This window comes from Apis mellifera, linkage group LG14 (assembly GCF_003254395.2).
Source record: "Apis mellifera strain DH4 linkage group LG14, Amel_HAv3.1, whole genome shotgun sequence".
Classification (NCBI taxonomy): domain Eukaryota; kingdom Metazoa; phylum Arthropoda; class Insecta; order Hymenoptera; family Apidae; genus Apis; species Apis mellifera.
The window spans coordinates 5,657,742-6,635,000 of record NC_037651.1 but is presented as its reverse complement, the minus strand read 5'-3'; the positions used below and the strand labels follow the sequence as shown (position 1 = coordinate 6,635,000).

Here is a 977,259-nt window from a genome sequence, read left to right as displayed (position 1 = left end):
CCCTTGTATACCCTGCGAAGTACTATTCTCGTTTTCGATATTAGTCGCGTATTTATCATTCGATTGACTATTTGAATTGTTACTTCCCTCGGTTTGTCCGCCAATCACCCCATTGTTCCTATAGCTCGTCGTATTTTTACGGGTAGAATAATTATTCGATTTCGCCGTGTTCTCGAAATACTGATCCCCACCAGTGTTATTTTTACGATTATTCGCGTAATCAAAATTCGTTGCCGGGTTGAACATTTTCTGCGAATTCGTGCAATTGTACGGCTGTCCACCGGTTGAATTCGATCCGAAAACAGCCGACTTCTGAGTTGAATTATAATTCTCCGATGATTTTTGTGCTACGAAGCAAGCCGGTGAGCCCACGTTCGAACCAGCCGCCTTTTTGTTATACTGCATGGAGAATCGCGAGCTCATTGCCGGCGTCGTATATTTATAACCTCCGTCTAAGTTACTATGTTTGTACGGCTGAGAATTCCCCAAGTTTTGAGCTCGAACGAACGGATTTTGATGCGATAACGCGATCCCGTGATTTTGCGATTTCGAATAATTATTTAGGGTGTTTACGCTGCCGGATTTCGTGTAATCTCTAGAATTGAAGCACTGATTCTTGTTGGCCGAATCAAATAATTGCTGTGATACGGATGGCGGTGTTGGCAACAGACTTGTACCACCGGATGCATTATGAAATGGAGGTGTATGTGTATGAGGAATGTAAACAGCTGCTGGATGATAAACGATCGTCCTACAATGCATCTGATTACCACTGCAATCGTCAGTTTCGTTTAAACACGTTTGGGAACTGTACAAGTTGGCGGTATGTATCGCGATCGGATGATAATTGGTGTAACGACCGGACATGGGAAATTTCACGGGCATTAAGGACACCAAGGGTGTGGCTGACCCTGAAGCAGCCTGTGTTTCACCATGTGCTTGCTCCGAGTGGCTCGATGTCGAACGAGAATCCTGCGATTTATTTTACAGATGGTAGTTTTTCGTGTGTGTTGTTCTTTTCTTAATTAATGAATATATTCGATCGAGCAATATGATATTATGATACATTTGTACGAGAATGAGAGTTGCATATTAATAATGGAATTTTAAAACAACATATTATTATATCTATATGTAGTAGTTTCAAAAATAATTTGCATGCGTGTAAAATGAGCCAATATCAATCATCAATTAATTATATAAAAAATGTATGGTTTCTTTTCTTTTTTTTTTTTCCGAAAATTAAATCTTTAAAAATTATCTAATAGAAAATTAAAATATATTACAATGAATTTGAATATTATTGATCAAACAAATAATTTTTCATTACTGAATTGTTTCCAGATTGAAATTTATTATCTGTAATTCACTAAAAATATTCACTAGAAAATTCAAAAAATTACAAAGTAATAAAATTCGTATTCATGGCTATTTTGTACGTTGTGCCCTATCTTATATAAACTTATAATGTTTCAAAATTATAAAGAGTATAGACCTCCTTATAATTTTGTGTTGATAATTTTTTATCATATTATATATTTCTAAAAAAAGAAAAAAACTTACCTCCTGAGGAGCAGCCTGGCCATCAGATGAAGATGTTTGTTGGCATGTGGCATCAGAAGGGAAAAGTAATAGTTGTTGATCAGTTAATCCCATAGATGCATGTGGTGGTGGAGGCGGATGGGGTCCGGCTGCGAAAGGATAGTAAATATGATCCATCTGAGGAGGCGCAGGACCTGCAGGCACCGGTGGATGATGATGCGGTGGTGGAGCGGCAGGAGGATAAAAATGTGTCGGCGGTGGTGGTGGTAAAGATGGAAGTGGTGGTGGAGGACCCGTCGGTGGACTGGTTGCCCCTGTGCCATTATTACCACTTCCAGAATTACTGTTACCGCCACTTGTATTGTTTTGTGAGTTATTTGTAGGATACAAATATTGATGAGCTCCGGCGGCAACTGCCCCTGCATAACACTCGTACTACACAAAAAAAAAAAAAAATTATTTATTAAAGTTAATTCTTATTAAAAAAAACATATAGGAATGATTTCTTTATATATTATCTTTATATATTATCTTTAAGATAATAAATATATATTAATTGCACCTTGTAATCATCTTGTTTTGAAGAATATATTAACATCAATATACATGCTACGAAAGAAAAATCTTTGCTATTGAACAAAGAGATTTTCAAATATTAAATATCTTACCTTTATTTTTTTTTTAACTATATTACTATTTTTCTTTTTTTTTTTTTTAATAAAAGACTATCATATGATGAATATTATACATATTTTTTTATATTGTCTGTATACAATATAAAAATGTGATAGAATAACAACAAAAGAAAGAAGTCGAAAGATACATAAATGCACGCTTGAAAATATAAATAATATGAAATCATAAATAATGTTACATTGTGATACACTCTGTATGATTTCATTCGATAATACAATTTTTTTGTGATACAAGCATAATAAATGTGTATTTAATGATTAAACTTACGTTCATTTACACGTACAACTTATATGTAAAATTATTAATATAAATTATAAATTGTGAAAAAAAATAAGTGATGCATGCATTGATAGGCCATGCAGAAGTTTGACAAAGTAAACGCACAAAGATAATGCGTTGCATGCTAGTCATTTAGCATAGACCATGTACCTTTAGACCTCAATACTGTATAGCGTCGAGAAGGACGTAAGTAGGCATTTGCTGAGGGTTGGGTAGAAACGCCGGTGGTATGGCTTCTCCCATCAAACCATTTGTCTGTCAAACCGCAACCGATTTACCGTTTAATATAAATACAAGCTATACCCAATAGACAATTCATATGATAAAGTGTGAACAAGGGACCCAAGATTAAAAAAGGAGTAGTATCAGAGAAAGAAGTCGGCACAATCTTTTATTTATTTTATTACCTACCGGCATAGGTGAATATTGATATTGTTGTGGCATATATAGAGATGGAGCAGGACACGGATACATCACAGGCGCGAAAGTTTGATGACCAGCAGCTTGTGGCCCTATTTATTAAGATTGAATAGTTTGATTAGCAGAAATATTTTAATTCAATAAATTAATTCAATTAATTGAATAAATTATAACTATGTTTATGTTTTTTTGTGAAATTTACCAAACACTCCGGTAGCTTGATAAATAGTTGCTGGATCAGTTGGTGGAGCAATCGGTGTTGTTGGTGTTGGAGCTGTTGTATTGTAAAATGTCATACCATTTTGATATGTCAGTCCCATTCCTGATAAGCAAATATAATTTTATAATAAAAAATCTATAAAACTATTAAAATAAATTACATTTATAAAATTATAAAATATAAATATACTAACCATTTGGGTAATAATAAGTACTAGTAGGCACAGAGGGTGGTGATCCAGAACCACCATCCAAAGATCTATTGAAAGGTTGTTTTTTAATTGCAGGTGCTATATTTAATTTTCTTTCCCTTAATACAATGCATTCAGACTACAAACAAAATAATTTAATATTATTATTATTAATAATATTATATTATAATTTGATATATCTTTGATTAAATTTATATTAAATATATGCATTTATATAAAAAAATTATATATTAAATAATTTATATAAAAAAATATGCATTATAAACCTCTTGTTGAAGTCTTTTAGCTTCTTCTTCAGTTTCAAATGTAACAAATCCATAACCTTTGGAGACACCAGCACGATCAGCAATTATTTTTGTAGCCTTTACATTGCCGTAAGAGGAGAAAAGTTGAGCAAGTTCTTCTACACTGGTATTAGCTGAAATGCCGCCTACAAAGATGCGATTTGGAACCAAAGTACCATATTTTGGAGCAGCCATGGTGAGACTTGTTGCTGAGGCAGGGCTAGAGGCTGGACTAGACCCCTCAGTTCCACCCGTGGATGCCGAACTCTAAATAACATGACTAATATTAAAAGAACGCTGCTAATATTTATGTATAATATAAGGATATAATAAAAAAGGATGAAATAAATATAGAATAACTTAATAAAAATAAAATTATTATATAAGATTTTTATGTCAAATATATTTATATACCTCAAAATTTAAATGATTTATTTTAAAAAAATAATGAAAGACAATGATCATAAAAATATAAAGTTTGAATAAAAACTTCTACATTTTGTTTTAAAAATTAATAAATTTACTTAAATACCAAATGACTAATATTGTTTATTAAGGAAAAATATAAACTTGAGGGAATTAAGAATATTGCGATTTCTGTAGATGTATATGACATTTAAATATAGATACGAAACTTACTACGCTGTCAGTGATCCGAAAGTTTGCAAACAAAAACAATTCGTTGATCTGCACATTAAGATCAATCTTTTTTTTATAGGATGATAAATAAACATAGGTTATACTACATTATTCACGTATGAAAGTATTAGAAAGAAGCACAAAAAAGTTGTCAACGATATGTATCAAAATCGTCATAACGATCGCTTTAATCTAACACTACTTAAAAATATTGACAAGTGAGAAAACTGTTCGTCTAATAAGTAAAATTCGCAACAGTAATTACAAATAAACGAAAATATTTGACAAAAAAATCAGTTTATACAATTGCTATCTCATACAATTGTAACATTATATTTGCAAATAAAATGTACTCACGATTCGAAAAACGAATTTGTCAGAGGGTTAGATGAAAATCTTCGTATAAGAATGCTCACCATCTTCGCGAGAGTCGGGCGTGTAAATGAGCTTTTTGGCCGTAAGGTTGTCCTAGCAGCTTGTAGGTACCCTGGCCTCGCACGAGGTCACCTGGGTGCCCAGGGACTGCCAAGGACCGTTGCAACCACTTCAAAAGGACTTCCAGCCTCCGGCGAAGCTGCTGTTCCTTCTCGCTAAACCTCCAAACACTACAGACACTTTTACAAGATGGCGGTCATACGCGCTGTTTAAGGCGCTAATTTTCTTGATTTTAAATTTCCAATTCGTCAAACACGTCCAGACCTTCAGCCTCGTAGATAAGAACTCAGACGTTTCGGAAGAGAGAAATAAATCTTTAAAATTTCTTACAGTATAATAATAGTCTATATAATGATATTTATCAAATTTATCTTAAATAATACACAATAGATCTTAATTTCCTAAATCACTATTACTTTCATTGCGAAAATTTTAATTATATTTAGAAAATTTATTTTTAACATTGTGTTTTAATAATACAAATATCGATTTATATATAGTTATATAATGAAAATTTTAAATTATTAATCATAGATATATGAATATTTATGTTTTAATATTAAAATTTATATCTTTTAAATCATCAAGTTTTGAATAAATTTAATTTTATCATAATGGCGGTGATTGATTGCGGTTACTATGGTTTGTATAAGTTTTTTTTCTTTGCGAAACTTACCTAATTTTTAATACACAAACATTCGAGGAACTGCTTCTCAATGAGGAACATGATTATCTATGAACTAGTCCTCAATGAATAACCGAATAAAAACACTGAAATTGAAACGAGAAACGAAAACGGAAGAAAAACTAAAATGTGCTTCTTCACAGCATTGTTGACTTCGAAAGACTGAAACATTCGCCGCCGTACTACTCTTATCAATATGAAATTTATCATTTTGTCAATGTTTTAACAAATTTATTTTTTTCATGCTTATTAATGCTATAAATTTATTTAGTAATTTGTATAATGAATTTTTATTTCAAAATAAACAAGTATTTTTTAAATTAATATATTTAATAATATATGATAACGCTGCTTTGAATCAAGTAGTATTGGCAATTATACGGATATTTGATGTTCAAATGTTATAAGATAAATAACAAATGATGTTTGAATATACAACCTAAAGAGTTTATATTATTCATATCTGCATAAATTTTTTATTCTTTATTCTTTATTTCTCTATTATTTTATTATTAATATTATAAATTACCACACAATTTTTTATTTATGTAATGTAATAAATGCTATAAACTAATAGAGATACAATCAGATATAATAATAAAAAATAATGTTAAATATTTGTTGTATTATGTAAAAATTTTATTAAATTATAAAATATTTATATATATACAGAAAATATAAAGTAAATTATTTAAAAAATTTTAATAAATTTTAATTTTTACACATTATTTAATCTACAGATGATAAATTCATAGAAATAATGAAATATTTCCATTAATAATTTGAAATTACACCTGACGCAAAATTTAAATTCTGAAAATTTAAAAAATTATTAATTATTATAAAAATCCTCATTTTTTGCGATTGCAATTTTTTTTTTAATTTCTATTACATAGTAATAACATTTATAAATAAATAATAATTAAATAATTTAATAAATAAATAAGTAAGTAATTAATATTATGGAAAATAAATATTATTCATATCGGGATTTATCATTAACTTACATATTTTCTGTGCATGGCAAGACAAAAGGTGCAAACTTGCCGTCTTGTTTGTGAATCAGCCCAATGATTTGTTTCATAAACACCATTAGTACCCTCAACACGTAAGCAGGGTTGATCTATAGGGCCGGCAACAAGAATAGCACCCAAATGACTGATGTAACTGCTTGCTAATCTCAATGTTTCTATTTTCGATAATTTTCTATCCATAGGTTCCGTTGGTATTAAAGTTCTCAAGGCACTGAAAGCCGTATTCACACTGCACAGCGAAGATTGGATTTCTTGAATTTCACGTTTGAATTCCTTACCCTTTTTAAGAGTATTTGTGAATTTTGCATTATTGAATGTTCTCCTGAACCAAAAGACGAATATCTCGTTTACACACTGCTCAAAGCATTTAGAGGTTTTTGCAATTATACCTTAATACAATAATACTCAAATTATTGAAATAATTACACCTCTAATTACTTTGAATAATATATCTTACTCATTGTAATTCAACTTTTATATTCTGTACCTTTCAGATATTCTATATTTTATATAAATAAATATAAATACATAGTTAAGTATTGTTTTATTTTATTTTATCATCATATTAAAAAATAAATTTTCAATTTTTTATAAGAAAAATAAAAATTATTTTCACCTATGAGTACGATCCCTCTCACGTGCATTAGCTTGATAACGTTGTTTTGATGATTCTTCTCTCTTTCGTGCAGTCATAATGCACTATACCGCTACTACTTAATCGTTACACAACTACACTTAACTCAAAAAAGACGTCCGACTATATCAGTGGCTCATTTTATAAGTGACTGAGCTGTCGTGTCTTCCTTAGTTTTCTTCAGAATTCCCTCTTTTCCAATGTGTTGCCTTTAACTCCCACCCTATCCCTTCCCGTTATATGAATACACATGTGAAATACACGTGTATTCGATTAGGGGCGAATGAACCACTTGTACAAAACTTTGCTAGGAAAAACAGAATGCATTAATAACAATAATGATTATTTGAAATACATATAACAAAATAAAATAAATAAAACATATATACTTATATATTATTTTTTTATATATAATGAAAAATAATTTTTAATTTTGAATTTTTCAATGTACAAAACTTCTTTTATAGATAATAGTAATCTTACTCATTTTTTTACAGTACAACTAAATAAAAATATATAATAAAATTAAAAAATATAAAATAGAATAAATTGTCTGTTAATAAAAAAAATATGAAAAATATTGAAAAACAATCTAATACTGACAATGATTCTATATATGTATATAATTATTGCAAATTATTAAAATTTACTTTAAATATATATCTTGGCAATTATTCTTTCAAATATTCACTGAAAATTTGCACTTTCGTAACTACATAATAGGAAATAATTCTTAAATGGTAATATAACACTCATTTCCTTTTACAACCACAAATATATCAATATACATAGATATGATGATTCCTACGTAAAATGGTCAGAGGCTGGGTTTCACATTACGGTCAATAAAAACAGACAACCGGTAGAATGAGCAAGAAAAACAAATACCATGTGTAAAACTAATTAGTCTAGTCTCATGTTAGCATCTGACTGATTTATAACTGTCTTTTTTATAAATTCATTTAATGCAATAGTATAGGATATAAGTTACTATACACGAAAAGATAGTCTTTTATAAGACAGGCATTTATTTCTGTTCAGGGAATCCAGTGACAGGCAAACTGGTAATAAGAAATTATACAATGATTCAATCTTTTGATTACATAAAATTCTCATTTAACATATTCTTTTCCTATTTCTTTGATAAGAGATTAATGGAAAAAAAAAAAAAAAGGAAACGTCTGCTTGAGATTATGTTATATCAACAGAAATGTATAATTTCATCACCAATATTTGTATGACATAGGAGAAATATATTACAATTTTTTAAGTGCAAGCAAATAAAAACATACATTTATCATTCAATATTTGCACAATATTTTTCATTCTAAAAATCATTTCGAACAATCTTTACGATTAAAAAAAATATGATAAAACTGGACGTTCCTATGAAATATTTTAGTTAAATAACTAGATTACATTGAATTAATATATATATAGCAGAAAATTTACATGTTCGAATGGTCGTCAGAATAAAAGATCATTTCTTTTAATATTTACTTTTCTTTTTCACTGAAAAATTTTCACGCATTAATTTCCAGTGCCTGCACCCAGAATATTTCTGTAAACTCCACGGAGCGCACGACCATGGAAGATTATGCGATTGTGTTTCTCTATAAATTTTTTTTAACTTTGGTCACTTCGTTACAAAGTTTGTTTTTTTTTAATATTTTTTTTATATTTTGTTTTTAATTATTAATCAGCCGCTCGATCGAACTAGTATCAAACGCTCGTGGTCTCCGGAGTAAAATCTTAAAAGGATACATATAGAAAATATACAAATTGTGACACAGAAAATATACAAATTTCTGACACAGAAATTACAATAATTATTTAAAACTTAAGTTATATCTTATGATACGCTAAAACACGGAAAGTCTGTGAAAATTGTTCATGAATCATTCATGAAACACAGACAGTTAAACATTTTCGGGAAGCTATTCTAAAGATTATAAAATTATTATCCGACTCGAAGACACGATTTGTATTCGTCAATATATAATCGAGTATGTATGTATATGAAAAAACAAACAAAGAACAATTTACTTTCCTGTGCATAAGCATGGAAGGGCGAAGAAAAAAAGGAGGAATACGGTGAACCACTTTTTTTTCTGAACACTTTGGCATTATCACCGCTGTCAAAAATGAAATCAAACGGAAATGAATCTCGTTTGAGCATATGATAATAATATCTTGGATTTAATAATATATATAATATATATATAGAGATTTCAAACAAATTTACACGTCAAGCAGTCACTATATATATATATATAAACTTTAATCCTCTATGTGGTGCTAGATCAATCTAGCACTATATTTTAAATCGTGTCATATTTACACTAAAAAGTTACGCATTGTAACAATCTTTATGTTTTTATTCTCATTAATTACTTAACATTAAAGGAAAACCATAAAAATAATTTTTGATCCTAAATGTAAGGTCAATGATCTTGAGCAGATCTCCTTTGTTTACCTTTTTTTTTTATCTTTGCACCTTTCTTTTTTTTTCCTTTTTATTCTTTTTTCTTTTTTTTTTTTTTTTTAACACGATTCCCTTTCATTAGGATCATCGTATGAAACTCGTTAATTATTTATATTAACGAGGACTGTCTCATCCCTAATTACGAAGGATAATTATTAAAATATATAAATACAATTACACTTAAGGACGTGATCCACGTGCAGCTTCTTCCAGTGCGCGAACTTTAAGCTCGCGCTCACGCTGTTGTCTAAAAAACACCCTTTGTTAGTCCAATACACTGGTCGTCTAAATCAAGCATACATATTGTAAGCTTTGTATGGATTTCAAAGGACGAACCTTAGATATTCCTCGTGGTGTGCAACAAGTGATGCATGAGGAGGGAATCGATCGCGTTCCATCATGAGATGACGTTGTAATTGCTCGTGATGCGCTGCCATATCCGCGTACGGTCTTGCAAGAAGTTCCGCGGGATGAAGAGCCAGTGCTGGGTCACGGGGCATTAAGCCTGGTCGAGGATAATTTGCACCAGCTGCCGCTATACACATATAAAACATTAGTAAATTGTAAAAGATGATTGTGTTGTTGCCTCCATAGGATAAATAAAGCTTTGAGAAATTTATGAATAGAGAGACATGCATGATAAAGCGTGAGATTTTGTTTCATGATATTTGTTTTTATAGCTGTCGCAACTTTCTTCTTCTTCTGTTATCTGTCCAAAATTAATTAGATATCATAGACTACAACAAATTATGAATATCTTATTATTATATATACTTCTGCGCATAATTCTTATAATAAGATTGAAATTATAAATTAAAATAATGTCTTTTACTTCATTCTTCAAAAACTAATCAAATTTTATATTTGCATAATTAGACTCTTAAATAATTAATTTTAGACAATTTATATAATAAAATTAATATTCTATAATAAAATTGTATAATAACAAAAAAACAAAGATGTTATTTTAAAATTGATGAATTATACAAGTAATATGCAATATTTAAGGGAATCGTCAAACCGATAATATATGAAAATATTTGTGTATTACAAACACATTGTATCGTTTCCATTTATACTAGTACACACACACACGCACGCAATCATTGCAATTTACTTAAAGTAATTTACGCTATTAAAAATTTATAGAATTTTTATTGATGAATCGTACCTTCACCCAGAAGCTGCATTCGATGATCGAAAAGCTCTGGTGCCAAGTTAATAATATGGTATAGCGAGAAAAGCGACAGAAAAATGCAAAAAAAACTTTTGCCGCAGAGAAAAATTTGATATTTTTATTTTTTTCTTGTAAAAAAAGATAAGCTGTTGGCAATAGTTAGGATGCTTTCCATTTAAGTTAAAGTGACCGACATTAAATTGATTAAGCACGTATAGTACGCTTATACGCAATCGATCGCTTTACCGATCACGGACTTGTTATTTTATTTATAAAAAAAAAAAAAAAAAATCTCAAAAAATAAATATATAAAATTAATAAAAATATAAATTTGTTTCTCAGAAAATATATAAAATCTAATTTTACAATCTAATATTTAAGAAAAATACGCACAGATACAATTAATAAAATATATAAATAAATAAATTACATTATAATTGTGGAATTTTTTAATAAATATTTTTTATTATAAAAATATATGATATATATATATATATAAAGTATAGAAAAATATTTTATCTGATTCAGAAACTATCAAAATATTTACGTATTATTAAAAATAAAATTGTAATACATTTTTATAAAAATAATCTTTTTTATCTTAAAATATAAAAATAGTCAGTGAAAGGAGCGATCATCGTGCGAAAGCGTACTCAACATCCTAATTTGTAGGACCTACCAGGCAGGGGGAATCCAGCTGCAGCCGCAGCCGCTTCCTGCTGTTGCTGAGCCTGTTGCTGGGCCTGCTGCTGTCCCGGATGTAAGTGTAAGTGCGTATGCGCATGCGTATGCGCGTGAGTGTGAGCATGATACTCGGGCGAAATGCCAGCCATCTGCAACCGGACCATCGGGTCAGCAGCTAGAGCCAGTCGCTCGTCCAGCTGGCCGTGGTGATGAGCCGCCACGGGATGGCCAGCCCCTGCACCCGCTGGCCCCCCGCCGGCTGCAGTCGGTATCCCTAAACCCGACAGCGCCTCGATCAAACATACTGTCTCAGTCGTACTCTTAATTCTAACCAACTAATAATAATTCTCTCTACAAAGATTTCTTATTTTTTTCATTGTTTCATTTTTTTGCGGCACTCTTCTGTCAGATTTTTAATTAATAACTACATCTTAATTCTGTTTGATTACTTGATTATTTGATTACGATAAAAATATCAAGGCAACTAACATTCAAAAATAACTATTATCTCGCTTTTAAATCAGCATTGTCCATTTATAAATTAGATAATTTATATATTTTATCTCATTTGAAGAAAGAGTAATCTTTTTATGAAATCAAAGAAAAAAAAATTTTTTTAACTTGGACAATATTGATCTAGATCCTAAATTTCATCGTATCTCAATCAAATAATTATAATCGCTGTTCAAAATTTTCAGATGTAAACTGTATTCTTTTTGTTTTAATTCTTTGTCAATATTAAAATGGATTGCCTATACTTTTTGAAAAAACACAGTTTACATCTGAAATATTAATCAACAACAATTCGGATCGTGAAAGCCTAAAAATCATTCATTCATAGTTAATTTCGTGTTCAATGCAATATGCGAGAAGAAAGATACGCATTTTCAAGGAAATAATAGACCTGATATTAAGTAGAAAGTAATGTTACCTAATCTTTCTAAACGTTCTCTTTCCAATTGACTTGGTCCCGGCGGTGCACCGTAAAGACCGAATTGGTGTAAAGCTTGAGGAGGACCTGAAGGTCCAGGTGCAAGTCCTGCGGCCGCATAACGTCGATGTATTTCTAACCAATGTGGATCCACTGGAGCTGGCATTGGTCTAGGTGTTCCTTTCAAGAGTTCCTCTTTTAGTCGATCGTTTAATTCTCGTTCGCGTAATTCTCTGATTTCTCGTTCTCTTTTTTCACGCTCCAAATGTTCCAATTCCAAGCGTTCACGAGCCGCAGGACTGTACATGTAATGTAACATTGGATCTGGTGGCGCAGGATGTCTAGCAGGAGAAAATGCAGCATGTGGTCGAGCATACTCGGACAATTGTCTCAAAGCAGGTGTATCCGCATAGGATCCTGGTCTTGCAGCGTATCTATCATAAGGAGATACGACAGGCTCAAGAGGTCCTCGACTAGGCGGTTTACACGTTTCTGGTTGTTTTTCTGGTGTAGTCATTTTTCTAGCTTGTTGCGCTGCAGCTCTATCACGCTCTTCCCTTTCTCTTTCTGCTTGCTTTCTTGATCTCTCCTCTCGTTTTCTTGCTAATTTCGAATCCGGAACAGGTTTGAACATTAAATCAGTTCTAGTACAAGAATTATTTTCGCCTCGATTCCAATGTCGTAGAAAAATTGCAGATTGTGATCTGTGACATTCTGAATCCTCGATTCGAGGTTCTGGAGATGGACCTCGAGGACTTGGTGGTTCTTCTTGTTCCTGTTCTACTAAATCAGGTTCTATTTTTGGTTCTGGTACAACTGGAGGTTGAGATTGCGGCGGTCTATGATGATGATGAGCCGAACTACTAGATGTCAGACATGTAGCTGAAACTAGTGACGGTTTGCGTTGAGTATTATGTGAACTATGCGATGAAGAGTGACTATGAGAACTATGAGAAGAGATAGTCAATAATTTGTCATGATGCAATGCTGTAGCTTGATGCATAGTAGAAGAATGATGATGCGTGGCTATAAGATTTTCTCCTTCTTCTCTCGTCGTTACACTAGAACTCGTACTTGAATGATGTGCCGTCATCATTGTTGTACTTTCTTGACTTCTTTGCGGGGACGGAGGTGGAATTGCATGCGGAACTGGACCGTACGGATAGGGTGGGAATGAAGGATAAGCTCCAACTGGAGCATAACCTGGATAAGCGTGAGGATGATATGGATGCATGGCAGTAAATAACGAATGATGCATTAAGGGATGATGTGGATGAAATGGATGAGCCATATGAGGGCTTGGTTGTTGAGCTGGATGCATTACAGGCTGAGGTATAGACGTAGGTGGTGGTGGAAGGGTTGGAGTTGGAGATGCTGCTACAGATTGTATTTGAGGTACAGATTGACTGCTAGATATGGAGTGCTTGCTAGGTGTTGGCGGTTTACTAGAACTATCTGGATCTTTTTTAATATTATCTAAACTTGGGCCTGGAAATCCAGATTGAAAACCAGGAACTTTAACTTCTTTCAAACTTTGAAGTGGATCTGGCTCAGGAGGAATGATCTCTTGTTTGATTTTCAAATTTTGTGGTTCCATCGGTGGTGTACCAGCTAAATTATACATTGAAGATGGTTTTTCCATTGATAACATTCCACTTGGCTGAATAGGTTGAAATAAATTATTCGAGTCGTTTCTCTCAGGTTCGTTATTTTCTGATCTCTCTGGTATTCTTTCAGATATTCTTTCAGATATCCTACTATCTCTAATTCGTTCCGAAGATAATCTATCATCAGAAATTCTTTCGGACATCCTATTTTCTGAAGACATCACGGTTAAACCAAGTGGTTGCGGTGAACTTGGCATTTGAGGCATTTGAGTCATGTTCGTTGGTATACTTTGTGAAATATTGAGATTTAATGGTGGTCCCGGTATGCTTTGAGGCATATTTTGCGTATTTGATAAATTTTCACCATGTGTTCGAAGATTTTGTGTTGGTCCCATATTTTGCGCATTTGACATATTTTGTGGTATATTCGACGGCATTTGCATACTTTGTGATAAGTTTTGCGGTACATTTTGAACAGGAGGAACATTGGATGTGTACTGCATATTGAGTGGCAGTCCTTGGTGCGTCGGAGACATAATCTGCGAGTTCTGCATACTTTGTGGACCAGTCGAAGTACAAATACCACTATTTTGAATTGATTGTGATAAATTACGTGGCATATTTTGATTCATATCGTTTATATTCAATGATTGTGATGTAGTTAAATTCAGTTGTTGTTCGGGTTCTTTCATATCTTCATTAGATGGAGACATGGCTGGTTCTATTGGCATAGGTTCCAATTTTAGTGGCTGATTCATAGCTAAAGGAACATCTTCTATTTGTTCTTTCGTTTCTACTGGTTCTTCTAATAATGGTTTCTTTTCTAAAGTATGAATAACAGGAACAGAAATTGGTAAAGTCTGTATAGGTGTTGGTACGGGAGTAGAAACTGGTGTTGGTTCGGAAGGTTCTTCCGGTGTAGTTACTGCCGGACTAACAGGCTCCTCAGTTGGCACTGTAACCGGAGTAGGTTGATTTTCATTTGTATCACCTTCTCCTTCTCTCTCAGGCTCATCCATGAGAGAGTTACTATCAGTTGTGAGAGACTCTGAGGGACTCTCAGGACGTTCACCAGGACGTTTCCGTTTCTGAGACTCTTTGTCTTCATCCACGTCATCCGTCTGTGGTCGTTTTTGACCCTTTTTTGGTGTTTCTGATTTATTAGACTTTTTCTTATTCTTGTCTGGTGTTTGTTGTTGTTGTTGTTGTTTTTCTTGGTCAGGAGTATCCGTTCCACCTGTACGTCGTGGTCTTGCAGGTCTAGGCGTTTCCTTAGCCTTATTTCTTGTACGCATTCTCCCTGGGCTATCTGGTGATTCCGCAGGCACAGGGCGGAACAGATACGGAGGTGCAGGCGGTAATTCTCCAGTCTTTTTCAAATGTGTCCTGCATTCCGTACAGAGCAATAACCTATCCTTACCAGCTATTTGATATTCCTTTGAATTAGTTGAGAAACAATGTTGACAAGAATGTATCGCTCCGTTAGTGTTTGTATCTCTAGAATCACTATCCTCTTCCGAATTATCGTCCTCTGTCACAGAACTAATTTCTCCACCAGGATTATTGCTCGCAGGTGTTCCAACAGGTACAGTTTCCGGCTCTGAAACAGGCTCTTTCTGATTGACACTAGCTGGTGGAGTATCTTTGGGCGGAGTTGGAACTTCTTCTTTGGGAGTACCAGCGCGCGAATTACGCGTATTACGAATTCTCCTAAGTGAACCTTGTCGTCTTCTTCGATGAGGTCGATTATTATTCGCTCCTGGTGTTTTCTTCCATAAATAGTAGAATTCAACCAATTCCGGCTAAAAATAAAGAAAAAGAGATTTTGCTATTTATTCTTCTAATTTCTTTTTACTTTCACATATATTTATTACCGTGTCTTTATGAGGTAAGAGATCTTTTCTGATCCTTGAGAAATTTTTTCCAAATTGTCGAAGTCCTTTAACGAAGCGTTTCTACGAAATAGATTAATGATCTATTAATTGTAAGTCTGACCTTTCTTTTTCCAGTTACAAAATGGCATTATATATTTATAATAATGAAGCTCAATCAATCTTCCGGTTTAATTGCATCTACTTACAGTTTCCTCCTCGGACCATTTTTTATCGATGCCTTTAGGTACGGGACATTTAACCAAAGCTTGCAATGCTCTTCCTGGATCATAGCCAGAATCGTGCAAGATATCCAGAGCATTGATAGTCGTGTCGTCACGTGAAGCAGCCACACAACCGTCATCCGGGGATCCTCCATCACACATACCAGCAAATGCAGCCATAGATCGAGCTGCCCTTAAGTACATCAGAAGATCCCCGTCTAATGCCATAGCTGGAATCCATCTTAGCTCTTCTCGTTCTTTAGAAAACTCTGGATCAGGAAGCAGCTCTCCAGGAGGTATACCCGGCCGATACTCAGGCAAACGAGCCTGACAAGAAACCAATTCCTGTACCCAAAATTCGGGATTGTGCGTGGTTAGCACCAATGCCAAAGCGAGTTAGTTGTACGCACCTATACTCCGGCTTGCTTTTCGAAACTACACGAGCCAGTATAATTTTTTTCCATTTTGTTCCATTTGTTACAATACTAGTACGAGAAGTAGCATGAGTACTTTTATATTTATGTATAAATATAATCATAAATATATGTATATATATATAATATAAACATGAAAATATAAAATAAGAAATGTTCAAAATAATGTATGATTATTATACATGTATTAAAACTTATAATAATTTGATAACAATTAATTATATTTATATGTATACAAATTAAAGCTAGAAGTTAATCTGCACGCGAACAAAAAGCACATTTACGAAATTCTTTTTAATAAATAAAAAAATAAACATAAATAAAAAAAATGAATGAAAAACAGCAAATGAATGAAAAATTATTTCACAAACGAATACAAATGATGTTCACAAAAAAAGATGAGAACAAAATATAATAAAATATAGATTATTTTAAATATTCTAAATACTTCTCCACAAATTTCCTAACATTAATATTTCGTAGATGGTTCAAGTAACCAATGGGTTATTACATAATAATAAAATATTTTTAATTTCACCGTGACTGAAAACCACTGTAAATATATAAAACTAATATCTTACACTTACATAATAATATCCTATAAGTTATTGTTAGAATGCTTCATCATAATAACTTTCATCATATTTAGGGTCTTCCAGCAACAGTAGCAATCAGAGGGATAGTACTTGTGATGTGATCTGAGTGTTGTGGTTGTACTGTTAAGCAAGTAAAAAATTATCATTATTGTGACTTAAAGAATAACTATCATTGTTATTTGAACCATCGGCATACAACAAACCTGTATATGGAATAGGTAGGTATTTGTGCCATTTACTGTTCAATATTAATTTTTTTTAAATATATATAAATAAAAAATAAATTAAATATAAGTTTCTAAAAATTTTTTACTATAAATATATGGATTTCAAGCATCAAGAAAATACTAATATTTCAATTATTATAAATTTTTGAACTAGTACACACACCATGCACTTTTTTAACAATTCTTATTAAAAACTAAAAAAAATTGAAAATAATATAATTAAAACTGAAAATAATAATACATTGAATAGCATTGCAAATTAATAATATAATCTTATAAAAATTAATTCAATACATTTTTTTATTTTTTTCATAAATTAATTTGATTATTCATAATATATATATATATATTGACAATTAATATACATTTTATAATTTATTTTAAAAATAAAATTTCAATGTATTAAACAAATATTTCTCAGTAAATAATTAAACTTAAAAATTAATTGTTTAACTTATTTAAATCACATATAATACATAATACAAATAGTACATAGATATTATTACTGATAATACAGTTCCGAACATCTTATATACTCAGTTGTTTAAAACTATAATTACTTTAATAACTTTGAAACAATACACATACCTAACATATAACCTAAATACTATCCTAATTTTAGTTACATAAAAGGGAAAAATGAAATACATAAATGAGGAGCAATTACCATTGAACATATAGGTATTGTGAAAAAAATAATATCACAATTACCTGGTGCTTCAATGATGAACTCTGCCTTATCTATACATTCAAAATACATATTTCAGGAGAACAAGCCTTGAGTTAGGTACATTGTGCAATATAGCTAAGTAGCAAAAAAGGTTTTCAAGGTATATGGCAAACCTGGTGCGAAGGGCCAACCCGAATCTCGCCCTGGGTGCCGGCAGACATCTCCTCCTCCTCCGAAGCTCCACCGTCTTTCTCCAGTGTTTCAAGTGGCTTCTATCTTGGATTTTCAGTAAATTCCTATCATCCACCCCCTGAACTATATATATATTCATTCTATCAGTATATTTATAATAACTGTTTAAGAAAAAATACTGCTAACATGCTTCTTTTTTTATTAATGACCCTTTTTTTTTATTATGATGTCAGTTATTATGACATATTTTATTTATTTTCTAGTTATATCTTTCCTATTCAAATAATATTTAATTTATATAAATAAATTATATTAATACCTTTAATATTGAAATAAATTTTTACAATAATATACAATCATTTTCTTTTGAAGCACCTTGTTTTATATACCTTCAGCTTTACATATCCCTAAATGGCTTTATTTTTATAACTAAAATTAAAATATTTCTAAATTGAGAACTATAGAATATAAATATGGAAAGTATCCTATAAAAGGAATAAAACATTAAATATTTATTATATTTATTATAATAAATATAATTTGTGTCATCAATACCTCAATACTTAATTTCACACAATATAAATAAAATTAATGAAAATATATATGAACAAAATCCTGAAAAAATCAATTGTTTTATTTATATATAATTACTAAAAAAAAAATTATATCTATAAATTTTTACAATTTCATAATTTATAAAGGAAACTAAATCCTCTTTTAACAACCCATTTTAACAATTTAGCAATTACATATATCTACTTTCTTCAAGTGGTCTTGAGTCACGGTGAAAGCGGTAGTCAATATTTAAATAAGTTTTATGGATTAAAACGATTTATCATTATTCTAACGCAATTAAAGCGTACCAAAGAGCGATGGACATCATAAAACTTTTCATTGACTCATCGATGTGCAATGTGAAGATACAGAAAAAAAATAGCTATTTACACAATTTCGTCATGTATGCAGAAAATATGAAAAGAAAGATATACCTAAGAGATTGTGAACGATAAGTCAATTATTGAATCATTTTGATGGATCGCAAATTATTTACTAAGATTTTTCGTCACATCGCACCTTGTCTTGGCGGAATTCTGGGGAGTCGTTAAAATAAAGTGGAAAGCCATAAAATTTCAAGGCAAACTCACCCGTGATAAATGTTTCAACGATGTGCTCGCATTGTTCCTCCAAACGCGACTTGTTTTCACACGTACGCGTTATACACAAGTTCAATTATACTAATAGACAACTTATAGAAATTAAACGATTCACTACGAATTAACCATTGATTACTATAGAATATCTTACACAAATCAGTAGCCACAACACCCAAACGCAGCCATCTTGTACTGCGTTTTGTTTCGTTTTTCTTCTGTAGGGGTGCGTTCCGATTCCGTACATTCCTCTGCTTCTTTTTCATGATTCTTTCTGGTGGCAATTTGAAAATTTAAAAAGTCAATAAATTATATTTTATTTTAAAAGTTTCTCAATAGAAAATTATTATTAAAAAAATAGAAAGATTTATAAATATTCAATATAATATTGATATTTTAATTTGAATATATGATTCAAAATTTTTCAAAGATTTTTCATTCAAATTTTAAAATTATAGAAATTTAAAATTATAGAAATAAAAAATCAACAAATATTGTCTTACATACGTTTTTGTAATTGTTTTATATATTTTTTAAATATATTTTTCTATTTTTTTAATATAATTTTATTAACAAAAATAAAATATCTTTTTTAGTATTTTTTATATTTTATAAAACAAAATATTATATATATTTATATAAATTTTGTTATATCAAAATTATTTTTTTATATGAGCTTAATTTTATAATATTTTTTTATTACTTATATGATAGGAAAAACATAAAAAATGAAATATTTATTAAAAAAAATATATATATAATATATATATATATATATTATATATATATATATATTATATATATATCATTCTGTCATTAATCAGCATTTAGCATAAATTATCCCTTCTCTCTTTATGGCATCTATACGTATGTCAGTATTGTGTCGTGTTCTTCCACATTTTGCGCAATCAATTTGCAAAATTCCAATTCTTTTACACTTGAAAGCAAATTATACTGTAGACATGACAAAAAAGACAGCAATTTTATTGATTGCTGATGGCTCGGAAGAAATGGAAGCTGTAATAACGACGGATATTTTACGACGAGCTGGAGTAATATTTTTATTACATATAACCTTAAATTATATATTTATGCTTTATATATAAATATTAAATATACAAATATTTTATTAAATATGGATGAAAATGAAAAAATATATCATAAAAAAACATTTTTTTTCTTAAATATTAATAAATTAAATATTAATTTAATTTATTATGATTATTTTATAATGTAAATTTTATGTAATTTATTTATTTATTTATTTTTAGGTTGATGTTACTGTAGCTGGCCTTACTGAAAATCCATATGTTAACTGCAGTCGTAATGTAAAAATACATGTTGATGCAAAGCTTCAAGATGTAATTAATCAAAAATATGATGTTGTAATATTACCTGGCGGTTTAGATGGTTCAAAAGCTTTTGCATCTGTAAGTAAAATTAATGTTTCTTTTTTTAGAAAACATATATTAATTAGCTTTTGTTTTGAATAGTCTGCAGAAGTAGGAAAATTATTACAACGACAACAAGAAGAAAATAGATTTATTGCTGCTATTTGTGCAGCACCTACTGCATTAAAGGCTCATGGTATTGCAAAAGGAAAACAGATTACATCTTATCCTGCAATGAAGGATCAATTAGTGGATTATTACAAATATTTGGAAAATAAAGTTGTTATTGATGGTATGTATATTTATACATTGAATTTTATTTGTCATTAAAAATATTTTATTTATGTTTATAAATATTTTATTATACATTTTTTAGATAATTTAATTACTAGCAGAGGTCCTGCAACAGCATTTGCTTTTGGATTAGCAATTGCTGAAAAATTAATTGATAAACAAACAGCAGATAATGTAGCACAAGCAATGCTATATGTACAATAAATGAAATGAGTTCTTAAATAAATCAGTCTTTAATTAAATATATTATGTATGATTTATATTGTATATTTAAATTTAATAAATTAATATTATTTAATTATGATTTGATTTTTACCATTTATCAAATTTTTTCTTAAATATATATAAATTAAAAATATTCGCTTGTTGTGTTATATAATTTACCATTTTGATTAAATTCCTTCAAGTCTACCATCTTTAACTACTATGTAGTCAATGATTGTAATATTTGACATTTTACAAATATCGATCTGAAATATATTATTATTTATCGTATAATTTAATTCGTCATATTAATTATAAAAAAAACAAATGTTATATAAAATAAAATATATTAAAATAAAAATTTAATGTTTAAAAAATGTTTGAAAGTGATGATTGGGATCTCGATCAGGTAAATTGAAAACATTTTTTGCAGAAAATTTATATTAAATAAGTATTTATTTTATAATTAAATAAAATATATATTATAATATGTAAATATTTTTATAATAAATTTTTAAATAATTATTTAATATATTTTTAGGATTTCTTGAATGATGTAGATGATAAAATAAATAAGTATTGTTCCCAAAAAGATAATCAAGAAAGTGAACCTAAAAGACGTAAAATAGATATTAATAATGATTCAATTTCATCATCTGTTTTTAATACAGATTATTCGGAACAAAATATCATTAACAAAACTACATTGAAATATAATGAAAATAAAGAATCAAGAAAGAATTTAATTCTTGAGATATTTAATAAAAATTTATCACAAAAAAATATATCAAAAGATATGTTAAATGATCCAAAAAGATCATGTGATAATATTTCACCAAATATCCATATTAATCAAATACATTCCTGTGAAAATAATCAATTACTTAGAAAAGATTTAGTACTTGGAATACTTAAAAATAAAAATATACAGGATAAAATTATAGAAGATAATACCAAAAATTTAAAGTTACAAACAAAAATTAAAGATAATAGTGATAATATTAATGAAAAACTAAAAAATACATCATTAAGTAAAAAAATAAATTGTCAAATCTCTAAAAGTGTACTTGAAAATACCTTAAATAATGATGATTTCAAATTATGCATGTTTGAACATTCAAGAAAACAATTACCTTGTAATATATTACAGAAACAGTTACAAGTTACAACAATTACAGAAACAAATAATATTCAATCTAATAATTCTATAAAAAATTTGCTTGCATATAAAACTCCACAAAATAAAAAGATGACACTAATTAGAAAATTTCCAGGACCAGCTGGTTTATTACCAGATGATTTAGACTCTAATATACTTTGTGTTTCATATTTAAATAGCTTAGAAGAAAATGAAATGTCAAATAAAGAGACTAATACAAATAATTTATCTGAATATTGTTCTCAAAATACAAAAAATTTATTCACAGAAGGTGCTTGGCAATTAATGTTAGATGATTTGCCACAAGATTTTTTGAAAGGTCATAATATTGCCACTGTTAAGAAAATAGCAAATATGAATGGTTTCAATAATACAAAAGTTAAATTTTTAGCAGGAATAATTGAACATATAGATTATAGTCATGATAATCCTCCTATTATTTTAAAAGATTTTACAGACAATATTCGAGGAATCCTTCACAGAGATATACCACTTAAATATCCTGGTTTATTAGAATCTAATGTTGTTGTATTATTACACGATGTAGGTCTTTTAAAAATTTCTGGAACTTTTGTTTCTAATAAATATCAAATTCTAATTTCACCCTCAAGTTTATTAGCAATTTATACTAGTAAAGGTACAATAGAACGTACGCAATATATGAAAACGATTTTTGAAAATATTTTAGATGCAAAGACAAAGACAATAGATTATAAAGAAAAAGTGGATTGTATTTCTACAATAGAATTAGAGCCATTAAAAAATAATATTCATTTAATTTCAAAAAAAAATACAGAACTAATAAATTTCAAAGAGAATATAGAAAATAATAATAAAACAGATTCCAATTTTTCTAATTTAAATTTGAATGAAACAAACGAAGATATAGATAAATCAATGAATTTTGATAGTGATATATTTTTTTCAATTTCTTCCAATAATATTGTAGATTCACAAAATCAAAAGAATTTTAATAATTCGAGGTTTAAAAATGTAAAACATATGAAAAAAGAAACTAAACAACAAAAATCTAAACAATCATTTACAAAAGAAGAGGAAAATTTACAAAATGATGATAAACAAAGAGCTGAATATTTATTAAAAAATTTAAAAAAATGTTCTCCAGATATAAATGAAAAAAAATGTCTCTCTGATAATTCCAAGATTTTACAAATAAATGCTGAGCATTTATCATCAAAAAATATTTATTCTGAAGAAATTGAGCCTAAAATATTAAATAATATATCTTTTGAAAAAATAAACGTTGATAAATGTTTTGAAAAAACTATTTCTCCATCTTGTCAGAAAAAAGTGAAAAATAAACAAGAAAAGAATATAACTTCTGTACGAACTAAATTATTGCAGTTTCAAAATATAGATGTATTATCCCCAGAAAATTCTGCAATTTCATCAGGTATAAAAGAAAAATTTAAAAATCTTCCACAAAAAAAATCATCAGAAATTTTAAATTCTATGCATAAACTTGACGATAACGAAAATGATTCTGATGATGAAATGTTATCTCAATTAGATATGAATATTATTTTCAGCAATTATAGTAATAAAATATAAAATAGATACTTTTGATATGATATTATTAGAAAATTCAATTATCCGCTGAAAATTACGGATAATAATAGATCATATTTTTATATCGAAAAATTTGAAAAAGATCTCTATTTATATACATTTATATTAAATATTATGTTAAATATCATTTCAGAAATATCAATATATATGTAAATATTTATTATATATTTTTGTATAGAATATAAATAAAAAAGTAAATATATTTTTTACTTGAATCAACGCATTGAAATGTAAGAAATTCCTGTAATATTTTAATAATATTAATTTATTATTAATATTTCCAAAAATATTTGATCTTTCCCGAATTTATTAGGTAAATTATTATTGTTCAACAAAAAATTGGACAAGATTAATTCGTCAAATATGAAATATTAAATATTCGAGACAACTATTATATATTTTAAGATTATTCATGATATATTTATTTTCAGATAAACATCATTATATCGAGCTAAATAATAATTTTGAAAAAAAGATTCTCAAAGTTCTCTTTTTTGCTATTGAATATGATTAAAATTTTTTATTATAAACGGTAATCATTAATTTTAATTTAAAAAATAGTTTACAATACCAATTTAGAATAGATTAAAGATGTATTTTATGACATATTAAATAATTAAATATTTTTTTAATAAATCTATTTAATTTTTTTTTTTAAATAAGGAATTGTATAAATTATCTAAAAAATAGTAAACGAAATTTGAAAATAATTTATACTATTACTATTGAATCAAGAGTACTTGAAGATATATACCTATATTAGCAATGATCTCAATTTTGCTGACATTAGCCTGAATATCAGCCCTCGCCAATCATAAGCGTAGAATCGATCTAGAATCTTTATAAATGAGATCTTTACAATGTAATCCATATATACGCTAATGGAGATCTATTGGATCAACCTTGATATGCCCTGATTATCCGATGGTACATCTAGGCATATGATCGTGTGATTATGAAGTGTAATTTTGTCACATTAGTTACATGAGATAGATATCTGCATTAAAATAAAATTATACATTACATGCTAAAAATATGCAAATGAAAGTAATTTAAGATCATTCACTAGTCAAATCAAGAAATAATGCAGAAGTTTAATCTCATGATAAGAAAAATTATCATGATGACAAATATGGAAAAAAATAATTTCAGAATTGATATTATCTATATTTTGAATAGATGATGAACAAGTTTTTTTCTTTTTTTCTCACAAAATTTTAAATTATCAAAAATATTGAATAAATTTTATTCTAATTTTTTTTAGTGTTAAATAAAAATTTTTATTTATCATTAATTATAATTAATAGATATTATTAAAAATATTACAAATTTTTTATTAATAATTTAAATTTATATGAATAAAATTTTTCTATAAATATATTTTATTATTATTTTATTATATTATAATCCATGTATATTTTCTTTCAATCAATTTATAATAGAAGAACTTTAATCTCATCTTCTGTGTTATAAAAAATTCCATCCAATTATATAAGTTTATACATAAATAAGCATATATACATAATCACAAAACTTTGAAATTATAATCGAATTTATAATCTTGTTTTATAATTATCGTAAGTATCGAGTAATAATTGCAATAGTAATTTTCCAAAAATATAATTATAATATTTAAAAATATTATTTTCTTTTTTGTCATAATATTGTCTTTTTTGTAATAATATACGAATAATATTTATTTTAATTATTTTATATATATTATATATATTATTTTAATTATTTTATATTTTAATAGAGCTTCGTTTAAAAAAAATATGCAAACATTATTAATTCGAATTTATTCGCATTGTTATATTTCCTCCAAATATAAATTACACCGTATATAAATGTAAAGAACTTTCGATAAACTCGAATAATTAAGTGAATATGAAATAATTATATTATAAAGGTATGCAATACGAACAATAAAATTGATACTTGTAGCAAAAAATATCTATTTTTTTTTTAGAAAAAATTAAAAATCAAAACATTATTATAATTGATTATTGATTGATTGATTCTATAAATTTTTACATTTGAAATTATAATATATAAAAATATAATTTAATTTTTCGAAATATTTTTTCCATTTCGTTTTTTCGAATAATAAATAAATTTTTTTATAAATTTAAATGTAATCAAAGTTTATTATTAATATCTATAATATATTATACCTATTATATTCATTAACAAGAATTAACTATATTATAATAAACAATTATTTATTATTCTTTTTCTCGCAATTTTTACAAACTATTGTTAATTTTAAATCTCATGATTAATATTTTTTGAGATTGACAACTGATAAGATATTGTGATAAATAACAGAAGGACATGTTAGACTGTGTGTCTCGAGATAAATGATGATCACGTTGAGAATTCTTTACTGATAGCCGCAATATATAACAATGTTATCGGACATTTTCATGATATTTAATTTTCGCGCATCTTTTTATCAGAAATATCGTTTCACAATAAATATATTTCAGACTTATAGTATATTTGTATTTTATTATATCTATTTTATAAATCGAAAATAATCCTATCAGTAAGTGAAATTCAATCATGATATGCCAAAGCGAATTCCAAAAATTTTTAAAACTGAAAAACGATAAAACATAAACGATAACAAATTAAAGTTTCTTTTTAGTCTAGACTAAAGTTTGCACAAATATTTTGAGTATTCACTTATGTTAATTTTGAATTTAGTATTATTGTTATTTGAATAATTTATCTTTTCCCGTCACATATAGAGATAATTCGACCTTATTCTCATTATTGTTCGTAATATTGTATTAATCACTGTTAAATCGTCATTAATTAACCACAAAAAGAAATATTAATCAGAAAAAAACTTGAGTTATAGTAACAAAATAAATTCAATGAATAATAAAGAATAAAGTTGGATATTTAAATATTAAAATTAAATCAAATCTATTATGTATTGTTGAAATAAATTAATATAAATCATAATTATGCATGAAAAGAAAAAAAGTAAAATGTGCGATATAAGAAAAGATAAGAAAATATATTGACATTCAATAATATCGTTTAAAGAATGATTTGAATAAAAAAATATTATTTTAAATTCATTAACATTTAAATTTAAATAAAGACAAGTTAAATTATTTAAAAAAAAAAATTTAATTAAAAAAATTAAAAAAAAATTCTCAAAATAGTATGAAATAATTAGGTAACAAATAATTATTTTCGATGAATTATGTAAGAGTGATTCATATTCTTTGTTTTATCAAATAAAATCTCTTCACAAAAATAAAAAAAGAATAAGTTTTGTAATAAAATGAATGTATCACTCGTATTGAAAAAAAAAAAAACGTGAAATAATCGCGTTACACGTGAACAACTACGCGAAATTTTCATTAACAGATAGATGTTAACATACTTATTTGAATGCTTGTCAATGTATTGCAGAAATTTGTAATTTAGAAGTATCATCATAATTTATATTCTACCTAGAACATTGCGAAACTAGAAATTAAACAATAGATTTCAAAAACAAGTCTTTTACAATTATATAATCTAAATATATTTTTTCTTTTAATAAATAAACTTTTGTTTATTATTCTAATTTTTCCTTTCCCATTATAAATTAATTATTTCGACAGATTATTTGACATGAAGATATGATAATAAAAATAATTATAATATTAATATTATTAAAATAAATAAATAAATAATTGCTCATTATTATATTTTCAGAATATGTATGTAAGTAAGAGAAATTTCCTTATCGAATATGGTATTATGTATTACGTTTGAAATATCTGACTGATTGAATTTTCATAACATAATTGACGTCCGATAATTGACATGAAGCGATATCGCGGAAAGAATAAAACAATTTATATGTTCGCTTTTCAATAATCAAATAATTACACTTAATTATTTATGGAATTACATATATATATGTGTGTGTTATATATACATATACATATATATATATATATATATATATATATATATATAGTTCAATTGATTTTTTTTTCGATTCTTTTTTTTTTTAATCATGTTTTATTACAAATTGAAAATTGAATTTAAAATATTGCATTTTGCATTTTGCAAAAAAATATATATATATCAATAAGTTGTAACGCGGGAAAAGTGAGCGATAGGTAGACAGAGAGGGGATAATTTCGTACAACAGAGTACAGGAGAGATATAGAATGGCACAGTATAGTCGAGTGCGTGGCGCGAAACAGGTAGTGGTGCATTTGTTGAAATGATAGGTCACTTCGATTGGTTAAGTCTATTTAGAATTTCACGATACAACAGAGAAAACATTTAATGGAAGTTTCATGTTTCCAATCGGTCCTTGCTGATTGCGTATTATCGATTTTCAATTCGATCACGATCGACCTTCTCATAAAGAGACCTGCCTATCCCGACATTTTCGATTTTTATTTCGATTTTTCTTTATGTCATATTCCATAAATTAATAATTATCGTAAATTTTTTATTTTTATCGATAATCTCGATTATCGAATAATATAATTAAAAATATACTTAAATACTACTTAAATCTTTTTTTTCTTTACGTTTTATATGAAAATATAATAGTAGTGAAAATCCTACGAATAAAAATTCATTTGGAATGCACGGATCCGTGCACACGCCTTGGACTACGTCCCCGTGAAGATAAAGGGATCGAAGAAAAAGGCTAAATATTTGAGTAAGTGATATTGCTTGAATTTCAAATATTTTATATATAATATTCATTTTTATTTCAGTATAAATATAACAATCAATATAATTATCAATAGAAATTAAAATTAACGATAATTACTTCTTTCACTGTAATGAATTGAAAGTAAGAGCTGTTTTTAGTTTATACTTATTTATCGGTAAATGTTTAACTTGAAAAATATAAGATAAAATATGTAATTAAATGAATATTTTAACGAAAATATTTCTACTACATTTTGTAAATTATAAATTATAAATTATACTTTTTATTTATTTCTTTCTTTTTTTTTTCGTTTTTCAATTTTTTTCAATTTTATCTTTAAAATAAGATTCCTAATTGATTTCAAATAAAATGATAATTTTTTCATCATTTATTTTAATTATCGATAAATAAAGCAAACTACCAACCATAGTGAAAGTAATTTAAATCAGTGCAAAAAAAAAAAAAAAAGGAAAAAAGTAGTTTTTAAAATATATTATCCTTGCTTTAAATATATAATTAATTCTCTAATCTATTTTAACCTAATTTTTTTCTCTCTCTATCTTTACTTTTGATCCTTGTCTTGATATTTCTGCACAGATCACTGATCCTTACGAAAGAACAAGTTACCAGCAATCCAAAGTTGCAGATTTATTATGCAATGAGTTGTACCTAAAAGTATAGAAGCACGAGTTGAATTTCAAATGACATTGACATAACATATATTTAGGAGTCTCTGGTAACACATATTTCACAACAAAATGAATATGGCAATAAAATTGAAAATGTTCAAAGAATTAAGTAAAATATGCGCGCAATATATCTACGTATATAAAAATTAATTAAACGCTTGTTTTTTATCTTAATATTTATTGATAAATCTAAAAGTAAATTTTATCATTTATTTTAGATATCATTTAAAAATATTTCAATGGAAATATATAATTTATCTAAAATATATGTTTATTTAATTTATTTATTATAATTTTTTAATTTTTTAATTTATTATAATTTTATTTAATCTAGTATAGTTATATATTATATATTATCATCTACAGTATTAATATAAATTGAAATTAGAATGACTGAAATTAAATTTCTTTGATAAAATCTAAAAATGTTTTATCCTTTCATATTGTAATTTTTTAAATTTGCGAATCACATATTTTTAAAAATTTAATATACTATTATATATATATAATTTTGTGTTTTTTTTTTCAATCATAAATTTTATAACACGTAAAAAATTCTATTTATAGATATATAAATTTCATTATTTTTTTTAAAAAGCTTTAGGAGAAATATATCCCAATAATATTGACCCAATAAATACCACCGACCAATGCTGGTTTTCACTTCTCATCAGATTAACATTTTTTTTCAATATAACATATTATATTTATTTGTGAAAACAAGCGTTGGTCGGTTTTGTAAGTTGATCTGTACTGGGTCTCTCCTTTATATATTTTACGATATTTTATACAATAGAATAATAAAAAAAAAAAAAAAAATAAGTGAGAAATATTTAATTAATACAAATAAATCTATTTTTATAGAGAAAAGAATTTTAATTTAAAAATTTATATTATTATTTATCATTTGTATACATCTAAATCAGCACTTTTATTCTGATGAGTTTACTTAATTTATATTCAAATTCGCGCTATAAAAACAAAAACATAAATCAATTCTTTTTATCACCAAAAATCATATTCAAAAAATTCGAAAAATATTATAACAACGTGCATCGTCAGAATTTTTTTCTTTCATAAACGAATATAATATAATACTGCTTCTTCAATGTGTAACATATAATAAATAAACAATTCAATTATCTAAAAATACTTTAGTCGATATAATTATCGTAAAGCAACACTCAGGTAGCTTGAATCCTGTTTTATCTTATTCTTCAACCGGTTTATACTAGAAAAAATATCGAAAAAAAAAATATATATATATACATGCACGTCCACGATGTAGATTTCCAATTGCAATTTGATTTCTGATATCATAAATCCTTGAAAAATCATTGAAAGGAAAAGTTCTATTCGATATAATGATTGTGAAATTTATTCTAGGAATATAGCTCGATGTTTGATATAAATTATATCGTAGTTGATCAAACGATCTACGATAAAAAAAAGTTTTGCAAGGTCTGCGAAGATCAGAAATAAGAAAATGAAAGGTTACAAGATTCAGTATGTTTAGGATTTTAGCTTATGAAGAGAAAGTTTACTTGATGAATTTGCTTGTTATCCTTAGGTAAATGTCAATCAAAAGAAAATAAATCTTGAGAATTTTGTACACAAAAATGAAGTATACTACTTGTTCCTTTTTCGAAATTTCTTTTAGCTCATTAATGTTTCCTTTTAATTTTCTTTTTAATCGTAAATGATTATAAATATAAACTGTAATGAATAAATAATTATGAATAATATATAAATTCATTCTTGAAATGGATTTATAATCATTTTTTTAGAGATAAATTGTAAATAATAATGGAAAAAATTCTTTTTTGTATTTCCTTGAAATTTTTTATTTTACAAATCAATATTAATAATAATAATAAATATAATAAAAAAACATTTCATTATCAAGGATAGAAAATTATCTAGAAGATGAAATAATTTAATTGTTCGATATAAGCGAGCATCGATTATTTTATTGATTGTTGTTGAGCGCTCTATTTGACTGTATTTTTTAATTGAAAATTTGAATAAGATCGTATATGTAGATTAGTGAGTACACGTGGCTGATCATAATTTCGCCACTTGACTCGCCAACAACTTATTGTGTCGTAATTCAAGTGCACGGTCACTGTAATCAGTGTCGAACTACCTATTTGAGTTTGTCCTGACCTTGTATCTTCTTTCACGAAATAGTCCTATTAGTATTTTTTTCCTACGCTGTTTAATTCATTGCAAGAAATATGAACACCTCTTCTCATATGCATAATTTTTTTTTAAAATAAAACATTTAAATTAGATGTTTTTGCATTTTTTTTTTTGTTATTTTATATAAATGAAGCAATAAAAAATAAAATATAAATTTGTTTTATAAAATAAAGAATTTTAATTTTAATTCATTTAAGATTTTTCTTTAATTTTCATATACAAATTTCATATTTTATTCCTAGCATCGACAAACGGAAATTTTCAAGTGACGGCGTCTCAAGTTTAAGAAAAAAACTTGAGGATTCGAAAGAATCACCATTACGAAAAGTTTAAAGTTATGACAACATCCAATGGTGAGTCAAAGAATAACAAAAAGCATTTTTCAACTGATATTTAATATTTTAAACTACTGTCGTTATATTATTTTGATTTTCCATCATTTAATTTTACATATAAAAAGATTGAATTTAGAGAAAAATTCAATAATATATAATATTATTCTTTAATTTAATTGAACAAATTTAAATTGTGTAATGTATCAAACAAAAAGAAAAATATCAAATAATTATACTTTCAATTATTTATCTTATCGAGATATTAAAATTTATCTTAATATTTTATGGATACATAATTAATTCATAATGTTAACAATCGAGATATACGACTTAGAATTCAAATATGGATGCCTGAAAAATTGTTATTTTTTTACATATATTAGTATAACAGGAACTATTCTTTCTCATTCTTTTTCAATTATGGTTGATGACAATTTCGATAAATATGTAAATATTCTTTTCATTTAAAATTTAATCGTGATTTAAACGAACACTATTTATCGTTATTTAATCTTACAATATTTACTAACGAATTATCATTTCTAACAGCTAAATATGTTCTCTGAGTGATTTGTGACCAATTTTGATTCATTACACGATAAAGTAAAAAAATCTACATTTCAATAGCTTACTTAAATTTAAGAAAGAATATTAGTATTTTTATAATGAATAATGTCATTGGTATTGATTGATATGGTATTGATATTGATATTATTAAATAATAAAAAGATAAGCGATTAAAAGTGATTAAAGTAATGCACTGATAAAATATACAATAAATTTTTAAATACTTTTTGTTTAACATAACATTTCATATCAGATATATATATAGATAATATATATATATTATAATATATAGATAATATATAGATATAGATCATTAATAATTCATATTATGTAATTAAAGAAAAATATTTAATAATATATTCACGTAAATATTATAAAATGGATCAATAAAAATTCTTATTTTCAATATTTCTCAAACTAAAAATAAAAAGATTTTTAAATCTTTTAAATTAATCTTTTCTAAAAAAAAATTATGATATCTGTTTTGATTTTATGTTAATTTTTTTTTGAATAACTAAATTGAATAACTTTTACATGAAAAATTTTTCTGTTACTTTCTCTTACTATTGGATATGCTTTACTAAATATTAATGTTTTATATAGTTTGATATTTAAATGGAATAAGATATAAAAGAAATTTTAAAAAAATATTTGAACTTAAATTTTATTTTTATAATTTCTTTTATTTAGGGATAAAAAATGACCAAACATCATCAGTACAATGGCAAAAAATTCATACTGGTCAAGATGAAGATATGGTAAGTATAATAAAAATAATTCTATAATTTGTATAATTTCATTTTAATATTTTAACTAAATTAAATTAATATTACTTTTAGCGAGTTTATGGATTTAAAAAGAGCAAGTTAAAAAGTATTCTGATTTATGTTTCTTATATATTAACCCTTGGCTGGGTCAGATTATTCTTCCATTGGTATCCCCAATTACATCTTTATGCTACCCATAAAAAGTGTGCTTTAAGTTCTGCCACAAAATTACTCATAACTGTAAGAATTCTAAAGAAATTTCTCATTAATTAATTGTTTAAAGATTTATCATTTTAAAAAGTTCAGTTTCTTGAAATATATTTATCAATAATTTTTGTAATTTTATCTTTATATTTATTAAAATATTTGTAAAGTGTAAATTTATCAAATTAATAAAATTAACATTGATTAATAAATTAATTAATAAATTCAATTAATATATAATATGGTTTTATAGGATAATTATCAAGGAAAATATAAATCATATTTTGTAAAAGATATAAAAACTATTTCAGTGAAAAATATCAGGTCAGTTTTGAATTCTATATATCAATTTACTCTTTATAGATTCATATTTTATTTTATTCCTTTTTTTTTTTATTAGTTTGGAGAATAATGATAAACATCTCATCGAAGAAATTAAATGTAAAAAATTAAAAATTAATTTAGAAAATGGCACACAATGCGAGTTGTATGAATACAAAGCATTTTGGTGTAAGAAACAATGTTATATCTGGGATATTACACAGAATAAATTCTCGAGATTGGTAGGTTTAGACAAGTATACACTATGCTCGGATCTTAATCTTAGTAGCAATCATGGACTCTCTAAAGAAGAACAATGCCTTAGGTAATGATAAGATAAAAATCTAACGAATAATAATTTCTGTTTCGTACTTCTAAGAAACTGGCCACTCGAAATAATTAAATAATTATTCAAACAGTGATTAGTGTTCAACTGATTTTATCTCAGTAAAATATATAATTTTATCGATCATAAATTCTTCTCTAATATTTAATCTAACAAATTCATTAATTTCGAAGATTATTATTATTTTATTTTTAGATTATTCGAAATTAATGATTATATTATCTTTTCTCTGTTTTTTTTTTTTTTTGTAGACGAATTGTATATGGAAACAATGAAATCGTCGTTCCTGTGCAAAGCATAGGCGTATTACTTTTGTTAGAAGTTTTAAATCCATTTTACATTTTTCAAGTTTTCACTCTCTGTGTATGGTTTGCAGAAGGCTATTTGTACTATACTGCAGCGATCATATGTATGTCATTGTTTGGAATTATAAGTTCTATAATACAAACTCGTAAGGTAAAAATATTATTTGATATTCTGTGTCAACGTTTCGAGCCAGGTTTTATTTAAATACATCCCAATATTATAATAAAAAACAATTACAATTACAATTATTACAATAAAAATTTTTTTAAAATATTATTTTAAAATATCAAAATATTGCTTCTACAAAGTCTAAATAACTATTGAAAATCTATAAAATAAAAGTTATTTTATGAAATCATGTTTTACTAGATAAAAGTTTAATGTTAACATGTGAACAATTACAGAAAACTGAAGGACGTTATTCACTTTCTAATTCTTACAACCTCGCTATATTTGTTCTATAACATATACCAGAACAAGGTAGTCTTCTCTTAGACAATTTACTAGAATTTCTATCTATTGTAAGTATTTAAATGCCCAAGGCTCAAAGCGTGAATACAATTCTTCAATTTCTTTTCTTTGAAATCTGTATTCACATTAAAATGGAAAATATTTTGCAGAATCAAATTAATCTTCGTGGTACAGTGGCATCAACAGAAACTGTCCGCGTGTATAGAAATTCTAAGGTAGTAGAAAATATACCCAGTAGTGATTTGGTACCGGGTGATATCATAGAATTACCCAAACATCAAGCTATTGTTGTTTGTGATGCAGTATTATTAACAGGACAATGCATTTTAAACGAATCAATGCTAACTGGTACAATTGAACAACAATTAGATTTTATTGTATATTTTTATATATATTTATTCGTATTTTTTTTTTTTTTATTGAATATATAATTTTAGGAGAATCTGTACCGGTGACGAAAACTCCATTGCCATCTCGTCACATTTTGTATGATTCTAAAGAATGTTCCCATCATACGATGTATAGTGGTACTACTATTATCCAAACTAGGTACAATTATATTTGAAAATATAATTGTATAATTGCTGACAGACGTTAAGAATTCTAAATTATTAATGTTTTCGTTGTTAGAAGTTATGGCGATCATCCAGTTCTAGCTCGAGTTATCCGAACAGGATTTCATACCAATAAAGGTTCTTTAGTTGCAGCCATTTTGTACCCACCCCCGGCAGATTTTAAGTTTGATCAAGATTCTTACAAATTTATTGGCATATTAGCATTTATTGCAATATGCGGTTTCATCTATACTATTGTGACCAAAGTGCGTTTTATATTAATAATTTAATAATTTAATGTAAATAAAATATTATTATATAAATATTAAAATATATTTCCTGTTTTTTTTCTAGGTTTCCAGGGGAATTACAGCCGGAGATATAGCGATAAAAGCCTTGGATATAATAACAATAGTAATTCCACCGGCATTACCAGCTGCAATGACGGTGGGAAAATTATATGCTCAAGTACGACTAAAACGAGCGCAAATATATTGTATTAACAATAGAGTTATTAACGTATCTGGTAGCATAAATTGCGTATGTTTCGATAAGGTAAGAATATATATATAATTCATATATCTAACAATATTATATTTTTTTGTCTATACATTATTATAGACTGGTACTCTAACAGAAGATGGTTTGGATATGTGGGGTATTGTACCTTGCACAAACGGGATTCTTGGTGAATCAGAAAGAATTATTCCTAAATTAAATGATCATCCTCTTTTTGAAGGAATGTTAGTTTGTCATAGTTTAACATTAATTGATGGTGAACTCTGTGGCGATCCTTTAGATGTTAAGGTAGATTTTTTTTTTTAGATTTTTTAAACTTTAATATCATTATGTGTTAAATTGAAAAAAAGTTTTTTAAAATTTAAAAAAAGAAAAAAAAAAAGTAACTATTTATTCTTTACTTTAGATGTTTGAAAGTACCGGATGGATATTAGAAGAGATTGATAATGAACATTCGCATAAATATGATTTCATAGCATCTACAATTTTAAAACCACCGAAAAACAATAATTTTACGCAAAATATGAATGAAATATCAGAAATCGGAATAGTACAACAATATCAATTTTCAAGTTCTCTTCAAAGAATGTCTGTAATAATACGCGTTTTAGGTTCAGATACATATAAAGCCTACACAAAAGGATCACCTGAAATAATATTTAGTTTAAGTAAACCCGAAACTATCCCGAAAGATATAATGATCTGTTTAAAATATTACACGGAACAAGGTTATCGAGTAATAGCTATGGGACGAACAGAATTACCCGAAAATAGTAATAAAGTAAAAATGATAATTTTAATATTTATTTTATGAATTTTTATTTATATGAATATTAATTTTTAATAACATTTTCTTTGCTTTTATAGATAATGAAATTACCTCGGGATGCAGTTGAACAGAATCTCGAATTCCTAGGTTTAGTTATTATGGAAAACAGGTTAAAAATACCAACTATACCAGTTATTAAAGAGTTAAGAACGGCTGACATACATGTTTTGATGATTACAGGTAATTAGAGTTTAGCAACTGTGTGCTAAAACACATTTACCGGAAAATTATTAGTTAGATAAAATAATTTATCTACTTTTCACAATTGCAGGAGATAATATTCAAACTGCAGTAAGTGTTGCAAAAGAATGTGGTATTTTATCAATGCAAGAATTTGTGATAGATGTAACTGTAGTTACGGAGGAAAATAAATTACAACCTGAAATTTATTTTAATGCTCAAGAAATGTCGCCAAAATTGGTAATCTTCAATTCCTTTAAAAATTAAAAAATTTAATATTTTAGAATGATAAAAACTATGATTATTTTATTTTTTCAGAATCTTCATGATAAAAAATTCAATATATCAGAATTTAAAGATATAGAAAGAAATATAAACAGTATTAATTATCGTTTCGCATTGACAGGCCAGTCATGGCAATTATTGCGTGAACATTATCCGGATATTGTGCCAAAAATTTGTGTCCGTGGTGCAATATTTGCACGAATGACAAGCGATCAAAAGCAACAATTAGTTCTGGAATTGATGCAACTCGGTTATTATGTAGGTATGGATCAATATTTGATATTTACTATACATTAATCTTATTATTCCGTCAATATTTATTTCAAAATATTTCGTAAATATTATAGCAATGTGTGGAGATGGTGCTAATGATTGCGGTGCTTTGAGAGCTGCACATGCGGGTATATCTTTATCCGAAGCAGAATCTAGGTACTAAAGAATATTATTTCTTTATTTTTGTATAATATAATATAACAACTTCTCATTTAATTTTCATTTTTTTTTTTTATAAATTTATCGTATAATTTTTGTATCATAAATTTCTAAAAATTAAATTTATTTATATCTTCACTTTATTTTTAAATTATAGAAAGTTCCTGAAAAAAATAATTTTCTATTTAAAAAGAATTAATTAAATTTTTATTGATATTGATATTCTATTTAATTATTTTTAATGTTTCAGTATTCTAATTAAATATTAAATATAAATATATAATTTTTAGTGTCGCCAGTCCTTTCACATCCAAAATACCGGATATAACCTGCGTTCCAAAGGTGATAAAGGAAGGCCGCGCTGCTCTGGTTACATCATTTGGAATATTCAAATTTATGGTCACTTATTCTTTGACAGAATTTTTATCCGTCATTATTCTTTACTCTATTGATTCAAATTTGACAGATTTAGAGTTTCTCTTTATCGATATTTGTCTCATCGTTAACTTTGCTTCTTTTTTTGGAAAAACTCAAGCATATGAAAAGCAATTAGTAAAAAAACCTCCTATGACTAGTCTATTAAGTTTTACATCGATTTTTTCTTTGTCTATACATATGTTGATAATGACAATTTTTCAAAGTATCGCTTATCATATGGTACGCACTTTTCCATGGTTTACGCCATTTATTTATGACGAAAAAATTGGATACATGTGTTATGAAAACTATTCAGTTTATTGTGTTTCTATGTTTCAATACATAACAATGGCTATAATATTTTCACGTGGAAAACCATATCGCAAAGAAATTTATACAAATATTGCATTCACGTTTTCCATAATTATGTTAACCATTATTTGTATCTATATCACAATTTATCCTGCAAATTGGATAGTAAATTTACTTCAGCTACTTGTACCTCCTATGTTTGATTGGAGAATTATTATTTTAGTACTCGCTTTTACGAACTTTGTAATTTGTCTTCTCGTTGAATCATTTGTCATAGAATATTTAATTGAGAGAAAATTGAAATCGAAATTTTATAAACCTGAGAAGTCTAAAAAAGAATATTTAAGAATAGAACATGAATTAAAGCATGATTTAAATTGGCCGATACTTAGTAAAGAATTACCAATGTTACCATTAACACCAAGTGTAGAAAATATTATTAATGTAGCATATACAGAAGAGCAACTTTATGTTAATAAAACAAAAAAGAATTTAAAAAGCAATAATTTCCACGAAACAATAGAATCATCTAAAAAAAATAATAGCTTATATGCATTTGACAATTATACATATGTAGATGATGAAATACCACAAAATACAAATATGATAACTAGATTTTAAATCTTGCTTTAGAAATATATTTTGAATTATAAATTTTCAATAATAATATATTTATATGAAATATTTTTGAAATTCAAAATAATTACATCCAAAATAACATTTACATATATACGTAATTATTGTACGTTTTTATATGTATAATAATTATATAAGTATGTAATACAATGATATTCAATAATTTATTAACATCATAAAATAAATTGTTTTTTCATAAAAAATTTTAATACAATATACGTAAAATGTATTTATTTTTTGCTCAATAGAAAATTTGAGTATTCATGAAATAAAACAAATTACATATCATGAGACGAGATTTTTTGTCATCTTTAGATCCAATGATTTCAATTTTTTTAGCATTTTCTGTAATATATAATAATAAAAATAATTGCATTATTCATAAATTTGTACAATTATAAATATATTTTTATAAATGTTTTTTATCAATATATTTACCTATAATATCTTTATAATTTATTACAAGTTCATTCTGAATCCAATCTCTATAACGAAGCACAATCTTATTTATTATTTGTATTGTATTTTCATGTATTTTTGATTTTAACAAAAAATTTGGTAAAGTTGAGATAAATTTTTTAAATGCATTTTCCCTACAATATAAATATTATTGTAAAAAGATAAAAAAAAAAAGACAGAATAAAATTACAATATCAATTACCTGTGCAATTCATGTAAAGTATGATCTAACATTATGTCACTAATGACAGAAAATAATTGTAATTGTATTTCTTTTTTAAATTGATTACAACATATATTTACAATTAATTGTAAGGTTTTACTCAAATCAAAATGATTTTTATACCAAATTTTACTTGCTTTTAAAAATAATATTCTTAAAAGTTTAATCAATTGTGGTAATGCAACATTATTTGTATCAGACCAATTTTCAAGTTTCTCTGGATAAAAGAATAATTAATATATTAATATTGTTTAATTATTACTTAGTTAATTACTTAATAATCTCAAAAATTAATTTTATTACATTTACCATTTAAATATTTAATAACATATATACAATAATTTTTATTTAATTTAGGCATAATTTTATCATCTCTTTGTATGGATGTAAACCATACATAAATTTGACAAATTCCTAAGTTATATCCTAAACAAACATCATACGATTCATCCATAGAAAAATCTTGCTGACGTTTCTTATTTCTTAATGAAGAAAGAAAATTTCCAACTGCATTTAATTTATTGTATGGAAATTTCAAAAATAAATTTTTCATATAAGAATTCTCAAAATTATTTTTAAACCAAAATTTCATATTTACATCACATTCTGTATGCAAAATATCTATACACTCAATTATTAATTGTATTATTTCTACTATACTTTTTAATAATTCTAATGCCTCTGTAGAAATTAAAAGTGTAGAATTCTCTACATTTTTATCATTTGGACATACTTCAATCCAACTCTCAAGTATAAGTGGCATTAATAATTCTACATGTTTCATAAGTTTATCTGCATTCAAACTGTTATCAATATTATTTTGTTCCAAATTGTTAAATTTCTCAAAATCAATTTCATAATTTTGAATATTTGTTTTCATATAAATAGGAACATATCTAATATTTTTATTCACATTTATAACTTTTATATTTTCATCTAAATTAATAGTCTGTTGAAATTTAAAGTAAGTAACAATAGAATTAAACATAGTAGCAAGTCTCTCCAATACTTTTATCCGCCACTTAATATTAGTATTCTTGGAATTTAAAGTTGTTACTAATTGTCTTCCAGGTTTCATTTCTGTGTGTAATTTAGAAATCATATCTAAAAAATTTGGCAATATTTTGTAACTATTTCTTGCCAAAATATTATTACAATTTTGTACAAGTACATCCAAAAAAAGTAAAGCATCTTCTTTAATATGAGAATCTATATGTGTCATAGCACATCTTAAATAAGAAATCAATATATCACAATATGGATTAAGCTGATCATTAGAAATTGGACCAAGAATTAAACTCAAAACTTTCAAAGAATTATGTCTTATATCTTTCTCTTTATCAAGAGATAAAGCACAAATGCCTTGCAAGAGAGATCCAAATTGTGAATTTAATAATTTTATAGTATGTCCTGATAAAATTTCTTTTAATTCCTTTATAGCATCTTGTCGAACTGTTGAATTATGATGTTGTAAACGTAATAACAAATCCTAAAAAAAATATTTAATTATCAATCAATTTAATCAATTTTAGAAAAAAGAAAAAATTACAAATATACAATACCTTGACATTGAGTTTTCTTTTACTAAGTATTTCCATTTCATCATGTTGTTTAAATTGTTCTCGTATTAAAATTTTTTTAATTTTAAATGATGTATCTGTAACATTTAATCCTTTTGGTAGATGTTTTGTCTTCGTTATTTTTAATTTTATTTTTGCCTTTTCAGATTTTAGACGTTTTAAATGTTTATGATTCTTGCCCATACTTATTAAATTATAATTATAATGATTATATAAATAATATAATATATTTCTATTAAATTTACGTTAAAAAAAACGTGTCATGTATCTTTATTTTAATTTTAGGTTATAATACTAATAGTTATAATATTAATTTATTAATTTTTATAGATATTAATTTTTTTTAATATAAAATGATATTATATAAAAATATATATAGATTTTATTATTTATTTTTTAATATGTAGTAATTCAATTAAAAATATCACATAAGATGGAAAATATACTATTTTTAAAATGGCAAGTAATATATATAATTTATCACTTCATATAATTTCATATTTCATGTTTTGAAATACTAATAATTGTAATAAAATCAATAAATTGAAAAATCAGATCAAATTTTTTCTTTTATTCTAAAAATGAATTTAGACTTTGATGAAATAATTCTTTTTAATAATAATAATAAAAATAATTTATATAAGTATTTTTTATCAATCTAAATTACATATATTTTTATCAGTTTTTGATTCAAATCTAGTTATATTAAAATATAAATTTCAAAATATATATAAAATTTTATGATACAATATATATCTATTATTTATTAGATCTTATTTATGATGACAATCTGAATTGTATCTCATTCATGATTGTATACCCACGAGGTATAGACAACAGACAAGTAGTCATGTGTTTTCATGCATAATAATCTAAAGTGGTATATAAACGTGTATTTCTTTACTCTGACGTCGGTAACAATGCAAATTTCTTTTATCTATTTAGAGACAGTAATCTGCAAATGTCTGTAAGAAAGATTTTTAGATAATAAAATCAATATTTTATATACATATAACAGTATTACTGTAAACTTTTTCATTAATCTCTATAACTATATTACGTTAAATTAATTTAAAAATATTTGCACATTTGGTTTTTCAAATAATTAATTCGATTCTATAGATTTGTATATCATGACATAGCAGATTTCTTCTAAAAAAAAAAAAAAGGTAATTAATTTAATTTTTCAATATTTATCGTTAAAATTTTGCAATAATAATAACATAATCATTAATTTTTTTCTTATAAAAAAATGTTACATTTTCTCTTCTTATCATATATCAATATCATGTAATGTTAATAATATAAATAAATTTATAATTTTTAAAGAAACTAAATTTTTTATTTGAAATTATATTATTTTTATCTATGATATATTTTTCTAATATTTAATATTTTTAAATCTATCAATATTAATTTTTTTATGTATATTTATATATATATATTTTTATTTAAAAATAATAAATAATTCCAATAAAAATAAAAATTTTCAAAATTAAAGATTAATTTATAAATATTCTTCATATTTTTTTATAAAATTTCAATTTATTTTAATGAATTTTATATTTCATTATAATAAATATTTATATTTTATATAATGAAATTTGGATATTTTTAATCAATAGTGCAATAACACTTATATAATCATATAAATTATAAAATGTAAATCATATATTATGATAAAATATTTTTGTAATTTTTTAAATGTTTTTTAAATATGTACAAGTTTACATGTACAAATAATAATCAATAATAAAATAAAATAAATTGTTATTTTATATAAATGTATTATTATAATATATAATATATATATATATATATATATATATATATATATATATATATTATATAGTTTTTTAGATATTTTAATTGACAAATGACTTAAAATTACTTTTTATTTTATTGAATATTTAATTATATTGACATAAAAAAAATAATATCACTAATAATATAATCAATAAAGAAATACACAAAAAATTTTATTTTTATGATTTTTTAGAAGTATATTAAAATTTTGGACAATTAAAGATGAATACAACAATGTCTTATTGTCCTCCAAATATTACTTTCACTGATATTTGGATAGACCATGGAATGTCCAAATGTTTTATGGATACTATCAGTATCACTATTATTTCATCATATTTATTAATTTTTGGAACAATTCAACTTTGGATATATCAAAAATATGGAACAGAAACTGCTACAACTTTATTGCCTAAAAATAAATTGTATATTGTGCAAAAATTCTTTCTTTATTTTGTTCCAATACTGAGTATAATAAGAATAATTTTACAAGGAACAATTTTAAATGACACTAAAATATATGGTTATATGGTAAGAGATTTTCTTTAATTTTTATGCATAATAATGTTTTGAGATTAATATTTTTAATTTTAGAATATAAATTATTTCAATTTTTTTAGATACTTACAACAGTATTAACATTAATTGTATATCCATATTCAATATATATATTAAAAATTGAAAGACATAAATTATTACCAAGTGTGCCACCAAGAGGACATGGTCTTGTATTATTAGGCTTTTGGACTTTGGCATTTGTTTCAGAAAATCTTGTGTTTGTTAATATTGGAAAACTTGAATGGTGGTTTCATTTAAATACGTAAGTTTTATAATAATATATTTTCTTTATATATATAATATAATTATATATGTATTTCCACATTAATGGAACATTACATGTTTTTACAATCTACATGTATTACAATTTATATTTGGTGGAATATCTTTTATATATATATGTGCTATTTACAGATTAACAGATCAGATTGAGATGGCATTATTCATTCTACGATATGTTAGCAATCTTATCATTTTTGCTTTAGGCCTCAAAGCTCCAGGAATAACTGGTAATACAGATCCTGAATATCATACTCTAAATAATGGTCCAGCTTTACAGTCGAGATATTATCAAGGTGTAAGTCATTGAAATATAATATTATTATAATTGAATATTTTTTAATTAAAAAAAGATCTTATAATTATTGCTGAAATGAAATTGTAGAAAAGAAAAATTTTTTATATTAATATATAAATAATTTGAAAAATAAAAAATTTACTTTTATTGATTTATTAATTAAATTTTATTTTATATAAAATTACATTTTAATATAATATAATATTTTTAGCGATCTGAGGATACTAGCTCTACATGGAAGAATGTGTGGCATAAGATAAAAATTTTAACACCATTTTTATGGCCAAAACCTTTCATACTTCAATTACGTGTTATTTTTTGTTTTGGATTACTTATATCAGGACGTTTAATTAATTTGTATGTCCCAATTTACAATAAAAAAATTGTAGATAGCATTTCAGAAGCTCCTGAGTTATTTAGGTATACAAAACTTATATTAAAATAATAAAAAAAAAGAAAAGAGAAAAAAAATATTATTGTATAATATATTTAATTTTTATAATAGGTGGGATTTTATATTAATATATGTAGCATTTAAATTCTTGCAAGGTGGTGGTACAGGTGGTATGGGATTATTAAATAATCTTAGATCATTTCTATGGATTCGCATACAACAGTATACAACTCGTGAAATAGAAGTAGAATTATTTAGGTAAACTATATTTTTCTTCTTTTTATTTTTATAAAATTTGAAAACTTAAATTTCAAGTTTTATTTAAATAATTAAATATGTAATAATATTTATTATTTAAATTTAAATATATAATAATATTTAAATTTTCTTTTTACAAATATATTTTCAGACACTTACATAGTTTAAGTTTACGTTGGCATCTTGGGAGAAAAACTGGAGAAGTTTTAAAAGTTATGGATCGTGGTACAGATTCTGTAAACAATCTTCTCAATTATATTTTGTTTTCAATTGTTCCAACAATCATTGATATTATTGTAGCCGTTGCATTTTTTATTGTTGCTTTTAATAAATGGTTTGGCTTAATTGTATTTCTAACTATGAGTCTTTATATAGGTAAATATTATAATTAATTCTTTTTGATATTAAAATCATAACAAATTTTTTTTCTATTCAATTTTAATATTTATATGTAATTTTTATTTGTATCAGCTGCTACAATTATAGTTACTGAATGGCGTACTAAGTTCCAGAGACGTATGAATTTAGCAGATAATGCTCAAAAAGCACGAAGTGTTGATAGTTTACTTAATTTTGAAACGGTTAAATATTATGGAGCAGAATCATATGAAGTTGATAGTTATAGGAAAGCAATATTGGAATTCCAAATTGCAGAATGGAAGTCAATGATAACATTAAATATTTTAAATACTTTACAAAACATAATTGTTTGTAGTGGTTTACTTACTGGTTCTTTACTTTGTTTACATATGGTTAGTTCTAATAAAATTAAAACATTTTAATTTTTTAATATTTAACAATTGTTATTATTATATTATATATATATATATATAAAATTGATTATAGGTTGTAACCAAGCAAGGTTTAACCATTGGTGATTATGTTTTATTTGCAAGTTATATTATTCAACTTTATGTACCATTAAATTGGTTTGGAACATATTACCGGTAAGGATATTATAATTTAATAAATAATATAAATTTTTATTTATTTTAATTATTATATTATTATATCATTTATTCTATCTAAAAATAATTTTATTTATAAATATAAATATTTTTTTATTTTTACAGTGCTATACAAAAAAACTTTGTTGACATGGAAAATATGTTTGATCTTTTAAGAGAAGAACAAGAAGTTATCAATGCTCCAGGCGCTGGTCCATTAATAATAAAACGTGGTCAAGTAGAATTTGCAAATGTGACATTTAATTATACATCCGAGAAAATTATATTAAAAAATATTAGTTTCATTGTACCAGCAGGAAAAACTGTTGCATTGGTTGGACCATCTGGATCTGGAAAATCTACTATTGTACGATTATTATTTAGATTTTATGATGTAGAACAAGGTGCAATTTTAATTGATGGTCAAAATATTAAAACTGTTACTCAAGATTCTTTAAGACGATCTATAGGTGTAGTACCTCAAGATACAGTATTATTTAATAATACAATAAAATATAATATTCAATATGGTCGTATCGAAGCTATAGATGCGGACATAATATCAGCAGCTAGAAATGCCGATATTCACGAAAAAATTCTTTCATTTCCAAATGGTTATGAAACACAGGTGAAGATTCAATAATGAAATTGTTTTTAATCTTCTGATTTTTCATATTTATTCCATTTGATTATATATAGGTTGGTGAAAGAGGTCTTCGTTTAAGTGGTGGAGAAAAACAACGTGTTGCTATTGCACGAACAATATTGAAGGAACCAGCGATTGTACTTTTAGATGAAGCAACAAGTGCACTTGATACACAAACAGAACGCAACATTCAAGCAGCTTTAAGTAGAGTTTGTGCAAATCGAACAACTATTATCATAGCACACAGATTATCCACGATAATACATGCTGATGAAATACTTGTTTTAAAAGATGGAGAAATCATAGAAAGAGGAAAACATGAAGAATTAATTTCTTATAATGGAATGTACCATTCCATGTGGCAAGCACAATTGCAAAATGATCAAGAAACAACAAAAGTTTCAAATGATGTTCAAGAAAATGAAGCAACAAAATCTTAATTACATATGACTTATTTGTTAAATTTATTGATTTAAAATATACATGTACCTGTTTATGATAAAGTTATTTGTATAAAATCATTGAGTAAAATCAATGAATAATTTATTAAAATATTGTTATAAATTTGAATAATCATTTCAGTTCAGTCTTTCATCATTTCATCTATTTTAAATTTATACAAAGAATGTGATAGAATAGAATTTACTATATGATATATACTTATTACTGATAAAGAGTAGATATTATTAATAATATTATTAATAAAATGATGTAATTTTAGATAAGTGTTCCTGAGATAAAATAAAAGAAAAATTTACTTTTAAAGATAATAAATAAAATATAAATTAATGTCTATGTTATTTGACTTACAAATTAATATATTTTATTTATTATTAATTTTAAATAAAAGTTTTTAATCAACTGTTTATAATTGTATAATATCATTTATTATATCAAAAATAAACAATTAAAATTTAATAGTTATAATTTTTTTATACAATGTTTATAATATAGTATTAACTTTATAATATTTTACTTTACTTTTATAATATTAACTTTCTTCTACTTGTTCAGCTTGAACAGGAATTGTGCTTGCAAATGCTCCATCTGGTACCCAACCAGATTCATCAATGGGAGCTGTTACAGTTACTTCATTTGCACCCCAAAAATAATAACTTGCGAAAAATACCCATAATAAAGCGCACACTACCTAATAAATAATGTGAACAATTAAAAAAGACATTATTTTAATATTGAATTTTAAGTGTATATATAAACTTTTTTAAATTAATTATTTAATAAAATATTAAAATTTTATAAATTTCTTATAAAATTTATGCATAAAAAAAAAATAAAATTACTTTGAAAGTAATTTTAATTTCTTCTCCATTAACCATATTGAAAATTATGAATATAATTTGCTCATTTCGAATTATTTTCTATAGTAGAAAGATTAATTGCACTTTACAATTTTTTTATAAAACTTATATGTGAAAGTAATTTTGAATGATATAATATTGTAAAATTTACATCACTCTTTCATTTATAAATTTTTTATGAATTAATTTATGAATTTATTACTCTATTACTCTATAAATTTAAAAAATATATCTTAAAATTATTTGTAAACAACTGACGATTACCTAACTTAAACTGCAGACTAGTCTCAATGGTAACGCATATGACGTGTATCAAGATTCAAGATGTTTGTGGATAAATAAAAAGACGTCAAGTGGATTATTATATTTTTTTATTATGCTTAATTAAAAATGAATAGTCTTGGTTTAAGCTTAATTCTAAAAATGGGCTGCATATGCTCCAAGGAAACAATTACAGTAAATTCAAGAAATTACACAGTTCGTGAACATCTTGGAGAAGGGTAAGTTTAACAAATAATAAAACAAAATTATATAAATTATTTTAAAAAGTCATCATCTCTTTATATAAATTAATGTTCTTTTTTATATATTATTGTACTACATCCGATCTTATTAATGTATTAATGTAAATTTTATTGTAATCTTATTATTAATTTAACCTATTCTATACATATTGAAATCAATAATTATTTTTTATTGTAATTATAAGTTACATTTAAATTTATGTATAAATTAATGAAATATTTATTAAATTTAATTTTAATGCAATTTTAGTGGATTTAGCATTGTCCTTCTAGTGGAAGATACAATAACTCATAAAAAGTATGCCATTAAAAAGATCATCTGTCATGGATTAGAAGATCAGAGATTAGCAGCAAAAGAAATAGAATATTATAATATTGTAAAACATCCAAATGTTATAGAATGTATTGATTCTACATATAAAGGAACAGTAGATCCTATTATTAATGCAACTAGTGAAGTATTGATTATTTTACCATATTATCATGTAAGTTATATTTTTTTAGTAATATGTTTATAAATATTTATATTATATTTTCAATAAAACAAAATATAAATATAACAATAAAATTTTGTATTATTCTAGAGAGGTACACTTGCAAATGAATTAGAGAGACGTGCTAAAAATAAGAATCATATGGGTGCCCTAGATATTTTAAATATTTTTTTACAAATATGTGAAGGTGTAAAAGCATTTCATGAAGCTAAACCAGAACCTCTTGCTCATAGAGATTTAAAGACTGCAAATATACTTCTTGATGATGGAAGTACACCCATTATAATGGATTTAGGTATAATATATATATTAATATAAGCAATAAATAATATTTAATTAATATTAATAAAAATGAAAATTGAATTTATACAATAGGTTCTGTAGCACCAGCTAGAATTAAAATATGTGGTTCACAAGCAGCACAAACTTTACAGGATTTAGCAGCTGAAAGATGTTCAATGCCATATAGAGCACCAGAATTATTTAATGTTGAAAGTTATTGTATGGTAGATGAACGAACAGATATTTGGGTAAAATTAATTTCTTGTTAATATTATAATAATTGTATCTGTAATTATTAAAATTATATATATTTCTTTAGTCTTTAGGATGTATTCTTTATGCACTATGTTACTTTAAATCACCATTTGATACAGTATATGAAAGAGGAGACAGTGTTGCTTTAGCTGTAATAAGTGCAAATATTATTTTTCCAGAAGATGCTCCATATACTGAGGTATAATTATAATTAATAATGCTTAATATTTATATGAATTTCTTTTATGCATTTTTTCATTATATATATATATATATATATATATGAATTAAAAATATATTTGAATTTACAGTTTAAAAAATTTAATATTTAACAATTATTTTATAGGATATACAAAATTTGATTTTATTGATGTTAAAAGTAAATCCTATGGAACGTCCTTATATATACAGTGTTATAGAAAAGGTACATGATATTATCTCAAAGTTAGAAAACAAAGTATGATTATATAAAAAATAATATTTTCAATATTTATTTAAACATTTATGTACAGATAATTTTATATATTATTATATATATATTATATATATAATAATGCAAAATGTTTATAATCTTTAAAAAATGCAATAATACATAAAATAATAATAACAAAATGAAAATTTTAAACAAAACAAGTGCAAACATTGCATTACTTCAACATATCATTTTGTTTGAAATGTTTCATATTTAAAAAGAAAAATAAGAAATTTATAAAATGTGAAAGTAAAAATTTTTAAAATATAAGATTTATATACATTTTAAATATGTAAATACTATAATTTTTAAAAAAATAATAATTGTATCTATATTACTATCAATATCTGAACAAGCTTTGTTATTTTTAATTTAAAATTAATATTAATGATAATGTTTTAATAAAATTAGTTTTGACTAGTTAATCCCAAATTTTTTGACAAATAATTTCGAATATCTAATTATACTGAATATTTTCATTTTTTCTGAATTATATAAAATAATATGTTATATATATTTTATATAAAATAATATGTAACAATTTCTTTTGCAAAAACTTTCATTACTTTGTTAAGTAATTTGTTAAAGAATATACAAAAAATACTAATTATACTTGTAATTAATTAAGCTACAATAATAGTATTAGATACATATTACCAATTAAATACGAAATAAGTCCAAGCAATATCTTCAAAGAAAATTTTGAATATACAAATATTTTTTTATTGAAAAAAAATTATATTGAATTACTTTTTATTTAAGAACAATGAATAAATTAATTATTTATTATTTATATAAAATTCTTTATCATTCTCATTTTTTGTAAATTTTATCTTCCTCTCCACTTCCTTTATCATTCTCATTCTGTCTCTTCTTTATTAATCTTATGATTTTCCTCTTTTTTGTCATTTTGCTTTCCCTTTTATTATTTTTTACTATTCTTTTGTTCTTATCCTTTCACTTTCTTTGTCATTCTCATTCTCTATTCTTTCTTATTACATTTCTTTATTATCATTCTTGGTTCTTTATCATTCTTCTTTATCTTTTCTTTTCTTTTTTTTTATCAAATCTGTTTCCTTCCTTTATCAATTTTTCCTCTTTTCTTTTATCAATTTCTTCTTACATCCTCTTATCAATTTTTCCTTCTCCTTTTTTTCAATCTCAATTTTTTCCTTTTTTACTTTTTTCAATTCTGCCTCTTTTTTTGGTAATTAGGAAAAGGTTAAATGAAAAAAGAAATGATAAAAAAAATGAAAATAAAAAAGGTGCAAAGAAAAATGATAAAGGAATAAAAATCTTTACTTCGACAAAAGAAGGATTCTATATGAATAACAATTAATTAGTTTACTCATTGTTCCTCAATAATTTAATATAATTTGTTTTCAATAAAAAAATATTTGTTATATTCAATAAATTTTCTTTGAATATATTGCTTGGATTTGTTCGTATTCAAGTAACGACATATATCTAACATTATCATCGCAACTTGACTAATCTATGTGCTCCACGCTATTGGCTATTATTTTTTATTAATAATTCCTTAACAAAACTGTAATAAAAGTTTCTGTAAAGAAAAATGTTTCTTGAAATTATTTCAAAAAATTTCCAATTAATCGATATTCCCATATTTTTGGAATATTAACTATATATATGATAATCATATTAAATAATAAATTCCTGAATCAAATAATGTTACAAAATAATATTATAATATTACAATAAATCCTGTATTATAAGAATTTTTATAATTATATACATTTTTATAATAACATTATTTTTTTTAATTATTAATATATTAAATAAAAATTATTTAATACTCAATTGAAATAAATATTATTTATATATATATTTGTTGTTGTATATTATTCTAATAAATTTAAATATTTTGTATTTTCTGTTAGAATTTTTAAAAATTTATGCAATAAATTATATTTTATGTTAAATTTAATCCTAATATTTGCTATCTAAATTTTACATGCAAATAATTAACGGTGTAAAAATCATACGATATGACGTAATCGCTACGTCACAATACGTCATGATGATCCGGTAATGTTATAATTATTATATTGATATTAATATCATATTGATATGATGTTAAATAACATTTTTCATTACAAACTAATTGCAAAATAAAATTTCTATTGTATTTATTAATCAAAAAAATAATTCCTACAAATAAAAACGAGACAATTTAAATCATGAAAATGCGTCAATAACTTTGAACCACAGTTCACACCGATAATGTCGACGATGTTAACGATGTAAAGTAGTTTTTTTCATAAGTCTGTGTTTTAAGTACACGTCTTTCATCGGTCTTTCAAATAGTGAAGCTCGTTAAAATATCCTACATTATTAAATTTGTGCATACAAATTGTGAATTGTAAGTAATATTTCTTTATATTCATATAAATTTTGAAAATTTTTATAATGATAAACTAACCTTATGTGAAAGCTTCTAAAATATTTTTAATATAAATTTAAAAATTTAATAATCATAGAATTAGAATATTTCATTATTCAATTAACATAATTAAAAATAGTGAAATTAATCTTTAATTCTTTTTTATAAATATATATCGATTTAATAATATGAATTTTATCATAAAAGACATCTCCTTAATAATACATAACCTTTGCTTTTATAATTTTAAAGATAAAATAGTTAATTTCAATATAACACTAATAAAATTATTTAAAACAATATTAATTTGTATTACAATTTATATTTCAGCTAAATATTAATATAATTTTTCGAAAATTTTAAGTGCCATTTCTTCATCTTTTTTTTTTCTAAGGAATTTTCTTCTTTTTCCAAAAGATTATTATTTTAAAAATAAGATATATATAATAATTTTATAGTTCATTATAATATATATAATATATGATAATAAAAAAATCCTATTAATTTTATTACAATAATTTACTTGTATTTCATACTCGTAATTATATTTTAAAAAAAAATATTGGCATAAATTTATTAAAAAAACTAAGCAATAAATTTAGAAATGTAACGAATCAATAATTGTTTTTATTAAATTTCAACATAGTTATAGTAAAAATATTTTATATTTTGTAATTTTGTTTTTTTTAAAGAATTGTTATTTATTTTTAAATCACATAAAAATATTAAATAATATTAAAAATTATCAAAATTATCATTGCAATATAGCTCATTATAGAAAATGATTATTACAAGTAAAAAAATAAGCAAAAATCTTCCATGAAATTATTTTCAATTTTTATTTTCTAATCTATTTTTCATATTTGCAAATAAATTATAAAAATTTTATTATCCTATTAAATTTTTTAAATAAGAATAAAAATATTTATATTATCAAATAAAAAAGATAAAATATTGTGAAATAAAAGTGTTTTATTTTTATAAATAATTAATAATTTATTAATTCATAATTATAAAATAATGAATAAAAATTTAATATTTTTAAAAGAAATTTACGATTAAAAAATTTTCTTATTAATTGTATTTAATAAAATTAAAACAATTTGCTTTTTGTCATTGCCTATTTTCATTATCCTTATATTTTATTTTATTGTCTTTAGTTTTATCTCATAATAAAATTATTTAAAAATTTAGTAAATAATATGTTATAATCAATATATAAATTTAATAAATGAAAGTTGTTAATAGAAAATATTATTGTCATATTATAATTTAATGTTTATATTTAATGTTATCATATTATTAATATTAATATATTATATTTAATTCCTTCTATATATTTATTACTCAAATTCAAATCTTTTCAAATATAGTTATTTTTTGAACGATAAAATCGTACGTAAATTACATAATTAAGAGTTTAAAAACCTTTGTTATCTGTTCACGTGGTAACTACTGATCATGTTATACGTCACGTGATGAATAATTAATTCTCGCATGATTCTTAAAACTTGGATATTATAATTTAAATAGAAGTATAAGTTGAAATTGAATATTTTCAATGCCTCAATGAATATTTTATTATATATATTAACAAATTTTTATAATAACTACATATGAATATAACATATGACTTTCATACATATAACATGTTCAAATATGAATAAATGTTAGAAAAGAAAAAAGATTAATAGAAATTGAAAAAAAATTATAGAAATTAAAATTAAAAATATTATATATTAATACTTACAATATGTAAAATTTATTTCTTAAAGTTTTAAATAAATTATATATATTAATTTTTTTCAATCTGAAAAATAATTGAATAAATTTAATTTTAAATAAGAAAGATGAAAAAGTTTGTCACTATGATTATATAATATTAAAGAATATTCTATATTTTTACATTAATTATAATCTTCAAGTTTTAGAGTATAGTATAAGTTAAATATGATTAAAAAAAGAAAAAAAAAGAAAATAGATTAATATGATAACTATAAAAAAAGTAGTAGAATCGTATGATATCTTAAGATATCGTCAAGTTCTATTACTTATGTGCGCAATATATCTTAAAACATTCAGTTGACCGCCAGCGATTTTGCGGGATGGATGTTTCTATATTTTGAATTATATTTCATTAATTAAAAAAAAAGATTTAATTTATATAATATTTACTAAATGAAATATTAAACATTTTTTTATAAAGTGAGTGTAATTTTATTTATAGTTTTGTATTTTATTACACTGTGATTCAAAAAATTATTTATTTAAATCAATTAACCAATTAATTAATTAAAATTTTAGTTTTATTTTATTTTATTTTAGTTTTTTATTTTATTAAAAATATTTTATAAAATTTATATATAGTATAGATTTGTATTAATAATATAAAAAATAAAAAAAATTAAACGCGATGATGTGATTACCATATAGTCGTAAGTGTCAAAGTGAAAGTGTCTGTCCAAGTTTCTCTTATATTTTCTCTCTCGAAGAAAAATCGTTTAAAACATTGATAAGTAAAGCGTTTTATGATAAAGTAATGCTTTGATTAGACATACGCGATTGAATGTATTTTATTCTTATGAATATCATTTTAAATTATAATTTTTCTATTAGTTCCCGATTCTTATAATTACTTGATTTGCTTATATTACAATTCTCTTAATAATTTCTTGAATTTAGAACATATTTTTTTTATATTCTTTTTATATTAAATATTCTTTCGAAATATTAATTAAATTCATCTTTTTATATTAAATTTGTACATCTATGAATATACAATATAATATTTATTTGCTATTATTATATATATTATAATATTATTTACTCTTGATAAATTAATAATTTTTTATTTATTATATTTACATTCTGCAAATTTTTTTATATTTTATACATATAAATATATTATAAATAATATCAATAATTATATAATTATAAATTATTGAGATAATATATATTAGATAAAAGTGACATGAAATAAAAAAATAATTTGAAAAATTTTTATAAATTTTATAAATTATATATCAATTTTGTAAATTTTATACATTTTTATGTTAAAAAAATTTATTATATAATTATATATTATAATTGATTAAAATTATTTATATCAGTTCTTTCTATTCATTCTATTCATCTAACATTGGAATGTAGTCATACGACTTTTTCTTACAACAGTTCAGTTTAAGAGTTTATTTTTTTTCAAAGCTGTTGTCCTTGATTTTTATATTTTCTTCAACTATTTTAATATGTATGTTATAATTTATCTGAAATTAATGATTTAAATTAAAAATTTAAAATTATTTAAAGTAAAAATTTAATAATGAATATTATATATATTTTATTAAGGTGAAAAATAATATTGACTAACTTAAATATTAATATATATAAAATATTATAAAATATATATATTTTATAATATATTATAAAATAATATTGACCATATTAAATATTATTTGTATATAATATAATATATTAAATATTTATTTGTAGGAATTATTAAAAAATGTCAGCAAAAGCAATTTATGAAGCAACTGGAAAAAATCTTATCAATCGCAAACTTTCTTCCGGTACAAATGTAATAAAATGTCGATTTGTGACTATCACAGAAGGAGTAAATTGGACGGATATTATAAATGATTATCCATGGCTTCAAACAGAAAGATTGGTTGTAAAACCTGATCAATTGATCAAACGGCGAGGAAAACTTGGTTTAATTAAAGTAAATGCTGATTTAGCTACAGTGAAACAATGGATTGCAGAAAGAATGAACAAAGATCAACAAGTGGGAAAAACAACTGGAAAGTTGAGAACTTTCATTATTGAGCCTTTTATTCCTCATAAACAAGTAAATAGTTATTACTCTTATAAAATAAATTTAATAAAAAAATGATATCAATAGTGAATTTATTTATAGGAAGAAGAAGCTTATGTTTGTATATTTTCCCATCGAAAAGCTGATACTATTTTATTTCATCATGAAGGTGGTGTTGATATTGGAGATGTTGATGCAAAAGCCTTGAAGTTAGATATAGCTGTAGGAGAAGAAGCACCGAATCGATCTACGATAATCGAAAAATTATTAATAAACGTGACAGATGACAAAAAAGAGTACGAATATATCAAGATATTATTTTTGTATTTTGTATATATTTATTTATAATAATATTTTTTTTTTTTCAGAATAATTGGAAATTTTATAGAATCTCTTTATAAACTTTATGTTACCTTGTATTTCACTTATTTAGAAATAAATCCATTGGTAATAACAGAAAATAAAATTTATATACTTGATCTTGCTGCAAAACTGGATACGACTGCGGATTTTATATGCAGACCGGATTGGGGCGAAATTGATTATCCACCTCCATTTGGAAGGGATGCCTATCCGGAAGAAGCTTATATCGCCGACTTAGATGCTAAGTCTGGAGCTAGTTTGAAATTGACTATTCTTAATCCAGCTGGTCGAATATGGACCATGGTTGCTGGTGGTGGTCAGTAAAAGCACACAGCAGTATCATTTATATGATTAATCGTTTTCATTAATTAAATTGTGATTTCCAAATCGTTTATTTATTGAATTCGTTTTCTTTTTTTCATTTTCCTTTTCTTTTCAGGTGCATCCGTAATTTATTCGGATACGATTTGCGATTTAGGTGTCGCGAATGAGTTAGCTAATTATGGAGAATATTCTGGTGCACCCAGCGAACAGCAAACGTATGAATATGCAAAAACCATTTTAAGTTTAATGACGAAAGAAAAACGAAAAGAAGGAAAAGTATTGATCATTGGTGGTGGTATTGCTAATTTTACAAACGTGGCTGCAACATTTAAAGGAATTGTAAAGGCACTACAAGAATATCAACCTAAACTTGTAGATCATAACATACAAATATTTGTAAGAAGAGCTGGACCTAATTATCAAGAAGGTTTAAGGTATAAATACATTTAAATAATATAATTTTATATATTATTTAAAAAAGATTTTATAAATGATCTATATATTTTTCGAATTCTAGAATTATACGTGAAGTTGGTAGAAGACTTGGTATTCCCGTTCATGTATTTGGTCCAGAAACTCATATGACAGCTATTTGTGCGATGGCCTTAGGTAAAAAGCCAATTCCAGATCCTGAAGCACAGGAATTTTCAACTGCAAACTTTTTATTACCGTCGGGACAAGACATGGGTCCTTCAGCTCCTTCTAAAAGTACTTCTTCTTCGCCTACCAAACAATCCAAACTAAAAGCGAACGAATCTGTTGACGCATCAACGCATAAACAGCTTTTCAGTAGTAAAACCAGGGCCATTATCTGGGGAATGCAAACTAGAGCCGTTCAAAGTATGTTAGACTTCGACTTCGTCTGTCGTAGATCCGAACCATCTGTAGCTGCTATTGTATATCCTTTCACGGGTGATCATAAACAAAAATTTTACTGGGGTCATAAGGAGGTATAATTAACTTATTAATAATTTAAATAATTTAAATAAATAAAAAATTGTTTAATAAAGTTTATTGAAAATATAATTCAAATTTCTTATTTTTTTTATATAATATATTTTTTTTAATATAATAGGTTCTTATTCCTGTTTATAAACAAATGAGAGATGCCATGACTAAACATACAGATGCAGATGTTATGGTTACATTTGCATCTTTAAGATCTGCATATGATAGTGCAGTAGAAACTATGCAATTTCCTCAAATTCGAACAATTGCTATTATTGCTGAGGGAATACCCGAAAATATGACGAGAAAATTAATTTTAATGGCTCAACAAAAAGGTATTACAATTATTGGTCCAGCTACTGTTGGAGGAGTTAAACCAGGTTGTTTCAAGATTGGTAATACTGGTGGAATGATGGATAATATTCTTCACAGTAAACTTTATAGACCTGGCAGGTATATTTATTATTCTATTGTTTAATTCTATTCAATATAAATTTTTTTTTAATAATGCTGTTAATTAATATTAATTTCTTATATTAAAATATTAATATTAATATTTTTAGCGTCGCATATGTATCTCGTTCTGGAGGCATGTCCAATGAATTAAATAATATAATTTCCAAAGCAACTAATGGAGTATTAGAAGGTGTTGCAATTGGTGGAGATCGTTATCCAGGAACAACATTTATGAATCACATTATGCGTTACCAAGAAAATCCAGAAGTAAAACTTATAGTTCTTCTTGGTGAAGTTGGTGGTGTAGAAGAATATGAAGTTTGTGAAGCACTAAAAACAAAAAAAATTACGAAGCCATTAATTGCTTGGTGTATTGGTACTTGTGCTAGTATGTTCAATTCTGAAGTACAATTTGGTCATGCCGGATCTATTGCTCACACCAATTTAGAAACAGCTTCTGCTAAAAATATTGCATTAAAAGAAGCTGGCGCTTATGTTCCTGATAGTTTTGATAATCTAGGTGACTTAATGCAAACTGTTTATAGTAATCTTGTTAAAAATGGAACAATAGTGCCTGAACCAGAAGTTCCACCTCCAACTGTTCCCATGGATTACAATTGGGCTAGGGTATATTTATAATATTATTTATTATATTATATATTATTAAATATATTATTATATTATATTTATTATATTATATATTATTAAATATATTATTATATTATATTTATTATATTATATATTAGTAATATTATATTATTAAGTATACAATTTGTATATTCATTTATTATAAAGAACTAATTTTTTTAGGAACTTGGTTTGATACGAAAACCAGCATCATTTATGACATCGATATGCGATGAACGTGGTCAAGAATTATTATACGCTGGAATGCCTGTAACTGAAGTTCTTAAACAAAATGTAGGAATCGGTGGCGTAGTTTCATTATTGTGGTTTCAACGATGTCTACCACCAATATATTGTAAATTCCTTGAAATGTCTTTAATGTTAACGGCTGACCATGGACCTGCTGTGTCGGGAGCACATAATACTATTGTTTGTGCAAGAGCTGGTAAAGATTTAGTTAGTTCTCTAGTATCTGGACTTCTAACTATTGTGAGTAAACTAACGATATTTTTTACTATATTATTTAATTTTATATATATGTACACATATATATAAAGAATATTAATTTCATAAAAATTTTAATAATAGGGTGATCGTTTCGGTGGAGCATTGGATGGTGCAGCTCGTATGTTCTCAGAAGCTTATGATGCTGGATTACATCCACAAGAATTTGTAAATAATACACGTAAAAAGGGTAAACTTATAATGGGTATTGGACATCGTATAAAATCTATAAATAATCCAGATATGCGAGTAAAACTTATTAAAGAATATGTAATGGAGAATTTCCCTGCAAGACCATTGGTAGAATATGCACTAGAAGTTGAAAAAATAACCACAAGTAAGAAGCCTAATTTAATTTTAAATGTGGATGGTATAATTGCTTGTGCCTTTGTTGATATGTTGAGAAATAGTGGAAGTTTCACGAGAGAAGAAGCACAGGAATATATTGAAATAGGTGCTATAAATAGTTTATTTGTTCTTGGTAGAAGTATAGGTTTTATTGGTACGTATTTATATTTTGTTTAACATAATAATTTTAAAAAAATGTAACAATGTAATAAAAAATATTTTATTATTTCAGGTCATTATATGGATCAAAAACGATTGAAACAAGGTTTATATCGACATCCTTGGGATGATATTTCTTATGTATTGCCGGAACAATATAATTAAACTCATGTTCCATTTACGTCGTTTGTCGCATAAATGCATAATAAATATTACATTTTCATTTAAAAAACTAAATAGTTTTGATTATGTCATATTTTGCTCATAGTTATGAAAAATTATTAAAAAAAAAAAAAAAAATTACATATATATGACATTAATTTTACTATAATATCAGTGCATAAATGAAAGTAATCATAGATAGATTTAGTTTCTTATCGCTGGTCGAAGTTGTATTTGATAAAAATACGATTGTAAAATTAAGATGGTAATAATTTATGCTAAATGAATATGTAAAAATTATTCTTAAACATTCCATAAAGCATTTGTAATTTGATCAGGAAATGGAATATAAATTGAAAATATTTGTAATCACAATATATTTGCAGTGTACTAATACATTTCATAGTTGTAATTTTTGCCAAAATTGCACAAAATATAATTTTTTCTAATTTCTAAAATTTCAATATTATTATTTAAAGAATTTTATAATACATGCATATGAATGTACGTGTATATATGACATATATATAGATATATATGCTTTATACTCATATTACATATATGTATATTAATACTTTTTTTTGCACAAATTAACTACATGTAAAGTATAGGCAATAATAAATTTATGTAATATTTAAATACCATTTTTCTTTTTTAATATCTCTTTATTAATTGTATAATATTATATAATAAAACATAAAATAAAAAATGATTATTAATATATATTTATTATTGTATATTGATCTCTAAAGAAATAAAATATATAAAATAAAAAAAAGTAATTTAGTTGGAAAAAAAAATTACTCTTCAATTCTTTAAATTTATTATAAAATAATAAAAATTTATTATAAAAAAATAAAATTATTTTATGAAAAAATAATTTAATATTTTTTTATGTTAATATATCTTAATATATTTGTTTTATGATAATAAAATATATTTATACATTTAGTTATAAAATATTCCATTTCATTCAATAACATTCATAAGAACTTTGAGATTTGAAATTATTAATAATTTCTGTAATAAAGATCAATTGAAACAATTCCCATAATTGAAAAATATTTTTATATAAATTATAATTCAAATATACATATATATATATATATGTTTATAAATTTTGATAAAGATATGCAGTTCAAAATAATTTTTAAAAAATTTGTGTATGTAAAAATTGGAATTTATTTATGTTTTGCAATCAATTTTTTATAAACAAAAAACTTGTTTTCAATCAAATATTTATTCATATACATTAATTTGAGAAGATTTATTCTCTTTTACTCTTTAATCTCTTTTCATTATATAAATAAATAGAAATGGTTTATATAAATAAATCTAATCTATATATTTTGATGTAGAATATTATTTAAAAAAATGTTCAAAAAAAATAATTATATGAATTATTATATTTGTAAAATATATATATATATGTATATACATATATATTGAATTTTATTCTTCACTTCTATTAATGGGTCTATTATATTTTAAAAATATATTTACTATTTACTTTCATTAATTTTATAAAATTTTTTCATTAACTTTATAAAATAATTCTAATAAATATAGTAATCAATTTTATAAGTAAAATAAACTGAAAAAATTATAGTTTTTACTATTTGTTAGAAAAACTAAATAATTTTTAATAATACAAAATAATGAATATCTAAATATTTAAAAGTAAATATTATTGAGTTTCAGAAATATCGTCTGCTGGTGTATTAATAATACGTTCACGATCATGTGCTGGCGGTCTATGACGACCTAAATGATATCCACATTTTCTTACTAATTGAGGAATAACAACATTGTTATAAGAACACATTCCAATAAGCAAAATAGTGAAACCAATGAGCTGAAAATTAAATAAACATGTATTTGTAATTTAAAAAATTCAATAGTAAAGTTTCATTATTAATAAAAAAAAATTAAAAAACAATATAAAAATCAATTAATATATAATACTATTTACCTGTAAATAATGAAAAGCTTGCCATCTAAATGCTAAAGAAATAATCCATATAATAACTGTTCGAATACTATCTAAAATCATTCTTGTGGTAGCACTTATTTCTTTAGTAACACTAATACCAGCAAAGTTAAAAAAAGCTATACTGAATGACATACCTAAAAATTATTTAAAGAATAAATTTGCAATGAATAATATATATATATATATATATATATATATATATACTAACCACATATTGCCATCAATAAATGACCACTATTTTTAATCTGAATAAATGCATCTTGAGTAGCTTCAAGAGTTCCTTGGGAATTGTCAGCAAATGGTGGTGGAACATGTATAAAGTTTAGAGGAATCATTATAAGACATATAGTAATGAATCCAAATATACCTAAACAAGATATATTTTTGTTATAATATGTATTTTTATGTATCATATTTATTGTTAAATTTTTATATTTCATAAATAATAATAAAATACCTTCCCATCCAACTGCTTGTAATGCTGGTATATTTTGTCCTGTTACAAATTTTTCTTCTATCACCATTTGAGCAGCTGTTATGACCTATAATATTTAATTTTCAAATTTTCATTTCATTATAAAATAAGAAAATATATAATATTACCTGAGCACATATGATAAGTAAATCACCAGTTAAAATAGAATTTGTGCTAATGTATGATTTTTCCATAGTTATATCACTGAGTCCAACAAGAGCTAAACCAATTATAACCATTATTATACCAATCCATTCTCTACTACCTAGTTTTCTATTAAGAAAACCCATTGAGAGTATAGCTGTAAATATAATTGCAGCACCACGAAGCATTTGAAAACTACTTGCATATGTCATAGTCAGTCCAATATACATAATAGAGGTAGCACATGTATCACATAAAGCAGGAATCAATAGAATAAAAGGGTTAAATATATGTGAACCTTTTGTTAAAGGATTATTATCCAGAGAATTATCCTTTAATATAATAAATTTAATTTTAAATATTATCTATTTTTAAATACATAGATATTTAATAAAAAAACTTACACCTCTGTAATTGTAATAATGATAAAGTATTTTAAATACTATAAAACACATCATTTCTCCAATAAACATAAAAGCTGATTGCATAAAAGGATGATTAAAATGTCTTGGCTGATTATCTTCACCTGGTACAATTTGTTCATCTGCATATCTAAATTAAAAACATAAATGTAATTAAACATAGTTTGATAATTTAATAAATACATTAATTTATTTACTTTACGGATATTGTATTGAAAGATCCAGTAACAACCATAAGCACAGCTAGAATACATTGATAATGTGTCCATGCCATTTTTTAATATCTATAAAATTCTAGAATCAAAATAAATTCATAAAAAATAATTATATATTAAAATTATATTAGTAAATTGGAAATAAACATGACATAAATATAGTTAAACTTATATTTGAAATTACTTATATTTGAAATTAATTCAGCAAAAATGAAACAATGTGATAATAAATCTCAAATAACAAAACATTCTTTCTATTCTTATTAAAGGCTTTTATTAAATGATTAAATGCTTTTATAATTCTGATTATACTTAACATTTTTTATGTATCAAATCTAATATTTTAACAAAAACATTACAAAAATTTATTTTAATGTAATAAATATAATATAAATTAAGTTATATTTCAAATAGCTATATATATATATTAATTTATAAAAAAAAAATTATAAATATTAATTTAAAAAATTATTGATTATAAACTTTAAAAGTTTTATATCATATTTATTAATATCATAATAAGATTAAAAATTTTTAAATTATATATATATTAATTACAAAAATTTAAAATTAAATGATAAATATAAAAAAATAAATGATTCATGATTCATTGTATGAAGATAAAACTCATAAATGTCAAATGAAAGATAAGCAGGAATTACTATAACAAATTAAATATGACAATATAATAATTAATTAAAATTATGTTTTGTATTTTGGATAAACATAATATAAAAAAATTAGATATATAAAAATTTAGATTTTGAAAATAAAGAAAAATATCCGACAAATTTTAATAAATTTAACAAATAAAAAATTATAATTTAGTATGAATAATAGTTTTGATAAGTTGACTTACGAATAATATTTTTTTAGTATAAATTAATAAACATATATTATATTATAATAAAAATAAAAATTTATAATTTTTTTAAGATGATATATATAATTTAATTAAATACATTTGTTGTTAAAATAAATTTAGCAAAAATTCTATTAAATTTTTGTTTCATCACAACTATTAATGTAATACAATATTCTTTATTTATACTATAAATACATTTTCATTGCACAGAAATGACGTATAGAAATAGGTGAACATGTTACTAAACTGAAAGAATATGCTGATGATTTCAATTTCTAACATCAAAGGTTGTCAACCTCGATAGTTTCTTATGTATATATTGCATATTAAGTATAAAATATTTAATATATAAATATTTTAAAATGTTTTAATAATTTATTTCATTATAAAAATTTATTATAACTAAAAATTCACTCAATATAAGAATTTTTTTATTGTATGGTTATTATTTTTAAATAAAATATTCAGAATAAAAAAATTTTATAACATTAAAGAAAAGTAATATAATATAAAAAGATAAATAAATTAAAATCTATATCTAATTTATTTAAAATGTAATATAATATTAATTTGTAATAAATTAGAGATATATGTATTACTATTAATTTAAAAAGACCGCTAAAAAAAGAAACTGATTGATTATCTTTTTAAATTTGTTGAAAATGGTACTTTATTCTATTCATACAAGTATTGGTTATCTATAGAACGTTTAAGGATTCAAGTTTTTATTTACACACCCGATTTGTGAATTATAAAACGTAGAAAATATGCGGGTGTTAGAAATTATATTTATTGTTCAAAGTAATGGATAATAAAATCATATGCATATTTTAAATTATTATCAGATAAAAAATATGAAAAGAAAGTAAAAGAACATTTTGTGTGCACAAATATAAAAATTTAATACGAAAACATGTCTTCGTTACATAAAAATGAAAAATTATCCGAAGTTTTAGAACTATTTCTATTACCTAATTATAACATCGTATCTACTACCTATCTCGATCTTCTATTATCTCATATTTCTAAAGATATTAAAGAACGTAAGAAAATTTCAAATATCATTATTATTATTTATAATAAAATTATTATAAAGAATTCTTTTTTATATATAATTATTATATTCATTTTAAGTTTACATTCTATTTTATTATTTAAATATGACTCATGTTTTGTTACATATTTTATTAAATTTCAGATGACACAACTAATTATGAAAATTGTGAATTATTTCAAAAATGGGTGTTAAAAGCATTAAATATTTGGAATTTTGAATGCCTTCCTTCACAACCTATAATTATATTTACTTTAAAACTAATAGGAATAGTTTCACATAATGAATTAAATTTTCACTATTGGCAATCTAAAGATGTATACAATAGAATATGTGTTATTTTTAATTTACGTAAAGATGATTTGCCAGTGTCTATTAAAATGGCTTATATCACAATGTTATTGGATTTGATTAAACATAGAAGTGGCAGACAATGGATTATTGATTCTAGTGAGTAATATAATTTTTATCATATATATATATAGAAATATTTAAAATATTAAAATATATATTTTATAGATGTTTGGAAAGATGTGGTAAAATATGCTCATTGGAATCATACTTTATATGTCACTCATGAAAGTCACAAGTTTTTGTGGCTTTTATTATCATATGAACAACAAAATATTGATTTTTGTAAAGAAATTATTTTAACAGTGGCTGCACCATTGATAACTAATAATTTTAAAACTCAAGAATATAAAATGCTACAAGATAATTATTTAGAACAAAATAAATTATTATGTACCACATTAGATTTATTAACTAATATTGTCGAAAATACATTATTTACAGACATAGATAATATAATAGCTGAATTGTGTCAAGAAATTATTGATTTAGAAATAAAAGTGAAAGCTCTATTTGAAGCATGTATTAGTACAAAACTTTTATCACATATTCATAAACTATTAATTTTGTGTTTATTTATTCCATTTAAACGATTCATTAGAGAAGAAAAAACTATAGATACTGAAACATCACAAAAGTTCTATAGTGATTTAAATTATATATCTCTGATGCTTCTTTCAAAAGTATATATAATAGAATTAGTAAAAACAAATAAACTATTAATGATATACTGGAAAAAGTTACAATCTTTACATAAATTTGTTTTTAATCAAGAACATAAATTTGAACATCAAGTTATAAGTTTAATGGTAAGTCATCATAATCATTTTTTTTATATTCTTGTAATTATAAATAATTAAATTTTTTTTTGTGAATAGATTTTACCTTTAGGTTTATGTATTAAACATTCGTATAAAGATTATGATCTTTTTGATATGTTTGTTACTAAATTATGTGATGTAACATCTACAGCTATACAAAGATTAGGATATAATATAAGAAATGTTGTACTTAAAAATGATGTATCTATAGCACAAATTTCAAAAGTAGTTATTGACATACTTTTAGAAATAACAGATATCATGGATAGGGTATGTACAAATAAAATTACTATATTATAAATTATTATGAATAAATTATTTGCAGTTATATAGTTATGTATATGTATATATATTCTTATATTAGGATATTGCAGTTATTGTATTTCAAACACTCTGTCATGTATTAAGAAATTGTATGCCAAATACACATAATGAAATAGATAATAAAAATATTGCAACAGACTTGGAAAATGGACCAAGAAAAACAATATATAAATATCCATTGGAAGGAGATCCTATAATTGATCATCCTATATTGTTATCTTCACTTTTAAATGGTTTAGCAGTCATGACAGAGAAATTTAAATTAAAATGGCAAGAATGTGTAGAAACTATATGCTTGTTTTCACTAGCACAAGAACTTTTGAATCATCCTGGGGCATCATCAATGGTATATTTTATTTGTAGCATCAAATATTTCATAAAATATTATAAAATCTTGTTTTCAGATTTGTGTAAAAGCTTTAAAAGTATGTAAGTTGGCAATTCAGAATTTTATGCCACCTAATTTAGTACTATTAATTGAAACAGATAGTCATATGAATGAAATTGGACCAACATTATTTAAAAGATTACATGATGTAAATTGGGAAGTAAGAGATAGTGTATTGGAAGTTTTAAATACAATAGCTGTAATTTCAGAAGACAGTAAGTAATTATTATAAATATAATTATGCATATATAATATGTATAAATATTTGCAGAATATCCAGCATTTCAAGAATTTTTAATGGCAAATGAGTTTTTGCAATTAGCAGTTGAAATTGCTAGAACAGACAGTGAAAGTTACGTTCGTGCATCTGCTTTAATTTTTATTTCAACTAGTGTTCGAATAAATAAATTATGGAATGAAAAATTATCACAATTTGATTTATCTGTATGTATAATTAAAAAATATTTAATTCTCAATTGATAGTTTACAAGTAAAACTATATAGTTTTATTTTAGAATACAGCAATAATATTGTTCAATAATGAAAGTGAAGCCATAGTCAGAAAAGAAGTTGTAATTTTAATAAAGGAATTATATATATATCGTAAATGGCCGTAAGTATAAGATCTTATTATCTGTAAATATCAATATTGATGTGATTATTCTGTAGGAAAGATATTATCGATGCTATGACATTAGCAATGATAAAAGCTGCTGTACTTGATTTTCATTGGGAAGTAAAAATAAGTGCTCTTAAATTTTGGAAACACGTTATAAAATCACATTTGTCTGATCAAGGTGTACTCGATGGTCATTTTCCGAAAGTAACATTTTCAAAAGAACATAGGAAAATTGTATCTTTGAATGAAACTGAAATAAAACGAAGACTCAATAAAGCACTAGATGAACTAATGAAACAAAATTGTTTGGGAGTAAGTACACGATATATTTCATATATAATTAATAATTATATTTCATGTTAAATTTTAGGTTCTTCTAGTTACTCTAGAAGATAGCGATTTTGAAGTATGCAAAACATCAGCAAATATAACAAATAAATTAAAAACATTCCTTTTGAAGTACAAACTTAATGAGCCTTTACCAGCATTACCTTTGCCCAAAGATAGTGCCACATTAGATACTTGTTATGTTAAATATGAATCATCGGATAACATTGCAGATTCCAATTGTGAGGTGCTTAGTAATTCTAGTAATATAATCGAAGAAATTGTAAATGCTAATGATGCAAATCTACTTATTTCTATCTATAAAAATTCAATGAAAGTTGATAGTAAAACGCAAAAATCAGAAGAAAAAACATTTCAATATATTTCCTGTATAACCAGACAAATTTTTCTCCAAACTATCTTTAACTTAGATATTGATGCTTACATTGGTGAAAAAGAACGATGGTTAACTACATATACCACCAGTTTTGAATCAGTGTTGGACGATATATTAACAATGTATAAACAAGAAAATGTTAATTCAATGGACTGTTATTAATTATATAATAACGTGCCTTATGCATTGAATAGAATAAGAATTCAAATCTTCTATATGAACATGGTATGCAGTTTTTTATTTTTCTATTACTTGTAAAGTTAAAATTTTATGAATTACATCATATATTATTTTTATTTTAATTATAATTTTATAATTGAAATAAGATTTTATCATAAGTTCCTTTTTTATTTAACATAAAGATAAATTCGCAATGTAATTTTTTCTTATAGAATTTAAATAATAAGAATAGAAAAAATGTTCATATATTGTTTTCTTATCTAAGTAATATAAAATAAAATGAATAGAATAAATACTTATGTATTTAGCATAAAGAAGCATATTAAAATTATTATATAAATTTTTTTATGCTTATTTATATCAAATATTGTTTTTATTAATAAAAAAAATAAAATATTTTTTGTTCATTATCTTATTACATATATCAATTCAAATCTTAAAATTAATATATTTAATTTTTATAATTTAAGAAATTATTTGGATTCAAAAATGTAAAAAAAAATTGTTTTTTTGTACTTAATTCAGTCTTTATATTGTTTGCTGCAATATGTTCTTATGCATTTTTTTTTTTTTTTTTTTTTTTTTTTAAAGAAAATTTTTAATGTCGATTTCCACTGAATCAGGATATACATTTGTTTCTTTAACAACTACTTCTTGTTCATTAACATTCATACAAATAATAGAATTCCAAGAAATATTATTACATGATGAATAGTGCTTTGAAACATTTTCATTTTTCTTAATATTAATTAATTCCAATGTTGTAATCTCATTATTTCTAATGTCCTCTATTTTATTTTTAATTTGTGATGTAAGAAATTTATTATTAATAGTATTATTAGTGATTGAATTTTTGGTATTCCAAAATGATGTTGTTGCTGTTTGACCAGATTTAATATCTATAGATTTATTTTCCATTTCTATAATAGTTTCCACATGTTGCATTAAATCTTTTGAATTTATTTTTTCTATAGCTGTTTTATCTTTTTTCTTTCTTCCTCTACGTTTTCTTTTACTTAAATCATAACAAAGACTTTCAATAATATTGATAAATTCTTCATCATTTATCTCTTTTCTTTTATTTAATTCACGCTCCCAAGGAATAAATTGACTACAATTTATTGAACAAGTTATATTGTCATGACTAAATTTTCTTGATGAATTTTTTTGTTTTTCTTTATATATGTTTTTATTTTGTGGTTTAGGTTTAATAAAAAGATGGTTATATATATTTTCATTATTATTGTCATCTCCTAAATTTATAGATTTTAAATATTTTTTTTTGAATTTTATATTTTTATCTTTATAGCCCTGAAGACTAATGATGGTATGCGATAATTCTTCTAGATTGTGATGTTGAATATGATGATTATGTAAATCAATAACAGTATTATGTTCATGTTGACAAATAATACATTGATAGAATAGAGACATTCTTTTTATTTTTTATTTTTTTAATTATATTTTCATTAAAAAATGATAAATGATGTAAACTATATATAAAATCTAAAAATAAAGTAATATATTTACAATGCAATATAATAAAGTTCTTGAGCATCTATTAATAAAATTAATATTTTAAATATTTCTGAATATATAAATTGTTCAAAAAATAATAGAATTGAAGATTTACCTTTCAAAGATTGAACATATGAGGTTATATAAATTCTTATAAAAAAAAAAATCAAAAGAATTACAAACGATAATACTTAGTAATATATGAATGTAACAATTACGATATAATAAAACTTTTTATAAGTTACATAACAAATTACAATTGATTTCTTATAATTTACATGATGAGATCTATTGGATATAACGTTCAACATCCACGTGAGGATAGCGGATAAATATATATCGATAATGACAATGTGTAAAATCAAATATACGAATAAATGTAAAATAACAATATTATTTAATTTTAAATCTATATAAAAACTATATAAAAATAATTTTGAATTTTAAAAATATTTTAATTATTTTTTTGTAAATAAATTTTATTTAATATTTATACATCTATATTATTACATTATTACAATTAAAATTAACATTATTATAATTAAAATTATAAATAAGGCAAAATAAAACAAATTTATATTTATAATTCCGAGTTATAATTATAATAAATTATTAATTATTTCATAATATAAATAATAATAAAGAAAAATAATTATATTATTTATTTTTCGATTATTATATAAAATGAAACAATTTTTTCTAATACCATAGGTTGATTGCATTGCAATAAATAAAAGTATTACATGAGTTATTCCAGTGATGATTTATAAATAAAAAAATATACAAAACTTAAATAGCTGCCAATTAAATTTAGATTCAAGCAAGCCAATTATTACAATTGGAACATCTATCAAGAATATTGAATAGTTTAAGATAAATCGATAACGATTTCATGATTGGTCAACAATCGAAAATAGACCAATAAGCATACGTTTCGCGCCGAAAAGGTACGATTACATGAAATGATGTGCGCTTGCGCGTTCTTTGATTATTTTCGCGATGATTCGGCGCGAGCTTTCAGTCACGCGCATCACTTCATAGGGGAGTGATACGAAAAATCGTTTCGTGATTGTTACGAGAAAAAGAAATTATTTTAAATTAAATTTGCTATATCTTATTGGCTAAAAGGCTTCAAGTGCAACGTTTAAATTGTGCATGAAATTCTCGGGTGCAAATATACAACAATGTCTTTTTATTTTCGCGACAGACCGAAATTCAGCGATAGATTACGTGGTAAATCTGGCGACGAACTTCTGCAAGAGATTAAACAACAATTCGATGAAGATAGCAAGTCTTTCTTCGAGCCTACTAATAGATCGGGACGGGATTCCTTTGAACGACATTCCGCTTTCTCAAGGGTGAGTTTCTTTTTTTTATATATATATATATTAAAACTGAGTTTTATATACAGGAATATAATTATTGTTAAAAAATTTTTCGAATGATTTTTTTTTCCAAATAAGAATGTAAATTTAAGAATCATTTGTTTTTATGAATCTTTATTTTTCTAAAGTTACTTTTTTTATGACTTTATTAGATAATATGTAAAATAATGATAAACCAAAAATGATTTTTAAAATATTATATTTTATTATATTTGTCTTAAATTTCGAAATATCGAAAAATATATATTCCTTCTTGCATTCATCTCGATTGAATGTTGTACAAAAATTCTTTATTTATAGAGTGGCCCAATTTCTACGTAGTTTCACCGGCATGTATTTAGTTTTCTCTGCTTGTCGGTTATTCTTGTCGCAATGCCGACATTTTCAGAGGACAAAGAAGTAAAAAAATTGTGTTTATTGGCTACTGGTATCCGATGAAATATGTCGCGATATAATAAAAATGCGAAAGAATGTAAGCATAGAATGAATAAGATATTTTTCGATAGAATAATACTTGCATTAAATATATTTTATCATTAAAACTGCATGTTAAATATTTATTTTAGGATTAACTTAATTATATTTTTTCTTTTATAATATAATATATTTCTTTTATAATCATTATTTAATTTCATATAATTTAAATATTTCATATTGCAAAATTTATTATTCATTGTACTAGATCACCTGTTCTGCATTGTCAATGAGCCAATTATTATAGTTCATGGCAATATCATAATTGTTAAAACTGTGTCGGCATCCTGAAAACTTTTTAATTATTTTATCCTGAATTTTTCTTAGTATATTATTTCAATGTTTAAATTGATATTAAAATATTTATTTATTAAAAATTTTTATTTTTAGTGTTTTTTTTTTATATATTTCTATATATATTGATATTCTATATCTTTTTCATAACATTATTAGATTCAAACTATAATCTTCAAATAAACAAATTTAATTAACGGGTATTTTTATAATCCTTTAATAATTGAGATTATTTTATTGAGTATTATGGTAAAATATACATATATATTATACATATATATACATATATTATTTTCTTACTAATAAAAAATGTCAAAATTTTATATAAAATATAATATAATATTATATAAAATATAAAATACAAAATGATGTGAAAGGGAAATGTATTTTAAAATTCCAATACTTAAAAAAAAGAAATTTATAAAAACAATACAATTATAATAGTATGAATAAATTGCAATGATATATATATATATCTCGTATAAAATTAAAATTTATTTTTATATTTTATATATAAAAACTAAAAATTTTTGATCAATATATTTTCAATATCGATTTAGATAAATATTAAAAATTATATTATATTTTTCTGTCTCTCTTCTTCTTTCCCTTCCTCTTTCTCTCTTTTTCTCTGTCTTATTTTTTAATAATTTTGAATAGAATAAATAAGTTACTTATATTATTTCCATGGCTAATAAAAAATAAGATTATTTCAACATTTCAATTAAAAAAATTTTATATAAAAATTTCAATATTAAAAAAATTATAGCATTTATTTACTCATTTTGTAAACAATCGAAGATTTTTCATTCAATATTTTTATCATTTTATTCTATTTTTATCTTATAAAAAAAAATTACAGTAATCAGATAGAAAATAAGAAATATTTAATAAATTTATATTAATAAACTTATTATATTTTTTTATTATCATTTGAATAAAAATAATTAAAAGATTTGGGTTAGAATTTATTTACGATTAAAATGTTGTTGAAATTTTTGTTTTTATAATTAATTTACTTTTTTATTAGTTTGAATCATTTTTTCTATTCTTATAAAATTATATAATGATGAAATCACTTAGTTAATGAAATTTTAAAATTATTTATACAAAGAGAAATTAAATAAAAAGAAAAAAAAATTTAAATAAAATTTGATCATGGATTTCTTTTTTCTTTTATATGCCTTTATTTTATTTAACTTTAATCAATGTAATGAATTAATCGGATTAAATATAAATAATTAAATTAATAATATATCGAAACAACTTATGGTAATAATATGATAGTTTAATTTATAAAATTATATATAAAATTTATAAAATTTTATGATCTAGCTGAAAAAAGAAATAATAATGAAAAAATGTTAAGCAATTTTTGAAATTCACATTCATGATCAAAATATAAAAAATTCAATAATATAATATGAATGAATATGACTGACAATTACTAAAAAGAAATTTCGAATGATATACTTATTGTATTAACATGATCTTAGTTATATATTTAAAAATCAATTGATTTAACCAAAACACTAATCTATCAAATATACAATCAAAGATCTTATAATGTATATTACTTAAAAAGGATCTATTCTTTTCTCATTCATTATTTGGAAAAAGGTATATTCATAGAAGCATATAGGAGCCAGCAGGCTATTAAAATCACTCCAATTGCATTAAATGCCCCTTTTGAGGGTGAAGAGGATAACGACGTATTCCCGTTTACGGACTGAAATGAAATCAATATGGTATACGTGCGGTAAGTTTCGCAAGTTTTATCGTCGCGAACACATTCACTCATACATTGGGATGATATCGTTGGCTTTTCAGAAGCGCAGACAGACTCGGCAAAGGACCCAGAAATAACATGTTTGTTGCTAAACGCCCGTCGTGCCGGGAAAATGATTTACTACTTATTTGCCATGCCATGGATCCTTTTTTGTTTTCAACAATAAAATGTTTCATTGATTGGTTGATAAGATTATTCTAGCAAAAAACATGCTTTTTTTAATACAAAGATGCATTTTGTCATGTTCTTCACTATATATATATATTATTATTATTATTATTATTATTATTATTATTATTATTATTATTATTAATAGATTTCAAATCATAATAATTTTAACAATTTGTGATCATGTGAACATAATATAACGGGTGTGTGATAAGTATCATAGATTGAATAGACAGATTATTCTGGATCGAATGGTTCTTGCTTTGGAATGGCGAGAGGGAATCAATGGCGGCTATTTTGAGAGGTTTCGGCGTTGGCGATGTCGTCGTCGAGAACGTTCCTACGTCTTCAAACATGCCAATGGTGTTCGAAGATTGCGAATATAATTTTATCATATATATTTTATATAGAAAGAAATTATTTATTAAAAATATTTTTTAAATATTATTTTAGAGTATAAGTATAATGATAGTATCAGATTTAATATTATAAATTTTTAACATAATTTTTAACATTCTTTTCTATGAGTAAAATCTGAAATATAGAGTAAATATGAGTAAAATCTTTTGATATAGAATTCGTCTGATTTTTTTATCATAAAAAATTAAAAAAATATTTATCTTAGAAAAATTATTACTGTTACTGACCAATTTTTCTTATTTTTTCCATATTATAGATAATGATATATATATATAAGTATAGATGTATATAAGTATAGAGATTCATAGAAATTAATATGAAAATATAGTTGGAAAATGTTTTTTTGACGAAAAGAATTTAAAACATTTCTTTAAAATATTTATTGTTATTAATATAAATAATATATTCATCGTTATTATTTTTTTAATAATTGAGTACGTAAAAAAATTTATTGTTAATTTTGTAAATAAGAATTTCTTTCAGTTTTTTCTGCTGATGAACTGTTATTTATTTGCTATAATTTTCATATGATGATTTATAAAATCATTCATCACATTTGGAAAGTGATTTTTTTCTTCATTGTTCAGAATCGTCAAATCGTTAATTATCCCTCTCGTTTTTTTTGGAGAATATATCATTCATGAAAGAATAATAAACATTCGTGAAAAAATAAATTGATTTAATTAATATTTGAATAAAATATTTTATGATATAAAGATCATATCATATAGATTCTAGATAAAAATAAAGATATGATTATAGTTGTATTATCTCGATGGTTACTTCTATTTGTTCATTTTACATGAGAATGTATAATAGTATAATCATGTTCTTTGCATACATTCCAAGAAATATGATTTTTTTAAAAAAATCCAAAAATTATCCAAGGAAATCAATATCGTGAAGATCAGTATCGTATTCTTTAATTTTCGAAGTTTTTAGTAAGTTTTTAGCTTTTATCGCCCTGTATGATTTAGAATTATCCAAAGAATTCTAAAAACATCGATTTTCAATTATTAACAAACTTTCAACATTTTTCATTTATATCTAAATTTATATTTATATTTAATATTCACCAATTTAAAAAATAATTAAAAAAAACATGCAGATAATTTTAGAAAGAAAACATTTATATAAAAAGAAAATGTTATTCATTTTAAATTAATTTCTTTTATGAAAAATTTATAAATAAAATATTAATTTATTATTGATCTGAATAAAAAAGAACCTATAGAAATATTTTTAATGTTATAAGATAAAATAATAATATCAAATTTTCAGATTATATATTTTTTAAAATCTTATAGATTGAGGTAAAGAACAAGGAACACAATTTTGATTGTAGTGTTGAAATTATATATTCATTTCATCAATGAATTATTTATAAATATAATGTAATTTACGATAATTTTAATTGTAATAGAAATCTTTATTTTTCCTTTCATCATTTGATATAGTAATGTTTCGTTGCACGTGAAACAATATGATTTCGCATGAAACTGTTCTAATTGATTCATCTTCATTTAATAATAATAATTTAATATGAAATATAACATAACTCTTTATAATCATACATTGAATTAATTATTATTATATTATTATTATAAAAAATTATTATAAATATTATAAAAATTATTTATCATATATATAAAAAATATTCTATAATCAATTATATTTTACAATTTATAATTATAATTTATAAAATTTTATATTTTATAATTTGTATTTATAAAGAATGAATTTAAACAAAATAGGATTGAATTAGAGAATAATATTATGTAAAGCTATTATGTAAAGCTTTATGAAAAATTTCTCACATTTGCAAATTTTATATGTGCATTGTTTTATACGATTGATATGTGCATAAGTTTTATACGATAATATATATACAATATAGTATGGTACATATAATATGTTGAGATATACTGATACCAGTAAAGGAATCTTTCTACAGTCATCTTGATGACGTCACAAAACTTTAGTCTGCTAGAGAATGTCGATTGATCACCTCCTCAAACTTATGATCTCCTAGTTGTACCATCGATCATCGTAGATCATCGATCGTCATTATCAATGATCGAAATGTATAAACAGAACGAAATTGAAAATGAAATTGAAATGATTGAATTTGCATTGAATGATTTGATGAATCGATTTTACTAATGATCAAATTTAATTATTTTTTAGTTTTTGTGAGATTAAGATTAAATTGAACATTTGACTAAGATTTTATAAAGAAAAAATATGTTGATTCTTCTATGTGAAATGAATAGTTTAAAATCAAATTCTATATTATTTTTAAAAATAAAAATTAGAATGAGTGTAATTCGTGTTTCATAAAGTATGAAATATATATAAAATTGCTAATGATCAGTACTATATTTTATTAGTAGTTTTTCCTTACTGTCAAGTACTGTTATTTATAATGTAAGATAATATCAAACTTTTAAATGCTGTGTCATATAAGAAAACTATAAATTTAGATCTAAAAATATAAGAATATAATTTTATATTTTGCAACTTACTTATTATACCGTTAGATGGCAACACGTTCACAGGAATTGTTAAATAGTATTAAGTATATGCTTCATTTTTAATTTTATATGAATCTTTTAGAAGAAAATTTTAAAAGAAAATAAATTAAAGAAAAAATTATTTTCAAATACATAATTTGATAAAATATGAATATTCTTTAATTTGTAATTATTGATAAATTCTTCTTATTTATTATTTCTTTTATTTTTTTTTGGCAAGTTTTGTATGTTCTATATCACAATAATTCTTCTTAAACTAGTTAGCTTATCATATAGCTCATCATTGTTTTAATGAATCGAAACAAATTTAATTTTTATCATCATACTTTTCATATGCAATTATGAACGCTTAACAAAAATAATTATTTCATTTCAAATTTATTTATGATTTTTAAAATTGAATATAAAAAATTATATATAAAAAATTGATCGAATTTTAATTTTTTCAATTATATATTCATTAGAAATTCACATAAAATATTAATTAAAATTAAAATAATAAGCTTATATTTATATCTTTACCTTTTTTTTAATTTTTGATTTTTTTATATCAATTGAAGAAATAAATAAAATTTTATTTCATTAGTTTTACAAATTATAAAATTAAAAAAAACTAAGAAAATTGTTTTTTTAATCTTTGAACAAAATTATTCTTATTAAAAACTAGAACAAGCTATACCTAACCTCAAAATGAATATCTTATTAGATTCCAATTTTTTTAGTTATTCTATGTTATATGTAATGAATAGAAATAATAATTTCACATTTTGTTTTACAGCAATTTTATTTTATGCAAGAGATGTACATTTTTTTTCTTTTTATGAAAGGAATTTTTTCTCTCATTAATTTCATTTTCATTTTTATTTTCAGAAAATAATCATAAAAGATATCAAATATTTGTTCTATAAATCAATTTATTTTCCGATTTATTTTTTCATATTAATAAATATTAAGTTATTTATTTCTTTAAATTATTATAAAATTATTTAATAAATTATTATAAAATTTAAGAAATATATGCATACATGGAAGTATGAAATATTGGTTTTACTATCATTTAATATTTTGAAATTATTTAATTTTAAATATAATATTTATATAGATAAATTTTATAAAATCCACTTTATTAATATGTTAAACAATCGATTATATAATCTTTATCTTATAGGGGAATACGAAGTGAGTCATCTGTTCGGTGAATTGTCATTGTGTACCCGTCTATCACGAATCGACATTTTCGACAAAGTATGCGATGCGATTCTTGCTTATTAAGTAATAAACATCCAATAGTCTTGATCTCATTTTGCTGTATTATAAAATATATTATAAAATATTTTGTGGTTTTGAAGTTAATTCCATGATGAAATTATATTTTGATCGCAAAGAAGTTATTATTTCGTTAAAGTGTAGCACGTGTTCATTTATCATATATATTAAGTATGTAATGTTTATAATAATTCTAAAAATTATTTTATTTGTTTTGGAATTTTGAATTGTTTATTCTCTATAAACATTTCATAAAAAAAATTTAATATATTATTTTTTAAATCAGAAATATTATATAAAGATTTTTATGTTATTATTTTATATTATTTAACTTCTCAAAAAATATATTTTTCATGATATATATTTATATATTTTATATCAGAAATGATGTGAAATAAGCCTTTTATTTTAAAATATTTGTTAAAATTATTAAATGTTTTTTAACATTTAAAAGTAAATATCGTAAGTTTTTGATTAAATTTTGGTTCATTGTCCACATTTTTCTTTATTTTCTATGATTACAAGCTTGTTATGATTGAATTATGAATCCCAAACTACTATGTACTTATTCTAGAAAATGCTTTTTTTTGCTTCACTTTGAGAAAGAGATTTTTGTAAAATATTCATTATTCAGGTAATATAATATATTATAAATTAATATAAAAAATATTTAAAAATTTATTTAAAGATTGATTTTTATTTTAAATTAATATAAAATTTTATTAATAAATTAAATAAAAAAACTTACACAATATTATTAAATAAATTATAAAAATTTTCGAACAATTTAAAATCATATATTAAATTATGAAATTATCCTAATGCAATATATATCATTTTTAATTATCTTAAAATGTGATCATTTATCAATATAAAGTCATCATATTAAATTATATTTATATTTATAATTTATCAATTGTCTTTAGATATAAAAAATTTTAGACAAATTTTATCATATTAATTATCTTGAGAAAATTCATTTTTTTATCAAATATTATAAATAATTGTTTTAATAAATTCAACATGAGAATTAACATGATAAAATGTTAAATGTTAATAAAATTAGGTTATGATAAGTAAAATTTCGATTTGTTTTCGCATCATAATAGTTGCCAAACAATCTGTATATATATTTTATTTATATATATTTACACGATATATATATAAATATAAATTTCTACGTATATTTTCATATTGAATAAAAGAACTTTGGATTGGAATCAAATTCTATTATCATATGATAATATTCAATGGCAAATTTTTATATCTTATTGATATAATAAATAAAATTGATACAAAATTAATTAATAAAATATTATTAAATAATAAAATATTTCTTCAAATACTTGAATAAAAATATGAAAGAAATCATTAGTTAATCAATAATCATTAGTTAGTCAAATCATAGTTACAATTTAATTATTAAATTATTAATATATTGAGTCGAAGTTTTGTTTTTCTGTCGATTATAAAGAGAGTGTATTACTATTTAAAATTTTTTATAATTTTTATAAATATTTGCAAATTCAAAAAAATCATATTAGAATTTTCAAGACGATTTTTTTTTAAAGTTCGAATTTTGAAAATAAACTTTGATAATATATAAATTTTATTTATTAATCGTTTGTAAATTCTTATTTGGAATAATATATGATCTAAATACATATATACATATATACAATATTTTATAAAATAATATCTTTAGATCAGACATCTCTATTTATATATTTGTATCGAATGATTCACAGGTGATGATATTACATAAAAAAAATAAGTAAAACTTTTAAGATAAGCAGTATAAGTCTTATCAAATAATAATTTTATCAATAATTTAATAATTATCAATATTATTTAATAATAAGAGAAAAGAAAAAATTAATTAATTTTTAGATAGGAATACAAATATGTGAAATTTTTACTGTAAAAGGATATAAGTAAACAGGTTCTAAATTTTACTCAACAGATTGATTGAAAATAAAAAAAAAAACAAAAAATGGAAAAATTTGACAATACTTGGTCACAGTTAGTACAAGCCATAAATCATATTGAAATTTGAATTGAATATTTCAAGTTTATTTTAACAATTTTGAAAAAAAAACATTATTTTTGAAATTGTTAATGTTAATTCCATAATTATAAAATTTTATTTATTATAAATTGAAAATTAAAATCTTTAAAATAAAAATTTTTAAAAATTGCATTATATAAAATAATGCAAATATTATATGTTATTTCAATGATTATGATATATTTTAAATAATCAATATCATTTTATAAAGATTATCAATAATTATTATATTTATAAATATAAAAACAGCATAATACAATCATTTTTGTTCTTCATTGTGAATGTCATGTATCATTTAAATGCGTGAAAAACAAACGAGTTCTCGAAAGAGCTCAACAGAGAGGAACGTTCTAGTAGCCTCTAGTCTATTCATTCGGTTACTCTCGTCATGATTCGGCCATAGTCGGCATAGCGTCACGTGGCTTTCTACAGCCCACACAATAAATATATTTAAGTTGCTCCGGGAACGCACTGACAGTTTCACTATTGACCCGAAAGGAATATGTTTTATAACGCATGTATCTTGACGATTTTCATGAAAAGACGTTTTTTTTTTTTCAATAAAAAATTATTATATGCGAGTGTGTGATACAAAGTGTAAAAAATAGACGATTAATGTCTAATAGTGATCATATTATATAACAAAAAAAAACAAAAAGCTAAATTACTAGCGAGGAGACTGAAAGGAAGGATAAGAACAACTGTCACACGTTTTCTTGGTAATATTACAAGATTTTTAAAAAAAGAAAACGAAAGTGTGTTTTAAATCATTTATTTTTCGTTCTGCCTTTTTTTGTTAACATATCGGCATTGTTTAGTGAGCTTTTTGGCTGATTCTTTGAAAACGTAAAAAAAAAAAAAAAAAAAAAAAAACATTTAATCTGCAGAGCAAACTCTTAACGGCAAAAGGGCACGAACTTAACCTTCTAGTGTGTGAGAAAAAGCCAATATATATCTATATTAAGTTTCATCCTTTGAGAGAAAAAAAGGAAAAAGGACACCACGTATTCGAAATCAGGCACGGATCAAAGGGTCCACAAAATGGACTCGCCTGTCATCGTGGACAAAGCATCTGAATTCGGAGAATCAATTGATTTGGATCGTCCATTTCCCGTAAGTGGTGCCATTTTCTTTTGCCATTCCCATCGCGCAATACGTTACAATAAATATTACATATATGAGTTTAACATCCAGATATTAAATCAATCTCGATATTGAATTATTTCCATTTATTTCCATCAATTTTTATTATTTCGGTATTATATCTGTTCGATATTCAAGTTTACACTTAAATATTAAGAAAGAATAATATGGAAGTTATTAATTGGTCTATGACGTTGCGCCAAAGTCTGCATTTCAAATCATGCAATCTAATCGTTGATATAGTCAATTCTTGACGTTTTTGCCAAGAGTTTTCCAGATCATTCTATATTCAATCATCTTTTTCTTCATTCTAGTTCATTCTATATTATCATTGATTTTTCGTCTTCGATATAATTCATTATTAACATTAATTTAAATTATTATTGATTTATTATATTTAATATAAAGAATCTTCATTTTACTGATTTTTTTTTTACGAACAAATTTATTAAGTGGATAGCAAATTGTAAATGAGAAATTCAGATGTTGCTGGTTAAGAGTATGGAGAAAGATATACGCATGCCCTTTGATGTTCTCGATTCGTTTCGACCTTCTCTTATGCGTTCCGCGAGATCGCGTGGAAGTTAGAAATAGAATTCGCAGTGACGTAGTTTTTGCTACTTCGAAAACGACGAATTTTATCGAATTTTTTACTTTCTTTGGATGAAAATAAAATAAATAAAATAAATTCTTAAATAATTGATTGTTATTATAACAATAAAAATAATGTTCAATTTATTAATTTTTAATAAAAATTACATATATATATATATATATATTGCTATATATTATTCAATTATCTAAATTATTTTATAAGTTCTAAATAATATTTTTATATATAATATATTATTTATAATATATTAATCTTAAGTAAAAAGTAAATGATGGCAAGGAAAAAGAGGGAGATGGAGATATTAAAAATAAGAAAAGTATGATTCGATAAATATAGATTTATAATTTTTAAAATATGGAATTTAAAATATAATCAGCTATAATAAATTATTTTAAATATTTTTATTATATATTATATTATATATTTAATTTACTCGATTTATTTTTAAATTATCTATAAATGTTTCATTAATTTTGATTAAAATTTTATAATCTTCATAATATTTTAATATTAAAATAAAATTATTCAAATTTTTCTTGGCTTTATTATCAAATGTATTATTTTTTTATTTCTTTATTACGTCTTTCTAAAATAAAAAAATTATTTTAAAGATCATTATATCATTATCAATTTTATGATATATTAACCAGATATATTAACTAGAAATTAAATGCAATGGCTCTTGATTAAATTAATACAATTTGATTTGGTTAGATCAAACAATATTTTTTTTTATTTATTAATCTCAATTTCGAATGTTTCGAATATATTCTCCTAGAACAAAATCTATTCCTCCAAAACACAAATGTGATGCTAATAATAAACTAACGAAGACATTTCGGTAACTCTCTTTGTCAAGTTTATATTTCTTACGACTAAAAGGAATTGAATAGAAAAAGAAAAAGCAAGAAAAAAGAAATAAAAAACAAACGAAAAATGTAACATAATCGCGATCCATTCGCTGACTACATGCTTTATTTCTTTTATTCGGTCACTCGACCGTATTAGGCTTGCTTGGAGATCTTGTAACCTTAAAAGGTCTTTTCTTTTGAAATTCTATCATCGATATTTCCATTGTTTTTAATTGGAAAAATCTTTTGAATTAATTGTTAATTTACAAAAATTAATTGTTTTAGATTATTATATTATCATCTCTGAAATGTATTGCGAATTAGTCGTAAAATAGAGAATATTAAAAGTATTAATTAAAAAGATTAAAGATTATTTTATTTTATTTTATTTATAAAAAAAAAATACTATTTATTTTTTCAAAATATTGATTTAAGAAAAAAATAATAATCATGATATATTGCATGTTATGTTTTCAATTAATAATAATTTAATCATAAATTTTTATCGCTATTACGAATATGAGTTATAATTATTGAAACATAAATCTATTTTCTTGATTTTATTCAATACTTATTTATATTTATTATATTCATTAAATAGTAATAAAAATAATTATTCGTTTATATTCATATTAATCAAATTATATGAATATTATATTGTTTCTATCACCATTCTAATTAAGTTATAGTGAAATTATCTTTTCGATATCACCACATCTACTTTCTTGAAAAAACGATAATAGGATATTTTTATCCATGATCTAATCGCTTTTTACGCAAAAATGAAACCGGTTTCGATAATCATTACTATTGATACTATTGACGATGATGTTTCAACTTAACATATATGTAGGCGTTATCTATCCGTCGGAGAATAGAAATAAAAGATTAATTCAGTTCATTTTACTAATCAATTTTGCAAACAATTTTCGCTATAGCATATAAAAATCATTTATATATAGAATTAAAAATCATATAAGATTTTTGAGAATATTTGGATTTTAAATTCCGACTATTTTTCGGCAAAACTAAGTTTCTTTTGAAAATATATATACTCATAAACTCGATACTTATCGTAAAGAAATCAGGAAATAATCACAAAACGGCATCTAGCGTAAGTTCAATTTGAAGGACCATGACACAGTTTGTTTATATTGAACTGGCGCTGACATTCACCCAGTTTGCCATTTTATGGATAACCATAACTGTCTTTATATAGATGCATTTTATTTTCACAAAAATTACACTTTGTTGTTTATTACAATTTATTATATACAATTTATTACAATTAATAAATATAATAAATAATTAAAAAAATAAATTAGAATTCAATTATTTTCTAAGAATAAAATATATTTTTTAAATATTAAAATAAATCTTAAATAACTAGCATTAAGATGATACATAAAATAAAAATGTTGAATAAAAACGAAAAACGTAACATATATAATTAAATATTTTGAATAGATTATTTATTAAATTGATTTTGCAATTTGTGATGCGTCATATACATACATGAGGAAAAGTGTATACAAGACGAAAAGTTGCATAAAAGGCAAGCAATGTGTGGAATGCAGCTCATGGATGAATATTCAATGCAGAGTAGTTCAGTCACAGTTCCTGGAATTGCATCTCGTAATTAACATGTTGCATAATTTTCAAATTATATATAGTGTAAGAAATATGATATAGTTCTTTGATAATTTAAACTTGTTCAAAATTATATATTATTATATCATTCCAAAATTTAATTCTATTTAATTTCAATTTAATTTCATAATTTTATTTAAGAAATATTATTCAAAACAAAATAAATCATGAAAGAATTAATGATTTTTAATTATTGAATTTAAAATAATGATTGTTTGATTTATAATAATAAATCCTGATAAAGTAGAAGAAACAAAAAAAGTATGTGAATATCTACTTTAAATATAATAATAATCTTAAATATAATGAATTTTAAATATAGAATTAGATATAATTCTAGTTTTTTAACAACAATATTTGTTATTTATATATATTATATATTACTATTGTATTTTATATTGAAGTTATATATTGAAGTAGTCAATATGCGAATTATTCGCTTGTACTCTTTCAATATTTGTATTATTTCTTTTCTTTAGAAACAAAATAATATTAAACGAGATATATTTTTTTTATTTTCTACTTTTTAGTTAATTTTTTTGTGAAATTTTTTATCATATTTTCATTGTATTATTGTATTTCTTATTAATGAATAATTATTAAAATTAAAAACTGTTCCAAATATTATTAATTATTAATTATCAATTAGTTTATAATTAAAATGGTATATATCTTCCTTATTCTTTTGAATAAAAAAAATGATAAATTTTTTATTTGAAATGTTATAATATATATAAAAAATATTAAATCAAATAAATGATGAAAATATACAAAAGAATTATACATATTATGAGTTTCTTTTTTTATTATATATTATTTATATTGAAAAATACTTTCACAAGCGAATTCCTTAAATTTCCTTTATATTACGTGGGTGAGACTATAAAATATTCGCGTGCAAAAGTCATGTATATATGTGCACATTATGTCGCCACTATATATAATTTTCCAGTGATGTAAAGGCTGTAATACACATCGTCACGAGTGGAATATCCACACGAAATCATTTCTTGAAATGGCGTGAATTATCGTATGAATGTACGAATTGTGACATTGATTACGAATGCTCTTCTAAAATCGAGAAATACGATCGCAATGGAAATCTTCATATTTTTAAAAACGATTTCACGTATGTAAATGGACTAATGTGCATGGCTTTTAATAATTTCTGTGAGATTTTGTGTTTATTAAAATTATAAAAAAATGATTCTATAACTTTGAAGAAAATATAGCAATACGTTGCACGTCACGCTTCATTTTTCTTTTAATTACAATTTATCGTTTATAGCATTTATGCATACTGAAACAAAATAAGCTTTTTTAACTCGCTGTAAAAATTTTGCTGTAAAGATATTAAACTGCTATTTGATAAAATAGATTTTAAATAAGCTTTAACTTAGTCCATGTAGGAAAAAAAAGATTGTTAATATTAAGATGTCTTCTGAAATTCATCATTCTTAAATTTTTAGAAAAAAATTATAATATGATGTATTCGACAAAAAACTTTTGCAGAAATATAATTATATAAATAAAAATAAAGAAAAATTAAATGATTATATATTAATATTTTATTTCTTAAAATTCAGAAGATATTAAAATTATCAAAAAAAAAAAAAAAAAAATAGAGAAAAAAATCGAAAGAATACAAAAGAATTTATTCTAATTTCTAATTTTCAGGGATTTCCATTCGACGACGACAATTTTGGACGACGCAGTGATATTCGTGCCCATCTGGATGATTTAGCAGCTCGTCATCCAGAATTTGCAGATCATTTGTTAGGTCCACCTTGGGGTGATATCCCTTTCCACAATTCTTTTCGCAATCGAAACCGTGATATTGGAAATAAAGAACGTAATAATTATCAGCAAGGTTGTTCCGACGAGGACGCAAGAAGTCAGGCAAGCGGAAGTAGTGTTGCCAGTGGAACTAGTGTCTCCAGTTCCCACGGCGAACCGGACGTTAATCAGAATCAACAAAACAAATCTTCAAGTTTTGAGCAAACTAATAAAAAAAGTCAAATCCCACAATACGGATTACGCAATACTGTAGATATAGGTCAACATCATCATAACATGGAGAATACTGATAAAGGAAATCGTGGTCAACGTTCTATGTCTGCACCTCCAGAAAATAGACAATCTTTTAATCAACAACAATTTCAGCAACAAGAACAACAATCACCACAGCAATCACAGAGATATGTTTCCAGGATAGATATAACACCACAGCATAATCAGCCTCAACATAAATCACAACAACAATCTCAACAGCAACAACAACAAAAACCGCAACAACAAAGTAATGTTAGGCATATTCCAATTTTTGTTGAGGGCAGAGATGAACCTGTGCTTCCAAGGAGTTTCGATCAAAGTTCGCAACACCGAACTTTTGTGAATATGGATCCACATTTTCAAAGACCGACGCCGTTTGGTCAGCATTTCGCTGGAAGGCATCAACAATGGTCCCCACACTTTCAAGAATCGTTTTATCAGCAGCCAAGTGCATTCGAACATCCCTCTGTGAGACAACAGCAGACTCATAATTTTAAAGAGCCCAGACAACAATTATACAGTGAAAGACAGCCTCAACATCAACAATATTGTGAAAGACAACCTCAGCAACAGCATTATGAACAACCAAAACAACAAAAAACTCAACAGCCTCAACAACAGAGACAAGAGTTACCTATTGTTTTAAAGGATCCTCTAGAGAGAGTAGCCCTTGTTCAAAAAGAAGTTGATGCTTTGGCTGAACAAGTCAAGCAATATAATGGCATTTCAAGAACAGATAAAGAATATATTTATTTGGATGAAATGCTTACTAGAGAATTGATTAAATTGGACGATATTGAAACGGAAGGTAGAGACAATGTGCGACAAGCACGTAAAAATGCAATAAAAAGTATACAGGAAACGATTAGCTTATTGGAATCGAAGGCGCCACTGCCTTTGCAACAAATGTCAGCAGAAGAACAAGAAAAACAGGAAAATCAAGTTTCCAACATTACTGAAGAGGCTGAAAATATGAAATCTATGAATCAGAAACCAGAAGATCAGTCGAATAAGGAAGCCATCCCACTGCCTCCTGGTCCATCATCTCCAATGAAAAAGACTGGAGAGATTATCGAAACTTGTGTGGAAAAATTAGAAAATTTTGATAATAATCAAACGGCAGATCTACAACAGGAAACTAATCAAACTTTCAACAAATCTATAAATTCGATTTCAATGGAGAAACAAGAAATGATTGCAATGGATGCACAGCAAAGTTCAGAAGAACCAAATATAACTGAAAAGAAGAAATTGAAGAATGTTTCTGAGGAGAAGAAACAAAAATATATTACTGAAGAGAAAAAAGCAGATATTTCTATTGAGAAACCTATAAAGAATGCTTCTTCCGAGCAAAAGTCAGAAAATCTTTTAGATGAAAAAGAAATAGAGAACATTTCTGATCACAAAGTAGAAAATACTACTATGGAGATAAAAGAAACTACTGAAAAAAATAAAATTGAAAAAGATGTCAAAGAAGAAAAAGAAACAGAGAAAGTTGATAATAAACAATCTATTCAAGAAGAACAACAGAAAACAGAAGAAAAAATGAATCTAGATACTGGTGAAATAAAACAATCACCTAAATCGCAGAAGAAAGGAAAAAAGACGAAAAAGCAAGTTCCAATTTCTGATAAACCTATACCATTGCCAGCTCCAGAAAGTACTGAGAAAAAGTAAAATAACAGAAAAAATTAGTCACGATTTTAATTATATTAAAAGATACGTCAATCTAATTATTGTTAGTTTGTGTATCTTTAGAACAAAACTACTATTTTCATTCAAGAAATCACAAAGTATAGTGATCGTTATTTCTTTTCTGTTTTATGATTATTCTTGGTGCCAGATTGACAAAAACGTCGTGGATCGACGTGGTGGTAATCGCACAATCGTTTATTAGCATAGAATCATGCTGATCAAAAACTTCTTCTGTTTTTCTTCGTTATTTTAATTTCCATGTTATTATAATTCAAACAGGGGAAGCATATATGGAGTCTGTTCAATGAATTTAGAGCGTATATAAAAGGATTTACAACGAATGAAGCATTTTTAAGGCTGTTTTCGATGTTGCGTTGCATTTGAACGAGGCTGTCCCCTTTCTTTTCTATACCGTGATTACATATGATTTCAAACGAAATCGAATATACAAAATTCACCGGATTGTATTATACATTTTAAATGCTTAAATTTTGCACTTAAAGAAATAAATATTGGTCCTCATTTAAAAGTAATTCTTTGTTTTTCTCTTTCTTTTTATTTTATTTTATATTTTATTATTTTAATTAGATACATTATTTATTAAATATTTTTTTTCTTATTGATTTATTAATTATTTAATTTATTAGTGATTGATTAAATAAAAACAAAAAAAATAGTAATTGATAATGATTAATAATTCAGAGAATTGATTTTTTTTCAGGGAAATTCAAAGATTTGATTCATATTCAATTTTTTAGATACTGATATTTAGTGGTCGTTGTATTATCGAAACTGATATAAAAATCGATATTGATAATAAGATTAAAGAAAGAACTTTTGATACTATTGCGTGAATTTTTAAATGTATTGAATGATAATAGTGATGATGTCGTTAAAAAGAAAATGCGTTGGAGATTGTTGAATGTTAATGAACAAAATGCGTCTGTTTCTTACAATTATCGTATAGTATTATAATGTACGATCTAAGGCATGATAAAATTAACTTCATCATCATTGTTATTGTTATTATTATTATTATTATTATTATTATTATTATTATTATTATTTATAATTTATTGTGCGTCTGTTGAATGATTTAAGACACGATTTTTGTGTCTTTCATGTTAGGAGCTATTAAAAGAAGATGATTCAGAAATTTACAGATTTTTATAATAAAAATAATAAGTCAGTAAAAAAAATGAATTATAGAAATTATATTAAATTTCTTTATTTACAATATAATTCTATTTTTTAAATCTTTATTTATATATAATCTCTATCCTTTTAAATTTCATTTTTTAGTAAAATACTAAAAAAAAAAGAATCTGAAGAAAAGAATATAAAATCTGTGAATTTTTGAAACATTTTATTTTAATGTGTGTACACATTTGTCACGAAATGTGTGTGATATATGAACCGTGTACATATTAGGTCATATGTGTTCGTCTTGTGAAAAATAATGCATCCTGCTCATTATTATTTTAAATTATCTTATCTTTTAATCTTTTTATTTTATCATATCTTTTTATTTTTGATAATAACATTAATTCGAATTTTAACATTAAAAAACATTATTTTAATTAAATTAAATTATTTTTATTATTCTTTTTTAAAATAAATTAATTAATAGTAATAAAATATGGGGTGCATTATTTTATGGTTCCTTGTTATATCTCATGATACTCATCATTATTCTTCGTTTTTTGTTTTTTTTTTTTCCCCTTTTTTGTTTAATATATGATAATTGTATAATATTTACGTATTCTTAGAGAATATGTGTTTTGAAGATTTTGTATTTTTAATGATGTGTGAAAAGAGTATGTATAGAAAGAATAAATGATTATATAATAGATAAAACGAATAGACGAATGAATGATTTCATTGTGATGATGAACAAATGAAAATTGTCAGTAGAACATCGTATAAATATTGCAATGAAAATATAATTATTTTATGAACAAACGCATTCGATTGAAAATATAATCTGATCATTTGAATCGTATAAACACAATCCTTTCTAACTAAAAAATTCCTATTTCCTGTGCTTATAATGAAATTGTCCTGTATCCAATTTAACATATTAAATGAAAGACAAAATGTAAAATGTATGTGTAATGTACTCAAAACAGAAGATATCAAAGTAAACAGAAATAATTAATTTAAATATAATAAATAAAATAATAAAGAGAAGATAATAAGAAAAATGAAGGATATAGATAAAAAAAGAATATAAGATTGATAATAAAATTACATAAAATCATTTTACCAAAATTTTTATATAAAAGTTGATGAATATTGAAATTAGAAAATCAAAAGTTGTATACAGTGTAATAAATCTATTAAAATATCATTACTTAAAAGATATTTTATTTTTTAAAAAATTTGTAATGAAATATTTTTGAGTTTTTTACATAAAACATTACATATTAAAAATTATATAATATTAATTTTTAAATAAAAAATTTATATTTTTATCTTTTATACAAAGAAAAATCATATAAAATATATAAAAAAAATTATTCATTATTTATATATTTATTAAAATTTAACATGTAATGATCACTATTGAAAAAAGTATTAGTCAGAGATAAAAAAAAATATTTAAAATATTCAGAATTTCTCTTCACAATACAATAATAAAACTTCAATAAAACCAAAATTTTAGATATGAATGATTTATTAATAACAACATTATTATTAAATTTCTATAAATTATTTTCGAAAATATTTTTTTATAAATATACTTATAAATAAAAGGAAGAAAAGAAAAAAAATTGATTGAAAAAATGTGAAATTAATTTTTAAAATTCATTATATATTTTAAATAATTTATTTATAAATTTTCAATGAAGTAAATTATTCGATATAAAAGATGTAATTATAAATGTAAAAAGAGAAAATTATAAACAATAAATAATTAGCAATAGATTCATTACTATTTTCATATGATTTTTGTAAAAATATATATATCAAATTAAAAAAAATTTGATTTTTATTATTTCTTATAATAATAATACAATTATATTCGATTAAAAAGATCAATCAAATTTAATCAATTCTTCAAATTCAATGAAAGTTTATAGTATCAAATAATTATGTAATAATTAAGTAACTAACAAAGAATAATATTAGTAATAAGTAATATTAATAATATTAATAATATTAATAATAATAAAAATATTTGGAAACAGATTTTATTGTTAACAAAACTATAGAAACAAAAACAAAACCGATATGTACTACGAAAACTTAGCACAATAGGTATGTACAACTCATCTAAATATAGCAGAATTGCTCAGACTGTGAAAAGAGTTTTTTATGCTTTGCCATGAACTATCTCTGGGAAATACCAATGAGAGTGTCAGTGAATTTTTATCGATTTAATCTATATCAATTCACTTTGATATTTAAATCAGAAAGATAATAATCTTAGAAAAAGCAGAATTTTAGCAAACTGTTTAAACAATTTTTAATTGAAAATTGAATTAATTTAAAAAAATCTAAAAATCTAGTCTAAAAAAGATCAAAGTTTTTTGCATATTGAAATAGACTAATATCATTCAAAATTTATTAATTGATTCATTAGAAGTTATATATTTAATTAAAGATTAAATATTCAATGAAACTTTAAGATAATAATATGTTAAAGATAATGTAATCTACATTGATAATAAACAAATAATTTTTTTGTAAATTAATTTGTTTTTTTTTATAAACAAATATATCTTATTAAATCTACTAAATTTAAAATATTATAAAACTTTTTACTGTGAAAATAGATATAGCATAATAATAATTTTTTAAAACTTATAGTTAAAACATTTATTATAATTATGTATTATTTAATGTTTATATATTTTGCAAGAATTATTTTCATTAAAAAATTACAAGTGACAATACTAAGCATAAAATTTTTTTATAAATTAGATGTATCAACAATGAAATTGCATGTGAATTATTGCAAAGCATTTTTCTAAAATTTCTATTCAGTTTTATTTAATAATAATTTAATTTCTTTGCTGATTTTCTTTTGTGCTTTTTCATTTCAAAATCGTCATGATTATCTTCAAAACATATGGTGCAATACAAATCGCCGTGACAACCTAAACATTGTTCTAAATCTTCAGTTTGATCACACATTATGCAGCTAGGTTTTTCATCTTCATCATCGATATGTTTTATTTCCTGCATTTATTAAATTTTAATCAAAACTTCATGTATTATTTATTATTTATTAAAATTAATTTAATATACCTCAATCTCCATTTCTTCCAATTTATCTATATTTTCTTCATATTTTTTTTCCAATTCTGCTTCTGCCAAAGCTTTTGCAATTAATTTGTTTGTCACATGATTTTCATTATTAATATCATTAGTTGAATGCTAGAATAACAAAAATTTTCTTATAATTATTAATCAATTATAATTTAATATTTATGTATCAATTTTATACCTCTCTATTAATGCCTTGTAATGATCTTAATCTTATTTGAATTTCATTAACTGAATCACTGCCTGATGATAATTCTAATTGTTTTAGATATTCTTCTATTAAATCATCTGTTTTCTGTTGATCTGTTCTGATATCTACTTGATGTATCTACAGAAAATAAAATTATTTATATTATGATTTTGATAAAAGAATTTTGTATTATTTATATTGTATGATGTTTAAATAATATAATAATTAACATACATTTATTTTTTGCTGATTAATATCTGTATCTTCATCTTTTAATAATGCTAATCTTCTTCTTATTTCATCCACACTCAAAGTTGTAGTTTTGTCTTCTTCTTTTAATTTTCGTAATCTTTCAACTATTTCTTGATCCACTGGTTCTAAACCATTTTTAAATTTGTCCCAATGATTTGTATGTTTATACATTACAATGGGAGGTTTTGCTGGATTCTCTAATGAATCTAGTCTATATACATATAGAATACATATTAAATTATTTTACACATTTTATAATTGAAATATTTGGAATATATATTTATAAACAATATATTACTTTTTTGTAATATCTACTGGAGCCATTGATTCTTCATGCCCATCCAACATTTTAATATTATTATAATAACTTGATTTGCTTGAATAATTCTTTTTATTAAAACAACGACCACAGATATTTTTTACTCCTCTATCTGGAATATTAAATTTATATTTGAGGCACTTATTGCAACATGAAAAACCACAACCTGGACAAGCAACCTAAATAATATAAGAAAAATAGAATAGATGACAAAGTATAAAAAATTATTCAAATTAATAATTAATAATAAGAATTGTAAAAGATGACATGTAATAATATGATATAACCTAAATTCCAAGTGTTACTATTATGAAAAATAATAACTTACTTCTTTTGTAAAAAAAGAAAATTTCGTTTGACAAATATTACAAAACATACTGAATCTCTCTCTTTTCAAAATGTCGTTACGATGTCATCGCAAATATGACAGGAAATTATTCCGCAGTTGAAAAATTCTGACGTATAAACGTTTAAATTATTAGGAATTGATTATAGATTAATATTCGAAGATAGTATATATTCCTTTTTTATTATTGTTATTATTTTCAATTATAGATTAAAAAAAATTTGTATACAAAAATGTTTAATTGTAGACAAAATACAAGATAGATATGACAATGAAGAAAATCTTGTATATATATATATATATATATATTTTATATCTGGGCGTGTAGATTATAATAAAAATTTTAATGGATAAAAATCTCACACTATTCTTGTATTTTTTCTAAAATTATTATTTTTAAAAAACTTTCTTTGTGTAAAAAAAAAAAAAGAAAGAAATATATACGAAATTTTTTATATTCCATGTTTTAAAATGCTGACCTCGAAAAAAATAAGATTTTTTATATCTTCTACGTTTGCATTTTTATCTATCTATTTCATATATATTTTTATGATTGTATATAAAATATAAATAAGAATACATAATAAGAGAAAAAAAAGAGATATAGATTATAATAATCATAGAATTAATTCTATTTTCAGAATGAAATATATACAACATGAAAAAAGAAATAAGAATAAAGATAAAGTAAGAATTGACTGTCAGCGCTATCTCTTAAATGATAAACATATTTCTTCTAAACTAACTTCTAAAAGTAGAATAACGTGGAATAAGAATTGAGGATAAATAATATATCCAATATTTTTGGAGAAATATCTTTGATACTCAAAAGATGATAATATCTTCAATTCTTATTCTATCTTATCTATCGGATAGACTTCTATCGTATCTTTTTAAAGAAATATTTTTCTTATTTAAAATAATAATAATTTCATAATTTTTATCTTTATTCTTTTTTTTATTATTTATTGTCTTTGTCTATATTTTAAAATTAATGTAATTAAAAATTACAATTTCTAATTAATTTTATTTCCTTATTTTTATTTTTTCTTTTGATCTTTTAATGTTTTCTTTTAATCTTTTGATTAAAAATATTAATTATAAAATCCATTTTTAAATAAGAATCCTATTTTTAGATAAGAATTATAAAATTAACATAAATTAATAAAAATTAATGAATTATTTATTTTTAAAAATTAATTTATAATCTTTTATAAACAAAATTGATATTTTGAATTGTTTAAAATTAATTATTAGCAGCATTATTTATCTGAAAAATATTTAAAAGTTATACAAAATTACTAACTATTAATAAAATAAATTTATTAATAGTTTTTGATTTGTGGCACCATCTTTTTAAGAATCATTGATATTTCATATCAATCATTGATATTGTATATAGTTACCGAGTATAATTATTATGAATTGTTAATGTCAATAAAATTTCATTTGTTCTTATAATTATTAATAAATTTTGTAATAAATATAATATAATAAGAAATATATATAAATCAATATTTTAAAATGTGAATAGATATAAAGTAATACATAAAATCAAAGATAATGCAAAAATAATAAAAATAAACAAATAAAAGTAGTAAATATCTGCATATTTATAAGTGTTAGAGTATAAGAATATTTTTCTAAAATTCTATTTTTCTAAATATTAATTATAAAGAAAATATAATTATTAAAAAGAAAAAAATATAAATATTAATAAAATAAAAGAAACCAAAAATTAATAGAAGACAATAGATTAAGTTTATTAGAATAAATAGTATATAATATTGTAACAACAAATATTTGTAACATTTGTAATAATGGACTAAAGAAATTTATTTTTTTTAATAAATTCACATCTATGTAAAAAAAAAATTTAATTTAAAACTTATAAATATATATATATATATAATATTATGCATATTATTATGTAATAATATGTATATAAAATATTATGTATATTATATGTATATTATAAAAAATATGTATATAATGAATAAATTGAAATATAGAAAGATGTATAAAAATATGGAAAGATGTATGCAAAAATATATATATAAAAATATATAAATTTTTTTACAAAATTCAATTTTTTGTATTTTTTTAAATATAATATTAATATAAATTATCGATATATAGAATAAATTTTTATTCATATGAATAATAAATAGAATAAATTTTTATTCATATGAATAATGATAATATATAAAATTTTATTCGTTATTAAATTATATTATATATCAACAAAAAAAACAAAAAATTTAATCTTTGAATTATTTTATTAAATAATTAAAAATATTATATAAAATATTAACTATTTCTTAAATACCAAAATTTTTTTAATATCATTCTTAAATAAGTATTGTAAGCAACAAATAAAACTACATTCTTCGCGCGTTTTAATATATTGCCCAATGAAAAGCAAAAGAATAACGCATTACATTCCATTCTGTTTCGTTCTGCCACCATATCGAATGCATTCGTAACCGGTTAGCTTTTGCGAACGCCACCTTACTACGCTGTAGAATTGTGAACGAACCAGCATTGATTCTATTTATATCTGCCATTTTGCAATCGGTAAACTCGATTGCATCTTTTCATTCAAAAATCTAATTTCCGGAAACAAATTTAATTGGATGTAAATCCATCGTGGAACGGTGTCCCTTAATGATAAACCGACAACCGGTCTCAAACGATTTTGGTATAATCTGTCCACGTCCACAGTCAACATCGAGAAGCTATAACAAGAAAGAGATAAATTTTTTTTCTACCTTACCATCCCGACTAGTGAGTCATAATTACACGGTAATGACATTTGTGTCACACGCGGTACACTACATTTCACCTGCTGAGCGTTTTCTCAAGGTCTCTATATTTATATGCATCTTGAAACAATTTCATTTAATGCGCCTACACATCATTGATGGTTGTGTATTATACAGCATTTTTTAGATAATATTTTAAACATTATTATTTTAACTCAGTTCAATTGGTGGACAGTTTTATTTACACTGGACCATTTTTATTCGTCTACTAGCCTTGTCCTCTCTTAAAGATACATGTAAGTGTTCTTCTACAGTTACGATTTTTAAGCGTCAACTTCGATCGTGTATTATACATAACATAATTCATACTTAATTTTTTAATATTTTTTTTCATTATTTTGTAATTTGGGATATTCTTTCTGAAATAATTTTCTGTTGCGTTTTAATTGTTAGCGATTCGTTATTAGTAGGTTAGATTGACATCGCATTTCTCGTATATAGATGCGTAGGTATGTACCGTAATATAATTTTTTTTTTTGAACAAACAAAACTTTCACCATGATTATCATTATATCGTACATATTAATGAAAGATTTAATATATTTTAATTTTATTTAATTAGATTTTTATTTCATTAAATTTGATCTTTAATTCCTTTAAATTCGCATCTATGTAAATAAATTTATTTTATTTACAGGATGCCATTGTATCATTAATGAAATAGAATAATTTTGAGTTATATTTAATTTTTAAAACAATTTTTTAAAGTATTAAACAAAATTAAAATATTGCCAAAATGATGGACATTGATCCTCCACAATTTGTGTCCAAAGATGATGAAATTCAATATTGGATGGAACTTGCTCATCAAATACATAGAAGGTGAATTATTTTATATTTCTAAATAAAAATAATGTACTATCATATTTATTTAAAGCTGTACATTATGTATAATTTAACATTATGTATAAATTGTAATGATTAAATAATATTTATTCATAAAATAAACATTATTGTAACATTATAGGAAAGAGGATATAGAAAGAGAATTGGAAGAATTTCAAGAAAATTCACAATTGTTAGAAAAAGAACTTGAAGCATCATTAGAACAAGCAGAAAAAACTAACAGAGAATTACGACAACGAAATACAAGACTAGCTACTGAAGTTGAACAATTAAGAACAAGATTAGATCAACAAACAACAGATTGTGCAATGTTTCAAGGAAAAGCTCAGGATTTACAAACACAACATGATCATTTATTAAAGTACATAAGAGAATTAGAACAAAAGAATGATGACTTAGAAAGAGCTCATAGGTGATATATGTTCATGCAACTATATATTATACTAAATATAAAATATTTAATATAATATTTTTTTTATCAATTTTAATTTTGCAGAATAAATAGGGTAACAGAAGAAGAAATAGAAGCTAAACTTAATTCTGCTATTGAAAAGAATGCTTTGTTAGAATCAGAACTTGATGAAAAAGAAGCTTTAAAAGTTATAGTACAAAGACTAATGGATGAAATAAGAGGTTGAACAATTCATTGACTATAAAATAAATATATAATCATTAAATAAATTTTTTCTAATATTTAATTTATTACAGATTTAAAACAGGAAATTCAAGTACAAGAAAGGCACCAACCAGATAATGATAAATCAGCTGACAGAGTTCGGAACCATGTTGATAGTAATAAACTTCAAGTTGAATTGGAAACACACATGTCGCCTAGTAGTCCAATAGTACCACAATCTATACCTTCAAATAATACAACAACTTCACCATTAAAAAGTAAGATCCATAATACTCTTCGTAAAACTAAGCGCATGTTTTGCTTTGGGCCTAAAAGATGATCTTTATTATTAATAAAAATAATGCTCAGCAGAGAAAATACTTGTATCTAACAAATCAAAAATTGTTATGAATAACAAACAAAAAAATGATGAAGTTAATTAATTTTTTAATGTATGTAATATATATTTTTTGTATATTACTTGAAATTTTTTTTATGATAACAAGTTTGCTTATTTATCAGTGCTTAAGGATAATTAAATCTAATTTGTGCTTGATTAACATATTTTTAATTAATTTAACATGCGTTTTAATTAATTTTATCTTTCTGTACATATATATATATGATATTGTTATCAATGAAATAAAAATTATTTTAACAAACCTGTTCTTTATTTTAGTTTCTAAATATTATACTTTCTACTGACAAAAATAAAATTTTTTTTTTATTTTTTTTTTCTAAATATTATTGTACAATAATTTTGTTAATTCAGTGTTTTTTATGAATTTAATATTTAATAATATTTTTATTATTATATTGTATTATCTGTATTTACATATTTTTCTATTTACAAATAGTTGGAAACAAAGTTGTAGGAGGTGTAACTGGAAACAACAATAACAATAATAATGTGAATCCACCACTGACACCATGCACAAGAATATTAGCAATGAATATGATTGGTGATCTTATGAGGAAAGTTGGTGTAAGTATAATTATTATTTTATATATATATATATATATATATATATATACACACACATACACACACACATACACACATATACATATATATACATTAGTATTTCTGTTTCAAAAGCACTTGATAAACAAAAGTAGCTTAAAGCATGGCTTGTTTGAGTTTTAAATGTATTTAGTTGCTATTCATATATTTTAGTTTCATTGCAATTAATTTATAATAATTATTTTCCTTTTATTTTTTTTCCAAGCAACAAATTTTATATAAAATATTTTTATTAAAATAATTCAATTTATATAAAATGCTTTGATAATATAATGGTTAAAGACATCTGTAGTATGATGTAGCTGGTATTTTGGTAGCTTGACAGATGGGTCTGCATGGAGTGCAGAAGGGTAAAGTGCACTTGTCTGGGTGAGAAAAATACAATTTCCACTACACCTACTGATTTACCATCCATCCAGGTTCATACATCTCCTCATTGTATATGGCAACAACCTAGATCAACCAAGTGCTGATCAAGTTTTTGTGTACAGGTCTTTATTTGATTTCTTTTGCTTTATACTGCATATTTTCTTCTGTACACATCACGATTTTTTATTACCTATTTTTTTAAATTATTCTACACATAGATGGTATCATCAGTTCTAAAGATTTGTCAGTATTCTTAAAAAGAATAATAATATTTTAATTAACAACAAATGTTTCATTATATAGGCATTGGAGAATAAATTAAACACATGTCAAAATCCATCTCGAGAGGATCAAGCTGTCCGTGATCTTTACAGGTAACATTAGAACAATATTATAATCATAAAAAATTGTATCATTGTGCATTGTGTGTATTTGTAGCAAAAAAATATCATGTATCAAAATTCAAAATGAATTAAAAAAAACTAATGAATTTTTTCTAATGAATATTCTATTTAATAAAATAAATGAAATAAATTAATTCAATTATTCATAATATAATGTCATTTAAAGTGATACATGATAATCAATAAATTATTTGTACTTATTAATTTTATGTTTATTTTTACTTATGTAATATTTTCTGTGAATGTTCTACCAATTTATAAATAACGAAAGCTTTTTATGATCCCAGTTTTTAGCTTTGTATTAAAATATTCAAAATACTTAAAAAGACTGGATTATAATTTTTTATAATATCTCATCTTATTGTTTGCGTTACTAATTAAATGAAGTATTTTGTTATTTTATGCAAATTGTTTTTAATAATATTTTCAATTAATAATATTATATCAAAAAATGATAAAAAATAAGATAAATTTTAGAAATTTTTTTATATTATAAATATTAATTTTATTTTCTGATATTTAATAATTCTTTTTTAATTGAATTTCATTCATATAATTTCATTCATATATCTATTACATATTAATTTAAATGTATACTTAATAGATAGAAATAGCTTCATATTTGTGATTCAAAGAGTACAACATCATTTTTATTGAATCTACTAAGATCTTAATAATCAGATTTTAAAAAGAAAATTTTAAATAACTTCAATTTAAATATTTTATAACATAATTAAATTAATTCAAAATTATATGTTTGAAATAATACTTCTTTATAAAAATTAATAAAGACTTTTTATGATTATTAAGATTTTTAATATACCAGATTAATATTTTATGTTTAATATTTGTTTTAAATAATTTTATTTAAGTATTAAATATATAAAATAAAAATTCATTAAATTAATTGTTATTGGTATTATATATAAGACATAGATATCAAATTATATTGATTTATGTCATAGATATACCAAAAATAATTTTTAGGCATAGAATTAAAGATTTCTGATTTAATTGCATTGCAATTATTAATTTCTACTTGACTATAATCCAATTTTAAAAAATAAAATGAATAAAAAAAGTCTTAAAAGAATTTTCCAATTTATATTTTTTATATATTATGAAATAAATGTAATTTAAGAATTCTTCATATTATTAAAAAAAATCCGTTTAAAAATTGTATTTCGCCAAGTTATAAAAATAATTATAACTTTTGTGAAACGTTGTTAGATTTCAATAGAAATAATAAATTTTATATATTATACATTATAAACAAATTAAGAAATTTATATTTTATATCTTATATATTTTTGTATATAACAATTGTATATATTTACTAAAAGTAAAAAGTGAATTTGTACAATAAAATAAAATATTTTTATTGAATTATATGAGCAATGCAAAGTGCCTAATATAAATTATAATAATTAATTTTGCTATTTCTATTTTTATTATTAATAAAAGAATTTTGTTATTTCATAAAAAATATGAATATAATAGGAAATAGAATTATTAACAATGAAATTGTGTGATTTATAATATATTTATGATTCAATTTAAAAATATTTTAATGTAAAAATCAAAATAATATTCTTAGAGAATTATATTTTTAGTTTAATGTTTATTATTTTTTTATAATTAAAGAATTAATTAACAAATTTTTTCTAAAATATTTAATATTTTCGCATAATGCATTGTTAATTTATATATACATATATATATATATATGTATGTATGTATGTATGTATGTATATATGTATGTGTGTATATATATATATATATATATAAAACATGTTTTTATGCATGATTTTTATGTGTCATTTTTTTATTCTTGTATTTTTTTGTTAATCATATCCATAAATTGTAAAATATAATAAAATCATCCAGTATGTTGTATTAAATTGCTTGAATAATTAAATTTGCATAGCATAGAATTATTATTCATTGTTTTGTTCAAATTATAAATTAATTTAAAATATTTAATGTAAATAAGACTTATCTTAGAAAAAACAAATATCATTGAATTATAATTCAAGATATTTTTCATATATGCATGTTATACAATTCATGCATATTGTATAAAAATGTACAGCATTTCTCAATTACTTATTCTATTTTTATTGTTATAATAATCTATATATAATTTAATTTATTAAATAAATTTATTAATATAAATTTATTATCTAAGAATATATACAGTAGACAATTTGATATGAAATAATGTAACAAATATTATTTTAAAGAATATTTTTAGAATACGATTGGGAAACGCTGATCTGTGTATAAATATATGTTTTTATAAATTATTTTTATAATGGGAAATGGTAACAAAACGATATTAAATTTTTTTAATTAGGACTAGACGCCAAGTTCGAGGTTTTGCCTCTGGCAACTGCAACCACATTCGATTATAAACAACGGATAATATTCCAACAAAAAATTTTGTGCATTATATTTGTATGGCTATACATGTTATTTAACTAAAAAAATCTCATTTGCTAATTTATTATAAATCTATATGAAAAATGATATCATTTTAATCAATTTATTTATTATTATTATTCTTCATTTAATTATTTAATTTTTTTCATCAAGTTTGTGATTTTTGAACATTTTTCTACAATTTAAAAATATATCTGGCAATGTTTTATGGAAGAAATTTGTAAATAAACATTCGAAATTGTAAGTATTAATATTGCGATTTAATAAATGATTTAATAAAATTAATATTGTGATAAACAATAATTTTAGATAAGTGTTATAATTATGTTATATAATAGATAATATTTAAAAATGATATTAAAGGAAAATATTTAAATGAAAATCAATACTAGTTTTTTTTTAGATAAAATTTTATAACTATTTATGTAATTTTTTACATTAAATTATTTAAGAATTATTCAATTTTTATAAATATTATAAAATTTTTAAATATCTTGTAAATTGAAACCGAATGTTTTTATATTAATCAATTAATTTGATAATTGTAATTTTTTGAAAATAATTTTCTTATTGAAAAAAAAAAAAATAGAATATTTTATTTGAAAAATAACAAGTAACTGATTTTCATTTGATTGTCATTTCTTAAAAAGGCGATTTGTAATCTTCTTTTGACTATATATTTTAATATAATTCATGAATGCATGAAAATTTCAACATTAGAAATATTTAGTAATATTATATCATTTAGAAAAATCTAGCTTTTATCGAAATTTATGGCAATATATATATATACATATATATAGAGATATATATCTATTTTTTAATAACAAAAAATATCCTCTTGTATTGTAAAACAATTCAATTTTATACCTTAAAATATATAAAATTATTATTAAATTATATATGTAATTCAATATAATTGTGCTATTTATGCCATTGCATAATTATAAACACTTTCAAATAAAATATTTCTATAATGTAGAATTTATTATAACAATTAAAATTTAATCATATTCAATATTATCAAATGAGATGATTAATAATTTATAGATTTCACTTAATGCATGAAATAAAAAAAATTATTCTAATATTTTTGATTTATAATAGTTGAATAATTGTAAACTTGAATTTTTGATGATAGTAAATTATGCAATATTTGTAATATTTGTAAAAGTAAAATTGAATAATAAAATTGTAATATTTGTAAAATAAAGATATTGTAAACTATCAATTGATGCAAAATTATAATTCCTAGAACTTATTATTTAAATAATAGTGCAGATTTCTTATAAAATGGAAAAAGGTAAATTAATATTATTTTGAAGATTTATTTAAGAAACGTTTATCTTTACACGAACAATGAATACTTGACTGATTGAAATATCTTACGTAATTTTCATACAACCAGAGTTCTAATATGATAAACACTACATTGAACATACTGTTCCTACAAAAAAAGTGCCTTATTCTCTAATGTACATTTCACTATGTATTGTATCAATAATGATAAGGATGATGAATATAATAAAATTGTAATGAGAAACTAAATATTTTCGATCTTATTCAATCTTAAAAGTACTTTTAGAAGAATTAACAATTGTCTTTTATCACGATTATTTAATTTCCGATTTTAGGTTTCTTTTTATAAGTATTCTTACTCTGTAAAATGTAAAATGAGAAAAAGAAAATGAAATTAGGGAATTAGTAATTGTAATTGATAATTTTTGAGAAATAATATATGGTCTACTTTTGTATAATAATACCAAAAGATGAAAACTATTCTATATCAAAAACAGTTCTATATCAAAAACCAATTCTTGTATCAATTTTCTAGAAATCTGAATTTTAAATACATGTTATAAAGGATGATCATGTCATAACTCATACATTATTATGGAGTACAACATAATATGTAGTTTGGAATGAAAATGTTTCATCCATGACTGTTACGAATGATAATAATAGTAATAAATGGTATGTATGGGAGTTACATATTGTTTAAGCACGCTCGCCACGGATTCGTCGGGCCAACTGGATATCCTTGGGCATGATTGTAACACGTTTCGCGTGAATAGCGCACAAGTTTGTGTCTTCAAATAAACCAACCAAATATGCTTCTGAAGCTTCTTGTAAAGCTCCAATTGCAGCACTTTGGAAACGAAGATCAGTTTTGAAATCCTGTGCAATTTCACGAACCAATCTTTGAAAAGGTAATTTCCTGATTAACAATTCCGTTGATTTTTGATATCTTCTGATTTCTCGAAGAGCTACTGTACCAGGCCTAAAAATTATATTTTATTTTTTATTTTATTTTGCATATATACTAAATAGTATTTATTGTTACTATTATATATTATTTAAAATCTACCTATATCGATGTGGTTTTTTCACACCACCAGTAGATGGTGCACTCTTACGTGCTGCCTTTGTGGCTAGTTGTTTACGAGGTGCTTTACCTCCAGTTGATTTACGAGCTGTCTGCTTAGTACGTGCCATTATTCACTCTGAAATAATAAATTTGATTAAATTCTTAAAATTTAAATTTTCAAAAAGCATATTTTTTTATATCAAATTAAAAAATTGTAATATGACATGAATATATATATAAAAAAATATGTATAAACAAATTTCTCAATTTTATTCATCATAAAAATGATCTCCAAGAAAAAACGAACGCGGGAAAAATTATTTTAAAAGGTATACTTGATAACTAGAGTAAACTAAATTCTGGAGTGGGAAGAAAAGGATGGTGGGGCAATGAAAGTGGGGGTATGTTCCGTTGCTGTTCGTGCGAAGGAAGCGCGCACCAAAGAACGCTGCGCATTGCGCAATGCACAAACTTTCTTGCACCGACGCGAATAAAACCCATGCTAACAAGAAAAATGTATCATCCTACTAGCAAGAATTTCTTTATCTTCTAATTATCTCACTGATAAATGGAAGCATAGTTTATCAAATGAGATTAAACGAATGACACTCGCCATAAAACAAATCGAAAGCGTCACTTCCGAGAAAGGATCATGAAGCGATTCCCTCCACGAACGTCAATTGCAAAATGGAGGCAATACGATAGTACGTCGCGTTCGAACGTGAAAACTTGAATTTTCCAACACTTTTCACATTCATTGATACACGTTGTATTGTCCATATATTTGCTGATACTAGTAATCACACAAAATCGTAAATGAAATGCAATTTTGATAAATTTACATACCACTTAAAGAAAAAATTCTACGAGAAGCAAGAGCTAGCACTATCCGTTTCCTTGTACTTCGATGGCAGTGGACGCTCTCCCAAGTCACGACTCCCTTGTCCCTACCCCCTAGAAATTAAATCGTGAGAGGCACGTAAGCCCGCGGTGCAGTGCATCCAATCGGAGGTCGGATAGCAGTTGAGTTTCAGAATGTAGCACATGCGATTGGTTCAACCTCCTACGCCTAGATTGCGAACCAAGAAGGACCCTGTCAATTGTAATATACATGATACTTCTCGGCAACCTCGTTTTACTTGTAATAATTGCTATCCCATTGTTTTTCAAATTAATGAAATTGATAGATATTTTATTATAAAAAACATTTATTATAAAAATTATAGCATATCAAAAAAAATTTCTTCTGTAATCAATGATCAAATCTGTGTTAAAATTTATATATCTGCATACATTTTTCGTGACTTTTATCATATAATTCTATCTGCAATGAAATCGGTTATTTCGTGGAAACCTCCAGAAATGTATGCAATTTCTATAGAACATAACGGACACGTCATCTCGATAATTATTAAAATAGCAATTTTTAATCGTTATTTAGAATAAATATATTTTTGATTAAATTTAAATGATTATTCTCAGAATTAAAGTTTTATCTACATTTTCTGCTCAGAAAAAAATAAACGCCATATATATCTAAACGTAAATAATATTATGTATTGATGTTGAATTAGTAAAATTATTGAATTTTGGCGCTTTTGTCAATTGAATTTTATAGCGGAAATAGTACAGTACTAAACAAGATTAATTCAATAACTTTTTTAATTTTAGAAAACAGAATTTTTGATAATTATACTTTTATTTTATTAAAAAAGTAAATATGTAAATATGTAAATATAAATTATGTAAAAATATATATTACAAATTTATAGATCATCATCAAAGATATAAGTTAAAGAATTTTTAATAATTTATTTTTTTATATTTATCATTATATATTTATAAAATATGTATCATATTTATGTTTACATAAGAAGATAATAAAATATTAATATGATTTTAAAATATATTATTTATATCGATGATGTAATCTTTATAATTACTATTTAAATTAATTATAATTACTATATCAATAGAGTGTAATATTAAAAAATTTATTAAAAAGGAAAGATTATTAAAATTTACTAAAAATATTCCTTAAGATAATTTAAAAATAAAATTATCTTAAGAAAAATAAAAATGTAAGAATTTTATGAAACAAAAAATTTTATTTTGAAGAAAAAAATTTTTAATAAACATTTTTAATAATCTACATTATTTATTTATATATAATTAATTTAAAATTTATAATTACATATTATAATATATAATTATTTTTTTAAAGAATAAACTTAATTTCAAAAACTTAATATATATTAAATTTAATAAATATAAAAAAAATAAATATAAAATATAATAAAATATATTAAATAAAATAAACTCATTTTTTCGGGAAGACAATTCAAGTTAAATTTATTAAAAAATTTGTATAGATCATTTACATTGAGTTATGAATTATTTTTTTATTATTAATATTTATGCTAACATAATGATAAACTAATTAACAATGAAATATATTTTTATACTTAATGGCATATTAATTTCATTTATAAATATAAGTATAATATATATATATATAAATCAATTTTGATAATTTAATAATATAAATACAATTAACGATATTTTCACATTTAATTCAGAAATATTTCATTTTTTTTTTTTTTTGAAAGACTATAGTACTAAGCACACAAACTAGTACATAAGAATTCTAAAAATTTGATCTAACTTAAACTATAAATTTAAACTTGACAATAACATAGAAAATTATATTTAGAAACTATGTTAATCACAAAGTAAATATAATAATGAATATAAATGATTTTCATTTGCAAAACATTAAATCTACATTATATTGCTTATATTGTGTCGCTTATATTATACCTATTATTATATATAATACTAAAATATGAATTATACATATAAAGTGATATTATTATTTGTTATGAACTACATACTCCATTTTCTGCTTTCTGCTTTTTATATTTGTCTATAATTAAATTATAAATGTATTTAACTACACTACTTGATATGATAGTTAAATATATTTTGTCTCTGCATTTTATAATTCACAGGACTTGGCAGTGTTTATCTATAATTAATGACTTATGAAAAAGAGATTCAGTTACAATAAATTTGATTGCAAGAATATTCATAAATACAATAACAATATAAATTGGACAAAAGAAAAACTCAAGAGATCTGAGATATGAATTATTTAAGCACGTTCACCACGAATTCTTCTTGCTAACTGAATATCTTTAGGCATTATTGTAACACGTTTAGCATGAATTGCACATAAATTTGTATCTTCAAACAATCCAACTAAATATGCTTCAGAAGCTTCTTGTAATGCTCCAATTGCAGCACTTTGAAATCTTAAATCAGTCTTGAAATCTTGTGCAATTTCACGAACTAAACGTTGAAATGGTAATTTTCTGATCAGCAATTCTGTTGACTTTTGATATCTTCTGATTTCTCTAAGTGCTACAGTACCAGGTCTATAATATATAAAATTATCAAAATTATAATAATAATTCATTATAATATTACAATTAAATTTATAATATTTTTACCTATAACGATGTGGTTTTTTCACACCACCCGTGGATGGTGCACTTTTACGTGCAGCTTTAGTTGCAAGTTGTTTTCTAGGAGCTTTACCTCCTGTTGATTTACGTGCAGTTTGCTTAGTACGTGCCATATCTACAAAAAAAATTATTGTTATAATATAAAATTATTTATTTTAATATAAATAATTTATATATAAAATATTTTTGAAAAAAAATCAATATTTATTAAATAATAATTATTTTTTTATAAATAAATATCAAACCTTTTCAAAATATTAAATATTTATTTAAATATATATATATTAAAAATATAATTAAATTAAATTATTATATTACAAATTATATTATAAAATCAGATTTATTATAAATTATAATCAATGTAAAATAAGATCCGGTTTCCCTCCAAAAGCAGACACAATAAACAAAATGGCGACTAGCGTGCATACAGCATTGATGTATATAGAAACTTATTATTAAACTATAATATTTTTCAATATGAAAGATATTATTTATATGTAATATAAATAAATAATAAGACCTACATTTATTTTATTATGTTCATTTGATTATAAAGTCAAATATACATACCTTTTTCTTAATCGCTTTGTAACAAAATCAAGAAATGCACTTTTTCGTCCAAAGATATCAGACTTTTGTCGGTTAGTGTTTTTTCAGAAACATAGTTTGGTTTGTGAGAGATAGGAGACAGCACTGATTCAGATACACATCATATGATTGGTTGATATTTCATAACATTGTTTGCCATTAGTCAATATTTAACGAATAAACATATTTGTTATGGAACTTATAAATTCATAATTATTTTAATAATATTACGTACTAAGTATCTTAAATATTTCAATATACATGTAACATCATAATGTATGAATTATATATATATATATATATATATATATATATATATATATATATGTACGTATAAAATATGTTCATACGAAAATTATATACTTATATGAATTATATTTGATATGTATAGTATAACTCATATTTATTATATCTCATTTATATCTCAGTGCATTGATCTATATGAATATATTTATTGTTTATTTTATTATTATATATTTATATTTATTATTTGTTTTATTGTTATACATGTTTATTTTAAAAAATATAATTAATATTATATTATTCTATAATGCATTATAATATTTATTAAAAACAAAGTTTAAATTATTTAAGTATAAATATATTTTATAAATAAATACATATATAGATACAAATAAATTTTATTTTCGGTAGAATAATTTTATAGAGTAATAATAATTATATAATTTAGAAAAAAAGATAATTGATCCTCTTAAAAATAAGGTTAATTAAATGAAAGAAAACTTTTAAAATTTATTTTTAATAATGTATAAAAAAAAATATAACAAATTAAATTTTTTTAAAAAACTATAATTTAAAAACTATAATTAAAATAATTTAAAAAAATGAAAATTATTTTTAATTATTGTCAATTGTAAAAATAATAATTACTTTACTAACATCATGGTACAGAAATTATTAATGTATTTTATTTTTTAAATGATCAATTTTATTGATTTACAATATTTTTCTTTATAGTTCACTACCTAATAATAGCATAAGAAGCAATAATAAACATTCGTTCTACAAATTACGCCATGAGATAGTTATTATCTTTATATTTTCGTCAAAATTAATGTTATTCATATACATATATATATATACATATATATATATATATATACGTAATATATATATATGTATATATATATATGTATGTATAAACTTTCAGTCATCAAGAAAATATTAAAACAAAATTTATTTACTAACATTCTAATTACAGCTATATTAATTTAAATATGTTATTTAAAATTGTATTGCCAAAAATACGTGTCATCAATATTAACTTTTTTTTGTCACTTGCACATAAATGATGCTTTTTTTTTTCTTTATTATTCAATTTGTACTGACATTCATTAGAATTTGTCTACACTCGTTAATGACAACGAAAACTTCTTACTGCATTTTATTATATTTTAATCTTTTTTTCGGTATGCGATCAGATATGAAATTTTTCGAGCATCATGCAGATACTAGTTATAGACACTATTATTGGTTTCTGAATAATTACATCAGTTTGGCAGGACATGAACATCAAAAATACAAGCCCATATTACTTTTGTACTTTATAAAAATTTATATGGAATGTAAAAAACTATGTCTATTATACGTAATATTACAAATAAAATAACAAAGCTTGATTTATTTATTCAATATTTTTGTTCTCTTTTAAATAAATAAAATATCTTACTGTACAATTTATTTAAACTCAAATTTAAAAAATTGATTGTATATCATGTACAAAATGTTAAATGATGTCTAAACAATTTTTAGTAATTTTAAGCTTGGATTTTACATAATATATGTAAAGAAAATTACTTTAAAATATTTTAAGTAGCATGAAAATATTAGTAACTGAGAACATATATCAAAATTACATACAAAACTTATTTGTTTTGCAACTGCTAAAAAGTAAAGAAAAAAATAAACAATCTACTAATTTTATATTTTATATTAAACGCTGCATAAAAATGCAATTTTAATGCATAATAAAAAAATCAATTTTAATGCATAATAAATATTTTGTTCTTTAACTACAAGGTACTGCTTGATATTCTAAATGACATATAAGATCTATAACACCAAATACTTTTTTTTATAATTGATAATTAAATATTAAATATTGTTAACTATATGATATAATATTTTTATCATTTGAATCAATCACGATTGAGAGTTGAATATTTGTTTCTTCATTTAAATTTCACATTAATGACAAATATTTACAGTTAATTTTAATAACAATGTTAAATCAATTTAAATATAAAATAATTGAAAATTAATATTATAATAAAAAACCAAATTTTAGATCTTTATATTAAATTTGTATATTGAATCACGAATTTCTATAATAACGTTTCATTTTTCAAGTCGCATATGCACGCGAATGAAAAAGTTCATTTATAAAAATTGATAATAATATACGAAATGCTATCTTAACATTTTCTTGTATGAAATCCTTTATATGTATAGATAATAATATTATATAATCATTATCTTAAAATTATAGTTTTCTGGTTGTTCTCATACTTCAATTAATCAAATATATGTATGTGTTTGTTTTTTATTTACTGGCAGCACCTTTGACTAATGTTGATTTGATGCAATTGAGATATTGCAATATTTTTATTTCATCTGTAGGGTATTCTACAGAAACGGGCACTAATTGATTTTTTATTTTTATTATTTATTATATTAAAAATTTATTATTAAATATTTTTCTTTATATTATATTCTATTAAAATAAATATTCAAAATTAAATGAATATTATAGTGTTATATATAGAAATATTATATACATATTTATGTAAGTTGTCTAATAAAATTTTAGATATTTGCATTTTTATTTTACATTTACAAAAATAATATTTTCAAGTAAAATAAAATTTTTTAAAAATATATTAAATGTATTAATTGTAATTCAAAAAAGAAATGAAAATGTTAATGTTGATATAAGTCTATTATAATTATGAATAAGTTTAAGAAATTTTAAATAATATGAATTTTTTTCATTCATTAGACACTTACACATCTTAAATATTTATGAGCTAAATATATAATATCTATTTAAAAACATCATTTGAATTATTTTTTATTTTTCCTAGTTTTCTGCCCGCCTCTGCAAAACATTGCAAATTCTTGTATAAGTTAATTAACATCTTGATTAAGTTAACTTTAATATGTATAAATTTCAAATTTATAAAAAAATTAGCAATGATATGAGTTTAATCTATACACAATTACGATCACTGTATAAAAATGCACACACAGAACCACAACCAGAACAATTTTAAATATTTTATATACTCTATTGTTATTATCTTGCAAATATTGTTTCAATTATATCTATTATTTTTTTATTTTATTAGGGTGACCATTATTATCAATGATTATTTTATAAAGGCATTGTTTCACAATTTTACGTCTATATGATTCAAAATAATTTTTGACAAAAAATATAGTAAGAAAAATCGAATTGTAGAAAATTGTACAGAAAATCTTAAGTTACATAAATCTTAATCTAACATTCTTTAATGATTAAGATTTAAATAAGTTTACAATATAATATATTGTATCTTTATATAGAAATGAATTTCCATGATTATCATAACAGTAATATAATTAAAACACAGTTAAGAATTCTACTTTTACTACTGTTACAAATTCTATTTTTTAACTTTAATATTTTTATGTATTATAAATATAATCATTTGTATTCATTTTAATCTTATAATTATGGAATAAAAATTTAATAATTACAATTAACTTCTTACATTGTGTTTCAATTTTAAGCACTTTAATATGGTCACCCTTCAAAAAATGTGTTGTACGAGCGACTTTTTTTTTCTTTTCTCTCTTTTCTTCTCTCTGAATATATATATATATATATATATATATATATATATATATATATATATATTATAATATATATATATTTAAAAGTTATATTATTTTTTGTTGTTTTCCAGTTTTATATTGAAAAAAGAATTAGATATTCGTGTTTTAGAAAATATTTTTTCGTTCGTACAACAGTTTCGGTAAAATATTTATTATCGCAATATACATGCTTCATAGCACGAATATATTTTTTATCTATGTCAAATGTTTTTAAATTTGTTTCTTTGCACTATAAGAGAACAACGTCTATACATTATAAGCTTAATAATAAATATTTTTTCTTTTCATAATGTTTCAAATTGTTACTGCGCTTCAGGCTATATGCAAATATTATTGTACCGGAAGACGGTGTTAATATTGTAAAAATATCAAAATATTTTTAACGGATATATTTTTACATAATCCTGCATACCTAAGAGCCGGGATTGGAATTAACTATAAAACTTTTGAATTAAGTTTTATATAATTTGGTAAAATCTAATTATCATAGTAATTTCAACTTAAAAAGATATTAAAGTACATTTTATTGAATAATGATAATTGCAAATTAGAAAAAATTTCATTAATTTAATATTTCAAATCTAAAAGATAAATCTGTTATACTTCATTTTTTCCCCATCTTTTAAAGTTTAGAATAAAATTGTAATTTAATTATTTTAATTTGCCATTAACATTATTATTACACGTTAACAGATTAAATACGTTTATAAATATAAATTAGTTTTAAGATATAATTATTAATTACTATGAATATCAGTTTTTCCTTTGTTATGTTAACAATCAGGTTTGGATGTTGAAACTCTAACAAGATTAACATAAAAACATAAATTATATGTTTCAACCTCCGTCACATCAGAAATGCAGAATTATCCACAGAAATTAGAAACGTTAACAGATCACATTCATCTTTCGCTGAACATAACTTTTATTACTTTCATAAACATGTTGAAAATGGCACTGATTATAGATTGTATCATGTGCACTTTATTAATTATTTTTCTATTTTTTTTATTTATTCATGTCTAATTTTTTCCCTGTTAATAATTGAATTAGTTGAATGAAAATGAAAAATTATTGATTATTGAATTATAGATACCAATAGATACTTTTTTTTTTTAAATAGTAAGAACATGTAACACAATTTTGTTAACATTATTTTGACACAAGACATTATACATTAAAATATGAGGGTGCAAATGACTGATACATATTGTTCAATAGAATGAGTAAAAAAATAATCTATCTATTTAATCTAGATATTAAAAAATATCTAATTAGAGTAATATTTTTTTTCATTTGCATTAATTATATAATTTATAGCAAGAATTAAAACATCACAGTAATTAATAACAAAGAATATTCAAATGCATAATTTAAAAATGTAAATAGATAAAAAAGATATGTCAAAATAATGCGAATAAAATGATTTTGTTATTGAAAGATTTTTTATGATACTTACGAAATTAAAAATTACAACATTACTTTAATTAGAATGATTTCAAAAGTTTTATGGGCTTGCTATATCTTATGTTCGAACGTGTTCTTCTTTGTCAATATCCTTTATAAATGATGAAATGCATATCAAAGATTTATCAATGATCGCATAATTAAAATTTTACAGCCTTCTCTTTTTTTTGCTTTTGTATGCAAAATATTTATATCTTCATAAATATCGACATACCGAATGACAAGATCTAAGAAAAATTGTTATTACAATCAAATTGTTATTACATCACAGTTGTACAGCCATTTGCTACCTCGTATTTAATACAAAAATGCTTAGATATCAGTACCATAGAACTTGACTTTTTTATTTATTTATTTATGCGTTACATTTTATATTAATTTCAGTCTGATCGAGAATGTGTGTATTATTATCACGAAAATAAAAAAGAATTCTATTATTTAATTAAGAAAAAATTGCCAATTTAAAATCTGCATAATCAAAATACACACAAATTTATAATCTAAGCAGTTTTGCAGTATTGTTAAACTGATAATAATATAAATATTTTAAAGAGTATACGTTTACATAATAATCGCAATAACACGAGACACGATAAAATTGGATTATCAACAATGTGTCCACGTTTGCAGAATAAAGAAAAAGAAACAATATGAAAAATTTAAAAAGTAGTTGATAGAAGAATAAGAAGTAAATCGATAAATAGTAGAAAATAATAATTAAAAAGACAAAAAGATATCTACTATTATTTTGTTTCAGAATATTGAGCAGTCATTGCAAACAAGAACACATTCTACAATTAATAAAAATCAATTTTAGTTTATTCAGTGTACTCTTGGTTTATCGGAATTCATATTACTACTATCTAAATAACAAATGCATTAGTCATATATCAAAACTACAAGTGATTAAAGGTGATACAGGTTTATAGCAAGTATCTTTAGTTATAAATTGTAATATAAATATTCAGCAAATTTGTTTTTTTTCTTTTTTTCTTTTTTTTTTGTATTACATATTACTATTTTACGTAATTTTATTATTGTACAGTAATCTAATGATTATGTATATGTTTTGCCATCTGGAATGTGCAGATAATTCTTCCTCAATATTAGGAAACTATCATCTGCCCTTTCTTTGATCATGAATATTTCCTTTAAAAAGAAAACGAAACAACAGGCAATCTCTGTAACGTTCAACTAGTGCATAAATGAACGATCGCAATATGTCTCTTCAGGCTCTAATAATGTTTAACATAAGAGGAGAATCATTCGCACAAAACAGAGCATGTAACGTTTTGTATTTGTATTATTATAACTTGTCAAAAATATATTGTTCAATTTTACCTGCCTTATTGTTGGTTTTTTGTGCAATTATATGAAATCTAATTGATTATATTAATATTATTTTAATAATTAATATTAGTTTTTTAAAAATTTATTTAAATATATTTTGTTGATATTCAGAAAATTCAATATATAAACATATAATTTAAATTAAAATAAAGATAAGCTTATTATAAATAAAACAAATTTACGAATATATAAAAACAAATTCTAATATTTAAATTTATATAAAGATTCATTATATACTAAAAATATTAATTACATTGAAAAAAAATCATTAAAACCAACAATTGGCAGTCCTATATAAATATTCAACTGTATGTTTTTTTTTTTTAGTACACAGTATTAGCTAATTTATTTTGTTATTCTCCTATTATCCTATTTTGTAGCTAAATTTGTTGCTTTCACAATAATTTATGTTCTTAGTAATTAATATTTTGTGTTATTGTTATAAGTAAAATAGTATATGTTGTAATTATTTATAATATTCAATATTATATCATTTAGGAATATCTTTCCTAAAATTTTATAAGACTTGGTGTAATCATAATGTATCTCATTATATAAAGAGAAAGAAAAAGAAAGAAAGAAAGAAAAGAAGAAAGAATAAAATAAAAAAAACTTACTATTCTATATACGATTTCAGTTAAATTATTGTTATTTCTTTCATAAATAAATTTTTATTTGATTTTAAATGAATCTTTAATGACTATTATCATATTTATTATCATATTTAATTATAATCGAATAGAGAAAACATTATGATTACGAAAAGTCGAGGAAATTAGCATTCTTTATAAGTACATTTTTTAATAATAAAAAAGCATTTTACTTAATTAATCTCCTACTATTTCTATATGATGGTAATGAGAAATTTCATATATATTTTTTATAAGCAAAAATAACAATAATAATGTTTATAATATTGAGTTAAAAAAAATCGCATTTAAGAATAATATTTTAAAATATATATTTGTAATTATATTTAAAATATATTCAAAAAATGCGGATATAAATACTTTTTTTTTGTTATTTGCTGTAATCATACTTATAAAGAATGCAAAAAACAATTGAAAAATGCATTATTAAGTGCTAAATTGATTAAATTCTAAATAGTACTTTTATATCATGGTATATACAATCTTAGGAGAAATTGAAATATTTATTCATTATATTTGATGGAATATAATATATAATTGATATTTGAAACAATATTATTTTCATTTTTCACGCATTGATTTTGTTTTATTAAATTTATTTTATTTCATTTTATCTCCTTTTTCATTATTTTTTTAAACAATTAGTTTTTATTAGATCATTTATACCATGATACACAAAATTGTATTTTTCTTTCTTTTTTTTAATAACATCTATTATACTTTAATATTAATAATCTGTAATAAAAACGGACCTAATAAAAACTTTATTTCTTTTTTTGGCCTCACTTTTTGATACTAAACTATGAAGGTAATCTAAGAAAAAAGAAACAACAATCAGCTTTATTGAATTATTAAATAATTAAATAATTAAGTAAAGTTTATTATAATACGCTTTCTTTTCACTTTTAAACTTTAATTAAAGATGTGTATGTATTTTTTTTCTTTACATTGCATTTTTATTTGGAAATATATATGTTATTTATTCATGACTTATACGAAAGAACTTTACTGGTCCATAAAAAATATACATATTCTTTGAGAAAGTATTAATTTGTGCAGGGTATTATACATTTAAAATAATTTTAATTATATTGTAAATATTAAATAATAGAGTCTTTAAAATTGATTATTGTAACATTTTATGTCTATGAGGAAAAAATTTGATAATGTTGTCCTATCTATTCTAGTCATTTATTATACTTTAGGCAATATTTTACCTTTTTTCTTTTTTTATATCATGAACAATATAGTCATTTTAGAGTAATAATTACCAGCTACATATTTAAAATGAAAATATTTTATAGAGCCGGTATAGAAAACGCTGCATCTATGCGTTTCATTGAAAAAAGCTAATTAACATGCTTATTTAGTTGCATGTCATCATATCGAGCTGTAACACGTATGCCACATTTATCGCTGGTATCGTAAATATAAATTACTCTCTCCTTTTTTGATTAAATTGAAAAATCCTAAATATTCATAATATTCTTATACCTAAAAATGTAAAAACTTACAACACAAAAATTGAATTTAATTAATTTAGTAATATACTCTTGTAAAATTACATTTTGCTATCACACACTATTTAATTTCAATAGTAAGTATATATTGTATCCATATACACATACATTTATTTATATATTAAGCATACTTAAACTTTAAAATGTAACATATTACCATATACAGAAAGAAGTATTGTGAAACATATACAAGATCATATACTAATTATTATATTATCATCTATTAAGAATAAATGAAAAAAAAAAGAAAAAAAAAGCATTTATATAAAAATTTTAACTATCGACTATATCATGTTTTTCGATGTATCCAAAGTATAAAAACATTTTATGAATTATAATTTGAGTATGTTTTATAGGAATTATAAAAGGAGCAAAGCAAAAAAAAAAAAATATATATATATATACACACACCCACACTACATGCACACATCATACATATATACATACGTACGTACGTACGTACATACATACATACATACATACATACATACATACATACATACATATATACATACATACATATATACATACATACATACATACATACATACATACATCATACATACATACATACATACATATATCATATATACATACATCATACATACATACATACATATATATATATTATATATATATATGTGTATATATGTATGTATGTAAAAAAAACAAAAAAGAATAACGATAAGAACATTGTAAGATTGAAATAATACATATATTTTTTTTAATAATTAAAAATTATTAAATGTATTATTTTATCTTACATTTGTTTCAAAAATTTGAAGTGATATCTCGTATAAATATGAGCAATTTTTTTATTTTGTATAAAAATTTAGAAATCATATATATTCCTTATATAATATATGTATTATCAATACTATTTTTCAACCAAAGATATAAAATTTGTTAATACTTTTATTGTTATCAGTACGAATCAATTAAAAATCCTATTTAAATATATATTTTTAAATACAATAGAAATATATCATCATTCGTGACATACGTTTAACAGCTCAACAATTGAGGAAAATTATCCCACAATTATTATGTCGTGGAACATTAATCTTTTGTTGCGTTTAATTATGGTATTATAATTTTTAAACAAATATATACTTTAGAGGTCCCAAAACTTTGTCCATCATTTATGATTATATTGTTTTTTTTCTTCAATTTTATATTTGTGTAACTGTATAATATGTTATTAAATGCTAACTATTCAGCTAGCACCCTGCTAATAGATGTATTTTGTATTAATAAATAATTCTCATTTCAAGATCATTAATACATGTTCTTAATATAAAGGATGTGATATTTGAATCTTTATAAACAGTTATATAGCATGACTGTTGACACAAAAATGTATGACAATAGAGACTATGCACACGAAGTCTTATCACATCCATATTTACTTTGGCGATAATCAAATTATATATTTGAATAAATTTGTATTTTCTCTTGTTTCTTTTTTCTATTGCGATCGTACAAATCTTGTAATTATTTATTACACTCTTGTAATTATTTATTTTATATATTATCGCATTTAAAGTACCAAAAATTCTTGTGGAAATTCTAGTACTACTCACATTACAATTCTGAGAATATTTGTCCTGGTTACTGAGAAAGAGTAGAGATTATAACAACGGGCATTCTAACAAAATATTCGGACCTAACTTGTAGAAACAACCGGAGTCTGGCAGTACGGGCACTCTCGTTGATTTGGAGCGCACGTCGAGCAGACCACGTAGTGATTACACGGTGAGAGGGTAACAGTGCGATTTTGTTCTTCACAAACCATGCACTTTGTTGCCGTTTCTCTGTACAGCACCTGGAACGGCAACGACTGAGCTACCTATAGTGTTTCCATTAATCAAACAGTCGCAAATATTAGATTTTACAAAATATCTTGATTGCCAATTGAAACATTTATTTAATAATAGAAGAAAATTCAATTTGATGAAGATGAGATTGCTGTAGAATCTAATTCTTTCACATCCTCTTCCGATAAACTAATAATTATTCGAGAATCGCTTGATATACCAGCTGTTCAAACCGGCATGACAACTTTGTTTTACCTTTTCTACTTCTTCAAGATCCGAACGGAGCTGTGATTGAATTGATTTTAATGCGGCTATCGATAATGATCTGAGCTCACTTGTTCTTCTCAATGTATGAAGGTATGGTCCACCACTAGATGCTTCATTTTCTACCCTTAATGCTTTTACTTGCAACAAGGCCTGAAATTTTTTTTTATAATTTCAAACAAATTTGAAAAAAAAAATACTTCAAAAAAGTTATAATAATTAATTATATTAGTAGAGATCATTAATAAAAAAAATAAACAAATAAAAATTTACCTCATCTCTTTGCTGTTCAGCGATACTTGCTTTTCTTTTAGCTTCCTCACTTTCCAATTGCCAAGCAGCACAAGCAGCTCTTGCTTGATTAATACGCTCATCCCATGTTGCTAGTTGGGCACGACTTGACGTCAATTCTTCTCTAAGCCTTTGTACCTAAAGTCAATTAATATAAATCAATTAACTTATTTATAAACATTGTTTTTTATTTATAAATAATAATAATGAAGTAAAAACTAAGAGAATTCTAACCTCAGATAAAGATCCTGTGTTACTTGGACTAATGGAAAATGCATTAACCAATGGAGATGCTGGGAGAGGTTGAGTACGAGATGGAGACATTCCTTGATTTGTAAAATCAAATAAGCTACTATTAAATCCGCTAAGTTTAGAAGCTGAACTGCTAAGTTGTGAAATATGATTGCTAAATGGATCTGATACTTGATTCATAAATGGTATTGTCTGAAATCAACCAAATAAAATAAAATATTAAATGATACAAAATTTTTCTGAAATTTAAAAAAAAAAGTATTTTTGTTTACCGATTCTATTGAATCCTGATGAGAAAATCTGGATCCAGTAAGAAAACCAGTTGAGTGTAGATGTTGAAGTGGACTGGATGTGGATGGCGAAAAATTTGTAAGAACGGAACGTTCATTCATTCCAGGAATATTAACTGGTGCAGAACTTCCTAATAGTCCGGAACTTGCTAGGCCTGCCGATATTGAATTGCTAATTGGTGAATTAGTATCCCTATGAATTGATTCTACTAAATTTAAGGGATCATCTAAGTGTAACTCATCTAATGCACTTCCTAAAAAGAAAAAATATAAAATCATAATTAATAATAAAATATATTTTTTCTTTCTTTTTTTAAATTTTCATCTTACCTACTACAGATTCCACAGTATCATTTGGATAAAATGAACTTGAAAGTGGTGAAACAGTAGTTGCTAACGAATGACTACCTAAAGTTCCATTCAAACTATAAGCAATATATAGGCTTTGTTTCTGTTGAGCTTTCTCTGCTTTTGTTAATAAAGGATCACTATCTATAGCAACCATTTGTTTTCGTATTTCACCCTATTTAATATTCTTAAAATTATTTATTGAACTTTTATTGAATATATAGATATATAAATATATTTCATGATCAAATAATTAAACTTACAACTTGCAATAGAGAACTGGGATTATAAAGTATACTCGTTAATTTTTGTTGATTGGAAGTGTTTACAGTATTATTGGAATTTGAATTATGAAGTTGAGCACCAGGAGCTTTACTATGTGAACTATTGCTACCAACACTGCTAGTACTTGCTGATTCTGATACTTCGCCACTTCCATTCTATAATTACATTTATCAATATTAATTAAATCTTTTTTAAAAAGAAATTTATTATTTTCATATAAAATAGACTTACACTACTATCGCTAAGTGGTTTATCTTTTTCATGAGTACGCTTATCAGGTGGAAGCGCATTACTTAGGATATCTGCCAAATTGGTGCCACAATCTATAGGTACTGCCATGTCCCTCGCCAGGCTCATTTCTTCTGTTGGCAACACTGCTCCATCAGCACACCATACCAACGTCCCAATTTATCAATTTTGAGAAGCGATTTTGAATACTAATTTTAATCATTTACCAAATACAAATACAAAGAAAAAGAAGAGAAAAAAAAAAATTCTTAAAAGCAAATAAAATATTGAATGTTTTTAACATAGAAGCGATAATATTATAAGCATTCTATTTGTTAATAACAAATTAATAATAATAAATTTCGCATTAATCGATTTTATTTCAATTAATAGCATTAGAAATTAAATATTGCAAATAAAGTTCAAAAACAAATTATAAAAAAAAATATTCTACTAAACTTACTAAGATAATAGTAACAATAAGTGTTTTACGTACGATTTATGAGGGTACACTCACGGTCAACATGTGCAAATGCACAGAAGACTCCGCGTGGACAATATCCAGCTTGCTGGACGTCGTTACATTTTGTAGATTTGTATATTTCAGGATGGAATTGTTGCTCTGTTCGTGTATGACAATAGGTACAAGCATCTCCTTGTTCACAATTGCCTGGTTCACCCCATTCTTCTCCATGTTTCACATTAGGACATGGTGTTGATCTAAAATATATATAAGTTTTAAATTAAAAATTAAATTATTTTCTAATTTTTTTAAAATTAAAGATCATTACTTACCTGTATTTATATTTGCGTGGACTACGCCTTTTATCCTTACTATTATGATATTGTGGACAAGCATAACCTTGTCTGCAAAGTCTAGGTGGACGTTTGCAAGGTTCTGTTTTATAATTGCTTAGTACGTAATTTGTATCTTGCCATTTGGGATCTTCATTCATCAAATTCCGTTCTTTATCAAGTATGTTTGGTCCATTAGATGATGAATTAGGATCGGAATCAGGATTTTCCAATGCCTGTATTTCTTTAATATCATAGACAGGTGGACGAAGATCATGATTGCCATGTGCAAAGGCACAATGAGGACCATTCTTGACACAGAATCCACGTGTGTCTGTATCATGAACACACATGCAAGTTTTATAATAACGTAGATGATAACGCCTTTCTGTATCACCAGCAGTGCGATGAAGGAATGGACACCTATTTAACAATAAAATTTATTTATTATATAAATTATTTCAATTAAATTCTCATAGAATATATAGATAAATATTTGTTGTTATTATATATAAATATTTATTATAATTAACAATATAAAAAAAATAATTCTTAAAAATGAAAATTATTTTAATTTAAATTAAAGCACATAAAATTTCATGCTGAATGAATATTCTAAATAAAATAAAATTATTCTATAAAATAAAAATTCAAAAGATTGACTATTTTACATATTAATCAGGATTACTAGGCATGAAATATTAAAAGATAGTTTGATATATAAAATAATAATAAGAAATATAATGTAAATTTTAATTGTATAATAAATTATATATATATAAATTAAATTGATAAATTAGTTTTCATATTACAAGAAATTGATTTTCCTAATAAAAATATAATTTAATATAGTATTTATGATTTTAACATAAATTATTGGTTTTTTAAAATTTAACAAATGAAAACAGAATGCATCATAAATAATTAAAAATTTATAATAATTATCAAAAAAAATAAATACAATAGTTAAACTGATAGTTTTATTTTTTACGCTATAAATGTCATAATGGTTTCGGTACTTTTTACGGTGCAGCAACAAGGATTACCACATATAATTCTTTGTTGCCACCATGCCACGTAAGAAAAAATCAATATCAGTAGGATAGGCTTCTTTGTTTGGGAACTTGAGGCATTGAATATTTTGGAGGGAAAACTGATTGTTGATATATTCATTTATGAATTGTTACGAAATCCAAATATTACTATTACAAATAAAATAATTCTTCATCGACATTTTTACAAATTTCAAATTATTTCAAAATTTCAATATGCTATTTATTTATTATTATAGATTAAAATTATATCGATAATGTTTTATAATGTTTCCTAACATTAATATTAAATTAGGAATAAAAAATTAATCTATTATGTTTAATTTTAATTTAATTATTTTGAATTTTTATTTCCGATATTTTATATGATAAAATATAACAGCACACAAAATTATTACTTAATGAAACTAAAAAGTTTATTAAGTATCGACTATCGCAAAGTTATTATTTGATAAAACTAAAAAGTTAATTAAGTATCGACGAATATTATAACGAATATTTAAATTAATATTTATAATAAATAATATGATAAGTATTCGTATACGAATTGATTATCAATTTAAAAATTATTTATAATCATATGCTCAAGAGGAAAAATATTCATAATTGTAAATTATATCGAACAAAAAGGATATATATTTTATTTCAAAATAAATTTAATTATATATTCTTTTTTAAATATTTTATTTTATTTATTTTATATTTTTCATTAAATACAGTCAAATAGAATAATTAGAATTTATTTCAATGTTAATTGTATATAAAATATATGTAATTATTAATATAAAAAAAAACAGTATATTAATAGTAAACAGCGAAACTTTTTCATTCATTTAATCTTGCTAGCGATACCATAGAAAGTTAAATGTATATATAAATGATTCAGAAAGATGCTCAATGCTATCTGGGAATTTTTATATTGAATTTTTATGCTGTACTATTGCTATTAATGATTTTATAAGAGATTTCCGTTTGTTTTCATCAAAAAATTAATAAACTCGAATTTTTAATCATTTTTAATCAATAATTTTCATAATTTTTGTTTATACATTTGAAAATTTTATTATTATATACGTTCATATTCATATATATATATTATATACTTTTGCATTTCTTATATTTTGTTATTTTTGTGAGTTCTACAATGATAATAAATTGTTAATAAAAAAAATTATATAAAAAATTTAAATAGAAAAATTTCTTTTTCCTCTCCAAGAAACAATTTGAAAATAATAAATTAAAGATTAATTTTTATTAATCAAAAAATTAACAAGATAAATTAGTAATCTAAAATTTAGTAATTTAAAAATTTGATCATTTCTCTATCATATTCTATCTAGAGATATCTATAATCAATCAAATTTGAATCAATAATTTTAATATAACAAATATATTTATTCCATTTTCATTTTTTAAATATATTAAATATCAAATAAATTCTCTCCATATTATATTAATTTAATTGAAATTTTATAAAATAGATTTTATAAATAATCCTATAATTATCCTATAATTATAGAGTAAAAACAAAAAAGTAATGAAGAAAATGAAATAACTTTGAATAAAACATAGTTACGAAAGAAATTACAGCTATATGTTCGAAAGCATAAAGAAATTTCTGCTTAGCTTGGTGTGGTTATCTACAATGGATGACAACAGGTTAGCAGCCGACGGTAGCTATATTCTATCAGTAATGGCGGTTACAAGCTGCCGCAAGCATATATTCATAATAAGAATATATTTCACAATATTTTAATTTATATGTTTGGATTAGATAATTAATTATTTGAAAACACATTATATCAATCGATTTGAAAACAATAATCAATTGAATTAAAAATAAATTAGTGATAATCAATAAAATCTACATAACATTTGATTTTTTGAATGCCTTTCTTTAATATAGAATTTAGGTCAAAGAAAATTTATGTATTCTATGTAATATAATCGAATAAAATTTAAAAATAATTATCAAAAATTTACTTATTCAAAAATAAATATATATTGAATAAAAATAAAAATATTGAAATCAAAAATGTACGTAAAATATTCATAAAAAGCAGAAAGATAAAAAAAATAAAAAAATATAAATATACTTATAAATATGAGGAAAAAAATGTATATATAAATATGCATATATAAGAAATATATTATTATATAATTTTGTTTTTGTATCAATTTTATATCATTTTTTAAATAAGCAAAATAATATTTACAAAAAATTATCAAGATCATTAGCAAAATCAAAAATAATATTAGATATCTAAAATGTTTGAAATATTTACTCTATATAAATGTTATATTTTTTGTAAAAATAAAATGCAATAATTTTGTTAATGTTTTAATTTCACTTAAAAAGATATATTCAATAAAAATATTTGTATATGTTTACACATACACATACACACACACATACCCATGAAATATATTAATTTTCTATCCAATATTTATATGCAAATTTAATTATAAATATGAAATATTTCATTTAAAAAAAACAGAAAGAAAAAAAGGAAAAAGAATAAAATATATGAATAAATGAAATTATGATTACACGCCTACTGCTTTTCTGTTGTACACAAATCTGACATGGAAATGCAGCAATGTTCGATCACGTTTGCTCGTATATACATATATATATATATATATATAATGTATGTATATATACACATATATATACATATATATATACATATATATAATATATATATATATATATATACACATGCATGCGTGTCCTCGAAAGTTACGTCGAAATTGGCCTCCTCTTCGTTACATAGGTTATTCTCGAAGAGATGTTACGTCGTTACACATTACCACGCAGATGCGTGTTATATTACAGCACACGCGTGTCAACGACACAAAGAAACTCGATAGATCCTGTTTATCTTTCAAAGATATATCGATATTGGATTTGAAATATTTCATTCATGCTGAAAAATTCACTTACAGCTTCCGAACTCGAGAAAAAATATCTTTACATTTTATAAGTAGAAAAATCTCTTTAATTTTTTTAGATGCATAGCATTCGCAATAAATAAAAAATAATAGATATATTTTCGTTAAAATTCATGAATGTTCAGAAGCAAGAAAGTATACTAAAATTTTTTAAGAGAAAATGTTAAATGTTAAATATACAATGAAGTTTTAATACCGTCGGCTGACTGTGACACGGCAAATCAATGCATTTGACATAAGAAATCATTCGTAATATTTTCTTCTGAGAAACGAGAGATCTGTAGAAAAAAAAAATCATATGTAGACTCACTCAATAGATAAACTTACTCATCTCCATCTGGACATATGCCGGTGGTCTCGTCGTACTTGGTGCAATAATTATCGGCGCTATAGTTGAAGGTGCGGTCCCTCTTTCTCACCGGTCTACGCCTCCGCTGGTTCATAAAGTGCCAGTTGAAGCACGTGAAGGGTCGGTGCTGTGTGCATTTGCGCTGTATAAAGAGGGGACATTGTTCGACGCGAAATTCCTTCAAGTATCTGGAATGCGAATCCACAGAGCTACACATTATTTCGTGGCGTTTTTTGACGCGCGCGTCGATGCCGCGCTGCTGCTCGCGCGGCCCTCCCTCTTTTTCCGTTCTTTCTTTCTTTTCTTTTTCTTTTATTATTTATTTATTTATGCATGGATAGAGGCATATATTATTATGTGTTTTATATTGTTATTATTATTTTTATATAATTTTCTTTTTAGCACTCCACTTTTTGAATCACGCACTTTTTGGCTTTGACTTTTATTCTCACTTTTCTCTCACGTAGCACGCGACCGGCCCGGCGGGCGCTTACTTACGTGTAATGATTCGCCTTTTCCGCCTGAGCTGTCAACAAAGGTTTAGAGTCGGACTTCATCTTGGACAACACAACCGAGCAACGCGCGCGCACACACACAACGGACGTACGGGCGAACGGCGACACACTCTCTCGTCTTTCTTGTCGTCCTCGTCGTCGTAGCCGTCGTCGTCGTAGCCGTCGCGTAGTCTGTCTTTTACCCCTTTTCCCCCGCTAAACCTCTACCATCTATCGGACACGGAATGCGGGACATAGGGCGCGCACAGCGCAATACACATTATATGCGTCTCGACTATCCAATCCTTATGCTTTCTGACAGTCACGTGATTATTTCTCTTTCAAGGTCATTAATGTTTTGGTTCGCTCGCATGTAAACATGCATTTGTATGCTGGAGTATTATTATAAAAAATTGATCAATAATCTTTCTTGGTGATTTTTTTTCTATTGATTAATTATTTATTATAAATCTTTGGTTTTTCTATGTGAAAAAGAGAAAGACATCAAAAATTCAACGATCGATTCCTGACATTCGACTTCGATCGAGTTCCGATTCTATGCTATGTTCTCACTGGAGCTATTTTCGCATCGTGTAACGGTATCTTTTGTAAATACCGATTACTTCTTGATTTTTTATCTTCTTATTAATAAAAATATTAATTATAACTAATATTTTGTCAATTGTTTCATATTGTTCTTAAATTATGCAGCAAAAATTGTTGTTTCAGCACTAGATAAAATATTCTTTATGCACATTATATAAATTATTAAATATAATTCAAGGAATTATTTCTTTCTCTTATAAGTAGTTTCTATTGTTATTTAAATATACTTCAGATTAATATTTAATTTCTTTAAAAATATATGCAGTCCAATAAAAATTTTATATAATACAATGTAATTTATCAATAAATAATTATTATAATTCATATTATGTTGTGAAATATAAAAGCAAAAATGATACGCGTGAAAATATCCGGTCTATTTATTTTATTTATTGAAATTTATCTTTTATTCATTGCTGATAATTGCTATTGATTCAATGCAACGATTCGATCTTGTTCATTCCTTCACTTTCACTTCTACACCATATTAATTTTATACTATATTACTTCTTTGGTCACACTGATTTTACACATTTCACAATTCGATTTTTCTTAATGCAACCTTAATGTATATCACAGGCGTTTATTCATTGCTAAAGTTTTTATCATAAAGGTTACGCGTATGAATCATTATTTCTTATCACTTCTTTACAACGATTTTGATACATATTTAGATATATGAGTTGAGTATGGTCAGCTTCATCAGTTTTTCTTCGACGACGATCGTCTAAACTTGTCTGACCACGTTTTGTGATTTGTAAACCGCGATATGCAACGTTTAACATCACCTTGTCGCGCACGAGCGAATTCGCTTACTTTCCCCCTCTTATGTAGATAAAACATACTAAACTTGTATTTTTCTAGAATAAAAGTTCGTATTTTCGCAAGATAAAGATTTGAAAGAATCAATTTTATTTATTAAATAATTAGTCGTGTTTTTCATCTCATTTAAATAGAATTTATAAATTTACAACTTTCGCTTAAACAATATGCATTTAAAGAAATAACACTTTATAAAGCATGCACAATTATGGAGATACTATAAAACAAAGTATTGTTTTTCAACCAATCAGAGCGAAGATACATGACAAATTTTATTTACAATATAATGTGTGTGATTTAAAACGATTTGTTTTTATATTTAAATATTCTTATATTTTTTTTAATAAAATAATAAACATATATAGAATATATAGAATATATAGAAAAATATAGGAAAAATATTATATTGATAAAGATTATAATAAAAAATTGTTGAAAATTTCAAATTTTTATACAATGAAACATAAAATTGATGTTATATTTTAATATATAATAAAAATATAATGAAATAAAAAGAATGTATTAAATTATTGTTAAATTCATTTCATTTTTTTTTTAAATAAATAGCTTTATATTTTAATATAACATAATACTATATTAATAAAGTATTTTTAATTTAATAATTTTGATTTTTTTAAATACATTTTTTTTGTAAAATCTCTTATACTAAATAAGATAAAATATTAAAAGCATTAAAATATAACTATTTTTTTATCATATTTAATGTATACAAAAACGTAAAGAAATACGATAATATTAAAAAGAAACATACAACGCTTTGTAGAAGAAGGGAATTTTATATGATAATAAATATAAATAATTAATAATAATAAAAAAAATCATCATAAGTAAAATTTTTTAATAAATCGCTAAAAATATCGCTAATATATTACATTATACAATTATTATATGCAAACATAGTTTTATACAACTTTACATTTTAATAAGAATTAAAAATTAAAATATATACCAAATGGAAAATAGTATAACAATTGTAAATAGTAAATATTTTTTTAAAGAGCTATAATTCATCTACATGCAATTTAATAAGTAAATTCTATAAATTTATAATTAATTATGATTTCATTGTTGGTTCTGATATATGTATATTGCAAATGTATATTTAAATTTCATAACTTATTTGACTTTGTACAATTGTGTTTTTGTCCGCTATGTATTTAAATAAAGTCTTATAATATACTAACTTACCTAGACACAAACTAAATATGAAATATTTGTTAGACTAATAAAAATATAATGTTTTTACAATATATGAAAATAATACACATTTGGTTTGTACGTACGCATGTTTGATTAATGGTATATTCATGATTCATGATAACATTTGTTTATAATTTTTACGTCTATTATAATTACGTATTACCGATTTTTTATTCGTTTATGCATTTTTCGTTTTCTATGAGAAATCATATTTGAATATTATATTTCAATTTTTTTTTTCATAAATTAATTTTATATAATAATTTAAAATATTTCTTTGAAGTTTTCAAAATTTATAATAAATTTAGTTTTTTATTGCCATTAAAAAAATATTAGCAGAAAAATTATTTTTTTTTAAATTTTATTTTAAAGAATTAGCAAATCAATATGTTTATATTTTAATAATATAAAATGAAATAATTTTTCTTAGAGTAATAAATAAATGATAATTATGTATTAATAATTATGTAATAAAAAAAATAATATTATAAAAGTCAATATTATTTGATATTCTACAACAAAAAATATTATATATGTGTACATTTCATTAAAATAAGAATAAATTTCTTATTTCTTATTTTTACATTGCATTATTCTGTTTGCCATCAGACATACTTAGATTTTTACTAATTTTGAGCACTCCTTGGATGGATATTATGCAATTATTAATTAACTGTATAGTCAGTAAAAACTATAACAGTATTTTCATTGGATTTTTTTTTGAATAGACTTATATATTATAATAGTAAATTCCTAGGCAATTTTAAAAATGTGCCTTTCTTTAAAAATGGAGCGCTTAGTCTCTTAACTATTATTTATTTCAGTTTGACAGCAAACAAAAACTGATCAAAAAATTGTATAATTGTTATTATTTAATATTTTTATGGTTTATGACATCTAATTAAATATCTATTATAAATATTTTTATCGGATTTTAGTGAGTATTTTTTAAGATTTTAATCATTGCATTTAAATAAAATGCATTTTTTTAATAGAGATAATATTTAAATATGTTTAAATATTATTAAAATGAAATATTTAAAATTTTGCATTTCTTTTATTCAATTGCATTGAGACAATTTTAAGATGTTATAATCTAAATATGAATAACTTTTATAGTGTACTGCACTGTTATCATCATCAATACATTTTATATTGTGCGATTTGAAACTTTTATTAAAATTTTTTTTAATTAATATGTTCAAATATTAAAGATTGTATATAATACGTTCCTTCCTTATTATCGAAAATTCTTATTCTCATAATATGCCTCAATATTCTCAATACAATAGAAGACAAGAATTTATATATTCTATACTGTATGATTATTATAGTTGAATACAAATACTATATTACTTTCAAAGATATAGTAAAATCAATTAATAAATATATATATATATAACAAAAAGAAAAAATATAATTAAAAATAACACTTAAAAAAGTTTAATCATAAAAAGATTCATTTAAAATAAATACATCATTAAACAAATATGTGCAAAATTAAACAAATATATGTGTACAATTTAATGTATATTTAATTTATAAAATATAAATAATTTCGATTAAAAATTATAAAATTTTTTAAATTGTGCTAATATATTTAGGAAAAAAAAACTAATCATAACTAGTTTGAACAGTTTTACTGTCAGATTATCCAATATACTGGCAGCTTGAAATTTTATAAATACTTTATAACGAAATAATTCTATAATATTATTTCACATGAATTATATAAATATCAAAAAAGAGCAAACTTTTATGTATTTCTTTGAATGGCCTTTAGTTTGAACAAGAAGAAAATGTATTTGAATTATTATTATTATATTAACAAGTTTATTTATACAATTAACTATCTATATACAATATATCAATAAGAATATTGTATAACTTTTTTAACATAGATTTAAAGAGGCTTTTTTTTTAACGGCGCTGGCCATTCTAACTTTAATTATTTGACTCTGTATATATAATCTGTATACATAAAAGTTATGAATTTGTAATGACATCCCAGACTTCGCAGATGAGCATTCTATACTTATCATTTAAGTTTTAATAAAAATGAATATCTTTAATAATTACTGATTAATTAAATTAATCAAAAACCAATTCAGAAGATAGATTTATAACATATAGTTAAGCACAGAAAATGATATTCTATTGCAATGAAAATAATATTGGTATTTTTATTATACATAATATATATATTAATGTAAATTCTGTAAAACATTTATTTCCAATATTTAATATTATTTTGCCTACATTTGTTCCATGAAATATTAAGATAAAATGATTTTGATAATGTGCTATAATAGGCACAATATTTATAATATTTTTGAAATTTTTATATATTTTTATACACATTTGTGTTGTGTTTTAAAATGATGTTGAATTATAAAAGAAAAAACATATTTTCTAGTCTTATCTCTTAAATTAAATTCTGAAGTGCAATTGAATTTAATATAATTTGATTTCTATTTTGTATTTTTTAAATAAAGTTAATTTAAAATATAATTTTTTTTTATGTAAAAGGATTTGACTTAATGTATTTCTTTGTAATAAAAATCAAACGAATAAATGCAGATTTTAAAAAATTAAATAAATAAAAGATCTAAATCTAAATTTCTGCATAGTTACACTTATATGTTTCTACTTGCACCTATTATATATAATATATTTACCTGATATAACAGTAAATTCAGTTTAAACAGTTGTTCCATATGTACTGAACATCACTCTGGTGGTATCTGTATCCAGAGTAACGTCTTCTGGAGATGCTAGATCAACTTTTATAGATCCAGAATTATTTCTTCTTCTCGTCATACCACCATCCCAATTTGATAATGTCCAATGATAAGTTTCACCTTCTTTTTCAGTGTTTGTCGTTTCCTGTGTTTCGTTATCTTTATCTAAACCAGTTTCAATAGAAACTGAAGAATGTGAAGCTACTGAATCGAAACTAGAATCTGCAGCCCCTCTATAACGACTAACATATTCAGTTGACATTTCACCAGGTGATTCTTCAATTGCTTTCAATATGTTCTGACAAAGTTCCGAATCGAGCGGAATCGGATTTTCAGAATCACGATTATGAATAGTAACAGCTATATGAGCTGGATGCGGAATCGGAAGTGGAATGAGTAATTTTTCTGCACTATAAGGACGAATTTGCCGTTTCCATGGTTGCCAACGTGTTTCTGTTGTACCATTTGTAGATGTTGTGCGTCTTCTGATTTTTGTTGATGTTAAAAGTCCTCCGGTATCACTAAAAACATAAAAAAAAAAATCTCAATTGTATTTTACATATTGATTTTTATATTTTGTTTTCTAAATAAATTTTATTTTAATATTTTTAAAACAAAAATTTAGAATGTCTTTTACCATCGTTTATCAGATTTTCTGCTGTTACTAGTCTGTTTAGCTCGTGGATTGAAAGCAGAAACTTCTAGATAAGGACTGTAAACTTGTATATTTCCACGTGGTGCATATACGGCGCCAAGTAAATCTGGCCCATTGGTACCACCAATTTCAGTACTATGAACTATATCTGTATAACGCGATAAATCGACACCTGGATGAGCTTCTAATCTAAATTTTGTATCTGCATCGTCGAGAGGTTGAAGAAAATTTAAACTGAAAATGTCTGCATACATAAGCCCAGCTAAACCAGCCCAATCACCAATACTTAAGCCTTTATTTTCCCAAAAATCTTCTTCGTTCCCAGACAATCTCGCAAATACATGACTGGGATAAAGACGTTCTAGCATCAATGCTCCTTGTTGTATTACTACCTAAAAATAAAATTATAAATTTGTAAAATTATAAAAAAATTTTAGAAATGAAAGATATTTTAATAATTACTTTTAAATCGAAAGTGGTAAGTTTTATTTTACTTCTTACAACCATTCCAAGACCAGTTTGCAAATTTTTTCTACGTCTATCTAATTTTTCATGTAATACGGCAATTAGATCTTTGGCTTCCTTTTCCAGTGATTTGTATGGATCTTTTGTTTTAGCAAGACTAGCAGCAAACGGGCCAAAACAGGCTTCTACAAATTGAGTAAAATCTCTCTGTGGTTGTGTAATTAATCGTTCTGTTTCTTGTTGAAAGGCTAATAATTCATCTAATTCTAATTTTGCTTCGAATGCAGCTAATGCTTGTTCAGGTCTAATCTGTAAATAATAATTATAATAATTTAATATAATAGCTATTTAAACAAATATTTTTGCAATAATAAGACTATAAGTTTAATATTTAATTTTAATTTAATTTAAATATTTTGAGATACTTACTTGATAATAATAATCAGAAGTTAACCCTGGTCCAGCTATTCTTTTAACCACAAAACTATCACTGGCAGGTATACGACCTCTATTTTTTATTACTAAATGAAACATAATCGTGTCCCAAACCACTCTAATCCAATAACGTATCACAGCAACTATTTGTTAATAACATATTTTAAATAGACGTCAAATAGAAGTCAAATTAATTACATAATATATCAAGAAAATGTTATTATACCTGTAAGTATCACAAAAGAAATGATAGGACATAAAATAAGAGCAACAATTAATGCAGCAATTGGTTGCAAACAGCCTTGTATTCCAATATTCCAAACTAATGCTTCCATAATCACCAAATATCGATTTCTACTTGGCTCTGGACTATCTAAATCCATTATAAGCGCCATGAATGCATGTAACGTTAAAGTGATTAAAGGCATCCTAAAATAAAAAAAAAAAAGAAGTAATTAATATTTCTTAATATTAGATATATAATATAATATAAATATAAAAAACAAACCATAAAATTGCAGTAAGTGCAATAAAAAGTGATCCTAAACTTGTAACTATACAAACGACAGGAAAAACAAATAATATAATAAGTGTTCCTAAAAGACCTTTCATGCCATAATTCCATAATCTATTTAAATGCCTTGTCATTCCTTTTCCAATAAATCCTATCATAAAAAAATAAGACTATTAATCTGAGATTATGAATATGATAAAATATATATATATATATATTTAATATAATATTTAATGAAATATATATATTTAATTTACCAGTATCCGGTTCCGTTTCAAAATGTGTCCGACTTTTGCTAATATGTCTCCAAAGTGCTATCAATCGAGAACAAAGAGTAGGCATTTGAGATGATTTTCTGGGAAACAATGTTCCATTCAATTGACTCAATTCTAGATCGGGAGTAAAAGGTTGTACGAGTAGTAAAGCTCGTATGGAAACTGGACTACACCATGGTACTGCTACGCCTAGTAGAAACATTGCATTCCATGTCCAACACCACGTTCTAGCTACGTAATTAATCCAACGCCACATGGGCCATCTGTTCATACAAGTTCATAGGATCAGTTTTGCACAAAATTTAACATTAGAGAAGAATTACCTTGTTGTTGTTGTGTGTACAATCTCTCTTTCCACTAAGAAGACAGGCTGACTTGGATCTGCACGAGGTGTAGTAATAGATGTTGGAGTATTACTTAGTACTGTTGGTATAATTTCAGACTGGCCTTGAAAATTACGTCTGATGATCCAATTTTTTGGAAACCATATCTGAGTTGGCCATTGAAAACTTCTCGTGGGTGTTTTAACTTTGCGCAATTCTTTTAGTAAAACTGGTTCTCGCTAAGAGAAATATATTCATAAAATATTTTTTAATATATAATATGTATTCATATATAAAAATAAAAAGTATTAATAAGAATGAGTCTAAATACCTCTTTCATAAAAGTTAAATCACGATTAAGAAAATAAACTGTTTGCTGCAAATTTTGATGAGTGCACAATGTGAGAGCTTCTTCGTGAGCACTCCATTCACATTCTTCGATGAATTTTTCTTCGACTTCTCTCATTCTATCGCGCATCCACGGTTCTATTCGTGACAGAACTGGATGTTCATTTTCTATATGATATTTCAATGCTTCTTTAGTTTGTACCAGTTTACATTGTACAGTTTTTACGGCTCGGTGCATCAATACAACCGATTGTGCTTGTTGAACCAATAGCTGAGCAATTCCATTACCAAGATCGAGTATGTCTGGATGCGACAAAATGTTAGAGAATACTCGTTGTAAATATTCTCGCATAACAGCTTCATTGACTTCCTAAATGATTATGATTAGTAAGAAGAAAAATACATTTTATATATTTAAAATAATTTCGCAAATGAAACATACTCTTTCAATCTCTTCATCTGGTTTTTTCCGCGCTCTCAATTCAGATATCAGTCTTTCTCTGAAATGAAGAAACCAGCCTCGTGTCTCTCTCTCCAAAATAGCAACTAAAATCGGTAAAGCTTTTTTGATAATGTCTCTGCTAAATAATCTAAGATCAACCACTGCTCCGGCAGGAGTCCCAAATACGAAAGGTACCGGGATAGGCAATAGTTGCGATAATTCTCTTTCTACTTCGAATTTTTCCATTGTCGCACGTCGAAGTTGTTTTCGTACGAAACCACATAAAAGTTCTAGAGAATCTTCGTATTCGGGCTGTAATTTATAATAAAATTTCTTAAAGTATTTTTTGAATATAAAAAATTTGTTTGCTTTTCCAATCTTGAAGTTAATAATTTTAATAATTAATAATTAATAATTAATAATTTACCCTGCACACTAATTCGGCAACCAAGTATCGACATCGCTCCTCTCTAATTTTGGCATCTAAATTATGTGCTTGAAGAGATGGCACACCAATTATTATATCTAAAACAATATATAATAAAGTTAAATTACAGTTGAATAATATTGTTGTAATATGAATTCTTACAAATAACTTTTTAAATAAATATCTACCAAGAAGCCGTAATAATCCCGTTATTAATGCTTTCAGAGATTGCGACACACTGAAACAATGGGAGATTAATCTAGCTTTTGCTGTAACTACAAGAAATCTAGTTGCCAAAGCGAGATCTCGAAGTAATGCATCTCGTCTTCTGTCCCGTCCACGCTGAAGAAGTCCGCTCAATCTCCATCGATGTGTTTGTCCAGCGAAATTAATCGAATCTACTTCGAATTCTCTGAAAATTAAAAACATATATGAATATATGTAATCGGTTTTAGAATGAAAAGAAAAAAGAATACATTGAAAAAATCCAAAAACAGAATGTTATGTTTATATTATAAATAAAAAAATACATTTAATATATACATGTATATAAAAAACAAATAAAAAATATTCTGGAAAATACACAGAGTTATTCCAATGAAATTAATTTTTAATCCAATTATTTTACAATTCTATCTAAAATTATGTGAAATCTATTAATTCACTTATTAGTAAATAATCAATATAAAAAATCTTATTTTTTCTATTCTTATCTATGGAGCTAGAGCTATTGATAAAAATTATGTTATAATACAAGCTATAATTTATACACTATAAAAATTAAATAATATAATCTACACCATATATTATTATATTTTTAACATTTAAAATTAATTTCATGCTGTGATTGCTTAAATATTATTGTTACACGCTGTGTTGTCTTTATAAAATCTCTTCATAGACCAGATATAAATTTTTTTTGTAGATTTTATAATGGACAATATCTAGTATTGTTTATTTAATTATTATTCGATGGGAATTAATTGATTAACGAGTTGCTAGTTTTTTTAAAGTAAACTTCTAACCATGTTTTAAGGGTTTTATGATGTCATTTAAGATTGGATTTTTAAAGACAAATCTTTTATTAAAAAAAAAAAAAAAAAAAAAAAAAAAATGATTACGAAATATTAAGTGATTTTTATCTTCAAATTTTTGTCAAAGTCACTGTAACTTTTTGATCATTTTGGTCAACATATTGTGTGACACTGGTGTGTGACATACCCGCATCTTCGAATGCTCTCCAATTGAGTGGCATTCAGCTTCTTCGGTTTTCCGTACTTCTCCTTCTGAAAGCTTTACAAAAATTGTTAGAAAATATTAGTAATAAAAGAATAGTGATTTGATTCTACTTTTGAAAACGAGACACCTTTGGAATTTAGTTTATATCATTATTTTTATTTTATTAAAATAATTGTATATACATTTTTTTGAATTAATAAAATAATATGATTATATCGATTTTGTATTTTGATAAATTAAGCAAATTGAAGAATAAAAATTCTTTTTTATTTTCGAAATTTAATCAATAAATTACATACATATTACGCACACATACGACGATTCTAAACTTTTACAAACAACATATTTTCTAAAATTATCTATCTTATATCATATATTTCTTATATTCTAAAAAAAAACTAGCATTTGCATAAGAGCTTTATTCAAGCCTTAAAACAATTATCTGTTAGTAAATACTCGCGATTTTTTATATACTGTGCACAAAGAAATTGCTAATATTTAATTCTACGAGTTATAATCGCTACAACATTGTATTTTAAAGCATATTCAATTTTAAAAATAAAAATAAACATTATTAAATCTTGCGCTGCAATAAAATTCGTTAAAAATTTTAGAAAATTTGTTTTCAAATTATTATTCGATTTTTTAAATCAATATTTTCCATTAAAAAATTTTTCGTACATGCTTTGGCATTACATTATTATCTTATATAAATTTTGCAACTTTATACTTCTTCGATAAATATTGCAACTACAAGATTAAAAACGTTCAAGATTCTGATACTACTGCTATCTACCAAAATGAAGATAAATATTTAGATAAATGTTTAATAACAATAGAAAAAAACCTACCCTCGTTTGCTAATGCTTTCTAGTTGTTTCTTGGTCAACCTTCTAGGCTCACCCTTGCAATCTACAGCTACTGAATCCAATTCGTCGAAACTAGGTGCAACAAAGAGGTCTTTCAAATGATGTTTCTTTCTCGCCAATGTGTCTTCACCTTCTGTGCACGTAGACAATGGTGGTGGAAGGATAATTGGGAATGTTCTCCAATGGTAAAGGAACTGTTGTGCAACTTCTTTGATATTATGCACCAGTGCCTCGACTTCGGCCGGTGCACCGCGCAAATGCGACGTGTCGAACTCCACCGGCTCTTTCTGCAAATTTAATTATTTCTTATAATTATTTATTTCATTAAACTTATTATTATATAACTTCATAAGATATCCATATACTCATTGAAGAAGATAAATAAATCTCTGATAATTAATTGAACACGGTCCACGCTCATAGCCAGTTAACAATGCATCGTTTTATGTATAAAGAGATGAATAGAAATAATAATATCGGATATTACTTCGGGTTGAAGAAGTCCATCTCCATTTTGTCGGTGATAAAGTTGTTGAATGTAGGCCTGATGATTCGATCCCGTATTGGCGGAGTTGACGGAAGCAGAATTTAAATTGTGGGGCATTTCGCGCGTGAAAAGCGTGCGCGGCGGCTGGGGTCAGCTGCCCCGTATACCGACTATCTCCTCATACACCATGCTGCTGGTAGCAACCATTTATCATTCCACGTCCTGCACAATTAATACCAATTATTATAATTATTGATTTGTTCTAATGTTTGTTTTCTCATTATAAGCAGAGAATCAATTTCTAGCTTTTAATATTTTAATTTATATTTTCTTATCTTTTTTTTTTATTATTTTTGTAATTCAGAAATAGACTTTCTTAATTTTTTAATTATATTATACATAGAGATCGAACAGTCCATTTTTTTTTTTTTTAAATCTTCCTAATCTACAATTCTTTCACATAATTATTCTAATGTTTGTTTTCTCATTATAAACAGAGAATCAATTTCTAACTTTTAATATTAATATTTTAATTTATATTTTATCTTTTTTTTTTTATTATTTTTGTAATTCAGAACTAGACTTTCTTAATTTTTTAATTATATTATACATAGAGATCGAACAGTCCATTTTTTTTTTTTAAATCTTCCTAATCTACAATTCTTTCACATAATTATTCTTTTTAACTTAACATTTTGTTTCCTATATATATTCTTTCAATTTAATTAATGTTAATAAATCTTCTCCAAAATGATTTTCACCGTTGAAATAAAAAAAATGAACGAAGGAATACAAAGGGAGGATACGTACGTGATCATCCAGCGTATATGGGAGTCTTCGGTTGAATGCAGACTCCTATTAACCGATTATATCCCATTAAACGATTAACATTCTAAGCATTCCAGTTCTTGCCTGTCTCTGGTTGATATCAAATAAAATCTACTTTAATATAGAGCGCGGACAATTCGTAAATAGAAGTGAAATAAAAATTTGTTTCATTGAAATATTATATATAAGTATTTTGCATTGGATATTTTATGTTTTTTTTTTTTTTTTTTTGTATATCGTGTGCATTCTGTACATTTTTGCATATTTAAATATCCTATAAATGCACAATTTATGCAAATTTCCGCAATTTAATTATCATTTACTTAACAACATTTTAATATGTTTAATGACAGTTTAATTTTTTTTTTTTTTTTCAGTCCAATAGATTAGTATTTACAAATCAATAGATTTTCTTCATCACTTTTATGGAAATGCGCTTCCTTTCAATATTTCAGTCAACATTTAATCCGACCATGTGTCGCATGCATGATAAATAAGCTGTATTTACAGGTTGTAATTATCATGGAGCATCATTCTTTCGTGCCAAGAAGAGACTGGCATTTGGCTTTTTTCTATCCTTAAGAGAGAGACCATACATTGTTCTAGCCTGGCAGAATACCAATATCGTCTCACGTTTCCCACTGGGACACAACCATATCTCATCTACTGGAAATAATCCGGACCCCACTGCTTCCTGTCGTTTTAAAATGATTTATTGTATCTTTTCACTTGAATCGTATATCGAGCAGACACGACGATATCATTTTGAATTATTTATCGTGTTTCAACCTTAAATTCTGATTAAATGATTAATGTAAAGAAAGTATAAAGAATATATAAAATTGTTAATTGGATGAATTTTACTTATAAAAAAAAAAAAAATCTTTCACCTTCTATAATTATTTTAATTATATTTTTCTATTTTTAAAACACAAAATATTTAATAGAAATATAACAAATTGTATAGTTTTGAGAGAATTTGATCATGAAGATGAAAATGTAAATGAGAAGATTGTTAAAAAATATTATAATTAATAGTTATTACTTTATCTGATAAAATACATGTTTAATTGATTTTTCATATACCTGAACAGAAGAGAAAAGAAAGAAATTTCAAAATTGTATGATGTTATGCAGTAGAAAAAAAAATTGAGATAAATTTTTTTGAATTGAAAAGTTTTGTTATTATTTGCATCAAAATATATTGCTATTTTTTTAAAGGAGTTTCTAAAAGAAAATTTCATTTATTATAAGTGGATTCCTGTTTCTTATATTCAATTTTAGTAGCGATTTTATAATTACATTAATCGCAATTCTCTGTTAATGATACAGATTATAGACTTTGATGATGAAGTTGAATAAAATAATTATATAGTCGACACGGAGAACGGTTAATTAGTACAATTAACGAGAAAATGATACAATATTGCTATTCAGATAGTGTTTTTATTGCCAGGAAATAATCGCGGGAAGAGACACAAAAATTAAGGAATAAATAAATGAGATATTACAATTATAAAAAATTATTATTTCTAAAAATCTTCACACTTAAGAATCCAGTTAGAAAACGTTTGATATTATTAATTTTAATATCTTTTTTAATGCTGATGATTAAAATTAAAAATTAATGTAAAATGAAAGAATATTTGTGTAAACTAGAAAATTAATTAATTATTTATCATAAATGATAATATCACAACTAAACTGCTTATTATTAATGGTGAAAATATTTTTACATTTCTCAATACTGATCTATTTTAAAATTAATGTAATAAGTGACAAGTGTAAATGAGAAAGTATTAATTGTAAAAATTGATATGTAATTAAATATATAATTAATTACAATTTTATTACATTATATACAATATAAGCATATTTCTATTTTTAAAAAAAAAGAAGAGAAAAATGAGAAAAAATTCTGTGTCACATTTATTGTTAATTATTCTTAATTATCCAAATACTCCAAATTCACGGTTCAAGTAATCGACGTTCCGCTTTGTATTCCTATTTATTTCCGGATTTTCAATAGACGAAGAAAACAGAGCAAGAAAATCTCTCTTCATATCAAGATTTAAAATTCCTGTCTAATGCTTTGCGAGCAGACAGTCAATATGAACAATATAAATACAGATAAAATACAGAAAGAGGAATAATAAAGCATGCACAAGAGTAGTAGATTTCTATTTCTTTCCCTCGTTCAATCTTCCTTCTCTATGGTAGACGTATCGATTTCAAGTATCTTTGACAAATCCAATGCAAAAAAGGAGAGAAGCGCAAAAATGAATGGTCTTGATGAGAATATTTTCTGAAATATAATTTTTTTTTTATTTTTCCTTATCAATCACCGATAGCCTTTATCAATCAAAACTTTTTCAACTTCACGTTCAAGATTTAGATTTAAAAACTGTTGTTGTGTTGATGTTCCCCGTCGCGAGGAGACGATGCGAAAGAATATTTGCGACTCCGCTCGAATGCGTTCCAAGTAGGTTGGCGAGTGTACTGGCACGCTGGCTTTTGACCCACTTTGAAGCTCGCAAGCTCTCGTAACCTTAAAACAGCGCTGCTATTCCAGTCTTATATCTCTAATACGTTACATGTTCCTCAACTGTACAGCTTTAGCAGCATGCGAGAGCCTTTGCGAAATTACTAAGGAGGAAGCCATGATTATTTCAATCATCGATCCCGATAAATCTTAGATATTTAATTATCGATGAATAACAACCTTCTTTAAATATATATCAGTCTTTGCAACAAAGAAATCGATCAAGAATTTAATACATGTGAAATTTTAGATAATCTCAGTGATAAAATATAACATCTCATTATCCCCTTAGTGCTGATACTTTTTGTATCTATTGAATCTCTAATGCTTTACTGTATTAACATTTTCTTCTTATTAATCTCTATCATGCATATAACATTATTTTCATTTTCAAAATCTTTTTTTCTTGATGTTATTTGGTATGGTTTATTTGTTTCTTTCACTGCTGCAATTCACTTTTTTTTTTAGATATTTATTTTTTCTTTTTCTTTTTTTTTATTATTTTTTATTTATATATTGTACATTTACATCACACTTCTCCTTAAATCTTCCTTTACTTCATTACTAGAATTTTCTTTGGTTTGGATTTTGAATATATTGAAATTTTTCTACAAAAATAATAAAGAATTTTTAGAAATTTTCACAATGGATAGTTTCACATAATAGTTATAAGAAATAATTTTAGCGTGAACTACTAGTGACCAGTTTAGATGTAATCCTCGATACTTTGCCAAATGTTCAGCCAAAAGATAGTTGGTAGCATAGTTAGTAACCTGAGGTCCTTTGCCAATTGTAGAAATTGTATTCAAACTACTTTTGAAAAGTTCGCATTCATCTTATTTTTCATCTTGACATCTTGAGTGCTACTTAATGTGGAATAGCACCTGGTTATTCACAAGGGCTACACGATACAAATTTCATCATTAATTATTTACAACTCTTACTATATCTGGAGCAAATTATAATTGTCATTGTTATGCAATTTGTTTTTAGTAATCAAGTGGTCTTTTTTTAATTTGAAATTAAAGATGAGTATTAATCGTTGCAGATGCTTTAATCTCCCTAATGTTAGAAGAATAATTGATAAATTAGAAGATAATTGATAAGTAATTAATGTATTTATTTTTCTTTGCTCAATCTCTATTAAAAGATCAGAATATTACGTATACAAATATAATAAATAAAATGTGATACTTTGATGCTTTTAAGTTTTATTCTGAAGGTTCTTATACAATTCTTTAGAGAATTCCTGAATCAAAGAAAAATATTTTGATATTGATGAAGAATACTAAAAAACATACGTAGTGCACACGGCCCTGGCTTCAATAAATGTTTAATGTTTTAATTATAAACCCCTTTGGAATATCCGTGAAGGTCACCATTCCCTTCCAATAAACGATCGAACTTATTGTTAATACTCAATTTTGATTCTTGCGTATATTTTATAAACTGTATACTTTATAAGACAAGGAGAACCCAACAATATCACTTACGACGATTTTCGAAAAGAAGAGTTAACAGATCAAATCGACGGAAAATTGATACAATAAACGAATATTCTTCGTGTTCATTCAGGTTTGTAATTGGCTTCTCTCGTGCTATGGCGAGAACTATTTCCGGGCCACTTGATTTTCGCGTGTATATCACGGATACTTGAAGGGAAAACTTTGCTTTGGGGTAACTGGAGCAAAGAATGGAACGTGGTAAGTATTTTTAGAAAATTAAAATTAATAATTTTTGGATTATCTTTTGAAAAGATTTTTAAATTTAGCTGAATCGAATAGCTGAATTATTTTCCCAGAATAAAGTCAGATAAAAAATATAATATAAATGAAAGTACATTTTCTTTTTCTCATGAGAGAGAGAGAGAGAGAGAGAGAGAGAGAGAGAGAGAGAGAGAGAGAGAGAGAGAGAGAGAGAGAGAGAGAGAGAGAGAGAGAGAGAGAGAGAGAGAGAGAGAGAAGAAAAATTTATTTATATGAGAAAAAATTTCTCAATGTTCTTTGAAAAGTATGAGAAGATTAGTATGGAAAATGTGATAAAAATTACATTGTAAGATTTTAAATTTACATAGAAAAAGCATATTAATTTAATCTATTAAATCTTCCAGTAGAAATAATCTTCTCTAATTGGCTTGCATAAAAATTCAGTATTTTAATACTGATGATACAATTGCTAATCAAGATGTGGTTTTGCATTCGAGTATGCAACTTGCATGTAATCGGCCAGTAAAAATGCAAATGGGATGAATGGAACCGATTCATATATTTGCAACAGAGACAATGAGACGTGCGATTTGAGAAAGTTATTATAATCAATCATCTCGGTGAAAATAATTTTCGAAATTAATTATACTTGAAAGTACACTTGCTCTGTGTAATTATTACCTTCACTCTTAAATAAGTTAGAAATTTTTATATGTTTTTTAACAATTTCAAATTAGATTCGATTTATTTTTTCTAAACAAGGATGCCACAAAAAAAAAGAAAATAACAAAAATTTCAGTGTAATCTAGATGAAACATTTAAATATATTAATTATCAATTATAATATTTATGTATATTGTTTACAAATTTTGTTTCAAAATATTATTATAAAAATAATTGGATAAATATGTATTTTTTATTCGAATAAAAATTAATATTTCCCAAAAGTGCATAAAAAAAAATCAATCGATTCGTTCAGAGAGCATTGAGGAAGATAAAATAATTCCTAGTGCATATACATGGTTTCTCCAGGATTTTTCGTCTTCGTAGCGGACAGGAATCCCTGTTCTTTTGTTTTCTATTAAATCAGAGACGAACGGTTACGCCGCGTAAAATTACACGAACCGTGGCGTAATACGCGAGAACACGTTGCCCATGTATCAGAAAATCCACGCAGCAAAGTATACATACGCGGCCCGTATACATTGTACGCGGTGTACGATACATAAAGGGATGTATGCATCTTGTGCGAGATCCATTGTGGGTTCCTTCGGTCGTCTCATTTCACCGTGCATCCAACGTGCATGGCTTTTAAACCAGTTCCACGCGTTTAATATTCGATGAATGCTTTCGTATTATCCGATGAATCGTTTTAAAGTCTTCGAATGTGCCGATGATGGATATTTGATGAATATTGAACACTTGGTGAATTTTAATTGTGAATATTAATTCAATAATTTAAGGAAATACCAAACATTGAATATTCGGTATTTGTTAAATTTCTAAATTTCGCTATTGAATATATATTCGAAATATTATAAAACTATAGAGAGAATATTATATTTTAAAATTGATGAATATTATGAAATATTCTGTTAATATAGAATTTTCAAATTTCGATGAATTTCGAGTATTTTTATTTTTATTTTTGCGATAGTAAAAATTAATCCGTGAAATTTTTTATTTCAAAAATGTAGCATAGAATTTCTATCTTGCTACAGGGAAATTTTTCACTCAGTCACGGAGGAAAATATTTTCGACGATGCACGGAATCAAAGGGAAACTGGAGGACCAACGAGAAATTTGGGCCGAGAAGAGACGGTTGTTTCGCAAATGTAGGTCGGTTATGAGAAAGGAGAACGATTTTCTAGAAGCTGACTACGCTACCATAGATCCACCGAGTTCGTTTGTCGTGAAACCTCTTCATCCCTTAGTCTCATCGTTTCCTTTTTTTACAATTAATTCAAACAATGTTGGAAACCACGGTTTTCTTTGCGCTAAAAAACTTCATCATATTTTTTTCCTTTCCTCGTTACATTTCCTTTAGAATTTTAATTTAATAATTTTTAATTAAAAAAGAATTTAAAAAAAGTTTACAAACTGTTCGATGAAAAATGAGATGTTAAAATTTAAAAAAATTTCATGAAAATTCATATCACATATATTATTCAAATTTATTTAAATGTAATATCAATTTTTCATTCGATTAAAAAAAAAAAAAAAGAATCGGACAAAACAAAACATACATCTTCCGCGGATTAAAGAGTTAAGATCCGGAAGAGAAGATCGTGCAAAAGATCGTCTTCCGCAAATACGGGTCACACTCGAGAGGATATCCAACGGCGGAAGACTGGATATTTCCAATAACGATTCCGTTCTATCTGGAGCACTGTGCTCGTTATCGACGCCGATTATACTCGACTTCGGCAAAGGAACAAGGCCTACAACCCGGATACGTATTTCGAATATCCCGAGGAGGGTTTTTAATAACGGCGAAACACGCAACAATGGCCCAAACTCGGCGATTCTTCTTCTTTTTTTTTCTCTCTCTTTCTCTCTTTTCTTTTTTTCTTCTCCTTTTTTTTTTTTTTTTTTCAACAATTTAGATTGCGCCGATAGATGGGAGAGGAGAGAGGGAACACGGGATCGATCAGTTTTAGCGAGTCTCTATTCAATTTGCAATCGTGGAGAGTGGTGGCTCGGCAGCGGCTTGTTATCAGACTTATTAAAAAGCATGAGGAACGACTTATCGGTGCATTATGGGCTTGAAATGGAAACCGAAGTTGAGATCGAAACGATTGTGAAGAGATCGGTGATTTCCGGAAGGTATGAAGCTTGGGTAATTGTTGGAGTGATGGGAGTAATGAGAGGGGATAATAATGAGAATGTAAGAATAGTTTGATAATAATTTGGGGCTGTTGGTGGATATTTTTACAAAGTCTCGAATAGATATCGAATATCTCGTGAAATTGTACAATCTAAAGAGAAATTTGTATGCAATATTTTAGAAATATCATAACTTTTGTCGAGCATTCTTAATATAGTTAATATTCTTAAATATTAATTCTGTTCAATATTATTTTCTTGTCCAATTTTTGTGACAAATAAACGACATAAAATTAGGCGATCTGAATGTTAAATTGATCTTTAATCGAATCAAATTAAAACAAGAAAGAAAAAAATCTTGAGAGAAAATTTTAATAGATAAGAAAGTAGATGAAAATTGAAAACTTTAAATGGACTGTCAAAAATGTTACGAACTTTTCGACCGATACTTTTCATAATGGAATAAATGGCGTCCCATTAGAAGATTTAAATCGTTCAATTCATTCCTCTGTCAAAGATGACGTAATTCAACGTCCAAGGAGAACGGGAGACCGACTCGTGGAAAGATATCTGGATACTGAAAGAAAAATGAACGACCTCGGAACGTAGATTCTTTAGCCAATTTGTTTTTTTTTTCTGTGGTTTACCATATCCACAGAGTGGAACACGTGTTGACGATAATAATGCATAACGCATGATCGAATCGCAATTAATTTTCCATTACAAAATTTAGCAATAAGATACAATAATTACAAAACAAAAATTCAAGAAAAGAGTGTTGAAAAATCATTAGAAAAATATTTGACAAAATTATTTCATGATAGTTTTTGTATTCATATTAAAATATGAATATAAAAGAAAAAATGATTGAAATTACCAATTAAAGATTCAATTATGATTAACGTTAGATTCTTTAAAATTTTTCATTCATATAAAGATCATATTTATATTGGACACCAAAATAGAATCAATCAGCCTCGTTGAAAATTGAGCGAATATTAAAACGAAGGATAACCACTTCTATTCCGGGCGACAGGATATCTCGAAAAAAATTGTTTCGAGGTCCATCAAAAAAATTTCCTGCAAAACCTGTTCACGCGCTTTTTTCTCGAGCAAGTGCTAGAACGTGTTTGAGTATGCGTGCCTAAACTCGATTCCGTCGTATCGACCCTCGAATGTATCCCTGGGGGTGGCGAAAGCCAGCCGCCGTATCGAATAAAAAGAAAAGAGGATTCTCCGCCGGGAAATAGATATATCTTTTATTATATAAAAAAAAAGGAAATAATGTTTCTTCTTTCTACGTTATATATACATTACAAAGATTTATAATTGGTTCGAGGAAGGTAATTGTTTGATGACATTTTTTAATAAGTATGTAAGTAAGTAAATACTTTTAATTTTTGAGAAAGAGAAAAACTCTTTGGAACTAAAACAAAAAAATATTAATAAAATGATAATATTTTTATATTTTTCTTAAAATTCAATTGTTATCTTTATCGAAATTCTCTATTTTGCTAAGACCTTTGGTATTTACTCAAGGCAGAAACACATTTTCTAAAATTGTTTTAAAGACTACAATGGAAGTATCACTTGGTGGAAAATAATTTATCATCCTACGAATGTTTCCTTTTGAGATGCACTTCATGATGGAATTGAAATTTTCTGAAATGTTCACATTTCGATAAGTTAAAAGTTAAAAGAAAATTTCGGCAATAAATTTAATTTTTCAAAGAAGAAACTATTAATAATAAAAAAAAAATTATAAGAATAAAAAGAAATTTAAAAATGAAACAAAATATACCAGATAATACAAAAGCAATACAAAAGATTCCAATAATTATATATAAAAAAAAAAATACTAATATCATTATAACAATGGAACACTTTGTATCGTGCACACATCATGCGAATCTAATTGAAATTTTATATCCTTCTACATCATTCAAATAGATAAAAACCGAATAATAAAAGAATCGATTGAACGATTCCACGATTTCACGTATCACATAGATCATATATGAGTATACAGGATGTTAATATCACGAAGAGTTAATTCAAAACTTGATACATGCAAAATATTGATCGAGGCTTTACTTAAGCGAAAAACAATTGCGTTGAACGAAGCGGGACGCACATAAATTTTGCCCTAATCTTCGTCCCGTTTCCATCCAATTTAAATCCCTTATATAATTTGATAAATTTTTGTACTAATTTTTAACCTAATGTTAAGAATCATCGATTCAGGTGGGCCACGAATATATTCACACCCTGTACATGTACGTAGATGGAAGTAGCATTTATACGGCCGGTATTGACGGCTTCGCATACAAATCGCGAAGGCGATGCGGCTAGCATAAATACACGGAAGAAGGATCGAGTTTATTCAAATTCGATGATGCACGACTACTACTATCGCATCCACTTATGTATTTCCTGGTCAGTGGATTTCTCGTGTTTGTAACACGATAACGGGGCTTTCCGCGGAAACGGTCGCTTAATTTGAAACGATCCACCGGAACGCGGAAGGATCGGGTTCATTTAAATTCGTATACGTTTCACGAGCATACCCTTCTTTTTTTTCTTTTTTTTTTCCTGACTGTAGCTTCGTTTGTTGCGATCTTGCGACGGGAGAGAGGGGTTGTTGGAATACGAAAGTTAGGAAGAAAAAAAAAAATGAAAAATAGAGTACGATTTTCTTTCTTTGTTATGGGAAAGAAATGAGATTTTTAAATGAATTATGAAATTATGCGAATTCGAATATTTATTAGAGAAATAATTTAGAGGAAAATACATCTAGTGATTATTTTTAAAGATATGACGTCGAAAGATATCCTATTTCATTCCCTTTATAAATTGAAAAAGATAATATTGGTGCCAGAAAAAAAAAAAAGAAAAAAGAAAACAATTACTAAGAAACATGTCAATATAACTATTTTTACACCACAGTTTATGCTTGTTACCCATCTCTCCCACGCGAGACAGAGCCAATTAAGGAAGCCTCTGGCTAAATGCTCATTTGCATCGCGGAGGAGTTAAATAACAGGCTTTCATGGTACATATGTACCATGTTATAACAGTGATTTGAAACTATCGCGAAGAAGAAAGAAGAGTCTCGACAAGCAGCGTCTTTTGGTTCGTTCCAAACAGGATCAGCCCGTTGGAAACGACACTTAAATCCAGTCCGCTCTTTCAATGCCGTTCAACACGTATGTCGTTAACACACACCGCCTCTTCTTTCATATCATCCAACCTTTCCTCTCTCCCTCCCACTCTTCCCGTTCTAACATCGTTCTGTTAACACTGCACACACCGCGTTCCGTTACGTTGTTAAGGGGCCCATTATCCAATCTACCGCGATATATGTGCACCTGCACCACTCCCATGGTGTCGTCAACGTGGATACCAACATTTGCACACCCCTCTACTTATATTCCTATGGACGCTTTGCTATTTTCGAACGTAGTTGTTTTAGGGATGCAAAGCTTTCGCTTCAAGTATACCGCGTACACTGTGTTACGTAGTTATCGAGCTTGAGATTTTGCAAACTCGGAGGAAAATTTATAATCTTTGAATAAAGATTCGTGGGAAAAAGATTACCGAGATTTTGAAAAAAAAAAGAAAATAATTCCTTGAAATTATTTCTGGAAATTATTTCTAACAACAAAGATTAGTAATTGGATTAGAAATTGAGATTTTTAGAAAGCTGAGTTAGTTTTTAAGAAATTTCTAATAAAGATACGAAAGTAACGAAGTAATTTTTTCGGTTCTTTACTATTCTCTAACTAATAATCTACGATAATTTTGGACCACCCTGTATATAAACACAGATGCAGCCAGAAGAGACTGCGTAAAATATTAGGGTGCATTCTGAATTCTCGAGACTCGCGTATGCCGGTCCGCGTAACAATGTCACCCCCAGGGTGAGAATGATATACCCTCGAATGGCGAGGGTCGCCATCCACTTTTGAATTACGCTAGATTGTACGGGCTCAGGAAATCAACTGGGGCGACGACTGGTCTCAGGTTTCTATAGGGTGTTCTCTGAAACTCTTTCCTCTTGCTTCTTCTCTTCTTAATATCGAGTTTCTCGTTTGTATCCAACTACCGCCGGCTACTTTCGATTAATCTGGCTTAAGGAAGGAAAAGAGTCCATCAACGAGTTCAACTGGTTAGGCCAGTAGAATTCGATCGGTGATCTGATTGGCTAATATCTTTTTTTTTTCTTCTTCTTCTTACCATGATATTTGCTGCTTGCGATAGGTAACGAAGAACCTTCGGTTTTTTTTTTATTATTATTTAATACGTACCTTTTTTTCTTATTTTGTCGTAAGAAACTTGAAGTGGATTTTCTTAGAAATAAGTTGTTATTTTATATTAATATATTATTTTTTTTTCTTGATATGTTTGGAATAATGCGCACTTTGGGATAATGGAAGTTGAGTTTTGGTTAATCTTCTTTCTCTTTTTTTTTTTTTTTTTTTTACTCTTGGAAATTTTGCTATTTTCATAGATTTTCATAGACTTTCTCTAGTTGCCTTTTCAAGAAAGATCTTTCTAAGAAAAATTTTATAACCGTTTCGTGGCATTTATACTTATCTCGATAGACATTTCGTTGCGAATTTTTAGCAAAAAAATATTATTCCTTTATTATTTCCACGAAATACGCTACGATCGCGTGATCTAATCCGAATCTGACGGTATTTCATCCATTTATACTATCATTACGCAGTCGGATCCCAATCCACGATTCTTCTCAGAAATTTAACAAATAATTTCACTATGACGAAATCATAGAACATAGAAAAAGTCGTAAAGTAGTAAAATAAGAGGATTGCATTTTACTATTCCGTTATAGCAAAAATGAAAAATAAAATAAAAATTCCTATCCTATTAAGAAACAATTACCAAATAATTTACAAATGGTCTTGAAAATTGCTTTAAAATAAAGAATCTTTGACATAAAATATGTTAAACGATTTAAATATATATTATTAAACGAGATTCAAAAGTCAATAGCTTCATTTCATTGACTAAATTTTAATAGCGACTATTCACAGATCAACTTCGAATTGGAATGAAGTCCCTATTTTAAAAAATGATTTAACTTTTTTCATATTAAAAAACTCGAATGGACAATTAATTTCTCGTTTTATTTCCTTTTATTTTTCTATCATCGTGCCAAAAAATTCAATATACCTTGCATTTTATCCTATATTTTGATTGCTATACCAATTATTTTTTATCTATTCGCAAAAGTTACAAAAGGGGTTGGATATAAAAAGATGAGAAGATGAGAAGAGGAGATTGCAATTGTTTCGTATCGTGATGTAAAATTCTATTGAAAATTCGTGCATTCGAAGATGAATAATGAAATTCTAGCGTTCCATAAGCATCGCAGTAATTAAAAAAAAGGAAAAAAGTAAAATGAAATCAATGAAAAAATATATATATATATAGAAAAAAACGAAACTATAAATTAAACAAATCACAATTGTTTGATATATATATTGATAATATTGATTTTCCTAGCAGAAATATTACTATTCCATTATAAAAAACAGATCTGGAAGTTGCACGATAAATTTATATTGTCTGGATATCGATAAAAGCCGACAAGAAAAGGTTTTCGTATCTCGACTTATCGATTCTTTTATCCCAGAAATTTTATCCCAATATAAACCTCGTATAAAAGAAACGAGAAATAAATTCCTCGAAAAAAATAAAATAAATCGTCATCTCGCCAACTTTAAAAATGAAAATCAAATTTTGCTAAAACGATTTGACTATTGATTTGAACGAGTCCTTGCACTAAACCCAAAAATCTTCGATACTAATAAAAATTAAAAAAAAAATTTCTTCACAACTTTTCCTTGCAAAATTTAAAAGAGTTTCTTCGCCAGCAGATAGGAGAAATCGACGCAACCAGAAACGAATGGATCAATTATGAAGTGAAAGCATTCACGACGACTGCAAAGCTCTTTCGTTTCACGAGTTCTCTGACTTGCCTTCTTTCTTTTTTTCCTTTTTTTTCGGGATCGACCACGTGGTCGCTTTTGCTCCCGGGACAATCGACGATCCCGTTGAGACCGGCGCGGAGAAGGGAAAAAAGCAGGAGGAAATATCGGTTTTTCCATCCTGGCACAGTCGCTATCCGCGTTTCAGGGTTCCTGGGTCTTTGCGAGGAAATTTTCCCAGGGCGAAGTGGATATCCATTAAAAAAAATCGAGAAGAATGAAGGATTTAATCGGAAAAAAATTACCATTACAAATAATGAAAGCTTCTATTCATAGAATCATAGATAACGAAGAATAATTACCAAACTTTATTTCCTCGAATTTAACTTTTAAAATTGAGCGACACGAATAAGAAAATAGAAAGATATTCGTTCAAGTAGCATAACTCATCGTTAATAACTAAGAAGTGGAATGGAAGTGAATAGAAACCCGGAAGACAGTGGAATACCCCGAGTAATCCGATTAGTTTAACTTGAAAAAGAGAGAGAGAGAGAGAGAAAAAAAATGTAAACTTCTAGTTATAAATCTGTTTTAAATCGTCTAGAGATTTCATTTTCCTCCGACGAAGACCAACGACCCAGTTCGAGACAACGTTTTTAAATAAATCATTCTTAGAATTTTCTGCTAGTGTCTTGAGTAAAAATTGCGTAATGGAATCACTGAACCATCTTGGCGACAATATGCGACTTCGACCTAGATTCGAAACATTTATCGCGAACCCCTATCATTTTTTCTTCTGTGTTTCTTTCGCAAACTTTTTAAGTCCATTTTCAAGGGATGAAACATGGCTGACCTGAATCGCACAGGTGGAAAAATAAGGAAAAGTGAAATCGCGGAATAATTTGGAATTCTTGTTTGCTTAATGATGAAAAAATTGAATAAAAAATAAGTTTTGTATCATAAAGATCATAAAGATTAAACAGATCTAGGTAATTAAAAGAAATGTTGATAATTAATGACAAAAGAATTAATAAATTAGAAATAACATTACTACTGATAAAAAGACATTAGTTTTATTAAAACTTATTAAAATAATGATATTAAAACATTAATAGCAATATTAAAACATATTCTAAAATGGAATACTGTACTATTAATAATATCTAGAACTGGAGTAAAAATAATTATCAGTGTAATAGTTATTATGTATTATTACTGTATCTTAAATGGCAAGAATGAAAGATTAAGTGTAAGCACGTATAACGGTGGCTATATCCAAAGACAATTTGCTAAAATTAATTGTAAAGTCGAGAAAAGTCTGAAACTCCAGGAGGCAATGTCGGAAATGAATCGTTCTGAAGTTCACACGTGTGTTCTGTCGACGCGCACACATGGTAAATTAACGGATCATCCAACAAGAATGCAACGACGCAGAGAGCGAAAAAACGAATCGCCATGACGCGTGAAGGATGCAGAGCAGGATGCATTGAACACGCAATTCAGTTCTTCGTGCAATCTTCGCCACGGTTGTACAAATATTCATAAATTTATTTACTTTCTCTATTTATTCGTTTTAAACGTTATTTTCAATCAAAATTGAAAAATAATTCATCAACACATTTTCGATTCACTAATCAAACTTGTATAGAAGAGACGAGATAAAAATATTTTTACGATTTTACATATTTCTCCATAAGCGGGAAATTTAATTCATAACATGGAAGATCAGATCGTGCGTCAACGATAAATCTTATGAGTTTCTGATTCGTTGTTAGTAATAAACCCAAGTTTCCCAATTCAATTTATCCTTGTTGATAATAAATTTTCTAAGTCCACGACGATTTGATACCTACATTAGATTTTAATGCAAAATTGATGATTTTGCTTGTATATTCGCATTTAGAAAATATTAAGAACACAATAAATAAGTAAAATTAATTCTAAATATGAATCTTTTGAAAATTGATATTAAATTCATAATTTCTAGTTTGTGACTGTGTTTTTTTAATTATAACATTTTTTATTTTAATCATTTACTATTAATCTTTTAAATAATTAATAATAATAATAATTTACTAAGTTTTCAATGCTAGCCGCAGGTAATTATAAAAGTAACATGAATATCTGAATTAAATTTTCCTAATAATTTCTGAATTAACGCGAATTTTTTTAAATGTATTTGATGATTCATTAATTAAGAAAATGTTGGTCGATCAAAAAATTTCTATCTTAATGAGCTTTGTATACAGAAGAATTCTCCTAGATGAAAAATCTCCTATCGTGTATCTTCAATATCTTTCAATACTTCTATCGATATGTAACGCATAAAAAAGAAGAATACGAGGTATCATAATATGACATAATCGAGAAAAATATAAGAAACTTGACTTATGAATATCAAGAAACAAAAAATTAGATAATATAGAGATGTTTTTCAAATATATTAATTAAAAAAAATTTTCAAATTGAAAGGATTTCATCATTTCATCATTCTTGAAATATTTCATTTAAAATAATAGAAAAACAAATTATTATTCAAAAGTGAATAATAATTCTTTTACATATTATATATTTTTTGTTTCTATCTTGTTTCTCGACGACACCATTTCGTTTTTACGTGATAACGTTGGCACAACATGAGATCGATTAAACAGTATTTCACACGCACACACGCACGCAATCTATCTATATAGGTATATATATGTATATGATGAATACGTACATATTATTATTTTGAATATGATAAAGAATCAAAAGTTTTTTCTTTTTCGAGCAAAAAAAAATGTTGAAAGTAAGTTATAAAAAAAAATTCAGAAAGACAACGCCCTTTTTTCAGACAGAAAGATTGATAAAACTTTAACCATCTTATGTTATGTAGCTTCTGATCGATGTTTCTATCTTGCTTGTCCTTGATCTCATAACCTGCAAACACACTAATAATTGACAGCAAAAAAAAAAAAAAAAAAAAAAATTAATAATCCTGCCGCGCCATCCTTTTTACGCGGTTAATTTAAATGCTAATATTAATTTAAATGTTAATTTAATCGGACCAATCACAAAAAGCATTGGGACATTCTACAATTCGCATGATTAATGGTTATCATCTCATATTCGGCGTCCCTATATATAATTTACTAAATAAATTTTTATATTAAAAATAATTATAAAATTGCGAAATTATTAAAATTCCGAAATATTTTGAAAGAATGAAATAATAAAAGAAAAACTAATAAAAGAAAAATAATATTAAATATTAATCTTGATTTCTAATGTGAAAATAATTTATATTATAAAATTATTCACTGAAAGTGAAAGAATTAAAAAATGAATAAATAATTACAAAGAATAATGGAACCGTTAGATACATCTAAATTAATAATCAAAACTTGCAGAGAATAATTAATATGCTACATTAAGTAACCTTCATTATATCCAAGAAGCATAACTGTCAAATAAATCTCATGTTCGAAAGATATTTTCAAAGAAAAAAAATACCACCAGTTTAATTTTATTAAATAATTAACTTTAATTATGCATAAACAAAACATATGGAGACAATTGTTAATTTATTACTAATGATTGATTCAATTCGTGAATTCACCCCACCCAAAATAAGTATGAAATTGCATGATAAATTATACGGCATTATGAATAATAGTTTTTTATAATTTTTTAATCCTTTACTTTTTCAAAATATTGTAAATATAAAATTAATTTATTATTAATTTAAATAATTTTTTTAAATGAGTTGTATTTTAAAATTATGGATAAAAGATATTTAAATGTAAAATTGATTTAAATGATTATTATATTGTGATGTATTAATATACAAATTTTTATGAACGAAAAATACTTTAAAATATTGAAAACTTATTAGATGATCACCATTTTAAATGAGTTTGTTAATGAATTGATAGATCAGTGGCAGTCTCGAAACTCGAAAAAATTTTTCTAAAGTGGTTTGCCTAACGACTGCAGAATCGAACCGTTGCTTTGCTCTTTCACTCTCTGCATGAATATCACGTCAAACGATGTATTCTAACCTTTATTTAGAAATCATTTTTGATGTTTGTCACGAGATAGAATTTGTAAAAAATAAAATCTATAAATTTTACGATACCCGCCAAATCTTTTCTAGGTCATTATAGGGATAGAATATGCATGGTTCCACAGCTGATTTGTTTGAATGAAGAAAAATCCATAATGCCAAGGGATGCAGCAATGTTGAACAAATAAATTAAATTTTGAATAAAATTAAAATTTACTTACCAAAACTAATCACTTATAATTTATCACCAAATTTTATATGAACTTGTAACAGAAATCACAGCACTGACACCACGCCAAAACAGCCCCTACGAACGACTGATTTTTATCGAACTGGCCGCGGCGAAATGCAGCTCGTGCTGTTACATTGCCATCTTCCAGCAACTTCCACAACCATTTCACGTCCATCAAATAGCGACGCCTTAAATTTTTTCTGCGCATGCTTAATTTTTTCAAATTTAAGTTTTTATTATCTTTAACAAATAATGTAATAAAAATATGAGTAACATAAAATAAATAAAAAAGAACATATTGGAATAAAAATTACTATTTCATATAATATCTATTTTCTTTTATTAACTCTTATTTTATAACTCCTTATTCATGATTTAAATATAATGCCGATACTTTTAAAATGTGATCATAAAAAGAGCAAGTGCTCGTCAGAAATACATTTTCAATTTTCCTTTTAAATATTTGTTCTGATATTTCTTCACTATTTAAGAAAGACCAATCACATCCATATGCTATACTTTTATGCTCATTATATTCGCCAATAATAGATAAAGTTACTGTATTTTCGCAATCGATTATTCTAAATCCGCCATACATGCAAGCTGCAAACAAATATTTTCGTTCGAAGGGATCCCATTTTAAACGCCAAATACCACCATCGAGTTTGACATTTGATATAGGTTGTTTAAAGTTTCTTGTGTCCCATAATCTTAATATTTCATCATAACTAAAAATATTATAAAAATTTTATTAAAAGTTATGATTTCATTGTTGAATTTAAGTTTTGTTATCATTTTGATACAATACCTTCCAGATGCTAATAAAAATTCTCTTGTTGCATTGCTATGAATGCTTGTAACGCCAGCACCATGAACTTTATTTAACAGGGTAATATTTTTTATTCTCGTGTCAATACGTTGAAATTTACAATCATCGCCACCTTAAATATAATTATTATTATAATATATATTTATAATCTATTATTTTAGTAAATTTCAATTTTAATTATTTTTATACCACTATATATCACGTTTATGTTCCAATAATCGAAAGCTGTAATCCATGCTTCAAATTCATGTGCAGACCATGAATTAATTTTATTAAGTTCATTTTCATTTATTTCGAATAATGATATAAAACCTTTTGAATCACTAACTACGATTTTTGTACCAAAATCATTATTATTTGTTAATTTTCCAGTACACCAATCTAAAGATAATGCAAGTACTTCATCTTCATCCGAGACTTTTTTTTGAATTATTAATTCTAAGTTTTTTTTTTTATCATTATTTTTAAGTTCATAAATTTGGAGGTATCCTAAAGAATTTGAAATACCAAGTAAAATTTTCTTTTGACATATAACATGTGCCCATTTCATATCCAATATGGCTGGTACTTCTAATTTTTGTAATAATTTTAAATTTCCATTTTGTAGAACTTGACATAAATAAATTCTTCCTAAACGTTTTGATAATATTGAAGTATTAGATATTAAATTTTCATCATTTATTAATTGATATGTTCCACAAACAAATATATCTTTGAAAAAATTTATTGGGCACCATTCAACTGAATCCGCGCAAAACTCTGTATCGAAAGTATCCAAAGTACAAAACATATTCTTCATTTAATCTGTAACACGAAATTATATTTATATTTAAAATTTTTAAAATATAGTAATTAAAATAATTTTGAAGGAAATATAGGATTCTGCAATTTAATACATAAAGATCTTTATTTATGTGAATATTACAATTAATGAAAATTATGATATACAATATTTAAGTTATTACAAATTTAGAATTTTTAAATTTGTACAATTACATTTGTATACTGCTATCAATTATGTTTATTAGTTAATTCATTGTATACTATTACCAATTATGTCAATATTTTTATTAAAAAACAATTATACAAAGTTATTTGATATGAAGTTGGTTTTCATTAAATATTATAAAAGCTTAAAAAACTTTAATTATTTATAAAAACATTTGTTTGATTCACATTCATTTATATTAAAAAACTGACAGAAATTTTCTGATCATATACAACTTGTACTTTTTGGTCAATGGTATTGTTATCATTAAGATCATATCATAATTAATTTTTAGGAACAAGACATGATCATTGTTTCTTACATATAATAAATTCATTTATATATATATATATGTCTGAGCAAAGATCATTTACATATCATAGGAACTTTTCTTTTCATTTTAAATATTTTCATAATATATAATTGTTTAAATATACCACAATATATTTATACACAAATTTTATTCTAAATATATTATTAAGATTTAATACTACATTGGTTCTTAATAACTTAATTTTAACTTCAGTTTCTATTGGCATTCATCGTATTTAAGAAATATATTTGTACTATCAATAATTTAATTAAAAATTTTAATTTGTTTGAAATTATCATTAATAGAATTAATATATATTCTTCATTTTTAAGTTTGATAAAATTCACTCATTTGATAATTGATTTTAATAATTGATAATTACAATCATATAAGTATAAAAGAATAATTTTTATAAAATATTTTGTACTCATTCATATAAAATTAATTATATGACTAATAAATTATGGCACTAATGTCTAGTTTTATTGTACTTTCTTTGGTAAAATAAAATTGAATAAATAATTTCTTATTATGTAAAATAAATATATAATGACAATGCATAGTTTCTTAAATAATTTTTTAAAAAACATAAAAAATCTATTATTACTTTTAATTAATGACTATTACTTAGTTTAATAATTTTTGTTTGTAATTACAATTTGCAAATTTAATATAATCAATATTTGAGGTAGATAAATTGTTATTCTGATTCTTTCATTCTTTAATATATAAATGCAATACTATTTGCAGCAAAAAATATAAGTCTTTTTATGTTATAATTAAATACCTCTACAAAATTTGGTCAGTTATATTATATATAGAATTTCTGTCTTATTGACGAGCACTTTTTTCTGTTTCAAGTAAACATTCTTTAACTAAAATACGTGCATGTACAATACCACGCTTAATTTTTTCAATAGAAGTACGACTGCCAGCATAGGTAGGTCGAACTTCATGACCAAGTTCTTCTATAATATTAAGTAACTGTATATATTTTGATTGACCAGGTACAGAAGGAACAGTTTGTTGAAGGGCTCTTGGGTTTGGTACATTTAGTAATGGCTCAGTAATCTTTGTTGAAACTTCTACATTTCCTCGTTCTTCTTCCATCTTCTAACTGTTTTTTTTTTAAATAAATGTCCTAACAAATAATTTATGAAGAAATGATTGTCATAAGATGATTATTACAAATTATTTCAATACAATATTTGTATTTCAAATGTAAATTTTCGATTAGAAACATAATAACTTCATTAAAAAACCATAATTTTTAAAGCTAAATACCTTGCGAAAAGATTTTAATAAGATTATTAAAGAAAAGCGCTAACATAACCTCAAATTAAATATATAATTACATATATCTTTATTTAGAAAACTTACCTTAATAAATATACTAGCAAAATTTTATGCAATAAATAAATAAGTACAAATAAAAATTAAGCGTAATATTCTACAAATTCTTAAAACTATTAATATTTATTTCTCACACGTCTTATCCATATACCAATATGCACGTCTTCGAAATTTAAACAGCTCTTAACTAAGAAGGTTAGAAATTATATTGGCGCCAAATTTAAAATAATACATACAAATATATGATGTATTTGATTTAAGGGTATAAAATTAATACACAATATCGTATAAAACTGTTTCTTTTTTTTATTTAGTCATACTTTGTAATCAGTAATATTCAAGGATTATATTTTCCATAGGTACATTTTGTTTGATCAATTTCTTTTTCTGCAAGTATACTGTAGATAATTATTAGGTACCTATAGTTTTAATCAAAAAATGCAATTAATTTTCTATAGAAAATATAAATAAAGGCTTTTTAGTATACAAATTCATCTCTGCCTAATATTATATTTTCCATTTGTTAATTAAAAACTTAATAAGAAGGTACAATTCCTTCATAATGTTTCTATAGAAAATGGTCATCTTTACATTTTTTTTAATAAAAATAAAAAACTAAAATGAAAAATGAATCATTTTTCTCTGATTTAATTTATATTCAATATTATGCGCTATTGATTGATTAATTTTCTTTAGGCATCCACAAAAGTGCATATTTTAAGTCATTTTATTAGTTATTGAAACTATTATTAAGTTTTACAGCTATTACTTTCTCATTTTTTCCATTGTCTAAAAGGACTAGCTGCTCACACTTTTTTATTAAATATACAAACTAGTAAGATCGTATAAAATATGAAATAATAAATGTTACATATGCACATTTTTGTGGATGCTAAGACACTCCCTTTAAAATATACTGCTATACCTCATACAATGTACATAGTATTACTTTGTAAAATAATCGACTAAAAATCTAATTGCTAAGTATATCGGCAGATCATTGCCGTGCATTATGTTCTGTTTCCAATAGACATTCCCTTACAAGAATTCTTGCATGTTGAATACCCATTTTTAATCGTTCAGCTGCACTGCGACTTCCAGCATAAGAAAGGCGAATGTCTCTTCCAAGCTCTTCAATGATAACCAGTAACTGAGCATATTTACCTTGACCAGGCACAGTGGGAAAGTTTATTGTACTGGATGGGCTTGCCTGTGCTACTTGAACAGTTTGAACATTTTGCAAATTTCTTGGATTTGGCACAGTAATCACAGGTTCAGGGATTCGAGGAATTTCTGGTGGTGGTACTTTTGGTGGTGGTGGTGGATCATTTAATTTTGTTATTGTTATTTCATTTAATTTAGCCAATTCAGTTAATTTTGCCATTTCTGCCATTTTTGAATATTCAGGCATTTTTGTAATATCATTCTGCATATTTGCCATTTTAATCATTTCATTCATTTTCGTTTTTTCATTTATTTTGGCAATTTCTTTAGCCATTTCATTAATCTGTGCAATTTCATTTAATTTTGTTATGTCATTATTATATTTAGCCATTTCTGTCATTTTTACCATCTCATTAAGTTTTGCTATTTCGTTCATTCTTTGAACTTCATTAATTTTTGCCATTTGAGACATTTTCATCATTTCATTCATTTTTGCAATTTCATTAATTTTTGTAATATCATTATATTTAGCCATTTCTGAAAGTTTTACCATTTCATTCATTTTGGCAATTTCAGACATTTTTGCAATTTCTTGCATTTTCATATATTCTGTTGTTTTAGCATATTCTGCCATTTTTTCCATTTCATATCTTTTAGCCATATCTTGAGACATTTTGTTTAATTCAGTCATCTTACTAAACTCGGCAAGTTGAGCCATTTGAACTATATGTTCTGGTACTTTCCCTCTTTCCATCATTTGTTTCAATTCTGCAGAAATTTTATTCATATTCATTTCTGACATTTGAGCTATTGTTGCTGCATCTGGCATTTTAGACAATTCAGCAATTTTTGAAATTTCTCTTGCTAAATTTTCATCTAAACAACGCTTCTTTTTAGCACGATGTCTAGCCATACGCTGGGCTTCCTGCATTCTTCTTATTGCTGCCTGCTCTTCTGTTTCCTTTGCCCTAGCGTTCTTCATTCTTTCAGCAGCAGAAAATAATCTAATAGTACGTTCTTCTAATGTTTCTGATTTTAATTTTTGTCTTCTATATTCTCGCATTTCTCTTACCTTTTTAAGGTAAGATTTTTTTTTAGCCTTAGGCATAACATGCAATTACGCACAGTATAGGTACAATCATCTATGTAAACTGTCATTTTTATGTATTTTAAATATCAAACTTCTCAGAAAATATACTTTGTGCATACGTTAATAATTAAGCGTAACTTTGTTTTCTTTCTTGGTACTTATTAATTTTTCTTACATATCATTTCATATATAAAGTACTTTTTCATTATTTTTCACTCTAGAAATTACCTGCAATAAAAAAATTAGTTAGAATTCTCATTAAAGATTTTCACTAAAAATCTTTAAAGTTAAAAATAGTTCATTTACATATTTTTAAAATACAATAAACAATAAAATTTTCATCGTTTGTTTAAGAAGTATGAATAAATTTTAGAATATCGCACTTAACGAATGAAAATTCTAATTAAAATAAATAATAATAATGTTTAAAAATTTATTTGCATCAGTAATAAAAGACTATCAATTTGACGATCTCTCTTAAGAAATACCATGACGACTTTCTTCACTATAAAAAGCGATAAATATGAATATTAATTCAATTTTCGATGTCTAAAAAGACGCGGGTACCAAGCTTAAAAAAATTTCATAGCACGTGCGCAAAAATCGAATGGCTAATACTGTTTTCGAAATACGTGTATGTAAGTGTGCGTGTCCTGTCGACTACCTGTGCCTTGTTGCTTTGTGTATGCGTGTCTCCCAAAATTCGAAAGAAGAGCGTCGTCAAGTAGAACGTAATGCGCATGCGCGTCAATCTAAGAACGCCGTCTTCTCTGGAACGTTCACCAATCACAACAATGGCGAATGCAATTCGGTCAGTTCACTGAAACGCACGATTAATCCGTTGTAAAGCTAAACCGCGTCGTGGATTGATTCCATTTTATAATCGCATCTTCTTCGCGATAAAACACATCCGTCGTTATTGTTCATGAAAAAATTACTTCGATTTTTCTTAAGATATACCGCAGACAAACGCACAAAAGCAATATCGGCCGACATGTAAGATTTTCGTTCGGAGCCACTTTAAGGGGCCAAGCGGGGTCGCCGATAGGCTGCGTGTGACGTGGTTGCGTTTATTGACCATAACCCCTTCCTACTCCCGTCTGCAACTTCACGACGGACAGGTGTACGACCTGAGAGACCGCAAAACAATTGACCAAACCGACCGCGTCTTAAAATACACGGCATTGTCAGAGAATCAGAAAGATGCTTGGAATGTTCGACCTCTTATCGTGTCCACTGATGGTGTTATTATTCTTCCTTTTCATCAATAATATGATTGTTTTCTGCAAAATATTCAACTCACGGTAATTTTTCTTGACGCATTGAAAGACCGGTTTCTTCAAGAAATGAGAAAATTTTGACGAGCTTTCTTCGGTTCTTTCAGACGAGAAGGTGAGACTTACAATGAGCTCGTCAGGAAGATATATTTTTAATAAACTTTCGTGAAAGAATTTAAATTATTCAATGATAATTCATAATATTGATATTCATATGAAAAAATTAATATCTAAAATTCTTAATATTTTTAAATTTTATTGTTTTCGTATTTTTTCATATATAAATTTAGGTAAATTATTTAAATAACACGATTTTTTTATAACAAAATTATTTCATTAAATTTTATTTTTGTATTTATAATATTTATCATATTAATTACATTTATCACTTATATGGAGAATTATTGTTACTACATCAATGAATTTTTTTTGTTATTGATGTTTGTATATTCTATAGCACTTATATACTATTCAGGAGTGAATTTAATTCTTTTTATGTTTTATCATTTATCAGTGGAAGAAAAATCTATAAACACAACATTTACAACTGATGTAATTATTCAAGCAGTAGATGATATTCTTTTATAATCTATATTTATCTATACAAAATAAAATATTTTACAAAATATATATTTTAATAGAATCAAATAAATAAATTATATTTATGCTAAAAATCTTATATTCATGTTAATTACTATTGTGAATTCATTCCTGTTTCCATTAAATATTCTTTTATTAAGCATTCTAGCTTTTATAATACTTATTTTTAATTTTTCTGCTGAAATTCTACTACCTGCATATATTAATTTAATATTCTTTCCTTCAAAAATTGACAAATTCTTCAATAATTGACAATAATTGAGAATATTTATTTTGTTCACAAACTAAGTATATAATAATTGATGAATTTTGCATAGGAATATGTATTTAATTTTTTAATTTTTTATTATGGAATTTAAATTATTTAATTTTTATTATGGAGACAATGTAGTTAATAATCTAAATGTAATATTTTTTTTATTTAATTCTATGTCTTCATTTCCTTTAAATCTTTTTTCTTTTTTGTTTTGAATCTTGCCATTCTTTGCATATCATGAAATCTCCGATTTATAGCTTTCTTTTTCTATATCTTTTAGTTTTATCAAAGATTTATGTATATTTTTTTTTTTTTTTTTTTTATTAAATTTTATTTATTTATTTTCAAAGTTTTATCTCTATTCTGCTTATAATTGTTCATTTTGTGTTATGACCTTTTTTTAATTGCAATATTTTTTATTATTTAGATTATATTATATATATTAAAAAAAATTCTTAAAATTATTTAAATTTACCTCTTTTTTATTATGTTATGTACGTTTATGTTCACGCATGCGCAAAATATATATGATTTAGAATCCAATCATTGGAATGGCGAACTGACGTAAACAGTATTATTATACTTTTTTAATTACGTATATTTCAATTATAAATATTTATTATTTTCTTAATTATTGATATTTGCATTTCAATATGTTTCACTGATTTGACAGTTTTAAATATTTTTAATTATTACGAATATTGAAGAGAAGAAAATCTATAACTGTACGTAAGATTTGACTAATTTTTTTACTAATATAATTTTACGAAAAAATTGTGATGCTTAGATTTATTGAAGATTAGAAAGAGATAGTATCATTTTGTCTTGTGTATTATTATCTCAAGGTGAAACATTTTCAAAATAGCTTGCAATTAATTGATATTAATTTTTATATTTATTAATCTTTTTTCTTATATTTATTATTAATTTTTTAATATACACAATTATTATTAAATTAAGAATAACTTATGAAATTGAAAAATAGTATCAAAATATATACATATATTTATATATTAATGCATATATTTATCTTAAAATCTAAAGAAATATGATTAGTTAAATTAAAGATAAATTGTTTTTTTAATATTTTCTTTTTATCTAAAAATATATTTAAAATATTTTATTTTTTTATTTTTTATATATGAATTAATTTCATATAATTTTTAGATTGTAATTAATTATTTTAAAAAAGTATTAATATAAAAATAGAAAGTAGAAATAAATATAAATAAATACTTTATTTTTATAAAATATTTTTTCTTGTTGCAGGTTATGTAAAAAGACCTTAATTATTCTATAACGTGTGAATTATAATCTCTAGAGGTATATAATAAAAAGCTATTGTTTCCAATGTATATTCCATCATATGAATATTATTTTCTTTTATTGCTAGTAATTCTGCCAGTATTCTTATTTTTTAAATTATGGTCATGGTTAGGCTGGCAATTGTTTGTGAATAATTAATATAATTGATTTTGTTTTTTTTTTGTCTTCCTCTTCTTTGCTGAAGAATATAAAAATCTTTTTTCTTATATATATAAGAAAACAATATTTATACATATAATTATACATTATAAGCTTTCTTTTCATAAATTAAATTTTGTATCTAAAAAAATTAAAATTAAATTTTATCAGTAATTAAAAGTTCATCTAATCCCATATTTCCTCTATGTTTCCATATCCTAAATCTGGCAACATCCTTTCTTGTAATAATCCCAATTACCTAAAAAAAAAATTTGAAATCAATTTTTTTTATGTAATATTTTAATATTAATATTTTAAAAAATGCAATTTGTTAATACCTCATTTGTATCATTGATTACTGGTAAATGTCGAAGACCTAGAGCTCTAAAAAGTCTAAATGTTCGTGGCAGTGTTGCAGACTAAAAAAAAAAGATAATTTTTTTTTATTTAATAATATGTGAAAAAGAAACTAATAAAAAAAAAAAAATACTAACATGCTGTACTGTATAAGGAGAAGGATTCATGAAAGGCCTTAAATCTATCGTATAAGTTTTCTCTTCTTCAGTTACAGTTACTTGATCGATTGTTGGATATCTAGGATATTCTTTTCTGAATATTTTAATACTTAATGATCTGTCCCAATAATCTAGGTTTTTATTAAAAATTTTGTTTTGCAATAACACTATTAATTGAGAGCGTAAAATTAGTCCTCGAAATCGTCCATATGAATGTATTTCAATCTAGAAAAAAAAATTAGTATAAATATAAAAAAATAATATATCTTTTGTATATATATATAACAATAGGATTCATTACTTCATCACTACTAGGAGGATCAACCACGGGAAATCCATTAAATGTTACACATTTCAGAAGTTCTATTATATGTCCTACATTTTCTACTGTTTTTAGTGTTACTATTGGATGACTCATTATTTCACTAGCATAAATATTATTTGATAATGGCGGGGCTTCCCATGGTAATATAGGAATTCCAGCCATTTGTGTATGAATATCATAAATTCCCTGTAAAATAAGGGAATTATACATATATAAATATATATATCTTAAATTATATGTATATATAATATAGATTGATATTTTCATACCTCATTGAAAAAGTCCCCAACCCATTTAGCCATTATAAGAACTATTATAAGTGGCAAGCCAAAAGATATTCCTTGAGTAGCTTCTATTAATATCGCGGTTAAACTTATCGTCATTCTAACTACTCCTCCTAATTGAGCAGCTGCACCTAATAAAGCATATTTTCCAGGATTTAAAACAACCTGCAATAATTGACAATAATTGTTATTTTTTCTACAATATTAATATTACTATATTACTATATTTTTTATTTTTATGATTGTTTCATACGCAATTTGGAAAAAGTCTTGAAAGTCCTGATCCAATTAATCTACCCCAAGCAGCGCCAATTAATAGGGATGGAATAAACAAACCACTAGACATGGACAGACCAAAAGTAGCAACAGCCAGAAGAAAATAGAGAACAACAAAAATAGCTAAAGTGATATCATTGTGAGAGCCTATAAACAAAAAATTTAATGAATATATTCTATGTTTTTTTATATTATTAACATACCTTTAGGATCATGAAATAAAGATCGTACACTACTTTCTGGTGTTTGAAACCACAAAGCTGCTACAGCACTATATTCTCCATCATTGCAATACATTTGAATGGGAAATTTGGTAGGATCCTGTCCTAATGGTTTACAATCTTTCAGACAATAGATCATGATAAATCCTATTGTTGCACTTAATGCAGCAACTATGAGAGCTTCTATTACTTTCAACCATTTTTTTTTTATGTATTTTAAACGGAAACAGGTAATTTTATAATTTAAATGATTCCAACAAGCACCCAAAAGTCCACCAATTGTTCCCATTAGCATGAACAGAGGAATTTCATAAATCTGATAGGGTATTGTCTCAAATTTTCCAAGATTTAGTAAGCCTGGATAAGAAAGGTCACCAGGTCGTCTATGATATGTGCTAAGAATAATGTTTAACGTAAATGTTGTGATCATACTAGCAAAAAATGTTCTCCAAGTCAGACTTTGATTAAAAAAACTAGTTCCTTCTTCGATACTAAATAGTACTCCTCCTAAATTATTATTTATTGAATAATTAATATTTATACTACATATGTACTATATCAGCACTTACCAATTGGTGCACCAAATGCTGCAGATACACCAGAGGCTGCACCTCCAGATACAAAATCTCGTTTTTCATGATCTTCTCTGAAATATTTAAATATCTTTAAATCTTTGTTAAATGTAGTACTTTTTCCTTGTGATATTCCTGCTGCTATCACAGCTCCAGAATGTATCATAGGTCCTTCCTAAAATGATATTTTGTTTTATATTGAAATATTTTTTTTATTTAAAAGAAAAAAATAAAAATAATATAAAAATAATAATGACAAATATTTACTTTTCCACCAGCTAAACCTCCAACTACTGTACAAATTACTCCTATAGTTTTTACTGCTAATGTTTTAATACGCACAACTCGAGGTATTTTAATTCCATTTAAATAACATTTCACTTGAGGAATACCACTACCTGCTGCAACAGGTTCCACATAAGATACTAAAATTGCACCTATTAAAACAGGTGCAAAATTTAAAGCTAACCATAATAAATATGGTAACCATAAACAATTTCTTGCTACACATTGATCCATATCTATTATTCATTGTAAGGAGTATTGAAATTATATTTCTTTTTTTTTCATTTGTTATTTGTTTATAGTAGAAATAAAGGATACAAAATTTCAAACGACCATACTTTAGCTTTGTTAATTCTTCTATAGAAATATTTACAAAACTAGCTATAAGCGCTGTACAAATACCTATTAATAAAAAAATAAACCATCTAGCAAAATTCTTTTTAACTACAAACTTGTAACCTTTTTTTCTTTCTTCATCTTGAAGAAGATGATTCTCACAGGGATCATAATCCAAACTCTAAAAAAAATAAATAAAAATATAATGATATATTATACATAATATTTCTTTAATGCATAATTAGTTTTAAGATAAGATATTCATAATAATTATAATGAATACAGAAAGTTTTCCAAATATAAAGATAAATATAAATATATATCAGTAAAAACATTATAAGATAAATAAAATATATAATTATAAAAAAAACAATATACCTCATAATTACTTGATAAAAAATTGGTAGCACCAGGAAGTATTTCTTCGGTATTAAGTCTTCTTAGATTATTAGAAACTGTGTCCACAATACTTTGTGATGACACATTACCCTATTGATAACATTTTATTACAAATGAAAAAATAAAATATTAAAAATGATTACAATTATTTTAAATTAATATATTTTATTTTTATATAAAAGAATTTTTCTTATCAATGTTATAAAAAATAAATAACTAATTAGACAAATATTAGGTTATTTTATTATATTAAAAAAAAAAAAAAAACATAAGGACAAAATTTTAAAAATATAATATATAAATTGTTATTAAATTATTACATCTTTTCGAAATCTAATATTAACATCTTCATTCGAGTATGATGCAAAATTATTTCTTGGTTTTAATAATTTTTCTCTATCATTTTCACAATCATTTGCACAATTATCAACACTGTCATCGATGCTGTCGTTTATTGATACATTTATATGCGTTGGAGTATCCATCATTTTTTAAACATTACCACTATGATCATATTTTAAAGATTAGAAAAAAAAATCAAGTCATTGATTACAAGCATAGCTACTACTTTGTGTGGTTCAATGTTACCACATACTGAACTCATACAAGGAAAGGAAAATATATATTGACAATCACGTGATTAATAATACTATGATTCACGTTCAATGAAAGTGGTGCTCAACTTATGATATATTTTTATTGTTCAAAAATTCTTTTAGTTATTAAATAGAGAAATTCTCTTTTAATCAATCAATATTGGAATAAGAACTATATACATTTTATACATGGAAAAATTCTTTTTCTTTTTTATTTTTATGATTTAAAAAAAAAATTCATAAAAAAATAAAACGATTAGGAAATATTAACAATTCAGGAAATATATTATCATTATTTTGATTATTCTGATATCTAAATGCGTAAGCGTTCAAGAATATCGTAGAATAATATAATAATATGACGTGTAATACATTAAAGTTTTTTTTATTGAAATTAAAAAAGTAAAAAAAAATGTATTGTTTTATAAATGAAAAAAAAATGATTATGCATATGAGTAATTAGAATATATGAAGATAATGGTAATAATAATGAGATATTAAAAATTTTTGTTTTTTTTAAATTTATATTTACGATAAACATTTCTTTTTTACTTAATGAATTAATTTTATAAATATTTTCTTTTGATATTATATAATTTATATTACTTATGTATTATATAATCTATATTATTCTGATTGGAATATTTTTTTTGATGTTATGTTTCATTTAATAAGAATTATTGGTCTCTGATTATATTATCTAAATGGTAAATGGATGTAATTTTTTTTATAATATTTATATTATAAAAAAATAAACTCATCTTTTATATTTATTATATCCTTCACTTCTAATATAATTATTACATTATTTTGTAAAATCAAAATAACAATTAGATCGCTATTAAGCAATCTATTTAGAATAATTATTATTTCTTATTTCTATAAGAATAAGAAAGTGTAATTAATTACAATCTTTCTTTCTGGAAAAAATATCTTTCTGCATGCAAGATCATTTATCTTCAATAAACATTCTCATATTTTTAAAAATATGTTTTAACATTTCTCCAATATTTTTTAATATTTCTTCTGATATTCTAATAAAATGATTTTTATTTCTACTTAATATTTTTGAGCCCTAGCATTTCGAACATCCAAATAAAGCATGAAGAGTGTGTGCAACGACTCTAATCTCGAATCTTCCTCGGATGGAATATCTAGAAGATTGCAAACAATATCGACGAGTTCTGGTAATTCGCAATCCAACTCCGTAAAGTCCAATTCGGCTTCGTTAAGCTTCTCTTCGACTTCCGGTGGCCATTGTTGAAGTAACGAGTCGATCTCTGGCATAGGCTTGGTTAAATGAACGGCGGGCGGATGTTTGCTTCTGTGAAGCTGATCTATATCCTCTATCCACTTCTCGATCGATTTCCCGTTTTTCTCGGCGTCTTCGATTCTTTTAATCACTGTTTGCCTTGCCACACCAGCGCTTCGTAAATGGCTACGCAATTGAAGATGAAGAACAGCTGGGTCGGATTGATTGGTACAGGGCTCGTCCAAAACTATTAAACCGATTTTATCCTCTATACCATCTGGTCGTGGGATTTTTATGAAGGCGTCTATATCACCCACGGCTGGTATATAATCGGGAATAAATGGTATGAGCTTATAATTCAGCTCTATCTTTTGTGGCGTGTATCTGATAAAACGATAAAGATACTTATAAAGATATAATAAAAAAATCGTTAAGAATAAAAAGAATTGTGCATTTTAATTAATATATCCTTGTACATGTAAATTATAAAAAGGAAATTATAAAAATTATATTAATAAATAGTATATTCAAAAGATAAGGGGATGAAGAAAACGTGTACCTCATTATATTTTGAAATAATTCTTTCACCTCTGTAGAGACTTTTAAATCCTCGAAATCCTTAGGATTGTAAAGTTCAATCTGTTGAGCGTTTATCGTTCCTTGGATATCATCATCATCACTCTCCTCGCTGTCTGACGGATCACTGTGAATTCCCATGGCCTTCCCAAAGTTATTATCATTATCGGAATATCTGGTAATCAAACGATTATCCATTATTTTCCATTTTTTATTTTAATTTATTAATCATTCTTCGTTGATTCTATCTCCTCAAAATTATTTCTCCTCAAAATTGATTAATTTACCTTCGAAAATTATATTTTTCACGAGGTGAATTTATCTCTATGGAACTTCGGGCCTCGTTAATCGGATATTGCCTGGATCTTCTCGAACTGGAAGGTCTACGAATCACTGGGCTCTGTATCTCTTCGGCATTTTGTACATCGATACTCTCGTCAAATTTCGTGAACGAGGAAATATTACGTATCTCTTCCTCATCACTGCTGTCTCTAATATCCATTGTTCAACGATGAACATCCGTTTTCCTTGAATTATTTCTGACGATTTTACGAGGAAATAATTACGCAAATCGTCGGTAGAAAACGATACGCTTCTTTTCTCGATTGTTTTGATCTTTGTGTCTCAGCTATGTTACTATGGTTTCGTCGTGGATCGATGAGCGCATGCTTCATTATTTTTTCGACGTACATTTTAAAAATATTGATATTCAAATAAAATTATTTATTAAGATACTTATAAAATTAGTAATTAATTTTAAATAATTAATTTTTTTAGTACTAATTTTTCTATTTGTAAAAAAAAAATAACATTTTTATCATAAATATCATAATATTATAATTTGATAACAGATATTTTTATTATTTTGAATTAATTCATATCAGAGATGATTCGATGTCAAAGTCTGTCATTGAATTGTTAAAAATTTTTTAAAAATTTATATATTTTTTAAAGTGTGACATGATTCATTGTTTCTGGTAATTTATATCCATTTTTTTTCGTTCCTGGAAAAAGGGATAATCCATAGATTTACAGATTATCGAAATGCCATTGATATCTCTTAGAGACAAAAGAATTAAAATTATAAATCATTAGTTTTTATGGCTCTTCATATAAAAAACTTAATAAGTTGATCATTTTTTTATTTACTCGATATAATTTTATTTCTTCGTCGATAACACATTGATACAAATATTTTATCACACATGTGATAAAAAATTAATATTTTATTTTTGATAAAATGACTCTACCAAATATTGAAATCAACGATATTTATTTATATGACAAACACTATAAAAACATCACGTTATACAATAAATAACAAATAATACGACGAAGTAATAGAATCTTAATAATTGTAAATAAAATTTCATGAAATATATAAAATTCGTATATATAATCATAATATTTATAAAAAAGGAAAAAAGACGAAGCAAAAAATTGCTTCGTTAAAGTAAAAAAAAAAAAAAAAAAAGTGTTAAAAATTTATATTCTTAGACAATATCAACGTGAACTCAAAATAAAATCATTCTAAAAATATTCTTCTCTCTAAAAAACGATATCTCAATGAAATATATCATTAAAGAACGTAGCTTAAATAAACTAAAAAAAAAAAGAAAAGAAAAAAAGAAAAAAGAAGAGAGAGAGAAAGAGAGAGAGAGAGAGAGAGAGAAAGAGAGAAAAAGCACAAATAACAAATTCCAGATGACAATTCAGATGCCTTTAGATCCACGATTGTTTAATCGTATTGCTTGACAAACCCCTTCCTTGAAAAAAAATGATTCATTACCTGCGATTCATTACCTTTGATAATAATAAAACTATTGATAATTGTCTGGAATGTTAAACCAGAGAATCAGTAACAATAACATCACTCTAACCCCTATCTTTATGACTAGTTCTGTTTTCATTTCGATGAAAATTTTCACGTGGAATGTTTTTTTTTTACATCTTCTTTTTTCTCTTTTTCTTTTTTCCTTTTCTTCGCCTTCTGGAAAATGGATTCAATAAATAAATAAAAATATCAAAAAAAAGGATGGACGCGGTTTCCCCTATATTGGATATTTCCCGTAGATATGGCCGCTCCTTGTCCGTCTTATCAACCATTTTTGGTTGTTCTTGTAGAATATTTTGTCGGTGGTTTGGGTGCTTTGAGAATTCTGCGGTTGGGCCACGTTCAAGCCGAAAATCGATTTCTTCGGGATCGCGCTCCTTTTCTTGCTGGACGAACGAACTCTGGATATATCTTCGTCGGAGTAATTCCTGTTTTGTATCCGTCCACGGGAGAAAATGGAATCACCGCATGCGTGAACGCAATTTGTCGAGCTGGAAGTTACGTTCGAGACGCAGAATTGATCTTCCGGATGTTCCACCGTGATTCTGCGAATGATCGTTTAGGGGAAAAAATTTCAGTTTTGAAAATCTGTTACTATTTCCATCAATTTGATAAAAATTGGCCAGTTTTTGTTAACTTGATCGATCGAATAATTCTTATTCTGGTTGTTCGATCAATCAGATAGGTTTTAAATTAAAATTTCCATCGCATAAACTAACGTTTCTATTCCCGCAGATTCGAAAACGTTTCGCACTTCGTCCTTCTCGCACTTCGACGCGAGGATTACGAGTAGAAAAAGGATAATGCAGATGACGGAGAAGGCTACGATATCCGTGGTAACGTTCCTTAATGTTATACTACGAAGTTTCGAATCCGAATTGTCGAAATTTTCATTGTTCGTCGCTATCCAGAAGAACTTGTACAAAATCAAATCCTAAAAAAGAAAGAAAAAAGAAAAAGAACGAAAATAAGAATAATCATTACGTTAACAGATAAATCGTGTTAGATAGATATAATGAAATATAACGAAAAGATAGATTTTAAGATGAAATAATGGGAATTCTTTTTTTTTTTTTTCGAATGCTACCTTCTTTAATTCAATTTTATCATCGTATATAAATTGACATGTGAACTTCATTATGCGAGAAGGTTAATCACGCAATCCGTACCCGTAAGTATATAGAAACTTGGCGGATGATGAGCCGCACGAGATAGTAAATGTCGCTCAAATTATCCATCATCGATCGCCACTGAATAATCATTACGAATTCGATTAAACGGCGACTTGTTTCTCGTGGATGGAAGTGGAAATTTGTCAGACCATCTTGTTGCTCTATCGACTGCCCAGAATTTGACAAAAGATTTCCACCTATATCGAAATTACATTGTCATTTGTTATTCGCGTTCCTCTTCTTAAGCTCCATTTCTATTTCTACACGTGAATATATGAATATATATAGATCGAAAAAAGTTTTAACTTAAAACTCGGTGAGTTATCTTTTGTATCCAATTTGATTTATTTCCGTTTTAATAAAATATTTTGTATTATTTTCAAATACCCAATTAATATCGAATGATTCATTTATAAAAAATTTTCCAACGGAATTTTTTTATATTCACGTGTGAAATTCATGAATAAAGTCACGAGAAATCGATATGATTTCGAAAGAATTGAATCATTCTTTACTCGGAAAAATATATCTCGTTATTTCCCGATAATTCAAAATGTCAATTTTCATCTTGCGTTTACATATTTTACGAAGCGTTTACAATGAAAAAAAAAAAAGAGAAAAGATTTCTATCATCATCATAATTTTAACATCTATACGAAATTTCCTTTCTTTTTTTCTTTTTTATTCTCGATCGAAATTTTTAAGAAGAAATATTCATCACTTCGTTTCACCTTTTCGTTTCTTTTTTTTTTTTTCTATCTTTTTTTCTGTATCTATCTTTTCTTCAAAATGTGTCATCGTATCGCATCGCATCTACGAAAGTAATACGCGCGATTTTTATGTTTTTACAATTTTTTATTCTCATCCAAGCTGATAAAGGAGAACACGTTGATTACAATTCTTTATCGTCGAGCGAAGCTTTGAAGCTTATACACGTTTTACGAATGATCGTTGGATTACTTGGTTTTATTGTCCTGAATTCATTACGAACCGTGATATCAGATCAATAAAACTTATCGATAAAGCGTAACGTTATTTAACAAGTTTCCGACAGAAGTTTTGTCGAATCTGTTGTTAAAATGTAGTTAAGAAAAAAAAAAAAAAAAAAAGAAAATTACCTTATCTCAGAAGACCTCATTTTTTTCTTCTTTTGTTTATTTCTAAGTAAATATCTTTGGTATCTGTACACTATAAATTAATTATATCGAACAATTACAATTTATTTCAAGAAATTACCTTTTATTTTTTTTAACGATAAAAATTTTATCAAAGAAATAAAAAAGGATTTAGTTAAAAAAAAAAAAAAAAAAGAAAATTACCTTATCTCAGAAGACCTCATTTTTTTCTTCTTTCGTTTATTTCTAAGTAAATATCTTTGGTATCTGTACACTAAATAAATTAATTATATCGAACAATTATTTATTTCAAGAAATTACCTTTTATTTTTTTTTAATGATAAAAATTTTATCAAAGAAATAAAAAAGGATTTTTAATTTATTTCTAAGAATTATAAATATATGGAAAATTTTAATTCAAACGTATATTTCTTCTCAATTATCATCGCACGAAATAACCTAAGAAATTCAAGCAATTAAAATTTTTCCAACTATTTACTCAAACCTAAAATTTTAGTCTTTGAAAATTTTCATCTTGGAAAGTAACTCGTCATCCTGTCAAAAAGAGGAAATCGAAAAGCTTAACAAACTATTGATAAATATTAGAGGGAATAAAAAAGAAAATTCGAAGAAAAGTCAACATTGTGATCTCTTTGATTTTTCTTTTCCAGAATATATACTTACAGTTTCATTCAAACATTACGGAAATCATCAATTCTTACGAACTGTGAAATATCTGAAATATCTCTTATGAGATGCAACACGTGCGCCAGTATTATGAAGGTAATACCTCGACAGGACTGACGATGAGATGAAGTTTTAGGTGTACGAAAGAGAACGTTTGCGTCGATCGTATCTAATCGACGCTCGTGTTACAACTCAGTATTATTTCGCGCGAGTCATTCGTTGCAGTATCTTGCTAATACAAAATCAGTTGGAAGGCATCTTACCTTCTTCTTTAATCCTTTCGATAGTAAGCTGTTAATTTTTCTAAATTTATTCCTTTTTTTTTTGTAGAAAAACTTTGTAAATCAATTATTATTTGAACATGATTATTTTAAAATTTTTTAAATTTCCATCTACTTAATATATTTTGAATTGATCGTTTACTCTAGAAGAAATTTAACATTTTAATCTTCGTCAGCTTCGATGAAAGGGTTAATAAAAAATAATGGCTGGTTTAATAGAAATCGTCGATAATATATATAAAAAAAAAGTAATCTATTCTTTTTTCGATTAAATTATTAACTCTTTCGGATGTTTTATTCTCGCAATTTTTTTCCATTGGAAATGAAGTGAAGTGAATTTATTTTTCCCTCTGTGAAAAAGTGTGTTTAGGATGATTTATAAAAATTGTGCCAGTGTTTTTTAACGGATCGAAATGACGTTATCGTGGTTTCGTTAAAGCAACAAGCAGCGAGAAAGGAAGGAAGAAAAGGCATGAAAAATTTTACGATAACAATTTCTATTCTTCCGAGCTATGATTTTTTGCACGAAGAATGATAAATAAATCGCTGGAAGAATTATCTGACGAGATTGTTGGAGATTTGGAAAATCTCTCGAGATAAAGAATAAATTTGACAATTTCAGAGAGAGTATCAGAGTATCATGGAGAAAATCGAGAACGGTGTTTACGTAAGAGATTCTTTTTTTTTCTTTTAATAATAAGATGAATCCAATTTGGAAAAACGAAGTTAACAAACGGAATGTATTTACAGAAGCAAAATGGTTACACGAACGAGGTTTTCCAGATGGAAAATATTCTTTCGGGACAAAGAGGAAATAATCAGAAAACGAAAGAAGAAGATGCGAAAGATATTCCCTCCGTATGTGTTTTTCTTTCTTCAATTTCTTGCAGAAGAGTAAAATTGTTAAAAATTAATCGTGTAAAATAATTAAGATAGTCTTAATAGGAGATATTTAAAAAAATTTTGGTTTATTCCATTGTGTATTCTTTGGCCATCATTTTCAAACATTTTAATTTCATATTTCTTTTTTTTCCACATATAGGAATTTCGTTTGTTTACTTTAAATAAAGATATATGTATTAAATTTATCTTTGTATTATATGGATAGTATTACCATATTGTGCTAATTTTAAACAAAAAGTGAAAATTGTAAAACAAGTCAAAGTTAATATTTGCATTACACATTGAGATTTCTATTCAAGGTTTCTTTATTTTTTGCGATTAAGAAAAAACTGTTTATTATTTATCTTCCATTACCGTATGAAATATCAACAATTATAATGAATTTCCATATTATTTCCATATTCATTTTTCAATATTATTTAGAATCATTCCTTATTTCTTACTTATTTCACTTAGTTTATCATTCTACACGTTCTTTACAATTTTTGTTTCTTTCTTCTTAATTATATTATTATTAAACAAAATCTTCTTTTTTAATCGCCTTACGTATTCTTCTTGTTGGCTGTTGTTCATTATCATTTGTTCAAACTAATTAGTGTATCATCTGAATTTATTTTTGTTATCAATGCAATGAAATACTTATTATCTTCAACACGTGCTTTTACACACTCATTTTTAACATTCTATTTATCTTGTCAGATTATCTGAAAGATACAAAGATCCGAGTAAATTATCTTTTTTCCTATCTTACTTCTTCTTCTCATTCTCTTTTTCTTTATTTTTATTTCGAAACGTCGTGTTTTAGAGGGCGGAATGGGGTGGAGGATTACAATTTTTAATGGCGTGCATCGCTACTTCCGTAGGCCTTGGCAACGTGTGGAGATTTCCGTTCACCGCCTATGAAAACGGAGGAGGCGCTTTCCTAATACCTTACATTATCGTTTTGATATTCGTCGGCAAACCTTTTTATTTTTTGGAAGCTCTTCTCGGCCAATTTACCAACAGATCATGCGCGAAGACGTGGGGCATGGTACCAGCCATGAAAGGTGATTGATTGGCCAACAGAATTTCCAAAACTTATAATAATTTTTAAAACAATTCTTCCTCTAATCTAATCAGATTTTGAAAAAGATTATTTTAAAAAATTACTTTTGATCCTTAAAAATTATTATCAGAGGAGATTGTACATAAAATAACATTTGTTTGAGATGAAATTTCACGACTTGTTTAAGGTTTGAATAATTTTTAAAAACGTTTCCTCCCGATAAAGGATTAGACGTTTTAATTTTTACAAATTTTAGGTTTGGGATACGGTCAAGCATTCGCGGCATTTTGCGTTGTTACCTACTATTGCTCCTTAATGGGTTTAACTCTTTATTATCTCGTGGCCAGTTTTCAATCCGAGTTACCTTGGTCTTACTGTCGAGAAGAATGGAAGGATTATTGCGTCGATACGGTTTCGAAGGATAACAACTTGAATAGGAGTGCCAGTTTATTGACTATTTATAACGACACCTTTCGTAGCTCTGCAGAACTGTATTTTAGGTATGTTGATATTTTATCTTCTAATCATCGATCCATATTCCATATTCTAAATTAATAATAACCTCTTCAACATTGTCTTTCGTTTCATATTTTTTCTCAGCAACAATCATTTAAACATTCCATCTCTATTTATTAAAGAAATGGCAAAATTTCAATTTCACGATGATAAAACAATTCCATTCTTTTTATTTAAACTTCCTTTAAAAACACATTCCGTGATTAAATTTTCAGAAAGATCGTCCTGAACGAGTACGAGTCCATCGAAAATGGAATTGGAACACCCTCTTGGCAGCTCACGATCTGCCTCTTCGTAAGTTGGGCAACGATCTTTTGCGTTCTGTGCCGAGGAATAAAAAGTACAGGGAAAGCTGTGTACTTTCTCGCCATATTTCCATACGTTATCATGACAGGTTTATTGATCAGATCGGTGACCCTCGAAGGAGCAGTGAACGGAATTCTTTTCCTCGTCACGCCCGATTGGGACAAACTATGGCAACCGAATGTTTGGTACGCCGCCATCACCCAGTGCTTCTTCTCCCTTTCCGTTTGCTTCGGCCCCATCCTTACCTACTCGTCCTACAACAATTTCCAACACGGTGTTAGCAGGTGAGATTTCTCTTTTTTTTTCTTTTCTCTTTCATTCAAATTGCAATTGAATACTATAAATTATTTATAAAAAAATCGTAGTTTGGATAATCGATACGATGATGTTTAATAAATTATGTAAATTATGTATTAATTATTCTAATAATTATTATACATTCTATTCTGATAAATGGACATTGTTGTTATATTTATTCAAATTTTCAAGAGAATTAAAAAAAAATTTACTTTTCGAAAGAAAAATGCATTTACCCGTTAAATTCTATTTAATTCAGAATTTTTTTCATTCGCAGGGACGTACTGATAGTGACCACTCTGGACACTTTCACCAGTCTGATAGCAGGATGTACGATTTTTGGGATTCTCGGGAATCTGGCCCACGAGTTGGGTAACGCGGATATATCAAAGGTGGTTCGTGGTGGTACAGGGCTGGCTTTCATCTCTTATCCGGAAGCGTTGTCCCAGTTCAATTTTGTTCCACAACTTTTCGCCGTCCTTTTCTTCATCATGATGTTCGTGCTCGGCGTTGGAAGCGCTGTCGCTCTTTGCGGCGCCATTTTTTGCATCCTTTGCGATCATTTCCCGAATACGAAACACTGGCAGCTGGTCTTCATTGTTTCCTTTTTTGGATTTCTCGTTAGCCTCGTCTACGTTACACCCGTGAGTATTAAAAATAAAATTCAAGGATATCCAAATATTTTCAATTTTCGATTCTTCTAAATTTTTATTTCCCTTATAAATTTTCACGAATTTTAACTCGACTTTAAATTTTTATCGTGTCGTTTAATTAGGGCGGGCAATGGTTCGTAACTCTGGTCGATTATTATGGAGGCACCTTCGTGGCAATCATCGTCGGCGTCTTGGAAATGATAACAGTGTTCTGGATCTACGGTTTGTCGAATTTTATCAACGATGTCGAGTTCATGTTAGGCGGAAGACCGTCGTTTTATTGGAGATTGTGTTGGGCTTTTATTACACCCATATTAATGATCGTTATTCTGATCTACACGGTCGTCACTTATGAGTCGCCTACTTATGATAATATGCCATTTCCAGATTACGCTTATGGTTGGTGTTTCCATTTCATTTTCACTTTTTACCATGTATAACATTATAATACCTTCGAATATTTAATTAGTTATAGGATGGTTCCTACTAGCTTTGGCACTCTTCGTGATCGCTGGCTGCATTTTGCAGAAAATGATACAGTTGAGATCATCGTCCATAATCGAAGTGAGTAATATAATTTTAACACGTTCAAATAAAATACAAGATTCATATATATATATATTTTAATTTTTCTTTCTTTCTTCAATTTTGAATTGTTTTCCAGACTGTCAAAGCAGCGTTCAGACCCAGCGAAGAAAAATGGGGCCCTAGAGATCCTAATATTCGGTCAGAGTGGAAGGAATTCGTTGCTTATAAGAATTTCCAAAATCGAGGGGGTTTTGTCAAGACTTTCTTAAAATAAAATTAAATCGATTAAATCTAAACGTGTTTCTGTCTAATTTAATGTTCCTCTTTATTCCTCTCCCAAATTCCTTTCGAAAATTAATATTTGCTCTAAAAAAATACAGAAAAATATAGAGATGAATGAAAAGTTTACCGAGATTATTAAAAAATGAAAAAATTTAGATAATGGATTCGATAAATATAGTTCAGACCTGCTAGATTTCTAAATAAATTATTGACAAGATTAAACGATCGATTCGAAACGAAAGCCAATTTCTTATATATTAATCTGAATAGCGGTTTTACTCGAGAATAATTATCCAATTAGCATAAGTAATTAGAAAAATGATTCATATTCATCAAAACGTTCATTAAAATGATGAATCTCACGAATTATTTCCCATTTTTCCACATTGAATAATGAGGTTACGTAACGAAGAATTCCTTTTGGAATTCCTTCACAATAAAAACTAATCGATGTATAGAAGCATAGTAATTAATTATAATCTCGCGCATTCTCTTATAATACGTGCTCCAAGATTTATCGGATATAATTTTGAAATTAAGCATAACTCGCGATGGATTGCTAATATAAACTTTATTACAATTTTTCTCAACAGAAGATGTGACGTGTACTTTTGTTAGAATGATATTTAATAACACATGATATATTGCGAGGAGATTGTTATTATTACTAACCGATAACCCAGGAAATATTTACGTCTTTGTCTTGTCCGTCAATTTTTTTAACGTCTTAAATTTTTTAAAATACAATTGCTCCTAATACAATTTTTTAATCTCCTTATTTAATTTTAAATTGCGAAATAAGACGACTTTAATTATAAAATACTGATTTTCATCTAATTATTATTGAACAATAATATATGTTGATTGTTCTGTATATATCAAAATTATCAATTTCGTGTATAATAATGATGTATCGATAAGGATGATGACGATTTGCATATTGATGAATGGACTTATATCTTATAATTAACTTGCCTATTTGAACAAGTATAAACATCTACGTGCAATTAATGTATAACTAATACATTACAAACACTATATCAGATTTCTAAATTGAAAATCGTAGAAAAGTTACTTGCTCCAGCATCTTCTGCTTATTGCACGTTCGAAGAATCTTCGATTATTTATATAAATTTCGTACATATTTACGAAATTTATTATACAGTTACATATAATTCCAAGACACTTCGAGTTATTCCAAGTACTGCATTATCGAGAAAGGAATTTGGAGGACAGAGAAATAGAGAGAGAGAGAGAGAGAGAAAAGATTTCTACTTTAGAAAGAAAAGAAATGTCGGCAAAGAGAGGAAAGAGATTGAAAGATAATAAGGAAAGAAGATATATATCCAAGAGAAAAGATTTAGATTTGGAAAATATGGCAGTACGCGTTATTTTCCAGATTTCTAATAGCATAAATCGTTTATGCGAGTGTACAATTCTCTTCAGTCTTCTAAACGCTCTTGCCACGCAAAGATCGCGCTTTAGATCCCTGGTCAACGATTCACGATACGTAGACGGATGGACAAGTGATTAGTGATTATTATGCATTGCACAAAGGTTTGCAATTATTTCGTTGCAATTTTTCGTATCGTGATCATCGAGTAAAATCGATGCAAATTATCGAAGATATGATATGACGATATGTGTTAAATGAATTACAATTAAAAGTTCGATTTGTACCATTTCACGGTGTGATCGTGAATATTTCGTTAAAATGGAAATTTGATTGAAACGATAATTATTGTTTCGAAATTGAAGAAAGATTAATATATAAATGGCATCTTGGAAATTGTTGATCGAAATATCATGTAATATTCGCAACAAGCTTAATCTAAATTGCAGTTGTAAAATTTTATTACTAAAACACTTTTCTTTATCTTGGTCTTTATCTTCAATCCATCATTAATCTAAATTTGAAACGTATTAAAATATAATGAAAAAATTGTCGAAATTATCGATAATTTATCGATAGTTGCCTATTATTACTACAATTTCTTACCGTAATTTCAGAAAATTGTTTGATAAGAAATAAGAGAGGAAAAAGAAAAAGAAACTTTTTCGTAAAATTTTACATTTCCCCTTATCATTGAATCGTAGATTAAACGACTTTTCCTTCAAAATTTCCTTTATTACCTTGTGTTTCTTTTATCTGCCTGTAATTACTCCATCTGCAATTACTACGCGATTACGTAAAACTACACGTTAAACGAGAAATTTTTCACTGCTTATTTGCCATTGTTAGCAAAACGAATGAAATGGTAGCTTAAAAAAATGAATCGAATATATAGATTTCACGTTGCAGAATAGTTTTATCAACAACAACGATGGCGTGGAAGGCTCCTATAGACTTTCTGTGATATCGAACAACGAGAAACCGATCGAAAATGGGGTGAGTTTCTTTTTTCATTTCTTTCTTTTCTTGACAATAATATTCTTAAAAATATTCCAATAATATTTTTAGAAAAATGTATCGTTCAATTTTCACTTTTTCATAGAGAATATTTTATTATTATTATTCATCAAGATCCTGAGATGATATTATTGTTTATTTCTTTCTATGCTAAGAAAAGTTTTCGAGTTGATTATTCTTTCATTTCTCACAGTCAACGATTGTCATCGAGGAGGAAACGTTAAAGAGAGCTCAATGGGATAGCAAAGTAGAGTTTCTAATGTCCTGCGTGGCATTTTCGGTCGGTCTTGGAAATATATGGAGATTCCCTTACACTGCCTACGAAAACGGCGGTGGTGCATTCCTGGTGCCATACATTATCGTACTGTTCATTATTGGAAAACCGATTTATTACATGGAGATGATATTAGGACAATTTAGCAGCAGATCTTGCATACAGGTTTGGTCCATCTCACCCGCCTTCAGAGGTATTTCAATTATTACGATTCTATCTATAATACATATATACAGGGTGGCCTAAATAAAATAACAATTTCAAGTAACACATAATGATACATTTGTTTTATATATGTTAATACATTTGTCAATACCTCTCGTCTTTTTCTTTCAGGCATCGGGTACGGAGTGACCGTTTCCGTTTTCTCTGTGGTCACTTATTATTGCTCCCTGATGGCGTTGGCGATATTTTACTTGTTGGCTAGCTTTCAATCGGTCCTTCCATGGGCCTTTTGCTGGGAAGAATGGAAAAACATCTGTTTCGACAGCAGTTCGGTCAACAACGAAGTGATAAATCTTAACAAAAGTAGCTCGGCCGATTTGTACTTCCGGCAAGTATATAATAAATTTTAAGATTTAATATCAAAGTCGACAAAAAAAAAAAAATTCTCTTTGTTATTTTTTTAAATCCCACCATCAGCAAAGTGGTGCTCAACGAGGCTGGAATACACGAAGGATTGGGGGATCCATCGTGGAGACTGGTCCTCGCATTGTTCGTCAGTTGGCTGTTCATTTTCATAGTGCTTAGCAAAGGCGTGAAGAGCAGCGGGAAAGCGGCCTATTTCCTCGCTTTGTTCCCATACGCGATCATGATAGCTCTTTTGATCCGGGCAGTGACGCTGGAGGGAGCCGGGGACGGTATAATATTCCTTTTCAAACCAACTTGGGAGAAGATCTTCCATCCATCGGTTTGGTACGCGGCTGTCACTCAATCCTTCTTCTCCCTTGGAGTTTGCTTCGGCGCTGTTATCATGTACTCCTCTTACAATCGTTTCGACCACAACGTATTGAGGTAATCTTTTATTAATTAAATTTATGCCATCCTGTGATTTTCTTTGAACGATTAAATTAAAATTAACAGCATCGACAATTTTTCTTCTTCCAATGCTCCATTTGCGAGGAATTTGTGTGAAAATTTTATTATAAATAAAACTAGTTTGTTCATTAAGATCTCATTTATCTTGCGATAAATTAGATATCTCGAAAAAAATATCTTAATAAATCGCAATTGCAGGGATTGCACGTTAGTGACAACCATGGATCTAGCCACCAGTTTGATAGCGGGAACGACAATCTTTGGGATTCTGGGCAATCTGGCCCACGAGACTGGTAGAAACGACATCTCGACGGTGGTTCGTGCCGGTACAGGATTAGCTTTCATCTCTTATCCGGAAGCGTTAGCTAAATTCACCGTTGTTCCTCAATTATTCGCCGTGCTGTTCTTCCTCATGTTGTTCGTCCTGGGAATCGGCACCACTGTGGCCTTCACCGCGGTCATTAGCAGTGTCATCAAGGATAGGTTCCCCAGTTTCCAAGATTGGAAAGTTGCTGGTGGCGTTTCTTGCGCTGGTTTCCTCATTGGAATAGTTTATTGCACGAGAGTAAGTGTTCCAAATGAATAATTCATTGAAAAAAAAAAAAAAAAGAAAAGAAAATGCACGTATATATTATAATTTCTGTTAGTTTTTCCTTTTTTTTTGTAAATTTTTCAGGGTGGACAATACATCTTGAACTTGGTGGATTATTTTGGAGGAACGTTCATCATAGTGTTCCTTGCTTCCTTCGAGGTTATCGCAATTTCTTGGATATACGGTAAATTTTTATTTTTTAATTTTTTTCGAATGATTACGAAATTAATTATTATTTTTAATATCGCAGGAATCGATAATTTTTTGGACGATACTGAATTCATGGTGGGCAGCAGACCTTCGATTTATTGGAGATTCTGCTGGTGCTTCTTAACCCCGTTGACACTCTTCTCGATCCTCATTTACTTTCTCATTGATCTTTCACCTATCAAGTACAATGGGGAATATTATCCAACTTCTGCCTACGGTACGATTAATTCTACATGAATAAATTATCTATTCCATCTCAAAAAAGAAAAAGAAATGAAAAATCCTTGTTCAATAAGAACAAAGGAATAATCTAAAAATAAATAATTAAAAATTTGCATGATTTTTCTCATATGAGCTTGGAAATTTCTATCAAAATTTTTCAAGAAGAATCTATATAATTTAAAAAAATTATATTTTCAGTGTCTGGTTGGATACTTTTGGGATTAGGAGTGATCCAACTTCCCATCTGGATGATCGTCAACAAATTAAAACAGAGCGAAGGAAAATCTTGTTTGGATGTAAGTATAAAAAAACAAAAGAGAAACGTTTATGGAATTAGAAAAATAAAATATTTTTATTTCTCTTTTCTTGTCGCAGATTTTTAAGCCTAGTTCCGATTGGGGACCGAAAGATCCGGTAAAGTACAAAGAATGGAAAGAGTTCAAAGATTCGAAGAGGATGGCGAGGATGAATCTGAATAAGAAGAGGTCGAGAATTATCGCATTGTTGATTGGAGAGGATTGAACAAAAAAAATTACAGTATTAACGAAATGAATCGAAGGATTTTGAATTCCCATTTCGAAATTTGTTTCTTCGTTTCTGTTATCGATCGCGTATCGTCGAGAGATCAATGACACTATTATAGGCAAGGTAGTATTACAAATATATTAAGACTTTTGTAAATAAATATTAAGCTCTTATCTTGCTTCAATAATTCTCGAAATCTAAAAAAAAAAATAATCGAAGCAAGTAGCGAAATATGATGATAATAATATCACAGAAAAAGTGAAATTTATTTTTTACATTGTATACGTCACTGATATGTCAAAAGTATTTCTTTATCAGTCTCTAATCCCTTGTCTCCTTCTTATTGATCAAAATGTGTATCAATTGAATCCATCTTGGCTTCTTTCTGAGACTTCTCTGCTTCTCTTTCTCCTCCTTGAAACGAAGCCAATCCTTCCTGTGCTCTGTATCCTTTGGCCCCCATTCCGAGGTTGGCAGAAAACACTTTCTTATATTCTACGAAAAAGAAATCAAACTAAAGTGAAAATTGTTTGTACAACGAGTATTATTGTTGTGAAATATTAAATATCGATAATAAAAAATTAAACGATACGAATATTAATCCTAAATAAAAGGAATAAAAATATAAATTATATACCTTTGATAATGGCAAGCTTCTGTTTTTTAACAATTTCACTATCATCCAAAAAGGTATTTGAAAAATTCCCAAGCAAGATACGACTATGCCAGCCGCGTGGGCTGAAATCGGATATTCTTTTTCTCCGTAAGTCAATGGTTGTAGGGTAGCAAATGTGTAAAAGAAAATAAATAACAAAATGAAAGGCGTGACAAGGAACCAACATATTCTCCAATAGCTGCCTGTTCTCCTACTCAGCATGAATTCCACGTCGTTTAAGAAATTTTCTATACCTGTTTGTAAAAATAAAACGTTTGCTTTAATCTTGGACTATTTTGATTTATTATTGATTTAAGCTATAAAAGTAACAATTAATTCTAAAAATATATATATAATAAAATAAGGAAGAATACAAACCGTACACCCACATAATGGCAGTGATCTCGAAAGAAGCCAGGAAGAACACTACGAACGATGTGCCATAATAATCGACCAAGCTCAATAAAAATTGTCCACCCTGTAATGTACAAGTATATTTATTAATTAACGTATAACAATAATAATAATTATTTAAATTACACGTACAGGAGTGACGTAGATCGTGCTGACAGCAAACGAAATTGAACAGATGCAGAGAACGATTTTCCACATCTGCACATTTGGAAGCTTTTCCTTCAAAGAGTGTGCAAGTCCAGAGACCATTCCTACGATACTCCCCACGCCGAGGACGAACATCATAACGAAAAACAGCACTGCGAATAGCTAACAAGAGATTAAATTTCTTTCTAAAAAATTTCTCCAAAATTTACCATCGTTCACACTTATTTACTTGTGGCACGACGTTGAATTTCGCTATAGCGTCCGGATAAGAGATGAACGCAAGGCCAACCCCAGACTTCACCACTTTATTGATATCCTCAATTCCCATTTTGTGCGCCAAATTTCCCAGAATTCCAAATATCGTGCAACCTGCTATGAAACTCGTCAACGTGTCGAGAGTAGTTACGATCAGCACATCTCTGAAACGCATAAAAAATCCCATTTCAAAAATTTCGTTTCCTTTTATCGACGATTTAACGATTTATCCATCAACAATTTTTCTTATATCCACCTGTATAGATTGTGTTTGAAGTCATTGTGGGACGAGTAGGTGAGAATAGGGCCGAAACAAACGGAAAGGGAGAAGAAGCATTGCGTGACGGCCGCGTACCAAACACTCGGCTCGAAAAGTTTCGACCATTCCGGGGTGACGAAGAACAGTATTCCGGTCGCAGCACCATCCAGCGTCACCGCCCTGATCAGAAGGCTGAATAGGATGATGTATGGGAAAATTGCGAGGAAGTAGGAAGCTTTACCCGAACTTTTCACACCTTGGGACGTGATCAGGATGACGGAGATCCAACTGACCAGAAGGCAGAGCGTTAATTTCCAACTTGGCAATCCGATTCCATCCTCTATGCTGTCTTTCTCTTCGAGCACCACTTTTCTGCGAGTTATTTATTCAAATCGATTCAATTTTTTAATTCACTCACTTTTTGATGGAGAGAAATTCTTTTTAGATCATCTTCTCAACGCGTGTATAAATAAATAAAATCGAATTCGATGTAACATTTGAGATACAAAGATACATATTATTTCTATAATTTATTTTATATCTTAAAAAAAATAAATGGTGAATATATTTAAGATATTCTAGAATTAAAATTAAAAATAAAACGATAGAAAGATATTTATAATATTTAAGTATTTTTAAAAATTTGTTAAAAAAATTGTATTTACGATTTTTTTTTACAGTTTAAAATAGTTTCGAGTAAGGAAAATCGAGGAACTTACAAAAAGTATAGCTCCGCCGAACTTCTCCGCTCTTTCTCATTCAACAATTGAACAAACGAGGTAATATTGCTCGTGTTATTATCGATCTGGTGACTGGAATCGATGCAATAATCCAACCATTCTTCTCTACACTTTGCCCAAGGCAATTCAGCCGAGAACGAGGCGATAAGAAAGAAAAGCGTCAGAGCCATTAATGAACTGTAATACGTCATCAGGGCCGTGTTGCAGTAGAATTGGGACCATCCAATTCCTGATGAAATTTTTCAATATCGTCGTCTTAGAATTATAATACGAATTCGAATCTTCGTTTCTCGAACAATCAGAAATATAATAATTATATTAACGATAAAATTATTCAATTACCACTGAATCCCGGGGATACGTTCCAGACGTTAATTGACGAGGATGAGGAAAATTGTCCCAGAATAATTTCCATGTAATAAATTGGTTTACCAACGAGGAAAAGGACGATGATGTAGGGTATCAAGAAGACACCACCGCCATTTTCGTAGGCGGTGAAAGGAAATCTCCAAATATTGCCAAAACCGATCGATATAGCGATGCAGGACATCAAGAACTCAATTTCATTATTCCATTTGCTTCTTTCCTTAATTTCTCTTCCGATTTCCACACATCTCGACTCCTCGCACGATTTCTTATCATCCGTTTCATCCATGGTGAACGTTGGATTCTGATGGCATCTGTCATTCTGGAAAAGGAAGAAGTTTGTAAATTTTATAAAAAAAAATATCTTCCACATGTTTTTATACACTTTTTATATATTTCTCTATACAGGAACACTTTGATAACCTCTGCCATTATGTAAAAGAATTCCTTCGTATTCTTTATATTCCTTATATTTTATATTTTCCTACAAAAAAATTTGTTCCACAAATTATTGTAGAAATAAAAAAAGAAGATATCTTCTTAAATTGAGCGGATAATCACAAAAGTTTAGAAAGATAGATCAGAGGTTGAGAATTCGCGAAACAAAGCCACGCGAAATATTGTGAATGTGTGGCAGGAAACGTGTGCCATCGTATCACTCCTACCATCGACGATAGATATCAAACGAATTACATTTTAAGCTTTTTAATATCTTACACTCGTTATCGCGCTAGTGAAATCTCATTGTCACAGATATTTAAAAAAAAAAAAAAAAAAAAATGCACAAAAGCAATTTATGACTTTTCGCACTCTTGCGATGAGTTGAAAGAACAAACAAGATAAAGTAAATTTTAATATTCAAATAAAACGTGCGATTATCTTTTGCAATATATAACTTTTGAGTATTATTTATTATTTCTAATTTTTTAAAATCTTACCATCAATTTTTGATACGAACTTTTCCTCCACTAATTCTTTAATATCAATTCTTTCTTCGATAAATATTGATCTCATAATTTTTAGTTAGACAATTTTATGATTAATTCCGTTATCAATTTTTGTTCTGTTTCATGGTATATTTTTCAATATCAATTTTTCACCATTCTCCGACTAATGAATTCACAATTCCAAATTTTAACGATCAATATCTTCCTATAACTATCACTCATTTCTCTCTCCTTGTTCACTGATTTTAAAACGAAGAATAAAATTCGTCGATGAAAAAGGGAAATCGTGAGATGGGAACGCGATCTCGCAACTCGCGGCTTCAGCATCGCTCACTACACAGAGGAAAGTTTGTTTCATTCCATTTTATCCTATTTTATGAATTCGAGAAATCTTGGTGATAATGCAAGGATTTAGATTATATTTCCATCGTGTGGCTAATTTGATAACAATTCCATACACATTTTTCCTTTTGCCATAAATGTAACGCGATTTGAATTTGAAAAGATTTTTTTAAACGAAGAAAATCGTATTACGAGTGTTAAATAATGATATTCGTTGAAAAGATAGAAAACTGGGAAGATTAAAAATTTGGAAAGAGGAAGAAGAAGAAAATTTGCAATTGTAAGTAATTCTTTCAATTTTACAACTTCGAAAATTGGATCGATCAGATGATCATAGAACGAACGAATTCTTATTCGTAATGAAGTTAGCTATGAGAAATTGCGAACAGTCGTGAAAGAGAGTCATAACCTCTGGAAAGAGAGATCATCAGATCGAGATTAAATGAAGAAGAAAAAATGTCGAAACTTGGCGAGGTATTATCATTATTCTTTACACTTCTTTACCGAAAAAGAAACAAGAGTAAAGTAACGATTAATAACTCGATCGTAATTAGCTCAAAGAGATTTTCAACAAGTACAGTTTGAGCGATGCCGATTTGGAAAAGTTAAAAGAGAAAAAGTACGATGAGATTGACGAAGAAACGAAGGAAGTATTGAGAAAATTAGAGATTGGTGAAAAAGAGATAGAGAAAATGTTGGAAGGGAACGAGATGGATCATCATTGTTATAAATCGAAGGAAGAAGAGTTCACGCATTGCGGCCAAGAGACACCGGAAGAAAAAATAATACCCAGAGAGGAGATCAAGAAATTTTTGCAGGACAGATCGATGAGCCGGAGTTTCATCAATACTTTCTTAAAAATTGGTTTCAATGAGGAATTTCAGAGGTGAAAGGAATTAATCGGTATTGGAATTCAGAAAAATCGAACGATTGAATCATATTTAAATAAAGAGAGAGAGAGAGAAAAAAGAAATTTTGTTTAGGCTTCTGTGCGGTATGGGTTTCGATAACGACGAATTAGCGGAATTAAAAAAATTGTGGGAATTGGAAATGGAAAAATTTGACACCGACTCGCTCGATTCATTGGCTTCCTCTTCTGCCGAATATTTGTCGTCGGACAGCCTTTATTTAAAATATCTGATCAGCAAACCTTTGACGCAAGCTCTTGGCGAGATCGTTATGAAAAAACCTTTCGATCCTGTCGAATATCTCGGTTATTGGCTGTTAAATTATAAAGTTAAATACTTTTAAAATTTTCGAGATATGATATGATTCTTCTTCCTCTTCTTCTTCTTTTTTTTTTTGATCTCTTTTCATTTATTATTTATGAATAAAAATTTTAAATAAATACAATTAAAGAGACGAACGAAATAATTATTTGAAGAGTAATTTCAATTTCGATAAATTTCAGATCTGCGAGGAAAAGGAGAAAAGAGAAAAGGAATTTAAACTGGACTTGATGATTGAAAGGGAGAGAATAAGATTACGAGTGAGTGCAATGCTTCTTATTTTTATAAAAATCGTTCGACAAATATTTTTAAAAATCGGTGATTACAATGGTTATTAAAACGATTAGCTTGTATTAATTATTCGCTAATTATACTACTTTATATTAGTAATATTACTTTATATTATTAATTATATTGCTATAATAAAAAAAATGAAGGAAGAAGCCATATGGAGAGAGAAAGAGGAAGATGAAATGGAAGAAGAAGGAGAGGAAGAAGAAGAAGAAGGAGAAGAATTTTTCGATGATTGGATTTTAATAAACGAGTAGTAATAATCAAGGATTATTTCAAAAAATTTCAAAGGTTAAAGTAAAAACTGTTCTATTAACAACTATTATCATTACAAAAGTAAAAAAAAATGAAATTACGATTATTGTTCAACAATAAGTAATAAATTCTAAACGCTCTAACATTCATTAATAGATTATTGTTATTAATAGATATATAAATAAAATTGTGTTTCTTAAAGAGAATAATTTTAACCTTCAGTTTCTTCCTTTTCTAAATATGTAATATTGTGTTTTGTACAAAATTTTGTATAAAAAAAAAATATTATTCGAAAATAACAAACATTGGATCTTGTACTTTATTTAAAATAATTGTACGTAGATATCAAGGATCGAGAAAATTAAAATGTAACTCACAAACATTTATCATTAGTTTCGACATTCTAAATCCACTATCTGTTGTACTTATTTCAATTAAATTATTTAAAAAAAAAAAAGCATTTAGAAAGCACTTAAGAAAATATAAATAAAAAATATCAAATATCCAATAATACTGATGGGTCCATCACTAAACCTAAACTACGTATGGAAGACTCAAAACTCGTCTATTCCTTTCCTTTTTTACGTAATAAATTTTTCAGTCTAGCAATTTTGCGTAGATTGAACGTGATTTATGGCGAGAAATACTACGCAGGTAGATGAATGATTATTTTCTAGGACGGCAAGATTCAGAATCGAAAAGGATTCTCGAACGAACGTGAATAAATCACGATAAAACAACGAAACGAAGTCACAATTTATCCTCCCAGCAGAATATTATGTAAACGAATTGTTTCAATTTCGAACATTGTCGTTTCTCTCGAATCTTTCTTCTCATCTCTTTGAATTCCCGCCAAGAGGCCAGTTCTTTCGAGTTTTTCGGTCCCCAATCCGCGGATGGTACGAAGGCTGACTTGATCATCTGTGAAATTTCGATCGAATTACTATTCTTCAATCGTGGGTGTTTAAATACAAATTATTTTGTCATTCTTTGTCTCTTTTTTCCCTTCTTTTCTTTCAAAAAAAAATGGAATAATGCAACGTACCTCGAGCGAGGATAAATTTCTTTTGGACATCATGGCGTAGATCATCCAGAATGGTACTTGTAGGATACCAAATGCGCAAATGGTCCATCCAGCAGCTGTAAATTACCAGAATATCACTGAAAGTACTTTTTAATTTAATTATTCCATCTTTTTTTATTAAAATTTAAAAAAGATCATTTTCCATTAGTCGAGAATAATGATTAGTGACGTAGAACAAATAAATACACACCATGTGCACTGTCAGGATACGAGATACCACTGTACGTCAAGGGTGTCAGACTGATTAAGGTATAAACTAGGATCACAGCCAGCAAAAGTGGAGTAATCACGCCCCAACAGAGCCTCCAATAGGCCGATGGCCTTCTCTTCAACATGTATTCCACATCATCCAAGAAATTTTCTAACCCATAAATCCAAAAGATACCAGTTATCTCTAGAGTGGCCAGGATGAATACCACGAAAGATGCTGCATAGTAATCGATCAATTCCAGCATGAATTGACCACCCTAAAATGAAAAAAAAAAGGAAATTCGTTAATTACAAATGTTTCGTTGTATTTATTCCTTTATGACTTTATTTTCACTTACAGGTGTGCAGTAAATAATTCCAGCGCAAAATCCAAAGGTAACCGTGCCGAGCACGACGTAGATGTGTTTCAAATTTGGAAACTGATCCCTGATAATCGTGATGAGGGAACCTGCAAGAGCGATGGCGCTTCCTATGCCGAGGACGTACAGCATTAAGAAGAAGAGAACGGAGAATAACTGAAAATTGAACGAAAAATAGACATAAATAGATAAATATGGAAGAGGATATAAAATAAATAAGAATTATTTAAAATTTTTATTTTAAAAATAATTAAATATAAAAATAGTTAAAGGAAAAAGATGATAAATTATTTGAAACAAATTGAAATAAATTATCTTTTAAATTTCGTACGTATTCTAATAAAATATTTTACGATAATAGAAATCGAATAAAGATGATTTGCGAAAAATCAATCAATGGATTTCTTCAATAAATTCTCTTACCTCTTCAAAAGCACACGTTTTATCGTATAAGAAAAATTGTAGAAGTGGTTACAAGGCAATTAAACGCGTACTAGATTCCTTACCTGCGGTAGTACAGTAAACTTCGCAATAGCATCTGGATAAGAGACGAAAGCAAGACCGGTTCCACCGCGGACAACGTTGCTGATGTCCTCGGTGCCCAGTTCGTGAGCTAAATTTCCAAGGATACCAAAAATGGTGAAACCGGCCATTAAACTGGTGAACGTGTCCAACGTGGTCACAACTATGACGTCTCTGGAACAAAATGATATAAAATATAATATATGTCTAATCTAAAATCTTAAGTCCCAAATCTCATCCTAAAATCTAACTAGAATGTTTATGAAAAAATATAAATCTAGAGAAAAGACACGAAATGTAAAACATTTAAAAAATGAATCAAATCTCATAAATATAAATATTTTATATTCATATAATTGCACAGCAAATTCTCGCTCGTGTCTCAAAAATTAAAAGATAAAAAATTAATCAAATATACGTACATAGATCATATTACATATCAATTTATTAATCTATCTATAAATTAAGAAATTGAATTGAAAATGAATAAATCTCAATTTATTTACTAAACATATTCAATAATAATATAAATTCTAATAAATATTAAACATTAACTTTATACTCAAATATTTGATTGTGCATAAACATTCTCCATAAATTAAAAAAAAATATTATTTTCTATTATTTTAAAGAATAATTCCAAGTAACCTGTATATATTGTGCCTGAAGTTATTGTACGAGGAATACATGACGACACCACCGAAGCAGACGGACAGTGAAAAGAAACACTGCGTAACAGCCGCGTACCACACGTGGGCATCGAACAACTTGTCCCAGTCGGGTTTGATGAAGAAAATGATCCCGTTTACGGCACCGTCCAGGGTTACCGCTCTGACCAACAAACTTATCATTATGATGTAAGGAAAGATCGCGAGGAAATAGGACGCTTTCCCTGAGCTCTTCATTCCACGTGCCAGCACGGCGAATATGCAGCCCCACGCGAGCAACAGGCATAACGTCAGCTTCCAATCTGGCAAACCGATGCCGTCATCGATGCTCTGCTTTTCTTTCAATACCGATTTTCTAGGAAAAAGAAAAAAGAAAAAAAAAAGGTAACTCATCAACATCGGTGTTAATTTTAATTTTGACGCTTTTCAATTCTTGAATCTCTTTTAATCTTAAATACTTATTTCAGATAAGAGATATTGCAGAATATTCGCAAAAAAGTTTTCGATTGATTTTTGGCGTGAATTTTATAATTTTATTAAATTAAATTTTGGAGATTTGTTGGGGATTTCTTCGTAATTTTTTCGAAACATTCCAACTGTTTCAACAATTATGTCGCGGAAATTTGAATGTCCTGAATCCTTTTAATCTCGAATACTTATTTCAGATAAGAGATATTGCAGAATATTCGCAAAAAAGTTTTCGATTGATATTAATTTTTGGCGTGAATTCGAATTTTATAATTTTAGAAATTTGTTGGAGATTTCTTCGAAACATTCCAACTATATTATGTCGCGAAAATTAAATATTATAATCTTGGAAAATATGCTAGAGAAAGAAACTTTTACCTAAAGTAAAGCTCGGCGGAGGTTATCAACTCTGTACCGTTTTTCTGGCTGATGTTATAAGATCCCGCCGAATCGATGCAAGAATCTCCCCATTCTTTCAGACACGTGGACCAAGGAAGCTTAGATTGGAAACTTCCAATGAGATAGTAAAGAGTTATGGACATAAGGGAACAGTAATAAGTTCCTACGGCTATCGTGGAGAACATTTGTGCCCAGCCAACTCCTCGAAGTCCAGGCGCTGAGACAAACGACTTATTAAATCAATTAATTAAATTAACGAAATTGGCGAATATTTATTTATCTTGTTACTTCTTTCGATACTTGAGAATTAAATTCTTTTCTTTGCCGATTAAACTACACTATGGATAGAAAACTATTAGACCCATTATACACACTCGGGTCAAAACAACAATGATTTACGGGACGTAAACTATAATTTAAACCTGTTACATACATCGGTTTGCTTTAAGTTGCGAAAACCGGTCCTCAATCTCGCAACTTCCTGCTCGAAATCCTTGCGTCATCTTTCGTCATTAAGAGAAAATTTGAGGAATGCATGTAATATTAAGAAATATAATGAAATGTTACTCGTTATAGTAATAAATCGAATATTAGCTTTACTCTCCTCAATTTTTTCCCTCTTCTTTCAAAACAATTTATAGTCAATCATCATTATTACAATAACGTTCAATTTAACAGTTAATAATGTTAATAAATTTGATAAAATATCGATAGTAAAAAATTGATCGTGGATTCGTTATATACGTGAATATCACGTTTAATTTGCATTGCATCATACCTGCCGACCAAATTTTCACCGAAGATCTGCTACAGAATTGACCGATGATCATCTCAAGATAATAAAACGGTTTCCCAACGAGAAAAAGAACGATGATGTAAGGTATTAGAAACACTCCACCGCCATTTTCGTAGGCAGTGAATGGAAATCGCCAAACGTTGCCAAGACCTATGGACATGGCTATGCACGACATCAAGAATTCTAATCCATTGCCCCAGGTAGCCCTGTCTTCGTTTTCGGAGACAACCTGCAACAAAATTGGGAGAAAAAGTTAATAAAAAGGGAAAGAAAAGAAGTTACCTTTTTTTTTTCTTCTTCGAAAAATTTTGATAAATTTACCGTTTCCTCCGAGAGAGACAAAGAAAGTGGTAACTTGCGATCGTCTTGGATCCCATAATCGAGGTTGAATTTCGATTTATCCTGATATGACTGGAATAAAAAAATCTTCTAGATCTCCTTCATGGATCGTTAATTTCATTTGGATGATTAATTTACCTTTTCGTCAACATTCGTCGTTGGATGTTGAAAATCGGTCGTTTCCTGGCCATTGTCCCCGATGAAGGCAGAGTTTTGTCGTCCTTGCTACGAAAAAGTTATTACAACTTTGATTCATAAATTAGTCACATGTTTATATCATTTTCGTTACGCATAATAAGTTCATCGAGAGTATATAATATAATTCGTTATAATGTAAAATAAAGTTATGCGCAAGAATATTTCAAATATTTACAATATGCGAGGATAGCAATGGAAATGTCATAGAAAAAGTATGCAAATAATTACTCAATATTTAAATTCATTCACGTATACGCGTGTATATATATATATATATATATATATATATATATATATATATATATATATATATATATATATACGTTTATATATACGTTTCTTTCATAATAATTATTTTTAAAAAATTTGTAATTAAAATTTTTGGAAGAACATTCTACATTACATCAGTGAAAAATGTTTAGCGTAACAAAATTGCCTTTTACCTCAGTGGCTTTAGCCAGAGAGAACCATGACACGAAATCTAACTAATCTTTGCATTCCTATTTGCTACCTCTCAAGGACACTTTCCATAGATTGAAACTCTACACGCAATGTTAGAAGTTACAAATTACTCGATATACATAGATTAAAATAACATCGTATCGCGAACATATCATTTGTTTAATGTTATTAAATTTGTCATTTCATTCTCAATCTTTTTTTAAATTAAAATTCTTATTACCCGCATTTATTTAACCTTATCTTTGAAAATTTTTAATAATATTATAATGTATTGATAAAATAAATCTTTTCCTCAAAACTCATTCACTTCATAATCTCATAAATATTCCTATCGTATATATATGTCACTATTATAAAGACGATATTCAAATAGAAATTTCATTTTTTTCTTTTTTTCATTTTCGAAAAAGAATGAGTGCACGGTATATCGCATAATTACTCTCATAATTGTTACCACGAGTATTGTATCCACGCGATACCATGATATTAGCGATAAACATAATTGTATCGAAGCTGCATACTTGCCGATATATGTACACTGCTTAATCATCGGTACGTACGTACGTTCGAAACATCGTTGTAAATGATTTGTCATTTCGCATCGTGCGATATTTCAAATAGTTTCCAAGGCATCCGTGAAAACATAAATCGAAATAATGTAATCACGCGATACCATCATTGCGCACGAGTTATGTATGGTCTGTTTAACTTGATGAAATATATAGAAAGATCGGCGGATTTTAATCCATTGCAATCCAATATGGCGATCTGATTTCTAACCTAAGTATTGCTCAAGATCTGTTCACAAGAGTGAACGCGGGAGAATTTCGTAAAATTAATAATTAAAAAAATAGAAAATTTGTTTTTGCTTTTCTAAATTTCGATATTTTTCAACGCGATCGAAATATATAATATATTTTTCTCTACTGTGTATATTACTGTCTGATCCAACTTTCTGAAATAAAATTTGATATTTCTTAATTTTTTTGTGTTTGCTTTTTTTTTAAATATATGTAATCGTGACATAGATTATTCTCGCGTTTAAATCGTCCTCATCATCTCGAAAAAAATCTAGTGACCCAGTTTCTAGTGGAAGATTAATTACGTTAATTGACGTTAAATATAATTATAAATATGCTTAACGTTTCGGAGTTAAGAGATTTCACAATTATTATTTAATCGCGAAAGATTATTAGCAGAAGGAAAAGAAATTTCGTCGAGAGAGAGAGAGAGAGAAGAAAGTAACAAAGAAAACTTTCACGATCCATTTACATCTTTTTGTGCGTAACATTACAACATCACGAAAGCAATTGTGTTTTTTGCTTTCATATTTATTCTCCCCCTCTAGTAATATTTTACAATTAAATAAGAAGTTTAAATAAGAAGCGTAAATATCGAGGATATTGAGAAATTTTTACATCTACAAAAATATTTTTATCTGAAACTTACTTTTTATCGATATTTGATTGGCAGAAGTCTTGATTCAATATCTTTTTAGTCACAGTTTTTATTGTGAAATTAAACTAACAGTAAACAAACAATTGCCACAACTAGAATAGAAATACTATCTAGAATCATATTAATCCCGTTTAACATTTGATAAAAAATTTTATGTAGATATTTAATAACGCTACGTTCGAGATTTTTATGCAACAATTATTAATTCTTCATACCGATGTGATAAAAAATATTATTCTTTTATAAAATACTTTTGAATAAAGAAAATTATACGAAATTCATTTTTTCTTTATTATTCGATTCGAATGAATCATTATTACTTTCAAATATTTCTCGATAAAAGAAAAAAATTCGAAATTTAATTAGATATGCTATATTTGAGCGATTAAATTTTTAATCAATGAAATGTTCTTGACTACCAGGAACTTGACTAAAGGAAAAACCAATTGAATCGATCCTTTTTTTTTTTAATAATTCTTAAATGACTACGTCATCAACTATATCTTGTTCATCTCTAAACCATGAGTTATGAAAAGTTTCTGTCTCGAATCTGCTAAAGGTTTTTTTTTTTTTTATAAATATCAGTCTATCGTACTGTAATAAATCTTTTAATTAAATTTAATTGAAATATTTTATTTGAGATTTATTTAAAAATGGAACGAGAAATCAAGGGAAATGATGGATGGAGATTCGAAAAATCACGATGAAAATTATCAAAATTCGATAAGATTATTGATAACATCGTGAAATTAAAGTTGGAATATCGCTTTGACGAACAAAGTTAAATAACGATCTAAAAAGACGATCGATGATCTGGAGCAATTAAATAGACTACTGATCCACAAGATCAAGTGGAAGATCAAGTTCTTTTTTTGTTAAAAAAAGTGATACGTTGATGAATTTAATTATCACGGATTTTTTTTACAATAAATTATCCTTCAATTTTGAAACAAGAATATAATTTCTAGATTTTGAATTATAGAAATATTATAATTTTTTAATAAATTAACTTTTTTGAAGTTATAAATAATTAATTATTATTTTAAAATAACATAACGAATCAACAATGAGGATATTATAATATTTTCCCACGTTATCTTACTCATATTTATTATTTTCATCATTTTGTCTTATTTATATGTTGATTTTCTTTTAATTAAAATCTCGTATATGATTTTGTAAAAAAGAATTTTTATATAACATTTTTATTTCCTCTTTTTCAATACCTTCATAAATAACATTTTTTGTGTTAACTCTATTAATCAAAGTTGTTCTTAATTAAGATTCACAACGTACGTAAAACTTTGACATTTTCCTCATCCAATTATATACAACAACTGTTACTTCTTTCTAAAAAAAGCTCGCAATTATATCATATTTTCGTTTCAAATTATTATCATTAAATTTGATCAAAATTTCCATAAATGTTTAATAAAAATGATAGAAGATAAACTTGACAAAAATTTTTCATCATTCCTTACATCGAGAGAATATAATCCATCCATTATTGCAAATTAACATATTATCTGTCATTGAATAAAAATCTTAATTACTTAAAAATGTCTTATTCATCCTTCGTCATTCAGCTTCATCATAAAACAAAAAGATGAATTTTCAAATTGTCGCGGATAAAATTTTTTTAATTAGTAAAAAAGAAAAAAAAAAGAAGAAACAAGATACCTTCTTCATCCTGATAGTTCGACCGGTAATGTCGCGGCGCGTCTCTTTGGAGGAAAACCGGATATCCGATCTGGTGGCTGGGAATGAGTTTCGACGACGTGAAACGCGCGAAGTATCTCCAACTTATAACACTGTGACATCTATAGCAACGATCGCGACAGGTACACCATCTTCCCGAGGATCAAACTACACTGAGTTGCGATCAGCTGCGCCACGTTTGACAGGAAAGTAATTGAAGTAGGGGATCGTGAGCTTAAATTTGATAGGAATGGGGGAAACGCGCGGTTCCCATCTTCCCCCCATGTATTCACCTGTATGTGCCTCTTATCCCTTCTCTCGTGCCTCTCTTTCTCTTTCTCTCTCTCTTTTTCTGTCTATCTCTCTCTCTCTCCTTGCCAAAATTTTAAGAACGTATCGTACCTGCTGCCACTTTATTTGCCTCGATTCATCATCGAATTTCTTATTTTTATATTTCTTCTCCTTTTCTTTTTGCTTTGTCAATTTTTTCGAAAATTAATCAACGATTATATTCTATATTTCGATCGATACTTTTGCATTTTCGTGATGTATATTTGGAGAGGATTAATCGAGCATTACAATTTAATAAATTGTTTAATAATTAAATGGAAATGGAATTGGTGAATGTTCATGGATAATTTTTAGAATATTTATTTATCGATGTTTAAGATTTATGTTTTAATTTAAACGGATATATAAATTTTCTTCCTTTGTTAATTCGCTCGTTCTGCTGCACATGTACTTGTTATAGGAAACGTTTAAAGAAAAAAAGAACAGGGGACCTTGAATGTCTCTTGACGTCATTGTAAAAGAGTGAATCAAGAAATTGTTCTTAAAATGGTTCGCATTTTTTTTTTTTAATTATTGGAAAAATTAATCGTTTAATAATTAAGACTGTGATGATGAATTAGAAAAGTTAAAATTATCGAAAATTATTACATATATATAATATTGCAGTAAGATAAAAGAGAATGATCTCGATAAAAGAGAATTATTTCAAACAGGAAATCCATGAACTGAATATATGTTCTTAAAGAATCTTGCTCGCATATCCTGATTGCAGATCTCTCGCATCAAGGATAAATATATATAAGTTACGTTGGTAGCTACTTATGGCTATTGAATATGGAGATACTGGAAAAAGGAGGAAATAGAAATAAATGAATTTTATACCTGGAATTTTTTTACGAATTATTCGTCACGATCATTTAAATATCCTCCACTTTCTCCTTTTCGATGTATTTCTTTGTTTTGTTTTGTAAGTTTATTACGATAATAAATACGTAATTGGTAAAAAAGAAGAGAATTTAATTATAATTCAGTATAAAATAATAGAAGAAATTCTTTTCGTTTCTTTTCAATTTAACTTTTTCCAATACTATGTTATCGCGAGTTCATTATAATATGTTAAATGCATGTTTGTATATTTTACTTTTAAATTAACACGACTCAACAGGTATCCCGTTTTTGTTTTAAAATTTTTTTTTAACCTGAAGAAAGAAATTTTTTTCGATTAACTTATAACTGTGTATAATTTCATTGGTAATAAGATAATTTTATTAATAGAATATGCAAAAATTTCTAAAAATAATCACGATCCTGTGTAACCTTCAACAATAGTTAAAGGATTAAAAATATTAAAGTGAAAGTGAATCACGAACCAGTTGTATCTGACGGAAACTGGTTAATTTTAATTATGATTACCTGAAAAAGATTCTTTTTTTTCTTTTTTTATTAACGTTTATGCATGATGAAATTTATTCATGAATTTAAGTTCATCGATCTCGAAGAAATTATAGAAAAAAATTGAAGAGAAATATATTAAAAATTTATAATTTTAAATCAAAGAACAAATTGAAGAAAAGAAATCAAATTTAACTTAATTTAAATTTAAAAAGATCGAAGATATTATTAATATTATGATATTTGAAAAAATTGTTATTAAATTCTAATTAAAAAATTTTTTTAAATTTTCTAAATTATTATTAGCATTTATAATAAGTATAATATTTTAATAACGTAATTATATAACGTAATAACGTGGAGTCAATTTTATTGAGTTCCATTACCATGTTCTTTGTGCAGTCATGAATTGTACATTATTCTTCGCACAATTAACGCAGTAATAAATCAAACTAAAGAATGTTATCAGTAGTTACGATCGTAACATTTCTTTTAGTTTGTCACAGGATGTCCATTACTAAATTCGTTATATGTCTGTACTATTTTTTATAATATCAATTAAAAGGAAACCTACATACATACATCACATTATAAATTAAATGTTAAGAATATTGAAAATTTGATTTTAAACCAATTTTGTTATTTTAAATTAATATATCATGAAGTAATACAAACGATAATTATAATACAATGATCAATGAACATCTATATTATAATTATATAACGATAGTTTAAATATTTAATTATTTATTTAGACAAAGAAGCAATAAAATTAATTATTAAATATCGACGAAGCGATATTTAAAGCGCATCTCTAAAGCGCATAAATATACAGAGCGAGTAAGACAAGGAAAGGAAATAGTAAGAAAAGGACGGAGATAGGTTAAAAATGTTGAAATCAGCGCCATCTTCAGAGTGCCGCAAATGAAACTCAGGAATAAAGGACAGAAGATAGAGTGAGAAAGACAGAGATATAAGAATTGACCGTCAGCACCATCTAACGAATGTTACAAACATCTTTATTTTTAAAGATTTTCGAGAGATGGCGTTGATTGTTAATTCTTATTCTATCTTATCCTTCGAAAAAGTACCGCTATCAGTCAAGAGATGGCATTAATCGTTAATTCTTATTCTACCTTATCCTCTTCGAAGAAGTATCTCTATCAGTGGAGAGATGGCGTTGATTGTTAATTCTTATTCTACTTTATCCTTTTCGAAGAAGTATCTCTATCAGTGGAGAGATGGCGCTGATTGTTAATTCTTATTCTACCTTATCCTCTTCGAAGAAGTATCTCTATTAGTGGAGAGATGGCGCCAATAGTCAATTCTTATATCTCTGTCTTTCTCACTCTATCTTCTGTCCTTTAATTTTGAGTTTCATTTGCGGCACTCTGAAGATGGCGCTGATTTCAACATTTTTAACCTATCTCCGTCTTTTTCTTACTATTTCCTTTCCTTGTCTGTCTCACGGAGAGAAAGAACTAATTCATGCGCTCAAGAGACACAACTATTTTTTTTTTTTTTGCCTAATTTATCGATTAAAAATCTTAACAGAGAATATAATAATTTGAATTTTCTAACAGAATATAAAATATTAAAATATTTTTTGCGTAATTAACATAATTTGAGAAAAAATTAATTTTATTTTCAATTAAATTCGAATTATCAACATTTTACTGGTACTTGTGTATACCCTTTATTTCGATCGTGGAAAAGAACAATTACATTTATTCTCATGTCATGTACACGTGTATAAAGTAGATGTCTTTTATCAGAATACATGGGCAGCCGCTTATATTGAACAAGCAAAAGGCGAAGGAACTTTCAATCGGATATTTTTTTTTTTTTCTTTTTTGCACTTCATTCAATAGGATCAATGTTCACTAATCGATGCAATTATTACACTAATACATACTTTTATAAAATAATCAAAATAAATCGATGAAATCTCTTTTGATTAAAAATATTAATTAAAAATATCTCGTTCGTCTCGCGTTTATTTATTTCACAATTCGTACGAAGTTCTTCCTAGAATTGTTATTTCTCTCTCATCAATATTCTCAACAATAAATTAAAAATAATTTCGATCAGCGAACGTTGATTCACAAAATCTTTGATACGAAGGAAAACAAAACTCGAAACTCAAAGCAACTACAAAGTGCGTAGATAAGAGTATTAAATTATACGAAATTATGACCTATAAATTTGCCTTTTGTGTAGACGAATTTATTGTAAAAAAAAACAATTAACATTTTCTCACGAGCTCTCCAATATCCTCGTGATCTTAACTCATATTTTTCTTTTCTTTTACGACACGATTCCTCGTCGTCGTGAAAATCTCGATTCTTCTACGACACGAGAAAGTCGACTGAACTTCCTGTAATCGTATATTACGAAAACGAGAATGGTGCAAGAAACCTGGATATATCCTGTTTCAAAAAAAATATACCTTGGAAACATTTATACTTATATATATATATATTATTCATAAATACAAAGACAATTTATCCTTTCATACTTAACTCCATTGCACCATTCTCAAATATCCTTGAGAGATCGAGTACAAGATTGGATTGTGAAATTATTTACATATATATAGGCGAAGTAAGTACTTTGTTTTTTCTTCTTCTTTTTTTAAAATCGATCACACAACGACGATACACACGATTCGTGTCTTTGAACTTTGTTTAAACGAGGATCGTAATTATAATGCTAAAATTAATGCGAAACGTTGTACGTTTACGATCGTTATATCTTTATCGACTAGCATAGTGGACTTAATAATAAATAATCACTCTCGAAGTGGCACGATATATTTTGATATTAAACAGATTCTCGATTGGAAAATAATCTTCATCATTCCGTGGGTCGTTTCGTCGTTCGTTACAATCGGTAAAAACATAAAGTTTTTCATGACTAGAATCGTTTTAATCGACTTTGTCGAGATCTCTCATCTCTTTTGCACCTTTCATTTAAAAAATAATAAAAAAAAGTAATAATAATTCAAGAAAAATTCAACGATCGAGATTTAAACAATTTAAAATAAATTGTTCCTTTAAACTCGTATATAAAATTATGACGAGCACAAAGTTCTGGACAAACGTTCATCCGTTCGTCGAGTATTTTCATTAAAATTAATTAATTAATCTATTATTAACGATCGATCATTTTCGTTAAAAATGTTTTCAATCACAATTTGACACAATTCCATCCTATCCGGGGATGGAAGAACTCTAGCATTCTCGAGAATATCTCGAGATAATTCAACTCCCCGCAATTACTGGTTCGCCAAGTTTCCAAGTTGAACATTGTTTCCTTATTTTAATTAGCGCAGATTCTCGCTTCGTGCGACGTATAACGTTGCACGATAGTTTCTGAACTTGATACATTCGCCCTGGTATATATCGATATAATATACAAAGTGCCTGTTTCCCTTCGAAATTTCTATAATCTAACAAGTATATTTAGACATTAAATATTTCTCTCTCGTTATTAAAAAATCGTGTCGTCGTCGCGTTTATCGGTTAGTAAAAAATAATTCGGAATATTATATTTCTTTTTTTACAATTCGAAGCCGAAGTTATCGAAGAGGGTAGAAAAATACGGGTCTCGCATTATAAAATATAAAACGTGATACGCAGATTTTTTTTGGTTCGATTGTATACGAGATTATATATACGATATTTCTTAAAACACGACATCGAATCAACTTACTTTTACACGGAAAGCTTTTCCTTTTTTTTTTCTTTTTTTTTTAGAATTTTTCTGCAAAATTGAATTTCGAGAAAGATTTTTTCGACTAATGGTCCCGGGTTCAACAAGGTAATTCCAAAGTTCAATGATAGAAAAATAGCTTTACAACGATAGTATTTATCAGTTGGTTAAATTATTGTACAATGTTCAACCACGAGCGTTATTGTTGGAACCAGTTGGAGGATAATTGGATATCAGGGTGCATCCTTTGTTTTCAACTTTTAATTGATGATTCACTCGCCCGAATTCACGCGAACAATGCTCACGAGAGCCAAGTTAATACACGTTCGAGCGCGTAGAAAAAAGACGCTGTCTTCATTCGTGTTTCAACTATCAATTATTTATTGAAAAGTAAAGAGCGAGAGAGTGGTATATTACTCTTTTTTATGATGTAATCACATCCTACTCGATGATAGAATTTGAAGAATCGAAAGTTTCAAAATAATTCACGTTGTGTATTCTCATTTCTCAAAACTGGAATCGGAATCATTAAACCATACGTACGTTCAAATGCACCACGATACTCAACTCTTCGTTCGCTCAAAAAGCTCGAGTCATCTCTCTCGTTCCTTTTCTTTCTATTTTTCTTTCTTTTTTACGACGAGCTTCGATCATAGAAAGTTAATCGATCGAGAGACGAGGCTTGGAAACGATCGCTACTCGAGTCTTTCTAAATCATACATTCCACTCGATCACAAAATTATTCCTCTCGCGATTGATGATTGTTCACAAGATAATCGTTTCACGTAATTAATTAAAAAAAAAAAAAAGAAGAAGAAGATCAACGGCCGATGATGGTCGGCTCGTCGGCCATCGCGATCTCCTCGGTGGGCGCCTTGTCCCTCTTCCGCTTCCTGGAGAACAGCATGAAGGCGCATCCGGCGAGAAGGTTGCACAGGAACACGATCCACGCGAGGATCAACGAGAAATTGTACTTGAGGATCGCGCCCTTTGGGAACGTTGTGTGTATGTGTTTGCTCTCGAACTCGATCGAGGAGAGGAGAACTTGTATCACCACCATGTTGCACGCGGCTGCAACCAACGTTGAACGTTCATCCCCCCGGAAAAAATTGGAAAAATACGTTTCAGGACATGTTGGATCTTTGAACCAATTTTTTTCAAGTTATTATTAACGAATAACTATATAAAGTTTTAAGTTTTAAGTTAAAATTATATATATTTCAAGACATGGATCTTTGAACCAATTTTTTCAAGCATTATTATTAACTATAAAAAGTTTTAAGTAGCTAAGTGAAACTATTTAAAATATATTTCAGGACATGTTGGATCTTTGAACCAATTTTTTTCAATTATTAATGAATAACTATAAAAAAAAGTTTTAAGTTTTAAGTTAAGTGGAACTACTTATTACTATACTAATTTTTTCAAGCATTATTATTAAGGAATTATAAAAAATTTTTAGTAATTAAATGGAACAATTTAAAATATGTTTCAGGACATGTTAGATCTTTGAACCAATTTTTTCAAGCAATAATTAATGAATAACTATTGTATAAAAAGTTTTAAGTTTTAAGTTAAGTGGAACTTAAAATATGTTTCAGGACATGTTGGATCTTTGAATCAATTTTTTCAAGCAAAAAGTTTTAAGTAGTTTTAAGTGGAACTTGAAATTGGAAGAATAATGTGTCTTGGAACATATGTGTGTATAGTTTTAAATAATTAGAAAAAAAAGAGTAATTAGGATTAATTACCGCTAATAAAATGTATTCCACCGGCCAATCGCTTGAACATGTATCGTGGATTGCGGAACGTGTAGATGGAGAAGAAAAAGCCCATCACCATCACGAACAGGCTGATTAACGCGAACGATACCTGTGTCCTCGAATAATCTGCATGAGTGATAAATTCATGGATACGTGGTTAAAAGATTAAAAAAAGAACCGCACTTTCCTTTCTTTTCTATAATTAATCGATCATTCGATCACACACGGAAGCAAAATTAATCGAAATTCTAATTGAAATTGATCCTTGCGTCGATCCTCTCATCTTATATTATGTTTTCTCTCGTTTTTACTTAAAAAAAGATGTTTAAGTCCAATCGGATTCTGCTATCGATTTATTATTGGAAGATCATACGAATAATAATTTGAAATTTTGTTGGTGGATTCGATCGATTTGGCTTCTAAACGTTAGTATGGAATGTAAAGTGTCGGGATAAGTGATAATTCAACGTGTATTGAATATATTTAAGAAAAAAAAAAAAAAAAAACGTAGAGATCATCATGAAGAAAGTCATTATTTCTGAAAACGAAAAATTATACTCTTCTTCTTTCTCCATTCTTTTTCTCATCCGTTTCCTTTTCTTTCTTAGAGCATATGTGCAATTTTTGATATTTCTCCCCTTCTCCTCCTCCCTATCCCAGAAAAAAAAACAATTTTTCCAATTACTTTCGAGATAGATACGTATGCATATCTTCGAAAGACAATCCATATCCTGAACAAACGTTCCCTGTCTATTTTAAGAAAATGATTCTTCCAGAAAGAATTTTAAAAAAAGAAGAGGAGAAAGAAGAGGTGGAAGAAAAAAAGAAACGCAAGTAATTTCACTTACTGACTACTGTGTTTAATCCCGGATTCAATTTGAACTGTTTCTCGGTCGGGAACATATCCTGGTTCTTGCACTCCTCTAGAGAAGAAAATAACAGGGTATATTAGATTAAGAGAAATTCTTTTCCTCTTCTTCTTCTTTTTTTTTTCCTCCACAATTTTTATTCGCAAGTTTGATGTACGAGTCGGAACCCGTTAAATCCCTCCCGGTTTACCGTAATCACCCTATCAATCTTCATTCCTCTCACACACCCTTCCCATTTTCTCATTCTGGTTATCTTATTTCTTCTCTTTTTTTTTTCTTTCTTTCTTTCTTTCTTTTTTTTCTCTCCTCCATGGAACGCCTCTCCCGTCTCCGTGTCCCGCGTCACGCCAAGTTATTTTTACGCCTCAGCCTTTGAACGAGGGCTGGAGAGACAATAAGAACGTGATCAATATTTATACCGTATGATATTTAATCCTCCCCGATCATCCCCGAGGTCGACAATTTACGATCCTTTTCGAATCCGTGGATCCTTTATCGAAGAGTAATTTTTATTTCTCGATTATGGGAAAGATAAAAAAGAAAATTGATAATTGCTACGAAGTAACTGGAGAATGGATTGTATTCCTTTCGTCGAGGAACGATCGAGAATTTTTGGGTGAAAATTTTTGTCACGAAGAGATTACGATATCGAAAATTGAATATTAAGGAATAACATGAAGAATCTTTGCCTCGAAAAGATTACGATATCGATAGAAATTGGACGTTGTGAGATGATTTGAAAAACGAGATGTATTTTTAATTGAGGAGTGATCAAGAATTTTTGCATAAAAATTTCTCGAGAAGATGTCGATAAAAATTGGACGTTGATTTGAAAAATGAATTGTTCTTTCACAGGAGGAATAATTTAAAAGATTTTCCTGTAAAAATTGCGTACCTTAGAAATGTTATGTGTAACGATAAATTGATTAGATACTGTTTACATTTCATTGAAAAATAATTAAATAATTTTTGTCGAAAGTTTAAAAGTTTACTAAATTTAGGAAGATTGATTAAAGATGAAGATCGGAATGATCGGTGTTCGGGCAATTTACGATGATATTACAGTTGTCTAATTTGGTGGCTGTGACGTACGCATGATGAAACACACGTGTGGAACAGTGAACGTGACGCGTGTCAAGCGAGCGTAGGCCTACAGACGCTGACACAAACGTGATTAACTACAAAGAGGAGAAACTAGGTTTGTTGCAGCCTTTGAATGTAAATCAAAAATTCTTTAAATCTACCATCATTCAAAAAAAAAAAAAAGAAAAAATAGAGCGAAGAAAAAATTTAAAAAAAGTCGAAACGGTAAAGATAGACAATTGAAAAAATCACTTTTCACTGCTCGACGCGAAAAATTGTCGAAAGAGAAGTCAAAGTAGACGCAGATTTTTATTTGAAGTCAGTTGCAGCCTGGTGCAACGAGGTGAACGTATAAATTGAGTTATCCAATTGAGAGAGGTTTATAAAATCGGGTTCATCGAGGTATGGCAAATCTCTTGATGACATAGTGGATGAATATCAACTATGCTTCTTTAAAATAAATTAAATTAAATCACGTATTTCAACGTGATGAAAATTCGATGTAAAAAAGAAAGAAAGCAAGAAAATCCCTAGGAATAACCCTAAATGGCGAAAGGAGAAAGAAACGTCGAAGAAACGTTTTTATACACGCGATATATTAAAACGTGATATTGCGAAAGATTTGTTTACACGACACGATATTTTATTCCTCCATTAGGTTCTATTTAAAGATGCCGAATAGAATAATCATTCCACAATGTGTTCTCCTCGACTAGATATATCATCTGTGGATATCATCGAGCCCGCCTTTTTTGAAACGAAGCCATCGAGATCTATCGCTATCCTCGCGCCACCCCTTCGATTTTTTTTAATTTAGCGATCTCACGGATTTTTTTTTTTTCTTTGAACGTGTTCTTTTTCTTTCCTGAAGCGAACGTTACGAGAAATTCGTTCATAATTCTATCAAGCGTTCATCAATTATTGGGAAAGCGAATTATCCGAGCCAATTACCAATTACAATTACCAAGCAGATACTTGGCCATCATCCTGAGGGGAGTATCATTTTCATTTTCTTTCGCAATTTCGATTTAAACTCTGCAAATTTAAATTATCTTTACAAAATTCTTCCTTCTTCTTTCAGACAAAAATAAAGCTATCCTCTCGAATCGAATTACAATTTACATTTCCATCACTCTGGAGACTTGAATTTTCGAATATTTTGCTGGTGGATGGAAGAAAATTGGAATACGCGGAAGGAAAATTTGTTTTCTTCTATGAAAGACTTACCGAAGGGGACCAACTTCGTGGAGTTTTCAGATTCAGGTGTTATCCCTTGAACACAGCCTTTCCAGAGACCCATATTCTTGTAGATTAATCTTCTTCCTTTGGCGGGGTCACCGATCGGTAAACCGTTCTTATCCGGGGCTTCGATCGTGAACCAATAATCGGTTCCAATGGCGACCGACCATATGCACACCGAGAGACCCACGAGGACCGTGCAACCGAGAAGGATTCGCCTCTCGAATATGACCTGTCCGACACACGCAACGAAATTCAAGAACGCGTTTCCATTATCCTTGACAAATTAGATTGAAAATTTTCATCATATTCTATATGTATTTTTAATTAATTAAGGGAGAAAAGATTTACTTTAACTACTAGCGATAAAATTATCTTCTTTTCTTTTCGCTTATAATTTTATTTTTCGAAAATAAATCTTGTTTAAAAAATTAGAGAAAAGAGTTTACAATTTTATCGCGATAACTTGACACGAAAAAGAGAATGGGGAAAAATTGTGTGTCTGAGAGAGAAGTATAACTGTACCTGGTTGTATAAAGCTTTCATTCGACTCGCCATTTCGACTCCAATTCGCCTTCTAGAGAATTCTAGAGATTTCTATTCGGCAGCCTTCCTCCTTTGTTAGATTAAATGTCGGTTCGCGAAATTAACGCTCTGCCATATTGCGTTTTTAAAAGCGCGGGTCAAAGCTCGTTTCGAATCACGAACGAAATATTTGAGGAAATGTTACTTTTATTTCGAGACTGTCCAATTTATCGTTTCTTCGATTATCAAAGAAATATTGTTGATGCTTGGTGAAATTTACTTTTTACATTTATACACGAATCTTGAATTTATTTAATATTTTATGGAGAGCGACATTTTCCAAAATTTTTCATATCCGCGGGTTTCAAATCACAGACAGATCGATCTAATTTATCTAGTTTTTGGATTTATTTAGCACGCGGCTAAATCTCGTCGAAACTTTCTTTTACATAATTTATCAAACGTCTGCTTTTTTTTTACAGCAAATACTTCTTCGCCTCTCGTACGTTTCACGAAGCTGCTTTTTCAAAGATTTCTCTTCTCTTCTTTAATTCTCAAACGTTGTCTTCGTTATTTCTTTCGAGCATCCATTTCGACTATTTTTCTCTCTTTCCTCGGTTACGTTCCACTCGGTGGCTTCCATTTCCTTTCTTCTATTTCACGTGTCGATTTTTATACTATTATCGATCCCCTTCCGATTCTTTGTAAATTCGAAAAAAATATTCCTCTATCTACGGATTATTTGCGTATTCTCTCTTGTTTTTACCTCTTCGTTGTTCGCTTCGTGAAAAATTTTTTGGAAAACACCTGCGAACAAGGCAAGATAAAAAATTGATGAAAAGTTTGTGAAGAAAATCGATAAGAAAAAAATGAATATTTAAACGCTTTGCCAGCAAATGTCGATCGCGTATGTATCTCTTTGCAACTTGTAATGTAAATATTTGGCACGAAATTCAAATTTCCATGTGTATCTTGGCTTCCTTTATCGTGATTAATATGCCATTATTCGTTGCATTAAAATTGGCAATTTTAGTGTTAGATCAACGCAACGAGTTGATATTAATATACAGGAATGTATGAAAGTTTGAAAAGAAAATTGAAAAAATATTATATTTATTAGTTTTATCATATTCTGTCGAAGTGACAAGTTTCTTATTTCTAAAAATTTGACCTTTCTCTTTTTTTATATTCAATTTATATATTCAATTATATTCAATTTTCCATCGAATTCTTCGTAACCTTTCCCCTCTAAGATTATTAATAATAATTAATTTATCAATGGAGAATACTCGAAACGTAATTTCAATTTAATCGTAAAATTTAGAAAGAAAGAAAAATATGGTAAAATTCATTTAATATTTTCGTTTCAAAAATTAATTAACTCGAAATATTTTATTTCTTGGCCACTCAATGTAACAAATTGCAACAACAAATTGTTGTTATTTGTTATTACGATACAATTAACACATCCAATAAATTAATTGAAACCAATTTTCCAATGAAATACGAAAGATAGAAACACGGAACACGGAGTGTTCTCTCGGCGGACAAAGAAAGGAGGACAGCAATTACATAGGAGCCGAGAAGTTCTCGTTTTCGAGAATGAGAGGGAAAGAGACGCAAAGTACGTGGATGCCCTGAAAATAATTTGGCAAGAAACCTTCTGTCGAAATATTCTATCATTATTTCGTTTCCCGTCTCCTTTTTACCAGAAGGTTAGAGCTTGTCAATGTCTGAACGAAGAAGCCAAATTAAATAACACGGTATGCCAAGTGTGAGATTTTCTTGTCAAATATCATATCTCTCGAGATTATTGCAAAGAATAATTTGGAAAACGTGAGACGAGGACAATCACTCCGAACAACGGGTTCATTGTTCAATCATTATTCGTTTCTTTCCTCATCGAAATTTTGTCCATCTCGTGCAAAGTGATTTTTTTCTCCCCTTTCGAATTTTATCCATCACTTTTCCTCTTATGTTTTTTCTTACGTAAAGGTAGAACATAAACGGTAAAATATTCGTGGAATATGGACAGATTTATGAATTTATATGAAAAATAATATTTTCACGAATATGATTAAAATTGATTCACTTCTCGAATATCGTAATAAGCGACTTGTTCCCTTTGAATCATTTGCATACCATGGAAATTTTCATGCGGAAATTCTGCATAAATGCATAAATGTCCTGCGTGTGTATGTAAATCGTGATTCCATGAAATTAACGAGTACGTACGTTCTTTATTGAATCGAGGGTTCTAGTAATTTTTCAAATTATTAGTCATGGGAAAAATTATTATTATCGTTTGATAATAAACTTTGTACCTTGCATATTTACTTTGGAGGATATTGCACGTGAAAATGATCGCAAGTCGTAGTCGAATAAATAGAAGTTAATGATAAGTTTAAAAGATACGATTAAAAGAAAATTTGAAATTCGAATCGATTTGAGAATCGTCTCGAAGAGATCTTTCAAAATTTTCTACAAATTTTCTTTTATCCCTTTGATTTCTTCTATCGAATAGAAATGAGAATGTTAAAAAATTATAATACGATTTCGAATTTCGGCGAGAAGCGCGAGCGATGAAAGTACATCGACGTTGAAAATTTGAATAATTCAGATTTGAGGGACGAAAATAGACGGGTGTTCGGATCTACTCGCCACGTGAACAAAACTTACAGATTATAAAGTAGAATATTTATGTATTTCTTTTTATATTTTTTCCAGTTAATCGGTCTATATCCGTGGATCGCGCACAGGGAAGAGAAGAGAAGGGAAGGGAAGCTAGAGGTGTAATAACAAAATTTAGAAATTTAGAATTTGAATTTGGCAGGACGTAGCGCGGTGGATTATCATTGTACGGATCGAAAATTTATTTCCCTTTGTTTCGTAATCACCAACGAGATGATTCGTTGATTAAAACTTTTTCCAAACGATTAATTCATGTTTTGGCATGATTCACGAATAGTTCAGAGAAGACTTCATTTAAATTCAGATCATACAAATTTAACGCGTTTAATATATTTATGCATGTATGTAAAAGTAATTGTATAATATCGTTGTTACAATATTGCACAAATGAGAGAGGCGCGTCCGACCTATGGTATCCGTTTTCACTTGATAGCTCTCGTTCGTTAAATATCAGCTTTGGAATAACGAAGTATTGATAATTATTAATTTAATTATTAATAAATATTATTAAATATAAAACGTACATATCGTTGGTATTTATACGAAAATAAGGGATTAATTATTATGTTAACCATTAAAGTTTTAATTAAGTTTGCTCTTAGTATTTATCTATTTTAAATCGTAGTAGTTTTGGTATAAATTAATTAAATAGAAGAAATATAATAAATTCTCCATCTTTGGGAGAAGATTTAATTAACGTGGAAGAATGTAATGGTTGAATAAAAATTTCCTAATATCCGAGATTGATTATGGAATAAATCAGAATAAAAATAAATATTTTTATAGAAATTTGAATTGAAGATATTATCTGCCAGATTTTCTTTTGTCGAAAGATATATTTTATTACAAATTAGATGCGAATACTTATAAAAAGTATTCATCGTATTTAAATGGAAAAGAAAATCAATTTTCAAATACTTGTTTAAAAATTTAAGTTAATAAATTAATATTATTCTCGAAGAATCAATGGGTTTTCATATTTTAATATCGATATTAGCCACGAAACGATCACACGAATGAGACCGCTATTAACAGGTCAGAACGATCAGACCAAAAGTATCTCAAAGCTTTTGGTACGTCGATGGATATGTTTATCATAGAACAGATGTAGACGAGAATTTACGAGACTCGTGTGATAAACGATCTTCGTGATCAATCTATATACATGGATCACTGTACACAACCACGTCACTGAGAATGATTCCGTTTCTCAATTAACCATTTTTATCGAGTTTATCAATTAAGATCGATTAAATTCGAAAGATATTCCTAAGATCTATTTCTCTGAATTGCAAACAAGAAACTCGTACTCTTAATAAATTCTCGTTCATACACTTCATCTCTCGTTTATTTCTTATTACAAATTCATCAAACAAGAATTTAAACGTTATCTTACTATCTAACTTCTTGTTCGAATTATATTTTTTGCGAAACAAAAACTCTTTCAATTAAACTAAAGTACACGCCATTTTTATAAAAATGGCGGATAACTTTATTAACAAAAGCATCACGAGTAATTTTCAATAGCACTTATTATACAGCGAGGATCGGAAGAAGCATAGAAGGCTAGGAATTATCGGCATTTGGCCTAGTTTTTTTTTTTTTTTTTTTGCGAAACATCTCTGCCCCTCCCCTCCCCCTTTTCCTTTCCATTAATGAACGCGGTTTTCACTCTCCCTTTCCCTCCTTTTCACGTAAAAGCATTCCATTTTTCCACGAATATTACCGTGCTAATAATTCGATTTCCCCCGATTTTAGAACGGACATAACCTTATTTCCATTCGGGCCGCGTGCCTTTCTCTCTCTCTCCCCCGTGAAACGAGGGAGTCTGGTTTTCGTTACAGAATTAGAATCACTGTTTAGTTCATTAATTTTGCAACGGAGTAAAAGATTGTGGCTTGACTGACACCTAGGCTAGGAGAAGCTAACGTAACTAAAAATAAAGACAATATTCGCGTAGAATTTTCGTAAATTCGAGTATCATGGATTCGAAGCCGGTTCGATCGAACAATATTCTTTGATGGAGACGAGAGATTTGGAAACAAATAGGGGAGGGAAATGAAGGGAATTTGTTGGCATGAACGATCGCGGATAACGCGACACGCCTCGCGTTACGTATAAATAGTTGCAAGGATTGCAAAATTTTCTATATCCGCGTAGAAAAGCGTCAGAGAAATTTTACAATGTTTCTGTGGGACGTTTTATCGGGAAACGAGGCAAACGATTTTTGTCGCTTCGGGAAATAAACTGGTCGCGTTTGTTTATTTATGGAAACACCATGGACGAAGTGGAGCGCATTAATATCTTTCCTATCCTTGCCTTCGTTATGCACTTTGCCCTAGTTCGATGTCTAGTAATATACGTAGCGTAAGTGGTAACAGGTACTAGCTCATTTCCAAGTCGATCGTGGATTTGCAATCCTTAGTTGCGACTTGGAAAGAGCAATTTGAACAATCAATCATAAATCAAATTGCTAAAATTATCTTTTTAAAAAAAAATTCATCTAAAATCTTCATACAAAGAAAGAAAGATCTAAAAAGAAAAAGTAAACTGATTTGATGATAGGTTTCATAAGAAAGAAGAATCATTATCAGACTGTACAATGATCATCGAAATTGCCGATTCTTTGATCTGATACGCTACTAGACAGAATAAAGTATCGTCTTTGTGATGAGAGCGTGGACAATCGTTGTTGTCTACTTGTTTCATCGCCGTGTTCCATAGTTCAACCCTTTCTTCTTCGTATCGACGAGATATCTCGAGCGATTTTACATGTGCAACGCTCTCGGGCTCGGTGTCACGAATGAATAATATAAGCTCGCACGAGACCTCTCCTAGTCGGACGATTTTAGATTAAAATTCGCTCGCCAGATATTTTTGGGATGCGAAGACGACGCGTTAAATGCGTGGAATCAGAATTTTACAGATATTTAAATTTTTCTTCATCAGGAAAAAGCGAGTCAACCGTAGATTTTCTTCCCTTCGACTCGCTCGAGAAAGAAAGCCTCCCTCAAGAATATTTTTCAACGTGTAGATAATTCCAATACAAAGTATCCATTAACAAAAGATAAGATTGTCGATTCATTTTTGAGAACGAAACTCTCTTTTTCTCAAATGGACATTTTCAGAAACTTTTACTTTTCACCTTACGTAAATACAATATTCATTATTTCAAAGATTAAATCTCAAGGGATGGACAAATACGAATAAACATTCGAAGTATTCTCGAGAATTCGATTAGAAATTAGATTGGATTGGGGGGAAAAAAATTGATAAAAGTTCGCTTCGTATCGAAAAGTTTCGAGGAGGGAGGGGTCGATGGAACTAGTACTAGTTAGCAGTGGTGGGGGCGTAGTCGAGGGGGGTGGGTGTGTCGACGGAGTAAATGTAAGATCACAGGGCGCACGTGGCCGTGTTATTTCATGCGAAAGTGTTAACGATACATAAAAGTCAAGCGTTCGACGTTATCGGCGCTCATCGTTTTTCATCGCGAGGATGACGTCAATGCACTCGCTATTGTTTTATTCGTTTTTTTGCATGGTGCACAGGACGTTGCACACACACACACACACACATGTATATGCACACGCGGTTTATTTAACCGCAGCTGCAGCCTCGTCGTGTGTTAACCGGAGTTATAAATGCTGACAAAACGTACGTGAACCGATCTGTCAGGGTGTAGACACGGTAGACACCCACGGCAGTTATTTTAGAGTATTCCCGCCTTTTTCCCTCCCCTCCCCCCTTTTTTTCCTCTTTCTTTCCTCCCCTTCCTTTATATTCCGCCTTTATTCGCATTTTGAGATCACGGAGGATTATACGCGAGGGATTCGAGTGGGAAAAGCGAGACATTTTTTTTTTTCTTCTTCTTCTTCTTTTCGAAACGAACGAAATCTCGAAGACGATAAAATTTGAGGACGAGATACATTCAAGGGAAAAGAGATATTTTATCGAAGTTTTAACGTTTTTTGAGATGAAGAAAATTTCGGATAAGGGGGGAGGGAAAAATTTTGTAATTTTGAACTTTTTCAGCGGTGGAAAAATTTGAGCGAGGTGGAAAAATAACGGGCGTATATATATCTTTTTATCCGGTAAATTTATGTGGGCTTTCATCAACTTTATAAAAAGATGATGGAACTCGCGATTCGACTTGAAAAAATAGAGAAAAAAACATTGGATAGGATATTTTAATCGGGTATGAATTATTGATAGAGAATCACGGAATGGATAGTCCATTATCGTTGAAGAATCTATGAGTGTCGTGTCAATTTTTGCTTCGAAGATACAACGAAAGAGGACAGTTTGATGTGACCGAAATTTTATTATAGTTATTTTTATTTATATATATTTTTTTTTAGGAGAATGGAAAAGTACTTTAACATTTTTAAATCTTTCTTTAAAAAAAGAAATTTAGAAAAAAATTACGTAATTGGGATGAGTATTACGATCCATAATATCATTAAAATAATATACTTTTAATTAATCGATTTCATTTCGATAATTCGTTGGTTCTAAAAATTTTTAATAAAATTTTGTATAGCTCGCAATTTATAAATAATTGGGCAATAATTTCAATCGAATCGAATCGAATCATCGATCGATAAATAATTCAAGCACGATTAACGAAAGAATTCAAGAGTTTAAGAGGAAATCGGTCGAATATTGCGTAATAACAATAATAGAGTTTTAACAGATTGCCCGAATCGAATTATCGAGTTTTTGTTCTAAAAACTTTTATAACTTGATTAACATAAACATATATAAATCTATTTTACACGGTGCACGCGCGTGATCCGAGTTTCTGTGAAAATGTCGTAAAAACCGAAGGAATCGGAATTTTATTTCGTCTGGTACCTTGAGCAATAAGAACAATAAAATTTGCACAACAATGGCTCTAAGAAACCGGCGTAAAAAATATTTGGCCCACATTCAGATTCTATTGTAGCGATTGCGAAATCGCTTCTTAAACAAGTCTCTGAATGCCGCTGCCGCTTAATGCATAGCTTTCATAATTAAGCTGTTCGCCAAATTCTTAGAAACGAATAATTTCGTGATAACGTATATAGCGTACGTTATACAGATCCAATAACAAAATAAATTAATCATCCCGTCTTTCGAGAAATAAAGTTTTCATCTATCTCCGTTTCAAATATAACTGACAATTTAATTAGCGAAATTTATTTTATCCGTGAAAAATGCGAGAAGAATTTATCGATTTTTTCTCTCTCTCAAAAAAAAAAGAAGGAAGAAAAGAAAATAACAAATTTCTCCTTACTCTTAAAAATAGAAAACTGATAAATGATAAAAAGATCTCTCGTCCATTTCTTTCTCAATCCTTGTTTCAAAAAATAAAATAGAAAAGTAGAAGTAGAAAGGAAAATTTCTCCAACTATCGATCGAAAAATCAAATTTCTTTTCATCTTAAAAAAAAAGAAAAGAGAAAAGAGAAACTCTTTATATTAGAAACGAGAAGAAAAGTCTACGATGTTAGAAAACTTCTCATCGATTTCTTTCAATTCTCGTTTCAGAAATAAATGGGGATAGAAAAAAGAATTCCGTCCGGAAAATCGACGGGAAAATGATCGAAAATGATCGAGAGAAAAGAAAAAAGAAAAAAAAAACTTAACTTTAAAGAACTTAAACTTTCGAAACATCGTTTCGAACGTTTCATCGATTCATCGTCGTTATACCCTCTCATCCTCTCTCTCCTTCTTCCACCCTCCTTACCGATGATTGATCGTCGTGGACGAGTTTATGGGCCTCGGACCATCGAACACAACCGCGAAACACCAAGTTACGCTCCTAAATTCGTGTCGACGCGCTATTCTCGCCGTGGACCGTCCAACACAAGCGGAAATACAGGCGGGCTTTCGTCTTAGAATAGAATCGGAGCCGAAAATCTTAGGGGTTTTTGTTTGCCCGCGGCTCGGATTCGGCATTAAAACGGAGAATGATCGGTGATTGACAGTAATTCCGTTGTTGTTTCTGCGTAAATGTGCACCGGTATATCAACGGATGGTATATTTCGATCCCGCCGTCGATTTTATTATTGGCCTATATTTCTTGGCCTATATATATATATATATATATATATATATATATATATATATATATATATATATATATATATATATTGGCCTATATTTCTTGGCCTATATATATATATATATATATATATATATATATATATATTTAAGGCAGGGTATAGTGGGATAAGTCAACAATTGGGTCGGGCAGGTTGGCGAGTGAGCGGCGTTCGTTTAAGGCTAAGTTTTAAATGGATCGGCCAACTCGCGACGCGAATGATGGAAGCGAAAAGTGAAACAGGAATTCGATAAGCTTGCGGGAAAATTTTTCTGAGAAAAGATTGCGAAAAGGTATTAAGTATTAAATTTTTTTCAGCTGATTCTGAAAAATATAATTCGATGAAATCGTTGTAAATGAAGATTCGCATTTTTTGAAGTTTGTTTGCTCATTCAACAATCCTTCAGCGTAATATACGTTTTATTGAATACTTTTTATAATTGTATTACTTTTTTTTTTACTCCTTCCTTTGAATTTACGAAATCTCTGTTGACTTTCATCGGATCGCTCGATTGTGAAAAATGTTTCTCTCCATAAAATTTTCCAATAAATAAAGATGAAAAGAAAACAAGAAGGAGAAGAAGAAGAGGATAGAACAGGGTAAGAATATTAGAAAAGAAATGGTGTTAAAATTCTTTCGAGAAACTTTCGCCAAAAAGATCGTATATAGAGAATTTTAAAATTTTAAAAAGTGTGTGTATTTGTTGGTACACAGGCTCGACGAGAGAAGACGTTTTCCACGTTATGACACCATTTTAGTCAACTTCATACACTTTAGAGATAAATAAATAAAGGAATAACGTACGAGCCGAGGAGCACGATTGTTGACGAGGGGTAAAATTAGCAGCAAGAATAATAATCGCACGTCGAAGGAATCACGCCGAAACTCGCAAAACTTTCCTGCGTCATAATTATAAACCAAAGTTTCGTAATTATCCTTAGCATGCTCGATCAATATTTATACCAGAGGATTCAAACATTCTGTCAATAATTACGTTCATTCTAAAGCTGGATAGTTTAGTGAATTAAGAAAATTCTTGTATATTTACACGTGTCAGCAAGTCATTAACTCTCGAGCAAATCTCTCACGTGGATCAATGGTAGAGGGAAGTTGCTTATTAATTATTATAGATTAAGCCGCGTGTGATTATTTCAATACACGTCCTTTCGATTTGATTCTAGCTTTATTTTAAAAAATTCAATTTCTCTCGTACGTTAAAAATTATCGATTAAATAGATCTCATTAAAATTTTCTCTCCTCCAAAATCTTCTCCGTATTCGAAATTCTTAAACTCGAAATAAATAAAAGACAACGTCGTATTTCTGCTCGAATTCTAAATACACTCTCGATCGATCCAACTACGAGATCAATTAATATATCACGGAAACCATGGATTGGTTCGCCGAACAGTCGAGCTCGAAATGAAACTTCTGAACGCGAAAATCGATTGTTCTTGGATATCTGATGTTACTTCGATGGATAAATTGACAGGGGATTGACATCTCAGTGGGAACGGTGGACACGTGTCGATGAAGATGGTCGCGTGCGTGGAGCCTAACCCGACCACGACGAGCCTCGAACTCGAAACGGGCGGCCAGTCTTCGCCAGAAATAGGTCCCTGTCGTGGTTGTATTTTTAAATTATTCCTCGAGACGACCTACGACAATTACATGGCACGCTGCATCTTTTTTGGTGATTAAATTTAAGACTTTCCGCAGCCCTTAAGTGGCTCAAACTTTCGAGTAGCGAATAAGCGTGTCTAAATTTCCTTATTTTCTTATCGTTAAGAAGATAAGAAGAAAATTAGAAATTATGAATATTAATCGAAATAAATTTTATTAATAAACGAGAAATTTATTCTAGAGATTTCCAGAAGAAAAATATTCCTAAATTTTCAACAAAGTTTTCTCGATCAATGATACCAATTATCGAATCTCAATAAATAAATAAAAATAGAAATAGAATAAAAATAAGAATAAAATAAAATAGAATAAAATAAAAATAAAAATTTCAAATATTTCCAAACGTTTCCATCTACATCCAACTTTGAAATTAAAATCTATCTTTACAATTCTAAAACCTTCAAAATTCACGTACTCTGAATTCCTAAGAAAAAAAAAAAAATCAAAAATACAAGAAAATAGCTTAATCGAAACGTTCACGAGAAAGAAAAGAATCGTTGGATATACGATGGAAGAAATTAATTCGATCGAAAAACAACAAGAATAAAGAGCCCATGCATCATTCTCAATGGCTCATTGTATCGAATTATTCCCAATTCCGGATTACCATTATCGTTGCCATTAACTTCCCTTCGTACCACCCTCTCTCTCTCTCTCTCTCATTTCTCAAACGATCGTGTTTTAAACGTTGATGCATGCACTCGATCTGTTTCAGTTGGACGGTATAAATACAATGGGCAAAAGTCGGGGAGCCACTCCTCGAATAAACACAGACGTTTCCCGGCTTCGTTGGCACGAGGATGAGAAAATTCGTAGCGTGGAACACGAAAATGACCGCAAGAATTTCTGCGTGCGGGGGTGGACCGCAGTTCCCGCCAGAAAATGGAGGGAATTTCGCGTTTTATTCCAACGACAGGTAACGAGGACCACCATTTAAGGGGAATTTTTCTACGTGGAACGTGGTGGATGGAATGGAAAGTAACCAGAAAAATTGTTTGACTTGTAAATGCGCAATCGTGTGCGGGAGGAGGGAGTGCACTAATGCATTCGTGGAATATTTTTCGATTGCAGAGGTCGGTAAGTGAATGTGTAACGAGTTGGCATTGGAAAAAATATCGGTTGAGGATTATGCAAGAGAGATGTAGCAGAATCTACATTGAAAGTTATACATCTCGTATGCAAGATTTTGAACAGGACAAAAATTGGAAGACTAATTTGATGAAAAGAAAAAAATCCAAAGAAGTTTCTATGAAGCAGTGAATTAATTAAGAGTTGTATAATCAAATGTTTCAGAATTTGCTTTAACGAGCTTGTAAAAGAGTTCATCATGATGTATCGATAAAATTTTACCAAAAGTAAATCGTGGATATGACTTAGTTTCTTCCATCAATTTGTCATTTGCATCTTTTTCAGACTTTTCGTTATATAATGAATTACAATACAGAAAGAAATAAATATTTCTTGTGTAATGATTATTTGATCAATTTTTATACGATTTAATATCCGAATAAAAACGATTTTTCTTTTCGTTTGTAAATTTGCGCAGATACAAAAATATAATACAAATTTTAATATTTAAAAAATCGATCAATTTTCTAAATATTAATTAATTCTACGTAGAATGATAAGTTAATATATATCGATTCTGTTCCATTCATGATAGGAATAAAGTTAATAAAACGAGAGCAGATGATGCAGATACGTGTACGTCAAGATTAAGATTATCGTTGCAAGAGGAGACAAGAGAAGAGCGTGCGAGCCGGATAGAAATCTTGAGAAAATTATTGTAATGGGGACGGATAAGATGTGCGCAAGATCGTTCGGTGTTTAAGAACGAAACGAGGCTCTCGTACTCGTTGAAGTCAATAATTCAAGAAAACAAGATAAGAAAATTATTAACCGAGCGTTCGCTTCTCGATCGCTCGAGCGATCCTCGTCTCATATTTGAGATTTGAAAATTTTTCGAATTTACATTCGTACGAAAATAAGATGGAGAGATTTCGTTTCGTTTTTCCTTTCGTAATTTACAATGGGCATAAATAAGTAATTCGAAACAGGCGTGAAGATCAAACGGGAAAGTGAAACGCGGGAAATTTTAACGTGTGTAGACTGTTCAAAGGGACGGTGTGTCCCGCGTGCCAAAACTCGGGGGGCGAAATGGTAAAAATAATTTCGGACAAATCGTTCGGGAAAGATGATAAAATGCGCTCTCGATGATACTCGATAATGATACAGGTCTAAAGTCGGAACGTTGTACCGAATAAAGCGTTACGTCGTCAAATATTGGTAATGTAAACGTGACAATTATCGATCACTTTGAAACGACGCCAATTCTCTCGTACCTCTCATAATTTCTCATCTATTTATCCGTTGGTCAAATTGCGCGTTAATTGTTAACAAGATATTTCATACGAGAAAAATATGAGACTATTTTTCTCTTTTTTTAACGTCTCTTGCTTGAACCACTGCAAATACAATTTTATATTATTCTTTCTTTTAAATACGAATAGTTTGATTTTTTATCCAGTTTATTTATTGCTTTCTCTGAAATGGAAACTTTATGAAAAGGATAAAATGTTTTTACGACGTTTCGCACAAGGATAAGGTAGATAGAGGAAGGATACGATACTTTTAACGCGATACATAAAATGCTGTTTCCACGTAAAAGACGTGATAACGTATTTATCGTCTTTGGTCAGCATTTACTTCTCCCTATTTATGGGCATAAAACATTGGACAAAAGAGATTATCAGTGCAAATCCTTGATATATACGTAACGTCATTATTATTGCTCGTAAAGAAAAAGATGTACGATTTTTTATGTGATTTGAAAAAAAGAATAGAAATTTCTACTCGTATTAGAAAGTGTAAAAAAAAATAAGGGAATAGTTTATCGTGTTATAAAAATAAAACAAGATCTTGGAACATATATTACGAAACTTTTCAAGGAAAGCGATTACTTTTTAAAACGAGTAATAACTTTTTCTTTTCGAGTAACGAGAAACCGAGAATAAAGGCAACTTTTACAATCTTTTCTTTTTTTTTTTTTTACGTGTTAAATAAATAAATTATTTTATAAATTTCAGAAATTGTAATTTAAAAAAATTTTACACGAGAGATGAAAAAGAAATCGCCTCGTATTAATTTTTAATTTTGATTTGGAGAGAGCTTTTCGATATCGACGGTCGAATGAAAGAGGAAAAAGGGGATATGAAAATTCCTGAATTAATTTGGTATTGGCAATTTAGAGAGTTGCGTGATCTTCGATCTGGAAGTTCATCGATGGCATTCGATCTATCGCGGCAGAAATTCATACGGGTGTCTCGGCCGAGCGGATATCGAGACGAGCGAAAGCGTGTCAATGCCGTTCCACCGCGATTATTATTATCGATCTGAACCACTGCGCGGAGAATTTACATGTTACATATTCCGTTTATGATTTTATTTTTTAATGAAAAACTCGCCACGTTGAAACGGTATGAACTTACACCCTCTACTTATCCCGATAAATGATCTTTATATCACACTGAACAGATACATATTTTATTTTCGAAACGAAATGTAATCTTTCTCGAATCGATGTTAAAATTCTAAACGATTGAATGATATTAATTTATAAATTGTGATAATACAAACGATTGTCAATAATTTTTAGAAGGAATAAATGAAAATTCGAAAAGATAAATTCAATGCTTTCTTCTGTTGTACGGATTGAAATGCCTAGAAAAATTATAATAATTTTCAATATGTGATTCAACGCGTAAACTCCGGATGAAATATAATTCATATCTGTAAATTTACGAATAAAAAATATTTAAAAAATTTTAAAAGTTTTATTCCTATTATACTATATATAATTTAATTTTCATTATAAATGGTATATAAAAATATATAAGATATACGAAAGGATGACTCAGAGGGTAAATTTATGCTTTCGAATTTGCTGGAGGGAGAGTTCCTCGTATTGTGTGGAAATAGGGGTTCACGAAATGCACAGGAGAGGAAATTCACCCCGAGGATAAAGGACAAGGGTGAATCGAAGCCGCCAGTTGCGTTGGGGTGGAATTCCCAGACCCAGCCTTCGGTCAATTTACAAGTTGCGGAAGCGGGTCGTGACACGCGAAACTGTTGTTTGTCATGTAACGAAGGGGTTAATTATCGCGGCATGAAACGCAGGTAAATCGTTGGAAAATGCGAGGAAAAAAATATGATGCGCGTTGTGCATTTAATTTCTTCTTTAATTTATATACGAATTTAGAGAGATTAAACGTATTTTATTATTTTCTGGAATATTTATAAAAAAAAACGCGTGTGTATAAATCAAATAATAATTTATACGGTGAATGAAAAATTTGAACAGTTTTTAACATTTCTCTTTTATATTTATAATTACGTATCTTGTTATTTATGAATAGATTTACGAATTTATTTATGCAAATTAAAATTCTTCTTACGAGCATTTTTACAGAATTGGAATTGAAATAAGGGAATCTATTTCATTCTTTGAATATCGTAATATTTCATTCTGGATATTTTATATATTTTTGCAGTATCAATTCTATAGAATTTTTTACATTTTAAATTCATAAATGCACAAGGATCCGCAATCTATTCACGAATGTATTTAAAATATATGAATACAATTAGTAAACGAAAAATAATCATTCTCTTCCAATCTAAACAAATTCATCGATTAATCGTGCAAAAATATTTTAATAGTTTAATATAAATATAAATGTTTCTCAATGCGTGTAATTTTTCAATCGACATTCTTTTTGATCACAACCCATTGGAATAATCCGAGTTAAAAACGAGGAACGCTTTTAAAAAAGAGAACGTGTTCTCGTAAAGTATCGGTGAATTTTAAGAATCGCTTTGTAAAACGAAGTCATAAATAAAACGGAAAGCCATCCACCTCGACATTAATTCTCCCTAGGGAATAATAAAAGTCTGTAAGGGGCAACAAAGAACGACATTTTAAATAGTCGACGTTGGCCGAGTAATTTCGCCTACTAGGGAGGTGCCAACCCTTATTTCGCTACTGCCAGGAGAGAATTTTAACGAGATTACCAAACAGCCTTCTTTGTTCTTTCGTCACGACAACACATTTTTAATATATGCGCAAAACTTCGAGTTTCAGAGGTGAATATTACGACACGTGTAAGAGCTTTTCTTTTTTTTTTTTTGTATTTTTCTGCTTCAAACTTTCAAACCGTTACATCTAAATCTAGAATATTCTTGGGAAATTATAATCCAATGTTGTTAAACTATAAATATATATAATAATAAATTTTACAAATTTACAAAATATTACAAATATGCTGGAATTTAATATTTTGTATAGATAGTTCGATTAATCGAAATGAATTATCGGTTAAATTCTAAGAGAATGGATTGTATATTCGAAAAAAAAAAAAAAGAAACTCATGTTCACCATTCAAAAATAAAATTTTCGAAAACTACCTCTATCAACACAGCTGCCTCTATTACGTGGGAGCCGAGTTATATTACGTTTTCGTTTCACGAACCACATTCCACCTCCATCGTTAAACAAAAACTCGAGCGTGAACGATTGCACGTGAATCGGAACGATCGTTTTTCCTCGATCACAAGCAAAATCGTCGCGTCATTAGATAACCACCATGGAAAATAAAATAAAATTATAAATGTGATCCCGTAAAAAAACTACGTATTACTCGTTTATAGAGAGCAGAAAGTTATTTCTAAAGAAAAAACAATAAGCGTGGAACAGAGAGCGTGGGTGAAGATTCAACAGGAGAGTATCATCAACACGTGTCCGTGTTCCGGACACCTCTCCTCCACGATAATTTAACCAGCTTAATAATACCGATAATAAATTGACAAGCAACGAGTCATGAATTTTCACGATCTCACAGCGAAAGAGGAATAATTAAATCACTTCTCTTTCATTTTTTTCAAAACTTCACTCCCTTCGAATCTAACATCATTCTACTCGTAACAATTTTTTTAACAACATATCACTTCTATAACAATATTCCAAAATTTCAATCTTTTCAATATCGAAAGAGACTATCAATCAAAATTAAGATAATCAATTTTACGTTAACAAAATTACCAAATGCGTTATTACACTTTTGCACCCCATTGAAACTGGCAAAAAAGAAACGATAATTATCCCAAATCGCGATTATCCATCATCTATTTACATACACATACGTCGAAAGCGATATATAGCTCACCTCTTCTCTTCCCTTTCTTCCCTCGACGACCCCTTCGAGAACTAGCAGAATTCCAACGTAACGGCTACCGCGAGCTTTATATCCCCGTGTTTCGTCTCTTCCCCGTGTAACTCGGCTCGGTTCGTGTATCGAAATAAACCGTGAGGATAAACGCGAGAGCGTGCACACTACCTACACACGTTGCCGGTCGGCCCGACACTGGTCGCACACTCGCTACTCGCTGCGCGGCTTCGCAGCGGGAGCGCAACTGTCAGCGGGGGGTAGGCGGCGGAAATGGAAAGGCGAACGGCTAGAGAAGGGAAAACATCGGGGTGTTCCTCTCGCCGATCGAGCCTCTCAAAGTAGTTCTCGAACACCGTCACGACGATTTTTTTTCCTTTTGTTTCAGGAGAGGAAAAAGTTCGATCGATCGAGATCGAGGCTTTCCGTGTTTGGTTTATTTTATTTTCGATATAAAAATGTATCGGTTAAATCATTTTCTAATATTTTGAAAATTGAAGTCTTGTAAATATAAAGGGTTACGTTTATAACGTTGTTTTGAATTTATTAACGATCTTTGTTAAAATGTAATTTTGTGATAAAACAATCGATTAGAATGGAGATTTATATACGTAGATATTTAATTTAAGTTTAAAAGTTAAATTTTGAAAATCGTGTGCATAGACGAGAATTTATTATTGTATAGAAAAATTTGAGGAAAAAGAATATCGAACCATAACACATTTGATCGGTGTATTTCCAGGGGGGTGTATCGCGAAATTATCAAGGAATTTATCTTCCCTTTGACTTTTAAATAATCGTACAATTTCAATAAAAGAAGGAGGAGAGAGGTAATCGTAATTTCTGCGCGTGGAAAATTGTTCATCACAAGGCTCGAAAGTTATTGAACGGTTATTGCATTTTTTATTTATTTATTTTTTTTTCTAACACTTGCACAGAAAAAGAAGACACTGTTGATTATTAATAGGAGCTAGGAATATCGATCTTGAACTATTCTACCATTTTCGCTCCGCTCCATTATGGTCGGCTTTTATGGTATGGTTAGTTGTAGGTTTTATTTGGATCTTGTTACCGGGGATTATCTAGCGTATAGTTGGTTAATTTGTCGATAAATTATTCCGTTTCATCGTTAAAGTTCGTTTAAAACGCACTAACGCGCTGAAAATAGGTTGGCATTTGAAGACACAACAACAGAATAACAGGATCATTAAGCTGTTCCTAATATTAGATTTGTTTAAAATATTACGGAGCAAAGGTTTCGAATATTCGAAAAGTTTGAGAATCGAGAAAAAATTCAACTTCTAATTTCCTAATTTCTTTTTTTTTTTTTTCAGTCTTAAAGAGTGAACCATCCACCCTTTCATATTCTTATTTCCCACCTTCGATTCTTAAGTTTTCCATCTCTCCGTAACTTTCCAAGTTATTACAAACGTTTCTAGCCGATGGATCAATTAAAAAGGAAGAAAATCGACGAGTTTCCGCTTCGCGGTTTCCAATTTATTGTTCGATTGGAGAACCGCTTTCCTTTTCAGAATTTCAATTTCAATATCGAATTATTCCGACTGACAATTCGCCTGCTCGTTTCTAACAATATATTAAAATAACTGGAAATATAAGAAGAAGAAGAATTGTAGATTTATCATTTCAATAAAATCACAGCCTATCCTATACTATATTTCTACGTAACATTTCAATCGATAGATCCTATAGAAACCCTACATCGATTAACTCTTTAATTTTAAAAAAACACACTCGAAAACGACACACATCGATACACGCTTAAATATATACAGTTTCACGCTCGATTTTTCCTTCTTTTGTGCGCCCGGTATACGAGAATTTCGCAAAAGAACGCGACGATCGACGCCAAGAATCCAATCACCCCTATGTAAACGAGATTCCAGACGAGGGACGATTCGTACAAATTTCGTTTAACAGGCCTCCCCTTTTTCGGGAAGAATTTGCCCACGAAATCGTAATGCCACTTCTTTCGAATACCTGCCGCCTCCAATCTCGAGATGATCGCGTCGAATTTGCCCCTGAACGGCGAGTGCTTCCTGAGAAAGTAAGTCGCGTGAGGTTCTGCGTAGCACAAATTTCTGCACACCTTCATAGTGGCCGTATTCCTCCTCGCTTGCGAGTAAATCAACGCGTTTATCCCTCTCAACTCCATGAAACATGTGACGTTCCTGTACCTGGAGAGAACTTCGGTGCAATCGTCCATGTCCTCGTCGGCGATCGCCTTCCTCTTCAACGAGTTGAACGCCTGGTCGTCGGTGAAGAACGTGACGTTGAATATCATGTGGAGGACGACGGGTGTCAACCCGGACTCGTCCAGATCCTCGTAACTCTTGTACTCGGTCTCCATCGTGTCCGCCATGGTCACGCTCGTCAAATCGACGTAAAGATTGGCCGAGTAAACGGTGGACGCCAATACGACGAGGAAGAACACGATCCTCTCCAACGTTCTGCCCGGCCTCATCGACACGCTCGCAGCGATCAAGATGCCGAATATCTTCAACGGTTGCCACAATCTCCTCTCGAACCTCAACAGAGCCGATACAGCCCAGAACGCGAGAAGGATCACTATATTCGCGATTATTGCAGCGAAGGCTCGCGTCTCGATCGCGTTCACTTGGTACGTGATCGGCACGACCGGGCACCACTTCTCGTACTCGAACGGCAGCGTGTGGTCCAACAGATCGAAACGTTGGTCCGGGAACAGGGGAAGTTTCGGTATTATGATGTCCAGATCGCCGTCCATCAGGCTCGTGAGCGCGTCGTTGTTGGGCTGCATCACGATCGTGAAGTTCATGATGCGCGCGAGGGTGCGAAGGAGTTTCACGTCTGGTCCCTTGTAGGAGACGGGATAGTCGCGAGAGTCGACCGTCAGATTGATGTAACCCTCGCGTTCCAAAACGGTAGCGCGAAACGGGTGGCCGTGAAGATCGGTCATCTTGTTGGGGAACCAGTCGAGAGTTGGGGTGTACGGTGACCGATCGTACACGTTGGCGAAAGGATTGTATCGATGAACGTTCATGGTTATCGAGCGTTTGCTCGGGGACAACTCTAACACCGTCATGTCGATCAACTCGTCGTACCAGATCTGTTTTAAAAATCCCTCGAAGTTGCAGTTCATCTCCTCGAGCCTGGTCACCAGCAACACCTTGGACCGGTTCTGGCAGTGCTCTATGAAACGAGCTATGTCCTCCCTTCGACGGCGATCGGGGAAATCCTTCGCCACGTACGAGTACAAGATGAGGGTCGACTCGGTCGCGTCGATTTCCGGCAGCTCGATCGGGATCGAATCGTTGAAGGAAACGAGATTCGTCGGTATGGTGCGTGACACGGTTTTGTAGATCTCGTCGATCAAGTGATCGAGATCGCCCAAGGGATCGAGGGAATTTTGAACGACGAACAACACGTTCAGGAATTGGCTCGTGTCGAGAAGATGTTTGACGGATCGTTCGATGATCGGTAATTGGTACAGATAATTCATTTGTTGAAGGGTTAACAGGTATATCGGTGGAATCATTTTTCCCTTCTTGATGGAATAATTTCTAAAAATAATAAGCGAGTTATTATTATTATTATTATTATTATTTTTAAATAAAATTATATATTGTACTTACTATATTCCTCGAATATGGGAAATTGAAGATAAGTTTTTTTTAACGATCGTTCGAAGAATAAAATGGAAGACTTGGGAAAACCAACACTGTTAAGAAGCAAACACTGTGAAGAAGTGACAACTGAAAGCATCGTCCCTTTCCACGCTTTCATTCCCTCGTGTGAAAATTTCATTTATCTTAAGTGCAATAATAACATAGGCGCATACATAGTGCATGAATGATGAGGTATCGTATCGTGCGACGTATGAAACACGTGCATACCTTAATAGTTTGATACTCATCGAGCACTTTTATATATTTACCTAGAAAAAACATTTTACAGGTGAGTTGATTAATTTGTGGTAAACGGCGAGAAAATATTTCATCGACAATCTTAAAAATCTATTGCATTGAATAATTTTTTTTTTTTTTTTTTTTAGGGAAAAGAAATAAACATCGTAGTTTTTTACCAATCAAAATAATTTTCAATCGTCGTTTCAATTTGTTTGCATATCCGTTTAAGTACACACACACACACACACACACACATACGCACGCGATATCGATGTTTCCACGTTATTTACACGTTCTATTATTGATATTAAAAAAAAAAAAAAATTGTTACAATCAATAAAGCAACGTGGCGAAACTTACATTACACTTTAATAGAGCTCGATGAAGTTTAAATAAGTATCACTTTCAACGAGAAGAAAATTGATTACATACATGATATTCTTATTCGCTTGGCGTGCATGATCCTATTAACTTGCAATTGTAGATACAGATACTTATATTTTTGTATGACAATAAAAATATATAAATAAATAAAATGTTTCTTTTTCAATCGTTAGTTAATACTGTCACATTATATAATTCGATATATAATCTCGTCAATGCATAATAATCGTGAAATCAATATTAAACAAATTAAAAGAAAAGAAATTAAGTTCAAATTTAAAAAAGAAGAAGTTGTCATATTTCCATATATAGAACTGTCGTGTCGTTAATTATCTTTAACAAGATCGTTCGATCGTTGCATTATGTCATTTTTTTTTATATACTTAAATTTTTTTCACGTATTTCTGACAACGCATCTATTATAGATTTAAAGAAAAATAATCGAAAATACTCGTTATCGATCGAAGGAATCACGATAATTCTGAAAGAATTTTCATTGCTAAATGGAAAAACGTTTTTTTCTTTCTTTTTTTTTTTAGTATTTAAACAAAAATTATTCCAAATGAATGGATTTTTTCATTAATAGGTTTCACTTGAAGACAATATGCAGGCGGAATATTCAATTAACCATGACAGTATCTTCCATTTATCGGTAATTCGCACACTGCAAAATGTAAATTTTATTGACCATAGCCTAGAAACGATGCATTACATACCATCCTTGACATTACATTATCCTCGCCAATTATGATAATTTCATTAAATGTAATCTTTTATTAACCTCTTTCAAATAGCTCAATGGTGCCGCCAAATTAACATGTTATCTTCTCGAAATTGTTTGCTTCTGAAAAAAATAGATTGAAACTCGTCACTCGAGAGACATCAAAGATATATCGAGTTCAATTAAATGTAATAGTTTATAACAATTTCCAATTAATATATCCATTTCCATTCGAATTCACTGTTGAATTATTTAAATATCTTCGTAATCCACATATGATTTAATTCTTCATTTAGAGACGAATTATTGTAATTACTTTTCTTCTTTCAAAGATCGATAATAATAAACGAGGTAAAAAAAAAATATATATATATATATACAAGTACAATTATTAATTTATTTACTTATAATTTATTCGTAGATGAGTTTCGATTACAATTGAACGAATGAAACAAAAGTACAAAAAGAGGCGTTATCGAGATTCGAATTTTAACGAATACGTTGATCAAGCGTACATTACGTAGAAACATTGTAGTCTTATTTAGTCGTGAAAAGTGTTGGTAAAAATTAAAAAACGTTCGAAGCGAGGGACGATAAATAATCGTGTGCAGTAAATCGTTATCTTTTGTTCGATAAATCGCGATTACTAGGAAGAATAAGATAATAATATAAATAATATTCCACTTATCTCGAGTACGTATTTGTGACTTATAAACAAATGAGGATGATAATAAACAACGATAAATGTATATAAATTACGTATAGAGGAGTACAACTAATATTAATTAAACATACACGTTTCCACGATCCGAAAGCGCAGCGTGATTTTTTTTTAGCGATTTTTCTTAGCAACGTTTCTTCGATGTTTATTCAATTAAAATTTAAAGCCATATAATTACGGTTAATTCTGACAGGGTGTACAAATACGTTTGAGAGTAAAACGTATTTATGGAGAAGTTAATTTTGATATAATAAAATCGAGGAGAATCACTGTACTCTCAGAGTCTTGGAAAAAATACTTATCAAGGAATGATTTCGTAAGTTTTACTCTCAAATGCCTCCGCTCTCTTGCGATTCACGTATTATGCGTTTATTCTTCTTAAATTACGAATAAAGAGAACATATATATATACGTATACCGTTCTTTTTATTCCCTGATGAAGATTAAAGAGAAGCATGAAAGGATAAGGAGAACGAAATTAGGCAGAAAAATGGGGACACCGTTTTCGTTCCAACAAGTTTTCATATCGCACTGTTTGAGGACGGGATTGAACTTTTGCTTTATATATTCCCAATCGCAGAGGCCCACGTCACATCCGTCGATCATGACCAATTTCTCGGCCAGGTAAAACATCACTTTGTTCGGTTGGCTGATAGTGTCGCATCTAGTTCGAATGGAAAATGAAATAAATAATTTTGGTTCCAAGTATAAGGATTTCGCGTGTTAACAAAAATATTACTTCAAATAGATATATCTCCACTCTTCCTCGGCCAACTTTTGTCTAACAGACAGAATGAGAGAATAATTATACTTTTTTTTCTTTTGTTCTAATTATCTCCTTTGTATGCAAAGATATTTCGTTTTCCTTCCAATTAAGTCACTTTATAAAGCGAGACGATAGAAATTATTAATGAACCATTCTTCTTATTAATTTCTTATTAAATAGAACTCTCGAGGCGAGGAAAGAGTATAGATTTCTATCGTTTGTGATGGAAAAGAAAAATAAAATTAACGTTAGAATTTATAAGAATTCTTACTTGTAGAATACAGCGATAAGATTCGCAGCGAAAGATGACATGAAGGATGTTCTCCACTGACGTTTCGCCATTTCCTTGTAATTAAAAGCCTTCAGTTGCATTTGATCTTTATTAATGTTCAATGTTGTCAAAAGATTCAACAGACTTATAGTATCGCTAAAATAGAATACGCCTTTGGGCTGATTCGACTCGTCCTCCTGTTCCATTTTCCTGAAAACATAATCGAATTCGAAGTATCGCCCGAATTATTTATTAGAATAATCGTTTAAAAATTTAATCAAAAAACTAAAGAGAGAGAGAGAGGAGAAGATTACCAAAAGTGATTCATCATGTCTTGCAAAAGCGTGCATCCTAGCCGAGCATTGATTTCACGTCCATATCCGGCTTTGTAATAATAGTAGAGATCCTCGCGATACTCGAGCACATGAAGTTCCTCTTTGCTGAAAACGGCACACCAAGGAGAGAGTTGCGTCACTGTCCATGCCTTTTCGTAACGGCACATATCGTACATCGTTAGAATCGAATCTGGAAAAAAAGGAAAGAAAAGAATGGCATTCGACGAAACAGTCGATGAAACGAAATTTTGAAATATGTTTCTTCTATTTTTTAAATTCTAACCTTTGGGAATGTACAAAAATCCGAGGCGTCGGCTCACGTTCTCCACGAGATTTCTGAAATCTTCGCTCTCCTCGAAAGCGATTACCTCCTCGTAGGAAACGTTGTTGTATTCGTTGTCCCACGAATCGCACATTTTGTACATCTATTAAGAATGAAATATAAATCATTTTTTCTAAATTAAATTTTGATAAAATTCAATGTTATTCTATTAATCAAATCCGGTTGAGTTTTCTCTGAGTTTGTAATTAATTGAAGATATCATCGTACAAAAAATATTCATAATTTCATCCGTTCGCAATTTTATTCTCACTTTTCAAGCAATGAGAATTAAATAATATTTCTTGATTCATAATTATCTTTAAAAATGATACGTTTTAAAAATTCATTATTTACATATTTATTATACATAAATTTCTAAAATTATTATACTACATTTCAATGATAATAATTGATGATTAGATGATTTCATGGACGAAAATAGAATATAATTCGTTTCTGTTTAATTAATATAATATGTATTACACGTTTAATGTAATTACCGTGAGTAAAGTGTCATTTTCTGGAACTTTTTCGCTATCCACGACGTCTCTACTCTTGAACAATCCCTCCATAAACGCGCCCATACTGTTGTACGCATCCGATTCTTTAAACTGAAATAAATCAATCGAATCATTGAAAAATCGATAAATCGTTAGTTTCTTTTCCTCGTGGCGCGTGATACGTACCACGTAATCTCGCTCGGTAATGTTCTCGTTATTGTTCGGTTGCAGAAGATGGGGAAAACTACTTTGCAATCGTCTCGCGAGCAACCTCATATCCTCCACACCCTGCGGTGCCAGAACTTTCGCTCGTTCGATCATCAGATATTCGTTCGGGTTCCATTTTTTCAAATTTTCTAAATCCTTGTTGCACAAGTGTCCATCTGTGGGAAAGAAAATGGGGAAATGATGAGGATTGTTGAAAAATTGCAAGGATTCTCTTCTCCTTTTCGAGACAATTTTCGAAAAATTATAAGCGTAAAAATAAAAATTCAAATCTTTTCCATGTTTCGGAGAATTTAAAAAATTTTACAAAGTAGTTTTGAGTTCGGGTATTCGAGTAGATCGATTTTCGATTTCCATTTCTAATATTTTCGAAAGATTAATGATTCGAGATTAGACGCGTTCCAATTCAAAGATGGTTAATTCATTCGTGAACTCGATAAATCTAGGGTTAAATGTTGGAAATGTGGTTATTGATTAACACGTAAAACAACGTATGGCGAAGATCGATAGGAAAAAGTGTCAATGACCTGAATTTGCGTGCAACTTTACTTGCATTTCATTTAATGGGGACACCTTTTCCTCGAAACTTTTTCAATGAATAATAAAATACACGGCCGCGCGTAAATATTAAAAATTTCAGCTGTGCGTCTCTCTGGACCACTATTTATCTTTTATATATATATATCTACTTTTTTTACAAAAATCGTTCTTGTTTTTCATTAAAAAAAAAAAAGGAATTAAAAAGTTATACTCACTGTTTCGTAATTCGTGATTGTTAATTATTTCTTTTTGGAAATCTTTTAATTTGAGCATTTCCATGATTTCTGACTTTGAAGAGCATCGAGTGCCATGTGTAACGAGCATCCAAATTTGCTTTGCTTGGCAATCTACGAAATATTTAAAATTTTTTTCAATCTACTTGCACAACATTCATCCCATAAAGATTATTTTAATTATTTTTATGGAATAAAAATTTAAAGAAGATCGATAATAATATCATCATCTTGAAGTATACAAATTTCAAAATTTCCCTGTCTGAATGAAAATTTAAATTAATTTTGCCAGAAAGATCTAAAACATATTTTAGAAATAACGTGTATTTTAATTTATCATCTCTACTTACTAGGCACGTCTTGAAATCGGCCTTTGTGATAGACGAAATGGTAGGCAGTTTTAGTGGCCATGTATAAATACGGATCATTCTCTTCCTTAAAACAGTAATCAACATCACGCGCGTAAACATGACTAATTAATAAAGCCAAGAATAGCACGTATGCATTCATTTTGAAGTTGAATCTGCGAATCGAGATTAAAACGTATCCTTAAATATTCCAATATTACAAATTTGTCACAGATTTTTCCATGAAAAATCCATCAAAAAATTTGTGTAAAACCTTACTAGCAAAATTTGTACGAAAAATTTTTTTTTGTGTATTTCTTTCCAATTATTATTATTATTGTTACTATTATATCTATTTCGACAATTATAACGAAATATTTAATATTAGAAATCTCAATATGTAAATATATACATTTCGATTGGAAAGAAAGACAACTGGGAGGATCGAACTCGCTCCTCAACTCTAAGAACTCATAAAACGGTTTTGTTTCATTGTGGTACAGCTTGCAATAAACCTACATTTTCCTGTGCTGATGTCACATGTTACTTTACTACCAGCTTTATAAATTACCAACAGCCAACTATATGTAAAATAGATCTTATGTAACCGATTCCTATCCTTCATTTTTTTATATAATCTTTTATATAAATAATTCATTGTACATACGCAATAAAATTCAATTTCTGTTTGATCGCAATTTTAACAAAGATTTTAACGATCGTGCTTTCAAAGTATATATAACATTCCTTTGAGATTGCCTCCTTTATTAAAAATTAAAATATTCTTCTAATTTCTTTAATTATTCGTAATCGAAATCGGTTTCGAAAATTTCGTTTCGATCTTTCCCCACGAGAGAACGTTTCGAATGTTGGAGAGAATAACTGATCGGAATATTTCTCGCGCCAAGGTTAAGGATAAACTGTGCACGTGAATGTGCAAGTTAAGATGCGTTCACGCATCTCGCGCGTAATATTGCATAATTACGGGAGAGAGGACGCAATAAACAGGTTTTCTCAGAAAAGTTCTAGTCGCCTCGCCTTTACTATTTTCGCGTTCGAGCATATATGAAACATTTTTGTTCCGCTGTTGGATCTTTCTTATTTATAATTTAACCAACCAGAGATATCAAATTCTTCCAATCCGCGCTGATTTTTCTCCAATATGGCCATTTCGCGTGGCCATTTCGATCGCATGTTAAATAGAAGGCGCGATAAAAAGAACGAATAAACGTACTTTCGCAAGATGAAATAATAAAAGATGAAGTAATAACGAAAGAGGAAAAAAAAAAAATTATAGGATAACGTTCAAATTACTCCAATTATTCTAATTGGATTTAATTACATTTTCGCGATAATTATTATTAAACTCGGTTGAATTGAAATCGGTGGAATAAAATTTCTCTTCAAGAATCATTAAGAGCCTATGAAGGCGGGATGCCGTTAAAAAGAGCAATTCAAGAGTGAGTAAGTAAGTAAGTAAGGTTGACGATAAGGCAATTGGTAGTGGTTAGATTAGCAAAACCTTCTTTGAGTCTAATAAGTCTACTTGGCCTACTTATAGTTAATGCCTTGTGTCCGCGAGTGCAAAGCGTCGTGTATGCCTGGTACCGAGATCTGATTCTTCCGGAATACTTGGCAATATTACGTTAATCTTATTTCTTTCCTATATTTCGAACAATAATCTCTTCTCGAAATTTCGAGATCACATTTTTAGATATATATATGTTAACTGATACGCGAAAAAGAATGTAATTTTCACGAGAATATATTTATTTGTATAATATCTATTTTTATATAATTCAGGTTTTAATATATTTGGTTATATCAAAGGATGATTTAAAAGTGAGGAAAGTTACGTTGGAAAATTTAAAGGTATAAGATATCCAAATAATCAAAGTACATTTTATAGTACTTGAAGAGTATTTTTTTTCAATTTCTGTAGCTATATATATATAAAAAAAAAAAAAAGGAAAAATAAATATATCCTCGTCCACGGTCATTACATTTATATAAACCTAATAATGTAGCTGCTATTAAAATTCTTTTTCCAATCTTTAAACGAGTTAATACTGTAATGGAATATTTATGTAACACTACGTAATAATAGGAAACAACGAAATAAGGGAAATAAATTTTTCAGACAAAGAGACATCTGCTACTTTATTGCGAAGTTAATTGCATTGTCATCTCCTCTCCCGATCTGTCCAATATGAATCATGGCAGAAGAAATAATAAAACAGACTGTCGTCGAATAAATAACGTATTTGTTAATTGCGAGGAAAAGTGGAACGTGTATGTCACGGTTGGTGATCCCATTATTGTTTAACTATTTAATCATTCAGAGACGAGTTTATTTATTCAAATGAAATTCCTGCTAGATAAGGATTCCATTGAAAAGTTGAACGAAACGAATTCCACTACTGTTCTCACGACATTTTACTTCAATTAAAACGTTATCTCTCGTCATATTGTTTCATAGATATTAAAAAACCCCCCCCAAAAAAAAAAATAATCCCTTGAAACGCAAGGATAAGAAATAATTTCCACGATAAAAAATTTCAAAAAAATTAAAATTAACCTAAGGAAAAAATTATTCAAAAATGTTGCCGCATCGAATAAAAGTATCATTCACACGTCACGAAAAGAGAAAAATTCTCTAGTGAACAAATTACCTGGAGCGAGTCCTCTTCGAAGCCAAACTTCACGCCCTGTTTCGGCGCATTAAATCGGTCCCTGGAAAAAGTTGGAAAGAGAGAGTGCGGGAGACAGTAATATTCACTTTTCCCTCCTGATAGTAACAACCTCTTTGTTCGAATCCAAGCAAATCGTATCCCACGAATGTTTTACAAACACCTCGATCGATCCTCCGAAGTCGAAACTTACGATCGTTCCCTTTTCATTACGTGTTTCCTTCCTTCGATTAATGCGTGCGAGTCACGGAAACCCCATTCGAGGATCCCCTTCTTAATACAACTCGTGCGAGTTGAAAAAAAAAAATTTCCAACTATCGGATTAATTTTCCATTCATTTCATCTTTTGATAAATTCGAACTGTATATAAATATATCGAACTCGAAGAGAGACGAAACTTTCTTTCGAATCAATTCTTCTTCTTCTCTTTGGCGAACGTTTCGATTCCCGCTAACACGATTATCGTATTCACTGTAATCACCGCTCCTTTTTTTCAAATATGAATCAAGCGTGAAAAAGATCGTGGAAGGAAGAGCGTTGCTGCCGATCGCGATACCACCTCTCGTGGCGGCGGCTCGTGTACCACTGGCGTAAGGTCGTCGAGCCTCGTTGCTCCTAGCTTGTAGCTTGTTGTGTAAAAGTCGTATAGTTTCGTGTGTACGATTAGTGTACGTAGCCTTTGATACTTGCCCGATTCAACTTGGTGTGTTTCGTGTGTTCTATAAAATCGTAAAGGTCCGTCATTTTGAGCACGCGCGATCGATAATATAAGGTAAAGAGGAAAACACGGCCGTCCAAACTTCGTTCGAAACCATTATTACGAGTTCTTTTAAGGGATTGGCACGAGCGAAAAGAGAACGATATTCGTGGGATTTAATTCTTATCCATCAATTAAATCAAAAGAGTTTAAATTTTTTTTAATTTTGTTTCGAGAAAATAGAAACTTAAATTTTGAGCGTTTGTTGCTTATTATTTCTTTTAAAGAAGGAGGAATGTTTGAAGGAATATTGTCTCGATTGATTTTGCAATTATTTCGTCTCGATGAATTTTGAGATTGAAATTACAATTTCTTTTTTTTTCTTTCAAAACGATGAATTTTCAAAGTTTTCAATTAGATTTGCTTGTTTTTTTTTAAAGAGAATATTTTGAATGTTACAGTATCATCCATTGCAACGTTTAAGTATATATACACCTATTGTGAACAGCATTGGTCACGGTAGTTCAGGTGTCACTGACATAAGGTCGTCAAGCTTCGATGCTTCCAATATGTCTATTTCGTACGCTGTTAAAACTACGTAATAATCACGAGAATCGAAATTAAAAAAACAAAAAATAATAATACTATACGAAGAATATTTATCTCGAAATTAAGATCAAGATAAAATGATACACGATGAATGGAATAATATAATCAGAAATATAGATTACCATTAAGAAGTCCATGGTAAATTATTAAAATAATTAATTAAAAATCAAATCGTATAATTTATTAAAGAAGCTTATATAAAATATATCATATAAAACAACTTATTTAATACATTAACCCTGATATTCTCTAAATTTGCGTGGCAACATAAATTACATTTGTAAAAATCTGTGGATTGGATTAAAGAAATAAAAGTAATACTATCAAACAACGCGCGAATTAAAATCTCCAAAGATGGGGGATATAATAATTTCAATGATAATGCAAAGTGAACGTGACTAAATTTGAAAGTGTCATAACCGTGTATGACCGTATATCGTTCATCATGCCAGCTTCGTATGACAGTAATATAAGGTCGCCGTCATAGCTTCGTTGATTCCAACGTGCACGTATATATATATACATATACACGTTCAGGTATCTTTCACGTGACGTTTGTCATACGACGATTTTAAAACAAAAATTTAACGAATTAATTACATCTCATTTTTATCCATTTCACAGTTGACCGCTATCTTCTTCAATATCTTCTTGAAATGGCTCCATTCGCACGTGCCTCGTGGGCATCCTTCGTAATCTAATGGTTTCTCGTTTAAATAAAGTTTTACCTTAAAGTTTATCTTGAAATTTTTATCGCATCTGAAAGTAATAACGAGAGTGAAATAATTAACGGGTAAATAAGTAAATTAATGATTAAAACGAGGCTTGAAACGTACTTGTACAAAATGGCCGCTAAGTTCGCAGCGAATGGAGTCAGATTCGCTGTGTACCATTTTCTTGTTTTCGCCTTATCGATGTTTGTATCGTGCACCAAAGGCTCCGAGTCTTTCGCGTATCCCAACGTGGACAGCAGCAATTGAAGAGCGGCACTGTGGGTGAAGTAAAAAATACCTTTCGGTTCGTCCTTATTTCCATTTTCCAAATTTCTGAAAAAAAAAAACGATACGTAATGTTATTTATTACAATATTGAGTATTTTTTTTTAAGGAATGAAATGTTTCTGATGTTACGTGAAATTTCTTATTTAATTATTTATACAATTAATATTAATTTGCTATAACGTAGGGATCTTATTGTGGAAATAGGAAGTTCTTCTCCTCCTCTGAGATATCTAATACGATTATACACTCACGAAAAATGATTGAAAAGGTCCTTCAACGGTGGACATCCAACATCGCTCCTCATTTGCTGGCCATAACCGTAAAGATAATAAAAATACATATCGTCCCTGTACTGAAACCATTCTATATCTTCCTTTGTAAACGGGGCGCACCAGGGGGATTTTTCGTTGATGTACCAAGCGCTCTCGAACAGGCAAATAGTGTACACGTCTTCGATTTGAGCTAAATAAATTTTGATCGACGAATTGAATGAAAGAATTTATTCGTACGAAGAATATAAATATAAATCAATGAGATAAGATATTATGTACTGAAAACTTCTTCCGATATATTGTTTGACAAGCCAAGCCGTTGACTAATATTGTTCATCATTTGATTGTACTCTTCGCTGTGCGTTAATTCGTCACTTTCAGCCCACAACTCTGTCGTGTTAGCCGTTTCGTTCAAATATGGTTCATAAATTTTGTAATACTGAAAATGATCGATTGATATATATATATATATACGTATGAGAAGAATTTATCTTCAAATTTAGACGATTATTATTATATGTATAATAATACTTGTAACAGAGTGTCTTCAGGGATTCCCACTATTTTTGCATTGTCGAAGGTCACGTTGTTAAAAAGGCCCTTGATGAAGTTTTCCATGCTGGCTATGGTTCGTTGAGTTTTCGTCGATCTAAACTGTGAGAGATCAAAATGGATTATTAATTATTTGATACTTTTTAATTACGAATATCACATATTTGAGAAAATTACTTGATACAATTTATCCAAATCGTTATTTGAACGAGATTGGAAAAGTTCAGGGAAATAATTCTTAAATCGTAAACCAAGGAAAAACATGTCTTGTTTACCCTGCATTGTCAATCGTGCAGCCTTTTTCTTTTGCAGAGGTTTGTACCCGTTCCAATCTTTTAACCTGTTAAAATCTTTTTCGCACAATTTACAATCTGTAAATACAAGAATTATGCAAGAAAATGAAAAGTCAAGATCATGAAAAAAAAATATCAAAGATAGATTAAAACTAACTGTCGTGATTCTCGATGATAGTACGTTGAATCTGTGGCAAGTCGTTTTTTAATTTTTTAATCCAATGTTTGCCGCTATTCCGAGTTCCGTGTCTAAGTATCATCCAAATCTGCAGTGGTTCACAATCTGTGGAGGAGAGAGAAATCGTGATTTGTGTATTACATATGTAAACGTGAGGTGATAATTCGTTACCCACTTGGCAGTTTGGAATCGGTTATGGTGCCATGAACGTGTTCATAAGCAGTTTTCGTGCTGAACAACAAAAAGGGATTTCGATCGTCAACGTAACAATATTCGCTTAAAGCTAAATGATTTTCTAAACAAAAAATTGCGATTAAAATCGCAAAGATTTTCGCACTTGGCATTATATTTTTCTTTGGGAAAAAAGCTATTCTGTAAATATCTGGAAAACAAAGAGACATAATATATGAATCGTTGTAATCGATGGATATACTCGAAAAAGGATAAAGAATTAAAGATATTATTTATACGCAGCTATATATTCTTTTTTCGCAAAATGATAGCTAACGTTTCAATCGTTGTTCAAACACTACTTCGCTCACCTTCGACGATTAAGTGACTCGATCAGTGTGTTCTCGTCTTTTATAAGAGAGAGCCTATCAGCAGCTTTGGATCTTAACGCTTCGCATAAGATTCAAATGAATATTTTCGAACGTGTACTAAGATTGTTAGCATGTATATAATATATATATATATATATTTATATTTTTTTTTTTTTCTAAAATGATGAGAAGAATCGACCTATAATGGGAGAAGAATTATGTGTTTCTATTTAAAAATTAGCAAATATTGATTACACGTAGCAAATATTGATTGTATTTATAAAGAAAATATTTTCCCGCAGATATAATATCCTTTGAATCATTCATCTTTTTCCTTAGGTATTTTATTATAACTGCATAACGGAGAAATAGAGTTATGATCTGAAACAATTGCGGAGGATGTAATACGTATTGTTACATTTATGTCGTATTATTTATTAAAAAAAATTAGAATAACTTCCAGATGCTTACCTGACTTCGAACACATCACACATTTTATATCTGCTACGTCAATAAGTGATCAATTTCAAGACAAGATTCCATGAAATTTCAACTATATACATATGTATGTAGGTATAAATATATAGATAATAATAAAAGTCAGCACGTGCATTGATTTAATCATATGTTTAATTAATGTTTCTTCGATTATTTCCCTGGAATGAAATATCTTTTTCAATAATTGATCCGCTTAATTACTCATTTATTCGATTCATTGAATTTCTGTAGATAATGAAATCAAAGATTTTTTAATTTTTTACAATTTTATATTGTAAAATGTTCAATTCATCGATCTACATCAATCCATGTGATTTCAATATCACGTTTATCTCGTGTACGGTTTATCAAGATATTTAAGATACAAGTTTTAAATATAATGATTTTATGAGATAATCATTGAGATATGTTATTTTAAATTCAATTTAAAATAATTTATTTATCTATAATAATAATAATAATAATTTTATTGTACATTTCTACTTTTTCTTACTATCTATTATATTTAGAAAAAATTGTTTTGATAAACTACGTGAGATTATACTTTAGAGTGGGTATCAATAAAAAAATTTAATTAATTCTTTGATTTTATTACTTATAAAAAGCGGGATGGGAAATAAAAGGATTGCGCAAAATGCGCAATAAATTATTGGAAATGAGTAAGCGATTAGGTGGATAAATTACTAGAATGTTTTTGATTCCGAAAATTTTTGATTCAGAAAAATTCTGATGATGATTTTCTTGTTGACACAATAATCGGTGGAAGATAAATGAATATATGATTAAATCAATGGATGCACACACGTATTGATTCTTATTATTATTATCCACATACATATATATTTAAAATTTCCCGAAATCTTATGCCCAAATCTACCATCCATTGACGTTGGTGACACATGTAAAACATGATCAAAATCAAATAAGCAGGTTACAAATTTTTTCATTTGTTCCCTAATATATATTATTAACATCATTAACATGTATAAGTAGCCATGAAATAATAGGAGAGAATTAATGTTAAAATATTAACGTTTATTCGTAATAAATTCCAAATGCAAAACAATAAGCGTAAAATGTTCGAGCTTCGTACGTAAATGTAGAATAATTATCTCTCTTGGTATCCGCAAGAAATCCCATAATTGATTGTATACCTTGATTCGCTTTCTCTATGATGGTTAGATTGACCACGATTTTATATCTGAAGAAAAATTAATTTAAAATATTATTAATTTTTTATATAATCGTATAAAATATCATTATATTTAAATTAAGAATATTAAGAATATACCGATCAAAGTTCAAATTTTTTATTTTTTCTCTGATATCGATGGCTACTGACTCGCAAATTTTCGAGCATTCCATACCATCATAAGAGATATCTTCTAGCTTATTTATCATTATCATCTTTACAATCTTATCCACTGGATCTATTTTAAAAGGGTTATAAGCATTTAAACGATAAGTGTTCTGATATTTTGGCGCCTATAGAAATAAAAAAAAAATAAATAGTATATACATATCATCGAATTAATCACACGATCATTAAATAATTTTAATTTAATTTTTGTTATAATAATTTAATTTAATTTTTGTACTATGAAGAATGGTAATTAAAAAATTAAAAAGACTAGATCGAAAAATATTATTGAAGAAAATAACAATAATATTTTATAGATATAATATAATAAATATAATAGAAAATGAAGTAAAATTATTTTCTTACCTCGCGTTCATTTTCCTGATTCGGGAGATGACTATCCATATTTCGAAAATGAAATATATTAAATAAAATATAGAATTAAAAATATAAATATTCCATTTAAAATATATTAAAGTTTATATTTAATAAAATATTGTATTGATAATTAATAATTTTTAAATTTGCAAATATTGGAATCATAGAGATACTTATACAGTACAATCTTATATAGTTACTTAGAAACGAAACTAAACAATGTTAATTGATCAATCTTGTGCTAAAATCAATAAATATATTTCTATTAAATATTTATATAATGAGAATATGAATAAAAAAGGAATATATTCTTTTTATATGGAACTAGTATCGCTTTTATTTTTTATTTTTCATTTTATAAAATAATTATAATATATTTTTTTTATATTTGAAACTATTTATTTTTATTTTTGAAACTATTTATAAAAAAAATATTCGCATTAACTCTTAAAATCAATTCTTAAAATCATTTTTATTACTGCAAGAAATAAATAAGAAATCATTTAAATCAATATCGATTTATGCGATATATCGAATCGATTTAAATTATCGAAATATTGCGAGGTTACAATTAAGAAAAACCGCGCTTTTTTAACATGTCAGTCTGTCTTTGACTAATACAATAGCATAGCATTGTTTAATCTAAAATAATGTAAAATATTATTTTTTTTTGTATAAATATTTTTTGTATTTTAGTGTGTAATTTGAATTAAACAAAAATTTATTATTTTGAAATGAAGTATAATTTGAATTATGAAAAAATTAATAGTATCAAGGTTAGTGAAATATTATCAATTTAATTAGTGAATATTCATGTGAATATTCATGTATTTATTTTATATTTTTTTATAAAATTATCTAAAATAACGTGTAAATATAATCAAAAAATTAATTTATACTTTTAAAAATTGATTTATCTTGATATTATTAATTTTGCCAATAATTTTGTCAGTTTTTTCATAGAATAATAGTAAAAAGAAAAAAAAGCATATAATTATATAATTTCTGATATTATTTTTGATAATAATAAATTATAAAATTTTTGTTTAATTAAATAATTCATGCATTTTTTTATCTTGCAATAATATATTTAAAGATTTACATCAATTTAATTAGTTAAATAAAATAAATTATGACAGATCGACAATTCTTTGATTTTGTTTTACATTATTTCAATTTTACAACTGTGAATTTAATTCATATGTAATTTAATATAACAATATTTAAAATCTTTTTATTAATTGAATACATATAAATTTCTTAATATTAGTTACAAATGTTATACATGTGTAACTTTAGCTAGAAGCAATTACACCAAGATATAAATTTTTATATTTAAATGTTTAAAAAATTTATTTAAATATTATTAGTATAAAAAGCGTTATTAAATAAATTTTAGCATTTTATTTTAAAAACAAAAATATAATATAAATAAATGAAAAAAAAAACAAATAATATAAATATGGAAAGATATACATTCATGTGATATTTAATATTGGAAATAAGAATTCTATAATTTGTATTATGAAATTATATATATTATTTTTATTTAATTTAATGAAATAAAATATACTTAGCATAAAAAAATTTTTATGCTAAATGTGGAACATGAATGTATCTCTTATTTAATAATATATTTCATTTCTGCATGATGTCATTTGACATTACTTAAATACTAATACACAAAATATAGATTTGTGCTACTTTACTCTATATGGAGATCAATGTCTACTGACACAATAAAAGAATTTTGTGTCAATTTTGGAACCTTATTTTTGTTTTTTAATTAATAAACATATTTAGTAACAAAAACGTTACAAAGATACATCTTTTCATGCATAAAATTCATTAATTATTCTAAGACAACAATTCAACTTCAGTTTGAATATTTTGTCGAGCTTGTTCTTCATATTTTTCACGAAATTCCTTTGTGGCAAAAATATTTGGAATCTGCACAAAATTCTGCAATACCTAATTTATTTAAAATAAATAATTAAGAAATAATTCATAATAGAAATATTTATATATGATATATTTATTACCTTCAAACGTAATGCAGTGTACATTGGCTCACTAAGAAAACAATATTCTCCACGTATTTTTTCTCTATATTCTGCATAATTTTCTGGAGAAGAACCTAACACAGCCATGTCCAAATCTAAAAAGTAATGAGCATCTTCACCACCAAAGGCACCACCAATTTTATGTGCATCAGTACTATGTGTTGCAGCTACTTTCAAAAGTTCACAAGTTTCTTCCCTTAATACTGCATCCTATATAATAAAAATAAAATAAGAGTTTAATATTCTTTTATTCATTAGAGAATAACAATTTGATATTGTAAAATAATAATTACAGTAGGAATTTCAGCTTCATCTGCAAATGTATTAAAATGCTCTAAATTTTTGTTTTCACCATCTAATGCTTTGGGATCATATTCAAAGCTATAACACAATTACAATTACAATTTTATTCCATATCTTTTTTTCATTCCAATTTATGTTGTTACTTACTTTTGAAAAAATAAGGCAAGAAGCACAGCTTGAGGATTTTTTAAGTTATCCTTAATTTCATAATAACAATTTAATTTATCACGAAGGGAATCTAAATTATGATAAGTACGTTTTTCTTCTGAATAAGCTTCTTGGAGTTTTGTGAACCATGTATCACAGATACCACTATCTAAACCATCAGTTGCTTCTTTCCAACTTTCTTCTATTGATGCCATTTTTCTCTGAAATTTTATATATATAAATATTTTTTAAAATATTTTTATCTAAAAAATTGTTTAATTTTAATTTTTTAATTATTGTAAATCAAATATGCAATTTAAAATTTAAAGACAGTAAAATGTTTTTGTATACAAAGAAATAATAATATATATTATAGAAATGAAATAAAATTTTTTGAAAAAGGAAAAGATATTATTTTCATTCATGTACTTACAATGTATTAAAAGTTTCAAACAATTTGATAGTTGAACTTAGAGACAAAAAGTAAGAAATTGTGCTACATTGAAATTCTGATTACCGAAACATAATGCGTCGCTGCGAGTACTCGCTGACTGAGTGAATTCTACTTGATAAAATAAAGTCTACTTCCATTTATTGATCGGATTGTGTTCGAGTTTTATCAACGAAATACAGCGTGATTTGTAATCATCACTGTTTGTATAAAATATTATAATTGAATTTTTCAAAATATTTAATTAGTTATAAAGCAATTTAAAAAAATGATAAAATATGAGTTTTAAGTAAAATTTTAATCTTTTTATTCGTGAAAAAAATTTATATTTAATTGCATCAAATTCATAACTAGTTGGTAACCCTTGCCAAATATTTTTGGGCTTTTTCCTGAAAGAAATATATATTCTTAAGTAATAATTAAAATTATGCAATGATTTTTTTATTTTTATTATTGAATGCATTAATTTGTTTACATGTTTATAGTTTCAAAAAATTGTAGCATAATATACTACTACTGCTATTTGTTTTAAAATTTACCGCCATTACAAAAGAGATTAATATAAGATATGGAAATCTTTAATGTAATTTAAAATAATTTTCATTCAAATATTTTATGTTTATAAACAAAATAATAATATGAAAATATAAATTGTGATATTTTTTTAATGGAGAAATGAACATTGAAAAAAAAAATAATTAAAAATTCATTATATTTTTTTTAATAGTTTAACCTTAAAAAGCTTATTAAAAATTATATAATTTTTTACGTGATAAAAAATAGAGATATAATTATAAATTAAATTATTTTATGATGGTAGATTTTTTTTTAGTTACAGGAAAAGAAATGAATAAAAATATAATATTGTTATATATAGTTTTTATTGGGCCTTTCTTTATTGCCTTATTTTTATATGGGTTTTTTCCTTTAATAAATTATGATAATACTAAAGCTACACAAGATAATATTCCAAAATCTATAGAAAATGTGAGGTGAGTTTCATAATTAAATTAAAAATATATAAAAAAATATAGGCTCATTGAATAATCATATTTTTTAATTGCTTCTAATGCATCTTTTAGAATAAAAAGAGATGCACTATATCAACCTATGGTTAAAAAATTGATCATTATGATCATTGATGCTTTAAGATGGGATTTTATAACAGGATCAATTGGAAAGATTGCAATGCCTGTAACAAGTAGTCTCATAGAAAATTCTTCAGTTTCTTTGTTAAAAACTAAAGTACATTCACCAACTGTTACAATGCCTAGAATAAAGGTGTTAGATTTTTAATAAAATTATATATATATTTTATATTTAAAAATTAAAAAAATATAAAGAAAGTATTTTATACAACTTAGGCAATTACCACTGGTATGATACCAAGTTTTATTGATGTAGCTTTAAACTTTGGAAGTAAACCAGTTACTGGTGATAATATATTTTTTCAAGCAAAACAAGCTGGTTATAAGTCAATATTTTATGGAGATGATACTTGGATTACATTATTTCCTTTTATATTTGATCGTTATGATGGTACCACATCATTTTTTGTAACAGATTTTACTGAGGTATTTTTTAATTCTTCATTAAATTTTTATATACATTTAATAGTATATAATTAGATATAATAATTTTTATTCAGGTTGATTATAATGTAACTAGACACATACATAAAGAATTATATAATAATAATGATTGGTCTATAATGGTTCTTCATTACTTAGGACTTGATCATATTGGTCATGTTTATGGACCATTTAATCCATTAATTAAAACAAAACTTAAAGAAATGGACAATGTAATAGCAAAAATTCAGTTTAAAGTTCAAGAATGGGTAGGTATAATATGACATTAAATATTTTAAATATAATATAATTTAGTAAAATTATCAAAAGTATAAAAATTATAATTTATTATTTATATTTATAAAAAATTAGTATAAATTTATTATCTTTAGAATCAAAATAATGATTCTACTTTGTTTATTATTTGTGGGGACCATGGGATGAAAGATTCTGGTGGTCATGGTGGTTCAACAATATCAGAAACAATTGTACCTTTCATTGCAATTGGTGGAGAATATCATCAAAATTACAATAATCCCATAGAAATATCACAAATAGATATTGCATCTACACTATCTGTTATTTTGGGATTACCAATACCACATTCTAATATAGGAACAGTTTTTTTAGATGATTTATATAACTTATCTATCTCAAAGAAATTATTTATACTTTATTATAATTCAAAGCAAGTTTTTAGTCATTTTCAAAAGCTAGTTGATTATGAGTCTAAATGTGAGTTATTTGATTATATTTAATTATATGTGATTTTTTTTAAGCAATGTGATGAATTTTCTCATTATTACAGATGCATATAAAAAATATTTGGAAGCAATAAGGCTTCATAATGCTTGGTTAAATACTAAAGATCATCCAGATAGCATAACAGATGATATTGTGCTTTCCTATAAGATTGCACTAAAGGAAATGAAAGAAATTCTAGTAAACAGTACAATAAAATATGATTTTCAAATAATAATAATAGCTATAATTTTTCTATGTCATGTAAGAGTTAAAAATTAGTTCAATATATTACTATTTTAGATTTTTTCAATAAAATAATTTAATAATTTAATAATTTCAGATTACTTGTATTTTAATAGGAAAAATATCTTTTAGATCACCTACATTAAAAAGTATTATATTTTTCATTATTTTAAATATATTTTCATGGATATTAATCAATCATTTTTGGAAACAAGAAAATATATCATTACTGCATACAAAAAATCTAATTGCCAATATAATAGTATTATGTATCATAATTGTTTTAATTATACATTCTTATCTATTTGTCAATATTAAAGATTTCAATATTTTTATGTCTGAGGTGAAAGATAATTATATAAAATTATATAACAATTTTACAGTATTTTAAAATTTCTTTTTTTAAAAATTAGAAAACAAAAAATGGAATAGGAAAATGGTTTCTTTCATTTGGAGCATTAATACATGCAATTAGTCTTGGTAGTAGTAGTTTTGTAGAAGAAGAACATCAAACATGGTATTTTTATTGGGTCACAGTTCTTATATTGTTACTTTACCATTTTATCGCGAAATATTTTTCAAGAGATTTTTTATATATACAATAGTAAGAAAATTTTTTTTACTATGGAATATTAAATTATTTAAGGCATTAAACTTCCGATTATATTTCAGTTACAAGAACTGCCGACAATATTTACATGTACAAATTATCATTAAACTTTTATTACTATTGATAGGACACAGAATTCTCAGGAAATTAAATAGTACTGGGGATAAATATGCTCATCTTCCTGATATAGCAGGATTTTTATTAAAACAAGAAAACATATTAAGCATGACAATTGTACTTGTTACTGGTAATTAAATTATAAATTATTTAAATTGTATATTAAAATCAGAAAATATATTCTGAAAATTATTTTTTCTTCAGGTCTTATACTTTTGATATGGATTGATTTTAGCCATGAAAGTAAAACACATAAAATACAATCATTAGCACTTAATTCAATAATTAGTATATGTATTTATCTTCGTCATATGCATAATGGTAATGTTGCCAAAATAGTGTTTTATCCCAAAACTAGGTAAGGCTATTCCTCATATTAAAAATTTGTACATATACTTATAAATACAATTATTGATTGTAGTGGAGTATACGAAGTACAAATTTTTTGGTTTTTACTCTTGATAAATTTTTTAACTTACATTTATAATATAATCCAAACCAAAAAGCACAACGCCAAATTCTTTTTAAAAATTTCTTTATATTTTATTCTAAAAACGTGGATTATGATCTCAGCAATGCTCCATAAGCCACACAATGTGATACTTTTACCATTTCAAATAATATTTAGCAATGTAATTTCTGAAATAATTAAAAACGGTATTTCTCAAGATGTTGGTGTGATCTTATATATCTGGATTGGCAATGTATTTTATTTTTATCAGGTAATAATCTAATAATTGCATCAAATAATTGCTATAATCAAAACAAATTTGAAATGAAAAATTTTCTACAGGGAAATTCCAATAGTTTAGCAACTATTGATGTAGCTGCGGGTTATGTTGGTGTACAATCGTATATCCCATTTATTAATGGTTCATTATTATTAATTAATACTTATTCATCTCCGGTTTTGGCCTATTTTTTGCTTATTTATTATTCGATCTTGGAACATTCATATAAGTGAGTATTTCGAAATTTTAAATTAATTTTCGAAAGATTTATATTAAAATATGTTAAAGTTATACATATATTTTTAGTATTTATGAAATAGTCACACAAATTAATAAAATGTACATAATGTGGAGATTAATACCAATGACTTTATATACAATTATAATTAGTATTCAACGCCATCATTTGTTCATATGGTCAGTATTCTCGCCGAAATTATTATATGAAGCTACATATTTCACTATTATGTGTGTTGTCGTATTTATTGTGCTAATTTTGACCACTCTACAAAAAATCATAAATAAATTATGATTTTATATTTTTTATCGATTTCTTTATTCAAAATTCTATAAATTTTACTTACTTCAATATTAATCAAATTTTAAATTGATTGATAAAAAAATATCTTTTTTTAATATTGAAAAATTTGTATAGGAAATAAAAAAAAAATATTAAATATAAAGGAAAAAATTTATTTTAATTTCTAATTATATTACAATCATTGTATTTTAACTGAACTCTTCAATTGTGTTTATAAAAATTTAACTATACAAAAATTTCTATTAATATGCATAAAATAGATATTAATTTTGTAAAAATTTCTTTTTTTTTATAGTCGAAATTATTTATCAATCTAATGTAGCTTAAATTTGAACACTTAAACGAACTATACATGTTTAAATTGAAATTATATGTATATCTTACAGATATGAAGTAAAATAATAATATAAAATTTATTTCCATTAAGAAATAAATTTTTTTTTTTTTTTTTAGAATAAATCTATACTAAAATTTCGTATACTACAGTGGTCTTCAATCTTAAATATTAATTTCGAATTTTTTTATATACTATTATTAACTGCGAGTTATAATAAATCACAAAATAATTTCTTTAAACATTCACACAAAATAACGCTTGCAAATAATATAACTCTAATCATGCAAAACAGACACTCCAAAGGAAAAAGTATTCTGTATTCTATCACAAGAAAATAAATTATTTTCTATAGGAACAAAAAAATAAATATAAATACATATTTACTAGAAATATGATTAGATTATTAAATCTAAATAGTAGCTATATTTCATTATTCTACAATTTATTTTCGATATTCCTTGTTATTTAAATAATAAATTCAAAATGGTAATAAATGGTATATCCATAAAATTAAATAAAATTTTCTGATTTCTTTTTATACAAGATATACTTTTTATACTAGATATACTAGATATACTAAATTATATTGGGTTGGCAACTAAGTAATTGCGGATTTCACTTATAGATGGCTTCAATTGAATTTTTAGGTTTGCTGGCATAGTCCAAATGTAAAACACATTTTGTTATTTGATAGTTAGCAATTTAGCTTTAGTCAATCAGTAAAAAAAGTTTTTTGATCGGTTGCGTAGTTTTTGTTTGGCGTTCGTTGAAAAATGGAAAATCAAAAGGAACATTATCGTCATATTTTGCTTTCTTATTTTCGCAAAAAGTTATGTGCTGTTTATGGCGACGAAGCCTTAAAAGAACGGCAGTGTCAAAATTGATTTAACAAATTTCATTCTGGTGATTTTTCACTCAAAGACGAAAAACGCTCTGGTCGTCCAGTTGAAGTTGATGTCGACCTAATCAAAGCAATAATCGATTCGGATCGTCACAGTACAACTCGTGAGATTGCAGAGAAGCTTCATGTATCGCGTACATGCATTGAAAACCACTTAAAACAACTTGGCTATGTTCAAAAACTCGGTACATGGGTTCCTCACGAACTGAAAGAAAAGCATTTAATGCAACGCAGTTTTTTTTTTTTTTTTGCTAAAGAAACGTAATGAAAATGATCCGTAATGAAAATGATCCATTTTTAAAATGACTGATAACTGGCGATGAAAAATGGGTTGTTTACAACAATATCAAACGGAAAAGATCGTGGAACAGGCCACATGAACCAGCTCAAACAACATCAAAAGCTGGTATTCATCAAAAGAAGGTTTTGTTATCAATTTGATGGGATTACAAAGGAATTGTCTATTTTGAACTCTTACCACTCAACCGAACGATCAATTCTGTTGTCTACATTGAACAATTAACGAAATTAAACAATGCAGTTGAAGAAAAGCGGCCCGAATTGACAAATCGAAAAGATGTTGTATTTCATCATGACAATGCAAGGCCATACACATCTTTGGTCACTCGGCAAAAATTATTGAAACTTGGTTAGGATGTTTTGCCACATCCACCATCCTGACCTTGCACCATCTGATTATTTTTTGTTTCGATCTTTACAAAACTCCTTGAATAGTAAAAATTTCAATAATGATGATGATATCAAATCGTACCTGATTCAGTTTTTTGCTAATAAAAATCAAAAGTTTTATGAATGTGGGATTATGATGCTGCCTGAAAGATGGCAAAAGGTGATTGATCAAAATGGGCAACACATTACAGAATAAAGTTATTTAGTTTCATGAAAAAATTGTCTTTGATTTTCTAAAAAAAATCCGCAATTATTTAGTTGCCAACCCAATAAATTTCTCTAAAATATAAAATTATTTTAATTATATTATATATTATAATTATGTTATTAATATATAATATAATTATATATTACATTAAATATAATATTATATCAGAAAATTTAAAATTTAACAAGTTAAAAAAACAATAATTTGAACTGAAATTTTTTCTATAAAATACTTTAAATTAAATACAATACATCACATAAATTTGCAATAGCGAGTGTCATATGATACATTAATTTCTAACATGTAAAATATTCGTTTGTTGTTATACAAAAATATAAATACTATATCAATTTATATCGAATTATGAAAACAATTATATACGTTTCGAAAATATTAATTTTAATTATCTCGCAAGGCTACTAAATCGCCGATATTTCATTTTAAATAGAAGATTTCTAATACTTTTTCGTAAATATTAAATATTATACATCCATGTCCATATGAATAAATTTATATCTTAAATCGTAATATTATTATAATAGTTTAAATTATATCATTTGAATAATGTTTAATGCATTTATAAAATAAATAATTCATAATTCATAAATTAAGAGTATCTAATGATTTTCATGAAATATAGCTTAATACAATAATGGTATTATGCGAAACTTGAGTATTTTTGTTCTCTTATATACATATACATATACATATACATATACATATACATATACATATATATTTATTTGGCTATATTTATATTTATATTTAGTCCTTTTTATTTAGAAGAAAAATTTTTTTAAAATGGTGAATTCATACCAAGTTTTGTACCAAATTCTAATCGTGCTCTTTTTTGATACCTCACATTTACCCTGTAAATATTAGAATAATAAATTAAATATATTTTTAACATATAATATATATAATATATATAAAACTTACTTGATTTCCTGCCATTTGATCAATTCGTTAATAGCAAAGATTAGTGGTAATGAAACTAAGAAAAATAGAGGAAGATGTAAAGGAAAGTCTTTTATACTTTGTCCTTCGTCTTTCCAGAATTTACAAAACACTGTTCCTGAGAATGCAGCTTGTGCGCATAATCTAAAAAATTTGATTCGAATTAAAGAAATGTTTTAGATATAATATATCCACACGCATACAATTATAATTAAAATTTATGATTTATAAAAAATGATTTAAAAAATTGAAGTATTTTTTAAAAAATAAAAAAGTAACATGACTTTTGAGTACTTATATTAGTACTTTTTGAATTAAGTATATATATTTTATATAATTTTTATACTCACGCTATAAATGCACTGAAAAACCATACATAATTGTTAAAGGGTTGTTTCTTCCAAATAGAATATTCTCTATGTACAAAGCTTATGGATATTGTTACTATATGAAAGAAAAATATTAAAGGATTCGATAATATTCATCAAAAATTCTTTCATCAAAGATTAGAAAATAAATAAGATTTACCCAAATGTAAAACTAACAGCGACAAAGCAAAATGTTGTATCACTAAAATAATATTTGGTTTGTCACCCCAACCACCCCATGAAACTTCTCCTTGTGTATCTGGGTATACATACAAGCATTTAGAATCTGGTGTATAAGTAGGGCACAAAGATAAAAATGAAATACATTGCGACAGAACTATCGTTATGACTGTCGGCAAAAATTTACTGCCATAACACCAAAGAACAAACAATGCAACCTGAAAAATCAAGAAAGTACTTATAAAAAATTCAAAAAAGAATTTTTCTAAATTTTTTAAATCTAAAAAATGTTTTCTCTAACAATTTACATTTTTATATAACATGGAATTTTTTAAAGAATTTTACTACTTAAAATTATAATTACTTTATACGGAGATAATTTTTTCAGAAAAATATAAATACAAAGTACCGATAATAAATAATGTTCCATTGTTAAATTAAGGATGATCATGCATTTATTATTTGGAATTTCAATTTTTTAAATATTTCAATATTTCTAAAATGAAAGGAAGCGTAAGATTCCATTTCTTCAGTTACGTTGGTAAGAATCTAATAAATTAGAATAATCATGTGTAATCCATTTATTATTATTATAATAATTATCCTTCCTTACCTGGCCATTTACAGTACATTGGTTTTTACCAGTTGCACGTTGCATTATAGTAGGATCCATTGGTGTAGCAATCATAGATATAGATAATATTGGAATGATTAAGCAACACAACCATAAGACTTGATCAACCGAAAATAAGGGCGGTAGTAACAGGAAACCGGACATAGCTTGTGTGAAGGAGAGAGTAACTGTACAACAGAGCCAGAATTGCACACAATTCCAGAGGCACATCATATAATGCCGAGCCTAAATATACAATAAATAATGTCCAATAATTATAATAACTACGACAAGAATTTAATAATAAAACTGGAAATTGAATATATTATACAAATTCTTTTAAATGGAATCAAATTGATGATGGGTATAATTAAAAATTTCATATAATCCATTATTCACCTCCATGATTAAGTGAAAAATTGCAATTGGATCTTCTCGTTTCACGCTTAAAGAGCAAGCAACAGAATTCAATGCTCTGCTTAAATCAACTGGAGATGGACCCTGATCGTCTTTGGTTGGTGTCAATACAGGAACTCTTTGACAAACTTGTGGATACAATGGTTCTACCGCCACTCTAAAACAAAATCCATATTTTTAATTATACATTTTCAAAATTGAGCATAATTCAGATCAAGAATATTATCAATTTTCCAAGTAGATATATTTCATTATTATATTTTCTTTGATTTTGATATACTTGAACATTGCATAAAATAATTGAATGTATAATATAATTTGACACGTTCTTTATATCGATTAAACTTTTATACGAATTTATTATTCCACGCGTGATTAAATTTTTATAAAAATGTATATTGTCGATGTTTCTCAACGTGCACTCGAGAATTCAAACAAATTAGAGGATTCCATATGTAAAGACGGATACTTGCAACCAGAAAGAGCTCGTTCTACGTTATATCATCAACCTTATAAGAGACCAACCTTAAAACTCGAGTCAGAGACGACGTATAATTTGTCTTACTCAAAATTGAGTTTTATTCCTCAACCAAGGACTAGTTTTGCAAAATACGAGAAAATGTTAACGACAAAACCCGGAAAAATGGAATCTGATACGATATATAAGCTCTCGTATCTTCCTTCAACTACGAAAAAACGGAAACCCTTTATTCCAAGAACAAATTTGTCTATTCATGGTTATCATGATATGACAACCATTAACAAAACGTCTTATTTAAATCCTGGATACGTAAGAACGATTTCTTTCAAACCGTATCAAAGTAAACTTCAACAATCGATACCGATGGATTCTACAACAGTAATGAAGGAATCTTATCAATATACACCTGTTGATGTCAAGAGACCACGGAAACGAGAATTTTGGCAGACTAAGTTCAAGCCAGATTATGGAACTACGAATAAATTGTCGTATCAATATGTAGAACCGCTTAAGAAGAGAATTCGCGTATTCTACAAACCGGTTATCACCGCTAAAATTGAAAGAGACACGATTTATAATACGAGTTATCAGCTTCCAGGTCGCTGCATAACTAAATAGATTATGATAGTCTTTTATATTGTATGTATAATATATTTAACAATTTTTTTTTTATAGAAAATTTGTTTTTTAATGGAAGAACATATGCAAATTCAAAAAACGACTCTTGTCAAATTTTAATCATTAGATTCAAAATTTTTATATAGCTTTATGAAGATATTTTGCAACAATGTATAACGAATATGTCATTAATCAAAAATTAATTATATTTGTGTAATTTCAGGAATTATGCAATATCTCAGGAAAAAGATAAACATTTTTTTATTATAAATTCTTTCAATTACGATTAATATATTTACCCTGCATCTGCTTGCATGAAGATGGGCATATTTTCTGCATTAGCAGAGGAGCCAAGTACGCATACAACTTCTCCATAATCTTGCATAATGTGCAACATTTCCCTTGTAACAGCGGTGTTGCAATCGGTGAACAGAGATACCAAAAGGGGTACATTGTCTATTAATTCTATGTGTGGTCGAATCTTATCGATGCCTCGAGGTAGTTTTGCCTAGATACAGGATGTACAAATTAAAAATATAGGAAAGAAAGTAATTTTATCGCGGGAACTCACCCTATTCGACAAGTCAAAATTTACAGGAGCGCTTTGCTCCGTGCTGTCTGTGAGACAACTCAAAGATCTCCATGCTTCTTGCCCGGAACCCAGATCTACGCTTTGTACAAGCACGCTATCCTCGCTTCTCACCGTGTCCTGTTCCCTATATAGAGAATCGATTATTCGTTAAATAATTACAGCACGTGATCGAAATCGAAATATAAAATGAAAGTCAAAATGAACGAATTAAGATCTACCAGAAATATGCTGGAATCCAATTGGAATGGATCGGGAAGAGGCTGGGTTGGGCTGAAACCATGGTTATACTGTATTAATAATATCTAGTCCTGAAAAATGGATTCTCGAAATTCTTGAAAATATTAAATATCTAAAATTTTGGCATATTTGAGGATCTCAATTTTTTTAATGTTTTCGAGAATCCCAATCCTCGAAAATTCATTTCAATTATTCTGGAGAATTTTCGAGTTGCGAAACTTTTAGAAATCCAATCCAATTTGTATTTTAGGATTTTTGCACGTCTCAAAAATCTACCAATATGTAAAAATTAAAGCATAGATAAAATAATGAGGGAACTAAAAAAGCGGATAATTGTATGAAAAAAAGATCTAGTCTCTATTTGAGAAAAATATCAAGGGAGAACGAAAAATAATTACGAAACGTGTGCTGATCCTGTTCTCGTGATCCTTTGTATTAGATGACTTAGACTGCCATGCAAATTTAAAATAATATTATAGGAAAATCGAATCTCAAGGATAATTGCAAAGATAAATGACTTTTTTCTCAAAGAAATGTATCAAATAATAAGTTTAAAGAAGGACAAACCTGTGGCTCATAGCGCTTTTAACTTGAGATGTTCCCGTGTCATTCCATTCCGTGGTTTCATCATCGAATTTCACGGTGGAGAAATCGGTATTTATAGCGCTTGGTGCTGACATACTCATAGCACGGCTATTATCCAAATTGGTGCTACAATGCAAAAACAGAATCATACTATGGAAACATGATTATCTCGTGTACCGTTCATGCATGATGGGAATTCCTTGTAACACAAACACATCGATGCAGCATAATTATGCAGCAAAAATGTTTGAACGCATGCTCTTAATATTTCAAGTGTTCGCAATACTTTTTCGATTTCGAGTAATTGTATATTATGAAGCGAAAGATATATCTTTTAAAGAAGAGATGATAAAAATAGATAAACTTTGTTCTTTCCTTTTAGATTATTATCAGGTAGCGGATTTTTATGCATATTTTTTATATTTTATATAAGAATATATAATATATAATATTTAATATATAATATAGTCGAATATATAATATTCGACTATAGATGTTTAAAAATTTAAGGGATGATTCTTCAAATCAAAATAAAACATTTTTGATGTTGTTTTTCAATTAAAAAGCGACTTCTCTAAGCTCGAATAATTACCATAATTTGCCTTAAAACTCAATTAAACTATATTAAAATTAAAAAGATTTTAAACTGCTAATTTCGAGAATAACGATTTCCAAATAACGAATGAATGCACGGATCATTAGAAACATGGATCCTTACTCTTTATTCTCTTTACTCTAAATTCTTTTTCGTTTATTTCAATACGACTTCCGATTTCCGAGATATCGGAATATAATGAAAGAAATAATTTTTAATCGTTTGCTATCTTTATCTCTTCGTTTCACTGACTATCTCAAACTTCAAACAAGTGACAAACGCGATTTTTGGAAAAAGTATACAATTCTTGAAAGACATAGTGTATTTCCAAGAAAAAAATGTAAATTATAAGTCCTTTTATAATCTTTGCATTGTTTTAAATAGTATGAAACTTTGAATCCTTATATCTCAAATCAATTGAGATATTGGAATGAATCACAAAGAATCTTTAATGATATAATTTTCTTTATCTTCTGAAAGTGTTTTAATAAATAATATATATGATATATTTTTTTATATATTGATTGAATATTTGAACATTTCCAAACCGCATAAAAATTCACATTGTAGTCATTTAATAAAATATCGGTATTTTTTTATGCCATATTAAATATATCATGTTTTATTTTATTTTTCATATAATTTGTATTATTGGAAATTATAAGAAAATAACATTGTTTATCGTTATTTGTAATTTTGAATAATACAAATTATATTTGTATTATATATAATACAAATATATATAGTAGATTAAGATGTTAGCATGATATATATATAAAAATATAGATATTTCATTAAATAATTACTTAAAGGAAGAAACTAAAGGTTAATTTCTTTAAAATGTATCCCCTTCAATAAAAGTAGATGTGTGTAATGATGATGAATAGATAATGATGAATGTACTTTTTTTAGTGTTTTTGATAAAAGGGTAAATTATGTAACATACCGAGGAGAGACACGATTAAGCAAGTGGCTGGCCTCATCCATGCAGGAGTAATTATGCTGATGAGATTGGGCCGAGGGAGTGGGTGAGGACATGGCTGCTGCCTGGCTCACCCACCAACCCACTAGACTCTCGGACCTAATTATTGGCGTGTTAGTTACATACATTTATTTATGTGTATTTTTTGTATGTCATGTAAATTACGAGATATTAACACATGTGCATAAGAATAACTGTTGAAGTGTACAGAAAGAATTAATATATTAAGTCTCAAAAAGTATTATAATATAAGTTTGTTTCCACTAATGAAAGAAGCCATTAAACTATGGTAACGTATTTCATTATTAACTACCAGCACAAATACAATCATTTTAACATAACTTAATTTTCTAATCATTAAAATAATTATGGAATAAATAGCAAATATATATAATATTTAAATTTGAAAAATTCTGTTCATTAAAATACATATAAATTAAAATGAAATCAAAGGAGAAGAAACAAATCAACTAATCGCATTCGAAGAATGCATTTAAAAAACTTTATGAAGAATTGATATTTGTAAGAAAAATTAAAAGAAAAAAAATTATTAATAAAGAGCGTAACGAATAAACATGCAAATTAGTAACAATAATGAAAGAAAGAGGTATAGACAAACATATACGATGGAGGCATGTGTGGATATCTCTCCAGCCATTGCTGTCTCCTGTAACGTACATGCATATTTTACATTCACATCACATATTTTACGTCACATAGTTATGACGAATATAGCTAGTTAAACAAATTCATTATATCAGTTGCCACCATTTATTTTAAACTTACAACAGATTAAAGAGAAAGAAGAAAAAACACTAAGAGACGACATATATCTATATAATACTGTATGTATATATATTATATTCATATTAATTGACAAAGAGAAGAAAATTATAACACCAACAACATACGATTAGTGTGATACTTTGTGTTGAATATGTTTTTTTTGTATACATATAAAACTTTACACATATAAGACAAAGAAGATAGTCTGTACTTTCCAATGTGAGGACATGCCCCAAACTTTTCAGATATTAATCCAAAAGCAAAAGAAAGCAAAGCAAAATAGTTCATAGAGACATTTAATATAATTAATTGATAGAAGAAAAAGGTACTGTACCTAGCTCTTTCACTGAGCAACGATATGTGACAATTCCATCCGCTTTCGAGGCCCATCTTTTCCGAGAATACACGTGATCTTAATTCGTTTTCTTTGCTGAAGTGAACAAATCGGATACAAGCTCTGTCGAGTTGTTCAATTAATTGTACCTATTAAACATTTTATAGAAATTTGTATATAAAATGTTTTTATTGATTCATTTACTACAAATTTATTTTGAATCGATAAAAATGTTTTACCATATCTGTTTGTGCTTGATATTGCATAGTGACCATACCAATAAAAACTTGATTACATTGAATGTCAAAGCAGCTATCAACATCATTTACAACGTCGTCTTTGTTTTCATTGCACAATAAAGAATCTGTGAAAATTTGTATAAAAATATAATAATTAATAAAATTTTTAACAGCTTCGAATAATATTAAATGATAATAATAAATTAATGAAAAAAATAGTAATTACCAGTCGAGTGAAATTGTCCAAGTATGCCTTTCACTCTAGGATCAAGAACATTTCTAAAGTCCCAAGGTAAAGGAGTAGGACTCCTATGAGGTGCATATAAATGTTTACTATCTGCAGGAAGTTCTAAATATATTTTAGACATTTTATCACAAATACCACGTGTTAGTGGCCTATACGCAAATGCAGTACAATATGATGTTAAGCTCGTTCTTTGATAAAAATCTTGCACCTTTTTCCTGAAATATATATAAAACATTTGAATATAAGAATATAAATGAAATTTCTCAAAGTTTAATATTTTCATACCTATCCGATGCTGATAATGGACAGAGATCATGACCATCCCAAAATTCGATGCAAGAATCCAATATTATATCCGCTGTACCCTGTGTAAGTAATTGCAAACCTCCGCCACTGCGTTCTCTAACTACTACAGCTACCATGTGCGGAAATGGAAATTTTAATTTTGTCGCGATACTCAAAGATCGTGCAAATTTGATATCTCGTCGAACCATTTCTGGTTGCTGAAACAAAAAGATTTATAATTTTTTTATTTATTGAATTACAAAGGAAAAAGTTAAAAATGATGCTTACAACATGCCTAAACGTGGACAACTGTTGCTCCAATTGAAATATATTTTGTGCCTGATCTTGGAAACCTATCTGCTTGGCTAATTCGCATAAACACCTATAAAAATCATACACATAAAATAAAATGAAATCATTATATATATTAACAAAGATGAGTAGAAAAGAATAGAATAGAACAGAACAGAAATATGAGATTGTCCCATGATTAGCATTCTCATGAATATATGTACGTTTGGAGATAACATTCACCCATATATACAGGATTAACTATAAATACGAGGAGGATACGTATAAATAACTATGGTTGGACTGACCACATATGTCCAAGGCTCCCTGATTCGTCGACTAAATACACCTGTCTTGAACTTTGCATTGTATCTTTTGCCTGATACCCACTCTTATCTTCTACACTGTGATCCTGGTAGCTGACAAATGTGTATGATCAACGTTACTGGTAAATTGGACGTGTTACCATTGGATACTGTCTTAGGATAATGATTAACTGTCATATGATAAACTGGATGTAATTAGCATTGACATATTAGGAGAATTAGTTTTGCAGAGATAATGCAGACAAACGAGGGGAAGAAATGCATTTGCGAAAAAAAAAACACATAAACGATAAATACATTCCTAAAGACATGTATACCTACCGTCTGTTCGTTACTGGTACTAGATTTTCATTAAAAAGAGCTTCACACGTGACATGGCAACAAAACTGCATGTAATGCTCTTGTGTATCCATATTACATGTGTTGAGAAGAATCGCTAAACCTAGGGGTTTTAATGAGTTCAAATGTTGCCTCCAAGAATGGTCATCGAACTGTAGACGAAATGGTAAAGCATGGTCATGAGTAAGATCCAAAACTTCAGCTGTTGAATGGGACATATCTGAAAATTATTTTTGAGGCGATTATTTTAATTGTAATTATTTTATTTTTATATATTTATATATTTTATTATTTTATTATTTATATATTTTTTTAATTTTCTTTCTTTTACCATGAGTTACATAGGATGTCTTATTCGAATCTTGTTTGGAGTCGTCAGTTTGTGTCTGATACTGAGGTTCTGAATTTCTATCTAAGCTACCAGTACTACAAAATAATTTTAATTATTTAGATATTTAAATTGAATATTGATAAAGAATGTCGATTTTTATAAATATTTACCTTGAAGATGGAGATAGAGTATTAGCATTTCGTAAAAAGAATACTTTCTCGGCAGTTGGATTAGGCCACGAAAGGATCCCTTTTTTATCCACACAACACAATGCCTGGAAATTGGCTTGCTTTCACTCATTTTCTTTAATATTATTTAAAGATAAAGTCGTCGTTTAAAATACCGTGACTGATCCTAAAACATGTAGAATACTGGCGGATCTTGACATCATGTGTTCTTTACCAAACAATATATCAAAAAAGTATTCTTTTAATTCCAACCAATTGTACACTACTTCTGGATGGCTAGGCCCAGAAATATCCGCATCTTCAAAAGGATCTACAAACTAAAACGAATGAATTTTAGGATATACCATACAATAATATTTATCCGATATTCAAAGAAAATTCTTTTGATGTCTTAATGATGTATTAACCTGAAGTTTCTTTGAAGATTGATAAAGCTTAAATAAAGCTTTGAAACGAGCCATTCCAAAACAATTTAAAAAAATCCAACAAGTCGGGAATACTAACGGAAGTAAAGGGATACTAATAGCAATCGGTTGTAACAGGAACATTTCATTCCAATAACCAACACCGAAATATTCTGACACATACATATATCGAAATAAATTAGCAACTAGAACGATAATCAAAAGAATTGGATAAGCCAATTGTTCGATACAACATATCATTAAAAGATGCCGTTTGCGATTGTGATATGTGACCGGTCTGTCTAAAGCTTGATCGAGAGCCATTCTGAGATTCATTAAATATGGTGTTTCTTGAAGTTTGTAAATTTTATTTTTTAAAGGCGTTCGTGCCTGTGGCGTTGAAAATATTTCATTAGCACTGTGAACTTGAGGACTATATACTTCTCTTGCATGTAATACTGGTGCATCAGCATCCTAAAATTATTTTTAATTATATTAAAATTTTTATTTCATGTGATCAAACATGTTAAATATATTGAATTGAAAAAGTTGTAATTTACATCATAAGGGACACAATATCCAGGTGCTTGTTGTCCGGGTTTTATGACAATTATATCACTAGCAACTAACAATGCCCAGGGTAAATTAATTATGCGACCATCGCGATAAGTCCACTGTAAAGTTAAGCAAGGAGACAATGGACTGCATAAATGTGGATAATTCTCTGGATTCCATTGGCAAGTGTTTTTTGCCACTGAAATCAGAGAAATACAATTATTTACAAAAAAAATTTATTTAATGTGTAATAAAATTTGAATATTTAATTATTTTGAGATACCTTCTAATTGGTCGAGGAGACCTCGTACTCTATAAGGAATTTCTTCATGTCGTAATTTATTATCAGATACAACTAAAATAAAATTTAACATCACTAGACAACAAACAGTCAGTCCTTCATAAGGCAGTGTAGGATACCTATGATATCAAATTTTATTTATTACATATAATAATTCATATTTTAATTCTTATAATTTTTGTAAACCATTTTTATGAATTTTATGAATAAAAGTTTATACCAATAATTTAATATAAATATAATAATATACTATTGCTGATATTACAAGCATTAATATTTTATATAATACTATATTTATAATACATGAAAAAAGATTGATTTAATTCATACCATGTATCGTTGATTGTGAAGAATGCAATAACAAGTATAATGGCATTGATCAAAAGTGCAATTGCTGAAGTCCAACAAAGAGTTGTATATTGACTACGATGATGTAATGTGTCCTTTAGCCAAGCTTTATATTTTCTGCACATAATATATATAATATTGACAATATAAAATATGGAATTCATTTATAAATATAATATAAATAATATAAATAATAAATAAATAATGAAATTACTTATTTCTTTTGTACTCTTCTTCATATTCTTGTAAAACTCTTTTAACATCACGTTGTAATATTTCAAGAGCAATTCTTGTACTTAATCCTAATGGCTTTGCAGATTTAGTATTAATATTTTCAGTTGGTTTGGAAGGACTATCCTTTCCTTGATCACCATCCATTTTCTATGTAATAAAATCATTAAAATTTTGTATATTTTATAATATGGAATGCATGAAAATTCACATATAGATTCCATAAATTATACTCACATATAAAATTAAAAATATATATATAAAAATTCTATTATGATAGATTTCTTATATATATAAAATTAAAAATAAAGATAGAATAGAAATAATTTTTACACAGGGAGCAAGAAAAAATAATTAAATATTTAATTAACTAATGATAAGTATATCATTTTAAAATATACATATACTTTAAAAAGTAAATATAACATGCAGAGTACACAAAAAATAAAAATATAGGCAAACAAGATTTCTAATAATCTATTATCCATAATTTTTATTTTATTTATAGATCATGCATTTCAATTTTGATATTGTTTTTTTTTTTTAATGTCATATTTAAGCAACAATGTATTCACATTCCAATGGACAGCATAGAAAAATGAATAATGAAAAATGTAAATTAACAAAAAGTCTAAGCAATATTTTCAATTTTTATTACAGCACAAAATAGGTACAGGAAATTGAAATAAATAAGGAGAGAAAAATGCAAATATAATTTATTATAGCTAGTCTTAAGGAATAAAAGCGAATCAAAACAAATAGAGCAAGGTTAAAAGGCATTAACACTTGTATAAATCAATTAATTGATAATAATGTACCATTCTCGTATTTGAAGTGCAATTTTTTACTTTATAATTCAGTTGTAAATCGAATAATTAAAAATAACGATAAATGTATCATAATTGTAAATGACCTAAATTAGAACAAAGAATGCATAATTCGAATGGGTCAGAGCACAAACACATAGCAGTTCAGCACATGACGCACTGCTGACGACAGTGCAGGACTTAAAGTTTTGTTGTCATTTTCTTCATAATATTTTGTTATATAATTTATTAAAAATTATAACTGATATTTTTGTTAACAATTTCACAAAAATAATAAACAACTAATTTTTGAGAATATGCACTCTTCGTCATAGTGTTTTTTAATTGTAATATAGTATAACCTTAAAAATGGATTTATTATATACTGTGAATAGAAAAGTTGCTCCAAAACCTTTTCTAAATCAAGAAAGGTATGTGATTTTTTTTTACAATTAAACAATTTTATTGTATATAAATATTTTTTTTAATATTAATATAATATTTTTAGTATATTAATATTTTATTGGAAATAAATTTCATAGTATAACAAAAAATATATAAATATATTATATAAATATTTATTATTTACTTTTATGTTATCAAAAATATTAAAAAATGAAATGTATTTTATTTATTGTAATATTAATAATTTTACATAATTAATTAAATATATTTCCATAAATTTTAAGAATTACATATAATTATTTTATTACTATTATTAATTTATTATATAATATATTTATATTATTATTATTATTATTATTATTATTATAATATAAAATCATGTTTAATTCAGAGAGAATATATTTTTAAAATTTAATTCTTTAATGTTTATACAGTAATCAAATTTTTAGCCTGTATGAGGGACAATCTTTATGTTCATTATCTAGTCGTAATATTGTTGCTTTTACTACAACTACAGAGTTAGATGATAATAATGGAAAAACATGGGGATCTCATGTTTATGTCTGTGACTTGAATATGCCTTGGCATACCCACAAGTATGAAATATTTATAAATAATTTATAATTTATTCAAAAAATTTCATAAAATTAATTAATATTATATGTAATTAGAGTGTTATCAAACAAAAATATTATCACCGCATTAGAATGGGATTTGTCAGGTGATAAATTAGTTGTTGCTGATTCTATTGGAAATATTCAATTATGGATGTTCAAGGATCATGTTCTTAATGATTGGGTATTAATTGGTTCTACCTGTTTTGTTGGTGAACATATATTAGGTGCAGCTTGGTTTCACAATGGGAAAAAGGTATTTGTAAAATATTAAGTTCTTTTTATTATTGTTTTTTGATGAATTTGTTTTATAGGAAAAATTTTGATTTTTTAGACAGGATTGGTAACAGAAAAAAAGGATAGTATTCATTATAGTGAAAAATTTAATCATTTACCTTTTGCTCCCTCTGTAAGACAATTTGGAGGCAGAGCAGCAGAGGGTGTATTAGTAGTTTCAACAACAGGCATGGTTGGTGCTGTTATGATTACAAAAGATTTTCAAAATCCTATTTGCTCTTCTACAGAAAGTTTAGGCAGCACAAGACATAGGATAACAGCAGTTGATTTATGTTATGGAAAAAGTATAAATATTATTTGTAAAATAATGTTAAAATAATTATTTTTTTTTTTAACAAGTTAATTAATATAAGATTTTGTAAACTTTTAGATGGTCATATTTTAGTAGCCATAAGTAGTGGAAATATTTATTTACCAATTAGATGTTATAGGGTATTAGTACGTAAAAATGATGATAAATGTACTATAACTTCACAAGCATTGCCTAGTTTTTTTCTACAAGATGGTGCACCAAAAGACAATACATGTATGATTAAATAATCTTTTTTCAATCATATATTATAATATATGAAAAATAATAAAATTATTTTCTTAGATACAAGTGTAACACATTTGAAGTTTGTAGTCAGAGAAGATGCAGATTCTTTAGTTATAGCTGTAAATAGTGATAGTGGTGGTATAGTGGAAGTATGGGAATTAAGAGAAAAATCACAACCAGTTCACAAATTATTTCAGCCTAAAACATTAGAACCATTTAAAACTATAGTGGTATGTATTCTTCAATTTAAAGTTTTAATTGTTTTCCATACAACAAATTTAAATAATTTCAACTTAATAATATATATTTTTAATACATATTTATAGGTATGGCAACATCAATCGCAATATCGTTGTTCGTCTCCAATTGCAGCGATAGCGACTACAAAATTATCTATAGTTACCACATTACCTCCTCCAAGTTATGTTGTAGTAGCTTTAGCGGATTCATCGATACATTGTTTAAGTCGTGATTGTTTAAAAGAAATATCGTTTTCCTCTTTAAATATGGCATGGCGACCTGATGAACCTAATAACAAATATTTTAAAAGTTCCGTTTCGATAACCAATATAGATATATCTTGGCTTGGTTGTGTACTTTTAGCTTGTGATACACGTGGAAATTTGTATTTATATAAATTATTACCTGATGGAGGTAATTTATTTTTGATTTAAAAAATTTATATAAAAAAAGAATTGTCTTAGAAAAGTAAAAATTATATTAAAAAAATATGGTTTCTTATAGGACCATCATTAACATTAAGTTATGCTTGTACACTATTAGAATATTGTTTAGTAACGGGATTAGATTGGTTGGACGTACTCTTGTGTTTAAGATCTTCGATGATCGAGCCATTGTGCGATAGACTGGATGTTTCCTTTAATAGACAATTGCAGCCTATACAACAGTATCATTATATTCAATTTCTTTGCATCAAAATATCATTGTACAGGTTTCATGTTATTTCTTAAATAAATTTTCATATTGATTTTACCTTGCTTCATATCAAGTAATGATATATTTTTAGAATGCTAGTATCAGGACAAAGTAAAGCTGCCGATTTATCATCGTTACTTATGATACATTCGGTAGCAACCGCGTTTAAATCATTATTACGGCCGTCAGATTTAATTTCTCATGATAAGGGACCAGCAGAGAGCTTAGCAACAGTAATTAATGAAGCAATCACTGATGTAGATAAGGTAAAATCAAAATTTTTTTTTTTGCGGCAAAAATTTCAATAAATCTATAAACATAATGTATATTAATATAATCATAATATATAATCAATACATATAATATATGTATAATTTCCAGGTACTTTTACATCTCGATCCTAAAGAATTTACCGTGGAACCAAGTACGTTACAATCGTTACAACAATTGATTCAATGGGTCGCAGATCTGGCTTTAAATCTTCTAGCTCGTCTTCCAGAACAGAGATTGCAAATGAAGTCTGGTGGTGTTAGTATTGGAAATAAATTCTGAATAATATATTGGTCAAAATAGTATAATTAATTTTAAAATAAATTAAAAATTAATATTAATTTTTTCTTTTTATGTGATGCAGTATGAACTTCTGAAAGATCATAAAGCCTTGAATACATTAAGAGAATTACTTGTGATAATACGTATATGGGGTTTACTGCGTCCTTCGTGTCTTCCAGTATTTCTTCGTAGTGCTGATAATCTCGATGTATTGGCCCTATTATTCCGTTTATTATCAAAATTGGTTCAACCAAATGGTGATGGTCAAACTCAACAAATAGATGATGGTCTAATTGGTAAGTTTTTTTATGATATATGTATGATATATATAGAGATATAAATATTAATGTAATATTTATATGTATAATAAAATTGTGATATAGTATTTATAAATAATCATTTCAAGTTTATCATTGATATTGGTCGGAAGTAAGATAAAACCACATCCTTGTATTTAAAAAGGAAATTGATAAATATATAGAGTAGATATTATGCGCCAGTGCACATAAAAACATATTGTGCGATAGTATTATAATTTTTAGATTTTTATTAATTTTAATTTTTACTTGTTAAAATGAATGACAAATTTGCGGCAAAACATACGAACTCAATAAGTTTAAAAAAACAAAAATTGTTATTGAAGAAAAGTGAATCGAATAATTGTTTCCCATATTTAAAACCATACAAATTAACTATATTTTGTATTGTATCATGCTGTATATTTTTTATTTATTGGTTTGTATTGACACCCCTTTTAATTAGTACTTTTGCCAATCATCATTCAGGCAAAATTGAAATTTGGTCGGGTAATCTTATTTTATATTGGCTCATTGCGTTTCTAATTTGGCTTTTCATTATGTTGTGTTTGATTATTATTTGGAAATGTGTTGAAATTAAAAACAACAATAAAATGAAATTGCAATCTTATGGTACGAATAGTACTCTGAAATCTGGATCTTTAATTAATACTAAACTTGATTATTTGCAAAATGCAAAATTGAAAAATAAACCATTACATGATTTAATTATTGATAAGAATAAAATTTCACATGATAAATTAAATATTAATAATTCTGATGAACTTCAATATAATAAACTTAAAAGATATAGAGATCTTCCGCCTTTAATGATTCATCGTCGTAATTCGGGCAATGATATCGAACATACTGGAATTGTAAATGTGAAGAAGAATATTAACGAAAGCATCAATGAGAATAACGAAGACGAATATCTGGAAGACGAATTAAAGTCTGGAAATAATTATCTGAAGAATCAAAAAGAATCGATAAAAGATTATTTAAAATTGGTAACAGTTACTCCACAAGATAAATCGGATACAAACATACCAAAAGAATCTCTTTCACCAAGAGAATTGTTTTTTATTGATCTTATAAGAGAAGCTGAGAAAGCTGAACGAAACAGAGAAAATAATCCTCAAAAAACTGAAAAAAAACATTTTTTCTCTGATGATTTTTCTCCAACTGAAAAAGATATAAATAAAAATTTAAAAGAAGAGAAAAAATTAATAAAGAATTTAACAGATCACAGAACAACATATTTTATTGCGGATATAAAAAGTCCAAAAAATGAAAAAACTGAAGTATTTTTAAAAATCGAATCAGATTATGAATCAGCTAAAAAGTCCATGAATTTAAACGATAGAAAACCAACTCTTGTATTAGGAAATACTTCTAAAGATGAAGAAAATGAAAATTTGAAAGATAAAATTATTCTATTATAATATAATTAAATATTCTTTAATTTGATAAAAATTTAAATTATTATTTTATTATTAGATATTAATTCCAAAGTATATTATTATAAATATATATTGATTAAATTATTATAAATTAATAATAAATAAGAATTACAAAATAAAAAATAAATTTTTGATTATAAGTGATTATAAGTGATTATTTTAAAATAGAGCAGTGAAATAAAAAACTTGATGAAATATATTATTATTATTCACTATATATTTCACTGATATATAATAATGCTTTACTTCTAGATGATTGTTGCTTGCTACCTAATCAAATTATGATACCTCAATTACATCAAGGCAATAGTATAACAGCTATTGCTACACCTGTGCTTTTTTATCAAAGTTTTCCTTTGCAGGTAAAAAAATTTTTCAGTACTTTCTCACTCACTATAAAGAGCTTTTAATCCTTTTTTTTTTTAATTATAGTTAGAATATAGCATAGAACCAGAACAATTATTATTTGTACCTGAATTTAATCCAATTGAAGGTTGTATGCATAGTGGTCAGATTGTTGATGGTATAAGGCATTTGTATCTTGGAAAACAACCACTTCTTGTTAAGCAATGTACAAGGTATTATAATGAATAATAATCACTGATATTTTTTTCAATTTTTCATTATATAAAATTTTATATTAATTAAAATTAAATTAAAATTTCAGATGTGTTGGAAAAGCTCAAGTTCAAAATATGACAAGAACAGCTGCAATTAGAGCATGGGATCAAAGATGGGCACGAGCTTGTCGTTGTGGTGGTATTTGGCGAATCCATAAAGCTTGTTCTTAAATAATTAAATAATTTATAGTAATATATATTTTACGATTTTATACATGATAAGATGATAAATTATATTAAGCATTTTTATTTATATAAGATATAATGTATTTGATATTGAACAAATTTTATTTCATATTTATGTAAATAATTTTTATTTAGATAGGTAAAATAATTAAATAAAATAATTATTAATTTTTATTATTTTTATTTATGAATACAATAATTTTTTTAAAATTTTGCACCTAATAATTAATCCATTGAGCAAGTGCATTTGTAAAAATTCTTTAAATATTTTTTTAAATGTAAATACATATATATATATTGGAAGAAATGCAAAGAAGTACTCCAATTTATTTTAAAAAATTTTTTGTTAATCTATTACTGTTAATAAATTATTAATAAACAAATAATTTTTAAATTACACATATGTTGTTATTTCATAAACTACGGAATTTTATTATCGTTACATAATTATGGAGATTCTGAATACATAAAATGCATGTATAAACCACAAGAAACATAACAAAATTTTAATATTATTTTTTTTAAAACAAGACGGCCATTGAAAGTTTATTTGATATAACATACTCTTTTACAATTCTTTATTTGTTGTTAATGACTTTCTCCTTTCTTACCATTTACTCTTTTGAACTCTCCCATATTTGTTGTTGAAATTGGTGAGCCAAATATAGCTAAATGATCAATCCTTGTTACTTCATTACCAGTTTGATTATCTTTTACAAAAATTTGTATATTCTGTACATTTTGGAATTTCACATAACGTAAGGCAATTGGATTACCTTCTTCAATATCCTTTGCTGATAATCTATACAAAAAAATATAACATTATTAGATAGATTTTATAATATATTAAATAGTATAAATAATATAAAAATAATGAATTTACGTTAAATCTTGGATGCTTGTATTAGAATCTGCCATATCAAAATCAATTGTTCTAGGTTGATTAATAAACAGTTTAATATTTTTTGGTCCCTTGTCTTTGGGAGCTTTAATTTTTAAAGAATGTACTTTAACTGCTTGTGAAAATGCAATAGATAATATTAATTGTTCATCACATTCACTTTCCAAATATCCATCATCAGTATTCAAGCATTGTAAGAAATTATGATCATCAGATTCATTTAAACATTCAGATTGTGCTTTTGTAATGAAAGTAGCTAGATCCATCTGCAAAAGATATAGTTGAGAAATTTTTGAATCATATATTATAGTATCTTTATTTCTAATATTTTTATATATAACAAAGTTGGGTACAGACATCCAGGGAAATATATGTATGTAAATAATATTTTTTATTAAGAAGAGAGTGAAAACATCTAAATGTGGTACAAGTTTTATATTTTGAATATATATAATCAATTTTGTGTGATGATATTTACAAAATATTATAAAATTATGAATACATGCAGTTGATAAATCAATGGCTTATATATTTTAATTGATGACATTTTTTTTTTCATTAATGAATAAATTATAATGTTAATATCCACTGAAAGAAGGTTACCACAACTTGTTTATTGGTACTTATTCCACAAGTACAGAACTGCAGCAAGAAATATCATTCCAAAAATATGGTAATAAACATTATCACTATTTCGTACATGTCCAGATACTGGACTCTCAGAATCCTCTAAATCTCCAGAGCCATAAAATTGTAGAATTTTTGATTCCAATCCAGTTGGATCAGCTCCTTGACACAATCCCAATTTTGTTTGGTTACGGTAAAATATAAATGTGGGCATTGCACTAACTCCTTGCATAGCAGCAGTTTCTGCACACTTGTCTACATCGACTTTAAGGAATACTGCATTTGGATATTTAAGTGATAGTTGTTCAAATATTGGTGCAATTCGCTGGCATGGACCACACCTAATTTAAAAATTAGTAAATTAATTATTATATTAAAATTTAAAAAATTATTTTGTTTGCCTCAAATACTCATTGAAATTATTATCATATTAGTTACAATTATATTAAAATGTTATTAATTTATTAATAATGTTATTAATTCCAAATTGAAATATAAAATTAATATTTTTCACTCAAATCAAATTAGTAAATAAATGTAAAAATATAATGTATTGATAATACTGATATAAAAATATTATATTTTTTTTGGCTATTAATGTTACAAAGTAATAATTACTGCTTAAATATGTTTGAATATGAAAGAAATATAAAAATAAATAAAAATTTAAAAACTAAATCGATTTATGTAGTAAATATGGAAATCGAAGTTTTCGGATTTTAGTAACCTTTTATTTAATGTAACCTTAAAAAGCTTACCATGTTGCTGTGAAATCAACTACCACCAATTTTGTACCCGCACTAGCCATTTCTCCATAAAATTGGCCATCATCATTGATTACGCGTACAGCTCCCATTGTATTTTTTAATACGATCTAATACAACATGAATGACGACAAAACGTTTCAACTATTATCAAAATGTTGAATGACTGGCACTTTGAGCATACAGAACCGCGTACTCGAATGCGTTTAATTTTTATGGCTAATTTAAAATGATTCAGGTTTACGATTGGAAACTTACATGAAAGCACTTTATATATAAAATAGGTGGATGAATTGAAAATGCAACTAATGCTAGAATATATGAAAATGCGACTTAAGTTTACGCCAATAATGAAATATTAAAAAAAATTTTTTCTAAATATTTATTTATTTATATTATTTATTTGTTGCATTATTTATTTATATTATTTATATTATATTTATTTATTTTTTATTATGTTCGAGATATGAAAATATTTTTTATCGTATATCTTTTTACAAAAATTGAAATTTGCATTCATACTATGTTCAATATATTTCGATTTCTTTCTCGAATCGAGTTCATTCCTCTTCTTATTAAAAATTATAATTTAAAATAAATTATAATTTGATAATCGAAATGAAGAAGAGAGAGAATTAATTTAATTTTTTGATCATGTGCAATTGGAATTCATAATTAAAATATATTATATAATACTTTAATTTTCGCGCGAATTAAATAAGAAAATGGAGAAACAATTTCAACCAATCAGAAGATTGCTAAGATTTAGCAAAATGAATCATTGCGCATCATGATGCGCATGACGTCAGTATAGAATTAAAATTGTGGTGACAAGTCGCATTTTACCAGTTGTGTGTTATTACGTGAAATTTTTATTGATAGATTATTATATTACAGTTATTAAGTTTAAATAGAAATTATTAAACTCTGCTTAATTAATATGTATTTATTTAACTTAATTATTATACTAAATTTGATTTGAATAGTGTTTTAAACTTTTATCGTTGTGTAAATTATCATTTGATTGGAATTTCGAAAATGGGATAGCTTTGAAAGTTTCTGCATATATCATGAATTAAAAGATAATTCGTCGATATTCATTCAAATGTGGTAAGATTTTAATGTAATTAATATACATTTTTTTTATCTTTTTATTCACACGTTGGAAATAATTAGATTGTTATAACCGATTCATATACATATTTTATATATATAATTGTTTCTTATATAAGTCTATTTGTATATTCAATTCGTTATTTGTATATTTTTTGATTTACGTACAAGATTGAAAACATTTCTTATAATTTAGCTTTTCCAAATTGACGATTTGCGTTTATGCTCAACAAGTTTCGATATATCGATTATATATCGAGCATATTCCTCAATTTGTATTTCGATATATCGAAATTGCGAGATGTCAGTTTTTTCTCTAAACTTGTGACGATTAGACGTTTCTTTTCAAGTATGTGATTTTATCTATTTCATAATATTTATTTATATATATAACTATTATTTTTTTTAGTTTTTGTACTATTATTCAATTAATATGTGTTTGTTTAATCATTTATTAAGTATTAATATAATTAACAGTTCTTTGAAGAATAATTTATTTTTTACTAATTTATTTGACTATTAGAGTTCCAGTTCGTATTATGATATTCTAAAATAGAACTTAAATTAGATTATTTTTTTGTTTTACAATACAATTAATCTTATATTTTATACCTTAATTTATTATTTTATACCTTATTTTATATCTTAGAGATTTAATTTTCTTTTGTGCAGATAAATATTTGATTGCTGAGATTACTTTAGGCGGGAAAAAGGATTTTCAATATGGCCGCTATAATGATAATTTGTTTTATGGAAAAGAGGTAAAGTTTGAGTTGCTATATTGAAAAAAGATATATGTAATTTTTTACTTTTATTGAATTATTAGTTGTACAATACCTTTATAATTCTATAATTTATAATAATTATATATAATTATTGGAAATATCAAAATGATAATAAAAAAATTTTCAAATATTTCTAATATGTCATTAATTTTAATAATTAATTCTTAAAAGTAACAGTATTTTTTTAAACATATGTTTGATAGGAAAAAAAAAAAAGAAAAATGAGAATATATATATATATATTTTTTTTTTTTCATTTTCTATGTCCACTAATACTACTGTTATTTTGTTTCCAGATTATTGTGATTGCGTGCAATGCAATCATTAGAGTCAGTGTTTGTGTAATAATGTTTTTAATATTTTTTAGAGCACAATAGCTCTTATTAAATTTGATAATAATAGTTCTTACGAAATAGAGTCAGTGTTTGTTCGTCGATTATACAATAATGAACGGGCGCGTTAATATCTTTTTATTATTTTTTTTTAAATATTCGTTTTCGGTTATATAGAGTCAGTGTTTCTCTTAAGAATGTATAAGGCGATTATCCATTATGCAAAAAGGTAATTATTTTTATATAATTTTTTACCATTTTATTCTTTGTATTTTACTTTAATTGTTAATAACAATGAAAAAAAAATTAAAATTTCAAATTCGTTTTGTTACAGATTTTGTTCCAGTTTTGACATTCAATGATTTTCTTTTGAACCAAAGCATCATCAATGGCAACGCATGTACTTCATATTCATTGGTGAGTCGTATACATTTTTGTTCCTCTGATTCCTCTAGTCGTTCAATCATGTCGTAATAAAATAATCATAGAAAGTACAGACTAGATGTAAGATTTTTTATAAGATTTTTCTACATCTAGTCTGTGATGAAAGATTCGAATCTGCGCGAGCGACTCATAGAATTTTTATGAATTGACTATTAGCGCCATCTCGTAGCAATTAAAGATACTTTTTCGAAAGTAAGATAAAGTAGAGTAAGAATTGAAGATCAGAGCCATCTCTCTAATACTTTTGAAAGCACATCTTTTTATTAAACTCAAGAGATGGCGCCACTAGCTATTTTATTCTATTTATCTTCTCTTTCTATTATTTCCTTTCCTTATCTATACGTATTTTATCTGCGGTACTCAAGAGATGGCGCCACCAGCAATTTTTATTCTATTTATCTTCTCTTTCTATTATTTTCTTTCCTTATCTATACGTATTTTATCTGCGGTACTCAAGAGATGGCGCCACTAGCTATTTTATTCTATTTATCTTCTCTTTCTATTATTTTCTTTCCTTATCTATACGTATTTTATCTACGGTACTCAAGAGATGGCGCCACCAGCAATTTTATTCTATTTATCTTCTCTTTCTATTATTTGCTTTCTTTATCTATACGTATTTTATCTGCGGTACTCAAGAGATGGCGCCACCAGCAATTTTTATTCTATTTATCTTCTCTTTCTATTATTTGCTTTCCTTATTATACGTATTTTATCTGCGGTACTCAAGAGATGGCGCCACTAGCAATTTTATTCTATTTATCTTCTCTTTCTATTATTTTCTTTCTTTATCTATATGTATTTTACTTGCTATATTCTGAAGATAGCGTTGATTTCACGATTTTTATCTTATCTTTGTCCTCTTCCATTATTATTTATTATTCTCCTTGTCTACACTTATTATTTTTATATATAATACCATATAATTAAATAATTATTTTTAATTTTATTTAAAACTTTTATTTACAAGTATTGGAAAATATATAATAGATACGTTAATAATGATAAATATCAATAACATTATCTTAAGATAAATATTCATTATCGATAAATATTACAATTTTTATAGAAGTTCAGATTTTCAAAATTATCGAATATATTATTATTATTTTTTTATATATATGAATATATCATCAACATATCGGTACTACAAAACGACCAAATAAAATTTTACCTTTTCCAAACTTGACGCCTAAATAAATTTTGCATCGGGGACAATAATGCACTACATCTTTATATCTAGTCGTAACATATGGTATTATACACATGCTAAAATTTAATTCCATCTTCTTTAAACCTTCGATTATTTTTATTCGAATATCTAATTTTTTTTTTTTAAATATATACTCACCAAACTGGGACGAAAGCTGTAGCTATAGCACGCGTTGCACCAGTAGTATGATGATGAATATCTGTTTTTATGTAACTTAAACAATTTGGACACGTTGTTATATATGGATATTTACCGAATTCCGTGTGTTCTGTGAATTATAAACTTATCATATTACAATATCATTAATATTTATATTAATTATCGTTAATATTATAATTTAGCATCATTCAATATAATAATATTATTTTATTAATTAATATTTTAAAATTATAATTAAAGCGAAAAGTGATAGCTATCGATCATTCATCAAAATTTATATATTTTTCTCAATTTTTTTACTTGCCTGCAAACGAATGAGGAATTCTATGACTCACTCTTTCGAACAATTTTCTAAATTTTTTAAACTTTATAGGAAACTTAAACTTAGAACGATTTTTTTCAAAATCGTAAAAAAATTCGCTTATACGATGTCTTATACTCTCGATTTTATACGGTGATGGGTAAATGTCTAGAAAATAAAGATTTCATATAATTTTCACAAGAATAGATTTGAAGATGTTGAAAAATTAAATTTAGAAGTTATCCAACAAAAAAGAAAAAAAACTTAAATATGCAACAGCCAGATACACAATCTTATCTTCCGCTAAGATAACTCGGATTACTTTATTCATTAATTTTAAACCCCTCTAAACGTACGCAAGATTTTTTTGTCGTTTTCATCTTCATATTCCTCGATCATGATCAATCGTTTTTAAATTAACAACCAGACTTAATGTTATATTAAAAACTTCTCTCTATTTCTTTTCTTTTTTATAAAAGGTCTATATCTGAAAATTCAAGGAATCGTTGAAACAAATGAAATTTCTAATTTACCTCTCTCTCTCTCTCTCTCTCTCTCTCTCTCTCTCTCTCTCTCTCTCTCACCATCAGTTCTTTTTTTTCACTCGTCCACCTACGTTTCTGTGCATGGATGTTAGGGCAAGGAAGGATCGCCTAAAAGAATTATCAATCAGAGAGGGGAGGAGATGTCGCGAAACTCGCGTGGTCGAACGAGGGAAGGAAGGAGAGGGGGAAGGGGTGTACGAAACGGTGGTAGTCAGGTTGGAAAACGACGAAACGGTGTACCTATTGTCCGGGGTGGCCGATTGTGAAACAAGGGGGCGGGGATGGTGGTGGTGGTAATGCGGGTTTCAAAGGAAGCTCGAACCACTTGACCCCGTGATAATCAATGGCCCCGATTCACCCCCTAGCGCGGGTTTAATTTTACTAACCCTCGTCGGGAATTGGCGGCACCGTGCTCGAACGGTGGGGAATCAATTAGGTGGAGGATTCGTGGCCGATTCGAGTGGGTTGCTCTCCGAAGTTTTGCACCAATTTTGCGCGCCTTGGAAAATCGTCGTGGAAAATATGATACGTGATACGCGATTAAGAGGATTAATTTGGAATTTTCGCCCTATCGATTCTCTCGACCGGATATCAAAATTTTGACCATCCTCCTCTCTTCCCCTCCCTCTTACCCGAGATAGAGCAGGACGAGGAAGTGCAATTGCCATCGATTGGCTTATTTAAACGACGAGGTTTGAATCGTTAAATCCTTTCCAACTGAAATACTCGCGATCTGTAAATTAAAAAGCTTGGTCGTCAAACGAAACGAATCTCCAAAGATTAAATTTTTACAAGATAGATAGACGTTTCTTAGAGAGAGAGAGAGAGTGGGTGTCGTTTAATTAATAAATAGTGGATAAAGAAGGGGGAGGAGGAGAAAGAAAAAAAGTGGAAAAAGAATAAGAGGCACAATTGGGTGTATTGAATAGATAGGCGGAAGATAGCGGGATGTGTCGGAGGCGTAGGGGATATCCAGCTAAGAGAAAACCATTGTCTGGGAAACGTGAACACTATTTGCCGGCAAAGTAGATTAGGTCGGTATTGATAGAGAGGGGGAGAAAGAGAAAGGGAAAGATGGCACGGAGGAAGGGACGGGAGTAAGAGGGTGGAACTAAAATAGAGAGAGAGGGAGAGAGGTGAGAGACGAAAGGAAGGAAGATGATAAGAAGAGAGGGATGAGAGAACGGTTGTGTTCTCAGAGAGAGGCCAATATAGACGCTCGAGATGGGATATAGCAATAGAATTTCGCTTACGAGGTATAACCGCGTTAGACGATGCCCTTTGTTGTATCAGTGCGCAATTGCCTTAAGTTCTGATCTTGCCCGATATTGATGTTCGAGAGGCCGGTGAAACCTCTGATAGGATACTAAGAGTTCTATTCGCTTTCGCTCCTTTCCTTACAGTGTCCGGTTAGTTACCAACTTTCTATTTTTCTTCCTTCCTCCTCCTCCTCCTTCTTCTCCTCTTTCTTTTTCTAATTCCCTTTCGCTTAATTCTCAAATCAATCGAATTTCATTCGCTCGCCGCATGAAATTCGACCGTTTCTCCTTTCGATCGAATTTTCTCTTTACGAGGAATTAAGTTGCGAGATTTTGCAGAAAGGTGAAATGTTTTTTTTACTCTGGGTATACGTGTCGTAAAAACGAATGTCTGGAAAATTAAAATTGCATTAAAATATCGTATCTATATTTCATCGAGGAGAAATTAATAATTTGTTTTGTTATGTTAACATGCTAATAGAATTGAATTTTACTTAATGCGTGTGAATGTGTATACCAGAAATAGCAATTTCACGGTGCATTTCTAGAACGGTGGAATAAGTAGAAACGTAGAATCCCGCAAGTCGGAGTGTTGTAATTGAAGTACATTCAAAGTAAGGGAATATCGTTACGTTACACTTATATACGCAGTCCCCAAGGGAACTCACCTAATTCTCCACTCTTAACTTCATATCGCTTTATCTGGCATTTTAGGGTTGAACTAGGAACTAGGTGTAGAGATGCCAGACAGTCCGATATTCGGCCATAATGCTGAATTTAATTAGGTGTCATTGCACCAGTTTCCATAATAATTCTCTTTCCCCGTCTTTCCTCGTTTCGCTTCCTTATCGAAAATCTTTTTCTCTCTCTCTCTCTCTCTTCTTCTGCTCTACGATAAAGAAAATTTAATCGATTATTTATTTTTCTCCCAATTTTATTATCTTTCGCTCAAGATAAAATTCTATCTTAATATTTTTTTCCTTCGAAGAAATAATATGTTTCTAATGTCTGATCTCGTTTGTTGTTTTCACGGTTGTGAAAATCGCTTCGAGGTTTCGTACGTTTCGTTTTTCTTTTTTTTCTTTTTTCAATTTCTAACTTCGCTCCATTCAAATTTCTCGTATTTAAATATCTCGATACAAACGAAGGATATACGATTCTTATATACTTTTTCAAATTTTTTCAAATTTTCTCAAATAAATTTCACCGAATACACTTTAGATTCTTTTTCCTTTAACTTATTCTTCCATTCGAGAATAAATTCCTACGAATTAAGAATCTCGTTTGATTTTCTCCGACAAAAGTTTCGTGCATTTTCAACACGCCCCAATATCCTGATATCGATCGAGACAGATTATAAATCCAGAAAAAAGATCTCACCTGTATTACATTATTTACAATGAACGAAATATACATACAGTATATAAATATCCTTGTTCATCAAAGTGGAGACACGTGCATCCACACGAATGTACCTTCTCTATCTCCATCTCTCATTTCCATCTTTGTATCTCCTCCTCCCTTTTTTATTTATTCCTACATCTTTTTAATCCTTATCCTTCTCTCTCTCTCTATCTTCTTGTCTCGCGATCAGGAAAAAAAGGAGAGAGGGAGGGGGAGAGAAAGAAAAGGGGTCGGTCTGGCAGATTTGGTACTGGCGATTCGCGGTTGAAGCGCGGCTCTACGCGGGGGGAGGGGGGGTACAAGCGTGTTGCGGGCGTAATTCAGTAATGAATACGTACGCTCGCGTGAAGTGGTGGCTGCTGATATGTAGTATACGTAACATCTGGCGGCCTATGAAATGCAGGATCGAGCAGCGTGCAGCTGAACATTACGACCGGCAAGAGTTATGAGCCCCGACTCAATCTCCCGCCGTCTCCATATAATTGCGATACTAAAATTCGCGGAACTTTGAAAGGACACGAGCGCTAGCTCTCTCGTTCCTTCCGTCGCCACCACGATTCTCGATTCGTTATTGTCTCGAGAGGGGAATTTTTGTCGTCGTGTTTTTTTGAATTGTTTGAAATTGTCAATGTCAATCTGTTTCGAAGGTACGAAGGTATAATCTCGAAGGATTGGAAAGAATTTTATCGGAGGGATTGATTAATCTTCCCCTTTTTTCTTCGATTGTACGAATGTCTACAGAATTTCGCAGATATTCTAGAATTATTCTTAAGGAAGTTGCGCCAAAAATTCAGCTCTCTTACGGATTTGAAGATTTCTTTTCTAATTTTCTTTAAAGATCACAATTATTCCCTTTCATTTGGGGATACTTTCGATCGATGAAAAGTAAGCAAAATCAATTTCTTTATGTACGCAGAAAGCGAATATTTTTTTCATTCAAATCGTTTCATATCGAATCATTATCTGACGAGTAAAAATTCAATCGAACAGTTTCAATAATTAACTTGAACGTTTATCTAATAATAATCCTGCGTAAAAAATTCACAATTTAATCCTTAACTTTTATCCTTCATCGAAAAAGCCTTCCTCTTTTCCCCCCTCGAAAAGAAGAATATCCCTGAAAAACCCATTGAAAAAGAGTTCAATGTCCCTGCGACGTGTCGACGTGTTTTTCAATAAGTCTCGGCCTCCCGTGTTCAATGGTTAATTAAACAGCCGAACGAACGAATAGGGTGAATGACTGCACTTATCCTAGCGGAAAGGTAAATTTAGCATTTAGGAAAGAGAGAGAGAGAGAGGGGTCATTTCGGAACATTTGCCCCATTGGAAAAGAAGTTCCAACACGTACGTACGTATCCCTCCCCGTACAAAAATCTCTCCGCACACTGTGCGTCGATTTCCGCAAGATTTCCGCTATTTTTCTCGTTCTTTTGCTCTTCCTCCCCCCTTGGGGAGAAACGAATCTCGTTTCACGTCACACGAAAATGGGATACGTAGAATTTCCTATCCACTTTCTGACCCCTTTTGTATTTTATACGATGTACGGTTGTAATTAGGTCTTCTTCGATATTATATCGTAATACCGTATCGTATTATATTTTCCTCCTCCCTCCTTCTCTCCCTCCTCCCATTCAATACGCGATGCGTTATTATTATTTAAATTATTATTTTCAACGCGTAATTATTCGCCCATTGGGAAGGTAATGCGATATTTATAACGCATTATCGCGAATATATTTTCATTAATTATAGGAGGGGGAAGGGAGGGTTTAATCGTAGAAATTTTATTAGCGGCTTCCGGTTAAAAGTACGTATCTCCTGTTTTACCATTTTTTTTTTCTTTCCTTTTTAATAACTGTTTCACGAGTATCACGAGTATCATAATTAGTAGGAATAATCGTTCGATCGATGATTATTATCATCGTTGGAAAATATTAAATTAAACATAGAGTGAATGAATCGATGGATACATTGTAGAATAATTCGAAACGGAGTTGAAACTTATTACTTTGAATGAAATTTTTCGAAAGGGATATTGTTCAACTTATAATTTTTCGAAATCCACGCGTTAGTATCAACTATTTTTTCTTCAGCCAGCGATATTATCGTGTATATCGAGGATAGGGCATAGTATCGATTATCAATCATCCAATTAATGGCAATTTTCACGCGGACGTATCGATGATCAGCGAAGGACGATGATGATCGCGGTCAGGGGTTAACTAATCGGAGGAAAGACGTAGATACGTATCGATGGGGGTTAGAAGAGAGCGGAGGAGGAGGAGGAGGAGGAGGTCTCTCCCTTCCTCTCTGGCACGCAATCCTTTATTACTCGGCCGATTAATTGATATTGATGTGACATTCCTTTCAGAGATAACTTGATCGATATTAATGCGCCCCACCTTCGACTGGGCGAAAGTGGCCGATCAAGGATAGGTCGGACGACACGTAACGTTTTAAGTGATAAGCGCGAATTTTGAAAAAATATCGGGTATATCGGGGAAGGAGAAGTGAGAATATAGAGAAATATCTGAGTATCTAAAAAAAAAAGAAGAAAAAGATCGATGAAAGAGTAAGAATAAAACGTGGGAAATATCGAATATTATATCTTCGATGATTTTTTTTTAATTCCTGTGAACTATATCTGTTTATTTTATCTTATCACGAGTACAGTGCGATAATTTGGGATTAAAAGATAATTTCTTCCATCATCGTGATAGAAATCGTTTTCATTCAGTAAAACGAACTCGAAATAATTAAAATAATACTCGTTTCGAGCTGTTATCTTGCACAATCTTTCTAAAAAATCTCAAATATATCTATTACGAAACAACGAAATGTTACACCATCGTATGATCACTTGCTCGGGTTAATTCGAAGATCAATACGTAGGAGAAGAAAGAAAGAAAGAAAGAAAGAAAGAAAGAAAGAAAGAAAGAAAGAAAGAAGGAAAGAAATTTTCAGACGGTTTGCACAGACGATAAATCTACGTCACGTAGTGGGAACGTGCCGGACGAAATCGTATCGGAAGATATGCACCTGCATGGATCCACGAAAATTAAAGTTGACTTAAGGAAGAGCGATGCGCTCTCACGGTTTAAAGGAAGCCTTCGTTTCCACGAGTATAAGGGATTAAAGCGCGTGCTAAGCATTATTATTATTATTATTATCAGGAAAAGGAGGGGGGTGAATGAAAATCGAAAGAAGCTCGAGAACGAAGAGGAAGAGGAAGAGGAAGAAGAAGAGGGTGGGGGGTTGATTTTAATCCTTCGAACCGCTCATCCCCTGGCCGGTTTCTCCTCGGTTGGTTAGCTGCTCGGCCGACCGACCATTTATCAAAAACGCATACAACACCTATGCAAGAAAAATCGACAATGTTTCACGGCTCGAGCAGGAGTGGAGGAAGGTTGGCCCCTGCTTATGACACGGGAGATGGATGTACGAACCGAAACCTTGTACATTCTACAGGGCGGCAAGAACATTATGTATTATACGCTCCCTCTTACAGGCGTACGCCAACCTTGTGCACGCCGGCCATAGAATCCACTGTGACGAGAGGATAGAGACTTTAAAGTGCAAAATCGTTTAAGCCCGATGTACACGTTCCTTCCACCCTTCCTTCCCAAGGAAAATCTGCAACTTCTTCCTTCATTTTCCTTGATCTTCGTTGTTCCGATATATTTGCGTATCGACGAAAAGTTCATCTAGTTTAATCTAGCAATTGCGAATTTCCGAATTTTCGAAGGATCGAGGATCTATTCAAGTTTGGTAAAATCTTTGGGGGAATAGTAAATTTGAGACGTATCCAAGATTTCGAAGAAATTTCGGAAGCTTAGAATCTACAATTTCGAATTTGATTTATAGGATTTTAGTAGGGTAAAATTTGAAATTAAACTCCAAAATTATCTTCCAATCTATCTCACATCTCTAATCTCAAATAATCACCAATATTTCTTATTCTAAGAATAATAGTTTTTATAGACTGTTAATCGAAAAGGATTCAGATTACATAGAAAAAAAAAAGAAAGAAACGTATCTTGCCGAGAAAATCCTTTTTTTCTCCCTCTCTCTTTTTTTTTAAAATAAAAATCCAACTCGAGATAAAAGAATTTATACCCACGCGTCGATCCAAGCAAAGATGAACGACAGTAAGAACGATTATCGGGCGTAGGAGTTATCAGACACGAGCGGATTAAACGGTGTAGGATTATAGGTTGGGCGTGGCGAACATTTAAAGCCGACCTAAACTCATCGGATATAGGAAGCCTAATAAAATGCACCCACATACTGATGGATCGCAATACCGGGGCGCATTAGTAGCCGGCCGTAAAGGTTAATGTTGATTGCGCTGAGTTTCGGGGCAGGGGGGGAGAAGCCGTAAAAATTCTGATTAACCTGCCAGACGTGACAGTATGCTATTTCTTGAGCACCTTTCCTTTGATAAAGGAGAGAAAAAAAAAAAGAAAGGAAAGAAAAAAAAACACTCTTGTAAAGAGCGAAATATAAAATACGACTCGGCCACCCTGCACACCTTTATGAAGGTATTAAAAAAGAAGGAAAAATATACAAGGGAAATGGAGATTCTCGTCTTCAGATTAATGTAACGATAGAAGAAATTTTCCTATAATAAATTTCTTTTCCTCAGAGTTTTGTGCTATGAAAAAAAAAAAAAAAAAAGAAAAAGAAAAGAAAGGTTAATATTTAATAAGAAGATTTCTTTAGTTGCGATAGATACGTTCGTTATCCCATTGGGGAATTATTATTGGTGTTAGGGTGAATTTCTTGAATGTTTTTTTTTTATAATATATTCTTTCGATCTGAAATATTTTAGAAACGTTATTATTTTCAATACGATATGTTAAAATGTGCTTATTTGAATAATTGATTGGTATTTTAATAGGAAAAGGAAAAAGTGTCAAAATAAATTTAGATAAGTTTACAAAGAGAACCTACTTAATTTTTTAAAATAACTTTTTTTATTCGTGTTACCTTAGAAAGTTTCGAGATGAAAGCTCGCGGTTGAAAATTGTTCAATTGATCGTTCGTGGTCGTTTCAAGATGGTGCAAATTTATCGTTCCTCAGTTGACGAGTTATCAAATTGGGTAGGATCATTTTACATTGTAGACTAATAGGTATTTAGCGAGATGTATAAATCACTGAGATTTGGCTTGCTAATCCCGATTAGAACATTGCACGATGTATAAATCACGGGGGTTTCATTTATGCTCGCTGATAGCGGCACAAGGTAGACTGTGTCACTGAGAGTAATCCTCCTTCTCCTAATCTGTAACCTTGTTAAGATAATTTGATAAGGGTCAATCGTCTTCCCTTGCAAATCTGTAACTTTAAACTGTAAATCTTTTCCGATAAACTTTCGATTAATCGCTTCAATAATAATTCAAACAGATGTTAATATTTTTGAATACAATCAAAAAGCAATTCAACATTGTAGAAATTTTATTTTTACTACTTATCAACAGTTTAAATTCATCTCAATATATAAAATAATTCAAAGTTAAAAAGATAATAGAAATAGGAATTAGAAAAATATAACTTTACAGTGAGATGAACAAATAATTCGACAAAGTGTAAGCTTCTTAACATCGAATTTCACGTTGAAGAATAAATTAAATTCGCAAATTAGAAAAATTATCGTCCTCTTTTTACGATCGGATCGAAAAAGAAACAAAGAAAGAAGGAGAGAAAGAAGGAAAGGAAAAAAGGAGGAGGAAAATGAATTGAACGAGTTAAAGAGAAAAGAAGAAGTATGGTGGTCAACTATGGAGGAAAACTGCCGCTACTCCTCAACCGTTGGTCGTAATTTTGACCTTTCAGGAACATCTGCGTGGCATCTGTACGAACGAGAGTCGCAGTTACCTGCAATTGACAAATTTCCAATGGGCTACTTCGTGGCATCCGCCTTCACAACAATTAGTCGTGATGAAGTTTGGAAACACTTGGTGTGTGACACTGATCGCAACTTAAACGAAGCAAACACGAACTCTTGGGTGTACCTAATGTTTAATGCGGTCAAAGAACTTTCGTTCTGGGATACCGGTGACCGTAAAATTAAGATCGAGTTGGGCCACGGTGTAATCGACGTTTGATACCGATCGAATCTCCTCCATTTACCAGACTCTCGATGAAATCTCGTTATATTTCATTTCCTAACCCGTGTTTCGATCGGTCTTTTCTAATATTCTCTCCAAAAAAATCTATTTTTCTATCTATATTTGCATATACTTATTTGTTGTATTATTGTATCCTCGTTAATTTCTAAACTCGATGTACATTTCGCTATCTAATCCTCTACAATCTCTTCTTTCTTATGTACTATATTAACGGATCATTAGATTATGAATGAAACGCACACAGGCGATATCGATTAATTCTGTACATATATATATATAATTCCATGGTTGAATCGTTGTTTACGAGGTTTCAATATTTCGGAAATAAAGAGGGAATAATCTTTCGAAAACTCTTATCTTAATTAACGCTCGTTCGATCGACACGAGTTGAGGGGAAGGAAATCTTGTGGGTGGGAAAATTTCGCGGATGCGCAGAATTGTTTCCAGGTTTGCGCCCACGCTATTTTCATCCGCGTAACTAGCTGGCGGATTATTCACGCGGCTGTAATGTAATCCAGCTCTGTACAGGGCTAGGGTCCGGTAGTTTGGGTTAGGAATTGGCGGTAGTTTCTACGCGAAATAGCAGCTCTATTCTTCAGTCTGCGGTCACGCAGTGTGAATATCTTGTGGATAGATACCTGTGACCGTGTAATCCTGGGCTCGATCTCGGGGAGCCGGTAATTTGGATTAGCTATTGACGTTGCATATATCACCTGCCAATTCAAGGTGTTCACGCGTCGTCCGGTGTTAACCAACGTTTCGTACAGGCCAACCGATAATCACGTATAAATGTAAACGATCTTTGCAACCCAGTAATCTATTTCAATTGGCTGGGATCGATTCGATGCGTGAAAATTCAATATTATTGTAAATTGAAAACAAGTTGGAATTTTTATTTCGCCACAGGACACGATATTCATCATTTCCTAAGAAATTATCAATATTAATAACGGGTAAGACGAGTTTTGATTCTTTTCTCGAAGATTGGACGACAATTTTTCAGTTGTGCATAATCTTTTCGTTCATTACGTAAATATTTGGTAAATAATGTTGACAGATATATCGTTGTATTTGCTATTTGACCCCATGCTATTGATCTCGCGCAGAAATTTACAATATGGCCGGCATGAAAGAATTCAATTCAGCTCGAATTCGCGAATCGGTATTCGTTTTGCCGTTTTACCAGCCAGGACTTCCTAATCTTCTAAACGACATACCAGACGCACATGCACAGGGGACTTGCACACACAAACCCGAATAGCCGAGCGTGGGCGCGGCTCGGTCTCTAACACTCGAATTGCAATCGATTATCTGAACATGAAATTCCAAAATAAACAGAGTGCCATTCCGGAATACGTTCGACGACTTCTTGGTCGACGATTAAGAACCTATTTGCATTTCTCTTACATGCCTGTGTTCAATTGTAAGATGCCATACTTTCCTAATGATGATTTTCATCTTTGGCATCGTTTCGACGATAATATTATAAGATTTTTCAGAATTAAAAATGATCTTATCAAAAATTAGATCTTTCTTAGACTTTATAAAAACTTTACCTCTGATGAATACATAATAACAATTTAAGACTTGTGGAAATTTAGATCGCGAAAACTTAATTTTTGGAAATCTAGTCCTTACAAACTTAAACTTCTTTTGGAAATTTAGATTCTTGAAAATTTAAGTTTTAACTTAGATCCCTGTAAATCTGGAAATTTAGTATAACACAATTGATGCAAACAAGTGATCACAATTAAATCTTTCTTATACTTTATACAAACTTTATTTCCGATGTATAACAATTTATGAAAATTTAGCTTCTGAAAATTTAGTCCTTGAGAATGTAGTAGTCCCTGTAAACTTAGGCCTCTAAAAATCTAAACTTTTGGAAACTTAGATCTTTGGAAACTTTAGGCTTTTGAAAACTTGATGCCTGAAAATTCAAGTTTCCGGGAAACTTAGGTCCCTATAAAGGTCTAGAAACTTGTGGAAACTTAAACGTAACACGGTCGATTCGAACAACAAACGATGATGACAAATTTAAAACACGCACATTCGTATCCAAATTCCTTTCTTCTTCCTCGAAACACGAGGGAAAGAGTGAACAAAGGTATTCATTAGCAGCGTTTTGGCCGTGTACATGTATATTGATCGGTTTCGCACCCATGTAAGCAGCTTTGCCACAATCAGTTGATTGCGCCAAGTTCGAGAACCCGTGTCCCACCTTCATCCCCTTCCCCTTCCTCTTTCCATCGTATTTCTACGCGTGTGTCTAACTGGCTCTTCTTTGTCGAGTGCATCGTGCCCGCAGGTGCAATTCGCGTTTTCCGCTCGATGTATTGCACTGCATTAACGAGTACGACTCATTTACAAATCGTACTCCAGGGAGTCCCAGGATGTTAGCTCTATTTTACTTTACGTTTTTCTTCTTCCTCTTCTTCTTCTTCTTTTTTAGATAGATAATTCCATTGTAGATTTTATCCAGCCTGACCTTAACCCTTTTGAAAGAAGGTTAAGAAGAAGAAGAAGAATCGTGTTCTTTCGTCGTTGACTCGTCGAAAAGATTTGAATTATATTCACTGTAAAAATAAAGAAAAGAAATGTTCAAATCAAAAATTCAACGTGGCGGTTTAAAAAAAGGATAGGAATCTCTAAGGTGAGGAGAGTTAATGTAAATTATTTAAAACGTATCGAATTATCTGTTATAATTTTTTAACACGTAAAGCTTTTTCATGATCAGCTTTGATGATTAATTGCTCGTGCGGAACTGCTTCAAAAATTAATACGAAATTAATGGGATAAAAAGATAAAAGATACCAAGATTCTTTCACTTCTTTCGTTCAATTTCAATTTTCCTCAAACTCTCGCTGATTATCAACTTTCTCTCCTCAACAAATTATGATACCACTGTTTCATTGATCTTTTCAATTATCGATACCCTTATTTTATCCGAAACATTCAAAATTTTTCCATAAATCATCAGGATTTTTTCTCTCCAACGATGTTAATATCGCCAATAAATTCGTGTTTCTCGATCGATAAAAATATATAAGAGAACAATCTAAATTAAAAAAAAATTCCGATCCATCGATTTTATCCTACGCCACACTACGTCCAAATTTTCCATGGCACTATCTTCAATGATACATATTAATTACATACACGTACCATTCTCAATTATTAGTATCGGTATTCTCGCAGCCCATTATTCTCAATTCCCCTGTTCCCGTTAATCTAGATAGGAAAAGCATCAAGGCGGTTGTCCAACGGGTGTATCCATGAATACTCGTATCCGGTGGCGTAGCAACAATAATAATTATCACCAGACAACTTTCCTATCCGCCTCTTCGTCGCCTTTGTACGCCTGTTGGACGTTTAGCGGCCTGCTCCCACGTACGTACGTACGTATGTACGTGGTGAAGGGGTCGAGGAAATGAATGTCTGAACGTTGGCCTACTGTACAGGGTGTCCGAGATTTCGAGCAAACATTCCGTGATATATTCCATGGATCTGAGTAAAATCGCACGTGGTTGCGATTAACGTTACATCGTTATACAAAATTTATAACTGCATATTCGATTCTTCTTCCATCACGAATCACCAATTCTCCAATTTCATCGACACTTTTCTCTTTAGAAGAAGATACACTGTTTTCTCATTTAAATTGAAATGGAGAATCTTTTATTAAACAGTGAATAGAGAAATTTGAAGAAGCGCATATAATAATTATATTTCACACGTTGTATCGTTTTGAGATTATTGTTGCTTTAAATCAGGTCCTCTTCGATTCTATCCATTCTCAAACGAACCGTATTTTTCGTTTATAACTCTATAAGAGGACACCCTGTACATGCGTATAGGGGAGAGAGACAGAGAGGGAAATTCCCAGGAGAAGCATAAAGCCGTGGACAGCCGCGCCACCCTCTTTCCGGTGGCATCCTGACGCGGAGCTTGCGCTAGCGCGCGCGTTTACGTGCTCCGTCACAGTGCTCGGTTACAGTGACGACGATGACATGCAACGATGCCGAGGAAACCGACGCGAGACCCGTCATATACCCGAGCAACTGTTGCATCCGTGTACACTTCTCGTAAAAGAGGGTGGAACAACGATACACGATCTCGCTTTTTTCCTTTTTTTTTTTCCCCTCTTCTTTTTTTTGCTCACCTTTATCGTTTCGTTGGAAGAGAGAAATAGGTGCAGAGAAAGAGAGAGAGAGAGAGAGAGGAGGTATACGTTAAACGATGCTAATGCAATAACCGCGTCACTGCGTGATTCCGCATGGTTTGCACTTGGAAGGATGCGATAGGTGCGATGGAAGAGAAAGAGAGAGGGAGAGAGAGGGTGTAATTGGGAATAAAATGTTTCTTTTGAAGGGCTTCGCGGGGAATAGGTATACGCTTTTGGATGTAGGTATAGAGTGGAATTTCAAGGGTGGTAATGGTCTGGATTTTTAGGAAGTTGAGTGGAAATTTCGTTTGGAGATATTGAGATATATTGAGTTATATTTTTAATTTAATCGGGAATACGATGTTTGTTTTAAAGGGCTTTGCGGGGAACGAAATGATAAATATTGAGATAAACTGGGGAGAACCGTTGGAAAATGTAGAGTGGAATTTCGGGGGTGGTAATGGTTTGGAAATGATTTTTGGGAAGTTGAATGGAAATTTCAGTTTGAAAATATGAATGTGTTATATTTTTAAAAAGTTAATTTAATCGGGAATGCGACGTTTGTTTTAAAGGGAACGAAATAATAAATATTGAGATAAACTGGGGAGAACGTAGATAATTGGATAAATGTAGAGTGGAATATCAGGGGTGGTAATGGTTTGAAGATGATTTTTGGGAACTTGAATTGCTTATGGAAATTTCGTTTCGATATTTTTTTAGCCATATTGATATGTGAGTCATATTCTTAAAAAATTAATTTAATTGAGAATGAAATATTTGTTTTAAAGGGCTTCGTAGGGAAATAATAAATATTGAGATAAACTGCAGAGAATATAGGCCATTAAATAAGCAATTTGCATATGCTTTTTTGCAAATATATTTTCTTTAGATGTTTGGGTGTAGAATGGGAGCTTGGAAGAGATTTTTGGAAAGTTGTGGAAACTTCGTTTGACGTATGAGAGTTAACTTAATTAATTGGAAATAAAATATTTGTCTTGAAAATCTTCTTTAGAAACCAGGCAAATATAAAATAAATTTCGAGCGTTTGGATTTAGATTTAGAGCGGAATTTCAAGATTCAGGGATAATAATAGTTTAGATAGAAATTTACGAAAACTTCGTTTTAACGATCGATAATGCCAACGAGAGTTTTTCGCAGAAATGGAAATTCGATTCAATTTTTTTCTCCAAAAAATTATTTATTTATAACCGTATCTTCGTAACGAATTTAAATATAAATTTTAAATGTCAATCAATCGGCAATCGAAAAGGGGAGATACGCCGAAACAATGGATTTCGAGTGTCGAGAAACCACACCATTTCCACCAATCTTTTGTTTCATCCCCCTTTCCATAATTCCTCTCGCTTTCGAGAAGCGAGGGGAGGAGGGAGGCCGAATGGGAAACAATTGTTTCGTCGATAATGTCAGTGTCAAATGGCGTGCACGTTCGAGGACATTGACGTCGCGACGTTAACACACGTCCTTGGCCACCACAAACCACCCTCCCTGTGCCAGAGATGAAAGACAAAGAGGTGGAAAGGGGATGGTTTGGTTTTTAGTATCACGTACGTGGAAAGAAAGAAAAAAAGAAATAAAGAAACAGAGAGAGAGAGAGAGAGAGGGAGGGAGGGAGAGATGAACAAAAGACGGCTTGGTGCAACAGTTGTTCATTTTCTACCGCGTTTATACGCGGTGGTTGTTCTCTGTAAAAAAATATACGCGGAAACACTGGCAGTCACGAGACTTCTTCATGGAAGTCGTCATCGTGCACAAGTGCGGCTTTGTGTTGTTCAAACATTTTTGTTACCGAGGCAAAGCTGGAAATAACGCATAAAATTGACGGATACCCGAGTGTGAAAAGAGGGAAACGGAACCCGTGTATCCATCCATCTTTTCCTCGTGTGCGTGTCCACCGCGGGGATAATAAATTATTATTATTGTTATTGTTGTATACACCCCCGTATCGTAGCTTTATTTAAATCGGATTTCGTAGAGGCGCGATTAACGAGTATCAACAATCGTTGTTAAATATTTATGATAAGGGGGACAGCGTTGCGCTATTTTCGAATCGTATTAACATTCCATGATATCGCGAGCCAAGAGAAATTTATTTATTAAAACGGAAAAACGATTAGCAAATTGTGTTATTATACGCGACCCCCTCCACCCCTTTCGCTCTGTGTATCCTGTGTTTCGCGAGTTATACTTTTACTCGATTTCATTATCGTTTCTAACGAATTACTTACGATTTTCTTTATCAGGGTATAATTTTAAATGGGAAGTAATTCATAAAGTTTGAGTGTTATTTTATTTTTTTTATTTTCCACGAGAACGTTCCTTTCTTTTTTCACACAGTTTTCAAATATATTTCACCAATTATAGTTTATTTTGTTGAAATATAAATATTTATGTTTGCCAAATTTTATTCAATAATGGAAAAGTATTTGTTTCGAGAAAAAAAAGAAAAAAATAAAAATCAAGGGAAATCGAATGAAATTATCAAAGCGTTAATTCCATAGAATTAATTAGGTGTTAAAATGTTCAACAAGTTTCTTTTTTTTCAAGAAGCTTTCAAACTTTCAAGCAATTGCCGCTACGCAAACGATCAAAATATATACGTAGAAAAATTCCGTGTCGTTCTAAAAGATTCATAACTGTTGCATTCATATCCCGTTTACATCTGTACCAGTTTCGTGCGTTCGTATTTCCTTCATTCCGTGCTTTCTTCTTTTAAAAAAGGTAGCTTTGCAACATCAGTTGCGCGTCACTTTTTCTGGATTATCTCGCTAGTGGTTTTTTCTTTCTAGCGGTGTTTCTGCGAATGAAAATTTGTTAGATATTTTCTCAGATATAATATCGCTATCCCACGCGACTGGAAAAATTGACAAATTTATAGCAACAAGAATTAAAAAGATCCCTTATTTATTCCTTTCCATCTTTCTCTATTTTTGAATTAATTTTAAAGAATGCCACGAATATTAATTATTTAAAATCGCGTTAAATTCTTCGCTCCCAAAATAAATTCTAAAATTCTAATCGTTAAAAGATTTACGAATCTGAAGAATTTTTATCACGGTGAAACATTGTTCAAACCCAAGCTTCTTCTACAAATTTGCAAAAAACGTCGCGCAGAAATGAAACATCTGAAAGATTCCGCAGCCACACCTGAGCCCCTCTCATCCCGGGAACGTAACGTTAAAGTAGCAATCGACGGGTAAGTCGAGCATAAAAAAAAAAAAAAAAAAGGAACTTTTCTTGCGCGCTCCTGTTATACACTATACCATACCGGGAGATTCACAACTGTTGCATTCGTCTTTGTTCATTTTTTCTACCTCTTCTTCTTGTCCCTCCTTTGCATTTTTCATCCTATGCGAGAAATACTTCGAAGAGGACGTGTGTCGAGTTGGAACTCGAGAAAGATAAAAGATAAAGGAGATAGAGAAAGATTCGTAATTCGTAATTTATCCATTTTTTTTTGGTTCTTTCTTCTTTTTTTTGCCCACCATTCTTCTTCATTTTCTACGATGAAATATTAGGAGAGAAGGGATATCGGAGTCGAAAAGAGAAAGCTCACAATTATATTCATCTTTGTTCATCTATTTCTCTATCTTTGTTTCTCTTCCTCTGCGAGCAGGAGAACGTCGAACGAGAAAACAAGAAAAATATAAAGAGAGTGGATATAAAGAAAGATTCATAATATATCGTATTCGTCTTCGTATTCGCATCCTTCGTCCTCTACTTTAAAAGATATCACAAAGACGAATAATCTTGTTCTAATTTTCTCGAAACACGCTACGAACGAAGAGGAGCACGCGTCGATATGGAACGAGAAAAAAAAAAAAATATAAAACAGAAAGATTTTCACAACTGTTGCATTCTTATTTCGTTCATTTTTCTACTTCCACTTTTCTTCTTCTTCTTTTTAACGGAAGAATATATCAGGCTGGAAGAAAGAATTTCTCTCTTCTTTCATCTCCTCTTTACAACTGTTGCATTCATATTTCGTTCATTTTTCTTCTTCCATTTCTTCTTTCTCTTCTTCCAAAAAAAGAATTTCTCTCTTCGTCTCCTTTTTCTACTCGTGTTGGTCCAGGAAACGAGAGAGAGAAAAAAAAAGAAAGATTCGCGACAACTGTTGCGTTCCCTCCTTCATTCCTCCACCCTTCTCCATTTCTCTCTTTCTCACCCTTCGAAACGAAACCCTTCGAAACGGAAGACGCACTCGAAACGGAAGAAAGGGAACCGATCGAAAAGCCAAGGAAGAAAGGGAAGAGATGGGGATGCGCGGGTGGATGGAAAGAATCGGAAGAGAGGAAGAGGCGAGGTGAAAGGAAGCGAAAGGAAGCGAGACGAGGCGAGGAGGACGAAGGCGCACGGAACGAGCGTGAGCGCCCTCGACGAGCGGCGTCGGGACGTCGAGCGTCGCGGCGCCGCGTGAAAACCGAGAGGCGACGGCGTTCGAGTCAGTCTGCGTCCGCCAGTCGTCGCGACGTCCTCGCTTCGTGGTGACTTTTGCGCCGATTCTATCCGTCGTTTTCGTATCCATCGTGAGCATCGCCAATGCTCGGCTCGACGAATCATCGAATTCTACGCGTAGACGCAATCCTTCGACGCTTTTCTTGAACAGAAACCGTTGCGAATAAAATTTGCAGTATATCGAATTATCGAATTATTTCGTCTCTTCGGGGGAAACTACGCCACGCTTTTGTGCAAAAGAAAAGGGGGTCGATTTGGATCGCCCTCCGCCTTCCACACAGTTTACCGGTTTATCGGGAGAAAATTTATCGATCGATCGAGTGTGAGATCAAGAGCGAGAATTATCGCGCGTTGTGCGATCGGTAGACACACACACATATACAGAGGAGGAAGAGTGTTTTCACAGGAAGGGGAGGAGGATCGTTCCTCTCGAGGAAGCACATTGAATAGTAACGTCGCGAGACGACGACGACGACGTGTCGACGAGGATTCGCTTCTTGTGCTTGGTATTTCTCCCTTTTCCACGTCATTTCACATCCTCCCTCCCTCCCCCCCTTTTTTTTTCTCGCACCTGTGTTTCGCGCAACCGACTTGCCACCGCGTCGAAAGATCAACCGAGGAGAGAGAAAGAATCGAGCAGAAAAAAACACGGAAATTTTCTCCACCCTTTTTTCCCCTCTCTTTTTCTTTCTCTCTCTCTTTTTTTCTCTTTCTCTATTTTTTCCTCGACTTCCCCTCTCTTCGAATCGAGTTTCTTGTGCGCGTCGGTGGATGGATCGTCGCCTTTGACATCCCTCGATATCTGCCGGCTATTGGCGCTCGGTAAGTAATTTGAAAAATAGATATTATAGCGTATATTGTATTTCAATAAGATTCGTTGGAATTTTTCTTAATTTTTTCGCAACAAGTTGTTTCGATTTTAACGACGAACTTGAGAGTACCTTGTCTGGATTTATATCTCTTGCTACTTTCATCAATACAACATATTTAAAATCGTGGTTATCACGTTAAGAAATTATCCCATTTGCCCATCTCCTCTCAATTTTCGCATAATCTTCTTTCAACAGGGAGGGAAAATTGATCGAAACGAACCGTCATCGCGTTGCATCGCATTCTTATCCTCTCGATAAACATTTCACCGACAAAAGATCAACTGCGCGCGCGTATGTGTGCGTGGGCGACTCTCTTTCCCCTTCTCCTTTCATTTCCTCCTCTATTTCCACCGAAAAATATTTACCCGTTAAACCTATTTTCAGAAATACATTAAACTTCCATTTATAATCCGTGTCGTATGGTGTAACTGGTCGAGTGACTCACGATTGAAATAATCGGACCGCCTTAGAGAGATCTCGATCGCGAAAAAAATCTTGAGGACAGGAATTTTCTTTCTCCTGAAAGAAAGAAGGGAGGGAAAAAGAGAGAGGGAGAGAGTAGAATCCGGCGGTTAACGCGCGATTGTTACGCGTGGGTGTAACAACGTGGCACGGATTTAATTTTCGCACACACAGGGGCGCGGATTCCGAACAATTGTAATTAAATTCTTTGGACGCTAATGACCGCGAGCACTTGTGTGTCTCGTGCAAATGATATTTAAATTAGTACGCTGCCTGTATATTAATCGTGCCAAACAGGGCGGATTTTCGTGACGATTGTGCGACTTCCGGAAACTGTTGTTAACTGATCCTGCAACGGTAATAAATATTTTCGCGTAATTTACATCCCGCCCACCCTCTTGAATATGCTTCACCGAGACGTGGCCACCGCCACCGTTACTGGCCCCCGATACTTAACACAGTTCTCGTGTAACGAAATAAAGGGTTCATAAAAATGCAACCACTGTTCCATTGTTCGCCTTTGTTAACAACACGTTGCCCGGGAGAGGGGGGAGGAGAGTAATAAATCGTCGAAATTTTCACACGCAACACACGCGTGAAACAGGGGAATATATATATATACACGTACAGTCGGTTGAAGGAGTATTGCAGTATCACGCTTTATGCAAATTGGAATAACAAGTTGTGTCAATTCGATGTATGAATAATAATTTTGTTTTTTTTTTTTTTTATTATTAATTTTGTGAGAGAGGACTAAATTTTGATCGTTAAACTTTCATCTTTAAACTTCTTTGAACGTAAGTTTGATCGGAAAAATAATTAAATTATAAAATTTTATTTTTCTTTTTTTAATTCTTCCGTCGTAAAAATTATTCCATTATATCTGAATAAATTGTAGAAGGAATAAGGGAAAAAATGGATTTTTGATTGAAAATTGTTCCAGGGTATAATTATTATAACTCTCTACGCGACACAATGATCTTCATTGAAATTAGATTTTTCGTGAAATATGTAAATTTGCTTGTAAGAATATACTCTTTCGATTGGATGTACTCACAAGTTTTTCGTCGATGAAAATGTTTAAAAATTCGGTATCGTGACCAAGGATAATGCTATTCTCTCCCTTCCTATACGTAAATGCGAATAATTGTGAAACGAAGGATATCGATGCAATTTTATCCGCGATGTGATACGTAATATATAATTCTGGATAACATTGTACATGTTAATAATGGATAAATGAAACGATAAATGTATTGATCGATCCATTATATATATATATATATATTTTTTTTTATAAATATCCCCGTTATGAAATCGTCTGCCGGATTTGTTGGGATAAAAAAGTTAATGGTAAAGAAAAAAGAAAAAATAGTAATTTCAATGTAGGTAGGTTTTAATCGTTTCGTCCTCTTGAGGGGGATGAATTTATTGGAACTAGAGGAAGATTGTTATTTTTTTTTTCTTTTTTTTAAAATTTCCAGTTGAATTTATTGAAAGTATGTGTGGAAATATCATAGATGGTATTGGAAAATATGTTGACGTGCCCGAGAAAAGGAATTTATCCATATGTGGCCAATTGTATGCGGAAAAATATTTTTCATATTTAAATAAAAATTAAATTTACATACCTGTGCTAATGTCTTTCAACGATCAAATTAATTTGTTTACGAATTTTTCCAATCTTGCCTTAGAATTTTATTTTTGGTAATGGAAACGATAATTCTCTGATTGAGATTATTCTTCTGTTTTTGTAGAATTTTGAAAAATTAGAAAAAATTCTCGAGACACTTGCCAAAGTTTCTTCTTCATTGTGCAAAGTTTTATCGACAAAATTTTGCATTCAGATCAAATTAACAAAGGATTCATATTAAGCTTTCATGAATGATTCAATTCGTTTATGATTATTTTCCTTAATTTTCCAACTATTCGAAAAATCAAAAGAAATTCTCAGAACATTTATCACAGTTTCTTCCTCATGATTATGCAATCATCCGTTCAAAAATCTTTATCCATTTGAAAGTTTTATCAACAAAATTGTGTGCACGAATTAACAGACGATCGTATTAATCCTTTATGGATGATTTAAGTTATTTGATGATTTTCTAGATAATGGAAAAATAAAAAAAATTCCGAGACACATATCACACTTTCCTTCTTAATTATACTATATCATCCATTCAAACTGTTGTGACAAGATTGCTTAAAAGACTCTCGATTCCACATTTCCTAATGTTTGCTTCCTCGAGAATTAATTTCACCTCGTCTCGTTCCGATCTTCGAATTTTAATAAATTCCTTCGATAATTAATGCGATTCCGTTAAGGTTTTACAAACGTAGGCAAACTTTCATGGAAATTGGCTCGCCCGGGTTTCGAATTCCTCGGAGTGTAGATTCGAAACAGACAGGTAAAGTTTCTAAATGATATCTACCTCGTAAGTTCATAACGAAGCCTCGGTTCCTCCTCCACCCTCAATCATAACTTACGAGTTATCGCGGATAGAAAAATCGAAAAAGAAAAAAAAAAAAGAAAGAGTTTTGCAGTAAAAGAATCGATGGTAGCCCTTCTTCGTTCCCTTTTCTTTTTCTTTCTTTCTTTTTTTTCTCTTTTCCTCTCTTATCTCCTTCCTTATCTCTTACATCTTCTTATCAATTTTTTATGAGACCGCTTGATTCTAATTGCCAGAGGTAATTCCGTGACTAAGTTACTTATTGGGGTAATAAGGGGCCCCATGAATTATTAATGATATCGACAACGTCTTAATCGTTTATAAATTCGCGGAATTAACGTTGGATCGTTGCGGTTGAGGAGGAGCCTTGTAATGTGGCGAAGGAAAATGTTTCACGGGAGCAAGAAAGAGAGAGAAAGGAAGAAAGAAAGAAAGAAATTAAATTCGTTCGTTCGTTTTATAAATATGAAGGAAGATTGAAAAGATCGAGGCAATTAATTAGGGAGACAGGTCACGAGTTTTAACAAATTTTATGTTATTCGTTTGATCGAGATAAATAGGTAATTTTTAATTTATAGAGAAAAGAGAATTGAATTTATTTATTTATATAAATAATGGAAGCATAGATTAGAAGCGGGAAAGGAAACGAGTTTTATAAGGAATTTTAATTATAAGAAATAGAAAAAAAAGAATGGAATTTCTTCGTTTATCCGTTTTATAAATATATAGTGGGGGAAAAATTGGAAAAATTGGGGCAATTAATTAGAAGGATGGCACGCTTTTGATAAGAAAAAATTTAAGAAGAATTAGAAATCTGTTCATTTGTGAGTATAGTGAAAGAAAATTGGAGAGAAATTTCAATAAAGAAAATTTTTTTTCAACTATTATAAGTTATATTAAATGAGATAACCTTTAATGAAATACGATAATTGGAAAAGAAAGAAAAGAAAGAAATCAGGACCTAATATAACAATTCATTTGTTATGCGCATCGTGGATTATCGTTATATTTTAAATTGGCTCGATAATGGAATGAAAACATCGGTATCGATAACCATACGCGAATATATTAAGTTGAATGGTGCTCGAAATTTATGCATCCATTGTGGAAACACATTAGATTAATCACTTATTAATCTATAACAAATATTCCGCATATACATCCCCCAAGATGAGATATACGAGGGGTTGGCCGCGTGAAATGCAGTATTGTTGCACAAACAACCGACAGAGCGAATCGGTTTTCAACACGTACAATATGAATTACCTTAATAAATAGCTTATCTCGTTAATTGACACGTATATCATTAAAGGACAATTGATCAAGATATAACGCCGACTGATTGTCGTAATGAATTGTCGAAAATGTTTTTATGGATACACAAAAATCTAAACGTAAATCTAAAAATTTTAAATCTGCGCGGATATGTAATTTAAAAATAATTGAATATATTAATATTCGTTTGTAATAAAATTTACCGTGTGATGATATTTTATTCATGTTTCATTTATTGTAGGTTCGTTAAATATTCGTAAAAATACGAATTATCTTGATAATAATAACCCGTTTTTTCATTAAGTCACATTGTTTGCGAGCTTTTCTTTAAATTATTCTTCAGTTTCGAAATTAAACTTTTACGCGTTGTTTCATATTTTTTTTTTTTTTACCACACATTTGAATTTCGCTCTCGTTATTATCTGACGCGTGCATTGCTCAAGAATTTCTAGAAATTCCCTGGAGAATTCGTGATTCTAAAAATATAAAAATTCCATACTAGATATATCTAGAGAGGTGATTTTAAATCCGTGCTTCTTTTTTTCTTGCATAAAGCTTATACTTTTACAATTTATAACCATTAAAATAATTAATTCACGTTAATTTTCGAATATTATATTACCTCTGAATTTGTCGCAATTTTTATATCAACGAAATATTTTCTCTCTTATTACCTGTCTTTTATCTACACATACAATCCAAACAAAATTGAAATTGAATTAACCGAGCAAGCAATGCTCAATTAATTCTTATAAAAAAGAAATCACTCGTACAACAAATTTATATACATTTACATATATTCAAAATTTCCAAGCATCTGGAAACTATATTAGACGTTAAAATTTCTCAATAAATTTAAATATAATTATATACGCGACAACAATCGACAAACATCAATTCGTCAGAATCATATTTTATCGCGTCCCCGAGATAAAATTTGAAGAAGACCACACCTCGCAAGAATTTTCCAATGAACCAATAAAAACGCGAACGGGATACGAAACTAACGAAACTCCAGATGCGCGGATACACCGTCGTCGAATATTAAATTTGAACGAACCACGTTTATCACGCGTCTCGCGAGGAAAAAATTTAAAAACACATACACACGATCGTATTTTCCGATGAACCGAAATGCAGAGAGACAAAAACAATTCTACGAAATAACAGAGAGAGCAAACTCGTATATCCAAAAGATACGCAACGCAACGTATCGCCAAATATATATATATTTATATACATATATATTCCAAGAATTCGTCGTTTATCACCCGAGGCAAAATTCCAAAATATACACAAACGCGAGAGATAATGCGAAAAATTTCGCAGCTAATCCAAACACAATATAAACACCGGCGTGTTCCAGGAATTTGCGTCGATTGTAAACAGCAACGTTCGATTCTAGGCGAGTTGGAGATGAGTCGTGGTGCGTAGTTTGGCGAGCGAGGATCGAGGCCGCGTTTTCACGAGTTTTACGCGAGTGTAAAAAAAAAAAAAAAAAAAAGAAAAAGTGAGGCGGAAAACCGGTGGGAAAGGGAGGGGGTGGCGGTGGAAAAGTGCAAGCTGGCAAGGCCTACCTACGGTCCCGCTTCCGTTCCCCGATATCCTGCTTCCCCCGCCCCGTGGAAAACGTAAGTTGATAAAATGGCTCGTGTTACGTTGGCACATTGAACGAAGGGAATGTTAACACCTTTTCGATGTTCGGCGTGGTATGTGGCCTTTTGTGGCCGATTCAACTTTGCTCGTGAACGGGCCTGCGATTGGAATTATTGTCGAAAAGGGTTGACACGCCTTTGAAGCGACCCGTTTATCGCGTTTGAAGGAAGCACGTTTGTGTTCGTTATCTCGTGTGTGAGTATGTGTGCGCGTGTGTGTAGAGATACTTATGGTTTGTCGAATAAATAGTTAGTAAATTGGGTAAATATTGTGCTCGTTAGTTGAAGGCAAGCAGGAGGATTTGCGTTGGATTGGGAAGAAGGGAAGTGACGTAGGAGATTATTTAATTCCTAGGGGGAATTGGAGGGGGAATTTCGTGAGTATAGATACTGTATCGAGAGTAATTAATTATTGGATTAATGATTCTAGGTTGAGGAGAATTTTATTTTTATGGGCAGCGTGGACAGCATTGAAAATAATTATCTAAATTCGATTGATTAAATAATTCTACTTCTCTCGTTCTCGAAAAAATTCTACTTAAATAGGGTAAAGTTCAAAACGTTCAATAATATATTTATCTTTCGGAAAGGTAAATTGAATCGAGAATTGAGATGAATAGTTTCAGTTTCTTTTTCGATTGTAGAACAATAATTCTTTTAACGATGGTGTTAATTGTTATTCTTTTTCTTTTTTTTTTATCGAATTCGGTTCTCGAAATTTTTTGAAACGCCGCTTGAACAGTCTATTTTAACGCGATCGATGAAAGTTTGGACGGAACGATTACATCTGGCTGTCGGGTAAAAAAAGTTCCTTTTATGAATTAGATTTATAGGGAACGGATGAACAATTGCTTTGGTCGAATCATTTATGAATGGGGGAGCAAGTATTAGTATTTCAAAGTTGACGCCACCATTGAATGAAAACAATCGATGCGGTAAATTCTATACACAAAGCGTATTTACGCGGTAACGAGAAGTGCTTCCCCCGTTTTCATCTCGATTGTTCGAGATATTGCGTTCAAAACATCGATAACTATTGTTAAACTCGATCCAACTATATATTTCTCAGAAGATATGCATCTAGTGCCAAGCTACGCGAGAGAAACTATTTATAATTTTACTTTAAATTTTAGAAAATTTAAAGTAAACGCGAGATCGAGATCTCGATTAAATCTCGACAAATTATTATAAAATTTTTCAATTGAAATTTATAATACATTTATACCTGTATTTTTCGCTCTTAATTTTTAATTAAAATATAGATGAAGATTGAGGGAGAGGGGAGGGAAAGGATGGAGGGAATTAATTAAAATATAAATGAAAATGCAGGCATTAATGATTGCATTCTTGTATTCCTGCATTTATTTTCAAACGAAATATTTTTCAAAAAATTGATAGAAGAAAATATTTTCTCCTCGTATTTGAAATTTATTTTTATTTTTTTAAAAGGAAATCCTTTTCGTTAGATTCTCGCGTTAGACACCTTTTTATCTCGCGCAAAAAATTTTAAAATTAATTAAAAAAGAAAGCTTTGTCGCGTCGTCGAATTATTTAGAAAACAATCGTCCAAGTATTTCTCTATAATTTTTCTAATCGATATCTCGCGCCAATATTTCTCTATCGGATTACGAATTTTCCTTGAAATATCTTTACTATTTTTAAAAAAACGCGATCGATGATAATATATTTCGTTCCTTTTTATCACGGGGGAAATTATTTTATAGAGTATATTTGGAAATATCCAGGATAATATCTTAATATTAACGTTAGGAGAAGATGATTAACGATTCACACCGGAGAATATCGCGTACCGTTTACGTACTGTAGCATGATTGGTAAGCGATTTATGAAAGATCAGTTACAGGACTCACGTCCATTTACTAATTACACACTATTGCTCGATAGTGTAGCGAGTTTATGACGTTCATTAGCCATATGCGTTTAGAAACATTAGCTGTATCGGTTTTGTCATTAGCGCAACTTCTATTTTACGTTATAAGCTTAAAGGATCGGTGGAAATACTTTGATTTCGCTCCTTCTGTATAATATAATTATTACGTTGTCGTAAATAATTAGGATGTATTTTCGATCGAAGAACATCGATCGATCGTTCGAAGTTAAAAACAGTTTAATTAACGGTATATTTTTTCTTTTTGTTTGGCGCGATTAAAATAGTTTAAGGATTTAGGACATCGTTGAGGAATAAAGCCAGTAACAGTTAATTCATTTATCTTTATTTATTTTTTAATAAAGTTCGACGATCGCATTTTATTTTCGTTATGATATTTTTTTTTTTTATATATAGGACGATTTTATTTAATCAATTATCGTTCTCTTTGATGTTTCGATTATCTCAACTATTATCGATATATAATTGATATATAATTAACAATTATCGTTACTTAGTATTAGTTTGATTATTTTATTCATCGTTTTAGAAACGATGGTATTAATCAAACTGAAATTAATTAATGAAACCTTTGCCATTATCGCGGATTTATTGATTTTATTTTTCATCCTCGTATCAAACACATTGACGACCAATTTATTACAGGAGAAACATTAATTATCAAGGTAGAATAAGCAAGCAAATAAATGTTATTCACGCGCCGCTTCAGTCTATAAACTCGCGATACATAATTTCAGGAACGTCAAAGTTACTGCCGTGCAAAGTAATTTCTTCCCTTTGAAATTGTAGGAGCAATCAAAAATATATCGATCGGTCGGAAACTCTTTAAATTGCGAATAATCTTTATTTATAAAAGAACATTCAATTGCCCAAAGAAAATAAATTGCAATTTTTAATAGATATTGCATCATAATTAATTTACTCTTTTATTTATTTATTTTATTTATTTCTTTTTACATGTATATTTTCGTAGAGGTTCAAAAAAAAACATTCAATTGCCCAAAGAAAATAAATTGCAATTTTTAATAGATATTGCGTTATAATTTGTTTAGCTTTTCACTTTTTACGCGTATATTTCCCTAGAGCTTTAGAAAATTTATTAAAATCCTTTTTTTTTTCGAAACAAAATTATTTAATTACAAATAATTATTTCTTAATTTCGTTTCACGAGAACAGAAACAAGCCGCTTGTTCCAATATTAACTTGTAGAATACTTGAATCTCGTTAAAATCAATTTTCCAATGAAATTTTTCAAAATTTTATTTCAATTTCGTTCCGAATATTTTCTCTTGTTCCTTCCTTTAAACCCCCAACGACCACGCAAAAAAAAAAAAAAACAAAATTCAAAACAGTCCCTCGGGAAAAATAACCCCACCTTGATCATTCTTCGTTATAATTCCATTCATCTCCGCGTATCCGCGATTTGCTCGGCCTCCCTCCCTCCCCCCTTCTTGCTTGGACTTCCTCAAAAAGAAAAAAAAAAGAAAAAAAAAATCCACCAGCGTCAGTAGTAGTATGGTTTACTTTGAAAAAAGCTTTCGTGAAAGCCGGTGCTTGGATAAACCTGAAAGCAGGACGGGGGCCTGGCTGTAGTCATCTTTCAGGACTAGCTCTCCACCCGGTCAAAATTGCCAAATGGTGTTTCTCGTTTCGACGCCCACGGCTGCAAAAAAGCGATACGTTTGGATCGAAATGATCCATTGTATCGCTTTGTATGCGAGCGCGATGCAAATATCCACCCACGTTTCCCCCACCCCCATAATTTCGTTTCACGGGGGGAGTAATGATGCTGTCGTCATCGCTGTTGTTTCGCGCGTCGCGATTCTTTGCCGTTTCTTTCCTCCCGCCCCTGTGTTTTCTCCCTGCGTTATCCTCTCCGGAGGAAAAGAAACGCGCGGATGATACACGCTTCGGTATTAAATATTTACACAGCGACTTACATGCACGTAACCGTGTACGGTTAAAATTATAATACCCCGTGTGTTTATACGTACACGTTTATTCGACGAGTGAACAACTTTTACTCGGGTTTTATTATGAAATTTAGGAGGGAGGAGATAAAGTCTGATTTTTACGTTGCGTTGAAAATTCAGCTCGAGATTTTCTCTTTTTCCTTTCTTTCTTTCTTTTTTTTTCAAATCTCTTCTAACATTTTTCTTTCTGCGAAAACGTGTGTGCACGGTCCGGGTATTTTTTTTTTTTATTGGGATGTTAGGAGCCTGTTTGGGAAGTTGCACGATGTAGATGAAAATCTTTCTGAAAGAAAAATTGTATCGTGTTAATTTCGATAGTTAGTGGCATTTTTTCTCCTCGTCACGGGAGAGTACTAGGTTTTTCTTTTCGTGAGAGAGTGATGCGTAGAAAGATAAAAAGGTAGGAAAATATCACGTGTCGAAACATTTTTTTTCACTTGCATTCTATTATCCAATCGATCGAATAATTACAAGTATAAGAATCGATGGAACAAGATTTCGATACAGATTGTTCCATTTTAATTCCATTTAATGTGATGAATTAACCGATGATTAATTCTTTTTTCCCAAAAGCATGCATTTTTGCAACATTTAATTTAATCATCAAAAAATCACTCGAATGAATTATGAATATTCTACTTAATTCAACTCCATTTGTCGGTAAATGGGGTTAATATAAGTCAGATTAAATCGGGCGAAACAGGTCATAAATTCGGTGGATGGAAAGTCGAATAAAGAGAGAGAGAGAGAGAGAGAGAGAGAGAGAGAGAGAGAACGGAGAAGAGAAATAAACATGGAGGAAGTGGAAGGCCGACGAGAAACACGGGAGGAAGAGTACGCGAGGAGAAATAAAAATGGTGGGAAATATAGAAAAAAAAGAAAAAGGAAAAAAAGAAAAGAGGGGGAGAGAAATGGAGGAGATGAGGATAAAGAGAGATTGGGTAAGAGAGGAGGAGAGAATGATCCCAAAACCCAGTGGAGTTCCATGCCACCGCGAAAAATAGGGCTCTGGAGCCCTCTTACCATTTCCAAGTTACGAGCGACATTACCGACATATCCCGCATAACACAACGGTGAGCAAAAGTCGAGGATAATCGAGGAAAATTCCTGGGGTGAGATAGGTCAATGGAGGCGAGAAGGAAAGGAAAAAAAAAGAGAGAGAGAGGAAAAAAAAAGAGGGGAAAGAAGGTAGGGAAATTGGAGTTGACCGGCTTACGTTTTTCATCGGTGATTGATGTGATCAAAATCCTATTGCATCCCCTGGAAAGTGTTTCTGAAAGGGGCTTCGTAACTATTGTTTGATGATGGCGTGGGATCGGTGTCTTTAAATCTGGAGGAAGAGTTTTCCAAGTTTTTTTCCCCTTGTTAGAAACATTTAACGAGGACGATTATAATAGTTATTTATTCTATCTAGATAGAAAAAAATTCGATAGAACGATTAGCGTTTAACGTTCAAAGTTGTTGAAGTTTTTCTCGAAGGATATGTAACATAATTCTTCAATTATTCGTTCTATACGCGAATCGATATATAATATTTCTCATATTTAGAAAAGTTTAATGGGACGATTAAAGGATTTGTAACCGTTTTCCAATTTCTTCTTATCCATTCGCATTTCCCGATGCGACATCACGGATGATTAAATCGATGTATTCCTCCTACTTTCTCTCTCTCTCTCTCTCTCTCTCTTTTTTCTTTTGTTCTTGCAATTTCCCCGCGTGATGGAGGACGAATCTTCTACATAGTTTGTCGCGATACATTTAAATATTTTTCATAGGAATTTTTCATACGACAAAGTTACTTTAAAAATTTTACGCGCTAAGAGGATAAAATGTGGAACAGTTCGATACACACGGATACAATGTTTAAATGTAAGCGAGATAAAAGCTTCATCCATATATATATATATATATACGGATAGATTAACGAAACGGAATATCGTAATTCTCCTTCGATTCTCCGTAAATAAATAACATTTTACGTGATTCGAATTCTCATTATACATGTATGTATATCCAATATTTTTTTTTTTTTTCTAAAAACTTTTAATACTCATTCCGATTAAAGATTAAATTAATCATTAAATTTCGTTTGTTCATTCTTCCCAAGGAGATCCATTTATTTTGTTTGTGGAAAAGAAAAAAAGAAAAGAATCTTCTTTTTCTTCTTCAACTTTCTTCTTTCCTCGATTAAACTTAAACTTCGAATTTGAAAAATTTAAAAGAGGAGGGAATTAATTTTCTTTTTTTCCCTTCCAAAGATTAAATCGTTCCTTCTCTTGTTTTAAAAACGTTTTGTTGGAAAGAATAGATGGCCCTATCTCGGCCTCGTGGGAATCATTAATAAACGGGAACGCTTAACAATTTCGATCATCGGCGCTTGTAATAATCTTGTTCCCGTTTAATGCTGCGTCAAAACGATCATCATAAGGGGATTAAAATTTTACACGCTCATAATTCACATTTCGCCCGGGGAAATTTATCGCCTCACAGTTGAAAATCTTCGATGTCCAATTAAATGAACGATATATGAAACCGTGCTTTTCAGTTAATCCATCACAGTCACCGCGACCAGATAGTTAAAAAATGAGTACAATCGTAATACAGATCCAATTAAATTGATGCGTATCGCGTTTACGGGGAAAGAAGCGACGCGCGCGAATAATTTACATCAATCGTGTCTATGAATTTCATTTTTTTCGTTTCTTTTTTTCTTTTTTTTTTTTCATCGTTAATTATTCACTTCCATCGATTTTTTTTTTATATTTATTAGATGAGTAGAGAGGTTAACTCGAATGTTTCTCTCTCAAAATTTATGGTGAAAAATTCGTGGATAAATTTGTTATATAGAAAATATAGAAATTTGGGTTAGAGAAATATCGTGGTTCAAAATGGTTAATTTTAAAAAGAATATGGAATTAAATTTGAAGAATTTGAGGAATTTCGTTTTAGTCTTTTTTTTTTTTTTTTTTAAATAGAAACTTCAAAAGTCTGTTGTTCCTCGTTTTTATTTAATTTCTTTTTTTTTTGGTTCATTTGATTCATTCAATTAAGAGCCATATCTCAAATGCAATTTTTTTTACTCTTTATTTTCGAACCACAAAATTGTTCTCTTTCTACTTAATTCATTTGTATATCTTCAATTTTATTCTTCTTTATTTTTTAAATACTTCTTTTTTTTTTTAAACAATACAAAAATAATTTTATCATTTCGAGTCATGGAATTTTCCTCTTTTCCACACACTCTTTTCCAGTTTCAATTTTTTTCGAAAATCGCCAATGTAATTACTTTCGATTTTCATCTCACTTCAAAGCAGAAAATTTTCTCCTCTACGTCACTTGATTCATCTATATTTTAAAATCTCGTGGAAAAATTCGTGCCAAGGGGGAATAATTTCTCAATTCGTATTTGTGTAACTTTTATTTTTTATTTTAAATGCTTCTTTATCTTCGATTTTTGTTTCTTTGAACCAAAAAATAATTTTATCATTTCCAACCAAAGAATTTTCTATATACTCTTTTTCAGTTTCAATTTTTTTTTTCGAAAATCATAAAACGCAATTACTTTCGATTTTCATCTCGCTTCGAAGCAGAGAATTTTCTCCTCTACGCTGCTTAATTCACGTCTTCTATATTTTAAAATCTCGTGGAGAGAGGGAAAATAATTTTTCTTAACCGTGTAACTCGAAAGAAGGAGCAAACATCGAATCGAGGGTCCCTCCTTCTAATCTTTAACTACCTCGTTCAAATCCCGCCAACCTGCGGTAACATTTATCTCCATTCCTTTTCCTTAACTGTATCATCAGTTATTTAAGCACCGCGTACTCTTCATCAAATCCGTGGCAGAGTGATAGCGGGATTGCGTGGGTGGAAAGCTCGCCAATGAGCCTGGCCAGGCTAACGTAGTAGTAGTAGTAGTAGATTCTACTCGATTTTACGCGATGCATTTTAATCACGTGTTTAAACGTTACGAGATCCTGACATCGGCTATCGTTCCACCTAATTTCCTATATACCTTCAATACCTTCAATTCAGAGCTCGATTATTTATCGCTGGTAATTTTTTTTAACGTGAATTATAACATGAATTACCCGTGTAAATCATGCTCGTTTTAATATGTTTCAAATTACTTTCAAATAGTGGATATTTATACGGTATTCTTCTACCTCTTGTTCTAGTTTTAGGATCCAATAATTGATTAGAAAAATATCTTTTCTTCTGTCAAAGAGAGAATCAATCTCAGAATAATGTGATTAAGTAACGATAATATATCTTAATTTTCACAAATTTCTAAATCTCACTTCCAATTTTTCCAAAGCTTTCTTTGACGGAAAATTTTGTTTAAAAAAAAAAACAGTCATCTTCTTTCGTCTACGCCCGTACTCCGACCATTTCCCCTCGATGATCTTCGTCAGAATGATTTTCAAGTAGGCTTCTTCAGCCGAGAAGCTTCGTTTTGCTGCGGCTCATAATTAAAGTGAGGAGACACCGAGTATTTTCTATTAACATTCCTGGCTAACCCACCGTGCTCAAAATGACCGCACGGTATGTTGTACCATTGCACGTCCCAGATACATTTCCGGCCAAAGGGAATGTCAACCGAGGTTAGTCTCTTTCTCTCGCCTCTCCTATTCGCGGATATCCCACGCTCTGTTATAGAAAGGAATACTTAATTTTCACGCTCGATTAGCTTCCGCATTCGCGACGAGTTCGAAAGTATTTAAATCTGTTTAGTCGATCGTGGGGAATGCGGGGGAGGGGAGGGATGGTTTGTGAGGAATCTTTTGCATCTTGAAATTTAGCTTTAAGTGCAGTTTTAGTAAATCGTGAGCACAGACTTTTTCTCGCTACTATTTTTTTCCCCTTTTTCTTCTTTTTTCTTTTCTTTTGCAATTTTGAGTTTCTGAATTTCTCTTTTTGTTGGGTTCTTCTTTTAAAAAGAAATTTGCGCCGATGTTCAAGTCGATGCAGGTTTTTGAAATTTCTTCTTATAATATGATCCTTTTCTCGATTTGAGAACTTTAATGAATAATTATACGATTAATCGTTTGAATTGATAAATTTTACTTCTTGGAAGAAATTTTTTTAATTTTGGCGCCAAAATGTAGGATCACTGTTCAAATCTTCGGGATTTGGCTCATAATATTGGCGAAATTTTACGTTTTTCAATATATAATATTCATTTTTTGTCTTTTAATTTTCAATTTCTGGAAAATTTTTCAAAACATAGGATCAATGTTCAAATCTTCGGAACTTGGCTCATAATATTGGCGAAAGTTTATGTTTTTCAAGATCTTTTCAAAACAATTTTTAATCTAAGAGTTTAAATTTTCAAAACTTGGATTATATTTGTCTTTTTAAGATCTAACATCTGTCCTCTAATTTTCTATCCAAATTTCCCATTAATTAATCGACGATGGCAAGAGTTTGGAAAAAGTGACACGAGCAAAATATGTCAAGTTCACGAAGAATTGCGATTGGACTGAGACCGAACGAAATAACGTTACTGTAGTTAGTGCGCTAATAACATTACGCCGTTGTAATGCGTAACTAGCACTTGCATAACAAGTTCCCAACCGGTATAATAACTAACTTTACTTATTTAATCATTTTGGGAGGGGGGGTGGGATTTAATACTATTGATTGACTTAAAATCGATGCATTGGTAATGAATTACAGACGTGAAATTAAAGTAAAATTCCGCAAGGAAATTGGTAAGATAAAGTGTCATTAATTTGAGTTATTACCTCGGGTAAAACACACTCTGCTCGACGAACGTTCATTGATACCTACCATTAATCTCTCAGCTTTATTATATAACAAAGGGGGGGAAAAAAAAAAGAAAAAATTCTAAGCTGATCGATCTTATCATCTTTCATTATTACCTATTATCTATTTTTTTTTTTTGCCTCGAAAGAAATAATCAATCTTTTCGAAAATCATTAATAATTCATCTCAATGCAATTTCAATTTCGAAAATTAAAATTGAAAGCAAAATTTTCCTTTCTGTCCAATTCCGTTATATAAATGGAAAATTAGATTTTTGAAAAATCGCGCTTTCCAGGTTCTTCTTTCAGAAAAAATTCCACGCTGATTTTATTTATTTATTTTTTTTTGCTATCTATTTTTTTTTCTTCGCGTAGTTTGAGAAATCGCACTTTTGTATTGTACCGTTATTCGATAACGGCGATAAATTTCGTGAAACGGGAGGTATTCCTGTCTCTTCGTCTTCTGTAAAATATTGCAACCCATCACGATCCAGATTCAAACGGAAATTTATCAAAATACGTGTAACATTTGAACCATGTGCAGAAAAAGAGGGAATGGAAAGTGATCGGTCATCTTGTCGGGGTAATTGTTAAGATATATTCAATTTTTTATCTCCCCGGATAAAAAACATTCCATTCCAACTCCCCGCCTCTTCTCCCAACTTCGCGTTGAAAATTGAAAATTAAGCGGGTTCAATTTTTGGATAGGTTAATTAAATTTACACCGGTGTATGAGGTAAAGTGCAAAGTAGGTCGAACATGTTCATTCAGCATGAAAATAGAAAATGACGAAGTGTGCATATTTTACACCTCGATACTTGCCCCAGTTCTCGGCATCACGGCGTATGACATTCGCCTTTTCGACGACCCATTCTCTTATCGTGATACAAATTTAATTTATTCTCATCCAGATCGGTGACGATTTATAAGTAGACGGTTTTTTGAATCGTGATGATTGATATTGAGTAGAAAAAAGAAAAAAATATCTCGCTCAAAATCTCGAACAATATCACAACTCTAATTGAAAAGGCAATCTAATTTACAAACAAATTAGAAAAAAATTCAATGTTAATTTTCAATGTTGCGCTATTCAATAAAATTTTCATCCCCGGTTTCCATGAAATTGCTCCCAACAAATGGATTGATAATGATATACACGCATTTCACGATTCATTTGCTTATTTGTTATATGCCATTAATTTTACCAAATGGGATATTTCGTGCATTTTGAGATGCTCATATAACAATTATTGTTCATCGCGGTGCGCGCGGGATGTGTTCCGATCATGTTTATCAAACTTTATTAAACCAATAAACGTTGCATAGAAATTTATTATTTTACATCACATTACTGCTCTTATTTGTCCGCATCGGGATAATGAGTGAGCGAAATTAATATCCGTCCGTTTGTGCACATACGGATACGGAGCATACGATCGTACACTTTTGTTCAAATATTTGACAAAAATCTCGTTTGGAATTCCCGTTTTGCTGAAAATTTCTCGTCGATCGTTTAAATACGCTGATCAAAGTTCTGTCAAAAAAAAAAAAAAAAAAAAGAATCAAATATTCGAATATATCATATCATAGATCCCTTGACTCGCATAAATTCGAGACGAGTAGACGTCTTAAATCGATTAATTACAAGATTTACACAATTGTCGGAGAAATTAAGAGAAAGTTTCGTATTCGAGTATTATCCTTGATATAATGTAAATGGCACCTGTTTTATCGAGTTTCCATATTGATGATCGATTGAAATTTAGAGGGTTCAATCCATTCCTCCCCTTTCACCTTGTTCCAATTTTATCCAGGTGAAGCGGAGATTGTTAAAGGAAACGGTAATTATTTATACGGGTGTCTGGAATAGCTTGTATTGCTGTGAGCTTCTTTTGGGAGTTGCATTAGTTTCTTGGCGCCACGGTATTTCGTTTTAACGAGATGTCTCTCTCTCTCTCACCCTTAAAAAGTTTCTTCCATTAAAAAGTGTGTAATTGCGAGTTTTCGTTGTTCCTTTTCTTCCTTAAAAAAAAAAAAGAAGAAAGAAATAAACGTATTTCGTTTCTCGATGCTAATTGGAATTACCTTGATTCCTCGTTTCATTCATCGTTGTATGATAATACTTTGTAGAATTATTTCGATTCCATGATTTTATCTTTTTTATCGTGCTCGATCTCTCTTCCCTTCGATGAAGAATATATTCTTTCGACGAAAAGAAAAGGTTTCGAATTATTATTATTTCTGAAGAGAAAAGAATTTCGAATTAATCGTGAAATGAAATTAAAAAAAATTTGTTGTTCGATTATTTCGATTCCATGATTTTATCTTTTTTATCGTGCTCGATCTCTCTTCCCTTCGATGAAGGATATATTCTTTCGACGAAAAGAAAAGGTTTCGAATTATTATTATTTCTGAAGAGAAAAGAATTTCGAATTAATCGTGGAATGAAATTAAAAAAAATTTGTTGCTCGATTATTTCGATTCCATGATTTTATCTTTTTTATCGTGCTCGATCTCTTCCCTTCGATGAAGGATATATTCTTTCGATGAAAAGAAAAGGTTTCGAATTATTATTATTTTTGAAGAGAAAAGAAATTTCGAATTAATCGTGGAATGAAATTAAAAAAAATTTGTTGTTCGATTAGGAATCGAGTGGAATCAAGAATTGCCGAGTTATTATATTTTTACTCGATTCGAAACAATACAAGAGTATCATCATCTCGATCTCGTCCAAGTTTTCAGGATATTTCTGTCGCAGAATAATTTCTAATTCGTTGTTGCAGGTAATGCATTCGTTACGTAGGCCACAAAGGGTTAACAAATACTCGAAATTACACGTTTTAAGCAAACAAAATTAATAAAAGCGGGATTTGTTCGTATTAATTAGGTAGGTAATTACATAGTGCTATTACATCGACGGTCTTTTAATTGGAAACATCACGTGCATTCGCGTGGTTTATCTCGATGATAAACAGCACGGTATTATTGTGTCGGTCAGTGTTATATAGATTATCATCTGATCAGTATGCCGTGGTACGGTATTGGATCCGTAATGGGATTAACTTGGATCGGTTAAAACATGTCGAAAATATTCGATCAGCGGCTGCAGTTCATAAACTATATACAATTTTCCAACCTGCATTTCGATTAAACACTATTTACACTCTTCGAATCCTAAACATCCCTTTATAAAAATAATAATTGGAAACGGAGATGAGGAAGAGGAGGGGGTGAATTACTTCAAAGACAAAGTTGCTCCATCTTTTTTCATAATATCTCAATTCAAATACTATATGGAAATTTCCACAAGGAGGATGAAAAAACCGGAGTATCGCCACCTTTCTCTCTTTTTTTTTAAAAGGATACATCCCTCGAGCGCCGAGGATATGGACGACGAATAATATTCTTAAAACTGTAGGCGAACCTCGAAGAGAGTATATCTCGGTGCAAAGAGGATTTGCAAACTCGAATGAAAGTTTTCCACCTCGTCTCTTGGATCCCGACAGTGATCTTTCCGGAGGGAAAAAGTTTGGCCCGGTGATTCGAAATTCTGTCCGATAGGCAGGAGTTACACGGCCGAATGTGGATGTGGATACGTAGTTAAAATCAATTACAGAGGGAGGGGAGGGAACGTTTGTTATTGGCCCAAACTTGGATTCGATATCGGCTCCATTTCTGAAAAGATCTCTCACAACTTTAGCAGAGTATCAACTTATACTTGCTTGGAAAAGTAAAGCGGCCCTACTTTCCATCCAAAGTTGTTCCCCCATCCCTTGTTCCTTTATCGACTTGGCGAACACTTGTTCTAATTGAACCGTATATAGATCGATCTCCAGTGTTCCAGGATAGATAGGATCGATGCATCTTTTTCTCTCGTCCCAAGTTTAAGGATCTGTGAATGTATTTATATAATTTTTACCTTCAGATTTTATCGTTTTACGAGATATAATGCTTCACTGCTCTCACTTATTTCGTACAAACTTTAGAATTTCTTTCTCTCTCTCTTAAAACGCGAACATGTTTGAGAATAAAACTCAAAGTGGAGGAGTTTGGAGGAGTTGTTTCCTGAGACTGCTACTTTTTGCAAGTGGCAAGGTGCTACGTCGAAAGTGATGACCGTCCGAGAGTAATTTTCACTCTTAACCGTGTCTACTCGTGAAAAATAATCCCTCTTCCTGAGAAGAGCTGAAACGACAGTTTAGAATTGCAAATGTGAAGGAAGAATGAAATTTTAAAATTAATATCGACCGATCGATATTTAACTTTCATTGTTCAACTGTCTGTCTGAAGGAAAAATAAAAATAATCTTCTACGTCTCTATCACTGTTTAGCTCTGTGACCAATATTACAATCAAAAGGATTAAAGGATTAAAGTATCTTTAATTTAAAGAAGAAAGAAAGATACTCAAAGCACGATGATTATCCTTACCAATAATCAAAACTTGAAGGATTAAAATATTTTTAATTTAAAGAAGAAAGAAAGATATTGAAAGCAGAATGATAATCATTTGATTTTCTTTCAAATCGATTATCCTTACCAATAATCAAAACTTGAAGGGTTAAAATATTTTTAATTTAAAGAAGAAAGAAAGATATTGAAAGCACGATGATAATCGTTTAACGATTTCTTTCAAATCGATTAACTTTACCAATATTATAATCTTAAGGATTAAAACTTAAAGGATTAAAGCATCTTTAATTTAAAGAAGAAAGAAAGATACTCAAAGCACGATGATTATCCTTACCAATAATCAAAATTTGAAAGATTAAAATATTTTTAATTTAAAGAAGAAAGAAAGAAAGATATTGAAAGCACGATGATAATCGTTTGAATAACGATTCCTTTCAAATCTCGTTTAACGGACGATTACAGGAGGCGTGGAAACTTTTTTTTAATTCACTCCCCGGCAAATTACAAGGCGTATGCTGCGTATCCAGCCACTCTCTTCCACTTAATTTTCGATCGATCGGGAGCCGAGATTGCCTTATCATTCCACAGCTTGCCCCTCCCCTCTCCCTTCAGCTTCATTATTCATACCTTCCGCAAGAAAATCCCAGAATTCGCTTATAACTCGACCCGATCCGGGGAGAGAGAGAGAGAGAGAGAGAGAGAGAGAGAGAGAGAGAGAGGGAACTTTGCTCTTTCGAGAAACTCTGCTTCCTTCGTTTCTTAAGTATACGGAACGGTTGGTTGGCAACCAACGAATAACGGGTATATGGGATATGGGCGCTGTTTCAGCGTTTATAAAGTTAAACACTCGTCTCACTCGATATGTATACACATACATTTATATATATATATATATCCATATATGCATACAAGCGTATTTAAATAAGCGCGATAATGATCGTAATTTTATAATTGAACGTCGACGGGAGAAATTGCAGTATCTTTGCGGTTGCCGTGCGCCGAACTCGGGTTGAATAATTCTGTGAAAACATTCCCCTTCCTTCGTTATTATGTGAAAATGTTTATACGTAGTGTGTACGTATAGTCGAATCATCGAGAGAGAAACATTTTTCGTGTAATATACTCTATCTTTTAGCGGGGACTTTTAACGTGATCACAGTATTTTTTCTCTTTTTCTTTTTTTTCTCTCGGTTAGAAAAGATACATTTACTCGGATATCGGAGGAGAATTTTTATAGATAGAAATTCCTTTATGCCGCGGGATCGAATAAAGCGTATTAAATTAATTTATCCTCGGAACACGTGATTGATACGTTCGTTGACGAACGATCGTATATTCTTTTTTCTTTTTTTTTTTTTTTTTTTTAAAGCTTCGGAAGAAAGGGGCTCGCGATCTAGATATATTGCGAAATAAAATTGATATCCGCATTGCGGCAATTATGATCAAATTATCGGTATTCATCCTCGCCCGATGTTTCGCGATGCGTGAAAGAAATAAAATATCTATTTCCCGATTTACGTCCATCAACGTTCAACGATATATATATATATATATAATGGGCGGATGGAATCTCGCGATACTTGGCCGAAATTTCGTGTCTTTTATTGAAACGGAGTTATCGGTGTTTCCAGGAAACGTAACACGTGTCGCTAGTTCTTTGAATAGTTGAAATATTAAACGAAATAATTGATAACCACCATAATCTGATATATACCGAGCATGATCAGGAATACACCTTTTGGATATTTTGTGAAACGAGTCATTTGTATTTTATTGATGTAATCGTAAGGATAATTATTGATTCAAATTACGTTTACATTATATTCAATAGTCGGTAATACATTATGCGTAATTTTCGATTCGATTTTCCTGATTATGGTATCGATCAAAAAATTAAACGAAACGAATTTATTATTTAATATTACGCGTTCGAAATCGTTGGATTTATTTCTGGATCGCGTCAAATTTCCATGATGCAATCAGAATTTAGTAATTTTGAATTTCGTTACAATTAAAATTAAACATTTTATATATTCAGAGTTTTACGTTTCGATACATATTACATATAGATTTTCTACGACACGAAATTTTCATTACAAATTATTACAACTCTCTCTCTCTCTCTCTTTCTCCCCCCGTCGTCTCGAGTCGAACAGTTGTACTTGATTCCTCCGTTATTCTAATAATCTGCTTCGTTCAATGAATTACTTTCGCGGCAAATTCGTTGAAACTTTGATTAACAATTCCACCCCCTCGTTCCATCATCCGACAATGATTCGCGCGACAATAATCACGCGATACCAATTTACAAACTTCTCGAGGGACTTGCCTCGTTGTTTAATAAACATCGGCTGCGCAATCATAGCGTGCAAGAACACGCGGCAAACATTGTACGCAAGAGAGCAATAAACAATTTGGCCGGGGTTCTTTAAGCATTTTAGCAAGTCAAATATACACGCGCGTGTTATTCTCGCGGAAAAGAGATGGTTGTTAAATAAATTTCACGGAAATACGGAATTCGCAACGAGGAATACGAGAAGAAGGAAAAAATTCCGAAAATTTTTCGGAAAATTTAGAAAGAAGAGGAGGAGGAGGGAGAAGAAAAAAGAAATCTGTCCGTCCTCCTCCCCTGTATTTTGACGGGGAGACTCGAACTGTTCTCGATAATAAATCAGTGTCACGCGAGTCTTGTAGTGGCCGTTGAATCAGCGACAAGAACGACATTTACGATGACAGATGACGTGCAAAATTATCTACTATATCGGGGGGGGGGGGGGGAAGTGAGGAGAAATGGAAGTGAAAAGACGGCGTGGAAAGAAATTATGGCCGAGCCGGTGAAACGATGATAACAAGAACAATTTGTAGAGAGAAGCGATGATACGACCAATTTCTACGACGATAATCGTGGACAATCGTTGGATAAATTACGTGTCAGAATTTTTCTTTTTTTTTTTTTTAATTTCGAAACAATCTCTGAGAGATGAAATTTTTAATCATTTCTCTCTCTCTCTCTCTTTTTTTTTTATTTATCGCGTAGAAATTTATTTCGCAACGGCCGCCGCTTATTTCGCATCTCGCCGCGTATTTCGCGTTAAAAATAAGCGTGAAACACAACTGCGAGCTGCGTTTGTCGGTTAGTCATAGGTACAATAATACCTACGCGGATTCCGCGCCTATTTTCTCGAAGAAATTTCGGGAAGCCGAAATTCCTTTCGGCACAATTGAATCGCGGGAACACGTCGCGTGGATTCGCGAGGATTTAATTTTTTGAATCGATTGAAAATTCTTCGACAAGATCCGGCACGATTTCTCGAGCGTAATTCTTTGAATTTAAATTTTTGAAAAAAATATAACTGCACTCTTCTCTGAAGGGGAGTCTTATTACATTAACGTGTTCAACATTCTTTTTGAATGACTTTTTTAAAAACTCTGTCTCCTCTATTGTTCGTGTTTTTTTCCGTGTTTTTAAACTCTAAATTTTGTAATGCTCTCTATTCCATTATCCCCCCTCCCTTTCCTCCCTCATTGTTCTCGAGTCTCTTCGAAAAAATTTCCGCGTGACGAGCCACCACGAACTTTCCAGAAATCTAATTCAAACGATTATCTCGAAACAACGTTTCCTACGTATTAACGTATAAGAAGAATCTCAGAAACAACGGACGTACAACAGCGTAATAGCCTTTCTCCTCGCGAGTCTCGTGCAGAAAGTCCAAGTTTTTTCTAAACTCGAACAAGAAAAATTCATTTCCCTTCGTAGAATTTGTTCATTGAACAAATGACAGTAGTGACGAAGTAGCCAATTTTTTATTTCTAAAAAAGAAAAAAATAATTTCCAATTCTTAAGTTCGATTTCTCGAATATTCTTTCACTGTTCAAAACAAAAATCGAAGAGATCGGTTAAATTCGAAATATCTTAATTATTTTTTTCCTGTTTCAAAATTTCCAATTACATACAGAGCGGCAAAAGTACATTCCTTTGCCAAGTCACTGAGAAAAGGGATGCACGAGCATCTTCCAAGAGCTACACCGTTTACTTAAGCACCCTCGAGATATCGAAAATGGTATGTGTATACTATCGATCGGTTTATGTGTGTGCATCTATATATACATATACATATATATGTATAAAAGAGGTGCACGCCGAATGCTTTCGATACTTGAGAGGGCCGGACAGTTATTGGTACTTAAAAGAAGAGCATCGGAGAACCATAAAGTTGGGGGTGGGAGGGTTCGAGTGAGTAAAGGTGATTGTGGAGTAGAAGATGTCTCCGGCCGGTGTGCAAGGTGCATCTGCATTTAAAGTGGCTGCGCTTGGCAGCCACTCTTCCCCTCCCTCTCCCCCGTCAAGTCAAAATCACGCGTGCTTTTCTCTGTGCGCCTCCTGTATATCCGCATTCCTTCCTAGAATTTCGTCTCGCGTAATTTCTTTCCCCCTCCCCTCCCATTCCTCGCCCACTCGTGTCTCCTCGCAAAGAGGTTGTATTTTCCTGTATTGGATATGAGACTTGCCTCTCTTGCGACAACGTTGGAATATTTTTCTTTCGGAATTTTTCTTGGATTCCTTGGATATATTTATATATATATATATATATATATATATATATATGTACATTCATCGAACGATTAGATAGAAAATATTGGATCGAATTTGCGACTAGTAAAATTCGAAGGGATTATGTTAGGAAAGTCGAGACGAGATGGATAATATTTTCGAGTTAGGGGGAAGAAATTTTTGTATATGAGAGTCTGTTCGTTACTCGATCGAGGATAGAGTTAGAATGGCGTATTTCTGTAATATATAAATATTCGAATAATGAATTAATCAAATGGAATGGAACGTATCTTTCTGTAATTGTGAATGTGAAATAATGTTTTCTGCATGTAACCTTTCCTTTTCCTATTTCATTCAATAATTCTCTTGTCGATCCAAACACGCATATATTAACGTTTTACTTTCTCTCTGACTGGCGTCCCAATGGGAATTTCGGCCGAATTGTGAATCATCGAGGCATTTGTGCGTGTACGTCCCCCCAGTTACGTTGGTTAATATGAATTTTGCAATTCGCTGAATAAACTCATTTACGCTCAAGAATTTCCGTCTGTAATTTCTGCAGGAAATTGTGCACTATTTCCACATTTCCGTGTCGTCAGATAATACAAATTTTGCATCCTGCGCCATCCCTACGAAATCATTCCAACAATAAGAAGCAACGATTCTTTTCCACTTTTTCTTTTTTTCCTGAAACTCGTTCAGGGACTCGTTTCAGAACAATTTTCTGAAATATTCACGGATTCACAACGATGCCACGGTTAATTAAACTCGTTATAGTCAAACACTTTGCGCTGTTCAAATTTGCAAATTCACAAATTCGCAGTTTTAATATTTCAGAAATCAGATCCCTTTCGATCAATCAATATCCAGATATGTTATTACCGATGGATAGAAATATATGGATAGATAGAATATATTCTAATTGGAAATTAGACGTTTAAACGAATTGAATTATTTACACAAATATAATAATACTATCTACTTACGTGAAAGCATCTCGTACTCTTTATCCCAGAAATAATTCTATCTAACCAACTGTTTCGAACTGCACGCGAATCTTTTGCACCAACTCATTTTCGAAATGTGTTCCGAAAAGGCGATTAAGGCGTGTTTCTATCGTCGATTCGCTCGCTCTCTTCAACCGTGCATTTCAACTTCGAGTCGCGTATTCGGTTTGAAAAAAAAGTGTCGCGCGCTCCCAGACATTTTTCTACGTTTGGTAATCCTGGAAAAGGTGGACAAAACCGTGTGTCGTTGGCAAAGTTGTCGAGAATCTCGCGAACCGTAAGGACCGAGTAGTCTCTCTTTCTCTCTCTCTTTCTCTCCATTGTTCAGTATTTCATACGTGTGTACAGTTTTCTTGAAAAGCCGTGCCTATAATTTTAACGTTTTTTTGCCGCTTCTCCTACCCCCTTTTCTCCCCATCCCTACCATCTCTCTCGTCCCGACTCCTCTCGAGCCTTTATCATTCGAGACCAGGATGAAAGCGCCGACCGCATGAAAGCCCGCCTTTTTGCCCAGGGAAATAAAAATTACCATGTCAGACATGGTAACCGCTCTCTCCCTCTCTCTCTTATTTTTCTCTTCTTTCCTCCAGTATATTCTTCACGCTCCCTTTAACTCTCTCTCTCTCTCTCTCTCTTTATTTCTCCGTCTCTATCATTCCTCCACGTGCCCTTTCGCTCGTCCTCTTCAAGGGAACAAAGATCCTCCGGCTTGTGCCTCTCCCGCCGAGCTTTATTAACGCGGTATTCAAACTCCGTGCGCGTGCACGGATTTTCGTGTATTTTAAGTGATTCGAATGCAAACGATCGTGTGAATTGCGTGCTCTCTCTTCGTGTAAAAATGATATATTATTCTGAAAAAAAAAAAAGAAGAGAAGAGAAAGATTAATCGTCGCAATATTTCATCGATCTCCGAAGAAAGAGAATTGCTACTTTTCCTTCGTGTTCGAGTATATTATTTAAAAAAAGAAAAGAAAAATTAATTTATACGAAGAATTTCAGAGGATATTTAAAAAAAATTCGTGGAATCTATATAAAATCGTTAAAAATTTCATCGATTTCCAAAGAAATGTAGCTCCAATTCTTCTGTTTCGAAGATGTTGTTCACGATTCCTTTCATTTCGAAGCAACTTTACGCCACTTTAGGCCATTTCCCATTTGATTTTTCTTCGTTTCCACGCACGCGTTTCCATCCTCCCGAGAATGGATAGATTATGAAACGGAGACTGTCGCGTAATCTAAAGTTACGGCGACTATATCTTAGTTGGCGCCAGATTTAAAATTGGTTCTCCCATAGAAAATCCCATAGCAATTTTCCCTCCGAACCTATTCCCCGCTTACTCGCGTGAAAAGTCAAACTCGGCGTTATGCTCGGAAGAGAAGTTTTCTCGCGAAGATTTAATTAATTTCCTCGAAGAAAAGAAGAAGAAGAAGAAGAAAAAGAACAGAAGGAGAAAGAAAGGAAGGAAAATATCGTTTGTACTTGTTTCGTTCGAAACGAATTTTCACGGGGAAGAGAAAGTGATAAGCTTGAAAAGCTTTCAGAAGAAGAAGTTTGGCCGAACTTTGGCCCCAGCCCTCCCCTCCCCCGAGATTCATTAATAACTCGTGTAAATTTTTAACGAGCGTCTTTGGTCATAACAGGCAAGGATACGCGGCGGTTAGATGAACTTCACGCCTAATGGATTTTTACGTGCCGCGAAGAATGGGATCTCGTTTCCAACTAAAATTTCATCCAGCGAGAAGTTTCTTGTTTGTATCGCGTTGCAATTGATACCCGGATATTGCTCTCTTAGTACCAGTTTCTGACAAGATAAATAATTTGGTTGGATTACAATTTGACGGAATGAACGGAATTCGAGCGAAGAATTAATCCATTAATGTACATAAATTAAACATTTTTCAATTCATGACTTTTTTTTTCTCCATTCAGTTGAAGTATGAAGGAAAATAGAATAGCATAGAATTCCAAAGAAAAAGAATATCTAATATCTAGCAATATTGAAATATATATACATAAATTACAAAGATCTTTCTCTGACGAAAAGCCATCGTTATTAATAAAACCAAGTGGATCGATCGACGAATCGTCCTCACACATTTTCTCCGCCCAAGATTAACTCGCATCCTGTCTTCATATTTCCCACGATCGTTTCAAATTTTTTTCTCGCAATATCTCGACCGTGCAAACCTTGACGCCTCGCCGATTTTACGATCCCGGCGCATGGATGATGGCCGACGATAACGTCGTTTCTGGCGTGCAGGAACGACGGTGGAGAAAATAAAGGGAGGCGAGGAACACGGTCGAGGACCCACGTGTACAGTTCCAGGACCTAGCTTAACGCCTGGCTAAACCAGCCGTTTTCTTCCCCGTTTTCGTCCGGAGGAGAGAAACTCGATGCCCCGTGTTTCTCCGCCATCGACCTTCTCTCTGTCTCTCTCTCTTCCCTTTTTCCTCTTCCGTTTCCAGAACGGAATCTATGAATATTTCAACGTTCCTCTTCCACCCCCTCGAATCACACACACAGGATCGTATAATATGTAAACAGTCGAGGCTTTGATTTCCCTTGTTGTTGAGAGGCGAGACAATGAGATTCCCAAACGATTCCTGCGAGTCTTGCTCGCTTGATTATTCGATTGATTTCTTGGAGCACGTGCACACGTGGAGGGTTGATTTCCTCGTGGAGGATTTTTTCGCGTACGATAAATGGCTCGTGCATAGGGTGTAATCACCTTAAAAGTGGCTCATAAAAGAGTCGTCGTTAGCGGGATGATCCCGCATTCACCTGGTTACGTTGTATTATATCAACCACTCGAATCCACCTATCATGGAAATTACACCGCGTGGGGTTTATATTTGTTGCTCTCTGTTAATGTCACGGAGTGGGTAGTAGCTGAGTGTTTTCGAGAATAATTATTTCGATTGTTCGCGATGCTTGTGCGTAATAATGCGGGAACCAAGTGAATGCGGGATAATTTTTAACATCGTCAAGGGGATCGTTAACGAATTCGGCGAAGGGAGAAGAAAAATGTACACGATTGAACTCGATCTCGTGGGTGGATCTCATTTTCTTCTCTTCTTTTCTGAAAAATTTCGGTCGGTATTATTATTTTTCTTTTATTTCGATTATCGAGGAACGATCCGCGAAGGGATAATTTTTAATATCGTCAAAGGGTTCGCTAACGAGGGGAAGGGAGATGGATCTATCTTTTCTTTCCTTTTTCGAAAAATTTCGGCCGGTGTTATTTTTATCGATTATCGAGGAATGATACCAGAAGTGGTAAAAATTTCGATTACGAAAGAGGGAGTGAAGATACGAGAGGGATGTAAAAATTCGTGTAAAAAAGACGATAATAACGAGGATATTGGTACAATTACTTACGATCATCCGGCAGGGAAGGGAGTGAACGCGATTATAACGCGGGGTTCGTTATAGGTGCGATCCCACGTTATCTCATAAGACCAATTTGCAAAACGGAACAATTGTAATCGAAACAGAATTTATTCCATCGGGGAATTATATGGTTTGATAGTAGCTGATGCCCGGGTAGCGTTGCACTACCACCCCCTTGTTTTACGAGTTACTCCTGGCTGTGTAACGCGCACTTTATTATAATTACCGTCCAACGGTATTCGTATGAAAATTATAATAAAACCCGACTCGCGATTAATTACAATGGAATGCGCCGGGTTGATAAAGGAAGTGTATTTAACTCACGCTCTATATAACTCGATGGTAAAATGGAACAAACAGTGAAATGAACAGCTTTCAGTATTCGAATCAGTTAGTCGTTAAATATGCACGGTTTCTCTCGTTTCTCAATTTGGAAATCTAAACTTTGCCGAAATTCATGGGATAGCGTCCGATCATCAGATCGTGAATCTTTCGTTTACGTTATATTTCAAATATATCTCTCGATTCGTTATTAACGTACGAAATTCAAAATCTACACTTTACGATCTTTTTTACATTTTACTTCAGATCTCTCACGATTTCGAACGATCGAAATCGGTTCTACGACGATCATCCTGAACCTTGCCGAAGTTGGCCGAAACTTTGGCAGCGTAACACGTTGGCAAGGATGGCCGCTAAACGTTACAATAGCCCTCGTTATCCGTGAGGGGAAGCAAGGCACATTTCGAAAACGAATCGCGCAATTGCGAAACGGCACGCGTTTGCACACGATCGACGGCGTAATATATGACGTAAAATCGGCGGGGGGAGGGAAACGGCGCTATTGTCCATAGATAATAAAGTTTCGGCTAATCGAAATCTGGTGTAAGCGGGATCGCATTGTGCATTCCTTGTACACGGAGATTTGCGTACACGGCTTCGAATTTCGCAGGCTGCCGCTATGCCGGGGCATAAATTGCCCCTTTGTGTATCTTCCGGGATTGTGTAACAGGTTGTTGGCAACGTTGGATACGCAATGAACGACTTTGGGAGGGGAGGGGATAGGCGGAGGATGAAAGGAGAGAGAGAGGGCATCGCCAACGGTGCGGCCTGGATACAAAACACCGCGTTTCGCCGGCCGATTGCTTTGTACAACAACACAACGACATGTAATTAGAATGCGCGGACGGCCGCCATGTTATAGTTAAACGCAAATGAATCAACGTGGAAAACAGGAAGAGGAATAACGAAACGTGGAATAAAGGGGGAAAGGCTCGAAATGCGCGCAATCACGGGTCGATATCACACAGGGATTGGATGTATGGGCAAGCGAAAAGTGGGATGCGGAGGCCGAATCATTCCGGTTACGTTGAAAACAGAAAACTGGTTTAACGAGCTCTCTGCGTAGCTTTCACGGATAGCTACGCAAAATAATACGTTTTCTCGCGCATCCAAATGGACGGGCACACGTACTCAAGATACGTAACGGCAGGGCCCTTGGACAAATTGGTTTCGATAAAAGTTGAACGAAGGGGCGAAGAAATAAAGCTTTTTGACCGGTTTTATAACAGAAAAAAAAAAAAAGCTGAATCCACCGTTTTCCCTCCTTTCTTCCTTTCTTCCTTTGCCTCTTTCGTTCCCTGTGGTGCGCTCTGCGATGGAAAAAAGTTATACAAGATGAATGAAAATTTATGTGTGTGTATATATGTGGGGGAGGGAAGGGGGATTGGCGAATCGTTCGGTAACCAAATTTCAACCAGGTTTCATTTCCTCGTACCACGTCAAGTATCTTGGCAAGTTTGGTAACGTTGAGGAAAATCGGAAAGTTTGTCGAAGCAATCGCTCTTTCCGCCAAAGAGATCCTCTCCTCGTTGATTTCTTACGATTCTTCCGATCTTCTTCAGCCCGAGTTGCCTCCCGTTCGTTTCTGGGAATGACTGATTAGTTATTGATTCCACTGACCTGTTACCGTATTCCAGAGTTTTCTCTCTAGTTTTACAGTGGATGCATACTTGTGAAAATAACGTTTCCGTGAATTGGAACCTGTGAAATTGGAAGTAGATATATTTCAATTTGTCAGATTGATTGTCGATATTTTCTTTAAGAAAGATATACATATATTTATTTTTGGAATTAAATTTACATCTGTATTAATTGGAAAATTATTACAGAATAGAGAATAGAATTGTTTTTTGAACGAAAATATTTTGCGTAATTGTTGATTTCGACAAAGCGCATTTTGAAACGCATTTCGAAAATCTCGAAACGGTTATTCGTTGCGAATGGTTATTCCCCCCCTTCCATCTGTTCGAATTTTGCAAAGTGTAATTTGGAAAATCGAAGCAAGTTTATTTTAAAGAGGTTGTCTAGTAGACAGCGGTCTGCAACTGATTGTGGAAAACACAATTTAATGGCGCGCTATAAACTGTTGGTGTTTATTTTCACGAGTGCTCGAAACACATTTGTTCGACGAACGAGCCGCATCCTGTAAATTCTTCATAGGGACACACCGATGCATCGATCAAAGCGCGTATTGAATTCCAAACATATCGGGGAGAGGATCAAACGGGCGCGAAACAGATTAACTTATTTGTATCGGGGTACAAACTTTCGAACGATACCATTCGAATTATCCGATTTTTTTTTTATCATCCGATTTAACAATTTGGAAATAGAACGCGAAGTGGTGAACGTGATACTCGAATTTTCGAGGGAATGGAAATGAGCAATTCGAAAAAGGTCAATTGTTCCATTCGGAATTTCGTATTGCAACAATCGACCGCGGGAATTCAAGAATTGGTTTCGCCGGATTTTAATCGAATATTAAAATAATCGAATATTTGTGACATATCTTGCACGAATACTCAATGAAGGATATATTCCTCATACGTGTCTCCTTACGCGAAGTTTCTTACTACTTACTACACTTTAGCGGTAAAAAATAACTCTATCTTTTATTTATAAAATTGCTGAATTTTAGAAAAATCCCTAAACAATCCTAGGAAACCCTAAAAATCTTCTTACATCTTTTCTACTTTTCTATTTCGAACCTTAAGCACAGAAAATAACGCCACTTTTTATTTATAAAACCGATAAATTTTTAAAAAACCTCTAGAAGATTCTAGGGAACTCTAGAAATACATTCGTGCATATTTTTCTTTTTGAAGATTTGATTTTCTTCTTCTTTTTTCCTTTTTTTTTTTTTTTTTCGTTAGAATCCGTAGATTAAAAAATAACTGTATCTTTTATTCATATAAATAAGTTTCTGGGCAAACTCAATATTCATAGATTCAAAAGAAATTCCTTTTAAAACAAACTTTTTATTTACCCGGGTTAACTCTAACGTGGGCGGTGCGCCAGTTGGAAAAGTTATCGATGAAAAAGGAACTTCGGATCAAAGTTTTTCGACACGTGCATAAATTGCCGGTCAACTTGGGTTCTTTTATCGTGAAAGTATGATCGATGGAGGATACCGATCGACGAAACGTAAAGAAGAATGCGGTTTCAATTTTTCTTTTTTTTTTCTTTCTTTCTTTTTTTTTTCGCGCTCCCTGCAACCATCCCCCCTACAACCTGACAAATGATTCACCTGGGCATCTACCAATCGGATACGTATCTGAAACGTTATGTATCATCACTTTTGCGCAACAAAGCACTGGCATCGTTGCCAGGATACGCTTTATACACCGATTTTATTTATTATGACTTTTCAGCGATCCGGTCAGGAAGATTTTATGCTTTCCAGAATTCAATTCCCGCTGAATATAAAACGACCCGTATTTATGCGATATTATATTCTATACATCGGATTCCGTTTATTTCGTTTTAACGATAGAATTTTCGATTATATTCATGGAAATTTGGGGCGATGGAAATTTTTAATCTTTCAATTTTAATCGAGGGATTATTATTTTGTTTTTGGAAAATTAATTCGCGATTTGCGCGAATTATCATCGTATATCGTGGAAAACATGTCTCGCGTCTCGTTTCTCGATTAATATTAGGAAAAGAGTTCGAGGTAGATGAGGGAAATACGAAACAACAACAACGAGTGATGAACCACACCCTTGCTTAAATTATATTTTAGCGATATTTTTTCTCATTATCCAGTAGAAGCCAGTTTCAAAGGAAAATTATTTAGCGTAATTGCGCTAAAGGTAAATACGCTGTAATGTATTTATCGATCGCGGATTATTTCTGACCTACGGCTCTTGATACCGTTCTAATCCTACGTGAATAATAAATAAGAGAGAAAATCGATCGAACGAGGAAATTATTGATTGATAAGTACTTGCGTTATTACAATCTAATACGGAGATATTGCTAAGATCGAAATAACACGGGAGGATTTTTAACAATCAATTTTCTAAAGTTGAGACGATCCTGTTGTCGATTGTAAAAGAAAGAGATAAAAAACGAAAAAAGGGGAAAGGAGAGAGAAGAATGAAATCGAAAATTACCCGAGGAAGCGCAAAGGAGGCTAAAAAAGGGTTATGAAATCATGGAGGATCTAAAATAAACCCTAGACCGGTGTGGTTTGCTTAAAAATAAAGATTTCAGCGTGAAATAGGAAACATGAGATAAACCACTCGCGCAGATGGCCGGAGGATTTATCCAAGCAAAATAATAAGAGGCCGCGAAATGGAAAAATGATTACAAAGTTTCCAAAGACGATGAGCAGGGCCGCCCACGTTTCGCGTTTAATGCCTCCAATAAACCGATTCTTCCCCTCCTCCTCCTCCTCTTTCGTGTATTTTATTTATAAAACTCGAGTACGGTTCCCCTCCCTCCCTTTCTCAAACTATCGTCCCCAGAATTAAGAATCTTCTAATTTTTATAACGTCGTCGTAATCACGTGGTGAAACGAAGTGTTATAGCTTGACCGGGTTGCAAGTATGGTGGATGATATTCTCATATTCTCGAGGATTTCTCACTTCTTGTTTCCGGTGTCTAACTTTTTATACCGTTCCGGTGCAGTGAAATGACGCAGTAAATTCTCGTTGCATGAATTTAGGTTCCGTCTTGTATAATAAAGTAGACGTATTTTCTGCTCACCAGTAACTTCAACCGCGAGAATAACCGCGTCGTAAAAAAAAAAAAAAAAAAAAAAAAAAAGGAAAAGGAAAAAAAAAATTGCCCGAGTTCGAAACTTTTTCGTTGCACGGAACGAAGAGTCGCGATTTGTTAATATGGATAGAAAGGGTGGAAAGGATCGGTCGTGGAAATTTAAATAATAAAAAAAATCGAGGAAAAATTTAAATAACCGAGGAATCATGCTGCGATGTTTGCAATTCGATACACGTTCGCGATTTTTTAATAATCGATCAATTTTATTATTAATTAATTATAAAATTAATTTGTTAAATAATATATATCGATTTGTGCGAGGAGCGGAGCGCGACACGTCCGTTTCGTTCCGTGTCTGGCGAACGACTCGAGTTAAATCGATATTTTGGATACCAATGACAACCGATGTTATTATTTCCTGTAACCCGTTATTCACGTTCGCAATAACGTTTCGATTATCGAGCCTCGTGTAACGATATTACACGAATATTTTTCTTACGCTCAACTTTTTTATCGGTAGAACGGAAGATAAAAAAAATAAAAAAAATAAAAGAATTCATAAGTTTGTGATTATTATCGGGTGTTGTTTCCGTCGAGCAAAAATCATAGGGAGACATTATTAATCTTCTTAATAAAATCTCAAAATCGCAAATTAGAGTTCGAGAATCGTGTAATTTAGTCCCGATATATTCCCAAAAATGGCGTTTACGCGATTCAAACGAGTATCTTTTCTTTCCCGATTCCTATTACGCGTTTCGATTCGCAATTTGCATTTCTCGCCAATTTGAAAGAACGAAACGACGTCGCAAAAGTGTTATTTTCTCAAGGAATCGAACGATTATGAAACGCCATTAAAATACTAGAATGATAATGACTCTTAAAAAAAGGAATTATAATAACGACACATCGAAATCATTTAAAATGTAGAATTTATTACATCGGTTTCTTTGTATTATGAATGAATTTTAATTTCCACATTAATTCACAATATTTATGGCTCGATATCGATATCAATTATTAGGTGGATTGACGAGCAAAATGAAACGGTACGATGAATAATACGATTACGATCATAATTGGAACTGAAATATAAATTACACGTGCGGTAAATAAATGATTATCATTTTGCAGAGACGCGGTAACGGTGATGGTGGTGGTGGTGGTGGTGGCGTTTAATAGAAAAACGAGAGAGGATAGGCTTGGCTCGTCGGAAATCAGTAATTTTCGAGACTGCAGTTACTGCAGGGTTAATTAGTACTTGAAGCTTGCAAGCCACGAGTCTCTTTACTGCATATTAGGCGGGAGTAAAAGCGGGTACGACCTGGTACGGTCTGGCCACTTCTTTTTTGAGGGTGGAATGTGGTATTAGCGCTGTTTCGCCAAGGTACCCTTCAATTTAACTCCTTTCATTTAAAGCATATACACTCGCGGCCCGACGATTTCGCCGTTAAGAGAAATTCAGGTTAAAGAGCAAAAGTTTGACTTTGAGAAATGGCGGACAATGTTAGCACGGGGAAAATATTTTTACGTCTGCTCTGCCCTCCGCAAAGAGAGAGAGAGAAATCCACTTTGCCTGTATCGCCTCTATCGAATACCGTGCCATTGTCCAATAATTTCGCCCCGATATTTTATTTCTGATCGATTCATTTTTGAAATTTTCGATTTTCTAAACGATGTGGCACGTTTTTTTTTTTAACAAATTCAAATTTTAAAACTACTACTTTCAGAAATGTAGTAAATAATAATAATCATTAATAAATTGAATAAATTTCAACGTCGAATTTCCAACTTTGATATTAAATTGTTAAATACTGATAGAGATAGAATCATCTGAATAAGATTTAGATTAATAAAAATCGATCAAAGATTTTATAAAATTATCAAAGTCAAAATTCTTAAAAAAAATGAAAAAAAGAAATTAAAAATCATTCGAAACAAATTTAATATTAAAACGTAGAAACGAGTAACAATAATAATATTCGCCAAAGTATATTCAATCGTTTGCTCCTTGCTAGGAAATTTCCCTGAATTGGACGACCATAGTTTGGAACGAGCATTAATTTATACCGTTATCTTGTTAAATTTATTTAAATTTCACGCGTTGGCCCATCAGTTTTATGCGTATCTCCACAACCCAACCAACTATGGTATGTGATATAATAACACCTTACTTGATACGACGCCCCCGTAATGTCAACAAATTTCTATAATTATGTTTGCTAATGGGGAGAGGAGCGGAGAGGAGTGCATGGGAAAGTGGTTGGCCAGCCTAAGTAGTATTTCTGAGAATCTTAGCCCCTCAGAAACCCCCGTAAGCTCTCCGCGCGGATATTTAGGTAATGAACCCCGACATACTCGCGTTAATTACTGTTTGCAACCAGCTTCCACCGCTGCATCCACCCTTTCTACGAGTTTTCTTACCGTATCCCCCGCATGAAACTAACCAGAGAGAAAGAGAGAGATAACTCGCGTATAAAACATTCATGCTTTATTATAAATTACGAGAGAGCGTAGATTTAACATATCTTTTTCCCTTTCTTCCCTCCCCCTCTTTCTTTTTATATAAAATTCAGTTGTACGGACGAAGGTAGAACGAAACGGGTTGAAAATTTAACGAACGGCTTGGAAATTCAATTTTCGGCGAAATATCCTTTACGAAGAAAATTTTCCAAACTTCACCCTATCATTATTTATATATATATATATATATATATATATATATATATATATATATATATTTCAAAGAATAAAACATATAGAATATTCGAATATATGATACATAAAGATTATTCATCCCATAGAATCACGTTCGATTAAATTTCGATCGTTCGATTTAGAAAGTAAATAAATATCGCAAATAATCCTCCCTTATTTTATCACGTCTCTAATCCGCCGTGTCTCGAAAAGAAGGGAAAGATCAATCGACGAACGATCCTCCCCTCCTCTCCCCTCTCCTGCCGGGCTCCGTAACATCTCCTGGGGGAGAGGGCGGGCAAGAGGAGGGAGGCAGGAAGTGCAGCTACGAGGAAGAAACATGTTTCGCAGATTAATAGCCGGCGTACACGTTACCATCGGGATAATTAACATACCGTATTTACATAGACATTAGACAAACAGTTGATTAGAAAGATATAGGCGCGCCTCGGCTGGCTCTATAGGGCCCTTGTGTCCAACCGGGAGGGGTGGTTCTGGTCAACGAGGGGGCGAGCAGGGGGAAGGGTGGGGTGTGGGGTGCTTAGCGTGCCGTTGTAAATACAGAGCCCGTATTCGACCAGCAGATAGGGGTGTGATTCATGGTGGACAACCGCCGCGATCTATAGATCTGCCCCGATACCGAGACATCTCTCCCACCCACGCGCCCTCAACCCAACCCTCGCCGAACCAACGGGTTTTCCTCGTGCACGCGAACAGTCCATACGTTTCAGCTGGATAAGGCGCGTCCCTAACGTATGGAATCCCTCAAGGAGTTAATGAACGGGCTAACGGGGTAGTGGAGGAGGGGGGAGTTGAAAAGAAAAGAAAGGAAGGAAAGAGAAAAGAGAAATTTCGTTTCGGTCGGATTGCTCGGCTATTTTCTTTTTTAAACTTCTCTCGCTTGGAACGATCGTAATCCCTGGATGAATCCTGTTATTGCGTTATATTGTAATCTCTCTGGGGGTTAATGAATGGGTTGTATTAAGAAAGGAGGAGGGGAGAGAAAGGGGTGGAGAAAGTTTCCCCCTTTTGTCCTCGATCGTGTCCTCCTCCGTGGATATTTTTTTTTTCTTTCGTGACCGTTTTCGTGATGTTTGCTGGATATGGCGATAATTTTAAATTTAATCTACTTTTTCTTTCCTTTTTTTCGTAATTGATGGTGAATAATTTCTATTATCGAGAGATATTTATCGAAGAGAGAAAGAGAGGAATTTGTCGCATATATATATAATAAATAAATCGATATAATCGGGATGAAATAAATATATTACACGTCTACTTAAACAAACGAGTCTCCCTTTTGGAAATTAAAGTGTCCACAGGGAATAATAGTCTCTATTTTTAATCTAATCCAATCGGTAATTTGTCTGATACATCCGCGACTACATATACGCACACGTACACACACACTACGTTGATTATCTTGATGGTAACGTGCTCCTCGACTATTAATCTGCCTGGCCACGGGTATTCTTCCCCTCCCACGCTATCGTTATTGTCTTTAACAGAGATTGCATGATCGCCGTTGAATTAAAGAAGAAGGGAGCACGATTATCCCGTGTCACGTGTCGCGTATACGCACGCGCATAAATCATATCTGGAATCATCTCTGGACGATCTCTTCGTGCGACGATCGTATAAATATCGAGGGGTAGAATCTGAGAGGGGAGGGAAAAAGAAATGTCTCGCCGATGACATTAATGCTCCCCTCCTCCCTCCTCCCCCCGTTCAATCGCGCGCGAGGTGCACTTTGCGCGGAACAAACATTGGCATTACTGCGCCTCGTACTACACGTTTCTTGAAACGCACCCCGCTCATGCAAACTTGATCGAGTATCGATTTTACAATAACTGGCGGAACTGCGAAAACCAGCTGACGACCTCTTGCCCCCGAATGTTGCATTCGGTATCTGTCGCGGTTGTGCCGCCGTTTACAGGATCCTGTTCAACGGTTTTACGACGTTTCTGTATCTGGAATCGTTAGCTGGAATCGTTAGTTGGAATCGGGGAACGGGCAAATATTCGATCGAGTATTCGGGTGAATCTGAATTTTCCTTTTTTTTACTTGATATTCTTGAAAAGGAAATTATCCTGAAATATTTTGATAGCAAGCAAGTCTAGAAATTGATTATATTGATTAAATGTATCATCTTCGCTCTTTAATTTGTAGAAATGTGAAATTTAAGAAAGAATTCGTAAAGTTTTTGGAACGAAATGGTATTCTCTTCGATATATATTTTTTTTATATTCATCCACTGTTTAGGGGGTTGAAAAATATATTTTCAGTATTCGCTAGTAAAAACTATTCGATCCACGAAAAATTAATGTATTTTTCAATCGCGAAATTATATTCCTGAAATATCTTGCCGAAAAAATCCGCTTAGAAATCTGTGAATAATTTCGTGCAATCTCGCTCTTTAATTTTATACAAATATACCGATTAAGAGAGAAAAATCGTAAAAAATCTCGCTTTTGGAAAAAAATAAAATATTCTCCAGATGTATTTCATATTCGTTCACCGTCCAGAGAGAGAGTGAGAACAGAAGTGGGGGGAGAGTCCAGAGCGGAAAAATATATTTTCCTTAGTATCCGTTAGTGAAAATCTATTCGATCCACGAGAAATCAGATTGCATTTTCCGGTCGGAAATTTAGCAATCTATATTTTTGTAAACGCGTGTTTGTTTAAAAAAGAATTAATAAAAGGCAAACATCGAAGTTAATAATTCCGCCTGGGTGTGTAAACAGGGCGGAGCGGATTAAAAAGCGAAAATTCGACGCGAGCGATTACGTTTTACAATACAAACTACGACTTGCAACTTGCCACGTTGCCCGGTCTCCGGGTGTTTTACACAGCTTGTATTTCTGAGAGTTTATTTTCCCTCTCCCTCTCCCTTTCTCTCTCTCCCTCTCTCTCTCCCTACCTTTATTGTGCACGCTTTCTCCACGCCGGCCGCGCTTGTGTGCACGCATTGCCGCGTATCCGCAACGGTGCCGTTCTTTGTTTTAATGAACGTAGTTTACGCCGGTTTAAATTCCGTCGCCCAGGATTTTTAAATATCCACCATCCACTCGCCGACATAATTCAAATGGCACTTTAGCCGGCCGTTGATTAACGAAATAAAAATTTCCCCTCTTGGACGCGTCTCGTGTTTCGTTTATTTTTTCCAACAACTCCGTCGCGTAAGATCTCGCGTTTAATGCGAGCATTTTTCTTTCTCTTTATCTCTTCTTCTCTCTCTCGCCATTTCTCTGTTTAGAATTATTAGATCCGTTTCGATCCGTATCCAAAATCGGGAAATGTTATAAAAATTATGTTAAAGGATTAATAATTTTTAGCGAGGTAATAAAACGTTTATTTATAGTTGATGAATACGTTTAATGTATTTCTTATTTGAGAGGAATTTTTTGATTCTCTTTTTTTCAAGAAATTTATCGTTTCTTTTTTTTTTCTTTTTAAGTAAAAAATTTATACGGTCAGCTGTAGAGAAGAAGTTTCTGATTTCTCGATACGAAATTTGTTTTCGAAGTTGTTTATTTTATTTTTTTCATTGTAGCGTTGAAAGATTTCAATAAATAATTCTTGGAATTGAATTTTTAAAGCGATATTACTTGCCGGACGATCTAGTGATAATCATGTTTTTGATAATTTTATTTTCTTAGAGGAGAAGCTTTTTTTACTGTTTAAAATTTAAACAAATTTTAAAAGCGGTCCCAAAGAAGCTATAAAAATTAAACACTAAGCAAATTACGTAATATTCGAGAAATTCAAAACTCATTTAAAACTTTTATTCTACTCATTGGGATAACGAACGTTATCCAATTTTTACAGATACTTTAATTTTCCTCAATTTCATCATCGAGAAAGAAAATTTTCATTTGCATTCAAAAAAAATTGTCTCCTCGCGTTTGAAACGAGATGCTCATCCCTATATCAATAAATCAAATAATTTAAATATCAAACGGTCGCGATAAATCAGAGATCGGCCAGGTTCTTTTTTTTCGGTTAACCCATTTTTTCCCCGACGAACGCACGCCATTTCCTTCCGCCAACGGGTTTATTTCTTTTGAAATTACTGCGAAATTACTTTTCTAGGTGTGACCTCCATTGTTTTACGACGTGTAATTTCATGTATCTTGATGACACCCAACAGTGGCGTAACGCGAAGCCAAAAGACCCGTCAGCGCTCGTTTCGCCTTTTGTTTTCTCACCCCGCTTTTAAATGTCTTTTCTTTTGTCGTTCTCTCTCTCTCTCTCTTTCCTCGAAGCTAGCGGGAAAGAATGTCTAATGAAGCACCACCTTGATCTTACAAGAGAGTGAAAGAGAGAGGGAGAGAAGAAAAGAAAAGAAAAGGCGAGTTTGGAAGCAGAGTGAGAGAGAGAGGACGTATATACGTCTCAAAGTTGGTCGAAAGCCTCTGTTTTATTCCTCTTCTTTTCACTCAATTTCAGCAAAATAGAATTTAACCGCGGTAGTTAGTCTATTAGATTAGATGGAAAAAAAATATTTATAATTTTGCAATTGATTCGTATCGATGATTTCTGCTGGTGTAAAATTTTTTAGCGTCTCTAAGTTGCAAAATTATCGATAGTAGTAGCAGTTCTTTTTAAAATAAAAATCATATGAGATGTTGTTTGAACAAAATTATTGGAAATTATTGGAAATTGATAATACAAAAAGAATAATCTAAAAATTCTAATACTTTTATTTAATGATAAGTATTTTCGATCTAGTTTAACGAAAATTACGAAAGAGGTTAAAAATTTGAGAAATTAATGTTAGGAATTTGGGCATATGAATAAAAATTTTAATTTTTTCTCCGGCTGTATTTTTAATTTCCTTTTTTTTTTGTTTGCTTTTTTTTTTCATCCGTTCTCTGCAAAGTATGAGCAATAAATTCATCTGGAAACGTTCGTCGAGAATTTTTCCACTTTTTTTTTTTTTTCTAAAAGTGAAAAATGTTTGACCCGCCTTGTGACGAATGCGAGGAAAAACACGCACGAGATGAAATTGCCGTTGATTAAACGCGTAGGACGTTCGATTCCACCCATTAACTATCGTTACGTCTTTCAGGATGTTAGAAACATTTCCTTTTTTCTTTTTTTTTTTTTTTTTTTAATCTAAAATATGATCCTCGATAATATTTAATTATATTTAATGGAGGATTTAATGATAATAATTTATCGTTCAAGATTTATATTTTTTTATTAGAGATTTTTCAGAATTTTATCGTAGAAGATAATTTTGAAACAATTTATATTTGAGGAGAAATTGTGCAGGAATTTTTAATTTCCATTGCGATTTCTCAATTTCACAACGATCCATCACGATTTTTGAAACTTTTATTTTTATTTTTACACGCGATCGCTCAAAATTTCGTTCAAAATTAAATATATATTCCGTTTTCACGTGCATATTTAATTTTTAAGACGATCTACATTCTACGGAGGTATAGAGATTTTTATTTCTCATATTGCAATGCCTGGAAACATCATTAATAATTTAGCGTAATACATCAATATTTAACAAATGTAGAAATTCTTACTTTCCATCGCACAGCTTTATTAAAATTTCCCAGAAAATTAACGTATAATTCAATCTCGCACACATACACACACATATATATACTCAATTAATATTAACTCGATTTAGAACAAGTTTTCAAAAAACGAAGAGAAAAAGGATATAAAATAATATCAATCCTTGTTAAAAGTTAGTCTAAAACAGAGGCGTCGTTTCAATTATCATCCGACATTCCCGTATTCGGTTGGAATTGCAGCTTGTCCGTGAAGACGTATTATCCGCATTTACCGGATAATGAAAACTTTAATTGCCTCTAAGCAAGACGACACGACAATTCGTTCACCGGGGGAGAAACCGAGGGAAAATTGTACTCGCGTGTTCGAGTGTACCGCGCGGATGAGACAACTTCTTGGCGGTGGACTTTTACATAAATGAAGAAATCCCCCCCTCTTTGTATCCCTGCCAATGTATTTTCCTCCCGTGTAATTGAACTCGTTTTTCTCCTTTCATCCTCTCGTCTTTGACGAAGGCGAACCACTCGATTTATTAATGAAATGACCAACGAGGGGAGGAGAAGAGATCGTGAAATTATTCTTTCCCTTTTTAATACGGTATTGTAAGGAGATGATGGAAGAATTAGAAATCGAATTTTTGTTTCCCTTCTGTTTAATTTAATCGCTCGCTTGGAACAGGAAATCGAGGTTACGTTTCTTCGAATTTTATTTCTCAATTGTTTTATTTCTTGTTGTTGCTTTGGTACTTTTGGTATTCTCATAGAATTTCTTTTTCCCTCCCTTTTTTTTTTTTGCAAATCTTAATCGTTGGACGAATAATTAAAATTTACTTTTTCAGGGAATTTTAGGGAAAATATTGAAATCGAAGAGAGAGAGAGAGAAAGAGAGAGAGGGAAGAATTTTTATTATTTCCATCCTCGATTATTATTTTTCCAATTATTTTTATCACAAGATTATTTTCCGCGACTCGTGAATGTTTAATCCAAGCACGTTATCTTTCATTTAACGGCTCTCAACGCGGAAAAATCCCTTCCCTCTCTCGTCGACAGACGTCATGCATAAAACAGAATTCAATTATGTGCAAGATTTATCGCTTCCCGGAATCGAGATAAGAAAGAGACGAGGCTTCCTTTGATGCCCTTCTTCCCTATTCACCGCACTATCTCCCCTCTTTTTAACCGAACATTCGAAAAATCTGATTATACCCGATACGATTCCCCCCCCCTCTGTGAATTTAATTAATCTTCTTTGGTAAATATAATCTTTTTTTGCCGGGCAAAAGTCACGAATCCCAACTTTCAGACAAAAACATATCTCCCAATAATCGTTCGATAATTTAACCTCTCTCTAATCGACCTCTCTCTTCTTTTTAAAGTAAAGATTTTTTTTCTAAACTTCTGCCTCCTCAAAATAATTCTCTATTTTTATTTCCAAATTTATTTTCATTTTTCTCAAGATAGGAGAAATCATTTCTTTATCTTCTCGTTAAACTCTCGTATAATTTCTAAAAATCTAAAAAAAACGAAAGGATGAGAAAGAGTGGACAGAAGGGAAGATAATTTAACCTCTTTTCTCTCTCTCTTTCTCTCTCTTCTTTTAAAAATTTTTTTTTTCTAAATTCTCTCCTCGAAACAATTCTCTATTTTTATTTTCAAATTTATTTGCTTCGTGTGATTTTTATTTCCCTCAAGATGAGAGTGATCATTTCTTTATCATCTCGTTAAATTCTCGTATAATTTCTAAAAATCTAAAAAGAAGCGAAAGGATGAAAGTGAATGAGGAAAAATGGACAGAAAGGAAGATAATATAACCTCTCTTCTTTCTCTTTTTCTCTCTCTTTTTTTTAAAGATTTTTTTCTAAACTACTCTCCCCTCGAAACGATTCTCTATTTTTATTTCCAAATTTATTTTCATTTTTCTCAAGATAGGAGAGATCATTTCTTTATCTTCTCGTTAAATTCTCATATTTTTTCAAAAATTCTAAAAAGAAGCGAAAGAATGAAAGTGAATGAGGAAGAATGGAGAAGGGGTGGAAATAATTTAAACTCATCGACCTCTCTCTCTCTCTCTCTCTCTCTCTCTCTTCTCTTTAAAAATTTTTTTTTCTAAACTACTCTCCCCTCGAAACGATTCTCTATTTTTATTTCCAAATTTTTTTGATTCGCGTGATTTTCATTTCTCTCAAGATGGGAACGATCATTTCTTTATCCTCTCGTTAAACGCTCGTATAATTTCTAAAAATCTAAAACGAAGCGAAAGGATGAAAGTGAATGGGGAAGAGTGGGTGAAGAGGGTGAAGAGGGGTATAAAATATTCATGAATCAATTGGTGTAAAAGCCTCGCATCGTCTAATCTGATGTATCGTGGACATTATCGCGAGCTGTGTGTTGCAATATGCACAATGTATTTCGCGAGTTGAGGAAAATGTGCATTTTAATCTAGGTAATTTGCCTGGAAAACTTTGTTTCGTTACGTAATCAGCGGAAACGCGGATATCTTTTCCCCGTGCATCAGAGTCGTGCAGTTTGTTCCGGTATCATTCGTTGGAAACAAGCGTAATTCAAAGGATTTCTACGTTGGAAAAAGACTAGGTTGACGAGAAAGGAAATTGCATCGTTGTCTTCCGCCCTCCTCCTCCTTCTCCTCCTCCTCCTCTTCTTCTTTTTCTTCTTCCTCCTCCTCTTCTTCTTCTTCTACTTCTTCGGTTAAAAAGACGCTTCAACTTCTTAATTAAAGGAAGGATAAATAATTCATATTTTTTTTTTATTTATTATTATATCTTTGCGTTAATCGCATTCGATTTTAATATTCAAATCGATAAGAAATTTCACATTTCGATATCTCTTTATTCCAAATTCTTTGATAGCTCCAATTTCACGATAATTAATAACTTTTTTAATTTTCGGGATGCAAATCGATTGGAAAATTGATTTTCATTCCCTTCAACCCTCGTGTTAAATTTTCGAAATTATTTAACACCCAAACTTATTATTTTTCCCGTGTAATGATACATAAACTTCAAATTCTACATCTACAAAACAAATTTACTAGAATATCTAAAAACGTTTCGATGAAAAGAAGTTAAATTTCACTTTAACCTTTGAAATATCAAAGGGAGATTTGCACGTAGTGAAGAAAAAAAAAAGAAAGAAGAAAAAGAAAAAAATACAATTATTTGGAATAAAAATTCGCCTCTTCTCCTTTCTTTTTCTTTTTTCAGAATGATAAAAAATAAATTTCTCCGATTTCACTTTTATCTCTTATTTATAGAATTTCTTTCATCCTTTTATAAAAGTTATACCGGTAAACTGAAAATATTGGTCTTTTCGGAGAAAAAAAATTTTCCCCGCTTCCCCGACGCGAAATATGAAAATCCCGGGGAATATTCGACCTCTCTAAAGCGTAAAAATGATATTTCACGCGCAATAGGTAAGATCGTGAACGCGTAAAACGATTCACAAAACGTTTAACCAAGCTCGTAAAACCGGCCCGTGACGGCCACGGCACGTACGTGTCGGTTTTCATCATTTACCTTATCGCTACAATCCTTTATATAGGTCGTGAACAAGCGTGGACCACCACGTTCGGCTCCTCCCTCTCTCCGCGATGATAGAGTATCGGATTTCTACCTTATGTCAAATAACTGCGACACATATAACTGCGGTATCACGATCGTATTTAGACCCTTCTTTGTCGTCTAAAATGTTTCGAGATGACACCAGTCCGCCCACCCCATCGGGGGTGGGATGCTCTTCATCGCGTATTATATCGCGTTAAAAAAGAAAGTTACGTTGCGGTTGTGGAGCGAGGGATATAAATTGTTGTCGATTGTTCCAATGGACGATCTTGAACAAATTTTTTTCTCCAAAAAAAAAAATGATTCTCGCGGCGTAATTCTCTGGATGGATAAAAAAGCGATGATCAGAAATCAAGGCGAGATAAAATTGTGAAAGAATTTGTAGCGAGTCAAGAGAAGAAAAGCATAGTTTGTTTTGGTAGATTTCTTTTTTTTTTTATTTTTCTGAATTATTTGAAGTTATTATTTTTCAAATCTATCTATTGTCCTTCGTGTTTTCGCGAGATAGTTAGAAATTTATTTTTACATTTATTTTTCTATGCCACGTCGATTATACAATTATTTATTCGTTTATACTTCGAGGTCAAAAGTTGGATATTACTTTTGCAATAATAGATTTTTACAAATTTGAACAAATTTTTAAAAAAAAATTAAAAAACAATTCGGGCATTGGTAGGGCAATACCAATCGATTTTTAATTATCGATTTTTAATTGATTAAAAAATTATTCCTCGATTACGAAAATTTTTTATAAATATCACATGGCAGAGCGATAAAATTTCGTTCATTCAATTCGAATCGGCATTCCATCGAATCGTAAATAAACGATGGATGCATTACACCTTTCAAATCGAGCGTGCAATTTTCCCTGCCTTTCGCCGTATTTGCAAAGAGGCGGAAGAAGGGTAAGGGTAAGAGAAGGGGCGAGGATGAGTGCGAGAGGGAGGGAGGGTGTTCTTGAAAAGCGTGGTTGTAATCTAACAACCCCTCAATTTCTGCACGCTTTATGGTTACAGACGGAGATGATACCTTCTCTCCCCCTTTGCCATTGAATATGCAAGAAGAGCATCGCTTGAAATTTACATTTACGCTCAAACTCGTCGAGTAACGGTGAAACGTTTTACAGACTGTCCTGCTCGTATCTGATTACTGGCGGTAGCCATTTCAACCCCCCCTGAATGATAATCAAAGTAGCGGAATAAAGGAATAAAGGAAAAGGGAAAATTCATTGAACGAGCGATAAGGATTGATCGTAGAATTTCGAATTTATCGAGTGGATGGATTAAGAATCGTTTGAATATCGCTTGAAACACGCAATAAGTGCGATCCATCGGTCAACGAGTAATATTTATCGCGTAATTTTTACCTTAAAATTCGATCGAATTTCTATTAAAATTTAAGAAAACTTTGAACGGCTGTAACTCGGGAAATGGTAATTTTTAATTAACGAAAGAGCGATCTTTAGAAGCGCGGAACTTTCCCCTTTAAAATGCGTTTTCATTTGTCCCGATACGACTTCCGGTTCCTGAGATATTAACGCGTAAAGAAAAGATAATATTTCCATTTCTTATTTACCTTGAACCCGATTAAACCGTATTAAAATTGGAAAAACTTTGAACTCTCGTAACTTCGAAAATAATAACATCCGGTGAACGAGTGAACGATCGTTAGAAGCGGCGAACCTTGATCTTTAAAACGGTTTCCCGTTTATCTCGATACGACTTCCGGTTGCCGAGATATCGTCGTGTAAAGAGAAGGGTAATTTTTTACTCGTTTACCGTCTCCCTTCTTGTCTTTTACTCGGACCTCTCGGTCTCACTAACCTATCCCAAACTCCAGACGAGTGACAGACGAGATTCTTTGAGCAACGTAGTACGTTTCTAGGGAAAAATGCAGGTCAGTGTCCATTCATAATTCCCGCGCTGCCTTTAACGCTTCGAATGCTTATATCTCGGCAACGAAACGAGATATCGGGATGAAACAAAAAGGAGTTTTTCAATGGCACGATTTTCTTTATTTTCTAAACTAATTTCCTAAAATCGTACGATGTTATACATCGAAAAAAATTTAATCAAAATTACATAATTTTTAATAACAATGCCATACGATGACAAAGAATTTTTATCATTTGTCCATCCATTCATTTTCGCATCGCGTCTTCGAATACGAATACGTAGAAAAAGTAAATAAAAATATTTATCGGAATCAAATATAAAAGTATCGAAATATATTGATTCAGAATCGATCGGAATTTTTCTACTTGTTGCACCGCGCGATACAAATTATACACGTTCGATTCACGCGAGGATTAACCGGTTGACTTCCACGGTTATTCGTTTGCCCGCAATGACACGTATATAACGTTATCACGAAGGGGATTAAAGTAACGAGAGGCTCGACGATCCGCAGCGAATGAAATGACGGAGGACGACGGAGGAGGAGCATGCCTCAGATTTTAATTAGTTTTTTTAATGTCTATGCAAATCGTATCCTTCTATCTCGGAAGCGGATCTCTGTTGCTCGCGAAAGATTTACCACGCAATAAAGCACTTTATATTTTTCCATCTCGGTTTCAGAGAATCACGATCGTGAAAAATCGTAACGGGACATTTATTTCGAAAAATTTTTTTTACTATCACGAGCCTGTAAAGAGGCTCGTATTTCTCCTATATATTTTCTATTAAATTTCGTTTAGTCCCAGATTAATTAAAATGATGTAAAATGTATCTGTAGCGTATCGTAAACTGGAAAACTCGAAGTTATTCGTTTGATTACACGCGTGCTTGTATGTTTTAACGCTTTTTTTATTTTTTGTTTATTTGTTTGAGAGTAGAGAAGAATAATTATTTTCGAACAATTTCTCGAATGTTTCCGCGCAAAGATTAATGTGGAATTTTTGTTAAATTAAATTAGAATTTTAAATTCGTCGACTGGCATTTGAAGCTAACACGAGAAGAAATTGATAAAACGGGGGAAAAAAATTTAAAAATCGGACTTTTAATTAAAACGCTTATGGTTTAGAATTTGTATCTTTTTATGCTTGAAATATTAAAACACTCTCTCGTACTTATAGAAAACAAAAAACAAAAAAAAAACATATTTATTTTTTAAATAAATTTCTTCCTTCTTAATTTAACGATTAAAGTAAAACAAATTTTTTACTCGAGTAGTATTAATTCTAAGTCCGAATTCCAAAGGAATAACAAACAAATGGAAATACACAATCAAAAATCATAATTCTTCTCCTTTTTCTCCTCCTCCAAAAAAAAAGAGAAATAATTCAAAATAATACAAAAATTTATTTTTAAACGTATTCTCTCGACACAACGAACGAAATACGAACAAATACGTATTCTAAAAAAAAAAAAGAAGAAGAAATATAAAAATAAAATAAAAAATATATATCTCGTTACCCGTAACATTTCCCTTACTTATTGACAATCGTCGATTGTCCCTTCACACAGGAATCGAAGTGTCACGCGTTGGAAATCTTTTTCGATCGATCGTTCAATAAAATAGCGGGAATACGAAACGCTTGCCGAGAGAGGGGGGGGGGGTTGAAAACCCGTAACATTGGTGGAGGAGGGATAACGCGTCGCGATTCGCAATTTAATGGAGCGAGGCCGGCATGAAGCATTTCCATACCATTCCAGGGGACGCATTATCGAGCGTAAATTCGTTTCATTAGACTTTATTAGAACGCACACGGCCGTTTCCAACTTACAACAACCGAGCTCCAACTGTCTCCATGCGTGTCGCCGGATAATCCATGACGGGCGGAACACACACACACACACACACACACACACACACACATGGCAACGAGCCCCTCGCCAAGCTTTCGCGTTCGTTTCAAACGGGCCTCCTCCATTGCCGCGTCCATTCATAAATCCATTTTTGTTGTCTGTCGCCCGACACACGTTCCTCCCCCTCTTCGTTTCCTATTTCTTTCTTTCTTAGACGCGCTCCATTCTTTTCTTTCGACGTTGGAGAATCTTTGATACTTTCTTTTCTTTTTTGTCTTGAGTTTTGTTAATTTTTGGTAAAAAGATCGGGAAGGTTGTGTGTCTACATGATGTTCTTCGTTTTATCTATCGCCGAAGAATCTTTGATCCTTTTTTTTTGTCTTGGGTTATATAATTTTTGGTAAAGTTTTTGGTAAGATTGAACGTCGTCCACACGACATGTTTCTCGTTCTCCTTTTTCGAGCGCTCCATTCTTTTCTCTCGATTCATCTTTTATCGTTGGAGAATCTATGATTCTTTTTTTCTTATCTTAGGTCATGCTACAATTTTTGGTAAAAAGATTGGATGTCGCCCGCGCGATGCTCCTCGTTTCCCATTCTTAGGCGATGCATACTCTATTGTTTTCTTTCGCTTCATCTATCGTTGCAGAATCTTGAATTCTGCTACAATTTTTGATAAAAAGATTGGATGTCCTCTACACGATGTTTCTTGTTTTTCTTCTTTAAGCGTGCTCCATTTTCTTTTTCTAGTTTCGTTTATCGAGAATTTTGGGTTAGATTACTTAGATAATTTTTGCTAAGATTGGATAATTAACGATTTTTTGCACGAAGAAAACAGGATTTTAGATGAATTTTCGAAAACGTTTGTACAATATTCAAAGGTATTCAAACGTACAATCGAATTTTAAAATATCCCAGCTCAACAAAACCAATTAAAGATTCATCCTCTCAATACAATTCCGAAAACATAAATTCTTTTCAACATTTCCAAATTAATTCCTCCAAAATTCCATCCATTTATAAAATTGTCTCGAATCGAAAGCTGCGAGGAGTTAAAAAAGAAAAAAAAACGAAAGAGAGAAGCGCGAAAAAACACTCACAGAGGGAGAGAGAAAGAAAAAAAAAGAGATTAACGAGCGAAAGAATGCAGATGACCGATTAGAAGTCATAAAACGTCGGTCGTCGGTGATTAAGCGTATGAATTTCAAAAAAGAGGGTGGAGGAGGCGAGGGTGCTCTGGTCCTGGAGGGAGGGGGCGATTTATGCACGCATCAGGTGCACAGCTTCACTTGGCCCCGCTTTTTTTTAAACACGAGGGTTTCGCGCGCTCGTAATATCTGATTCATAAACCCTCCCACTCCGCCTTGTCGGCGGCGGCCACCACTTCACTTCAGCCTTCCATTGTTTGTTTAAAACGCGTTTCCGCGTTATCGTGGCCCGCGTGGAATGCGTTCCGCCATGTCCGGCAGCTGTATTATATTTTTGGACGTTCGCTTCGCTCGCTCGTTCCAATATTACTATGGCCGCCTCGTCCGCGCCAGAGATCCCATCCTTCGCGCTTTCCACGATGGAATATTGTTGAACGCGGTGAAAAATCTGTCTGGATTGATATTGATAGATGTTGCCGTGCCTTTTGTTCGCGTTGATTTATCGAATTTATCGCGCAGGCAAGAAGTAGAGGCAAGGCGGTAAGTTAAAGATGGTCGCCGTTAATTCTTTCCACTCGAAAGTATTTGCTTTTTTTTAAAAGAGATTTGGAACGAATTGATTCGATTGACCATGAAAACAACAAAAATTGAAGAAGTTAAAAATAAACTGCGGTGTTTCGTTTGAATGAGAGAATTTAAAAAAAAAATTCATTTATGTAAATATAAGTACATGGATTTTTTTAAAATTATATTTCTTTCGACTGCATCGTGAGAAACAATTTTTGATATAATCTCGAAAGGAATATATCTTTCGTATTTGAAGTGCAAAGAGTAATTAAATAATTTTTCTTGATAAATTTATTAGCATAAAAAATGAAGGAAAGTATACTTTTGACACAATAGCGCCATCGAAGCAATGATTGATATACGCGTTTTCTTACCGATAAATGAAATACAGTTATAAATCGTGTAATTCTTTTTTGTTACACAGAGAAACAGGATATGACGTATTTAATTTACGATTCGGCTATGAATATGGCTTATACTATACGTATATCATCAGTGTCGTATTATTCTTATATGAATGATTGAAAATTCGGATATTTCTTTTTTCTTTCTTTCTCTCTTTTTTTTTTTAACAACAAAGGGAAAAAAGCGAGGTACGTTTCAATGGTACGAGTCATATTGCAAGCTTTGTTAAAAGATTTATTCATCGACTTAGAAATTTAAGATCGAGTTAAAGGGTCCTTTTGGTCCCCGTTTCCACGGAGGAGTTACAGTTTCTATTACTCTTTCAGAATAGTATTTTCGTTCCTTTAAATTGTCTGAGAGCAAGGATCCTCGGTTCTCTTTCCCTTTGATGCTCGAAAGTAGGGAGAATTTTTCGTCTTTGAGGTCTTGATGCGAAAAGTTGTTTCTCAGAATTATTTCGAATATATATATATATATATCATTGAAATCTTTCCTTTCAACGTGATACGAAAGTACAAAGATTTCATAAAATTTGCAATCATCCTAGCTCTCTTTCGATACACGCTCTTCCCAATTACCATTTGCAACGTTGAAAAATAAATAATTTTAATCAAATTGATCGAAATATCTTTAATAATTTTTTCAATTAGATCTTCTATGAATTATATTCCAATCTTTAACTTGTTTCCTTTCAATATTCTTCCGAATTCGCATACGGAATATCTTAAATAATTACAAAAAACGCAGTATCTTTCTCGTTTCGTCTATCGTAAACTTATAAAATTACATTTATTTTCATTTCAATTATAATAACTTTTACGTTTTATCCTTGGAATCGATTCTCTGAAGCAAAAATAGTGGAAGAAAAAAATAGCTGACGAACAATTATTTTGATCCCTTTAAGAGACAATCGGATTACTCTATGATATCACGCGAACGACTGGCTATTAAAAAAAACGAACAAGAAAGAATTCTCACTCTCTCAATCCCCTTTCTTTCCCCCCTTCCTAAAAAAGAAAAAAAAGAAAAGAGAAAAGAGAAAGAACAAAAACATTTGCCAAAAATCTGTGATATTTTAATCGTAATATTTCTCTCAGAGTTTGGACACCTCTGTTAAATCCGCCGCTGTCCCTAATAAACGGCCAGCATGGAATCCCAGCATAGGAAGCTTTATAATCGTAGCTCGCGCGAAATGTGACATGAGCGGGCTCCGTGCGCGCGGTATGTGTCCAGGTATATATACGTGTATGCGTGTGTGTGTGTGTCTGAGTGACTAACCGAATGCCTCTGGGCTACACGTCGCAAAGCAAAATAACGTTAGACGTGGGGCTAAACGGGCTGTTTATTAGGTTCGGCTAAACTAAAGCGGTGGAGGCGGCGAATGAGAGACGACGGGCACCGCTTTGCAAAGTCGGCCAAAGGAGGGAACGATTGTAATCCTTGTAGAAACTTGTTGTAACGCTCGAGGGGGAGGGGAGGGAGTTGGAGAGGGAGAGAGGAAGGCGCGAGAGGTTTTATCAGGCGACAGACCTGTATTAGGAGGCCTTTTGAACCACGGAAGGAGGGAGAGGAAGAGGGATGGGGACACTTGTTTCCCGTGCGTCACTTGATGAAACGTTTTCCAAAAGCGTGGCAAGAAATTTCACAGCGGCAAGGTTGCAAGTGTTGATGTTTCCTTGGGAAACTTCGTTTATCCCTTTCGTTGTTCCCCTCGTGAAATTCGACGTTCACACCCACCAGGGTCGCGTCGTGCCATTCGTGTCGGACGCCATTGTCGCTTTGCCAGGGCTAGTTGTATCGCGTTGGACGGTTTTAGTGGAGTTTTTATGAGGAAGATATTGAATTTTTGGAACGTGTCTTGGGAATCGTCGGCGTTTCTACGTCGGCTCGAAAGGATTTCTTTCTCTCCTTCTTTCTTTCTCTTTTTTTTCTCCAATATTAAGGAAAAGACATTTTTCTTCTCTTTTTTATTACCACATTTTTTTCTCTTCCCCTTATTATTAAGTTATCTTCATTTTGCTCATCATTCTCACCTTCGCTTTTTATTCCCATCTTTTTTCTTTTTCTTTATCAATTCTTCCTTCCCCTTATTTTTATCAATTCCTCCTCTTCCTTATTTTTATCAATTCCTCCTCTTCCTTATTTTTATCAATTCCTCCATCTCTTTATTTTTATCAATTCCTCCATCTCCTTATTTTTATCAATTCCTCCTCCTCCTTATTTTTATCAATTCCTCCTCTTCCTTATTTTTATCAATTCCTCCTCTTCCTTATTTTTATCAATTCCTCCATCTCCTTATTTTTATCAATTCCTCCATCTCCTTATTTTTATGAGGAGGATATTAAATTTTTGGAACGTGTCTTGGGAATCGTCGGTGTTTTTACGTCGGCTCGAAAAGATCTCTTTCTTTCTTTCTTTCTTTCTCTTTTTTTTCTTCTATATTAAGGAAAAGGCATTCTTCTTCTCCTTTTTATTACCACATTTTTTTCTCTTCCCCTTATTATTAAGTTATTTTCTTCTCATTTTCTTCATCATTCTCACCTTCGCTTTTTATTTCCATCTTTTCCTTTTCCTTTATCAATTCCTCCTCCTCCTTATTTTTATCAATTCCTCCTCTTCCTTATTTTTATCAATTCCTCCTCTTCCTTATTTTTATCAATTCCTCCACCTCCTTATTTTTATCAATTCCTCCTCTTCCTTATTTTTATCAATTCCTCCATCTCCTTATTTTTATCAATTCCTCCATCTCCTTATTTTTATCAATTCCTCCTCCTCCTTATTTTTATCAATTCCTCCATCTCCTTATTTTTATGAGGAGGATATTAAATTTTTGGAACGTGTCTTGAGAATCGTTGGCGTTTCTACGTCGGCTCGAAAGCATTTCTTTCTCTCTTTCTTCTTTTCTCTTTTTTTTCTCCAATATTAAGGAAAAGACATTTTTCTTCTCTTTTTTATTACCACATTTTTTTCTCTTTCCCTTATTATTAAGTTATCTTCATTTTGCTCATCATTCTCACCTTCGCTTTTTATTCCCATCTTTTTTCTTTTTCTTTATCAATTCTTCCTTCCCCTTATTTTTATCAATTCCTCCTCTTCCTTATTTTTATCAATTCCTCCTCTTCCTTATTTTTATCAATTCCTCCATCTCTTTATTTTTATCAATTCCTCCATCTCCTTATTTTTATCAATTCCTCCATCTCCTTATTTTTATCAATTCCTCCACCTCCTTATTTTTATCAATTCCTCCTCTTCCTTATTTTTATCAATTCCTCCTCTTCCTTATTTTTATCAATTCCTCCATCTCTTTATTTTTATCAATTCCTCCATCTCCTTATTTTTATCAATTCCTCCTCCTCCTTATTTTTATCAATTCCTCCTCTTCCTTATTTTTATCAATTCCTCCTCTTCCTTATTTTTATCAATTCCTCCATCTCCTTATTTTTATCAATTCCTCCATCTCCTTATTTTTATGAGGAGGATATTAAATTTTTGGAACGTGTCTTGGGAATCGTCGGTGTTTTTATGTCGGCTCGAAAGGATCTCTTTCTTTCTTTCTTTCTTTCTCTTTTTTTTCTCCAATATTAAGGAAAAGACATTTTTCTTCTCTTTTTTATTACCACATTTTTTTCTCTTCCCCTTATTATTAAGTTATCTTCATTTTGCTCATCATTCTCACCTTCGCTTTTTATTCCCATCTTTTTTCTTTTTCTTTATCAATTCTTCCTTCCCCTTATTTTTATCAATTCCTCCTCTTCCTTATTTTTATCAATTCCTCCTCTTCCTTATTTTTATCAATTCCTCCATCTCTTTATTTTTATCAATTCCTCCATCTCCTTATTTTTATCAATTCCTCCTCCTCCTTATTTTTATCAATTCCTCCTCCTCCTTATTTTTATCAATTCCTCCATCTCCTTATTTTTATCAATTCCTCCATCTCCTTATTTTTATCAATTCCTCCTCCTCCTTATTTTTATCAATTCCTCCATCTCCTTATTTTTATCAGTTCCTCCTCTTCCAATCCACTAGTCAAATTCCAACTCAATTTTTTCATTTTTCAATCATATCTAGCTATATCCAAAATATTAATATCATACGATATGACATGCAACATATACATGTTTTCGTCAGAAAGAAATTGGAGAAAAAAAATTTGTGGCAATTAAACAATTTCGAAGCGAAAGGAGCGAGGGGTGATACGATGATGTATCGAGTTATCAAAGAGGAAAGAGAGAGAAAAAAAAAAAAAGAAAAATTTTTCGCCCGCGAGTATCATCGGAACGAACATCGCCGTTGAAAAATTCGATTATACGATGAAGCCCCGCGGAAAGTAGGATATTTCTGTTTTCCCGGTTAATCGATGTAGAAAAATCGGAATCTCTCGCGCCGGTCCGGCACAACGGGGGATGAAAATTGATTCACGATCGGATCGCGTAACATCTGCGATAAAAAGTATGCGGTATACGGCTCGCCGCGCCGTATCGAGATTTGCATATGGACCTTATCAGTTTATGATATTTCCCGCGCGGCCAATTGTACGGTTGAAATCGGGCCGAATTTACATTTCACTCGCCGCGCCGCTTTGAATAGGTGTCTTTTTTTTCTCTCTCACTCGTCGCTCGTTGATTAAAAATGCCGAGCGTAATCGTTGGGCTAATTTCATTAAATCCGCGAAAGGAGAATACATTTGTTTTCCAAAAAAAAAAAAAAAGAAAAAAAGAAAAAGGAATTTGCGTTGCAATTCTTTCCATTTTTGTTATATGTGAAAACGTTAGTTTTATACGAAAACACGTCAATCCATAAACTCCGTAACTCGAATTCAAGCTGATTGTTTGCGCAATCTTTTATCTATTTATCGCGAAAGAATCAGAAATAAAGGAATCGAAAGGAGAAAAAGGTAAAAATCGATTAATAAGAAAATAAATTCCAATATCTGACTATTGATATCCTCACGGAATAATAATATAAAACTCGTTTCAAAGTTTTCCTTTTCTTTCTTTTCTTTTCTTTCTTTCTTTTTTCTAATATTCAAAAATTCCTAGCCAAAAAATTCTCTCCCTTCCCCCCGAATCGGATCGAATTAAACGTTCAGCCGAATTAAACGTTCGATCAGCGCTACCGCGACGTTTTATCTAATCAACAGGTACCAAATTCGCTTCGCGAATTGAAATTTTAAACACCACGTTTCGGCCGCGTTTCTCTGAAAAAAAAAAAAACGAACGTGTTTCCACCCTAGGGATAACAAAACTGAGAAATATTCTTTCCTCGCGAAGGAATATATCATCCTTGAAGCGAATCTTGACGAATATCTTGGCGATATTCAAGAAATAATGTGCTTTTGCGCTTTTTATTCGCCGTTTTCTTTCTTCCTTAACAAAAAAGATAACCGTCTGATCCCAAGAGGGATGCTTGCAAGTGGATTCTCGATGAAACGATGTGATAATGAAATTGACAATCGAAGCTTCGGGAAATGGAGGGTTGGCTTTGGCGTGTCAACATCCTAGTTGGAGCAGCAGCAGCTCGTGGCTCGTGGAAATTTTCAAGCCAATGAATTTCCCCTATCCACTCTATTTCATACGTATCCGGGATAGGGGAAGCGACGAGTGGCACGGAAGGGGTGAAGAGGCGCGAGAGACACGGAGGAGGAGGAGGAGGAGGAGGAGGTATAGAGTGGTAGAGCGGCAGAACGGGTGTACGTCGCGATGAAGCAGCCAGACGAGGAATCGGAAAGGGGATGAGTGAAAATCCTGAAGCACGATCTATGCCCAAGAGTACTTAATCTAATTCACCGTCGCCTCATGCATTTAATCACAGGTTCAAAATTCTGGCGTGCGAGAAACGGTTTGTCCCTTTCCCTCTCTCTCTCTCTCTTTCTCTTTCTTTCTCTCTTTTTTCCTCCTCACTTTTCGTCGGCGGAAAAAGTGGATGACACGGTTCGCGTTCGACGATAAAAACACGACACTTTTGCACGACGCATTCGCAGTTCGAAGGATAGAATTTTTTTACACTCGTTGCATCTGTCCACGTCGAAACTTAATTTTAATTTTTACCTCTAGCGGAATTGTTTCGACACGGGTCGCTGGTAGATTTAAAATTTCAGAAACTGGAACAAAACGACAAAAAGTGACCAAACTTAATTTTAATTCCTGGTGGAATTGTTTCGAAACGGATTGCTCGAAGATTTAAAATTTCAGAAACTGGAGCGAAACGGCAAAAAGGTGTCCAAACTTAATTTTAATTCCTGCTGGAATTCTAGGATAGAATCATTTTTAAAAACTTTCTCATTTTTTCTGAAGCTGAAGGAATATTAGAAAATTCTAGAGATTATTGGCCAGAGAAAGAGAAAGAGAGAAAGAGAGAGATATCTTATTAAATTTTTATAAAATTGGGAAATAATTTAATAAAATAATTTAATAAAATAAAAGTTTAGAAAATTTTAGAGAATTTTAAACAGAAATATAAGAGTTTTAAATAAGGTGAATTAAGAAATATTCTAGGTTTCATATCTTGGAAATAGAGTCATCTTATTTTTTCTAAAACTAGGAAACTGCTAAGAAACTCTGGATAAAGAAAAATAAGCTTCGATGGGAATTTTATGGATAACTTTTGTTTTAAAACGTCTCTCTAAAATCATCTCTTTTCGATTTTTCAAAACTGCTTCGAATTATTACGTTCTTCATGCTCGGTTTTTGAAAGAAAGACAGAGAAAGAGAGGAAAAAAAGAAAAATTGAGACACTCGTAAAACTATTGTATTGCGTTTGTCACACGATACTGGAGGATTAATTGATGCGAGATCACGCAACGGTTTTCACGCGTTTTGTAGGAGACTAATGAAAGTACCGGTGTCACCGTTTTATCTATAGTTTTCCCTCTGATTGCTACGCCGGCGAAATATTGAGGATCATAGATTCTCGGCTGAAAATTCTTCCCTTGATACAAACACGGTTTATATCGGTTTTCCGCGTTTATTCAGGGCACTCGTGGCACGCGAGTTAATTCTATCGTAACTTTGATAATTGAAAAAAAGAAAGGAAAAAAAAAATGGAGATAATTTTGAGATAAAATTGACAAAATTCTGTTTTACGAATCGTGAAAAACTCGAATCGAATATAAAAATTCAATTTATCTTTAACGTAGGATAAATATTTTATTTACCTGGAATCCAAATAACGGGAACAAATAACATACCGTCCATGATTTTACAAATAAAACTTAATAATATCTTGAAAATAATATTTACTTATGGAGATACTTCCCTTCCCTATTATTTGCTTCAACTTACTCCTCTCCTTCTATCTTTCCATATTCCATTTTCCCCGTTACACGTGCCCCTGTTATATTTTCACGATCATTTGACCGTGCTACGATGAATCTCGCTGCACGTTATTCCAACGGCGTTATTCCACGTGTGTGCCCGCTCGTGCATGCACTCGTACAATGCAATCCTCAACGAGCGCACGCATATCCGGATCCACAGGATAAATTCCACGATCGATTTGGAAAGAGAAAAAAAAGAGGAGAGAAAAAAGAAAAAAAAAAAAGAACGGGGGGAGAAGCAGGAATGGAAGTTGTTTCGCGCGTTGGTAAATTAAATTTAGGGAAGGGAGCGGGCGATACAGTGGCGCGCACTACAAGTGGCGCAAAATTCGATCGGGCGAAACTCGAAGCTCACGTACGAGTTTCTCTCGCGCCGCGCGTGCACGTACGATGTGACGAGTCGAGGTTTTCGTACGGTGCGAAGACGAGCTGCTCCTCCTCCCATTCTCCTTCGTTTCTTCTTTGAAAAATTTGTTGTCAGGTGAGGTTTTCAGAAAATTCGATTCCTCCCTGTTCCAATTTCGCGCCCACAAATATGCAAATTCACACACGCGTGTGTGAATTACGCGCGTTTCTCTGAATTTGTTTTCGAGGATCGTGGTCATAATTAAGGATCAAGTTCGATATGCACTTGAGAAATCGAATTGGGGTCGATAGAACGGGGATGAGAATTCGATTAGCACTTGTGCGATGATTTTTCTTTTTTTTCTTTTCTTTTTTTCGTTTTTTTAGAAAAATGGTCCAGAATGTTGGAATTGTTGAACGAGAGAATAAAATAATGGATCCAGAAATTCTTCTTCCGGGGATATCAATAATTTTTGTTCTTTTTGAAGTATCTGAAATATGGAATTAAAAAGATATCACTTTGTATGTAGATATCTAGCGAGTTCAGAACTCGAAGGTGGAAGATAATTACGTTTTTTATAATTTCTCGTGGAAAGATTTTCAAAAGCAATTTCAATTACGTTTATCGAAAATTTTGATATAAATTTCCCAAAATAATTTCCTCTATCCAATATATATATATACGCTTTGAAAATAGTTAAAAGAATTCCTGCTGCGTCTCATGTTATACCAAGAAATTCAATTCTGGTCCAATAGAAGAGAGACAATTGGATCATATTGGCCTAAATGAAAAGGTTAATTGAAAGTTGTCGACGCGAAACAGTTTAATCAATCTAAATACTGAAAATTAACAATTTATCGTAGAAATAATTGATATCATTGATATCGTAGAGTCCTATGACGCGATACTAGCGCCACGTGACAATTAATTATTCCCCAATTCCTATACATATTATTATTTATTCGTATTCAACCGTTTATCTAATACTCGCATACTTTTCAAATCGTTTTAATCTAAACGTGAAAATTAATTAAACCAGTTATCATAATATTGAATTGAACAGAGATATTTCACGTAAACAATATCGCGTATAATTTTAAAACGGTTAAATTAATTCTCTTTCAAACAGAAAGTTGCTATTTCCATTGCACTTCATTGTCCAACGAATTCGAATTGTTCGAATGCTTTTCCTCTCCTTCTCCTCCTCCTCCTCCTCCTCCTCTTCTATCAAAAACTGATAAATTAATCCGTCGTTTTATTTATATTGGATCTCGATAGACGTCGAGGGTGACGACAGGGGGCGCGCAACTTGCTTGTTTGACTTCCATATATCATTGTTTTCGTATTTACTCACGTTCTTCGTGCTCGCCGTACGAACTGCCAATATTTATGCAATATTTGCTCGTGATAACGAAATATGACGGTGGGACTTTACGGCATTTCGCAATGTTACGGAGTAGCCGGAACAGTTTCACCGATCCGCTTCTAAACAACTGCAACAGTTGCCCCCCTCCCTTTCTCTCTATCTATCTCTCTCTTACTCTCTCTCTCTCTCTCTCCACGCTCAATTTTGCTTCGAAATAAACCCTCTATTGTTTGCGAAATGCTTCATCGTTTCTTAATTTAAATCATCATAACTAGCGACGGGTTCGAGTATCTCGCGAGTCTCGATTTCAAAATAATTCTGAATTTTCCATTCTTTTTCCTCGATATTTATTTTATTATTATTCTCGATAATAATTATCCCTCAGCTAAAAGATTAGATTCTAACATATCAATATCGTTCGTTTTACAATTTTTAATATTTTAATTTTTATCGAGAAGATTCGGATTAACCGTTGGAGAAAATAAATTTCAAACAATTTCCATTTCCCTATGAATTCATCTTTCGTTCGAATCAAACTCACAACGTCTATATATACGATCTAAATAAAATTTCAAAATTATAACCAAATCTGTATCTCTTTTTCCCAATCAACCCCTTCTCTCCAATATATAATATACACGAAATATATTAAATAAAACACGCTAACGAAACTATACTTTTGAAGCTATATTTTCCCACGAGCATTTCATTTTCTATTCAGAGACATATTGCACTTGGACGCACTCGCATCCTTTTTTCCCTCCCCTCCTCTCTCTCTTTCTCTCTTTTTTTTTGGAAACTGTCGAATATGTATACACGACTCGAACCAGTGACGCTGTGAACCATTTGGCGCATTCTTATAAATCTTTTAAAGCTGAAAGCACAGAAACACGAGGTTGGCCGGTTTCTAGCCGATCGTTTCTCTACCTACGTAAAGTCATAAATCATGAGCAGCCGTATTGCTTCGTTGCTCTATTGTGCCTCGGTTCAGGCGAAATATTTGAATATTTCATTGACCGACCGGGGGTGGATAAATAAAATAGAAGCGAAATCTTTCTCTCTCTCTCTCTCGCTCCCTCTCTCCCTCTTTCTCGCTCCTTCTGCTCGAAATCATCGCTGCGGTACGATTTTCTCGCGCCGTTACGATCGTAATAAAGATAACAGTTCGTAACACGCGATGAAACTTTGCATCGGAACGAGCCGGTTTATATCTAGGAGCGAGATTGCGAGCGTGGCAAAAATAACGATATTTCTCGCCGGACAATAAAAGTGGTCGTGTCTCTTGGATATAGTTTCCAAAACTATATGGGTTTTCGATTTGTTTTTTCGATATTTCTACGATGTGAATCGTTCGAAAATGAACGATTAAAGTATTAATCTCAAAGAAGTAAGAATCGAATTCTCACTCTATTCCATAACCATCCACATCTGCTCGATTGAAATGAACTATGGATGGATACGTTCGAGAGATAAATCAAAGCGATGATAGAAAGGAAGAAATCCACGAGTCGAGAATTTTTCTGAGAACACGATGATACAAACAATAGCCGCGATTTTTATTCGTGATCACGATTCAACGATCCAACTCCTCCGCGAGATAAATCGATTAACATGGAAGAACGGAACGGAGCAAGGTGGTGTATTCGATACACCGTGTAAAAGTGTGTTTTCTATACGATAAAATTCTCGAGATTACAGGCTTGCATCGACGCCTCCTTTCTACGGCCGGAGGCGGCCCTCTTATCAGCATACTGCGAGCCGTGGATACAATAAGACGGAAATCTGGTGGAAAGAACGGATACCGCGCAACGGGAGCGTGGCACACTATCGCGGAAATAAAAGTGGCGAGTAACGGCGCGAGAATAGGAGCGTATCGTTGTAATATGCGATCTCTCAACCGAGAGACCGATCGCACGAGCGGCGTTCCGTTTTCTCGCTCGAGGAGAGAAACGTTGTCGTTGAGGCGTCACTGGGCCGTCAACTACTGTTAGACGATAATTAAGGAAGAATCGGTTAATCAATGGACAACGAAGGAAAGAGTATAAGAGTCTAATCTTTGTTGGATTCAAATAATTGTAGTTGATGGATGGACGGACGAGAAATGGATATTAATCTTTGTTGGATTAAAATAAGGATTATTGGATTGTAGTTGGGGAATTATTAAGGAGAAATGTATTAAGCCTTTGTTAGGCTCGAATAGTAGCTGACTGTAATTCAGTCCGCTAGGATAAGGAATATTCATTAATCTTTGTTGAATTTAAATAATTATAGATGATCATAGGAAGGGGAAAGAATGAACTCTAATTGAATTTAAATAATTATTAAATAATTGACTATTATATATTCAATGGACAAAAATGTGTATTCTTGATGAATCGAAATAATTGTTGATCATTTATCCATGGATAATGTATGTTAAATCTTATTTGGATTTAATTAATTATAGATATTAATCTTTGATAAATTCAAATAATTACAATTAATCATAAAGAATGTACATTGATTCTAATTGAACTTAATTATAATTAATTCATGGATAGACAATAAATGAGTATCAATCTTTTTGTTAAATTTAAATAATTATAACTAACCATAATCACGAAAGAGATTAAGTCAAAGAGAGAAGAATACGTAATTTTTGTTAGCTTCGTAATTAAATAAAGTCCATTGACAAGTGCAATTAATCTTTGCTACATCCAAACATGGTTGGAACAGTGAAGTTTATGCAAATGCATCTCGGCCAGGCCAAGGCTGTTCTTCCGGCGTGACATTACTTTTCCTCGCCGTTGGATGACGTTGCAACGGCCTCGGACTCGTGATGGCCATCATCAATTACCGAAGACATTGATAAATCCGGCGACATTGTCGTGGAACCTGGGTCCTTCTCTCGCAGACCTTGCGCGAGAGGTGGTGCATTGAAGAGGGTGTACACTCGAGGAGGATGCTTGTGGCGTTGAAGCAAGGAGGTTCTATTTGATCGGGTCACTTGACGGGTTGCCTACTACAGGCGGAGTCGATAGCCGAAGAGTTTCGAGCCTGATAGATTTTGAGAGTCTAGAACGACCGGTTTCCATTGAATTTCCCTCCTTCAATTTGAATTTACGAGTCGGAGAATACGTACAAGGATCGTACCCCCGCCTATTTTATATTAGGAAAAATTTTTAAATTTTCCATCGAGGAGGAAAAGACGAAGAAATATTGGAAAAGAAACTCAATAAAAATATTTCTTCAAACAATAATATCTGTGGAAAAAATTCCAATTTTCCAGACGATAGAAAAACAATAATTCAAATTATTAACTTAACAATAATCATCCCTTTTACCCGCCAAAATTCTCTTTTAACATTCGACTTTCCCTCCTCCACCAAGACGATTAAAAGTTGAACTCGTTTCCCTTCCAACTCCTCCTCCTCAGTCCAGATATAATACGGAAGGGGTTTAGCCCGCGGAAGGATAGGAGGGAAGGGGGGAGGAGGAGGCAAGGAAGGAAAGGAAGCGGTTTATAGGCCGGTTGACGGGGGTGGCCAACGGGGTGGGGAATGGGCGGGTGAGCGGGCTAGACAGTAAAGTTCCTTCTTTGTCGGCTGGGCCCGGTGAATAGCGTGCGGAGGCAGACGGACGGGTTAAATTTGCATGGACGCTTGTCTGCGTTTCCAATTTCACGCATGCACACATCCAACGGTACCGATAATAAACGGCGCCAGTTTCGGCATAAATCAAGGCCACAAATCCTGCCGCGCCTTCGTCAGTTCGGGAGAGCTCCCCCTTCAGGATATATTCGCGGACGTTTCGTTCACGCACGCATCCTCTTCTCTCCCCTCCCCTCCTCTTTTTTTTTATTTTCTTTTCTCTCTCTCGTTTCACTTCACCCTCCGCCAGCACTTCTCCCTTTCCTCTCTCTTTCTCTTTCTCTCTCTACCCCCTCCCCCCATCGACAGACGGATTAATCCAACGTGGAGAGCTAAACAAGCAGAAAGTACGCTTACCTGGCCCGTCGTTTTCGACGGGAGAGAGGAAATATCTGTAGAATTTCACTCTCGGCACATCGGTAATCCTCTCCTCCTCCCCCTCCCCTCCCCCGCGTTAGGTTTAGGCCGTTTGAACTGGACGTTTGAATGGCGCGGCTTATTAAGATCCGTGTTTCTCGTGGCGGCGGCCCCAGTTTTTTCCGGATCGTTGGCGAAAGAGCGATATCGGGGGGGATACCGATACTGTTAAGTATTGTGCATTGTTAGCGCGGATTACCACTGTTTTCGCGTTTTCCACCATCGTCGCTTCCCTCTCTTTCCTTCTCCGCTCGTTATTTCCTTTTTTTCCTTTGCCCCTCTTTCTTCTCCCCCTCCACGTGGAATTTTCGTTCGTTCTTGGATGGTAAATGGTTTCGAGAAGGGGAAGCGAGCCGAGGGAGCGATTAATGGTGTCCGTTGTCAGATTATCCTAGAAAGTAGTTTCGGTAGTAATCTGTGCCGTTTTCGTTTTCGCGTGAGGTTGATTCGTGGGGTGTTTCTCGCTTTGAAAGGGTGAAGCAAAGTTTAATTTCGTTTCTTCTATTCCACAAATACATACATATTTGTATACGAAGAGGAAAATTTATGAAAATTATATTTGCAAGTCACTAGAAGAATTGAAATTCTTCGATAAAATGATATGAAATGATCCATCCGCTCCTCTTTGACTTTGAATGGCAATACAATAATTCAATAATTCGTTCAAAGAAATTGGAAATATTTTCGAAATGCTTATTCCAACGAAATTCATAAATATTTCGAAAATAAATCGATTCGATCGAAAATTAAATTAATACCATGGGACGAAAGATTAATTAATAACAGTTGCCTAATCGAAGACAGAAAAGGTCCCATCCATCCATTTCGCGATTAAACAAACGTTCGAATCCATTTACGAAACGGCCGCAAAATTTCGTAAACGCACCCCCTCCCCCTCCCTTCCTCCCCCCTCGTTACACATACGCATCGTGCCGCAGCGCGTTTGAAACCGTATTTAACCGGCGCAAGCAGAATTTTCGCGGTTACGGTATCAATGGACGGCCGCAATACGCCCCCTCATTAACCGTTTTATGATGATCCAACCGGTTCGAAACACGGTCCCCCGTCGCCAATAAATCCTCTCTCTCTCCCCTCTGTCACCATTAACCGTTAAAAGAAAGAAGCGTGGCCCGCGATACATCTTCCTCCCCCTCGGGTTGTACACAACCCCGCTCGTTATAACTGCGCGATATTCAAATCGAGGCTGATTGCGTGCCGGCATTTTGTATTCGTGCCGTGTACAAACTTAGTTACCGAGGGATCAGTTCCGGGGAAGACGGCGATTGGGGTGGAAACGTAGTTTGGACGTGCTTTGAACGACGTCTAATTTCTTTCGGCCGTGATGAACAAAGATTCCTACTGTTATTTCTTTTTTTCTTCCTCTTTTTTCTTTTTTTTCCATCCCTTTTTTCCTTCTCGAAGTTTTGCACTTTGAGCTTTCGTTTTCAATACGTTTTTTTCTTTTTTTTTTTCTTTTCATTCTTTTGCGATTCAATGAAATCTCGATTCTCAATATATATTTCGTAACGTGATTATTTTTATTTATACGACGATTGTTATAAGAAAGATGAAATTGTTGGAATTTCAAAATTCGTATCTATAGAAAGTATGTTTGCAGTTTGAGAAATGTATAGGGACGAGGGATTAATAAAGAATCTGGGGTTTTCCCATTAGAACATTATTTTCCTATCGATTCGGATACGAAGTTTGGAATGTGTGTTTTATTTTTCGGGTAGAGTTGGAAAACGTTAGGAAGTTCGTAGATATCGTGAAATTTATTATAATTTACTTTTCTTCTTCTAGATAGCGATAGAATTTCAGATTTATCGGATGGTTGGAAATGTTAGATGGGATATTGTAAGTAAGAAGGATGGTATATAGTGGTTGAACGATATCTAAATTGGTATTCCGTTGGTGGTTTCACACACATGTACGCACGCACACACACATGCATACATACAGACACACACACAGATACACGCAACGAAGGATGAATAATCAATGTTTGGCTACATGGGAATATTCGTGAGACGATAATTTAACTCTAGGGTTCCCTAGAATTTCTTAGTTCTCCCTAGATCGAAGAAAGACGATAACGTATCCAAGCGTGGATTATCCAAGCGTAGAGGCAAAAATTCTTTGAATTCTATTAAAACTTTGAAACTTATAATTCAAAGAATCAAATTCTTAAAATATAAAAACTTGACTGCAAATGAATCTTCCTCCAATCTTTCTCACGAGAAAACGGGATGTTTTCCGCGTGAAAGTAATCCCTATTTTATTATAAGAAATACGATGATAAAAATAAGAGTTGGCAAGAAAAGTTTAGTTATTCTTTCACGAATGGGGTAGAAATAAATAATTTAACGAGAAAGTTGCGATGTACTCTCCAACGATTTCCTTATTGCGCAATACTTTGTATACAAAGGGGGAAAGTAAATGAGAATACGGATAACTAAACACATTTCGAGATATCAAACAAAAAATCTCTTAATATGTTATTTTTCTGAAAAATCCCTCCCCGCGGTTTCCTCTTCTCTGCAAGTTGATACGACAAAGTTTCATATTTTCTCTTGATATCTTGGCCAGTGTGTATACAAAGGGAAGGGGGACCCCTCTTTTGTCTCCGTGGCTTTCTTTTTAAACCGTGGAGAAGAGACCCGTGGTAGGATTAATTCCGAGATAAAATTTGTTCTCCTCGAGATATCTTCCCGCTCCTTGTTTCTTAATTAAATCTCACAATTTCTTAAATTACTAGAGAACTGAACGTATATATATATATAAAACCATACAAAAGATCAATTCTAAATTGTTGAAAGGATACCTACGTTCTGAATGCTGACATCAAAACGATAGGGAAAAATGCTAAGATAAATAAAATAAAGATCTCCTTTAAATTACTCCGAAGCTTTCGATTATTCAACTGAAATTCTTCCTCCATTCCAAATGTCGAATATATATTCTACTTTTATTCTACTGATATATGAAAACTTATCACTCTCCGAGCGCAAAAATTTTCACACTCAGAAAATTATTATTCCAAGCGTTGAACCGCCGAAGAATCGGTGTTTTCCGTTCAACGAAGAGTGCATCGAAGCAACATCTCGAAATTACAATTTGATTCGATGGTATTTCTGCTTGCCTCGTAAAAATTTTAACTTCCATTTCTTTGCCAATAAACAGAGACTCCCGTACACACCAGAGATACTTCCCTTCCACCGAAACTCGAAACAATTTACCGAGTTAGATCAGCTACGTATGACGTGGAATTTTTCTAACTTTCGCCAAACGCGTTTCCTCCCCTCTCCTTCGTTGAGTTCCTCTTCGATAAAGGATTTAGCGCGAGTGGAAAAGGAACGATTTTAATTTTTCACGAAAGTCGTACAATTTTCTGGATTCGTTTTGAAATTGGAAACAAGGCGGGATCAAGACTCTTCTTATTTGCAAAAATTGGACGATTTTTCTGGAAACAATTTAATTAGCTCGTCGATTATTCATATTCAAAAACAATTTTATCCTCGTTTGGATTTTATTTTATTATCAAGACTCAGCATCCCATGATAATTTTTCCTTGCGCGAGAACAAAAGAAGATCCCTCGAAAAAAATATTCTCTAGAATCTTTAGAATATTTGTGCAAAGATTCGATTTTAAGGAACGTTCCTCCTCGATTTCGTCATTCAACTCTCAGGATACATTTCCACGATGCTCGCGCGTGAAAATACACAACGTAACGAAGAAGGAGGGAGCGAAAATTAGAAACTGCTCGAAGCCGCGCGGAAACGAGAGCGACGGAGGAGTAGTAAAATGATATTCTGACCCATTTAACACGCGGCCGGATTTGCACAGCGTCCCGTATGAATTGTCAAGTCGGTTGCATCCGCAGCCGAGGACAATTAAACGTCTAATTTTGGGCGGATGTCGGGCGCACAAGGTATTACGGTGATTCGAGCGCGACTATCCCCAGCTACTGACATACATCCCTCCCGCCGCAATCCTTGGTGGATGACGAACACACTGGTAGGAAGTGACAGTAGCTAATTAATTAGTATCAAATGTAATGTAGCTCCGCAACTGGTATTCCATCCACCGCCGCTTGTTACAATGGGAACGGCGTTTGATACAGCGGGGTGATTAAGCGGCGTATACGGAAAATCCTGGCTGGTTTGCAGTTGGCGGATGTTGAACCCGATTTAGGGAGAAATTGGCGGCGGGCAACGCGATATTTCTGGTTATTGATAGGGTGTTTATCATCAGACCGGCTACTTTCCGTCGTATTTTCGTCGAATCATTGAAACTCGATTCTTCTTTTTTTTTCAGTTGTTAATTTTTGAGCAGTTGAGAAAACGGAGAACGGGTTGAATTGGATTTTCCTTATTCTCGAGAAGAAAATTTTCTTTAATTTTTAATATATTCGAAAGAGGAAGATTATTTATTATGATTATTATTAATTGTATCGATAGTTTGGAATGTTTTCTGCTTAAAGTTGGGGGACGAGTGAAAATTGTGGAGAAGCCGTTTCAAAGATTGGCGCGCTTTTGCGTATTGTTGTTCGAGATCGGTAACCATTGGGAATTTCGAGTCTTTCGAGCACACTCGTTTAAATATTTGGAGAGTATTTGGTTGAAAAATATTTGACTTCCCTCTCGACGTGTATCGCAGATTTTAGCTGTTTCGCAAACACCTATTCCGCTATGTAACGGTTATTCACGGTTAATTCGATAAATCGTTCTGATAAACAGGAAACAAATCCTGCAAATTGCACGATGATCGATCTGCAAAATCTACAATTTCGATTTTCTCCGTTTCTCTATTTATACCACGATCGAAAAATTATAAATTTTAGATACTTATTTTTAAAAAATTTATTTCTCGAAAACTTTCACTTTCCCCATTTAAAGAATATCTCGATCTTTCCTCCGCGAGTTTCGTTTAATATCGCTTCCTGGTCGCAAATTAAAAGAATGCCAATCCTATTTGTATCCGCGGAATGCAGGCCCGCGCCACTCTCCGAATTTAAGACACGCGGCCACTATAATTAGTCGAGGCGTGAGAACGCGAGGTTTCGGGCTACCGGTTAAACAGGCTATTAGCAGCACCTGTTACGTGACATCGCCGCGTCTTGGACAGTATTCGATGTCGCGGTTTATACGCGATCTTCTTCCCTCTGCTTAATGCACAACCTCTTTCCTTCTCCCTCTTTGCTCCTCTTTCCGAGCTACACACTTATATACACTTGCATACCTTCAAATTTCGAAAAGATCAATTTCATTTCAACGAGATCGATATAAATACCAAAGCTAATTAAAAAATATTCTCACTAATCGTAAAGATCGTGTATATATATATTAACAAGCTTTGTCTCGATCAACTTTGAAAATTATCCATGAAAAGGTAACGCGAGTAACGGGATAGTTTCGCACCGTACGAAGCTATCCAAGCTTTCGCTCAGCCGTTTGCCTGGCATACCGTTCAGCGGTTGCTTGTCCGATGCAGGGCAACTGCAGTTGCAACTGCAATTCCCGTGTGTATCGAGGTAAGGAGCAGTTAGGCGGGGAGGGGAGGGAGGGGTGGAGATAGAGGTAACAGTTAACCGTGTGCACGAGCTCGTGCGGCTCCCGCGTGCGGTAATAGCGGTGGCTACGGTGTACCAGTCAAACGCATACCGTATCGATTTTAATATCCACGGCAAGGTGGTGCAGGCGACCATGAGACTCGAAGAGCTCCGCCGTTGAAAACCGCGCTTGATAATTGCCCCTTCTTCGACAAACAATCCCGTTTACGGCTCCAATACTCCCCTCCTCCTTTCTCTCTCTCTCCCTTTCTTCCTCCTTTTTCTATCCTTCGAAGTACTTAAGTAAAATATACGTAATATTTATTCCTGGATAAAATATACGTTTTTTTGATAGTATTATATGTAATAAAATAATAATTTTGATAACAGAATAATTAAATTATCGGGAGGAGAAAAGATTCGAATGTTAGTCGGGCAAGATTCCCCTTTAAAATTTGCTCGAGGATGTTTATTCGTGGATGAATAAAATTCTATTTTTTGATAATTATGAAGAGAAGAAAAGATTCGAATGTTAGTTGGCCAAAATTTCCTTTAAAATTTGCTTGAGCCTGGACGGATATTTATTCGTGGATGAATAAAATATACGTTTTTTGATAGTATTATATGTAACAATAATTTTGATAATAGGGAGAATAATTAGATTATAAAGAGAGGAAAAGATTTGAATGTTAGTTGGCCCTTTTAAAGATTCCCCTTTAAAATTTGCTCGAGCCTAGACGGATATTTATTCGTGGATGAATAAAATTCTGTTTTTTGACAGTATTATATGTAATAATAATTATTTTGATAACAGGGAGAATAATTAGATTATGAAGAGAAGAAAAGATTCGAATGTTAGTTGGCCAAGATTCCCCTTTAAAATTTGCTCGAAGATATTTATTTGTGGATGAATAAAATTCTATTTTTTGATAGTATTATATGTAACAATAATTTTGATAATAGGGAGAATAATTAAACTATTAAGAGGGGAAAAGATTCGAATGTTAGTTGGCCAAAATTTCCCTTTAAAATTTGCTTAAGCCTGGATGGATATTTATTCGTGGATGAATAAAATTCTATTTTTTGATAATTATAAAGAGAGGAAAAGATTCGAATGTTAATTGATCAAGATTCCCCTTTAAAATTTTGAGGATGAATAAATATTTATTCATGGATGAATAAAATATATATTATATATATAAATATATTTTTTGATAGTATTATATATAACAATAATTTTGATAATAGGGAGAATAATTAAATTATGAAGAGAAGAAAAGATTCGAGTGTTAGTTGGCCAAGATTCCGCTTTAAAATTTGCTCGAGCCTGGACGAATAAGGTGTGGAAACTTTTCAATTAGATTCCAACTTACGCGCAACACACTTCGTCATCCCTTCACGCCTGTTAACCACCCCGTGTTCTCCGCCCCTCCCTCCGATAATATCGGAAAATCGAGTTAAAACTCGTAGTCGGAGCGAGTAGGACGAAGATAGAGAGAGAGAGAGAGAGAGAGAGAGAGGGAGGAGAGGCATTTTGATCGGGCGCCGGGAGGCCAATGGCCGGCGGCCTCTCTACCTTAGCCAAGAAATTTCCATAGATTTCCTTAACGCGTCGATGGAGTGTACGCAAAGCGGCGCAGACTTTGCGGTAACGGGCGCATCGTGCATCAGCCACAGGTGCCCTCTCTCACCTCGACATACTCGCCGCTGTTGTAAAAGCCTCGTCTCCATCAAGGCCGCCGTTCGGTATCGGCGCAACCCTTTGTAGCCTTCTCGCTGTCGCGCGCCCATCACTCGGGGATGAAAAGCGAGGGTATCGTTGTTGCCACTCGGTTTCGAGCAACGCAAGCTCGATGGGACGAATGGATTTTTAGATTAATCTCAATTCTACGTGGTATTTTGTTTTTTTCAAATTGAAACGATTCTAAAAGAGAAAAAGGGGAAGTTAAAATTTTAGAAGATCGCTTGATTGTTTCTTGAAAGTCAAAAATGATTTTTGGAGAGAGAAGGAGAATTTAGAATCTCTGAATTTCATCACGAGGCGGATGACAAAGAGGAGAGGAGTTTCTACTTTTGATGAACGGGGGGATTCATCCATAATGGAGTGATGGGCAATAACGGTGTGAACAGCTGCTCGGCTAACTAACTTTTTCCGTATAATTGTGCACAATTGTTCGAAACTCACCCTTATGGATATTCGATGTTATTCGTCCATCTGATAACGAGAGACAGCTTCTGCAGAAGGAGGACGATTTTTTAAATTCGTATTTTAGAATCGTAGATGAGAAACGCCTGAGAATCGAAGAATCTTGCATCAGTCTTAACCCGTCAAAAATATCACGTTTCACTCGTGAATAATCTTCCCCAAGCGAATCGTAAATATTCGATTTGAATGAAACGCCTCTTATAAATAGTAATCTACAGGCAAATGTGATGGAAATTTTGAAGTTAAATTTAGAATCGAACTTCGCGTCGCACTCTCTCTCAGACACGCGTATAGAAAAACCTCGAGATATTTATCGGATCGCTTCTCAATATCCAAAATTTGAAAATTTTCCTAGATCGAAATTCTTCACTTCTTTGCCTTTTTTCTTTTCGCCTTCAAACGTAACGAGCCGGTACGGTTAAGTGGAATAGTTGGATTAATCCGAGGGTGAAGACAGTTGGGAAATTTAATGAGGATTAATCGAGTTGAAGATCGCGTGATGGATGCTTGGATGGACAATGAGAGCGTTGGTTAAACGTTTCCAATTCCCAACTCTGTTCCCCTTTGTTTGCCGACGCGGATGAAACGCGAATTTTGACAGGGTGGGAAATTTATAGGCGGCACGACAAAGAATTCGTTAATGGGGAGGGAGGATTCGGTCTGACTCGTGTTGTCTTTGGAAATATAATTAACGGGCGGAAACCCGAGACGAGGGAAGTCGTGTTTCGCGATGGGCCGTGATGTTGAGTCGTGTCTAATGTTTCCCTTTTGGCTACGCGAATTCAATTTAGAAACGTCTTAGATTGTCGCCACGGATGGAGAGAACAATAGAACTCGCGAGAGTTGTTATTTTCGAAAAGGATGGAAATTTTTACGAGTTGAACGAGTGGAAGAAATAACAATAGAATCGTGTGGTATTTTTCCAGAGTTTAATTTTAGAAATCTCTGAATCCAAGAATGGTAGGATTGGAAACGAGAGAGTAATAAGTTTTGGGGAAGAAAGAAGAATAAGAACACAAGTTCGTTTATTATTTTATGCAATATTTTCAAAATATTGCTTTCAATTTGGGCTATATATTTTATAATAACCAATTAGGCAGCATTAAGGACACGTGTCTTTAGTAATTCTATTACACCTACATACATGCAATTATAATATATGTCATATATGCTTTATTTTTCTTTTTGTAAAATGATGAATATCTTAAAAACTAATTGTAGGCATTGATTTGACTATGAAAATTATGCATGATATTTACATATACATATGTACAATTAATATTGAGATTTGTCAGCAATTTCATCTTCAAATTCATCCATTGATTCGAAACGGAATACCTTTAGAGTTTGAAAAAAGGGTTTCGACTCTCGTGCAACATTGAATAGTCGCTTCTACTTCTCATGAAGTATCATCGTTACACTCGAGTGGATGAACTTCAATAATCGTCTGTTTTAAAATCGTTTCTGGTTAGAGAGAGGTTTAAGCGAGAGGTTAAGTATCAGAACCTTACCTCTCTATTCACCGAATTCCTTGAAATTATTCATCCGCTTTAACTCTCTCTCTCTCTCTTTTGTTTTAAACAAAATGCATCCCCCGTTTAAAGAGACAAATTACAAATTAAAATTGTTGACAAAAATTTTTAAATCGACAACAAAATGACGGAAAAGGAAATATCGATCAAAATTTCCAGTTAAATCGATCGATCGATTTATTTCATTATCAATTTACCATCGCGACTTGTATTAATTTCAATAATTCGCTGCGCGTTGACGCGTGAAAAACGATATTATTCCATGTGCGCGCGCAAATTGGAAACGCGTCGAAACGCGTTTGCTTATCGGAGTTGCGGGGAAAGTTGATGGAGAGCGGGCACAGTTTTCGCTTACGAACAATGGAGCCTCTCTCGTAGCCTCGTTGGTTCGGGAACGATGAGCGCAGCACGCGATAAAACCAAATGTCGACAACGTGTTTATGGGGTGTCGGCTAAATACAACGCGGCGCGCACACCTTAATAACTCCCTGCGCGATACGGGGGGATAGAAATACGGCGGAGATTGGAGAGTGGTCGTGCGACCAAGTATTTCCATTCTCTGCGAGCCGACGGGACGGGACAACGCGGCCAAATTTACATCCGTTCCGGTTTGATTGAATCGTTTTAACGGCCCGAGGGTTCGAAAAACGATATATATATATACGGGACGGCCATCATGTCGATTATTAATAACTAACGAGATGAATTAATTAGTATGTTAATCCCGCCATCGGGGGTTGCTTCATGATACCTCGTCGATTAATTTTTTTCCTCCTTCAAAGAATTTGTCGTTCTTTTTTATTAGAATTGAGTGGAACGGAAGATACAATGGAAAGAGAATATTGAAAATAAGATAGACATAGTTTTGTATTTATATATAAAAAGAGAAGAAATTGGTATTAAACTTTGCCACTTGTGCCACATTTTCGATTAAAAATAAGTTAGGAAAGATTTTTATAAGAAAGTTAAGAAATTTTTACATAATTCTTCCCTCGTCTGGGTTTAAAATTTCGTTTTAAATTTCCTCTGAATTTAATCATTTTATTATTATAATAATAATAATAAGTGACAATTATAATTTCTCTTCATTTTTACATTAAACTTCTTGACATTCTCGAGATGACAAAGTCTCGCGTCACGTTCTCTTCTATCCCTTCTCCACGAGACCATTGCGAGGTAACAGTGACATTCGATTTTTCTCGTTGACACTGAACCCTCTTTCCGTCCGTGGAAAAAATATCACTGCGAAATATAGTGTGTGTGTGTGTATATATATATAAAAAAGAGAGAGAGAAAAAGAAAAATCTTACATTAAGCTTGCTCCACGCTATTAAGTTTAAGCAGCTTCCACCGCGGAAAAGCTATGGCGCTAATAGGATATACTCGTCCTGTATTTGTAGCAAGCGAATTTAGATTTACCGTCTTCTTAATGTTTCTCGTCGTTTCTTCGCCTTTCGCTTTTTGATTTTAGAGAAATTTTTCCATTAGGAGAACTTAACTTATTTATCATTCAACGTAATAAATCTGTTTCGCAGAAATGTTGTTTCAAAACAGAAAGTTTTAAAAATTTTTTCAAAATCCGAAATTTTGAATCTCTGAAACGGAATAAATTAAGCGAACGAGTTTCTTGCAAATCTTCAATCCCCAATCTCAAATCTCTCTGTCGATCGATATTGGAAAATTTTTATGAAATATAAATTCCACGATCTTTTGATTACAGAGTCGAGTTTGGGATCGAGGATTCTCTCTTTAAGACGTAGATTCGGTCTCGTAGACGGGTTTATCAGCCGTGCATGTCCGAGTTCACTGGTGAGTTTCAGATTCTCCAATTCTGTTTAGAATGAAATTTCCATATTCATTCATCGACGTGGTCGAAACTTTGGAAGAATTATTCTGGAAGAAAAAAGTGAAAAAGAGAGTAGAGTAGATTCGTGGCATTAGGGATCGTATTTACGAGACGCGCGCTACCTTCCTCTTGTACTTTATGATCGCCAGTAAAGCCTCGTGACGTAATATCGATAGTTTTACTTGCCGATACCGAGCCCGGTAAATATAAACAAGAATCGCACGTTTGCTTATCATTACGGCTAATATATTATACGAGGAAAATATTTCCCTTCTTCTATAGAAACAAATTTTTAATATCGAGAATACTCGTTGAAATATTTAAACCGTATTTCTGTCTCATAAAAAGAAAAAATTAATCCTGAATATTCCATCGAAAATTAAAAGATCTTTAATTATTATTATAATAATAATAATTATATCTTTAATTATAATATATAGATCTTTGATTATTATTATCGATAATAATTCGTTATTTTCCAAAATTAATTAAAATTTCGGATTTCTCCTCAACTTATATATTATTCGTCCCTAAAATTTCTCACATTCTCGGATTATTCTTTTTACCAATTTTCCGATGGAGAATTGGCGAATAAAGGTTAAGGTTAGTTTGGAGGATCGGCGAAAATGGAAATCGAGAGTACGAAAATATCGGGGCGCGATTTAAAGCGGCACTCGAGCGGAAAAGCGCGTTGGGTTAATATTGAAACGAGGGAGGGTTGTGTGCGTGCAGGGAACGTTCACTGATCATCATGGAACGATAATCGGGGAAACGGGAGAAGAAGTTTCAAGGTTGTAAAACGGGAGTTTATGATTGGAGACGTGTCGCGGCCGGCGGTAAACTGCTTTATTACAGCATCAAAGGGAACATTCACGAAAATTGGTCACGCTCGTAATATTATCGCACATCGTAACGCATTAATATCGTGTCACAGTATATTTCATACCTTCTCGTATTACCGTTGTTTATCCTTCTGTGTTGGAAAGTTTATATTTACGCTCTGTGTGTATATATATATGTGTATGTATATTATATATATATATGGGCGTTGTGTGTTTAGCAATGTGTGTTCAGGCAGGAAATGGATATTTGTCCATTGTAATTATCCGTGTTGTGATATCGATTATGAGACTATCTATGCGTGCTCGACAGTGGAATTTAAATAATTAAGTTTTTAATATTCTATTTATAACTTGGAAAATTTACAATTACTTTGAATCGAATGTAACTTTTTTTGGATTCTTTATTAACGGATGAAAGATTATTAGAAGCGTGGAACTCTTTAAAATTAGATGTGTTTTGACGGCTCTCGGTCTCCAATTCCATTCACCTTAAATCTGACGAAATCTTATTAAGATTAGGAAAATTTTGAACCACGAAGACGAAGAATTTTCGGTCGATGAATGAAGCACGGAATTTTTTGAAACGTTTTTCGTTTATCTCGATACTACTTCCGGTTCTCGAGATATTGTCGTGTGAAGAGAAGAGTAATTTTTGTTCTTGTTATTTATTCTCCAGAAATGGATTTTCGAAAAAAAGAAACATAATTTCAGGGGAAGAATGCAAGTCTGAATCGATTCACGATTTCATTGCCTTAAAATTCTTACATCTCGACGACCAAATAAGACATCGAGATGAAACAAGAAGCAGCTTCAACTTTTGTGCCTTTCTTTAATTCGACGATTTCAAACTTCATCAGATTTTTTATACAACTTCATACGATAATTTCTGAACGTCGATAATTCAAATATTGGGGCAAACGTTCTCAAAAATCGAGTCCACGAACAACAATTAATCCCGTCCATCTACTAGCAACAGATGTTCGAACAACTCTTCCCAAACTCGTTAATATTCACCCGATAAAAATTCATTTTTCAAGAAAAGTTTCGGCCAAAGTTAACACCCTCCTCCTTCTCTTCTCCTGTAATGAAAAGAAAGACAAGTCGAAACTTTTTTTATGGCGAATTTTAACTGGAACGACGTCAACTTCGCCCGACAGGACAGACAGAGACAGAGAGAAAGGGATCGAGTATTGGATTACGATGGAATGATTGCGCTCTTAATTAAAAGGGGAGGGGGAGTGTTGGAACAAGGCAGGCCGCGTTCCAACCCCGAAAGGATTAACTCGCTAAACCGGCGTTATGGTCTTATTGTCAAGGTATCGTAAAACAAGGTGTGCCGCGTTACCTTGGCGTTAATTCACCGGTTGAAATCAGTCGTTGAAATATTCATGGTGTCATTCGTTCAACCGCCGTTGTTTTCGTGATTCGTGCGTGGGCGGGTTGCTCTCCACGCGTGGACACCTAATTTCGGTGATAAGTCTCTCTCTCTCTCTCTCTTTCTCTCTTTTCTCGAGTTAATTCTTGACTCAACCCAAGCCGAGTGTTATTGCCTTAATACCCTTATTTATATTCATCTCCCGAGAGGAGAGGTGACAGGGGCGGAGTTAACCCTTTTCGCAAAAAGCTCGGGGAGCTTTCGACAGATTAGAACGGAGCGACGGAGGGAAGATGGCTGTGGTTTTTAACGTTTATTCGCGGATGAGATAGGTTTTGGAATTTTGGAAGGAAAATTATTATCTATGATTATTCTATTTTTGATTTTTCCTGATTCGAATTTCTCGAAATTGATTTCTCGAGAGGATTTGGAAATTTGATATACCTTCTGTTAAAAATATATTTAAATAATTAAAATTTACGTAAGTAAAATCGGAAAATCAAGCAAGAGAAGAAAGAATGGAGAGAATTGGTATCCGCGATATCGAATCGAGGGAAGGAAATTTAAAAATAAAAAGTTTTGCGCCGTTGGCCTCTAATAGACGAAACGATTCGTGAAATTCCTACCGCCAACACTCGATTTCCCCCTTTTGGGCGAAAAATAAAACGCGGGGAATCCTCGCGTTCGACACGTTGTATTTCATTAGCCGTGGCAATTAGCCGCATCACGGCGAGTGAAGAAAGAAAGAAAGAAAGAAAAAAAAGAGAGAGAGAGAGAAGAAGTTGGCGTTAAAAGCGTAAAACTGCGAAAGGTTGTCAAGCACGAAGTTGCAGGTATATAGGATGGGAAGGGGGGAGGGGGGGTAAACGGTTCAGCCCAGTTGGCTAACGCGGCGAGAGAAATCGATGGTTAATGGACAAAGTTGACACCGTTACAACATCCCGAAACTGCTTCGGGAAACTACCGACATTCGTTTCACTTAGGCTGCTTTGCTCGCTTCTCCGCCCTCTGTTTCATCCCCCTGCTTCTCCCTCTCTCCCTTCCTCTCCTTTTCTCTCTCTCTCTCTCTCTCTATCTGTATTATTCGATACACCTCTCGGTGCCAGCTCGTTCGTTCGAGCGTCGACTTTCGCCGGTTACGCTGTTTTATGGGACAGAATGAACTGGCGTTCTTGCGGATTTTTTCCCCATGTTTATTCGATGGTTATTGACCGACGATGAAAATCTCGGAGATATGTTGGGATCGTAATGGATCGTGTCGAGGTTGAAAGAAAGAGATAGAATTTCGAATAATTTGTTGTTGTTGTTGTTGTTGTTGATATTATTGACGTTCGAATTTTGGGGTAATTTGCTCGTATTTTCACGTATTTGATGATTTTATGGAATATCGCGTTTGAGGATCGACGAAATTTTTCGGGTATTCCCGAAATTGTTTGGAAAATTATTTTTAATCAGAAACGGGTTCGAATATATTTTTTTAAGAGAAAGAGAGAGAGTTTGGCAATATTTTAAATTAGACAAGTTTGTTATTCGAGACGTGCTCCTTCAATTTATGTTTAAAAAAGCTTGGTTAAAATTTAACGAGAGATATTTCAATCCCTCCTCAGATAAGACGATTCTTAATTTCAGAATAAGTTGGAATATTCGATTCCAAATGTCATCCTACTTCCATCCACGATCCAAAACAACCATAGAACAATTAGCATCCAGAATTTGATTTTAACGTCAATTATCATCGATCCCGTTTCCATTGTCCGAAATCCATCCTCTAACCTTCGATTTCGATTTCAAAGACGGGGTTACGGCAGTTTGTGGTCTTGAAAAATAGGGAAATTTCCCCTCCCCTGCACGAAGTAGGAAAGCAATCAAGAGTCGGTCAAAATTTCGAGGGCCGGCCTAACTGCTAGCCAATCTTGATCGGTAAAACGGTTTTCTGGCCATCATCAACTCGTTAGATTAACGGATGGCAGCCTGGAACTTCATATTACGTTTCCGCCCTTGTTTGTCTCCCTCTCCCTCCTCCCCCTGCGTCCCTCGTTTCCGACCATGTCCAACGATTCACGATTTGTCGCAGCTAAATGCAATTGTCCCCCTTATTTCTTCGATAATTGCGAAATCGGTTGATGAAACTGGCCGGATACACCCCTTGCCTTTTGCCTCTCTTTCTCCTCCTCTCTCCCTCTGTTAACATATATCGCATACGTGTGTGCGTGTGTGTGTGTACGTGCAAGGAACGTGGACGAAAAGGAGATGGATTAAAAAGGGAAGATTATTAATCGTCGATCGGATTTGTATGGGAAACCGAGGGTTGACGGGAGTGTGTGTCGTCGGATACTTTTAGATTGAAAACCGGGAGGTCGAATCAATCGATCTCTCTTTCATTTAAGCGTTAAACTCCAGCTCCGTCCATTTGCTTCCGTTCGAAGCAAGACGGCTCGAGGATTTCTTTTTTTAGTTTTTATTTATCCCCGACTCGTCGCCGAGTGTGAGGAATAGGAGGAATAAATAACGATCGTTGCTAATTTTGTTCCGTTGGATTGTTTGTCGGTGGAACGGATTTCAAGAAATGAAATTGAAAATTGTCGTTATACGATGCGATACGATATATACGAAGATTTTATTATTTTCTCTCCACTCCACGTTTAAATATTGTGAAAATCGTGTGTTAAATCGTCGCTTATTTTTTTCTTTCTTCTTCTTTTTTTTTTCAACAGAGAGACGCAAAGATTTTTCCTTGGGTTAAATTAATTTTTTCAATTAAATAAAATTTGCGTTGTCGCGCGATATAGCGAGGTATCGAAGATTTATTTATTTTATTTTATTTTTCTATTCCTGTTTTCAAATAATTTATGGGAATAAATTTAAAGGGCAGTTTGATAAATAAGAATATTATTATTTTGAAATAATAATCATTGAGATTGTGTTTAAAGTAACTAACCTTCCGAGAAAATAAAACGTGTAATTTTCTTTTTTAATAAAAATATTAAATAACGGCACTGTTTAAAAATAAAATCTCTCATTACGGTTTTTTTTCAAGAATTCTTTAGCATCCCCTATTAAATTATTAAAATTAAAACAAGTCCCTCGCGTGTAAAACGATACTACGCACCCGTGGAAAGAGAAAAATTATATTAATCGTATCACTTTTTCAAATTAAAACCTTATTGCATATTCCTCTTGAAAAATTATTCCTACTCGATTCCTGCTGATAAACAAAATACGATCGAGCGTCAAGTCTCTTCTTCAAGCGTTAAAACTCGTTGAAACTCTCGCTCCGCGTAATTGTGTTAGGGAAATTCTTCGATCTCTTCTTTAAGAAATTTAAGCAAGGCGGTTGAGGAACCTTTGATACTATAATTATGACATTTCTCATGATCTCAGACTTTTCATTTAAGTTTAATCATAGATCTGTTAATTTAAATCATTTCACTTACGATTTCTTCGCGATATTTCTACTTTTCTAAATAATAAAAATTACATATCTCAAGCAGAGATAGAAGATAGTTAATTTTTAATTTAATTGTTAAAAATCTAAATTTTGGAAATAAATTAATAAACAGATACAAATATCAATGATTCTTCTATCAATGCAAAGAAAAAAAGATATTTCTACTTTGCTAAATATCTAATGATAAAAATTACATCTCAAACAGAGATGGATAGTTAATTTTTAATTTAATTGTTATAAAATTCAAATTTTGAAAATAAACAGATACAAATATCTTCTATTAATGCAAAGATAAAAAAAAAGAAAAAAAGATATTTCTACTTTGCTAAATACCTAATAATAAAAATTACATATCTCAAGCAGAGATAGAAGATAGTTAACTTTTAATTTAATTGTTACAAAATCCAAACTTTGGAAATAAATTAATAAACAGATACAAATATCAACGATTCTTCTATCAACGCAAAGATAAAAAAAAAAAGAAAAAAGATATTTCTACTTTACTGAATACTTAATAATAAAAATTACATATCTCAAGCAGAGATAGAAGATAGTTAACTTTTAATTTAATTGTTACAAAATCCAAACTTTGGAAATAAATTAATAAACAGATACAAATATCAACGATTCTTCTATCAACGCAAAGATAAAAAAAAAAGAAAAAAGATATTTCTACTTTACTGAATACTTAATAATAAAAATTACATATCTCAAGCAGAGATAGAAGATAGTTAACTTTTAATTTAATTGTTACAAAATCCAAACTTTGGAAGTAAATTAATAAACAGATACAAATATCAACGATTCTTCTATCAACTCAAGGATAGAAAGAAAGAAAGGTCGATTTATCAGCGATGAATTTTTGCCAAATCGATCGGAAGCACCCTCGACATCTTCCACTGGGATCTCGCGTGATGGCCGCAGCTCGAGACGTAAAATTAAATAAGCTTCGGCTGGAATCACCGTGGAGGCGATTGTATCGCTTCCGTGCCTTCCAACCTTGATCTCGTCTATTATCCCTTTAGACACTTAGCTGGCGAGTGTGTAATCCTCGACGAATTTGCATTTTTCCGCATACGAACACACGGGCGAGCACACTTTCACGCGCGACGCCACTCCCTTCCCTCCTCTCCGCCATAAGCTTCCGGTTACTTCTGCCAGAGGTTTTCCACGGATCTACGTAATGGTTCCTCTCGACTTGGCTGGATTAATTCAGCCGTTTTATGGCGGTACGTTTGTTTTTTTCCCCCTTTCCTTCTTTTTCCTTCCCTTTTTCGCGCGGAGAATCGAAAGAGAATGATTATTTTGCGGAATAAATCTGAAGAATTATTTTTTCAGATGCGAGGATCGTTTTTATTATAGAATTATTGTCCATTTCGAAGAATTTTGACGCGCGTTAATTTTTTTTCTTTGAATGGTAGAAATCGTTCGATATTGAAAGAACATGGATTAATTTGAAAATGTGATGTAGATTCAATTTTCTTTCTCGCGATAATTCTTGAAAATAATTCTTAGAAAAATATCTTTAGAATTTCCATTACTGTTCGCAAATATTTTTTTTTTAAATAATTGTATTTTTCCCTTGATCACAAAGGATCGTCTGTCGGTAGATGATTATTTACCGAGTTGTGTCTAATGATCAAGTTAATCGATGAATATTAACTTTCCTTGTGCAATGTGGCTTTGATCTCTCAATGGATGAGTTGATTCATTCATGCCGCGGAGTGAGAAACTTGCGGGCAAACTTGTTTACAACGTTGCTCGTGCTCCTGATGGCAAAGGTTCCAACTCTATCTATTCTATCCGGTTGATTATAAAAAGACGACGCGTTACAACCACTCTTTGTCATCTTAAAAGTGAATTGAATCTTGAATTCCCTACTTTTTAATTATCACCATCAATATCATAATTCATTCATCATAATTATCCTTTAAAATACAAAAATCTTTATATATTTCGAGCAACAGATAAGAATATTTAAAAAAATCCCAATCAATCACCCTTCAATAATTTCATCAATCCAAAAAATTCATAAATCTCAAAGTACCCAAACTCTCGAGTAACTGTTGCTCGAAAAAAAATTTTGATATCAGAGAACGCTACAAATTATCCGGATAAAAAAAAAAGAAAACCAGTAACCTCCCCTCTTCTTCCAAAAAAACACAAACAATGAAAAACACCTCAACACCTCTCGAACATAAGCCGCGGATTCGAGGAAGGGGAGGAGGAGGAGGAGGAGGACCATGTCGATGCTCCTCTCCTCGCGAATAACCAGCGGAAACAGGGAGCAGGGGAGGTTAGACTTGGATAGCTACTCCGGAAGCCGTGTTTTGCCGCGGAAGGTCGTGGAGAGAAACTTGACGTTGATCGTTGGAGGGGCATAGCAGGGCCCTCCCCCTTCCTTGGCAGCCTTCACGTCCGCGAAAGTTTTCGAAGTAAACGCGAGGGTTCCCAGCCCCCTCCCTTTCCTCCCCTTTTCTCGGCGATCGATCGCAGCGCCACCGCGCCAACGTTGCAATCGTCCGCCATTATATCGATCGCGGAGAAAGGGGAGATTTACCGCGTGCATGCCACCCGTGCCTTCCACCAACATATGTCATGTTATTTACGAGCCAGGCATTACTCTCTGCCCGATTTACTATATTTTATGTTACGTGGATGGACTCGCAATTCTTTCGAATCGTTTCCAACGGCTGCAATCCGGTCACGTCGATCGCGCGGGAACACGAAGTGCGTATGACGTCTCTTCGCACCTCCGTTACGCCTCCATTATGTCAACCTCCTCTTCTACTCTTCTCAATCCAATCTCCCCGCGTCCATTATATTTTGTTTAATCTTTGCGCGTGTCTTCTCGATGTACGTATGTATATATGTTTATTCGATCCAATGTGTTTTTCTTCTCATTCGATTATTTTTGTTCAATCTTCTCTAAGGGTTCTAATTTTTTCGGTATTGGCAGGGTGGATCGTGAAGCTTGGAATTTTTAATATTTTTCTCGTTATTTATCGAGATTTTCGTTTTATTTCTTTTTTTTTCTTCACTAATTTTTGAGTCTTTTATTTAAAAAATTTTTAAGCAAAGGAGTATCTAGTGTGTAAATATTTATTAAATTAGTTTTGAAAAAATTCTTCGAATTTTAATCTTGGTACTTTCCTCTATCTTATTTATATTGATATTTCTCCTTCAATAATCTAAAATTTTAATCTTTCACTTTATCCAGAATTTTGATTTATTTTTCAATGATTTTCCATTAGTTTTTCTTTTTTTTTTTTTCTATATATTCGTGGGATTTTCGTTTTGGTTATTTCTTTTGTTTTTCTTCACTAATTTTCGAGTCTTGTTTAAAAAATTGTTAAGCAAAGGAGTATCTAGGTGTGTAAATATTTATTAAATTAGTTTTGAAAAAATTCTTCGAATTTTAATCTTGGTATTTTCGTATTGATAAAATTATATTTTGGAATTTTAATATTTATATTTGGTATTTCTCGTTCAATAATTTAAAATTTTAATCTTTCACTTTATCCCGAATTTATTTTCCAATGATTTTCCATTACTTTTTCTTTTTTCTATATATTCGTGGGATAGAATTTTAGAGATATTTGAGAGGATTCAAAAAATAGTGGGATCAAAGGAGGAGATGCGAGGGTTAGATTCGCAATTTTCGATAGGAATCGAAAGTCAAGCGTCTCGTTACCACGTGGAACGTGTAAAAATTCGGTGGATCAAGGGGCCCGAATTGCATGTCGGGTGATTGAAAACTTGTGAGTGACGGGCGGAGAATGCATTCTGGTTCCCGGGGGTGATATGGGGACATATATTATCCCAGAGAGTCGCTCTTCTATTCTTTGCAATGACTGGCCGCCTTTCTCCAATGGTCACCATCAAACCTTCGAGATTGCTACCCTTAATCCATTGATATATTCCGGGGAAAAAGCTTGGAAAGATAAAAGTAACCTCTTATCAATTTTACTTTGGAATTCGAATTTTGATCCAATTTCCTCGATTGATTAGGGGAGAATTTTTTTTTTCTATCCTGTCTTCCAATAATTTTTCAAACTTTGTAACAAAGACAGAGAGGAAAAGAGAAAGTTAACAAAATTTGAAGTATGTGCTCGAAAAAAATCGGATAATTTTCTTCTTTTTTCAGGTTGAAAATTCGCAATTTGTATTAAAATGAATCTTCAAAATCTCTTAGCAATTTCCTTTCTAAAATTTTATCTTTCATAAATTCGATAAAAAAAATCCACGACTCGTCATCGAAGAAATATTTTCAAAATCAAAGGAATTTTTCAGTTAAAAAACATTTACCTTGCATTCAAGTCACGCCTCTATATCTTTCCCCTTTTTTTTTTTCAACAGATCAACACAAATCATGGACGAACGAGAAAAAAATGAAACAACGAATCCATTCTTCTTTAACTCGATTCCCCCGATCCGTTTTAACGCACGAATCTTCCCCACGAAGTTAATCAAATCTCTCTCTCTCTGTCTCTCTCTCTCTCTCACCTTTGTGAACGAGCGTTTTCAACAACGCTCGATACTTTCGGTTTATTAACGACATTACACCCGGCTAATATAATACACACACACACACACATAGACGCACACATACAAAAGAGGGATGGGTAGAGGGATGATTGATGTTACAGCGGGGAGTAACGGACCCGAGTTCGAACTGGAAACATGCAAATTTAACAGGACTTATCCAAACTTGCTTCTAAATTGATGGAATAAAGTTGGGCATTAAGTAAACAAAGTAGCTTTGCGCTTACCGCGTAAAGTTCACGCAAATTATAGACCAACCTCCCCCATTATAAATCGGGCTTGCACGTTTAGGGGGTGAATTAACCCCCCCTCCTTGTATCGAGGTGATTACGAGGTGCTCGCAAGTTTTGCTTGTATCGGTTTAAACCGGCGTCTTTCGCAATTATTTTCGATCGAGGATGTATCGCGCGATTTTCCAAGTTTTATCGGTTTTATGGAGGGAGGGAGAGAGGGGAGGGAAGGGGTTGAAAAGCTTTCGAAAGTTTGCGCGTTTAATCGGGCAGTAGTTTAATGATGTACGCGTTGTTCGTTATTAAACGTTAGAGGAGGTCGAAGAAGGATCGTTAATCATCGCGCGCTTAAGCGAATTGTTAATCTTTAATTAAGCGTGGAATCCCAGTGGTAATCCGGGCAGGTTATCGAATTAATTTTTTTTTTCCTTTCTTTCTTTCTTTCTTTCTTTCCTACGGAATTATTGGAATTTTGGATTTTCGAGAATTTTGTAATAGTTCAAGAAGGATTAATTTAATTTTTTTTATTATATATATAGATTAATTAGAGTTGCTCGAGTTGTTATTTGTAACTTTTTGAATTCTTTGAAATGGAGGATTCGAAAAATTTGGAACTTTAAATTTTCGTCGATCGAGTATCCTTTCTCTGTGAAACGATTTTTTTTTTTTTTAAGAAGAAAGGTATATAGTTGCAAAGTTTCTTACGAAACAGAGAAATTGCAATTCAGTTTTATGATTGAAACGCTTTGTACGGGACGGAAAAGCAGTTGCTTAACCGGCGAATACGTAATGCAGTGTAAACGAAGGAATTTTTATAGCTAACTTGCGCAACCGAAACTAGCGCTAGTTAATAAGAAAAGTGGGGAGGAAAGTTTTCTCGATACGGAGACGAGCCCTAGATCTTTCGAGGTTTCGTCAACAGTCTTATCGACTGGGATAAAGGATCGAGGTTCCGTGCATATCGAATGGAAGAGAAATAACGGGCCGATTCGAGATGAGTCGCTCGCTTAAAAAGGGTTGCTCATTTTAGAAATAATACTCTCATCGCTGGAGAGCATTTAATTGACTTTGAATAAATTACACGTGTTGATTTCTCTCGAAAGAGATATAAAAGAGAAATTTGAAATAAAAGATTCTCTAAATGAAGATTTTCCGAATTAAATTCTTATTTTCCAATTTCTTTTAGCTCGAATTCTACCCCCTTTTCTTGAAATCAATCTCCTTTTTACCTTCAATTCATCCTTTTTCCCCATCATATATAAATTCAATCCCATCTTTCGAGCCCAACTCGTTGAAACAATATGAAGGAACAGAGGCTGCAGAAATTTTCCCGTATAAAATCACGAATCATCGGTCATCGCCACCGATCCGACCATTGTCGTGTCACCTGTGCGTAAACACGAAAATTGCAACCGATTCACCAGCACCGATTCGGGCCGAATAACGTTTAAAAAGCGAACATTTTCGTGCGGGGAGGGGAAGAGGTAGTTGATGACTTCCGATTACCGCGAATCGTTCTCGAAAAATACATTTTTGCCTTCTCCTCCCCTCCGTGTGGTATGGCAACGGATGGTCGGCGAATAAATAGGGGAGGAGGGAAACAGAAAACAGCCCCCTCCCCTAACCCCGTGTGTCGATTCGTGGAAAAACCGCGTCGAAGCTGCGGGAACTCTCGTGTATTGTTGACGCGCGAAATGAGAATCCGGTAGGAAAACGACGCTGGTTCCACCAAAATGAAAAATGGTTCGGGGGATAAAAGGGAAATGGAGTATTTTTTTTTTGTCTTTCTTTCTTTCTTTCTTTCTTTCTTTCGAGTAACTCTCTCGACTCTCGTTTTTCCAAGGGAATATTAAATGTGAATTTTTTTTCGTCGATGTTTTTTGTCGGATATTTTTTTGTTATTGTTACTGCTGTTGTTGTTGTTGTTATCGTTGTTGGCCAAGTATACGTTTGGGTGATGATAGTGAGCATTCAGCGGTTCGCAAATGTTTGCCCGTGTTTGATCGAATTTCGAGGTTATATACGATTGTGTGTATATTCGATATTGTTCTCTCTTTTTTTTTTCTATTCTTCTATTTTTTTTCCCCCAGATTTGCGGGATTAATAGCAATAGATCCTGTAGAATAGGGGTAATAGGGCGAAACGATTTTTGGATTTTGTTCCTTACGAATGAAAATGAGTTTGAGATGGAAAAGACGACGAGGGTAATGAAACGAGGCTGTTCTAACTAGTGTATTTATTAATCTAAATGACAAGATAATTGATCAAGGACTATTTGTAACTATATGAAATGGAAAATTTTTTTTCATTAGTCTTTAATATGACCTAATTCGATTCAGAAAAATATAAAAGAATTGAAAATACGTATCTTTGAATTATTGAATTATAAAAATTTCTAAAGTTAAAAGTATATTTTGAATTAATAAATTAATAGGTAAAATTGAGATAAAATTTCTAATAAAGATTCCCAATAAAATTAAGTGTCCTGAAATTAAATTTGCTAATAGTTGAATTGATAGTGTTCAAGGTCGAATAATTAATCTAATAAGTTCAATAATAATTATAAAGTTTATTAAAAATGCTTAGAAATATAATATAATTATTATGAATTAAATAAATTAAGAATCTAAATCATAAAGTTAATGATAAAATTATATTTAATAGTTAATGTAAAAACATAAGGGATTAATCTAAAAATATTAGCAATTATAATACAAAGTATTAGTCTTTTCGAAGGATTTCATTTTTGGTTTCATTTACGTTATTATAATAATTGCTAAACTTTACGTATTGCAATATTTATTTAGCTCGAAAATGGCGTTAAATTCACCATTTAATAATGGCGAAAAATAATAGACACGGGGATTATTATTAGTATTCCGAGCGAAAGAGACGAAAGATCGGTTGTCATCGCGTGGGAGGAGAAATATGGCGTGGAAAAGTGTAGGTCGCGCGAGAAATTACCGCCAAACACCGGCAAACTTTTTAACGAACTGATGAAGCGGATGCCTCATCACTTTTATCTCCTTTTCTTCCATTCCTCTCTGTTCCTCGCTCATTTTCGAACGAGTGCCCATCCCGCTGGGATAATTGAGAAAAATATAATGACGGGGCCATGTGGCGGCTTTGTGGCAAGCTTTGGACACGGGCTGTGAAGTGGACTTTGAAGAGGGAAGAATTATTATCGAGTCGAATCGAGTTTAATCGCCAACGGATAGTTTTATACAGTTTCTCCCTTTTTCTCGCTTCTTTTGTGTATCCACGCTCTTTTATCCGCCAAACGATGCACGGTTATTGTTCTATTATCTTTATTACTTTTCGCCACCATTTCCACAGAGTATGCCCCCTCTTCTCGACACTTTATTTATACCTTGTCCAATTATTCCAGCTGTGCTCTCGACGCTTTTTCTTTTCTCGCTCCTTGTTTGAAAAATGTTGATTCCAGAGATAAATATTTATTTTTCCACGAATAAATGGAACAAATGTATTTGATCGTTTTTCTCGAAAACTCGTAATCGATGAGGTATTTTTTTCCTTTTTCCACGAGCAATACTTTAACTTCCTCCCCAATTTCCACGCGACACAGTCTTGTCTTTCAGTTTCTCTTCAAGTGGAGATTAAAAATTGAATTATATTTTTGACATCGAAGAAATGTTTCTGAAATTTAACACTGATATAAATAATATCGGAGAAGAAGATCGGAAATAATTTTAAATAATTTATAAGATATTCCAATAATCGTTGATCATTTTGATCCATTTCTCGAATTTTCTTCGTCTCGACGATGATAAATCAGACGATACAAATACTTGTACACGCTTCATCGAGCTGTACACTCATATTCCGTGAGATTGTGCATCCGACAATCCGGGCGTGGAACAGCGTCGCGCATGATAATTACGAGAAGTCGCCGTCCACAATATCGCGCCACATTTATTAGATTACGATCTAACCTCTCGCCTCACGAGGAAATTATCAGCAAGCTCAGCAAGTTTACCTTTTAGATTATCAAGCGGATAGTTATTATATACCATTCCCCGCGAATTTGTTTCTCCTATTACGGCCCAGAAAGTTTAAATAACTTTTTTCCCGGGATCGTTTCTATCGTAAGAAGAAGAAGATTATCATTCCTTCTCTTAAATTAAGATAAAAAGAAAAGAAACTATACGTTCCAAGGTTCGTTATTTTTTAAAACTGTTGTTAAATTTGAAATCTTTTCATAGATCATCCAAATATCTTTGGCAAAAATCAATATCAATTGCGTTTACGATGCGTAGATTAATCAGGAAAAATCTTTCCTCTTCCGTCGAAAAAAAGAAAGGAAGAAAGAAAGAAAAATCTGTTCTCGAGAGGAACTTCAATTTTACATGGTAAAAAAAAAAATCTACGTTTTGGAAATCCGAAAAATCACAGGCGTTGTAATAAAAATCGGCGGGGATACGGTGAAAATCGGGAGGCACGCTGGTCCGTGAAAAAGACCATGATATAAATTTCTCTTGCGCGTGTGTGTATGTGTGTGTGTGTGTGTGTAGCGTGGGTAGAAAAGTTGCGTACTTCCCTGTTCAACTTTGCCCCGGTGCCAATTCGATTAGAGTCGGTAGGCGATAGCCGGCCAACTTTGGTTACAGCCTTCAACTTGAATTCGCAAGAGTTTAACTTGGTCGATTATCTTTGAGGCTCGGCAAACTGGTTCCACTCGAGCAGCGAAATTTTCCTCCTCTGGATTTTCCTCCTCTGCGTTGCGATTGGAGGGGAGGAAAAAAAAGAAAAGAGAAAATGCAAGAAGGGGGCGCGTTTTTATTTTTGCAATGCGATGGATTTTTGATGTGGAGTTTGATTGCGTTTGTCGGATATCGTGTGATTTTTGTTTTGATATAAGAGAAGGAGAGAAAGAGAGAGAGAGAGAGATAGAAAACAAGAATATTTTTGAACGAATTGGAAATTAGAATTTCCGTGCGAATAAAAAAGGATTTGATGGAAAATTAAATATGATTTTTATTTATTTATTTTTTGAAGAAGAAGGGATAGTTAATTGAATGGATTTAAAAGGTAGTTTTAATTCTTAGAGGATAATTATTTTTCTTTTATCAAATATTTTCAAAAGTGTTCTATTTGAATTCTTGGACAATTTTTCGTGCAAAATTTTTCTTCTCCAGAAATATTTTTATAAAATAAAAATATTTTTCCAAGATGAACGAAACTTAAGGGTGAAGTGCGTGCAAAATACGCGGGAAAGGGTAACTAACACCCCAAACCAAGAAATCCTCGGTTACTTTTATCGCGCGCGTTTCCTCGACGATGAGATAAACGCCGTTCCAATTAATCAGTCTATCTTAATTACAAGCCGCAACGTTCTTATCACCGTTTTATCAAATCGACCTTTTTCTTAGATATCAATCTCTCCCTCTCTCTCTCTCTCTCTCTCTCTTTCTTTCCCCGTCGCTGAAACGTGTAGATGGCTCGAACTACATATGTATGTACATGCGAGCCGTGCATTTATCTTCTTCCATCGTTCAACCAGCTAACCCTCCAACGAGTGCTCTGTCTATTTGGGGTGGTAGTGTTTAAACTTCATCGTATAACAATATTTGCATTTTCGTGACGCAACATTGCGAGAAACAGAATAACAAACTACCCACACCCAGCCACCGGTTATTTGTTTTTTCTTGCGTAAAATTAGAACGTAAAAATTGGAAAAATTCTCGATTCTTCGTCTCCATCCGCCGCGCCTTTCAAAACTTTACAATATCTTTCCTCGAAATACTCTTTAGCTTAGAATGATTTCACGGGGAACAAGAAATTTTGGAGAATTATTTTCAACCCGGTGTTTCGATTTTGCGTGGAACAGAAAGGGAAGAAAGAGAGAATCTGGGGGAAAGGAAAAGTGTGTTGAACAGGGTCGTGGATAAAATAGTCGAGTTCTTAATATACAATTGGCGAAAATAGGAACAGTGGTCCATGTAAGTTATATTTACATACGACAAACAATGCTCGATCATCCCTTGGAATAGAAACATAGAATCTTTTTTTGGAATTGAAGAAAATAACTTTATTCGAAGGATCGATTTAACAGATTTATTATACACAAAATTTCGTGTATAAAAATCGCAAAAATGATCGATTCCAATCAAGTGACCAAAGATTCTTCGTTTTAATCGTACTAATTCCTTTCTTTTCCTTTTTCATAAAAATATAACCAAGTGACTGTTCCTCTTCAAAATTCTAACTTAAACACGAAGAACAACAATTTTCAAACATGAAGAAATTAAAAAAGAAACGAAGAAGTAACGAGAAAAATCATAAAATGTTTTTCCCTTTCCAAGGGAAGAAACGATCTCTCTAAACTCTCTAAATATCAAACAACGATACTCTTCCCAAAGTTTCTCCCTTTCCCTCTCTCTCTCTTTCTTTCAAGGCGAAATGGACCGCCGGTCAAAGAAAAATACATACATTTTTCCACCGTTATCGTCGCTCAAAGATTTATTAAATTTCTCTCCTCCCCTCAAATATCGTTCCCTCCATTACCCTCTCCTTGAAACTATCGCACACGAGGAACATTACACACATATACACACACATATATCATCCGCAAAGGGTCCGGCCGAGTTAAGAATAATTGGAAATCGTCTAACCCTTTCCCCAGTTTTTATTTCCACCCTCGTAAAAACCGTTGGACCAGCTCGAACCGGTTGAACGGTATCGACAACGATATAAATTAAGAATGTTTATCGCCCTGTTAGGAAATGGTGCACTGCGACGACTGCGTCCACGCGGATGGCTAAGGCCTCCCCTCGCCCTGTGTACACATGTATATATGTATAAATGGTAACGAGGTAGTATCATTCTACCACGTTGGTTACCGCTAATGATTGCACATGATATCACACGATCCGAGCAGAGACCCTTTTTCCTCCCTAATTTTATTATTCGAGATATACCCCGATGTATCGATTTCGAGGAGCGGAGGGGAGGTCTGTTCAAATTGCTGTCCAATTAACGTGGCGACGCGGTTGATTTCGGCTTATGTTCGATTTGATAGAATCGAAATTTCGAGGATTTGCACGATTTCTATCGCGTTTGGAGATTTGATTTGTATTATTTTTTTCTTCCATCTCGAACGAAGTATTTTTATGTAGGTAATACACAAGTTGGGAATAATTTAATTCAACAAATTTTGGATATATATATATATATATATATATATATATATATATATATATATATATCCAAAATTTGTTGAATTAAATTATTCTATATATATATATCCAAAATTTGTTGAATTAAATTATTCTATATATATATATATATATATATATCTGTTAAACTTTGAACGAATATTTCGATTAATAATAATGATAATATCGTATTATGGAAATTATTTCGAGAAATTTTATGCGGAGCAATAAACCACCCCCACAATTTTCTCAACGCCTCCGTTTGAACACACCCGTGATAAAATCTAGCAAGGGATGGAGAATACTAATTATCCCTCCCAAAAGGGATTATTTCTTTTTCTTTTTTTCTTTTGCCTTCCGGTGCAGGGCGCGTCCTCGAAGCTCCTTAGAATTATAATCGTGCAATTAAACGCTTCGTATTGTCCCCGGCGGCAATTCGCAATGTTTAATTGCGCGACCATGCTCGCCCTTTCTAATTTCGAAAAATTAAAATCCGAATAAACCACGTCCTCCTCCTCCTCCTTCTCCTCCTCCGCGTGTTGAACAGCCGTGTTCCGCTCGAATCGAGTAACCCGTCTCCTCTTCTCGCCGCACGAAGAGAGAGAGAGTAACGGTCGGATCGTATGCAAATCTCTTGCGGCTTAATTACGCCTACTATATGAGGTTTCAGATCGCGGGTAACGCGAACCGGAACCCAATATATTTCTCCACCGATAAGAAGAAACCCTCTGCATCTGAGTCTGAAGGCGCAGGCGCCCTCTTTTCTCCGTCCACCCCTTCTTCCTTTCGCACGAGTCTCCTTCTGAGAGAGAGAGAGAGATGGTGTTTGTGTTTATCTGCAGCTATTTGCACGCGCTGTGTAGGGAGGTTGTGCCACGGGCTGGTTTACAAGTCTTTACACGATGATCGACCGATCTGTGATACCCGAAACCCGATTCTCCCTTCCTGGCTGCGGCTTCGATCGACCATCCACGTTGTTCCAACCACGTGGAACCGTAATTGCGTTAATGAGAGATGGCGATACGGAAACGGCGGTGTGTTATGAGGATTTATGTAGGTTTTGAGATCGCTTTCAATTTTTTTCTGAGTGGAGAGGGTCTGTTATTGGTGAGGAGGATTCTTTTTCTTTTCTTTTTTAATCGACGAGTTGCGTCCTTTGCGTGTGAATCTCGATAAGATTTTTCTAAGAGGAAGAAGATCTTCTGCTGGATTGAAGGATGAAATTTTTGAGTTTTTAAGTGTTTAAAATTTGATCGTATTTGGTGGAATTTGCATTGAATTTCTTACAAATTTGTCGGGGGCAAGGCTCTTTCGAAATTGGAATGATGGTGAATTAATTTTATGAAATGAACAGTGCGATTAGGTCGTAGAATACGGTATCGTGCGGTTGGTTGTGTTGCGAATTCTCTTTGTGGCGCGTTTTAATTAACGATTACATATGCAGATGCGTTCGATCGATCGGTGAAGCTTGTTTTAACGAATGCAGATACTATGATTGAAATTTTCATTACGATTTAGGCCAGTTAACCTCGATGTTAACCACTTTTTCATAATTATCATAATAACATGATACCCTTGTTGGAAAAATAATATCCGCTTAAAGATCCAGTTAATTCGAGAATTAAAGTTTATTATAAACTCAAGAATATTTAAAGGAGACATTTCTCCTTAACGATTTCATAATTTCAAATTTCAAGCTCATTCGTTCCCTCAAAATTTTCCAATAATTAAAAATGGCGATTGTTATTAAAAAAAAAAAAAAAATGGAGCTCTTGCATCAATTCCTTTTTGCGATATATTAGACTGGAGGAGAGGAGTCGATTCGAAACGAGATTCTAGATTTCAGTTAAATTACCAAACTCTCTGTGTTGCCTCGTGCACCGAGCCTCTATGCAATATGAGCTTTGCCATTGTGTATTTGCGCCAGAATTTCAGTAGTTCCGTTATAGGTGTACATAGGGATGTTAGGAAGAGACGTAGTATCTCTGCATATCATAAGTGCAGTTTCCTCCAGGTTGAAAGGAGTCAGGACAATAAGAGGGGGAACGAAGAGGGAGCTGGGACGAGATTGACAAGATTGAATTATTATTTAACTTTGTCTTGCGATCATTTTCTCCCTCTGAGCTGGAATCGAACGAAATCTAGCACGGATTCGATCAAAATTCGTCTCGATGATTCATCCAATCTTTCTCATCAAATCCTTTTCAAATTCCATAAAACCGTATCACGAGGATGATTCGGTTTGGTTATCCTCATAATGCTCCATGATTGAATTACTCAATTGATATTTGAAAAATGTTGAGACTGACTGCAGTATTGTTCATTGCAAGGCTAACGTTCAACGTGCATCAATCGATAGAAACTTTCAAACGCGAATGGAAAATGTGAAAATCAAACGTGACTCAACTTGCTCGAACCGCGTTACATTGCAACAAACGAAGAATAATATTTCGATATTTCGATATTTCAAGTTGAAAATATTGTAATCCCAAGATTCTCCAGAAATCTCCAAATCTTTAACACGAGAGAAATAAAATATTCGCGCGACAAATGTTTGGAAAGACAAGTATTCGCAGAAACGATCCTGTTTATCAATTTTTCATCGTTCTCCTCGAACGAACGAAAGCGTTGTCTTATCAATTTCGTCCCAGGCCCCCCCGTGTAATATCCTATTCACGGCCAAATTCATAATCTGATTACGTAATAGATTAGAGTTTCAACTTTGCGCTTAATTAGCGAGCGATGGGTGGCTGGTTGGTCCACCAAGGGGGGGGAGGAGGGTATCGGCCAGGTGGATGTTTAACTTGGACACGGAAAAGCCCGCAAGTTTTTGCGGCTAATTAATTCGAACAAAAGCTGAAAATTCAATTAATTTTATATTAGTGGGCCCCGCGTGTGTATCAATTACTCGGGAGGTGGGGAGGCAGCAGCAACAGCAACAGGCGTGGTTGAGGAGGCGCGACGCCAGAAAATGGGGGGATGCATAAATTTCACTTTAAATTAATTCGAAACTAATTTAATACGGTTAAGTTTAACGTGGATTACACTACGGTGAGCCAACAATAATAACCGGATATAAATATACTGACTCGACAGTACCTCGAACATCATCCCCTTAATCCTTTCCCCGTCTTATATTGATTCTCCAACTTTTTCCCTTTTAATATCATTTGATATAATTATTGTTATCTTCCTTTTTTTTTTTTAATTCAAAATTATTATCACGATATTACATTCCAATTGTATGAATTCCTTAATGTGTGAATGTAATTGTAACGAAGGGTGAAAAATTAACATTATTGAACGATAGACATAGTTCACGATCTTAAAGTGAGTCAGTAAGTATTTTTTTTATTCGATGCACAAAAATATTCTTCTACTAAAAAAAAAAAATAAATCGGAACTCATCAACCCAACGAATCAACTTTCTCGTCCAAGATATTCTCAAGATACAAAGAAAATCCTCTGAATAGAAAGAAATCAATCCCAATCCAATCTGTTAAAGAGAATAATATTCGAAAAGTATCCAAACATTCCTACTCGAAGCAAGAATTACGTATGATAATCCCTCTAACACGTACCCCTTCTCGTATATCATACAGCTCGAGGCTATATAACGTACCCCCTTTTCTCCTCCCCTGTCGTAAACTTGGACGGAACGAAGAAGAGATGCTCCCCTCCCCAATGTTGGGAATGATGGCGAGGAAGGGAAAGGGAGGAGGAGGAAGATTACGAAACGAAGAGCAGAAGATGGCTCTTTGACTGAGGAGGGAACAGTGCCTACTACTTTGAAATTATACACCGTTTATGCCCTTATTAATGCGAGACCGAGGGCGCAGATACGGGCGCAGATCGAGCAGGTTGAGTTATGATTCAGCCTCGTTCGTTACTTCCTTCCTACCTTCGTTTCCTTGCCTCGCTTTTGAGCCACCGCGCCGCCATAATGCCCCGTGATTAATCCCCCGGGCCACGGGCTTCCAGTATTCCAACGGTGGCGCGTCTCACCATCTTCTCTCCCTCTCTCTTCCTATCTCTTCCTCTCATCCACTCGTCCAACTCGTGTACCTTTGTGGTGGGTACACCCTCGACGCGGGATCAGTATTTCACCGGGCGTCCGGAATTTTAATACGCGGTTTTACCGGCGCGAGAGGCGTCATCCGTGGTCCCAGCCACGTTAGAATTTATACACGGCCGCGGGTGATCCGTAATTAGCCGGTATTACGTGCACACGGATGCATTCTTCTCCCCTTTTTATTCCATACTTTATCTCTGTCTCTCTCTATCCTCCTCTCCTTTTCTCCGCATCGGTTGTCGCCGATCTTCTTTGTGTGATCGTTGTTTAGGCCGGCTTTTAGGGGCGGTTTTCGTTCGAAAGGTTGATTTCTTTGATGTCGAGTGCCCGTGGCAGATGATTCGAAGGGGGAGGGGGATACTGCGATTTCTCTTTGCTGTCTTTGTTTCTCTCGTTCTCTTTTCAGGAGGAAAGGGATCAGGGGCGAAATTTCAGGGGTGGTTGAATGGAAATAAAACTTCGGGTTGAAAAATCGAAGAGTGTATTCGTCAATTGTTGCGAATAAATGTTTGAAAGAAATGTTTTTTTCCTTGAATATTTGTGTTGAAAATTAATTTCGAACGAGTGTAATTAAACGCTGTTCGAATCTTTTACTTAAATCCGTTCTTATTGCGATGGAGGGGAAAAATTAGAGGATGGAAATGTTATTCGAATATTCTTGCAAGTGTCGAGCAGAGTTGTAAGTAAGAAGGGCGGTTTGGATCGTATTTCAAAGGCATACTTCCAAATTGTCTCGCAGCTATAACGAGCAATATTTAAATATACTTATTTGACGCAACGTTCGTTTGTTCGTTGTTCATTTGGCAAAGACAATGGCGTTAAAATAGTATTCGGTTTCACAGTTTGCAAGGTGAAATCCTCGATATGTTTCATTATAAAATTACATTAAATTCTATAAACTGACCATCGACGCTCATACTTAAACGAATTATAACAATCTTACATTATCATTTCACACCTGTTTAATATCTCATATAACTCTTTATGTATAACACAACCTTAAAAAAAACGATTTAAAAGTTTCAGATTAAGATTCACTCACTTCACCTCTAAGATGTAAAAATCTTAAAAATATATGCTTTTTGTTTCGTATCTGATTCCAAAGATATACAGTGAGACAGGTTAGAGAAAGACAAGGATGGTAGAGCAAAATCTTAAAAGGCATCGTATGAATCAAAAGAGTACATTAAAGAATAACCTTTCCTCTTACTCAAAATCATCTTACATCATCTTATATATATTTATAGATCAATTTTTCCAACAGTATAATATTAATTTACACACGTTGATAAACGAATTCGACTATAAAATAGAATTTTCTTCTCAATTTTCCTTAAGATATTTCGTTTAACAAGCTCGGGGGGTAGAACTCCTATGGGCCGTTCTACAGGATTTCATATGAGCGTGTACGAAACACGTGTACACGGGCAGACAGATTCGTTAGCAGGCTAACCCGTAATCGTTAGCACGTCTGGAGTTACGGTTTAGACGGCACACAACGTTACACGATGGGTGATTAAAGACCTCGATGAGATAGGCGTGCATCGGTTAAGTGCGCCTCCATCCCTCTCTTCTTCGTCTCATCTTCCATCCTGGGTATCGTGTTCCTATCCCTTTCCACCCTTTCGGTTTCCCTTTCTACCTCGGATCATCCGAAGAAGTGAATTTCCCTCGAATTCTCATCATCGTCGTCGTCATCGTCATTCGGATGTCGAATAATCGAAATTTTATTCCGCAAGGACGAGGCTCTCGAGAGAGAATGTTTTAAAAAATGTTTAAAAGTTAAGAGGATTAATTTGTAAAGCGCGAATAATAGGCGAATAATAGGCTGATTACGCAACAAGGTGGGAAAAGGGGAGCGTCGAAAGTGGGGGATCGGCGGGGATATTGGTCCAGAGTCGCGATATATTTATACAACGCGGGGAATTGATTCGGCGCCGGGACGAATTAACTTTCTGGTGGCGTTCTGCCAGCCACCGAGAGTTCTGCCGATCCAAAGGAATTTAACCGGCGTCGGATCGAGGCATTACACCCGTTGTTATCCTTCTATCTCCACCCTTCGTTTGGGAGAAATTTTCTTATTCGAAAAATTTGACATGGAACAAAGATATATGTGCGTATGAAACATTATGAGCGGTTTATTATCTGGCGAGTTTGTGTATGTAAAAGATCCGTATATTTATGCAGTGAATCGGATCATTGAACGAGATCGTTGCTTCGATTGAACCTTTTTTGAAATATAGTGAGCTCAGAGTTGTGGAATATAGGCATCGACATGATCCATGTGTATATAATGTTACTTTTCGTCGAATTATATTCTCCTAATTGATACAAATTGAGCTTTTTCTTTAAATTGAGATTGTAAAACTTTTAAAAAATTTCATAGATAATTAATTCTCATTTCCCTTTTCATCAATTCCAAATCAAGATCCACATTTTTCTTTATTAAATATTGGTTCAATTATTTCCCACAATCTATTCTCTAATATTATCTATCTATTTCTTCTTATATAAATTGTTACAAATTGAGATTGTGAAACTTTTAAAAAATTTCATAGATAATTAATTCTCATTTCCCTTTTCATCCAATTCCAAATCAAGATCCACATTTTTCTTTATTAAATATATTCTTTCTTGCTATTGGTTCAATCATTTCCCTCAACCTATTCTCTAATATTATCTATCTATTTCTTATATAAATTGTTACAAATTGAGATTGTGAAACTTTCTTTTCTAAATGAGAATATATTATTAAATATATTCTTTCTTGCTATTACTTTTACTCCAATCATTTCCCATAATCTATTCCCTAATATTACCTTATCCCTATTTATTTTATATTTATCCCCAATATTATTATCTATTTCTTCATTTATATAAATTGCTACAAATCCACGTTTTCCTTTACTAAATATATATTTTCTTGCTTTTGATCCAATCATTTCACCTTCATTCCCTAATATTACCTATCTATTTCTTCACTCGTATAAATTGCTACAAATTGATCTTCTTCTCTAAATCGAGATTACAAAAACTTCACACAAATAATAATTAATTCCCCTTCGATTTCGAATCGAAATCCAAAACTTCCACTTTCCAATTTCTCCATCCCAAGTTTTTCCACGCCCATGATCGTGAAACGTCCAGAATAATGCAGAATGTTGAACGTTGTCCGCCTCCACCGCGTTAGAATAATTTTCCAAAACGTTTCGAGGGTAGGGAGAGCATTGTTATCCCCGCGTACACAGCCTCCATAATACACACCCGTTTACGTGGAACGTCAGACCGTGGCTGATAGATTCATGGTAAAGGGGGAGTACGTCACCTCCCCCCCCTCTCCGTTGCGATTCATCCAACAGCAGCTTGCATCCTGAATCGAATATCATTGTGCTACGTCATTAACACCGCGTTACGGGACCTACAGCAATTAGATAGACTCTCTCTCTGATCGATTGTACTTGTAACCAAATCTCTCGACGGACAAAAGCACGACTTGCTACACGATAATGCACTATCGTGGTATTGCAACGACGGTTCCGTGTTTGCACTCTCCGATGTCTCGTACTCCTCCGTTTCCTCCTTCGAAACCCTAACCCTGGGGAGGGGGGGGGTGGACCGATCAATCGATATAATTAATTATAGGGAAGAAAGAAAGGAGGAGCGTTCGTATTCTTTTGCTTTTAAATCGGGATTCGGGGATCGAGGATATTGTCAATACCCCGATCGGGGTGTATAAATTTATTTATTTAATTCTCTCGCGGATGGAAAGGGAAATTGATCAAATGAATGATCAATTGTCGAGGGCGAGGCGAGGATAGACGCGATTATTTTTAATCGAGGCGTAAGCGATGATAACACGGACGAGAGTGGAAATGGTGGAATCGTTTCGAGATTTAATTGCGTTAATTCGTTCGATTTTTAACTTTTTTTTTTTTCTTTTTCGCGATAAAACTGTTGGATGAATGGGTTTTTACGTCTTTTCTTCTTCTTCTTTTTAATCCATGAACTGAAATGAAAATAGAAATTCGGTATAGGATACTTAATTATAGGATGGACGATTTTTCAATCAATTAGGCACAAAAATTTAGATGGGAAATTTACTTTGTTTAACTTCTTACTTTTCTTAATTTTCGAAAATGTATAGGAAATGTTGGTTTTAGAAAGGTTTGGGAAGGGCAGAAGTAGGGATGATGGTGGAGGAGACGAGAGGATTCGAGGGTTTGCCGAGAGAGGATGTTGTGGCTCGGGGATCCTAGGTCAAGGACGATTCTGATTAGGGTGGCGAGATAACTGTGGCCGAGCGAATTACGATGTCTCGCTTCTCTCCTCCTCCTCCCCTTTTCGCATCTTCTTAAGTAATTATCTATTTTTCTTTCATTTCGATAAAATGAAAAATAAATCGAAAAAAATTATTGCCACGAATAATAATTCTTCGACGAGGAATAATTCGATTCATTTTATAAAAAAAAGAAAAGAAGAACTCAGTAGACGGATGTTATAAACCGGAAGTATACGCAAGTATCCTATATCTTGGACAACTTTTCAAGGATTTCAGTTGGATATTCCGCCCTCGAGGAGATATTTGCGCTTACACTGGCGCGTTGTCGGCGCACTTTGACCCTCTCGTTCGCTCGAGAGTCTGAAGTGGATTTCCGCGGGGGAGAGGAAAAAAAAAGAGAGAAAAAAAGATTCGCCCTTCCTTTTTTCTTCACCCTCCTCCTCCTCCCCCAGTTTTCGAAACGAGATTTGCGACCCGCCAACTTCTCGTTCTCGATGGGATAAGATTTACGAATTGGCGAATGCTCGCTCGCGGAATCGGCTGTTCCACAAGTTCAAGTTTCAACTTCCTCCAACTTCCCCTCGAAAATTAATAAATATTGATTTCATGGAAATTTTCTTGAGGATAATTTGCTTCGATTTGTCTCGTTAGTAAATATAAATATATCAGATCGTCGAGATCAAAGAGATGCATCGACGTTTTTTTTTTCTCTTTTTATCATTTTTCGTAAAGCGTCGTAAAATTTCAAAGTTTGTTATAAATTGCTTTCGAAACATGATCCTTTTCTTCTATTAGGGAATATTTTTCTAGAAACAAGTAGATTTCTTTTCTCTTAATATTTTTATTAAATTATATTTATTAACGCGCAACAATTAAAATCAAAAATTATTTTATCACGGATAAATTATCGTCATATTTATTTTCTCAAATTTCATTCGAGATTGAATCGCATTCAACTAGTAACGAATACTCCTTAAAATTATTTTTTCAATTTCACTCCTCGAAAAGGAAAAGAAAGGAAGAAAAACACTCAGAAATCTCGGCTGTTGGACAAAGGGGTGGTTTATAATTAAAAAAAAACACGGCACTCCCGAGGATTGTCGGAGCGGAACAAACGGATGTTATAAAATATTGAAAAGGAGGGCGGTGAAAATTTGTTTCGGTTCACGTACACGTTGTTTGCCTTATATCCCCGCTTAAACAATCGCCACGAATCGTAGCCATTATCCTGATCGCCGCGGCTGAAAAGCAAATTGCCATCCACCCGCCCCAAAATTGATTTCCCTGCATTGAATCCGTCCACTGTTCGAATCTCGCGCGGTTAACTGAAATCCAAGCTTCTCTTGGACAGAAAAAAGAAGAAATAAAAAATAAAGAATGGGAAACGATGGAAGACAATGAAGGCTGTTTTCACCTTCTCTTCTTCTTCTTCTTCTTTTCAAATCAAACTTCACTTTTCTGTTCTTTCGAAGATTTATTCGTATTTCTTTTTTTTGATATCTTTCGTTTGTAATCTTTGAAATATTGGAAGAATATTCGATTGGAAGGAAAAATATTTGGATAAATGAATACTTGAGAGAAATACTTTTTCAAATTAAGTGAAATATATTTAATATAATTTTAGGCCAAATTGTATAAATCTAAAATAATTTGCAAAATATAATACTCGTTGCAACGTTCAATGAACAAATTCTTCGTCCTTTTATTTTTTTATCTTCTTATCCGTACAAAAATATAATTCCTCGTAAATTCCAGTAATGTTATCCCTATTTCTAAAAAGTTTTTTTCCTGAATATAACTTTCAACGATGTTAACACAACGCAAACAACGATCGTATGTACGCATCTCTCCACGCAAAACGGACGAGAATCGTTTTCGCGCGAACGTTTTCCTACAATTTTCTTCCATCGTGTTAAGGAAGATACGCGCATAAACTTTCGACTTTACTCACTTTCGTCTTCTTCTCCTTCTTCTTCCTCTTATTATTATTATTACTTTCTCCTTTTTTCCCCGAGAGAAGGAACCACGCCTCGATTCTTGTCCAACGATGCATTTACGCGCGTTTCGAACATGTTTCCATTGACTTTTCGTCAACGATGCTTGTTAAATTGGGGGAAAATGGAAGAAACGATGTCTATCTTTCCACGAGTTGAACCGCAAGAGTATTATTTCTAGTATTATTGACCTTTGAATTTTAAAATAAAAACTGTTAAACGGGGGATGTTTAAAGGAAAATGACGGAGTTTTTAATATATCGAGGGGTAAAAATAACATATTGAGGGACGAGAGGGATGGTATTCGTTTCAATTTATCGAATGGAGCATATCGTGAAATTTTGGTGAATATTTTCAGACAAGGGGAGGGAAATTGATCTAATCGAGCGTTTTGAAAATTGGTAAAAATATTTTAAAAACACCGTACAAGATTATCTCTTGTAAATAAATATCCCACCGTGTTTTACTCGTAAAATAAATTTAATACGAGGCATTAAAATCATCGAATATTACACGATATTTAATATTATTAAAATATTTAATGCTATAATAATTATTTCAATATTACTTACTTTCGGTAGACGTTTATGCAAATTCATCAGACCAATTAAATTCCTAATTATGGAAATGGAATTTAAATAATATATATTCGATCCATTCTCCAAATATCACGGTACAATATCTATATCTGCACTGTTTAAATGTTTTATTTTTATTTGTTTTGAATTTTGTGTGTTTCTCGTAAATGCGAAAACGTCCATTTAATCGTTCTTCACTTCACAACGTCTGAATGAATGAAAAATATATATGTATATTTTCTTTTTTTTTTTTTTTTTTTTACTAATAAAGAAAACGAAATGTAAAATCGTTAATCAAATCGAGGATAATGATGGAAATTCGTTCTCGTGTTTCAGGTATCGGCGAGTACAGCTGCCACCACCAATCTCTGTAACACGTAAGTTTAACCACGAGATATTTACTACGAGATTTAATTGACGGAATAGTGCCCGGTCAAATATCGAGCAACGACAAGATTAATAAATCAAGTAACTTTAGTTTCGCGCTAATGCGCCGTTTTACGATCGGCTCATTGCCACCAAGTGCGTCATAAAGAATCTAATAAAATTCATCCGTCCCGGATATACTGTCTTCGTATGAATTCGTGCCAGATAACTCAATTTCTCGTTTGTTTCTCGTCATCATTCTAACGATTTTCTTTTCTTTTTTTTTTTCGAAAGAGAGAGAAAGTAAAGCAAATAATTCGAAGAAGGGAAAGAATTTCATAGAATGATTCTAATTCTCGTAATATCGATTGTGGCAATTTTCAATTATATTTATATGGCAATTATTTTTATATTCGTTCGTCAGAAATATTTCTAAAAAAAAGAAAAAATTCTTCGTAAAGAATTCTTATAAATCATAATAGAAAAAAATGATCCAATGATCAAAATCCTAAGAGAAAGATTAATCAAAAGAATCATCGATATACAAATTATCGTAACCTGAACGAATCACGATAAATCGAAAGAAAGAAGAATAACACATATTTTCCAATCGAAACGTCGACTAGTTAAAAAATAATCTGATAAGCTGATGAAAGAATAAAAAAAAAAGAAACTGAAACACATTAAGAAACGAAAACGAAAAGAAAGAGAGAGAGAGATAGAGAAGAAACAATTTCAGGTCTGGAGGGAGGATTACCTAGCTTTTGGAAATATTTGTGTAACCCAATTTGCAGGGGAGAGACGAGGAAGGGAAAGGTTTTTTTTTTCAGAGGCTAAGAATTTCCAGAATTTGTATTTTTTTAAAGCAAACAAACCAGAGTCGTTAACCGTTAAAAAAATCTGGACAAAAGCGTTCTCTGGGAGCGATTTGGAGAATTTTTGTCGCCACCCAACTCCCCTCCCCTTTCAACTTCTCGCATTAATAATCGCGCTGCCTCTGCGGAAAATCATTGTCCGCACAAGTCGTGAAACGAATGTGGAAATTTTTGCTACCTGTCTAAGTGATAAAAAGGGAGGGGAGAGGCGGAAGGGCGGAAGGAGGGGCACGTTTGACTAGGTGACCTCCATCCCCCTCCCTTTTTTTGCCCCGTATGTTTGCCACCCTTCGACCGACAGGGGGGGCAAAAAGATCGTTAGCGGGGATCTAGAAATGGTACACCGATGCCGCTTATCGATTCTAATTTACCGGAAAGTCATTACCGCGCTAAAAACTTCCCTATTTCCTTTCCATAATTTCGCCCCGAATTGGATCTGGACACTCGGTTATCCCAACGTGGATAGCTCAGTGATTCGATGGGTTTTCGAATTTTTGGGACGAGGGATTGATATTAGCGTTTCTTTTCTTTTTTTGGATTTGTTATCATATAAATTGTATGCAGAGTCACGTTTTTCTTTTTGGAATGGAAATTGAAAGTTCAATTATAAAATTGTGTTTAGGATATAAGGATAGGAAGGGTAGGTTATAAATTATATTTTTCAAAATATGGATGAGATATTTTCATCCGATTAATAAGAAAATAATTTGTAGTACAGAGTAAAGGATTAAATTGTTAAATTGCAAAAATTCGATTAGATAGGTTTTTGAATTTTTGGGGGAAGGGATTGTTATTAGCGTTGCGTTTCTTTTCTTTTTTTCTCTTTTTTTATTGGATTTGTTATTATTTAAATTGTATGCAGAGTCACGTTTTTCTCTTTGGAATGGAAATTGAAAGTTCAATTATAAAATTGTGTTTAGGAAGGTTATAAATTATATTTTTCAATGTATGGATGAGATATTTTCATCCTGTGCCCCGATTAATAAGAAAACAATTTGTAGTAAAGGATTATTGTTAAATTGTAAAAATATTTCCAGGGAAAATTCTGTTAAATTTTTTTTAAAGTCATAATGAATATTCTAATTATTTATATATTTTTATCGTGTTAAACATACACGGGGATCGATGAAATATCAAATTTCAGCCTGTTTCAGGCAATTTTATCATCATGCAAAGTAGTAATAGTGTTAAATTCCGGCGTTAGTTTAATCTTGGATCCAATCATGAATGAAACAATTGCGATTTTGCCTCGGCTCGATTCGAGTTCAATCGTGAATATTATCGATCCAATCCAGCAACGATTCCAAATAAATATTAACGAACCAATGTATTATATCTATAATCATCTTAATATAATTCCTCGCGATCGACGAATCGTCTCTCGATGATCGCCAAGTCGAAATGTTGTAATCTGAAATCCGATCTGCGAGAAGCCGTGATTATTCTAATGCATCGAGGCAAGCAGGAGGAGTGGAGTCGACTTAATATTCATCCTCGAACCGCTTAGAAATTGTATTCTCAATTTTCACGAGCCAGCCTCGTGATTTGACCCCGGTGGATGCTTAATGCAGCGTCCACATCGATCACCGCCATCCCTTTCTTCTTATTAAATTCTCGTCGAATTCTTGTGGAATACAAACGGCGATCGATTCGAAATTTTTGGAAAATTTTGGAATTCCAGTACCCATTCCAGATGCGATCCATCTTTGATTTGTCTCGTATTGCCATTTCTTTTTTGGAACCTCATCCCTATGGAAATTTTTATTAAAGTATCCACGTAATTCCAAATACCAAAGAAATTTTTCGATATCAATTCAATTTTTCAATCAAAATATTCGATCCCGTCTCCAATTTTTTCCCCAATCATTCTTCATCTTTTGCGTATCGTTCACAGAAATTTTTCAATCGATCACACGATAAACAATTACCGCCGTTTTATTATAAGAATAAAAAATAAAGTATCCATCCTGAATCTTTAACAAATCCAATAATCCTTAATCCGAATTGCTGCTTTCCCAACCAATTTCTCCGCCGATATGGACGCAGCATAAAGATCCACCGATCCGACAATCGTCGAGGAGGGTGATTTTTATCGAGACAGGAGGAGGACAAGTCGAGCCGATTTATACAGGGTCCGAGCGTCGAGTGGACCATTAAATCGTAAGTCTGTGCAATTACATCCCGATCCAGCCGCGTCTGATGATGTTGATTCAAGCCACGCTCCTCCAAGATCGTCAAAGATGCCGTTTATTATTCGTGATGGTCGATTAGTCGACGAATAGTCGCGACACAGGCGCCTCTTTATCGGGGGTTTCCCGTTCGAGTGGTTCGAAGGAATCGAGAGAAGACTTTGAGGGAGATTGAAACGCGCCCTATTGGCAGCCATCGGTGTCTGTCTTGTTTGGAATTTAAAACGAGTGACCCGGGTTCGATGGGATGTGTTGGGACGATTGATTTTCTTTCCTTTTCGCCCGATTGTAATGCATTCATCGGCGAAGAAATTATGGAAGGCGCGTGGAAGATGGAAGAAACGTCCTCGTATTTTTAATCTTCGTTGAAATAACGAGGGAAGATGGTGTGTGATTATTTTCTGAGTAATTAAACGTTTTTAAATAATAGAAAAAGATTCCTTGGGTTTGATAAAATATCAAGAGGTAGGATATCAAAGAAACGAGAAATTAATCAAATACGCTGCTCCATTTTCCCTCGTTATTTAATTTTTGTTGAAACGAATCGACAGCAATTTCGAGCTTTTGATTTAATTTTATTTCTCACCGAGTCTTGTTAAATATTCAGTGGATTTGTGAGAGAGATTATTATTATTATTTTTCTAATTTTTGGAAAAGTATAATGGAATGAGTGTATTATTCTTCGAAAATGAAACGAAGGAATGGAGAAACGGTTAATGTTCTCGGATCGAAGATGATGGTCGAGATAAAAATCCATTATTCTCTTATTCAACCATCCACGAGAAGAATAAAAATGAAAATTACCTTACTTTTAATCTCTTTATTCATCGTTAAAATTAATTTTAAAAGGGAAAGGAAACAAACTTATTTAATTATCCATAGTAAAAATTAAAATATCGATTTTTCGCGAAAAATCTGACAGAAATGAAATATAAAATTCGCAGGCGCGACTCGGCTAAAAGTATATAACGAAACATCACAGAGACATTGTGCGTTTGACAGGTAATTTTCTAAATGTTTAACTTGCTCTTTCCTGATAAAAAAAAAAAGAAAAAAAGAAAGAAAGAAAGAAAGAAAGAAAGAAAGAAAAGGATCGGTGAAACGGTGTATTCGGTGGAAAAGAGATTGTAACTTAATTTATTCCCGATAGAGTATCTTGTCTTAATTTAAAAATCCATGCTGTTTGTCGTTGAATGTCAAAGGAAGAAGATGGTAAGACGAAGGGAGGCAGTTTAATTAATCAGACGTTTCAGTTGAAATTCATAAAAAACGCGGGGAAACAATATGAAAAAGACGAGGCATAAATATTTAAACAAAAAGGAAAGTCTTGGAAACGCAGCCTCTTTTCTCTCCAGGCTCTTCGGTTCTTTAATCAATGAGCACCGAGAAAACTTCCGTAATTCCGCCTGTTTCCTTCCTTTTCTCTCCACTGTATGCGAAATTATATGGTGAAAAAAAAAAAAAAGAAGAAGAAGAAAAAAAAATATTTACTCGTTCAAACTGGGCTTCATTAAAAAATAGAAAAAATGGAGGAGAGAGACTTAATCCTTGGAATATTAAAATAGAATGATCGAAATTCTTTTTTTAATTCTTCGATGGTAATAATAATTCCATTTATGGTGGAAAATTCGTTCAAACTTGTCCAAATTCCTTAAAAAAATAAGAGAAATATTAGAATTATCAATATTTGATATAAATATATTTTCAACGTCATTCAAATTTGTATAAAGTAATTGGATTACACTTGAAATAGCGTTTCTAAGTCGTAAACTTTATTACTCTCGAAGAATTAAATATTCCATACTAATTTTTAAATCTCAAGTCAAAATTATAAGCTAACTTCAAAACCTTATTTAAAAATCTACCCATCATTTGCTCAAAACTATTTCAAACTTAGTCAAATCGCTACAATATTCTCGGTAAATCGACGATTCCAATTTTTAAATCCTAAATTAAAATTATAAATTCAAAATTCCATCGAAAAACCTACTTTCATCTACTCAAACTACTTCAAACTTAGTCAAATCGTTACAATATCCTCAATAAATCGACGATTCAAATTTTTAAATCCTAAATTAAAATTATAAATTCAAAATTCAATCGAAAAATCTACTATAATTTACTCAAACTACTTCAAACTTAGTCAAATCATTACAATATCCTCGATAAATCGTGAATCAAAATTATAAGATAAATCGAAAATTCGTTTAAAGGAAAACCTTTTGAAATTATCTCTTTCAAGGATACTCCAAACTCGGTCAAACCAAACCAAATTGAATTAACGAGGATAAAATATAGAGGAACACGTGCGAAATCACGATTCCTCCAAGTTTGCCCGTCGAAACTGTTCTGGAACGGAGTTGGCCTCGTTAAAAAGTGCTAGAGAAGTATGTATCGGTTATCGAAAATGTCTCTGCTCGGTTGAATAACAGCGTGACACTCCCCCCCCTGTGAAATCACTTTCGTGAACGAGGCGATTCTTAAAGATCGTCAAAGGAGAGAGAGACTTCGGCCATCCTTGGAAATTCTCCTCACGCAAAATATCGGCGCCGATTCCGATAACTTATGACGGTTCCACCACTTCTACGGTGATTGCCTTTTGTTACCGGTGAATAGAGCGCCTCTCTATCCCCGCCCCTCCTTCCCAGCTCCCCTGTGAACAGAAAATGGACCCCCTCCCCTTCCCAGGGACAACTTCTTTCCCACTGAAACTGACCGCAGCTGAGTAGGCGTCCAGACATATGTACAGGAATCGTATGTCTGGAATCGGTGACAGGAACAGGAGGAATAATTGGGCTGGGGAAAGGTTATGATTAATTGAAAGAGGAGAAGTGAAATTTTCGCGAAATTTGAACATTTGTTTGGTAGATGTTGAACAGAATGATCGATTAGATTTAAATATTCCTCGTTGTATAATAGAATGGCTTGGAGAATAGTTTAAAATTAAAGTATAGGATATAGGTAAGATATTAATGTATAAATAAAATAATTAATTAATCGAGGTCAAGAACTATTTCTTCAAAAATTATTAATTCATTCTATATTGATATATAATATTACGTTTATTAGTGTATATTCGAGCCTCGATTATAAATTAAAATAATTCGAACGAATAAACGTACAAAAAAGTACGATAATTAAAGTGAGAGAATGATAAAGGAACGTTCCAACAAATCGCACATACGCTCGACAAATCTCCAAATCCAATTTTGCTCTACCAACTTACCTATTCTCACGTCTCCCCGAAACAAAAGTAAAAGAAAAAAAGGGGAGAGAAAAAGAGAGAGAGAGAGAAAATTGATATTTCTCGGATTTCGAACAATCGATATCCACCTCGACGGTCCCGTTACAATTTTACAGGGAATATTTTGATATTTTGCGCTGGAACTTCCACTTGGAAAACATTCGACGATACCAGGCAGGCGTACGTGCACGTTGGCAGGAAAAATTCAGCGTAAAAACACAAGCCTGAGATAGAAGCCGCCGCGTGGTAGACAAATATGTGGAAGGAAGGACTCGATCGATCGATCGATCCCAGAGCCGGTGTCCATTTAATTTTCAGATTCTATTTTCAAATGACGATCGTCCACCTCGTTTGCCTTCCTCCCTCCTTTTCCCCCTCCGCGCTTCTTTTTCCTCTTTCTTCCCCGCGTGTCGAGGAGGATTCCATCCGGGTGGATGGAAGTTGGAGGAAAAAAGAGGGTGGGAGGGGAGGGGAGGGGAGGGGAATGGACGGCGGCATTCCTTTCTGTGCGTAACAAAATTAAATTCTCCGACGACGGATTGGTAACCGCCGCATTCTTCTGCGTGTGGAAAAACTAATTGCACGCCGGCTTCTCTCTCGTCTTCAATGAATTTCCATGGCCGTCGGCCGTTATTCAACGTTGCCGTTGGGCTAGAGAGAGAGAGAGAGAAAGAGAGAGAGAGAGAAAAGAAAAAAGGAAACAGGGAATGCTCCCGTGTCATTTTGGAGAGAGGTTTGACCGCGTTTCAACTCGTGGAAAGGAAACGAGATTCGATCGATCTTTTTTTACAGGGATTCGTTAATTTGGATAATTACTTGGATAATTAATTTGTTGTTTTTTTCCCTTTCCTTGTTTTTTCTTTTTTTTACTTTTCTTCTGTGTTCGTCTTCGTTTGATTTCGTTCTTCTTCTATCTTGGTTTTTATATATTTTTTTTTTTCGTCGATATTATAATTGCACGCTTACGAACTTTATCGTTAATTATTAATATTGGATTTAAAGAAAAAAGAAATCAAGTTTTACGAATCCATATTTGATGAAATGTGTAATACGTCTAGACATTCGTTCATTTGAATTCTTCTATCTTCCCCTCTCTAAATAAAAATTAATATCGTATTATAAAATCAGAATTGATCTCATTGAAAAATATTTTTCGAAGCGTGCCTGGGATCGAACGAATTGTTTTTTCCGCTTCTTTAAATTTTTATGAAATCATAACATCCTTCTCTTACACGGCCCGGTTCGAATAATTTCTGCCACACTCGATAATTAATTTCATCAATTTTTCTCTTTCGCGAAAGAGAGAGAGAGAGAGAGGGGAGGGGAGAACCGTGTTTTTTGCGTATTGTTCATCGTTCATCGCTTAACTAACAACATAGCTCGTTAAAAAAAAAAAAAAGAAAAAAAGGGAATAACATTAGCGGTTTCTATCGTTCCACTGACACTTTGCTTGTTAAGAGTTTACTCATCGCAATTGAAAATTTGCGCCACCGCCTCCATTGTTTCGCAACTCGATGCTTTACCGACTCCGGTAGCCAACGATTCAAACGAGACAGTTTGTCGAGAGAGTTTCCATGCTTTTTGCATGCTTCGAGCATTCTGGAAATTTAATTATCCTCGCCTCGTCTAAGCCGCATCGGTATGTGGATACGTCGTCGTTACGATTGGCCGAAAAAGGAAACATTTCGATTCGATTATTTCCTTCTTTTTTCTTTTTTTTTTCTTTCTTTCTTTCTTTGTGACTCCAGTGGAATTAAATTGATATCTTCCTCCCCCCCCCCCCCTACGAATCTTGATCGATATTTTCGATAAATTTGATCTTCTACCTCGCTCGTGCTACTTCCTTTGACGATTTTTGATTAGACGAAATTCCGTTTCATCGAAACGGCATTCTATTATCTATTCGCCGTTCACAATTCACAATTTTTCGAAATTCACTTTGCCACTTCTTCCCTCGAATTCGCCTCTAAATTACATTCGACGCGGCCGTGTACGTATTTCGATGTATATTTAAAAAAAAAAAAAAGAAAAATGTTTCATCCCTTGTCTGTCCAATGACTAATAATTGGTAAATTGACAAGTGACAATGTAGATTATAAACTTTCGTTTTACCACGCGAGTTTCTCAATTTTTTTTTTCTCCAATTTTGTTCAAAATTCTATTCTAAATTCATCGTCAATCTTACGATAATTGTTACAACTTTGAGATACTTTCTATATAATTTATCAATTATACGAAACTTTCATTCAATTTTTCATCATCTCTCGCAAAATTTCCTTCGTCATTTCATCGTTAAAATTATTACAATTCTAAATTGCTCGATCCGATTGATAATTAAATTTATTTAAATTTCACTTGGTTATTATATTAATTCAGTTCACAAAACATTGTTATAAATAATAATTCAACAAATTGTGTCATAGATAAAATTATTAAACGAGGATAATATTTCTTTTTTCCTTTTTTTTTTTTTTTTTTTTTTTTTGGAAAAAAAGATAATTTATATTTCGGCACGCAACGTGTTCGTGGAAAGGTTCATCGTTGCGCGCGAATTAACAGTATGAGGCAGGTTTATGTCGCCATTGATCGTCACTTTAATACCGAAATTTTTTTTTTCTTTTTTCTTCTTTTTTTTTTTTTCCCTCCCCTATCACGCGCGTAAAAATCCTTTAAAATGTTACCGGTAAAAAATTGCTGTTTTCCAGTTTTAATAATGGTATAGATTTTCGCTTCGTACGACGCGACAAATAATAATTTCATAAATTGCACTTGCTCTTTTCCGGGGGTATCGCTGGCCCCGATTGCCAGGGAACTGTTTAAATTCGGGTATTAAAATGTTAACTCTGCACCGTTTTACTGCTTTTTCCATTTCGTATTTCAAACACTGAAGGATAAATAATTTGTACGAAATTATCTTTTGCTTTATTTTTGCGGAGGAAGGGGAGGGGGTGGGATTAAATTAATTTCGTTAGAGAAATTTTGAAATGTTTATTTCTTCGTTTTTGTTTTGTACAACAAACCTTGTCAGAAATTTGAAAATTTGTCCGATTCCAAAATAAGAATTGGAAAAGTGATTACTATTATTTATTCGTAAATTGAACGTGTCCATGTTTGTGTCCAGGATTAATTATTTATTTTTGTTATTTCTTTTAAAGAGATACGTTTTAAGAATTATTCTTTACGAAGGAAATTCGGTAAGGGAATTTATCCAATTATTAAAATAATCATATATCCAAGTATAAATCAGAATTAGCAACGTGGAAATATCTCTGACGCCAAACTACATAAATTAAAATCTCAAAATAGACCGATTAAACGACAACATTTACCATATTTCAATTAATCTCGAACCATAAATCTTTTTCCAAACAGAAAAAAAAAAAAGAAAGAAAGAAGACAGATTTCATCCGTGAAACAAGCAAAAGAGTAATTTCACGTTTAGCCGAAGGTAAGGAAAAGATTTCCGGATTATTCCAAAGCAGGATGGAGGGGGAGGGATGTTAAGAAAAGGTGGAAACATTTCTAGCGCAACTTCCTCCCTGACAAACTTACCCCTCACCCCTTTTTCGAGCGCGCTTTCCAAAGTTTCCTTTCGCAAAGTTTTACCTTGACCCAGCAGGCATCGGGGTGTATGAAGTGCAGTGAGAATGCGCGCAACTGGTTGGCCCGACAACTTTACCGACACGTGAGAATTGCAGATGCTTCCTCGCGCCTCTTCGCTTTTAAACGTCTCTGTGGAAGCTGTTAGACGCCCTGCTCGTTTCTTCTCCTCCTCTTCCCTTTCGTTTTCGTCTTCTCCTCCTCCTTGTGTATCTTCTTTTTTCCTCCCCCTGCCTCTTTCTCTCTTCTCTTTCTTTTTTTTCTTTCGCCCCTCGAGGCGTCACCGAGGAACGTTCAAGTTGGCAACAGTGGATGAGCAACGCGCTTCTGTGAAGTTGGACTATTTTTTTTTTCCTTTCATGCGTCGTTGGAAAAATTTTTCTCGAATTTTTCCCCGTATTTTCGACCCATGTTTCGTCGTATGGATATCGGTGTCAAGTTGCAGCTGGAAACGAACAAGAGAATCTCTCAAAATCAACCAGTGTAGAAGTAGCTATTTTTGTTTAAATCGTCTCTCCATTCCATTTCTTCGTTAATAATAGAAATTAAAGATTGAAACGTTTCTTGCTTTTGGAAAAATGGAAAAATGTATCTCGTCAAATTTAATGATCAAAAATAATTCCAAAATTAGAAACGATTTTATATATTTCTCTCGCTCTCTCTCTCTCTGCGTGTAATTTTATCCATATCCCCACAAATTTGCACAAAATTCGACGGATTCGCGACGGATTGATACCAATGATACCCGATACCAGGTTTACCAAAATCGATTTATTAAACGTAATTATAATAGATCCCGTCAAAAGGCAGGATTTACGATTCCGACTATTATCGCGTTTGTGGCGGCGATAGTGGCGGCGATAGGGGTGGGCCGAGTTTAAATTTTTTATCGTGTTTTCACGTTGGCAGTTAAATATAATTTCGCACCCCCAGGAAATGGCGAGCCAGTGATGCCGAACAAAACGGATTTGAGGAGAGAGAGAGAGAGAGAGAGAGATAGAGAAGGAATAAAAATGAAAATAAAAAATTCGTTTCATCCGAAGTTTTTCGCTATGCGATTCGAGGGAGATGAGAATCGGTTGTTTAAATCGAATAATTTTGTTTTCCCCCCTCCATTCCTCCTCCTCCTTCCACCACTGTTCGAATTGCGGTCGTTTGTCACGTTTGACGTACAGAAAATTCTTGCTCGCGCTTCATCGCATGATCAAACGATCCGAGCGTTTCGAATATTTCAATGATGATTCTTTATCGCGGCCGCACCTGTCCTCTTTACCTTTATGAGAATGAAAATCGTTTAATCGAATAATTTTTTCCTTTTCTTTTCCTTTGTTTATGAAAAAACGATTTTCATTCTCATAAAGGTAAAGAGTTCTTTCCTTTTGTGGGTATTTATTTATTTTTTTTTTTAATAGAGTTAAACATTATTATTTTGGAATGAATAATACTTTCTTGGAATGAAGAGAGGTGAATTTATTTGGAAGGTTTAGTTATTTGGAAATCTTGGAAATAAATTTTCTTCATTTTGAAAGTGAATATTAATTTCCATAATGATATGTAGGGAATAAGAGAAGCACAGTATATTCATTGTTAATAAGAATTTGTACTTTTCTAGAAAAATCAGAGGATAATAAATATCGAGACACGAGAAACAAAAATAACAAATGGAATAAAAGAAATAATTATGTCAATAATTATTCCAATAGAAATATGTTCTCGATTAATTTCAAAATTTTGAAATTTCAATCTTTTTAAATCTCTTTCTTTCTCTCTTTTTCTTCGACATAATTATTATTTTTTGAATACAAATATGGATTGGTAAAAGAAGACGTTTTCAATTTCTCAGGGATGAAAGTAATTACGTAAGATGGAATATTAACGCTGTCTGATGACAGGTGAGAAGGCATAAATACAGGATTGAAGCAATGTATCACAATTTTACATAATTGAGTGACAGACGCGTTGGCAGTGTCGCGCGTTGTCGAGTCAACTGTCCGACCGATGTCATTTAAATAATTGCCGTGGCATATTCGTCGAATTAATAATGGATAACTTCAATCGTGTTTAACAACTCTCCAAAGCGTTTTCGCTTCGTGTCCGCGCGTTTGATCCAAGTGAAACAAGATTTTCGACGAAACAGTTTTTTTTCTTTTTTCTTTTTCTTTTTTTTTTTTTAATTCGTTAAACGACGACATGATTTGTTTAAACTAAATGTAAATTTAAATCCCGAATGGCCACAAATATTTGCAATTTGCAAGGCGGTCAACAATTTTTTAATAATTCGCGATACGACAATAGAATTCCAAAAATTTCGAAATGTAAATAAATTTTTAATTGTTCCCTCGACTCGTTGCGTAATAAAAGTATTCCAAATATTTCAAATATGATATGAAAAAAAAAGAGTAGTAATTCAATACAACTTTACTTCTTAAAATCTCAGATATTCCAAATATGAAATAAAAATTTCTCTCAGAAAGAAAAAGAAAAGAACTTAATACATTTTAACTATTAAACAAAAAATGTAATTACCAAAAGAACTTTTTCCAAAATATCAAACATATCATCCATTTCATCCATTCTAAATTATCTTTCTCAAAATATTAAGAAAAAAGTACAAAATTTAATGCTTTGTCATTCTAAAATTCCCTTCAATTATTTAAAAAAAAAAAAAGAAACAATCTCATACATCATCAAACACGATAAAGAATAAAAATTCCCTTGTATACACAATTTATGAAAAAGCATTTACGTAATCGGAACGTGAAAAATAGGTGGAAAATTTACCGCTTAATAGTTTAATAAAATCGTACCATTCGTCTTGGGAGCGAAACAGTTTCTCTTCAGAGCGCGTGAAAACACTAACAAGCTCTCCTCTCCTCCGTTGCGGAACACTTAGCCCGGCTGCCAAATTGAACGCGTGATTTAATTCGACGTGCAACGCGTCAAACATGGGGCCGCCATTTACGTCGATAGGTGACAAGCCAATTAAACGTGGCGAGGCGTTACGTCTTATGTGTATACACCGTGCTCGTTTCTCGAGCCTTCCTTCGTTGCTAATCAGGGGCAAAGAACCGTGAAGAGAACCCAGCCCACGGCTGGGCTGTATCGCTTTCCAACCAGCGAGCGCATCGCAACCTGCGGCTTCGATCTCGTATATATAATTGCGCCGACCGATGCACAGGGGCGGCGTGCGAATAGGAAATCCTAAAATTAGCGGGGATCGATCTGGCCCCCGCCACGAATCGATACTCGCTTCAGCGAGAATTTTACAGGTTATTTTTGCATCCTCGAGTTTAACGTTTTCGACGCAAATATTTTTCCTTTTTCCTCCTCTCGCGCGTTAGGTGTCTCTGATAATAGAGACGGCGTTGGAGAAAATAGACAATCGATAAACGAGTTTCTGTCATCGTGAAAATTAGAATCACGCACCATATCTGAGCATCTCACGCGCCAGAATTGGAATATCGATAATTCAAAATTCTCTCCCTGGCACCTCGATGCTGTAAAGAAAATTATATACGTGATATAATGATTTCTATTAACTTTATTCTCGTTTGTCAAATGATCTACTTCTTCTGTACGTATATATAAAAGCTCTTCCAATTAGAAGAGGAAGAAGAAAGATTCTGAAAGAAATCGTTGATTTCGTTATAAAAGACGCACAATTACAAGAGAAAAGAAAGTAGAATAATCGCTATGATATACAAAATAAGTACAAATAATCCAATGTAATTGATTACAACGATACTGCAATACTTCTCCAAGCAAAAATTCCAAGGATCGATCCCGTTGTCTCAATTTTGATCGATTGTATCGATCCTCGATTTCCTAATAGTCTCCATGAAAAATCCAATTAAAAAAAGAAGAGAGAAAAGGAAAGAAACGAATAAACAACAATATAGAGAAGAAAAAGAAAGAAATTTCAAGAAAGAAAATTGTACATTGAGAGGAGGCGAAGAGGGCAGGTGAACAAAAGGATGGCAGGTGAACTCGATGATTTATGACGATGATCGCGCAACAATGGCGGCGCCCTGGCCAATTTCTGCCCCATCATCCCCCGGAGAAGGTAGCCGATTTATGCTAACAATAGACAAAGTTCATCAGAGACGTGTTTGGGATTCGGGAAATTTTGAAACACCTCCAGCTTCTCCGATTCCTCCCCCCTCCTTTCCCTCCCTCCCCTCGTCCATGTTGGCTCATCAGTCACATGTGACTGTGTAACGTCCATTACACGCGGAACTGGCGAATGGATTAAGCAAATCGGCTCACGACGCCGCGTAACACGCCGTGCGCACGCATGGATACACGCACGCACGCACGCACGCACGCACACACACGTACCGTATTCGTCGATGGACGTGGTATGCATCGATGCATACGACGGTGGTGCGTTCGTGTGGATACACCTGGCCGCTTGTATCGCAAGCCGCAGAGCACCGGTTGCACCTAGTATCGGTTTGAATTTCCCTAGCCACAATAATTTTAGGTAGCGGTGACCATAAATATCTTTCGCTCGGTCGGTAATTTTAGGTCGGTAAGGCCGTCGCGTGGAGTCTGTCTCCTTGGATGGCGGAGGATCTCGGGAGGGGAGGGTCTCGGGAGGATTTGATGTCTCGACTGATGTCAGTTTGCTTGTTGTTACGTGCCGGTCGAGGGGATTTGAGATTATGATGATTGTGTTGCGGATGGGTTGTTTGGGTGATGTGATGATTAGGTAATGTTGTGTACGCGTTGGAATATTGTGGCTGCGTGAAATGTTTGGTAAATTGGGTGTAATTTGAGTTTCCTTTCGAAAAATAGGATTTCGTATATTGGATGAATTCGCGATTTTCGGAACGATCTAGAAATTTTTTTTTCGATACGATCGAAGAAACTTATACACAGGGATTTGAAATATTCTCGGCCCAATAATTGCATAAAGATATATAATACACGAGGATTAAAAATTTCTTTCAATTTTATCACATCGTATAACCGATAATATCCATTGACAAAATTTTCCTCTCTCTCTTTCTGTCGATAAAACGATTCGAATCGGAACATCCTTATCTCGTTACTCGAACTTGGAGCCAGTTTTTCAAAAAATTACATCTTCTCTATTATCTATGCCGCTGCAGGGTTTCATATTGAACGGTGAATTAATGGAGGGAACCGGCCCCTATCTTGGAACATTATCATTCAATGCATTCCGCGCTGATATTATTTTTCGGTTATGCAAATAAAAGTGTGGCTCCACCGGGAGCAATACGCGAATTCTCAGCAGAGGGAGGAGTTTCCCGTTTTGACTTTTATATCCGCGGTGATGGCCGAACGAAGAGCGAATACAAGATAAAAATATGGATACATTGGAAAGTAGGAGGAAACTTATTCGATTCTCGTGGCTTCGAATCTTTTCGTGGCGAATTTCTTCGACGCCGGTGCTCGATCGATTTCGAAATTAATCGAATGCGCGATCCCTATGGGGGTGGAAAAAATATTTCTTCTTCTTCAGAGAGAAATATCCATGTCACGGAAAAAAATAAAAAAAAATTTGCAATGAAATTTTTCGTAAGATTTTCGTTCTTTATTTATTTATTTATTCTTAATTTTTTATTACTCTAAAACAATCCTTCGATATTTATTTTTCGTAAGAGCATCCTTTATTTCTTAATTTTTCAAATTGTAAGGTAGAGAGAATATTTATATTGATAAACAATTAGAAAAACAAAATTACGTTTTTCCTTTTTTTTTTCCAAAAAGAATCGAAATATTTTTGGATCGCGTTCTATAAAATGTCTATATTAGCAAGAAAAAAAAAAGTTAGAGTAAAAATTATGGAGGGTTTCGCGTTAAGGGATTGATATTGCGCAAGAATCGGTTATTATTGGACCTTTGCCGTTTCCGTGTGCACGTTCTAGTTTATCGAAAATTGCGAAGCGATTTAACGATGTACTTATGTATCTTAGTGACAAATTACGAGCCAAAATAATTTCGTAATGGTTAAGGAACGACTTGTTACTTCGATGAGTCATGTGTTTGCACGGTGTAGAAATAAACAGGATTGTGGTATTGCGAAAGTAATCCGGTTAAACAGACATTTTTAAAGATGAGATCGATCTTTCTGAATATATCTCCGGGAAAAAACGATTCGAAATATATATGGAATAGGTCTGCAGGTTTCTTCTTCTTCTTCTTCTTTTTTTTTTTTTTTAATTTTTTTCCCCTCATTTTTATTTGTAAATTTCTATCCGCGCAATATATGAAGCTTATCGCGAATTTATATGAAAATGCGCCTCGTTCGGATGGAGATCAGTTTTTAATAGGTTTTTTTTTTTTTTTTTTTTCTTCTTTTTTTTTTCCCACGATAAAATGTTCCTTTCATTACATTATATTTGATCAACGCAGCCATAAAAATCGTTATTCGATTCGGGCTCGATATCGCGAAGCCTATTATTTACAGGGGCGGAAACGCGATATTTAAAAATATTAAAATGTGATAACGGATATTGTTCTAGAAAAGGATAAACGAGAGGAGATAGGGGGAAATACGTACGTGTGATAATAATTCGGGTGGAGATCGAATAAAAATTGCGAGAGATCGTGACATTTGCAAATTAATTTCGAAAAAGAAGGTTATATTCTCGGAATGTTTGCCAAGAGGACCGGTAGAACGCAAGTAGCCATTTGTAACAAAGAAGAAAAACATTTTTCCCTCGTCGTGAAAATAATTCTTTTTGCTCTAACCCCCAAAAAAAAGAATAAATAAATAAATAAATAAATAAATACAAACATCCTCTAATCAAAAAAAAAAAAAAAAATACTGATCATCGCATAAAATTTACAATTAAAGAAAAAAAAGAAAAAGAATCTTTACCCACACTCGAAATGTGGAAATAAAATTCGAGATAACTTGGAATTCTCCAAGTTTAATTACCAGATACAAAATGTATTCATACATCCCTCATAATTGTTTCCCAGAAAAGGAGAAGAAGAAAAGGAAAAAGAGTGGCGCCATTATTGCCCCGCCATTTACGTACACGCGTTTCTTCTTAAATAGTCGCGTGATCGCGCAGTTTTTATCCACGCGTTAACGCGTCGCAGAGTCGATGAAAGAGTCATCCCACCCCGCGTGAAATGGAATTGTAAATCGTGGCGGAAGTGGCCCCCCCCCCCCTCCCCCACGATGCACCACGCATTCTCTCATTTCCTCCCCTCATCTCCGATGCACACATTTCTTTTTCCCTCCGTATCACCGTTCCCCAGCCTCTCGCCCACACCTCAGCACATATCACCGCTCAAATATTCATTCCCCCTTCCCTCCCCCCTTTCCCTCCTCCTTTTCTTCGACTTCCACATTGCGCCGACTTTCTCATTTCAGAGCTCGCCTCTCCTCTCTCTGAATTTTCTCCTCTTATCCCTCTTTGTCTTCGTTATATTGAAATTTTAATTTTTCATTTCCTCCACCCTTCTTCTTCTTTTTTTTTTTTTAAATCTCGAATAATATCGGGGGGGACGAAGTTAATTATCGAGGTAAAGCAAAGCGATAGATTTCGTTTCTACGTTTTATTTTTATTGTTATTGAGATTGTTTTTGTTTTTTCTTTTTATTTGGAGCATCGTTTTATTATAGGATGGGATGGGTAGTTTCGATTAACTCGATTTGGAAAGGAAAAGGTGATCGAGCGACGTTTGACGAATGACGAAAGAGATATTCGCGTGGAGAGCGAAGAGGAAAAATACTTGAAGCAATGTGAGCAGGATGAGAAAAATAAATGGAAGTTGAGAGACAGGTCGAATGCTAACGTTATGTCCGAAAGATATTATCTATATTAGAACTGATACGAGAAATTTGTGTCATTTTTGACTGAATATCAAACTGGATAAACGTTACATCTCTAAAAGTTAAATTACCTTTCGTAATTACCTATCTTTTTTTTTATTTCTTTTTCTAGGAATTCTTTTAGGAAAAATCACGAAATATCTTATATCTTTCTATAATATATCTTTCTTAAGATATCTCACTCCCCAATAATAATCTTCATCAATGAAAAAAGAAAAATCACCCAATTATCGTCGAAGAATTCATCTAAAGGTTCAGACAATCTTCTTTGAACCATAAATGCCTCCCCTCGAGACTCAAAACTTTTTATTTTTTATCCCAAACTTCAATCCCTCTTCCATCATTGTTCTTCTCGAAAAGTTCGCTTATTATAAATAGCGCGTAGGAAGAACGATCGAAAATGGAAACGCTTCGATCACGAGTTCGATGCAAACGCACCCCCTTCCACGAAATTTGCACCCGAACGTTTTCCAAATTTGCGCATAACGTGTTTTCTCTTGGTCCCCGTTGATACAACCAGGGCGAAACATCGGAGGATCGGTTGGCCGACCGTGTATAATTAATTAACGTCTGTTTATGCTTTACGCGGGCTTATAAATATTCATGGAGGAGCGGGCCAAGATGCATAACCGGTTCATTTTCCGAAAAATCGATCGAAATTGTTGCATCTCGTTCGAATCTAATAATTTATGAAACGTGCGGATTTTTTTTCTTTTTTTCTTTCTATGATTATTGTTATTATTAATCTATTAATCCGTGCATTTTATTTTCGTTTTTTTTTTTTTTTTTTTTGTTAAAAATACGAGATCGGAAAGGGAAATTATTTTTAGATTTTTGGACATTTGGAGATAAAAATAAATATTTACGCATTGAATATTTTATATATGGTAAAATGGGTTTCGAATATTTGGATCATCGAAGAGTGGATATTTTAATATCGTTGGAAATTTTACTTGTTCATTCATTATCTATTTTTAATTGATTCAAGAGGGATTTAGAAAAGTATTTTTAACAATTGTGAAATTGGATTAATATGGAGTTACGTAGAATTTTTGATCATTGGATTAGGAAAAAACGAAGATTATTTTTTAAAATTGTTGGAAATTTTGTCCATTAGTTTATCACGAATGCATGAATTTTAAATTCGTAGATCTCTCTTTACTTGAAAATTATCAAGAATTTAACTGCCATAGGAAGTAAAACTAAAAAAACTCTTTGAAAGTAAAACTAAAGATTTTTTAAACTTACATACAACTTATATATGTAATTAAAATTGAAAAAAACATTTTTATTCACGAAGTGAATTGTCAAATAATAATACCGAGCAGATATATATATATATATACATATTAATTAATAATTTCATGCAGTTTAAACTGATTGAAAAATTGAAATGCCTATTTCGAATTATGAATTAAAATCGGGCGATTGAATTTTGTGGATCGGGGGAACACGCGTGAATTAATAATTTGATGAATTTGATGAATCGGGAGCGAAGAGTCTCGTCGAAAACCGATCGTATTATTAATTGCAATTTATCAGTTATTGGTTATGAAAATGTAAAATGAGAAACATTCCGCCCTCTCTGTACACCGTACAAGGTAATATCCTCGATATTACAAATATTAATCGAATGTACGCAAATCGTCCGCGTCTGATTGTTAAATCTGTTGCCCCCCTTCGAAAGAATAAAAATTAACGCGAAAAATTATAATAATATTTCTTTTGAATACCGGTTTGATATTTTCAAAGTGGCTATGAATTCCTGAGAGAATTATCTCTCGATGGAACGACGAACGGGTGATAAGGGAGGCGGAGGGAGTGAAAAGAAAATGGAAAATTAAAGTCAGAGATCGATTATGTGACATTGTTATTTGAAAATTGGATTCGATTATAAATTCTAAGTGCTACATATTCCAGATTGGACGCTCGAAAGTCCCCTCGTGCGAGATCGAATTTCAATTTTAATCGTTTCAATTGATTCGCCACGATGGTGCAACGTCGATCGAGATTATCGGTAATCTGACGAATCGACAATACGATTTCTTACAATTTTTTTCTTTCTATTCCAAACGGTTATAAATAAATTATCGCTAGTTCTAATTAATCAATCTTAAATTATAGGATAGCTATACCCGACATCCTGAATAACATATTCAATTTTGGCCCATTTATAATTAATCGGTTCTAATCGAGGAATATCACGGATCACGGATAATTTCCATCCTTTTATAGCAATTGTTCCGAATAATCTTAAATAAATCGCATCCAAATTATTAATCTTTGATCACGTATCTATAATTAATTATTATTCTGGTAATTGAGAAACAGATTAACTTTCATCTTTCTTTTATAATTATAAACTGGCCATTTATTAATTAATCGTGAATCAATATATTATTAACTCAATTCAATTTCCACAAATTCTACACTTAGATGATGTAATAATCTAAATGGCACTAAATGGCACTAATTTTTTTCCCTCTCCCCTTCAGTTACAGTCCAACCATTCGTGCATAATAAATAACTTTCCTTAATAAATAAATAAATAAATACTTCAAAGTATTATTCGTTCGAAAAATGAATTAAGAAATAAATGAAAAGGAGGGAAGAAAGATGGTAAGGAGAATACGAATCCTTCGTGGTTATATTTTTCCGCGTGTATTTCCCCTCTGGTCACGTTCAAAATTGCCCTCCCTCGTCAACAATACATAAACAACACACACACACACACGCACGCGATCCCAGTAACCGAACTACAAATACGCGGAGAATCGAGTTCGGTAACAACTAATTAATCCCTCGCAGTCATCGTGATTTAATTAACGTGAACACTAACGCGAAATTTCGTCTAGCTTTAGGTTACGTTACAAGTTACACAGGATTGAATTTCGACAATTTCATATGGGCGCGATTAAGTGAAGTAATATTAGTTTCTGGAAAATTTATATTTGCACACACGGTGGAACGTATTACGATTGATCCACGCATTCCGGGATGGAACAATGCTTTCCCAAATGGCCCCCTCCCCCTCCGATTAATAACAATCGCGCCGATTTTCGCCGCTCAAAATCTGTCGAATCCACGGTTAATCCAAGCGAGGAAGCTTGCTCCTTCACATACAGTAGAATGAATTTTTCTCCAAAAATTACTCCATCGTTTGGAGAGAATTAGAATTCTTTTCATCTATTGATTTAATTTTATTACTGTTTTATTTGTATGTTTCACTTTTAGAACAATTTCGAATAATTTCCCGAGAGAAGAAATTGGATTAACGAAAGAGATATTATTAGAGGATAAAAAATTTCGATAAAATTTCCTAAATCTCTCTGCCTGTAAAAATAATTTTACAGATTCGATGCAGTGATATCGATTGAATATAATTAATTACACACGATTTTACATTAATCTCGTCAAATTCTATATCCTTCCCCAACAGTTAATTAAAATCCCACTTCGAATTCGATAATAATCGGATAAAATTACCAAGATTCTTAAAATTCCTCCTTTGAGTCAATAATATCTAATTGATTATCAAACCTACCAGACAAATTCTAGAAAACTCGAGCAATATTTCCAACAAATTTTTAAACGAGCCGAACACGGATTGTGTCGAAAGTGGCAAATCGAGGGTGATTGATATTCAGGATCGTTGGATCGGAACGAATTCGTCGATTAAACCTCCCCTCCCCTCTCAGCCCCGATTGGCGGCGGCTCTTGACGAGAAGAACGCGCGCGCGATTACACGCGGTGACAATTGATCAAAGCACTTTCGAAACTTATTTGCGGCGCGGCGTGGCCAGCTGTGTGTAAAGTTGGAATGCGGCGCGTGTGCCACGCGGAATGAGTCACGGACCGCGCGCTAAATTGAGATGGCCGGACCACGACACGCATTCGTCACGGGCGGCCGCCCGTTCTTATGGTGGAGAGTTACGGGCGACAGAGTTTTCGGGAGGAGGGGAGGGGGAGAAAGAAAGAAGAGGAGGAGGAGGAGAGAAGGGATAAATGGAAACGAGAGTATTGGCCGATTGCGTAATCGCGTTTGTGTTTGAAACCTCGTTTCGTTCGTGATATTTTGAATTTAGATTGTGGCGAGTAAATTACTTCTGCGCTAAAATTTTTTTTTTACAACTTTTCGTATTATTATTGTACAATAATTTTTCATATTTTTGTCGACGAATGTGTCACACTTCTCGTGTAATAAAATCGATAAAATACATTCACTTTTTCTTGTAAATTTGATAATTACATTTTAAAAATACGGTTTTGTCAAACGCATTCGTGGATTTTTAACAATAATTGAAGATATTTAAAATATTGTATTAATAATTTTAGGAAGTCAATTTTCAATTTCCAATTATTAATAGTATTTGAACGTTGAAAAGAATAATTCCAGGGGATTTTAATAATAATTTTTCAAGACAAAGAGGGGGGACGAATTTTATTCTACTCCTGTTACACGCCGAAACCGGGTAGGAAAAACGAAAAAGAGACAATTTTAAAAACATCGTGGATAATTCCGCATCCAGCAAGGATGGATAAAAACGCTCTATTAACCCAGAAACATGCATTTCCATAAAATAGCCGGGAAGGAAACCTCGTAGAGCCGAGATCACGAGTGTCCATTCCATTTTTCCCATCCGTTAATCAATTTCTCCCCCCCTCCCTCGCCGGTGAAAACGGGAGAAGTCTGGGGAAACTGGAGAGTCGGAATTTTTTTCCGCGTTTACACCGGAAAGGGTTGAACGAGAAAAAGAGAAGAAAAAAAGAAAAAAGAAAAGAAAGGAAGAAGAAAAGAGAGCAAAAATTTATATCGTTATTAAATTCGAACGTAAAACGGCGTCGCGTGGTGTGTTCGTATGAAAGAAGAAAAAAGAAAAAGGAAAAAAAGGAGAGAAAGGGGAAGGTTTTGCAGAGAAACGAGGACGAAACGTCGAAAGTACCGTTTTCGCGTCTGAAAGCTTTGTTTTCTCTCTCGTCCCGCGGAAAACACGCACAAGTGTGTGTCTCTCCTCGTTGGAAAAGCGCGCTTTTACCATACTTGGCGCGATCGCCGAGAAAAGGAGGCGACGATACCACCCACGTTTCATTTCGAAACGAGATAGTTGAAAATTTCATCCTCGAGGAAACGGATCCTCCAAACCGGATCCAACGTGTTGCGCGATGATTTCTTTTTTTCTTTTCTCCTAGCAAGGGGTTTCTTTCTTCCAAAATTTACCCTCTTTGGGGTAAATAAGTTTCGTTCATTCCTCGAAGATCTTTCCAACTTTATCCAAAAGATTAGTCTCGAAACTCGAAGAACTGTATTCTTATAGATAATTTTTCTAAACTTTGATAAGGTTCCTTTTCCTTTATAAAATTGTTTATTGAAAATCTTCTTAATTGTTAAAAAAAGAAAAAAATTTGAAGGTGAGTCGCGCTCCAACAACTTTTCGATTGATCGAAATCTACCCTTCCTCTCCAAAAAAGGTCCAAATTTTCATTATCCTCAATAAAATAAATCTCGATTCAAATTCACGTTAAAAGCAGGATCGTTAAGAGGCATATGGCGCGGTCGTTTAAACATTTATGCCGGCATTAAACGTGACAACGCGGCGTAGAATTTTTGGACGTGGCTGGGGCCGGCTACGCGTTCACAACAACGCGAATCGTTTATCATGTCAAAATTATCTAATTATTCTGGAGGGAGGTAGAGGGATAGGCGAAGGGTAGCGAAAAGGGGGAATTGGTGGAAATTGTACAAGCAGGAATGCGTCGCGGCGTGCGTGTTACAAATCGCCCCTCGTCCTCATCGATGTAATCTATAACGTGGCTATAATTTGCAGCCGTGGTTAAATTGAAAATCGTCTCTCGACGATAAAGAAAGAAAAGTGAAATGAAACGAGCGAAAGCTTCGTCCCTTCGTTATGTCTCGAGATAACTCGATATCGATCATTTCATTTATTTTTAATTTGTTATACGAGGAATAATATTAATTTAATTACGATTAGAGTATTTTTTGAATCTTTAGAATCTTGAGAGTTGGTCGCTTTATATTTTTGAAAAGGAATAAATCGCGGAATAAATAATTCTGTTTGCTTGTTTTATTTATTAACTTAACACTTTTCAATTTTATTATAAAAATATTAGACTTCGATGGATTTTAATGGGGGATTTTTCGAGAGATTATTAAATTTTGAAATATCTCATCAAGTATCTTCTTAAGGATAATTTTGCATTTTTTTCTTTTTCTCTATTCAATCGTTTAACGTCCGACAACAACAAATTCAAATTCGATTTAACGATAGGGTGGCGCTCGCTCGATATGTTTGCCATTATTTTTAATGACGTTTTAAGGAGGGTAACGGATAATCGGAATCAGATTCGATATTGATGAGGAACGATTACGAATTGAATTCGACGGATTGACATTATGGTACGCGTCCCAATATGATTTAATTAATGGCTTTAATTCTCCCGCACAACTATGCGCAAAACTGTACCTGTACGCGCTCCCCTGAAATAGTAATAATTCAATTAATGAAACGTAATGAGATTTCTCAACGATGATGAGGGTGGCCGGTATATGATTAAAAGTGCAACGTTTACACGATAGATCTATATCCATATCCATCAGAATCTTACTTGATGATCTTTTATTTATATTTTTAAGTTAACATTTTTTTCTTATACACGTTTTGTTCAAATATTCGAACAAAAATTTAAATTAAACATATCTCTATATACATTTATTATTATTTATTATTTATTAGAATCGCAAATAAAAATATGTGAAGAAATTAAAATTTTTTTCGTTAAAACTTATTCAAAAAAAATATAGAGGAAGCCATCTCGATCTACTGTTGAGATTTAAGTGTTCGTGAAGCTTAAGAAATTATGAGTCCTTGATTCAATGATTCATATTTCTTTTTTGTTTTTAGAAATTATACGATTATTTTTTCTAGAATTATATGTTCACAATTTGGAGTAGATGAAAAGAGGAGACGACAAGGACAGAAATACTAAAGGATCAAAAATTATAGGACGATATTTCGGGAACCGGAAGTCATATCGAAATAAACGAAAAAGAATTTTAAAAGGCAAAGTTTCCAATGATCGTTCATTCATCGACAGAAAATAATCGAAAGTTTTCCTAATTTTAATCGTAATCAACGTAAATGATTTAAGAAATAACGTTTTCTTTACACGAGGATATGTTGGAAATAGATCAAGATTACGTTTTAAAGAGCAAAGTTCCAAGTTCTTTTAATTATCTTTCATCGAAAATCGCTATCTTAAAAATAGCTTCTTCGAAGTTATATATTAACGATTTAAACTTTTCCCAATTTTAATAGAGTTTAATCGAGATTCGAGAGAGAGAAAGAGAGAAAAAAGAATATTTCGAAATACGAATACGATTATCTAAAAAAAAATGGAACGGAACTGTTTCGACGTAATTATTTCTTCTTGGGATCAAAGGGAAGAATATTCGTTTCTCTCGCGACGAAGAAGCGGACCAAAGTATTTATAAAGCGCGCGTTTTCAAACGCATCCCCGGGGTTATATTCGTAAGGATTCGTAAGAATCGTTGGTGAAGAAATATCGCACGACGCAACAAAGGGGGACAAAGAGCGGAGATAGAAGTAAGAAAATCGTGGATGGTTGAATGGTATCGTTGCCTGTGCGAAAGCAAGTTTTTCGCTTTTTCACCTTTTACCACGCGATACCTACACCATGTTGAATGGACCGTGCACGTGTACGTTGCGTACTTGCCCAACATTTTAAACGCTCTTTTTCCCCCTTTTTTTCCCTTTTTCCTTTTTCCTTTTTTTTTCTTTTTCGGCGGAAGAAAACAACCCGCGGTAGAATTTCACGTCGGTTAAAGAAGATATCGTTGTTGAAACAATCTCGAAAACTGGAAACTTTACTCGGAATTCTAAAAAGAGCGCTCGAAAAGTATACAAGTAGATTCAAGAAAGCAAACAATTTTACTTACGCTAAGGAATGTTTAACGAACTAATTTCGGAATGCGATTCCTTCCACACTCTTTGATCTCTCTTTCCCTCTCCCTCTTCCCTTTTCGAGAAATATAAAGAAACCATTTCCCGGTTTATAACATAAGGATATAAAAAAAATTCATATAATTTCAAATAATTGTTTCTAATTTTTCGATTCTTAATTCTCTTGTTTGATCCTCTTGTTTTCGAAATTCTTTCTTCCTTTCTTTCTTTCCTTCTTCTTCTCGCAAGTAGGAACGGAACACCTGAGCAAATAAATAAATTTAGATAATAAATTTGACGTTAACAACACATGGACGAGAATCGAGGCCGTGTTGCTCTACAAAGTTCCAAAATTCACGAGCGGAATATAATCAGGAACTGCGCAGCCATAATCCAATGAATTATTCTAATCACTATTCAGTTACGATTCGTGTTACGTACGATACGCCGCGGGATTTAATCGGAAATAAGCACGCTGCGGCACAATCGTTACCTCCCACCCCCATCCCCCATCCCCCAGATGTAATACTGTGGTAATGACAATAGTCGCGCAGTTAAACGATATTTAATACTAATTATTTGTTACGTTATTCAACGCGACATTTATAGCTCTCGTGCACTTGTTCACCGTGTATACGTATACATCGTCGCGGCAGCAACAAAAACAACAATCTCCTTTCGGCCATCTTTCTTTCTTTATTTCACGATTCGTGAAGTTTCCTCTTCGAGGAAATGGAATTTAAAATTTATCCTCCTTGAAATAATTATTTTCGTTCTCGATTGTTGAGGAAAAATCGATCGATGAATAAAGAAAGGGAAGAAAGTACGAATACTTTTCTTTTTTTTCAATTATTTAATCAATTATTATATCATTCTAAAATTTACGATGATGCAATTCTCGATTAGAAAAATTCGAAGGAATTATTTAAAAATTCAGTGGTTTTAATAAATTTTATCTTATGCTCGGATAAGATTTCGATGCGAGTGACAAGGGAGAGGCAGCAGAGGGGGAAGAAAATATAGAACTGTCTTGGTGGAACGTTGCGGGCAGTTCGCCAATTGCGCTAATCGCTAATGCATTCTTATGTCTTGACGCTCGATCGATCAAAACACCTGAGAGATCTATGCGATATTTTGTGACCCTTTCAGATCAGATCTCGGTGTCTCGAATTTCTGATTATAATCCGTTTGTTAAGACTTATCTTTCTTCAGGATCTATTTTCTGCTTTTAGATCCTCTTAACTCCTTAAGAATTAAGTTGAAATTATTCTAAAATTATATTATTCATACAGGCGATAATTTTTCAGAATAATTCGTGAATTTCTTCTTCCCTCGATATTAATTATAATTATTAATAATAAGAAATAACATTTTTTCCACCCCTGTAATATTTTCCATCCGATAATTCTTCCATGGCGATTCTAACACCTCGAGTCTCAATTTCACAGCTACGATTCTTTTTTTTTTCAAATTAAAACCGGCGAAAAGAGAAAAATCCACTCTACCTCTCTCTATTGTACAAAGGAAAAATTGATTCGTGTATTATAATCACAGGATATAGAATTAGAGAGAGAGAGAGGGTAACGTTATTCCAATCATTCATCCATATCTTCTTCTTCAACCTCGCATAGAAAACAGGAGAACAAACATTTTTCTTTCTCTCTTTCTTTCTTTCTTTTTTTTCCAACGATACATACGTACGATTTTAATGAAGAGCCTTCCCTTGGATCGGGGGATATTCATTAACACAGGACAATTTTATCGAATGTAATATATTTTCCACGCATTAAAGGGCGCGCTTAAATTCCAAAAGAACCATTTTAATTAGCGTCGTTTCGACGTTCATTTAATTCGCGTATTTTTCCTCCGTTTCTCGCGCGCCCACAGATTTTGGTCTAATTAATCCGGGACCCCGTCCTCCCCCCTCCACCGATGCTCAGGGGAACCGAGTGAAATTGCATATCGCTCCGAGTTATGCCGCCCATTGGACCACGGCCAACGTGCACTTGTTACTTTTATCTGTCGTGTATCGTTCACTCAACTCGTATTACTTAAATTAAACGAACGGTTTATACGGTTTCGAATCACCGCCTCTTCTTCTTTTTTCCTCTTTCTTTCTTTCTTTCTTTCCTTTTTCAATTTCTTTTTATTCAAAAGGGAATTTAATCTACACTCTTTGTGCGAGCTGTCATTAACCGGCCTGCTCTGAAATCTCATCGACGAGTATGTATCGTATAACCCGAGGAATATAGAAAATATGAGATTTCTTTTTTTTTTGGAGATGGAAAGAATCGATTTGGAATATTCGTGGTATAATTGGAGAAACAAGAAAGAGAGGGAATTTATTTTATTATTTTTTTTTTTTTTGGTCGAATGGTTACGATGGTATTAAATTGTTAATAATAAAAATCTGCCACCGACAGGTTTTCCATCGAGTTTTGTTCCTTCGGCGATTGAACGGCGATCGAGATGTCACGAGCATCTTCCACGTTCAAATTAATTTTTGATAATTGCAAAGCGACGATGAATAATCTCGCGCGTGTAATTCAATAACGATCGAAATGATTAAAAGTTGCAGAAATTGCGAAAGCTTTGCAATCACAATAATTTCAAATTATTATACTCGCGTCTACGAAACTAGGAATTTTTCTCTTTAAAAATTATCTCTCACCTTCTATATTTATCTTCAACATTAATTAAAAAAGAAAAAAAATTCCAATAATCTGATCGTTCCAATCTTCCTCTTCGAAACAACAATCGAAATCAAAACGTTTATTATTACACATCCCACACACAGTTGCATTCGCCTATGAAGGGTGGCCATGGGGCGTTATATATCCAATAAAGGTGGAATTGCGGGGGTGGAGGAGGGCGAGGTGAGGTGTACGTGGAATCTACGCATTGATGTTTAATGCAAAATTCAAATCGTACCTCAAGACACCCACCCTCTTTCGTCCCTCTTTCCTTCGTTTCCACGATGCGGAGGGCAACATATGACGCAATCTTGGCAGGCATTGTCGGGGAACCGGAGACATCTTTAATGTATGAGATGGGGGGGACGGCGGGCTAGCTGGCACCGGTAATTGTCACTGTGTCGATCCACGGGGGAGGGAGGGGACGTGTGCAATCTCTCGTTTCCATTTTGCGTACGCCTAGAAATTTCGTACCCTCCCCTTCGCCAAAAACTCTCTCTCTCGTGATTTTCGAAAGTTGAGTTGCTCGAAAACGTGAATCTGATTATTCTATTGTAAAATAGTTAATTAGAAAAATTTGGTAAAACTTGGTAATACGATTGTCTGAAATGAGACAAAAGATATAGCAATCGATGATCGATTGATATCTCGATAAAGAAATAGAATCATCCAATAAAATAACCTAACCTAACCTAACTTAACTTAACCAATTTGTACTAATTCTTTTTAATTTAGCAAAATGTAACTTTATGAACGGATCTCAACATAATCTGATCCAAGTTTTTAATTTGGATCGATAATATCGTTCCTTTTTTGCAATTATATTCGAATTCGATCAACAATTTTCTAATAAATTTTTAAAATAACCTAACCTAATCTAACCAATTCGTACTAATTCTTTTTAATTTAGCAAAATGTAACTTTATGACGGATCTCAACGTAATCTGATCCAAGTTTTTAATTCGATAACATCGTTTCTTTTTTGCAATTATATTCGAATTCGATCAACAATTTTCCTTGTCCACGCGTTTACACGCCATGAAAGGAATGTCTGTTGCCGCGACAAACGTCGTCGTCGATACTCTCTCCTCGCAACGGGGGAGAGGAAAAGGAAAAATTTATTGGCGCGCCGTTTCCTTTTTCACCGAGCTTTATTGGCCGGTCTCCTCCTCCTCCTCCTCCTCCTCCTCCTCCCGTTTTCCCTTTTTGCTCGCCGGATTTTCGAGGGCGTTTCTCCTCGTCTCTCGTTGCTTGACCCGGTTTCCACAACCTTCCTCTCCGCGTTCTTGGCGCCGCGTGTATTGCCTCGTTGAAATATCCCCGATTTTGACGCGGATTGATTCTACCAGAGAGAGAGTGAAGGGGAGGAGAGAGAGGAATTGAGATTGGTACGGGGCTCGAAATTATTTTGATTCTCGTTAGAGCGAGGAATATTAGGAATAGCGGTAATCAGAAATAATAGAATGGTCGGTGTAAAATTTTTGGATTCTTTTCGATCGATAATTTGTCTTGTTGGACATTTTTTAGAAATTTTAAAGATTTCTTATGATAATTTTGAACAGTAATATTCCTTTTCTTCCTTGATTAATTTGGAAATTATCTTTTCAAAAAAATTGATACGAAAATTTAAGAAGTAAAATTGGGATCTTTTACGATAATCTTTTTCCTTCTTGGATTCTCGACAATTTAAGTGAAAAATTAAAATATCGTTTACACAATAACGTTCGGACCGATGAAAACTTGGCGAGTAATAATATAAAAGTTTTTAAAGGTTCAACAGATCGAGAAGAAACATTTTTCTCTTTTTTCTTTCTTTCGTTAAAATATATCCAAAGATTGATCTTTCGCTAGTTTCCATCTTCCCCGCGTATTATATTTCGCATCTTACTTGGAGTAACTTATACAACGATGATGGTAACTCCCAAGTAAAACAGGCGCGAAAGGATTTCACAAGGATGAAACAGGCAGGGAACGTCTGACTTATGGAGCTTTATACTACTAATTCTCCGTTCTAGCCTGTTATAAATCCCTTTATCTGTTGTTCCCTCGCGTTTCTCTGTTTTCTTTACCGTTCGTAACGCCTGATATTTTTCCTCGCCCTTCCTTCCCTCTCTCCCTCCTCAAGAATATAACATAATGCCGAGCAAGGTTGAATCGAAGGAATATTAGCACGGCCGATCCCACGCGGTTTACACCACTTTTTTTCCCGAGAAATGCGGAAAAATTACACGAGCGAATCGCTCTCTCTTTCCGTCTTTTTCTTTTTATTATCTCCTTCCTTGTTCTTATTTTTCTTTCTTTCGATTCCAATTCGGAAAGGAAGCCGAATAATAATGAGAATTATATTTTCATTATTTTTTTTCCCTCCTGGAACGAATGAGATATATCTACTTGAAAATCGAGATTAATTTGTACCTCTTCGTTTCTTTTTTCATTTCTATTTTATATCAAGAAAGAAGGATTATATATTTCGAAAATAACATTCCCGAATAAGCGTAATTATTATTATTCGAATTCGATTGTTTTATTCGTAATTCTTACAAATGATTTTCACAAAATATTCGCGTGCACGTCGTTGAATTAATCAAGGGCACGCAAATTAATAATATATTCCCGAATAATTTTGGGACGAGAGAGAAAGAGAGAAATTTAATCGAGATTGTCGAATCGGAGAAAATAAAATTCTCGGAGAAGAAATCTGCGTGTAAAATTCAAAAAAAAAAAAAAGAAAATCTCACCAAGGGGTTTCCATAATTCAGCACGAAATCTCTCCGTAATTATTCCAAGCCATAACCGCGATATCTCTCACCGGTGTTTCCTATTTCGTTCCTTCAATTTATCTTTAGGATCTCGGCCCCTTGCTAGATCCTTCTTCGTCCTCTTCTTGCCACGGTTTCCCGTATTTCATTCCATTCATCTTCGCCGTTGCTCGCGCTATTCTCCATACACGTGTACGCGCGGGCTTTTCAGGCCAGATATAGGTGGAGTAAATGAGAGGTGGAAGCGTAGCTTCCGCGTCGACACGTGGAATCCCATCGTAGAAAATTACGCGAATTTATACCCACACCCCAGCTCTCTCGTTCCGAGGTTCATCCGCCCGCGAATTGGACTTTCCGCACTTGGAACAATAAAGAACTCGATTTGTCATACGTCCTGCAATTTCGGTGCCCTTTTTTTTTCTTCTTCTTCTTTTTATCTATATCTATTTATTTTTTTATTTTCGACGAGGAATAAATCCACGCCGTAATTTCCTCGTCCCGAATGTTAAGTTCGTTTTGAAATTATTGCATTTCAGATATATGATCGTCGTTTCTCCAGTATTATTCGATATAGTTGTACTTTAAATTTCATTACATCATTTCATTTTTGAGATAGTAATACTAAAATTTTTCGTTTCCATCGAATTAATTAACCTTTCCTTTAAAGAATTTGAAGGAATATTATATTGGTCGATTTACACGAATAATAAAATTGATATAAAGAAAGAAATTATTCGATATAGTTGTACTTTGAATTTCATTACATCATTTTTGAGATAGTAATACTAAAATTTTTCGTTTCCATCGAATTAATTAACCTTTCCTTTCGAGAATTTGAAAGAATTATTATATTGGCCAATTTACACGAATAATAAAATTGATGTAAAGAAATGTATCTTAATAAATTTTCAACAATTCGTTGATTCAATTAACAATAATACAGTTATTAATAATAATAATATACAGTTACAGTACATAATATAAAATATACAGTTATTAATAATACAGTTATATATACAGTATCTAATAATGTGAGAAACGTTCGAAAAAGAAAAGGATTAAACGATAAAAATCGATTTCGGATTAGAAAGATTCCATCGAATTCCTCGAGTCGATACGCTGGAATATACCAAGTTTTCGAATATTTTATAGCGCGTGTCGTCCTCCGCAGAGGCGTTGCGAATGAAATTTTGAAAAGCCAGCGTTGTTCCCACGGAATTTTCACAAGGAATTTTCTTCGCGCGAATTAGGGGACACCTTGTACGAAGCCAATTCTCAACGGCGGGAGAATATATTTCCTTTGTTTTCGAACCGAAAGCAACCGGTTGAAACGCGGTTTTATCGGGATGACACCATTCCCCCCCTTTTCATCGAGTCGAATTACGTTGTGGAATCAATTGGAGAATAAAAAAAAAAAGGGAAGGAACAATGGCTATTTGAAATAACACATGGAAAAATTGTTAATTCCAAAAAAATTGTTAATTATGGAATATAAATGGACGAAATAACGATCAAACGTGAGAAATATTTCGTTTCGTTTGGAAAGGAAATTGCACCGCTGTTGTTTCTATAACCGAGGATATTTTTGAAATAATATTCTCGCGAAATAATCGTAGATTATTTTAAAACACAACCGTGCGTGTGGAAAGTGTTCGTTAAATAAAACGAATTACCAATTGTTCGAGGTAATATTTTATACGTTTTCCATATACGTATGTAATCGCAACAATGCGAAATACTTTTTCATCTTTCCTTTCGAATATATACAATAAGCGTTAAAGGTTAATTTTAATCCACTTTCTAATCTGTTTTGAATTTACACGCGTAACAAAGGCGAGACTCGTAATCTCGTGTATTTATATTCGAGCTAAACATCGCGTGATCGGTGTTTCGATTCCGTATTTGTTTTCCTTTTCGAACCGCCAGCGACACACCGAGCTCAGTCGAACAAAGGCATCGGCACGATTCGCATCTAAATAACACTTCCTTCCTATTTCCTTTATTAAACGTGCATTCTTAATCAAATCATTTTTACTTTATAAAAGAATCATCCTCCATCATCCTCCAAAAAATTCTCCAATTTAAAACATTCCCGAATATTAACAATACATATATATATAATTGTCTTATAAAATATAATTACGTTCGATCGATCAATCACAATCAAACGAGACTTTATTTCTCTCTTCTTTCTTCCAGAAAAAAAAATTCCCATCCAGCCACAGTGCATCTATAAATTTCAAACTCTCTACGGACTTATTACCACGGCCAATTGGGAAGGTTAGTTCCTCCAAGTCTTCCCTCCCTTGGCAAAAATTAACGCTGTCTATCGGATTATTCCGTCGTCTTACTCCACCCGGAGAGGCATAATCTAATTTCTTCTGCCCGGAACAAACCTTCGTTCCGTGCGTTTCACCGAAAGGTGACGAAGAGGGGGAGAGAGAAAGAGAGGGGAAAAAAAGAAATCGTGCCTCGAGTGAGAACGTGTATACGAGCGTTTCGCGCGTGTATTTTCCTCCATGCGATGCGTCTATACACGCAGTGTGCAGTGTGTTGTTGTTCGGGAGTGCGGATTAGGGGTCGTCTTGTACGAGAGGCAAATTATATTAGTCCCTTGGGATTTTCCGCCGCGCTTTACCCTAGCACGGTGAAAGATGCGCGAAACGGTATTGTTCGTCTCGTTTTCGTTTTCGAGGGAAACCCTCTTCTTCTTCTTCGAATTTAAAGAAACCGAGCGGTGTCTTTAATTATGTATCGAAAGGGGTTTATTCGAGTTTATTGGTTGGTTGTTGAAAAAAGAGGGAAGAGGGAGGGAAAGGTCTCTCGCTTGTAGCGCGTTAATTAATGCTCGGGGCGCGATTTTGAAATCTCTTCTCTTCGTCGACTTGGATACTTTAGAATTTTCTTTTTTTTGAGAAAGGAGGAGGAGGAGGAAATAAAATAGGGATTATTCTTTCGTCGAATTGTTGGCACAGATTTTAGTGACGAGTGAAAATTAATTTGATGTCTCTTGAGAATTATTTATTGCTCGATAAAAAGTATATATTTCCTTTTATTTTTCAGAGAAATTTTAACGATTAATTCCCATTTTTTTAAAGTACAATAGATTGTACAATAGTAATTGTAGTTTCACGAATCTCCATATAACAATTTCACCTATAAAATTTCAATAATAAGAATCAAATTAAAAACTCCCCTCAAAAAAGTTAGAGAGCAACCAGAAAGAAAAAAAGAATTCCAATAAATCCCATTTCTCTTCCTCTCTCCGAAAAGAGACTAGCAAAAATCCATCCCCCTTTCAAACGAGCAAGCAAAAGCAAAGGTTAATTTGCATAGAAATCTTAACATTGCATCCCCTTCTCCCTCTCCTTCTCTCGCATCAGAGAACAGAATTCTTATTAGGATATCGTTAATTGAATCCGTTCCAATATTTTATTTTCCTAATTTCATCTCATCCATTTCCTCGAGTTGTCTCGATTTCGATCGTTTTACAATCGTGAAAATTCGATCGAAGAAAAAGAAGAAGAAGAAGAAGAAAAAGATAAAACAGCGTGGTAAACGAATGGAATAGCGTTTCGTTTCGTCGGTGTGTGAGTGCGCGGAATGTATCCAACGGAACGGAAGTTATAAAATTATGAGGAGGCGAGGGAAGAGTTTGACGAGGGGTGATGGCGCGGTGATCACAATGCGCTATTTTATATCGGGATAGCGTTGAATAATTTATACAACTCGTGACGGCGAACGAAATCAGCTCATCATTTTAGCTCCCCCCCTCCCTCGTCCCTCCCCTCCTTCTCATTCAATTCGGGATCTATTGTAAAGTAACCATTAATAATATCTTCTAGGTCACGTTAACCGTTTTACCACCACCGACCCCTGCCCAACTATTAATCAGAGTTATTTCCATTTATATCATAATTTCGCGGATGCCCCGAACCACGATGCGAGATAATCTGCATGTGAATATAACGAATTTGCACCTGCGTTTACGAAGTGTTTCGTTTATTCGCCTCGTATATGTGTGTGTGTGTGTATGTACAGACACACCGGAGAATCGGCGAAATTTATTAAATCGTGTTTATGAGGTTATAAAACTTCCCCCTGAGGTGTGTAATTCATTTACTTTTTCCCTTATTCTTTTTTTTTTCGTCGCGAAATTTACAAGTCGTGAAATATCGCTTCACGGTGTTTTTTTTTTTTTTTTTTAGAGATTAGAAATTTCAAGTAGAGAGAGCAGTTGCGCGAAATGAATTGGAATTTAATGGAACCTCGAGACACGTTTCCCCTCCCCTTTTATTCCGTTCGAAACTGCCATTATATAAATCAGCATCGTTGCTCAAAGCGTTCGCGTGATTTTGCCCGACCTACGCTTGGAAATTTACACGATGTTACACGTTGCCTCGTAACCGTAACGTCGTAAACTAGAAAACGATGTTATACAGTTTCAAAGTTACTGAACTTCGGCCTTCGTCTTTTTTTTCTTCTTCTTCTTCTTCTTCTTTTTATTTTTTGTTTCGGTGAAACTCTGACGGTTTCCTGCACGCCGAGTATCTTTCGTATTCGTGTTAGGCGAAATTGAATCGCCAATGGAATTTCTTTTCGTTATTTGTTTATTCGATAATTAAAATAATAAGTTGATTAACGAATAATTTATGTATATATATATATCGATGATCTCGGTGAGGCGAGGAGAGAATATAATTTAAGAAAACTTTAGAGAAGTTGTTCGGTTCTTGCAATTAACTTGAACCGAACTTCATTCCAACTAATTCCTTACAGAACTCTATAAAGTCACTTACAATTATGCCGCATTAAATTTGCAGAAGTAATATCCCTAATATATACGGCCGCCGTTTGAGCTTTGCCGTGTTTGAATAAAATCTTGGAGAAGAAAATGTCTTATTTCATTTGTTGAATTAGTTTGATACTTGTTGCGGGGATTATTTTTTTGCGTTCCATCATTCTCGATATATATATAGAACTACAATTAATACACTTTTGATACAGTTTTCTTTTCGCGTTTTATTCTCTCATCAAAACGTTTTCTTCTTTCTTATACGTGGTGATATAAAGTAGTAAGTATAAATAAAATTAAAATATATTAATATTTATAATTATATAAAAATTAATACAGTTTCAGATCACGAATGGAATATTATTTTATCCCAAGTGAATTACATATATATATACATAAACGATCAAGTGCGCGCTCGGCAATTAATTTATTACTCCGCCTTTGAAACATTTAACCCTAACTGACGATTAATTACCTCAAACATAATTCCCCGAGGACTTAGGACTTTTGTTGTGAACAAGGTATTCGCTTTAATGAAGCTAAAGTGCAAGAGAATACAAGTTATTAACATCTGTGCATAGAACACTTTAGTGATTAATACGTTCTAGATATTCGAATACGGTGAATGAATGAAATTCGCAATATCGAATCAAAATTTATCCTTCGACGAAATTTTATTTTCTCTCGTGCAATTCTCAGCTTAATCTTCGTATAACTTCAGAAAATTTACAAAAATTAATTCCTCAACTTCCAATTACTTTATTAAAATTCTGATATACGCGAAAAATATTATGTTATAATATTAATTATAAATTATATAATATTAATTATATAATATTAATTATATTATAATATTAAATATATAATATTATCCTTTTCAGATAGAGGATATCACTGCAAAATTTCGCTTTTTGATTCGACGATATTATTTTAAAAAATTTAATCGAATTGTCATCATCACCGTATCGAAGAATCATCCCTCGAGAGGAGACAATCGGGCAGGAAATCGGTAAACATTGGCGAATCGATCGACCTTATCCTTCTCCCATATTTCAATCGGGGAGGGGAGGGATCATATTTCATTCATCGATCGATTTACACCGCGCATTCAATTACCGACCGCGCCGATTATCGTACACGCATTCCGATCGAACTGATCAATCGTCGTTTGCACATTTGCAGACTGTTCGACTCCACTTTCCGCTTCCCCTCCTCTCCCATATTTTTCTTGGACGGAAGTTGTTCAATTCCACGAGGAGAGAAAGGCGCTTTTTTACCGTATAATTCGTTTGCAATGAGTAATGATTTTTATCTCGTTTCCATCGATATTGTGAATGAAATATTACAATAATTATTTAGTTCATTTATCGAACATGCATCACACGATCTGAAGTTTTTTGGAAGAGCAAGTATAGTAACTTTTTTATTTTTCATTCTAAAAAAGAACGTTACAAAGTAAAATGTTCTATTTAAGAATATTTCTTTTTTCAGACAAGTTGTTGGAGCTAAGAGAACCACCATTTTTTACCAGTATATTCCAGCATATCAATCTAATATCATTGTCTTTATTAAATTAATATTTTATATTATAATTGTAAATATTTTTAGAGTTAAGACAGATGTTGAAAATATATTATTTTACAGTTTTAATTTGGGGTAAAGTGATTCGTAGATTCTTACACGTTTTTTATTAACGGTCTATCAATCCTTAATCGGGACTAACTGGAACTTTGTTCAGACAAAGCATGACAAATTAAAACTGTAAAATAATATATTTTCAATATCTATCTTAACTCTAAAAATATTTACAATTATAATATAAAATATTAATCTAATAAAGACAATTAGATATTAGATTGATATTCAGATTTTGGGATAATTTTAAATTTAATAATTATTCGAGATTGAATTAATCAAAAACAATAATTGGAAGAAATACAAATCGATCAATTTATTAAAAGACAAATACCGATTGATGGATCGAATATATTTCCTGAAAAGAGGAACGCTAAATTATATAATTGAATAAAATATAAAAAGAAGATATTAGGATTAGTTAAAAGAAGAAACATTTGCCCATTCGTGAACCAAATAATCCAAGCACGAGATCAAGAGAAGAGCGTCGAGGCGCACTGCCTCTGCAACCAACTCCCCCCTCCTCCCCCTTTGTTTCCCCGCGAAATTTTCCCTTTTCCTATGCGCTCTTCGCGGGAACACAACGCACGCGGAAACTCGTAACTGATGCATATCCCCGAGGCGACCAGCGGCGATCGGTCGCCAGTTTCGAAACATCGACCCTGTTGGACCCCCGTTGAAAACGTTGGAGGGACGGCAAAACGGAACTACCCCTCCCTCTCACCCCTCGAAAGTTGGAGGCCACGCGCGCGGGATAAATCGTGGAGACACGCGCCGGAACCCGCAACTGACGTGCCGGGTTTCGGCCGAGTTTTGCCGAACAAAGCGGACGATTTTCACGCGAACGCTTCGAGGGATGGACCGATCCCTCTTGTTCTAGGCTGGGGTGGAGATTGCGGCGTCGAAGCCGCTTCTGGGCGTTTTCGAGATTCTCTGGACGATGGAGTTTGCTCCAGAGTTTTTGCAATTGGAGCAAATTGTGAGTGCAAAGTTTTCTTTGTTTTTTTTAGGAAAATTAAGATATAATTTTGGAAATTTGCTCGAGAGTTTTTGGAATTGGAGCAAATTGTAAGTGCAAAGTTTTCTTTTTTTTAGGAAAATTTAGATATAATTTTGGAAATTTGCTCGAGAGTTTTTGGAATTGGAGCAAATTGTAAGTGCAAAGTTTTGTTTTTTTTAGGAAAATTAAGATATAATTTTGGAAATTTGCTCGAGAGTTTTTACAATTGGAGCAAATTGTAAGTGCAAAGTTTTCTTTTTTAGGAAAATTAAGATATAATTTTGGAAATTTGCTCGAGAGTTTTTGGAATTGGAGCAAATTGTAAGTGCAAAGTTTTCTTTTTTAGGAAAATTAAGATATAATTTTGGAAATTTGCTCGAGAGTTTTTGGAATTGGAGCAAATTGTAAGTGCAAAGTTTTCTTTTTTTTAGGAAAATTTAGATATAATTTTGGAAATTTGCTCGAGAGTTTTTACAATTGGAGCAAATTGTGAGTGCAAAGTTTTCTTTTTTAGGAAAATTAAGATATAATTTTGGAAATTTGCTCGAGAGTTTTTAGAATTGGAGCAAATTGTAAGTGCAAAGTTTTGTTTTTTTTAGGAAAATTAAGATATAATTTTGGAAATTTTCTCGTGTGCTTTGTCGAGTCGGCTTGGAAATGGGAGATAGTAAGTCGAAGGATTCGATATTTGGATATTTTGGAGGATAGAGAGGAAGGAAGGATTTTTGCAATTATAGCGAAGAATGGAATTTGGCTTGCTTAGAAATCGTATCGAAAATTGAAATGTGTATATATATATGCAGTGAATGTTATTTCAATCTCTTCCTGTCTCTCATTCGATTAATTTTTTTTTTTTTTTTTAGAAATTCATCGAGCTTCGTGTATTCGATTCAAGATTTTAATCGTGTTTAACCATCGTGGTAAAATCAATATTTCCGCGGTTTCGAATGTAAAATTAAGCCAGTATTATTCGACTCCTCGTATTTGTAATTCCAACGATGACATTTATCTTGGCACGGTTATAACTCGGTTGCATTAAGTAATTGCCTTCTTATTTGATTACAAACGATTGCGAAAAGGGATGTTAACCCTCTTAAAATACGCGATTCTTGTAAAGTGGATATAAATTTGATCATCTTACGAAACAATGTATCTATACGTTCGTTATTTCGTATATATTTATTCAACCCGAGTGGCATCGAGTACTCGTGCAAACATCTGATGAATTTATCGTAAATATTGATGAAAAAAAAAAAAAAAGAAACGCTATTAATATAATTGTGTCCCGATAAAAGGGGTACGTACACGACTGTCGAGACAAATTGAATTTGTCAAAACCAAACAATGAATGAATGAATGAACGAACGAACGAACGAACGAATGAATAAATAAATAAATAAAATAAAACAAAACAAGATAAGAGATTAAATTAAAAAAAAAAAAAAAAAAAAGAAGACACGATGAAACTTGTCGATGGCAGAAAATCTAGCCATCGCGAAAATTTAATGTCTTTTGCCAATTACCGGAAATGCATCCTGCATTATTTTATTATACCTGTCAGTATCGGATGACGCTGTATACTCGTTGTACCCCGCGAAATTTCCAACCCCGTTATTATCGCGGATGATTTAATCATTCCCCCGGTTATTAATGCACGCTATTAACATTTTATTTTCATTATCTAATTCCCCGTGAAATCACCGCTAATTAAAAGTGCTTGTCGCGGAGTGCAGTTATGCACCCGCTGTGTTGTAACAATTACCGTGGAGTTTGTAATTAACTTGGAGCATTTGTACAGCTTTAGAAAATATATTATTTTTCTTTTTTTTTTTTTTTTTTTCCTCTCTTTTGAACTTCATTGTTGCACACAAACGAACGTTTGAAAGGCGCAGGTAGGAGGTCGAAATAAAAAGAAATATATATATATATATATATTTCAAGTAAAAAGGTAGAAACATATCCGTGGCGCGTTTCTCAGAGTGATAAATTAATCTTGAATTACGTTAATATTCTTATTAATATTCTTCTGTTTTCAATCCTTTTAATCATTGCATTCTTTTTCTTGTTTTTTAACGTTTCGATTTACAAAAATTGAATCGGTGTAATTTCATAAATATTATAATTACAAGTGTTAAATTGAAACGGTTCTGTTATTTCTATTGTGATTTTTAATCTCGTAAAGAATATATTACGATACCTCGTTTATTCGTAGATAAAATCGATTGTTAAATATCGGGAAAATATTTCTTTTTTTTAATTTTTCGAATTTGGAACTTCGAAAGTGACGAAATGAGAAACTCGGATCGAAATTCAGTGGCGTTAACGATTCTATTATTTCTATTGTGATTTTTAATCTCTTAAAGAATATCACAATATCTCCTACCTCGTTTATTCGTAGATAAAATCGATTACTATATTCGATGTTAAATATGGGGAGAATATTTCATAGGCATTTTATCTTTTTTTTAATTTTTCGAATTTCGAAAGTGACGAAAAACTCCGATCGGCGTTAACGATTCTATTATTTCTATTGTGATTTTTAATCTCTTAAAGAATATTATAATACTTTCTACCTCGTTTATTCATAAATAAAATCGATTGTTAAATATTGGAAGGATATTTCACAGGCATTTTTCTTTTTTTTTAATTTTTCGAATTTGGGATTTCGAAAGTGACGAAATGAGAAACTCGAATCGAAATTCAGTGGCGTTAACGATTCTATTATTTCTATTATTGTGATTTTTAGTCTCCTAAAGAATACATATCACAATATCTCCTACTTCGTTTATTCGTAGATAAAATCGATTGTTAAATATCGGGAGGATATTTCTTTTTTTTTAATTTTTCGAATTTCGAAAGTGACCAGAAACTCGGATCGAAATTCAGTGGTATTAACGATAAATGGGGGAGGGATTTCAGGATTTCGAAATTCTATATCCGTGTCATTTTATTATCCTCCTTATCAGTGTCAACGTTCAATTAGAATCATTTATCGCATACCGTTGCAAACCGTGCTAGATTTGACGCATTAGCTCCCCGTGAAATTTAATAATACTCGAGGGCGAATTTTTATTGGTGCTTGAACCGTAAACGGCCTCGCCTCGCCTCGCCTCGCCTCGCCTTGCCGCGATATTGTCGTGACGGTATGCAGGGTAATCTATCAAGAACAAACCACTTGATCAAATTTCTCATGATTAAGGGGATGAAATTTTTTTCTTTCTTCTTTTTTTACTCAGAGACGGAAGGCTTGGATCTTTTTTTCTTCTTCGAAGGTGATGGAATCACTATTTTTCTAACGTAATAAAATAATGCGAGCTTAATTATTTATTATTAATTCAGAACAAATTAATGAAATAATATCTCGTAATTTTTAAACGATATAGTAAAAATAGTAGAATCTGAAAGCGTTTCCAATCATGAAATTTAGATAGAAAATTTTTCAAAACGTTGAAAATATTATTTCTTGATTGATAATAAAATTATATTTTTAATTTTATATTTATAAATCGTAGAATTCGATTTATTGATTGGCCGATTTGTATGAAAATTTCACGTATTTCGATATCACTTGGAAAAGATTCTGAGAGAATGATTTTCGTGGAAAGATCTTCGCACCTCGCGGGACACGGGTTGTTGTATCTTTAACAACGAAGGGGATAATTACGCATTCTATTTTAGCCAAAGCACGCGGCTACAAGAATACGAGACCCAACTGCACTGTTCCACCAAAATGAAACTACACCGCTTTCCGTGGCAACGGTAAATGAAAAGTGCTTAAACTTTACTGTATCTAACCGAAGCCAAAAATCGCTACGTCGTTAATAAAATTACTGTTCACCGAAACATGAAAAAAATCGAACCTCGAATCAACTAAGAAGTTGAAGGAAATTAAAATCGAATAATCGTAGAATAACAAGAGTGAAGAAATCGAGGATAAAACACATTTTTTTTTAAATCCTCGTTTTATTGAAAAATCATCCCTTAAATTTTTGAATATGTGTAAAAAAAAAAACATCGACGAAAAATAGAACAACGATGATCGTACAAATTGTTAAATATTCCACCAATTCACCATACATTTTACCCAGTTAAAAGAATTTTGGAATGTAAATGAAGTGGCTCGTGCGTGTAAATTGGAAACGTTTTTTATTCCAATTAAACATTTTGGAATGTAAATGAAGTATCTCTGTGGGGGAAAAAAAAACTCCCCCGTATAAATTGGAACGTTTTTTTTATTATTAAACAACTTTATTTCAACCAAATCTATCCAAATCATTTAAACCGACTTGAACGAAATATTCGTGATATTTGGAATATTTGCACGACTCGATACACTTTCTTCAATTCAACTAATCCCACGATTAATCCTTCAGAGAAAGGAGTGCCGATGATTAATACACGGATCCACTTTACAGATGGTTCAAGTGTTCTCAAAACACTTGGTAGAGGATTATTTCTTTTTCTTTTTCTTTTTTTTTTTAGAGCGCGAAGCGGGATCTCGAGGAAGTGACAATTATCAGATTAAAATCTTGACCCCGGTTCTTGTTCGAGGACCCGGCGGAACGTCTTCCCTTTGCCCCGAGCTCCGCTGGTTTGTGCAGTAGAACAAATTTTGCGAATCTTTGATTTAATTAATTCCTTTTGGGTCGCGTTTAAAATGGTGGAAAATTAACGTGACGAGGAAGACGAGAGAGAGAAAGGAAGAGGAAAAGAGATTGATCTCGCGAAAACGAGGAGAATATTTTATCAAAGGTAGCGAATAATTTAATCGTTTTCCTCGAATATTATTATCGGATTCTGTTCAAGGAATCTGTTTACCGTCGATAATTGTTGTATAATTAATGAATTGTCGATGAAGAACGAGCGAGGATCCTTTCGACGATTCAACTATTATGGATGAAACGAAGATTTTTAGGTAAAATTTATTTCTTTCCTTTTTCTAAGAAACTTGTTCCAAGTGCTTAATAAATTATTTTGAACAACAAGAATTGCATTCAACTGAATAACGAATGCTAATTAATCATCATCATCACAAGAATTACTTTTTCGATACGATCAATAAAAGCTTGCTAATTTTCTTCATCTTCGAATAAATATCAATTCTGTACACGTTGAAGAGAAAAAATATATATTTTAATTGCTCGAAACTTAGAGATAAATAAACGTCAAGATTAATCTCGAAACGAGATCGTGCACAATCGTCGATTTCATAAATCGTGTGCGCAAAAAGAAGAAGAAGAAAGAAGAAGAAAAAATAAAACCTCGTTTTTCCCCTGTAATTTTAAACATATGCACACCGTGTTGGATTACATCCAGCAAACCGAGTTATAGTTGCACATCGTGGTCGCTCGCTCGCTCGCTCGCTCGATTCGAAATAGAATGACTCATAGACAAAGACCTTGTTCTAATTCAAAAACGAAACACGGAAAAGCTGTGGACCGTGTCCGAGTCACATCGCGGATTTTACGAGACACGTTACGCTCCCGGTTTATTTCTGCACGGGCAGAATTTCAGAAAGGTGTTAAATACCGTGACGGATACGATATGGATGCGGCCATTTTCTCGCGCGCGGAAAATTGATACCGCGATTCCCCAATTTTCTTTTCTTGCTCAAATTCAAAATTCGAAACGTACAAATATCCGATAAATATCTCTTCTTTCCAAACGTATTATAACGTCTTCAATCATTATCGAAAAATAAGAAGAAGAAGAAGAAGAAGAAGAAGAAAGAAAGAAAAAAGAAATCAAGACATTCAAATCGTCAGAAGAAAATAAAGAGGGGGGAGTAAGTATCGGCTGTTTTCCAAACGAGCGGCGATAATGGAGGATCAGGGTGTAATCGAGGCATCATAAGTGGCGCGGGCAATTAGTATTCTCGTACAGCCATCGTCAGCAGGCTTTGGATCCTCCTCCGGTTCTAAAGACCCCGTTTCGCGACTCTATCTCGCCTCTAGAGAAACTAATTCGACGAAAACCATAAGAACGGACGTTTGGCTACATCCCACGGCATTAAGGGTGTTCTCACGCGCGTATCTGCCGGGGTGAGGGGGGGCGAGTCAGCGGGTTTCCGAGTCGTCGTCGCCTGGAAATAGCTTTGGCAACGAGAGAAGACGCGCGGTGCCGTCTTGCTTCATAAAACGGGAGATCGCTAACGTGTTGCTTTTTCAAACTCCCTCTCTCTCTCTTCTTCTTCTTCTTCTTCTTCTTCGTTCCGCCTCTCGTCCTGCACACCGGCTAATATAGATCATACCGCTAACGATTCCTATTAGAGTTGTCGTTTAAGGCTTTGTCGAATTTGTCGGTGGTCCAGGGACGTCTCTTCGCGTTTCTGGATTTAGAGATTTCGTGTCCCGTATATTTAATTGAGAATTGAGTAATTTTTATTTTCAATATTCCGTTTGTTGTTATCGTATCTTTCGACTATCTGTCTATGGTATCTTTATGATATCTTTCGATGAGTGAAAAATTCGAAAAGTTTCATCAAGAATCACAAGTTGATGTTTATTGATGATTTAATCGAATTAAAAGGATCGAGCGACTGAGAGATTTAAAATAACGCATCTCGTTATTATTCGGATAATCCATGCGCAGACGGGTTTCTGAATCCGGGTCTCTTACGAAAGGGAAGTTAAGGGATAATTAATCACCATGCTGCAGGTAATTAATTAATGTTCAATTTAATGGAACGGTTGTAATTAGTCGAGGCGCGAAAAACGAAATTTGTAGAACGTATTTACGTAAGAAATAATTAGGTGCGTCCACTTGTGATAATGAAGCAGTTGATTTCTCACGCCCAAGCGTGTTTTAAAAAATTATGGAAACGAATAACGATTAATCGGATTCGTATCGATGATTATTTTCTTACGTTTTCGTTGTTTCGTTATTCGATTCTTCGTTAAAATAATTCGTTTTATTTTACTCGATGACACCTTTCTCTCTTTTTTTTTTTTATAGTAAGAAATTTTTTAAACTTCGAAATTAAAAATCGAAATTTCTATCCTTTTTTTTAGCTTCGAACATTCTTCCTCATCGTCAATCACAATCCTCGAATTATACAATCGTAGAAAGAAATTTTCATCGAAGGATGAAAATTCTTTATGGAATTCTTTTCACGAAAATTCTATCTTTGTTTACCTTCGTTCATTATGCGAAACGCGGTTTCGAGTTATTTTTCATCAGCTCGAAACGAACTCCATCCCTCTTTCACCGGGCTACGTTCAGATTTTTTTTTTTTTTCCATTCTGGACGCGTGCGCGTCGCAAAAACACGGAATTTCGTTAAGTATCACTATTTTGAAGCTGTACATCCATTAAAAACATCGTGTACAATGGACCAAAACCGGTAGATTCTCGTTGTCCACTCAGTGCCGTGATTCTCCTCTTCCCTCGAAATTTCTCTTTCCTTTTTTCTCCCCTTTTTCTCCTCTAGTAATTAACTCGAAAACGCTAACGCCGTGGAATATGATGAGCGTAACGGTATCGTAAGGTCGGCACTTTTTTAATTTCTTTCCTTCGTTTTTTTCACTCTCCTTTCAAATATTATCTTCTACGCGCGTACGTCTAAGCTTGTTTTAAAATTTCTAGATATCAGGATAATTTTGGTGTTAATCAAAATGCGTTTGATAATGAGAGAGAGAAAGATGGAGAAGAAGGAAGAAATCTTGGATGGATATTAATGGATATTAATCATTGATCAATTTAACCCTTTCAAGGATCAAATTGCTTAGAAAGTGCAAGAAGAAGTCTCATCATGATTAATAACGAACGTATATATATCCTTGTTGTTGAAAAGAAAAAAGTTTAACTGTTTCATAACTTAAATTAAATTGCTAGGAAAAAGAAAGGAATTATCTACATAAATAAAAAATGAGATATATAAGATAAGAAAATTGTCGAGATAATTATCAAGCCTTTGATAGATTAACCTAACTGTTTCAATCGAATAATTTCTAACCAACGTGGAAACGTTTTTGATAAAAAAGAAAAATAAACGAGGATAATTATAACGGTGATCTCTTTTTCTCTTTATTTCGTTTTCGTGTAACGTTCGATATGCAACGCGACGTGTTTGTATTCTCTCTCCGCTTCCGGACTCGTCGATAGTTTGATCGAATGGAAAGGGAAACTATAGAGAGTGAAATGGGACAGAATATGATGGCAAAGGGAAAATAACTTTATCGGACGCGTTTTAGAAATTTGTCAGCGAAATTCGTTTTGTGGGTGTTGATCGATATTACAGGGAATAGTGGAGTAAAATTGTTAAAATTTGTAAAATTATTAACACGTTATATAATTAACGAGGAATGAAAAAGGGAAGAGAAAAAAGTGGAAAGTAGTCACAAGTTGTACGCGTTATTTAATATTGCATTATTTAATATAATTTCGAGGACGATATTTTTCTCAAGCATGCTCGAATGAATTTGTTATTTAATCGAGGAGAATGGTAGTAGATTAATCGTGGTTGATGACGGTTCTGCCAGTGATCGTTTATAATGGGTATCCGATAGATCGAAAGTTTGCCGTATCAATCTGTCTTAACCACGTGCTCGACACGATTAGGCTAATGATTAATCTCCATCCATGATTCATAAGTAATTTTCGTAATTTCACGCCTGATCTATGTATAAAGTAAACTAATTATTATCGAGAAAATCAAGATTTTTCGAAACGTTTGTAAAATTTTATTCGATAATTCTCCCTCTTCTCTCCGCCTGATCCATTAATTCTCAAAATATCATGATACGATTGAGCTTTAAAATTTAAAATTTCGATCCAAAATTCTCGAAAAGACATAGAATGATAAAAAATCCTCTGTTCATCTTTTCGAAACGTTTGTAAAATTTTATTCGATGATTCTCCCTCTTCTCTCCTCCCGATCTCAAAATACATGATACGATCGAGCCTTAAAATTTAAAATTTCGATCCAAAATTCTCAAAAAGACGAATAGAACGATAAAAAATCCCTCGCTCATCTTTTCGAAACGTTTGTAAAATTTTATTCGCTGATTCTCCCTCTTCTCTCCCCCCGATCCATTAATTCTCAAAATGCACGATACGATCGAGCTTTAAAATTTAAAATTTCGATCCAAAATTCTTGAAAAGACGAATAGAACGATAAAAAATCCTCCGCTCATCTTTTCGAAACGTTTGTAAAATTTTATTCGATGAATTTCTCCCTCTTCTCTCCCCCCAATTCATTAATTCTCAAAATGCACGATACGATCGAGCTTTAAAATTTAAAATTTCGATCCAAAATTCTCGAAAAGACATAGAATGATAAAAAATCCTCTGTTCATCTTTTCGAAACGTTTGTAAAATTTTATTCGATGAATTTCTCCCTCTTCTCTCCTCCCGATCTCAAAATACATGATACGATCGAGCCTTAAAATTTAAAATTTCGATCCAAAATTCTCAAAAAGACGAATAGAACGATAAAAAATCCCTTCTCTCATCTTCAATTTCAAAAATATCCGAAAATTTGACTCGAATTGCGAGAAAAACTCAACGTTACAAAAATTTCTCCTCATAGCGAGATCTCCCACGAGGCAGAATCCCGACAGTCGTCTCATTATCCACCCCTTCCCTCCACTATCCTCCCCCCCCGTCGACATGAAAAAATTATAAACAGGGAGACAAAAGAGAGAGGGCGAAGAAGAAGCGCCCGAGGGGGTGGAAGCGGCGGAAGAGATCGGGTTCTTTACACGCAAAGACCACGTGTCGAGCTCGTTGCTTCCAATAGGAAGCCGCTGCTCTCTTTTTATATCCAGTTTCTTTTCCAGCGCTTCGTTAACCTTGCGACGTGGCAGGCTTGCGACACGGGCAACAGGCGGTTCCTCCTCCGCTTCGTTAGACACCGGGGTATGGATGAATGCGCGGAATAATTGAGAGAGAGAGAGAGGGAGGGGGTGCTTTAATACGAATTCTTAATTACGATCCTATGAATGCACGCGTTCGTATTATGTACCGACGGGGTGGATGTCATTGAAGGAGAGAAAAAGAGAGATAAAAAGGGAAGAGGAGGAAAAGAAGGAAAGAAGGAAAGAAAGGCGAGACCTGGTTTCCACTCGTTGAAGTTTCGCCACCCCTGGGGGGGTGTCTCGACACCTCCGAAGGATATTTATATAACCCAATTTTCGAGCCGGTTCCGCGATGGTAAATAGCGGAGGCTGTGTGTAGGCCACCCTGTCCCTTTCATCCCCCTGTTGTTCGAAAATATTTGCCCGGACAAACACAACCAGACGGTTTCCCATTAACCCCGTGTTACCCCGACGAATCGGAGTGGAGGGAGGGAGAGTGAAAGAAAAGAGAAAAAGAAGGAGGGAAGAGAAAAGAGAGGGAAAAAGAGGAAGGAAGAAAGGGACGAAAAAAAAGGAGGATGAAAAAAAAGTGGAACTGATCTTTTCTTTTTTTTTTCTCTCTCTCTCTTTCAGCCGGAAAGCTTACGGCGCGTTGCAGTGGGAATTTTAAACTGCTGCCCCGGCTGCCCGTTCGAGTGGGCTGGACTTTAGAGCTGGAGGATATACATGGTGAAAGTTTTGGTGAGTGATCATTGAATTCTTTTTTCTCTCTCTCTCTTCTTTTTTTGTTCAACGTATTTTGAAATATAATAGCACGTTTGTAATCTTTTCGTTTGTTTATTTATTTATTTATTTTTCGAAGATACGAATTTTTCTTCTTTTCTTTTTTCAAGTCCCGTGTAATTTTCGATTTGTTCGTTTATATATACGAATATATACTTTCTCTGTCCATAGAATTTTAATTGGAATCACTTTTCACATTCTTCCAAACGATAAATATATTCTTATACTAAGGAAAAGATACTTTTCACTCCCTTCTGAATAAACATTCACAGTTAATTTCTCGAGAAGCTGGCAACGATCGATATATAAAAATTCGGTGTTCGAACACTTTTTCCCTCTTCCAACGCAACGAGTTTCAACGAGCAATAATCCTCGAGAACGATCCTCCCTCCCTCCCTCCCTTCCTCTTACTCGCCTCTGAATTTCCATTCCTCGTTTGATCGTTGCCCGCAATTTCCTTGCTTCTCGATCCTGATCCCGTGCGAGGAAGGGAGAAGGGCGAGGTGGCGAGGTGGCCTTCCTGTTTACGTGCAAATTTTACGCGTGCATCCCCCGTTGCAAAGTGGCGCGGGTCGCTTGCGGTTGAAATGCGTGCCACGGAAACAGTTGATACAGTTTTGCTCGCCTCGAACAACGACGACGACGACGACGACGATGTTGGTGTTTCGCGCGTGTGCGGGAAACGCGTGGGGAACACGCCCAATTCTCCCCATCCTCCACAATCCTCCTCCCTCCTCACCCCTTAATGCCGCACAATGCGGCGGCTCGTCGTGCGTTGGGTGAATTTCGCGACTCTGCACTGCGAGTATATATATCGGTGGCAAACGAACCGTTTTCCAACGAATGTTTCAAAATTACGAATAAAGCTAAGCATTCGCTACGAAACGCGGGAACGGTTTACCCGGCCGTGGAAATGTGGCGCGGAACTTTGCCCTAGATGGTTGAATCTAGGGAATTTTGGGGGATTAGGGGGATCGGGCTGGTTGGAGTAAGCAGATCGTTCTTGCTATTTCGATCCCTGAAAGAGGAAGGAGTTTTGGTTTAAGCATTTTTGAAACGTGTTTCTTTGTTATTAATTGTAATTGAAATTGCGAGCGAAAAGAAGTAGACTTTTAAATTAGATTCGAAAATTACACGGATGATTATTAATTTCTTTTGATATATTATATAAGATTAGAGATAAGATTAGTGTAGCATATAATTGTTGAAACGTTGGTTCGTAAGAAGGAAAATTTGGGAAAATGAGGGATGAGTTTAGCGGGATGTGTATTTTTTACAAATTTAATCAACGAATCATAACCGATTCGATCGAGAAGTGGCGCGCGTTTAATGCGAATAAATATTAAACGAGCGGTATCCCCCGGTTTCTTCACAGCCCGTAGGACACATCCGGAATATTATGAATATTCATTAAGGGTATAAGCGGTGATAAAAATCGGGCCGAGTATGAAAATGAAAAATTACCCCCTCGTGATAAATATGGATGCCTGTGTTAATTGTTTGGCCAGGAAGGAGGGAAGAAGAACACGCGTGCGAGACTCGTGATTCGTTCCTTTTTTTTGTTTTATTTAATTTCTTTTTTTTTTTTCATTTTATTTTCTCTAGATAGTTTTTATCGAGATTTTTCGCGTGGCAAAGCTAGCGGAAAACACCACTTTCGCCGTTTTTCGAAGACTCATTTGCATAACGTGGATCGATTGGCGTGGAAAATAAAATTAATCCTTTTCAAATATTGATCGTCCACATTTGGAAATATTTTCAACCGTGAAATTCACTCTTCGATCTCTCCTCTTATCGATCTCAAACATTTCAAATAACAACTCGAATCTCTACAATCCTCCATCCGTTCGAGACTCTTTCAAAACAATCAATCATCTCTAAAAATCTTAACACTTGCTTCTTAATAATCCTCCATCGATTCACTTTCGAAACAAATTTTATCCTCGAAGAAGGATCTTCTTTCTCAGATATCCTATATTCTTAAAAAAAACAACGAAACCAACATTAACAACTTAGCGAATCGTTCGAAATGAGATCCCAAACAAATTGCAAACATCTTCCCAAACACCTCGAATTCTCGAATCGCCTCTACGTAAAATTCATAGGATCCATCTGAATCCATGGGAAAGGGTAGAGCGATAAGGAAGAATGATAACGGATGGAACAACCGGCCGACAAAGGAAACGAAATTCTATACCGTCCGTGGAAAAATCCGCCCGTGTTCCCGAATCGCCGTGAATCGAGTTATCGTTAGCCGGATGGGTAATGGCTATTCGTCAGCTAGCGCGGAATTGCTTCTCGAAAATGGAGTGGTTGGTTATAACGCGTTATATCGGGTCTAGGCGCGATTTGAAAGTCAAATACCCGCGTGGAAGACGAAAGGGGTTCTCGTTCCACCACCGTTTCAATCAGGCAGACAGGAAGAGGGAGAGGGGAGAGAGAGAGAGGGATGGAGGAACCCCCGCGAGATCTCAAGACATTTCGTGGCGCGATATCTACGGCTCCTACGTAGACCGCAGACTTCATCCGATTAACGCCGACCCGGCTTCTGTAAATGCGACCGCCTTGCCAAATTGCCTTATATCCTCACTTAATTAAATTCTAATCGACGCCTCTTCCAACATGCGTGCATTTTTCCTCTTTGGTTAATCTTTCTTCGATTTGTATCGTATTGATTTCGATATTCGAACGATCTTTCAGTAACTTTGATCCTTCTCTTATCTGTTATCGTTTTTTCTTTTTTTCACTTGGATTTCGTAGCCAGTTTTCTTGGTAACAAGCCTTTAGAAAAATAAGATGTTTCTCGTCTTAAGTTGGAACAAAGGAAATCGATGTTTCTCCTTTAAGAGTTTTATACTTTATAAAAGTTGGGCCTGAGTACGTAACATTTTTGTTTCTCAATTTTTTATTCAGGATTTTTGGAAAGAATATATTAGTACTTTCCATTTATTTTATTTTGATTATAAAATCCTCGATAATAATTATTCTATGCTTCTTCTTCTTCTTCTTCATTGTCTCGAAGGGAAAGTTCTTCTCGAATAAAAATGGAAAATAATGATAAAGTAATTTCAGATTTCCTGTATGCAACACGCACGTTTCTCGTTTCCAAGTGCATTTAGGAAGTGCATTTATAAGTTCGAAGCTCGATTGAGTGAATCGTATCTCCTTGGACGTATTTGTTTAATTGCAATCACAAATCGATACATCGTTCTCGCCCCTCTCCAATCGATGTTGATTTTTAATTCGAAAGGATCACGGCCCCGTTGTTTGAGTTGCAATCGAATTAAGCGAAAGACTGATTGCAGTCGCGCATCAGGGTATACATTTATCATAAGATTCCTTTCTCGTTATCGCGAAAGAAAAACGGAAACTTTGAGAGGAAAGAGAAAGAAGAGAGACAGGAAACTGTCTGTTCGATCGATTCTCTTCCTTTTCGTTCCCTGAATTTACTTAACTCGAAAGCAAATTTCAATCCTCCTTTTGTTTCACACTTTTACAATTTATATAAAAATTTCTCACTTTCCTTCATCATATTTAAACGTTTAAAATTTCGGAATGGCAAGGGATAAGAAATGGAATCCAGAGAAGTAAACACTCCAAACGAGTTGCTCCAAATTTCATCCCTGTCTAACCGACCCTGAAACAACATCCACCCTCCACCTATATATATATATATATATATATATATATATATATTCCAACCGTCGAAAACTTTCCCTCCTAAACTCTCGAAGTTCGATTACAAATCCGGATTTGTAATCGAAAAACAGCCAACTAATTTCCGACGAATCGAAAATTCAGCAACGGGGGAAAAAAGATTGGTGGATCGCTAATCGATTAGCGAGGGGGATGAAAAGTAGGTGGAAAGAGCGTAGGCAAAGTCCGCTTTGTTTCCAGGTGAACGGCTCGCGATGAAGGGTGTTCAGGTGGAAACGCAACTCTCTGCCCCCCCCTCCGCGAACGTGATTCGATTTACCGCATTCCGATTCAAACTTTTTTCCAACGGGGTGGAGAAGGGGTGGAAACCCTCGACACGCCGGGAGGTGACAACTCGCCGCGAGTAATTTCCGTTTGATTAAGGGAGCGGGGGGGGGGGAGGGGACGAAGGGTGGAATCCAATATTCGCGGTGGACTTGGCACGCGTGGAAAAAATTCGCGTGGAAAGGAAAGAAAGGAAGGAAGGGAGGAAAAAAGGGATCGACGTGTCGTGGACCACCCTTTCTGTTTCTGAGGGGAAGGGCCCGCTCTCTAATTAAATTAAATCGGAACTTAATTTCGATGGGAAACGTGTCGACTAACCGGGTTGGAAAAGATTTGTGCGAGTGGGGGGGACGCGATTACATTGCGTTGCTCGATGATGCACGACTTATGGGTCGGCGACTAATGGAAAGGGATGAAGAGGGTCGAAGGGAAGCGATAATCGCGACTGAGTTGGATGGATTGTTCTTTTTTTTTTTGGTTGGAGAGAAGAAGAAGTTGAGAAGTTTCGGTAAGAAATAAAGAGTTATGTGAAATTATTGTGTTTTGCAAATATTATAAATTTAAGAACATTTTTTAAATAATATTTATTTCTCTAAATATACATCAAAAATAAATAATTATAACAATATTGTATATAATATCATATGACAAATAAATCGTTGGAATACTAATAATTAATACTAGATATCTCTTTAAATTATTTCGTTACGTTCAAAGAAAATCAAGTGACAATATAAGTTATAGAAATCTACGAAAATGTGATTTTAATGTAAAATTATTGGATGAAAAAGAATTGACTAATTACAAATGTGCATTAATAGCGAGACATTTTGAAATTTTTTCTTTTTGAATTCAATATAAAGATCAATATAAAGATGCAAGGAATTTGGAAATAAAAATATTAGAATCGGGTATCGGATAATTTTACAGTTGTTTCTTCCAATTAAAATTTTCCCAAGTCTCAAAGAAAAACACAATCACGGCATAAAATAATTAATTAATGATCTTCGATCGATTTTTATCCTGCGTAACGAAAATTTCCTTCGACTCGAGAGACGAAGTTATTTTAATTTCGAGAACGATTGTTGAAAAAGTTTGTGAATAATTTTTGCGATTATACCGGGATGAGCCTCGTATAAGAGCTCGTCAACGATGAATAATGATAATCACTAGTTATCGGCGGATTTCATAGATAAATTGGCCCTGATGGACAGCTGTTGCCCGGTAATTGTATTTCGCTACAGCTTGTACCCGTTCTACCGATGAAAATTTCTCTCGCATCCACGCACATGCGTAATGTTATAACGTCACGTTCAAAATTTTCATCCAGCCTGTGAACGCGAAAATATTTTACGACAATGCTCGTCGACCGACTTTATTTCGCGCGGTCGAATAAACAAATTTCCACGCTTTTTAATTTTTATCGTATGTTTGACATTTTTTTTTCTCCCCCTCCTCTTTCCTTTCTTTCTCTCTTTCTTCTATTTAACGATAATTTTATTTCGAATTTGCGAGAATAATTTTAAAAGCGATCTTCACTTTTTTTCTTTTTTAGATTCGAAAAAGAAACATTAAATATTTATCGTAATAGGTGTTAGAGAATACTTGAATACTTTTTTAATGGCGAAATGGAAACTAATGTTGTTACTTTTAAAATATCCTGTTCCATGCCCGGACTGGAAAATATATATATATATATATTTTTTTTATCATTATTTCAGTTCGTGAAAAATGCACGGTGTTCAGTATTTTTCGGCGGGATTCATGCGATACATAAAATATTCTGTTTTTTCATGCCGGTATACACCGTGAATTACAAATGATCCTACTTCAACGGATTCTGAAAAAAAAAAAAAAAGAGCTTCAACCTATGCGATCATTGTGCAATTTAACGAGTTATATTTCGTCAAAATTCGCACGTAAAAATTCCTACCAACAACAAATTAAAATTAACAGCAATATTTGACAAACTACGTTACACCATTCTCCTTTCTACGAAAAATACATCTCATACAAATGTAAAAAATCTTCACGAAAAGAAAAAAGGAATAATAAATCGCCAAGACAAGTTTCAAAAATATATAAAGCTTCCAAAATACGGTGAAGAAAAGAAAAAAAAGACGATATATCAAATTACGAAAGAAATCGATCGTTGAATCGAGAGGGTGTGGAATGTGGAAGCTGGAGTTTCGGTTCATTAAGTCGAAAATATTTTCATTTAAACAACGTAGCACAAATTAATTGCAAACCTTCAAAAGCACGCACTTGATGTTTTCCCAAACTTTAACAAACAACGGTAATAACTCGGTCTACGTTATCCACGTAATACCGTGGAAAACTTGGTGAACCATAAGCGGAGCGATCCAACAAATTTCCATCCACCCCTCCTCGCCGACCGGAAACACCAACTTGGATATACGTATCTTGAAGCGTCGTTTCCAGCTTGCGTCACGTATGAAACGCAGGCCCCGAATATAACGCATCATCTCGATGGCAAAAGGCTTTGTGTGTCGTCTTGCATCTCTCCCTCTCTCTCTCTCACTCTATCCTTCATAAAGGATCCTCGTTGTTCGAGCCTCCGCCATTCTTCCGTGGAAATACACCATTGTGCTCGCAGCGCGAGGAAAGTTGGTTTCGCGATCTCTGAAATTTATCTCGCTCCATTCAAAGACTTTTAAAATACAATGCGTGTATCGTTGACTGGCGTTAGATCGAAAGAAAGCCTTAGAGGGAAAGCTGGGTTGTTTTCCGGCCAGCGTTCGAAGAAATTACCCTCAGACCAGTTTCTAGGAGCCCGACAAGTAGATGGAAAAATTGGTTAAACCGCGTGGAAAACCGATGCTTTTTCCCTCTTTCATCCCTCCTTTTCCTCCATATAATCACGAACGAGATCAAATTTTTTTTCAATATTCGAGCAATCCGATCGTAGACCGAAGTTTTGATGATTGTTTTTTCTCGAGACTATTATTTTTCGTACTTGATTATAATTCTATATCTGATTCTCCTACCTGGCTGTGTATTATTCCGCCAGTGTCCGTTTCCCCTTTCAGACGATCGTGATCGTATTATATTCCAACAGCTGGCCTGACTTCACCTCGTTTCGTTCTACTTGTCCGATCGCAGCTGTGTTGTTTTACTCGAACGCGATAATCGACTCGAAGCGAAATTTAATAACAGTTCCGTGACTTATCTCAAATTCACAAAGTAATAATCGGAAATAATTGTAAACTGGTTACCTTTTCAACGGTTCCAATTCTTCTATGTTGCTAATTCACTCCATTTATCGGATTATAATTTATTAAACGTCCGGCTGATATGATTGACTTTATTCTACTTATCTTTTTTTCACTCGTCAAATTCATAGGACCGTGTCGATGATCGAATATTTAGAAAAGTAATAAATCCGTTAAATCGGATTCCTCGGTTTTTTCTCCCCCCGTCGTGGCTCTCGAATATTTTTTTTTTTCTTTTTAGATTTGGAGAGGATTTGCATTCTTTTTTTCCTCTGCAAGTGTACAACGTGATTTTGAACGCGTGTGTTCACATATTCAACGCACGTCAAAGCGGAGATCAAAAGCTTTCACCGGCGTGTATGATTATGGGCATTAGGGGTAATTAATATTTGTCATGGTTGGGAACCGGTATCATTAATTTCTCGAAACGTTGATGGTTGCTATTGAACAATGCCCTCCCTCTCCCCTCCTCTCCCTCCATTTCCCCCTCCCCACCCCCTTGTTGGACGAGTTGAAATTTTCCCTGAATTAATCGAAAAGAGGGAGGAGCGGGATTCGATATCCCGCGTGGATATAATTTCATGAAATTTCCAGACTTGTCGCCCGCGCTTTGAAATCGACTAATTACCCACCGAATCAACTGATATATATCACGCTCGTGATCGACCCTCCTCCTCCTCCTGTTTCCGTGCGTAAAAGTGAACGAAACTTCTAAAATCCCTTATATTCCTTTATTTCGATCCTTCATCGATTAGAACGGAATTCAATGGAACGGATTTTATCCCAAATAAATAATTATTCACCCCCCTTAATCAACGGACGAAAACTCGGTGAGAAATTTTTTGATTTGAATTCAAAAAAGGGAGATAATAAGAGAAGGATGACGATTAATAATTAATGAATAATATTTCCAATTTTTCGCGATCGAAAGAAACGAGAATTCGATATTTCGAGAATTAATATTAAATTTTTCTTCGTTAAATCACGGTCTTAAAATCTTCCCCTCTCCCCCTTGAATGGACGTGAACAAAAAGCTTTCCCCTCCATGGAGCTTTTTCGATTGCGCGTCAAACGAGCGTTTTTGTCCTCCCCCAAAAGAAGACGAGGAGGGAGGGAAGGGATGGGATTAAAATAATCGGGGGAGGGATGGAGCGAGAGCGGATAGATAGCTCGGTTAATTAGACTGTTCCCACGACGAAACACGGTTCTTAATTACGGTTAACGGTAACGTAGTTGCGAGTTTTTATCCCCTTCTCCAATAACACCGCGCGGAATTTCTCATATAATTCAGCGTGGGCAAACAGATCCTCGGAGATCAAGTTGGTCGCGAGATTTCTATGGAGGGATTATTATGGCGGATTTTGCGTGAACGCGGCCCGCTTTTAATCCATTCGACGCCGGTGTCGCGGTGGAAATTTGCCCAAAGGAAAGGGCGAATCCTTTCTACGGATTCTCGATCCTTTTTTTTTTTCTTCGATAAAAATTATTGATACTCTCCAAGTATTAACAACAGCTAGGCAAAGATCTTTGTTTATCTTTAACACATGCGTTATTCGATTCGTTCATTTAGTTTTAACAATGAAAAGTTTGATCTTGAATATTGAATATTTTTTCTTTTTCCTTATTTTATTCGATATTAAATAAAGTTTGTCCCGTAAGAAGAATATAATGTTTCGTTCTTTCTTTCTTTTTTTTCGTATGCAAATTGGGATATGGAAGGATTCGATCATTTTATCAGATCGTATAATAAATATGCATGGAATGTTGGCTCGCGAATTTAGTAAGGGGACGTCGAATTTCGCCTTATCAAAGATATTATTCTCGAGCATTTGTCTCGGTTCCGTGATGGGGAGGGGAGGGGAGGATGAAAGGAATGGATCGTGGCACGATGACGAAGATATTGAGTTAACGCCGCGGTAAAACCCACCCCTGATGCACCGATCCTCCGGTTGAAAGAAGGGGGATGGATGAGGAAAGGAAAGGGGCCGTTGTCGGGAGAGGGGAGGGGGAGAAAGAGGATGAAAGGAGGAGCGGTACGATATTAATTACATTTAAGCTCGTCTGGCGAGGTTATGGTTCATTCAAAATTCCCTTCCCCATTTCCATATTTCTGTATCAAGTCTTAAAACTATCTTTTAATACACCTTGAACGGGGAGAGGGGGGACGAGGAGGTGGAGGGAGAGATTGTACGGTTAAATTTAATCCCTTTCTCTCCGTTATATCAGAGAAAGTTTCTTTTAGAAGAAGGAGAGAGAAAGAGAGAGAGAGAGACTCGTTTGACTGTCATAATTCTGCTTACTACGATAAAGGCTTATTCTGTGAGTCTGACAATGCTTGATTCGTTTCACTTATATTCCGATTGTAACTAGCTAGTGTCATTTCCAGTTGAAAAGCGGATCAATTGCAACACGAATAAATGTTATTCCAGTTATTTTAACGAGTAATCGTTTAAATTAATCTTATTTTTAATTAGTTACCTTTTTTTTCTTTTAATCTCCAATTTTGATTAATCAATCATTAATTTATGGATTATAGTCTTCTCGTCTCTATTTACTCGTTCGTAACCTATTTATATTTTCGATCCATTTTTGTTTATTAATAAAAACAAATTATAGACTGTAAAGATACGTAAACCTCGTATTAAATTCGATCGATTAAAACGAATTTGAAATCAAAGAACATCTCCGTACAATTGCTGACCAATCGGTGAATTTAAATCCGTCGAATCCGCTCGATTCGGAATCATAATTTCCGTCGAAATCGATCGTGCAAACGAGAGCACGTTGTCCGGATTACTAATTCATGGAAACTTTTTCGTCGAATCGTCGAAAGGGGGGAGGGAAAGAAGAATCGAAAGAAGACGGAGGGGAATCAAAATACCATCCTCCTCCCGAGTTAAAATTTATTCATCGGCCGGATTCGAAATTTCTCTTCCCGTTCCTTTATCCTCCCCTCTCGTCCGATTATTATCCCTTAAAAGCATATCCCCCCTCCCTTCGAGAAATCTGAATTCGACTGAAGATAGGTAGGAAATGTTGGCGATGCAATTTTATCGTGATTACGATCTCGTCAAACTCTTCTTTCCATCAGGCCTCCGATTTCTCCAACCCTTCTTCCTCTCTTCTTGGACTACTTCAGTTTCTCTCTCTTCGTTAATCGCGATACAATTGTTCTTTACATACACGGATTCTTTTCCCTTCGTTTTATATACTCGAATCTACTTTTTTCCTTCCATTCGAAATTTCCTTTTAATTCGAAAAACATTTTCGATATTTCTTATTCTTATTTTATGAATAATTCAATTTCTTTGTTAATTAAAACACGGGGTATATACAACTGCGTATCACATGCAGTTAATGTACATTGAATAGATATACATCGTTGAAATTTTCAATTCATTCTCAATCCATTAATAAACGTGTCTAATTACATGTAAATTCAAACATCTATAAATTATCTCGTCGCTTGATTAAATAATACAACTGTTTAAATTACAAACTCGAAACGAAATATCGAATGATACTTTTTTCCAGAGGCGTTTCTGAAAAATAAAAAGAATCGATAAAAGACTTGGAAAAAAAAATCATTCATCCCATCGAATCCATCGAATCAATCTCGTAGCCGCGATCCAATTCCCCATCACTTATCCAGGGGAACAATTATCAATCCCTCCCCTCCACTTGCTTCTGTTTTGCGAATCGTCTCGTATTCCATCCGCGCGTGAGAACCAGCTTTAATTTTTTTTTTTCCCCTTTTTTCTTTTTTCCCCCGGAAAAGGCGACGCCCGCCATGTCTCCACGTCGCGTCGGTTTCGACTGAATTATTAAAAGTACCCAGTAGGATTTCCAAGTAGCTCGAGGAACCAGCAAAAAGCGGAGGGGGTGGGCGATTGCAATCACGTCGCCTCGTAAAGCGATCGTGCGCCTATCCTCCTCCTCCCATTTCGCCAATTTCTTTCCTCCTCTCCCTTTGTAATTCGATTACCAAAATCCATCCCTTTTTTTTTTCTTACGGTCACAACTTTGCTCGTTCGACAAAGTTTCCTTTGCGCGAGAATGGGTTGGAAAAGTGTTGGTATTTAAAGGATATAAGTTCGGGTGTCGAAATGCTTTCCTTTACCTTTGCTTTGTTTATATTGGTGTTTCGAATGAAAAAAAAAATATATAAAATTTATTATTGCCTATGCATTCTTGAAAACATCTTTATTTTATTATAATTGAAGTATTACAATTATACATAAATATATCAAATATTATATTACATTATCAATTATACAAATATACCAAAGAAATATTATCTTTCAATTTTTAAACTCTTTTTAAACCCTTCTTTATTTACCATTCTTAATTACACTCGATTCCAACTTACGCAAATAAACACAAAACTCTTTTATTTAAAATCAATTCCTTTTCTTTTTTTTTTTTTTCATTTTGTTTCACCAAATATCAAAACCGACTACCGACCTTGCATCCTCACATCCTTACACACGATCTCGTGAAAGTATTAAACAGGAAGGCGCGATGTCTCTCTCTCTCTCTCCTCGATACCTCGATGGCTCGTGCAAAATGCACCCCGATCCCTTTACCCATCCCCTCCCCCTTTGTCCCCGGACGAGTTACGCGTTGTCGCGCCACTGAATAAAACACGCGCGAATGATATTTCAGCCGTGTATAATTGAACAGCCTCTGGCGAGACTGGTCGGGGAAAGAATCTTGGCGTGGATCTGGGGGATTTGAAAATGAATACTGCAGCCGGTTGTTGGCCGCACTCCCTGGATCTGAGTGAAACGAAGCAATCTCCACGGAAATTGTGGCTTACACTCCTGCGTGTACCGCCATCCTTGAAACGGCGAGGATAGGCCGAACGAGATTTCTCAGGGAAGAAGTGTTTCCTCTGAAGGATGTGAATCGATCGATTAAGATTTCTCTTTTTTTTTATTCGAAAATTCCAAGTTTTGGAATTTCTCCGATACTTTGCTCTTCTTTTTTGAATTTTTGAACGAGTTACGTAGGGAAGAATAGAGTTTTCTCGAATTTCTCAGGGAACATGTTTCCTCTGAAGGATGTGAATCGATCGATTAAGATTTCTCTTTTTTTTTTTTTATTCGAAAGTTCCAAGTTTTTCCTTTTTTGATACTTTGCTCTTCTTTTTTGAATTTTTGAACGAGTTACGTAGGGAAGAATAGAGTTTTTTCGAATTTCTCAGGGAACATGTTTCCTCTGAAGGATGTGAATCGATCGATTACGATTTCTTTCTTTTTTTTTTATTCGAAAATTCCAAGTTTTCCCTTTTCTGATACTTTGCTCTTCTTTTTTGAATTTTTGAACGAGTTACGTATATAACAAGGGAAAAATAGAGTTTTCTGTTCTCGATTATTTTGAATTCGATGTTGGATTCGATGATGTAACACTTTTTATTTATCAGAGCTTGTTACACAAGCTTGATTTATTACTACCTGTGGATTTGATGAAGCAATTCATCCCTGTCTTTAAGGATCACGTTAATTACTCTAAAGAAAGCTCTATAACTCCTTCAATCAAGAGTGGAGAATCAAAGGAAAAATATCACAATGTCGTACTAATTAAAAGATTGAATGATCAATAAGACAAATATTTTTAAAATTATTAATTTTATTTATTAATTCATAAGACGAATTATAATTATTAATATTCGATATTGTAAATTACAGGTTACTATTCTCCCTACAATAGATAGATTTCGAGAAAGTGAGCGCACAATTTTATCGTCGGACAAATATATATCTCCAAACGCGTTGGAAAGAGAAGGGGACAAGGGAAATCGGAGACAGTGATTCGTGAATTTAATTCGTGCGAAAAAGAAGAGGGGCGCCGGAGTCAAGGTAGGGGGTTTCCACCCCCGATATCTTGAAATTCACGAGCCATCGCCGCGAGCAAATCTTTGGAATTAGCGGATTAGTCGGGTAATGCCAATCTATCGTTTTACGAGCTGACGTGATCGCAATAAAACTTTTTCATCCACTCGTAACGAGCCGGCGATAAATCGAGGCGACATTAGAATTTTCCCTCCCTCCCTCCCCCTCTGGACAATGTTGGAACAATGTTAAACGATCTATCCCGGTGACGCGTACCCGGCCAGTGAATTAAACGCGGTGTAAAACAATAAAAAGCCTTTTCATCTTGTGTCTCCCAGTGTCTCCCAACGTGGCCCGCTACGATTTTCCCGATATTTTCAACCAAGATTAACGAACGTATCGAACGAACTTTGCCGTTTCAAGATGTCATCAACCTGAAAATATATTTCTTTTTTGCTTCGAGAAGTTAAGAGGAGGAGGGAGTGAAAGGGATAATTAATTGATGATGATTTTTAATTTTAATTTTAATTTTCAATTGATGAATGATACGGTCGAAGGTGAAAGATTCGAGTTGCAATTTTAATATTTTTAGGAAAGAATCAAATAAACAAAGGTAAAGTTGAATTTCTTTTTCTTTTTTTTGAAAGATTCTCGAATGAGGAATAATAATGAATGATTGGTTACTTTGGTTACTTTATTTCTGATATAATAAAGAAATGTTTATTGTTTAAATTAGGAAGAAGAAAAGTTTGATATTTTGAAAATGAGTTAAAAAAATTATGCTCTTTCTTCTTTTCAATTGTAGATTATTATTCCAATCTACTTGTACATTTCATAAATTGATAAGAAATCAGATATAATTTCCTACATAATTCTAATAATATGCATTTCAGTTATTTCTCGTGTCTCGACGAACCTGTACCACCTTTCGACTCGAAAAATGAAAGCGATTAAACAAAGGATTGAGAAACACTGATTTCGTATCGCGGACGAGGAGAGATCCAGGCCCTTCGTTACCCCTTTGCACGGGGAATAATGAACATTAATTGCTCGAGTTTTCGGTAGCCGTCTCGTCGTCGGCCAGAAATGTTAATGTTACTTTTGCTATTCGCGAAATGGCCAGACGGTCGTCTTTCGCAATTACGACGGGGAGGAGTAATCTCTCTCGACGAGGGTTGAAGTTAAACGCGAAAAGGAAAAAAGAAAAAGGGAGGGAGGAAAAATACGCAACGAGCGGTCGATCTCCTCGGTGGCCGTGTGTTTACCACGATCCGAGAAACGAAGAAGGAAGAAGGGGGGATCCTCGATGGAATTCTAACTTTTTTCCCTCCCCTTGCTGTGTGGGGGGACGCGAAGGAGAGAGGAGGGAGGGGTGGACGAAGGTTTGAAAAATTCGAAAGTACGCGGAATCAAAAAGCGGAACCTCATTACAAGTTGAAATGGAATTTCCAGTTACCGCTTGACGGATATATGGTATTTTATGCGTAATGCACGACGAAATTTTCCACGATGGATGGAAATTTCTACGATTCCCGTGGAAATAAATTTTCTTCCTTCCCTTTACCACCGGTGCCCGTGTCCGCGCGTTTGCCCGCTTCTTTGAAAAAAATTTGGCCGGAAAAGGTAAAGTGCAAGGCGAAATATAATTATTCGGCTTTCGTGATTTCTTTTAAAGGAGAAGTATAATTCGTAACATTATCATCATCCGAAAACTATTAAATTTCGAATAACGATTCTTCTCTTCTTCGAATTCGAGAAATATAAATGGAATCGTGTACATATATAAATTACAAAACACACGTTCGATTATTATATATTGTATTCTCTTCTCCGTTGTGATACAAAGAATTCCAAAAAGAAAAAAGAGAAAGAAAAAGGAAAAGTAATATTGTCACAATTTCTTCCAACTTATTTATCGTATTATTCGAAAAAAGAGCGAGGCCTCTATCGCTTAATAATTCCGCGGATTCCGCTCATCCTCCTCATTCTTTCGCGAACAAGAATCAACCCCTCTTCGCCCTCCCCTTCCAAAGACACACCCGGGCATAATATTCGATATTAAACCCGTGGAAATCCTCGCGGAAAAGTAGATTATCCACGGCGCAAGATAAACACGGTTTCCCTTCCAAGGTTGAAAGAAAATTGCGGGTCTAGGCGGAGGAGATACCGCCCCGTAACACCTTTTGATCCAATGGCCACCGAGACAGATTAAAATCATGTGAAACCTCCCTCCTTCCCCTGCGAGAAAAACGCCCTTCCTTTTTCTTCTCTTTCTTTCTTTCTTCCTTTCCTTTTTTCTTCTCTCGGTGACAGCGTTTTCTTCATAAGCTTTCTCAATTTAAACCGTCGAGTTTATACACCCTGGGAGGGAGAGAGGGGTTTCGCAAAGATGCGAAAGTTCCAACAGGGAGGGAAAGCCGGGGAAACGTCGGCATCCGAGGCAATTAACCCAAAGGTGGTTACGAATAACCATCGTTTTCTGAAACGATGGGATTGCGCCCCTTGCGTAGGGGATTATTATACAGGTGAGCGCAAAGTTTTCCAGAAACTTTTCCACCAATTTCAAGGTTGTTCCGGGGAAAATTGGATTTATTGGAAGGAGAGGAAAGTTTTCTTACCGATCGCGTTTTAAAATCGATAATAACACCGGGACTGGAAGAATTTTGAAGCAGCTTGCCTGCCAATTCTCTTTGAATGGAAGGGGGGAGAAGGATCCATTTGTTTCCATTGTAATTTTAGATTTTTCGCTGTGAGCGAGTCGAATCGTGGTTTTTCAACGATTAATTTTAGTCGTTCGAACAGTTAAAAGTAAGATTTTATATATATATCTATATAATTGAAAGATTTCATAAATAAGAATAAAAGTGGAAATGGTCTATTTATGATCGGGCATAGGGAAGGGAACTTGAATATTTCATGGATGGATTATATAGGAATAAGATATAAGAATGAGAAATAATTAATAACGAAAGAGATAGATTTGGAGGAAGAAATGTCACCGTTCTATTTTTTTTTTTATTTAGGTATAAAGGTTATATATATAATTATAAGGAAGAACAATTAACTGGTTAAATAATCCATCCAAATTGTAAATTTGTCCGTTTTTCGAGAAATGGGATTTAATTAATCTTAATTCTGAATTCAATAAGAAATTCTCGGAGAATAGTGAAATAATGTCGCTTTAACTTTGACAATGTAATGAAATTGCGAGCGACCTTTGACTCGTTGATCGTTTCACAATCTAATTAGAAGAAATTAAGGGCAGGCAGCAACTTAGACAATAATCGTTCTTTTCTTGTGCTCAAATAAATTATTAACGCATTTACAATCGATCCAAAATTCGCATTTAAAAAATACAAATTTACTACTCATCTATAAATTAAAAAACTGAGCGTCGCAATATTCCAATCCAAAATTTAAACGCATTTGTATTTCAAATTCCATTCCAAAATTCACATTTTTCAAAAATTACATTTGGAAAGTACATATATATATTTACAATTCATTTTCAAATTTATCAGTAGATTCAGAATTTTCTTAACAAAACGTTCCAATTCAAAATTCACATTTTTCAAAAATTACATTTGGAAAGTACATATATATATTTACAATTCATTTTCAAATTTATCATTATCAATTACTATTTGCTTTCAAATTAAAATTTATAAATTGCTTGTAAGATGTACAATAGATTCAGAATTTCCTTAACAAAACGTTCCAATTCACATTTTTCAAAAATTACATTTGGAAAGTACATATATATATTTACAATTCATTTTCAAATTTATCATTACCAATTACTATTTGTTTTCAAATTAAGATTTATAAATTGCTTGTAAGATGTACAATAGACACAGCTCCAGAATTTCTTTAACAAAACGTACCAATTCAAAATTCACATTTTTCAAAAATTACATTTGGAAAGTACATATATATTTCCAATTTATTTTCAAATTTACCACTACCAATTATTATTTGCCTTCAAATTAAGATTTATAAATCGTTTCCACTGTAAGATGTACAATAAATTCAATTTCCTTAACAAAACGTTTCAATTCAAAATTCATTTTTTAAAAATTACATTTGGAAAGTATATATATATATATATATATATATATATATATATATATATATATATATATATATATATATTTACAATTCATTTTCAAATTTATCATTACCAATTATTATTTGCCTTCAAATTAAGATTTATAAATCGCTTCCAGTGTAAAATGTACAATAGATTCAGAATTTCCTTAACAAAACGTTCCAATTCAAAATTCACATTTTTCAAAAATTACATTTGAAAATATATATATATATATATATTTACAATTCATTTTCAAATTTATCATTACCAATTACTATTTGCCTTCAAATTAAGATTTATAAATTGCTTGTAAGATGTACAATAGACACAGCTCCAGAATTTCTTTAACAAAACGTACCAATTCAAAATTCACATTTTTCAAAAATTACATTTGGAAAGTACATATATATATTTACAATTCATTTTCAAATTTATCATTACCAATTACTATTTGCCTTCAATTAAGATTTATAAATCGTTTCCACTGTAAGATGTACAATAAATTCAGAATTTCCTTAAGAAAATGTTCCAATTCAAAATTCACATTTTTCAAAAATTACATTTGGAAAGTACATATATATTTCCAATTTATTTTCAAATTTATCACTACCAATTATTATTTGCCTTCAAATTAAAATTTATAAATCGTTTCCAAGATGTACAATAGATTCAAAATTTCCTTAACAAAACGTTCCAATTCAAAATTCACATTTTTCAAAAATTACATTTGGAAACTACATATATATTTACAATTCATTTTCAAATTTATCATTATCAATTACTATTTGCCTTCAAATTAAGATTTATAAATCGTTTCCACTGTAAGATGTACTATAGATTCAAAATTTCCTTAACAAAACGTTCCAATTCAAAATTCATATTTTTCAAAAATTACATTTGGAAAGTACATATATATATATATATATATATATATATATATATATATATATATATTTACAATTCATTTTCAAATTTACCAATTACCATTTGCCTTCAAAGATTTATAAATCGTTTCCACTGTAAGATGTACAATAGATTCAGAATTTCCTTAACAAAACGTTCCAATTCAAAATTCACATTTTTCAAAGTAGCATTTAGAAAGTAGGTATACTTACGATTCATTTGAAATTACAATTGGCTCAACACGTGCAACCGAGCATCCCCCGATATTTCTTACCGCAACATCTCCGCAACACAAGTTTCATCCCATCCCAAAATTTACTAACGCATTTACTTATTTATACTGCAAATTAAGCATTTCCTTCACGCGCGACGTTCCAATTCAAGATGCACATTTTTCAAAAAAGAAAGAAAGAAAGAAAGAAAGAACACGTTTGGAAATTGCGTGAATCTGCAATTCATTTTTCGAAATGAGATTACAATCGGCTCGACATCACCAACGCAACCAACCAGGCATCCCCCAATATTTCTTACCGCGAGTTTCCGATCCAAAATTCAACGGATGTTCCGCCGTTGGAGAATAAATTGACGGTAACCGAATCAAGCGGGTTGAAAAAAGAGAGAGAGAGGAAAAAAAAGAAGAAGAAGAAGAAGAAAGAAAGGGAAAAGAGAAAGAGAGAGAGAGAGAGAAAAAATTGCATCGCCGCTTGCACACCCGTTTTCCAAGGTGAATCGAGGAGAAGAGCACTTCTCTAATAAAATTACCTCCGCTCGGTCGCAGTTCATCCGGGAAGAGCTCGAAGGCCATTCTCCGCCTTTGAATAACTTAAGGGATGGCGGCACCGTTTTCTCCACCGTACCCCTTTCATCCCTCTCCCCTTCCCACCCATCCACGTTTTCCCTTCCCAGTTCACTTCCACTGTAAACATTTGCACAACTTTCACTCGGCTCCTCCCTCCTCCTCCTCCTGGTTCACGGTTCATCTGTGAAGCGGTTGACGTAATCGTTTATCCTGCACTTACGAACAATTTGCTCCAACTCTCCTCCCCCTCCTCCTCGATAAGATCGATAATCGTTCGTATGAGATAAGATAATTTCAATTCCTCTCTTTTTCTCTCTCTTCTTCTTCCAGTAATTGATAGTCTCTCGATGAATATTGAAATTTGTTTGTTTTCAAACAAATAATTGTTACGTTGGGAGACATTTGTATCCGTTTGTTCCGTTTTAATCGGTTTTTTAAAAGATATGGAAAAAGAAAGAGAGAGGAATAAATAGCGCGCGTTATCTGAAAACTTTTTACACTTTACTTGGAAATTGATCTTGAATAATTTATCTTCTAATTCATCTTTCGATATGTGTTTCCATTAACCAATAAAATGTCGGATATTTTTAATATTTAAATTTTAATTCGCAGAAACAAACAAACTCATTCCTTTCTTATATCTTCCTATTCTCGTGATCAAATTTTATTAAAAGAAAATCAATGTGAATAAAAGTTTTCATCGAATTATATTTAGTTTTATCGATGAAATTAAAAGAAGCAAAGAGATACAGAATACACGTGACATAAGAGAATCGACATGGAAAAAACGAAACGAGTAAAATCGATCTTTCTTTCGACTCGAACGACAAGTAGGACGTTTCCTAGCAAAATCGGTTGGCAGCATCGTTTAAACATTATCGCGTCCAATGTACAGAGGGATCAAGGAAACGTAAATCACAACGCGCGCGCGTATCGTCCACCGTGCTGTCATTCGAACCGGTGATTATCATTAATCGCGCGATATTAATGGGGGCTGCTGTGAAACGGGGACGATGTTTCATTCAACGTGTGTATGGAAAAGGGTTATGGTGTAAAATGGTAGAATTCCTCGGGGGGAGGAAACGTATCCATTGAATTCGAACGGAATAGCATCGTTAAGGATAATGGGTAAAATATATTTCTACGAAAGTCTCTCGAATTTTCTCAAACATTTTCAAAAACGGCCAGAATTAAATATTTCCTACCTTTACGAGTTCCCTTTCCTTCGAGGATCGAAATTATCCAAATAATGGATCGATTTCTCCACAAAATAAACTTGTCCCATCCGGGACACGATTCATGGAAAAGGGTTACGTGGTAGAAATCTCAGAGAGAACGATCCATTGAACGTTCATTAGGATTTTAGAATATTCGCAAGAGAAGATCGAAAATCTCTGAAGGACCAGAATTAAACATTTTCGAGAATCATTTTTACGAAAATCGAAATTATTCAAATATCAGATCGATCTTTTATAATATCTTTTAAAGGATTATATTGATCACGATGTTAAAATCGATCGACTTTCTAAAATCTTACATGATATCGACGTATTGATTTATTAAATTTAAGATTTAACATATAATTGAATTTTAAATTAATTTATCAATTATAATAGTTACGATATAAATAAACAACATTTGCTTCTTTCTTCTTCTTCTTAAACATCGTTGAAAAACGAAAAATTTTATGATGTGACCGAGATCGAGAAGGATCTGATAAAATTCGACACGAATTTCGATTTCTCCAATGGCGGGGGTAAAATAAATAAACGCACGGTATCGCAAAACGATTGTGAAAAGCTCGGTGATACTTTGATCGATGAGAAGTGTATTCGTTTCGCTTCCGAAACCGCTTCTCGTCTCGTCCATATAATCCACTTTTCCACTTGCGAACAATGCCTGGTGTCTACGGCTGGCGCCATGTTCGCCAACGACAAAAACACGCGAAACTGTCGTCTACCATCGTCCCACAATGTATATGGTAATTCACTTATTGTCTCGCAGAGTGAGACGCTAATGAATCATACAAGTATAATTCAACTGATCCAATTCTAGCGAGTTGCCACGATTCAAACGTCTCCTCTTCCCCCCATTTCTCTCCCTTTTCTTCCACTCCTTGCTCCACCGTTTCGTTTCCTTCCACATTTTTCATCCTGTTCTCCCGATGATTTCGATGTTAATTATCGAGTGTGGTGACGAGGAGAGGAATTTGTTTATAATGTTATTGGGATAAAAATTGGAGAACGAAGGAAGGAAGGAAAGAAAGGGAAACCGAATCGATCGTATTCTTGAGAAGAAAGAGAAATTGTGTATTTAGGTTAGATTCGAAGATGTGTAAGATGTGGTTGAAAATTGACGAGGGAGGATGTATTTTTGTGGTTGAGATCTGGAAAGAGGATTAGGAGAAATTTTTGAAGATGGAGATTGATGAGATTAATAATAATCGTATTTTTGTGGGAAGGAAAATTTTGTATCTGGGTTGGTTGGAATTTTATTATTCAAGATGCGATCGAAAACTGATGAAAACAGCGTATTTTCGTCGAAAGAGAGTGTATACGGAAGAATATAAGATTTATGAAATTTTTCTTTTTTTTTTTTTTAAGGAATTATAGAAATATTTTCGTAGAGTTCTAAAATTAAAAATATCCAAGGAATATAATAATAAAATCCCGACAATTTCCAAGATTTTTTTCCAAATAAAAATAACATTTTCCCGTAGAATATCTCTCGAGTCATAATAATAACAATATTTTAGAACGTGTGCGCTCCTTTCCTTCACTTTGCCGCACCCCCTCCTTTTATTCCTCCGTTTAATTTTCCACGTGTTCAAAGATTCTTTGCGAGTCAAAGGCGACATCAATAATGAATAGAAACATCCAAGAATTTTTCAATTTAATCAAACAAACTCTTCTTCACAAACCCTCCTTTATTTTCTTCTCTCGAATCCGCTCGCTCCCCTTTTCACAAATCTGCTTTTCCATTGGACTTTCTTTTTTCTCTCTTTCTTTTTTTATCTTCGAATTAACATCCTCTCTCTCTCTCCCTCTCTCTCTCTCCTCCTCCTCACTTCACGCATTTTATTCACCGTCCACCATTGCATAGACTTCGCCCAGAATTTCGTAATAAGCAAACTTTACGACACACCCTGGTGCACCCACCCACCTGTGTGTACCAAGGTTTATTCTCTCTGTTATTCTTAAATTAGAGCGTTTCGCGAACAAATGCACGGAACTGGGACGAAAGCGGGGGGACAAGGGGTTGGAACAAAAATTTTATTCACGACGTCGCTCGGCGAGAAGTAATTTTTTATATTTAACGTAAACTTTTTTTTTCCTTTCTTTTCTTTTCTTTTCTTTCTTTTTCGCCCTTCGCCATGGCGGTCGGTTTTTTAATTAAATTAAGAGTTAATTGGATTTCGGTATTTTCAACCATCTCTCACTTACAAATGGATGGACAAAGTGTAAAGGGGAAATTAATGAAATCCTACGTATCGTGCTTATGCATGCGACGAAAAGTCTCAAGATTCTCTTCTTTCTTTCTTTCTTTCTTTCTTCTTTTGTACTTTTTCGAAAAGTTCAAGTTTTCGTGCATGGAGTAGAATTGGGTAAAAGAATTTTTTTCGAAATGTAAAGTTCGTGAGACTTTGAAATCTTTGAGAGTCGTGATAGAATATTCTTTTTCTTTTTTTTTATTTTTTTGGAAATGGGTAAATAAATAAATAGAAATTAGTAAAAATAGATTTAGTAAAAAAATTTTTTTTATAACATTCTGTCTATCTATACATTTTTATATAAACGAAAACTATGAAGATTTTTCAATATTATGTATTTAATAATTTTTCTTTCTGGAAATTTCACACGAAAGATATGAAATTTTTTCACACGGAAACTCGTTTCCTTCTGTTTCATCAAATTCCCAAATTTTCGTTTTCTCGCCATGCGAGGCAAATAAAATAAATATCTCGGCGAAAATAATTTTTTGGGTCGCAATTTGGAGCGAAAAAAAAAAAAAGAAAGAAAGAAAGGAAAAAAACGAGACTTTTATCTGGTATCCTTTCAAAGAAAATGGCGAGTCAGTCTCTTCATGGTTATATAATTTAAAATTTTTGCCCCTCGCACAAGAGTATTTCTCTTCGCGGATGTTTGAAAGTTGCTTGCCAAGCTCTTTTCTTGGACTTTAAACTTCTTAACGAAAAGAAGATAGTTTTGCAAGTTGCGCAATTTAGAATGTTCAGTGTACAAAAGAATTTCATGAGACTTTGAAACTTTATGAAAACGGAAACGAACTGTTTAGTGTACGTACGTACATACGTACGCTTTTCTATGAATCTTGCCTTCTCTCTTCCTTTCTTTTTTCTCTTTCTCTTTCTCTTCCCTCCCCTCTCCTTACCGTTTAATTAAAAAAAATATGCGCACGATCCTTGATAAATTCTAAACGGCCGTTGAAATTTCGAGAGAGAGAGAGACAATTCAAGAAAGCCCAGACTCGTTCCTGGAAAAATTCTCTCGTGTTGGATGCGAAAGAATTGCGCATCTAAAAATAATAATTTAAGAAAACAAAAAAAAAAAAAAAATTTGTATTTAACGTTTTGTTTCAAAGGAAACAACAGTTGTTTCCATTTTAACCTCTCTCTTTTTTCCGTTGATGTTACGGATGTTACATTTGTTCGCGCAAACCTTTTACGAAATACATTTTCAACAAGATTGAAGGAAAGAAAAAATGAGAGAGTGAAAACGGTGATCGCGTGATCAATAGTGTAACGAAAGAGGGGGGAGGTGGACAACTCTTTTGAACGTTTCGTGTTGTCGAGACAGGGAATCGTAAGGAATGGAAGATGTATTATTCAAAATTAAATTGAAAATAGGATTTTCTTTTTTTTTTTTTGTAGCGAGGAATATTATTGCCGAGGAATGAAATAAAAATTTTTATCTCATTCTCAATGGTAAAATTGAATTCGAATGAACGGGAATCCGATGTTCAAACGATAAATCGAAAAATCTTTTTCTCTGGAAAAAGAAATTCTTTGTTTCCACGGAATACACTATAAATCGAATTTTCTATCCGCTATGAAATATCTATAATATAAACTTCTGTAGAAATTATTTTGACGATTATTTGTTTGTCGTCAAAATTTTATTTCTATTAATGTATATATGTATATACATTTTTTTATAATATTATTTAAACAAAGTAACAGTTATTTCACATAAAAATATGGAGAATAACAATCCAAAATATTATTTCAAATATTTCTCATTTCAATTTCGATTAAAATTTATTGTCCTGGATATTCGTGCATTTTATGGAAAATTGAATGGTGCAAAGATGTGTTATAAAACGCGCATAATGCGCAAAAATATACGTACAAAATAAAATATTCATTATATAATCTCCTACTTTTTATTCACAACAATTCTCTTACTTATAATTCTTTTCCTATATTGATTATAAATAATAAATTTCTTCGCGAGTATAGAAACAAAATTTGTAAGAATAAATATCAATTCTCAAAATATTATCCCTCTTCCCTTTTCCATTATTTAATTCTCATTCCTATTTCCTTTCCTCCCCCCTTAAAAGAAACATTTATTAAACGAGCCTCTCCCTCTCAAGAAAAAAATTCCCTCTTCCCTTCAACCTCTCCTCAAAAAGAAGAAGAAGAAAAAAGAGATCAAAAGTCAAAACGCAAAAGATACGAATCGATCCTCTGGACGAAAGTCAGGAAACGAGATCGACCGCTCGTAACAATCGAGTTGTAAATCGAGTTTCGTATTCTCAAAAGCCCCGTTCGGGGGTGAATTGGCGATATTTCTATCTCCGCGATTGGCCGGCCACAATCCGCCACCATCCGACTTCGAAATCGCGTATCGTACAATTGCCACCAAATTCGGTGTTTAAGAGGGGGAGAGGGGAGGGTGGAGGAGGCCCACCCATATAGATTCGTAACGAGGGCATTCAAAGCGGCGCTGGATTACCGTTTTGCTCGTGGGAGAAGGGAATTGTAGTAGCTCATTATGCTTAGATACAGTCGGGAACAAAAGGAGGGGGAAGGAAGAGGGGTGGTGAGGAAGGTTCACTTTCGACGCGTGAAATTTCGAAATTATTAATCCTTTGTGCCCGGTTTCATTCGTTACTCTCTCTCTCTCTTATTTTTGATTTACATTGGAAATGAAATTAAATCACCTCGTTCTTACTTGGTTTATCGGAATTATTACTTTGTGCTCGTGTTCTACTAGAACATTGTATTTTTCTAGTCAATCTTATTTCGATTTCTTTATTTCTGCGAAGTAGGATCATTTTCTGGTTCCTTTTTTAAGGATTGTTGAATAATATTTTAGAAGAGATAGCAGAAATTTAATTTGGAATTTTTTTTTTCGCAGTGTCCACGAGTATCTTTCGAAGATTTATTGCAAAAATTATAATATTATTGTTCTCTTGCGTTTCAAAATGCAGAGATTCGAATCGTCGTATAACGCGCGATCGGTTTTCAACTTGAGTCGAAAGATTTGGAACAGGGGGGGGTGAGGGAGGATTCGAATTAACGAGATTCGAAAACTGGCCGGATATCTGGAAATTATTATACAGCGCCGGTCCGAGCTCTTTGTTCCACTTCTTACATAAATTATGGATAATCTTCTTAGTTTCGCCTTCGCCACGGCCAACTTCCGCCGCCGGAATGATCGCGCGCCAAGATTAAGTTTGAATCTCGAGGAATTCCCGCGCTCTCCGGTAACCGCCAGATCTTTAACTTCTTCTTTCTTCGTTTTCATCTCGGCCTCATTTTCATACTATTTTCGAAACGGATTCCGTCCACCCCCTTCGGTTCAATTCCTCCCTCCTTCGCCCCCCCTCTTTCTCTCTCTCTCTCTCCGTTTACATATTCAACAACGAGCAGAGGCGAGCCGAGTTATAAACGTAATAAAATCGCGGTGGCGCTCGTAACGCGCAACGTTACGAAATTGCGAAATGATTCTCTCGTTCACGGTTGTAAATGTAACAACAATCTGGCTGGAACGAACCAATTGTTACGTTCTTTGCCTATATATCTCCGCTGTTTTCTGCATCGCAGAGGTTTATTTCGGGATTTCGAGGCCGCGTAAACTTTGGAAAGTTTATTGTTATTATTATTTTTTTTTGTAGCTTTGTAGCAGGTCGAAAAGTGTGATTTTTTTTCTTTGATTGACGAGTTCTTTTTTTTTTGTGGTATCATAGATATTAGGAGATATTAATTAGGATTATTTTGATCAATCTTTGGAAAGTTTATTGTTGTTATTATTATTATTATTATTTTGTTTTGTAGCAGGTCGAAAGGTGTGATTTTTTTCTTTGATTGACGAGTTCCTTTTTTTTTTGTGGTATCATAGAAATTAGAAGATATTAATTAGGATTATTTTGATATCGATGTATCTTCGAAATAAACTTTGGAAAGTTTGTTGTTATTATTATTATTATTATTTTTTTTTGTTTTGTAGCAAGTCGAAAGGTGTGATTTTTTTCCTTTGATTGACGAGTTCTTTTTTTTGTGGTATCATAGATATTAGGAGATATTAATTAGGATTATTTTGGTATCGATGTATCTTCAAAATAAACTTTGGAAAGTTTATTGTTATTATTATTTTTTTTTTTTGTTTTGTAGCAGGTCGAAAGGTGACTTTTTTTCTTTGATTGACGAGTTCTTTTTTTGAGGTATCATATTAAGTAGGATTATTTTGGTATCGATGTATCTTCGAGGAATATTTGAGAAATGATTGTATTGTGAATTTTAATAATTTTTGTTTAAACATAATAAGTAATAGATTGAAATGAGTTTGATTTGATTTGTAAATTGTCGAGTGGAATTATAGTATTTTGGTATGAAAAATATTTAGGAATAATTTAGGAAAAAATAAAATAAGAGTTTAAGTAGAATAAAGTACATATGGGCAGACACGTTCTCTTCGACTTGAAGTAATTGTTCACTTGTCTATTGTAATATAGAAATATTACGTAAATTTAGAGACAAACCATCCACACATGATTAAAATTTTATCCACTCGTCGTTTCAATCGAAACTCATTAAAACCCGATACTTAACATTTTCGATAAATACGATGATAAAAATAGAAAGGTTCTAAAATATTCACGATATATTTTGAAAACCTGTAAAATATTTAATTTTTCATTTGCTCCTGAACAAAACACGGAATGAATAAGATATTAAATGAAAACATCGATCTGAATATGAGAACGGGTCAATTTATTTCTATAAATATTCAATGGCACAAATATTTGCCATTTAAGATACATTATTCGAACCTATCTATAAAGTGCAATCTATTAAACCGATGGAAATTTTTCGGAGGAAATACATAAAATATCTCTTTCGATAAATTATTCCATATTTCGATTTAAATTTTTTTTAAAATTCACAACAATCCCAACAATTCCAAGTCAACCATATTTTTTCATTCATAATTACGTAATCGAAATTCAAATGCTGTAAAAAAATTTACATGCCACGATGCCAGACAAGGCTATAATTTTATCCATTCCAGTATCGATTCAAATTTGTTGATCGAAATTTAAAAGCTTTTCAAAGTTTTTAATGATTATTAAACTTATCATCACTTATCAAAATGTTTCGTATTCTCAAAATTCTCAAAATTAAAAGAATATATATATATATATTCGTTGGAGAACAATTTCAAGTTTTAACCGGTAATTTTATTTCCAAACAGAGAATCAAATACTGTTGTTGTTGAATCGTGCTCCCATCGTTGCACACCGTTCGGAAAATTCCATCAAAGTTTGGGAATCGGATTCTTGCCCGGCCGTGAATCGGCGACGTTCAGATTTCTAATTACACTTTTGTTTGTAGTGGACCAGAATTTCCCCACCCTGGCCGCCGTTATTTATGCCGTAATTCGTCCCCGAAACTGCGCCCAAACTGTGCACGCCATTTGAGATGTTTTCGGTGAAATTACACGGCGAAGAACTCCCCCCGTTACAAATTACAATGTATCCACCGTTGAAAATGGTTCGATATTTTCCTATCAAATATTCGCTTCGTTCACGGGCCCATTACGCGGCTAATATTTAATTACCGCATCATTTAACGTCGTTTGCTCCTTCCATTATTATTATTCCTTTCTTTCGTTTAATACACTTTCGAATCATTCTCCTCGATTCTATTTGCAATTCCATCCTTTTGATCCCTCTTTCGATAAGTATTCGAATATCATTGGCTTAATTTTTCTTTTTATATCGAAAACAAGATTAAGAATTAAAAGTGAAAGTTATGCAACAAGAATTTCAATTTCAAACGTTGTCGATATTTTTGCAAAATGAGGTTTAAATAAATATCCTTTCGATCCCTCTTTCGATTCTTCTCTTTCGAATATTTTTGGCTTAGTTTTTTTTTTTATTATCGAAAAGTTTCAACAAGATTAAGAATTGAAAATTATGCAACAAGAATTTCAACTTCAAATATTCGATATTTTTGCAAAATGAGGTTTAAATAAATATCCTTTCGATCCCTCTTTCGATTCTTCTCTTTCCATTTCGAACGTTGATAAGAATTCGAATATTTTTGGCTTAATTTTTCTTTTTATTATCGAAAAGTTTCAACAAGATTAAGAATTGAAAGTGAAAGTTATGCAACAAGAATTTCAACTTCAAACGTTGTCGATATTTTTGTAAAATAAGGTTTAAATAAATATCCTTTCGATCCCTCTTTCGATTCTTCTCTTTCTATTTCGAACAACGATAAGTATATTCGAATATTTTTGACTTAGTTTTTCTTTTTATTATCAAAAAATTGGTTTCAACAAGATTAAGAATTGAAAGTGAAAGTTATACAACAAGAATTTTAATTTTAAACATTGTCGATATTTTTGCAAAATGAGGTTTAAATAAATATCCTTTCGATCCCTCTTTCGATTCTTCTCTTTCGAACAACGATAAGTATATTCGAATATTTTTGACTTAATTTTTCTTTTTATATCGAAAACAAGAATTAAAAGTGAAAGTTATGCAACACGAATTATCAATTTCAAATATTGTCGATATTTTTGTGCATTTTTAAATAAATATATTCCATGAAAATATTTGTTCTTCGTAAAATAATTAAACGAAAGATGGATCGATAGATGGAGAAAAATTGATGATGAATTAAACGTGGGTGTAAATAGGTTCTGTTTCAATTCGAATCCGATAATTTCTCGATTAATTTCACGATTCAATGATTTCTTTGGGGGAGGATGGTACGATTTCATCGGTATCATCAAGACATTAGGTACGTTTTCTCGGTAAGAGGAATAGAGATATCATAAAAGAGTCGATAGCCAGTCGCAAATGCGAATCAATATGCGGAAATGATAGTCCTTATCTTGCACTCGTCACGAGCATTCGTTTCCATCCTTTCATATTCCACATTTACTTTCTTCCACTTAACTTTCGTATCTCCTAGAGAGTTCCTCTCTTAAACCACCCTGTTATTCCACATCCAGGGAACGTATCTTTTAAAAATTTTATACCCCCTCCCTCTCCCCTTTTTCATAAAAAAAAAAAGAAGAAAGGCAATCGATTTGAAAAAAAGAAAGAAATTATTTTTTAAAAAAGTGTGTGTATATCGAGATATATACGAGAATAATGAAAAAGTGGGAATAATTTCAGGAGGAGAATTTCACTGGAAAATATAAGCATTAATAATCGAAACGAGCGAAACGTCTGAATTTAAAATGGAAATATTGCGAGTACACACCAGAGGGTATCGGGATCGATTCGTTTTTATTTCGGAGCGATCGTCGCGGAAAACGCGACATTATACATTTTTATACGTTTTTCGTATTTGTATTAGGTCGATAAAAAAAAAAAAAAAAAAAAAAAAATCGTGGCCGCGGTAATTTTAACGGGAAAATTCGAATAAAAATTTTTTTTTTTTTCTTCCGTTCGCTAGTTAAGCTACGCACAGTTGAAAACATTGTATTTTGTCAGACAATATGACCAATGTAGAAATATACAATTATTCAATTTTTAGAGTTACAATTAAAAATATATACGCGATGCATTATCCATTTAGAATTACGTAGAATTTTTCCGCCCGACTATTGTCCTTCAATTGCGGCGAATTTGCAAAAATATATTCCTGTAAAAAGAAAGAAAGAAAAAAATAGAAAAATAAAACCAACCATCCTAAATTCGCATAAGTGAAAATGTTTATAATACGTTGAAAAGGGAAAAGAATTTCATCTTCGCGATTTTTATTCAAAATTTATATTTCTTTCCTATTAAACGAAAAACTTAATTACTCGAGAAAATAATTATTGCTGCGAATAAATTTTTTTGCGCGTTAAAAAAATAGAATAGAACTTTCTTGCTTTAATTTACTGGAATAAATAACGGAATAGATAAATAATCGTAATTTGAAAATTTTCGCGGTACTCGAACGAACTTTACCCGTTCAAATTTATGCATTTTCGGTTTCCAATTTTCACGCGGGAACGCTCGAACAAGGTTGCATCCAGGCCGAAAAATCGGAACGTTAATATTTTCAGATATTTCTCGAACGTTAGCATAGTTACACATTTTTATTTATTTATTTTTTTTTCATTCTTTTTTTTTTTTATTTCTCTTTTTGGTTTACGTTCACTAAATTCCCATTAGTCTCGGTTAGACGCGTGGAAAAGCTCGAAAACATTGAATAAAAGTACGGGGCCACCGTATTGTTGTTGCTATCGTCCGCCATTGTTGCAGTTATCGTTTTCCTTTTCCTCGCGCGTTAATGTTATATCGCCATACGTGTCCATTTAAATCGCCATTGCGCGAAAATAAATCGCCGTTCCGTTCTCCCTTTAAAGCGAGCACGTTGCATTACTGCGAAACTTTTCCATTACGAAAATACCTTTTCACCGTTTGACAATTTAAAACTTAGGGAAAAAATTGATTCTTGGACGTATTTTCGAGGAGTATTCGAATTTTCAAAATATCGCGCGAATATTTACTTCGATTAGTTAAGATCATTCTTTTAATTTTCCATGTTTCAAACATTAGCGTTCACTTGAGTTTTGGGAAATGAATTTTTGAGTTTTTAGTTGGAATAGCGCCGGTTAATCGATCAACGCCACTATCCATTCCCAATAAAAATTTCTCCCAACAATTCTCGACAGGTTTTTACCCCTCCAAATAGATTCGCGTCGGCGAAAAATCAAACTCTTTCGCTTTCGATTCACACTCGCTAGCTTTTAATCTCTAATTTGCGAGAATAAGTCTCTTTTTGTACTCTTAAATGTATTTCTAAAAATTCTTACAATTGAATATGTTACATTGATAATAGAACTCTTCTCCATAAGTTTGATCAAACGTGAAAGAAACTTTCTTCGTCTACAAATTTTTTTTTTTCTACAGACGGAGCATTGCTCTTTATTTTTCTTTTTATCTTACAGTCGACTCCCTTCCCTTTTTTGGTTCTCGCCCAACAAAACGACGAGAATCGTTTGCACGGGAATATCGTTCGCGTTAAGTGTAGCATTAAACTTAACGTGGCCGAAAATGCTACACTGTTCGTCGAAAGCGTTTGTGAAATGCATCGAGAGCGTTCATCACGAGTCTCGTGGCCGGGATCAGGACAGATTGTAATGGAGACAGAGAAAGAAGAGAGGGGAGCCTTTTATAAAATTGTACCTCGAATTTCAACGTCGCTTTGTTGCTCGGCATTCCTCAATGCCGGAATATCTTCCGGGTATTTAACTAATTTCACTTTGATACATCGACTGGATTTTCACGTTGCTCTTCCCTCTCTCCTTTTCTTTCTTCATTTTATATATTTTCTACTTTCTTCCTTTCGAAAGCTTGGCAAATCGATGAAACGTTTGCATCGTTTGAACATCGTTAGAACATCGTTTTTATCGATACTTGATTGTTGTGCTTGGATGTTATTGCGTTTATTCACTTCTCTTCTTTCCTCCACGTACGCATTGCAGTAATTTGAGAATATATATAAAAATTTGCATTATGATTAAACTAAAATTTTATATATAGAAACAATGATTTTATTTTCTATTTTGAACATTTTGTATCTTGTTGTGCATTCTATATTTTAATTTTTTTCCATAAATGGATTACTTAATAATTAATAATATTATATCGGTGAATAGGAGGATAAGAAATTGCGTATTTTTATAATTTTACGTTATCAATAGAATGATAAGCGTGTATACGAAAATACTGAAATCATTATCGTAAAGTATTACAAATATTTCACGGGTAATAATTGGAAAGCGCGGGAAACTTGATTTGAAATTTATTTCACGTATTTATTAATCGGATTTAGCGGGAAGATTTTACTTGAAATCAGAATGCGGACCAGTTTCCATGAAAATTCTTATTATTTATGCTAATTAGAGAACGGACGTGGCTCGGAACTAATTAGACGCACCTCCAATTTCCCTTGACTGGACGTGTTCGCTAGTAATTACTCTGACATCAATCAAGCCAATATTAAGGGGTGGTTACATGCGCAGCTACATAATATATATCATTACCAAATATACTATACACAACGTATATTCCACCAACTGTTCATCGATACACTTCTTGAAAGAATACTGAATCGTGAATGCTTCGCACACGAGAGTATTCGTTGGTTCTTTTTTTTTTTTTTTTTGTCATAAAAATTCAATCCGATTGTGTATTCGGATTATTTAAAAAAAAAAAAAAAAAAAGAAAAAGTACGGAATTTTTTTATTTCCAGAATATTTCAATTTTCGTGGCAACGGTGAAATAATAATAATTTTAATAGGATTTGCAATAAATTTTCATCGTCAAATTTATTCTCTCGTATGTATTATCGTAAATTGTATTGTATTGCAAGTTTATTACAAGCAATAAGGAATTACGGAAGATTATAAAATTGTACAACCTGTAAAAATTCAATTTTTCTTACATTTTTGAAACGCTTACGAGAAATTTATAGACCTGGGTGGACTCTATCTGTCCATTTCTTCGTGAAATTTTTTTTAAAATCGAAAATCGATCGATGGCAAAAATAGTATGTCGTATCGAATTATTGAATAATTGATCCGCACCCGAGATTCTACCATTAGCTTGACACACTTTCGTATCTATTTCTCCTAAAATCTTATGATAATAATGCGTTTTCTTAGTAAGAAATTAAGAAAATTTCGAGTGATAATGGAAATGACGAAGATTAAAATGTACATTCTCGAATTCAATTTTCCCAAAATTTAAAAGCGAAAATTAAAAATTTCACGAGAGTAACAAAAAGGAAAAATTGCGAAATGCAAACGTTAGAATTTCAATTTCCTTTCGATAATCGTAATCAAAACTTCATTATCATATAATCTCTAATTTTCCAAAAAAAAAACTACAATAATCTTTATAAATATAAAAATCAACAAGCTTGCTCCACAAAGAACACAAAGAATTACAAATTGTAAATATTTATTAAATATCTTATTAAATAACTAATCTTCGTTGCCATCCAAAAAAATTTCACAATAATATCTTTTGAAAAAGCAATTGAAAAATACCATCTCGGAAAGATCATCCGACCGCCAATACGAAAACGCGAAAAGAAGGTGGGATCACGTCGTATCGAAGCAACGATAAACACTTGAATGAAAAAGGTGGTAAATATCGGGGGTAAAACGTCGAAATTAGCCATCGATGCTTCGAGTTTTATCGAGAAGGAATTCTCCATATCTCTCGCAATTTCGCCCAACCCAAATATTTCTTCCTCGACGTAAAAAGCGAGAATAAAATACGCCGATCTTCGTATCAGCCCGTGGATCGTTGAATGATTTACAGCGAGGTTGGAAAAGCGTGATCGATTTTATTAATTCGAGCCGACCAAGGTATCGGCGAATTGTGTTTATCCATTGACTCGCGTTTTTGTTCGCGCGTTTGTTCATAATGGGAATGGCGCCATTTTCGCTGAAAATAATATCGCGCCGATTCCATCAGCGCGCTTTTTAGCGCGGGATTTTGTTTTCCCTCGAATATATTTTCGTAATTATAAAATATCGCGTCGTCGCGATATAGAAATGATTTTATAATAACGGATGAATATATATATCTTTCCTATTGCAACGTGGCGGGAAACGTGATTGAGATAAAACTATACGTCACATTTTCCTCGAATAATTTTCATAATTTTTAAATGGATCGTTTTTTAAAAATTTGAAATTTGTTTCTTCTTTTTTCTTTTTTTTTTTTTTTCTTCTTTTCAAGTAAAGAGGTGAATTTTATTTTTACATATTTTTCGCGAAAGTAAGTTTTTCCGTGTATCTTTTAACTCGTTCACCGGTTGCTCTCGAAGCTTTTCATTCGTGTTTATTCATTTCCCCTTTCCCAATTTAATTGTTTGCTCTCCAAGTTTTTAAAAACTTCTTCTTCTCATTTCTCGTCCGTCAACAAATTTGAAGTATTCGACGAGTATTGGATCGATGGATGAAAAATATATAATTTTAATAACGAATCGATATAACTTTATAAATTACTCGCAGATATAAATCAACGATTCTTCTCTTTCTTAAAAAAAGCAAGGAAAACAAAATTCGCTCGGTTAACGAAAATAGAACGTAGAGTAAAATTATTTTTCATAACAATTATATTTTCGACGATATACACAAGAATATAATTTTTAACAAATTAACCTAACTTTTTTACAAATCGATATAACAAGATTAATATAAGGAGCGATATTTCCTGGAAAACAGATTAAAAAGAATTACAAAATAAATTTATATTTTCACAAATACAAATACAATTACATCCGCGACGATACACACAAAAATATAATTTTTAACAAATTAACCAAACTTTCCTACTTAAATCGATATAACAAGATTAATATAAGGAGTGATATTTCCTGGAAAACAGATTAAAAAGAATTACAAAATAAATTTATATTTTCACAAATAAAAATACAATTACATCCGCGACGATACACACAAAAATATAATTTTTAAGAAATTAACCAAACTTTTCTACAAATCGATATAACAATATTAATATAAGGAGCGATATTTCCTGGAAAACAGATTGAAAAGAATTACAAAATAAATTTATATTTTCACAAATACAATTATATCCGCGACGATACCATCGTCCAAAAGCGTGGAACGAATTAACAAATTGACAGACATCGAATCGAGAACAGAAAAAAAAGAGAGAGAGAGAGAGAGAGAGAGAGACGTATTCCAAGCTCTGATAAAAGGATCACAGACGCCAGACGCCGATATTAACCGATGAAAGCAGCCTGTAATCGAGGGGAGAGGGGGAGGAGGACTGTGATGTGATCAAAGGGGAAAAAATGTTTTTTCCCTTCTCGATGATCAAGCCAGCCGAAATGAATCGCGCGTCCCTCAATTAACACGTGATCATATAATCCGCGAGATTAACCGATTCCATGGAAAATCGGCGTTGCTCGACTATTTATTTAAAGGTGGCGAGACGGTGGCGTAACGATCTCATTAGTTTTGTGCCGTGTTACGGGGAGGGTAGACGACAGCTCGATTCTTTCCGCTTCCTTTTTTCTACTTTTCATTTTTTTTTTTTTCACCCAGAACGGGATCTCTCGTTAATTAATTCGTCGCAGCCACGCTGGCAACAAGCGTCTTTCGGACAATTCGAAAGGACGAAGTCTCGTTAAGTCTCGTCCTCAACGTGGCCGATTCGTTACAGAGACGAAAATTGTTCTTCTTGAAATCTTTTTGCGATTGGTCCATCTCGAATAATTAAATGAACAACTCGTTTAATTTTGTTTGCGCTGGATCTAATAATGTGGAAATAATCTTGCACAAGAAAGATCGTACAAGGATAAGAGTCTAGGTTTTAGGGATAGAGGGGGATAAAACGATCGCTGTATCACTTTTCGACGTATGCATTCGTCGTACCCGAATCACGTTCGAGGATAAACCGGCATCCGGTTACATTCTTCTGTTCCAGGCGATGAAGATGAGCAAAGTGGGCAACCAGACCAATTCGCAGGACCCACAGGCGGTGAATTCCCGGGTTTTCGTCGGGAATCTAAACACGTTCCAGTGCAGCAAGACCGATGTGGAGCGAATGTTTCAGCGTTACGGCCGTCTGGCAGGTAAGGTTCCTTTTTCCGGTGAAATCACATAAACGAAAGGCAGGATCAGCCAGCCTCCCGTATATATATATATATATATATACCCTGACATTTTCTTCGAGATTCTTTCGTTAGAGTCACAAATTAGATTTTTTTTTCTTTCTTTCTTTCTTTTTTTGTGGAAAAGGAGAAGGAGGAGGGGGAGGGATTGGGGTGGATTGAAAATTTATTTAAAGTGCGCCTCGTTGTATGGGAATTGGAATTATATTATTAGAAATGATTTTCAAGATTTTGCATTGGAAAATAATTTTTTTTTTCTTCTTCTGTGAATGTTAAATGAAAATTTATTATTCCGTGAAACATATATATGTATATAATATATATTTCAAAGTTTTGTAGTATCTTTGAAACGAGGGAAAATTTATGTTAAATATTATTACGCGATATCTTTTCAGTGGTGTAATAAAAGTTACTTTACGAAACGTAATAATTATGCAAACGAGACTAAAAAAATGTTGAAGATAATTTCAGGAGAGATAGGATTTTCCTTGAAAAACGATTGAAAAATTTATTTAAAATGGTAGTATAGGTGATATTCTTTGAATGATAAAACTATTTTACGAAATGTAATAATTGTAGAGGGATTATTTGACTCCTTTTTTTTTCTTCCCTTTCTTTTTTTTTTTTTTTTTTATATATATATATATATATTATTATTTCCTTTCCGTAATTTCACGGTAGAACGAGAATTTATTCATAAGAGATTAAAAATGAATTTTTGCGTGAATCGAGCTTTCTGATAAAAATTAATACAAACCTACATTTTTCGTAAAGAGGATTATACGTTATTTTCGTTTTTAATAATAAATGATCGAAATATCAAAAAATACGAGATAATCTCTCAAACAAAATACAACCTTATATAAAATCAAAAATACTAAAAATAATCTAACGTATACATTTGTATCGTTCATATATTATTGCAAATGCTCCGTTTCAAATCCTCCGAAATATCCATTCAATCGTACAAATATATTTTAAATTAATTCTTAATTCCATACAATATACTATACAATAATTTCAAACGAATTTAAATAATTTTAACCAGGAAAAACAAACAAACAAAAATTCGAAGAAACGGATTATTTTAAACACAATCGTTTAATCAATCATTATTTATATAAAAAAAAAACAACAAATATTCCAAATAAATTCTAATAATATTTTAATTCCGGAATAAAATACCGATATTCCCATCGTTCCAACGATTCCAAATACAACGATCTGACAAAACGAGAAAAAAAAAGGGAAAAAAAGACAAAATTCTGTTCGAATGTACGAGAACAAAAAACAAAAAAAGAGAGAGAGAGTGAGAGAACAAAAAGTCTCGTCCGGTATTATTTGAAATTAAAAAAAAAAAAAAAGAAGAAAAAAAAGAAAGAAAGAAACAGATACAAAATACCGTTTTGCAGCGTTAGCCGCGGGATCAGTTGGACGGGAAAAGTAGGAAAAGTCGAAAAGCACGGTGTGTAGTTACAAAACTGGTTGGCGAAGTTGAGAAGATTCAAAGATCCCTGGCTCGGATAACGGGTAAAGAGTCGCGCTGTTATCCGGTATAAAAAGCCGTCGGTGGTCGGAGGGGGAGAAAAATAGCGAGTTGGAAATAGGATTTTCTCGATACGCTCGGGGGTCCTCGGTAACCCAATTTGTGCCGTGATAGCTCCTTGACCTTCGATATCCCGATTGGATATCCGTCTCCAGTTTCACCACCGATCACTCCCCTTGCTTTCACTGTAACGCTAACTTCGTTTCGGGAAACGTACTTTATTGGAAACCGGGTAAATCCGGTGTGTGCACGCGCGCAGAGAAAGAGAGAGAAAGAGAGAAAGAGATCGGTCGATTGATGGCACGAAGATTGAGTTTCTCGTTAAAATCGGTTTTATCGCTGGGTTAGTCATTTTCACGGGATAACTGTCGTTTCCTCGAATTTTCATTCGAACTTTTTAAACGTATCGCGATAATAATTCGAGAGAAAATATATATATTTAGAGAAGTAGAAACTCTTCCCTGATTTGATGAAAGAAAGAAGAGATGTTAGAGATAAGCGAGAATTAATTTTTTTTAGAGCAATTACGATGGATAGGAGGAAACTTTGATTGTCCACAAAAAGAGAAAAGATCTTCGAACATTTCCAAGTATTTATTTTTCCCCCCTCCAAAAAGAAAGAAGAAATAATCTTTTTCTCTTCTCTCCCCTGCATTAGAATTCAGAAGTATGCTCAGGTGTTGTTCAAAAGATATTTCTTAAGTTAATTTGAAGTTGAGGGAGCAGCGTTTGACGAGCAGCAACGAGGATAGTATTTCATTAGTAAAAGTATCACACTTTTACCGATGGAGGGGCAAGTTTCGGGAAACTCGGTCCCCGCTTACGCGAATTTCACGAGTTCCTTGGGAGTCTCTGTTGCGTACAGCTGTCACTGGTGGTAGCAGCGATGCGATCCGTGTTCGGTGTTTCTGGAGGCAAGGAAAATTAAAGCGCAGTCTATGACGTTAGTTTCCCTGGGCCGGAAGTCGTGTAATACGTCTCGTGTAACGCCTGTAACGGAAACTTTCCCCGTTAAATTTAAATAATACGATTCCACTTACGATACCACACACGACGCTGTTGCACGCTTTCACTGTAATTTCTCGCGAGAATTCATCAATTTCACTTATATTCTCTTGCACATCGCGCGAATCGATCTAATAATTCCTCGAATTATTTTCAAACGTTTCTTTATTATTTATTCACTCGTCTTTCTTATAGCTGACCATTCAAGTAAATAATAAAAAACTCAAAAGAACCATAACCTCTCTAACAATACACAAGAATCTTAATAAATAAAAAAATATCATTCTCCTCGAGAGAAGCTTATAAGCTTCTCCTTCGATATTTCAAAAATCTCAAAAATATAAAAATATCACGAAACCATGGCTTCTTTTTTTTCCATTCAAAAAGAATGGCGAAATCTCTCGAAACGTTTGGTTCGGCGTCAAACGCAGAATTAGCTCGATCCTTCGATCGGTGTTCGGTTCATCGGGGAAGAGGGGAGAGGGATGGAAGCCACGGAGAAACTTGGAAATAAAATTAAGCTGCAGTCCAGTTGTGGACAACACTCGGCCACAATCCGGAACGGGTCCCACTTGACCCGCGCAATCTGCCTCGTACAGCTGTCACAGAGGAGTGGGGAGGGGAGAGGAGGAAGGGGTAGGGATGCGGTCGTCGTCTTATCCGTCGAATCGAACCCACCCCTTTTAATTCGTCCTTCGTTTCCTCCGTAAAGTTGGACGCATTGTCGTCGCTGCATTTATTGTCTGGCCCGGTTTATCGAGGAAGCTGGTGAAAGTAAGCTGTTTATCGCCGGTCACCAGACAGCACGCTGCCCTCCGACGAGATTTCGGTCGGGTTTGCTGCCTCCCAGATTTCGTGGAAGAATTTCGGCTGGGTGGATGCAGACTGACCCGTGACTGAATCTTTGGACTTGACTGATAATGCGGTGACACTTTAATGTTTAATTGTTTCGAGGAGTTTCTTTTTTTTTTTTTGTTTCTCGAGAGTTCGTTTCAAGCTTTGGATTCGAAACTTTCTTTTGTGGTTGGAAGGGATCTTTCTTTATTTTTCTTCGACACTTTGTTTTTCGTGTTTCGAAGGAGAAATTTGTGAATGAATTTATGAAAAATTGGAATTGGACGAAATTAGAATGGCACAAGAAGAAGATAGGAAAGAAAGAAATTGATATTTGGGAGGAAAAATTTGATAATAGGAGGATTAATAAATAAGCTTCGATTTTCGTGTATCACTTTAAAAATATTCTATGAATATATTAACGCTCTGTATGCTCGTGTCCAAATTTTATTATTCAATTTTGATATTAAATTGTGATCCAACGTGAGCACCTGTTAAAATGAATTATTTTCCTTTCTTTCTTTTCTTTGTCTTTTTACAAATAATTTTTTTCTAACCAATCTACTGATACCAAAATATATAAAAATCCTCAGATGAGAATCAGATAATTGAAACAAAAATTCTCACTCTCTATCTCTTTCTCCATTAAAAATTAATATCCTCAACTTTAATCGACTGCATGAAAAGTTGCCTCGCATAAATACACAATTTAATCGACATCCCAGTTCCCATGAACGTATAATCCTCCTACTAATCGACGCCCTACTGTAATTAAATCGACAAACTAACTGCGTTAAACATTTTTCGTAATGAAAAAAAAAAAAAAAGAAAGAAAAGACAAAAAAAATTTCACAAAACTTTTCAAAACCCTTCCCTTTTCTCTCTCTCTCTCTCTGTTTCTCTAAACTGACCCAAATGCAGGGTAAGCAAGTGCCTCCAACTTTTCCACCCGCTTTTCAAACTCCATCCCTGTCCCCGATTTACCCTGCCGAAAAAACGACATCCGGATCTCGGTTGTGTTTTATCGTCAATCAAAGAGACGATGGCTACATGCATAAATTGCGCGGAAGGGGAGTTGAGCGCTCATTTTTCCGTCGAATCAAAACAAAAAAATAAATAAATAAATAACAAAAAAAACAGCTTTCGTTATTCGGAATCGGAATCGGTTCACCATGGATGATCCATCGGTTTCGAAGCGAAATCGACGTCGATATCCTCCCTCCCTTATTTTTCCTTTTAATTCGATTCTCTCTCTCTCACTTTTCCGCGCGGGGCAAAAAACAAACGGGGATATATGCAGATTTCCGCGTTGGGAGAAATAAACGCGAAGCAAGAAATATCGAGTTACTCGAAACAAAGGCCGAGTTTTTCCATATTTTTGAATCCATTAGAGGAGATATCGGTGCGAATCGTCGCGATTATTTCTGGTTTGGTTCGGTGATGATGATAGGCGGGGCGTTAAAATATTGTTTTAATATCGGAGTATGTACAACACGAAGTGTCGGAGGAGTGGCGTCCTCTGGTTGGAGGAAAATAATTATATGCGTTTAATTATATTGCATTTCAATGAAGAAATATATCCGCTTGTTTTTAGTTGGAAAACAAAAATCGACTTTTGAAATTCGATTATTATTTCAAATGTTACTTGGTTAATAACATGATCAAACAATGGAGTTTAAAGAAGATCGAGATTTCTTTCTTCGCCTCTACGAAGAAAAGAATATTGAATCGAAATTCTCTAAAGAATTTCGTTGCATACTTTTACAAATTATTCGATATTAACTTAATTTCTCGATTTCCAAAACCTGTTCAAACGACAGATTTAGAGATAAGTTTCTTTTCAAAAAAAAAAGGAAAGAAGAAAAGAAAAAAAGAGAAAGAGAAAATCCAGCGACAAGTTCAAAAAAAAAAACCGTCTCGCCCTATCTGGCACACGGCACGAGAGTTGCAAGTTCCATAAAAGTTTCAACCTCTGCCGGCCGCAACGACAATTCGCAATTCTCCCCGACGACTGTTTCGCGGTGTGCTGCGTCCCGCAGAAGAAAAGGGTGCCGCATCCTTATTGGAGGAGAAGAGGCTCGAATCAAGGGAGACGTGAAATTGGAAAAGGTTGAGATTGTCGGAGATAGAGCGGACCTACTATGGGATGCTGGACCCCACTGTGACAGCTGCGCGGAGCAGATTGCACGGATCGAGTGGGGCAGAACGTAGTGGTGCACGTAGTGGACCGAGAATCGTATTAAATTGTTCTGCACGCGTATCATTGTCCTCTCTGAAAGTCGTGAGAACTGATGCGTATTAATTCCTTTAGCCTTTCAATTCCAATTTCGATCGTTCAGAACAACCAGTGATTAGCTCAAGGCCGAGAAATATCATTCGATCGAGTTGAAAGGAAAAAAGAAAAAAAAAAAAAAAAGTTTGTTATACAATCTTTTTGATGATAACAAATACAATTTATTTTGATTGAACATATTGTTGCGCAAATTTGATTCGTAATTTAATTGATTAAAATTTATCAGATACGAAAATTCTTCTTAGTAGAAAAAAGAATATCGATAAATTTCGAATATCTGGAAAATGAATTGAATGATCGGGATATTATATATCTCGCCCGAAAATTCGTCTCTGTATTCTTCCATTCCTTTTTTCGCTCTTTTTCCTTTCTTTCTTTCTTTTTTTTCCTTTTTTTTTCCTTTTTTTTTTGTTTTTTAATTTTACATCGGCTACCACATGGCACAGTTGGGTCATCGATTCCGTGGGCAGTCTGCGTAGCAAGTCGGCAGATACGTTCATTTTAACGCGGGAGGCCGCTGTAATCTGTGTACCCGTAATAACTTTTGCGTGGTTAGCAGCTGACCATGCATGGAATTCATTATGCTGAAACAAATATGTAAATCTCCATATATTCCTGCCATGGTTATACATATATGGCCCCGGGTGTACACGGGTCTGGATGCAGATATATTTCGTACGAAACGTGTGTCCACTCCCGAAACGGACAGTGACGGTTTAAAAAAAATTTATCTCGCAACGCCAGTTCCCTAGAACATGTTAATAACGTCAAGTTGAAAATCTCGAGGATTTTATCCTCCTATTACTCGCCTCCTTCCAACGGATCCATTGTTTTTGAATTATGCCTCGTGCGAATTGATGCGATGATTAATTAATTGTATTTTTCTTTAATATTCGAATTGGAAATTGGAAGAATTCAATGGTGGAATTCAATTAATTTCAAATTTTTGATTATTAGAAATCAGAAGGAAAGAAATCTTATTTTCTACTATTTTTTTTCGTTTAATTCGATGTGTGAAAAGGAATATATTTTGCGACAGATGGACAAAAGAACAAGTATTAAAATAAGTGACGTGTTGAACGTTACGCGGAATCTTATTAAAATTCATTGTCGATAAATGTAGGAAAGGGGAATGGAGAAATTTATTCCCCGCGGATTGTGATAAACTCCTCGTGGAACTGCCGCGCATGAAAAATAAATACCAGTGAACGTCCCTGTAATTTATTTAAGAAAATTCTCGGCGAAAGAGAAAAGCTTCTGCATTAAGCATATTTAAATTCATTTTTAATCGCGTGTCTAAAGATGAGAGATAATATCCGAATGTTTCATGAACTTTATAATATAATAACAGCTCGCGACACAAGACATTCTAGCCGCAATTCCTCTGCTAAAATTAATTCTTTTCACTTTGGTACATATAAAAAAAAAAAAAAAGAAATCAATTCCTCCGTTTCGTTCGAAACTTCTTAACAATAAAAATAATTTATTTTTTTTTCTATCTCAAAATATAATTCCTCCTAATAATCGCTAGTACCAAGCGACTAGATAAAAAAATAAATAAAAAAAGAATTTTCAACTTCTCGTAAAATTTCTTGCTTAAAAAAAAAAAAAGAAAAGGAAAAGAAAACAAATAAAAAAATCACTTCCCCGCTTTCCAATCTTCGAACAATCCAACATCCTCTCGATCCGGTATTCCGGAACGATGACGAGATATCTCTTCCTCCCCCCCCCCCCCCCTCTCCCCCCAAAGATCCGCAAAGTCTGGCCGAGGGGCTCCGCGCTCCTCATCAAAATTCATGGAAACAATTTTAATTAAAGATTTCCCCCCATTATCCTGGTATTTCTGTTTCATTCCGTCCGCGTTGCTTGGAAGAAAGGAAGCGGGCTATTGGAACGTCATGATCGTTTGTTGTTCCAGGAATATCTATGCACAAAGGCTATGCATTCGTGCAATTCACAAATCCCTTTGATGCCCGGAGCGCCTGCCTCGGCGAAGATGGCCGCACCGTTCTTAGCCAGATACTCGGTAAGTAATTTCTCTCTTGCCGAAACATTAATAACTCGTTTCCTATCCTATGTATATATATATATATAATCTCCGTTTATAAACGTCTTCCCCCTCCCCCCAACCATATAATCACGCCGAATATTTAAATATTAATTATAGACACGGGAATGGCAACCCTCTCTCTTTCCCAACCCGTTTCGCGCGGAAACGCCAATTAATTATTGGCTTGCACAGCTTTCGTTCCGTTGGAAAAGGGGTCTGTCCTGGGCCCCCGTTTTGAAACGAGAGAACTTCTGGCAGGATTCAAGGCTCTTTGACGTCTCCGTCCTTGCTTTTCCGCTTTTTCAAGTTTAATGGCGGCCCCGCGCCCCCTCGAGAAACGTGTTTCGATCGTTCTTTGAATCTCTCTGATCTTGATTTACCTTCAATTCTCAATTTCCAGGTAAAAATTCGCGTAGTGACGATTTTTGGTTCGATAATTCTGTCCATTTTGTCAGTGACGATTGTTTGGGAAGAAGTGTAAATGTGGGAAGATTTGAAAAGTTTCTTTTTTTTTTCTGAGGAAGGAGAGGATAATTGGGAAGAATATCAATCCAGTTCCGGGGAAACTAATAAAAATTTATATTTTTAATTTTAATTCTTTCGTTATAAGAAGAAATTAATGAGGGGGGCCGTTATTGGATGACCGATTGATTCGAAACTGGTTCATTCTGGTAAACGCATCGTGAGCAGGTTTATTAACTGTATTCATCGGGAATGGGTCAATTAACCACATTACTCGATCAATTTCTTCCTCTATTAGTACAATTATTTTTCTCAAACGGAAATTATTAGATATCTTTTCTATCTTCGAGGAGGAAATCAAATTTACGTGTGATCTATATATCTGATTGAAACAATTAATAATCCGTTTATTTATATTAAATTTAATCGTTCTAAATTTTAGTTACAAGTTTTCATAGAAATTGTAAATAAATTTTGGACGAGGAAGTATATAAGATGATATTGGATGAAGTTAGTTGAAGGTTTTTGATGAAAAATGCATTAAATACATCCGGTGACAAGGTACGTCTTACACATTGCATTTTGTATGATCAATCCCTGATCAAAAAACTCGTAATTGGAACTAATTATAACGTGTTTCTTTTTTAATTTTAACAGATTGCAAATTCTTTCAGATATCTTCCTTCCCCGATAAATTGAATGTATATATATGAGATTATCAAGAAATTCTGAAGGGATTTTTTTTGAAAACAATTCTTACCGTGTCGAGCAATGTAAATTACAAAAAATTGGACGGGAACGAATTATAATTTGAACGAATCTGTACGTGGAGGATCGTTGCGATTGGCGCGATCGTTTTACGAAGTTAACCCGACGCAGTGGAAGGTTGTTGGCCGCAGTGAGGAACGAACGAGAACCGAACAGATCCTTAAAAGCGAAGTATCATCGACTTCCAGCCATTAGTTTCCAAGTTCTCTCGGGAATCTGACTAGAGACAGGGGGGATACGTTCGAGAGCATTTAGCAAACTCGCGAAACTTCCCACGAGAATCGGATTTTCCTCCTTTGCGCCATTACGAAATTTGCATGATTTCCGATCCGATTCGTAAACACACACCGATCGAATCCTTTTTTCCTTTCTTCTCTTTTCTTTTTTTCCTTTATTTTCACCCTCCCTTTCGCTCCCTTATATATTCTTTCCTCCTCGTTAGTGGCGTACGGATAACAAGATGGAGTTTGAAATTTCGTGGTTTGCTTGAAACTGGATGGAGGTTTAGTTTAAACCAGAGAGAGCTGTATATAGAACGTGTTTCACGTCTCGCTAGTTCAACCGGTTGAACAAGCTGCTACGAATACGCCGGTCAATAAGACAAATATGACTTTGGAGAAGGAGAAATAAGGATAGCCTTGGTATCGACTAGGTGCTATCTTGCTCGCCCAACATCCCCCCCCTCCACTAGCTGTATTGTAAAACCAGATGAAATTGGACACGATTCCTTCATCTAATATTTTATTTATGATCTCGTTACGTTATCCGCGGATTGCAACGAATAAATATGTTAAGAGCGCTTATTCGAGCCAACAACCCGTGTATTCCCCGCGTGCAAAGAAGACGTACATTAATTATTAATATAGTAACAATTTATTCAGACTTGCTAAACTGAAAACGAAACGAATACGAAATATCCCATCAAGGATAATTCGATTTTTTTCTTCATTATTCAAACCCATCGTTCATCTCGCGTCAAAGATTAACCGACTTACCAAACCAAATTACTCTGGACTCGATAAATTTTCCAAATCTAAATCGAATACCTCCATTCTAAGTACGTAAGATACCTTTTTTCGATCACGAGGTTGAAAACCAACCCTCTCCTCCTTTCCCCTCTGAGAAAGAAACTCGCGCATTAATCACAGATAGAAAGTTCATAAGTTCTCCTCCTCCCTCCTCCTGTCGGTATTCAGATCCCAGCCAGTGAGTCGACAGCCGTTGAAACCGAGCCTCTTTTCCCGCGTTTCTTTTTCTCCCTGCGGGCCTCCCTGAAAAGTATCCCAGGAACGGGACACTACTACCACCAGGCGACACAAAAATCAACGGTGGCCCAACGATGGCCACGGCAAGAAACGGACCTGTCTACACACACACAGATATATATATATATATATATATATATATATATATATACACCTTCGGTTTCCTTTCTTCTTCGTTCCACTCTTCGCCCGGTTCTACCTCCCCCCACTCCCCTCGCTCGATTCGCCCAGAAATCTTTCTTTGGCTAATGCAAGAACTGTGTTCCCACTGTACCTCCCAACCGCCTACCTTCCGGCGTCCATATACTACCCCCTCCTCGTTGTACATACACGTACGTTCCACCCTTGGATCGGGGGATGAGGATACCTCCGTGCATTTACAAGCGCTCGACTCACCACAGGGAGACCCGTGGCTTCACCTTCCTTTCTATATGTGTAATTCTCACCGCTGCACACACGTGAGAGAAGAAAGTTCGCCGAACGAGAAACAGCCGAATAAAACTCTCCCTCCCCTTTGCGAGGACCGGCCGAGATTCGGAAACCGATCGTTTCTCGGGGTGTCGAGGCGGGATTTCTTTTCATCCTTTTCTCGTTACGTGTAACCTTTGTGATAGAGTTCCTTTCCGTGAAGGGATTTTTCATCTTTCGATATGGGGATATGTAAGGGTAATTTTTTATTTCGATGGTGAAATAATTTGCAGGAGGATATTGTAACGTTTTGATCGAACGATTGATGATGGAGAATTTTGAAGAATTTTTTATTTTTTAATTGATGAATCTCTGAATAAATTGAGAAATTTAGGGAGTCAGCCAAGGTTTCGAAAGGGTGATATATCAGATAGAAAACTGTAACACGGCACGATTCTAGGATTGAACTGCACCGTGACCGACTCGAGTTGAATTTAAATTTCGATTCGTAATAGATTGCCAATTAATTCTAACTTCGAGTTTCATTCTTCGGGGAGGGGAGGGTCCTTTGTGCGAATGAAAGGATATTGGATCGAAGAATTATTCTCCTCCATTTATTTTCTTCACTTTGTCGGTTATCGGTTAAAAAGGAATGTTAATACTGTAATGTAACCAGTGCTTGGATCTTGTTTCATCCGAAGAAAATACGCTTTTCGGCCTGTCGAGCTTCCCATATTTCTCTATATATCTGTATAACGGGATTTCCGGGGAGGTATAATTATGCGAAGAGGCGAATCTACGAACCAACTCGATGCGCTTTCATACCTCTGAGAAATTAGCTATCAAAAGGAAAGCGGATGCAATATCGGCCTCCGCGGCGAAGAGAGATTTTATAAAAAATGAATTTCGTTGCTCCACCTCCGACAGATTTTTAGATACGTATTATTTTTGTCGTTTCTGGGAATGAATGTTAGTCTCCTAGGAATAAACTATAAAAGAATAATCGAATAACCGTAAATAAAAAATTATTGGACAAATTTTTTATTTTAATAATAATGAATAATCTGTTTCTCTGTAAATTTTTTAAGTCTAAAAGTTGTCGATGTCGATAAATATTTATTACAAGCGATTTTCGTCATCGTCGGTTTTTTTTGTAATTTATTTATTTATTTATTTATTTAAATGATTTTTTTATTTCATGCAAAATGTAACTTCTTCCAAATTTTTGAAACGATTGTGACGGAATGATTGTAAAATTATAACGAAGAGATTTTTATTTTAAACAATTTACGATACTCGACGACGAAAACGTTTCCATTAGCTCGGTGCAGGATATAGGATGAAAATAAAATCGTGAGATGATATTGCGCGCTTATCTCGTTTCCCATAATCTACGAAACTTTTTATGCATCGCATATTTTCGCAAAACGCACAAGCTGAATATTTTAGGATGGTATTTATTAGGATGTATCATGTATGAGAAGTTTTACCGGCACTTCCTGTCATTTTATACGACACCTCTCACACTTTACTTCGGCCTAGATATATTCAAGTGTCACGTTTCCTACCCTTAAAAGATGGCAAAAGGTTATCTAACGTGATATTTCGTGACGATGCACTTTATCCCCCAAAGTTCTAAATAAATAATAAGTGGGGTAAAGTGGATTGCAATCAACAAATTACCGTTATCAAAAATATTGCCCTTATATCTTTCACTCTGAATCATTACTTGTGCTCGAAGTCACGAGTGTGAAAATTTATGACAGTCGATATAAATGTGAACGTAACATGATAACTATATATATAAATATACGTGAGAGTATTTATTTTCATAGGAACTTTTATGAGAATATTATTATTTGTTTTTGTTGTAAAATAGTTGGATTAAAGGTTTGCTTTATTTTAGAAAAAGTGCATTGTTCGCTTTCCCTCTTAATAGATTTCTTAAAATAGTAATTTCATAAATTTTGCACACTTTCCGTTGAAACTCGTTGCATTTCCAGTCCAAAAGTGCATTATTTAAAGCGTTTACGTGCACGACACACATTAATTATCCTCAAATTGAATTCCATTTACCCCCTCCCTTTTTTTCTAAAAAAAAAAATGTCTCCTACCGTTAATTTCAATTATGCCCCCGTTGGGGTTGGTTTCAATTGAAAATCGAACTGATCGAAAATCGTACTATTTCGTCGAATACGAAAATAACGGAAAATTGAAAAGTATCGACAATTATCAACTGGCTGGATATTCATGAGGAATATAGGTCACTTATAATACGAAATGAGCTCGAGCAATGGGTAGAAGGGAGAATAGTGATTTATTATGATAATCTCATTACGAATTAATGTGCTGATTTACGACTAGGACGATTCTTTTTCATTCGGTAATCTATATGATGGAATCTGTCATGAATTTATATCGAATGATTGATGCTTTATGAGCCCCGCAAGAAAGTAAAATTATTTAGATAAATGATGAGTCGAAATATTCGTAATGAATAAGAACGAAATAAATTTCAAAATTCGCGTTATATCTATATGCTAGATTCCATTAGAGATGCACCGAAGATACCCGAAGATGCGCCGAAGATTCCCGAAGATGCGCCGAAAATACCCGAAGATGCGCCGAAGATATCCGAAGATGCGCGAAATTGCGCGAAGTTCTATAGAATTCGCGTCGTTCCCGCGCAAATCATGGCGTCGGTCGTTTTGTGCGCAATTAATCAGTGACTTCGTGTAATTAATTGATAATTAAAGTGTTCTTGTTAGTGTTTAGTGAACATACTTTACAAAAAAAGTTTTGAACGATTAATAGGATGAAAAATATATCGTGAAAGATTGTTTTCCTTGATATTTTCTTGTATCGAGAGGAAAGGAAGGAGATATCGTCATCATGGCAGGAAATTTTCACGTGGTATGTTAAATTTTACGATTTATTTCTTTCTCATGGATTATAAATTGCATTTTATTACATTATATTTCCGTCATTTTAAGTTGTGAATACTTATTTTAATATTTCGGAAATATATTAATCAAAAATAGGTAGCATTCGTATACTACGTAGCATTCGTTATTGCGAATAATTTTACTGCGCAATAAGTAGCAAATAAATGCGTAAATTATTTCTCGCTACGAAAACGTCTCTATTTGTTATAAAATTTGTATCTTAATAAATTTATTGATAAATATCTTTAGTTTTTCGTATGTTTTGGTACTGAAATTACAAAATAGATACCAATTCGAATAAATCTATAAAATAGTTAGAATCAATATATTCAGTTCGGTTTTAACCTCATATTTTCATAGACATACAATAGATATTAGTATATTCTTTATAAAAGAAATTGGAAGAATAGGAATAATAATAAAATAATTTAGTATATTTTTAAATTAATACATGTATTTATTAGATTTTTATTCCGTGTTTTAATATAGATTTTTTAATGCATAAATTATAAAGATTTTTTTTTTTTTGCAAAATTTACTGGGAAAATTAATAGATGAATAACAAAACTGACGATCTTGCTAGATATTTATGGAATGCAAAGAGGGAATGAGAAAGTTGATGTATTTGTTTGGTTATACACGCGACATGTGAAGTATTCATACATTCAGCAAACGTTTTGACTCTGCAGAAACTGCTACGTATTAATTAATAATTGAACAGCGTGCCGTGTTATATGAATAATTCATAATTAAAAGTCATAATTTTCACATATCGTCGTCGTTTTCCATAATACGCGAGAATGTATAAGCAAATGTCACACGACATGCATATTGTTTAGTATAAAATTTCTTCCATATTATTTTCATTTAAACAGTGAAAAATGTCAAATTCGAGCTTGCTAATACAATTTAATTAAAATCGAACTAAGAAATTCAACTTATTTTCATACAAGTTTATTTAGTGATTGAATTAATTATTCCAGAATTTAAATAATTAATGAAATCTAAAAATCGAAAGTCATTCAATTATATCACGATCTAATCTTGCAAAATTTTTAGAATATAAAAACATATTGTTGAAATATGAAAATATTTGATCAGTCTTTGATCAACTTTTAATCTTTATCGTAATTTTTCATCAAATACAAAATATCTAATGATTGTTAAAATCTTTGAATCTTCATTTTTCATCAAATATTTCCTAAAAATATATCCCACAATGATTAAAATCTTTCGATTTTCAATTTTCTCTATAAATTCCCTGTCGAATTTTTCAATATAAAATCGCATTACAAAATATTTAGCGACGAACTTTCAATCTCGAAGTTATTTTCAAACATTTTCTATATAATCTAGTATCCTTATGGTATAGCGAAGCATTGTTTCAAACATATACAGTTAAATTCGAATCCGGTGGTATAACTTCGTCGAAACAAAACGTGCCATCTCCACCGGTAGGGAAACACGTGCTTGTTAACTGTTACGTGAATGATAACCAGGGTATTCCCATTAAAAGTGGAGGAACGTTTCATCCTGATTCGTTGTAATCGCCTCGTGGAAATTGTTACTGCACGACAAACGCAATACCCTGCCTCTCGTGCTACAACTTCGTGATGATGTAACGCGGTTTTGCATGGAATTATGTTTCGTTTAATTAGATTAATTAAATTCACCGATAACGAGATCAGAGTGGAAAAATAAAATACATATACAGGGGGAAGGGAAAGTGTACACATGTTTAGAGAAACGGGTCATAAATTCGCATGTATACATGTCATGTACGAACATCTAATTTGCTCGTATTGTTACGACTTTCCATAAATCGAGTTTGCAATCGAGTTCCCGATAATTATCGGGTGATTCTCTCCCTTACGGATTACGTTTCGTAACTTTTTCTGTTTTGTTCAAGCAAATTGGATTAATATTAAAACAAAGATAAAAGTATAACGAGACATACTTATTTTTATAACATTTTAATTACGATCATTTGTATATATAAAATAGATATTTTAGGTAGTTTAAATCGTACTTTTTAATATCAAGCAAGCAATCTCTTTATAATTAGTATTTTAAAAATTATTATTTTTTTTTAGAAACATTTCTATTCCTAGAATATGAAGACCCTTAGGAATTTATTTCAAACGTAAAAATATATATTCAGAGTATCACAGTAAAGAGAAGTTTAATTACACGAATTTCGTTTATGAACTTTCTTTCAAAAGGAAAGAAAATTCATAATTAACGAAAATAAAGTAAATTCTACTTTAAATACTTGATAAAAAAGAAACATACTTTTTTCAAATCTCATTTTTCCAAGAGATCATCAATCATATCCGAATAATATAAATTCACTTATTCCTTTCAAAATTTTAAATTCATTCGATCATCGTTCGAAACAGTTATGCATTTTTGAATATCCTCTTCTCCCGCGATCTGTCCGCCATCAAGGCAGATTATATAAAAAAAGGATCATGTACAATGGACGCGTTTCTCCTTCAACGATGAGGATTGAAAATCGTAAGTGTCGAGATATCCTTTTTTTTTCTCTCTCTCTCTCGCGATACTCGCTCTTTCTTCGACGATAGAGCAACAATGCCGGGGTTACTTTATTTTTTACGATCGGTATTTTTATCCGCACGTGCGCGGACGAGAGTTGCATTTAATCCTTCTCAAGGATCGTTCCCCATCCAGGGATAACTGTATCAAACATGGGACTCGTAGCAGGGCGGGTGTGGGGCGGTTAAGTGGGCAGAAGACGGCGAATCGCGTGGCGTGGTTTCCAGTTTTATGATCCCAAACCCCTTCTTATCCCCTTTTTCTTTCGGCTCTTGTACTCGTCTTTTTACTCTCTCCACTTTCCCTCCCCACTCTCCCAAAGTGCGCGATATATAAAACAAACGTGGATAAGAGTTATGCGAGTCTTCTCTCGTCTTTTTTTTACTGCCTATAGCACACAGTGGGATAGAGTTTCTTTTGTATTCATAGAGAGGCGTGTTTTATTCGAGAAATCTGGGAGATTCGAGGAGAAGAAGGAAATATCCGTTTATCCCTCTCCCGGAGGCAGTTTTTTAGGTTAGTGTCAATGGGGGAATCGAATGGGATTAAAGATTCGATGGGAATGGTTAACTGTACCCGATGTCCACCTGTAGGTTCTCCTCCATTCGTGCTTTTTTTCTCTTCTCTCTATTTAATTTTTTTTCTTTTTTCTTTCGTTAGTTTCCTTCTCTATTCTCTGCGCGAGATTTTTCTTCCTCTCCACTTCCGGTACGCGCCATTAAACCCTTTAAATGAGAGTCGAAAGCTGGCAAACTCTTGAGGATATAATCCTGGCTTTGCGAGGCTATGATCCTTCTAACTGCGAAAGCTCTCGCTCTTGTGATATTATATAAAAACTATCTCCCCCTCCCTTCCTCTCTGTTTTAGCATCATTTGCTCTTAGGCCTTTCAAGTTTGCCACTTTCCTTCCGCCCTATCGTTCTTTACGATATTTTAAATTCGTTTCGCTTACCCAGGTTAATGGTATCGCCCATTACTTGTCCAATGCGCTTTTTAGGTTATCCATTTCGCGCAATTTGCTACGAGTTTTGGTCTTAAAAGTTGATCCGGGATCAATTGGAATAATTCGTTTAAATTTATAACGTCGAATGTAGCTTTAATTGTTAATGTCGAATAGAATCAAAGTATATTAATTAAAATTAATAAAAATTAAGAGTAATAATCACGTTGATTATTATTTGTTGTTTTTAATTAATTTATTTATTAAATAAAATAGTATTATTAATGATAATATTGGAAATTATTTAAAAAATTCTTTTATCAATTTGAATAAATGAAATAAAAATATAATTAAATTATAATAATATCGTTTAATTTAATCATAGATCGAGTATTCGATGTAAATAATATCGAGTGTTATTATACGAGACGTTCCGATGATTTGTTTCCCGATTTCTTATAACCTTCTCCCATTGTTGATATTACATTCGGCTCATTCGACGTTCGAACGTTCTTAAAGTCGGACGCGTGTAGAATTTCTCTCTTATAATTTTCTTCCTTATTGTTCTATTCTCGCACGTGGGTGTGTAATTTATCTTCGATATTGCTTTTTACGTGATTATTTTGCAATTATTTATATCCGTTTATATCGGATTAAATCGTTCGCGATAATTTTTAATATAATTAATCGATCGCGCGTAGATTTTTTTTTCCCCAGAATTTTTTTATCGTTGGCAATAAATATGCGTGAAAAATATTTAAAGTATTATTCAAGTAATGTGCATCGAGTGTGCATGGGAATTTTTGAAAAACTACAGATACAATGAATCAGTAACTGTAAGTCGTATTTTTTTTTTTTTTTAAATTAATATCGATAAATATCTCGTTGGTCATTCGTTTTTTTATTGCTAAATTTTTATTTCTTCGTTATTATTAATCGATATATACAAGTTATTAATGATAATATTGTTGTATATATGAAAATTATTTCTCTCTAAATTTGTATTAACTGTATTTATGAATTTTGATATATATATACAGTTTATCAATTAATGTTTGATTTACATATAATATTCAGAATAATATTCAATCAGTATTTCAATACGAAGTGACCAACGAGTTATTTGCATTATTACTTGTTAAAATAAGGATAAAAATTAAATTAAAAATATTCCATCGTTAAATTTCTTTAAATTACATATACAATATATCGAAGAAGCACATCTCTTCCTTCGATTAAATTTTCTAAATTTATTCAATTATTCTTAATAAATTTCCAATATTCCATCTTTTCGAAATTACGTTTTTTCGAGAAAATTTCGTCTACTCGTATTTATCGCAGAAACATATGTTTATATCCAATGAAAGGATTAAATGAACACCCATTTTAAACAACAAGAAGGGGGGAAAATTGTAAGAATTAGGATGCTCGGTTGCAACGTCGTAACATCTCGTGTATATAATTTCGACTTTCTTGATCCCCGGGAGAATATCGTCCGCATCGCAGTGCACCGTAAATTTACGGTGAAATGTTGCTTCACTATACTCCACTCTGCCATATTAGACTGTATTCTTGAATTCGCATACACGGCGTAAGATTTATTGCCGAGCTAAACTACGTCGTTCAATGCTTATTAATGTTAACGAACCCCTTCTTCTTCTTCTCCTCCTCCTCCTTTTATTCTCCTACCTATTTTAATCCCCTATGGAGGATAGGAGTGTTTGTAAAAGGATCCGTAATCCATGGCCGGTTAATTTAAGACCGAATTAGCAAGATGGGAACGATCCATAGATCTGGCCAAGTAGCTCGTCTAATTGATTGTTCTCGCGTTCTCAAATTTTATTTCCATTTTATTTCGTGGAAAATTTATATTATTATATTTAAAAGATTAAATTTATCAATGAAATTTAGAAAATATTTGTATCTGTTGCATCTTTTCTTCTCTTTTGTTTAAGATATTTTGAACTTTGAGAAAGTTTTTTTTTCATCATCATCATCCATAAATTAGTCCAATTGTTTGGAGCAGTGATTAACAATTTAATCGGTTAACACATCCTCCTCGATCATCCCGAATTGTTTCCACTTGGCTAATTCCGTATAAAAGATGTTCCCTCGATAAAAGATTTTCCTTGGGCGAAAGAAATTTAAAACTCGAATATCGACGTTTCGAATAGGAGGGAAAACTTTTCAACTCTCGAAACATTTAAGAACATAATCTTAAATACTTCTTTTCCTCGAGTTTCTCAATCCTATCCAGTTCATTCTCCATTCCCATTCGATCATAAACATTAAGTTGATAATTTTCGTCAGCGTTTAACATTTTTTCTTTTTCAAAATTTTGATCGATTTTGGACGAAACGATCGATCGACTTTTTTTTTCACTCGATACAATTTTAACGTATCGTACGGTTGTTAAAATATGTATATCGGGCGCGTTTATTATGCTTATTAATAAATAGGCGAGGCGAGTTATAATAGAAGCGAATTAAACGGCAATATTGCGATTATTTAGCATTGTCGATTTCATTATGAAAATTATTAACGCGCTAAATTCCTCCTAGTTCCGTTATTCACCGCTACATGATAATTTATAAATCGCGATTGTATTCAGCCGGAAAATATCTCTATTTCGCCCCGAATAATGAATCACTCATGATCGTGATCAATTATTTTATATTATTCCCGATTAATAGGCATTCTATCTCTTGTATTTGTAAAAATAAATACAAGAAATCATTATCGTAAATATTTAAATAACGATGATTTTTAAAAATACGATATAGAAAGAAATATGAAAAATTATTTTTTCTATTTTGAATAGAATAAGTTTCGATTTATCTTCTTTTTTTTTTTTTTTTTTTTTCTTTCCCTTTTGATACGATACACGCGTGATGTATCAGTGCGGAGTGGAAAATGCGAAATAAACCGAATGAAATTGCCAATTGATTTATTTTATAAACACTTCTGTTTGACAAACAGTTCTCTTGTTATCGATGAAAGTGGGCAACACGAGGAACGCGTGGCACGTGCTTTCCACCGCAAATAGTACGAAAGCTGTTTGTTTTATTGATTAAATTCTTCGCTGATGGTTTAATTAATTCCTCCTAATTACCAGTATCGTGTCCGCGGTGCAAACAACGCGTCGTATAATATTATTCCCATTTTTCGTACGATTTAAACACGACAGTTTAAAGTTAGAGTTCCATTTTCCTTTCAAATTCGTCCTCAATATAAATAATCTTTTTAATCGATCATTTCGCGATATTCGATCAGTCGATTCCTAGAATTTGAAAAATTCAACGAAGGTTCTTTTCGAAATATTTAAAACGATAACACCTTTCATTTCGATGTTAAACCAATTCAAATGATAAATCGAAGGATTGAACGTAGAAAAACGAAGCAAGTCGCGTTGATCGATTTTATTTCGAGGCAAAAACGTAACAAGACGAGCGAAAGTATTGTTTCTGTCCAAAAAAACGAATAAGAGCAAGGTGGAAGAAAAATAAGAAAGTTTCACGAGTTTCGTGCCAGACGGTACTAGGTCTGGCCGCTATTTTCTCCCGTGCTTCCAAGGCATTTAAAAGTCAATCCACAATCAGTGTTTTATGGGAAAGATTAAGGCTGGCATTCTGAACCGTCTTTGTGTAACAGAAAAGGCCATTAAGCTTAAGCAAATGAAATGGTGTGCCGCTTGTTGTATCTCCAAACGCGTGACCCGTTTCTTCTTCTTCTTCTTCTTCTTCTCTTCCTCTTTTTTTCTCCTTTTATATATTTTTATACGCGTGTATGTGTGTGTATTATTCGTCCCTTTTTTCTCTCGTCGTCATCGTTGTCGATGAACACCTTAAAGCGATTTTCATAAATGTAATTTTAATATTTGCCGAGACGTGATATCATTTGTATGCAGATTTCATCGCGCGAAAATTTATGCGTTAAAATCTGTGCCATCCAACTGTTGAAAGGATCAATATTTATTCAGATTTTCGAGGTTTTCCCGTACCCAATGTGATCTGAGAAAATACACAATATTCCTCGCGATATTTCACTCGAGGAATTTTTTCTTGTACGTATTCATTCGAAAGGACGTTAGCTATAAAGACTATATTGGATATTTTTTAAAGGACGAATTTGCGTCCCAAATTCTTCTCCCTAATTTCTAACTCGCTTCAATTAAATTAACCAGCTTTATATTATTTCAAACTTCAATCTCTCGTCAAAAACAATTCTTCTCGCCAAACATCTTCAATTCTCTCAAAACGTTGCATCAAGAATTACAATTCATCCCCCATAAAAAAAAAAAGAAAAAAAACTTCCATTGAATTTGGCATCTGTAAGACTGCAAACGAAATCGTCGGGGGTTTTACGATCGCCGTGTGTGTGTGTGTGTGTGTGTGTAGAAAGAGGAAACGGCGTCTGGAAATCAGTCGAGGATTCGTTTACGGTGGAAAAAGTCGGATAGGACGAGGCCGGGTGCTCGGCCAGAAAGAAGTAAAGGTAGCTATTCGCGTGTTCCGCGCGACACGAGCAGACCGATTCGCCCGGCCGCGGGCGAGAAAGAGAGAGCGAGATGGGGGGAGGGGAGAGAGTGGTACCTAGCCTCTCTCCATACCAGGCAGAAACTAATTTAAGTTGGAGAATCACTTTGGCTGTTTCGATTTATTCAGATACTCGACGTATTTCCCGCGAGAGGCCAACCGGTCCGACATTGCCACCCCTTCCCTCTCCCTCCCGCAATGCACCCCTGCCATTCACCTTCGATGCATGAGTCCCGACGTGCGCACACTGGCCCCACACCTGCAAAATTCCAGCCCGCGTGAAACCAGCTTAAATCGAATCGACGTGTGTGCAATTCGCGTTGCCCTCGTGTTACTCGTGTTGCAACTCGGCTGATTTCTTTTTTAGAGATCGAGAGAGAGAGAGAGAGAGACAGGAAGAATATTTTTTTTCTTTTTTCTACGTTCTCGAATAGCTTACAAAAGGAAAAAAAAGAAAGAAATCTATTTTTGAGAGTAATTATAAATAATAACTCTATGAAGATAATTCTAATATAAATATAAATTCTTTTAATATAAATATAACTCTATGAAGATAATTCTATGAAAATAGGAGAGGGAAATTATACATTCAGTTTTGATTTTTGAGAAAATTTATATCCGACAAATTTAAATGGATTCATCGTGACGTAGAGAAGAAGAATTTTTTCTTCGTTATTGATCAATCAAATCGTACGTTTTATTTTCCATCCCTTCCTCGTCTCTCTCTCTCTCTCTCTTTTTTTTTCTCCCCTCGAACGTACGTTTAGAATTTCAAAAGACAATCCCTGCGATAGGAACGTTTCGCGAGCGAGCAATGTTTATCGAGCAAATTGGACAAAAATGATGAAAGAAGGGAAAGGAGATGTTCTCCTCCCTCCTTCTCCCTCCTCGAGGGATGCAAAGGAACAGATACTGGCGTGGAAAATATCGGTCGGATCGGTAAAGCGGTGTAAACCGGTTGAGAATCGATGGAATTTCTCTTCACTCTCTCTCTCTCTCCTGTAATATCCACCCGCCCTAATGGAAAAAGCTTTCCAAGTTTGATTTTCCGCCGTTCCCCTCGAAACCCGAATAGAAAGAGATTCGAATCTGTTTCGTCGAGATCTACTTATTTTCTATTCCTGCATAATTATTTCCCTCGATAAAAATCGCTCCTCCCTCCCTCCCAGGGGGAGGGAAGAGGGGGGATTGCATCAAATTTACACGGTTCGAGAGCGCAATTCTGTTGGACATTGAAAAACTATCGTTGCCAAAGTGTTACTGTACACCTATACAAGGGGTGCGTGCAGGTATAGGTGAAATCGGATTGTTGGGAATCAAACACTCGGGACTTATATCTGTTTGCAGGAAGGGGGAAGGGGAAGACGCGTAAATTTCTCTGGAGAATTTTCGACGATTTAAGACCCCTTCCCTTGTAATCGTCGCGAAACCGTGCAATTTTTATCCGATCTTAATATTCGCGGGGAATATTTTATTCGCGAGCTAGGAGATATTGGGGCGACATTTTATTCTCGCGTCGTTTCAACGTGCTGCGAGAGAAAAAAGCACAAAGATCATTTTTCTTTTCTTTTTTTTTTCTGTAATTCTAAACTCGTGACTTCGAACGATAGATAATTTCTCAAAATGGAGGATATAACGAGATCGCGTCGATGTAATAAATACATCTTGATCCGATTTTAATTGGCCTCGATTTATCCGATTCGATTCGATGGTCAGATTAAATGATAAAATTCGGGAGAAGGATCGTGGAGCGAAACAAGAAACGGGGGGAATATCGGTGAATAATTGTCCAACTGTCAAATTTCGAAACACGAGTAACAAAGATTAAACTGTACAGCCCCTCCTATATCAAGGGGCTGCTGCACCCTTTACATACACGTGTAACATAACTCTTCTCCAACCAAGTCATCTCGTTTCCCTTTTTCATCCATTTCCAACCCCCCCTCCCGGGGGGCCTCGCCCACGCCACCTGTTATCAATTTCAAACGCCTGGAAGCGTTGGCCGCCAGTTTCAATAAAAAGCCCGGGTGGTGCAGGATATCCACTTTGAAACGTACCGTTCCAAGTCGAATTTCGGGACGTCGAGGGGAGAGGGGGCGCAAGAAGCATCGATGATGGAAGAATCGTGGGTACAATTCGACCGACCCAAGTGCGATCGAAACGAGCACGAAAATAAGGTGGATAGGGGAAGAGGAAGATGGATCAGGTATAGACAGAGATATACGTAAAAATGGCGGGGGAAAAAAGAAATTAACTGGAAATTAAAGGCTTCGTTTTCGAACGAATCAAGTTTGACAATTTTATTTTCAAAAGAAATTGGAATGAAGAATGAATCTAGTCTTAATTTACCGTTTAAAAATTATCAATCCTTTCGTTTCGCTCAACTTCATCTCGAGAGAAAGATTATTAAATTTGACGATAATGTGTCGATCATCATTCGAATCGTGGAAAATCCATTTTCGAAAAAACCGTTCTCGCCACCGATAATTCCTCTGGCGAACAATTAAAAATCACTGGGAATAAACCACGCTTCTCATTAAAAAACTTCCATCCAAATCTGGCCGGTCGTAATCTTCTTCTACCAATCCATCGTTCCAATTTTCATCCGTGAAAATTCGCGGCTCCATCCATCCGTCCATCCAAGGAATTACCCGCTGTTAAACGGGTTTCCTCCGCAGCGGAGAGGAAAAAAGAGAAAAAAAGAAACGCGTCCATCCACGAATCGACCAGCGTCCGGCTTAATTGCGCGGAGACACAATCGAGTCAATAGGGAATACGAGTATCGATCAGTTGCTTGATCAATGGATGGAATCGCCGATGAATCGCCACCTGTGATGACGAAACACACGGCCAGTACTTAATGCATATATACGCTCCTCTGTGTGCAACACGCACGTATATATATACACATGCGGACGCAGTTGCAATTGTTTGTCGTGCGTAACACGTCTGGGGAGAGGGGAGGTGGACACGTGGTGTACGTACGGCCATTATCGAGGATTTGGAAAATCGAGGAGGGGGTGAAATCTAGCGCGCATCTCTCTACTTTTATGAGAACGATTTAACAACAGTCGCGTTTCTTCGTGAAGAATTACACTTTTGTTATTGCGCGCCGTTAATAACGAAGCGAACTTTCCAAAATTTATTTCGATGAAGAAGGGGATGGAATATTTTTTGTTTTTTTGATTTTTATAGTATGGTGTGGTATATAATAGTAGTATAGGGGAGAACAAAGGTTCTTTTTATTAAAATTGTTTCAAAAATGGATTTGATGAAGAAATTTTTGACGATTCGTTTTTCGAATTTTTTGGGAAAAGTTGTTGTAAAATTGTATATAACTCGAAATGCTGAATAATGAAAATTAAATTTTAATCTTTGGATTAAATCATCCAGACGGGGAAGAGTATGGATCGGACGCTTAATTTGTGCGTTATCAAAGAGCTAAATCTAACAAAGGGTAGTTTCTTCGCCTCGCGTATCAAGGAGGCGAAAGGTTGATTGTAAAATCGAGTTGCGCAAAAATCGTTGTAAGCGTTGTACTCGTGCAATTAACTCGGCAGGGAGCAGGTCTCCACTTTCCAGACATATCCTCCAAAGCAAGAGTTAAATCGTTAACGCCGTGACTCTTTGTAATTAGTAGCGGAGGCAATTACCCTTTGCTGCTTTTAATAAAATCTCGGAGATAATGGGCAGGTAATGAACCATGCCTCCTTTTGTAATGAAAACATTGACACTGGCCCATCGTCCTACTTATATAAAATCTTCCCGTGAAATATCGAAAGAACGATATTTAATAATAATAAAATACGTATTTAGATCAAATTGGAGAGCTATTTATATTTTCTAATTTTCAATTTATAATAGCCAATATCATTCTCCATCTTTCCTCAATGAACTTTCAACTCTTGATTGATACGTTTTGAAATTTTTCTTGGATATTAAATTTTAAATTTAGGTAGAATTTGTCGAGTAATCGTGCATTGCCTTTCTTTCTTTTTATTCTTGTAATCAGATTAATCTTGAATCAATTTTTGGGATATCAAATTCGAAAAGAATTCTAAAGATTCGAATGGGATCTTTTATCGATTCTTCTAAAACATTAACATTCTTATGAAATTCCTATTCTCATAATTGAAATTCGATTAAATCCTATTAAAAATTGGGGAAATTTCGAACAGCTTCGAAGATAACAACTTGATCAATGGGTAAACAATCGTCAGAGAACCTTTCTCTTTAAAATATTTTCAAATTTCTTTCGAAATTCCTTCTTTCAGTCACCAAAATATCAAAGATAATTTTCAATCGAGCCACTGTATTCGTCCTTGCTCGGATTTCTCGCTTGTTGCGCCTCGTCTCGTTGTGTCTAAACTTTAGACAGTTAATTCGTAGTATAATTTTCCAGAGGAGAGTGTAGATCGGCCGATTCATAATTTCTCCCCGCGCTTTGGATTCTCGTTGTTCCACCGATCCCGCTTTGTTTTTCAGACAAGGAAATCACGGGTTACAAAACCTGTCGATATTTACAAAATTGAAGCAATTTTTGACGCGCTGGTTTGTTCCACAATGTTGTTAGAACGTTTCCACACACAAGCTCGACTCGTTTTATCGATTCCCTATATAACGCGTGATGATTGAATGTTATGTCGATTCTGTTTGAACTGTTTTGTTGATTCTCTGTGTACATAATACGCCGAGTTCCCCGAGTTTCTCTTCGACGGTGAAATATTAAATCTCCTCTAGCACCGCGACTCGTGAATATTGGAGAGAAGAAGAAAAAATCGAACGAATAGAAGAATAATCTCGTTCGAGAATAAGAATCGAAATTCGAGCGCATCCGATCTGATCGCAATGCGTCCACGATATTTCGCGATGAAAAAATTATCCACTCGTATCATATATATAAATTTTACTTCGATTTGCCCTCGAGAACCGAGCGTATTTTATTAATCGAGAGGAGTCGGAATAATCCCTGGCCTGGACGTAAGAAAATCGTGGAAACAATGGGTTTATTGTTAGCCATCGGCCATCGTCGAATGGAATCTCCGTGGACGTGGAGGAAGGAGGCGGTTAAAGACGAAACGCGGACGTTTATCGGGAACTTTACATGGGTGGAAACAATGACTGGAACATCGCGAATGCATCCCAGTGGTACGCGCTCGCCCCGAGCTCTCTCGATCGTGCAACGGTAGGAGGAAGAAAGAGGGTGCTGCGGATGTCCCTCCCTCCCTCCCTTCCTCCCTCCCCATTGTCATTGTTTCCTTAAAGGATCGGACGTAAAGCCGTGCAGAGAGAGGGTCGTTAAGAGTGAAATTCCGCTGGCTTATCACCGAGGGGAAAAAGGGAATTTAACTAATTAACCGAGGAAAGGATAGGTCGCGGGGGATATTTCGGGAAATATATTCAACCGGGGAATACGCACGACGTATAATAACGTTTTCTGGAGGAGAATGTATTTTTTCCTTGCTCGTCTTTCTTTCTTTCCTCCAAGTCGGAACGGTGGAAACGTGATGTAATTGAGCCTCGTTTCGATCAATATCGTATCGATCGAATCACGAGAAGTGATATTTATTAATAAGTTTTGGTATTTGTCAAGGAGAGGAAATAATCTTTAACTAAGGAGGGTGAATATAATAAAAAAAATATTTTAAAATAGAATATAGGTAATACAATTTAAAATTGGAACGTTATATATTTATTTTCATTTTATTCTTTCTTATTGATAAAATGAATACATTTTGTCGGTCGGCATGCTTTTATTTTTTATCCTATTTTTGACCCAGTACAAGGCTAAAAGTTTAGTTTAATTTCGATTGCTATTCGAGTCTCTTTCAGGGTATATTTTTGTAAACTTTCCCTGATATGGATAAGCCTTCTACTTCTTTCAGTTCTTGAAGAAAAAAGATGTATATATGAAGTTTTAGTATAAATTTTAAGATTTTAGATTTTCCGTAATAACATTTGTACGTTTACGTTTTATTATATGATACTTTTTTAATTTAGAGCGATAGATTGTGATATAAAAGTATCCGCAATTAAAAGGTTAAATAAGAGTTTCTAAAGGAACGTCGCGATTAATTTTTAAAAATATTGATTGGGAAAATATATTTAACCGAAGGAGCGGCAATTGGTAATAAATCAACGAGATTTATTGAAACGAGTACAGATTGGAAAAGTGTAAAAGTAGGGAGGAAATTCCATCGACAAGAGCTCGAAACGATCCTTATAGACCTAAAAGACTTTCGAATTAAAAGAGCTCGATCGATTGACGAGTATTCATCCGGGTTAATGGAAAGAAATTATTTGTCACGGTCCAGAAATTGTTTCGAGACTTTTTTTTTTTATTCCATAACATCGCAACGTGATATATCGCATTTTTGGAAAACTTTTGGATCGCGTCTCGTTGATCTTGCATTCAGACTTTTCATTTCACGCGTTAAAATTTTCAAATTTCCTTAGAGATATGATAATAACAATAATGCGTTTCCAATATTGCAAAAAGTTATACACATCGAAAGGAAAGGAATTTTAATCCCTTTCAATTTTTCACATTTACGTTCCCTGGCGTAATTCAAGGATCTTACTTACCCACTTACTTCCCTCATAACATCCCGCGCAAAATTTATCTCTCTAATCGCGTTGAAAGCCCGACAAATTGTAATTCCAGCGAAACCACTCCGCCTTAAATTCATCGAACACGAATCGGGATGTATAACGTAAACGATAGCCTCTCCTCTCTCCCCTTCACGCGAATTTTATTTCTCCTCTTCCTCCTCCTCCTCCTTCTCCCCGCGTTCGGACGGATGAAGCTGTAAAAACTTCCGACCGCTCATTCAGATCTACTTTTCGAAAGGCGGGAACATTACCTTGCCAGAAGTGCTATAAAACGTACATCCATAGTGACGTTTATGAGAATTGGGCTTTTATTCCCCTTTTTATATTCCGCTTCCTCCTATTTCTCTTCCCTTCCCCCTCCCCTCTTCGCGAACAGATGTTCGTCAAGCAGGACGAGGGCGTTTATTTCCCTTCCCCCCGACGACTACTCCCCCTCTTTCCTCCCAATTCGATCCTCTTTGTTATTAATTATTAATAAATGACAAGGTACGAAGATTTTCAGATCGATGTAAGAATAAATTTGAAAATATTCGCAAGAATGTTTTTTTTTTTTATTCTTTTAATCATTCGACATCATCCATGTAAATCAGTTTTATTCGTCGATGATGCAACATTATGGTTCTGATTGTTGCTCCCCTGCCTGAGGGAAGAGAACAGTATTCATTGAATTAAGCTCGAGTCAGGTTTGTTAACAAGCTTGCATAAAAATGTATGGTATTTTATTGATAGGATACATTGTTTGCCCTGGGAATATAGAAATTGGATTTTGTTTCGTTGTCTGCTCGTTTCCTTAACGTTTCTCGTGCCATATTCTTGTGGAGGGAATTTGAATATCCTTTATTATTATATACAGCTTCGTTGAAGAATCATTTTGAGAAAATTCTTTGGGAGAGGAAGCTTTAGAATTTTCCACGGAAAGAATACAGGAATATTTCGATATAATTTTCTCGATAATACGATAATAACGGAGATAATGTCGGAGGAATAATTTTCGTCCTCCTGATAATTTTTCCCTCCCATCCAGTTTCCTTGGAAAGAAACACGTCGGTAATATCGGTTCGGATATTTTCGAAAGCTTGCCTATCTGTTCGACCCTATCCACTTTTTCATATTTCAAACGTCGAACAGCGTATGTAGAAACCCAAACTCCCCCTCCCATTGTATCTTGTAACTCGCGTGTTTGCTCCTCTTTAATGTTTAAAATCTACTCTGTATTTTCTTCTCTTGGAGAGCACCTTTTCATCCTTTTACCCGACTCTCGAACCTCCACTCTCCAATCCGTTGAATCAAACCTTTATCATAACATAACTTTTTCATCAAATATTTTATTAATCGTACCGTGCGCAAATTCTGCAAATAAAGGATAAAGAATATAAGAGTATTCACTTTTTTCCAAACAATCGTTATATATATATATAAATATATATTTCAATCAAAATATTAAAAACAATAATTTATAATAGTTTAATTATTCTTAATAATCTATTCTTTTCTTTTCTTTTTCAATTGTTTACGATTAATAAATAAAAAAATTTTCTCGCGAGAATACGAAGGAACGAATAACTAATTAAGAAATCAAAGGGAGGAACAGCGGAGATAATTCGCAAAGTAATTTTTACCTCCTCCTCCTCCTCTTCTTCCTCCGACTCCGATCCATCCGTCAGCGGCGAGATAAAAGTGGAAACGGTTAAAAAGCCCCCGGATGCGGACGTCGGAATAAATTTGAAATTCCGCGGTGGAAAAGGTTGAGTAGAGAGCATCGGCAGCATCAACAAAGCCCTCCCTCCCCGCCGGGGGAGTTCATAAATCTTGGGGGCTGTAATCTGGCAATCGAAGTTTTCTAATCATCCGCACGCAAGACATCCGCGAAGCAGTAGTTTATATCGGCACGGATATTCGAGGTGTTGCGCGAGTGTTGGCATTCGCATGAAATACGACTTCTTCCGCCTCTTGAAATTCCAGAGTGAGAATTCGGTTACTCTTTTCCTATTGGACCGATCGAAAATCCGGTGTATCGATTCTGTAAGGGGGATCGATTTATTGTTTCTATCAGAGATGTTTTATTTTTTTCTTCGAAATCGAAAGAGTTCACGATTTATACGATCTTGGAGAAAAATTAATTTCGCTAATGATGAATTTAGAATTTTGGAAATTGGGACGGAAAGGAAATTACAGAGGGAAATTTCGCGTTTGATATAAAATATTTCTATTACGGCTGGTGACAACACTCCCTGTTACGTTTTTGCGTTTGATCGATACACGCACCAGTTTGCTAATAATAATTTTAATACCGAGCTCCAATTGGCAAAACTACTGAATTCTGAAATTATAGCGGGTCGTATTAATAAACCGAGAAACCCTGAGCTAACTCCCTTTCCAATCGAATTTATCGTTTCTTGTAAATTAATTAAGAATTCCGTATGACGTGGAAATATTAATAGTGGACTTTATGGATGTTCGCGGTAATGCGCTGTAATTTTGATCGGCAATCAGCTTAAATCAACGCGTGCAAAATTAATTTCAAGGAGATTAGATCCAAAATTTCCCAAACTATTCGCTTCTCGATCTCCCCTCCCCTCTTCTCCGATAATAAAACGCCGGTAAAAGTAGGTTCGTACCTATTTATATATATAAAAAAAAAAATACATAAACTTTGATGGACAAATCACGAAAAATTCCTTTTAAAATATATCCTTTCCATCTACGAATCGGAGAGAGAATACCCGGATCGAATCCCTCTTATTTACCCGTCCGAGCTTTAAATCCAACTATTTAGCAATCTTCCCAAACGTTTCAATCGCGCATTTTCCTATCCGATCGGGGAAAAAAATACGAGCATCGTGTGCCGCCTAACGTTTAATCCCTCCGTGCATGGATCCGAGTCCTCCTGAAGTTTTGGCTTCCTCGAAGGTTAATGGATTCGATCGCGGAACAAATTCCCGCGAGATCGTTCTCCACGGCTGATGAAAAACGAACCGTTGTTGCGGATGAAACGAACGTCGAAAAATCGGTTGTTCGAAGACACGTATTTTTTTCCCCAATTTTAATCCCTTTACGGAGCGTCCAATGAAGATTAACCACCTCTTTTAAATGCATACGTTGTTTTGTTGTGTCGAGACAACCCCTTCGCACAAAATGAAATGGCAATTTGAAAGGAAATTAACGCGAATTTTCCCACCGAATTAACGCGCCATTTTCCCTTTTATAACCGCGTTGGCCGCGTTTTTTAACAGCGCGAATTCTTGTCGATATTTTTGTCGATATTAATGGGTGTGTATCGTTTAATGACTTTCGTAGGGGAAGAATGATAGTTTGATATAGTGTTTTTTCGCTCACGTTAATGGATCGTAATTCTTCTTTTTTTTTAATGAAACGTTTATTATACGTTGTTAATTTTTGGGTAAAGAAGAAAAGAAGAAGTGATATTATATTTGTTGGTTTTTTCTCGATGAATATTCTTGTAGAATTTTTATAATTTCTTTTGTTTTCGTGTAATAAAAATTTAAAATTATTATTATTATTTTTAATCTGACTTTTTATAAGCGACGACTTATTCTGGATTTCTGTAATATTTCCCCGGTTACTGCCGTTTCGTAAAACGCGAAATTGCCCCGCATAATATTTTGTATAGTGTGCCCAAGTGGATGGAGAATATTCATTGATTCAATCGTGCTTTGAGAGGAAACGTTTGTTCTCGGTATTCCCCCGTTGTTTTCCTCGAGCGAAAATTTATTGGATGATTGTTCGAAATGAAATTATTATCCTTACGATAAATTTATATATCGACGATAAATTTTCATCCACGATTCTACATATATATATCAGATCATTCTGTGTAAACAGCGATTATCAAATTAAAAATCGAACTTCGAGTCGTCCATTTATTTATTCAAAAATCCAAATCGTCCTTCGTTAGAATCGATCCCAAGTTTATTTTTATTCGAAAAAAAATAATCGAAAATAATATCAATCCTTCAATTTCAAATCCCTCATCATCCCTCATCATCCCTCGCTACGCCAAATTCCAAAACAAAATCATCGAGGCGTACAGAGCCATGCGATAAAACGAAAGAAGAAGAGAAGGAGGAGAAGAATACATATATACATACATTTTTCTCCGAGATGCGCGATATTTTTTATCGTACCGAAACGCAAGCCCCCTTTTTTTCTTTTTTTTTTTTTTTAAAGAGCAGAAGACAACGAAATCTCGCAGCCATTTTGTAGCCGTGATAAATCTTGGAGGGGGAGAATAGTTTCGAATGTTGAGCAGATCCCCGAGCATAGTCCCAGCAGAGTCCCTTCCCTCCCCCGAGGAGTATCAAAGCTGCACATGTAACTTGCTTGCCAGTCGAAGCATAGCATCGCGCCACGAATTTCTTCGTTTCCGCGCGGGGGTTAATATTTAAAAGCGGCACGCAATTTGGCAGGGGCGTGCTCCCGATCCCTGATTGTCCCGCCGAGATTTCGATGGGGAGGACGATGGCCGAGGAAGCGACGCGGCCCGCGTCTGATTGGCTGATTGGCCGAGGCCTCGATTTCTAAGTCGGGGCACGCGATACGAACGAGAGACTGTAACTCGACAAACGAGAGGGCGAGCTGGGTCTGGCCGCAGGCCTGATCGGAATTTTTTCCATGTAATTACCTACCTCTACGTATACACGTCATCCTGTGAGAGAGAAAGAGAGAAAGATATATATATAAACACACACACGTATAGATTTATCCCCTCTCTCTCCGTGTCACTGCGGCGAAACCGAATCATCCCCTCGGATGACGATATAAACTCGAGTGATTCCCCGAGTGCACGGGTTAAACGGGGGAAGAGAGGGGGTACGATGATCGGTTTTTCGGTGAATTTTATTTGGACGGACGGAATTTCGCCCCCTCCCTCCCTCCCTCTCTGCCCCGCTTTTACCCGAACGGGGAACGAATTTATTTCTGCCGCGTCGATACACGTGACAGAAGGCGTGTTGTTCGACTCGGTTCCCCTGTCGTTCGCCACCTGTAATTGCCGACCTATTGTGCCGTATATAGAGCGTGTGTTCTTCGCTGCTCTTTCTCTCTTGGGGATTTTGCTGATTTGAGTATCTAACGGGTTCCTTTTTATATTTTTCGCCTCGAGAGTGAGACGAGAGAAGAGATAGGATGATTTTAAAAAAAAAGAAAAGTATTCGATGGGAAGAATTGAAATATGAATTTATAAAGGATGGTGGTGATTGTGATTCTCGAGATAATTGAGATACTTTATTCGCGATGGAAATATGTAATATTTCATTAAAATATCGGAAAATTATATTTGAAAATTATATCGATCAAAATTTAATTAATAATTCCTGTTTAATTGATATTCCATATTTAATTTCTTTTTTTTCTTTATATTACATTGGAATAGAAATCGAGGTATAGAAAAAAATGTAAAACAGGAGTAAAATCTCGTTGTTTTAAAAGCCTTTCTAGTTTAGCCTCATTTTTTTTATTATTATTATTATTTTTATTTTTCGGCATCAAGTTTTGTGCCCGTTTACTCTCCTTTTCCGTATCACGCAATATCTCTGAAACTTTTACAGTAAATCCGAAACTTTTTGCCCCGCTTTTTTTCGCATTCTTTTCCTCCTCCCCCCTCCCTCCTTTTTATACTCTTTAGCCACTCCACTCCTCCGTTACAAGATTTCCATGATTTATAACCTGCTTTTCGCCGGGTGAACGAAAAAGGGAGAAAAGAATAGAGGAGATGCCATTTGTCTCGGTAGCCGATGTACCGATGTACTTATCGTCGGGCATACGCTCCTCGCGATCCTCTCGTTCCACTAAATTTCGTCACTGTTTGCGTAAAAGATCCTCCTCCCCTAGCTGTTGAAATTTCAACCGAGTTTAGCCTCCGGATTAAAAAGTTTAGCGTACAAGTTTCGCATAAACGAAACACCCGGCGGACTTCTCCATTCGATATACACACTCTTTCTCCCTCTCCACATTATAAAAAAATTTCCATCCAAACCTTCTACAAGAAAGGAGGAACTTTTTTTAACACTGTTCGACACACTCTTACCCTTCATCCTCTCTCGTGAATTATCAAATCTGAGAGATAAATCGATCTCTCTCTCTCTGTAAATTTCCAATTTCTAATTCGTTTCTCGATCGAAATAGAATTTCTAAAAAATTGTCGAAAAATAATTTTTCCAAACTGCAACTTTCCCCTTTGGTATTTTAAACCAACATACATTTCGAAATGGATCGTTATCCATTCCGATAATCATATCCATTCCAAAACTAATGGACATTGGTCATCGAATCATCCCCGGTTCCATCTATTCGTTTTTAGACGGATTCAAAATTCAATCCGATCGATCGATTCGCGTCGACCGACACCCCCGATTGCTCGAATCCTCCCCAGAGGAAGGGGGAGGACAGGATTGGAGAAGTCGCGGTTCGAGAAATTTTTCGAAAAAAGAACATTCGTGGTCGGTCGAGTGCCCCCCTCCCTCGCCATTTAAAGGAGTTTTCGATTTTCCGGTTACGTGCGGAAGATTTGTTAAAGTTAGATTAGTCGAGAGGAGGGGGGAGGAGGATAGGGGCAGCGCGTTCTCGCGCCATCGACTTTGTAGATTCACCTCGTTTCACCGAACTTTAAACAGCTTGTGTGTTACTGGTCGGAAGAAATTGATTGGAATAATAACTTTTCGGTCCGCGAAAAGTTTTCGAAACCTTTGCACGTATACCCCCCTCCTCCTGTCGCTGTTACAGGACATACCTTTATATATATATATATATATAGAAGTTTTGCTGTAACAAAGTAAGTCTGTCGGGTTTCCCTTTATTCGGTTGGGAAAAAAATGTAATTCGCCCCGAGGAGGAGGGAGGAGGAGGGAGGAGGAGGTGCAAATCGAAAATGGGGCGTGTAATTTCGGCCATTCCGGGGAGAGACACGAAGATCTCACTCGTTAACCGAACTATTAAATCGTCCTTTGTGCCCGCGCGTGTATTTCTTTGACGAGGTGTTATTAATTTTCTGTCGACGGAGTGGAAAAGACGGTTTCGAGTCGATTCGTATGGAAAAATTTAATTGGTTGAATACGATGGTGACACGAGAGAGGGGGTAGTTGACTCACGCGACTTCAATTTCGATTCGAATTTTAAAAAGCGTAAGATTAAAAAATTAAGTAAGATGAGAAAAAAATTGGGGTACAAATTTAGATATCGAGAAGAAATTGAAAGTCATAGGTGTTGGATTACGGTTTGTTTCGTACAAGCAGAAGATGATAATTTTTTATATTAAAAAGAAATAAGAAATTGCAAAATCATTCGTAAAAATTATTATCAATCTAAAAGATATTTTCGCTCGAATCTCGGAATGAAACGAGTGAAAAGACAAAGTTACTTGGTGTTTCAAAGAGAGTTTACATTACTTCTCTGTGTATTTTCAATAAAATTCCATTCGAATCGGGATGAAATTTTTATATCGTACGAGAGGGAATCGTCATTTCGAAGTTTCTCTCTCTCTCCCCCTTCCCCCTCGAACAATGACCAATGCCATCGACCACCGCGAGGAAATTAAAAACAGAAGGATAAAGGGGGGAGGGAATAGGTGGACACGGAGCGCAGTTCAAACGTTATGATAAACCGAACAGATGACAAACGTCGGTTCCATGAATTATTCAGGGGGTGCAAAGTGTTTATATTTTAAAATGACGCGGCGACATTAATATTGCATAACGCGAAAGTGGCTTGATGCCCCAGAAAGTCGTTTCAGATTCGAAACTTTCCAACGGTTTCCACAAATATCAAATATCACTCGTTGCTCCCTAATATTTTTCGTATAAAGATATCCCACGTTACCGGTTCGGTACCCGAATAAAATTCCACTTTCCTCGTTAATTATGGAATAAGAGATATCTTGGCTAGCTATAAATGTCGTTTTTCTTTTTTTTTTTTTCTTATATAAATAAAAAAGAAAGATTAAAATGTTATCCGTGGATTAAAAGATTATTTCGAGCTTTCCTTCTTAAAATAATAAAATTGAAATATCGATCTAGACGGGGATCACGTGAATTTTTAGAACTATTTTTCTGCGTAATTAAAAAAATTTGGAACATTTTGGAAAATTAGCCTAATCCTCTTAAGCCTGGAAAATATAATTCCAAGGTTGAAACGTTATAACACCAGCTCCAAGATTCCTCGTTCCCCAGATACGGGGGAGCAGATAGTTGGTTTAATTTCCTTATACGGGGGAGGGAAAAATCGTTTCTCATCCGCAATTCGATTGTCATCCACGCCATTTGCAATCCCGAGGGCGCGAACTCTCGGGCGTGCAGCCTTCTTTTTTCTCTTTCTTTCTTTTTCTTTTTTTTTTTTTCACTTGGTTTCCATTATTCTATTTATTCACCCGAACCACCCATAACTTTTGTCAATGGTTTATCTCGACGTCAAGAGTTTATAGCTTCGTATCTCCGTTTTCCCGCGCAGTGCATCTGCATTCCTTTCGAAATGGTCTTCCCATCCCGAGTTTCGTTAACTTGTGCCCGACCGATTTGTTGTTCCGTGTCGCGCGATAGAAAAAAAATAAAAAAAAAAGTACGAAAAAAGAAGAAAAGGGAGAAAGATAGACGTGAAAAGTAAAATATAACGAAACGTCTTACGTTTTCGATCGGCGATAAATTTGTCACGAGTAAAATATTCGAGGTGAGGGCGATAAAAATTCCTGGTCGATTACAGTTCGGTGTGGATAAAAATTTCTTATCGTTACTTTTCTCGTATTAATTCAGATTTCGAACGACGTATAATCGATACGTATACTCGTTTGATTCTTGTCTCATTTGTCTTCGTGGATTGAATTTACATCTTGTGTTTCGATTCTTCTCGCGAGATGTGATCGAGTTTTATCTCGTAAAAAATTGTAAAAATTTTTAACCAATTTAAAATTCGTTGGAAAATAAGAATTTTAGAGATGTCAGGACGATAAGTATAATAAAAGAGATTGAATATCGCTGTTCCAGCATTACTGATTAATCTAATTTCAGTTTTTTGAATTATCAGCAAACAAAAATTGATTTTACTTTATTCTAAAATGATACCAAATCTCATACCAAATCTCAAGTTTATTTTCAATCATTAATCTATTCCGCAGAATCGAAAAATAACGGAAAAAGTAGGATTATTATTAAATTCTTCTTCCCTAAAATCCATTGATTCAAATAAATACTGTCATTAGGATTCTCAGAGACTAATTCTAAATTGAATGAAGAGATTTAATGATAAAAGACTATTGTAATATTAGAAATCCAAGTGTTGGATTCGATATCGAGATTTATAATTAATAATTAATTTTTCAACAACGCCGATTCGAGGATCGAAAACACTTTCGGCCAGGAGGGGGTGGAATTATTTATGCCCGCCTCGGTCTTTCTCTGTCGAAGAGCCGAGTTTGCCGCTTAACTTAAGCACGAATCAAGAATAATGATTAGCCGCGTTTAAATATTCCTCGCATTTAAATTCAAGCGGAAACGAATGGTAACCGGGATTCGCGTGAACGAGACAGGTCTTCGGCTAAGACCCTCCTCCCCCCTCTCCCCCTCTCCCTTTTGAAAATCTTTCCACGTACACACGAAGAACGGCATTTGGCAAGCAAATGGTTTTTTATCCCGTAACTTTTATCCCTTGTTCCAGAACCACTTCTAAAACTGGTGAATTCAAGTTTAAACAGTTTAACCAGGCTCTTCCTACCTCGGTCCGCTTTCGTGAAACGTTATACGAGTTATCGATTCGAATTACAATTTGTATTTGTTGCAAAAGATTCGAATTATTTCCTCGAATAAATCTTACTTAACGATCTTTCGTGTATAAGAAAAGTAACAAAATTACGTTTCAACAAATATTTATAATATATATTCTTTCCAAAAGTTTTTCAGATACAACGACAGATACTTAATTATTCTAATCCTTTTTTTAACAATCGCGAAGCTCAATTTGTTAATCCCCAACGTAGATTTCCAGAGATTCAACGATTTATTCAACGATTATCCTTTTTCCTAGACGAAAACGATAGATATCCGATTTCACTTAATTCCAACGTATCGAAGTTGAACGCATCGATAACACTCTTTCCTCGCGACGCGTTTCCATTCCAAAGCGATTAATAATAATCGTTGGGACGAGAACGTCAACCTCGCTTCCAGAAACGGAGGAATCCGTCGAATTCCACCCTCTGCCACCCGCTCGATATTTCCGCGAACGTATCGAAGGTCGTCACCCCCGAAGAATCGAAGGGTGAGGAGGGCGCGCGTGTGGACGCACGTGCGTAAATTCACACTGATCCATGCACAGGCTGGCCTGGAATGCGGGAGTAGGGTACAAATTGCGGCCATTACTCTCTCGCCGGCCACCCACCCCCGCCCCTCTCGCGGAGAACGCGAGACTATTGTGTATGAAATGATTATGGCGGGTGTGGTACGAGGTCGCGAGGCCGCGTGCAACAGCCGTTCGTCACTTAGATTGGCCCGTTGGCAGTTACAAAATGTGCCAGTCGCCCCCTCCTCCCCCACCAACTGCGATTATATCCGCGGATGCGTCAACGTGGATGCAACTCGCCCTTGTTCTCGCGAGGGGGAGGAAGATCTGGAAGGCGCGACGTGATGATCGATCGACGCGTGCATTTCCATTCGTTTTTGTATCGAAATTTCAAGATATTCTTATTGTTCTTATTGTTAGTTTCAGCCAGTTTGTTATGAAACGGATTATATGTGGACAGGGAGGATTGATCCTCAGCTGTTCAGGCTTATTTCGTTATTTATATCACGTAATCACGAGCTTACGATGTATGAAAAATAAGAAATAGAAGGGGAAGGAAGAAGTATGTAACGATTTTGATTTTGAAAAAAAAAGAAAGGATTTCTGAGATTAGAATTTTCTTTGAACGATAAAACAAAAATTGTAGAGATGTGCGCAACGAGGAATTTAAATCAATTAAAATTCGCTCGTTTAAAAATATCGATGTATACATACATATATACGTATGTTACCTGTATCATTGTTAATAATACTTTGTCCCGGTTGCAACGTGTAATCCGATTAACAATATTCTCTTTGAATTTAAAAAAAACGTATCAGACTAGGTAATTTACAACGATGGAAAGCGTAACGAAACGACACTCGTCCCCTCCCCCACCCCCATGTGTTTGCACGGATAAAAATGTACTTTGAAAAGCGGGAAGAAACGAGCGAGGGAGAAAAAAGAGACAGAGAGAGAAAGAGAGAAACGGAGAAAGATAAAGGATAAAGCAATCCAGCAGTTCCAAAACGCACATTTTTTTTTTTTTTTTTTTTTTTCCTCTCCGTTACGTTAAAAACGGAGTCGAGTAATTTCTGTTGTGTATCGCAGTTAACGTTTCGTTATTAAATTACTTTTCAACTCTTGAAAAAATATACAATCCATTTGATCAGATTTTGGAACGTTTTAGAGAGAGAGAGAGAGAGAGAGAGATATAAAAAGGAAGGAATACGCGATAACAGTGAATATATTCCATTGAATAAGGGCCCGCGGGGGATGTGGCTTTCATCAGTTTTAAATACGCCGTTTAAAAGCGCAGAAATCCTTTAATTCTTTCGCTCGGTTGACTCGGTTGATGCCGGTTTAAAGGCTCGGCTGTCCAAACCCGGCCGACCCGAAAGACACGGAGGGGAAAAAAGGTTTGTACGTGACTACAAAATTCAATGGAAATAATCGCAACATCAAAGAAAACATCCAATCACCTGTTTTGTTCGCGAAAATTTCCTTAGATCGCGCTGCTTGCAGCAGGTGCTCATAACACTTGCCCCGTTAATTATAAGCGAGACTAAAATACATTTTGCAAGTCGATGAGAGAGAGAGAGAGAGGCGGAGGGCGCGGCTCAAGAGAACGGAGCAACCTCTCCTCTCCTCCTCCTCCTCTTGCGCCCTCCCTCCCCTCCACGGTCAAATTTACTCCCTTTCAACATTTTCCACGACGAGGCCACGGATGAATTAGCGAGGTAAACTTTGCCTGTAGCGTCGAAGTGGTCGTGCTTTTCCACGTTAGACCGGTTAAGAGGGTAAGAACCGCCCTTTAGCCGCAGCATTCAGTCAACCACCACCACCCTTTACCTCCCCAGGCTTCTTTCGCCTCTCCATCCTTTCCTTTTCTCTTTCTGTCCTCCCTCCCTTTCCCCTCTTTTCTTTTAACTTGTTCCACCACTTTGAGCTGGAACAAATCTTCGACTGCAAAGGGAACGAGGGGTGGGGGAACATTTATCCGGCTAATTAAAATCGTTCGGCACGATCGTGGAAAAATTTGGAGAATAGTAGAAGTGAGGTTAGATTAGATTTTTCCTTTCTTTCTTCTTTTTTTTTTTTTAATAGGATAATATCTGTATAGAGTTAATTTTGGAATTCTTTTTTCGTCTCTCTACTTGCTTCTCTTCCTTCTCCCTTTCTTTTTCTTCAAAAACAAATTTCCGATCGAAGGTACGAAGTTTCCCGGAATATTATCCATCCAATTAAAATCATTGGAATATCTTATCAAGAAAATTAATATTTATCAAAAAATCTCTCTATAAATTAATGAACTAATAAAACTAAGAATGTTTTAAAAAATTGATCTTAAAATTTCTTCTCCTCTCTCTCTTTATTAAAACAAATCCCCCAACTAGGAAATACTAGGAAATAGTAGTGAAATACGAAATGGAATATTATCCACTTAATTAAAATCGTTCGAAAGGATCCTGGTAAGATGTTGGAGAAACATTCGGAAAATCTGGGGAAAATGGAATCTGCATATTCAAAGGTTAGGTACACGAGAATCGTGCGGTTGGTTGTTCATGGTGTACCCGGGGAGAAACGATGTCTGTCTCGGATGTAGATGGTTATGATTATTCGTATAAGTCATGGCGGGATTAATTAACGGGGAAGAGGGTTCGCGTGTACCTCGTTCCGACAGGTTTTTCCGCCGTGGAAAATTAGGAAGATTCGGCGCCACGGTTCACCAACGTAATTCGAACAGGATTTCAATTCTAGGTTAGATCATCCCTTGATAATTAATCGAATTTTCAATTTTTCGATCCTCCAATTATCATCAATAATAAAACAGGTTTTATAAAATTGCAACTTCCTCATCTTCGTCGCGCAAAATTTCACTCGGATATTGATTAATATCCTCGTTGAATTCTACATATATATTTTTATATTATTTTCCGTAATTATCATCAATAATCAAACAAGATTAAACAAAGATTATTTTCTCGAGTTTCAATTTTAATTTATTTGTAAACGCAAAGGATTGGAATTAAAATTTCGGGGAAAATGAGCCTGATAAGATCAAAATAAAAATTCAACGATTGCAAAATTTCCATAAACAGTTTCCAATTTCCCTTTCTCGTTATCGTTTAACGAGTAATCACGGCCATTACAACGTTTCCACGCGCCACCCTTTATACCCTCCGTTTTCATCGACATGTTCCTGAGAATCTCTTTGTTTAACCAGTTTAATAGAAGGAGAGAAAGAGAGAGAGAAAAAGAGAGAAGGAGAGTGGAAAGGAACACTTATTTAACGGGTCGCCTTTATGCGAGGGTGCAGCGCGAGAGACGAGTTGAGACGAGGGGGTGGTTTCATCCGCGCAGACGGATTGACCAACGAATTCAGGGAAGCACGATGCATATAAAAGGACTTCAGTTCAGTTGAAATGGCTAGAAATGTAGCTACCGGTTCAATACAGTTCGTTTGAATGCTCCTCCTGCTTTCAGTGGCCCTTACCACGCAGTTACAACCCTCCTCTCTTCCTTTCTTCCAACTTTTCTCTGCCTTTCTTCTCCCTCTCTCTCTCTTTTTTCCCTGCCTCCTTTTCCTTTTTCTTTCCATCCCTCTTCAACTGATCGCGAGACGATGAGTATTCGAGGAGAGGAATAGAGGGATAGACAAGGGAAAGTAAAGAGCCGTGGAATTCGGAAAGAATTAAACTGCGCGTTCCACGAATGAATGCGGAGAGAGTCGGTTAAAAGGGGTGAGAAGTGTTTTTGTTGCATGCCTCCCCTCGAAATCCAAACATTCTGATGAAACGATCTTTGATGTTCCATGATCCTTTCCTTGAATGGATCAAAAGATAAATATTTTTAATAGATTTTATGAAATTCGCATCATATCCTCGTCGAAAAGAGATTATCAAGAATTGAACAAAATTTCATGGAATATTGATTTAATATCCTCGTTGGATTCTTTTTTTTTACGTATATATTTTTATATTATTTCATAATTAATATAATTAAAAAATTAAACGTTAATTAAACGAACAAACAAACGGTGAAGATTCGCCAGTCGCGTGTAGATTGTGCAGCAGCGAGGGAACGTTGCGCGGAAGCGAAACCTTGGCCGGAAGTCGTAGCTGTTGCGGAAACGACGTTTTTGACGTCCGCACGGTTTGCGGGCAACATCCGTGCGGTCTTGGCGAGAGAGAATGACTTGGCGGCTATCATCATCATCGTCGTGCAAACTCGACACGAGCGACACGAATTTCCGAGTTGCGATGGAGAGATCCGCGACGGGACACCCTGTGGTTTAACCAAGCCTGCTAATTAAAATCAAACATGCGAGATGGGAACGTATAGTTATTTGCTTTTCGAATTATTATAGAAACAATTGATTCGACGAAACCTTATAATAATATTTTTAAAGAGAATTAATTTTTCTCTTTTTTCGAACAGAATTTATCCTTATTTTTCAGTAAGCTTCTTTCTATTCTGATCCCAATTTTAAATCGAAAGTACAATAATTAATAATCATTCTCGATTGATTCATCAAGAAGGAATTAATAATTTTCAATAAAAACAACCAGCTTGGAAAACACACCATTGGCGTAAAAAGTTTTGCCACGCCAATTTCCACCGAATCGAGGGGATGGGGATACAACATGCCGGTTGTAAATCCACGTTTTTAACGTCCGATTATCACGAAACGAGAGGGTTAACTCTTCTTCGTTCCCAGCGCGAAAGATCGAAACAAGTTGGAACCGTCGTTGCAAATATATAATGAGGCGCAATTAAAGAGGGGGAGATCTCCACCATCCCTCGATGGAAAGAGTGTTAAAAGAGAGGAGGGGAGCGCTATCGTGCCACGGTTAGATATATCGTGGTGCGTGTTTGACGAGCTGATCGAGGAGGAGGAGGAGGAGGAGGAAGCTTGGACTGGCTGGTACGAAACTTTGTTGAAAACGAGAGGGTGGTTTCCGCGGGTGCACGTGGAGGAACATATATATATATGTAGAGAGAGAGAGAGTTGTATGAATATCGTTGTGGAACAAAGTCTCTTGGCTCGAAAATGGTTGTAATATATGCGGGAAGAAAGTAATATCGCGTTGAACGGTGTATAAATTAACGATAATTGATATATAAATGTAATGCGTGTTTTTCAAATCGACGAATTATTCTTTTTATTTTAGAACATGTGTATAGAAGCGAATTAAGTAAATTTTTCTTTTTCTTCTTTTTTGGTTTGAAAAAATAAATATATCTGAAGGGAAGTTGTTGTGTTAATAGGAGGATGATGGGTGATGATGCTTTTGCAACAGTTTACAAACGTGGTTGATCGCAATTGATCGTAGGACATGCGACATCGTAGTGATCGAATTTTGAATATTTCAATAAACAATTATATTACGCGAATTATTTTTCTACATCAAATACGATGGTTATAAAATATAAATATTTGCATCGCGCAGGAAGGATTTTTATTAATACGGAATACAAAATGTCTCGTTTTTTTTTTTTTTTTTTTTTTTTTGTTGTTTGAAACGTTTCGTCGTAAAATATGTCGTGTGCATTTATTTCGAAAAATAGTATTAAAATATCGAAAGCGATAAACGATGAAGATTAAACGCGTGTAATACTACGTAATAAACGAATGATAAACATTAAACGTTCAAATGGTATATATATACATATATAGGCTCTGCTTGCTCGGTATTAAGGGTTTTTGTGGAATGTTTGTTTAATAAAATGACGCTGTAGGATTATTACCAATTATCCGTCGCTTTTGATCCTCCATGAAAATTTATTATTTATCGAGGCGCAACGCGAATTCCGCGTTGCATAATAATTTTCGCGGCGGTGGAGGATGGCGGGAAATAATCAAAGAAGAACGGTATATAAAATGAATATAAACAATTATTTATTTTCATGGACGGGGACGCGCGAATCACGTGAAAAGGGAAACAAGGGATCGAGGATGGGGATGATTTTTGCCCTTAATTTGCTCGAATTACGCCACCCTTCTCGTTACAACCTTGCAACCCTCAAAGCAGAGCAGGCATTAATGGTTCTCCCCCCACTTCACTTTCATTTTTCTTTCTGCTCTTTCACCCTGTAATGAACATAAGCGGCTTATAACACGGCCCGTTTGTCTTTATGAAAATGTGACCATTACCATTTACCGTTGCGTATTATATTTGCGTATTTTCATTCTAAGATCTCTCTCTCTCTTTCTCTCTCTCTCTCTTTGTAAATATCAATCGAAGCAACAGGTCTTTTCAAAATAACAGAAAGTGTCTCCTCTCTGTTCGAGATAAAATCGGTCTTAATTTAAACTTTTTAATAGAAATTGCTATTCGGTTAATTTGTGCGAATTATCTCTTCATTTATTCAATGCGATGACTCTTGCAACAGATTTTCTTCTTTTTTATTTTTTTTCCTTCGTTGTCCCCTCCTCTGTTAAATTCTCTTTCCTCCCTCCTTATTTCAAGTCAAAATCAAATGTTGGAAATTCTTATATCATATCGGTTAATTTCAATACAAATTTCCAAATTTCAACCCCTCCCTTCCTAATTTTCTATCGATTATTCTCGACTTAATTCCACGACGCGAGCATTTCGAAATTTCCTCGCCTATAATTAAATTATACATTTTTCATCGCGTCCCCCAAAGTTTTCCAATCAAACAAAGATGATCTTTTTGAAAACTCGGCCAAGATGGAAGAAGAATATTTATAGGGAGAAAGTTCGCACGTCTCCTCCTCCTCCTCCATGTATATTAGAATTCTTGGCATATTTTTATAGAATAAATGCCTTGCTCGTGTGCGCTCGCTCCCCCTAAGTAAAAACTGAATTACCATATATAACCACCTTATATATATACATATATATATAGTATAGGCCAAGGACAAAGTTCAATTTTCACCGAGGTTCGCGAGAAACGTATTCATCCTGGATGGAAGTTGGATCAATTTCCTCGTTAAATCTTCCAACACGCTCTTCAACTTTGCCATCTCGTTTGCCCGCCCCTCTGTCGCGTAATATGCCTCCCTATCTCTGGATACAGTTTCTAATTTTGCGGGTAACTACGTGGATCGCGTCAATGGTCGTTGAAAGAATCGATCCGGTTCACCGAAATTTATTATCTCGTCAGTCGTTGGATAAAAGAAAAATGTTTCTAAGTAAGAAACGACAAACGGTGTAGTAGCTCGTTTCACGATATAGAAATATCAATGGTATTCTGATTGTTTAAAATTCGTTTGCAGCGATTGTTTATGGAAATTTCGCGAGGCAAAATTTTATTTATGGAGATTCCTTCGCAAACCTACAAATTTTCCATCGATTTAAAATAATTGGAACGAGATTGGAGGATAAGACGAGTTAAAATTATATACCACTTTTTTAATTTTTTGGACCAATCGTGTTTCGTTAAAAAAAAGAAAGAAAGAAAATTGTAAAATTAATTCGTCGACGCGCGAAATTTCCCCGATAAAATTATAAAAATTCGATGATGATGATTGTTCCGCGCGGAAATTGCGATTAGCGGCGCAAAATTAATTTCATTCTGGGAAAGTATCGCAGCTTCCATTCTTCGCTTCGTATCCGGCCAACTGGATGAAACTGGGACTGGTGTAATGTAACAAATCGCGACGTTCGTCATGCTGTCCGCTACGTGACGAGAATGAGAATTCGGGGTGAAAATAACTGACAGCGGGCCGACCGATATGGCCGGATAAAATTGCACCGCAAATTGCCGAGTTGTTTCGAGTAGATAATCCGGTAATTGGAATGTTGCCAATTAATGCAACGTTCGCGGGCGGCCGTGAAATGACGATTCGCGCGACGTGGACGTGACAAGTCGAAGTTTAACAGGTAAGAGCGATACAGGTGGACGGATAGATTTCACGCTTGAAATCTGTGATTGGTGATCGATGCTTTTCCAACCTTTTCGTCGCGATACGATTGAGTGATGATTTTTTAAATTGTTCAGAAAAAATATCGATTTGTTAAAATGTTGTCTCGAATCATGATTCTTTAGAGTGAAACGATAAAATCCATTTAAAATATTCCTTTGGAGAAATTTAATAGATAAAGTAAATAGTGATGGCATTCGAATGAATATCACGGTAAATAATAATTTATAATAATCCAAAATTATAATCGATTCGACAATTCGTTATTTATATTAAAATATCGTGCTCAATATTGTTTCGTGGACGTGTCTGGCCAGGACACGGATCCTTTAAATATCAAACCTTGAACCGTCACTCGATCCCCCAATTACATACATCGGGGCGCCCATTCACCGCCATCGTTGGTTAAAGCGCGACTCAGACAGACCGTGCTTTGAATCGCTTTTCCAAGTATTAATTAGCGAAATTCTAATTAACGTATTAACACCGCGGAACAACTTATCAACATCGTATCGCGTTATACCCCCTTTCGCTCTGCCGCCAACCTCCCCCTCCCCTAGTTATACGTATATCCGAATTTCTCCTCTTCCATCCGAAATCTCTCTTTTGGTCGCCCTCTCCACGAGGAGATGGATTATGTGTTCATGAAATTTTATGAAATAGCACGAATGTATTATTATAATATATTATTTAAGCAAATTCTTACCTATTTTTATTGGTCTGAAATTTATGACAAAATCCTTGGAATTCTATTAAAAACCAAGAAATTGAATCAATAAGGGATCAATAAGGATCAATAACAAGCGAACCTAATGAGAGGATCTTATTTCCAACTTCTCCTCGGTTAATCCTCCGTCTCTCCATTGTTTCGCACTTTAAATACACACATACACATATACACACGCACACACAAGCGCAGCAACAATCCTCCGCTCGGTCACTCGGTGTCGTCGTCTGTGGACCGTTGTCGTTTCATGGCCGTGCATAACCGTAACGGGACAAACGTCACCGACAATGGTCGTTTTATTAGAAAGTTGGGAGGCAGGGAAGCGGCTGATCATTATGCAGCTCACGTTGTCATATTCCATTACCGTGGCTGCCGGTTACAGATGCACCAGCAGCCGCCGCGGTTAGTTCGAAGAACAATTCGCAACGCGATATAGGGAGCAGCGTCACCCTTCAACCGTGCTTGCAGATGACATCGATACTCGACTTCCGCGTACCCTCGTTTGTAGCCAGCCCCTCCGAAGGAAACTTTCCACGATTTCGAATCGAATGACTGGAGGAAGGATGATACGCGCGCCTGGGTTGATTTTCGGCACTTTGTGGCTGCTGCAGATCTTCTCGTGCGATTTTAAACGTTCTTTTTTGGTGTGAGATCCTTTTTTCTTTTTAATTATTATTATTTTCGTGATGGATTTTGAGCAGAAAGTGATAGTTGATGTGTTTGATCTTTGATATTATTGATGATAGAAGGCGTGAGAAAGATTTTGAAAATGATGAGTTTGATTTATAATATTTAGAGTTAATCTAAGAGAAAGAAGAAGTTTTGGATATTTCTTAAATCTTGAATAACGCTTAACTCGAGAAAGTCGGGTTTTATTCTCGATGAAATAATTGTCAAATATATTCGATTACAAATTTAAACACTCGGTGAAACTCGATGAAATTTCGCTCGTCTAATATTAATTTTACATCTATCGATCATTGTCGTCGACATTTATTATGCGATCACATCAATTTAAGAGGATCAAAATTCAAAATTGCATAGAGACATGATAAATTCTCTGTCAAGAAATCGTTAAACCTTAACTTCTCTAAATATATGCACGACGAATTACAAATAAATCTTAACTCCCAAGAAAAAGAAAAGAAAAACCGTAAAATATTCCTCACCTCCGTGAGAAAATATTAATTCGATCCATTTAGCTTCGTTATCGATGTTTGAGATCAAGTTGGAGCAACTTGTCTCTCCAACGAATGGCTTATTCCACTTGTCCATTCCATCGTCCGCCTTTTCTCGTATCCGTTTTATCCTATTTATCTGATAATCGTGAGAACGCCTCGTCCAATTATAAACTCTGTCTTGCTCGTCTGGCCACGATTTAATTAATCCACTACCGTCTCCCCGTAACTATCTTATTCCACTTGTCTCCCCAGGCCTGGCTTACTCCACTCGCTTGCCCATAACTGTCTTCGCACTCATTCTTACTTATCCAAACCAATCTCTCTCTCTCTCTCTCTCGATCAATTCATCCAAAATTTCGAAATTACAAATAAAGAATCGATCGACTCGAAACGTTCTTTTACAAAAAAAATTATTCCACTCCGAATAAAGGATTGCAGGCCAAAAAAAAGAGAAAAGAGTCAACTTGAACCTATTATTCCTTGAAATAAATTTTATATTCAGCGAGTTAAAGAGAGATAAAGTGGCTAGCCGGGATATAATTTCATTCGCGATGAAAACGGCCATTCATACGGCCGGCAAAGAGTTTTGAATATTCGCCTCGGTTGAATGACATTTTTATGCATATCGCGGATTCCATTCCGGTCGGAGGAAAAGGGGGAGGAGAAGAGGGATAAAGTCAACTGGAAGCGGAGGAGATTCCCCCGGATTCGGGAATAGGATACAGCTGGATATTTAACCAGGATTATGGCAGCTCGTTTGGTAAAACATTCGTGGAAGTTAAGCGCTTTTCTCGCTTCCTCTCTCCTCCCTGTTTTAGGTAACACCGGGGTCGGTGAGATAATTCTTATCGGGCGCTGTCTTCCCTTTCAGCTTTAGAAAACGCCGCTTTAAAACGTTCTACAACAATTCTAATTTCTTTCGAGCTCGATTACGCGTTTAGATTTACTTGTGCTTGGTGATTGGGTTTGTGCTTGTTGGTGGGGAAGAAGAAAATCGATCGAGATTTATTTTTATCGGTTTAATCAAATTTTTTTAAATTTAAAAAATGGAATTTCAATTTATCGAAAAGGATTTGATGATCTGTCGGTTATTTTTACATTTTAAAATGAAAGTTTTCTAAGAGCAGGATATAATGAAGGAGATTTTTAATTCTGAATCGAAGAAATGTCAAAGAACTTGAGATTCGGTAATGTATATATATTAAAATTAAATAGTTTGGATGGAAGATTGGAATCGATCGAAATAGATCGCCATTCATATTCATATGTATTAGAAAAAAAAAGAAAGAAAAGGAAGAAAAAGAAGGAATGATAAAATGTTTTACGCTCTGTAATAAAAGTTCTCGTAAATGGAATAGAGCTTATAAGATATAAGTTTACAGATTGTCGAGATATTGATTTATTCGCGTTTAATCACTGTAATATCTTTATATAGTGTATTATTATATACGGTTATTACGTTATTCCACATAGAACGTGTGTCAACTAATATTAACGTGTTCATTTACATTAATTCCGCATCAACTGCTAACGAATATTCTGATTTAATACACATTTGTGCATAGTATTTGCAACGTTCGGGCATTGTGTGCAGTCGGTAAACAACGGGCACAAGTAAATACATGCTACCGTAGAGATTAGTTTACGACCACCCAGAAAACAGAAATTATTCAAACATTAATATTCCACGGTTGAAACGTCTATGAACGGGTTACTTCGCTAACTTTGTTACCGCCGATAATTCCCTTGAAAAATTCATCTTCGAATATTGATCTCGTGAAAGATTCGTTTGCCTCTTCTATTTTTCTTTTTAATAAAATGTACGGTAACATCTTGTTGAGGAATAGAAGAGATAGATTTGATTCTGAAGATTAACTGATTCTTTTACAAATTTTCTTTTTTTAAATTTTTCATTACATCCATCGAATATTTACTTTTAACACAATTTCTTCTGACAATTTAAAACATCGTTTCGATCAAGTTATATTTTTCCCGGATCATACGAAGGATCTTCCCTCGCATAAATGAGCAAATCATTTTGAAGAAGCAGTGTACAAACAATTTCCTCATCTTATGTACAAGTAGCCATCATAATAAAGCTGACTTTTAGCTAGCGGTGGGTTGTATGCACACATCCTCGTCGCTCAGTCTGCATGCATGCACCGTCGTGTGTGTTTGGCCAGGTTACACAAAGGATGGGTCGTGTTTCGTACTGGCTACACACCCATCGAAGTCAGCTGGCTTGTCCGCTACCGTGTCTAATTATATTTGTGCTCCCTGTCAAGGGAATCGTCATTTTCGATAACGACAAAGAAGTATATTATAATTTTATAAACTATTGTAATTTTGAACTACTCTTTCTCTTATCGAAAATAAAAAAAAGAATCTCGAGAGGAAGAATATTTGACGAATAAAGCAAATTTTTTTACAAGGATTACAATCAAGCCAATCAATAGATTCGATAGATCAATCGAGCGATATTAACTTCAAGACTTAAGGATTAAGATTCCATCGATAATTTCCTTGATCATCGATTTCCCGCGAAATTAATTCGCGCGGTAAGCCTCTCCCTTCCTTATCGAACGTCGATAAAAACACGGCCAAAGCCTTCATTCACCGCAACCGTGAAGAATAAAATCCTCTCTCTATCTACCTATCCCTTTTTTCATTCTCTCTCTCTCCCCCCATCAAAAGAAGAATGGATAATTCGCTGACACAACGGCTCAACTGCTGTACTGATCACTCGAACGCGCATCCATTATCCACCTTGGCGGTGCAGAGCCACCACCATCACGACGCGGCGGTACAGAAACGGGATGCGCCGCAAAGGGATGAAATTAATAACTGTTTGCGGACACGTTAAGCCCCCTTTGCTGCCGTCCGCTTTATTAATTTGAGCCGGCTATTAAGCCAAGAGACAGATTTCTATCGCGATCCCCGCTGTAACCACCACCATCACCGGTTATTCCCTCCCTCTTTTTAACGATAAACGGCGTAGTACAACAGCCGGGTATTTAAACCCGTCATTTAACTTGTTATTTAAGTCGAGTCGCGTTCTTAGATTCAAAGATCGTCACGAAGATTAAATTGTTTCGATTTATTTTATTTTAATTCATCCTTTCTTCCTTGCAGACGTTAACATGGTGGCCGAGCCGAAACCCCATCAAACTGGGCGCAAGCGACAGAACGTGACCAAGACTGGCAACGATTGGTGAGTAGATGTATTATTTCTTAAAGATCAAACCGAACTCAAAAATTTCTTCTTGATAAAAGAATCCAAAAAACGGAGGGGGATGAAAGAGAACGAAGAATCTCGTGCTAAAAATTGTGATCTAGAGACCAGTCTATCTCATATAGACTATATCATATATATATATATAAGACTTGGCATCCGGCCTAAGCCTCGAGATCGCATCTCGGACGAGGAGATGGTTGGTCCGCGCGAGTCGCGCATAAATCTTGTCCCGTCGAGAAGTCGAAAGAGTTAGGTTTGATCCTTGGATCGTGGCTCCATAACCACGAGGGTGGGATCGCCTTAAGAACAGCGGCAAACAAATGCTAACGTGACGAGAGGGTTGTTTTATGGGAGATACGTGACAGCGAAATCAGGGATGGCTTCCTCCTCCTCATCCAGCGGAAACGAAATACGACTATAATCGCCGGCTAATCCCAACGATTGTTTGCCATTTAAATTGATTAAACTGGACGTTGGATTTTGATCAGAGAGAGAGAGATCCTTTTCGTTCTGACCGATTGTTGGATTTTGGTGAAATTTGGAAATTGGATCTGGAAATTATTCGAGATGATAATACTGTAGAAAGGAGATAATTAATGTATTTAGAATTCGTTATTAAAGGATGAATTAGATATTTTGTTTGAAATATACATATGATGAAGTTGTGGTAGAAATCTCGTCTGGTCCATACTTGTTTCGTTCCACTTGTGTATTTTATATTCTTGCGCGATATGATTGTCTTCTTCTACTCGTTCGAAATGAATTGTTTTTACTTATCTAGCCATTCCATCCTTAATTATTTCTTCTTATCTTTTCCTGGTGATTCTATTCTAGGAATAATCGTCTTGTTATAAAAAGATTATGAGTCGTAAGTCTCTCGACTTGAAGAATGTAATTTCCATTTATTAAATTTTTATTCGAATTTTATACATATATATGTTTATTCTCTATTATTTATATCTCTTCTTTTCATCATTCTTTCCGTTTCACCCTATAAATCCGTTCAAAAGCTTGGAAAGTATCGTTTTCGAAAATTAAAAGATCGATATAATAATTCCATTTCCAATCTATTTCCAATATACCTGATATATCTATTAGATACAGACATCACTTTCTCCTCCATTCTTCCATTCACCAAAACTCGGCTTTTCCCGTTCTCCCTCCACGTTGTCATTGTCCACCATTGGCAAAGAGCGGCAGAATTCCCCAGGTTTCCGCGAACCGAGACGTCGTATCGTGGTATCGCGTTTCATCTGGTTTCACGATCTCCTCCCGTCCAAAGAAAACGAGCCGTGCAAACTCTCCCGCCCAACTGGTTAAAGTCCGAGCGGACACCGATTGTTTGGACCCATCGAAACTTTATGCAGACACTACGGTGGCATTTTACCAGGCAGAGAGAGAGAGAGAGGTATCCATCTCTCTCTCTCCTGCCCCCGCATATTCGGGAGATAGCCCGGCTATAATATAAAACAGCAGTAAACCGTGATTGTTAAAATTTAACGATCCGCCCGTTTTTCGCCGTAATATTTCTCCGCGGGCAGAAATGAATTTTCTCGCGTGACGTTTAAAATTTGTCGAAACATACGGTACAATGCGAAATTTTCGCGACCACCGAGAGTCCCCGATTCGGGTGCATCGGTTGTTGCCATTTTTTTCTTCTTTTCTCTCTCTCTTTTTTTTTTTTTGGTCTTTTTTTTTGGTCTTTTTTTTTTTTTTTTTTTTAGTCTCGCGGCAAATTGAAAGGAATAACGATGATCATTTTTCGACGATGGTCGAAACGGCCGATTCGGAAAATTTTCGGCTCTCGCTCGATCGGAAAATATAGCACGGCTCCGTTGAAATACGCCCCTGCGTTGAACGTTGCTCTTTCACGCGTATAGGGAAATTGGCCTGTTTGGAAATATTAAGCAAGATTTAGTATGCACACCCGTTTTGGCTTATTTACCGATTTTCGATCGTATCCCTTTTTTTCTCTTTTTTTTTTCTTTTTTTTTATTTGTTTTTAGCGGGATAAAATATTTTGTTTGAGATAATATTTGAAATAATTGTTATTGCGATGTGTGCTATTTTATTAACGCGATTTCGTGATTTTTTTTTTCTCGTGAATTTTCTCTGGAAAATATTTCATTTCTTTGTTCATCTTTGGAATAAAAAATTTATTATTATTATTATTATTATTATTATTATAGCATAATTTGATATTTTTCGATTCTTTTTTTTTATTCGCGTTAATTGTTTGTCAAAATAAATTTTCGCAGTGGAAACTGTTTAATGAGAATTTTCGTCATAATGGCATAATATTATAAAACCGTCTTGCTTTCGACGATGTAAAAATTTCCACGTAAAAAATATATACGATGTATAATACACATTCAGAATTTTTTTATTGTATATATATATAATTTGGCATTTGTATATGTAAGAAATCGCATAATATTAAAATTCCTATAATCCATAATACATAAAAAATTAAAATAGATCGTAATGCTATCGTATTATCGATTCTTTTCAACAATTTCATCAACGAAATGAAATGTTGATCCATCCAAATTAATCATCGAACGAAAAGAAGAAAAATTTGATCAAATAGCAAAAAAAGAAGGCAATTAGCCTTCGTTATTACTTCTATTAATTTTATTCCCTAAACATTTTCATTCGAACAAATTTCCGAATATCCCAATATGTTTACATTTTTACGTGATAAAAATTCGTAATATTATTTGGCCGGTTCTGTTTTGTTTCCTGTTTGTGTGGAAACGTTTATACGCGAGATATTTCAACGAAATCCTATCCGAATTGAAATCCACTTGAAAATGGTTTCGGATTATTTTTAAAAAATCCATGTTCCATTCGTTGTTGAATTTCGAGCAAAAATCACCGGAAGAAGAGGGGTGTGGAGGGGAGGGAGAGAAAATTTTGTGAAACTACCCCTCACCGGTTTAAGCGTTGCTCATTTCGGGGGATACATGATATATATTCCGTCAGAATTTAAAAATCCGTGCCCTCATTAACGCGAGTTCCATTAAATTTTCGAATTAATTTTCTCTACCGCATTACACTCGTTTCGCTCATATTTCTCCTTTTCTAATATATGTATATATAATATATACTTTTAATATATACTTTGTCGTATTTTATGCTTTGTACTACACAGACATTATCAGCGTTACACGAAAAATTTAAAAGCAAGAATTGTCCAGTGTATATATTCAACGTTATATAATAACTCATTTTTATTGCCCTCTCCTAACCTTCTCGCAATTTGCATCGAGTTTAACACTCGTTAATCCGATTATTTAAATTATTTATTAAAAAAAGAGAGAAAGAGAAAGAAAAGAATAAATAGAAACAACAACAACAGCGTAACAAATGTTGAATGTATTCACGACATTCTTTCGAGATATGAAATATTCAGATTGCGTAAAAGACAAAAAGGGACGATAATGAATAAATATCTCCGTTGGAAGGGAAGAAGGAAGGGGAGAAAAAAAATAAAAAATAAAACGATAATGCATAGATCCCTTTCCACCGATGTAAAATAATTGCTTGCACACGCAACGGCTGTCCACTTCATCAGGATCTACTACGTACCTCTACCATCCATTGTCCGTCAGACGTTTTCACGGAATTGTCGGCTTTATAACGTCACGTCATTTACCGTCGAGGCATCTTGGAGCGGGGCGGCAAGTTGTTGTCTGGCTAACACACAGGCCCTGCTTGCCCGCGAGACAGTGAAATCACCGTCCTGGCCATTGTGTCCGTCGTGACGCGCAAGGGGTGGAAGTTTTCGAGGGATGATAGGCGCGAGAAGGCCGTATACGTGAAAAATATCTTTTATTAGGATTACTTTATTAGGATTTATCGCGAGTAGAGTTTCTCTCTACTCTGTTTTCTTCTAAAAATTGTATTTATAAGAAAAATTGGTATCGTAGATCGATCGAAATTTGTTGAAATTTCATGTTGGATATTCGATTGTAAGAAATATACGTGTTTTATTTAAATTTTTTTTCTTTCTTTGGAATGTTTAGAACGGTTTAAGGTTTAAAGGATCGAAAAGGGTCGAGGGTTTCCCTCTTTTTTTTTTTGGTTTTCCTTGCTGCATATTTTTTGCAGCGTATAAATTATAGTTCGAATCAAACGAACGAAAAGGAATTTTTGCCTCCCCCCGTATGCGAGATATAACGAAATTAAAGTGATTTTACCAACCGGTCGGGAATTTTAAACGAACACAGCGTGCTGTGTTAATGTAGGAATAAGTAATTAGACACGTACAAACTTAACTAGACTTTTAACAAGTTCGTTTTAATCTTCCCTCTCGAATCGAGTTGCTCGGGGATAACTTTCTATTCCTTTTCTGGTAATTGGTAATCGTCTGAAGCGGCTCGCGGAGACTTTAAAAAAAAAGAAGAGAAGAGAAAAATATTTAATACTCGAAGCAAACTTGCAAATGAACAAATTTCTGAAGCAATATAATTTCAAAAATAAATATCGAACGAGTGATTCATTGATCCACATATTTAATTACAATGTCTTCCCGATCATTTTAATCATTGCATATAAGAAGAGAGAAAAAATTCCAAAATCGAATAACGATAAATAAAAATCTCAAGTATAAAAATTTCGATAAATTTTCACCCCCTTCCTGCATGAGAATATCGTTTCGCGACCTCGAACGCGCCGCCACCCGTCGTTTCAACCCTTTCTCGTCTCAGCAGACACTGTTGAGACCAATCCAAGAACAACTCGAGGCTCAAACAACCGCGTACGCAGTTGCACACTCGCGGGATACCTCGATGGTCTGGCAGTTTCGCGAAGAGGCCTCGACGAGAGAATGAGAGGGGAAAAAGATAAAGCTGGAAAACATATTTCGCGCCGGCTGATGCATTATCCGTGAGATGTCTGCAACAGATAGTGTCGTGGGAAAACGTCGATAGCCCTTTCCGCGAATCAAGTCTATATTCCCCGGCTTTCTCTCCCGTTCTCCACCCCCTCCTTACGTTCTCGTTCCTCTTTTTCCCCCCCTCCCTCCTTCTTTCCCTTGTTCTTCCACAAGAATCTAACACACACGCGTATAATTTTCACAGGGAGAAAGGCAGTTTCGCGTGTCCAACCAGGGAGCGAGATTTTTTTCTTTCCTTTTCTTTCCGCCACTTTTTCTTGATGATTCCTCGGCGACGATGTAATTTTCCGTCATCCGAGCGAATGACGAGCGGGAACAGGCATCGTGAAAAGTGACTATAATAGTTTCCACGGTGAACAATGGCCGGACTTCGAGAGTTTCGAGGTAAATGCGCGCCGTGATGCCGCCTCGTCGGCGTTGAAAGAAATTGTTCGTGAAATACGTTCGACGGAAAGATTCTTACTCTCTCTTTCTCTCTCTTTTCTTTCTTTTCCTTTTTTTTTCTCTCCTTCTTGTTTCGTTTCATAGCGGCGTTCGTTCATCGATTCGGGAGGGAATAATGCGAAGGATGATCCGGAGGTGGAGCGATAGTGAAAATTCTGCGGCGCAAGCAGTTGCGTCCGAGATTTGCCGGAGATGACGATGAAGACGTCGGTAAGGAAGAATGGAATAGAGATCGGGTTTGAAATGAGAGCTTCATACCCTTTATTTTTATCAGGTTTGTCGAGCTTTTTATTATTTGGACTCGCGGTTATTGGGACGCGTTTCCATCCGGGAACGAAAATTAGGGAAAATTGTGGAGGGTGGTGGAAATTTGTTAAAGGAGAGGATTGAATTGATGGAAGAAATAGCAGTTGAAACAATGCTCTCCATCCTATACTCGTTTGCAATTTATAATATTTGTATATTATAATCTACCAAAATCCCTTCGAAAATATCCCTAACTTGTCCAATAATTTTTAAAAAAATCCTCCTAAAATCCCTCTTCTCCTTTTATCCCTTGTAAAACAATAATCGACGCTGTTCCAAAAAAGAATCACCTCCTAAATGGATTTTAAACAACACCCACATTCATAAGGGCGAAACAAGATTCCGAACGCGTGACAAAAGCGACATCGGCATCCACCCTGGGCTACCTGGAGACAAATAAAGTCGAGTGTAAACGCGGTACAACCCCTCGAAACCGAAACGGTGGGGCGGTGGAACGCGATATCTCGAAGGCGTCACTTAATACCGACGCCCGAAAAAACTTCCACCCTCGTTTCTCCGCTGTCGCGCTTTAATGTAGCCGTCAATCCGCATCGTTCCCTCTCTTCCCCTCCCCCTCCCCCTAAAAAGAAACACTCACTCACTCACTCACCCCCAGTGCTCCGCGTCTCGTTGGAGAATCGAGTCGAACACGGATCGATTTTATTCTCGTAATCGTCCGCCCCCGCGGGGGATGCAAATGTTTCGTCCGGCGGAACGGGCAAATAAATTTGCATATTAAGCTATATTTTATAATATACGCGTGCGTGTCCACCGCGGTAACGGCCAGACATTTAAAAAAATTATACTTGCAAACGGGCGGGATTGGAGGAGAGGGGAGGGGGAACATAATTAACGTCAACGGCACGCACCATCGTGTCCGACCACCAACCCGCCCTTCTATCGCACTGTTCACAGTTGAGGATCTCGCGGCCAGTAAACGCGATTGTCTCGTTTCTCGATTTTGAAAAGGGGCAAAAATATTCGACGAGGCGAAAAAATTTCAGAATTTTGGTTGTTTTTTTTTTTCGATGACAGTCTCGAAAAAGAAAAGTGTCGATGATTATTAACCCAGGGGCCGCGGTAACGACTGCGGTTCGGGCCTTACGACCCCGGGTACCCGAGTATATTTATTCGATTTGCGAAAGATTTATCGCGAGGGATTTATTTTAACGGGAGGAGGAGGGAAGGAATTAAGAGTGAAGAAGAATGTAGAGAGTGTAATGATGAAAGGTCGGATGCATCCTTTGAAATTCCTCGAATAAATTCCTTCTCCGTCTAAAGATGATAAAAGTTTTGGATCAAGTTTACACGAATATTTAGAATTTAAAGACAAAATTTAAGATCGTCTAAAAGAATATAGAAAAAATGGAACGATTCAGTCAAATTAGATTATATCGCGAGAAAAAATTTTTCTCTAAATCCTCTTTAAAAAAGAAGAAGAAGAAGACGAATCAAAAATCGGATTAAATTGATGGAATAAAAATTCGGAAACGATTCAAAATTGAATCTTTTGGTGAGACCGTCTCGAGACGAAGGGAGGGAAAGAAAAAAGAAAAAGAAGGAGAGTAAGGAACGTTGGAAATTCCGCGAACGATGAATCACGGGAGCGGATGGAAAAATCGCGACGCGCCAATCCCGATGGAAGTTCTCCAACCCTTCCCCCTCCACGCGTTGGTGCATTTTTCTCTCCGGTCGAACGATTCGACGAATTTTGATTCGGTGGAGGAGAACGAGGAACAACGTAATACGGTCACGTAGCGGGAAAGTTTGTCGTGGATAGTTGGTGGGCAATTTGTCAGTATCAGATTGGAGGGAAATCTGGTGTGGCGGAGACGCGCTGTTTACTCGTCTCCGATTCTCTCTGTCTCGTTAATGTAATGGAGGCTTGATGACGTCCGAGTTCGGAATCCGTTTCCAACGGGGCGTAACAATTGTTCGACTTTGGATCTTTTTTAATTTCTAAAATTCAATTTTTCTTTCCTGCATTGCTTCCTAGAATTTACATTTGAATTTAAGCAAAATAATAATTGTTTTTCAAATTGGTTCGATTTTGTTAATTAATCATCTGTTCTGGCTTTCGATTTTCCAAATTATCCTTTTTTTCCAATTATTATAGTAGCGATCGAAATTTTGCAAATTTGCATTTTCCACTCCGAATTCGAATTGTCAGCTTCTATGAAAGAATTTAATAATTATTCGTTTGAGGTTTCAATAACGATAGATTTCTCCCTCTCGTCGAACTTTTTTGTTAGACAAATAATCGCGCGATCTCCATTTTATAATTGCGATTAAACGACAATACGTTTAATTTCAGTTTTCTTTTTTCTCTCTTCTTCTTCTCTTTCGACTACATATCACATTTTATCCTTCGCCACTCCCCGTTCAATCCACGGATATAACAATTACCGATTACAGTACTAAATTTACGTAATTATTAATCAACCTCGTATTGATACTAAATATCATTAATCGAGTATCAATTAAAATCAGGACGTCAATTGTTTTGCGGTCTACCTATGCGCCTGGGTTCCGGGGATATTTGATTATAATAAATTTGCATGTACATATTTGATATTTCATTGGGATATAACGTTATTGATTATGAAATTAAAATTTCAAGGATCATTAATATATGACGTTAACGTATTCGAATCAATTAATAAAACGGTAACTAAATTTCCCAAATACTTCCAAGCTATTACGAAATAAAAAAAAAATATATATATATATATAAAATAAACATAATCATCGTAATATTTTTTCAAAAAATCAAGAAACGGATCCAAATATAATTATCTAGATAATTTATTCTTTAAAAATATACATATATATATTTATTATTATTATTATTATTATTACTATTATTATTATTATTATATAAATTCTAATTGTTGCACAATAAGAGGACGGTTTGTCCCGCCGACAATTTATTACCATAATTTGACCGAAACTTGGGCCGCGCTTGATATTACGAGTTATTATCAATATACGTGTAATTAATATATACGTGTGGAAATTCTCGGCCAATAGGAATTCACGGCGCGTTCGAGCTATTTTGCGAGGGGCAAACGATCGGGAGGGAGGGAGGGAGGGGGAGGATGGGGGACAAGGTTCGACATCGGGTTCGCGTGCACGGAACATCGATTCACCGGTTGAGTGACGAATGAAGACTACTTCCGGCAGAATCGACAGGTCTGTTGCAATCGTTCCGTTCCCCGGGCTAATATTTCACGGTGAAGTGGCGATACTCGGCGTTGACCGGTAACCACGGAATCGGATTCGATAATCTCGCCCTCGTAGCAACCCCCCCCTCGACTTTAGGGGATTAATGATCGGATAAATGAGGTATGCGACAGGTATTTTTCCATTTTTTAACTTCTTTTTTTCTCTTTCTTTTCTCGCGAGACGAGATTTTTTTCGAATTTTTGCAACCAGGCGTTTTTCTTAGGCGTAGGAGGGAGTCGTTGAAATATTAATAATCGGGAAACGAGAGATTTGCGGGGAGAAATTTTTCCGTTTACACGTGCAAGCAAGATTTTTTTTTGCGAAACGTGTTTCTCTGCAGCTTTTCTTCCAGAGATAGGGCTGTTTAAATATTAATAATTGGGGGAAAAATGTGTACGAGAAATTTTTTCATTTAATTTCCGCGTGGAAGAAAATTCTTTCTTTCTTTCTTTCTTTCTTTCTTTCTTTTGATTGCGCTACGTGGTGGAATTTTTGCAACCAGTTGTTTTTCTTAGTCATAGATAAGCGTTCTTGAAATATTAATAATTGGAAAATTAAATGTATGAGAAATTTTTGCAACCTTTCTTGAAGATACATATTCTTGGAATATTAATAATCGGAGAATGAGAAATTTTTTTATTTAATTTCCATCCGTTTTTTTCGATTGTATTTTTAATCTCACGTGGAAATTTATGATATTTATAAGTATTTTTTCTTTCGAATATTAGGAAACGAAACTTGAAACATTAATGTTATGTTTATACAAAAAATCTTTGCGAATTTTTCCTAAGAGATGTCATTAATCAGAAAGCGAGGTTTGTGAGACGTTTTTCTAACTTCGATAATCCAATGAAGTAAAATTTTACTCCCGAAGAGGATTTCGAAATTATTTCAGTCAGATCAGGGCATTCATTCCCGAGATATAAATATATCTTGCATTTATTTTGATAAATGATGAATAACGTGCATAAGAATTGCATTATTTCACTATTCGGCCCTTTAATGGATTAAAGGAGGATAATCACGTAAATTATCATCTGGCCCCTTTCTGCTTCGTTTAGACGAAAATTAATACGTCGCCGGATATTCCGCATCTTTGTCTTTTTCGCTTTACAAAGAGAGGAGGGTAATTTACTTGCTCGCAAGGATCACGTTCTCCTTTCACCGTGCTTGTAATAAGCTAAAGTATAATATATTAACGAACTTCTTCCTGAATTACGGTAAACTAACACGTTCTTAATAATTTCACGCACAACGTGAATGAAATATTGTTTTTCGATAAAATATAATGGCAATATAACAACAACAATAATAATAAAAGAAAAAATTGTGCGCAAACAAAGTATATTCGACGGAAATAAATAATTATCCATAAAATTAATTTTCGTCCCAAACGTGTGGCTTGAAAGTAGAAATAATTTGGTCGAAACAAAATGTCGTTCAAACTTCTTGGCAAATTAAAATTATTTCCACCCAAGAGTGGAAAAATCCAAAAAAGAAAAATTATACGGATCCACGAAATCCAGCTTGATGAAAATAAATCGTTGTATAACAGAGTATAATGGAGGATCTTCTAAGGGAGATGATTCGCGATATTAATTCTCTTGGTCGCGTGCGTGAGCGCGAAGAAACGAAGCTTTGGCTGGGATGACGTAACGTAACGGGAGGAGTAATAATTTCTGTCAAGAAATCGTTGCCATTCACGGATGGAATGACTGAACGGTTCGTTGGAATAACAAGCTCGTTGAAAGGGTCTCGTCTCGGGCTAAACGCTTGAAATTAATTGAAAGTTCGGCTCTGGTAATGAATATTGTTACGAAGTAAATTTCGCGGACTCTCTCCCCTGATATCAACGTGCTCACGCTTATGTGTTCGTTCGTTCCTTCGTTGTGTACAGAATCACCGATTGTATATATTGTGTGTGCATTAACGATAGCACGACGATAGCGTTGGAAGATTCCAAGTAGACTGTAACTTGCACGTATAATGGCCGATATCCCGTTGTGTTATATCTGATTGCGCCGACTATAAAAGTGTACAGCTGGCCCCGAGAGTTGGCGTCTAACATTTCTGACCCGGAATGACCTACACCGCCGGAGAAGCGCATTAATATAGCTAATGGTATTTCGAAACTTACCTTCTCCCATCCTCCCTTGGGACAAAACTCGGTTAATTGGTTCACTTTCCTGCGCGGCACGAATTGAAGCGGAAACCGCGTTTTGTTGAAACCGACACCCCACGTTGCACGCCCGCTTGTTATCGTTATTTACATAATAATAACAACGCGATGCGATGGGGAAACATGCGATGGTGAAAAGTGCGATTCCGCAATTTTTCCAACTCGTAACTTCGATTTACTTTAACTAATTTTCTTCTTCGAAGAATTGGGAATAAGTTGTACTAGATTTTTTTTTTTTTTAAATTTTGATCTGAGGGTGAGAAAATAGATCGGAGATATTAAAGGTTCGAAGAGTTATTCCTAAAGTGGAGACAACATTCTATTTTGCATTCTGGTTTATTTTATTTTATTTCGATTTTCAGGTGTGAATATATAACAATCTGAGAATAAAGTTACGAGAATCAAGTTACACGAGTTTTAATATCTAAGGTATTGGGTATAAAAATATAATAGAATTTAACAATCTCATATTTTTCGATTTTCAGGTATGAATATATCTGAGAATAAAATTATATTTTTAATTTAATTGTCGACGATTTTTCTTTAGCTGCAAATGGACTGGGAATAGGATACATAAATATACAAAATATATTTTCAAACTATTAGAAGAATTGATATCTCTGATTTTAAATTAATTAATTGATGGGTTTTGCAGTTTCTTTTTCTTATAATTGATAAAAAACGTTCAAAGTCTTTCGATGAAATTAATATCGAAAATTGGAAAACAAGAAATACTCGTCATTCCTTGTCGATCTTGCATCTTTAATTCATGCTTCAACCACATCTCGAAAATAATACCAAAAATAGTAATTACGCGTTAATATTCAAGCATGTAAATATCATATGATCAATATTTTCCAATTTTAAATAAAACAAATAAACAACATCGCGTTTCAACGATGCTCATAACTCCCCCCCTTTTTCCATCTAATAAATAATTTAAATCCAACCTTATTCATACAATCGCAAAAGTACAGCAATAATTCTGTTTTATATGGAAACATTGCGAATATGTAGACTATAACATTATATATGGAGCAATTTTTTTATTAATGAAATATAATCTCGAGGGCATAAAAGCAACCCTTAAAGTTTCAGTATTATTTTCATTTTTTAAACGTAACCTCGCAACACGATACCGCGATACGCAGCAAAAAATATTAAATTGTAAAATATTCCGTGTGCAAAAAAAAAAATTATATTTCCAATTGAAATTATAAAAAAAAAAAAAATAGAAAAAAAAAAAGATTGATTTCACGCGCTCGAGAAGATTTCCAATTCCAAAATAAAATTTTCATCGAAACGAAATTTTTTTTCCAAAAATACCTCAAATAACCTCTTCACCTATAATTCTTTTTTAATAATTAATGATAATTTCCCTTTTTTCCCTTCCTTTCTCGATCAAACTTCTCGAACGAATCGGGAAAACACAAATCTTCGTTTCTCGGTTCTTCAATCTTGGTTCATCGATTAAATTCAGAGTTAAAACGTCACCGAATCCACGCATAGATATCATAATAACAATTTTAAACGGGAAACAAGCTTTTCTATAAATCCATCCCTTCCGTGTTGCGCTTTTTGAACCCCTCTGTACAGCAGGAGGCTTTCCTTCCAACCCTTAACACCGAGCATAAATATTAATAAGCAAGCGGTGAAATTCACGCTTATCGTGGCACCGTGAAGATTTACATGAGATAACGCGACTTTCCTTTTGCTGTACGGCCCGTTTCTGTGTATACTACGGGCAGAAAACACGCCGGCATTTACATACGACGTCGGATAAGGGGAGTCACGGAGATCGTTTTGCGGCACCCCCAACTTTTATCGCCACTGATATCTCTCTCTCTCTCTCTTCTTCGTGCCGGTATTGCATTCTTTTTTAGAGAATAAATAACGAGGGAGGAGGAGGAGGAGGAGGATGATGAGGGCAGGACTCGTATTACGGGACGCGTTGTTGTTTACGCGTTGCGAGAGTGGAGCAACACTTTGAGCAATGATCTTTTTGCATTTTTACCATCCCCTTACGCGTTGCGAGAGATTGGTATCTTTATTACACCGTTCCAACGGTAATTCCTTTCTCGTTCGCCTTCGCCCCCCCTCCTCTTTTCCCCCCAGTGTTAATAAAGATTCGTTTGGAGAAAAAGTGAAATTAGATGGAAATTTTTAGAGACTACTAGAGAAATTTCGACTTTTCTTTTTTTTTTTTTTTTTTAGTTCGCGAGAAAATGGAATTTTTCTATATTTCCATCTGTTATTCGAATGAAAAGAAAGAAGAGAGAGGGATTAAGTTAAGTGATCAGTGAAATTTATTCATCTCGATTGCATAGAATGAAAAATCCTTTCGAAACTTTAAACTAAATGAAATCGATACGCGCGACATTCCCGCGGAAGGAAATTTAGACGCGGAATACTCGAAACTATCCATAAACATAATTTATTAACGGATATTGCATTGTTGATGGTGTTGCCGTATTCCGCATTACCAGACGCCATTATTGATTTAGGTGCTTATCATTCGAGGCCGCCGTTGTAAAACGTAAATACGTAATTTATTAGGAAACGGTGCATTATTAGTGACGTAGCCTAGTATCGTGTATTACCGAATGCCGCGTTAATGTTGGTGATTACGCGCGCGTGTTCCTTCTACGCTATTCGTATCTGAATGCGTAGCTCGATAACGTTTGGCTTACCGCAAACCGCTGCATAACTCGGGGAACCCCTCCACTATGTGTTAAACAACATTGATTAGTGACATCTGTAGAGTTAATATTCCGATAAATTTAATCCCCCTTTTCGCGTCTCGTTTAATTCCAACCTCTTGATAATTGCACCCCTATTGAATATTATTTTATGAGAAGAGAGATATTTCTTTCCTTTTTTCAGGATCGTTGCAAATCTTTTTCTTTAACAATTTCTCATTCTCGTATCCATGGAATAACAGGAGGAAAAAAAAAGAGAAAAAGGATTACAAACCGCTGCATAAGAAGAATCCCTCCACTATATGTTAAACAATATTGATTAGTGACATCTGTAGAGTTAAATTTAACCCCTTTTCGTGTCTCGTTTAATTCCAACCTCTCGATAATTGCACCCCTATTAAATATTATTTCACAACGAAAAAAGAGATATCTTTTTTTTTCAGGATCATTGCAAATCTTTTTCTTTAACAATTTCTCATCCTCATTTTCATCCTCGTATTCACGGAATAACGGGGAAAAAAAAGAGAAAAAGGACTGCTGCATAATTTTGGGAACCCCTTCACTATGTGTTAAACAACATTGATTAGTGACATCTGTAGAGTTAAATTTAACCCCTTTTCGTGTGTCGTTTAATTCCAACCTCTCGATAATTGCCCCCCTATTAAATATTATTTCACAACGAAAAAAGAGATATCTTTTTTTTCAGGATCATTGCAAATCTTTTTCTTTAACAATTTCTCATCCTCATTTTCATTCTCGTATCCACGGAATAACGGGGGAAAAAAAAGAGAAAAGGGAACCCCTTCATTATGTGTTAAACAACATTGATTAGTGACATCTGTAGAATTTAGAATCTATAGAAAATTTAATCCCTTTTCGTGTCTCGATTTCTTTAATTCCAATCTCTCGGTAATTGCCCTCCTCCCCTCCGAATATTATTTAACGAGAAGAGAGATATCTTTTTTTTCAGAATCATTGCAAATCTTTTTCTTTAACAATTCCTCATTTTTATCCTCGTATCCACGGAATAACAGGGGGAAAAAAAAAGAGAAAAAGGACCGCTGCATAATTTGGAGAACCCCTTCACTATGTGTTAAACAACATTAATTAGTGTTAAACAACATTGATTGATCTAGAGTTAAATTTAACATTGATTAGTGACATCTAGAATTAAATTTATCTCCCTTTTTGTCTCGTTTAATTCCAACTCTCGATAATTGCTACCCCCAAATATTGAATATTATTTCACAACGAAAAGAGAGATATCTTTTTTTTTCAGGATCATTGCAAATCTTTTTCTTTAACAATTCCTCATTTTTATCCTCGTATCTACGGAATAACAGGGGAAGAAAAAAAGAAAAAAAGGATCCCAAACCGCTGCATAACTCGGGGAACTTCTTCACTATATGTTAAACAACATTGATTAGTGACATCTAGTAGAGTTAAATTTAATCTCAATAATTGCCCCCTTATTGAATATTATTTCACAACGAAAAGAGAGATATCTTTTTTTTCAGGATCATCGCAAATCTTTTTCCTTAACAATTTCTCATCCTCATTTTCATCCTCGTATCCACGGAATAACAGGGGTCGAAAAAGAAGAGAAAAAAAGGAGGAGAAAAGTAGGAGCACAGCAGTCGGGTTAATTCGCTTTCCCCTCGTGAGTCACTTCACACCCCTTTGCAGCCTCCCCCATTAGCCCATCAGACATGGCTGGCCCGTAATTGCTCGCGGGCCGCACTTGGTTCATCCAGGGTTAATTTCAAGTATACCCTGTCCATCGGATATACAAGGAAGATTGTTCGTTCCCGTCGTGTGTTCGATAAGCTTCGCCCGGCCTTGGTGTGCGCGCCAGGCCACTCTCTCTCTCTCCACCCTGTTCCCCGGTCGACACAGGCCGCACGAGCACAAACAACGCCTCCACAAACCCATCCTCCCCGCTGTATACGCGCCGTGGGTGGAAACGCCACGACGAGTATATTTGCAGATCAGTCGAGCGAGTTCTACCAACATTTCAGCATCGTTAGCATTCAATTACGCGATTATTGAGGGCCTTGGCCGGCATCCTCGCTCCTTCTTTGATCGATATTATGCGTGCTATGTATACACACGTACCTTTTTTTTCTTTTTTTCATTGCGAAATATTGGAGAGATTCAACATAGAATTTATATCGTGTGACTAAAATATAATACTTGGTTTTAAGCCTAAGTTGATGTTCTTCCACGTTTCGATGGAATTCGCGTGAATATCATTTAAGGAATATTAGTTGACGGTTTCAAATTGAGGAGAGAAGGCTTTTTCGTTCACAGGTAGATATGCTCGATTTTAATTTGACGAGAATCTTTTTATTAATCGAAGCGCGAAAGGGATTCGTAATTTATAATCTACGATGGATTGTATTTTTTTTTAATTAAAAATATTTTGGAAAAAGTTGTTTTTAATGTCGGAGCAAAACGAAGAACAAAGAAGCTTTGCAGAGAACAGTTACGTATCTATCTATACGTCACAGGTATCGATTGTTCTAAATCGAAAAGCGCAGTTTCGGTTATCGGGGTAAAATTAAACGTGACGTACGTAAGAGAATCGCGATAAGTAGATAGTGTGTGTATATATATATATATATATATATATAGTATACACAAGATTTGCGTTAAAATTGGCTAAAATGAACAGCGGCCGTAATCCAATTTACGTTGAGCACTATCATCCCCCGTTCCCCTTCTCGGGGAGCGCGTGTCTGGCCTTTACGAGTACGAAAATATGAACGAAATGAAATTATTAAATTATTCCACTTTACTTTACCGTCCAGGTAAATGCCACAATTTCGCCTCTCTCTCTCTCTCTCTCTATCTCTCTCTTAATTACTCTCGTTAAACGGAATAGCCAGTGATTCCACCAGGCCAGAAACAGATACTTATTTTTCAAATTACAAGCCGGGGAGAGGGGGCTTGTAATGTAATTCACCACTCGTTATTAATTTATCACCCTTTAATACTAATTATCCGTCCCGTTTTATTTCATTCGGTTCAATTAATTTGAATTATTTTAATAATATATATTTCGAAGTTTCGAGAGTATTCGTCAGATATTTTTGCACGAATAATCTTACCGTATTGTTTCTCTCAATTCGCTTCTTTTAACATCCCTTTTCAAATGTCCTCTTCTGTGCAAGTAGAGTTCAAAAAAAGGAAGAAAGGAAATTTCATCAAATCTCGAAGCATTGAATTGAATTTTTCAGAAAACAGATTCATCCTCCTCGCTTTAGACCGGTGGTTAAATGGAATTTCAATTAATAGTAAGAATCTTAGCGAAGATTTCTTTTAGAGCCGCGCATAATAAATTGCCGAGCCGCTCCTCGACAATTCGTCGAGGATTGTGGAGCATCGTGGAGGGGAGCCACCGGTCCTCCCGTTGTTTCCGGTAATTGCGACAGGAAAGAAATACCGTTTTAAATGCAAATGTATGCAAGAGAATCCGGAGATTGACCAAAGGAACCGAGACTTATCGCGGCGTGATACGTTTGGGTAGTAAAAGTAGCTTTCCTTAATTGGGAGATCGGGATGATAACGGTGGCAATTTATTTCAGATCCCCTTCCATCCCCTCGCGGGATGTTTTAATGATCAATTATGCCCCAACATTTCCTTCGATACGATTACGACTACTTCTCCCCTCATTATCCACAACGCAATCATATCCTCGATCCTTGTCGTTTATCATCCGTTGCTTTTCGAACGATCGATCGATAATCAATCAAGAGACGAACATTGTTATGCAACTGTCTGAGAAATACGTGATGAAGGAGGATAAATTTTTAATTAAAGATGTGATCTTTGAAAATTTCAATTCTTGAATGTGAAATATATATACATAGGGTTGTGGGATAGATCAATTGGAAATTTGGCAGAATTGTAGATAACCACGAATTGGTCGATGTAAATATATGTTTGCTGTGATGGCATGTCAGAGTTGATGAATGCAATGACTCGATGATGGATCATTGACGCGCGATAACGACTCGACTGGATGGATAAGAGATTTATTGCTGTTGTATCCAACTTATTGTTATTAAATTTAGTGTCCAGAAAAGAAATGGTAATTAAGGAGAATTATCCCAAAAATTCAGATTTATTGTAAAATATTCAAGATTAATACGTGCTTCTCTATTATCGTTGTAAAAATTCAAATATCACAAAGGATCGTTTAAGAAATAATTTATATAATAGAATTTTAATAGAAAGAGATTCTAGATGGAGAATTTTTGGACGAGGTGGGAAATGTTAAATTAGAAAGAGGAAGTGATACTTGTATTGGACCATCACCTTTACGGCTGCTTTTATTGAAATTCTTGGTGGCGATCTTGAAAAGAATTCCTTCCTCTCTCGACTCATCGGGAAAGTCACGGCTGCGGAATGAGTTCGAATGAGTAGAGGAATCCTTACAACGTAATTTCGAAGATTGAAGGAGAATAGAACGTGCGTGATGTCTCTTAAAAAAAGAGAAAGATCGATCGATCGATCGGAATATATTTTCTTCCCCAAGATTAATTTGCGAGATTTCGCGTCACGAAATGATACTTCAATTCGACCTTTCAATTCAATTTTTATATCTCGCTTTTCCTCCAATCTTGGAACAAATAATAATAAATTAACCGTTTTCCGGCGAATAAATTTGTTCGAGGGATATTTGTTTCGCGGATGAAAATATTACTCAACGGAGATATAATAAAAAATGCCGAAATGGGATTACTTTATACACTCGACGATAAACTTAGATCCTCGAGAGAACATTATCCCGATATAACGAGTTTAAAGTGGCTTTTCATTTGTCCGAACCTTTAAGGATCTCTCCGCTCGACCAAAACTTTCCGGCTTTAATTCTTCTGAAATAACTGAAAATTTTCCGAAACTCCCCCAACTTTGAATAATAATAATAACAAAAGCGAGTGTTCCGCGAGAATTTATTTGATTAAAAATCCTGCCCGAATTAAATTAAAAAATTGCACAGATATATTATTCAAATGATAATAAATTTTCATCTTCATTATTTATCACGATTACATCCAATATAAAATTCCAATTTTTCAGAAGTCAAATACATATCGATTAATTGGAAAATAAATCCATAAAAGAATACGCCGTCTTGTTTGCCCCTTATCCCTTCCTCGATTAATCGAGAATTCCTCATCGTCAAACCCCCATAAATTCCCTCGTTTCCCAAACGTGGAGGATTCCCTCTGCAAAAAAAAAAAAGTAAAAAGGGGAGAAAAGTCGACCTTCCTATATCGATGGTTAAACCATCGAACAGACCGATGACCGGTTTCCTCCTTCCCTTCAACTTCCCCATCCCTATCATCCCTGCGCGCGTAACGTACGTTACAACGGAATGGAGTCAGCCGGGGGAATGACGATGGCTGGATTAGCCTAGAGGCACGTGCTGTGGACACCATTCTCCACTTCGCTTGAGTGCTCGAAAATCACGTTCACGCTGAACTCAGCCAGAAAACAGACTCCGACGATTCACGCATTCTGATTCACTCGCCCTCCCCTCTCCACACCTATGCGTTCCTACGACCAACATTCCACCGTGGAATCTCCTCCGTGATATGCTCCCCGTGTGTGAAACCGGGGAGACCCTCTGGCCATGTTTCACTTGCCAGCTGGTGAATTTTCGGGGAGAAATGTATATATTTTTCGAAGCGTATAGGGATTTGAAATTTCGATTTCTTCTCGATTCTCATTTCCCATCGATGGATGAGTAATTCCTCCTTCATTTTGGAAGTTAAATGGGAATTTAAGGATAGAAGAGTTATTTATTTAAATGAATTTTATTTTTGTATCTGTTCTTCATATTTTGAGAGAGGTTGATTAAAAGTTATGAATTAGAGTGTCTTCGATTTGCATTCGTCGAACGATTCGTCTTCGATTAAAATTGCTATTAAAATTGGGAAGACTTTAAGCCATAAACTTGGAAGATAGTAAGTTCCGTGAAAGAAGGAACTTTGCTCTTTAAAACAGTTTTTCACTTATCCCGATACGATTTTCAGTTCTTGGGATATGGTCGTGTAAAGGAAAGGCTGGCTCTTAAATTATTCAATTAAAATTGGAAGAATTTTGAATCGCTACGACTTCGAAAACACTCGATCAACGATCATTGGAGGCCTTTTATTTAGAAATATTTTTCGATACGAAATATCATCAAGGAATACGTAATTTTCAATCGTTTATTGGACTGATCTGATCCAAATTTTAAACAAGCAACGGACGAGATTCTTGGAAATGGAATATAATAGTCATTTCTTCAAGAAGAAATGTGGATGAGCGGGCTGACACTTCGAATCTTGATACGGCAATGGATCGAGATCTCGAGATGAAACAAAAAAAGGAGCTTCAATGTGGTACGATTTTCTCTATCTTCTTGATTTTTTATCATTTCAATGATCTTTTAACATTCAATTTATAATTTTTCTATCGATTAATAAAGAAGAAAGAAGCATGATGTATAAATAATTCAACATTTAAAATGATTGGAATTGTAAAATCTTTTTTTTTTTTTTAATTCGAGAAGAAAATCAAGATGTTAAAAAATTATCGCGAAAGGTATTGGCTACAATTTGCGTTATTTATCAAAGAGATAAAGTAAAAAGAAGAAAAAAAAAATACCCCGTTAAAAGGGAAGGAACAAGAGAATCGAGAGGAAGGAAACATTTTCATTGCGATTCGACGCAAAACTGAGCATAGAAACAACGTGAGTTCACGGTTTAAGAATTTAGAAACACCAAGTTAAAGAGTTCTTTTATTTTTTCGAAGATAATGCAAAAGCCGACAGAGGGGGATCTGGAATATCTTGGAGCTGAAGCAGAAAGAGCGCCAGTTTCTTCTTTTGTTGTTACTTGAATTACACTGTCTTCTTTCCTGTTTCTCCTCCCCTCCCCTTTCCACTTCTCCCCTCTCTCTCTTTTTTATCCCTTACACTCTCTGAGCTCTGAGCGTTACTTTTCCTTGGAACTCCTTTGTTCATTTCGTAGTAATATTAAGATAATGAGACGAGTTTTCCGGGGTAAGTCAGATACCCCGGTTGTTCCCTTCCTTAGAAAGGAGGGGAGGGGAGGAGAGGAGGAGGAGGAGGAGGAGAATTACACTCCACGGGAATAAAAGTTTAAAGTATTTTCAAAGCGTGGATATTTTACACACGATAATAGAATCTTAAATGAGGTCGAGATGCGTTTGTTGCACCGCATTAAGTATGAATTATCTCGATTATCCCCTAAGTATACGCCCTTTTCCTCCTCGGTTGTACGTTTTTCTATTTCTATTCCGGGCGAGATTGCCCGTCGATTTTCAATTGTCGTGCAAGTCGATCGAATAATCGAATACCGATTGTCTCTGTGGAAATGCTCTCAAATTTTCCGTACAATTTCTATTCTCGTGACAATGGAATGAAATAAAACGTGGAACAAAAAAACACATTTCTGCAATTCTATTAAAAAAAACAAAAAACTTATCGAATTTATCCACCGTATTTTCATCAATACGATACATCCTTCGACCGTTAAATAAAATATTTAATAAAAAATATTCCAATCCTCTAAAAACAGTCCATCAACTATAGATTTAATTTATCTTCTTCTGAAAAAGGAAAAGTCTTCGTTTCGACGTGTATAATACTTCTTACATTCGCATAGCACGTTTATTCCCTCGACAATCTTTTAATTTTACGAAATTTTGCTGCAAACGAGCATATCGAAAGTGAACCAGTCTCGTTCCAGATTTCTTTCTCCATCTTTCCTCCATATATTTCTCTCCCCTCCCATCTCTGTTTCTTTTTACGAAAATACCATACCTCGGTTCGGCAATATCGTTCCACCGTGGCCTTTCTCGTGCACTCAACGATAACGTCGCGATCGCCAGTCAAAGATCTATCCGGCGAAAGTAGCGCAATAGTTTACCCGTTCCTGATAGAACCTAAAAATTCATTCCTTTCTTGCGCATTTCGTACCGCATTAATTCAGAGATCTCCTCTTTGCATCACATTTGGGCAAGTAAGATGAGAAGGAAAGTATCCCTTGATATTTAGATCTGATCTAAAAATAATTGTCAAATGATCTTTTATTATTTCATTTCGTATCCGTTTATAATTTTCCATGGTATAGCCAAGTATAAAAATTGTAATTGATAATTTAAGATGGAATTGAAAGTTTGGCTTTCGAGTAAGGATATCTTTGGATCTTTGAATTTGACATTTGAAAAAAAAATTCTTTCATTGAATTTTAATATTATAAAAAAAATTTATAAATATATGATCTTACATCATATTTATTTTTGTTGATTACACATTTTTAATTTGATTATTCTTTTTTATTATTAATTCCAAGTATTCCTTTCGATATTATCTACGAGAATATTGGTAAGGGAAGATTTCGAGAGAAATAATTTTACAAAGCTTGGCAGGGTAACAGGATTGGGAAGAGGGGCAAAATCTTTTGGAAAGAAAATTTTGCAATATTTACACGATCGAGTAGAGGAAGGAGGGAGGATTGGTGGAAATCTGTGGCGCCCTCTCCATCACGCAACAAATCACGTGTGGGATTTCGGAAAATCAGTGTGTCGAGCAGACCGCTGTTCAAGGGATTGGCCAGAGGTTTTCTCTCCTCGCTTCGTATTCTATTTCCACCTTTTACCGCAACCCCACCCCTCCCCTTTTCTTCGAACCACCCCCGGGACCTCGGTATTTTCCTTTTCCCATTCCCCTTGCTCCTTTTTCCTCCACGTTCCACTTCTCTTTTCCTCGCGACCCTTTTGACCATTCACCGATAATGTTACGATAACGAGTCAATGCTCGGGAAATCGCGGCCATCTCTACCCTTATATACGCGAAAAATCAAAAATTGTGCTACCCTCTTGTGCAAGGAGCAGGTTAACAGGAAGATAAAACTTTCGCGTTTTAAATTAGATTTGCCCAGTTTCAGAGGTTTGGAATTATCTTTGGAAAGGAATATCTATTTTTTTTTTCTTTTTTTACGATCAAAGCAGAAATATTTTGTTTATTTCGAGTATTTTTATATATGCGTGAATTTTCTTAGATTCAAATTTTCTATAGATGTATAAATGGTAATTATACATAATTTCGCGAATAAATTTCGTTATTTCGTTGCGTTTATTATTTTTACTACTTTATTTTTTATCTATTGGAACTAATTTGGAAATTAAATTTTTTGAAAAAAAAAAAAAAAGTATTGTTTTAGAACACACGATTTTCGAAAGTGTGTAAATTCATTGGAAGTATTGATTAAGTTTTATCATATCATAAAATCATTTTAATAAAAAGGATAAATATTAGCATATTAAAGATTAAAATTTTATATATAATTTCTTAATTTTGTTCAACTTATTCAACAATCATTCGTTATATTTTTACCTTTTCATTCGCTTAATTTCTCGAGCTAATAAGATTATCGAATTAGTTTTTCTTTTTTTTTTTGTATTTATTCAGAGTCCTCCCTCCTATCTCATTTCGTTGAAAAGCAAAAGAAGTGTTTTCGACAATTCGTTTTCGAGTGGAATTCAGTCGAATCGTAATTTATTGCGCGATTTGATTAAAAGATTTAATTAATGAAAATAGTGTGAATGCGCCTTGCCGCGATCCACTGAAATTCACCAATTATCGCCGGGTGTCCTCCTTTCCTTTCTTTTTCAACGTTTACATACATTTAATCCGTATACTATTCTTCCAACCGATAAATTAAATTTTCATTTGTCGGAGATAAATAATCCAAATCTTTGTAGAAAAATAAAAATTTTTTATATTTATCGATATCAAATTGTATTATTCGTTAAATGGATAAATTGGATTCTAATTCGATATATTGAAAAAGAAATGAGTTTAAAAATCTATTTTAAATATTACTCAATAGATATTGATTTTTAAAATTTTTTAAATAAATAAATTTATATATATAATGCAACGTAAATAATATTTTTGTATCTCCTCCGTTATTTTACTACGTAATATTGCGTAATGTTTAATGCAATGTTTACAATGCATGGTTAATTTAGTGCAAATTATTGTTGTTGTGTACCTTTGTTCTGCGTAAATATGAACTATAATTTATTTAGCCTTAATCAATAACAGCAATTTGCATTAATAATATTAATACAGAGAATTTATAATCATAGATAAAAAGGGGGAAGAAAATTCGAGAATAATAGATAATTATTCTTTTTCTCTTTTTTTTTTTTCTTTAACGATCGATAACAGTCGTTAGATGATTATTCGATGCAATTTGAAATTTTGCAAGGGAATAAGATTTCCAAGCCGGATTTAATTAACTCGCTACTTCAGCGCGTATTAACGAATTTAGAGAGCACTTAATCGCCATTAAATTCCCTGTCACGTCTTGTTCAGCCTAAACAGTGTATGTGTCGATAATATCGGTTATCCTGGGATACTTGGATACTTCGGCATCAGCTACTGATATTGGACTATTATAAGTAATAGCCCTGGCAATTGTCGATGCCTTATTACCATGTTGTTGTTGCATTAATTACTAACCCCCACTGTTGTTGTTAATTTAAAATATCCCCATTTTCTTTAACAATTTGATAATTTTCCGAAATTATCGTCATCGTTCTTTCTTTTTGATCTTTCGTCACATTTTGTACACAATGTCAAGGAAATAATGTCGAGAAAGAAAGAAGGAGAGGAATAAAAAATTCTATGCATAATATTATTAATATCTTTATATATCGCGTATCAAAATTTTTTTTAAAGTACTTGAATTTTGAATATTTTTACGTCTATCCCCGATTTGATTACTCGATGAATAATTTTAAAAAGGAATAACAAAAAGATTATTTTAATTTAAAATAATACGCGCATTTGCAGCTAACTCGCAAAATACTCGAACTTCTCCTTTTTATTTTCATTTTTATCAAACATCGTCGAGGCGTCATTAATTATTATAAAAATATTCCTTATGAATATTCTTGAATAGGTAAACTCGTTTTTCGTCCGTTTCGAGTCGTTTCTTCCAAAAAAAAAAAAAAAAAAAAAAAACATAGAGAATATTTTCACGAGTAATCTGGAAACGAAAAAAAATTTCCATTGTCATTCCTTCGTCCGTCCTCCTTTTTTTCTTTTCTCCTCTTCTCCTCTTTTTTTTTCTTCTTTTTTTCTACTTACACGAATTTCCCCATTTTCTTTCCGCGTGCCCTCATTATGACGATTTCATTCGTCCGAATTACTAGGTCACGAACTGGCTGTTAACTACTTATATTATGCATGACACGCGTCTACCTCATCGTATTTTCATGTACCGATCCGCCACGTCAAAGAGCCAATATAGGAGGATCGTTAATATGCCATCAGTAGTTACGCTAAAATCCTGGACGAGATTTCAGCGTGAGGATCGTTTAATCAATCTGTCGAGTGGTCTGTGTGCTCGTGTTTGATATTTTTAAATTGGCGAATAATTCGATGAAATTGATCAAAGAACGCGACGAGGAGGGAGAGAAGGGGGGCATATTGGGAAGAATGGAGAAATGGAGTGAAAAGGGGAGTAGAGAAAGAGGGAAGAGGAAAAAATTATGCATAAGCCGAGCGACGTTAGATGAAATCCGTTAGACGAAAAATTCCCCTACATTTTCAACGCAAGGATTGAATTAAACAATTTGAGATTTAAAATCGTTTACACGTTGTTTTAAAGCGAATTAAAAAGTGATATCCCTCTCTCGTTCGTTAATCAAAGTAAATTGAGCAGATGATCTTGGAGTAGTTGGTGCATCTCTGAATGAATATACAAAATCGATTTGAGGGGATGATTCGATGAGTGATGATATTTATTTATTTCTTTTTTCATTGATTGAAATTTTATTCAATTGATAGTTCTTATTGGAAAATTATCTATTGACGAGATGTTTGGATTTTGATATCTGAACTCTTGATCTTGTTTTCGGGAATAAAAAAATAACGAAAACGAGGAATTAACTGTTCTGTAGTGTTCTTCTGTATCATTCTCGAGTTTTATTCGATAGTTTAGCACCCGAGTATCTTTTTATTACGTTTGATATCGATTGATACTTGAAGTTCGGAATTACGTTGCTAGAATGAAACTATCGAATAAGGTTTAAGGCAGAAAGTCAGGTGAAAGAAAAGGTGTAACGTGGTGCAATTTGCCACTCTCGTTATCTCTTTTAAAATTCCGATTTCGAAATTTGCATCGATTGCAATTAAATTGGAAAACGTTCCAAAATAATTTTTCCAAATTTCCCGAAAAAAATGTATCGATGCGCGATATTTGTATTTTTCGTTCGCGATTTTTATACGCGCGAAGAAAAAAAAAATAGGGAAAAAAGAAGGGGAGGAAAAAAAATAGCAAAAAGTTATATTGCATGCCAAAAACACGTGCACGTAAAAAGAAAATTTCCACTATTAAATACGCCGTGTTCTCCTCCTGTTCCGTTTTCACGTTCAAACAGCTATGATGAAAAATCGCGGACAGGCCATATTTTTTCATCTAAAAAACTGTACAAAGTAAAGACCGAAAGTTTGAATGACAAAGAATTCGCCGGGAACAATCGGGCCCATGATTACACCGTCATTTTTCGATACGCGCCTAACCGTTCCTCCACATCCAGCCCTTTCCCTTTCTCTCTCTCTCTCACTCCTCTCCCATATCTTTCCCCTTCCTTTTCCTATTCCCCTGTCGCTTTCAATGCATCCGCTCTCAATTTTCGATCAAAACGTTAAGACACGTGAACACTTTTTCAATTTCGACGAGTTATTAACAATTCGTAATTAAATATTTTTTAATCTTTTTTTTTTTTGTTTTTCTTTTGTTTTCTTTCTTCTCATTCGAATGCATCGAATTTCGAATTTCTAATTAAATCGGGGAAAAATTTATTTATCGTTTCGGATATATAAATTTATCGATGATGAAAGGAAAATGACAAAGGGAGGAGGAATGTTTTAAAAAAAAATATATAAAAAGAATAAAAAGAAAAAAAGGCATTTGGCAAACACGTGGATGCGAATTGAAAAGCAATTTTTTTTTATTCAACTTCCTAATTTCATCGCGTCTATCATTTTTCCAATTAAATCACGCGCCATTGTTTCCCTTCCTTCCTTTATTTTATAATGATGAAAATGCTAAAAACTAGATGATGAACAATAGATAACATATCGTTCCGTTTATTTTTTTAACTTTTCCATAAATCGTGCCATGTAAATGTTTTTTTTTTTTTTTTTCGTCGAAAATGTAAAATTATTCGTTTAAATTCGTCGCTTTTGTTTCTCATATTATTTTAACGTATCAAATATTATATGTTTCAATGATTGATGATTTTTCTCTTTCTCTTTCTCTTTTTCTCTCTCTCTCTTCGATCGACACAGTTTCCTTTCACCGCGATATTTTTCGCCCGAATTTATCAAGTAATAGTCGAATAAAATTCGAATCTTTTGATGAATCCTGTATTTCGAATTATGCGGTTCAGTAATCGTCAATCGATTTTGCTATTCGTGTCCAATCGCTGTACAACCGGAACTGTCGTAGTTGCGCTTTCGACCAGAGAATAATATTCTAGATATTCTAGGTCATGAATTTCGCGATCGTTTTACACGTTTCTGATTTTTTCCTTTCGCTTCTTTCTTTTTTTTTTTCTTTTTTATTCTCGTTCGCTATTTCAATATCGATATTTTTTTTTCACACTCTGAAAAAGTAACGAGGCAATGTTAAGAGTTAAGAAAGTCAAAGTAGTAGATTTCACGTTTAATAAAACGAAACTATTTCGTGTTTCCATTTTTTTTTTAAATTTATTTTATTGGAAATTGATCAAACCGAATCAATATTTAATTTCAAAATTGTATCGATAAATTTCCTTTTTTTTTTTTTTTAATATAAATAAGTTAGAAAATAAGAGATGTCAATAATCAAAGTTTCAAAAGGTTTTCAATAGTTTTCTAGAAATAAAATTTTAAGTTCGAGAGAATGATCTAGTTAGATTTGGAAATCTTTCGAAGAATAGGAAATTTTTAAGTAAAACAATACTTTGGTTTCGATATTGAATAACAATGATAATATATATAAGATATCTCGTTTAAATATTTTACTATTGTGTTAATTATCGAAAGATACATTTCAAAGGAAAATTTCAGAGACGTTCTAACTTTTATTTTCAATTCCCACCCTCTAAATAAGATTGTGCTTAAAAGTTCGAACAATCCTCTTTCTTTCATCGTTTTTTTCAAATTCATTTCATTCTTTCCGCAAAACTATCTCGCCAACCAAATAGAATATCAATAATTACTTTTTATTTCGACCTCCTCGACTTTATGGAAATAAATTACTTGCCTCGCCCAATCGAGCGTTTAGCATTCAGGGGATTCTTGGAAGGAGACTCCCCATTAGTTAGCGCGAAAAATCGCCTCTCTTTTTAATCTGGAAAGTCTTGCAAGATGTTTTTCATCGGCGTTTTTACATTAATGCTCGATGGACGCAGAAATTGGCTGGCGAGTATTGCCAAACAGAAACGAGTTTTCAAACGGAGGGCGAGGCAATCAAAGTAATTGGCAATTTTCCCTGAAGTCGATCCTTTCGTTGCCATTTCATGGTCAACCGTCCCCTCCTCTCTCTTTCTCTCTCTCTCTCTTTCTCCCTCTTTCAGAACGCCAGAAATCGTGTATTTAAACAGCAACTAATGGACCGTTTATTGACCGAAACACTTTTCGGTTCGGTCGATCGTTGCACAAATTCGATTATCGTCCTTCTACTCTTCATTATCTGCAATTTTCTTCCTTGTATACCAATTAAACCGATAAATCGTCGGCCAATAGCCGAACGAGGGCGTTTTCCAAGCCAAGTGTTTTGTCGAGCGGAGATGCAATGGAAATGCATTTTAAAAAATGATGAGACGAGAAAGAAAAATTATTGTTTTTGACGATTGTGGAAATGTTAAATATCGAATATGGAAACACTTTTCATTTGATATTTTCATTTGAAAATGTTTTCAATTATTTTTTTTTTTTTTAATCTTTAATTGGATTGTTAGTTAGCATTTAATTGTAAAGTTTGATTATTAAACTTTGCAATATTTTCATTTCGAAAATATTTTTTTTTCCTCCTCTATATTCTATTTATCTTCGAGGTAATTGATTTGTTAGTTCAATTCGGTTGTTAATTGTAATTGCAAAAATGTAAATTTAACTTTCATCACCCGAACTTTCCAATATCGTTTGAAAAAAAATTTGTAATTTTTTAATTTTCTAATTTTCACGCTAGTCTCTCCCGTGTGTCGTCCCGAGGCGATTGAATCGTTAAATTCGATTTAAGAAGAAAAAAATTAGTTTAGTTACTTTGTCTCGAAGACGGTCTTCATTTCCTTCGTTTTTTAATTTCTTACTGCTAAACTGTCTGCCCACCATGCGTCTTTTTTTATTTGCTTCTCGTCTCTTGAAGTATCGGTGTAAGTAACGCCTCGATGCCCGGAATGTATCAGCCTCGAGTATACTTACAAGGAGTAAAGTAATTGGCAATTTTCTCTTAAATCGCGCACCTTCCAAAGAGGCAGTGCGGTTAAGTGAATAATAGTTAATTTATCGATAAACTTGTCAGACGCTTTAAAAAAACTATGAGAAACGATATCGATAATTATCAAATTGGAAATCGAATTTTTTTTTCTCTCTCTCTTTGTTTTCTTTCTGGTCATTTTACAACGTTTCATAATAGAATTTTTTTTTCCCCGTTTCCAACACTGTGGATCGACGAAATTTGATAAATAAATAAAATTTCACGCTTATCTATAATGATCAAAAATTTGGAAAATAGGATTTTAATTATATTTCCATTCACGTCGCTTCTGACAAAATTTGATACTTCGTCGGTATTGATTGCTCGCCATCGTAGAAAACTGAAATTTTCAATGATTAAAATTGTATAGTTGTCCGTAATAATGACATAAAATGACGTGTATCGAAATTTGCAAAATAGCATTTTAATTGTATTTGCCTTGCTCGCAAAATTTGATACTTCGTATATATCGAATATCTTTCGGTGTAGAGAGTCGGGTTTTTCACTAAATGAAACGTTATAGTTTACAATAATTATTTGAAAATATCTATTTTTATTAAATACATAAATTTTTTCAATCGATTTCTAGATTCTTTAAAATGTAGAATAGTCGACAATTGGAAATTTCTATATCCCTTTTTCCATTTCATTCCTTTCGTTAACCGTTTCTTTTTAACCATTCCCCTACTTTTATCACCTACATATACATAGGATTGTGTAATTCACAGTAATCCCATACGATAACCTTAAGTAGCGTAGGAAAATTTAACTGTCTTATAAATAGTGGCAAATCTTTCTAGGATTGAAAAGAAAAGGAAAAAACGATTTCCATTTCCACCGTGCTAAAAAGATTGAGGTCAAAATTAATCTTTTATTTTCTTCTCTTTTTGGAAAAAAAAGTAGAAATATTATATTATTCTCAAACGATTCGAAAATCGTGGACGCAATTGTTGTTTCTTTTTTTCGTAGAAGAAAAAATAAAATAAAAAGTAGAACTTCGATTATAGAAGTATACGAGTCTATTTCTGCTGGTTTCTTGGAAGAATATAAAAGCTGCGAGGTCTATTAACGTAAAAGATGCAAGGGATCGATTTAGCGAAAGCCGTAGTACAATTTTCTTCGAAAACCATTCCCGAACAAATCAATAACCGGGCGACGTATAAATGAACTCGCGTCATTGAATCCATCGTTCAACCGATCCGACACCGGGTCAATTTTGATTTTTCCATTTCGGTGAACTTGGTTGGATATTTAAGAACATCTGTTGCACGCTTCGATTTAATAGTGTTGATGAAATGGAAAACATTTCTTTTTCTAATTGTCGAACTCTTGCTTAATCTTGTAAAAATTCCATCTCTCTCCCATCAATTTTTAAATATCTTTAAAGATACTTTTCAAAGTTAAATACATACGTGTGTATTTCGAACGAGTATATCATCTTATTTGCAGCGTCGAATAAAAATAGAAAATAAGATCTCTCCTGGTGGAGAGAAGGAATAATTCGCCACCGTTTAAGAGGGATGCGAGCAGAATGCATTTAAATCGCCGAATTTCAAATGCAGAAAAGGGGTAAATGTCGCGCCACCTTCGACTTGGAGCGGCGGTTTAGTCACGATTCGATCGCCTTTGAAACATCACTCACTATACTGGAACGTGACTGGAACTTGAACACTTCCCCTGGATTCAGGAAGCACTAAACAGTGATTGAACTGTGACTGTGTCTCGATTCGATCGTTAATGGAAATTGAACTTTAACACAATTGTTGTTGCAATGTATGTGTATAAAATGATGATACATGCGTGCGATACATGATGAAGCGAGACACCGCTCATTTTATTCTTTTTAGAATTTTAAATGAATTTGAAAAGAGTTTTCAATGCTCTTCTAGAATTTGATGGCAAAATGTTTATTCGTGGTGTACGATCGTTCGATTCTCAAAATATTAGATAAAAAGGGGAATTGAATTCTGATATTGAGACATTTTTAGAAAATTAAATTAAATCGGTTTTTACCTTCTGAATTTAATTTCTTGTTATTTTTATTCGTTATTACGAATTAATTAAAAACTTGTCAACCTCCCTTCCAGAAATCTGAAATCAAATCGAAATAATTTATTATTTATCAGAAATGATTCTGAAAGGAAAAATGTTAAAATTATTTACAGAAAATTAAATTTAATCGGTTAAAATCTCGTTATTTAATATTTTATTTATAATAATATATATATGTCTAAATAATATGTCTATAGAAAATTTCTATTTTCACTCCTCACAAATTTTTATCGAACCTTTAGATGAAATATCAAAAATAGATACTTTGGAAAGGAATGAATAGATACATATATATATATATATATATTTTTTTTTTATTATTTTCAGCGAGTAATATGCGCGAATTGTTTTTTCTCTACTATTTTCGTGGAATTCGTTTGATGTTTCGTCTATTGTACATACGTGGTGGTAATTTCTGATCACGTCCGTTGAAACGTTTGTCGGTCGTCATTCCACCGGTTCCTCGTTTCGACATCGCGAAACATGATCGTGCATTTTTCTCTTTGTTCCCGCTATTTGCGTATTTTTTGAAAGCTTAAAAATATTATATTTCTCCCGTGCTCGTGTTTATTTTGTGCTTGACTGCATAAAAAACGACATATCGATTTTTATTGAATTTTCCGCCTTTTTGTTTCCCTCCCAGATATTCGATCGAAATACCTAAACAGGAGGATAACTTGGAAAGGAAAGGAAAAGCTTTTGCAAAATTATTATGAAAATTATACGAAGGGAATTAATTTTAAGGATTTAATATCGAACGATATGTAAATTGATCGTGTTTTAAGAAGCAGTGTTTATTTTTAGCTAATTGTTGCGAATAATTCTTTTAAAAAATTCCTCCGCTAATTTTTTTAATATTTTTTCTGATTTCAGGGACTACTACTACGACAGGTGAGTGCGAATCACGTGGAGATACAAATTTTCTTGCCCAGTTTTAAAAACACGGTATATTCACAATTTTCTGCGATTGATAGGTACGTAAAATGAAAATATTTTTGATATTCGATATTGCTTGGGAACGGCTTTTCGACTCGCATAATTCATTAAAAAACAAAAGAAAATTTGAAATAGTTTGAAATACTCGAAACACTGGAAATCGAAACGATATTTCTACAAAACGATAGTATAGAGTGGTTTGAAAAATATTATTTATTTGAATCACGACCAAAAACTATTCGATATTTGTATCGAATGTTATCCAAAATAGAAGATACAATCGGTATCACGTACGTTCAAATTATCCCAAAACACACTAAATTCTGAACATTTGTAATTTAAAATTTTGCTCTATTATGGTAAAATTTATAAAAAAAAAAATAAATCGAAACTTTAATTTCGAATAATATTTCGATAAAAAAAAAAAACAATCGCTTCGTATATATAATCCATAATCCTTTACTCGCGAAATTTCATTAAAGGGATCAAAAATTTTTCATTAAAATTTCATCAAAAGATGCAAAAATATTCGAATACCTTGGCGTATTTCCGTATTTTATAAATAAATTTCCAAACTACATTTGATATTACGATATTACTCGTTCCGTGGAAATAAATTTTTCCACGGAGCTAATCGCGCCGAATGAAAGGTTGTGCGTGTTAAGCTCATCTCCTTCCATCGAGAACATTTCGAAAGCATCTCGAAAGGGAAGTACGATGACCGTGCACGCGCGCACGGGTTCAAATTTTCGAAAAGCCGGGCATAATTTGCCCGTCGATGCTGGAATTATAACTACCAGACCGTAAATCATAATTATTATCTCGGCCCGTTTCACGAATGTTTTACTTCTGCCTCGTGTACGCGATATGCAAGAGGAATATCGGCAACAATATTGAAGTTTATTAATTTATTTTTCCGTGTATCGTTTTCGCGCCGATGCGTGAACGCATTTATTAACTTCTGGCAATTCCAATTCCAATTTTTTCCACGTGATAATCGATATTTATCTTTATCCTTTTTTTTTTCCTCCCCCTCTTAATAATTATTAATTGGAAAAGTATAATTTCTATTTAATTCGGGATTTTTTTTGGAACTTTTTTTCCTCTAGAATATGAACGAAGAATAGAGGGTTTGAAAAACGTGAATTCTATTGGAAAAATGGAAGAAAATAATAATAGACTTGGAAGTTAGAAATGGAGGAAATGATTATTCCATTCCATTTGCACTGTATCGACAGAAGTAACTTCTGTTGATAGGTATTTCTATAATAGCAATTCTGTCGAAGGACACGTTGAATTAAATAAAACGAATTTTCGAACATTATTAAAAAAAGGAGTATTCGAATAAATAAATCGACCCTGCTCTCTTTTCTTTCTCTCCTTTTCTTAGTCTCGAAAATTTAATGAAAAAAAGAGAAAGAGAGAAAAAAATAACACGTTTCAAGCAGAAAAAAGAAGCAAGGAGAAGAGAATCGCGTTCGAATGAACTGCAGAAGTAGATTTTTCAAGCAGGATCTATCGTCGTTCAAAGGGACTTTTCTCGCCGTTGTCCATTTAAAAAGGTGAAATTCTTGAAACTGTTAAAGAAGCTCTACTTTTCTAATATCGAAAATATCACTAGACTTCTCTCTAAGACGTGTGTGCACACAAATAAAAGGTATTTCCGCCCGCGAAGAGACGCGGATTTTTTTTTTTTTAAGCAAGACGAGAAAAGCAAACAGCAGAACCCGATTAAATAAAACATTAGGAAATCAACACGCGTTTTCATCCCGAAGCAAGCAACGGATTCTCTTGCGTTGACTTGAGCTGGATGTATCCTTCTGGATTTGTTAATATTTATAGTATAGAAAATCCTTTCGCGCATCTTCTTCAAATTGGACGCGAGAAAGAAGTGGTAGATGAAAGGGTTGTGAAAGATTTATCGTTTCGACTCTTATAGCATCCTTTCACTTCAGATTTGACTTAAGAGAAATTGTATTAATTTGGAATCGAGAGGAATCGATATTCAGGGAAGGATAAAAAAAATTCAATCGAATTTCGATAGATTTTGAAATGATGGGACAATATTTTTCATTCGGTATTCGAGAATTTTTCTTTAAACGCAGCTACGTTATTTGATATACGTAAATTTCGATCCCAATTCGATTGATATTTCATTCGACGCGTCGCTTTCCGATGATTGATATTTAGTTTAGGGCGATATTTAGTTTTAACCGTGAGAATCAAATTTGGAAGGACAATGCGAGGGAAAGTGAGGAGAACGATGGGGTGATGACGATTGAATGGTTAAGGAGGAAACAGAAAATAAGGGAGCGTATCAGGTTCGGTCTTTGTGGAGAGGTCGCGTCGCGAAATCACGACTCCACCTTCTTGAATAGAGGCAAACGAAGCATGCAAGGGTTGATTAGTCAGTCTGCAAGCAAACACCCTCGACGACAGGATGCATTAGCGCTTAATTATTCGCCTACTGCACGCTATCATTTTTTTCTTCTCTTCTTTTTTTTCTTTCTTTTTTTTTTTTTTTTTTTTTTTTAATTTCTTTTCTTCTTTCTCCCCTCCCCCCTTCACCTTCCTTCACCCTCGAGGTATTCGTCCAATTAATCGGCCGCTCGCTTCGCCTCGCTCAAGAAGCGAACAAGGACCGGGTTGATTGAATGGAAGTGGAACTTAAAGAGGCGATGCACGTGCGATTATCAAAGCGAGGCGGTACACGGCAACGTTATTATGCTCACGTGACCATGGATAATAATTATTTAAAGCGCAACCTGGTGGCTGCCTTTCTATGTTTCCAGCGACACAACGCGAATTTCCCCGGGTGAAACGGCATTTTTCCTCTGTCGAAGTGAGAAATGAATTTCCGTGTAATTTAGAATCCGTTTGTGTCACACCGTGGACCAAAGGTTAAGAGAGATATATAGATATATAGAAACGACGAATTTCGTGGTTATCGATTTTATCGTCGAACGTGGTTTCGATGGAAGAAATTGTTTTGCTCTTTATCGAAATGGCTTTGTCCTCGTTTATGCTTATTATTTATAGAGGGATGCTCTGAAATGTATACACACACACACACACACATTCTCTAAAAGTATAATCAAATTTCGAAATATTCTCCACAGCACGGGGAAATGTATTAAATAAACGCAACGTCGCGCACGAAAAATGTAATTTGAACATTGAACGCGAATTTAATTGAACCCCGAATTCACGGTTGTAACTCGTTGGTGTAACCCGTGATACGATGTATCGCCTCGCCTGCGCATCTTCGTGGCAATTGGTGGCCAACCACCGGCGATCGAATGAAAAGGGGCACGCGAAAAAGATTCAAAAAAAAAAAAAGGGAAGGGAAATCGAAAAATGGAAGAGCTTTTGTCCACGCGTTGACCGCTGCCCCTCCAACGCGTGCTTTTTCGCTTTAATTGTTGCGATTCAGAGACAGTTCGTGACCGGGCTGGAGAAAGAGAGGATGTGTTCCTAGAAAGCTAGAAACAGGGCCGAATAAAAGTCATAAGCTCTCTCTCTTTCTCTCTAAAGTGAGAGAGGCCGGGGTTTGCACCCGGTTGGAACGGAATTATAACCGTGGACAAGGGAGAGACACATCCACCCGCCCTTTTCTTCTCGTCCAAACCACGTGACGTTGCCCTCTCGTTGCTTTATTAATTCCTCCCTTGCGCAACCGTGTTGTACACCCCCTTCCTCTTTTTTTCTCTCCTTCTCTTTTTTCTTCTTTTTTATCCCCGTTTTCCAAAGGACTTTATATTCCATCCTTGCGCCCTGCTTTAAATATGCAACACGCGCCCCCATAGAAAACACACACGTACACACACGGGCAAACGTGTAACGCACACGAGGCATCTAAAATCGCCACAAGCGACACGCGGTACAAGCGACGCGGCCCCGGAACATTGTTGCTATTGCTCGCCGACTAAAAAGGAATTGATTGCTTTTCATATTTTTTCCCTTCCTTTTTCCTCCCCCCCTCCTTTTCCATCCACGTTTCGTCTCCTATTTTTCCGAATTCACTTTTGTTTTTCCTCTCTCTCTCTCTCTCTCTCTCTCTCTCTCTCTCTCTCTCTCTCTCTCTCTGCGGCCAATTTCGACGCTTTTCTCCTTGCATTCTCTTTTTTTTTTCCTTCTTTTCTCCTGGGAAACGAGAGAGGAATTCTATGGTTTCTGAATAAACCGATAAATGGCGAAGACGGGTCGGAATGGATCCGGAGGATTGGCGTTCGATTAACTTTCTTGCACGCGACGGTATCGGTCTCTCTCCTCGGTTTCGCCTCGATACCACCACAAGGTGGCAAGGAAATTGTATTCGAAAATCACTTGGGTGTTTAGTTGTTGTTCTTCGGGTCCCGGTTTGCTCGAGAGACGTCGATTACGATGCTTGTTAGGGGAGCGGTGGTGGTTTCTTGTTGGATGGAGATAGTTTGATTGGCATTTTCCAATTGTTAGGAAGGGAGAGGGGAATTAAAAATCATGGAAACTTTATGTTTCTAATCAAAATCAATTTTTTCTCGAATACACGTGTATTTCTCGTCTCGAGACGAATAAGAAAAGTGTAGATGTATCTTTTTTTTTTACTTCTCTGTGAAAGTGATTATTATTGGCATTCGGATATATATGTATTTCTTTGAAGAAGAATCGCAAAAAGTTGAGCAAAGATAGAATTCGAGAACGAAATAAATAGATAGTGCAATTATTCGAACTTCGCCTATGAACGCGTAGAAACAGTTGGTTTTCGGAGCGAAATTACCGGTGTTACGACTTACTAAAATTAAATGTTGACGAGTGCTCGCAAATCCGTGCCTTCATATGTACCGAAACGAAATGGTGCAAAAAAATGGTCATTTCAGTTTTAAAACTTGTATCGAGGGAGAGGGAGGGAGAGGGGTTGGTGGAGGAGTGGTACGATTAAAAGTCGTGCGCTGGAAGCAGCGTTAAAAGCGCCATTAAAAACAGCGTATGAATTCCTGTCCGGTTTAATGATTACAGATTGAGGGGAACGGTCGTAAAGTTCAAACCTGTATATAGAGATTTTGTCCGCGTTTTATTTTGGTCGATCGTTGTGAAAAAAGAAGGAAGGAAGGAAGGAGGGAGGGAGGGAGGAAAGAAAGAAAGGAAACATCTGGCGTGGCCTGCGTGGATAAAAAAAAAAAAGAAAAAAGAAAAAAAATATTCGAAACCAATATTCGAACGCCGAATAGTTTTATTTATTAAACCATCCCCTTGTAATCGAGATACCGAGGGGATTGTTTCTTTTTTTTTTTTTTCGAATCGATAAAGTTTATTCCTTTGTACGAGCGTGTTTTGTGAAATTATTACTCGTGAAATATGCACGTTTAATTTATCGTTAACGGGACAATTTTTAGAACAATTCGGATCAATGGGTCGAGAGTTTATTTTTCACGGATAAACGACGCGAGTCGGATATCTCTTAATGATAATTGAAAATTAAAATTCGAATATCCGTCACGTGACTTGTTCTTTAAAATTCGATTAAAAGCGTATTTAAATTTAGGGAAATTTAAATCGTTAATTTCGAAGATAGATAGACTTCTAGATGGTGGACCATTAGAAGAGAAATAATAGACGTTATTAATAAATCTTTTTCATATTATTATGAAAAAGAAAAAGGAAGAAAAGATAAAGTATAGAAATTCTATTAGCCATTAAAAATTTGGTATACATTTGCTTACTCTTCTCGAAATCTTGCGTCTTAAATTTATTATTAATTAAATTACATAGAGCATAAACACTTTCTGTGCAACAGATTTGTTAATGTATTTGTCAATGTATTTTCTTCTTTTTATTATTATTTATATTTTTCACTCGATTCTTTAATTCATTTCGTCGACTCATTTTGAACCTTTATTATTATTATTATTCTGATAATTACTAAATTAATAAATTTGTTTAATTAATAAAACACGCATTTCCGCGAATTTCCGTATAAAATTCCACACTCCGTTCGCGCAGAATATTTTAATTATTGAATTTAATTAATAAGACACGATTCTCTTTTTTTTCCTTCGCGTATAAAAATATTTTAACGCGAAGTGGAAAATTGCCACTACGATTCATCGGATTCCAATATATTTCAATTATATTTATTTTCTTATCATTTACATTTGATTTAAAAATTATCGAAGATGATTCCGCGCCATGGTTTCGAGTTAATAGAGTTATGAGAGTTATCGCGATTCCCCTCCCTCCCCTCCCCTTCGAGATTTTACGGGGAAACTATTATATCGAGAAAATTATGCGCCGAGAATGGCGGTGAATATTCGAGTGGTAAATTATCGTTGGCCGTATTACTTTCTTTGTCCCTGCTCTCGTCGAATTTTTTCCGCTTGTTCCATTCCGCGGTTATAGATAAAGCGTTGCTTACGATTGCGAAATTCTTTGCCTTTTCTTCCCCGCTTTTTGTAAAAGATCGGCCTCTTTATCTCTGAATATTCTTATCGTTCCTTAAACGGATGGAATTCGTGTCTTTGCATCCCCAAACAACAAATTTGCGAACAATATATTTTTCAAGGAAAAAAAACTTATCTAAATTTCAGATAAATAATTAATCGTTCCTTAAACGGATGGAATTCTTTGCATCCCCAAACAACAAATTTTCGAACAATATATTTTTCAAGGAAAAAAATTTATCTAAATTTCAGATAAATAATTAATCGTTCCTTAAACGGATGGAATTCTTTGCATCCCCAAACAACAAATTTTCGAACAATATATTTTTCAAGGAAAAAAATTTATCTAAATTTCAGATAAATAATTAATCGTCTCGTTTAAAAATACTCATTTTCCAATTCTTGTAATGGTACATAATTTCCAAGTATCAAAAACTAAGGATCAAAAATCAAAAAAAACTCGTATCGTGTCCTGTCACGCTCTCAGCGATATTTAGCCAGGTATTTTGCCAAGTATCTCGAGTTATTCCTGTACTCCGAAAATAGATGGCCGGTCTCCCGGAAGGATAACCGTGTATATATAAGACCGTGGAGGTGAATCGCAGTATGAAACGACGATATTCGAGGCAAGTGGGCATCTAAGATCTCTGGGCATCGCGTATTAACGAGGACCAATTAAGTAAATGGCCCTCCCGTGAATTTTCTCGAGGCCGAAACCTCGAGGATTAATTACAAATTGAATCGGATGTATAGATATATATGTATATATGTATGTGTGTGTATATATATATATATATATATATAAACGGGCGTAACGACTGGCCGACCTCGTGGCGCATACACGGCAAAGGGTGTCAGGTTAATTAGGGACATTCGTCCCTCAAGACATCGCTTTGTGACTAGGAGGCTTAACTGGACACGATGCATCGTGACCCCGACACAGCGCACCGGCCTATAAGCTTGATCCCCATCGACATACATTAAGTGCACGGATTTCAGACGTCTATCTCTGCCCTCTGTCGAATTAAGTGTCGCCAGACGTCAGATTCCGATGGATGTCGACCTCGTTTCGATCGAGGAAAGTGGGAGGAATTTTTTTTTTCTTTTTTATTTTCAATGACGAAACTACAGGAATTGAATCGATTTTAATTTATATCTCGTTTCGTTCGTTAACTTGGAATCGAATATATCGGATATTTTGGGGGAAGAATCGATTGATTTTGTTCCATAAGATAAATTTTTTAAAATAATTAAATCCCAAATTGTGATTCTTTATATATATTTTTCAAATTGGAAATTTTTCAATTTTTAGAAGATTAGAAAGATTTTATTAAGAAAATGAAACGTTGGATTAAAATTAATTATTTTTCAATCTCGTCGCGATACTTTGCTCCCAATAAATCTCCAAACTTTGAATTTTAATTTTCAATTTTATGTTTGGAATGTTGCTGTTGCTTGCTAACAAAATATATAGTAGAAGACAAAGACAGTGAATGATAGTATGGTTAAAAACACGAGGTAAGACGATACACGCTAATGTAACGTAGGAAATTGTTGAAGATCGTGTATCGATAATTTTATACGCGTTAATTAAATCTGACAGGGAATTTTGTTAGCGGCGTATCGCGTATGACCTGCAATTTTACTACTAAATTGGATGTAATGTAGGTGTAATACCCTGGTGTATACGCAAGAAAGGATATCGAGTTAATCAGGAATATTCATCCCTCAGGGTATCGTTTCACAACTACGATTAACCTCTATTTCGTACTGGGAGCAGCGGAGATTTATATCACGAGCTTATTGTCCTCGATTTCCCTTTTCACGATATCGATGGTAATTTAATTACATAATCGATTATACATCGTTATCCAGATTATAGACGCAAAAATCCACAAAATCGGTAGAAATAACTTCGGATGGGGTGTAAAATTTCATCTTAAGAGAATCTTAAGAGATCACCTCGTTGAGTTAAATTGCAACAATTAATTTCGACGACGAGTTCCCTCAATTAAAATCGAAAACTGTTGTTGAAATTTTAACTATTGGTCAAAAAATTAACAATTTCAATTGAAATATATAAAAAATACGTGAATTTCTTCCCCTTACTATAAATACTATTTTTTCCAAGAGATAAATCCTCGTTCTTTCTAAATCCAAAATGACGTCTGAAAGAAAAAAATCGTGATATTTTTCACTTTCACCTCGGAATTCCTTCCCTCGTTTACCTGCGGATGGAAGGAACATCGTCGAAATCGGTTTAGCGTCCAATTACGAAATCGAGGGGGGAGGAGAGGTCTCGAACGAGACGCGAAATTCGCGTGGACATGTGCGGGAGAAGGATGGTGGCATTAATTCGTGAAAACTTGGTTAAGCTTTTCCATCCTCCTTTCCATCCTGCGTCCACGATACGTAATTAGAAAGGACGAGACCACGGTTCCCGGTGGTTCGGGTCCACGCCTCTCTCACGCCTCTGCCCCCGCCGCAACAACGGGGATGGGGAGGGAGGATTGTCTTGCAGTAATTTGCATTGGTTTAACAACCAGTTTCAAACTACTTGGCGTTACGTTGCTGGTGCAACGCCTATCGTCTAATTTGCAGCAGACCAACGGTATAATACGGGAAGGGAAGGGCAAAACCTTGCTCGTTTTCTTCGGCGACAGCTAGGTTTCTTTGTCGGCGGCGCCCCTCCTTTTAGACGGCGGATTTTGATCCAACCTTTGACAGAGGTGCACGTTCATGCTACTAATTATCGTGGTGCCGTGTGATTTTTGCGCGCCCTCCCATTCTCGCTTCTTCCCTGTGTGTGTGTATATATTTGTATGTATTGTAATTCCGCGTTGCGAAAAAAAATATATCGAAGTGTTTCTAGATTTGAAAATTTTCCAAGGAATTTTATTTAACTTCGTTGGATCAACGTTGAAACTTTTCGCGTTAGAAAAGGATGAGGTGAAAAGGATGTTCGATTTTGAGTAGGAAAAAGTCATCTTCCCTTTTGTTATGAATCTGCAAATATTCGCGTTGTTTCAAATTTTCCCCGATCTTTCCTCCCTGGTTCCAATTTTTATTTTATATTAATTTCGTAAAGAAAATATTTTGAGGGAATGGACGAGAGGAAATCCTTTTTTTTTTTAGCTCTCCACTAGTTAATTCTCATTTTCTTGGGAAAAGGTTAAAATAAATAAATTTTTTAAATTCGTACGCGGCGATTTCAAAGGGTAGGATATTATTAAAAAAAGGGGAGGGGGGGCAAAAATCTCCCCTCCCTCCGTGACGGGGCACAATAATAAAATGGCGAAATGGCGAAAGGAATTCACGATTTACGCGATACTTATCCTTTGATCTAAAAGAACGCGAAGAGATGAAAATCCTTTCGCAGGCGACGCGTAATTTGATTTTCGCCAGCGTGGAACAAAGAAAAACTGCTGTCACGGGGAAATAAATCCCTCCTGTCGAGTCTCTCGGTATTCAAGCGCAATATCACTTAATACAGGCTCTCTAATAATATTTTCCACAATCGACTTAACTTCTTCTTCTTCTTCTTCTTCTTCTTCTTCTTCTTCTTCTTCTTCCCAACTTCTTTCTTTCATAAAATTTAAAAAAAGGAGGGAAAAATTCTCCGAAAGATCAGGTCCGTACGCGTGAGCAAATAATCCAAGGGATTAGACTGGAATCTCGTCCGGGTAATCAAATAAGAAATCTCGATCCCGTGAACGAGATATAAGAAGGGGGGGTTGGAAAGAGTAGCTGCGAGATTTCACGATAATTCCTTCCATCGTTCCGCGGTGAAACTTTCCGAGCACTCTTTAATTGCTCGTAGAAATCTTGGCCAGGCCGAAAACTATCATACGCCACGGTGAAAAGTTTCCTCGTGAAAGGAAATGAGATGGTGGCACGTATATAAACCTCTCTCCGCGTTTTCCTCTCTCTGATTCTTCGCGCAATGGAAATCTTAGGAAATTCCTCTTGGAAAATCTTATTCCATTCTCTCCCTCCCTCTAATTACGCACACGTAAATCCATCCTTAATGTACCTTGATTAATGCGCGCTTTACGTACGTTGTATCACGATAAATACGTAAACTTGGCTGATAAAGATTCGAAATTTTTTGCAAAATATTTCCGTCGAATAATAACGCGATAATTCCTTTTTACTTTCCCGTGAAAATTTTGAAAATTTTCACTGAAATAACTCGCTTGATGGTGGAACGTAAAGTTGGAATATTTCTAAGGAATACTTTTTCTTTCTTTCTTTGATATTTTTCTTCCCTTCCTAGCCTTTCGAAAATTATGCATCCTTGAGATCTGTAAGAAAAATTAGATAAAAGTGCGTTTGATATCGATGTTCAAATGCTTGCAAAGAGATGCAAGATTTTACCAGGGATTGAAAAATAATCGATCGAGAGATAATTACATACATACTTAATATTTTTTCACGATTTTTCAATCGGTTTATAAGAGACGTTGCGTTACGTGATAGCAAATATCGATTTGATAATTTTATTAGATGTCCACTGTCACGTGAATGTCAGGCAACGGAATGAAATCTTTACGAGGACACTGAAAGATAATCCTTTTCGCTGATCAAAGGTTTCTCGATATTTAGAACTGACGTATACGGGTTACGGGTTGAAGTAGTGAGGATCAACGTATAATAACGTCATTGTGCCATTGCATTTTTTAACGGGAGCGGACAGAGATCTCTTCAAACGGATCCCAATAAAACAAGCTTATAACTATTACGTATTAACCGGTGCTTCAAAATATTAACTGGATCCTGTTTCGTAATTATATTAAAGTTTAAATGGCAGAATTTACAAGTAATTAATTCGATTAAATTTCCTCGAATAACGTTCTCAGAATAGTTGTTGTAGTCGAATAGTTGTATAAATTTTATTAATTATATAAATCATGCGATTAACTGATAGCCTGGTTAATATTATATTCGTTAATTAATTATTATTTTTAAAAATTGAGCGAGAAATAAATTTTAAAGATTATAAATCTTAATTAGTGATTAGATGCAATTTGCCTCTAATGACAATTAGAAGATTCGCTGATATTATAAATTGTGGAAAAAAAAAAAGAAAGAGCAAGGAAATATTTAGCAACGGCAGAATATTCCAGAAATGTCTTTGCAATGATATCACGGCAACGGCAAAATGTCTTTCCTGATGATAATATACGATTTACTTGCAAACAGAACGGAACAATGAAATTCTCTTACTCCGGGTAACTTGTTCATCTTTGTTATGCAAATTCGTTGCTTCTGAAAGGTTGTAGTATTAAAAAAAAAGAAAAAAAAAACGGTGCTAAAAGAGCAGCTTTAATACACGTGACTAATACGCTCCTTGCAGCGCACCTTAAACTCTCGTGAAGGGAAAATTATGGCCATCTTTTGCACTGGGAAAGAAAACAACGGAGTCATGAATATAAATAGGTGTTTCCATATAATAAACATAAAGAATACCGAATACAGAGAAATAATCTGTGGTAAAATACAAAAAAGGGGGGAGGGGAAAAAAATATTTTTTTCCAACTAAATTCCACTATTTTTTACTCTTCCTTTTTTTTTTTTTTTTTCAATGGAAAAAACTCATAAGAGTGGAAATGGAGGGAGGGGAGGGGAGGGGAGGGGTGTACAAGCGAAAAAAGGAAACATTAAAATGAACTGGACTGACAGAAGTTACGAATGGCCCTGTTACTCTGGATAGAATTATGACATCGGTTATGAGAAACGCAATAATTGCGGGGAAACGGCAGTGAAACGCTACGACAGAAATATTATTTATAGTCAGTTGGGGGGGAGGGGGAGTTGCGTTTCTCTCGACCACGAACCGTCCAAGTGGTAATACTTGTGATAGTAAAATATATAGGCGGGCAGGTTTTGTCGCATACACATTGTACCAGTTTCTTTACCGTCACGAGCATGGGGGGGGGGGATAGAATAGAATAAAATAAAATTGCGCCACGGGACAGCGATAAAGCAATTTCGTTGACGCGGCCACGAGAAGAGGATTACAAATAACGCAATTATTTCAAAATATATTTTAGTTCGTCAATTTTAGGGGGTGTGAATTTTAATTTTTGCAACAAATCGATAATATAATAAATTATTATTGTCGAGTCTTTTTAGACAAATCTTAAATAACGTTTTTTAATTTGTAAAAGTATTAAAAAAAAAAGAAGAAGAAAAGAAAATAGGGATGAAAAAATTTAAAATTCCTTCTCCTACATTTTTCTCAATCAAAATTTCGTTTCATTTATTAAAATATATATTTGTTGGACAATTGCGAGCAATAAGTGAACCCGCATTGGGATCGATTCTTCGTTAAATCTCGGTGCCTGGTGGACACGCGCGCGTATGTGTTCAGATTGAAACAACGTGAACGGAAGTTGAATTTGTCGGATAAATACTAACCCAAACCCCCCCTAATACCAGATTTCATTAAAATTCATTCAGCCGAGCAAGCTGTCACACGTGCAAGTTAAGCGTTGTGCGAGTGGAGCGGCTAATAGGCTTATAATATTACGATAAAGGATACCTGAAAATTGATACGAGATTGGAAAAACCTGTTAAAAATACTATATTCCTCGCGCTTCTATAAACACACAGTATATATCTTCTAGGATTTAATTTAAAACGAAAAAAAAATAATAATAATAATAATAATTAAATTCGCGCAAAAATCCCTTAAATTATTTAAACATAGAGAATTCTGCAGAATTATTTCGAACAATTTTATCAATTGTTAAATTAATATAACAAAAAAACAATATATAATAATTTAATCGTTTAATCCGTTCACAGTGGAATAATTATACTTAAAGAATCGAGTTTAAACAAATGGACGATATTTCCTTGTTCTTACTATTCATCGTGATAGGATAATTTTTTAAAAGGGATTTAAAATTCAACCCCTCTGTCCTTCTCTCCTCTCACCTTCTCCTCTTTTCGCTCGATATTTTCCACTCTCGAACGATTCATAAAAGGATTGCTAATATATTTAAAGTGGAAAAATTTAAAACTGCCATTTAAGACGACCTTTTAACAAACGTTTTTTAATTTCCCTCCTCCTTCCCCGGGGGAGGAATCTCGAGGCGAGACTCGGTCAAATTGCTCGAAATAAAGTGTGGAGGGGGAGGGTTCCGTTCTATTTCAGAAATTCTGACAATGACTCATTGTTGCCGACCGATATAACTCGAAACGTCGCGGCCAGGTCCCCCCTCGCTGATCCTGAAAGTATACGGCAAAGGGGGGAAAAAAATAAGAGGGATGGAGAAACTTCTTGCTTACATGGCTTCGTAATGTTTCGTGTGATTCATCGAGAGGAAATAATCGCCACTGTTATCCACGGATTCAACCTTCATTTATCTTTCCTTAATATGAACTCTCGCCCATGTCTTTTCTATCGATTAATCGTATCAATTTGTCATCATTTTTTTTTTTTATATATATATATTGAACGATTCCATATAGATAATTTCGTTTTAACTTTGTTTTTTTTATATATATATTTGATGGATTAGTTCAGTATTGGTTTCGATTGTACGTGAAATTTATATGGAATTAAATAATTGTAATCCTTAATTAATTTACTCGAGATTAATAAAATTTTGTTCTTTTATTAATTTCTTGTAGTATCTTCTTGAAACCACGTTATTTATGGAATAAGCTAAGTATTATGATATTAACAATTTGTGAGAATAATAAGTTGGATTTAATTTGAGATAATTATATAAATTTGATTATAATTATAACATTATAGTGTAAAATATAAGAGGACATAATATACAATAATAATAATTTCCAATTAATTATTTCAATAGATTTTATCAATCGAGAATCTGTTTTATCTTCCCTAAATCCACCCTCTCTCTCACCAATCTTAATTTTTTTCGTACACGGTCCATTGATGGCAGTGACATTATCGAAACCTTTCATGCACGAAGGGAAATTTATTTTATGGGAGGGGGAAGAGAAGGGGTCAAAGAACGGTTGGCCAATAGAGTGTCACGTGGAAATGTCACGGACAGGCTAAATGTGTATCTAAAAGTGTACGAACAAGGGTAAAAAAAAAAAAAAAGAAGAAGAAAGAAAGGAAAGGAGAACGATGTTCCCCGGTGATTTGTGGAAAACAAATAATTGTCACCGGTGCCAATCACAGGCCTCGTTGGTCGAATCTTGGAGGGACGGCCACCGTCTCAGGGTTGCTTCTTGATGAAAATCTGTCGATTTATTCCCCGTCGTCCCTTGTCCCCACGGCTGTCTCGCGCCAGGCTTATATATTTAAACGAATAGAGGTCTATCCCCCTGGCTTGGCTTTTCCTTTCTTTTCACCACTTGGAAATGCGGATTCCTGATCCCTTCCCCGGGAGGGGGAAAATTTAAAATTGAATCGGCCCACCCACCCCTTTCGAATTAAACCGAAAATAATACTGGAAATTAAAAATCTGGGAAAAATAACTCGCCACAATTATTCCTCTCCACTCGTTTATCCCGAAAATTTTCCATTCAAACGAAATTTCCATTTCCATTTCCGCGCACTTACGTTCACAAAAATTTATTAAATTCAAATATGAATAATCTAATCAAAGAAAAAAAAAAAAAGAATCGCTCGACTCCTTCAACGATCGTATCCATATTATTCGATTAATCGGGTTTAAAATTTTAAAGGGATTCAAAGATAAATTTCCCGACAAGATACCGATAAATAAAATAAACGACTTCTCCCGAAAGATCAACGCGTCGATCTTCTTCCATCGAGTCTTTCCCAGAGGCCAGACTCGGAAAACTCGATTCGTTAGTTAAAAGTCCTTGTTGCACGCGCAACTTTTAAACGGAAGCGGAAACACCGAGCGAAGTTCCGTCTCCGGTTCTCTCTCTCCTTCTCTCTCTCTCCGTATTTGTCTCCGCGTTATATTACCGCGCCACCAAGCGGAGGATTCGAGGAGAGGAACGGCAGACGTAATCATCGAACTTCCGAAACTAAAGGACGATCGTTACTCCTCTCGGTTGGACCGAGAAGGACCGTTGCACAACCGTCGGCTCCTGTTGTTCCATCCTCTTCCGCCCGCTTCTTATCAGCGGTCGCAGACATTAAGACGAAGAAAGGAAGAAAGGAAGGTGGGGGAGGGGGGCACTTGAAAAGGCGGTCGCGGCCTCGACAAAGGACGACTTTCGCGGTCGTCGATAATTGGACGGTTGGGGAGAGGAGAGAAGGAAGGGAAGAGAGAAAAAGAGAGGGAAAAAAATTAAAATAGTCGAGACGACAGGAAGCGGCGGTGTAGATGATACTCTCCCTCTCTCTCTCCTCTGTCGGTTTCCCTCGGCCACCCCTTAACGCACCCTTCTCCCCTCTTCCTTCTACGTCCCTATCCTCTCTCTCTTTCTCTTTCGTGCGCGCGCGCGCGCCAGTTTCGCGCTTATTATCCGAAAGTTCCAAAGTGAAACAGAGTGAAACTCTGTCGGGTGTTGAGAGAACTTTTAACAACGCCACGAAGGCACGAATTCGTGGATGTCTCTTGTGTCACGCTATTGCCACGGGGGATGGAACGTGATGGGGGGGAAGATTTTGACGGGGGAAAGGAACGGGGTGTGTTGTGAACGGGGGAAAGAAAAGGAGGGAGGAAAGGAGGGGAAAAATAATGACTGAACGTAAAACGTGCGAAGGGGGAGTTGTGATTCGAGTGACGTCGATAAATTGATCATTTTGATTGGAATTCATTGTTGGGGATCTTTTATAAAAATTATTTTTAAATATTTCTTTTTTATTTTTCAATTAATCTTATTCTTTGTTACGTATTGCTCTTAATTATAGTGCTTTTGAATATTTCTTTTTTTCTCTCTTTTTGGGGAGAAAGAAGAGGAGGAACTTGATGTTATATTTTAATTTGTTCCTTTTTAATATTTAGAAATTTTTAAATATAGTCTCGTGACGTGAACTTTGTATTTTTGTCCTCGAGCGTCCGTGTTTTTCCATTTACTGACAAAGATCTTTCAGATTTTGTTATCTTGCAGGAATTAATTTTAATAATGAAAATAAATAGAAATTGTTGTTGTCAATTTTCCTGAGTTTTTTTTTTTTTTTTTACGTCGATACATTTTTTATGTATCGATTGTTAGATAAATATTTTTGAAATCTTTTATAGAAACGCTATTAGTACAGCACCGTGTATTGAAAAAAAAAAAAAAAAAAAGGAAAAAAGGAAAACGTCACAATATTTATCGTAAAAATATTTTCCAAGCTTTGACTTGGTATTGTTACATAAATTAAAACGGCATAGAAATAAATCCAATACGGTGGTATTTTATACACGAAACAAGGGAACGCGCTTTAGGCAGTTGGCCGGGAACCGATGAAATAGAAATTTATAACGGTAGGGAGAAAGGAGAGAGAAGAGGAATGGTGGAAATCTGAAAAACTCTTGGTGAAACGCGAAGTTTAAATAAATGTAAAGGGGAAAAACAAAAGGAGGATCCTTGCGCAGGGGCTGGAAACTGGTAAAAAGGATGGAAAAATATACGCTAACAACTTGGTTGAAAACAAAGAACAAATGATAAAAGCTTCACGGGCGAGAGAAAACTTCCTACTTAATAATAATAATAACGTCGTTAGTTAAACGGGCAAAAAGTTTTTTTTTTCTCTCCTTTTTTCTTTTTTTTTTAATCGACGCACCGATAAATTGAAACAACAATACTTACACCGGAGTAAATTTATAATAGTTTGACAAGGAAAGCCAGCAATTAAATCGTTGCTCATCCTTCTCCCCTCCATACCCTCAAACTGGAACCCTTTCGAAAACGAATTTCGCCCTGGCTCGACGACAAAAGCGGGATAAAATTCCAAGGTGTAAACAAGCGGATGGAACGCGAAGAAAACGCGTGTTAAACGGGAAAGAGGAGAACGCGTTTCTCGAGGAGAAAAAGAAGGGAGGAAAAGGATGAAAACGAAGGGTGAGAAGAGTAGAAACTGGCAAGAAACAGAGAAAGAGAGAATTCAGAGAAGACTTGAGGGTGGAAGGAAGGGAGAGAGGTATAGCGAAAGAAGAGGAAGTTTTATTTCAACGAAAGCTTGGCGGAGGGAGGGGTGAAAGCGGGCAAGGACAGACGGAGGAAATACATAGCCGGATAAATACGAGGGGTTGCGATTCCTCTTTTCTGCTCCTCTTGTTTCCACTCTGATCTCCTCCCTCCCCTCCCTACTTCTCTCTCTATCTCTCTTCTTCTTTCGCTCGAAAACTCACCCCTCTCCGCTTCTATCGTATCCGAAGTGGCTTGTCGAGCGGCGACAATGTCGCATCGATTTTATCAAAAGTCCAAACACATCCGATTAAATTCAGTTAGGTGGACGTGTAGACGCCTTTTGAATCTTTATCGAGATGTATATATACGTGAATACGTGTATAGAAGGGATGTGTTTCTTAGCGGGTGAAATGGATGTCTGGAAATGGTTGGAATTTCGGCGAATTAGCGATCTCGAAGACAAGCACTCCTCGAGTCGAGTTTTATTAGAAATTCGACGACGACGAGAGCAGTTCCACGAGAGCCTTTTAATCGAAACGATAGTATTCGTGAAAGCCGGCTTGCGTGCAAACACGTTCCGCCGTGCACGTTGCGTTTAAATTTCTTGATTAAATGTATACGTAGAATTTGTTACGTTGTTCGAGAAGACCGTTTAATCCTTTCCGTGCACGGGGATAATAAAAATGAAAAGGGAAAGGAAATTTAAGAGGGATTTTAATTTTTAAATATATTTCTTGATCGAATATTCGTGCAATTTTGTTGAAACGAAATTCGAATCTCTCGGAGAAATTTTGTATCTCGCGTATATTATAGATATTTTTAATTTCGAAGCTACTTCTTAGTAGTTCCCTTTCGAAAGCTTTTCTATTATTTGATACCCGAGGAAGCTTCAATCTTCTCTCCACTTTTCTCTCTTCTTTTCGAAAAATTTCTCTGTACCGAGTTGGAAGTTCCCTTTTTTCCCCCCACTTTTTATTTCTTTCCCAATTCCCTCTTCCGAATTTCCCTCACCGAATCGCACAAATTTTTGCAGCTAAATCATCATAATTAAAATTCCCCAATCAAGAAGAAGTTCCATAGATCTTCTTTTCTAGAAGAATCGCCAAATAAAAATCCTTTTGTTAATATATAATCGTTCCTCAAACTTGAACGAACTCTGGTTTCCCAAAGCTGTTCCCAAAAGCCGTTATTTCGCGTTGTTTAGGTATTCAACTGGCGGTGTTAAACAATTATTCACTCCGCGGTGGATGGTGACACTCAGTATCCAACTTTATTTTCAGTTACTACGCGTCCACCGCTTTTCCACCCCGTTTGGCGCCACCGTTGAAGAGACCCCGGCTGATGCCACCGGCTCGATCCCAACATCCTAAACAACAGAAGCAACAACCCGCCACGAACACGGCAACTGTACCCGATCTGAATCAACTTAAAGTGTATAGTAAGTATTCTCGACTACTACTTTTTTCTTTTCTATTTTTTTTTTTTTTTTTTTTTATATATACACACAGGTTTTTTTAATTCATCGGAGAATAGCTAAATTTACACACAGGCTGTCGATATGTTCGCGTCAATGGTAATTGAAATATATATTGGAATGTTGATTCTAGAGATTAAATATAAAAAAATTTTTTTCCTTTTTTTGGTTATATCGTAAATATTTAATATCTTTTGTCGCTGCGATTTTTCTTTTTCTTTTTTTAATATATATATAATATTTCAAGTAATTAAAATATTAAAGTACACATTAATATTTTAAACATCAATTCGAGCATAATTATGTGAAATTTAATTCACGTTTCAAACGTTGCCTAACAAGTTTTACTTTTTAAGCTAATCGCATCAGCTAGCTATTCAATTTGAAACAGCAAAGGAAGAAAGAAATTATCTTTCATTATTCTCCTTAATAAAACGGAAATATATACTCCAATATTCCCGGTCAAAAGTCGAATTAATTCTCAACTTCAAAGTGATCGGCGTGCAATTATTCCGGAATAAGATTGTAAGACATAAATTGGAAGAGAAGAGATAATAACGGCACGACAAGAATCTTTGAATTCGACTCAGACTAAACTACGTCGAACTTTGCATCTTGGAGAATTAAATTTTAAATTTCTTCCAAGTTATCTTTACACTTTCGATTTAAAAAAAAGAAGACCGACTCCTCCTTTTGATAAAAATCTGATAAAAAAAACACGATTAAAAGACAAAGATCGAATGGAAACTAATTTACAATTTCCACATTGCAGGCAACCCGGATATCCTGATCTGCGGCAATTGCAGGGAGATGTTTACGGATTTGGGCGAGTTGCTGGAGCACAAGCGGAATTACTGCAAACTGCGGTTCACATGTAAATGTCACACCTTCAATGGAACAGCCCCAAGTACGTACTCGAAAGAAAGATCTACTCTCTTTCCTCCTCTCTTTCCCATATATATGTATATGTATACGAGAACGGGTTAAAAACGATCGTGCGAATTCCGCTACGTTCTCCTTCCGCCTTTAAGAAATTTTTCAATAAAAAGAACCTAGAGCTTTCATCGAAATTCGAGGGCCGTTGTTTGGAAACACATACCAACCCCTCTATTCTTCCTCTAAGTTATCCTTATCGCGAATGGGCCGAAATGTAAAAATGAAATTCGAATCTTGGATCCCCGGAGTCGATTTCCTTTCTCCACTGGAGCAAAACGGAATTGTATCCTTGAGTTTTATTCGAAGCCGCGTTCGGTTCAAAGGCTAATCCCGCTATTTGGTTAGATGGAAAGCGTAGCCGTTGCTCGACAAATTTGCAAGGGATTTTCTTTACCCTACACCCCGCTCTGATGCTTTGCAAAGTTGTTCCTTCCTTGATTTTTTTACGCGTATTGACTCGACTTTGAGAAATATTGGGGGAGATAAAGGAAAAGGTAATCGTGTTGTAATGGATTGAATGATTGCAATGAATCGTGTGAATTATGGGAAGGAGAAGTTTTGTAAGGGAATCATTTTTTAATTTGACGTTTGATATTTTGAGTAAGGTTTATACATGGTTAGAATAGAGCGTAATAGTTTTGTATAGGCAAGAAAGCAATAAGATCTTAAAAAATCTTAGGATACTTGTAAAAATATCGAATATCATTCAATGAGTTATTAAAAAATATATATTAAATTTGGATAAAAATTGATGATTTTCAAACTTTTGATAAAAAGATAAATTATTTATATTTTTATCTTAAATGAATAGCTAGTAATAATACTTCATTTTCTAAATTGAAAGCTATTTAATTAAGTCTTAACTTATTATTATATTTTTAAATTTCTTTCTTTTTTTTTTTTTTTATATATGTATTTTTAAAAAGATGTAAAGCCACACACACACAAATATACATGGTGACTTTTGACAAACAGCACATGTGTAAATTATTACCAAACATAATACTTTCATGTTTATGTTCTAAGGAGATTCTACAACGGCTCTGCTATGCGTTCTCTGCAAGGTATCATTCCCCTCAGCATGGGAATTGATGGTTCACGCCCAGGCAGCTCACATGATCAACATTTACGAGTTGGGAACCCGACCCCAAAGCCCCAGATCCGCTCCCAGCCCCCCTCAAAGTCCAAGCCAACATCAGAAGGAATCATCACCGTCACCGCAAGATTTTCAGGTAAGTTTCTTGACATATCAGAGATAAATATATTTTATTATTTCTCCTTCGTTTGATTTCATTCTTTCAAAGGAAAGTAATATATTATTATTTGATAAATTACTTAGATATATAATAATAATATTCAAGAAAATATATAATGACATTTTCTTCAAATGCTTTCTTATTCATTAATTGATTAGAATTTATTGAGATTGCAAAATCAAAAGGAATGATAAATTTTGATAACATTCTGTATATATTTTTTTATATTACTTCAAATTTAAAAATTATTTTTATTAAAATAACATTCGAATCATGATTCTTGATAATTCTATCAAAATTTTATCAACGTAAACCTTGTTAACATTCGATATACATTTAATTTCGATATTTGCCAATCTAATATATTGAATGGTAAAAATGAAATTGCACAGAAGGTAAATGCAATACAGAAATTGCGAGATATACTAGTCGTAAAAATTTCCTCCTCGTTTTCATCAACGAAAATAGAAAATAAAGAAATCAAAAGGGAGGAAAAATAAAATAGAAAAAAAAAAAAAAAAAAACAGTGATATTCGAAGCACGGCCAATGGAAATTAAAAAGATGCGCACAACTGTTAACTGATACTTTATATGTAACGTGAAAATTAAATTCCCTAAAGGAAAAGTAATTTCGCCCTGATGGATTTTCCTCTTTCGTTATTTTTGTTGGCCCGAAATGTGAAATAGCGAACGATGACTGCGCCAATCTTATCAGAATGAACAAGCTTGGTTGGAGCTTGGTCTGAAAAGAAAATACGACCTTCTCTATTCGCTCTAGCTTTAATTCCAGGAATATTTCTCGACTTATTTGCCGTCATAATCGCGCAAGTTCACCCACCATTGGAATTTTCATCCTTTATTCACATATAAGTGGAAATTACTGGAATTGGTCTTTCTGTTTTTTCTTTTTTTTTTTTTATTTGTATTTATTTAAAAAATACACACAGTGAAAAATCTCGGTGAGATAAACGCGATATTGAAAGAAGTTTCTCACTTTCTTTGAGAGGAATTCATTTAATATTGCTCGATCGACTGAACGCGAAGAAAAATGATTGGAGGGAATAATGATGGAGGGAGAAAGCTTTTAAAGAGTAGAATGTCTTCGATGAAAAAATTAACAAAATTGGGAATTGTTTCCGACAATATTTTCGAAACGCGAGGAAAAATAAATAGAATTTAACTTGTGTCAGATTTGTGTCAAATTCGTGGTTTTTCAATTCATTAAATTAGAATATTTTGGTAAAACTATAAAAAAGAAAAAAGAAAAATACAAATTTACGATAGAAATAATAGATCTCGTTCGATCGAGAAAACTGTTTGTCGGATTTTTAAAAGGAAATTTTTAAAATTAAATTAAAGTAAATTGAAACAACGAGATGAACGAAAAATATTTTCAATGAATATCTTAAAAATCGATCTTGAAAAAGATAAAAAAAACATGATATGAACTTGGTGAGAGAAGAATTTCTGTGAGCTATGTAAAACTGAAACTCAAATATCGTCGAACAGGAAGCAATAATAACAGTGGCAGTCAATTTAAACAATATAAGTTTTCTGCAGCAAAGGGGTGGAAACACGGGAAATCGTAATATCGTGAGGAGGCAGGGCTCTCCGAGTGCTTAAGACAAGGCTATGAACCGGGGAAATGAAACTCTGTAACAAAAGAACGAAATCCTGTCGCCGTAGGGAACGACGTACAACTTGGAAAAATATTACTTCATCATATGTTTCTCTGTCGATATGTCAACTCCAGGGCACGAGCGAACGTATATATATCAGGATCGAGCTATCAGGCAATCGTAACTTTTGTTTCGGATTTCACCGCTCAAGAGTCTCATTATTTTCACTCTTGCTACTCGCCACTCTTATTAATTGCGTCGAAAATGTGATTCTTCTTGACTCTTTAGTGAAAGGAACAATTTTTCTCCTCTCTCTTCTTCCTCTCCCCCCTGTTTTTCTAGTAATTACAGGGGAGAAGGTTTCAATTTATTAAATTTCGATTATAAGCATTTTCTATTTTATTTAATTTATCAGTGTGTTTTGATAAAAACTTCTGAAATTTAAATATTTAAAAATTCCATTTTATCAAATTGCAATTAGAAACAAGTTTTTTTATTATTAATTGTTAACGTGATTTAAATGAGAGAAGACTTGTAAAATTTAAATATATTATCACTGAAATCTCCATTTTGAATCGCTCTAATTTGAAATTTAGAATAAGATTGTAAATGGTACTTGAATCTCGATTATCTTGAATACGATCTTCCAATTAAACCGATCTAATTAAGTCCAATTATAATATAATGAAAGTTCAGAGAATGATATTTCAGAATGGTTAATTCAATTCGAAGATGAATTTTTGAGAACAATATAATAACGATTATAAAAAGATATTTGACAATAAGATTCCACGAAACGTTCGTTAAAATTGATTTTAACTTTTATTTGATTCATTCCTATGATATGAATCTGAAAAATCTCTCTCTATAATTCATAATATTACATTTATATATATTAATTTCTACTAGATAATAATAATAAATAAGATAAATAATATTCTTCTAATATGTGCAATAAACAATGCACTATTTATAATATACAAGCAATATCTAATAGCGCATCAGAGAAATATGAAGAGAATTAGATGAAAAAAATGAGAAAGTGATACAGGTTCCGCTTTGGTCAGCCAACTGGATAAAGTAAGTAGAGCTCGACTAGTACGACACGCGTCCGACTAGGAATATCGCTTTACTATCACAGAGTACAAAAGAAAAGTGGAATAGGTCAAGTCAGAGGGCTCAATTGATCACGTACTTTCGATTCTTAGGGGTATTTTTACATGCAATATCCTTTGTATAAATTTATTCGCGCATTGTTCGATGGATCTTACAATTCTCGTTTCATAGGTTTTTTTTTCTTTTTCGTTGGAAAATTTCGAGACATATTTTATGGAAATATTATTTTATTATTTTATTCATTCGATGAATTTATATTTATCTTATAATATTAATATTTTTATTGTGCATTGTTATTTGAAATGATTCAAATATTTGGCAATATAAATTGTTTGAAAATTTATTTTGTTATGTTTATTATTATTATGTATTGATTAATGATTAAATTTTAAATCGTGAAATTTAAGTCAGTTTATTTTTTTCAAATTGTTTCAAACCAGGAAACCAAAGCATCAGATTACGAGGAACGCGCGGAAGAAGAAGATCTGGATGGGCACGAATTATTGCCCTCCCCTGACAGTGGTAAATCAACGGACAACGAGGCAGCTTTGTCACCGATTAAAATACGATCTGATGTAAATGGACTGGACCACGAAGAATGCGACGAGTTGATCCACGTTGAGAATACTACACAAGCTTGCATCATGCACGCCCTCAGCATTGTAAGTAGTTTTTACGTTTCATTTCATTCCAATTCCAATATAAATTTATTGGAATTCACTTACTTTTTATCGCAAATATTAAAATATTGTACGTGAAATTCGATACAATTGAATTTGTATAGGATTTTTATATAAATTTTTTTCTTTCTCCCTAAAAATTTAAGACCCGTAAACTGTAATCAAGATTAATTGTGGAGAAACAAATTTTTGCAACAAAATTTTGTGTTTTCAACGTGTAAGGGGAAAAAGAATATCCTTCGGGATCAAAATAAAATTCTACCATATTCCTTTTGAAGGAGGAAAAGCAAACATGAAGTAATAGAATTCGAGAAATATTGGTTTGATCCACAATGCATTTATTATGGACATTTGTATAGACGTGTAATATTCAGGCGTTCACGGGTGGGTAAATTAAATTCCAACTGAATTCCCTTCTTTCATCACAAACCCCGTATTTATTAATTTTATATCCACTGCGCGCCGCGCCAGTTAAATCGAATATAAATTCGTATTAATTTTTATATCATATTACAGATTACCAATTGTAACAGGCGCTCCCATAGTAATCTGCTCCCTTCGAAATCGGAGTAATTAATGAAATCGTACAAAAAAATCTTTACATCCACTACCGATATATAAATTTTTAATTTAATGGGAATGAAAATTAATTGCATTCCATTAAACATTATTACTTTACACGTTAAATTTTAAATCTGATTCTTTTTTACCTTCTATTTAATTCGTTTCACTTTCTGTCATAATTTTATATTCTATTCATCGCAAAGATTTCTTCCATCACAAATTTTCTCAACGTATCGACATTATTTTATTTTTAATTTTATCCCTTTTTTCAATTAGAGAACTTCGCAACTTTCCACAATTCTTAATTTTTCCTCCCATCTTTCCACAAAATTTCCTCAACATATCGATGCACCAAGCAATCGCTCTATTATCACTGTATATTATCAGTCAAAATAGTTTCGCAACATCGTCTCGTGATGTTAAGATAAATATCATCATCTCTATGCTCTCCCCATTAAAATCGATGGAATGACAGACGATAAGGATCGTTGGATGACAGATATCATCTTCGTAAAAGTATCAAGAAAACTCTTTTTCTTCGTCGATAAATCACCCCAAGGCCTCTCGAATGCGTCCACCACGTTTCAACCATTTCGATTTCGCATTCGTGGGAAGACAATCATTGGCAAATGGCCGCGCGAAACCATCGTATCCGTGTAATCACCGCGCGTAAACGTGTTATTGCTTTCGTGATCGAAGATTCTCGAAGAGCTGCACTCAAGTTACGTCGTAACACACGCACGAAAAAATTCATTGCGATTTTCGCTGTGAAACTTCACGTGAAACGTTTTCGATTTATTTTTAACGCGCCTCCCGAGGATATCGAAATTTTTTTTCTTTTATTTTTAAAGCAATTGCCATTGGAAATGTTTTTTATTTTCCAAATTGAAATTTTTGTCAATTGCATTTTACGATTTCCGGTCAAAAGATATCGGAATAATTGTGTACGAGTTCTTTTGTTTTTCTTTTGCTTTGTAATTTTGAAATTGGGGCAAGTGCGCTTGGATTTTTTAAAAAGTTTATTTTTTTAATTTGATTATTTTTAAAAAGTTAGGGTTTATATATTCATATTTCCTGGTGATATATTATTTTATTTTCATAACATCAAAATGACGTATTATAACAAGAATAAAAGAATTGTAGTAATAATAATGAAAATTCGTGGCATATTAAAATACACAGTGATGAGCTGATAACACATTAGGAGTTAATTCGAAATAATGAAACTTGATTGTTGAAATAGAAATTACTTTTGTTAATCGTATAGCGATAATTATAATTTTATTTGTGGAAACAAGTTAATTCGAAAATCATCTCTCATAAATTTCCATTTCATTTTGTATCCCTCCATTAAATACATCCTCTAATTATTCAGAATAATATATTAATTTAAATTCTATCACTCTTCCAAATATCCAAATATCGTTTTAAATATTGTACAGTGTATATTTATTACAAATATTCGTTCCTTTTTATGTTGCAGGACTCGTCCTTGGAACTAAACTCTGACACAAACTCGAGGGGAAGTTCTGGCCCAGTCATGGCGTTGACTAATGGATCCTTGTCTGCGAAGGAATAAGTCGAAGAGGAGAGAGAGGAAAAAAAAAAGAGAAGAAGAAGAAGAAGAAGAAGAAGAAGAAAATTAGCCATTGCAACAAGGTTTTCCCTATCCAAGGGATTCCCTGTACCAACGCGCCACCAATGAGACATATCGATCTCCTTTTAAGGATAATACACCCCTCTGTATATAGCTTAAATGCCTAACAAATAATTCAGGGTCGTCTCATGCCAGATCTGGGACCTATTTTGGCGAATTTAGTATCGATGGATCTCGAATCGTTCTGAGGATTCGATCAACGGGAAAGATTTAAAGCGTTTCGCTTCCATTTACGTCCATCTCATCGATTATCGATCCTCTTTTTTTTCTCTCCCTCCTTCCCTCATTCTTCTCATATGCTCTCACTTCTTTCATAGAATCCAGTCTCGAAGAGAAATCGCTTTTGGCGGCGAGTTTCTTCCACTCGTGTAAATGGAAACTTCGATTTCTTTATTTTCTCTCCTCCATATCCTTTTCTTTCTTTCTTTTTTTATTCATTCTCCCAAATTCTTTTTTAATTCCATCATTCGCCAAAGTATATTCGCGGTTTAAAATTTACAGCCAAAATCGAACAACTTCCGATAGGGTTCGAGGAACACGTAGAAAACGAGAAATCTAGTCAATCGAACATTTTTGAAAATTTTTTCTAGTCATCGTGTTATTCCTTCGTCTGTGATACGATCAATACCTTCGTTAACGATTTCGTGAGAATAATTGTGGTACGGTTTACGTTGTGTTATACAGGATTGGGCGATTTTTATTCGATGAAAAATAAATTATTTAAGAATTATTTTTATATGTAACATTAGAACCAAGCTGAACAAGTAAAATTCGTTGAATTTCTTGTGTCTGTAATTATCAAGTGTATCAAGTTATATCACTTTGAAAAAAAGAAATGAATATTTTTCTCAGACAAGAATATACAATTATATCTATCTCTCGTTACTCTCACAATATTTGCTTCTAATTCTAACAATCTGACCAATATATTAATAACTCAATAGCTTCATTTAATTTATCCACAAATTATCATTATTCAAACAATTAAAATACCATGTAACAAAATTTATTTCAATGCTCAATCCTGATAGAATGAAAACTGACTTTTGGGAGATCCGTTACAATTTGTCCATCCTTCTATTTCCCTTCCCTCGCGAGATTTTTTAAGTAGTAGCCACGGAAGGATTCCTAAAGTAGGGTGCAACGTTAATGGATTCTTTTTCTAGCGTCGTTGAGAAATAGGTGAAAACCAGGCCGTCCGTTTGTGGTAGCGTTTTATGAAAATTACAGGTAGTCTTCCGATAACCCGGATCGCACAGTAATGTCCACGTACATTCTCTCTCTTTCTCTTTCTCTCTCTTTCTCTTTCTCTCTCTCTCTCTTTCTCTTTCTCTGTGTCAGAATTAGTTAATTAATCGCGTTCCTTTTTAATTCCCCGAAGAAACCTTTCGTCTGGATTTTACTCTTTAAAGACTCTTCTACTCTTCCATCGCCAGCGGATCCAAGATTAACTCGATTCAAGTAATAAGTAATAAGGTTGACGTCGTGTGTATATATATGTGTATGTGTGTGTGCGTATGTGTGTGTATGTGTGTAGAGATATTAAAAATTATTCATATCTTTGAGGAGAAAGATGATGATGGAACATCTTTATACGACAATTACGAGAGAGAAAAGAATATTCGTTGAAAATTTGATTTTGTTATTCGATATATGATGAAGAAATGAAGAAAGGAGGAGGAGGTTGATAAAAAAGGAAAGAAGGAGGGGGATGATACATGAAGGGAAGAAGGAGAAGAAGAAAGATTTTTTTCTTTTTTAGATAGATTTCATTTTTTCATCGATTTATCTGTGATGTGGTTTTTTTTTTTTTTTAAATATAAACCATATTGGAGGCAGAAATATGAAATTATACGTCTTCCCTTGTCGCACGGATGAAGTTCGTTTAATTTACAATTAGTTTAAAAGCTTAAACGGAGTTTGCCTTTCACAACGTTTTGAATAACGTTGAACAATTCTGGTGAGGGGGGAGGGACGGTGGAACACGTTTATACGACAATTGAGAGAAAAGAGGTATTCATTGAAAATTCAATTCGATTCCGCGATATACGATAAAGGAGGAGAGTAATAAAGAGATATAAGGGGAGGGTGATAAAGGAGAGGAGGAAGAGGAGAAGGATGACAAGAAGGGGAGGGGAGAAGAGAGGAGTGATAAAGAGGAAGAGGAACATAAAAAAGACTTTTTTCTGCCATTTTTTTTTTCCATCGGCGGTTTATCTCGCCGAGGTTTTTTAAAATAAATATTGAAAACAGAAAATATGGAAATTATTCGCTTATTATTTCTCTTGGCATAGATGAAGTTCGTTTGGTTCATAATTAGTTTAAATGGTTAAACTGAATTTTGCGTTTCACGAAGTTGAATAATGTTGAACAATTCTGATTCAAAGGGGAAGGAATAGAATATGTTTATACGACAATTAAATTACGAGAGAGAAGAAAGATATTCGTTCGAAAAATTCAATTCGACTTTACGATATATGATAAAAGAGAGGAAGAGGAGGAGAGGTGATAAAAGAAAAAATAGGGGAAGAGGAAAAATAAAATAAAGAAAAAAAAGATTGAGAAAAAGTTGGATAAAGAAGAGAGAAGCAAGATGATAAAAAAGAAAATGAATGAAAGAAAAAAAGGAAAGAGAAGGAAAAAGATAAAGATTTTTTTCATTTTTCTACCTTTTCATTTTAAAAAAAAAACATTGGAAACAGAAATATAAAATTATATTCTCTTCCCATAACATATGCATGAAGTTCAATTTATAATTGGTTTAAAAGCTTAAACTAAAGCTTTATCTTTCACAATTGAATAACGTTGAACAATTCTGATACGGTTTAAATTTATGAAGATAATTTTAAAGAGTAAGAGAAAGAAATGGTGTCGATCTTGCTGTGCAATCTCCGGGGTGCAGTCTTTGTCCATTTAATTACGATCAAATGAAAATTTTCTTTTTTTTTTTAATTTTTTATTAGAATTGAAAAAAGTTTTGTGAATTCTAAATAATAAGATTTAACGAAAAAATACTTTGATATGGACAATGAAATATATGTTCGCCAATAAAAAAAATTTATTTCGTTAAAATTTTATATGCTTAAATTTTTTCAAAGCCACTCTCGAGAATATATTTGTGCAAGAATAACTTTTAAAGTAATATTGATTTACAAAAAAAAATACTAGAAAATTTTATTCTTAAATGGATCAACATTCTTTTATTAATTTTAATTTTTTTTTAGTAAATAACAAACACATTTAATCGCTACGCTATATTTTCAACGAAAAATTGCAATCAAAAAAAAAATAAATTCTTCTCATATGGTCCTAATTCTATGGTCAAAGCCTGAGAAAAAGTATGATTGTAAATAAATCGATCCGTTTCCCGTAAATCTCTAAGCTCGGTAACAGAAAGAAAAAAATCGATTGGTTCTTCTCGGTCGGGCATGTTAATCGTCAACGCTTAATTACCGTTTAGAACGTTGTAAATATTCGTGTAACCTTAAGTTAGCGGTAAAGATGGTAGCCGTTACGTTTCCTAGGATTAATTAGGGAAAAGGAAAACTTTGAAACGCTTTAAATCGCCATTTGAAACGATCCTCGCATCCTCATCCCGGACTACATTCTCGATCTCGTCGATACATAAATTTAGCCTGCTGAATCCGATGCTGGTTTCAGCATTCGAGCTGACCGCTATGATGCATATGATATTTAAGATTTTTTTTCTTTTTTTTTTTTTTTTGGACTCCGTTCAATTTCTCGATAATCGATCCCGTCGATAAACGAGAAAGGTGAACAATTAATTGACTGATCAATTAAAAAAAAAAAAAAAAGAAAAAAAAGTAAGAGAGGATGAAAGAGAAGAAGAGAAATTCTATTGTAATTTCCAAATAAGAATATAACGAATAAGATCCATCAAAATAATATTCGAGAAGTTTTGATTTTGTAGAGTGGGCAGTGAACGGTAGTAGAATGGGTATTAAAAAAAAAGAAAAAAGAAAAAAAAGAAAAAAAAAAAAGAGAGTACACACGACAGAAAAAAAAGTGTGGGTTTATTAAATCGCGAGGAAAGAGATATACGGTTAGCATATCAAACGTGTATTTTTGATGAGAACGTGTGTGTGAATGCGGTTTCTTTTTTCTCCGGCGAGAACAGAGGCAAGCATCGTCCAATTTAGTATAATTGATTAGAGGAACGAGAAATCTACTTAACGGTTTTACTATTGGTATAAAAAATGGTTCCGTCGCATCGTGAGCGCAAAGGCGACGTGCAAAGGATAATGGTATCGTTGTTGGGCACGTGTCGGATACGATTATCGTTGATGATATTCGATGTATCGTGAGATTGCACGTTCATTGAGAATAATTTCATTTCTTTGTGGTAGGAAAAAAAAAAAAAAGAAACGCGTATGAGAAACGTGATGAATATCGTTCTTTGATAAATCGATTGTATCCATATGTATATTTTAAAAGAGATTATTAGATATTTAAGAGTATCTATATATATATATGATTGTTTGTGTTAATTTATTTATGATTATATACGAGTTATTTTGTTTTATCAAATTCGATATTTTTGACGCGTGATTGTATATGTAGATGTGTAAATTGATTCGATGCCGGTTTTAAAAAAGGATTAAAATTTTATCAAACGACATTTATGTAAAATATATAGTTTTTTAAGTTATTTAAATTTAAAATAAACAAAGGCATTGAATTAAATTATACATGTAACAAGGGAAAATTTTTCATACAATTGGGTTAATTTATCGCGTATAAATCCTCCAAGAATTCTACCGCATTGCTACATAATCACACGTATTCTAAAACGTTATTCTTCCTTTCATTACGCGTACATGGTAGCTCGAATGAAAGGAAAAAAAAGAAAATTTACGATCTATAATACATTTCAATCGAATACGTATATTTTTATTTCATCTTCGATCGATTGTCTTCAATTTTGTTGGAATAAAATCCGAATTCGAACGAATTAAAAATGAACGAATGGAAAATTTGGGTACAATGGAATGAAAAACTTTATACAGGTATCATTATACGTTGTACGTCGTAAAATGCTATCACTCTAAACATCCAGCTGATATCCTGGAAATAACACCGAAATAATAAGAATAAGAATTGCTTCGACTCGATTCACCGACCGATCGATGTTGTTTGATTAAAAAGAAGAGAGAAGAAGATACTAGGGCTGCGCGAATATCCGCAGTGCGTGTGCCGTTTCAGATTTCGTGCAGAATTCTATTTCTCTCTCGTATATGTAGTATATAACGAATCTGTAAGAGAAAAAAAAAACGTGTATGGATTTTGGTTAATTATAACGCATCTACCGTGGCCGATGATAGGATGATACGATATAAGGCATGATCGATACTCGTTTACCTTGAAACAACAACAAATCTCCAAAAATGAATCTTATTAACGATTTTCAATCGAATAAAACAAACGTGTGATAAAATAATCGTTGATGATGAATAATAATAACACAGAAACAAATATGGGAAATAAATCAAAGAATTCCTTGAATAATAGAATTGTTCCATTATAAGCTGTTTCATATACTTGTGGTTTCAAGGTATTCAACAGACTTGTGGCTTGTAAAGATTAAGAAACGTTTTCACATTTATATTTTATAAGGATACGCGGGTTTCACATATGCTCTGCAAATTTCTCTATGCATATATATATATATATATTTATTATCGTAGGCGTATATATATATTATATATACATATATATATATTATTTACATAATTAATTACGTGTATCTATTATTATAATAATTGTAATATAATTATTGTAATAGAGTTGGAACGAAATAGCCGGATGGAATATATAAGTATGATGAATCGCGTCAGGATCACTATGATCGCGCCGTATCAATAATGAAGAATTATTTACGTATTATCGATACGACGTAGGCAACGTTGATTATCTGTATTTGTACCATTTATACGGGTCATATTATTATTATTATTATCATTATTATTATTAATATTATTACTATTATTGTTATTATTATTATTATTATTATTATTGTTATTATTGTTATTATTATTATCATCATTATCATCATCATCATCATCATCGCTATTATTTAATGATATACATATTCGCATATATATTTTGAATATTCGAGCGTGAGATTTGTCTCGGAGCAGGGATGACGGGATATCTTTCACGATTGATTCCATTGTAATCGTGCAAACGCGATGAAGGAAGAGATAAGTTGCGGATAAGTTCGACAGCCCTAGAACGATTGAAATCAAAATCGGTGGTCTCTCTTGTTTCTACGATGAAAATTTTAATGTTGACGCGTGATAGAGCTTGTGATTCTTTTTTTTTTCCTTTTTTTTTTTTTCTCTCCTCGTGTAATTATCCAACGATAGAAATGTTCTGTAACGTTGGATCGATTTAAATTTCATAAAAAGAAGAAATTTCCTTATTTTTAGATAGTAGAACGTTAGAACGAGAGTATATTGCGTTTTTTCGTTCAAGATAATTTTTTTTTTTCTTTTTCTTTCGATACGTACAAGCGATTCGATAAAAATTCCTCACACAGTTTTCTTATCACAATTTACGAAGTTATCGGATCAATGTCACGTTGATAATTTGAAGGAGGAGAAAAACGATTATTTCTTGAATTAATTCTCCTCTTGTAATTATCTCGAGTAGACGAATTTTCGTTTTTTTTTTTCTTTTTTTCAATTAAGAATTTAACAGTGAGTATGTACGAGAGACTAAACTTTACCAGATATCGTGGTTCGACGAATTTTCAATCATATCACATTTACATTGAAAAAAAAAATTTGCATTGCAATCAACAAAAGAAGCACTGATCGTGATAAGATGACAAGCTGGATTCTTAAATTGACGAGGAGATGCGTTACCCTTAGCGATGTGTAGATTAAGCTACCTTAAATCATTTACTTAAAGAGTGGTCTATATAGTTTATCCGTATTCACCGACTATATCCGTAAAAAAAAAAGAAAGAGACAAAAATAATAAAATGAGTGAGTGTGAATGGGAGAGAGAGAGAAAGAGAGAAAGGGAGGGAGAGAAAGAGAGAAAGAGAGAAAGAAAATCGTCGTCGGTTGAAAGAATGAAAGAATGAAGATCGAGAAAAATTATATATAGCGTCGATCGATTTTGTCCTCGATATAAAAAAGGGAGGGAGGGGAGGGAGGGAGGGAGGGGAGAAGTTGGAAAACTCGGCCGCTTTTCTTCCTGCGTTTTTTTCCTTCGTAAGAGAAACCAAAAATGGAGGGGGGGGAAGAAAAAAGAAGAGGAAAAGAAGGAAATACATTTATCTATGTTAAGTTACGACTAGATCTTAGAAACGAGAGTTATTTGTTCATAGTCCTATAAATACACACATATATGTATATATATATTATATATATATATATATATGAACAATGTTTTATGGATCATTATCATCTGAATAAAAAAATACGTTAAGTCTTTTAATGGGCTCGATGATTGATTGAAGTACGATGATTTTTTTGACTCTTTCTGTACTCTGAACTGGAAAAATCAAATAAAATCACACGAGATCATCGAAATAAGTTTTCTTAAGTTGTGCCAATATTTATATATTATTAATTTCTTCGTTCGACTAATTACTAAACGCATATTGCAATTAATCGCTGATAAAATCGATCAATCCATCGCGATTTCTTCAACCTCGTGCCTCTCGAGATAAAGCTTGTCCTCGTTCAAGCTTTAATCTTTATTTAAATCTTGACTTGACAGACGTTATTACAGATAACATTTCGATATCGTTCGATTCAAAAAAGTAACGCGTAATAAGCTATTGATTAATCTCGTGAGGAAGTAAAAAAGTATACATACCTCTTTTCAAACCTAACGTCGATCATCAAGGAGGAAAATTAAAACTTTCTTACGAAACAATATATATACGAATTATAACAATAAAAATTTCCGCGTCTTTTAGCACGCCTCCAAAGGTCGGCTATTCAAAATCGAAATTAGAAAAAAATAATCGAATCCAAAAATATTTTTTAATTGATGATTAGATTGGAAGGTCGCGTCGAGCAACCTTTTCGTTGCAAGGAAGGCCCCAGATTTGGACACCGCCGCGAGAGTGGCTCGTTATAGAAAAATTTCACGACCCAGTGCCCTCAGCCGTCGAAATGAGCTCTCGTCTGTTCTCGAGCCCGTTGGGTAATGAGTCTGTTGTTTCTCCAATTAGACCGAACACGAGACCAGCCGGGGTAGGAATAAGCGAAAAGGAGCTTGGGCACGATACAAGGCCGGCTCTACGCGCTAAGTATTCCACTTCAGCCCGACCAAATCCTTCAGCATCCGCCTCTCTTCTGTTTTCCCTTCAGGCCACTCTCGGTTTCGCGCAGTGGCCACCTAAAAACGCGGGAAAAAAAAACTGAAAGTGGATGCAGAAAGGGGGTTGTGCACGACACCGAACAATGACTATTTCGTTTCACGGATGAAGAGTTAACAGGGGAAGAACACGCGCTTTTAACCATGAATTTTTCATCTTTTAATCGCAAATGTAAACGTCGCTTCTCGACCGAATTTCTTTTTTCTTCTTTTTTATTTTTCTTTCTTTTCTCTCTTTCTTTCTTTCGTCTTTTTTTCTTTCTTGATGGGATCATAAGCGCATTGTGGGTCAACGAGAGAGAGTTCAGAGAAACCTAAACGAGCAATTATTGTTATGGGAACACTGGATGCGGCTTTCCTGCCTTTCTTGCCTTGGCTAGTGGCTTTTGTAGATTACGAGTAATTGGCAGCACTGTTGACTACGGTTCCTGTTCGCTCGAGTTGGTTTTGTACTACTGATTTTCGCGGACTTAAACTTACTTAGCTTGGCTCTTGGTATCTTGGCTCTGGTATTATAGCGTGGATTAGAAGAGTCGTTTTGATTGGTAGAAAAAAAAGAAAGTAATTTTAATTTTGTATTAATCGAAATATCTCGAAAGTATTGGAAATTTCATTCATGCGTTCAATTTAAATTTATCATCTCTTTTTATTTTGAACGAAATTTGAAAAATTGGAAAACTTGGAATAAACAATTTCCGATTTCCTTTTTTATTATAACTGTGCAAAGGATAATCGTGTTAAAAAGAAAAATCAATGAATTTAAATTTATCTTTATTCTTTTTATTTAAATTTGTATAATTCTGAATTTCAATCGAACAGTTTATAATAAAAATTACATCATCGTGAATCACATTGATTTTAATATAAAATGGAAATTATCATTTAAACTTTAATCTATCCTGAGATTTATATTGCTCATCACGATACGAATAACACGATGTAAAGGCGATAGTTTGCTCGTTGTGATATGATCCAGATTATTACACGATTTAACGAGAAGCGTATTTCGAGGTGACATATTGGTGAATTTGTTTGATAGCCTCGAACGTCTCGGTGCCCACGGCTTTGATCTCAGATGCTGGTAACAGAAATCCGTAATTTCCACCGGGTAACTCGAAAGTGTAGGACAAATTGATTCCTGCTTTGCCCATGGCCCAATCATCGCTGCCACCAGCAGCCGGATCTGTTCAATCCGCGTGAGATTAATATTAAATTGTGTTAAATTGAATAAAATATATAGGATGAAAATAATAATCTGAAGATATTTCTTACACAGGTGATTAGCAGAGGTGCCATAAGTGTATTGGGTTTTGCGAGATTTAGCGATTGCCTTTGCGCAACTACTGGCAAGATTACGCTGGAAAACGATAAAATGGTGGTGGTAAAATAATATTTGTTAACTTAGTATTTGTCATTATTTGTAATAATATTGGTAACATTAACTCACCAATTCTGGTTCGTTAGAAGGTACTTGGGATGTGAAGCCCCATGGATACAGGATGTACTTGGAAAAAATTTTTAATATTTTATTTACATATTTTCTATAATTGTTAGAGCAAGGAAATAATTTCTCTCCTTTTATATTCCTTGTATAAACGTTCGATTTTCCAATTCGATCGAAATGTTGAAGAAAAATTAAAATATTCTCTTTTAAATTCGATTAAAATTTAACCATGGATTTACCTGACCGTAAGAGTGGAAGGTAAGGTAAGCCTTGAACTGCCCCTTTCGTGCCAGAATAAAATCTCTCAGATGTTGATTCTCCACTTCGGAGAATGCTTTAGGCCCAGCATACGTTTCGCTGCACGGATTGTTAGACGCACCAATCTCTGCGAATAAATGGTTATTTTTATTTCAATTGTTCATATAATAACGAGATCAACTTTTCAACTTGTCGATCATGTTTTCATAAAATTCACATTAAAGAAGGCAATTATTCGATAATTGTACAATAAAATTGGCAAGGAAATGAAAAAAGTAAAGTATAAATAATTGATAAAATGATAATGATATATTAGAATTTGATCTCAAAGGAGAATTTTAACTCGACAAATATAATATTAACATAGTCAATAGTGAAATTAAGGGATTAATAATCGAAAAATTTGATTTATGGAAATGGAAAAAAGAAATGACTGGCTTCGTATGATGAAATAAAGCGAAATTGCAACAGATGAAAACGAGCAATTCAAGGAGGATAGTTAAAGGTAATTCGATGAAGAATTTTTTTTTTTGAAACACACGCGTCGAATTTTCTCGCGAGAAAGTTTAATACGAGAAAGTGGTGCCACGAATTTTCAGGCAACTTTCAAATAGCGGGACGAATTAGAGGTATTTCAATTCAGCGACTCTTCCTATATATATATATATATATATATATATATATATAAACCGTATTTCACGAATTTATTTTCGGGTTGAAATTCGGCTAATGAGAAAAATTAAAAACTAAAATGAACCTCTGAAATAATTTCTCGATCCTGCCAATTGTTATTAACAGGCAAAAATATTTTTGGCTGGTGTTAATTGCTTTGAAATGTAATCTGAATAAGATTTAAAAGAATTTAGATTTGTTAGCTTCGTTGTGATGAATAATCGATTCATAATATATTTTGTTCATTTTTGAATTCTAAAATATCGAAAAAAAATTTACAAAACTTTTCTCTAAAAAAACGAGATTAAAAAAAGATTGAATTGAATTCAGAAATTAATGGAATTTTCGATTTAATAAAGAATTATGATAATCGATTGTTTGTCCTTTAATAAATTTTAAATCTTGCTCTTAAATTTAACTTTGTCTTCTCTGTAAAACAGTTCTATTGTGATCGTCTTCATCTTCATCTTCATATCTGGTTTTCCCAATTGTAAACCCGAAAATCGTTTCGACGAAATGAACGATGAGAGATTGTTAGCACGAGGAAATTCGAGGGATAACTGGAGACATCTCAAAAGTCAACGTGTCAAAATGAAGAGGACCAAGAGGAGAAGTAACGACCACGCGGTAACGAGCAAGTTTTTGCCACGTTCAATCATAACTTCGGTGAAAATGGATAGACAATTGCTCTTCAAACGGAAGTCACAGAGAGAGAAACAGTCGACTGTGACGTAATACCTGGCCATATTAGAACGAAATGAATTTTTTCAAAGTTTTTCATTTTCTTTTTCTTTTTAAAGTAACCCGAATCGTTTCGTTGATCGGAAAAAATAAAATATTTTCTCCGTTTAGAAATATTAGAATCAATATCGTTATCGTCCAAATATTAATTGACCTAATTCATGGAAAATTATCACTTGATAACGAGAAACGTACGTGCGATTATTTTTTGAATTTGAGTTTTTAATCAATCGTCATTACTCGATCGATCAAATTATCATGAGTTTGATTCTTGATTTATATTATGATTTCTTGTATGGATATTAATCTATGTTAAGAAATTTCGTAACGAGATAATATCGATAAATATAATTGTTTTAAAATTTTTTAATCTAAGCTAAGAATCATCCGATATATTTTACGATTTTATAATTTTATCGATTTCAATTTTGTAAAAACTTTCTGTATCTTTGATCGTCAAATTTTTTTATTAATTTGAAACAAGTTTAAAATGTATACGAGTTTGAATATTTTATTGTTTGATTTCCAAATTGTTTTGTCATATAAAAATTCAAAAAAAAGAATTCTTTGTTAAGAATTATTCAATTTTTTTTCTTGTACGAAATCACAATGAAAAATAAAAATTAATTACAAATAATTAAACGAAATTATTCATACTTACCCATCCATCCCATATCGTAATTTCGGTTTCCATCGACGCCTACACAATTCGAGCCTTTATTCGGGGATCTCGTTTTCCTCCACAATCGATTCTAAATTACATTTTATCGATTAAAATATCCTCGAGCAAAATTTAACACATTCGATGACGTGCGCATAAAGATTTTTCCTTGATCGTAAATTTTTTTCCAAAAAGTTATAGAAAAATTGAAAAAATGTTTATCCATTATATGCTTTTTTCTCTCTTTCACGAATGTATTTAACGAATGTGTTCACTTGTTCGGATTTCAATGGATTCATCGCACCTTATTTTTTCCAAAAAATTACGCCACATCAAATGTGTTAACGAAAATGAACGAATTTACGAATCAATCGATTTTCATTTTGATTACCGCAGACTTGGTGTGCGTGAATTCGTAGCCGTCGGGATTTAAAACTGGTAGAACGTACCAGTCAACTTTGTTCAACAGATCTTTGTGACTCGACAGCATTAAATCCACCATGTAAAGGACTGTCGCGGGGGCGATCCATTCCCTGGCATGAATTCCACCGTCGATGAATATGGCGGGCTTGTTCTTGCCACCGGTCGACAATTTTAAAACTTTCATCACTCGCCCCTCGTACGAATTACCTATGGTGATCAACGACGCTACGTTACCGTACGTCTTTGTCAAATAGTCCAAGTATTCGTTCACCTGTAATATGAATCAATATATTCCTAATTAATATTTTTTTTTAACGATGATATATTCTTTTAAAAAAAAAAAAAGAAAAGAAAGAAAGAGATTTAAATCTGTTTAAATCTCTTAAAATTTTCTCTTTCACTCGCCTCGTTATACTTGGGATAATAAGTGAAGCTCAATCGTCCGGAAGCGTAGTCTTCTTGAATTCTTGATTTCAGCCTGCGCTCCACTTCCTGCGTTATGTATTCCTCGGTCACTATTTCCTCGACGTCCTCGATCATCACGGTGTAATCCATATTTTCCTCGTCGAGAAGCTGTTTGAACGATTCCACCTTGTCACCTGTCACTAGAACGTCAACCAAGTCGGAGGTGGTTTTCACAAACTCGAATCCTGGAGTATCCATGAAATTTTTCAGGAAGGAAAATTGTTCGGGTGTCTGGTACGAAATGGAGATACTCTGCATTCTGTAAATTTTCCGTTTTTTTGATTTATGAATAATGAATATAATTCGTGGATTATTGGAGAAAATCGAAAAAAGAAAGAAAATCATTTCGAACTGATTCATTATCATTTATCTTTTATCTTTCAACCTTTAATTTAAAAATATTTCTAGAAGGATACAAAGAAGATAGATTTATAAATCGATAAAAATTGTAAAATTGCAAAAACTATAAAATACGAAACATACGAATTATGTTTTCCCGATTTTTCTTTCGATTTAAAAATATAATAACGTGATCGTGATTGTCGAGGAACGAAAAAAAGAACGATAAATATTGTGAAAAACAAAACGCACCCCCGTAAAGAAGGCAAAACTTCATGGTCGACGGCGAGAGCAGCCGCGACAAAAATTGTCGCGATCAAGAAGAAGACACGCATGTTGGTTACTTTTAATTAGAGTCTGCCTCGCCACTTCTCGAGTTTTATATGTCGCATCCTATCTGCTCTAATCAATCAATCATTTATATCATACGATATCGAATCGTTCTCGAAACGTCATCGTATTTGACTTAGGAGATTCTGATCGCAAAAAGTGTTCTCGAGAAATTGTTACTAATAAATGCAATGGAAAGCGAGATAAGACCAATCAGACGCAAAAAAAAGGAAAAAATGAAATTATTATCGCAGCAGATAGCGTTAATTGAAATTTCAATTATAGAATGAACGATTTGAAAATTCATTTTGAATTGGATAATGTACAATATATTATCATGGAATTTTTATTCTATTAATTGAAATGATGAAATATCGTTTCGTTCACTATTTCTATAAGCTTATTATTCTATTTAAACGATTATTTTTAAAATAGTTTTAACAATAGTTTTCAACAAATTTTCTTTAAAAGCAATTTTCTTTAAAACTATCTCGATAAATCTCAATTTTAAATTTTTATTATATATAGAAACTTATTATTAATATAATAACTCGAAGAAATAAGTTAATTAAAGTAAGTAGAAAAATCTAAAACTTAAATTTAAATGGTTGAACGAAACAACAATTTAATATTAATCAATTTCATTTATCGAACTTTTAAATTTATTCCTAGATCTTGATTAAAGTCTTGAAAGGCTATTGTTATTAAAAATATATATGAGTATGTATTTCATTTACAATTTATCAATAAGTTAGATGATAATGGAAATTGGATTGAATATATCTGGATTAAAATATCATTTATGATTTTGAATTAATTAAAAATTCATTATAGGATCAAATATAAATAAGCAGAGTGTAATAGTAGAATATAAATAAGAAAAAGTAGAATAGAAGAATAGATAAAATAAGAATTGATCGATAACGCCATCTCTTAAGTGTTAAAAATCATCAAAAAATCATCTTGAAAATGATCACTCAAGAGATCACACAGAATCTCAATTTCTATTCTAATTTATCTTTTCTTTGAAGAGATTTTTTTTTTTAATTTTTTGGTGGACAGAAATGATTGAAATAAAAATACGTTCATTCCATGTAACAGTACAATTTTGTAAAAAACATAATTTATATATGAAATATATATAAAAATATATTGATCCTTTATCACACATAAAAAAATTAATTTATACATAAAAAACTATATAAATCATATAGATTTTTTTTTTTACTTTCTTTATTATTCTTTTTTATTCTATTATTAAATATTATTATGTGCATTTTTAATTAAATTTAAAAATTATAATGATATATTGATCTAATGTATTTTTCTTTAAATATAAATTAAATTTTTAAAAGAATAGATTTTTGCCGGTAAGTTAGATAGCGATCATAAAATTTCCGAAGACAACGCCATCTCGCGTTTGGAACCTCGAAGCTCCGACTTGTTATTAGCATAGCAGAATGTGCAAGGAGGTATGCGAATTCGTAGACAAGGAAAGCAATAGTGTGCAAGAAGGACAGAGACATTCTCCCACCACTTATAGAACGCCGCATAGAAAATTCATTAATTTCTCGTTTCTTACGCAAAAATTATGCACTTTTAAGCTCTCATCTTGTAGCTAGAACTTCTAGCAAGTTTCTCAAATCAATTTTAACGTGAAATTCTTTTTAATTAATTATTTATTAACGATTAACGCGTCATACGTTTTAAAACATCGAAGACGCCATATTGAATATTAATTAATTTCTCGTTTTCTACGCACAATTTCTGCACTTTTAAGCTTTTATCTTGTAGCTAGAACTTCAGGGAAGTTTCTCAAATCAATTTTAAATTGAAATTCTTTTTAATTAATCGTTTATTAATGATTAACGCGTCATACGACTTAATATATCGAAGACGCCATATTGAAAATTTATTAATTTCTCGTTTTCCACGCACAATTTGTGCACTTTTAAGCTCTCATCTTGTAGCTAGAACTTCAAGGAAGTTTCTCAAATCAATTTCAACGTGAAATTATTTTTAATTAATCGTTTATTAATGATTAACGCGTCATACGACTTAATATATCGAAGACGCCATATTGAAAATTTATTAATTTCTCGTTTTCTACGCACAATTTCTGTACTTTTAAACTCTTATCTTGTAATTAGAAGTTCAAGCAAGCTAATTATAAGATGAGAACTTAAAAGTATAGAAATTTTGCATAGGAAAAGAGAAATTGATTAATTATTTATATTGCGTCTTCGATGTATTAAAACCTATGACATATTAATCATTAATAACTAATTAATTAAAGAGAATTTCACGTTAAAATTGATACGAGAAACTTGCTTGAAGTTCTAGCTACAAGATGAGAGCTTAAAAGTGCAGAAATTGTGCGTAGAAAACGAAAAATTAATTAATATTCAATATGGCGTCTTCGGTGTATTAAAACATATAACGCGTTAATCATTAATAAATAATTAATTAAAAAGAATTTCACGTTAAAATTGATTTGAGAAACTTGCTAGAAGTTCTAGCTACAAGATGAGAGCTTAAAAGTGCATAATTTTTGCGTAGGAAACGAGAAATTAATGAATTTTCCATGCGGCGTTCTATAAGTGGTGGGAGAATGTCTCTGTCCTTCTTGCACACTATTGCTTTCCTTGTCTACGAGTTCGCATACCTCCTTGCATATTCTGCTATGCTAATAACAAGTCGGAGCTTCGAGGTTCCAAACGCGAGATGGCGTTGTCTTCGGAAATTTTATTGCTATCTAACTTACCGACAAAAATCTATTCTTTTAAATATTTCGTATCAATTTTGATGTAAAATTCCTTTTAATTAATTATTTATTAATGATTAATACATTATATGAAATCATATAAAATATTTTATTATATTCTTATTATTTCTAAATATGATTATACATATTTGAAATGTTATTTCTTCTTCTAATTTTATGTACATATTTAATATATAATTTTACTTTAATTTAAATAAATAAATTGATAATTTATTATTAGGTTGTAAAATAGAAATCTGATTGAGATATGCTATATAATAATTGTTAATAAATAATTAATTAAAAATAATTTTATATTAAAATTGATATAAGAAGCTTGCTTGAACTTCTAGTTACAAAGTAAGAATTAATTAAAAATAATTAAAAATAATTTCACGTTAAAATTGATTTGAGAAGCTTTTATGAAGTTCTGGCTACAAGATAAAAGCTTAAAAGTGCAGAAATTATGCGTAGGAAACGAGGAATTAATTAATATTCAATATGGCGTCTTCAATATATTAAAACGCATGATACGTTAATCGTTAATAAATAATTAATTAAAAAGAATTTCACGTTAAAATTGATTTGAGAAACTTGCTAGAAGTTCTAGCTACAAGATGAGAGCTTAAAAGTGCACAAATTGTGCGTGGAAAACGAGAAATTAATTAATATTCAATATGGCGTCTTCGATATATTAAGTCGTATGACGCGTTAATCATTAATAAATAATTAATTAAAAAGAATTTCAATTTAAAATTGATTTGAGAAACTTCCCTGAAGTTCTAGCTACAAGATAAAAGCTTAAAAGTGCAGAAATTGTGCGTAGAAAACGAGAAATTAATTAATATTCAATATGGCGTCTTTGATGTATTAAAACATATGACGCGTTAATCATTAATAAATAATTAATTGAAAAGAATTTCACGTTAAAATTGATACGAGAAACTTGCTTGAAATTCTAGCTACAAGATGAGAGCTTAAAAGTGCATAAATTTTGCGTAGAAAACGAGAAATTAATGAATTTTCCATGCGGCGTTCTATAAGTGGTGGGAGAATGTCTCTGTCCTTCTTGCACACTATTGCTTTCCTTGTCTACGAGTTCGCATACCTCCTTGCACATTCTGCTATGCTAATAACAAGTCGGAGCTTCGAGGTTCCAAACGCGAGATGGCGTTGTCCTCAGAAATTTTATAATCGCTATCTAACTTATCGACAAAAAGATTTTATTAACAAATAGGATTTAAAAAACGCATTAGATTAATTTAAAAGTTACTTAAGTAGAAATATATAGTATGTATAGAATGTATAGAAATATGGAAATGATTAATAAAAAAAGAAGAAATATCTGTTTATATATATATTTTTTTAATTTATATAAAATATGTATAAAAATATATGGATTCTTATAAGTTATAAAAGATCTAATTTATATATAAAAATTTATATAAATTTATTGCGATATATTTTCTTTGATGTCGTTGAATTAAACAATCTTACAATTCAAATAATATAAAAATGTCTAAATATTTACTTTTTCTCTTTAGTCTGCTTATCGGATAATCCAAAATACCCTATAACTCCTAATTGAAGTTCATTGTATCGCATCTGGTCTATTCAAAATCATACGCTTCGTTCGTTTTTTTCTTCTTTCCCCACAAGAGTATCAATTACATTGTTATAGCAGAACACGGATCGATATTTGGTGGATAATATATTCTGGATTATGTGATATTTTCAAGTACTTCCAATCGAACAGTGTTTATCAACTAAATTTTTACAATTCTTTTACATTTTTTTATTTTCATTATTTTATTTTATTGCATTTTATATCTTCTTTTTTTTTCGTAAGACTTATCAAATTTTTAATATTCACAAATTCTTAATATCAATAATATAGCTTAAGGTTCATCAATTCAAAATTTAAATTAAAATATTCATAATTTTTATGATAATAAATTTTAGCATTTAATTTCCCTATCTAAAATTATGAAAATGCATAAAAATTGGAAACATTTTATATTTTTTAAATATACATAGATAATATTATAATAAGAATATTATATAAAAAAAAAATTTAAGTTGAAAGTCACTGCATACTACATTGGACCGGCAAGATAGCATCGTGTGTTCAACTATGCGTTTAATTCGAAACCGAGCTTCAACAACCACGAGTTGCTAAAATTTGGGGTGATCATAGTAGCATGTAATGGAGAGCCATATATAAAGAGGATTTTATTAAACAACCGCAGTCGAAGTTTTGACATGAAGTCGGTTAGAAAACCGAAGGATTTTAGCATCGAAAGTATTTTATCAGACTCGTACATATTTCTTCAAAATAATCAATGTAAAGAATGTTCTTTATCTAACATATCAAAAACATGTAAGATCGATTTTCAAAAAGAAAAATATGAAACGAATTTTGCAACTAATTATAATATTAATACTGTCGAAATAAATACAAAAAATAATTTTCAATCGATTAAAAAAGATTCTATGTTGAATTTAACAAGACCATTTGAAATTATGGAAAAAATGAATCTAAGAAATAGTGGGTGTAGAAATGATAAATTCAGTGAAAACAATAGTGAATGTTTTAAACGAAAAAGTGAAATAAATATGGAAAAAAAATGTGAAATGAATTTCAATGAATTTCATCTAATGAATTCCAAACAGTATGATGAAAAAAAATATTATGCAAATTTATCAAATATTGAGAAAAGTATAAAAGAATTAGAATGGCTTCGATATACAAGATATAAACCTCCAAAAGTTCCTAGAAAATCAACAATCGGAAAAAATAGAAGAAAACCAAGTCTTCACCCTCGAATACCATTTTCATCATTTCAAATAAATTATCTTGAACAACAATTTCAAAATAGTGCTTATCTTTCAAAAAAAGATGTATTAAAAATATCAAATATTTTAAACCTTCTGCCTAATAGGGTATTTTTAATATATTATATTTTTAATATTTATTTAATTATATAATATATTTTATATATTAATCATTAATTTTTTTAAACATTATTATATCTTTAAACATCATAACTTTTTTTTTAAGGAGAAAAATTAACTACTAATTGCATATGTTACAGGTGAAAATTTGGTTTCAAAATCGACGTGCCAAAGAACGACGAAGTGTATTTTGTACTAATATATAAAAAATATATAAAAATATATATTTATTCTTTGTAATAATATTGTTATTCTTTCATTCTATCTTCATTTGGATTCATTTAAATCATTCATATAAATCTAAATTACTTATAAATTAATAAATAAATTAACCAATATTTTCATATATTGACTTTTATATTTATTTATCTCTAGAATTAATTCTTCAAAGGTTATTCAAGAGATGGCGCTGATAGTCAATTCTTATTTTCTTGGAATATTTGCTCTTCTTGTCTATAATTAGTTATAAATAATGTATTTACAGAAGTCAATTATATATACTTTTATTATTTCCTTTTTAATACTATAATGTTTTAATTTTTAATATAAAAAGTGTAGATATTATATTTTCAATTTTATAATATATTTCCAGGATAGAAATAAATCTAATTTTGTTTATAAAAACAAATCTCTTTTTTTTGTAATTAAAAAAATATAACAATATATATATATATATATATGGAAGTATCACAATTCTAATAATTTATTTTATAATAATTATATGAAACGCAATATTTCATATTCACAAGATATTTTACAACAGAATACTTGAATATTTTACAACAGAATATATTTAATTTATAATTTACAATTTTATATTAAAATTTAGTTTCAATTCCAACCATTATTAACGTTGCAATCTTATTCTTCGAACGGAATCGATAACGTTGACAATGATAATAAAATGGTAAAAGCGCTCTCGAAATACAAGACAAAAAATGTATTGAGTGTTGAATCTATTCTATACTTCGTTTATGATCTGATCAGTACTCGATCAGTAATTCAGAACATAAAATATACAGTCCTGTAAAATAGTGGATCTATTTTGTATTTTGTTTATGATTCTACATAAATTTATTCAATTTTCTATCATTTTTAGTTTTTCCCTCTAGATGTCTCTTCATTCGTCGAAGAAATTTAAGTCAATCAAGTCTATGTTTTAGTAGTCGCGCGGTGGTTTTCGAGGTGCATACATGCGCGGGTAATTTGTGCAATTGCTCGAAAAATTGCCAATATTTTCACATTCGAAAATGCAACGTTCCGTTCAACAAGCAAATGGAGACAGCGTTCTCGCATCACCAAGGAAGAAACAACGTGTGTCAAATGCTACAACCAAAGTTACTGTTGTTCTTGGAGCGCAATGGGGCGATGAGGGTAAAGGCAAGGTCGTCGATATGCTTGCTATGGATGCTGACGTCGTCTGCAGGTGTCAGGTGAGTTCGCCATTTTTTCATTTTCGTTTTCTTTTTCAGAATTCTTTTATAACATACATTTAAATTATGTTTAAAATTATAAGATTTGTTACATTAAAGTAAAATGTTAATTCATTAATTTATTTTCCATTTTTATTATTTTATTTTAAATAGTAGCAATCATTTTTTCTCTCTCTCTCTTCTTTCCCTCCTTATTTTTTTATACATATATGTCACGTGACTATAAATGTTTCTTTTTCTACTTTAATAAATTAAAAATTTATATGTTTCTATAATTTAATTTAAATATTGAAAAGGGTATAATTTTTTACCAATACAAATCTGAAATTAATTTATACACATTATATATTTCTTATTTTTATAACAAGTTTATTCTATATTTATCAAAATTTTATATTATATTATATTTTTTTCATAATAATAAAAATCTCTATTTTTTTCCATTTTTTAACTTTATTTATTTATTTATTTATTTATTTATTTATGTATACAGAAATTTATTCTGTTCTAAAATTCAAAAAGATATTTTTCAATTTTTTTTTAAAACTTGTCTATTTTGATTGACTTGAAGTCAAATAATTTTAATCTTAAACTGTTAAATATATAGATTTATGTGATATATAAGTATGCATAAAAATCAATATATACATAAAAGTATAAATACATGTATAAAAATATATATTATAATATTATTACATAACGCACGAAACTATTCCAATTGGCATTGAAATTTTAAAACTGATTACATATAATATAGTGTTAAAAAGATAGAATGTTTTATTTTTTCAAATTTATGTGAAAATTTTAATTCAAATATATAATTTCATGAATATAAATGTAATTATAAAATGATTATGATTTAAATATTATTATTCAATTTCTTTTTCTTAATAGGTTAGATTACATTTTTAGAAACTGATACTAAATTACATGATTTTATTTGATAAATATTATATTATAATAAAGCATAAATTTAAAACTTGAATATGAGCATATCATATATATATATATATATATGTTCACGTTTTCAAAACATTTGTAAAATTATTAGAAAGCTTCCATATAAATATTTTTAGCTTTCATAATATTATTATTATTTTACTTACATATATCCTACATAATTGATAACATGATAATTATAATCATGATAACAATTTTTTTATTTTGTATTTTATTTTTTGTATTTCATTTTATTTACATATCATTTTTTTTATATTTTATTATATTTATTATATTAAAGTTTAATTAATTTTAATTTAATAATTTAATACTTGTTATTATATTGTTTTTATAATCATATTTTATCATTTTTGCAGAAATAGAATAGAAGATATATTTATTTATTTAAATTATTTTTTTTATTACATATGTTGTTTATATAGTATATATATAATTATATATATAATAATTAGCATGATTCATTAAATTTGATTTGCATTTTCAGGATTGTTTATGATGTATATAATAATGATCTATATAATATGATCTATATAATAATAATTTTTCCATCTTTGAATCTAATGAATAACTTTTTTATCATTGAATTTACAATTAAATTTATAAATTAATTGTAATTTATACATCTTTGGTCTATTGAAATTTTATTTTTTTTTTAACAATAATTTTAATAATAAATCTATATTAATATAAATAACATCATATAAAATAATTAAAAATCAAATATAATTAATTATCATTTATTAAAATTATCCATAAATGTCAAAATTACGCGATAGGTTGATTTTAATATTTTTACGACTTTTCAATTTTGCAAAAAAATTAATATAAATATAAAAAATATAAAATTTATTCATATTAAATAGATAAGATGTAATAGTAATAATAATGGTAATAAATATTTCGAAAATACTTTTCATAATGAACTCAAAACCATCTTATGGTGCTAATCTCTTTTATCGCTATATAATCTCTTTTATCGCATCATAAGTTATATAAATTCAACAAATATTTTAAAAACAACAAGCTAAACTATTTCATTAACATAATATCAAATTTATACTATAGAAGTAGTAATAATTGTATTCTAGTAATACTTCTAAATAGTATAGATATAAATATATACTATAAATATATGCACATGACATAATGTATATGACGTACAATATTCAATTTCTCAATGATGTATATCGATTAATATTAACATAAACGATATTTTATTTTTTAAATTATTATTTATTAAAATTTAACTTTTACAAAACCTTATTTTTTTTATTTATGTCATAACAAAATAATTCAAAATTTTTTCATTAAAAATCCATAAAAGTAAAATATCTATATATAATATATTATCTTTGTAATTTTTTATTTTATTTCAAAATCATCATATATATATATAATATTTATTATTACAATATAATATTTTTTTCAGAATTTCTCTTTTTTTTAATGATAAAATAAAATTCTAAAAAAGACTGAAATCAAATAATTAAAGAACTAAAAAATAATCTACTAAGAATGAAAAGATTTTTAATTCAATATTTTCTGGAAGAAGTTTTATTACAATTGGTTAATTTTAAAATGTATTTTCAATATTTGATATTTTTAGTAATCAAAATAATAATTATTTTTTAAAAGTTAAATTAATAATCATTTTTACAAGAAAGATATTTTATTTGATAAAACTACATATATATTTGTAAACTAAAGATGGAAACATTGATCTTAACACGTTCATTGTCCCGTACATCATCACATGTGATGTTGATATGACTGTGGATGATGCCAATTGGCATTACCATTTTGTTTCATTTTTTGTTTCATAATATTCTACTTGCACGTCATGAAAAGAACACGTGTTATATAGATACATGTTGAAAGATAGATTTAGCACAAGTATTACTCATAGCCGTTTTTAATTTGCAGTTTCATTTATTTTCAACATCTATCTTACATCTATTCCAACATCCGATAGAATAAAAAAATATTCATATAATTTTGTTAATAAATATAATCTTTAAATAACATATTTCTTAAAGATTCTTAAAAATAAAGACATTTTTGAACGTGACGTTTTAATATATTACTAGCAATATTATTCATTCTGATCATTTCTGACAAAACGTTTCAACAATCGTAGATGTCGTAAACTGCGGAGTCAATTACACAGTTAACAGAGGAAAATTACGCAACCTTGTCAAGATTTATTCAAAGTCTTACGTATAACATTCGTTTAAAATTATGTTTAATTTTGGAGTAATAAAAAATAATCTTCAACAAATAATTATTGTTTTATCATTAAAATTTTTGAAATTTCTGATAACGAAATTCCATTTTCATTTCTCAGCAATAATTGTTAAATAAAATAATGATCAATATAAAAAATTTGTACAATTATCTTTAATAGTTTGTTGAACATAATTTCTCTCGGAATTCAGTATGAAAAAATTAAAACATGTTAACTAAAATATTTTTCGCGGAAATTATATCATATAAAAAAAATCATTTTATATCTCATCAATATATTAAATATTATTAATTTTATATTTAATTTAATTTGTATTGATTATTATATTTATTAATCAATTTACAATATTATTATTATTTATTACATTATTTATTTTCATATATACATTTTTTGTTTTCTATTTGTAATTATATTATTATCTATGTTATCTATAAAGATAAAGGTAAAACTAAATATATATTTTTATATTCTATAAAGATATAAAGAGACCATTGAACAACGAGCACTTTGCATTTTTTAAATATATGCCTTCTAGAATAGTAATACACAATATTATTGAATCGTATGGAAAAATTTTCGTTTTGGAAAAAAAAATTCTTCTGATTCTTCCTTCATAATTATTATTTGGTTATTTATTTAGAAGTAATTGGTATTTAAATAATTTTAATCAGTTTTTTCTTTTGTCTGAAATATTAAAAATATTTAAAAAAAAAAAAGAAAAGAAATAAAATAAAAGTAAAAAAAAAGAAAAAAAATAGTACCGATGTTGGAGCAAAAGAAGAATTTTAATTTTGCAGGGAGGAAGCAATGCCGGGCATACTGTAGTAGTAGATGGTGCGGAGTTCCATTTTCATCTTCTGCCCAGTGGAATAATCAATCCTAGATGTACATCGGTTATAGGTAATTATTTTTCGATTATGTGATGGCTCTTAATAAAATTTCAATAATTTCAAAACGGAATGACTGAACATAAAAAAAAATAAAATAAGATTAAGTATCCATGTGTTTGGAATATGAAAGTGCACGTTTATACATGAAATATTAATATAAAGTAATGGTCTCTAACTTAAATATATTATATTCAATTTAAATGCATATAATTATTATTTATTTTCCTAACTATCAATTTTCCTAATAAAAAAGTTTATCATATGGAAGTAATTTTAGTTAATGGAGAATTTATTTAATTTCTTTTTAAATTATTATTTATAAAAATTTCAATGTCAAATAATATAGAATATAGAAAATATATTTTAAAATTGATTTTATTATATTTGAAAAATATTTTTTTAAAATCATTATCTTTTTCCAGTGGAATTTTTTTAACTAGTTTAAGTTAGTTAGATATGTATCTTTATTTAATTGCGTAAAAACTCTCTATCTATGTTTATTATTATAAAATTATTATATATATTAATATATATTATATTACTCAAGATACAGCAATATTTGTGATTATTATATATAACATTTATATATTATTGTATATAACATTTAGTCATACCATCTTAATTTATTACCTCTAAATTTATTACCTTGTATATGAAAGAATTATTTATTTATTATAATTCTTTCGTAATAAATGTGATTGTGACATTAATTATTGGAACTCTATGATAGTATTTTAAGATTGAAAAACATTTTTTTTTTTTAAATAAAAAAACAGAGAAGAACATTTTCTTTTCTTTTATTAATTAATTTAATTATACAATAAAATTAGTATAGTTTTCTGCTAAAAAAAATTGTGATTTAAATTAAATATCGATTTTGTTTTTTTTTATTTTTAATTAAATTTATAATTATTTTAAAATAATTTAGTATTAAGTGAACAAAAATATGTTTTTTTTTTATATTTTTATACTTTTCAAATTTATTTTAATATTCTTTGCAAATAAGATACTGATTCCATTAAAAAAAATTCAATATGATTTTATGAGTTCATTATGAAAAAAAAAGTATTTTAAAAATATTTATTATCCACATATACTACGTATAATATGTATTATAAAAAATATTTTAAATAAAAGATAATTGTTATTAATTAAATGAATAATCTATTGATTTAAAAAGAATATTTAAAAATTATTCGAAGTTTAATATTCAAAATATTTTCGATAGCCTTGAAATATGAACATCCTGAATATGCAATTTTATTCTACGTATAAAACTGCTGCTGAACTTTTTATTTCAGATATTGTATGCAAAAATATTTGTATTATATCTATAAATTCTTAAATAAGAATTTTTCAAATGTTGTAATTATAATAGTAATTTTTCATAAATTTTGTTCAGGAAATGGAGTAGTAATACATTTACCAGGTCTTTTTGAAGAACTAGAAAGCAATGAAGCAAAAGGTTTGAAAAATTGGCGGGAACGATTAATAATCTCCGATCGTGCACATATAGTATTTGATTTTCATCAACAAGTCGATGGCCTTCAGGAATTGGAAAAAGGTACACAATCCCTTGGTACAACTAAAAAAGGAATTGGACCAACTTACTCGAGTAAAGCTGCCAGAAATGGACTTAGAATCGGTGATCTTCTCGGAGATTTCGACAAATTTTCGCAAAAATTTGACACACTGGTAACTTCGTATCAAAAAATGTTTCCAGCACTTCAAGTTGATATAAAAGCAGAGCTTCAACGATATAAAGAGTATGTTTTTTTTTTCTTTTTTTAAGAATATTATAAAATGAATTATATTAAATTAAAAATTATCATTAAAAAAACAATATTTAGAAATAATATATTTATATTAATTTATTTTCAGATATGCAGAAAGAATAAGACCGTTAGTAAAAGAAACCGTTCAGTATTTACATCAAGCATTACGCGAAGGAAAAAAAGTATTAGTAGAAGGTGCAAATGCTGCGATGTTAGATATAGATTTTGGAACATATCCTTATGTTACGAGTTCTAACTGCAGTATAGGTGGTGTTTGTACCGGTCTTGGACTACCACCGTCTTATATCGGAGAAGTTGTTGGTGTCGTTAAAGCATACACTACAAGAGTTGGTGATGGTCCATTCCCTACAGAACTTTTGAATGCTACAGGCGAGCTTTTACAAAGGAGAGGACATGAAATTGGTGTCACAACAAATAGAAAAAGACGTTGCGGTTGGCTAGATTTAACTCTTCTTAAATTCACTGCAATGGTTAATGGGTAAGAAATATTGTTATAAAAACATTTGATTAAACGAATTTATTCATCTCTTTCTTATACATTTAGAATTTTATTTATTTTTATTTAACAGATATACGTCAATATGTCTAACAAAATTAGACATTTTAGACACGCTTCCGAAAATTCAAGTTGGGGTAGGTTACCGATTAAATGGAAAGGAAATTGATTATTTTCCAAGTACCACTTCTGACTTGGTGAAAGTAGAAGTAATTTATGAAACTCTCGATGGTTGGCAATCGACAACAGAGGGTGTACGTTCTTTAGAAAAATTACCTCCTAATGCAAAAAAGTATATACAACTAATAGAAGAACATCTTGGTGTACCAGGTAATTTTTAATTTCTCTATAAATTTTTTTTAATGCTGAATTGAAATATATTAAAAATTATAATTATTATTATTTCAGTTAAGTGGATTGGAGTGGGAGCAGGTCGGGAAAGTGTAATTACGCTTTGACATTGTTATGTAGTAGGACGTTCATCATGAGAGAATGTATTATTAAAAGAATCGGAATAAAATGATGATACCGATTCATGTACAAAATTTATTCAAACTTGAAGAATACTTTTATAAAACATCACGCATGCAGACTTCTGAATAACTAACTATCCGCCGAATTTGGAGATCTATTTATAATCGCGGCAATCTCACATGACTAACTCTGTTAGTCACTAGAATTGAATCTTGAGCAGCTAGTCAGCTTAATAATATTTACAATTTAAAAAATGACTTTTCAACTACCAAATCATTGATGTTTAATATTCGCAGTATCGCGAAAAAATTTATTTTCATATCTTATAACTTGCCAAAACTTTGGCAAACATCGGCATCTCTGTTTTATTGTTCGTTCTTGTTTCTGAGAATAGAGATGCCAAAAATATAAATGAAATCTAATTCCTTTTGGATACGTGGCATCTCTTTTTCTTAAAGTCTTTTTGACATTATTTGTTGTAATTGTATCTCTTTGAGAGCTACATTTGCTTATCGAAGAATATTGCGTGTTATAACAATTTGTGTAGTAGTTGTTACAAGGTTTGCACAAATATCTTAATTGTAAGAATTGTAACAATTTATACGCTCCAATTTTGTAGATAAAATATGACATAGTACTTAGATCTAAAGCATAAAATAAATAACTTAAAAATATTAGTTGTCTTTTGTCTATTAAAAATTTTCTTGCATAATCCTCTGAATCTTAAAAATACAAATATTTATTGTTAATTAAATTCAATTACACTTTTATTTTAACTGCTCATTTATTTTTTTTTTATTTTATTACAATAGATTTATATATATATATATATGTAATAAAAAATACAATTAAAATATTAAAAAGTAAAAAGTCAATCAAATTAATGATCTTAAGTATATTATAATTCCAGCAGTCTATATCCAATAATTTGCCATGTCAAGAGATATTCAAAAGATACTCAATCTCATTACATAAAGGTTAAAGTATTGCTTATACTTCCAGATCTAGATCTAGGTACAATTGTATCACTAAATCGAACTGTTACTTCAGTTACCGCCATATTTCCGGTGAGGAATTGAGCTAAAGTTTCAACACCTGCACGAGGTTGACGATCAAATGGATATCCCATTGCTCGTGCATCAGGATACTTTCTATCTCTTAATCCACAATAACTTGAGGCATCCTTACAACCAATTGGCTCATTTTGTTCAACCTATGTATTGTAATATAAAAAATTAGAACTAAAGTTTTTAAGAAATTCATACTTATTAATCTATTAATATAAGATACATACACGATCATCTTTATAATCTGATACCATGACGAAAAGTTCCATTGCAAAACCTTCTTTATTTCCTTTTGGTATAAGCATATGTTGCGGCCATCCACATCCACAAAAATCGAATCGTTCCAAACTATCACCTCCTATTGGTCTATTTTCATCTAAGTTGCGGAAAGTTCTCTCAAATGGTATAGTTACTGAAGATTTCGTAGATTTCTGTTCAATCGTATTTTTTCCTGGTTGAACTAAAATCAAATAAATAGAAAAATAAATATATATATCATATTTGATGTATATTATATGCAGAAATTAATTTATAGCGCAATAATGGAACACATTTCAATTACAAGTACAGAATATTCATACTAATAACATCATTAATTGAATTAATAATTTAAAATTGTAAATATATATATGTTTAACAACATACGTGTTATAGGAAACTTATCCAATTCGATCATTAAATTCTTCTGTTCTCTGAAAGTAAAAGGTAATCCACGCTCGTCTTCTTTAGGACCTATAAAGATACGGACCGTGCCTTTCATTGATGTATTATTACGATTATTAATAACAATCGTATATGAAAAATCAGCATGGTTCAAGTGAGTAAATCTAGCAAGCACTGCGCCACGTGGAGTGAAATCGAGTCCACGTGACAAATCTACATCACTTTTGGTCCAAAAGGTATTTAAAATATTGCGTTGTTGATTGGTTGTCAATTTGATATCTGCTATTTCGATACCTGGGAAGTCTAACTGTAGATAAAAAAAAATATATTTTATCTATGCATATAAATACACATTTTATAATAATGTGTATTAATCACAATATAAATTGTATGATAAAACAAATGTAATATTAAAATAAATTTAACCTGTTGTACAGTATACTGAGGTAATGTATTTTTATGTTCCTGAAACACGTCATCAACAAATGCATGCCATCTATAAAATATAGGATCTCTCATAGCTGTTGCTGAATCACCCATAACACCAAAACTCTCCTAAAAAATAAAATAATTGTTATTTAATTTAAATATTTATTTACTAATATTCAAAATCACATTTTAATACAATAATTCTAATATTAATTTAAAAATTATAAAATATATATATATTACATGCTTACCAAATATCGATGATCCGGATCATGGATATAAGAAATGGCGACATGACCAAAATTATGGAGATCACCATAGACATTCTGATTGGGAGAAAGAATACTAGCTTCCATGATATTTCCCAGGACGTCGATTCCATTTTTCTCAGTCAATTGAATTCTTTCACCCCTGGTATTAATCACAGATCCTGTATGGATTGCCTCGTAAATACGATCACGCCATCTTTCTAGATCCTGAATGTCAAAGTTCAATTCATCAACTTGTCGATTGATGTCCTTAAGAACAGTACCGCTGGGTCGAAATGGCCATGTCCGACTGGCAACAAGGGAATCTAATTTCGGGAAGTAAGCTTCTGGAATCGGTTCGTGCCAATTAATGAATCGTTTTACTCGTCCAAGACGATTACATAGCCGTTCGCAATTATATCTAAAAATATTAAATTTGTTTTTAATTAAATAAAATACCATTTACATATTCAGACTTTACATTACATCCATTTTAGATTTATTATAAAACTTATATTTTTAGCAAATATTTACCTAGCCATAATCTGTTGATGCATATAATAGAAAAGTTCTCCACGTCGATCCTTGTTAACAATTCTAATGTCACCTTCAAATGGATACACCAAGTGCCAATGCCAATGATGAAGATTAATTCCAATATCTTCTCTCCAATAAGCAACACGATGTTCCACATCAAGATCTGATGCGGTATAATCTCTTGGAATTTCAATTGGAACCTATTAAGAAATATTTTTATTCACATTGATCTAAATTTTATAATTTACAATATATTTATACATACTCTAGCACCCTCTGGTACAACATTAGCTTCTTCTCTAGCCCTGGAAAATATTCCACTATCCATATATTTGTCTGGAAATACTTCGGTAAGCGGTGGTACTGGCAAATCTTTCGTGTCAGGACGATGAAGTATCGCCACTGATAGGGCATAAATAAACAAATTTGGATTTAAACGATCGCGACAATAAACTGCAACAGACAGGAAGTCCTCATATGTTCGCATACCTGCAACATAAAATACGATATTGAAAAATCTGTATATTGGATATTGATTGATTGATCTGTATATTGATTTGGAAAATCGATTCTAAACATTGAGATGAATATAAGAGTTAAAAATGTAGTATATATATGCTTCTATTTTCTATCTAAAATAATTTTAATTTGTAATTAAAATCTTAATTGATAAACAGTTTAACAATGAATAAATCAGACTTCACAATAATTATTAAAAAATAGTCAATAAAGAAGAAACAAAAGAAATAGAAAGAAAGAATAGAAAGAAAAAAAAATACCCATAAAAATATCAATTAATCGAGCAGCTATTTTTCGATGTGCCGGGATAAATAATGAAAAAGGTTGACGACGTCCAAGTTGCATTGGAATACTAAGATCCGGAAGAGTAATTGCCTTCACTGGAAGTTTCGATTCCGTATCATCGCCGAAACGATTAAATACTTGAGTAGCCACAGAACGATATCTATCAGGCTAAAATATCATTGAAAATCTTTAAAATTGTGACATTTCATCGAATATATATTATGATAATTATATTTTTTTAATTATTGCATTCAATTTCAAATTTTATATATCTTTTTTTATTTTTTAATTAATATTTAACTTTTTAACTTTTTTTTAAAAATTTAGTTTTTGTTTAATTCAAATAATAATTTATATGAAGTATAATACTTACCAAATAATCAGGTGGAATATCAAAAGCGACTTTATTGTCTCCCTTAGGGACGTAAACTGGTTCAGAAGGTCGATCAAATAGATACAAAATACCCGATTTATCAGACGCCATTTTCGTCGATAGTTCTGATGTCGAATGAAGAAATAAAAGCAAATAAACGAAACTAATTATTATTCTACAAATGACAAGTTCACGAATAAGTGCCGTTTTGTATAAATTTTTTATATGATGATTGTTTCACGAAATATTCAAATTTCATAAAATTTTAATTATATAACTCACGGTGAAATGCAGAATAAGAATGAATGTTCGGATTTGAACTGTTAATATCGTTTTATTAGAAACTGTGACTAAACTATGACTTTATATACAAACTTAACAGGATAAAATGGTTTTTCTAAAAGCCGCAAAATCTGCCACAAATATCTAAAATAATCTACTGATTGAGATTAATACAGTGTCATTCTTCAACCGCATTATTATTTTTCCTGTTTTTGAAGGAAATAGATTGCGATTAGTAACGCCAACTAAATTAAAAATAATTATTTATCTATTTAAAATAAATGTTTGTTACAATGTTTGTTACAATTTTTCAACTTAAAATAAAATTTAAAGTAAACATGTTAAGGAATAGTTATAAAATATAACAAATATATTAATTTAAAATTATTTATTATTCTAAAATAATAATATGATTCAATTTATTTCTTAAGTTACAAATATTGATATTAAAGTATTGCTTTCATTATAAACTTTTTTATTACGCATATACGTAAACAAAATTATAATATCCTGTAAACATTAAGTCATTAAGTCCAACATTAAAATATTTCTAATAAAATCAAGAAATAAAAAATTGCACAAAAATAGAGATTGTGATTCACATTTATGGTGCAATTCTTCATATCATATAACATCGTTGTCATCATTTTTCACTCTCTCATTTGAAGAATTCAATTCCTTTCCAGCTAAAAGCGCTTGAATTTCGCGATACGTCTTACCTTTTGTTTCTGGCACAAATACCATTACATTGAAAAAAGCTAATAAGCAAGATGCCGAGAAGAAATAATAGACCGTATGCGATCCAAAACTGTCACCAATAACTTGATACAGTTTTGACACAATAAAACCAAGTATACCATCGAAAATCGTAACGATGGCACCTGCAACACTTTTCACTTCCGTAGGAAATAATTCACCGATAAGTGCATTAGGTAACACGCCTAAACCTATTTGAAATGCTATCTGAAAAAAGATTACGTCAATGACGGGAAGAAAATTGATCATGGAAACATCGATACTTTTAATATCGAGCATAAAATAAATCGCTAGAATAGCTAACGTAAGGAATGATCCAAATGTAGAAATCATCAAAAGTGATCGCCTTCCTGCAACTTCCACCGTTATAGTGGCCAAACTACCAGATATGAGACCAACAGCCAAAACAATAATAGTCGCCACATTCGAATCGATACTAATTGCCGCTTTCCTGAACAATACATCGAGATATTGTATAGTACTAAAATTTCCGCTAAGTTGTTGCGCTGCGATTAATGAAACAACGATGCATAAAGCTTTCATATTATTTGGCAATAATAAAAATCGTAATTTGGCCAACCAGGTATATGTAATTATCTCTATATTTTGACTTGTGTTTGACTGAAAAGAATCATTCCTGGATAATCCGCGTAGAATTAAGGATAATTCTTTTTTCACTTCATTAGGATCGCGAATGCCTTTGAAAAATGCTATCGATTGGCTAGCTTCGGTTTTGCGACCTCTTACCGCTAAGAAATGAGGACTTTCAGGAAACCATATAAAGGATGCAATAAATAATACAGGTATCACTAATAAAATCGTTGCCAGTATTTTATATGATACCCAAGGTCCTATGCTACACGTCATCAACGATCCAGTAAATACGTTCACTGCTATTAAAGTACCTAAAGCGCCCCTAATATTGATATCTGCCACTTCCGAGACATACATGGGATTCGTTGTATAAGAAATCCCAACACCTATACCAAGAATGACACGAGCAACGTATAAAACAGATACAGTATTTGCTAATAACACCAAAAGCCAACCTACGATGAAAAATCCACTGGATATCAAAAGACAGCGTTTAGGGCCAAAGCGATCGGCTAAACAAGCACCCAGAAAAGGACCGGTCATAGAACCAATTACAGTTAAAGATACAATCCATGAACCTTCGTCGTTTGTTATCTTAAACGGCATTCCGCTATTTTCGGATGTTAATCGAGAGAGAGAAGTCGTTACCCATCCATAAACAGTACCCACTGCTACCATGGAAAGAGTTGCTGGAATAAAAAAGAATTAATAAAATATCAACATAAATAACGAAATAATATAACAAAAAAATAATTTAATTTTAATAATTTAGCTTTAAATCAAAATAAAAAATTAGAATCGAAAAATTAATAATTTCATAACATTTTCTCATTTCAATGATTTCAATGATTTCATTATTGAATTCTAAGTTATCTAAAATAAATTCATAAATATTATAATTAATTGTAAATATAATTCATGTAATTTATAGAATCCGATTTTTTGTACATATGTTATTTTATATCATATTTTCCGCATTGCATAGTTCATTATGTAAATCATTTCAATATTTATAAAATTCTTGTTAAATGAAAAAAAATATAAAAATTTAAAAAATTAGAAAATAGATATTGGATTTTCGTTAATGTAACATAAAAAAAATAGAAAACTAACCAGAAATACATGCTAGCCATTGTCGCCATTGAGTCTTTGTTTTATTACGTTTTTTTTCAGGTGATGTAATATATGTAGAAATCACATCCCCCATGTCGGACACTTCTTTGCCTGTATCGATCTGTGAAATAAATATTATAATATAAATATAAATATTTTTATATTTATTATATATTATTATTATTTTATTATTTTATATATTTTTATTTTAATTATTATAATATAAATATAAATTATAAATATACATAGAAATTTAATTTTCAAGAAACAAAAAATATATATTATATTAATATGATAAAATTTGTTAATTATTGCAATTATTGTAAAATTATTGCAAAATTGAATTGAATTCAAGACGCGACAATTATTAAAGCAAATACTTAGACGATTCAGAAATTATAAAAATTACTTTTTTGATTTTCTTGAATTTATCAAAAACAAAAAAAAATATAATATAAATATAAATATAAATATAAGTATAATAGAGAAAAATATTCGATTTTTTTTCGTATATTATTCGTATATATTTCATATATATTATTTATTATATATTATTCAAATTCAATTTCATTTATTCATACAATTCTATAATCCTATAATTATTAAATTAAAAAATAAAGATTTTATTTTTTTTATCTTTTATATATTAGAATTTTATATAAAATATATGAAACTCGTATTATTAAATCTATTTGTACTATTTTTTAAATATTGTAATGATTTATTTGATTTATATATAAATATTTTTATAACTAAATTGTTAATATAATTAAATGTTTTTAATAAAAATTAAAAAGCTCCAAAATAAAAAAATATATAAAATTAATATAAATTTTTTTTCTAATACAAAAAAGTATTTTGAAAATCTTAATTATTATTACAGATATTTAAAAATTAATTAATTTTACGTATAAACTTTTACGTATACTTATTTTTTATTAATTTTAATTTTAAACAATATTTAATTCAACTAATTCGCTGCTCATAAAAATCCGCTGAATATCTATACTTCGAGAACAAGTTTTAAATTTTTTAAAGTTTTTAAATTTAAAATTTAAATAAGTCATAAAAATTTAAATACGCTTCGATAGATAAAAACGTATGATTAATTAATTTTACACTGGATATATTTTCTCCTTTGAAGATGAAATTTAATCTCATAATATCAAATGTATAACATACGGTTATATTATATCAAAGAATTATATGATCTATAAAATAATAAAAATATATAATATTTCAACGCTCATATAATTATTTATTATTATATATATATATATATATATATATATATATATATATATATATATGAAAACTTTATAAATTATAAAATTATTTTTAAAAATAAACATATCCATAAAAAATAATTAATAATGAATAAAAGAAAATTTAAAATCGGTAGTATTTTATATATATACTACACATGCGAATGCGTAAACGCATACACGCAGGCGCTTTTGATCAGTCATTCGCGCGTAGCATCATGGTTAATAACATAACCTGATCCAATTCCGAAATATAAGTATTTTTTATAAAGAAATTTGAATAAATGGCTAAATGCAAAGATGTACTAGTCAATACTCACCAATACATCCATAGTTTCTGTCATGACACTTTGGATCTCTTGCATGTAGAATCATGTAACCAAAATGAATCTCGATATTGAATTGTCTTTATAATAAAATTAACGTTTGTTGACTTATTAGTTTCGTTATTTTTAATTTCACTAATTATACAATTGCACATTCCCGTTGAGAATTATTAAATCACACAAAAAACGCAAAACTACCGACACATTTTTGATTACTTACATTCTTAACTAATTTTGTTTTCTTTCTCCTTTCTCTATTTCTTGATTTGCCAATGTCACGTTACTAGTCGTCCTCCCACTACCGATCTCATTTATAAATATACTAGGCGCCAACGTGATGTCTCTTTAGGTCAGAAAACGCATTTATAAGTATTTTATAGGGCAAATTTTTTAAATACAATGAAATTCACTATATAATCTATTCCGCATATTGTTCATAAGATACTTTACTTGTGTCTGATTTATTACTTTAGTTATTATTCTATTATTACAGTTCTGTGTCTCGATGATATAACGAATGGCGACTTTTGCTGATAAGTACAATAAAAGCAGAAATATCTTTAACTTGATAAATTTAAATATATGTTTTTTTAAATGAACATTGTGATGTTTATATTATATTATAATTTCATCAAGGTTAGAATATTAAAATATACCATTGGAGTATTTAAATATATAATATTTATACAAAATTATATTTTTATAATTTAAATATAAGTTTATATTTATATTTTTAGTAAAAATTTTTATGATTACATTACTAAGATAAAGATCGTAATTCTAAAAATTATTTTTGCAATTATATATTTAACAAAAAAATAATGACTAAATGCAATTTTTATTTAATAAATTTTTAAATAAAATAAAATCAAGTATATATTTTATAAGTAGTATTAAATTATAAAATAAAATATAAATAAAAAAATTATTCTATTAAAGAAACAATAAACTTGATTCTTATATTTAAAATTATTTTATATATATTATAGAGATATTATATTATAGAGATTCGCATGTAACGATATATATATATGTAAGTATGTTTTTCGATATACAAATTCAATAGCTTATACAATACAATTACTTATATCATGCAAATAATAATGACATATGTACTTACATTCATGATAGAAACCACTTGAAAATAAAGTCTTCGTATTATTTTTTTTATTTGTTATTATTAATATTTTTGGAAACACTAATAATTTAATTTTACATATTTTGATATTGCTATTTCAAGTGACACCTTTTACATAATTACATTCCATGAAATCATATCTTACAGTCATATCATGCACATTATATTCAGTTATTCAAAATTAAATATTATCACAGCAATTTTCTTTAATTATACTATTTATTACCACAGTATTTATTTTATCAATCATTTTTTTGACACAACATGTTCGAATTTTTATTTTAATGAATTATAAATGTTCCATTTAAGAGACATAAAATTTTGTTGAATAATATACATATATATATAAATGCGAACTTTATCGCTGCACTTAAGTCTGATAAGCAAAACTAGATGTTTGCTTACTGTAATATTTGCATTGCAATTTCTAAATTTTAATTATTAAGACATTTTAAATGCAAAATAATTCGCGATTTTATGTTTTAAGATTTTTTTTAAATATTTCATTATATTATTTACACATGACAAATATTATAAATTTTACTAAAAATAATTTTTTTTCCTTGTTTTCTATTATCTATTATATATTATATATTATATATTTTAATCTTCTATTTATATTTCGAATATTTCATAATAACAATTTTTTGGGGGAATTTAACAAGAAATTAATTTTAAATTATTATTAATAAATAATTTCAATTTCATTCTCTCTTTCACAATCAAAATTGAAATCATAAAAATAAGCATACTGATAAAACTAATTTCAATTTAACGAACACTTTGAATGATATTTTCTTCTGCTCGAAAAAATATACGTCCGTAAGTATTGTCTAAGTCTTAAAGGTGTTCGCGAAACTTACAATTCTCGCAATCAACTGTAACTATTTATTCTACTGTTCGTAATCAGCTTTATTCAAGCACGATTAACGAACAGGCAGTCGTGCCTGCACAATTGGTCTTAATCAGATTATCGTTAATTGAAAGCCGTGTAAGTACTTACATGTTAAAGTTTAAAAAAATGATTTTAATCATACAGGAAAAAAATATATAATCAAGAATAAAATAAGAAATCATCTAATTCATTAGTTAAAATTAATGTTTTAGATGATACTTTTTATTTTATAAACATAAAAAAACGATAACAATGACAAAAATTAAACTTTTTAAATATTTTAAATTTATTTTAATTCATTCATTAATAATAATATTGACCGTTATTATCTTTTTCTAACAATTGATAAATTTTTGTAATTTTTGTTAATTCTACAAGTATTTTGAATCTTTTATGAAAAATGATTCAAATATCGTTTAATTGACGATTAATTTAATTCATTCTTTTCTTTATAAGATATAAAACACATTGAATAATAGAACAAACAAGTCAAGAATTGCTGTAATATGTTCTCGACATTGATCGTGCCAATTGCATAAATTAATTCGCGCTCGTTGAGATGATTATTTATGAAACTGAGACGCGTCTAACACAATCCGTTCGTTTTGATTATGAATACAATTTACATATTAAAGAGATAACACATAATAGAGATAAGCATATTACTTGTATAAAATGTACCATATAAATAAAAATATGACTTATATAACTAATAAAACTATTAGAAATGGAAAAATTTTTAAATAACAAAATAGATATAAATTTATTTAAAAATTAAATTATGCATAAAAAGACAAAAAATATATATATTGATATAATTAATATGATAAAAGTAAATTTTTTCATTTTCATTAATTTATATCTTCAATAATTAACTATAATAATGGATTCAAAGAGAATTATATATATTATAACAAGGTTATTGTATTATCATATTATTTTTGAATTGTTTATAATTTAAATCTTTTGATGAACAAAGATTTTGTTATTTTATAAATATTGCGCAATCATATTTTATATAAAGTAAAATAATATTTTTGTAATTCATTATATTTATATAATTATGATCACTGCTAACATACGAACGAAATATTTTTCAAATAGAAAAACATTTTTTTATATATATATATAATTTGTATACCAAAATATTTGAAATTAATTCTTAACGTTAAAGTATATAAGAAATGTTTATTTATCGAGGTAATATCAAAGTTATATCATATGTATAAAAGTGAAACAACCTTTAAGAGGATCATTATTATTTGAAAATTCAAAGTAAATTATCGTGATTAGAAAGTGATTATTAAGATTAGAAATTAGATTCAATTGTTAAAACATTAATTAGAATCTATTCTTGTCTATGATAAATTTAAATATAATAAATTATTCATTAATCATATTGTGATTAATTATTTCCGTTATAAATTGAAAGAGATAGATATCAAGTGTTTAAAATTGTTACAAAATTACTATTCTATAATAAAAATAAACATTTGCAAATATGGCTTATCGGATACGATTCGTAAGTATTTTGCTTAATAATACATTAATATAAATATATAATTATAGATAAAATGTTATAGAATAATACATTTTTTATTAGAATAATAAATTAATAATTTTCTGTTTGTTTGAAATATTATACGAATTCATACATGAATTTTTGTGGTAAAAAATTCAAATTTGCTTTATCTGTTTACTAGTGATATATTTAATGATTGATTAATTTCCTTTAAAATTATGAGAATGATAATATTATTCCATATTATTTATTTTATTAATTTTTTTAATATGTAACATATAGATTGATTTATGAAATTAATTTTTAAAAAAAAGAATGATTTATTAATTCTTCTTTTTTTTCAAAAATGCAATATACAACTACTATTACTATTATATGATCATTTCATATAATCATATAATTTATTTTACAGCAAAGAACATCCACACAACCTGAAAGGGAAAATGTAGAAATAAGAGATTTTATACGTAGTAGAAAAAGAAAAGAAACTAGACAATGGGTAGCGATAAGTTGTGGTTAGTCTTTTATTTTTTATCTTACATTAACGAATATCGAAATTTTCGTCAGTTGTGAATTTTATGAAACCTATGAAATTATATTCTATTAGTATTTTTTAATAAATAATATTGTTTTAATTATTTATATTATATATTATATATAATTAATTGTATTTTTATAGATTATTAATTATAATTTATATAATTTATAAAAAATATTGATAATCATTTATAAATGCTATGTATTTTTAATCATTTTATTTTATAAATTTTATAAATGTTTCCATTTATTATTTCAATGCTGAAAATATGTAAATTGTAACATATGTTCAATTTTATATTCTTTTTTTTTTTTAACGAGGAAAATCATAAAAATTCTCAAAAAATTCGGATGAAGATTTAAATTGTAGAATTTAAAGTATAGAATTTTACCTATTAAAAACTACAAATCTTATCTGCATAACATCCATTCCAGAACTGTCACTTTGTGGTGTCAGTTTTTCTTTATCTATATCAGACTTTTTCTTCTTACTAAAATATTTCTTATTTCAGGATTGTACATCATGATACTGTCCGGTATTATATACGGATGGTATACTGTAACTATCCCTCAACTAAGAACCGGCTTCAGCGATAGTCCAATCTATATTACAAATGACGAATTGGCATGGCTTGTCTCTATGTTAGTAACTGGGATTTCACTTGGTCGATTCATAGGTGATATTGTAATTGATACTTTCGGCCCTAAAAAAGGCCTCATATTGGCCGATTTACTTTTCATCTTTGGCTGGTTTACCTTAATATACGGACGCGAATCACAAGCTGCGCATGTCGCTCGAGGAGCTCATGGCACAGGTATTGGTATTGCATATAAGGCATTTCCTATATACGTATTGGATGTGACGGATCCTTATGTAAGTAATATCTTAAACACACTGACAGTACCAAGTATAGTCCTTGGATCATTGATAATCAGTGTCATAGGATATGTTGTATCTTATTTAACGCTCACAACTAGTGTTTTAATCCTATCCTTAATGTTTATTCCATTAATCATTTTTCTTCCTGAAAGTCCTGTTTTCTTGGCAAAAAATGGTAATAGAACCGCAGCTATTAAATCAATATCATTTTTTAAAGATATTCTTGATCCCTATGAATCGAGAAGGGAATTAGACTTGCTTCTACGCAAACGTGCAGAGAATGAGAATAATTCGTATAGGCCAAAAAATAGTCGACGTTTAAATATAAATAGATATACCGTGTGGGGAAAGTTACGATTACTGTATCTGAAAAATAACATAAAAGCTACATTTATTATGTTTTCTATAACTGTAGCACAAAATTTTACAGGATATTATTTTATTATGCAATATCTTCCAATATTGCTTGAAGTAGCAGGAGTTAAACTTAATTTGAACGCAGTGATGATTATAATTTTTAGTATTGCATTTTTAAGTGCCCTTTTATCTACCGCAACGGCTCATATTATAAAAAAACGTATACGTTTGATATATTGTACAATTGGATGTTCATATACATTTTTTATCATGGCTCTTTATTTTACATTTGTTAATAACAATGTGCCACAAATCACGATGGATATTCTTCCTGTTTGCTTCATGTCCTTGCTCCAAATAGTATATTATTTAGGCTTGGGCTCGTTATCCGACATCCTCATAAACGAACTATTTACCCCAGAAATAAAAAATTTTGCTACTCTTATTATTAAGACTTTTGGTGATCTACTTGATTTTTTCTTAACATTAATTTTTTGTACTATTGTTGATATAAATTTTAAAATCGATTGGATATTCTATTTTCTTTCGGTATGTTGTCTTATGTCAGTTATAGTAATGTTCTTTATGCCTGATACGAAAAATATGACACATCGTCAAATTCAAAAATACTTAGCTGAAGATTCGGATTCTTCCGATCAAGAAAATGAAAATATAGAAGAGCATGTTTTATAATTTCATAAAAGGAATTTTAATACAGATGCAGAAATACGTTGTTTACTTTCGTAAAATTTCTTACTTTTTCTTCCTATTATAAATATTATAAATATTAATTTAAAAATAATAATTTACAATCATGCCAAATTATTTAATAAGTCCATGTATAATTTTATTCTTTTATATTTTTAACCACTTAAAGATTTCTAATAATATTGATGAGCTATATGAGCTAATATTCAATTATGCTAAGATTAAGTCTAAGCTTATATATAATTCTATTTTTTTTTATATTTTTTATATTTTATTAAAAAATCTTTAATAACGATAATAAGCGATTTGTGATAATATAATCAACATTGATGACATGATCATGACATATTGTACAAATTGATTCGTGTTACATATACAAAATTATTTTATTTTTAAAAAATTTTCTTTTAAATATATGATAACTTATCCAGGACTTTATCCAGGACATTATATATGGTATTTAATATAAATATAATGTAATAGAACAATAATTTTCTCTGAAAATGTTGCTATGGATATGGATTTGATTTTTTCTAAATCAAATGATTGAAAACAATTATTGGTGTATAAAAATTTCATTTAATTTTATGTTATTTGAATATTTCTCTAATTTATTATTTTAATAATAAAAATTATAATTATATATTATATAATAATTTTTAATTATTATATATTAATTAATAATTATAATTTTATGTTATTTGAATATTTTTCTAATTTATTATTAAAATTTATTAAAATATTCTTATAAATATTTATGAAAAATATTCTTGTATCTATAATAGATACAGTTATAATAATACAATTTATAAATTGTCTACAGAGCATTTCAAATATGAATTAATGAAATATAAAACAATACTTTTATTTTCAAAATTTTTTGAATTCTAAATAGTCCATTTGAATCATTTAATTTAAAATAAAATATAAGTCGATATCTGTAGTGATTTCAGATAAAATAGATTTTATTATTTATACTCTATTTTTAGAATAATCTGTAAATTATAATTTACAATATTGAATAATAATTATAGCAATCTTTTATATCAAATGTATTATTAATATATAATTGCGTTATTATAGATAAAATGCTATTAATGAAATCATTCTTTTATGTATATAAACATTCATATATTATTCATAAAGTTCTTATATAAAGTTTTTTATGATTATATGATTTGAATTTTAACTTAAAAATATACAAAGATATTATTATATTTATTCTCGAATATAATTTAAAATAATTCGAAATATAATATAATTGTATCATTAAATATATATATTAATAAATATAACTCATGATTTCAACAAAAAATTCAAGATTAATTGAAATGAAATATTTTTATTAATTTGGATGTAGACGAAACATATATTTTATGCACTATGAAACATCGCGAATCAAAACATATTAAATTCATTTCAGTATATATGACAATCATTTTTATGTAAAATTAAATTATTATAACTGTAAATTATATAATTAAATATTAAATTATAATAATTTTTTTAAATTATTACTTTATAGATGCTTGTATTTTGTCCAAAATTTATATGTAATTCATTATATGTAATTCACAATCAAATTACATTAGAAAAGTTTGTTTAAAATATGAAGAAAAAAGTATAACGAGAGTATTTATACAATAGTATCATTATAGGAATTTTTAAAATATATATCAAAATATAAAAATATATATTTAAAATATATAAAAAATATATATATTTAAAAAATTTAAATAAAGTGATAGAATTTTAAATTTAGAATTTTAAATATTTATAATATATTAATATATTCAATAAATATTTTATTAAAAAAATTAAAAAAAAATTATTAATATAAAAATTAATAATCAAATATTATAAAATTATTATGAAATTCATTACAATACTTTTTTATTTTACATTTCTTTTCATCTTATGCACATGATATTTATTATTCCAATTTTGTTTTGTTTTGTCATAAACTCAAGAATTAAATTTTTAAAAAAATTTTTTAAAAAACAAAGTTAAAGTATTGTACAAAAATAAAAAAAATCCAGATTTATAGATATTAAAAAACTGAAATACAATCGCAAGAAATATTGTATCCTAAAAACCAGCCAATTGTTATCAAACTGTATTTTAACAATGACAAATAATAATACATCAATAAAAATTGTTCAATTTTTAAAAGTTAAACAATTATATCTCTAAAATTATTCGAATATCAAGATATAATGTTTCTAATGATAATTTTTCAGTCTATATGCAGCTTAAGATATCAAAAAAAAAAAAAAATACACAGAAAAAAAAATTTATTGCTAATTCATAATAGATTTATATTTTTTTTAATATCAAATTAATTTAATGATCAAATGTGATATAAAAAATTAATATAGAAATAGTTCTATATCTAAATATGATAATACCAGTTTAACAATTTATTAATTGAAATGTATATATAATAATATTTAAAAAATATTTATATTTGAAAACTTTTTTATAGAATAAATTCGTTATCACAGCAATAACCGATATTTGTTACAAGATTTTCTTATTGTAATAAGAAAGCATTACTATTTCTCAATCATAATTACTTTATAATATATTAAATAAAATATTTTTGGTACTTGTTTTTTTTAAATTTCAATTGTCATTTCTCCAAAAATATAGGAGATATAAAAATTATAATTTAAAATCTCTAAAATTACTCGTTAAATAATACTTTCTCTTATAAAAATTATGTAACAAGAATTTCCATTCTCAAGTATTTACATTTCATTATAGTGTTGTTGATGTAACTGCACTGACACCATGCACTAATACTATAGGTGGTAAGTCTGCTGATAATTCTGTTAATAATTGTAGATATTGATGATATATAGTATTTTCATCCCATGTATTTGATACTGGGGGTGCAGGTAAATATATAAATATTGTAGCAGTTTGTGAAGAATGTTGTCTAATTAGTTGATTCACACTGAAAAATAAAGTTAATCAATTAGAAACATAAATTACTTAAAAAATTGTTAAATATCATTTAAACAGCAAATATATAAAATAATTTAAATAATATTTACCTCAAAATATAAGAACGTGAAATATTACTTAAGATATCATTACTTTCATTGCTTGATTCATATTGACTTTCTACAGCTGAATCAATGAGAGAATGACCTTTTAGCCCACGTACTTGCGTTCCCCAATTCGGAATCTTTTTAATAGATGCTGAAATTCTCAGCATATTTAATAATTTTCTTATACGAAATTCATTAGAAACCCGAGGAAATTCACTAATCGAATTTTGTGAATCTGATATATTTAAACTTGAGTTGCTGTCTGAAATTTCACAATGAAATACTCTAAGATGTAAATTTTTCCATATGGGTACCATGTTGATAATACACGCAAGTTGCAACATAAATAATGAAGTTGTATCAAATGGATCTTGATCTGTTGGTTGAAAAAAATTCACAGGCCATACATCAATATATTTTAAAGATGAGTTTCTAAAAAATGAAATGTAAGAAAATAATTTAATGATATGAATCAATAAAATATTTATATACTTACTTAGCTATTTGTAATTTATTTAAGGTATGAAAATTTCGACATAAGCACAAATTTTTTTTCATTCTTAAAATATCTGAGCACATTCCTACATATTGTATTGGATCCAGATTTTTTTCTGCATTTGTATGCCTTAAAGGAAATGCAGTACTGTTTGGTAAAGTTGAAACATTTTCAAACATATCGGTTGCATATTGTGAATTTTTGAAAAAATCTATTGGCATTTGTTCATCATAAAAACCAAGAACAATTGTATTTGGTTTCATTGCTCCCATTCCAGATATTCTAATTAAATGATGTAGTCCTTCACGCACAGTTTTTGTAACTGTTAATTCAACAAATGCTTTTACTTTCATGTGATCAACTAAACTCAACCAATGTGGATACTCTTCTATAGTAGGATCAATATTTTGACCTAAAAATTCTCCAACTTTTACATGCCCTATTACATAAAGTCCTCCTTTTTTTAAATCATTTACAAAATCTATAAGTGGGCATGCTGAACGTGGAGATGCTACCATTAAGAGCATTTGTGGTCGCCAAAATTTTACATGATCTTTACGTGAATCTAACATTAGTAAGTACTTCCTAACTTGATGAAATATAAGTGCTTGAGAAATGCTCCCCCAAGGAGCATTTTTACTTGGAGAAAATAAATGCAAAACAATAATTAAAATTAAACAAAGTATTATGCTACTAGAAGCATAAATACTATTTATAACAAACATCATTATTAATGTACCAAGAAGGCCAATTGTAGCTGTATGCCATGTAAAATAATTAAATGTCGGTCTGTAAAAATGTGTAATTGTTTCTATTTTTATTTTCAAAATTTACATATTTTAAAATATATAAAATGAAACATACCTAAAATTTGGAGCACTTGCAAGTTCAAGACCAAGACAAGCTAAATTAGTAGCTAAATAACTCAGCAAAAACAATACTGAATTAATCTGAGCAATAGTATTTAAAGAACCTATTAACAAAATTATTTGAACTAAACTCCATGAAGTTAAAACTGCAGCAATTGGATTTCCTTTCCATGTCCCTTGTATTATAAAATTTAAACCAGAACCTACAAATATTAAATAGACAAAATAAATAAATATATAAGGAATTCATAAAGACTTAAAATTTATAATATTTACCAAATACATTATCTTTTGCTAGAGCTTCCAAAACTCTACTTGATCCTATCAAATTACTTAAACCAGCACTAAATGTAGCTGTTAATATACCAACTGCTACAAATGGTGGCCAAATATTAATTGGCATCATATACATAAAATCATTTTGTAATAAAAATCGACTTGTACTTGCAGCTGTAAGAAGAGAAAGAAGAATATAACATATAAATGTAAATAATACTGCTGACAAAGTTCCACGTGGAATGTTTCTGCCTGGGTTTTTCAATTCACCTACAAATTTTTAAATATTAAAATTTAAAATATAAATAAAATAAAAATTATTTTATTTAATAATTTTATTTTAGAAATACCACTCATATTAGCTCCAGCCATTATACCAGTGACACCACTAAATAATACACCAAAAACACTTGCAAAATCAGTCATTGTTCCTTCACTTGAATAATCACGACTGTAATTTGAGTAAAGATTACTTATAAGAGTAGATGACAATAATCCTGTATATGTACCATTAACATGTTCTGTTGCATTTTGAACCAACATATTTGCATCTGGTATTGGTATCTATAATAAAAAATAATTCATATAAATACTTCTTACATCAATTAATAAATTTTGCATCTTTTGTATAATTACCTCCATATACCCTTTTGCCAAAAAGCTTATGAAAACACTTATTAAACAAATACATACAACTGCCAAAATTGCAACACTAGTTTTTGCAAACATTGCAGCTCCTATTAAACATACTATTAAATTGGCAGTATTTAATATGGAACAATATAAAAATCTCCACCATCTACCATCTGGTATCAATGCACTTTTACCAGCCAAATAACCAGAAGGACCAAAATTTTCTATTAAACCTTCTGCACATCCAGAAATACAAAGTGCACTGGACACAATATTAGCCATAAAAAATAATGTACCAATAGATCCACCAAATTCTGGTCCAAGTGTACGACTAATCATAACTGTATAATAATAATTAATAATAGGAAAAATATATGTATATAAAAACATATATAAAACATATATATTTATATTTTTTTAAATAAAAACTTATTTTAAAAAAGAAATATATAATAAAAATTGTACAAGTTATTAATTTTTTAGTATCTTATAATACCTTTTTAAAATGATATATTTATATAATATAAGTCATAAACAAAAATTAAACATATATCACGTCTAATATATATGTTTATAGTCTAATATATAATTTGCATTAAAAATATAACATCAATTAGTAATATCTTATTTTTATATATTACATTTTATGTATAATAAACAATTATTAAAAATGTAATAAAATTTAAATAAGGATACAATAAGCACCTCCTCCCTCAACTGCACCATTTGTAGAAATTGCACATACAGATGCTACTGTAAATACTAAAATTCCATATGCAATTATAAATTGTATCAAAGTGACAAATAATCCAGCATTGCCGACAATATATCCTATAATTTAGAAAGTTTATCTATGTAAAGAAAATTCATATAATTTACATAAAAATTAAATATTTTATTAGTAAAATTGTAAAAATAATTTAATAAAATATTTTGCATTATTTTAGTAAAATTCATACCCATTCGTATAAAAATTAAGGCACTGAACATTGATAATGTAACAGGACTAAATACACCAGCAAATGTTCCCAAAGTACGACCACTATCTGCATTTAAATTACCAAATTCTACATATCCATCTCCTTCTGTATTCTGTACTCTTCCAAATTTAAAAAAATTACTTAATCTATGCAAAACACTTCTTCCATGAATTAAAGGAGCTTTTTCATTACTTATCTTGACATGTACAGGTTCATTATTTGTTGAACCTACTTCTGAAGCCATCATTTTCTTAATTTTCTAGTAAATATATAAAAAGACATATAATAATAATCATGTACATATATAATAATAATATTAGTAATTATTTTTTAATTTTTTAAAATTTTTAATAATAAATAGGGTTATAAAAAGTTAGAATGAAACAATGAAAACATTTTAAATATTGAACTTATTTAATGATTTACCTTAAAATTAAATTAATGTACTTAGTTTTATTATTTACATAATAATATATAAAACTATTATTAAATCGAATGCATACATAAAACTATCGTTAGATATAGCATACAATGTAAGTCAGAAACTTATGTCATCTATTGAAATGTCAAATCGTAACTAACTGTAAAATTTGTAACAATTATAATTCGTAACAAAGATTATTAAACTGATATCAAAAGATATTGATTGTAATTATTCTTTTTATCTATTGAAACATAGATTAAAAAATTATCATTTTTTTTTCTGAATATTATAAAAATTTTATAAAGAATTTTATAGGGAACTTTTATAATATTATTCATTCATGAAAGTTCTTGATTCATATTTGGTATTATTGATACACTGAATATTGTAATGTGATTTTGTAATTGTAAAATATATTTAACATAACGTGTAAAATAAATTTGAGTTTACTCAAAAAATCTTTGCATTTATATAACATAAAACAACGTGATATATATATATATACAAAATATTAAAGTAATGTGTAATTAATAGATATTAAACTTAGTGATTCTTAAAAATTTCTTTTTTTAAAGAAATTTATATAAACATGTCTAATATTTAGAATATTACATTATATAGATTAAAATTTTATCTATTTAGCATATGTAGATAAATTTATGATTATAGCAATTCTTTACATGATCTCTCAATCATTACCGTGTTTATTCGGAAGAATTATTTTTTAAAGAACATTTGAATATAATCATAGAATATTAAAATGATTATATATATGAAAAACTTGATTTTATCTTTGTCACGATCAAATATGATAAATTTGGCATCAGTTCGCCATATAAATACGATGATTAAAACAGATTCTGTAAAATCTTTATTTTATAAAGAATATGGAGAACCTGCAGATGTTTTACATGTTACAACACAACCTATTAATCAACCAGAAAATAATGAGGTAAATTAAGAAAATATATTTATTTAATATATTATATAATAAATATCATATAAATATTAATTTAATATTAATATTAAAGGTTTCTGTAAAATGGTTGTTAGCACCTGTTAACCCAGCAGATATAAATACAATACAAGGTAAATATCCAAGTAAACCACCTTTACCAGCTATTCCAGGAAATGAAGGAGTAGGTGAAGTAATAGCTATTGGATCCAATGTAAAACATTTAAGTGTTGGTGACAGAGTTATACCAAATGGCACAAATTTAGGAACATGGAGAACATATGCAAATTATACTTCAGAAGAACTTATGAAGGTATATAATATATTTTTAAATATGAGATATTTATATTTTATTAAAATAATATAATAATAATTGACTCATGTTAAAATTTTAGGTTCCAAAAGAAATTGGTACTATAGAAGCTAGTATGTTAAATGTAAATCCATGTACTGCATATAGAATGCTCAAAGATTTTGTAGAATTAAAACCTGGAGATACTATAATTCAAAATGGTGGAAATTCAGCTGTTGGACAAATGGTTATACAATTATGTAAAGAATGGAATTATAAATCTGTTAGCGTTGTACGAGACAGACCAAATATACAAGAATTAAAGGTATGGAAAAAATTAAAAATAAATTTTATTTATATAATGGATAATTTAATAAAAAGTTTTTATAGAATCATTTATCAAGTTTGGGTGCTGATGAAATTCTTACTGAGAATGAAATAAGAAAAACTCAAATTTTTAAAAGTAAAAAATTGCCTTCACCAAAATTAGCCCTGAATTGTATATGTGGACAAAATGCATTGGAAATTTCAAGACATTTAGCACATGGAGGTATTATGATAACTTATGGTGGTATGTCTAGAGAACCTTTAACAGTTCCAATTTCTGCACTTATTTTTAAGGTATATTATTTAAAACATATGAAATAATTATCATTAATATTAAATCATTAATATTTTTTAATAATCTAATCTCAATTATTAAATAGGATATAACATTTAAAGGATTTTGGATGACAGCATGGACAAAAAAAAATATGGATTCTATAGAGCGTCAAAATATGTTTCGTGAATTAGGAGCATTATTTAAAAACAAAAAATTAAAAGCTCCACTTCATAAGTTAGTACCATTTCATCAATATCAAGAAGCTGTTATAAATGCATTACATACAGATGGCCGAACTGGAGTAAAATATATCTTGGATATGACTAAACTATAAAGTAAATTTTTTTTCTAGATTGTAATTTAATGATTTTTTAATGATTGCATTTTTAATATACTTAGTATCATTTTTATTTATTAAAAATGAATGTTAATATATTTAATGCAAAAAATATTAACTTTATGATGTTTGCTATGATACATATTTTATAATGAATTTTTAAATTAAATATATTTTTCATTAAAACTATGAAATAATTTTATAATAATTCATTATATAGCAGATAATTCATTAGATAGCAAATAATAAAATTAAATAAAGCTTAACTACATTTAAAAATACATAAAAAATTAATTACTTATATAAAAAAAATATTTATGTGATAGAATTTTTATATATGTATAAATATAAAAAAAAAGTTCAAGAAAATTTGTATGCATTATATTAATTATACAATGTAATTGAAAAGTAGATTAAAATTATTCTGTTTTATCTAATAATTCCAACAAATTTATATTATGTTTTATCTCTTCACAATCATTTTCAAAAAGATCTGCACGTATAATATCAAGTTTGGTTTTATAATCTTCGTTGAGTTTTGTTTTTTCAAATTTTACAATTGCATCATTATGATTATCTTTTAAAGAATCAAAATTTTCTTTTACGTTTGCATTATCATTATCTTCATTTGAAACCAAATTCAAAGTAAAGGGTCGTTTATATGAAGTTTCTTCAGTTCCTAGTTGAACAGCTAACATACCAAGTTCTGCTTTTATACCACAGTCTTTTATATAATTTTGGTTTTCTTGTTCAGAACTTAATTTTGATATACCACATGACATTGAATACCTATGTAATATTTTTCTTATATATTTCTGTCTTAAAATATTTTATACATACATATGATACTTACATATTTTTTCCAAGTATTGTACTGCGTTCTCCAAAAAGATTAAAAGAACCATTACAGTATGTTTCCAAATTTATATCACATAATTTAATATTATAAAAATTAGTTTTATTCTCTTCATATTTTTCATCATATTTGTGATGCATTAAATTAAAGCTTCCATCATCATTTTGTAATCCAAGTCTAAGAAGAATAGATATCTTTACGCAATAATATTCTAATTCTTTTATACAATCATTCCTAGCATTCCAAACTTCTTCAAAAGTTAGAATACTATAAAACTGTAGAATCATTAGTAAATTATTTTAAAATTAAGCATAAATAATTTAATTAAGAATAAAATACTTACATCAGTTACCATTTGATGTACCAATCCAACACATTGTTGAGCATTTGAATTGCTAACCATATCACGCATTGCATCTATGTGATTTAATGTTAACAATATAACTTCTACAGGACCAGTAGCTGCAATTAACTGATACTTAACCATCATAATCATTAAATCAAATAGTTTATCCATACTATTTTTATCAAGTTTCATTATTGATGATAATACAACAGATTCTAAAGTAGATCGTAAAAAAGATACTTTGGTCAAAGATTTTTCCTCAAATATAGAAGATAATGTTTTAGGATTAAGCAATGCTGTAGTTACATCATCTAACACTATAAATTAAACAAAAACATGTTAAAAAATTAATCAATATGTAATGATATACAAAAAAACAGATAAATATCTGACATAAATTAGTAATACATTATATATTTTATTTTATAATATTTTATAATATTAAACTAGCCTTGTATAGTTTTATCAATATTTATTCTTTGTGCTTTCAATCTTTGTCGCAAAACATATAACATTTCGCCACCCATATTTAAATAAAGTATTGGTGTTGCATATGATGACATTTTTTTAGTCACTTCTACTTTTAGAAACAAAGTACTTTTATAATTCTAGTATACGTATGAGTTAATCTATCGATAACGTTGTCTTAGCAACAAAAGTGTACATAAAATTATTCGACGTTATGTATTTAAATAAAATTACGTGATATTTTATATTTCATAGATATAGACGATCATTTTTTCAAAAGCATTTCAAGTTTACTTGTTTTTTTAACCAGTAAATTAAAAAAATTATGTATATTATATTTTTAATTTTGTAAACTTTATTTTGTAAAACACATTAATATTATAATTACAATAAGATAATAATTGCATACATTAACTAGAAAAATTTAAGTTATAATAATTAATAATTAATATAATAATAATAACAATAAACATTTAAATAACAATTTAAAATTTTTTTTCGATTTAAACATTTGATAATATAAGTCATTTAAAATGAAAGACATATGTACGATTTTTATTTTTATTATATATAATTTATCTCAAAACATATTTTAAGTTAAAAAAAAATATTTAACATCATTTTATGCTGAACAGATATTAGGCAATTAATTATAAGTCTTGTAACAATATTAAGTAACAATAATATTAATTATTTATAAAATAATATAAGTGGACGGTTATATGTAACAAAAAATATCATATTCCGCATTTTTATAAAATATCTTAAATCTAGGTTCACAATTGGCTTAGTTACATGGAACGGTTTAAATTGTAGAAAGAATTTAATAGCCACATTATTTAAATTCTCACACCGTTTACCCACTTATAACATATATGAAGATTTCATTCCAAAAAAATATGCATAAATATTTATCAGTCTAATATTAATCTATAGTGTATATGTGCTATTGCACGAACTTAATCTTCATGTTTTGTTATTCATTATATTTTTTTTTATATCATTTTGAATACAATTTTACTTACAATTTAATTAATATTAATTAAATTTTTAAATTATATTGCATGTATATTAATGCGCACAGAAATTTGATAATAGAAATAATAATAAAAATGAAAAAATATCAGTACTTAAAATTTTTATACGAATTTAACGTTTTTTAAATAAATATGAATGTACAGAAACATTTGTTAAAAAAACAAATGTAATCTTTAATGATATTCAAAAAATTACTAAAATTAATGTTCAAAAATTTGTAAATATTTTGTACAATCTACATGAAATTATATTACATTTTATCTCGTAAATTATTGCATTATAAAAAATCCAATGACAAATATTAAATATAAGTAAAATATTTTACTTAACTTAAAGTTATTGAAGATTTTTTAAAAATATTTAATCTGACATAAATTCATTTTTGATTATATGCTTTATATACAAATTTTAAGTACATTGTATCACGTTGTAATTTATAAAAACTCTTTGAAAATATGTAACATTCATGTAATATTTTAAACAAAATTCTAAAAAAAAATATATATATATAAAACACAACTCCATTTATACTCATTCAAATTATAAATAACATTATACTGAAAATAATATTAAGATATTAAGATATTAATATTGCACTCAGTACTTTAATTGATGCAATGAATAATATTTATTTTAAACAATGTAAAATTCATCTTTGATTTTTGCATCATTTATATAAAGTACATAAACATATTATCTTGAGTATATTCAATTTGTATATTACATTGAAATTATTGCGCTAAAATTTTATTTTTTACTCCTTGAAGAAATATCACAATTGTTTCTAATTTTATAGTTTTATATATGTCCTCTTCTGAAACTGCACAAATTATGCCATTTCTTTTTAGTTATATAATGATTACCTAATTTTAGGAATTTCTCGAAATATTTTTCTAAATGAAATTTTTCTATTTCGAGAGAGTATTAATGTTACTTATAATTTAATTTATAAATTATATGTCCAAGTACCTTTTGCTGACTGAATATAGCGAAGAGGGACGATCGTATTCCTAATATCAGGACTTTTTGACCTTCTTACGCAATCCTGACTTAAAACCCTGCATCCTGGACTTAAAGTTAAACCATTAAAGCTACTGCGAGGGATGCTGTCACTACTTGCAACCCTTCTAACATCATTGGCTTTCTTTTCTTCGCTGTTACTAACTACAGACATTAGATTATCTGGTATAGAGTCCCTAAGATTATATACATTCTGATTATTTCCAAAATATTTTGAATTCGAATGAATAGATACATTTTTTGGACTTCGTATCGAAGTTTCCATACAGCCATTCCGGCGAATTTGACATTTATCAGTATTATCATCGATCGAATGTCGATTACATGTATGATGATCAATATTACAATTTGTATCGTTATCAATAATATATTGGCAAGGAATTACCATACTATCGAGAGAATCTGAAAATTCTGGACTTGAAATTGAAGAAACACTGCCCATATGAGAAAAAGTGACCGTCCCCTGATTTTGGGGACGGCGTCAGAAACATCATTCTTCTAATTCATCCATTCGATTCCTAACAGCCATTTCTACTACTTCTAAACTTGGATAATCAAGCTCTTTAACTAAACATAATACAGCTGATAATATGTTTGAGTTCTAAAATCAAAATATTTTATATTATTTTTAAATCTATTTTTAAATTTTAATAAAACAATATATATGTGAAATATACTCTTGTAACAGGCCTTCTGTGGTAATGAAATTGTGATCTACATTTTTCCTTGTCAGAATGTCTTACCCATCCAGGCACTTGATTTGAATCTTCCTACAATATAAAAAAATTCCATTTGATTCATTTTTATATAATTTATATCTAACTTTTAAATCAAAACTAATAATAATAATTTTAATTCTAACCCTTTCTACATTGTGATGAACTGCCATTCGTCTAGGTTGAGATGATGGTTGATGTTGCTCTTCATAATCTGATTTTATCCTGTGATCATGATGTTCTTTATATTCAGATTTCAATCTATTATCATAATCATAATTATTTCTTTCTGCTCGTCTTTCATCTAGAATTTCATTTGTAGCATATTGTGTCCTTGGAGATGTTGGTGCATATGTTCGTTGAGAAATATCATTATTACTATATTCTGCATAAGATCTTCTATCATCATAATCTCCATTATGTCTAGATATTGTTGATCGATCATCATATTCCTAAAAATAATTTTAGTAAAAAAGTTTTTTTATTTTATCAACAATAATATATTATATATTATATATTTGTATTTAATTTTTCAAAAATTTTAAAAATATTACAAAATTAATTACACTTTTATTTATTAATTACATTATTTATTTAATTACATTATTATTTTATATTTGATAACAATATTGATAATTAAATAATCTGTTTCCAGTGAACCACTCAAAATTATCTAAAAGATTATGTTAAAATTAAAATTCAAAGTTTATAATATTTGTCATAAAAAAAAATCAATTAAAGATAAAAATATCTTAATAATATTATAATGTAATAATTTAATCCAAATTTTTATAAAAATTTTTATAAAAATTACAAATTATATTTTTATACACATTATTTTTTATTTTTTATTTTAAAAAGAATAAATTTTAATTTTTTAAAAACATATATATATTATGTTTAGATTTTACATTTTAGATACAAAGTATTTAATATTTAAATTTTAATTATATATATTATATTTATAATTATATCTTTACTAGCTAAAAAAAAAATCATTTAAAATCAATGTCACTAATTGATAAATAGCAATTAAGTTTGAGTAAGTGATATATAAATTTAACTAATAAATATTAGAACTATCAAGGTAACACTAGAAATAACACTACTTTGCACAAACATTGTGCAATCTATAAAATGTACCTTGATTATTTCAATAGTGTTAGTGGCCACATTTTCACTGACGTTGCGCGACTCTGTACGTATAGTGTCATCTTTGCTTTGATTCTTTGACTGTCCATTTGCTTGTTGCTGTCAGTATATGATTGCAGATAAAAGGAGCAATAAAATCATGCTTATTTAAATATTGTTAAATATTGATTTAAATACTTTGCTCAATACAACTAAGAATAAATTACGAATAAAGTTAACATTATACAATTAAGAAAAAATAAAAAATTAATTAAATTTCTAATTTTAATATGAAAATAAAAGTAATCTAATGAAAATTTCAAACATAGAAATAATCATTTTCTTTTACATTTTCATTAAATATATATCATATTATATTAATGTACATTTTTTTACATGCAAAAACACACAATGCAAAGCATTAACTTACCTCATATGCATATTGATTATTTTGTGAATAATGATGTGATGGTGATGCATTATAATTTGCATTTCTATGATCTGGATCATGATATTCTTCTTGAATATGTTGTGTCTCTTCAAAACTTCTCTGTAAGTAAATATGCATATAAGAAATTGTTTGTTTATATTAAATAAATATATATACATGTATATATAATATTATAATGATAACATAATATAATATATGATTTAGATTTTAATAAAATTATTAAAAAAAAAAATTTCAATAAAAAATAATTTCAACAAATTAAATTTTATATTACCTGATCACTTGAAGAACTATATCTTCGATGTCGTGTCACTTCATTTTCTTCAATATATTCAGTAGTAATATCCTAATTATTTAAATGTTATTTAAATGTTAAGATTTTGTTAAAATGAATTTATTATGATGAAAATAAATAAAATCATAGATTTAAATATAATAATATATACAATAATATATATAAATATATATACATATATACATACATACATATATATATATATATATATATCATTAAAAAAATTAAATAAAAATTTTAATATTAAAAATATGACAATAAAGAATGATTTAAATAAATATATTAAAATTTTATAAAATAAAAATAACAAATAATAAATAATCTTACTTCTGGGCTAACTGCATTTGATTGTGGTGGGGAAGCATACATATCAAGAAGAGGATGAACTAAAACACGACCTCTTGTCAATGCAGTTTGCACTTCCTCAGGTGATACTACTTCATCATCAAGTTTTTGTAAATTTGGTAAAGCTCTTAAAACTGATAACCGATACCTAGAAATAAATTAATTATTCGAAAATTTATTCAAATATACTATATGTTCCATTTAAAACAATAAAAAATATAAAGATTTTTAAAAACTATTAATGTCTTTTTATTCACATACAAAAAATTATTTTGAGTTGAGATTAATATTTGAATTATTTACGATCAGTAATCAAAATCATTTTAGATTTAATTTTATTAATTATAATGCATATTAACAGTTAATTATTATATATATTATGTTAAAAATGATATTCCATTCATCTTAACCTAATGAAAAACGCACAAATTCTAGATAAAGAATTCCTTTCACTTTCCATGTGTACCAAGCAACTAAAAAGATTTTTTAAAACAATTTATAAACATGCTGATTAATCTTTTCTGCAAGGTCTATCAACATGCACAATTTTATCTCTATTCTATTCCTTTTTTAAAGTCTCTTAATATGCATAATTCTTAAAAATACTGTATATAATACCCTTCCTTCTCAGCACAAGGATTTTCTCCAAGCCATAAATTTCTTAAGTTTGGTAAACCTTGAAGATAACAAACTTCATTTAAATCTTCGATATTATTATTTCTAACAAATAATTCTTGAAGACTTGAACAATATTGAAAATCAGCAAGAGTGTTGATATGATTAACACTGAAAACAAATGAAAAGAATTAAAATATAATATGGTAATAATATAAAAATAATAAACATATTAATCTTTATATATAGAAATGTTTATAATAAAACTTAATTGAATTTTAAAAAAACATTTGATTTCAATAATTATTTAATAAATAAATATTAAAATAATAAAATTATAATTAGAAAATATAAAACCAATAATAATGTAAAGTTTTAAAATATAATATATTCATAAAGATAATGCATTGAAAAATTGTTATGTGATTATATTGCTACATTTTCATTTAAATTAGTTTAAATAAAATCTATCATTACAATTAAATGATATTATTACAATTAAATGAAATTATTATTATTTAATTAAATTTGATATTAATATTATGATTAATTGATCATATATCATAATATCATAATATAAATATAAAAAAAAATCTAAAATTTTACTAGTTTCAAATATTAAGATATCATATATCATAATTTATGTTAAATTATTTTCATTTTTCTTTAAAAGAATATTAAAATATATATATATAAATATATATATAATAAATTCAAAACAACTTTTATAGATTATATATAATCTTAAGGTTTATGTAAATTTATTCATTACATAAAAATACATTAAAAATTATATATATAAATTATTAATATTAAAAATTATAAACAATTGAAATCAATAATTTTCTTTTCTTAACAGAATAATTTTTATATAACATTTCTATATAAAATATAAAGATAAATCATAATTAATTACCTTAATGATAATACTTCAACATTTTTCATTTTTCTTAAAATGCTTACATCAGTTAATTCTGTGCCCCTATTAAAAATATAATATTAATATAAATATTCATTAAATAATTATAAATATTTCTTATAATTTTTAATAATGAATAAATAAAAGATTAATAGAAATAGATAAAATAGATTAATAGAAATAGATTAATAGAATAGAATAAATAATAATAAAAGATTAATAAAAATAAATCCAAATAATTTATTAATTATTTAATATTGTAAATTAAATATAAATAATTAACTATAATAATATTTTTCTAACATATTTATTTCAGATTTCAACTTAATTATACAATTTTAAGTATAAATATTAAGTAATTCTTTATTAAATAAATATAAAATTTAATAAATAAATATTCTTTTATTTTATTTTATAAAATATAACGAGAATTATATTGATTCTTAGGAAGAATTAAATAGTATAATATAATAACGAATGTCATTGATTAAATTGAATACATTATTTTAATGTAATTACATGTAATATACATAATAATGATAGATAATAATAGAATAAAGATAATGATAGAATAAAGAATAACTTATTTAAAAAAATATAATATTTTTTTAATACTTACCAACAATTAAGTTTCTTTACGGCAGAGAAATCAGACATTCGCGTCCGAGCCACGACCATTTCTTCTGTTAATTTTACCATAATGAAATTTGTAATTTATATAAAAGTACTTGAAATAAAATAATAATAAAAAATTTTGCGGATATTAGAAATAATTATAAAAAAAATGCAATTTAGACCATTATGCCAAATTTTTTAACTGTAAATCAAAGACGTAACCAAAACCCATCGCCATGATGGTATGCCGTTGACTAGTTGAAAACTATAGTAAGAATCTTTCGTAAAATACTTAAACGTTCTCCACAGTATACGCATGTGTACTATATAACTGATGAAATACAGATATGCAACTCATTTTCATTTCTTTAATTATATTTAAATCAGTTACAAATAATTCATGTAGAAGATACATAAAAATAGCAAAATAATCATTAGCAATATATATTGAAAATTTTGATTATAAATAACGCTTTAAAGTTTATTAAACTTTATAATATAATTCCTTATAATGTAATAACAGTTTTAAATAATCTTTAAGCACTTCACGTTACTTTTTATTTATTTCTAGCTTTTTATCATAATTTACTAGGGAAATTATTCCCGCTTTATTGATACACCCTCTTCTTTTCATTAGAGAAGAATTGGAGTTTTGTAAAATCGAAGACGCACTCGTGATAAAAGAATATTGATGATGCATACATGGTAACACGTGTCAGAACGTGCAAAAATAAAGATCTAGTGATCATATTATTTCTGCAACAGTGCTCATTAATATCAGACATTAAAGATTAGAAAAATGCAGAAAGTTGGAAAATTGAATTCCTCAATTGATATCATTCCATTACAAGGATCTAGTGGAGATTATAAATCAAAAACTATGAATAATAAACACAAAATTGATTCTTCCCATAAATTTTTGCGAGATAAATTATTAATTTCACGTGTGCAAACGGTAATTTAATTATTTGATAATATTTAAAATATTTTTAATTTAACTAATGAAATATGTTTATTAAAATAAACACTTTTACATTACACAATTTGCGCGGTAAATTCATGCATTAAACTCAAAAATATATAATGTAATAATTTTTTTTATATATGTAAGATATTTTTATATAAAATAATTTTTACAAATTTTTAAAAATAAAATTCGAATTTAATATTTTTTTTTAAAGTAAAATCTGATTTTATTTTATACTTTAAATATTTTTATATTTCAGAATTTAACTTTATAATAACTTTATGAAAAATTTAATCATATGATTATTAACTACTTTGAAAAATTATTTTTAAATTTAAGATAATAACAATATATTAACATAATAATTTATTAATATTTATTATAACTTATTAATATAAGTTTCTGAATAATTAATTTTATTATTATTTTAGTATATGCATGAAAATGAAAATAAAGTTTATATTGATGTTAATGAAATGGCAGATGCTTTACAAAAAAAATATAAAGACTACCGTATTAAAAAACGGGGTCCTTTTAGAGCACTAGTACGTAAAGCATATGATGAACTTACAGAAATGTTTGCAAAAAAATATTGTTCTCGTGAATGGCCTACTTATGATGATGAAGATGAAGAGGAAGAAGTTGATGTTGAGGTATAAATATAAATATAGTAAAATATAAACATAATATAATATATTACATTAAATCTAGAGAAAAATATATTGATTTTAGTCAGATCCACAAAATACCATGTTAGATGGAATGTTATTAAAAATGTATAAAAAGTCACAAAATAAACAGAATGGGAATTCTAGTGATAAAGAACTTATAGATATTAGTAGTGATGATGATGTAAATAAAATGGAATCAAATTCAAGAAAAGCAACTGAACCTGAAGTTGTGGAGAATCTGCAACAAAAACCAGGTCCATCTTCAAGTACAGAAAAGACTACACATGCTAAAGAAATTGAACAACTGAGAAGAGTAAATTTAAAGCTTTTTTTATTCTTATTTAATTTTTTAAATTTTGTTAATATTATCTAATTGTTAATTAATATTATCTAATTTAATAAAAAAAACTTTTAATATTAAAATAGTATAAGTAATTACTAATACTTGAAATTTATTACATTAAAGTAATATTATGGTAGAAATATTGCATTTAATTTTTAATTTAATTTTTAGCCTAGTAAAGAAATACAACAAACAACAACAACAAGTACAACAACTACTACAACAACTACAAGTACAACAATAGAATCTGCTAAGAAGCGACAACGTGATGAAGATGCTGATTGTCAATTCACGTTTGTAAGGAAAACTAAAGGAATACCAATTTCTGACCCAAAAATCACATTTTCAGACATAAGAGGAAATGATAAAATTAAAAGAATACCAATTTCTGAACCAAAAATCACATTTTCAGACATAGGAGGAAATGATAAAGTTTTAAAAACTGTATGTAAATTACTTGCTCATATGAAACATCCAGAAATCTTTAAAGAACTTGGTATATCTCCACCAAGAGGATTTTTACTTCATGGTCCACCTGGATGTGGAAAAACATTATTAGCACATGCTATTGCTGGAGTAAGTTACTATTCTAGAAAATTGATTTATTTCTTATATGATTATTTATTCTATATTTTTAATAGGAATTAGGTATACCATTATTGAAAGTAGCAGCACCTGAATTAGTTACAGGAGTATCAGGCGAAAGTGAAGCAAGAATTCGAGAATTATTTGAACAAGCACTTGCAATTGCACCTTGTGTAATTTTTTTAGATGAAATTGATTCTGTAGCGCCACATAGAGCCACAGCTCAAAGAGAAATGGAAAGAAGAATTGTTGCACAATTATTATCATGTTTAGATGGTAAATTATTATTATAATTAGACTATAGTTAATTATGCTAATCTTAAAATAATTTTTTAAATAGAAAATGTATTATTGAATAGAATTAAGTTTAAAAGAAAATGGTACTAGAGTATTAGTACTTGGAGCAACAAATCGTCCTGATTCATTAGATCCAGCTTTAAGAAGAGCTGGTCGATTTGATCATGAAGTATGTCTAGGAATACCAGATAGAGATGCAAGAGCAAAAATTTTAGCTGTTCATACAGAAAAAGTAGCACTTTCTCCAAATGTTAGTTTATCTACAATAGCTTCACTTACACCCGGTTTTGTTGGTGCAGATTTAGTTGCATTAATTAGAGAAGCAGCTATGGCAGCTGTAGATAGGTAATAAATTTAATAAATATTTTAAAATTAATTTCTTTAATATATTTTTCTCAGTTATATATTCTTATATTTTTAGAATACTTGAAAACTTAAAATCAGTACCAGATAATAAATCTTCAGAAATTCCAGAAAATAATACTGTTATTGAAAAAAAAACTGAAAATTTTGAAAATTCTGGTAATTTAGTGGATGAAGTGACTATTGAACCATCTACCTCAGATCAAAATGTTCCTAAGTCAGAAAGTTCTCAAACAACTTTAGAAATGGACGTAATACAGGAAAATTCTAAATCTCCAGATTTAACAGGGTTACTTACTTGGTTACGTAATGATCCGCCGCTTCCTACAGAGCAGTTATCAAATTTATGTATTGAACATAGTGATTTTGAAACTGCTCTTCGTATTATTCAGCCATCAGCCAAAAGAGAAGGCTTTGCAACAGTACCTGATGTTACATGGGATGATGTTGGCTCTTTACGAGATATCAGAGAAGAATTACAAATGGCTATACTTGTAAATATATTTACATTAATGTAATCAAAAGGGTTCATACAATTTAATATATTTGAGAAAAGTAAAATATTTTTTTTTGTTTAATATCTTAGGCACCAATTCGACATTCTGAACACTTTACAGCATTAGGATTAACAACACCTACTGGAGTATTATTATGTGGTCCACCAGGTTGTGGAAAAACATTATTAGCCAAAGCTATTGCAAATGAGGCTGGTATTAATTTTATTTCTGTTAAAGGACCAGAACTACTAAATATGGTAAAAATATTTTAATAATTATAAATATTATTATACAATTATTTGTTTTTATTAAAAATAAAAGTTTGTTTTTATTATTTTAGTATGTTGGTGAAAGTGAAAAAGCAGTTCGACAATGTTTTATTAGAGCAAGAAATTCTGCTCCATGTGTTATATTTTTTGATGAATTAGATGCATTATGTCCCAGGAGATCAGAAGGTGATAATTCTGCTACTTCGCGTGTTGTAAATCAAATGCTAACTGAAATGGATGGAGTAGAAGGACGACAAGGAGTATTTTTAATGGCCGCAAGTAATCGTCCTGATATTATTGATCCGGCAGTATTAAGACCAGGAAGATTAGATAAAATTTTATATGTTGATTTGCCTACCTCAGCAGATCGTGTTGATATTTTAAGAGCATTAACAAAGGTAATATCTTATAAATTGATTGAAAATATATTTTTTAAAAATTTCTTTCTCTTGAAATAAATCCATATTTATAGAATGCAACAAAACCAAAATTAGCTGCAGATGTAAATCTTGAAGAAATAGGATATAACAGTAAATGCGATGGTTATACTGGAGCTGATTTAGCTGCTTTAATCAGAGAAGCTGGTATAGAAGCATTAAGAGAATTAATGGATATGCATTATTCAGGACAACCAGAAATCTCTATGCGACATATTGTAGTTGCGTTTGATAAAATAAGACCGTCCGTACAAGAAAAGGTAAATACAATTCATATCAATCATTTTTCTTATAAATTAATTATATATTATATATTCTAATTTTTAGGATATCAAACATTATGAAAAATTAAAAAGATTATATTCAATTAAAAAAAAATCTGATGATACACCTATGGAAACTCCAATAGACACACCTATAGTAGATGTAGTTATGGAACCTATGGAAACGTGAAATAAAAATAAGACTTAAACTTAAAACGTGTAAAAAATCTTCCATTGAAAAGTTCTTTTAAGCAGATGACTCTCACTTAAAAGATAGATATTATATACACCTTAACTTTATTTTTATAGTTAAGATATTTTAGTGTTCATCTCTGACGATCGAAAATAAATTATAATAATATTAGATCTTAATTTACTATTATCAAATAAAAAATAAATTTATTTTTAATTTTCAAATATTAAATATATGCAATATAAAACTATCTTAATAATATTTCTATAAATAAAAATGTGTTTATAAAATTTTTATAAACAAATAAATTTTATGTTCAACATATTTTTGAGTAAATAATACGATTTCCTTTATTTTAGAAACAAAAATTTTTATTTATTATATATTTTATATTACTTTATATAAATTTATATAAAGTATTACATTATTTAAAAAATTTAATCTATTTTTTTCAATAATTTTTTAAATGTTTTATAATGAATTATTTAATTTTTTATCAACAAATAATATGTAATTATAATTAAATTTTTAATATAAATCATATTTTTTCTAGAAATATTAATTTTATTTATAGAAATTAAATTTTATTCCAAAAAATATTTTATTAAATATATTTTTAATTAAAATATTTTTTATTAACATTAAAATATTTAATATATACATGATTTTTTTTATTCTAAATTGTTCTTGTTATAAAATATGAAATACCTTCACCATCTGTCTTGTATAATATTTAATAATCGTATAATAATCAGTCTCATATAAATAAGTTATATTATAAGTTATATTAAAATTATAACAAAAAATTAAATTAATTCAATTAATGAATTTTGTTATTTGATTATAAAATTGTAATTTAGAAATAATTTTATTAAATGGCAAATTATTAATAGAAAACAAAAAAGAACATGTAATACATTATTCCAAATTATATTATGTTTTATTCTGTGTATGAAGTAACAATATTATAATGTTATGTAATATAAAAAAATATCTAAAATAGATTTTTTGCTAAAAACTTATCTAGAATGTGATAATTGCAATATTAGTGATATCAAATCAAACTTCTATTGCAAGGAAAATAATTGTTTTATAAGATAAAATATAAAACTTAATAATTTATAGCAATTACATTATGATACATGTGGTTCTGTTGTTCGATTTTGCACAATCCAAGGATGTCTTAAAACATCTTCTAAAGGTAATCTTTGACCTGGATCAACTATTAATAACTGAAATAGAAATTGAAAAATTTATATTTAATAACTTTTTATTTGATTTAATTATAATTATTTTAAAATATAAATAATATAAAACTCACTTTAGATATTAAATCCTTAGCACCTTCACTTAAAAATTCTGGAAATGTATATTGAGCTTTCCTAATTTTCATATATGTTTCATTATAAGATTTAGCTAAAAATGGAGGTATGCCTACTAAACATTCATAACAAAGAACACCAAGTCCCCATAAATCTACAGTATGATCATGTGTGTTTCCATTAATCATTTCTGGTGGTAAATAATCTAAAGTACCACAAAGAGTATTTCTTCTAGAGGAAGGAGCATGAACAGACCATCCAAAATCTGCTACTTTTAATTCGCCCTTTATACCAAGTAATAAATTTTCAGGTTTAATATCACGATGTATCACTTTTTTACTATGACAATATTTTAAAGCATCTGCTAATTGAGATATATATGTTGCTGTTCTAATTTCATCAAAACGTTTCTCAGGTTGAGCATTCAATTCCTTGAATAATTCTCCATTTGGGGCATATTCCAAAATTAAATATATTCTTTTATCATCATGAAAATAACCATACATTTTTAAAATATTTGGATGCCTATAAAAAAATAAATATTATTTATATTTATTTTAATTCAATATATAATTCAAAATATTCTTTATATTTTTATTTTACCAATATATTTATATAAAAATTATATAAAATAATATAATGAAATGTAAATTAAATAAATTTTAAAGTATTTTTATAATTAAATCATTATTTATTTCTTTTTGTTATAATACTTAAAATTTTTACCTTAAGTGTGTCTGAATTTCTATTTCTCTTCTAACTTGATGTTCAACATCGGCTTTTTGTATTTGTGCTTTAAACAATACTTTCATAGCAATAATGAATTTTGATTTCTTTTCTCTAGCTAAATAAACATTTCCAAATTTTCCTTTTCCTAAAGGTCGACCAATATCAAAATCAGTTAATACCCATTTCTTATCAGTTTGTTTCTTATTATTTGTAATATTTTGTTCCAGATTCTTTTCAATGTCTAGATTATTGACAATTTTATTTTCTTTCTCATCATCAGTTGCATTTGGTATACGTTCTGTTGTTTTAGAAGATACAGGTGGTAATTTAGGTGGTGGCATCAATTCTGTAGACATTTTAGAATTGTTTTCTTTATTTTGTTTAATATTTGTTACATAAGTACTGCATTGATTTTTTATAGTATCTAAATTTTCTGTATTTTTCAATGTATTTTCAGTTAATACAGGAGCCACTTTTGATATCTTTAATTGTTTAAAATTGTTTTCTACTTGTGAAATTGTTCTTCTTTGATCCTTAAGCATCCTCAAATATTACCTATAATTAAAAATAATATAAATAATAATTTAAAATTTACTTATTGAATCAATCTATCACATAAAAAATTATATAAAAATTTATAAAATATTTCTATATTTTATAAACAATATTTAAATAAAAAAGTAATTTAGTATAAAGAATTCATAATTAATTAATATTTTATGAAGATAAATAATATATTATTCAATAGAAGTATAATTTAAATTCAAATATTTAAATATTTCAAATAATTATATATATAAAATAATAACAATTAATACATACGTTTAAAAATTAAAATATAAGCTACAAACACGTCGTACTTTCAGTTCAATTTTAAAATAACGAATTTGAGCATTCGTTCTTCTGATTGGTCTGAATGTAAAATCACATATATCAAAAAGATTACAAGATAGTCAACTCCATTAAAAAGTAAAAATTCATAGTTAACAGCGCTCTCTATTATAAGAGGTTAAAAAATTAAATATTATACATTATATATAATACATTATATATATTAAAACGTTTTAAATTATATTAAAAATAATTATATTCATAATAATTTATTAAAACATTTTTAATATATTTTCCTTTTACAAATAATATTATTAATAATATTAATATAAAATTTATATGAAAGCTATAAATCTTTCTCATTAATCTCTTAAATATATTACATAATATATTACGATTGGATAAAATGAATATACAAAATTTTCATAAAAATTAAAATTTATTATTATTAAATTATGAAAATGTCACAAATAGATTACATTATAAAAGAATTTTTTTTTATTTAAGAATAATAACGAAAAATTAAAACAATATTTGTATGAATCTTAAAATATTTATTTCGTAAGAGTAATATATTTATTATAGTTTAACAAACATTTATAAACAGAGTTCTTTATATATCTATTTTACAGACCATATTTAGAAAAATATTTTATGCAGAAAAAAATTTATATCTGTCACATACTAACTTAAAACTAAATTAAATGAAGTTATATACTTTATTTTAAATATGGTCATAATTTCACTTATTGAAGTAAATTTTTTTTGCTTCAAATACAATTAAATTTCATTGTTTAAAAGTTTTTTATCAAATAGAAACTCTCCTAACATTCCATGTGTTTGTATCATTTTACCTAAAGATGAAATTTTACCAGCAAGATCACGCTGTCCTTTATATTGTTCAGTTAAAAATTCTCCAGTGAGATAATCTACCAACTGAAATTAAATAATTCATTAAAATAAAATAAACTTAAAACATATAATATTATAACTTACATGATAATCAACTAAATTTATATCATTTGGATGTTCACATGTTTTAATTAATTCACGAATTCTTTTTGTAACACTTGTTTCTAATTTAAGAGCTTTTTTCAAGGCTTTATAGCCACTGTTCCAATTCTCAATCTCTGCTTCCTAAAAAAAATAATAATTAAATATTTTTTTATACATGTATATCTAATTCAATAATCAAATTAAAATTAAAATACATAATATAAGTTGCATAATATAAAAATTGCATAAATTGAAATAGTAATATATTTTAAATATATACCAAAGGAAATCTTAAAAGAACATTATCCTCATTAATATTAGTTAATTGACCACGCATTAATAAATATTCAAGAACTTTTATTGCATGTTCTCTTTCTTCTGTAGCAGATTCAAAAAAGAATTTGCTGAATCCAGGTCGATTAATTACATCAAGAGCAAAATGAGCACCCTAAAATAAAAAATAAAAAATAAATAAGTGCAATATTATTAATACATAAAATACATCATAAAATAAAAAAAAAATTTAATTACCATTGCAAGATAAGTCATTGCAGCTTTAATTTCAACATTCACCTGAGATTCCAAGCTTTTAATACAATTTTTATCCATATCCAACCAATGTTTTGTCGCATTTTCATCAGCAGCTATATTACTTATTATACCTAATATTAATAAAAATAAAATTCATTATTGATAAAAAAATATAAAAATATAATTTTATTAAAATATTAAATAACATAATTAGATTCAATAATAGATTCAAAGAAAATAAAGTAATAATGATTTTCAGAAAATATGTTATACTATTATTAAAATATTATTGCAACATATAAATGCAATGCTATTAAATTAATTAAATGTTGGAATTAAAGATAGATAAAATAACTATAACTTTTTTTTTTTATTAAATGTAATAAAACTTTTTATTTAAGATAAAAATTCTGTTACATGTATAAAAAATGTTTATTATTTAATTTTCAATAATATCTTTAATTTCTCTTGATAATTTAATATAATTAATCATTAGTACATTAGTTTAAAATTATATAATATAAGAATAATAAAAAATGAAATAAAAAATTATTTTTATTGTTTATGAGAAATAAACAATAAAATAAAATTGTAAGTGAGAATTGAATATTTCTAGCTAAAATAGAAATAAAAATCTATTTTATGACAATAGAAAAGGAAGTTGATGATATAGTTGATGAAGTAGTTTTGATTAAATTATCTGACTTCTCCGAACAATATGTACAGTACACTCATATTAAGTGTGGACTTTAGAATATGCAGTAATCAATACGTTTATATTGTCACGTAAAGCTTATCAAATGTTATCATTGTACAAATAAGATTGTCAATAATGGTTAGTAATTAACAGGCTAGAATTATGAAATTCTGTTAGTTATTGTGAAATGTAAAAATTATAAATCAAATATGTATATATATGTATGTATATATATATATATATATATACATATCTTAATACAATTTTCTGAAAATAAAAAAATTACAAATACACAAATATATAAAATATAAATATATATAATAATATAGAAATATATATAAAATAATATTATATAAAAATAATATAAATTATTATATTATAATAAGAAATTAAAACTTATTTTTTATTAAATTATTTTATTAATAAATTTTATATAATATCAAAAAATTTTATTTTAATGATTATAATATTGATAATTAATAATAATAATAAATCATAAAAAATGATTTTATATTAAAATTTTATTGTTATCCATGCATATAAAGTGATAATTTGATAATCTTCAATTAGGTCAATAGAGTAATGTATAATATCTCACATTAAATATAGAAATTATATAGATAAGATGATTCTAAACTATTTGAAATATTTATTGTAACATATGAAACAAAGAAATATACATGCAATATATAAATAATAAATAATAAATAATAAATAATAAATAATTCAATAAATAAAAAAATTAAAAAATAACTTTAGAAATAATATTATAAATTTAATAATTTATATAAAATTATATAAAATTGTATAAAAATTTTTTAATAAATGCAAATAATGATAATAAAATGATATACAGAAATGTCCCAAAAATATTAGAATCCGTAAACTAAAAATTTCTGAGATAATTTCAAATAATATTTTTTATAACTTTCGTTATGACTTTGTCTATGAGTTATTAACAAAAAAACATTGGCCAATCACGGAGCATATAGCACTAATTGAACCGTGATAATAGCATAAATTATGTACCGGCGACAGAATGTGAATAAATTCAAGCAACATATGTTGAAGATATATTGAATATTGTAGTTTTCTTCGTATTTATATTTATATTAAATCTTATATTCAACATATTTTCTACAACATATATTGCTTGGATTATTCATGTTTGATTGGCGGCATATAACCAATGTATTGTCGTGGCTCTAGACCATACGTTTTATTATCTAGTGTTTTTTTGTTAATACTTCGTTAACAAAGCTGTAATGAAAGTTTTTGCAAAGGAAATGATGTTTGAAATTATTCAGAAATCTCCAATTTACGGAAATTCCAACATTTTTTATCTTATATGACTGATATATTATGACTAATAAAGTAAATGTTTGTGATAAATCTAAATAAAGAAAATAATATTCGAATACAGTTTCATAACAATAGAAAATATGCATGAATTGCCTTACATTAAAAATTATATTTATATTTTATAAAAATATATAACATATATAATTTTCTTTTGTAATTACATGCAATTCTATATAAAGTATTAAATATATATTTATATTGAAATAATTTTAAAATTAATATTTATAATCGCGGATCATTAATGTTTATTATTAAGATCATTTTATTTCTAACATTGATATTTAAAATAGATTTTATGTTTAATATATCGCGAATTGACGATATATTCATTCTGAGAAAAATAAGTTATTTACAAAGAATATACGCATTAAGTTATTGCATTATAACACGAATAAATTATATCTATAACATCTTTATATCATTAAATATCGATTTAAAAATATTAATATTAATAAATACTTATTTCTGTATTTGATATCTCTTCTAGAAATACAGAAGTTTGTTTAAAGATGGACAGAATAGGGAACAATGAAATCTATCGGAAAATAGCATGCTAACCTCAATAGATGTCTCATATAAATGTATTCAGAATAAATATTGTAAAATAAATAATGAACTTACATGATCTTGTTGCACTGTCATTTCCTAGTGATCCATTGATGTAAACGAAAACAATAAAAAGAACATAAAGTAGCTTCATTATTAATAATTATTTATTAAAAGCTATTATTTTAAAATTCGCGAGAGTGCTTTTAATTTTCTCTGTTTCGGAAGCAACCTTTATACACACTGGTATAGAAGGCTGCTTTAATGAAGCTAGATAAGAGAACGTGCGTGAACTAAATATAATGTACGACCATCGATCATTTAATAATTGATCAACAAATGTACATTCGTACTTTAATCGACGGGGAGTAACTGGAATTTTCTATTCCCTTTCTTATCACGCATGCGCTTTACCTATCAGCTGACTATGACTTCGTGAAAACTACCAACGAACGTGTTGTTCAATGTTCATTGTTGGAAGAACGTCGAAACGAGAGTATTCACGTTACTTCCCTTAAATAAGTACATCGTTTTAGTAAGTATATAATGGATAATTTAAATTCAATTTTTTATATTATAATTATATTTGTTAGATATATAAATAGAAGATGAGATTAATACAGTTGCGAAGAATATATTTTTTTATTAAACATAATTTTTTTATTTGATGTAAAATATTGCGTATTTCAATACAATGAAAATATCATTGTGCAATATATCTGATATCTATAGATAATATCAATTTTTCTTTGATGCAAAGAATGTGTAATTTTTTTTTTTTGAGTCTTAATTTATATTAATTTTTTTAACTTTTAAATGAGTTTTCATATTTTTTTTTTATTATCCCTTTCTATTACTAATTTAGTACATTTTTATAAGTATAAAAACAATTGTACATGTTATTTAAAATTTAACAATATAATTATTATTTCATTTGTCTATATATAATATATATAGAAATATATAGAAATATATAATAGAAATTATTAAAAATATTATCTTTTATTAACGAATTATATTAAAATAGAAAGAGAAAATCTAATATTAATTTTAGATAATTTTAGATAATGTTAAATATTTAAATTAATTTCTTAAATATATTATTTCTTAAATATATTATTTAATTGGCATAAATAATTAATGTATGTAATTATATAAGTATTCATTAATTATGCTTTATTTTATCTATTGTTTGATAGCACAGAAAACATGTTGTTCCTTGGAATATTATTCATATTTTTGGCAACTGCCTCTGCTGAATATTGTACTGATGAAGTGAACAAATTTTGCAGTACTACAAAAAAACATGAGATAGGTGTGTAATGCATATATATATTAAAATATTTAATATTTTTGAAAATAAATAAATTTTATTCTTAAAAAATTTTTATCTTTTTATATTTATAAAAATATAAGAATATTTAAATTTTTATATTTAGGTATTGAATCAAATTGTAATGCAACATATGGAAATATTCATGAACTTTTAGTACCTCTTCAATCTTATGCATATGGTAATATTGAATACAGTTTTCGATTTTTATTAATGTCTACTTATTTGGGAAATTATGAAAATCAACGTGAAGGATTTAAGAAATTATATCGTAAATATTCTGATGAAATGTGGGAAAATGGAATTGATTTAATTAAATATATTACTAAACGAGGTGGTTCAATGAATTTCGGACAAGAGCCAAAGTTTACTCCTGTATTTATATATTTTATTTATTTACAATATAAGAATAAAAAAGAAATATTACTAATTTCATATTTTTTTAGATGATAAAAACTTTAGAATTGAATGAATTTGCAAGTTTAGCCACAGCACTTGAAATTCAAAAATCATTTGCAAATCAAGCACTAAAGATACATGAAAAGGCAAATAAAAAACAAGATTCTGCTATTGCTCATTACATGGAAGAGAAATTTTTAGAACCACAAGCAGACCGTGTTCGAGAATTAGCAGGTCATATAAGGGATATGAAACGTTTCATTGATGAAAGTAGTAGTCATTTATCTATATTTTTATTTGATCAATATCTTCAACAAAGTGTATAATTTGTTTATTACAGTTAAAAAGATATATAAATTAAAATTTCATGTTTTCAAATTTTCTATATATAAGTTTAATCCATGATAAAGCATACTCCTTTTTTTAGTTATTCAGAATTTTACATTTAGAATTAATATTGTATATTAATATTATATTTTTGTCATATTTCATTTAATAAAATATATACTTAATAAATTGTTTGTTTTAATTTGATATTAAGCAATAAAAATATAAATTAAATATATTAAATATTAATACCTATATGATTAAAAAAATTTTACAAAAAAAATCTTTAAAAAACTCGTATTAAAGAAACAAATGAAAAAAATTTTATTAGATAATTTATTAGATAAATAGAAATAAAAAAAAATATACTTTCAGCATTAATTTATTTAATATATATACTTGAAATATATCTGTGTTTAATTCTAAGATTATTTGATATCGCGTATAAAAAATTTTATATTCATTTTTTTTTGATAAAAGATAATATATAACAAGATATATATAACAAATAAGTAAATAAATAATAATATTTAATACTTTATATTTTTTATTTTTAAAAGTTTATATGTAACATTAATTACATCTAATATACATAATATATCAATATGTATTTTTCATATGCATATATTAGAATAATTTATTATCTTAATTATTACATATGTCATTTTAACCAATAGCACTGTTATGTTATATACAAGGTGTCCTAAAAATGTTAAAATATCCATAAACTGGAGATTTCTAACAAGATTTCAAACAATATTTTTTTTTGCAAAAACTTTCGTTATGGTTTTTGTTATTAACAAAAAAATATTGATTAATCACAGAGTAATTTAATCGAGCTGCAACAAGCTATGTACCAGTTACCGAGCACGAATAAATCCAAACAACATATGTCGAAGAAGATATATTGAATATTATAGTTTTTCTGGATATAATTTGATGTAATTTTTTATCTATATAAATATTCATATTTATATATTATATCTCATATTCAACATATTTTTTACGATATATATTGCTTGTATTTGTTTGTATTTGATCGACGACATGGAGTCAACATTACTGTCGCGGTTCAACTAAATTACGTACTTTATGATTGCTAATCTTTTTTATTAATAACTCATTAATAAATTTATAACTATAAATTTATTAAAAGTTTTACAAAAAAAAAAAAAATGTTGCTGGAATTATCTCAGGAATTTTCTATTTAAGGATGTTTCAATATTTTTGGAACACTCTATATATATTTGAATCATCAATTATAAAATAAAAACATACTAGCTAAAAATTTGTCTAAATATAACACATATTTATAAAAAAGACAAATTACATAAAAAATCATATACATATTAATTAAATCTCATATTAATTAAAATCAAAATAAAATTATTTACTATAATCCATGATACAAAATCATAAAGAATATAAGTATATGCTCATACAAATACCATACAAAATTATATTAAAAATTCTCATATTTATTATTCGAAATATCTTATTTGAAAGAACAAGATTTCGAAAAGTCTTGTTTGAAAGAACAAGTAGTTATAATAATACTATTTTTAAATATAAAAATTTATATTGTAATTAATAGGAACAACGCGATAAAAAATTTTTTAGAACATATATATATATATATATATATATATATATATTTGTATTACATTTTATATATAAAAAAAGCAAAAAAATGGAAAATAATAATTTTTTATATTTGTTAAAAAAAAACTATATAATTTTATGATACGTTACCTGACAATATGTAGATTTATATCTCATTTCATATAAGCCATAATTTATGATTTGATATGAAAAATAATACAAATATTTGTATTCATTTAATAATCAGCCTCTCATTGTTAATTTTTTTCTATATTATTATGTATCTTTGAAATAATAAATAGTATTCATATTGAAATATCTCTCTAATGAAAAAAATTAAAAGCGTATTGTGCATATTATTTCAGTCTAAAATATAGTTTATATAAAGTAGATATAAAAATTATTTATATCTACTTTTTTTTACTTTTAATAAAAACTTAATGAAAAAAAGATATATCTATAATAACAATTTAAAGATATTTACTTGAATTATACTTGAATTATATTTGTATTACATATATTATTTTTTTATTAAAAAAAAAAAAAAAAAAAAAAAAAAATTCTAAATCGCATTAATTTTTTTTATAATTCATATATATCTTATACATGAACTATAAATTAAATAGTAATATATATTAACAAAAAAGATTTCTTTAAAATCTTTTCATATTACAAATATTTCACCATCTTTGTCGATATACGTTTGTTATTATAGCATGTTTTAATTCATCATTAATTAACTAACATTAATTCATCATTCTTTCTTGCTTTATAATCATATATTAATATGTTAATATGTCACGTTTTTAAAGATATTGCATTTTTTAGTTTTTCATATTTAATTTTGTTTAATATCTAGTTTTTCAATACTGTGGCAATTATTTTTTTTTTATATTATCTGTTTATATAATTTGTTTATATTTATAATATTTCTGAATTATCTATATAATTATGTTTATAAGAAAAAAATATATTTATTTGTAATATTGATTTCATTTAAAATTTAAATCCTTATAAGCAGTCTTCTATAGCAATATTTTAATTGATTTTAAATTTTGATTAAAATATATCATTTTTAGTTTTTTTTTAAATAATATTCATATTAAGTGATAATCTAAAACAATAAAATTTATGTAAAAATTTGTATGTAAAATTTATGTAAAAAGGCTATTATATAATACTATAAATAAATAATTATTTCATGTTTTGAATTATTACCTATCTCATTTTTAATGTGCATCTTCAAATATTTCAAAACTTGTAATTTTGTATTATTTTACAAATTATGAGAATGTACCTATAATGATCATAAATTTTATAATTTATAATAGAAAAAAATACGTTTGAAAAAATAATAGAATTGAATAGAATAATAAAATTAGAATTCTATACTTACTGAAGATATAATTCGAAGATGTATTAATAATGATGCGAGTTCAAGATCTTCACTATAATTATTTTGTAATGGAACACTTCTATATCCTGATCGTAGACATCGCACCTTAACGAATTACGAATTAAAAATAAATATTAATTTAAAAATAATAATAATTTTATATAATACATACAGGATAAGTGGCTTGTCCAATAAAATTACTATCACCAAACATATCTTCATCTTGCACAACAAATCGTATGAATGCGAAATATGGATTAAAAACTTCAAATTCACAAGATTCATTCCACATAGGATTGAATCCATTATCAGCTATAATATTAATTTAATTATTATTTATATATCAAAATGTTTTAATATATAAAATTTTCATGCTTACGTATTGTTCTTGTTGTTAATTTTGTACCAGAATCAAAATCTGCTCCTATTATTTCAATTTCAACAAAAGGACTAGCTATACCTCTTCCTGATCGAATTAAATGCCTTGCACCAATAACTTTTAAAATAAACTTAAGTGATTCTACTCCATATAAACAATTTTTATCATATGGATTAAAATCATCTCTAAACATAAATTCCGGTTTTAAAATGTAACCACAATTCCCATTTTCTTTAAATTTGGCTTGATTAAGTTGCATTGATTTATCACCAGTTTGATAATTCAATGCTACCATCTGACAACCAGCATTCCACATTGGTACGGGATTATAATTTGATGAATCAATTCGTTGTCCTTTAGGATATACTCTACTAAATTGAATCTATAAAATTATAATTGTAAATATTTTTATTTTTTTAATTTGAAAATTAAATTTTATATTATAATTTTATATTTATTTAATTTACCTGATGATATTTTATAAAAAATTTGTTTTCTTGTTGACACATAAGTTTTTCAGCTTTAGTTTCAGGAAAGCTACTCATTTCATTAAATGTAAAACCTTTTGTTTTTATTCTATCTAAATTGAATGCAACAGATCTGCAGTAAACTATTAGATTAGACATTTCTTTAGCAATTCTCCATGCACGTTCCATTTCTTTATGTTGATTCTCCTAAAAAAAAAAAAATGATTTATGTGATAATATAAAAATGTTATAATAATTAATGATTATTTAAATTCAAATATTATTACTATTTCTTTAAAAATATAAAAGTTTATATATTTACTCTAACACTGGCATTTTGAGCAGTTTCTTTAATACTGGACATCCATTCTAATGCTGTATCTTCTGAAGAAGTTGCTACTTCAAATACTGAACACATACTAGGATTTTGTATTCTTAATATCCATTTTAAATCAGGTCTTCCTCCTACTCTTAATTCAACAACAGCACCCATAATATCTAATGAACCTTTCTGTAGACTACCAAACATCATAGAATCTGCTGACTGAAAATAAAAATAAATATATAAATATATTTAATGCTTTATTTAATAATATCTAAAATTATAAAATAAAATAATTTACATCTCCTTGATTATCTTGTGGTTTTATTTCTTCTACATAACTAGCAGGAAACCAATGTTGTTTTTTACCACCATAATCTCCTCGCCACCAACCACCACTTTGTCGATGTACGTTTGTTATTATAGCATGTTTTACTAATGTTAATTCATCATCCCTTCTTGCTTTATAATCATATATAGCTTTTACAGTTACCTTTAAAATAAATTAAGATTTTATATAACTTATTATCTTATTATTATCTTATTTACATAACTCATTATTTTATTTTATATAATATTTTTATATAATTTATGAATTATTTATCAAATCTTACTTTCGAAGTAAAACTAGTAGGATCCATATAACCAGGAATACCATAAACAGACCCATCATCTATATCCTATGAAATAAAAAAAATTTGACAAATTTATATGTCAAAAAAATTATTTAATATCAAAAATATAAAATATAAAACTATATACCAGTTCTATTTTTCTAATAACATCTTCATTTACAGGATGACTTAATTTGATTTTTTTATATAATGGATGTCTTTCATAATAATTAACTAATTCAACCAAACTTTCAAATTGTACAGTACCAATAGTATACAGACGTCCTTCTAATTTAATTCTGCAATGCTTAATTTTATTTTCTGCTCTGAAATGACAAAAAAAAAAAAAAAAAAAAAGAAAAAAAAACAATAAAACTTCAAAGAATAATAATTAATATTTTAAAATATTTTACCTAAAAGATATAGCATAAGAATTATTTTCTTTTTCACTTGGTCTTACTAAAAATGCACCATCTGTAGGAATTCGTTTTAACATTTCTTCAGCTAAAGTTCGAGTACATTCTGCATGCCACCATTCTTTTTCTTCATGTTTATTTGGTTGCGGAACTGGTTCTTGAAGTGTGATTAAAAATTCCTATTCGTTTTATTTAGAATATTTGTAAATCAATAAAACAACATTATGAAAACAACAACAAAGATAATTATTATTTAAAATATTGTTCATTCTTACTTGACTTCTTAATGGATGACTGCGGTAATATGTAATTAAACTATACAAACTATCAAAACAATTTGTATCAATAAGATAATATTGCGTTTGTCCCATTTCTTGTTTGAGTTTAATACGACAATGATTTACTTTGCCTTTGCGCCAAAAAGAAAGACAATAATCACCTACAAATGTAACGCATTGTCGAACTAAAAATGTTCCATCGCTAAGATGTGAATAACGTCGTAATAATTCTTCTGCTTCTTCTCTTCCTCTTGCTAATTTACCATGAAACCATTTTTCTCCAAAATGTAATTCATCATTTGGTACTCCCTATGTTATAATCAATGATAAAATTTAATAATATAATAAAATTTAACAAAAATTTATTTAAAATATGGTTGATATATATGTACATACATCAGTTGGTCGCCGAATTACAGTTTCTTCATCATCATCGTGTTCATTTTCTTGGGTTCTAGAAAATGTATCTGTATAAAATAATTTTTGTTGTGTTAATACAAAAAAATGTGGATTCCATTCTCTATCAACAGGATCTTCAAGATATAAAATGCCATTTTTAACTGTATTTCTAAGATCCATTTCTTGTCTACTTTCATCATTTCGAATAAGAAATGATGTTTCGTCAACGCCATCAGGTAATTTTTTATGTTTCAATATAATTTTTCTTCTCAATGCATATGGTGATGGTAAACAAGTTTCATTTTTATCTATAGGTTGAACTAATAACATATCACCAAATATATCTTGCATTGTAATTGCCATTTTACGTTGTTGAGGTAAAGTACAATTGTCTTCAATAGATAAAATGACAGGATAACTGTAAAAAAAATATATTTATACTTTTAATTTTTAGAGATAAATACTTTAATAGACATTACTAATTACTTACTCAGAAGTAGCAAAAGCGTGTTCTTTAATAGTTTTTATAACATCTAAAAATTTAATTTTTGTAGTTAGTGTGTGTCCATGAAAAATAAAGGGCATTCCATCTGGTCCATCCCAACAATCAAGTTCTATACATCTACATCCAGTTCTTAATGCACGAACATAAGCTTGGCAACTACTTTCACTGCTAATTTGATCTCCCATTAAATATCTATAAAGATATTTTAATTAATATTTAATTAAATATTTTACATATTTTAGATTTATTTTTTTGGAGAGAGAAAAAAAATAGTAATTACGTATTATGTGATGATGCTATCCAATAATGCGCAAGAGATTTGGTCATATCTTGATAAATTCGCGAGTATTTTGAATCCCAAACAGAATTTTGTTTTGAAAATAAAAAATCAATAAATTCCGAAAATGTAAAATGCGGTTCTTGTACATCTCTTTGAGGATCTTGTAAATAATCTCTAATAAAACATGATACTTCAACTTCATTATTTCCTAAAGGATCTTGTTGTTCAGTTATTAAAAAATTTTGGAATTCTTGAACGGTCACAATTTGTCCCGTTTTAGAATAATTAAGTAATTTACTCCAATCTGTAAGATTCTGTAAAAATGAAAAAATAAAATATAATATACAAAATATTCGAATAAGAACATTAATAAATCAAAAACTTACATTTTGATCAAAGATAAATTTATGATAAAGTATAACAAAATCATCAAAACCAAGTTCATTTCTATTTCTTGTATCTATTTCTTGAAAAAGTTCTCTGAGTTTATTTGTTGCTATCTTACAATTAACTCTGGGTAAAAATGCTTTTATATCTTTTAAAGTAACCCTGTAAAATGTAAATCATTTAATATTTTAATATTATAAATTATAAATAAATTCAAAATTAAATAAAATAATTTTTACGTTTCTCTTGAATTTTCCATTGCATAAAATTCTTTTCTTAGCCATCTTTCCACTTGTAAAGGATAAGGAGCTTTTATAGTATCTTGAACCAAGCGACGTAATCCTTTTACCCAAAGTTCACATTCTTTTTCACTAAGAGCTAAAACGAAAATATAAAAAGACAAATATATATAAAATTAAATTATTAAATTTAATGAATAATAAGGATATATTTACCAGAAATTGAAAGAGTTTTAAGACGAAATTCGGAACCATAATATACAACAAAACATCTAAGATTTTCAATTCTTTTTGCATCTTCTGGCCATTTTTCAAAATCTTTAGAATGTTTTCCTATTTTAATTTCTTTGATTTCTCTTATTTCAACTAAAATCAAAGACAAATACATTTTTTAATATATACAATATATATATTTATATATATATTTAATAAAAAATAAAACACAATATTACATAACTATATATAAAATATATAATATGTTAATATAACGTGCAAGAATATATTTTTAAATATTATGCATTTATAAAGATAAAAGCAATTTTTAAAAAATATATATATTTTTTTTAATTATTATATTACATATGCATGTTTTGTTATAATATATACAATCAGTGCATTCACAATTATTAAAATTTTTGATTTTAATCAAATACCCATGCTATCCAATGGGGCTCCAATATATCAACAGTATCCATGGGCTCATTTGTTTGTAGACCAAAAATGAAGGAAATGTCCACCAAGATATGCATATATATTTATATAATTGAATATTATCAAATTAAAAATAATAAAGCCAGAAAAAAATATTAATTTAATTTAACATGAGATATAAAACATGTACATAAAAGCTTATAAGATGCAAGTCATTAACTGATTTAGATTGTACCTTTTTTATAAACTCACCCATATACATTATTCACAAGGACCTTTCCTTCAGGTTTTTGACCTATAAATAGTATCCTCAGATAATATTTTGCCCATTTTTGCTGTAGATATATCTTCATAACCATGCAAAATGTGTGCCTAGAATGTTAGGTGAAAATTTATTTCAATTGTTGTAGAATAAATATTTGTATATGTATTTTGTATATGTATATGTATATGTATTAAATGTTTGTTAATTCTTTTATATTCTCTTAATTAATATTTAATAAATGTGTCATAATTAGTAAATTAGTGAAGTTATCTTTGGATTATAGAATAATATTGTTATTCTATAAATTATTTTTAAAATTTCTGAGAATTGAAGATTTTTTTACCTGAACCATCAAAAGGTCTGAATGTTGCACTCCTTGACCATACAATTTGTCTAGTTTCTCTTCTTATCATAAGAGTTTTTTTTTCTGGTCTTTTCCTTGAAAAGAATTTTGTTACTACAGTTCCTCTTTCAAGTTGACTAATGATTTGTTCCATTTCAGGTATTATACCATTCATGTTTATAATATTATAGATTTGCTATAATAAATAACATATATATTTTAATTAATTATATTTTATTTATTCTATAAAATTAAAAAAGTTTAATTAATAATAATTTCATATAAAAGAATAAACAAATGTATAAATATTATTTTAATTAAATTTTATCTATTTAAATTTATATATATATATATATATATATATATATATATATATATATATATATATATATATATGGTTTTTATTATATTTACTGATATTATATTAATTGAATATATATCATAATTATAATATATGCATATATCCATAATATATCATTTTATAAATTTTTAAAAATTCAAAAATATTTGATATGAATATATATATTACTTTGAAATAACTTATATATTTTAACATATTATTACATGTAACATATGTTTTAAAAAAACATAAAACTTTATTTCACTTGTAGTATATTTTATATATATAATTTATAATTGTTGTATCTTTCATTTATAAGCATATAATTAATACTTACAAATAAGAAAATAAAAATTTTTATGTAATTATATTAATATATAAACACATTCATAATATTTTTGTATTAAATAGTATTATATATATAATAGCATATATAAATATGTACACATATTTTTATTAAAACGAGAAATAAATTTCTTTAAATTTTATTTTCATTAAATATATATTTCTTAATTATTTTCAAGTTATAAAATTATATTTGGCTTTAAAAAAATAATTTATTTAATACATTGTTATATGGAATTCATTTATTAAATAACATAAACATAACCTATATTTATAAAACTCATTTGAATTTTAAATATAGTTTAATAAATAAAATTAAAAAAATTTTAAATCATAAAATGAAAAAATTTAATATCATAATTATAAATATAAAATAAAATGTAATATGTAAAAAAATATAACTATTTTTTTTATTTTTAAAATAATTTAAAATAGAATGAATAACACTTATTTTGTATTATTCATTATTTTTCATTTTTTTTATAAACTCTTATTATCTTTCTTATCTTATATTACACACATAAAGCTTTATCTTACCTCAATCAAAAATGATATTTTATTAATTATATGATAAAAAAATTCAACTCTCTTATCATTTGTAGGTATCGGTATTATGTCTTCGTTTAGTTTTATCTGGGGATTTTTATTCTAATTCAATGTAATAATTCAATGTAATATCTGTCAATAATAAAACATCATTATATATTTTTATATGATAATCAGCAATAATAAATATTATTTTATCTATATTTTTGTTTGATAATTTTATGATTTAAGATAATTTATTTTATTTTTGTACATCTAGTTTATTTATTTTCTTATATTTGCTAATGTTAGAGAAATTTAAATATAAATACATATTTACATATAGTAAGTTTAAATATAAACATGTAAGTACTTATTTAAAATGTCACAAACAATAGTATACAAAATTATAGATTTAAAAAAAAAATACGAATACAAAACGAAGATGAAACGAAGATAGAATAATAAAATTCTAAAAAAATTCTCTCTCTTTAACAAATTAAATTATTTTGAATGATATATGATTTTAGATTTTACATGTACATATAACTTGAAAACGAAGCTTTAGTTTTTAAATATATAGAATATTTTATATAAATTAAATTATATTTATATTTATAATATCTCAGTTTGAATAACTTAGGAAATTAAGGAAAAATAACTGGATTTTAAATAATTACCTCGTAATTTTATCAATTTTATTATCAATATCATATCATCTTAGAGAATTAAACTTAAAGAATTCTTTTATAGATGAACCAATAGATATAAAAAATTCACTAATAGATTTAAGAGTTGATGATTCTTGTTTATAATTTGCATGAATAGAAGATAAACATGATATACTGGGTTCTTTAAGATGTATATCTTTATCTGTAATTTTCTGCAAATAAATTGCATTAATTTTTTAATTTATATTTTCTATAATTATAATATAAAAATATTAATAATTATAATTAAGAATATGAAACTTACATAATTAATATTTTCTTTATAAGATGAAATACATTTAGAATCACTATCATTTTTAAATTTTTTAAATTTTTTTAAAAGTACCAAACAACTATTATTTGATTGTATATCTGGATCTGCTTCATTGTCCTTTTTCAAATACATAATTTGTGAATGATCTAAGTTAATCTATAAATATATATTTTAAAATTTATTAGAATAAAAATAACAAATTTTTTAATTGATAAAAAATTATATGCACCTCAGTTTCTATGTTTGATCTTTTTCTTTTACCAGCAACTATAGGTATATTTTCAGATGGAAATAAATTAAGGTTGTTATGCCTTAATGGTTTTCTTGAACTGCTATCTTTTCTTAATGTTTGTCTACATTCTGCATACTAAAATAAAAAAAAGATAAAAAAAATACAGATTAGTTTTTAAATTTAATAAATATTTAAATAAAAGAAATTTTTGTTTTTTAATAGTACCTTCTTTATGGAACTTTGTATCGCTTCTATCCATAAATTACTATCATTTTTCTCAGAATATAATAAGAGTGTCTCATTTAAACAAATAACACGAAATAATCCACCACTCAAAACTGATTCAATTTTACATTTATTTAATGGTAAAACACAACACACGGTCAAAGAATTTTCTGGATCACCTTTACAATATAATAAAATGTCATTCAAAAGAACAAAATATCTTTTATACACAGAACTTCCACGTCTCGAAACTCTCATTAATGATCCTTGTTTAATCAATTTTCTACCAGGTTTTACCAAATTAATTGGGTTCATAATACATTTTTGAAGTTTTAGTAATTTTTGTGTTTCTTCATATTGTTCAATAAAGGTATTTATATGTCTTGCAGCTTTTTCAACTTCTACTAAACATACTATGAAAACAATCAATTTATTATATCTATTGATATCTATTTTAATTGATATGATATGATAATTGAAATAATATTATTATATATAACATTAAAAAATATTTTGTTACAAGCATCTTACAATTATTTTAAAATTACCTTGTAAAAGATTATATTCTTTATGTTTATTAGATGTATGTTGCAAGACTTCTCTCAAGAGTAGTTTATATCTAGGTACCCTTTGTATTGGTGTAATTAATAATGAAGGTAATTTCCTGCCAACTTCTGGTCTTGTTTCTTGTTTATTAATAAAATTCTTGAACTCATTGTCATTTTCTTGTTTATTCTAAAAAAAATTTATCTAAATAAAAATATCTTTTAACATAAAATACCTTTTAATAAATTAATAATATAATAATATATACCTGTAATAATAATAAAATTTGTTCATAATCATAAGCATAAATAGAATATAACTTAAAAAATGGAGCAAGTTTGTGAAATGCATCTGCAATATTTTGTGGATCTTCTTTTAGTTCTTGTATTAATTCTCCACTAACATTATATAATGTTTTTATGTTTTCAGATAATGTTGAAAGTAAATTATGATTTAATAATTTTTTTTCAAACATAGGTTGTATAAAATACTGAAAAAAATATATATATTCATATGTTTCATTTTATCATTTATATTATAATATTTTTAAATAGTATACAATTTTTAATAAAATTTTTTTGAATGACATTTTAAATTTTGGAAAATATATTACTAAATATCCATAGAAAATACCTCCATTAAGATTTCTAATTGCCGTAAATATGTAACTTCTGTCGTTAAAATTTCCTGAATAGCTTGGAATCTTAAATTTTTTTCTTTTTCTTCAAACTGTTTTTGATTATTTTCATTTAAACTGTTCAGAACTGAAAATTTTATATTATATAATTATTTGATAAAAAATAAAATATTAATTGTAAATATCTATATAAATTAATATTTTAAATTTTAATATAATTTATTAAATTATTAATTACATGCACCTTTCATACGACTACGCATACTTAAAATATTTCTATCGTTTATAATTTTCTTCAATTCACAACTAAGAGGAGTTTGTGGTGATCTTGGAGAATTCATATTTATGTTATAATATGTGTTTTTTAATCAAATTATTGAATAATGTATTATATTTTTATATTTAATATTATTATTATATTAATTTCATACTTTTTTATAAAATTAATTCTCAAATTATAATTATAATCCTAAAAATTAAATATTAAATTTCACGAAATAATTCTGATCATTTAAATATTTTATTTAAATTCAAAATATCAACAAATTTTGTTACTGTTTGAACTGTTTTACTGGTTGATCAACAAAGTTCCAGTAAAAGTCAGATGATAATAAGAACTAGTGATTTTTTAAAATTTATGTTGGTTATACTGTAATATTTGAGGACTACTATATACAAGTTGTCGAATATCAAAACATATGATGATGAAGTGACAATTTCACGAGAATCAAGTTGTTAATACTTGCAAGCTGTATTCTTATAAATCTATTATTATCTGTAGTGACACGCAGAGGACCGATAAAACATTAGAAATATAACGTTATAGTACGATATTCAACATTAAAAAAAGGTACGATATAGTTGATTTGTACCTCAAAAATTTACAAATTCGTATACCAGCTGTGAAATGTCACGTCCGGTGAATAATAATTAATTTAAAAAAATATATATTTATAAAAAATATATTTAGTAATATTATTTAAATTTACTTACAATATATATTTGCTGTTTTTTTTGAATTATTTAATTACATAACAAAATATATAATTGATACATTTATTTATTTTTTTAATTAAGAAAAGCTTAATTATAATTTAAGATAAAAATGAAAACAATTACACTCTGCGTATAAATTATATTAATTATTTGTAGGTATTATTATTTATTTGTATAATATATGATGTAATTGTTAAATAGGTTATGATACATGCAATGCTATAGGTTATGTTCTGCATTAATTGTAGTTGAAATTATTAATAATAAATTTAATATGCAAAATTTATAATATACAAATTCAAAATTGTATTTTAATATAATTTTCTTATAATAAATATAAAAATAGTAATTATATTTAATTAATACATAATAATAATAAAAAAACTTCTAATTATACATTATAAATTTCCACAGTTTTAACTACAGTTTTAACTATGGAAATAAAACAAGTTTTTAATATTATATTCTATTTATTCTAATTATGTTTAGATATTTTAATTTAAAATTTATTATATTTATAAAATATATAAAAAAAATAAAAATATAATGATAAAAATATAAGAATATATAATAATATGTGATAATCTAATCTTTTTCAGGATATTTATTTCAAATCTTATAGAATATTTCATTCATTTTGATTTGGAAATGTATATATACAACATGTATAAATATTTTTTAAAAAATTTCATACATGGAAGTTGTATGAGTAGAAACTATTAGCTGTTACATCATCTTAAAAACAAATATTATATAATATTTAAAATGCCACAAGTGGATGGTGCTACAATACCAATAACGAATAATCAGAACAGTGCAACTGTACATAATAATCATAATACAAGTAGTTCAACTCGATCAGCCTTAAATAATAACAATATGAATACTGCTAGAAATAATAATAACCAAAATCCACTAGTTAATGTAAGGGATAGGTTGTTTCATGCAATATTTATTAAGGCTGCATTAACTTATGCAAGAACATTTCCACGACCTGTCAGAAGATTTATAGAATTTATAGTTTTATTGAAGGTAATTATATTTTAAAAATAATTAGAATATTATATATAAATTAATTTAATATTGTATATTTTAGGCTATAGCAGCATTTTTTGTTTTGGCTTATATTCATATAGTATTTTCACGAGCACCAACTAATTGTTTAGAACACATAAGAGATGATTGGCCACGTGATGGTATATTAAGAGTTGAAATACTTAAAAATGGAGGAGAAGATTATAGTATAGAAAAGAGTTATGCAAAGGAGGAAAAGTTACGACAAGAAAAAGTTGATGATTTAACTAGTGCTTTAGGAATATTAACTAGAGATGGGTAAGGGAAGATATAATTTATAATAAATTTTAACATTTCTTTTCAGCATTAAATATTAATTATTTTTACATATTTATTTTATATTAGATTTATCAATATTGAACCATCAGCTGTTGATGAAGAACGTGATACTACTAATGCATTGAATGAAGAAAATCATGACAGTTTAACATTGTCTGAAAAAGAAATAGTTATTCGAAGTGCCACTATTTCTGGTGAAACACAAGATCCAAATTTAAGTATTACTAATACAACAACAAGTCCTTCATTACCTACTAAACTTTGGAATGAAATGAATGTAGACAGTAAAGAAGTAAATATAAATAATTAAAACATATTTTATATTATTATTATTGTATATATTATTTTTATATTATACATATTTTTATTTATATATAAATGTAATATTAATTATATTATATGGAATATATTATATTAAATTACATTGAAAATATATTCCAGATATCAGATAAAAAACTACCCCTAACAAATACACAGAATAGTACTATAGGTCAGGATAATAAGTCTAATAAAGAAGATGTTATTCGACCTTTAAAGGATTCAAATTCTGAAGTTAGGGCAGGTATAAGCTATATTGTATCTTTTAAAAAATTTAAAAATAACAATAATAAGCGTTTAATAATTATCTTTTAAATAAATAATTTTTTTCAGGTGATGGTTATATTGTAGAATATTCATTAGAATATGGTTTCTTGAGATTATCGCCTGTAGCACGGCAAAGATTAAATATTCCTGTAAAAATCGTTACTTTAGATCCTGTTAACGATAAATGTTTTGGTGATGATTTTTCAAGATTAATACTTGATGAACTCTTAGGATATGATGATTTATTAATGGCAAGCATTAAAACATTGGCAGAGCATGAAGATAATCAAGGCTTTTTACGGTAAATAAATCTATTTATCTATTGTTATCGTTCATATTATTTGCACTTATATATTATAAATTTATTTTATTTTATTTTATTTTATAGAAATGTGGTAACAGGAGAACATTATCGATTTGTAAACATGTGGATGGCTAGAACTACATATCTTGCTGCATTTTTTATCATGTTAGTTTTTGTAAGTATATATACTTTAATAACTAATAGTTTAATACAATTTATATATGAATTTCAGTTATCAATAATATTTTAGAAGTATGAATGACAAAATTAAAATTAAAATTTCTTTTTTTTTTTATATAGGATCGAATATTAATTATTTTATGAAACAAAGTAATTATTAATTTTTTATTTATTTAAATACCAAGATATATAACTTAATAATTTAGAAATTCAATAATTTTTTTAAATTAAATTTTTTTTTCTATTATTTATGTTATAAAAAATTATATTATTTATATTATTGAATTATAATTACATATTTTTATATGTATATCATAATATCATATTATAACGATAATTATAGTTTTAAAATGATATAAATTAGATTTATATTATTCAAGATATAAATTAGATTTAGTTTCATATATTATATGTTTTCAATTCATATGTATTCTTTCTGTTAAGGGATTGCTATCACACATATTCATATAGTATGTAAAAGGATATGGCAATCAATTCAAAGTAACCATGCACTGAGGTAACTCGCGTATATAACTCTCCAATCTCTTGTATCTTCACATTTTGTGATCCCTTTGGAATTGAATAGTTGGATATAAATCAACTTTATTAGATGTCTCATATTCCTTATAGAAATCCCAAGTTGGTCATTTTGTATCAAATTATTCTCAAATGCATGTTTTATTACAACTAATAAGAGATAATAATTATTAGAAATTTGGATTTAAATCAGTAATGATTATTACTATTATAAATAATTATTTAATTGATAAATGTTAAAAATATTAATTTTGAAATCTATAATATTATAATTATAAGTTTAAAATGACAAAATTTATAATCAATTTTTTTTTAAATGCTATTTAAAACAGTTTTCATTAAAAGATAACGTAACTTGTATTTTGTAATTGAATAAGTGATTTGCGTCAATGTTTCATTGGTAGTTGCATTTCAATATAAACAGTACGCATGTCTGATGGATTGTGAAATTTCGGGGTATTCCCCGGGTGTTAGGAAGTGATTGGATCATATACGGACCAACGAATAGCTCTACTCGTGTTTAATGGGTTTACGCCGAACGAACAAATGAGTAATATTGCATACTACTAACCGCGATTCAAATGCAATGCATTGTGAGGGATCTCTACATCTAGTTCATATCTAGGTATAGTGAAAAGCCAATTATTTTATGCATGAATAATTTTAATAGGAGAAAAATTCAAATATGAAACGGAAAAATATTTATTTATTATTCATTAAAATAATTTTTATATTTATATGAATGAATATTATATATATATATAATTGGACATTTTATTTAATTTTTTTTTCAATTGATTTTTTTTTATTTCATAATTAATCTTAGTATTGTTATTGAATAAATATTACTTTGTAATGATTTTAAATTTATAAATTTTCAAAAGAAAGCATTAGGAATTAATCATGTAATTAATCTAATGTTATTAAAATTACAATTGTGATATTTTATGATTATGATTCGATTCTTTTTCTTTTTTTTTCTGTATAATATAATTTTTATAATTATAATTTAATTAAAACAACAATTTATTTGAAAATTTATTATATGTTGAATGAAATATTGAAACTATTGTTTTTTTTTATATTTTAATATTTCATATGAAGTATTAAAAATGTTTGAAATGAGAAATGAATCTCGTGTTATAACACGTGAATGTTACTTCAGTGCTTGGGATACTATTTGGGATTACCTTTGGTCAAGCCACAGTACAGTCACGTGTACAGAACTGTCGCACATCTATATATTATCCCATATTTCCTCTGTCATATGCACATGACATTCTATGGATATCTTATATACGATTTATTTAAAAATATTTTCTTTGTTTTTCTTTATTTGATCGTGCATTTTTTTTCTTGTTTTAATAGAAAACTATTATTAGTTCCTTATTAAATTCATCAAAATTTTTTTATTTTTATATATTTTTATTGTTTTCAGTGTTACAATAAGGTTATCTTTTTAAAAACAATTTGATAAAAATATAATATATTGAAAAAAAGATCAGAATATTTGGAAATAATTAAATTTATTTTTATTTTCATAAAAATAACAATAAAAAAATAAATATAATTCGATTAATTCAGAATTAAATTGAATAAATTTTAATAATATAACTAATACAAAAATGCATAAGCTAAATATATTATTGTACTGTACTATACAATTGAGAATTTAATAAAGAGTACATATGAAAATACTAAAATGTACGATCAACAATTTAACTAACAAATGAAATATTTTATTTAATATCAGAATTTTTAATATTATATAATAACACAAGTATTTAATTAGATATTTTATTTTAGATTTTTATTATAATAATTATAAAGATATAAATTCGACTTTTGACTTCAGTAGTCATATACTTTGGTAGTACTAACGTATAACTGCATTTTTAAAATTAGTGTTAATAAATTCAGTTAAGTGTTAAAAATTGTTATTTATGAATTCAAACTTTATTTTGTTTAAACCAACAGTGTTGTGAATAAAATATATAGTGAATTTATAATGAATTGTTTCTTAAATAATATTTTTAAACTGATATTCATCTCAATATGACGAACAGAAGATGTCCTATAAAAATGCATATATGTACGTATATTTATTTAAAAATTTTTTGACATTATATTATTTATATTATATCAATTAATATTAGATTATTTTAACAATTTGATCTACTTTAAAATTAAAGATAAAATTTAATGAAATTGTGAATCATTTTTATTAAGAAATTTATTAAAATAGGCAAAATTTTTAAACATCAAAAAGTATGGTTATCTTTTTCAAGGTTGAACTGTCTTTTCGCGTTTCTATTCACATAATTTATATCGAAATATCGAAATATACAATTCTAAAAGATTGAAACATTATATTTCGAGAAATATTAAAATATTAAAAAGAAATGTATAATATGATATTAATAATTTTATAAAATAATAATCATTTTCAAAATAGAAGATGATTAAAATATATTAATTTATAAAATAATTTTACATGAAATCAATCTTTTTTCAGAAACTCGAGATTCTCTTTCTTTTTTTTTTTTATCTATCTTTCTCTTATAAATAACATTGTTGACGCATCTGCAAAGTACGATTAAACGTTTCCGTTATCAAGGTTGCTCATAGTAAATAGTGAATTATCTCGGGGGTGTCAGGTGCTAGTTCAATCTGAACCATTCGCAATTCAATTGCACTATTCGTTCTCAACCTGGTAACCGAGTGCGACTGTCGATTTGCAATTCGTTTCGTATCCTATCTTCATTGCAATTTTCTTTTACGCAATAATAAATATTATCGCTTTGATATATATTAATCACATAAAATGTTTCACATAAAAAAAGAAAAAAAATTTATTGAAATTGTATGTTCATTATACAATCGTAATTACTATTATTATAATTAATTGATAATATATTATTGTTATTATTCCGAATAAAAAATAAAATATATTTACATTTAGATTGTAGAAATTGAAGAAAATTTAATCATATAATATGACATTATTTTTTCTTCTTCTTTCTAAATTATTTAGATATAAATATTCTAAATATTCAGATATAAATACGTGTATGAGATTGAAAAAATGTAACATACAATCATATAATTTTTTATTTAATTGATTTTTTATATTTTCTTCTTATTTCAGACTATCTCCATTTCAATGTTACTACGGTACTCGCACCACCAGATTTTTGTCTTCATTGGTAAGTGACTATATTTATAATCGTACTACATAAAAATTGATTGTGCTTGTTTTTATAATGTCGTTTGTTTTCTATTATAAATGATTATATATATATATATATATATATATATATATATATATATATATAAATTTTGATAGATTTATAAAAATTTATATATAAATTTTATTTATATTCAGGTTTTTACGTTACAAAGAAACTTTTGAATTTGAATATTTTTAAATTTTAGATTATTTCAGACTATTTATTTATGACAAAATTATTATAATTCATTTAGTAATGTAAATATAATTTTTTTTTTTTACAAAATTACATAATATAATTTTTATAAAAGATATGCATGCAACTATAAAAAAAATATTGAATTGTATTATTTTCGATTTATATCTACTAAATCGTTCGTACGATACATTTAATAATCAAATAATTAATAACAAAAAAACTTTGTTTAAAGTTACATATTATTTTTTTTCCAACGATTAATCTTCGATTCGATCTATGATACGAAAAGAGGCAAATGCCCTCTATATCTGATAATTCCATAACACATGACAGAATTAATTGATTTCCGTATCTGTAGCCTTTATAAAATTCAAGCTGATATTGTTTCTAAAAATCATTTATCTGTAAAAGGAAATCTTATAATGCACGTTATCTGAAAATCTGAGGTCAACACCCTCTTATATTATCGGAATAGTTCTCCTGCAAAATTTTTGCTCTCCCTCCTTGCCCATTTCCATTATATAGGAGAATTTGTTACCATTCACGACATTCTTTGATGAGTTGAACAGTCGTTTCTAACGTGTCTTCGCAACAATGGAAGTATCGCATTTGACTACTTTCGAGTTACTCCTTCTTACTTTAATCTTCATCATCTTGGCCAAGCTTGTTTCAATACTTTACACGCAGTTCACTTATTGGAAGAGGAACAAAGTTCCTTACATACGGTCAACTCCTTTATTTGGAACCGCTTGGAGAGTGTTCTTTCGTCTCGTTAGTTTCCCCAATTACTGCAAATATATTTACAATTATTATCCGGATGCGAGATACGTCGGGGTGATGGATTTCGCAACGCCGACCGTGATCGTGCGTGATCCAAAACTGATCAAAGAGATAGCCGTGAAGAATTTCGACAATTTCCCGGATCATCGAAGCTTCGTCACCGAGGAGATGGATCCCGTGTTCGGGAAGAACGTGTTCTCCTTGAAAGGGGACAGATGGAGGGAGATGAGGAACACGCTGAGCCCCTCGTTCACTGCCAACAAGATGAGATTCATGTTCGATCTTGTGTCCAAGTGTTCCCACGATTTTGTCTCCTGTTTGCACGATCGTTTGGAATCTTCCTCCTCCGAGATCGAGGGGAAGAACTTGTTCACCAGATACTCGAACGACGTGATCGCCACGGTTGCCTTCGGCATATCCGTCAACTCGATCGAACATCCGGACAACGAGTTTTACAGGAGAGGTATCGATGTATCCACGTTCTCGGGCACGTTTCGTTTCATAAAGTTCATGCTGTTCCGTTTGAACCCCCGTCTGACGAGGATGGCAGGTTTCACGTTCCTGTCCCGCGCCACGTCCAAGTTCTTCTGGAGAGTGATCTCCGAGACGGTGACCGCGAGGAAGAGACGCGGCATCGTTAGACCTGACATGATACACCTCCTGATGCAGGCGACCGATTCCAAGAAGAAATCCATCCATCAGACGATGACCATCGATGACATCGTGGCGCAGGCGTTCATCTTCTTCCTGGCCGGCTTCGACACCACTTCCACCCTGATGTGTTACGTGGTCCACGAGCTGGCCCTGCACCAGGACGTTCAACGGAGGCTGCGCGAGGAAGTGGACCGCGTGTTGGACGACGGGACGGAAATCTCTTACGAGGACACGTTGGGGATGGAATACTTGGAGATGGTGATATCCGAGACTCTTAGGATGCATCCACCGACGCTGTTGATCGACAGACAGTGCGCCAAGGAGTTCCATTTGCCTCCAGCGGGCCCTGGTTACGAGAGTGTTACGATACATCCCGGCGAAAATATTTGGTTCCCCGTTCTCGCGATTCATCGCGATCCCGCTCATTTCCCCGACCCGGATAAATTCGATCCTGAACGATTCAATCGTGAGAACAGGAATGGCATAGATCCTTACACGTACATACCTTTCGGGGTTGGACCCAGAAAGTGCATTGGCAATCGTTTCGCGTTGATGGAAACCAAACTTTTGATCATTCGTCTATTGCGAAAATTCGTTATAAAGCCTTGCGAGAGAACGATGGATCCTATTGTGTATAAGAAGGGTAACTTCACATTGATGCCTAAAGACGGGTTTTGGGTCACTTTTGAAAAGAGAAACGATCATTAAACTTATTTTCTTTTACATTATTTATAACGTATCGAGCCACGCTTGTTGGAATAGAAGGATAATTCGATAGATTGGTTGTAAATTTTTGGTAAAGTTTAATTTGAATTCTAAGTTTCAATTTTTTGAAATTAAAAATCGGGGGAAGAGGGGGAAGGATTGTATATAAATTATAATATGTTGATGAAAAAGTAAGATGAATTAATTATATATTTAATCATATACGTTGTTATTAATAAATTAAAGGGAGAAGATTCGTTCTTTTCAAAATGTTATTAAATCTTCTACAACGTTTCACCAACTAATCGATCTGAAAGATATTGCATACGTTATCTTTTAGAAATCTTATCACGTTTCATAATATTCTACTATTTTTCTACTATAAATAATTGCAACGATAATAAATTTTTAAATCACCATCGTAATCTTTAATCAATAAAACTTTTTCTTCGTCAGATTATTTCCTGTCGGCAAACAAATATACTCTCTATATCTACACTTTTGATTAATCTTTCCTTTTAATTAAAAAAAAAAAAAAAAAAAATTATTATGAAATTATCATGCAAATTGATATTTGCATCACGATGCACTTTCACTCGAAATCCTTACAGAAACATCGAAATAACCGAGATATTCGGGACACGATCCCATCGCATTAATAAAACGGAAATTAAATCGATGGTTCGGCCATCGAAAAGAAAGGGGGGGAAAAAAAAAAAAAGAAAGAGTTCGTTGTACGCTCGTCCCATTTTTTCCCTTAAAATTACTCTCGCATACCCAATGGCGTATCACGAGAGAAGAGGAGCAACGTGATAATGACACCATTCCCTCTACCGCAACGATAAACTCTGCACACATTGCTCGGCTCATATTTATAACCTTGTAGCTCACGCACGATAGTCATTTGCGGTTGAGAGTGCAATGGAGATTCTATCGACCTCGTCAGTGTTTACTATAACGGTGATCGCTTTGATCACCGTGATCTTATCGAACTTCTTCCCAGCCGACACGCGTATAGGAAGAACAATAATAACGTGGCTCGCATCAGATTCGTTCCGATATTCGGCCCATTTTGCAAATTCTTCATCCTGAAAAAATCCAGTTGGTCCAGTTCTTGCACAATCATCATCCAAACGCGAGATATTGTTGGATTTCACTTTGAATCCGTCGATTAATCAGGGAGATAGCTTCGATCGTTTCATAGATCGATCTTCGACGAGGAACATATTTTCTTTTTGAGGAGCGAAAGGAAGAAAGAGATGAGGAATACTCTCTCCCTCCTTCACGATGAATGAGATCGATGTTCGAAATTGCTCTCAAGTTTGTGGATCATTTGCATTAATATATCCTCGATGGACACAAAGAAAGATTTTGAGTTCAGCAACGACATGATCGTTCATCTATCAAATACTTTTGGAATCGGTATGAATTCGATGGAAGACAACGAGCCAATTTCCGTTGATGCGATTCCGTGTCCACGATTAATGAGATTATTAGGAGTGATTCCTAAAATCGACGATCTTCGACTTTGTTCCTCGCGTTGTATCGAATGGAATCGAATGGAGAACGAGGCATCGTTAGACCGGATATACTGCATTTATTGCTAGAAATAAAGAGAAGTCTAGCATCGATAAAATGACTATCGACGATATCGTTTCTCGAGCGATTCGTTTCTCTACGTGGATGGCTCTGACTCTCGCTCTTTCTAATTTCATGCGCTTCGTTTTACACGATCCTGCATTTGGATGGCGAGGAAAGGAGATAGACGGATGAAATATCTTACGAATCCTGCGTCGAGGATATACGGGGATGATGATGTCGGAAACCCTTGGAAAGTATTCCGGTTTGATTTTCGTCGATCGAGTTTGCACGCGAAAATTCGCGTTATCAGGGGCTGGATACGATGGTGCAACTTTATATCCCGGCGATATCGTTTTTTCCCCTTACGTTGGATCACGATCCTAAATATTTTTCCGATCCCGAAACGAAAAGAACGAGGGTAACATCGTCCCTTATTGGAACCTATTGTTGGAAATTAAGATTTTCATGATTCCTTCGCGTCGATTTTCGATCAGACTTAACGAGAAGACGCCAGAAGCTTATCGTCTTTCAGAAAAATAATCTTGCATCCATTCCTGAAGGAGGAATTTGGATTAGATTGGGAGAAAGGAGAGACTTTAGATACTTTGGTTAGTTAAAAACTTTGTACATTATTTTGCAAAGAGATTTATGATTTTAATGAAAGTTTAGTTTAAATAATATACGGTGTATATGTAAAGTATAATTGATCAGATATAGGAAGTATATATTTTTTTATATTAAGATGGGAAATCTTTTTGAGAAAGTGAAATCAATTTTCAAAGTATATATTTTTTCATTTCTTGAATAGGATTTATCTTGGATTTTTTTCTATAATAGCGTGCAACAATTTATTGTTTCGTTAAAGAGTTTCTTTTAAATAAATGGAAAAGTCATTTCCAAAATTTTCACTTTCTTCAGAAAAGAAAATAACGTTATACATTTATTCGCAAATTCGTCATAGGTAAAGAATTTTTTTATTTTTTAATTTTTAAATTAATGATTAGCGTGGATTTTTGTTTCAAATGTTATTCGATTTGATAAATCAAAGGATTGGACGAAAATTTCTTAATTATCTTTTTTAATTAGTGAAATTTTGAACAATCATTTTTTCTTTTTAACAATTGTCAATGATTTTATTTTACTTTCCGAATAAAAATTTCCATTATTCGACGCGTATTATAGGTATTTCTAATTTCACACACAAAAAAAAAGGGAACGAAATTAGCAAAGAATTTACCTACGATAATCCAGTGTAGTGATGGGGAATCTTTCGTTATTTCGAATTGCGGTTTACGAGAAAAAAAAACTCGGCGTACGAAAAATCAAACGCGTAACACAACGGAGAGAATTTCGAAAACTGTATTGTGCAGTTGCCGATTTAATTCCGCTTTAATTCCCGCTTTTTATCCCTCTTTTTTCCCTTCTTTTCTTTCTTTCCTTTTTTTTTTTTTTTTTTCGTCGTTATTATTCTCACCAGCGCGGATCGGAATCGACGGGCAACAATTGCTACAAAACGATATTTTCAGAATATCGAGACGAGGAAGAACGCAGTTTGTTCACGTGGTTGACGTAACACAGGCATTCTACCCCCCCTCTCCATCCTCTGTCCCTCGTGCAACGATAAATCCGTATATGTATTCGTCCATATTTATAACATTCCTCCTAGTCACTAGAGACAGAGTACGCTCGTGAACCATCCTTGGTGGCCGATGGAGTCACCGACGCTCCTTTTTTCGTTCGAGTTGTTGGCCATCGGCCTCACGGCGATCGTCCTCGCCAAATTCGTCAGTTTGTTGCACCATCAGTACAATTATTGGAGAAAGAGGCGGGTCCCCCACGTGGGGGCCGTGCCCGTCCTCGGCTCATCGTGGAGGATATTCACTCGTCGCATGTCCCTTCCCAATTTCTGTTCGCTCGTTTACAAGCATCGACCTGGGTCCAGGTACCTCGGCATGATGGACTGTTTCACGCCGGTCGTTGTGGTCCGCGACCCGAATCTGATCAAGGAGATAGCCGTGAAGAATTTCGACCATTTCCCCGATCACCACAGTTTCATCAACGAGAAGATAGACCCTATATTCGGGAAGAACGTGTTCTCATTGAAGGGGGACCGATGGAGGGAGATGAGGAACACGCTGAGCCCCTCGTTCACGGCCAGCAAGATGAGGTTCATGTTCGACCTCGTTTCCAATTGTTCCGAGGAGTTCGTCCGTTATCTTTACGATCATCCCGAGTTCTCGAGCTCGATAGAGGCGAAGGACGCGTTCACGAGGTACACGAACGACGTGATAGCGACCGTCGCTTTCGGGATAAGCGTGAACTCGATGGAGAACCGGGACAACGAGTTCTACACGAAAGGAGCGGACGCGACCAATTTCGGCGGTATATTCCGATTGTTCAAGTTCATGCTGTTCCGTGTGAATCCGCGTTTGACCAGGATGGCGGGATTGTCGTTCCTTTCGCGGGGAACCGCCACCTTCTTCCACAGAGTGGTACGCGAGACGGTGAGAGCGAGGGACGAGAGGAGGATAGTCAGGCCGGACATGATTCACCTTTTGATGCAGGCTAGGGACAAGGAGGATAGGCGGCCGGTCGCCACGGTCGATAATCGGATGACCATCGACGACATCACGGCCCAGGCGTTCATCTTTTTCCTCGCCGGTTTCGACACGTCCTCCACGTTGATGTGCTACGTCGCCCACGAGCTGGCCCTTAACCCGCCCGTCCAGGAGAGATTGAGGGAGGAGGTGGATCGATTCATGGACGGGGGGAACGGGGCGATCACGTACGAGGCCCTGTTGAAAATGGAGTACATGGATATGGTCACGTCTGAGACGCTGCGAAAGTATCCGCCGATTGTTTTCATCGACAGGCTGTGCGTGGAGAAGTTCGAACTGCCCCCGGCGGAGCAAGGTTACGATCATTTAATCGTGCACCCGGACAATATCGTTTGGTTCCCCGTTTACGGCCTTCATCACGATCCAAAGTATTTCCCCGAGCCGGAGAAATTCGACCCGGAACGTTTCAACGACGCGAACAAGCGCAACATCGTCCCGTATACGTATATGCCGTTCGGCCTCGGTCCCCGGAAATGCATCGGCAATCGTTTCGCGTTGATGGAGACCAAGATTCTGATCGCTTACATGCTGCGCAAATTCCGCATCAAACGGACGGAAAAGACGAGGGCGTCGATCGAGTTCAGCAAGACGAATTTCTCGTTGACACCTGATCACGGATTTTGGATCGGTTTGGAGAAGAGGGATCCTTAGACTTTTTTCTTCTACTTCTTCTTCTTCTCCTTTCTTTCTTTTTTCTTCTTATTATATTTAATCTCTCGTGATATGGGTAGCAGTTATTAAGTATTTTTTGTATTTGTTTTTTCTTCTCTTTTCTTTTCCTTTCTTTTCTTTTTTTTTTTTTTTCCCCCCTTTGTGAAAGGAATATGTGATATTTAAAGTGAACGGATACTGTTCTAGATTTTTCTATTTTTACCGATTAATATATCGGCAGTATTAAGTATATAATGGTTTCTTATGTAGTATTAGCATATAGTGGTTTCTTTGATTTAACACGATCTTGCGATATGGTTATGAAACGTATATACGAAGAATAATTTGATAATTTTAATGGTTATTGCTTAAAGTGAATGTATGTAAATGAAAATATATATAAATTTCATTGACATTTCACGTGAGTTTTTTGTGCAATAATTTTGAAAATATTGCCGTTAATTTGGAGCAATTTGTGATTGAAATAAGACGAATCGTGTGATCGATCGTTTTATACTTTTTTTTAAATTTCTCTTTTTCTACTTTTTGTACAAAATACTGATAAAAATCTCTTCGATTTTCCCTCGTGTCTCATCCAATTCGAAAATTGTCGAATTTATTTTGCAAGCGCGATTAACCGAAACCGAAAGAGAATTAACTCGCGACACAAATGATGGAACGATTTTTCGTCGTACGAAAATTCCTCCTTTTTTTTAAAACCAACTTTCGAATCGTTGAAAGCGATGCAAGCGAACACGATGCAATTCCTTGTGAAAAGAAAATGATACGGAATATCTATTTTTTCCAATATTCCTTCTCAAGGAAATCAACTTAGAAAATTGCATATGCAATTGACGCAAGTATACGATAGATTTATAACTCTTATCGTATTTATAAACAATGTTCTACAATTTCTTTCATGTGTCATTTACACGAACACTCAGCTTTCGTAGAACTGGCGTGTATCTACTACTTACGTACACCATGAATCATATCTTATTGTTAATATATAACTGCGCAATAAATTTTATTTAAATTAAATCTTGGGCGAGAAGAAAAAAAAAAGGAAAGAAAGAAAGAAGGAAAGAAAAATTCCAAAAAAACGAATTCAATTATCTTTGTTAACGGAACTATCTCGCGTCTTTCTATCTATATAGTTTATAAATTATAACAATTGCTCTGCAATTTCTTTCGACGTGCCATTTACATATGCAACTCGTAGAATTAATCACGTTTCTATCCCCGCGAATCGTAATAATAATCTATATTATTAATCATCAATTGCGCAATGATTTTTTTTCTTTTTCTCTTCTTTTCTTTTTTAAATCTCGAACACTTATTCAGACGGAAAACACTTTAAAGCTCGCGCATAATAAATTGCGCATCGATCGGTTCAATCTTGCGGCAAATCAAAACGGTTTATGAAGAAGGGATACGATCTCGTTCGTATCGATTATAAAAATATATCTGTATTTTTACAGTGTAACGTGACGCCAAGTAACGCGTCTTACGCTTACTTTGTCTTCGAATCGAAGTAGCATCCAGTTCCTTGTTCTAAAAATACGAGCTGTAACAAGCGATACAATTGTTTCGATGCAGCATTTATCTTTTCGCGATTGTACCCTCCGCTTTTTTTTTTAATTATTCCCGTTTGGAGAATAAAGTTCTTTCTTTTTTCTTCTTTTTTCTTTTTTTGGCCAATAAATAATTCGCAATGCCGCCGTATCGCGTCGGTGCATCACCGCGGATAAATAATGTTTTAACCTCGAATAAAATAAACACGATACCAAACCGGTTATATCTAATCACTCGTGCGCGAAGTATTAGATCTGTTTACTCGTGCGAAGTTTAATCACGTTTCTAACAGAGTCTAAAACTATTTCTCCCCTCCCTTCCTCATTGTTCTCTCCTCCGTTCTCTCTTGCGAGGATTATCCTTGTTTATTATCTCATCTGTCCCTTCCCCCCCCCCGCTACTTACTCCTTCTTTTTTTATTATTATTGTAATTGCGAAACATCTTTGTAGGAAATCTCTGGCGGCGGTCAATCATCTGTTGTTTGTTCGCGCGGGCGTTAGAATAGCGAGTTGTTTGCTCGAGTGAGGAAGAAAAAAAGTAAAAAAAAATCGTTCATAATTCTTTCTTCGAATGATAGTAGTAGGAATTGAAAATTCCTGATTTATTGTGCGTGATTCGATAAAATTAATGATTTTAAAAATTAATCTTTCGAAAATGATTTCGAAAAAAAAAAGAGAGAAAATAATCTACGTACTTTTTTATTATACGCAAATAAAATGGAATTTAAAAAATGTAGATACACGATATTTCGAGGGTTAACAAACAATTCGATAATTGTCAATATTTGCATTAATATTTTGATGCCCCGTGAAAATTCAAATTTTATTAATATTCGCGCGGAGATAAATATTTCGGATTATTTATAGAATGCTGATTTCTCTTTCAAAAAATTGTGCGTAATTTTTCTTGAATAAACTTTAAAAAAAAAAATACACGCAAGATGCATAATTTTGTCGAGACGTTTCGCGGGTAAAAATTTTCATTTTTCATGTATGTTTCTTCTTCTTCTTCTTCGAAGTGAAAATTCAAACTTTGTTAATAGAAGAGATAAATATTAATTATTTATTCGAAATACCGATCTCTCTTCAACAAAAAGAAAAAAAAAAGAAAGAAAGAAAAAATTCCTCCTCTCCTTCGTGATATAATGAGCTTAATGTGAACATTCGTGTTGATTGCAACACGAGTAGAGAGCCTCGAGTTCATTGACCCGATAGTATTTTTCACGTGGCTTCTTCTCTAAACAGTCATAGAAACGCTGATTAATCTTTTCTATCGAATGAGTCAATAGTTAACCGGAAAATTACGATGACATCATTGTCTTTCACGGACAATTTTTTTCTTTCTACCTCTTTCGTTGTTTGAATAGCACAAGTACCTGGCCGATTAGCCGATAATAGACGACAATGAACCCGTTCTTTTCTATTCACTTGTTTCCAAGGAGATATATATCGAGAATTATATATTGAAAAAGGAAAAAAGATCGAGTTGTAAATTTAAATTTCTATGCGCGCAAGAAAAATAATTTTCCCAAGTTAATAAATTAATTTGCACAGGAAAATAATTTCGAATGTTTTAGAAGAACAGGTTTCAGAATCATGTGAGTCATCTTGTCTTTTTTTCGTATTTATTTTACTTCATCTTTTTATTCATCTTTACATAGCCTTTATCTGTTCTTTTCTACGTTTTTTTTTTTTTTTTAAATCTTTTCTCACCTCGATCGTTTTATCCTTGCTTCGAAATGTGATGAAAGACTCCAAATTCCAACTTTATGTCGTGATTTTTGTAAATTTTTAATAAATGCCTGGTCAATTTTCAACGATTTTTTCTTTCTCATCTGATAAGCGATATCAAGATTAATTTTTTGCTTATGCAATACTTTATAATACCGGAAAAATTATCGTGAAAAGAATTAAAAATTTATTACCAAACAATTTTTATTTTCACGAATTTTTAAAATCGTCTAAAACGCGTATAATTTTACGTATTTCCATGTAAAAATTTCAAATGATTTGAATAGGAGCGTATATACAACGGGATATTTTTTAATTATATACAAAATTAAACGAAGAACGAGTATTTTTTAATCTCTCGCGAGAATTGTTTATATATTTTTACATCATTTTCCACTTTATTGTTTTGCACGATTCGTTTCAAGCATACGTCAAATGCGCATAGCCATTAATTAAAAGTATAAAAATCCTTAAAATCCTTTTCTTCCCCCGGCGTATCGTATCTAAATTTCGCCTTCCCCGACCGAGCGTGAGAAAAAAAAAAAGGAAAAAAATAATTTCGCGATGCACGTTTTCCGAGTAGGGCGAAGTTTAGATTATATAGGATAAGACGGAGAACTCGGGAGTTTTAATAAGCGGTGGAAGTGGGTTTTATCTTGGGTGGGTGATATCTTGAAATCTAAAATTCATTAAATCGAAACAGCACGAGGTGGAAAATTTGTAAGTGACGAGCCGCTATGGTTGTTATAAAGAAAAGACAAGACATGTGCGCCGCGTCGTTTGGGAATAAACTCAACTTCTTAATTACGTTGCTCGAACGCGTTGGTTGGTTCATTCTAAATTACAGAAGAGACCGCCGTGTCTTATGAAACTTATTCCTGAATAATTTAACTAAAGCGATACTGTTTTCCAAGAGTCCGAGATTTCTATCTTGTCTTTCTCTCGATCGAATCTCGGAGAATATCGAGAGATCTTTAATTTCAACCAGCTCGTGTGAAATGATTATAATGCTTGAGAATCGAAATACATTGTGTTTTTGCAGGGGGAGGGGAAACAAAGTTTAAAACATTTTCGACGAATATCGAGAATGCGACGAAAGCTTGGTTTTCCAAAAAAGGGATAACTTTGATACTCGATCGAGTGCACCCTTTATTCCATGCAATTGTTTTCGACGAATAAAAGTTCCCATTAGAAACTGTGACGTTGTTTAGAGAAATCCAGTAAATCAAAGTAGCAGCGGTTTGTATCAGTAATATTCAGTTACGCAAAGTAACCAATCAGACACACGTGTGTTTTCGATACAATTTCAAAGATTCGGCTTTTTTTAAATGGGAAATGAGAGTTTCGAGTGGGACAAGAACGTTGTTCCATCTGTTTCGTCAACAGATATCCGCTACGCGCAGATTCTTTTCCGATTCATTCGTGAAAAAAAAGAAATGTTTTTCTATGATAAATAAAAAAGATTTCAAATTCCATTTTTATAAATTTTTATTCGTAACTTAACGATCGTTGCGGTTGTGGAGGGGAGGAAAAAATATGAGAGAGAGAGAGAAAAAAATGGAATAAATTAACGAAAGGTTGCGTATGGATCGAGTGCAGAGACAAGAAAAGCGAAACCTCGTCCCAGGGCGGCGATCGAAAGTTTGCGAGAACTTAAATCGAGATCCAGGAAGTTTTAAAATTAATTCTTATTGAGCTTTGAACCGACTCGTCGAACGCGACACGATTTCTTCACGGCCCACAACTTGCGTAATAACCTTTTGCACGCCGTAACTTTTCGTCACGGAGTATCTTAATAAATATTAAATTCGAACGGTTCGTCGTCGGGAATAACAGATCCCGATACAATATCGCCCGTGCATTTATACCACCGGATAATAAATTATTATATACATATACATATATATATTTTTCACTTTTACACGCTAAAATCTCTCTCATCTTTCTCCCATCTTTCTTCCCTTTCTTCAGCTTAGAAAATATCAACGCCTGCACGAACACCTCTTGTCTATTTTTCACGTGAAATATACTTCTTTCCCCTTTGTTTCAGTGGATCTGCTTCAAATGTTGGAGTTCAACTTAACGGTTACGTTCCCTGCTGCGTCACTGCTCACGGTGCTTTTGGCCCTCGTCGGTGAGTTATATTTTCATCTTCCTTTCATTCTTAATGATTCTTAAATTCTTAAATTATTTAATCGAGACGAAAAAAACAAATATTTAACATTAAGCAGAATATCCTATTAGATATTCGTTAAAAAGAAATCTTTCCAACTCTCGATCGAATCCACACACGTGTATATATATATTTATTTATTAAATGGTAAGGTGTGGAGGGAGGGTGGAAAATATTAAAGGCTTTTTACTAAATCAGAGCCCCTTGGTTCCCTCGCGTCCCGATACGACTTGGGCTCCGTTACAAAGCTGATTGGCCGGGACGGTTAACCCAGGATTCTGCATAAATTTCTGATGAAGGCGCAACAGTTGGGTAACCCGCTCGGAGCCCATTTAGCAACGGTGGCGGCGTCGGTGGTTTCCCTACCACCGCGACGCCCATTTCCATTTCAACCTGAATCTTCTCTTCACGCCTCCCATGTCCGTCGCGCCGCACATTCACCCTCCACTTCCTATCGCTTATCCATCCGCAACGCTTTTCAAAATCGCCATATATGAAATCTTTAATAATAATAAACCGCGTATCTCGAAATCGATCGTCGGATCGATAGGATGAGTGTTTCTTCATTTTCACTTTTCCCGCATTTTCGATCGGGGAATCCCTTTTTTTCTCCCTTTTGAAAAACTCGTGATTTAACGCGCCGCCGATTTCGAAATATTCTTCCGTTTCGAGATCCGATTTGAGCAGAGAGCTCGCTTTCACTTTTCCAAGATCGAAAGATCTTGGCGAGTCGAATGGTTTTGAATCGGTCGTACAGTCGGTGATAAAACGATATATATATATTTTTATTTTATACCGTCGAGAGAAAAGGATTCTCGAATGATCCAAGGAGTTGAGGAAAGAAATTAACAGAGATTGGATAGGATAGAATTAATAGGATATTTATATATATTTGTACACGAAGAAAGCAATATCTTTTGAAATCTCGTCGGAATCAGAAGCGATCTCCTTGAAAAATATCGAAGCTTACCAGATTATTTCGTATAATTCGATTCGAATAATGATCGATATACATTTTATCGCGCGTATAATCTCATAACACTTGTTGCAAATATAATACTTTCACCGAGCAAACAAAATAATGATTAACGTATATGGAATATATATCTGAATGCTCCCCGACGACCACAAATTTAGCAAGTAATCATCCAATAACCGCAAGATAACGAATCAATATTCGCGGATCAATACCAATTTTAATTCAAAATCATATCGTTTGTAATCCATACATACATACGACTTAAATTACCAAATTACCAAATTATTTTGATGAAACAATCTTGCAACCGTTTTAACCTCGATACGTTACACGATTGTATTTATTATTATCATCGAAACGAATACGTAGTCGATACGATTTTCACTTGGGAGCGGTCAAGGTTCACTTGGCACGGTTGGGCCACCAGTTGCACCAGGCAGGGCCTCCTGGTATCCGAGCAAAATGGCAACAGAAGTGGCAAATTTCCGGATTCGTGCCGTAAGGATCGAGTGCACTAGAGAGATTGTGTGTATATAGAGGGTTTATCAGTAGTGGATGTTGAAGAAGGAAAGGAAGCCTTAGGGAAGTTGTTATCTGGAGTAATGGGTTCCGGTTCCTGTGTCGCTTCCTGCCCTCCATCCGTCATCCCGCACCTCTCTCCCGCGAATACTCGTACGATTTCTCAGCTTTCTACACGCGCATCCCTCACGACCCTCCTATCCGCGCCATATTTCCCTTCCCCCCTCCCTTCTCCTTTCGTCCATTTCTCGCAAAAGAGAGTTGCATTTCTACCGTATTAAATTTCTGCGACGCGAGAAAAATAGGAGAAAAGGTAGAGAAGAAGAAGGGGTTAGCTTATTATTTTCTAATCGAGAATTAATTGGTGGTGTCGAGTAAATAATTATCTATATTGATTATCTTCTTCCGCGTCATTATCATTTTCTTTCTCGTCGTTATCTCGCGTTCGAGAAATCGTTTTATCTTGAGAGAGGAGAAGAGAAAGAAGAAAAAAAGAACGATTTCGATAATTCGAACGTATGCCGTTTAATCCAGCGACGATAAAGTAGCGAGTCTAAAAATACGACGTCGTTTTGCTTTCTGCGTCTGTTCGAGGTTATATAATTCTCTCGATATTAAACGATCTTCGAAGTTTCTTTTTTTCCTTTTTCTTTTTTTTTTTTTGTTTTTTTTTCTTCTTCGTTCGAAAGAAGCAATTTCCAAGCAATTCATTAACACAAAATATATACTTTCGTCTTTTTTCCTCTCCTTTGTGCCGTTTTTCTGTATTAATCTTTCACGATTGTCCAACGCAAACGTTGAATATTTAATAACCAGCAAATAAAGTTCCTACAAGGATCGTCGTAATAATCAATCCTTCTTTCGTCCCCTTCTTCCCCGAGATTCGCTTAAAACACACGTCCATTTAACGCTTGTTGGAACGTAAAGTCTGAAACTGTTCCTTTCACCTTTCCCTACCTTCTTTTTCCATCGCTCCGCTCAAACTCTACCCAACAGAAATATTATATTATTTATGACTTTGCGAAGTCATCATTTTCGTACTCATCGATCTCATTACAAATCGAACAGTCGATCGTTTCGAACGAACGTTTGAAAGTTCATCGATACGTTGCCGATATTTATGCAAATTTTTATCCATTCTACAAAGCTTATAAATCGTATTTATAACTTTATAGATATTAATAAGATAAACACGTCTTTTAAAATCTAAGTAACCGTAATTATAAAAGTGTTTGGCTTTTTTAAAAATTAAAAAATCGAACTTTCATCACGCGATTACCGTTGTTCCTGCTCTCTCTAAAAAAAAGATTTTTCGTTCGTTCACGGTTGTTGGCGTCCACGATTCCGCCCGTCGCGTGAATTCACGTGAAATCGAGCACGCGTCGCGCGGCATTTCGCTTTGGGAACGACCACGAAGACGATTTTGCATAATGGAACGTCAAAGAAGCGGGGGTGTCGGAGGCGCATCATTGACGCATGATCGACCGCCTAACATGGTGTAAACACATTTTCACAACCACGGTCAGATCGCGTTCCACTCGGCGCTGTTTCGTTTATCTGCTTACGACCCCGTCGCCCGAATAACTTTTCCCTCCATCGGCCCACGGGGGTGGAAGGAGAGGGGTTGTTTTCGAGTCGCTAACATGTGTTTATATATACGTCGCTTCTGAAAAAGGGTTTGTGCAAGTGATTTCTCGTTGCGTCGTACTCTTCTTCATTCGCTGTTCTCAATCTATTTGGACAAAGATGCTTTGCCTTGTATTTCGAGTTGAAATATTCTTTAAATTATTAAGTTTCGAGAAACGTTTATTATTTCATTGCATTTCAAATATTCTTTGTGTTCTCACTCGAGAAGAGATGGATAAGATAAATATTCGATCGAAGTATCCTGAAATGAAATTTCGAGCCAACGAAGAATTCTGTGCGTATTTTTCGGCTTGTGTCGGTTCGATAAAAATTCCCTTTCGAAAAAAATCGGACGCGAGGTCTTGCAGGCCGAACACCCCCGTACAACTTTTGATTCGCCGTGTAAATAATGTTAAATTACATCGAAGACAAACACGATCAAAGGAGTTAGAGAGCGGGAGAAAACGAGCGTGGCGCGTGTTTGCTTTATCCTGCGGAACACTCGTGCGAGTATATATATTGTACATATGTTTCAACCTCTGTGAACACGAGCGGATCAATGACGCTTTGTATGTTGATTCAACTATCTAACCCTAACAACTTGCTCTGTAACTATTGCTCAACTCCAGATTCCATGCCACATTTCCACCGGATGTAGAGAGATGAGATGCCGCATGGTTACACGTACCAACGGTATAGACGCCAAATTTGCTTTCAGAACCGTGTAGATATATTATATCAGTTCCCTACGAATGTGTTAACCATCTTTATGTGTTATTCATTATTTAAAATTTTTGTTTAAAAATTATATTTATCATAATATGTTCCGTAATTTTTATCAGTTACGATAAACGATAAGACAAATCGTTGCAAACGATTAAACTCAGAATCAGAAATAATTTTTTATTGATGGAGTAAAATTTAATTCGTTTATGTGTAAAAAAAATAAATGTACGTATAATTTACATGATATTAAATTCGAGGAAGTGATTTAAGAGAATCGATTTAGTTTTTCGGATTTTTTATCGGATATTAGGGAGAAATATTCCGTTTCCCGGCCCGAAATTTCAATTTGATCAGGGACAAGTGCGTCCAATCCCGGATTCCATCAAGCTTGGGCATGTTCGGTCAGCAGGAAATATTATGTCCATCAGATTCTAGGTATTCAACCTGTTCCGGTGGGCGGTATATACGCACGAAATTAGCGTCGGCCAGGCTTTGTTCGACGCCGATGACACGTAAGCGATGGCCGTGCAGAGCCGACCACTGATTAACCACATTATTAGCAGTTGTTCCTTCAGAAACGACGTAACTGCTCGTTTTCCGATCTCGTTCGTAACGTAAATTGATCAAAAGTTTTCATTCAACGCTGATAACATTTCATTTCTCATCCCTCGAGAGAGAGAGAGAGAGAGAGAGAGAGAGAGAGAGAGAGAGCGAACTCCCAAAATAAAATTCTTCTTCTTTATCTATTTCATCGATTTTCCATTATTTGTTTCTTGATATCGATCATTTTTCTCGAATTTTAATTCTTACTTTAATTCTACTTCTATGTCATTTTTTGATAATCGAGCGAAACGATTATCAAACGGAATTCAAAAACGATCTAAACGCGTAGAAAAATATTTTATATTTTTCGAAAAAGTTCGTGCAATTTCCATTCATCTTATTTCTTAAATAGGCATCTCGAATAAAATCGAAACGAAAAATTATTAGAATGATTTAAATTCTCTGAAATTTTCGATGTGAAACAAAGTTCAAGTTTTCATTTTCAAGTTCACGTCGATGTTCACGTATGATCGATCGGTATCGATAGTTTCACAGCCGTAACATGCTCGCTGCAGCTGTCCATGTCGTCAATCACGATCACGAATTAGTTTTGATTCAAAGAGAGAGAGAGAGAGAGAGTGTCGTACGTGGACAGAAATGATAATTACGGTTATGATACGGTAAACGTGTAATTTCGTATGAAGGAAAGAGAGAGAGGGAGAGGGAGCCCTTCTTCGGTTCGTTACGTGTTCTTTCATTTCGTGAATGTGAATTTTCACCGTCCCTTTGTCCCCGCAAAATAGCCCCTCTTTCCTATCCCCCGTGAAATGTTTCAAGCGACCGGTATTATTTCCATTTACACGGAATTAAGTTACATCGCTTTAATTAGTCACATTATTATTCTCGGAAGAAGAATATGAAAATGAGCGAAGATTTCTTTCAAGATCCCCGAGCGGAATCCTTTCTTTCCCAATTAACACGCGTTTTTTAATCTCTCTCTCTCTCTCTCTGCTAGTGATCACCGTGTTTGAATCGACTTAATGATACCGTCTCTGCCGATTAACAAGAATATCATTTGTATTATTTTCGTTCGAGTGGAAAATTAATAAGCACGCTTCTTGTTGCAACGGTTCGATTATATATATTTCTTATCTCAGGATCGTATCTAACGCGACCGATTTCAATTAACCTCGTTTAACTGTGTATAAAATTGTTATAAAACCCCGTTATCCAGTTTCGAACAGATGATCAAACATTTTAACACTCGTTGGACGATACGCATCTCGAAAATTACCGCTCACCTTCCAATTGCCGTAATTTCCCTTATCGGGGGAACTTTACCTCATACGTAAGTCATTGCCATTAACGTGCACGGTGCGGTTCACCGACCCACCTACGAGTGCCAAGACAGTGTCGACTCACGAGTGCCTTTACTTACTCCAAGTCGACGAACCGCATGTGGGTTAAGGTAGTTTTCATTCAACGAGATTTATGACTCATAACCTTCTCTCTTTCTCGCGGAGGATAATTTCCACGAGTCGCCATTCCATGAGCGCATCGCCACGACTCGATTGTAACTCGGTTAAATTACGTATCATCGCTTGCTTCTTTTTATCCACTCGTTTCAAACGAGTTGTATAACTTGCTGTTTTTTCCCTCCCGCGAAAAGAGGGAGATATTTCGATTAATCTTTTTTCTTCTCCCCCTCCCCGTTTCACGAAAGTGAACGGCGCCCACTTTATACACCCATATTTTGGTCGAATGAAAAACGGGTTTGCTTGGAAACCCGTCTGGTTGACACGAGATGCATCGCACTGGATCCCAAATGGATCGAGTTTATGATCGCGTTTATCGCGTTCGATATACGTCACGTGCGATGTTCCATTTAATTTTCCTATACTTTATCTCTACAACTTGGCAAAACCAAGGAGGGGAAGACTTGTATCTTGACTATTGCATATTATCGTGACCGATTATTTTTACTCGAGATGTTGAAGGGGAAAAGGGATCTTCGAGTTTTGCTCGAAGAGTTTGTTTCTTCGTTTCGATATTGATCGAGGCTAAAAATACGGAAGCGTGAATACGAGTAATCCTCGTATTTCCTCGATACAATCTTCATAAATCAACTTTCCTATTTAAAGTTTCGTTATTTGTAATATTACGTGTTACTCTGAAAAGTCAAATCGATTCAAAATTCAACAATTTCCAATTTCCAGTAAGCAAGGCTGTAAGTAAAAATCGACGAGATAAAAGAGACGGTGAAAATAAAATAAAATTCTCTCTCTCTCCTTCCTTTTCACTTTCGTCACCCGAAACAGGGAGAAATTTTTCTCGAGTAACGAGAGGATCCCTCCCTGATCGGTTTTTTTCGCGGTGGAAAAATGCTGGCGACATAAATTGGACCGTTCCTCGGTCGCAATTTCACCGTCGCGCGAGATTATCGTCCGTAGTTGCTCGAGGAATTTTAACGTCTTTATAAAAAGGAGGGGAAGAAACGTTAAGGGAGGGAGGTCCACGTGCTCTCTCTCTTTCTCGCTCATCGACTTTACCGGGTAATGTCCGGCTAGTATGCATTTAAACGAGTGCATTATCCGCCGTTAAGATCATTTCGGATGCGCCCTCTTTCGCGTAACTGATTCATGGCTCTCTCTCTCTCTTTTTTCGAATAATTTTGTGTCAGTTTTTACGAATCTACGAATTTAAAACTTGGACGAAAATCGTGTATTAAATTTTTGGGAAATTTTTACGAATCGACGCTCTTATATTTCGAAGATTAATTTCTATTCGAAGTTTTGCTTTGTATTGGAGAGGAATTTATTTGGCAGAGGTTTGTTTGAAGAAATTTTTAAGGTGATATTATTATTATTACAATTTGTTACGATCGACGAGACACGGAAGGAAAGTTATCGGTGTTGCGTATAATACAGGTTTATTATTAGCCATTGGATCGCATCTTTCGATTTTCATACCCGCCCACGTGGATTCGATACGCGCTCCATATTGGCATTTTCAACAGCAATTAGCACATTTGTCAGACTGTGACATTTAATATCCAATTATGTTCATTGTTGATCGGAGCCGTCGATAGATATTCGATGATCGAACACGTATAATTATATTGCTTACTTGAATGTCATTAATATGTTTCGCGTGCGGATATTGTTTAACGCATCTTACGCTTACCGGGTTAATGAACCGTGTTTCATACTCGATACGATTCGATTTTTGACATTTTTCACCGCTTCTCCTATTGTTTATCAAACTTATCAATCGTCTCAAATTATATTTCTCCAATCGATTCTCGTAATCGATCGTTCTATCTATTTGAATTCTGATAGAAGAAAAAGAAGTCGAAATATACTCGAAAATATCGTCTCTTTTTTAATATCAGAAGGATAATTCTTCTAATCCGTTAATTTCTTCCTCGTTATTGCATTATTTTCTAGACTTTACGACTATTTATCTTAATTATCAAATCGTCGTCGTTCTCACCCCCAAACTTGTTATTTCAAATCATCACACGTTGCCCGCTCGATTTGTATTTGTATCGTCTTGTCGTGCACATTTGGGGTGCAAACTGTTGGCAGGATACTCGTTAGTATTCAACTCGCGTCCTTTTCTTCTTGTTTTGTCGCCCAGTGTCCGATCAAGGAACTAATTATCCCAGCTGCACCCCACCAACCATTCATCCTTTTCATTGTCAAGTGCCTTCATCCATTGTCACTACGTATTTCTCTACCTTTTGTTCGATATATATATATTGTTTTCTTTTCCTCCAATTTCGCGCACTTTATATAAGTACAACTATTTCGAACATCGATGTCGGATAAACTCGAACAGGTCAGAGACAATCGCTCGATTTGTCGAACTAATTTTAGATATTTCTTTCTTGTGTATTTCATTTCATTTTAACGAGTTGTTTCTATCGATCCTATAATTTTAGATATAGTTCTTAATTAAGACTTAATCTTGTTTCGTATAATAATTTAGATAAAGGACATTTTGCCTCAAACAAATTAATTTCTTTCCTTATTTACACCGAGGATCAAACGATCTTTACGGGATCTGTTTAACATTTTCCACCTATTCTATCTACGATAAATATTTTACGAAGCGTTAATTGAATCGGTTGCCAATCGGTTTAATTATGCTAAATCTCTAATCTACGAATTTATTATTATTACGCCGCCCATTACCGCCAATGCACAATGCTGTTATTATGAACATATCCGTGTGATTTATTCGTAAAATGATGAAGTTAATCATGATCGTTCGTGTTGGTCCACGTTGTGATATTATTAAGAATAGTTAACAACAATTTTGCAAGGTGGAACAATGGACATTTAATATTTTCACGGTATATTATATCAAACCGTATATAATTAATTGGATGTTGCGCACAATAGAGAGAGCCCCAACGGCTCTTTTCGTTATTCGATTCTTGATAATAGAAGATTTCTGAAAAAAAAAAAAAAAAAAAAAGAAAATCTTCGTCTTGAAAATCGATTTATTTAAACGAACCGCTCGAATTAATCGAGGAAAAATGTATCGCCGCGATTTTTCAACGGGGAGGGGAAAAAAAAAAAGAAAAAAAGAAAAACTTTCAACGTTGTCATTAATCACCGTTGGAACGATATATTTTTAGGTTGGTCGGTTTGCACTTTCGTGACCTGGCCACGACACACCCTGGGATACTTTTATTATTTCCGCTCGGTCCCCGGGGGGGTTTTCATATCGTTACAATTCATTAGGAAACACGAACAACATTGCGCTCTCTATATTCTTTCCTCGAAACGCATTAACCTCCCGCATGATCCCCGCGAAACCTCGAAAAATTTATGCATGAAATTATTTTCAATTATTATTATCTAGATGTTTTCGATTTTAAAAAATATTATTTTTTAAAGAACCAAGACGAGGGAGGAAATTTGTATTAAATTTTCTGGAAAGTTTCAACCGAGGATTCCGTTCCTTTCCGTTTTTAAACAACCGGTTGAAATTATATACCGAAAAATTTTAAGACTCGTATAATTTTAATCTTTGGTATTTTTTTCTCTCTCTCTCTCTCTCTTTTTAAACAATATTTGAAGAAGAGAAACGTGAATTCAAAGGATTCTTCTCCGCCCGCAACAGTTTGCACGAAGAATATGAGAGAGATATTATGCGTGTAAAATATTCCCGTGTGTCCACATTTCTTCTTCGCGAAATTCTTTGCCCCTAAAAGTACAATTTTTATCTTGAATTCCCCTTCGCCTTTAAACCATGATCTCCTTTATAACGTTTCTCAAAGTTCAAACCTTAAATTCATCGAAAATTCGCAGTAAATCGATCATTTTCCATAATTTAAAAACGATTATCCTCGAAAGAAACGATTGTTATTACATTTTTTCCTTTACAAATTCAAACACGATTGTTGCAAACGCAACAGTGTCACAATTCATATTTCCGTGATCCGAATTCTGGCTAGTTTGACGGGAGGGAGGGAGGGAAGAGAGGGGAAGGGAAGAGTGGTTTTCGAACGGAATAACTTGGCCGATGTTTCAACCGATAAGTGAGATTTAACGTTCAACGCCTGGGAAACAATAAAAACGGGGTGCGGCGTGTTGTAACGTATCGTTTTAACGGTGTATAATGGTCAAATGGGGAGGGTATTAAATTTACACGGGCCGGCGGGGGTATTGTGCTCTCTGTGCCGCCAACTTTTAATTGCGCGGAAACTATTCGATTAATAGGACAGAGATGTTGGTTTGATAGGGAACCGATTGCCGGGTATCGATTACCGTGAAGCATGCTTCGATATTTGCGAAAAAGTTCTCTCCTCTTTTTTTTTTCCCCCCCTCCATCGAGGGAGGGATTTGTTAACCTCGTTCGCCGGTTTTCGGAATTAATAATGGTTGTTCGCGTTTGCGTAAACCCCGTTTAACGTGAAACGAAATGTCAAAAAAGTTATAGTCGACGATCGAGTCGACGAAGGAAAAAGGAGGGAAATTTAATAGAGGTGGTGAATGGAAAATGTCATGATGGAACGATGAAAGAAACGGATAAATAAGTAAGTGAACCACACTCGAGTGTGTGTCGAGTAGTTGAGTCGGTCGAGTTAAGTGTCGCGCGGCGCTAGTGTCGCGCTAATTAATCGGATCGATCGAGAAGACGATGATCGATTTGATCGTGGAGAAGAATTATTTTTCATCCTTTTTTTCATCGTTTCTCGTTCTTTCGCAAATTAATAATAATCCTTGGTTGTTTATCGTCGCAACTTAATGTCAAGTCGGACGGGATCTAAGAAAAACATCGTCTTACCTTATTAAATCGCTTGGACAAAGAAAATTTCCTGTTCAACTCCTCCCCCTCCGACCCCTCTTCCTCGTTCGAATTAAATTTTCAAACGCAGCTACTTCAATTAACGACTGCGCGCACTATCCTTCCAGCAAGCAAAGGGAAAAGGGAAGAAAACGTTTGTGTCGGGAAGGATTTACTTCGAAATCTTCGCGGATAAAATTGTCGTTAATTATTCGAGAATGTCGTTCGTTATGTATCGGAAATACGATTTAACGTCGATAATTTTCTAATTGGTTTTAATCCTTCTTTTCCTGCCCATTCTTCTTTCGTGCATTTCAATCGATCCAAGTTTTTTTTCTTTATCTTTAAAAAAACACTAAAAATATGTAAGAAAATATTTTCGATAGTTTGGTTCAATCTCTGCCTCCTCTTCTTTCGTATATTTCAATCCAAATTTTTATCTTTATCTTATCTAAAAAACAATTAAGACGAATATTTCTATCCGAGATTCGTCAAACTTATATATAACTGTAAGAAATCCTTCCTCTCCTGTCCTTCTTTCAATCGATCCAAATTTTTATCTTTATCTTTAAAAAAACACTAAAAATATGTAACTGTAAGAAAATATTTTGGATAGTTTGGTTCAATCATGTAATCCCTGTTTCCTCTTCTTTCGTATATTTCAATCCAAATTTTTATCTCTAAAAAACAATTAAGACGAATATTTTTATTTGAGATTCGTCAAACTTATATATAACTGTAAGAAATCCTTCCTCTCCTATCCTTTTTTCAATCGTATATTTCAATCGATCCAAATTTTACCTTTAAAAACACTCGAGATGAATATTTTCATCCGAAATACGTCAAACTTATATATAAAATTGTAAGAAAATACTTTGGATGGTTTGATTTTAATTACATAAAGAAAAAAACGATTGTTGCAGGAATGGAGGCAATCATGTCAGAGTTCTTCAACGACACAACGACCGCGTTCTACATTATACTGATCGTTTGGATCGCCGATCAATACGATGCCATTTGCTGCCACACGCCTGTTACAAAAAGACACTGGTTACGGTGAGTGTTTTGTAAAATTTTTCCAAATGAAATTTTTCTTTAATAATCCTATACATATACCTTTAACATTATCAACGGAGCGGAATTACATTTCAAATTTACTTTGTAAAAATTTTAATAACGTTCGAATCAATTTCCATTTCTCACGGATTCAACATTTATCACGGATCGGCGGCGAGCTTCCTCCGTTTATGAAAATTTCATAAATACGAGCGCGAAATACCTTTCGATGCCAATAAATCGTACAATCAATCGTCGTATCGCTTCTCCTCCTCCTCCTCCCAAGGAAAACAACAAGGGACAGAAGACACCCCCTTTTAAAATATTATTCCACTCGGTCGGTGTAATACGTCGGGCCATCAAGGTTACGACGAGGTTCATTCGGTTGGTTGAAATCCCAGGGATCGTTACCCCCCCCTGCTTTTTAGATTGTTACCGGGGATGATCGAAGGAGCATTTAATTAAAAAGGATTACGGTGTATTAAGTGGCGAGTCAGTCGTGTAGTTTCTGCGGGTAAATCGGTAGAACCTCGGCCTTTTCTCTTTATCCCGCCACCGTGCACCTCCGGCTAAAACTTGAAAACGATCAAAGTACTCCCATTCTGTCTAAAGGGAGTAGCCTTTGTTGGATGACGATAAAACGCCTTGTCCGCCTCGTCACGGTAACTTTACGAGAGGACCAACAGGAGTTTAATATACAACGCTCGCCGATTGAAAAAAAAGAAGGGGGGGGAGGGGAAAAAGGAAAAGGAAAAAGAGGAAGAAGAAGAAGAAGGACGAAGCCATTGATGCCTTTTTTTTTTGCAGCGGAAGGCTAGTAGTAGTAGACAGGGATGAAAGTGGAATAAAGCATCGGATGTGCGGATTAATACTCGATTAAATTATAAGAGTTCCGGGCGAATTCTCTTTCCCTTCTGGAATTATTGAAAATTATATGAAATTTCTTCCACGTTTCCTCTGATATTCGTTTAAAAAAATTGTGGGATGTCGCGTGTTGATCCTCTCCGCGAGGAGGCTGTCTCATGCAAATGAGGAACAGAGCGTGGCTTTGAGGCGGCTCCAAGGTGGAAATAAAATTTCTTCGGATAAGGTTAAATGATTTTGAACGATGCACCGTGCGTATAAACGCTCCCACCTCTTTTTTTTTCTTTTCTCTTTAATTCTTTTCTTCCAAACTGTTCGTCAACGTTCGTCAAATTATGTATTTTATAATCTCTGATTTGGAATGAATCGTCGATCCGAATTGTCAATGAAATGGATTGACTTTCCATTGTAATTTAATAATCGTTTTTCTCCCCAGGAATACGAGAGGAATGTCACAATGTTAGCGTTACTCTCATATCGAGCACGATAATTATTAACAGTTTTTAACGTTAAACCGAGTAACCGAGAGAACGAGCAAAAATTCCATCGACAAAGGGGTAGGAAATGATGGCGTATTAAGCTGAGAAATACCGATCTGTATTTCTCAATGAAGCAATTATTCCGGCATCCGCGTATGTTACCAGAGATCGCTATAATTGAGGACGAATGCGTACCTTCAATAATCATTGCTGTTTATTGATTAGACTGGAATGCGTAGATCTCGAGCACGGTATGTACAGAGAAATCTTCATTAAACGGTGGCGGTCTATGTCGTAATAAGTTCACGAAGTGCAATACAGATTTCCCCCGAAAATAAATACATATATATATATAATAATCCTCTGTTAGGTTCCCTTTTAAAAATTTTCCAATCACAAACACATTTCACAACGAATATTATATACTACAAGAAAATTCATCCGATTTAAAAAAATCCCAATTGAAAATCTTTATTACTTTCAATAATTTGTAATAAGATTTTGTATATTTCATCGAGTTTCGAATACAAAATTTTATACCTCGAAATATTTGAAATATTATCTCCCTTGTTAAAACTTCGATTTCTCATATCCTACTCTTTTAAATCTCGATTAAAAAAAAAAAAAAAAAATCACAATTTTAAGAATCAGATGAATTTCCTCCAAAAATGAATAATCATTTGTTTTCTCATCATTCTCTCACCTCGATTAGTCTTTCCACAGTCTTTGTTTCGACGGCCTCTCGATCCCCATAAATACTCGCGATCAACCGAGATTCGGCCCGAATTGTCGCGCTCCGAGCATTTGGTCGTCGGTTTGTGTACAGATCAAAGCCGGATCAGGATGAAATCCCTCGTGTAATAGGAATCGAGTTTTAACGCTCGATATGTCTTACGCCGGGCGGGGTTGAGGCCTCCTCTCTGCACAGGGAGGAGGGAAGGACGTGGGAGGGCGAGGACGTAATTTCCTTAGACCGACAAAGGTATATGGAACGAGACATTAGGGGCATTAGACGGCGATTAAACAAAATTGTCGCCGATCATGGCCCCACACTTGTCGCCTTCGATGTTTGAACAGGTTGGTGACGCGCGAAGCGAACGGTCAATGAAATTGCTGGTGGGGACGAATGCGTTTAAAGAGGAACATTTTAAACGGAAGTTTTCGACGAATAAGGGGAGGGATTAAATAAAGGGTTTTTCACAAATTGGAAATTTCTTTAAATTATTTATTCACAGTGGAAGTAAATAAATAAATAAGAATTGTTTATTACGAAAGAGTAGCGAGAAATCTTTTATATCACGTCGCTGCTTATTAGCTTTTTTCTAGTTTCTTTTTTTTAATATCGCGTGTTAATTTTAATACAATCAAGATATTTTTTTCTCCGAGATGAGAGATTAGAAGATTAATTGTAGATTTAGAATTTTAGGTCGAAATGTGTTGGTATAAATTGTTGGGGATTCTCGATGTTGACATTTTTCGAAATTGGAATATCAATTTGACAGTAGAACGAGTCCGTGTTCCGTCAGGCAGCGAGTCGTAACTTGAATATTCCTTAAATTTTCTCGAGAAATAGAACAATTACTTTTTGTATTCGTCTTATACGCAGGAATTATAGAAAGAGGGAAAAAGGAATATTCAATTTGTCTGCTTGATGATTAATAATGATAATTTTGATTTTACATCTCGAGGGAAGAATAAAAATTTCCACGAATTTTCTTCGAATAAAAATAAAAAAAATCCTCGTTAGGAGAAAAATTCCATCCGATCCCGATTTCCAATAATTCTTCGAAATGCGCGTATTTCTCGATCGGTTTAATCTTCAGCCACCGATTTAATCTTATCCCCTTATCGTGGGAAGGGATCGAAACGGCTTTGCTCCCCGGTGAAACACGGTCGTAAGGACAGCCGGGGTTTCCTTTGGCTGGGTTCCGAGGCGGGCGGCATTAGAACAACGGGCGTTAGACAACAATTAAACAGATCTGACGGGGGTGGTAATACTGGACGGAGCCGAGTATCAGAATTGCGCGTTGTCGAATTCGCGTCGCCGGGATTTGCAGTGGATCGACTTTAACCGACCGCGTAGGAAGGGGACGTGGAAACGGCCAACCACGATGGACGACGTATAATCCGCCCCGTATTTTTTTTTTTAAACGGGCGCAACCCGTGGTTTGATCTCCGCTCGAAACGAAGGAGAGCCACCTCGACCTCGTTTCGACGCCCCGTGCACGACGAGATTGTTTCGCTTCGACTCGGATCGGTTTTTGTCACGTAAGCCAAATAGATTTAACGAACTAAGGGTGATGGCCCCTTTTAGAAAAATTGCTCTTTCAAAAGTCGAGGCCAGAGATTCGCTCCTCTTAAAAATTTATACCTATTTGAATCCATAAATGTTATCGTTGAAGTAATTGCAAGTGTTAATTGAAATTTTGTTAAATTAGAATCTAGTCGCAGAAAGGGTTTATAGATAAGGAATTATAGAAAGAAGGAAAAAAAGGAATACTCGATTTGTCTGCTTGATGATAATATTTAATATTTGATCTCTCTTTTATTTTCTCTCTCTCTCTGGGGACAATTAAATTATCCGTGACATTAAAACATTGAGATGAGAAAGTATCGATATCGTTGGAAGCGTTTGGTGAAATACTGTTCCTTCCGATTACGCAAAGCGTTTTCTGGTCGAAGCCATTTCGTGGACGAGACGTGATCGCGGTCCAATTTACTGCTTTACGATCTTGGGGTTCTGGTTGCCTGACTTTGGGTCGCGATAGGTATGCAACCGACAATCGAACACCGTCGACCGACTGTTTCTACGGGTCATCCGGTTTTAATTAGAAACTCGACTTCCGTTCGCGCGCGGTTTATCCGATACTTCGTTGCCACCCTGTCTTTAACTTGCCTCTGTCGTACGTAATCCAAAACCTTTATCGGTGGAAACGTAAATGGGGGAACGGAAAAAAAGGGATGGTAAAATTTTTTCCATAATTTGAATTTGAAAATTCGTTCTGCGTTTTAATCAAGATATGAAATCGAGATATCTTTGAATCTTTCATATTCCACATTTCCTTTTAATCATTATTCATATTCTATATTCATTTCTTCAATATTCATTAGTTATTGAGAAAAGTTTCATAGTGTCGCGAATAGATCGCGGATTTTTATGCATATTTTTTTTTTCATATTACGTATGCTCTGCATGCGGATATTCATTACACAGGTTATTGACGGTTGATTAAAATATCGAAAAATATCGAACACGATCACACGTAATTTAAGCCTCGATTAAATTCCATTAAAATTGTGAAAATTTTGAACAGCTATAACTCCGAAGATGTTAACTTTCGGTGAACCAATCAACGATCGTTGGAAACGTAGAATCTTGCTCTTTAAAACGCTTTTTCGTTGATCTCGGTACGACTTCCGATTCCCGAGATATTATCCTCTAAAGAAAAGATAATTTTTAACGATTTACCTTAAACACCGTTAAATCGTATTAAAAATTAGTGAAACTTTGAACCGCTGTAACTCCAAAGATGTTAACTTTCGGTAAACCAATCAACGATCGTTGGAAACATAGAATCTTGCTCTTTAAAATGCTTTTTCGTTGATCTCGGTACGACTTCCGGTTCCCGAGATATTATCCTCTAAAGAAAAGATAATTTTTAACGATTTACCTTAAACACCGTTAAATCGTATTAAAAATTAGTGAAACTTTGAACCGCTGTAACTCCAAAGATGTTAACTTTCGGTAAACCAATCAACGATCGTTGGAAACATAGAATCTTGCTCTTTAAAATGCTTTTTCGTTGATCTCGGTACGACTTCCGGTTCCCGAGATATTATCCTTTAAAGAAAAGATAATTTTTAACGATTTACCTTTAAACACCGTTAAATCGTATTAAAAATTAGTAAAACTTTGAACCGCTATAACTCCGAAGATGTTAACTTTCGGTGAACCAATCAACGATCGTTGGAAACGTAGAATCTTGCTCTTTAAAACGCTTTTTCGTTGATCTCGATACGACTTCCGGTTCCCGAGATATTATCCTTTAAAGAAAAGATAATTTTTAACGATTTACCTTAAACACCGTTAAATCGTATTAAAAATTAGTAAAACTTTGAACCGCTATAACTCCGAAGATGTTAACTTTCGGTGAACCAATCAACGATCGTTGGAAACGTAGAATCTTGCTCTTTAAAACGCTTTTTCATTTATCTCGATACGACTTCCGGTTCCCGAGATATTATCCTCTAAAGAAAAGATAATTTTTAACGATTTACCTTAAACACCGTTAAATCGTATTAAAAATTAGTGAAACTTTGAACCGCTGTAACTCCAAAGATGTTAACTTTCGGTAAACCAATCAACGATCGTTGGAAACATAGAATCTTGCTCTTTAAAATGCTTTTTCGTTGATCTCGGTACGACTTCCGGTTCCCGAGATATTATCCTTTAAAGAAAAGATAATTTTTAACGATTTACCTTTAAACACCGTTAAATCGTATTAAAAATTAGTAAAACTTTGAACCGCTATAACTCCGAAGATGTTAACTTTCGGTGAACCAATCAACGATCGTTGGAAACGTAGAATCTTGCTCTTTAAAACGCTTTTTCGTTGATCTCGATACGACTTCCGGTTCCCGAGATATTATCCTTTAAAGAAAAGATAATTTTTAACGATTTACCTTAAACACCGTTAAATCGTATTAAAAATTAGTAAAACTTTGAACCGCTATAACTCCGAAGATGTTAACTTTCGGTGAACCAATCAACGATCGTTGGAAACGTAGAATCTTGCTCTTTAAAACGCTTTTTCATTTATCTCGATACGACTTCCGGTTCCCAAGATATTATCCCCTAAAGAAAAGATAATTTTTAACGATTTACCTTTAAACACCGTTAAATCGTATTAAAAATTAGTAAAACTTTGAACCGCTATAACTCCGAAGATGTTAACTTCCGATGAACCAATCAACGATCGTTAGAAGCGTGGAACCTTTCCCTTTAAAACGCTTTTTCGTTTATCTCGATACGACTTCCGGTTGCCGAGATATCGTCGTGTAAAGGGAGGGGTAATTTTTAATCGTTTACTATCTCCTTCCTTGTCGCTTACTTGAACTTCTCCCTCGCACCTCGTCTCACTGACCTATCCCAAACTCCAGACAAACGACAGACGCGATTCCTGGAAAAACGCGTTTCTAAAATATACAGGCCGATAGATGGCGCCACCGTTCACAATTTCTGCACTATATTAACTATCGTGAATACTTGGAATCCTTGTAACTCGGCGACGGATTGAGATATCGGGACGAATCAAAAACCGATTTCAATTGCATGGCATTTCCTCCATCCTCTCAAAGCTTGTTTTATTTTTTATACATTCAAGTTGAATATTTGAACACGTTTTAGTCGGATAGAATTTCGATTTGGAACGATTGAATTATTTACACGATTTCGAATATCTTCGAGTTAGATAATAAACACGAAAATACTAAAAATTTACAATCGTACGTGTACTTTTGCCGCATGGATCGGGATGAAACTCTAGAAGTGAAATCAAGGCTGTGCACAATGGGAACGGTTCCGTTTCGTTCACACGCGGAAAATTGGTGCCGATACAGAAGAATAGATATCGCCGGGAGGCAAAAGCTACTGAAAGTTCAGTGATTGCTACACCTGATATCTGTTGCACGTGAAGTTGGATATTTTCACATTTTTCTTGCTCTTTTTTCCATCACCACAGGCGCAGATATATATATATATACACCTATCCGTGATATTTTTGTTTCTTTTTCATTCTCAATTTTTTTTCACGCGCGCGGAGCGAAATGAGCAATTTTTCGACAACCCTTTGAGAGAATGCTCTTTTTTTCCCTCTCTCTCTCTTCTCAACGATTCTTATCAATTCTTTTAATCTTTCCCCAATAACTTCAAATATTATAAATTCAATTGTTCTCTCGCGCAATAAATGGTCATAATAAACCAATACGAGATTAGCTTCTTTGGCCTGTTTTAAAGAGAAGGAGGAGGAGGAGGGGAGGATAAACGCAATCAAGCGATTGGTTTCACGGGCATGCCCGGCTCAAACCTCAAACCCCGACGATAAAAGTTTCATTCATTTGTTCAAAGGAAAGGGTCACTGTTCCCGGTCTTGTACACACACACACACACACACACACACATACACGTCGCGCGTTTCCATTGTGTGTACACAGGGACATTGCTCGTTGTCGAAAACAATTAGAAAAGTGCTTTGTCGAATCGTTTCGCCCGATAATACCGATTTACCGTTTGACTTCTCAAATCGAGATGAAGAGAGGCGAAAACCCTCCCTCCCCCCGGTTTCATCGGTTTTAAATCCCTGGAATGGACGAGGGGGAGGGCATCGTTTAATCCATCCATCTCCAAAAATCTGTTTTCATCCGTTTATATACATCGCATACGCGATCATTCCAATCTATCCCCGTTTGAAAAAAAAACGGACACTTGTTACGATCCCTCGTCATCCCCATTATTTCGTTCATTCGTTCGTTCGATAAAAAGGAGGAGAAATTTCCAAATACAAAAAAAGATCCTACTTTCATCCTTCCTTCCTTCCATGGATTCCTTCGATCTTTTCTTTCAAAAATTCACACGATATTGTGAAAAAAATTAAACGAATAATAATAAATTACATCATCAGAGGAAAGATCGAGAAACCCTTTAATCGATGACTCGAAGGACGTGTTCGAAAAGGCTTAGAGATTAATGTTAATTCGAGACGAGTTGGAAAGCTGGCGCGATTCGATTTCAAATATTTGTTGCCTTGAGGATCGATCGAAATTAATATCGCTATTCGTTAATGATTATTTTGTAATTTCCCTTCCCTTCCCCTGCCGTTTTATACTCGCCCGCCTCGAATACGTGTTTTTCGCGTAAAGCGCAAATTAATATAGTTTCCGTGTAATGGTCGAGCAAATAATTCCGGAGAGAAGGGGAGGGGGGGGGGAGGGAGAGGAGGTCGGAGTATGAATTGTGCATAATTAAGAACGAACGTATTTTTAATTTAACTCCGCCGGAACATTTTATTCCTTCCGCGGTTTTAGCCTCCTCTATGCATCCTCTCCTTTCAACTCACCACACCCCCTCCCCTCCTCCTCCTCTGTCTGTATTATCTTCCGCCGTGGTGAATCTCTTAATTATTTTTCTCGCTTGTTTTCACGCGCGAGCAGCTTTTCTTTTTCTCTCTCGCTCTTTTACGCTACTTTCTCGCAGTTTATGAAACCGGCCGGTGAACAAATTATTATTACGATGTGATTTTTACGTTTCTTCCACCGAATATTAAATTATAAACAAGTTTCGGCCTGTGTGGAATTTTTTGTACGGCGAAGTTTAATGTCGTGAATGAAATCCGCTTCTTTCTTTCTTTTTTCTTTTTTTTTTTTTTATATTCTAACGTTTAATATAACGCGATTAAATCTAGGGAATTAATTCGACGAAATTTAAAAAAAAAAAAAAAAAATGGAACAACTACTATTCGAAAGAACGAGAATTGTACAATTGTTTTTGTCGTTCTAATTTCAAATCCTCCCATCCGGAGGAAAGATTTTAATCCAATTTTACGTTCCTTTCTTTCTCGTAAACGTTTGAGGAAATGCGTCGAGGTTGAAGGGAAATCAATGCAGGGGGAAATTAAGCGATATTTCTTTTTCCTTCGCAAAATATAAGAACCTGATTCTCGCGAATCGATCTTTACTCAAAGATTAGAAAACGATGTTAGTTAATATAATATGACAAACGTTTCTTCAAATCGTAGCATTTATAAATTGATCGAGCCGAATGAACGGAGATTAAAATGAAGTTGCGGATAAGATTCTAGTAACAATGTGCAACACACGTGGAATATTCTTTCGTAAAGCACGGCGAATTACGGAATGAAATTGTGGATAAGATTCTAGTAACAACGTGCAACACACGTGGAATATTCTTTCGTAAAATTACGGGCGGATCCATTACAAAGAATTAGGTGGGTATGCAGAGTGTGGGCGACGAGTATGATTGATGCGAAGGCGTGGATGGTTCTCGGATTACCCGGACTGAATTGTCATTATCAATGGCATGATATTTGAATATTACGGGGGGGGAGGGGGTTCTGGAACATGGTCAATATTTGTTTATATCGTAAAACGCGCCGCTTCCTGGAAAGAGCGAGCGGAAATAAATTGTTTTGGAAGTTTTCGTTTCAATTTTCGAAAAACTGGTAAAAATTGAAGCTTCCAGGAAAGAACGGATGAAAATAAAATAAAAAAAAAAAAAAATGGAAAAAATGAAAAATAAAAAGAGATCGCTTTTGAAGTATTCCGTGTTCCACATTTTTTCAATAAAAAGCGCATCTCAAATTAGAGGTGGGTGGTTGGTAAACACGGGATAAAACTTTTTTGCAAATTTTCCCCCAATTAATCGATACAACTTCCAGGCAATTAATAAATATTTGTCGCTCGGATTTTTTTTATTCAATTCGAGTAATAATAATCGAATCGAACTTTCGAGCTAACAACGCAGAGGAAAAGTTTCATCCAGTGTTAGGGTGTTAGGTTAGAAGAGTGATGCACTTTTTGGATTCTCTAAATTCGTGGATATAGAACTGTTAGATCGTACAACATTCTAATCTGCTACGAATTTCATTCGATTTGCTATTCGACTGATACTGGTTTACAATAGTAAAGCATAGAGATTGGTTTCGTTTTAATCTTCTTGATAATTTTATCGAGAGTGACAGCGATGAGATTCGACTCGAAAAATCGTTTCATTCGAAAGGAAAATTCATCTGGAATGTAAACGCACGGGGGGAGTTAATTTGGCCCGGTGCAGCATATGATAATCACGATATTTAAGGGTACGTTAAAATTTAATAACTCGATATAAGCTCATCGTTGCCGCTCAGAATTTTCCAAATAGTTGGTCGTGTTCATCGCGACGTGTATATGTGCAACTTTACTTCTAATTTATATTTCGAGGCAAGATGGTACAAGATGCAGCTATAATTTTATTGTGCCTCCACCAAGTTTGCGTAACAGCGTTATTAATGCCAACGCGAATTGCTTGCTGAAATTCTTCGCAACATTGTAAACGATATTTATACCGGGTTTATTACGGGATAGAAGAGAGATAAATTCGTCTTCGAAAGAATCTTTTCGCGTGTCGTTCAGATTACGTCCAATTTGTCGAAATAATCAATTAGATAGATGAAACGTAATTAAGCTTTGATAGGAGAAAAAAAAAGAATTAAGTCGAAGGGTTAATTTCTCCATTGTTAAATAATATGTTTTAGCAAAAGAAGAAAAAATTTCGAATTAAAAAAAAAGAACGTAGTTAAAATTAGTCGTTGCAATATCTTCTAACGAAGATAATACTTTAATACTTGTTGAAATATTTGTCCCGAAATACGAGCAATTTATTTGGAAAAAGCTTCGATTTTGGCGAAGCGAGCGCGATAACGAGGTCCGCGAAAAGCGTGGATCTCGGCAAGCGTATTTCCATTTTTCATAAAGACTTTAAAGTTTTGAAAAACGGACAAAATTTATGCACCGATGCTCTCGATGCTTTCACGTTTCATTAACAGATTTCGGCGGGAAAACCTTTCGGGAAAGGTGGGATTCGAAGCCCCCACCGAAAAACGTCCCAACGTGCCCCGGCTCGCGTTGCTCGCGTCACGGTTTTTAGATTAAACGTTTTCACAGATTTCCAAATGCTTTCGCGAATTTAATGGGCGCGATAACGTTTTGTCAATTACAATGATGCGACGATGAATGACCGAAATATTTTACGGTTTTGAATTACTGCGCGTTTGTTAGAAGTGTGACGGGATGAACGTTACAACCGATTTCCAATCCGACGACGCGTGTTTATGATGTTAAATTGATTTCCCCCCCTCCCTCCCTCCATTCTCAATTCGGAATTTCCTCCTGTTCGAGCGTGTATGCAAAATACACGCGTATGGAATCATTTTATTACTGTAAAATAAATAAATAAATAAATAAATACTTCTCCCTTTTTACCTATTAAATTACCAATCGAGGAATAGACATTTCTCCTCGAAACCATTCTTAATGTTTCCTAAAAAAGTGTTCTTGATCGAAGAAATCGTATCAATCTCTTTGCCTTCGCAATTATCCCCCTTCCAGAATTCCAATTCCAATTCCCTTCGATCTTTCTGGATCTAAACCTATATATCTCGCGCAGAACGAAGACGAAAAGCGTCGAACGGTTTGGAAAAATCCAGTAGGCCCATCTTGCCATGCCACTGCACCGTCCCTCGCCGATTATTTACATTTCGTTGGCGGCGAATTACCGTAGCGGGGCGCCCTCTCTCTCTCCCTCTCCCTCCCTCCTCTCGGTGGGTGCCATTACCGTCGTCGACGCGACGCGTGTCGCCACGGTTCGCAAGTGGCGCGTCGAGTGCTTACAATCAGCTGGGCTTGTCCGCAAATAACACCGGTGGATGATTATGATTGAATAAGGCCCGTAATTGAGGCTATTGAGCAATTATATAAATAACAAGCGGCGGGGCGAGGACGCGCGCGTATATGGGGCCCCATAAACGCGTACCATGTAGCGCGCCGCCTGGGGTGTTATTTCAGCGAGAGTCGAGGAGGGAGGGAAGGAGGATCCGCCACCCCCTTTTCCGTCCTTCTCTCGCCGCGTCGAGCCGCGCCTGGCCGACTCGGGAGGGGGTAGGGGGTGGAAAATTACAGTGCAAACATAACCTGCACCTATATACCGAGCCGCGTGCTCGTGTGCACGTCGTTAGGTGGGGCCGATGATCTCGAATTGCCTTCCTTTCCTTTCCTTTTCGACCAACGTCGCAATCGTTCTCTTCCCTTCTTCTCTTTTCCAAGGAATCGCGCATCCCTTGGCAAGAGTTCCTCCAGAGGATCGCCTCGAACATTGGAATTCGAGGTTTTTTTTCTTTTTTTTAATCGGTGCAATTTAGGGGTTTTTTTGGTGGTTTAAGCCAAGGTGAAGATCATTTCGAAAATTCGTGATTAATTTCTTAGGGATGAAATCGGCAATGGAATGCAATTTAGGGGTTTTTTTGGTGGTTGAAATCGTAATTGATGCGCGGTTTTCGATAGGGGGAGGTGGATGATTTTTGATCGGCGTTGAGAATAAAGTTTAAGGTGAAGATCGTTTCGAAAATTTGTGATTAATTTCTTAGGAGGGATGAAATCGGCAATGGAATGCAACTTAGGGTTTTCTTGGTGATTGAAATCGTAATTGATGCGGTTTTCGATAGGGGGAGGTGGATGATTTTTGATCGGCGTTGAGAATGAAGTTTAAAGTGAAAATCGTTTCGAAAATTCGTGATTAATTTCTTAGGAGGGATGAAATCGGCAATGGAATGCAACTTAGGGGTTTTTTTGGTGGTTGAAATCGTAATTGATGCGTGGTTTTCGATAGAAAGAGGTGGATGATTTTTGATCGGCTGAGAATGAAGTTTAAGATGAAGATCGTTTCGAAAATTCGTGATTAATTTCTTAGAAGGGATGAAATCGGCAATGGAATGCAACTTAGGGGTTTTTTTGTTGGCTGAAATCGTAATTGATGCGCAGTTTTCGATAGAGGGAGGTGGATGATTTTTAATCTGCGATGAGAATGAAGTTTAAGCCAAGGTGAGGGATGAGAAACGGGATTCGGTCGTCGTCTCTGGTTTAATGAAGTAAGGAAGATCGTTTCGAGGATTGTGTAAGGGTTGTTCAATTGGTGAGAATAATTTCTTGTAGTTTCTGTAAATTTAAGTAGTGTGAATCGGTAAATAATAGTTGTTGTTCCACTACCGTTATATTCTACTGGGAATCGCGTGTATAATTCCGCGAGCGTTAACAATGGGTAATTATTTTCAAACCACTCACGCCTGTTTATTCGGATTATATGCTTAAACACGCTATTTCCGTCTTACTTGCTCGCGTTGGAAAAATAATCAGTCTGTTGATCAAACCGAGTTTAAATATTTTTAAAAGGGTCCGCATCACGCGTCTGGGTAAAACACGCGTGGAAATAACGATTCCGATGTAAAATTTCCCCGAAATATTATCCATCAGAAATATTACGCTTTATTTTTTTAAAAACATCCTAACCTTTTTTTTATATTCAACGTCACGTCGTGAAATATCATCATTCGCTTACAATTTATACATAATTCCACTACGATTCTTCCACGATTAGGAAATAGAATTCTATAATTCTATAATTTATTATTATTCGATCAACTTAAATTATTCCTATCTAAATTAATCGAATTACGCTTACTAAAAAAAAAGAAAAGAAAAGAAAAGAAAGAAAGAAAGAAATCTAATCACTCGACATCCCCATCTCTCTCTCGTCAGAATATTTTTTTTTCTTTTTTCTTCTCCTTCTTCTTCTTCTTTTTCTTTTTTCTGTTATCCACGGCTCGTTTCGTTACTCGACGACGAAAGGAGCGTAAAAGCCCCGGCAAGAAGGCTATAATTACTTTCCACCACCCCCCGTGATGTTTACCTCCTAGAGGTGGACCCGGCAAGGAAATGGCAAGGGATGGAAGGCTCGATACACACGGAGTTGGCGTTTTAATCAGGGTGTCGCGTTCGTCGCCAGAGTATCTAGGAGGGACGGTGATACGGGATGCATGAAGTCGAGAGGAAGCCGTCAGACAGGCGCCAGTCGAACGGTGTTCTGGCACCGACGCTGACGGAAACCGACTTCATTTTCCACGGAGATCGCCCTTTCGCATTTCCGCCTATACGCGATCGGTCAACGCTTTTGTCCACGCGACAGGGTGCCGAAACACCCCCTCCGCGGGGCGCCTGTCCCTCCCCTTTTCCATCCTTACGCATGAATTCTTTCCCTTGCTACCCTCGCTCAAGATCGATACGATATCGGGAGAAAAATACAAGATTTTACAATTTTAATACATTAAAATTATCTAGCGATTGATGTGTTTGATCAGAGGCCTCGTTACTTTTAATATAATATTTGCAACAACTTTTCTTCAACCTAACAAAAAAGGTTAAATCGATTTTCGTTTGTTCAAGTTTAAAGTAGTAGGCGAGTAATTCCACTTATTCCTTGTTTTTTCGCGGAGTGATATTTCTCGACGACGACTCGCTTTCATCTATTTTTTCAAATTAAAGTTAACTCGGGGTGTTAACTCGCAACACGAGTGGCGAGCCCAAGTATATATAAGTTGTTCCAGCCGATAATTATTTTTCGAACGAAGATGAACGACACGGCGCCGGCTTGATAGATCGAAATTTCCGTTCGGAAACTTCGCCTCGTCGTAATTCAATTAAGTTTTATTTGTCGCGCGAAATTTGAATTATTCAATACCGCCGCGCCATTATGCAAAGATATGTGTCCGGCGCCGTGGCCTGTTCGTTTCGCCCCGAAACGAAAACGTAAACGTTATTTACCACGCGCACGGGACACATGATTAATCGTAAACCGTGGATGGAAAATTGGTATCCCCCTAAGATAATTAGCCAACATAATTAATTTTCTCGGGAGCACGGTTTGGAATACCAAACACGGTGGAAGTTGGCCGCCTCTCTCTCTCTTCGTTCGAGGGAGGGGAAAAAAAATGCTTCGTCGAAAAGGCGAGAAGAGTAATCGATCTTACGTTGCTTGCCTTCCGAATCTTGTTGATGAATCGTTAACGTTTCTCTTCTCCTCTACCTCCCTCGATCGAAAATTTTTCTCCAACTTGGAAACTTTGAGAAAGACGTCCTGGCGATTTCATTTTTTTCTCGAATACAACACGATTTCAGATTAAAGATCTCGTTTCTCCACGTCGAAAATGTTGATATATATATTCAATAATTCGTAATTTCGTACGCAAGTTTTATTTCTTTCTATATAAATTTAAATTGTTTATTTATAATTTAGAATTAATCGATAATAATTATTTATAATTTTTTTGTCGTTAAAAAACTAGGATTACCCTATTATAAAAAGATAATTAATATATTAAGTGATTGAATGTTGAATCATTAAAATTATGGCGGCTTTTTATATTTAATTAGAGATGTCGATTAATTTGATAGTCCACGATATGATATGCTACTTGAGTTTACATTTATGCATTGTTGTTTTAACTGGCCTGAATTTATTTAAGTTAGAGAAATTTTCTAAGCGATTATCCTCCTCTTTGGATCAGTTATACTTGGTAGTTTCAGTTCTCGCGTACGTAGAATTGAGAATCGTAGCTCGACTTCGATTGCAATCCGAAAATTTCCGAGATTGAAAAGACGAATATCCTCGCCTTATTATAGATGGCGTTAACCGTTGGGCGGCCTCTCCCTCGGCCTCGGGTATACGTTTATAAAATTAAGGGATAATGAGAATTAACGGGGATGATAGCAATCTGCGCGGTACCGCAGATATTTTCTTTTCGTTATCGAGGCTACGCCGCGATGACGGGACGGCCGCGAAATTAATACAGATTTGCACTGTTTTAACTCGGGATAAGGGTCGTGAACGAGAAAGTATATGCGTTATCACGCGGAGAAAAATGTTTGGCATGAATCATTACCGCCCTCCTCCACCTTTTCTTAGAATATCCTTATTTTTTCCTTTTCTCTTTTTTTTTTTTTTACAAGCGATAAAAGGAGGGATATTCGAGCGAGGCGATAAAAATTTAGTAGCACGAGGTGATTCGAAGTCTTCCTCTTTTCATTTCTCACGTTCTAGAATGATTGTTCTATCTCTTCTAGATCAGAGGTTTTTATTTTAACAAAAGCATTAGGAGAAATATTTATTTTGTAATATTTGTTATCATTCTCTCACGCGGATCCCTTATTTTTATCGGTTTTCTTTTCTCATCAACTTTTCGACGACCTCTCGTTTACGGGAATACCGAGCAACGGTAATTCGATCACTCTCAAAAGTTCCACCCGGCCATACTTGGCAACTAACGCGGATGCTGGCCCGTTCAGGAGGACTCGCCAAGCATCCTCGATGGCTTCTGCTGCTCTAACCACTCCTCGTCGCTTTTCTAAAATTCTTCTTCTACATATAAAATCGGTCTTTTCATCGAAAATATTCCGCGACAAATAATGTATCCTCCTATTCGTATTGTAAATTACAAATCTCCGATTATTATTTTAAATTCATCATAAAATAACAACAGATTTATTGTTCCTTGAAATACTTATTAAAATATTACTTCACTTAACTGTCTAATAAATGTGACGGAATAGATAAATCATTCCTTCTGTAACTCGATTATTTATCAATAGCGTGGAACGATTGAACGAGGAATAATCGGTCATATCGTTTCCATTATCATAAAACCGTGGACGGTGCTTCGTTATCCCGCACACTTTTTCCCTTTTCGTTTACTTTTAGCTAGCGAGCGTACGCGCGCGCGCGCGCAGCACACACGCACACGGTAATCCAAAGTAGTTAATATCGAAATATTAATATCGGTAACATCCGCCAAGTGCAAATATCATTTCGAACAGCGATCCACAGGGGACAAAATGAAATAGGCGAAAACGGTCGGAATATTCTGTAACAAATTAACTCGGATCGATACCCGCTGCTGCCCGATGTATCGCTAAATTTTATGAAACGCGTATTCATCGCGTTTTAATATTTCATTCGTCCCGCAACACGCGCCGCTTTTCCATCTCGGTGCTCCTCTTCTGTCTCTCTCCCTTCTCTCCCCCCCGTTATTTTCGCGAGCGACACGGCCATTTGATTTCCGTTTTCGGGCATCATCATCATCGTCGTCATCATCGCATGGAATTAAGACGATTATCGCGATAATTTTATAAACGTTCACCGATAAATACGTACCACCTCTCTTCTTTCGTTTATGAGATCTCGTTTGTCGCGTATATACAGTCGGCAGTAAAAGTTATTAGGCTTAGAGTTTAGTGTGTTTAGTTTCATTGGTTATTTTTGATTTTTAATTTATCGAATCGATTTGGATGGGGTGCAATTGGTGGGATAAAATTTTAAATGTTTAGATTTAGGTTATAATAGGGAGAAAATATAAATTGAAAGATGATTAACGATTATTATTGGTCTAAATTTGTTGCATGTAATCGAAGGATGGATATTTATTAGAGAATTTTTTCAATTTCATTCGCGTCTAAACTAAATGCGAGATCAATTCGATTCTCAAAAAACGAATGATTCGCTAAGACCAAAGGAATTTTGTGTAATTAATTTTTGAACAAATGCGGAAGAAATTTCCAAAATTATTTACAAATTTCTTTATTAGAATTGTATACAACTCGCGTGTACAATTTTTCTTACAAAATTAACTTTGGCAGAAACGTCAAACAGTCCTCTTCTTCTTCGAATTAAAAATTAAAAAAAATTTCCTCGCAAGAAAACTTCACCGCGGAACACTTTTGCGACCAACTGTATTCAACTCGTCTGCTCGGAATACGAATAAAAGAGTAGACATGGAATATGATAAAACGATGCTCTTATGCACGCGAACGATTGGAACGGAAATCAGCTCGATTCTGGAGAGAAATTTCATTGGATTTTCGGCCACCATGCAGGGATATCTCTTTAACGTTTAATTAATCCTAAATAAGTGGAATACGTTCGCCGATAAATATCTCATTTGACAAGCTTTCCCTCTCTTCTCCTCCCTCCGGATATCGTGATTAAAGTATCGACGCGGCGAAGAGTAGAAGAGTATTCGTGGAAACGGATGTGGCAATCCGCGTATCGGACAGCCGCGCTCCTCCCCCCTCCTCCTCCTCCTCCCTCTATTTAATTTCGCGCGCGTGTCATTAAAAGCATCGGGGGGGGGGGGGGGGGCTTGGCGGAGAAGTTTTGGAAAATACGGCCATGGCTGCGCGGAGCCAAGTTTTACGACGCATCGTCAAAATGAAATTCCTGTTTATTCATGGTATGCGTGATTCAAAATGGCATTCGCGAGCCCATAAATGTTCATCGCGTTGGATACATTTTCATGCACGTCCGCGAAGACGTACGCGAGTCGTTCGTAAGACGTAGAACCGTCGTATCGGAAGTCAGTTTTTTGGGGAGAAATTGTGGCGCGGATAGATGAGAATAGAATTTCTTCTCTCTTTTTTTTTTTAGTTTTAATGTTGAATAAGAATGTTTGGTAGTAATTGATCGATCAGAGCTCGTTGATTATTAATTCTGTTTTACGTCCGATTGGAAGATTTATTTAACGAATAATAATGAAATTAGAGAATCGATTAATCTAAATAAATCAAAATGTTATTCTCGAAAAAACGGGAAAAAAATAAAAGTTATCCAATATAGGAAATTACCAATTATGTTATACGTTTTTTTTTTTTTTCAAATTATTCTATTTCTATTAGCGATTTCTCGTTAATCGAGAATGAACCGTATCAAAATTCGGATCGATCGCGGGGAATCGATCGCGCAGCCACGTATTATCCCCGCTTTATAAAACTAACGCGTTCACGCGTTACGTTCTTTTTTTTCCCCATCCCTCTTTTTTTTCCTTTTTTTTCCTTTTTTTTTTTTTTTTTTTTTTTTGATACGTCACGGCCGTGTGTAATGTTTAAAATCGTACGTTCGTATTTGTACAGGCCGCTCGCGCAAGGATTCATTATATTAAAAATCGCACGTGGCCAAACAAAGAGAAAAACAAACCGGCGGGATAATACAATACGCGCGCGCAAACAAGCTGGAAAACCTAGCTAGCCCCCGTACAAAAGTTCTCGCGATGTTTGTGTTGTCGCCCGTTGATCCCATTCTATCTCATCACCTTTCTGTATATTTTTATCAATTTTATTTCCGCGTCGCGCGCACGGAATCGGGATCCGTTCGAACACACGCGTAAATAATGAAAATAATGACGATATACACGACGAAATACGTATATATACCCCCTGCGCGCAATTTGCGACAAATTGTTATAAATTTAACGGGATTCGGAACGGGGAGGAGAATTAGACACGTGCGCCACCACTCCATTGGCCACTCCAGTTTCCTGGAATAAGATAAAAATTTGCGGGATTCAAAATTGATATCGCGATAAGGGACGAGATTTCTGCCATTTTCCTCCGTTCCCTTGTTAAGTAATCCCCAATTAGATCTCCATAGAGTTACCTCAAGAGTGTGCCGCTTTTCTCGAAGGCAGAGCAAACATATCCTCTGCCTCCCTCGGATCTGTCGTTCAACCGTATTCATTCTCCCTTTCCCTTTCTTCTCCAAAGATCCACGCACACGCACATAGACAGGTGTCCGTCTTTAAACATTACCAACCCATCTTCACCGTGCGAAATCGGCGCTGGTGGCCGAATAAACAAAAGAAAGGGAAAGAAAGATCGGAGGAAGGAAGAATTTAACGGAAACGGAAATTATCCATTAGCGGGAAGGCGGAAGCTCTAATAGGTGTGGAATCCTCGGTGAAAATCTAACCGAGGAGGAGTTTCGCGATTCCTCTCTCATCGTCTCGTTTATATTTTTATCACGTCTATTTCCACCCATCCTTTGGGATTCTCCGTGCTACGTGCTACGTGTCCCAGCCACCCTCTCTCTCTCTCTCTCTCTCTCTCTCCCTCGTCCACGTTTGTTGCTATCCGGTATCATCATCCCCATTCCGGGTTTTCGAAACCGTGACGTCGGAGGATCGCGTTTCCGGCTCGAGTTCGTGTACACGTGCCCGGTATAGGCACTCATTTGTGTACCTGAAATTCCCGGCAAATCCTCGGGAATCTGGCTCGCCGCGCAAAAGGCACGCAACGACGTATTCGCCCGATCGCAGAACAAACGTTCGCCCATCCCGGTGTGTCGGTTCATGCATGGACAATTTCATTACCTGTATCGAGGCTATGCTGGTGTGCGCGTATGTGTGTGTGTGTATATATATATATATATATATATATATATATATATAGGGTTCGGTGGTGTGGCGAGGGTGGCGCGAGGGGGTTGGTTGGCGCTCGGTTGGCCGAGTGCGGCGGCGGCGTGTGCACGGCGAAACTACACTATTAAATGGTGTCCTGACGGGCGCCAGTTAGGTGCACCCGGGTATGGCCCATTCTCGTCGTGTCACTCCGAATCTATTTGCATAGTAATGGCGCCGCGCTTCCCGCCGCCTCCCACACTCCACGACCAGACACTCTTTAACGTGTAAATACCGATACCGGGAACCGCTTCCAAGATCCCCTCCTCCTCTCCTGCTTCTGGATTCTTCGATTTTGAGATCAAGTCTTTTTTGTATATTTTTTTTTTTTAGTGGAGGCAGAGAGTGAATTTTGTATTTGTTTCGTATTATCGTTGGAATTAGATGTTTTCTTCTTCTTCTTCTTTTTTTGAGAGAAATGCTAAATACTTGTGTTTCTTAATTCTGGATACTTGAGGTTGTTAAGTTTTGTAACACTTTGTGCGACGATTATGCTTGGATAATTAGGTTTTTTGACTTTTGCGTTTTTATTAAGAAAAGAATTGTACGAATAATAGATGTGTTATAATTTTAGTATAAATTGATTAAAATTTCAACGTCTCTTCACAAGCTCCGTCGTTCCTGTTAAATCATCAGACTCCCTTAAAAGGAAAAAGAAAATGAACAAGAAAATAACACCAAACTTCTTCATCCCCTAACCGAAACCAAGATCTCGACGAAAAATGTTTTCTCAAAATTCGCTCGTCTCGTAAGTGTGAACGCTTAGCCGAATAATTAGCGGCCAAATTGCGAGTAGAGGCGTCACCTAACCGGAATTCGAAAGATTCGTTCTTCGAGGCTTTAAAGCTTACTTACGGAAGAGAAACGAAAACGTGGTGGCGGCCCTCGCCTTCCAATTATTCGTTACAATCCTAATTATCTCGTTCACCTTTGAGTTCACCCCTATCCTCTCCTCCTCCTCTCCCCGAAAATCCGCGATGCTCACTATACCGCGATGGTTGGATATCCCGAAATGGAAATGTATCTCGAGGCGGAGCTCGCGATAATTAGGAGCTTGCTCGGCAAGCGTAAGACGATTACATAGACATCGAGGAGGAAGATGAACGTGGGGGAGGGGAGGAGGGGATGAAGAGTGGCAGCGGTTGTCGAGGAGGAAGATGTCTGGGGTGCTTTTCCATTAGAAGAATAATAAACTATAACCGATACCTTACCGGCTTCCCGGGAAACAGGCAACTCTATCCCTCTTCCGCTCGAGGGAGGGAGGGGGTTGGGGATAGCAGGGTGGGGGTAACAGAAAACTGGCGTAATGGAGGTTAATTACGAGGAGGTGATTGCGGGGAAGGAGGAGAAGATCGGTGGAAGTAAGGAGAGCATCGGGGTTCTCTCTCCTTTCTCTCTTCTCCTTCGCCTTCTCCTTTTCAATTTCATCCCCCTCGCGTTCCTCTCGGCTCCTTTTAAGGCAGCAACCAAAGAGGAGGGCAAAGGCTTGGCTCGGATGTCCAGGGCATCCAGAGAGAGAGAGAGAGAGAGGGGAGAGAGGTCTGAAGGCTTGGCTTCGATTGTGAGAAGTCGGTTGTCCTTTAATTTTTGTGTCACCCTTCTTTGGGTCGAACTCTCATGTTCCTTACTCTGTGAAGGATTCTGTTGTTCCTTGTTTCGGATTTTGGCGAACAGGCAAAAATCTTTTTTCCCTTTTTTCTTCTCTTCCGTAATATCGATTTTATATCGATATTGTTTCCTTTTTTTCGTTTCTTTTCTTTTCTAATTTTATTTCTGTACCTCTTGGGACTCTTGTCGATCCCTGAAAGCTGATAAAATATAACGGATGCAATTCCAAGCTTTAACCCTCCAAGGATCGAATTATTTTACGTTAACGCGATATTCGATTTTACTTAAAATCTTTTTATATTGGGATAAAAATATAAATTTCTCTTCCAATATAACAAGAATATATTTTCGTCGTCGAAATATATTCTGGAGTGATATTCGCGCGATTTCCTCTCGCGAGGAAGAACTATTTTCAATGCCACGTAGCTGGGAGAATTTTACATAACGGCTAATTACGAGAATAGATTTCACAAGGTTTTAACGGGTACAATAAGTAACGCTACGTAACGATTAAATTTATCTTTATTTCGTGAAAAAGAGAGAGAGAAAAATAATATCTATCGAGAAAAGTCGATGACGACACGTTTCTTCTTCCTCTTCCTCTTCCTCTTTTTTTTTCATTTATTCGAAGAAGCTGCCCTTAACGAAGCCCCCGTTAGGAAGAGAAACGCGCGACACGCCGTTTCACGTCTTAAACGCGACCAGCCGTGATTTCTCTGATAATTGGTAACCTTCGACCCATACCCATTCTTTCTCGAATTTCTTACGGCTCTCTCTCTCCACCCTCTCTCCATCCTTGCCTTAACACCATGAGATTCATGCAAGATATCTCGCGAGTGGCGTTTCCATGGGGATGGATATGGTTGTTAGCCACGGTATATCGATAAACTCCTTGTTACTTTCCCGATTTCTCGCACAGTCGATCGATACGCCTCGATGCCTCGTCATTTGTCGGACGTGTATCTTGTCTAGCCAGCGAGAGGAAGAAGGAAAATAGTGGAGAAATTAGGCGACCAAGCGAAATCAAATATATATATATATATATATATATATCTGTAAGGTTGTTCTTCCTTCTTCGCGGTCTTGAACCGTGAAAATCCTTGAGAAGTCTTGTAATTTGTAAGCCGACTTGTAATTAATTGGCTCGATTCCAGGTATTCCAGTTGTGCGCTTCCTCGTGCTAATGGGCTTCTAATTACGAGTTTCTTTTTCTTTTTTCTTTTTTAAAATAAACACGGAAAAGCAAAGATGCTTTCCGATTTAGATGAATCGAAAGTTTGTCAAGCTTTGATCGAATTCTTTTAAGCTTCAATTTATTTGTGATCTTCTGATCGTAAAAAAAAAAAAAAAAAAAAAAAAAGAAAAGACAATTAAGTTTGAAAATCGATCGGTACAAAGCATCGCGTTATAGTATAATAGAAAAATTGTAGGAAAATTCTTGGATTTGGAAATTCGTGCATTTTGATAATTCTATAATTTCTTAAATCTCGAACTTTTATACTATCCATAAAAAATAAAATATACATATGATCCTTTGATTATACATATTTCAACTCTCAAAAGTATCATCGTTTCCACGATTTTCATAGCTAGTTAAATTTTACACAAAGAATTATAAGTGTATGTACACTTTAAAGCTATTAATAAAAATATAGTGTAAAAAAATCAAGTAAGAATAAAATAACAAATAAAGAGAAAAAACACGTATCACTCACTTTTGTAAAAACTATTTTCTAATAAACTTTATGCAAAGAAAAAGAAAAAAGAAGAAGATGAATTTTAGGGCTCGGATTTAGTCTGTTTCGTAGGAGTTTCGTGCGACGCAGATTTAAAATACGTTAAGAGAGTGAAGTGGATAGCAGGATCGTAGCAGCGCTCCTCTTTTTTTCGTCTGTGTTTGAATTTCCAGCGGAGCGAACTCCGGGAGATCCGAATAGGCGTCGGTGGGCGTCGAGGTGGAAACGGATGATCTCTGCAAGTTAATTTGTAACTTGAGCATTCCGTCAGGGGGATTGGGGCGGTTTCTGGAGGTGGTTGACAGGGTGGAAGCAAGGTACACGGTACCTTGGGGTTGTTTGTTGCGCTAATGTCTAATTAGTGGAGTGGTATCGCGTCGCAACGAAAGCTGTTGTCGACTTTGCTTTCTCTCTCTCTTTCTCTCTTTCTCTTCTCTCTTCCCCCTTCCGTGAAAATAGCTTATCTAACGATTTTTTCTTCCCTGGCGATGCATGGTGTTTTTTCTTTTTTTTCGTAAAATACTTTAACTTTCATTTCGAGAATCTCGTCGATATTCTCGTTGATATGATCGTTGATTATGATTCAAGAAAATTATTATTATTATTATTTTCTGAAAGACAAATTAATAAAGCGATAATTAATTTTTATCAAGTTAATAATTTACTCGACTTATTTTAATAATTTAAAGATCGCGTAAATGCGATTTTTAAATTTGAATATTAAATTTAAATTATTATCGCTGCTTAAACGTATGTATATAGCCTATGAATAAATGAATAAATAAATAAATAAATAAATAAATAAAGATTATTCATTGGATAAATATTGTATGATCCGTCGTGTTGTATATTACCAGCCGACAATTATAAACGTTGTTGTTGAAGAAGTGGTTTTTACCCTGCTCACAAAAAGGCACAGAGAGAGGGTGTTGTTATATCGATTTTATACGTCACGCGATAAAAGTCATCTAATGACGAGAGAAATTCCAGTGGTGGAGCGTAATGCACCGTTCGTGTCATTCCATATACCACCTAACGATTGGCTTTTTTTTCAGTGCACTTAGAAAACAAGTCTACCATGAAAAGGGAGTTAAAAAGGCTGTCTTGTGTTATACTTATCTTGCGCATCTCTCTCTCTCTCTTTTTTTCTTTTTGCATTCATTTTTTTTCTTCCCTCCTCTTTAACCAGCTCTAATAATATTAGTTGAAATTGAAAAATGAAATTGTAATATTCTCCCTCTCCCTCTCCCTCTCCCTTTCTTTCCAATGTTTTCAATTTCACATCGAATAGAACGATACACAAGTGACATTTAATAAATTGAAAATCCCCTTTGAAATGTTTGTTCCGCGTTGAGAAATTAAAAAAAAAAAAAAAAGGAAAAAGAAAAAAGAAAAAAAAACACGTAGTAGTAGGAGGAGGAGGAGTATTCGAAAACGAGATTTCGCGAATCGATTTCAAGTGTGGGCGAGAATTCGATCAAAATCGTTGGCAAGTATTTACAATAGGTTCGGGAGGACATGGAAACTCAGCCGAATCGAGTCCATTGGCGGTTTGCACGAGCAGCTTGCCAATAGCCTAGGCGATCTCTTAAACTCTAATTCAGCCACACCCTTCCAAGTGGTCACTATGATGCCTGGAAGGACCGCGTTTTATGGTTCTATTGCCATCGTTCCAGGGAAATAAGCAATTTTAACCTTTATTCGGCGATGTAAAAGCCGACCTATGGAAAACGATCAACTCGCAATCGACCTGGCCGCGAAAGCTTTTTTACACCTACAATAAAACGGAAAATCAGCCTCTCATACCATCTGGTTTAGATATTAACACTAGAAACGATCGTTTTTAACGTCCGTTTTTAACCTCCTCCTTTCTTTCTTTTTTCGAACAATGAAATTTTTACTCAACTTTTCAAAGTTTATATTAATCGAATAGAACGAGACACGAGTAGAGTGAGATTTTTATTACATTTTTCAAATTTTCAAATGATTTTCGATGTTGGCTCATCATCGATGAACCATTAATTACTATTTTCCAAATATTTTAATTATATTCTTCTAAAAGTTATGCTTTATAATATAGAGTTTTTAATAATAAGTTATTAATTTAATTTATTTAATCTTATTATAAAGAAATTCATTACGATTCACCAGAAAAATTAATCTCTTCGATCAAAATCTTTCGCACACACGCACGCTTTTGAGTAAATCATAACACTTACGTGAAAATTACTTTAATCAGAAGCAGACGTATGGTTTCGAGCGAATCAAAGCGAAGAAAAAAGTGAAGAATCGAGAAATGTGTGCGGATAGTTGTAAGTATAATTGGCAATTAGAGATATAGAGCAAGTTACACATTTGATCGTAGCCCGTGAGTGGAAAGGGTGGTCGGTTCGATCCCGGTCGGTTGAAGTGGACGCGTGACCGCAAAGTTTCTGGACGTGGCGCGATGAAATATTAACGATATACCGCACGGTTATCGGATCACGGGTATCATCGGTCCACCCGAATCTGCTCAGCGACCGTCACGAGTTCGTAAATGCGTAAGGGAATCCCTCGTTTCCTTGCCAATCGATATCATCCTTTGGGACGGTTGATTACCATCTCCGCGTTTTAGACAAAGTTTCCAGTTTCGTGACTTGCGTGGATAGATGCTCCTCGAGTCGAGTTCCTAATGTCCATTTCGATCTGATCAATTTTAATGCCGATTTAAACTCTGCCCTCGCTCGACTTACCACCACCATCACCTTCCCTCCTTCCCTCTTGTTAATTACACTCGATGGATCGAGTGGATCGAACGCTCGAGTTATCATAACGAGTTTATATAGAAAGTTTATTCGTCCATTTAAACTTGAATTGATTCTTTCTTTCTTTTTTTAAATACTATTCTCCATTTTCTTCTTGATGTAATTTTTCAAAATTGGTATTTTTTTTTTCCTCCTGCAAAATTATATAGAAATTCTCTTTTTTCTTATAATCGAATTCGAGAAGAAAGCAATCTTTGGTTCGAAACAAGAGTCGATAAAATTTCCAATATTCTCGAAAAAGTATAACACAACAATCTTCGATATATTTATCAACAAGAGGAAAAATACGAAAAAAAAAAGGAGAAATGTAATTTTTTTAAAAGTTTTAAAATTTCTTTTTTTCTCTCTCTCTCTCTCCCTTTAACACTCTTGGAGAATAGAATTCCACGGTCATCGTGGTGCCATCGTGGCCATTTTTTCTCCGAAAGCATGATGTAACATTCAACGCCATAGTCTACGGTAATCCGCCAGACTCCCGTGGAATAATCAAGAATTTTCACGGTTTCTATTCCGTATTATTACACCAGGGGCCTTGTATATAACCGGTATAATGCAGTGGGACGCATTAAAGGCAGGATAAACCTTGGCATCCGTACAATAACCGAATACGAGCTTTGGCTGCCTGCTCTCGTATCACTCCACTTTTCTTTCTCTCTCTCTCTCTCTCTTTTTTTTTCGAAACTTGTCTCGAGTACTCGCCTCGAGAGGTGGTTCACAGGTGGTATCGCATGATTAATGATCTTTACCTTGGGGGATCCTTTACACCCTTGACATCTCTCGAAAGAGATCATTCCATACCACTCAACGGATTTCCTCGAGTATTTTTAACGATTCAGCCAGAGTAGACGTGGATGGAGGCTTCGACTTTTTTTTTATATCATTACGATTCCTTTTATCCTACGATTCCCCTTTGTCATTTGTTTCAGATTTGGAATTCGAATCATGTATAAATAATTCTCTTATTATTTGCCATTTTATTTAGAGCAATTTATCTTTAATAATAATAAGAATAATAAAATGCAACTTACCAGTAAGAACTTAGAAAATTTGCTACACGGTTATAAATTTCATTTTCACTGGAGGGAGGATCGATCCGTGGGATCATCCTCCCACTCGTTTCGCTGTTTAAACACAACTTATCGAAGAGAGGAAGAGGAGAAAATCCATCCTCCAAGATTCGAAACGCGAGAATAGAAAGGATCCATCCTCTCGCGTGGAGGAAGAAGGAGGATGAAATTTTTAACGCGGGTTGGTAAGAGGAGGAGGTCCACGTAAGATTCTGTAAATACATTATCCAGATTTGCTGTCCATCTGAACGTCGAAAAATCTGCGGTATCCAAAGATAGAGAGAGAGAGAGAGAGAGCTTTGCCACGTGGTTACGATCCCACGACGTTGTACACCCGTTGCACGCGTATTCCATTCCTCTCCTCCTCCTCCCTCCATATCTCTCCTCTCCTCCGTCCTTTTTTCCCACCCGTTACACCCGTAAACTCTCTTACGTATTTATCCACGGCCTTTTTGGCGTTGCCCGGTCCCGTGTGTTTGCGCCGATATTATTTCATTTTCCGCTACTCCAAAGCCTCGCCGCCCCTCGCCGGGGACAACTTCCCGTCCCGGGTTATAAGGGACGTGTAACCTTATTTGCTGGTGCATGGCCCGAGTCATCTACGTTATCCCGGATAGGAGTTATTTCTCCTGGTATATCGTCGCCACCTTTATTTCCCTCCCTCCCTCGCCCGGGTTAGATGGATTTAGATCTTACTCTCCGACGAATTGTTTCATCAAACCCTTTCCAACCCTTGATCGATTGGATTAACTCGTCTCGATCGTATCTCACGTATCTCACGATTTTGTAAGAATATCGAAGAAATATTATCTTTCGAAGAATTTGTTGAATATGTTTCTTCAAACTTCGATACTTCTTTTTCATTTGTATCGTAATGAGGAAATAGAGAAAATTTTCAATGATAATTAAAATTCGAGCGTACGTTAAAGTCAATAGCGTTATAATATGATTTTTCTGTGATATTTTCCTTTCCAATCGTCGATCAATCCAAACGAATCGCGAAAAAGTATCCGTCCGAATCCGAAGATCGTCCCTTTATCGGTGTCATTGTCTCCACCGTCGAACCGATATATTTTCCTACCACTCCCTGTGAACGGGATACGCCACCTTCTCGAGGACGTTACGTCCCAGCTCTTCCGGTGACGTTTCCAGACACGTCCTACCGTATCCGCTTGGTCACGCTGGCTTCGTTATACAGGGTGTCTTTACAGTAAACGAATAAAACTGCGTCTGAATTTTCACCTCGAACTTCACCTACACCTTCTTCGATCTCCTGAAATCTGCTCGCAAGCATCAGGAAAATTCATCAAACGAATTTTTCCCCTACTCCTCGTCCCATCCATCGACTTTATCATCGATCAAATTAATTAAAATTCATCGTAAGATAATTAGGAGGAGGGGGAAAAATATTTCATTCTCCATATATTCCCTCTTCTCAGAGACACCCTGTACGTATCTCCTCGATCACGCGTACTTACACGTATCCCACGTACACAAGTGTACACCTGGTATAAGTATATGGTGGAGGAGTTTCGTTTCACCCCTGGTCGTTGGCCAGAGCCCTTCGAGTGGGCAGAGAGTAAAAAGGAATTTCTCCTTCTCTATCCAACTTTCTTCTCCCCTTCCCTCCCTCCTTCTCCCTCCTTCTCTCTCTCTCCTCCGCAACCGAGAGGGGATTGTTTGCACTCTACCCTCTTCTTTCGTTCCGCAGCCCCTTCTCCTTACCGGGGGCCACTCTCCTTTCTCTCGGTTCCCTTGGATCCTTGCCTCGGTCGGCCCGATCCACGCCCCACGGGATCTCGCCACCCCGCCGACCGAACCTCAGATTGCTTTTATACCGTGGATTGATTGACAATATACTTACGTTAGTCGAGTGGACCGTACAGTTATGGAGACGGTCACATCCCCACCTCCTCCACCTTCCTCTTCTTCTTCTTCTTCTCTTTCTTTTTCTTTTTTGTTCTATTCCGTTTCTTGTTTCCCCGCTTCTTTCTTTCTTTTTGATCCATCCACGTTGTTTTGACGATCGTCGGCTCGAGTACAGTCTTGTTTTCCATATCGTTTTGTAAAGTTCCTTGTGATTTCGTTTCCTTATGTTTTTGCAATTTTTTTTTTGAGAAAACGTATAAATGGATTTCCTCGAATTTCTTGTAATTAAAAAATGTATTGTATTATCATCATATCATATTATCGTATCAACGGAATCGAAGTATTCGCGAAAGGAGAGATCGCAAGATTTCCGTATTATTCGATAAAGGAAAATTAGAAAAAAACTAGAAAAAATATTCAATTTTTCCGCTATTTTCCTTTCCTCTCCAAGTTTTCCCTTTTTTCCTCCTACCAAGTGGACCGTTCTTTCGTAATAATACCGGGCATAAGAATGGCGTGGAACATTGAATAGGGCGAAGGATATCCGTTTCGTCCGGCGAATGGGTGGCCGGCTCCCTTTTAACCGTCTCCGCGTTACGCAACCATGTCTTTTGTCTCCAAGAATTCGCCCCGGTGTATTTAGAAGTTTGTTTGTTTTTCTCGGATTACCGAGGATCGCCGGCCCAAGTGAATTAAATAAAAGGGTATCGTCCATCCCGCGACGATATTTCAGCGGGACGATTTTTATATATATATATATAGGGGAAGAGGAGGAGGAAGAGATGGTGCCCTCATCCGAATGTATCGTAAATCCATTGTCGGTATGTGTGTTGGCCTATCATGAATTGTGAGAAAGTGAGAACGAAAGACAAAGTACGCCCCGGCGAATCCATTTCGCGTGATCTGATCCAACCCGGAGAGCCCCTATATTGCATCGTAAATCTTCGAGGCTGGGAGAAAACGATGAACTGCAAATTGCAAATTCGCTCTTCTGCGCTCTTTATTTTGATATCTCTCCAGTTCTCGAACGAAACAGCTTTTAAAATATCTTTGATCTTTGGACGAATGTTTTTTCTTTTTCTTCTCTCTTTTCTTTCTTGTCAAATTTATCATCTTATCTATGAATCGTTTGAAAATTCTGTTTATCGGTTATCAATTGACAATCGAGCCGATAAAGATGATCTCGAAAGAAGATATGTCATTTTACGCGCAATAATGGAGGTCGTGTCTTTGAACGATCTTAATATAAAATCTCTGTGTTCAATTTTTACGTATATAATATTACTCAATTTAATCATTTTCATATCTGTTATTAATCGAATATTACGTTCTAATCTGTCTTATTCCGAGAAAAAACGGCGAGAGATTCAAATCAGAAATCCGATTACAACTTTTCCAATTTCCAATTAATCATCGGTGGATAATTGTCAAGTAACGAAACGAAAATTCCCAGAAAATGGACGAGTCGAAAGATCGGTTGGTAAAAGTTCGCGTTGATCGAATTACCGACGGGGCTTATCGCGGGAAAAATTCCCTAGCAACCGGGAATAGGAAGTTGGCAACTTGTAAAAATCTGGCTGCAAGGTCCGAAAGTATCCCTTCTCGCGATCGTAGTAGGGGTAGGGGTTGCGCGCTATTCACTGAATTCAGAATGCGTTTGGAGAGTCTCCAGTCTCCTCTTTACCTTTTCCATTCTCGGGAAAGACGTATGAATCGTCGTCGGATGGTTGCGGTTCCCTGAGCGTGGGACACTTTAGAGGCTATGTCCCCGGAATACGTAAATCGGGATTTTGAACGTGCATTCTTTCTCATCCTTCTTCCCTCCGCACTCTATTCCTCTATCTTTATGCTTTTTTCCCCCTTTCCGGTGCTTACGTTAAAATCGAATTATCCTGTTATGCAAACGTTGAATTTATCTTATGGATGCTCGGATTTCTTTCGAGCAACGCGTGGACCGGCGGGGTATCTTTTCGGTTTGAAACCGTTTCTTCGCCTTCTTCCTCCCGATTCATCGACAGAATTACGAAATTTAAATTTTTCGAAACGTTTCAACAAACATTTCCCTGCTTTGTTTCGATTAAAAATTAAGAAAAATATATATATATGTATTTGTTCAATTTCAACGAAATTAATAACGGATATACATCATAGAAGATATAATATATAATGATAATAATTTAATTATTATTTCTCGCAATAAATTTAAAACAAAGTGGACAAGCATCGTGTATCATTTTAATAACAAAAATTTTAATTTCTCTTCGCGATGGAAATCTATATTGAAAAAAAATCTCCAGATTATCAAAGTTAGATTGTACGCGAAGTGATAATTTGCGCGGTTTAAAAACAGCAGATTATTTAAAAGTTAAAAAGAAAAAAAGTATTGCACGATCTACGAAATATTTTTTGACACATATTCATATAAGATAGAACAGGATATTTATAACTAAGTAGCGTATAGGGTTATTTGAACTATCTTCGGTCTGATCAAACTCGGTCTCGATCTACTAGATGCTCGTGTAACTCGTGTACTAAACCGAAAACGGAATAGATCGGACGCCTAAACTGCATTTTACGACTGACAGGGTCGTAAAACGTAATGCAGAACGGTTTTGGACCGTGCTTGACGTACATAAATTCGCACTGTGCAAGATTTTGGGGGCGTGTTGCACGTTCAGACGGAATCGTTTATGGAGAAGTAGCGTCGTCGGTGTTTAAGTAACGATTATCGACACGTATCTCGAACACGTAGTACGTAGTTTAATTCGTCCATTAGCTATGACAGGGTTATGTATCGAATATATATATTATTTATACAATTTTTTTAAACGAAACAATCTTTATATTCAATTCTAAATTTTCTGTGTTCTGTATATATATTTTAAAATACAGATAAATAAAATTATTCAACTCGATTCGAACATGGTTCGAATTTTCTACAATTTTCTTTAATTATATTTTTAATATTTTGATGTAAAAAATTAGATACTGGTAATTGAAAATCAACCATGTTAAACGTGTGCAACATTTAAAATAATAAATTTATCGACGTAGCTTTGTAACATCGCGCGATCACACGATAAATAATAATTCATAACGTGATATATAATAACAGAAATTTAGGAGGGAACGTTTTAAGGATCTCTGCATTTCAATGCTCCCAGCATTTTCGCGTTACAGTTTATTTTCCTAACGGTACGTTGCATATGATTAATTATAACTATTTAAACTGAATACATTTAATATTCATACAGAACGTCAAATATAATTATGCAACAGCTTCGCCATAACGCGGTTATCATTAATATGTAAAATTAGTTACTTCAGGATTAAATTCATCATAAAGTTTTCATTATTACGCTCCAGGCATAACGATAATCGGTTTGATATAATAAACATTACTATCTATTACTTGTCGACAATTATCGCGTGTATTGCATCGATCATTTTTTTTTTTTTTAAAACAAAGGAAAGGTTTCGTTCGATGCTTATCGGGAATTTAATCTTTATCAGATTAGATATGTGAAAATTTTCATTTCTATTCATATAAATTGACGAGAGAGAATTATTTTTTCCTTTTTTCCAAAAGGGCAAAAATATCGAGTCTTGTAGCTCGTTCGTTCGAATGAATTTAATCTTTTCATTTTGAATAGAATTAAAAAAATTTCTATTATATGTGTTATTTAAATTATTCAATCGCAATTACAGGGTTGAACAATTTTTTTTTTAAAAAATATCAGGTACCAGTATTTTTTAATGGAAAATAACGGTTGGAAGAAAAGTTTAAGCGCGCGATTCATGAAATTAGTCAGCTTATTTATCGAAGGGGTACGCAATACCCATTTTTCTCGCCGTTTCCTCCATTTTTTTTTTTTTTTCTTTTCCCCTCACCAAGGCCGATGATGCAGTCCCAAGTTCACCCTGAACCGCAAATATCGCCGAGCCTTGTAACAGCTACTCGTAAAAATCACTTGATTACAACCCCTCCCTTATCACCTCGAGGGCCACTATAAGATGAGGCGGAAAGTAAAAAAAGTCATCCCACGATCTTTTTATGTTCATTGGGCAAAACGTGAGAAAAGTTTCCATACTCGTCTCATTTTTTCCTCTTATATCTCCCAGTTTTTCTTTTTTTTTTTTTTTTTTTTTTAAAGGAGTCTATATAATATCGTAGGTTGTAATTTTGTCAATTTTATGCACGACGGCGCGCAATAGAGATTCAAAGGTGATTCGCGCAATTATTACAAAAATTTCGGGTTAAAAGAAGACGGAATGAAGAAGAGAATTTTGAATTTTTCGGTTTGAAGAAGAAAGAAAAAAATTTGCATTAGAGATTACGATTTTTAAAATTCTAGAAGAGCATTGTGCCGGGAAGAAGAAAAATCTAGAATAATAACAACGTATTTTAAACGAGATTCGATTAACAAATTGAATATTTTTAGTCGGGAAAGAAGCTAATCGCATTAAGAATGGATTTATATAAGTTACGAGTTACTCTCTGTAAATTGTTCAATAAACAAATTAAAATCTTGTTTCTGCACTGTTCCAAAGCGGCCATTATGAGAGGAGGAAATCTTCGCGACTTTGTTCATCGAACGAGGCGAGGCACGAAGTACCGTAACAAGTAATTAAGTTGGAGGAAGATTAAGAGATAAAATGTTTCCATGTTTTATTTACCATAAAGCAAAGGTGGATTAATCCTTGACGCGATGAGAGAGAAAAAAAGCTTTATGATATTTTTCGAGACGCGAAATCGGAAAGTTTCATTTTACTCATCCCTCGTAACCGAGTAAACCCTTTTTTGAGTAACCCGTTCGACAAAAATTTCGACAAATGGAAAATTGTAATCGTTCGAGAAATATATCGAGAACGATTATTATCTTTTCACTTCCAATCTCTCTTAAAAATTATACATATATTTTTTCAAACAGTGGAATCAAACTTTCCAAAAAATTGATGAACAAATTACGATATTGTAATAAATAATTCATCGTCGAGGAGATTTCGTGTCAATTATTATTATTTCCTATTATATGCCGAGCCGAAGACAACGAAACGAAACTTCCGTTCCGATTAAATTGTTGCTCTGATTATATTTACATTCGGTTTGAACGATGCTGATACTGCAAATTTGTATTATTAATTCTCTTCATTATTATTATTATTATTGTTGTTGTTGTTATTATTATTATTACAAATTATCTCTCCCCCCCTTCTTTTATTTAAATATTATAGCGCGAAATTCATCAACGTTCGTTGTTTGGTTAAATTACGAGAAAAATCGTAAACGATTTATTACTTATAATTTTCCAGTCATACTAATGACGTCCCAGCCGTAACGCGACAGCCTTGATATTTCAATAGGCAGGAACCTGATATGATCTGATCGATAAAGCGTCCATGTTGTTGCACGGGTGCCAATATACCGTAAATATCGGGGAGAGTTATGTAATCTGTTAAGCGTAATATCGATGGCTGGCTACAGAGATACAGTAACGCGTAGTATCGCGTAATATAATTTATATTTAATTCGAAGGAAACATTTCCTCCACATTCTTCTTCTTTTTTCTCTCATAACTTCTCTCTAATCGTTTTCGATTCTTGATTTTCAGATTCTTCTACCTCTATCACTTCTCCTTCTATGCCTACCATTATCGATTCAACGGCCAGTACAGCAGTTTGGCTCTTGTCACGTCTTGGCTCTTCATACAGGTGAGTAATTATTATCTCCTCTATCGTTAAAAGAAAAGGATCGAACTATCTATCTATTGAATCGAATATTATTTCACAGATTATTAATCGCGATATGTCTTATCTCGTTTGCCCGATTTCGATCACTTTTCACAACGAATCAATTCATTAGATAGATAGAATCTATCATTGATAAGAAAAATTTCGTTTCCAAATATCCGATAATTTTTTATTAGCTTCGATAAATATTTTCCTTTGGATATGAAAGCAATGTCAATTTTTCTACATTCACGATTACATCTCCATTAAACGAATCCACCCTCGATCCCCCGTCATTACGATCCCCATCGATTTAATTCAGTCGGCTCGAAGCCGTCCCCAATCGAACCGACTTTCAGAGAGGGAGGGAACATATTTTCACGCACGGCGAACATCCGGGTCTAAGCAATTTGAAAGGCAAACACATTTGCAGCCCTCTTGAGAAATTCCTCGCGATCGATGTCAGAAAGGAATGATCGATCGGTTGGAGAGGGGAAGGGGTGGAAGAAAGGGGGGAAAAGTACTTCGTGACATAATTTCTAAACGCGCCCGTTTCCCGTTGTTCGAGACCCATTCTTCGATAAACCTTGGCGGCCGCCAAAGGTTGAAACCGAAACGTGTTCTTTAAAAAAGTGAAGATAGATTTCGGCGATATTTAATAGGAAATCTCGCCATCTTGGAAATCCTCTTTATTTTTATTAATTCCAATTTTTCGATTAGATTGGAACATGAACATTCGATGAGTTTTATGATAATAAGAGCGATTTGGAATCGAGAATAATTACATTATAGAATAGAATTATCGAGGAAAAAGAGGATAGAGGATATATTTTTAGCGAAAAGAAAGATCGGCTTCATTACTTTTTAGACACTTTTTATTCGGTCGAGCGTTTTCTCTCAAGTAGGTCGGTTAAAGTATTTCTGATTAATGGCCGCTTTTTCACAGCGAATAAGCACAATTGTTGTTCCCGTGAAAACTTTTCTATTCGCGCTCCCGTCTTAATCCTGAAATGTTTTACAAGCTAAAGTAACACGGGAAGGATACATTCCTGTATTTTTCACCCGATAAATACCCGGGTCTATTTGTAGATACAGACAACTATATATACTTTTGTAATTAACGATTGTCCGTTAATTAGATACTTTGTCGGCCATTGTCAACAATTATTTCACAAGTATTCTTTAATTCCTTTCGAGCAATTCGAAACCTTGGAACTTGTTCTTAGATTCAGATAAAGATTGATTTGTAAAAATTCGATTTTTTGGATTCATTTTTTTCCTGAACGAAAATGATCTTATTTCTCTAAATTTGGTACTTGTGACAGTTTGAAAGATTATGGGGGTTAGGTTAAGTTAAAGATAATTAGTTATCCGAGGAGAGAGAGATTTCAAGTCGAAGGATAGGAAAAGAAAAGGGAGAATATTTTACGTGGAATTCCTGTAAGTGGCTTCTGGTGAAAGTTCTGCTATTGACAGTATAACGGTAGCGAATGAAGAGGCTTGGTTTGCAGTCTAGACCCGGCCATCGCTCAAACTTAAGTTACGTAAACGCGACCAGGACAATGCACTTGACAGTTCAATCGATCAGAATAATTTAATGCCAACTTGGGATTTCAATGAGCGGACATAAATACCATTTGCCCTCACCTTTTCTCTCTCTGCCTCCTTCCCCCTCGAATATTATCTCGATCTAGACATATCTAGATCGTACCCTTTCTTCCGTAATTACGATACCTCTTTCATATTTTTTTCATTCCTACTTAAAATCCCACTTTGCCTCTTTTTCTATTCTCTCGAGCAAATTCTTTTTTTTATCTCTTTCTTCATTATTTACCACACATTACATTTTTTAGAAAATTAGAAATCGGAGAGGAATTTTATTAAAACCTTCTTCCCTTATCGAATAATAATAATAATAATAATAATAATAAAAATCTCGAATTTTATCGACACACGTTAATTTATTAAAACATTATTTATTTCAATTCTCTTTACATCCGATTCAAAGCCAACTGTTATTGTCACACACGAGACTTTGATATCATTCTTATATAAATATCAAGTTCAAAGGAGGGGTACACGTATAATTTTATAATATCTTCGACTATAACGTAACGTAATGAACGCGAAGCATCTCCTTTCGATCGATATATATTACATTTTATAATATACCTACCGTGAAAAGAATAGACGTGTTCCCGTACAAATTCTCATTGTTCTCGTGAAGCCGATTTTTACCCTCGGCACAATTATATATTCCGGATAATCTGATTCGATAGCGTAGCTTGATAATGAATCATAATTAGATGATCGGGACGGTATTAACAGTTATTATTATAATGGCGTTACGATAGCTAGGTGTTGCGTTAATAACCGAGTTCGGTATGCGCTGTATATATATTTTGCGTGGAAAAATTAAATACCATTAAAGTGTAATGGGCCGGCTAATTAGCCAGCGATAAAAGATACCGAATGAATAACAGATTCGGCTCGTTGTATTTCACAAAAGGAATATATATATATATACTCGTTTCGTTTTATCGCGTGTTAAAAGTAGAAATGGAATTCGCAATTTGCTCAAATTGATAAAATTGTAATGTTCGAAGGAGATAATAATGGGGCGAGGACACGTCGAGGAAATCGATCACCGCGTGTTTTAATTCGACTGTGTAATTAAAAATTGTTTAAATCATCATGGTTGAAAGAAATATTGCATTCCGTATATATTTCTTGCCCTATCACAGTTGTAAGAGGATAGTTGAGGATTGTAGATGCATTTGAAAATTGTAGAATATTTTCTCGAAAAATAATAGATTTGATCGATTATCGAGAGTTTATTCTTTTTATAGTTGTATTTGTACGTTTCTTTTTATTATTGAAAATACCTCCGTTTGCTGGATTATTATTCATTTCGGTAATAATTCATCGAATATCGGTGGCACGTCACGATCCCAACCCACTTCTACGTTTCGTTATCGAAAGTAATACTAAATTTCACGAAACTTAATACTTGTACGTAATTAATTACTAACTAAATGCTAATAATACGAATAATAATAATGATAATAATAATATTCACATTTCTATTAAACTTAAATCAAATTTAAATCGTTCAAAAAGAAATCTGTAAGGATTAAAGGGAAAGTCATATCACTTTTCCAAAAATACGTATACTTTCTTTTATAATTTTCCGTGTTCTATATATATTATATCATCGTATAAAGATATCAAATTATATAGAAAATTTAATACCGAATTTAATTAATTACTACACAAAATATTAAATAACGTGTACACGTGCAATACCGCACTATTACTTCTCATCTAACTAAAACTACGCATCTCGATGGAGAAACGAATCCAAAAATTAAAATCCAAAAACTTCCAAAATCTCCAAATCTCCAAATTTAGAAAATCTAATTACCTTAAACAATATCGACACTAAAATTATTTCTATCTAAAACTCGAATCTCAAAAAAAAAAAAGAAAGAGAAAAAAGGAATCACTTTTCCAAAAGCATATACACCTCCCCCTCCCCCCATAATTTCCACCCTCCACGCCGTTATATTCAATGACCAGTACCCTACATCAGGTGCCATCGGTCCAATAATATTCCTCGAGCGTTGAAATTAAGTTACTTACTCCTGCCCTAGTCGCGATTAACATCGGCCGATAGTTAAACCGGGGGGTTGTTCGTTAACAAGAAGAGCCAAGCGACGATCAGACAATTATTTCCCCGGGAACGAGTTTATGAATAGAGAGGTCAGAGGAAAATTCGAGAAGCCGGAGGGCAACGAGACACGATCGGCGGCTAGACTCGAATCGTTTTGACTTCCTCCTCCTCCTCCTTCTTCCTCTCTTCCTTCTCTCTCTCTATCTACCTATCTGTCTATCTGTCTATCTATCTCGCTCCCTTCTTTTCTATATATATATAGGTGAGAGAGTCGAGGCGATTAGCCCCGCGGCGTGATTATATGCAAGGGGGGTCGATATCGATGTCATCGGCGTTGATTATCCACCAAACGAAAATCCGGTTTCCTCGGTAACCCGTTTCACCCTGGATATCGTGTTTTAACCCTGTGACCATCCTTTCTCCTTCCTTCTCCACCGTCCAGGTTTATCCTACCTGCTGTTATACATCTGCTTTCTTTTTTTGGTTTCTTTCTTTCGAAAACAATGCAGATTCGTTTCGAATCGAATCACTCTGGATATTATTTCTTTCCGTGTCGGCGACAGGTCTCGAGATATCCATTTTCCATGTTCCAGCTCCTCGTTCCTTTTAACTGTTTGTTGGTTCTTTGGTTCTTTCTTTTTTTTTGTTTCTTTTGGATTCTGCATCGGTTTGCATCATTTTATGATTGGTGAGATTCCGTTTTCGAAGGAGGAGGAGCTGTTCAGAATTTTCGTGTCGCCCGAAGCGCGAATTCTATCGAAGCAGATTTTTCTTCGATATTTCTGTGTATATTCGAATGTTGTTCCTTGTAAATATTCGAGCAAGTATTTTTGTGCATGAATTTTTATCGTTTTAAAATTTATTCTTCAAAAAGTATACGAATAAATTAACGTAATCTCGTTTGAATATGAATTTGGAAAGAAAATATGACGAGAGTTTTGATTTTCAAAATCAAAAGGTTATCGTTTATCGAGACTGTGATTAATTATTTAACTCGAAAAATATGGTGCAATTAATCGTGATCCTTATTTGGGAAAAATTCGAGTACGAGTACGATGTTGTAATCTTTTATCAGAGCATCGCCATTTTTAGTAATAAGCACTCGAAACGTTGTTATTTTCAATTGATTATTAATCTCGGTTACGTGACAAATCGAATCGGTCATTGAACTTAAAATAACTTCCATTCAAGATAAATCGACTAATCTCAAGATCTTTGTCTTTTTAAATCTTGTCAAGTGCAGAAAAATAAATTTAACAATCACGTTTCCTCAAAACTACTAATTTTAATCAAGAATTAGAAAAACTAGCGTCACACTTTTCGTGCCAAATTTCCCAATTTTCTTCACTACGATTTTATCGTGAAATTATCACACGTATTTGAAAAAATACGCGTATTTACAAAGTAAAGTAAAACTTCACTTTAATATAATTATCACTTTCGAGAATCTCGAATTACCACCCCTCTTAAAACTCTACCACAATTTCCAAAATTTTCCGTAATTTTCCTTATTCTCCCCCCTCCCCGAAAAGAATTATATTCAATGATTATATGAATTATATTCCACGATCCGAATAACCTGACCGATCGAAACACCTCATCAATAATCACCGCGCGGGATTCTCAATCAACGTATCCTTCTCCGCCAATTTCAATTCGACAAGTTTCATTAATATTTCGAGGGGTTGAATTTCGATCGGCCGAAAATAGCCAATCTTGCGTCATTGTACCCGTGGAAATTTTCTTATTTGTCCTACCATAACGCGAAATTATTCATACCGTATGAATGCACGCGCGGAATGTTTGCAACTACGGGGTGAATAAGAGGGGTATATTGCGGATCGATGTGTGGGCGAGAGAGAGAGAGAGAAAGCGGGAGAGGAACGAGAGAAACGGTATAGAACAAATTTGGCGAATTTCCATATAAATTTGCTGGACAGAAGCGACACACACACACACACACACATACTCGCGCGCACACACGCCCACGCTTTTCGAACAAGCGATATCACGCACGAGGACCTCGTGCGCCTCGTGCCTGTGTCCCATCTAACACTCTCGATGGCGCTACAAATTCCGCAAACTAAGTACGATCGTTTTAATATAGCTTCCTGAATCAATGATACCGAATGTGATTATTAATCGAGGTATTATCGAAAGGGAAATTTCGAGTGGGAAAGTGGATTACTCTCGTCGAATGCTCTCGTTCCGTATATATTTTTTCCCCCACCAAATGTGTTCCACGTGTTCCATACTTTTAAAATATGGATGCGCGCGATTGCGAAGTTTTTTCTTCTTTTTCAAATTGTTGATTTGATTATCGGAAACGAAAAATCGCTTCTATTTGATAACACGTTTTCGACTAGCATCTCTATTATTTCTTAATTAATCGACATTAAACTGAAATAGATAAAATTTAATTGCACACGTTTTACTCTCTCGTGTTTATATATTTGAAATATAAATTTTTACTTATATAAGAAAAATCGATATATTTAAAAACTTGGAATGTTTCCAACAAAATTTCAAATTCCCTAAACTGGAATGGAATCGAATACTACTATTCTTTTAAAAATATATAAAAAAAAAATAACCATTGTATATATTCATTTCAGCACTCGATGCTATACTTCTTCCACCACTACGAGCTGCCCGTGATCCTGCAACAGGCCCAGTTACAGCACCTTCTGTTCCGAAATCACGCACAGGCGGGTATGGCCGAGCAACCCTCGCCCGAGCAACCTTCGCCCATTTCGAATCGGGCGTTGACCAGTACCGAGCCAACACCTGAACCCTCACCTGCCAGAGAGTCGGCGGGTACCGAGAATCAACCGCAACCAACCCCGTCGGCGGCCCCCGGATCCGACCCGGCCAACCCTCCCAACGTGTCGGAGGAACGTGTCGCAGCGGCGACACCGTCTTCCGCCAACGAAGAGCAGAGTAACGAAGGTAACTGAAAAGAGATTGAAATTGTTCCAATCATTTCCATTTATCGTGTATTCGTTTCTCTCTCTCTTCTTTTAAATTGCTTACGTCTCTGTGAAATTCGTGTTGGCTGACGTTTCCTTGCTTCTTTTCTTCCCAATTTTGTGATACGATTTTTTGAGCAATTGAAATGGATGGGTACAGAATTATTTTTGGAATTAATCAATTATGTTTCTCGAAATTAGAATTAATCAAGTTTTTACGCGATTAATTTCAATTTTCATTCTTAGATGTTGTTTTCAATAATTTGTTTTTAGAGATTTAATATAGTCGACATGGATTAGAAGCTGGGTCACTTTTGAATCGGAACATGTCGAATAATTTTTATTTATTTCTATATATATATTTTTCTTAGATATTCTTAGACGACGAGGAAAAGGAAAAGTTACTGCGAAAATGTAATTTAAAAAAAATACTTTATATTTTTTATACGTATACTCTGAGGACAAGGCGGTGAATATTAAAACCGAAGTGAAATTCGTAAGGAATATATTCTCGAATATATTCGAGAGTTGGTTTCATGAATATTTTTTGCATCGTGAGTATCTCCACACAACGATTCTCAAGAGTTGCTACTCTCGAATGTATTTCCTTAAAAAAAAAAAAAAAAAAAAAGAAGAAAATTAATCTTTTGTTCATAATCATTTTACTTTCCAGAATTTTACAAAATGAAAAAAAAAATACATACGATATTCCAACTTTTAGCTGCGAAAGATTTAACTCGTCGATGCGATGACTTTTTTTTTTTTTTTTTCCTTTTCTTCTTTCTCTCACCGAAATATTCACCCCCGAATCTTCTTGCTCGTGATTCCGAGCGCCGAGTGCAAATTTAATGAATATCCACCGCACTTTAATCACGTTTCATTGATCCGGCGTGTAATATTAATTTTCATAAAAGACACTTTGTAATTGCACGTCCGTTTTTACAACTTCGTCATTTTCATACGCCGTTCTTCCAACGTTGTGCCGCTTTTTGATACAGAGCTTACAGACCAGAATGGGAAAACATTTTTTTTTCCCCTCCCATCCCCTTCGTTCACGCCTTCACACCATTTTTAATCCTATTATACATTTTCATTTCGCGTAAATAAAATGATATTTCGATCGGATCGTAATTCCGAGTCTCGAGAATAAAACGCGCGATTACTCACATTTTTCGTGCACATTTCGGATAAGAATCTCGAGAAGTAATTATAAATAATCGTGATCCAATTGTATTTTTTTTTTTTTATATTTTTGTGAATATGTTCATCGCTTACAATACAAACCATCGTTGTGCCGATACTTTTATAATTGTATCCCCAAATTATGTTTTTTAATAGTGATATACGATTGCTCGAATTTCCATCCGTTACCAATGATTTTTGTGATAAATGTTTCGTGTGATTTTTTTTAATTCTTCCACAGCCGTTCAAGATTTTCCTTCTCTTCTTTCTCCATCTCTTCCCCATATCAACATCTCTTTACCTAACAACACGTTTCCTTTCCTCTTTCTCCCATTAAAAACCTATCCCTGTTTCTTCCATCAAATCAAATCTTCCCCATTAAAAAATCATTCATCTTCGCCCAAAAAATTCCAATCCGTTCGTTCGTCCCCTCCTCCATCTTCTTTTCTCTGTTGAAAATTGGTTTGAATCGTAGCAACAGGGGGTAGCACCGCCGCCACTGAGCAACCATCGTCGGACGGGAAATCGGATTGTAAAACGGAGGTGGCGATATCTGGTGTCTCCTCCTCGAAGATCGGGGACAATGGATCATCGACCGATAGTTCGACGACGGAGGGGTTCGAGGTGATCGAGGCCACGGAGGCGACGCGGAAGGAAACGACATCCTGTCAGGACAAGTAGAGGAACATTAAACGCCTCGAGCCATGCCAGTTGCATATACACCCGGATAGTCGAGGAGAGGAGGTGGGAGGTTGTCATTTCAGCGCGGGGTGCATCCGCGAGAATAGATCGTCTTGAAGCCGAAGACCTCGAGGTTCGCAGACAATTGAAACGGAAAGGGAGAGAAGAGAGAGAAAGAAGAGACAGAGAGAGAGAGAGAGAGAGAGAGTGAGAGAGAGTAGAATCGTATCGCTTAGTAGGATGGACCGTTACGTACGCTTATCGCTCGAATGATACGTTTATTTTTCTTTTTTTTTTTTTTTCCAACTTATGAAAATGAAGACCACGGACAATACGTAAGAATCGAACAATTATGTCGTAACAATATATATTTCGAACAAATTTTTGTAATTTGGCAACGGATCGTGCGTTGAGAACAAATTTTTATTAGTTTAACGGGGAAGGGGGGATATGATGGTGATGATGGTGATGATGATGCTTTCGCGAAAATTGAACGATTTGATTTTTGTAATTTGATCGAGAACGATTCTGGACAAATTTCGATTTTTTTTTTTCTTTTTTTTTTTAATGGAGACAGGAAGTGGACGGACCATTATTATTTGCGTAACCGAGATCGAACGATTTTAAAAAAAAAAAAAAATTATTTTTGTAATTTGACATGGATCGTACGCTTCTGCAAGAATTGAACGACTTGTTTTGTGTAATCGATGTAAAAAACGATTTAGAAAAAAAATTTCGATCCTTTACTGGGGGCAAGGGGCGGATTACGTTTATATTTTGTAATTAAAATTGGTATCGAATGATTTTGAAAAAAAAAAAAAAAAAAAAAAAAGAAATTTCTATCGTTTTGACATTGACTACTATACGCTTCTGCAAGAATTAAATGTTTATTTTGTAATTGAGATCGAAACGTTTTTACAAAAAAAAAAAAAAAAGAAAAAAAAGGAAAAAAAAAGGAAAAAAAAAAAATCTCGATCCTCCGTTCAGAACGAGGAAAATGTATGGACCGTACATTTTTAGCGTGGACCATTAACACTTCTGTCGGAATTAAACGTTTCATTTTATAATTAAAAATCGGTTTTGAAAAAGAAAAAAAAAAATACAAAATCTCGATTATCTTTTATTTGATACGGAAAATGTATGTAGAATTATAAGTAATCAAGCACACGCCGCGTATATTTTACGATTAAAATTGGCATTGGAACGATTCCGGGGGGAAAAATCTCTCTCGGTACACTTTGTTCGAGAATTGATTTATTTTATAATATCGGGATTCCGATAATATCGAACGAATTTCTGAAGAAGAGAAAAAAAAAAAAAAAAGAAAGAAAGAAAATCTCTACGATATTTCAAACACAAACGTACTCAAGAAATTCAAGAAGTGAAGACAGAAAGTGAATGAACCATTTCTGGCCGAGATTAAACGTTCATTTTTTTCCAAACGATTAATAATTAATCGTTATATATAAAAAAAAAAAAAGAAAAGTCTCGATTCTTTTAACAGAAACGAATACCATATATATACTCATATTACATATATCATATATACATTATATATATATCTATACACATATATATATATATATATATATATATATATAATATATTATGATATAATATATATATATACATGGATATAACGCTTCTGTCTAATTAACACACTTCATTTTCAAAATTAAAAAAAAAATCGGCATCGAAAAAAAGAACGGAAGGAAACATCCGGCGATTCCTCAAGCGAGAAATATATACAGAGAAGGCAGCAAGGTATAGTTTGACGCCGGGTGTTAGGTTTTAACGAGTAATCAGGAGGAGCTGCGAGGATCGGTGAAACGGGATAACCAGTGACTGGATTTCATCGTGTACGCGGATCCAGATCGCGTGGAAATATACGTTCCCTCTGTTGAAAGGTTAACGCATATATGCGGTATACGTGTATACATACGTGTATAATATCGTTTCCTCGAGGTCGGAGGGAAAGGCGAAACTCGGGGAAGGAGATGCTCGGGGAGATCAGTTTATCATTACACGACACGCGTGTAAAGATAGCGACGGGCCAACGCCTGGATTCGACCGATCGATTTTTATCGTCGGTTAAGGAATAAATTATTATACATATATAGATCTTTGTAACATTCGGGGGGAACGACGCGATCGTTTTCTCGATCGACTTTTTTTCCTCGATCGAGAGAATCGAGAGAGGCTTGTAAAAACACTTTTTCTTTTTTTTTTTTTTTTATTTTCGCTACTCTTCCTTGGGAAATTATTGCATCTGAAATATATAGACAGCGAGAGATTGCGAGTTCCTCGGGGGCGCAACAAGTTGGAGTTCCTTCGCTGAATATTCCGTCTTTCCCGTTGTTTGCTTGTTCCATGATACGTAAAAAGAGATTTCTTCCGACTGGACGGATGGGTTGTTGGTCGTGGCGATTGACAGCGCACGAGCGGGCGCCGCTGTCGTTGAGAGAACGAGGATTTTCAACTCTTTACACCGGTTATACACGGATTTATAATGGAATAATACGCACGGGAATGTTTTTCAAGCAATATTTGCATTATGAAGATTAGATTTATTTATTTTTTATTATTATTTTTTTTTTTAAATCCTTCGAGTCACTTCACTTTGACGAAGATATTAGAGGAAATGACGAATATTCTATTGATTGGATTGGATTATATATCTTTCTTTTTCATTTTAACATTTTCGTTATCGAATATTAATATAATGAATATATTTATATATAAATTATAATATATACACATATATTGTGAATATTAGGGAGTGGATAATTGTATCGAGCGATTTCTCAAATATGTTACTTTTATTTCAAGAATTTTTCTTTCTTTTTTTGAGGAAACGCTCGAATTTCCAATTTTTACGTTGAGAAACTTGATACAAAGGATAGAATTAACGAATTACTACGTTTTAATAACAATTTGACAAACTAATGAAGGTAGAAGAGAAGCTCGACTCTCATTCATTTCCACCATGAATTATTTTACGAATTATTTTACAAATTATTGCTTGTTTCTCAGTGTAACCGATCAAACTTGTTAATTTATCCTCGTTCTCTTCGACGGATGAGAATCGACGCCACTTGTCTCTCTCTCTGAACATCGAATCAAAAGATAATTCTCGAAATGCATACACGAATAAATATATCTCTCTGAACGATCTCGTGTAATCTTAATGTTTGCGAATCCTTGTTTACGACGAGCGCCATTTTGTATAAAAAAGAAGCGAATGCCAGGAGGATCCGATTTCGTATCTCGCAGCAAGTTCTTCGATATTGAAATTATCCTTTAAGCTTATGTAAGTTTAAAATTAAGGGGATTTGTAGTTACGCTAGATGTGTGTGCTCGATGGGAAATACATTGGCGCACTATTTTTAAGCAAATTAAACGGTCCATTGACTCGAAAAGATTTAAAAAGAAAAGAAAAAAAAAAAGAAAAAAAAAGAGAAAACGATAAAACGAACGAACAAAAAAAAAAGAAGAAAATTAAGATTAGAATAAATAAGGGGCGAAATCTATATCTTTTATCTTTTATCGTCGATGCTAAGTTTTCACTTTGACACGTTGTTATGTATCTGAGAGAAATTTTTCACTGGCATGTCATTTCTCTCTCAAGGAAACTTTCTTTTTTGTTTTTTTTGAATAATTAGTAATGTTAATGTAATAATGTATTTTTCAAGGTGCGAAAAAAAAGTATATATATATATAAGAGAGAAACGAAAGACGAGTATGCGAATGAGAAGATGATAGAACTTGTTAAGAGATACTTAGTGCACATATATATACATATATATATATATATGTATATACACATATATACATATATATTTATTCTTTATTGTAAACTTTTCCTTCAATCATGTACATGTAAAAGAAGGATGTTGGGTGTTCGTGGCGCTTTGAACATTGTAAATTTTTTTGTAAAGGTCGGCGAGAGACGTTCTAACGGGTTTTGTAAAGTAAGATAGAAGGGGGGAAAGAAGCGAGAAAAGAGGGAGGAAACAAGAAAACGGGGAGAAAAAAAAGGGAAAAAAAAAGAAAAAAAAAAAAAGAACACGAATATCGTCGTTTATTGTTTTTAAAAAACCGTTTTAAAAAATTCGATCCACCTGTGTAAAATATTTTCCTAAAAACTATCTATAACGACGTAAAGAGTCCGTTTTTTCCGTTTGGTTGTACATAATACTGCACTCTACGATTAATTATTATTATGATTATATAACTATTGCTGCTCTTGCTGGTATATAATATTATAAATAAACGTAAAGGTGTTGCAATTCAGTGTGGTTAACACCTTAATCCGGATCTTTTCTTGCGTTACACACGTTTATTAAGCACTTTATTTGTTTATTGTCGTTGGTATAAAAAAAAAAAAAAAAAAGGCTTCTCAGTCATTGCGTTTGATTAATTTTCTCCCTTCATTTATATATTTAGATATTTAAATGGAAATCTCGTGAATCCTGTAATTCCTTTCGTCTATTTGATTAATTCGTATAGATATCGAAATATAATATAATAGTTTTTAAATATAGTTTCTCGAAAGTTTATCATGGGTTAATCTTATTTGATTATTCTTAAAAAAAAAATTTTTTGAAAATTGTAAAAAACACTTCTTCAATTCAAATACACGATACATTGTAACATCCCATTAACGTGATTTTTGTATTTACAAAATTGTGAAATTATTCGAATGGTTTTTTGCATAAAGAAGAACGATCTTTTTCAATCCGATCTAACAACAACGATCAACCATTGTAAATTGAAAAATTCTTTTTTTTTTTCTTCTTCCAAAATTTATATTCCACGTATTTATTTTCCAGCCGTTCCAACGTATTCATCCAAGATATCCAAGGTAAGACGCTTCCATACTAAAACAAACAATAATCTCGATTAAATCCTTTAAATTCGCGCATAAACAGATCCATCCAGAATTTCTCTGTGCCCTGAGAAACGTGTTCAGATCCACCTCCAGGATCCAGAGACAGGAGAAGGCGCGAGATTTAAAACGGATTCCCGTGAAATTGGGATTGATTGTTCGAGCGAGACAACGGTTGGGGTACAAGTCGAACGTTGAATCTTCCGGGGTGGGTGGAAGCGCCGAAATAGACAAATAGGGGGGGAGGGGGTGTATACCTTGGAGAGAGAATCAAACAGGTGGCGTGGCGGAAGAGGAGGCGGGAAGGGAGGAGGTTCCAGTCAGGTGGGAGGAGGATGGAGCGGTTTCTCGTTCCGTTGGAAAAAGGGGTGAAGGGGGGAGGAGAGGATCTCGCGAGGAGAACGTGTGGGAAGGAAGGAAGGAAGGAAGGGACACGACAGTCGTACAAATGTAACAATTTATTTTCATTACGACATAATTAGGAACGAGACCCGTGACTCGATGCCTTCTCCCTTCGCGTTACCTTGCACTGTTTCGCACACAGCCAACGCCCTTGGTCAAGTTTAAGGTTCGATCGATAGGGGATTGCCTGTCGTTTGGATTTTTTCGCGCGTTGGATCGGGTTTAAAGCGTTTGCAATTTCGTACGATGTAATTTGAAAGAGATCGAGATTAAATTTTTATTGAGAAATTTATTTGTGTCGTGATTTTTATGGGGAATTTGAATAAAAGTTACGAAGGTTGTTGTCGAAGTGAGATAAGATTGAGGATAAGGATGATAATTTAGAAAGGGTGAAATTTTTATCTAAATTACCTAGCGCTTTTGTAAAAATTTCCATTTCGCATGAATATTCGTGATCTATGTTTATTATTATGCGTTCCTCGAGTTGAAATATGGACGCGTAGTGAGTAGGGTTGGATTATTACTATTTGTTTAGTTTAATGCGTATTTTAACAATAATAACTACGCCGAATTTTCATATCGTGGGATAAATTCCACACGTTGTACAAATATACCACGTCTATGAATTTTAATGAGTTTATAACCGGATGAGAGGGACGAAAGTGAAAACTTCTTAGTTATTTCAAGCAATGTAACGATTTGAAATTTAGATGACAGACAACGATCCCCTAAAAGCAAAGATTCAAATCGCAAGTCGTAACCAAAGTAAATTTTTATTAATTTCAATCTTGTTCCCTCGACGAAACCTCCCCAAAATTTTCTTCTATTCCATAAAAATACCTATAATCTCGTCTCTTTGCAATTTTATTTTGATTATCGATTGAATTTTCGAACGAAATTAAAATTTCTCTCGAATTCAATCGTAAGAGATTAAACTTTTTCTTCTTCTAAAGAAAATTTTTTTAAATCTCCAGAGACCTCTTCCTTAAAATGAAAACTTTTTTTCCCGATCCAAGAAAATTTAAGAAAATTTAAAAAGAAATTTCGACGGTCAATAATCCCATCACTTAGAACAAAAAAAAAAACACATGAAATGAAAGGGTTGAAAGACGATTCTCCTTACGATTCGTCCATCGATTCGAAAGAAGGGAGAAGAAACGCTTTCTCCCTTTCGGATCGGAGATTGAAAAAAAAAAAAAGAAGAAAAAAGAAAGGAGAGAAGTGGAAGGATATACAACGTTAGGCGGAGGGAATACGTCGAGGTGGAGGATTTTCGTGTGTCCCGGAAGCTCGTGTACGGATTCCAGCAGGGTTAGAGGGCGAGAAGCGCAACGAACTATGGATGAAAAGGGGGTTGAAAGGGGGTGGGAAAGAGAAAGCCCACGGGGGCCGAATTTGCATCCGGCAAAGCAACCTCGGACTACTTTATTTGATTGGCTGCCCGCAGGCTTGCCTTCCACTCCCGCGCCAAAGTACATCCCCGTATTTCTCCTCCACTCTTTTATTCGCCTCCCTTCTTCACCTCATCGCCGTCTTTCTCCCTCCCCTTCCGTCTCCTCTTTTTCTTTTCTTTATTATTATATCTTGTCTTCCTCTTCTCCTTACATTCCTCTCTTCCGTTGTTTGTAATTAATAGAATGGGGGGCGGGGAGGGTGGTGTTTGCAATTTTATTCGGGGAATGGAATCAAATATACTGGCCGCCCATTTCTTTAAATCGCGTTGATGGAAATTTGATTTTGCGGATTAATAGTTGGTTGGTATTTTTATAAAATATTAATATAAATTTTTATGCTCATGTCGTTTTGAGATTTGAAGGATTGGAAGAGGGAATAGGTAAATCAATTTTTTAAATTAATGTATTGTTTTATGCGTATGTTATTTATTTTATGAGATAAAAATTATTTCGAACAATCGTGCTTTAATTATTCGATTCCTATAATATATTTCTATAAATAATATCGTGTTAAAAAAATTCATTTTTCTTTATTTTTAGAATGTCTTCAAGCCCCTATTTATTTTCCAATTCTTTTCCATTTAATTATCGTATCTGTTCCTTCGATCAATTTTAATACAGCATATTTTGCTTTATTTAATTTCCTTTGTATTTACGAAACACACCAACTACGTCTTACAAAACTTTTTCAGAACCCATCGTAACGATTCGTGGAACCAGCTTGCGAACAAATTTTTCCCACAGAGTAAAGAAAAATTTCTCGGAATCGAGTTATAAATAATCCACTCGTAACAACAATTCGTTCCATCTTCCCACGGTATGTCCAAATACGATATGTTTATAATATTCTTACTCGAGTGCGTGTAACCACGAGCCGTATTTACCTTTCGACTTCCGCAATTTCGGTTTCCAGGAATTTTCGACTCCCGAAACGATAACATTGTGCAAAAACAATTTCTAACTTTCGATAATAATACTGTTATCGAGGAGATGGTTTCAGTTGTACACTGGCTTCGAACGTGGAAAGATCGCGCGAAAGTGAAGCGTGTCTTCGAAAATGTAAGTTTTTTAACGTAATTATTTTTACAATTTTTAAGAGTACGAATCGAAAATGGAATTCTCTCGTCGAATCGAGAGATACTTTTTTGAAAATGAACAATTGACTACTAAAAAAAATCCGTTTCTCAATGCGTCTTGCTCTTCACTCGTCGAAAAGTATCAATTGCATCAATTGTACGATATATAAAATTGTAAAATTAAGAAATGAATATAAAACGTGATAAAAAACTAGAGAATATTTTTCTCGAGAAAAAATTATTAATACGATTCCTACCTTAAAAGCGTTGATTGAGAACTTTCTCTCTCTCTCTCTCTCTCCGAGAGATGTTTGCCGCGAGAAATATTATTCAGAGTAACTTAACTTAGAATTTTACTTTCAAATATATTGGTAATCCGACCGTCGGAAGATTACCAAGACGACCATTGAACGATGGACGACCGGAACCATCCATCAGAGGGCCGAGATAGACCGAGCATCAAGGATGCTGGATGCGGTGGAGCGAAGATAGCGGGGGAACGAGGTAAGCTTTTGCCTCTTTTTAATGACTTTGTGTCGTCGCCGCGCAATCGTGCCGATCGATTTTTTCCCGCCTGTCTGTCGCCGAGGATCGACGTCGGGAATAATCATCCGGTTTAATAAAAACGGCTTATCCGTGAAACAATGGACTGTCGCTTGCAGGACGGGGTATCGTCATAGATAGGGCCGGTGCTAAACCACTCGTGCTCCATGCACTTTGTTCCACTCCATATTAAGCGATTTTCACTTTGTACCGCGGGGCTATCCGATCTCTTTTAGAACTTTAGTTTCGTTTTAGAAGTAGCTCGCCATTCGTTCGTAGTAAGTTGTAGGCCGCTTGTAGGCTAATTTTAAACGCGATTTAAACGGAATTATGATGAACAATGAAAAGTATTACAGTGTTATTAATATCTGTTGTTAATAACATTGTAATAATTTATTAATTGGTTCTTTTTATTTTTATTAATTCTCACTTTGTACCGCAGGGCTATCCGATCTCTTTTAGAACTTTAGTTCGTAGTAAGTTGTAGGCTAATTTTAAACGCGATTTAAACGGAATTATGATAAACAATGAAAAGTATCACAGTGTTATTAATATCTGGTTAATAACATTGTAATAATTTATTAATTGGTTCTTTTTATTTTTATTAATTTTCACTTTGTACCGCGGGGCTATCCGATCTTTTAGAACTTTAGTTTCGTTTTAGAAGTAGCTCGCCATTCGTTCGTAGTAAGTTGTAGGCCGTTTGTAGACTAATTTTAAACGGAATTATGATGAACAATGAAAAGTATTACAGTGTTATTAATATCTGATTAATATTGTAATAATTTATTAATTCTTTTTATTTTTATTAATTTTCACCTTGTACCGCGGAGCTATCCGATCTCTTTTAGAACTTTAGTTTCGTTTTAGAAGTAGCTCGCCATTGTTCGTAGATTGTAGGCCGCTTGTAGGCTAATTTTAAACGGAATTATGATGAACAATTGTGAAAAGTATTACAGTGTTATTAATATCTGGTTAATAACATTGTAATAATTTATTAATTGGTTCTTTTCATTTTTATTAATTTTCACTTTGTACCGCGGGGCTATCCGATCTTTTAGAACTTTAGTTTCGTTTTAGAAGTAGCTCGCCATTCGTTTGTAGTAAGTTGTAGACCGCTTGTAGGCTAATTTTAAACGCGATTTAAATGGAATTATGATGAACAATTGTGAAAAGTATTACAGTGTTATTAATATCTGGTTAATAACATTGTAATTTATTAATTGGTTCTTTTTATTTTTATTAAATTTATTTTCACTATACACACTATTATTATTTTCACTTTGTACCGTGAGGCTATTCGATCTCTTTTAGAACTTTAGTTTCGTTTTAGAAGTAGCATTGTAATTTATTAATTGATTCTTTTTATTTTTGGATTTCTTTCAATTTTTTTTTCCTCCCCTTCGATTTTGGAAAGATTATTTTCTTTTTATCGTCAATATTTAAATGATGGGGAGTATTCTCTTTCTTTGGCGGTAGAGTTTTCTTTTTTCCCCTATTTATCATATTATACCTATTACGATAATAACATGGGTTTTTAGAATAGATATCCCTCCTCCCTTTGTTAACTGGTTATTTGAAAATTCGACGTTTTACACGTATGGAAAGTTGGGTTGTTCCATCTCGAAGCGGATTAAACGAGCCGTTTTCACGCTTTAAGCCGCGCACGAGCATATTATTGTAGGATATTTCATTAATTAGCTAGGATATTTCATTAATTAGCTAATGGCTAACATGATTCTCGTACGCTTTGATGCATTATTATAATGCAACAAAGTAATAAGTGAGACGACTCGTTTTCTATCCTACCGTTATATTAGAATTCGAAAGATTTGGTTAATACCATCAACGATATTATGTAATACGATCGCGGTGCAATATCTCGCGAATTTTTTATTCTCCGCCGTTTCGAAGTTTCGCCGTGAAATTGAAAAAAAAAAAAAAAGAAGAAAGAAAAGAAAAAGGGTATAAATTGTAGATGTATATTTCGAAACTCGCGAAACTTTCTACCACCGCGCTATCTAGATGCTTTATGCAAATTTAAATTCTTATTAACACAGAACTAGAAGAAATAATTCACTTTAATATCTCGTCCTTTTCTTTTTTTTTGCATCGTTTCGCGCGTTAGATTTGTGTAAATTCTAAATTTTCGCAATTTTAGAATTTGAAAAATTCAGTTAATATAATCGACATAATATTGTGCAGCGTTGAAAATATTTTTGAAAAAAAATTTTTTGTTTCACGGTTTTGGCAAATTAAAAAAGAAATATATACATATATGTATAACTCAGACGCGTATTCGTTTCCACCCTTGCTATTATTAACATTTAAAAAATTTATTTAATCAACAATATATTATTTCACGATGCAACTCGTTTCTCAAAAAATTTCCGTTTCCACGTTGAAGTTTTGATAAACTAAGTCGGATGCATATTTCGTTTCAGACGGGGGGATACCCTGTTTTTTCTACCCTGTGTTTGTGTTCATTAGAGTTTGAAAAATTTTCACGAAAGTTGAAGTTTTTTTTTTTTTTTCCTTTCCTTTTTGGATAAACTAAAAAAGGTGCATAACAAAGTCGAAAACGTGTATTTCGACTCGCGAAAGTTTCTACTCCTCTATTTATTAAAATTTCAAAAAATTCTATTCTTCGCAAAGAAAAATTTTTTTCAAACTGCATTTTATTCCAATTCACCCTTTCCTTCCATATCATATATATATATATATATACACTTACTTACGTATGCCACGTCACGGATACGGGGTTACCCACAGAACTTAATGGTTTCCCGATAATAATAGTTCTCGAGTCACTGTAGCTTTAGTATCTCGGACTTTGGCCCTTTCTCCAAGGAACCACCCGCATTTTGTCTCTGTTACCACCACCAAGTTTCGGTTGTCCAACGCAGGGGATGAAATTACAATTGGCTGGAAATGTCTCTTGTCTTTGACTCTTTGCTTAGGATATTCTCGACGCTCTTGCAAATTTGTATTTTTTTCTTTTTTTTTTTTTAAGGAGATTCATCGATTAATTCTCTTTTTAAAAATTATAATTCGTCGGATAGGAATATAATCGTACGTTTATACATATTTTTATATCGTCGTAAAAGTGATTATTTTTTAATTATTTTAATCGATGACTTCAATCGCGAGGTTGCATCTTTTATTTGGTTAATCAATTAAAGGAAATTCGAGAAAGTATTTGATAAAAAATAATAATAATTAATTTTTTAGTACGCGAAAATTTGCTCGTGAACCACAAATAATATTATAATAAACGTATAATGTTAGATCAGGAATGATAATAATAATTTATAATAATTTATTTTCATCGAAATCGAGTAAAATAATTTAATTACAAATAAATTTATTTTATTTTCGTACGAAATATTTAATTATAGTTTAATTTGTAGAAAAATAAATTTGGCAAATTTTTTCAAAAAACGTTCGGATCTGGGATAAAGAAGGGGAGGAGGGAAAGACGATAATTTATTCAAAATTATTTATAAATTTGTTTCGAGTAAGTTTGTTCCTCCTTCTCCTCCTTCTCCTCGTGTAAAATCCAAGTTGATCAGTTTCGACCTGTTAAATCGGCGACAGAGTTCTCTCTCTCTCGATAGTATAATAGATAATTATCGCGAAGAGCTGGAGTCACCGAGGCTGTTGAATCGAGACGATACTGTTTTCCACGATCCATCTTTATTCGAAACTAAGTAGAAATACGACCTAGCTTAAACCCTACATGATGAAGGGTGAATCGAGACCCCCATAGGCGTAACCACTTCAACCAACCTTTAACGAATTCGTGTTCAATCCGCGTACATTTCCATCGACACATTTCTTTTTTAAAATAACATCGCCTATTGTTATTCCTGATCTAATATTTTATGCACGCTTATCGCGATATCATTTGTTATTCACAAGCAAAATTAGAAAATCAATTATTGTTATTTTCTCTAAAATATTTTCCTCGCCTCGAATCCCTTTAATTAATCAATCAAACGAAAAATACGATCATGTATCGAAAAAAATATTTAAGTCGAAAATCCATCGAAAATTTAACTTCTTCGTTACTATTTTATAATAAGTGATATAAAATATTGGTTTATTAATAATTTAAAAAAGAATGGTATCAATTTTCGAACGAAGATTTAAATTTAAAAATTCGGACGAAATGAAGAAAGATAGGAGAAAGAAAATTTCACTCCTGGTTTACATTTCGATATAAAATTAAATATTGTCACGCGTTGCATTCCGTACAATCGTGAGATTATCGATAAAATCGTATACGGATAAACGGAGAGGATGGACAATTTTTTGAACTCAAAGGAGATGGAAGGAAATCTCTATAGCTCGATTCGTTACGCCTATGCAGGTAAGGGTTTTCCCCTTGATTTCCACTCGAGGTTGCCAACTTCGTACCCCATATCCTAGGTTCCACTTGATCGAATTAATCCATTCCCAATCTAATCAAATCGCGTGAATGTCTAATTTCACACACGATCCGTTTTCGTCGCTTCGCACGTTCTACCGATACGTACAAGTATCGAACCGGTTGATTCACATATTCGCGTTAATAGCGCCCAATTACTTGGGGCCATCCCTCGACTTCCCTCGTAACAATCGACCACGTTCAATCCACGCATCGTTCCATCATTTTACGAATATATATATATATTTCAACATGTTTTCGCCACCGAAATTTTAAACGATCGAGACTATGATCTTTCCAATTGAACGGTATTCAACTATCATTTGAAGTACTGCGTAGATTTAATCTGAAGGATATGTTATAAGTTTCCGCAAACGCTGTACAGTCATCGATTGTCCCAGTTCAGGTACGTCATTCAATCGTATAACATTCTATGCGAAAAATTAATCCGTTAATATTTCGTCTTCCATTCTCCTTTTTTTATTTCCTCTTCATTCACTGTCTCGAGTTATCGTAGGATGTATAATTTATATTTCACTTTCCATTTTTTCTTCATTCTACTTCATTCACTTTCTCGAGTTATTATAGGATGTATAATTTACATTTCATTTTTTCTTCATTCCATCTCATTCACTCTATCGAGTTATCATAGGATGTACAATTAACATTCCATTTCTTTTTTTTATTTCCTCTTCATTCACTCTCTCGAGTGATCGTAGAATGTATAATTTACATATCACTTTTTATTTTTTCTTCATTCTACTTCATTCACTTTCTCGATTTATCATAGGATATATAATTTACATTTCACTTTCCATTTTTTCTTTGTTCTATTTCATTCACTCTCTCGAATTATCATAGGATGTATAATTTCACTTTCCATTTTTTCTTCATTCTACTTCATTCACTCTCTCGAGTTATCATAGGATGTATAATTTACATTTCACTTTCCATTTTTTCTTCATTTTACTTCATTCACTCTCTCGAGTTATCATAGGATATATATAACGTTCACCAACTTTTCACTTTCCATTCCTTTTCTTTTTTTTCATTCCCTTTCATTCATTCTCTCGAGTTGTCAGGAGGATATATAATTTTCTTGATCTCGAAATCGCATGAAATGCATTTGTAAAATACTCGCATAGATTTAATCTCAAGAATAGAGATTTTCCAACATCATTATACACGCGATCACAAAATTCTACGCGAAAAATTAATCCGTTACATTTCACCTTCCATTTCTTTTTTCTTTTCTTTTCTTTTCTTTTCCACCTCGTTCACTCTCTCTCTCTCTCTCTCTCTCTCGAGTTATCATGGGATGTATAATTTTCCCCGATATGGAGCGATAACCGTGAAATGCACGAGCCGGGTTTGTAGGCAGGTGTAGAAGTAAAATAGGCGTTCGATATTCCTCCCAAGTTGGAAACTCTGGATTGGTCTAGCTGCGACAATATTGTAATTACAACATCAAATGCTCGATTAACGCAAATTTAACGGACGCGATCTGCGACTCCTGTTCGTAATTAACTTCGCGGCGACATCAAACCGATTAACGCGCTCCTCTGACTCGAGTTTTACCCCCATAAAGGCGCGAATTGCGAGAAGGTTTCGCCTTTCCTACTCGTAATCCAGCCTTTTCGAATTTACGTCACGTCTCGCTTCCCTTTCGCCGCCATCGATTCCAACCTTGAAACGTACTTCCTTTCCCCCCCTCCCCCTCCTCTTTTGGGACAAATTTTTTAACGAATTGACTCCTTAGCTCTCCCCCTCGACCAATCTCCTTGTCGCTATTTTAACACGTAATCTTTGAAATGTGTTACATCTTTTTTTCTTTTTTCGTTCACGAAAATTTGCATTTTTGGGGATATAATTATAGATGGAATGTATTTTTGAAATTTGGATTTCCTCGATCTTTTCGATTCTTGAAGAAAATTCTCGTCTGGAATTGTGATAATACGATATGTGATAATTCCACGTTCGAATCATCGAAAAATTTTCCGCGATATTCACTTTTTCGTTTCGGTTATCTTTTTTTTTTTTTTTTTCCTCTCTCGAGGGAGGGCGATAAAATTTTATATTTGAAATGTAAATCGAGGGCAAATATACCGGATAAATACGCGATTCAAAATGAATTTTAAAAATCTGTTGAAGGGTAGATAACGAATTTTAAATTTTATGTTAATCTTATACCGGTTTCGGCCATAGAGGATCGTAATTAATATACAAAGGCGGTTTCTCCGCTTCCTCCCTTTTCACTGTCTGTTCAAGAAAACTAATTTTAATAACGTAATTATACACGGGAGAGGGGGGGGAGTGGGGGAGAGGTTACGATTACAATTACACAACCTTGAACCTTTGATACCTACGCCCTAGATAATATTAAAGAATCCACCGCAAAATTACGTTTTTAATTATTCATTACGATCCTTGTTTCGGGAACTTTGGTTTCGGGAAAAGGAAGAAAAGAAGTTTGGAAATTAATTAACCTTTTACAGATGGGAAGGAGGGGAAAGAAGGAGAAAGAAAGATGCGTTTTTATTACAGTCATAAACATTCATTCGTAACGAGTGATAAATTAGAGAGAAATTGTTGTTTAAAGGAACAGGCATACGCGTGCATATCGATCGATAATTCGAACGTGTGTGGCGAGACAACGGGAAATTCTAGAAATAATTTCACAAGAGCGACGAGTTCCAGCGAAATATATATATATATATATATATATATATATATATATATATATATATATATATATATATATATATCAAAGTTTCACAAGGGATAGGGGCAAGAGCTAACGTTGACTTACCTCTTAAAAAGCGATATTGCCGTACAATTTTACCCTCGATCCTCATAGTTGGGACACACTTCACCATCTTTTGTTAGATCCATCAGTCGTAAAAGGAACGGCTTCACCGTTTCTTCCCTTCCCTTTTCATTTATCCGTAACCGGTGTATATATATATATTTATTTATCTCCATCGATGAAAATGGAAATTTAAAACTTTTCCTTTCTTTCACGTTTTATTTTTTTCTCGTTTAGAGAAAAGAAAAATCATAAAATTCGAACATTTCCCTCCCCCTTCCTTTTTTTCATTCTACTCTCTTCTCGCGTGTTAAACTCGAAATTCAAAATTTCCTTAATCTCGTAGAACAAACTCTTCCTTTTCCTTTTCCTCACACCTTCGCTTATTCTTACCTTAAAAAAAATCTTCTCCCATTTTCCATTCGTTTCTCATCATGGGGGACGCGCGCGTGTGGACATTTTAAGTCATCTCTAACGAAGAGTTGAAAAAAAGAAAAATACTCCTCGTCGCGAGTTTATATCCTCCTTTGGCGAGGCGCGAATATAATTGCTCGATCTCGAAAGGAAACGTCGGAATAATAGAGGAGTGTGTACCTGTAAAAAGGCTGGAGAGATTGTCGAGGGGACGAAGGTTAGTTGGGAGACAGGGGAGAGTGAGACGTTGATGCGAAGGTGAAAGGGAGGCGTTTGATGTTTGAGTAGGTTGTTAGAAGTGTCTACCTATTCAGAGTGTAACGCTGGAAAAGTACTGTAAAGGCGAAGTACTCGGGTTTCTACTTAAATCGACTTGGACTCCCTCTCTCTCCCTCTCTCTCCCTCTTCCTCTTTCCGCGCCTAGATGCTCTATGAGCGGTTCCCTATCGATCGTGGTAATTACTTATGTAAGCCCGGAAACTCCCCGCTGCTGTAAGACTTCCGACTGCGCGCGCGACAAATCATTCGCGATACAATCGCGAGTAGTTTTAATTTTATCGAGTCGGGGTACGAAGGTAACAAATACGCCTGGAGGATCACGATTTTGGATGGAAATGAGCGATAAGCTCCTTCGATTCTTCTTGCTTAATCTTTTTCAAAAGAATTGTTCTTGTTCTTTTGAAAAGGGATTGGTTCGTTGATTTTTAATTTAGGAAGAGAATTATTTAAGAGATTCCGAATATTTGTGCTCTCTCGAATCGAATTAAATGAATGATTGGATGGAAAGTATTGAAAGTATCGTCGAGATTTACTCGGTCGGCAAAGTAGTATAGAGACGAGGGATAGTATCGTTAGTGTCGATCCTTTTCTTCCTCCTCTGCTACCCCCCTCGTTTGTTCTTCGTTAAGGATTATTCGCTTATTGGTTCATTGTGGATTCCACCTTTATGAGCGACGTTCACTTCTTTTGCATGCTAAACGTTTCGCCTCCCTTGCCACGGATTACATTGCCCACACCCTCTGTCTTTTTCATCGTGACATCGCGCAACCTCGACATTCATCCCTTCCTTCGATTCCGAGGCAAGATGAACGACACGAATGACAAAATTATCAAATTCGGATTATCTATGGTTGTTGTCACGTGGAACAATTTTTCAAGTTCGATTACGGATATTTAATGGATGATTTAATAATTGTTTATCGAAGTGTCGTTCATTTCGGGATAGATAAATATTATTTCCAGATGGAAATGTTTAATTGTAAAATGTAAGCTAGCTGTGTTATGGTTGTTGTCACGTGGAACAATTTTTCAAGTTCGATTACGGATATTTAATGGATGATTTAATAATTGTTTATCGAAGTGTCGTTCATTTCGGGATAGATAAATATTATTTCCAGATGGAAATGTTTAATTGTAAAATGTAAGCCAGGCGTGTTTCTTATTTCTCAGAAATATCAACCTCCTCCATTATCGAATCCAAAAACTCAATTTCAAAAATAGGTGAAATATTTTCGAATCGGGAATGGAAAATATGTTGAATCGCACACCCCTTCTCTGATTCTTCAAGGGAGCACGTATTAACCTATCGAGGCCCGACAATGCGATAAAACTATATTATAATTTCGAGAGAGGAAGGTGTAGCGCCGCCTTTTAAACATATTTTTCCGGTTGGTAAAGTAATTTCAAGCCCCCGTGGAAGGCGCAATGAGATTATGAATTCGTATCGCCGATGTCAAATTATTAAATCCGACGAGGTGTTCGTCAAGGAACGGATAATGCAATTTTTATACGCTTCGCTTGTACCGTTCCATTATCGATTCGCGTCGCTTCTATTCATCCCCGTTCCCCCGTTTCAGCTGTTGCCTCGATCGTGTTAAAAATTATGCGACAAATTTTAGTATTTTTTTCGAGATCGCGCCCCCTCCCCTGGATCGGGACGGGGAGGGGGAGGTTGGCCGCCCGTAAGGGTGGATTCAGTTTCCATATTTATGATCTGGTTAATAATCATCCCTTGTCTCTCCTACCCATTTCCCCTGTGATATTTAATAGAACCCGACTCGAGCGACCTTACATTCATAATCTGTTTTTTTCCTCCCCCCTCCTCTCATTCTTTTCTTTTAGTAATTATTATTCGTGATTATTGTTGGAAAATTAGGTGTTTCGGGGGATAAAAAGAATTTGGATCTTTGTGAAAATTTTTTATTTTTCTTCTTTCACGGGAAAATTTAATATTCGTGATATTCTTTGAGTGAAAGTTGAAAATTTTTTTTTGGTTATGCGATTGGAAAATTTAACGCTTGTGACGATCGTAAAAGAAGATAGAGATATGAGAGAGAAAATTTGAAAAGGTAACTTTTTATTGCTTTTTATAAAGTAATCGTTATCGTTTGTAAATAATTGACGATTTACACGCGTCTTTCATATCTATTCCGATACGATATTCGCACAAGTATGAATTATGAATTGCCGTGCGTGCAATATCAAATTATCTTGTTCCATATTTGTTGTTGTAATTTATAACGGCAATATTATTTATCATGGACGAGTAAATGGAGCTTATTAACTGTTTTTACTTGGATAGGATAGGGTAAAAAAAGTTACATTTTAAATTAAAATTGATCTTTCTTGAAAACCTGAGTGGTGGTTGAGGATGTTATGAGGGTGTTTGAAAAGTATAGACCCTTATCTTTTTAACTACCCTTCATAGAGTATGCAGAGGTATGTACAGGTTTATTAATTTATTAATTAAGAAGATAAGAAAAAATTATCTAGATCGTATCCCAGAATTTGTTTTAATATTCGTTTTTAATATACATTCATTATGTTAATGACACACTTTGTTATCTCTGCATATTGTTTTCAAATCTTTTACTTTGAAACGGGTTTTATCGTTTGAGGGGAATTCATTTTCTTTGAATGGAAGAAATCTCGAAAGTATTATTTTTTAATTTATTAGTATTAACGACCATTACGTTTTTCATCGTTCCATTATGATCAAAGCTTGAGATTATTATTATTTTTTCTTTCTTTTTTTTTTTTTTTCTAGCTTTTTCGAATAAAGATCCTGTTCAACATTTTCCAAATTTTTCACATTTTGATAAAATTGGTTAAAGGGAATGAAATGAAATCTAGAGGAATGGTAGAGTTTGTATAAAAAAATATTTCATTTTACTAAAAATTTTATACAATATCTTTTATTTTTATTATCGCTTTAATTTATCCGAGAATTACGTCATTTTTCGAATATTTTTAATATCTTTGGCTAACTCATCGAATCATTCTAATCACAAAAACGAAACTTTTTATACAAATCTATGATATCGATTCGATGGCCTCGTTTAATTCTTTTTTCCTTTTTTTTTTGAGATAGTCCAGATATTTTAAATGTTCCAAAAAGTATTACCATAATTTTTTCTTGTCTTGAAATAATATATAAAATATTTCATTCGAACCGTTGTCGTTATTTATCATTCGAAAGATCGAAATTTAATATTACTTTTCATCGAAACAATTCTTTATAATTCTTCCAGAGAGAGATAAAAATACACGAAAGCAGTATAGCGTATCCTTATCCAACGCACGTTATGCAACGTTTATTTAAAATCGATCATTTCTTAATTGCTTTCACGGTGGAATTTCGAATCGGATCTTGGCAAATGATTTTCGTCTGGATTCATTTCACCGGAATTAAAGGGTGTTTATTAACGTTTGAGAGGATGGGAGGGAGAGGCACGTTAGTTCCTCTTAGTCCATCGTTTTCGCTTAACAGAGAGAAGGGGTTGAAAATGGAAGGGTAAGATTAATATTGACGAATTCCTTGCTTGCACGCGTTTTCTCTATTTTCGAAACGAGGTAGGGATGTCAGAGAGAGAGAGAGAGAGAGAGTACTTTTGATCTCTTGCGTGTTTGCAGAAATTTCCTCGCGTGTGTGGTTTGTTAAACGCTTTTCATCGCTTTTCTCCCTCCTTCCTTTTACTCCATCTCGATGATACATCAATTATTGGGTATTTACGCAGAAAGATGACCCACGTTCTTTCAGGTGTTTATGTTACTTTGATATAACCCTTTAAGGGTTTCAATCGTTGTTCAATCAGACGTGAGGAAAAATTAACGTATATCTTGTTTCGATTTGCTTTTTCCATGGATATTAAAAACGGATTGTTTCACGAATAATAAAAATTATTAGATTATATTAGATTTAAAAAAATTGTTAAAGTTTCAAATTTGTTGTGGAAATTACGCGTATTAGAAATTACTGTTATTTATAATTAAACGTATATCGATCGAGCGCATAAATCGTTTAAAATTATTTTTTGGATAAATCGTTGGAAATTCGTAAGGGATTAATAGTTGTCTGAATGGTATAAATGTAGCTTTGGGGAATAATGTAAGTAACTTTCAATCTTCTCACGATAATGATAATACACCTTTTCCATTTTATCGTTACAATACGGCGGGAATTCATAGTCTCAAAAATTACGATGATAATAACGAATACCTTTGTGCGAGTTACGAGGTACCAGAATTGAAGTGTTATTTAAGCTCGGGAAATTGAAATTCAGGAAAGCGGAATCTCTTTCACTCTTTGCCTGTAAGCTCGAATAATTTTCATTACTTCGTAAATTGTAGTAATTTTACTCGGTTTCTGGTTAGTTTAGTTTTTAGGATTATCTCTGTATTCGTCGAATATGATCGATGATCTTTCCGTTTCGAAATATTCGAAGGCATTTCGATTAATAACAGATAGGTGAAAAGAATCGTTTCAAAATTATTTTCATCGCGACGAATCGAAAAATTTCAATACTCGATGCTGTTAGATTCTCAAAGAAGACCACCTAATTACGACAAATTTGCATCGAGATTTATCCAAATTTTACAACTCGATTCCCAATTAGGAGTACATTAAAAAGATTACCATAATAGCATCCAGTCGAATCTCGCTGATTCTATCATTTTCCAAACTTTATATTCAATATTTCACCTTCTCGACATAGTAGATTCCTAAAAAAGAAAAAAAGAAAAGTATCTAACAATTTCATCATCAATATTTCGAAAATCAATTTCATCGTACGAATTACGACGCGTTGGAAAATAATTACCACCTTCCTTGCGTGGTGCACGAAAGGAACGAATGGTTAAAGAGCATCCTATCCTCCTTTCGGGGATCTTTATTTCATCGGGGATGGGCGGGATATTATAATCACGTTGTACTATCGATTGACGTGTGCACAGAGGGTTGTGCACACTGCCGTCTCCCTCTCTCCCTCTCTCTCTCTATACGTATATAGAGGTGGCTGAAAAGGGGGTCGTGCAGAGAGAGTGTTAGGCGGAAGGGAGGAAGCCGAAGCTGGCAGGGAGAAGACGCTGCCTAATAGAATGCCAATATGATTATGTGTGCCATGCTGCATCCAAACCACGATCCATGCACCACCTACTGGTGATGCTCTTGAATACTCGCCAGCCAATGTAATCGACTGGCACGAAACGACGCTACGGATGAAAACTGAATTTGTTTCGCGAAACCCGACCGTCGAGAGAGAGAGAGAGAGAGAGAAAGAGAGATGGGTGTAACACACGTGACGCGTCTCTTTTTCGTCTTTCCGGATACTCTACACATGTGTCGTGGTTTCCGTCCGCGTTCCTACGAATATATCGATTTTTTTCTCCCGTTTTCTCCATCCTTCCACCCTTATCGAATCTTGCTTCAATTTTTTTTTTCTTCCCCTCGATTGTATTACGATTTTCTTAATTTTCTTTTTTTAATCGGGCGTTGATACGATGATATGGAAAGTGATATAGGGTTTGAAGGCGTTGAATGAGTGTTCGTAGTGTGTTCAGTATTCGAATGATTATTGTTTTTTTTAGGGTGAAATTTCGTTGGGTTTGAATTTTTCTCGAATTTTTTTCTCGAAAGATTATGCTTTCGTATTAACTTTTTAAGATTGATAAAGGTATAATATATGTATATTGTAGATGTTTGAGGTTATTTTAGGACGAAATTTTGTTGAATTGGATTTTTTCTCGATTATGCTTTTGTATTAATTTTTAAAGATTGATAAAAGTGCAATATATAGATGTTTGAAGGGTGAAGAAATTTATAATGTTTAATATTCGTATGATAGTTATTTTAGGGCGAAATTTTGTTGGATTGGATTTTTTCTCGATTGTGCTTTTGTATTAATTTCTTAAGATTGATAAAAGTGCAATATATAGATGTTTGAAGGATGAAGAAATTTATAATGTTTAATATTCATATGGTAGTTATTTTAGGGCGAAATTTTGTTGGATTGGATTTTTTCTCGATTGTGCTTTCGTTTAAATTTTTTAAGGTTGATGATAGAAGTATATAGGAAAGTTTGGATGAAGAAATTTGTAACGTTTATTATTTATTCGTATGCTAGTTATTTTAGGGCGAAATTTTATTGGATTGGATTCTTTCTTCGACTTTTTCTTTTCTCGATTATGCTTTTTTATTAACTTTTAGGTGGTGTAGAAAGTATTTGGATGTAGAAATTTGTAGGAAATGTAGTATTCGTAATTATTTCTATATTTCTGGGAACTGTTTTCTTTTCTGGATTTCGATTTTCCTATAGAATTTTTCTTCTCGTAATCACATTTGTATTAATTGTGTGCAACGGTTCATTCATCGTGATGGCAGAAATTATGGACTGACACTCGTTTGCAGATACAGAAATTTATTTATCATTCGATACTCGACAACTACTATTAAGTTTCGCGCTTATGAAAGGTTATTTCCTCAAATTGTATTTTATTTTTGAAAAAAGGGAAGGGGGGAGAGGGGCACCATCTGTTTTTATTAAACGATACCACGTACCGTCCTGAACGCGAAACGAACCAAGAAATTGCGTTGCTTGATAGTAACAAAAGACGAAGAGAAGGAAATACGAGCTTGGCTTGGCAATAGTTGCGCCATTCGTAACGAGAGAGAAAATATCCCGGTGACGAGAAGTAGAATCTGAACGAAATATGATTCTCGCCATTTGTAAGCATAATTCCTATTCCAATTTTTGTTGAAACATCGAAGTGGTAACAAGAGAACTTTTCATTCATAATGAATTCCAACGTTTCCACTTCCGTATCGACATGTACTTGTTGTCTCTCCCATGTTTTACTCGCCGTCTCCTTTTCTCTGTCATTGTCATTTTTACAATCGTCGGCAAAAAAAAGAAAGAAAGAAAAAGAAACAAAGTTTTTTAAAGAATTTAAAAGCGAAATACTAGAAATTAGGATTAGATAAAAAGATTAAATGTAATTTTTACAAAATATAATTAACCACTTGTATCGCGAGAGATACAAATTTGAATTTATCTTTGGAAATATTCAATAAGGAAATTTTGTGAAAATTTTTCCCTTGAAGGAAACAAGTGATTACTTTACCATTTCCCTCGACTTCGTTTCTTTTTTTCTTTTTCTTTCCAAATCTCTTATTTCGTAAATATTCATGAAAACTTCACCTCTTGATTCTTTGCCAAAAAAAAGAAAGCTTCACCATTTAATTCACTTAAATTCTCATTTCTCAAAAGTTTCAAATTTTCTTGAACCCCTTCAAAAACTATTCACGATATTTCTCACTCTAAATTTACGAAAAATCCCTCCAAAGATTTCCAATTCTCGAACCGTGGAACCAATCTTGCACCGTCGAACGGTATAAAAAATAGGCAAGAAGGAGGGAACTTTTCGACGTAAAAAAGAGAAAGGCGAGGGAAAAGGCGAATTTTCGAACGGAAAAAAGAAAAAAAAAGAAAAAAGGAAGAACACACGGCATGATCAAAGAGGGATGATGGCGTCGAATATAATACAGCGGTAATGCGGCTAAGTAATGCCATTTTCCACTCGAACGTACGAGTTAATGCACTAACAATGCATCCGATGCACATGACTGCTTGATTTTCCGATAAACGCGCACTTGATGGATTTAACGCGTCTGGCTGGAAAACGTTATAAATCGAAAGTTTAACGTTTCACACCCGCTCGAATTTACCCCTACTCGCGAAAATCCTTCCTTCCTTCCTTCTTTCTCCCCGGTTTTATCCGCGGCAAAAATTCCCCCGAGCCGATAATTACTTGGAATATTACACGGATCCTTCTCTCGATCGAACGGAGAAGAAGAAGAAAAAAAATTCCAAATCTTTGGGAAACGTTTGATTATAATCGAGCATTGATTGTTGCGAATTTTCTCGAGCGAATTACTTCGAGAAAAGATTTTTGATAATTTGAAGAAAAAAAAAAATATCGTTTCATCGGATGAAAGAAAAATTTTGATAAATTTGGAATAATGCTCGATCGAGGCGGAGACGAAAATGAAAATAAAAGAAGAAGAATCGGATTGTTGCGAATTACTTCGAGAAAAGATTTTTGATAATTTGAAAAAAAAAATATCGTTTCATCGGATGAAAGAAAAATTTAGATAAATTTGGAATAATGCTCGATCGAGACGGAGACGAAAATAAAAATAAAAGAAGAAGAATCAAACTGTTGCGAATTACTTCGAGAAAAGATTTTTGATAATTTGAAGAAAAAAAAATATCATTTTACATTGGATGAAAGAAAAATTTAGATAAATTTGGAATAATGCTCGATCGAGGCGGAGACGAAAATGAAACTAAAAGAAGAAGAATCGGAAGAAAGTTTCGTGAACTTTATCTCGAGTCGATGAATCATCATGAATTTATATTTACGATTTATTTATATTTTTATTACAAAATTTGACTCGTCATTAAATTTAATAACCGAGAGAATTACTCGCAATCCCGATAACGCTTGTCTGTGCTCTTCTTTAGACTTTAGAGTCGGCTAAGAGTGACCCGTGATACGACGATTTTTATACGAACATTGTAACATTCGATCGACGACACTTTTTTTCGTCACTATATTTCGAGATTTCGTCGAGTATATATATATCAGTGGGCGCGATTGCGCGAGAATTGTAAGACGATTGTGAGACGTCCGTTTTATCGAGCGCTTTGATTGGACACTCGAGATGCGAGAGTGAAGAAAGAAGAAGAGGAAAAGAGAGGGGGTGAGAGAAGGGGAGGAGAAAAAAGGAGAGAAGGAAAAGGCGAAAAGCTGAAAAGTGGTTTGCCATCGTGGAACGGAAGCTTGTCTATAATACACATCGAAAGATACATCCGGTTTCTGTTTCCCCTCCCCTCCCCTCTTGCTGCTGCTGCTGCTGCTTTATCACGCTTGTATGGGGAACCTATATACGGTTGTATAGGGTTAGCGGTCGTCAAAGTTAACCTTTGTTTCGCGCATGGCTACCCTTTCGGGTTTATCAGTGTGTAGCAGCTGGTGCCGCTTTATTTATAACGCGACTTCCCTTCCTTTCCTTTTCTCCTCGACGGTGAAACTAGCGTGGCAGACCGTGTTAAGCCGCAACACCACTTCCTATATCGTCGCGTTTTGTCAATGTGAACGCCGGCAAAGTCGCATTTGTCATCGCGTAGAAAGGGGAGGAAATATCCTTGCGTGCATCCTTGCCCTCGATTTTGTTTCATTTTATTTTTCTTTCTTTTTTTTTTTTTTTTTAATTTATCCGGATAATTATATTCGCGATCCCAAGTTTTTTTTGCAAATGAAAATTATTCTCGATTGACAGTTTCTAGGATACGAGTCACTGTTAAAAATTATTTTAACAATTCTTTTACGAATAGACATTGGATTGAGAGTGAGAATTATATCTCTATACGTAGTTTCTGGGTTTGTTTTGAAAAATTATTTTTCGTGAAACGGAGGCTTCGTTGAAAGTGAAAATTACTTTCGATATTCTTTCGAATTTCTCTGAACGGTGTGAATCGCTTTGAAAAATTGTTTTTCGCGAGTAGACACTGGATCGAGAGTGAAAATTATTCTCGGTATATATTTCTAGGCTGTGAATCGCTCTGAAAAATTGTTTTTCGCGAGTAGACATTGGATCGAGAGTGAAAATTACTGTCAGAAAATCGCTCTCATCATTTATTTTCTATAGCGCGATATTTCGTCGAAATTTTCTCTTTCGTCTCCAGAGTTATTTTTCTATACGTTGAAAATTATCTTCAAACGAATTACTTATCGAGAATTTTATTTCCAAATATATTCCTAGGATGCATCGATTATTCGTGATTATGTGGATGTTTATGCAATTCATTCTTTTGGAAAATAGAAGTAATAATATAATAATAAGTTGCGAAACGAGTTATATATTAAAAAGAAAAAAGAGAGAGAGAGAGAATCTTTTAATTACGGAATATTATATCGTATCTCGTTAGGAAAGATAAAAAAGTAATTAGTTGCTCTTGACATTTTGCTAAATAAATAAAAATAGTTTGATCTTTTAAAATAATATTTTTATTTCGACCTATATAATAACGATATAAAAACGATAATCACATATATAGTATAATCCGATAACTGATAATTATAAGAGCGGTGAAGATAAATATCAAAGTAATAGGAAAAATATTGAACGATGTTTTCGAATCTAATATTATTTTAAACAAAGAATGATAGAAATTTTTCCCGCGGATGTTTCAAATTTTTCGGTAGTCAAACACGAAATAAAACAACATTTGGAGAACAACGATGTATTTTGTTGGGTTGAATCAACACGAAAAAGAAATATCTGTTTTTCCTCGCGATTGGAATATCGTTATCCTCATTTAAAAATTTTTAAAAAACACTTCTTCGAATAACACTTTTTAAAAAGAAGTAAATTTTACGGATCGATTCGAGAGTTCGAAATTCCCGCCAAGCAATCTTCAATTCCCTTTCGAACATTTACGATCAAAACGAATCAAAATTTTTCTTCGAGATTCTTCGAGATTGAAAAACACTATAAAAATCAAAATTGTTGTTTACTCGAAATTGTTATTACAATCGCATACATTGGATGAACGAATCGACTCATCTATTACATGTTTATTCGTCTATTTTTAAAAAATTATGAAACACGATCAACATTATCAACACTCTTCTATGAAGATCAATTCAATGGAAGGCTGTATATTAAATCGACAATGGTACAAAAATAAACCACATTCGTCCCTCGTCCATTCGTCGAAAGTCTTCTCTTTCAAGAATTCTCTTTCTCAAGATTTTTGGGGATTCGATGACGAAATGATACCAAAAATAAAAAGGAAGAGTTCGTCGTCCCTTGGATTCGATCGTCTATAATGGTCGGCGGAATTTTAATAAATCGCACAATGGAATATCCGGCTAATCTTAATATTCGTTGTCGAATCGTTTTTTTCACGAATGATCGCGCCTGAATATGCAAACAGAAATTGAGGCGATCATTCACGTCGAAAGAAATGCAGCCTTCGGTTCGTCCTTACTACTATATTAAAAATCTTCTTGTATTCGTGATTGTTCGTAAGGAATTCGACGAAACGTAAAGAAACGAGAGAAGGAGGAGGTATGGATAGAGAGAGATAGAGAGAGAGAGAGAGGGAGAAGGGGAAAAGAAAGTGGAAAGAAAGATTAAAAATGAAGAAAAGTGAGAAAGGGAGGAAAGGTAAATTTGTAATTATTAGGGAAGAAATGGAGGAAGTTTTACAAGAATTCATCTTTTCAACGATCGTTGTCCAGGGATTAAGAAGAGATTAAAAAAGACGCGAGGATAAAAATTTTTAGCCGAGTGGACAGGAGTGGAGGAGCGACACCTGTCGAGGATAAATTTATTGAAAAAGAAAAAAAAAAAAAGGAAAAAGAAAATCGAAATTCAATGAAACGATCTTGCCGAGTTTGATGAAACTGAAATTTGAATCAACTCTGGAAATTTTATATATCGTAATTATTTAAAAAAGAAAAAAAGTTATCTTTGTGGAGAATTTGTATATTTGTGAAACTGAATCAGTCGAATATTTTCATTGTATTCGGATAACACTAATTAAAATTGGAAATCGTGCGAAATGATTTTGATGCGAATTTAATGAATCCGAAATTTGAGTCAACGTTTTTCGAAATTTTATGTCGTAATTATCAAAGCGTTTTATTTTCATTTTTATATTATTTTTTTTTTTTTTGGAAAATTTTCACTATTCAATAATACATGCTAAATTAATCTAACTATTTTTTAAAAAATACGATAATTTGTTTATATCTGAAAAGATAAAGGAAGATTAATTATCAATTTAAATGGTTTGTTTGATAAATATATAGTAACATTGCGCAATTACGATTGTCTATGCAATGTTACAACATTGTGCAACAATATTTTTCTCGATTAAAATATCTTATCTTTAGAATTAATCTATCTGAATCGATACGCATTTAGATAGATTGATAGATCAAAAATATATTTCGACCAAGTTTTATTGTACGAAATATTTGCAAGTTTTTACCAAAATTTTTATCAAAATACAGAATTATATTCAGAATTTCTCAGATCTTTTTTTTTTTTCTTTACTAAAATTTATTAAAATCCAAAGATTCTCATACATTTCGTGCCTCTCTCAAGACACCAAGAAACGAAGTAACACAAGAATCAGAAGATCAACATTCTTCCTCTCCTTCCTCAAATACACAATTTCTCAAACGATAAAATAAAAATATCCAGTATCTTATTATTATTTCTACTTATTATCGCTCGCGATTATTGCAATTATAATTCAAGAAAAAAACATTATCGCACTCGTCGTTTCTCGAGAATCATTTTCTCGCACACTAATAAGACGATGACATATAAAATATACGGCAGATGATCATTTATCTCTTATATAAACACTCGTCGGGCAACGAGTACGCTCAGTGTACGCCGTACGTTCAGTTAACAAGCTCGTATACGATACGATACGAACGATGGACTATCTTCAACTCGGTCTCACCTTATTGGCAATCCTCGTGGCGGTCTACTACCTGTCCACGAGGAATCACAAGCTGTTGAAGAGGCACGGGATCGTGCACATCCCCCCTACCCCCCTGTTCGGCAATCTGGGCCCGTTGGTGCGTCGCAAGTGTCACATGGAGGACGTGATCCAGAGGGTGTACGACCTAGATCCGGACGCAAGGTACGTGGGGATGTACGAGTTCACCACTCCGTTGATAATAATCCGCGACCCGGAGTTGATAAAGACGATCGGGGTGAAGGAGATCACGAATTTCACGAATCATCGCCCCTTCGTCGACGTGGGTGTGGATCCCATGCTGGGCGAGGTGTTGTTCGCGATGCAGGGCGACCGGTGGAGGGAGCACAGGACAATGTTGACCACCCTGTTCACGTCGAGCAAGATCAAGTCCATGTTCGTACTGATGTCGGACTGCGCGAAAAGATTCGCCGATTATCTGTCGAAGGTTGAGCGGGAGATAGAGTTGAAGAGCGTGTTGACGAGGTACACGAACGACGTGATAGCGAGATGCGTGTACGGCGTCTCCGTCGACTCGGTGAACGAGCCCGAGAACATATTCTACAGATACGGCCAGGTGGCGTCCCAGCTGTCGACGTTCAAGCAGAATTTGATGATATTCGTGCACAGGAACTCGCCCCGTCTGGCCAGATTGTTCAATTTGAAGATCCTGCCCGTTCACATCGAGAAGTTTTTCCACCGGTTGGTCATGGACACGATCGAGACGAGGAGGAGGGAGGGGGTGCACGGGTTGGACATGTTGCAACAATTGATGGACATGCAATCGAGGAGGAAAGAGTCGGAGGAGGGGAAGAGAGGTATGACCGTGACTGACATAGCCAATCACGCGTTCAGCTTCTTCTTCGGGAGCGTGGACACGATGGCCACTCAGATAAGCCTGATATCGCACATGTTGGCCGTGAATCCTGACGTTCAACAGAGGCTTCAGGAGGAGATCGACGAGGTGTTGTCGGCGAGCGAGGACAAGCAGGTCGGATACGACGTGATACAAGAGATGAAGTATCTGGACGCGGTGATGAGCGAGGCGATGAGGTATCATCCGATTCTGTTGTTCGTGGACAGGGTGTGCGGCGAGACGTTCGAATTGCCGCCCGCCCTCCCCGGCGCCCGACCTTTCAAACTCGAGAGGGGGATGAACATTTGGTTCCCCGTCAAAGCGATCCACCACGATCCGAAATACTTCGAGAATCCGGACAGATTCGACCCGGACAGGTTTCTGAGGGATGGGAAGGGCATCGCGAGCTCTGGGGCGTACATGCCGTTCGGGATGGGGCCCAGGAAGTGCATAGGCAGCAGGTTCGCGTTGACCGAGATGAAGATACTGCTGTTCAACATCCTGGCCAAGTGCAGCTTCAAGGTCGGCAGCAAGACCATGGTCCCGTTGAAATTCAAGGAGGGCGTGTTCAACCCGGTCGCTAAGAATGGATTCTGGCTGAAGATCGAACGCAGGGAGAATTCTTGTTGCTGATCCAATTGAAGGAGCTGGGAAAGTGGGTCGACTTTGTAGGCTCGTTTTCTTAACTTCGTTTGATGAATTATTTCGAATAAAGGCTGTCGCAATAGAGGTTGAGGGAGGTAAAAAAAAAAAAAAAAAAAAAGAAAAGAATTTTTAAAATCACTCGAAAAAAAATGTATATATGTATATATAGTATGAACGAAATAATAACAAATTTTTGAAATTTTGGTAATAAAATTTACAATTAACAAATTGATGATTAATCTTCTCCAAGACAATTAATAATTATTGATTACTTGGGGATGTACCAAAATCTCGGAAGAATTAATTGTTTTTCGTACGTATAAATTTTTTTATACTTGAATAAATTGATTTTTCCTAAAGTTTTTTAAATTTTTATTTTATATTCGAAATTATTTAAATACTTTAAAAAAATCTCTGTTCATTTATTTTGTCCATATTTTAGAGAAGAAATCTTTATTTTTCGTGCGCCCAGTTTTGAATATTCAATATAAACCTAAAAACATGGAAAACATCCAAGATTAAAAATCTCACTTCATTTTTCTCAACTTATGGAAATTTTTACTCATGGAAAAAAGGATCGAAGATAGTTCGAAGATATATTGCGATTAAAAAAGAATCACTGTATATAAAGAAGATGGAGAAAGATAGATTTAGATCGATTCGAAGGGGCAACCTTTACCAATTACGATGGGGTTCACGTTGGAAATGCAACGTGCAGGCAAATTCTAATTCGATTTACACGGGGTAATTGATGTCCGTGGAAGGAAACAACAATTCATCGCGAGGTTTACAATCCGCCTCTCGAAAGGCCGGGTTAATAGGAGATGGTGGACGATAGAGAGATCTGACGTGCATATGGACAGGCTTAATAACAATCTTCTCCCTTCCCCCTCTCCCATTCCACCCCAACCTGCCGTGTTTGAATGGAGCTGGCTACTTACTCTTCGTAGGAACTCAAAGGAATTAGAACGAGCGTCTTAGTTTGCAATTGCAGTTGTATATACCGTGTTCCGTATTAATTATTATTATCATGGGCCATTGTTGGGGAGGGGGGGGGATACCTTCCATATTGCTCAACTCGACATGCCATTTCTAATTGCGGAAATCGTCTAGATCCGGCCAGGGATCCGTAAACGTGTACAACGAGGAAGATTTCTGAACGAAACGTTATCTAATCCAATTGCAGAGTGAGATTTCGTGCTGTTGGAGTCACGATCCGACGATTTTATATTATTATATTATTTTTTTTTTTATTACTAAAATTTCAACGCGAATATTTTTTCGAAACGAATTTTCGAAAAGTTTCGATTTAACATGATTTAGTGTACAATAATAATGGGAATTTTTTTGATGATGGATAGATGGAAATTTTCGTATCGATCAATCGTGTTGGATTAATTTAATTTAGAAAACTCGATGGAAGAAAGAAGGAAATAATTTTTAAAACGAGACCTCTCTCTTCGTCCTCTTCTTCGAATAATATCGAGGATAGTAATATTATACATCGAGGCGAGAAATGGTAAAAAAATTAGATTTTTATTAGCTACGACCTCTGGAAGGGGAAGGGGGTTGATCAACTATTGGTTGCAGGATAATCTGTTGATGCGTAACGCTATTCGACTTTGATTAATCAAAATACACGTCGTATTTCGTTCGTTCTGCATCTCTTTTACTCCCCTTCGTTTCGCCTTGGATAGATAATTGGTTGTCAGAAGGTCCTCTATCGGTGGAACAAGAGAAAAATAAAGAGAGAGAGGGAGAGGGAGAGGGAGAGTGAGACTGGTCGGATGCCCCGAAGTAAATTGCGAAGGGGTGATTCTGTCCATTGCAATTCGCCTCCAATATATTATCTTATCCTCAGGCTTCATCCTGTTGGCCCGTCTACTTTCTTAAAATTACTTTTATCAACACTTTGTTTCGCCAATTACCCCAAGTTTTCATCTTTCTCCCATCGCGTTGCCTTCGTGGAGGAACCATTTTGCCAATTATTGCCAACCGCCCTCTGTAAGTGGTGAGAAGTTGATGATGCATCGTCTAACCCGTGAATCGCATCTTTTCATCGTGATTTTTAAAAAAAATCCGCGAGATTTCTTTCAATTTTTTCGTTTTCTTTTGCTTGTACTTGAATGATTCTTCTATTTTTAATTTCAACTTTTATTTCCTTGACGTAGGAAATTTATATAAATTATATTATGGATTATATTATATTTTAATAATATTGAAATATTATTAAATACCTTACATTTCCTACGACAAGTTTTCTCGATGTTTCAAAAACTTAATTAATTCGTAAAGCTAACATTACTTTAAAAATTATCTATATACCTTCACCTGTTCATATTAGATTTTAATCAACAATAGCATCCTCGAATGAATATTAAATAACAAAAAGAAAAAAAGCCTCCAACATCTGTATAAAAAAAAGAGACACAAAAATACACGAATTATCGTAATCGAACTTTCAACGAAAAAATTGATAGAATCAATTGATAGAAACAACGAGCAACACGATATAAGATTATTTCACACTCCCCCTCGAATGTTAACCGATACGTCATCTAGCGTCGAAACGATTAAAACGAAAACTACTACTACTAGTTGTACCGCGCTCACCGCTTCTTTTCCACGCCTCCTCCACGGCCTAGGGAGGTAACAGATTGGAATCTACGGTTGCCAAATTGATTGTTGGCGATCGATCAACCAAGTTCACGCGGGGTGAGATCGAGTGGCGAGATATTGGCGGTCGTATATATATATATATATATATCGTATATATATATATATATATATATATATCGGGCGCGACAAAATGCATCGCGGCTCTCCTCCTCCTCCTCCTCTCTCCCTCCTCTCTCTCGGATACTTGGCGTTTTCGCGCGATCGATCATCGACAACCGCCATGATCGATACGTTGCGGAAGTTGCAAAGCACGCCTATGGATACGCGCCATCCGCCGGCCTGGACACGAGTTTGACACGGGCTGGCCCCCCCCAAGTATTTGGCAAATGGCGACAGATAATCCATAACTGATTCGAGGTCAAGCATCACGCGGGCTTAATATATTGCCACTGTCGGGGGAGGAAAGTTTTTGATCGGTTGTTGAGGGGGGAGGGGAGGGGGCGGTGATAAGGTGCAAGATAGATGGATAGAACTTGTTGGAAAACTTGCGCCAACTGAATACGCGTAAGTTTTACAGTGTATTGTTTCTTTTTTCTCGAGTTTAAAAAAGAAAAAAAGGAAAGGAAAATGAATTTATTTTAAAAATAATCGTTGTTGTTAAGCAGAAGTTTCAGTTGTTTTTTTTCGTGAATCTCGTAAATTATAGTTCGTTGTCCTATCGTTAATTCCTTTCCACAGAATAATTTCGTCTTCGAAATTGTTTCAATTCAAGAGGAAGAATCTTTCTTTTCTTCATCCAGACGTCGTGTATCACGTTGTTAATTGATATTCAACGATAAATTATTTATTCCAAACCGGTTGACGATGAGAAGCATAGCTAAACGTTTCAATCGTATCTCGTTACGAGAATGATGCGTGACGAATCGACGAGGTCGTGTTTATACGTCGTTATATACACGTCGTGCACGCATTTGGCAAGGGGGAAATTTTTGCCTCGAAGGTAGAAGTGGAGGAAGAAAGTGAAACTCTGAAGAATTTGCATTGATAATAATGCGTACCATGGATATATATATATAGCTACGCATTTGAAGATTTAACGATGCGAGATTTCGCGATGTGGATCAACGAGAGACAAGCCATCCCTTGTCTTTTGTTAGAGAGTTGGTTATTTGGAAACGAAGATTCAACATGGAGGAAACATATTTGCATACACGTATATGGGAATGGAATAATGGACGAGGCTGCGAGAATTCTGTTGCCATCGACCGAGATCCCTTGTTTCGTTATTTTTCGTTCTTCTTTTTTTCGTCGAGCATGTATGAATATTAGCCTGAAATTTTTTTTTTCTATTGAGAATATTAATTATACATATATATATATATATGTTTGTTTTCGATCAAAAATATCTACGAAAGGAAAAATCTTTATCTCTAAAATTATTCTCGAATTTATTTTAACCATATTCTAGAAATTTATTTAAAGAAAAATATATATATTCGGATTATTTTATTATTTCACGTTATTATTTTACAAGCCAACGCTTATTCACTTGCTCTTTGAGAAAGATTTACAAGCAAAACGAACTTTGACCGAATAAACCGATTTCACTCGAATTAAACACGCGATCTCTCTCGTATCTCCCGTGTTCGTGATTAATCAATCGATTAATTAATTAATAAAAAATTATCGTAAAATTACGTGCACCGGTATTAATTAACTAATTACAAAAAAAAAAAAAAAAGGAATCCGATGATGACACGTGATGATCGGAGAGGCAAATGGAAATAATAATAATAATAATAATAATAATAAGGGAACAAAAATTTTCCAACGAGATAATTATTATTATTCGTTTTCGCAATTTTTCACGCATTTTTCACGGTTCGATTGTAAACACGGAATTAATAAAATGATTAAACGGTAATTATGAAAATCTTTGATAATGAAGATCCCTTCGTCGCATTTATTATTTCCTCTCCGTTAAATTATTTATTTTCCACCAATATTTCACGACCAACCTTTGCCACCCATTTCACAAATATTTATTAGATATTAGATTATTGGAAAATTGGAATTCACCAATCGGATGGATTCATGGATAATTTTATCCACAGATTTGTATCGACAATACTTGGGAACGAATATACACGGTGTATATATCGGCTAATTTCAGAATTGTAAATTATAACGACGTTTATGCACCTTCGAGAATAATACGTCACGGTCTATAAACGTTGATTATTTCAAGCTCTGGAGCATCCGTTATGCACGGTTGTAAAGTTGCTGCATGCATATTGCAAACGTTGATGCTCCGCTGATTTTATAATATTCTTTTGAAAACGGGTGGTGATAGTATCTGTTACAATCGAAATAATAAATGCGACTGTAAAAGTATTATTTATAATACGTTCAATTTTATTCAGGGAATCTCATTTGAGTATGTATATATATATAATTTTCACGGGTATTATTTGTGTAATTTACGAAACGATGTGACGCAATAATTTCATCATTCGTCATTAAAAATTTCTTTAACGAACGAAAATATTGGAGATTTCCTCGTGGACGAGGAAATTTCTTCCTTTCGAATTTTTTTATGGGAATTATATATGGGAAAAAATATCGAAATGTTACGATATAACAAATGTCGTTATATGGGCGTTAAAGCAATGATGTTGTTTAATATAGAACGGAAGGGAAGTTTTAAAAGTTTTTAGTTTTAATTTTAATAAATTCTCACGTGCAACAAGTTTGGTAACAAAGTAACGGGGGAAGTTTCGAATTTTCGACGAGAGCCCTAGTGATTCCCTTCTTGATCGAATAAAATTTTCGAACTAGTAATTCATCGTGTAGAATTATATTAAAACTATAAATATTTATACATATATATTGTTTCGAATAATAAATTAAACGACGATTACGATTTTTCTTATCGTCGAAATTACATAAAGATTGTCGAACGAGAAATGAATTATTTACAAGTTGAAATGAAACTTTGACGTATTCTAGGAAATTCCCCCACGAAATATTCGATTTTTCATTAAATCTATATTTAATCGTAACTATTAAAACTTTCAGGAAGCAAGAAAGTAGAAATATTAAATGTGTATGCGCAGAATGTTTCATTAAAGAATGGGGGGAGGGAGGGAGGCGATCCTATCCTTTTTTTTTTTCTAAAAGAATTCCCAAGGAAATAAATTTCTTAGGAAATAAAATAAAATTAGAATTTTCGAATACGATACCAATCACCCTCTCCCCACTTTTCTTTTAATACAAATAAGAATTTTCCATTAATTTTTTAGAAAAACATTTGTCCCAATTTTGTTGCGAAAATATTCATTAAATTATAAAACAACAATAATAATAATTCATATATTCTTGGTTTTTAGAATATCATGGTCCCATGGGTTGGAGAAGGAGGATTTTCTGGATTTTTTACGGAATCGAAATAAAAAAGAAAAACGTTTAAACGAGCGACATTTCGCTTTATCCTTTATCAACCAATAACCGGTTGGCGGTAAATGGATGGCCTACTTATTTCCTTGCAGTTTTCTCGTTATATTAAAGTTCGAGACGGATTTAATTATGCACACGACAAGACTCCTGCTACCAAGATCTCTGCTTATTAGCGTTTTGCCTTCGTTAGCCTTCGATAAACAATCGACGTCGCTTACCATTGTTTCAAAGCAGCGAGAGTTTTGATTTCGCTGTAAACATTCTCCGCGGGGGGAGGAGAGATCAGTTTCGAATTAACGAGGGATGGATTCCGGTTTATCATCGGGACATTTCGAGCGAGAGACGAGATTTTACGCGATTAGAATCGTTGCAAAGGGGAAATAATAAAAAGATATTGAAGTTATTAATCGGTAAGTAAGATCGATTACTCTTTAAATTTAATTTAATCCATTTTTGATTAATGGAGAGAAAGTAATTGGGAACAAACGAGTATTTGCTTATACGTCGTGTGTTTAACATTGGTATAAAAATGTGGGAAGGAATTGCAGAAAATTGTGAATATGGACGAATAATTTCCAGTTAGTATCGATTTCCAATTTTTAATTACCGCCCTTTTTAAAAAATATTTAATTTTCTAAATGCGCGAAATGCACGTGTATATCGGAATGTAATTTTATTCCCCCGAGAAAAGAGCTTTGTCAATTTTAATATGATTAAATTTTTTAGGGAGGGGGGAAAAAGGACTACAACACCATTCTTTTTTGAAAAAGTTCCAATATCATTTCGTTCCAATATTTTGTTGTTGCACAATAATATCCCAATTATTAAAAAAAAAAAGAATATCTTATATCTCTGAAAATTCATTCTTCAAAATTATTCCAACTAACACAAAACTGATTTCACCATAAATAATTACAATTATTCCCCTTTCGAATTATTATTAACCCTCGATCGATTCCTCGAAAAGAAAAGAAAACCAAAATCTTTTCACCTCGATCAAATCGTCGATCGTTTAAAAATCTCGAGTCGAAATAGGGAAAGAAAAAAAAAAAAGAAAATTCCATCACGATAATTAATTGCACGAGACTCACTCGACTTAACAATCACCCGCATCCAAATCAATTATCGCGCCCGATCATCATTGATTTTCGATCTCTCGCCCATAGGAAATTGACTCGGGTTAAGGGCGGATTTTTATTAATTACTTTATTGTTCCCTCCAGTATCGATCAATTGTAAGGGATGCACGTGTGTGTGTATATATATATATATATATATATATATAGAACCGATTGTTTTGCGGGTGATTGGTCGTTATGTGTGGTAGCGCGAAACCCAATAGTCGTCGTTGTTTTTGGTGTCTCGAGGCTGATGGATGGCGGATATCGACTGCATCGCTGCAGGGGCAGAACTGGATGGCTTTCTCATTTCACAAGCCGGGAGAGGGACTTCCGCCGGAACCCAACTCCCAACGGAGACACCGAGAATTCGCTTTAACCCCCCCACTCCCTTCCCTTCCCTTCGCTCTCTCCCCGAATTTTTCTTTACGTGTAACCAATTCCTCTGTTGTTTTTTCCTTCTTCTTCTTCTTTCTCTTTATAGACTCTCTCATTCATTGCTTCGTCTTTTCGTCGAATCGGCACGCGTCTCGATTTTGAAGAGTAAACAATTTGGAGGGATCGAGGTTTCTCGAGGTTTTTTTAAGAGGGTATTTGGAGATACGACACGTGGGTTTGCTTTGTAATAGCGTTTTTGAAAGGTAGAATATTCTGTTTGTAATTTAATTCATAAGCGTTTGATTTTATTGGTGTGTATGTATAAAAAATTTGGTCAAATTTATTCGATCCTAGATTCTTCGATCCAAACTCGAGTAATAAATTCACACAGTTTTTGATTTTTTTTTCCCTCAAATTATTGAAATTTCTCAGGGTAAGATTATCGATGATTTAAAAAAATTTTCATCGTAAATTCGATTCGGATAAAATCGTGTCGGATCTCACTTCTCCACTCCTGTATCGATTTCGTCATGCATTCCTAAAAACATAGCCATCCTCTCTCTATACATTCTCGCGTTTAATTCGAGATAAGCTTCCAGCAATTACCAAATAATCACTGTTAATGCTTTCGATTCACTGGGAACACGTGCGCCAGTTTTCGGATTTATAACGGTGGCATTCGATAAAGGAAAAGCTCAAACACCGATCGCGCAGATTTTACCACACTTTGAAACCTCGTTTCCTCTCTCTCTCTCTCTTTTTGTATATCTATCTGTATCGATCGAACGCGACGATAATCCTCTTGTGCGTTACTTTAAACTTTTATTTCGCACGCGCCACGAATTTCCAACTCTTTTCCAACCGAGAGAGAAAAGAACAAACCTAAACAATCATATTGTCCAACCTATTATATTCCCATCGAGAAGGAAGAAAGAAAGAAAGAAAGAAAAAAAAATAAAAATCGTATTCAAAAAGAAAAAAAAAAATTGCAAATCCACGATCCATACTATTTCATATATTTCTACTGACGATTGATCTGGCCAGAATTTTTCTTCTTTTTTTTTTTTTTCTTTTTTTTTTTTTTTTTTTTAATATATTTGCGCATTAAACGAAACGGTCCATTGGAGGGTTGTTTTCGGCATTGAAACGTTCACACGGTGACGTGGTTTACAAGCAGAGGGTTGAATCGACAGCTTATATCGATTTTAACACGCGTATAAAACGGGCCGCCGTTAGAAATTGAATACGACCGTGGCCAGAGAATCAAATCGGATCGGAAAAATTTTTGTCGGGACGCCTGTTCGCTTTTAAGGCTAATGAAAAGGCATAGAACGTTTTGATACCTCTTTTCGGCCCATTGTGGTTGGACCGTGCAATTAACAATGGGAACGGGAACCCAGGGAGGGGAAAAAAAAAAAAAGAAAAACGATTTTCGATTGATATTGTCGTTTAATATCTCCTCCCCTACATTTTGTTGTCGAACCGTTTTCCATAATTAGTCATTTTTTTTTTTTTACATGCTTTGAACTTGTGTCTTTTTGAAAAGAATATATATATATATATTTTATATTTTTTTTTTTTTTTACAGTTAAAGTAATCATTAGCAGATGGCCAATTTCTTATGATCAGAATTATTATTATTATTATTATTATTATTGATGTTTGAAAAAAGGAATATTGGAAAACTCTTTTCAAATCATTCGAGAGGAATCGCATCAAAGAAGAAGAAGAAATTAAATAGAGAAAGAAGGAGAATCCTTTTCATCTTTCATATTTTTTTCAAAAGAAATTTATGACGCGTCAACCGCTATAGAATAGAATAGAAAATTCCGAAACCGTGACGCGTCATGGCCACCCTCTCACCCTTCAGGCTATCAAAGGCTTGGAGTAAAGGAAAATTAAAAAAAAAGAAGAAGAAAAATAAAACTCCATAAGAAGAAAAGAAAAAGGAAACCGACTTAAGGAAACGAATACAAGGCAAAAAAAAAGGAGTCCGGCGCAGAACGTGAGAGAAGGAAAAACTTCACCGCCTTCGCTGAACAGATTTTCCTACGGAGAAGGGAGGGAGGGGAAGGGAACGATCCGTCGTCGTCGTCGTCGTCCAATTTGCCGTACGAAGCCAATAGCCGTCGTCGTGTACGAGGCATCGAAAAAAAAAAAAAAAAAGAAAAAGAAAGAAAAAAAAAGAAGGGACGACCCCTGCCACGACAGAGTCGCGCCGTTATCCGATATTTGTGACCGAAAATGGAGGCAGGTATCGTATAAAATGACAATAAGGGCGTGCCATTCCTGTACTATCGTGCCGGACATCAATAACATTCGTTACCCGCGTTACACCCTGTATATACGGGGAATACGTATATACACAGGATTACTATATTTCTCTCCTATCTCCTGTCCCTCTTCGCTCCACGCATCTCTCTCTCTCTCCGCTTCCCGCCACGGTTCGTTCAGTTTGTCGCCCGTAGAGGCGCGCATCGACAACGACGCGTGTGGACCTCTATACGGATCGTGAGATCGCGCTCCTCGTTTCGTGTGTGTGTGTGGTAAGCTCGATGAGTGCACACACACACACACTTGGCTCGATTTCCCGCGTGTGTGTGAGTGTTGTATTTTTTTTTCTTTTTTTTTTTTTGCGTGGTCGTGCGGTACAACAGTCAGTGTAAAGAATAGCCAGTCGGCCGGGAACGTATACGGCCACTTTACGTAACTTATGTCGCCTTTGTTAGAGGATATCTCGGTTGCGCATCGTTCCTACGCTTCCGTTGTTCCGGGCTAGTAGACGTCGGCCTTGCCGTTGATGCCCTTGCCATTCACCTGCCTCCACTTGTCGCCTCCTTGCCCTTCTTCCATCCTCTCCGCACGGAGCGTCTTTCTCTTCTCTTGTTCGCTTTGGATTCGTGTTAATAGGGATCGTTTATTTTTTTTCCGCGAGCAAGTCGAGCGAATGTACGAAAAGTTTGTCGAATCTGTGTTAATAGGAATTTTTTTTTTTGGGAAAGTGGAGGAAGTTGATTAAGAATTCGTCGAGTGAGATTTTATATCCGTGAATATTTTAGCGAGATTAAATTTTCAAAATCAAAGGAATCGAGTAAAATTTTCACAGATATAATCTAAATACGTGGACGTGGAAAAACGTTAAAAAATCGCGATGCATCGTTCCCGTTATAAACTCGTTATCGCGCGACCCCTTTGATTCTAATTTCCATGTCGTAACGTTGTTTTGGAAGAAGAAGAAGCCGGTCTCGGTCGTGGTCCACAATGTCGTTAGGAAATGTCTTGAAGGTCCACCCCCGGCTTTCTCAGCAGGCAGCTTAAAAGGCGGGTAAATAATCCGTTTTCGTAGTCTAACGCATTTACTCGATCCGCGGTTACGTTCACTCTCTCCGTACACGGCTATCCTTCCGAGATTACTCGTGATAAGAAGGCGACGGCTAAATAGAAGACTCTTGGATGCAATTACACGAGGTCGTGTGGATAGATTTTTAATAAAGGAATCCCTCGATAGTATCCCCCCCCTCGATAAAGCGAAATATTTCTACTAATATTCTCGAGGAATATTTCCTTGCCCCTTATTTTTCAAACGATATAAAAATTTTTGCTCGATCTTTCACAAGGAAGAAATTCTCCTTCTTAAAAAATTATTTCTCTCCTGATTTACATTTTATTATAATTCATTCCAATTCATCCCAATTGATCAAAAAGTTGAAGATTTTTCCCAAGATCTTAGATTCTTTCAAACGCGCGCATCCAAGACCATTCCATTCTCTTTTCCTCCCATCCCTTTGAGCATCCCTTTTGCATTTTTCCCCCCTCCTGCGATGCTCCACGTGAATCGTAGCTTACGAAACATCGCGATGAGAGGATCTTCTCCTCCGTGATCCCGCAGAGCAGAGAGAGATCCTCGAGGATTCGACGTAAAAAAGCGAATCAGTGAAAATAGGATGGGTGTGAAAAGAGAACGCAAGCACCCCTCGGCGAGAGTAACACTTATACCAATTATCATCTGGCATATGCCTCGTAAAGGGCGATGGCTTCTCTCCTACGTGTACTACTCCCATAGAAGAAAGAAGGAGAAATTCGCCGACTTCCTCCTTTTTCCTCCTCTTCTCTTTTTTCGTCATACTCGGCCACCCTTATTCTCGGTTTAAGAATTAAATTAGCCGGCACGAGGAGTACGTCTCTCGCCGGGGAACCGGCCAAGAACGGGAAAGAAGTGATCCCCCGATGTCTACTGGAGTCACGAACGAAGAGGAACCTCTTGAGAGTGTCACGGGGCCGAGGAGGGGGAGGGGAGGGCGACAATTCTCTCTCTCTCTTCCTTCGTTCATTTTATCCGGTATATTTCTTCCTTCCATCCTCTCCCACGTGGATCGTAGAGGGGTGGGTTGCGAAGGTAGGCCCTGCGAAGCACAAACTCGGGATATTGAAATTTCCCGTGGAAAGAAGCTATTTTTCTCTTTCCATTTTTCTTTTCTCCTTTGGGTTCGAGATCTGCCTACCATTTCTGCCCCAGTTCAACGATTCTCTTCGAGAATCGTTGCACGATTAATTTTTAAGCAAGTTGGAGAAGATTTTGAGAGATCTCTTCTGATTGATAGCTCGAAGAAATCTGGAAGAAGGATTTGTCTCTTTTTGACGATTTCGAAGGAGGGAGCGTAAAGAAAAACGTGGTCGAAGTAGAAATAAGTGAACAATTATCAAGTTTAATGGTTGTTTAAATAATAATATCCGTGTAAAATTGAATTATTGATATTCGATTGGGAATTATAGAATACACGTACGATATTTTTTTTTTTTTTTTTTTTTTTTTTTTTTTTTTTACACAAGGGGGAGTCGAAACTCGCGCGCAACAAAGTGTTGGAACATTGGTTCATCATTGGTTCAATCTATAATAAGTATCACGTGGAAGTTGATCTTTATTAGGTATCCCTCGTTGGGCAGGGATAACGATGGGGTATAATATAGAGGGCAAATCGGTTCTTATTACGCGAGGGAACGGTGGAGCAAGCCACAGCGCGAGCTTATTTTTACCGGAAATGGATACGCCTCTCGCTTTAACACCCCGCATAATCTCGCGCCGATCAATTAAATTTAAGATAAATTTAAAAAATCCTCCCACTTTTCGATTATCATTATTAGATCTCGATTAGACGAGATTTTGATCCTTATTAATCATAAATTAGATTTATTATTCGAAGACTTTGCACAAACAATCTCTCTCTCGATTATCTTGAATATATATCTCAATCTCAGGGATAGATGATTGCTATAACTGAAGAAATCTTCGTCTATTCACAAATTGTTTCAAAATATTCTATCCTGAGTATCACATCCCTCCTTTACTTGAAAAAAACGCACGATGGGCGTCGTGAAAGAAGGAGAGAAAATTGGCCGAGTTATCGCCAAAATTCCTCATCCATTACTGCTCTTGAAAATACAACGTTGGAGGGGAGGATTCGCAGTTCTCGAGGACAAACACACACACACGGTGGGGGCGAGCAATGCGCCATCGAGGTCCGCCAATGGAGCCGGGCATGTTGTTTCTGGTCGAGTAATAAGAGAGGTCCCTCCATGCCCGTAAATAGACTAGAAAACTCTAATGAAGACGTGCCAAGAGTTTATCTTGGGTGCCTGGTATAGCGACGATTGGTCGATCCCTCAGGGACGATGATTTCGACGTCGCGTCTCTTCTTTCCTCTCCCATTCCCGATACCCTCGTCCCTCTCTCCTCCCCTTCGTTTCCTTCTTATCCGCTCTGGATTTTTCTTCGGGAATCCTTTAACTGCTCTCTCTCTCTCTCTCTCTCTCTGTTAAATTGATTTACTCCGGATTCACGGTGGATATGTTTCGAAAAACAAACAGATACCTGACGTATCTGTTTCGTATAGTACATAGATATATCAGATTGTTTTTGACGTACGTGTAATAAGGTAAGAATCTTGGAATATTTTGGATTTGTAAATATTGTATAGGATGAGACACGTGTTAAAATTATCTGTAATTATAGACACAAAATTGGATTCTGAAGGGTTAACATGCAAAAAAAGATGGAGTGAATTTTATTAAATATGGAAAGGAATGTATCGAGATTGGGATCAATTGAATTGAAGGAAATAGTTTCTCGTGGAATATTGGTGGAATTGTTTATATTTGTTGGAAGTAACAAATTTTGTATAGTGGGAAATAATTGTGCTCGATGATCGTCGAGAGCATGATTCCCAGGCGTCAGTCAGCGGGGTAATGAAAAGCAGAAAAAGCAGGGAAATCCTTGATGACACGGAGGGAATTGTCCCCTCCCTCCCGATCCGTATGGAAATCGGATAGAAAATTAGTGTCCACAATTACTGCTCGAAATGTCGTGCAATTTATGGCAGGCATGAATCAAATCGGCTCGCATTTATAACACATGGAAATGAGCGAGCTTTTAACCCGGAATCCGGGGATGGAAAATACAATCGCATATCAATGGTTCACATTTATCGTGAAAACAGTGGGTTAAACGGAACCTGTGGAGTATTCTCCTGTGGCGTGTTCGATGTATTCGAGTTGGACAAATTATCTCCTGATTTTGACGAGTCGTGTTATCGAAAAAAATTCCACCCTCTTTCTGCATCTGAATACGTAAGCAATAAATAGCAATAGGGTCGTTAAGATGATCGAGACGAGAGAGTTTATTTCCGATATTGGAAGGAATGTGATTCGTGGAATATTTCTAAAAAAAATTGTTTCAAAATCGTCTCGAAATTGGCTTGGATTCGTTCTTATTAAACTGAGAATAAGAATATTACTCAAAAAGTTGGAAAGAAATAAATAGAAATAAATAAATAGAAAATCAGATACATTTTCCAAAATATATATCTTTCTTTCAATCGATATAATATAATATTTGGCTACGATATTTTTCAAAATATTCAATTGACAATAATAATAAAATAATAATTATTATTCTCATGGAAAATTACATTCACGCAAAAAATAATAACGCAGCTTCTTATCGTCCCTTCCCATCGCGTAAAGTATCGCCCCGTGAATTCGTGAGTTCGTTGTTAATCGAATTCTCGATAATTCCAATTTCGTTCAATTTCAATTACGCCGAGTTCCGCTTAATTCGAGGCCTCGTTCTCATTAGAGTTTTGTTAGCGCTTACATGGAGCGGCAGACGGTCGCGTTGGCAAACTTGCTAAATTCGACATGTTTGAATCCACTTATGCCAGTAGCCGGTTCCCCTCCCCCCATTCGCGAAAACAGGGGGAAACAGGAGAGAAATGATTTTTCGTGGATCGAGTTAGGATAGTTTCGGGTTGTGGAGGATGAACAGGATAACGATTCGTTGAAAAAACGATTGGTGAAATGTCTCCATTTTATTTTATTTCACTTTTTTTCTCCAAGACTTTTCACGACTATTAATTTTGGAATGTTTGTGAATCTTACAGATCTCGACATGTTTATTTTATTCGTGGTAAATAATATTTTTAATCGTCGATTATTGACGAATGTTGAATTATCGAATCGAAATTTTCAATATTGAATTATTGGTTTGCAAAGCATAAATTTGGAAAAATTGGTAAATTTTTTTTGGATCTAGAAGAATCCATCGTTTTTAATTACGGTTTGAAAAATATTTCAAGAAATTCGATAAGAAATTCTGAAATTATGTCAAGATTAAATTAATATTTATAATCTTTTCTTTGTTTCAGAGAAATTTAATTTATCATCAGAATTATTTTAGAGTATTTTTTTTTTTTTTTGCTTTTTAAAACGTCATGATACTGGAATTTCCCTTTTTAAAAACAGTGTTTCGTTTTAACGTAATTTTTTCCTCGGATATTTCCAATCGCTGTTTTATACTTACCCCACTTTTTCCGCGATATCATTTATTAATTACATCGAGTTGGTTAACAATTACTCGATAATACGTATAATATCGTGTGTACATTCGCACTCTTAATAAATTTGTTCGAGAGTTTAATAAATAGTACCGAATTTTACAAAATAAATACGATAAACGTACATATGAAAAATGTATGTTTACTCTTTCATAATATGCTCTTAAAACAAATATATGTAAAAAAAAAAAAAAAACCATGGAATATGTAGAACATAAATATACGTGATTAAAACATTTTTCTAAAAAAAAAAAAAAATTGCTACCAATTTTGCATAAAAATTTTTCGAAACTTTTTATCAATCAATTCGAGTAATAATTCCAAAAGAAACATCCATGGCCTATTATAATATACACGAACAATTTTAATTTCAGCAATCATTGATTATCGAGTTTAAAAAAATTAAAATGATATTTTCTCCTATATTTTTTCAATTTTTTAATCTAATTTTCATCGACTTTCAAACGACTCCATCTTTCTCTTAAAAACGGATCAAAATTAATCGGAATGATTTTAACAATTCCAAGAGATTATATCGCGAATGCTAGACCGGAAATACGGAAAATTGTTTAGAACGGGTATCGTCTTCGAGGGAGAAAAATTCGCTTGGCTCGTGGAAAATATCCGCGTGGACATATATGTATATATAAAGCGGAAAATCGAGGATGGAAATGGTTTTCGCAAAGGCATGTCCGCACGTAACGTTTCGTCCGGGTGGACGAAAATTGTAGGCGTCATTATCTATTCAGGCGCATCAGTTCGCATCGTGAGATATTGAACTGCACTATCCCTATTTAAATATTCATGAACGTCTTTGTAATCGACGTAATACGGGGTCTAGCGTAATCTCACGTGTCAGAAAGTAAATAGGCCTGCATTTTCAACCGGTGATTCACGATGTAAAATGTCCGCGTATTAATTCCGTTAATCCGATAGAAACTTTGACCATTCGGCTCGGAGGGGAACATCTCCACGATCCGTACGATTCATCTCTCTCCATTTCTCGTCACTTTATATATTTTTCCGTATTCGACTCAAAAATTCGATCAAAATTCGATACAATTGGAAAGAATCCGAGAAAATTCCCAAACAAAATTCCATAAAGATTTAATTATTGAAAATTTTTCTTTCTAAGAAAAATAATTAATTTAATCGTTGGAACAATTTTTACTGTATCTTATTCATTTCGAATAATTTTACTTATAACTAGAAAATATTTAAATGTTATTTATAGAAAAGAGGATAAAATTATATTATATATTTCAATATATTATTAATAATAATTTTTAGATTAAATTTATGAAGAAAATTAATTTTTTAATTCAATAAATTTTAATTTAACAAGAGTTAATTTAATCTATAAATTAATAGCGTTTAAAATAATTATAATAGGAATAAGTCGGAATTCGATAAAATTTCCGACGAAGGAAGAATCATCTGACGCAAGAATCGGCAAAAGGACATCCCCCCCCCCTCTGACCGCGCAACAAATAACAACGGGTGTGGATCGCGCGGTCGATTAATTACGTTAATGAAAATTTGCCGTAAGGGGAGGAGGGTGGCGAAAGGAAGCCGGGTTTAGAATTTCCTCGCACCCTCGCTCACGCTCCGTTGCTCTTTATTTTCTTTTTCCACCAATTCGAATTAAACTCCACCACGCTTTTCCTTCCATCCTGCACGCGGCCTTGTCGCCGCGCCGCGGGCTGTTTAGCAGCTCGCGCTGAAATAATTCCCGGGGAAATTTGATTTGCTAATTCGACATCGGTTTCTCCGACCTGCGTAGACGTTGTCGTCGTCGTCGTCGACGTCTTCGTCGTCGCGATTCTCGTCGCGAGAACACGAGAGGAGGAGGAGGGGGAGGAGAGGGGAGAGTGCTCGCGAGCCATCGTCGTGCACCCACGCTTGCGAAAACAATGGCATTATAATTATAATTGCAGTACACCGCGACGGTAAACAGGTCTGGCTTTGTAGGTACGGGAGGGAGGGGACTTTCTTGCTCTTATTAAATGAGGCGTTGCTGCTTTCAGAGATGGCTGGCCAACGTTATTACGAGACGTAATAATGGGCGAAGTGGAGCCCAAGGTTTACGGAGGGGGGGGAGGTCGATCCTGGACAAATCGTACAAGGATACGTAAAGTTTTGCTCGTTTTGCCTCGCCTCCCTTCCTTCTTTCCTTGTTTCTCGAGATTTTCGAGAGTGGAAATAAAAGGAGAGAGGAAAGAGAAGAGAGAGAGAGAAAGAAAGGCGAGTTTTGGAGGAACTTTGAATCTAATTTAATCGAATTTTTCGTATCTTTTGGATTGTAGATCGTTCGATTGATTTATTTCTTTTGTTTTAGATTTTCGAGTGGAATTTTGTATAGTTCGTACGAGAACTATAATTCTTCGAGTAAAGAGAGACAAGTACGTTGATTTTAGGTACCAATTTCTTTCTCTGATACCATTGCAACCAATCGTAGATGGTAATTCTCAAGCATTGAAAGATAAAATCGTATTCTTCTTCCCTCAAGTTTAATTGATATACTCCTTAAGAAGATATTGATTAACTTTTTAAAAATATCGATCCATTCGTTTCTTCCTCGAGAGAGAGGGGTTCACAATTTTTGTTGAAACAAATAAATATCGTAATAATATCCCCCTATCGAGGGAGGTCTTCGAGTAAAATAATTCTTCGAGTAAAGAGAGACAAGTACGTTTCAAGCAATTTGATTTTAGGTACCAATTTCTTTCTCTGATACCATTCTTGCAACCAATCGTAGATGGTAATTCTCAAGCATTGAAAGATAAAATATTCTTCTTCCCTCAAGTTTAATTGATATACTCCTTAAGAAGATATTGATTAACTTTTCTAAAAATATCGATCCATGCGTCTCTCCCTCGAGAGAGAGGGGTTCACAATTTTTGTTGAAACGAATAAATACCGTAATAATATCCCCCTATCGGGGGAGGTCTCGAAACAATTCCCAGCTGTTTATACTCCGACTCGTTCGCACGTTGTCTCTGTTGCAGGGAAGATTACACGAGAAGAGGCTCTCCAGGAGGGTGACACAAGGCAAACTGGGAAAGGAAACGATCCCTTATCGCACTTGTTCCGCTCCTTTGTACCCCTTCCTTCCGTTTCTTTCCTTTTTTTTTTTCTTCTTTCCTCCCGATCTTTTCTCGGCCATCGCGATAATGGCTCATCGAGACTCTCACGCGCGCCGTCGATGGCAAATACGAAAGGAGCGGCCGTTTAAACTCGAATGCGACCCGTGGGACGGCCCGCCGTCGACGGTAATAAATATGCAAAGTAAGGCTTTACGAAGCATACCGGCGAAGGAAACGCGGCGAGTTGGCCTGTATCCGGTAACCGTCCCCTCGAAAAAGCGCGTAACACGAATGACCGTAGTATCTTGGAAATCGATTATTAATGGGGAATTCATTCGTCGAATACAGGAAAATGCCGTGTGTGGATATCCGATTTTCGATCGCTGCGGATTATTTTAAACATTTTGGACGTTCTAGGATTTTAGAAATTTAGAAAAACTTTGGGATTCTCCATTTCTCGTCGAGAAATTTGCTCTAATCGAAGTATCTTGAACGATCGTATTGAAATGAGTTATTAATAAGGATCGAATTTTGGATTCTAAGATTTTGGAAATTTAGAGAAACCTTGGAATTCTTCATTTCTCGTCGAGAAATTTGTTCTAATTGAAGTTTCGAAGTATCTTGAATGATCGTATTGAAATGAATTATTAATAAGGATCGAATTTTTGATTCTAAGATTTTGGAAATTTAGAAAAACCTTTGGATTTTCCATTTCTCGTCGAGAAATTTGCTCTAATTGAAATTTCGAAATATCTTGAATGATCGTATTGAAATGAATTATTAATAAGGATCGAATTTTGGATTCTAGAATTTTGGAAATTTAGAGAAACCTTTGGATTCTCCATTTCTCATCGAGACTTTGAGATTTTGCTCTAATTGAAATTTCGAAATATCTTGAGTGATCATATCGAAATGGAGATTATTAATAGAAAGTCGATCAAATATAGATTAAACATTTTTGGATTCTAGGATATTAAAAATTTAGAAAAATCTCCATGTGGATTCTCGTCGAGGTTTGAGTACAAGAGACTTGATTGAAATTTCGAAATATCTTGAACAATCGTATCTTACGAAATTATTAAAATAATATATAATAATATTAAAAATTAAGAAAAATATCTGGATTTCCGATTTCTCGTCGAGATTAACACATACGAAACATTATCTTGATTGGAATTTCGAAATATCTTCAACTAAATGTTGGGCATCATTAAAGTCATTTCGAGCGGCTCGAAAAACGAGAGAATTTAAATATTTTTACGCACTGTAAAGATCAGATGTAGGTAAGAATTTGTAAATTGAATTAAATTAAATTTTCACCTGGAGAATGGAGGCGGCGATCGTTGGAAATACGAGATAAAATCCGAGATACGAGCGGAGTGCGACGGTGCAAATTCTCGATTGCCGATCGCAAGGATGATCGATGGGAGGAATTATCCGGATATGGATTAGTAAGTAGCTGCGAAGGATCTTAAGTACGCGCGTCTTCAATCAGAATGCGTTACATAAGCACAGTGCGGATGCGCTTACGATTAAAGCTACTTAGGTTTAATTAGTCCGTAATTCGATAGCGCATACAGCATTATCCATAGCCAGGATGTTGCTCTCCCTGCGACATCTCTCTCTCCCGATTCCATCTAACCGGTTGATGCTACAAGATGCCTAAACTAATCTGGCCTTCCTCCTAAATCCCTTTGATGATTAGTAATTGAGGATATCTCCGGTAAGGACCATCTCTCTCCCCCCTCCTCCCCAATGCTCGCATAACGCAAATATAGATATTCGTACGCGTCGATGCGTACGATTTCCAACTTGCCCGATACTCGCCATTTCCACGCCTTGTCCATCGAATTTTCGATATTGTTGTTGGTGTCATTAGATCGTTGGACGAATTACAATATTTATTAACGATTTATTAATTGCTCGATTAGAATTTGAGTATTTTATGTATAATAAAAATTCGTTTCGAAATTATATATTTGAAATAATTCAAGATATTCGTTTCCTGGAAAAAGAGAAGAGAAAACTTGTCTTATAAACAATGAACCGCTTGATTCTGAAACGGGACTAAGAGGTATATTCATCGAGTATATATTCGTTTCGAATCTTTTGAAATTACATATTTGAAATAATTCGAGATATTCGTTTCCTGGAAAAAAAAAACTCGTCTCATAAACAATGAAACGGAACGGCTTGATTCTGAAACGACAAAGAAGTATATTCATCGAGTATATATTCGTTTCGAATTTTTCGATATTTGAAATATTTCATTGAAATAATTCGAGATATTCCTGGAAAAAGAAAAGAGAAAACTCGTCTTATAAACAATGAAACGGAACCGTTTGATTCTGAAACGGGGCAAAGAGATATATTCATCAAGTATATATTCGTTTCGAATTTTTCGAAATTACATATTTGAAATAATTCGAGATATTCGTTTCCTGGAAAAAGAAAAGAGAAAACTCTTATAAACAATGAAACGGAACCGCTTGATTCTGAAACGGGTCAAAGAGTCCAGATATATTCATCGAGTATATATTCGTTTCGAATCTTTCGAAATTACATATTTGAAATAATTCGAGATATTCGTTTTCCTGGAAAAAGAAAAGAGAAAACTCGTCTTATAAACTATGAAACGGAATCGCTTGATTCTGAAACGGGACAAAGAGTCCAGGTACATTCATCGAGTATATATTCGTTTCGAATTTTTCGAAATTACATATTTGAAATATCATTATTGTTCGATTAGAATTTGAGTGTTTCGCTTTTGTGTATAATAAAAATTCGTTTCGAATCTTTCGAAATTACATATTTGAAATATTTCATCAAAATAATTCGAGATATTCGTTTCCTGGAAAAAGAGAAGAGAAAACTCGTCTTATAAACAATGAAACGGAACCGCTTGATTCTGAAACGGGACAAAGAAGTATATTCATCGAGTATATATTCGTTTCGAATTTTTCGAAATTACATATTTGAAATATTTCATTGAAATAATTCGAGATATTCCTGGAAAAAGAAAAGAGAAAACTCGTCTTATAAACAATGAAACGGAACCGCTTGATTCTGAAACGGGGCAAAGAGTCCAGGTACATTCATCGAGTATATATTCGAGGAAGTATTCGAGGAGCGTAGAGCAGATCCCATCCATCCGTTCCTCGTAAAAGGACACGCGAGAAAATTTACAGAGGGATAGAGACGTGTGTACGCGGTGGATGGAGGAGGAGGGGAGGATGCACCGCGACTCCTTTGGAATCGAGCATTTTTCCGGGGCTCTGGCCACGGATCAAACGGGGGAAGGAAACATTCTTGTGCCGCGCACACGGGATTTCCAAAGGATCTCCTGGACGAAAAGTATTCGAGATCCGATGAATTCCGGATAAAGGGGGCGCAGCTGGAATCCCGGAAACCGGAGCGTGCAAGTCGTCGCAGTGGGCATTCTGGGCTGGAATTTCGTCTCGCGCGCTACTCTCGCCTTTTCAGACCTTTACGGCTAAAATATTTCGAGTCGCATAAATATTTGGACTGCTGCGAGAAAGGAGACTTTCGTTAAATGACTTCTTCCACTTGCCTTTTCCCAATTTTCTTTCTATATATATGTAGATTCGTGTCATTTTTTAACATTGTCCCCTTTGAGAAAAGAAGGAAGGAGAAGGGGGAATTTTCCGCAAGGGGGACCGACGGGCCTCGTGCCCGCTTTCGCGAGTCCCTTGGGTGGTGGCGTACCCACGGACCTGAGCCAAATCATTATTTTAACCTTCTTCACTCTTAGACAATTTTTAAAAAATATCCTTGTTTAATCATAACTTATTTAATCGATGTATCCAAAAGAAAAATTGCTTCCCCATTAATCCTCTCGTCAAGAATTGTCATTCTTTTTTTTAAAAAAAAAGTGAAACTCTCGAGAGTTTATTATATATATATATCTTTAAACTCAGAAAGTATACTCCCATTCCATATCGTATTTCTCTCTTTTTCAGAAACTCGAAAGAACAAAAGACTCCATCGCGCGACCGAAACGGAAGAAAAGAAGAGAAAACGGAAGAGGAAAAATAAAAAATTCAGAGAGAGAGAGAGAGAGAGGGAGGGAGGAGAATCACCGGTGAGAATTGCTTCGTTTTTGCCACTGGCATTCATATACAACAAGCTCGTTACTTAACACCTTCGAAAGAAGAAGGGAGAGGAGAGGGGGAGAAGGCATTAAGTAAAAGCGGGCGGTGCCACGGAGCGCGGGATGGGAGAGAGAGAGAGAGAGAGAGAGAGAGAGAGAGAGAGAGAGAGAGAGAGAGGAAGGGAGGAGGGGGACACGGCCCCACTCATTCCTCGGCCTGTTAACTTTTCAACGAACCTTGCTGCCAGACTCAAAAGCTCTCGGTAAAGCGTGATTTACACGTCACGGAAACTTACCCCGTATTTTCCCCTCCCCTACGTCCGCCATTTCCTCGGCCAACCCAACTCGGCTATGATTCTTTCGTCGAGGTAAAAATTCTGCCCGTTTCCCTCCTCGAAGAAATAATTCGTTCTCATAAAGAGAACTTCGTGCACACGGATGTATCGTTTACCGGAAATAATTCAAAATTTGCATTTATCGAGTTTTTTCGGGAAGATGAGGATGATGTATCGTTGTTGTTGCTTAGATCGCGAGCGAAGGAATTTTTAAACTGCGAACTTTCAACGTTTGACATCTCGTTTGATGCGTTGATATGCATGTAGAAGTGGAGAGATTTTTAAGTTTTACGCAAGTTTTATACGAATGGATTTTCTCTCTCCTTTGATTTAATTTCGTTGGTCTATTTTTTTTTAAAACTATCTTTAATTTTGCGCTCGATCCAATAGCGCGATTAATTCGAAAACATTTGTGAAGTTAGATTAATATTAAATTGGGGCGAAGACGGGAATTCCGTGAGCTATAACGATGCCACATATGAATCTTTGTGCAAGTTTAATATGTTGGTTAGGGATTTGCGTTAGGGCGTGGCAATTCTAATTTTACCAGGCCACTGGATATTGCGCAAGCTGTGCCCTGTGTGTACAAACTCGTAACCAACCACCCAACTAATTTTTAGATTGAAGTTTATGTTATTGAATATATCCCATGATAGATGTTGTGAAAGTTATTAGAATGTTGCAAGATATTCCAATTTGGCGGTGTCTTCCGAGTCCATTTATCCATTAAAAGTATTGTTCTCAATTGATAATCATCAAATTGATTTTTACACGGTAAAATCGTAATTAAAATATTCAGAAAATCATATCATTCGAAGATCCTTTTTGTCTCGTTCCCGGTATCTTAATTAATTATCGAAATACAAAGACTTAAAGTATCCATAGAAATTAAGATTTTACTAATTGACTAAAAACTTAACAATTTTTCTTGGAAATCGCGTTCTTCCAGGAATCTGGAGTTTGAGATTAGTCAGTGAGAGGTCCGCAAATAACAAAGACGATAAACGATCGAAAATTAACTTTCTCTTTACGCGACGATATCTCGGGAACCGGAAATCGTATCGAGATAAACGAGAAAGCGTTTCAAAGGGCAAGGTTCTGTCCTTCCTTATGATCGTTCACTCGTTGCCCGGAAATTGTTATCTTGAGAATTATAGCGGTCACAAAATTCTCCTAATTTTAACAAGCCTAATTTGCAAAGTCTTTATTAAAAATTACGGATGATATGATTTCGAATGTTGTATGAATTGAAAAGCATTTCAAAGTTCCGTTCTGTTTCCAATGATGGCTCACTTCGTTGACCGGAAGTTACTATGTTACAGTTTTAAAGTTTTCCTAATTTTAATAGGATTTCGCGAGACTTAAGGTGATTAAAAATTCAAATTGAATTTTTCCAATTTAAAAGTACAAGGAGAATAATGTATATGACGGAGAATACGGATACGGTAAATTTTTAATAGATAGAGGCAGGGATGAAAAATCGAACGAGCCGCTTTGCATGTTTATTGTCCGCGTGATTAAAGGCAAGAAAGTTTGTATTAGCCATTAAAAAGTCGGGGGGGAGGAGGTACGAGTTGCAGAGAGGATGGAGCAAGTTCGGTTGGACTTTAAATGAGAACAAGTCGGCGGGTTAAAGCGCGATTCGCTCGTTGTTGCACGTGTTTCGCGTGGGCAATAAGCTTGCGTTAAAATTGATTAAAGGAAATTCGTATAACGATTGCGATGCGCGCGAAGACGTTCGAAAATTATTTTATTTTATACGTACGGGGGAGATAACTCTCCAGTTTCGAGTAGTATCGAGTTCTGTTACATATTTAATTAGCACTCTCGTGATATCGAGAGTGTATAATTTATAATAATCTAGAAATTATTGAAATTCTCTCTCTCTCACGGATATTTACAAATAATTAATCTTCGTTTCAAGAATTTTAGACTCGACTCGGTAATTTGTTACATGTAAAAAAGAAAAGAATTAATTAATCCAATTTTATTTTATTTATTTATTTTTTTCAAAGTTTCTCCTTAATAATTTCCTTTAATTAAATAAATTATTAAACGGGGATGATCTGGATTTAATTTAATTTATAATATCTTGAAACTTACGCTTACTATAACAATTATTTCCATTTGTTTGTTATTATTGATCGTTAAAAGCTGTTGCAATAATTTACCCACTAATTTGTTTACATATTTTGATTATAATTAATACAATATTGTATTATAACAAAGATGCAAAAGTAATATTACACGCTGTGAATTATGAAATAATATAATTTGATTCGTTTCTCACACTATCAACAACAAGGGACGTATTATTTTCCATCGCCATTATTACTCGCCGTTATTATTATTATTATTATTATTATTATTATTATTATTATTAGTCGGAGACTGCAATCATTCGAAAGATACGTCGGATGGGTTTTCTTTTTAAAGGGACAAAGGAAATGTAAAGGGGGCAATATCGAGAAGGTAACTCTTTATTTTCTTCCGTTCTCTTGCCTTTTACACAATAACTTTTCGTTTCTTGTCTACTCTCTCTCTCTCTCTCTTTCCTTACGAGAGAAATAAACGCTTCTTTCTGCAATAACAAGATATAATAACGCTGTATAAGTAGGATCGATTGACTGAACAGTGGAGACGTTGAAAATTATCGTTCGATGATATGAAACGTGAGTTAATAATATATCGTGGGGAGAAAAATGTTTCGTCGTGATATTTAATTGGACAATTAATTTATATTAACATACTTTTTACATAACAATAACATCGTAACAACGAGCCAAACTGATCAACATCCAAGAATGGTTCGTACAAAAATTTCTATCGATCTCTCAGATCATCTGAGATCGAACAATTTTTAAAAGTGTTGATTAGTTTGACTTGTCTACTCGTATTATATATGCCAGTAAAAATTATTAAATATACTGCAACACAATTGTTTTTTCTATCGAAACTTCGTGGTCTGGGAGTGAACGACCAGGCAAACTACGTGTATTCTCAAGCAATAACAGCGCAAATGTGTGTTAATTCCCCAAGAATACGCGTCGCCAACCTGGCCTATGAAGTCTATCCTTGATCTTCCTTCTTTCTTCTTTCTTCTCCTCCTCTTCCCCTCTTTGACAATTTCTTTCTTTTCTTTTCGTCATCGTACTAGCCGATTCCGATTCCCTCCGTTCTCTGTAAAAATTTCCATCCCAATTGCGGAGAAAATGAAAATTAAATTATACAATTCGCGATATATTTCGAAGGAGAAATCGTTAAAATCGTTCTTTCGTTTCTTTCTATTCTATCATTTTTCAAAATAATATAGTTTGGAGTTGATCGGTGAAAATGAAAATTAATACAATTCACGCGATATATTTCGAAGGAGAAATCGTTAAAATCGTTCTTTCCATTCTTTCTATTCTGTTATTTTTCAAAATGATAGTTTGGAATTGATCGGTGAAAATGAAAATTAATACAATTCACATGATATATTTTGAAGGAGAAATCGTTAAAATCATTTTTTCCTTTCTTTCTATTCTCATTTTTCAAAATGATATAGTTTGGAGTTGATCGGTGAAAATGAAAATTAAATTACAATTCGCGCGATGTATTTTGAAGGAAAAATCGTTAAAATCGTTTCTTTCTATTCTGTCATTTTTCAAAATGATATAGTTTGGAGTTGATCGATGACAACTTCCAAATTTATTATTTATTACAATGAACGCGGTACGGAATAATTGAATAATAGTAGTAGTATTAATCACTCGAGATGAAACTATGAAAAAAATAATTAATCAAAATATTGTTTTTTCAACAGCGACCGTATAAAACGTAGGCGTGGACAGGGCATAAAACTAATGGAACACCGTTGTAGTCCCGAACAAGGACTCCTCTCGTGAAAGGTTCTGCTCCTGATGTACGCGCATATCTGCATATTTCCGCACTCGTGTGGAAACGCGTGTTCCCCACGTTTCCGCGATTTAACCGTATCCGTATGGCGGAATGGACCGTAAAGCGATGAAATACGAATGGATATCACGAACGAAGGAACGAAGATGAATATTATATTGGCGTGATATTTCTTGCGAGTTATAAATATCGAATATCTTTCCAAATCCAAAAATATTAATTCTCTCCTCCTTTCCATCTTTAGAAAATCGAAATTTGTTATTCCGTTTGATCTTTTTCATTTTTCAATGATTATTCAAAGTATTCTAATTTCGAATCCAAAAATATCGATTCTTTTCTGATTTTTGAAGAAGAGAGATTTTTAGGGTTTTATGTTTAGAAAATGGAAAATGTATTTCATAAATTTCAAAAAATCAAAAAATTGTACGATTTCAATCCAAAATATTCTAATTCCGAGTCAAAAAATATCGATTCTCCCCTAATTTCTGAAGGATCCATTTTTAGAAAATCGAAAGCATATTCCATTTTATCTTTTTCAATCATTGTCCAAATCCAAAATATTCTAATTCCAAATCCAAAAATATCGATCTCCTAATTTCTGAAGGATCTTTAGAAAATCGAAATTCCATTTGATCTTTTTCATTTCAATTATTGTCTAAATCCAAAAATATCGATCCTCCCTGATTTCTAAACGATCCACGATTCCATCTTTACAAAATCGAAATTTGATCTTTTTCATTTCAATCATTGTTCAAATCCAAAATATTCTATTTAATTTAATTTTCAAATACAAAAATATCGATTCTCTTCTAATTTCTGAAGGATACCATCTTTAGAAAATCGAAATTCCATTTGATCATTTTCATTTCAATCATTGTCCAAATCCAAAATATTCTAATTCCAAATCCAAAAATATCGATTCTATCCTAATTTCTGAATGATTCCATCTTTAGAAAATCGAAATTCATATTCCATTTGATCTTTTTCATTTCAATCATTATCTAAATGCAAAAATATCGATCCTCCCTGATTTCTAAAGGATCCACGATTCTATCTTTAGAAAATCGAAATTCCATTTGATCTTTTTCGTTTCAATCATTGTCCAAAATATTCTAATTCCAAATCCAAAAATATCGATGCTCCCCTGATTTCCGAAGGATCCATCTTTAGAAAATCGGAAGCGTACTATTCCATTTGATCTTTTTCATTTCAAAAAATCAAAAATTGTAGGAACGCGATTTCCAATCGTCGCCGTGCACGATATTCGTTGTACACAGACGGATTGTTCGGACAAACAAGTCCGCGAGACCGCGAGAGCGGCAATCGAGAAATTTTTCCATCCGATCGGTTTCACCGGCCGATCGTTCTTCGATTACAAAACGCGCGGAAACGCCTCGCGTTACAGGCGAGCGCGCGCGATTACAGGACAAGCCCCGTGTCGGGGGCGCAATTTCCCCGTGACGCGAACTGATAATAGAACGTCACACAACCTGCACGAGCCACGTGGAAATATCGGCGACGATAATGAGAAACGCGAGTATCGAATGACGGAATCGTTCAATTTTACGAATCAAATTATTCGTTGAGTTCCTTTTTTCTTTTAACGTGGTTTAGCATGTTAATTGGCTTATTTCGAGGATCGATTCCACGGATATTTTCAAAATACAAATTTTACAATCCAACAATTTTTAAATTCGTCTCGAAGAAGCCAATTTCTAGAAAGAATCGAATATCACTACAACTCGCGAATAATTTCCATAAAAGGTGGACGGATTGTTCGTTACAAACGTGGCCCACATCCCAAATTCATTTCATTATTCTCACTTGTTCCAATGATCGAGTGGATCATCGTTCCCCCGCGGATGGCATTACGGTTTTCGATCGGGGCCGTTGTTCCGATCGAGTGGCCATCCAACGAATGCTCCACTTTGTTATCATCCGGCCCTCGAACGATCCCCATCCACCAGCTTTTCTACACCATCGTTGTGGAAATTAGTCGACACGCGCGACAAGCGTTGCGCATCGCTCTGCCCAACTCGCTCTGCCCCGTTTTCCATTGATTTAATCTTTTCATTTCAGCCGCAACGAGCTCCGTGAACGAACGCCAAAGAGACCGTGGATTTCAATTTCTTTGCGATTTTGCCGGAGGGAGAAAGAAAATGAAGTGAAGGAAGATAGATTGTGTGGAGAATTTTTGGCAAGTATATATCGATGTGATTGATATGGTGTTTGGAGGAAAGAGAGAGAAAGATAATATTTGGTTTAGGATTTGTTGAATGGGATCAATTTCTATGTTTTTCAATATATTATTATCCCAGAAAAGAAATTCGGTTTATTAATTTTAAACTCTCGATATATTTATATCAGAATTTGAATAATTGTTAGAGGAATTGATATATGTATATTCTCTTATAGGATCAATCTTGGTGTATTTACTTACTTCGCGATCATTAATCGGAAGGTGATAAAAATTGAGAAGGAAAAGTTTTTCGATTTAACATCGTTAAAAATTCCATCGTTATGGTGAAAGTTAGTTTCGTCGTTTCCAATCTCGGCCGGATATAGGTAATGACGAGAGAGGAAACGATGGCAAGACGATGGAGAAATTGTGATTTCGAACTTCATCATGAGATACATTTCCTAAATCGAAGATGGTTCGAATTTTTTTTTCTTCTCTATTGCTCCAATATTTATCCGTCCAATCGGGAAGATATCTTTTTTTTTTTTTCCCCTTTTAATCTCTTCTCCTTTCGATTTTTAATTCGATTTAAATTTTTAAAGTTGTTATTATTGCTCTCGAAAAGAGCCACACCGTTTAATCGTTCTATTATTAATAAATAATACATTTGTTTTTTCGTTTCTTTTTTTTTTTTTCGTATTTTTATTTTAATGACAATTTTTATAAAGTATCGTTACAGTATTGTTGTTATTAATAATAAAAATTGTTTAATTGTTCTATATACTTTTATGATGTCCACAAAAATAGGGGAATTGAATTTTAAATTAAATTTTATATACCATTTTCAATGTGGTACGCGGGTAAACATAAACTTTTTTTCAGATATGTATATATACATATATATCACGCCGACCATCGAAAAAGCATAAATCTAGATTTAAATTCGTCGTACGAAAATAATAAAAATAATTGATTTTTTTTTTTTTTCATGAAAATTTATAAAAAGCTTGATAGCAGAGCAATATAACATATTCCATATTTAATAAAACGGGAAATTAATCGATCTATAATTTAATCTTGATCGAAAAACAATCATCGGAAAATAAAATTTCTTTTCGCACAGATTAATTTCGAGACTTATTTTAAAAGTATCGAATTAAAATACTTACCATTTTTCTCTCTCGAAAATCAAAAAACTCCCTTCCCTATCTTTTTTTTATTTATCCAAAAAAATGATCGTTTTAAAATCGAGGATTGGAAAATAAGAATGGTTCACAACAATGGTATATCTGCCCATAAGATTTTAAAATATACGCAGCTTATACGTTTAAGGGTTCGGGGACCGTCGATTCTCCAGAGTCCCCGAAACATTCGGTTTCGAAGAGCACTCCACGATTTCCGAACCAAGTGATTCTTAAAGGTCCTCGCCCGATTGGATGAAAATAAAAAGGTGGACACAACTGCCAATACACTTAAGTTGGCCTCGCTCGCTTCTACTCGCTTCTAAATATAGAGAAGGACGGTGTTGGATAGGGATCGAACGAGGGAGAGAGAGAGAGAGAGACGGAGAAGGAAGAGGCTGAGATGGAAAAAAGGAGGAGAGAGAGAGAGAGAGAGAAGGTTGAAAACAATTCCAGGATAATAAGATAGAAAGAAGAAGAACCGGTCGGTGCGATGTAAACCTAAAGAGTGGCTAAAACACTCGATTCGCGTGAGGATAAAACCGACAAGGATAAAATGTGTTTTATGGAACGAATTCTTCCTTCCTTGTTTTTTCGCCTGGTTACGTTTCTTTTTTAGTGGCTCGTCGATGAAGCGCCAATGAATTTAGAAAAAGGAAAAATTTGTATCATCAGTCGTGGAAATCTTCGATCGATAAATGTTAAAGATTAGAGAGAGAAGATATTTTCGATTTTCTTATGCATAGAATCTCGTCCATTCCAAATTTTTTTTATATCTCTTTTAGAAAGAATTGTTTATAGAATGCGAAACTTATATGTAAATGTAATTGAAATGTGTTTGAAAATTTTGAAGCTCTACGTCGAATTGGATGGTGTTTCTCGAATAAAAATAGAACCATAAGAAACAGGGAATCTTCCTCTTTTTTGGACTTTTGGTTTCCAAGATGTCGTGCAAAGGAAATTGTAATTTTTCAAGACTTTTGATACTTTCTCGCGTTAACTCAAGATTGTGCAATAGTCGATGGATCAGCTGATTTTCATTAAATCATCGCGTGTACGCATTTTCTGGAAAAAATATAAGCCATCTTTCTCATTCTTCTACGCTTTCAAGTTTTCTATCTCGAAGATTCCTTGAGATATCGAGATTTGAAACGAAATGCGTTTCAAAGAGGATCTTTTTTTTTTTTTTTTTTTTAATTAAAAGAACGACACAATCGTAATTTTTATTCGTAAGAAGTATTTTGTAAGATATTTTTTTTGAAAGATGCGAACGATGGTAAGATAGAAGAGAAGTCTGACTTTTTTCCGTTAAATGAAAGAGTATTTCTTTTTTTTTTTTTTTAGCGGAATATGGCGCACTTCGGCGTGAATAAGGATCGAAGAAAGTCGGGACGATATATCTTTACGTCCTGCTTGTAGATTTATTGCGTTCGAGGCACTCGAGAAATTAGGCTGACGCGATCCGTGGGTCAGCCCTCGAATCAGTTTAGTCTCTGTTTAATCTTCCATTGCTATAAATTTTATTTACCGGGTATTTGAAAGCCAGTGCCCGAAGCGTTCGATATTTTAATAAACATACGGGGAGGAGATTTGTTCAACTTTCTTAAACCGAAAACTTTGAAAACGATTCACTTGTTCGAAGTTTAATGCTTTGGTTCTCGCGATAAAAATATATCGACATCCTTCCCAAAGAACATTAAACTTGTAACTCGAAATAATTCCCAAGGCAAGAAGTTTCAAGGTTTCTCTTCTAATATTAATTTTAACTATTATATCGATAATAATTTTTATTTCATTTAATCAATTTTTTTAATGATTTCTGCTTTGATAAACCAAGCCAAATATTGATCTCAAACAATAGAAACAATAGATCCTTATCTTTTCTTTCCCCTTTCCTTTTCTGCAAACGAAATTTCCATTAGACGAAGCCACTCCATCCAATATTTCTTTCCTGAAATTTTGGGAAACGAAGAAAAAGAGAAATCACACTGAATCGGAATGAAAATCGTCTGAAAATATTTCTTCCTTTTCCCATCCAATTCTTCGCACCAAAATCCATCTAAAAATCTTAAACACCTCCGTCCAATCCATTCTTTTTATCAAATTTTCCACCTCTTTGAACACAACTCGGATCAAACTCGTAGATCCTTGCGTAGATCAACGATATCGAAATCGATCCTACGCGTTTGCGCGCGATGGCTTAACCATCACGGGGAGGAGGAGGGGGTGGCCAGCAATTTATTAACAGCCCTTGTGCACGCCGGAAATTTGCGAGACACCCCGGTTCTCAAAGTGGCACCCTGCGAATCATGCGAGGCCAAAGAGAGCTAGCCGGCTTCTCCGCCTCTTTGGAAAGAGCTCTGACAGAGACAGAGAGAGAGAGAGAGAGAGGGAGGGAGGGAGAGTGAAAGGGGAGAGGCGTGGGAGGGATTAGTATCGACAGGAGTTAAGGTGAAACGTTGGAAGGGCCTCTGGTGCAGGGAAAGGGTGCATAGTGGTGGTGGTCGTGTAGACTGTCGATGGATGGAGAGAGTGAGAGAGTGAGAGAGAGAAGACAGGGAGGGATGGAGCAAACGGATGGACTGACGGACGCTGGATCCCCGACAAATGGATTAAGCGCAAATTGCTAAACTCTGTTTAATTTGGCCAAATGAATTTTGTTCCTCCGACCCTCTCCTCCTCGTTTTCCTTCCCTCTCTCCTTCCCTCTCTCTCTCTGTCCCTCGTCTACTTTTCCTACTCCCGTTCGATCCCGTGGAAAAGGTTGGTGGCAAAGTTTCCGAAAGCTTGTTTCCTTCCTCCGCGGATGCGCTTTCGAAGAGTTTTGAAAAATTTTGGAAAGATTTTTGAGAAAGATTCTCGAGATTGATTGTTATTTACATTACAGAAAGAGAGAAATTTTTCACTTGCGTTGTTGAGAGAATGACTTGCAATTCGAGTATGTACATACATACTCGAGAGATTATTATTGAATCAATCGATTATTAAAAGTTCATCAGGATATATAATAATCGAGAATTGCTCAGATAGATTTTCATAAAAACTAATCCTCTGTTTGGAATCCCAAAAAGAATCGTGCATCGATAATCTTCATTCTCGAAATATAAATTAAATCTAGAAATTAAATCGAGAGAGAGAGAGAGAGAGAAACGAACCAGCAAATCCCGAATTTGCATTCATCGACATTCGAACGACATTCGCTAATTACGCACGTATTTCGTGAGGAAATGATGTTAATCGCGGTTTTTGGGAACGATTGTTCGCCGGATTAAATTAAGTCTTGGAAGTCTTGGAGCGCGAAAACTGGGTAGATACTTGGTGGGTTAGAGATAGTTGGTGGAAACGACGTGGAGGAGGGGAATCGAAAGCGGCCGGTTCGGTTATTATCCCCCGCGTATACAACGTTGTGTTGTTAGGCTAACTTCGTAATCGGACTACGCGCAATATTATCTCATATTCAGACGGTTCGTTTGTGCTGTTTCGAAATCAGCCGAGGTGTCCATCTACGAATACGTGCCTAAATCAAGCGACCGGAGATTATAACTCGCGCTTAGAATACCCTTGTCGAGGATATAAACCGAGGATATACCCGAGGTTTGTTGCGTACAGTGGAGGGCAAAAGTTTTTCGAAGGATCCGAGTGCAATGCAATGCACGTCGATACGAAATTTTTGATCTCGATATTCTTCTGGTTACTTTTTTTTCTTTTGTTTTGAATAAATAATTGTAACAAGTGTTTTTGGAAGAATCCAAATGCAATGCAATGCACGTCGATACGAAATTTTTGATCTCGATATTTTTTGGTTTTTATTTTGTTTCTTTTTTTTCTTTTGTTTCGAATAAATAATTGTAACAAGTGTTTTTGGAAGGATCCAAATGCAATGCACGTTGATATTCTTTTGGTTATTTTTTATTTTGTTGGATGTATTTCTTCCTTTTTTTCTTTTGTTTTGAATAAATAATTGTAACAAGTGTTTTTGAAAGAATCCAAATGCAATGCACGTCGATATTTTTTTGATTATTTTTTATTTCATTCGATGTATTTCTTTCTTTTTTTTTCTTTTGTTTCGAATAAATAATTGTAACAAGTTTGTTATAATGCGCAAAAGTTTTTGGAAATTTGTTCTTTATTTTATTCGATATTTAGATTTTTTTTCTATTTCGAATAAATAATTGTAATAAGTGTTTTTGGAAGAATCCAAATGCAATGCACGTCGATATTCTTTTGATTATTTTTTATTTTATTCGATGTATTTCTTTCTTTTTTTTCTTTTGTTTCGAATAAATAATTGTAACAAGTTTGTTGCGTACAGTGACGTGCAAAAGTCTTTGGAAATTTATTCTTTATTTTATTCGATATTTAGGTTTCTTTTCTATTTCGAATAAATAATTGTAACAAGTTTGTTGCGCATACAGTGGCGTGCAAAAGTTTTTGAAAGAATCCAAATGCAGTGCACGTCGATACGAAATTTTTGATCTCGATATTCTTTGGTTATTTTTTATTGTGTTCGAATATTTCTTCCTTTTTTTTTTTGTTTCGAATAAATAATTATAACAAGTGTTTTTGGAAGAATCCAAATGCAATGCACGTCGATATTCTTTTGGTTATTTTTTATTTTGTTCCTTTTTTTCTTTTGTTTCTAATAAATAATTTCGTACAATGGCGCGCAAAAGTAGAAAAAAAATCTAAATATCGAATAAAATAATTGTAATAATTTTCTTATATATAAAAATTTTTGGAAGCATCGAAACTTTTTATCTCGATACTCTTTATTTCGATATTTAGGTATCCTTTATAAGTAATTGTATAATTACGACGTAATAAACGACCCTTTAATACCACCACCGTCGTAATCGTAACAATAAAAGACACGATCCCATTAACGTTACATTAATATCGCAATAAAATGTAAATCTCGGGGAAGAAGCGTCGAAGCCGGAAACCATACGCGAATTTCCCAATAAATTCCTCCTGGAAACCAATCTAAACTATACTATACTCGTATACCATTAGCAACAACCAACTTGCCTTACAATAACAACCGCATAGTTAACAATAGCAAAACGAGTTCGGTAAGCCAGGGAAACAATGCAACGAAATATTTCCATAAACAAGTAGTAAACAACAAGTAGCGGTATTCGCGCGAAACAATTCGGGTTTACAGTTGCAGATTATCGCGTGCCAACTTTCTTTCGGGTCGTTGTACACCCTTCCCGGATTCGACGATATCCTTGCCCGCCTTAGGATATATATCTGGCAGGTTGACTCGATAAAACACACGCACAAATACACGCATACGTACATACATACGTACCGCCTCCCTCTAATGTAATTCAGTTTGCCAGTGGTCCAAGGGTGGAGGCGAGAGAGCTCGAGGACCGGAGGTTAGCGATCGAAGCAACGCCATAGAGACCAGGCATTTGGTCAGAATTAATGAACTGGAGGATTGTAAGGGTGGATTCGGGGGAGGGAGGTGTATTGTCTCGTCGTGTTAGCGGGGAAAAGGTGGTGGGAAAAAGGAAAAAGGAATTTTTTGATTTTTTTATTCTTCTTTTTTTTGGAAGATGTATTTGCGTAACGTTTTTATTTTTAAGCAAGAGTTGGAATTTGAAATAAACAGAATTTTTGCATGATAAATTTTTATACATTTGATTTTAAGTTAATTTAAATGATATTATAGAGCATAATTCTCGAATTTTAAAACTCCTGTCACGAAAGATTCATTGCAATTCAACGTCAGCTTTCAGCATCATTAGCCACTTCAACGCAACAAAGCAGAATCTTCATCTGAATCGATTACAACAAAGGACTTGGAACAAACCTCTATCTTTGCATCAATGAGGTAGCAATCATGCAACGCATTAAATACAGTTCTCAGATAATGATGCAATTATTCAATATTATCATTGTATCTCAAGATTTTATTGCCTTGTTTAATTAATTAATCTGACTTTGGCCATTCCATAGGAGGAATCTTTATCTCAGGATTTAATTAATTAATCTCATCTTCGTAATTCGCAAGGGAATTTTAAATTAATATTTACACTAAACTTAAAGATACATTATCGAACAATTAATTATATATACTTTATTTCTCTGTCATCGATCTTTCCACGAATGTTATGACACATTTACACTTGTTTACCGGCTCCAACGCGTCGTTTATTTTCCTTCCAATTATCGTTCGAACCTCGTGCAAAGAAGAATACGTAAAAAAACAGGTTTCCAACGCGACACATTAAAAAAAAAAAATAACAATTCAAACGATATATACTCTTTTATTCAAACTCAAATCATATACAAAACACTAATACATACGATAATACTAATTAAATCAATTGGAACGAGAAGAGTTGTAATAAGTAACCTTCCTAGGCTCGATCTTCAGCCAGAAACCGCCTTTGACGTTCGCGTTGATCAAACCCTTCTCCAATTTCATCGGGACGGTCGTCTTGGAGCCGATCCTCACGTTACACGCGGCGAGGACGTAGCACAGCAACACCTTCATCTCCATCATGGCGAACCGTTCGCCAATGCACTTCCTCTGGCCGAGGCCGAACGGGAAGTGCGCCCCCGAATTTTTGATCCCCGCCTCGGGATTGAGAAACCTGTCCGGGTCGAATTTGTCCGGATCCTCGAAGTATTCCGGGTCCCGGCCGATCGCAGCCAACGGGATCCAAACGTTCATCCCGGGGCGGAGGGTGAAAGGTTGGCCGCCTGGTACGGGGGCTGGCAATTGGAAACTCTCGACGCACATCCTGTCCAGGAACGGGAGGACGGGGCAGAAGCGCATGGTCTCGTTGATCACGGCGTCCATGTATTTCATCCCGTGGACCGCGTCGTAGGTCAACACACCGTCGTTGCTCCTCAACGTCTCGTCGATCTCCTGCTGCAGCCTCGCCTGCACGTCCGGGTGCTCGGCGAGCATTTGGGTCAAAAGGGTGGTGACGGAGGTGATGGAGTCGAAACCGCCGAAGAAGAAGGTGAACGCGTGAATGGCTACGTTCTCGACGGTCATCGTAGTCATTTTCCCGGAACTGTTCGCCTTGTCCCTTATGTCCATCAACAGTTGCAACACGTCCGATCTGTTGGTGCCCAACTTCTCCCTACTCTCGATCGTCTCGTAGACGAGGTCGTAGAAGAACTTTTGCACGTGTTTCTCGAGGAATCTCAAGCCGAACAGCTTGGCCAGCCAGGGCATGTTCCTGTGGATCAACACGAACATGCTCTTCTTCAAGCCGACCACGTTGGTCCCTCTCCTCCCGTACACGTAGAATATGTTCTTTGGATCGTTTATCGAGTCGACGGAGACGCCGTACACGCAGCTGGCTATCACGTCGTTGGCGTATCTCGAGAGCAGTGCCTTCATCTCCGTCTCGCGCTCGTTTTCGGGCAGCACGGACAAAAAGTCGGCGAATCGGACCGCGCACTCGGTCATCAGCTTGAACATACCTTTGATCTTGCTCGAGGTGAGGGTCGGGGTGAGCATGTTCCTGTGCTCCTTCCAACGTTCCCCCTTCATCGCGAACAGCATGCTGCCGAACACGGGGTCGGCGCCCTCGTAGGCGAAGGAACGATGATCGGGGAAATGATCGAGATACTTCATCGTGATCGTCTTGATCAAGTCCAGGTCGCGGAGTATTATTATAGGAGTGGTGAACTCGTAAATGCCCACGTATTTGGCGCCGGGGTCGAGGTTGTACGTCCGATCTATCACGTCGTGCAAGTTGGACTTTTGTCTGACCAACGAGCCCATGTTTCCTAGGAACGGGACGGGCGGCACGTGCGGTATCCCATGCTTCTTGAAAAAGTCGTTGTTCCTCGTGGCTAGGTAATAAACGGCCACGAATACGGTTATCAGCGAGAGAGAGATTGTTAGATAATCCATAACGACGCACGAATTTTCGAAATTTTTCGACCAATAAATAATTGTCCGAATGGAGCTTGCAAGACTGATGTAATATCCGCGAGGTAAAGTCTTTTATAAGCGAATACAAGTTTCTGAGGAGAGGGGGAGAGAGAATTGAAGACTGAGGGAGAGGGAGAGGAGGGAGGGAAATGTATAGACTTGTGGAATTGTAACATTTTGCATCATTATATCCAATAATATTTGACTGATAATGATACTATGTCACGGATAATTATGTCTGGTAAAACTTGAAGAAAAAGTTTTATTTTTTTTTCAATTTATCGTGTTGCAGATATAATGGAAAATCTTTTTTTTTTTTTTCGGATTTTGCTGGTCGGTCAAACGTGCTGGAGATATCGTTTTTTTTTCTTCTCGTTGTAATTTTTTTTAACGTGATTAGCATTGAATTCATTGTACGATGTGCATGGAATACTGACACGTTCGTGTTTGAAATTTGAAGAGAGAAAGGATTGATTCTAGAGGATAGAACAAACAGGAGAAAATATTAGCACTCAAAAATTTCGATTGTCTATTGTATAAACTGCTGAAATGATGAAGTGAGACGATAGTGGGATAAAACGTGTGATAAATTTTATAATTGGCCTTTTTAAACACGTTAAATTATAAATATATATATATAGTTCTACTATAAAGTGTTGAATTAGAGATGGAATTAATTAATTATTATATAATGCATCATGTTTGTATCGATGTTCCATTCGCTCTAGTTATTTGCATCGTGATCAATTAATTTCTCGGAACATTAGATAAGCTAAGTTTGTAAAAACTGGAAAGATGAAGATTGTAGATCCATCATGATGAATTGTACAAATTGATTATTGGATCCAATGTTTATTAATATAGACATATATTTTCACGTATTTTTTTTAAAGAAGCTTCAAAGTAGCTACATTATCACTATCTGTCGATGATAGATAGATTTTTTTTTTTGAGAGGTTTATTTTATCAGGTTATTAAGAAGTCTGAGGTATTGAATAAGTGTCGACACGGATAGGAGAAAATATTTCTGAATTGGATTGGAAGGAAATAGAAAAAGATGATATGTGATCAAGTTCAATTATCAATAGCAGATATTAACCGATACGTTGAATCGTATCAATTTTTTTCGTTCCTCTCTTCAAACGAGTGAGATGTTTGTCGCTTTTTTTTAAATTGAATGGCAAATATTTATCTTCGAGATAGAAGATTTTATTAAGTGCGCACTTTATGCAAAAATGTGAGTAAACAAAGCGATGATAGTATACGAAGAGAATAATAATAATGTGAATTTTTTTAAGTATAGTGGGGAGTTAAATTGTTTGTGTTGTAGGATGACTGGCGATTTTACACGCATGAGAGAATTTTTCTTGGAGTTCTATCTTTTAAATATTTCAAAACTAGTTTTGTTTTTGTTGATTGATCGATTCTACCTAGAAATTGTAACGCATTAAAAAGATAATTATACTTCTTTTTTTTTTTTTCAGTTTTTCTTGTTTTTTTTTTATAATAAGAAGTTTTTATTTTTAATGTTTAGATGGAACACGAGCACATTGAAAATAATTGTTTGATGAATTCAAGGCCGAGAAATCAAGGTATATAGTCAGTACTATATATTGCCAGTGGCATTATGCTAGATATATTGCAGAAGGAAACTCTTGTGGTTTATGGTATTTGTGATGGTTATGGTGATTATGGTTAATGAGAACATCTTTTAGAAAATATTATTTCTAATTAATTAAGTAAGTAATTTTATATTTTTAAAAAAGAAAATAAATTACATGCAAATTAATCGAAATGACATGCATAAAATTTCTAAAAAAAATCGTAGAGATAATTGGGTACAAAATATTGTTGACAGTTATATTTACAATTTATTTGATATTTACAAAGTTCTTTGTGTGATAGTTACTATCTGTTGATAATTCTACGATTAGAAATCTTTCAAAGATAATATTCACGCACAAAATGACATCAGACAAATAATCTAAAATGTTATTATTATTGTTTTTTTTTTTTTAATATTTTTAATATGAAGTATTAAAAATATAAAATATAATTATTCAAATTAATATTTTCCATTATATCTTTCAATTCGTTGAACCACATAATACGATAAATAATATTGAAAAATAAGCGAATTTTAATTATTCGTGCAATTAATTCTGTTTGGTTTTTTAGATCAATATGAAAATGTACGAAGAAGCAACATAGCATTATATGCATCATCAATATGTAAGAAGATTATTCAGCAATTTATATCGGCGAATCAACAAAATTTCATTATCACATCAAGATATGACGGAGAATATTCTTTCTGCAAATAATTAAAATGCACAATTCGCGATACATGAATAAACAGGTAATCAAGAATGATTGATAATGGTTGGAAAAAAAAAAGAATTACTTAAAAAAATAATACCTTCGATAATAATTAAAAATATAACATATATAACTATCTATTTAAGCATTTAATATTTTAATTTATTTTAATTAATTGTAATTTAAAGCAAGTTTTTCTAAGGAAAACACCTCTTTGGAAAATTGCTTTTATTACACAATTAAAATTATCATAATTTAAATACAAAGTATACTCGATGCAATGCGATCTTTCTGTAGATGTTTTCAAGAAACGAACTTTGAACCATTGTGTCATTCTCTCTCGACAATGAAAAGACGTGAGTATACGCATATTTTCTTATACATTGAATTCCATCCATTCTTAAATCTAATTCACTGTTCGAATGTATAATTTAATGATTCAATTATTCATATTAAATGTTTCATCGATATAAATAAACGAAAAATACGATTATCATCGATCACATAACCTCTAATCATACATCACTCGACGTACAACCTTTCGTTATTAACCTTTCGTTATTAACTCGATTATTTGATACATCCGTATACTTTAATTAATCATCTAATTCAATGAATATTTTTAGGTTATCATCGTGTTGAGTACGTGAAAAAAAAGAGTATCAACGTTCGAAGAGGATCAACGTTAAAGCTTGCGTAAACAACCTAACCTCAAAATCACTCGAAACGATCATGATGGCAATTTTCGCGTTATTGCTGATTGTTCTCGGTATTCTAGGCTCGTACCATCTTCTGAAATCGCAAAATCCTTTCAAGGAGCACGGTTTACCGTACAAAAGTTATCTTCCAATTCTCGGCAGTACGTGGGAATCGATATTGAGGCGAAAATCATTCGCCGTCGTGATTCAAGAGATATACAATCTAGCCCCATCCGCGAGATACGTGGGATTCTATAACAGAACGACACCGATAGTGATGATCCGCGATCCCGAATTGATCAAGACCATAGCCGTGAAGAATTTCGATGCTTTTAGGAACCATAGAACCGTGAACGATACACAGACGGACGACGTGTTGCTCTCTGGTAATTTGTTGTTGCTGCGCGACAACAGATGGAGAGAGGTTCGATCTCTCAACACCCCAGCCTTCAGCACCAGCAAGATAAGATCCATGTACCGTTCGATGTCCGAGATCGCCATAAACGTTGCCAGATATCTATCGACTCTTGCTCCCGGGCAAAATATAGTCGAGATGAAGGATATATTCACCAGATACGCAAACGACGTATTCGCCACTTGCGCATTCGGCATCAGCGTGGATTCTTTGTCGGATCGGGAGAACAAATTCTACGAGTTGGGAAGAGAGGCGTTGGACATTCACAGCACTCCGATCCTCAAATTGATCCTAATTTTCGCGTTCCCAAAATTGGCGAGAAGATTGGGCGTGAGTCTGGTGAGCAAGGAAGCGACCAATTTTTTCACCCGTGTGGTGTCCGAAAATATAAAGATGAGGGAGGAGAAGGGTATAACGAGGCCGGATTTCATTCAAGCAATGATCGACAAACGTAACGGGAGAGGTCGCGATGACGAGTTGACCGTCGAGGATATCACCGCTCAAGCTTTCGTGTTCTTCTTTGGTGGATTCGAGACAACATCCGGTTTATTATCGTTCGCTGTCCACGAATTGGCGGCGAATCCAGAGATTCAGGGCAAAGTTCACGCGGAGATAGATCGTGTTCTAGTTTCCAATAACGAGATCACGTTCGAACGAGTGAACGGTCTGATGTATCTCGACGCTGTGATCAACGAGACACTGAGAATGTATCCAATTATACCCATCACGGACCGAGAGTGTTCGAAACGGTTCGAATTACCGCCCGTATTGCCCGATGCGAAGCCTTACGTGTTGAAAGAGGGCTCTCACGTTTGGTTCCCGATCTACGCGATCCAACGTGATCCGAGGTATTTCGAGAAACCCGATTGCTTCGATCCGGATCGATTTTTGGACGATAATAAGAAGAGAAGTGATGCTTTCAACGGTGACGCGTACATGCCTTTTGGCGCGGGTCCAAGAAATTGCATCGGCAATAGATTCTCGATGATGGAAACCAAAGTCGCGTTGTTTCATATTCTCGCAAAGTGTCGGTTAGAGGTCTGCCCGAAAACGACTATACCTATGGAGTTGAGGAAGAGGGGAGTGTTTCTCACGGCGAAAAATGGATTCTGGTTGAGAATCGTGCCCAGGCATCCAGTTACGTAATTATTCGAAACGAGTTATGAAGATCTCCTGCTGCGTGGCGAATGTCGCCGATATCGAAATATTTTATTATATTTTTCGTCGGTTTTTAATTACTCTTTTTGTTTTGTTTTTAAATATTGTATTAATCGGTTATCCGAGTTGCAGAAAATCTTGTTACTTGTGTAATATTAGTTTTCTGTTTTATCTTTCGAGCCATGTGTTTGTACACGCATTTGAATGATCTTGGAACGATGATCGAATGAAATGTGAATCGTGTCGATTTCATGATATCTCGTCGAAAAATGTATTCGATTTGCGAAGTCAACAATGTGATTGCCGTAACGTGATATTTGCATAATGATGTATAATTAATGTTAATTACGTTTCAACAATTCTTACAAGTACGAATCGACGATTATATAAATTAATTTAATAAATTGAAATTGTGAAACGAAGGAAAGGGAAGATTTTATATTTTTATATTCGAAATATAAAGACAGATTTGAATCGCAATGAAAGTTATGAATATATCGTCGCGTTTCAATCATCCAAAGTAAAAGTTGTTGTCAAAATATACAGATTTATTAAATTGCAATAAAAGCTTTAATCGTCTAAAATTGTTGTCAAAATGCAAACTATTTTTATCTGTATCAAATATTGTATTCTTTCATAAAATTTTAATTCCACGTTAATGGATAGCTTGGGAAAAATTGTAGAATTATTTTCAAAAGGATTTTTCAAAGTTTCTACATCAGTTATAACGGTATTGTTACAAATATTTTGCCATATTTGGAGAAAGAACGAATATTTTATTATTTTTTTGTACACTCATCGATTTCAATCTTCACTTTTCTTTGTTAAGATTATTGTTATCGTGTAATGATAATATTTCTCAGTTATCGTTATTTTTTAATATTACTTTATTTTATATAAATTGAGATATATTCGCAACAATTTTTCGATTATTTTTTCGATTATTATTCCATTTAAAACATCATTTGAATATAAAGTCGGTATAAAAAAGAATACGTTTGCTACGATTTCACAATGATTTGTTTTTGTATACTTGACTAATTTTCGATTTTAATTAAAGTAATTTTTTACTTTATCTGATAACAATTCGTATCAATATCTTATGTTTCTTAGATATCTTTAATCGTTCTTTCCTGGAAAAAGAGGTCTTATTTATCTGTAATCTAATGATGTAATTGAATAAAAAAAAAAAAAAAAAGAAAAGAACAGAAATACAAAACATTCCAAACATGAAGAAAACACGATAAAATTTAACAAAGGAATTATCAATTAAAACTGAAACTAATAATAAATAATAACGAGGATACTATTACTTCATTATCTAATTTTCTAATTTTAAAGTAATTTTCTATTTCATCTAATATTTGGGATCATGAAATAAGAGAGAATAGAAGAGAAACAGAGAGAAGGGGAAAAAAGATGGAAAACGTATCAACCGAAAGTTTCAATATTCGATATTTAACAAAAAGATAATAGAAATGATTATCGAACTGATCGAAAACTTTGAATTAGAAATAAGAAAACAACAATAATTCTTAAGATTATTATCTCGAGATTATTACTCGAGAGAAATTGTTAAAATTCTCGGAAACTCGATAAGGTTAATTTTTTTTCTTCCTCTGTATTTGTGTATATACTCACGTTCCACGTATATATAAATAGCGTGATGCCCTCATCATAACACACATTTGCGCGCCACAATTGCTACGTAGTAGAGTTTACATATGGTCTCCTTCGTTCGAGCCGCGTTTTCAGTATCGTGTTATCCGTGTTCGCCGCGTGTTCGACGCGTAACGCAAAATCGTTCTTATTAAACGAAATAGAATATAATACGAAAAGGAGAGAAATTCTCTTAAATCGAACAAATTAAATTAAAACCATCGTTCGATAATGAACACCGGACTCTGAAAACTGATCGACATTGTGTTACGTAAATGAAAGATAACCAGATCGTACAAATTTAAATACATATATATCAATTTCGAGGAGAAATAATTACATATCTCGAGCAAGAAAACGAATCGAAAACGATGCTCGATTCGTGGTCGATAACCGCGGCGATAGTCGCGGTCCTCGCGATAGCCTATTACCAATTGATCTGGAAGTACAAACATTTCGAAAGAATCGGCATTCCTTGCTACCACTCGATACCGTTGCTGGGAAGTTTTTGGGAGGCTGTTATCCAACGGAATAATTTCGCCGAGATATCGAGGAAGATCTACAACTCGTATCCCGACACGAAATACATGGGTATGTACGACACAACGACCCCCGTCCTCTTGATCCGGGACACGGAGTTGATCAAGGCGATCTCGGTTAAGCATTTCGAGCAGTTTCCGGATCACAGATCGTTCCAGAACGAGGCGACCGATCCGTTGTTCGCCAAGAATTTGTTCGCCCTTCGCGGGGACAGGTGGAGAGAGATACGAAACCTGTTGAGCCCTGCGTTCACCTCGAGCAAGATGAAATCCATGTTCATACTGATGCGCGATTGCGCGAAGGAGTACGGCGATTATTTCGCCTCTCTGACGGGGGACGAGAGCACGATCGAGTTGAAGGACGCGTTCACCAGATACACGAACGACGTGATAGCCACTTGCGCGTTCGGCGTCGAGGTGAACTCGATGAAGGACAGGAAGAACAAGTTCTACGTGTACGGGAGGGAGGGGACCACTTTCGGCTCGTGGGCGTCCATCAAGTTCTTCGTCACGAGGGTGTTGCCCGTGAGCGTGTGCACCCTGTTGAGGATCAGGTTGATCAGGAAGGAGATCTCGGATTTCTTCATCGATCTGGTGAGCACGACGATCAAGACGAGGGAGGAGAAGGGGATAGTTAGGCCGGACATGATCCAACTGATGATGGAGTCGAAGGGAAAACTGGGCGCCGGGAAGGAGATGAGCATGATAGACATATGCGCACAGGCGTTCGTCTTCTTCTTCGGCGGTTTCGAGAGCACCTCCACGCTGATGTGCTTCGCCGCTTACGAGATTGCCGTGAACGAAGATATCCAGAGGAGGTTGCAGAACGAGATCGACCAAGTTTTGGAGGAGCGGGACGGGGAGGTGACGTACGCGGCCGTTAACGAGATGAAGTTTCTCGACGCGATCATTTACGAGGCTCTCAGAATGTATCCGGTCGTGGTGGCCACGGACAGGGTTTGCATGAAACCGTTCGAATTGCCGCCCAACAGGCCGGGCGAGAAGCCTTACCTCCTCAAAGAGGGCGACAACGTGTGGTTCCCGATCTACGCGATTCAACGCGACCCCCAATATTATCCGGAGCCGGACAAGTTCGACCCGGACAGGTTCTTGAACGACACGAAACAGATGATCAATTCTGGCTTGTTCCTAACGTTCGGGATAGGACCCAGGATGTGCATAGGGAACAGGTTCGCAATGCTGGAGACGAAGGTTTTGCTGTTCCATCTGTTCGCCAGGTGCAACCTCGTCCCCTGCTCCAAGACCACCATACCGATGAAATTGAACAGGAAAGGATTCTCGATGACCGCCGAGAATGGGTTCTGGTTCAAGATCGAGCCGAGAAGCGCGAAGAAGGAGGAGAAAATTGCGGTTCCGGGGACGACGATGCTTATAGATAAAATCCCTGACAGATATCCTGATAATTAAGACGCGGTATTTTTTTGTAATTGAAACATTTGTCGAATATTTACGCATTAATTTATATTTGGATAAGAGAATCCTTTTAGATGATTTCTTTTACAAGGTATTATATAGCAGTTATACTTTTATACAAATTCATTCTTCTCGCAGTTTTCGACGGAATAATCGTATAATATTTCTATGTATCTTTTTAATTTTTATTCTTTTTCTCTTTTTTAAGGAATCGCCTTGCACAAGAATGCGGATTCATTGATAATTCATTTCCATCGAGGAAGGGATAAAAGTTTTTGTCGTATCTTTAGAATTATATAGATGAATTTTGAGATTGTCTATCTTAATTAATTTGCAAGAATTTGACGAGCATTGGAGGATACTGGAGATAAAATATTTACGAATTCCTCGAAAATTTTTGCGACCAACTGTACTCGGCCCGCTAAACAACGGTCAATTCTACGAAATGACATCATACCGTAGAATTTTAAAATAGCTTCACTCCAGATCCGATCAATTTTTTCACCACGAATCATTCTCTTACATCGATGGATTATATAAAGAAAGGAAACTGCGCAGAACGAATGAATATCAAATGGAGGAAGTCGTTTTCTTTTATCAATAAAAAAATTAATTAATTTAGATAGAAAAAAAAATAGATAAAGGCAGATAAAAATAATTGTTCAAGCGTTTGTTGTCAATCGATTATGAATTTTTCGGATATGAAACGTTCGAGCGGAATCGGCATTTTGGCAAATTTTCTATCCGAATTCTTTCGAAATTCTTTCTCAATTTTAAAGTCAGATTGCTAAATCTTCCATGCGATGTTTATCGTTTACAGTATCGTATTGATGATTGGGATAAAATTAAATTCGATTAATTTCTCTTTTTAAATCTCGGTTATTTAAATCGATCGTTGTTCTTATTCAATGCTTATTTTTAGTATTGCCACGGTACGTCATGTTGACGGTTGGTGTAACATTAAATTTGTTCGAGTTTTCCCACGAATCGTTGCACGAATCTGGGATTCAAGCACGATTACGTAGATTTTATAATATTATTTTCTTACAATGCTGCTAGCATTATTGTAATGTGTCACGTTGACCGTTAATTGTACAATCAAATTTGATTGCTTTATATATTTTATGGTATATTGTATGAATTTTATCTTTATCATTGTTTAATTATGAATAAAAAATTAATGAGCAATAATCTTTTTTCGTTTGAAATTTCAACAAATTCACGACCACTTCTCCTTACTTTTTTCACAGGTAAGTGAATTAATATAATTCCATAATTGATTCTTATATAATCCAAAATTATTCTTTATTACTTAAAATTCTAAGAAATTTTTAATTTCAGATCTCGAAAATGAACAACCTTCCTCTTTTGATCGGATAAATATAAAATTTCTTCATCATGGACAAGTTCTTTCATCCAGAAAGAGTCGAAAAAAAAAAAGAAAAAAAGAAAATTACATGCTTCTTAAAAATTCTCTTTCCGTCCGATCGCGTGAAATAAAGAAGAACGAATAATAGAAGAAAAATGGATCTTTGGTTCGTGACTAGTTGGCCGGTTGCATAATGGACGCGTGTTATGCGTCCATCTCAATTATCATCCAGGCTCCGGACGAGCATCAGCGTTGTGTGCATGTCCGGCACGTAACAGGGTGTCGCCGCATTATATGTACGTAACAGTCGTATAATATATTCCAGTACGTGATCGGCAAAGGCGCGACACGACCTTGTGAATGTTGCTTTAATGAGCGAATGTAATGTAGAAGCTGGAGCGAATCGAGCTGGTTGATCGTTTACCGAATAAAATATAGAGGAATGTATCAATGACCTACTTTGATCCTTCTTGCTAGGAAAACAAATTCAAGATTCGCTCTGTGAATGATTATGGAATTGATTTGTATTTATAGGACGATTGAAAGTTTTGAATTGAAACTTTGGGTACGTGTATATATGTATATTATAATGAAAGAAATTTTTGTAAATTAAAAGATGGATCGAGTAATTGTAATTTTCTCCTTTTTGTTTTATTGAATTTTGTAGGATTGATAGTCTAATTTGAAAAATTAAAGGAGCAGAACGTTTGTACGTTTCGAGTTGTGAGTACTTTCGAGAATGTAAGAGTAGTGAGACATCTAGTGGCATATAATAAAAGTTGTATCTATTCAGGATATTTGGAAATATAAAAGAATTTGATTATTATTGTTATTATTTTTTTTGAGAGAGAGGAATTAATTTTAGTTTATTTACTTACTACGATTGTTTCAGTTATCTAACAAGTTTCAATTTGACACAATTGCAGGATCTACGATCTAAAATAATTTTAAATTTAAAACTATCATAGATGTCAATTGAAATTGTTATGATGTCTATTTAGAATAGTTGTGAATCTTAGATTGAGACTACCGTGTTATTAATCTTATTTTGAAACGATCATTCTATTCATGGAGATTCAAAGAGATATTCACGAAGGTGATTTCATAATCTTCGAATGATTATTAAACGAGAGAAAAAAAAATCGTAGTAATAAATTTATATTTAAAAATCTTCGAAAAAGGGAAAAACAAATCTTATTAATTCAATTAACGAGGTAAACTTTACAAGATTGAATAAAAAAAATATTGTCGACCTCGTCACAGTTTCTATTTACTACAAATCTCAACCGATAAAATTGAAACGCCATATGTTATTCATTTGGTATTATTTCCTTACCATCAACTGAAAGTTAACAAACAAAGTGAGGTAAGTTAGAGGAACGATGCAGCTTTATTATTTTCATAAATAATTATTATTCGACGAAGAAACAATTTAACGGATTATCGCGCGCAACTTCTTTCAGGGTGTTGTCCCAAATCATTCCTTTCCGATTCGAGACGATCCTTGGACGATGCCTTAGGAAATATCTGGCAGGTTGACTCGATAAAACTACCCCTCTCCCTCTCTAATTCAGTTTGCCACGGTGAAGACGAGAGCTCGAGGATGTGGCGATTTAACGCCATCAGAGATCAGGCATTTGGTCAGAATTAATGAACTGGAGGATCGTAAGGGTGGATTCGAGAGGTGTATTGTGTTTGTGTAGGCGCGATTCGGTGGTTGAAAGGAAAAACAAATCTTGTTTCCTTTTTTTTTTTTTTTTTTTTTTAGTTTAGATTTTGGTTTCATTCATTATTAATTTTTGAATGATAAAATGGAAATTCTTTGCCATTTTTATTTTATTAGTGAAATTTCTTTTTCTAATTACGAGGTAAGTTAATTTGAAAATAGAATTAAGAATACAGGTATTTGAAAGTACAGCGATGAATTTTTTTTTAGAATTCTTTTTTGTAACAAGAATCTCGAAATTTTTAAGATCTGTATCGAGAGGAGATGAGAATAAAATGCGAGAAATTATGTAAATGGAAGCGATTTGAAGAATAAGAAATCAATTTTATTTACATATATTTATTTATTTTTATTTGAACAAAAATGAAAAGTTATAGTTTGTTATTTATTGACTTTTATTATTTATATTATTTATATGTAATTAAACAAAATTAATATATATATATATATAGTATATCGTAAGATAAAACAGTAGCAGTGGAATTATAGCGGTAACAAATTGCAAATAATGTATATACATATGTACATGTAATATATTATCTGGAGAAATGTATATCGTGTTATTGACACTTTTATCAGTGTACAAATATATCGCTATGATAACTATTGTTTATAATATGACAATTTACAATTTACTCTCCAGATTTTTCTCAATCGCAAATATTTATTCGCAAGATAAAAATTAGCAATATTTGTGCGAAATATATTGGACGATCATTTATTAATTTATTCGTTGGAATAAAATATTTGCTATACATTGTACATTGAATAATAAATTTGCGATGATGAAAATATGATAATTTTTAAAAAGACGTAGAAATTCTTCGCAAAGGTAAAATAAGATAAAATTCGTATTGATTTTAAATTCGCAATTATATTCTACTTTATTCATTTATTCATTTCCTTTTCAACGTGTAAAAAATTTTCCTTAATTATCAGCAATGATCGTATTTATTGTTTTTTTTTTCCAATTTAAAAGTACAATTTCGATTCAAGCTACTTAAATATGTAAAAAAATATGTAATTAAATATGTAATAACACTTCTTTTTTATCTGATCTATTATAATGAATAATGGAAGAATGAATCGAGTAATCCGTATGAACACGAGAGTGTTTCTTCTTTCTTATTTTATCCGTGAGAAAATCAAGTAAACGATAAAAAAAAATAAAAAATAACAAGAAGCAAAATATTGAAATTTTCACAATTGATCGAATCATCACGATGTGTAATTCTTGCACGCTTAAAATTTAAAACTCCCGATTCAAACAATTGAATATCATCCTATTTCAAATGCCCGTTTTACACGCGCCGTTAATAACATGGTTGTTAACCAACCCGTTAATTTGACCAGAGTGGTAGGAATACTTCCTAGGCTCGATCTTGAGCCAAAAACCAGTTTTCGCTGTCGCGTTGAACACTCCTTTCTCGAATTCCAACGGGATTCCTGTCCTCGCTCCAGCCTTTATGTCGCAAACGGCAAGAATATGGCAGACCAGGACCTTCATCTCTATCAACGCGAATCTGTTCCCTATGCATATCCTGGGCCCGATCCCGAATGGAAAATACGCGCCCGACCCGATAATGTTCTTGCCGTTGTCAAGAAATCTCTCCGGTTTGAACTTCTCGGGCTCGTCGTAGTACCTGGGATCGTGATGGATCGCTTTGACGGGGATCCACACGTTCATTCCCGGCTTGACGGTGAAAGGCACGTCGCCGGGCAACGCGGGGGGCAGCTCGAAACTCTTGACGCACATTCTGTCTATGAAGACAGCGATCGGATGGAGCCTTAGAATCTCGTTGATCACCGCGTCCAAATATCTCATCTCTTGTATAACGTCGTACGACAATTGGCCGTTGTTGCTCTCCAACGTCTCGTCGATCTCTTGTTGCAATCTCTGCTGGACCTCGGGATTCTCGACGAGCATGTGAAGAAGCACGCACGTTTGGGAAGAGACGGTGTCGAAACCGCCGAAGAAGAAGCTGAAGGCGTGATTGGCCATGTTCTGAACGGTCAGATTCTTCTTACCCGATTCCTTCTTGTTCCTCGTATCCATCATCAGTTGGATCAGATCCGAGTTGGTCGTGCCATTCCGTTCCCTCTCCTCGACCGTCTCCACCACGAGGTCGGTGAAGAACTTGGCTATGTGCCTCTCCAATATGTTGAGCCTGAGCAAGTTGGCCAGCCAAGGCATGTTCCTGTGCACCATTATCTTCAAATTCTTCTTCAACCCTATCAGAGTGGCGCCCACTCTGCCGTACATGTAGAACACGTTCCTGGGCTCCTTTATCGAGTCCACGTTCACCCCGTAGATGCAAGCAGCGATCACGTCGTTGGTGTATCTGGTGAGCAACGCCTTCATCTCCGTCTCCCTGTCCTTCTCGGGCAGTTTGGACAGGTGATGGGCGAATCTCTTGGCGCACTCCGACATATGGACGAACATGGTTTTGATCTTGCTCGAGGTGAAGGTGGGCGAAAGCATGTTCCTGTGCTCCTTCCATCGTTCGCCGTCCATGATGAACAACATCTCGCCGAGCATCGGGTCCACGCTCTTGCAGAACATGGGGCGGTGATCGGGGAATTGGTCGAAATTCTTCATCGTGATGCTCTTGATCAGGTCCAGGTCTCGTATCATTATCACCGGAGTGAGGAACTCGAATATACCTACGTACTTGGCGTCAGGATGGATGTTGTATATCCTTTGAATCGTGTCGTGCACGTTCTCCTTCCCTCTGATCAACGGGCCAAAATTACCGACCAGAGGGGACGGCGGGACGTGAAGTATACCGTGCTCTTGGAACAGATTGAAATTCTTCCTGACGAAGCAGTAATAATAGGCGATAATCGAGATCGCGGCGAGGACGAGAGCCAACGATAAAAACTCCATTTTTCTCGATTCGAATTCGAAAACGCTTGTTCTTCCTCTAATTCTTACGTTTTCTCCACGTTCGCGTTTATGTGAGGACGCGATGCTCGCTATATTCGTTACCGCGGTACACTGAGGAGGCGTCTCCGCGAATGACGATGTTATTTAGCTGTAAGAGCAGTAACGTCTCAATGCCATTCATCTCCCTTCTGTGATAATCGTCGATACGATATAGTTTTATAATTAATTACATAACATCGGATTGTGCCAAGTGTCAAGAGTGTGAAAGAGTTCTTTTGTTTGTTTTCGTTGAGATATTAGTTATTATTCATGAATTTTGAGATTTTTCGAAAATATTTGTTTGGGAAGCGTATTTCGATTCTTAGATCTGGAGATTAATTTGACAGATTAATTAGTTATCGTGTAGAAATGTTTGAATGTATTAGTAGATTTATTAGTAGTTTATTATTAGTAGTTGTCTTTGCATATCAGAAATAGAATTTTAGGGGATCGAGAAAATGTTTTTGTAAATTATGTTTCATAAATTAAATTAATTTAAAGTGATAAGGAAATCATCGAGTAGATAAGATTATTAGATAAGAATTTGTGTTACGCATTGGATATTAATTTTTTTTTTTTTTACATATAATATTACGCACTAATGTTATGAAGCATTTATTAAATTTGCAAAAATATTTTTTATTTATTAATTAAATTATTAATCGTCGAAATGAAACTACCAGTTCGGGTGTAGTGTCGAATAAAATTACTCGAAGATAAATTTTTGTAAAAATAATGTGAAAAATTGCGCGGTACAAAAGTTGCAGACAATATGAATGTTCTTTATCCATGGATCATGTTATTTTACACTACATTGAACGTAACTTTACCTCATGTTCAAACTGCGTGAAATAATATGATAACAATACCTATATATTACGATGTAATAACGAGGAAATAGCAAGAGATGCAAGGATATTTAGCAATTTATAAATATGAGTATTAATCGTTGAGAAAAGTGTCATAAAATATTTCTAAAAGAAAAAAAATATTCGTATCTTGTGACGAACTTGATAAAATAAATCCCTTCCCCCCCTCCCATTTAAAGATAAATCCATAATTTACGCGAGAAAAAGAAGAATTTCCATTAATTTTCAAAAAATTTCCAACAAACTTATATAAGATAAAATTCAACGTCTTAAACAATTGTCTCGAAAAATCAAAATTACTCCAAATTTCATTTTTCACATATATCCCGACAAATTTTTAAATTTTTCAAATTCCATTTCCATCCTTTCTTCGAAATTTAATATAATTCTTCCAAATTACAAATTTTCAGACGATTAAAAAATAATAAAATAGACCCCACATCTGTCGCATCCCTCTCTTTCAAAAATTCAAAAATTGTTTCTCAAGACGGCCGCGACCCATCTTCTCGATTTTCAATCTCTCTCTTTTCCCTCGGCCTCGAAAACTCCCTCGAGGTCGAAATTAGAGCAGCGAGAGGAATGGGCGGGAGGGGGGCGGGGGGCGGGCCCCGGGGTTATTTGGATGTCTATCTCTTAAGCGGCGCGGAACATCGCCTCAGATCCAGGATATTGCGAACGATGGGATCAACGTACGGAAACAAAGCCGGCCACTTAGCGGCAAATTAGCGATGGCTCCGGGCGCCACTGTCGCTCTTCATTACACCGCCACCCTTGCACGCCTACCATCTCCGCCCCTCCCCCGCTCGGAGGGGTTAACCCTCTTAACATCGCGCAGACAATGCAACCGCCTATACCTCCTCACTACATCTCGACCAATTAAATCTTCGCTATGACGAAAAATCCTTCCCCTCCTTTCCTCCCCCCCCGATCATGGATAATCGCTTAATTATTCTGAGCCATCCCTCCCTTCTTTTTCTTCTTCCTCTTCCTTTTTGCAATATCGTAAGACGAAGAATCGGTGTATATTATATAAAGCACGAGAAATTCTTTTAAACTTGGAGTTTATTATTATCGCGAGAGAGAATTGGAGGGAAAGTTGGTTGTTCCTCAGTCAACGAGCTCTGGTAATAAATTTTTCGAATAAATAAATCAAATCATCGGGGGAGGAAAGAAGTCTAATATTTTTTCGATCGGATGATACTCTTTCGAGGTTGTCGCGAAAAATTTTCCTTTCCAAAAAAAAAAAAAAAAAATACGCGGAGAAATCACTTAAAAGAAAACGTATTACCCCGAAACAAGCCCTCCAAGTCCCTCTCGTGCACGAGGAACAAAGGTGGTTTCGTGGTGGTGGACGATCGGTGTCGCGCGTTTTGCATCGATATCGCCGCGATTTATTTCCAATTTCCGTGAGCTTGCACCGGCATGGCTTTCCCGGCCGCGGAAATTGAAGGAAACCGAAGAAGAAAAGGGGTGACGGGGAGAAGGAGGAGAGGGGTGGCATCGCCGAAAGTGGGATGACGGCCGGCCGGAGAGAGAGAGAGAGAGAGAGAGAGTGGTGGTGAGGGGGAGGTTGGTAGGAAAGTAGGAAGGCTCGTGTAACAGACTCCATTGTTGGAGCTTATTGAGAATCTGCCAATAGCTTGGAATTCAATTTGACTGGCGAACCGTGAACACCGTTTAATATACGGGATAAGGAGGTGTGGCGGAAAAGCGTGTGAGAGAGGGAGAGATGATAACAGAAAACATTAGCAGGAGCGAGAGGGAAATATTAATTTGAGATTTTATATCGCGATTTATTAGATGAAGATTTGGAATTTCATCGACCGAAGAAAAAAAAAAAAAGAAATCGGATAGAAATTGGAACTTTGTTGTTTCTGAGGAAAACATTTTTCACTTTGATTTCGAGATTAAAAGTTTCTTCTTTCACGTTTATTCGCGTTAATGTGAATCGGGTCGTTCAACCGTTATTCGAGATAACGTTTTTCGTGCAATTTTCATAAATTATTTATTTATTAAGTTTCTCTCGTAAATATATTTTTTCCGAGATCTAGATTCGACGAAGAAAAAAAAAAGAAAAAAAAGAAAGAGAAAAAATTGGAGAATAATTTTAATAATTTTTAAATAAATTGTAAATTAATCCTTGTTCTTGAAAAGAGACCAGTTGAAAGCAAAGAAAAAGAAAAAAATCATTAAATGTCAACGTGAAATTCCCGGTATCAATTTGCAAGGATATATCCTCTCTCGAAAACGAATATTTCTTTGGTTCAAAATCAAAAAAAAGGAAAAAAAAAAAAGAAAACTGAGTCGAATAAATTATACCGGTTTGGTATTGGTTATTTGCACGATACAATGCACGGGCACGTACAAATTATTCAACAGCTGATTCATTTTATCTCTTAATTTCATGCATAAAATCGGTGAAACGTTTCAGTTACTTCGATCGCGTGATAACCAATTACGCCCATTAAAAAACTTTTGCGATACTCGTCCAAAGTGAATGTGAAATGCGAATATTAATAAAACGTGGAAACGAGAGAAATTATCAAAAACTTCGAAGAACTCGTGCAAAGATTGGAAATCAATCGGAAACGAAACGAAGTGACGAATGGATAAATATAAAACGAGGAAATGATGGAAAGGAATATTGGAAAGTTTTGAAAATATTGTATAAACCGATCGAATTGAAAACGAGAATTAAATAATTTGAGATAAATTTAACCAACTTATATATTTTTTTCCTCTTTTCAGATACTCAATTCCCCTTGAATTAAATAATTTTGGATCGTGGAAGAAATAAAAAAACTTCTTGAAGAGAGGATACGCGAAAAAATTAACGTAGACGGAGGAAAAAAGAGAGGATCGATGTGACGAAGTCGGGTCCGTTCAAATTTGTTTCTACTCTGATGCAGTCATTAGTCGAGCTGAAACGAAACATCCCTCCGGGAAATACACCCTAATAATAACTTAAGAGCGTTCCTCTTTCTTTCTCTTTTTTTTTCTTTTTTTTCGGCGTTTTACCCCAACCGACTTTTCGCTTCAATCATTTCTTTCGCCTTTTAAGTGCCTTCATCTTCATTTCCTTACTTCTTCTTCTTCTTCTTTTTCTTAATTTTTTCCCTCAACTTTCTCAATTGGAAGAATATTTTTTTTTTTTATACTAACATTTATAATAATTTATCGTAGAAATAATATCATTAATATTTAAATTTTTCAATGCATGAAACAATTTTTATAGGAGTACAAAAATATTTGTAATATAAGGTGAAATAACATTAATAATTGACGGATCGATACTACTTTCCATTGGCGAGCAAATTCATCGATACAATCGCGATTTTTCTTCTTTTCAACAATGATGTTACAAAATTGTTACTTTTTTTGTTACAGGAAATGGCATAAATAAAAATTAAAGCATTCGAGAGCAAGTTGGAAATACAATACGCTATGGAAATGCGATACGCGGGATTGGTTATCCGTAATTTTTTATTTCGTGGCATAAATTCTGATTTATTTAAAATATTTCGAAAATAATTATATTTTCGGTTGATCGAATCGTTTTCATATAAAACGGATTCTTTTTTTTTTTTTTTTAATATAAAAATAAAAATATATCATATCTTCGCAAATATAAAATTCGTCGTATATTGAAAACGAAATATACAACAATAAATTATAGTCATTCATTTGTTTGCGCATAAATCACAAAAATTAATCCAAAAAGAAAAAAAAGAAAAAGGAAAATTTAAAATTAAATTAATCACTTCAACATGGAGATAACTTTTCATTATTATAATGGATAAATTTCTTCTCCTTCCTTCCTTCCTTCCTTCCTTCCTTCCTTCCTTTTTTCCCCCTCTCGAACGACAGTATATCATCGCTAAAACTTGCAGCAATTTTTCGTTTATTTAATGCCCCATAAAAAAAGGAAAAAAATCTAAAATGCCTCGTTTGTGGAAGAGTGACGTTCAATTTTCACGAATAGTCGCCAAGAGACGCGCAAGGATCCGCCGTCTCCTTTTTTCCCCTTGTTTTTCAGTTGGAAATTAAAAGCAGCTGGATGTTGCCTCGTTCCAAGCCCGGGATTCCCGAGAGTAAAGTTTCTCAACAAAGGCTGGATTTCTTTTTCTCACTGTTCGTTTCTTAAACGTTGACGTAATGCACCGAGCCGAGCTCTTGAATCATTCAACAGATCGGAATGTTTTTCGTTTCGCCGAATGATTTGTAAAAATATGTGTAAATCAACCGGCAAATTATCGATGTATAATTAACATTGATTATTTGCAATTAAAATTTGCAAATATATATTAGACGAATAAATATAAATGAGAAAATGTGAAGGTATAATTACTACAAATTTCGTATCATCGTCACAAAGTAAATAAACTTTATTAAGTCTCAAAGAGGATCCGATCGAAAGGTAACAAAATTTTTCGTTCCATCGATGAAACGTTAATTTAAAAATAAAAAGATAATTTCGTAAAGCAAAGTAAATAAAAATCCCTTCTTTCTATAGGAAAATTCACTGTTTGAGAATCACTGCCAGCATCCGATCGAAAGGTATGAAAATTTCTTGTTGTCCATTGAAAAAGCTAATTTTCACCTTGATGCAAATTACAAAGGAACGATAATTTCACTACAAGCTAAAATAAAATCTCTTTCTCCGTTAATAAAACCCATCCAGTTTGAGAATTACTGGTCAACCAGCATCAAAATTTGTTGTTCCGTTCCAGCTAATTTTCACCTGTTACGCAAATTACGATAATTTCGTGCAAACTGAACAAAATCCCTCTTTCGAAAGCCACGGTTTGAGAACCACTGGTCGATCCAACATCCCGATCGAAAGGTATCAAAATTTGTTGTTCCATCGGTGAAAGGCTAATTTCCACGTTTCCATCAGGTAGCGAAAGGTCGGTCCAGACGGTGGCTTAAAACTTTCTCGCGCGCCTAAATAGGGGTCGAAAAGGGGAGGAACTTTCTCCGGATTGAAGGCGACAAAATCGCGTGCGAGGGCAAAGGGAAAGAGAAAGGGAGAAGGTAATCTTTTAAAGGTCCTGGACACGCGAGACTCGAGCGAAAGAACAGAGAGAGAGAGAGAGAGAGAGAAATATCCTGTCGAAGACAGAAGAGAGAGAGAGGAGGAGGAGGGGGAGGAAGGAGGGCGGCGGAAGGTGGCTGGCTCGGTCTGCAGGGCATCTGCATAACAAAACGCGCAATTAATAAAGTTCTCCGGGTGTGGAGGCCGACCACAAAAGAGCATTTCGTCCTTTCAACGTGGCTCCTGCAACCTTCTCCCCTCCTCCTCCCTTCCATCCTCGTCTCGAATTCGTCGGGGTGGAAAGTAGGTTCGCGAGGGGAAGGGAGGGGTAGACAGGCTGCCGGCTAAATAAGTCAGGCTTTGTAAGGAATCCTCTGCGCGAAACTTGGCAATCTTTGCCACGCGAAACTGTCGGCTACGTATTTTTAATATTTCACCGGATATCCGCCGCTGTTTTCTCTCACGGCTCGCCTCGATTCCTCTCCCCCTCCCCTCCCGAAAATGGTCTTAATTCGGCAAGTTTCTCGAACGGAATTTCTCATTTTGTCTAATTCTTAAATATAGGGGGTGAAATAGGTTGGATCGATATTTTACACGAGTTATTAGGATTGATTATAAAGTTTAATTATAATTATATTTTTTGGAAAGAAATTATTTGTCTCGACAAATTTAAATCGGTGAAAATTTCATAGCGACTCGAATGGAAAGTTAAGATTCACGTGGCATGGAGTGTGTTAATAAGGAGAAATTTCGATCGAGGCAATAAGATTATTTTTCCATTCATGGTTGAACCATCACTTATCACATATATTTTATTCATTTCTCGAAGATATCTGGTCTAAAGGTTTAAAATTGCGCGTTTCATCCTTTTTCTGAAGTTTTATACGATTCATGGTTTTTTTAATACGCGCATCTTCTTCGTAATTACATGATTTTTTTAACACGTTCTACTTGCTTTTATTAAACGCAATTTCAAACAATTTATTCTTTTTCCTCCTCCAACGTGTCAAATAAAATATCTCTATCGAATACTTTTTATTATATTTTTCTAAATTCCTCTTTAATTCGATTACAGTTTTATTACACATTACCCCGTTGATATATCCATGAAAAAAAGAATTAAATTTATGGCGTTTCGATCCGAGGAAAGAATATTTCAATTCCTTCAAATATCGATTCTAAACGATAAAATCGGGATCGCAATATCCCGCCACCGCGGGAACAATCTTTGGAAAATGAAAGGAAAACAAGGGAAAATTCGGCGATCCATCTCAATCTGGGCTGGAAGATCGGGGAGCCACGGGTTATCCACCGGTTGAGGATACGCGTCGCGTGACATAAGTATGCATGAAGTTGGCTCGAGGGTCGTCTGAAATATTAAACAGGCTCAGGACTCTTCTTCGGTCCCCGCGAGGAGGACTGTGAAAACTGTTTACCATGGCAAGGTGGTGAACTGCACCAGAGATACAAGGCAAATGTTAAAATCCTGGATCCCCGATTTCCTGGCCGCGTTTGATAAATAATGCGGCTCGCATTTTGCGCGGGAAAAGTTTCGGATTGCGCCGAGTCGAGCGGCGAGAGAGGGAGTGGAGGGGGGGAAAGTGGAAAAGGGAGAAGTTAATGGACGAAGGTGTAGGTGGCGCGAGCAATTCAATCCGAGACACCCTCGAAACGAATTTTCATTCGAAAGTTTGCTCGGCTTTTAATGAAAAGAAAGGCCGCTCGGGTTTTAGGTTAGGTTAAATCAGAAGCGACGAAGCGGGATATCTCCTTTTGTCCCTTGCTTATGCGTGTTTTATGTATGAATTAGTTTCTTTGTACATTTATCTTTCTTTCTTTTTTTTTTAATTTTACAAAATTTCCTCGCCTTTTTTTTAATGAAAATAAAGATCGGGTTTCTAAGTTTGAGTTAAATTGAAAGTGAAATATCTCCTTTTGTTGTTGTTGCTTTCTTTTTTAAGTTTTCGAAAATTTGCTCGGTTTTTAATGAGAAGAAAGATCGTTTGGGTTTTAGGTTAGATTAAATTGAAAGCGACGAAGCGAGATATTTCCTTTTATTGTTATCGTGTGAATTAGTTTTTTTATAAACTATCTTTTTTTTTCCAATATTGAATTTTTCATTAATTAAAAATTAACGTTACAGGTATCGATATTAGATCGAAAATTATAAATATCGGATCCTTTTTAAATTATTTTCAATTACTTCCATCGATGTTTAAAAAGTTTTTTCGAGGTAATAAGATTCTAACCTAATTTTTTCTTAGAAAATTATTAGATTCTATGGAAATAGGTGAGTATATAATTTTTAGATAATAATACATTCTTTCGTATCTTTTAAATTAATTTCAATTACTTTCATTTCAGGAGTTTCCATTTCCACTTCATGGATTCCATTTTTGCGAAGTTTCTCGAGGTAATGAAATTCTAATCTAACTTTTTATTTCAAATTATTGGAAGATAGATAATAATATGATTCCGAATTTTTTAATTAACAACGCGTTTGAAAATCTTCTAAAATTATCCTTCAAATTAATTTCCATTTCGATTCATTCCATAAGTTTCATCTCAAAAATTTAAATGACACAACTTTTCCATTTCAAATTCTTAAATTCTATGAAACGTATACGCATATCTGATTTCGAATTTCTCTGAATTTCTTTGATCGAAAGCAGAAAAATATTCCGGGTAACAAAAAAGCGATTTTCGAATTTTCTAATCTGGCGGACGATTTAATAAAATTCCGATATAAATATGATATATATTAGAACGGTGTATCGACACGATGTAAAATCGTTCGAAGACAATACGTCGATTTTTTATCGGTCGCAACGAGTTGAATTTATTAACGTGGAACAAAGAGTACTCTCTGACAGTTTTTCGGCAATTTCGTTTCAACCTTGCTGCACAATGTACCGCCGCCCGCGAATGTCGCGTTCCACGATTTTTTCCTCCACCGTTTTTTCGCCTTTTTTCGCCTCCCCTTTCCTTTTTTTTTTTTCCTTCTTCTATTTTTTTCCCTCCCCAAAAATTCCCTCTCTTCCCAATATATTCAATACGGTTCTCGCGGTATAAACTCCGCAAGGGATTGAGGCGGTGTTCAAAAGCGAGCAGCAGCAGCAACAACGGCATTGTAACAAAAGTGATGCAGTTTGGAAATTACGATACACGGTATTTTTTTTCTTCCCTCCCCCCCTCCCTCCCTCCCCCTTTTTTCTGAATCGGTAGGGAGAAAATAGAATAGTTTGATAAACTTTGTCCACGAAATTAAACAACGCTACCTCGATCAAAGCAACTAATTCACGTTGCATGGTTCCGTTCATCGCGTTCTTCATTAATTAAATTCGTGCCTCGGTCAATGCAATTTTTGTACCTCGATGAGAAATAATTGGCGAGGGGGAGAGAGAAAAAAAAAAAAAAAGAAAAAAGGAAAAAATCCAATACATAACGTTTTTTTGTATATATATATATACACGCGATGAATTAGAAATATATATGGTCCTTTTTTTTCGAAGGAATTTTTGGATGACCAATGTAATTTCGTTCTTTGTCTTTTTTTTTTTTTTCTTGTGTTCCATTTTCGCGAACGAGAGGAGGAGGAGTAGTTAATAAAAGAAGCACGTTAATTTTTGAAAAGTTAATAAACGTATTCCATAAATGTCAGAATACAATTTTCCCCCCCTGCGAAATTTATAAATAAATAAAGCTTTCCGAAATTTCTACAATTTGTTTCGAGACAGCACGAATCTCTAGTTTAACGGGAATTTAAGAACTCTATCCATACTCCAATCGTATCGTTTCGAAGAATTGGATTCGAAGAAGATCTCGACGACAATTCGATTCCTTTCACAAAAATAAAGTTCTTTAAAAGTCTAACATCGACTTGTAAATTTTGAACGATGAAATTTAGAAAATCGGGGTATCCCAATCACAAGATACCCCAATTAATTAACCACGCAATAAATAAGTGATCGGTAAAAGTGAAAACTTTGCCAAAACTTTTCGACCAGACGTCTCTAAAATTATCCGTCCTTTTAAAAAACCGTCGCTGAAAAGGGGGGAGAGAGAAAAGTATCCATATTAATTTCCAACGGATACACGACCTTTTCGTCGTTTCCCTTATCTCCTCGCAGCCGTGTATAAAAACGCCATCAGTCTCCGGTTCGCGCAATCGCCGTCAGGTTAAACCACGTAATAAAAATAGACACCCTAACCACTTTTCTCTCTCTCTCTCTCCCTTTCCTGCCTCCTCCACTTTGTCCAGGCCCGCCACCACCGCAGAAACGGATTCAGTCAACAATATGGCAAGATGTTTGATGACCCGATCGATCACGGACCCCTGTCAGTTCTGCGGGGTGAAATGTTACACCCCGCGTTGTTATGTGTGTGTGTGTGCGCGCGCGCGCGTGTCGTGCAGGGAGAGACGTGTGAACCCTTTATAACTGGAGATCAAGCTCGAGGCGCAACGTACATAACGTGGAAATTAGGGAAATTGAAAATGATGGAAAATTTCCACTAGATTTTTTAGGACTTATCTTTGAGGAATCTAGTGGGGGAAAGAAAAAGAGTCTTGGAAAGATCTTTAGATCGTTGATTTTGAGAGAATGAGAGGAGACGAATTTTGGATCTGATTTGAAAGAGAATCGAAGAATTTTATATTTTGGAAAGCGTTGGATAAAGGATTCGTTTGAGGATTGGAATTAAGATAACTCGAAGGTTTGTTTATTGTCGTCAGATTACATTAAGTGTATGTATGATCGAATAGGATTCCAGGATTTAATATCCATCCTTTTTTCGGAGTATTGGAGAGGATCAATCGTATGTAAGAGAAGGGATATATCGAGCCACGATACCCTCGGCTATTTCATTTTTCGACGGTTGGAGCATTCGATCTTAGATGATGGATAAACCACCGCGAAATCAAACTTGCCGTTCATCAATCTCCCATTGTTCGAACTTGCTATTCATCAATCCTTTTGCGCGATCGAATAAATTATATATACAACGACTTACGGCGGAGGAAAAAAAAAATAAAGAGAATCGACGAGCATCGAAAATTCTTCGAAAGTTTTATTTTCTTCTATGAGAATTCTCTGTTTTCTTCAAAAAAAAAAAGATTCTAAAAATTATCCCCATTTATCGCTACTCTTCCCAAAAGAGAATAACAAATATTCAATAAACGTTTCCAGACGATCGTCTAAAATCTCTTTAAGCTTCTTATCGACGAACACGTGATTTTTATCTCTCCACAACCCTCCTCCCTCGCCGTGAAATAACAACAAATATATCAAAGCCTGCGAGTTGCTCGCTCGTCGTGTTTCCAAGTTTCCGGTAAAACGGTATATTCAGTGTTGAGCGGGCAAAATTGAGCAATTTTTCCGCATTTTGTTTACCACAGCTCCTTCCCCTTCTCACTCCCCTCTCTCTCTCTCTCTCTCTCCCTTTTCCGTGTCGCTCCACTTCCATCCATTTGCATTGTTAACGAGCGCCTTATGCGCGCATACATGCCATACTCGCACGTGAGGAAAATATTTTGATTACGAAACGCGGCTCGTAATTCTTCTTCTTCTTCTTCTTTTTCTTCGGCAAATTGAAAATAACTTTGACAGATATTAGCGTCCCATTGATCGTATTATGGCAGGCAAACAAGATTTCTGGAAATAATACGACGCGTAAATCTCTCTCTTTTTCTCTCTCTTTCTTTGTCGTTCGTGTTTCTTCTCTGAGAAAAATTGAATGAAAATAGAAAGACACGGGTTTCTTTTTTTTTTGCTCCCTCCCTCGTTATCGGTATCTATTTTTTTTTCCTTTCCTTTTTTTCAGGAGGAAATTTACGTTTAAAATTGGTGAAAATTTTATTTGATATCGAAGAGAGGAATTATCTGAAGTATTATTGTTAATTGGAGGAGGGGGGGGGGGGGAGGAGAGTGGATGGGAAATGTTGATTCGATTGAAATAATTTCAAATAATAAATGATTTCGTTTTATTTCAAATTTGGTTGAAAAATATCATGGTGAAAAATAGGAGAGTAATATTTTCAAAGATAAATTTAATTTTTTAAAATTACTCTTCTTCATACAGATTTTTTTTTTATTATAAAGTATTAACAAATAATTAAATTGTTCGTACTTTTAAATTTGATTTCAAAAAAAAAAGAGAGAGAGAGAAATTAGATATTATGTATGAACAATACAAGAAGAATAAAAGAATAAAAATATATCTTTCGAAATAATTTTGAAAACGTTTCAAATAAAAATTTAAACTATAATAAAAAAAGGAAGAAATAAATGAGATCGTTTATATATATTTCTTTCGATATTATTCATTATGAAAGAATTAAATATTTCCCTTTCTATGAATAAAAATCTAAAAATTTTCAATCAACATCTTGAATAATTATTTCTCGCAATACTTCCTTTTCTAAAATTTTTATCCTATTCTCACTTTGTGCAATTACAACATATATATATATAATTATTCAAAATTTTATCTCATTCGTGGGAAAAGGAGATCAGAGTATTCGATTTTTCGCCGCGAATCCTCCGTAAAAAAAAAAAAAAAAAAAAAAAAAAAAAAGAAAAAAAAATCCCAAGACAGAATACGAAGTTATCGGAGTTATCACGTACATTAATTTTGACGGTAATTTCCCAACGGCGAAAGGATTGACGCACGTTGTGTATACGCGAATTTTGGAAATGCCCCTATCCGGGCTTTTCACCTACGGGGGCGAATCCCCCGCCCCGGTGTTTATAATTCGAGAAGGGCCTGGCTTTAATTACCACCCTGCGGTGTTTACACGAGCCGTAATATTTGATGCGACGAGATAGGATCTATCGTTGACGTGGATGGACCCGAATATCGCGAGAGAAATATGTATATCGAGACACCACCATCACCACCACCACCATCATAGCACGCAGTGGATCGATCCGATGTCCGCAACCGAGTCGAAGAAAAATACAACAATCGATCTTTAGTCGAGTGATTCGTGATCGAGTCGTTTTTTGGGATAATTTTTTTTTCCTTCAACATGGAAAAATAATCGATATAACATTTTATTATAGATTTCGTTCGTGTGTTTTAAATTATTTTGGGAGAAAATGGTGTTGTCCTGTGTTAAATCTTTTCGAATTCTTTATACATAGGATATTAAAGATGTTTAATCGATTTAAATAGATTTGTGTGTTATATACTTTGAAGTAACGTGGTATTGATATTGTTGAAAAAAATTTTTTTTTTTTTTATTTATCCAAGAGAAGTAACAAGCGAGTAATATTGGCTCAAAAAATAGTAGATATTCGTGATATTTGAAATATTTGCACTTATATGTATAAATAGAGAAAGAGAGAGTAAGAGAGAGAGAGAGATATTTAGATCGTATGTAACTAAATTCATTTCAGCATACGATATTAATATCTGTTAAATACCACTGTTTACAGAAGAAGATTGTAACATGTATCTTAATTGAAATAGAGAGAGCGGAGATAGAGATTTGTGATGTTTGCAATTATGGAGGATATATTGGTATTATGGAAGATCTAGGTCAGTACAATATGTTCCATCAAACGTGGATTTTTCTTATGGATTAATGTGATATTAGTATCTGTCCAAATTATCCATTATTGTATAAATTTGTAATATTATTCCAATTTTTCTCAAATTTCTCCATTTAGAATAGAAATTTATTCATCGTTTCAATGATCTAATAAAATAATTCATCGTGGAGAATCATTCTTCGTTAAAGTGCACCGATTTCAACTCGACGGTGTACCGAGAGGAAACAAAGATAAAGAACAAGAAGAAGAGGAGAAGAAGCTCATTGTCAAGGTCGATTTATTCATTGCTTTCAATTTCACTTATCATGCTTCCTGCGCCATTCGAATAATTACTCAATCAATTTACCGCTTCCACTACTGCTATTAAATATAATCACTGTTATCTTGTATATTATCTTTTTTTGCTCTCTATAATTATTCGTTATAGCAATAAACAAAAATAATGATATATCTTGTGATGAATTTCATCAAAAAATTACTATTTATTATTCCTCCAATCCCAAAAAATTCATACAATGTTTCGTAGAACGATTATTTTGTAAAAAATGAAATCAATTTAAATAAGAAATTTCGAGCACGACTTATTGTATATCATTTGATCTCTCCCATGTCTATTCTCCGACAGTTTTATGTAACGCGATGCAACTTGTTTACCAATGGTTCACGCGCGTTACGCCGCGACGTGAATAATAAGTTCAAGGCTTAATTTGACAAGATGTGTGACAAACGACGAGGATACGGATGGGAAAGGGTAAGAATCGTGGTGGAAGATTGGTATTACATATTTATACGGGGACTCAGCATTGCCTGGTAAAAAAAATGTCCCGCCATTTCGCAGTGACTTCAACTTATTCGCCGTTTCTCTTTGTCCACCACCTCGCCCCCTCCTTGCAAAGCATTGAAAAATGATCCCATCGTCAAAAACGCCATCTATCCGTGCACGTCACCTGCGCCACCTCTCATAATTCTCCTTGAAATTATTGTCCAATCCCGCGATCATTCTCCGTCCACGTTTTATATTTTCGAACAATGAAATTGGAACAGCGTGGAATTATTTTTGGAGTAATAAGAATTTAGATTATTTTGCATATCGATGTGTAATTATTAATTCGAATGAAAATTTTGAGGTTAACTCTATGAATATTTTCCATCAATGTTGAAATCGAAGAAGCGGTGAATGAAATTTTTATCTCGCTTTTCCGACAAAAATTTTTTTTTAGGTTTGATGATTAAGATTGTAGAACATTGCAAAAGTATCTTTCGATGTCTTCAATTGTACATTCAACTGTATTTGCATTCGAAAGTTTCAGTTATTTCGTTTATTCTAAAGTTGGATTTATTCATAAGATGCGATTTATAAGATCGAAACGAAGGTATAGAAATTATTCGAGAAAATTGCAAATATAATTTTTCATTGATATCGGAAATTTCTGAAACGAGATAATGATAATTATTTTCTCGTAAAATAAATATCATTATTCTCGCTGTATATCGATTGGATAATAAGTATAAAAATAACATTTGTATATCAACAAGTTACAAATGATGAGTAACGTTTTCATTCTTCGCAAAAAAAAAAAAAAGAAAAGAAGAAGATAACATTTCTAATAAGAAAATTACTTCTCCGTTTATTATCATTTATTTCGCAAGGAGTAGCGTACATCGTAATCTTTGTTTTCCTTCTTTTTTAGGTCAATCATATCGGATTTATACATTACATCGCTCGATTTATCTATTGAAAATATATTTTTAACACATTGCTAACTTATCGATACATTTTTACACAAGATCCAAGATTCTTCTTATTATTATTGTATTATATCTGTATTTATTATATCATTACGTTTCATATATCAATTATATAAAACGTATATCATGTTGAATTTCTAGTAGTATTAAATTTTCAAATCAATTTAATTACAAGATTTCTAGTAGTATTAAATTTTCAAATCAATTTAATTACAAGTAGATTGATAAAAATATTATTATCTATGAAATAAATGATGCATTAATCTTTTTGATCGAGATAATCATTGATTTTTTTTTATCACTTCGAGATCTTTACAAAATTCTAATTTTTTTCCTAAAAAGCGTTTCGAATTTGTGTCTCGATAAAAATATAAAATTTCAACGATTCGACCCTTGTCGAGGATTAAATTAATAATAATAATAATTTTAATCGATTAAGAGAGATCAGATGCGTGTCAGATTTAAAGATCGAGCGTGAGATTTGGATGGAATGTAATTCGAACGCAAAATAAATTGACATTAATGAAGTTTTGGGGAGGGGATGGGCGCGTTAAATTTCACAGCAAATTCTCGAGCTCTACTTAAAGGTGAGATAGATACCTTTTTGCCACGAAGGCAACAGGTTGCACACCGAGAGATCACGAAGTTGGTAAAGGTCGGGCTTGGTGACATAAGTTCGCAAATTGTCTTCATTTGCTTGGTAAACGGTTGGGTCAAAGTTTGAAAAATTCGCGTAAATTTCCTACGGCCAATATCTACAATAAAAGCGCGACGACCGATAATTAAACGGAACGCGTTAAAAATTTATTATTTGAAGATCAGTACTAATTGTGGACTAACGTTTTAAGAATATTTAAAAAGTAAAAAAAAAAATATACAAAACTCGAATAAACAACATAGGCTTTCAAGTCTTATCTCCAATCGATAATGATAAAAAATAAAATCCGTTTTTTCGCAAAAGAAGAAACGGAAGATTAACGCGAGATAAAAATGTTCTCCCGTCTTTAAATAATTGTTTTAGAACATTTGTTCGAACATTTGTTTATATAAAGCACGCATAATATTTTAGCATAATTTATCACTTCCTGAGAAACCGGTTAAATAAAATCGTTTTCCAATTCGTCGAATAACCGGTCGTAACATTGCCACAAGTGACTTATATAGCAACTAACGAATGTGGTAGACATAAACGTCTCATTAAAATTCATTTAATCGCGCAAGATCGTCCATTTTACTTCGCTCGAATGTACGTACACACGTACATTCAACGAATCGAACACGGCTATAAAGTTGTGCTGCATATTATTTATCGGTTAATTCGATACAAATTTGCTTCGATTCGGCTCGATTAAATATACACGCATTCGACGGATTCGGAATGAATCGAATGAATTGTCGCGTTGCTTTCGACGATTTTTCGCGTGACGCGGCGCGTGCTCGATCGGCAATTATATCGGCCACCCTCGAATTACGCGGAGACATGTTTTCTCTGCCCTGTTTTACCGTCCGTCGATCGATTTAAATTATTTATCGACGATGAAGCGTGGAATAAAAATCGATCCTATAAAACTTTGGGAAATAATGTGGAAAGGTGGGAGGATGGTTGGGATTATCGGTTTGGCGAGGAGCAAGCTTGTTTGAGCAAACTAAAATCGGCCCGTGTGACGCGGGCCATAGGTAATCAGAGTTGGAAACTTTACTTAATTTAACTTTGTTAATAAGCTGCTTTCCCCGTGTACTCCTCGGATGAAAATTCTAAGGTGGAATATCTGCGATTTCGCGCGGCGGTGAGAAAAAAAATTAATCGACGCACGATCGTGGGACGCAGCTGGAAGGATTTTAAGATTTTGATAGTTGCGGATTTCTTTTTCTTTTTGGATTGATCGTAAAAGAAAGATATTTAAACAACTTTGGGATATTAAAATTGGACGATGTTGAAATCATTTCGATATTTTTTTTAGGTATGGAAGGATCAAGGATCGAAGAGAGGCATTAGTGAGAGTTGAATTAAAATCAGGTTACATTTTGTGTTCGATCATCCTCGCTTATGAGTTTAATAGATCGAGCAATTAGGAAGGACGAGTCGAAAACGCGTTTCAAAATTCCAACTACGATATCTTCCGTCAAAGATGTCGATAGCACCACTCGTAAGCGGATCAAGCAAAGTGAACTATGAGCTCTATGCGTGAGTACTTTGTCGTAATACCGTAAATTGATGACTACTGCATTTGCATCCATCGCGATGCCGCGTGTATAAACCCAAATCCCTTCGGGCCGTTGATGGGAAGCCAAATGGGGAATTTCATTAGCGGCCAAATACAGAAACGAATTATAATGCAGTTCCAATTATATGCATGCGAAAATATTAAAATTCTACTTCCCCTCCCCCGTTTTACCCTCTTGCCCTTTCATTTACACGAATATTTATTACACGGTATACTCGATACACAGATATCGTTATTATGCCTTTATCGTCAATTTATTATTAATAATAGTGAATTTATGACAAGGTATAATTTTAATTTTTATCATTCGACGAGGAGTGGGTCGAAACTTTTTCAGAAATTTTATTCGTGTTATTCGTGAATGAATTCTATACAGGGAAAATGTATATTTATATATAAGTACGTAATAGAGATTGTTATATTTTATTATTCCCTTCTCTCTTTTGGTTCGGATAAAATTTTAAGTTTTTTTAAATGTTTGCTTCAAGTATCAGGTATCTGGAAAAGTATCAAATACTGTGTTCCCTGAGGAACGAAAAATCCTGCCATTGGCACTGGTTCAGATATCCGTTTTCACGTTTCTTTTTTTTTTTTTTTTTTTTAAATATTTATTTAACTTAGTTAGCTCCATCAGAGTTTTCCAATGTTTGTATCCGATTCGAACTTTTAATTAAAGCAAGAAATTTATTTCGAAATGTTTAGTTTATTGTCATAATCAGATTGCGGATTTTTATACAGAGGGTACGCACGTTTTTACGTATCCCATTAAAAAACTTTTTTATCGCTTCATCGATTAATCGATGATAATCGTTCAAAGTGATCATAGTGTTTAAGACGGTGTAGAGATTATGAATGGATACGCGAGAAAATGATCTATATTTTCCAAGAATTGTTTATCATTGTTTATCTCGGGTTTAATATAGATCGATGAGATAAAGCGCAAGCGAGAGATCCAATTAAGCGAAGAGAAACAGTAACGTTTCTTTTCTTTACGCGATAATATCTCGGGAACCGGAAGTCGTATAGAAATAAATCAAAATTTATTTTAAAGGGGAGATTTCAAAGCTTCTAATGACCATTCATTAGTTAACAGAAAGTCACTATCTTAGAAGTTATAGTGGTACAAAGTTTCGCTAATTTTAATCGGTTCAAGGTAAATGATTAAGATCATCCTTTCGTTTACATGAGGATATTTCAGTAATCGAAAGTCGTATCGAAATAAATCAAAATGCATTTTAAAGGGAAAGATTTCACGCTTCTAATGATCGTTCATTCGTCCACTAAAAGTTATTATCTTTGAAATTATGATGGTTCAAAGTTTTGTTAATTTTACTCGATTCAAGGTAAATGATTAAAAATCATTCTTTCCTTTAAAGAAGGATATCTCAAGAACCAAAAGTCGTACAGAAATAAATCAAAATGCATTTTAAAGAGAAATTTTTCGTGCTTCTAATGATCATTTATTAGTTAAATAAAATTTATTGTTTTAAAAATTATAGCGGTTCAAAGTTTTCTTAATTTTTGGTTCAATATAAATTAAAAATCATTCTTTCTTTTAGAGAAGGATATCTCAAGAACCAAAAGTCGTATTAAAATAAATCAAAATGCATTTTAAAGAGAAAGGTTTCGTGCTTCTAATCATCATTTATTAGTTAAATAAAATTTATTGTTTTAAAAATTATAGCGGTTCAAACTTTTCTTAATTTTTGGTTCAATATAAATTAAAAATCATTCTTTCTTTTAGAGAAGGATATCTCAAGAACCAAAACTCGTACAGAAATAAATCAAAATGCATTTTAAAGAGAAAGGTTTCATCCTTCTAATGATCATTTATTAGTTAAATAAAATTTATTGTTTTAAAAATTATAGCAGTTCAAAGTTTTGTTAATTTTCGGTTCAATATAAATAATTAAAAATCATTCTTTCTTTTAGAGAAGGATATCTCAAGAACCAAAAAGCGTACAGAAATAAATCAAAATGCATTTTAAATGGGAAGCTTTCATACTTCTAATGATCCTTCATTCGTTGACCAAAAATTATTATCTTCAGAATTATGATCAAGTTTTATTCATTTTACTCGATTCAAGATCAAATGATTAAAAATCACCCTTTCCTTTACAGAACGACATCTCAGGAATCGAAAGTCATGTTGGGATAAACGAGAAAACATTTTAAAAAATAAAATTCCGCTTTTCCAATGATCCATTAACCAGAAACCACAATCTCCTCAAGCTTACAGCGATTCGAGAACAATAACAACAAATTCAACAAATCCTCCCCTCACAAAATACCTAAAAAAAAAAAAAAAAGAACTCCCAAAAAACCAAACTAATCAACTCGTCAACAGGTACGCCAAATCAAATTCCAAAACCTCGTACGATACCCTCTTCCCCCTCCTCGACCTAGTGGAAAATAAAGAGAGTGGGGAGGGGACGCGGACAAGTTTCCCTTCTCGCCGCTAATTTGCGTAAATCGCGACACGGTACGCTCGATGCTAACTACGTCGGCAGAGAGGGGCGGGCGGGCGAGGAAGAAAGACCGAGAGAGGAATCCGAGATCTTTATGGCAGCAATAAAGCCGAACCTCGGCTCGGCCTCGAGTTACAAATGAGTGCCGGTAGCTGAAAACTATTGCCCCCAGCGTACGTGTGCCCCTAACCACACGGGGAAGCCCGCGCCGTGTAACCCTGCGCCACACCCCTCTCCCCCTTCCTGCACGGTGTACAATCGTGTACACGGTGCGGGTGAGCCCACACGAGCCCACGAGGATCCAGTGCGCTGGTTAGGCGCGTGAAATAGGACCTCTCGTAAATCCTTGTAACACCTAACTACCACCGACCACCCCCCCTCCACCACCGCATTTTCTTTATGCCACCGTCGCGCCCCGATGTAAGGATTACCTCGGTTAATAATTGTTATTAAGCAACCGTGACCGTGCCCGGTTTGCCCGGGGGGATTTTTGTGGACCGTGTTTAAAAGGGCGAGCAACGGTGAAAAAAAGAAGAGGAGAAAGAAAGAAAGAAAAAACGACGGACGCGTTGGAACGCGTTGGTGGGTTCGTTTGTAGAGCGTTTTCTTTTATTTTTTTTTTTTTTTTTTTAGGGAGATCGGGAAAAGGTGGTTCGCCAGTTGGAAATTTGGAAAAGGAATTGGATTTGGAGAATAGATAGTGGACGGGATAGTTGAAAATAGAGAGGTAGGAAGGAAATTCGGTAGAAAGTGGGGGATGAAAGGTAACGTTTGAAATATCTTTTAAGGGAAGAATTGTTCGTAGAGAGAGTATGTTGATTATTTTAGTTTGATAATGTATCTCGATATGTCGAACATATTTCTATACTCTCTTTAATTCACAATTCTTTCCCTTTAAAAGATATTTCAATGTATTTAAATAAAAAAGACTTTGCATGTAGATTTATTCATATATTTATTTCTTTATATGTTACATATTGTATTATACATGTTACGTGTACATTGTTTGTATTTTTAGGTGTTGTATGTATATTTTATGTATATATGTTTCACCACATTGTGTATATCTTGATCCATACGTATTTTTATAGGAATCCCAACCAGTTTTGCAAGGTAGTAGTCAACTTAGTCCCATCAGCGATCCATCAGACCATTCCTTGCCTCCTGGACGATTAGGAAAGGCACAAGTTTGATCCTGAAACACGTGGCGGCTTAAAAAACAGATACGTAAAAAGGTAAGTATAATCAAATTTAATTAAAACTAGAATTAAGTAAAATGATTAAAAAATGTAAAAAAGTTCCCGAAAAAGTGATAAAGGTAAGTATAAAAGGTAAGTATAAAAGGTAAGTATAAAAGGTAAGTATTTAGAATTAAGCAAATTGTTAAAAATTTCGGGACCCAGGAAATTTTCGAAAATTTTTGTAAATAAACATTGAAAATGTAAATAAACAAACCGAGAATGTAAACAAACATTGGAAAATGTAAACAAACAAACCCAGAATGTAAACAAACATTGCAAAATGTAAATAAACACTCCAATGTTTGTAAACAAACCAAAATTTTGATTCCTGGGCCCAGAAATTTTAAAATTTTCGAAAATTTTTGTAAATAAACATTGGAAATGTAAATAAACAAACCGAGAATGTAAACAAACATTGGAAAATGTAAATAAACATTGCAAAATGTAAATAAACATTCCAAAGTTTGTAAACAAACCGAAATTTTGATTCCTGGGCCCAGAAATTTCAAAATTTTCGAAAATTTTTGTAAATAAACATTGAAAATGTAAATAAACAAACCGAGAATGTAAACAAACATTGGAAAATGTAAATAAACATTGCAAAATGTAAATAAACATTCCAAAGTTTGTAAACAAACCAAAATTTTGATTCCTAGGCCCAGAAATTTTAAAATTTTCGAAAATTTTTGTAAATAAACATTGAAAATGTAAATAAACAAACCGAGAATGTAAACAAACATTGGAAAATGTAAATAAACAAACCAGAATGTAAATAAACATTCCAATGTTTGTAAACAAATCGAAATTTTGATTCCTGGGCCCAGAAATTTCAAAATTTTCGAAAATTTTTGTAAATAAACATTGAAAATGTAAATAAACAAACCGAGAATGTAAATAAACATTGGAAAATGTAAATAAACATTCCAATGTTTGTAAACAAATCGAAATTTTGATTCCTGGGCCCAGAAATTTCAAAATTTTCGAAAATTTTTGTAAATAAACATTGAAAATGTAAATAAACAAACCGAGAATGTAAACAAACATTGGAAAATGTAAACAAACAAACCCAGAATGTAAACAAACATTGCAAAATGTAAATAAACACTCCAATGTTTGTAAACAAACCAAAATTTTGATTCCTGGGCCCAGAAATTTTAAAATTTTCGAAAATTTTTGTAAATAAACATTGGAAATGTAAATAAACAAACCGAGAATGTAAACAAACATTGGAAAATGTAAATAAACATTGCAAAATGTAAATAAACATTCCAAAGTTTGTAAACAAACCAAAATTTTGATTCCTGGGCCCAGAAATTTCAAAATTTTCGAAAATTTTTGTAAATAAACATTGAAAATGTAAATAAACAAACCGAGAATGTAAACAAACATTGGAAAATGTAAATAAACATTGGAAAATGTAAATAAACATTCCAATGTTTGTAAACAAATCGAAATTTTGATTCCTGGGCCCAGAAATTTCAAAATTTTCGAAAATTTTTGTAAATAAACATTGAAAATGTAAATAAACAAACCGAGAATGTAAACAAACATTGGAAAATGTAAATAAACATTGCAAAATGTAAATAAACATTCCAAAGTTTGTAAACAAACCGAAATTTTGATTCCTGGGCCCAGAAATTTTAAAATTTTCGAAAATTTTTGTAAATAAACATTGAAAATGTAAATAAACAAACCGAGAATGTAAACAAACATTGGAAAATGTAAATAAACATTGCAAAATGTAAATAAACATTCCAAAGTTTGTAAACAAACCGAAATTTTGATTCCTGGGCCCAGAAATTTCAAAATTTTCAAAAATTTTTGTAAATAAACATTGGAAATGTATAATAAATAATAAATGTATAATAAATAAACAAACCGAGAATGTAAACAAACATTGGAAAATGTAAATAAACATTGCAAAATGTAAATAAACATTCCAATGTTTGTAAACAAACCGAAATTTTGATTCCTGGGCCCAGAAATTTTAAAATTTTCGAAAATTTTTGTAAATAAACATTGAAAATGTAAATAAACAAACCGAGAATGTAAACAAACATTGGAAAATGTAAATAAACATTGCAAAATGTAAATAAACATTCCAAAGTTTGTAAACAAACCGAAATTTTGATTCCTGGGCCCAGAAATTTCAAAATTTTCGAAAATTTTTGTAAATAAACATTGAAAATGTAAATAAACAAACCGAGAATGTAAATAAACATTGGAGAATATAAATAAACATTCCAATGTTTGTAAACAAATCAAAATTTTAATTCCTGGGCCCAGAAATTTTGAAATTTTTGAAAATAAACATTGGAAATGTAAATAAACAAACCGAGAATGTAAATAAACATTGGAAAATGTAAATAAACACTCCAATGTTTGTAAACAAACCGAAAATTTGATTCCTGGGCCCAGAAATGTTGAAATTTTGAAATTTTTGTATATATTTTACCAATTTTGAATGAATTGAATAAAATTTTTTAAAAATAAAATACTTACCTTTTTTACTTACCTTTCCTATACTTACCTTTCCCATACTTACCTTTTTAAGGGTTACTCGTTCAAATAAAACCTTTTTTTTCATCATTTTACTTAAAACTAGTTAGTAATTAAAATTTTTTTATACTTACCTGTTCCGTACTTAGCTTCTTTACAAATTTTTTCTCCTTAAATTGTAAAAAATTTTCAGAAATGATATGTAGAAATGCAAATTTTTATGCAAAATACATCTATATAGACTATATTACCCTCTGCAACATGAAAAATTTAATTTTACAATTATAATATTTTATTTTTATAACATTTTATAATATTTTATCGTAATACTTACATTATTTGTGTACATCCTGTGCGATATGTATTTTTTCTTGTGTAGAATAATGGAAATATATAAAAATTTGATTAACACACGATGCGTTAATAACTTTTAATATGTCGAAACGAATTCCACGAAGTTTTTAAAATGTTTATAAATAGATTCTGAAAAATGTTCATCAGTCTTCCTTAACATTCAAAATTGATACGTGAACTTCAGATCTCGTGGTCAATTTCAAAGTTAATTTAGCGTAACAAAGCTGACCCATTGTTTTACGAGTGGCATTCATCATCGTACATCTTACGATAAATAAATTAAGAACATCGCAACCACGAATCTGATCGATCATTTTGTCCAGCGCGAACACTTACACTTCTTTCCTATCGTATAGTAAAGAATTAATAGATTTATAAATTATATGTTGTCCTAATTATACGTCTGATTCTGTGATACATTTATTAGTAGGAAATAGAAAAAATTTTTTATCTATTAATTGTATACGTATCATATAAACGAAAATTAAATATTTTCCTTGAAAATATATCTTATATTTCTTAAAATATAATTTAATATTTTGATATGTAAACGTAAAAAATTGATGTAACGTAAATTATTTAATATAGCAAATTATTTTACAGGATAAATATATTGACAAATTTCGAATGAAATTAAAAACATCTATTGAGGTCTATTGAGGAGATTTTAAAAATTTTAATTTTAAAAATTACTCCATTTCTTGAATATTAAACATTTCGTAAGAATGTGTGTAATTTTTTTAAATACATTAATGCGGGAAAGATTAAAAAAAATTGAAATATTACACGAGGAGTAAACAGCAAGACACCAAACACGTAATCCTAAGTGTAGCAAAGCGCGTACGGGGGGAAAAATATTTATCCTAGCGTGAAAATGTGCTCGACTTGGCAAAAATATTAAACAAAATATCGATGCACAGTCGTCACATTTTAGAAACTACCATAAAATCTGCCCGTGAAATCCTCCTATGTAAATCCCTCTGCCTTTATAATCGCGTTTCATCGTATAAGAGTTAAGCCACCGCGAAATGTTCGTATCGAAAAAAATTGCAGCTAAACTGTGACTGCGCTCGGACCAATTCGACAGTGACTCTATTTCTTAGGCAAATTTTTTGTTAACGAAACATCGAGATTATATCTCACGATCAAAATATTTATACATATTTACTTTTGCAATTTACAATTTTTCCATGATAATTAAAACATTGAAAACATAATTGAATGAATTAATCTTGCTTCCGATCTTATATTGATCTCGTAATCTAACAAATTTGCGAAATGATTATTTTATACAGATTTTTTTCTCAAAATAATATAAAGATCATATTATAAAATTATATCAACTTGTATCCTCTTCGTGATCCGACACTCTCCGCACAAATCAAACATCAAATTCGAGCCATTTGATTCGAAACAAACCCAATTACCTTTCTCAATCCGTGAACCATCGACTCGAGCACAATTAATAAAAATTCGGAACAGCGTGCGCTGCATGCTGCACGTTTAATAAACACGAAATGGAATTTATTGCGAGTGGGGCGATGAATACCGGTGGGACGGAGTATCCCTGTGTGCGCGCGCGACGAGACCCGAGAGGAAGCTGGTTTTGAAAGAGGGAGAGACGTTGGGTCTGGTGAAAAGCAAGGTGGCGCATATTAATCATGGTATTAACACTTGAACGTGGGCAAAAGCTTAAACCAGCGGTGGCCGATACGGTTGAAAGGCGTCTTCCAAGCGTGTCTACGTACACGCTTGCGCGCGTACAGGGATGCATCGAAAATCACGATGCGAAATTGAAAGAGGATGATTCCTCGCGATAAGAATTTATTTTCGTCGATTTTTGATCGATTGTGAAGAATACTTTCTGGACATTTTGTACATACGTAACTTAAATCAAATATTCAAAAAAATACATATTGAATTATATTTCTGTATGTATTTTGTATATAATACAATAATCGATTACTAGTCGAAGAAGAGGCTTGAATGAATTTGTTAAATAGAGAAAACAATATTGTTGAGGCCCTTTTTTGTTTTATGTTGATATGTTGATCGGTTGTCGAGATACAAAGAGTCAAAGTATTCGCAGTATGCTTAAGATTACTACAGAATTATTATGAATGAGTCCGCGACCCACTGACCTACATTTTTTCCTGGAATTGTATATTGCGTTTTTCCAAGAATCGCTTGTTTGGATTTTGGAATAGGTCAGTGAGAGAAGATGCGAGCGAGAAGTCCGAATAAGTAACAAAGATGAAGGTGATAAAAGAATTATCCTTCTCTTTATACGATGATATCTAGAGAACCGGAAGTCGTATCGGAATAAACCGAACTGTACTTTAAAGAGGAAGGCTCCACGCTTCTAACGATCTCTTATTCGTTAACCGAAAGTCACTATTCTCGAAGTTATAGCGGTTCAAACTTTACTTAATTTTAATCGATAAAAAAATAAATGATTTAAAATCTTTTTCTTTACGATATTGGAATAATTATATGAATTTTAAAGAGGAAGGTTCCAACCATCTTTTATTCGTTAACCGGAAGTCATTCTCGAAATTATAGCGGTTCAAACTTTACTTAATTCTAATCGATAAAAAAAGTAAATGATTTAAAATCATCTTTTTCTTTACGATATTGGAATAATTGTATGAATTGCATTTTGAAGAGAAAGGTTCTATGCTTCCAACCATCTCTTATTCGTTAACCGGAAGTCACTATTCTCGAAGTTATAGCGGTTCAAACTTTACTTAATTCTAATCGATAAAAAAGCAAATGATTTAAAATCATCTTTTTCTTTACGATATTGGAATAATTATATTGGAATAAATCGAATTGCATTTTGAAGAGGAAGATTCCACGCTTCTAATGATCTCTTATTCGTTAACCGGAAGTCACTATTCTCGAAGTTATAGCGGTTCAAACTTTACTTAGTTTTAAAAAAGCAAATGATTTAAAATCATCTTTTTCTTTACGATATTGGAATAATTATATGAATTTTAAAGAGGAAGGTTCCAACCATCTTTTATTCGTTAACCGGAAGTTATAGCAGTTCAAACTTTAATTCTAATCGATAAAAAAGTAAATGATTTAAAATCATCTTTTTCTTTACGATATTGGAATAATTGTATTGGAATAAATCGAATTGCATTTTGAAGAGGAAGATTTCACGCTTCCAACCATCTATCTTAAAAGTTATAGAGTTTCAAACTTTTCTTAATTTTATATTATACGAAAACACGTGCTTGTATAGGAAATTTAATCCTCAATTACGACAAACGAATACGCAAATATACGTTGTTGCAAGATAAAGAAAGAGATAGTAGATGGGTTAAGTTAAAGGACAAGAAGAAGCGAGAGAGTAAATTGAAACGATGTGAAAATTAATTGCCAGCAACGTTCCACCCACTCTTGCCCTTCACCCTTAATTACCAACCATCCCCTTCGAACGGCCGCCCGGACAGAATTCCTGTCGCTTTTCCAGCTGACCGCTAACCGATGGGAAAAATCAAAATCAACGCCACCGAGCGAAAGATATACATATAAAACGGTAGAATGATCAGATATCACGGTCTGCTTAATTTCCATCGGTATCGGCTGAAAAACAGGGCCGCCAGCGACGTCCGCAATGGCCGCCTCCCAATGTTTCGGCCAATTTTAATCGGGATGCTAAATGTCCGTGATTAAATTGTAGCGGAAATTTTTCCAACCTTTTCCTCCTACCGCAACTTCTTTTTTTTTTTTTTTTCTGTTTTTTTGTTTCGATGATAGACGAATGTAAATTTATTGAAAAGTACGGAAGCAATGAAAGTCGACGAGGAATGGCGGGAATTTTGGAATTGAAGAGAATTGTGATGTTGGATCAAGTGACACGTTGTTTCTTTTCTTTCGATGAATGAACGAATAATTGACGATAATTTTTGAAAAGAGATAGTTTAGATAGATTAAATTAAACAGTTTGGAATTTTGAAATTCAAACGCACGAAATCTGAGAACTAGGAGGGGATTTTTTTAAGGATTTTACGAGAATACTTTCCATTAATATTTAAGTTAGTTCAACAGACAGATTTAGGAAATAATTCGTAAAGTGGCACGAGAAATTTTAATTCCTAATACTCCGGAGGGCAAATTCATTATAAATTACTTATTAAAAATTATCCTTGCAATCGGTCGCAAACTTTTCCAAAGTTTTGATAGAAAAAAGTTAATTCGTTATAGATCGATAGTTTGTTTTATCTTCCTCGACGCGAAACGCGATGCAAACTAAGCGCTGTAACGGAATACGGTAATGCTGCTATTATTCTCTTAGTCGAAAAAAAAAAAGAAGAAAAGAAAGAAAAGAAGAAAAGAAGAGAAAGAGAAATAGGATGAAATGGGGGGGAATTGCAGGTAGAAACAAACGAACAACGGTATACAATTTCAGAATCTCTTCCATCTCGATTCGAATGGCGAGATTGCATTGACTGCAGTCATCGATTTGAAATATAATGCATAAGGAAAAAGGATTCGGAAGGAACACTTCTATGTGCAATTCTTGTTTCGCGTGCACACAATGGCCGGGGAGGAAATTGCGCGGACGTAAAATGCAGATATAACACGACCTCTTTTGTTTGTTGCCGATAACTTGGCACGGGAAATCGAGTGAAATCGTGACGAATATTGTTTCAGTAATAATAATTCCGTTTCGTTTTTACGAAGGAAATAAAGAAAGAAATATTGAAATAAACGGGGAAATTTTATATCCTCCAATCTAAAAAAAAAAAAACTTATTAAATAACTTCGAAACCTCTTTCAAGCTTTAATCGAAATCCATATTCCTTCAAAACACGTGTGCGAATTTGAATATCATCTTCACCAATTTCGACCAACCCGTTAATCAATCAATTTTTTTATCTAAATGATATAAATACCAAAATGCGTTTATTTATTTATTATAAAACAATCGATACATGGATGCGCAAAAAACAGAGCAAGATTTGTATTCAATTCCAAACGATTAGAATCCAGATTCAATTCTACGAAGATTTCGTTTTTTCGTGCAACAGAGTCGTTCGAGCTTGGGAGGAACTTCCAGGAATAACAAGAAACTCATTCCTCCTCGAGTAACGACACCGAGAAATCAGGGGGAGGGGAGCAAAGCATGCGATTGCACAAAGGTGCCTATCGATTCGAAGATTCGCAAGATTTCGAAAAAAGAGGAAGAAGAAGAAGAAGAAGAAGAAATAAATGGAGGAGAAATAAAAGATAGGGGCGGGGGTGGCAAGTCGAGGCGAGGTGTCGAGCGAATCGTGGAACAAGAGGAAGCCGATGTAATAAAGCGAGTCGTGAGCGAAACATGCCCCGGAGGCAACGGCTACCCCTACAGTTACAATCTTCTTCGATTTCAAGGGGTCGACAGATCAAGCTGCTTACGCAATACCCGTTGTATCCTTATAATAAGAACAAGTATGACCGTTCGAGCTACCCTGAACTATCGAGTCCTGCTACGATTTCCAAGTCCCCTTTCTCTCTCTTTTCTTTCGTCTTCTTCACGCCCTTTGCAACTTTGAGGGAGGGAAAAAAATTGCTGAAACGGTGGACGCGCTTATTCGATGCCCTCCCCCCCTTCTTTTATTATTATTATTTTTAGAGCACGGATGTTTACGCGCAGATTTGAATTTTTCTCGAAATCGAAACGAAGAAGAAATGTTTGTTATCGGTATCATAATATCTTTGAAATTTACCTTGGATATTTTCGCGTTCACAATTTTCTCGTGTCCCGTTTATTTATGTAAATAATACAATTGCACAATTTTTTGTCCGCCAATTTTAATAAATAAACGCGATACGATAAACTTGTAATTACCTCTGCCTAATTATTCTTGTCGCACGAGATATCAAGGTATGATACGATGTTTATTCGAGCGTTATGTTAACGATCGTTTCAACTCAGCGAGATTTCCAACGAATTCTTCGTCAAATTCGTCCATCGAACGAAATAAATAATATAATTGTTCCAACAATCTTCGATCGCTGTTGGTTTAAAAACTACCGTCTAAAAATAGTGGAACAACAGGCGGCCACGCACAACGATTTCGACGAACAAACACAATTAACGACCTCTTACGAAACTCTGCTTGTTTGCTCGTCGAGAGGCCCATTTACCGCTGCGTTCACCCCCCGCCCCGATACGTTATGCGGCCAACAAAGTGGCGTTCGACACTCGCGTAAAAGCTATCGTTTTCTTCCTGCACTTCGAAATTGCCCCGCTTTTCCAACCGCTATCCCTCCCCCTCCGTTCTACGAGTACTTTGGAGGAAAATTCGATAACAATTCGCGTTTCGCCCCCCTTCGCCTGTGAAACAGCGTTAACGTGCTTTGCGTCGAACGATATTTACTGCTTAGTCGGTAATGAAGAAATATATTCCTTGATTGAGAAAAGGGAATTGAGAAAGGCCCGATTTTGAAAAATTCGGTTTCGTAGAGAATTCTTGCGAAATATCTTTTTTTATTCATTCTTCTCGAGGGAAAAATTTCAAAATCTATCAACGATTTTTATGCACCTTTTTTTTTCAATTGGAAAATCTTCTTGATTTTCATATATTATAGTCACGATATTCAAACAAAATTATATTATTAATATAACAATCGATTTAAAGATGTATTTTACGATTGTATATATGAATTCGAACTGACAAAGATGGAGAAAAGTTGCGACAATCACGATTAGAGATTGAATTTCAGATTGAAACGAATCTGATTTTTCTTTGTGATGGAATTAAATATATATTTAAATATTTATCCTCTTTTTTTTTTTCGAAACACGGATCAAATCTTCATTTTTTGAGTAGACGACTCAACGTTCTACGCTACGATATTTTTTTTGTTTGATGTTTATATTTATTCGCGAAATTATTGTTACGCTCGCAGCGTTTTTATGGAATCCGATAAACTTGCTGTTCCTCGTATTAATAGTTGTATAGGCAGGTTCAATCTGTCCGATCAATTTTTTTTTTTTTTTTGCTTCTTTTTTTCATTTTTATTTATTCTATTTTTTTTTCATTTTTTCTTCTTTTGCTTTCGATTTTAATCCCTGCAGATTATCCGATAGTCCGTAGTAGTTTATATCGATACGCTCTTACAACAATTTGTTAATAATTCGAATGCCTTTCCTTTTTAATTGATCCTGGATAGAGATGGAGAAATACATATCTCTAAATTGTTTACTTCGTTTGTTTTCGCAATTTTCCTTCGATTTTTAATCCTCTCGTTAATCCTCCCCCCCCATGAGAAAGTTCTCCAAACCAGCTTTCGAAAAAATTTATCTTTCTCTAATCGTGTATCATTGTGAAAGTAGAGTGACGAGAATAAGAAATAATTTTTTAACACAAAATGATATTATTATTTTATCACGAGTTATCGTCCAAGTTTTTCTTTTTCTTTCTTTCTTTCTTTCTTTCTTTCTTATTTCGATTCCTTTCGAAACGAAAAATATTCCCCCAATTATTCGCGAAGAATCGGTAGAAGAACGATTAGATCCTTCATAACGCAGGATATATTGTGTTTCGTTACGCATTACGGGAACGTGAACGGGGACGAGAGGGACGTGCACCGATTTTTATTCCTATCACGCGCGATATCTCTCGACCAATAAAACTTTGCGCGACTTTCAACGCGCGTGCAGGCCACTCCATCTTTCCGAGATAGATAGATCCCTGAATAAAAATCGGGACTGATCGACTCAACGAATCGTTTATAGAAATTCAGTTTACAGGGAGAATTCAATTCTTCTCTATCTAAAACTCTTGCTTCCTATCTTCTTCCCGCTTTTCGTTAAATTATACTTCCGGTTTAACGGGTCTTCTTAATTTAAAACCGTGCATTCTATCATATAACACCATATATCATATCATATCTTTTTTAAATTAAACTTATGAAATTAAGAAATATAATATTTTAGTAATACGTACCATAAAAAGTATTATTTATTATTACTTAATTTTTCCTCGATTAAATCATCAATGTTTCAATTCTTGTTACGTTTAATATTCGATGGAGTTTCCAATTTAAAAAAAAAGAAAAGAAAAATATGCACGTTCTTCTAACCAACGTTGAGAAAAAATAAGAAAGAAAGAAAGAGTAGAAGCTCGAGAGAGCGTGGCGGATATGCTATACGCAACGTTCCGGATGCAATTGGGTTATTAATTAAGGGCATAAGCTGCCGCGCAAGTGGTTCGTGGGCAGAGAATCTCTTTCATCGAGTTTTAATGTCCGTGGAAAAAAGGTATCAGTGGGGAGGGGAGAGAGAAGAAGAGGATAGGGGGAGGAAGACTCCGTTCGGTAGACAGAGGGGAGAAGAGAATCGCATGCAATCATGCCGATGTTGTTAAGGATAGACTTTTTAATTTCGCGGATCCTTAATTATTTCCAAGGCTAATTTTTTTCATATTCTTTTCTCCTTTTTTTAACCTAAAGATCCAGAGTTCGATATCGAAAAGAAATCATCCCATTCCATTCTTTTTCTTGCAATTGATATCTATACTCCGCGATTAATCATTTACTTAAGAAATTTGAACTTAAAACAAGCTAGGAAACGAATGATAATTAAATATTAATTATAAAAAAGATTGTACATACCATTGATTCATGGAAAGGAAGTCGAAGAATCGAGATCCTGCTCCTGAGGAATCCTCGGATATCCTGGAACAGAAATTGGACAAAGTTGGATAAATATCGAATCCGCGCGTGTAAATCTTCTGGCAGAATTTCTGAAATCCTTCCAACACCGTACTTCGATCGAAACTTCATGGGGGAAGGTTCATCAAGCGGCTGATACCCTTTGCGGGCAAACATGATAAATTTCGGTATCCGTAATACGTGTCCCGATCCTAGCTACCCCCGTCGTTGATTCAGGCGCATATATGTGCGCGTGAAAACGATATTTCACAGCCAGTTTGATGAGCTTCCCACATTAAGCCGGGGGTAAGTAATTATCGACTGAGCAATGACCAGAATGGCCGGGGCCGGGGCCACTCCCTTCTGGGGTGTCCCAGTGCGTGTCACCGCATTAACCGCCCCTATACGGACATCGTTCTCATCAAAGTTCAAACGCTGGATATCTCCGATATGTCATTGTAACCTCTGCACGGCTTAATTAACGAGACACGGGGAAAGATATACATATATATATATATATATAGAGTTCAGAGTGGAGTTATTTTTCTTTTTTTCTTTTTCTTTTTAATAACGTTTCACTTCTTCCATCCCTTCACGATTCTAAAGAATAATTCGTGAATTCGAATCGTTGTTCTTGAAGATTATTAACATTTTGAATTCGAATACGTGAATTCTCCAAGGATAACTTCTTATATATTAAAAAAAGGCTTAATTAACGAGACACAGGAAAAGATGTATATATAGAGTTCAGAGTAGAGTTATTTTTCTTTTTAATAACGTTTCACTTCTTCCATACCTTCACGATTCTAAAGAATTAAGAGTCGAAAAAATAATTCGTGAATTTGAATGGGTGTTCTTGAAGATTATTAACGTTTTGAATTCGAATACATGAATTCTCCAAGGATAATTTCTTATATATCAAAAAAAGGCTTAATGAACGAGACATGGGGAAAGATATATATATAGAGTTCAGAGTGGAGTTATTTTTCTTTTTAATAACGTTTCACTTCTTCCATTCCTTCACGATTCTAAAGAATTAAGATTCGAAAGAATAATTCGTGAATTCGAATCGTTGTTCTTGAAGATTATTAACGTTTTGAATTCGAATATGTGAATTTTCCAAGGATAATTTCTTATATATCAAAAAAAGGCTTAATTAATAAGACACGAGGAAAGATGTATATATAGAGTTCAGAGTGGAGTTATTTTTCTTTTTAATAACGTTTCAGTTTTTCCTTCACGATTCTAAAGAATTAAAATTTAAATAATCCAAATCTGTTCTTGAAGATTATATTTGAATTCATATGTGAATTCTCCAAGATTAATTTCTTATATATCAAAAAAAGGCTTAATTAATGAGACACGGAGAAAGATATATATAGAGTTCAGAGTGGAGTTATTTTTTTTTTTAACTTTTCACTTCTTCCTTCACGATTCTAAAGAATTAAGATTTAAATAATTCGAATCTGTTCTTGAAGATTATTAACATATTTGATCGAATACGTGAATTCTCCAAGGATAATTTCTTATATAACAAAAAAAGATTCTCGAAAGGAGAATCGATTCATCAGATACGAATTCTGAATGAAATAGTAAATAGAAATAAAAAAAAAGAGAAAAAACTCGAATGTAAAAATACTCAATGAAAACAAAAGCTTTGACAAGGGCTGCTGTGATGCATGTTTTATTTAAACGGAAACGCGTGTTCGATTCTCGGCACGGGTACGGGGGCGAATTGTTGGGAAGGGGTTGGCGGACTAAGGAAATGGCAATCTCGAGCTATTCCGGGTGGAATATCGTGTTCAACGTCTCCATCCCCTTCGATTCACCTCTCCTCGATATCAAACTATCGCGAGTCCAGGAAAGAGCGGAACTGCAGTTTAGATGCCAGGCGCAGCTAGCGTATCCCCCGTACACTCTTCAACTAATGAGAAACTATTGCAGGACGTGATTGCAAAGTTTCCACTCGCCCTCCCCCTTCTTCCTTCACCCTGGAGAATCATTTAAAGCGCGGTATTCTTTCCGCAAGATCCTTACGATTCCCTTACTTCGATGTTCATTTATTTCTTCCGCTTCTTTTTATCTCTCTCTTTCTCTCTATCTGTCTGTCTGCGTGTCTCTATCTCTCTCTCTCTATGTCCGTGCAAAAGAAGACGAATTCATTAAAGTATTACAAAGTGACACGTTGAAACGAAGTTTGAAATTATATTTAGATATGCGGATGCATTCGATTGAAGTTGTTCGATTGAGAATTTTTCCTTTTTTTCTTTTCTATACGAGAGATTGTACATTTCAACGGAGGGATTTGCGCTCGAGGAGAGGGGGGGTCGAGACGAATTTTCCGATTAATTCTTTTTCAGCGGTGATCTGATTTTAATTTCTAGATTCTCTGCTACTTCAACGGGGGGAAATAATTTATTCCAAATTTTGTTAAAGCGTTTCTTCCAAAGCGTTCCATGCGAAATAATGAGAATATTTTAATTATCACTGGATTCAATTTTCAATCGGAGTTTCATTCGTTTTTATTTTATACATTAAAAATTATTAATGGACAAAATAAGGAACGAAGGAAAGGTTTCGTTATTGATCGATTATTAATTTTCAGATTCCTCTTACAAGATTCTTCTATCTTTTGGAAAAATTCGTCGATCGTTAAATCACAGTTAATTATACAAAGCGACGTTACAGCCGGTTGCTGGTTCGAAAAGATACTTTGGTTAATTAAATCCGCAAGTTTTCTACTATTAACGATTTTAATTAGCGTAATTCTCAGATAATTCAGAGAACTGAGAACAATGGCTACGTCCAGTGCAATCTCTGAATGGCGCCCGATTTAATATATCCGTTTCAAAATATTTTTTCTCCCGAGTTTTTAATCGTCCCATCGGCAAAGACGATGTCCGTATTTTTCTTTCGATAATATGTCTTCTTCGACAACCGTTGAAGAAGCAATAGAATTCCCGTACGATGAAGTTAAATGTAAAAATAATAAATCAAAATTTTCCGTAAAATAAAACGTTTCACTTTACGCTCCGCGTAAATTTTTGTGATTTACAATCGGCGATAAACTCGAGGGAAAACCAGCTATATTCTATCAAACTTTTAAACTTTTAATTTTAATTTTACATTTAAAGAGACTTTGACGTATCCAAGTTACATTTCCAAGAGAGAAGATTCTTTGGGAAGATTTATATTATCTATTAAAAGTTTGAAATCATGATTCACGAAATCCAATAATTTCAAGAAAAAAAGAAAATTAAGATTCTATCACTCTCGAAAATCTATCGAATTAATAAATATCAATATCCAATATCATTCCTAATAAAGGAAAGGATTTTTGGCTGCATGATCTTTTGTTTCATCGTTGAAAAAAAAAAAATTCTAAAACATCTAAATCCGAAATAATCTAAACAAAAATATCTTAAACGAAAGATCCATGGAAAGAGAAATAATTTTCTTCTATCAGACACAGGATTCTTTCTTCTTTCCACCACCGAATTCTCCTCGTCCATTACACTCTTTCCTTCGATAATTCCACTTTTCCTCCGTTCATTAATATTTATACGGAATACATTACACGCTTCTCCTTTCGAATCGGAGACATTCTTCTTCCAATTATTACACGCAGAGACTCTCTCTCTCTCTCTCTCTCTCTCTCTCGGTTGAAATCGAAGACCACGAGGCGGATAATGATTCCTCCTGCAGCAGGAGGACTATATCCGACTTGTTTTGCCGATTTCGTCGGTAACCTCGTTAAACTGCGAGGGAGGAGAGAAGAAAGAGAGAGAGAGAGAGAGATTCTTTCTCCTTCGTGACTCGCAATCAGTCGACTCTCATCGGCGTTCAGAGCTTCCTCTCGAATTACCACCAAGGACGGTCGTAGACTGGCAGAGTCAATAGATCCATCCACCTCCTCCGTCTCACCTTCTCCCGGGGAAAGGGGACGATGCCAATCGAGTATCTTACGAAATAATCCTTTCTTCGGGGAACAATCGTTTCCAGCGATGAATTTCAAAGGAAATCGATCGAGTTGTTGATATCGTGATTGTTATGGTAATTGTTATCGTACCGTTTGTATCGGCCATTGTCAATTGGGGGAAAAGGGGGAAGGCCGTTCCTCTCTTTTCGAATTCAGTAAACAGATTTGTCTGCTGTTATTGTTGATTAATTATGTTATTATTAAGAAATTGCCTTTCTTACTTAATTTTCGAAAGTGATTATTCGTTTAAACCTGCTCTGTTACGATTAATTCGCAAATATAACGTGTAATTTGTTTTCCCTTTAAATTGCCAAGTGGACGAATTTCTCTTCGTTTCTTCATTTCATCATAATACATTAAGAATACCGAGTAGCGTAATAAATTATTACAAATTCCTATTAAAATTCCCATTTTATCCCGTCGTTAATCTCCAATCCCTTAGAAATTAAAAAAAGAAAGAAAGGAAGGAAGAGAGAATCGTGGAAATAACGAAACAATCTAACCGTTCCATCAAACGGGTTTACACGGATAATAATTTGTGACGGCGTTCGTCATCGATACGCCATTGTTCGGTGCATGAGATCGTTTCTCTTTCAGACATCGGGAAAGAAAATCGCGAAGGAAAAAAAAGGAAATTCCGCGGCGTGTCGCGGAGCGTTTCCCGGATCGTTGCGTCCCCTTTCTAAGACGATTATGTGAAAAAGGGGAAGAAAAAAGGAAGAAGAGCAAGGCGAAGAGCAAGGAGAAGGAAAGGAGGAGGAAGAAAAAAGGAAGGAATTAAAGACGTCAAGTTGAAAAGTGGAGCTTTTTACGTACGAAACGTAAAACGGGTACGATGAAGAGGGGGTGAGAAGGCGCGGAGAGAGATTCGAGAATGAAAGAACATATTGAAAGAAGTATGAAGAAGGGAGGTCGAGGAAAGAACAGTCTCCTCTCTCCTCCCTCCTTCGAGCAAAGAACAGACGTTGAAAAGATAGAACAGCTTGGAAGTATCTCCATCATCGACCGCTTTTCCTTCTTTTTTTTTTTTCCCTCTCTTCTCTCATTCCTCCTCCTCCTCTTTTTCCTTTTCTTTCACGCTCTCTCTCCCGTATCGAAGATCCTCCCTCCCCCTTTTTTTACTCCTCTCCTCTTCGAGAGACCGCGAACAAGTGGCGGAAGAGGAAGAGGAGAGGAAAGGCTTGGGAAAGATGAGGAAGGTTGAACAGGGATAAGACCAACGCCCTCTTCGGTACCGGAGCCAGTTTGCTCTTTACATTACATTTATTTTACTTCATTTTTCGCGGAATAAATGTCTTCGGGGGCTTTGCCAGTCGGTTAGGAAAATACTTTCATAATACTTGCCTCCCCTTTCCAACCCTCCAACGCAACGCACTTTTCTCCTTCTTCTTGTTCCCTCTCTCTCTCTCTCTTTGGATCTTCGTTCTCCTCTTTCACGTTCTCTTTTGTCTTCTTCTTGAGGGAGCGGCGGTTTCTTTCTTCCCCTGGCCAGGCTAGAAGCCATGGAATAAAAATAATAAAGGGAAGCAAGACACGACACCCCCTCCCCCAAACCACCCCCGTGTTTGTTACGTCTTACCAACGAGAACTAATATCGCGGCGCACGATACAAAGGAAATTTTTTTGGATAGCTCGTATACGATAGATCTTATGATTCGCGGTTTCGAGATCGTGGGAAAAATATCGTCGCTCCGGTATTGGAGAGAGATTTAACAACTACCTTGTCGACGAAAATTCTTCTTTATTAATAAAATTCGAGAATCGATTATCCGATTTCGTTGTTATTTTAATAATAATAATACATTAAATTGTTGATTAATTTATAGCAATCAGACGAATTCATCAATTCGAGAAGATCGAAATCGTTCGATTTCCTTCCAACTCGTTTGGAACAATGGCAAGAAAAATACATATAATATATGAAATGAATCGAAATTTGTAACACGATTTTTTTAATCTCTAAAAATTCTTAACTTCCTTGTTATCGTAACGAGATCCATTTGTCTTATTATTCGTACAACGAATGCAATTTTCGAAAGACGAATCGTGAGAGATAATTGGTACCCTGAAACTTGACAACACTTCGATTTAATATCGTACCCCGTGAAACAATTAGAATTCGAGGGGGGGGGGCAGGTATTAAATTTGGGAATGCAACAAATTATATGAGCCGAGGAAAAGCCTGGTGGACGGAGAATTCAAGTCCACGGAAATCGTTGCTACAATGGCCTCATAGACACAGGTTATTTCTCCAGTTCTCCAAACTGGAGAGAGAGAGAGAAAGAGAGAGAGAGAAGCGGGGCGGGAAAGGAAATCCTCTTCCAGGGGTAGGAGAGAGGTTCAAATATTTGATTTCGAGTTTTCCATTGTATCGCGCATTCCTTAATCCGATTTCAACACTTTTATAATAATCCAACGAACAGTCACAAATATTTAAGCTGCCGAGGTGCAATATTAAACAGGGTCGACGGTAATTTCCTAAGGGAATTTAAACGCAACACTGAAAATTTCTTACTTCCGAAATTACCGTTAATGAAAAGGATGCTCTCTTTTGTTAAGGTTTATCGTTTCCAAAGTATACTTCCCCCATTGTATTTTAACAACGCGCCCATTTGCAATCGAACTTTCCAATAAAAAAGAAATATTCTCACTCTTCTTTTCGTCATTTTTTCCTCAGAAACTTTCCTCTTCGATCCTCGAAGATCAACAATCAAAAAAGATGTTCTCTTTTGTTTATCGTTCCAAAGTTAGTCCCACAATTTTAATAATTACAGAAAATGTCTAGAATCATTTACTAAAACGAAGAAATTCTTACTTCATATTCCTTTTTCCATGCTTGTCATTTTTTTCTTAGAAACCTTCCTCTTCGATCCTCGAGGATCGACAATCGAAAAAGATGTTCTCTTTTGTTTATCGTTCCAAAGTTAGTCCCACTTTTAATATCCATCCCAATTTTAATAATTATAGATAAATGTCTAGAATCATTTACTAAAACGAAGAAATTCATACTTCATTCATTCTCATTTTTCCATGCTCGTCATCTTTTTCTCAGAAACCTTTCTCCTCTTTCGTTTGTCGTTTTTCAAACCAATTCGTAATCAAATTTTCCAATAATTCATTTATCCATTACAGAAAAACAAACGAGCAAAATTTATTGGAACGACGTTGTTTAAAATTATTCTCATCCTTATCCCTCTTTTCCATCTCTTTCCCTTCCTCTTCCATGCCTTCTTTTCCTCAAAAGAGCCGAAAACCTGACGTCTCGTCCAACGTTTCCCTCGTTTCGATCCTCGTTTCGAGCGCTCGTCGTCGAGGTGGATCACAATGGATGATCCATCGGTTGGGCAGAGTAGCGGGATTAAACCGGAAACAGCGAATTTCGATCAACCACCGCGGATTCTTGATAACTCTCCAACTCTGTCTCGTATTACGTTTTCCCCCTCCCGGAAACTCGGTGGGAAAACATTCACTTTTCGCTCCCCTCGTGCCTATTCGCTTTTCCAGTCGCCAGAGATGCGTTCATCTTAAATTACGACACGCCAAGATCCTCCAAACCATCCCTCCTCCGTCTATTTCCGCGCGGTTCTCCTCCTCCTCCTCCTCCTCCTCTTCCTCCTCTTCCTCCTTCTCCCCTTTCGTCGGGTTTAAGCATCGAGTAACCGATTGCAAATACGCGGCAAGGGGGGAGGGAGGGGAGGAGGGTTGCGAAGAGACGCGGAAAAGAGGAATTGAAGTTTGCCGAGGTTGTAAGAGGAGACGATGGTAAATATCTTCCTTACCTTCTCGTCGTTTTCCGGATGGCGTCTTCGTTTCGAGGACCCGCCCCCTCCACCCCCTCGTCGAACCGTGGCAACCGATATTCGCGCCAATTCTCTCTCTCTTTCTTTCTCTTACTCTCTCTCTCTCTCTCTCTGTTTAGATGCGTTTCAACCGGGCTTCAAACCGAATTGGTTAATGTTTGATGTTAGACGGAGCTGACTGGTTAGCTGTTTGTCTCGTATCCGCTTTTAATATTATTTCGTTTCACTTTTGTATTACGTGGATGTTGAACGAACTGTCCGAGATCGATTTCGATAGAGTTAATCTTTTATTTAATTTTATTTTTTTTTTTTTGTTTAAGTTGGGTGTGCGTTCGTTGCAGAAATGCGTTTCTAATAATCTCAAGAAAAGACTCAATATATACAATTTGATTTTAATTTTGTTTCACTTTTGTTCGTCAATCGATTGATTTAAGTTGAATTAATTATTATATTGGATTGGATTAGAAATGCGTTTCTAATAATCTCAAGAAAAGACTCAATATATACAATTTGATTTTAATTTTGTTTCACTTTTGTTCGTCGATCGATTGAATTAATTATTATATTGGATTGGATTAGATTTTCCTTTTTAATTATTCTCGAACGTTGTAAAATTTCCCTTCTCCCTAAATCACTCTCACTCTCTCTCTCTCTCACTCGCATTTCACGACGATCAAATTCGGATTGGCGGGACAGAGATTCATTTTCAACCGTCCGTAATATATCCGAAATAGGAAAATCATCCCTCGATCGATCGATTTTCCATTTCGTTGAAAAAAAAAAAGAGAGGAAAAAGAAACACGAGTAGAAAATGTTACGAGTAGGAATGTTACGCGCCGAAATGCGCAACATCGTTTCATTGAAAAGATCATCCGTTCGAATTCCACCATGTCCGGCTGACATTTCATAGAAACGGGCAACGATTGACCGTTATATACGACTATGAAAATGACCGCAAAAGTAAAACTGAGCCACGAGTGTCCACTCGGCAAAACGCGTATATATATGCAAGAGAGAAAGCGAGAGAGAGAGAGAGAGAGGGAGAGAGAGCGAAAAAAAAAATAAAAAGAAAAGAGAGGACGAGCGAGCGGGGAGAGAACAGAGAGAAAAAATCGTGGAATTAGAGAGAAATTCCACGGATTTCCCGGAATAATAAACGCGACCGGATCTAGCTTCGATTTACCCCCACCCCCACCCCTCTCGATCTCGATTTATTTTCGTACAGATGCGCACAATTAACGCGATTTCTACGTCAATTCATGGTACCAACCGACCGATAAACAAGCAACGAGGACCGTTTTATTCTTTTTTTTTCTCTCTCTCTCTTTCTTTCTTCCTTCTTTTTTTTCCTCCTCTCTCTCTCTCTCCACTCACTTCCCTCGTCTGCTCGAACAATTATTCGTAATAAACATTCTACACTCGTTCCACACTTGGTTGAAACGCACTCGATAATTGGACATGTTTAAAACCCGATACGTGCTCGTTTTTTTTTTTTCAACCCTCTGCCTCAACCCTCTGATTTCATCTCGATAATGCTCGCGTCCCCATCCTCGTGTGTTTTACACCGGTAACTGGTATTTTATTTTGAATTTTATTTTTTCCACTTCCATTTTTAATTTCCCCCTTTTTTTCTTCCTCTTCTTTTTTTTTTCCTCTTTTCTCTTTCCTATTATCCGTTTACTTGTCGCAGATGATCGTTCGACGACGACACCGGCCTATTAAACTTTGCGCGTGTACACGTATATATTCATAGGCGAGAAACAGGGAAAACGAATTAATATCGGCGATCGATTCGGAAATAGGGTTTTCGTTCGGCTGAATTTCACGGTGAATTCTTTTTTTTTTTTTTTTCTTTTTTTTTTTCCCAGAAAGATCAAAGGGAGGATCGACAATGTTCGGGACGAAAAGTTCTGATTATTCGCGTGGCCATGTTTGCGGGTTCTTTTTTTTTTTTTTGCGTTGAAATGAACGGAACAGTTGATGATAATTTTTTTTTTTTTTTCGAATTTCGTGCGATTTGAAGGGATGAAATTAGACGACGGTTCGATAAAGGCGAGATATCTTGGAATATCGATTTTTTTTTTTTATTCGACGATAATTAGACCCCGAATTATGTAAAAATTACGCCCCGTTAAATTTGACTACCAAAATTTCACATTTAAATTATAATGTGTAAAATTTACATTTTAATCTTATTGGGGGAGGGGAAAAAAAAAAGAATGTATAGAAAAATGTAAAAATGTTAAAAAGGGACGTTTGCGTGAAATTATGCGTGAAAAAATTTTAATCTACTAATGACGAGGGTAACGAACACGATCACGTTATACGATTCATCCCCCATGTATGTAACATCATCTAAAATATTATTCTATTCGGGGTTGTTTGTTTTCGAAATATGGTGGAATGATACAACGATATAGAATGAAAATATTTATCCGCGTAACGTAATTGAATATTCAAGACGCTCAACAATAGTATTTCAATATTTTAATTCCATGTATTTCGTGCACATTTGTTCGAAATTTTCTTTTCCTTTCTCTTCTTCCTTTTTTTTTTTTTTTTAGTAACGATACAAAAATATACAAAAATATATTCTCCATTAAGGAAAAAAATAAAAGATAAACACGAATCAATTGTCAGATATAAACTAAAAATAATAGAAAATATTTCTTTTTTTTTTTTCGTTACAAGTTACAATTCGCGACGATAAGAAGAAAGAGATTGGAAAAATTAGAAATTTAACCGTTTAACTCGTGGACGTGCAACTGTAGTACAACCCGAGACCCCTTACAGCTCAGAGCTCATTTGAATAAACGAAAGACCGCTAAATTTCACCGCTCCTATTACGTCTCAAAAATTCAAGCGCACGATTTTCCCATCCGTGAAAGGGGTCTCCCATCGATTTGAATATTTATAAGAAAAGGACGCCTCCGTGAAATTCTCAAGTAGGTTTACAGATATCGGGCGCGATTTAGCCAGACATTGAATATATTAATGGGAACTCGATTCACCGTTTCACCCTTCACGAATTTTATCCCTTCCGCCTCTCTCTCTCTCTCTCTCCCTTCTTCCATAAATATCGCAACGAATTCAAACAAATAAAATTTAACAAACAAAAAAAATTATCCTTCGAAGATACATTTTTGTTTTCAAAATGTTTTCTCACCTCGGCCTTCCGCCTCTTTCTCTCCCTTCTTCCATAAATATCGCAACGAATTCAAACAAATAAAATTTAACAAACAAAAAAAATTATCCTTCGAAGATACAATTTTTGTTTTCAAAATGTTTTCTCACCTCGGCCTTCCGCCTCTTTCTCTCCCTTTTTCGATAAATATCGCAACGAATTCAAACAAATAAAATTTAACAAACAAAAAAAATTATCCTTCGAAGATACAATTTTTGTTTTTCAAAATGTTTTCTCACCTACAAAATTAAAACTCGTATCAACTTTACATAATTTCCATACCATCCTTTCGGCGACGAAAGTCAATCCTGGGAGAGGGATTATAGCCCGAGAGTGAGAGTATTATTCGCCGATATCCGAGAAATCCGTATTACATCCGCGGGTATAAAACAAATTGTCCACGCTCGTTTCGACTTTTTATCGCCTGGGGGGAGGAACCTTTCCCAAAACGACACGACCTATACGCTTCCATGTACACACACACATATGTGTGTATATACATATATATATTCATCGAAGTATTCGATACTATTTTAAATAACAAATTTCGACAGGCGCAACTGCCGTTTCATGTTATTTACTCGACGAAGCCATTCATATTGCACGGTCTGACGATTTAATATTATGATCACATTGTTTATTAATTCGCCGATGTACGTCAGTATTACACAAGTAATTGCATCAATTTTCCGCTAAACGATATTACGCGATATTTCGAGCGATATATAATTATTTTGCCCTCCTCCCCCTCCCCATCCGTGTTATAATTACGAAATTACGCGTGGAAACAATAAACAAAATATATGTATATATACACATATACAATGGGCGTAGAAAAGTAAGAATGTCGGGATCGAGATAATTTGTCGGATCTTTGTTCGTTGAATTCGATTAAAAGTAAGATAAGGAATAATCGAGGCTTACGGCTGTGAGAAGAATGGTTCGGTTTTGTTCCGACAAAGGGATGAGGACGAGAGTTGGACGAATTAAAGTCGATCAAGTTCGGAAAGGAGAGGATGGAATCGATTGGAATCTTCTTCGATATCGATATCGAATGAGCCAAATCGTAAAAAATGTTTGTTTTTATTATTATTATTATAACGGTGAAAGGGTAATTTGGGGTTGATAGTCGGATGGAGAATTGACAGGATTTTCTTTGTTTATGGAAAGGGGTTTATCCAAAGGGATCTCCATCCAGGGGAAGGGGGAGGAAAAAAGAATTAATTTCTTTTTTTTTTTTCAACAAAGGGAGAAACGGAAGGGCGGTATGGAAACCGGATGTTATTCGATATAGTGTTGTTATTGCTCTCGATACACGCATACGTGTCTGTTCCTTTTGCGAAGGGGGAAAAAGAGCGGCACTTTCGTCGATTTGGGAAAAAATATCTGATCTGCCGGAAGCAAGTATCGTTAAAAGTTATAAAACGATTACGCAGAAATTTCGTTTCATGTTACCTTGTATCATCATTTCGTTCGAGGGAAAAATTGTATCAAATTCGAAATTATTTTATATATTTTAGATACGAAACACGCTGAGAGAAAGTTGCTTATAAATTTATATAATTCTCTTTCTTCCTTCTTCGTATAAAAATATATAAAATCTCCATTCCTTTCCATCAATTTCCTATTATATGCTGCAAAAGAAGTACTGAACCGAAGATAAAAGATAAAAAAATAAGTACGTAAAAGTATTCGAGAAACTTCTGCAAAAAATCGGAATAAAGATTTACAATTTACATCGAAGTTCATTAAATGCAACAAAATAATTATTTCTCTTAAAATTGAAGAGGAAGGAAAACATCTATCAAATCTACACAAAATTATTATTCCCTCAATTTCCAAAAAAAAATACCTATTTAAATTACAATTATCGACACAAAAAGAATCACAATTATCAGATCGTGCGTGGTTTCACAGTTACTCTCTCAAGAAGCCGCGTGGTAAATTACAGTCGCCCCAAAGGGATCGAGAATGCTACAAGCCTGTTGCGGTGTGTTCCAGCCAACCCTTTCCTCATCCTCCCCCTTCCTCTCTCTCGCTCTGTCTCGCTTTATCGGTTAGTAGATTCGAACATCCGGAGAAGAAACGGCGGAAGAGGTGGAAAGAAGAGAGAGGGAGAAGGAGAGAGGAAGAAACGACGACGTGGAACTTGCTGGCTTGAGTTTCGGTGAAATCGTTTCCTGTGGCGGAACCAGTCGTTTCACGGACTACCGAATATCGCGATTTCATCCACTCGAATCTCACCCATAGCCCTGTAAACACCGGCAACAGAAGCGACCCTCGATTAAGCTCGCGTTTTAAGATATTTCGTGGTTACTGCCACGAAGCTTCGTATTGTTCGATCGAAAAAGGATAAGGGAGGAAACGATACTCGATTTATTTTGCCGCTATTTTTATTGAATTGCTTCAAATAAACACTTTACATCCAATAAAAAATTCAGAAAGATTTGGGAAATGAGGTAAGAATGGAGTGAGCTTCATATTTTGGATGTTTTAATCTCTCAAAAAGGGGTGTTTATATTATTGTAATCGCCGCTGTTTCTGTGATTTTTAAATTGAAATTGTTACATAGAGTGTGGATTTTTACGAAGTATTTAAATAATATAGTATCCAAAGATGGAAAATTAATTTAATAATGTAATAATAATAGAATACAAAATTTGGAAAAAAGAAAAGAAAATATCGATACCGTAAATTCATTCCAAATCCTGTTATTTTTAATACCCAACAAATTAATCCATAAATTTAGAACCCAACTTTAGAACAAAATGTAATCTTCATATTTATAAACTTCTCAATTATATCATATCGCAAAAACGTTCGTAATAAGAAAAATAATTGAGAAATGTAAATTCGTAATAAATATCGAGTCGAAGAAGATAAAAATTCCAAAAAATCGATCCGACTTCACCGTTCAAATAACGCACAATTAATACATCCATAAATTTATACGCACACACGCCCTAATTTGCCAATAATTTTGTGCCACATTTCCCGGTAGCCCATCCCATCCCTCCCACGTTGAACAGTTGAACAGTTTAAGCCGTGGAGCATCCTCCGGGTCGCGAAATTATTTTCCAACCGTGGACCCGGCTGTTTGCTTTCCAATCGAGCCGTGTAGAATAAATGTTTGAACGAAAATTCACAAACAAGTTTCGCGGGGCCGCCAGAGCCGCCGAGGAGGGCCGGCCACGTGCCGTTATTTCGAATTTAGTTTTACAGAGATTTGAGAGGGAGGGAGAAAGAGAGACAGAGAGAGAGAGAGGGACTCACGATGTCGCAATAATATCGCGTATAAATCCTCGCCGTTGTACAAAGAGCACGGCCTGCAAAGCTCCTCGCTGTTTGCATTGAACAACAACCGAAACGGGCGGCTGATCGAGCTGAAAAAGGTTGTACGCGACCGAGGCCCACCGCGCCGCGCCAATTGCCTCGCGTCACGAACTTTGCTACGCGCGATCCCGTAAATCAAACAAATAACACCCGCGATGCAACAACCGCGCCTTTCGCGCGCTTCCGTTCCGTTATTGTTGCGCGTGTTTATGAAAATTTTCATAATTGCCCCTGAGTATTTGGCGAAAGGGGGGAGTAAAAAAAATTGGCGCAAGTACGAACTGGAAGCACGAGTGTTTGCTCGAAAGACAACACTCTCGAATGCTTCTTTCCTTTTTTTTGAAATTTTCTTTGCCACGAAAATTAGAGAGTTTCTCTTTTTTTATAATATCATTCTTTCCCTTCCATTTTCTTTTATATAAATTTCTGAGAAGTGTATTTAACCAAATGTTATTAAATATAAATTAATCTTACTTGTATAAAATAATTCTCCAAGACTCCAAGTTTAATATATTTTCCTGATAATTTCGAAAATTGCGTTATTTCGAATCGTAGGGGTTGGGAGGGGGAAAAAATCAAACGCTTAATAATAATAAAAATCTGGGATTGGTCGAGTACCGATTACTCGCCGGAGGCATTCGTTTCGTGGGTGGCCCGTCTGAAGTGAAAGGGAGGAACAAGGTGGCGGCTGTCAACCGCTTGAGCAATTTTAAATGCAAATTAAAGTATTGGTCCCGTTGGCCGCCCGCCTGCTCCCGTTACAGTGAACAGCGGCGAGCCGCCTTTACGATGCATTTGCATATTAAGTGGCCGCGACCCAATAACACCCCCACACACCGTTCAACCCCCGTCGAGCTTCACGGAATTTCACGAGCCTCCCTTCGTTCCACCCTCTCTCATCCATACTCCTCGTTTCGATATCGTGCAAAAAAAAAAAAAGTAAAAAGGAAAAAAAAAACTAGATATCGTCGTCTAAAATTTTAATTTCAGCAACTTGATCCAATGATAAAAAAGACTTTCATCTTGTAATTACAACTCGTAATTCTGCATGACAATTCGAAATAAAATAATTTAAGATCAAAAATTCCTCTTCGAAGATGTTAACTACGTGTTGTTTCTTTTTTTTAAATTTTCGAGGAATAAAGGAATATATCTATCTTTCTTTAGATACTTGTTCAAATCTCCATTTTTAAGATGGTAACGAAAGAAAATTCCTCGATGCTCCAGAGAATCTAAAAATATTATTTATATCGCCGTTTATATTTCCTCGATCGATCCCGGACGCTAAAATCTCCCCAAGAATCGAGAGCGAACCGTTCACCGATAGTAATTATCCATAATTCCTCCATCCCATCCACCACTCTCCTCTCACCCTCAACATCACAAACTCGATCCGCCAATTATACCCTTACTGGCCTTATTTCAAAAATTCCGACCGAGCGGAAACAATCGCCAATCCGGTCCCGGTTCCGGTCGCGCTTGAACAAGAGAGAAAAAAGAAAAAAGAGAAATGAAAGAAAGAAGAAAAATGAACTCCTCCGGAAGGAGAAGAAGGAGATCGGTCCCCTGCGAAGAGACGATCCTTCTTTAATTAAAACAAGATCCAAATTAATTCCCATCAAAAACAGAGAGCGCGCCGCTTTGATGCTCCTCGGCTACACAGGGATTATCTTTGTCCCAGGGGGTAACTTTCTTGGTTTTGCCACCAAAGGAGGAGGACAAAAAACCTGGAGGGAGGAGGGGGGAGGGAGGGTAAAAGAATCCAGAACATTTTACACCGCCCCGGGGCAAGTTTCGTCGCTTACGCAAAATAAACTTCGACGAATGGCCTTGACGCTCCTCCACCCCTCTCCCCGCGGGGAGAGTAAACCACCACTTTCTCGGCTACGAGGAGGGTAGTCGAAGCGCAAAGAGAGAGAGAAAGAGAGAGGGAGAGAGGAAGGTATGAGGCGAGAGGAGTGGCAAAAATGGCCTAGTACCCTCTAGGAAGGGGTGGGAGGTAAGAAAAAAAGGGTCTCTTGCGGTACATTTGGGTTTTATTGAATATAACGCGTGGCGTGGCCCCAACTGGCTTTCCAAGACTATCTTTACTTCCCCTTTGTCACCGTTTCCAACCTACCCCCCTATCCTCTTTCCAACTCTTTCCTCCTCTCCCCCCTGTTCTCCTCCTCTTCTCGCCCCAGCCTACCAACGGTTATCACGCTATACAGGTTTATGGAATTTTCGCGTGCATTTAGACAGTTTTTCCCCACCTAACCTAACCTAACCTCCGCGTACTCCTAGAGCGGAAAGCGAAGGTGCTCTTTTCGCGCAATTTTTTCTTCTTTTTTTCTTTTTTTCGCGCGAGGAGGGTTAACGGCCTCGAACTTCTGTCCTTCCTGGAGGAGAAGGAGGAGGAGAAAGGGGAAACGAGGATTCAATCGAGTCTCGTTTCGAAATAAAATTTTCAATTTAATAAGTTGAAATTACGAGTAAATTTTATTTGAACAATTTTAGATTATTAGATTTATTGTAATAATGATCGCGAACAATTGAAGAATTTAAGAATTTTCATCTATTTTTTAACAATCGTCGGCGAAACTTTTTGAAACTTATTTGATAGGAATATAAATAAATTTTGTTGAATTGAAATACTAATTATCAGAAGAAATAGAAAACGTAAAAGAAAACGCACGAATGTTATTCTTACAAAAAGGATTGGATTGGATTCCAAGTATATTCGCTCAAAATTTCCCCAAGTAACTTTAATTTCGAATCTAACATCTCTCCGATACATTTCACAAGGAATCTATCGAGATTGCGGAATCAATTCTCAGATCCAGAGATAACAAATTTCAAATTTTCTTCGAGAATATTAAACTCGAGAGTTTCACTCGAGAACGCTTCTCAACGCAACTTTCACTTGGAATCCATCGAATCGATGGCCCACATTATCTGGAAGTGAAATAATAAAAGTGTCTCGTTTCCAAGAACGAAACGACCAATTTATCCAAACTCTTTAAAAACAAAACGTCTCGCCACGTCTGCTTTCGCATTACGTAAAAGCGTCACGAGCGCGAGCCCAGCTTCAGCCCGGTTATTTGTAATTCTAAAACGTAATGGCCGAACGAAAGTGCCTGTCGCGGCACATGGCGCAAAACATACGAGGGTTGCATGCGCCTGGATAACAGCGCGTCTGTTAACCGCGTTTTCCACCGCGTTATCGTCCACCCTCCCCTCTCTCTCTCTCTCTCTCTCTGTGTGTGTACGTCGTTCCTGCTTAATTTCGTTCATCCACGCCGCTGATGAAGCCAATAAAATTCATGGTCCTCGGTCGATGAAGCCGTTTAGCATTTTCTCCGCCATGCGGGGGCGTTTAAAGGCGCATGAATAATAAGGTGGGGAGGAACCTGGTGGTGGCCCTGGACGGGGAATATAAAAGCAGAAATAAGAGAATGGAAAAATACTTGGGTATTCTCTCTCTCTCTTTCTTTTCATATTTCGTTCTCCTCCTCTTCCTGCCTTGCATTATTATTTCAAGTTTCCCATTGCCCCGTGCATGGACCAAGCCAAGTGGTCCTGAACCGCTTCTACGGGGGATATTAATTTTCAACCAATGTTATTGTTACCGAGACGAGGCAGCGATTGGTTTCCCTTTTTCTTTTTTTTTTAGTGGAGGGAGGAAAAAAATGTGCACAACTGGAAATGGAAAGAGAAAGAGAGGATTCGTAAATTTGTTTCCGGATAAAAGGATGTTTCGTCGGTTTCGATGAACCGAAATTGCACCGATCTAAATTTTATTCCCCCCTCGAATCGAGAACGAGTCGATCACGAAACTTATTAATATTAATATCGCGTATTTTAAAATCCTCGCATAAAGAAAGGAAGAAATTCGTATACTACTACACGCTTAAAAAAGAATCAATCCACTTTTCCATTAATTAATTTAACTCAACAACGACAAATTCCAAATATAAGATCGTTGTCTTTAAAAGCTTGGACTCTCCAGAATCAAAAATCAACCCCCTCAATTATACATCGTAAAGAATTAACGCAACGTCTTCCTCCTCTCCCCCTCTCCATCCTCCATATACCCATACCTCGACCTCGTCACAGAGTCGAGCAGCGCGGCGGGGGAGGGAGACAAGAGAGGATCCCTTGTTTTCCTCTTCCCACGCGTCATCCCTTCCCTTGTTTTCCGACCTCGGTTTTTCGAGCTTGAAATTCTCCCGTTTCGTGCGCGAACGCACGCGCGAAAAAAGAAAGGGGAGGAAGGGGAGGAGAGGGAAAAAAAAAGGGGAGAAGCGGGCAGACAAGCGGGAAAAGGGAAACATCTGCGGATCGGGAAGAGGGTGGAGTGTAGGCAAACGGGTATAGCGTAACCGGGTATCAGGTTTGTGAGACGGTCAGATCGGAATACCTACGGAAAATGCAACCAACCCTCGAACGTTAGACCGTGACATACCGTTGCGTTTCAACCCTGAAAGGGTAATTGACGTTTCGCTCGAATTCCAATACGCCACGTATCCATCCCCTTCCCCTCCACTTTCCTTCCTCCACTTCTTCCTCTTCCTTTCGCATTCACCGATTTCGTATTGGGGATGCGCTCGTGGGTTACGCAATTACGGGGCGAGGAGCGATGCAATACACGGATGGTGTAATTAATTTATCATCGGAGAGATGTTGCGGATCTTATCCGATAATTTTTATTCCAACCTTTTTTCCGACGGTTTTCTCGATTCCTTTTGGGGAGGGCAGAATTATTGACGAATCGTTGTTTTTGAAAAACCCGTTGTTTTCGTCGTTTCGTTGATTTGTTAATCAATTAGGCTTTCGATCTGTTGATGAAATTAATAGTTTATTAAATCCGTTAATTGATTATAAAAAATCGTGATAAATTTAATCACCTTTTCCAACGTTGGCTCTTGATTAGAATAAAGTTAAAGGAAATGGGAATGAAATTAAATTATAATACTTCTTCAGGTATGAGTCAATCGTTATATTTTATATTTAAAAGAAAAATAGTTACAAAAAAAGAAAGGAAGAAAAGAAAAATTCGATAATTGTCTAAATTCCGATTCGTTTAAAATAAGCTACGATGGAATAATAATAAAAATTGCAAGATGTAGTGATAAAATTATATCGTTATATTTTATACTTGAACAAGAAAATCTTCTTAATAGTTACAAAAAAAGAAAGGAAAAAAAGAAAAATTCGTGATTAATCTTCTAAATTCGATAATATTCTAAATCCCGATTCGTTTAAAATAAGCTGCGATGGAATAATAATAAAAATTGCAAGATGTAGTGATAAAATTATATCGTTATATTTTATACTTGAACAAGAAAATCTTCTTAATAGTTACAAAAAAAGAAAGGAAGAAAAGAAAAATTCGTGATTAATCTAATCTTTTAAATTCGATAATATTCTAAATCCCGATTCGTTTAAAATAAGCTACGATGGAATAATAATAAAAATTGCAAGATATAATGATTATTTATAAAAATTTCTCGAGAATAAAATTTTAAAATTCTTTTCGTTGCCCGAAACGAGAGACAATCGGTTTTCCTCGTTATTCATCCACGATAATTCGACGTTGTTGCTCTGGCCGGAGATTCTTCCGTTTTTCAACTCAGAGAGTGTTCATTTATAAAGGGAACGGGCAAGTCGGATTTTCAACGGTGAAGATGGAATAGCGATGAGGAAACAAGACCGTCCCGCCCGTGTTCTTCAATGCGGCCCGGATCAAATAAAGGAAGTTACACGCGAACGTATGGCATAACAGTATCGAGTTTTTCTACTGTCTGGATCAGAACGCGGCCTTGCTACGTGCAGTTTGCAGGCGTCTGCACATACCTGCATATACCGCCATATTTCCAGTGGAAAAACTATGCGCCATATCCGGCCCCAGTGCCTCTCAACCCCTCTCTCCACATATTTTTCAATCGTCTCTTATCTCAGCTCATCGAAGGGGCAGTGGTAATTTAAATTTATCCCTGATTACGTAAAAATAATCTTTGGATAATTCTTCTAATTCCTGATAAAATATTAACCGAAGAATTGAAGGAAATGAATTCAACAAGATAATTAATTAAACCAAACGAGAAATAACAAATAAAGAATGAAACATGAAAAGACGAAAATTGTAAAAAAATAATTTAATAAAACCTACGATTATTTTCGATTAGAAAAAAAAAGAAACTAAACCTTACGTGTGTTAATTTTGAGGAGGATAAAATAACCTCGAAAATAATAAACGATAATAGTAATCGAAGAGATACGACGAGGAACGATTCGAATCATTCTACGAATAATTAAAAATAATTTTTCCCTTTTACAATAAAAATTGTACAGAAATAATTTAATAAAATAAAAAATCTACGAATATTATCACTCGAGTTTTCCAATGGATTATTTTAAATTAGAAAACTAAACTCATTCACATTCTAAGGAGGATAAAATAATCTAAAATAATAAATGATAATAATAATACTAATCAAACAAATACGACGAGAAACCATTCGAATAATTGAAAAGACAAAATAATCTTTCCCTAACAAAAATTATAAAGAAATAATTTAATAAAATAGAAAATTTATTCGAGTTCTCCAATAGACTTTATTTACTTTATATTAGAAAACTAACACGCATCCATATTCTGAAGAGGATAAAATAACCTCGAAAATAATAAACGATAATACTAAGAAGAGATACGATGAGGAACGATTCGAATCATTCCACGAATTTAGGGAAAATAATTTTTCCCTAACAAAAATTGTAAAGAAATAATTTAATAAAATAGAAAATCTACCAATATTATCACTGCTTCTCCAATGGATTACTTTAGATTAGAAAACTAAACGTATCCGTATTCTGAGGAGGATAAAATAATCTCGAAAATAATAATACCGAAGAGATACGACGAGGAACGATTCGAATCATTCCACGAATTTAGAAAAAATAATCTTTCCCTAACAAAAATTGTATAGAAATAATTTAATAAAATAGAAAATCTACCAATATTATCACTGCTTCACCAATAAATTACTTTAGATTAGAAAACTAACATGCATCTATATTCTGAGGAAGATAAAATAACCGAAATAAATAATCGAAAATAATAAATAATAATAACTATTAATCGAACAAATACGACGAGGAACCATTTGAAAAATTGAAAAGACAAAATAATCTTTCCCTAACAAAAATTGTAAAGAAATAATTTAATAAAATAGAAAATCTACCAATATTATCTTCTCTAATGGATTACTTTAAATTAAGAAAACTAAACGCATCCGTATTCTGAGGAGAATAAAATAATCTCGAAAATAATAATACGTAACCGAAGAGATACGACGAGGAACGATTCGAATCATTCCAATTTAGAAAAAATAATCTTTCCCTAACAAAAATTGTATAGAAATAATTTAATAAAATAGAAAATCTACCAATATTATCACTGCTTCTCCAATGGATTATTTTAGATTAGAAAACTAAACGCATCCGTATTCTGAGGAGGATAAAATAATCTCGAAAATAATAATACGTAACTGAAGAGATACGACGAGGAACGATTCGAATCATTCCACGAATTTAGAGAAAATAATTTTTCCCTAACAAAAATTGTAAAGAAATAATTTAATAAAATAGAAAATCTATGAATATTATCACTGCTTCTCCAATGGATTACTTTAGACTAGAAAACTAAACGTATATTCTAAGGAGGATAAAATAATCTCGAAAATAATAATAAATGATAATACTAACGGAAGAGATACGACGAGAGGAACGATTCGGAGGCATTCCACGAATAATTTCACGCTCACGGTCACGCCGTATATGGAGGAGGAGAGGCCGAAGGGGGCTAACAAATGGCCGGACGGCTTCATCTTTTCATCGTGGTCGAGAGACGGCACGTGATAACCACTGATCGCCGGACAGGCAAACAATAAAGGCTTTGGTACAAAGCCCAACCTGGCATTCCTATCCGTTCACACATGCGCCAAAGTCGGCGGTGGACAATGGCAAAAGCTCGCAAGTCGTGTACACCCGGCTTCCCCGATATTAAAATACTTGAGCATATTCTTGACGAGTCGGCGCTAGGCGCCGAAAAGCTTCGAGGGCGGGCGGGAGGGGGGGTCTCGCTCTTCAAAGAAGAGCGCGAGGCTTCCGGCCAAGAATCCTTTGCCGCTGATATACAAGAAATTCCACGAATTCTGCGCGAACGTTGTCACAAGCGTCATCTCTGTTTCCTCCTGATCGATTCCACCCTCTTTGATACGCATCCCGCCTTAACCTTTATCATCCGTGAAATCTGCTTACACGCTTTCGAACGCCGGTCGATTCCTCCCCCCCCACCCAACGTTTATACATAGAATGCGCCGGAAGTTGGTGTCTAGCAAGGTGGTATGCAAGGAGAGAGAGAGCGGAGCTTTGTCGGCCAACTACTGTTTGTCGAGAATCTTTTTTCCCGAAGCGAGCTTTTTCTTGAAAGGAGTCGAGCGCTTTTGTGAAGCGCCGTTCGAGAAGAGTTATGAGAAATTTCTTTTTTTCCCCCCTTTCTTTTGTTTTCTTTTTCTTTTCTTTTTTTTTTTTTAGGTGGCATCGCCGTTCGACGATCGATCGATGATGAATTCGAGGAAGAAAAAAGTTGGTTGCAAATGAGACGGGCTCAATTCTGTTTCCCGTTTATTTATTACTTGTCGAAGAAAAGATCTTTGTCTCTCGAGGCTGTGCCAAAGATTCGTTGGATATCGTTTTCTTTTTCTTTTTTTTTTTTTTTTTTGGAACAAATTCAACAGCGAGGATCGCACAAGCGTATAATTGATCGCGAAGTGTCGAAAGATCAATCGAGTGTTCGTAGCGCTCGGGAATATTGTAATTAACGACGTAATTAAGAGCCGTACCGGTATTAATTAATATTTAATACGCGAGGATCGAAGATAATTTGGCAATTATAACGTCAGTTATGCTGCAGTTGTACAATTTTCTAAATCAATTATTATCGCGACGTGAATTTTTGATTCGTCGAGAAAAAATTTGGAGAGAACTTTTTCGAATCTTTATCGATAATGATTAAAACGATAATTTCCTCTTTGTTGTTCGATTGATCGATTGATTTCGATCGACGTTTGGAAAATTTTGTTACGGAAAAAAATATTCCCTTTCGCGATCGTTTATTTTCGATACGTAAGAATAAAAAAAAAAGAGGATAGCTTTTCTAAAAAAAAAAAAAAAAAAAAAAAAAAAAGGAAACTTATATACTGCGTGTACCATGCTTTTCAATAAACCGAATAAAGCTGTGAAACTCTGATAACGGGACGGTCATTATATTCCATTTACAATAGTTTTCTATTCGAACAAAAGCTACGTTGGATCAAGAGAAATTTTTCCCCAATTTTTACCAAGTTTTTGTTTCTCTTTTTCGAATCAATTTCCTCGTAGTTTATACAACGCCAGTTGCCCACCCCGTTTCGAAGCTGAAAAATCGCCGGGGAAAATTATACGCGACGTGTGCAACCAAAGTTATTTTATTTCCCCTTCCTCTTTTTTTTCTTTTTTTCTTTTTTTTCTTTTTTTTTTTTCGTTTTTTGTAAATACTTCCCTCCGTTGAAAAAAAAAATGAATCGAGGAAATTCGTCCGTTCGTATATATTATTTTTAAATAAGATTAATCAAATTTTGATACGTTTCGTTTGTTGCTTAATTGAAGTTAATTTTCAGAACCTTTTTCTTTTTTCTTCTTTTTTTTTTTTTTTTTTTAATTCACGTTAATTGGCTACAAAATACACGTGGAATTTTAATCGAGAGAATGAAACGAGAGATATAATTAAAAAAAACATAAATGTATGGAAATCTTTATTCTTGATATATACGAATGTTTTATAAAAATTCTTGGAAATTCGTACGAAAAAATAAAAGAATAAATATTTCAAATTTTGTAAAGATTCCCAAGGATAAAAATAATTATTCACAAGCTATTACTTCAATTACAACAATCCGACCAACTTAACAAACCAATATATCCTAAATTCGAAGATTATCATTTTTCATTAGATTAGAAATCGAAATACGATCTATACAACCCGTTTCAAAAACTTTAACAAAATCATCACACGCATATTTCCAAAAAAATCAAACAACTCGAACAACCACCATCATCTAAAAAAAAAAAAGCAATCACGAGGAATTGACTCCCCAATTATGGACCTTCAACTGTTCACTCGAGATCAAAATGTCCCGACGTAACTCGTACACTTTCGCCACTATTTTAATTCGTATCCGCGTTGCTTATAATCAGTGAACCCCTTACGTCCCATGGGGGCGTTGTCCTATCTCCTCTTTTCGAGAGGAGAGCCTCGTGTATCCGCGTATAGCGCGCGTACGTGCACGGGCGACAGGGTGCAAAAAAAAAAAAAAAAGAAAAGAAAAGAGAAAAAAAGAGAGAGGGGAAAAAAAAGACAACGGATGAAACGCCAAAAAGACACTCGGCACCATTACAGAGGGTGACGAGCGTATAACGGCGTTCCTCTGAATAATTGAACTTCGATCCTCCGCTTCTCGAGAATATTAATGGAACCCGCCTTCTCCTGTCCTTCTCTCTCTCCCTCCCTGTTCTGTCGCTCTCTCTCCCTCCCTCTCCGTTCACCCTCTTAGATCGAAACTCACACCCTCACATTATATATTTCGCGTCTTCGTTCCGTGAAAATCGGGCGCGCTCGATATCGCTGCTTATTGCCGGCTTATTCGTAATTTAGAGAGTATTAAGTGCACGCTGATTTTTCTTTTCTCCTTTTTTTTCTTTCTTTTTTTTTTTTTGTTGCTTGGAATCGTTCGATCTTTGCCAATTCAAACGATATTCATTTTTCTCTGTTTCCTTGAGCGTGTGTTAAAAAATTGTACGAGATTTCCAGTTTCTCTGGAATCCTGTGTTTAATTATATTATATACTTCAAATCGTTCTGGAATCTTGTATTGTATTCATGTTTGTGGATAGATATAGTTTTCAATTCAGTGTATTATTTTAAAGAGAAGTCAGGTTAGAGAGACTCGTTATAATTAATAATTTCCAATCTTGCAAATTCAATGTTTTCTAATTTGTATATATATATATATATATATATATATATATATTATAACTTGTTGATCATTACGAGCGTAACATTGACAACTTGTTACGCAATAACAATGATATATATCCTAAAAAAAAGAAGTTTCAAAGGAATAAAAAATCATTTCATATATTCCACTTCTCCCTCACTCGATACACGTCTAATTAACAATTATTTTTCAAACAGCAATCCCAAACTCACCTTTTTTCCATCCTCAATGTTTCCATCTTACGTCAAACGGAAACATTTTTCATAAACAATAAACAGCGCACAACAATCATTCACTCTCGGTCTCACTCTTTAATTAATTACCGAAATTGCTTTCTCGCGCCTTGGTTAGACCCGTCCATTAATATCGCCAGCGATATCCCTCCCCCATCCTCCCCTCGTATAAAATTCATTAACAATGCAAACCTGTTATTATACTTCGAACAGAAGCGTTTCGGGATCGCGATTATTTATTATCCCCCTCCCCCTCCCCCCTCTCCTCCTCCGCGCCAATAGATATATTAATCGGGTGTTTGCATCTCTGCACGGAAGTGATATTAACTTCATTACAACACCCTTCTTTCATTGTCTTCAATTTCCATTTACCCGATAGCTAATTATAACCTCCCTTCTCGCGCTCTCGGTTTTGATACTCTCATTAGCATCCGGGGCCGACGCCCTTCCCCCCCTTCCCGCCCTTAACTTCGTCTAAAGACGAGATTGCCGGAACAAGTGAATGGTCATTATCGAACAACCGATAAATCAATTTGCATTCAATCTCCATCGACGGATTTAAGCGACCTTGCTTACTCTTTCTCTCTCTCTCTCTTTTTTTCTTCTTTTCTCTCTTCGAAATTTCAATCACGCGTGTTGAAAATTCGTCAAACGCCCTTTGTTGAAACGTTTTCAATCTTGTGGAATTATTTCTTCTTTTTCTATAATCTAAATATATCTGGTTAGATTAAAACTTGCATGGAGAGAATTAATTCATGGAAGAAATTATTTAAATAGACTTTCATTATCCTTATTGAACACTCTGTTTAATAATCTAATAAAGATTGTCGTATAACAATAATCACGAATATTTATTCGATTCAACTTTCGATACCAAAGCGAGAAGAAACGCGACGAATGAAAGAGAGACGAAGAGATGTAAGGACAAGACAGGGCACGAGGGTGGCATCCAGGAGGAAGGATATTAGGGGACCTGGAGGAGACGTGGAAGGGCCAGTTCCATTGCAGACATAACCGCACTTTGCCACATTAGCTTTTATGTTAGTACATTCGAGCATGCGGCTTACCTAACCTCTTAGCAACGTCCATCTCCGCGTTAGGCGGGCGTATGGCGCATATATACATCTCGTCCAGAACGTTTCCAGTTGTAACGTTGTAAACGTCCAGCAGTAGTAACCATCATCGTTTCGCAATGTTCATGGTACGAGACCATTACTTGCAACCAGGCCACCGTTGTTTCAAGGCTTATCTAACGACTTCCTGATGGGGGCAAGGGGGAGGGAGAACCTCGACTGGCTTAAACACTCGTTAACCAACGCCAATCTTCGTTCCAGGAGTCGATTTCTTTCTTCGAGTCGAGTCGTTTCTTTGTTTTTTTTTTTTTTCTTATTTCTTCTTTCTTCTCTTCGTTTTAATTCCTTCCACGATCTCGAAACAGCGCGTGTCGAATAATTTAACCGAGACGATAATTTGAAAAATAAATTCTATTTCTTAACGATGAATATGTTAATTCTTTTACCGAGAAGTATGAGTATTCTTTCCGAGAGAAAGAAATTTTAATTTTGTATTCCAACGATGAATTATATCAATAGTTTCTACGGACTGATTCTAAGAATCTGGAATATTTAATTAGTGTCTGCAGCAGTCAATACGCACGATCGTTCAATTTTCTAACGCTTTTTTTCTTCACAATTTTGTTGAGTTTCTTTAAATTTTTTCCTAGATTGAAAATCTCCTGGTGAAAGGATTAAATCGAATTGTTTGTTTATCGGCGAAATTACGATTCTTTTATATGTAAAAAGAATAATGAGAATCGTCTGAATTGTAAGTCGAGAGATGATAATTTTGATGATCAATTTGCAAATTGATTTTTTTCTTCGTACGTGTACAGCATCTTAATTAATTTCAGAACAGCATAATTTCATCGAATGAACATCTCCAAACGAAACTTCTTACAAAAACTATCATCATCCAACTTCGAAAACGCAGCGAATTAAAATAATTCTAAGGAGAAAAAAATCAAATATCATTTTACTCAGCTTTACTCTCAAAATTTTCTTCGAAATACGGGTACATATTATGTTCCAAAAAAAGACTGGCGATTACTTATTGGAATTACTTATGGGAAGCCTTGGCAATTTGTCTCAAAATGTTCGATGAATAGGCGGGCGACAAACCATACCGGAACAATCCCTTAACAGACGCATTCAATAAAATCCAATTTGGCGGTGGCCCGTGCTCTCGCCACCGAAATTAGGAGCGTGTGTACGCGGTTTGGCACGGGATATACGGAGGCCACCCTTGGCCCCGCCAATTCAGGACATTCCTGCAAATAATTTCGGCCCACCCACGCCACGGAACGTCCGCCATCGTGGCTGAAATGAAATGGTAAAAGTGGGACTTATGAGGGATTCTCCCTCTCTCTTTCTCTGTCGTGCATCGCTGAACGGAGGCCGAGGAATGAAGAAGAATCGAGGTATTTGTGCGTCTGTGTGTGTGTGCGTGTCTCGTTCGATATCTTTAATTTTCTTCGCTTGATTTTTATTTAGGTCACGGGGTTATTCGTCGAAAATTGTTGAGATTTCTTCGTATTTCAATTGCTTCGTTTCTCTTTTAAATTTTGACAAATTTTGGTAAATTGAAAATTTCTTAAAAGGAAAGGATTATAAACAATCGTTACTCGTCTCTGAAATTATTTCTTATTCGATACCGTTGATTTAAAAAATCCGTCATTTGACCAGAGATATTAATTTCAAAAGAGTCTCGATTTCGAATAACGTGGTCACGGAACGAACAATTTGTTGAATAATTAAAACATTGCACGTACGAAAAATACTCAAAACTCAACTTGACGTATCGAAATTATTCACTTTTATGCATCGTCTCGACTCAACAATTCGTATCGGACGATTCGATATTCCTACACTTGAAAGAAGAATCGTAATTTCGCCAAGACCGAGTGAAAAATTCCTCGACCAATTATCGAATCGCTTAAAACCTGTGAGAAAAAAAAAAGGAAAAAAGAATTCTCTTATTAAAGGAATCAGAAGTTAAATAACGTGAGGTTACAAGGCGCGTGGAGGTGAAAAAAAAAAAAAAAATTTCATAAAACTGCGGGAAAACTTTTTTTTCCTTTCTTCTTTTTATCCCAGCTTTGAAACTGGCCAATCCAACCACCCAGGATATATACATACATATATATATATCGAGGATTCATTAAAATCTTGTTCTCGACGATGGAATGTCCGCTGCTTAAAAAACTGGGATATATATTTTATCGCTGTGTAAACTTACGATCGAGCTTGAAACCGTGGCGTATCGTTGGCCATTTCGTTGGTGGTCGGGAAAGAGAAACGCCGTAATTAAAGGAAATTTTAGAAAGCTTCCCCGAACGTTTTATTTCTTCCTTTTCTCTTCATTTTTTTCTCCCTCCCTTTTTTCTTTTCTTTTCTTTCTTCTCTCTCTCTCCCCCTTCTCTCTCTCTATCTCTCTTTCTCTCTCTCTCCCTCCCTCTCCCCATACTTCCTTTATTTCATCGGGTATCATCGGAATGTAATTACGTTCGTGCTCTCCCTTTCCTCCCACGGTATTAATTCCAGAAATTTTTACTCAAGCGTACAGCTTAATTAAATCCAATTTAAAATTGCTTGTAACACGGAGTGTTCGTTGCGTAAAGAGATCACACGTTTACTATCGGTGTAATTACGCTGTTGGTGCAGAAGAAGGAGAAATAAAAATCTCTTGTCTCTATGAGGGGAGGGGAGAGGAACATAACGGTTCCTCCTCCCGCACCATGGTTTTTCAAACGAGTGAATCGAATCGATAAATTGTCGAATTTTAATCAATGGAATCCAATATTTCCTCGATCTTGCGAAAGAAGATTACAGAAGGAATAATTGGTATTCCGTTTTTGTTCTTGCAACTTTGGAATTTTTTTCCTCTCTCTCAATTCTTCAATTTCTTTCGAATCTCTTCCGAGAAGGGAAACATAAAAAGCGTTTTCAAAGTTGAAAGAATATTTAAATCGAGTAATTTTCATTCGTTATAAAAAAAAAATTAAACAACAAAGTCATTTATAATATCCATGGATCCAAGAATCACTTTCGAGATCGCTTAAAACTTAGATCCATCCAGTAAAAAGAATTGGAGGAATATTTCTTCCAGTTATCGTTCAACTCCATCATCTTCGTCCAAAGTGTTACGTGTCAAATATTTGTCGGCGAAGCCAAGCCAAGAATTAATTTCGACGTTCGGTTCTCGATCGATGCTTTTTCCTTTGACGAGCTTTGACGAGAACTTTCGTCTCTCGATGCAAAACGAGCTTGCCAAGCAAACCGAGGGTGTTGTTTCACGGCCTATAATACAACACGGCCACGACCTCCACCGGTATATACGAGAGCACGAGGTATAATTAAGGCTCGGGACAACCTACGCGGCTTTTGTACCCGGCCGAGGTGCGTTCGGGCCCTGGAGAGACTCGTGTTGGCTGGCTTCCATGGAATGGAACGGTGTCTTGATTTAATATAACGAAATTATAACAGGCTTGTGCCGTTAATTAAACAAAGCTGGCAAAAAGTTTTCTTCAAACTGTTGTATATATATATATATTCTTCCATTATCCTTATTTATGTATTTTCTTACATTAGATGCATTCATTCTCCTATCTCTTCTCCGTTTCTTCAGAAAACATCTCGCATTTTCTCTCTCGCCAATTTTTTTAAAATTATTCTTCTATTTTCCCTCGAGGCATAATCAATCCCTTTGATCAACCCATCTCGTTTTTTCCCTACTCGATCGTTTCTTTTTAGAAAATATATATATATAAATAAAGCTTCGTGCATTTCTCTCTTTCAAGAGTTTCTTTAATTTTCCTTCCACTTTTTCTTATGTATATTTGACGACACAGTACGGTCATAAGTTTAAACATTAAGGGGATTGATATCTGTCTGCTGGAGAGGCAAAGAAAGAGAAGAATGTCAAAGTTTCTTTAACATTTTCATTTTCGTCATCTATTTCCTTCATCTTGGAATTCACGGATCCACTTCCAGTTCTTTCCAAAAATTATACCACCCAGAAAGAGTGGTGGCAATTTCCAAAACAAGGGTTTTCGACTCGCCCCACTCGTCTTCCTTCGTCCTTTCTACGTCACTTCCACTCCACCCCCTCCCCCTTCCATCTCGCCCCTTAGTCGTCTCCGTTTTGGATCTCGAGTTCGTTTTCCTTCACCCACCACGGCTCGAAATTACACGCGAGTAATTTATAATTTAGAGGAGACGGTGGCGGAGAAGGAAGACGACGAAGACGAAGACGAAGACGACGACGATGGTGAAGACGACGAGGACGAAGGTCGACGTCGCTGGAAATGGGGATGAGAGACACGTGTGTGGCCACGGTTGTCAGTTTCGGTTAATGTTTTCGGCTTGTTGCCGCTTATTTTCCCAGATTTTTCCGGGATTGTGCCCGACGAGGGTTGTAAGAGGGTGGAATCGAGCTGGAACGAAGAGATTTTTTTTTTTTCTAAATTTGTCCCTTCCTTTCTTTCTTTCTTTTTTTCGAGCCTATCAACAGGGAAGATAAAGAGAATTGCTCGTCGAATTCCTCCTATCTTTTCGAAACGATTTTAATATTCTTTTTATAGAACCTTCTCCCTACATTCACATTTTAATCGCGAGAATTTTTGCTCCCAATTTTTATATCATCGTGCAATTTCTATGTCATTTATAACATCCTCATACAGATAAATCGTGTATGTAAAAAGTTCTTTTGCAACATTTACATTATAATTTTTAATAGGATGAAATCGCGTGTCCACAGATATCGAATTAATTTTCCAATTTCTTGAGTAAATATAACAATTTCCCCCCCTCCCCATTCTCCGTTATCAAATTGTTTCGCGGATTTTATCCCATTGTTTGGTCGTGATTACGATGCAATATAAACTCGGATCGGAAATTCTTGCTTTCCCTAGCAAAAAAATCGTCCACCCTTTCCTCGTCGCATATCGGAATAACATAACAACAAAAAAAGAAAACCGCTTCGAAATTTCCAAATGAGTAAAGAGAATCTCTCTCTCTTTCTTTTTCTTCTTTAACAAGAACAAATATCTGTCGGTGTCAGAAGAAGAAAGCAAAAAAAAAAAAAAAAAAAGGAAGAAAAGAATCACGCAAAAAAAGTTCCAATTAAAAATGAATCGTTGCGCGAGAGGAGAACCGTGTCGATAACCGTGTAACGGATCCTCTCCGGGCACGGAGAGTATTGTTGTTCGAGCGGTAACAACAACTTACACGGTAAATTACAGTAAAGGAAAGTTGGTGACGCGGTGCATCGACGGCTAACGAGCTTAACGCCAAGCAATCAGAATAATGACAAAGTTGGAACGTTAATCCATAAAGTGGGTGAGGAGGGCGGGCAGGTGGAGAAGGAGGAAGAGGAGGGAGAGGAGGAGGAGGAGGGGTTTGCTGCCGGAATTTCCTGCGGGCGCGCAGTCGAAATTGAGGTGATTTTTGCCGCGTCCCATCGGTTACGTCTTGCGTTTCCAGCGAGCGACGAGCAAGTTCGCCTCCCAATTTAAAGTTTGGAATTACATCCGGCCCTGGCAACGTTCGACACCCCTGCGAGAAGGAATTATTATCCTTGGATCATACACGTGTGGGGACGAAGAATACATTTTTGCAACCGATTAAAACTTGGAATAATTCTTCGTCCCCGTAATTACGTGTTTCGGGAACACTGGAAATGATTCCGTGAAGGAATCATCGATGGAATGTTTCAACTCCCTCCTCCTCCCTCCCTTTTTTTTTTTTAAACCAATCGTTGGAAAGAAATTTCTGTGTACGATAGAATAAAATTCTAATAAAAATTTATGGTGGTGGCATGAAATATCTTTGAGAGGATGGAATTCAAACTCCCTAAAGATTCGAGTTGAAATGATCGTAGATAGAATCGACGGAGAACATTTTATATATTTAAAATCATTGCAAAGTTATGAAAAAAAAAATGCCTGATATCAATTTTAAGTATTCATCTATATTGTTTCTATTTATAAAGAGAGAAAAGAAAAAAGAATTAAAAACGCAAATCTTAAAAGCTTAAAAGTAATTATTTCTTATATAGATTTTCAAGAGATTTGAATGTTTAGGAAACTATATCCGGGCCAAATTGATAGAGGACGAGGAAACAGATTTCAAAAAGCAAGGAAACATCTAGTTCCAACGAAAATTGCATCAAGACTCCTCCGGCAACCTCTTTACCTCTTGAAAAATATTCAGGACTGGACCGACCTATATACACTACACTTTCGTATACACCGTGTGTCCATTCAAATTCCACTCTTTTAAAATTTCTCCTCTCTATCATTCCCTATCATCGAACGTAATATTATTAAACATCAAAATTTGAGAAAAATATTTAATTTTACTCCTTTCGAGATAATTTCGAATAAATCTTCATTCTTCTCCTTAAACTATTTTCGCAAAAATTATTCCACTTCCCCTCCCTCTCTCTCTCTCAAATATCCCCAATATCCCCATTTTCCAATATCGTCCATTCGATAAATATCATTCGACAAGAAAGACACAGAAACTTAATTACCAATTTAATAAAAATTCATTTTCGAATCGATTAAAAAAAAAAAAAAAAAACTCGGATACAAGAGAGGATGAAAACGATGTATTTTTCATTATTCACAAAAATTTCTCCAATTGGAAAATTTTCTCTCTCGACGGAGAGTGGATTCGTCTTCTTTTCTCGTTCACGGATGATCGCGCGCTCGCAACACCCTGTAGGGGATGCACAATCTGAAACGCAGGCGTGCACGTGTGCCCACCTATGCGACCTGTAAAATATTCAAAATCCATACCGGGGGTATTTACGGGGACGGGTGAGCCCGTATGTCGTAACGTTGCCGGGGTTTATTATATTTTAGACGTGTCTCTTCCCGCTCACCCCACGGGAAGAGAATCTCTCCCCGACAGAGGCGAAGGGAGAGAGAGACAAATCGAATCGAACGAGGGATACGGTTGATCGAAAACCAAGAAAAATCCTGTTTCGAGCTTCTATTTTAACCGCTCTTTTCCCTAATTTCCCTTTTAATCCATCCATTTCCTTTCTCGATTATAACGCGTCTTTTAAATTTTTATTTACACAAGTGGAATAACACTTATTTAAAATTCTATTTCAACGATGATAAATTATTTCAAATCAAATTATAAGAAAGAGTTGTATTATGATGTTTGAAGATTTAAAGAGAAGAGAGAGAGAGAGAGTGGGGGATATCGAAATAACGCGTTGATATGTCGTTTCGAAATTTTTCGAAAGATCGAGGGGGGGGGGAAATTATAGAAAGGTGGCTGCATACGCAATTTACAGTCTGCTAAGGAAGAATCGCGTTGTATGCGCATACAGGATCTATCCTGTAGGTAAGAAGAAACAGTGGCGCAGATGGCTGATCCACTCAATTTCAGATTCATGGATGCTAGACTGAAAAATGGCGTCTACCCCTTCGCGTTCTTATTCTCCCCTCTCCCTCCTCTGTCGATTTCCTCTTTTTCCACTTTGTCTCCCTGGGTCCTTCCTCTTTTTTCCTCCACACGCTCCTTCCTTTTTGCATATCTCGGAGATCCCGCCCTCGCTCGCCTCGCACCCCTTCCTCCCCTTCGTTTGAATAATTATCCACCCTTCGACGATTTCGCTTTATTATTAAGTTACCACATATTGCATATGCAAATTTTCATCGATCACAAGAATTCTGAAATCAAGAGATTCATCTCTTCTCTTCACTAATTTCTCCTTCCCTTTCACTAGAGAGAGAAAGAGAGATCTTCTTTTATATAAACCATTCTCAATTTCTCAAATTCTCTACGATCTTATTTTTAATTATAACAATCACAGGATTTATTCGATGTTAAATATCATGGTTCAGGAATTGTTTTCCAAAGTATATATATAAATCAATGTTCGTTATTCAATGAATGTAAAAAAGGTTTCTTCATTCGGTGTATAACGTTTCATTCCACGTAGACACTCGGCCAGCAAGCTGTTCTTTTTATAGCTACTTGTTTACGACAGTCACGTATTAAAAATAAATCCTGAAACATAGTAGCCAAGTATATATATATATATATATATACGCAAGAAGGAAGAAGATTGTTAGGCAACTGTGTCACGTAGTTTAAAGGAGACACGCTAAAGAGACACCTTAAATTTCTCTTTCAGAAAGTGAAGAAGAAAGTGAAAGAAACGGAAAGAAGAAGAAAAAGTCGAAAAATTCAAAATATTTTTAAATCCTATCTTTCCTATTTTTTTTTTTTTATTCTAAGAAACTCTCATGTTTGAATCCTCCTTCGAATTAATTTCGAAAATTCACCCTAAACATTTTCCAAGGAAGGAAGTAGAACATGAGAAACAAATTGTCCACCGAAAAAACAGGAAGAGATTCGTCTCAAACTACACGTCGCCAATAAGATAGACGGAAATACACTTGGAATTTGTTGCCTCGTTTCCTTTCTCCTTTAATATCGTTGACTTCGCTGGCAGAGATACCTCGAAATATACACTCTCCCCTTTCTCTCTCACCACGAGCAAACACTTTGCTATTCTTCGAGCTTCCCTCCAAGTGAAGGATGAAATCGAAGGTGAAATCCTTTCTCTCGAATATACGAAAAAAGAAAAATTCTTCGAGTTTCTTTCTCGTGAATCGCCGCTCCATGTTAATTAATTAAATAAAATTTCGAAATGTTTGGAAACGTGCGTTCGCTTCTGCGTCGCGCGACAGAGTAAGCGGGACGTCCCCGCTCTCCAAGTAAATTTTGTTTACTCGAGCGTGCGTACGTGTGTATACGCCGCTTCCTTCCTAAATTATCGAATTATAGTTTCGATATTAGATCCCCTCCTCCTCTCGAGAGAGCGAATTTTGGATGCATTTGGAAATTTTCATCACTCTATCTTTTCTCTCGAAACGATATACTTTTTTATCAATCCTTTGTACTGTGATTCTTTTATTATTTAATATCAAACAAACATTGTTATAACTCAAACACATACACATTTATATACGATCCAAATATGCAATCTTAAATATTGAAAAGAAACAAACTGATCATTAGCAAAAATTTCTCCACATTTCATCTTTAAATATAAAGAAAAAAGAGAAGAAAAAAATAATTTCTTCTCACATTTTCATCGATTTCCATCACGCGTGGAAAAAAAGAGAAAAGAAGGGATCGAAATTCCAACCTCTTTCGCTTCTTCCTCGGGATTCGAAAATTCGGAATACGGTATTCGGACCACGGTGTTGACAGGAAGATAAGTATTCGCCCCTCCCCTCTTCTCCCTCATGGGAGGCCGAAATCCATGGAAGCGCGATAAAGTAATTGCGGTACAAAGTATGAAATATGCAGGAGGGCATACGGTGCGAGGCGTAGGGCGAAGATGAAAATGAAGACGCGCTCTGACGAGGTGCGAGCGGGGAAGGAAGGAGGGAGGGGAGGGAGGAGGAAGAAAGATAAGACAAGGGTCTTGGACAAGGCTTGGCGGAGGGTTGCCGCGAATTATAAGTTTTAATTACTGGAAGATGAGCGGATGGATTACTTCGTATCCTCTTCCTCTTCTTCTTCTTTCTTTCTTTTTTTTTTTTTATTCTTTTCCTCTTCTCTTCCCATTTTGACGGACGAGTCATTGTTGAGAGACAGTTTTGATCGAGAAAGAAGGAATTTCTCGAAATCTCGATTTTTCGAGGGATCAAGAAAATGTTGTTGGAGTTGTTCGAATTTTAATCTTTCATAAAATTTCTCGTTTTGATCGTTGAGTTTGATTGTTGTAATAAATTTAAAGGAAGATCAATAGAGGCTAATAAAATAATTCATTATTCGTTCTTAACAATTTTCGTCTTCTAGGATCAATTCTTCTATGAAATTACGAATAAATCATCCTCCCTTTCCTTTTGCTCCATAAATTTTCCCTTCTTTTTCTTTTTCTTTTCTTTTCTCTTCTTTTCTTTTTTTGCAAGATCTGCCTACTGCAAAATTGTGAGGAAGAAAAATAAGGAAGATCTATATTCCCTTAGCCCGAGGTGTCGTGACACGAGGGCGGACGAGGAGGTGTAAAAATCGATCAGATTCGAGGCAGCGTCGCCTATAATTTATCATCTTGAAACTGGCTGCCATTTTGCGTAATTGAGGAACCGATGGCGGATGAAGACTTGGGCGCGAGAAATTGGCCGTTCATGAAATTGATTGCCGAATGGATCAGCTGTGCACGGACTTTAACTATTCAAGAGTGGCTGGCATTTTCGTACCACTTCCCTGTCAGTTTTAGATCCCCCTCCCTCCCTCCCTCGTTCTTCCCTCCCTTCCTCGATGTCGGAAACGAATCTCGCTAATTTTTCAAAGAAATATTACCCGGTTTTAATGCATAATATTCCCGTCTATTAACTATATAAAGTGGTACGAGAGTATCAACGTGAAATGGGATTTTTCTCTCCCTTTTTTTCAATTTTTCTTCCCTTCCTTTTTTCTTTTTTTTAAAAATATCGACGAAAAGAGTTCCTCCTTCCTTTCTTTTTTTCTTTCGAAATATTCGGATGAAATTTTAACGAGAAGCGCGCGAGAATTCGAAAATTGTTTTATCGGGGGAAAAAAGGGGATCATCGTGGATTATTCGTTCTCGTTAGTGTCAAAATACCAAAAGAGAGAGAGAGAGATTTCACGAGGCTTCGATAACGTCTTTTGAAATCTGGATGATACTTTGAACGCGTTCTCTACGTAACGTATAAGCCGCTTACGTATTCATCGGCTCATAAATGTCGAAGTTACATTAGCACAACATCTTGTTCCTGGGTAATATCAATTTTTTTCTACCGCAAGCCATGAGATTTAACAATTTGATAATAGATCGATCGACGATGAGAGATTAAGTTAAAAGTGACTCGTGCAAGGAAAATTAAAGGAAAAGGAATATAAATTATTGATTCATTTATCTAAATGCCTTATTGATTTATTCTACCACTGGATTGTGACTGGAGTCTGAATCTTATTTTCCTCAATTCTTCCATTCTGATTACGAAGAACTCCAAGAGAATATTAATCAAGTCACCTATAAGCTCGTGCAAATTACATTCATCATTACTTTATCTACTATATATAACGAAACTATTTGTACTCAATAATTACCAACTCTCACATATTCCATCGAAAAGAAGAACCTAATCAACGGATCCCTCATTCACAGCCAACGATTTATCCCAATCTGGATGATTTCGCACTCCACGAAAAAGAAAAAGAAAAAGAAAGGGAAGAAAAAAAGATCCCAATTCCAAAGTCCGTAAAAACAACAAACGTCCAAGGTGTCGATTAAATTTCCTTTAAAAAGAGAAAAGAAAAAGTGGAACGATTTCCCACCTCGAAACGCGGGGACAAAATTTTTCAGCCGGGCGAGTAGGAATTCACGGTAGAATTCCTGCTCGTTGCAACAGAACGGCAGAAGCGATGCTGATTGGTATAATAGTACAGTGGAAATGGGTTTGATGGACCGAGTGCTCAGTTGTGCGACGACGATCGTCGATGAAACGCCACTCTTCGAGCCTGCACTCGGTCGCGCACACGCTCGTATCATCGTTTGTGTAACGCACAGCAAGCAGGATCGGAAAGAGGAGCGCACCCACCGCCACTCTTTGATGCGTACGATAACACAAAGAAACTCCACCACTCTGTGTACTCTCCACGCGCGCTCGTGCGCTGCGTACAGTTTCCAACTGGTGGATGGCCAGCCTCGACCAAAAATATCGTATTTCTTATTTCGACCATCGCTGCTGCTGTTTATTTATATTCCGGATCGAGTCCGGAGCAATTTTTTCTCCCTTTTTCCTACCGTTTTTCTTTCTTTGGGAGGGGAGGAGAAGTGGTGGAGAGGAGGGGATTGAATTATTTCGGACAACAACTTTGATTCGAGTTTTTTTATCCGAGATCGAGAGGGACATTTTTCCGATCCGGATACGGATGAATTTTTATCGCCTGGATATATTTTCCGATAAGCTATATTATCTATGAAAATTATTTATGGAATCTTTCGAGTAATCAGTAATTTATCGTGTTCAATTCATTAAAAATTGTCGAGTAAAAATTATATTACAAAGGATAATACAAGTGATCACTTTATGTATGTAAACAAGTTTCATACGATTTCGAAAGAAACGAAGAAAAAGAAGTTTGCTTCCTTCCGGATACGGATGAATTTTTATCGCCTGGATATATTTTCCGATAAGCTATGAAAATTATTTATAGAATCTTTCGAATAATCAGTAATTTATCGTGTTCAATTCATTAAAAATTGTGGAGTAAAAATTATACTATAAAGGATAATACAAGTGATCACTTTATGTATGTAAACAAGTTTCATACGATTTCGAAAGAAACGAAGAAAAAGAAGTTTGCTTCCTTGGCGTATGATCGGGCATATGATCGAGGGAGATAACCGGCCAATTCCATCCCCATCTATTCGATAAGCACCTGATCACAGCGTGAAATGAAATGGGGCAGGGCGTCGAAAAGGCCGTTTGATTAATTTAGTCGAGGATTCGGGAATCTTGTGGCGCGGTCGTTCACCGGTTTTCCACGTGATAAGTCACGAGAAACGCGAGGAAACATTGATTGATGAGTTACGCTTCCCGTTAGACGAGCAATTTCCAGGAATGATCTGGACCGCGCGGCCTTTTAGTAACAGGCGAACGAATGTTGATGCAGTCGTGCGCGCGCGTGTGTGTGTGTGAATCGACTATATATATGTGTATATTGGCGAGCGTGAAACGGAGCCTGTTACATATGTATATTCTACATATGTGTATCGATGCCCGTAGAAATTTCATTCGAATCACGACGACGATGCAACCTCGATGAACAATTATTACACAATTATTGGAAAAATTGGAATTTTTCGATTAGGCGATTTGGTTTTTCAATTGGATCCTTTTTCTATTTTTAATAAAATAGAAACTTGTTGTGTTGTTTGTATATCGATGAGCTTTAGAAATTTCATCGAGTGATGTAATCGTGCTGAATTCAATTGAAAATTGAAATATTTTCGTCGATCTGAGAGAATTGAAATCCTTGAACGAAATCGAAATCTTCTTTTTCCCATAAGATAAGTTTCTATATTTAAATTTGATCGATCAAATCTTCCTTCGTTTCCTTTCTTCTTCTAAAAATTAACATACAAAATGGGAAACAAATTATTAAATTACAACTCTTTGTCACGAAGAAATCTTCTCGTACGTAACAATAAATTTTTCTTTGCCTTAATTCATTCGACAACACTTTTTACGACACGTGTCTTTTATATTTCTTTACCATCGAAAAATTCCTTTCGGAATAATCGTCTAAAAATCCACATGACGATGCAAAAATAGAAACCAAATTATTAATGAAATTACAATTCTTTGTTAAGAAATCTTCTTAAATACGTAACAATAAATTTTTCTTCCCCTTAATTCATTCGACAACACTTTTTACGATACGTGTCTTTTATATTTCTTTACCATCGAAAAATTCCTTTTGAAATAATCGTCTAAAAATCAACATGATGACGAAAAAATGGGAACCAAATTATTAAATTACAACTCTTTGTCATGAAGAAATCTTCTCGTACGTAACAATAAATTTTTCTTTCTTAATTCATTCATTCGATACTTTTTACGACACGTGTCTTTTATATTTCTTTATCATCGAAAAATTCCTTTCGATACTTCATACTCGTTCCAATATATCGATATAATCGAATAATCCTAATGATATTGCAACAATCAACTTCTCGAAAGCGGGATATAAAGCCGTCACCCGATCGCATACGCGTGCAAAAGAACGTTCGAGACGATATAATATCCGGCCACGAATGTAACCAGCTATAATGGGAACGAAACTGTATCCCAACATATGCCAATACTCTCTCTCTCTCTCTCTCTCTCTCTCTCTATTATAACACCGGCTATAGCACCAGCGTATTTCACCGATATGGGCCAATGTACTACTATCGGCAATGTTGATCCCCCTATTATTCGACCGGCGTATGGCTAATGACGATTAACGGAATGTTTAGAGCATTAATCCCTGGCATTAATATTTTCTCTCCCCCTTCCCCTCCCCCATATGCATCGAAAACTGTGGCGCACGTGGGCCACGCGTAATGCGCGCACGGCTCCCCGAGGTATCCAGTTATTACTTCTCGATCGAGAGAATTAACTTGTCGATAGAAAGAGTTTTTCGCGAGTTTGAAAGCGTGCGATCAAGTTTCGAGAATAATTCTTCTATTTTATACGATTAAAATATGCCACGTGCGTCGTTATTTCGCGATTGGAAAATTAAATAGATAGAAATCGACTTGTTTCTGTTTTATTATACTTTTTTCGAGTTTCCAAGAGTTTCTTATTTCTTATTATATGTGTATGTATATAGTTTTTAGATATATGGTTTTTACGAGTAATTCTCTTCTAAATCAATTGTTACTCTGAATAATGGAAAATAAAAATAATGGAGAGAACAAGTAATAGATTTTGATATTTATTTTCAATACGATTTCGCTATATTTTCTGCAATCTGTCTCTTCTTCTTCGAAGGAGGAGCATATAATATTCTCGCGTACGAATTAATAAATTGTAAAAAATTCGGTTTCGAAATATCCATTTCATTTTCGATCATACCAAACTCGCATGTGTGTTAACAATACCAAAGGATAGTAATAACGTAGAATTCTTAATTCTAAAAGCCGATAAAAAATAATTTTCTCGCGTGAAATGATACGCCTATTGATCACCCTCAACGAAATATTACCACTTTTAAAAGTTATTCGTTTCAGGTCAATTAGAAGAAAGAAATTAATACCAATCTAACCAACGATCTTTCTCTATAATAAAAATACTTAAAAATACTGCAGAAGAATTAAGAAATGATCGAGCATCAAACATCTTCCAAAAATCGAAGTAATCACTACTTGATCATTAGATCAAATCAAAGATTTCCTTGAAAATTTGATTATCCCCTATTTTCAAATGCTTAAAATGCTCGATCGACGGGTGCAAATTTTTATTATCAAACTGGACGGATCCTTACTTCCGGCGGATGCGAGAAGGAAGGAAGAAAGAAGAAGAAGAAGAAGAAAAAAAAATAGGTTCGAAGTAGGATTAATAGCTGAGCAAATTCACGGTGGCCGATAAGTGAAACTAGCACGAATTGAAAAAGTTTGCCGGCGGAATGGCGGAGGGGTTCGCGTGTAAAGTCGCGATAAATCGTGCGAAGACATTGATAGCGGACAGCCAGCCCTGGATATTGCGCATTTACACAACGACGATGTACGGGGTGGGTCGAAACCGGGGGGCGATATCAGAGCCCGGATGTTTCTATTGGGACAGGTACGTAAACCTGATGAACTCGACTCCTGTTGATGGATCGATTGAGATAATTCGAGCAGAATTATTATTATTATTATTATCATTCACTTTCGATAGTCGATTTCTTCTTTTACAACCAACTTTTACAATATAACGTTCACAGTTTCTGATTTATGCAAGTATTAAAAAATTTTAAATACAAAAATTGTCTATCTATCTTTCCCCTCTCCCTGATTAATAAGATACGTAAATCTGATGATCGATTAAAATAATTCGAGCAGAATTATTATTATTCACTTTCAATAGTCGATTTTTTCTTTTACAATACAACGTTCACAGTTTCTGATTTATGCAAGTATTAAAAAATTTTAAATACAAAAATTGTCTATCTATCTTTCCCCTCTCCCTGATTAATAAAATACGTAAACCTGATGATCGATTGAAATAATTCGAGCAGAATTATTATTATCATTCACTTTCGATAGTCGATTTTCTTCTTTTACAACCAACTTTTACAATATAACGTTCACAGTTTCTGATTTATGCAAGTATTAAAAAATTTTAAATACAAAAATAGTCTATCTATCTTCTCCCTCTCCCTGATTAATAACGATCAAGGACACTTTAGATAAGATAATTTCTGAACTAAAGAAAACTCAAAATTCTTTCCTAATCGAAACATATTAAAATCTCCACCACATCACACTTTCTCTATTCTTCAAAATAATTGATATTCTACCCTCTAAATTTCGCGTTGCAACAAATTGATTAATAAATCGCGAGCGAACGCGTAAAAAAGAAGAAAAAACAAAATGAAAAGATCGATCACGCATCGTAAAAAAAAAAAAAAAAGATAAAGAACCCCTCTCGTTCAAAAGAGAATAAGAATCTGGCCCGATAAATATCCCCGCTGGCTGGCAATGGTACAGCTTATTTTCTATCCATTACCGCGATCAGGAAATATATTTTACAGTAGACACATTTTCAAAGGGACTCACCACGCGCACCACCTCCCCCAACGTCTATCGCCGTATATACGCTGACTATTCCTCGATTCTTGAGCACACCGAAATAAAGGTTTCCTGTAACAGCAAGAGAATAGAAATCTTGATACGAAGAAACGATATATGGATATATATATATAGATACACGCGTACGTACATATATATATATATATACACACGCCATGCAATAATATACTCGATCGTGAGTTCCCTCTTCGCAAAAAGGAAGTAAAACTCTCCATGTCGTGGAACGACGTCGTCGTCGTCGTCGTCGTCGTTGTACGACGTTGCCTTAGTTTTATCGTGGAGCCGCGCTTATATCGCGGTAATATCTTGCCCGGTAAATGAAAAAGTTATTGTTTTCCATTCTGCCTCAGCCGTGGCCCTTTCGTGGCCCGTCCGAGCTTCTTCGTTCGAAACCGAACGACGAAAAATCTTCACGACCGGAGGAGAAAAACGTATCCTCCTCCTCCTCCTCCTTCTCGCCCCGAGAAATACGTATTATCCGAGCGAAAACACGGGGTATTTTTAAAAAGGATAATATTTGCGCAAGAGAGAGAGACGATAAGAAACGTTAAAACGATTTGATATTTCTTTCGATACAGACAGATAAATTTCGTCGAGTCTCGGTTGATCTCGCAACGAATTAATTAATTGAATTTATTAATTAAAAATATCGATTTCAATCCATCTAAAAAAAATATATTTATTCGAATCAACTCTCTCTCCTCCCCCTTGAATTCGCAATTAAGAAGCCAAGAGAAGAATTATCCGTGGATCGTCTGGAAGAATATATCCTCCATGTTGTTCCATTCTGGTCTGTGTCTTTATCGCGGAGGCCGATGGGTTGACAGCCCTGAACCCCCATGATTGATATCTACCACCCCCGCGCCCTCCTTTCGAGTAAACTACTCGCTGCACAACCCCCACGATTATATCGTCCCTCGTCCACAACACGCGTACAAGCGCGTGCACGCGCAACCACAGACACGGTTATCGAGGCTCTCGAGATGGAAGGTAACCCACCACCACCACCACCACCACCACCACCACCACCATCGCCGGTCGATACGGCTATTATGAAAATTGAAAATAAAGGCAGTTTTGCAGCCACGCGTAGACCACGACCAGCCACGGATTCAATCGACCGAGCTTTTTACTTATCCCCCTCTTTTCTGGGGGGAGGGGGAGGGGGAGGGGGGAGGTAAATCCAGGACTTGTTAATTATTTCTTGGCGGGTACAGGTCGCGTGCACCGACCTGTCTCAGTCGCTCGCGGGTATATTCTTTCCGCCCAACGTGATAGCGGATCGTAATATCCTTTGTCGTTGAGACCACGGTTGCGGGAAGGGGAGGGAGGAAGGGAGGGGGTTATTACCTTTGTTTCTCTTTCGTACGAAACTCGAGGAAGAGTACGATATTAAATGTGATTTTCAAGGAGATTGGCTGAGCCGGGGAAATTGTGCATACCGTGATGAATTCGAAGGGAATCGATCTCTCCTTCTTCTTCTTCTTCTTCTTCCATCGTGATTCTCGAGCCGGGAGACAATCAGACAATTTTGTTTTAGATCAAGCGATTAGGATAAGATAAATATGTATATAAATAATAAAACTTGTAATTTCGTGGATTAAGAATTTTACTTTTATAATCGAATATGTATATTGAAATTGAAATTGTTTCCGATCACGAATGAGATAATTTTTACGAATCTTCGAATCAAACATTCATGTAATATAATTCGCAAAGTTGAAAAATTCTATTTCAACGAAATACAAAATAATAATAATAATAATGATTCATCGTGATTCAATTTCGATTCACTCGAAAGAGTATAATGTATATCCTACGTAACGAGAAAAACATGGTGTAACAAGCGAATAAAAGGCAACGATAATGACACGAGAGACGAACTAGGCTGGTCGAGGATCTTGCCACCGGTTTCCGGGTTCCGCAATAACCCATCTCTGTATATATATATATATACGCGCCGTATATACGTAGATACGGGGCGCGTGTAGAGACGGTGAAACGATTCGTGGAAACGGCGGGGTGAATCATACATATTGGACAATATTGGAAACCATATTGTCAGACAAGGTACACATGCACACCGCTTGCCTTCCCAGGTCGGAGAGCATTGCTACAAGCCACCAGGTTTATTTATTGATGTACGTACACGCGGGTGTACACGGGGCGCGGCGGTGTTCAATTTAGCGATTTTGTCACGGCTCATTTCTGCTCGTCGGATGGGAGGAGAACTCAGCAAGGGCAAACACGGTGGAGATAGAGCGAGCGGAGTGGAGTACGTTTCTTCCGGAAATAAATTGATAAAAAAAAGAAAAAAAAGAAGAAGAAGGGGGGGGAGAGGGGGAGGATGGGCATCGGTTTCGCGCGGAGCATACGAGTTTTTTATGACGCAGTGGACAAGTGGATGATCAGTTTTATGATTTTCTTTCTTTTTTTTTTCGGATTTTTCTTCCTCGATCGAGTTTTAATTTTCATTGAGATCGTTCGGAGATCTTTGGTGATCATGAAATGTATAATTAATTTTGGAAAGGGTAAGTTTCGAAAGGGATGATTGTTTAATAAAGAGGTTCTCTTTTGTTCGAATAGAATGCTTGAAAAATGTATAGATTTTATTCTACATTTCGCGGGATAGAAATCGTGTAGGATGTAAATTGATATTAAATAACCTAAAATTCTCTATATTATAAATTCTAAAAATTCTCTAATACTCCATCTTAATAGTAACGTAGAAAATTTCACATAGTTCCACGACAAAGATTAACAAAATTCGGTTTTCTTCGGCTAACCTAAATTATTTCGATGGATATATCAATCGAGGTTATCGTGGAATGTAATCTTCGTTACATTCCTCGATATTGGTTCGACGCGATTTAATGCAATAGAAGAAAATTTCACACCTGATTGATATTCAAATAGATGGGTATCAAAGATTAAAAAAATTCGGTTTCCTTTGGCTAACCTAAATTACTTCGATGGATATATCAATCGAAATTATCGTGAAATAATCTTCTAATAATCTTCTTCTTACATTCCTCGATGTTGGTTCGACGCGATTTAATGCAATAGAAGGAAATTTCACACCCGATTGATATTCAAATAGCTAGGTATTAAAGATTAAAAAAATTCGGTTTCCTTTGGCTAACCTAAATTACTTCGATGGATATATCAATCGAAATTATCGTGAAATAATCTTCTAATAATCTTCTTCTTACATTCCTCGATGTTGGTTCGACGCGATTTAATGCAATAGAAGGAAATTTCACACCCGATTGATATTCAAATAGATGGGTATCAAAGATTAAAAAAATTCGGTTTCCTTTGGCTAACCTAAATTATTTGGATAGATATATCAATCGAGGTTATCGCGGAATGTAATCTTCGTTACATTCGTCGAAGTGTTGATTCGATTTAATGCAATAGAAGGAAATTTCACACCTGATTGATATTCAAATAGATGGGGTATCAAAGATTAAAAAATTCGGTTTTGCCGCGTTAATGACACATCGTCGTTTCATCAGGCCGCGTGCTTGTGACGTGGCGTTGTTACGTTAAAGCGGGACGAAGAAACGAAGGAAAATAAATCGAAGAAAATATTTTTAAAACGGTCGACACAGAGAGCGACAGCTACAGCCGTCGGTCGTGCGACGGCTACGTCTCGGCACAATGACAGGTTTAATTACCGCCCCTAGTCATGGATATGCGCGAATTTCTCAACCGGTTTATCGATTTTAAACGCCGTTCAAAGCTTTCGCTTACAAAACGTTTATTGTACACACTCGAAGAGAAGAATCTCAAACGACATCGGGGGGAGGGGGGGAAATATTTCTTGAAATTGGATCCCTCGATAGGGGTTTCGAACCGGGGAAACGCTAGTATTTTTTTTCAATTATTAAAAACCTATAAAGAGGAAGAAACGTACAAAGTTATTAAGGAGGATCTTCGAATATTTAATTTTTTAAATTTCGTAAATAATAAAAATACAGTACAATGTTGTATCATTCGGTTGAAAGATTCGTAATGGAATCTTGCTTCTCTTTTTATCTCTTTTTCGAATGGACGGAAAAATAAAGATGAACGATTTTTCAACAACTTTGAAACTTTCTTTCCTCCTTTAATAGGATCTCTCGATAAATCTTTCAAAATATTACGCGAATAATATTACAAATAATCGATTAAATCATTTATTCACTCGGAAGAAATTGAAAAATATTCAAAATATCCAAAATATATTCCTAATCATTTACAAAAAAAAAAAAGAAAGAAAATAGATCCCTCTTCTTCTCTCTTTCTTTCGTAAAAATTTCAATTTGCGCAAAGAGGAACGAAACTTCCTCTATGAAAATCGGTTTATCCAGAAAGAGAAGAAGGAGGATAGATATCGAGCAACGCCCGATCTTTGAAGTCCATCCGGCCCGATGGAACAAGTTGTCCACTGTCCAGGGCCAGTTGGCAGGGGTTGATTTACGAGTTTCCGTCGCGAGTTTCGGAATTTAGAAAATGCATTTAATCCAAGTGTAAGGAACGACGATGGCGCGCGTCACCTTTTCACCCTGGGGGGAGGGGGGGAAGGAGAGAGAGAGAAAGAGAGAGCGAGAGAGAGAGAGAAGGGGGGAGGAGGGGGCATACCGAAGAGGAATTGAAATTGCAAACCGGGCAGAGAGACGGCGGCAGCCATTTCAGGTTAATTCCATTAATTAAATCTCCTTTGTGCCGGCCAGGTATATATAGCGAACCGCCAATTTCCACGGGCAGCATTGATAATTCGAGGGATATTCGTTGGACAAGAGGGAATTCGACACGCAATTCGATTCTTTCGCAATCAGCTAAACAACGATACGGCTAAACGCTGATGGAAACAAGGGCTTTGTGATCCATCCCAGTCCCGCCATCGATCCTTCGAACGAGAAATCCTGTGTGTCTGATAAGGGGCGCGGTCTCCCTCCCTCCACCCTTCCTCTTTCTTCTTTCGTTTCTCTTTCCCCCCCTCTCTTCTTTTCTTCCCTCTTCTTTTTCTTTTCTTTTCTTTCCTTTCCTCTCCTTTTCTCACGGCGAGAAGGACGAACAAAGAGGGTGTCGCCACTCTCCCTGTGTGCGCAACTCTTTACTTCGTTGGAATTGCAATTAAGTGAAGAGCGAAAATGGAAAAAGTCGGTCGGGGGGGAAAGTGTAAGCAGCTCGAGGACCAATTTTCTAATAGGATGCACGTTCGAATGTGCCGAATGTGCCGAAGTGAGGAAAATGCCTTTTTTTTCTCTCTCGGTCGCGGTTCGAAGCCAGGATTTTCGATATTTTTCGAATCCTTTCGATTTTCAAATAATTAATTTTCCTTCTAGGAGTCTTGAACTTGGTGAAATATTATTCAAGAGAGATAAAATTTAGAGGATTTAACGTCGTCCGTGATTTTTTGAAAAATCTAAAAACCATTTATTCACGAAATCTTGCGAGCGAACAATCGTATTTATTTCCTTTTATGAAAATTAAAAAAAAAAAATTCAATCTCTTAGAAACTTTTCTCCCTGAAAAAAAGTAGAAAGAAAAAGAATCGAAGTGAATCCTGTTGACAAAATTATCTCGATCAAGGATTAAAATTCATAGATAGAATTCTCTATCGTTTCGTCATCCATGAAAGAGAATCAAGAGAGTATGTACGAGAATCCTTGACGAATAAAATTCGCCATGTGTAATTCGTCGAAGGGCGCCGTCTTGAAGGCGGCTAGAATGCATCGTATAACGTTGCCTTAACGTTGAAGGTATGATAAAATATAAAATATCCGCCGGTCTGGCTCGTTACACCGCCATAAACGTTAAACGTGGCGCAATTCTAGCGCGTTTAAAACGGCCGTACGCCACTTCTATCTCTATGCCTCTTCTATGCCTCTTCTATGCCTCCACTTCTATCTCTAGTTAACCGAGCCAAGACTTCGTGCCCCTTCTTCTCCTACCTAATTGATCGATAATTTTCACTCGAACAATTCGACAGGATAAGAGAAATCGGATCGAAATGTATCGATCTAGAAATTTCGCTATGCTCTTCCTTCTTCGTTCCAATATTTCCTGTAGAAAGGAAACGAATGTAGATTAATTTCAAACCAGAAATGAAAATCACTCCTAAATCACTCTCTAATCATCTTTCGATTCTAGAGTTTCTTCAAATTTTTCAAAATTTAAAGAACGAGATATTTAATTTATTCAAATCGTTGCACAAACACACATTTTTCTTTTAACAACGAATGCAATGATCACGAATACTATTAATTATACTAAATATTACTATTAATCTAATATATATCTAATATATATATATATCAAATTCCTGTAGAAAGGAAATGATGAATGTAGATTAATTTCAAACCAGAAATGAAAATCATTCCTAAATCATTCTCTAATCATCTATCGATTCTAGAGTTTCTTCAAATTTTTCAAAATTTAAAGAACGAGATATTTAATTTATTCAAATCGTTGCACAAACACACATTTTCCTTTTAACAACGAATGCAATCATCACGAATACTATAAAAATATTACTATTAATCTAATATATATCTAATATATACATATAGAGTTTCTATCAAATTCGACAATTTTCGAGGCAATCTCACTTCCCTTGAAAAGTGGTCATTAAAGAAGAAGCACGAATAGAAGGAGAAGGAACTGTAACCAACGACGTCCTTACGTTTTCGAGGCGAATTAAATGCATCGATTTATCGTCGCAGCGAGAAAAGAGAGAGCTGTGGATTACTCTCGATTTCCATGTCGAAAAAAAAAAAGAAAGAAGAAGTTGCACGCGAGTTATCGATTTCGAACTCTTCTCTTCTCCTGGCTCATCGCTCATCTCGAAACGACAGTCTTTGAAATATCAATCGCGACACGGTGACGTTAAACGATAAATCAGGGACAACTTTCCTCCCCCACGTCACAATTCGTCCAAAGTCGATACTTTCTTCGATTCCAAGTTCCCTTCGAAATTCTGAATCCCAAAATTCGAAAATCTAAAAGAACTCTCAACACCACGTGCAATGTAACGTACATATGTAATCGAAATCCAAATTCTTTCACCAATAAAATCGATCTCTAATCGACACGAATTAAACGTACATCCCTAAGAGAGAAAGAAAAAAGGAACAGATCAAACGAGAGAATCGATAAAAGAAGAAGAAAAAAAAAAAGAAGAAGGGAATCAAAATCGAGGAACAAGAAGACGAGAGATCGTCGTATATATAAATTTATCGAGGCTCGAGATAACACCGTCGATAATTGCATTCGGTCGGGAGGGCTGCGGAAGACACGGCGAGGAGAGAAAGAAACCAGGAGAGAAAATGTCTCCTTTCGGTTCAAAGGTAAGGGAAGAAGACTTTATTAAGTCCCAAAAGAACAGGGTAATTCGATTTGATTTCCAAAGGCGTTTCTGCATCTCGAGCCTTCGATATCGAGAGCGAACGAGAAAAAGAGAGAGGAGGAGATCCCCGCTGGTTGATGGCGGTGACGGTGGCGAGGCAATTACTTCTTCTCGCGCCTTTTTTTTTTCCAAAGGAGGCAAAAAGCGCGCGTAGCCCCTTGGAAGGTGAGCAGGTATCAGAGCGCGCATACACACACACACACACACACACACATATATATACATACACACACCTCTTTAATCGTGGAAAGTTGCGATAGGAAGGAGAAAGGGGGGGTTTGTTCCACATCAAACGGAATCGCGTGCTTCGGAAATCGAACGACGTCGTGCTTCGTTCTTTTGGGGTTTAATAAAGTCCTCCGCCCCCTCCTTCTCTCTCTCTCTCTCTCTCCCTCTCTCTCTGTGCGTCGTCTACGTCACGGAATGTTCGGGTGGAAGAGAGTCGCAGAAATCCCCGGGGCGAGTCGAGCGAGAAAATAAGTTGGACATATAATTTGAGAGGCTGCAGGAAAATAAGCAACAGCGGAACTCTTCATCCCCGGCTACGTGGACAGGCAAAGGAAGCGGAGGACGAAGAGAGAGAGGAGCTGGCGGACCGGAGATGAAAGGGGGTTCCCCTGCTTTGCTCGATGCTCGATCGAGGGGAGGGGATGGATGGAGGGGAGCAAGGGTTAAGTTAATCCGGGTGGAAAAGAAAAAAAAAGAAAGAAAGTGGCACGCAACCTCGGCATCGCCTCGAGATACGATTAATTGGGAACGTGGTTCAAGACCTTGAAGAAACTGAGCGAGAAGAAGAGGGATAAATATAGAATAGAATGAAAATTTTAATAGGATGAAATTCTGTTGATAGATAAACAGATGATTCTTCTCTTTGGTTTTTCCTTTTTTGAAACGTTATCCTGTTTTTCCATCGTATTGGAGTCTTTTGTAAACGAAGAATTTTCAAAATTTATTTCGTTTATCGAACGATTCAGAATTTCTATGAGGATTCAAGATACAAGGAAATTAGGTTAATTACCGAATGCGATGATTTTTATAGGAGGGAGGGAGCAGAAACTTTCGATGAAATCGTAAATTGTTCGACAATAAAGAGGATAAGAGCCGCGATACCGCGATAAACGTTTTGATTCGTGTTTCGTATTACGCGATATTTCAGCAGACGAGACGAGGGAGCTCTAAAGGCTTCCGATTGTCGTTCTTCCGCAACCTTTATTTTCTCTGCTCCCCTCCTCCATCCTCCTGAGTTGGGAGAAAGAAAAAGTTTGATACCAAAGCGAGCAGAGTACGTTCCTTCCTCCCCTCCCCCACGAAAATAGACTACATCTACGTTAATTACTGCATCAAAATTCCCTCTTCGAGACGAGTGTCAAAAATTTATAAAAGGAAAATCTTTAACATCGATTAATTCAACTAACAATTCTAACAAATTCTTCTACTCTTATGTTCTTACTCTAAATCTATCTATAAATACGAAACACAAAACGTATCCCTCCAAAAACGAAAGGCACGTTCATTCATTAAAACTTTCCTTCCATTTCTCAAGATTTTAAAAAAGATTCTCGATCCTCGATCGAAATCCGCACTCGTTCGAACGACAAATATATAACACTTTACTCGATGCCCGTGTATCTTTACGAGCGGCACGTGCGCGGAAACCGAAACTAGCAGGTGGTGTGACAACGGCGATTTCCAGGCAAGCCTGGAATCCGAGATGTCAGCCGGCCCGTCTAATTCTGAATTTAATAAACACATACCTACTACTGGGTTTGCACAGATGTTTGCGACCTGGGTAGGTAGCGCTACGGACCAACGATAAATAATAAACACGAAAATGGCGGCGGCCACTCGCCAACCGGTGGTTGTGCCAGTTTCCACCGCCACCAGGCGTGGAGAGGCGTGCATTAAGGAGATTAACAATAAGAGGAGTGGAGCGCAGGTAGGACAAACGGCGTTCCTCCACGCGGCGTGCAAACAAGATTTTCATCGTATTTTCACCTATCCTCTCCCCTCCTTCTCTCGTAACTCAACCCCCGCCTTGGAACGAAATTCGGGTTAATAACGTTGAAAGAAAGTAAATTGATCGCGAAAAATGGGGATATTAAGCGATTTCGAGAGAAGCTCGTTAAGCAGAGGGATTGAAACGGACGATGTTTAGAGAGGAGAGGAATTTTGATTTTTTTTTTTTTTTTTTAGATAAAAATTTGAGTAATTTTCATTGACGTCGAAGAGAGGGATCTTGATTTTTCGAAAGGGGAAGTAGCCTAAAAAAAAAAAAGAAAGAAAAATGAGTAGACCTTGACTAATCGCTTAATTTATTAAGCGGATTTTAATTTACTCTCCTCTCCCGAAGAAATCTCACTTTTATCAAACTCTTAATGTTTTCTCCTCCTTCTCGTTCCCGCCCAACGCGAGAATATCAGTAATTGCTAAAGTTTCCCCCGAACGAAACGAATCGAAACGAGTCGAGCATCCTCTCCCCCCATTGTCGATTATTAATCGTTCCTAACTAAGTGCTTAAAAATCCCCACTTTATTCGATAATTCTTTCTATTAAAGGGAACAGCTGATAATTGCTATTTTTAAGCACCGACCACTTCCCCTTTTTGATATTTTATTTCCTTCCTTCATTCTATCCCATCGAACCGCGATATTTCTTCTTCCCTGTAGCCAAAAAGAAAAAGAAAACAGTATTATTTAATTAGTCTATTTCTCACTCTATATCATTAAATATATATCACGTGAAAAATATGTGCAATCTTATATAACAAATACGATTGAAAACTTTTGCCAATCGTTTATATCCAATATACAAAATTCATTGAAACAAGAGACAAGAGAAAAATTTACTTCAATAATTATCCAAAAAGGAAAATTTGAAATATTTCCTAATATAAAAATTCTGCACAGTTGAATTATATAGTACTGTATCAGATAATAAGCAAACTCCACGGGTATTGCGCCGTATTGCGCACGTTTAAAACTCCATCCACGATTATCGTTCTCGATATTCGCGGTGGTGGAGGAAGGACTCAAGGTCGCCGCAACCTCGCCGCATTAATAGTTTTACGCGCCCCCACACACTTTTACGCGCGTTCCATCACTTTAAAAAGCGTAAAAAGTTCGTTTATCATAATAATCCCGAACTTAAACTCAACTCTCGTCGCCCACGATAATTTAATATTAACGAGTTTGAACAGATTCGGGCCTCCTCTTTCCTCTCCCTCGTAGATAAACAGCGGGAGAAAATAGTAGGTTGCACGTTACACAAAATAGCAGACGAAGATTCACGCTCCCTTTGAAGTTATCCGTGAATTAATGATCAAATCAATCAACGTGTTCTACTATAACCTAAAAAGTGAAGAGAAACGGTCAAATTTAATCGGTTGCTCGTTAATTCTTCGCCACTTTTCACATTTTTAACACTTACACATTCCATTCGCACATCTCTCACAACATATCTCTTGCATTTATACTTTATACTTTCTTTTTCTTCCAATCACGAGAATAGAGAATAAAGCAGACAGCTCGTTTCACGGCGCAATACGACATGTTACTAACCCGAGAAACGATATTCCAATGTACACACAGAGGAGGAGAGGAAAGTCTAATCCAAAGTAATAAATATACCGTAACGCGTATTACGTTCGAAAAGAAAATAAATAAATTTCCATACGCGAGCTCCAACACTTCTGTTGACATTAATAGAATCGTACGATTCGCAATTCGTGGAATTCCACGAACAACAAATCCGCCTGTTTTTCGAACGAAAACATCGAATCCATCTCGATCGACGTGGAACCTCGTCCCTCCCCTCTCCAAGAAACGTTTAAAACGCGGCGAAATTGCGGCGTTGGATTCGAATCGCGGCGGGTCTTTCGGCGAGTCTTGTACAAACAACGGTTTAACGGAAAGGGTTAATGAAAGGCGGAGAGGAGAGCAGCGGGTGGAACGGCGTCGTACATCCGCGATGGAAACGGGCTTAAGGGAATAAGCGACCCCCTTGGGATCCCCGCAAGTAGGGTGCAAGGAATAAGTGAAGGGACAAGCGGGCCAAGGAACGTGGGGGAATTGGAACAGATTTACTTGCCTCTCGCCCTTTCTCTTTCCTTCCTACCCTTCGCACGACAGGGATCGAGGCTGGTTGTTTCTACGCAGGAAGAGTAGAAATAATTGTTTTCTTTTTTCCTTTTCGTAGAAAGGAAAATAATAATCGAATCTATATATGTTGCTCGAAGAAGAACAAAGTGAAATGTAAATGATCGAACGATGCTCGGTAATTGTAGGATTTTTTTTAGAAATGTGACAAATTGGAAAAATTAATACAAGCTTTGGTAATCGAAAATAAACGAGATATTTGCTCGAATTAAAAAATTGTGAGAAACGAGTAGACAATTTTCTATCGAGATCAATATTTTAAAGATGATATTACTTACGAGATCTGTGAATTAAATAATTTCGAAATAAGATAATTGGAAATTTGAATTTTTTGGAAAAATTAATACAAGCTTTTTAATCGAAAATAAATAAGATATTTGTTCGAATTAGAAAATTGTGAGAAATGAATTGGATTGAAAAACGAGTAGACAATTTTTTATCGAAAATATTTTAAAAATGATTCTACTTACGAGATTTATATCTGTGAATTAAATAATTTCGAAATAAGATAATTGGAAATTTGAATTTTTTGGAAAAATTAATACAAGCTTTGGTAATCGAAAATAAATGAGATATTTGTTCAAATTAGAAAATTGTGAGAAAATTGGGATTGAGAAACGAGGAGACAATTTTCTATCGAGATCAATATTTTAAAAATGATATTACTTACAAGATCTGTGAATTAAATAATTTCAAAATAAGATAATTGGAAATTTGAATTTTTTGGAAAAATTAATACAAGCTTTGGTAATCGAAAATAAATAAGATATTTGTTCGAATTAGAAAATTGTGAGAAATAAATTGGATTGAGAAACGAGACAATTTTCTATCGAGATTAATATTTTAAAAATGATATTACTTACGAGATCTGTGAATTAAATAATTTCGAAATAAGATAATTGGAAATTTGAATTTTTTGGAAAAATTAATACAAGCTTTGGTAATCGAAAATAAACGAGATATTTGCTCGAATTAGAAAATTGTGAGAAATGAATTGAATTGAGAAACGAGTAGACAATTTTCTATCGAGATTAATATTTTAAAACTGATATTACTTACGAGATCTGTGAATTAAATAATTTCGAAATAAGATAATTGGAAATTTGAATTTTTTGGAAAAATTAATACAAGCTTTGGTAATCGAAAATAAACGAGATATTTGTTCGAATTAAAAAATTGTGAGAAACGAGTAGACAATTTTCTATCGAGATTAATATTTTAAAAATGATATTACTTATGAAATTTATATTTGTGAATTAAATAATTTCGAAATAAGATAATTGGAAATTTTTTAAATTAATCGTAATGTTTTAAAAATGAATCATTGTGTCAACGTACATATATATATTCGTGGAAAGTACGAAAGTCGTTGAAAGGTGGAAAAGGAGGGTTGCTTTCACGAATTCCTCGTCCCTCGATTACACACTCTTTCCCTCTCTTTTTCTTTTCAACCCCGCTAGGAAGACGATATATTTAGTTATAGCCCATCGAATTCGCCAATAATTGGATGAATTTCGATCCAGCCTGGTATAGGGAGTTGCTTATGGATTGGGGAGCATCGATCATTCCGAGGATCGGTCGGTTCCATAGGATATATAAATCAACTTTCGAAGAAAGTTGTGTTTAACCCTGATACCAAGAAACTCTCTGGACGATCGTGATACAGATGATCCCTTCGAAATTAATTGATGTGAGATTGATATGGTTCTCTCTCTTTTGTATAATTTTTGTTTCTTTCTTTCTTTTTCTTTTTTTTTTTTTTTTTTTTTGAATATTTGAAGAAGAGAATTGAGACGATAAAGGAATATCAATAATAATTTCGTTTCCTTTGACTTCTCTTTTGATCGGTGATAAATCCATTTGATAAAATTTTATCAAAAGGAATTTTTCATTACAGAAAATTTCCAACAGAGATATATACATAAAATACGAGTAATAAAATAAAATCCATCCATTCACAATACAGAATCGAAAAAACTCTAAAATTTTATTTTACAAAACAATCTCTCAACCCTATCCATAAGTATCCATAAAGTTCATTTTATTTCAAAGATTGCACTTCGATTACACAATTATAAAATTCGATACTCAGAAAGACAGTCTTCAAAAATGACATCTCGATTACTTTACCTCAAAGTCTCCAAACATTCAAAAAATACTTATTTATACACATATACAAAACTCTCAAAATCTACGAAAATCGTGACACTCAAAGAGTACTTTATCTCTTATCAACACACTTGAAACACTTTTAAACGATCCACTCTTAGATATCTGCAAACGATTAATCTCAACGCAAGATTGTAATATTCAAAGAAAGAGAAGAGAAGAGAGAAAATTGAAAGAAAGTATCGACAAAAACTGACAAAAACGATGGCACAATTATAACGAAACTTTGGAAAGAGTTGAAAACACTTCACGAACAATCGTACACAGGAGGCGTCCCATAAAACCGGGTTTTATGGGATCGCAAAACAGAGGCTCATCGAGCTAATGAACGGACGTATCTCCCGATTCAATCATCGAAATGAAACTGAGCCACTTTCCACTTTCTTCCCCTCTCCCCTTTTGCCCGACGTTTCCTCGGGAAATTAGACGGAGAGGAAGAGGACAATCGTTTGGATGGTGTGGGCTCGCAGAGCACAACAACGGAGCGGACGATTTCGAACGTCGATTGTAAAGCTCGAGCTTGGCCGGCTCGGCTTAACGGAGATTTCGCACGAATGTTCGGGAACCCGGACCCGTGTTAAACGTTGTTGCCGTTTCCGGCAGGATGGTGGAGAGAAAGTTGAGTGAACGCGGGGGGAGAGGTAAAATCGAGGGAAGCGAAATCGCAAGGATCTCGCGGATTTTCGGATTTTATGCCTTCTTAGGCATCGATACGTCCGCCATGGAGGAGCGAGGTTTTTACACGGCTGTGCCGTCGATCGACGTGCAACGAGAGAGAGAGAGAGAAAGAGATTCCTTATCGCCGCAAGTCTCTTTCACCGATATCGTTCAAAGACGATTTATGGTTGGGAAGAGTCGAGACTCTTCTACTCGCTGCTTCGACTTGGGCAAGTTGGTTTCTGTCTGATGGAGAGCGTGTTGGAAGGAAAGATGTTAACATTTCGGTGATTTTAATTTCGTTTGTTGATGAATAATCTTTGAACGTTTGCCAAAAAGAAATCGAGACGCTTTTCGCTATGTATCATCAGATTTGAAGTGGTTCGACGTTGATTGATCGAATGTTTCTGAAGAATATGTTTCTTGCAATACGTGATTTTAATTTTCACAAATTAAACTTCTCTTTGTGACGAATGGAATGATCGAAACGCGTTTTGATTAATTGCATTAAGTTTGAAGTTGTTTCACGACGATTCAATCCGTTTCTGAAGATTTTAATTTTGAGAGATTGGCGTAAATTTGAGACTGTTTTGTCTTATTACAAATGATTCGTTTGAGATTCAAAGATGAATCTGATCGTTTCCTGATTAATTCGTATATGGGACACGTCAATATTGACGGAATAATTAATATCGGTTTCGCGTTAAGTTTTGAACGAGGAAAGAGAGGGGGCCAGTGAAAATCGTCGGCGATATCTAGAGAAATAATCTCATAAAGGCAGAGAATTGCGAGCATCTATTGGTCACCCCAATATAATCCTGGCTAATGAATAGCAAACAACGATGTACACTTGCAGGTAATACGCCGTAACTGTTTCTATCATTAAGGAACTTACTATTACGCTCTGTGCAAGCTAGCTAGCACAAGGATCGCTCTATATCAAACTAAATTCCGGGAAAGTGGTTTCCCGGAACTTCCAGTCACTCCGTTATATTCCTGATTATCTTAAGCATCTATGTCATCGTAAATGTATTTTCCCAATTATATAGCTGGATTAAGGCTGGAACATCTGATCGCTTTTAGGTAATGGAAATGATAAATGTTTTTCGCCAAATTTTTAGATCTTTAAATATTTAGAAATGTTAAAATTATACGATATTCAAATTTTATAAGATAAAGATAAAATGTAATATAATAGAAATCTAATTGTATATATATGCTTTTATAAAAGTAAAATCGGAAAAAAAGGATTTTGATTAAAAAATTTTCGTTTTAAAACGTGTTATACCCCCGTTCATATCATTTATCTAGATATTTTTTCAACGAATGAGAATCTAATAATAAAGAGTTCCTCTTCAAAAATATAATGATATTTATTCTCACTCGAAATTTAACCTCGTGGATAGATAGAAATAATTGAAAAAATATATTCATACAGAGAATTCGCGAGAATTTAAATAAAAAAAAAAATGTGCCATTTTAGATCCAATGCTTCAACTGCTCTTCGAAAATTTTAATATTTATTTTTAAATTTATTCCTAATGATCACAAATTTCCTTAAATAAAATTATTTCTATCGAATAATTACGTTAATTTCCCTTCAAAGAATAGTTACACAATCCTATTCTTCCTTCAAAGTGCAAAACGATACATTTTTCTCGTCATAAAGGGGAACAATGGAATACAACGCAACTTTAATTTTTGCTCGAAGTTTAAATACGTAATCGTGGAAATCCTTTCTTTTTATCCCTTTTTTATAACGAATGGGTGGTCGAAACGAAAATCTAGGCTAATGGTAGATACAGAACGGAGAGCACCTGCAACAGCCTCTATCAACAGTGCGCACGCACACTTGGGCGATAAATTGTCCGAGTTATATCATATTCTATGGAGAAACGTGGATTCAGTGCGTACAACCGTACAACGCGGGAGGGTAAGAGAAGTTTTGAGAGCACTACGAGGTATAGAAGCTCATCGACGCGTCAAAGTGGTCCCCGCCAATTTAGGAAGGTGAGCAAACAGTGGTTCTCAAACCACCATTTCTTTCATATCTCCCTTTTCAACAGGAGACTGGAAATGTCGTTCTTTTATCTCTCAACGTTGATTTTCCATCGTCATTGCCAATATTAAGATTTTTCGTCAAAATGATTGGAATTGAAAAATATTTTAACATCTTTTACACTACTCAACACTGCTTTGCTTCGGATATTTTATATTCCTCTACATATTATTCGTATTCATATACACCGATTCTTATTTTTAAAAAAGTTAGGTTAGGTTTACAAATATCGACAATAAGAAAAAGAATCAAAAATAGTTGGGATTTTTTTCTCTCGACGAGAGTCGAGAAGAGAGAGTTGAAGTTATTCGACAAGACAAGTAATAACGTTGAAACAAATATTCGATTCGATATTTTATATTTCGAAATTTCGATCGCGTTCGAAAAGGACGAAGGAAACATTTCTCGACCCGAGGGATATACCAAAAACGTAGAATTTTCGTATATACATGTGAACGTATATACGAGAACGGATCAGGTATCCATGGAAATTATCGATACTCCTCGTAATCGAAAGGTTATATAACAGGTTACATTGCGCGCGTACATTACGCAACGGCATTATTTGCGTACAGCCCCCTATAAATCTCATTAGCCTTCATTAGCATTCGTCTGTAATCTGCATTAAACGAGCTCAGTCTCTCCGATGAAAAACTAACCAGTCCACTGTCAGCATAATTATCAAATCGGACATTGTTTCTTCGAACGGTTTATCACGCAATTCCTCCATATTTTCTCTTCGTGATAAATCGAATTATAATTAGATTTATCGTTCGTTAAAACGAAAGATCGTAATATCGCCTCTCTCTCTCCCTCTCTCTCTCTCTCTCTCTCGTTATATCGCTCTGTAAATTGTCCACGCTCTATTAGCCCGATATACGTGCACACATATACGCGACAATATATCAAACAAACGATATCCAGCGTAGTATAACGCAGTTCTGTTCTGCAATAAGAGAGAACAAGTTTGAAATAGATTCATATAACTTTTCTCTAATTAATTTTCCACTTCACTTTTATCCCAATGCATTCGTTACATGAAAAAGAAATTAAGAGTTTCTAAATTTAGAAGCAAGATTTTCGAGATTTTCACTTTTGAGTTTTCTTCTTCCACTGATTACGTAATCAAATGCAAAATGATATCGAAAAAGGGAGTGAAACTCGATTTCACGATTCAACGTAGGCGCGAAGAAAAGGAGAGAAGAGTATCGAAATTGGAAGAAAAAAAAGAGAAGGAAAGGAGGGAAACAATAAAATTTTCCGAAAATCCCATCCACGGAAACGGGCTCGCATATTGCTGATCCGGTGGAACGCTCTTAAATATATATTATGTCTCCGAATTATAACAAGAGTGCCGAGATTATGCAAATGTTTAATCGCGAAGGAGACCCGCTAATGGGAAGAAATTGCAGCGCTGGCGTCAGATTAAGTGTCGCCCTCTCAAGGACCCAACAGCCGGCGAGAGAAGAGAACTCTTCCCTAAGAACTCGTTCCTCCTCCTCCTCCTCCTCGCACCCCTTTCGCCCTGGTTGTCGGCTCCGCCGAGATAAGGATTTAATTTTTGGCCACCTTTAATCCTAATTCCGAGTTACTTGGATACTGCCCACCCTTTTCTCCCCTCTCCTTCAATGGCCTCCTCCGTTCACCCTTTTACCATTTTTGATCTTGAAGCGACGACGAGCCGTATCAGGGGATAATTGTTACTTTCAACCACCTATTTCTCCTTTATCTACGATTCTTTCCTTTTTTTTTTTTTTTTTTTGGAAGAGGCGTTACTCAATTTTATTTATTATCATTTAACGGTAGCAATGAAAGCTTAAGTTTGGATGGATATATGCGTTTGAAAATGGAGACGGTATCGAATTAAATTGTACAGTTAATATCGGAATCCTCGTAGCCATTAAATAAATGTCATGGACGATTGAATTCTTTTAACTAGCGAGCAATATTATAACAAAATTGCGCGTCGTTTAATCGTTTTCGATATGAAAATTTTCCCTCGATGAATTCCGCATTTGACGCTTCTCCCTCTCCCTCCCTCTCTCTCTCCATAAAAAGCGTAATTTCTAAATTAATTTTCCTCCCTCCTTTAAAATCACTCCACTTAAAAATTACTTCTGAAAAAGAAAAAACGAACAATAGCAACGAAGAGACGCGATTTCAAATTTCCTCGCGATTTAATTAAAAGAAAATTCGTGAAAGAATCGATCGAATAAATAAATCACTGTGATCCCACGCTTTAATTCGCCCACTTTATAATTTGAATTATCAGGATTATAGATTGAGCGGCACAGATGGAGAATTCGAGGCCTTTCTCCTTTTTTTCACGTGTTGAACAAATAACGTGCACGCGTGTTTTAATTTTCTATCCGGTTGTTGCCCGCCATTTTCTCGATCGAAACGAAACGAAACAACGGTTATCTGGCGGGGGAGGAGGGAGAGTAGCGTGACACCGCGATGGTGAAACCGTGACGGAGGAAACGGAATGCTAATTGAAAATGTTTCACCGTCTAAATTAATGTAAATATTATTATTCCTTTCCACCTCTCGGTTTTTCGTTTATAATCGGTCGGGACGGGATAATAAGAACCTTTTCCGCCGCGTGTTTTAACGCGACGGAAAAGGGGCCGACGAAATTTCACGCGGTGGAGAAAAGGAGCCCCCCTTCCCCCTCCCCCCCCCTCACTCCCTTTAGTTTTAATCTCGTTACTTAAATTCTATCAAGGGGATAACACCTATTAATTCGTCCCCAAGAATGAACTCGTTAAAGAAGCTCAACTTCATGGGTCGCGGTGTAACTTGGTTATATTGGGAGAGGAGCGCGTGAAAACATTCGGCGCAGCCTTTTAAAACACGGACACGGGTATAATCAGGGTGGTAATTGACACGGGGGATCCGGTTAACGGCGAGGAAACGATCGAGGAAGAAATCGTATCGAGGATGTATACACGCGAGAGATTTCGAGAGGAGGATTTCTCTATTTGTTCAAATGAAAAATTGATGAAATTTGACGAGGACGATAAGTTTAATATTCAATAATTTTACTCGCGATGGATAGAATTTATTTTCGAGAGGTTATGAAATTTTAACTCGTAACTTTTGATCGTGTCTCTTTTTTTTTTTTTTTCTTTCCTTTTTCCATTGATTGATAAAAACAGTAACGATTCGAATCGATGGCGAATATGTTCGAGCATATGGTGATATATTTTTTATTGTTTGACTTATTTTTGTTACGAAACTTTTCTTCAACGCGGAAAATTTCGAACCAGAATCAAGTTTTGTCTCTACATATTTGCGTAGATTCAATAAATGTTTCTTTATTTCATGGCGTTCAAACAATATCAGATATATCGATTCGGGCATTGAAAATATACAGGGGGTCTGAACAAACTATTTTTCATGGCAGAGCAAACTGAATGTTTTGCTCGAGGGATCAAGTCTGTCGGGGAAATTTTTGTTATGAATCTTCCTTCATATCGGATAGTTAGAAATATCGTATATAATTTCCAATATTCCATAATTTACACAAAAAAAAAAATCCTCTGTTCACGATGAAACGGATCAAAATTTTTTTATGCTATACGTCAGCATTTTTTCAAAAAAAAAAAGAGAAAGAAAAAGAAAGAGAAAGAAAGAAAGAAAGAAATTTATGGAAAGAACGACACAGGCGGGGGAGAAAATATGGGATAAAAAATATATTCTGTAAATGTTGCAAAACTTTGGCTGCTATCTATTATGCAATCTAAATGCCATTTTTCCTCCCCCCTCTAATTAAAGTTTCCCACTCGGACGATGATTAATCACCTCTCCATAATTTTGTTATTGATGAGCAGAAAAACATCTAAATCTTAATTAGTGTTTGGACAAGTTTCAGTTTCTTTCTCGATAGCGATTGACGTATCGGGGATGCTGCAAGAGCATCAGACTACAAACAAGGATTATGGGATTACGAGGTGAATCCCTAAGTCAAGAACGACCGTCTTCTGCGTTGCATATCTCCATGCACCAGGTTTAATAAAGTTTAACGTATTATTAAAACGAAAGAATAAAAATTTTCCACGATATTCCTGATTCGTATTCTTGGAATACCTCGAAAGGGAAAGATTGGAGTTTTGCAACTATTCCTGAAATTCACAATTCTTATAGTCTTTTCGTCCAAAATCGAAATTTTTGCATTCCTATAAATCAAAATCATGATTCGTTCCCAAATATAGATATTCTATTATTAAAAAAAAAGAAAACGATCGAACACTAATCGCGAGATTAAAAAATTAATTTCTCACTCTTTCCATATATTTTTAATAATCAAAAAAATTCCTCCTCCCTTTCAAAGAGAACCTCGCTCAAAATAAGATTCCTCGACCCAATAAAATCACGCATAACTCCAATATTTATATCCAAGAATCGAAATTCGAAATCCTCCTCGATTAAAAAAATTCCTCCTAACACCTCCTCCTCCTCCTTGCCTTTAAAAACGAGCAAGGCGCGAAGGAAGAAAAAGAAAAAAAAGGAAGAAGCGACGAGGAAAGTCGAATGATAATCGCGAAAGATCCACCCGTTAATGTGTTCGTGCGCGCCACTTGGCCAGGATTAATGAACCCCCTTCCCTCCCCCTAGCACCGGTGTATTAGCAGAAATTTTCATCCTCGTTCCGTCACGGTTATATCGTCGGGCCTGGAGCAACAAGAGTAACAAGGCTAACACGAACACTCCCTCCCCTCCCCTCCCCTCCTCTCCGTGAACGAGCGCGTTACCCAGTTGTACAAACAATTAAACTAATTGTTAAAGTGATAAATACATATGCGCGCACGGTATATACTCCCTAGGGATCGATATACCCCGTGTACACGTATGCAGGAGGGGGTGTACCTGCCTACGTACTCGACTATACGGCAAACACGGTGTTACAAGAGCTGGCCTGGAGTGGCACGTGTTGTTCTTACTCGCAACGCGAGGTGGAAAGAGATGGCTGCGCAGAGAGAAAGGGAAAGAAAAGCGTCGTGGAGACGTGAATCTCGAAATTTTGCGAACGAAATTGTAATTCTTTTTTTGGAGGAGGAGGTACGTGAATAATTCGAATGAAAGTTTCGAGAAACATTGTGAAGTTTTGAAAGATGCAATGATTTGACGTACAATTTAACGAATTATTTAAATATTCTCTGCAAAGAGGTTGGAATTCTTCTTAGAATTTTCTTAGAAAAAAAAGTTTTATATGCGTGATGAAATTGAACAAAGTAAAACATGAAGAACGAGTTGTGATATAAAATAATGGCGTTAATGATATTTCGAACGATATTTAAGGGGAGGAGGGGGAAAAAGAAACGGCGAAACAAAAGGGGTTGATCAATGAGATTGTGTATCGTAATTTAGCCTGAAAATGCATACCTCATTACTCGGCGGGGCGTCCTATATCCGCGCTAGATTACGCGTAAATTGAAATGAAAAATAGTCCACGCGCCGACGCCGTGGATGTTTATTCGTCTAGCTCCGGCGGAAACCGTTTTCATCCCTTGCAACGTACGCTTATTGGCCGATTAAGATTGGGAAAGAAAAGAGGAGGGATGAAGAAGATGAAGATTCGATCTCTTCGAGAAAAATACGATCGAGAAATGCTATAATAATTATATTGTCGCGGAATCGTGTCAACGTTGAGATGCAAATATCTTGATAAAAATTCATTCTTCTCTCTCTTTCTCTTTTATTTCACGCAAATCTGCACGAGTGACTTTTTGATTGGAGATAAATTTTTATGGAAACTGGTACATATTTTCTAGGGATAAGTTATGGAGCGTGAAATAGATATATTATTTGATCTATATTATTATTATTAGTCGCAGATAAATGGAAGATATTTGATTCGATAAATTTAACACGTCTTAATTACGATAATTCATTTCTTGCGATTTTTTTCTCTCTCTTTACTTTAACAGAAAATTCTATTAACATTACATCCCGATTTGTTGAATTTCGAATCTACGTTCAGAGAGACATACAATTCGTATCCTCTTCAACGAGAGGATTGATAAAATAACGTTCGAGATTTGTGAAATCAGCCATTTTATATGCAACGACCTAATATCATCAAATGCAAGTGCAAGTTCGAAAGCTTTCCACGTTAAATACTTTTCGTCGATCATAACAATTACAATATTACTCGTCGAGCTTTCCTATTAAACTTCTCTCTCCCTTTCTCTTTCTCTCTCTCTCTCTCTCTGCACGTCTGTCTGGATGTGCTTCGACAATTAATTTTTTAACGAACCGGGTAAATTCCAGCGCAATCCCTGTTGTTAATTCATCCAAATGTTTATTCAACGGTCCCACGTATACTTTACCACGCGTTCATAAATACACTATACCCGTGAAATATAACGGTAGTAGTAGATTTGCGTGGTGTTCGATGTTTCGATTGAAAACACGATTAATTTTACGCGCGCGATACGCGGGGAAGATGGAATTTTTTTTCTTGTTTCCCCATTTGATTTAGTTTTATTGTAAATATTAATGAGATTGGGGGAGGGTAGATAGTAGAAATTGGTGAAAATTTTCATTTATATACGTTGTATTCTCTTCTCGAATAAAAAATAGAAATAACGAGTTTCGTGCGAAATAATCAATGGACGAAGACAAATAAGATTAAATTGACAGGGTTATTCTTCATTCTTATAATTATTAACTTTTTTTTTCAACTGTAATAATTCTATTAATCAACTAATACAAACACATGAAATATTTCGGGAATTTACAAAATATCAAAATTCTTGTCACTTTTCGCTATAAATATAAATTAATTATTCTACGATTAATTTCGAACGTGTGTGTATTCAGCTTAAATATTCTAGATTGATAGTTCGATACACCGTTTAACACAATATTTAAATTCCAATCTCGCTTTCTCTATCACGTGGGTAAATATATAATTCTCTAATTGCTATCAGCAACCGAATTTTCGACCAAACACCACCAAAACGAGGATCGATTTTCCCTTCTCGTTTTACTTTTCAATCCGTTTTACTTTTTTTCTCTTTCCCTCTCTCTCCCTCTCTCTCTCTCTCTCTCTCCCCTCCGTGATTGCAAGTTCGGATAAAACTTCGAGTGTATCGATTACCGGATAGATCGTATGAATTCCCGAAGCCCGATGTATTCGATTACAAAACCAAAAATCTCATTAATGGCGGTAAATTTAATGAAAAAACAGCAGCTAGTACGATAAGATTTTGACAGAAGGATAATCCCAAGCTTGGTTTATTCACGATAAAGGAAAAGTGATGGATTAATTATTCGTCTGTTATATTATTCTCATATTTGCTGAAAAGAATTTTAGAAAGCTCGAAAACTTACAGCAGCCTGCCAATAAAATACGACTATTCTCATCTCATATCGTGCTATATATCTCATAGTCTGGCACTTGAAAAAAAATTCAAAAATTTTTAAGCAAAAGTTTCAAAAATTTTCCAATCTGCCACGCAAAATACGACTATTTTCAATATCTCATCTCAACGACTCGATAAATGCAATTTTTACTTGTCACTTTCACTTCCCAAAATTGTACTGATAAAAAAATTCATCAGCCAATATCATTCAATAAGAAGAGAAATAGAGAATTGTTACTCGTCCAACTTTTCCCGTGAAAAGAAAAAAAAAATCATTCCAAATTTCTTTCCCTGTAAAAAGAAAGCGATCGAGTATCGATTCCCGAAATTGTTGCACTCACGTCGTTATTTAAAAAGAAGACGCACAAATGGACAGCCTTTGCGGAATCAATGCGCACACACACACACACGTATACACACAGGTCGGTAATTTTCACGCGTAACGCTTCCCGTGCGACTGGCCGAGCATTAAATAATATCGCACTCTTCCACGAGCCGAGCTTTGTCGCTAAAGCCGCTTTCCGCTCCCCGCTGTGAAATTGCTTCACGCCTACGCCGATAAGTTCGAAGGGCTTTTGATATTTTCGCCGCCACCCGATACACGCGGCTATCGTTTGCTGCACTTTCATTAAGTCTGTGGAGGATGGAGGTCTGGATAAATAACGAAGTGGATGATGCAAGCAACGCGTCGACTTCGCGTTGATTAAGTGCCGTTTGATGGGATGATGATGATGGCGGTGGCGGCGGCGGCGGTGGCGATGGTGGTGGTGGTGGTGGTGCCGTGGTGATTACGCCAACGATCGATTATTTTTTTTTTATTGCGTGGCAAACCTTTGCCCGTTAATAATTTTCGCGTTCTAAGTGGATCAGCGATCGGATTGGATTAGATAGTGTATCGTAATATTGCTAATGATCTCGAAAGATTCCATTGTTTCGTCATGTATCTTCATGTGTTCGATATATTTGTATTCTTTGGATTACAATTCAGATATTTTGATCTCCAAGGGGAGGAGGGTTATCGAAGATTAAAAGGATTAAATTAGCTTGCATATCTGTCCCTTGTTCCTTATTTGTTCGCTTAGAAATTATAGAATCTGTGCTCCATCTTCGATTCGATACTCATCGATTTTTTCCATTAATCTTTCGTAGAGAAAAATCGAGACAATTGAGATATCGAAAATATCAAGGTATGCCTATGCATGATTATTAATGAACAAATTATGTTTAATATTATTCCGTGAAAGATATTAAAATATTATAAAGGATATGTTTCTATACCGAAACGAAAAATTTCATTTAGAATAGCGAGAAATAATCACGCTGATGCGAAGATATAAAACTAAATCGCAAACAATTTCCTCGACGAGGGAAATTTTAATAGTTGAATCTACGAACAAACAACCCCCATAAGTTACTTCAATAATTTATCCTTCGAAACAATAATCGGAAATAATTGTAAATTTTGCCAATTTGACTGGGATTATACGAAAAGCAGATCGATTGCAATGAGCAACGAATAAATGTTATTCAATAAGTTTAATTAACTTGTAACTCGTAATTTTCAAGTTGATTAAACTTTTTCAACTCTTGCCAAGTAATTATCAAAATTAAAAAACCAATGGCCAAACAATCAAACGCCCGATTTCTCGACACGCTGCACATCTGTTTTCAGATCCATCCTATTAACAGATTGTCCTCCACTAATTATCGAGAGCACAAGTTCGCCAAGGTTTTAACTGAAAGACGGAACCGCAAGAATATATCGCGGCACGTTAATGAAGGCGGAAGAAGGAAGATATCCAAGCTATTCAGGAAGCGGAGCACTCAAGAAAGTTAAGTTTACAATCAGGTACGTTGAGAGGAAAGGTAAACCTACCACCGTCCCTACAAGTTAAAACCGGCGGGCACGGCTAATGGCTCCGGGCATCAAATGACACGCGACAAAATAAAATGTCTCTTATAAAGAAGAGTTCTTATTTCGAGGAAGACATAATCACGCACGTGGAGGGAAACATTTTTTCTCCCTCCCCCCTTTCTTTCTTTTTCTTTTTTAAAGGATCTATCCTGTAATGGAAAACCGCAAAATGGGAACGCCGTTCAATTTATGGGAATAATTTAAAGCGAACGTTTTTAAATATTGACTCGTTTTTGAAAGGGAGTCTCTTTCCATTTCTTTCTCAACTCCAAGGAAGCGAGCGAGATAATATTTTATTAATCTTGAATTATTCAACGAATAATGTTCAAAATAGATTCAGAATTTTTTGTCAACTGGATTTAATCATCGATTGAATTTATTTCGATATTAATCGTTCCTTTCTTTTTTTCTTTTTCTTTTTTTAGATTGTAGAGGCGATTGAAAAGTACGTACTTTCTATAAGTCAAATTTTACAGATAATATTTTGTAGCAAGTATAATGGAGAAATTTTCATGATAAAACGAGAGATTATTGAATTCTGCAATTTTTCGATAATTCACCTACCTAACATTTCGTTAATCAATATAAAAATATAAAAGATTATCAACGATGCGTTCCTAGTTTCCCAATTTTCGCATTAAAAAGAAAGAAGTTACAACCGATTTATCTTCCTCGCGAATCAATTCTCTTTTTCACTCGTTCGAAACAATTTAAGATACGTTAAAAGACCTGAAAGATAAAAATTATTCCCTTTGCTCGTGTCGTATCTGCTACAACCCCTCGCGTGACCACCGAGGCCGAGATCTTGAAAACGCTTTCAGCCAGGACTATCCGAAAGATAAAAATAATTTATAGAAGCGAAATTGAGGGGGACAGAGGGGGGAGAGGAAGAAAAAAGATAGAACGATGCAGCGAGTTCTAGGGAAATTTATCACCCGAGTGAGATCTCTCTGCCTTAAAGAGGCGGGTATCTTGGAAAATGAGAAGCGACGTTCAAGAAAAAAAAAAAAAGAAAAGAAAAGGGAAGAAGAAAGAGAAAAGAAAAGGGAAGAAAGAGAAAGAACGATGGCGGTACGTGCATAACGTCGAAAATGACACACTTTGGCAACTTTTCGTTTCGGATCCACCGGTAGATCATTAAACGAGTAAGGAAGAAGTTTCTCTCCCCTCTATTAGTGAATGGCGAAGGGTGAGACGAACGGTTGAAAGGCGAAGGAACATCCCCTAGTAGATGGGGAGGGAGGGAGGGAAGGGACGTTTTCGAGAGACGACTTCTTGACCTTGCAAGACTCCTCGCCCTCGACGAGCTCGTGCTCGTTTCCGCCGATGTGAAATTACCGTGCAAACGCAATTGAAAATGCTCGCGTAAATATGATTCGAGGAGGAGGAGGAGGAGGAGGAGGAGCCCTAGGTAAAGAAACTAGGGGGAGGAAGAAACGTTCGGGAGAAACCGAGGGGAAATATCAGAAGCAACTTTAGATTTTTGACTACCTCTCTGTACCAGAGAGTTCTCCTTCCTTTGAAAATATATATATCATCGATGTATCGTGAAAGAAGAATCTGACGAAATTGTTCCAAAAAAGAAATAATAATAACAATCGACGCTTGGGATTAATTTCGAAAACGATTCGAGATCGTAAAGAAATATTTATTCATTTGATGAATTGGAGGAAGAAACGTTCGGGAGAAACGAGGGGAAATATCAGAAGCAACTTTAGATTTTTGACTACCTCTCTGTAGCCAGAGTTCTCCTTCCTTTGAAAATATATATATCGTCGATGTATCGTGAAAGAAGAATCTGACGAAATTGTTCCAAAAAAGAAATAATAATAACAATCAGGATTAATTTCGAAAACGATTCGAGATCGTAAAGAAATATTTATTCATTTGATGAATTGGAGGAAGAAACGTTCGGGAGAAACGAGGGGAAATATCAGAAGCAACTTTAGATTTTTGACTACCTCTCTGTAGCCAGAGTTCTCCTTCCTTTGAAAATATATATATCGTCGATGTATCGTGAAAGAAGAATCTGACGAAATTGTTCCAAAAAAGAAATAATAATAACAATCGGGATTAATTTCGAAAACGATTCGAGATCGTAAAGAAATATTTATTCATTTCATGAATTGGAGATCGCTTTATTGTCGATCGATGAATATTCGATGCGTGTTAAAATGTCACTTCCGAGTATTATTATTGCGAGAAAATTTAGCCGGTAACGAAATAATTTCTTTTAAAAATTAAATATTAATTTTTAACGAAACGACGTGTAAAATTTTGATGGTGGAATTACTTTCGATTCGAAGGTAAAAAAAAAAAAAAAAACGATTCGAGTATAAATTAAAACTCACGATATTAATAAATCCACTCGGATGTGTTACGCGGCTCGAATAAACGAGGAGATTAAATACATCCGCGAACGTGACGTTACGGGGCAACATCGGCCAACAATTTAATCTTCAATTGCAGGGGATATGATTTAATACGATACTTGGAAAGTAAGATGATAACTTGGGCGCTGTTTAATCGTCCAACAGAGTTCAGTAGTTGCGCACCGTGATAGTCAGACTGTTCGAGTTCCCAGTTTCCAACAATTGAAACGGTATTAATAACAACTTCTAAACTGGTTAATGACGAACTTACTATTCATACTTGCAAGCTATTCGTGCTTTGCCTCTCGAGAAAAAAAATCCGCTATCTTTTTGACAATCGAACGACGACAATCGAAATCTCGATTAAATGACAATTTCGTTCGTAACTTTTGTACGTAAACTTGGCAGTCTTTCGTGGAATTTTATGAAATTTGTAACATTGTTTAAAGCTTTATTAATTCTTTTGTTGAACGAGATTTTTCTCGATATTTTAAACAAGAATTCCAAGATGTCTACGCAACGACACGATTGAGGTCAACCTTGAGGAAACCTAGGAAACCTTATGGATTTTTTTACACTCTACGTTTAATCTAAGCTACTCGACTTAAAAACTGCTACTAATTGCAAAATCGATGTTGAAGTAATCTTAGAGAAAAGTAAACTGATTCCACGATGATTATCCTATCCAATATTGCATCCCCTTCGGACAATTTCGAGGAATATTCTCCACGAAACGTTGAAACGCTACATCTTCTTCCCTTTCTAATAAAAATATCGATAAATCTTCACGAGAAACGTACGCGAAATATTCAATCAAATGGATGAAACGAATGATTCGATTCCCTAATTCTTTCCTGTCTACTTTCCATCCATTTTTCCAAACAATTTTAAAGAATACACTCCGCGATATTAAAAATATACAATTGCATCCACGAACTATACTACGTTTCATATTTTCCACTGTCGAATTTTCGAATAATAAATAAATTGGAATAAGGAAAAAGCCAAACTGTTATATAACATTCGCGGCGTTAAATCGCGAGGATAAATTGAAGTAGTAACTTACCGTGATGGTCAGACGGTAGCCAATGGATCGGTGAAGAATCGTCGCGATTACCCGCACGGCCGGTCGATCGCTTAGCGATTCATTACGAAACGGGTCACATCGCCTCTTCGTTTCACTGTGTTCATTCTTTCCTTTTCTTTCTCTTCCTTTTTTCTTTTTTTTTTTCCGTTTTTTCGAAGCACGATGACCCCACTTCTCTCTCTCTCTCTCTCTCTCTCTCTCTCTCTCTCTCTCTCTCTCTCTGTTTCTCGTATGGCATACTCGACTGGAAAGTCGAGGTGTCACGTGCAACACCGAGTCGACAACTCTGGCGGCCCCCACGTGACGTGTCATGTGCGTACCCGCATGAAACAGGAGCAGGTGCCATTGTCGGCAACGTCCAATTAAAAATGAATGAGCCAATGGGATCGGAGTCGGCCCCCCTCGACCGATCACAGCCTCGTTTAAAACGTGATAGGAGGATGATTGTAACCTGATAAAACGCGGCTTCCATCCGCGAATGGAGGAAGAAGAAGAGGAAGGGAAAAAAAAAGTGGCGAGAAGGGACTCGATCGAAACGAATCTTCGATTTTTCTCTCTTCCTCTTTCTCTTTTTTAATTTGGAAAAGAAAAATTGGAACTTTTCTTTTTTTTTTTTTCGTCTCGAAATTATAAATAGAACTTGAATAAGAATAAATTGATCTTAGAAAATCGTATAATTACAAGGAATTAATAAAATTGTACAAAATTATATATATATATATATATACATTACAATCTTCTCTCACCGGGAAGACGAAATTGACACAAATCCATAAAAATGTTTCTTTCTTTACACTTTGAAAGATGAGAGCTTGAACAAAAATGTTTATCCACTTACGAACGAAGAGCACTTCGAGACTACGTCTCTCTAACTCTCTTAAAAAAAAAAGAAATAAAAATCCGACGATTGTTACACATAAAACAGATACTCGAAATCTTAAACGATGGATGGATCGTAGATTTCTCTCGGGAATCCACTCCAAAAAAAAGAAAAAAAAAAAAGAAAATCTCGAAAGGAAAGAGGCTGTGATAGATCTCGAAGCTCATGGATCTCGCGAGAACGAGAGGAACTCGACGAGACTGGGATAGATGAGAGGGAAAGAGAGAGAGAGAGAGAGGAGGGGCGGGAGAAGAAATATACGGAACAAATATATACGGAAATAATCCTCCTCTTCGAAGACACTCCCTATCGAATTAACCTATTTTATCGAATTGATTCAAAGTTACGTACGGGCCCAAGTCGTGTGCGTGGGGGGGGGGGGGGGGGCTGGGTTAGGGCGGACGTCTAACACGCGCAAACTTTTGGGGGTGAGAAAAACTTTGCATCCAAAGAGGGAGCTCGTGATAAGGGGTTGTTGACTGTGCGGATGCGGACGTTAGACTGAAGCGGTGCGCTAGGATCACGTCGAGGATCGTGTTGGACGGTCATTGGCGATCGGGAGTGGCTCTTGCTCCGCGCCCCGACCGCGCATGCGCCCAAAAACCACCCCACTAACGGCTCAGCCGTTTTCCACCTTTCTCCCTCTCTCCCTCTCTCTCCCTCTTCATCTCTCTCTCCTTCTCTCTCTCTCTCGTATCCCTTCCTGGAGCCACCAACACACTATTCAGAGGCGCCCTCACGAGCGAAGGGTAGGGTGGATAGAGGTGATACGGTGACGAGACACCTATATGCTCGGTATATATCGGGAAGAAGGAAAAGGAAACGTCGAGGAGGCAGTGGAAAAGGACGCGCGCAACCGAGACTCTCCAATCCCTTCCTCCCCCTCCGTCTTCTTCTTACTTCTCTCGTAACCGTCGCCGGAAGAATGGTCGAGAGGCTCTACTTCTACTACCACTTTCAAACCGAGGGAGAGGAATTCGCTCTCGAGAGACGTATATCTGTAAGGATTGTTACGTTGTCTTGGTACGGTTCTCGATAATTGACGGTCCAACGGGCATATTGGAAAGTGCGAGGATGAAAATTATTGCATTTTTATTACACCACAAGTGTTACAGTCACGCCTTGTCAAAAATGTTTGTAACAGGAGGAGGTTCAATATTACTTTGTTGAATTGCTTCTTTAACATGTATACGTGTGCTGGAGAGAGAGAAGAGTAGGAGGAGGAGGAGGAGGAGGAAGAAAGAAGCATACGGGCTTCGACTTAATTACAATATTTCGTAGTACGGGAACTTAACTTGAAATTCGAGATTATTAATGGCCGTTTCTTTCCTCTCCCTCCCTTTCCTTCTCCTTCTTCTCTAATCCGAGGAGATATCTCCTATCTTCTGATAACGGAGCTGGAACCGATTCGAGCGCGATGTTAAAATACACGTGCGAAAGGGGAGGAGGGAGAAGGATAAAGAGAAAGAGAGAAGGAGAGTAATAATTGGTTCTGGTACTTCCCTCCAGGTTCTATTTACTATTTATTCCTGTAAATCTTTGATTGCGCCGGATGGGGATAGGTGGATAGACGATATCGGTTCCCAGAGAGGGGATTGGAAAGAAGAGGTGAGGTGCGCGCGCGTTTTCGAGGCCCTCCTCCTTTCTACGATCGTACGTCGTCGTAGGAGAAAGATAAAAGGACCCCCCTTTGGTCGCACCTTCCTTCCTCTTCCTCCTTCCAGACTGGAGAGGGAGGAGAGGAGGAGAGGGTAAGGAGTTGCACACACCGCGGAAGAAATTTTCTTGCCGAGAAAAAAAAAGAAGAGGCGTGCATCCATCGTGCATCCACGCAAAGCGTCGCGTCCTCGTGAAACTTGTTTAGAATGGATTAACAATGCTGAGAATTTTCCCTCTCCTCTCGATGAAACGATGGTTTCTTTTTTTTTCTTTTTTTTTTTTCGTTCGAATTTTGGCGAGAGAAATGGAAAAGGGGTTTTCTTGTTCTTCCTCTTCTTTTTTTTTTTTCTAAGTCCTTGAACAAAAGGACGAGCAACTAACTTCCCAACTAATAAGCGAGAGGCGACACGTGACACGGCATCGTGACTATCGGGTAACGGTTGTATTTTTGGGGGATAATAATAGTAGCACGCCGTGATTATGATCGCGTGTCGTATATAATTGAATACAAGATGAATAGATGTTTTTAATAGACTGTCACATGATATATGTATACATACGCGAAAATGGTAGGCTCATCTTATGGATAGACATACGAGACGCGATATCAAAATAATTTATTTTCGAAAATACGAGAGGGGAGCGTGATTGGCCCGTTATTTATTGGCCCCCGCAAGATAATTTCAAGGATCGCGGAAAATTCTGGTGGTTCACGATTTCTAAAGAAAAAAAATATGAAATACAGATCTAAAAAAAAAGAAAGACGACATTTAACCACCATTAAATCATTGAATGGAAGAATCACCATTCTGTATGGAAAAGTATTCGAGATCTCTAACCATCGAGCGACAAAACGACTCGATCAAGGATCAAAAGTATCCGCGATTCCAAAAACCCGTAAAAAAATTATTCATCATTAAAGCAAAGGAGCACAAGACAGTGTTCCGAATTACGCGTAATAACGTTAATAATCGTATTATCGGATCGAAATCATACGTCGTTCGTGTGCCATTTGAACATTGAATGAACAGACATATCACGTACTGTCCGGCCGTATGATTTAGGCACTCCATGTACGAAGAGAGAGAGAGGGAGGGAGAGAGGTAGAGAGAGAGAGAGATCCGGTGTACAAATTCTCACACAGCGACGCGTGTCCCAGGTATATACACGCGTCCGTCTCCCGGCCGCAGAAGCGTGATTTGTCAACCAATGAAAGGGGGATGAGGGCTAGTTAGAGCCGTATTCATTACAAATTACAGGCCGGTGGACCGGTTTTATGATACCGCAGGAACGCGAGGCGTACGTACGTACACGCGGGCTAAAGGCTTGTTTTGCGGCGGTGGCCCCTTTTAATCCGCCACAAACGTTCATTTTCCGGCCAATTATTGCTAATTTTCGTTAGAGGCAAGAAGGATTTTCAACCTTCAGCCCGCCCTGAATCTGAACCGTCTCTCTCCCCCCTTTCTCTCAACCCGATCCGGCCAATCCTCTGTTTCCGCGTTTCTCGAATCCATTCCGTGATCCCGCTGATTCCCGACAACTCGAAAGAAGGGAAACTCTCGATTTTGATTATAATTGACAATGGACGGATTGTCTTCGTAATCGATCTCGAATTCGTTCGAGTTTCATTTCATGAATGATGAAAAATAAGAAAGCGCGAAAGGAAGATGATCGTTTGAGGTGTGTTCGAAAATTATTGGTATTGTAAGATTTTCGAGAATTAATTCTAGGATCGGAGAGTGATCAAACTCATCGAATTCATCGCTCTCGCCTTTCTCCATTCATTTCAATCCAACCGCTCTTTAATTAAAATTAAAGAAACCTCGGATAGGTTTCATTGAATCAAGAGAAGTCAATCCGGCACACACTTCGATAGCTTCTCTTTTATACTTTGATTGCATTAGAATAGTTTGATTAGAGATTCGCATCGCTGCTATTTACGGCTTTTATCAATTTCAATCAAGCTTTATGATCGATACTTTCCAATAAAAAGAAGAAAATCTTCGAATTTATCATCTTCTCTTTCACAATATAAATATAAATAATGCATCGAGGGTTAAAATAATTTAAAAGAGTTAGTAAATAATTTCGATAAAACGAGGGAAACTGAATCGAAACGAGGAAACAGAGAGGTTCTCTAGTGAATTTTTATTCTTGAAGTAAAAAAAAAAAAAACACGATATATTAAATTCTTGAGTACAAGTTTTCATAAGCGTCGAAAAAAGAAGGAGTGGAAGAAGAAAAGAAAAAAACGGATAGTATTCTTTGCACGATGTTTGATCTCCGCGTGCCGTTCCTATAATTTTATTGGATCCCCATTTTACGACTATGTGTAACCGTGTGACACGAGATTGTTACCCCGGATACGAGATTGACACGTTTTACTGTCTCACGTGCAAATATGACCGATACGTATGTGTATATATATATATATATATATATATATATATATACCCACGTTTAAGTCGAGCCAAGCATAATCTACTTTTCGATTTCGTTACCGCGTATCGCGTTTGTCCCCCCCATTCCACGACCGTTTGTTTTCATACAATATGAAAATTCGATGGGGAACACGGATTTTTATCCGTCTCCTTTCAACGCCTCTCCGCTTCTCCTCTTTTATTTTTTTAAACGCGTTGTTTACGCTTTATCAGCTTGATCCTGTGCAAATGGTAAAAAAATGGCAACGTACGTACGTTCATAAGGAAGAATTTAATTTCTGAACTTTGATTCGAATTCGAAAAGCTAGACTTCGGTTCTTTTTTTATTTTTTCAATCTAAATTGGATCGAAAAATATTCCATTAAATTATTGTAATGAGAATAGTACCAATGCGTACATAAAATGTTCCTGAAATTAGATCAGCTTATCTCGTCGATAGAATATTATTATCTGTTTCTACGAAGCGGAAAGTGTTTACCGTTCTTATCTCCATTTATCCCTTTCGTATCGCTATAACAATACAGTTCCACGTAAAGTAATAAGAATAAGAAAAAGTTTTGTTTCGAGTTTTTAGGCTCTGAAAATTAATTAAAGAAAATTAATCAATCGCGAGTTTATCAGAATGTAATGAGTTAACGGGCGATTTAAACCGGTTGATAACTCGTTAATATCGCAACGAAACGTTCATAACCGGTTCCGACACTGTTCCTCGCAAATAGATCACCCTCCCTCCCCGAAAAGCGTCCATCCACGGTTCATCCGCTAAACCGTCTGTCGCATTTAAACAGGGCCAAAAGCGTCAAGTGGCGTTAAGTCACGTCGAAATTATGCGGCATGGCAGTTTCGACAATTTTCCACCCGTTTAAACCGCAATATCTTCCCGGTTACCGACATCCACAATCCCCTTCCTTCCTTCCTTCCTTTCTTCCTTCCTCCTCTTCCACGGCCGAGACAGGCTTGAAAATCTTCCATCCACGATCGGCCAACCTCTCCTCCCCCACTCGCTGCGTGAAAAGGACGTGGTGGCGACGCGTGTACGAACGTCGATTCGAGTATTTTTCATCGTCGTCGTCGTCGCGAAGCAGATTTGGAAATTATGCAAATCTTACGAGGAGGAGGAACCCATGCGGAGGTATTCATCCCCCGGATGACTCTTCTCCCGACCCTCCAGCTTTTTTATTTTCGCGCCACCCTTTGTTGCCCGCCACCCCTTTCGCGATCTTTCCTCCAATTGGATCGATGCGCTTGGTTTACGCCTTTTTTTTCCTTTTTGTAAATTGGAAACGCGACTTTAAACTCGTTCGAGTTTAACTTAGTTTTATTTATTTATTTATTTTGGAAATTCATTCTTCATTCTTAATAATTTTGAAGATATATATTATAATGATCTTCTTCCCAATTTTTTTTTTCTTCTTTCTCTTTTCGAGAGGATCAAAGAGATCAAATTCCACATTTCTGGAAAATCCGCGACGAAATTTTCGCTTGTCTTTTTGATCTTCGAATCAAAGTATCCTTTATCATTGAAATGGGCAAATTACTTTTACACGATAGCCACGGTAACAAGTTACGATTTATAATTACGAGCTTCATCGGTCTTTAATAAACAATGAATAAATGACGATATCCTGAAATTGCGTATTTCGATTAATAAGTAATTGACAAATATTGTCTACTGTAAATTTCACTAATTATTGAAATGATTTAATTTATCATGTATCGGGATTAATAATCAAGAAACAACAAACTCGATGAAACTAAATTTGTTTGAAAACCCAATCAACCGGAACGCGATGTGTATATGTTTTATATATATATATATTTTGAAACGTTCTCTATTTCCTACCTGTTTTTTTTCTTTCTTTTTTTTTTTAATATTTATCACGTTTTGAAGCACGTTCCTGTTCATTATTACAATAAAAATTAACACTCTCCTAGAATATTCGATAGATCCAACTATCCAATCTTCGTTCTTCGACAACAACGACAAGATAATTCGAATTCGAAAATAGAAAATGAAACTTAATTATCCCCCCAAATGTATTTTTTTAAGCATAAAGGACGATACTCGATATTTGCGCGAGTTTTTTTTCATCACCTTTTTCCAACCAAAAACTTTATGCAAAAATAAATACAACGATAAATAAAAATTGTATTCAGAAATGTATATATATATTTTTGCTAAACTAAAATCGTGAAAAATTTTATTTTTATCGACAAAAGTTAAAAGAAGACTGAACGATTGTACTTCCTCTCTCTCTCTCTCTTTCTCTATTATTTATACCGCGCGCATTTTAAATAAATTCATATTTATTTGAAGTGTAACAATAAAATTCGATCCATCGTTACATTTTGTATCCGCGTTTGACGCGAAAACGCGATCACGAGCACGATTGATGATTCGATGACTCGGAAAACTCGGAATCATCGTCGTCGTCGAAAAATTATCTCGAAAATAAACGAATTTGAAATGGAGGGAGGGGGGGGGGGGGAGGAAAAAGGACGACACGAAAGAGAAGTGTGAAACGAGTGTATATATATACCGTAAAAGTTGCACAGTAAATTAAACTACGAAAATAGTGGGTACACGCGTCTGTCTAATGGCTCGACAAACAATACTTTACCGTGCAGTTCGTTGCACGATGTTATCCTCCTCGTGTGTGCAACCTCCGAACTTCTTTCACGACTCGTACTATAATTTTCTCCAACAGGCGTTTCAACGTTTTTATCATAACACGATCAACGACGATATTTTAATAACATCAGTCTGTTCAAACAAAAAAAGGAAATTTTCCACCACTACTACTACTACAAATATGATCCTCGCCTTTCTTTCTCAATATCTTTCTATGTAAAAAATTTGGAAGCGATCTTTTTCTTTCTTTTTCTTTTTTTTTTTGAAATAACGAAATTAAACAAAAGAAAATTAACAGATTTGTCCAAAATTTATCTAAAATTTTCCTAATAATTGTTATTCAGCAAGCATTATTTGGCTCGATAACATATAACAAATCTCGATTTATTATTCAATTTCATTTGAATAATATATTTTGTACGAAAAAATTGTGCCAAAACCGAATTTAAAGTTTTCTCTTTTCGATCGACGAAATAAAATAATAATAAAATCCTCGAAAAAAGAAATAGAAAATGACAAGTCGCATATTATTTTATTCGACTATTGATTCGATCGCAATATCGATCCGACTGATAAATTCCAACACCAACGTCACCGACCGCTCTCCCTTTTCCTTTTTACGACTCTGTACGCGCGCACGCACGCACACACGCACAAAAGGAACACGTATATCATGGAAACACGACATACTCGTTAGCATAACGATTCAACTCGAAACTCGGATGAGCCGCACGTGCATTCGACCCTCATAAGCCAATGCATATTTATATATTTCGAAGTTGCACGGTACAATACACGTTATTAAGTAATAATCCTGTTAAATGTAACGTTAAACAGCATTAACACCCCTGAACCCCCCCACCGGCCGGATAAAACCGTACTACCGGAAACTATGTTCTTGCTCGATGGCAAACGATTCGGCATGCGGAGTGTTACGCTTGATACGATCGATGATAAGTGAGAACTCACGGTTCGTTTAACGTGTAACTAACGCGGCTAACGATTCCTGGAAACCTCTCTCTGGAAATTTTCGGATCGCGCTTGAATCACGTAACGGTGGATTCCGGATTTCTTGAATCTCAGAATTTTTTTTTTTTTTCACATATTTTATATCATTATATCGTAATCGTATGATAATTCTTTTAACAATCTTTGAATTTGATTAACAATAACTTTTGAAAGAATATTTCAACGTATTTTTTTTTAAAGAAGATATATAAGTTTTACTTTTCAAGATTAATTATTTCGTTTCTCAATTTCTATGATGCTTTAAAAATAATTAATATTCGAAACTATCTTTCAAAATGTTCAATTTCTGAATGGCTCATCTGTTTAAAGGAACAATCTATATAGTTAATAATAGAACGGAGGAATTTAAAAATAATAAACAAAGTTAAAAATATTCCTAACTTAACGACTTAACGATTGAATGTGGGAGGAAGGAAAAAGAAGAAAAGATATTCGATTAACAATCTTTGCATTTGATAATAACAATAACTCTTGAAAGAATATTTCAACGTATATTTTTCATAAAGAAGATGTATAAATTTTATCTGTTTCATCTGTTTAAAGGAACAATCTATCTAGTTAATAATAGAACAAAGGAATTTAAAAATAATAAACAAAGTTAAAAATATTCCCCTGACTTAACGACTTAACGATTGAATGTGGGGAAGGAAAAGAGAAGAAAAGATATTCGATTAACAATCTTTGCATTTAATAATAACAATAACTCTTGAAAGAATATTTCAACGTATATTTTTCATAAAGAAGATGTATAAGTTTTACTTTTCAAGATTAATTATTATTCTCAACAATTTCGATGATGCTTTAAAAACGATTAATATTCGAAAAATCTATCTTTCAAAATGTTCAAATTTCTGAATGGCTCATCTGTTTAAAGGAACAATCTATCTAGTTAATAATAGAACGGAGGAATTTAAAAATAATAAACGAAGTTAAAAATATTCCACTGACTTAAAAATAATAAACGAAGTTAAAAATATTCCACTGACTTAACGACTTAACGATTGAATGTGGGGGGAAGGAAAAAGAAGAAAAGATATTCGATTAACAATCTTTGCATTTAATAATAACAATAACTCTTGAAAGAATATTTCAACGTATTTTTTTTAAAGAAGATATATAAGTTTTACTTTTCAAGATTAATTATTTCGTTTCTCAATTTCTATGATGCTTTAAAAACGATTAATATTCGAAACTATCTTTCAAAATGTTCAAATTGATCTCAATTTCTGAGTGGCTCATCTGTTTAAAGGAACAATCTATCTAGTTAATAATAAAACAAAGGAATTTAAAAATAATAAACAAAGTTAAAAATATTCCCCTGACTTAACGACTTAACGACTGAATGTGGGGGGAAGGAAAAAGAAAAAAAAAGATATTCGAAAGAAAGAACGTTATTTAATCCACGAAACGGCGATTGAACGGGGGATTTGGATGGCGAGTAATATAAATAAATTACAATCGGTATGATCGGCCGATACGAGGCATCGACACGAAGATGGACGGTATAAAGTGAGAAAATGGGGGACTAAAAATGGTTGACGTTATCGCGAGGCGATCCACCTATATCGGATCTCGTCTTGTCGATACAATGTGTCCCGATTTAACGAACAGCCGGACTCCGACGAGCAAGATGTTGCCGGCGATAATGCAGATGTTCAATCAACGACAAACACGACATTTCGATAACGCGCCATGGAGGGGTGCTCTGCCTCTGCAGAGAAGCAAAGAAAAAAAAAAAAAAAGAAAAAAAAAAGAAAAAAACAGGGGTACAGAATTGTGAACAAAAATATTACGTAACATCGTTAAACCGATGTGTTGTTATGTGTCACGAAACGTAATGGAAGTAAAGAAAGAAAGAAAGAAAGGAAGAAAAAATGGTTGGAAAATGGTTGTTCCACGTAGAGAAACGGCACTTGTGCGCGAAAATTAGGAATTAATTACTTCTTCTTTCGCGTGCGTATGAATTTTACACTCGCGAGAGAAATTTAAAAATTAATAATTGTTTAATTATTTACACCTCGCGTACAAATTTTATCCTTCCACGTTTTTGAAATGTGCAATATGTAATACACATGTAATACACAATTCGAAAAAAGAGACTTCTCCTAATCTCTTTTGTCTTTTTCCTTGTAATTTAGATAAATAATATCGATGTATATATCGACGCCATTTTTTTTATATTTATTTCGCAACACTTTTACATTTGATCCTACATTTTTACAAAAATGATCGAATAATTCTCGTCAAGTTTCAAGACTAATTCACACGTTAAATTTTCTCCCGAGATAAATATAAACGAATTGAAATGAACGCGTGTGTATATAAATAAATACACGGTGAAATTTCGCTCTCTTTGGAGAAAGATAAAAGGAAAAACGGAATCGATGTTGGACCTCCTTCCTCCTCCCCCCTTTCCCCTTCCTTTCTTTGACACGTGGATACACGAGAAGGGAGAAGGAAAAGCAAATCGAGAAAACGAGGCTCTGAAAAGGTTGGCAAGATCAGACGAGGAAGATAAGGCCAAGGCTCGTTGGGGTGCTTTGTGGTTTTTAACCATTCATCGCTATGATTGAAGGTTCCCCACAAATCGAGAATCAAACTAGTTCTCTATATTCGACGAAACGAGAAAATGAGAGAGGCCCAATCGAGAGGATCAAAGGAGACAAATTATTATTATTATTGTTATTGTTATTGTTATTTTTCACAAACTGGATGTAACCCAGTTTTCATTCGACATAACGTTGAAGACGATACTACTACACGATATTAATTTAACTTCTGATTTCAAGTAATAAATAATTCTGAAATCGATGTAAATTGGTAATTACATACAGTTGTTGCGATCAATTAGAAAATTGTACGAATGAAAAATTTAATATTTTCAAGTTTTAATACTCAATTAACGCGAATTAAACAATTTTCGTTATATGGAATGTGAAATATAGAAATTATCGAGAAGAATATATTTCGTTAAAAGTGTGGAAAATTTTATATATATATGCAATTTTCACGATATGAGGAAAGGGATAGTGAAAAAAGGAAACTTGTGGCTTTCAGCTGGTGGCGAAAAGATCGAAAAATAAACTTCATCAATCTTTTCGCTTGGAAACCTGTCTTTTGAACGTAAAAAGAAGGAAATATGTCCTTTGAAGTTACGAAATTGGAATATTTCTTTTTTAAGGATTTCCCGCGTGATCGATGACACTGTGCAACCGTGAATGGGAGAGCAATTATTCTTTAAGCTACTTACGATCATTAGCGATTCTTTAATTCTTCCTTTTCCGTTCCATCTGCTGAAATTTCGCGATATTTAAGAATTAGTATTATTTTCTTCTTTTTCTTCCCTCCTCCTTCCAATATAGGCTAATATTCTTCTAATTTCGAAACCGAAAGCGTGTCTCGTCAATTTCTATTTTTCCATTTTCGCTTATCATTAATTTGATAATTTCTTTTTGTCAAAAAACTTAACGCGACAATAAAATATATTATTGCAAGTCGTGATACGGATCGATAACCGATTATTCGGATGAAAATTGAACAATTTTTGCGAGGATAAAACAGTTTAAAAAAAACAGGGAATGCGTAAAAAGGAATTCTTAATTAAAAAGCGACTCAATTAACGAAGCTTAAACTAATTTTCATAAAAGTGAATCTTTGTAAAATCTTTATAAAAGCAACAACTTTCTTCCTATCCTGTCCTGAAATTAACTAATTTTTAAGAAAAACGAATCTCTGCAACAAAAGAACAACAATTTCCTTACATCCTTGTTGAAACAAACTTTTAATTAACACGATCATTCGGCCAAGACCGTCTTCTAAAAATCAAATAACCATAAGTTTCGATTCATGCAACAATATTCGTACACATCGATTCTTCCAAATTTTTTTACAATTTTCCGAATCACACCTGTCACTCTATTAATTAAAAAACGACACACACCTTTCGAAATCATTTTTAGAATCATATAAATATAAATATAAATAATTCATACAATTTATACTCCTCGATATTATTCTCGATAATTTCCTTATTATCCATCCTTCTTCTAAAAATCAAATAACCATAAGTTTCGATTCATGCAGCAATATTCGTACACATCGATTCTTCCAAATTTTTTTACAATTTTCCAAATCGCACCTGCCGTTCTATTAATTAAAAAACGACACATACCTTTCGAAATCATTTTTAGAATCGTATAAATATAAATATAAATAATTCATACAATTTATACTCCTCGATATTATCCTCGATAATTTCCTTATTATTCATCCTTCTTCTAAAAATCAAATAACCATAAGTTTCGATTCATACAACATTCGTGCACATCGATTCTTCCAAATTTTTTTACAATTTTCCAAATCGCACCTGTCACTCTATTAATTAAAAAACGACACACACTTTCGAAATCATTTTTAGAATCGTATAAATATAAATATAAATAATTCATACAATTTATACTCCTCGATATTTTATATCCTCGATAATTTCCTTATTATCCATCCTTTCTTTTAAAGAGCAAGATTTTCCTTCGATCGAAAATCATTTTATTTTCTTCTTCTTCTTCTTTTTTAAATCAAAACTCGTGGAAGAAGGTAACATCGATCGACGTGTGATCCGAAGTAAAAGGAATACGTCATTATTTCGGTCTACTCGAGGCATATTGGGTGCTCGAATTTCCGTGACCTCCCCAATGGATATGTCCACTATCGCCTACGGGTTACTCGCCACTTATCGTGCCCTATTTATCATCACTGGCATATTTCAGGTAATAGTAGGCCAGGTAATATTTAGTAGGTGCGGTTGCGTATACGTGGCCCGTATTTGCGTTGCACTTGAGTCGAGCCACGATTCTGCTCGCGTAATGACCACCTCGATTCGCCACAGATGGATTTATGTCCAATTATATTTCCTTCCTTGCCAACGACGACGAGCCCCAACCCCTCCCCACCCCTTCCCTCCTCATAAATTGACAACCGATTATATTTGCAAATGGTAACGACAAACACGTACGTTATTCGCGTTCTTCGAGTCTAATATTTGAAATAGAAACATGAAAATAACACCGTTCGAATTGAATTGAATTGAATAAAGGAAGTATTGTTAAAATTTTTGATAAAAAAGGTGATCAGAGTTAAGAGAAGAAGCGAAAAATATTAAAAAGGAATATTAAAAATATCTATCGAATGATCCTGAGATTCCAATCACAGCAAAACAATTCCAAGTTCCTTGTTGTCAAATTGATGAAAATATTATCCATGGTTGCGATGAAATATTGCAAGAGATAATGAGAAGAAATTTGTAAGTTTTTCGAAAGAAGTTGAATTTTTCCTTTTTTTTCTTTTTTGAATTAAATAAAGGAAGTATTATTCAAATTTTTGATGACAAAGGCGTGATCAGAGTGGCGAGAAGAGGCGAAGAATAAGGAATATTAAAAATATCTATTGAATGATCCTGAGATTCCAATGATAGCAAAACAATTCCAAGTTCCTTGTTGTCAAATTGATGAAAATATTATCCATGGTTGCGATGAAATATTGTAAGAGATAATGAGAAGAAATTTACAAGTTTTGAATTTTTCTTCTTTTTTTTTTTTGAATTAAATAAAGGAAGTATTATTCAAATTTTTGATGACAAAGGCGTGATCAGAGTGGCGAGAAGAGGCGAAGAATAAGGAATATTAAAAATCTATTGAATGATCCTGAGATCCGAGCAAAACAATTCCAAGTTCCTTGTTGTCAAATTGATCAAAATATTATCCATGGTTGCCATGAAATATTGCAAGAGATCGAATAATGAGAAGAAATTTGCAAGTTTTTTCGAAAGAAGTTGAATTTTTCTTCTTCTTTTTTTTTTGTCTTATCCCTGTAGTGAAGCTACAACAACTTGATATCGAGCTATCGGAAACTTAATGAGAGGTCTTCTTCTTCTTCTTCTTCTTCTTCTTCCTCTTCTCCTCCTCCCTCTCCCCCTCCCCTCCACCCCTCCTCTTTTTTTTCTCCATCGAGCTAATTGAATTAGCTTTCTTGACATTTCTACGCCGTGAATACTTGGCTTCGCAACTTCCTCGAACGTAGACGCGACTAACTTTAGTTGTGATGACATATACAGTGACGTTTCAATTAAGACTTCACTTTCATTTACCCCCCGACGATTTGGCGCGTCACCCAGAAGATATTAGTTCATCGAAGCCCTTAAAATATCCCGTTTCAAGCTGTGTACACTCGAGGCATGCGATAAAACGTGGACAAACGAGTTGTGCATTACCGAATCCAATAAGGAAGAAAAATGGTGGACACTCGATTATCGGGGTCATCAATAATCATTAAGGGAAGCTTGCGGGGACGTGTCAATAGAAACGCCACTTTTTTCATATAAATTCTCTAATTGTGTAACCCATTTAATTCTTATTCATCGAATTTACTTGAAACGAGGCTCGAATTGAATTGTCATTTTTTTTTTCTAGATTTTTAGATTTTCCGGAATTTATCCATTATTTTATTTCGATGGTGGGTTAAAAAGTGAATTCATATCTGTTTGCAAATTTGTATCATTACTATTAAAGGTAGTAAAAAATATTCTAAGTAAAATTTCTTACCTTTCTTTCTAGAAAAAAATTGTTCACTCCAGAAATCCGGAATTTATCCACATTTTATTTCGATAGTGGTTTAGAATTCATATCTATTTGTAAATTTGTATTAAAGGTAGTGAAAAATATTCTAAATAAAATTTCTTATCTTTCTTCCTAGAAAAAAATTATTCATCCCAGAAATCAAAATATTAACGGATGGATTATATCTTTTATAATTGTTAATATAATCTAATCTTTCTTTTTATTGTATTCTTATATTGTAATTGATATTTAAACAAACGCGAAATATATATATAATTTTGAATAAATTTAAAAAAAAAAAAGACAAAAAATGTTTCAATTACTTTGTTTCAAAGGACACAATTAATTTCCTGAAACTGTATGCCGTAACAACACGTAATTGAATGTGGAATTAAAAGCTGTTAGCGCGGCACACAAAATGATCAATCTACACTTTCAATAAGAGTGATTAAAGCAATTGGACGCCACCTTTATAATATTGATTGACAGTAATTGTTGCCAAACAACCGATGTAACACGATAATTTATATACTCAAAATAAATTCCTCCTCCGGCGAAATTGAGTTAAAACTTTCTCACCAATTATTCCCAATAATTCGGATATCCGATTCAAGAAAAAAACATCTACGCGTTTTAATCCAATTTTCATACGGAAAGAAATCGCGGAATGATCAAATTCGACAGACAGATTCGATCGATGAAATTATTGGAAAGCTGTGAAACTGATTATAAAAAAAAAATTCAATAATATTTTACAAATTTAAGCATCGATCGAACTTGATTAATTTTTACGAGACCTGCTCGATCTTTTCTTTCACCAAATAATTGATCGCAAATGTTGAAACGAGAAAACACGAATTACAGAAACGATTCATTGATTTCTCCCGTTAAACTCGCCCATTCTTTTGATCGTTAATATATGAAAATTTATAATTAGGGCACGAGCGGATACGAGAAATCCAAAATTCTGCACAAATTCATTTCCATCCGGATGTGATTAAAATAAATAAATACCGTATTAAGTTTGCCTCGCTCGGGATAAACGAGACATGGAGATTTTCGAATAATAAAAATGATAAAAATAAATAAAAAAAAAGAGAGAGAGGGAAGAGAAAAGAGAAGGGAATAATATCGAAATTTTTTTCGACGAAATCAATGCTTAAAATCGTCGAGAGGACAGATGGAAGAAGGAAGAAAAGAAGACGAGAAAAAAAAAAAAGATTCGTTCCAACGTTTCCAAATTATCAGTGAGCGAAATTTTAAGTGAACGAAACACGGCGAGGATGGAATGGAAAAATAAAAAATTTGGGGAAAGGGGGGGGGGATGGAATGGAAAGAAATTCGATCGCGTGTTGTCCGCGTCAATTGCAAAGCCATGGGTGGGCAGATTATTGGCTCGGCACCGTGAATTCGTGAAATCAAGAGTGACGCGCCGGTGACGATGTCCCGCCGAGAAATTAGGAGTTCGTCGCCAGTCTCTAAGCGGAATTTATCGTTTCTGCGGGATCAACCGGATACCGTGGGATCCTCCCCCCTGTAAAAGGATTCTTCAATTTATGCAAGGGGTGCGTCGAACGAGCAGCTGATGACTCCAACGTTCGGAGACCTTTCTCTCTCTCTCTCTCTCTCTCACGTTTCGATCGATAAATTTGTAAGTCGATGACTGCGTTCGATGGATGCGGGAATGGGGGACCAGAATTTTATTTTCCTTTCGATTCGTTAAACGGTGACGCGACTTTTTGTAATTCCCGCTCGAATGTAAAATTAGATAGGGGTTGGAATATCTTGGTAACGAGTTATACATATATTCCTTTCTATTTGTACGATTTATATATTTATACATAAATATCGAGATATTAAAAAAAAATAAAGAGAGGTATATATAGGAATATTTGCTTTTCGAAAATCTTTTTTAGAGAAGATAACGCGAATAACGTTATTATTAGAGTAATTTTGATATTTAATCCGCGCGTGGAGCAAGATTAATCCACGTAGCATATGGCGCTCTTTCGTTAGTTATCTAACGGTCTGACGTAAGTCAAATAGAGACAGATGTTTGTCACCGAATACTGGTGAAAACTGATAGTCAAAAGTGGAAACGTTTTCTTTCTTTCTTTTTTTTTTTTCTTTTTCAAACTTTGATATCAAAACAAAAAAATTTGTTTGTCCATCACGTTTCTCTTGTGCATTCTGTAATTTACAGACCAATAATAATTTCTTGATACGCTTTTTGAACACTATTCTTCGCGATTTTATGTCATTTGAAATAAATAATATGTCAACTATGTCTAATGAGATCAACAACGTGTATATTCATCCATCCTCGACGAATGAAACAAGTCAGTTTTTTATTTTTTGGGGAGGAAGGAGGAGGGGGAGAATCACGATTAATGAGTCGATGTAAAATATAAGGTATTTCGATTATTCGATCGTTAATTGTAGAGTAACTATTGTAACTATTGTGTAAAGAGACGGAACACACGTGTACGGTCTATTAGATAATTGATTCGAAACGAGACAACAGTTTAAATAATAGAGTACGATATTACACTACGGTATTATTACTACGGTAAAAGGTTAAAAATTTATAACGGAATTCAATTAATAAAATTCATTCGCCCGAATTGCAAGAGTTCGCAGACTGCAATCAATTTTTCATTTATTTACCGGTTATTATGTTTATGAAATTCTAGCGAAATTCTCTTTGCAGGGATAAAAATTTAAAAAAAAAAAAAAAAAAAAAAAAAAAAAGAAAGGGTGAGAGACATGATTTTTCTGTTTCCATTATCTTGTTCTTTGTACGTTTTTTTTTTTTTTCTTTTTATTAATAATTATATCTATCGTCATATAAGAAATTAAGAAAATTGAACACGAAAATTAAAAATTGAAATTGAATTTTTTTGTATTCAGAATATAATTAAAATGACGTACATTTTTACGATGCATTTAGCACAAATTTTATTAAACCATCTCTCTCATTTTTCTCTGTTATATTATATTTTATATAATATTAATTCCTGTTCTATGAAAGAAAAATTGAATTGATTAAAATTTAACCATCTTTTTCAAAATTTATAATATATATATATATATATATATATATATATATATAATAAAATATTAATCAAAAATTTCAATTAGTCTCAAAAATTGATAATAAAGATCTCTGCAAGATACGACGACGAGTTTTATAGAACACGTTGCTCCATCTACTTGGACATAAATGTATTAAACCGAAGGAATTCAAGGAAATCAATGAGAAACACTCTTGATATTTCGCAAGTGAATTTAAATTGACAAAAAAATAAAATTGTACCCATTGTTTAACGTATTTTTAGATATATCCAATAGAATTAAATCTAATTAAATTTCTACGAATTTTTTTCCAAAATAATTATCCATCCAAATAAAATATCAGTAAAATTTTTTTCCACGATTTCTCTATATTTAAATTTAGTTACAATTCCCTTCGTTCTTGTAGCACTGTTGCCTCGTTCCATTCTCAATCGATAATGTCACATGCGACACGTGAATGGTAACGAAATCTATACTCGGTTTCGTAAAAATGGAACATCTATTATATACCCGATCCATGCTTTTACATTTAAAAACTTGTTTCATCGTAAGAACATAGATACCAATCTTGAATATTTTATTAATTCTCTAATTATCATGTATTATAATGAAACGATCATCGTTAACTATTTCTTCTCAGAAGAAAAATTTAAAAAAAAAAAAGAGACAGATCTTAAAATTGTCAAATTTTTGATGTAAAGAAAAATTTTTGTTCTTTCTTACATTATTCATTATTATAAATATGAAAAAGAATGAAAAAGAAAAATAATAATAATTATAGAAATAATATTTAATCAACAGAACATTAATTTATTACTAATTGTGAGAAATAAAATATAATCGAAAAATGAACCGCGCACAAAAATGAAAAAAAAGAAAAAGAAAAAGAAAAAGAATCTACGAGACGTAAATATTATATTTTTCAATCTACACGATTAACAAAGAAACTATTGATTTCTGAAAGTAAGGAACGCGGATATACAAGATTTTTTCACAAATATGCAGATGACGTTTCACCATCAACTTGAGTACCGCTCTCTGGAAAACAAGTACTTTGAACTACTCGATCTAAATCCATGTCGTGTGCTTACACGACTCATTAAATGTAATCCAAAGATTCAAAAACAAAGTGCAAAGCATAGCAGTGGAAATATCTTACGAACGTTTGCTCTGTCTTTGACAACAAGTTTGATACGCTGATCGCGATCTAATTTGTTGTATATTTTCTTTAAAAAAAAAAAAAAAACGTTGTGCAAATAAACGGTTGCAAACGTTTAATTTCTCTCGGGTGAAATTCATGTAATTAACGGTTACTTTATTATGTGTCCTCCTGATTACATGCAATAACCGCAGAGAACTTTCGCACTTTGTATATTATATAGAATTATATTCCCATTTCCATGAATGGTAATTAAATTTCTTTGAATTTTTCAGAAACATCACATTATTTCTTCCTTTGACCACAATCGCACGTTGCATGTAAATGATTGGAGATTTAGACGCAAAGGAATGAAGTTAAAGAAGCTGTTAAATTAAAATCTCACATTGCTCGTTATCTAATTCAATTATCACTGTGAAAATTAAAATTTATCAAATTAGAAAATTTATTTTCCGCCAAACCTCTCTTATTTATATTATCGTGTACACATTTTTCGAATAATTTAAAAAATAAAAAAATAATTTTGTAAAAACTGTAGGAAGAAACTGAACTGGAGGAACTTCATTCTAACAAAATCGTTGGAATAAACAATAAATAACAAAGTGATTATTACGATAATAAAAACTCGCGATGAGAGCTCATTTGATTGGTAAAATGTTCAATCAAGATCGTTAATAATTTAAAAAATATTGAAAAGAGGAAAATCTAACGATTAATTTACCTACGTATCTGTTATTAAAAAGTCATTTGTTACACTAGAGAAAACTAATATTCACGTGAAACTATCAAATTTAATAAAAAAAAGGCGAAAAAAATCAAGTTGCAGTAATAGAAACTTGCAGCGCACGAAGACTTCGCCAATTATCTTTTTATAAACACGATCATATTTTCTCGTTCTCTTTAAAAAGAAAAAAAAAAAAGAAATATCAATAAAAACATTTATCCTAGCCCGTTAAGCTTTCACGTATTCCTGTCACATTTGTCCATAAATTACAAACCGATTTAACAATATGCTCGTAGGATATAATATATGATAATATATGAATAAATCTACTCTAAATCTATTTTAAAATAATTCACGTATCAAATATCTATTCTATGAAATCTTGGAAAGACCGATCTTTCCCAATTTTCTTTCTTCAACGAAACTTTTTTACACTTTTAAAAATTCTCCAATACAATTTTTACTCGCAATAATTTAACAATATGCTCATAGGATGGACAAATTAATCGTAAAAAAATATTTTAACATTCCTAAATATATGAATAAATCTACCTTAAATCTATTTTAAAATAATTCACGTATCAAATATCTATTCTGTGAAATCTTGGAAAGATCGATCTTTCCCAATTTCCTTTCTTCAACGAAACTTTTTTATACCTTCAAAAATTCTCCAATACAATTTTTACGCTCGCAAGAATTTTACAACGCATAAATGATATACATATAATAAATTCGAAAATGACTTGCAAACGAATTTGTAAAAAAAATTCGATCGCTCTTGTCGAACCGAGCATTCCTCGGCTAACGTTGTTCCTTTCTGGAACGAGGGGAAAAAAAGAAAAATCCTGCATGATGAATGGCGGAACATGCATCGGTTAAAAATCTTGTTGAAGAGGAACGAAAGGGGAACGCACTGGATGCATCGAATCTTTCCTCTTTTCTTTTCTTTTTCCCCGCTTTTTGCACCACTTTTTTCCTCCGTTCAACGAAGCAAAGGTTGACGCGCCGCGCGGTATGCGGAATTAGATAAGAAAATTGTCCAATGATTTTAACAGCGTAACAGTCGTAGCCTAATAACTTACTGCAATCGAGTAAATTCACACGAGTGAATTTGTGCGTTCATCGAGTTTCGCCGATAAATCAATCCTCGGTTTAGAAAGTTTAATCACTTTATTCGCCGATAAGCAAGATGATACGATCCACACGGAATACGGAACAAATCGTTTAATAATGCTTCTCGCGTTGCGTGTGTGGATAAATGAAATTTTCACGGACAAATCGAAATATTATAACCGCGCCAGTTGCATAACAACATAAGCATGCTACGTGTGCTTACGTTAGATTTGAATCGAACGAACGATGATATTTTCTTCATTCATCCTTTCTACATTTATATCACGGAAGGAGAAGAGAAAACTTTTCCAACAGTTGGAAGATTTCCAAGTTATATTCAGAATTTTATTGTCCGAAAGTAATTAAGAGGAGCAACGTGGTTAATCGTTAAAATCATCGAGGAAATTTGATTCATCGATGTGAATCACGGTTTGGAAGATGTCGAATAATAATAAATCATGAAATATCAAATCATGATATCGCATTATTCCTTGCCAAAAATACTATACTACGCTTGAAGATTGAATAGGAGGAAAAAAAATTGGAAAAAATTTATAACAAAGAAATATCATCAAATTAACCGATTAAATTAATATTTTAATATTTCGTTTTCTTTCTCGACGCTTTACGCCGCATGTGTAATCGGACGAATTAATGTACACAGTTATAGAAAATATGACCAAGTGGAAAATGCAACTGTAACAGGTTAACGGTAGATAAAACAGTGGATCGCACAATTCTCCGTTTCATTATGCAAATTGAATCGCCACTATGAAATATCGCCGGGGAACGAGACCTGTGACAGGTGCGTATTAAACGCTTTAAAACGTTCTGGTCTATATCAAAGAAATAAAATAAGATTTGATCGAACGTACGACCAGGATGTGCACTCGAAGCAGTTTGTCTCATTCAGATTCGATGCAGGACGCGTAAAGTGGTTCGACGACTTTTTCGTATGGTGTATATATATATATATATATATATACGATGTCGAACCAGGTTACAATAACCGAGGGAATTACACAAGAAATTGCAAAAAAAAGAACATCTTATCATTGGAATAACTTTCGACAAATATAAGCTTAATCCAAATCCAAATCAAACTAAATTATATTCGTTTTCAACACGAATTCGAAATTCCCTCTAATAATTTAATTAGATTCAAAAGTATTGATTATTAAATCAAAAAAAAAATAAATGAATATCAGAGAAAGATATCACGCTGAATTAACAGTTCACATCGGAGCGAGAAAAAAACCTCGGTCAATAGACTTCTCACGAAGTAAAACGGTGCCTCTTCACTGGAAAAGTCCTCGTCCTACTGCAAAATATACACCGCTATATTCCACGCATTTACCTTTCCAATTCCTTTTACCACTTCGAAACGAAATTAAAGAAAAATAATTCTCCAAATTTATAAATTAAAAATTAAAAACATTATATATACATATCTCCTTCGTTCCTCCTAATAATAATTAACCAAAATCGTATCGAGACGATGCAAATTGAAAATTAATTACGACAATTCTTCGAAAAACGCAAAACGAAACGCGTGCAGGGCACACGTTCACCTCCTCGTCGATCGTACGATCGGATAAAAGGCATCGGGAGTAAACGTAAGCGGAAGAAGAAGTATAACGGAGCGGCGCATCGTGCAAAGAGGAAAGGAATAAAATGGCGGAAGGAGGGGGGCGCCAGCGTGATTCCCGTGTAGCGATCGGTCGAAGACAGCGCTCGCGTGTCCCGCTCGCCGATCCTTTCTGAATCGTCTCGAGCGTACAGTACCGGTTTGACAGCCACGCTGTGGCAAAGTGCCGTCAACTCACCTCACCCAAACTTAATCCCCCTGCTCTCCTCTCCCCCTTTTCGTCTTTTCGCTTCGACCACTCGTCTCGAATTCCGTGATCGGTCATGCTCACGTGAGTCTTCTTCTTCTTCTTCTTCTTCTTCTTCTTCTTCTACGAGCCGAAGGGAGCCTCGTGTTTCGATCCATGGTCCGGGTAAGCGAACCTGAAACATTGTTAATCGTTTTAGTTATGAACTACGAATAATTGTGTATATATATATTGTACAGAAACACGTCTCGATTCGAATTGGAGGTAAATTGGAGAATGTTGTGGAAAAGATCTTGCGAGAATTTTTATTTTTGAATCTTTCTGGTCTTTGAAATCGCGTGTTCTTTTTGGAAATGGAAGTGTGAAAGGATTTAAGAATGATATTATAGGAAGAAATATTGTATTTCTGTAATTTATATTAATATTTTTCAATTATCAGTTTGTATTGTTTGGAATGTTAATTGGCGTGTATATAAATTTTTGAAATCACGAAATAGAAAGAAATTATTCATCCACGAATATTTTACAATTCTGCTTAATTTTTATCTTCCCCCGAAGAGGAAAGAAGCCTCGAATTATTTAATTATTCTCATATTTTCCATTCTCCAAGATATACTCCAAAACATTCTACGTGTACAAATAAGTAAACAATCGGGATCTGGTCTTGCAGAGTGCACGTGATCTGCTTAAAATAATTTCTAATATTGTATTTCTATAATTTATATTAATATTTCTCAATCATCACACAGTTTGTATTGTTTGGAATGTTAATTGGCGTCTATATAAATTTTTGAAATCACGAAATAGAAAGAAATTATTCATCCACGAATATTTTATAATTCTGCTTAATTTTTATCTTCCCCCGAAGAGGAAAGAAGCCTCGAATTATTTAATTATTCTCGGCATTCATATTTTCCATTCTCCAAGATATGTTCCAAAACATTCTACGTGTACAAATAAGTAAACAATCGGGATCTGGTCTTGCAGAGTGCACGTGATCTGCTTAAAATAATTTCTAATATTGTATTTCTATAATTTATATTAATATTTCTCAATTATCACACAGTTTGTATTGTTTGGAATATTAATTGGCGTGTATATAAATTTTTGAAATCACGAAATAGAAAGAAATTATTCATCCACGAATATTTTACAATTCTGCTTAGCGAATTTTTATCTTCTCTTGAAGAGGAAAGAAGCCTCGAATTATTTAATTATTCTCGGCATTCATATTTTCCATTCTCCAAGATATACTCCAAAACATTCTACGTGTACAAATAAGTAAACAATCGGGATCTGGTCTTGCAGAGTGCACGTGATCTGGTTAAAATAATGCGAGTTCTGTCGCGTTACATATACAGCATTCCCACTGTTGCATTATGCACAAGGCTCGATCTATCGCATACGAACGCGTATAGATAGAACACACGCACATGTACACACACACGCATACACACACGATTTGTGATGTTTGCATTTCAACCGGCTACATGACAATTAAGTCACTTGGCGATGCGGTTGTATCACGGAACGTGTTTCGGTATTCATTCATCTGGTTTATTTGTAATTCTAACGCTTTCATTAAATGTAATAATCGTCTAAATATTGTAGCATGACGAATGCTCCCAGAAAGAAAAAAAGGAACGCCTTTTTTTGCACGCCACGCAACAATATCTCGCGTTTATTCGAAAACACGCGTCAATTAAAAGCGAGCTACAAACTGAAACGTTTGCTCGTGTCATCAACCGTGAAGAAATTTCGTAATTTTTCTTGTATGTATGTATTTATTTATTTATTTCGTTTCCTTTTTTTAATTTCATTATTATTTCGCAACATCTCGTTACCATATTACTTTATTTATTAATCATTTATATAATGGATCGAAGAAAGTGTATCTCTTTTATATTTTTATTTTAAAATGGTTAGGATCGATCTTTTGTTACGATGATTCTTAAGAAAAATATTTAATATTTTAATACGCGATCAGAGAAAAGATAAAATATATAGTTTTTCTATTTTTTAAGATTGGATAACGTTTTGATAAATTTTACGAATGGACTAGAAGATATTTCTGTTTGAAAAAAATATCTATTTTGATGAATATTCGACAAGAAATTGTGAAACTTGAGATAAGCTTGGAAATCGATAAGACAATCATTGGGATTAAACTTGTAACGAAAACCGATAAAACGAATCACGATTCGTTTAAAAATTATTAATTTATCGAGTGATAATAAATGGATGGAAGGAATATTCGAATAAATGAGATATCGTACAATTTTATTCGTTGTTTCCTGTGAAACAAACCACAAAGTTCGATCGAAAATATTTGAAATGTGCTCGATGTAATGTAATTTAGCTTTTCAAGCTACACACAATAGATGTATCGATTGTACACCAACTATCCATTACTATTATTAAATCAGCCGTATCATTGATCAATGATCGTTGAAATAACATCGATCGACAAAGTGGATCATTTTTAAACCACACCACATTGCATCGTACACACGCACGCTCCAATCGTGAAAATTAAAAAGATACGAATCGGAATATTCTACGCTCAATTTAGATACAATATAACACTGTTCACGATGTAAAAAGGAAAAAGAGAAAAAATAAATCATTCTAAGAATTTTTTTGAATCTTGAATATGTACAATTAAATTGAAATAAATTAATTAATGTATTTAAGAATCGAAAGATTTATTCGTCGCTCGAATAAATTATTCACTGTGACCGTTTAATTATAATTTTGATAAAAATAACACGCAATTTGATTTTTTAATATCCACTTCGTTTATTGGTATTCGTTGTTTTATCACTTAATGTGATAATATTTATTTAATATATAATTTTATTCGAGGAACCGATTCGAATTTATTTCGAATAAATTCTTCAATTTTAATTACCAACAAACGAGCAACGTAACATCGATCGAAATAAATTACTTGTCGAATAATTAACTCGGCCTAGTATAGAATAATTATAATTTTTATCAATATCAATTTCAAACAATTATTCTTGAATCGAGATACGAATCGGTCTGGATCGAACAACGCATCATCGAATCGTTTCAAAAAATCTCCTGAATATTTATACATATTATCTCCACGAATAAATTCGTCAATTTTAATTATTCATCGAAATAAATCACTTACTTGATATAAAAATTATCATTTTCATCCATATCAATCTCAAATAATTGACATTCTTGAATCATCCATGAACGTTTCAAAATCTTCCAAATATTTATCAAATTCGAAACGATTTGAGACAAGGCACGTCGTGTTATTCTCTTTCTCCCTCTCTCTCTTTCTTTCTCTCTAAAGCAAACATTAAACACGTTGCAAGGAAACAGGCTGTACCTTGAACCAACGATCTTAAAGGAAAGGTCAAGTACGATCTTTGGCCAGAGACGAGGAGAGGAGGGAGAGGAACGAATATATCGCGGAATATTATATAGAGAAAGGTGGAAAGGCTGGGCAAGGCTTGCTGTTTCTGCACAGCATTCGATATCTACGCGCGTTACAAAAATGGGAATAACCAATGGAACCAGTTATAAATCGGGCGC

At 32.5% G+C, this 977,259-nt stretch overlaps 65 protein-coding genes, 5 long non-coding RNA genes and 2 other non-coding genes across 136 annotated transcripts in view; 28 read left to right on the top strand and 44 right to left on the bottom strand.

Annotated features, from left to right (window-relative positions):
• The window catches only part of LOC726928 (ras guanine nucleotide exchange factor Y), a 5,881-nt gene extending 933 nt beyond the window's left edge, over positions 1-4,948 (bottom strand). Inside the window, exons 1-7 of one of the 4 annotated variants that reach the window (XM_026444933.1) lie at positions 4,649-4,948; positions 3,635-3,932; positions 3,351-3,486; positions 3,140-3,259; positions 2,929-3,029; positions 1,564-1,977; positions 1-972 (exon numbers count right to left, since the gene is read on the bottom strand). The exon at positions 1-972 is cut by the window's left edge and continues 933 nt beyond it. In XM_026444933.1, coding sequence (XP_026300718.1) covers positions 1-972; positions 1,564-1,977; positions 2,929-3,029; positions 3,140-3,259; positions 3,351-3,486; positions 3,635-3,847 — 1,956 coding nt within the window. In that variant the 5' untranslated portion in view covers positions 3,848-3,932; positions 4,649-4,948. The remainder of the gene's footprint in view (positions 973-1,563; positions 1,978-2,928; positions 3,030-3,139; positions 3,260-3,350; positions 3,487-3,634; positions 3,933-4,648) is intronic. The other 3 variants (XM_026444934.1, XM_026444932.1, XM_026444931.1) reach the window with 3 other exon arrangements.
• Positions 4,949-6,089: 1,141 nt separating this feature from the next.
• Positions 6,090-7,458, bottom strand: LOC113219217 (transcription factor 15-like). The gene is made up of 3 exons (XM_026444891.1): positions 7,062-7,458; positions 6,419-6,767; positions 6,090-6,224 (listed from the first exon to the last, which is right to left on the bottom strand). Exons 1-3 carry the CDS (start codon positions 7,136-7,138, stop codon positions 6,186-6,188), a joined length of 465 nt encoding a protein of 154 aa, XP_026300676.1. The 5' UTR covers positions 7,139-7,458; the 3' UTR covers positions 6,090-6,185.
• Positions 7,459-8,084: 626 nt separating this feature from the next.
• LOC409084 (arginine-glutamic acid dipeptide repeats protein) lies at positions 8,085-19,550 on the bottom strand. 7 transcript variants are annotated; one of them, XM_392608.7, is made up of 8 exons: positions 19,323-19,547; positions 18,159-18,300; positions 16,044-16,403; positions 15,838-15,918; positions 12,357-15,765; positions 11,421-11,699; positions 9,901-10,099; positions 8,085-9,811 (listed from the first exon to the last, which is right to left on the bottom strand). In XM_392608.7, exons 2-8 carry the CDS (start codon positions 18,204-18,206, stop codon positions 9,745-9,747), a joined length of 4,443 nt encoding a protein of 1,480 aa, XP_392608.4. In that variant the 5' UTR covers positions 18,207-18,300; positions 19,323-19,547; the 3' UTR covers positions 8,085-9,744. The 7 variants fall into 7 exon arrangements, with proteins under 7 accessions (XP_392608.4, XP_006563117.1, XP_016771697.1 ...); XM_006563054.3 differs by having other exon boundaries at positions 16,044-16,385; XM_016916208.2 differs by lacking the exon at positions 18,159-18,300 and adding an exon at positions 16,469-16,543 and having other exon boundaries at positions 16,044-16,385.
• A 602-nt stretch (positions 19,551-20,152) lies between these two features.
• Positions 20,153-21,273, top strand: LOC551882 (protein dj-1beta). Its single transcript, XM_006563060.3, has 4 exons — positions 20,153-20,380; positions 20,600-20,758; positions 20,822-21,011; positions 21,096-21,273. The coding sequence occupies exons 1-4, from the start codon at positions 20,183-20,185 to the stop codon at positions 21,215-21,217; spliced, it is 669 nt and encodes a 222-aa protein (XP_006563123.1). The 5' UTR covers positions 20,153-20,182; the 3' UTR covers positions 21,218-21,273.
• A 191-nt stretch (positions 21,274-21,464) lies between these two features.
• Positions 21,465-24,038, top strand: LOC102655994 (hybrid signal transduction histidine kinase M). Its single transcript, XM_026445107.1, has 2 exons — positions 21,465-21,626; positions 21,759-24,038. The coding sequence occupies exons 1-2, from the start codon at positions 21,594-21,596 to the stop codon at positions 23,946-23,948; spliced, it is 2,223 nt and encodes a 740-aa protein (XP_026300892.1). The 5' UTR covers positions 21,465-21,593; the 3' UTR covers positions 23,949-24,038.
• Positions 24,039-28,100: 4,062 nt separating this feature from the next.
• On the top strand, positions 28,101-39,201 carry LOC412074 (probable cation-transporting ATPase 13A3). 3 transcript variants are annotated; one of them, XM_026444974.1, is made up of 19 exons: positions 28,101-28,186; positions 28,545-28,656; positions 31,787-31,897; positions 33,137-33,204; positions 33,286-33,453; positions 33,671-33,741; positions 33,818-34,063; positions 34,336-34,540; positions 35,011-35,209; positions 35,299-35,410; positions 35,492-35,681; positions 35,770-35,970; positions 36,037-36,222; positions 36,341-36,715; positions 36,802-36,943; positions 37,035-37,183; positions 37,262-37,490; positions 37,576-37,657; positions 37,951-39,201. In XM_026444974.1, the coding sequence occupies exons 3-19, from the start codon at positions 31,882-31,884 to the stop codon at positions 39,008-39,010; spliced, it is 3,699 nt and encodes a 1,232-aa protein (XP_026300759.1). In that variant the 5' UTR covers positions 28,101-28,186; positions 28,545-28,656; positions 31,787-31,881; the 3' UTR covers positions 39,011-39,201. The 3 variants fall into 3 exon arrangements, with proteins under 3 accessions (XP_026300759.1, XP_026300758.1, XP_026300760.1); XM_026444973.1 differs by lacking the exon at positions 28,101-28,186 and having other exon boundaries at positions 28,479-28,656; XM_026444975.1 differs by lacking the exons at positions 28,101-28,186; positions 31,787-31,897 and having other exon boundaries at positions 28,479-28,656.
• A 40-nt stretch (positions 39,202-39,241) lies between these two features.
• LOC726961 (testis-expressed protein 10 homolog) lies at positions 39,242-41,470 on the bottom strand. Its single transcript, XM_001122678.5, has 5 exons — positions 41,270-41,470; positions 40,017-41,196; positions 39,687-39,924; positions 39,464-39,618; positions 39,242-39,370 (listed from the first exon to the last, which is right to left on the bottom strand). Exons 1-5 carry the CDS (start codon positions 41,468-41,470, stop codon positions 39,267-39,269), a joined length of 1,878 nt encoding a protein of 625 aa, XP_001122678.3. The 3' UTR covers positions 39,242-39,266.
• A 639-nt stretch (positions 41,471-42,109) lies between these two features.
• On the top strand, positions 42,110-46,976 carry LOC726867 (ATP-binding cassette sub-family B member 6, mitochondrial). Its single transcript, XM_001122583.5, has 11 exons — positions 42,110-42,455; positions 43,285-43,624; positions 43,714-43,913; positions 44,066-44,228; positions 44,440-44,648; positions 44,734-44,880; positions 45,032-45,255; positions 45,352-45,632; positions 45,727-45,827; positions 45,954-46,455; positions 46,527-46,976. The coding sequence occupies exons 2-11, from the start codon at positions 43,316-43,318 to the stop codon at positions 46,911-46,913; spliced, it is 2,523 nt and encodes an 840-aa protein (XP_001122583.4). The 5' UTR covers positions 42,110-42,455; positions 43,285-43,315; the 3' UTR covers positions 46,914-46,976.
• Positions 46,977-47,891: 915 nt separating this feature from the next.
• Positions 47,892-50,243, top strand: LOC412070 (serine/threonine-protein kinase 16). Its single transcript, XM_006563065.2, has 6 exons — positions 47,892-48,292; positions 48,567-48,801; positions 48,901-49,105; positions 49,186-49,340; positions 49,412-49,546; positions 49,694-50,243. The coding sequence occupies exons 1-6, from the start codon at positions 48,183-48,185 to the stop codon at positions 49,808-49,810; spliced, it is 957 nt and encodes a 318-aa protein (XP_006563128.1). The 5' UTR covers positions 47,892-48,182; the 3' UTR covers positions 49,811-50,243.
• Positions 50,244-51,872: 1,629 nt separating this feature from the next.
• LOC550686 (ATP-citrate synthase) lies at positions 51,873-60,564 on the top strand. Of its 2 annotated transcripts, none has more exons than XM_623080.5 (11): positions 51,873-52,202; positions 55,713-56,067; positions 56,137-56,330; positions 56,403-56,713; positions 56,837-57,155; positions 57,239-57,671; positions 57,797-58,122; positions 58,233-58,752; positions 58,936-59,241; positions 59,341-59,758; positions 59,837-60,564. In XM_623080.5, the coding sequence occupies exons 2-11, from the start codon at positions 55,726-55,728 to the stop codon at positions 59,926-59,928; spliced, it is 3,261 nt and encodes a 1,086-aa protein (XP_623083.1). In that variant the 5' UTR covers positions 51,873-52,202; positions 55,713-55,725; the 3' UTR covers positions 59,929-60,564. The 2 variants fall into 2 exon arrangements, with proteins under 2 accessions (XP_623083.1, XP_006563129.1); XM_006563066.2 differs by lacking the exon at positions 51,873-52,202 and adding an exon at positions 54,306-54,428.
• A 976-nt stretch (positions 60,565-61,540) lies between these two features.
• On the bottom strand, positions 61,541-64,305 carry LOC412320 (solute carrier family 35 member F6). 2 transcript variants are annotated; one of them, XM_395781.7, is made up of 8 exons: positions 64,034-64,093; positions 63,157-63,253; positions 62,942-63,089; positions 62,522-62,869; positions 62,376-62,460; positions 62,127-62,285; positions 61,898-62,052; positions 61,541-61,780 (listed from the first exon to the last, which is right to left on the bottom strand). In XM_395781.7, the coding sequence occupies exons 2-8, from the start codon at positions 63,231-63,233 to the stop codon at positions 61,613-61,615; spliced, it is 1,140 nt and encodes a 379-aa protein (XP_395781.2). In that variant the 5' UTR covers positions 63,234-63,253; positions 64,034-64,093; the 3' UTR covers positions 61,541-61,612. The 2 variants fall into 2 exon arrangements, with proteins under 2 accessions (XP_395781.2, XP_006563130.1); XM_006563067.2 differs by lacking the exon at positions 64,034-64,093 and adding an exon at positions 64,287-64,305 and having other exon boundaries at positions 61,613-61,780.
• A 424-nt stretch (positions 64,306-64,729) lies between these two features.
• LOC726906 lies at positions 64,730-68,622 on the top strand. The gene is made up of 10 exons (XM_001122623.5): positions 64,730-65,082; positions 65,238-65,543; positions 65,613-66,253; positions 66,323-66,535; positions 66,630-66,935; positions 66,994-67,192; positions 67,249-67,421; positions 67,493-67,590; positions 67,647-67,908; positions 67,967-68,622. Exons 1-10 carry the CDS (start codon positions 64,953-64,955, stop codon positions 68,480-68,482), a joined length of 2,844 nt encoding a protein of 947 aa, XP_001122623.2. The 5' UTR covers positions 64,730-64,952; the 3' UTR covers positions 68,483-68,622.
• Positions 68,623-69,060: 438 nt separating this feature from the next.
• Positions 69,061-70,414, bottom strand: LOC100577840 (origin recognition complex subunit 1). The gene is made up of 2 exons (XM_003250150.4): positions 70,134-70,414; positions 69,061-70,006 (listed from the first exon to the last, which is right to left on the bottom strand). Exon 2 carries the CDS (start codon positions 69,932-69,934, stop codon positions 69,086-69,088), a length of 849 nt encoding a protein of 282 aa, XP_003250198.1. The 5' UTR covers positions 69,935-70,006; positions 70,134-70,414; the 3' UTR covers positions 69,061-69,085.
• Positions 70,415-71,042: 628 nt separating this feature from the next.
• On the top strand, positions 71,043-88,896 carry LOC727486 (BAG domain-containing protein Samui). 2 transcript variants are annotated; one of them, XM_006563068.3, is made up of 3 exons: positions 80,871-81,135; positions 81,304-81,529; positions 86,351-88,896. In XM_006563068.3, the coding sequence occupies exons 2-3, from the start codon at positions 81,458-81,460 to the stop codon at positions 88,400-88,402; spliced, it is 2,124 nt and encodes a 707-aa protein (XP_006563131.1). In that variant the 5' UTR covers positions 80,871-81,135; positions 81,304-81,457; the 3' UTR covers positions 88,403-88,896. The 2 variants fall into 2 exon arrangements, with proteins under 2 accessions (XP_001123195.2, XP_006563131.1); XM_001123195.5 differs by lacking the exons at positions 80,871-81,135; positions 81,304-81,529 and adding an exon at positions 71,043-71,376.
• Positions 88,897-92,399: 3,503 nt separating this feature from the next.
• LOC552088 (abscission/NoCut checkpoint regulator) lies at positions 92,400-94,067 on the bottom strand. Its single transcript, XM_624466.5, has 6 exons — positions 93,782-94,067; positions 93,433-93,632; positions 93,117-93,345; positions 92,874-93,020; positions 92,675-92,803; positions 92,400-92,605 (listed from the first exon to the last, which is right to left on the bottom strand). Exons 1-6 carry the CDS (start codon positions 93,827-93,829, stop codon positions 92,417-92,419), a joined length of 942 nt encoding a protein of 313 aa, XP_624469.3. The 5' UTR covers positions 93,830-94,067; the 3' UTR covers positions 92,400-92,416.
• Positions 94,068-96,293: 2,226 nt separating this feature from the next.
• On the top strand, positions 96,294-102,423 carry LOC409894 (nuclear distribution protein nudE-like 1-A). 3 transcript variants are annotated; one of them, XR_003306052.1, is made up of 10 exons: positions 96,505-96,664; positions 96,784-96,860; positions 97,262-97,446; positions 97,592-97,882; positions 97,967-98,103; positions 98,179-98,364; positions 98,944-99,071; positions 99,428-99,601; positions 99,783-99,853; positions 102,240-102,423. XR_003306052.1 is itself a non-coding variant. In XM_393385.7 (8 exons), the coding sequence occupies exons 2-8, from the start codon at positions 97,361-97,363 to the stop codon at positions 102,295-102,297; spliced, it is 957 nt and encodes a 318-aa protein (XP_393385.3). In that variant the 5' UTR covers positions 96,297-96,860; positions 97,262-97,360; the 3' UTR covers positions 102,298-102,423. The 3 variants fall into 3 exon arrangements, 1 of the variants encoding a protein (XP_393385.3); XR_001705574.2 differs by having other exon boundaries at positions 96,294-96,860; positions 99,530-99,601; positions 102,240-102,287; XM_393385.7 differs by lacking the exon at positions 99,428-99,601 and having other exon boundaries at positions 96,297-96,860.
• Positions 102,424-103,633: 1,210 nt separating this feature from the next.
• Positions 103,634-105,697, bottom strand: LOC726692 (histone H3.3). Of its 2 annotated transcripts, none has more exons than XM_006563071.3 (3): positions 105,540-105,697; positions 104,694-104,829; positions 103,634-104,606 (listed from the first exon to the last, which is right to left on the bottom strand). In XM_006563071.3, the coding sequence occupies exons 2-3, from the start codon at positions 104,819-104,821 to the stop codon at positions 104,324-104,326; spliced, it is 411 nt and encodes a 136-aa protein (XP_006563134.1). In that variant the 5' UTR covers positions 104,822-104,829; positions 105,540-105,697; the 3' UTR covers positions 103,634-104,323. The 2 variants fall into 2 exon arrangements, with proteins under 2 accessions (XP_006563134.1, XP_006563135.1); XM_006563072.3 differs by lacking the exon at positions 105,540-105,697 and adding an exon at positions 105,307-105,447.
• Positions 105,698-107,075: 1,378 nt separating this feature from the next.
• Positions 107,076-109,088, bottom strand: LOC552116 (histone H3.3). The gene is made up of 3 exons (XM_624496.6): positions 108,791-109,088; positions 108,206-108,335; positions 107,076-108,130 (listed from the first exon to the last, which is right to left on the bottom strand). Exons 2-3 carry the CDS (start codon positions 108,331-108,333, stop codon positions 107,848-107,850), a joined length of 411 nt encoding a protein of 136 aa, XP_624499.1. The 5' UTR covers positions 108,334-108,335; positions 108,791-109,088; the 3' UTR covers positions 107,076-107,847.
• A 10,229-nt stretch (positions 109,089-119,317) lies between these two features.
• Positions 119,318-127,898, bottom strand: LOC409753 (RING finger protein unkempt homolog). Of its 9 annotated transcripts, none has more exons than XM_026445235.1 (12): positions 127,117-127,898; positions 126,597-126,806; positions 122,263-122,685; positions 121,964-122,187; positions 121,471-121,613; positions 121,218-121,394; positions 120,937-121,129; positions 120,589-120,860; positions 120,299-120,508; positions 120,047-120,202; positions 119,765-119,926; positions 119,318-119,541 (listed from the first exon to the last, which is right to left on the bottom strand). In XM_026445235.1, exons 1-12 carry the CDS (start codon positions 127,173-127,175, stop codon positions 119,359-119,361), a joined length of 2,412 nt encoding a protein of 803 aa, XP_026301020.1. In that variant the 5' UTR covers positions 127,176-127,898; the 3' UTR covers positions 119,318-119,358. The 9 variants fall into 9 exon arrangements, with proteins under 9 accessions (XP_026301020.1, XP_026301021.1, XP_026301022.1 ...); XM_026445236.1 differs by having other exon boundaries at positions 121,471-121,601; XM_026445237.1 differs by having other exon boundaries at positions 121,471-121,598.
• Positions 127,899-132,418: 4,520 nt separating this feature from the next.
• LOC409752 lies at positions 132,419-157,263 on the bottom strand. 4 transcript variants are annotated; one of them, XM_016912463.2, is made up of 17 exons: positions 157,107-157,242; positions 139,792-139,899; positions 138,982-139,203; positions 138,477-138,781; positions 137,608-137,679; positions 136,575-136,798; positions 136,387-136,484; positions 135,960-136,271; positions 135,501-135,887; positions 135,170-135,408; positions 134,829-135,109; positions 134,566-134,722; positions 134,284-134,486; positions 134,052-134,200; positions 133,620-133,931; positions 133,140-133,549; positions 132,462-133,023 (listed from the first exon to the last, which is right to left on the bottom strand). In XM_016912463.2, the coding sequence occupies exons 3-17, from the start codon at positions 139,096-139,098 to the stop codon at positions 132,462-132,464; spliced, it is 3,828 nt and encodes a 1,275-aa protein (XP_016767952.1). In that variant the 5' UTR covers positions 139,099-139,203; positions 139,792-139,899; positions 157,107-157,242. The 4 variants fall into 4 exon arrangements, with proteins under 4 accessions (XP_006565027.1, XP_016767952.1, XP_016767957.1 ...); XM_016912468.2 differs by having other exon boundaries at positions 139,792-139,836; positions 157,107-157,241; XM_006564964.3 differs by lacking the exon at positions 139,792-139,899 and having other exon boundaries at positions 132,419-133,023; positions 157,107-157,263.
• Positions 157,264-157,440: 177 nt separating this feature from the next.
• On the bottom strand, positions 157,441-160,770 carry LOC100577136 (diphthine methyltransferase). Its single transcript, XM_006564963.3, has 4 exons — positions 160,628-160,770; positions 158,136-158,750; positions 157,926-158,058; positions 157,441-157,845 (listed from the first exon to the last, which is right to left on the bottom strand). Exons 2-4 carry the CDS (start codon positions 158,743-158,745, stop codon positions 157,482-157,484), a joined length of 1,107 nt encoding a protein of 368 aa, XP_006565026.1. The 5' UTR covers positions 158,746-158,750; positions 160,628-160,770; the 3' UTR covers positions 157,441-157,481.
• LOC725607 (cyclin-dependent kinase 2-associated protein 1) lies at positions 159,970-160,581 on the bottom strand. Its single transcript, XM_006564962.3, has one exon. It carries the CDS (start codon positions 160,355-160,357, stop codon positions 160,079-160,081), a length of 279 nt encoding a protein of 92 aa, XP_006565025.1. The 5' UTR covers positions 160,358-160,581; the 3' UTR covers positions 159,970-160,078.
• A 118-nt stretch (positions 160,771-160,888) lies between the features above and the next one.
• LOC725575 (protein PELPK1) lies at positions 160,889-164,241 on the bottom strand. The gene is made up of 2 exons (XM_003250512.4): positions 163,519-164,241; positions 160,889-163,082 (listed from the first exon to the last, which is right to left on the bottom strand). The coding sequence occupies exon 2, from the start codon at positions 162,870-162,872 to the stop codon at positions 161,598-161,600; it is 1,275 nt and encodes a 424-aa protein (XP_003250560.1). The 5' UTR covers positions 162,873-163,082; positions 163,519-164,241; the 3' UTR covers positions 160,889-161,597.
• Positions 164,242-165,517: 1,276 nt separating this feature from the next.
• Positions 165,518-166,384, top strand: LOC102654724. The gene is made up of 2 exons (XR_410085.3): positions 165,518-165,712; positions 166,257-166,384. It is a non-coding gene; the product is annotated as an uncharacterized LOC102654724 (long non-coding RNA).
• LOC413069 (H(+)/Cl(-) exchange transporter 7) lies at positions 166,355-170,325 on the bottom strand. Its single transcript, XM_396520.6, has 12 exons — positions 169,985-170,325; positions 169,644-169,754; positions 169,248-169,446; positions 168,912-169,165; positions 168,642-168,819; positions 168,055-168,579; positions 167,829-167,998; positions 167,561-167,740; positions 167,268-167,477; positions 166,946-167,191; positions 166,790-166,870; positions 166,355-166,710 (listed from the first exon to the last, which is right to left on the bottom strand). Exons 1-12 carry the CDS (start codon positions 170,150-170,152, stop codon positions 166,609-166,611), a joined length of 2,424 nt encoding a protein of 807 aa, XP_396520.4. The 5' UTR covers positions 170,153-170,325; the 3' UTR covers positions 166,355-166,608.
• A 699-nt stretch (positions 170,326-171,024) lies between these two features.
• Positions 171,025-172,730, bottom strand: LOC413068 (intraflagellar transport protein 46 homolog). The gene is made up of 3 exons (XM_006564961.3): positions 172,376-172,730; positions 172,072-172,263; positions 171,025-171,896 (listed from the first exon to the last, which is right to left on the bottom strand). Exons 1-3 carry the CDS (start codon positions 172,588-172,590, stop codon positions 171,320-171,322), a joined length of 984 nt encoding a protein of 327 aa, XP_006565024.2. The 5' UTR covers positions 172,591-172,730; the 3' UTR covers positions 171,025-171,319.
• Positions 172,731-173,732: 1,002 nt separating this feature from the next.
• On the bottom strand, positions 173,733-175,380 carry LOC107966062. The gene is made up of 3 exons (XM_026445043.1): positions 175,092-175,380; positions 174,642-174,856; positions 173,733-174,467 (listed from the first exon to the last, which is right to left on the bottom strand). Exons 1-3 carry the CDS (start codon positions 175,182-175,184, stop codon positions 174,140-174,142), a joined length of 636 nt encoding a protein of 211 aa, XP_026300828.1. The 5' UTR covers positions 175,185-175,380; the 3' UTR covers positions 173,733-174,139.
• A 1,669-nt stretch (positions 175,381-177,049) lies between these two features.
• On the top strand, positions 177,050-181,721 carry LOC725456 (sodium-dependent nutrient amino acid transporter 1). Of its 4 annotated transcripts, none has more exons than XM_006564959.3 (10): positions 177,050-177,182; positions 177,539-177,844; positions 177,928-178,035; positions 178,886-179,126; positions 179,382-179,625; positions 179,857-180,231; positions 180,522-180,888; positions 181,020-181,296; positions 181,367-181,461; positions 181,562-181,699. In XM_006564959.3, the coding sequence occupies exons 2-10, from the start codon at positions 177,818-177,820 to the stop codon at positions 181,697-181,699; spliced, it is 1,872 nt and encodes a 623-aa protein (XP_006565022.2). In that variant the 5' UTR covers positions 177,050-177,182; positions 177,539-177,817. The 4 variants fall into 4 exon arrangements, with proteins under 4 accessions (XP_006565022.2, XP_016773421.2, XP_006565021.2 ...); XM_016917932.2 differs by having other exon boundaries at positions 177,055-177,182; positions 177,397-177,844; XM_006564958.3 differs by having other exon boundaries at positions 177,055-177,182; positions 177,325-177,844.
• A 1,412-nt stretch (positions 181,722-183,133) lies between these two features.
• LOC725420 (sodium-dependent nutrient amino acid transporter 1) lies at positions 183,134-187,006 on the top strand. 2 transcript variants are annotated; one of them, XM_001121271.5, is made up of 10 exons: positions 183,134-183,264; positions 184,010-184,096; positions 184,311-184,584; positions 184,728-184,944; positions 185,034-185,405; positions 185,628-185,994; positions 186,106-186,205; positions 186,272-186,448; positions 186,652-186,749; positions 186,829-187,006. In XM_001121271.5, exons 1-10 carry the CDS (start codon positions 183,250-183,252, stop codon positions 186,973-186,975), a joined length of 1,854 nt encoding a protein of 617 aa, XP_001121271.2. In that variant the 5' UTR covers positions 183,134-183,249; the 3' UTR covers positions 186,976-187,006. The 2 variants fall into 2 exon arrangements, with proteins under 2 accessions (XP_001121271.2, XP_016773350.2); XM_016917861.2 differs by having other exon boundaries at positions 183,156-183,264; positions 183,996-184,096.
• Positions 187,007-187,225: 219 nt separating this feature from the next.
• Positions 187,226-190,861, bottom strand: LOC102654427 (sodium-dependent nutrient amino acid transporter 1). Of its 2 annotated transcripts, none has more exons than XM_016917860.2 (9): positions 190,753-190,861; positions 189,791-190,136; positions 189,428-189,677; positions 188,706-189,080; positions 188,424-188,613; positions 188,180-188,356; positions 188,012-188,111; positions 187,616-187,887; positions 187,226-187,473 (listed from the first exon to the last, which is right to left on the bottom strand). In XM_016917860.2, the coding sequence occupies exons 1-9, from the start codon at positions 190,753-190,755 to the stop codon at positions 187,300-187,302; spliced, it is 1,887 nt and encodes a 628-aa protein (XP_016773349.2). In that variant the 5' UTR covers positions 190,756-190,861; the 3' UTR covers positions 187,226-187,299. The 2 variants fall into 2 exon arrangements, with proteins under 2 accessions (XP_016773349.2, XP_006565020.2); XM_006564957.3 differs by lacking the exon at positions 190,753-190,861 and adding an exon at positions 190,238-190,492.
• A 2,594-nt stretch (positions 190,862-193,455) lies between these two features.
• LOC725346 (sodium-dependent nutrient amino acid transporter 1) lies at positions 193,456-201,742 on the bottom strand. Of its 2 annotated transcripts, XM_006564955.3 has the most exons (11): positions 201,522-201,742; positions 197,862-197,948; positions 197,706-197,795; positions 197,367-197,613; positions 196,568-196,805; positions 195,702-196,076; positions 195,038-195,227; positions 194,511-194,687; positions 194,153-194,429; positions 193,924-194,018; positions 193,456-193,799 (listed from the first exon to the last, which is right to left on the bottom strand). In XM_006564955.3, the coding sequence occupies exons 1-11, from the start codon at positions 201,528-201,530 to the stop codon at positions 193,629-193,631; spliced, it is 1,956 nt and encodes a 651-aa protein (XP_006565018.1). In that variant the 5' UTR covers positions 201,531-201,742; the 3' UTR covers positions 193,456-193,628. The 2 variants fall into 2 exon arrangements, with proteins under 2 accessions (XP_006565018.1, XP_026300890.1); XM_026445105.1 differs by lacking the exons at positions 197,706-197,795; positions 197,862-197,948; positions 201,522-201,742 and adding an exon at positions 197,022-197,091 and having other exon boundaries at positions 197,367-197,494.
• Positions 201,743-204,889: 3,147 nt separating this feature from the next.
• On the bottom strand, positions 204,890-229,350 carry LOC725318 (transmembrane protein 114). Of its 2 annotated transcripts, none has more exons than XM_016917845.2 (6): positions 229,095-229,350; positions 212,416-213,222; positions 211,879-212,122; positions 209,548-209,622; positions 208,688-208,825; positions 204,890-208,076 (listed from the first exon to the last, which is right to left on the bottom strand). In XM_016917845.2, the coding sequence occupies exons 2-6, from the start codon at positions 212,446-212,448 to the stop codon at positions 207,757-207,759; spliced, it is 810 nt and encodes a 269-aa protein (XP_016773334.2). In that variant the 5' UTR covers positions 212,449-213,222; positions 229,095-229,350; the 3' UTR covers positions 204,890-207,756. The 2 variants fall into 2 exon arrangements, with proteins under 2 accessions (XP_016773334.2, XP_016773335.2); XM_016917846.2 differs by having other exon boundaries at positions 204,890-208,007.
• Positions 221,310-223,951, top strand: LOC102654224. Its single transcript, XR_003306037.1, has 2 exons — positions 221,310-221,483; positions 223,589-223,951. It is a non-coding gene; the product is annotated as an uncharacterized LOC102654224 (long non-coding RNA).
• A 1,061-nt stretch (positions 229,351-230,411) lies between the features above and the next one.
• On the bottom strand, positions 230,412-234,388 carry LOC102654160. The gene is made up of 2 exons (XM_026444995.1): positions 232,727-234,388; positions 230,412-232,654 (listed from the first exon to the last, which is right to left on the bottom strand). Exon 2 carries the CDS (start codon positions 232,627-232,629, stop codon positions 230,890-230,892), a length of 1,740 nt encoding a protein of 579 aa, XP_026300780.1. The 5' UTR covers positions 232,630-232,654; positions 232,727-234,388; the 3' UTR covers positions 230,412-230,889.
• Positions 234,389-234,479: 91 nt separating this feature from the next.
• Positions 234,480-241,655, bottom strand: LOC100577002 (multiple inositol polyphosphate phosphatase 1). Its single transcript, XM_006564951.3, has 9 exons — positions 241,037-241,655; positions 238,368-238,540; positions 238,000-238,131; positions 237,206-237,402; positions 237,020-237,130; positions 236,481-236,622; positions 236,177-236,387; positions 235,863-236,072; positions 234,480-235,489 (listed from the first exon to the last, which is right to left on the bottom strand). Exons 2-9 carry the CDS (start codon positions 238,525-238,527, stop codon positions 235,252-235,254), a joined length of 1,401 nt encoding a protein of 466 aa, XP_006565014.2. The 5' UTR covers positions 238,528-238,540; positions 241,037-241,655; the 3' UTR covers positions 234,480-235,251.
• An 883-nt stretch (positions 241,656-242,538) lies between these two features.
• LOC409751 (multiple inositol polyphosphate phosphatase 1) lies at positions 242,539-245,219 on the bottom strand. Of its 2 annotated transcripts, none has more exons than XM_006564950.3 (9): positions 245,198-245,219; positions 244,831-245,037; positions 244,635-244,760; positions 244,362-244,555; positions 244,164-244,286; positions 243,912-244,071; positions 243,612-243,822; positions 243,197-243,406; positions 242,539-243,119 (listed from the first exon to the last, which is right to left on the bottom strand). In XM_006564950.3, exons 2-9 carry the CDS (start codon positions 244,997-244,999, stop codon positions 242,957-242,959), a joined length of 1,356 nt encoding a protein of 451 aa, XP_006565013.1. In that variant the 5' UTR covers positions 245,000-245,037; positions 245,198-245,219; the 3' UTR covers positions 242,539-242,956. The 2 variants fall into 2 exon arrangements, with proteins under 2 accessions (XP_006565013.1, XP_016773443.1); XM_016917954.2 differs by having other exon boundaries at positions 245,133-245,202.
• Positions 245,220-246,709: 1,490 nt separating this feature from the next.
• Positions 246,710-247,533, bottom strand: LOC102653718 (tctex1 domain-containing protein 1). Its single transcript, XM_016915078.2, has 3 exons — positions 247,422-247,533; positions 246,987-247,180; positions 246,710-246,896 (listed from the first exon to the last, which is right to left on the bottom strand). The coding sequence occupies exons 1-3, from the start codon at positions 247,458-247,460 to the stop codon at positions 246,731-246,733; spliced, it is 399 nt and encodes a 132-aa protein (XP_016770567.2). The 5' UTR covers positions 247,461-247,533; the 3' UTR covers positions 246,710-246,730.
• Positions 247,534-248,512: 979 nt separating this feature from the next.
• On the bottom strand, positions 248,513-250,590 carry LOC552650. The gene is made up of 5 exons (XM_625025.6): positions 250,380-250,590; positions 249,947-250,167; positions 249,790-249,877; positions 249,476-249,706; positions 248,513-249,404 (listed from the first exon to the last, which is right to left on the bottom strand). The coding sequence occupies exons 2-5, from the start codon at positions 250,159-250,161 to the stop codon at positions 249,291-249,293; spliced, it is 648 nt and encodes a 215-aa protein (XP_625028.1). The 5' UTR covers positions 250,162-250,167; positions 250,380-250,590; the 3' UTR covers positions 248,513-249,290.
• Positions 250,591-251,243: 653 nt separating this feature from the next.
• LOC725149 (GPI ethanolamine phosphate transferase 2) lies at positions 251,244-254,959 on the top strand (the record flags this gene model as incomplete). The annotated part of the gene is made up of 13 exons (XM_026445250.1): positions 251,244-251,389; positions 251,480-251,678; positions 251,762-251,971; positions 252,046-252,237; positions 252,361-252,703; positions 252,777-252,973; positions 253,053-253,298; positions 253,369-253,559; positions 253,628-253,812; positions 253,887-254,040; positions 254,104-254,404; positions 254,476-254,642; positions 254,720-254,959. Coding segments are annotated over 13 exons (2,757 nt in total), but the record flags the coding sequence as incomplete, so codon positions are not given.
• Positions 254,960-257,868: 2,909 nt separating this feature from the next.
• Positions 257,869-269,875, bottom strand: LOC412623 (transmembrane protein 94). 5 transcript variants are annotated; one of them, XM_006562318.3, is made up of 27 exons: positions 269,739-269,875; positions 268,904-269,070; positions 268,672-268,806; positions 268,324-268,460; positions 268,046-268,239; positions 267,489-267,959; positions 267,237-267,398; positions 267,064-267,167; positions 266,894-266,988; positions 266,545-266,782; positions 266,206-266,316; positions 265,895-265,988; positions 265,607-265,824; positions 265,301-265,536; positions 265,075-265,199; positions 264,836-264,984; positions 264,335-264,382; positions 263,680-263,814; positions 262,121-262,264; positions 261,296-261,440; positions 261,024-261,232; positions 259,608-259,782; positions 259,209-259,454; positions 258,576-258,813; positions 258,398-258,491; positions 258,030-258,191; positions 257,869-257,959 (listed from the first exon to the last, which is right to left on the bottom strand). In XM_006562318.3, exons 1-27 carry the CDS (start codon positions 269,739-269,741, stop codon positions 257,887-257,889), a joined length of 4,308 nt encoding a protein of 1,435 aa, XP_006562381.1. In that variant the 5' UTR covers positions 269,742-269,875; the 3' UTR covers positions 257,869-257,886. The 5 variants fall into 5 exon arrangements, with proteins under 5 accessions (XP_006562381.1, XP_006562382.1, XP_006562383.1 ...); XM_006562319.3 differs by lacking the exon at positions 264,335-264,382; XM_006562320.3 differs by lacking the exon at positions 266,206-266,316.
• Positions 259,906-261,221, top strand: LOC107965532. Its single transcript, XM_016916327.2, has 2 exons — positions 259,906-260,745; positions 260,948-261,221. The coding sequence occupies exon 1, from the start codon at positions 260,017-260,019 to the stop codon at positions 260,722-260,724; it is 708 nt and encodes a 235-aa protein (XP_016771816.1). The 5' UTR covers positions 259,906-260,016; the 3' UTR covers positions 260,725-260,745; positions 260,948-261,221.
• Positions 269,876-270,017: 142 nt separating the features above from the next.
• Positions 270,018-275,810, top strand: LOC551212 (mediator of RNA polymerase II transcription subunit 16). Of its 3 annotated transcripts, none has more exons than XM_006562323.3 (14): positions 270,018-270,157; positions 270,581-270,727; positions 270,803-271,001; positions 271,080-271,326; positions 271,413-271,568; positions 271,638-271,810; positions 271,907-272,234; positions 272,325-272,532; positions 272,608-272,782; positions 272,898-273,044; positions 273,151-273,364; positions 275,080-275,189; positions 275,260-275,405; positions 275,495-275,810. In XM_006562323.3, the coding sequence occupies exons 1-14, from the start codon at positions 270,096-270,098 to the stop codon at positions 275,616-275,618; spliced, it is 2,436 nt and encodes an 811-aa protein (XP_006562386.1). In that variant the 5' UTR covers positions 270,018-270,095; the 3' UTR covers positions 275,619-275,810. The 3 variants fall into 3 exon arrangements, with proteins under 3 accessions (XP_006562386.1, XP_006562385.1, XP_006562384.1); XM_006562322.3 differs by having other exon boundaries at positions 270,020-270,157; positions 270,566-270,727; positions 272,325-272,526; XM_006562321.3 differs by having other exon boundaries at positions 270,020-270,157; positions 270,566-270,727.
• Positions 275,808-278,175, bottom strand: LOC550734 (thioredoxin-like protein 1). The gene is made up of 4 exons (XM_623125.6): positions 277,920-278,175; positions 277,235-277,502; positions 276,517-276,800; positions 275,808-276,435 (listed from the first exon to the last, which is right to left on the bottom strand). Exons 1-4 carry the CDS (start codon positions 278,015-278,017, stop codon positions 276,222-276,224), a joined length of 864 nt encoding a protein of 287 aa, XP_623128.1. The 5' UTR covers positions 278,018-278,175; the 3' UTR covers positions 275,808-276,221.
• A 22,053-nt stretch (positions 278,176-300,228) lies between these two features.
• LOC726153 lies at positions 300,229-601,526 on the top strand. 7 transcript variants are annotated; one of them, XM_026444936.1, is made up of 13 exons: positions 300,229-301,075; positions 376,798-376,886; positions 405,798-405,838; positions 454,841-454,948; positions 490,778-490,925; positions 498,560-498,667; positions 542,378-542,456; positions 574,720-574,737; positions 593,504-593,661; positions 594,470-594,604; positions 595,660-595,865; positions 599,065-599,286; positions 601,352-601,526. In XM_026444936.1, the coding sequence occupies exons 4-13, from the start codon at positions 454,934-454,936 to the stop codon at positions 601,445-601,447; spliced, it is 1,185 nt and encodes a 394-aa protein (XP_026300721.1). In that variant the 5' UTR covers positions 300,229-301,075; positions 376,798-376,886; positions 405,798-405,838; positions 454,841-454,933; the 3' UTR covers positions 601,448-601,526. The 7 variants fall into 7 exon arrangements, with proteins under 7 accessions (XP_026300721.1, XP_006562379.1, XP_016771806.1 ...); XM_016916315.2 differs by lacking the exon at positions 300,229-301,075 and adding an exon at positions 306,822-306,943; XM_006562316.3 differs by lacking the exon at positions 376,798-376,886.
• LOC102654440 lies at positions 415,990-420,075 on the bottom strand. Its single transcript, XR_003306024.1, has 2 exons — positions 418,543-420,075; positions 415,990-416,180 (listed from the first exon to the last, which is right to left on the bottom strand). It is a non-coding gene; the product is annotated as an uncharacterized LOC102654440 (long non-coding RNA).
• Positions 517,063-517,200, bottom strand: Mir3787 (microRNA 3787). The gene has a single exon (NR_039486.1). It is a non-coding gene; the product is annotated as a microRNA 3787 (primary transcript).
• A 9,111-nt stretch (positions 601,527-610,637) lies between the features above and the next one.
• LOC551327 (carboxypeptidase B) lies at positions 610,638-615,274 on the bottom strand. Its single transcript, XM_623724.5, has 8 exons — positions 615,139-615,274; positions 614,488-614,806; positions 614,051-614,353; positions 613,660-613,750; positions 611,567-611,712; positions 611,331-611,387; positions 611,156-611,240; positions 610,638-611,066 (listed from the first exon to the last, which is right to left on the bottom strand). Exons 1-8 carry the CDS (start codon positions 615,219-615,221, stop codon positions 610,873-610,875), a joined length of 1,278 nt encoding a protein of 425 aa, XP_623727.2. The 5' UTR covers positions 615,222-615,274; the 3' UTR covers positions 610,638-610,872.
• A 4,816-nt stretch (positions 615,275-620,090) lies between these two features.
• LOC107965480 (homeobox protein engrailed-2-B) lies at positions 620,091-621,141 on the top strand. Its single transcript, XM_016916047.2, has 2 exons — positions 620,091-620,923; positions 621,076-621,141. Exons 1-2 carry the CDS (start codon positions 620,243-620,245, stop codon positions 621,139-621,141), a joined length of 747 nt encoding a protein of 248 aa, XP_016771536.1. The 5' UTR covers positions 620,091-620,242.
• Positions 621,142-622,082: 941 nt separating this feature from the next.
• Positions 622,083-629,903, top strand: LOC409299 (adenylosuccinate synthetase). Its single transcript, XM_392818.7, has 6 exons — positions 622,083-622,368; positions 626,371-626,473; positions 627,866-628,229; positions 628,345-628,737; positions 628,829-629,085; positions 629,164-629,903. Exons 1-6 carry the CDS (start codon positions 622,186-622,188, stop codon positions 629,211-629,213), a joined length of 1,350 nt encoding a protein of 449 aa, XP_392818.2. The 5' UTR covers positions 622,083-622,185; the 3' UTR covers positions 629,214-629,903.
• Positions 629,904-630,004: 101 nt separating this feature from the next.
• Positions 630,005-633,669, bottom strand: PPO (phenoloxidase subunit A3). The gene is given in 9 exon segments (NM_001011627.1): positions 630,005-630,442; positions 630,524-630,756; positions 630,942-631,266; positions 631,386-631,514; positions 631,640-632,057; positions 632,171-632,373; positions 632,439-632,662; positions 632,953-633,145; positions 633,351-633,669. Coding segments are annotated over 9 exon segments (2,082 nt in total). The 5' UTR covers positions 633,462-633,669; the 3' UTR covers positions 630,005-630,196.
• A 421-nt stretch (positions 633,670-634,090) lies between these two features.
• Positions 634,091-639,069, bottom strand: LOC551428 (facilitated trehalose transporter Tret1-2 homolog). Of its 7 annotated transcripts, none has more exons than XM_006562312.3 (5): positions 638,807-639,069; positions 637,907-638,029; positions 637,681-637,718; positions 636,096-636,216; positions 634,091-635,671 (listed from the first exon to the last, which is right to left on the bottom strand). In XM_006562312.3, exons 3-5 carry the CDS (start codon positions 637,702-637,704, stop codon positions 634,257-634,259), a joined length of 1,560 nt encoding a protein of 519 aa, XP_006562375.2. In that variant the 5' UTR covers positions 637,705-637,718; positions 637,907-638,029; positions 638,807-639,069; the 3' UTR covers positions 634,091-634,256. The 7 variants fall into 7 exon arrangements, with proteins under 7 accessions (XP_006562375.2, XP_026300829.1, XP_006562374.2 ...); XM_026445044.1 differs by lacking the exon at positions 638,807-639,069 and adding an exon at positions 638,137-638,226; XM_006562311.3 differs by having other exon boundaries at positions 637,681-638,029.
• Positions 639,070-640,968: 1,899 nt separating this feature from the next.
• LOC726066 (facilitated trehalose transporter Tret1) lies at positions 640,969-643,852 on the top strand. The gene is made up of 3 exons (XM_001121836.5): positions 640,969-641,241; positions 641,654-641,756; positions 642,291-643,852. The coding sequence occupies exons 1-3, from the start codon at positions 641,221-641,223 to the stop codon at positions 643,706-643,708; spliced, it is 1,542 nt and encodes a 513-aa protein (XP_001121836.2). The 5' UTR covers positions 640,969-641,220; the 3' UTR covers positions 643,709-643,852.
• A 2,185-nt stretch (positions 643,853-646,037) lies between these two features.
• LOC411661 (solute carrier family 12 member 9) lies at positions 646,038-650,620 on the bottom strand. Of its 2 annotated transcripts, XM_395129.7 has the most exons (10): positions 650,460-650,620; positions 650,013-650,292; positions 649,750-649,884; positions 649,057-649,394; positions 648,771-648,984; positions 648,421-648,690; positions 648,140-648,347; positions 647,276-648,064; positions 646,783-647,211; positions 646,484-646,682 (listed from the first exon to the last, which is right to left on the bottom strand). In XM_395129.7, exons 2-10 carry the CDS (start codon positions 650,278-650,280, stop codon positions 646,484-646,486), a joined length of 2,850 nt encoding a protein of 949 aa, XP_395129.4. In that variant the 5' UTR covers positions 650,281-650,292; positions 650,460-650,620. The 2 variants fall into 2 exon arrangements, with proteins under 2 accessions (XP_016771800.1, XP_395129.4); XM_016916311.1 differs by lacking the exon at positions 650,460-650,620 and having other exon boundaries at positions 646,038-646,682; positions 650,013-650,280.
• A 123-nt stretch (positions 650,621-650,743) lies between these two features.
• On the top strand, positions 650,744-652,842 carry LOC411662 (enoyl-[acyl-carrier-protein] reductase, mitochondrial). Its single transcript, XM_395130.7, has 5 exons — positions 650,744-651,409; positions 651,489-651,725; positions 651,808-652,029; positions 652,095-652,325; positions 652,412-652,842. Exons 1-5 carry the CDS (start codon positions 651,218-651,220, stop codon positions 652,640-652,642), a joined length of 1,113 nt encoding a protein of 370 aa, XP_395130.4. The 5' UTR covers positions 650,744-651,217; the 3' UTR covers positions 652,643-652,842.
• A 200-nt stretch (positions 652,843-653,042) lies between these two features.
• LOC726020 (protein OSCP1) lies at positions 653,043-654,588 on the bottom strand. Its single transcript, XM_001121796.5, has 4 exons — positions 654,299-654,588; positions 653,845-654,164; positions 653,499-653,776; positions 653,043-653,434 (listed from the first exon to the last, which is right to left on the bottom strand). Exons 1-4 carry the CDS (start codon positions 654,408-654,410, stop codon positions 653,065-653,067), a joined length of 1,080 nt encoding a protein of 359 aa, XP_001121796.2. The 5' UTR covers positions 654,411-654,588; the 3' UTR covers positions 653,043-653,064.
• Positions 654,589-656,590: 2,002 nt separating this feature from the next.
• On the bottom strand, positions 656,591-662,004 carry LOC411663 (protein tilB homolog). Of its 2 annotated transcripts, XM_016916312.2 has the most exons (10): positions 661,465-662,004; positions 660,843-660,908; positions 659,930-660,097; positions 659,294-659,459; positions 658,946-659,017; positions 658,651-658,770; positions 658,233-658,340; positions 657,236-657,541; positions 657,051-657,143; positions 656,591-656,974 (listed from the first exon to the last, which is right to left on the bottom strand). In XM_016916312.2, the coding sequence occupies exons 1-10, from the start codon at positions 661,542-661,544 to the stop codon at positions 656,864-656,866; spliced, it is 1,290 nt and encodes a 429-aa protein (XP_016771801.1). In that variant the 5' UTR covers positions 661,545-662,004; the 3' UTR covers positions 656,591-656,863. The 2 variants fall into 2 exon arrangements, with proteins under 2 accessions (XP_016771801.1, XP_006562371.1); XM_006562308.3 differs by lacking the exon at positions 658,233-658,340.
• Positions 662,005-662,100: 96 nt separating this feature from the next.
• LOC409408 (nuclear valosin-containing protein-like) lies at positions 662,101-666,669 on the top strand. The gene is made up of 11 exons (XM_392923.7): positions 662,101-662,415; positions 662,859-663,080; positions 663,160-663,411; positions 663,613-664,017; positions 664,083-664,302; positions 664,386-664,668; positions 664,745-665,180; positions 665,273-665,440; positions 665,524-665,850; positions 665,925-666,149; positions 666,217-666,669. Exons 1-11 carry the CDS (start codon positions 662,260-662,262, stop codon positions 666,340-666,342), a joined length of 2,820 nt encoding a protein of 939 aa, XP_392923.5. The 5' UTR covers positions 662,101-662,259; the 3' UTR covers positions 666,343-666,669.
• Positions 666,670-667,259: 590 nt separating this feature from the next.
• On the bottom strand, positions 667,260-669,370 carry LOC412271 (serine/threonine-protein kinase Aurora-2). Its single transcript, XM_395732.6, has 4 exons — positions 669,219-669,370; positions 668,394-668,951; positions 667,667-668,192; positions 667,260-667,577 (listed from the first exon to the last, which is right to left on the bottom strand). The coding sequence occupies exons 2-4, from the start codon at positions 668,936-668,938 to the stop codon at positions 667,479-667,481; spliced, it is 1,170 nt and encodes a 389-aa protein (XP_395732.3). The 5' UTR covers positions 668,939-668,951; positions 669,219-669,370; the 3' UTR covers positions 667,260-667,478.
• Positions 669,371-669,986: 616 nt separating this feature from the next.
• On the bottom strand, positions 669,987-673,848 carry LOC551651 (ferritin subunit). The gene is made up of 5 exons (XM_026445206.1): positions 673,435-673,848; positions 670,755-670,885; positions 670,504-670,671; positions 670,224-670,364; positions 669,987-670,163 (listed from the first exon to the last, which is right to left on the bottom strand). Exons 1-5 carry the CDS (start codon positions 673,511-673,513, stop codon positions 670,008-670,010), a joined length of 675 nt encoding a protein of 224 aa, XP_026300991.1. The 5' UTR covers positions 673,514-673,848; the 3' UTR covers positions 669,987-670,007.
• On the top strand, positions 673,768-675,607 carry LOC551684 (ferritin heavy polypeptide-like 17). The gene is made up of 4 exons (XM_624073.5): positions 673,768-673,894; positions 674,559-674,674; positions 674,799-675,067; positions 675,139-675,607. Exons 2-4 carry the CDS (start codon positions 674,569-674,571, stop codon positions 675,415-675,417), a joined length of 654 nt encoding a protein of 217 aa, XP_624076.1. The 5' UTR covers positions 673,768-673,894; positions 674,559-674,568; the 3' UTR covers positions 675,418-675,607.
• A 2,647-nt stretch (positions 675,608-678,254) lies between these two features.
• Positions 678,255-685,285, bottom strand: LOC551709 (1-phosphatidylinositol 4,5-bisphosphate phosphodiesterase gamma-1). Of its 3 annotated transcripts, none has more exons than XM_026445205.1 (19): positions 685,184-685,285; positions 683,962-684,157; positions 682,919-683,068; positions 682,703-682,841; positions 682,463-682,625; positions 682,077-682,390; positions 681,782-681,988; positions 681,289-681,709; positions 680,890-681,201; positions 680,612-680,793; positions 680,347-680,524; positions 680,199-680,264; positions 679,886-680,077; positions 679,585-679,806; positions 679,263-679,469; positions 678,796-679,177; positions 678,589-678,728; positions 678,417-678,521; positions 678,255-678,317 (listed from the first exon to the last, which is right to left on the bottom strand). In XM_026445205.1, exons 2-19 carry the CDS (start codon positions 684,134-684,136, stop codon positions 678,297-678,299), a joined length of 3,576 nt encoding a protein of 1,191 aa, XP_026300990.1. In that variant the 5' UTR covers positions 684,137-684,157; positions 685,184-685,285; the 3' UTR covers positions 678,255-678,296. The 3 variants fall into 3 exon arrangements, with proteins under 3 accessions (XP_026300990.1, XP_026300988.1, XP_026300989.1); XM_026445203.1 differs by lacking the exon at positions 685,184-685,285 and adding an exon at positions 683,606-683,725; XM_026445204.1 differs by lacking the exon at positions 685,184-685,285 and adding an exon at positions 683,356-683,725 and having other exon boundaries at positions 683,962-684,144.
• A 601-nt stretch (positions 685,286-685,886) lies between these two features.
• LOC551741 lies at positions 685,887-688,136 on the bottom strand. The gene is made up of 9 exons (XM_026445178.1): positions 688,040-688,136; positions 687,792-687,880; positions 687,508-687,648; positions 687,205-687,347; positions 686,900-687,051; positions 686,613-686,791; positions 686,385-686,522; positions 686,228-686,311; positions 685,887-686,054 (listed from the first exon to the last, which is right to left on the bottom strand). The coding sequence occupies exons 1-9, from the start codon at positions 688,134-688,136 to the stop codon at positions 685,887-685,889; spliced, it is 1,191 nt and encodes a 396-aa protein (XP_026300963.1).
• A 312-nt stretch (positions 688,137-688,448) lies between these two features.
• LOC551846 (membralin) lies at positions 688,449-767,319 on the top strand. Of its 3 annotated transcripts, none has more exons than XM_006562304.3 (13): positions 688,449-688,645; positions 689,391-689,823; positions 689,888-690,123; positions 690,211-690,436; positions 690,586-690,706; positions 690,796-691,030; positions 691,118-691,208; positions 694,899-694,956; positions 707,524-707,607; positions 719,263-719,395; positions 754,319-754,418; positions 760,725-761,058; positions 762,742-767,319. In XM_006562304.3, the coding sequence occupies exons 2-13, from the start codon at positions 689,557-689,559 to the stop codon at positions 762,939-762,941; spliced, it is 2,085 nt and encodes a 694-aa protein (XP_006562367.1). In that variant the 5' UTR covers positions 688,449-688,645; positions 689,391-689,556; the 3' UTR covers positions 762,942-767,319. The 3 variants fall into 3 exon arrangements, with proteins under 3 accessions (XP_006562367.1, XP_624234.2, XP_006562368.1); XM_624231.6 differs by having other exon boundaries at positions 762,736-767,319; XM_006562305.3 differs by lacking the exons at positions 688,449-688,645; positions 689,391-689,823; positions 689,888-690,123; ... (3 more) ...; positions 691,118-691,208; positions 694,899-694,956 and adding an exon at positions 700,565-701,811 and having other exon boundaries at positions 762,736-767,319.
• On the top strand, positions 695,767-697,503 carry LOC102656882 (cytochrome P450 9e2-like). The gene has a single exon (XM_006562302.3). The coding sequence runs from the start codon at positions 695,773-695,775 to the stop codon at positions 697,318-697,320; it is 1,548 nt and encodes a 515-aa protein (XP_006562365.2). The 5' UTR covers positions 695,767-695,772; the 3' UTR covers positions 697,321-697,503.
• Positions 767,320-770,213: 2,894 nt separating the features above from the next.
• On the top strand, positions 770,214-803,700 carry LOC107965483. The gene is made up of 4 exons (XR_003306097.1): positions 770,214-770,744; positions 771,152-771,265; positions 799,305-799,781; positions 802,455-803,700. It is a non-coding gene; the product is annotated as an uncharacterized LOC107965483 (long non-coding RNA).
• On the top strand, positions 791,679-793,437 carry LOC410492 (cytochrome P450 9e2). The gene has a single exon (XM_006562301.3). It carries the CDS (start codon positions 791,752-791,754, stop codon positions 793,282-793,284), a length of 1,533 nt encoding a protein of 510 aa, XP_006562364.1. The 5' UTR covers positions 791,679-791,751; the 3' UTR covers positions 793,285-793,437.
• A 15,557-nt stretch (positions 803,701-819,257) lies between the features above and the next one.
• On the bottom strand, positions 819,258-819,357 carry Mir137 (microRNA 137). The gene has a single exon (NR_034284.1). It is a non-coding gene; the product is annotated as a microRNA 137 (primary transcript).
• A 10,444-nt stretch (positions 819,358-829,801) lies between these two features.
• LOC408453 (cytochrome P450 9e2) lies at positions 829,802-831,515 on the bottom strand. The gene has a single exon (XM_006562300.3). It carries the CDS (start codon positions 831,429-831,431, stop codon positions 829,878-829,880), a length of 1,554 nt encoding a protein of 517 aa, XP_006562363.1. The 5' UTR covers positions 831,432-831,515; the 3' UTR covers positions 829,802-829,877.
• A 2,481-nt stretch (positions 831,516-833,996) lies between these two features.
• Positions 833,997-841,869, top strand: LOC725621. The gene is made up of 4 exons (XM_026445177.1): positions 833,997-834,127; positions 834,398-836,027; positions 838,007-840,924; positions 841,016-841,869. Exons 2-3 carry the CDS (start codon positions 834,504-834,506, stop codon positions 839,666-839,668), a joined length of 3,186 nt encoding a protein of 1,061 aa, XP_026300962.1. The 5' UTR covers positions 833,997-834,127; positions 834,398-834,503; the 3' UTR covers positions 839,669-840,924; positions 841,016-841,869.
• Positions 836,132-837,873, bottom strand: LOC113219243. Its single transcript, XR_003306098.1, has 2 exons — positions 837,684-837,873; positions 836,132-837,175 (listed from the first exon to the last, which is right to left on the bottom strand). It is a non-coding gene; the product is annotated as an uncharacterized LOC113219243 (long non-coding RNA).
• Positions 841,870-843,673: 1,804 nt separating the features above from the next.
• On the bottom strand, positions 843,674-845,827 carry LOC408452 (cytochrome P450 9e2). Its single transcript, XM_392000.7, has one exon. It carries the CDS (start codon positions 845,654-845,656, stop codon positions 844,058-844,060), a length of 1,599 nt encoding a protein of 532 aa, XP_392000.1. The 5' UTR covers positions 845,657-845,827; the 3' UTR covers positions 843,674-844,057.
• Positions 845,828-866,338: 20,511 nt separating this feature from the next.
• On the bottom strand, positions 866,339-951,083 carry LOC100576690 (negative elongation factor E). 5 transcript variants are annotated; one of them, XR_003306073.1, is made up of 6 exons: positions 950,508-951,083; positions 921,317-921,400; positions 878,302-878,364; positions 869,669-869,817; positions 869,469-869,588; positions 866,339-866,789 (listed from the first exon to the last, which is right to left on the bottom strand). XR_003306073.1 is itself a non-coding variant. In XM_006562292.3 (4 exons), exons 1-4 carry the CDS (start codon positions 950,838-950,840, stop codon positions 866,715-866,717), a joined length of 507 nt encoding a protein of 168 aa, XP_006562355.1. In that variant the 5' UTR covers positions 950,841-951,083; the 3' UTR covers positions 866,339-866,714. The 5 variants fall into 5 exon arrangements, 1 of the variants encoding a protein (XP_006562355.1); XR_001705478.2 differs by having other exon boundaries at positions 866,340-866,789; positions 869,669-870,033; XR_001705481.2 differs by lacking the exon at positions 921,317-921,400 and having other exon boundaries at positions 869,669-870,033.
• Positions 951,084-977,259: the final 26,176 nt, after the last annotated feature.

What these genes read in the sequence shown, in the direction of transcription:
- LOC113219217 (XM_026444891.1), bottom strand. Translation starts at nt 7,138, where the DNA reads ATGACTGCACGAAAGAGAGAAGAATCATCAAAACAACGTTATCAAGCT. An exon ending in GAGAGGGATCGTACTCATAG is followed by an intron (nt 6,768 to 7,061) that starts GTGAAAATAATT and finishes CTTTTGGTTCAG; the next exon opens with GAGAACATTCAATAATGCAA. An exon ending in TTGCCATGCACAGAAAATAT is followed by an intron (nt 6,225 to 6,418) that starts GTAAGTTAATGA and finishes TTAAATTTTCAG; the next exon opens with AATTTAAATTTTGCGTCAGG.
- LOC409084 (XM_392608.7), bottom strand. Translation starts at nt 18,206, where the DNA reads ATGTCTGCCGGCACCCAGGGCGAGATTCGGGTTGGCCCTTCGCACCAG. An exon ending in AATGGTCCGAGGAGGAAACT is followed by an intron (nt 15,919 to 16,043) that starts GTAAGTAGATGC and finishes TCTATTTCGTAG; the next exon opens with AAACGCTTCGTTAAAGGACT. An exon ending in CACCACGAGGAATATCTAAG is followed by an intron (nt 9,812 to 9,900) that starts GTTCGTCCTTTG and finishes GGTGTTTTTTAG; the next exon opens with ACAACAGCGTGAGCGCGAGC.
- LOC551882 (XM_006563060.3), top strand. Translation starts at nt 20,183, where the DNA reads ATGGCATCTATACGTATGTCAGTATTGTGTCGTGTTCTTCCACATTTT. An exon ending in ATATTTTACGACGAGCTGGA is followed by an intron (nt 20,381 to 20,599) that starts GTAATATTTTTA and finishes ATTTATTTTTAG; the next exon opens with GTTGATGTTACTGTAGCTGG. An exon ending in AAATAAAGTTGTTATTGATG is followed by an intron (nt 21,012 to 21,095) that starts GTATGTATATTT and finishes TACATTTTTTAG; the next exon opens with ATAATTTAATTACTAGCAGA.
- LOC102655994 (XM_026445107.1), top strand. Translation starts at nt 21,594, where the DNA reads ATGTTTGAAAGTGATGATTGGGATCTCGATCAG. An exon ending in ATGATTGGGATCTCGATCAG is followed by an intron (nt 21,627 to 21,758) that starts GTAAATTGAAAA and finishes ATATATTTTTAG; the next exon opens with GATTTCTTGAATGATGTAGA.
- LOC412074 (XM_026444974.1), top strand. An exon ending in ACTACTATTATCCAAACTAG is followed by an intron (nt 35,411 to 35,491) that starts GTACAATTATAT and finishes TTTCGTTGTTAG; the next exon opens with AAGTTATGGCGATCATCCAG. An exon ending in TTATCCGAAGCAGAATCTAG is followed by an intron (nt 37,658 to 37,950) that starts GTACTAAAGAAT and finishes TATAATTTTTAG; the next exon opens with TGTCGCCAGTCCTTTCACAT.
- LOC726961 (XM_001122678.5), bottom strand. Translation starts at nt 41,470, where the DNA reads ATGGGCAAGAATCATAAACATTTAAAACGTCTAAAATCTGAAAAGGCA. An exon ending in AAAGAAAACTCAATGTCAAG is followed by an intron (nt 41,197 to 41,269) that starts GTATTGTATATT and finishes TATTTTTTTTAG; the next exon opens with GATTTGTTATTACGTTTACA. An exon ending in ACTTTACATGAATTGCACAG is followed by an intron (nt 39,619 to 39,686) that starts GTAATTGATATT and finishes TTTATATTGTAG; the next exon opens with GGAAAATGCATTTAAAAAAT.
- LOC726867 (XM_001122583.5), top strand. Translation starts at nt 43,316, where the DNA reads ATGAATACAACAATGTCTTATTGTCCTCCAAATATTACTTTCACTGAT. An exon ending in AACTATGAGTCTTTATATAG is followed by an intron (nt 45,256 to 45,351) that starts GTAAATATTATA and finishes TATTTGTATCAG; the next exon opens with CTGCTACAATTATAGTTACT. An exon ending in CAAATGGTTATGAAACACAG is followed by an intron (nt 46,456 to 46,526) that starts GTGAAGATTCAA and finishes GATTATATATAG; the next exon opens with GTTGGTGAAAGAGGTCTTCG.
- LOC412070 (XM_006563065.2), top strand. Translation starts at nt 48,183, where the DNA reads ATGAATAGTCTTGGTTTAAGCTTAATTCTAAAAATGGGCTGCATATGC. An exon ending in TTATTTTACCATATTATCAT is followed by an intron (nt 48,802 to 48,900) that starts GTAAGTTATATT and finishes GTATTATTCTAG; the next exon opens with AGAGGTACACTTGCAAATGA. An exon ending in AAGATGCTCCATATACTGAG is followed by an intron (nt 49,547 to 49,693) that starts GTATAATTATAA and finishes ATTATTTTATAG; the next exon opens with GATATACAAAATTTGATTTT.
- LOC550686 (XM_623080.5), top strand. Translation starts at nt 55,726, where the DNA reads ATGTCAGCAAAAGCAATTTATGAAGCAACTGGAAAAAATCTTATCAAT. An exon ending in GACCATGGTTGCTGGTGGTG is followed by an intron (nt 56,714 to 56,836) that starts GTCAGTAAAAGC and finishes TTTTCTTTTCAG; the next exon opens with GTGCATCCGTAATTTATTCG. An exon ending in TTTACTGGGGTCATAAGGAG is followed by an intron (nt 57,672 to 57,796) that starts GTATAATTAACT and finishes TTAATATAATAG; the next exon opens with GTTCTTATTCCTGTTTATAA.
- LOC412320 (XM_006563067.2), bottom strand. Translation starts at nt 63,233, where the DNA reads ATGGCATGGACACATTATCAATGTATTCTAGCTGTGCTTATGGTTGTT. An exon ending in TTCAATACAATATCCGTAAA is followed by an intron (nt 63,090 to 63,156) that starts GTAAATAAATTA and finishes TTTTTAATTTAG; the next exon opens with ATATGCAGATGAACAAATTG. An exon ending in TACTTATCATATGTGCTCAG is followed by an intron (nt 62,461 to 62,521) that starts GTAATATTATAT and finishes TAAATATTATAG; the next exon opens with GTCATAACAGCTGCTCAAAT.
- LOC726906 (XM_001122623.5), top strand. Translation starts at nt 64,953, where the DNA reads ATGTCTTCGTTACATAAAAATGAAAAATTATCCGAAGTTTTAGAACTA. An exon ending in TTCTAAAGATATTAAAGAAC is followed by an intron (nt 65,083 to 65,237) that starts GTAAGAAAATTT and finishes ATTAAATTTCAG; the next exon opens with ATGACACAACTAATTATGAA. An exon ending in TAACAGATATCATGGATAGG is followed by an intron (nt 66,536 to 66,629) that starts GTATGTACAAAT and finishes TTCTTATATTAG; the next exon opens with GATATTGCAGTTATTGTATT.
- LOC100577840 (XM_003250150.4), bottom strand. Translation starts at nt 69,934, where the DNA reads ATGTCTCTATTCTATCAATGTATTATTTGTCAACATGAACATAATACT.
- LOC727486 (XM_001123195.5), top strand. Translation starts at nt 71,203, where the DNA reads ATGTCTTTTTATTTTCGCGACAGACCGAAATTCAGCGATAGATTACGT. An exon ending in GACATTCCGCTTTCTCAAGG is followed by an intron (nt 71,377 to 86,350) that starts GTGAGTTTCTTT and finishes TCTAATTTTCAG; the next exon opens with GGATTTCCATTCGACGACGA.
- LOC552088 (XM_624466.5), bottom strand. Translation starts at nt 93,829, where the DNA reads ATGTTTTGTAATATTTGTCAAACGAAATTTTCTTTTTTTACAAAAGAA. An exon ending in CCAGTAGATATTACAAAAAA is followed by an intron (nt 93,346 to 93,432) that starts GTAATATATTGT and finishes ATATGTATATAG; the next exon opens with ACTAGATTCATTAGAGAATC. An exon ending in TGGAAGAAATGGAGATTGAG is followed by an intron (nt 92,606 to 92,674) that starts GTATATTAAATT and finishes TAATAAATGCAG; the next exon opens with GAAATAAAACATATCGATGA.
- LOC409894 (XM_393385.7), top strand. Translation starts at nt 97,361, where the DNA reads ATGATGGACATTGATCCTCCACAATTTGTGTCCAAAGATGATGAAATT. An exon ending in GACTTAGAAAGAGCTCATAG is followed by an intron (nt 97,883 to 97,966) that starts GTGATATATGTT and finishes TTAATTTTGCAG; the next exon opens with AATAAATAGGGTAACAGAAG. An exon ending in ACTAATGGATGAAATAAGAG is followed by an intron (nt 98,104 to 98,178) that starts GTTGAACAATTC and finishes AATTTATTACAG; the next exon opens with ATTTAAAACAGGAAATTCAA.
- LOC726692 (XM_006563071.3), bottom strand. Translation starts at nt 104,821, where the DNA reads ATGGCACGTACTAAGCAGACAGCTCGTAAATCAACTGGAGGTAAAGCA. An exon ending in AAAAAACCACATCGATATAG is followed by an intron (nt 104,607 to 104,693) that starts GTAGATTTTAAA and finishes TATAATTTTTAG; the next exon opens with GCCTGGTACAGTAGCTCTTC.
- LOC552116 (XM_624496.6), bottom strand. Translation starts at nt 108,333, where the DNA reads ATGGCACGTACTAAGCAAACTGCACGTAAATCAACAGGAGGTAAAGCT. An exon ending in AAAAAACCACATCGTTATAG is followed by an intron (nt 108,131 to 108,205) that starts GTAAAAATATTA and finishes TATATATTATAG; the next exon opens with ACCTGGTACTGTAGCACTTA.
- LOC409753 (XM_026445235.1), bottom strand. Translation starts at nt 127,175, where the DNA reads ATGAAGTCCGACTCTAAACCTTTGTTGACAGCTCAGGCGGAAAAGGCG. An exon ending in ATATGTCCAGATGGAGATGA is followed by an intron (nt 122,686 to 126,596) that starts GTAAGTTTATCT and finishes ATTGTTAAATAG; the next exon opens with GTGTCCATTCCTTCATCGCA. An exon ending in CCACGCAAATATAAATACAG is followed by an intron (nt 122,188 to 122,262) that starts GTAAGTAATGAT and finishes TATATATTTTAG; the next exon opens with ATCAACACCATGTCCTAATG.
- LOC409752 (XM_006564964.3), bottom strand. Translation starts at nt 139,098, where the DNA reads ATGCCCCACAATTTAAATTCTGCTTCCGTCAACTCCGCCAATACGGGA. An exon ending in CAGATGAAGAGATTGAAAGA is followed by an intron (nt 135,888 to 135,959) that starts GTATGTTTCATT and finishes ATAATCATTTAG; the next exon opens with GAAGTCAATGAAGCTGTTAT. An exon ending in CTTCTGATTATTATTATCAA is followed by an intron (nt 133,932 to 134,051) that starts GTAAGTATCTCA and finishes TATTATTTACAG; the next exon opens with ATTAGACCTGAACAAGCATT.
- LOC100577136 (XM_006564963.3), bottom strand. Translation starts at nt 158,745, where the DNA reads ATGAAGAATATGTTTTGTACTTTGGATACTTTCGATACAGAGTTTTGC. An exon ending in CATAAACGTGATATATAGTG is followed by an intron (nt 158,059 to 158,135) that starts GTATAAAAATAA and finishes ATTATATTTAAG; the next exon opens with GTGGCGATGATTGTAAATTT. An exon ending in TTTTTATTAGCATCTGGAAG is followed by an intron (nt 157,846 to 157,925) that starts GTATTGTATCAA and finishes TAATATTTTTAG; the next exon opens with TTATGATGAAATATTAAGAT.
- LOC725607 (XM_006564962.3), bottom strand. Translation starts at nt 160,357, where the DNA reads ATGGAAGAAGAACGAGGAAATGTAGAAGTTTCAACAAAGATTACTGAG.
- LOC725575 (XM_003250512.4), bottom strand. Translation starts at nt 162,872, where the DNA reads ATGCCTAAGGCTAAAAAAAAATCTTACCTTAAAAAGGTAAGAGAAATG.
- LOC413069 (XM_396520.6), bottom strand. Translation starts at nt 170,152, where the DNA reads ATGATGGATACTCCAACGCATATAAATGTATCAATAAACGACAGCATC. An exon ending in CTCCTTATACAGTACAGCAT is followed by an intron (nt 166,871 to 166,945) that starts GTTAGTATTTTT and finishes TTTTTTTTTTAG; the next exon opens with TCTGCAACACTGCCACGAAC. An exon ending in TAATCAATGATACAAATGAG is followed by an intron (nt 166,711 to 166,789) that starts GTATTAACAAAT and finishes TTTTTTTTTTAG; the next exon opens with GTAATTGGGATTATTACAAG.
- LOC413068 (XM_006564961.3), bottom strand. Translation starts at nt 172,590, where the DNA reads ATGGATATTAGAGACAGCAGTGATGAGGAAGAGATACGTAATATTTCC. An exon ending in GAAAAATATAATTTTCGAAG is followed by an intron (nt 172,264 to 172,375) that starts GTAAATTAATCA and finishes TTTGATTACCAG; the next exon opens with ATATTCCGATAATGATAATA. An exon ending in TTATTTCAAAATATAATGAG is followed by an intron (nt 171,897 to 172,071) that starts GTACACGTTTTC and finishes TCGTTTTATCAG; the next exon opens with ATACACGCCACAAAAGATAG.
- LOC107966062 (XM_026445043.1), bottom strand. Translation starts at nt 175,184, where the DNA reads ATGATTATTCAGTGGCGATCGATGATGGATAATTTGAGCGACATTTAC. An exon ending in AAGTTTCTATATACTTACGG is followed by an intron (nt 174,857 to 175,091) that starts GTACGGATTGCG and finishes TTTCTTTTTTAG; the next exon opens with GATTTGATTTTGTACAAGTT. An exon ending in GAATCTGCGGGAATAGAAAC is followed by an intron (nt 174,468 to 174,641) that starts GTTAGTTTATGC and finishes GATCATTCGCAG; the next exon opens with AATCACGGTGGAACATCCGG.
- LOC725456 (XM_026445123.1), top strand. Translation starts at nt 177,818, where the DNA reads ATGGAGAAAATCGAGAACGGTGTTTAC. An exon ending in ATGCGAAAGATATTCCCTCC is followed by an intron (nt 178,036 to 178,885) that starts GTATGTGTTTTT and finishes GTCGTGTTTTAG; the next exon opens with AGGGCGGAATGGGGTGGAGG. An exon ending in GATCATCGTCCATAATCGAA is followed by an intron (nt 181,462 to 181,561) that starts GTGAGTAATATA and finishes ATTGTTTTCCAG; the next exon opens with ACTGTCAAAGCAGCGTTCAG.
- LOC725420 (XM_001121271.5), top strand. An exon ending in CATCTCACCCGCCTTCAGAG is followed by an intron (nt 184,585 to 184,727) that starts GTATTTCAATTA and finishes TTTTTCTTTCAG; the next exon opens with GCATCGGGTACGGAGTGACC. An exon ending in CGCAATTTCTTGGATATACG is followed by an intron (nt 186,206 to 186,271) that starts GTAAATTTTTAT and finishes TTAATATCGCAG; the next exon opens with GAATCGATAATTTTTTGGAC.
- LOC102654427 (XM_006564957.3), bottom strand. An exon ending in AATTCAACGTCGTGCCACAA is followed by an intron (nt 188,357 to 188,423) that starts GTAAATAAGTGT and finishes ATCTCTTGTTAG; the next exon opens with CTATTCGCAGTGCTGTTTTT. An exon ending in TGCCATTATGTGGGTGTACG is followed by an intron (nt 187,888 to 188,011) that starts GTTTGTATTCTT and finishes TTTTACAAACAG; the next exon opens with GTATAGAAAATTTCTTAAAC.
- LOC725346 (XM_006564955.3), bottom strand. An exon ending in TCCGCCGAGCTTTACTTTAG is followed by an intron (nt 196,077 to 196,567) that starts GTAAAAGTTTCT and finishes TCTTTTTCCTAG; the next exon opens with AAAATCGGTATTGAAAGAAA. An exon ending in TTCAGGCACAATATATACAG is followed by an intron (nt 195,228 to 195,701) that starts GTTACTTGGAAT and finishes ATTTTGTTCCAG; the next exon opens with AGACGTCATAGTTGTGACCA.
- LOC725318 (XM_016917845.2), bottom strand. Translation starts at nt 212,448, where the DNA reads ATGGCGAGTCGAATGAAAGCTTTATACAACCAG. An exon ending in CACGAAGTTGGTCCCCTTCG is followed by an intron (nt 209,623 to 211,878) that starts GTAAGTCTTTCA and finishes TTTCTTCTCTAG; the next exon opens with AGGAGTGCAAGAACCAGGAT. An exon ending in GGGATTAAACACAGTAGTCA is followed by an intron (nt 208,826 to 209,547) that starts GTAAGTGAAATT and finishes TCACTCATGCAG; the next exon opens with ATTATTCGAGGACACAGGTA.
- LOC102654160 (XM_026444995.1), bottom strand. Translation starts at nt 232,629, where the DNA reads ATGATTCCACCGATATACCTGTTAACCCTTCAACAAATGAATTATCTG.
- LOC100577002 (XM_006564951.3), bottom strand. Translation starts at nt 238,527, where the DNA reads ATGAATGCATACGTGCTATTCTTGGCTTTATTAATTAGTCATGTTTAC. An exon ending in CCGATTTCAAGACGTGCCTA is followed by an intron (nt 238,132 to 238,367) that starts GTAAGTAGAGAT and finishes AATATTTCGTAG; the next exon opens with ATTGCCAAGCAAAGCAAATT. An exon ending in AAAATGACACTTTACTCACG is followed by an intron (nt 236,623 to 237,019) that starts GTAATTACATTA and finishes CATTCTTAATAG; the next exon opens with ATGTACAAAATGTGCGATTC.
- LOC409751 (XM_006564950.3), bottom strand. Translation starts at nt 244,999, where the DNA reads ATGCCAAGTGCGAAAATCTTTGCGATTTTAATCGCAATTTTTTGTTTA. An exon ending in TATCATCGAGAATCACGACA is followed by an intron (nt 244,556 to 244,634) that starts GTTAGTTTTAAT and finishes TTGTATTTACAG; the next exon opens with ATTGTAAATTGTGCGAAAAA. An exon ending in TTAGCGGCCATTTTGTACAA is followed by an intron (nt 243,120 to 243,196) that starts GTACGTTTCAAG and finishes TATTACTTTCAG; the next exon opens with ATGCGATAAAAATTTCAAGA.
- LOC102653718 (XM_016915078.2), bottom strand. Translation starts at nt 247,460, where the DNA reads ATGGATAGTCATCTCCCGAATCAGGAAAATGAACGCGAG. An exon ending in ATCAGGAAAATGAACGCGAG is followed by an intron (nt 247,181 to 247,421) that starts GTAAGAAAATAA and finishes TTATTTCTATAG; the next exon opens with GCGCCAAAATATCAGAACAC. An exon ending in AAAAATTTGAACTTTGATCG is followed by an intron (nt 246,897 to 246,986) that starts GTATATTCTTAA and finishes ATTTTTCTTCAG; the next exon opens with ATATAAAATCGTGGTCAATC.
- LOC552650 (XM_625025.6), bottom strand. Translation starts at nt 250,161, where the DNA reads ATGGCATCAATAGAAGAAAGTTGGAAAGAAGCAACTGATGGTTTAGAT. An exon ending in CTTGCCTTATTTTTTCAAAA is followed by an intron (nt 249,878 to 249,946) that starts GTAAGTAACAAC and finishes ATTGTGTTATAG; the next exon opens with CTTTGAATATGATCCCAAAG. An exon ending in ACACTGCATTACGTTTGAAG is followed by an intron (nt 249,405 to 249,475) that starts GTAATAAATATA and finishes TAAATAAATTAG; the next exon opens with GTATTGCAGAATTTTGTGCA.
- LOC107965532 (XM_016916327.2), top strand. Translation starts at nt 260,017, where the DNA reads ATGTATATTGTCGATGTTTCTCAACGTGCACTCGAGAATTCAAACAAA.
- LOC412623 (XM_006562318.3), bottom strand. An exon ending in TCTCCTCGACCAATTAGAAG is followed by an intron (nt 268,240 to 268,323) that starts GTATCTCAAAAT and finishes CTCTGATTTCAG; the next exon opens with TGGCAAAAAACACTTGCCAA. An exon ending in TTTTTCAGTGCATTTATAGC is followed by an intron (nt 258,192 to 258,397) that starts GTGAGTATAAAA and finishes CAAATTTTTTAG; the next exon opens with ATTATGCGCACAAGCTGCAT.
- LOC551212 (XM_006562321.3), top strand. Translation starts at nt 270,096, where the DNA reads ATGGATTTATTATATACTGTGAATAGAAAAGTTGCTCCAAAACCTTTT. An exon ending in ATCAAAATATCATTGTACAG is followed by an intron (nt 272,533 to 272,607) that starts GTTTCATGTTAT and finishes ATATATTTTTAG; the next exon opens with AATGCTAGTATCAGGACAAA. An exon ending in CTTGTTAAGCAATGTACAAG is followed by an intron (nt 275,406 to 275,494) that starts GTATTATAATGA and finishes TTAAAATTTCAG; the next exon opens with ATGTGTTGGAAAAGCTCAAG.
- LOC550734 (XM_623125.6), bottom strand. Translation starts at nt 278,017, where the DNA reads ATGGGAGCTGTACGCGTAATCAATGATGATGGCCAATTTTATGGAGAA. An exon ending in GTTGATTTCACAGCAACATG is followed by an intron (nt 277,503 to 277,919) that starts GTAAGCTTTTTA and finishes TTTTTAAATTAG; the next exon opens with GTGTGGTCCATGCCAGCGAA. An exon ending in ACAAGCATCCAAGATTTAAC is followed by an intron (nt 276,436 to 276,516) that starts GTAAATTCATTA and finishes TTTTTTGTATAG; the next exon opens with ATTATCAGCAAAGGATATTG.
- LOC726153 (XM_006562316.3), top strand. An exon ending in GCGTTACGGCCGTCTGGCAG is followed by an intron (nt 490,926 to 498,559) that starts GTAAGGTTCCTT and finishes TTGTTGTTCCAG; the next exon opens with GAATATCTATGCACAAAGGC. An exon ending in GAATCAACTTAAAGTGTATA is followed by an intron (nt 593,662 to 594,469) that starts GTAAGTATTCTC and finishes TCCACATTGCAG; the next exon opens with GCAACCCGGATATCCTGATC.
- LOC551327 (XM_623724.5), bottom strand. Translation starts at nt 615,221, where the DNA reads ATGCGTGTCTTCTTCTTGATCGCGACAATTTTTGTCGCGGCTGCTCTC. An exon ending in ATTATCCCAAGTATAACGAG is followed by an intron (nt 614,354 to 614,487) that starts GCGAGTGAAAGA and finishes TTCATATTACAG; the next exon opens with GTGAACGAATACTTGGACTA. An exon ending in CCTTCCACTCTTACGGTCAG is followed by an intron (nt 611,388 to 611,566) that starts GTAAATCCATGG and finishes ATTTTTTCCAAG; the next exon opens with TACATCCTGTATCCATGGGG.
- LOC107965480 (XM_016916047.2), top strand. Translation starts at nt 620,243, where the DNA reads ATGAAGTCGGTTAGAAAACCGAAGGATTTTAGCATCGAAAGTATTTTA. An exon ending in TAAACCTTCTGCCTAATAGG is followed by an intron (nt 620,924 to 621,075) that starts GTATTTTTAATA and finishes CATATGTTACAG; the next exon opens with GTGAAAATTTGGTTTCAAAA.
- LOC409299 (XM_392818.7), top strand. Translation starts at nt 622,186, where the DNA reads ATGCAACGTTCCGTTCAACAAGCAAATGGAGACAGCGTTCTCGCATCA. An exon ending in ACGTCGTCTGCAGGTGTCAG is followed by an intron (nt 622,369 to 626,370) that starts GTGAGTTCGCCA and finishes TTAATTTTGCAG; the next exon opens with GGAGGAAGCAATGCCGGGCA. An exon ending in AGAACATCTTGGTGTACCAG is followed by an intron (nt 629,086 to 629,163) that starts GTAATTTTTAAT and finishes TTATTATTTCAG; the next exon opens with TTAAGTGGATTGGAGTGGGA.
- LOC551428 (XM_006562311.3), bottom strand. Translation starts at nt 637,725, where the DNA reads ATGCAAGAGATCCAAAGTGTCATGACAGAAACTATGGATGTATTG. An exon ending in CAGAAACTATGGATGTATTG is followed by an intron (nt 636,217 to 637,680) that starts GTGAGTATTGAC and finishes TTTATTTCACAG; the next exon opens with ATCGATACAGGCAAAGAAGT. An exon ending in ATGGCTAGCATGTATTTCTG is followed by an intron (nt 635,672 to 636,095) that starts GTTAGTTTTCTA and finishes TTTTTATTCCAG; the next exon opens with CAACTCTTTCCATGGTAGCA.
- LOC726066 (XM_001121836.5), top strand. Translation starts at nt 641,221, where the DNA reads ATGGCTTATCGGATACGATTC. An exon ending in TGGCTTATCGGATACGATTC is followed by an intron (nt 641,242 to 641,653) that starts GTAAGTATTTTG and finishes TTTATTTTACAG; the next exon opens with CAAAGAACATCCACACAACC. An exon ending in ATGGGTAGCGATAAGTTGTG is followed by an intron (nt 641,757 to 642,290) that starts GTTAGTCTTTTA and finishes TTCTTATTTCAG; the next exon opens with GATTGTACATCATGATACTG.
- LOC411661 (XM_395129.7), bottom strand. Translation starts at nt 650,280, where the DNA reads ATGATGGCTTCAGAAGTAGGTTCAACAAATAATGAACCTGTACATGTC. An exon ending in TGAGGGAGGAGGTGCTTATT is followed by an intron (nt 649,395 to 649,749) that starts GTATCCTTATTT and finishes ATTATTATACAG; the next exon opens with TTATGATTAGTCGTACACTT. An exon ending in TGGCAAAAGGGTATATGGAG is followed by an intron (nt 648,985 to 649,056) that starts GTAATTATACAA and finishes TTTTTATTATAG; the next exon opens with ATACCAATACCAGATGCAAA.
- LOC411662 (XM_395130.7), top strand. Translation starts at nt 651,218, where the DNA reads ATGATTATATATATGAAAAACTTGATTTTATCTTTGTCACGATCAAAT. An exon ending in ATCAACCAGAAAATAATGAG is followed by an intron (nt 651,410 to 651,488) that starts GTAAATTAAGAA and finishes TTAATATTAAAG; the next exon opens with GTTTCTGTAAAATGGTTGTT. An exon ending in CTTCAGAAGAACTTATGAAG is followed by an intron (nt 651,726 to 651,807) that starts GTATATAATATA and finishes TTAAAATTTTAG; the next exon opens with GTTCCAAAAGAAATTGGTAC.
- LOC726020 (XM_001121796.5), bottom strand. Translation starts at nt 654,410, where the DNA reads ATGTCATCATATGCAACACCAATACTTTATTTAAATATGGGTGGCGAA. An exon ending in TATTGATAAAACTATACAAG is followed by an intron (nt 654,165 to 654,298) that starts GCTAGTTTAATA and finishes TTTAATTTATAG; the next exon opens with TGTTAGATGATGTAACTACA. An exon ending in ACAATACTTGGAAAAAATAT is followed by an intron (nt 653,435 to 653,498) that starts GTAAGTATCATA and finishes AATATTACATAG; the next exon opens with GTATTCAATGTCATGTGGTA.
- LOC411663 (XM_016916312.2), bottom strand. Translation starts at nt 661,544, where the DNA reads ATGGTAAAATTAACAGAAGAAATGGTCGTGGCTCGGACGCGAATGTCT. An exon ending in ATAGTTCTTCAAGTGATCAG is followed by an intron (nt 658,771 to 658,945) that starts GTAATATAAAAT and finishes ATTTACTTACAG; the next exon opens with AGAAGTTTTGAAGAGACACA. An exon ending in ACAGAAGGCCTGTTACAAGA is followed by an intron (nt 656,975 to 657,050) that starts GTATATTTCACA and finishes TTTTGATTTTAG; the next exon opens with AACTCAAACATATTATCAGC.
- LOC409408 (XM_392923.7), top strand. Translation starts at nt 662,260, where the DNA reads ATGCAGAAAGTTGGAAAATTGAATTCCTCAATTGATATCATTCCATTA. An exon ending in GACCAGAACTACTAAATATG is followed by an intron (nt 665,441 to 665,523) that starts GTAAAAATATTT and finishes TTATTATTTTAG; the next exon opens with TATGTTGGTGAAAGTGAAAA. An exon ending in GACCGTCCGTACAAGAAAAG is followed by an intron (nt 666,150 to 666,216) that starts GTAAATACAATT and finishes TCTAATTTTTAG; the next exon opens with GATATCAAACATTATGAAAA.
- LOC412271 (XM_395732.6), bottom strand. Translation starts at nt 668,938, where the DNA reads ATGCTTAAGGATCAAAGAAGAACAATTTCACAAGTAGAAAACAATTTT. An exon ending in GAAATTCAGACACACTTAAG is followed by an intron (nt 668,193 to 668,393) that starts GTAAAAATTTTA and finishes ATTTTTTTATAG; the next exon opens with GCATCCAAATATTTTAAAAA. An exon ending in CTAAGGATTTAATATCTAAA is followed by an intron (nt 667,578 to 667,666) that starts GTGAGTTTTATA and finishes TTTCTATTTCAG; the next exon opens with TTATTAATAGTTGATCCAGG.
- LOC551651 (XM_026445206.1), bottom strand. Translation starts at nt 673,513, where the DNA reads ATGAAGCTACTTTATGTTCTTTTTATTGTTTTCGTTTACATCAATGGA. An exon ending in CAATGACTTATCTTGCAATG is followed by an intron (nt 670,672 to 670,754) that starts GTAATTAAATTT and finishes TTTTTATTTTAG; the next exon opens with GGTGCTCATTTTGCTCTTGA. An exon ending in TAAATTTAGTTGATTATCAT is followed by an intron (nt 670,164 to 670,223) that starts GTAAGTTATAAT and finishes ATTTAATTTCAG; the next exon opens with TTGGTAGATTATCTCACTGG.
- LOC551684 (XM_624073.5), top strand. Translation starts at nt 674,569, where the DNA reads ATGTTGTTCCTTGGAATATTATTCATATTTTTGGCAACTGCCTCTGCT. An exon ending in TACAAAAAAACATGAGATAG is followed by an intron (nt 674,675 to 674,798) that starts GTGTGTAATGCA and finishes TTTTATATTTAG; the next exon opens with GTATTGAATCAAATTGTAAT. An exon ending in AAGAGCCAAAGTTTACTCCT is followed by an intron (nt 675,068 to 675,138) that starts GTATTTATATAT and finishes ATATTTTTTTAG; the next exon opens with ATGATAAAAACTTTAGAATT.
- LOC551709 (XM_026445205.1), bottom strand. Translation starts at nt 684,136, where the DNA reads ATGAATGGTATAATACCTGAAATGGAACAAATCATTAGTCAACTTGAA. An exon ending in TAAAACTCTTTCAATTTCTG is followed by an intron (nt 682,842 to 682,918) that starts GTAAATATATCC and finishes TTTTCGTTTTAG; the next exon opens with CTCTTAGTGAAAAAGAATGT. An exon ending in CTCAAAATGCCAGTGTTAGA is followed by an intron (nt 679,470 to 679,584) that starts GTAAATATATAA and finishes TTTTTTTTTTAG; the next exon opens with GAGAATCAACATAAAGAAAT.
- LOC551741 (XM_026445178.1), bottom strand. Translation starts at nt 688,136, where the DNA reads ATGAATTCTCCAAGATCACCACAAACTCCTCTTAGTTGTGAATTGAAG. An exon ending in AATTAGAAATCTTAATGGAG is followed by an intron (nt 687,649 to 687,791) that starts GTATTTTCTATG and finishes TATTTTTTTCAG; the next exon opens with TATTTTATACAACCTATGTT. An exon ending in GATCAAACATAGAAACTGAG is followed by an intron (nt 686,312 to 686,384) that starts GTGCATATAATT and finishes ATATATTTATAG; the next exon opens with ATTAACTTAGATCATTCACA.
- LOC551846 (XM_624231.6), top strand. Translation starts at nt 689,557, where the DNA reads ATGCCACAAGTGGATGGTGCTACAATACCAATAACGAATAATCAGAAC. An exon ending in TGAATGTAGACAGTAAAGAA is followed by an intron (nt 690,437 to 690,585) that starts GTAAATATAAAT and finishes AATATATTCCAG; the next exon opens with ATATCAGATAAAAAACTACC. An exon ending in GGTGCTTTTGGCCCTCGTCG is followed by an intron (nt 707,608 to 719,262) that starts GTGAGTTATATT and finishes CGATTGTTGCAG; the next exon opens with GAATGGAGGCAATCATGTCA.
- LOC102656882 (XM_006562302.3), top strand. Translation starts at nt 695,773, where the DNA reads ATGGAAGTATCGCATTTGACTACTTTCGAGTTACTCCTTCTTACTTTA.
- LOC410492 (XM_006562301.3), top strand. Translation starts at nt 791,752, where the DNA reads ATGGACTATCTTCAACTCGGTCTCACCTTATTGGCAATCCTCGTGGCG.
- LOC408453 (XM_006562300.3), bottom strand. Translation starts at nt 831,431, where the DNA reads ATGGATTATCTAACAATCTCTCTCTCGCTGATAACCGTATTCGTGGCC.
- LOC725621 (XM_026445177.1), top strand. Translation starts at nt 834,504, where the DNA reads ATGATGGCAATTTTCGCGTTATTGCTGATTGTTCTCGGTATTCTAGGC. An exon ending in TGCCCAGGCATCCAGTTACG is followed by an intron (nt 836,028 to 838,006) that starts TAATTATTCGAA and finishes GTACAAATTTAA; the next exon opens with ATACATATATATCAATTTCG.
- LOC408452 (XM_392000.7), bottom strand. Translation starts at nt 845,656, where the DNA reads ATGGAGTTTTTATCGTTGGCTCTCGTCCTCGCCGCGATCTCGATTATC.
- LOC100576690 (XM_006562292.3), bottom strand. Translation starts at nt 950,840, where the DNA reads ATGACACGTCACGTGGGGGCCGCCAGAGTTGTCGACTCGGTGTTGCAC. An exon ending in TTCCTTTCCATGAATCAATG is followed by an intron (nt 869,505 to 878,301) that starts GTATGTACAATC and finishes TTACAATTTAAG; the next exon opens with GAGAAAAAATTTGTAAAGAA. An exon ending in AGAAGCTAAGTACGGAACAG is followed by an intron (nt 866,790 to 869,468) that starts GTAAGTATAAAA and finishes CACGTGTTTCAG; the next exon opens with GATCAAACTTGTGCCTTTCC.